Source organism: Rana temporaria, chromosome 2 (assembly GCF_905171775.1).
Source record: "Rana temporaria chromosome 2, aRanTem1.1, whole genome shotgun sequence".
NCBI classification, from domain to species: Eukaryota; Metazoa; Chordata; class Amphibia; order Anura; family Ranidae; genus Rana; species Rana temporaria.
The window spans coordinates 453,725,103-454,653,554 of NC_053490.1; the positions used below are offsets into that span (position 1 = coordinate 453,725,103).

Consider the following 928,452-nt stretch of genomic DNA (forward strand, 5'->3'; position numbering starts at 1 on the left):
TTGTTATTTAAAAAAAAAAAAAAAAGTTTGCCTTTAGTGACCCTTTAAGGCTTACCTGTAGGTGCAAGAAATATGTCCTAAACCTACACGGTTAAAGGAGTTCTCTGACCCAAAACTTTTGACCCCCGCTGTGCCCGCGCTGTAAAACTATACAAAATAAACTTTCACTTACCTGCCTACGATCCCCCGTTGTTCCGATATCGCCGTCCCGTTCTCCGGTCCCGGTCTCTTCCGCTTCCTGCGTGTCGGTGACTCATAGTGCGCTCAGCCTATCAGCGGCCGCAGCAATGTCCCGCTGCGGCCGCTGATAGGCTGAGCGCACTGTGAGTCACCGACACGCAGGAAGCGGAAGAGACCGGGACCGGAGAACGGGACGGCGATATCGGAACAACGGGGGATCGTAGGCAGGTAAGTGAAAGTTTATTTTGTATAGTTTTACAGCCCGGGCACAGCGGGGGTTAAAAGTTTTAGGTCAGAGAACTCCTTTAAGGAGATATTTGAAGAAAAGACTGTACCGATGTCTACGTTGCATGCGCGCCGTAGACAACGGCGCAGTCGCAATGAGCTTGCTGTTAATGAATGGGACCATGCCGTCCCTGACAGCTCCCGCATGGGAGTGACGTCATCGCTGCTCTGGCCAGTCACAGCGCAGGAGCAGCGATACCCAGAATTCACTCGGGTATCATGGCGGCAGCGGAGGAGAGGAACGAGGGTCGCTGTGGGGGCTTCGATCTCGGGTAAGTAATTCATAATGAGCTAGTATGCTATGCAAACAAGCTTATTATGCCTTTCTCTTGCAGTGTTTTTTTTTGTTTGTTTTAGGAAAAGTTTGAGGGTTTACTTCCTCTTTAATACATTGTTGGAGCCTCTTTGGCCTCAAATACAGCCTCAAGTCTTTTTGAGTATGATGCTTCAAGCTTGGCACACCTATTTTTGGGCAGTTTCACCCATTCTTCTTTGCAGGACCTCTCAAGCTCCATCAGGTTGGATGGGGAACATCGATGCACAGCCATTTTCAGATCTCTCCAGAGATGATCAATCGGGTTTAAGTCTGGGCTCTGGTTGGGCCACTCAAGGACATTCACAGAGATGTCCTGTATTAAGATAAATCTTTGCCCCAATCAGAGGTCCAGCGTGCTCTGGAGCAGGTTTCAAAATAATGAATTTAATCCATTTTGGAATAAGGCTGTAACATAAAAAAATGCAAAAAGTGAAGCGCTGTGAATACTTTGTAGATGCACACCAGTATGGAAATAATACACTGGTACACTGATGGGGGGAATATTTGATCTCCTGCTGATTTTGTACGTTTGCCCACTGACAAAGAAATAATCAGTTTATAATTGTAATGGTAGATTTATTTTAACCGTGAGAGACAGAATAACAACAAAAATATCCAGAAATAACGCAATTCAAAATAAATAAATAAATAATAATAATTGATTTAATGAGTAAAATAAGTATTTGATCTCCTATCAATCATCAAGATTTATGGCTCCCAAATGTCTTCTATACAGGTAATGAGCTGAGATTAGGAGCACTCTTGAACGGAGTGCTCCCAATCTCAGGTTGTTAACTGTATAAAAGACACCTGTCCACAGAAACAATCAATCGGATTCCAATCTGAGACCAAAGAGCTGTCCAAGGATGTCCGGGACAAGATTGTAGGTCTACACAAGGCTGGAATGGGCGACAAGACCATCGCCAAAAAGCTTGGTGAGAGGGTGACAACAGTTGATGAAATAATTGTCACTCTCCCTCGGTCTGGGCTCCATGCAAGATCTCCCCTCATGTTAGTTTTCACCAGAATAAGAAGTGAGGGGCTATCGTCCAGTGTAAACTCTTGTACTGGTGACAACTAATTTGGGGATTTCTCTCTTTTTGTTACTTTAAAGCAGTGATCTCCAAACTGCGGCCCGAGGGCCGGATGCGGCCCTTTGCTTTTCTTTATACGGCCCTTGAAGCACTATCCCTCCCAATGATACAAGACACTATTCTGCCATCTGACACCGACAATGGAGCACCATTTCTCCCACTGACACCACTAATGGGGCACTATTCCTCCCTATGATACCAACAATGGGGCACTATTCCTCCCCCTAATACCAGATGTTTAGTCCCACTGATGCCAGGAAAATTTTCACTCCCACTGGCTAAAGTCCGGCCCTCCAAGAGTCTGAAGGACAATAAACCGGCCCTTTGTTTAGAATGTTTGGAGACCCCTGCTTTAAAGGACAGGAAATAACAGAAAATCTCCCTAATAGGATACATACAGCATAAAAAAAAAAAACTTTTTGATATTTAGGTATACATATGCTTTATCGCGTTATTCCACAATTTTGTAGTAGTTTCAATATCATGCATGCAACTTTATTCTTTTACAGTTTATTTAAAAAAAAAAAAAAACCTTGTCAGCTATCTCTAAAATTCAGTACATGTGGTCACAATGCACAGTTGTTTTGGAATTAATAAAATACACTCTTATTTATTTATGATCGCTTTTATCTTGTAGAAAAAAAAAAAAAAGAAGATTGCTGCCCGGAGGATATACTCTGTTATGAATAAGAGACACCCAATGGCTAATAGTGGTATTACATGTTATAATTAGTAGCTATTATCCTACTGTGTAATGCTAGGCTGTAATTACAAATTGGATGACAGAGTGGAAGAGAAAACCTGGACAAATTCTACGTATGAATTGGACTTTAGTTTACACAGCTTCATTTTTTTTTTTATGCTTTTGTAGTATTATATTGCTTCACGATAGTGTATGAATGTGTTAGTAGCTATAAATGGTTGCATTTTGCTACTAATCAGATGCAAACTTTCAGACTTTTATTCCCATTTTGTTTACATATATCCTCAATGATGAACAGAGAAACAATTTAGGCAGATGTCAAAAGTGTGACCTCTAGCAATCCTGCCACAGGCAATTCATCTAAATCCCCAGCAGCAGGATAGAGACTGCCTGTTTAAATTGCTCCCACTGTAGCTGAGACAGTGAGATTTTGCTCAGATCTCTAGCAATCGAGATTCAGCAGGGCTCAGGCCAATGAAAGGGCCACATCTTGCTGCATCTGGCAACAGAAGGAGCAATTCCATAGGGACAGACAGACAGCTTCCTTGAAGTGGACTTTTACTTAAAATCTGACTGTGGAGCACAATCTTGTGCATGCGTAGTGGGGAGCCAGCTGTCTCCCACTTCCAAGATAGTAGTGCCATAGTTGCCAACATTATCAAAAAAAGTTATAGGGACACTTTTTTTCTCTGTAGGGGGGGGGGGGTCTTATTATAATTAGGGACGGGGCATTTGTAGGTGTGGTGTAGCTTAAAAATGCTCAAAGGGGGTGTGGTTAGAGTCTGGGATGGAAGGAGAGAGAAAGAAAGAGAAAGGGAGGGAAGGAAGGAAGGAAAGAGGGATGGAGGCACAGCAGGCCCAGATCCTACACCACAATTGCAATATGTGTATTCCGTAAAGTTTAAGAATCAGCAGATAAAGATACTCCAAAAACCTGATGTTGGCACTTAAATCATTACAGCACCCTGATTGATATGGTGTCAGGATGATTGAAGCGTATTTTTTCTATTATTACATAATATAAAATTAAATGCTTAATACTGAATCAGTGGAAGCCCTGAGCGTGTCACTTGCCATGTCGCCTGCCCTCATATGCAACTTGCCACATCGCCTGGCACTTGCTATGTTGCCTGCTACTAGATGCATCTTATCACTTGCCATGTCACCTGCCATCAGATGCAGCTTGTCTCAGAATGGGCAGCTTGTCACCAGAATGGACAGCTTGTCACCAGAATGCAGCTTGTCACCAGGGGCCGGCACTGGTGATTTGATCCCTGCTGCCATTTTACAGAGAAGACCAGCTCTCGTAGAGGCCGAGATGAAGAAACAAGAGGCAAACCCCAGGTAGCTGCCAATAGAAATGGAGCTGCCGCCAACCCCCCGCCCCGTGGCCTTTCCCACTACAGGTCATGGACCGGCAGCGGGGCAGGGGGTTGGCGGCAGCTCCATTTCTATTGGCAGCCACCTGTGCTCTGCCTCTTGTTTCTTCCCCTTGGCCTCCATGAGAGCTGGTCTTCTGTAAAATTGCGGCAGAGTCAAATCCCCAGTGCCGGTGTTCTATTGAGAAATGCCTCCGGTAGAAAAATGTCCTCTGATGGGTCTGCGCAGTACCAAACGTCACTCCAGCTGATATGTTGATCACAGCGCATACGCAGATCGTCTGAGGCATTTTTCAACGGGAGACAGTATTTGATGAGCACTAATCAAAGCTATGCAAACAGCAGAGGCAGACCGTACTTGTCAGATTGTGCCTCATTGTTGCAGGGCGGGTTTTTCATGTGCTGAATTGCGGGTTTTGTCTGTAAGGGTGAGTTGCAACACACACAAAACCTTCCCTTTAACACACCATCAACCCGCCCTGCAATAGCGAAGCTCAACCTGACAGCTAGGTTCCCCCGCTGTTTGCATACGGTAGCTTTGGAGTGTCATTTGGTACTGCACATGCGAAGACCCATCGGTGGCATTTTTGGATGGGAGGCATTTCTCGACAGAACACCTCTATCTAGCAGCGGCTCTGACGATTCACTGGGAGTCGGGACAAAGCCAATTTCCCCTGACCCCCGGGAAAATCAGGACTGTTGGCATGTATGTAGCATAAAGGATCTAATGACAGACAAATGATCGGTCCCAGGGAAGACCGCATTGGACTTCTGAGCTGGTGAGTGTCTGTTTCTTAAAGGTAAGCAACTACAGTATTTGTAGCTGCAGAATTTTCATTTTCTTTAAAATGACAAGTTCCTCTTTAAAAGGGGTTGTAAAGGTTTGTTTTTTATTTTTTAAATAGGTTACTTTAAGCTAGTGCATTGTTGGTTCAATTACCCTTTCCTTCAATTTCCTATCTAAATGTTTTTTTTTTTCCTTTGTTTTCTTCGTCTGAATTTCTCACTTCCTGTTTCTCCTCAGTAAGGTGTTCAGTAGGCTGTTCTAAATGACTTTCCACCGCTCGGATGATGTTTGAAAGCTTACTGAGGAGAAACAGGACGTGGGAAATTCAAACAAAGAAAAAAAACATTTCGAAGGGAAATCGAAGGAAAAGGTAAGTGAACCAACAATGCACTAGCTTAAATGAACCTATTTAGAAAATAAAAGACGAACCTTTACAACCCCTTTAAGCGATCCTGCCATTTGAGATTTGTCTTCAACGACACATTTGCCCATTTTACATCAGCTTTACACCCATCCATGCTCCGAGAGTATCTACCTATTTGCTACCCAGAACTGTTTGAAAGTACAGTACAAGGATTCTGGACAAAGTTTGCATCCTGGAGCTATTGCTGTTGGTACTACAGTAGGTACAGGGTTATACAACCATCACCGTTCATATGAAAGCTGGTTTGTTAGAAGAGAGGAAGTCGGCAGGCTAGCACAGTGCCAGGTTGCCAGATGTTTCTGATGAGATTTCACATCAATGTCACCTGCCTTATACAAGGGTGCAGCTCTGTAGGAAGGGCTGTACTTATGACTCAGCATAGAGTAAGCAAAAACAAGAGGAGCACTTACGCAAGTAAATCTCAGGGGAGCGTATGCAAGGCACCTGAACTACATTACATGAAGTCCTGTTTTTTCTTCATAGGATTGCAGGTACTAAAGGCAGAAATACTCGACTATTCATCAACTAGGATTTCCATTACATGTAATGGTGCCTGTTGTGTTGCTTAAAGTTTGAGTGCCAGGATGTCCATCTGGATTTTTGCTACTTCATGCTGTTGCATTGACTGATACATGAATGAAATGTCCTATAACACTTGCCACATGGCTAACCTGGTGGAGACACACTCCCCAAAACAGAGTAATTATCACCTGAAATCCTATTAAAGTGCTGGAATTTTTTTTCCTGCTAAATCCCTGCTCTAAAGACTAAGCTCTACCCCTTGACTTAAAGTGATTGTAAAGTCTCATTTTTTTTTTCTATTAAAATAACAAACATATTATACTTACTCGCTCTGTGCAGTGGTTTTGAACAGGGCAGCCCAGATTCTCCTCTTCTCGGGTCTCTCGCTTGAGCTCCTGGCCCCTCCCTCCTGTTAAGTGCCCCCACAGCAAGCCTCCCTCCTGTTAAGTGCCCCCACAGCAAGCAACTTGCTGTGGGGGCATCCAGGCCATGCCACAGCTCCCTGTGTCCATTCAGACACAGAGCCGTGACCTGGCCCGCCCCTTTTTTCTCCTCATTAGCTGACTGACTTTGACAGCAGCGGGAGCCAATGGCGCCACGCTGCTGGCTCAGACAATGGTGAGGGGAGTCCTGGGCACCTGAGACACTCCTACAACATCGCTGGATCAAGATGGGGCACGGGTAAGTATGAGCTGCTAGATGGAGCTAGCACATTCGTCACGCTGTAATGGACTGAAAAAGCACAAAAACTGAAAAGCGCGAATAGTCTCTCACCAAACTTTTACTAACACGAGGATCAGCAAAAGCTGGGGCCATTTGAATGGAACTTCCCCTTTATAGTCCCGTCGTATGTGGTGTACGTCACCGCGCTTTGGACAGGCAGTATTTGCCCTGAACGAGAAAACTGCGAAAAAAAAAGTGAACATGTTTTTTTTTTGTTCCCGCCGGGAAAACCGGTCGTGTGTATGCTTTCCCAAGGGCGAAAAAAGTGCATGCTCAGAATCAAGTATGAGACGGGAGCGCTCGTTCTGGTAAAACTAGCGTTTGGAATGGATGGAGATAGCACATTCGTCACGCTGTAATGGACTGAAAAGCACAAAAACTGAAAAGTGCGAATCGTCTCTCACCAAACTTTTACTAACACGAGGATCAGCAAAAGCAACCCAAAAGGTGGGGCCATTTGAATGAAACTTCCCCTTTATAGTGCCATCGTACGTGGTGTACGTCACCGCGCTTTGGACGGGCGGTATTTGCCCTGAACGTGTGTATGTAAGGCAGGGCTGGTGTGAGGATTTTTGACACCCTAGGCGAAACCTAATTTTGCCCTGCCCATGTATACCCCACCTTTTTAATGAAGCGCCCATCAAATGCAGCCTCACCAGCGCCCATTAAATGCAGTCTGTAAGTGCCAATCAATGAATGTTTACTTGCTTCCATTCATTCAGGAGTCAGAACACAGACACAGTCCTCCGCCACCACTGGGCCTCTGACACTATGTGTGAACAGAGCAGGGGCTGCCTACTGATGCTGAGACTAAGGCCCCTTTCACACTGGGGCGGGAGCCGTGGTGGCGGTATAACGCTGCTAAAAATAGTGGCGCTATACCGTCGGATTTACCGTGGGATTCGGCCGCTAAAGGGTTAATACCGCCCGCAATGTGCCTCTGCAGAGGCGCATTGCCGGCGGTATTGCCGCGGTTTCCCATTGTTTTAAATGTGAAGGAGCGGTATACACGCCGCTCCTCTCACCGCTCCAAAGATGCTGCTGACAGGAGATTTTTTTCTCTCCTGCCAGTGCATCGCCTTAGTGTGAAAGCCCTCAGGCTTTCACATTGAGGTTGCTGAGCAGGAGTTTTTCAGGCGGTATAGCAGCGCTATTTTTAGCGCTGTACCGCCTGAAAAACTCCTTGGTGTGAAAGGGGTCTTAGTTGCGTGTTGCAGAGAGAAGAGAGTGGGAACACCAGTGGCCTAGTGGTAGCACAGGCTCTGATGCAAGGCAGGCTTGAGAGGAATCCCATCGGGAAAAACTTACCGTATTTTCCGGCGTATAAGACGACCCGGCGTATAAGACGACCCCCTAATTTTCCAGGAACAATTTTGATTTTGGGATATACTCACTGTATAAGACTACCCCCTTCTTACTAGTCTTTCTGGAAGCTGAGGGGGAGCCAGAACCGCTGACAGAAACAGGCTTTTTCAAATCTCACTGTGCCATTACATTCCTCACTGTGCCATTACATTACATGCCCAGACTGTGCCACTGTGCCATTACATGCCCCCACATTGCCATTGTGCCATTACATGCCCCCACATTGCCACTGTGCCATTACATGCCCCCACATTGCCACTGTGCCATTACATGCCCCCACATTGCCACTGTGCCATTACATGCCCCCACATTGCCACTGTGCCATTACATGCCCCCACATTGCCATCACTTGCCCCCACTGTGCCTGAACTTGAGTGCAATAACACTCACTTTTTTTCCCCAGCGCTGACAGTCTAACATGCTGCGATCGCGAGCGTGTATTGATTTCAAAGCCGCGCCTTCACTGCAGAGTGTTCTGTGATAGGAGGAACAAAAATCTTTCCAGCAGCGCCTCTGTTATGTTTTCCGCCTATCACGGACGTCTTCTCATCTCGTCCGAGGATGAGAAGGCATCTGTGATAGGAGGAACAAAGAACAGAGGCGCTGCTGGGAAGATTTTTGTTCCTCCTATCACAGAACACTCTGAAGAGAAGGCGCGGCTTTGAAATCAATACACGCTCGCGATCGCAGCATGTTAGACTGTCAGCACTGGGGGAAAAAAGTGAGTACTGAGACTGTACCCGGCGTATAAGACGACCCCCGACTTTGGATGCATTTTTTTGCATCCAGAAAGTCGTCTTATACGCCGGAAAATACGGTATTTTTTTTTACTTCCGAGAAAAAGAGTCGCGTGTACGAGGCATAAAAACAGAAAATAAAAACCAGGCTACAAAATTTCCATTAAATTATATAGGGGAGGGGATGCAGCGCAAAGGGCTTATGCAAATTCAGGTGGTTATAATGTAGATTTTTTTTGCAGCTCCACGCAGCAGTTAATGTGCATTGCCATCTGGAGGTGCACTGTCCAGCCACTGTACAATATGTGTGGGTATTGTCTCTCAAAACTACCTAAAAAGCCTTTTGGCAAGTAGAAAAAATCAGAATGGCATGCTGCTGCTGCTGTATTTAAGCAAGGTCAAACATTTAAAAATGAATAACATGTGATGCCAGGGTAAGGTGTCACAGGTACTATCCTTGAAAATTATAGTGTAACAATGCATTACATTTTAAAGTTATCTTCCAAGCATGTAATTAAAAAGATTGATGTCTTTCTTCATTTCCTAGATCCCTACAATGTAGCTGACCTGCATTTTTTTTTTTTTTTTTAACAAAACTGTTTTCATTTAGCTCAGAGAATTTTGTTGCAAAGTAATCTTCTGAGCCCTAAACCGCAGCTCTGGTATATGTAACAAATGTCATCTTGCTTTAATTGTTTTGTTTCTGCAAGTGTTTTTTTGTCCTGTTTTTTTCACTGGTCCTGTGCCCAAAATTCTGGTTGTTTGTTATTCTGTTACTGTTTCAAAGTTTAGGGGAATATTGGAGTTTATTAAATGGAGATGTTTGCCAGACCCTAAGCAGCAACCTTAGCAAGCAGTTTGAAACTCAACCTAAATTAAATCTACTTGATCCTTGAATCCTGGCAGCTGTTGAGAACACACACAGAGGAATATTCTGTGCACAGTTTACTCAGAGCAGGCTCAGTTCTGTTAGGGAGAAAACCTATTAACAAAGCAATAAATATTTAACAGACACAACTATTGAACACGCTGATCTGACTGGTAACTAAATCTAATACAGTAAAACCTTGGTTTGAGCGCGTTTTGCAAGACAAGCAAAATGTTTTAATACATTTTGCCTTGATATACAAGCGATGTCTTGATATAAGAGCAGCGTCATGTTACAACTGAGTATAAAAGAGAAGAGAGGAGCCTCTAAGTGTAGCAGTATGGTTACATTTAATGAAGGTACAACATTTAGCAACTTATTGCTCCACTTAGAGGCGCCTCTCTTTTCTCTTTTATACCCTGTAAAAAAAAAATGCTTTGACATACAAGTGCTTTTGATTACAAGCATGTTTCTGGAACGAATTATACTCGCAAACCAAGGTTTTACTGTATCTTAAGAGCCGGTTCACACTAGGGTTACTCGACGCAAGTCGCTCCGACTTAGAAAAAGGTTCTTGTACGACTTTGGGGGCGACTTGCATTGACTTCTATACAGAAGTCATTTTGAAAGTCGTCTTCAGGACCCCTTGCCGAGTCGCCCCCGAAGTCGTGCCGCCCCAGTGTGAACCGTCTCTAAAGGGTAACTCCAATTTCATGGAAAAAATATAGCAATAACAAACAAAAATCAATAACATATATACCGTATTTATCGGCGTATACCGCACACTTTTTTGCCCTGAAAATCGGGGCAAAATCATGGGTGCGCGATATACGCCGATACCCGCTTTCCCGCGCCGAGTTTGAATACTGCGCCGGCATATACCGAGCGCAGTACACTCGTGTATAGTCGGGCAGTCTCTGCTCCTCCCACGCTCACGACCTGGACGTACAGGATGTGAGCGAGACAGTAGCCGAGCCTGCCTGAGTGTACTGCGCTCGGTATATGCCGGCGCAGTATTCAAACTCGGCGCGGGGAACGAGCGAGGATGCCGCAGAAGGACGCCGGACCCAACGAAGAGGACACCCGAAGCCGCAGACGGACGCCGGACCCGACGAGGCCGCCGATGGACGCCGCGCAAGACACCAAAACTGTAAGTACAAAATCCTTTTTTTCCACAGGAATTTCTGGCCAACTTTAGGGGTGTGCGCTATACCCCAATAAATACTGTAATTACTAACCAAGTCAAGTTGTAATTGAATTTTTTTAAAAATTACCCTTTCCTTTTTCACTTGCAGCTACCATAATTTTCTATAAAATTCAATGCTATATGGCAAGCTGAAGGTGTTCTGTACAGAAATGTATTTTCCTGTATGTATGATTAGCTCACTGATTTTCTCAAAAATCTACACTGAGATAAGTCAAATTTTTAGGCACCCTCTGCAATAGGACTTTTGTCAGTTTCCTCAAGGGTTAAATACGTCTAAAGGGATGCAGACACTGCAGCTTTTCTCATCGGCACACTGAGGGTGCACCAATTGAATATAACGAACCAGTCCCATTCAGAAGCAGTCTGCAAGAGACATGGAAAAGCACAGAGCTTTTTCTCCACAGCAGCAAATGGTAGGAATCTGATACAAAGTTCACAGAGCCCTGGTTCACATTGATGCTACTTTGAAATCGTGCAACTTCACTTAAAGTAGCGCGATTTCAGCTGCTACTTGATAGACATCTGTGTGGCTTCATGCACAGATGTCTATTGAAGTCGCACCTGAAATTGGCAAAAGCAGTGCGGGAACTACTTTTGCAAATCGGTGCGGCACCGCAAAATCGGTGTCGCACAGATTGCAACAGTGCCATTGCCTCCAATAGGCTGTGAACCTATGCTAAATGCTTGTAATGTACATTGATCACCCAGAGGGATTGTTTTTTTTCTCAACAAAAGTGGAGTTACATTATACAGAGAAAACTCTATACTACAAAAACAGTAAAAACAGTTCTTATGACCACAAATGACTCACAAATCTATTACATATTCTTTGGAATTCATAAAGACGAACACAGACCGATTTTGCGAAAGTGTTTCGCTAGCGTCCTAAAAGTGTCGCAGCAGCTTTATTGAATTCTCAAATTGTATTCTGTTTTCCCAGCAAAAGTTTTCAATATATACTTGTCACAGATTCTATTTCTAACTTCAGTTTTATTAACCACATCAATACTGGGCACTTTCGCCCCCTTCCTTCCCAGACCAATTTTCAGCTTTCAGCGCTCTCGCACTTCCAATGACAGTTGCGCGGTCATGCTACACAGTACCCAAATGACATTTTTATCATTTTGTTGACACAAATAGAGCTTTATTTTGGTGGTATTTATTTATGACTCTTTTTTTTTTTTTTTTTTTTTTTTGCGATATAAACGAAAAAAGAGCGGAAATTTGGAAAAAATCTATATTTTCTTCTTTCTATTTTAAAAGAAATCCAATAAAATCTGATTTTGTCATAAATTTAAGCCAAAATGTATTCTGCTACATGTTTTTGGTAAAAAAAAATCGCATTAAATGTATAATAGTTAGTTTGTGTGATCACGGACAGATGTACGCAAATGATCATGTACAGATGTGTGCAGGTCGTCACGGACATATGTGTGCAAATGATCATTGGGACATGTGATTTTACTGTTACATATGTGGGGGACAAGTGTTTTTACTACGTGGGGACATGTGTTTTGCAGGACATGTGTGTTTTACATTGTGGGGACACTAGGCTGGTGATCAGTGAGTAAAAAACAGCTCATACTCACTGATCACCAGCCGGGCTGCAGCGATCCACTCTCCTCTCCTCACCGACAAGTAATGTGTGAGGAGAGGAGAGCCGATCGCCTAGAAACCGGCTCTGTGTTTACATCACATGACGGCTGTGATTGGACACGCCCGTCATGTGATCAGGAGGGCCTATCACAGAGCCCTCCTGCTGATCTGAAATGCGGCGTGTCCGGGTGACACAAGTGCATCGGGATCGTGCCGCTGCACGGGAACACGCGCACGCTATTCCTCTCCTTCTGAAGGACGTTCCCGAACATCCATTCAGAAAGAGAGAGTGCCCACCCAGCCGTATATATGCAGTGGCTGGCTGGGAAGTAGTTAAAGACGTCTAACCCAGTTTCCTACCTAAAAGTAAAATTCTGCCAACTCACTTCTCGCACTATGATGCAACATAAACTGTTCAAGGTAATGTTCACTGAGAGTGCTAGCAAAATCAAATTAACAGTTCAACAAGCAAATGTCATAGTGAACAGTTACTATATTGCAGGTAACACATTGCAAGACAACAGACATTGCACACTTGCACTTTCGTATGTCATAGTTTCCATAAAAGACTTCCCAATCCTATGTACTGTATACCACAGACGCTGCAAGAAGCCTATGTGATTTCAACAGCTCCTATATATTTACTGACATGTAGGTTTTAGATTGTATAACCTCAGTATATCCTTGTTCTGGTTTTAAGCCTTCCATGTATTAATCCAGGTGTTTTTAGTATACATCCAAAAAAGGATCCACACCACTGTTGCTGCTCTTAAAATCTTGTTTCTTTGTAGAAACCACAGTGTACAAGTCAGAGATATAGTGAGTTGATGCGTTTCAGCCTACATGACTTTTTTCATAGCTGAAATGCATCAACTCACTGTATCTCTGACTTGTACACTGTGGTTTCTACAATAAACAAGATTTTAAAGCGGTAGTACACTGCATGTGGTTAAAAATAAAAATATAAATTCCCTGCAAGGCAATGTTCCAATGTACTAGTATGCATCGAAAAAAAACGAAGCCCTCCAGCACCACGATGACAGCGCTGAAAGGGCTGACATCTTCCCCCGGTCTTCCTTCCAGGTTTGCGGCCTCCGGCTACATGAGTGGCTGGGGGTGCGATAGTGTCACTCCAACGCATGCACGTGGGAGCTGCTGTTTTCGGCATGGGATCTGAAGATCCGGCACTGTAAGCCTGGCTCTTTAACCACTTGCCGACCATCCGCTGCAGACGCGCGTGACAGAGCGAGAACTAGGATCTGTGTGTGTGTGTGTGTGTAAACACAGATCCCGGTTCTCTCAGGGGAGAAGAGACTGATCGTATGTTCATACAAAGTATGAACACCGGTCTCTCTCTTCTCCTAGTAAGTACCATCCCCCCTACAGTTAGAACACAGTGAGGAAACACAGGTAACCCCTTGATCGCTGCCTAGTGTTAACCCCTTCCATGCCAGTGACATTTATACAGTAATAAGTTAATTTTTATAGCACTAATAGCTGTATAAATGTGAATGGTCCCAATATTGCAGTCCCAATAAAAATCACAGATCGCCGCCATTACTAGTAAAAAAAAAATAATAATAATAAAAATGCCAAAAATAAAACCCCCTATATTGTAGACGCTATAACTTTTGCGCAAACCAATTAATATACACGTATTGCGATTTTTTTTTTTTTTTTAACAAAAAAATGTAGAAGAACACATACATGTGGGATATTTATTATAGCAAAAATTAAAAGATATTGGGGGTTATTTACAAAAGGCAAATCCACTTTGCACTACAAATGCAAACTACGGGCCAGATCCACATAGAAATAGATCGGCGCAGCGTATGTGAGATACGCTACGCCGCTGTAACTTACTTTTGGCTGCTTTGAATCCTCAAAGAATTCGCACCGTAAGTTACGGCGGCGTAGTGTATCTCTGGCGGCGGAATTCAAATCGGCGATTAGGGGGCGGTTTCATTTAAATGAAGCGCGTCCCCACGGCCGAATGAACTGCGCATGCTCCGTTTCTAAATTTCACCGCCGTGCGTTGCGCGAAATGACATCGCAAGGACGTCATTTTTTAAACTTAGACGTGACTTACGTCCATCCCGATTCACGGACGACTTACGCAAAAAAAAAAAAAAAAATTCTAATTTTGACGCAGGAACGACGGCCATACTTAACATGGCAAATCTAACTATACGCCGCAAAATACCAGCTTTAACTATACACCAGAAAAAGCCGGCTAGAGACGACGTAAAGGAATGCGCCAGCCGCGCGTCCGTTCGTGGATCGTCGGAAATGGCTAATTTGCATACCCGACGCGGAAAACGACGTGAATGCCACCGAGCGGACGCCGAAGTATTGCATCTTAGATCCGAAGACGTACGAAGCCGTACGCTTGTCGGATCTAACCCAGGTGCCGTCGTATATTAGTTTGAGGATTCAAACTAAAGATACGACGCGGGTAATTTGAAAGTACGCCGGCGTATCAGTATATACGCCGGCATACTCGCTCTGAGGATCTGGCCCTACAAGTGCAAAGTGCACTTGAAATTGCACTTGGAAGTGCAGTCGCTGTAAATCTAAGGGGTAGATCTGAAATGAGGGGAAGCTCTGCTGATTTTATCATTCAATCATGTGCAAGCTAAAATGCTGTTTTTTAATACCTTTCATGTGCCCCTCGGATCTACAGTACCTACAGGTAAGCCTTATTATAGGCTTACCTGTAGGTACAAGTGGTGTAACAGAGTTTACTACCATTTTAAGAGCACTTTTATGGATATATTCTACAGCTGCGAGACTGCAGATCGACCATCGATCTACTGATGCGGGTATGCTTGGGTAGCAGCACTAAATATTTCTACTTCGTTTTTTTTTCCATACATTTGTATAGTTGTACTTTAATGAGCCTGAGGTTATATGCATGCCCACTAAATTTATGGACCTACAGCATGCATTGAACCAGACCTATAGTATCAGTTAGGGCACATGTGCGGCCTACATATCTGCTCCCCTGAACAGCAATCCATTGTGACTTTCAGGAACTGTTTGAAAAAATACTGTACAGCTTCCCGACAGCCCCAGTCAAAAGCAAATTACTGTTTAATTTCCGCTGTGACTGCAAAGCAAGGCATCATGGCTGTGGCATGTGTACAGCCCTGATTGGCTGTATTCCCTTGTTTAGGAGGGTGGTAAAACTGTGTCTCACATCTCTGGTTTTACTGACACCTGGTTGCTGGAGTGAATGGGTGAAAAAAAAAAAAAAAAAACAATACAGTGCCCCTGTAATACAGCTTTTATTGAGACAATAAAGATAAACAGAGTATGCACTAACAAATTAGACTTGTGGTACCTATCACTAGTCTGGGTCAGTGTTGCCAACCTACCAGAAATTTACTGGCACGACACCCAAAATTTACTGGCGCAGCCAAATTTTTACTGGCATTTTACGAAAGTTACTAAATTACATTTTTATGTGCAAATTTCAGTATTTAGGCTACAAACAAGTACGCTAGGCAAATAGCAATGTGATTTAAGGTAAAAATACATATTTTTGTTATTTTCGATATAATAAGGGCAAATTATTTAGTCACATCCCCCTCTGCCACCAACACCCCCTGCCTTCACCCCCCTCTGTGTTGCCACAATCTCCCTCTGCCTCCAATCTCCCCCAGGCCCCCTGCCTCCAATCACCCCCTGCCTTCATCGTCCCCTGCCTCCATCCCCCTCTGCGGTGCCACCAACAACCCCTGTCTCCATCCCCACCCTATGCGGTGCCACAATCCCCCTCTGCGGTGCCTCCAATCACCCCCTGCCATTTACACCCCCTGCCACTTACACTCCCTGCCTCCAATCTCCCCCTGCCTCCATCCACCTCTGCAGTGCCACCAACAACCCCTGTCTCCATCCCACACCCTCTGCGATGCCACCATCCCCCTCTGCAGTGCCACCAACACCCCCTGCCACTAACACCCCCTGCCTCCAATCTCCCCCTGCCTTCATTGCCTCCATGCCCCTCTGCGGTGCCACCGCAGTCACCATCACCCCCTGCCTCCAAAGCTCCATGCATAGTTCCAAGCCGAACCGACCTCGGCTATTTTTACTGGCACATTCCCGCAACCATGGACATTTACGAACGGGGGAAAAAAGTGCAGTTTTTTACGAACTGTCCGTAAAAATACGGATGGTTGGCAACACTGGTCTGGGTGGAAAGTTGTTTCTGCAGTGAAGCTCACCTACTCATGGTCAGTGGCAGGGACTCCAGTATTATCTTTAGGACAGTCTACAGTTCTTACTCTGGTAGACCAATGCCACAGATGGCCAGAGTCAAACCTAATTCTTGTTCTTTGCAACATGTTTAGTGATGCTTCCTTCTTAGCAAAACACAGGCATATGCTTTTCTGGTTTGGATCCAATCAACTATCCAGCGGTTCAAGGCAAAAATGCTTAGCATTTAGCTACCCATACAGCATGAGTGAAACTGACAGAACAAACTACTGAGGGTATCCATATGCTTGTGATGACTTGCTGCCTTATCTTACTGTTTTATAATCAGGAGGCAATCTTATGCTTTGTAGGTGGTCCTCAAGCCTGCTGCTGTTTGTGGGAAACAAGCTATTAGGAAGATTAGAGGTAAACCAAGACCAGCTTTCTGCTCTCCTGCTTCAACCATCACAATACCTCAATGGTACTAATATGAGCTTGGTTGGAATCCACTTTCTTTGCCTTTCTATGGTTGATAGAACATTCTTTATTCTTTCTGGAATAGGATTAGAGGTTCCTACCCTTTTTCTGGTCTGTTTATCATCGGTTTAGTTCTGTGAACTCCTAGATGACAGCAAAAATGTGAGAGTTGGTTCTCAATTTTTCAGACAGGAAAAGTTCTTGTCTGAAATTCTGACCGTCTGTATGCAATTCCGACGCGCAAAAAGACACGCATGCTCGGAATCAATTTGACGCATGCTCAGAATCATTGAACTTAAATTTTCTCGGCTCGTTGTAGTGTTGTACGTCACCACGTTCTTGACGGTCAGAATTTTCTGTGACCGTGTGTGCGCAACACAAGTTTGAGCCAAAATTCTGTCGGAAAAAAATCCACGGTTTTCTTGACAGAATTTCCGATCGTGTATACGTGGCATAACTGAGCTATTTATAGTCAGGGTGCCTTCTGGGTTCTTTAGGAATGCCTTGACAAAATGCCTAAATATTGCCCAAAATGGATCAAGCCTGCCTGCACGGGATGTTAGATCGGATGGAACAGTAAATTTATCAGCCATATTCGGGAGATTGCGAGTTTGAGATAACCTAAGCGTGATGTGAGCTCCTTTGGTGTGTTTCTGTTTGGGGAGGAGGAAGAAAGAGCACTGCTTTCCGTTGGTGTCACCTTTTATCACTTTTGGATTTATTTATTTGCATCGGGCACCACATTTGGACTATTTATTATGGATGTTAAAGTTTTGTTGCACGTTTGCCTATTTTTTTATTGTTTTTTTCATTTGATGACACATTGTTTGATCATATGTATTTTATAAGAGCACGGTCTAGTCCTTAGTTCATCCCCTTTCACACTTATGCGACTTGTCCCACCATTTTTGGACTGCAAAATCGCATGACAAGTCATTCTCCATGATTTTCAATGACTTCCATTCATATTGGCATGACTTTAAGTTGTGCTGACTTCAAAGTAGTCCTTGCACTACTTTTGTTCAACTTCCATGCGAGTTGATGTCCATAGACCTCAAAGTTAAACGCTCAAGTAGCATGCAAATCATACCTGAATAATATAGACACAATTTCAGTACGATTTCAGTACGACTTTGTAAGCGCCAGCAGCTTTTTGGCCCTTGTCCCACCCAATCCTTTCAACATAGTAGGCCCTCCCAAGCACATTTTTCTAGCACACATTCACTTCCTGGTTATTCCCTCAGGAACAATGTGCTCCAAACAGCCCCAAAAAAAGAGACGTCCTTGTCCTCCACTTCTCCTCCTCTTCTTCCTCATGTACTGCTACTGCTGCAGCAGCAATGACAACTGCGGTGGCAATATATTGAGTAACAAACATTTTCTGTCACAACACACCACACCACAACAACCAGGAAGCAAACAGGAACTGGAAACAACTATGGCAGGAAAAGGAATTACCTCACACCATGTATGTTTTCATTGGTTAATGCCAAAGTTGTGGCAAAGTGGTACTGATCCAAAATCACGGCAAAGTCACACGACTTTGAAGTCAGACTAGTGTGAAAGGGGCCTTATGATTTTCAACATAATTTTAAAGGTTGCCTTGTCTGAAAAAAGATTGAGAAACACTGGTCTAATTGACTTTGTACACTTATTACTGAATACTAATTGGCATATTTATATTGTGAACCTCTACGCCTTTTCTGTATGGATTGTACCTTGTATATATTCTCTGAATACAGATTAAAAAATAGATTAAAATTATGTGAGCTTGGGTAAGGAATACAGGACAAAAAGACTGCTATGTAATGCTCCGAAAAGAGCTTGTCTAATTGTGCCTACACAATTCACAGTTTTCTAAAAAAAATCTACGAGCAGCTGGACTACAAAAGATTCAGAAAGCATTTATGGGTAGGCAAATGACAGCATTAACCGACAAAAAGTATTTTTCTTCGGTGGCTGGAATTCCTTTGCGACATGCCTCATCACACAGCAGAATTCAGAGCAGTCACATGATTCAAAGGGAACCTTGCTGACCTCGCCTGTCCTTCTGTGCGCTTTATTTCATTATGAATAGTGCCCTGAACATTTCTATTCTGCACAGCTGCAGCTGTATAATATTTATCAGTGTGCAGGGAAATACCGCTAATTCCTAGGAGATTTCCGCAGCATGATCCCCGCAGTAACCTTTCACGAGTATAACATAATATCCATTTTCCCCAGAAAACAAGGTTTTGAATATGTTAGGAACTACAGAACAAATGTAATGTCTAAGAGATTAAATTACTTCCGTAGTGCAAAAATGATTTACATGACTTTAATATTAATGAGCTTGTAGTGAATGAAGCCGCACAGATTCAATGCTATAGTATTAAAGTGACATCTAATGGCTAACAGTGGATATTGCATAATTAAACCTTTTAAAGAAGGCGGAATTATTTATCTTTATTATTTGTTAAATATATAGTGGTGGGAATTTTAAAATGAAGTTCCTCCTAATAATTTTGTTTTTTTTTAAAGTCAGCAGCTACAAATACTGCAGCTGCTGACTTTTAAAATAAGGACACTTACCTGTCCAGAACTCCTGTGACGTCGGCACCTGAAGCTGATCTGTCCCTCAGCTCTCAGGTGGAGGCTCCGCCATCATAGGGAAGGGAATCAGGAAGTGAAGCCTTGCGGCTTCACTTCCTGGTTCCCTACTGCACATGTGCGACTCGCACTGCACAATCCCACTGGTCCCTGGTGTTTTCTGGGACCTGTGTGTCTCCCAGAAGACGGGGGTGAGGGGGGTTGGAGAAGGTGCCAGAAGTGGCGCAGATAGCCGCAGGTGGCTTGGCTATCTATGCCCGCAAGTAGAAGCAAAATACCTTTATTAGACAGGTATCTGCCCCCCCCCCCTGAAAGGTGACAAATGTGACACCGGAGCAGGGGAGGGTTCCGAAAAGCGGAAGTTCCATTTTTGGGTGGAACTCCGCCTTGAATCATTTTGTGAGAGTTTACATTTATATTGGATATGTTTACAATGATGACATTCTGTTTATCGACATTAGTAGCAATCCTTTGACATTGTAGTGTCTGCTTTTTAATATTCTCTGCATGCAGATGTTGATTAAAGCGGTAGTAAACCACTGGCTTTTTTTCTTTTTAAACTGCAAGACGATGCATACCAGCACAGTATGTGAAACTTACCTTAGAGAAAAACATGTGTGTTTCTCATTTGTCCTTACACTTACACTATTGCCAGTTGTGCCAGAGGAGGCTGAGACTGCTAGTGGGACCGCCAGCCTCTCAATAGCGCTCCTAAGACGGACTCCCTACCGAACAGCTATACCGCTTGGGATCCTCAGAAGTGGGAACCCAGTCGATCATGGGTCCCCGATGCTGCTCAAATGTTCCGGACCAACATGGTCCCAGAACCAGGAACCCCACGTGGCACACACGCTCGGCCAGGTAGGCCATAACGCCGGGGCGCCGTGATGTGGTCACCCTAAAGGTAGGTGCCACACTGGACGAAGAAGACCCAGACTCAATGGCGTCTGTTCCATAAGTACCCTCTCCCAGCATGCACAGCAAGGACACACCCTCCTGATTGGCTGCTGGCAAAGGACACATGAGCCTTAACTCCACTGCTGCCACCTGTTGTCCTGGGGTGGAACAACACCCCAGCAATAACATAATGAGCCCACAGCACAGAGAAGCTGAAACAGAGACCCTACTTGAACATTACAATTGGAATCAGAGTCATTAGTACTCTGATAACCCTCTAAATTTCAATAGCACCGGTACTTGGAAGTTACCAGGCGCTACAGTAATTTCTCCATCAGTCTGCTCTCTTCTATCAGCATATCCCTTGTTAGCACATAAGCACACCTGACTAGCCATTATTGCTCTTTTCCCCTCTGAATGCTGCTGTATAGGGGATTGCAGGAGGCTGATACCAAGTTGAATTCAGGCTACACTTAGCTTTAAAAAAAACACATATTGATTTGCCTAGTAAACACAGACCTGCATAAATTGGTGTTTGTACCTACCTGGAGTTGAACTTTCAGCTTCACATAGAGGGGAGGAGGAAATAAAATTATAATTTATTTCCATGCTTCTTCAGTATTCTATTTGTGTTTATGGTATTGCAGGGAAACAATTGCGTTTAACTGCTGCCTTCAGGAGACATTGGACACTGGCATACAAGCTGTTGGCCAGCAAGGTTTAAGGCCTCCCACTCTCACGATGCTTTAGTTTTTTGCTAGTGTCCTAGGACGATGGACACCTTTTCTCATTGGAGAAAAGTTTTGCCATTTTATCTAGACATTTTTTTATACAGTATATATTTTTTTAGCATGTATTTTTGCTGCAATCGAGCCTTTATTGATTTACTGCTGAGCTCTTATGCAGCTATCCCAATCAGCTTAACTTCAGCACCACCTCGGAGACCGTACCCAGACCCTACCGGAGTAAAGATTGTGGTGGTAATGTGCTCTTCGTGCACTGGGCTCTGCTTATGGCACTCAACAGGCACAGAGTGTACATTTTTGTTAGCCGTAGAACACTACCCTTTTGACAACGTGTGGTTACACGAAACGCGTCAGGGATGACTCCATTGTTGCCATCATTATATTGATATGCGCTGTATTTTCATCAGATATGTAAGTGCAAATTTTTAATTAAATACACATTGATTTTTTACGGTGTTACACTATGGCGTCCCCTCTTCTCTTTTCCACATTTATATGTGACCTTTAACACGGATGACCATTTCCTGCATTCCCTGAGTGAGAGACCTTCCAGCTTATCCCCAGGTTATTGTTTCAAGGCCGTCTTCTGACCCCTTCCTGAAGTAACTCCACACCATGGCTTCCAGTTTATACCAAGCCTGATTGACTCTGGAAATATACATTTCGCAGAGTCCACATGTTCCGGTAAGCCTACATTCACACTGGTGATGGGATATCTTTTTCACTTGGACATTCATTCATATCCACTTTTATCACCCCACTTCTATTGATTCTTCCATTTTTGAACTTTGTGCCATTTATTCATCATTTGGTTCATTTTGGACTTTATTTACATATGTTATGATATTTTTATCTTCATATTCCCGTGTATTATATATTTTTCATATTGATCACGCATGGTCCTGACTTCATCTTCACATCATTTTTTGTATTTGAGCGCTGCACTTTCTTGTCCACATTTTGTTTTTTGCTTCTTATTTTTCAGTAGCCGTGTTCAGCAGCTTCATACATGCACATTTAGCAGCGCAGTAATTCACACCAAGCCGTAGAACACTGGTCCAGGGCTGGGGCACAGCATTTGATGTGATGGACATGGAAAATTTCCCTAAATTTGGAACTGATTACTGGGTTTTGCATATTGCATTTTCTGGGACCCTAGCACTGTATTTGCTCACCGCTTTCCAGTCCTATGGTTATGGTAAGTATCTTAGATTGGGAACATATGTAGGCATAGGATAGGGGAAACTATTACTTTTATCCTGCCATTGTTTTTTCCTGAAAGCGTTAACACACGGAGGAAATAAGTGCTGTGTCACTGATTGCAGTGTTGTATGCTCATTTCACATTATCTTTGTCACCTCTGACCATATAACCTCTCCTGCTATCAGCAGCTGGTTTGTGAGTACCCATGCTCTGCTTTGGTGTGTTTATTTACATTGCCACAATTACAGTTCAGCATGTCAGATTCCAAACACAAAGGGAGCAGTCCTGAAGGCTTTTCCAACTCACAATCCTCTAACAGCTCCAAGATGGCCTGCAGTGTCCCTTGTCAAGGACCTGATGCCAATTGCTTGGATCATTGTCCCCTGCTTGAGTCAATTTACTCCTCAGAGTTTCCCCTAGCCCCCTTGAGTGTCCCTCCCCTGTATTATCCAGGGAGGAATGTTCTACAGCCATGCTAGATTTTATGAACAAAATTACTGCCATAACAGCTGATTCAGGATGTAGGGGCCATCTTTAATGTTGATTGGACACCTGCCCCCCCCCCCCCCATGTGCAATTTTGCTCTCCACCTGCTCTGAGACATACAATAAATACCAGCTAGACTTACAATCAGTTTACTGTATCAGGCAGTGATTGCGATTGGTTGCCAGAGGTTACAGCATATCATTTCCACTTACTGACTAGTTGCTAGAGGTTACAGCACACATTACGGCTCACTGATTAGTTGCTAGAGGTCACAGCACATGATTTCTTCTTGTTGATTGGTTACTAGATATAACTGTACCGTAATACTGCTCACTGATTGGCTGCTAGAGGTTACAGCACATCATCTCTTCACTGCAGAGGGGCATGATATGCCCTCTTTATTTACATATGAATGCTGCCTCAGCTATTTACATAGGAATGTTCCTGTTGTTTACATATGAATGACGGTTATTTACATGTAAACACAGGGTCTGCAGGTGAGCCATCTGTACACAACAGTAGGGCAGAGCTGGGCAGCATTAGTAGCAGCACTTCACACTGAGATATCAGGACGCAGCATAGGACTAAAACTTCAAGGGACAAGGGAATTTAAACTGGGATAGTTGGCAAGTATGAGGTAGCTGCTTTGGGCCCCACAACAATGACAGGGCCCAGGTCAGCTGCCCCTTTTTCCCTGCCTTAAAGACGGCCCTGATAGGGGCCTTAAGCGTACCTCTATGCATTCGCCTTCTGCGTCTGTATCAGATATTGCTGCAGTTGTAGCAGCCTCTGAGCACTTACTTGATGCTTTTTGTGATTAGGAGTCTCATACATCCATTCTGGATGAATTTGTGCCTAGGGAGCCTCAGTCTGCTGATGATGTTTCCAAGCCTAACCATATCGTTTCTTATTGACACAGTATTCACATGCTTAAAACTGGGGAAACCTGTATCTGAAATTACTCCTGTTGCTAGTCTAGGGTTCCTTAAAAGTCCTAAGATTATTAAAAAATTTCCAGTACACTACTTTAACCTATTCTGTACGAGTCTTGAAAGCTCCAGACAAAGGGGGTTATATACTAAAGGCAAATCCACTTTGCACTACAAGTGCAAACTACATGTGCAAAGTGCACTGAAAGTGCATTTGGACCCCTAATGCCCCAACTAATAGACTTAGACTAGGTTGGCTTCATCCCTGGTAGGAAAGCGAGGGATAACACGCTCAAAGCCATCAACATTCATCATTGGCTCACAACAAATCGAAAACAGGGGTTCCTATTCTCCCTTGACGCAGAGAAGGCATTCGATAGAGTGGCCTGGGACTACATGACGGAAACCCTGCAATTCTTAGGTCTTCCCCAGCGTATGCTTCATTTTATTCTTGCACTCTGTGCAAATCTGACTGTGTCAACGGCCACCTATCGCATGCCTTCTCAATATCCAATGGAACCCGTCAAGGCTGCCCCCTCTCCCCACTCTTCTTTGTCCTTACACTTGAACCACTCCTACGGCGCCTCAGAGCCAACCCGAATATTAAGGGGATTGATATCAACCACCGCAACTACAAATTAGCGGCCTTCGCTGACGATATTCTCCTCTTCCTGACAGAACCTATCACAACACTCCCAAACTTACTCGTAGATCTCAATACTTTTAACTATCTAACTAATTTGCAATCAATTTTGCGAAATCTAATGCCCTCAATATCACTCTTCCCCCCCGACATATGCACACAAAGTCGAGCTTATTTCCCGTTCAAATGGAACACCCATTCCCTTACTTACCTAGGTATCCAGCTCCCATCCTCCCTGACAGATCTATATTCCACTAACCATCTCCCACTACTACAGAACATACTAAAATACCTTAAAAAGTGGTCCACAGGGCTCTTCTCTTGGTTTGGCAGAGCTGCCGCAATTAAAATGAATGTCCTACCCAGACTCCTGTACCTGTTACAAACGGTCCCGATCAAGCTCCCACCAGCTTTCTTTTCAACATACCGGAAAGCATGTACTGACTTGGGCGGACTCCAACCTAGACTAAGCTGCGCCAGGCTTACCACCCCCAAACTCAAGGGGGGCAGTGGCCTCCCGGATCTCCGTAAATATCAACAAGCCTGCCACCTGGCTAGGATTGTTGATTGGAACATACACCTTAACACCAAAGCGTGGGTCCGACTGGAACACTCAATGTCACCTATCCCACTCTCCCAAACCCCCTGGATTAGGCCGAACCACACCCCCCCGTCCTGTCAGACTCACCTTCTTATTCCTCCAGCGCTGGCCTCTTTCCGTGAGGCGTGCACTAAATACCGAATTTCCTCACTTCTAGGCCCGATGACCCCCCTTAGACATAACCCAGACTTTGCCCTGGGAACTTCTCCCTCCTTTTTGTTGGACATTTGGCCTCACACGCAAATTAGACATTTTTTTGACAGACCCAATACTAAACCTGACTGGTCGCGGCAACATACCCCCTTTGAGGCACTCTGTCTGAATGCTGAACCACTAACCCACTTGATCTCGTCCACGTACGCGCTGTTATTCTCAGACCAGCATCCAAAACTTAACTGGGCGAGCCATAAATGGGAAACAGAACTCTCTATCAACTTAACAGACCAGGACTGGGAAGCCATATACTCCTGCATCCACAAGGAGATGGTGAATGTACATGCTCAAGAAAATGCTTTTAAAATATTCTCAAGATGGCACAGGACCCCCCTTAGGCTACATAACATCTATCCCTTCGTTTCCCCACAATGTTGGAGATGTGGGACTGAAATTGGCTCGCTCTTACACATCTGGTGGACATGTTCTAAACTGCAACCCTTCTGGAAGAAAGTCCATCGACTTACCAACCATATTACCACCTACAACCTTGAATATTTGCCAGCGCAGTTTCTGCTCCACCACTCCAACATACCACCGAAGACTTACATACGGTCCCTGGCCATGCATTTGGTCAACGCAGCAAAGCTGTGTATCCCAGCAAAATGGCGATCACCAGAGCCACCATCTCTATCTGACTGGTTCAAACGTATACATAAAACCGCGGACATGGAGGAACTATCAGGCACACGACACACCCTCTAAATACACCAAATCATGGGCTTGCTGGTTACACTTTACCACGACAGATGAATATAAGGCTTCTATCACATGAACGATTTCCGAGAGCTGTGGTAGGAAAACAAATAATTCTTACACCTATCTACTACTTCCACCCCATCTGGATTTCTCTTCATTACCCCCTTTCTCACCCGACCTTCCCCTTCTTATTTCAACTTACTACACAAACACACCTGGTGGCACCCCTCTCAGACCTCCTAATGCCTCCAGTACATACTACCCCACCCGACCCGTCCACACGTATCCCCCGTGCAACCCCCCTCACTCCCAGGGTTGTACAGTCCAAATCTTAAATGTTAGACCTACTTCCTCAATGTTTTTACATGCTTCTTGCATGAGATAAACGATGAGCGATCCCCAGGTTATTCCCTTTCGGTTTATATTTTCTCTGACGTGTATTTTGCCACACGCATGGTCTCATTGATTTTCTATGCCCTCATGATTGTTTGTACTGTTTTTTACTACAATCTTTATATAGCGGCTGCGCCCGCGAATATGCATTTTACTGACGAATGACAAGGCATTATATCCTATGTTCTGTTTATATTCTTTTCAATAAAAACTGTTAAAACAGAAAAAGAAAATAGAAAATTACAAACATAAAAAAGAAAAAAAAGAAAGTGCATTTGGAAGTGCAGTCACTGCAGATCTGAGGGGAACATGCAAGGAAAATAAAAACCAGCATTTTAGCTTGCACATGATTGGATAATAAAATCAGCAGAGCTTCCCCTCATTTTAGATCTACCCCTCAGATTTACAGCGACTGCACTTCCAAGTGGAATTTCAAGTGAATTTCAAGTGCACTTTGCACTTATAGTGCAAAGTGGATTTGGCTTTCGTAAATAACCCCCAATGTGTTTTCTCCTCCTAAACATTTGAGGAGCAATATCCGTTAGAGGTTTAATTTTTTTAAGAAGTAGGCCATTTTGGACCTGGCCATTTCTTATCCTAATACAACTGGCTGTTAACATTGAGGATATCCCAGTGTTTAACTGCTTAAGGACCACTGCACGCCTATTTATGTCTATTTATGTCGACAAAATGGCTGGGCAAATAGACGTACTGTTTATATACGTCCCCTTTAATTTGCCAGCCGTGTGGTCGTGCGAGCACCATGACCATGCCCACGGGACCCGCGGTTTCGATGTCCGCCGGTGTCCCACGATCAGGTCACAGAGCTGAAGAACAGGGAGATGTTGGTGTAAACACATCTCCCCATTCTTCTTAGTGACATATCACTGACCGTCTGTTCCCTGTCATCGGGAAAAGCGATCAGTGACGTGTCACGTCAAGACATGCCCCCTAACAGTTAGAATCACTCCCTAGGTCACACTTAACCCCTTCAGCGCCCCTACAGGATAACCCCTTTACTGCCAGTGTCATTTTTACAGTAATCAGTGCATTTTTTATAGCACTGATCACTGTAAAAATTACAATGATGTCAAAAGTGTCTGATGTGTCCGCCATAATGTCGCAGTCAAGATTAAAATCGCCGCTATTACTAGTAAAAAAATATATTAATAAAAATGCCATACAACTATAACTTTTACGCAAACCATTCAATAAACGCGTATTGCGATTTTTTTTTTTACCAAAAATATGTAGAAGAATACGTATCGGCCTAAACTGAGAAAAAAAAAATTCTATTTTTTTTGGGGGGGATATTTATTATAGCAAAAAGTAAAAAATATTGAATTTTTTTTCAAAATTGTTGCTCTATTTTTGTTTATAGCGCAAAAACTAAAAACCGCAGAGGTGATCAAATACCACCAAAAGAAAGCTCTATTTGTGGGAAAAAAAGACATCAATTTAAATTTCAATTTTAATTGTCAGTTAAAGCAAACGCAGTGCTGAATCGCAAAAAGTGGCCTGGTCTTTGGCCAGCCAAATGGTCCGAGGGTGAAGTGGTTAAAGATCAGGTGGACAAGAGACTTGAAGCTATTTCCAATTCCTTGTTCTCCCTGTCAGGCTATGCTACGCAACCTGCTATAGCTGCCATGTTGATTTGTTAGGCTTTAGGCTCGATTCACACCTATGCATGTTGCTTTTGAGCGTTTTTGCTGCGTTTTTTGACGTGCGTTTTTACCGTGATTCTACCGCGATTTGCGTTTTTTTTTTAGCCAGTAATTTTAATTTCTTTACATTTCCTTTAACAACCAGCTATGAACAGGTTGAAAAAAAAAATGCAAATCGCGGCAAAATCACGGCAAAATGCGTTTTGGATGCAGGTCCATTGAATTCTATTGCATGCAAAACGCTGCTTTTTGCTGGAAAAAAAGTCCCTGACCCTTTCCAAAAACGCAGAGGCACAAAAAAGCATTGATGTGAACATGTTCCATAGGAAACCATGTTAAAAAATTTCCTTGCATTTCTGCAAAATGCACCAAAAAAAGCATCAGTGTGAATGGAGCCTTAGGAGTATGGACTAAACCTATGGCCCACAAGCTTGAAACTATCCTTAATGAATAATTGTCATTGAATGTTTCCAGGTTATACCCATGACATTACACTATTGTGTTGACAGGTTAGTGGATATTGTTTCTCATATCCAGAAATAGTCTCATATCTGTCAATATGCAGAGAACTCTTTGGCTTAAATGTTGGTCTGCAAAACAACAATGCAAAATGCAAAAAATGCAGTGTATACCCTTTGATGGGAAACACCTTTATGGTGTCCTCCCTGTGCCCCCCTCCGTTAGAACATCGACTAATTACTTGCCTTGACTTCCCTGGAGAATCTTATTTAAAATGTTATTGGCAGGAAAAAGTACTCTTTTTGCCCAGCCTAGGCTTAAACGGGAAAACATTTCTTCATCTCTCCAGCCAAGGAGAGTTCCTTTCTTGGGCCTCCAAGTCCAGACCTAGGTCTGGGATCCAGTTCAGTTGCAGGTCCTACACAGTCAAAAATTCCAAGACTGCAGATACGTTTCCTTCACAATGAAGAGACCACCACCCACTTTCCAAAATCGACATCTATTTGGCCTTTGCAGCACCTGAAAACATTTCAAATGCATGGGTAAAAGATATGGGCCCAGATTCACGTAGAGCAGCGTATCTTTGTGCGGGCGTAGCGCATCTCATATGCGCTACGCCGACGTAACATAGAGAGGCAAGACCAGTATTCACAAAGCACTTGCTCCGTAAGTTGCAGCGGCGTAGCGTAAATTGGCCGGCGTAAGCCCGCCTAATTCAAAGTAGGAAGGAGGTGGGCGTGATCTATTAAAATGAAGCATGACCCCATGCTAATGAAGGGCCGAACGAACGGCGAATGCGCGCGCATTCTCAGAATCACGTTCAGAATCAGAACTCCCTAAGATACGCCGGCTCAATGCCTATGACGTGAACGTAACCTATGCCCAGCCCCATTCACGTACGACTTACGTAAACGACGTAAAATACGACGGCTGTTCCGACGTCCATACCCTAACATGACTTACACCTGCTATTTGGTGGCTTAACTGTACGCCGGAAGTACGCCTTACGTAAACGGCGTAGATTACTGCGACGGGCGTGAGTACGTTCGTGAATCAACGTATCTAGGTCATTTACATATTCGACGCGTAAATCAATACGAAGCGCCCCTTGCGGCCAGCGTAAATATGCGCCCAAGATACGACGGCGTAGGAGACTTACATCGGTCGTATGAAGCCAAAATTCAGGCGTATCTTGTTTGCTGAATAAGGCACATAGATACGACGGCGCATCCGTGGACTTACGCGGCGTATCATTAGATACGTCGGCGTAAGTCTTTCTGAATCCGGGCCATGGTGTCCAGGGGCTACAAGCTAGTTTCAGTCTCTACCTCCACACCACTTCATGTCTTCTAACCTGCCTGTGTCTCCACACGGGCTAATAGACCTCCATGCTGCCCTAGCAGACCTCCTAGGTCAGGGAATCATGGCCATACCAGAAGTTGAAGGATTCTTCTCAAGCCTGTTTACTATTCCCATTGTCAAAGGGGGCATTTCCCATATCTTGGATCTGAAGGCTCCTTGGGGTAGATTCAGGTAGCAATTGCGTCTGCGTAACCATAGTTACGCAGCGCAATTGCTTACTTGCGCCGGCGTTTCGAATGCTCCTGATTCAGGAACCTCGTTACTCCGACTGCAGCCTAAGATATGACTAGCATAAGGCTCTTATGCCAGTCATATCGTAGGCTGCATTCTTACGATGGCCGCTAGGGGGCATTCCCGTAGTGGTCAGCGTATAGTATGCAAATTGCATACTAACGCCGATTCACAACCCTACGCGAGCCCTGCGTACGCAGTTTACGTCGTTTGCGTACGTCGGTTTTTGCGTAAGGCTGCCCCTGCTATTAGCAGGGGCAGCCAATGCTACGTAAACCCGTCGTTCCCGCGTCGCGAATTTAAAATTTAACGTTGTTTGCGTAAGTGAATCGTGAATGGCGCTGGACGCCATTCACGTTCACTTTGAAGCAAATTACGTCCTTGCGACGTCATTTGCCACAATGCACGTCGGGAAAGTTTCCCGACGGAGCATGCGCACTACGTTCGGAGCGGGAACGCGCCTAATTTAAATGATCCACGCCCCCTACGGGATCATTTAAATTGCGCGCTCTTACGCCGGGCATTCTTCAGCAGCGCCCACGCAATTTACGGAGCTACTGCTCCGTGAATCAAGCGTAACGCAGGAAATTTACGGAGGCGCAGTGGCAAAACGGTGCGCTGCGCCTCCGTAATAAATGGGCAAATGTACCTGAATCTACCCCCTTATGTATTCATTCAAGTTACATACGTACATAGTTTCATGGTATATAAGGTTGAAAAAAGGACACAGGTCCATTTCTATAGCCCTATAACTTCTGCTTCTTGAGGAGGATATCCAAAAGTTTTTTTGAAGTTGTCGATACTCTCAGGCCTCGTACACACGACAGAGTTTCTCGGCAGAATTCACCGAGAAACTCGGTCAAACCCGGATTCTGCCGAGAAACTCTGTCGTCTGTACAGTTTTGGCCCGATGGAGCCGCCGAGGAACTCGTCGAGAAAATAGAGAACATGTTCTCTATTTTCTCGTTGTTCTATGGGAGAAGGCGTCCCGCCGAGCTCCTCGGCGGCTTCATCCCTGAACTCACCGAGGAACTCGACGTGTTTGGCACGTCGAGTTCCTCGGCCGTGTGTACGGGGCCTCAGAGTTTACCATTTCCTGGGGGAGAGAGTTACACATTTTTTGTACTGCTCTAATGCCGCCTGCACACGACTGTTTTTAATGTCATGGAAAAAACAAAGTTTTCTCAACGTGATTCTTGTCAAGCTTGTCTTGTATACACACGACTGTGAAAAAAAAATGCTCGAGCAAAGCGCGGTGACGTACAACACGTACGACGACACTATAAAGGGGAAGTTCGATTGACGACACCCTTTGGGCTGATTATGCAAATTTCCCTCCTCATAACTTGCTTCTGAGCATGCGTGTTTTTTCCCCGTCGTTAAAGCCTACACATGACCATTTTTCACGACGTGAAAAACGACGAGAAAAAATAAAGCATGTTCCAAATTTTTAATGGCCATTTTTCAAGTCGAGTAAAATGCTCTGGAGCCTACACATGGTCGTTTTTAATGACCAATTAAAAAAATTGCATTTTTCTCATCATGAAAAACGGCCGTGTGTACACGGCATAAAAGAAAAGAACCCTTTTGACACCACCTTTCTTCTAACCTCAAATTGTGGCAGCATTTCCTCTTCGGAAACCTTTAAGTAAACAGCTTATTACAGTTGCCAAAGTCACCTTAACTATATTTGTACATTGTAATCATATTCCGTCTTAAAGGGGTTTTAACGGTAAATGTTTTTTCACCTTAATGCATTCTATGCATTAAGGTGAAAAAAGATCCGAGCATTAGCGCCCCCCCGAGCCCCCCTTTACTTACCTGCAGGTTTCTGGGCCGGCTTCTCGGCTCATTAATTGGTTGATTGAAAGCAGCGCAGCCATTAACTAGTGCTGCTGTCAATCATATCTAATGATGCAGTGCGCCGAGGGGCAGGGCCGAGTGATACAGTGAGCGGCTATGGCCGCTGGCTGTATCACAGGAGCATGCCTGCAAGGACTTTCCACCATGCAAGCACTTTGTCCCTGGATCCTGCGATGCCTCTCCTCTGTGTGATCGAGCAGTGTCCTCAGTGCCTGTGTGCCGACGAGCTCCGTTCCCTGTGACGTTACGACACACGGGGGCGGAGATCGGCGACAAATTCAAAAAAGTAAATAAACACATTACACACATACAGTATACTGTAATCTTATAGATTACTGTACTGTATGTAAAAAATACACACCCACTTTGTCCCTAGTGGTCTGCCCAGTGTCCTACATGCACTTTTATATAATAAAAACTGTGATTCCATAGCATTTTTTTTTCTTACGTTTTTAACTGCAGAGATCTTCAGTCAGCACCTGGGCTGGGCGACAGGCTGGATAATATAGATCCAGTGGTCAACCCTAGCCTGGCCAGCGAGCATGTGCAGACCCTAGCCAAGGGCTGAGTAGGACGCAATGGGGGAGCATATGACTGGGTTCCGGACATCTGCATCACAGTGATTCCCTGACTGAAAGCCCTGCACTTTGGTGGAGAGGTGGTTCTGTTTATGGATCGTACCCGCAGCTTCTCTGGATTGGTAAATAGACCTCCCCCTCCCAACGGGACATAGTGCAGGGCGCTGGTGCTCCTTTTGGGATGGTTGGCCCTGTGGGCTTCCCCTCCTTCCTGCCTGACTATAATTTCTGCTGGATGTGTCCCCCTCTCTGACCCCCCCATCCTCTATGCTCTCTGGGCTGCTTTTGATCTTCTGTTGTGCAATTCCTGATGAGCTGCGGGTCTAGCTGTTCCCCACTTACGCTGGTGGCTGGGACTGTTTTTGTCTGGGTGGAAGTTCGTGCAGTGGTTGCTGCTGCCTGGAGGCCACTCCGGTAGGCCTGGTGGGCTTTTTCCTCTGTTTCCCTGGCATCCATATTCCTTAATGCCTTTCTGCCATGAGTGGCAGCCATTTTCTTGTAGCCCGACAGCATCCCTATGTATTTCTATTGGATTTCTGTGCCTGGTATCGGGGGGTCTGACACTGGTCTCCTGCTCTAGTAGCTGCTCTATGAGGCCAGCGGTGGCTTTTTTTCTTGGTGTTTGGCCCTATGTTGTTTATCGGCTTTGGTGGGTAGGGATATGGTGGCCATTTTCAGTAGCTGTGTGGTGGCCCCCACAGCTACCTCCAGTCTCTTCTGTTTATCTGCACGGCTGTTCCCAGGTATCCTGACCACAGTGTGTGCTCCACATGGCATAAAGGTGCCCAGATTCGTGGCCAGGATAAAAGATTCTTTGGTGGACAAAACAGACGCCCTGAGGGGGGGGGGGGGTATGGTGCGTCATGAAGTTAGTATCATCTCATACATATATATGCGTTCCCTCCTTTCAAAATTCTTCTACCCCGTCTGCTGCGTGGGATAGAGGCCGAATACATTCCGGTCATTCTGGTGGCTCCAGCGTAGCCCGCCTCCCTTGGTATGCGGTTTTTCACGGACCCCCCTGGCATGTGCCCCTCAGGGCAGATCTTCTGTCTCAAGGGCCGATCTTCCACCCTGCTTTTCAGCTGCTGGCTTGGCTATTGAAAGCCAGGTTTCTAAGGGACAGTGGACTTTCGGAGTCTGTGATCCTTTCCATGCTGAAAGCACAAAAGTCTACTTTTAGGAAGATATACCATCACACCTGGATGACTTTGTGGTGTGAGGCTGCACGTGTTCATCTGCGTACCTTCTTGGAGGCTAGGATATTGGTCTTTGAACTTTGCCCTGTGTGGCTCTCTCCAGCAGCTGAATGCCAGTTTCTCCCCCAGTTTCAACTGCTGGAGGGAGAGACACAGACACAGGTCCTTGTTCTTTAATTGTCCCCCTGCCCTGCATCACAGATCCCCCTCCATGTGCTGCCCGCTTCTGATTTTCCCTGTGTGCCCCCTGTACCCAGGTCCTCCCTAGTCCCTTCACAGCGCTACTAGCTTCCCTCTAGCATCTGATGCTGCATTCTTAGGGGTTGAAGATAGATGGAAGGGGCCGGTAAATATGTAATTTATCGCCCCATTCCTTTTCTGAAATGGACACAGGGAACGATTGGTGCAGATTACTCCTGTGTCAATTCATAACTAAAGCATAGTATACTGTGTTTATTATGCTTCAGTTTATTTGGTGTAGTTGGGGCCGTAACACCTGCACCTACACGACTGTCAAATTAGGACCTGTGTCTGTATTCTTACAGCTGCTGCGTCCCCATAACGTAACATAGGCTGCCTGCACACAGCAATAGCCACATAAAAAAAAAAAAAAAACACTGATTCACACTGTACAGGCACCTATGTGAATGAGCTCCAAGACCTCATTTACACACAGAACTTTATTAACTCAATACACTTTTATCTTTTCAATTTAGCAGGAATTTTGTAAATTATGATTGTGTCTGCTAACAATGCTTTTTGTGTATTTTCTTGTTAAAAAATAATTTTGACATTTTCGTAGGGGAAAGTGATTCCTGAAAGCAGCCCTGGCCAGTTTTCTGCTCTGGCAATTTTCTTTCAATGTCCCTTAGCCATGCACTCTTTGATCTGTATTTTCATTCAAGGAGTCCGGCATGTGGCAACTTCTGTGCGCCCCCTGTTGCTGCCTAGTGATCTGAATCCGGTTCTCTCTGTTCTTCACTGACCTCTCTTAGAATATTAAGGCAAGATCGACATTTACAAAGGGAGAAAATGCCATTTAAATTGCTTGTAAATCACATTTCACAGACGCTCAATTATTTTTATGGCCATAGATTCCACTCAACATCTATGCCAGACTCTTATCTAAGATGAAGGACTGGTATGGATTCTAAGGGGGACCCCACAAATAATGGAATCTGGAATTACCCATTTAAAATAAGGGGGGCCCACGGATACAGAGCCCTCCATCGTCCTCCCATACTTCGTTCTCCACCTCTCTGCTATTTATCCCTCTCTAACTACAATGGCCAGAATCCCCTGAGCCTGAGGGGAGAGGCATTTCCAGGCACTCGCAACTCCCAGAAATTCAGAGCTGTGAGAAGCAGCACTGGGCGCCATCATGACAGCTGCTACAGATGAGGGCCACAGGGCACACCACCTGTAGGCGAGGCTTCAACCCAAATTCTGGAATTTGGAACAGCCTAGATTTTACTAGTGGGGGGGGGGGGGGGTTGTGTGTCAGAAACATGTAATGGAGATGCAAACTGAGGAGTAGTGTAGGCCTACAGAGTGCAGTGAGGGCTAATGTGGGATATTGGCGCAGGTAATGCAGCGAGTGCAGAATGTGGGTCAATGGGGGTCCAGGGCTAGAGAATGTGGAGGAAAGGGGGATGCAAAGGGTGTAGAATGAGGTATAATGGGGAATGCAGGGGTTGCAAAATGTGAAGTAGTGGGGTATTTAGGGGCTGCAGAATATGGGGCAGTAAGGGAATTTAAGGGGTGCAGAATGAGGTGTAATGGGGGGCACAGAAGGTGCAGAATGTGAAGTAGTGGGGATACAGAGTGAGCAGTAATGGGGGTAACTGCAGTTACAACTATTTTGGTTTTGATTATGTGTAATGGGTAATGGGGGATTCAGAGTGCACAATAGTGGGTGTGTGTGGTTAGTATATGGGAAGACACTGGGGAGGTCTGTCAGACAATCTGTATGGGGCCCCATGATTTGTAATGGCAGCCCTACCCAACATGAATAAGTAAGGGGTGCGTTGCCTTGGTTATCCATTCTCAAAATGGACAAAGTGATTGATGATGGACTTGCATTGCAGGACTTTTTTTTATTAAGGGACTTTGGCATGGCATTGTGTGTTTATTTACTTTGTATCTTTTGTTTTGTGAATGAGAAAACAGGGTACTATGTACTGTGTATGGGGTGGTTATCTGGATGACCCCTCTATTTTTTTTCTTCCAGTTTCCAATTAGTCTCCCCCACCCCCTGCAGTGCCCTTCATTCACAGGCAGGCCAGGGATGTGGAGAGGAGGCCTTCCTAAACGCTTAGCCCCTGTGCCAGAGATTCTGAAGTTTTTGTGTGGGCAGAACACACAGGTCCAATAGTCCCGCTGCCAGCGGCCTTTAAAGGGATTGTAAAGGTTTACAGCGTCTCCCCACAGGAAAGTAGTCCCAAGGGAGGGGGCGAGCACGCTGACTAACCCCTAGCCAGAACGGCTCGAATGATGGGGGCAAGCTTACTGAGGAGAAAGAACAGGAAGTAAGAAATTCAGAAAAAGAACAAAAAACATTTAGAAGGGAAATCGAAGGTAAAGGTAAGTGAACCAACAACGCACTAGCTTAAAGGAACCTATTTAGAAAATAAAAAATGAATCTTTACTACCCCTTTAAGTCTATGAAAAGCTGAAAATGTAGCTGCTAGACGGTGTACTGAGTGATACTAATGTTTAGGGTGCAGACGTCTTGCGAGGCTGGGCGGTGCACCTGTGCCTTCCACTTACATGAAAACGCCAGATGCTCAGGCACAGGGGCTAAACTCAGTGGCCCAGATTCAAGAAGCACTTGCGCCCGCGCAACGGTTGCGCGGCGCAAGTGCTTACTGGCTCCGGTGTAACGAGTGCTCCTGATTCAGGAACCTCGTTACACCGACTGCAGCCTAAGATATGACAGGCATAAGCCTCCTTATGCCTTCATATCTCAGGCTGCATTCTTGCGTTGTCCGCTAGGGGGCGCGGCCATTGTGATCTGTGTATAGTATGCAAATTGCATACTAACACCGATTCACAAAAGTTGCGCGGGCCCTGCGCACGCAAGGTACGGCGTTTCCGTACGGCGACTTTAGCGCAAGGTTGCTCCTGCTATATGATTCCCCTGATGAAGTCACGTGATGTGACGAATACGCGTCGGGAACACAGAGTACACACCAGGAGCAGTACCTGACGGACGGTGGACGAGCGCGGTGTTCGTGGCTACGGGACCGCCTTTAGACTGCCCCATGTGAGTCTTTTATCCACATACTTTTTGTTTTAATAAATTTATTTGCCTGGTTTACGCGATGTGCCCCCCTCTCTCCTTTCATCTCTGCCTACTTATCTCATTATGAGCGGACGGCTCCATTTGATGCTAAGGAAAAATTGGCAGCAGTAAGAAGATTGGGATACGAGTTCGGCGCTCGTGGAGATAGGCACGCGCCCCTTATACATCACTGTAAGTTGTGTAAGTAGACAATCCGCCACCCCTTACTGTGGGTACTTTGTCTCCTTGTTGCTTGTAAGAAGATAAAGCAACAACATCTATATCGCTGTCTTTACATGTATGCACCACGATTGAGACAAGCAGATATCCATCTAACAGCCAGCTGGCATAGTGACTGATCTGGGTCTGTATGTGAGTAGAGAGGTAAGCCTTTTGATTCACTATTGGTGAAGGGTGCACGATGTGTGGACCTACCTGATCACACACCTTGACTCACTTGAGTTTGGCATTCCCCATACTCAATCACTTATTTACTTACTAGTCACTTTTTATTTTGTTTGTTTTTTGGACTGCACTCCAATATTGTCTATAAGACTTAACCTTTTTTCAAGTCTTGTTTATTTCATATATGTTTATTTTCACCATTCACCTAAAGAGGTTGCTTGTTTGAAGTGTTCACTTATCATTGATATTCTGAAGACTTTTCCATGTGTTTTCTGCCACACAATTTAGGCCAGACCACACCTATTTTATTTTCTATTGTGGGTCACTTCCACTGTGTCTATACACCCATTATCCCACTGGTCCACGGATTTCCGTCCACTCACCCCTTCCCCTGTCCCTTCCCCATTCCAGGTTTCTTACAGCGCAGACACTTCCACATTTTACACAATGCTAAAGTATAGCCGCCCTTCCCGCTCGTGAAATTTAAATTTCACGTCGTTTACGTAAGTGATTCGTGAATGGCGCTGGACGCCATTCACGTTCACTTAGAAGCAAATGACGTCCTTGCGACGTCATTTGCCGCAATGCACGTCGGGAAAGTTTCCCGACGGAGCATGCGCTGTTCGCTCGGCGCGGGAGCGCGCCTAATTTAAATGATTCCCGCCCCCGGCGGGATCATTTACATTAGGCAGCCTTACGCCCGGCTATTTAGCATATCGCCCGCGCAATTTACGGAGCTACTGCTCCGTGAATCGCGGGCATCTCAAAATATTTGCGTGGGCGCAGAGCAAAACTCGTTGCCCTTTGCCCACGCAAATATTGCGCGGATCTAGCTGAATCTGGCCCCGTGTCTATGAGGTCTTAGATGGTTTATAATTCAATAGAAGCAGGTAAAATCACTTAGCCTAGGATATTTTTGGATCGTGGAAGGAATTTCATGCAAACCAAAACAGCACTGCACTGCAAGAAATGATGGCAACCCTGGCTGGCTGGCTGTACACCGCTTGATTGTTGGCTGATTCCTGCTTACTTGAGCAGTGTATGGTTCTGCAGACACCACTCTGATTGACAAAAGTCAATTGTTCAACCTCCCTGGCGGTATGATTCTTTCTGAAAAAACATGCTGAAAGCGGTACAATTATTTGCAAGGAAATTTGGCGTTTTATATTGTAGGCCTGTGATTTTTAGGAATAACTCACTTAAATCTGACCAAACAAGAATCTAATAGGCATCCCGGGTATGACATTTTTTTAAAAACAAAATTTTAAATTATAATATAATAAATAATTATAAATAATTATAGCAAGTAATAATATAATTAAAATAAAAATTATTCAATAATGTAATCAACTCAAAATCACTGACATTTTCTCAGTTGCAGAATTGTTGCTGTCATTATTTATTTATTTTTTTATGACGAATTTCCCCGCAAATCGCTATCGCACAATTCTGCAAGTGATTATAATTTATTATCGCTGTTTTCTAGCTGATCTAAAACCATTTTTGACATAAAAAGACACTTTTGGTTGCTATGGACAATCTACAGTTTTCAGGCAGAAAGAACAGTTTTTATTATATAAAAGAACATGTCGAACAGTGGGCAGACCACTAGGGACAAGGGGGGTGTTTTTTTTTTACATACAGTACTGTAATCTATAAGATTACAGTATACTGTATGTATAGTGTTTGTTTACTTTTTTGAATTTGGCGCCGATCTCCTCTTCCGTGCGTCGTAACGTCGCAGGGAACGGAGATCGGCGGCACAGGAGGACGCTGTGTGAATCGAGCGAGGTCCCGCTCGCTCACACAGCGCGGTGACATCGCTGGATCCAGGAGAAGGTAAGCCAGCGCACGCTGCAGGCTCTGCATGTCTACCCCGAGCGTGACTCGGGGTTACCGATTTTGGTAGAAAAAATCAACCCCGAGTCACGCTCGGGGATACCGCCAGGAGGGTTAATCAACTTTTGTCGATGAAACCTGTCGGAAAATTGTTGCCAAACAGCTGCAGTTGTTGTACAGGTATTCTGATAGCTGGCGGCTATCAGAATACAATAACCTGGCAGCGGGGTTCCTCTATCAATGCTGTTTAGTGTGGATGGAGAAATTGGTAAATGTATTTTGTTCAGCTGGCAGACTAAAGCCAGCCATAGATGGTTCAAATCCAATGCTGAACCGTCCGAGATTCAAACTATGTATGGGCAGGGCAGGCTGAGTGTACCCAAGTTGATCTTTTGATTAACTCGGGCATGTTAAATTTGACATGCGATTATTGCTAGCAGTTATCACTGTGCTGTCCCGGTGTGGGGTGGGGACATGAACACAATGGCTCCAGGGGAGGGATTCCCCCATCAACATTGACTGTGTTAATGGAGGAATCGAGCGCTTTTCTTTCCTTCAACCTGTCTATGGCCAGTTTAAATGAAAGAAATCTATTAATATACTGTATAGGCAGCTACAGTGATAAAGTTGCAACTTGCAGCAGGCCTTTGCGTTAGCCAGTGAATTGGGCTGATGCACTAGCTCCAGTTTATATCACAACTACACAAACAGTACTACCATCACATATCTCATCTACATCGTTTGCTGCCACTAGTCCAATGTCTGAGCACCAGTGAGAGATGGAAACGTTAGAATTTATAACAAAATCACAATGACAATTGGTAATCAACAAAAATAATTTATTCAATGGCAAACCATCACAAAATCCATTTATACAGCAGGGTTTGTCATGTTTCTGTTTAATGTCTTATGCTTTTAGGGAAACATGAATTCTCCTATTGAATGTGCTTCAGTCATTCAGTCAGTGTATAATTGTATACTGGAAGCCGTCTTATAGTTACATATATGGTTACATATAACTATACTTATGTTTTTTGGTTGTTTCAGTATTTTTATAATCTTTTTTTTCATTCATGTTCAGTTCCAACTTTTTGTTAAATTCAAAATTGTAAGACAGGGCAGGGAAAAGTATGTTTTTTTTTTTTATGAAAAGTTATTTCATTCCTATCTTCCTTCCTTGTATGTATTCACATTTATTTTGTTCACATAGACTTGACATTTCACATTTCTTTACATTTTAACTGTGTGTTCAGACTCCGGAATGAATTTTTTTTCACGTTCACTTACACATATTTCCAGTTCTGAGTTTGTGTCTCGCTCGCCTATTATTGCATATGAGGCATTACCTTGCAGTGCCAGCTTACCAGCAGAGACCAGCTCACCCATACTTTAGCTGTCAACTTCCAATGTAAGACCTTGTTAACATTGGCTTCAGCTTGTATAACAGTGTGTGTATAGCAAAGTTTTCCAAAGCGTTTAGTAAGCCACTTTGTCGAAGCCATTACAACAGTACTTTACAGGATCCTCTTGTGTATGCACAGCACACTTGCCCATTATGGCACACTTACCTTCTTGTGTGCTCTTCTCCTGCGATGTGATGCCCATGCTCCCTTCATTGCTCCATTCACAACCACGGACATATTCTGCTGATACTTTTCCTGATCCGACATCTTCTAGGTGTGCAATTGGGCAGCCACAAATAATATAAATCCTGCGCATCCCAGCACCTAGGTCCATTTCCAGCATTTTACAGATGCCATAAATGAGCGGGCATAAGCTGCAGGCAGGCACAGCAAGGAGCAAGTAAAAGAGGATTTTGGCAGAAGAGACTTTGCATGTCTTGCCTGCCAAAAACTTTTCATTCCAGTCGTTTTTTTAATAAAAAAAAAAACACTTTAAAGCATAGTTTATCTCCAGTATAGGAACATTAAACACACATTTTAAAGAAGACCAGAACTGTAGAAGCTGTCCCTCGAAAAGCAGAAAACAAAAAAAATAGTCATTGTTATTGGTTGTAGTCTCCCTGCAGCTGATCTTTTTGCCAGTATTGAGTTACCATGCTTTGCTCTAAACACTGGGCTAGATTCAGGTAGATTTGCGCATTGTTACGGCAGCGTAGCGTATCGTATTTACGCTACGCCGCCGTAAGTAAGTGAGGCAAGTGCTGTATTCACAAAGCACTTGCCTCCTAAGTTACAGCGGCGTAGCGTAAATGTGGCCGGCGTAAGCCCGCCTAATTCAAATGAGGATGAGGGGGCGTGTTTTATGTAAATGGGTGGTGACCCAACGTGATTGACGTTTTTTACGAACGGCGCATGCACCGTCCATGTACATATCCAAGTGTGCATTGCTCCAAAGTATGCCGCAAGGACGTATTGGTTTCGACGTGAACGTAAATTACATCCAGCCCCATTCACGGACAACTTACGCAAACAGCGTAACATTTTCAAATATCTTTACGCGGAGTATCTCTTATGGAAACGGCGTATCTTTACTGCGACGGGCAAGCGTACGTTCGTGAATCGGCGGATCTAGGCATTTGCATAGTCTACGCCGAACTCAACGGAAGCGCCACCTAGCGGCCAGCGTAAATATTGCACCCTAAGATACGACGGCATAGGAGACTTACGCCGCTCGTATCTTAGCCTAATTTAAGCGTATCTGGTTTCCAGAATACGCTTAAATTTACGACGGCGCAGATTCAGAGTTACGTCGGCGTATCTACTGATACGCCGGCGTAACTCTCTCTGAATCTAGCCCAAAGTCTTTGTGTGGTGGAGGAGCAGGGCTTTGCTTACCTATGTCAAAGCTGCGCCCCTGATGACTATTAATTTGATAACTAATAAAGGAATAACCAATAGGTTACTAAAGTTACAAAAATTCACATACAACAGAATACAGCTTTGGAAGTGATGTAATATGTTGTATTGTATTGTAATGTATTCTTTCATTTCCGAGCATTCGTGGTCTTGGTCTTCGGATTTTTTTGGGACAAACACGGTACTGATTACATGGAAATTGTCTGTTCTGATATTGTACGAGAATATTTTTCATGTCTGTCCCTTCGGATAATTTTGCATGAACTGTCGTGATGGGCTCTCGAAAACTGTGTACTAACGCTCAGATTGTGTTGTACGATCCCTTTAGAAAGTGATATTTTTCGTCCAATTTTCTCATTGTGTGTACTAGGCATATAGCTTGTTATAAGACTGCTAGCAGCTTGTTTCAAGTGATATTCTGCACTCCGATTTAGATCTGTGTTTAACATGCTGGAATTGAAGTGGTCTTTAAAGGCTTTATCAAAGCTACTCAAAACTTGCCATAAGTGCGACAAAGGCTTTGTAACGTTTGTTGTACACACTGCTCTTATACAAGCAAAGCTTATGTGAAAAAAGTCGTATTGTGCCCCGTATATGGTGAAACTGATGCACAATTCATTTGTAAGACTATCATTGTACAGTGTAATGCCAGTTCTTATAGCCATACAACACCAGGAAAAAAAAAGACAAATTCCTGGTATAATATTTTTGAATTGTGGAAGGAAGCCAGTACAAACACTATTTAATAGTACTGTAGGTGGGAATACTACCCAGCACTGCAAGGCAACTGCAACATCTCTTACACCACCATACTAATCAGGATCTTAGAATAGCCTTTTTTATTCCTTTTACATTGTTGTCTATGGGTAATGCGAGACAAGAAATCTGACACACTGCTCTTTATCTAAAAGAAACATACATACAACTCACTGGCCCTGTCTAAGATGCATAGAAGTTTATTGATTTAGTTTTTCAGATTTCAAAATGGCTGTAACAGTACACAGGGCACACTTACTACAAGGATAAACCAGCCCATAAATATGGCAGGACAAACACTTCTGCGGTAAATGTATCCACACTTCTAATATAACCCAAAAAACTGAAAACATGTAGATTATATACATGAGATTTATACATGTAGTAAGATTGTCTTCATATCACATTTTCTGGCCCCAAATTCACTGCTGGACTTAAAGTTACCACAGCTTTTATTATATAGAGGGAAAACATGAAATCTAAAATGAAAACATTTGATAAGAGTTCTTAGTGCTAAAAGTGCTAATGAATAGTTCAATGGTTCTTGAATGGAAGGTCAAGGTTTTTTCTGCTGATGCCATTCAGTATATTGGGTGAACTAATGAATATGGTCGCTAAGCCTAAACATAAGGTAGGTTATATGAAAGACTGCCAAAAATGATATTAAAGGGAAAGTATAGTCATCATTTTTTTAGATAAACGTTTGAAAATTACTTGCTAAGCTATTGCTAGTCTTGCCAGGCTTCACAAGTTTGTTGCACAATTGCAGCAAGTCCGCATTGCATGACTCCAGATCAACTTTCTTTGCAAAACATTCTGCAAGTCTGCTGCAAGTTCTGTTTCAGTTATGTTGTGCAATAGTCATCCCACCACAGGGGTCACTGTGGCTGAATTTTCATGCTGTAGACTTGCAGAGCTCTTGCTGTAGACTCACCACTGCAACTTTTCTCTTGCTAGAGTCTTGCCACGCACATTTGCTACAGATTGGAAAAGTGTCAACTAGAACTTTTGCTTCGACTGCTCTGCAAGTGTACACCTTGCCAATGAAAATGTGCAGCAAGTTAACAGACTTAAGGCCTCGTACACACGACCGTTTTCCTCGACAAAATCCATCAAGAAACTTGGTGGCAGAGCTTTTTTGCTGAGGAAAACGGTTGTGTGTGTGTTTTTCGTCAAGAAAACTGTTGTGGATCTCAACGAGTTCTCTTTTTTTCTCGTCGGGAGTCTCAATTTCCTCATCATGTTCCTCGTCGGGCTGGTTTACAATGAGAAACACGTTCGTGTGTATGCTTAGAAACCCGCGCATGCTCAGAATAAAGTATGAGACGGGAGCGCACCTTCGGTAAAAGTAGCGTTCGTAATGGAGATAGCACATTCGTCACACTGTAACAGACTGAAAAGCACGAATCGTCTCTCACCAGACTTTTACTTAACACGCAGTAACATAAGATTAGTAAAATCAGCCCCAAGGGTGGCGCCAGTTGAATCAAACTTCCCCTTTATAGTGCCGTTGTACGTGTTGTACGTCACCGCGTTTGAGAATGACGAGATTTTGTCTTGGCAGTGTGTACGCAAAGAAAGCTTGACAAGATTCTCACAACAAGCCTGACAAGAACCTCGTCGAGGAAAACGATGTTTCTTTTACGACAAGTTTCTCGGTCGTGTGTTCGAGGTCTTACAATTCAACACTGCCACAAATTTGTGGAAAGTTATCCTTGCTATCTAGGAAATTTTAGCTTGATGTTTAAAACCTTGTTTCTATGCATAGTGAGGGGACCCGTATTACATATGCAGGCTTTGCTTCCTGCTTTGCAGTTGTAGTGCTTTTCTGCTCCTTCTCACAGTGCAGAGCTATGTTTCATTGAAATCAATGCACGCCATGTGTAGCTGATATTTTATATCAACAGCTGTTATCTAAACCCTTAATAGTTGCTAAACTAGTGTCAAACATTTCACGGCTCAGTGCTACTAATCTCCTCTATCGTCTTTCACCCACTTCCTATCTATACCTGTATGCACTTATTCTATTATCGGCTGCACATCATTGACAGACAGTGACAACAGTACATCATGCCTGTACAGTGTGTGGCAGGATGTCCAATTGTAGATCAAGGGAGACAATGCAAAAGTTTTAGGGACTAAATACAATTAAAGCGGGGGTTCACCCTAAAAAAAATTCTAACATTGCATGGAGCCGACCTATGAGACCGACAGTATGCTGTTGTTTTTTTCTTTTTCTTCCGTACATACCATTTTAGGGCTATTTTCACCCCCAGCTTTCCCGCGGGAGTGGGCGTTCCTAATCACAGGCTGTGATTGACGTGCTTCCGACTGAAGCATAACGCCGCGTCACGAGTTGCCGAAAGAAGCCGAACGTTGGTGCGCAGGCGCCGTATAGAGCCACAGCGACGTTCGGCTTCTTTCGGCAACTCGTGACGCGCAGTATGCATACTGTCGGTCTCATAGGTCAGCTCCATGCAATGTTAGAATTTTTTTTTAAGAAACAGTTGTTGCTCCCTAACAGAAAGTGCCTAAACAAGGACATTCATGGTAGGATCACCAAATATTCTTTTAGGCCCCGTACACACGGCCGAGGAACTCGACGTGCCAAACACGTCGAGTTCCTCGTCGAGTTCTGGGATGAAGCCGCCGAGGAGCTCGACGGGCCGCCTTCTCCCATAGAACAACGAGAAAATAGAGAACATGTTCTCTATTTTCTCGACGAGCTCCTCGGCGGCTCCATCGAGCCAAAAGTGTACAGACGACAGAGTTTCTCGGCAGAATCCGGGTTTTGACCGAGTTTCTCTGTGAATTCTGCCGAGAAACTCTGTCGTGTGTACGGGGCCTTACAAAAATCTGCAGATTTAAAGGGATTGAAAACAACTTTTGAAATGTCATTAACATACTGAAGATTCTGTGAAATTGGTGACTTGGTTTTGATCTACTTAAGCAGGAAAGGGTAAATCATGACATCGGCTAAACTAATCTAGTGGCTAATGTCTACATTTAATAGCATAGCAAAAAAAGTAAGCATGTAAAATCTAATCTATAAGTCACATAAACATTACTGTAAGGTATGCAATGCAATCAAAAAATATGTTCTCACTAAAATATACCATACTTTCCCTTTAAAATGACAATGAGTTATCAGACTATAACCCGAGATACAATATTATTATTAGGACAATATTTCACTGCACAAAAGGAACTATCCATTAGTCCCAATAGAGGACATGTCTGTGGTCAAGCTTACTGCAAGCCAAGACTGAAATGGCTGCTAATGTAAGACAACAGATTGCACACAGCTACACGACTGTTAAAGGAGCTTTAAATATCTCACTATCTATCTATATTTTACTTTAGTGTACCTTTTATTATTGGCTTTTTATGTACATTAACATGTGCTTTAGGTACACTGACACTTCCAGTTATTGACCATTATGTCCTTGGGCTCATGACCAGTAGTGTATTTAGGTTTTGTGCTGCCCTAGGCCTGACAAAACTCGGGCACCACCTAATTTAAATATGACCCACCCCTTTCTGTCAATATCACACCCCTTGCTGTTTAAGACCCGCCCTAAAAAAATTTAGTGCGGGCTAAGGGCCAGGGGGTAGACGGGCAATGAATTCCCTTAATTTGCATAGATTTCCTCTCACTTCCTGTTTGGCTATGGGGCAGGAAGTGAAGGGAAATATCTGCAATGTGACAGGGATGGTAAAAAAATAAACTGACAGGGTCTATAACCCTCCCTAACTCTATCCAAAATGAAAAATAAATATGTTGTCTATAGTTCTACTTTAAGCACAAATTTCTGATAATTTGATGGGGAGGACTAAGAAGATATAATCATGCCAATGGTGCAGCAGAAAACATATAGCACAGTGAGGAAGGTTTGTGGTCCAGGATGATAGGACAGTCAAAATTAGAAGCAGCGCCCTCCCCACAGTTGCGGAATGCCAGCTGCCCGCATACCGGAAGCAGTGCGGCCGCTTTATGGGGGCGTTAGGATAATTTGCTTGTCAGCCCAGTCCACCCCATAAGACTAACAGTGTAGCGCAAGACGGCGGGGGCTCTTTCCATGCTGCCCCCCTGCAAAGTGCTGCCCTAGGCCTTGGCCTTGTTGGCCTAGGCCAGGATACAGCACTGCTCATGACTGTAGCTAAACCTTTCTTAGCCTAAGTTTAAATACAGAGATGTGGACAGTAATAATATACACAAACTAGCTGGATATAGTATAAAGCACAGTAGGCCCATGCCAATTTATGCATGAGGATAGAATGCTTTCTTTTGGGCTTTAACTGTGGTTGAACTGGTTGGACTTGTGTCTTTTCAACCTGACTAACTATGTAACATGCTGTTTTTTGGACTCTGTAGCTTAAGCTGGCCATACACTAATCGAAATTTGTCATGTTTAGTAGGGACCAGCCAAAACTCGATAATTATGTGGCCATCCCAGCTCAATAGAAGTTGATCCTTTGATTGACTTCTGTCGAAGGAACATATTGGAAAACTTTTCTCGATCAGTGGGTGCAGCTGTCAGAATCCAGTGTCCGGCAGGTTGGATTCCTCCATCCACCTCATTTTTGTGGGCTGATTTACTTGTGTAAATCCAGCTCTGCATATATAAAGTTTGTATACCAACATCACAGTATTATTTTTCACTCAATTCCGTGAATCGTATTAGCTTTTTTTGTAGGGTACCATTGATCTGCCAATATGAAAAGTTATTGCATGTATGGAACTAAGAAAGGCTGCAATCGTTAGATTTCCAAATGCCTTGCTCAAATGACTGCAATATAACCTGCCTGAAGTATATTAGGAAATTGATATGTAAGATTCCCAGGTTTTAGAGTTTTGGGAGACTTCCATGTATTTTACCTACACTTGCCTTCATCAGGTACCTCTATAGATTGCTTCAGTGATTTTTTTTCATATGTACCATTATTGGTTTTGGCTACAAAATAAAAGTTGAATGTAAATTTATTATCTAGCGAAAATGGTACATAACCAACTACTGTATGATCCTCCTGCAAAATCTAATGTTCCCCGTACAATGAGGTTTAGATAGCTGTTACTTTAAACGAGGAATGCTTACGTTTTTAACAAGTTATATTTCTTCAGGAAAAGTGCAAACTAACCACTTACGGTATATGGAAGGAAATAGTCTTCTATAGGTTAATTCCGCCGAAAATGGTTTTGATTTCGGAAAGTTAAATCACATTGTGGCATCTTATATTTCTCAGAAACTTCAGTTGTGAGGCATATTCACTTTAATATTCAGTTGTATCCAACTAGCATTGATTTAAACAAAGCTAGATAAGTGTCACACTCTCCTGAAAGAATATCTTTAATGTAGAATGAGCAAACTGGAGAGTCCAGCATCCAGAGTGACACCTTCATTACAGACTTGTGGAAGACAGCAAAGAAACATACTACAGGAAAAGCTCACCACTGGTGTCTCAGAGATATAAGATGCTGATGGCTGATTAACCCACTGGTCCAAACCAAAAACTGCTATTTTAGTTTTGAATGGCCCTTTGCCTATTTAAATGGCAGTGCACTGATTCAATATGTTATCACTTAGATATTTTGAATATGAAAAGTCTACCCACAGAAAGATAGAAAAATTATGTTTTCGGCGCAAAGGAAATTTTTTTTTTTTTACTAAATTGATACCTTGTTGTTTGGTTTGCTGCAATCAAAAGAGTGCATGTCACTTTTAGGTGACCCATAGAAAGCCTGGTTTATTTTTTCAAATACCCCAGTAAAGAATTATATTTGTATAGTCAGAGTGAGAAATATATGTAACATAAGGGCTGCAAGGGTTACTTTTTTTTACCTTTAAACGAAAATCAATTCACATACTGACTGTTTTGTAGTAATCTGGTATTTAAACTGAACACTGAAACTCATTCATTAAGCAACACAGTGATGTTCAGATTCTGGAATGTTTCCAAATATGATATGAACATTCTGAATATGAATGCATATTAAATAATCTCTGATTAGCGCATAAGAGGTGGGAAAATCCCGCTACTTTGGCAAATGATATAATTGCAATGGCATCGGAGTTATGGCCCTTTGCTTAGCTACTATAAAAAAAAAGCCACCAATGCTACACTACTAGAGTTAGCCTTGATGATGGATCCATGAAAGATGCCATCTGACCTCAAATTCAGGGGTGAACATTGTATGAAGTGCCTGCGAATATGGGGCTCTCGACTAATTGAACTGCTATTTCTGTAACCAATGTCATTTAGTTTTGTTGGAAAGACTACTATAGGATAAGTAAACCTCATTTCATCACTTAAAGGAGTTGAAAAAGGAAAAACATTTTTTGCCTAAAATTAATGTCTGCAAGGTAGACAGACAGAATAGTGTAATGATTCTGTTAAAAAAAGAGTAAATACCTATTAAATTCCTTCATCTATATCACCTCCGGCATTCAAGTTTCTGTTCTTTCATTTACTTCCTGGTTTGCATCGTTCGTTCATGTAAGAACTACATTTCCCAGTATGAATTGCGGCACGCCCATCAATTCACACCTCCTTGAAGTCTCTAACACGTAGAGAGCATCCTGCCGCACAGATGTAGTTCCCAGGAGGGGGTGAGCACGGTACTGACCACCGCAGTAAAGTCTCCCATCACGGTGGTCAGTAAAATCAGACAAGCAGGAAGTGAACAGAACAGAGAAGAAATAGAGCAACTTCTGAGCAAAAACGAAGAATGAGGAAGTGAAAAGAGGAATGTCTGCAGGTAAAGGATGCTTATTATGAAAAAAATGTTTTCCTTTACAACCCCTTTAAGTGTGTGTTATCATTAGTAATATGCTAATAAGGCCTAAACTATACCTGCATAATTCATATAACAGTGGTTTTGTTGAGGTATACTTTTTAACTCACTTTTTACACAATACAAATGTAATTTCTGTAAAATCTGGGAATGAACAGATGTAACCTATTTGCAAATTGTAACTTTTCTTTAGTAATCAGCTTTGAGATATCCCTGTTTCATTGAGGCCCTTTGAGTAGCAGATATCAATATAGGTAACAAAAAATCCTATCTGACCTTAGATATGTCTAGTGCATAAGGTAAATGGGCAACATGAGCTTCAGCAAACAAACAGCAGATAACCCATCCGCCCTGGTGACCACACAGTCTGTGCAATTCAATGGAAGATTTAATGAGGTCACTCAGACATTGTGAAAACAAACTGTCCCTATGAAAGTCCCCACTGAGCCTCATATAAACAAATATATAAATTCATATATACATATGTAACTAAACACACAAGCTAAGGGATGTCACGCATTAAAAGTGTACAAGTGTCATGGTGGCCACTGAAGTAGCCCAGTCATACTCGGTTCTGTACAGACACCAGCACACTTCAATGTACAAGTCCCTCAGAACCTGTCACGCCTGCTCTCTATTATCTGTTCTTAATGTATCTCTGTGTTTATGTTTCTATGGTTTTACCTGTATTACTTTTTTTTGTTGTGTGTCTATGAGTATTGTTCATGCAGTTTTTTTTTTTGTTCTAACCCCTCTTCTTCTCAGAAACCCCTGACATCTAATTTGCTATTAGGCAATAACTTTTAACCTTTCAAGATGCAGCTAAACGTTGGGTTAGAATACACAGGTATTCCATTCAAATTTCTTCTTCGTGGACAAAGGAAAGACCTAGATCTGAAGCTGAGAGAAGAACTAATGGCGAAGAGCAATAAGAACAGTGGTAGGAACTGGACAGGAAGATAGAAGAGCTGGAAATGTCAAGTTTGTTGAGAGTTGCAATACAGGCCAATGCTGTGCCATTTCTCAAAAAAATGTCTGTGCCCACAATGGGGTCAGTTACTCAGTTCCGCCACTATAGAAGTAACAAGTCAAGAATCTTCTTATAAGTGACAATAACAATACTGTATGGTGTGTCCTTCCAGATATTTTCCACTGATACAGAAGATGCTATTCCATCTATATGGACACTTCGTATTCTCTTGTGTCCTGCAACATGAATATATACAAAGAGACAAAGTGAATATAAAATATATTGATACATAATAATCATCATCATGATATTCTGTAGTGCTTTACAATTGGCTATACAGCACATATACATCAGTAAAGTAAACCTTATCTTTTCCCAAGCGTGGTACCTTTTATAATCTACTCTGTCAGCTCTTGTAAAGCAGCATCACCAGAAGTTTAAAAGTCTTGTTGAATGCTCATGGAGACTCATTTTGTGTTGTCCCAGTACAGGTATTTGCTGTAGGCCCTATCAGATTGAGGCCCTCGGCTTGTGGGGTCTCCCCTGCAGGGACTCAGCTAGTTATGATGTGATTTATACTGTTATGGTTGATAATACGTTTATTAGGTGTGTATAGCTTTAAGAGGTTTAGTCAGCCATCTCATGTTCAGTCAGAGTGTTTTAGAGTCGGGAGGACTAAGTGCTAGACAAGACCTTATTGTGTTGTGTTATACTACAGGTCAGTCTCTATGATCCACAGCTCTCAACCAATGGGCTTCAGTCTCATCAGGCCCTTACAAGGGATTGTACTTCCTGTTTAAGCCAGTCTAGACTACACACAGTTCCTGGCAGAGCAGAGCAAAACACAATCAGAGAAGCAGTGCAGGCCAGAAGCCTCCAGTTGAGGAGAAAATACAGCAAAGAGTGGAGTATCCCTAAACATTACAGAACCAGTACTTCAGCTCATTTATCGGATCAATCCGTTATTCCGGCGAAAAGCCTCAAGTCTACAGACACTTCAGTAAATGTATCTATTTTTCAGCCTAGTTAAGCATAGGCCCTGAATTACTAATCCGGCTTTTGCAGCCGAGTATATATATGATCAGCTAAGCTCAAGCATTATCAGCCGTGTGATCCTCTAGAGACTGCTTGCAGAATATTTTGACACTCTGTTTAAACGCTGTGAAGATTTTGACACCTGCCTTCATGCCAGTAAAGCCTTCGTTGTATTAACCCATGTTGTGGACTGTGTTATTACCATCCTAACTAGCGGGGATACGGAGGCCCCCGGAGCTGTAGTTTCCCGGGGTATTCCAAGACTACAGTGGCGTCACGTGACAGAGAGGGTTAATACCATCTGGCCCTCACTAAGGGTTAATACCACCTGACCCTGGGCTCCTAGCCCCAAGAACCAAGTAGCTAACCATCAAGCGCATGTGTGTGGCCGTGGGGCTCACCCTCCCCGGTCACCACAATTACACTTGCACTTGGTTACATTTAAACCTGTGCAGTGTAAATTTCTGTTAAAAAAAAAACAAAAAAAAAAACCTGTGCAGTGGCTTAGAAATACAACTGTTTGTATTACTGTTAGTGCTGATTGTAACTCCACCCCAGGCAGAAGTTACAAATATGGTCATTTCTATGAGGGAGGTACAGCAAGCTCTAAAGCAGGCATGTCCAAAGTCCGGCCCGGGGGCCAATTGCGGCCCTCGTTCCAGTTTAATGTGCCCCCCCTGGTAATTTGGATATATACTGTATTTATCGGTATAAATAAGAGGGAGGAGATGATGGACAGCCGCACTGCAATAAAATGTAAAAAATGGTGCCTTTTATTCCAGTAAAACTACTTACTGAGCTATGAGTAAGCATCGGTTATCGATGTGAAACGCGTCAGCTCTGTTACCCCACTGTTTGCAGTTTTTTTTGCTGTTGTAGTTTTCGTTTTACTGGAATAAAAGGCACCATTTTTACATTTTATTGGAGTGCGGCTGTCCATCATCTCCTCCCTCTTATTTATGCTTTGTGCATTGCCTGCACCCATCGGGTTTTGAACCATACTCACCGCTGAAGTGCATTTGTCTGGAGCGGTGGTTTTCTTTCTCTACTGTATTTATCGGTGCTGCCTCGGAGGGGACAGGAAGGGGCGGGGAATGAGTGCTGTCAAATTACATACAGGAGAATCTCCTGTTTACTCTGCGGCATCTGTAATAGGAAGTCTTGTCTCCTGGGCTGCCATTGGACAACTCCTCTGTCTATCATAGGAGGCGGGACATTGTATTAAAGAGGCTGCTGTGTAAACAGGAGATTCTCCTGTATGTAATCTGTTGGCGCTCGTCCTGCCTCCCCTCTGAGGCTGCAGATGGGCATCGATCAGGCTGCATTCATGGCAATGGAGAGGCTGCATTCATGGCAAGGCTGGTTTTATGGCAATGGCAAGGCTGCATTGATGGGCAATGACCCTTATTTTGCTTCACAGTTCTTTATTTACATTTTTTTCCTGAAACTTCCCTCCTAACGTTAAGGTGCATGTTATACGCCAATAAATACGGTATATCCAAATAATACGCCTGAGCTCATCTCTTCACCACACACAGCAAGAGAATTCTTGTTGGGCAATGTATTAGTGCTCGGGCAAACACACTTAGACCAAATTTTAATGGTTCAAAGAATGTCAGCAAAATGTTCGGCCCTTACGCATGTTCACTTCATCAAATCTGGCCCTCTTTGAAAAAAGTTTGGCCACCCCTGCTCTAAAGAAACCTCCCCCTATTCGTTCTGCAGCTCTATTGTAAAATGCTGTGCCTCCTCTGCTGCCCTTATTATACAAAACATAATAAGCTAATGATTTCCTACCCAAGCTTGTTTCAGGGCACACTCCGCAGCAGAGGTGCTCAAAGACCTGGCATTCCTGCCAGTACTTTGCATGGCCGCAGATTGAGCATTGGCACACAACGGGTGCACGAGGACGCACATGGCCGCACAGCTATGCATGCTCCCAGCCCAGTTTGGTGCCAACGACCTTTATAAGGAAGCCAGTCACATCCTACAATTGCTGGTTGATCTTCGGCTCTCTGGTCCATTTGTTCCTGTTTACCCATTGCATCAGTGAATATATGTTTGCTGAGCGGTCTTCTGCTTGCTTTCTGAGCTGACCCTGGATTGTCTAATGAATCATCCCTCTCTGCTCTCCTGTGTATGACTCTGGCTATCCTACTCACTACACTTGCTCTGATCCACCTGCAAAAAACATACAGGAGGCTGTAACCACCTTGTGCATTACCATAGATGATTTTTATTTAATCCACAGCTTCTGATCAAAAATACACTATAGAAATGTTTTTTTAAATGTTAGGCTGGCCATAGATGTGGTGGAAGGAAAGAAAATTGCTTGATTTTCCCCATCAACACAGTCGGTGCTTTTTGGGTAATTGCTGCACTATTGTATTCTGCCAGCGGGGGGTGCAGGGAGCATTCCTGGCCATCAGAATACAATGGTTACTGCTAGCAGCTATAGCTGCTGGCAGTAATCGTATGTAGAAAATTCCGACATGCTGGTTGTACCCAAGTCGATCGATCGACATTCAGCCGAATTTAGATCCATGTATGGGCAGGCTGATGTACCCAAGTCGATTGATGGATCGACTTGGGTACATCAGCCTGCCCATACATGAATCTAAATTCGGCTGAATTTCGATTCATGTATGGCCGGCTTAAGTAGTAATGATATTATATTTCAGTAAATTATAATATTATAGTTTTTCTAAAAAAAATTGCTATAAGGCACAAACATATTATTGTCTGTGAATTGACAGGAGTGGAGCAGGACTCCCAATTAATATGAACACTTCCTGTGAAATCATGCAAATCCCACTGTGTATGGCTAACTGGGGGTAAATGACCATTGAATGAAATGATTTACTTACTCCTGTTTCAAATGCTGGATTGTCAAATGCAGATTCCACCGTGACTTGATCGTACGCCGGAGAGGAAGAAAGCGGCAGGCGAAGTAGAGCTTTTCCTTGTAGCCTGTATACAAAGAAAGGGAAAATAAGCTCTTTACACGGAAGGCGCTCACAATATCTGGCTAATTGTGGGCGACCACACTCTGGGGTTGGTTTACTAAAGGCAAATAGACTGTGCACTTTGCATGTGCAGTGGCACTCTGCAGAAGCATGTGCTCCAGAGCTTAGTAAATGAGGCAAAGCTTCACTTTGCAAAGAATTCCCTATCACGTGCAAGAAAAAAATATATAAAATTCTGCTTGCACGTGATTGGATGATGGCAGTCAGCAGATCTTCCCCTCATTTACTAAGCTCTGGAGCAAATCCCCCTGCAGAGTTCAACTGCACTTGCAAAGTGTACGGTCTAATTGCCCTTAGTAAATCAACCCCTCTGTGTCTGTGTTTACTTACTTTGAGAAATATAGGTAGATGGCTGCGATGACAAGAGCCACCATGATAACAGGAACAAAGACCGCCAGCAGTATGTGTGTGCCTTCTACTGGGATGCCGGAAGCTGCTGCTTTCTCCACAGCTGGATGGAAAGAGCACAGCAAGAGTCAATCAGACAGAATATCTTCCATACACATTCAAGCACACTCCAAACTGACATTTATTTAAAACAGGTGGCAATATATTCTGATTAAAATCACTAGAATTCCAGAATATGGAAACTGATGACCTATTTTTGGCTGTCTAAATCCAGCCGCAGAAATTAGTAAATTAAGGTACCACTTTAGTCAAACATATTGTATGTATTGTATTAAATAGACCCTAACAGGCTTTGGGACAAACTATACAACACTGCTGGGGCAGAAGCTTACAAAGGTCACCTTTTATTCATTCACATAACTGCAGCGCCCTGCTCCTGTTGATCAGGTGCTGCTTTAAATTTAGTGGGGTACGAGCTGATATTTGGCTCAGACAAGAATGATTAAGGGCAATTTAGCCTCTGTTCCAGCCATGACTGTGCTGGAAGTATCCACCATTGTTCGCCTGGGGGTGTCATTACCACCCCAGGCCAAGGGTGGCAGCAGCAAGGTCAAGGTGTTTTGGGTGTTCCTCTCAGCAGCGAATCAGTGGGAGTGGTTGCTCGCTGTGCATGCCAGGGAGGGGTACTTAAGGGACAGACGCCATTAGGGAAAGGTCGTTGGTCTGCCGTCCCACGCGCCTTGTGGCCCGCCTGGCCTGAGGTGCGTGTCCTGAATCCTAGTTCCGGGACCTGGTTGGCCCGGGGCTGTGACTTTGTTTGTGGGCCCAGTAGTCTGGCTGGGGCCTGCCTTGCAAAGGTGATCCTGTGCTGTCCGTCCTGCTGGAGGAAGCCACTTGATGAAGGAAGCCAGGGGAGGACCTATCCTGGAGGCTGGTACCTAGGGTTTCCACCTCATCCCTTTAAACCCAAACACATATGAATTACACAGGTTCTGAGGCTAATTTTATGCAGATAAGGCACCGAGTGAGTTTAAATATTACCTTAATCAGCCACAGAACCTGTGTAAATAATATGTGTTCAGTTTTAAAGGGATGAGGTGGCAACTCTACTGGTACCTTAGGAGAAGGCCTGGAAACTTCATCGAAGGATGCACCGCACACCGAGAAGCTGGACAGTGTCGCCTGTCGGGCCTAAAAGTTCTACCAAAACCAAGCTAAAGAGATCCGGCTGCTGAATCCTGTGGCAGAGGATTCCTGGCCAAAGTGTCTCCTCATAAAGGAAGGTCTGTGACAGAGACTGTACTTTACATTGTGTGCCATCCCGGCTGCTAAGCCAGTGAGAGGGACCTATCCTGGTGAGCAATACCCACTAGAGTGGCGACGATAACTGTTTGCTGGAAGCAGGAGTGTTTCCCTATTTGTGACTATGCACCTGAAATCTACCTTTTCCATCCCTCATCCTTCTTTTCTTCTAAAGTTCTCCCAAATAGACCCAAGAAAAAGAAGTGCATTGTGTGGACATTGAAATTCTTAAGACTCTCCTTTCACGTTGGACAGCAAGAATAAAGAGGTAACATGTCACCCAAAAATAACCAGCAGCTCCTGTGGGGGTAGTGCTACATAACCTTTTCTTTTCTTTTCCAAAAATAAAAAAACAAACCTGATGTTGTAACTTTCTTAAAAAGTGAAGTTAGGAGTTTTTCATTTACTTAATGTCTAGTCAGAACTGCATCTAAGGCCTGATTCACACCTATGCATTTTTAGTGCTTTTTGCAGATTTGTACTACACTTCATCAAAACATGGTTTCCTATGGAAATAGTTCTGTAGTGCAAATCTGCAAAATGCTAAAAGCACTAAAAAGCACTAAAAATGCAAAGGTGTAAATGCAGGGCAAGACCACACTGCCCACTGCCCAGATAAATATCTACCTATTAAAAATGTCACTCTCTCTCTCTGTCTTCTCTCTCTTAAACGACGGCAACACACTATACAAGGCTGACCTGCAGGCGGCCTTTTATAGTGTGGGGCGTGTACTAAACCCCCTGAGCCATAATTGGCCAAAGCTACCCTGGCTTTGGCCAATTATGGCTCTTCGTTTTTTGCAAGCTGTGATTGGCCAAGCATGCGGGTCATAGTGCATGCTTGGCCAATCATCAGCCAGAAATGCACTGCGATGCCGAAGTGAATTAAGGGCCATGAAACGCCACTTGAATTTGGCACGAACGGCCCAAAACGTTCGTAATTCGACGAACGATCGAACATACGATGTTCGAGTCGAACATGAGTTCGACTCGAATACGAAGCTCATCCCTAGTATTCACGTGGCTTTAGGTGCACACTGTGCAGAAGACACACTACACCAAGTGAAAATACTTACTGATCAGTCACTGCCTGTGGCATTAATATGAGAACAACAGAAATTGTATTTACGTGGCTTTAGGTGCACACTGTGCAGAGGACACAGTACACCAAGTGAGAATACTTGCCGATCAGCCATTGCCTGTGGTATTAATATGAGAACATTTTAAGAATATTCAGCAAGCCATCTCTTCTCAGTGAGCTTAAAAACGCTGGGATGTTCGAGCGTTCAGGTGCGGGATTTGGAACAGCAAACTGACTGTGTGAGGTATATCCCATCCTTAACAGCACTACATTAGGCTTTTTCAAAGCCTTACTAAGGTAAGGGGCTGGTGGAAACGCTTATCTCACACTTGCACTGAGAGACAAGTGGCATCTATTATCTTCTTCTCAAGCACGTGTGCATGTTTATTTTGATGCACTGAATCATCGATTGTTGGTGGAGCACATAATACACTTTGGAAATCAGCGATTGAAGTTTTAAAGAAATATATTTTGAACTTTGGATTTCGTTGTATTTTGCACAACTGTGCACTTGTCACTTTTGGCATGTTTTTTATTTCTCTGACAATATATTTGATTTTAATCCCTTGAGGGATTTACTGTATGGGACACAATTCTTTTCACTGTTATTTTTTCACTGCAAAATATTTGTTTGGACTTTATTCGTTTTCACTGATGCATGAATTGAATTCTATTTTTTAGATTTTTCACTGGATTTCAATATTCTTTGCACTGAATATTATTATCATATCTTTTTGCACATTGCACTTTATATTGATGTAATATTATTTTAGGAACTTTTATTCACACCAGAAAATTTGGTCAACGTTATATATTTTTATTCCTCAGTATATTTATGGATTTTTTTGGTAGCACGATGCTTTTGGTGGCACGTTTGTCTACTCAATCAATTTTTTATTATTAATATTTCACTCGCTTTACCCTCTACATCAATTGATTGATGCTGGGCGGGTTTGATTTGAAGTGGAACATATTATATTATATACCTACAGACATTTTTGGATACTCCTACATGATTTTACTTTCTTGATCTATTTTTAAATAGTTCTTATTTAATTCCAGCCAGTACCATCACGACATCTCACCACAATACCACTTACCACATTGGATTTCTATATATTGGGTGGTTATTCTTTGGATATTAATTTGAGTGGAACACTTTTAGACCTTCAGTCGGTGGTGGTTTGACGGCTTTACATTCTATACTTTTTGGGTTGTCATTTTATTCAATAGTTCTATTGGGCAAGCGCTACTACACCCTACCTGTTAATATGAGAACAACAGCAATTGTGTTCACGTAGCTTTAGGCGCACACTGTGCAGAGGACACAGTACACCAAGTGAAAATACTGCAGCTAGCACAATCACCTGCCTGCCTGTCAGTATATTAGGAAAAGCGGATCTAGCTAAACTCAATACAGTGTATAAATATATATACAACACCTGGGATGCATATATATCCTCTACACACTGTAACTGTAACTGACTAGCCTGCCTGCCTGCTCTATCTAACTAAAAAAAAATGACACTCTCTCTCTCTGTCTTAAGAGGCGGCCTAATATAGTGTGGGCCATGTACTAAACCCCCTGAGCCATAATTGGCCAAAGCCACCGTTGCTTTTGCCAATTATTGCGCTCCGTTTTTTGCGCACTGTGATTGGCCATAGCATGCGGGTCATAGTGCATGCTTGGCAAATCATCAGCCAGCAATGCACTGCGATGCCGCAGTGAATTATGGGCCGTGACACGCCACTTGAATTTGGCGGGAACGGCCCATAACGTTTGTAATTCGACGAACGGTCGAACATGAGTTGGACTCGAACACGAAGCTCATCCCTACCAGAAAGCACCAAAACACAGAATACTATCCACAGGGGCCTTGAGGGTAACTCTGACCCAATACATGTCAAAGGGCCACAAGTTGGGCATCAGGGGGTTAAACCAGGTAAGCTTTAAACAAGGATTTAGCAATCTTTTAAAAGATTTTTACACTTCTGTGTTTGAGTTTTTTTTTGCCTTATCACGGTCTTTCTCCAACTGATTTCTGAATGGGGGGATCTGCCTTTATTATAATCACTTGAGCAATCTCAATGTTGTGATGAAAAAAAACTGCAGCATCTTGAAGAGCATCTCACCTACAATTGCAGAGTTTTCCTGAACTTTTTCTGTTATCTCATTGTAGACTTACGGGAAAAGCAGTTAGCCAATTACACAAGTAGGAAGTGACAGATATGTAGCGGGCTGCTACTTTTTTTTAGCTGGTGCTGATTTAAATTTAGAGGGTCTGAGAGTTAGTTGACTCAGACTGTATGATTTTTCACAAAATTTGGGCATCTGTTCCAGCCATGGCTGTACTGTGAGTGATCACTATTGTTGTCTGGGGTGCTGTTACCATCCCAGGCCGAGGGTGGCAGCAGTCAGGTCAAGGTGTTTTGGGTGTTCCCCTTCAGCAGCCAATCAGAGAGAGTTGAGCTGTGCATGCTGGGGAGGAGTACTTAAGGGACAGATGTCATTAGTTTAGGGTCGTCGCCGATCCTGGTCTGTCGTCCCACCACCCCCCCCTGTGTGTGCGTGTTAAAGTGTTCCTGGCTCCGGGATCACGTTGGTCCGGGGTTGTGTCCGGGGTTGTGATCTACCAAGTAGGCCCGGTAGTCAGACTGGGTCTACGCTTGCAGAGTGGTCCTGTGCTGTCTGTCCTGAGGGAGGAAGCCACTCGATGAAGAACCTGTCTTGGAGAGCAAGAGGCCGATATCTCAGGAGAGGCCTTGAGCTTCATTGAAGGATGCACCATTACTGAAAGGCTGGATGATGACCGCCTGTCAGTTCTGATTTCATAAGAAGTTTTTTGGGAGAGATCCGGGTGCTTAATCCTGTGCTGAGAGGATTTTGGACCTTCATCTTTGGGAAGGTCTGTGGCAGAAACTTTACCAGGTTTCCGTGTGACATCCTGGCTGCTAGGTTAGTGAGAGAGGCCTATCCAGGTGCACAATACCCGCTCTGGCTAGAGTGGCAACGAAAGCTACGTTGCTGGAAACAGGTGTGTTTCAAAAGTAACAAAAGTTACACCTGAACCTATTGCCTATTACCCTTCAACCTCTCCAACTACTACTTTTATTCTTCTACCACGTTTGGTAAATAAAGCAGAGAAAAGGAAGTCTAAAGTTTGGACATTGAACTTTTTCTCAACTCTTATCTGATACCCTAGACGGCAAGGGAATAGAGGTAACATGCCGCCCAAAACAAACCAGCAGCTCCTTCGGGGGTAGAGCTACATATATAAAAAACATTTTTTTTTTTTGCAAAAGTGGAAGTTTTCTTTCAAGAGCAACTACAATGGTTTTGGGTAACAATTTAATTTTTTTATTTTTTAACCTGTTCTTTTATATCTATGTATAATCTGTGTTTTACAAAGTAAACATTTAGGGCCAGATCCACAAAAACCTGACGTAACTTAAAAAATCCAATTTAAGTTACACTGCCTTAAAGTTTCTACCTAAGTGCCTGATCCACAAAGCACTTATCTAGAAATTTCAGGCTGTGTAACTAAAATTCCGCCGGCGCAAGGCGTTCCTATTCAAATGGGGCGAGTCCCATTTAAATGAGGCGCGCTCCCGCGCCGGCCGTACTGCGCATGCGCGAAGTTACGTTACGCCGAGTTTTGAGGATCGCGACGGCTTAAAGTTGCGTCGGGGAAAACAAAAATGACAGCGGCATGCATTCCTGAGGGAGAACTCCATGCCAATTTTCAAAGAAAAAACCGGCATGGGTTCCCCCCCCAGGAGCATACCAGGCCCTTAGGTCTGGCATGGGTTGTAAGGAGACCCCCACGCCGAAAAATTGACGTAGGGGGTCCCCCTACAATCCATACCAGACCCGTATCCAAAGCACGCTACCCGGCCGGCCAGGAAGGGAGTGGGGACGAGCGAGCGCCCCCCCCCCTTCCTGAGCCGTGCCAGGCCGCGTGCCCTCAACATGGGGGGGTTGGGTGCTCTGGGGCAGGGGGGCGCACTACGGGCCCCCCCACCCCAGAGCACCCTGTCCCCATGTTGATGAGGACAGGACCTCTTCCCGACAACCCTTGCCATTGGTTGTCGGGGTCTGCGGGCGGAGGCTTATCGGAATCTGGGAGTCCCCTTTAATAAGGGGGCCCCCAGATACCGGCCCCCCACCCTAAGTGAATGGATATGGGGTACATCGTACCCCTATCCATTCACCTGGAGGCAAAAAGTAAAATGTAGTAAACACACAACACAAGGCTTTTTAAAATATTTTATTATTCTGCTCCGGACGCCCCCCCTGTCTTCGTTATTAGCTCTTTTACCAGGGGGGGCTTCTTCTTCCACTCTCCGGGGGTCTTCTCCGCTCTCCGGGGGTCTTCTCCGCTCTCCGGGGGGGCTTCTCCGGACTCCGGGGGCCTACCCACGTGCACCCACCACGTGGGTACCTACCGGAGCATGATGGGACGGTGATGCCTATATAAATGGGATGCAAGGCGCGCTTCCATCATTACAGCGACAAGAGGCGACGAGTCAACATCGGAAGAAAGGAAGACCAGAAGACCCTGACGCCACAGAAGACCGCGCCGGCTGCCTGTTTGAAATCGAGCTAACACACAAACATAGCAGGCAGCCAGCGCTGAAGAAGAAGGCACCGGAGAGCTGCAGAAGAACCGGGGTTCGCCGAGTCAAGAGCGGAAGAGGGGAGAAGATGGAAGAAGCCCCCCGGAGTCCGGAGAAGCCCCCCCGGAGAGCGGAGAAGACCCCCGGAGAGCGGAGAAGACCCCCGGAGAGTGGAAGAAGAAGCCCCCCCTGGTAAAAGAGCTAATAACGAAGACAGGGGGGGCGTCCGGAGCAGAATAATAAAATATTTTAAAAAGCCTTGTGTTGTGTGTTTACTACATTTTACTTTTTGCCTCCAGGTGAATGGATAGGGGTACGATGTACCCCATATCCATTCACTTAGGGTGGGGGGCCGGTATCTGGGGGCCCCCTTATTAAAGGGGACTCCCAGATTCCGATAAGCCTCCGCCCGCAGACCCCGACAACCAATGGCAAGGGTTGTCGGGAAGAGGTCCTGTCCTCATCAACATGGGGACAGGGTGCTCTGGGGTGGGGGGGCCCGTAGTGCGCCCCCCTGCCCCAGAGCACCCAACCCCCCCATGTTGAGGGCACGCGGCCTGGCACGGCTCAGGGGGGGGGGGGGGGGGCGCTCGCTCTTCCCCACTCCCTTCCTGGCCGGCCGGGTAGCGTGCTTTGGATACGGGTCTGGTATGGATTGTAGGGGACCCCCTACGTCGATTTTTCGGCGTAGGGGGGGTCCCCTTACAACCCATACCAGACCTAAGGGCCTGGTATGCTCCTGGGGGGGAACCCATGCCGGTTTTGTTTTTTACAAATTGCCGTGGAGTTCTCCCTCGGGAAAGCATACCAAATGCCGTCGCTGGAATGGGCCTTTACAAGGTGTTACTAACTTTACACTTTGTAAAACGAGCCCTAATTTTACACTTGCAAAATAACACTTACGGCGCAAAAAGGAAGCTAGAAAGCTTTGTGGATCGCCTTAAGTGCTAATTTGCATACTAGCAACGGCATTTCGACTCGAAATGCCCCCAGCGGCGGATGCGGTACTGCATCCTAAGATTCGGCAGTGTAATTCAATTACACATGCCGGATCTTCTGTCTAACTTTGGAAAAAGCCTTTTGAGGATCGTTTCCAAAGTTACACACAGACTGAACAGCAGTTAAGTCGGAGTATCTCTTTTGAGGATAACCCCCACAATACACAACAAAAGGGTTTTTAAAGCACTATGAGTTATCGCCTATGCCGTCAATTAGTAATTTCCCTGGTTATTTACTCCCCCTCCAACCAGGTTCATTTTGCATAGCTAACTAAACGTGTAAATGCTATTACAATTTTCAAGGCAGAATCTTTTATACCTGCCAATATAGGGTAAGTACGTCCAAAAATAAGCTTACCACTATCCAATTCAAAGATAGATTGGGGTTAGATAGAATGAATTTGAGCATGTAAAGACTGGTCGACGGGTGGATTTACTAAAACTGGAGAGTGCAAAATCTGCTGCAGCTCTGCACAGAAACTGATCAGCTTCCAGGTTTTATTGTCAAGGCTAGCTGAAGCTGTTCCAAGTAGTTAGAAGCAAATTGGCTACCATGCACAGCTGCACCAGATTTTGCACTCTTGAGTTTTAGTAAGTCAACCCAGTAGGTGCTAAGACACAATGCCTACATTATTTTATCTGCAATAGTGTTTACTGCTTTACTCTGATACACCAATCATTTAGAACTGAAAGCATAGTTCTGAGCATGACAATTTTTGAAATGTCATGTTAGCAGTGGAACACAGTGGGGGAGATTTACTAAAACTGGAGCACTCAGAATTCGGTGCAGTTGTGCATGGTAGCCAGCTTCTATTTTCAGTTTGTTCAGTTACCCTACATTCACACCCATGCATTTTTTGGTGCATTTTGCAGAGATGCAATACAGTCTGTTTAACATTGTTTCCTATGGATGTAGTTCACATCTGTGAATTTTGCGGTGCTGCGTTTTTTCCTTCAGCAGATTGCATTTTGCGTGTAATAGACTTCAATGGAGCCGCACCAAAAATGTGTGTGATGCGTTTTGTTTGTCTCTTTAACACACTGTGTATAGCTGGTTGCTAAGGAGCAAGCCAAGAAGCTGGCCCCCATGTCCTTAACAACCAATGAGTCATCAGCTGTCAGCAGGGTTCCATGCTGAAAGCTGAATGTAAAAAAAAGAATTGTCGGCAAAAAAAATAATAATCGGGGGGGGGGTATCGGGAACATGCCCCCCCCCCAAATCCATACCAGACCCTTATCTGAGCATGCAGCCCAGCAGGTCAGGAAAGGGAAGGAACGAGCAAGCACCCCCTTCCTGAATCATACCAGGACACATGCAATAAACATGGGGGGGGGGGGTGGTGATTGGGCCCCCTTACCCCAAAGCACTATGTCCCAGTGTAGATCTATCGTCAATCACGCCGCACCGCTGGACCTGAAAAAGTAAAGAAAAAAAAGCTCCGCCTGTGGCAAAGGCTAACAGCCAGCTGCCTGCTTCTCTGTCTGACAGTTCCTAAATAGGTAAGGGGCGAAGCCATCCGGTGACATCACTTGGTGGCACCGCCCCTCTGTGACGTCAGTGGCCAAGCCTGCAAGAACTGTCAGACAGAGGAGCTCTATTGAAAAGCCTATGGCGTGCAACACACCCAAAAAAACTTTCACCCGGTGCATAAAAAATATGCACACACATAAAGAGGTGCGACAAAAAAGTGCAAACGGGTGCTTACGTCAATTGGTCCTCCGTAAGAAGGACCTGTGATACATTTGCCTATATGTCTCAGTGTACTGCTCCCTGCTTGCCATGTCTGTAGAGGTAGAAAGGAATTTCATGTGTGATTCATTGCTCTGACAGGTTATTGACGTGCTAATGTCCCCTCACTATTCTAAACGTTAATTGATCTATTGTGTTGTGTAAAGAAGATCTGTGTTTACCCTTAAAAGATGAGTATTGTATCATCAGGCTAAATGATTAGAGAAGTAGTATGTTAATTATTCTGATTGCTTCAGTGTATTAATTAACTCCCCTGATGTCTTTATCTAAAGAAATGTGTCTGCATGGTCGGCTCCGACTTGTCTCCTATAATCTGTATGGGAAACCCCACTGTGTGAGGGGGGCGTTCCTAACAGGCTGTAACCACATATAAGCTGAGTTTTTGTGTCAATAAAGTGTCTTGGTTCCAGCATCCAGTCTTGACTCATGTGTGGGGAATCCTGTGATGTTCTTGTATGGAGAGGAGGGAATGCTTGACGGGGATATCATACCGATACCGTCACAATTGGTTGGCAGCAGCGGGATCTTCCCTTCTACTCTCCTTTACACCCGGATTCCAAGCAGACACTGGAAGAACTACTGGAAGTTCGTGGAAGGATTGCTAGCAACAAAACCAAGCGGGTCATCATAGCAGAATCAATGGAGATAGACCAGGAGGACGGGATTGCAGCAACGCCAGCAGTACAAGAGATGGAGACACCAGTGATTCAGGAGGAGGAATCGCCAGCCAACAAGCTAATGAGAGAGAAGCTAGCGTGGTTCGGCCCGAACCCAACGGCAGATGTGGTGCTGAAAGTGATGGACCTGTTAGCGGAGGAGGCCAAACAAATAAGGGACGCAGAGCTACAGTTAAAACTGGCAGCAGTCCAACAAGCAGCCGCACCTTCTCCAAACAGTGAGTACAGCACAGCAGACGCAAGGAAGATTCCGTTTAGCGCTTTTAAAGCTTTTGATGAAAAGGACTGTGAGATTGATAACTTCCTGGCGGATTTTGAGCGACAATGTAACCTGCACCGAATAGCTAGAAGAGAGTGGGTTGCAATATTGTCAGGCAAACTGTCAGGCAAAGCTTCTGATGCTTTCCGGACAGTGCCAGATCAGGATATCCATAGCTACGCCAGGGTTAAAGAAGCGCTCCTGGCTCGTTATGCAGTAACCCCAGAGTCCCACCGACAGAAGTTCAGGGACTCACGCAAAACCACGAAAGACTCTTACGCAGAATGGGCATGCCAGCTGTCCCTGTCGGCCTCTAACTGGGTTAACAGCAGCCAGGCCACCACCGCAGAGGACATTTTGCAACTAATGCTCCTGGAGCAATTTTACAATCACATCCAGACGGATATCAAAGATTGGGTGAGAGATCGCAGGCCCATGACTCTACCAGAGGCCGCGAAGTTGGCGGATGAATATGCGGATACTCGCAAGACAAACCAGGTCACACCACGGGTACAACCTCCACAACCAACGGCGCCCTCACACCCACCAGCCGCTAGATACCAACCGCCTAACAGACCGATGACATCTAGCCCTCGCTACCCACGCCAGGAGGACAACGAACAACGCTGCTTCCGGTGCAAACAGTTGGGTCACTTCAAGCAGAATTGCCCCATGAATGACAACACCAGGTCAAATTGGTCTCAACCTGGGTACCGCCCACCAGCAGCAGCCCATTGTGTAGACTCAGCTTGGGATCCCCAGGAGCTGGGTCAGGAAGAACCATTGGGCACCCCTTACGAAGCCCTCATGGTACAATCTGTTATTACGGACAACAGGGAACACCATTGTCAGCTGGTCATGGGCGACCGCCATGAGCCGGAGGGGCCTTGGAGGGAGCTGGGCAGAAAGAGGCACCGCCAGCTACCCTCCAAGAAGAAGAGGTCCTGGAAGTCATATAACCAGCGGACCTGGGAGGAGAAGAAGCGACTGGAGGAGATGGAATCGCAGCGGGCGCCCCAGATGCGGGCCGAGATGTTCGCCAAGGGCCCACCGGTGGCCCCTTACACCACCACCCAGTTCCTGATGATGAAGGACCACGTGGAGAGCCTGCAGGACATGAGCAAGCAGGATCTGATCCGTGAGTACATAGAGCTGGAGGAGTGCATAAGCCGCATGGAGGAGGAGAACAACCACCTAAAGTCACAGCGGGCTGACCCCCCCAGGCTCCATGAACTGGAGATGGAGCTGGAGAAGCTCAAAGAGGAGAACCGGCGGCTGCGGAGGGAGCAGGGGGTGGCTGACCTTATGGGGCTCTGAGTCCCCTCTCCCCCCCCCCGGACTCTGAGCACCAGTGCTACAGCATTTCAACAAATATAACTTTTTCTTTTTATGAATCTCCTGTGATTGTCACTTCAGAGCCATAACCTGCCCCTCCCATAGCGGGACACCTAGATGGCGGCGCACAGACCCATTCGCTGTCTTCACACTGACTTCTGGTGACTCTGCAGATCGCACAAAGACTTGGGGACTGACCGGCGTGTGATCTGACGACCCGGTGACATACCTGAGTCTGAAGCAGTTGCCAAGGGAGGTCAGTCATGCCAAACGGAGTTAACCTCGGACTAAAAGCTCTGAACCCGTCAACCCTACTGGACCAGGGAAGGTCCAACCGGATTTGCCGGAGCAGGGAGCAAAAGGGGGGCCATTGTGATACATTTGCCTATATGTCTCAGTGTACTGCTCCCTGCTTGCCATGTCTGTAGAGGTAGAAAGGAATTTCATGTGTGATTCATTGCTCTGACAGGTTATTGACGTGCTAATGTCCCCTCACTATTCTAAACGTTAATTGATCTATTGTGTTGTGTAAAGAAGATCTGTGTTTACCCTTAAAAGATGAGTATTGTATCATCAGGCTAAATGATTAGAGAAGTAGTATGTTAATTATTCTGATTGCTTCAGTGTATTAATTAACTCCCCTGATGTCTTTATCTAAAGAAATGTGTCTGCATGGTCGGCTCCGACTTGTCTCCTATAATCTGTATGGGAAACCCCACTGTGTGAGGGGGGCGTTCCTAACAGGCTGTAACCACATATAAGCTGAGTTTTTGTGTCAATAAAGTGTCTTGGTTCCAGCATCCAGTCTTGACTCATGTGTGGGGAATCCTGTGATGTTCTTGTATGGAGAGGAGGGAATGCTTGACGGGGATATCATACCGATACCGTCACAGGACCCAACCCTGATCCCCTGGGGCGTTAGGCTCCTGACAGGGACTGAGGTACTCACATGGTCTGTGCAACCGAAGCCGACACAGACCCCATTCCTTAGAGGGTCTGCCGAAACAGAAACCTCCCAGTACTAGGTGGGGCTCCCCCAAAGAGAGACCCCATGAGAGCAGGCGAACTAAGCCAGAAGGCCAAGTCCACCAACTCCCAAGACATTTAGGGCTGGCCCGAGGACCCGCACCCTACTAATCAAACGTGACAAACGTGAACACCAAACAAAAAAAATACATAAAAGTGACAAACAAAGGGGAAACAAAAAAGAAAGTGGGGGAGAAGGAAAATGAAGAGAGTGAAAAAGTGACCATTGTGCAGTACAATGGCCGGCCCTCCGGCCAGGAATCAAAAATTCCTCTGGTCCTGACCAAAAGGCCTGGCCCTAGAGGCAGGTGGTTAAAACGTGTGATATGGTGACGTGACCGAAGTGCCAAAAAAGCAAATGTGCCGGTAAAAACACAAGTGCAATTACGGCACCCCTGGACTGCCACTCCAGGGGCACATCACCATAGGCTTTTCAACGGACCCTAGCCCACAGCCCGGACAGTCACAGCCCCCTTCCCTACCAGGAAGGAACGAGAGCTCCGGAAGAGAGCCTGTTGAGAGACCTACAAGCTCCCCCCTTCGCCTCTTTTGCTCCCTACCTAATTATACTCAGGAGGTAATAGCCAAAATCCTTTGACCCCCCCCTTAACAGTAGGGTGGTGTCAACGTTCCCTCTCCAAGAAACTGGCAGGTTAGGAACTGCATCAAATTCAGGCAAGAAGGCCAGGGGCCCAGCCCTCCAGCTTCGACCTCATGCCTCTCTGTCCAAATCAGAAGGCTTGCACCTCCACACCAGCAGGTTTTTTTTGTATAATCTTTATTTTTCAGATTTTTCAGATAGAGTTTTGCACAAGACAGATAAAAACAGAGACATTCGGCCAACATCAGCACTTTCGGCACACCAGCAGGTTTAGCATCCGCCGACCGCTATCCCTTTTCACCTCGCCGTGTACTCAGGACAGTCAGCAGAGCACCACCTACTACACTTGATCTTAGCCAAAGGGCCGAGAAGATTCCCTTCGTTCTGAAGAGAAACCAGAGTATGTCAGACAGAGGAGCAGGCAATCGTTGGTTAGCCTTTGTCTCAGACGGAGCTTTTTTTTTTCTAGTCCGGTGGTGCGGCGGGCGGCGTTATTGACGATGGAGCTACCTTGGGGAGATTGTTTTTTAAAAAAAAAAGAAATTGTCAAAAACTGTTTTTTTTTTCTTTTTAACACTTTTTTGGGTGAAGTAGGGGTATAATGTACCCCATACTCATTCACATAGGGGGGGCTGGGATCTGGGGGCCCCCTTTTAAAGGGGACTTCCAGATAAGCTCCCTGCCCGCAGACCCCCACAACCACCGCACAGGGTTGTGGGAAAGAGGCCCTTTTTCCCCATCAATATGGGGACAATGTCCTTTGGGGTAGGGGGGGTCAGATCCCCCCTACCCCAAAGCACCCCCTTTCATGTTAAGGGCATGTGGCCTGGTATGGTTCAGGAGAGGGGGGCTCTCACTTGCCCCCTCCCTTTCCTGACCTGCTGGGCTGCATGCTCGGATAAGGGTCTGGTATGGATTTTGGGGGGGACCCCACGCCATTTAAAAAAAATGAAGGAAGACAATGGGCCTGATTTACCAAGCCTTTACTCCATGACTCATGGAGTAAAAGCAGGAGTAGCAGCCGTTTGTCCATTTACTAAAGAAATACGCTGCTAGTGCAGTGTATTTCCCTAGTTACTAATGTGCTCCGTGCGCCCAGGAGAGGGTGCATTGTGCACCAGTACAGACCTGGCGCACGGCACATTAAACTGTAAATTGCGGGGGTTTGGGCGGGAGTTTATTAGGGGGGAGGTGGGGGGATGCAGGGGAAGTGAAGTGACATGTGTTTTAAAGTGTTTGGCGGGCCGAATTGAAAGGGAAAGTGTTTTTTGAAAACAGATCCCCGTACGCTTGCACAGTGCGCCTGAACCTCGGGAGGTTCATTTGCATACTGGGCATGCGCAGAGAGAAAAGTCAGGGATTCCCGTGCGCCTTGTCAGTACGCCGTGAAAATCTTGGTAAATACCAAGCGGCGTACCCGTGATTGCGCTGCGTGACGCGGCGCACGGGAATCTCCGAGCTGTTTTCAGCCCTGAAGGGGAACTCGGCGCCAAATTTCAAACTTGAAATCGGCGCGGGTCCCCCTTCAGGGCTACATTAGGCTCTTAGGCTTGGTCCGGAACGTGAGGGGTTAAACCCGCGCCGATTCGGCGCGGGGGTCCCCCCCAGATCCAAACCAAGCCCTCATCCCAAGCATGCAGTCTGGCCCGGACAGGAATGGGGGAGGGGACGAGCGAGCGGCCCCCCCCTCCTGAGCCGTACCAGACCGCATGCCCTCAACATGGGGGAGTGTGTGCTGTGGGGGAGGGGGGCACTGCCCCCCCACCCCACAGCACTCTTGCCCCCATGTCGATAGGGACAAGAGCCTCTTCCCGACAACCCTTGCCATTGGTTGTCGGGGTATGCGGGCGGGGCTAATCGGAATCTGCGAGCTCCCTTTAATAAGGGGGCCCCCAGATGCCGGCCCCCCACCCTATGTGAATGAGTATGGGGTACATCGTACCCCTACCCATTCACATGGGGGAAAGTGTAAAGTAAAATAAAACACCACACAGAATAAAATATTTTATTAATCTGCTCCGGAGCCCCCCCTTTCTTCTTTAGCTCTCTTAGAAGGGGGGGTTTCTTCTCTCCCGATCTTCCGCCGGGACCCTGGGCTTCGGTGATTTCTGCCGGGGGAGGGCGCCATCCCTCGGTCCTCTCCGGAGCCTTCCGCCGGATGCCCCCACCCCATTTAAGCTCTTTTTCATTAGGGAGGGGCATCCGGACTTCGGGGTCTTCTGCCGGGGGATGGCGCCTATCCCCCGGTCTTTCCGGTGCCTTCCGCCAGGGTTCCGGTCTTCCTGGTCTTCTGCCGGGGGTGCGCCAACTCCCCGGTCTTTTCTCTTCTGTCTTCTCTGCTCCCTCTTCTGCCTGGCTCCCCCGCGGAGCCAGGGCTTTCTTCCGTCTTCTTTCTTCTCTCTTCCTTCTTCTGCCTGTCTCCTCCGGGAGCACAGGGCTTGTCTCCGCTGTCTTCTTCCTTCTCTTCCATTCGATGTTGACACGACGAGGTTCCGCGCTGACATGCCGTGTCAGCGGCGGGCATGGACTTATATAGGGTAATGCCACCATGTGACCTCAACCCATGTGACATCACATTCCCTGGGCATGATGGGAATGTGATGTCACATGGGTTGAGGTCACATGGTGGCATTGCCCTATATAAGTCCATGCCCACTGCTCAGACGGCATTCCAGCGCCGGACCTCGTCGTGTCAACATCCAATGGAAGAGAAGGAAGAAGACAGCGGAGACAAGCCCTGTGCTCCCGGAGGAGACAGGCAGAAGAAGGAAGAGAGAAGAAAGAAGACGGAAGAAAGCCCTGGCTCCGCGGGGGAGCCAGGCAGAAGAGGGAGCAGAGAAGACAGAAGAGAAAAGACCGGGGAGTTGGCGCACCCCCGGCAGAAGACCAGGAAGACCGGAACCCTGGCGGAAGGCACCGGAAAGACCGGGGGATAGGCGCCATCCCCCGGCAGAAGACCCCGAAGTCCGGATGCCCCTCCCTAATGAAAAAGAGCTTAAATGGGGTGGGGGCATCCGGCGGAAGGCTCCGGAGAGGACCGAGGGATGGCGCCCTCCCCCGGCAGAAATCACCGAAGCCCAGGGTCCCGGCGGAAGATCGGGAGAGAAGAAACCCCCCCTTCTAAGAGAGCTAAAGAAGAAAGGGGGGGCTCCGGAGCAGATTAATAAAATATTTTATTCTGTGTGGTGTTTTATTTTACTTTACATTTCCCCCATGTGAATGGGTAGAGGTACGATGTACCCCCATACTCATTCACATAGGGTGGGGGGCCGGAATCTGGGGACCCCTTTATTAAAGGGGTCTCTCAGATTCTGATAAGCTCTCTGCCCGCATACCCCGACAACCAACGGCCAGGGTTGTCGGGAAGAGGCTCTTGTCCCTATCGACATGGGGGCAAGAGTGCTTTGGGGTGGGGGGGCAGTGCCCCCCTCCCCCACAGCACACACTCCCCCATGTTGAGGGCATGTGGTCTGGTATGGCTCAGGAGGGAGGGGGGCGCTCGCTCGTCCCCACCCCCATTCCTGTCTGACCAGACTGCGTGCCTGGGATAAGTGCTTGGTTTGGATCCTGGGGGTGACCCCCACGCTATTTTTTTTTGCGCGGGTTTAACCCCTTATGTTCCAGACCAAGCCTAAGAGCCTGGTATGCACCTGGAGGGAACCCACCTTATTTTTTTTGGGGGGGGTCTGGAGTTCCCCTTCATGAACAGCGATCTGTCATTTACACATGTCAGTCCCCCCCCCCTACAGTTAGAACACACCCAGGGAACATATTTAACCCCTCCCTCGCACCTAGTGTTAACCCCTTCCCTGCCAGTGGCATTTTTTGAGTAAGCAATGCATTTTTTACAGCACTGATCGCTAGAAAAATGCCAATGGTTCCAAAAAAGTGTTCGATGTGTCCGCCATAATGTCGCAGTACCGATAAAAATCGCTGATCGCCCCAATAACTAGTTAAAACAACAAAAAAAAAAAAATTGTAGACGCTATAACTTTTGCAAAAACCAAACACTAAACGCTATTTGCGATTTTTTGGAACCAAAAAGATGTAGAATACGTATCGGCCTAAACTGAGGGGTTTTTTAGTTTTTTCAATATATATTTTTGGGGATATTTATTATAGCAAAAAGTAAAACTAATTTTTACATATGTGGGCGGGACTTACGCAAGTCCCGCCCACATATATAAACATCGTTCAAACCACACATGTGAGGTATTGACGCGTGCGTTAGAGCGAGAGCAATACTTTTACCACTAGACCTTCTTTGTAACTATAAACTGGTAACCTGGAAAAAAAAGAAAAAGGTTGCCTATGGGGATATTCACGGAATTCATTTTGGCCCCATTGCAGGAGTGTTTCCAATAGTAAAGCGTGACATGTAATGTATCTATTTACTCAGTGTAACATCATCTTTCACATTATCCCCAAAAATTGGGCTCACTTTTGTGTTTTGTTAATTTTTAACCACTTGAGCCCGGACCATATTTCTGGTCAATGACCGGGCAAGTTTTTGTGATTCGGCACGGCGTCGCTTTAACTGACAATTGCGCAGTCGTGCGACGTGGCTCCCAAACAAAATTGGCAACCTTTTTTTTCACACAAATAGATTATTAAATGTGCGTGTTTACTTCTGTCTTTAACACCTCCCCTTCAGGCTGGAAAGCATCAGATCAGGGGAAACAAAAAAAAAAAAAGCTCTCATTCCATTGCAGCTTGGTTCCTACATGTGTGATGAACTGAGCATGCTCAAACACTTAGAAAAAAAATATCCTTTCTTTTTAAAAGGTGAAAAACACTCCTTGGATGCTCATAGAGCGTGGTTTGGATTAATTGCAGGTGTGCCCAATTACAAGCTCACCCAAACTAGAGACTGCAATTTGTTCATGTGATTTCAATTGCTTCATTACTAGCACTGTTATAAAAAGCTTGGATCGATCAGTCCTCAGCTGCCCTCAGAAGGGGCAGGCTGGCAGAAATGCTGTTGCTAAACACAAATGTGGTTTGTTGCATGGGTTTTGTTTTATTTTGCCAATGGTTTTGGTTTATTTTTAAATGATGTTCACTTTGATGTATTTGTCTATGTGGCCTTATTTTATGAAAAATTTGTAAAGCTATGGTTATTTAGAATTTTGAAATGTATTTTTGTTTGTTTGTCTTTTTTTGCTTTCCTTGTTTTGTTGACCAATAAAAATTACTTTAAAATTGTTAAGTTTGTCTTTTGTTACTTTTTCATGCTACATATGTTGACAGCTGCAGCTGAACTAGGTTTGGGCCTAACAAATTATGTGTGATTTTTGTCTAAGCTTCTTTCCTGGTGTGTAATCATGAAATGTTTGCCATGTTTATTCTCCCTGACTTTAAAGACAAAAACTGGTAAGTATTTTATTTATTCTGCAGTGGTCCTCAGCCCTCAAGTACCCCCGACAGGACATGTTTTGGGGATTTCTCTTATCAAGAATTGCTGTCCAGACTGTATTTTAAAGCACATGTGTAAGATGAAGGAAAACCTGCAAACATGGCCTGTGGGGGGGGGTTTGCTATTGGTGGACAGGCTTGACGTGCTGATTTACAGCACTGTGCTTAAATCTAGCGCAAGGCAATCCTATTCAAATTGTGGGTGTTTGAGGGAAGCCAAGTGAGTGTTAGAACCCCTGCTTTGTGTTTTTTTATTTTTGTGTTGAGCTTTGTGTCCCTTTTCTTAAAATTGGCTTCACTTCCTGTCACACAGCTGAACAGGAAGTGAGGTTAAAACCCTACCAGTGTCATTTCTTGGGGACACAGGTCAATCTAACTAGTGTCCCCATTAAGCAAATTGCACTCCAGCACTGCTGTGTACACCCCAAATCATGGGTCTTCAAACTACGGCCCTCCAGTTGTTCAGGAACTACAATTCCCATCATGCCTAGTCATGTCTGTGAATGTCAGTGCATTACAAGGCCTCATGGGATGTGTAGTTCTAAAACAGCTGGAGGGCCGTAGTTTGAGGATCCCTGCCCCAAATGATTATTTAGTTTGGGGTTTAGTAAAGGCAAAGCCACTCTGCAGTACAAGCATAGTTGCTGAAAATCAGAGAGGAAGCACTGATGGTTTTAACATCCAATCCTGTAGAAGCAAAGTTGTTTTGTTTTCTTTCTTCCTTGCTTTGCACTTGTAGTGCAAAGTGGATTTGCCTTTAGTCAATGGACCCCAAAGTCCAAGATCCCTAATAATTTGGGGTGTACACAGCAAAATGCTAGAGTGCAATTTACATAATGGGAAACTATTTAGATTGATCTCTGTGTCCCCAAGAAAAGATATTAGTAAGGTTTTACCCTCACTTCCTGTTTGGCTATGTGACAGGAAGTGAATGAATTAGAAAGGGTGAAGACACCTCACAAATGTTGTCACTATCAGGGGTGCAGACATCCCCAAAAAATGAGCAGATAATACTTATTTGCAAATTAATAATTTTTTAGTTAACATTGGGTGGGGTGCTCTAACACACACATTCCTACATATTAGCAACGCTCTATCCTGGCCTATTGGCATGGTTATATTTTTTGGGGCTCTCAATAAAACTCTATGAAATTTGTGCTTAAACTAGAACCAGGGGCGGACTGACAACTCATGGGGCCCCCGGGCAATAGAAGATTATGGGGCCCTTCTGGCTTACAGATGACCACCACGCCAGGAGGTAGTGCAGAGGCGGGCAGCTAAAATCTTGGGATATTCACATTAAAAGCATGTCATTTTCGGACATATCAGGGACAGATCTAAAAAAAACACAGATTTTTACATACTGTCCCTGGTTTTACTGAGCCTGGCAACCCGGATGGGGCCCCCTAGTGGCATGGGGCCCTTGGGCAGTGCCCGAGTGACTCAATGGTCAGTCCGCCCCTGACAAGAACTATAATCAACAAGTTTTATTTTCTTTAATTTTGGATAGAGTGAGGGAGGGTTATAGGCCCTGTCAGTTTATTTTGTATTATCTGTGTCCAATTGGGGAGATTTGCCTTCACTTCCTGCCCCATAGCCAAACAGGAAGTGAGAGAAAAACTATGCAAATTAACCACTTCCCGCCCAGCCTATGGCCGATTTACGTCCGGGAAGTGGTTACACAATCCTGACAGGACGTCCTGCAGGATTTCATGCCGCACGCGCCTGTGGGGGCACGCAGTGCGGCGATCGGTGATGCGGGGTGTCAGTCTGATCTCAGTAAAGAGTCTCTCACGGAGACGGAGACTCTTTACCACGTGATCAGCCGTGTCCAATCACGGCTGATCACAATGTAAACAGGAAGAGCCATCGATGGCTCTTCCTCACTCGCGTCTGACAGACGCGAGTATAGGAGAGCCGACCGGCGGCTCTCCTGACAGGGGGCGTTCGCGCTGATTGTTTATCAGCGCAGCCCCCCCTCGGATCACCACACTGGACCACCAGGGATGCCCACCCTGGACCACCAGGGTGTGCAAAAACAAAAAAAATATAGAACAAAAAAACAAAAAGCAATAAAAAATAAGAAAAAAGATGCCAATCAGTGCCCACAAATGGGCACTGACTGGGAAAATCAGTGCCACCCCACAGTGTCCATCAGTGCCACCCCACAGTGCCCATCCATGCACAGTGCCCACCTATCAGTGCCCACCTGTGCCACCCATAAGTATCCATCAGTGCCACCCATAAGTGCCGCCCATCTGTGCCGCCCATGAGTGCCCATCAGTGCCGCCTATGAGTGCCCATCAGTGCCGCATAGCAGCGCCGCCAATCAATGCCACCTCATCTGTGCCGTCAGTACTACCTCATCGATGTCCATCAGTGCCATCTCATCAGTGCCCATCAGTGCCGCCATATCAGTGCCCGTAATTGAAAGAGAAAAACTTATTTACAAAAAAATTAACCTAAAAAAATAAAAACTTTTTTTTGTTTCAAAATTTGCAGTCTTTTTTTAGTTGTTGCGCAAAAAAAAAAAAAAAACGCAGAGGTGATCAAATAACAACAAAAGAAAGCTCTATTTGTGGGGAAAAAAGGACGCCAATTTTGTTTGGGTACAGTGTTGTATGACCGCGCAATTGCCATTCAAAGTGCGACAGTGTTGAAAGCTGAAAATTGGCTTGGCGGGAAGGTGCGTAAGTGCCTGGTATGGAAGTGGTTAAGGGAATCCAGTGCCCCCCCAGAACTAGTGTGTGGGTCCCCTGAAAATTACTGGGCGGGGTTATACAAAAACAGGGTGTGACCTTGACAGGAAGGGGTGGGTCATTTTTCTATTAGGAGGTGCAGATATGTAGTCAGGCCTAGGGCAGAACCAAACCTAAATATACTACTGCATATTAGGGCTTATTTAGACCGGAACCGATTTACAGCGTGTTTTTATATTGTGGGAGGAAACCCACGCAGGCACAGGGAGAACATGCAAACTCCATGCAGATGCTGTCACGGGCGGGATTCGAACCAACGACTCTTTTGCTGCTAGGTCAAAGTGCTATACACTACACCACTGTGGTGAACGAACATGATTGCAGCTGAAAGCATGAGAACTTTTTTTTTTTTTTTCAATACCATGCTTTCCAGCCTTATTGACCCCGCCTCTCTCCATAAAGAGGACCTGTCACACACTAGTCCTATTACAAGGGATGTTTACATTCCTTGTAATAGGAAGAAAACTGATCATTTTTTTTTTATTTTTTTATTTCAGTGTAAAACATTATAAAACTAAATAAAAATAAATAAGAAAACCCCAAAAAATTTTTTTAAAGCGCCCCGTCCCGACGAGCTCGCGCACAGAAGCAAACGTATACGCGAGTAGCGCCCGCATATGAAAACAGTATTCAAACCACACAAGTGAGGTATCGCCGCGATCGTTAGAGTGAGAGCAATAATTCTAGCCCTAGACCTACTCTGCAACTCAAAAAATGCAACCTGTAGAATTTTTTAAACGTCGCCTATCGAGATTTTTAAAGGGTAAAAGTTTGATGCCATGCCACGAGCGGGCGCAATTTTTAAGCGTGACATGTTGGGTATCATTTTACTCGGCGTAACATTATCTTTCACAATATATAAAAAAATTGGGCAAAATGTATTGTTGTCTTATTTTTTAATTCAAAAAAGTGATTTTTATCCAAGAAAAGTGCGCTTGTAAGACCGCTGCGCAAATACGGTGTGACAAAAAGTATTGCAATGACTGCCATTTTATTCCCTAGGATGTCTGCTAAAAAAAAATATATAATGTTTGGGGGTTCTGATTAATTTTCTAGCCAAAAAATTGTGATTTTCACATGAAGGAGAGAAGTGCCAGAATTAACCCGGTGGGCAAGTGGTTAAAGTACTCATGGCTATAAAGAATAGAGTCATTGCTCATTAAAAAAAAAAAAAAAAAAAAAGGGGGTCCCTCCAAATTAAATTACCAGGCCCTTCAGGTCTGGAATGGATATTAAGGGGAACCCCGCCGTAAAAACCCCCCCAAAAAATGGCGTGGGGTCCCCCCAAATATCCATACCAGACCCTTCAGGTCTGGTGTGGATTTTAAGGGGAACTCCACCCCAAATTGAAAAAAAAAATGGCGTGGAGTCCCCCTAAAAATCCACACCAGACCCTTATCCGAGCACGTTGACCTGGCCGGCCGCAGAAAAGAGGGGGGGACAGAGTGCGGCCCCCCCCCTCTCCTGAACCGCACCAGGCCACATGCCCTCAACATGGGGAGGATGTCCCCATGTTGATGGGGACAAGGGTCTCATCCCCACAACCCTTGCCCGGTGGTTGTGGGGGTATGCGGGCGGGGGGCTTATCAGAATATGGAAGACCCCTTTAACAAAGGGGACCCCCAGATCCTGGCCCCCCCCTGTGTGAAATGGTAATGGGGTACATTGTACCTCTACCATTTCACCCCAAAAAAAATGTCAAAGTGTTAAAAATGACAGTAGCCGGTTTTTGACAAATCTTTTAATAAAATCTTCTTTTCTTCTTTCCTTCGGGTTTCTTCCGCTGCTTCTTTCTTCTCGTCCACATCTTGCCCGACGTCTTCTTCTATCTTCTCCGTCCGTCCTTCAGCCTTCTGGTCCCGCATCTTGCCCGTTGTCTTGTCCTGTCTTCTTCTACGTCCGCCTCCTCGTCCGCATCTTGGGTCTTCTGCGGTGTTCTTCTCGTCCCCGGACCCAGCGTTTGAATTTGATTTGGCCGCCGTTTTCCCGCTCCTGGGACCCGCCCCCCTCTGACGCCACAAGTAAACTCCTTAGAAGGTCATGTGCGTCAGAGGGGGGCGGGGTCACATGAGTGTGACACGGCGGGAACTTCTTCTCCGGGCGGCGCGATTGAAATTGAATTCCCCCGCTGTGTGACGCTCTGCGACCCCGCCCCCCTCTGACGCACATGACCTTCTAAGGAGTTTACTTGTGGCGTCAGAGGGGGGCGGGGTCACATGAGTGTGACACGGCGGGAACTTCTTCTCCGGGCGGCGCGATTGAAATTGAATTCCCCCGCTGTGTGATGCTCTGCGACCCCGCCCCCCTCTGACGCACATGACCTTCTAAGGAGTTTACTTGTGGCGTCAGAGGGGGGCGGGTCCCAGGAGCGGGAAAACGGCGGCCAAATCAAATTCAAACGCTGGGTCCGGGGACGAGAAGAAGACCGCAGAAGACCCAAGATGCGGACGAGGAGGCGGACGTAGAAGAAGACAGGACAAGACAACGGGCAAGATGCGGGACCAGAAGGCTGAAGGACGGACGGAGAAGATAGAAGAAGACGTCGGGCAAGATGTGGACGAGAAGAAAGAAGCAGCGGAAGAAACCCGAAGGAAAGAAGAAAAGAAGATTTTATTAAAAGATTTGTCAAAAACCGGCTACTGTCATTTTTAACACTTTGACATTTTTTTTGGGGTGAAATGGTAGAGGTACAATGTACCCCATTACCATTTCCCACAGGGGGGGGGGTCAGGATCTGGGGGTCCCCTTTGTTAAAGGGGTCTTCCAGATTCTGATAAACCTCCCGCCCGCATACCCCCACAACCACCGGGCAAGGGTTGTGGGGATGAGACCCTTGTCCCCATCAACATGGGGACATCCTCCCCATGTTGAGGGCATGTGGCCTGGTGCGGTTCAGGAGAGGGGGGGGGGGCCGCACTCTGTCCCCCCCTCTTTTCTGCGGCCGGCCAGGTCAACGTGCTCGGATAAGGGTCTGGTGTGGATTTTTAGGGGGACTCCACGCCATTTTTTTTTCAATTTGGGGTGGAGTTCCCCTTAAAATCCACACCAGACCTGAAGGGTCTGGAATGGATATTTGCCGGGAACCGCACGTCTTTTTTTTTTTTGGTTTTTACGGCGGGGTTCCCCTTAATATCCATTCCAGACCTGAAGGGCCTGGTAATTTAATTTGGGGGAACCCCTACACATTTTTTTGTTTGTTTTATGAATGAATCCCTTTAGAATTGTCAGAGCCGACAATTCATTATAGCCGCGTGTGAATTTTTAAATGACTTTTTTCCTTCTGAATGTCACTTTGTGCAGGGGGAGTTCTAAGTGCGGGAAAAATGCGCTATTTCACATGCTGACATTACACCCCCCCTAGGTACGAAATTTAAAGGAATATTTCACTTTTATTGTTTCACTTTAAGAATTATTAATTTCACTGCTCCCGAAAAAACGGCCGTTTTAAAAAATAAAAAAAGCATTGATACATGTTCCCTGGGGCAGGACTGAGGTCCCCAAACACTTTTTAGGACAAAACTTGCAGATTAGCCTTTAAAATTAACACTTTTGATTTCTCCCATAGACTTCTATAGGGAGTTCGGCGCGGCTTTACATATTAGTTTCAATGCGCCGGCTGCTACGCTGGTTCATGCGCCCAATTAAGCCTCCACCCGGAGTACTAATTAACGCATGAACCAGCGCAGCGCACAGAGCATAGTAAATCAGGCCCAATATGTTATCAGTATAGATAAGCATGTTTGTTATATAGCACAGACACAGGGGAGCTTATTGTTCTACTAGAGAGTGGATGGGAGCTTTAATACAAGTGGCTTAAAAACGACTTTAAGCTTTGGCAATAAAACCTGGAAGCTGATTGGTTGCTATGCAGAGCTGCAAGACTATTTTAACATGTTGTCATCTTGTTGTCAAAGCTACAGGTTCACTGTAATGCAACCCTCAATCGGTGCATCTGCTTACCTGCCTTTTGCTTTCCTGCTGAGTGGTCGGGAATAAAAGGAAAAACTTGTGTAAGTTACAAGTCACTGAAGTCTTGGCATACATAGGACCACATTCTGTCTACATGCAATTACTTTAGCAGTGGTGGCAAGGTGGCAGACAATTGCTCTAGTCTAGACCAGCTGCCTAATACAGAGAATGGTGAACTATGTCTGCAAATTGTGTCTGAACACAAGATATCCTTGACAGAGTGACAACACAAAATCATAATTGGGAGACAGTTGTCACCCCATGACAGTAAGTGCTTGAACAAGAACCTTACCGGCAGGAACACTGGGTGTTATTTTAAATAACACTGCAGATTTATAAAGATTGAAAACAACTTTTGAATATATATTAATAGATTAATGTTTAGAAGAAATTTTAATGATTAGGTTTAGACCTATTTTAACACTTAACTTAACCTTCTGCTCTAACTGAATTCCTTTAATATACGATATTGAAGCTGGAATTACCGCGGCTGCTGGCACCAGACTTGCCCTCCAATAGATCTTTGTTAAAGGATTTAAAGTGTACTCATTCCAATTACTGGGCCTCAAAATGTCCTGTATTGTTATTTTTCATCACTACCTCCCCGAGTCGGGAGTGGGTAATTTGCGCGCCTGCTGCCTTCCTTGGATGTGGTAGCCATTTCTCGGGCTCCCTCTCCATATTCAAAACCACTGATTCCTCAATACCTGCGGTCATCATGTTAGGCGCAGAAAGTACCATCGAAAGTTGATAGGGCAGACATCCAAATGTATAGTCGCCATCACGAGATGTGTGATTGGCCCGAGGTTATCTAAAGTGACCAAATTGGCTGGGGAAGGAGCCAGGGTCCCCGGGCCCCCAGATTGGTTTTGCTCTAATAAATGCACGCATCCCTGTGAATCACCGCTCGTCAGCATGTATTAGTTACGAAACCATAACTGATTTAATGAGCCATTCGCAGTTCCACTATACCGGCCGTGTGTACTTACACGTACATGGCTTAAGAGCACACTTACCAGAACCATTGGCTCCAGAAGCTAATACTTCTCCATTGCGATATCAGACCACCAAAACTGATGATTGCAGTTAACCTCCAATCTGACCATAGTTCAGGAGTCGTAAAACACAAATAATAAACTAAGGGCATAACTATAAAGGATATGACATTCACCAAACATTCACTGCAGGTGAATTAATCAGAAAATATGCACCAGAAAAATACAGCTGCAGTGAATGTTTGAATGCCACATTGACTGATTAAATATATACCCCATACCAATTATTATGTAATATTTTGCACATCTATAAGAACACCTGTTGCTTTTTCATCTCCTCTTTGTACTAGTTTAGATATATAGCACATAATAAACACACATTGCATAAAACACAATTTTTTTAATTTTACTTACCTTCTATACCCTGATTGCTGTAAAATTCTTTATACGAAGCTAGAGGGAAGAAAGAAAAATATTCATCCTGTTACTTTACAAATTGTATCTGTGCTGGTTAATATTACTCACACACACAAGCTTATTCTACTGTATAAAGAGCAGTGATGATGTCCTTAGAGAGATAACTTAAACTAACCCTTTTCTGTAGCCAGATATAAATTGCATGTCTGGTATACCTGCTTAATTAGATGGAAACCCTATTAAGTGTTTAGTTTAGGGTAAATCTAAGAGATTGCATAGAAATTATAAATCAGACTGAAATGTGCATGGATTGCTTTATCCAAATTACATATGTTAATTTGTAACTCTTTTAATTATGGTGTGAGATGCACAGGAGCCAACCATATATGAATGCAAAATCAGCATTAGACATAGAGCAATAGAAGCAGGAGTTTCCAAAATGGTACTGGAAGCAGTGGGTGGCATTTGGACATTGTCAAACCAACACTATGGGGGTTACTTACTAAAGGCAAATCCACTTTGCACTACAAGTGCAAACTACAAGAGCAAAGTGCACTTGGAAGTGCAGTCACTGTAAATCTGAGGGGTAGATCTGAAATTAGTTGAAGCTCTGCTGATTTTTTTATCCAATCATGTGCAAGCTAAAAATGCTGTTTTTTATTTTCATTGCATGTCCCCCTCGGATCTACCGTGACTGCACTCTCAAGTGCACTTGCAGTGCAATTTCAAGTGCACTTTTCACTTGTAGTTTGCACTTGTGGTGCAAAGTGGATTTGCCCTCCGTAAAAAAAAACCTATGAAATGTTTATTCCACTTCTTCTTTGCACACTTCCTGATGTAGATTGTTATACAGTCAAAGGAAATAATGATGCAGACTTGTGAAACCAAAAAGGAAATGTCTGGAACTTTATCAGTTAGCCAACATTATGGCATACATTTACAAGCCATAAATAAAGTAGTATGGAAAAATATAAGAGGTAGAATTGCTTTTCATTTTGTGGAATTATACCAAAGAGGCCCAAACTGGGGTTTAAGAATAATATTATAGTTACAACTGTGCTTTAAAAATCCAGTATTGATGACCAAACCATATTTACAGTAAAAAGAGTCATGTCTTAGATGTGCCTTTTACAATCTTACTTGAGTATACCTGATTTATCATATAATAAAAACAAACACACAAATAAACCGAAATAAAAAGCTGTTTTTTGTCTTGCTTATTCGCTTGTTTGGTTTGCTTGTTGTTTTTTGATTTGTTTCTTGTTTTCAGGTCCTTTCTAATCCTCTGTTTTTAATTACATTTTAATTGTTTAAGTTATTTTCTCAAACTTTATGGCTTTATTCTTTATGTGACCCACCAGTGAGTCCTGATTATACCATTTTATATTACAGTTTTAATATTTAATATTAAAGGGCATATGATCCATGCAAGGCTGTGTCACTGTATTTGTACAGGATATTGGCATGACAGAAGGAGTTGATTGTTAATGCTAGTCAGTTATAGTGATGTGTTGTTCTGCACTGCCCATTTAAGCCTGCCCCCTTTTCATGTGGTTGCATTTGCATATGTATATATAGCCTTGCGCTCCCCTTGGCTTGACAAAGAAACAAAGGTCTTGAAACATTTCCGTGACAGCTTGTGTCATCCAGAAGAATCCCCATAGTGTTCTGGATCCAGTGGTGAAACATAATATCAGGTCACCTGAGGCCGGATGACAGATGCACACCGTTGAGGGCAGGAGTGCACCGTTAAGGAAGTGGACCCTATGGCTGACTGCTGCGGATGGATCTCTGGGTGGTTAAGGAAGGCATGTCTACTGGAGAACCAACACGGATTCCCACAGGGAGCTAGAGCATAAGATTCCCCAGGGCACAGAGTCTAAGAGCCAGCAGGTGTTCACCAGAGCCTCTAGTGGTGAGGATGGACTGGGCTGCAACTGGCTCCAGGTCGCAGCCCCCAGAGTCTCACAGTAGGCTACAGGAGGATAGTAAGGGGATAAGCCAAAGGTCGGGGCGACTAGCAGACATCGATTAACAATGATTAACATAGAACACGCCAAAGGTCAGGGTCACAAGCAGGCAGGGATAGTCGAGAACAAGCCAAGATCAGTAACTGGAATCAGACGTAGAAGATACAGCAAGTCGCACACAAAAGCTAAACATACAATGTTGATCAGCAGGGCTGGCTTGCAGTGCACAGGTTAATATAGAGTTCTCTGATAGGGGCTGGCGTGGAGCCATGCTTGGAGGAGAGATTACTTAAACAGCCAGGTGAGAGTGGCTGGCCGCTAAAGGTGAATACATGGAGGAGAGGTAAGCTGACAGACAAACATTACTGCATATCCATGATACATAACTTATGCTGGACCCAGTGGTGGAACATCATTTCCGGTGACGTCACTTTCAGTCCACAATGGCTGGAGAGGTCCACCGGACTTTCTATTTTGGAATTCAGTGGCATCCTGCACCCTTACCTCTCTACTCAATTGCCCATTGCCCAGTTCTTTGCCTACTTGGTGGCCACAGGTGGTACTGATGGAACCCCTTTTGACACACTTTGGAGTTTGGAGTGGGATGGCTTTTCGGATGCAAGTGATATTTGTAATTTGTTCAATAGAGAAGACTTATCCTGTTCATTCATTTTACATTTCTTTGGACTCACTGGTGTACATGTGGACTGGCTCCTTGAGGTTTTTGCACAATCTGGCTGGATTTCATCAAGCTTTTTGTAACAATTTGGAAACCACCCATGCTTCATATCACACATAGGCCATGGGTGGTGTTTAATCAATTGATATTTACATGTGATACCACCCAGCGGCCATTAAGTTTTCTTCTGTACAGTGTGTTTGATCTTTCCCACCTAGCCGAGTGTGCTGAAGATTTTAAGAAAATGTTATTCTCCAAGACTCCTTGGTGATTCATTTAGCAACACCAGTTTATGTGGGAAGCTTCCTATTATATGGACCATCATTATCAATCTATTTTTTTTTTGTGTCAATTTATCATTTATTATTAAAAAATATTTACCATTATTAAGATGGCCCATCACAATTTAGTTTAGACTGAAGCCTAAAGTGTGCTCTCCACCTATTTTGCTCTCAAAAGCTTCAGCCGCAGCTATCTAAATAACTGTTTAAAAACTTGACCAATGGGTATAATACAATACCTTTAAAATGTATTTATACTCCTTGAAATAGTTAGACCAACACAAAGTGGAAGGAAAAGTGGAAGGAAAATTATAAATGGTTTTAAATTTTTTAACAAATAAATATGTGAAAAGTGTGGTGTGCATTTGTTTTCAGCTCCTTTTTACTCTGCTACTCCTAACTAAAATCTAGTGGAACCAATTGCATTCAGAAGTCACCTATTTAGTAATTAGAATCCACCTGTGTGTAATTAAATCTCAGTATAAATACTGCTGTTCTGTGAAGCTATCAAAGGTTTGTTAGAGAACCTTAGTGAACAAACAACATCATGAAGGCCAAGGAACACACTGGACAGGTCAGGGATAAAGTTGTGGAGAAGTTTAAAGCAGGGTTATGTTATAAAAAAAAATATCCCAAGCTTTGAGCATCTCACAAAGCACTGTTCAATCCATCATCTGAACATGGAAAGAGTATGGCATAACTGCAAACCTACCAAGACATGGCCATCCACCTAAACTGACAGGCCGGGAAAGGAGAGCATTCATCAGAGAAGCAGCTAAGAGGCCCATGGTAACTCTGGAGGAGCTGCAGAGATCCACAGCTCAGGTGGGAGAATCTGTCCACAGGACAACTATTAGTTGTGCACTCCACAAATCTGGCCTTTATAGAAGAGTGGTAAGAAGAAAGACATTGTTGAAAGAAAGCAATAAGAAGTTCCGTTTGCAGTTTGCAAGAAGCCATGTGGGGGACACAGCAAACAGGTGGAATAAGGTGCTCTGCTCAGATAAGACCAAAATGTAATGGTCTAAAACGCTATGTGTGGCAAAAAACTAACACTGCGCATCACCCTGAACTAGGGATGTACCGATACTAGTCTAAATTCCGACAAGAAAATCTTGGATTTTTTTCTGACGGAATTTTGGCTCAAACGTGTGTTGCATACACCCGGTCACACAAATCGTGTCGGAAATTCCGACCGCTAAGAACGTGGTGACGTACAAGACGTACGATGAGCCGAGATCAAGGAAGTTCAATAGGCAGTTCGGCTCTTCTGCTTGATTCTGAGCATGCATGTTTTTCTGCACGTCGGAATTGCATACAGACGAGCGGATTTTCCGATTGGAACGTTTTCCGTCGGAAAAATAGAGAACCTGCTCTCAATATTTTGTTGGTGGAAATTCCGACAGCAAAAGACAGATGGAGCATACACACGGTTGGAATTTCCGACCAAAAGCTCACATCGGACTTTTCTTGTCGGAATTTCCGATCGTGTGTACGCGGCATAATAAATATAGTAGCGCCCAATGCTTAGCCTACACAGCCTGCTCCTAAATAAATCTTCAGAAACTGGGTTACACCTGAGGATGTGCCACAGTTCTAGACCTGGAAGCTCTGTCTCAATCTCAATAACTGCATACAGAGATGAGCTTAAGCAGCATGTAGATGTCTTGACAGAAACAAGAACATAATGCTGGGGAAAAAACAATGAAATGGCTAGTAAAATGGTTAAGCTTGTCGCAGTGGAGAAAGATGCCCATCCTCTTAGATCAGGGGTCTCTAGACTTTTTAAGCAAAGAGACAAATTGACTGTCCTTCAGGCTGTAGGGGGGCCAGACTGTGGCAAGGGGTCCAGTAGTACTGGGTGTAGGAAGAGTGCTGGCATTAGTGCCCAATCACTGGTTTTAATAGGAGAAATAGTGCTCCGTTGATGATGTCAGTAGGGGTAATGGTGCCCCATCATTGGTGTCAGTTGGAATAGTGCTTAAAGGGCCAGATAAAGGCAAGCAAATGGCCACATCCGGCCCCAAGGCCGTAGTTTGGGGACCACTGTCCTAGATCACTAGCAAAAAACAACAATTCTGTGAATGGGAGCGATTATACAAGACTGATAACTTTTTTGTCTCTAAGCATCCGGTATAACCGTATAATCCACATGTATCTGAATCCTATGTCCTTAACGATTGAGAAATTCAGTGCCTTGAAAAAGTATACATACCCCTTGAAATTTTCCAAATTTTGTCATGTTACAAATGTAAATGTATTTTATTGGGAGTTTATTTGACAGACCAACACAAAGTGGCACATAATTGTAAAGTGGAAGGAAAATAAGTGATTTTCCAAAATGTTTACAGCTATATATGTGAAACATGTGGTGTGCATTTGTGTTTAGCCCTCCTGAGTCAATACTTTGTAGAACCACCTTTCGATGCAATTACAGCTGCCAGTCTTTTTGGAGATGTCTCTACAAATTTTAAACTTCTAGAGAGTGACAATTTTGCCCACTCTTTGCAAAATAGCTCAAGCTCTGTCAGATGGAGAGCGTCTGTAAACAGCAATTTTCAAGTCTTGCCACAGATTCTCAATTGGATTTAGGTCTAGACTTTGACTGGGCCTTTCTAACACATGAATATGCTTTGATCTAAACCATTCCATTGTAGCTCTGGCTGTATGTTTAGGGTCATTGTCTTGCTGGAAGGTGAACCCCCACCCCAGTCTCAAGTCTTTTTCAGACTCTAACAGGTTTTCTGCTAAGATTGCCCTGTATTTGGCTCCATCCAGCTTCCCTGTCCCTGCTGAAGAAAAGCATCCCCACAACACGATGCTACCACCACCATGCTTCACGGTAGGGATGGTGTGTTTAGGGTGATGTGAAGTGTTCATTTTCTGTCACACATAGCATTTTGCTTTTAGGCCAAAAAGTTATATTCTGGTCTCATCTGACCAGAGCATCTTCTTGCACATGTTTGCTGTGTCCCCCACATGGCTTCTCACAAACTGCAAAAGGGAATTATTTTGACTTTCTTCTTGCCACTCTTCCATAAAGGTCAGATTTGTGGAGTGCATGACTAATAGTTGTCCTGTGGACAGATTCACCCACCTGAGCTGTGGATCTTTGCAGCTCCCCCAGAGTTACCATGGGCTACTTCTCTGATTAATGCTCTCCTTGCCCGGTCTGTCAGTTTAGGTGGATGGCCGTGTCTTGGTAGGTTTGCAGCTGTGCCATACAGTTTCCATTTTCGGATGATGGATTGAATAGTGCTTAGTGAGATGCTCAAAGCTTGGGATTTTTTTTATAACCTAACCCTGCTTTAAACTTCTCCACAACTGTATCCCTGACCTGTCTGGTGTGTTCCTTGGCCTTTATGATGCAGTTTGTTTACCAAGGTTCTCTAACAAACCTCTGAGGGCTTCACAGAACAGCTGTATTTATACTGAGATCAAATTACACGCAGATAGACTCTATTTACTAATTAGGTGACTGCTGAAGGCAACTGGCTCCATTAGATTTTAGCTAGGGATATCAGAGTAAAGGGGGCTCAATACAAATGCACGTCACACTTTTCAGATATTTATTTGTAAAACATTTTGAAAACCATTTGTTATTTTCCTTCCACTTTACAATTATGTGCCACTTTGTGTTGGTCTATCACATAAAATCCCAATAAAATTCATTTACGTTTTTGGTTGTAACATAACATGACAAATATGGAAAATTTCAAGGGGTATGAAAACTTTTTCAAGGCACTGTAAATTGATTTGTAATTCTATTATATCTGTCTGCAATTGCTACATTGCAGTGTGCTAGGAAGATTATAAAGCATACTGCGTGTTCAGAAGTTTGCAGAACATAATACCAATTTTAAGGTTGAATAACTGGGGCTCAAGGTATTTGGACATTAGTCATTCAGCATTTAGGTATTGGTCAGCGCTTATATTTAGACCTATGCCTTGAATTACCTATATTAAATCTGCCTTTAGCTTCTTCGCTATAGTGCTTCTATTAATATGTAGTTGTGTGAGTGGATTTTCAATAGTACTCTTTGGGAGGTAGCTTACTCATAACCTGTTGGCGTAAATGTTGACAGTAAAATGACATTTCATTGTAACCAGCTGACTGTCCACAGTACATTTCTTCGTATTCACTTTTACCTTTGCAGATTGGTGGAGAGTTGCTCCACTGTGAGGGGTGCCCCGGAATACACTTTAGACTGTGCTCTCCCATCAGCATGTACCCCGTTCTGCACGCAAATCTTACAGCATCTCCTGGTTGGTACACTCTTTTCTCTGGTTCCTGGTGACCATTGTCTGGTACTCCTGGGTTTACACATGGCTCATATTTTTCAGCTAAATGTAGAAAAGCCAGAAAAATTATCAATAATAAGATTTTTTTTTCTAATGCAATAAATACAGTATAATACACATCTTACAAGTACTGCAGTATAAAACATACCGGGTTAAACAGTGAAATCTGGAATATCCTATAATGAACGATCTACTGATCCCTGTGTTGTGATGAACGTATACCGCGCACTTTTTTGCCCTGAAAATCAGGGCAAAATCGTGGGTGCGCGATATACACCGATACCCGCTTCCCGTGCTGTGTTTGAACCACTGCGCCGGCATATACCGAGTACAGTACACTCGGGTATAGTCGGGCAGGCTCAGCTCCTCTCCCGGTCACGTCCTGTGCGTCCTGTACGTCCTTTACGTGAGAGGAGCCGAGCCTGCCCGACTATACCCGAGTGTACTGCGCTCGGTATATGCCGGCGCAGTGGTTCAAACACAGCGTGGGAAGCGGGGAGGACATTTTTTCGCTTTCGTTTGTCTTTTATCCTTTAAACATAAATCCAGTGAGAGACCCAAGACAGAAACAAATCACAGAACACTTTTTTTACTACAGGCTTTTGACTGGTGAACTGTACAATATATTGGGACCCCTGCGATTTAGACATACTGCATGCTTCCTCCAAAGGTATATTTTGGTTTTAATTTGTGTAAAAACTAAATAAATGAGGAAAGATTACACAGTAGTGGTTATTTATGCATGTATACTACACAGTTCTGGCACAAAGTCATCCAGCGCCCAGGGCAAAGATGCCAAACTGCCCCCCCCACCCCATCATGATATGCAAGCTTATGGGATTTGACGCCCAGCAATCATTTATTTGTCAAAATCACTGCTGCTGTCACTACTCCTGTCAGCCTTGTAAGAGAATGAAGGCCTACAGTAAACCATTGTGCCCAGGGCAGCTGTCCCTGCTGCCCACTTATTGTTCTGGCCTGGATACTACAATAGTACGCACTTGTAACAAAATCTTGGGCAATTATAAAAAGCAATTTCTGTTCATTCGCAAAAACAAAGGTAATGACAAGGACAGGCGTAGCATTAGCTGCTTTCTGACTTACGAACACACTTAGGAGAGCGGTCACTCCACTTGGGTACGCCAGCCTGGCGGTTGTAGCAGGTTAGAGTTGGACTACCTGTCAGGATGTAGCCTTTGTCACACACATAGCGCACTGTACTGCCCACCGGGAATTTGGCATTAGAGAGGATCCTGCGACTGTGAGTTACATCACCTGGGTCTGAACAGGACGTCACTAAGAAAAGAACCAACAAGGAATTTTTGTGAAACACATATCAACACAATAGTTGCAACCAAAAAACTTCTAGATAAAGCTACAAAAGGTTTTAACATAATGTCTAACTTTAAAGTGGTTGTAAACCGTCTCTGACATGTTTTACCTACAGGTAAGCCTAGATTAAGGCTTACCTGTAGGTGTTTGCAATATCTCCTAACCCTACACGGTTTAGGAGATATTTGCCACAAAGAATGCACCGTTGTCTACGGCGCATGCACACTGCCGGAGCAGCGATACCTGGAAGTAACCTTCTGGAGAGATGTCTGCGGCCGGAGGGGTAGACAAGGACGGCTTCGGGGGCTTCGATCTAAGGTAAGTAATGCATAATGAGCTAGAATGCTAGTCATACTAGCTCAATATGGCTTTGTCTTGCAGGTTTTTATTTTATTTTTTAAATACATTTTTGGGTTTACAACCGCTTTAAGGTGAAATCAAACCCTCCGTTGATTTAATTACTTATGGCTTATGCAGCTTTTTCATCTTTTATCCATACTTATGTTCCAGTTTAAGCTGCTGCCATGACTACTGGCCCAAGATTCCTGTTTCAGTGTGGCTCGTTTCTCTTTTTGCAGAGTTGTGTCTGCCTACACTATGTGCATCAATAGAAGCACACAGCCTGTAGCCTAGGATGGCAGGCACTCCCTTGCTCCTCCCTCCTCCTCCACCTCCCCATTCCTTATCCAAGCTAACAGGCTGACTCCAGACTACACTGTCCACAGTTAACTCTTTCCTGTGAAGACAGCAATCACTGAGAAACCAGGCAATAATGTTAACAAATAGCTTAGCGGGAATGTTTAGTTTATTGTGCTCAATGTGTTGAACTAAAAAATGCTGAGGATTTAATACCACTTTAAATCATAACATTAGAACACTGAGAAATGTACATTTTGCAAATAAATATTCAAATTTGTGAATGCAAAGCAATTTTCTGTTGTGTGAGCATTGATTGCTGCCATAACCACAGTATTGTAATTATTGCTTTAGAGCTACTTCTATATTTGGATTAACTTCTTACTGGCAATACAAATAAACAAATACATAATGGGGCAGATCCACAAAAGTATTACGCCGACGTATCTCTTGATACGCCGCGTAATTTAAAATTTTGCGCGCCGTATCTTTGTTTTGTATCTTCAAAACAAGATACGACAGCATCTCCGCTAGATCCGACAGGCGTACGTTTTAGTACCCTGTCGGATCTAAGCTGCAATTTTTCGGCGGCCGCTAGGTGGCGTTTCCGTCTAATTCCGCGGCGAGTATGCAAATTAGCTAGTTACGGCGATCCACGAACGTACGTCCGGCCGGCGCATTTTTTTACGTCGTTTGCGTTCGGCTTTTTCCGGCGTATAGTTAAAGCTACTGGGCCAGATTCAGGTACAATTCCGGCGGCGTAACGTATTGCATTTACGTTACACCGCCGCAAGTTTTACGGGCAAGTGCTTGATTCACAAAGCACTTGCCTGTAAACTTGCGGCGGCGTAGCGTAAATCCCTCTGGCGCAACCCCGCCTAATTCAAATGGGGCGTGGATCATTTAAATTAGGCGCGTTCCCGCGCCGAACGTACTGCGCATGCTCCGTTTTGAAATTTCCTGCCGTGCTTTGCGCGAAATGACGTTGCACCGACGTGATTTTTTGAACGGCGACGTGCGTTACGTCCTTTCCTATTCACGGACGACTTACACACACACAAAAAAAAAAAAAATTCGACGCGGGAACGACAGCCATACTTTAACATGGCAAGTCTAAATATAAGCCAAGAAATAGCAGCTTTAACTATACGCCGGGAAAAGCCGACTAGCGACGACGTAAGAGAATGCGATGGCCGCGCGTACCTTCGTGAATCGCCGCTAATTAGCATACCCGACGCGGAAAACGACGCGAACTCCACCCAGCGGGCGCCAAAGTATTACACCTACGATCCGAAGGCGTACGAAGCCGTACGCCTGTCGGATCGAAGCCAAAAGCCGTCGTATCTTGGTTTGAGGATTCAAACTAAAGATACGATGCGGCAAATTTGAAAGTACGCCGGAGTATCAGTAGATACTCCGGCTTACTTCTTCTGTGAATCTGGCCCACTGTTATCAGGCTTACTCAATGTTAAGTATGGCCGTCCTTCCTGCGTAGAAATTAGAAATTTTTACGTCGTTTGCGTAAGTCATTCGCGAATAGGGATTTGCGTAGAATGACGTCACCGTCTGAAGCATTGGCTTGTTCCGGGTTAATTTCGAGCATACGCACTGGGATACCCCCACGGACGGCGCATGCGCAGTTAAATAAAAGCGCTGTTTACGTCGGGTCACGACGTATTTACATAAAACACGCCCCCATCACAGCCATTTGAATTCCGCGCCATTACGCCGCCAAAGATACACTACGCCGCCGTAACTTACGGCGCAGATTCTTTGTGGATTAAAAAAAAAAAGTAAGTTACGGCGGCGTAGTGTATCTTAGATACGCTACGCCCGGCGCATAAATGTGCCGCTTTTTGAGGATCTGCCCCCACGGACGGCGCCCACGGACGGCGCATGCGCAGTTAAAAAAAAGCGCTGTTTACGTCAGGTCACGACGTATTTACATAAAACACGCCCCCATCACAGCCATTTGAATTCCGCGCCACCAAAGATACACTACGCTGCCGTAACTTACGGCGCGGATTCTTTGTGGATTAAAAAAAAAAGTAAGTTACGGCGGCGTAGTGTATCTTAGATACGCTACGCCCGGCGCATAAATGCGCCGCTGTACGAGGATCTGCCCCAATAAGTACAAATATCCATGTATACTAAAATCTCATGGAATTATAATCCTCTCACTGACAGTATTAAGAAGAAGTCAATAGGGGGCGCTGTGCTCATAGGAAGGATAAAACACATTCAGTATCTATTTTCACAATAACAGTTCACATTTCTGATTGCTTATGTAAAATAGAAGTGTTTCGAATGATCCTTTACCAGACTGGACAAGGTGAAAGAACCAGTAAACATGCTGAAAGCTGACCTTTTAAAAATGACACGAATTGATAAATATGAGAATAGATTATCAGAGATGATGATGCGTGAGATAAACGCGATACGCGATATCCAGCAGCCAGCTGTCACATTAAAGACTCCTTTGAAATAACGGAAAAGCGGAGTACATTGGAATGAGCCAAGGTGGAAAGCGCACAATGTGTCGGGGTCCCTGAGATCGAGATAGAAACCTTTTCAGGAATATAGGGGACTTCCGCTAGCTGACAGTTCTGGCTGCTTGGTAGTCGTGTTCTAAGTAAAAGCAGACGTGTGATTGATGTACTTGTTTCCAATACTATGGCCCGGATTCACGTAGAGCCGCGTAAAATTGTGCGGGCGTAACGTATCTGATTTACGTTACGCCTTCGCAACTTACAAGTGCTGTATTCTCAAAGCACTTGCTCCGTAAGTTGCGGCGGCGTACCGTAAATCGGCCTGCGTAAGCCCGCCTAATTCAAATTTGGATCAGGGGGGTGTGTTTTATGTTAAACTACTGTGACCCGACGCGATTGACGTTTTTGCGGGACGGCGCATGCGCCGTCCGTGGAATTTCCCAGTGTGCATTGCTCCAAAGTACGCCGCAAGGACGTCATTGGTTTCGACGTGAACGTAAATGACGTCCAGCCCCATTCACGGACGACTTACGCAAACGACGTAGCTTTTTCAAATTTTGACGCGGGAACGACGGCCATACTTAACATTGGCTGTGCCTCATATAGCAGGGGCCACTTTACGCCAGGAAAAGCCTAACGTAAACGTCATAACTTTACAGCGTTGCCCGCGCGTACATTCGGGAATTCGCGTATCTAGCTAATTTTCATACTCGAAGCGGAATTCGACGGCAGCGCCACCTAGCGGTCAAAAAAAAAAATGCAGTTAAGATCCAACGGCGTAAGAGACTTACGCCTGTCGGATCTAATGGATATCTATGCGTAACTGATTCTAAGAATCAGACGCATAGATACGACGGCGCAACGCAGAGATACGACGGCGTATCTGGAGATACATCGTCGTATCTCGGTTGTGAATCTGGGCCTGTATGAATCAGAAAGTTATGAGGGCATTAGATCACTACCCTTTTCAGAAGCTAGGTGTCACCATTGGCAATCTCCATATATCTCTTAGCAGAGGTGTCCCCTAAAACAGAAAAAAATAAAAACACTAGCATTCCTCTATTCCCCACCTGAGGATGTTCAGTTCAAACTGAAATCCACATTAAAGCCTAGTGCACAAGGGCCGAATGTCGGGCAGCATCAGCCGGTTCAATAGAAACCGGACAACTTTCCGATCAAGGGTCATGGCCGAAAAAAGTCAGCCGATGGCTGAGAGCGCTGACCGGAGTGTTCTGGAGGGGCCATCCCTCTGTCAGAACACAATAACACACAAGGGCACATCTAAATACATAATACACCTTCTCTATCTACACGTTACACCTTCTCTATCTACATAAGACACTTTCTCTACCTACACAATACACCTTCTCTTACTACACAATACACCTTCTCTTACTACACAATACACCTTCTCTATCTACACAATACACCTTCTCTATCTACACAATACACCTTCTCTATCTACACAATACACCTTCTCTTACTACACAATACACCTTCTCTATCTACACAATACACCTTCTCTTACTACACAATACACATTCTCTTACTACACAATACACCTGGTCTATCTACACAATACACCTTCTCTTACGACACAATACACCTTCTCTATCTACAGAAGACACTTTCTCTACCTACACAATACACCTTCTCTATCTACAGAAGACACTTTCTCTACCTCCACAATACACCTTCGCTATCTACACAATACACCTTCTCTTACTACACAATACACCCTTTCTTCCTACACAATACACCTTCTCTATCTACAGAAGACACTTTCTCTACCTACACAATACACCTTCTCTTACTACACAATACACCTTCACTTACTACACAATACACCTTCTCTATCTACACAATACACCTTCTCTATCTACACAATACACCTTCTCTTACTACACAATACACCTTCTCTATCTACACAATACACCTTCTCTTACTACACAATACACCTTCTCTATCTACAGAAGACACTTTCTCTACCTCCACAATACACCTTTGCTATCTACACAATACACCCTCTCTTACTACACAATACACCTTTTCTTCCTACACAATACACCTTCTCTTACTACACAATGCACCATTTCTATCTACACAATACACCTTCTCTAGTATCTACACAATACACCTTCTCTAGTATCTACACAATACACCTTCTCTATCTATACAATACACCTTCTCTACCTACACAATACACCTTCTCCATCTACACAATACACCTTCTCTATCTACACAATACACCTTCTCTTACTACACAATACACCTTCTCTATCTACACAATACACCTTCTGGGCCAGATTCACAAAGAGATACGACGGTGTATCTACAGATACACCATCGTATCTCTGACTTACACTGGTCCTATCTATGCGCCTGATTCATAGAATCAGTTACGCATAGATAGGGCTAGATCCGACAGTGTTACACTGTGTTACACCGTCGGATCTATTTTTCAATTTAAAAATGGCGCCAGGGGCGTTCCCGCTGATTTACGATAAATAATATGTAAATCAGCAAGATACGCAAATTCACGAACGTACGCGGACCCGACGCAGTCTTCTTACGACGTTTCCGTAGCGACGTACCCGTCGTATACTTACCCCTTCTTTTATCAGGCGCAGCCAATGTTAAGTATAGCCGGCGTTCCCGTGTCGAATTTGAATTTTTTAACGTCGTTTGCGTAAGTCGTTCTCGAATACGGACGGACGTCGTTTACGTAAGCGTCGAAACCACTGACGTCCTAGCGACGTCAGTGGGAGCAATGCACGCCGGGAAATTTCGCGGACGGCGCATGCGCATTGCGCCTGATTTAAATAGTACACTCCCCCTAGCCGCGGAATTTGATTTCCCCCGGGGGATTTAGGATCCGCCGCCGCAAGTTTGGAGGTAAGTGGTTTGTGAATTAGCCACTTTCCTCTCAAACTTGCAGGAGCGGATCTTAAATCACGTAGATCGAGCGGATCTATAGATCTGCTGATCTACGTGAATCTGGCCCACTTTCTCTATCTACACAATACACCTTCTCTACCTACATAATACACCTTCTCTTCCTACACAATACACCTTCTCTATCTACACAATACACCTTCTCTATCTACAGAAGACACTTTCTCTTACTACACAATACACCTTCTCTGTTTACACATTCCCCTTCTCTATCTTCATAATACACTTTATCTACACATTACACATTCTCTGTTTACACATTCCCCTTCTCTATCTTCATAATACACTTTATCTACACATTACACATTCTCTATCTGCACAATTCACCTTCTCTATCTTCATAATACACCTCTTAGATCTACACAATACACATAGTCGATCTATGAAATACACCTTCTGTATCTGCTGAATACACCTCCTTTATTTACAGAAAACATCCTCCCTATCTACAGAACACACCTACTCTATCTACTGAATACACACACATTCTCTATCCACACCTATCTCAGTTACACATATAACATTCAGCTACTGAGACTATTGCAAGGTAACTGCAAACACAGATTCATTGACTGGTAACATTTAAAGATCCCAGCTTTTTACCAAATTGTTCATATTTAGTTATAGATAGAGCCACAAAATAGAGAACCTTTGCCAGATGTTCACTGCTGTCTGTGTTGATTTGGAGATTTCCCATAATTTCCTGTCTTGTTTTTATGAGTGTCAAATGGAAGAAAAAGTGAAGGATTGTCTCCAATGCAGAAACTGGCAGCATTATTATTATTTTTATTTTTTTTTGTAAAATTGGGGAGGGTTGTTGGGCATGATGCTAGGGTTGCCACCTCATCCCTTTAAACCCGAACACATATGAATTACACAGGTTCTGAGGCTAATTTAGTGCAGGAAAGGCAACAAGTGAGTTTAATTACCACCTTAATCAGCCACAGAACCTGTGTAATTAATATGTGTTCGGGTTTAAAGGGATGAGGTGGCAACCCTATGGGCATCTGATTGCTACATTTGTCTGAATAGGGAGATTTCACCTTACTTCCTGTCCAGGCGATTAGTGTTATTGCAGGAAGTGAGGGAAAGTCTCCTTAAAAGGGACACAAGCTATCCAAACCTCAAACTATTTTTTTAAAGTTAATCTAAAGCACACAAATTGTATCTTAGGCTTCTTCGCACAAACATTCAGATCAGATCCAGCTGTCAGTCTTTGCTCCATGCAGCTCTATGGGCAAACTTGTGTCTGTTTACTTCCACCAACTTCCCAGTTCATTCAGGTCCAGAAACAGAAATTAAAAAATATAAATTTGCATGCTTTTCTATTTTTCCTAATTGGGACAGATCAGACGTTGCCTGATGTAAATGGACACGGCCCATTATCATAGGAAAATGATATAAAACTCTGAATTAGTTACACACAGTAAATAACTGTGTATTAAACATGAGTGGTTAACCCAAGAAGGCTACATTTTTTATATACAGTAATACCTTGAATTGTGAGTAACGCGGTTAACAAGTGTTCCGCAATATGAGCTATTATTTAAAAAATATCCTGACTCGGTTTGCAAGTGTTGTCTCGCAAAACGAGCAGGATTCAAGCCTCTGTGGTGTGCAGTACCGCATTTGGCGTGTGTGGGGGCACCTGTTACACTCAAAGCCAATTGGAGCCGTTCGGAGCACTCGGAAATACTCATATACACTCGGTCCCGAGTGTTTCCAAGCCTTTCTGAGGCTTTCCGAGTGCATGCAAGCAGCTCTGAACGGTCCCTGAGTATTTCCAAGTCTCTCCGGCGCCCCCCCAACCTCTGGACACATGCTGTAATGCTTACAATAGAAGTCAATGTGGAACAAATTATCCATTGACTTGACTATGGGGAAACAAAAGGACAGTGTTGATTGTGAGAATCACAGAGATAGTGACATTTTCAGTGCTTAACCACTTAAGGACCGCCTAATGACGATATACGTCGGCAGAATGGCATCGCTGGGCACAATCACGTACCTGTACGTGATTGTATAAAGCCCGCGGCGCGCTCCCGCGAACTGGTCCGAAGCTTCGTGACCGGGACCGCGGGACTCGCGGACCCGATCGCCGATGGAGTCCCGCGATCGGTCCCCAGAGCTGAAGAACGAGGAGAGCCGTGTGTAAACACGGCTTCCCTGTTCTTCACTGTGGCGCTGTCATCGATTGTGTGTTCCCTAATATAGGGACGCACAATCAATGACGTCAGACCTACAGCCACACCCCCCTACAGTTGTAAACACAAATGAGGTCACACATAACCCCGTCAGCGCCCCCTTGTGGTTAACTCCCAAACTGCAACTGTCATTTCCACAATAAACAATGCATTTTAAATGCATTTTTTGCTGTGAAAATGACAATGGTCCCAAAAATGTGTCAAAATTGTCCGAAGTGTCCGCCATAATGTCGCAGTCACGAAAAAAATCGCTGATCGCTGCCATTAGTAGTAAAAAAAAAAAAATTAATAAAAATGCAATAAAACTGTCCCCTTTTTTGTAAACACTATAAATTTTGCGCAAACCAATCGATAAATGCTTATTGCGATTTTTTTTACCAAAAATAGGTAGAAGAATACGTATCGGCCTAAACTGAGAAAAAAATATTTATTTTTATATGTTTTTGGGGGATATTTATTATAGCAAAAAGTAAAAAATATTGCATTTTTTTCAAAATTGTCGCTCTATTTTTGTTTATAGCGCAAAAAATAAAAACCGCAGAGGTGATCAAATACCATCAAAAGAAAGCTCTGTTTGTAAGAAAAAAAAGACGCCAATTTTGTTTGGGAGCCACGTCACACAACCGCGCAATTGTCAGTTAAAGCGACGCAGTGCTGAATCGCAAAAAGGGGTCTGGTCCTTTACCTGCATTTTGGTCCAGGTCTTAAGTGGTTAAAGTGACCAGAGCCAGTTTCATCATCAGTTTTTAAAGGGACATTATCCTGAACGCTCCGACATAACATTTGGGCCCCAAGGAGCGGACCAGCGGAAGAGAGTCTATTATAAACGGCAGAACTGTTACAGTGGTGTAATTCTCCTTAGTTAGGATTGGCCCATTATAGGGTTTAGGAGAAGTTGCTCTCTACAGTTTACCTATTTGCAATGTATTCCTTGCTATGAGTTGCTGTATCATTGCTGTTGCTTTGTATCTGTTTTGCTACTGTGATGCTGCAATAAATATTCCCCTCCCAGCCAGATGTTTCAGAGTGTGTGGTGCTATTTGCAGAGTCGTGGTCACATGGACGGGGACTCAATACATCCGGCAGCTCCTTTGGGGGTAAGCACTCCAGTGATGTAAGGAGACTTTACCTTAATGAGGTATAGAAAACAATGGGGTTTCATTCACTTTAAATCCCCAGACTGGCTAAGGCAGTGCTTCTCAAATAGTGGGGCGCGCCCCCCAGGGGGGGCCCGAGGCTCCATAAAGGGGGGCTCGTTCCGGACCGTGGCGATCGCGCCATTTAGTATCCGCTTCTGTCCCCAGCCTCCTCCGCTAGTTAGAGGAGCGGACGGCGGGAGGCGGGACATTTTTGAACTGGGGGACGGGACCAGAGAGGTAGCAGCCTGTCATGTTGGACGGCAGGTGATTGGCTGCTAGGAGGCGGTCCTAGCAGCCAATCACCAGTTCGCCCAAAAGTCTCCCCACCCAGTGCTGCTGCGGCTTCACTTGACGAATGTCCCGCCTCCTGCTCTCCGCGCTGAAAAGTTACAGGTAGGAGTGGAGAGGGAGGAAGGGAGGAAAAATATATGGAAATGTTAAGGACGAGGAGTGGGGGCTGTGCTGTGGGGGGAAAAGGGGGGTTATGTGATGGGGGAAACTGTGTGCAGGATATGTGATGGGGGTCATGTAAAGGGGGCAATACTTTGTGGGGGGGGGGTATGTGATGGGGTCATGTAAAGGGGGCAATACTGTGTGGGGGGATATGTGATGGGGCAATACTGTGTGGGGGGATATGTGATGGGGCAATACTGTGTGGGGGGGATATGTGAAGAAGGGCAATACTGTGTGGGGGGGATATGTGAAGAAGGGCAATACTGTGTGTGGGGGGATATGTGAAGAAGGGCAATACTGTGTGTGGGGGGATATGTGAAGAAGGGCAATACTGTGTGGGGGGATATGTGATGGGGCAATACTGTGTGGGGGGGATATGTGATGGGGCAATACTGTGTGGGGGGGATATGTGAAGAAGGGCAATACTGTGTGTGGGGGGATATGTGAAGAAGGGCAATACTGTGTGTGGGGGGATATGTGAAGAAGGGCAATACTGTGTATGGGGATATGTGGATACAGTGTTATGCAGAGGTGTACTTATAACAATTTTATAGACAAATGATACTATTTACAGTCGCGCAGGGGGCGCGAAATGTTTTCTTCTTCCTAGGGGGGGCATGACAGAAAATAATCGAGAAGCACTGGGCTAAGGGGACACAAGGACAGAAGAAAAAGGCTGAATGTGGCTCAAAGAACACTGGTTTTGAAATGACTGCCCTAACAGCATTAGCAGTATGTGCAATAATTAGACTTTTACCTTTACTAGGAGAACAACGATGTTCTATGGAAGTATCACACTGTGTCTTCTCTACTGCATGTTAAAAGAGCTGCTGAAGATTGATACATCCAGGCTGTGGGATCAATAATATTTTACTGTATTTGTCTCCGGTGTGCTCTGAACTCTGTTGTTTTATAAGCTTGAAAATGATGTTTTATTTGGCACAGTGTCTGCACACTACCAAGCTACAGATTGCCCAGCTTTAAAATATACTGATTTATCTTCCTAGTTTGTGGATCCTGACCATTCCTAATTCTTATTTAAAGGGAAGAATACTGCTGTATATATCACTCAGTAGAGCCAAGGCCCTATTGAGAATTAAAAGCAGGCCAGGTATAAAAGATATATCAACCCAGATGGCCAGGCCTGTATTGTAGCGAGGCTATGCGCAATGCAATTACATAGGGTATTCGGGAGGCAGAATGAGGTCCAGCTTGCCACCATCAATTAGCTACAAGAGCATCTCCAGCCAGTTACCGGTAAGTAAAATTAAATAATAAAATGCTAATGCTGCCCATAGAGGACAAAATTTGACCTGTGTTTCATGTAATCTCTTTGTTTAAAGCGGAATTCACCCCTCCCGAGGTTATTTTGATTTTATCCTCTTCTTAAAGCGGGAGTTCACCCGTACATAACACTTTTTCCCCCTAGCTTCATGCTCATTTTGTCTAGGGGAATCGGCTAGTTGTTTTAAAATATGAGCTGTACTTACCGTTTACGAGATGCATCTTCTCCGCCGCTTCCGGGTATGGGCTGCGGGACTGGGCGTTCCTATTTTGATTGACAGTCTTCCGAGAGGCTTCCGACGGTCGCATCCATCGCGTCACGATTTTCCGATTTTTCACTCTACTTGGTGGACACCTGTGCGGGCGCGCTCCAGAGTCCTGCATCTGTGTCCATTCACACAGAATGCAGGACTCGACCCCCCCCCCCCCCGACACCGTGTCATTGGATTTGATTGACATTCTAAGCAAGTTTGACCACACTGGCTAGTACACTTCCGCAATCTAACAGACCTGATCTCTTCCTCAGCTCTTCAATCCTATTTAAGGACCAATTCTGAGGGGTGCAGTTGTTACTCAGCTATACATGGACTGAGCAGCATAGTGTGAGAGCAAGAAGCACATTTCCTCTAAGAGAAAGGGGTACAATTCCAGTTGAGAAATCAGTAAAACACTTTAATGCCTTGCATAGACGATTGGTTTTCCCGGCGGGAAAACTGAGGGGAAAGCCGAGAACCTTCTCTGCAGCTTTTCCCCCCTACACACGGCCGGTTTTCCTGGCGGGAAAACTGCCATGAGAGCTTTGGCCGGGAATCCTGGCCATGTGTATGCTTCACCGCAGGCTTTCCCCATAGGGGATTTATGTCCATTCTTATGGACATAAATGATAAAAAAGCACTTCCAGGATACCTCTCTTGCACCAATTTGTGCTTCCAAATATAAACACGCTCGACAGCTACAGAAATGACACACACTTTTATGTAAAGTTTCTCTATAATTTAACACAAGAAAACACTTTTTCAATTATCACAGCTGTGTCATACTGTGTAAGGGATACCTTGTCTTAGGTTCAAGGCCTGTTCCTTATCTCCGTTACAAATATTCCAGCACACAAGCACAGGATGTCTCAGCCGCGGCAGATTTATTGTTGAGAGTAATACAGGGTGAAGTGAAGAAATACGTAGTCTAATACATGCTGTTATTGGTTTTGTCACGTTGTCCTTCCATACACAATAGCAAAAAAAAAATATCAGAACCATATCAGCATCCATAGAATTTCTTGTTTTGCTTACTTGTGGTTGAGGAAGAATATTATATATATTTTGAGGCACTGGCTGGTAGGATTATGGGTAGTGTACATAGATACATTTCTCACCAACGCATGAACAATTGAGTACTGTCCGTGACACTTTTTTATTTTCACAAACATACAATTTTTCAGGACAAGCTTTCAGGGTATGTGCCCTTCATCAAGGTCCATGCAGGACTAAACACATGGTGATGCACCCAGGGTGCACAGGGTGCTTTGCACCCAGGCGCCTGCAGAGTTGGGGGCGCCAAAGTGCCAGAGTTCTCCCCTCCCTCCTTCTCTACTTGTTTGTGTCCGTCCAGAACTAGTGTTCTGAGCATAGGTGTGTGTCCGTCCAGAACTGATGTGTGAGTATAGGGCAGCCTGTCCAGTCTGGCAGTGCTCGGGGAGGGGCTGATCTTCTTCCTGATCTCCCAGAGGGTTCTAGTTTTCAGTGGCTGCTGAATGCTGATGTGCAGGAATGAATTCCTCACACTGGGAGTCTCTATCTCTATCTTGGGCTGCACAGAGATAGAACCAAGGTGAGTCACAGTGCTCAGTGTGCTGTGTGCTGTATGCAGGAGGATGGCATCCCCAGCATCCCTTTACATGTGCACTGGGCTGCCCCAGCTCTAGATGTTTTATGGCATGATAGATTGCATAGGATACACAGCCCCTGCCCATTCCTGCGCCTCAGTTGTCCAGCTACAGATGTGATGTATAATGAGATGTACCAAGAGCCCTTTCACACTGACAGTCCTGGGGCGTTGGAGGTAAATGGGGAGGAGTTAGTAAAATGACCACGCCCATGTGGGGCGCTAGAAATATTTCTGCACCCAGGCACATGTGACCCTAGGATCGGCCCTGGATGCACCCCAGGGTTAACCAGTTAGCAACCGCCCTATAGACGAAATACGTCTACAAGGCGGTTGCTTAACTCTAGGAGGGCGTCAATGTACGTCCTCCTAGAATCGCGCTCCCGCACGCCCTGTGGGGCACGCACACGGGAGTCTCCGTGACCGCCGGGTCCTCCGGACCCGGCTGATCACGGATAACGGTAAATCGCCGCTGATAGCGGCGGTTTACCACGTGATCGCTCCGTCCAATGACGGAGCGATCACTAGTAAACAAACCGGCGTCATGTGATGACGCCGATTCCTCCCTCTCCTCTCTGTACCGAACGGTACAGTGTGAGAGAGGAGAGGGGAGAGAGCGGAAGCAGCAGCAGCTGCTGCTGCTGCGGGCTGGATCTGTGACACATGCAGTCACAGATCCAGCCATCGATCCCTCCCTGTGCAATACTCTGCAGTACCAGCCATACTCTGCAATGCCCCCACACTCTGCAATGCCCCCACACTCTGCAATGCCCCCACACTCTGCAATGCCCCCACACTGTGCAATACCCCAAAATACTCTGCAATGCCCCCACACTCTGCAATGCCCCCACACTGTGCAATACCCCAAAATACTCTGCAATACCCCAAAATACTCTGCAATGCCCACAATACTCCGCAATGCCCCGCAATACTCCGCAATGCCCCGCAATACTCCGCAATGCCCCGCAATACTCCGCAATGCCCCACAATACCCCGCAATACTCTGCAATACCCCGCAATACCCCGCAATACTCCGCAATACCCCGCAATACTCCGCAATACCCCGCAATACCCCGCAATACCCCGCAATACTCCGCAATACCCCGCAATACCCCGCAATACTCCGCAATACCCCACAATACCCCACAATACCCCGCAATACTCCGCAATACCCTGCAATACCCCGCAATACTCCGCAATACCCCACAATACTCCGCAATACCCCACAATACTCCGCAATACCCTGCAACGTGGTCTATGGGGATTTTTAAGTAGCGAAGTTTGGCCCCATTCCACGAGCGTGTGCAATTTTGAAGGGTGACATGTTGGGTATCTATTTACTCGGCGTAACTTCATCTTTCACATTTATGCAAAAGAATGAAGAAAAAATACTAAATTTGCCAAATTTTATAACAGAAACAAAGAAATTTTTTTTTTTTTTTACAGATTTTCAGTCTTTTTTCTTTTATAGCGCAAAAAATAAAAAACCCAACGGTGATTAAATACCACCAAAAGAAAGCTCTATTTGTGTGAAAAAAAGGACGAAAATTTCATTTGGGTACAGTGTTGTATGACTGAGTAATTGTCATTCAAATTGTGAGAGCACCGAAAGCTTAAAATTGGTCTGGTTATTAAGGGGGTTTACGTGCCTAGTGGTCAAGTGGTTAATGACTGATATAGAGAAAAAAGTTTCCTCAGAACAGGGCTGTCTTAATGCATGAGCACCCCTGGGCACTGGGGGGCCCGTGATAATCTTGCATTACATCATACTTGCCCACTGTCCCAGACTTTCTGGGATAGTCACGCTTTTTACTAAGCTGTCGCAGGATGGCATTGTCCCGGGCAGTGTCCCAGAACATGCAATGTGCCCTCCTGACCTTCCCTGTACTGTCCTTTCTGCATGAGCACCCCTGGGCACTGGGGGCCCATGATAATCTTGCATTACATCATACTTGCACACTGTCCCAGACTTTCTGGGATAATCACGCCTTTTACTAAGCTGTCCCAGGATAGCATTGTCCCGGGCAGTGTCCCAGAACATGCAATGTGCCCTCCTAACCTTCCCTGTACTGTCCTTTCTGCCACCCCCCCCCCCCTCTGTACTGGTACTGTGCCCTTTGTGTTGATTAGCCTTTGATTTATGGCATGTTTTATTATTGTTTAAAATTGATTTGATTGAAAGTACTAATAAAAGTATGTTTAATTCTATCAACTATTTATACTTTAATTCTTGAGAGTAGGTGCGTAAATTAAGGCAAACTGGTAGGGCCTTCATTGGATCACTTTTCCCAGGGGCCCTTGATGCTATTAAGGCAGTCCTGCATCAGAATCTTAAGCCTCGTACACACGACCAAGAAACTCGACGGGCGAAACACATAGTTTCTTGCTGGTTTTTGCCGAGAAACTCGGTCGTGTGTACGAGGCCTAACTAAGTCCTGTCCTAGGTCCTGGAGCTTTGTAGAGCTTTGGGTGGAATTAAGCCTCCATTTCTTGCCTGGGAGCCAGACCTCATTATTAGATTTAACTGTGCACAGGCCTTGATACACTATATTGTCAAATGTATTGGGACACATGCCTTCTTCTCACACACATGAACTTTAATGGAATTCCAGTCTTAGTCCGTAGGGTTCAATATTGAGTTGGCCCACCCTTTGCAGCTATAAAAGCTTCAACTCTTCTAAGAAGGTTTAGGTGTGTTGCTATGGCAATGTTTGACCATTCTTCCAGAAGCGCATTTGTGAGGTCAGGCACTGAAGTTGGACGAGAAGGCCTGGCTCACAGTCTCCACTCTAATTCATCCCAAAGGTGTTCTATCAGGTTGAGATCATGACTCTGTGCAGGCCAGTCAAGTTCCTCCACCCCAAACTCGCTTGTCCATGTCTTTATGGACACTTTGCTTTGTGCACTGATGTGCAGTCATGTTGGAACAGGAAGGGGCCATCTTCAAACTGTTCCTACAACATTGGGAGCAGTGGCGGCCTGTCTATGGAGGCTGCACGATCGCCACCCTCCCTATCCATGCGTCAGGCCCCCTGATCTACATATCAGGGTGCTAGGTGCATGGAGTCCAATGGGGGTGTGTGAATTTTTTAAGCATTTGATTAGAGCCATAAGCACTAATAGGCTTCAAAAAAGGGTGGGCTCTGGGCACCCTGATGTGTGATTATAGCAAATGCATTTTCTAGGGACCCTGATGTAAGGGGGAGGCTCTCTGGGGACCCTGATGTAAGGAAGGGGCTCTCTGGGGACCCTGATGTAAGGGGGGCTCTCTGGGGACCCTGATGTAACGAGGGGGGCTCTGGGGACCCTGATGTAAGTAGGGAGGTTCTCTAAGGACCCTGATGTAAGGGGGGCACTCTGGGGACCCTGTTGTACTGAGGGGGGCTCTGAGGACCCTGGTGTGTATTCCCACCCAAGCGTATGACTTTCTTAACTTTGCTGCTATGGGCTCTAGCCCCAGCTCTTTTGTAGACCTAGCAATGCCCCTGCTGCACAGAGTCCTGACCTCAAACTGATAGAACACCTTTGGAATTAATAAGAGCAGAGACAGCGAGCCAGGCCTTATAATCCAACATCAGTGCCTGACTTCACAAATGCGCTTCTGGAAGAATGGTCAAACATTCCCATAGACACACTCCTAAACCTTGTGGACAGTCTTCCCAGAAGAGTTGAAGCTTGTTATAGCTGCAAAGGGTTGGCCAACTCAATATTGAACCTTATGGACTAAGACTAGGATGCCATTACATTTTATGTGCGTGTAAAGCAGGGGTGCCCAACCAGTGGTCCGGGGGCCACATGTGGCCCACAGAGCCCTCTGATGTGGCCCGCAACCTCCTGCACTGGGATGGAATAAAATAGAATAGAATACTGTTATTAAAGGTAAGTTTATTACTAAAATCACAGTGTATATATGGGCATATCTGTTCTGCAGTGGTTACTGGGCTGCTTTCAAACTGATCCACAGGTGCAGAGAAGTGCACCTGTGGGGTACCTGCACTGAGCCATAGACTTCTATTACCTGTGAGTTTGGTGTGCTGAGAGTAGAGTGGGCTCTATAGTGCCGAGTGGGCTGCCATTCACCCGCTCCGCTCATTGTGGCCCGTGACCGGTTACCAAGTCGCTTAAGTGGCCATTGCTCTTCAAAAGGTTGTGCACCACTGGTGTAAAGGCAGGTGTCCCAATACTTTTGACAATATAGGGGCAGATTCACGTACAATTGCATGGGCGCAGCGTATGTGAGATACGCTACGCTGCTGTAACTTACTTTTCAAAGCTTTGAATCCAGAAAGAATTTGCGCCGTAAGTTACAGCGGCATAGTGTATCTCTTGCGGCGTAATGGTGCGTAATTCAAATCGGCGAGTAGGGGGCGTGTTATTTAAACGAAGCGCGTCCCCGCGCCGAACGAATTGCGCATGCGCCGTCCCTAAATTTCCCGCCATGCATTGCGCTAAATGACGTCGCAAGGACGTCATTGTTTTGACGTGGACGTAAATTACGTCCAGCCCCATTCACGGACAACTTACGCAAACAAAAAATGTTTTTTTCAAATTTGACACGGGAACGACGGCCATACTTAACATTGCGTACGCCACCAAATAGTAGCTTTAACTATACGCCGAAAAAATCCGAACAGTAACGACGTAAAAGAATGCGACGGCCGCTCGTACGATCATCACACGAGCAAATGTTTTGTTTTTGCATGGATTTTCTATACAAAGCCCTCCTCTATGGAACTATGTTTATTTACCATTCTGAACAAACCTACTTGGTCTGTTCTGGGGTGTCCCTGTCTTGTGCATGGTTTACTTCTGCCAATACCAGTTTTGTCCCCCTTACAACTTGATGTTCCCCTTAAAGAGACAGACACCTATGGATGGAAAAAGCAGAGCTTGTAAAACAGCTTTCATTGGCAAACGCTAACCAATAGCAGACTAATCAACTACTGCAAGAGGTGAACTACTTAACTGCCCGACAGATGCAACAGCTGACTAAAGCCCACAAACCTTGTTAGAGGCACACCAGCAAGTAAACCTGTCTCTACAGAAGCAGATCCTGGCCCTGAAGCAACTGGTGGTACATGGGGCCAACATTTACATCTCGACCTGATGCAGACCGCTTTACAGAAAATGTTACTTAAAGCTGAGTTCCACCCAAAAATTGAACTTCTGCTTTTCGGAAACCCTCCCCCCTCCGGTGTCACATTTGGCACCTTTCGGGGGGAAGGGGGGGGGTGCAGATACCTGTCTAAGACAGGTATTTACACCCACTTCCGGGCATAGACTCTCGTGGGAGTCACACCACTTCCCATCCCCCGCTGTCTCCTGGGAAACACACAGGCCCGGATTCACATACAGCGGCGCATATTTATGCCGCCGTAGCGTATCTTCTTTACGCTACGCCGACGCAGCGCATAGAGGCAAGCACTGGATTCACAAAGCCAGTGCTGCCAAATCTGCGCTGGGTTTCCAAGTCGTAAGTCGGCGTAAGTGGAAGAGGGCGTGAGCCATGCTAATGAGGCGTGACCCCATGCAAATGATGGGTCGAGCGACAGACAGATACAAATCGCCAACTGCGCATGCGCCGGGACATGGACGCATCCTTCTGCGCATGCTCAGAATCACGTCGGAATAACTGCCTAAGATAAGACGGATCACTGCCTACGGCGTGAACGTAACCTACGCCCAGCCATATTCACGTCCAATGTAAACAACGTAAAATACGACGGCTTGTGTTCCCTGGTGCAGCCCTTTGCATGGATGCTGCTGAGTTACACCTCCTTTATGGGGAATAACTTCACGACGGGCGTACAACTTACGCTAACCGCGTATAGCATGCGCCGGGCGCACGTACGTCCGTGAATCGCCGTATTTCCCTTATTTGAATAGAAAATCAATAGGAGGGCCACATGCGTCCAGCGTAAATATGCGCCCACGATACGACGGCGTAGGCAAGTTACGTCGGTCATAGGAAGCCTATTTTTAGGCGTATCTTAGTATGTGGGTCGGCGCATAGATACGTCAGCGCACATTTGTACTTACATCGGCGTATCTTGAGATACGTCGGAGCAAGTGCTTTGTGAATCCGGGCCACAGTTCCCAGGAGAGCGGGGACCAGTGAGGACGGGCCGTGCCGCTCGCGCATGCGCAGTAGGGAACCGGGCAGTGAAGCCGCAACGCTTCACTTCCTGATTCCCTCACCGACGAAGGTGGCGGGGGCAGCTGAGAGACAAGCGATTGCTCAACTTCGGCTGCCGACATCGCGGGCGCGCTGGACAGGTAGGTGTCCATTTTTTAAAAGTCAGCAGCTGCTGTATTTGTAGCTGCTGGCTTTAAAAAAATATTGGATTAAAAAAATATATTTCGGGTGGACCTCCGCTTTAAAGATGACTTAAAGTCTAGCACAGAATCTTTGAGATATTATAAGAATGCCTATTTTTTTATTCTGAAAGCTATTTTTTTTACTAAAAACACTGCACAAATATCGAAAGAAAATATGGTTTGCTTCAAATGCATACCAGTCTAGGTGTTTCTACTTTCTATCATTTTATGTTTTCTTTTCATGTCTCTGAATTCATCTCAAAACCATCTGTATTGTTGTTATTTCCATTAAGACCGTTCGTCCTAGATAAAGAAAAATTTGCATTTCTATAGTTCTCCAGCATGCATAGGGTAAGGTGACCAGATTTTTAAAATGAAATCCGGGGACATATTTTTTCTTTACTAGTAATGGCGGCAATCAGCGACTCTCTGCCCGTCGCTGCCCGCCTCACAGCCTCTCAAGTCTTACTCATCGGGCCCCGGCTACTACTGGCCTTCCCACCAGGGAAGGCCAGGAGATAGGCAGGTGGCTGGCCAGGATTTGAGCCAAGGCAGAAGAAAATGCGAGTGAAGCTCAATGGGCAAGCACCCGAAACTGAAGAAATATTCCCTCAGCTCTGACCAGCACATGATCATCAGAAGGGGGCACAGATAATGGGTAGAATACAACCCCCCTATGCTAGTAGGCACAGCGGAGCGGTGGTGTGTAATTCTAATTTGTTTATTTTAATTCTGCACTGATTGTCTTTGAAATTGCCCCTGCCCCCTATTAAATCCAATCTGGGCACAAAACCAGGGACAGACTTGGTCCAGGGACAGTGTCCTCAATCAGGGGACTGTCCCCTGAAACTGGGGATGTCTGGTCACCCTAGCATAGGGCCCTCTATTGCTGGTATTTTCACACTAGTTACAAAGCAAAGTTAAACTGATAGTAGAAATAGTCCTCCCACAAAGGCCCAAACTATCTGAAGTATGTTTATCCATTTAGTGTCACTGCTTTGAGTCACTTCATTGCATGGCCTGGTTATAAAATAAGTGTGCAGTTAAGTTTGCTCTTCAATTAAAAAAGGCATTACTGTGCAACTTAATAGTCCTCAGATATGGTGGCTGCATTCATTTTATTATTTTACACTTTTTTCTTCACCTGATCGTTTTGCCAGTAGCATGCTTCCTGTCCTAGGCTGACAGTCCATTTGTAGCTGCTGACTTAAACATTTTTGGCGGGAGCATGGAGCGGGCAGCCACTGCATCCTTAACAACCGATGAGTTTGTGTAGCACTGCCCCCTTGTGACGCCACCAACTGGCATCATCAGGTGGCCCGCCCCTTAGTTATTTAACCACTACAATCCCGAGCCTCTTTCTGAGATTTGGTGTTTACCAGTAAAAAAATTTTGTTTTTTCTTTTCCTATTTTTCATTGCCGGCAATTCTTTTTTTTACATCACATCCCTTTACCCCAAAGTGGGGTGAATGTGAGCAGTCAAGGGGAAGTAAAGCAACTGGAGAGGAATGATCATCAATGGGGAATGACGTAATGGGGGTGGTGAGGCAGCCAAGGAGGGATGTCTGTCAGCAGGAGGATGCTGGGGCAACAGGGAGGGATGTGTGTCAGCGGTATTGTGGAAAATACAAAGAACTGGGAAAAGGCGGTTATGGAGGGATGTCTGTCATTGGGAAGGGATTAGGGCAATTGGGGAAGTATATGTGGTGAATATAGTGAGATTTGATGAGGTGGCAAGGGAAGTATGTATGCTAGGGTTTGTTCACACTTGAGAGGCGATACAACCCCATGGTTGAGCCATGTTTTTACTGCCCCCCCCAACTGCTTCCCCTTTACCTGAAAAGGCAGCGGACTGAAGTATACATATGCTACAGCCGTAATACTCTGCCTTGCGGCTGCGACAGGGACTATCCCACCAGTCTTATTGGGTGGGCACTATCTGCTGAATGTGACCCGTTCAAATGAATGGGGCCACTCTGCAAGGTGTATTAGTGTTCAGCCCCCTTCCTCACATATGAACTCTGCGCCCATGGCACCTGTCCCTCCTTCCCACCCCTTGTCCTGGCTCTGCTCTGATGTGAAGTTAATTTCATCCAGGTAGTTGAAGCATCATTCCAGCCTCGGTTTTCCCATTGGTAAGTAACATTAAATTTTTTTAGACTGAAGTGCTTCAAGATTTTGCCAGCAGTTTTAACCTTTTTTTGGCCGGTAGCAGGGGTTAAAAGCGGCCCGCTAGTGGTCGAACGACAGTACTGCACTGGCAATGTGAAAGTAGCCTAATGTGCAATGAAATCAGGGTAAGGCTAGGTTTACACTGTAGGAAGTCCATCTGGGCTCATTGGAATAGGCTGGTGTACCTGCAGAATATGCGTAGAAAAAATCCCTCGATCCTCTTCTAAAAAAGCAGCCGTATGGAACCACATGGCTCTGCGGTACCCTGCAGCTTCATGCACCCGAAATTGAGCTGCATTTTATGATGCATGGTGGTGTTATTATGAAATACTGTTACGCCCACGAATCTGCTAAAGAGCAGCGCATTTTGCTTGTGGGCTGGGGAACGCATGCGATTTACATGCATTCCCGGAACCACTACAGTGTGAACCTAGCCTATGGAAATTCAGTACAGGAAGGCTGAAGTTCAGATTTCATGCATATTCTACCATGTTATCACAAGAGATACCACTCTTTCACTGCTTGATAGAATCCCTCTGTGGATGGTCTGCATTACTACGGTATGTTGCATTGTAATGTTTTTCCCATGGAAAATAACTGTCTCTGGACAATTTGTATTGTATAAGTGTGGATTTTTGCAGCCAGAAAGCTTTATCTAGATGTAGAAATATCAGCAATAATTTGAGATAAACCCACTGCTTTTATTTCCTGTGTTCAAACATAATCCTGCACCTGGCTATTTGATGCATTTTTTTTTAAAACTATGTATTTTTTAGAATTGCTTGTGAATGCTTTCTTTTCTTCTGAAGGTTATTTTCTCCACTAAAGAAACAAATATCGAAAAAAAATAAAAATATGATTTACTACAAATGCATACTAGTCCTACTGATTCTGTCTTCTATTATTTTATGTTTTCTTTTCATGTCTCCAAATTCATCTCGAAACTATTTGTATTATTGCTATTCCCATACAAGCCCGTCGGCCTTAGATAAAGAAAAGCTGAGCATTTGTGATAGTTCTTCAGCATGCATAGGGTCCTCTGGAGCTGGGATTTCTCCTGGTTCTATGCAATGCTGGCCTGATAAACAGCTTAAACCGCCCTGGTATATAATACATAGCTGCTGGCTGCGGTAAAAATGTTTATCTATTAGGCCTCGTACACACGACCGAGGATCTCGACGGGCGAAACACATCGTTTTGCTCGTCGAGTTCCTTGTTAGACTGTCGAGGAACTGCCGTGCTTTTGTGGACCAGCATAGAGCACTGGACTCCTCCATATGATGAGCTTTTTTACCACCACTTTTTAGTACCTTTGCCTTCCTTTTTGTTTTGTTTTTTTAGTCGTTGCTTTCCTCTTGAAGTTCTGCCTTAGGCCTCGTACACACGACCGAACATGTCCGCTGAAACTGGTCCGGCGGACCAGTTTCCGCGGACATGTTCGGTCGTGTGTACGGCCGACCGGACAATTTTCCGGCGGATCGGACAGGTTTCCAGCGGACAAATGTTTCTTAGCATGCTTAGCATGTCCGCCGGACCAGTTTCAGCGGACATGTTCGGTCGTGTGTACGGCCGACCGGACAATTTTCCGGCAGATCGGACAGGTTTCCAGCGGACAAATGTTTCTTAGCATGCTTAGCATGTCCGTCGGACATGTTCGGTCGTCTGTACGACTCACCGGACATGTCCGCTCGGCCGAAAGCCCTCGCATGCGTCAAAGTGAATCCACGCATGCGTGGAAGCATTGACCTTCCAGGGTCGCGCACGTCACCACGTCATCGTCGCGGCGACGGCGCGGCCACGTCACCACGTATCCTGTCCGCGCAGATTTCTGTTTGATGGTGTGTACAACCATCAAACAGAAATCTCCGAGCGGACATGTCCGATGAAAACGGTCCGCGGACCGTTTTCATCGTACATTTCCCCTCGTGTGTACGGGGCCTTAGTGTTCAAAACAGACGTCCACCAGCCAGATCCTTACCTGCCCTGTTTGGGGACACCTTCTCTGGACAGATGTCGCTATCCAGAAGCACCCTTCATTTGTTTATTAACCACTTGAGACCCGCGCTATAGACAAAAGTCGTCCACAGCGCGGCTCTCAAGTGGCAAGTGGACGTCTTTGGATGTCATTTAAAGTGCATTACCCGCGCGCGCCACTGGGGGGGCACGCAGCGGGTAAACACTGTCCCGGCGCATTGCTGAAGAGCCGATGCTTGTACCTGGCGGCCGCGATGTCCGCCGGGTATACGTGATCGGCGGGCACACAGCAGGGACGTGGAGCTCTGTGTGTAAACACAGAGCTCCCTGTGCTGTCAGAGGAGAGGAGACCGATCTGTGTCCCTTGTGCATAGGGACACAGCATCTGTCACCTCCCCCAGCCCCCCCCCCTCCCCCCACACAGTTAGAGAACACACCCAGGATACACATTTAACCCCTTCCTCGCCCCCTAGTGTTAACCCCTTCCCGGCCAGTCACATTTATACAGTAATTAGTGCATTTTTATAGCACTGATCGCTGTATAAATGTGAATGGTCCCAAATTTGTGTCAAAAGTGTCCGATTTGTCCGCCGCAATATCACAGTCTCAATAAAAATCGCAGATCGCCGCCATTACTAGTAAAAAAAAAAAAATAATAAAAAAAAATCATAATTCTGTTCCCCATTTTGTAGGTGCTATAACTTTTGCGCAAACCAGTCGCTTATTGAGATTTTATTTATTTTTTTACAAAAATAAGTCGAAGAATACGTATCGGCCTTAACTGAGAAAAAAAAATAGATATTTATTATAGCAACAAGTAAAAAATATATATATATATTTTTAATTGTCGCTCTTTTTTTGTTTATAGCGCAAAAAAAAAAAAACGCAGAGGTGATCAAATACCACCAAAATAAAGCTCTATTTGTGGGGAAAAAAGGACGTCAATTTTGTTTGGGAGCCACGTCGCACGACCGCGCAAATGTCAGTTAAAGCGACGCAGTGCCGGAAGCTGAAATTTCGCCTGGGCACGAAGGGGGTTTATGTGCCCAGTAAGCAAGTGGCTAAGGAATTGTGCTAGCAACTCAGTATGTCTTGAACAAGTCTACTATCGGAGGAAACACATCAATATCACTTGATGGGCTTGTCCTAGTACAGACCCACTAAAGCAAAAGATGGCTCTCTTCCGGTGGTGAGCCCAAATGGTGGATATGCAACAGGAAACGGGGATTAAAATGGTTGTAAACCTTTGAAACGCAAATTGAACAAAGCAAATCATTTGTGCGGGAGCCTCTGTTAACGGCACAGGGCTTGAAAGGAACGGCATGGGTGGCTGTTCCTTCAAAATGCATGCACCAGTGATGTCACTGGCTGCATGTAATGTATATATCTCCTAAACAATGTATGTAGGAGTTATTTACACTACCTTTAGGTAAGCCTTATTACAGACTTACCTATAGGTAAAAGTCAGCTATGGAAGTTTACCTACTCTTTAAAGTCTTCTCTCAATCAATCGTAATACAAATCTATGCAAAACAACGCTTGGGATGTTCTCAATTTTTTTTTTAAGTGCTCACCAGAAATTTAAACCCTTATGCACTATTGCAGGGATATGCAATTAGCGAACCTCCAGCTGTTGCAGAACTACAATTTCCATGAGGCATAGCAAGACTCTGACAGCCACAAGCATGACATCCAGAGGCAGAGGCATGATTGGAGTTTTGAAACAGCTGGAGGTCCGCTAATTGCATATCCCTGCACTATTGGGTCAAATCAAACATGTGTAGTAGTGTAGAAAAACCACCAGGTGTCGCTCACTCTTCAATCTTTCCACTCCTTGTAATTGTAATAGTATAGGGGTATTGGTGATTAACTCCATAATGTGCCACACCCCTAAATATAGAAATAGAAATTCGCCTATTGTGAGACTTTGTAGGCACTTCAATCATACCAGCCTAGGGCACACGTGCAATAATCATGCTGTCTAATCAACATCTGGATATGCCACACCTGTGAGGTGAATGGATTATCTCGGCAAAGGAAAAGTGCTCACTAACACAGATTTAGACGGATTTGTGAACAATATTTGAGAAAAATAGGCCTTTTGTGTAAATAGAAAGAGTCGTAGATCTTTGTGTTCAGCTCACAATAAATAGGGACAAACACAAAAATGTTGGCTATACTATATGACACAGCAGCCCTCCCCAGCAAATGCCAAATTTGCTGGATTGTTTTTCAGAATCTGCTCCAAGATAGGTATTATAATATTAAATCACTTACAGTAATCTCCCTATTTGGCTGAATGAATTAGTATATTCCAATAACAGCTATTTCAGGCTGAAAGTCCCTGTCTATATTAAAGTGAATGTAAACCCAAACATTTTTTTTTATGTCACAATGTAGAGCAGGGGTCTCCAAACTTTCTAAACAAAGGGCCAGCTTACCCTCTTTCAGACTTTAGGTGGGCCGGACTGTGGAAATTGGGAGTAGAGAAGGTCCTGAGGTCAGTGAAGAAAAAAATAGTGCCCCATCATTTGTTTCGGTGTAAGCAATTGTGCCTCATCATTGGTGTCAATGGGGGAAATTGTACCCCATTGTTGTCATTGGGCCCCATTGTTGGTCCCATTGAGAGGAACAGGGCCCCATTGTTGGTATCATTGGGAAAAATTGTGTCCCAGCATTGGTATTAGTGGGAGGAATTGCGCCCCTTCATTGGTGTCATTGGGAGAAATTGTTGGTCCCATTGAGAAGAGAAGTGCCCCATCATTGGCCCCCATTGTTGGCACCATTGGGAAAAATTGTGCTCCAGCATTGGTATTAGTGTGAGGAATTGTGTCCCTTCATTGGTGTCAGTGGGGAGCAATTATGGCCCCAAGGGCCGGATAAAAGCAAGCAAAGGGCCACATCTGGCCCCCGGGCCACAGTTTGGAGACCACTGATGTAGAGTATAAGATTTCCTATCATCTGTGCCCAGTCTTGCCACACAGAGTTAATCCAGCTCTGAGCAATCCTCTTTTATTGTTCAGTGAAAATTAACATACTACCAGATAAAACCTAAAATCTAAATACAAAGTCCATTCCTCTCTCCTTGCTTTGAGTGACAGGTTATTTACATATCTAGCTTGGACATGTTTATCATATGTTATGTTATGTTTATCATATATGAGGTGATCCCCAGTATAAAATGTGAGAAATCCACCCCTCCCCCACATAACACATCCTGGTAATATACAATGATCCGTGGATCACCTCATATTATGATAAACATAACATATGATAAACATGTCCACAGTAAACAGTAATCAGTGGCTATTTTTAGCTCTGATCGCTGTATAAACGTCAATGGTCCCAAAAAAGTGTCCAATCTGTCTGCCGCAATGTCGCAGTCCCACTAAAAATCGCAGATCGCCGCCATTACTAGTAATAAAAAAAGAAAATAATAAAAATGCCATAAATCTATCCCCTATTTTGTAGATGCTATAACTTTTGCACAAACCATATCAATATACGCTTATTGCAAAAAAAATTACCAAAATATGTAGATGAATATATATCGGCCTAAACTGAGGAAGAAATGTTATTTTATTTTTTATTTTGGGTTTTTTATTATAGCAAAAAGGAAAAAAATGTTTTTTCAAAATTGTCGGCTTATTTCGATTATAGCGCAAAAAAAAAAAAAAACACAGAGGTGATCAAATACCACCAAACGAAAGTGTTATTTGTGGGAAAAAAAAGACATACATTTTGTTTGGGTACAGCGTTGCACGACCACGCAATTGTCAGTTAAATCGGCGCAGTGCCCAGTCAGGAAGGGGGTCAATTTTTCCAGGGCTGAAGTGGTTAAAGCAGATAAGGACGATAAGGATTTTCTAACAATAGGATATCTGAAAAGAAATTCAGAGCTCCACCTGCTGGCTGGATATGAAAATGCTAAATATTAATGGGCCATGTTTTATAATTACTTTAAAACAAAAAAATCCCTGATCGACATTCCAGCAGACGGTTACTTGGACACTTCACAATAGTTGTTAATCTCAGAATCGAGAAGAGGAGTGATGTCATTGCAAAGGGCCAGTAGGGGACTGTCTGGCCCCTAGAAACAGCGCCGACGAGGGACCTGGATGGGGGACTTAGGTGAGTTAAAAATAAAGTATGGGTTAACGGTCTGGGAGGGAGGAGGCTTTAAAGTGGAGTTACACCCACATTTTCTATTCCTCACCATGCAGTACTAATGTGTATCCTTAAAATTAATTGACAATTTATTTTTTCTGTTTGCTTACCTGATTTATGCCTATATCTAATTTCACTTCCTCCCCTAGAGGCCGTGGTGCCATACGTCATTTGCGATTTTGCATTGGCTCCTGGGAGATCTTGGTCAGCTTGGAATGTCACTGCTCTCGTAACATTTAACATTGGTGTCTATGGAAATTCTTGGTCAGCTTGGAATGGCACTGCTCTCGTAACATTTAACATTGGGTCTAGGGAAATTCTTGGTCAGCTTGGCATGGCACTGCTCTCGTAACATTTAACATTGGCTCTAGGAAAATTCTTGGTCAGCTTGGCATGGCACTGCTCCCGTAACATTTAACAATAGCGTCTATGGAAATTCTTGCTCAGCTTGGCATGGCACTGCTCCTGTAACATTTAACATTGGCATCTATGGAAAATCTTGGTCAGTTTGGCATGGCTGACCATGATTGCAAAACACTGCACATGCGCAAGATCGGCAGGTGCATGCTGAGTAGCCAGCATGCACGGAATCCAGGAAGAAGAACACTGTGGCTTCAGATGGCCACACTTGACATAGCTACGCTGTGCAGGAACATCACAAAGTAGGAAAACAATGCTGTACAAATAGAAAACTGGGCATAGTTTACAGCATACCTTTGTTACATTGCACGAGTCATAATTATTCTAGGGGTATTCTTATCTTAAAAGTCATATTTCGGCCGGAACTCTGCTTTAATTAAAAATGTACAAATATATACATGTCCAAAACGAGTATGTATTCCCCTTAAATACAATTTAATGTTTTTTGAGCAGATGCATAACTAGACTAGAGTGTGTTCTTTATATTTTCTTTATATTTTCCTAGATTTCTGCTTTAAATGTGAACGCCATTATCTGCCCTGTGGCCCCTTGGATGTAATCCCAGTCTCCAAGGTACACTGCCTGCCTATTGCCCTTTCCAGTGTTATTGCTGCGCTCTCCTCTGTTCTTCATATAAAACAAATTTCTAGACTGTGAATAAAATAACAGTTTATTGTAATATATTCGCAGTGCCACTTAGATGCATGATTGCCAAATATAACGTACAAAAAAGCCAAATCTATCCAAATGTAGCTCAGACATCCTAATAAATAAAAAATGTTTCAAACGAAACAAAGATTGGTATCTATGCATTAATGTTACATTTCTGGAGGTACATGCACAGAATAATAATTGACTGAAAACTAACCATTCCGACAACCCTGCTAAGACGATCTGATGACAAGAGAGTGATAATACTGAGAAACTGAAGAGAGATGAAAGCAAAACACATAGGAACTTCACAGTGATGAAAGGGTACAAGCAGGTGAATTGAAGGGAAGGAAATCTACATTGAAGGTAATTAAGCCCTCTTTTAACTTCAACAGATACACTGATTTGGATCAATCAGCATCTCTAGATTTTCATAAATAGGCATGTGCAGGGGTCTGTGGCTCAGCATGCACAAGAGAATTCACACAATATGGAGCTGATTTGACTACAGCATAATGACAAGGTGACAATACCTAGCAGATCCTAGAGATTGTGTACTATACGTTATAAGCTGGCAAGAGGGTGCGCAATACTACAAAGGCTGGACTACAGACTGAGCTTGAGATGCTTTTAAAGGTACACCTCTTAATACCTAAGTGTAAAGCTGCCAAACACTAGTAGAACCAATGCTGTATCTTGGCCTAGGCCGACAAAGCCCAGGCCTAGGGCAGCACTTTGCACAGAAAGAGTCCCTGCCAGATTGTTTTAGACTGGGCTGAGAGGCAAATTAGTCTAGCGCCCCTATAAAGCGGCTGCATTGCTTCCGTTATGTGGACGGCCGGCATTCCGCAACTTTAGCGGTGCCGCTTCTAATTTTGACTGTCCTATCATCCTGGACCACAAACCTTCCTCACTATGCTTTATGTTTTCTGCTGCACCATTGGCATGGTTATATGTTCGTAGTCCTCTCTACAAAATTATCAGAAATTTGTGCTTAAAGTACAACTATAGGCAACACTTTTTTTCATTTTGGATAGAGTAAGGGAGGGATATAGCCCCTGTCAGTTTATTTTTTACCATTCCTGTTCCATTGTAGAGATTTCCCTTCACTTCCTGCCCTATAGCCAAACAGGAAGTAAGAGGAAATTAAGGGAATCCATTGCCCCCCAGGCCCCCAGAACTAGTGTCCCCACTCAAAAAGGTGGCGGGTCTCAAACAGCAATGGGTGTGGCCCTGACAGGAAGGGGTGGGTCATATTTAAATTAGGGGTGCACGAGTTTAGTTAGTCCTAGGGCAGCACAAAACGTAAATACACTACTGAGTAGAACTTTGAAATCTTTCAGTTTAAGAACGTTTGTTGGATTTTCTAATCATAAGTTTGGAAAAATCAACATTAGTCAAAATCTAATTAAAGTTAATTAAAGGACCCAAATCATGTGAAAACTCGAAGGAGCAGGATGGAAAGTGTTCTAGAATAAATTTCTAAAGCCCTGTACTCACGCTCGGTTTTTCCGGCGGAAAGAAGTCTGCCGAGAAAACTGAGGGGAAAGCCGAGAACCCGTCAGGAAAACTGCCATGGAGCTTTGGCCGGGAATCCTGATCGTGTGTATGCTCCATCGGCACTGCATCGCAGTGTTTCCCATAGGTAAGTAGTAGATCTAGCGGGAAAAAAAACGCTGGGAATCCGACGGGAAAATAGAGAGCAGGTTCTCTATTCTCCCGCCAGGATTCCCGGCTGTTTTCCTGATGGGGAAACTGCGAGGAAGCATACACATGTCCGGTTTTCCCGACCAGAAGCTCTCCTGGCAGTTTTCCTGCTGGGAAAACCGGTCGTGTGTACGAGGCTTGACAGTGTGACAAAAAATTGTTGTTCTGATCAGAACTAACTGTTGCCCAAATGTTCTCTTTGAGGTATCTAAAGATTTATGTTATGCAGTTCTGGAAATTTTGCTCAACAAATGGACATTATGGGGTTGAATCTCTAAAGTGTGTCGGCAAATGGGCACATGCTCGTGCACGACCATCTAATTTTAAATCGCATAACATATGAGTAGACAGAAAAGCATGGAAATAGGTATGTTCCACTGAGAGTTACACAAGATCAGACAGAGTTTGTGATACCCAAGATATTTAGAGGGCCTACCATTTGCTCACTGGAAACTTAACTTGCATTGCTGTTGAATTTAAAACTAAAAATGAGTTACTGCTTTATATGTAGCAGAGAAATATAATCTATAAGGATCTTGGGATATGTAGGCCAGAAGTTCCTCTCAGTGTTTGAGAAAAAAGGTATGTAATGTTCCTCATAATGCAAGGATTGCAGTTGTCTAAACAATATAACAGAACCCAGTGGTCCACAGCATATAATGTATTGCATAGTGTGCACCTTTGACCTTTTAAGCTGCCAAAGGCTCAAGTTTTGTGGCCACATTGAGAAAAAATACAGAAAGCCGGTTTTAGTGTTGAATTGTATATACTGTATAACCAAAAGTATTGTGATGCCAATCAAGTTCCTCCACCCCAAACTCACTTATCCATGTCTTCATGGACCTTGTTTGTGCACTGGTGCGCTGTCATGTTGGAACAGTAAGGGACCATCCCCAAGCTGTTCCCACAAAGTTGGGAGCATTAAATTGTCCAAAATGTCTTGGTATGCTAATGCCTTCAGAGTTCCCTTCACTGGAACAAAGGGGCCAAGCCCAGAAAAACAACCTCACACCCAAATCCCCCCTTCACTAAATGATTTGAACCAGTGCACAAAGCAAGATCCATAAAGACATGAATGAGCGAGTTTGGGGTAGGAATCTGGCCTGCACAGATTCCTGACCTTAACCCAATAGAACGTCTTTGGGATGAATTGGAGTGGAGACTGCGAGCCAGGACTTCTCTACAACATCAGTGCCTGACCTCACAAATGCGCTCATGGAAGAATGGTCAAACATTTCCATAGACACACTCCTAAACCTTGTGGAAAGCCATCCCAGAGGAGTTGAAGCTGTTAGAGCTACACAGGGTGGGCCAACTCAATATTGAACCCTACGGACTAAAACTACTGGGATGCCATTAGGGTTCATATACGTGTAAAGGCAGACGTCCCCATACTTTTGGAAATTTAGTGTGTATATATATACACACACACACACACACACGTGTTTCCTAGAAAATAAGACCTACCCTGAAAATAAGACCTAGCGCTATTTTCCAGGAGGGCTGGAAAATAAGCCCTACCCCAAAAATAAGCCCTAGTTTTAAATTGATTGTAAAATCCTATAATACACTCTATTACAGTAGTATATAATGTACAATGTGTGTGTTTTGGTAATATAATTGCGGGGAAGAGAGCTCCAGTGGGTCACAGAAGCGCAGAGTGGCGCTATAACGAAGATATTTGGCACAATTATGTTACAGAAACAAACACATTGTACATCATATACTACTGTAATAGAGTGGATTTTAGGATCTAACAAGCATTTTAACTCGGTTCAGACTGGGGATTCCTGTCAGGCAGGGAGAGAGAGGCGGGAGAGAAGACAGCACATTACATGGTAAGACCTACCCTGAAAATAAGCCCTACTGTGTTTTTTGTTGCCAAAATTAATATAAGACCCGGGCTTATTTTCAGGGAAACACAGTGTATATATACTAAAAACTTTCCATCGAAGGGAAATAAAGTATCTAATTACAATTGTTAAAAAAAAAAAAAGAACACACTCTACATGTAAAATAAAATGAAGAATATAGAGCACTGGTCAGAAATAAAGGTGAACTTCAAAACCAGTATTTGCAATTCTATAGAAAAGCCAAGGTTACATTTTAGACTGTCAAAATTTCCCATCTCACTACTAAAGTTGAATTTCAGGCAAACAGCTAAACAATATCTGCTAAAAGAGTTGTTACTTCCTCCAACCTTATAATCTTTCTATCTTACTATTCTTAAAGCGGAGGTCCACCCTAAAAAAAAATAAAAAATTGCCAAAAAGGCTCCAAAAAATTTGAATTTTTTTTTTTTTTAATACTTACCAGAAATGGCTCTTGTCCTAATCTGCCACTTCCTATTCCGCTGTGATCTTCTCTCTTCTCCTCCTCGCGTTGCCTCCTGGGAAATTGGGCGTGCTGTCTTCTCAGAACTGTCGCACATGCACAGTAGAAAACGGGCAGTGAAGCCGTAAGGTTTCACTGCCCGTTTCCCTTAGTGAGGATGGCGGCACCGGCACACGATCCGAAGGATGGATCAGACTCGGGCGGCCGACATCGTGGGCACCCTGGACAGATAAGTGTGCTTAATAAAAGTCAGCAGCTACAGTGTTTGTAGCTGCTGACTTTAAAAAAATAAAAATTCCCAGCTGGACCTCCGCTTTAAATCTTACAAACTCTAAATATCTAAATTAAATCTGTGGACTTTCTTTTGTCCACTGTAGTTAGACAATATAGTTTGATCAATGGTCATTGACGAACCACAACCTGATTTTCAGACAATTAACCATCACCAAACTGATTAAAGCGACACTAAATTAAAAAAATGTTTTTTATAAATAACAAACATGTTATACTTGCTTCCAACTGTGTGGCTCGTTTTGCACGCAGAGGCCCAGATCCACGTCTTCTGGGGTCTCTCGGCAGCTATCATGGCTCCCCCTCCGCAAGAGCTGTCCACCTTCATGCGAGCAAACTCGCATGGTGGAAAGCTCTTGCGGGCGCGCTCCCGTGATACAGTGGCGGGCATACTCTGCCCCGCCGACTGCATCACTCAGCCCCGCCCCTCGGCGCGCCGCGTCATTGGATGTGATTAACAGCAGCGCCAGCCAATAGCTGCGCTGCTATCAATCCGTCCAACCTAGCCAATCAACGGCCAGGCTGGGAACCGAAGAGGATGATGGGGACGAGCGCGGGACTGTCGAGGGGTGAGGGGAGTAAAACGGGGGCTCGTCCCCGGTGCTGTCGGATGTTTTTTCATAGGATGCATTAAGGTAAAAAAACATTTACCTTTACAACCCCTTTAAGTCATCACTCGGCTCATTCGGCGCTCTCCTTTTGTCAGAATCTCCCAGGTTTAGATTTACAGCAATGGCTTACACGGATAGCCTTCCCACCTCCAGTCCTATGCAGGTTGTGCAGGGTATCAGAGGAAAAGCAAATACCATTGCAATACACTTTTAATAAATGTAAAGACATAGCAAAAAGACTATGATGTGTTCATGTGTGTAATGATGCATTGGCATGTGTCTTGATGCACGTCCTAACTCATGTGTTCACGCGTTTTGAAATGTATCAATTGATTTTAATGGAAAACACATCAAGCAAAGACGCAAAGGTATGAATCCAGCCTTATACTAGTTGAATTAAGAACATTTATGTTGTTTCAAGAAATGTATAACTGGATTACATGGTGGCCTTGTATATCTGCTTGGAGTTTCTCTTTAAAGTGATAAAACACTGCTGAAGCCTTTAAAGTTTATACAGTAGCACAACATGAACATTTGAACAAAGCAACAACATGTCATAACAAAATTCATTTGTTTTAAACGCAATCTACAATACTTTTGTTATGCTAGATTTTGTCGCCAAGGACACCCCCAACCTTGTCTCCATAGTTACCAAATGCTTTGAAAGGTTTTTAGTGATGTCATTTGTGTGGAGGCGCTAATTATCAATCTCTTCCACCTATCTTCTCTCTTTTGTTCTTTTTACAAACTAATTATGATGTTGTCATTAGCCAAAGAGTTGGAACCGACAATAATTATCTAATAAGATAATGAATTTCACAAAGGCCAGTTAAAAAATATGGAAAAAAATATATATATATTTTTTTTTTTCTCACAAGCGAATGCAGACTAGTTCACAATAACTGAACAGAGATTTTTGAGGAAGATAATTGTATGAATTTCTACATTTTTATATGGATTAGCTGGTTGTAAAATATGCACATTTATATTCCAAATTTAAACCTTGAAACAGTGATTAAAAATGATTCTATCTTGCTTGAATACAGAAGTTGTTTTAAAGCACAAGGGGAATTTATATATATGATCATAAAAACAGTAAAAATAAAACAATTAAAACTTAAAAAGTCCCAAAGTTCTATGTAGAACTGTAGCAGCGCTACTTTCAAACCAACGTTTGAAATTCTTCTATAGATAAGGTGAACCTATAGGCATACGATGATAGTGCAGATGGATCACACACAAACTAGTCCTTAAATAAGTGCTCCTTTCACCAAAGGGGGGCGTTTACCACGTGGGGGGATGTTTACTTCCCTGTTGGGGATGCACTCACCACAAGATTGAAATAAAAGGGCCTGGATTATATGTCTGTGTATATCCCGGAAGATGCACTCTCCACCAGCAGGTATGTTAAGTTCAAAACCGCATACATATAATGGAAAAAGACTCATATAGTGTAATACAGTTTAAAATCATTTATGAAGCCCCAAACATCCCCTTTATATATTGTGCATACCACAATGTAAAAGTATTCAAGCAGAAAAACGTAATCGGTACTGTGCCTGTAAGCCTCTCCCTGTGAGCCTGTGAAGATGCAGATGTCTGCCAAAAATCTCCTGTTCCTGCTCCTGGGGGCTGTACAGCGTCTCTGGTCAGGGGATAAGCGTCACCCCTGACGCGTTTCGTCATTGGCTAGACTTCAACAGAGGGCGTGACTGAGCTTATCCCTGACCTATATAAATACAGCAATGCCGCGTGCCTATTGCGCGTTCATTGGTTGATTCAGGTCACATGCATGTTGTCGAACCTGAGAGCCAAGTCAGGGCATGGGCGGTAGTGATCTCGCCGCCGTCACCATGCCCGCTGTACGTCCTAATAGTTAGACTCAGGGAACCGAGGCAGCCCTGCGTCGCGGACGTGTCTTGGAGCACAAGGTCTCCGCCCATTGGGTCAATCCGGTCACATGTGCGCTGCATCACGTGCATGCGCACTGGCCCAGAAATGATCCGATATGGGCGGAAATGCAATTGCGTCCTGTGTAGACTCAGTGATTGGCCAAAATCACTCATAGTCTGCAGACCAGTATTGGCTAAATGTGTTTTAGACAATTGTAGCATATACTGCAGACACGGCATTCTGTATGCAAAAGAGAATGTTCTATCTATATAGAATTAACAATATATTGCAAACAATGGATCGTACACTGAATAGCAAGTCTGGGTATTGGGTAAAAATATATCTTCTCTTGTCTAAATTCATAATCTGGTGAGTGATTTAAGAAAAAAGGACAAGTGGCCTTAAGAATAAGAATATCCATGATTTCCTCTATTGTTTCCACCTCTTGCTTTCCCTCGGCCTCTTCAATTGAAAACCCAATTAAACCCCTTTGTCCGCATTGTTAGTTATTCATAGTCATTGACATATGGGTAGGGTGTGAGACCCACCTCAACTGAAGCTCAGTCACGCCCTCTGTTGAAGTCTAACCAATGACGAAACGCGTCAGGGGTGACGCTTATCCCCTGACCAGAGACGCTGTACAGCCCCCAGGAGCAGGAACAGGAGATTTTTGGCAGACATCTGCATCTTCACAGGCTCACAGGGAGAGGCTTACAGGCACAGTACCGATTACGTTTTTATGCTTGAATACTTTTACATTGAGGTACGCACAATATATAAAGGGGATGTTTGGGGCTTAATATTTTAAACTGTATTACACTATATGAGTCTTTTTCCATTATATGTATGCGGTTTTGAACTTAACATACCTGCTGGTGGAGAGTGCATCTTCCGGGATATACACAGATATACAATCCAGGCCCTTTTATTTCAATCTTGTGGTGAGTGCATCCCCAACAGGGGAGTAAACATCCCCCCACGTGGTGAACGCCCCCCCTTGGTGAAAGGAGCACTTATTTAAGGACTAGTTTGTGTGTGATCCATCTGCACTACCATCGTATGCCTATAGGTTCACTTGATCTATAGAAGAATTTCAAACGTTGGTTTGAAAGTAGCGCTGCTACAGTTCTACATAGAACTTTGGGACTTTTTAAGTTTTAATTGTTTTATTTTTACTGTTTTTATGATCATTGTTATATACTTTTAGCAGCTGCTGCAACTCATGCATGTCTATTAATCTGTCGCTGATCATCTTGAATATACGTGCCTAAGCGCTGAGCGGTGCTATATTGAAGGAAGGGCGTTAGTAGCACTATTTTTTTATTGGAATTTATATATACATTGCAAAATGATGAGAGAAACAGGCCAAAAACAAGAAAAAAGTAAAATGGATGATCAGTAAAGCCGGCCATAGACGAATCGAAATGTGAATGGGCAGGTTGGTTGGAAGGAATACTGTTTAATGTGTGGCCAGCCTAAAGCCTAGCACACAGGATGAGATTATCGGATGATTGATTAAATAGAGGGATTGGGAGGATAGGGGATTATCGCGGTGCCAAAATAGAAACCAGACATATTTTTATCAAAAGTAAGAAATGTTATTTCGATTTACAAAAAGATAAAATATGGTTCAAGAAACAATAGAACAAAACAGATCGTGGGAGCTGTACATAGAGATGAAGTTGCGGATCAAGTCTACCCTAGACGGATGGCTAGAGAGAGGGATGGGGGAAAAAACAAGAAACTAGGATGGAGAGAGATAAAAGGGAAAGAAAGGAGAACAAAGTGAAAGAGTGGTACATCCTAAAATGTACCATAAGGGTTTTAATACTGTGTGAGTGGAAGGGACTCAGGAAGCGCTAAATGTCCGTGGGTTAGGGGCGCACATTACTTGTCTTGCCCTGGGTGCTGACAACCCACGCTACAAACGTTATTTTACTGCTACGAGTCCCCACAACTTGGGAAATTTTAACAAGGGGTCACGGCACTAGAAAGGTTGAGAACCACAGACATAGAATAAATAACACAGATTAAAATAACAGGTAAACTACCAAATACAAATAAAACACCACTTTCTCGAACACCACCATTTTTTGTACGCTATTCTGATCACGTGTACAGGGCTCCTAGTCTTTAAGGCGGGGTTCCTAGTCAGGAGCATCCATATGCCTTGGAGGTATGGGAACCAAATTATAGGGATAGGGGACTGAATAACTAAAAATAAAAAAAGTTGAAAAAGGATTCTCTGAATTACTGAGCCTGAAATAAAAACTGAGAAATCAACATGATGCGGCTGATTTATTAAAGGCAAATTTGTTTTTTACTAGAAGTTGTCCCAGAGCTTAACGAATGAGGTTAAGCTCTTCTGACTTTCATTGTCCGATCATGTGCAAGCCAAAACTGTCTTGTTTTTCATTTATCTTGCACGTGATTGGGTATTCTTTGCAAAGTGAAATGTCACCTCATTCACTAAGCTGCGGGAAAAATTCCCTTGCAAAATGGAACTTCTCTTGCAAAGTGAACAGCCTATTTGCCCTTAGAAATCCAACCCAAATGTGGCAGATGACTTTGAGTAATACTGTCAGTAAGTAGGCCTCAATTCTCTTGCTTTGATTGGACAAAAAAAAAACATCAAAATCTCACTAGTTGTAGCTAGCTTGTGTTTTGGAGTTTTTTTATATAAATATGATAAAATAATTTTTTACTTTTTTTTCATCTATTATATTTCTTGTCATCCCTTTGTGAAGAAAATCCGAAATCCTGTCATATTTAAAAGTCATACTGCTACCTAACAGGATGGGTACTGATGATTTTGACAATTTGCTGAAAGCGGTATGGGGGCAGATGTGCAATACATTGGGGGTAGGTTCTAGGTAAAAGGTTAGGAACCCCTGATTTCCAGATATTAAAAAATCTAGATACCCTTTGGGGTTTGATCTTCACCTCCAGTTTTGTAGTAGTGAAGACAAAGCTATTGTCTGCCCAATGCTCATGCCCCCTACCTTAAAAGTGTACACACTCACACATACTTTTTTCCCATGATTTACTTAATAAGCTAAGAAAGGTGAAATCTTCTTCTCTCCTATTGGCCATTGGTGTATACGCACCCCCATTTTCAGTTTTATACTGTAGTGCATTCGAAAATCTTTGGATGATCAAACTGTTGATCATCAAATGAGAACCTTGGTAATATCTGTAGGGCTTTCTTGATTTATAAATCTGAATGGGGCAAAAAGTGAGCTAAGAAAAAATGTGCTGGCTGATCATCACCGCTTGTCACAATCTGCCACCTAAAGTCTTTCCCTCCAGTCTCCATAGGCACAAACATTAAAATGTATCCAATAAGGACTTTGATGGTCTGATTTTCTACAAAGCAGTTGAGCACAGGATTTGTTGGTTGACGGCCCCCGGTGTGTCTATGGTGCTCTCGCAAGTAATATAAATTAACTATATGAAACCCATCTGCTGCATAACCACCATTTTATATAGAGCCCATGTGGAGTGCATGCTGTATATATCAAATTTCAGCAGGGGAATCTAATGGTACATGAGTTCTGTTGGCAATTAATGTATTGCATGTGAAACCGATGATAACAGCCTTGTCTCATCTTTGGCATTGACCACCTTTATAATACAGGGAGAAGTTGAAGTGTATCTAAAGCTTTTGAATAAAGTAAAGGAAGGTTTACATCCCTATCAATTGTTTCTTCTGCTGTCTGTGTCCATTGGAGAGTATTTCCTATTACTTCCCAAATGTATCATTAGAAAAGTTAAGTTGGGTTGAACGAAAAAAAAACTGACGGCTCAGGTCGGAGCGTCTGTACTAACAATCCAATGCTAGTACAGTGAGCTCACCTGCTCTGCTATTTTGTTCTGACACGGGGGCTGCCCCCGGTCAGAACACTCGGGTCAGCGCTGTTGTGTCTGAGAGCGCTGATCAGGAGCCGGTCGGCAGACCTGTTTCAGTCATGACCCTTTGACAGGAGTCGGCTGGCTTTGGTTGGACCGACTGTTGTACAAACAAGGACCGTAGAGAAAGGAAGCGCCACCTAAGTGCAGTATTAAAGAGGTTCTTTTAATGACACATTGTACAAAACACACTTACAAGAAGGTAAGGAAAGAAGGCTCATCTGTAACATCCTGTAGTCCTCGCCCCGGATCCATGGGCTGCTTTAGAAGTGAAGAAAGCAGAATGTGTGGAGTCTTCAGGCCTGTCCTGTGGCCATCAGGATGAAGCCTGTTCCAGCCTCACAGAGGCCAATAGAAGGAGCAGTGGCTCCGAGCGAGTAGCCCAATCAGCCTTTGTTCTCCCTGTCTGACTCTCCTCCCGGAAGTGTTCCTTGGAAGTTATCACGTGACCTGTCACGTGACCTGTGAGGCTGGAACAGGCTTCATCCTGATGGCCACAGGACAGGCCTGAAGACTCCACACATTCTGCTTTCTTCACTTCTAAAGCAGCCCATGGATCCGGGACGAGGACTACAGGAAATTGCAGATGAGCCTTCTTTCCTTACCTTCTTGTAAGTCTGTTTTGTACAATGTGTCATTAAAAGAACCTCTTTAATACTGCACTTAGGTGGCGCTTCCTTTCTCTACCCCTCTTTTGTTTACCACAGAGTCAGCTCTCTGAGGACAGCAGCCGCCATTGAACAGCCACATCACCTGCATTTTTAACCATTGAACTGCCTGTTACTACTTTTTCCAATGGACTAATCACCATACTCCTACCCATACATGTACTTTGTATCTGCGCTGACAGTTACCTCTCCTATTGTAGAAACAAGGGCCGAATGTCGATTTCTGATGCCCCCCAACATTCTCCTTGTGTGTATTAGGCTTTAGTGACACCATTGGTGCCTAGGTAAGAAGGCTGGATGTCAAGTATAGAAAACATATTTTTAATTGGGTTTTACTAATGAGTTTTTATGTTTGTTTACACCTAATGATTTTTTTTTTATATTTGCCTTTTATTTTATTATATAAACATAGATGGTTACAATCACATATTAAAAACATCCTATTCCTTCATCTATACGCTATACATTTATTACCCCTTCCCCTTTAAACCCTCCCACAATAATAAAAAAAAAAATAATGATTTTAGATTACAGGTTGGAGGTTAACAGTTCCGTTGTTAGTCTTGTTTAGGTAAGAGGTCCCCTTTAAAGTTAGGAGAACACAAAAGATAATGTGATTTTTTTTAACTTACAATGCAGAAGGTAAATAATGTAAAACTGCAACACAGGATGGGTAATTTAATCTACTAAAATAGTGTTATGATCTTCATCTAACCTCCATAAGTGGTTTGATAATAAAAAAACTGTTGTCATTTTAGCTCCACCAGACCAGAGACCAACAGCACTTTGATGCAATTTTCTGCTACAGAAATGAATCAGTAAGCCGGAGCTGTTGAGTGGGGAGGAGTAAGGAGTATAGCAGAGGGTTAGGTGGGTGGAAAGCATATTTTCACTTAGATGAGACCAATTAAAGCTCTCAGGCAGCCTAATTAGCCGGTAGATTTCTCTTTCATCCTAACTTCATTCAGGCCTTTTTCATCTACAGATGTGTTCAATAAAGATGATTTTAACTCTTCCTACCGTTCCACGATTGTCATATAAAGTAAATTATTTCTCAGCAAATAATGTAAACTTGACCTTCCATTTGTCCTGGTGGATACACAACACTGGAAGCCATTATATCTTCTGAAATGGTGTATAATCTTACATTGGCTGCCACTTTCCCATAGTAGGTGGCTCCCTATTAGTAATCATGTTAAACTAGATTTAAATCAAAATATGTTTTCAATCAGTATCAATTCAAAGCTGTATAATTGTCTGAGTCAGGTGCTGTGACAGGAGGAAATGAATCACACTGACTAAGATATCAATCCGTCAGTCTTTCACACTTCCACTGCATGCCTAAATAGATCTGCAAAAAGCTTTAGATAATTAGCTGGATTCAGAGACAGTTACGCCGGCGTATCAGTAGATACGTCGTCGTAACTCTGAATCTACGCCGTCGTAAATTTAAGCGTATTCTGGAAACCAGATACGCTTAAATTAGGCTAAGATACGAGCGGCATAAGTCTCCTACGCCGTCATATCTTAGGGTGCATATTTACGCTGGCCGCTAGGTGGCGCTTTAGTTGAGTTTGTCGTAGAATATGAAAATGAGCTAGATACGCAGATTCAGAAACCTACGTACGTGCGCCCGGCGCATTTTTTTACGTTGTTTACGTAATGCTTTTTCTGCCGTAAAGTTAGTCGAACAAATAGCTGGCCTAGCCAATGTTAAGTATGGCCGTCGTTCCCGCGTCGAAATGTGAAAATTTTACGTCGTTTGCGTAAGTCGTCCGTGAATGGGGCTGGACGTAATTTACGTTCACGTCGAAACCAATACGTCCTTGCGGCGTACTTTGGAGCAATGCACACTGGGATATGTCCACGAACGGCGCATGTCAATCACGTCGGGTCACTAGTCATTAACATAAAACACGCCCCCCTGTTCATCATTTGAATTAGGCGCGCTTACGCCGGCCCATTTACGCTACGCCTCCGTAACTTAGGAGGCAAGTGCTTTGTGAATACAGCACTTGCCTCTCTGACTTACGGCGGCGTATCGTATATGCGATACGCCGCCTCAAAATTAAGCCGCCATACCTGAATCCAGCTAAAAGAGTGCAGATACCAAGCACCATGGAGCTGGTTTACTAAAAGAGTAGACACTATTTACCGGTACATAGCACAGTGAATGTTCAGAAATGAAGTGAACTTGTGTTCACTTTAAAAACCAAATCATATGCAAAGGAAAAAAAAAAAATTGAGTATTGAGTGCAGAGTCTCAACCCATTTAGTAACTAAATCTGGCCATACTCTGATCATAATTCAGCAAGGACTGGCATGAATTTCAATCAGTTTGTGGCCATCTATGCCTGACAGAAGTCAATTGTTTGATCGACTTCTATCAAAGGGACATGCTAGAACAGATCAATCAGTGGTTGCAGCCATTCAGCTGCAGATGTTGATCGCTGTAATCTGACAGCTGTGGGAGTCACTGTCAGAATATAATGTCCCGGTGGGGAGGGGGGGGGGGCCATTCTTCCATCCAAACCATTTGTGTGGATGGAGGAATCAGTTTTTTTTACGTTCAGCTTAAAGTATTTGTATACCCATTCTTATGACTTTCTTTAGAATTATCAATTGCAGTGTTTAAAATAATTTGCCATTACTAATTTTGTCTTTACCTGTTTGTCTTGTGAGTTTTCGCTATATTCGTTTGTGATGACATCGCCCGCGCATCTTTCCGGCAAGCCGAGACCCTGCCGGAAAATTGCTGTGTCTATGTCGGGGCTGCGTCATTTTCTGTTGTTGACAACAGCCCAGACATCCCGCGATGCTTCCTCCTAATTACCTCCTGCATTACATCGTTTCTGGAGTAAGCAAGCACTGATTCGCTATTACGGGTGGAAATAAATAACTATTCAGATGTGGAAGACCACAGTTGAGATGGCTCTGGCTGTTATGAAGAAACATCGTTTCGAAAGAATATTTACAGTAAGAACTATTCTTATGCTTACTTATAGTGCCCATTTGAATCAAAATTAATAGTTATTTTATAATATTGTTAAAATCGTTGGGCGTTTTCATATCTATACCTATAGCGTAAGGGCCTCTCATCAGGAGACCACTTAACAATAAGCTCTCTACTCAAGTACAATGTGGAGAGAGGAAGCTACCCCCAATATGTGTTAAATGGGGATCAGTTATAATGTGACGTCATCAGTTTTTCGCATATATTGTAAATAGGGGAACAAATGGCATTATATGCATCATTTTACCATGTGCTTCACCTCACATTTATTGCACTCCTGACAAAGCATCTTATTATGATACAAAACATGTTTGTTTTTTTGTGGATTTTTTCACATTTTTTATAGCACTTTATTATTGACAGTTTAGGAATGTTTAACTGTGACCAGGTGTGTCGGGCTTTAGGGAGTGCAGACAAGCCCTTCAGTAATCACGGAATCCATTAGTAATCTTAGTCCAGCCTGTAGTTAATAGAAGGCAATCACAATAGTGATTACTGTAACCCTCAGTTATACATCCTATGTGTGTAGAGTCCCCCTCCTCAAGAAGGCGAGTCCCTCTCCTTAAGAATAGGGATGAGCCCGATGTTCGAGTCCAATGTAAGTTCAACTCCAAAATCAGGTATTCGCCTGTTCGGCAAATACCGAACATTATGGGGTGTTCGCGGCAAATTTGAGTCCCGTGAAACGCCCCATATTGAGATCACAGTGCATTGGTGTCCTATGATTGGCCAAAGCATGCACCCGACCTGCATGCTTTGGCCAATCACAGCGTGCCTTTGGCCAATCATGGATTAGGAGGCTAAGTCCACACCCCACACTATGTAAGGCTGCTTACGTAGCGGCCATACATAGTGTAATGAATGAGAGCAGCAAAATTAAATTTCTAAAGTAAAAAATGTAACTTAAAACTGCTCACTTACTGTCGGATCCTGGCAATATAGATACAAATCATTGAATAAAACACTGTGAGTTCCCCCCCAGTCCATTACCAGGCCCTTCAGGTCTGGTATGAATATTAAGGAGAACCCTGCGCCAAAAAAAAAAAAAATGGCATGGTGGCCCCCCTAAAATCCATACCAGGCCCTTAAAGTCTGGTATGAATATTAAGGAAAACCCTGCACCAAAATAAAAAAAAAATGGCATGGGGGTCCCTTAATGGGCCTTTAGTAATAACCTGCTGGCCCATGAATACATACTGATCGTGTGTTCAGGCAGTAATCTATTTATCAGTGTTACCTCTTACCCCTTTCACACGAGGGCAGATCTCCACTCCACGTGAGGTCCCATTGACACATGAGAAGCTCTGCTCCAACAACCTCATATCCTGGATAGCACTGGTAGGTCACGACTGTGCCATGGACAAGCTCAGACTGAGATGTTGTTTTCCAGCCATTAGGAATTTCTGGTAATTCAGGACAGGTATCGTTTCTTGGTACCTCTAAGAAGAAAACATAATTAAGCATTCTTATTTTTATGTTGTTTTGTATTTAGCCCCTAAGTGGTTGTAAACCTATACCCAGTGAAGTGAATAGCCTCAGATGATACACAGAGATGAAACAAATCCTTCTACATAAGTTTTACATGTATATCTGCTGTCTTTCCCTTTCTACATTCTTTAAAAAGTGCAGATCATGTCAAACATCTTGTTTCCTCTTTTGTTGGTTTCCTCTCAGTTGGTGTAGACTGAGTTTATACTGTGTGAGAGCTGATTGACGGAAAGGCACACACCCCCACTCCACATAGACAGAAGAATGACGGAAAATGCAGAGCTGTAGTCTTAATAGACAAGCTCTCTGCTTATTTTCCTCTAAGTTCCCTCCCCAACACAAATTTTCAGCTGCTGATATCTCATGTGTTGGAGAGCTCTTCTGATAACAGAGGAATGGAGCAGCAGAAAAAAAATGCACTTAGAGCATTGAAGAGAGATAAGTAAACACTACAGAATAACTGTGCTTAGGTCAAATTTCATGACTGGGGTTTACAACCACTTTAAAATTAAAAATAGGCTAAAAATAGCATGCAATTTTGAGAAAAAAAAACAAAAACACCTATAAACTTCAAATGATTAAAAAGTGTTTGAGTGTAACTAATCCAACATAATTTACTCTATTGAACCATTAAACTGTAAAAGTAGATGCAAACCCTAACTGAATGACATTTAAAGCAGTGTGTATAAAAAAATGACCCCAAAAAATATTGTTTTTGCCCTTTTTTTATGTGTTTCAATTCATTGCTGATCTCCTGTAGCCTTTCCTGTCTACGTGCACTAGCTCCAGAAATGGCTGCATGGCATTTCTCAGGGGAGGTGACAACGATGAAACACGCTTGTACAATGTGCATAGCGGGAGAGTGCGGCAGAGCAATAATTCAAGGGCAAAATTGGAAAACAGGGACAGAGCACACTGTTACCCTAAAAAAGGAAGTTCCTGCACAAGGACCTTCATGACAGGTTCATCGGGTGTAATTTTAATGTATTAAAAAATCTAGAAAATTACTCTTGTAATTACATAACTATTGGTCTTGGATTTCTAGGCTAAACTACAGGGTGGGCCATTTATATGGATACACCAAAAACAAAAGTTGGATTCAAAATGTCCGACTTCAAAATGGCCACCATGGTCACCACGCATCTTGAAAAGTTTCCCCCCTTACATATACTAATGTGCCACAAACAGGAAGTTAATATCACCAACCATTCCCATTTTATTAAGGTGTATCCATATAAATGGCCCACCCAGGTGTATCCATATAAATGGCCCACCCGGGTGGATCCATATAAATGGCCCACCCGGGTGGATCCATATAAATGGCCCACCCGGGTGGATCCATATAAATGGCCCACCCTGTACAATGTGACCCTTCAGCTGTACCTATTTACACAGGGCTAGTAGCACTGATATTGGATTATATTGGTATCTGTCATCTGCAGGTTGATACACATACAGTGGATCCTTGGATTACGAGCATAATCCGTTCCAGGAGAATGCTTGTAATCCAAAGCACTCGCATATCAAAACGAGTTTCCCCATAGAAGCCAATGGAAACGAAGATACTTTGTTCCGCATTGACTTCTATTGCATGCAATACCGCATGTGGCCAGAGGTGGGGGGGCACTAGAGAGCCTCAGAAATACTCGAGGACAGCTCGGCTGAACTCGGAAACACTCGGAAACGGAGTATTTCCAAGTGTTTCCGAGTGATTCTGGGTATTTCAGAACCGGTCCGAACCGCTCAGAGTGTCACCAGCGCCCCTGCACCTCTGGCCAAATGCGGTACTGCACACCCCAATGGCTTGAATCCTGTTAGTTTTGTGAGACAACACTCGCAAAAAAATAAAAAGGTGGTCATCTTTTAAAACGCTTGTTAACTTAACCAAGGGTCCACTGTATTATTTATTATGGACGGGTCAGAAGATTATCATTTAGAATAAATTATGGTATTTAGTGTGAACAATATTTAGTTTAATTAATCTTCTGCTAGTCCTCCTGAAGGGGAAACTATCGTTTTTTTTTTTTTATCTTTAAGATATACACGTGAAAGAGTTCAGCTTATTCTTAATAGTCTTATCAATATGTGCTAATGTTTTAAAAGCCTTATCTGTATGCATAGTGTGTATTTACATAAATACACAGGCTACCATAATTGTACCTTGCTGTCCCTCGTATTTCATTGCAAGTCTCCCAAACAGGGTTTGTTTGTCTGAAATCAATAGACTTTCTGCAGTCTTTACTGACAAGAAACAACCATAATTCTTTACTGGCCTGGGTCCATGTCATCTGCTGCTGGGAACCAGTGTTATTACTCATGGTAAGAAAGAAATACATTTTAAATCAAAATAATAATTTCCTTTCGATAGGCTAATTTTAGGAGGGGTCACTAGAAACACATTACAACATTTTCACAAGATGGTAACATTAATGTGTTTTAGGAGATTATCAGGAGAGAAAATGTATAAAAAAATCCTGTTCCGCAGTCCCATAGACTAAATCTATCATCAGCAATTTATGTGCCTCATTTGGCCTACAATGGCTGTTCGCAAAGAGCATGCAGCAAAGATTCAGAAATATTAGATAACTCTGTACAGGCAAGGGTGGATTTTTATACACATTTTTGAACTTTATATGTAGCTTTTTTATATAAAAACTATAAAATAATTATTGTTTTGTGATGTAGTGGCAGCAAAGTGGAGCAGAGGGCTCAATGTATTTCATATAAAGTTCAATGTATTTTTTGTGCTATAGGTTGCTTTCCATGGACTGTCAGATGAGGTCCGCCCGTGAGTTTTTTAGTTGGACCTAATTAGACCATCTATAGCTCTCTATGGAGCGGCTGATGTCAGAGGAAATGTGTCTACTGACACCCGCCAGCATCCGATCCAACCAGTTTTATTTAAAATATTTTAGTCGACTAAATGAATACCATTTTAGTCTACTAAAATAAGACTAAACCAAAAACAATTGAGATGACTAAAATACGACTAAAACTAAAATGGGACTAAAACTAAAATGCCATTTTAGTCAAAAGACTAAAACTAAATAGAAATTTGACTTAAAAATTAACACTGGTCTGTAGTGCATGTTCATACCTCAATACCATAAATAAAATATTTGATTTTTAACTCCAGCAGTATATAATGAGTTTGGAAATTGTAGAGAAAGGTTAACTAATGCATTTCAATTTAAAGGGGTTGTAAAGGTTTGTCTTTTATTTTCTAAATTGGTTCCTTTTAAGGTAGTGCATTGTTGGTTCACTTACCTTTTCCTTCGATTTCCCTTCAAAATAATTGTTTTCTTTGTTTGAATTTCTCACTTCCTGTTTCTCCTCAGTAAGCTTTCCACCATCATCCGAGCGGTGGAAAGTCATTTAGAACAGCTTACTGAACACCTTACTGAGGAGGAACAGGAAGTAAGAAATTCAGACAAAGAAAACAAAGAAAAAAACATTTAGAAGGGAAATGGAAGGAAAAGGTAAGTGAACCAACAATGCACTAGCTTAAAGGAACCTATTTAGAAAATAAAAAACGAACCTTTACAACCCATTTAATTACACCCATTAGATTTTAGATGACTAAAATTAGTTTTAGTCAACTAAAACATAGGACATTTTGGTCAACTAAAATGTACTGGAGATTTAGTCGACTACATACGACTCAAACTAAAACAATTGCAAAAGACTAAAACTGGACTAAAACTAAAATGGCATTTTGGTCCTAAGACTAAGACTAAAATTAAATCGAAATTTGCTGCCAAAATTAACACTGGATCCAATCCTGTCTGCCAAAAACATCGGATCGGATGACAGACAGATAGAAAGGGACAGGCGGTCCATTTCCATCTGACAGCCCCATAAAGAACAGCAGGGCTGTGTCCGCTCTGCATAGTGGAGTGGACATGGACCTGTCATCCGCCTGCTCAGCTGGGAGATCCTATGGACTACAGACAAAGCCTTTGTGAAACCAGTCTAAGGCCCCATTTTCATCCATCCGTTGCGGATGAAAACGGGACATACATTGGTCCCTATGTGATTATGGGTGTCAGCGGATAAACATCATAAACATCCGCTGACACCCATAATCACCCGCCTCCGCAAAGCTCCGATTTTTCGGACGGAAGAAAATCCTATTTCTGGCGGATCCGATCGGATGAATACGGACATACGGTCCGTGTTCATCAGATCTCCCCATAGGTGAGAGCAGAGAAATGACAGGGCGGTCCCTGCACAGTGTGCGGGGACCGACCTGTCATCCGACGGCTCAGCGGGGATTTTACGGAGGATCCCCGCTGAGCTTTACAGACACACGGAGGCGGATCATTACTGATCCGCCCTGTGTGAAAGGGCCCTAACTCTGCTTTTTTCTTTGAAACTATCATTGCTAATTTCTTTGCACAATTGTCAAACTAGATAAGCCTATTTAATTCCTGACTTGCCTATAGCCATGAATATTTGATTTGAAGGTTTAAATTGAATGTAACTTTCTTATATTCAAAGTTTGCAAAAGTTAAAGTGCATTTATGCCAAAACTTTTTTTCTCCTTCTTAACATTTCCCAATCTGTGGAATTCCACGCACTGTGGTTTCCCATGCCCGTTCTTTTGGGACACACAAGCCGGCAGTGGCTCATGCTGTGGGAGAGCAAGTGTTCAAAAACTCTGCAGTAGCCAGGGATCAGCAATGCAGCAGAATTTTAACACACAGGCTGCTAGAAAGGTAAGTATACAGAATTTCTGCCTTTAGTTTTGTGTCAACCACATAGCAAAAGGGTTGCTTAAATAAGTATACGCATTTACTTACCAAAAAAGTTAATAATGAAACCCTGTTGGTAGCCAAAAACATTGCTCCCTGGGTCAGTCTGAAACTGGACAATAACATCTGCCATTGAGGTATAGATTTTGAAACGATTGTGTGTCCCTGTGTACCGACCTAGGACACGGGCTGTCAAGTCATCGCCATCATAAAAAGTAAGAATATCACTCTTGCCAATATTTAGCCTAAAGAGGAAATGAGAAAAAGAAAGATCAGGCATATAGAGAAGACATGCAACACACCTGACAGCAAAATGCGGCAAACAGACCAAACAATATGCAGAAATCATTCAAAAATTAAGAATATATGATATCCACATGTCATCTATACATCTAAAGATTGCTTATTACTTCTAATTTCGTTTTTTACAGGGTTATTGCAAGTTATGTCTAATGCTATAAGATGAAAACAGACAGTGTACAGGTACAAAATCTAGCATAAAACTGGAGCAGTTACTCAGAGTGACTGATATGTGACATTTGCATTGTCACCATTCAGTTTCACCAGGGTGAAATCTGTACTTGGGTCGAGGGAGCAACATTACCTGCATTGGGATTGATTAAATTCCATCAGGGTTCTATAAGCATTGCCAATCTTCCTATTTATGTAAGTTTCCACTTGGTGCTTTGGTTTTTAAAGCCTATGTTTCTAACAGTTATTTGCATTTCCCGAGTAGGCCAGTATGTTTGAGATCGGCTTGGGAGTTAACAGCTATTTTCATTCCTGTGACAGTGCCATTTATCGGAAAAAGGGGATTTGTGTTTTTCCTAAAGAGTTGACTAGGGTTGAGTCCAAGCCCACCTGTTTTAGCATAGAATACAACACACCTGCCCACATCTGTGCACATGACCTGATTTGCTTTATTAATTAAAACAAAAGTAGTTATGAACTGTGTGACGGTATCGGTATGATATCCCCGTCAAGCATTCCCTCCTCTCCATACAAGAACATCACAGGATTCCCCACACATGAGTCAAGACTGGATGCTGGAACCAAGACTGATTTATTGACACAAAAACTCAGCTTATATGTGGTTACAGCCTGTTAGGAACGCCCCCCTCACACAGTGGGGTTTCCGATACAGATTATAGGAGACAAGTCGGAGCCGACCCTGCAGACACGTTTCTTTAGATAAAGACATCACTGGAGTTAATTACTACACTGAAGCAATCAGAATAATTAACATACTACTTCTCTAATCATTTAGCCTGATGATACAATACACATCTTTTAAGGGTAAACACAGATCTTCTTTACACAACACAATAGATCAATTAACGTTTAGAATAGTGAGGGGACATTAGCACGTCAATAACCTGTCAGAGGAATGAATCACACATGAAATTCCTTTCTACCTCTACCCATGGCTAGCAGGGAGCAGTACACTGAGACATATAGGCAAATGTATCACAATGGCCCCCCTTTTGCTCCCTGCTCCGGCAAATCCGGTTGGACCTTCCCTGGTCCAGTAGGGTTGACGGGTTCAGAGCTTTTAGTCCGAGGTTAACTCCGTTTTGCATGACTGACCTCCCTTGACAACTGCTTCAGACTCAGGTATGTCACCGGGTCGTCAGATCACACGCCGGTCAGTCCCCAAGTCTTTGTGCGATCTGCAAAGTCACCAGAAGTCAGTGTGAAGACAGCGAATGGGTCTGTGCGCCGCCGTCTAGGTGTCCCGCTATGGGAGGGGGCAGGTTATGGCTCTGAAGTGACAATCACAGGAGATTCATAAAAAGGAAAAGTTATATTTGTTGTAGCACTGGTGCTCAGAGTCCGGGGGGGGGGGGAGAGGGGACTCAGAGCCCCATAAGGTCAGCCACCCCCTGCTCCCTCCGCAGCCGCCGGTTCTCCTCTTGGAGCTTCTCCAGCTCCATCTCCAGTTCATGGAGCCTGGGGGGGTCAGCCTGCTGTGACCTCAGGTGGTTGTTCTCCTCCTCCATGCGGCTTATGCACTCCTCCAGCTCTATGTACTCACGGATCAGATCCTGCTTGCTCATGTCCTGCAGGCTCTCCATGTGGTCCTTCATCATCAGGAACTGGGTGGTGGTGTAAGGGGCCACCGGTGGGCCCTTGGCGAACATCTCGGCCCGCATCTGGGACGCCCGCTGCGACTCCCTCTTTCCAGTCGCTTCTTCTCCTCCCAGGTCCGCTGGTTATATGACTTCCAGGACCTCTTCTTCTTGAAGGATGGCCGGCGGTGCCTCTTTCTGCCCAGCTCCCTCCAGGGCCCCTCCGGCTCAGGGCTGGAGCCCATGACCAGCTGACAATGGTGTTCCCTGTTGTCCGTAATAGCAGATTGTACCATGAGGGCTTCGTAAGGGGTGCCCAATGGTTCTTCCCGACCCCGCTCCTGGGGATCCCAAGCCGAGTCTACACAATGGGCTGCTGCTGGTGGGCGGTACCCAGGTTAAGGCCAATTTGACCTGGTGTTGTCATTCATGGGGCAATTCTGCTTGAAGTGACCCAACTGTTTGCACCGGAAGCAGCGTTGTTCGTTGTCCTCCTGGCGTGGATAGCGAGGGCTAGATGTCACCGGTCTGTTAGGAGGTTGGTATCTAGCGGCTGGTGGGTGTGAGGGCACCGTTGGTCGTGGAGGTTGTACCCGTGGTGTGACCTGGTTTGTCTTGCGAGTATCCGCATATTCATCCGCCAACTTCACGGCCTCTGGTAGAGTCATGGGCCTGCGATCTCTCACCCAATCTTTGACATCCGTCTGGATGTGATTGTAAAATTGCTCCAGGAGCATTAGTTGCAAAATGTCCTCTGCGGTGGTGGCCTGGCTGCTGTTAACCCAGTTAGAGGCCGACAGGGACAGCTGGCATGCCCACTCCGCATAAGAGTCTTTCGTGGTTTTGCGTGAGTCCCTGAACTTCTGTCGGTGGGACTCTGGGGTTACTGCATAACGAGCCAGGAGCACTTCTTTAACCCGGGCGTAGCTATGGATATCCTGATCTGGCACGGTCCGGAAAGCATCAGAAGCTTTGCCTGACAGTTTGCCTGACAATATTGCAACCCACTCTCTTCTAGCTATTCGGTGTAGGTTACATTGTCGCTCAAAATCCGCCAGGTAGTTATCAATTTCACAGTCCTTTTCATCAAAAGCTTTAAAAGCGCTAAACGGAATCTTCCTTGCGTCTGCTGTGCTGTACTCACTGTTCGGAGAAGGTGCGGCTGCTTGTTGGACTGCTGCCAGTTTTAACTGTAGTTCTGCGTCCCTTATTTGTTTATCCTTCTGTAGTTCTGCGTCCCTTATTTGTTTATCCTCCTCCGCTAACAGGTCCATCACTTTCAGCACCACATCCGGCGTTGGGTTCGGGCCGAACCACGCTAGCTTCTCTCTTATTAGCTTGTTGGCTGGTGATTCCTCCTCCTGAATCACTGGTGTATCCAGTTGCTGCAATCCCGTCCTCCTGGTCTATCTCCATTGATTCCGCTATGATGAGCCGCTTGGTTTTGTTGCTAGCAATCCTTCCAGTAGTTCTTCCAGTGTCTGCTTGGAATCCGGGTGTGAAGGAGAGTAGAAGGGAAGATCCCGCCGCTGCCAACCAATTTGTGACGGTATCGGTATGATATCCCCGTCAAGCATTCCCTCCTCTCCATACAAGAACATCACAGGATTCCCCACACATGAGTCAAGACTGGATGCTGGAACCAAGACTGATTTATTGACACAAAAACTCAGCTTATATGTGGTTACAGCCTGTTAGGAACGCCCCCCTCACACAGTGGGGTTTCCCATACAGATTATAGGAGACAAGTCGGAGCCGACCCTGCAGACACGTTTCTTTAGATAAAGACATCACTGGAGTTAATTACTACACTGAAGCAATCAGAATAATTAACATACTACTTCTCTAATCATTTAGCCTGATGATACAATACACATCTTTTAAGGGTAAACACAGATCTTCTTTACACAACACAATAGATCAATTAACGTTTAGAATAGTGAGGGGACATTAGCACGTCAATAACCTGTCAGAGGAATGAATCACACATGAAATTTCTTTCTACCTCTACCCATGGCTAGCAGGGAGCAGTACACTGAGACATATAGGCAAATGTATCACAAACTGGTATTGCAATGTTCAATGAATTGAGTGCCCATGACCAACTTTAGTAAACACTTGTCTTATTGTATTGACTGAGACTGTGTAGCCCATGTGAACTCTCAGGCCTCGTACACACGACCGAGGAACTCGTCGGAAAAGACACATTGTTTTCCTCGTCGAGTTCCTTGTTAGGCTTTTGAGGAATTCGACAAGCTTGCTTTGCGTACACACTGTCAAGACAAAATCTCCTTGTTCTCAAACGCGATGACGTACAACACATACAATGGCAGTTTGATTCCACTGGCACAACTCTTGGGGCTTCTTTTGCTAATCTCATGTTACTGCGTGTTAAGTAAAAGTTTGGTCGGAGACGATTTGCACTTTTCAGTCTGTTACAGCGTGAAAAATGTGTTATCTCCATTACAAATGCTACTTTTACTCCCATCTCATACTTTATTCTGAGCATGCAAGGGTTTCTTAGCATACACACGCTTGAGTTTCTCGTCGAAAACCAGCCCGACGAGGAACACGACGAGGAAATTGAGTCTCCCGTCGAGGAAAAAAGAGACTCCTTGTCGAGGAAAAAGGAGACTCCTCGTCGAGTTCCTCGACAGTTTCCTCGATGAAACGTACACACGACCGTTTTCCTCTGCAAAAAAGCTCTCCCACCAAGTTTCTTGATGGATTCTGTCGAGTTTCTCGGTCGTGTGTATGAAGCCTCAATGGCCTAAAGACTTTCCCACACGGCAGTCTTTTGAGAATCTGTCATATCTATGAAATGGCCAATCAATATGTAACACGGTCATAGAGGTGGTCCATGTATATTAGGGGGATCAGACAGCAAATAAAACTACATAAGAGAGCTGAAGAAAGCTTACTAAGGTAGGCCATACAGGGTTTGAATCTCAGCCGGTTCAGCAAGAACCACCTGAGATTTGAACTGTGTATGGGCAGGCTGAATTTACCAAGTTGATCGATCAACTTGCGATTATGGCTAGTAGCTAATATAAATGCTAGCAATAATCACTGTCTTCTCCCAGTGGGGGCGGCTTCCTTCGCCTGCCCCCTCTGGGAGAAGACAACGGCCAGGCAGGAGGGATTCCCCCATCAACACTGTTTGTGTTGATGGGGGAATTGAGCAAATTTCTTTCCTGAAACCTAAAGTAGAGTGAGATCTTTATCAATACACTGCAATTTACCACCGATTTTCTCTTTTTTAGGACTCATGGGAGAATTACTGATACACAATATGAATGTCAATAGAACTGGTTGACACAACCCCAGGTTCTATTTGCTTTGCTGCTTGTTCCTAGACTTCAAAGAACTCTGCACCATCAGTCCCAACCATTGTCAGCCCCTTGTAGTTGTCCATATTATCTTTACATGGTAATCTTTATGGCATGAATTTAATATCTGGAGTCCTCACACTTGAGTTTATCAAATATTATAAAAGTCTCTTCTCAAAAGCAGACATGATATCCCAATAACTTTGTAGACCAGGTGTTATAACCCAACTGGTAACCCAACTGGTATAACACCTGGTCTAGAAAGTTATTGGGATATCATGTCTGCTTTTGAGAAGAGTCTGATCAATATTCCTATCGCACATGTTCCTGGTAGATATGACTCATATAATGGTGGGTGCTGCAGCGATTACCAGTTGGGTCCTGGAAACATCGAACAAGCGTATATATTTGCCAGCACACCATGGATCGACAAGATTTTCGCCCGAAAAGTTTTAATGAGAAGAGATTACATCACAAAGGTGCAACGTTTTGGAGCCACGCAGGACCCCTTTGTCAGGCATGTGATGTGATGTGATCATCACATGCCTGACAAAGAGGTCCTGCGTGGCTCTGAAACGTTGCACCTTTGTGATGTGATCTCTTCTCATTAAAACTTTTGAAAGTCTTGTCGAACCATGGTGTGCTGGCAAATATGTATGCTTGCTTTTGAGAAGAGACTTTTATAATATTTGATAAACTCAAGTGTGAGGACTCCAGATATTAAATTCATGGCATGAAGATTACCATGTAAAGATAATATGGACAGTTATTACAACTTGCAACAATGACAGGTACACTTGTTGAATTCTCTTCACAGAGAGAACAGGTGTACTCTGGCTCCATCTTCATAATACCTCTCATCTCTCAGCTATCCCAAGTGTAAGGGAAGGGAAAAGGTCTTCTTCCTTTGACAGCAGAACAACTTTTCCAACCAACAACCAATGTGCTTTTTCTAGACTAGAGGACCAATCGCAGAACAGGATCTCAATTACACAATATGGTGGAAGGAAAAGGGGGAAAAAAGGAATTACATGTTTTAAAATTAATTCAATCCACAAATAATATTGTGATTTAAGCTTTTTATTGAAGCTGTTGTCTAATAACCATTTAGTTCTCTTACAAACAAGCCATTTGGTTAATTGTATTTGCTTAGGCTTTGATAACATAATGCTTTCGAAGAAACAACAAAAACATTCTGAAGACGTGTCTATTTTTTGCACTGAAGACATGCTGCCAGAATCTTTGCTTTGTGATTTTTACAAGTAGCAGAGCAAAAACATATGACATTGGAACTACTACACAGAAAATAGGATAAATGTAATTAAATCTACTTTGCCGTTACCTCCCTAGTTCTTACACTCCTGGCTTGTGTAAAAAGCCGTTATCTAGTAAGTGAAAATTGGCACGCCACATCGAGCACATCACTAGCTGTGGATCCGAGCTTTCTGTACAAGCTGTGATATGGTGGTGGGTACATTGGTTTTTAAGTGTGAAGCAGAAGATTAATTTTGCTGGCAGCCACTGGTGGAAAAACAGAGCATGATCGTTTATTATGATCATATGTTTAGAAATGACAACTCCAGGCAAGAGAGAGAGAAAAGGGGAGATATGCAAATGAAAGAATATTAATTAACCACCGGAGCACGAAAGTATATTAATAATCTCCTGGAAACCTCTGTTTTTTTTCAACATCCACTCCCTGAATCTAGTAGGAAGCAGACATTAAGGACCAGGAATCCTGGGCAGACAACACTCATATATTAATCACTGTGTCAGCGCTGATAAAATATCTTAGACCGCTCACACAAACTTGTGTTTTTCAGCCTTGATGATTAGTTTTCCTGGCTGATTTCGTTTACCCTGACATGCTGAGCCACTGACATTGTACAACCGAACTACTGTAGAAATAATCGCTTCTCGGCCTTTCGGCTAAGATCAAATGTAGTATCTGTTCTTATCAGTTGCCAGGAGGTGGCGCTATGCTAACCGTCCCTAGTACACGGCGAGGTGGAAAGGGATGGCGGTGGCAGATGCAGAACTTGCTGGCGTTGAGGTGAAAGCCTTCTGATTTGGACAGAGAATTATGCGGTCGAAGCTGAAGGGTCGAGTCCCTGGCCTTCTGGCCTAGATTTGGGTAGTATCTGCCCCTTTCAGTTTTTTCGGTTGGGAAAGCCTGCCTCTTTTCGGTGTTATTGAGGGGAATTGGCCGGTACTGCCGAATATAATTAGGTGGGAGCAATGGGAGCGATGGTTGAGGTTTGCCAGTTTACCCTCTCCATAGGCTCCTACTTGTTCTGATACCTTCCTGACTGGGGTAGGGCTGCATCAGTCTGGGCTGTTGGTTAGGGTTGTGAGAAAAGCCTATGGTGGATGTGCCCCTGGAGTGGCAGTTCAGGGGTGCCATAATTGCACTAGTGTTTCTACCGGCACTTTTGCTTTTTGGCACCATGGTGACTTCACCATCACACTTTTTTTACAACTGCCTCTAGGGCCGAGTCTTTTGGCGGGGACCAGAGGAATTTTTGTTTCCTGGCCGGAGGGCCGGCCATCGTATTGCACGATGGTCACTTTTCACTCTCCCTCATCTTCCTTCTCCCCCACTTTCTTTTTATTTATGCCTGTGTGCGTAACTTTATGTATTTTTTTGTTTGGTGTCACGTTATTGTCACAGTGTGATTAGTAGGGTGCCGGTCCTCGGGCCAGCCCTGAACGTTTTGGGAGTGGGTGGACATGGCCTCCTGGCTTAGTTCGCCTGCTCTCATGGGGTCTCCCTTCGGGGGAGCCCCACCTAGTACTTGGGTGGGTTCTGTTTCGGCAGCCGTTTGGCTTCGGCTGCACGGACCATGTGAAATACCTCAGTCCCTGTCTGGAGCCTAACGCCCCGGGGGATCAGGGGCAGGTCCTTCTTTATGGAGGATAGACGTAGCACCCGTTCCACATTTTTTGTGTTTCACTCTTGATGTGTGTGCACATTTTTTTGGCACCGGGTGGAGTTTTTGGGTGTGTTTTGCACGCCATAGGCTTTTTAACAAAAACTGTAGAAATAATGGGTTGAAGGGGGGCTTCTTTTAATTAGCTTTTTGGAGAAAATGGCAGTAAAAAACACAAAAATGTGGGCTTAGCTGTCCATTGACAGGCAGACCTCATTGGTAACACTACCATTAAGCCTCAAAGCAATTATTACGTTCTGCTAACTATTATGCCGCGTACACACGCTCGAAAATTTCCGACAACAAATGTTCATAGGGAGCTTGTTGTTGGAAATTCCGACCTTGTGTAGGCTCCATCGGATTTCTGACAATAAAAATTTGACAGCTGGATCTCAAATTTTCCAACAATAAAATCCGTTCTCATAAATTCTGAGCGTGTGTAGACAATTCCCGACACACAAAATTCCACGCATGCTCTGAATCAAGTAGGAGACGGAAGCGATCGGTCTGGTAAAACTAGTGTTCGTAATGGAGATAGCACATTCGTCACGCTGCAGATTTTTTAAACTTGTATTGCAGTGCATTCTTTTCTTCTTTATAATGCTAGAATAATGAAGTTGTTTTGCTGCTGATATTCACACAGAGTTCTGACAAACTGATTTCTTTAATATTTCTGAAGAGCAGTAACGGACTGAAAAGCACGAGGCTGAAAAGCGCGTATCGTCACTCACCAAACTTCTACTAACACGAGATTAGCAGAAGGAGCCCAAAGGGTGGCGCACATGGTATTGAACTTCCCTTTTATAGTGCTGTTGTACGTGTTGTACGTGACCGCGTTCTTGGCGATGAGAATTTCTGACATTTGTGCGACCACCTGTATGCAAGACAAGTTTGAGCCAACATTCGTCGGATAAAAATCCATGGTTTTGTTATCGGAATGTCCGATCGTGTGTACGTGGCATTTGACTTATTGCGCCCAACTTCTTTGGATTTCATAGTTGGAAATCACAAAGCAAAGCAATTTTTGATTATTGACTGGTCATGTTCTTCAGAATGCTGGTTGTTCATCTTGATAAACGCTTAATGTTGGTCACCTCAGTATTCGGCTGTTACCACAGATGATTTAAAGCAGGATTCCAAGCAAACAAGTTCGCAGAAGCGAACGCATACGTGAGTAGCGCCCGCATATGAAAACGGTGTTCAAACCACACAAGTGAGGTATCACCGCGATCGTTAGAGTGAGAGCAATAATTCTAGCCCTAGACCTCTTCTGTAGCTCAAAAGATGCAACCAATAGAATTTTTTAAACGTCGCCTATGGAGATTTTTAAGGGTAAAAGTTTGATGCCATTCCAGGAGCGGACGCAATTTTGAAGCGTGACATGTTGGGTATCATTTTACTCGGCGTAACGTTATCTTTCACAATATATAAAATTGGGCTAACTTTACTGTTGTCTTATTTTTTAATTCAAAAAAGTGTTTTTTTCCCCAAAAAAGTGCGCTTGTAAGATCGCTGCGCAAATACGGTGTGACAAAAAGTATTGCAATGACCGCCATTTTATTCCCTAGGGTGTTAGAAAAATATATATATATATATATATAATGTTTGGGGGTTTTAACCCCTTCCTTACCGGGCCATTGTAAAATGACGCCGGCAGGAACCCTCCCTCGATCCGGGTGGATGCATATGACGTCCTTTGTTCTCGGCGATCTAGGGCCCGGCGGCCGTGATTGCCGCCGGGCACCTGCGATTGCCGGTGATCACCAGTAAACACACAGATCCACCTCCTGTCAGAGGTGAGAACACCAATGCTGTGTTCCCAGTACAGAGGAACACAGATCGGTCTCCTCCCCTTGTGAGTCCCCTCCCCCCTACAGTTAGAACACACTTTAGGGAACATTTTAACCAATGCAGCGCCCCCTAGCGTTAACCCCTTCCCTGCCAGTCACATTTACACAGTAATCAGTGCATATTTATAGCGTGTCACAAAAGTGTCCGATACGTGTCAAAAGTGTCAGATGTGTTCGCCGCAATGTCACGGTCACAATAAAAAATCGCCGCCATTACTAGTAAAAAAAATCAAAAAAATAAATAAAAATGGCATAAAATTTTTTTTTTTTAAATCTATCACCTATTTTGTAGACGCTATAACTTTTGCGCAAACCAATCAATATTCGATTATTGCGATTTTTTTTTACCAAAAATATGTAGAAGAATACGTATCGGTCTAACCTGAGGGAAAAAAATGTGAACATTTCTAACAGTATTTGGAAACATGATTACACTTACTGCAACTAGATAATGAAAGTTGATTTATGTCATTTGTCTATGTGTGACTATATAACCAGTGGCTTTGGTTATTACCAACTCGAGTACCGTATATTATTGTCATTTCTCTTTATTGCTACATGTAAGAGTCCAGAGCGCTGTATGCCTCTATCCTCGGTCATCTATCTTCCATCAGGACAGGTCCTTTATTAGAGGCCAGAACACAGGTAGCAAAAATACAGTAACATCTGCAACTGAGCACAACATGCCTAGGGGCCCGACTGATTATGGTTTATAAATGTTTAATTCTTCTCTCTAGTATTATCATGGCATGGAGATTCTTATTATCATGGCATGGATTACTTTTTTTTATATTCAAACATTATGTGTGATGTTTTTTCTATATATTATCGGTTTTATTAAAGCTTTGTTTTTTTTTGTTTTTTTAAATAACAAACATGTTTATATTTACAGTTAGGTCCATATATATTTGGATACATGCACAATTTTCATACGTTTGTCTCTGTATGCCACCAGAATAAAATGTAAATCAAACAATCCAAATGAATTTGAAGTGCAGACTTTCAGCTATAATTCAAAGGGTTGAACATAAATCTCAAGTACAAATTTTAGGAACAGCAACCATTTTTATACACAGTCCCCCCCATTTTAGGGCCTAAAATCCTTTACTGGCAATGACTGCCTGAAGTCTGGAACCCATGGACATTACCAAAGACTCGGTCTCCTTTGCCAGGCTCTAACTCCAGCTGTCTCCAGTTTTTCTTTGTTTGTGGGTCTTTCTGCCTTTAGTTTTACCTTCAGCAAGTGAAATGTATGCTCAATTGGGTTGAGATCAGGTGATTGACTCGGCCATTGCAGAATATTCCACTTATTTTCCTTCAAAACCTCCTGGGTTGCTTTTGCAGTGTGTTTGGGATCATTGTCCATCTGTACTGTGAAGCGCTGTCCAATCAACTTTCTGCATTTGGCTGAATCTGGGCTGACAATATATCTTTAAACACTGCAGAATCCAACTGCTTCTGTCTTCTATCACATCATCAATAAACACCAATCCCAATACCACTGGAAGCCATGTATGCCCATGCCATCACATGCCTCCACCATGTTTTACAGATTATGATATGTGCTTTGGATCATGAGCTGTTCCAAGACTTCTCCATACTTTTTTCTTTCCATCATTCTGGTACAGATTATTCTTCATTTCATCCGTCCAAAGAATGCTTTTCCAGAACTGGTCTGGCTTTTTTTTTAGATGTTTTTTTTTTTTTTAGATGTTTAGATGCCAGTCTAATCTGGCTTTCTATGCTTCAGGCTTATGAATGGTTTGCACCTTGTGGTGAACCCTCTGTATTTGCTCTTGTGAAGTCTTTTCTTGATTGTAGACTTTGACAATGATACACCGACCTTCTGGAGAGTGTCCTTCACTTGTCTGTTATGAATGGGTTTTTCTTTACCATAGAGAAGATCCTGTGATCATCCACCAATGTTGTCTTCAGGGCCCTCTTTATTATTGCTTGGACCGTGGGCAAACATTTTCTTGCCCCCCCCCCCATGCAATTTCGCTCTCCACCTGCTCTGAGTCAACAATAAATAGCAGCTACCCTCAAAATCAGTTTAATCAATCAGATCAGGTAGCGGTTGCGATTGGTTGCCAGAGGTTACAGTACACATTATGACTCACTTATTATTTGCTAGATGTTAGAGCATGTGACTTCTACTTGTTAAATGGTTGCTAGAGATTACTGTACATCATCAATACTGCTCACTGATTGGTTGCTAGAGGTTACTAGACATCCTTACCATTCACCAACTGGCTGATAGAGGTTACTGCACATTACATTATTACTGCTTACTAATTGGTTGCTAGCAGTTACTTCATATCCTTACCTCTAAATGATTGGTTGCAAGAGGTTAGTTCACATCATTACTGCTCACTTATTGGTTGCTAAAGGTTACAGCATATCATCTCCTCACTGCCTGCACACCATGGACTTGGAACATGAGGGGACCCATCAATAGACAGATTCTATTCACATATTCACATTGATCACTAATGTAATGAGGATTTACACTGACCACTAATGTAATAGGAGCATTCACAGGAAACACTAATGTAAGGAGGGATTTACACTGACCACCAATATAAGGGGGACATTCACACTGACCACTAGTGTGAATGAAAGAGTTGTACACCAAGTCCCAATGTAATGAGAACATTTACACTGACCACTAATGTAACTGAGACATTTAGCCTGCTTTCACATTTGTGTGCTGGGAACGCATGCCAAATCGCTTTCCTGGCACCACAGAAATGTCTGTGTATCTGCCTTTTAGCAGATACACAGCAGTGTCATTAATTGTTAATAACACTCTCACGAGATGTGCGTATTCACATGCACCACAATTCATGGTGCTGTGGCACCATGGTATTTTAAAGAGGGGTTCCACCTCTAATTTGCTTACCTTTGCAGAACAGGCTGATGTTGGGCTTAATGACCAGTTGTAGGCAGGACTTTCAAGCATGCCCTTTTACCTCCCCGGTGGGTAGCATTCAGCAGAAGTGATGGTGGATGTGACCTCAGGGAGGCATGATATACATAGAAATTCCGCCTCTATTTACATATGAATGTAAATAGAGGCGTCATTCCACGGCTATTTACATATGAATGCCACCGCTATTTACATATCAATGCAGGTTATTTACGTGTAAACACAGGGTCTGCGGATGAGTCATCTGTACATGCAATACGCAGAGCTGAACAGCATTAGTAACACTTCACACTGAGATATCGATCGGGACACAGCACGGGACTAAAATTTCAGGGGACAAGGGAATTTGAACTTGGACAGTTGGCAAGTACGAGGCAGCTGCTTTGGGCCCCACAACAATATTGGGACCCAGGGCAGATGCCCCTTTTGCCCTGCCTTAAAGATGGCCCTGGTTGTCTTCTGTGGATGTTTAGGCTTTGTTATGTTGCTGAGCTCCCCAGTGCCTTCGTCTTTCCTCAGAATGCACCAAACTGTTGATTTGGCCACTCCAAATGTTGCTGCTATCTCTCTGATGGATTTGTTTCATTTTTGAAGCCTATACAATGGCCTGTTTTACTTGCATGGACAGCTCGTTTGAACACATGATATAGGTTCACAGCAATACATTACAAACGCAAATACCACACTTAGAATCAACTTCGGACCCGTTACCTGCTTAAATGATGAAGAAATAACGAAGGAGTAGCCCACACCTGGCCCTAAACAGTGTTTCATTCAATTGTCCAATTACTTTTGGTCCCTTGAAAAAGGGGGATGGCTAATCTTAAGAGCTGTAATTCCTTAAACCTCAATTTAAACCTGAGAGTATGCACTTTCAGCCCCTATCCATTATAGAACTATAGCTTGAATATGTTTTGGTAAATACCTGATGCCTGTGTTTAAATATATATGGACCTAACTGTACCTGCTCCGTGAAATTATCTTGCACAGAGCAGCTCCGATCCTTTTCTTTTTGGGTCCCCCCGCCAGTGCTCCTCCCCCTCAAGCAGTGCCCCCAGAGAAAGTTACTTGCCCTTGGGGCACTGCTGTGGGTTTGTTCCCAAGCTGCTGCGACACCTAGAGCCACGGCTCGGCCCCGCCCCTTGCTCTTTCCTCAATGGCTCACTGGCTGTGTTCGATAGCAGTGGGAGCCAATGGCTGCACTGCTATCAATCTATCCAATGAAGAGCTGACAAGACCTGGGGAAAGGAACGCAGGATCGCGCCCACGGAGATTCGGGGCTCAGGTAAGTAAAATGGGGGCTCGGTGTGGCCGGAGAGTGCAAGGTGCATAGGATGCATTAAGGTGAATAAACACGAAGCTTTACAACCCCTTTAACAGGTAATCACTATTCTTTCTCCTAAATAAGGCTGTTGCCAGGTCTGTTTGCTCATTGGATAATATTCACACTCAGATGATGTTTTTAGCCACATTCATGAAATAGTTGTGGCAAACCTAGCCACTTCTGGAATGCTGGACGTTACATGTCATAGGGTTGTCTGTATTATATGCTATGTATTCTGCTGGGTCTTATGTGGGCATAGTAATTCGTATGCTGGCAGCCATAAGCCACTAGCATTCAAGTACTTCGTTTTATGTTGCCCAATCGGTGTTCGGCAGTTTTAAACCGAACTCCCACAACACATAACCCCAGACCCCAGCTATCAACCGACTTTTCCCTCGTGCAGCAATGCCTGATGGGAGAATTATCCAAAATGTTAAGTTCCCCATGTGGTCCTCACTGTATTACCCCTGCTAAATCTGTTTGGCTGTTTGGAAACCCCTTGCATGGGGAATTATATAAATATGAAAGCCTGTGAATAAAAAGTCAGTTGACTCCCAGAGCTGTGTTTCGTCCGGTTACTGGGGGGGATTTGGGACATTGCCTTACTTTTCAGCGCTGACTGTGGATTTACCCTGGTTACCAGCGGAGATCATGGATTTTAATATTGTACTCCGCTACAATAGTCTTCCATATGAAACTAGCAACCATGGTACCATGAACTTAGAGTTCTTTAAAATTATGTACATGAAATAAAGTGTGAAAAAAATATAATTTATTGGATTATACATAAGAACTTACACTTGAATGTCCAGAAGTATCCTTTTCTCTTCCTCTACATGAATTCCCCAGATGCAGTCTTGTCCTTTTCCATAGGCTTCAGGCCAGTTGGGTGAAAGCACCACCCCTGCAGAGTCTGTGATTTCTCCACTGCAAACAGCTGAGACAACAAGAAATTATGGGGTTGATTTAGTAAAGGCAAATAGACTGTGAAAGTGAAAGAAAAACTATATGGGCCCATTCACAGTGTGAATCCAAGACTTAAAGCCCAACTACAGTCAAAACTTTTGTTTTAGATTTTGGAAGAATAAGTAATTACATTTTATTTTCTATTTCCCCGACTTAGAGATTTCATCTCACTTCCTGTGGATTGACTGTAATTTAAACAGGAAGACACATACAGTATAATAATAACCTGACAGAGGTTCTAACTGTTACTTAAAAAAGTACCTGTGCTTATTAAATTTAGAGGGGGATCAGAGTGTTAACTGACTCTGATCCAATTATTATGTTCAAAACTGGTCTCTGTCTCAGCTTGGCTGTGCTGTGGGCTGTCTGTTGTTACTGGGGTGTAGTTCCTGCCCCAGGGCGATGGGTGGCAGCAGTGGAGTCGAGGTTTGGGTGCTCTTCCCCAGCAGCCTATCAGGAGGATTGAGCCTCGCTGTGCATGTTAGGGGAGGGTATTTATGGGGTAGACGCCATTAGTCTGGGTTCTTTTTCGGAGTGTGGCACCCACCTTCAGGGTGACTGCGCATCACCACACCCCAGCGTAATGGCCTTCCAGGCCGGGGTGCGCGTGCCACGTGGTGTTCCTTGTTTTGGGTCCCTGTTGGTCCGGAACATTTGAGCTGTGGCAGGGAGCCCAGTAGTCGACTGGGTTCCTAAATCCTGAAGATCCCAAGCGAGATAGCTGTTTGGTGGGGAGTCCATCTGAGGAGAGCCAATGAGAGGCTGGCGATCCAATAGGGTCTCAACAAACCACCGCGGATCAAGGTAGCCGGACACTGAGAGGCTGGTCACCTCTCAGTCAGTACCTGGAAACTATCTGAAGGAGATCCAGGCGAAATTCTATCAAGGAGGATTATCTCCGTAATCAGAATCACAGAGAGGGCCTGTGGCAGAGGCTTTTCAGGAGGGTCTCTGGCAGAGACTTTTCCTTCAAGTTCGAGCGATACCCTGGCTGCCAGGTCAGTGAGCGTGGGCCTGTCCAGGTACGCTATAACCACTCTGGCTAGAGTGGCGAAGAATACAAAGTATTGATGGAAAGAGGACTGTTTCCCTATTGTTGCGCCTGAGTCTGCTACTTCTTCTTTTACTTCACCTCCACTCTTCACCACAAGTCTTAATGTTTTTACCCGGCTGGGTAATAAAGAGCACAGCAAAAGACACCTGTCGCGGACATTCCGTTACTGCTATATGCACCATACACCCCCTAGGATGGCGGAAGAGCCACGAGGTAACATGCCACCCCAAAACAAACCAGCAGCTCCTTCGGGGAGTAGTGCTACATAACATTTTACATTTTCTAAAACAGGTGTTTTGCTGCAGTCTGTGTTCCCACTGGTGAGATTTCCTATCACTTTCTGTGTAGACAAGATGTGTTGTTACCCTTCCCTACTCTGCTTAAAACAAAACAAGAAAAAGTGCTGAAGTTTGACTGTAAAAATAAAACTTTTTAGTGAATGTGGTGGGTGTCACAATCTGGCATAACATTCAGTCTTTCCTCACCTCTGCATGCTGGTTCTGTCTCGTTCCACTGAGGATCTCCTAAATCTTGACACTCAATGATGGTGGACCCTTGTTCCAGTGTATAGCCTGGATCACAAGTGAACTCCACTACTGTTCCCACAGCAAAGGTAGCGTCACTGCTGGTGAAGTTACCATATTTAACAAAAGGTTCGTAACAATGACCTTGTTCATAGGCTGTAAAAGAAATACAAATATTAATAAACTCTATAGCAGTACAGTAAAACCTAATTTGAGAGAAACTTGGTTAGAGATTTTTAAATACATTTCGACTAGATATACAAGCGATGTCTTGATATACAAGCAGCATCATGTCACAACTGAGTATAAAAGAGAAGAAAAAAAGAGAGAAAAAAAAAACATACGTACTTGATAAAAATATAAAAACATCAATAAAATATATATACATTTATTTGATTTGGGAAAATTTCAATACATTTTGGATTGATATATATCGATCTTGATTCAACATATTTCAACATATTTCAACATATTTGATATATACTTTGTGCTGTAATTTAACTCACCTCACATAAAACTACGGTTTTGGTTTAATAGTTAATTAATTAAAAATAAATCTTAAAAATTTAAACTCTTCAAAAAAATTGATTAAACCCAAAAAAATTTTGAGTATACTCTGCCCTCGTATGTTTTTAACTACAATACATTGAAAAGCATTACATCAATTCAATACATGTAAGTGAAGAACTTCATAAAAACCTGTCTGATTTGATATATATCTATGAATGATATTGGAATGTCATATATCTGTATAGCTATTTATTCTTTCTAATATTCTATTTTAGAATACAGCATGCTTAAATATACCCCTGAAGAAGGAGACACATATGAAACGCGTCGGGTACAAGAATTACAGTATTTATAATTATGCAATGATGTTGACAACATTGTAAATATGTTTAAGCATGCTATGTATTTTTACGTATGTTTGTTTTATATATATATATATATATTTCTTTTATACAAACATTTAATAAATAATTTACTACTTTACATACTTCTTAAGAATTTTGTGCCTAAAAAGTCCACCACAAAGAGAGCTTGTTTTTCTCCATAAAAGAGAAGAGAGGCGCCTCTAAGTGTAGCAATATGGTTACATGTATTGAAGGTACAACATTTAGCAACATATTGCTACACTTAGAGGTGCCTCTCTTCTCTTTTATAATCTGTAGCTCCTGATGGATTTTGCTTCTAATCCCCTTGTGGAGGCTTCCATTTGTGGATGGACATTTTATGGTTACACAACCTATCACATTGCTATAATCTTTTTATATGAACTATACACCCTGTTCCAAATTATTATGCAAATTCTATTTCAGTGTCACAAAGATTAAATATTTTGTTTTTCAGTTTAATTCATGGATGACATTGTGTCTCAGGGCTCTTTTCATCACTGAATACAATCTCGGACACCTGTGATAATTAGATTGCCAGTTCAGCCCAATTAAAGGGAAAAACTAGGAGGGTGTTCCACATTATTAAGCAGAGCACCATTTTCAAGCAATATGGGGAAGAAAAAGGATCTCTCTGCTGCTGAAAAGAGTGAAATAGTTCAATGCCTTGGACGAGATATGAAAACATTCGATATTTCCTGAAAACGTAAGCGTGATCATCGCACTATTATGAGATTTGTGGCTGATTCATAGCACAGACGGGTTTCGTGCAGATAAAGGCACATTGAGGAAGATTTCTGACAGATCCATGCATCAGATCAAGAGAGCAGCTGCTAAAACACCATTACATAGCAACAAACAGATATTTGAAGCTTTGGATAGAAAAAGGTCCTGGACTGCCGCACTCCTTAAAACGATGTCTTTTTTATACAAATAAAATCCAAAAAACAACCAAAGTGATGCAGTCAAAATAAAGTGAACAAAAGGAAAAAGGTGGCTGACATGTTTCACATCATGTGATGCTTACTCGTAGCTTATATTATTTGAAGCTGCTGGTGCCTCTGGAGTCCCACATACATCAAGGTGGAGAGTCCTCCAGAGTCTTACAAATGTGCATAAACCTTCCATTCAGCCTCCACTAACCAATACTCACAAGCAGAAACAGCTGCATTGGACAGAAAAATACATGAAGACTAATTTTCAAAAAGTCCTGTTAACTGATGAGTGCCATGCAACCCTGGATGGTCCAGATGGATGGAGTAGTGGATGGTTGGTGGATGGCCACCCTGTTCCAACAAGGCTGCGACATCAGCAAGGTGGTGGTGGAGTCATGTTTTGGGCTGGAATCATGGGAAGAGAGCTGGTCGGCCCCTTTAGGGTCCCCGAAGGTGTAAAGATGACCTCTGCAAAGTATGTGGAGTTCCTAACTGACCACTTCCTTCCCTGGTACAGAAGGAATAACTATGCTTTTCATAATAAAATCATCTTCATGCATGACAATGCACCATCTCACGCTGCAAAGAATACCTCTGCATCAATGGCTGCTATTGGGATAAAAGGAGAGAAAGTCATGGTGTGGCTTCCATCCTCCCCTGACCTCAATCCTATTAAAAACCTTTGGAGCATCCTCAAGCAAAAGATCTATGGGGGTGGGAGGCAGTTTACATCCAACAGGAGCTCTGGCAGGCGATTCTGACATTCTTGCAAACAAATTCAAACAGAAACTGTCCAAAAACTCACAAGTTCAATGGAGGCAAGACTTGTGAAGCTGCTATCAAATAAGAGGTCCTATGTTATAATGTAACGTGACCTATTAAAATGTTTTAAAAGTTTAAATGTTGTTCAAAGTTTGATTGAAATAGCTTTTGATTTCAGTAAATATGCTGCAAACACAACAAATGACAATGTTTAGTTCTTTACAACCTATGGCCCCGTACACACGACCAGTTTCCTCGGCAGAATTCAGCTTCCGACCAAGTTTCTGGCTGAATTCTGCCGAGAAACCCGGCCGTGTGTACACTTTCGGCCGAGGAAGCCGACGAGGACCTCGGCGAGGAAATAGAGAACATGTTCTCTATTTCCTCGTTGTTCTATGGGAGCTCTCGGCCCGCCGAGCTCCTCGGCGGCTTCAGGGCTGAACTGGCCGAGGAACTCGATGTGTTTGGCACGTCGAGTTCCTCGGCCGTGTGTACGGGGCCTATAAGGTGTTTTGAAACTTGCAGTGCGTAATAATTTGCAACAGTGCATTGTAAGTTTTTTATTTGGAAAAAAAAACCTGTTATTATTAGGAGGTTTGTTCAATTAAAATTGAATTGTACTCTTAATAGTTGATAACATGAGAATTATGCTGACTGTTGTTTACATCAATTATTTAGGTAAATGAGAAAAATATCATTTGCATAATAATTTGGAACAGGGTATAAACTGCTTGACCTATGAATAAATAGTTGTGGAGCTAATCATTAAAGCGGGGGTTCACCCGAAAAACAAATTTTTAACATTAGATTGAGGCTAATTCTGGGAAGCACAATCGGGTGTTTTTATTTAAATCAATGCAGTACTTACCGTTTTAGAGATAGATGTTCTCCCGCCGCTTCCGGGTATGGTCTGCGGGACTGGGCGTTCCTATTTGATTGACAGCCTTCCGACCGTCGCATACAGTGCGTCACGAGTTGCCGAAAGTAGCCGAATTTCGATGCGCAGGCGCCGTATAGAGCCGCACCGATGTTCGGCTTCTTTCGGCAACTCGTGACGCGCTGTATGCGACCGTCGGAAGCCTGTCAATCAAATAGGAACGCCCAGTCCCGAAGACCATACCCGGAAGCGGCGGAGAACATCTATCTCTAAAACGGTAAGTACTGCATTGATTTAAAAAACACACCCGATTCTGCTTTGCATAATTAGCCTCAATCTAATGTTAAAAAAAAAAAATTCGGGTGAACCCCCGCTTTAAGTTTCCATTATTTCTTATGGGGAAATTCGCTTTGATATACAAGTGCTTTTATAATTCCAAGCATGTTTCTGGAACGAGTTATGCTCACAATACAAAGTTTTACTGTACTGGATCTCTGAAGCTGCTAGTCTGAAAAGATGAATTGGTGCATTATTTGCAAAGGCCGAGCCATGCATGGCCACCATACTTTATGGCCAGCAGGTCTAGCAGTCCTCCAGGAAAAACAATTAAAATCAGGTGAATAAAAATTTGCATTCAAATTAAGAAAGCAAAAAGGATAATCTGTTTTACCTTGATAACGAACTGCTACACCAGTAGAGGTGCCACTACTGTCGGTTGTTAGCTCTATAAAGAAGTGCCGCGCAGTACTGAGAAGACCTTCAATTGGGAGATATTCTACTTCATAGGAATCGTAGATAGGCGGGGAATCTATTGTATTTCCATCACGGATAATAAACCTGGAAAAGCAGCAGGAATAATAACATAGCAATAGGGGAATTAGGTGACCAAATACAATTGTAGCTGAAAAGAAATGAAAACAAGTCCCTGGATCAGGAACGTGGATAATATGTGGGTAAGATTGGAACACTGGTAATACAAGCTATTGAACACACAGGGATGTAGTTTAAAAAATTAATATAGCAATTTGACCAGTAAAAGTACATGTACATTTGTTCAAATTAGGTAAAAAATAAAAGGTTATTAGGCTATTTCTCATGTTGGTCAGATGTATTCCATTGTATTAAAACAGAAAATAAAGCATTTGACCACCAGATGCCACTGAATATCATAGACCGTTCCTGCTTAGTGCCATTTAAAGGCCAAACATGCTATTTATTTGATTTTTAAATTAAGAAAGGCCTTCTGTGCCAGGGCAACTAGGACTTCAGTTCTAGATGTACGCATTGGTGGTTTGTCCACAAAGGGCCTCTCTCCTGCACCTGCCAATAGATAGATTCATGCAATGCATGAATCTATCTATTGTCGCCACTGCCACCCCCTATTTAGGTGTCCGGCGCCTTGTCGGGCGACGGCATCTAAATTACAGCTGTCGGCTCTAATAGGCATCCTAATTAGAGCCATAGGCTCTAACAGGCTTCCAAATTGGTAAACAGTGGGTGCAATGCTGTGCGTACGTTGTTTACACAGTGTTGTGTTAGGGAAGCGAAAAAAATCGCTTCTCTAACACTGACCCGCCTCTCAGCCAATCAGGTGTTCAGTCTTACCCCACTAGATTGGCTGAAGCGTCAGGCGCTGTGATTGGATGCCTATCAGGTGTCCAATCATAGCAGAGGACAGGAGAAGACATCGAGGACACGGAGCGTGGAGGAAAGCGCAGAGATAGGTAAGTGCCGGGTGGGGGACACTGGCAGCATTTGATGGGGCACACTGGTGGCAATTGATGGGCACACTGGCAGCAATTGATGGGGCACACTGGCAGCAATTGATGGGGCACACTGGCAGCAATTGATAGGCACACTGGCAGCAATTGAGGGGTACAGTAGCTGTGTTTGGCACAGTGGCAGCAATTTTTTGGGTACAGTGGCTGCGTTTGATGGGCACAGTGGCTGCGCTTGATTTTTTTTTTTTCAGTTTGTTTGTGCCTCCCCCAAAAAAATTTGAGCACCAGCCGCCACTGGATGTACGGACCCAATACGCAATACATTATTTCACCAGAAACAATTGAATGCAAGCAGTCTGAAACCTTTTGACGTGATCCTGAAAGACAGCAGCATGGTGTGACAGTAGCTTTGTGCCTTCCCTGGCAGCCCTGCAGCCTAAGACCATGACCTTTGTTAGCAATCAAGACATCCTTAGCTTACAATCTTTTATTTTATGGGATATTAACAGTTTTTTAATGCCAGAATGTATATACTAGCATTTTACTGGTATGTCATAATGAAGCAACTAGGCAGAGCTGGATCATTCAGAAGGCAACATAGGCAGAGGCGTTGCTAGGGGGGTTCGGGGGGTGCGGTCTGCACCGGGTGACACACGCTAGAGGGGTGACACCATCCGTTTTATTTTTTATTTTATTTTTTTAGCTGACATGCCCAGCCTGCCCTGTGCAATCCCAGCCTGCCCTGTACCACCCCAGCCTGCTCTGTGCCACCCCAGCCTGCCCTGTACCACCCCAGTCTTCCCTGTATCACCCAGCCTGCCCTGTACCACCCCAGCCTGCCCTGTACCACCCCAAACAGCCCTATACAACTCCAGCCTGCCCTGTACCACCCCAGCCTGCCCTGTACCCCCCAAACAGCCCTGTACCACCCCAGCCTGCCCTGTACCACCCAGCCTGCCCTGTGCCACCACAGCCTGCCCTGTACCACCCCAAACTTTCCCATGCCACCCCAACTTGCCCTGTTCCACCCTAACTTGCCCTTACCACCCCAATCTGCCCTATGCCACCATAACTTGCCCTATACCACCCCAACCTGCCCAATGCCACCCTAACTTGCCCTGTACCACCCCAACCTTTCCCATGCCATCCCAACTTGCCCTATGCCACCCTAACTTGCACTATACCACCCCAACCTGCCCTGTACCACCCTAACTTGCCCTATACCACCCCAACCTGACCTATGCAACCCTAACTTGCCCTATACCACCCCAAACTACCCTATATCACCCCAACATGCCCTTTATCACCTTAACCTGTCCTATACCACCCACTACACCAACCTGCCACTATACCACTCTATACTACCCTAACCTGCCACTATACTGCCCTATACTATAATTTACAGGGGCTGGTTTGGGGTGCGCCCCGTGCCCTGCCTGCTTGGTGCTGGGCAGCCTAGACAGAGGGGGGGTGACACCATGTTTTACCGCACCGGGTGACACCAACTTTAGTGACGCCACCGAACAGAGGCAAGATTGCAGAAATATAATACTAATAATGAGAGGTCGAATAGTGTGTGCAGTTCTACCTGTCATCATCCTCAGCTAAGGAAACCTTCTCGAAGTGCAGATGAAGTCGCTGTGCTGCTGGAGCCTCTAGAACCCAGTGGCAGGTTAGGTTATTGCTGTAGTTTCCAGGGAAGTTTGGTGATACAAGACGTCCAGTAGTGATGTTTCTGATGAGACCCCCACAGGCAGCTATGGAAGACATTTAGAGATGACAGTAAATGAAAATCATATCCAGAGCACATTTTTGCTTAAAGCACAAGAACTTTATAAACTTCATCTTTAAAGCAGAACCCTGGCATAAAAACTGGCATATAAATATATTCATTTACAGCCACCAGTCTATATAAAGTCCCATAATTAACAGTGCATGTCAGAGCACAAACCTAGTCATAAAGTCCAGGGAATTGTCTGTAGACCTGCGAGACAGGATTGTATCGAGGAACAGATCTGGGGAAGGGTACAGAAATAATTCTACAGCATTGACGGTCCAAATGAGCACAGTGGCTTTTATCATGTGGAACCACCAGGACTCTTCCTAGATTCGGCCGCTCAGCCAAACTGAGTGATCCGGGAGAAGGGCCTTAGTCAGGGAGGTGACCAAGAATTTACTATGAATATGTTTATTTTGTGGTATGTAAATGACCTGTACCGCCATAATACAGTAAATCTTGGTATTAGCCGACAAAAAGAAATCAAAGTTTCCTCTTTACCCCTCTTATTTTACCTTGCCTTGTGAAGTCCTAATTAGCAATTAAACAGGTCATGGCAGAAAAATGTGAACGGAGATGTTGGACATGCTTTGAGCAGGAAAGTACTGTTAAGCAGTTATAATAAACAACGAGAACTATAATATAGGTCATGCTGATGGATTTACTCGTGTGTGTCAGAAAGCGGTGCCCTGCTGTGCAACTAGAAAACTCTTGCTGTAACTATCGAGAAACGAAGATTGATATTACAGGAAAGAAGGCAATACAATGGGGGTTATTTACGAAAGGCAAATCCACTCTGCACTACAAGTGCAAAGTGTACTGAAAGTGCACTTGGAAGTGCAGTCGCTGTAAATCCGATGGGGACATGCAAGGAGAATAAAAAACAGCATTTTAGCTTGCACATGATTGGATGATATAATCAGCAGAGCTTCCCCTCATTTCAGATCTACCCCTCAGATTTACAGCGACTGCACTTCCAAGGTCACTTTCAGTGCAATTTCAAGTGCACTTTGCTCTTGTAGTGCAAAGTGGATTTGCCTTTTGTAAATAACCCCCAATATGAGGCACACCATGCCAGCTCCTATTGAAATATATTAATAAAGACATTGGTGTGCTCACACCTGGTATCTGCCAAGGTAATCCTGATGTATCTACTATTCAATCTCAAACATACGTACAACACGTATAGACTTTCAAAGAATTCTATTTGATTCATTGTTTGTCCTTGAGGATTTCCAAGAGGAATACGAATTGATTATTGACTCGTTGATATATCATTTATAGGTGGAGTCTCATTGGCTGCACTGGTAGTGAAATTGCCAATGTTCCTGGCTCTGATCCAGACTAGGGATGAGCTCCGGCGTGTTCTCACAGTCCACGTGCAGAGCCCGCCAGGAAGACTGCACGGCACTGCGCTAATTACAGGCAGGGAGACATATTCCCGATGCTTGGCTGCAGAGATCGGGAAATGTCTCCCTGCCTGTGATTAGCGCAGTGTGGTGCAGACATCCTGGCGGGCTCTGCACGTGGACTGTGCGAACACGCCGGAGCTCATCCCTAATTCAGACCAACTTGTCGCTTCAGTGTTCCTGTTCACAGTTAAGCCTCATAGACACGATCGGATTTTCTGCGAACAAAGCGTAGGACTTTTGTTTGAAGGGTGTTGGCCATCAACTTGTTTTGCATACATATGGCAAAAAATTGTCAGCCAACAAACACAAAACGACATGTTTTTCAGCTCTTTAGTGCCACCCTTTGGGCAACTTCTGCTAATGTTGTGTTATGGTGAGCATTGCTTCTGAGTATGCGTGTTTGTACTTTGGAGTTTTGTCCGACGGACATGATCGGAAAATCCGACAACAGACAATTGTTGGCAGACGATTTTAAAGCATGCAATCCCACATTTGTCCGCAGAAAATCTGACAACAATTGTTCAATGGAGCGTACAAACAGTCGGATTTTCCGACAGCAGCCTGTCATCAAATAATTCCCGTTGGATAATCAGATCGTGTGTATGAGGCTTTAGGCGTTTCCACTTCTTCAGTTACATTGTCCATGTCCATTGGGTTAGTGAATGCTTTAAGCATCTACAGCATCTGAAATATCAGGTTTGAGTAAATTCACTTCTGGGTAAATTGACCCTTTAAGGACTTGTACATGAATTTTATAAAAAATACAAAATACACAGTTTACTTTTGTGTATATTTATATACGGTATTTATATTCATGTGTAATAGATTTTTGATATCAGAGTGCTGCGCACGCCTTTATGCCCTATAAAAGACACTGGCCCAGATTCAGGTAGATTTGCCCTTTAGTTACACCTGTGAAGAGCAGCTGATTTGCTCTGCGCTGGGGCAAATTGGAAAAATTGCCACCTGATTCAGGATTCCTTTTGTCTGCTAACTTGCTCCTTTGTAAGGCAAAAATCAGGGCCTAAGGCAGCGCAAATGAAAGTGGGTGTGCCCTATGCAAATGATCTTTTTTCCACTCAGCAGTGGTTTGCGCCTATTTTCAGGGCAAATTCTGCCCAGCTGCTTGCACTGAGCAAATAAATAGGGGCAGACCTGTGCAGGTCCTGTGCAAGATTACATCCTGCTTGTTCCACCCCCCCCCCCCCCCCCCCATAGCAAGGTAATTTTGCCCTTTGCTGCGAGATGGCACCTCCCGGCCAAAAAAAAAAAAGAGGAAGGCTAATTTTGTGGCAGCGGAGATGGAGATCATGCTGGAGGCACTGACGCGCCATACTGCTGTTCTGTATGGCGCTGAACGCCAAAATACTACCGTAGCCCAAAGGAGGGCAATATTTGAGGCGATAACCTTAGACATCAATGCCCTGGGCTTTGAGGACCGGACTTGGATGGACATCCAGAAAAAGTTCACGGACATGCGGCGTCGCGTCCGGGACAAAATTGTCCTCATTAAAAAGCACAGCAGGGGCACCGGAGGAGGACCAGCCTGTTCTGTGCGACTCAATCCGGAGGAGGAGGTCATCTCTCAGAGTCTAGCGCTGGAGCAGGTGGAGGGACTGCCAGGCTATGACTCCACTGTTGGGGACTTGGGGACTGGTAAGTTTTTTGTTTCTCATATCTGCTGTGTATCATGGGAGGGGGTAGAAGTGAACATATGAGGGGGTAGAAGGGAACATGTAACAAGTTTTTGTTTCTCATATCTGCTGTGTATCATGGGAGGGGGTAGAAGGGAACATATGAGGGGGTAGAAGGGAACATGTAACAAGTTTTTGTTTCTCATATCTGCTGTGTATCATGGGAGGGGGTAGAAGTGAACATATGAGGGGGTAGAAGGGAACATGTAACAAGTTTTTGTTTCTCATATCTGCTGTGTATCATGGGAGGGGGTAGAAGGGAACATATGATAAGTGTGTTGCTCCAGCAACATTTTTGTTTTGTGTCATCCACAGATGTTGATGATGAGGCTGGGCCGTCGTCGGCTGTAGGGCGACCCACGCCATCCCCAGAACATCATGGGGTGCAGTCAGGCCCTCTGCAGATCCTGGGCATGTTGGTGGAGGAGGATATCGGCCAGAGTCCATCTAGGGAGGAGAAAGTGGTGGAGGAGGCCGTTATCCTCAATCTGGAGGAAGCAGTGTCGCTCCAGGAGGATCCCACCATCCCTGACCTCCCCACCACCCCCCCGACCATAACATCATTCCCCTCCAGGGCAAGCCCCTCCAGTGTCCCTCCCTCCAGTGTCCCTCCCTCCAGTGTCCCCCCCTCCAGTGTCACTCCCTCCTGTGTGACCCCCTCCCCTTCTGCTCCCTCAGTTCGTGCCCCAGCCTCTCCTCCAAGGAAGGCTCTTTCTAAAACTAGGGGTGTACCCTCCAGCCTCCGTGAGGGTCTGCAGGAGGAGCAGGCCCGGCAGACCCACCATATGGGGGAGATGGTGGGAGACCTGAGGCGGGTGGCAGACAGCCTGGCATCCTCCTCCTCCTCTGTCCAGCAGGCCCTCACCCACCATGCTGACCGGGGGGACCGACAGAATGAGACCCTGGAGGATGTTAGTGGCAACTGCGCAGCCATTGTGACCTGTCTGGTTGAACAGCAGGATGCCACTGCATTATTAACTTCGGAGGTGAGCAGGTTGGCAGGTGCGGTGGAGGCCAACACTGCTGCAGTGCGGGAGGAGGGGAGACTTACCCGACGGCAGTTGAGGATAACCACCACATGGCAGATGAGGATGTTGGGACAGACCAACACCGTCCTCAACCGCCAGGCCAACGCCATGGAGGGCTTGCAGGCACCACCTGCCAGGAGAGATGAAGTAGGGGTTGATGCTCCCCTCCATCCCCACCCCATGCTCCACCACGGCGTCTGAGGAGCCAGAGCCGGGGCACCCTTGGGCCAAGGATGTCCAAAAGAAAAAAATAATTTATGACCATTTTTTTTTTTTTTGGTGGCTCAGATTATGAGCTTGTTTTTTGGTTATGCTCAGATTTTGATTTTTTTTTTTTTATTGATGCTCAGATTATGAGCTTTTTTTATTTTGTAGCTGCCCCTGGCATGTTGGCACACAGATGTGAGATCCAGAAAGTGTGGGTGCTCTGCTTGTTTAGCTCGTCCGTCTTGGTGCTGCTGTAGTTGCTCTCCAGCTGACCTGTGGCCATCTGTTGCTAACTTGCCCCTGCTTTTATAAAGTGCAAATTTGCCCCGGCCAAACAGCTTGCGCGCTTTGGGAGCAAAATGCTCCTCACACGCGCAAGTTTATGAATCAGTGGCAGTTCCTCATTTGCATATTTGCTGAGGGAAAACCATGAGAGCGCAAGTTGCTCCCTGAGCAAAATTGCCCCTTAATTGCGCCGGGGCAGGCTTAGCTTGCTTTCTGGGTCACCCGCAAATTTGCCTGGGAGCAAATCCGTACTTGCGCGGCGCAAATCACACTTGCTCCCGCGCAAGTCGTACCTGAATCTGGGCCACTGGAGTAGATTCAGGTAGGGGCGCGTACTACTACGGAGGCGCAGCATACCGTTTTTACGCTACGCCTCCGTAAATCACTTGAGCTACGCTTCATTCACAAAGCATTTGCTCCGTAATTTGCGGGGGCGTTGCGCAAAAGTGGCCGGCGTAAGTGCGCGTAATTTAAATGATCCCGTAGGGGGCGTGGATCATTTAAATTAGGCGCGTTCCCGCGCCGAACGTAGTGCGCATGCTCCGTCGGGAAACTTTCATGACGTGCATTGCGGTAAATGACGTCGCAAGGACGTCATTTGCTTCGACGGGAACGTAAATGGCGTCCAGCGCCATTCACGATCCACTTACGCAAACGACGCAAATTTCGAAAAACGCAACGCGGGAACGACGTCCATACTTAGCATTGGCTGCGCCTCCTAATAGCAGGAGCAGCCTTACGACGGAAGCGCCGTACGCAAACGACGTTTGTGAATCGGCGTGAGTATGCAATTTGCATACTCTACGCTGACCGCTACGGGAACGCCACCTAGTGGCCAGCGTCAGAATGCAGCCTAAGATACGACGGCATGAGAGCCTTATGCCAGTCATATCTTAGGCTACAGTCGGCGTATCGAGCTTTCTGAATACAGAAAGTCGATACGCCGGCGCTACTTAGCAATTACGCTGCGTATCTATGGATACGCAGGCGTAATTGCTACCTGAATCTACCCCAATAACATGGAAAATATTCATATTCTTTTATTTATATATATATATATATATATATATATATATATATATATATATATATATAAATAATGGGATGCAAATGAATTTTTTATTATTTAATAATAAAAGATGATAAACTACCCTGCCTGGCTGACTTTTACCTCCAGCTTATGTACAGGGAAAAGACCATTTCCTTTTCTATCTCTGGAGTGATTGTGATTAAAGTGCTTCACAAGCCTCACCATGAAAAGGACAGCTCTGTAGTCTCATCAATCTCTTACCTATACACTGTGGAGCTTGGCTGCTCCAGAAAGGTCGGGTTGCATTGAGGCAGGTGAGTACATGAAGTCCATGCAGCTGGTAGCCGGTATTGCAGTAGAAATATGCTTCCCCTCCCGGGTGCAGACTGGTGACAGATATATCACCATAAGCTGGTCTTCGAGGGAATCCACAGCTCAGGACATAGGCTGCAATGAAAAATACATTATATCAATTTAGAAACATTTTATAATGAATGGTTGATACATTTGGTTTGACATTTCATACTTGTCAATATTTAAAACATTTTCTTTAACTTTTTCTATTTATTTATTTTATTTGGAATATTTAACTAGAATTAAAGTTGTCAGTAGTAAATTACAGAAGTTCCATTACAGTGACGTTTTCAGCCACTTTGGGCTCTTTCGAGCTAGAAGCAATTCCAAAAGGTCATCCTTGCACAAAGCATATTCTGGCCTATTCTGGTTTACATTCGTATTCTTAAAGGGGTTGTAACCGTACCATTATTTTTCCTAAATAGCTTCCTTTACCTTAGTGGAGTCCTCCTTCACTTACCCCATCCTTCAATTTTGCTTTTAAATGTCCTTATTTCTTCTGAGAAATCCTCACTTCCTGTTCTTCTGTCTGTAACTCCACACCGTAATGCGAGGCTTTCTCCCTGGTGTGGAGTGTCGTGCTGGCCCCCTCCCTTGGACTACTGGAGAGTCAGGACGCCCACTAACACACAGCTCCTTTCTCTATCTGCAATGTAGAGAGCGTCCTGACTCTCCGGTAGTCCAAGGGAGGGGGCGAGCACGACACTCCACACCAGGGAGAAAGCCTTGCATTACTGTGTGGAGTTACACAGGAACAGGAAGTGAGGATTTCTCAGAAGAAATAAGGACATTTAAAAGCAAAATTGAAGGATGAGGTAAGTGAAGGAGGACTGCACTAAGGTAATGGAAGCTATTTAGGATTTTTTTTTTTAACCTTTACAACCCCTTTAAGCAAAAAAATAAATCAATTGTAGCTGTATAAGTAGAATGCATATTCAGTCATTCATATATTCTAAATAAAAATAGTTTCAGATTATGGTTTGCAGAGTATATTTGCAGCTACAGTGGTCCTACAAGTAAAGTATTGATTAAAGAAGGAACTTCAGTCTTTAACAAAAAATATTAACAGTCAGCAGCTAGAAATACCGTAGCTGCTGACTTTTTAAAATAAGGTACCTACCAGGGTCTGGGGTCCAGCGCTGTCTTCATGTAGCTGGTTCTTTTTAAAAGCTGTGAGTTCCTGGCGCCACCATTTTGAATATGGGAGCCATCAGGCTTTATGAACTGAGGTAGATTGGTAGACATGTCCCAGAAGGTTGCAGGTGACCAAGGGCATGTCATGGGGAGTATACTAAGTGGGGCTTTTCTGTTTGAGACCTGTTAAATAACAAACATGTCTACTTACCTGCTCTGTACAGTGGTTTTGCACAGAGCAGCTCCGATCCTCCTCTTCGTAGGGCCCCTACCGGCGCTCCTTGCTCTTCCCCCTTGACCAGTATCCCCAGAGCAAGCAGCTTGCAACGGGGGCACTGGTACGTGCCCACTCTCGAGTGTGGCTCTATGTGTCCAAAAGACACAGAGCCGCGGCTCAGCCCATCTCCCCACTCTCTCCTCATTGGCTCACTGGCACCCTCTGCTGTGTCAGCCAATAAGGAGAGGGAGTCCCGGGACTGCCGAGTCTCTGGTGGACATTGGATCTGGATCGAGATGGGCTCAGGTAAGTATTAGGGAGGGCTGTGGGGGGAGCAGCACACAGAAGGTTTTTGACCTCCATGCATATGCATGGGGGTAAAAAACCTTCCGCCTTTACAACCACTTTAAAGCGGAGCTCCACCCTAAAGTGGAACTTCCGCTCATCGGATTGGCACCTTTCAGGGGGGAGGGGGGTGCAGATACCTGTATTTGCACCCACTTCCAGGCATAGAGCCTGTGGGAAACTGCGGGCAATACGTCACTTATCGCCCCCCCCCCCCGTTGTGTTCTGGGAAACACACGGCTCCCAGAACACAGCAGGGAACAGTGAGGATGACGCAGCATGACTCGCGCATGCGCAGTAGGGAACTGGGCAGTGAAGTAGCAACGCTTCACTTCCTGATTCCTGTACCGATGATGGCGGTGGGGGCAGCCGAGGGACGAGCGTTTGTTCGTCTTCTGCTACCGACGTCACTGGACTCCAGGACAGGTAAGTATCCATTTATTAAAAGTCAGTAGCTGCAGTATTTGTAGCTGCTGGCTTTTAATATTTTTTTTTTTTGTACGGCGGAGCTCCGCTTTAAGGCCACACCCAGTGCAGTGTAATCATCTTCCTAAGTAGTGTTTGCTGTTTGTCCAGGCTCTTTTTTTAAATGACATTTTATTTTTAGAACTTATGCAAGTATTTTAAATCAGCAGGAATAGATAACAATCAATGCAATATAGCATATATAAATATTATATGAAGTGAGTTTACAGGTCATGCCCCCCAAGATCCCAATTTTCAGAAATTGTAAAGAAAGGCACCTTTTAGCACACAGTGATGTTGATTTAATAAAACGGGAGAGTGCACATTCAGGAGCAGCTGTGCATTTTAGCCAATCAGCTTCTAACTTTACCTTGTAAAATTAAAATGTTTATTAACCCAAAAAAATAAAAATGGAATCCCTTTCCCTTAACCCATGTTATACAGCACAGTACTTGTGCTGTGTCATTTGGCCCCCTGTATCACTTGAATTACCTGGCTGATCCAGCCTCCCCCCCCCCCTCACTGCACTGCCTCCAATCTATCAGGGCTGCTGAGCCCTGACACTGGAGTCATCCGTACGTGCCTCCATCATCCGCAGCCTGCTCTCCTGTGTCTGTGTCTCCCTCTGTCCTCTCCCCTCCTCCCCCCTTCTCTCCCTGAGTGTCAGCTCCTCGATCCTCCCCTCCTGCTCTAAAAAGCAGTTTTTATTTTCTATAGTTCCCTCTGATATAGATTAGTAAGCTCTGCAGTGCATGTAATTTATAAAAATATGCAATATAATAGCTTTCTTCAGAGCGCCGTTCATCGCTCACGTGACTCACCGCCAGTCTCCTCCTCTCCTCAGCTGACGTCAGCGGGGGTTTCCCAGCACCTCCCCCTCCAGCTATCGCATCGAGAGAGGAGACCAGCGGACAGTCAGCTGAGCATCGAGCGGCACTCTGAAGTAAGCTATTATACAGCATATTTTTATAACTGACATCCACTGCTGAGCTTACTGTTATATAACAGGGAGAACTATAGAACATTTTTTTTTTTTACTTTAACAAACACTTTAAACTTTGACAATAAAACCTGGAGCCCAGGTTCACACTAGCATGATCTTAGACATTGCATGTGATTCGCACCCGCACTGCAGATGCCAATCGCATGCGATGTCTGTGAGATGCAAGTTCACCCATACAGTTGTATGGCTGAACTCGCATTAAATTTGCAGGAAAAAAAGTGCAGGGACTTTTTTTCCCCCGTTCTGAAATTGGATCGCATGGGTGTTCGCACCTATACGTTCGGATTCCTGTGCGAGTACACAGTTCGCAATATCGATCTGTGAACCGATCTGGGGGTGTCATTAACAATGTATTGACACCCGCAGTGGTTCACAGAAGGCAGTGTGAGCTACCTTCGGAAGAGGAGCGATGTGGGAACTCGCGCTTAATCGCGCTGGTTCCTGCATCGCACTTGTCTGAACCTAGGCTGAAGCTCATTAGTTTGCAGTATGCAGAGCTGCACCCAATTTTGCATTCTCCAGGTTTAGTAAATCAACCTCAGGATGTAAGCAAAGGACATGTACCTGTCACAGCCCTAGTTACATAGACCACAAAAATGTAATATACAGAAAATGAATGGCTAATTTTGACTTTAATGTTTTCTTTGTATTGGCTTTTCAAAATAACAAATGCATTAATATAGAGTTTGGATAAAACATTTAGTCCAGCATAACACTATTGGTAACAAAAAACACTATTGGTAACAAAATAGTACATCTTGTATAGAGATGTATACATCTATAGGTGTGCGCAGCCTATTGCATTAGGGTGTGCACCCCAAAGTTCAAACACACATGAATGCCACCTGCTGTCACAGGAAGGGGGCTCTGGTGGTGGGAGACAGTTGATTGGGGGCATGTTACAGTACACCCTAAATACGGGTGTAACGTGTTCCTAAAGTTGAACCTAGACTTTAATATAATGGGGGCATTTACATTGGCCAATGGCACCCCCAACCACCCACCTGGTGCTGCTCTTGGATAATGCTAATGCACATGGGGTGACTAGGGTGTGCCCAGGCACACCCTGTGCGCACGCCTATGTATACATCAGACCAAAAAGAGGGACAACTGAGGCTGCAAGAGGGACAGAAGGATTTGTTTTCAAAGGAGGGACAGTTCCTCCAAATAAGGGACAGTTGGTAGCTATGCATGTGTCATCATCATCACACCAAAGACAGAATATGATAAAAATTAAAGTAGAAATGGTATAGAAAAAATAAATGGAACTTTTGTCTAATTAACAGGAAAGCTGTACCGTCAAGACAGCAATAGATGGTATCATGTACTGCAAACAAGATACAGAGCAAAACACCAGGAGAGATGCGAAACACGAAACCAGCTCAAAATAGACTAACGATGATACCAGGACTATCAGGACTATCCTTCCAATTTATGATGTTAATAAAGCAATATTTGGAGAGATTCAGTTTCATGTTATCATTTGGGAGCACACTAATTGAAAATCGAGAAGTCCTTGGGGTTGGTTTTGAGTTTACTTTTTACGGAATTATTAAAAAATGTAATTATCTTTTTTAATAATGAAGTTCATTAAGTGAATCAGAGTACACTATTACATGTTATTCAATGGCATATTGTACGAAAGACTGGAGTAAGTAGAAAAAGTGTGAGGCATTGTTATCACTGCACAGGATTCACCGCCTACAGCAGATGTACTGCGGCAGGTCGGCTTTATTGCGTGAAATGATGTACCTGTACGTAATTTCGTGCAATAGACAGGGGGGGCGTACGCGCTGATCTGACAGAGGGGGAGACAATTAGTGGGTCCAGGGGACCCGATGTCTGCCGGTCACCCGAGATTGTTCCCCAGAGAGGCAGAACAGCGATCTGCCTATGTTAACAAGGCAGATCGCTGTTCTGACAGGGAAGAAGATTGAGATCTTGTGTTCCTGCTAAGCAGGAACACGGATCTCTGTCTTCACCCAGTCAAACCATCCCCCCACACAGTTAGCAAGCACCTCCTAGGGACGCACTTAACCCTTTGATCTCCCCTGATGTTATCCCCTTCACTGCCAGTGTCATTAGTACAGTAAGGCCCCTTTCACACTTGTAAGACTTGACCTATGACTGGGGACTGCAAAGTCGTGCCCCATGATTTTCAATGACAACCATTCATATAAGTACGACTTCAAGTCGTTCCGACTTCAAAGAAGTCCCTGCACTACTTTGGTCCGACTTTGATGCAAGTTCAGGTTCATAGACCTCAAGTCTCCTTGAAATTGCGGCAAAATCGCATCAAAATCTCAGCAAAATTGCACGACTCTGTAGTTGCGGTAGTGTGAAAGGGGCCTAACAGTGCATATCTTTAGCCCTGATCACTGTAATGTCATTGGTTCCCAAAAAAGTGCACTGTTGCAATCCCGCAAAAAATAATAATAATGGACATTCAGAATATGTCTTGGACTACCTGAGATACGACTGTTGTGTGGTTATTGTCCACAATGTATTCTGTGGATAACTGGTTGCTGTTTGTTGATTCTGAACTCAACAGGTTTATTGAAATAGTGACTCATTCATAATGTTAGGTGTTAATGTCATCAACTCCAGACCACCTGTCTGTCTGGTGTGATGTAAATGAATCCAGACTAACTTCTAAGGATCTTTCATTGTGGCTTGTGCTAATTGACCCTGCATTGTGTGAAGGTCTATTGATAATGTGTATTGTGAGTTAACAGGTCAGGTGTATGAGCCATCAGCTAAAGGTCATGTGTATGAGGCATCAGCTGTAGTTAATTAGCTCATGTAAATTAGGTCAGGAGCCGGAGTCGGGATGTCTGTTAAAAGATGTATTGAGGAGGATGTGTATTGGGCATCATTAGGTAAACATTGTGTGATGTTGTGGGTGGAGTTGGGTCATTGTTCATTTGATTACTGCAGTATCCTAAAGTGTATATAAGAGCTGTATTTCTCAATAAAGGGTCATTCCTGTTGAACCTCAAACAGAGCTGTGTGCCTCGTTAATGAGGGAATTCTTATGGGTCGTGTTCGCCGGATTGTGGAGTGTCGGTAGCTGCCTTGTGTTCGAGAATGGAATATCCTAAACGGCTTAAACCCCTATCCTATTTTTGGTGCTGTTACAATTACTTACCTCCGTTTATTTATTTAAGATACATAATGAGAATAATGCACTAGGCCAGTGCGCCCTCTGTTTTGTTCTATGTTTCCTGTATAATTAGACTGCTGTCAAATTGAAAAAAAGAGGGGGTAGTGGAACTTTATATGAAGCACACATCTAAAATGAACAACCCAATGATTATATTATATTTTTATTACATAGGGATAGAGGCACACAACTAATTTATCATTATACATTACTATTATCTGTGACACATTTCTAACTACCCATTCTAACTGTCTGGATCATTATACATTACTATTATCCGTGACACAGTTCTGCCATTATGGATTTATTTAGATACAGGGGCCAATTTTCAATGTTCACTGGGGGGCAGCTTTGGTTTTCTTCATCTCCGGGAGCTGCGACGCGCACAGGGCCCCTCCCAATCTATTATAGCCATGGGGGGATGGGCAGGCACTCACTGCGGGTCGACGCCACGCCCATATGTCAAGCGGGTGGCGTCATTCGTATCAGTCTTTACAGATACTCTTTGGAAATATATATAGCACCAATTTTATATCACATCTGATAACTGGGGAGTTCATTCCTATGCTTACTCCCTGATGTTGGTGCCGCCATGTTGCCATAGTTGATACCACCTCAGCTCCCAGGGATGACGTCTCCTACAGCTCCTCCAGCCAGTGTTATCAACAATCCAATTTTTACCCATATACTACGGTTAGGTAAAAGCATTTGGGATCCATTGTTGTTCCCCCTCTTTTCTTATCCCCTTTTTTATCTACCATCATACTACTTTGGCATTTTTATTCTATTATAGATACATTCAACCTGCATCTTCTCCTGATGAGTGGCAATATGTCCACGAAACGCGTAGAGATTTCCTACGATGCTACATTACAGTAACCATGTGCATTATTTGAATTTTATTATTTTATCATAATCAATCAGTCCCATTATTATTATCATGTTTACATATTACTAGATTTGTTTGCTCTGGGTATACATACTTTAGATCCATTACAATGTGTATCATGTTGTTACAGTTGTGTACATATTTATGAACTATTTAGATGATAATTATTGTGACCTTTATATATATATATATATATATATATATATATATATATATTTTTTTTTTTACTGCTTTATGTGTGCTCATATGTAATAAACAATTAATATTGTATAATCATTGGGTTGTTCATTTTAGCTGTGTGCTTCATATAAAGTCCCACTTCCCCATCTTTCTTTCAATATGTACCGGAGATGGAGGTATATGAAATTACTAGTCATGGCCTCTTCCTTCTTCGTTTTTAGATTGCTGTCAAGTTGTTCCTTCATGAGGAGAGGTAAATACTGTTATATAAAGCTGTGAAGTCAGGCACTGTCCACCCAAGTTTTATCTTGTGATGAGCCCTGATGCAGGGAGAGTGATTTTTGACGCTGAAACATGATGGGTATTTTTAAATTACTTTTTTTTATATCAACAATTAAAATGATCTTGCAATCTCTCATCTAGTTTTGGTCTGGCACATATTTCTGTATTTCTAGGTGCAAAAATAAAAGCATAAAAAGCAATCTTTTCCTCAGTTTCACCTCTAACAAAAGTAGCCAAATAGAAAGGCTAAATTAATTAGTGGTTCAATACAGTGGCGGCTGGTGCTCAAAATTTTTAGGGGGGCACAAACGAAAAATAAAAAAATTGCAGCCTCAATGTGTCCATCAAATGCAGCCACTGTGCCATCAATTGTCACCACTGTGCCATCCTATCAAATGCAGTCACTGTGCCATGCCATCAAACGCAGCCACTGTGCTATCAATTCGCACCACTGTGCCATGCCATCAAACGCAGCCACTGTGCCATGCCATCAAACGCAGCCACTGTGCCATCAATTCGCACCACTGTGCCATGCCATCAAACGCAGCCACTGTGCCATGCCATCAAATACAGCCACTGCGCTCTAGGTCCGGCCATCTGAATTAGACCAACGGCGACAATAACATAGATTCATGCAATGCAATGAATCTATGTTATTAGTCAGTGGCAGTGCGGAGCCAGAGGGGGCGGCGCTCCAGCGCCCTCTAAGGACGAACCGCCACTGGTTCAATAGCTAATGCATAGATCAAGAGTGAGAGAAGCCAGCTCTATGCATTAGCTTTTGGACTACCAATGGGCCTCTCCAAATATTCCATTGTAGAAGAAATGAGATGGCTCAAATCCATTGAATGGTGCGTGGGGTCTGGGAAATAGAAACCAGTCACTGATACACTATTAGCACTGGGAGATCGGAAATGCACATTCATATGAAACACTAGACCATGCCCCCCTCTTTCCAGGTTCTTCAAATATCTATTGTGATGCTGTAGAATAATTCAGGGTTTGCTTTGTAAAAACCATAAATATTCAACCTTTATCTGCGAGAACTAAACACTAATGTGAACAATGACATACTTGTACTACGGAAAAGAATAAAGAAACTTCAATCAACACTTGAGACACAGTGTTATTAAACACTCTTCGTGTTTAGTTTGATATTGTCTTGTTTATGGCGATTTTTCATAGCGTGTGCCATATCCATCAATAGGTCACCTGTTTCAATTTTAGACCTTGGGCTCTCTATTGTGGCTGTCAGCTTATTATTTTGTAGAATCAAAGGAACCAAAGTCCACAGTAACAAAACAATTTTATTATTAAAACAAAAATTTCAATGCAAGGTCAATACAATACAAGGTCCCTACATTAAACAGTCATACGCCATTTTCTAAGTGTATCAAGTTTGCCAGGTAATGCAGCAGCTATTACTAGTATAGATAATTCTAACTATCCATTCTAACTATATGGATGAGTCAAGTAAAAGTTGAGTTTATTTACATAGAAGAAGCCCTTTATTGGTGGCCACATACAGAATATTGATATGATCATTCAACTGATACCGGTAATTTAATGCAACGAAACTGATCAGTCAGACAGCCCTATAGCAGGGCCAGATTTAGACTTTGGGGGGGCATTTCAGGCTCAGGGTGTCCCTCATAAACAGAGTTTTACACTTTACGGCGCCTCTGCAGTCAGCTCTACACGGCAAGCGCAGGCGCCGTATAGCGCCGTAAAGAGCCGAGTCCCCCTCGGATATTTTCGGAAGGCGTGACACGCTTTACCCGCATGTCAATCATCTATGCCTCGAGCACAGAGCGTCTCCTGGGAGGATCAACACTCACTCCCAGGAGACATTGCGCAGAGCTCCCCATCGGGGAAAAGGAGCGACACGCCCACTCCCCGCAAGGAAGAAGACCCGGATATGAGGCTGAAGACAGGTAAGTGTACACATTTAAAAAAAAATGACAACGCTACAAGCCTTTATTAAGGCTGGAGATAGGTTAGCTAAAAAGTTCATTTTGAGGGTGAACCTCCGCTTTAAGATTGTAAGTGCTCTATGCAGTAGTGTATTTAGGTTTTGTGCTGCCCTAGGCCTGAATAAACTTGTGCACCCCCTAATTTAAAAATGACCCACCCCTTCCTGTCAATGCCACTCCCCTTTATGTTTAAGACCCACCCTGAAATTTTAAAATGGGGACACTAGTTCTGAGGGCCTGGGGGGGTAATGGATTCCCTTAATTTGCATAGATTTACTCTCACTTCCTGTTTGGCTATGGGGCAGGAAGTGAAGGGAAATCTCTGCAATGGGACAGGTGTGGTAAAATATAAACTGACCGGGGCTATAATCCTCCATTACTCTATCCAAAATTAATAAAAAAAGTGTTGCCTACAGTTCTTCTTTAAGCAGAAATTTAACTAAGAAGATATAACCATTCCAATGGTGCAGCAGAAAACATGTAGCACAGTGAGGAACGTTTGTGATCCAGGCTGACAGGACAGTCAAAATTAGAAGCAGCTTGCGTTACACTAACATTGTAGCACAAGCCGGTGGGGACTCTTTCCGTGCTGCCCCCCGCAAAGTGCTGCCCTAATCCTGGCCTAGGCCAGGATACAGCGTTGGCTCTATGTGTGGTTCTCTTGAGCTGCCAAAATTCATTTTTGAAAACGATACAGTAAGCCAGTCCAGAGTAAAACCGTTTACAAAGGATGGCAGGCAAAATATTACCTCCCAAGATACATTTCTAAAAGAATATATATATTTTTTTATTATACAGTAAAACCTTGGTTTGCGAGCATAATTAGTTCCAGAAACATGCTTGTAATCCAAAGCACTTGTATATCAAAGCATTTTTTTTACAGGGTATAAAAGAGATTAGAGGCACCTCTAAAGCCCTGTACACACGATCAGTCCATTCGATGAAAACGGTCTGAAGGACCGTTGTCATCGGTTAACCTATGAAGCTGACTGATCGTCCGTCGCGCGTACACACCATAGGTTAAATAACCGATCGTGTCAGAACACGGTGACGTAAAACACGACGACGTGCTGAAAAAAACAAAGTTCAATGCTTCCAAGCATGCGTCAACTTGATTCTGAGCATGGGCGGGTTTTTAACCGATGGGTTTGCATACTAACGATCGGTTTTGACCTATCGGTTACCATCCATAGGTTCAATTTTAAAGCAAGTTGCCATTTTTTTAACCTAGGGTTAAATAACCTATGGGGCCTACACAAGATCGGTTTGGACCGATGAAAACGGTCCTTCAGACCGTTTTCATCGGTTTAACCTATTGTGTGTACGAGGCTTAAGTGTAGCAATAAGTTGCTAAATGTTGTACCTTCATTAAATGTAACCATATTGCTACACTTAGAGGCTCCTCTCTTTTTTTTTATACTCAGTTGTGACATGACGCTACTCTTATATCAAGACATCGCTTGTATATCAAGGCAAAATGTATTAAAACATTTTGCTTGTCTTGCAAAAAGCTCTCAAACCAAGTTACTCTCAAACCAAGGTTTTACTGTGTATTTTATATTATTTATTTTTTTATATAATTTTCTATATTGTTTTATATTATGTATGTATAGAGGGGGGCCCCTTATGTCTGGGGGACTGTGGAAGTTGCCCTTTTTGCCCTCTTAATAATCTGTCACTGTCCTAGAGTCTAGAAAAAGCTGACATAACTCTAATTTCTGAGACTGGAGTCAGCAAATGAGTTCCAAACCTTATAGGGAAAATAAAGCAGGCTCTAGTTATCACTGGGCTGGATTCAGGTAGAATTGCGCTATTTTTACGGAGACGCAGGGCAACGTTTTTGCCCTGTGCCCCCGCAAATTTACTGCGCTGCCCTTGATTCACGGAGCAGTAGCTCCGTAAATTGCGTGGGCGTGCCGGCAAAATGCCCGCCGTAAGCGCGCGCAATTTAAATGATCCCGTAGGGGGCGGGAATCATTTAAATTAGGCGCCTTCCCGCGCCGATCGTAGAGCGCATGCTCCGTCGGGAAACTCCGTCGCAACTCCGTCGCAAGGACGTCATTTGCTTCAAAGTGAACGTGAATGGCGTCCAGCGCCATTCACGAATCACTTACGCAAACTACGTAAATTTTAAATTTCGCGACGCGGGAACGACGGGTATACGTAACATTGGCTGCCCCTGCTAATAGCTGGGGCAGCCTTACGCGAAAACCGCCGCACGTAAACATCGTAAATTGCATACGCAGGGCTCGCGCAACGTTGTGAATTGGCGTTAGTATGCAATTTGCATACTATACGCTGAGCACAACGGGAACGCCACCTAGCGGCCATCGCAAGAATGCAGCCTAAGATATGCGGGCATAAGAGCCTTATGCCGCGCATATCTTAGGCTGCAGTTGGCGTAACGAGGTTCCTGAATCAGGAGCATTCGTTACGCCGGGGCAAGTAAGCAATTGCGCTGTGTAACTTATGGTTACACAGGCGCAATTGCTTCTTGAATCCAGCCCACTGTCTTTAAAGGTAGTGTTCCCTGACACTAAAGATCTTGAAGGTACTTTTAATAAAGTATTTACAATGCTTTTATAAATAGTAGAAATCGTTGGCAATTTTTTTTATTTTTTTCATCTACTTTTTCAGTGACATTCAGAGGTTTAACCCTGGGCTCTTCACGGTCATGGGGTAACACCGAAAAGTGTGTGTAGCTCAGCCAGATGTTCCTGAGCTGGAGTCGCAGTGATGGATTATCTGAAATAAAGTTATAATGCCCCATCTCCATCTTGCAGTGGATTTCCCGGACTGGGTGTTTGGCACCACTCATTAGCTCGCGACTTGATAAATTATCCGTGCTGCTTCCCTAATGGGACCTATAAAATATTTCCTCTGTGTCTATGGCACTTCCTCCAAAACACAACAGATAGCGAAGGAAGAGATCTCTCGAGGGGAATTGGCAGGGAATGCAGAGTAAATGTGGAGCTTCAGTCACAGTCCGTGCACAGTGATAGATTTCTTCCTATTATATCTGCCGAGAATGGTAAACAAAGCAGAATACAAATCTGCAACAAACACACATTACTTGTTATAAAGGGTCAAATGTATTCATTTTTCCTGCACAGCCTTTGACCATCGCAAATATATTGCAGTTCTTCCTGGTGCCTTAGGATAACAACAGCCTGTAGTTGTTTGAAATAGCCAGGGTACGATTAACAGGTCTAAAATGTGCGCAACCCTTGCCTTCTTTATTCTCGGTATTACAACTCAGACACCACTGAAATTCTTACACACACAGTACTGTGTATATATATATATATATATATATATATATATATATATATATATATATATATATATATAATATGAGTGTACAGGGTTTTTTTTTCTCAGAGAATAGGTGCAGAAGGGTGACCTTCTGAGTCACCCTTCATCTCTGCCCCCTACCTACCTCTGAGCACCGTCCCTTGGTTTCACCCCCTATCCACCTTCCTGTACTATCCCTTTTAGAGAATACAGAACAAAGGGCCAGATTCACGTAGCCCGGGCGCAGCGTAACGTAACCGATTTAGGTTACACCGCCGCAAATTTTCTGTCTAATTGCCCGATCCACAAAGCACTTACCTGGAAATTTGTGGCAGTGTATCCTAAATCCGTCCGGCGCAAGGCGGGCCAATTCAAATGGGGCGGGTACCATTTAAATTAGGCGCGCTCCCGCGCCGGACGTACTGCGCATACTCCCGACGCAAATTTCCCGACGTGCTTTGCACGAAATTACGACGTGCCGACGTTTTGTGAATCGTGACGTGAAAAAAAGACTTGCGCTGGGAAAAAAAAAATGTAAAAAAAATTCAAAAGCGACGCGGGAAAGACGGGTATACTTTTACATGGTGTAGTAATTTTACACTTTGTAAAAGGTGCCCTATCTTTGCGACGGCAAACTAACACTTGCGGCGACGTAACGACGGGAAAAAGTTTTGTGGATCGCCGTAACTGCTAATTTGCATACCCGACGCTGGTTTACGACACAAACTCCCCCCAGCGGCGGCCGCGGTACTGCATCCTAAGAGTAAAACTATTACACCTGTCGGATCTTAGGGATATCTATGCGTAACTGATTCTATGAATCAGTCGCATAGATAGAAACAGGGATACGCCGTCGTATCCCTTTTGTGAATCTGGCCCCATGTATCATTTTGTGCTACTAAGTCATTTGTATGGAATTAGATAGACCCCCACCCCAGCAACAATAGACCCCCCACACAACAATGGACGCCCAGCAACAAAATACCACCACAGCAACAATAGACCCCCAGCAGCAACAACATATCTCCCAGCTACCAGCATCAATAGACCCTCCATTAACTGTAGATTCCACCTAACAACAATTGATCCCCCAACAACATAAGACCCCCTGCCAGCAACAATAGGCCCACACACAAAATTTACGTCTGTACCAGCGACAATAGATTCCACAGCAGGAAGCATCACTAGACCCTCCGGCACACCCCAGCAATACAGTATATTAAGAGCTGGAGGTGCGTGAACTGACCCCCCCCCCCCCCCATGTCCGCTGAAAAAAAGCCCAGGGAGTATATAATATACAGCAAAATCACAATGATTTCATGAGCCTTAGGCAGGGTCAGGCCATGGCATCGTTAAAATGGATGCCTGGACCTCATAAAGTAAACACACTCAGTGAAATGTTTTACAGTACACACTTTGCTAAATAGTTTAACCACTTCAATACTGTGCATTTTTAATGACAATTACTCAGTCATGCTACACTGCACCCAAGCAATTTTTTTATCACCTTGTTCCCACAAATAGAGCTTTCTTTTGGTGGTATTTGATCACTGCTGGGGTTTTTTATTTGTTTCTGTTAAAATTTTTTGTAAATAAGTATGTTTTCTCCTTTACTGATGGGCACTGATGAGGCTGCACTGACAGCCACTGATAAGTGGGCACTGATGAGGTGACACTGCTGGACCCTGATAATGGGCACTAATAGGCGGCACTGATAGGTGGCACTGGTATGCAGCACTGATGGGAACTGATAGGTGACACTAAAGGGCTGCACTGATGGGTACTTATGGGTGGCACTGATAGGTGGCACAGATGGGCACTGATAGGTGGGCACTGATGGACACTGATGGGTGGCACTGATGGACACTGATGGGTGGCACTTCTGGGCATCACTGATGAGACAACTGGCAGGCATTAGTAGTGGGCACTGACTGGCACCATTTGTGTGCACTGATTGGCATCTTTTAGGGCACTGTGTGGCATCCCTGGTGGCCATGGGGGGCATCAGGGCTGTTTTAATAGCATCATGGGCCCCTGGGCAAATAAATGCTCTAGAGCCCCTAGAACGATAACAGTGCAGGTAAACAGACATCAAGTAGGTAGAAGGCAGACTGCCTCCCCTGTGTATCTATCATTTGCAGTGCCATCATGGGGCCCCCAATTTTGGGGCAACATGGGCTCAAGGATGAGCTGCTTTGGGGAAAGTGCAGGGGCCCCCCATGCAGCTAGGGCCCCTGGGCAGTGCCCAGGTGTGCCCTCTTATTAAGACAGCCCTGGGGGGCATCCCTGGTGGTGGGGGCCCTGGTGGTCCTGGCGGCATCCCTGGTGGTTCAGTGTGGGCATCGCTGAGGGGCTGCACTTATAAACAATCAGCGCAGGGCCCCCTGTCAGGAGAGCCGCCAATCGGCTCTCCTCTACTCGTGTCTGTCAGACACGATTGAGGAAAACAGGATAAACGGCTCTTCCTATTTACACTGTGATCAGCTGAGTTTGGACACGGCTGATCATGTGATAAAGAGCCTTCGTCAGAGGCTCTTTACCGAGATCGGTGTAGCAGTCTGTCAGACCGACACGCCGCACCACCGATCGCCTTTTTGCGCACCCCCATCTTCTCATCCTCCCAATGTTGAGGGCATGTGGCCTGGTACAGTTCAGGAGGGGGGGGCGCTCTCTCGTCCTTTTCCTGTGGCCGGCCAGGATGCGTGATCGGATAAGGGGTCTGGTGTGGATTTTTGGGGGAACTCCACGCCATTTTTTTTAAATTTGGGGTGGAGTTCCCCTTAAAATCCACACCAGACCTGAAGGGTCTGGAAATGATATTTGGGGGGAACCCCACGTCATTTATTTTTTTTAATTGATGGCGGGGTTCCCCTTAATATCCATACCAGACCTTCAGAAATTACACTTTGTGCAGAGACAGTTCTAAGCACGGGAAACATGCGCTGCTTCACAGGCATACTATACACCCCCCCTAGGTACAAAATTTAAATGAATATTTCACTTTTATTGTTTCACTTTAAGCATTATTAAATTCACTGCTCCCAAAAAAACGGCAGTTTTTTAAAACTTTTTTTGCATTGATACATGTCCCCTGGGGCAGGACCCAGGTCCCCAAAAACCGTTTAGGACAATAACTTGCATATTAGCCTTTAAAATTAGCACTTTAGATTTCAAACATTCGAGTCCCATAGACTTTAACGGGGTTCTAAAGTTCACACAAACTTTTGGTCTGTTCGCAGGTTCTGGTGCGAACCGAATGGGGTGGTGTTCGGCTCATCCCTAATCCTGAGATGAACTAGGGACTATTGGATGTGTAAAGTGCATACAGCAGTGTACATGAAAGCAACTGACATGCATACCTCCCAACTTTCTGAGATGGGAATGAGGGACACCTACTAGCAGAAGTATAGAGACATAAGACATGCCCTCTATCACGCCCCCTTAAGGGAGAATTAACCCCCCCCCCAAAAAAAAGACCTTAGACAAGGTCTTTTTTTACCACTATTCCTTTATATTGGCTTTTCAAATTTACAAATGCAGCAATTTAGGATTTTGATGAAAGGTTTAGCACTGGGAAACACTTTTTGAAAGATAGATAGTGTTTTTTTTTTTTTTTATACAACTTTATAGATCAGACCAAAATGAGAGACAAATGAGGAGGAATGAGGGACAGAGGGACATTGCTCCAAATCAGGGACAGTGCCTTGAAATTAGGGACAGTTGGGAGCTATGAACATGCACTGCTCGTTCCAAACAAATGGAAGTGAGGGAAAAGAAGGAGAGATTCAGGAGCTTACGGAGGATGTTAAAAGTAGCCGGAAAATAATAATAAGCAACTATTTTATCAAAAATAGATTACATGGCGAGTAGTGGATGTGTATTAGTTACTTTTGAAAAAGAAGGATATAGTTTTAGCGTCACATTAAGTTAACCACTTGCTTACTGGACACTTATACGGATCTGTGATCCACAGAGTCTCAGTGACTCAGTGATGACAGCGCGCGCCACTATTGACATCCTCCCGGATTTTCAGCCCTGCGCTGTGGCCGTCATTTGACTATAGCGCGGGACTCTAGAGGTTAAAAAAAAAACACTGAGAGTTTAATACTACTTTAACTAGTGAACATTCAACAAGAAGACTATGGGGGTTAAAGCGGAGGTTCATCCTAAAAAACATCTATGAACCATCCCATACAGCATACTAGCGTCAGCTATAGTATGTTTTTTTTTTTCCGCTGTATTTACCGTTTAATCCTTCAGTTTCGTTTCAGACTCCCGTGGGGATTTGGCGTTCCTATGAAGAGGGGAACATGATTGACGTCAGGCTATGGCGCGTCACGCGTTCCGAAAATAGCCGGAGTAGGACTCGGCTCTTCACGGCGCTATACGGCGCCTGCGCACAGACTAGGAGCTGACTGCGCAGGCGCCGTATATATCCGAGTCCTATTTCGGCTATTTTCGGAACGCATGACGCGCCATAGCCGGACGTCAATCATGTTCCCCTCTTCATAGGAACGCCTATTTCCCCGCCGGAGTCTGAAACGAAACTGGACGATTAAACGGTAAATACAGCGGCAAAAAAAACAAACATACTATAGCTGACGCTAGTATGCTGTATGGGATGGTAGATAAAGAAAATGATTTTTTTAGGGTGAACCCCGGCTTTAAGCTAAAATGCTGTTTTTTATTTTCCTTGCATATCTACCTCGGATCTACAGTGACTGCACTTCCAAGTGCACTATTCAGTGCAATTTCAAGTGCACTTTGCACTTGTAGTTTGCACTTGTAGTGCAAAGTGGATTTGCCTTTAGTAAATAACCCCCAAAGTTTTCATTTAAAGGAAAATATTTTCTTTGTGGAAATTTATTTTTTAAGTTTTGAACTGTTTTACATTTTGTAATTTAAAATAAAAAAAAATAAAAACCAAAAAAACACACAATAATATGGCTACGCACATAACATTTGATTTTAAAGAATGTTTTTGATTTGCTAATAACTGTAACTGCAGATGTATATTTACCCATACAATGCAGCCAGCATCTTTCAAATAAATAATATTGCAGCAGGCTGGAATGCAGACACACTATGGTTGTTCCAGATTAGCCCAAAAGATGGCACTAGAGGACAATGCTGTACACCAACCAACATGACTACATAGAATCTCTGAAACTATCATTTGTCTAACGGTACTACTTGACCTGAGGATCAGAATAAACTCCTCAAAGCTTGTTCTGAAATACATTCCGTTAGTTACAAGTATATAACCAATTATTTTGTACATGGGCATCATGAAGATCAGAAATCCTACATAATCTGACTGCTTGTTTTGAGAAACGTTCAATCGTGATGGTTCACTGTCAAGACTCAGGGCCCAGACAGATAGCTTGTTAATGATAGTGATGGAAAGAAAAGTTACTTGTGGTAATCATCTACAGTAGACATAATATTTTTCCCTGGAGGAACCTCATATTTACTTGATGAGCCCTTCAGCAAGCACTATTATACAATATACATACGGATATTCTATAATAAATGTATATTGCACCACTGATGCATAGTTGCCAACATTCTCAAAAAATGTATACACTTTTTTGTCTGTCGGCAGAGTCTTATTTTATGATGAAAAATGGCTGTGGTTTAACCACTTAAGACCCGGACCAAAATGCAGCTAAAGGACCCGGCCAGGCACTGCGTCGCTTTAACAGACAATTGCGTGGCCGTGCGACGTGGCTCCCAAACAAAATTGGCGTCCTTTTTTTCCCCACAAATAGAGCTTTCTTTTGGTGGTATTTGATCACCTCTGCGGTTTTTATTTTTTGCGCTATAAACAAAAATAGAGCGACAATTTTGAAAAAAATGCAATATTTTTTACTTTTTGCTATAATAAATATCCCCCAAAAATATATAAAAAAACATATTTTTTCCTCAGTTTAGGCCGGTACGTATTCTTCTACCTATTTTTGGTAAAAAAATCGCAATGAGCGTTTATCGGTTGGTTTGCGCGAAATTTATAGCGTTTACAAAATAAGGGATAGTTTTATTGCATTTTTATTATTATCTTTTTTTACTACTAATGGCGGCGATCAGCAATTTTTTTCGTGACTGCGATATTATGGCGGACACTTCGGCCAATTTTGACACATTTTTGGGACCATTGTCATTTTCACAGCAAAAAATGCATTTAAAATGCATTGTTTACTGTGAAAATGACAGTTGCAGTTTGGGAGTTAACCACAGGGGGCGCTGATGGGGTTATGTGTGACCTCATGTGTGTTTACAACTGTAGGGGGTGTGGCCTATAAATGGGATCACACGATCGATAACGCCGCCACAGTGAAGAACGGGGAAGCTGTGTTTACACACAGCTCTCCCCGTTCTTCAGCTCCGGGGGCCGATCGCGGGACACCAGCGGCGCTCGGGTCCGCGGGTCCCGGAGCTTTGGCCTGGGTCGTGGGCGGCGCAGTACGTGCATGTGCCCAGCCGTGCCATTCTGCCGACGTAAATGTGCAGGAGGCGGTCCTTAAGTGGTTAAACTAAATATTGGGCGTGGCTTAAAGGGGGTGAGGTTAGAGTCTGAGATGAAAGAGGGATGGAGGGAGAAGGAAGAGAGGGCTGTAGAGAGAGTAAGAGAGAGAGAGAGAGAGAGAGAGAGAGAGAGAGAGAGAATAGAGGGAGAGGTAAAAAAAGAGAGGGAGAGAGAAAGAAAGAAAGGGAGAACAAGAGGCAGAGAAAAAGAAAGGGAGAAACAAAGTGAAAGGGAGAAAGAGGGAGAGAGAAAAAGAGAGAAAGTTAGAGAGAACGAAAAAAGAGATAAGGAGGGAAGGAGAGAGAAGGAAATAAAGAAAGAGGGATGTAGGGACAGCAGGCCCAGATCCTACACCACAATAGCAATATGTGTATTCCAGAAAGTTTAACGATCAGCAGACAAAGATACTCCAAACACCATCCCCCCCAGGCAGATCCCATCAAACAGATACAAGAGATGGTCAGAGACTGCAGACATGGTACAGGAGACGGTCAGAGAGTGTGCGGACATGGTACAGGAGATGATCAGAGAGTGTGCAGACATGGTACAGGAGACGGTCAGAGAGTGTGCGGACATGGTACAGGAGACGGTCAGAGATTGTGCGGACATGGTATAGGAGATGATCAGAGAGTGTGCAGACACGGTATAGGAGACGATCAGAGAGTGTGAGGACATGGTACAAGAGATGGGGTCAGAGATTGGGGACATGATAGAGATGGTCAGAGACTAAGCTGAGAGCACAGAGCGATGAGGAGGACTTGTGTAGAGAGAAGTTGGGGGTGATAATCACCAGTCCTGTCCTGTGCCACCCCGGTCAGTCCCTGTACACCCCTGCTTATTGGCACTGCGCTGACAAACCATTCACCTCTGCAGCTAGGGGTTCGGATCCCGGTCTCGGCTACATGTGAATTGAGTTTGGTGGTCTCAGCCCGGCTCCCGGTGGGTGTGCTATGCGAGGTAAGCTTGCGCTTAGTACGCCCACCCCCCTCCCACAAAAACCACCACACTTACACGCACTCGAAATTGGGTTAACATGCACGCACTTTGACCACGCAGTCTCTAAAAAAAGAGAGGCGAAGGACTAACGGGGCTGGTTGAGCGGGCTAGATCCTCTCACTCCCTTATAGGGAGTCCCTCTGCCCCGTTGGGCTTCAAAGCGGAGCAGGTAGGGCGGGCTGTGTGGGAGGACCCCCTCACACACCCACCATTGCCACCCGGGGCATGGAGAAAGGTGGCAGATTGCCTCTGGGGGAGGCCTGCCTACTCCCAAGTCCGGCTCCTCTCTCGAGTACACGCACAAAAATACACTTTAAAAAAAATAACATTTTTAGTTTGTGGTGCTCTGATACAGTTTAGTACTGCTTTTACTTCCTCCTCACAAACTTTTTATACTGTGCACTCAGCGGCGCATGCACAGTTTATTGTACAATCTAGACATCTGCATGTGAGTTATGTAATCCCGGCCAGGCCAATCAATGAGGCCACGGATTCCAAATCCAAGAAGATGCCAGGGAGGGATCAGGCAGACTTTGGGGGTTATTTACGAAAGGCAAATCCACTTTGCATTACAAGTGCAAAGTGCACTTGAAATTGCATTGCAAGTGCACTTGGAAGTGCAGTCGCTGTAGATCCGAGGGGGACATGCAAGGAAAACAGAAACAGCATTTTAGCTTGCACATAATTGGATAGCAGAGCTTCCCCTCATCTCAGAACTAGATCTACAGCGACTGCATTCCTAAGGGCACTTGTAGTGCAAAGTGGATTTGCCTTTTGTAAATTAACCCCATTGTGTCCCTGGGGGTCTGCTTTATATATTTGTAACTATCAGGACCGTCGGAACCCGACAGGCAAAGCAAGCATTTGCCTGGGGCCCCGAGCTGGCCAGGGGCCCCTGAGCTGGCCAGGGGCCCCAGCAGGGAGGGCCCTTGCCGCACCGCTGCGTCCTCCTGCAGTCCGGTCGGCCGTGTACCATAACCGCGCGGTACAGGAGAATCAGGTTCCTGTTCCCGGCCGGACTGACAGGAAGTGCACACACTGAGTGTTCACTTCAGTCCGCCCCCGGGAACAGCAAATTGAATCTTCTGTACCGCGCGGATATGGTACACGGCCGACCGGACTGCAGGAGGACGCAGCGACGCGGCAAGGGCCCTCCCTGCTGGGGCCCCTGTGCGGACACCAACATCTGCCGGCGTGTGCGTGTGAGGATAGAGGTAAGCCAACCCCCCCCACTTCTCAAATGAAAAACTGAAATGTCACTTATTTTTTTTTGCGTGGGGCCCCCAAATGTCTTCAAACGACCCTGGTAACTATCTGTCAGATACATGTAGATACCTTACTCTCAAACTGCAAGTCAGAAGTATTATCAATCTTATTCCATGTGATCTGTAGAGTACAATAACCCAAAGCAACCAATCAGAATTCATGTTTTACATCACCTGACAATAATAATCTGATTGTGTGCTACGGGCCACTGCACTTTAAACATCATCATTGCTTCCTGTGCTGAATAAACCTTAGTGAGTATAAGGATGACAGTGAAAAATGGGAACGGGAAATAGGTACACAAGAGATAAAAAAAAGCATGCTATTTCAAATGTCTTTTTTTGCCTTCCACGAGGTTAGGTGAATGTGTGCAGCTGAATAATTAGAACACAATAACCATTAGAATAATAATAATGTAAGAAGAAAATAGAAATTATGCACTTTAGAATGAACACCTTATAGATATAAAAAGACACACATAATGCAGCTTTGTGTTCATTATTAAATGTGTTTCTTTATTTGCAACTGCTGCAGCGTAGGTAGGTACGGTACTTGAACTGGAGTTGGTGTTAGCCTTTTGCAATCCCTGTAGAGCAGCACTGCAGGGAGGAGCAGCAGTATGAGTCAGTTATGGGGAGATTTACTAAAACTGGTGCACACAGAATCAGGTGCAGCTGTGCATAGTAACCAATCAGCTGCTAACTTTAGCTTGTTCATTTAAACTTTGACAATAAAACCTGGAAACTGATTGGTTTCTTTGCAGAGCTGCACCAGATTTTGTGTGCACCAGTTTTAGTAAATCTCCGCTACAGGTGTCATGCTTGTAGTCAGTGGCGTCACTAGGGTTGGTGTCACCTGGTGCCAACCCGGTCCCCTCAGTACAGACCCCTTTCCCTCAATATAGACCCCCCTCAGTACAGACCCCCCTCAGTACAGACCCCCTTTGCTTGGTATAGACGCCCCACTAAGTACTGACCCCCTCCCTCAGTACAGACTCCCCTTCTTCAGTGCAGACCCTCCCTCAGTGCAGACCCCCACCCATCAGTACATATACCCCCAACTCATTGCCGACCCCCATCAGTATAGAATTCTCCCTAAGTGCAGACCCCCCATTAGTATAGAACCCCCCCTCAGAGCAGTCCCCCCCATTAGTATAGAATTCCCCCTCAGTGCAGATCCCCCATTAGTATAGAATCCCCCCTCAGTGCAGACCCCCCATTAGTATAAAATCCCCCACTTAGTGCAGACCCCCCATTAGTATAGAATCTCCCCTCAGTGCAGACCCCCGATTAGTATAGAATCCCCCCTCAGTGCAGACCCCCCCATTAGTCTAGAATCCCCCCTCAGTGCAGACCCCCCCATTAGTATAGCATCCCCCCCTCAGTGCAGACCCCTATTAGTATAGACACCCCCCTGCACATGTCCATCCACATATACATTAGTAAAGTTTACAGACCTCAGAACCGCGCGGACAAATACACACAGAGTTGTGTGTCCCTCAGGCTCCTCCTCCTCTTGTGTGGATGTAAACAGAGAGGAGGGGAGGTGTCTTCATTCCACTCCGCTGAAGGACACAGCGCAAGACCTGATGCGCAGATCAGGGCAGCGGGCAGTGTTAGCGGTGTGTGCCGCTACCCAAGGGTGTCACCCGGGTGTGGCCTGCACCCCCACCCTACCTAGCAATGCCACTGCTTGCAGTTACAATGACAAGGAAGACTGAGCGGAGAGATGAGCTCATTAGTTTTCTGCTGTTCCTTCACTGTCCAGTCAAGATTGGGGATAGAGAGGTGTCACTACTGCATTCTTTAATGCTAACAGACAAATTGTGTTATTCTCCTGCCTGTACTGTGTGATGGAGCTGTGTAAATCTCAGGAGTGAGTGTACAATAATCCCAAAAACTTTGACAGGTCAAGAAGCTCTATTATGGGTATTTTATCTGTGTATTTAGCTGTTTGCCTGGTGTTCTGCTTTAAGAATATTATATCTTTCATTGAGCTTCATCAAAACTGTTTTTTAAAAAATTCTGCATAGCATGCTTTTATTTTTTATTTTTTTAGCCCATTCACACACATTAAAAAACATGCACCCAAGCCATTATAGTTCCCTTTTAGATTAGAGCTTTTATTTATTCATAATAACAATAGCAGAGATCTTTGCAGCAAGTCTTACAAATTTTAACATGAATAAATAAAATATTTTTAAAGACTAACTAAAAAAGCTGGTACTGAGCATTTATGCTTTGACTGTTTCCAGCTTCAGTGACCAGTTGGTTTAAGGTTTCTCATTGACTATGGGAACCTCATGACTGCTTTCCTATTGATTAACAGTAAATATCAAGCAGAAAGGTACATTCATTCTAAAAATTACTTTTTGAGGGCCAGTTCACACCAGAACAAGGTGCTGGAAAAGCTTGTTCCATGCATTGCATTCAACATGCACTGCCTTTGTGATTAGCAGCGTACCTGAAATCCTTGACAGGCTGCACTGCGGGCGTCCATTTTTTAAAACTCGCGGCTTCCCCCTGGTCCCGTCCTGTTTCGTGATAGGTGTTTGACACTGTGTTCCGCCTATCAAGGACATTCTTTCATCCTCGGACTCAGTTTCCCAGCAGACACTGTGTTCGCCAATCACGGGCGTTCTTTCATCCTCAGACAAGAGAAAGTCCATGATAGGCGGAACACTAAACACAGTGTCTGCTGAATGGACGCAGCCCCTCAGGTACACTGACTCGAGTATAAGCCGAGAGGGGTATTTTCAGCCCTAAAAAAAGGGCTGAAAAACTTGGCTTATACTCGAGTATATATGGTATATGCTAGAATTTATTTTTTTATCATTTCTCTTGCACATGATTGGGTATTTCTAGTGTATGCCTGGGCAGAATCATAAAAGCATTGTACATATCTGCAACAAATATATATTCCCCTATGTTTTATGCTTTTAAAAATAATTCAGTTATAGAGAAGCTACGAGAGAGCGCAGGAAAGATAAGTATATGAAGAAATCTCCCGAATGGAACTTTAGACTGCCCTAAAAGCTGACAGAAAATCTAACGCCTCGTACACACGATCAGTCCATCCGATGAGAACGGTCTGAAGGACCGTTGTCATCGGTTAACCGATGAAGCTGACTGATGGTCCGTCGCGCCTACACACCATCGGTTAAAAAACGATCGTGTCAGAACGCGGTGGCGTAAAACACAACGACGTGCTGAAAAAACGAAGTTCAATGCTTCCAAGCATGCGTCGACTTGATTCTGAGCATGCGTGGATTTTTAACCGATGGTTGTGCCTACTAACGATCGGTTTTGACCTATCGGTTAGGAATCTATCGGTTAAATTTAAAGCAAGTTGGCTTTTTTTTTTAACCGATGGTTAAATAACCTATGGGGCCCACACACGATCGGTTTTGACTGATGAAAATCAGACCGTTGTCCTCTGGTTAACCTATTGTGTGTACGAGGCCTAATCCTTCCCCATTTTATCCAAAACTAAAAAGAATGAAAAACAAATTGGTTATAGATACACTTTAGGCATTGTGTGGAAAAACTTTGAACAACAACACCATGAAGCTTCATGCGCTTTCAACTTCGGAGCACTACCATCCTGGGACTAGTGAAAGTCCACATTTAAAAAGAAGAAGGGTGTGTGTGAAAACCACAAGAAAGAATGAAAATGTCTTGGATTATAATAATGCACAGCACGTATAAGGTCAGGAATTCAATAAAAATGTAAGGACTGGAATTCATAATAATCTAGCTAAGCTTGGGGCACTAAAATCTGCTAGCTGCAATATATGTAATCAGTGGGGATTCCAATGTTTGCAAATCATTGGCAGTTGAAGACTTTCATGCTTTCTAATTCTAAGGTTGGTTTTTAAGAAAAGCTTTAAAATGTTTACAATGAGTCAACAAATATGAAACAATTATATGCATTGCAAAATCAGAAGCATACACATCTATATAGCTAGTATAATCCAAGTTTGCATTACTGATATTGAATGCTGGAGTCCGAGAGGCACTCTCTACTAAATATTTTGTGTTACCAGGCCAGGACAGTGATAGCAAGAGTTAATATGCCTTGACTGCCAGCTGTTATAGACTGGCAAGTGCCAATTAAAGTGATCAGTGTTTCTCCTAAACCTTGTTTATTGGAAGACATAAGTTAAGAGCCGGGATATCTTCCTGTGTCATTGTGATATATTGATATTTATCCAGCCAGGTTAAACACTCAATCGGTAGCAGCCAGCAGCTCAATAAAGGCCATTAGGGGAAGGAACTACAGAAATGCTGTAAATCCCCGGAGGGGAATGGCAGCAGCAGGATGCGTATGGTACGGCTACAGGCAGAATAGTACAGAGTGACAAGGGAAAGGCACAAAATGAGCCATTAAGTTTAAATGCATTCTGCTAGTATGTTTCTGTAGGGTTTACAGATCCCTGTGGATCACCATTTACCTTTCCTGAACTTTGAGAGAGCAGATAGAAGGTCACTGCTAAACTTTAACTGTTAACTGAACAAACTGGCTACAGGCGGTCCCCTACTCACAAACACCTATCTTCCAAACAACTCCTACTTACAAATGGAGGGAAACAACAGAGGGAGAGGAAATCTACCCCTAGGAAGGGAAATTCTCTCCTGTAAAAGTTAATATGGGAAAAAGGTGTCTCTACTGATGCTTTATCACCAATCCTTGTTCCCCTAATAACCCAACATTTTCTAAATCCAATTGTCATTGATACAGAAAGTGAGGTGGAATCTTCTGAACAGGGGCACAGACAGCAAAACAAATGTTACAGGGGTGATAACCCTTCCCTATGCTATCCAAAAAGCTTAATAGATTTTTTGGCTGGAGCTACACTTACAAAATGTACCTGTTCCAACTTACAAACAGATTCAACTTAAGAACAAACCTACAGTCCCTGTCTTGTTTGTAACCCGGGGGACCTCCTGTACTTGTTTCTCAACCCTTGAAACTTGACTAGCAGCCCTCATCCCCCTTTTTTCGTAGAATATTTTGGTGTTTCATTATAGGCAATACATAAGTGCAATCAAACAGTTCGGAGGAAGAAGCAGAGAGAAAAAACATAATCAACAACATACATGTTCATCACATGCACATAATGACAGTGGACAATATGGAACATCTTCAGATATTACAAAGGCAGTGAAGATGCCCCCAGGTATACAACCTCTGCAATTGCTACATGAAATTATCCAGTTGCTACATATCTATTAATAACAAGGTTGCAACTACCAGATTCTGCATTTAATCTCCTCTGTATAGAATGTAACCATACATGCGTGTAAATAAAAAGGAGGGATAAAGTGAACTAACATGAGGTAGGATAAGGTAGGGAAAAATAAATAACATGGTATCCTGGTATATTCCAGGATCAGGAATATTACTAGTTGTTTCCATGGGTATTACAGCAATACAGATAAAAGGAAAGTTGGTTTCTGCTTTCTGCATCCGTAGTAGGACCAAAAGGCTGACAATTTCTGGTTAGTCCAAGAAGACAAGATGTGTATCCAAGTCGCCCAAAACTCATATTTATCCTGACAAACAAATACCCATTCCTCAGCTTTCATGATAGAGTTCATTCTTTAAACCCAGTCTACAACAGAAGGCATTTGCATTTGTTTCCAAAAAAGCTAAATCAAACTTTTATTGGCATTTAGTAAGTGAGGAGTTAGGCCTCGTACACACGACCGAGTTTCTCTGCAAAAACCAGCAAGAAACTTGCTGGGAGATATTTTTTTGCCGAGGAAACCGGTCGTGTGTACATTTTCGTCGAGGCAACTGTCGAGAAACTCAACGAGCCAAAAAGAGAGCAAGTTCTCTATTTCCTCTATGGGAATGGAGAAACTTGCCTTGTCGAGTTCCTCGACAGCCTGACAAGGAACTCAACAAGGAAAACGATATGTTTCGCCCGTCGAGTTCCTCGGCCGTGTGTACGAGGCTTTACACTCTTATAAGCCCCAAGAGGTGTAGAAGTGGTTTCAGTCAAAAATGATTTAATTTTTGGATAGACCCACCAGATTAAAGCCCTGCATGCCACCAGTCCTCCAGTACCTGTCTGACACTGAGAGATATGCCAAGGTCAGAGTCTTAGCTACTCTGTTGACAGTTTATGGTTGGTTTCTTGTATTTTAGAACAAATGCTGGCTCATACCCCTTTTTACCTTTTTGCACTATAAATTAACTGAAAACAGCATGCCATACAGGATTGGACTTTAGAGGTGCTGGAACCCCAAGGGTCAAACCCCCTAAAAGCATGAGTGATTGTTCCTACACATACTATCAAAACCATTAAAACACCCCTGAAGGTAGTTTCCTTCCAAAATTTATATTATATATGTATAGCAAGTAATAATGATGGACTATAAATCCAAAATGGGTTACAGCAGGGAATGATAACTCGTCCCGTACCGACGTGTTTCACCTGTATTGGCTTATTTAAAGGGTTAAGGTGATACGAGTGGTTTGGTACAAAATTTAAATAAGAACAGAACATTTACAGATGTCAGGAGAGATGCATATAGCCCTCAGTCCGACGCCAGCCAGGGATGCTGAAAGATGCGCAGAAACAGACACATGGGCATGGTCGAAACCGGCACTGCCTGCAGGCCACAAACACCAACCCCAGAAATCAGGGAGTAGACGCCAGGAAGTGTAGGCTTGTATGGTCAAAAAGCCCAAAGTTGGTGATGTATCTCCTAAATGTGTCTGCAAAAAACGGATGCAACATCTCAGATAGCAAATCCCCCTCACGTGTATAGGTAGCCCAGAGGGTCCAGGGAAACACTGCAACAAAGAAGAACAGAGGCCAAAGAGTAGCCCCACTGACATGAAGACCGGAGGAACATACCTCCATACAGATTACACAACAATTAGTATTCGGCCGAATAGTTTTCAGTCTTTTTTTCAATGAGCTGGCAGATGGAATAGACAGGTGGGTAATTTGGTAAATTACTCCAAACTTTCAAGAATTACAAATAAGACAGAAACATATTATAAAATGACATTGAACAATAAATTGCATTATGGGTGGCTAAATATCAGATAAACTGTATAATGTCATGTAACTAGGTCATGCTCATGAAATTGGCCCTATTCAATGAGCTTGAAAATCAAACTCAGAGAAAGACTTGACAATATTGGCTAACAATAACTAAGCAGCGACATAAGGCCTTATGCACACTGGACGTTTTGCAGTGAGTTTTTCAATGTTTTTCAGCGTTTGTAATCGTTTTTTCCCCAATGCGATCAAAAATAAAAAAAAACGCTGATGAGCATTTTTGGGGATTTTTTGATGATAGAGCGTTTTTACAGCTGAAAAACTCCTCTCAGAAACCACTATTTTTTTTTTTTACAGCCCAAAACAGTTGATAACAGCCTATGTGTGCATGGACACATAGGATAACATGCTGGAGAGTTTATTGACTGTAGAAAAAAAACATCTGTAAAAACAGCAGCGGTAAAAACGTCCAAAAACATCCAGTGTGCATGAGGCGTAAATAGTAGCAGTTGCAAAGTTATTTACCTGTTTTTACGAATTAAAGAAATATAAAAGAACATGATAAACATCTGCACCTCATAAGGAAGCTGCAAGGTCGCCTCTTGATTAAGGGGTACAGTTGTGGGCACTGCACTGTAAGAAGCACATGTGATTTGGAGAGGGTAAAAAGGTAAGCAACCAAAGGAATAAACGGTGTAAGAGATATAACTTATAATTCAAGATAAACTGAGCATGATTAGTTAAAAAGGTGAGTTAAAAAGTATAAATGTATCCAAGGTCATTATAAAGATTTGGCATGTAAACATTTATGCCAAAAAATATCAGTTTTGTATAGAGGAAATGAGATGTGGCCATTGGAGGTTAAGCTGGGGAATGCCTTACTTCAGAAGATTATAATCAGCAAAATCAATCAATGAGGTTTTAATTGTTTTAGTCCTGCTTGTTTGTTGGGTTTGAGAGTGGTTAAAGATCAGTTGTGTGACTTATAAACTTTAAACAAAAGCAGTACTTTTCTATTGATGTGCACTTTACCATTTTGTATATATGGATTCATTTTTAGTCTGGTAGACAAATGTTGTGTTAATATTTCTTATTACAAATAGCGCAGCATTTTATTTGCTTTTATTTGTTTTTTTTTCGATTGGGTCTCACAATTTTGGTATTTGCTGCTTTTTTTCTATATCTGTAGCCTAAATACAGATTTTCAACACAGCTTTTAAAACTAGATGTATGATATGAAGTATATAGTATTTCCAAAAGTAGTGAAACTTTATTTTCTTTTAGTGGCAAAAACAAACTGCAATTTAGAAAACTTTTTGAATTATTCCTATAAAATTGTATTTAAAGTATACTATTAGAATGTAATATTTTATGGATTATATTTTTTTAGAAATGTAAATTCATTGGATTCCATTCCAAAAACGAGTGATAGCAGCAGAGGTTTATATATATATATATATATATATATATATATATATGTATATATATATATATATATATATATATATTAGTGCTGTCAAACGATTACAATTTTTAATCGCGATTAATCGCATTAATGTCATAGTTAACTCACGATTAATCTATCTAATTTATGACGAATTTCCCCACAAATATCACACAATTCTGCAAGTGATTATAATTTATGATCGCTGTTTTCTAGCTGATCTAAAACCATTTTTGACATAAAGGGACACTTTTGGACAATCTACAGTTTTCAGGCAGAAAGAATAGTTTTTATTTTATAAAAGTACATGTAGGACACTGGGCAGACCACTAGGGACAAGGGGGGTGTGTATTTTTTACATACAGTACTGTAATCTATAAGATTACAGTATACTGTGTGTATTGTGTTTGTTTACTTTTTTGAATTTGGCGCCGTTCTCCGCTCCCGTGCGTCGTAACGTCGCAGGGAACGGAGATCGGCGGCACACAGACACTGTGAATTGAGCAAGGAGGACCCGCCGAGCGAGGAGGACCCGCCGAGCGAGGAGGACCCGCCAAGCGAGGAGGACCCGCTCAATCACACAGCGGGGTGGCATCGCCGATCACACAGCGGGGTGGCATCGCTGGATCCAGGGACAAGGTGAGTAACTTGCCTGTGAATCCAGCGAGAAGGTAAGCCGTGCCGCGCCGCTGCACACTCTGCACGTCCACCCCGAGCGCTCCCGCGTTAATCGCGCGATAAAAATATTGACGGCGTTAACATGGGTTTGCGTTAACGCCGTTAATATTGCGTTTAACGCACAGCCCTAATATATATATATATATATATATATATATATATATATATATATATATATATATATATATATATATATATATATCTATAGATATATCTATATCTATATTTTTATAGATATAGATATATATATATATATGGCTTTTTTTCTCAGGTTGCAGGAACTCCTCTTTTTTGAGTCATCCTTCATCTCTGCCCCCTACCCACGTTTGAGCATTGTCTCTTGGTTCCACCCCCTATCCACCTCCCTGTACCACCCATTTTAGAAAATACATAACCAGTAAGTAATTTGTATGGAATTTGATAGACCCCGTCCCAGCAACAATAGACCCTGCCCCTGAAACAATAGACACCCTAGCAACAATAGATCCTCCACATAACAATGGACCCCCATTAACAAAATACTACCCTAAAACAATAGACCCCCAGCAGCAACAACAGATTTCCCAGAAGCCAGCATCAATGGACCCTCCAGCAGCCAGCAGTAACTGACCTCTCCCTCAACTGTAGATCCCTCCCAGCAACAACTGACCCCCCCCAGCAACATAATACCCCCTGCCAGCAACAATAGACACCCACACAAAAATAGATCCCCCCAGCAGGCAGCATCACTAGACCCTCCAGCACACCCCAGCACTCCTTACCATAAAATACATTAAGTGCTGAAGGTGCCGGAACTGCATTCCTCCGCGCTTCCGCTGAAAAAAGGCCTGTTTTTTGCCACCCCCCCCCCCCCATAAAACCACCAGCCACATGTTGAAGTACAGCCCCACCTCTCTCTTCCACACATAACCCTGCTGCACTGTAAAAGAAAACAAACCCATGAATGCTAGAGCGCCTACACCCGGAGCAGAGGGAGGGTCAGCTTCGGGTGAGGACATCGTGGGCACCTTGGACAGGTAAGTGTCCTTATTTTAAAAGTCAGCAGCTGCAGTATTTGTAGCTGCTGACTTTTTTTTTCCAGTGGAACTCCACTTTTAGATAAACAACCTTCTGTGTGCAGCAGCCCCCCTCAGCCCCCTAATACTTATTGGAGCGCCATCTCTGTCCAGCAAAGTCCCTTGGCCATCCTGATTGGTTGAGACACATTGACCGTTGCTGTCAATCAAAGTCAGTTAGTCAATCAGGAGATAGAGGGGGCGGGGCCGAACTGAAGCTCCATGTTTGAATGGACACACGGAGCTGCAGCTCGGCTTGGGTGCCCCCATAGCAAGCTGCTTGCCATGGAGGCATTCGACATTAGGAAGGGGCCAGGGGCAGCGAAGAGGGACCCGAGAATCTGAGGATACGTGCTGCTCAGTACAAATCCACTGCACAGAGCAGGTAAGTATAACATGTATGTTATTTAAAAAAAAAAGGAAAATTAGACTTTACAATCACTTTAAAGAGGAACATCACCTTAAAAGGGAAGTAGCTCTGCTTTATGTCCTCTGCATCCCCCCTCCCACTTCAGCCTTTATTACTTTTTTTTTGGGGGGGGGGGGGGGGGTAGAGCAGGTACATCATTTTATCAGGTAAAGTAAATAAATATATATAGCTGTGACATTTGTTATGTAGTGGAATAGTGTCCATACAGGATGTCTCATACATACTAGGAGGAGTAAAACTGGGGGAGTCAATGGTGGAGAAGAATCTGGGTGTTCTGGTAGGGCATAGATCTAATAATAGCATGCAATACCAAGCTGCAGTTTCTAAAGCTAGCAAAATACTTTCTTGTAATAAATGAGGCTTAGACTCCAGAGAGAGAAACATAATTTCCCTCCTGTACAAATCATTAGTGAGGCCTCATCTGGAATATGCAATTCAGTTTTTGGCATCCGTTCACACAAAAGGTATTGGAGAACTGGAAAAAGTGCAACAAGAGCAACCAAACTGATAATAGGCATGGTAGAGCTATTAGTAAAACTGTATTTATTTTCCCATAGCCACCCTGGCGGTATGATTATGTCAGATTTTTGCGACTCAAAGCGGTACATTGTTTTGCATAGACATTTTTAATTGTAGGCCTGTAATTCCTAGTCATAATGCACTTAAATCTGTCCAAACCAGAGTCTAATAGACATCCCGGGTATGATAAAGTTTAATACACAAAATCATAAAATATAATAAATAACTATAAATAATTATAAAAAAATAATAATATGATAATAATAATAATAACATTTATTTACCCATGATTCATTATCCCTCAATTCTGCAAGTATTCTAATTTACGAAAACTGTTTTCTAGCTGTTCTAAAACCACTTTTGACGTAAAGGGACACTTTTTGGTTGCCATGGACAATCTCAAGTTTCCAGGCAGAAATAACAGTATATATAAGGGCATTGGACAAAGCACTTAGGGACAAAGGGAAGTAAAATTATTTCATACAGCAATGTAATGTGTAAGATTACAGTGTACTGTATGTGTTATGAATTTAGTACTTTTTGAATTTGCCGCCAGGCTCCGCCCCTGTGTGTCGCGACGCTTGCAGGGAACAGAGCCTGGTACACAGAGGCATCGGGCGGAGGACACAGCCAGTGGACACAGCGGGGGGACATCGCAGGATCCTGAGGACAATGTAAGTATACTGCACCAGGATCCTGCAATGCAATCCCGAGTGTGGCTCGGGGTTACCACTAATGGTACTAAAATGTAAACGCAAACCACACTCGGGAAAGCCGCCAGGGAGGTTAAGAAGAGGCAGTTAAGGTAGGATATGATCACCATGTATTAATACAAAAGTGGTGCATATAAGGAACTTGGGGTAGAGTTATTCACTTTAAAGTAATCACAAAGGAAAGGACAAGGGGACACTCCTTTGTCTGGTGGAAAAGAGATATAATTATGGAAAGGGTTCTTCATAATAAGAACTGTGAAAATGTGGATTTAATTAGATGGCCTGCTGAGCGGATTGTTTTAAAAAGGCCTAAAAATAACTGGATACCAATGTTTATATGTAATAATACCAGGGTTAGTTGATCCAGGGACTGATTGCCTGGGGAGTCACAAAGGAATATTTTTCCCTTGGTGTAGTAAATTGTATTACGCTTTATTGGCCTTCTTCTGGATGAACTGTGGGTATAGGATTGTGTATATAGAGGTTTTCTATTTGTGTGTGCATTTCTTTTTTTTCTTTTTCTATTGGTTAAATTAGATAAATCAACCCCATAGAGTATATTTCCCTAAACCGAACAACAATAAACACATAAACATAAAAAGCATAAACTGAAGATTTGTACCCCTGCTCCTGTATTTAATCGAATCTTTGCAGTTTTTTTGCTCTTTTCTTGGACTTCAAAGTTGCTTTTTTATTGCTTTTTTGTTGCTTTTTTATTTGTTTTTTTGGACTTTAAAGTGATCACTTAAGATTATATTGCTGAAAGTGTGTGGCAATTCTTATTTATATTGTTGTTTCTTTCATCACTTGTATGTGAGCGGCAATTTGTTTGTGTTCACACTAGTCCCTTTTTTTGATATGGTTCACATATATATATGTATATACACTTTTATACTCGCATGTTAATGCGATTTCTTAGGTTGCGCATTATTTTCATCCCATAACAGCAAAAACCCAGCAGAGGTTATAACTAAAAATATAGCTTTGCAACCCAATAGGCACCAATGTGTTATTGTCCTGAGACCTCAAAGCAGATGGATCTTAAAAGATTATATTGTAGAATAGACACTATTAGCACCCAGGCAATTTCCGTGGACAAGTTGTAATTACTACTTTGAAAGCTAGGCACATGTCTGTCCTGGACAGAAAGATGGCCAAGGCAAAGTGGACCACAGGTGGCAATAGCAATTGTGGGACCTATAATGCATGGGCGTCCGCTCCATAGGGCAAGGGGGGTAGTTTGCCCCCCCTGGAATCGCCAGGGAGAGCCAGGAGCAGCGCTCCCCTCCTTCTGTCCTCCGGCGCTCGTATCGTATGTCATGGAGCTGGGTCTGTGTGCAAGGTCCCGCCCCCCTAGTTCGGCTCGTCTGATAGTCTTCTAGTGTTCCGCCTATCACACGAGCCGAACTAGGGGGGGGCGGGACCTTGCACACAGACCCAGCTCCGTGACATATGATACGAGCGCCAGAGGACAGAGGGCGGGGAGCGCAGTTTTATATCGTTTACCAGGCCTGTGCTTTGTGCCAACATCTGTTTCCACAGGTAACACTAGACTATTTTCTGATGTGTTTTTAGCAAGTCTGGAAGCGCAGAGCAAACACAACACAGAGTTGTAGCCTACGACATAGTTTCTAGTTGTCCCTTATTTAGAGAGTCTGTCCCTCTTCTGGAATCAAATCCATTTGTCCCTCATTCAAAAGGTTCCACTTTTAGACCTGAAATAAATATACTGTCAATATAGTGTAGTGTTTCAGTCAAGGGAAAGGGGTGCTCTGTAATGTAAAGGGGTCCAGTGGTGCAGGGTGCTGTGTAATGTAAAGGGGGCCAGTGATGCAGGGTGCTGTGTAATGTAAAGGGGGCCAGTGATGCAGGGTGCTGTGTAATGTAAAGAGGTCCAGAGCTGTGGGGTTCTGTGTAATGTAAAGGGGGCCAGTGATGCAGGGTGCTGTGTAATGTAAAGGGGGCCAGTGATGCAGGGTGCTATGTAATGTAAAGAGGTCCAGAGCTGTGGGGTGCTGTGTAATGTAAAGGGGTGCAGAGCTGTGGGGTGCTGTGTAATGTAAAGGGGTCCAGTGGTGCAGGGTGCTGTGTAATGTAAAGGGGTCCAGTGATGCAGGGTGCTGTATAATGTAAAGGGGTCCAGAGCTGTGGGGTGCTGTGTAATGTAAAGGGGTCCAGAGCTGTGAGGTGCTGTGTAATGTAAAGGGGTCCAGAGGTGCAGTTGTGGAGAGGGGGTACACAGTAGTGACAATGAGATATTGAAAGATGCAGGGGGCACAGTAGAGTGTTTTTACATTTTAACGTGGGGGGGTGGGGTGCTTTTAACCACCGCTAGCGGGGGTTGAAGAAGAAGAAAAGGTAAAATGCGACTGTGTATCGCCGCTGCCGAAGCGCACCCCCCCCCTGAAATTTTTTTAGCGGACGCCCTTGCTATAATGTTAACATTTTTCATGAATGTTGGGAGATACTGTATGCTATTTATTCTGATCAGGGCCTTACAAATGTTCCTCTCAGCCTACTTAAACTCCTATATAACCTCAATCTGTATCAATTATTTTTAAATAATTAGTTCATGGGAATATAATCTATCTACATACAGTCTAAATACAATCTGTTTTGAACATGAGCAATCAATTTTAAAGATATTTTGTTTGGAGTGCAAGGATACAAAACATATTTAGAAGGCTCGGAAATAAAATAAAGCAAGTACATTTAAACAAATATAAAATAGGGATTTAGCCAAATAATTTCTGTAATATATTATATAAAAAAATTACCTTTTAATTTTAATCTGCTGTCAATATTTAATTGCCCACACTCAATGCAGCAGTACTGTCATGGGCAGTAGAGGACTACATGGAAATAATTGGGGTTCCTGGGGTAATTGATTGCTGCAGTAGCATCCATCAGCTTGCGGCTATTTTCCTCAGCTGGCTTCTGGCTGTAAAGTCAAAGTGATCCAGCGCTGTATAACCGCTGATCACTTTCACAGTGCAGACGCCTGTGAGAGGCTACCATGCATAGATGCACCAGATTACAGTTTTATTGAACCGCCCCATTGTGTTTTTGTTCCCTAAATTTTACTTTTTTACTGAAATTAGATATATGATAACTAGTTCTGCTAATATCATGTGTGACAGTAGCGGCTGGTGCTCAAAATGTTTGGGGGGTCGCAAACAAACTGAAAAAAAAAAAAACATCAATTGCAGCCTCACTGTGCCCATCAAACACATCTACTGTGCCAATCAATTGCCGCCACTGTGCCCATCAAACGCAGCCACTGTGCAATCAAATGCAGCCACTGTGCCCATCAATTGGTGCCGCTGTGCCAACAATTGCCGCCACTGTGCCCATCAAACGCAGCCACTGTGCCCATCAAAAGAAACCACTGTGCCATCAAGCACAGCCACTGTACCCATAAATTTCCACCACTATGCCCATCAAACGCAGCCACTGTACCCATGAATTGCTACCACTGTGCCATCAAACACAGCTACTGTAAACATCAATTGTGCCCCATCAATTGCCGCCAGTTTGCCCCATCAATTGCCACCAGTTTTCCCTAATCAAATGCTGCCAGTGTGCCCCCCCCCCCCGGCCGGCACTTACCTGTCTCGTGTCAGCGCTGTCCTCCACACTCCCTTTGAGTCCTCAATGTCTTCTCCTGTCCTCTTCAGCTATGGATGGACGTCTGATAGGCATCCAATCACAGCGCCTGTCACTTCAGCCAATCATGTGACAGTGGGTAACCAGACCCAGTGCACCTGATTGGCTGAGATATGGGTCAGTGTTAGGAAACAAATACATTGTTTCCCTAACACAGCACTACGTAAGCAGGGGACACACAGCAGTGCACCCAGTGCTTACCAATTTGGAAGCCCTATTAGAGCCCACAGCGCTAATAAGGCTGCCTATTAGAGCCGACAGCTCTAATCAGGCACTTCCGAAAACACCCCTGCCGCTGTAATTCAGATGCTCGGCGTCCGACACGGGGACGACAATAGATAGATAGGGGGCGGCGACAATAAATAGATTCATGTAATGTATGAATCTATCTATTGGAGATTGACGGGTGCAGGAAAAGGGGGAGGCGCTCCTGCGCCCTCTATGGACACACCGCCACTGATGAGTGATAACATTTAAAAAAAAGAAATTATTCTCCAAGGTTGCTTTTTTCAGAAAATACATAATGTTTAGGGTTTTTACGTAGTGATTAAAAAAAAGGCGAAAGGGTTAAAGTAGATGTACAGTACATAAATCCCAACTAACTGACAATTGTATGATAAAGAATTACGTTTTACAAACTGTTTGTTCATAAATTACTGTTTTTACCTGTTTTTCTTCCACCAGCCGCATTCAGTGGCGGCTGGTGAAGTTTGAAGTTTTAGGATGGGGGGCGCCAGACCCCGGCCTTCATTTCTAACCCCTCCCACTTCCCATAAGCCACACCCCTTATAGAATACTCACTCCATCACCTGTATTCCACTTGCTTCCACCCATAGTGTCAGGAGTATACAGCCCAGCATCGCAGCACAGAGTATTCAGCCCCAGCATCACAGCACAGAGTATACAGCCCCAGCAGCACAGCACAGAGTATACGGCCCCAGCATCACAGCACAGAGTATAGAGCCCCAGCATCGCAGCACAGAGTATTCAGCGCCAGCATCACAGCACAGAGTATTCAGCGCCAGCATCACAGCACAGATTATACAGCCCCAGCATCACAGCACATAGTATAGAGCCCCAGTGTCACAGCACAGAGTATACAGCCCCAGCATCACAGCACAGAGTATACAGCCCCAGCATCACAGCACAGAGTATACAGCCCAGCATCGCAGCACAGAGTATAGAGCCCCAGCATCACAGAACATAGTATACAGCCCCAGCATCACAGCACAGAGTATACAGCCCCAGCATCACAGCACAGAGTATACAGCCCAGCACCACAGCACAGAGTATACAGCCCCAGCATCACAGCACAGAGTATACAGCCCCAGCATCACAGCACAGAGTATAGAGCCCCAGCATCACAGCACAGAGTATACAGCCCCAGCATCACAGCACAGAGTATACAGCCCCAGCATCACAGCACAGAGTATAGAGCCCCAGCATCACAGCACAGAGTATACAGCCCCAGCATCACAACACAGAGTATACAGCCCCAGCATCACAGCACAGAGTATACAGCCCCAGCACCACAGCACAGAGTATACAGCCCCGGCATCACAGCACAGAGTATACAGCCCCGGCATCACAGCACAGAGTATACAGCCCCAGCATCACAGCACAGAGTATACAGCCCCAGCACCACAGCACAGAGTATACAGCCCCGGCATCACAGCACAGAGTATACAGCCCCGGCATCACAGCACAGAGTATACAGCCCCAGCATCACAGCACAGAGTATACAGCCCCAGCATCACAGCACAGAGTATACAGCCCCGGCATCACAGCACAGAGTATACAGCCCCAGCATCACAGCACAGAGTATACAGCCACAGCACCACAGCACAGAGTATACAGCCCAGCATCACAGCACAGTATATATTACCCTCCTCTGTACATATTACACCCACCTGTACACATTACTCTCCTCCCTGTACATATTACCCCCCTGTACATGTTACCCCCCTCCCTGTACAAATTACACCCACCTGTACACATTACCCTCATCCCTGTACTCATTTCTTTGTAAGTGGACAAACCTACAAAATCTACAGGGGATCAAATAATTATTTTCCCTACTGTATACTTGAACAGTGATATACAAATGTTTTTTAGCCCTACTATGTCTAAATAAATACTATTGTTTTAAGCAATAACATTTTTTCTCTGTATGATTTCATTTTGCAAGTAAAAAATCCTATATCCCCATTTTATTTTTAAGTTTACATATACTATAAATTACTCTTCTGATGAAGAATATGAAAACTCAAAAAAATGATACAGACCTGTCTTTCTCAACCAGGGTTCCGTAAAGCCCTAAGGTTCCTCCTGAGGTTATGAGGGGTTTATTGAGCAAAGAAAAATGGCAAATTGATCTTCTACCTACACTAACCACCAATGCAAGAGGACACTTCTATACTGACCATGAATGGGGGGAATTCCACAATTATTTCAGCTTGCATTTATTTTTTATTGTTATCATTACTGTAATTTAATTTCAGGATTCTTACAAAAATTTTTTTGTATAGAGCAAGAGGCTGTAAAAAATGGATGTCAAATATGGGTTAGAATAGTAACACCTCCGCCCTGCCCTTTGGCCTAAATTAGCCAACATCCCCACCAAACTGTCTTCTTTCATTTACTCTCTCTTGCTTTTTTCTTTGCAGAAAATAAGGTATACCCTTCAGTGTTGAGAACATCTATTTATCTTTTTAGAGACATCATTTTTTTTCATTTGTAACCATTTACACAGTAAATGTCAGCTCTCCTGCACTCAACGGGAAACCCTCTGACCCCTGTGGTTATAACAGGACGTAATGCAGGCACATACCTTTTTTGGAATAAATCTAGAGAATCTCTTAAAGAGGGCAAAGAATAACTAAAAGGAAGATTCTTTTAAAATATGTAATCCCCAGGCACCCGTGAAAAGGGCATATTGAGAATCCCTGTCTATTCTCTTCCATCGCCCAGCACATTTATTACATTAGAAAGAGCTACCATGTATCTGTCTTCCAATAAATCTTTAGGAGACTGGTATGCAGTTAATGTCAGTGTAGGAGAAGGTGGAGGGGAGTAGACAGGATGTCAATTACCCCAGTTGGAGATCTAGCCTCAGGCAGAGTGTGCTGTTTAGCAATCTTTTACTGATATTGGCCATATTGGATTTGAACTTTACTATGTTACTTTAAATAAGAAATTTGATATTCTTTGTTTGCTGCCATCTAAAAGTGTCAAATGTGTAAACTTACCACTATCTGTTCTTTTTCTTAATATCTCAATGAATGTCTTTCTGTAAGTGTGAACAGTCTTTGCACTGTTTCGTGTCCATGCTTTTATTTTACTTTATATACAAAAGAGTGGGAAAAAATACAGGCATTACTTCCTTTACTTTGTTTCTACAATTTGACCTTCTGTCTTACCCCAAAACCCAGCACATCAAGTTACTCTCACATGTATATAGTTAAGAAATGTTTATCTAACATACTGTATATGCAAATTGTTACGCAGGTATAGCATCATTTAGTGTGCTACTGGTGGTAGTGTAGGCAAATTATAGTCTGGCCCAGGGCTAAACCTGAGTCATGGAAATCGTGGTCAAGGTTATGAGAGGTTAGGGCTGGATGACTCATCCTAGTGGCTCTCTAGTCCCCCTGGTTCTAGAATGTTGGAGAATATTCTAGAAATGAGTGGGCCCAGGATGTGGGACTGACAGGGAACGAAGGAGCCCTTAAATAGACATGAACCATACCAGCCAGGGAGTCAGGTGGAAGATGAAGAAGCAGTGCTGAGGGAGTCTGTTGGTGGCCCTTGAGGGACCCCTTACATGGAGCGGTTCTACCTCAGGTCAGAGCTCCGATGGGTGGCCTGGAAGGATCTTACCACAGGAGGCAGTTGGAGGAAAGATTTCCAAAGAGGCAGCAGGAGCAAAGAGAGACAGAGCGAGTAGATCAGCACAGTGCAGGGACAGATAAATGGCGAGACTGGCAGCTATAGCTTCTCTTGAAGACAGCGGTGTGCTAAGTCTTCATCCAACCTTGCCCTGATAAATCTCCAGTGTGTCAGTCGGTAAACTGGGAAGAAGAAGCAGCTAGGTGGGCTGGTGAAGTGGCAGCCAGGTGGGCTAGTAAAGTGGAAACTAGGTGGACTAACATTTCTGCGTGGGAGTGGAGCTGGGACCAGTGTTTACAGGTAAGCAGGAGGTGTTGCAGAAAGAAGTTCACTCCACATGTGCTACCAAGAGACTGAGAGTTCTTAGCCTGTAAGGGGGTTTCCTGAGATGACAAACAGACTATTAGCTCCTAAAGGAGTATGCAAAGGAGCAAGATTTGTGCAGGAGAAAGAAGTGGAAGGTTTAAAAAGGGAGGGCATTGTCCCTGGATCTGTTTGTTACTGTCAGGATGGGCATCCCATAATCCCTACCTCATCCAAGTTATCATCCCCAAATAAAAAAAATAAAAAAGCCAAAATACTTTTTTTCTGTGTCTGGATGCAAAAAGGAAGTGCCGTGTGACTGGCTGTGCAGCAGTGGGGAACCCTGACATCTGCAACTCCTATGGGGGTAGTGCTACACATGTCAAAAAATGGCCAGATGATTTTAGTTGCTGGCAGACACCAGTGGGCTTCATTGCCTGCCAATTGTGTCTACTAGTCTCTATGAAGGGATCTAGAAGAGATGTTTTCTGAAAACATTTCTGACCTGATCCAATTTCATAATTAAACTTTTGTGGTGTTTCCTGTTTGAACTATTACATTCTCTGAAATTTAAATAAAAAAACTATCGTAGCTTTTGGCATACAGTATACTGTATATGTGTGTGTGTGTGTATCTATCTATATATCTATATCTATATATATATATCTATATATATATATATATCTATATATATATATATATATATATATATATATATATATAGATGAACAGCCTGCCATTATTTAAAAATGCAGATAATGCCTGGTTAATTAAGGATTGAGGGAGTCAATTCACTAAGAGTTAGATAACGTCTAATAAAATGTAGTAAAATACTGCATGTGGTAACAATTGTGCAAGTGTTCAATTCATTAGGAATTTCGTGTTAAATACTGAATGCAGTATTTGTTGAATTTATCACATTGAGCTGGTTGCTAAGGAGCAGGTCGGCAAGCCGGCCGACACATCCTTAACAATGGAAGAATTATCATCCCTCCCCCAAAATCCATATCAGTACCTTATCCGAGCATGCAGCCCAGCAGGTCAGGAAAGGGAGGGGGGTGGAGAGCGAGCGACCCCTCCTGAACCGTACCAGGGCCCCTCTGCCACCCCACCCCAAGGCACCTTGTTCCCATGTTGATGTCATTCTCACAAAGGGGGCCCCAAATCCTGCCCCCCCATGTGAATGAGTATGGCGTACATCATATCCCTACACATTCACCAAAAAAGTGTCAAAAAGTAATAAAAACTAAAACGTTTTTTTGACAATTCCTTTATAAGAAAAAAAAAACTGCTGAAGGCTCTGCCATTTGACATTTCTTATATAGGTAAGTCACAGGGCCGCCTGGCTACATCACCTGGTGGTCCCTCCCCCTTGTGACGTCACAGACCAGTGCATGAGTAGTCAGGCTTCCTCCATTCAAATGTGAATAAGCTCCTAGCTAGTCTGAAAAGCTGGTTAATTAGGATATGTCCTCCAAGTTGAATGAAACAAAGAAAGTGGGAGTGGGTACCTGTCAACAAAGGTACCTGCTTCTGCAGGGATGGTGAGGAGGATGAGTTGTACTTAACTTTTCAATGAAGGTCCTATAGAGAAAATAGATGATATCTCTATTCCAGCTTTGCTTAAGAGGTTGAAGCAAGTGCTTGGGAATGGTAAATTCAGTCACATCAGATGTTTTTATTGTCAAAGATTGGAGCAGATAGCTAGAGAGAGACGTGCTGGAAAAACTGACAGGCTGGCATTTCCAGGACAGGATAATTAGAGATGCGGGTTTATTCTTTCTAATGAAAATCTAAACCTTAGCTTGAGAACATCACACAATAAAAGTTGGAACCCTACAATGATTTTAGAGCCAGAAATGGGCACATAGAATGATAATGGTGAGCAGTTAACTGTGTATATTGGCCTATTTGGAAGGAACATACAACCCCAATTCCAAAAAAGTTGGGACACTGTGTAAAATCGACATAAAAACCGAAAGCAATAATTTGAAAATCTCATAAACCCATATTTTATTCACAATAGAAAACATATCAAATGTTTAGAGAGAACAACACGATAAAAAAGATGATAAAAAAAAAGGATGAATAGAACTCACTTTTTAGAAGTGAAGGGGGTATAAAACATCTGGGGAGCCGTGGACCTCGCTCAGGCTCTGAGGAGGGCGGCTGGTATGAGTGAGACTCATACCAGCCACCTTCCTCAGAGCCCGAGCAAGATCCACGGCTCCCCAGACGTTCGATGGGCCATACACACGGTCGGAATTTCCGATCGAAAAAGTCAGTCTGACTTTTTCGATCGGAAATTCCGATCGTGTGTATGGGGCTTTAGAGAGCTAGAGTGTCACATAAGTAAAGGTGGGCAGAGGTTCACCAAGCTGTGTCTAAAAATTGTCAAACATTTTAGAATGATGTTCTTCAACATAAAACTGCAAAGAATTTAAACATATCAAATATCTACAGTACATAATCATCATCAAAAGATTCAGAGAATCTGGAGAAATCTCTGTGTACAAAGGAGATGGCCAAAATGCAATATTGGATGCCCGTGATCTTCGGGCTCTCAGAATGCACAATATTAAAAACAGGCATGATTCTGTGATGGACTGCATGAGCTCAGGAATACTTCCCAAAATCACTGTGTGATGTTAGTTTGCAGCACCATCCAAAAATGCAAGTTAAAGCTCTATCATGCAAAGAAGAAGCCATATCTGAGCATGATCCAAAAATGCTGCAATATTCTCTGGACGAAAGCCCACTTAAAGTGGAGGTTCACCCAAAAACTCAATTTTTAACATTAGATTGAGGCTCATTTTGTGAAGCAGAATCTGGTGTTTTTTTTTTAAATCGAAGCAGTACTTACCGTTTTAGAGATAGATCTTCTCCGCCGCTTCTGGGTATGGGCTGCGGGACTGGGCGTTCCTATTTGATTGACAGGCTTCCGACGGTCACATACAGCGCGTCACGAGTATCCGAAAGAAGCCGAACGTCGGTGCGCAGGCGCCCTAAAGAGCTGCACTGACGTTCGGCTTCTTTCGGCTACTCGTGACGCGATGTATGCGACCGTCGGAAGCCTGTTGGAAGCCTGTCAATCAAATAGGAAAGCCCAGTCCCAAAGACCATACCCGGAAGCGGCGGAGAAGATCTATCTCTAAAACAGTAAGTACTGCTTCGATTTAACCTCCCTGGCGGTATGATTCTTTCAGAAAAAAGATGCTGAAAGCGGTACCATTATTTGCAAGGAAATTTGGCGTTTTATATTGTAGGTCTGTCATTTTTAGAAATAACTCACTTAAATCTGACCAAACAAGCTTCTAATAGTCATCCCGGGTATGACATTTTTTTAAAAACAAAATTATAAATTATAATATAATAAATAATTATAAATAATTATAACAAATAATAATATAATTATAATAAAAATTATTCAATAATGTAATCAAATCAAAATCACTGAAATTTGCTCAGTTGCAGAATTGTTGCTGTCATTATTTTTTTTTTTTTATGACGAATTTCCCCACAAATCGCTATCGCACAATTCTGCAAGTGATTATAATTTATTATCGCTGTTTTTTAGCTGATCTAAAACCATTTTTGACATAAAGGGACACTTTTGGTTGCTATGGACAATCTACAGTTTGCAGGCAGAAAGAAAGGTTTTTATTATATAAAATGACATGCATGACACAGGACAGACCACTAGGGACAAGGGGTGTGTGTTTTTTTTTACATACAGTACTGTAATCTATAAGATTACAGTATACTGTATGTATAGTGTTTGTTTACTTTTTTGAATTTGGCGCCGTTCTCCGTCCCCGTGCGTCGTAACGTCGCAGGGAACGGAGATCGGCGTCACACGGAGGCACTGTGTGAATCGAGCGAGGACCTGCTTGCTCACACAGCGCGGTGGCATCGCTGGATCCAGGGACAAGGTAAGTACATCCAGCGAGGCGAGCCCGAGTCTGACTCGGGGTTACCGATCCTAGCCCAAAAATCTCACCCCGAGTCAGACTCGGGAACACCGCCCAGGAGGTTAAAAAAAAACAACCGATTCTGCTTCACAAAATGAGCCTCAATCTAATGGTCTGTTGCAAAGTGGAAAACCGTTCTGTAGTAGGAACCTTTAAACTTGCTATCAGCAGTCAATTCAAAAGCATCTTTGATGGTATGGGGGGGCATTACTGTGTATGGAATGGACAGCTTGCACATCCTGAAAGGCAACATCAATGCTGAAACATATATCCAGGTCTTAGAGAAGTATATGCTCCCATCCAGACAATGGGGGTTATTTACTAAAGGCAAATCCACTTTGCACTACAAGTGCAAACTACAAGTGCAAAGTGCACTTGAAATTGCACTGAAAGTGAACTTAGAAGTGCAGTCGCTGTAGATCCGAGTGGGACATGCAAGGAAAATAAAAAACAGCATTTTAGCTTACACATGATTGGATATTTGGATAATAAAATCAGCAGAGCTTTCCCTTATTTCAGGTCTATCCCTCAGATTTACAGCGACTGCACTTCCAAGTGCACTTTACACTTGTAGTTTGCACTTATAGTGTAAAGTGGATTTGCCATTCGTAAATAACCCCCAATGTGTTTTTCAGGGAAGGCTTTGCATATTTCAGCAGGACAACGCTAAACCACATACTGCATCTATGACAACAGCAAGGCTTTATAGTAGAAGAGCCCGGGTGCTTAACTGGCCTGTCTAATACCTATACACGTCTATAAACGTCTATACCTCTAAGACTTCTGCACAATCCAAGACAAATATTTAATCGCAGTAAAACAATAAAAAAACATTTTTATAGAAAGAAGTAACAACTGCAAGTATTTAAAATGCTGTGTTTTTATTGCTTTTACCTGCATTTATTTAACTTGGTTGCAGGCAGCCCATACATTAGTCAATTTTTTTTTTACATACCACCAGCAGGTTAATTAAAAAAACTGACATGATTCTGCTGTCCACACATTTGAGGTGGATAGGAAAATCCTCCCCACTGAACCAGACAAAATTTGATCTATGTATGGGCGGCTTTAGTTATCAGTAGGGATGAGCCAAACACCCCTCTGTTCGGTTCGCACCAGAACCTGCGAATAGACCAAAAGTTTGTGTGAACTTTAGAACCCTGTTAAAGTATGGGACTCCAACGTTTGAAATCTAAAGTGCTAATTGTAAAGGCTAATATGCAAGTTATTGTCCTAAAAGTGTTTGGGGACCCGGGTCCTGCCCCAGGGGACATGTATCAATGCAAAAAAAGTTTTAAAAAATTCATTTTTTTCGGGAGCAGTGATTTTAAATGACTTTTTATCCTTCAGAAATTACACTTTGTGCAGGGACAGTTCTAAGCATGGGAAACATGTGCTGCTTTACAGGCATACTTTACACACCCCCTAGGTACGAAACGTAAAGGAATATTTAACTTTTATTGTTTCACTTTAAGCATTATAAAAATCACTGCTCCCGAAAAAAAAGATTTTTTTAAAACTTTTTTTGCATTGATACATGTCCCCTGGGGCAGGACCCGGGTCCCCAAACACTTTTTTTTTTAATCATTCACCCAAACACTTTTTATGACAATAACTTGCATATAAGCCTTTAAAATTAGCACTTTAGATTTCTGCCATAGACTTTTCCAGGGCGGCTTTTCGAATTTGCAGCGAACACCCCAAATTGTTCGCTGTTCGGCAAACAGGCAATGTTCCAGTCGAACATGAGTTTGACTCGAACTCGAAGCTCATCCCTAGTTATCAGTGGTCCAGTTGGATGTATTCCCTTCGAAGAACAAATCCTCATATAGGTTCAAAGCCTCCAGTACTTCCAGATACTTTGACAACCTCATGGTATATAATCAGGGTTGTTTGAACAGGGGACGCAATTGCAACCCGACCCCCTGTATACCTGCATAGGAGGGGCGGTGGAGGCGGCATATAATTGATTAAGCACTACCATATGTGTGAAACGCGTCAACAACAGCTACAGCATAATCTGTCTTTTGTGCTGTCTTCATTTGATATATGGAATAAAGGTGTGGAGTGCCACCAATTTCCTCTATAATACAATTATCATTTACTAATCTATAATTGCAGATATAAACAGACAAACTGTATTTTAACAAAGGCTACATGATACATAATATAAATTTGAAGTAACACAAAGCTTCAGAACTTAGGCATGATAAAGTATAACTAAAGGCAAAACATTGTTTTTTTAGCTTTTGTTAGAGTGCAGAGGGATTAGAACACTTGTCAGTTGTTATTGCTGTCTCTGCCCCCCATTAACCTCCCTGGCGGTATGATTCTTTCAGAAAAAAGGTGCTGAAAGCGGTACCATTATTTGCAAGGAAATTTGGCGTTTTATACTGTAGGCCTGTAATTCTTAGGAATAACTCACTTAACCTGCCTGGCGGTATCCCCGAGCGTGACTCGGGGTGGGTTTTTCATGCTGCGATCGGTATCCCCCGAGTCACGCTCGGGGTAGCTGTGCAGCGTGTGCAGCGGCGCGGCTTACCTGCTCGCAGCATCCACAGACAAGTTACTCACCTTGTCCCTGGATCCTGCGATGTCTCCCCGCTGTGTGAGCGAGCGGGACCTCGCTCGATTCACAGTGTCCCCGTGTGCCGCCGATCTCCGTTCCCTGCGACGTTACGACGCACGGGGGCGGAGAACGGCACCAAATTCAAAAAAGTAAATAAAACACAATACACACAGTATACTGTAATCTTATAGATTACAGTACTGTATGTAAAAAATACACCCCCCCCCCCTTGTCCCTAGTGGTCTGCCCAGTGCCCTACATGTACTTTTATATAATAAAAACTATTCTTTCTGCCTGAAAACTGTAGATTGTCCAAAAGTGTCCCTTTATGTAAAAAATGGTTTTAGAGCAGCTAGAAAACAGCGATAATAAATTATAATCACTTGCAGAATTGTGCGTTAGCGATTTGTGGGGAAATACTTCATAAAAAAATAAAAGTAATGACAGCGACAATTCTGCAACTGAGCAAATTTCAGTGATTTTGAGTTGATTACATTATTAAATAATTTTTATTATAATTATATTATTATTTGTTATAATTATTTATAATTATTATATTATAATTTATAATTTTGTTTTAAATACCCGGGATGCCTACAAGACTCTTGTTTGGTCAGATTTAAGTGAGTTATTCCTAAAAATTACAGACCTACAGTATAAAACGCCAAATTTCCTTGCAAAATAATTGTACCGCTTTTGGTACGTAATTCCAGACAGAATCATACCGCCAGGGAGGTTAAATCTGACCAAACAAGAGTATTGTAGGGATCCCGGGTATGAATTTTTTTTAAAAACAAAATTATAAATTATAATATAATAAATAATTATAAATAATTATAACAAATAATAATATAATTATAATAAAAATTATTCAATAATGTAATCAACTCAAAATCACTGAAATTTGCTCAGTTGCAGAATTGTCACTTTTTATGATGAATTTCCCCACAAATCGATATCGCACAATTCTGCAAGTGATTATAATTTATTATCGCTGTTTTTTAGCTGCTCTAAAACTATTTTTGACATAAAGGGACACTTTTGGTTGCTATGGACAATCTACAGTTTGCAGGCAGAAAGAACAGTTTTTATTATACAAAAGTACATGTAGGGCACTGGGCAGACCACTAGGGACAAGGGGGGTGTGTAATTTTTACATACAGTACTGTAATCTATAAGATTACAGTATACTGTATGTAATGTGTTTGTTTACGTTTTTGAATTTGGCGCCGTTCTCCGCTCCCGTGCGTAGTAACGTCGCAGGGAACGGAGATCGGCGGCACAGGAGGACACTGTGTGAATCGAGCGAGGTCCCGCTCGCTCACAAAGCGCGGTGGCATCGCTGGATCCAGGGACAAGGTAAGAAAACACTGCCTGTGGATCCAGCGAGGCGAGCCTGAGTCTGACTCGGGGTTACCGATCCTAGCACAAAAATCTAACCCCCGAGTCAGATTAGGGAATACCCCCAGGGGGGTTATGGAGATTCACCCTTTATTTGTCCTGTTTTTTATTATCATTAAAGAGGAAGTAAACCCCTCTTTGTTTCCCTGCAAAGTAGCCCATTTTTTGTCACTTACCTGAAACCGAAGCCTGCGATGTCCCCGTTTTCCTCGCTGGCTGGAAGCATCCATTCTTCACCCCTCTTCCTTCCGGGGGCCACGAACTCTGGCTCTGTGACTGTCCGGAGTCGCGTGACGTCACTCCCGGGCATGCACGCAGGAGCCGCCAGTCACGGCATGACCCCAGCTTGAAACGCTTTTTAGAGTGCGCATGTGCTGAATACACCGGCGCATGCACGTTAGACATCACCATACTGGGAATTGTAAATATCTCCTAAACCGTGTAGGAGATATTTCCAGCACCTACAGTAAAGCCTCAATCTAGACTTACCTATAGGTGAAAGTGGTCTGGAGTTTTGTGGTTGTCCCCAGAAAATAGAACAGAGATCTTCCAATGAGGAAGCTAGTTTTTGTGACCTGGGTGTCCCCAAGGAATTCCTTTTCCTTAATTTGCAGGGATTTCCTCTCACTTCCTGTTTTGGCTATTGGACAGGAAGGGAAATCTCCACAATAGGACACAGATGTCAAAAATCTGACTGGTCTATCTGGTTATAACCTTTACTTGCTCTATCCAAAATGAAAAAAAGTTATGCCTATAATTCTGCTTTAATTTATTTTTAAAGTTACTGAACATGCAAAATGATGCAGTATCATAATGATGAACTTCAAAGTAAAATCTCCCTGAAATCTGATAGTTTGGGTGTTTGCTATTTGCACATTTTCATCAAAGAAATCAAATGTTCTGACACTTTAACTTGCAAATCTAAACCTCCTCCACCACCATAATCATTATCAGGGCTGTGGAGTCGGAGTCGGAGTCGAGGAGTCGGAGTCGGGGGAAATTTTGGGTACCTGGAGTCGGAGTCGGCAAACAATGCACCGACTCCGACTCCGACTCCTACTAAATTTAGATTGGAATTAAAAAAAAAAATTCCAACAGGAGTTTTATAAAGCACTAAAAGAAGTTGAAAAGTATGATCGCTCATCAAAACTTACTGTTGAAGAAGCCATCCTTGTTTATCCAGAGATCGTTAGTGATGTGGCCAGAATAGTTACTGCAATGCCACCCACCCAAGTCAGTGTCGAAAGATTATTTTCAGCCATAAAAATAATAAAGTCTGACTTAAGAGCCTCTATGAAAGAGGATCTGGCAGAGGCAATTCTCTTCCTTAGAACTCTACATTGAATTGATTTGCATTTGCTAAGCCTATAACTACATTTCAAGATTAATATAAACCATTTCTAGGTTTTACAGATTTTGTTTTTGGTTCATTATAGATAAGCTTTGTTTTTGTTCTAAAACAACCAAATAATGTGGTTTGTATTTTTGAACTGGTAAAAATCCTGTTCCTGATGTTTATGCCTGCTGCTACTATCCAGCCACTTGATTGATTAATATTTTTTTTTTTTATAAAACGTTGTTTTCATTGTGTTTGTCTTTTGCTTAAACTGTGCAATACAGTAGACCAGCCAGTAGTCCTGTGGTAGGCAGGGCCATCTTTTCCATTGGGCACGCTGGGCAGTTGCCCGGGGGCCCCGCTTGCCTGGGGGGCCCCACCGGTTGCCCAGCAACCCCAGTAAAAAATTATGGAGAGTGATGGGTTGGAACTGCCCATGCCCAGTTCGCGGAAATCACAGAGAAGATCCGGTCCTCCACAAGTGCGGGGGGGTTGCTGATGTAAGGGGGGAGTGAATGCAAAAATGTAAGGGGGCACTGATATAAAGGTTCCCCCTCCTATATTAGTGACCCCCCTTACCTTAGTGTATTTAATCTAAGGAAGGTGGTCTCTGGTCACCAGAGTACCCCCCACATCAGAGTCTGCAGGATTCCCCCTTACAATGCAAGGGGGAACTCAGTCTGCGGACCCTGATGTAAGTGGGAAAGAGAAAGCAGTGGACTCTGATATAAGGTTGTCTCTGGTCACCATAGCCCCCCTCCACATCGGAGTTCCCCCCTTAGATCATGATCTGCAGCGTTCCCCTTTACATAAGAGTTCCCTTTCACTGTAAGGGGGAATCCTGCAGACTCTGATGTAAGAGGAAACTCGGTGCTTGCTGGGTTATAGTAACCTGACCTTCATGTCAATGAAGAAATTTTTTTTTTTTTACTTTTGTTTAACTTAAACACATTTCTAATAGCACTAGCTATATGTTTATAGTTTAAATACTGACATTTGCATTGTTGGGCACTGAAAACTGTAATTTTAGGTACTTTTTTTTTGCAGTGGCAGTAAAAAATGTGGTTCTGACAGTAAATGTTATGATTTTTGTCAGTAATTCTAGTGTGTGATTGTGTAGACAGGGCCCCAGTACACTGTATTGCCCGGGGGCCTATAATGCTCTTAAGATGACACTGGTGGTAGGTTGCGTTTCTTTCCCTCAAGGAATGTATAAAATACATTCGCATATTAATACAGAGGAGTCGAGGAGTCGGAGTCGGAGTCGGAAGTACATAAAACTGAGGAGTCGGAACATTTATCTACCGACTCCACAGCCCTGATCATTATACAGGAAGTTACATTGAAGGTCATTGTCTTGTAAGAGTTTTGAAACCTAGACCCAAGTTTTCCAAGTGAAATCTTCTGATCAGAGCTGTCTTATACTAACAGACAGTCAGCGAAGACACTAAGCCCCAGACTTCGCTGATTCAGCTCTTTCCCAATTGGTCAGATGGATGGCTGTGATAGGTTTTGACTTGGCACTATGACAAGATTTGGAGAACTGCCACAGCCAGCACGATGACAGGCGAATGCAATCTGCAGACACAAATGACACAAGGACAAAGATCTATAGACTCCCAACACATATGCAGTCAAAAGAGATGTCAGCTATAAAAGAAAACTACATGGACAGGAGCCAACTTCACACATTTTATTATTAATAAAGAGCATCTATCATGAGATACCTTTAAAATGCACTTCTCCACAGTGTAAGACTGCATGTCACACTGCAAGTACAGTTCTCCTTCTCTATATATTCTGCCTGAACAGAAGTGTAATTATGGTGAGGATGATGCATCATCCAGACTGGTGACATTGAAAGATACTTATCACAGGATTGAAAAGAAAGTTAGTTAAAAAAATATCGGTACTATAATTCTTATTAAAGCAAAACATCAGTTCCATTAAAAATGTGTATATTGTATAGTGTATATTGGTACAACTGCTACACAAGTCATTTTGAAATGTAATATTATAAAAAATGAGCTATCCATTTATCATTCTGTTGCCAGCTAGGATTTTCCAAAACGAACAAATCATAAATATGTTATCTGGCAGCACTAGAGTCGCTGGTTCAAATTCCAACCACAGCGCCACCTGCCTGGAGTTTGCATGTTCTCCTTGTGCCTGCGTGGGTTTCCTCTAGGTACTCTGGTTTCTTTAACCACTTCAGCCCCGGACCATTTTGCTGGTCAATGATCGGGCCACTTTTTGCGATTCGGCACTGCGTCGCTTTAACTGACAATTGCGCGGTCGTGCGACGTGGCTCCCAAACAAAATTGGCGTCCTTTTTTCCCCACAAATAGAGCTTTCTTTTGGTGGTATTTGATCACCTCTGCGGTTTTTATTTTTTGCGCTATAAACAAAAATAGAGCGAGAATTTTGAAAAAAAATGAATATTTTTTACTTTTAGTTGTTATAAATATCCCCAAAATTTTTTTTTTCCTCAGTTTAGGCCGATATGTATTCTTCTACATATTTTTCATTAAAAAAAATCGCAATAAGCGTTTATTGATTGGTTTGCACAAAAGTTATAGGGCCAGATTCATGTAGACTTACGACAGGCGTATCAGTAGATACGCCGTCGTAAGTCCGAATTCCCACCGTCGTATATTTAAGCGTATTCTCAAACTGAGATACGCTTAAATATTGCTAAGATACGACCGGCGTAAGTCTCCTACGCCGTCGTATCTTAACTGTATATTTATGCTGGCCGCTAGGGGCGTGTACGTCGATTTACGCAGAGAATATGCAAATGATCAAGATACGCCTATTCACGAACGTACGCACGGCCGTCGCATGTAAGATACACCGTTTACGTAAGGCGTTTTCAGGCGTAAAGATAAACCACCAAAAAGATGGCGCAGCCAATGTTAAGTATGGACGTCGGACAGCTGTCGAATTTCACGTCGTTTACGTCGTTTGCGTAAGCCGATTCAGAATGGGTCTGGGCGTAGGTTACGTTCATGTCGAAACTAATGAGTCTTTGCGGCGCAATTTGGAGTATGCGCACTGGGATACGTTCACGGACGGCGCATGCGCCGTTCGTTAGAAACGTCAAATACGTGGGGTCAACAGTATTTAGCATAGAACCCGCCCCCAATCAGCCTATTTTGAATTAGGCGGGCTTACGCCGACCCAGTTACACTACGCCGCCGTAAGTTAGAGCGCAACTTCTTTGTGAATACAGGACCTGCTGCTCTAACTTACGGCGGCGTAGTGTAACTGAGATACGCTACGCCCGCCGAAATCTTTCTGAATGTAGCCCATAGCGTCTACAAAATAGGGGATAGATTTATGGCATTTTTATTAATATTTTTTTTTTACTAGTAATGGCGGCGATCTGCATTTTTTATCGGCACTGCAACCTTATGGCGGACACTTCGGACACCTTTGAAACATTTTTGGGACCATTGGCATTTTTATAGCAATCAGTGCTATAAAAATGCACTGATTACTGTAAAAATGTCACTGGCAGGGAAGGGGTTAACACTAGGGGGCGAGGAAGGGGTTAATTATGTTCCCTAAAGTGTGTTCTAACTGAAGGGGGGGTGGGACTGACTAGGGGAAATTACAGATTGATGTTCATACATTGTATGAACATGCGATGAGTCATTTCTCCCCCTGAAAGGACCAGGAGCTGTGTATTTACACACACAGCTCCCGGTTCTCGCTCTGTAACGAGCGATCGCGGGTGCCCCGTCGGTGATCGCGCCCGCATCTGCACCAGGGGCTGCAGTGGCTGCAATGCAAAATCACGTTATATTACGTGATTTTGCGCAGCCGAGCCGACCTGCCGCCGTAAAACTACGGTGGGCAGTCGGCAAGCGGTTAAATACTCCAAAACAAGCTGGTAGATGAATTGGCTCCTGTCTACATTGGCACTAGTATATGTATGTATGAATGAGACTGATGTGAATGTACAATATAGATATGCATTATGAATTTTAATGGCATCCCAATCTTAGTCCGTTGGGTTCAATATTGAGTTGGTCCACCATTTACAGCTTTAACTCCTTTGGGAAGGCTGTCCCCCCTCACGTCCATCTCCCACAGGGGGGATCGCCACCTTCCCATCCGTCTCCCATGGGCACCAGCCACCACAGCTGCATTAACCTACTGAATCATGCATGCAGTTGTGTGGAGCTTATAGAGCGGCCCTGTTCACGGAAAGCGACAGGGGTATAATTCCTGCCGCAGCCGTAAAGTGAAGCATCACTGCTGTGGCATGTGTACACCCCGAGCTGCTACCTCTGCAGCTATAAAGGGGATAGCAGATGGTGATGGTAAAAGCGCAGCTCAACCGCAGGGTTATACTGCTCCCATAGGTGTGCGCAGTCAATGGCATTAGGGTGTGCACACCAAAGCTCAAACACACATGCATGTGTAATATACCGTATATGGCAGTGGGCAAGTCAGTAGGGCTTTGTCAGCAGGGCAGAGATTGGTGTCAGTGTCTTTATTTGTATTATAATTATTATTTTTTTACATTTTTTTAAAATATATATATATATATATATATATATATATATATATATATATATATATATATATATTAGGGGCCCTGTTGTGGGGCTTTGGTGAAATATCAGTGGTCTACTCAGACCCCTGATGTCTAACTTTTGAGACAGAGAAAGGGACTGAGGACAGAGATTCCCCAGTCCCTTTCTCTGCAGCCAGGCAGCATGGGGAATCTGCACAGTACAGGGTGATTAGGGTGTGCCCAGGCACACCTTACACCCTATGTGCGCACGCCTATGACTGCTCCCCAATCTCATACGTGAATGAGCCGTTTCACTCCTAATTGTGGTACAGTCAATAAAGCATATTATGTGGGTAAAAGGAACGTGGCACATCTGTGCTGAGTAAAGGGGAAGTTGGCTCAGGTGTTATTTAATAATCCCCCCATAATCCCCTTCCACTGTGCAAATTGGCCACACCCACAATTGGGAGTGGTGTGCATTGTTTTGTCTCACCAATTTCTTTTCGGGGAGGAGGTGGTGCAAAAAATAAATAAAAAATTATCGGCCCAGTTGCCAGATGTGCTAGGTATGCCACTGATGGGTTCATAGCTGCATTACATTTTTTTTTATTATTTTTTTTTTTAAAGGCTTTGATTTTCTCCTTAATAAAACACCAAGCACCATGACTATAAAGATACACCTGACTAGCATCAGAAAATTGTTTCCAAAATATATGATTATAGCTGATCTCGAACTTCATTACTTCCTCATCTTATTATTAGCGTGTTCACATCAGAAAGAAATTATTTCAGAAGAATGTGTTGGTGCAATAATGACAGTAAGGTCAAGGCTAACTCTGAACGAGAAAAATGTAAACTGGTGGAAGATACAGAAATGAACAACTGATCTATTTTTTCTATACTTGGTAAGAACTGCCTGTAACTGTTAGCAAACAAAATCAATGTTTTAGATCCCAAATGCCAGACGGGAAGATTCAGTTCTAATTATTGGCTTTGGCAATAGATAAGATCTCATTTACCACCAAGGATCTTCTAAAAAGTTTAGTTGCGCAAGGACAAATGTTCACCAACCTCTAAGGCTCGATTCACACCTATGCATGTTGCTTTTGCGTGTTTCTGCAGTGCTTTTTGCGGTGCTTGCCGCGCTTTTCGACATACGTTTTTACAGTGATTTTACAGCGATTTGCATTTTGCGTTTCTTTTTTTAATCTGTATATTGCTGGTTGCTAAGGAAATGTAAAAAAAAAAATCGAGAAAAAAACAGCTGGGGTCCCACCCCCAGGTCCATACCAGGCCCTTGGGTCTAGCATGGATTCGGAGGGGACCCCCACACCAAAATTTAAGAAAAATGGCGTGGGGGTCCCCCCAAAATCCATACCAGACCCTTATGTGAGCATGCAGCCCGGCAGGTCAGGAAAAGGAGGGGACGAGCGAGCGCCCCCCCTCCTGAACCATACCAGGCCGCATGCCCCACCCCAAAGCACCTTGCCTCCATGTTGATGGAGACAAGGGCCTCTTCCCGACAACCCTTGCCCGGTGGTTGTCGGGGTCTGCGGGCGGGGGGCTTATCGGAATCTGGAAGCCCCCTTTAACAAGGGGGCCCCCAGATCCCACCCCCCCATGTGAATGAGTATGGGGTACATTGTAGCCCTACCCATTCACTTAAAAAAAAGTAGTGTAGTCTTAAGGCTCCATGCACACTGAAGCTAAAAAAAGCTATAAAAAAAACGCCAGTAGCTTTGCACGGAGCCTTTCAAAGTTTTTTAGCGTTTTTGCAATAGCGTTTATTAGCGTTTTTCAGTGTAGCGTTTTTTTCCCGCCGAAAAACTGCACTTTGAACGCAAATTTCGGGCGTTCAGAAATATAGCCAATAAACTCCAAAGCTCATTAACACAAAAAAACGCCCATGTGTGCATGGGCACATTGGCTAACATAGAGTTCAGTTTATGGGCTTTTTAAAAAAAGCCCAAAACGCCAATAAACTGCAGTTTTTCAGCTTCAGTGTGCATGGAGCCTAAAATGACAGTAGACAGTTTTTGACAAGTCTTTTATTAAAAATCTTCTTCTTCTTCTCCGCTTCTTTCTCCAGTCTTCCTCCATCTTCTCCCACATCTTCATTCTCCGGTCTTCTCCTTCTCCCCCTGCTCCTTCTTCTGCTCTTCTGTGTTCTTTTGTCCGGTGATCTGCCGCCGCTCCCGCCGACAACCCTCCTCCGATGCTGCGTCCCGCTGATCTGTCGACGCCGATGTCCTGCATTACTTAAATAATGGCGGAGGCGGGGCAATTGGATTGCGTCTTCCAGATGCCACGCCCCCTTGTGACGACATCACAGCCCCATCATGCTTAGGGCTGTGATGTCACGTGTGACGCGGCAAAATCGCGGCAAAACGCGGTACTTGCATTTTGGATGCAGGTCCATTAAATTCTATTACATGCAAAATGCTGCTTTTTGCGGAAAAAAAGTCCCGATCCTTTCCAAAAACGCAGAGGCACAAAAAAGCATTGATGTGAACATGTTCCATAGGAAACCATGTTAAAAAATTCCCTGCATTTCTTCAAAATGCATCAAAAAACGCATTAGTGTGAATCGAGCCTTACAAACTCCAGCAGGTGTGGTTCAGATAGATATCAAACATAATGTGGGCAATTATGACCAATTTTGCCTGAAAGGGGTAAAATAAACCTCTGACCTACTCTATTCCCAGGATCCAATGGTACCATATTATCGTTAGTCATTTTAATTTAAGATACTACAAAGGTAACAAGATAATCGAAAGCAGGTGAAGTCAGAAAAGTAAAAAAAATCGCATGAAAAATTGCGCTTTTAACCATTTGGCTGCCCAGAGACCAGAGCACTTTTTGTGATTCGGCACTGTGTTGCTTTAACTGACAATTGCTTGCTAATGAGAACCCTTTTTTGGTATGAGGTAAGTTCCAGGATAGTTGAAATGAGCTTTCCTAGCCCCCAGAAGCCATTTAAAGCGGTTGTAAAGGTACATTTTTTCCCCCTAAATAGCTTCCTTTACCTTCGATTTTGCTTTTAAATGTCCTTATTTCTTCTGAGAAATCCTCACTTCCTGTTCTTCTGTCTATAACTCCACACAGTAATGCAAGGCTTTCTCCCTGGTGTGGAGTGTCATGCTCGCCCCCTCCCTTGGGGGCAAGCAGGAGTGTCAGGACACCCACTAACACACAGCCTCTTTTCTCTATCTGCAACGTAGAGAGCGTCCTGACTCTCCTGCTCACCCCCTCCCCCGTCAAGGGAGGGGGCGAGCACGACACTCCACACCAGGGAGAAAGCCTCGCATTACTGTGTGTAGTTACAGACAGAAGAACAGGAAGTGAGAATTTCTCAGAAGAAATAAGGACATTTAAAAACAAAATGGAAGGATGAGGTAAGTGAAGGAGGACTGCACTAAGGTAAAGGAAGCTATTTAGGAAACATTTTTTACTTTATTTGGTCTTTCCCAAAGACTGTGCAATTTCATATAATGGCAACATTTTGCTAAGTTCACAAATATTTTGGCAGATAAAAGACCTACAATTTTGCGTATTTCTTCCTATACAAAAGGGAGAATAAGCTCTCAGGCTGTAGACTCCCAGTGATCCAGTGAGGTGTCTCTGGAGTTTTGCTGTAGGGAATCATAGAGAATTCTAAAGCCCCGTACACACGATCGGATTTCCATCGGACAAATGCATGGAATTTTGTGCGAAGGGCGTTGGCTGTGAACTTGGTATGCATACAGACGGCAGAACTTTTTCAGTCAACAAACACAAAACTACGTGGTTTTTCAGCTCTTTAGCAGCCACTCTTTGGGCAACTTCTGCTAATGCTGTCTTATGGTAAGCATTGGTTCTGAGCATGCGTATTTGTACTTCAGATTTTTTTCCGACGGACTTGTGTACACACGATCGGATAATCCGACAAGACACATTTGTTGTTGGACAGTTTTAAACCATGCTATAAAACGTTTGTCGTCGGAAAATCTGACAACAATTGTCCGATGGAGCATACAAACGGTTGGATTTTCCAACAAAACCCTGCCATCAACATTTGTTGTTGGAAAATCCGATCGTGTGTACGAGGCTTAAGATTTAAATTGTCAGTAAATAGCTAGCAACTCATTTACTTGTACCTGTTGTTTGGAACCCTTAACCACTAAAGGACCGCCTAACGCCGATATAGATCGGCAGAATGGCACGGCTGGGAACCGGCACGTACATGTACGTCGCCTTTAAGAGCCCAGCTGTGGGTTGCGAGCGCCCTGCCGGCACCTGCACGTGACCCGGTCTGAAGCTCCGTGACCACGGCCGCGGGACCTGCGGACCTGATCGCCGCCGCAGGAGCTGAAGAACGGGGAGAGGTGTGTGTAAACACACCTTCCCTGTTCTTCACAGTGGCAGTGTCATTGATCATCTGTTCCCTGATATAGGGAAAGACGATCAATGATGTCACACGTCCAGCCCCACCCCCCTACAGTTAGAAACACATATGAGGTCACACTTAACCCCTACAGCGCCCCCTAGTGGTTTACTCCTAAACTGCATTTGTCATTTTCACAGTAAATAATGCATTTTTATAGCACTTTTTGCTGTGAAAATGACAATGGTCCCAAAAATGTGTCAAAATTGTCCGATGTGTCCGCCATAATGTCGCAGTCATGAACAAAATCACTGATCGCTGCCATTAGTAGTAAAAAAAAAAAATATTAATAAAAATGCCATAAAACTATTCCCTATTTTGTAAACGCTATAAATTTTGCGCAAACCAATCGTTAAACGCCTATTGCGATTTTTTTTACCAAAGATAGTTAGAAGAATACGTATCGGCCTAAACTGAGGGAAAAAAATGTTTGTTTTTTTTATATCTTTTTTGTGGGATATTTATTGTATTGCTATTGCTATTGCTAAAAGTATTGCTATTTTTTTCAAAATTGTCACTCTATTTTTGTTTATACCGCAAAAAATTAAAACCGCAGAGGTGATAAAAAACACCAAAAGAAAGCTCTATTTGTGGGAAAAAAAGGACTCCAATTTTGTTTGGGAGCCAAGTTGCGCGACCGCGCAATTGTCAGTTAAAGCGATGCAGTGCCGAATCGCAAAAAGGGGCAAGGTCCTTAACCTGCATATTGGTCCGGGTCTTAAGTGGTTAATAGAAAATCTATCACTTTATACCCTAAATGGGCAGTCAGTAGCTTACAGTCAGTCAGGTTGAAGCGCTGCATTCTGGGAGGTATTTACCAAAAAACGTAGCGGGATGGGAATGCAGCGAAGGTGAATATCGATGGACGGGGGGTTCCCTAAGAAATGAGCCTGGCGCTTAGCCCTGAATGCACAAAATAACAGATTCTCTTGAAATAGACTCAGTCACTTAAAGCGGGAGTTCACCCTAAAAAAAAAATGTAACCTTAGATTGATGCTCATTTTGTCTAGGGGAATTGGCTAGTTTTTTTTAATCGAAGCAGTTTTAGAGAGCGATCTTCTCCGCTGCTTCCGGGTATGGTCTTCGGGACTGGGCGTTCCTATTTTGATTGAAGTCTTCCGGCGGTCGCATCCATCGCGTCACGAGCAGCCGAAAGAAGCCGAACGTCGGTGCGGCTCTTTACGGCGCCTGCGCACCGACGTTTGGCTACTTTCGGAACATCGTGACGCGCTGTATGTGACCGCCGGAAGCCTGTCGGAAGACTGTGAATCAAAATAGGAACGCCCAGTCCCGCAGCCCATACCCGGAAGCGTCGGAGAAGATTGCTCTCTAAAACGGTAAGTACTGATTCGATTTAAAAAAAACACCTGATTCCCCTAGACAAAATGAGCATGAATCTAAGGTTAAAAAATAACATTTCCGGGTGAACCTCCACTTTAATAGATCAAGTAACTATTTGTGAAACCTTATTTTCAGCTCTCCTGGCGAATAGGTTTCTAAGGTGATGCTTCCTTGCCGTCCCTGCCCTGAATATGACTTAACCGGATCCCCACACATTCAGCAGATTTGCCTTAGGAAAGAAAACTGCCCATTTATTCCGTGTATGCTGAATATTTCCTTGTTAACATGGCAAGCACTGATGTTACATAAATATACAGTTTTAAAAGATTTAGAATTAAACTCACCGCTTATATTAATTAGACCAAGAAAAGGAAAAATAATCGATTTGCTTTTAAACGGCAGAAGCCGTGCACAGACCGTGAAATATTCGACAAAATTCTGGATTCAACAAAATATCATTTCTAATTTATTTCTACAATGTTTTCTTTGCTGCCATTTCATCTGTAAATATTTAATTTATTGCCATGGGTGATTCATTAATAAATTAAATGTTTTTCTTAAACAGAGGATTTTGCTACTGGTAATTGTTTAACTCTTATGGGCTTGTTCGGTAAGGCAACCAATGTGCAGAGTGCAGAAACCTTTGGTAGTCTTTAAGTTTCTTTTCACTGAAGATGACAATGAGATTTGTTTTGATTGGTAGTTACAGATTACCGCAGTTTGCCCTAAATTTGAACTCCAGTAAGCTATAAAAGGCACGCATTGGGGTTGATTTACTAACGGCATATAGACTGTGCCCTTTGTAAAGTGCAGTTGCTCCAGAGCTTACTAAATGAGGTAAGGCTTCACTTTGCAAAGAGTACCCAATCACGTGCAAGGAAAATAAAAAAAAGTTGCATTTTTGCTTGCACGTGATTGGATGATGAAAGTCAGCAGGGCTTCTGCTTATTTACTAAACTCTGGTGCAACTACACTTTGCAAAGTGCACAATCTTTTTGCCTTTAGTAAATCAACCCCATTGTCTCAGTTCCACTTTCATTAAAAAATCTATTGCCTAGATTCACATACATTGCCGCAACTTTGCGGCAGGGGAGCTTAAGGCATTTAAGCTACGCCGCTGTAAGTTAGCGAGGCAAGTACATGATTCACAATGTACTTGCCTGCTAAGTTACGGCGGCGTAGCCTAAAGCGGGCGGCCATCCGAAATATTGCAACCTAAGATAGGACGGCGCAAGCCGTCGTATCTTAGATATGTTTAAGTGTATCTCTGATTGAGAATACACTTAAACATAAGTCGGCCTAGATTCTGAGTTAGGTCGGCTTATCTATTGATAAGCCGGCCTAACTCTTTCTGAATCTACCTATATATATATATCCATCATGGGTGGAGAGAGTAGAGTGACAGAGAGATGAGCCTATTATGCCTTGTACACACGATCGGAATTTCTGATGGAAAAAGTCAGACGGAATTTTTTAATCAGAGATTCCTACCGTGTGTGTGCCCCATCTGAGTTTTTCCATCGGAAATTCCGCCTTAGAAAGAGAACATGTTCTCTTTTTTTCCTGATGAAAAAAATTTCTGTCGGAAATTCCATTCGTCTGTATGGAACGCCGACAAAGAAAAAAACACGCATGCTCAGAATCAAGTCGACGCATGCTCAGAAGCATTGAACTTAATTTTTCTTGGCTTGTTATAGTGTTGTACGTCACCGCGTTTTAGACGGTCGGAATTTGGTGTGACAGTGTGTATGCAAGACAGCTTGATCGGAATTCGGAGTTTATCCGGATGGAAATTCCGATCATGTGTACGGGGCATTAGTCTTCTTTTCCTCCTTTCACTGCCAAATCTAAGGCGAGGGAGGGTTAAGATCTGTAAGTGTGAGGCGCATGCGCGGAGGCGTCAAAGATGGCCGCGTAAGCTAGGAGCTCCGCTCTGCCTCAGCCCCACGCCAGCCCTAGCACCGGTTTCACGGCGGTGCCAAGACCCCGGAGGGTCGGATTAGATTGGGGAACGCTCGGTCGAGCCCCCCATGTACAGCGGAGCGGTCCGGAGGGGCCTGGAGGCGAGTTACACGGCGCTAGAGATACAGGCCGATTCCAAGATGGCGGCCGCGCCTCAGCAACAACTACCTCATGCAGGGGGAAACGCTGACCTGAGGCAAGTGATCGCTCCAGCCACTTTAAATTTCCCTCCCTTGCTGGCCCAAGGCTCTCCAGGTTCCCTAGCTCCCTCAGCAGCTCCCTTGGGCCCCCAGTCAGACTCCACACTGCTACATTACAAGGGCCAGGCACAAGGTGTAATACAGGCCTCACCAGCCTCCATGGCTGCTGGTCACTCAGAATTAGAAATACCTCAGAATGCAGGGGAGCTCTTTTTGAAGTTCTCTGAACTACTTGAACGTGGGTTAGCCCAAACAGCAGTTAACATTACTAAGGAAATACATGCTGACTTCCAGAATCTGGGCTCCAGGATGGAGATCATAGAAAATAAATTGGACATCACTATATCCAGAACCAACCAGAACACCGACCAAATACATTCACTTCAGGAACAACTAGACGTGGCCCTCACTAGAATCGACGACCTCGAAAATCGTTCCAGAAGGGACAATTTTAGGGTGAGGGGTCTCCCTGAATCAGTTACAGACATCCCCAAAGCTATCCAGGACCTCATCAAAAGCATGATCCCCGCTATTGCACCCCACAAGCTGGAGCTGGACAGGGCCCATAGGTCTCTGGGCCCCCTGAGAAAGGATGGTTCTCCCAGAGATATTATAGTAAAACCCCATTACTTCTCAGTAAAGGAGGAGGTCATGAGGGCATCCCGTCAGCAACCCCGCATATCCTTTCTGGGTCAGGATATTCAAATCTTTGCTGACATTTCTGCAGCTACTATACAAAAACGCAGATCGCTGAAACCTTTATTGCTGATTTTGTCCCAAAAGGACATCAAATATTGGTGGGGATTTCCGTTTGCCTTAAAATTTGCCTTCAAGGGTAAAACTCACGCCTTTACCACGCTATCTGAAGGAGAAAAAATTTTGCTAGCCTTAAAACTGATCTCACTGGACTCAGCAATGGACACGTCAAACCTTCCACCAGGTTCTTCCAAACGATCCACCCCGGCAAGTCCTTTATCCCCCACCTGGCACACAAGCAAAAGCAGACGCACCAAAGACACCACAAAGACTTGAACTAATCATCATAGCGGTCTCGCCCGCTGTTCTGGAAATTTTCCTCCGCTTGGTGCTTTTAACGGAGGACATTATACCTGTTAGGTATAGTGTATCTGGGTTCTCTATCCGTGGCTGGGGACCCATGAAATACCCGGAAGGGGAAAGAAGGGAAAGGGGAAAGATTTTCTCTTTTTTTCCCTGTTTTGGAGACTGTTTTGTTTTCTAGTTACATGTTCTTTGCACTGACCGTGATCCGTACATTTTACTGTTGAGCCGTGATAGTTTATATTTAGAGTGTTATATGATAAGCTATTGTTTTCTTGTTGACTCTAAAGGGTTGATAGGGGCTGAGGCAGTTGCCTTGCGCCTCAGATCATACCTGGACGGGGACTATGTCGCTGTCGGGGTTTGGTCTTGTAGCCCGAGTTAAGGGCTACGTTACTGTTTTGTCTGACGAAGGTGGATGGGATCTATCTCCCCTCCATGTTCGTTGTGGAGACATACTTCATATTTTACAATGTATTATTTCTACTTTTGCTTACTCTTTTATTTTTCTTCTTACTAACCTTTTTTCCTTGATTGCCAGTTCGTGCATGTGTCATCTTACCTATAGTGTTCCAGGCCTCGGCTCCGGTCTTGTCTCGCTCTGCTGTCTCCCATGCCTCCATGTCGATGGGGTAAGTTCCAAACTGCTCCCACTTTATTCCCCCAATGACCTCACCACATAACTTGACTTTGCCGAACCTGGTTGGAGTTGCCTCACACAATGTTCAGGGCTTGAATTCGCCCGTCAAGAGAAGGAAGGTGTTTCAGTCTTACCATTCCCGGAGGATGTCAGTTATCCTATTACAAGAGACACATTTTCCGACCACTTACACACCCTCCTTTCTCCATGCGCAATATCCACAATTTTTTCTGGCTAATGCCGAGGATAAAACGAGAGGGGTGGCTATCCTTTTTGCGAAGTCTTGCAAATTTAACCCGCTCCTGATTCACAGAGATCCTAATGGTAGATTTATATTGGTTAAGGGGGAATTGGATGGACTTCTAGTGTCATTTATTTCATACTATGCCCCCAACAGAGGACAGACCGAATTTTTTAAAAATATGTTTGATACCTTAGTTCCTCTCTTGGAGGGAATGATAGTGTGTGGAGGAGACTCCAACATTGCATTCGACCTAAGCTTGGACAAATCCAGACCTATAGCTACAGCATTGACACGCCCAACTAGAGCTAGCTCACACATAGCAAAACTGATATATCAGCATAACCTGGTAGACATTTGGAGGGAACTCAATCCAAACAAAAAGGACTACTCCCACTATTCTCACCCGCATCGATCGTACTCTAGGATTGACCATATATTCATATCTGCTAGACATATTCCCTTGGTTACGAAAGCTAACATAACGGACACAGCTCTTTCGGACCACTCCATGGTGATTTGTTCGTTACAAACTCAAAACTCAGATACTCACAAATCACACTGGAAATTAAACGAAACTTTACTACACGACCCTATTGTGGTTTCAGAGATTGATGGGGCCATCAGGGAATATTTTGTGCTTAACAGCGTTGAGGGGACCTCGGCCGAGATATTGTGGGCAGCTCACAAAGCTACCATTCGTGGCAGGATCATACAGATATCCTCTAAAAAAAAGAAGGAAAAGGCTGCGGAGGTGATGAAGCTTGAGAAAGATTTTTTAACCCTGCGCAGACAACATAAGAAGGATCAGACGACGGTTCAGGCCTCGCAGCTCGATGCAGCTCGACTAGCTTTAAATTTAGCTTTGACAGTTAGGGCGGAACGATCACTAAATTGGTCCAGTGCTAGATTTTATTTATACAGGAACAAAATGAACACGATGCTAGCCACCAAGCTCTCGCCAAGGTTTCGCTCGTTCGCTCTGCCCAAGATTAAAACCAGGGACGGGACAACAACTCTTAACCCTAAACGCATACTGCAAGAATTTGAAACCTTCTATACCTCCCTTTATCGGGGGTCAGGGATGGCCGGACATTCCGAGATTAATTCCTTTTTGGACCGGTTAGTGATCCCAAACCTACAGGAGAGTCATGTGGACTTGATGGAGGCACCGATCTCCATAGAAGAAACTATAGAGGTTATTAAGGGACTTAAGGATGGTTCGGCCCCTGGACCAGATGGCTTCTCAGTCCCATATTACAAGACTTTCTGCGAAACCTTGGCCCCTCACCTCACTAAATTTTTTAATTCAAAACGGGGGAGGGAGGGCGGTTCCATGCACCCAAATTTAAATGTGGCGTTTATCTCAGTCATCCCCAAACCAGATAAGGACTCGGAGCTCGTTGAAAATTACAGACCTATATCACTAATCAATAACGACTTAAAAATATTGACCAAGATACTAGCCAACAGGTTAAATTCATTTATAAAAAAATATATTCATAGGGACCAGGTTGGATTTGTCCCTGGTAGACAGGGCCCTGACCAGGTGAGGCGAGCAATCGATATTATTTCTCTGCTTCAGTCGGGCTGGGATGGGAACCCGCGGCAGGAAGGACTCCTCCTTTCTTTAGACCTCCGGAAGGCGTTCGACTCTGTAACGTGGGATTACCTCTTTGAGACTCTGCGACGCTGGGGTTTTGGAGAACAATTCCGGGGGTTGTTGAAATCTTTATACTCTGAACCCAGTGCACGGGTCAAATTACAGGGTTTTTTTTCCGGCTCCATTAGTATTGCTAGAGGTACTAGACAGGGCTGTCCATTGTCCCCCTTGATTTTCGCAATAGCGATTGAGACACTTGCTATTGCGATCAGGTCGGATCAGGATATCAGAGGAGTATCTTGCGGCTCCCAAATCCATAAATGCGCTCTCTTTGCAGACGACCTTCTTCTGTATATCTCCTCCCCGACAACCTCTCTTCCAATTCTTTGCAACTTATTGGAGTCCTTCGGGAAAATTTCGGGTTTGCGGGTGAATTGGAATAAATCTCAAGCCTTAAACATCTCCAACCACCCCTCGGTGATCAATCATTTGAAACCCTATTATGAGTTCCAGTGGGCCGAATCATCCATTCGTTACTTAGGCATAAACCTCACAACCAAAATTGAACATCTCTACCAGGCTAATTATCCACCTATATTTCGGAAACTAGAGCTAGACTTACAGACGTGGGCTCGACACAAACTTTCGTGGACAGGTAGGGTTAATGCAGTCAAAATGACCCTCCTACCAAGGTTACTCTACTTGTTCAGATCTCTACCAATAGCGGTTAAAAAAGACCAACTCCGTTCACTACAGAGTAAAATTCTGAAATTCATTTGGGAGGGCAAAGGCTATAGAGTGGCACAAAATGTCCTTTATGGGCTCAGAACACAAGGAGGTCTTGGACTACCAAATCTGTTTAAATACTACCAAGCAGCCAGACTAGCACAATTTTCTGCTATTTTTGCGGAATGTGAAAAACCAGAGTGGATAGATATGGAAGGTTTGGCGATCCCTAGCCTCTCAATAGAGAGCCTTTTTTGGTCATCACAAAAATCTAGACCTTCGATACTATCCCCTACATTGTCGCAATCTTTTAGACTCTGGGATGGCCTGAGACACCTTCCTTCTTTGGTCTCGGAGACTAAGCCTTTGACACGGATCTTTCTCAATCCACAGTTTCCTATAGGGATGGACATTTCAGCTTTCCAATGGTGGCTGGACAAGGGGATCTATAGAATAGGCGACTTTTTGACAGCCACGGGCCCACTTTCACTGGAGCATTGTGTGAGGACACTTGATTTACCGCTATCGGAAAGAGCCCGGCACACCCAAATTCTTAACTTTGTTTCATCCCACTGGTCAGACAATTTCAGGCACGCAACTCTTACTAGTTACGAAAGTTGGTGTAAACAAATGACGGAACACAAGGGGGGAATATCTATATTATATAGAGCTCTATCCGAGGTTTCCACAAAATTCTCATACATGGAGGCATGGGAGAGGGATCTGCAGATGACCTGGGACCTGAATAGATGGCACAAGGTAGGTTTGAAATCTTTCAAGGGTCTAGTGAATACTTCCTTAGCTGAAGCTAACATAAAGGTTCTGCTGCGGTGGTACCTGGTACCCAGTAGATTGGCTGCGATGTTTCCTACGTCTTCCCCATTATGCTTTCGCAACTGTCAAACGCATGGCACGATGCTTCACGTTTGGTGGGAGTGCCCCAGAATCAGGGGATTCTGGAACAGAATCTTTTGCCTTATTAGAAAAGTTACGGGAGTACAGGTGGAGAAATCCCCGCATATCGCTCTGCTAGGTTCCGAAATTCCACGAGTCTCCAAACCCATACAAAAACTGATAGCTTTCATGCTCATAGGAGCTAAAACCACTCTAGCGGCAGCCTGGAAGCAACCTAGGGTCTCGTTCTTAGCAGCTAAGGGTAGGATTTCATGGATCATGACGCAGGAAAAAATGGTCAGCTCTATCTCTAATACCAGGGATAGTTTTGAGGCCATATGGGAACCTTGGGCCAGACATGTGGGTGTTTCCCTATCACCGGGTCAGGTTCTGACCCCCTCAGGTACTTAATTGGACTACTGGCAATCAACTCTTTTCTTATTGGCTCTTTCCTTACTTTTATTTCTTCTCTTTCTTCTTTTCTTCCTTTCCTTTTCCTACGGTCATGTTACTTTTGGTACAATATACGCTTCGAGATGTTTGTTTTAGTAATTATACTAGTCGTTTAATAGACGACACTTTCGGGGGAATACCCTGGGGGAGGGGGAGAGTTTGGTTGGGAAGTGGGAGGTCCTACTACTCACACGTTCCTTAGGATACGTCAGGAGGTCTAGAGTTCCTCTCCACATTTTGGGCGGGGACCGAGGTTATCTAGGGTCACAAAAGTCTCTCATCGTTATTAAGTTTTGCTATCCTTTTATCCGACACAGTATGCTCCCTTTACGGGGTGTCGGTTGAGACTCTGTACGAAAAGCGTTGTTTTGGATCCTCGTCCCTCTTTAACTCTGGCTACACATAGATGGGTAGGAGATCTCCTACGGGGACATTAATTTATATTTTTATTACTCTCTCTTCATGAGGCTAGATTAACTTAAGATGTACACTGAAATTTGGAATGTATCCTCATTATTTATTGATCGCTGTTTCTTTTTTTTTTGTTTTTTTTTTTTCTTTTTAAATGATATGTACTGAGTGCTTTATACTTTGTATGCTTTTACTTCTTCATCAATAAAATAAAACTTTAAAGTGAAAAAAAAAAAGATCTGTAAGTGTAACTTAGAGAGAAATCCTAGGTCTATAAAACATTATTTTTACTATAAAAATTCCAGAATGTGATGTATAGGTTATATGCTATGCAAAATCAAACCTGAGACAATTAACGGTGATTATGAACTTTGACTGTTGTAAACGAGAGAGTACAGGCATACCCCACTTTTAAGTACACAATGGGGTTTATTTACTAAAGCTGTAAAGTGCAAAATCAGGCTCACTTCTGCATAGAAACCAATCAGCTTCTAACCCCAGCTTGTTCAATTAAGCTTTGGTAATAAAACCTGGAAGCTCATTGGTTTCTATGCAAAAGTGAGCCTGATTTTGCACTTTCCAGTTTTAGTAAATAAACCCCATTGTGTACTTAAAAGTGGGGTATGCCTTTATGTATGAAGGTACTGGCCTCAAATTGCGATTTCAGTTTTATACTGAATTTTATGTAATGTAAAGACATTTTGGAAGAGTTTTTTTTCCTTAATTATTGAATGTATCTGAAAATATCCATCAAAATGAAGCTTATGTGTATATTGATTAATATGGATTATGGTACATGCATGAGGTTGTTTGCTCATGAAGCCTATGGTTATAAATTGTGTTTCTATTCTCAAATTGATGGGGAAGGGCAAGAATTGCAAAGAAAAAATGCACAGAACCTTTAACACTTTGGCCTGGCTCCAGCATAGAGGCATACCCCACTTTTAAGTACACAATGGGATTTATTTACTAAAGCTGGAAATCAGGCTCACTTCTGCATAGAAACCAATCAGCTTCTAACCCCAGCTTGTTCAATTAAGCTTTGGTAATAAAACCTGGGAGCTCATTGGTTTCTATGCAGAAGTGAGCCTGATTTTGCACTTTCCAGCTTTAGTAAATAAAGCCCATTGTGTACTTAAAAGTGGGGTATGCCTGTAGATCACACAGAGCAGTTCCTGACCCAGCCAGGGCCTCATCATCAGCCTTGCCTCCCTCTGTCTGTGTCTCTGCTCTATGGTACACCCGTGAGAAGCAGAGGGGGGCCACGGATATGGTGCCAGGGGAACAAGATGGCACTAAGGGTTGAGAATCTGTTGGCATTCCTGTGCATGTGCACTTTCAGGTGACTTATGCGTGTGAGAAAGGGAACGCATGCAATAATGTTATTTCTATGTAATTTCAGCATTATATTTTGAAGTAAAATGTGTTATAAAAGTTCTATTAGACATTTCTTTTTTAATACAACAATTGAGAAGTTCAGTAGAACCACTTTGAAATGAAATCACCGTAATAGGAATCCACAGAGAACAAGGAAGACTGGAGAGATAAAAGGACAAAGAAACCTATCCATTGTAAATAAATTACAGCAATAACCTTTTCAAAAGCAGAACTTTCCATGAAAAATGACAATCTAATTGTAGCTTTGGAACCAGTGCCTGGCTCTGATTCACTATGTGCAGTCAGCCTCCTTTAGCCAGACATCAGAAGATGAGCGAACACGGGACTGTACTGTCCACAGGGAGATATTCAGTCTCTCGCAAAGTTGGACACAAGACCCTTCAGGGTGGAAAAGTTAGACACTTTGGGCCAGATCCACGTAGCGGATCGTAATTTTCGGCAGGCGTAGCGTATCGTAGTAACGCTACGCCGCCGCAACTTTTAGAGGCAAGTGCTGTATTCACAAAGCACTTGCCTCTAAAGTTACGGCGGCGTAGTGTAAATCTGCCAGCGTAAAGGCGCGCAATTCAAATGGATGAGATTGGGGCGTGTTTTATGTTAATACGTCTTGCCCCGACATAAAGGACGTATTTTTTGAACGTCCGTGGGGGTATCCCAGTGCGCATGCTCCAAATTAACCCGCAACACGCCAATGCTTTCGACGTGAACGTAATTCTACGCAAAGCCCTATTGGCGAACGACTTACGCAAACAACGTAACATTTCGACGCGGGAATGACGTCCATACTTAACATTGAGTACGCCTCATATAGCAGGGGTAACTTTACGCCGAAAAAAGCCTTACGCAAACGACGTAAAAAAATGCGCCAGCCAGACGTACGTTTGTGGATTCTAGCTAATTTGCATACTCGACGCGGAAATCGACGAAAGCGCCACCTAGCGGCCAGCGTAAATATGCACCTTAGATCCGACGGTGTACTAAGACGTACGCCAGTCGGATCTAGCCCAGCTTCAGGCGTGTCTTGTTTTGTGGATACAAAACAAAGATACGCCGGAGCAACCTAGCAGTTATGCGGCGTATCAATAGATACGCCAGCGTAACTGCTTTGTGGATCTGGCCCTTTACCATTGACGGCTTTAAGCAAACCTATCAGGCTCATGAGTATTTGCACTGAGAATTATTCTAAAACAATTCAGGGTATAACTCAAAGTCAGAGATCAAATGGGTAGCCTTTAGTAAGTTTTAGTCAGTGTGTGGTAATGTGTCTAACATTTCCTTACACTTTGGGTGCAAATATCTGCACATTTGTTGCAGAATGGTTACAAATATTAGAGAGCACTTTTGGCTGAATCTGGAGTTCTTTACATGCCAACTCAACCACATGTCCCTTAAATTCCACTCCTCCCTGATAGAAGTCCACATGCTGAAGTTTATAATACTTACCTTTTTCAAATGTTTTCAGGTCGGTCATGTGACAAGCTGGGTCTTCTTCTTCACGTCTTTTTCAGTATTATGAAGTTCTCAACTGATACAGATAGTAGTGCTGACATTAGCACATTTCCCTGCTGCAAAAAGTAAAGGGCACTGTGGTGACACCCCCTTATAGGTAGGGCCATGACACCCTGCATTCATAATATGTCCTCAGTTTTCCAGATTGAATCATGCCCAAGAAGAATGAAGACATCTTGTGCCATAAAATAAATACAGAGGGGCAGCTCCAGATTGAGGGTGAGTATTCAGTATTTTGCATAGCTCCCAACTGTCCCTGATTTGGAGCAATGTCCCTCTGTCCCTCATTCTCCTCATTTGTCCCTCATTTTTGTGTGATCTATAGAGTTGTATATAAAATGCACTTTTTATCTATCAAAAAGTGTTTTCCAGCGCTAAACCTTTCATCAGATTTCTAAATCGCTGCATGTGTAAATTCCAAAAGCCAATATAAAGTAATATTAGTGGTAAAAAAGCACTTGTGGGTTTTACCAATCTAGTTTTTTTTGTACAATTCTTCTTTAAGGGGGAGTGGCAAGGGGTGTGTCCTATGCCTGCATACTTTTGCTGATAGATGTCCCTCATTCCCATTTCAAAAAGTTGGGAGGTATGTATTTTGTACAGTGCAAGGGGACCATTTTAATTAAAAATGCACAGAGTTGGGCTTTTAATTGGTAACACAAGAAGGGTTCCGGTAATATACATGTTGGTCCAAAACAGAAAACCTTAAGCCTGGTACACACTATTTTTTATTTTATTTCATTCAACCCCACGGGTTGAACAAAACAAATTGTCAGCTCCGGTCTGAGTGACTGTACTAACCATGTGAGGTTAGTTCAGCGATCTCCCCCACTGAGCTATTGTGTTCTGACAGGGGGACACCCCCCCTACCCCACACCAGAACACTCTGATCAGTGCTCTCCACCATTGGCTGAAATCGCTGATTGGGAGTCGGTCAGTTGCTGGTTTTCCAGCAAGCACGTCCGACTGAAGCATGCCGAACGTTGTCTCCCGACATTCGACTTGTGTGTACGAGGCTTTAGGAAACCAAAGTTAGGAAACAAGTTGATGTCTTGGAAATTCTTATCTGATAATACACTGATAATACACTGCTCCACTTTAATAGGGGAGATATTCTTAGCTAGATTTTTCAGAAAGCTTTACGCCGGCGTATCAGTAGATACGCCGACGTAACTCTGAATCTACGCCGTCCTAAATTTAAGCGTATTCTGGAAACCAGACACGCTTAAATTAGGCTAAGATACGAGCGGTGTAAGTCTCCTACGCCGTTGTATCTTAGGGTGCAATATTTTTACGCTGGCCGCTAGGTGGCGCTTCCGTTGAGTTCAGCGTAGAATATGCAAATGCCTAGATACGCCGATTCAGAAACGTACGTGTGCCCGGTGCATTTTTTTTACGTCGTTTACGTATAGCTTTTTCCGGCGTAAAGTTAGTCGAACAAATAGCTGGCCTAGTCAATGTTAAGTATGGCAGTCGTTCCTGCGTCGAAATTTGAAATTTTTACGTTGTTTGCGTAAGTCGTCCGTGAATGGGGCTGGACATAATTTACGTTCACGTCGAAACCAATACGTCCTTGCGGCGTACTTTGGAGCAATGCACACTGGGATATGTACACGGACGGCAAAAACGTCAATCACGTCGGGTCACCAACTATTTACATAAAACACGCCCCCCTCATCCTCATTTGAATTAGGCGCGCTTACGCCGCCGTAACTTAGGAGGCAAGTGCTTTGTGAATACAGCACTTGCCTCTCTGATTTACGGCGGCGTATCGTAAATACGATACGCTACGCCACCGTAAAAATGCGTGCATCTACCTGAATCCAGCTATCTGTTTCTATTCTATCTGTACACAGGCAGCATTTAAAAACTGAAGAGATACTGACCACATAGGGAGAACATTGGTTTTACCAGACCAAACTTGAGTGAAAATCAACACAAAAGTAAACATAGTTTCAGATTTATTTATTTTTTGCTGATTTTATTTCACTTCCTGTCTAGCTGAAATGTTGTCACTGGGACAGAAACAAAGCCCTGGATGGTGTTTAAAACCAGACAAGGGTTATACTTTTACCCCAGTCTAACATTTTAAGAAAATCAGCTAAACTTACATGGTAAAAAAGTAATGCATGCGCTCTTTCATAATTATTTTTAATACAGTCATTCGATTTGCACAAGGCTCTTTTTCCAGCAACACTAGTTGTTGTTATCCAATAATTTCCATCTTCCCTTTGTTGCTGAATTTCTATAAATCACATCATGCTTCCTAGTATTTACATAAAAAAAAACGTATTTTACCATTGTGTCCAAATTTAGTACGAAATAAAATGAAATCACATAAGCATATGTTAGGCGGCATTTGTTTGCAAGATCTTTTTCCCGCTGTGCTGAAAACAGACATTCTGTTTTTTTATCATCTCTGACAATTTTGGTAGTATTGGGGAAAGTTTTGGAAGATGTGTGTTCCAGACAAATACAGCTCCTCCTCCACCTTGGACATGGCATTAGACCCCTATATAATAGCAGTAAAAGGCACTTTATTAGACTCCTAATGCCTGTAGCCAAAGTAGACTGAGAAAAGAAAGCCCCTGATGCTCTTTTGGCCACTACCAACCCTGAACCCAGAACTGCTCAGAGCTGAGCACTTCAGTGTTGATTCTCAGCAGAGGTGGTCAAGAAATGGATTTTCTTCACGCTCAACTATCCAGAAGACTGCTCAGCATCCTGAGCATCCTTGCATCAGACCAGGAGCTGTAGTGCACAATGGCCCCAAATGAAATGTGGAGGGCCCAGATACAGGGCTGTCTTAATGAGAGGGCACACCTGGGCACTGCCCAGGGGCCCCAGCTGCATGTGGGGCCCCTGCACTTTCCCCAAAGCAGCTGGTTCTTGAGCCCATGATGGCACTGAGAGTGATAGATACACAGGGGAGGCAGTCTGTCTCCTACCTACTTGATGTCTGTTTACCTGCACTGTCATCATTGTAGGAGCCCCAGAGCATTACTTTGTAAGACGGCCCTGCCCAGATAACTTCTGCATTAAACAGATGATTTGCAGCACTGAAAAAAAGTTAATAATGTGTAGCATCATCTTACACCCTGGAGGAAGTAAGGAGCCCCCAGTGGCTTGGTGTGCTTACATTTCACCTCAGGCCTCGTACACACGACCGAGGAACTTGTCGTGAATGAAACATTGTTTTCCTCGACGAGTTCCTTGTCAGGCTTGTGGAGAAACTTGACAGGCTTTCTTTGCGTACACACTGTCAAGACCAAATCTCCTCGTTCTCAAACGCGGTGACGTACAACACATACAACGGCAGGGGAAGTTCGATTCCACTGGCACAACCCTTGGGGCTGCTTTTGCTAATCTCATGTTACTGCGTGTTAAGTAAAAGTTTGGTAGGAGACGATTTGCACTTTTCAGACTGTTACAGCGTGACAAATGTGCTATCTCCATTACAAACGCTACTTTTACCGAAGGTGTGCTCCCGTCTCATACTTTATTCTGAGCATGCGTGGGTTTCTTAGCATACACACGAACGTGTTTCTTGTCAAAAACCAGCCCGACGAGGAACACAACGAGAAAATTGAGACTCCCGTTGAGGAAAAAGAGAACTTGTTCTCTTTTTTTCTCGTCGAGTTCCTCGATGAAAAACCTACACACAACCGTTTTCCTTGGCAAAAAAAGCTTTGCCACCAAGTTTCTTGATGGATTCAGTCGAGGAAAACAGTCGTGTGTATGAGGCCTTAGGGTTGGAGCCTTGGCTTTTTGTGTGACGTGAAAAACAGGGTGACAGGTATCACCCTGAAAGGTTTTGAAAGGTTAACAGAGTTTACTGAAAACTGCAAACACAGGGAGAGAGGGCTTAGGGCACAAGAGACTCAGAACAGTACACTGAATCAAAAAATTACTTACAGTCAATACAGAAAAGGACCTTTAAGCCAGACTGGCATTCTATATTCTTCTGATTGTAACACAAAAGCAGCATGTAAACTTCCTGGAAGAGTTCAACCCTGATGCTTCTATCTAGGTTCCAGCCTCACTCATCCAGGGTAAAATCTCTGGCAAGATTTCCGGCCCATGGTCTTCCTTCTTCAAGCATATATGTACTCCCCAGGGAGCAGATCTGAGAGGTAGGAGAACAACTACACATATGTTTTCCCCAGGTGAAGCGCAGTCAATTTGCACAGCGCTTTACATATACATTGTACATTTACATCCGTCTCTAGCCTCAAGTAGCTTACAATCTAAGGTCCCTAACTCACTTTTATACATACGCATACTAGGTCCAAGTTATAAATGATTGAATTAACCTACCAGCATGTAGCAGCTTAGATCATATTTGTCACCCTCAATATCCTTCAGTAATGCTTCTTTTTAGACATACAAAGTGGCCTAAACATAATGAGTTGGGCAGAACTATCAACATTTGCCTTTCTTTACCTGACCATACAGTAATTTACCACAAAATATTTCCCTTATTTATTCCCATTACAGTAGTACCTTGGATTATGAGTATAATATGTTCCAGAAGCATGCTTGTAATCCAAAGCACTCGTATATCAAAGAGAGTTTCCCCATAGGAATCAATGGAAACTCAGATAATTTGTTCCACAGTGACTGCTGGTGGATGCAGTACTGTATGTGGCCAGAGGTGTGGGGGGGCGCCGGTGTATGCAGTACCACATGTGACCAGAGGTGTGGGGACACTGGAGACACTCTGAGATGCTCGGAGACACTCGGGAACCAAGTGTCTCTGAGGCCTCGTACACACGACCGAGTTTCTCTGCAAAAACCAGCAAGAAACTTGCTCAGTTTTTTTTTGCCGAGGAAACCGGTCGTGTGTACACTTTTCGACGAGGAAACTGTCGAGGATCTCGTCGAGCCAAAAAGAAAGCATGTCTTCTTTTTCCTCGACGGCAATGGAGAAATTTGGCTCGCCAAGATCCACGACAGCCTAACAAGGAACTCGACGAGCAAAACGATGTGTTTCGCCCGTCGAGTTTCTCGGTCGTGTGTACGAGGCCTGAGTGTCTCCGAGCATCACCGGCACCCCCCGCACCTCTGGCCAAATGCGGTACTGCATACCCCAGCGGCATGAATTCTGCTCGACTTATGAGACAACGCTCGCAAATTGAGTCAGGATTTTTTTTGAATAGCTCATATTGCGAAACGCTCGTAAACTGCGTTACTCACAATCCAAGGTTCCACTGTATTTAAAACACAAAGAGCTCTCTTCTGGAGAATGCTGAAGTAAGCACATCATGGAAAATGTGTATCTGATCTTACAAAGGGTCTGCAGTGGATGACTGATGAATGTGCAGGGCAAGTCTATCAAATCTGCCAATCTGGTGAACCACAAATCATATTATTAGTTAGGTCGGAGCAGCTACACTAAAATTAGACAATACAATTGGATGTGAGTTGAAGCTTATCATAGTGAGAACAACCCAACCGAAAAAGGAACAACAACTGAAAAGGGGCAAATGGTCAGTGCCGATCCTGACCTCCCTGGGGCCCTAAGCAAAATTACATGTGACAAAAAAGTTGAGAAGCGGGGGGCGCTGCCGACAGTGACATGTCACATTAAAGTTGAGAAGCGGGGGGAGGGGGTGTGTTGTCGGAAATGACATCTTACATTAAAGTGAGAAGCGGGGGTGCTGACTTCTTACCTCTTCTCCCATGTTAGTGGCCGAAAATGACTTCTCACCAAGTGGGGCCTCTAGTAATTTGGGGGGCCCTCCGCAGCTTTGCAGGGGCCCTAAGCGGCTTGCATGGTCAGCCTATAGGGCGAATCGGCCCTGCAAATGGTTATAGAATATGCTCCATAGTTTATGGTTATTTTTTTTTTTTAAAGTGTATTTTGTGCTTGTACTCGAGAGAGGAGCCGGACTGCAGAAGTTGGGAGTAGGCAGGCCTCCCCCAGAGGCAATTTGCCACCTTTCTCCATGCCCCGGGTGGCAATGGTGGGTGTGTGAGGGGGTCCATCCACACAGCCCGCCCTACCTGCTCCGCTTTGAAGCCCAACGGGGCAGAGGGACTCCCTATAAGGGAGTGAGAGGATCTAGCCCGCTCAACCAGCCCCGTTAGTCCTTCGCCTCTCTTTTTAGAGACCGCGTGGTCAAAGTGCGTGCATGTTGACCCAATTTCGAGGGCGTGTAAGTGTGGTGGTTTTTGTGGGAGGGGGGGTGGGCGTACTAAGCGCAAGCTTACCTCGCATAGCACACCCACCGGGAGCCGGGCTGAGACCACCAAACTCAATTCACATGTAGCTGAGACCGGGATCCGAACCTCTAGCTGCAGAGGTGAATGGCTTGTCGCGTCGAGCCACCGCAGCTCCCCATATAGTTTATGGTTATAATAGGTATCCAAATCTTCATCATGCCTGCTGACTTGTCCTGTCCATATCCAACATACATGTGACATTAAAGATCAAATAGTAAGGATTTTGAAGTCATAAAATATAGACGAACCAATAAACCATTTAAGCTCTTATAAAGGAGAATGATAAAATACTTTGCCAGTACCAGCAGGCCGGTATGTGTGCCAACATCATCCATTCTGTAACAGAAACAAACTGACTGGCAAGGAAAGTACAGCTTTTGACAGTTTTCATCCATTTAACTGAGTGCTCTGACAAGGAACAGATGTGAATGGAGTGTAAAAGGGCAGAGGGTTACAAGGAAGTCTAAGAAATATTGTCTACATAATGGATAGAAACTATAGTCTTACCAGACGCACGCAGATCTCGCTTCTGTGCTGGGATTCAATGAAAAAGTTCTCAACTTTGTAGGCAATTATGGTAAATTATCACCTAATTGCTCACACCAATTATATTTCCATTAGTGTCTGCGTGCAGCGGGTGCGCGTTTAACCTGAGACGCCAGATATTAACTTTAGCAGGATTACATTGCTTTAAATTATTTAATTGCCCCTTAATCTTTGCAGGTTTGCAGGCTGAATTTGCAGCTGGGAGAAAGGATGTCTGTGGTCTGCAGGGAGATGCAGATGTAGGCTAGTGTTCTGCTGTATTCAAGGATGGCCTACTCCATGAAAGGGTTACACGATAATAACCACGTGCATTCTACGAAATTTCTCCAAGTAGTTTCCCTCAACGCATCTTACATTTAAATACCAGGTGAAAGCTGATAAGTGAATACAGATGTTTCTGATCAGGCGCTCAATGGACAATCTTCTGGCAGTTTATTAAATCTACAACATAATTTAATAAAAGATAACTAATATCTGCAAAGGTTTGTGTGTGTGCGCGTGGGGGGGGGGGGGGGGGTGCTAATTTATTCCTATTACAGGGACAGCAATGACACCCACACCTTGGCTACTCACTATTTTTCAGAAGCATTTTTAATAAATTAAAAACAGAATGCACAGCAATCCTTCCGGCTTAAAGGGGAGTTACAGCCTTTTTAATGTTTATTAAAAGTCAGCAGCTACAAAAAGTGCAGCTGCTGGCTTTTAATAAACAGACACCTACCTGTTCCACTGTCCAGCGACCTCTCCCACCCTCTCTGCCGGCTCCTCTATTCTAACTGTGGGCACCTGGCCGTGACAGCTTTCAGCTTTCATTTAAGGGGGCGAGGAGTGGTTTAAACGGAAGTTCCACTTTTGGGTGGAACTCCGCTTTAAGTGCCGGTTCAGACCTCAAGTCGCCCCAAGTCGCTTAACATCAGTAATCCCATGTTAGTCAATGAGAGCCGTCTTAACCACTTAAGACCTGGACCTTTAGGCAGGTAAAGGACCTGGCCAGTTTTTGCGATTCGGCACTGCGTCGCTTTAACTGACAATTGCGCGGTCGTGCGAAGTGGCTCCCAAACAAAATTGGCGTCCTTTTTTTCCCACAAATAGAGCTTTCTTTTGGTGGTATTTGATCACCTCTGCGGTTTTTATTTGCGCTATAAACAAAAATAGAGCGACAATTTAAAAAAAAAAATGCAATATTTTTTACTTTTTGCTATAATAAATATCCCCGAAAAATATATATATATATATATAAAAAAAAAATGTCCTCAGTTTAGGCCGACCTATTTTTGGTAAAAAAAAATCACAATAAGCGTTTATCGATTGGTTTGCGCAACATTTATAGCGTTTACAAAATATGGGATAGTTTTATTTCATTTTTATATATATATTTTTTTTACTACTAATGGCGGCGACCAGCGATTTTTTTCGTGACTGCGACATTATGGCGGACACATCGGACAATTGTGAAACATTTTTGGGTCCATTGTCATTTTCACAGCAAAAAATGCATTAAAAATGCATTGTTTACTGTGAAAATGACAATTGCAGTTTGGGAGTTAACCACTAGGGGGCGCTGAAGGGGTTAAGTGTGACCTCATATGTGTTTCTAACTGTAGGGGGGCGGGGCTGGACATGTGACATCATCGATCGTGTTTCCCTATATCAGGGAACACACGATCAATGACAGCGCCACAGTGAAGAACGGGGAAGCTGTGTTTACACACAGCTTTCCCCGTTCTTCAGCTCCGGGGACCGATCGCGGGACTCCAGCGGCGATCGGGTCCGCGGGTCCCGGGGTCACGGAGCTTCGGACTGGGTCGCGGGCGCGACCCACGGCTGGGCACTTAAAGAGGACGTACAAGTACGTGCTTGTGCCCAGCCGTGCCATTCTGCCGACATATATCTGCAGGAGGCGGTCCTTAAGTGGTTAATGTACACTACTGAAGTCGCTCTGACTTCAGAAAAGGTTCCTGTACTACTTCAAGGCAACTTCTAAGCAACTTGTACCCATAGATTTCAATGGAAGTCGCCTCCAAAGTCGGATCTCCTTCTTAACTGAAGCAACTTTACAGGAAAAGAAAATAGTTTACTCAGGCAAACCCCTCTCTCCAACAGAGCTGATTATTCTGTGATTGGCCACAGCCAAAGACGCCTGTCCTGGAGGCAACTTTAAGTTGCTTGAAAAGTTGCTCCAAGTCGCACTAAAGTCGCCCTGAAGTCGCCTTGCAAAGTCGCGCTGTAATTCGGGTTGACCCTATGTGAACCGGCACTAACTGGTACCTGTTGACAGTCATCTGCACACCTGTTTCAGGCCTTATGCTGATGGACCCTGCTTTGCCCCTTGGGCACATATTTTGTTTTCAGGAGATGTACCAATCTATTGATTAAAAGAGAAGTTTTTTTTTTTTTTTAATATTCATACTTACCTCGGTGGATGAAGCATGAGACTGATGCTGCCGCTGTCCCCCGGCATCTCTGCACTGAGAACCGAGCCACCGAACACCACCGATGGCTCGGTTTCTCACTCCTTCCCGAGCAGAGCGATGCTGAATGTTAGTCAGCAAAGCTTCTGCTCTACTTCTAAGTGCTCATTGGAGCACTGAGCCGTGAAGGGGTGGGGAGAGGCTGAGACTGCCATCAACCCGGGCAGCTGGCCGATCCCGACTTGGAAGCCGTGATGAGGCACTGCCCCGACTGATGGCAATGACGTCAGCGGAGAGCAGACTTCAGACCACTCTTCACTGAAAACAGGTCACAGGAGTGCAAAACGAATTGCACTCATGTGACTCAGAGGAGAAGCCCAGCCTAAAAATCTCAGGCTGGACTTCTCCTTTAACCACTTAAGCCCCGGACCATTTGGCTGGCCAAAGACCAGGCCACTTTTTGCGATTCAGCATTGTGTCAAATTAACTGACAATTGCGCGGTCGTGATGTGGCTCCCAAACAAAATTGATGTCCTTTTTTCCCACAAATAGAGCTTTCTTTTGGTGGTATTTGATCACCACTGCGGTTTTTATTTTTTGCGCTATAAACAAAAAATAGAGCAAAATTTTGAAAAAAAATCTATATTTTTAACTTTTTGCTATAATAAATATCCCCAGCTGGACACAGCTGATCACACGGTAAAGGATCGCTGTAATTGGCCCTTTATCCCGATCTGTGATCACCTGTGTCCTAAGGACACAGCAGTCACAGAGCGCACCAGATATGCGCCACAGGGGGCGTGGTTCTGTGAGGAAGTCTATAGATGCCCTCCCAGAACTATAGTACCTCACTGTAGCTGTGTTTTGGCTATAGGCAGGTACTGAAGTGGTTAAGCAAACTAAATGCCTTTCAGATTACTTATGTTTTTACTGCATATGCATTAAATAAATTCCTGAAATGTCACAATATACTGTAACAGTGTATTTTATTTTAAACTGTACACAAACAGATTAAGGTAAAATCCTTTCACAGAGCTGTGCTCTCCATTACTCCATTATATGCAAACTTTGAAGAATGTTAATGCACCTTTTATCTCTCATATGCAAATATTATATTAGTATCTTTTCTCTTGCTTTTATAATGCTTACACTATTTTACATACATAAATATTATTTTCACATGGTATTGTTTACACTTTTAGACAATGTATGTATATCGGTGAATATCCACTTGCCAACCGTAATACACACATATATATATATATATATCACGGCTTGCAAGAGGTTTACCAGGGTTATGCCTGAAGATATCATCGATAACTGTATTTTTTTCAGCCAACAATTGGCTTTCTTATAAAAGTGGTCTGAGCGGCAAATTAGTCGCTGGATCACTTTCAGAACCTGTTTCTCGAGCTTACCATTTTTACTTGGGCGCCAGGGAAATGATTTGACAGATCAAGGGGCTGGCCATAGAGGTGAACAATCTATGACCTTGGAGGACCGGACCGACGTCATGACATCACTTCTGGTCTAGGGCGAAGTAAACTAATTTTCTAGGTAAAGGAGAGATTTGGGGGCTTAACCACTTAAGCCCCGGACCAATATGCAGCCTAAAGACCCAAGGTGTTTTTACAGTTCGGGACTGCGTCGCTTTAACAGACAATTGCGCGGTCGTGCGACGTGGCTCCCAAACAAAATTGGCGTCCTTTTTTCCACACAAATAGAGCTTTCTTTTGGTGGTATTTGATCACATCTGCGGTTTTTCGTTTTTGCGCTATAAACAAAAATAGAGCGACAATTTTGAAAAAAATGCAATATTTTTTACTTTTTGCTGTAATAAATATCCCCCAAAAACATATATAAAAACATTTTTTTTCCTCAGTTTAGGCCGATACGTATTCTTCTACCTATTTTTAGTAAAAAAAATCGCAATAAGCGTTTATCGATTGGTTTGCGCAAAATTTATAGTGTTTACAAAATAGGGGATAGTTTTATTGCATTTTTATTAATTTTTTTTTTTTACTACTAATGGCGGCGATCAGCAATTTTTTTTCGTGACTGCGACATTATGGCGGACACTTCGGACAATTTTGACACATTTTTGGGACCATTGTCATTTTCACAGCAAAAAATGCATTTAAATTGCATTCTTTATTGTGAAAATGACAGTTGCAGTTTGGGAGTTAACCACAGGTGGCGCTGTAGGAGTTAGGGTGCACCTAGTATGTGTTTACAACTGTAGGGGGGTGTGGCTGTAGGAATGACGTCATCGTTTGTGTCTTCCCTATAAAGGGAATGACGCGATCGATGCGCCGCCATAGTGAAGGACGGGGAAGCCGTGTTTACATACGGCTCTCCCCGTTCTTCAGCTCCGGGGAGCGATCGCGACGGAGCGGCTATAAACAAATAGCCGCGCCGTGGTCCCGGATCGCTCCCCGAGCGGACCCGACCTCCGCATGTAGCGGGGGGGGGGTCCCGATCGGACCCCCCACCCGCTAATAGGCGAGGACGTACGTGTACGCCCATGTGCCTGTACGTGCCATATTGTGGACGTATATGTACATGCGGGGGTCGGGAACTGGTTAAAGACCATAAAGAGGACCTGTCATCCCCTATTTCTACTACAAGGGATGTTTACATTCCTTGTAATTGAGATAAAAGTGGTAAAAAAAAAAAAAAAAAATTGGCAGAAGCGAACGCATATGTAAGTTGCGCAAGCATATGTAAACAGTGGGGTGGATTCAGTAAGCAATTGCGTCTGCGTAACCATAGTTACACAGTGCAATTGCTTAGTTGCGCCGGCGTAACGACTTTTCTGTATTCAGAAAGCTCGTTACGCCGACTGCAGCCTAAGATATGACTGGCATAAGGCTCTTATGCCGTCGTATCGTAGGCTGCATTCTTACGATGGCCGCTAGGTGGCGTTCCCGTAGTGGTCAGCGTAGAGTATGCAAATTGCATACTAATGCCGATTCACAACCGTACGCGTGCCCTACGTACGCAGTTTACGTCGTTTACGTTCGTCGGGTTCCGCGTAAGGCTGCCCATGCTATTAGCAGGGGCAGCCAATGCTAAGTATACCCGTCGTTCCCGCGTCGCCATGTTTGAAAATTACGTAGTTTGCTCAAGTGAATCGTGAATGGCGCTGGACGCCATTTACGTTCACGTTGAAGCAAATGACGTCCTTGCGACATCATTTGCCGCAATGCACGTCGGGAAAGTTTCCCGACGGAGCATGGGCACTACGTTCGGCGTGGGAACGCACCTAATTTAAATGATCCACGCCCCCTACGGGATCATTTAAATTACGCGCCCTTACGCCGGGCAGTTTTAAGGAGCGCCCGCGCAAATTACGTAGCTACTGCTTCATGAATGAAGCGTAGCGCAGGTAATTTACGGAGGCGCAGTGTTAAAACGGTACGCTGCGCCTTCGTAAGAGGGCGCAATTTCTACCTGAATCCAGCCCAGTGTTTGCACTACACATGTGAGATATCTCCATGAACTTTAGAGCGAGTGCAATAATTCCAGTGCTAGATTTCCTCTGTAACTCTAAACTGGTAACCTGTGAACATTTTTAAAGCATCACCTACGGAGATTTTTAAGTATCGTAGTTTGTCGTCCCTTGAATGAACGTGTGCAATTTTAAAGCGTGACATGTTAGGTATCTATTTAATCAGCGTAACACGTGTGTTGACAGTCAGCCCGTAGTGCTATGGGGTGGCATGGGGGGCCTTCTCGGCCGGCAGAACACAATGATTACTGCTAGCAGGTAAATCCGCTGGCAGTAATCGCATGTAAAAAATCAGACAGGCTGGTTCAAGTCAATAGATGGACACACTCAGCCTGCCCGTAGATGGATAAAATCTTGGTCTGTCCTTGCAGAACCAGCTGAATTTCGATCCATGTATGGCGGGCTTTACCCATAAATTGAGACTTTGTGGTGACAAGATGAAAGACTGCAGCAGGGGCTGATCCCTGTCACACATTTGTAAACCCAGTCCACCACCCCCAAACTCGCTCATCCAGGTCTTTATGGACCTTTGCTTTGTGCAAGCCTTTGATTGCGTTACATGTCATCTTTCTGACTGGAGTCTGTAATCAGGATCGATAAGGAAGGAATATCTTTGTGAGGAGAGTCCAGTGTAATTATTATTAACAAGGCATGATTTTAGAGGACATAAGGTGAGGGTAGCGGGTGGAGGGAGCACAGGAATCCTAGTAAACGCACAGAAGTGGATGTTTTTGAAGAAAGCAACCAATCAAATAATTCTTATTACTATAAGTGGACTGGCACGTTGTTTTTCACCAATATGTTTTTTTCACAAGGACCTTTATGAACTTATGTGATATATTTATTATTTATGATATATGTATTATTTATTAGGGACCGATACCGAGTATTTGCGGGAGTGCTCGTACTCCCGCAAATACCCCCGATATTAAAATAGAATACTTGTTCCCCCCCCCGCCGCCGCAAACCCGTCGCCGCAAACCGAAAAGCCGCCGCCGTTAATCAGCGTGCGGGGAACATTACAGCTTTCGTTTGAATAGCTGTATCCCTGCCGCGTATAGACACTCCCCCCCATTGACCACCTATGCTGGCACAGTTTCTAAGTACAGCCTGAGCCTTCACTTACTGCCTATGCTGGAGGAGTTCCCTATAATAGATTGTGTCTACGGCTAACCACCCATGCTACAAGGGGTTTCTTGGTACAGCCTGAGTATGCCACTGACCACCTATGCAGGAAGGTTTCCTTTTATACGTCTACGTCTCGCACAGACTTCCATTGCTGAGGGGGTTAATATTACAGCCTAAGCCTGCCACTGACATGGCTGGAATATGTGGGGGACATGGCTGGAATATGTGGGGGACATGGCTGGAATATGTGGGGGACATGACTGCATATGTGGGGGACATGGCTGCATATGTGGGGGACATGGCTGCATATGTGGGGGGACATGGCTGCATATGTGGACACATTTAAAAAAAGTATCGGTATTCGGTATCGGCGAGTACATAAAAAAAAGTATCAGTACTTGTACTCAGTCCTAAAAAAGTGGTATCCGGACAACCCTATTATTTATTATTCATCACTTTGCACTTTATTTGTTTGCACTTTATATATGGAAATTTGAATGATCATATGGTTTACATGTGTGTATATATATATATATATATATATATATATATATATATATATATAGGTAAGCTCATCTACACAGAGATCACGTAGAAACTCCTGGTGGTTGGTAGTCCTCGATGGTGCAGACAGCAGTGCTGACGTGATGACGTCAGTGCCGCTCCTTGCATCAATACACAGGGCGCCGTTCAACCCCTAATGATTTTCTGCGCAGGAGAGAATTACTGTACTAGACAGTTACAGCTTTTCTGAAATGTTTTCTACGGCGCACAGCACTTGTAGTATACACAGCGGAGGGCGAGGCAGCTGCGGTCGGCTGTGTGACAGTCATAGCCGAGATTCATCAGAGCCGCGGCTGGGTCCCGGGTGTGATGACTGACCCCCCCCTGCAAAGCCAGGCTTCAGCCTGTGTGTCACTGCCTCCCTGTCACAGCCATGCCGCACGCTGTTCTCATCTGTCGCGGAAGCACCGGCCCGATACCCCCCTCTACAGCCAAACTCCACCTGCACTCCCCCCGCCCTCTCCTGCCTTCCCCAGACACTGACTCCTCTCCGGCCACATAAAAAAAATAAAAGTATCGGTGAAGCATCGGGAGCATTTGCGTGAGTACAAGTACTTGCGCAAATGCTCTGTATCGGTCCCGATACCGATACTAGCATCGGTATCGGGACAACCCTACTAATTACTTACATAGGAACAGGGCTTTTTTTCCTCAAACAATAGGTGCTGGAACTCAACCACGATCCCCCAAAGCTCCTCCACCTGCACACACCCTCCAAATCACATCAAATAGTGGGTGTGGTCAGTAAAATTGCACGAACAGTAGGAGGGTCTTAAAGGGGCATTAAATACCAGGATTGCATTACATACAGAGTGCAGAGTTTAGGGGGGGGTTACATACAGAGTGCAGAGTTTAGGGGGGTTACACACAGAGTGCAGAGCGGTCACTTGTAAACACAGAAACCGGACTTCTGTGTTTACAAGCGATTGTGGTGAGAAGGCCCCCCCAAGGGTCTGAGCTAGAGGTGGTGGAACTGAGTTCCACCAAGTTCCACCTGAAAAAATCCCTGCATAGCAAGAGCTTCTTTATGGAGCTTATTCTTTACCAACATGTAAATCTAAAGCCTCATACACACAATCGGACAAATCCGTGGATTTTTGTCCGAAGGGGCGTTGGCTGTGAACTTGTTCTGCATACAGCCAACATTCACGAAACTACGTGTTTTTTTTCTGCTCTTTAGCGCCACCCTTTGAGCAACTTCTGCTAATATCTGATGGTTTATATTGGTTCGGAGCATGCGTGTTTGTACTTTGGATTTTAGTCCGTCAGACTTGTGTACACACAATCGGATAATCCGAAGGAACACATTTGTTGTTGGACAATTTGAGAGCATGACCATCCAACATTTGTTGCCGGAAATTCCAACAATTGTCCGATGGAGCATACAGACTGTTGGATTATCCGACAAAACACGTCCAATGGACAATTGTTGTCGGAATATCCGATTGTGTGTACGGGCCTTTACATATAATACTGATCTTTTTCCAATCCAATTTGCTAGAGTGATGAACGGCAAAAGTAGAGTCACTCATTCCCCCAAGCTGGATGATTAGTTAGGTCAAAGCTGAGCCACCAGCGACTGCTCTGGGGTCAGAATGCACAATGAGAGATTCCAAATCATCAGTGGGGTCTCATGGTAAAAGGTATCAGTCAGGAGAAGGATACAAAAGTGATTCTAAGGCATTAGATATACCATGGAACACAGTGAAGACAGTCATCATCAAGTGGAGAAAATATGGCTCAACAGTGACATTACCAAGAACTGGATGTCCCTCCAAAATAGATGAGAATACAAGAAGAAAACTGGTCAGGGAGAATGCCAAGAGGCCTACAGCAACCTTAAATGATCTGCAGGAATATCTGGCAAGTACTGGCTGTGTGGTACATGTGACAACAATCTCCTGTATTCTTCATATGTCTTGGCTATGGGTTAAAGTGGCAAGATGGAAGCATTTTCTTATAAGGAAAAACATCCAAGCCCAGTTAGATTTTGCACAAAACACATCTGAAGTCTCCCAAAACGCCTGTGGGAAAATGTGTTATGGTCTGATGTCACCCAGGTTGAACTTTTTTGACATAATTCCAAAAGATATGTTTGGCACAAAGACAACACTGCACATCATCAAAAGAACACCATACCCACTGTGAAGCCTGGTGGTGGCAGCATCATGCTTTGGGGCTATTTTTCTTCAGCTGGAACAGGGGCCTTAGTCAAGGTAGAGGGAATTATGAACAGTCCCAAATACCAGTCAATATTGGCACAAATCCTTCAGGCTTCTGCTAGAAAGCTGAATATGAAGAGAAACTTCATCTTTCAGCATGACAATGACCCAAATCAACAAATGAATGGCTTCACCAGAAGAAGATTAACGTTTTGGAATGGCCCAGCCAGAGCCCAGACCTAAATCCCATTGAAAATATGTGGGGTGATCTGAAGAGGGCTGTGCACAGGAGATGCCCTCGCAATCTGACAAATTTGGAGTGTTTTTGCCACGAAGAGTGGGCAAATATTGCCAAGTCAGGATGTGCCATGCTAAAAGACTCATACCCAAAAAGACTGAGTGCTGAAATAAAATCAAAAGGTGCTTCAACAAAGTATTCGTTTCAGGGTGTACACACTTATGCAACCATATTATTTTTTTTGTTTTGTTTAACCTTACTCCACCTAAAATGTTTCAGTTTGTTGTACAGTTTATTGGTCACATTAAATGTGGAAAAAGTTCTGAAATGATTTATCTGGCGTGTAGACTTTTTATATCCACTGATGTACTGTGGGTGGTTGGCAAGTGGTGAAACCATAGCTCAAGCACCTAGTTTTACCACCCCCTGGTCACATGTGAGAATGGTGTTGGCGGAGTAGTGGTCAGATTGCAGCCTTCATATAGACTCTGAGGACATTTCTTGCTTATACACAGAGAAGCTTAAACACTGCAGTAGAGCATAGAGACAGATTATCTGGAAACAATATGTACACTCTTCCAGCTCTGAACAGCTGTTTAATGTGTGTAAATTAGCCTAAACTAGTAACAATTTAGCTCCACGCTAATTCGTTCAATAGTTAAAGTAGAAACTTTAACTCTAACTGAATGGCACTAAAGCACTGTGTGTCACAAAGAATTGCCATTTTGCAATATAATACTTGGTTTCCCCTTTTTTTTCATCCTCTTTCACATCTCTGTGCTGCTGATGTCCTGCTGCTTCTTTGCAGCCACTTATTTTTTTCAAGTACCCCCATTGACTGCATGGCATTTGTCACCCTAAATTTCCACATGGTGACAATAGTAGACCATGCCTATCGCATACAGTCTCCATCAGAAGCCTGTGTGAAAGGGTGACTGTAACGGGAGGGCCGTGGGACCCAGAAGCTCTTAGAAAGCATGAGCCAGAAAATAATGGACAGTCAGAATATATCTTGGACTACCTGAGATGGGACTATTATGTAATTATTATCCACAATTTATTCCAGGATATCTGTGGAGAACTGGTTGCTGTTTGTTGATTCTGAACTCAACAGGTTAATTGAAAGAGTGACTCATTCATAATGTGGGGACACATACTGTTAGGTGTTAATGTCATCAACTCCAGCCCACCTGTCTGTCTGGTGTGATGTAAATGAATCTAGGATGGCTTGTGCTAATTGACCCTGTATTGTGTGAGGGTCTATTGATGATAAATGTGTATTGTGAGTTAGCAGACAGCTTAAAGGTCAGGTGTCTGAATGATCAGCTTTAGTTAATTAGCTCATGTAAATTATGTCAGAGCTGGAGCCAGAATGTCTACTAAAAGATGTGTATTGGAGCTCGTTAGGAACCATTGTGTGATGATGTGGGTGGAGTTGGGGCATTGGTCAGTTTGGTTACTGCAGGATCCTAACTGTATATAAGAGCCTGATTTTTTCAATAAAAGGTTATTTTCTGTTGAACCTCAAACAGAGCTGTGTCCCGTTATTGGGGGAATTTGTATGGGTCGTGTTCGCCGGATTGTGGAGTGTCGATAGCTGCCCTGTGTAGGGGAATGGAATATCCTTAACGGCTTTAATCCCTGTCCCATTTGGGGTCTCGTTACAGTGACAATAATGGAACACAGCTGGGTTACAAAAACCCAGCCGCTCCAATGGTGCACCTCTAAGCCGAGATATAAAGCCCTGCTGGTGCCCAGGATATTGGGGATGCTGGCGTGAGTTATGGCTCATCCAGTGGAGAATTGAGATTAGGGAAAAGAAACGCAGTTCGCCTGACCTGATCCTGGTTGTGATGTGTATATGTGGTAACCTCAGTCAGCGCTGCTCTGCAAACCATATGTCCGACGCATTTCACCCCAACCATGGGGGCTTAGTCATTAAGGTCTATGGCTGTTCTTTTGCTTTAATCACAGCTGTGTGACAGGGACAGAATGATGTCATCCTACAACAGGAAATGCTTCATGGCAGGATCACTAGATATTCTTTTGATGAACGCTGCAGATTTAAAACAATATTGCAAATGACTTGTAACACTAATTTAGCAAGGGAAATCCTGTATGAGATTTTAGTGATTGGGTTTAGATGTATATTAAATTGTACATACCTCCAAGCAAATTGTATTTATTTATTTATTTTTTGGATTTGGATAGATTCAAGGTTAAGGTAGAATTTCTGTCAGTTTTTTTGTTACTATTTAAAACTTATTAGGGCAATTTCACCTCACTGTTCTGGTGGCGATGGTATCGCTGCGCAGGAAGTGAAGAAAAATAAATAGGAACATGAACATCAATACTAAGCTGGTAAGGGTTACAAATGCAACCCCTTCCTGCCCAGCCTCAGCATTCCTTTAAATAGGTCTTTTAGCCCAGGAAGTGGGATGGACTTCCAGATCACTTGATTTCTTTGACAGGCTGTCACAGTTGTCACATGATCAGAAGCCCATCCCTCCTGCTCCTGATCATGCTTGGAGACTGGAGCTGTCTATGACAGGCTCAGCTTGGTCACTGTGCTGGGAGCACTCAGTGAGCAGGTGGGATCAGATTAGGAACTGAACATAACCTGAGCTTTTCCCTAAGGCTGCATCGATACCCGAGCATCACATTTTTACATGTTGTTTAAGCATTTTTTAGCATGTTTGTATATGTGTTTTTTTATGTATTGTCCAGTGTTTTTCAAACATTTTAGAGCGTTGGGATTTTTGTATTAGCCAACAGAGAAAACTATCATCTGTTACATCATTTGTTGCTATGTGTTTCTGCTAGGGATGCACCAACACCGTTACGGTATCGTTGCCCATACCAAGCATTTGCGTGAGTATCAGTACGCGCACAAATGCTTCCGATACAGAAACCGATACTTTGTGGTGCGAATTGCGTCAATACAAAATGAAATGACATCTCAAAGAATCACATACAATTTGATCAGGATTGTGGTGCGATTCCTGTCCGAATCACATGCGATTTCCCCCATTGCTCCTGTGTGTGTGTGCGTGTGTATAGAAAGGAAAAAGCACCATCTCGTGAGCAGCTTATTTATGTTAAAACTCAAAGCACATATCTGCTAAAATGCAAAATCTTCATAGGTGTCCCAGTCCCAGCAATGATAGCAAATTACAGCTGCTGGAGATGCTCACAGGGTGGAGGAGGGAGATGTAGAGGCTTTTGGCCAAGCTGACATCACTTCCGCTGGAAACCCACGGGGTCCCGGGAACTTCTCCTCCAGCACTGTGAGCACCTGCAGGGTTCGTAATTTGCTATCATTGGCTTGGACCAGGGCAACCATGAAGATTTTGCATTGGGCCATATATGTACTGAGTTCTAACATTTTTAATAAACTGTCCACTAGATGGTACTTCTCTTTCCATACACACACACACACACACACACACACACAAACACAAACACACACGAGCAGTGGGGGAAATTGCAGACAAAAATCGCACTGAATTCCTGTTTAAATCACATTCAATTTCTTTGTATTGATGCAAATCGCACTGAAAAGTATCGGTACTCAGTATCCGTGAGTACTTAACTGAAAGTATCAGTACTCACCGATAAAAAAACAGTATTGGTTCAACCCTATTGGTTTCTGCTTTCAGCTCCTTCATCAATCTACAAGATTAGCTCCAAAACTTCTTTGAGCTTCAGGCTTTGTCTTCAGACGTTTTGGAGTGGAGATGTCAACTATCACCATAGAGTATACAGTTAAACCTTGGTTTGAGAGTAACTTGGTTTGAGAACGTTTTGCAAGACAAGCAACATTTTTAAATACATTTTGACTTGATATACAAACGATGTCTTGATATAAGAGTAACGTCATGTCACAACTGAGTGTAAAAGAGAAGAGAGGCTCCTCTATGTGTAGTAATATGGTTACATTTAATGAAAGTACAACATTTAGCAACTCACATGGTTTATTAAAACAGGCACATCTAAGTATGCAGGCATCCAGGGTAAAGCTGTCCACATAGACCATCCTCCTCACCGCCATCAACGTCATCCCTTCCACACTGCGTTCCACAAGCTTTTCAAGCCTCGCTTTCCGATCGCTCTTCTGCAGGGTAGTTTTCCCGGTCACGATTGCAGACTGACAGCAGTAAGAGTCTAGTCAATATTCCAATCGCACACGTTCCTGGTAAAACGTCTCATAGAGGAAAGGTGGGTGCTAAAACGATCACCAGCTGGGCACTGGAACCATCAAACAAATGAACATATTCGAAAGCACACCTTGGATTGTCGATTACGTCCAAAAATGTAATGCAAAACAAACATTACAATAGTGCAATGTTTCAAGGTCACACAATACCTCTTCGTCAGGCGAGTGTATCACTCGCCTGACGAAGAGGTCCTGTGTGACCTAAAAATGTTGCACTATTGTGATGCTTGTTTTGCATCACATTTTTGGACGTAATCGACGATCCACGGTGTGCTTTCGAATATGTTCGTTTGACAGCAGTAACGGCCGGCGGTGAGGAGGATGGTCTATGTGGACAGCTTTACCCCGGATGTCTGCATACTTAATCAGCCATGTGATTTGCTAAATGTTGTACCTTCATTAAATGTAACCATATTGCTACAGAGGCACCTCCCTTCTCTTTTATACTCTGTAGCTCCTTCTGAATTTTGCGTTTAATCCCCTTGGGGAGGCTTCCATTTGTGGATGGACATTTTATTGGTTACACAACTTATCACATTGCTATAATCTTTTTATATGGACTATAAACTTAAGGACTTATGAATAAATGGTTATGGAACGAATCATTTGAGTTTCTAGTATTTCTTATGGGAAAATGTGCTTTGATTTAAGAGTGCTTTGGATTACAAGCATGTTTCTGGAACAAATTATGCTCGCAATCCAAGGTTTTACGGTAATTGATTTTTTCCCCCTAAGCGTTTTGGAGCTTCGAGCTTTGATTTGCAAAACACTAAATTGTTAATGGGTCCTAATGTTCAACAGAGTCTGTCATTGCATTAACCACTTGATTACCGAGCCTGTTTTTCAGATTTGGTGTTTACGAGACTAAAACAGTTTTTTTTGCTAGAAAATTACTTAAAACCCCCAAACATTATATATATTTTTTTTCTAACACCCTAGAGAATAAAATGGAAGTCATTGCAATACTTTTTGTCACACCGTATTTGCGCAACGGTCTTACAAGCGCACTTTTTTTGGAAAAAAACACTTTTTTGAATTAAAAAATAAGACAACAATACATTTTGCCCAATTTTTATATATACTGTGAAAGATAATGTTACGCAGCGTAAAATGATACCCAACATGTCATGCTTAAAAATTGCGCCCCGCTCGTGGCATGGCGTCAAACGTTTACCCTTAAAAATCTCCATAGGCAACGTTTAAAAAATTCTACAGGTTGCATTTTTTGAGCTACAGAGGAGGTCTAGGGCTAGAATTATTGCTCTCGCTCTAACGATCGCGGCGATACCTCACTTGTGTGGTTTTAACACCGTTTTCATATGCGGGCGCTACTCGCGTATGCGTTCGCTTCTGTGGGCGAGCTCGTCGGGACGGGGCGTTTAAAAAATATTTTTTTTTGTTTTCTTATTTATTTTTATTTAGTTTATAATTTTTTTACACTGAAATAAAAAAATAAAAAATTATCACTTTTATTCCTATTACAAGGAATGTAAACATCCCTTGTAATAGAAAAAAGCATGACAGGTCCTCTTAAATATGAGATCTGGGGTCAAAAAGACCTCAGATCTCATATTTAGACTAAAATGCAAGAATTTTTTTTTTTTGAAACTGTCATTTTTTCAAATGACAAAAAAAAAAAATGTTGCTTTAAGACGCTGGGCGGGACTGACGTTTTGACGTCACTTCCGCCCAGCAGAGCTATGGGGACGGGTGAAGGAAATTTTTCCCTCACTCACAACCCCAGTCAACAGCCGAACAGTCCCGATCGCCTCTCCCGCCACTGATAACGGCAATCTCGTGGCGAATCCGCCGTGGAGACCGCCGTTATGGTTTACAGGACCGTTGGCACTAAAGATGGATACCTCGGTTGTGGCAGCAGCCGTTACTGAGATATCCATCTTTAAAAACAGGACGTCTTTTGACTATGGGCCAGTAATCAAGTGTCTACAGCCATCTAGCAGAGATACACTTGATGAACGGTTTCAGTAAAAGTAACTTTTCTTGAAATTTGATCCCATCTATGTCATTAGCACCCTATTAAGGTTCTCCCCTTTGAAGCTCCTATGCTGCACTGGAATCTTGATTGTTTTTTATGCAACATAATTACAGTTTTTCTTGCAGTGACATGGAACGATCTGATCCTCTACATTCAAGCATATTCCATCGTTTTTTCTTTTTTTAAGGTAATAAATGACTAATATTTATTTAATGTAAGATAAAATATACAAAAAGTACAAACAAGAACTAAGGCACAAAAGGTTCTGTTGGATTCTTATTGTTTTATCGAGTTCCTGCCAGTTATTAAGGGATTTATACTTTCCGCCTCCAGTGTACGTGTTGTTTTAGGCAAGACATTCAGAAGTGACACATTACTTAGTTTCGAACTTCCCAGCGCCAGTGTATTTGTCCTGGCACCAGAGTATATGAGTAGAAGGGGCCCAGGAGATCTTACAAGCAATGCGATTTAATCTATGAAGCATTTTTATGCTTGTCCATTAAAAGGTATTACCATCATCAACAAATCTCTAGACAGCCACTTCTATAATTGAACTGACTTGTAAGTCCTAGTAAGTTGAGAGTCTGCAAGACATTACTTCACTGAACATATAATCAATGTAGATTCTTACAAGCCGTGTATGTCTCTCAAATGAATATTAAAATTCATCAACAAACAAAACACAGACATAAAGCATATTATTGAAATATTATTTTTCTTATGTATTCTACAATATCATTATTGTAATTTACTGCATATATACACATTATTTATGCAGAATTTTTAATTTATGTTAGAACCTAATGTTTAGAAATTGTGGGTCACTAAGAGGAAGGAAGTGATAAGATCCATGTAAATGTTTTTGAACCAATCTATGTGTTTATGCAAGCCAGAAAGTATTTAAAGGACCACTGCACTCCTTGGGGACTTGCCTTTTTGCCCTTTAAAACTCTAATGCCGCGACGATCATTTTTCTGCATGAAAAAAAAAGACTTTTTTCGGCATGTAGAAAAAACTAAGTTTTTCCAACTTCATCATTAAAATGACGTTGCCCACACACGGTCGTTTTAAAAAAATGCTCTAGCGACGTAGTGACGTACAACATGTACGACGGCACTATAAAGGGGAAGTTCCATGCGGATGCTTTACCTAAATTCCTATTAGTAAAAGACGATTCGCGCTTTTCTGTCTGTTACTGCGTGATGAATGTGCTTACTCCATTACGAATGGTAGTTTTACCAGAACGAGCGCTCCCGTCTCATAACTTGCTTCTGAGCATGCGCGGGTTTTTAACGTCGTTTTAGCCCACACACGATCATTTTTTACAACCCGAAAATCGTCGTTAAAAAATGCAGCATGTTCAAAAAAAAAAAAATGTTGTTTTTCAGAACCCGAAAAATGATGTGAAGCCCACACACGATCATTTTAAATGACATTTTTTAAAAACAACGTTTTTTCATGCCGAAAAATGATTGTGTGTACGCGGCATAAGACCCCTTTCACACTAGGGCTACGAACGCTAAAGCGCTGCTCATTTTAGCAGTGCTTTTCCTGTTTAGCGGCGGCTAGCGGGGCGCTTTTAACCCCAAAAAAGGGTTAAAGCAACGCAGTACCGTATCGCAAAAAAATGGCCTGGTCATTAAGGGGGCAAATCCTTCTGGTCCTTAAGTGGTTAAAGAGGAGTTCCACCTAAAAATTGAACTTCCTCTTAACCCACTCCTCTCCCCCTTACATGCCACATTTGGCATGTAATTTTTTTTGGGGGGGAGTGGGGGCTTCAGGAGAAGGGGACTTCCTGTCCCACTTCCTCCTTCCGTCGAGGGGCTGCTAAGGCTATATGTCATATCGCCTGTTGGCAGCCCCTCCCTGTAGGTGATCGCCTAGGACATGTGACAGGTCCTAGGCGATCGCCTGTCCAATCAAACAGCGCAGCGCCAGGCTGCGCACGCATGCGCAGTGCCGCTCGCGCATGCGCAGTGGGTGCCCGGCCGTGAAGCCGAAAGCTGTCACGGCCGGGTGCCCACAGTGACAATGAAGACGCCGGCCGGGGAGGGGGGGAGAGGAGCGGAGCCCCGGCCGGCGCGTGGCTGGAACGCTGGAGCAGGTAAGTGTCAGTTTATTAAAAGCCAGCAGCTACACTTTTTGTAGCTGTTGACTTTTAATAAACTTAAAAAATGGGTGGAAAACCCCTTTAATTGCTGTGTGTTGAGTTATTTTGAGGGGGCAGAACATTTACACTGTTATACAAGCTGTACACTCACTACTTTGTAGCCAAGTGTCATTTCTTCAGTGTTGTCACATTAAAAAAAATATAATAAAATATTTACAAAAATGTGAGGGGTGTACTCACTTTTGTGAGATACTATATATATATATATATATATATATATATACACATCTTTTGTATTTTAAGATTTAAGGCAGTGGTTTTACGTGCCTGCTTTTCTAAATGTCTGTACAATGGTAATTTTTGTCAACTTATTACCAATTCAACAAGCCTGGAAATCTGTAGGTATCCATTTCTAGCATTGACAGGGGACATTGCATATAAACATTCTCAAGTGGTCTGCCGCATAGGACAAAAATACACCTCTTTGCAAGGCAGATGGCACAAGTGAATAATATATTTGTCTTTGTTTGCAAATATTTTGCCTGTTTATTTTTGCAGCATTCTATAAGCCCGCATTGCTGTGTTAGCACAGGACTGAGCATCCGCCATATTCCCTCCTGTAGAATTCACACACAGACGTGTAAACACAAACAGACAGTTGGTCAGTATGTAGATTCCCCTAATAAATATTCACTGTGACTTTTAGTGCTTTGAAGCTTATTTCTCATCTGAGAAAATGTACAAAACAACTGCATGGGTTAATTAAATGTACTCATACAGATCTGGAAATCGTGATATGGGAAGCAGACAAAGAGAGTGTCAAAATGTTAAAACCCCATCAGGTTTTTATTGCTGTCATTGTCCCTGGTGGGAGATTTACTGTATTTATTAGCGTATAACACTCACTTTTTTTACCCTGAAAATAGAGGGTAAACTGTGCCTGCGTGTTATACGCAGGGGGCTGTGGAAGGTTTTTTTTTCCAGAAACGTCCCTCTTAAAGTTAGGGTTTGTGTTATACGCCTGTGCGTGTTATACGCCGATAAATACGGTATTTTCTCTATTTGTCTTAGTGACCATTGTCTCTAGTACAATAAGTGATGAAAAAATGAAAAATTTTAGGGAGTTGAGGGAAAATTTCCCAATGGGAACATCAATGGGAAAAAAATTTACAGGGGTCTTAACCATTCTGCAAAAAATGCTTTGTCTTTTAGATACACTTACATAGATGTAAATCCTAACTGAAGCACTGTGTACTGCCATTTAAAAAAAAAAAAGAAAGTATTTGTACCCATGTGGCTTGGTGCTGCTGATCTTCTTTGCAGGCTCTTTTCTAGATACTTCCGGTCTACATGCATGGACTCCAGTGATGGCTATATGGCATTTCTCAGGGAAGAATTCCAGCTCATGACAGCAGTGGGTCATACCTGTGTAATTTATGTTGAAACATCCACTTGCAGAGGTGGCTCTTTAGTTAGGCAAATTAGGCGGTCGCCTAAGGCCTCACACTCACATGGGCCTTGAGGCCATCTAATTTGCCTGTGATTAATCACCAGGATGGCGTGCCACCACCTCCTGTGCTGGCCTGTGTTTTCTGTTCCCTACTGTCACCTTGCTGGGTCCCAGATGTAATTTGGCTGCATATATCTGATGGGTGAGGAGGGATCACCTGTGTGCTAGATCCGTGCATCTTTCTGCAGCCATTTTTCTTGCTTGAATTTTTTTCCCATTTTGGGGATGTGAGTGGGGCCTCATGTCTAAATTTTGCCTAAGGCCTCACAAAGCCTAGAGCCTAGGCATTGTCACTGTACAACAGGAAGGACCTGAACAAGGACCTTCCTGGCAGGATCACCAGATATTTCTTTAGCCACTTGAACACCACTTTCCAGTCCAGACCATTTTTCAGTTTTCAGCTCTGTCACACTTTGAATGATAATTACTCATCCTCAACACTGTACCCAAATATATTTTATATAATTTTTTAGACAGCTAGAGCTTCCCTTTGTTATAACCAACACCAATCCCAAAAGATTAGACAGTCTAAGGTATTTAGCAAGAGACATAGTGAGTTTTGAAGTAATTTTTTTGTCACTTTTTTTAAATTTGAGATTTTTTTTTTTTTACAAAGTCGTAATTTCAACACAATATTTTTAAAAGAGAGTATAGGCATATTTACAACTACATCCCAAAACACATTCTGCTACGCCTCCTGAGTATGTAGGTATAATGCCGCATACACACGATCCTTTTTCGGCATGTAAAAAAACGAAGTTTTTAAAAAATGTGTGTGGGCTTCACATAATTTTTCGGGCTTTGAAAAACGACCAAAAAAAAAATCCGAACATGCTGCATTTTTAACGACGTTTTAAACAATGTATTTTTTCGGGTTGTAAAAAATGATCGTATGTGGGCTAAAACAACGTTAAAAACCCGTGCATTATCAGAAGCAAGTTATGAGACGGGAGCGCTCGTTCTGGTAAAACTACAGTTCGTAATGGAGTAAGCACATTTATCACGCTGTAACAGACAGAAAAGCGCAAATTGTCTTTTACTAACACAAAATCAGCTAAAGCAGCCCCAAGGGTGGTGTCATCCGAATGGACCTTCCCCTTTATAGTGCCGTCGTACGTGTTGTACATCACTGTGCTTTGCTAGAGCATTTTTTTAATGATCGTGTGTGGACAACTTCGTTTTAATGATGAAGTTGGAAAAAACTTTGTTTTTTCTAGAGGCTGAAAAACGTTGTTTCCTGACAGACTCCATGGCAGCCTACGTGTGGGTTAATCCCGCCTCTCATACCTCATAGGACCCTACTCCCATAAAGCTTTGCTTCTCCCAATAGACTGTGTTCCTTTTTTGTCCTCCTCCTAGGACCTAGGTAGTCTTACCTTTTTAAATATGAAGATTTCTCGAAGTTCCAGTCCTGGTCGTTGCACTCATGGGAGATCTCAGTTTCTGGAGTCCAACAAGTCCCAGCTATTAGCCGGGTGGATAGAGGCAGTATTCAAAACTCCAATGCCTTGTAAAGCTTTTGAACCAGCCATTGGCAGGCAAGCAGTATTGTGGCCAAACGTCCCAGCTATTAGCAGGAGGCCTTCCCCCACAGACGGTTTCCCAGATGGTGCATCTCTGAGCCTCATGGTTCCCAGACTGGACGGATCGTTTTTGGTATCGTATTATCTGCATTTGTTATTGGCAGCCTGTTTATGTTTGTTGTTTGTCTGCGCTAGTGCCCTTCCTGGTTATGGCGGCTGGAGCGCACCTGCGTTCCAGCCTCTCTCCCCTGAGTCTACTGCGCGTGTGCGAGCCCCCTCCGGTTCGCGCATGCGCAGTTACGGCTAGTACCGCTGTTCGCGCATGCGCGCAAGGTACTTTCAGTCACGCCGGACACTGCGCAGGCGCACAAAGTACACGGCGGGGCGCGGTGACATCATCAGGAAGCGGCAGCTTTTAAAAAGCTGTCAGTCTCAGCATGTTGTTGGGATCTCCTGACGCATGCTGTTTCTGCTTCCAGGCACATCGCTTGTCGTTTAAGGTAGGTGCCTATTGGCACTCTGTTTTATATCCATACTGTTGCCTTCTTTGAATGCCTCACCCTTATGGTCATGTTTTCTCTATATGCATCAATTACAGTGTGTATCCCTGCCTATTATGGATGTGTCACCGCCCCCCAGTGGCCAACCCGCACGCCGCAGGTAGGATGGAATTTTTATTTCCTCTACCTGTCTGTTGGGTTTTAGGTGCAATTTTTAATTATTTCCCTACCATCAGCCCTTCTAGGTCTGATCTACAGCCCTCAGTACATGAAGAAACTGTTGTTTCTAGATCGCAACATCGTCACTCCAGATCAAGTTCTAGACATCCAAGATCACCTTCTAAACATCACAGTGATAAAACTAAAACCACATCTGACCGTCATTCCCACCGTCATTCCAGCCATTCTGATAGGAGATTCTGCTGGGGGTGCAGAGCTCAAGTTCCAGAAGGCAAATCCTTCTGTGATCCCTGTTATGCTTGTGCTGCTGGTGAAAGAGAAAATCATGATCAACAGGTGGAGGCTCTGGTCAGAAAAGTGGTTCAGGAATCTCTGAACAAACCTGTTCCCAATTGTAGCTTTCCTTCTCCAATTGTCCCAGCTCCAATCCATATTCAGGATGATTCTGAATTACCGGGTCCTTCTCAGCGTAATCGTTCACCAAGTCTGTCTTCTACTAGTGAAGTAGAAAGTATTGTCAATTCTGCAGGATTTGATTTCTCTCTTGTTCCAAATCTAGTTAAAGCCGTTAAAGCCGCATTAAAGTGGGAAGATCCGGTTGAAGCGCCTTCCAAACAGAGAAAATATTTCAAGCACCTCAAAAAGGAGCGTCCCAGTTTTCCTCTCCTAGGGGAACTTGGAGAAATGATTACTGATGAGTGGACAGCCACGGAAAGGAAAAATTCATTGCTCTCTAAAGTCGCAAAAATGTATCCATTCAAATCTGAAGATGTTAAACATTTGGAATCTGCTCCTTTGATTGACGCCGCATTAATGAGGTTAGTGAAACATGTTACTCTTCCCCTGGAAGACACTGTTTCATTTAAAGACGGTTTGGATAGGAAGATTGATACAGATCTCAAACGCATATACGTCACAGCAGGTATGGCCTGCAAACCAGCTCTGGCCCTCGCAGCCCTATCTAAAGCAATGGAAGCTTGGACGGATGAAGTGGATTCTACCCTGTCAAATCTATCCGAAATTTCAAGGAATGTACTCACCTCTGTTTATGGTCCTAAAGAAGACTGGCTCCTGGAGGCCAGTGATAGACCTGACACACCTGAACACCTTCATCAAAAAAGAGAAGTTCAAGATGGAGTCCTTACTCACAATACGCCAGACGATTCTACCGGGCGATTGGTTGATATCTATCGACTTGAAAGACGCCTACTTTCATGTCCCAGTAGCGATAGAGTTTCAGAAGTACCTTCGCTTTGCAGTGGGCAGTACTCATCTCCAATTTACTTGTCTCCCGTTCGGGCTTACAACATCGCCTCGAGTGTTTTCAAAGCTCTTACTGGCCGTCGTGGCCTTGATCAGGACAAAAGGCATTCGTCTTCACCATTATTTGGACGACCTGCTGTTACTTTCACAGAGCAAAGAACAACTACTGACACATCGGGCCCAAGTCATCCTTACTCTAACCGAGTTTGGTTGGCTTCTGAACAAAGAGAAAAGTCATCTGGATCCCACACAGTCTCTTGTTTTCCTCGGTGCCCAATTCGACACGGTCCAGAGCACCATTTCCTTACCCTTGGAAAAAATCCCAATAGTTCGGGACAGGATTCGTCTAGCACTGGACTCTCCTTTTCTCAAAGCCTCACTTTGCCTCAAGATAATAGGCACCATGGTGTCCACAATTCCCATGGTAAGGTGGGCACAGTGGAGAATGCGTCCCTTCCAGAAGGGTTTTCTTCAACAATGGGATCCAAGCTCCCGAGATCATTTGGTTCGGATAACCTGGTCAATGCGGGAAAGTCTTTTCTGGTGGCTTCTACGAGAGAATCTCCTCAACTGTCTTTCAATAGCCCCTGTCTCTTGGGTCACAATTACATCCGACGCCAGCAGCAAAGGCTGGGGTGCTCTTTGCCTAAAGGAAGTAGCTCAAGGGAAGTGGGACTGGTCACCTCGGAAGGTGGTTTCCAATGTCCTGGAACTCCGTGCAGCCTTCTGTGCCCTTCAAGCCTTTTCTCATCTAACCAAGGGGTCGTCAGTCCTCCTAAGGATGGACAATACGACAGCGGTGTCATACATAAAGAGACAGGGAGGCACTCGCAGTCTTTCTCTACTGAAGGAGATAGAGCCGATCATGTCCTGGGCTCAGACATATCTGACAGATCTGACAGCAGTTTTTCTCCCCGGGGATCAGAATCTACAAGCAGATTTCCTATCGAGGACGACACTCAACAACAACGAGTGGTCTCTCCACAGCGAAGTATTCAGCTGGATCCTATCACTAGGGTTTGTGCCGGAAGTAGACCTGTTTGCATCCCCATGCAACTTCAAACTGGAGAAATTCTTTACGAGAAGTCGCTGTCCCCAGGCGTTCGGGGTGGATGCCCTAACAGACCAGTGGATGTTCCACAGAGCCTATGCCTTCCCTCCAGTCCCGGTCGTTCTCCGGTTCCTATCGAGACTCAGGTGGGAGGAAGTCGAGGTAGTGGCAATAATTCCTTACTGGCCCAACAGGCCCTGGTTTCCATTGTTATGCCAGCTGAGCTTCCGGGATCCAGTTCCACTCCCGATCAGACCAGATCTCCTGTTGCAGGGAGCGACCCCTCACCCTTGCCCGGACCATCTACATCTAATGGTCTGGTTCTTGAGAGGGAAAGGTTGGAAGAACTAGGTTGTCCAAGTCAAGCATTATCTACCTTACTATGTGCTAGGAGACCAAGTACCAACAGGATCTATCAAAGAATATGGTCTAAATTTTCGGTTTACACCTCCTCCATGAACGGTTCACCTAAGGATCCCAGAGTTCAAGATGTTTTGGGTTTTCTCCAGACAGGGCTAGATCTACCATTGTCAGTCAGTTCCCTGAGAGTTCAAGTGTCAGCGATATCTGCCTTCACAGGAATATCCTGGGCTAAACATGTCCTTGTCAGACAGTTCTTCAAAGGAGCTATGAGGCTGAGACCTCTAAGAAGACCAAGGTTCTCCAAATGGGACCTCCCATTGGTTTTGGACTTTTTCTCAGAAGAACAAAATCTGGTTCATCTATCTATTAAAGATCTTTCCCTCAAGGTTGTCTTTCTTGTTGCCATAACATCTGCCAAAAGAGTCTCTGAAATTGGTTCCCTAGGATTCAAAGAACCATTTCTCACTTTCTTTCCAGACCGTGTTGTGTTGGTCCCGATGCTGGGGTCCAAGCCCAAGGTAACATCAGTTTTCCACGAAAACCAAGAAATTGTCCTCCCCACTTTTCGTTCCTCTGAGGACTCTATTGTTCATCCTCTGGATGTTGGGAAAGTCCTGAAACAATATTTGGAAGCTACAGCACCCTTCCGCAAAACGGATCATTTGTTCGTGTCTTTTCATGGGAAGAACAAAGGGATGCGGGCTTCTTCCAGAACCATTTCAACATGGATCGTCCAAGCAATTCACAGGGCTTATAAGGCAAAAGGGTTGGCTCCTCCTGAAGCGGTAACTGCTCACTCCGCTCGGAGCATCTCGACATCATGGGCGGCTGCCCGACATGTTTCTCCGGAAGTCATCTGCAAAGCAGCTTCCTGGTCGTCTTTAAATACTTTTGTGATGCACTATTGCGTAGAACCGGCTTCTTTGTCGTCGGTTAATTTTGGTTTGCATGTTTTATCTGTTGACAATGTCAATTAAACCTTTTTGTTAACCAGCAATTGCCCACCCGGGTGTGTTTGGCTAGTCATTTCCCACACGTAGGCTGCCATGGAGTCTGTCAGGAAAAAGGAAAATTTATATGAAATACTTACCGTAATTTTCCTTTCCTGATGGACTCCATGGCAGCCGGAGTTCCCTCCCCTTTGCTGGAGTAGGCTATATTACGGAACACAGTCTATTGGGAGAAGCAAAGCTTTATGGGAGTAGGGTCCTATGAGGTATGAGAGGCGGGATTAACCCACACGTAGGCTGCCATGGAGTCCATCAGGAAAGGAAAATTACGGTAAGTATTTCATATAAATTTTCCTTTTTTTTTCAATGATCCTGTGTACGCGGCATAACACATATGTGAGACTTTTTCACAGCCTAGAGGGCCAAAATCCCAGGAGCACCTTTGGGCTTTCAAAGAGCATAAATGTAATTTAAAGATTACCTATCATATCAATTGAGTGCCTGAATTGCCCAGACAGCACAAAATCACTCTATTTCAAAAAGCAAACACCCAAACGTATTTTCTGAAAGGCATAATGAGTTTTTTTTAAATGTAATTTTTGCCACACATTTTTGGAAAATGCAGGACAGAAAATGAAAATGTAATTTATTTTTATTTTTTTACACAAAGTTGCTAATTAATAAATCTATTTATATAACTCACAGCATAGACATACTTAGAATTACAGCTCAAAACACATTCTGCTACTCCTCCAGAGTATGGCGATATCACATATGTGAGACCTTTTCACAGCCTAGCCACATACTGTAGAGAGGCTCAAAATCCAAGGAGCACCTTCAGGCTTTCTAGGGACATAAATTACCCATCTATATTCCTGACTACCTATTACATTTTTGGACTGTAACTGGTGCAGGGTCCAAGGATTAAAGCAGGCAGTGAGGAGGCGATAGAATGCCTTGACACCGCCTCTCAAATGCTCTCTAAAGAGCGATTTGAATATGTGTTGCCCTTTAGAGAGCAACTAACATTTCAATTAGGGACCTATAGTGACACTGGGACTGATGTGGTGGCTGCACTGAATGGCTGCACTATTAGGGTTCACACAGCAACATGGCAATAGTGACATAGTGACAGGGGATTTATTTTTTCTTACAGTGCTGATCACTGTAACAAGCACAGCTGATTGCTGTGAGAGGAAACAGTTCAACGACTCATCATGCAGCCTTTGTTTATAAGTGTGATCACTGTGATTTGTCACAATGATCACATAAAATGGCCCTCTATCTAGGTCATCTGATTCATTTGATGTGCGCACGAGTGCCCATTGTAGTTCCTGGGCTGCAGTTTTTCTATAGCGGCCAAACGGGAAGCAGTTAATGAAAGCTTCAAATTTTTAAATAATCAAAAATTACTTTTGAAATTATGTTAACATTTTAAAGCTTTTATGATATTTTAGTGATTGGATTTAAATATACTTTAAGTGCCAACACACTTTTCAATCTGCTTGTTTAATTTTAACATTTCAATCAAAGCATGTGTTGGCGTTTAAACAAAAAAAAAAAATCACATTAATCACATCTTTTAGGGAAATTGAATAGGAAATAGTCAGAAAGATTTTACTGGTTTCTGTTGTGAATGTGGCATGTGTAGTATTCAAAAAGATATTTTATAAAGTTTTCTAGAGCTTGGAAAATATATTGAATTCAAATCTAACACACATTGGCCCAGATTCAAAGAGATCTGCGCTATATTTGCGGAGGCGCAGGGCAACGATTTTGCCCTGCGCCCACGCAAATATTCTGCGCTGCCCTCGATTCACGGAGTAGCTCCGTAAATTGCGAGGGCGCGCCGGCAAAATTGCCCGGCGTAAGCGCGCGCAATGTAAATGATCCCCCCGGCGGGAATCATTTAAATTAGGCGCGCTCCCGCGCCGAGCGTAGAGCGCATGCTCCGTCGGGAAACTTTCCCGACGCGCATTGCGGCAAATGACGTCGCAAGGACGTCATTTGCTCCAAAGTGAACGTGAATGGCGTCCAGCGCCATTCACGAATCACTTACGCAAACGACGTGAAATTCAAATTTCACGTCGCAGGAACGGCGGCTATACTTTAGCATTGGCTGCCCCTACTATTAGAAGGGGCAGCCTTACGCTAAAGATGCCGTACAGAAACTCCGTACCTTGCGTACGCAGGGCCCGCGCAACATTGTGAATCGGCGTAAGTATGCAATTTGCATACTATACGCTGACCACAATGGGAGCGCCCCCTAGCGGTCAACGCAAGAATGCAGCCTAAAATCTGCGTGGCATAAGAGCCTTATGCCACGCAGATTTTAGGCTGCAGTCGGCGTAATGAGTTCTCTGAATCAGGAGAACTCGTTACGCCGGCGCAAGTCAGCAATTGCGCTGCGTAACCTATGGTTACGCAGGCGCAATTGCTTACTGAATCTGGGCCATTGAGGTTGACTGGAGAGTGCAAAATCTGGTGCAGCTCTGCACAGAAACCAATCAGCTTCCAGGTTTTTTGTCAAAGCTTAATTGAACAAGCTGAAGTTATGCCGCGTACACACGATCAGAATTTCCGACTGACTTTTTCCATAGGAAATTCCGACCGTGTGTATGCCCCATCTGAGAAATTCCATCGGAAATTCTGATGAATTCCATTGGAGTTTAAATATAGAGCATGTTTACTCCGATGTGCTTTTTCCGATCATGTGTACGTGGCATAAGAAGCTGATTGGTACCAGATTTTGCACTCTCCAGTTTTATTAAATCTCCCCCATTGATTGGAAAGCAAGTAGTAGTTTGAGGCTGAACCACATATGAGAATGCAGCGGCTCACAGCAGGAGTCCGGTGCTTCCTCGTTCACCGTTTCAGGTCCGATTACAGCCTGAATTTTGGTCTAAATTCGGACCTGAAATGGACCAAAAGACGCGCATGGCTGCTTTGCAATTTGCACCAGAGCCGCTGCGGAGATATAGAGAGCCGGTCACAATCTCCTGCTCTGCGAATTGGATGCAATCCAATTCACACTAGTGTGAACCCAGCCTAATAAAAAAAAATAAGGCATGTTTTTGCTGCCATCAAAAGAAAAATTTCCAAAATACAAACGTTCCAATGAAATCATTAAAACATAAATGTAAAACAATCAAGGGAAAATATAGCCTGTTTTAAAGGGCACACATTTTTTGGAAGAAGGCGTTAACATTATTTATCAGCTGGTCTTTGGTTATCAGTCCTATGCTGAGCACCACTACACCCAGGAGACAATGTTGGATTAGAGTAGGTGTCAGAAGACTTGTTTTTTTTTATGTATATTTCTATACTTTTATCTTTTTTGTCAATTTTTGTCTGGGGACTATTAGTTGAGGCAGATGTCGAGGTGCGCTTAGTAGAATATCATACTAGGGCCAGTTTTATACAGGTGCCAATGAACTTACTGCCATGTTTTTGAAGTGTCGGAGGGTGCCCACAGGAAACCCATGTGAGCAGGAAAGGGTACAAAGAAAGTCAACTAAATTAATAAAAGCCATGGGGTAGCTATAGGGAAAGATTCACTGAAATTGATTTATTCTCCATTGGGAGGAAGCAATTAAGAAAGTTGTACATTGATCAACTTTTGTAAATACAAAGTCTTATATGTGGGTGGAACTCCGCTTTAACTTAATTTATAGGGCACAACACATGCTTTATGAAAATATATAATAAACCTAAAAACCTGCCTAGCATGTAAAAATTACAAATTAATAGTAAATGAAACCCATTGAAAGCGCACTTTTACGGATGGGGCGTGGCTAGCTGCAGAACAAGCTGGCTGCACTGTGAGGGAGCTCCCTAATCACGGACATCCCTGAGCAACACACAAAGCAACTATAAAGCCCTGGAGACATACCTTGAATCTGGACAGCAGCAGGAACGCAGTGGACATGTCGGCCAAACGAAAAACCAGAGAGGGGCCCCGAAAACGGAGTGATTTCCTCGGTCCGTCCAGGATACAGGGGATTAAAGATGGCGCTGTCTCCTCCCCTCCTCATCTCAGCACAGAACACGACATAGCTGACTCAGTAGAGGAAGAGGTGACACACAGTGGACAGCAGTGGAATTGCACCCCTTATGCAGAAAATGAACTAACAAGCCCTCTTAAACAAAGAAGGAGAATTTCTTCTGATGAAGGTAATAATCACTCACTAGGTGATAAATATATATCAGACACAAATCCGTATGACGAGAAATTGAATGCAATTCCCACAGCGGGACAACCCATTTTGGATTCTACCATAAAAGATATGATAATTTCCCTTAGAGGCGCACTACAATATGACATGTTAAATTTCATGCAGAAATCTAAAAAGGAAATTGATGCGCTAGGAGAAAGAGTGGACTATGTAGAAAATAAAATGGGTGAATTCACATCTGCACACAATGAAATGGTCGATTCGCACTTTGAATTCGAAGATGAAGTTCAGCGCCTCAAAATGAAAATGGCGGATTTAGAAGATCGCGCCAGACGCAACAACGTGAAGTTCAGAGGCATACCCGAAAATGTTAAACCACCAGAACTGAAACGCTTTATTAAGGATATGATTAAAAAATTCATTCCATCAATCCCTCAACAGGAGCTAGAAATAGACAGAGCTCACAGGCTACCTAAACCGCCTCACATCTCAGAAAAATTGCCAAGAGACGTTATAGCCAGAATACACTTCTATGAAGTGAAAGATCAACTAATGCAATTCGCAAGACGAAATTCCCCACTACCTGACCCATACACAGGTATCATCTTGTATGCAGATCTTTCCCAAGCAATGATCTTAGCACGCAAAAACCTTAACTCAATTACCAAGATCCTACGGAATCACAGCATGATTTACAAATGGGGATTCCCTACAAAAATACTCGTAGACCATAAAGGCACCTCATACTCGATCAACAACTTGGAGCAAGGTCTGAAAATCTTACGCTCATGGGGCATACTACCAAAAGATGACATCAACATATCAGATAAATCCGCACCTGGAAAAATGTCTCAAGACTGGCAGAATAGTCACAGATGAACCCTCTATACATGGTAAGATAATAATATGCCCTGTATATAGTGACATGCTGCAATGTCTGGAGCTGAAAACCCCTCTAAAGTTATATGTCCAGGCTTTTCTCTCTTTGAAGATCAGGGATCCAAATACCTCATTTACCCCATATTATTTCCCTGTACCCCCTGGAAATTAGTACAAGTTCAATGTACACTAGAGTTGCCCTGCAACTCTTTCATTTTTTCTTCTACTTTCTTCTGTTTGTGTTACAAGACTATGTTTTACTTTTTAGTTTCTTTAAAATCACTTATACTGAATACTTGGTCCAACACCGCCATCTACTGGCAGGAAAATATATCTACATCAAAACCATTACCTTTACAAACTATCTGTATAAAACATATTTGACTACCTACAGCAAATGCACAAGTAACTACAATGAATCTTAAACTCTTTTCGCTGAATGTGAAAGGACTTAACAGTCCTTACAAAAGAAGAGCTCTGTGGACGGATGCCCTAAAATATGAATGTGACATCATGTGCATCCAGGAGACCCATTTCGCATTAAACAAAACTCCCAAATTCAACCATCATAAATTTCCTCATATCTTCACATCCAGCTGCAAAAAAAAGAAAAAAGGAGTGATAACAGCAATTAAGGACACTATCTCTTTCAAGCAGATCAACCTAATAACCGACAATCAAGGCAGATACATAATTTTGGTGGCCTCAATGTAATCTACACAATTGTAAACATCTATGCTCCCAATAAAAATCCTCACCAATTTATACGGAAGGTTCTCAAGAAAACAAGAAAAATACAGGAAGGAACTCTTATACTCTGCGGTGATTTTAATGCACCCATGGACCCCGTTTTTGGACACCTGCAAGGAAGGAACTATCTCCAGAAAAGGTTTATCTCCCATCTTTACCTCGGAAGACATGTATGACGCATGGAGATGCCTGCACACAACAGAAAGGGACTTCACTTTTTTTTCACAGGTTCACAAATCCTATTCTAGATTAGACCACTTCATTGTCGACAAGCTTCTCCTGCCAAAGATTGTCAAAGCTGACATCCACAATATAACCTGGTCCGATCACGCACCAATCACACTTGAAATCAACCAAGGGCTATCTTGCTCCAATAGCTACATATGGAGGAATAACACCTATATTCTTTCGCAGGAGAATCACTTGTTGGCTCTGAAAAAAAACTTGGAAGAATTTTTTGCAATTAATGATAAAGAACCGATAAATAGCACTACTCTATGGTGTACACATAAAGCCTATGTTAGAGGCCTCCTTATACAGACAGCAACAAGGGAAAAAAAAAAAGAAAACCAATACGATAAATAATATCTTAAAAGAAATAACCAAATTAGAAGAATTACACAAAAAACAATCCCAAGATATTAACCTAGATCGCCGACTTACTCAACTAAGATCTGATTTGAGAGCCATTCTGATATCAGATCAAGACACAATTTTAAAAAGAATGAAAATTAACTACTACTCCCAGAACAACAAAGCAGGGAAACTACTAGCCTCCCAACTCCGCCAACGCCAAATAAAGAATAAAATCCATAAACTAGCACACCACACCTCCGGTAAAGTAGTAATCAACCCTCAAGAAATAGCAGATACATTTGCACAATATTATGAGTCACTATACAATCTAAAAGAGGAGAGCAATACACCCCAACCTAACCTGGAAAATATAGCAAAATTCCTACATAATATAAAACTACCCAATATTGACCCTTTAGACTTAGAACAATTGAATAAACCAATATCACCTGAAGAAACCCTTAAAGTAATCAAAGAATTGCCCAAAAACAAAACACCAGGAGCTGACGGCCTATCAGCGGAATATTACATAGCCTTTAAAGAAACTCTAGTTCCATATCTAACTAACATGTTTAACCATCTAGCTAACTCTAAATCTTTTCCCAAAGAACTATTGGAAGCAATAATAATAACAATTCCGAAACAAGGCAAAGACCCCTCATCCCCTCTCAATTATAGACCAATTTCATTATTAAATTCTGACCTAAAAATTTATGCAAAAATCCTGGCCAACAGATTGATAAACATTACCCCCTACCTAATAGGACCAGACCAAGTAGGATTTACTAAGGGGAGACAAGCACCAGACAGCACTAGAAGAGTCCTTAACTTAATTGACCAAATTCACACTGATCGAACTCCCTCCGTACTTTTAGCATTAGATGCTGAAAAGGCATTCGACAGAATGCACTGGGCCTACATCTCCAAAACTCTAGCCAAATTTGGATTTCATGGATTTATCCATTCGGCAATTATGGCACTATACTCTCAACCTACGGCCAAAGTATTCACATCAGGTGTAATCTCTAAAACGTTCTCCCTTACTAACGGAACCAGACAGGGTTGCCCATTATCCCCATTAATTTTCTCACTAGCAATAGAACCACTTGCAGAGTATATACGATCAACCCCCGACATCAAAGGTATAACTATAGGACGATATGAACATAAAGTAGGGCTATTCGCAGACGATATTATACTCACATTATCTAACCCTACTTCTTCCCTGCCAGAAGCTCACAAATTATTAGAAAGATTTGGTGAGGTGTCGTATTACAAAATAAATCAAAACAAGTGTTATGCTCTCCCTATGAACATCCCTATGATGCTAATTAATACTTTACGCAAAGAAAATAACTTCAACTGGGACAACTCCACAATAAGCTATCTGGGAATACAACTCTCCTACCCACCAACCAAAATATACAAAGTTAATTTTCCCAACCTTTTAGAAGTAGTCAACAAAGACCTACAAAATATACAAAAAACACAGCTTTCCTGGGTGGGGAAAATAGCCGCATTTAAAATGCAAACCCTCCCTAAAATATTATACTATTTTAGATGCTTACCCATCCCAATCCCTGCAACATTTTTCATACAACTGAATACAAAACTTAAAAAATGCATATGGAATGGGAAAAAACCCAGAGTGGCATTCTCCATTTTAACAACCAGAAAATCTTTAGGAGGGATGAACCTACCTGACATCAAAAACTACTACTATGCAACCCTATTAGATCAGATGAGATATTGGTTCAACAATAGGGAAGATAAACTATGGCTAAACATAGAAAAACAAGTCACAAAAAGACATGATCTGTATGCCCTAGCAATAGCTTACGCTATACTTCCAAAGATTAACATTCCCAACTTACTTAGTATCAGATCCACATTAATAGCTTGGAAACATATACTTTCAAAAACTAAAAATATCCAAAATAAAATAAAATTGATGATACCGACAGGTGCACTCAACTATTGTAGAATACGTCTAATTGTACAGTAGGTGTTTGTGATATTGTGCTTTTAGCACGACAGCGTCGCGCTGATACTCGGCGACAGGGTGCCGAGATCTCACCGACATCTCACACTCACTGGAATAGTGACAGCACATCCCAGCAAGCGCGTCATAGAAGCGACGGGAGATCCGACTTGGATTCCCGCCAATTCTACACGTGTGCGGCGTTTGTTATGAATCCTGAGGGGGAAGTCCCCGCCGGATTTTAAATAAAAATCCGGCATGGGTCCCCCCCTCAGGAGCATACCGGGCCCTTAGATCTGTTATGGGTTGTAAGGAGAGCCCCCCTACGCCGAAAAAAACGGCGTAGGGGGTCCCCCTACAATCCATACCAGACCCGTATCCAAAGCACGCTACCCGGCCAGCCAGGAAGGGAGTGGGGACGAGCGAGCGCCCCCCCCCCCTCCTGAGCCGTACCAGGCTGCATGCCCTCAACATGGGGGGTTGGGTGCTCTGGGGCAGGGGGGCGCACTGCGGCCCCCCCACCTCAGAGCACCCTGTCCCCATGTTGATGAGGACAGGGCCCCTTCCCGACAACCCTGGCCGTTGGTTGTCGGGGTATGCGGGCGGGAGGCTTATCGGAATCTGGGAGCCCCCTTTAATAAGGGGGCCCCCAGATACCGGCCCCCCACCCTAAGTGAATGAGTATGGGGTACATCGTACCCCTACCCATTCACCTGCAAGAAAAGTGGTAAAAACACAAATAAACCACACAGTGTATTAAAATATTTTATTTTTCTGCTCCGGAGGCCGCCCCCTGTCTTCTTTATTAGCTCTTTTACCAGGGGGGCTTCTTCTTTGACGTCTTCGGGTGGGTGGGGGCCGCCGTCTGGTTCTCTTCCACCGCCGGGGGGGGTGGCTTTTAAAAAAGCCCCCACCCCCCCGGCGGGTTTCCTCCGGCGTCTTCGGCGGGGCTCTTCTTCTTCCGCTATCCCGACGGGTCTTCTCCGCTATCCGGGGGGTCTCGCCGCTCTCCGCTGTTGACTCGTCGCACCCCGGTTCTTCGTCTCGCAGTCCGGTCCCTTCTTCCGTGCTGTACGTCTTCTTCCGCGCTGTGACGTCATGTTCTTCACTTCTCTTCTTCTCCCGATGTTGACTCGCCGGTCCTCCTCGCTGCAATGACGGATGCGCGCCTTGCATCGGACCTATATAGGCCTCACAGTCCCATCATGCTCTGTACCTACCCATGTGATACCTACCCACGCGGAAGAAGACGTACAGCACGGTAGAAGGGACCGGACTGCGAGACGAAGAACCGGGGTGCGACGAGTCAACAGCGGAGAGCGGCGAGACCCCCCGGATAGCGGAGAAGACCCGTCGGGATAGCGGAAGAAGAAGAGCCCCGCCGAAGACGCCGGAGGAAACCCGCCGGGGGGGTGGGGGCTTTTTTAAAAGCCACCCCCCCCGGCGGTGGAAGAGAACCAGACGGCGGCCCCCACCCACCCGAAGACGTCAAAGAAGAAGCCCCCCCCTGATAAAAGAGCTAATAAAGAAGACAGGGGGCGGCCTCCGGAGCAGAAAAATAAAATATTTTAATACACTGTGTGGTTTATTTGTGTTTTTACCACTTTTCTTGCAGGTGAATGGGTAGGGGTACGATGTACCCCATACTCATTCACTTAGGGTGGGGGGCCGGTATCTGGGGGCCCCCTTATTAAAGGGGGCTCCCAGATTCCGATAAGCCTCCCGCCCGCATACCCCGACAACCAACGGCCAGGGTTGTCGGGAAGGGGCCCTGTCCTCATCAACATGGGGACAGGGTGCTCTGAGGTGGGGGGGCCGCAGTGCGCCCCCCTGCCCCAGAGCACCCAACCCCCCCCATGTTGAGGGCATGCAGCCTGGTACGGCTCAGGAGGGGGGGGGGGCGCTCGCTCGTCCCCACTCCCTTCCTGGCTGGCCGGGTAGCGTGCTTTGGATACGGGTCTGGTATGGATTGTAGGGGGACCCCCTACGCCGTTTTTTTCGGCGTAGGGGGGCTCTCCTTACAACCCATAACAGACCTAAGGGCCCGGTATGCTCCTGAGGGGGGGGACCCATGCCAGATTTTTATTTAAAATCCGGCGGGGACTTCCCCCTCAGGATTCATAACAAACGCCGCACACGTGTAGAATTGGCGGGAATCCAAGTCGGATCTCCCGTCGCTTCTATGACGGCTCTGTCTCCATCGCGGCAAGCCAGCTCGGCGCTGGCTCCCGCGATGGGGCTCGTAGGTGCTCAATCTCGCCGAGAAAGAGAGCGAGATTGACACAAAATCGGGTTCACCTACTGTAGATGAATGGGTTAAGGAAGGTTTTCATCTTTACGCAAATCTACCCTTACAATACAAAGAGATCACTCTAACCAAACTGAGGAAACACCCCAGACTAAAAGAGTTTAATCCGACTGACCCTGTAGAAATCCCCTTAATTATATGGCAATTTTTCACCCGCCAAAATCAACAAATGATAAAGGGAATCTCTCTCTTTTACGATCTGCTATCTACCCACCCATTTGACAACAAAAACGCACACATGATTAAGTGGGAGAAAGATTTAAAGCAAGAAATTACCTGGGACCAATGGAAAAAAGCAATCCATATAGCTAGCAAGTCATCAGCATGTATTGAACACTGGGACAATGCACAAAAAATAATAAATAGATGGTACCTGACCCCATATAAGTTAGCGAAAATCTATCCCTCAACGTCTAATGAGTGTTGGAGATGCAACGATCAGATAGGAAACCTTTTACACATATTATGGAGCTGTAAAAATCTACATAGCTTCTGGAATTCAATTACTTCCTTTATAGCAGATCTCACAGGCATCCTAAATAAACTAAACCCAGCCACAGCTTTACTAGGTATCAATCTGGATATCTATCCTAAAGAATATAGAACAATTGTATTCCACACACTAGTAGCAGCAAGACTCACTATAACCAGCCTGTGGAAATCCAAAGACGCGCCCAACTTATCGACAGTTATAGCTAGAATCAATATACAGGCCCAATACGAATTAATGCTGGCTTATAAAAATTATTCCATTACTACGTTCAGAAAGAAATGGTTAGCTTGGATCACCCATCCTAGAGCATCCAAATACTTAAAAGAGTGTAATATTTAATCTATTGTCAAGTTTGAAACACGTCAAAGTCAGATATATGCTTACCCCAGCTGTAAAGTATTATCCTGGACCTACTTTATTGATCTGTGTAGCAAGTTTTGTTAAGTTCATTTAATTTCTGTATATATGTGTATATATACATATATGTATATGTATATATATGCATACATTTTCTGTTTCTTTATGATTTTCTAGACACAAATAGTTAACTCAATTGGAGGCCTAGCCATGCCTACAGATTGAACCCGATAGGGGTAGGCTGGTACAGGCTACCAAGCACTGTATTGTTATAAGAACAATCTCATGAACCAAGGTAACTCGGTTGGTTACTAAGGATTAATGTGACAATTTTAATCTGTACTGTTAAGTAAATAATTTCAATACAAATCTATTGTTTAAAAAAAAAGAAAGCGCACTTTTACAGCCAAACTGGTATAACACTAACTTTATATTTGTTACATGTTCTAATTCACATAGCACAACTTAAAAAAAATATAAAAAAATTGCTGCTTGCCATTTTAGATTTTAGAGAGTACTGGGGAGCTGTGTTTGCTGTAATGAACCCTGTCTGTACTGTACTGACGGATCTCATTATAAGTTGCAAACTAGATTTGAGCACTGTCTGTTTTAAGAATGGGGAACAAGGGAATTGCCGCTCCAGGTAGATCTAATTCATTATTATCTTCCTCTCAGGAACCATGGGTGCGGGCAATGCGTATAGCAGATTGGAAAATACATTTTTCCGGACAGCCGCACTCCAAACAAACATAGCCTTTATTGGTAAAATCAGGAACAATCACTACACTACACACATAGCTGTGATTAAACACTAAGTATAGTGTGAAACGCGTCAGTTGCTGTGGCTTGTTGTGCTTGTTCCTGATTTTACCAATAAAGGCTATGTTTGTTTGGAGTGCGGCTGTCCAGAAAAATTTATTTTCCAGTCTGTTTTAAGAATGGGTTAATTATTTAGAAACTTGCCTTTGTCATTGTATGTCAATGAGAGGAAGCCTAGCTTGTCCTAAGCCTTTCTATTGGGACAGACTCCCCCCGAACTTGTTCAGAAATGCTTGCAGTCTGCCATTGCACCTAAAAGCTAAGTTTTTTTTAGTTTCTTTTTAGGTATGCTGTGAATGAGGGCACATAACAGACCTATAGTAGAGTTTTTGACTGCAAAAGTGTAAATACACTTTAAGCTTAAAGTGGGTTAGTTGTCATAATCAGTTCATAAGCTATTACCTTACCATGGTAATAAAACCGGAAGCTGCCCAGACTGGATGTCTGCAAACTCTGGAAACGCACCATGACTTGATTGGTTGGGCTTCGGATCACCTGACCTCTCATCATAAAGGATTCATTGGCGAGGATTACAGGCTCGACCCCTTCAAGACTCTCCACTGTCACGGTCTCGCCTTCAGAAAGACTGATATTTTGTACCTAGAGAGAGAAAACTCATAATAAAGCTAAGCACTTGAATATGGTATAGGCTACACAAAATGATAAAGCCAACAACGTTCTTATAATAAAAAAAATCGTAGTTTTGCTGTGAGCATAAAATTGCGTTGTACATTGTGGTCCATTTTAATTTTCCCGAAATCTTTTATTATTTAGAGCACATCAAACTCTTAGGCAGTGCTGTGACCGTACAGTCTGTTCACTGTGCAGAGATCAAGCTGCGTTTAATTAAAACCAATCTGTCAGGCGTTTGGATATACCTCTCTGACTTACAAAGCCAGATCCTTGTTTTGGGGGAGCCACGTCACTCTCAGTAAAGCTAATGAGATACAGCTTCACTGCCATATAACTAGCATGTGGGCCAGGAGTCAGAGAATACCTGCTGTAGAGTGACATCTTGCTTAAAGGGGAGCTTCAGATAAATAGCAAAATATGGATCAAATATGTTTATGTTTATTAATTCATCTATTAAAGCAGTGGTTTTCAACCTTAGTTTTCAAGTACACCCAACAAGTCAAGTTTTCTGGATTTTCTTTACCTTGCAGAGGTGCTTTAAATCAAATTCAATGGCTCAGGCTGGGTTCACACTTGTCCGATAAATGCTCAGACATTGGGAGCTCATGACGCATGACGTGAGAAAATCAATGTTTCCCTATGAGAGCCGTCTTAAAGCGGATGTGCCATGGGAAAAAAATATTAAAAGCCAGCAGCTACAAATACTGCAGCTGCTGACTTTTAATATTAGGACACTTACCTGTCCTGGAGTCCAGCGCCGATCGCAGCAGAGGACGAGCGATCGCTCGTCTCTCTGCTGCTCCCCCTGCCATCCACGCTGAGGGAACCAGGAAGTGAAGCTCTGCGGCTTCACTGCCCGGTTCCCTACGGCGCATGCGCGAGTCGCGCCGCGCCCGCCGATTGGCTCCCGCTGTGTGCTGGGAGCCGAGTGTTCCCAGCACACAACGGGGGGGGGCGACGGGATGTGACGGAATGCACGTCTTTTGCCCGAGAATGCCGGGCCGGAAGTGGGTGCAAATACCTGTCTTTAGACAGGTATCTGCACCCCCCCCCCTGAAAGGTGTCAAATGTGACACCGGAGGGGGGGAGGGTTCCGATCAGCGGGACTCCACTTTAGGGTGGAGAACCGCTTTAACTGGTCTGACACAAGTCGGTCCGACTTTGAAAATGCTCCCTGTACTACTTTGGTCCGACTTTGGTCCTACTTCAGCCCATTGAATATCATTGAAGTCGGGTCAAAGTAGGATCCTTGTCCTAAAAATCCGACTTTTGACATCCGACATGGTGATTACAGCAGCAGTAAAATGAATTTATACCACACTTGGGTTGTTTTGATTGGTCAAAGGACAAGTCAGACTATCACAAAGTTGGATCAAAGTAGTATCCTGTTAATGAAAGTCGGATGGATGTAGGACCAATGTAGGACCGATATAGGACTGATGTCGCAGAGCAAAGTAGGATGAAAGTTGTGTCATACGAGTGTGAACCAAGCCTTAGTATGCATAAAAGGTTTATTGTCTAGCGCAGTGATGGCGAACCTTGGAACCCCAGATGTTTTGAAACTACATTTCCCATGATGCTCATGCACTCTGCAATGTAGTTGAGCATCATGGGAAATGTAGTTCCAAAATATCTGGGGTGCCAAGGTTCACCATCGCTGGTCTAGGGGAAGTCTCCAAAACCTCTGTTGGGGGTACTTGAGGAAAAATTTTTTTTTTTATTCGATTGGATATGATATCTGCGGACAGGACTGAATAGAACATTGAAACATGACAAACATGCAGGAAAGCAACCCCTCAGAGCTGTGGAAGTTAAGAGGGGAACACGTGGCTGAGCTCTCTATCATTGAGGGATTAAAGGAACACTAAAGGTTCGTTTTTTATTAGATCAATTGATTGCTGTAAGCTAGAGCATTTAAATGTCACTTACCTCGTTTTTCCGTTTGACCTCCAAAGTACAGTAATCCAGGTTGAAAAATGCCATTTCCTGTCTCTCCTCTTCTTGCTTTCCACCAGCATCTGAGCTGTTTTGCATGGTGGAAAGCAGAATGTGCTCACCCCCTCCCTATGACTACAGCCCTGCGTGAAGATGCTCTCTTATCCCTCACAGGCATGGAGGCTAAGCCTAATGGGTACTGTAGTTCCCATTAGGCCGTGATGTAGCAAGAATGAATGCGCACCGCAAACCAGGAAGTCAGTGAGAATAATGATCCAGGAGTGACAGAGGTGAATAAAACCGCTCGATTTCAACAGGTATCAAACTAGTTATAATGCAAAACATTACTTTTTACTTTATCAGCTACTGTCAGACTTTAATTTAAGAGGAAAATATTTTTGTCTTTACAACCCCTTTAAAGTAGAGGTAAACTCCATTATTATTCTTATGGTCACTAATACTATTAGCAGATTTTTTTTCGCTTTTCTAACACTGAAGTGCCTCTCAGCCATTTAGGAGGCTTGAATCGAATACATGTCACCTGATTGGCTGAAGGCACCGGTGCTGTGATTGGATGCCTAGCAGAAGGAAGACAAGGCAAATGGAGGAACACAGCAATAAAGCTCTGACAAAGGTTCTAATCCTTCCTTACTTCCTTATTCAAAGAGAGAACCTTTTGGCTGGAAGTCAGTTTTTATTTGTAGTCAGGATCAGGTAGATGTACACAACAATGAAAGATTTGAAAATGTAAGATTAAAGTGGTTGTAAACCCTATAAAAAAACTTTATGCTACAGGTAAGCCTATATTAAGGCTTACCTGTAGCTACCAAGGATATCTCCTAAACCTGCATGGTTTAGGAGATATGCCATGTATCCTGCATGTGCCAATGTCATCAGCAAATGCACACTGGGGCAAACTGAAGCAATGGCACCTATGTGTAGTTGCTTCAGTCTGTGTGCCATTACCGGCGACACCCACAGCCCTGGAGCTGCGATACCTGGAAGCAAGCTCGGGCGACAGGAGGGAGAGACGAGGACCGCTGCTGGGGCTTCAATCTGAGGTAAGTAATACATAATGAGCTAGTATGCTATGCATACTAGCTCATTATGCCTTTGTCTTGCCGAGTTTTTTTTTTTTTTCATTTGGCTTTACTTCCTCTTTAATACAAAAAATAAAAGCTGCTTTTTGTTTTCAGCCATAAACATTGCGTATGAGTGTTTGAACTTCAGATAGGGAAAATCAGTGTGATTCAATTCTGAAGAACAACGAAGCCAACTGGTAACCTCCATAGACCATGCAAACTGCTGCATTTCATGCTGAATTTTCCACTCTACTGATGTGATTTAATTCTCCAACTCATCATATTCTGTTGCACATTGTAGAGCGAGACTGCTGGATTCACAGCGCCCTACTGGATTCAGTTTGTGCAAGAAATGCGTTGATCAGCTTTCTACTCTGGTGACTCTATTTGGCATTTACTGTGTCGTTCAAAAAATGTGTTGTTTTTATTCTTTTCACAGCCATAGGTATAGAATTATAGGATACACCGCTGCATATACAGCTGTAAATTCTATGACCGCGTGCAGAGAGAACAGAATAAGCACTTAAAGATAAGTGTCATAAAACAAATGTATAGTATTTATAGTATCTCTTGACATGTATATGTGACTAAGGGACCTAGTAGGGCTTCCTTGGATTTTGAAGGCATCTGTCTCATTCCTCACTGCATGTTTTAACCATGTAAATGCCAAACCACTACACTACTACCACGTGCATTGTATGTGGTTGTGGAGCAGATAGTGGTGAGGCTCTATTCACTTAAATGAATTGCATTTGTTGAAGGTAGTGCCTGCAGAACAAGACAGGGGGGATAAATTGGTATACTTCTGTCTGTTTTCCTTTGCAGCTTAAGGGGGCAGTTGGGTGTTAAAAATACAGTTTAAGAAAAGGAGTGTGCAATGAACCAAAGAAACCAAAAGAAATGGGCTTTTGCTAGAATTGTCAGTTGCTCTAAATTAATTGGTTCACAACAAGCTAAGTTATATAACAGCCAAAAACATTAAAAGCTAAAATATAAGGCTCGCAACCAGGGCTTTTTTTCTCAGAAAATAGGTGCAGAAACTCAACCACGACCCTCCAAACCGCATCAAATGGTGTAGTCAAATTTCACTTACAGTGGAAGAGTCTTAAAGGTGCATTAAATACCAGGAGTGCATAACGTACAGAGTACAAAGTTCAGGGGTGTGCTACCTGCAGAATCCGGGGGTGTGATACATACATTATTATGCAGAGTTAAGGGGTGCTCTGCATACAGGGTGCAGAGTTCGGGGTGCACTTCACATTCTTCCACAGAGGGCAAAGTGCCTCTGCATCCCCTATCCACATCTCACTTTCACCCTTCTTCAGCTTTGGTCTCTGCATGCAACCCCCCTTCCACTGCCCCCTGTCTTCCCTCTCCCTCCTTAGAAGCTCCACTGTCTAACTTGTGTTGCTGTATGTGGCTATGCCTTTATTACTTGCAGAGAGATCATCCAGTAGGGGTTTTGGAATCTGCAGTGCACCCCAGGCACTTTCATATACCTTGTCCCCATCCTGCACTCTGTGGGAGCCGCTCAAAAGATCAGATCCGTGAGAGCAGTTGAGAGGTGAGCTGTCACTGGTAAGCACAGAAGCCGGACTTCTGTGTTTACAAGTGATAGTGATAAGAAGGGAGCAGAAGGCCTGAGCCAGAGGTGGTGGAACTGAGTTTAACCCAGTTCCAGCTGAAAAAAAGCCCTGCTCACAACACAAAGCTTTAGCATAAAAATATCGGCCTTTATTTTTTCATGTGGCTGTGATTTTCCTTGTCAAAAGTCTTTATTTGTGAGTTGTCAAAGGAATTATACAAACATTGTAGAATAAGAACGCATTGTAATTAAGGAGAGAGTTCTTTCGCATGTTAGTTATTTTGGAGCTGACTTATAACAATAATAATACGTCCTTGCTAAAAAAGTTTATAACGATCTTACAATATTATATTTCCGTGGTGGGGTAACTTGAAGTGTAACTTGGTGTTATACCAACTATATTAATATGTCCACACACAGATCTGCTTATAGAGTATCGCAGTGAGAGCTTCAACATTGTTATTCTTCAGAGATATCTAAGGTGAGATATGTATCATAAACCTAGTTACGATACATATCGCCAGGACGAAGACAAAGACAGAGTTGAAACAAGACAAAAAGAAAAAAGGGAAATAAGGGAGATAAGCGGGAGAGGGGGACAGGAGGGAGAAGGTAGGGCAAGGGAGTCTGCAGGACTAAGCCGGGGGACAACTACGTTCAGCAAGAGATGCCGCTATCGCTACATTGGCTGGGCTACCATGGCATCAAAACCTCATTATTAAAAGTGTTAGACATTGTATAAGTAATCCAAGGTTTCCATTCTTGTTCGAACTTGGTAATCGTGTCCGTTTCGATGGCCGACATTTTGGCGTGAGTCATTGCTGTATTTGTTCTGGTGTGGACTTCCTCCACTGACAAATTTGGGGATTTCCATGCTTTGGCAATTGTTTGCTTTGCGGCTGTAAAAAGTTGTCTGATAAGTTTGAATTGTGTATTTGATACATCCGCCGGTTTTAAATTGAGTAAGGCTATTTTAGGATCTAACGTGAAATTCTTCCCCAGTAAAATGTAAGCTATTTGAAATATTTTCAGCCAAAATATTTGCACTTTCGGGCACGACCACCAAGTGTGATAATAGGTTCCTATATCAGTGCATCCCCTAAAGCATAGGTCTGAATAGTTGCGAGTAAATTTAGCAATTCTGGCAGGTACCAGGTACCATCTAGCGAGCACTTTGTAATTAGTCTCTGACGCTATCACATTTGGGGATGCAGTTTTGATGTTGAGCCATATTTGATTCCATTCCGATTCACTCAGTTCTGTGTTCAGGTCCTCCTCCCATCGACGGACGTATAGAAGTTTCCCTGCGTTGGGTTGTGCGGTTATTTGGGAGTAGATGGTAGATATCAGGCCTCTAGCATGAGGATCTTTTGTACAAATGGTTTCAAAAATTGACATCTGAATTGGCGGAGCAGGTGCGTCTGCCAGGGGTTGAAAAAAGTTTTTTATTTGTAGGTACCTGAAAAGTTCCTTTTGAGGGATACCCTGTGATTCACATAGTGTTGGGAAGGGAATAATGGAAGAAGAGTTTAGAAATTTGTATTTTTGCGTGCAATCCCTTTTCACCCATTCTTTGAATGTACCTGGGTATACCCACGCTGGGTAGAATTCAGGGTTCTTGATAAATGAGAGTAATGGTGTGTGCGGGGATTGTAGACTGTACTTGGCTTTGATTTTGTCCCATAAGGATAGGGAGTGTTTAAGAATGGGGTTACTTACATGTTTGCGTAATTTTGGGGAGACCCAGAGCATATTGGAGATTGAGATAGGGTCGCTTTCTAGCGCTTCTATAGCCACCCATAATGGAGCTTCATGTTTTGCGTGGTACTTCACTAAATTTGCTAGTTGTGCTGCGTTGTAGTAATGCAAGAAGTTGGGGTAACCCAGACCTCCTTTGACTTTAGGTAAATATAGGGTTTGGGGCTTAATTCTCGGTTTGGAAGAGCCCCATATGAAGGATGAAACTCTTTTTTGGATTATTCTAAAATAATGAGCCGGGATGGGGATGGGAAGTACTCTGAAGAGGTAAAGTAGTTTCGGAAGGATTGTCATTTTGATAGCGTTTATTTTACCAAACCATGACAGTGAGAGTTGGGTCCAAGATTTCATGAGGTTTGTTATGTGTTTTAGGAGAGAGGGATAGTTAAACGAATATAGATCAGCTACTGCAGCTGTTAGGTGTATTCCTAAATACGGGATGCTTTTTGTTTGCCATTCAAAAGGGAGACCTGACCTAGCGGCACTTAGTTCAATGGTGGACAATGATATGTTTAAGGCTCTGCATTTTTTAGGGTTTATTGCTAAACCTGAGAATAAAGCGAACTGGTTGAGGATAGGGAATAAGTTGGGGCCTGAAACCTGGGGCGACGAGAGGAAAAGTAGGATGTCATCTGCATATAAACAAATTTTGTGCTTGATACCTCCCAGTTCTATACCAAGAATTGTAGATTCAGTTCTGATCCTTTGAGCGAGGGGTTCTACAAGGAGGGCGAACAATAATGGGGATAAAGGACATCCTTGTCTAGTACCTCTTTGTACTTTGAATGTCTCTGATTTGTACCCCGCATATTTAACGTATGCTTTGGGATTTTTGTACATTTCCAGAATCCATTGTATATAATTGGGTCCGAAACCCCATTTCCGCAAATTAAATTCTAAATATGCCCAAGAGACGGAATCGAAAGCTTGCCTTAAATCTAGGGAGACAAAGCACGCTGGGATTCCTCTTTTTTTAGCGATATGTGCAATTAAATTCGCCCTCCTTATATTGTCCCCCGCCTGCCTATTGGGCATGAATCCTACCTGATCACGATGGATCAGTGTTCCAATGAATTTGTTAAGACGGCGCGCTAATATTTTCCCTAGCAATTTAATGTCGACGTTCAACATAGATATTGGACGGTAATTTTCACTTAGGGTTGTGTCTGTGTGAGGCTTAGGGATCATACAGATAGTGGCCATTAGTGAATCTTGCCTGAAGGATTTCTGTTTTAATACGTCATTAAATGCATCTGCCAACCTGGAGGAGATTAAGTCCTTGAATGTTTTGTAATATCTAGCTGGGAACCCATCTGGGCCAGGCCGTTTATTCAATTTTAGGTCGTCGATGGCTTCCGCTACCTCGTTTTGTGATATTGTTTCGTCCAACTGTGATTTTTGGGCTTCGTTTAAATGCGGTAATTTGATCTGTGAGTAAAAGGTTTCAGCTTCCGATTCATTAAAAGAGGTTGTTTCCGAGTATATTTTCTTTAAGTGTTCGCTAAATTTCTTCTTCTATTTTGCTTGGGTTACTGGAGGTATAGTTATTTGCTATTTTTAATCTTATTGGGTTATAGGATTTGTTGGTCGAGTTTAGTGCTCTAGCTAGGTAAGTCCCCGATTTGTTGGCATATTTATAGAATTTGTGCTTAGACCTAAGAAGGGTTTTGTCTGCCGATTCTGTCAGGAATAGGTCATATTCTAAGCTCGCTTTATCAAGCCGCGCTTTGGATGTGGGAGTGTGGTGCTGTTGGAAGGCCATGTACGCTAATTCATGTTCTGTTTCAAGGGTTTTTGCTAATTGAATCCGTTTGCGCTTAAGGTTTCCTATTTGTCTCTGTAGGGTCCCTCTCAGAACCGGTTTGTGTGCTTCCCAGAGTGTGAGTGGGGAGATTTCTGGGGTTGCATTCAGTTCTAAGTATTCTTTAAAGTTACGTTCAATTTCTGCGCAGTATGTTGGGTGTTTAAGCAGTATCTCCGGGAGATACCACGTTGGGTCATGATTCTTCGGAATTGCTGAAGCTACTGTGGTAAATACTGCATCGTGGTCCGACCAGGGAATGGGAATGATGCTGGATGCGATCACCTCCGGCAGCATTCCTGTAGTTAAAAATATGTGATCTATGCGGCTAGAGGATTGATGAGGGTTGGAGTAGTAAGTGTAGTTGCGTTTTGTTGGGTTAGTTTCTCTCCAGGAGTCCACCAGGTTGTGTTTGGCTAACAGATTGGAAAGATTCCATTTGGATTGTTTGTTTAGGGGGGAATAGGGTGTTTTGTCTAGGAAAGGGAGGAGGACCTGATTGGAGTCTCCGCAAACAAATAGGGTTCCCCTCTTATGTGTATTAATTGTTTGAAAGAGGTGCGACATAAATGCCAGTGGGTTAACATTGGGTGCGTAATAGGACACTATGGTCACTGCCGAATCCATGATGAATCCAATCAGGATTATGTAACGTCCCTCTGGATCTTTAATTTCTGACGTCAGTGTGAATGGTACTGTTTTGTGGAATGCGATTAAGGTACCCCTCTTTTTGACAGAGGCTGAAGCCGAGTATGTTTGTGGATAGGATGCGTTGAAGTATTTTGGGGTAGTGGAAGGGGTGAAATGAGTTTCTTGTAAGCAGATTACGTGTGCTTTTTTGGACTGAAAATACCTAAAAGCTTTTGTGCGCTTTTGTGGTAGGTTTAAACCTTGGACATTAAGAGACAGTATGTTCAACGGGGCCATGGCAGCCAAACCAATATGCCTGTCTTACCGTGATTCCATGAGTTGCGGTCTCCCGACCCAATCCGTGCAGACATATAGGGAAGAGGGATAGGGGAGGGTTGCAAGAAAGAAAATGTAACAAGAGAAAGAAAATAAGGTGCGTTAGTACATGTTACTTTGATAAGCAATAGCATTCTACCGAAGCAGTCAAGTAAGTCCCGTGTTGGGGAGAAAATGTCCCCAACAGGGGAGAAGGTGCCCTCGTCTAGTCCCCGCATATTAGTGCGAGGACCAGAGGGGAGCTCAGTGAGGCGCATGTAGCATCCGTGTCGTGGAGGCCCGCGTACTAAAATATTTTGTTGTATCCATATGGGTAACTCTAATATAATGCTATAAATAAACATATTATGAGCTAAACTAGCTAGATTAACGTTTGAGCATACCTTTTGACGTGTGGGGGTCAGGGGAGGCAATCTTATTAGCAGCAGCAGGTTGTGCTGACTGTGTCTCAACGTTCTAATGCTAAATAAGTAAAATGTGAGTGTTCTTGGAGAATGTGCGTGGTGTATGACCGAATGAGTTAAACTAAAATCTTGTTTTGTACAGGAGAGGGTGAATTGGTCATTTCGTTATTATCGCCTGTAAGCAATTATGACCAGGCGTTTTAAGGGTATCTTGTTCTGGGAGTACCCAGGGTGGGGAGGTGACTAAAATTAGCTGTGGGCACAGGTGGCGTGCCTTGTAATTTATGAGGGGTTGCCTAAGTGATCCTTTTTTCCCATTGAGGGTGCAGGGAATGGATAAGTTGGTTGCTTAAGCTATGTAAATCCAAAATAAATATTAAGGTATGAACAGAAATACATTTAAATTGTAACATTCAATCCTTTCTGGGGTATTGTAATGCTGAAATGGGAGAAAAAAAGAGAGGTTAGTAGATTTATGCAGAATTAATTCAGTCCATTGTGTCCTCTTGGTCCTGGGTCTGTGTGACAAATCTGCCCCTTTTGTGCGTCTGCTGTAGGCCGTTGTTGTGGTCCTGCCGAGGTGGGCTGCTGTGGGAGGATGCAGATGCTGGTCTTCTGCGAGCCGAATTAGTTGACATAGGACCTTCCATCACCTTGAAATCCATCAGGGCTTGGCGTAGCTGCTCTGGGTTTCTACAGACAATTTTAGTTCCTTGTATTGTAAAGCGCAGGGAGAAGGGGAATCCCCACTGGTATTTTATATTATGACGCTGCAGCTCCAGCAGGAGAGGTTTCATGGCCCTTCTTTTGGCTATAGTTAACTGAGATATGTCTGCAAAGATCTGGTATTCATATCCTTGAAATGACAGGTTTTTTTTCTCTCTAGCCGCCTCCATTATTTGTTCCTTAGTCTTATAAAAATGGAACTTTGCTATAATGTCCCTAGGAGGAACGTCTGCTCTTTTTGGTGTCAGTGCTCTGTGGATCCTGTCCATTTCCAACCTTTCTACCGCTATTCCTGGCACTAGCTCTTGACATAGCGCCAATGCGGTGGCTTGTAAGTCTATGACTGCCTCAGGGATTCCCCTGAACCTAATGTTGGACCTCCTGTCGCGGTTCTCAAAATCTTCCTGTCTATTCTGCAAAATTTCATTTTCCTCTTTAAGCATGTCTAATTCAGTCATGCATTCTTGTGTGTATGTCTCTATTTCTTCCAATTTGGACTCTAAAACTTCTGTTCGATTTCCAATTTCTCTAATCTCTTTTGTGAGGCTAGTAGTTATTTGGTCTGAGGTAATTTTTAGGGCTTTGTGAAGCATTCTTTCAAACTGCTTCAATAATGCTGAGGGGATTGTAGAATCCTGTTTATTAGCTGACAATGTGTCTTCAACCTCTTCCTCCTCACTATCTGTGCCCAAATTATACTGTGCTGCCATCAGTTTAGCTGAAAGTGTCGCTCGTTTCATCCCCTTTCCTGAGGTGATTTTGTCTGTGGAGCCTGGCGCCTTTTTAGCTGCATTTGCGGTCTGCTGTGCTCCGCTAATGGAGATGGTTTTATTCTTGCTCCTAGCTCCCCCTAACACCATTATGCCTTCGGGGGGTATCCCTCACCTCTCCGGGATATATATCCGTGTTACCGCTCGTTTGTATCTCCGGTTACCGGGGTTATCTGCGGGTTTTTCTCCTACACGGAGCGGAGCTTCAGCCTGACATGTCCGTCCCGCTGGGCTCCGCGCATGCGCCTCCGTGGCTGTGATTTTCAAAACTCACAGAAATTGCCACTTTAAAAGTAGATATCCTTATCCTGGTCTGTTAGCTTTGTGAATTGATCCTATAGTATTCTGTCTGCATGGAGTTTACATGTTCAATTTATGCTTGTATGGGCATCCTCTACAGGGGTCAAGTCCTGGGGGAAAAAAGTGTGGGAACTCCCACCCAGGGTCCACTCCCCCACCAAAAAAAAAAAATGATACACTCATATGCATAATTACTAAACTGCATGTATTTTTTTTTCCGATCCACTGTACCTTAGTAATCCTTTATGTTACTGGGCGCTTCCTGTTTATGGATTCATCGGGTAGTGTGCGGGTATTCCCTCACTTCCTCTATGCTGCAATGTCTCCTGGGAGCTTTTGTCATTGTTCCCAGGAGCAAGCAAGTTCTTCCTAAATCCCGCAATAACTTGCGGCAGACCTCCGCAATGTCTCCTGGGAATAATGACAAAAGCTCCCAGGAGACATTACGGCATCGAGGAAGTGACGGAATACCCGCACACTACCCGATGAATCCATATACAGGAAGCGGACAGTAACATAAAGGATTACTAAGGTTCGCCTGCCCCTGACAAGTGACTCGAGCTGGGCATCGCCGCTTAGTGAAGGATCGGCTCAGGCGGCTCGGCTGCTCTCGGCTGCTCTAGTCCTGCAAAGGGAACTGCGTTCCTGCTGTGAAAAAAGTGCAGGAACTCCATTCCCACGCGTTCCCGCAGGACTTGAGCCCTGATCCTCTAGATCAAAAGTCCCCAACCGCCCGATCTGTGGCCTATTGGGGGCCAGGCCATGCGGTGGGCAAGCGAGGTTTGATTTGTGTTTGAAGCACACTACTCCCACCTTCCCCGTCAGCATACGGCCTCCTCATCCCTTCTCAGACAGACGCTTCCTGCTGTCCATAAACTGGTACTGCAGACAGTGGAGTTAAGTACTGATGTGCTGTGCTTCCCATCAGGCCGTTTATACGTAGCATCTGGTGTGATATGTATGAAGAATGGGGAAAACTACAGTGATAGAAATCATGTCCAACTATGTAAGTACATGTCAGTCTGGCCTGTCTGTGTCTGCAGTTTGGCGGGGGGGGGGGATTGTAGTACAGACCGAGGTGAGGCTGGGGCTTTTCACTGCTGGGGTTACAGATCCTGCCAGCTACCGATAGTTAGTGGGGGCCGAGAGCTGTTTTTGACTACAGTAAGCACGCTCTCAGCACACGAACAATGTCCACCCAATGACTTATATGTGTGTGGTATGTGAGGCGTAAAACCCAACCCTTTGTGCCACTGCACATATGTGTTATGAGGGCCACAACATGTTAACATGCATTGAACACCCTTTGTAGCCACGGGCAACCACATGTGTAATTAAATGCCATTCACCTAATACTGCTGTGCTGCTCTGCATTACTCCTCACACTGTTCTGTAGTAAGCTCTTTTTTACAGTGTATATTACATTATTCTGTAATAAATGTCTGATATGTACAGAAGATGTATCTAAAGCAAAGTCAGCCCTACAGCTCATTCTCCCCACACCCTTTGCTTTAATGATGGCACAACTGGCCTGTACTTTCACGATGCATGTTGTACAGTCTGTATGATGAATGCTTGGCTGACGGCAATCAATAAGGGCCTCTAGCTTTCTCTATTTGCCTTGGTCCTTCCGCCAGATCAATAGCACGCAACCTTTAAAGGGCATGTTCCCACCTGGGCTCTGTAAAGCATCCCATGCCTCCTGCAGATCTCCAGCAAGCCAAAGCTGAAGTTTCTCTTGAGGTGGGGCCACGAAGTAAAGGCTGTGAGCTGAGTTTCTGAGGAAAGGATGCATTTGCATTTAGAAATGATAGAGAAGAGTACAGAATAAACAAACTGATACAACTTTTGGTAGAAAGTTTGTTGATTTTCCAAATGTTTTGTTCACCCTAGCCAAATTTAAAGGGACTTGTTTATACACTCAATACAGATTTATTGTGATGAGATTTTCTTGCTTATAGCAAACATTTCTCATCATTTTCTGACAGAGACCAAGCCAATAATTCACAATTCATGCCTGTATATATTCCTATACTCTCCCTTGCCACTGAGACTGAGGATCTGCTAGCTTTTTTCTTTTTTATCCAAAATCCTATTTTTAAATATCGTCAATTTATCTTTAGTTTTATTCATCTAATGGCCCAGAGTCCGTAATTTCTTATTTTTTCTCAGGATCAAAAACATCAACAAATAAATACCATCACTATTGAAAAATGTATACTAGGGTTGTTACTGATTAAAATTTCCGTGTTCGATTAATCATTTTTTTAATCGATTAATAAACTAATTTCAATTAATTTTAAAGCACATACATTTTTCCGATCATCACCATATATAGTCCCCACTGTAATATCCACAGACATCTCCCCCACTGTAATATCAACAGACATCTACCCCACTGTAATATCCACAGACATCTCCCCACTGTAATATCCACAGACATCTCCCCCACTGTAATATCCACAGACATCTCCCCACTGTAATATAAACAGACATCTCCCCCACTGTAATATCAACAGACATCTACCCCACTGTAATATCCACAGACATCTCCCCACTGTAATATAAACAGACATCTCCCCCACTGTAATATCAACAGACATCTACCCCACTGTAATATCCACAGACATCTCCCCACTGTAATATCTACAGACATCTCCCCCACTGTAATATAAACAGACATCTCCCCCACTGTAATATCAACAGACATCTACCCCACTGTAATATCCACAGACATCTCCCCACTGTAATATCCACAGACATCTCCCCCACTGTAATATCCACAGACATCTCCCCCACTGTAATATAAACAGACATCTCCCCCACTGTAATATCAACAGACATCTACCCCACTGTAATATCTACAGACATCTCCCCACTGTAATATCTACAGACATCTCCCCCACTGTAATATCCACATACATCTCCCCCACTGTAATATCCACAGACATCTCCCCCACTGAAATATCCACAGACATCTCCCCCACGGTAATATTCACAGACATCTCCCCACTGTAATATCCACAATCACCCCCACTGTAATATCCACAGACATCTCCCCCACTGTAATATCCACAGACATCTCCCCCACTGTAATATCCACAGACATCTCCCCCACTGTAATATCCACAGACATCTCCCCCACTGTAATATCCACAGACATCTCCCCCACTGTAATATCCACAGACATCTCCCCCACTGTAATATCCACAGACACCTCCCCAATGTAATATCCACAGACATCTCCCCCACGGTAATATTCACAGACATCTCCCCCACGGTAATATCCACAGACATCTCCCCACTGTAATATCCACAGACATCTCCCCCACTGTAATATCCACAGACATCTCCCCCACGTTAATATCCACAGACATCTCCCCCACGGTAATATCCACAGACATCTCCCCCACTGTAATATCCACAGACATCTCCCCCACTGTAATATCCACAGACATCTCCCCCACTGTAATATCCACAGACATCTCCCCCACTGAAATATCCACAGACATCTCCCCCACGGTAATATTCACAGACATCTCCCCACTGTAATATCCACAGACATCTCCTCCACAGACATCTCCCCACTGTAATCCACAGACATCTCCCCACTGTAATATGGTCCACATCTCCCCCACTGTATAGGAAGATTAGTGCTTGCTTAGTCTTACCAGAGAAGCCGGCCGAACACGAGCAGTTAAAGTCAGGTGATGATGTCAGCGCGCCGCTCTAGGCTCACCTAGGCCGCCACCGGGTGGACCAAGATGGCCGCCGCTCCGGGAGCTAGGCCAAAGCCACGGCCTTTCCTATGGCCGAGGCAGCAGCGGAGCTCCGCGGATCACGTGGTGTGCCAATCCGCATATGGTGACCCGTTCGGATCACGGATCATTTACGATCCGTTGCACCACTAGTACCGATCAAAAGAATTTTGATCAATCAAAAAATTAACGATTAATCGAGGAATTAATCTTTAATTTCCACAGTCCTAATTTATACCATTCTTTATCCTCCTCCTCTAGCACACAAAGTACACTCTCTGTGTACTTTGAGGAGGGGGGTATGTCCCTTCCCTCCAATCAGGGCTCAGAGCTCTCTTCACTGAGATCTGCAGAGTGCAACTTCACTCCCCCAATGCTTTTCAGAGCTGAGAGATCTTCTGTAAATTCTGCATTTTGAATGTATGTAGAGGATAGATGGCTGCAAATAAACAGAGGCAACTTACATAGGAAGATTTGTCTCTTGCCTATGTATCACCTGAGGCCAGTCACACTGGTTACATGTGAGGGTTTTCAACCAATTTAATCACTTGCCTACTGGGCACTTTTACTCCCTTCCTACCCAGGCCAATTTTCAGCTTTCAGCGTTCTTACATTTTTTTGGTAGTATTTAATCACTGCTGGGGTTTTAATTTTTTACAAAAAAAAAAGAAAATAGAAAAAAGCTTTTCTTTGTTTCTGTCAGTAAATTTTGTAAGTAACTGATGAGACTGCACTGATGGGCACTGATAAGCTGCACTGATTTTGTTTCCCCACATATGGAGATGGTGAGTGGTGAGCAGGAAAGCAATGCAGGAGCCTTCCTATGAACTTAGATTCTGAGATATTACTAGAAGCTCAGTTGTCAAGAAGCCACTTTAACGTTTAGGAAAGGAAGATTAGCCTTTATAGCCCTGTGAGAGAAGAACCAAGAAGGATAGAAAGACACACAGAAGGAAAATACTATGTTTTAGGTAGAATCTACAGGTATCCAATGTCCCCCCCCCCCCCTAGTTTTCAATATCTTCTAGAAATAGCGTAATACAATATTTTAACATCTAAAGCAAAGTCACTGCACCCATCATTCCAAGCATCCAGTGACAAAGACGGCATCCTGAGGGAAATTTGCCTAGAAGACATATTGCCAAGTACCACCTACTGGGATGTTTATAATATATTTGCTAAGGAACTGAAGGCCAGGATTTAGTTATATCTTGAAAATTAGTCAAAACAGTGCTAAATAGGTATTATATAAATAAATCCCTAGGCTCGGAAAGGGCCATGACTTTATTACAAAGGCACTGCGCAATGCATAATGATGAATGGGCCAGACCGCTTACCCACTGCAATGTTCACAGTTTCCAACCTTGATATTTTTATTTGGTAAAACAAAAGCACAGCCATGGTTTTTCTATAAACTTCAGAAGCAGATCAGCCTGTACTTTCAATCCTTTTGATGCCTAACACGTAAATAAAATATACTTTTTATTGCAACATTTATTGGAAAAAGCTAGTAGCTAACTCTCATGCATTAAATATACAACTGTCCTTATTTTGATATAGTCACTGCCATTTTTTAACCCTAAAAAAGGTGAAATAAAGAAACAAATCTGGTATTAAAACATTTTGAGGTTTCATTTTAGTCTCTAGGTGCAAATTATACTTTTTGAATTTATTTTTTACTTATCAGATATGTTTTAAGCTATTGGAAGCTTTGTAAATGTGTATATTAAAAAATAAAAATAAACTGTATATCTAGTCAAAACACACAATAGAAAGTAAAATGCACAACGTGTATCTGCAAATAACAGTTTGTAGGTCAAAGAAAAATCAACCACAAGAAAAAAAGATCACAAAAGTCTATTGCTACACTTTTTAAAGGTTCAGAGGCTAGAGTCAGTGGGCCGGATTCAGATACCTGAGCGTATCTGTCCGGCCGGCGTAACGTATCTCCGATACGTTACGCCGCTCTAACTTTGGGCGCAAGTTCTTTATTCAGAAAGAACTTGCGCCCTTAGTTACGGATGCGTAACAAATGTGTTGCGGCGTAAGGCCACGTAATTCAAATGGGGATGTTGGGGGCGTGTATTTTTTTAAACTTGTCTTGACCCCGCGTTTTTTACATTTCTTTTGAACGGCGCATGCGCCGTCCCTAAAATATCCCAGTGTGATTGCTCTAAATGATGTAGCAAGGACGTCATTGGTTTCGACGTGAACGTAAATTACGTCCAGCCGGCGCGGCGCGGGAACGACGGCCATACTTAACATTAGCCACGCCTCATATAGCAGGGGTAACTATACGCCGGAAAAAGCCGAACGCAAACGACGTAAAACATACGGAAGCGACACCTAGCAGCCAGCCTGAAATTGCAGCCTAAGATCCGACGGTGTAAGACACTTACACCTGGCGGATCTTAGGGATATCTATGCGTAACTGATTCTCTGAATCAGTCACATAGATACGACTGGCCGGACTCAGAGATACGACGGCGTATCAGGAGATACGCCGTCGTATCTCTTTCTGAATCCGGCCCAGTGTCTGGTAAGTTATAGTGGCTCTTAAAGGCAAGGGATCCTCCCCTTGTAAGCATTACTAGCTCTTAATACATAAATCAAATAATATGCAATTAACGCATGTACTGAATAAATATACAATCCAATAGTAAATGTATAAAAAAGTTTATTGAAACAAAAACTCTTATTATATAGAATGTGTTTCAAATTACACTGCGAGGAAAAAAGTGCTTCTCAAGTAAAAAATGTGAATAAATCCAATATTAATGTGCAATAAACGCATGTGCTGAAAAAAAAAGGAAAAGTCCAATATCAAATATATATGAAAGTTAATTGGAATACAAAATCTTCTTATATAGAGTGTGCTTCAAATTCCACTGTGAGAAAAAAGTGCTTCTCAGATAAACCAACAATCTGTGACTAGTGCTCCCTTCACCGGGTGAAATGGCTGCTCACCTCCTTCTTAGACCCTGAAAGGGTCAAACTCGTTCACAACTAATGATAAATAATTCCCATGGAAGTACAATTCCCAGGGAAAAAGGCTCCACACTGATCTTTAATGGTTCAAGACCAACATGCAAAAATACAAAGTGCCTCCAATAGTGCAGTACCAGGTGTTAAATGGAATAAACCTCACCCATCCAGCTTCATCTATTAAACTCACATTTATGTCAATAAAAAACCGCATATAACATATTTAACCACTTCAATAGCGCACATAGACATATGACGTCCACAAAGGGGATCTCCCATCCCGGGTGGACATCATATGACATCCTGTACTTTGTGTGGTGATATCTGAATGATGCCTGCAGCTAGAGGCATCATTCAGATATCATTGTGTTCCAGCAGCGATCCTGCGCACCATAAGAACGATCATATCGGCGGTTCCGCCACTTGATCATTCTTATAGGCGGCGGGAGGGGACATCCCCCCCTCCCGCCGCCATCCGGTGCTTCTCCGGGCTCTCCCGTGCCATCGGGGGCCCGGAGAAAGAATCGCCCAGCGCTAGATAGGAAGCATAGAGATGACTGGTGACCAGATGGTCACCAGTCATCTCTATGACTGTCGGAGGCCCAGTGATGACATCACGCCCAGGTACTGGAATGTAAACAAAGCCGCAATTGCGGCTAGTAAGCATGAGATTGGTGATTTTTTTTTCACAATCTCATGCTTTCCTGCCTGGAGGAGGGATGTGGGGTCTTATTGACCCCGCATCTCTCCTTAAAGAGGACCTGTGACACACTATTCCTATTACAAGGGATGTTTACATTCCTTGTAATAGGAATAAAAGTGATCACAAAAAAATGTAAAAAAAGTGTAAAAAATAAATAAATAAAGTACAATAAAAAAAAAAAATTAAAACGCCCCTGTCCCCGGTAGCTCGCGCACAGAAGCGAACCCACACGTAAGTCCCGCCCACGTATGTAAACGTCATTCAAACCACATATGTGAGTGTGTGCAACAATTCTAGCACTAGACCTCCTCTGTAATTCTAAACTGGTAACCTGTAATTTTTTTCAAAGTGTCGCCTATGGAGATTTTTAAGTAACAAAGTTTGGCGCCATTTCATGAGTGTGCGTAATTTTAAAGCGTGACATGTTAGGTATCTATTTACTCGGCGTAACATCATCTTTCATATTTTATAAAAAAATTGGGCTAACTTTACTGTTTTGTTATTTTTTAATTAATGAAACCATTTTTTTTCCGAAAAAAAGGCGTTTGAAAAATTATTACGCAAATACCGTGCAAGATAAAAAGTTACAATGACTGCCATTTTATTCCCTAGGGTGTCTGCTAAAAATATATATATATAATGTTTGGGAGTTCTGAGTAATTTTCTAGCAAAATAATGATGATTTTGTACTCTCTGTAGGAGAGAAGTGCCAGAATAGGCCCGGTATGGAGTTGGGTATAAAATACCTATATTAAAGGGGTTAAAATCCATCAGGTCTCACACATGTCACTGCCAGTCTCTACTTCTACACGTTACACCACCAGTAGATACACGGTACACCACACTATCAGTAGATACGCCGGCGTACTCTCTTTGTGGATCTGCCCCTTAGAATCTTAATAGGATCTCCTTTGGCTTCTAGAGCTTTATATGGCTTTTGAAAGGAAAATGTCCTAGGTCCACATCTTACCTGTTAGCCAGACCTTGTTACTAGTCTCATCTATGAACTGGCCTTTATACATGTGAGCTGTCTGATTTTTAGTGAACTCATTGAGGGTTTAATTTGCTAGTCTGAAATTGCTGCCTTCCCCCTCTACAACACACATACACTAGGGCCACTTAAAACTGGCCATAGATGGATCAAAATTGTGCTTGTTGAGCAGGCACTGGTCAAATTCGTATGCATCTATGGCTGTTCCCATTTGAGAGGAGTCGATCTAATGACCAGCACCTCTAGAACAGGGCACTTGGTATATTTACGCTTGATCAGCACTTGCAGCCAATCAGCTTTAGTCTACCAAACTGTTTAGGTTTTGAAAGGAAACATAGAAAAGTGGTAGTCCATCGAGTCTGCCAGTTAAACATTTTTTTTGCTTGTATAGATCTATATTTGTCCCAAGCATGTTTGAAGCCATTTACTGTTGACTGGCTCACCATCCCTGCTGGACTTCTATTCCAAGCATTAACTACCCTTTCAGCAAAATAATACTTATTATTATTATTATTATTATTATTATTATTATACAGGATTTATATAGCGCCAACTATTGGGCAGAGATTTACAACGTTAGGACAGACAGTACAGTTACTATACAATTCAATACAGGAGGAATCAGAGGGCCCTGCTCATTAGGGCTTACAAGAAAGGAGGGTCAAGCGATACAAAAAGGTAATAACTGTGGGGGATGAGCTGATGGAGAAAATAAAAGTACAGTTGTTAGGTGGAGGCAGGATAGGCTTCTCTGAAAAGAAAAGTTTTCAGGGAACGCCTAAAAGTTAATAGAGTTGGAGATAGTTGGACAGATTAGGGTAGGGAATTCTAAAATTCGTTTTGAACTTTCCTCCAGTTTGTTTGAGGTCATGTCCCGTGTTCTTGATTTTGGTTTCATATAAAAAAAAAGTGCCTTCCTGACCCTTATTAACACCCTTGATGTATTAAAAAGTTTCAATCATGTCATAATCATAAAAGCCATAGGAACAATGGCGGTGCGTCCATAGTGGGCGCAGGAGCGCCGCCCCCTCTCTCTCCTGCACCACCACTGAAATACAATACATAGATTCATCCATTGCATTTATCTATGTATTGTTGCTGCCTCCCACTATTCAGATGGCAGGCCCCCTGGTGAGCGCCGGCCATCTGAATAATGGCAGCTGGTTGGCTTAGGAAGTGCCTATCAGAGCCAGCGTTACCGGTAACCTGATTGGCTGAAGCGTCATGGAGGGCGGGAGAAGACATCGAGGGACGGTGGAAGGAGGATGGCTGACCCCAGAAAGGTAGGTGCCGGGCGGGGGGGAAATCTGGCAGCATTTTACAGGGCACAGTGGTGACAATTGATGGACACAGTGGCTACAATTGATGAGCACAGTGGTGACAATTGATGGACACAGTGGCTACAATTGATGGACACAGTGGCGACAATTGATGGGCACAGTGGCGACAATTGATGGGCACAGTGGCGAAAATTGATGGGCACAGTGGCGACAATTGATGGCACAGTGGCGACAATTGATGGCACAGTGGTATCAATTGATGGCACAGTGGCTGCGTTTGATGGCACAGTGGCTGCGTTTGATGGCACAGTGGCTGCGTTTGGCATGGCACAGTGGCGACAACTGATGGCACAGTGGCGACAATTGATGGCACAGTGGCGACAATTGATGGCACAGTGGCTGCGTTTGGTGGCATGGCACAGTTGTGACAATTAATGGGCACAGCGGCGACAATTGATGGCACAGTGGCTGTGTTTGATGGCATGGCACAGTGGTGACAATTGATGGGCACACTGGCGATAAATGATGGCACAGTGGCTGCATTTGATGGCATGGCACAGTGGCGAAAATTGATGGCACAGTGGCGACAATTGATGGCATAGCACAGTGGCGACAATTGATGGCACATTGGCTGCCTTTGATGGGCACAGTGGCTGCGTTTGATGGGCACAGTGGCTGCATTTGATGGGCACAGTGAGGCTGCAGTTGTTTTTGTTCCGTTTTTTTTTTCCCTATGCAGCCGCCACTGCATAGGAATGACATACAGATACAAGAAGCACAGACAAACTCAATGTTGGGTTAAGGTCAAGGCGTGGATAAAAGTTGTTTTCTATGTTTTTTTTCTATATGTGTTATCAAGTTTCTATAGTTTATATCATCTTACTGTCTTAACCATGGAGTCAGCAGCTCTTTTGTCTGACATCCTTCTACAACTCAATTGTACTGTTCTTCTATCACTGACATGTGAATCCATCAATCATGTGAGTCTTTAAAGATAAAAACCACCAGCCATCCATGAACCATAGAATATCCAGATTTGTATCAGAAATACTTTGTGAAATTACTTGCGCAGCGTAAATATCTTGATTATATCATACATCACATACCATGTAATTATTAAAGTGTCACGTTAAGTGTAACCATTTAATCGCTAGCTGGACTCATTTTAAGCCTATTTGAAGATGTCAGTTGTAATAATAGGAACCTAGAAGACATCAGATGGTTGCTTTTCCCTAGATGTATTCTCTTACAGATCATGCTTTAATCTTTAGTCTTCAAGGCCCATGAAGTAGATGTTATTAATGAAGACATGCAGAAAACCAATTAAGTGGTATAAATCAGACACATCATAAATCATCATTTTGAAAGGTTTGTAAACAAATACCATTTATGCCTTCAGCTTTGTATTAATTACAACAACTAAAGTACAGGAATACTGCTTACTTTTCTGGTAAACCTCCTTCAATACTAATGAAATAGGACAGCCTGGATATATAAACAGCAAATATGTCTTCCCACATGTACATACTGTATTATTATTATTATACAGTATTTATTTATTGCCCACAGTTTACGCAGAACTTTACAATATAAAAGGGAGACAGTACAGTTACAATATAATAAGCTTACAATGTAATAAGGTGGGGAAAGTTGTATAAAAGGTTGTAACTGTGGGGGGTGAGCTCAGTGGCGTAACTAGAACCTTCAGGGCCCCGATGCAAGAAACCATGAAGGGCCCCCCTGACCCCCGGACAGGGCTCTTTTCTCTGAGCCCGTTGGCGGAACAGGACCCGGTTGCAAGTGGGTGGCTGCATATAAAGGAACCGATTTCTCCAGTTCCCCCTGCTTCTCCTCCTCTCTGTCCTGCAGGTATTCAGCGGCCGCAGGAGGAAAATGGAGGCATCGGTTCCTCTATGTCTGTGATTCTCAATCTTTTTCCAGTCAGGGCACCCTTGAAGTATACCCCTAGGTAAATGGGGCTACACTGCAAACCCCCCTGCAACTGTGTGCATTGCATGCAGTTGCAGCAGAGCGATGATGCATTTAAGGGGTTAAAACAGGCGGTCAGTAGGCAAGATATTGCCTCTTTACCGGCGGTCAAATGCCTCTGAAAAGCGATCTGAGCATGGATCGCTTTTTGGAGGAACAGCCTTTTTTTGCTGGTACTATGAACAATCAAAAAATAAATAAACAAGTAGGTTCTGATTTTACACATTAAGGATTAAAAGCGCATACATAAAATGTGCATAAATACATGTAAACACAAACACATATAAAAACACACACACATATATATATAAATGCACATATAAACTAGTGGCGGCTGGTGCTCAAAATTTTTAGGGGGCATAAGCAAACTGAAAAATTCTTAAAAAAACATAATTTGCAGCCACTGTGCCCTTCATTTACAGCCACCCTGCTCATCAAAAGCTGCCACTGTGTCCATCAAAAGCTGCCACTGTACCATCAAACGCCACCACTGTTCCCATCAAATGCTGCCACTGTGCCCATCAAATGCTGCCACTGTGCCCATCAAATGCTGCCACTGTGCCCATCAAACGCTGCCACTGTGCCCATCAAACGCCACCACTGTTCCCATCAAATGCTGCCACTGTGCCCATCAAACTCTGCCACTGTGCCCATCAAATGCTGCCACTGTGCCCATCAAACGCTGCCACTGTGCCCATCAAACGCCACCACTGTTCCCATCAAATGCTGCCACTGTGCCCATCAAACTCTGCCACTGTGCCCATCAAATGCTGCCACTGTGCCCAAATGCTGTCACTGTGCCTATTTAAATGCCACCACTGTGCATCAAATGCTGCCACTGTGCTCATCAAATGCTGCCACTGTGTCCATTAAATGCCGCCAGTGTGCCCATCAAATGCCAGTGTGCCCATTAAATGCTGCCATGCTGCAACTGTGCCATCGAATGCCATCACTGTGAATCCCCCTGCCCGCTCGGCCAGAACTTACCCTGTCTCGTGGGGCAGCAGGTGACCGCCACAAGCGGGGTCCTTCATGCGTCTCCTGCCGTCCTCATCTCCCTTCCTCTCCTCCTGATAATCGTCCAATAGCTGCTCCTATCGTTTCAGCCAATCAGGTGACGGGTAATAGACCCGCACACCTGATTGGTGGAGAGGTGGTTCAGTGTTAGGAAAGTGAATATTAATTTGCCCTTCTAACACACCTGGGTGGACTGTAACCTCCCAGCATGGCGCTCGCAGTTCACCTATTTTGAAGCCTATTAGAGCCTATGGCTCTAATCAGGTGCTTCAACCCCCCCCCCCCGCTGTAATTCAGGCACCCAGCGCCCGAAAAGGGGCCAGACATCTAAATATGGGGGTGGCAGCAGTGACCATGGATAGATTCATGCTATGCATGAATCTATCCATTAGTCATAGAGGGGGTGGCTGGAGAGGGGGGCGGCACCCATGCACCCTTATGGACGCACCGCCACTGATAAACATATGCACATACATGCACTCACATACATACATATGCACACACACATGCATACATACATACATGCACACACACACACACACACACACACACACATTAGGGTGACCAGACATCCCCGGTTTCTGGGGACAGCCCCCGTATTGAGAACACTTTCCCCTGACCAAGTCTGTCCCCGGTTTTGTCCCCGGATTGGATTTAAACAGGGGCTGGGGCAATTTCAAAGACAGTCAGTGCAGAATAGAAAAAAAAATCTGAATTACACACCCGCCGCTCCTACTAGCTTAGGGGGGGGTGTAATTTTTTTCCATTATCTGTGCTCCTTTCTGATGATTATGCCTCTTCTGCCTTGGCTCAAGCCCCGGCCTGCTGCCTGCCTGCTTATCTCCTTGCCTTCCCCCGGCGGAGTGATCTTCCTCCGCACCCAGTATTAGCCGGGGCCCAGAGAGTAAGACTTGACAGGCTGTTAGGCGGGCGGTGGCGGCAACGGGCAGAGAGTCGCTGATTTCCATCATTACTAGTAAAAAAAAAATATGTTCCCGGATTTCCTTTTAAAGATCTGGTCACCTTAAAGTGGTAGTAAACTCTGTACTACCACTTTAACCTACAGGTAAGCCTATAATAAGACTTACCTGTAGGTATAAAGAATATCTCCTAAACCTGTAAGGTTTAGGAGATATTCCCCCCGCAATGCGCTGCTGACTGCAGCGGCACATGCGCAGCGGGGATCCTCGGCTAAAGGGCCGGCAGCCGCCGGACCTTGCCGGAGAGAAGTCTCCTGCGTGCATGCGCGGGAGTGTCGACATCGCCGCTCCAGCCAAACACAGCGCTGGAGCGGCGATACCCGGAAGACACGCCGAGAAAAGATTACATCTCCCTCGGCGTGGGCCAGGTTCGTTCCAAGGTAAGTATTTCATAATCAGCTAGTATGCGGTGCATACTAGCTGATTATGGCTTTTGCTTTTCAGGTTTAAAAAAAAAAAAAAATGACAGTGGGTATACAACCGCTTTAACATACATACATACATGCACACACACACACACACACACACACACACACACACACATATAAACATACACACACATATATACACACACACACATGCATGCACACACACACACATACATGCACATTGCACACACACACATGCACATTGCACACACATACATGCACATTACACACACACACACACACACATACATGCACATTGCACACACACACACACATACATACACATACAGTAGATAGATAGTCATAAAAAAAAACGGCAGACATTTACCTTGGCTCTTCCTGCCGGGTACTGCACTCTAGGGGGAGACAAAGAGCACACACTACTTTCATGTGACGAGCTCCTTCCCTGCGCACACACACACACAGTTCGGCTGAAGATCGAGGAGCTCATCTCAGCCGCCCCTGTCACTCAACTGCCGATCCTTCTATCAAAGAGTACAGGGGGCCCTCAAGGGCCCCCTGCAGCAAGGGGCCCAGTCGCAATTGCGATCTCAGCGACCCCTATAATTCCGCCACTGGGTGAGCTGATGGAAGTGGTAAAAGATTAGTTGAAGGCGTGATAAGCTTCTCTGAAGAGATGAGTTTTCAGGGATCGCCTAAAGGCAGCTAGTGTATGATGTAGCCGGACAGATTGAGGTAGAGAGTTCCAGAGGATGGGAGAGGCTTTAGAGAAGTCCTGGAGACAAGTATGGGAGGAGCAGGCAAGGAAGCTTAAGAGCAGGAGGTCTTGGGAGGAGCGGAGAGGACGATTTGGGTAATATTCGGAGACAAGAATGGGGATGTAGCTCAGGGCAGAGTTGTGAATGGCTATGTATGTTCTATATATATTCTTTCACTAATCATATCAGATGAAACCCAGCAATTTGGAAAGGCCAAACGATCCTCTTCTAGAATAACGTTTTCCTTCTTTTGATATTTTTCATTTACAATTTTTAGAACCTTGTGTTGACATACCCATTTTTGTCCACAAGATGGCTTGTTAATATACAAGTATAGTTTATACTTAATGCAGGCTCTGGTTGTTTTACTGTATTCAACCACTAGAGGGCCTATGTTATTCGTTTTTTAAAAACTTCGTTTTTGTCCCAATGCAGCCACCATGAGCGGTCAATCAGCCCATAGAATCAGATCGAGGTTTGGCTCTGTTGGTTTTGTATTTATTGCGATGTGTCAGCACGTCGCCCGTGCCCCAGATGACGTCATTTTATGACGAAACGCGCGTCGGGAAGGTAGCGTGCTGACGCAGGACGTGTTGTGTAGAGTGGACGGGCGTTTGTTCCGAGCCGGCCGGCTTCTCTCTGTTTTTATTCCCATTTACTCTGTAAGTGCAACCTTTTTATTATTAAACGCATTATTTGAACTTACTTCACTATGTGGGCTCTATCACTCCCTTTATGTACTCACTGAATACGGAGAACACGTAGGACTATCATCACAGCCCAGGAATCAAAGGCCCAGGCTAGGGTTTTAGCCACTTGCTGTTGTTCTTATTCGTTCTGGTAAGCCTCCTATATATAGGGTGCTGGTGATGGTGGTACTAAAAGTCACTTTTTTTCTACATGTGTGCTGATCAAACGTACTTCACCATTGCAATATTTTTCCTATGATATGGCTCATTAATCTGGCTTCCGGTGGAGACTTCAAGAATCCTCTCCCTTTTCCATCTTCCCCTGTGAGGACTACTTTAAAGGCCCTGACTGGGGTTTGCAGTCGCAAGCACATACTGCTTGCCATCTGGTAAGCCTCCCAATTTTTTACTGGTTCCAGGTGTTTTTTCTATACTTGTTTTTCAACACTGCCACTCCTATATGAACTTTATTTCGGTGGATGTATTGGGACTGCAACTATTTTCTTTTTTAATATCACATCAAATCTAGATATTGGCTTCATAACTGTATATTTTTCAAATTATTGTTTAGATTTATTATTTTTAGCGCAACAACCTTTTTTCCTCTGTTCTATGCTGTTGTGTTTTGTATTGACACTTCGCTGTTGCAGCTCTATTAGCAATTTATTGTTAGTGTTTTTTAATATTTCTTAGCGCGGTTTTTTTCTTTCTTTGTTCCATATTTGTGTTATATACAACATTACTGCAGCTACACAAGGTTTAGTGGGATTATCCCATTTATCCATCATGGATATATTTTCTTATAGGGCTTCTAGGAAAGTGGACACTTCTGGTGTCTTTGAGTCCTATAAGGAGGACGAGGGTGACCTCAATGGCGTTTTTGTCAGATTGAAAAATCTCACTGTGTCAGAAACACACACGCAGTGGGACATAGCCTATCTAGAGACCTATGTGAAACAAGGTATGGTCCCTAGGAGTTTAAGGTGGGAGGTCCCCCCACAAAAGGGTGATATTGAACTTACTGAATGGTTCAAATATTTCAATGATGCAGGGGTTAAATTCCTCCAGTTTTTAATCGGGAGGAAACTCCAAAAACTAACTAAACTAGACGATGAAATAAAAATCATTGAAGATAAACTTAAACCCCTTCGTGAAACTAATGAATATAAGGAGAAATCCCAAATATTGTCTAACTATTTAGAAAAAGAGGACAGAGATCAAAAGATTAAAAAAAAGAAAAAATATAATAGAGACTTAATTGACTATCATGATCAGGTTGTTTTCGCTTGGCAAAGGAAAATCCTAGCCGAGAACCTGGCTGAGACTATGGAGACTAATCAGCCAGAGGCTCCTCCTCTGGTGGGTCAGACTACATATTCCCATCCCCAAATCAAAAGCGTACAGGTATCTCATACCAGATCTAGGGATGGTTCACCCTTTAGAACCTCACGAGGTAATAAGGGTAGTGCACCGCCCCAGCAACAGTACCCTCCCCCCCAGAGAACCGTAAAACCCAAATTTAACAGTGGGAGAGGCCGCAATTCCTCTGGATACTCTAATCCTAACTCAATTAGGACCCCTCAATTAAGAACACAGGGATACCCTAATAATATGGGAGTTCCGCCACCTTTTATACCGCCTTATCGAGGTGTACCGTTCCCTTACCCTCCGCCCTATGGATACGGTCTGGGCCCCACCCATTTTGAACCTCCTCCTGAAGGTTCTAGGGATATAGAATATCAGATAGATACTCAGAATAGATTCTACCCTTTCCGGGATAAAGAAGGTCCTGCTGACCTTTTTGGTAAAGAGATTACCCCGTACCATGGTAACATGAGGGGAGCTAATCCATTACCCCAGGTTCCACCCCCTAATGGCCAATACCCATACGGTGGTCCAGGCTCGTTCGGTCAGGACCCCCAACAGTGGGGTTTTCACAGACCCAGCCAGGGTACCAAACGAGCCGGAGACCTCCTAGAGGAGTCAGAGGGGGAAGAAGGTTACGATCAAAAAAGGCAAAGAATCTAACCCCCTCAGGTATTTTCAATCTCAGTACAGTCATCCTTAATAAAGACGAGCAATCTATTTTAGACAAAGGGTTGAAGTTTGTGCTGCCACGTAAACTAAATAAATTTGAAACTTACATGGACACACATAAATTTATTCGTAAATTAAACATTAAAAGGTATATGCTGTCCAACCCCATTGTCTATGATCAACCTACTACCAATGGCTTTTCACATACAGGCCTTTCTAATGCCTCTTTATATAATCCTCCAGGCACTATGGCTCCTTCTATCAAAGTCTTTAGAGACATTGTTCTCAAGGACTTGGATAGGCTTCCCATCAAAAGGATACAGTCTAACCATACCTTAAAAACTGGCCTTGACTCCTTATGCGAGAATAAACAGATTGTGATTAGACCTGCGGATAAGGGAGGAGGCATTGTCATCCTCAATAGGACAGACTATCTTCTTGAGATGTATAAAATATTGGGTGATAGGGATACCTATACACCTTTAGCTTGTGATCCTAAATACTCCTATCTCAAACAACTTGATAAACTTATTTCTAAGGGTTACAAAGAGGGTATTCTTAATAAAAAAGAGAAACTCCATCTTATCCCAAAGGCTCCAAGAACACCAGTCATATATTATTTACCGAAAATCCATAAAAACCTCACCTGCCCCCCGGGACGTCCTATTGTGAGTGGGATAGATTCCCTCACATCCCGGGTGGGCAGGTACATTGACTTTTTTCTACAACCGTTGGTTTTGAAGATGCCGTCCCATTTAAAGGATTCCCGGCACGTTATTACGTTATTATCTGGCCTCACACCCACTGAAAATATGTGGCTAGTTACTGCCGACGTAACGTCGCTGTACACAGTGATCCCCCATGATTTAGGTCTGTCGGCAGTTGAATACTATCTTAGACGTGATTCTGGCCTCTTTGATGAGCAAATTGTTTTCATACTTGAACTCTTACACTTTGCTGCGACCAGGAATTATTTCTGGTTTCAAAACCAATTCTACCGGCAAGATAGAGGGGTGGCGATGGGGGCAAAATATGCCCCTAGTTTGGCCAATTTGTTTATGGCCATGTGGGAGGAGGATGTCGTCTATGTTTGCCAACCTCCCCAACTTAAGTTGTGGGCCAGGTACATTGACGACATCCTCCTCCTATGGGATGGTCCCCTTGATGAACTCCAATCCTTTATGACATTTCTTAACATCAATACTAGGGGTATTCACCTTAACTTTGAGTCTAGCCAATCTAGTATTAACTTCCTGGACCTCACAATTTCAGTCCAGGCAGGGGTTTTTTGTACAAGTACCTATTTCAAAGGGACGGATAGGAATTCCTACATCCCCACTGACAGCTGCCACCATAACTCTTGGCTGAAGTCGGTGCCAAAAAGTCAATTTTTGCGTATTAAACGTAATTGTTCTAACGAGACCGACTTCTTGGAACAATCAGCTATTTTAACCAAGAGATTTTTGGAAAAAGGGTACAGTCTGAACTCTTTGAGATCTACACTTGAGGAAGTCAAGACTGTTAATAGAGCTCAGTTACTTAAGATCAAACCACGTGATACCAGCAGACTACCTATAGTCCCTTTTATCACCACCTTTTCCACCCAGCATTTTAGCGTGAAAAAGCTGCTCAAAAAACACTGGCACATTCTTAAGAATGACCCAATACTAGGCCCTATTCTGCCTGACAACCCTCAGGTGATATTCAAGGGTGGTTCGGCCTTGAGACATAAATTGGCTCCCAATGTTCTTGAACCTCCTACTATCAAAACCACCTTCCTCAATTCCTTCACTGGTTTTTACCAGTGCAGGAAGTGTCGGGTGTGTTCGCTTAGTGGCTGTATGCATAGAAGAACGCATAATTTTACTTCTACGGTCACAGGCGAACAACACACTATTAAACCCTTCATCACATGTGCGACTGAGGGGGTGGTCTACCTGTTGCAATGCCCTTGCGGGCTCCAATATGTGGGTAGAACCAAAAGAGCGTTATCAGTAAGACTCAATGAGCACATTACAAACATTTTAGCAGGTTTTTTGAACCACTCAGTATCTAAGCACTACCGCTTAGCACATAATAGGGATCCCTCAAAGACCATTTTTTTGGGGATCGATAGATACAGTCCCCATTGGCGTGGTAGCCCACTTGTGAGGAGCATCTCCAGATCAGAAATGCTATGGGTACATAAAATTAAAAGCTACACCCCATATGGTCTCAATATTGAGGTTGATGTCAACGCGTTTATCGATAATTCTTAATATTTCCTTTATGTTTATTGTATGGTCCATCATATTTCTGTGAACTCGATCTGAATTATGGGTGGACCCTTATACTGGCCTCTAACTGGGTCTATATATACATTTTTAATCAGATACACGGTTTTAGACATAATTTAAGCTGGTCATTAATGGGCCTCCCCCTTTTTTAATTTTAATCTTATTTTGTTTTTCTTGGAGTCTTATATTCCTTATTTTTCATAAATTTTATTAATTTTATTTATTCTATATTAATAATTTTTTATAGTATCACTATTATTCATATTCACTTATGATCAAATTATTACGTTTTTTATTTTTATTTTTTTATATATTTTTTCACTATATTTATGCTTCCTAATTGTATAAGCATATCATATTCAAAATCATTTATATTTCTCACATTTTTTCTACTCAATAATTTTTACCTATTCATTCTTAATTTGGTATTGTTATTCTTCACTTACCCTAGATTTTGTTTGCATTTTAAATATTTATGCTCTGAATCTAGCTTTTCACATAATTACCACTATGTCTAATAAAAACACATAGTTTTTGTATATATATTTTTTGATATTTCCTTTTTACCTTAGAATATGTATATATATTCTTTCACTAATCATATCAGATGAAACCCAGCAATTTGGAAAGGCCAAACGATCCTCTTCTAGAATAACGTTTTCCTTCTTTTGATATTTTTCATTTACAATTTTTAGAACCTTGTGTTGACATACCCATTTTTGTCCACAAGATGGCTTGTTAATATACAAGTATAGTTTATACTTAATGCAGGCTCTGGTTGTTTTACTGTATTCAACCACTAGAGGGCCTATGTTATTCGTTTTTTAAAAACTTCGTTTTTGTCCCAATGCAGCCACCATGAGCGGTCAATCAGCCCATAGAATCAGATCGAGGTTTGGCTCTGTTGGTTTTGTATTTATTGCGATGTGTCAGCACGTCGCCCGTGCCCCAGATGACGTCATTTTATGACGAAACGCGCGTCGGGAAGGTAGCGTGCTGACGCAGGACGTGTTGTGTAGAGTGGACGGGCGTTTGTTCCGAGCCGGCCGGCTTCTCTCTGTTTTTATTCCCATTTACTCTGTAAGTGCAACCTTTTTATTATTAAACGCATTATTTGAACTTACTTCACTATGTGGGCTCTATCACTCCCTTTATGTACTCACTGAATACGGAGAACACGTAGGACTATCATCACAGCCCAGGAATCAAAGGCCCAGGCTAGGGTTTTAGCCACTTGCTGTTGTTCTTATTCGTTCTGGTAAGCCTCCTATATATAGGGTGCTGGTGATGGTGGTACTAAAAGTCACTTTTTTTCTACATGTGTGCTGATCAAACGTACTTCACCATTGCAATATTTTTCCTATGATATGGCTCATTAATCTGGCTTCCGGTGGAGACTTCAAGAATCCTCTCCCTTTTCCATCTTCCCCTGTGAGGACTACTTTAAAGGCCCTGACTGGGGTTTGCAGTCGCAAGCACATACTGCTTGCCATCTGGTAAGCCTCCCAATTTTTTACTGGTTCCAGGTGTTTTTTCTATACTTGTTTTTCAACACTGCCACTCCTATATGAACTTTATTTCGGTGGATGTATTGGGACTGCAACTATTTTCTTTTTTAATATCACATCAAATCTAGATATTGGCTTCATAACTGTATATTTTTCAAATTATTGTTTAGATTTATTATTTTTAGCGCAACAACCTTTTTTCCTCTGTTCTATGCTGTTGTGTTTTGTATTGACACTTCGCTGTTGCAGCTCTATTAGCAATTTATTGTTAGTGTTTTTTAATATTTCTTAGCGCGGTTTTTTTCTTTCTTTGTTCCATATGTATGTTGTTGTTGGTATTTTAAATTTGATTTTCTGGGCGATCGGAAGCCAGTGTTGGGATTAGAGGGGTGGCAGACACTGAGCGGTTGGTCAGATAGATGAGTCTGGCAGCAGCATTCATGATAGACTAAAGAGGAGATAGCCAATGGAGAGGTAGGCCTATGGAAAGGGAGTTGCAATAGTCAAGGTGAGAGATAACAAGGGAGTAAATGAGTATCTTGGTGGTTTTATTAGTTAAACAGGGGCACATTTTAGTGATCCTATGGAGGTGAAGTCTACAAGCTTTTGTATTGGATTTGGGGTTGAAAGGACAGGTCAGAGTCTAGAATTACTCCCAGTACCCTGGCGTGAGAGGAGGAAATTATGGTTGCATTATTGACCTTGATGGAAAAGTAATGGAGAGGATAATGGGGGGGGGGGGGGGGGGTATTATCAGCTTAGTTTTAGAGAGATTTTGTTTAAGGAAGGATACTATAGATAGTATAATTACATATACTGTATATCTGTGAAGGTTCTCAGTTATCTATATCATGGTATAGCTAGCAATAGCTAGTTACATTCAACCGGACTTGTGTAACATTAAGATTGTTTTGCCCCTCATTCAAGTAAATTCCTAGTTTCAGAACAAGGACGAACGGCCAAACATCTTCAACGCTGCAGAACAAATTCAGCTGAATGTGACTAATTACTACTAGGTAGGTTTAAAAACTTTACAGGTACAGAAATAACTTTTAATGGCGTAAGTAGGGAGGGAAAAAATCTCACCTCTTTTAGATGTGTTTACAGATTTGGAGCTCTGACCTTTGTTAGGATTTATTTGACAGTTATAACTGATTTAGAACGATATGCCGACTTCACTACCGATAAAAATAACCTGGACCGTGTTCACAATTGTGATCTGAGTTTCTAGCAGCTTGGGCCTTGTACACACGAGAGGATTTCCGCTGGAAACGGTCCGCCGGACCGTTTCCAGCGGATAAATCCTCTGGCGGATTTTAATCTGATGGCTGTACACACCATCAGATCAAAATCCCCGCGGAATACATCCGCGGTGACGTGCCGCGCCGTCGCCGCGACGATGACGTGGCAACGTGCGCGACCCTGGAAGGTAAATACTTCCACGCATGCGTCGAATCATTACGACGCATGCGAGGGATGGGAGCGGATGGACTGATCCGGTGAGTCTGTACAGACGACCGGATCAGTCCACTGGACTGGATTCCAGCGGATAGATTTCTTAGCATGCTAAGAAATTTTTATCCGCTGAAAATTCGTCGCTGGATTTTTATCCGCCTGAAAATGTCCGCTAGGCCGTACACACGACCAGGATCTATCTGCTGGAACTGATCCGTGGATCAATCCCAGCGGATCGATCCGGTCGTGTGTACGGGGCCTTAGTGATGCTAAGATGGGAGGAGCATTCTGTCCAGACAAGTGAATTAAAATTTGAAGGGAAAATAGTTGTAACAGCAGGTGAGTGAAATATACTATTTAGGTTACACAGCCTCCTAATACCATGCCCCTGTAGAGAAAATTACTACAAAAGAAAAAGTTTAAGGAAGACTCCTCCACTCCACCAGATATGTTTCCCTTAGTTTATATATTATAATTGTAAGGACGTTAAGCTTTGGGAAAGTTAGGTACACTAAAGCTAGTAACACATGGCTCAAAATTCAGTTGGATCGGCAGGGACCGCCCACATTTTGATCAATGTATCGGCACCCTGGTCTATTGATCGACTTGTGTTCAACCAGCCTTTTGGGTTTTTCTAAAATGATTCGTGCCACTGACTATAGCCAGCAACACTAATCATTGTGTTCTTCCGGCAGGGAAGACTCCCCACATTCCCCGACAGCAGAAAACAATAGTGCTGCAGGGGTGATTTCTCCATTAACACTGACTGTTGATGGGGAAATCAAGACACCCCATTGCTTCTGAATGCTCCTGGGCACCCACTCTGTTATTATCTGTACTGTCTTCTTGTAGGCTGTAACTTGCTATATTTCACAATAAAATATTTGAAGGAAATATGTTGGACACATTATAGCTGGGTCTGTCATATCTATAACTAGCCATGCACTGCTCAAAACAAAAGCTGTGGGTAGACCTCTGGGCACCACCTAGCTTAATAAAAGTTGATTTTTAAACTTTTGTCAAAGGAAATGTGCTCTAGAGATGACTTCCTATTTGAAGTTATGAGCAAAGTACAGGGCACATGGATGTGAATAAGGAATAGAAATGCATATTATTTTAAGAGAAATTAGATTACACCAGAAGTTCACACAAGGCATTGGGGTACACATTTCTTAGGCCATTTGTATCATCAATTTGGATCGAACAAGATGATGTTTCTACCAGTAGTCTATAATATCGCCTATATTCCCTCTGCAACTGTGAAACTGTTCACCCTCATCTAACACAATAATTTGGAGCTTTCGAAGACCTCCTGCTCTCCAGTCTCATAGGCACCTCCTCCTATGCTCGTCTCCAGGATTTCTCCACAAACTCTCCCTTCAACTAGAATTCCAACCCCAGTCAATCTGGCTATCTCCTACTAGAGTATGTAATTTATACCTATAGGTGATCCTTGAAAAATTATCTCTTTAAGAAAGCCTAACCCACCTCCACCTAACAATTGGGATTTTACTTTCTCCTTCTCCTCAACCCCACAGTCATTACCTTTGTATCACTTGCCTCTCCATTTAGATTGTAAAAATATTGTGATACTCAAGGCTTTGGCCATTTAGTGGTACCTCTAGGAAGTGATACTTATCATTTTCAATTAAATAAGTGCTCATTATCACACATGAAGATTTTCAAAAATTGTTGGAAAATCCTTCTGTCTAAAAAGCTAATAACCATCCATGCAATGGTTTAGTCTTTCATGTGAGTTGTATAATTAACAGCAGCAGGTCCTGTGCTACATTTGATGAACACGTAGACACCCACCCATAGTTCTCAGAGAGTCACCTTCCTTTTTGTGGCTACTCTATGATAATTAAGGTTTTTAATGGACCCTGGCATAAAGATTGCACAGGTTAGAAGCTCCATGTTTTACTGTAAGGAGGAGCATGCTGGCGTAAATATATAGTACCATTGCTACTTAACCTTAAATATGGTATTTCTATTTTTATGAAGTGTCAAAAAAACTGCTTTTTAATGTGAAACATCTGCACCTCAGATCCTGAACACCTTTACTGACCTACAGGTATTCTTACCGCTGGTTATAAGCAGCGATCCTGGTTCAGGGTCACAAATCAATTCTATACCATAAGTCTGATGGTTTAAAAAATTCAACATATTGGACTATTAATCACAACCCAGAAGACTGTATATCTAGAACATCAATAAAACAGCCCCAAGAGCAGAGTCTAATTACTTTAACTGCTAATCAAAATGCTCATCTGGTTTAAGTAAAAGGATGTATTATTTGTTCTTATGGGTTTTTGCACTTTACTTCTTCTACAAGTTACTCAATAAGTATGTCAGAGCTATTAAATTCCAGACCAGCCTTTTTTCAACTGTGCCTTTTGTGTTCTTCAGGGGTGCCTTGCAAAATGCCTAAAATTTGCCCAAAATTGGCCAGAAAATTGTGCATAAAGCAGCTGGTGAATCAAGCCTTTTTTTGTTACACATAGCCCCATATTTTTTTTGTGCGACATTACAACCTTGGGCACTGTGCAGGTCAGCCATCAGCATCTTAACATCTGCTGGCACAATTGGTTGATAAGGAGGACATCTGACACTGGTGTTGTGACGAGAAATGACCCCCGTCGAATAATGTCCACCCTGTACTGCGCAGGCACAGCGCTTGCAAAGTACGGAGCACTACGGACCCGCCGAAAGTCTCCAAACATGAACAGTTGTACACGGCCCCTGCGCAAAGAAGACGATATTGTGCCACATGCTCCCGATGCAACTCTGCAAGGGGCGGGTGTATTATTGATTTAACTCTGCAAGGAGCGGATGTCTACAGAAGAGGCTGTATTGTATCATGATGGCAGAGCCGATATGATGGGGATGGATTTCTCAAATGGGTGGATGTATTATTAATTGAAGCGTGTGACGTGTAGTTTATTGAGAAATATACCCCCAACTTATCAGCTCTGCCTATCATGATACAATATGGCCTCTTCTGTAGGTATCTGCCCCTTGCAGAGTTAAATCAATAATACACCTGCCCCTTGAAAATTGGACGAGCATCAGGAGTGTGCGGGAGCATGTGGCACAATATCATCTTCTTTGTGCAGGCGTCGTGTACAGCTGTTAATTTTTGGAGACTTTCGGCTCCGCAGTACAGGGCAGGCATTATTCGACGGGGGTCATTTCTCATCAGAACAGGGCACAGCATCCTTGTTTGACCCCCCCACCCCTCTCTGTTAGAAATGCTGGAATACCAGTGAGTACCTGTGTGCAAAAGTGTACTTGCTTTGAAAGAATAACTCACCTCTAATGTTGGGTGTCCTACTTGTGTGAATGCTGCTGCAATATGTAAAACTATTAATTTAGTTTTTTAATTTTTATTTTTTTCCATAATTTTACAGGATGCCATGATTGGAAAAAGGTTGAGAAACACTGTTATAGGCAACAGCCTAAGATAGTAACCAATGGCAGCCAATCAATACTTGCCATCTACTTGTCTGACTTCAGTAATCTTCCATGAGCTCCTGTACTTTGAACCTCTGTACTGCCCTAGCAGTAAACCAATGAACTGTACTTAGAACAGCATAATGATAAAATGGTCCTACTTTAGGAATACAAAACATCTTTTTGTTTTTCTTGATGAATAACACACTAGATTAGGCCATAATTACATTACATAGATAATTCTTGTGGTTTTACTTCAATAAATTAATAATAAGAACTTCAATTGGGAGCATGAAAATGTCACTGGTGGAATTAATAACTCATTATCAATGCTGAACTTTTCTTTTATGATAGATAAGATGATTATTGTATCTAGGGGTAGACATATCTGCCCTCTCGGGGACCGTTCCTGTCAGATTTATGCCACTCTTCGGCCTGGGAACAGACTGCCTGTCCACAGTCAATAACTGTTCTGATTTTATGGCATTTGACTGTCGTCCACTCTTACAAATGAGACAAGGAGTGCTATCCGCAATGCAATCAGGAAAGGAATACAGATGGTCTGATTTTTGGATTTGGCTACCAGCCAACACCTATTCAACTCCCTTGTGTATGAAGCATTGTGCTTTGAGAAGGCTGCCCGCATCGCCAAAGGATTTCAGTGACACTGACTTATCCAGTGCCCCTTGGACAGATCTGTGCTTTATGATGTCACCGGCTCTCTTTAAGGGAATTATTGGTGTGTGAATCACAGCCGCTGCTACCATAATTTAGCTGATATTTTCTACCTCTGCGGCCCTCAATGTCATAGGGTGAAATGCTCGTGATTGATCCTCATAGCCTCCTATAAAACATGCCAAGATGGTGCTGGGACAGCGCTGCAAATTCATCAGACAATAAATGTAGAAGGACCTGAGCTGTTCAATGCTTTGCACATATTTTTAACTGTGGCAGCCGGAGAAGTTGCAGCACGGCTTGTGAGTTTTAACATCTCGGGGTAAACAGCTCTACAATCTTTTTGTCAAACTGACAGCTGGTTAAACATCAGAGTTACATATTTGACTGCTGGTCAAACAAGCTCCACAGTCCACTATGTAACGTACCTTGAGGGAAGAATAAGAAAAATACTTTGCTGTCTTGGGATAAAATTATGAATACAAATAGTTGATAGACAATGGTGTCAAAATGTGTAAAGAAATGTGACTGTAGAATAATGGTAATATTGACTTCAAAGGAGGACTTCTATATATGTTTTCCTGGCGTGGAGCATAAAATGTTATATTTGAAAAGCATTCATTTACAAGTATGTTTGGTAAAGCAGTGTGCAACAATCCATTCAACCAACTGGATTTCTTTTTACTTGTAAGATAATTTGTGATCGCTTGCTATGGATTACTGCACATTGCTGTTTTCTTTCTTTAATAGGACCTTTCTCCCCTGCGGCTCCTTTGCAAGGGTTTGTTGTGGTGAAGCATCTGTTATGTCAGTAAAGTGTTGAGGATGCTATGTAGTATTAAAATTCTCCTAAAATTCCAGAAGGAAAGCTTGATCCAGAGCCCTACAAGGCCTCTGCATTATTAAGAAACTATAGTGTACCAAATATTGTGCATAAAGGCCTTCAGGCTAATCGAAAGATCATGATGCTTGGCACAGTTTGTAAGAAATTGCAAACATTCTTGAGACTTTCTAGGATATCTAAACCCAGAACAAAAATGTATTACATTGCAGCTTGCTGGTCCCTGGATGTTACATAGTCGATGAGGTTGAAAAAAGACACAAGTCCATGTGGTCCAACCTATGTGTGTGATTATATGTCAGTATTACCTTGTATATCCCTGTATGTTGTGGTTGTTCAGGTGCTTATCTAATAGTTTCTTGAAACCATTGATGCCCCGGCTGAGACCACCGCCTGTGGAAGGGAATTCCACATCCTTGCCACTCTTACAGTAAAGAACCCTCTACGTAGTTTAAGGTTAAACCTCTTTTCCACTAATTTTAATGAGGGGCCACGTGTAGGGATGTCCCGATACCGATACTAGTATCGATATCGATACCGATACTAGTATCGTTATCGATGCCAAGTATTTCCCTGAGTACTTGTACTCAGGGGAAATGCTCCGATGCTTCACCTGATACCTGGGCAGTCAGGGTGATCAGTGCGGCAGGGGAGTTGCAAGCACTGATCTGCCCCTTTTCAGCTGTTTTGGTTAAAGTTATACAGCGGTGATCGGTGCTTGTAACTCCCCCAAAGCTGCACCGATCACCGCTGACTGTCCCCCTCCGTGCTGTCCTCCCCCCTCCATGCTGTCTCCCCCCCTTCGTGCTGTCTTTTCCCCCTCCGTCCTCCATGCTGTCTTCCCCCTTCCGTGCTCCGTGCTGTCTTCCCCCTTCCGTGCTCCGTGCTGTCCCCCCGTGCTCCGTGCTGTCCCCCCCCATGCTCCGTGCTGTCTTCTCCCCCCTCCGTGCTCTGTGCTGTCTTCTCCCCCCTCCGTGCTGTCTTCTCCCCCCCCTCCGTGCTGTCTTCTCCCCCCCTCCGTGCTGTCTTCTCCCCCCCTCCATGCTGCTCTCCCCCCTCCGTGCTGCTCCCCCTCAATTTGTCAGGATGGAGAGCAGAGTCAGTGATCACTGACTCTGTCCATTCATATAACTGAAACATCGTAACCTGTGTTTACGATGCTTCAGTTTATGAATGGAGAGGAGCTTCTCTCCATTCATTTTAGCTGAGGCTGCAGAGAAAGGGACTGGGGAATCTGTGTCCTTAGTCCCTTTCTCTGTCTTAAAGGAGAGATGTCAGAGGTCTGTTAAGACCCCTGATATCTCACCAAAGACCCCCAACAGGGCTGATTAAAAATAGAAAAAAAAATTGCAATAAATTAATAAAAAAATAAATAAAGAAAATTAAAATAAAATGTAAATAAAAATAAAAAAACACACTGACAATCCACTCCCCCCCCCTAAAAAAAAGAAAAAAGAAATCACTGTTAAAAAAAATGTAAAAAATAAATAAAAATACTGCCACTGTGACACGACATAAAAAAAAAGTATCGGTATCGGCGAGTACTTGAAAAAAAGTATCGGTACTTGTACTCGGTCTCAAAAAAGTTGTATCGGGACAACCCTAGCCACGTGTCTTGTTAAACTCCCTTCCGCAAAAAAGTTTTATCCCTATTGTGGGTCGCCAGTATGGTATTTGTAAATGGAAATATCCCCTCTCAAGCGTCTCTTCTCCAGAGAGAATAAGTTCAGTGCTAACAACCTTTCCTCATAACTAATATCCTCCAGATCCTTTATTAGCTTTGTTGCTCTTCTTTGTACTCTCTCCATTTCCAGTACATCCTTCCTGAGGACTGGTGCCCAGAACTGGACAGCATACTCCAGGTTCGGCCAGACCAGAGTCTTGTAGAGCAAAAGAATTATCAATTGTGTGGGTTGCATTAGTTTTTCAGGCTAAGGACATTTTCAGCAAATACAGAAAACACCTGTTAACAAATGCAGTGTTGAGTACTTTTATGTCAGATGAACTGAAAGCATAAACAATGCTAAATTCCCTTTGCTAATGATAAGAAGCCACCCTAGAACAAGAAGTATGTTATTTGCAGGATTACCAGGTGAAATGAAAAAGAAGCTAAGCTGCGATGTATTATCCTTTTTTGGGTTAAGATATTATTTCTGCTTTTGTTCTTGTAAGTTCCTACTGTTCCTGACAAAGAGAGATGGGGAGATAGTATAGTCAGTACATGGCAATGGTCTGGGCAGACACTCTCTTGCACTTGCAGTAGTAACTCCAGAACGTCACATTATTTTGTGGTTTTGGAGGTTCCTGATTACCGCTCCATTCCAAAAAGCACAGGTTTGTATCTGAAATATGCAACCTTATGGTGGCATTGGTGGGGATGACATAATTATGTTTAATAAGCTAAGTTTCTAATGGCATTTTCGACTCTTACACCAATTAGGGGGAATATATCTTCCCCAAGAATAATGTGCGCCGTCATCGTTTCTCTGACTGCAGCTATCCACTGCACATCCCATCTGTACTTTGGAAATATCCCAAAGGTGGACAAATAAATGTAATAGACATGAATCTGTCAGCTCAATTTAGATGTAGCAGTCAATGTACATTAGGATAAATCAGTTTTATATTTATATAGCCATGAGCACGACATATGTTTTACACTGTAACATAATGGATCCTCCAACATGCTGTCACATGAGCACTGTTTCTGTACAGCACGTGTTATTACCGTGTTAACAAATTAAGGCCAATGTAAAGGGATTGCACATTTAATTCTAACTTCTTAAGCCTCATACACACGATTGGACTTCCATAATAAAGAGTGACAATGTAAAAAAAAAAATCAGCTTAGGCCGATGTATATTCTTTTACATATTTTTGGTTAAAAAAATCGCAATAGGCGTATATTGATTGGTTTGCGCAAACGTTATTACATCTACAAACTACGGGATTGATTTACTGTTTTTACAGATAATGGCAGCGATCTGCAATTTTTAGCGGGACTATGACATTGCGGCGAACAAATCTGACCCCAAATTACACTTTTTGGGGACCAGTGACATTATTACATTGATCAGTGCTATAGAAATGCACTGATAAATGTAAAACTGTCACTGGCAGGGAAGGGGTTAACACTAGGGGGCGATCAAGGGGTTAAGTGTGTTCCCTCAGCAGCATGTTTTAACTGTAGGGGGGATGGGCTTAAACATGACAGAGTTCACTGTTCCCGATCACAGGGAGCAGTAGATCCTTGTCATGTCACTAGGCAGAACGGGGAAATGCCTTGTTTACATAGGCAGTTCTCCTCACTGCGATCACGGGCCGCCAGCGAACATCGGGCCTGTGGCGCCCGCTATCATGCTTTTACGGACTGATGTACAGGTACATCAGTTTGCGCAGGAGAGCCATTCTGCCCATGTATATCGGCTTGAGCCGATCAGCAAGTGGTTAAAGTGTTACTAAACCGTAAAACAGTAAAAATCAGTCTGTATATGCAGTAAAGCATGCTTGTTATACTCACTGTTGAACCTAAGGGGTTAATCCTCTGCATTGTCTAAAAAGGCTGTTTGATCCTGTCTTCTCTAATCCTCCCCTTCTAGCACAGTTCGCAAACCATCTAGAACAGCTCTAACGAGCAGGGCCCTCTGATCCCTCCTGTATTTATTGTATTGTGACTGTACTGTCTTCCCTGATGTAAAGCGCTGCGCAAACTGTTGGCGCTATATAAATCCTGTATAATAATAATAATAATAATAATAACAGAGCATTTGAGGCTAGCTGCAAATGCTCAGTTTGGTGTGCATTGCTAGAGAGTTTTTTTTTACTTGGGTAGGGGCATGTGATCAGCACAGGGCCAAGACAGACAGAGGGATAGGGGTTCTGTAGCCTCATAGGACAATGAGGGGAGAACGGAAACTCCTCCTACAAGCTTTAACCAGATACTGATAGAAGTCACAAGACTGCTCTAACTGCTAACGAGAAAAGGTATTTACTAAAACTTTTGCATTTTCATGTTCTATGTGCTGTGGGAGACCAGATATAGTGAATGTAGGGTCCTGGGTTTAGTAACACTTTAAAGTACCTTAGCTGTCTTGAGCAGCGGAACGCAGGAACCCAAGGATGCTTCCAGCACCCAAAGCCACTTAGAATCCCACATGGTTCTTCTGTGCACTTTATGACTCTTCTTAGAAAGTTAACATTTCTATAGGAGAGAATCACAGGATTTAAAGCGTAGTTCCACCCAAAAATGGAACCCTCTGTTGTCACATTTGACACCTTTCAGGGGGGAGGGGGGAGCAGGTATTTTCTCCCACTTCCGAGCATAGATACCCGAGCCATGCACGGGTATCTATGCCACTTCTCGTCCCCCTCGCACAGGGGGGACGAGAAGAAAGCAGGGACCAGTGGCATCGCACAGCTTCACAGCTTCACTTCCTGATTCCCTTACTGAAGATGGCGGTTGCAGTATCCGAGAGCCGTGGGATCGATCAGCTTCGGGCGCTAACATGGCAGGTGCACAGGACAGGTTAGTGTCCTTGTTTTAAATATCAGTAGCTGCAGTATTTGTAGCTGCTGACTTAAAAAAAAAATTGTCGGACCTCTGCTTTAGGAGGTCCGGTAATGCTACAACAGGCATCTGGAGCTATATGCAGGTTCACAGCTGCGGATTACATAAGGAGGAGCATCTCTATTAATTACTTTCTATCTCCCTTCCTGCCTCGATCAATCTCTTTCTCATCAAAAGTTTACTTCCTATCAAACTTTTATTATTTTTATTTACTACCATTGCTATAAGATATTTTAAGTCAACCTGATTTCTTTGGCAGTGCTAGTGAGGTCCCTTGTCTAATCTACACTGGGACACTGAATATAAATAAATCTGATTGGTTGATTTGGGGTAACACCATCTTTCTGATGCACACTTTGATAAATGAGTCCCGTTACTTCCTTCCATATTAAATGTAAGGGCCAACACTTGTCAGACAGTTACTCCTGCTTATGCTTCATAATTCAGCTGCGTTCAAGTCTCTTCCTCTGTATGTGCAGCTTATAGACAGATCACTACATATATTGATCTGCTTGGGTTCTCTAATGTGAAATATTTATAATCATAGGCCTCTGGGTTTCATGTTTTCAGATCTTTCCTGGGAATGGCAAGCTGTATTTATATTAAACATAGTACTTAAAACTAATGCTTGAAAAAACATATTTGTTTGCCAAGATTGAGAAATTTAGACTAATATATATATATATATATATATATATATATATATATATATATATATATATATATATATATATATATAATACACTTAAAGGCTAAGTTCATCTTTTTGTTTTCTAAAATCAAGCTCCCCTATATACCAATAAAGTGGATGTAAAAACCCGGATTTTTTTTTATTTGATGTCACAATGTACAGTATAAGATTTACTATCATCTGTGCCCAGTCTTGCCACACATCGTTAATCCAGCTCTGAGCAATCCTCTTTTATTGTTCAGTGAAATAAAACGGACTTACAGAGAAAAACCTTAGTCCGTCCCGCCCCCTTGCTGTGAGTGACAGGTTATTTACATATGTCATGCACTAGCCTGGAGACAGGCATTATTTTTTCCTGTTCAAATTTTTTATTGCAAAAATAAAGAGTACAGAGTAAAAAGAAAATAAACATTTTCCGCTTTAAACAATTGCGGAGATACAATGGTATATGATAGTATTATCGTGTACATACAGTACCGGGAAGACTTCCCGGGATTACTTAACAAAGGATTAAGTGCAACACAGTGAGAGAAGATGCCATACTAGGGTTATGTGGGAACATAATGGTTAAAGACAAATAAACCTAGGATAACAAAGCACACGTTTCTATACCATAAGGTGACATAGAACAATAATCCGTACTCAACACATTTAAGGGTAGAGAACTGAAGGCTAATGAGGGGTCACGGGTAACCGTAGCACCCTAGTGCATAAGAAGGTAGTTTTCAACGTAAGGGGGGAAGCCCAGGAAAACCAGGGCAGGGAAGGGAAGACGTAGAAACGGGAGATGAAAGAAAAGATGGTGAAAGGAGGAAAAAGTAAAGAAAAGAAAGAAAGCGAATGTCGGCGTGGGCAGGTGCACTCCCAATGGGCCATTGTGTCAGTTAATGAGAACCTCACGACAATCATGGGATAGGGAAGGTGGTTACAAAGTCAGGAGGGAGAAAAAATTCCACCCATGGAGACCATATTTTATCATGCTGTGGGATCCGGTCCAGAACAAGAGACAGGCATTATTTTTTAATTCCCACCCCCATTCCTTTTCTGAAGTCATGTGGTTACTTTTCTGGATTTTGACTGGATGTTAGTGATCATAGGAGAATTTAGTGTAATAAATACACAGGAAAATAATGCATGTTGACAAGGGGAGTGTAGAGGAGGGCGGGGAGTCTACTGACATCACGACTTCACCCACAGAGCTCCAGACAACAGATCCACCCACAGAATCTGCAGTTTTTCAGTTCTTATAACAGACAGACGGGAGACATTTGACAGGTAAGGATACATGCAGGAGGCATGTATATCCTTATAGATCAGCACTATGGCAGTAGTTTAGAAAGGATGAGAGTGGGTTTACATCCACTTTAATGTACCCCAGTTGCAGAAAAATACAAGCTTTCTTTGATTCTGAAAACAAGGCCTTACCGTAGCCCTTGCAGTATATTTTAGAAAGCTTTAGAGACTCCCTGGTATTGATTTGAGGCAGATAAACCAGTAATACACAGGGAGGAGTTTACCAACTGACCTCATTAGCACACATCTTCACCTATAAACTATGTTTTCACAGCATCCCCGGCATCTCTCCACCTGTGCATTTGCCTGGCTGGGGGTTAGTCAGCCAGAACAGCTTACTGAGGAGGTACAGGAAGTAAGAAATTCAGACAAAGAAAACAAAGAAAAAAAAAACAATTAGAAGGTAAATCGAAGGAAAGGGTAAGTGAACGAACAATGCACTAGCCTAAAGGAACCAATTTAGAAAATAAAAAACAAACCTTTACAAACCCTTTAATGCATACATATGGTTTCAAGACATCCACTTATAAGATGTGCAAATCCTGATAATACTTCATGCCACCACTCAAGTCAGTCCAAGAAAAACACAATAAGCTTTTATACAGTAGTGATGTATAAACCGTGTATAGTGCTTCAGTTCACTTCTCATATTAGTTAAAAGGACAATATACAATACTGGTGTTGTATTAATATAACATACAGCCACAGGTAATGCCAAATAATCTCATATTACTGACCAGAAATAACTCCAGATGTCATTTCATTATGTGGTCCGCCAATTGATTGATACAGTATTGTGGGGAGCAGGCAGTGATGCTGCCTGCCCGGTCCCATTCGGCTTCAACAGGACCTCCATTCCGCATCTCTAAGTTACACATAAAATTGTGGCCAACCCCTTTCATATTTTTGAAGAACAGAGGGCCAGATTCACGTAGAATCGCTGGCGGCGTAACGTATCGTATATACGTTACACCGCCGCAAGTTTTCATCGCAAGTGCCTGATTCACCAAGCACTTGCGTGAAAACTTACGCCGGCGGCCTCCGGCGTAAGCCCGCGTAATTCAAAGGGGCGTGTGCCATTTAAATTAGGCGCGCTCCCGCGTCGGACCTACTGCGCATGCTCCGTTTTGAAATTCCCGCCGTGCTTTGCGCGAAGTGACGTAATTTTTTTCGAACGGCGACGTGCGTAGCGTACTTTCGTATTCCCGGACGTCTTACGCAAGAAAAAAAAAATTGAAATTCGACGCGGGAACGACGGCCATACTTTAACATGGGCTGTGTAAAGTAAGGGCAGGTAAAACGATGACTAACTTTGCGACGGGAAACTAGACTAGCAACAACGTAACGAACGCGAAAAATCATCGTGGATCGCCGTAAAACCTCATTTGCATACCCGACGCTGGAATACGACGCAAACTCCACCCAGCAGCGGCCGAGGTACTGCATCCTAAGATCCGACGGTGTAAGACAATTACACCTGTCGGACCTCAGGGCTATCTATGCGTAACTGATTCTATGAATCAGTCGCATAGATACTCTGAGAGATACGACGGCGTTTCAGAGAAACGCCGTCGTATCTCTTCTGTGAATCTGGCCCAGAATATCAAAAACCTTTACACAGTCTAGAACAGGTAACCTTTTCCTTTTAGCTCTCATCCCTTTTCTCTGAATACAAAGATTCACATGAATGAGTAAACAGCAGTACAACTCATTGCTATTGCTAAAAAATGCTATACAAACAAAGCAATCATAAGTAATGCACAATAGAAGTGAGTGGGAATATTATTTATCGACAATACTTTCTATGTAATTTTGCTGCAGTCACATTTTTTTTATGTTGTCCAGTTATCTCTGTACAATCCAGGATATGAATGAAGGTCTAGTTTATCGGAGACTGTTCTCTAATAATAAATGTTAGGGTGTAAATTATTTCTAGTCCTTTCAAAGTTATGTTAGGTGAGAAAAATGCTGAGTACACAACATAATAATGGAAACGTATCTAGTCTATTGAGTTTGAGATTGAACTGGCAGCTCGTATATGTCTGAAAAGCTGGAACATAACCAGCAGACACAGGAGGCATGAGGTCCTCACTAAAGGGACATCTGGTTGAAGGCTTGGAGCTCACAGGGATGGCAGTGCCAAGGCTGCCTGGCTCAGTACAAAAACCTTTATAAGCCAGATAAACAGACGTGAATGCAGATAAATTTTGGTTTCATCTGTCTCAAGATAAATCACATTTTTAATAGAGCAATATCTGGAAAGCATCCCCTGTGGGAAATCTTGATTAAAGAACCAATAAAGAGAACATTCAAGTTTTCTTTTTGTTAAAGAGATACAAATATGGCACATACAACTTCATCCAAGTTTTTATTTTTTAATTAATTCTTAGGCCTTGTACACACGGCCGGACCGGTCCGATGAAAACGGTCCGCCGGACCGTTTTCATCGGACATGTCCGCTGCCTGATTTTGGTCTGATGTGTGTACACACCATCAGACCAAAATCCCCGCGGACAGCGAACGCGGTGACGTGGCCGCGACGATGACGTGGCGACGTGCGCGACCCTGGAAGTTCAATGCTTCCACGCATGCGTCGAATCACGTCGAGGCATGCAAGGGATTTCGGCCCAGCGGACATGTCCGATGAGTTGTACTAACCATCGGACATGTCCGACGGACATGGTTCCAGCGGACATGTTTCTTAGCATGCTAAGAAACATTTGTCCGCTGGAAACCTGTCCGCTCGGCCAGGAATCCGGTCCAATAGGGTCTAGGGTGGTAGGGTGAGAGGGGCCCCACTCATTGCATTTAGTAAAGATACATAAATAAAGAAGGAAGGTATTAAAGGCAATAACAAAGTGAAGCATGTATAATGTCTCGCCTTTATATTGTTTGTGTAATTTGTCTGGTCACAGCTGGGCATATGTGAAAAAAACTGGCAGTACAACTAAATGGAGAGGAGGTACACAGATACTGAGTCACAAGTAACATTGAACCACCTGCTTGTTCCATGTAGGCTCTGAACTTGTGGACACCAGATACTGATAAGCACTCCAAATTGCATGCTGTCCACATGCAGAGATTTATTAAAAAGTACTCAGGGGGTGTCAGGGTCTGAAATAGTCAGGTTTTCAACCTGAAAGGGTGTATATGGGCTGGTAAGGGCAAAGCTTGGTCCAACTGGAGCATGGTAAGATATGTATACTATAGTTAGGTAAATGGTTTGATAAGGGCATATTTAGGAATAACTGGAACATGTTAAAATTTGTGCTGCATGCAGGAAGATGCCTTTCATCTAATGAGAATGTTGTCACAATTCATTTTATTCCCGATAAGCACCTTAATTTTATAGTAAAACATTTAAAAAAACATGCATGTCCTTACTGCCTAAAATACATGTTAGTACCAATCTACGCACCCTTTAAGACTAGGTGGGATTGGAATGCTTGATGACTGTAATGCCGCATACACACGGTCAGAATTTCTGACAACAAATTTTTCGATGTGAGCTTTTTGTCAGAAATTCCGACCGTGTGTAGGCTCCATCGGACATTTGCTGTCGGATTTTCCGACAACAAAAATTTGAGAGCTGGTTCTGAAATTTTCCGGCAACAAAATCAGTTCTTGGAAATTCCAATCATGTGTGGACAATTCAGACGCACAAAATTTCACGCATGCTCTGAATCAAGTACGAGACGGAAGCGCTCGGTCTGGTAAAACTAGCGTTCGTAATAGAGATGGCACATTCGTCACGCTGTAACGGGCTGAAAAGCACAAGGCTGAAAAGCGCGAATCGTCTCTCACCAAACTTCTACTAACACAACACGTATTAAACTTCCCTTTAATAGTGCCGTTGTACGTCTTGTACGTAACCATGTTCTTGGCGTTGAATTTGGGACAACATTTGTGCAACCGTGTCTATGCAAGACAAGTTTGTGCCAACATCCTTTGGAAAAAAAATCCACAGTTCTGTTGTCGGAATTTCCGATTATCTGTACGCAGCATTAAGCTTCCTTAGTAGTAGACTAGGATGGAAGACACCTGATTTTTTTGGTCTCTGTCTTTAAAATGATCATCCAATGCTGATGGGCAAACAGGCACCAGCAGAAATGAGGGTCATTTGTATTTGAGGGCAATTTGTTGGGAAGCACCAGCCCAGCACATCAAAATAAAGGCTTATCAAATGCAAAGTATCGCTGTATACAGTAAATACCAGCGCCTTTAAGCCCTTCAGCACCAGAAAGATGCTTTTTTTTTTTTTAAACATTAATAGAAAAGGAGGATTGTCCCAGCCAAATACTTGTATAAATGCATGAATATGTGATCCAAATGTTTTTTTGAATATGTGCATGGAGATACAATAATTACAACGGGCAAGAAAATCAGTTTTGGAATATACGTTTTGGACCATGGACTCTTTAGGTTTGGATTGAGTGGAGAATGGTTGGACTCTCTGTTAAGTTTTATTGCTGTCTGCATTCCCATTGTGGCGATTCACCACTCTAATTATACTCATACGTTGTCAATGAGAAAGAAATTGAGGGGAAATCTAATACTTTAGGCCCCGTACACACGACCGAGTTTCTCGGCAGAATTCAGCCAGAAACTCGATCGGAGCCGTATTCTGCCGAAAAACCAGGTCGTGTGTACACTTTTGCCCGAGGAAGCCGACGAGGATCTCGTCGGGCCAAATGTTCTCTATTTCCTCGTTGTTCAATGGGAAATTTCGGCTCGCCGAGATCCTCGGCGGCTTCACAAGGAACTCGATGAGCAAAACGATGTGTTTTGCCCGCTGAGTTTCTCGGACGTGTGTACGGGGCCTCAGAGTTGTTCCTAGAACAAGGAAGTAAGGGGAAATATTTCAATAGGGACCACTGTCTAAGAGATGGGAGATTTGGGAGATTGGGAGATCTGGGAGATTTTCTGTTGCGTCTCTGGAATTGTAAAATGAAGGAACATTTCCCCAATAGTATACAGATAGCAAAAAAAAAAATTGTGGGAGTTTTAATTAATTCTCACTCTTCCCAAAAAAATACAAAAATAAAAATAAAGTTTTTGCTCTACATCCACTTTAACAGTCTTGTAAGCGCTGACTTTTTCCAGCTTTCTGCAAATGTATTGAAGTGTTTCTAACTTTTAAAAGATGCTAAAGCTGGTTATTTTCCACTGCTGTTTATTTGATAATAAAAGAGTTGATAAAAAAATCTAAAAGCAATTTCTACATTGTGGATCTGTCCATCGTTTGGCTTCACTGAAGAAAATTTACTTACAGGAAAAAAGAACGGAGGGAGAAGGAAAAAACACAGGAGAGCCCTTTCTAGTGTAGCAGTATTAGTAAAAGGTAGTGATAGACAGATAAGCGCAGACAAAAGAGTGAATGCGTAAACTCACATTTCATGAGGTTATGAGGACCACCAAGATGGTGTGCATAACCTAGTATGTTTGTGTGTGGAGAATAATTTGTCAGGAAAAAAGGTGGCACTGAACTGCTTAGGGTTTGCACAGTTCCAAAATCCAAAAATGACTGTCTTGGCTTGGAAATAGTGGAGTAATGGCGGCAGATGGTGTGAAAAAAAACCTTATCCAGTAGCAAAGATGGTTATTCAAAATAGAGAATGTGGCTCAAAGGGTCATTAATTACTAATTAATTAATTAAAGTATAGCTTTATTAAAGGGTCACTAAAGGAAATTTTTTTTTTGCTGAAATGACTGTTCATAGGGTATAGAGACATAAAAGTTAACTGATTCCTTTTAAAAATGATTAAAAATAGATTAAATTCAATCATATAATGTGCCTCTAGTTTCACTTTCGGTTTTAAACTGGTTTCATGTTTATGTGAAGTAAAGAGACCCACAGAACAAAAACAAACAAATCCAGGGCCGTGTTTTGTTTTTAAAATGAATCTGATTGGTTCTGAGGCGTTTTAGACACACAGTAATGACAGCTTAGACCACCGTGAAAAGCTCCCAGTACTGTGGTCATAAGGAGCCAGACAAGCAGGAAGTGTGGAGATCACAGCAGATTACAGCAACTTCAAAGCAAAAACGAACAATGAGGACATGAAACCAGGACTGCAGTAAGGTAAAGGAAGCTATTTAGCTAAAAAAAAAAATCCTTTAGTGATCCTTTAAACACCATGTAACACATTTCGTGGCTATTTGCCGATTCCTCAGCTGTGTAGTGTGATAACCACAAGACTGTATGATAAGTACAAAAATAGACACCTTATTGGGTTCATTAAATAATTGAGTTGGTCACAAATATATAAAATAATAATAATTTTTTTTGCCATAAATGAAGTACCTAGAATGTTTTTCACACCATCTGTAATCTTCCACAATTTCTACATTTTCTCAGTCTAATTTACAACACAGTAACCACGCCCCTCATCTTCCAGATTCACGCTAATTACAAAATGGCGACAATGTTTAAGTCCCGCCCAGTGTAGCTTACACATCTCCAGGCATATAAAAATGTTGTTGTATGTATGCAATGACAATAAAGTATATCTATAAAAGTGATAAAATATGTTTATTAAGAAAAAATCCCATAATGATCTGTATTTTTAAATGCAGCAAGGGTAAGTATCTGAATCTGTCTTGATATCAGCTTCTTGTTACTCCCGTCAAGCAACACATAGTTTGATAGAAGGTAGGGTACATCCAGGAGCCAATCAGGTATTGTAATGTACATACACATGTGCTGAAAGGAACATGGTGTCAGGAGGAGGCCAGAGGAACGACTCATCGGTAGTCCTATTGCAGGCTAGGGGTGGGCCGCTGACCTATCGGTTTTACTTAACTATAGTAGAGATAAATCTGGTCAAAAGACTGATTGCTTTGTCTGACAGCATTGTGTAAATCGCTTAAAAAAATTATAAAACAGTTGACAGATAAAATCTCCCATATAGTGTATATATTTTAAATTTGTAACTAGCTGTTTGTATTGCGTTCATTCAAATGTTTTATTTATTTTTTATTTTTTATTATTTGTAAAAAAAATTGTTTGGGCTACTTTTATCCTACATATTCTAGCGACTAATTTATTAATGTGCCAAAGGATTGCTTTCCAGCTTGTAAATCACCAAGGCTCATACTTTTCTAATACTTTATTAAGTTGTTCTAAACATTTCAAGAAATTAAAACAAAAGACTGAGCATTCAACTAACATACTTTGGGTTATTTGTATTTCCTTTTCACTTCAAAGTGGTTTGAGTGCATTTAAATGGACTATATTAAAGATAGCTTGTTCAACAGATTGTCAGTTTGCTTGCAGCTACTCATGACAGCTCATGCAGTAAGTAACATAGCTAAAACAATGCTAATGCACTGTTGTCATGACAACAATCGGAATTCGAATGTGGTCTAATTTGCTAAATTATCACTTTTCACTTTCAGAAATTCTATAATAAAAGAAGAACAAGCTGTTTTATGAGGTGTTCCTTATATCTACTTTGTCTTGTCAATGTCAGTTATGTACTATCTCTCAGAACCCAGAAAAATTCTTTATGTGACACAAGAAGGAGAAGAAGATGCTTACATTAACATATGTTATGCATCATAGTAGGTAATTGGATAAAACTTCTACAAGTGAAATCCAAACTCTAATATTTAAATATTGACTTGGAAATGAAAAGTCAAAAGCTGACCAGCCCCTTCCTACCTCTTTGAGCTTCCTACTGATTGTTCAGCATGATTAAGCATATTAGCAGACCCTGGAATTGTAGGCCCCCAATATTTAAGCTTTTAATAAAAAAATTTTAGGTGTACCTCGGCTTTAACTAAACAAGCTGAAGTTAGAAGCTGATTGGCTACCATGCATAGCTGCACTAGATTTTGCACTCTCCTGTTTTAGCAAGTCAACCCCTTAGGGCTAGATTCACATAGTATCTTTGCGGCGGCGTAATGTATCCGATTTACGTTACGCCTTCGCAACTTAGACGGGCAAGTGCTGTATTCTCAAAGCACTTGCTCCGTAAGTTGCGGCGTAGCGTAAATCGGCTGGCGTAAGCCCGCCTAATTCAAATTTGGATCAGGGGGGCGTGTTTTATGTAAATGTACTGTGACCCGACGTGATTGACGTTTTTCCCGAACGGCGCATGCGCCGTCCGTGGAATTTCCCAGTGTGCATTGCTCCAAAGTACGCCGCAAGGACGTCATTGGTTTCGACGTGAACGTAAATGACGTCCAGCCCCATTCACGGATGACTTACGCAAACAACGTAAGTTTTTCAAATTTCGATGCGGGAACGACGGCCATACTTAACATTGTTACGCCGCACTTACGTCACCATATAGCAAGGGTAACTATACGCCGGGAAAAGCCTAACGTAAACGGCGTAACTTTACTGCGTCAGCCGGGCGTACATTCGGGAATTTGCGTATCTAGCTAATTTGCATACTCAACGCGGAATTCAACGGAAGCGCCGCCTAGCGGCCAGTGTAAATATGCAGTTACGATCTGACAGCGTAAGAGACTTACGCCTGTCTGATCTAACAGATATCTATGCGTAACTGATTCTAAGAATCAGGCGCATAGATACGACGGCGCAACGCAGAAATACGACGGTGTATCTGGAGATACGCCATCGTATCTCCACTGAGAATCTGGCCCTCAGTGTCTTAGCTCTGCCTACAGCTGAAGTTCCTATTTAGGTCCCTTTCACAATGCCGCGACTTGAAAGACGTGCGATTTTGCGGCCGTGATTATGCCTTTGTAAACTTGAGGTCCATGGACCTCAACTCGCATCAAAGTCGGACCAAAGTAGTACAGGGACTACTTTGAAGTCGCACAAAATGTCGCACACGTGTGAAAGCGGCCTTACACATCTTTCTGTGTCCCTAAGATCAGGGAAGTGCGGTGAGGTCAGTCCCTTGGAAGGCCCTGGCTAGTATCAGAGCCAGATACAAACAGGTTACATATGCCGCAAATGTTAGTCCGAGAGCAATAATTCTAGCACTAGACCTCCTCTGTAACTCTAAACATGTAACCTTTAAAAAATGTTGCGTCGCCTATGGAGATTTTTAGGTAACATTAGTGTTTTTTTTTATATTCATGTTTTTTTCCAAATAAGACACGTTTGAAATTTTCTAGCAAAAAAAAATTATGATTTTTACATGTAAGAGAAAAGTGTCAGAATTGGCCTGGGTGGCAAGTGGTTAATTACCATAAGTAAGTAATATACAAAAAATTACCATATTATATATTGTTTTTAAGGTAATTTATTATATTTTCAAAAACTGTACTCAAGCAGGTTGCTTAACGGACAAATTACTGATGTTTGAAGTTATAACTTCAAACCAGTAATTTTATAGTAAATAGAAAAATCATAAATTATTATGTTATATCATATAGCATAATAATATATTATTTAGCTTGATTAAAACAGTACCTTTTCAGCAGGCAGCAGATTCTCATTCTCCCTCTTAACCCTCTCACCAGGTTCCCCGACCAGGTTCCTGCACACTCCATTCCTTCCCCATTGGCCATATCAAAAGAGAATAGAAGAGGAGAGCATCATGGGACATGTAGTCCTAAAGATTGACAGCCCCATGTTGCAAAGGAAGGAGGCTACAGCTCTATCAAGAGAAATATTTAGAGACTGCAGCCTGGAAAAAAGAGAGTGAGTGCTACAAGGCAAGCGTGTGCTGGGCGGAAGCCAGAGAGAGCCACACTGCCCAGTGCCACCAGAGAGAGAGCCACGCTACCCAGCACCACTAGAGAGAGAGCCATGCTACCCAGTGCCACCAGAGAGAGCCACGCTACCCAGCACCACAAGAGAGAGCCACGCTACCCAGCGCCACCAGAGAGAGCCACGCTACCCAGCAACACCAGAGAGAGAGACAATCTACTCAGCGCCACCAAAGAGAGCCACGCTACCCAGCACCACCAGTGAGAGCCGCGCTACCCTGTGCCACCAGAGAAAGCCACGCTGCCAAGCACCACCAGAGAGAGCCACACTGCCCAGCGCCACCAGAGAGAAAGACTGAGCCACTGCCAGGGTACAGACATGCTACACTACTGACCAAAATCACCCCTGGGGAACCCAGAGTGAGCGATCATCCAGTCAGAGGGATCACTGCTATAGTTTTGCTGGGTCTGGTTAGAGGGCCTGTCGGTCATTATCCATTACTTATCCGAGGTACTATACTACGCCTGCAGTCTCTAACCATGATAATGTGATAAAGACATTTATGAAAAGGGGTGGTGCATGGGTGACCCTAAAATGATGCCCATCCCCTCAAAAAAGTTCTGAGGACTCCCATACCTGGCAGTGTGGACCACCTCCCTTTTCTTAAAATAAACTGCTACTTAAATTATCATTGACTACAAACCTCTGCTGCTGATGTTATAGACTGAATATTTCACAAACCACCATTACCAGTACCTGCCATCTTTCTTGGCCTATTGTGGTGCTCTAGCACTGTAAAGGTGCCACACAATATTGTGTAGGACCTTGCAGTTTGTGGCCCATTATGTTGTTCTGGCACTCAAAATGATTGGGGGTGGGGTTCAGGAGATGTAAAGTTATGGTTTTGAGGTGTTTGAGTCTCTCAAATAATACATTCTAATTTCTATTTCAAGATAACACGTGCCTCATTTCACCCACTTATAGTGTAGCCTAACCAAGCTGCTTACATACTGTCCAACCACTAAGCAATAATTGTGGCTACTGTATTTCAGATAATACACTCTAACACATTATTTTTATTTGGAAGATATAATCTGCCTTTTCTCTCTTTCTATTTGCTGCCTATTCAAGTCCTCATATACTGTTCCGATGCTAGCATAGCAAATCAACCAAAAACATACCTGCAAGCTATATTTTAAATATTTTAGGAACAACTAGGAATACAGGGATGGAAGGGGGTTCAGGAGATGTAAAGTTGTGGTTTTAAGGTGTTCTTGTTCACTCTGTTTTGACATTTCATGACAATGTAATTTAGTACTGCAAAATAAGAAATAAACCATACTAATAAACTGTTTTGCTATTGGCCATTTAGAACAAAATTAAGGGCTTTAGCTTTATTCTTTAAGATTTAACTTATCTATATTTTTATTTATTTATTGTAACTGTTACTTCCACGAGTAAAGTCAGGCCCTTTACTGCTTAATTATAAATCAGATATATCAACCAAAATGATCTTAAAAATGTTTCAAGTTGAAATTAATCAGATTTGGTGCTGTTGCTGTATTTAAGCTAAGTTAAATGTAAAGCAAAAAAAATCTATTACACATCCAAAATATGTGATGCCAGAACACTGACACTGACAGCTTAAATGCATCTCCCAAGCATGTAATTTAAAGGATTTTTTTCTTTTGTCGCACTCAAAGTTGCATCAAAGTGATCGTATCCCCCCTGTATGGTATGGTATTTAAAACATTTTTTTTTTGCTTTATTACATTTTCCTCCATAGCAGTGCCCGGTTCCCTGTGCCCCCCTTTTATTTATTTTTTAACAATAGTCTGTCTATGACCCAATAATGGCCAGAATTTAACAAGAGGGCCCCCCCTCCATTCCCATTGACTCTAGTGGGATTCCCTGGTTTTGCCGAACCTTTGATGACTCGAACATGGGAAGATTTGCCTATGACCCATCACTGCTCACTAGGCATATATTATGGATTGTTTATCCAAGGGGTAGCTGCTTGCCTTTGGGGATCCTAAATAATTATCCAGGGTTGTGCTTTATAAGGGTTTTTACCTTCCCCTGGATCAACTCTGCGTATAGGTTTCGGAGGCTTTATTTTTTTTTTTTACATATTTACTTTGGAATTTTATCAAATTACCTGAATATGCAACATCAGCCATCATGACACTGAACCTATCAGTCCTATAATCACACATTTTCGGGGCCAGTCTTTCAGGTCGCTTCCCCTCCTCTGACCATTGGGATAGTATACAAACTCCATGCAGATATTACAATGGTGGAAACCAAACCCAGAACTCAAGCACTGAAAAGATTTAAAGCCAGTGACAATGTAATTACACTGCTTAGCCATGACTGGGGACTTAATCCACCCCAAATCAAGCAGAGCATGGAACATGAAGTGTGAAGGATGCGGGAGGTGAAGTGGTAAATTAACCCTTTCTTGTTTCTTTGCTCCTCGCAATAAAATTTCCTCTTACATATTTCCCTCTATATCTTATCATCTAAGCCTTAAAATAAATAAATCATACAGCGAGCCATTGTTCCCTCATCTGTCTTCATCTATGAGTTTTCTGTCACTGTGCTTTATGTCTGCAGTTTTATCTTCATGCATTAGCCACTTTTATGTTTTATCTGAGTTTCGATCTGCCTGTCAGTCTTCATTGTACTGGCTGTTCATCCTGTAATACGCTATCTGCCACAAGCTTTTCGCAATCTTATTTACCTTTGTCTCACATTGTAACTTTTTTAACATTTTTCTATGTTTTCATGCCTTTTTTTGCTTGTAGAAAAAAGTAAGCATGTTACAGTGTATAGAGCAGATGATCTGTTTTTATTTATTGCCAGAGAGGCTGTGACCTTCACATTAACAACATTACAATATCATCTCTCCAATCCTAACCGCTTTAAGGCCCCATACACACGGGAGGATTTATCCGCGGATACGGTCCAGCGGACCGTTTCCGCGGATAAATCCTCTCGAGGATTTCAGCAGATTTTAATGCGATGGAGTGTACTCACCATCGCATTGAAATCCGCGCCGAAATCCTCTGGCGATGACGTGTCGCGCCGTCGCCGCGATTATGACGCGGCGACGTGCGCAACGCTGTCATATAAGGAATTCCACGCATGGGTTGAATCATTGCGACGCATGCGGGGGATCCCTTCGGACGGATGGATTCGGTGAGTCTGTACAGACCAGCGGATCCATCCGTTGGGATGGACTTCAGCAGATGGATATGTTGTGCATGTCAGCAAATATTCATCTGCTGGAAATCCATCCCAGGGGAGATTTATCCGCGGAAAAAGATCCGCTGGCGTGTACACACCATAGGATCTATCCGCTGAAACCCATTTGCTGGGATTTATCTGCGGATGGATTCTATGGTGTGTATGGGGCCTAATACCGGGCCTATTTTTCAAACTTGTTGTTTACAAGTTAAAATAATTTTTTTGCTAGAAAATTACTTAGAACCCCCAATTATTATATCTTTTTTCTAACACCCTAGAGAATAAAATGGCAGTCGTTGCAATACTTTCTGCCACAGCGGTCCTACAAGCGCACTTTTTAAAAAATAAGACAATGGTAAATTTAGCTCAATTTTTTTTATATTGTTAAAGATGATGTTACCTTGAGTAAATTGATATCCAACATGTTATGTTTCAAAATTGCACCCGCTCGTTGAATGGCGACAAACTTGTATGCTTAAAAATCTCCATATGCAACGTTTAAAAAATTGTACAGGTTGCATGTTTTGAGTTACAGAGGAGGTCTAGGGCTAGAATTATTGCTCCCGCTCTAATGATCACGGTGATACCTCACATATGTGGTTTAAAGACCCCTTTCATATGTTGGCACTACTCACGTATGCGTTTGCTTATGCACAAGAGATCAGGAGGACGGCGCTCATTAAAAAAAAATGTTTTTCCTTTTTATTTTACTTAAAAAAAGTGTCACTTTTTTTTAAACATCCCTTGTAATAGCAAAAAAGCATGACAGGACCTCTTAAATATAAGATCTGGGGGGTCAAAAAGACCTCAGATCTCATACCTACACTACAATGCAATATAAAATAAAATAAATGTTTTTTGAAAAAAAAAGTCCCTTTAAGAGGTAAGGGCGGAAGTGACGTTTTGACGTCGCTTCCGCCCTGCAATGGTATGGAGCCAGGTGGGGGCCATCTTCCCCTCACTCGTCCCCATACCACAGAGGGGACAGGATCTGATCACCTCCGGAAAGCAGCGAAGGGCATTGGAGTGCGGCTGGAGGGGGGAGACCTCTCCCGCCACCGATTAAAAGGGATCTTGGGCGGCACAGTGGTGTAGTGAGTAGCACTCTCGCCTAGCAGTAAAAAGGGTCGCTGATTCGAATCCCGATCACTACCTGCCTGGAGTTTGCATGTTCTCCCTGTGCCTGTGTGGGTTTGCTCCAGGTACTCCGGTTTCCTCCCACACTCCAAAGACATGCTGATAGGCTAAATGGCTTCTAAAATTGGCCCTAGTATATGAATGTGATTTAGGGACCTTAGATTGTAAGCTCCTTGAGGGTAGGGACCGATGTGAATGTACAATGTATATGTAAAGCACTGCGTAAATTGACAAAGCTATATAAGTACCTAAATAATAGTAATAATCTTATGGCAAATCCGCCACTGAGACCACTTTTATCTGAAAGCAGACCACCCACTGAAGAAGTGGGTGCCGGGGTTATAGCAGCTAGCTGCTGCCATAACAATGAAAGTCCACTTCAAAGTGCTGCCGTATAATGACGTCGGGCAGTCCGTAAGTGGTTAATCATCTTTAAAGAGGAACTTACATTAAAATGCAAGGTTCACATAAAGCGAATGTACAGGCAGAATAAAAAAGAACACATTTGCAGTACATATCTCCAATACATGCACACTTGCCCATGTTTTATCACTTTCAGGGCTCAGTTACACCAGCTGCAGTTGGATGCATTTTTGACTGCATTTCAACTGCATAGATAGTCCAACATGCATGTTATTCTATGGGCACAGTTCACATCATTACAGTGCAGTGGAAAAAGTACAAGAAGCTGCATTTTTCCACACTGCGAACACACCACAACGCATCGCATGCTAATGTGCATAAAAAAAAAAAAAACAAGCAGTACATGCTCATTTGCTGGCCCTCAAAGACCCTGCACCCTTTAGAAATTCAATTGTTGATCTACCAGAAATGCACTCAGCACTTAATTTCCTATTGTGGACTGACACAACATTCTTTGTGGACTAAGTGGTGGGTTAAGCCCATTTTATTTTATAAACTACTCAACCGCTTCCCTTGTCTTCTTATCCAAGGCATAGGTGCAAATTGAATTATAGTCCAAGATATGAACAGGGAGGGCTAAATAGTCTCCTTGGGATAAAACAGGAAAAAGGCACAGGATAGCCCAATAGCATATTTACAGAAAAAAATAAGCAAATAATATAAATTCATTGTTGGAGTTTACATATACTTTAAACTCTTAAGCAGGCCATACACGGTCGAATTTCGAACAAATTTTCTTTTCAAATTTTTCTTTTTTTCTATTACATTTCTCGCACGATTCTCCCATCATTGCTTAGAAAATCGTTCGTTTTTAAAAAAAATTCCAACATGTTCGATTCCTTAAATTTGATAGCCGCACGAAAATCGGCTGTTGCTGCAGCCCACTAACGGTGCAAAATTCGTACGAAAATTCTTTGATACGATTTTCGAAAGAAAATTCTTTCCAAATTCGAACCGTGTATGGCCGGCTTAAGGCCCTCTTCCTCTCCATGTAAAGAAACAAATCGCACATGAGGAGAAGAGGAAAAAATGTACCTTACATCCCTTAATATACCTCTTGGAAAGCTTAAGATTCCAGTTCTCTGTAGAAAACGCTTTTGCATAGCGCTGAAAGTATTGATACAAGGTCTGCTTTAATGACTTCTTTTCAATTAGATGACAGGATTCTAAAGAATGTGTAGACATGAAAAAAAAAATTATGATAGCCTTCGATGAAAGCTTACTAACACAAAGCTCTGTTTATGAAAATACTAATGTAACAGTCTTTTCCCTGAGATGATTGTAAAGAACACTCTTGTACCAGTCAAGGATGAGTTGCTGGCAAAAAAAGGTAAAGGAATTTCACCACTCATCAAGATTGCTAGGACTCCTTTAATTACCAATGTTATTCTGGCTCTATTGCCGCGTACACACGATCATTTTTCGGCATGAAAAAAACATAGTTTTTAAAAAATGTCAATTAAAATGATGGTGTGTGGGCTTCACATGATTGTTCGGCTTCTGAAAAACTACAAAAAAATAATTGGAACATGCTGCATTTTTAACGACGTTTTAAACAATGTCATTTTTCGGGTTGTAAAAAAAGATTGTGTGTGGGCTAAAACGACATTAAAAACCTGTGCATGCTCAGAAGCAAGTTATGAGACGGGAGCGCTCGTTCTGGTAAAACTACCATTCGTAATGGAGTAAGCACATTCATCACGCTGTAACAGACAGAAAAGCGCGAATCGTCTTTTACTAACATGGAATCAGCTAAAGCAGCCCCAAGGGTGGCGTCATCCGCATGGAACTTCCCCTTTAGAGTGCCGTCGTATGTGTTGTACGTCACCGCGCTTTGCTAGAGCATTTTTTTTAAAACGATGGTGTGTGGGCAACATCGTTTTAATGATGAAGTTGGAAAAACTTCGTTTTTTCTACATGCTGAAAAACATTGTTTTTTTTCATGCCGAAAAATGATTGTATGTACGCGGCATATGAGTAATTTGATTCAGTCAGTGTCTTATTGGTATTTAGTCAACCATTTGTGATACAGTGTATATATATATATATATATATATATATATATATATATATGTATATACGGTATATATATATATATATATATTTATTTAAAAAAATACTCATAAAGTATCTCTCCTTAGCTGTAGATTGTTATTGAATTCCCATCTCAGTTCTCTGGTTATACAAAACCAACACACCACTTAAATAAAATAATTCTAATTTGTTATTCATGAATATCTAAATGATCTAGAAACATTCTTGTTTGAATTGATAATACCCTAAATTGTTTTAATTATTGAAATAGCTTCTATTATGTGTGAACATAAAAAAAGCCTGTTATGTTATTCTCCAAATTCTTAAAATGTAAGAAACCCTTAGACCGTGCACATTTGAAAGCATTTTATCAATTGTATAATTTTAGAACTGTAATCTAGTCTTACAAAAATGATAACATTTTTACAAAGTTGTTAGTGGTGCCATAATGAACCTTGCCCTGTACCACCTTATGTGTAAAAGTGGTTCTAGGTGTTTAATTCTGCAGTTTTACATACATTTAAATACATTGGGTAGTATCTCACCACAACTCCCAAGAATTTATTTAATTACAGGTAGCCAAGTATTCCCTTTTCTATTAATTACTGCAAAGTTCTGCACTGTGAAGATCAAAGATGAGCTAAAATGGCATATCCCCTGTTCATTCTCCCTATGTTTGACACAACAGATGTTAACAGAAAAGCTTAGGTTTGGAAAAGGCTAAATCCAGAGGCATGCTGGGAGACAAACTGTTCTGGCAGAGATCGTCAGCCTTAGTTCTTGCTTTTGCATTAAGAAAGCCTAAAATGTGCTCAATTTGAATTTTTATTTCATATAAATACATCTGATGAAATCTGATAAAACATTCATATGGAATGGTGTTCTCTGAAGCACAGAAACCAACTAAGCAACTGCGCTTTTTGAATTGACTACTTAGTGGACCCCTCTCTTCCTGCACAGCAAGGGTTATCTACTTGTATAGTCTAGGGGTAGGAAATAAAGTAAAATTCCTACCTTATTCCTAGCTCCTGCAAACTTAATGCAAAGTCCAGAAATCAAAATAGGGAAAGGGATATCACCGCTCCAGGCAGGTCAAATGAAAGTACAAGCCTCTCCTCCAGATTAGAAGCCCCAGGTGCTGGCAATGCATGTAATAATGCAGATAGAAAGAAATTCTGGATAGCCGCACTCCAAAAAAAATTCTTGCCTTTATTAAAAAAATGTATTTAAAAAATACGGACGATCAGAACGAACAGAAGATCTGACGCGTTTCACACTAAGAAACAGTGTATAGTCATAGCTCAGCTATGACTAAGCACTGTTTGCTAGTGTGAAATGTGTCAACTCTTCTGTCCGTTCTGATCTGCTGTGGCATGTATTTTTTAATCCATTTTTTAAATAAAGGCAAAAACTTTTTTTGAAGTGTGGCTGTCCAGAATTTCTTCCTATTTGCATTCCTGAAAACTTACGCCTAGTACACAACACTAGTTTTAACTCACAGCTTTACTCTCCACCATACAACTTAACCCATGAAGCCTCTTTTCTGCTGACCACACAGTCATGTCCTCTCAGACATTGTAATGTTCAATGCAATGCAGTGGTCTTCTATTCTGCATGGGGATGTTTAGAACCCCCTCCCCACATCCTGAGAGTGGAGGACACAGGAGTAGACACCTGGCTAATATGGCAAGGGAAAACGGTAAGTATTTCTTATTTTTTCATGTGCACTTAGGGAGGGGAAATGCTACATAGCCATTTTGACTGTGGATCTGAGATCAACTTTAATGCTTTACCTTCTATTATGTATAGATGACTGACAGCTGTAAGGTCTATCTAAAAAGGCCCTAAGCACAAGAGGATATTCCTAATACACTATCCAGTCCTATATACAGCAACAGATCTGCGGTGTTGGGGCCTTTGGATTACTAGAAAGTGCATTAATGTCAGGAAGACAGTATTTGTGAAGTCCTCCGAGATGCAGTCCATTCCTGGATGATCACTCCTATGCTCAGGATGGTGGTGTATTGAAGACAGACCTGAGCTTCAAAGTGAGGCCTGGAGAAAGGTAACCCACTAGGCTTTGGGCCTACTTTTCAAGCCCGTACCGCAAACACAGCTCACAACACATTCCTGAAAACCTTGTGGTCCTCTTTAGCAGCACAATGGCACAACGTGCATAGCAAGCAGTCTCTCTTTAGAGCATCCCGGTATAGACCAGCAGCACATGGTCCAGAAACTCTCACAGCACAACAGCTGGTAAGCTGTTAGAACACATGGCCTACCCATAGAAGCCTGGAACAGTACAGCATACTTCAGCAACACATGGTCTTTGGGACCTCTCAGAACATAGCATAGCTTCACAACTATTCTACTCTCTCTTCCAGTGTCATTTAGTCTTCTCCTTACCAGTTGCGACTGGAGGATTTTTTTTGGGGGGGGGGGGGTGGCTTCCCCTGCTTGGCGGCAGTGGCCTCCCAATTTCCTGCTCTCCACAGGGCAACACCTTCACTCCAGGAAGACAATGGCAGTAGACCCACAGCAGCAGCCCTGAGCCACATACACAGGCCCTAGCCTCTTTTGGGCAGTCCTTTACTGAACCCTATCCCTTGGCTTATTGCACACAAGGGCAAATCTCAGCCACTCTTCTTGCAGCTTCTAGAGCAATGTGTCAGTACCTGGCCATCTAGTGCACAATCTGCATCCTCACTGCCTCTTTACTAGGGGTTGAAGTAGTCACCAGCTGCAGCAGCCAACCCAAGTCCCCTCCCTCCCTGTGCTGTCTATCACCAGGAGGGTAGTAATAAGCATTACAGCAAGAGAGCAATGTTGTGACGGTTAGTTTAAAAGAGCCATGCAACTGCTATAAGAAGAGTTTGGGGGGGGGGGAGGGGGCTGGACACAATATAGTGGTACACTGGAATATAACTGCACTGCAAATCTGGGCAGGGAGGAATGCCTTTATTTCTTATGGTGGTCTCTTTCGTTTAATACTGGTCTCCTCTCCATCTGTAAAACTCTTTAGGCCAGTATTTCCACATGGTACTTGTCACCCTAAATTAATCTTTCCAAGCTGTAGGACCCTCTCGAAATTTTGCAATGGGGCCTAAAGATTAATAGTTACACTTGTTCACTGCTGCTTGAAAACTGTTGCCTCACTACAGTAGTGATTTGCAGCCAGATGTGACTTAAGCTGCGTAGGCTGGGGACTTTTGTGGGACTTTCCCCACATTTTGTATTTTCCAATGTCTCAGGAAAATGTCTGTCAGACAGAGGGCAGCACACAAATTACCTCGACAAACGGCATGCAAAGACCACTACTATTTTTCATATTGAAGAAAAATGTCCTCATATTTTTTCCTCAACCCTGGAGCTTGGCACCAGCAGTTTTTATTTTCATGGTAAATAACAGGTACTTTCTCTCCTCAAAATTATAACAACGATTTGATAATGTTATATGCCCTATTGACTCATGCAAAGTGGGAATTTTAATGACAAGCCCACTTCAAGAACACACTGATATCGTCTGGTTTTTATTTTTTAATAAGCCTGATTGTGTGTAAAATAAAAGGTAATGATACTTCTTTACACTTTGCTCTTGCTCTTTCCAAGAATAATTACAGAGTTTCATATTTCTAACAATTATTTTTTTTTCTTTGAATTTCCTGCAGCATTTAATGATAAACAATGTCCAGAAGAGTCACTTTGAAATTGCCGTCACGTGATATATATATCTCCCAGAAAGGATCTGTATTCTCAATATGTATTTGTCGGAAATTTAGTAACAGAATTGCTCAGTGTGCCATCTCGTTACCACTACTTCAAAGCTGAAACCTTTGCAAATGTCTCCATTACCTACAACTGTCTGGCATGAAATAGCAGTTGATATTTATGGCTTGCTAGCCAGTGGCCAATATGTCTTTGTCACCCTAGATGAGTGCTCAAGATATCCTGATATTGCACTTATACCAGCCACATCTGCTGTCAGGGTAATGCTGGCTGTAGAAAACATATTTCTCCAGCTTATGGCATTGCTTGGATATTGAAGTCAGATAACGGCTTTCCTTTTAATGGGTATACATTTCTTCAATTTGCCGTTTGTAGTGGATTCATTCCCTTGAGAGATAACCCCAAGCTGCACATAAGCAGATATAAGGGAGGACATACTCTGTTGCTTGAAAGAGTTAATGTGACACAACAGCAGCTATGCACAGTTTTACAGTAACTGAAAAAATAGGCCTTACGTGTCATATACATAATTGGTAATGAAAAAACTGATTTGATTATTTGAAATGATCAATCGGCAATGATCATTTGAAATAACATAGATGGGACTGATTTAGTTGCGTTCAATTGGAATTTTCTGCCAGAATGTACCGGTAATTTATTTTTTGATTATATGATTGTTTGTGGACTATTGTTAGGTGCCAAAGATTTCTGGAAAATATGATTCTTCTGTTGAAATGTTTTTAAATCCAATACTCATACATATAAGTGAATCTCCATCATTATGCTGGGCTTAAATATAAAGAGACAGAATCACTTGATACAATGACTCTTTGAGTTGAATGTTTAGAAATCAACTGCTGTTCAACAAATCAGTCCTGGAGAAAATCTGTTGGAATTCAAATCTATTTTTATTATTGCTGTGTTACTGTAAGCAAATGATAATTTGAAAGTATGAAATCCATGATCAAACATGATACCATTATGTGCAATAAACTGGACATGCACTAATAAAGTTAGGCAGGCCATACATGGGTTGAATTTCAAAAGAATTTTCTTTCGAAAATCTCATCTAAGAATTTTTGTTTGTATTTCGGACCATTAGAGAGCTGCAGCAACAGCCGATTTTCGTGCGGCCATCGAATTTGAGTAATCGGACATGTTGGAAATGTTTGGAAAAACAAACAATTTTCAAATCAATGATGGAAGAATTGTGCGAGAAGTGCAATCAAAAAATAAATGCGCATGTGCAAGAAAAGAAAATTCCCGTAAAGAAAAGAAGATTCCCAGCCACAAAAATTCTTTTTTGTAGCAACATGAGGTGAAATTGAAGGCTTGGTTGGCCGAATTTCAAAATCAATGGTGACATCATCGGATCACAAAAACGCACAAATTTTCTGATTTTCAAAAGAAAATTCTTTTGAAATTCGACCATGTATGGCTGCCTTTACTCAGTTAGGGCTAGTTTACACTTGCTTCAAAACATGGCTTTGGACAGGCTTTGTTAAATCTCTCTGAACGCCAGTCAAAGCCCCTGTCACTAAATAAAATGGTTAGCTTATAGTTCTGTTTACACCTTGCTTTTGCTTGGTGCTTCGATGAGGCTTCGATAAGGCTTTGTTGGAGCTTAGAAGGGTCTTCGGTGGAGATTCGATGGGGCTTCGGTGAGGCTTTGTGGGGCTTCGATAAGGCTTCAGTGGGGCTTCAAGCAAGCTTTGCCATAGACTTCTTTGGAGGCTTTGAAGAGGCTTTGAAGCACCGCTAAAGCTACATGGGGTATAATTTTTGAAGCGAAGCTGAAGCAAAGCAAAGTAAAAGCAGGTGTAAACAGGACTGTAAGCTAACTATTTTATTTAGTGATAGCATTCAGAGAGCTTTAACAAAGCCTGTCCGAAGCCTTGTTTTGAAGCAAGTGTAAACAAGCCGTTAATGTGTCTTGAAGCTGAAGCAAGTGTAAATGAGCCCTTAGGCAAAATATTAATTGTAACTACCCATCAAATCAGAAGGTCAAAGCTGATAGGTTGATAAGGCTTGATATTGATATTGAGCAAGCAAAAAGTAGTTATTCATATTCAACTGGACTTACGTCTGTAATGTTCAAGGACATTTAGCTACTCATTTACCTCAAAAAAAGAATTTGTTTGGTCCCATTGGCTGCCTTACTGCAAAGAACATTACCATGTAAAATGTGCAGATGTGCATTAATGCAATGCAGTAACACAGAGTAATAAACCGCACAGGTCTGACTCAATTTAAAACATGTTACCAGACATACACAAGCTGTTTTAAATACACAGAAAAAGATGTATGTATAGTAATTTTTTGTTTTTGATAGGATAAAACCGAATTTTCTGTTACCGGAAAACTACATGAAGAAAAAGAAGGCCACCGTTGTAGAGCTCATCCTGAAAATGCAGACCCAGCCACTGACACAGAATGGGCATACAGATCAGAAATAAAGTATAACTAAAGGCAAATCATTTATGGATTAAAGATTAGGGATTAGGACACGTCAGGTTTTTATTACTACAAAAATGTAAAATAAAGAGCCATAATACTGCTAAAAAGTCCAGATACAACTTTGTTCCAACAAATGTCAGATTATTCAATGAGTTTCAGAGGTCCTATAATGCCCCCTTCATCAGGGCAGGAAAACAACAAAGTCATCTTCATATCAACATAATATTAATACAATATTCCCTCCTCAAGGTCAGTTAAAACCAAATACCCCATAGCTATTAGTATTGGATGTGTACAAATACAGTAGTAATAATAATTCTATGAACCTATTAAGAATAAATATATAAGTAAAATGTATCTAGCAAGTAATATGTTTATAACAAGCTAAACCCTAAACAATCGAATTGGACCATAACTCCTAGCCTCACCAACATCTTGCATTATGAGGATAAACCTAAGTATCAACTCATTAGTTGTAGATCCAAAGAGGGACTGTACAGTCAGATTGTGCAGTCTAAGAGTTGGCCAATAAATTGTATGACAACAGACTATTAATAATCAAATACTCTAGTCATGGGCGCAGCAATAGGGGTGGCAGGGGTTTCAATGGTGACCCCACTCATGCTCCCAGAGGCAAGATTTTACTAGATGTTCTTTCCCCCATGATACCCCTGCCCAGCACAGGAAGACCTCCCACTCCCCTAGACTGACACCCCTCATCCTCAGCTACTGACCCCCGCCAGCCATGTACAGAAGCACACCCCCCAACTACCACCCCTGCCCCTCACTGACAGACCTCCACACCTCCAGACTGGCAGACCCCACCTTCCACACTGACCTCCCCCCACTGTGAGAAATGATAGGTAGAAAATAACAAGAAAACTTCAAGTAGTGCAGTGGAGGAACTACCAGGTTCACAAAAGTTGCACTTGCGATCAGGCCCTGGCATTCAGCCACTGGGGAGGGGCCCCAAGATGGCAGGAAGGGGGCCCACTGCAGAACAGGTGAAAGGGTCCCTCTGCGAGACTGTAATAAAGAACCCTGTGACAGGAATAAAAGGACCCCTGGATTAGTGGAAAGGGTCTTGGGCTCAGAGAAAAGGGTCCCGGGGACCCTTCATGGTTTCTTGCAAGAATTGTGTAGAATTAAAAACAAATATTTCTGTTATTACAGAGTTTTAAATGGCAATCTCATGAGGTGAAAATCCACCAATATCGCCACTATTTTGAGTGATACACCCCCCATTTTCAGATTTGACAGTGATCAGTAAGTTATTCATTAAATTGGCAGTTCCAAAACTATAGTGAACAGGAAACAGGCAAACAAGCACATGTATAGATAAAATGTCACATATTTTTACACTACTTCAATGACCTAGAGTGCATGTTAATACTGAGAAACCAAAGGAACCTGCATTTCTCAGCTGTTCATTTAGTAGCTACTGAATTAAGTATACCAGGTGGATCTGATGCAAAACTGCAGGGAAAATGTAAAATTAATTTTCAAAGGAGTAACAGAAAGGTGTTGAAGCTGATGTGTTCTTTGTTTTTTGACAGAGTTGAGCTCTCCCACGGCTTGTGATTAAAGGTTAAGCAGTTGCTTTCTTCTGTCTCAGCAGCACCACTTACGCATACAGTCCTGTTATTTTATTCTTCATCATTGATGCTTAGAAAATAACAAAAAAGGTTCACTAAACCATTTCTTCAATATAGTTCTCCGGAGATATGTTACCATTGAACAGCTTGTGTGAGATCTACTAGGATTCCAGTATACAATTTGTATCTGCCTAATGCACACTTCTTGTCTCTGGTTATGTATGAGGATCAGAGTTATATTTACCATAATGCCAGTCACAGGCCAGTGTCTTGGGCAGCAGGGTAAGAATGGGCAGCAGCAGGACTCAGCATTTACATATTGTGATATATTTTACCTATTGTATTACTCAATTCTGGACATTTGAGACAAAACTTGGCAAGAAATCATCATGTGGGATGTTGGGTGGTGTCAGTAAACACAGAATTATCTCTCATCTAGGTGTTCTGTATAGTTAAAAGCAGTAAGAAGACCATATGCTGGACTTAATAGAGCATTCTAAATGTAGTTCATACCAAAATAATCACATAACAAAAGAGGCAGAGCATTGTACTGGTAATAATCATAGTAATTAACCGTAAACATTTCACAACATTTGTATTGTGGATTCTCAAAATCGCATTATTATTTGGTGTAGCATAAGGCAGGACTTTACGCGTTTCATGGAGTATATCCACTCATCAAGAGCAGTTACAAATGCAGTTGTCTATAATAGAAAAATAACATTTTAAAATGAACAGGTGCTGGACATAAGGAAAGAAAGAACGAGGGTGAGAAGGGGTATTACCCAAACGGTCATACCAACACGTAAAATGGATATAAAATAGTATGATGTTGTTAACAGCTGGGGGCGCCATAGAGGAACAAACATCCCACGGGAGCTGAGGCCGCAAAGCCACGGCCAGGTTGGTGCCCAACGAGATGATGTGAAGAGCATAGTGTAGGAAACTTCTGTTGATAATGGAGGGTATGTGCCAATTCTGGTGGGTGTACTGTAAAAGTATATGACTATGTTAGTTTATGGAAATAGCCGCATGTGTGCTGCCCCCTCACTTTATAACATTGACATCAGAGGCACAACTGTATGTTCCTGCTCACATTTTTTTTAACCTGTTTTCACACATAGGGCAGCCCATTCATTTGAATAAACTGCGCTATATTTGACAAAAGCACCAAATAATGCTCTTTTAAGGCATGCAGATTTGCAAGTTTGCCACATGACAAAACGCAAGGGGTTTAACCTCGAGAGATAAAGCGATAATTCTCGCACTCTACAAGACTCTGGTTCGCCTCACCTGAGTATTGCTGTGCAATTCTGGGCACCAGTCCTCAGGAAGGATTGTACTGGAAATGGAGTGAGTACAGAGAAGGGCAACAAAACTAATAAAGGGACTGGAGGATATTAGTTATGAAGAAAGGTTACGAGCACTGAACTTATTTTCTCTCTAGAGAAAAGACGCTTGAGAGGAGATATGATTTCAATTTTCAAATACCATACTGGTGACCCCACAAATAGGGATAAAACTTTTCAGTGGAAGGGAGTTTAATAAGACACGTGGCCACTCATTAAAATTAGAAGAGAAGAGGAAAAAGAGGCTTAACATTAAAACTACATAGAGGGTTATTTACTGTAAGAGTGGCAAGGATGTGGAGTTCCTTTCCACAGGCCGTGGTCTCAGCGGGGAGCATCAATAGTTTAAAAAAACTATTAGGTAAGCACCTGAACGACCACAACATAAAGGGATATACAATGACGTAAAATCACACACATAAGTTGAACTTAATGGGCTTTGGGCCAGATCCACGAAGAAATTACGCTGGCGTATCTATTGATACACCGCGTAATTTCAAAATTCCCGCGTCGTATCTTTATTTTGTATCCACAAAACAAGATACGACGGAATGAGGGATCGATCCGACAGGCGTACGTCTTAGTACGCTGTCGGATCGTAGGTGTATATTTATGCTGGCCGCTAGGTGGCGTATCTGTCGAATTCCACGTTGAGTATGCAAATTAGCTAGATACGGCGATCCACAAACGTACGTCCGGGCGGCGCATTTTTTTACGTCGTTTGCGTTCGGCTTTTTACGGCGTATAGTTAAAGCTGCTATATGGTGGCGTACTCAATGTTAAGTATGGCCGTCGTTCCCGCGTCGAAATTTGAATTTTTTACGTCGTTTGCGTAAGTCGTTCGCGAATAGGGATTTGCGTAGAATGATGTCACTGTCGTAAGCATTGGCTTGTCCCGGTTTAATTTCGAGCGTGCGCACTGGGACACCCCCACGGACGGCGCATGCGCCACTCAAAAAAAACGTTGTTTACGTCGGGTCACAACGTATTTACATAAAACACGCCCCCATCACATTTGAATTGCACGCCCTCACGCCGCCAAAGATACACTACACCGCCGTGACTTACGGCACGCATTCTTTGAGGATTCAAAAAAAAAAGTAAGTTACGGCGGCCTAGTGTATCTTAGATACGCTACGCCCGGCGGAAATATGCACCGATGTACGTGGATCTGCCCCTTTGTCTTTTTTAAACCTCACCTACCATGTAACTATGTAACTATAAGCCTGCTAAGTGTTTTTGGGGTGCCATTAACAACTAATGGCACACTAGTGCTATGCAAGTTTGCAGTACATTTATAAAATGTACTGCAAAGCGTGCATTTCCCATGCACTTTGTCACACATTAAGAAATGCAAAGTGTGAATAGGGCCTAGAGACTCTTTAACCATGGGCAGCTGAGCCATGGATTTACCGCCATCCCTGGCTGAGCACCAAAATCCTAAAAATACAGTCAGACAGGACTGCTTTACTGCACAGCTGCTGCTTTTTACAACAGTCCTGCTGAGTGTGGAAGGCAGCATCACCTATCAAACGCCCTGTTGAGTTCAATGGGACTGCTCTGCAACTGCAAGCCAAAAACTTGGCTCAACGTTGCAGTGCGATCTCACAATGTAAAATTACCATTCAGCAATTTTAAAACAGTATAACAAAAATCAGGGGGTGGCTGTAGAATGGGTATAATTTCTGCCATGGCTGCAAAACAGCATTGCAACCATCACATTTTAGCAAAAATATAATTTGATATTTTCGGGGGTGCCCTGTCAAGTAGGCTGTACGGGCCCCGTGATTTCTAACAGCAGTCCTGCAGCTGGTTGCTAAAACAACAGTAAGGATGGTCCCATCCACAGATCCAGCAAATTTGTGGCCAACAAAACAATGTTCCACAGATCCCTTGTTCACAAATCTCTTTTGACTTTTAACTTCTTGACTATAATTTCATGAAAGGTTTTCCTTAGTGTCGGTCTTTGATTTTCTGTCTGTGGAAATTTCCAGTTTGTCATTTATGACAGGTAATTCCAGGAGTTTGTCAATTTTTTGTCACAATAAACAGAAATCATTCTCAATCTATGGCTAGCATATGAAGTTGGTTCAGGGCTCGTTCACAACATACATGCATGAAAACTGGTGGGAAAACTTCACAGATTTTCAGTTTCACATCAGTTTTAATACGCGTTTCAGTGAGTTTTTATGCAAGTTGGCATCAGTTTTCATGCGCATCAGCTATGTGCCCTATTCACACCAATGTTGATTTTATTTCCGTTTTTTTCCGTGCATATACCGTATATACTCGAGTATAAACCAAGTTTTTCAGCCCTTTTTTCAAATGACAAAATTTCCATATTTATTTATTTTTTTGCATTTAAGTCTAAATATGAGATCTGACGTCTTTTTGACCCCAGATCTCATATTAAGAGGACCTGTCATGCTTTTTTCTATTACAAGGGATGTTTACATTCCTTGTAATAGGAATTAAAGTGATCACATTTTTTTTTCAGTGTAAAAAATAATAAAATAAATAAAAATAAATAAGAAAACAAAAAAGTTTTTTTTAAAGCGCCCCGTCCCGACGAGCTCACGAGCAGAAGCGAACGCATACATGAGTAGTGCCTGCATATGAAAACGGTGTTCAAACTACACAAGTGAGGTATCACCGCGATCGTCAGAGCGAGTGCAATAATTCTACTACTCTATTCTACTACGCTACTCTGTAGCTCAAAAGATACAACCTATAGAATTTTTTAAACGTCGCCTATCGAGATTTTTAAGGGTAAAAGTTTGACGCCATGCCACAAGCGGGCGCAATTTTTAAGCGTGACATATTGGGTATCATTTTACTCGGCGTAACATTATCTTTCTCAATATATAAAAAAATTGGGCCAAATGTATTGTTGTCTTATTTTTTAATTCAAAAAAGTGATTTTTTTCCAAAAAAAGTGCGCTTGTAAGACCGCTGCGCAAATACGGTGTGACAAAAAGTATTACAATGACTGACATTTTATTCTCTAGGGTGTTAGAAAAAAAATTTATAATGTTTGGGGGTTTTAAGTAATTTCTAGCAAAAAAAAAATGTTTTAGTCTTGCAAACACCAAATCTGAAAACACCTAAGATCCTTAAGTGGTTAAAAATGATCGTGTGTGGGCTTCACATAATTTCTCAGGTTCTGAAAAACGACAAAAAAAAAATTCGAACATGCTACATTTTTTAACGTCGTTTTAACTATGTTGTTTTTCAGGTTGTAAAAAATGATTGTGTGTGGGCTAAAACGACGTAAAAAACCCGCACATGCTCAGAAGCAAGTTATGAGACGGGAGCGCTCGTTCTGGTAAAACTACCGTTCATAATGGAGTAAGCACATTCATCACGCTGTAACAGACAAAAAAAGCGCAAATCCTCTTTTACTAACATGGAATCAGCTAAAGCAGCCCAGGTGAATGGAACTTCCCCTTTATAGTGCCGTCGTACGTGTTGTACGTCACCGCGCTTTGCTAGATCATTTTTTAAAAACGAGGGTGTGTAGGCAACATCGTTTTAAATATGAAGCTGGGAAAACGTCGTTTTTTCGACATGCTGAAATACAAAGTTTTTTTCATGCTGAAAAATGATCGTGTGTACGCGGCATAAGGCTACAATGGGCAAAGTTAGAATGGACACAGTAAGGCTGCAATGGGCACAGTGAGAATGGGCACATTAAGGTTGCAAATGTGCACAGTGAGGCATGCAAATGGGCACAGTGAAGCTGCAAATGCAGGATGTTGACCCTCTTTTCTGCTTACAGTAGCTGCTGCATTCTCACCCTAGGCTTAGACTCGAGTCAATACGTTTTCCCATTTTTTTGTGGTAAAATTAGGTCCTCAGCTTATATTCGGGGCGGCTTATACTCGAGTATATACGGTACATTGCATATTAATGCACAGAAAAAATCCACACATTGTGGTGTGAACGGGGGTTATAGAGAACCATTGTTTTCTTTGAGCCCTTGCATAAAACCGGAGAGAGTGCAAAATCTGGTGCAGCTCTGCATAGAAACCAATCAGCTTCCAGTTTTTTTGTCAACGCTTAATTGAACAAGTTTCAAGGTAGAAGCTGATTGGCTACCATGCACAGCTGCACCAGATTTTTGTACTCTTCAGTTAATAAATCAACCCCTATATGCCTGGTAAAATGAAAATCAATTGACTACCTATGTGGCTAACTGATCTTATTTGAAGTCCTTTGGCAGGGATGCTCCCTGATAGGCAGAGCACTAGATTCTACAAATCTGTAAATGAAACACATTCATCAAAATGTGTAGCAGCGAGCACATAAAAATGTACAGTTACATGTATCACAAGTGTATTATTTTGAAGCAAACATTGCCCTAAAAATACATTGAAGTTGATTTGCTAAAGGCAAATATACTGTGCACTGCAAGTGCATTTGCTCTAGATCTGAGGGGAAGCTCTGAAATTTCTATCATCCAATTAAACAAAAATGCATGTGCTGTTTTTTATTTCCCTTGCATGGGATTGGGTATTCTAATAGCATAGACAGAAAAAAATTGTGACCTGACACAATCACCATGACACGTCTCCATCCCTGTTATGTTGCATACGCGAACAAATTGTGGTCAATGGGAATTTTAATGAGACGTGTCATAAAAAATACATATATGAATAAATAAAAATAAAAATTTTAATAAAATTGAAAATGTTTATTGAACAGAATAAAACAAGACATAATCATCCATGATGCAATATCAAAAAGGTAACGTTGATAAAAGGCTGACATCTAAGAGACATATCAATAAGGGACATCTAGTACATGTACATGGGTATATGCATACATATTAACATGATAAGCATAAATAGAAAGCTAAATATTTCTTGACATTTAATAAAACTCAACGCGTTTCGTATAGCTTGCCCACTCATCAGGAGTATGGTACAAGAGATATCTATAAATAAAAATAATATACTAGTCAATGGTTCAAGTACATGCCTCCGCCCTGGGGGAGACCTTTATTGGAGGTCTATACCCCCTCTTTAGTGCTGATATAATTTATAATTTGCTAATTTCATAGATGACGTGTAGGTATTCAGGTTGACTAGTATGTTATTTTTATTCAAAGATATCTCTTGTACCATACTCCTGATGAGTGGGCAAGCCCCACGAAACGTGTCGAGTGTTATTAGATGTCAAGCGATATTTGGCTTTCATATTTTCTGCTTATCATGTTAATATGTACCTGTACTAGATGACCCTTATTGATATGCCTCTTAGATGTCAGCCTTTTATCAACTTTACCTTTTTGATATTGCATCATGGATGATTATGTCTTGTTTTATCCTGTTTAATAAATATTATAATTTTTATTTTTATTCATTCATATATGTGTTTTTTATGACACATCTGATTTAAAGTCCCATTGACAACTATTCATTCTATTCTAATAGCGCTACTTATTTCAGAGTCACTAACCTAAGACAAGTATGCAGATCAGGAGTTCTAACTTTACACTGAGACTTCATTTTCATGGACGTTTTTGGAAGTTTTTACAGCCACTTTTCTGAGCGTTTTTTGCAGCTTAAAAACGGCTCTCTATGTTAGTCTATGGCCTCATGCCCACCATGACGTTTTTGAGCTGTAGATGGCTGAGACGTTTTTAAGATGCAAAAAAAAAACAGGACAAGTGCGTTCTGAAGCTCCAGCTTTAGAGCTGTAAAAACTGCAGACGTTAAAAAACGCATAAAAACGCTCAAATACGCTCAAAAACGCTACCGCTGCGTTTTTGAGCTCCAGCTCAAAAAAAAAAAAAAACATGGACAGGCATTTTTAAGCTGTAAAAAAGGCTAAAAAAAGTGGCTGTAAAAACGTCCATGGAAATGAAGCCTGACTATTTAATGTGCATGCTTATTCCAGAGCAGTGAGTCTGAAAATACTATGATGAGATACAGCCAGGCAACTAGCATTTTCAGAAGGAGATAAGCAATAGCGGCCTCCATATTTCTCAGGCCCCGTACACACAAGGGGATCTCCGCTGGAAACGGTCCGCCGGAGATCCCCTCGGAGGAGATACCTCCTCCGGATTTGGATCCGATGGCTTGTACACACCATCGGATCAAAATCCGCGCGGAATTCATCCGCGGTGACGTGTCGCGACGCTGGAAGGTAAGTACTTCCACGCATGCATCGAATCATTACGACGCATGCGAGGGAGGGGAGCGGACGGATTGATCCGGTGAGTCTGTACAGACCACCAGATCAATCCGCTGGACCCGATTCAAGCGGATAAATTTCTTAGCATGCTAAGAAATTTATATCCGCTTGAAATCGATCGGGCCGAGAAATGTCCGCGGATAAATATCCGCTAGGCCGTACAGACGACCGGATTTATCCGCTGGAACTGATCCGCGGATAGATCCGGTGGTGTGTACGAGGCCTCAGAGTACAATTTTCCTTGAAGCTGACAGTTTAAAGCACATATACATTTTATGGTATTACTATGTCTCTTCTCATTTCCTTTATAATGTTTGTGTCTTCTCAGTGTATTCCGGTACCCCTCTCTCTCCTGTCTTGCTGTGTCTCCGGACACCCTTTGTATGAACAGATGTTACCAGTGCTACATAATTTATTTTGTTCCTACTTAATTACACCCTTTAATTAGCAGTCAAAACTCCATCTCCCGGGCACACACCATTCCCTGAACACTCCTTTTAAGTCAGTGACCCATTTAATTACAGATCGCTGTTTGTGTCTTGCTTCATAGACAGATACAGGATTGTGGCTCGGGATCCTAAAGCAAACAGGTAAATAGGGAAACATTTCAGTGAGCATTGAAGTGGAAAAAGAGCATTAAATTGCTTTAAAGGAATAAAGGAGTCAGCGTTTTACCAACACAGCAGCTGAATAGGCCCCATTTCCCTTTTAGATCAGCTTGATGCAAATAATCTTATCAAAATGTTTGTTGTTTTAAAAAAACAGAACACTAGATTAGGCTTCCTCTGTAATACATCCTAAAGTTGGAGGAACTAAATTGCTACTCCATAATATTGGACTATATATATATATATATATATGAAAGTTTGTTCGGTCGTCTGTACGTCCGACCGGACAATTTTCCGGCGGATCGGACAGGTTTCCAGAGGACAAATGTTTCTTAGCATACTAAGAAACATGTCCGCTGGAAGCCTGTCCGTCGGACATGTTCGGTCGTCTGTACGACTTACCGGACATGTCCGCTCGGCCGAAAGCCCTCGCATGCGTCAAAGTGATTCGACGCATGCGTGGAAGCATTGACCTTCCAGGGTCGCGCACGTCGCCGCGTCATCGTCGCGGCGACGGCACGGCCACGTCACAGCGTTTCCTGTCCGCGGGGATTTTGGTTTGATGGTGTGTACAACCATCAGACCAAAATCCGGCAGCGGACATGTTCGATGAAAACGGTCCGGCGGACCGTTTTCATCGACAGTCCGTCCGTGTGTACGAGGCCTAAGAGGGAAGTTTCAGGAAAAAAAACTTTCCACAGCCCCCTGCACAGTACACTGACCCCCTGCACATTGCACAGACCCCCTGCACATTGCACAGACACCCTGCACATTAGACATGTGCGTTCCCATTCGTAACAAATGGATTTTCGTACGAATTTGTTAGCGTTTGTACATTCGTATCAATTCGAACATCCGAAAAGCTGAAAGAACCAAAATACGAAAATTACGGAATTACGAATAAGCAAAATAAAGAACAAGCGAAAATATGAACGTATGATTGGACAATCTTACTAAAATACGAAACACCGAAAAAGCAAAAGAACGAAAATTACATCTATAACGAACTATTTGCATTCCGTATTTTAAATCCTTTGTCTGTTTGTATTTTTATTCGTATGTTCGTATTTTCATTTGCGTGTTTTGTAAATCTGTTTCTTTGTCTGTTCGTAAATTTGTGTACTTTTATCGTTCTTTCGAATGGGCACTGGGCAGTGTAGTTAGTGAGTGATTACTTAATATCTTAGCTTATCTCTTTTGTGCTGAGTCACATTGTACCGTGTAAAGCCTCGTACACACGATCGGACTTCAAACAAACTTTTCAGTGGATTTTTGTCAGAAGGGAGTTGGCCAGACTTTTGAAACCGAAAAAGTTTGTCCGATAGAGCGTACACCCTCGGATTTTTTGGAAAACGCTCATTTTGACATTTGTTGGCAAAAAGTCCGACCGTGTGTACGGAGCTTAAGAGAAAGTATATCTTAATATGGATTAGCCGCGTGTTGCTATGTATTTACAAAAGTACAAAATTACGAATCCATTAAACGAAAATTATCTAACAAAATTATAAATTTGGAATCAACGAAAATAAATTAGACAGAATTACGAATCATTCAGTATAAACGAAAATAAAACTGTTACGAAAATACGAACGGGTCCGAATAGGAAAACTTGCGTCTTAAGAAATACGAACGTATATATATATATATATATATATATATATATATATATATATAGAGCTAGATTCATGTAGCTCAGCGTATAGTTTGGCCGGCGTAGCGCATCTCATATGCGCTACTCCGACGTAAAATAGGGTGCCCAGACCATTATTCACAAAGATCTGGTGCCGTACGTTGCGTCAGTGTAGGGTAAATAGGCAGGCGTAAGCCCGCCTAATTTAAATGTGGAAGGTAGTGGGCGTGTTGTATACAAAGTAGCCGTGACCCCATGTAAATGTTTTCACTAACGATCCGCGCATGTGCGCGCATGCTCAGAGTCACGTCGCATATACTCCCTAAGATACGTCGGCTCAATGCTTTCGATGTAAACGCAACCTACGCATATCCCCATTCACGTACCACTTACTTACACAACGTAAAATTTGACTGCTGTTCCGACGTCCATACTTTAACATTGGCTGCGCCTCTTATAGCAGGGGTAACGTTACGCCGGACGTAAGCCTTACGTAAACAGCGTAGCGGGCTCAAGTACGTTTGTGAATCGGCGTATCTAGGTCATTTACATATTCTACGCGTAAATCTACGGAAGCGCCCCTAGCGGCCAGCACAAATATGCACCCTAGATACGACGGCGTACTAACACTTACGTCGGTCGGAGGAAGCTAGAATTCAGGCGTATCTAGCTACCAGAATGGCACGCATAGATACAATGGCGCATCTTTCTACTTACGCGGCATATCTATAGATACGCCGACGTAAGAGCTACGTGAATCTAGCTCATTATGTTTGGGGGTTCTAAGTCATTTTCTAGCAAAAAATACAGATTTTAACTTGTAAACACCAAATGTCAGAAATAGGCTTAGTCATGAAAGGGTTTTAAACAAGTAGTTTAAAATGGTTCTAAAGGTAGGACATTTTCTACCCCAATGTATTCCCTGTATTAAGGTGCACAATGTACCTGTATTTGTATTGATCCCTCAACTCTATTTATATTTACCTAAGTTCTTTCTCAATCCAGCACTGTGCCCATCTGCAGTGCCTTCCTCTTCTTTTCTCTGCTCAGAAAGGACAAAGAGGACATAGAGGACATAGAGTTCCCCGCTGTCAGAATACAAGAGTGCAATGGGAAGATTTGAATGTGTGGCTGGGGGGATTTCAATTATGATACATGCATGTAAATGCATTTTGACCTCATGGAAGGGAATGCTCTGTTTTTTTTGCAAATGAAAGCTATAGTTTGTTTTTCTGCCAAGGGGCATATCAATAATTTGTAAGAAGACAAATAATGCAAGCTTCCACTGTCAATAATAAGCAAGGCAAGTTGGCTTCTGGGATTTGTCTGATGTTTTATATTTTTGTGCTGATCTTTGGCATGTTTTCATAAACATTTTTACAGCATGATAGTGCCCAATTTAATGCCACTAAAATTACCTTTTTTATTATTTATTTATTAATTAATTACATGAATTTATTTAGCAGTCATTTGTGCAGATCTTTACATGCTACTCATGCACATCAGTCCCTTCCTTCAAGGAGCTTACAATCCAAAGTTCCTATTTCACATGCGCACCCATACTAGGGTCAATTTTAGACATGGGCCAGTTAACCTTGGAGTGTGGGAGGAACCCGGAGTACCTTGAGGAAATCCACTCAAGCACAGGGAGGAAATTCAAACTCCATACAGAGAATGTCCTAGCCAGGATACACTGAATATTTTCATACTCACCTAAAATATATTATGGTACAACATTTTTTTTTTTGTAGTTAAAGGGGTTGTAAAGGTAAATTTCTTCCCCCTAAATAGCTTCCTTTACCTTAGTGCAGTCCTCCTCCACTTACCTCATCCTTCCATTTTGCTTTGAAATGTCCTTATTCTTCTGAGAAATCCTCACTTCCTGTTCTTCTGTCTGTAACTACACACCGTAATGCAACACTTTTTCCCTGGTGTGGAGAAAGCCTCCTGAGGGGGGAGGGGGCGAGCAGGAGTGTCAGGACGCCCACTAACACACAGCTCCTTTCTCTATCTGCAAAGTAGAAAGCGTCCTGACCCTCCTGCTTGCCCCCTCCCCCCTCAAGAAGCTTTCTCCACACCAGGGAGAAAGTCTCGCATTACTGTGTGTAGTTACAGACAGAAGAACAGGAAGTGAAGATTTCTCAGAAGAAATAAGGACATTTAAAAGCAAAATAGAAGGATGAGGTAAGTGAAGGAGGACTGCACTAAGGTAAAGGAAGCTATTTAGGTAATTTTTTTTTTTTTTTACCTTTACAACCCCTTTAATTTCTCAAATAAGTGTTCTTCATTTATGAGTTGTATAATGAACATTCATTTTACTTTGTACATTTATTTGGCAGATTTGTATCAGTTTAGTTTGGAGATTTCCATCTTTATACATTCATACCAACATGCTTTTTTTTTTTTTTTTTATTAAAGTAGTCCAATTGTTATTCTTTACCAGGCAACATATCAACCTGCTAAGTTTGATTTATTTGCTAAACCAAGAATCTTGAGCTGGTTGTTAAGCTATCATTTAAAACAGTGTCCCTCTACATTCGTTTCCAGTTAATGGATTAAAATACTTGTAAAATTTTAATCCAAAATGCTCCTTTAAGGTTGTAACTATAGCTATAGCAGATCACGTGACTGCTAAGGGGCAGTACCTTGGGGAACATGTACCAAAGTAAAAAAGTTTTAAAAAAATGCAGTTTTGCAGGGAGCAGCAATTCGAGTTAAACATTAGAATCGCAAAATTCTATTAAAAACTTTCTATTAATACTATATATATTAGACCCTAATGCTAGACTAGAAAAGGTTCTTGCATAAATATTAACCAATAACCAGGGACCCCAGAACAAAAAAAAGCATTGGGTTCCGCATATAATTCATACTAGACCCTATTAATGGTGTTCTCTTATTGTTAAATAGAACTTCCCGAATCCGATAACCCCAAACAGACTGTCACAACCACTTGACCACTTGACCAGGGTTGTAGGGAAAAGGCCTAAATCCTCATCAACATTGGGACAAGGTGCTTTGCCAGGGGGGACTACCTTGGCAACATACCCCACATGTTAAGGCATGTATCCGGATATGATTCCAATGGGGGGAGGTTACACGTTCCTAACCCTCCTTACCTGCCCTGCCAGGCTGAGTGCTTGGAAAAGGGAGTTTGGCTGTTGTTTTTTTAGTGTTGTCCCCCCTAAAATTCATACCAGATCTGAAAAGCCTATCTCCAAATCTGGTGTGTGGACAAAAGCCCTAACAAGCAAAGTTCAGACTTAACTTGTGGCTGGACCAAACCGGGAGCCCATCTCTAATGGTAAAGAAGGGCCTATCTCCAAATCTGGTGTGTGGACAAAAGCCCTATCAAGCAAAGTTCAGCCTCAACTAGCGGCTGGACCAAACCGGGAGCCCATCTCTAATGGTAAATCGTTGATAAGGAAAAAATCAGCTATGAGCAGACCTTTTTCGGGCATGGCTTTCAGCTTTCATATCCTTTTTAGCTGCTTTGCTATGGGGCCCCATCACACATAGTTACAGCCCTGCTCCACAAAATATTTAACCATGTAAAGGGAATAAATTATATTTTGTGTGCACATTTATACCCTTCACACTACTTTAGTAAAGATTATGTTATCATATAACATTCTTTATTTATGGACGAGTTTTAATTGTAGCTCATTTTATACTCTGCCATGAAGCCCCAGGGTTTTCAGTGGATAAATGTAACTTTATTACTCGCATGTGCAAATGCTGAACAATAACGTTGTTTTCATTCTGTGGTGTGCGACTCCGGAACTATGTTTTGGGATAAATATATTTCTTTAGACTTGTTGGTCCGTGACAACTAATTAGCACATCCTGAAAGTTGGGTTCATATGTTGTGATTGCAAACAGCTCAGATGTAAATATCAAGATTTTTATAGTGCCATTATCATGCTACAGCCAATAAAATTCATTGTGTTGTACAATTACACATAATGACTAAATCCTAAGATTTACCCCTTTAATATGGTGCTATTAACTAAACAACTTACATGTCTTCAGGAACAACAAAACTTTATGTGAAAAGCAGAAATACAGCATTTATGCATCCCTCTTATTACCTCTTTTGTTCTAGTAGAGAACTCCTTCCAGAAAGAAAAAATTAAAGGTGAAGTTTAGGTATACATTTTATTGCATAGCTGCATTGGTCCAGCTTAATGGCTAGTACAGACGATGAGAAAAATTGGTTGAAAAATACCGCTTTTGAAACAATCGTAAAAAAATAGCACCTGTAAAGCGCCTGAAAACTGCCTCCCATTCGTTGCAATGGGTGCTTTCACACCCGGGGCGGTGCACTTGCAGGACATTAGTAAAAGTCCTGCAAGCAGCATCTTTGGGGTGGTTTTAGAGCGCTGTATACAGTGCTCCCAAAATGCCCCTGCCTATTGCAATGAATGGACAGTGCTTCCGAAGTGCCTGGAAAGCGCTTCCGAAGTGCCGCAACATGGACGTTTTTAACACCTTTTTTGGGGTTAAAATCGATCGGATAGCAACTGAAAAGCGCAGCTTAAACAGTTGTAAAGCACCATTAAAATGAGCGGTGCTTTATCGCGAACGCACGGGCGGCCCCAGTGTAAAAGGGGTCTAATACACAGCTTTCAAGAGCCACTTACGACAGTTCATGCAAAATTATCCGAAGGGAAAATGTTTCTTGTACGATACCAGAACAAACACACGTAACAACCACTTAAAGGGGTTGTAAAGGTACACATTTTTTCCCTAAATAGCTTCCTTTACCCTAGTTCAGTCCTCCTTCACTTACCTCATCCTTCGATTTTGCTTTTAAATGTCCTTATTTCTTCTGAGAAAACCTCACTTCCTGTTCTTCTGTCTGTAACTCCACACAGTAATGCAAGGCTTTCTCCCTGGTGTGGAGTGTCATGCTCGCCCCCTCCCTTGGACTACTGGAGAGTCAGGATGCCCACTAACACACATCTCTTTTCTCTATCGGCAACGTAGAGAGCGTCCTGACTCTCCAGTAGTCCAAGGGAGGGGGCGAGCACCACACTCCACACCAGGGAAAAAGCCTTGCATTACTGTGTGGAGTTACAGACAGAAGAACAGGAAGTAAGGATTTCTCAGAAGAAATAAGGACACTTGTACAAAAAGTATACTTTTTTGAATAAAAAATAAGACAACAGTAAAGTTAGCCCAATTTTTTTTTATATTGTGAAAGATAATGTTACGCCAAGTAAATTGATCCCCAACATGTCACGCTTCAAAATTGCGCCCGCTCGTGGAAGGGCGTCAAACTTTTACCCTTAAAAATCTGCATAGTCGACATTTAAAAAATTCTACAGGTTGCATGTTTTGAGTTACAGAGGAGGTCTAGGGCTAGAATTATTGTGCTTGCTCTAATGATAGCGGCGATACCTTACACCATTTTCATATGTGGGCGGGACTTATGTATGCGTTCGCTTCTATGTGCGAGCTCGTCGGGATGGGGTGCTTTAAAAAAAAAATTGGATTCAGAATGAGAAAAGGAAGGGGATATTTTGCGGTGCAGGGGGTAAAGCGGTAATGATGAGAAAGAACATGTCTTAAGAAAATACAAAATATTTTAATTAAATATAAATATATAAAAACAGAATATTAATCAATTTTATAATTAGTGGTGGTCATTGATACACAGGATTCTGGTTTACAAAACAACAGAGATCACATGTTCCCTACATGTTTCGCTTTTTCAGGGGAAGGCAAAATCCGTGCAAAAATGTGTAAAACACCACACACCACAGAGTCGGGAACTGTCCAGCTCCCAAAGACAAGGATGGAAGTATGGACCCTGGGATGGGACAACACAAAGTTCCGAAAGAGGTCACAAATAGAAGCTAAATGAGCTAATATGGCGACTGTGGACGAGGACAGTAAGTTGTTTCAGGAATATACGAAAAGACGCATAACACGGCGTCAGGAACTAGTCCTCTAAATCCTAAAGATATGGGGGCAGATCCACAAAGATCTGCCCCGGCGCATCACATCTGAGATACGCTACGCCGCCGTACCTTACCTGGCTTTGGTTCGAATCCATAAAGATTTCACGCCGTAAGTTACGGCGGCGTAGTGTATCTCAAGCGGCGTAACGTCGCGGAATTCAAATTGGGCGGGTAGGGGGCATGTTTCATTTAAATGAAGCGCGTCCCCGTGCCAAACTAACTGCGCATGCGCCGTCCCTAAATGTCCCGCCGTGCATTGCGCGAAATGACGTTGCAAGGATGTCATTGGTTTTGACCTGGACGTAAATTACGTCCATCCCGATTCACGAACAACTTACGCAAAAAAAAAAGTTGAGTACGCCACGAAATAGCAGCTTTAACTATACGCCGAAAAAAGCCAACTAGAGACGACGTAAAGGAATGCGCCAGGCCGCTCGTACGTTTGTGGATTGTCGGAAATAGCTAATTTGCATACTCGACGCAGAAAACGAAGGGAACGCCACCCAGCGGACGCCATAGAATTGCATCTTAGATCCAAAGGCGTACGAAGACGTACGCCTGTCGGATGTAACCCAGATGCCGTCGTATCTTGTTTTGAGGATTCAAAACAACGATACGACGCGGGAAATTTGAAAGTACGCTGGCGTATCAGTAGATACGCCGGCGTACTCTCTCTGTGGATCTGCCGCTTAGGGTTTGACAGATTCCAGTCCTGTCGCTGCAACAGCTTCCCGCTCATACATCAATTAAACATTTTTTTTTTTTACTAAAAAATTGGATCACTTTTATTCCTATTACAAGGAATGTAAACATCCCTTATAATAAGAAAAAGCATGACAGGTCCTCTTAAATACGTGATCTGGGGTCAAAAAGACCTTAGATCTCATATTTGGGCTAAAATGCAATAAAAATAAATAAATAAAAAAAATGACAAAAATAAATTGTCTCTTTAAGACGAATGGGCGGAAATGACCTTTTGACGCGGCTTCCGCCCTGCTATGTTATGGAGACGGATGGGACCCCAAGATATCCCTCTTCAAAAAGAGGACGTATATCTGTGTACGCAGGTCCTTAAGTGGTTAAGCAGTACAGCATTCGTCTGAAATAATTCAGAAGACAAACACCACACATGCTTGGAAAACAAAATATACATTACCATACAATTACATTACATCACTTCCGAAGTTGTATTCTATCGTACCAGAATTTTCATAACTTTATTAACCTCCTCCAATCCAATCTTGTCCGAGAATGCCTTGTATTTTTAGAAAAAAATACTTTGAGTGGTGGCCTTGCTGCATGAACAACCCTTTGTGGTTACTGGTTATCTGCTCAGCACAGGACCTGGAAGTCTGCTGCTATTCTGTAGTAGCAGCAACTGCTACCATGATTTGCAGCTTCTACAATGAGTACTTATGTATGAGATATTCATACTTACATTGGTCCAAATGGAACCAACGTAACAATACAATAAAATTCATACATAACCTTCAGTTTTAGAAAGCACAAATGTTGATTTGTAAAGGATCTGTACTTACAGAGATATCCAGCAGTCTCAGGTAGTGTGTCCTGAGTCTATGACTGTGTTCTAAGGTATGCCCCCAATTTTCAACATCCCTTATGGCATGTTCGCAGTCTCTGATCATCTCCTGATGTATGTCTGGGAGCCCCTGACAATTTTCTGCAGTATTACATTCTCAGAATATTATGTGTGGTTTCATAGGCGTGCACACAGATGGCACAGATTCCCCCTGTTGAAACCCTTACTATTTCACCAAAGCCCCCTTATGGGCTCCTAAAAAAAAATCGAAGTTTTAAAAAATAATGAGAAAATAAAATAAAAACTACTGACACCATCCATTACCCTACTAAGACCAATGGGGGCACTCAAGTCTCCACATTAGCTCACTTACTGTGATTGACAGGGGAGGGAGCCAATGACTCCTGCTGCTGTGTGAGTCAACAAAAGAGATAGACCTGGGAAAACCAAAGCTTTCATGCACATCACTGGTTTAAGATAAGGCTCAGGTAAGTATAAGGCGGTTGGGGGTGGGTGAGCTGCACCCAAAAAAGTGTTTTACTTTAATGCATATAATGCATTATGGTAAAAAAAAAAACTGTTGCCGTTAAAACCACTTTAAATTAATTAATGTTGACAGCCAAAAAAATCAGGCACTATGACCGTACATATGTGTATGTGTTTAAAAATATTAACTAAAATATATACCGGTATTACCTCCTTCTATGGAATAAAGAGTTCAGTAGGTTAGTACAGTATATCACATCTCTGTCAAATGTCAACAATTGTAAGAGAATACTGTAGTTGCGGAAAGTGGAAAGACAGAACTGGGCCCGTAGGTTTATTTTGGTGTTATTGTTATCTTAAGGTTTTAATGTTGGTGTCAGGGGTACAGATCAAGAAATAGCCAACACGTTTTGGGGGTCTACGTGCCCTCTTCATCAGGGCTTAACCAACAACCAAGTGAACAAACCAGTAGTGAACTTGACCTACAATGATATTTATTCCAGTGTAAGTTGAAATCTCAGGCCTATTCAGCAGCTTGTTTGTCATTTGTATGGCTGAGACTTCTTTAAAAAGGGGGTTCACCCGAAACATTTTTTTTAACATTAGATTGAGGCTAATTACGGGAAGCAGAATCGGGTGTTTTTTTTTAAATCAATGCAGTACTTACCGTTTTAGAGATAGATGTTCTCTGCGCTTCCGGGTATGGTCTTCGGGACTAGGCGTTCCTATTTGATTAACAGCCTTCCGACGGTCGCATACATCGCGTCATGAGTTGCCGAATGTCGGTGCAGCTCTATACGGCGCCTGCGCACAGACGTTCGGCTACTTTCGGAAACTCGTGACGCGCTGTATGCGACGGTCGGAAGGCTGTCAATCAAATAGGAATGCCCAGTCCCGCAGCCCATACCCGGAAGCCACGGAGAACATCTATCTCTAAAACGGTAAGTACTGCATTGATTTAAAAAAAACCACCCGATTCTGCTTCCCGTAATTAGCCTCAATCTAATGTTAAAAATTTATTTTTTGGGTGAACCTCCACTTTAAGCTTTAAAATGGCTTTAACACACATAGGGAAACTTTTAAAATGAGAACTTCAGTCGGGCTATACATAACTTAACTCACATAATATGAGTCTGTGATGTGTGTACTTGCTGGCTCTTGTTCTGCTTGTGGGCAGCAGCAGCAATACCGGGATCAGCACCAAAAACTGATTGGACAGAGAATGTCCAACAGAGGGAATAAATCTACCTCACTCCAAATAAGATCAAAAAAGTCTGCTCAGCTAGAGCTATTCTTGGATGATTAAACTTATTTCAATGACAGCATTTTAAATCCATATGTTTTGCCACTTACAGGAAAGGTAAGAATTGATCATGTCACAAAGACAAGAAAAGGACTTCCCTGAACCAGAGGTTATGTCCTACATTTAAATGAATGTTTCAGTCTATTCTGGTCTCCCACTTGAAAAATGCAATTCTCTGGATTTATGATAGGATCATCACTCACACTGTCACTTTGCCTTACATCACTTACACTGAAATGGGGATCTCTGCATTCAACGACGTGTGAATGTTATTCCTGAAACCTGCAGAAGACAGTACGAGGAAAGCATAATATGGAAATACCAATTTTGATAATGTAAAGCATTTTCCATAGCTCACTCCTATATAAACATATCGCTGGTGAGGGGATTCACTTTATATCCCTTTAGAAGTAAATTGAGGTTGGGCAGAATACAGCCTCACTCACCCTACTGCGATTTCAAATTATTAGCTCTAAATTGGAAAATCTTCTTCTGAAGTCCATAATGTTTTTTGAAACCTTAAACAAAGAGGGCAGAGGCAGTGAACTCACAGCTTTCACACCCATTTAGTTTATCCATAAATCTCTGAGACTCTTTGAGAACTATACAGCCTCCCTCTACTCTCACACTTGAGTGCTTCTAGTTTTAACTCTTAAATCTTGCAGGTTTGACCAGTGGCACAAATAATGAGTAATGGTCAACAAATAGCTCATACAATATCTTGTTTTTAGAAACAACTTAAGATTTTCAGATGGAAATAGAAAATAAGGCTTAGGCAACCCAGATGTGTACTTACTAGTAGACATGTGCACACTGAAATATTTTGTTTTAGAATTTTGTTTTCGTCCGAAACATTTATTTAGTTACTCCCGAAATGTATTTTTATTTATTTCGTTTCGTTAAAAAATGCATTCGTCCGAAAATCCAAATTAAGATTGAACCTGTCAATTGAAGGCTTATGGTGTCTGTTGAATGTTCTAAGAAGATTCGACGAAGCAGCTAAACTGTACGAGGACGTAATCATACATTTCCGGTCGAATGCTCTGCCCACAAGCTATAGTAGAATTCTAATGTTGTATGACTAGTAATAATTATATTTATTAATTATTATTACTAGTCAACCAACATTAGAATTCTTCTATAGCCTATGGGTGGAGAATTTGACCATAAATATCCGCTCGCGTCGACTGCTTTGTCTAATCTTCATGTTGAATCTTTTCTCTCTATGTCGAATAATCTTGGACTAATAGAGTTAGTCTAGGAACATTGAACTGCAGGTTCGATAGACACAGATCGCTATTGTCACCGTCATGTCAAATCTTCTATCTATATCGAACTGTTGTCTCAACTAAACGAAAATAAAGCATTTTTTTATGTCTGATCTTTTGGATTTCGGATTCTGTGCATTTGTTATCATTTCAAAGATATAAAGAAAGAAAACGTGCAGCACAAAATTCAGTAAGAATATATATATATATATATATATATATATATATATATATATATATATATATATATATATACATATATATAAAATTAGTTAATAGAAATTGTATACACGTGAAAATAAAAGTCCAAAATGTGTGAAACGGATTCCAAAGAATGACAGATTACAGGAATCTTTACCAGGTGATGATTAAAATCCAAACTCAAAGTGATCCCTCCACCAGTAAGAAAGGCTACTCTCATCTCCAATCCGCCCCGCTGAGGAAGTTGCAATAACGTAACGCGTACGGGGGAAGGAGCCTGGAGACACGTCGCTCGCTGCCATCCTTTGAAAGATTTATCCCTGACTGTTCACATTTGTACACTGCCGTTTTCCTTTCTTGGCTAATGTGAGTAGCCTGTTTACATAACTTTTAAATAAATGTTTTAGCTCATCATCGGTTTCGTCTGGTGACGTCATCTGGAGCATCGTCTGGTGACGCTCCAGATGACGTCACCAGACGAAACCGGTCGAGCAGGATAGCATCCAGATGCAAACACTATCGAGATATCTAATACAAAAGGCTTGATTGTTACTTGTCAATTGTGAGTACCCGACTTTTTATCTAAAATACATTTTTTACCAAACGATATTGTACTATGTGAGTACTCTCTCTCCTATGAGCTAAACATCAAACTGAAGGGGTCCAAACAAGTGGATACTTACCAGAGAGCGACACAGGGCTAACACTGTGAAGGCCTCTTACCCCTTGTGGGTGCCTGGATCTGGTGAGTGAGGGACCCACCAGAGCATGTGAAGAGGGAGCACTGAGTGAACACTGTCATCTGCATATTATATTAAGCACAAAGCACTTTTTTGCATGGACTGTTTATTTAGTACCAGTTGATATTCACAGCACAGAGCACTTTAATTTAATGCATTTATTATTTTTTATAATTGTACGGACTTTTTACAATGCTTATTTTGTTTATTTTGTGCACTATGGTCACTTTGTCTATGGTCTAGAAATGGTTTGATTTACATACCATAATAAGACATATGAGGATTGAACTATAGGCTTATATTGGTTGGTTTGATTCACATACCACAAATAATCATATGAGCACTGAATTATAGGAGCATACTGGTTTAAACACCACACATTCACTCATCTTCCTTATTTCAAATTTTTATTTATTGGTTTATACATAAGAGGCGCCAACACCTACTACCTCACCTCCATTTCATTCCATTTCGATGGAATTTCACGTAGGGGCAGCCACTTAACAATTAATATTTTTCATTAGTATTACTGTAGCACTTGAAAATATCAGGTCCGTAGCGCGGGTTCTATTTACCCCTCTCTCTTACATTGATATTACCATATCCCCTCTAATGCCGCGTACACATGATCGGAAAATCCGCCAAGAAAACGTGGATTTTTTTCCGACGGAATCTTGGCTCAAACTTGTCTTGCATACACATGGTCACACAAAATTCCGACCGTCAAGAACGCAGTGACATACAACACTACAACGAGCCGATAAAAAATGAAGTTCAATGATTCCAAGCATTTTTTCGAATTGATTCCGAGCATGTGTAGGATTTTTGCGGTCGGAATTGCATACAGACGATCAGAATTTCCTCCAAGAACTTTATTTGGCGGAAAATTTGAGAACCAGCTCTCAAATTTTTCTTGGCGGAAGTTCCGACAGAAAAATTCTGATGGAGCCTACAGACGGTCGAAATTTCCGACCAAAAGCTCACATCAGACTCTTCTTGTCGGAATTTCTGATTGTGTGTACGCGGCATTAGGTATTGCAACTATGCAGCATGCTGTGGGTACTCTCTCTACAAAGCTACTGTCTTTATCTTGTGGTCATATAATATGTCAGAACAAAAGGGGAATCCTAGGAGGAAATCCTCATAATAGTCTCTAGACACTACTACGTTGGTGAATTCAGGTTGAAGCAAGACAAGAAAGCTCTAGATTTTCAGAAACATTACTGTTATACAGGGGTCTTTGAAAAGCAAATGATGGCATGACATGCATTTCACAAAGAATCCTTTACAGCAGTAATGAAAAATACTCAATACAGATGAATATGCCAAACGGTCTTAATGTCACAGGCTAAAGACCCAGAGAACATGTGTTGCAACACCACTATTTGAGACATCTTAACAATGCTACTGGAAACATACTTCTTGGAAATATGAACAGGTAGTTGATGTACAATCTGTACCGTCAGAAGAGAATAATTGAAGGCACTGCATCTATCCCAATGCTTGGGGAGATGTTTTCACAATTTGTTGAAGTTATTCAGGACATGGAATGCGAAACACCGACATAAGATAGTTACAAGCTATGGGCCAGATTCACGTAGAATTCCGGCGGCGTAACGTATCCTATTTACGTTGCACCGCCGCAAGTTTTCAGCGCAAGTGCTTGATTCACAAAGCACTTGCCTGTAAACTTGCGGCGGCGTAACGTAAATCCGTCCGGCGCAAGCCCGCCTAATTCAAATGGGGCGTGTATCATTTAAATTAGGCGCGTTCCCATGCCGAACGTACTGCGCATGCTCCGTTTTGTAATTTTCCGCCGTGCTTTGCGCGAAATTAGGTCGCACCAACGTAATTTTTTGAACGGCGACGTGCGATACGTCTTTTCCTATTCCCGTACGACTTACGCAAAAAAAAATTCAAAATTCGACGCGGGAATGACGGCCATACTTTAACATGGCTAGTCTAAATATAAGACATTGAAATAGCATCCGTAACTTTACGACGGGAAAAGCCGGCGTAAGAGAATGCGACGAGCGCGCGTAGCTTCGTGGATCACCGTAAACAGCTAATTAGCATACCCGACGCGGAAAACGACGCAAACTCCACCCAGCGGGCGCCGAAGTATTGCATCCTAAGATCCGAAGGCGTACAAAGCCGTACGCCTGTCGGATCTTAGTCAAATGCCGTCGTATCTTTGTTTGAGAATTCAAAATAAAGATACGACGCGGCAAATTTGAAAGTACGCCGGCGTATCAGTCTATGCTTTTCTGTAGATGATCAATCATTAGGCTCCATGCACACAGAAGCTGATAAACTGCAGTTTATTGGCGTTTTGGCTTTTTTCTAAAAAGCCTATAAACTGAACTCTATGTTAGCCTATGTGCCCATGCACAAATGGGCGTTTTTAATGTTAATGAGCTTTGGAGTCTATTGGCTTTTTTCTGAACGCCCGAAATTTGCTTTCAAAGTGCAGTTTTTTGGCGGTAAAAAACACAAAGCGCTCAAAAATGCTGGCGCCAGCGTTTTTTAGCCTTTTTTCTATCCATTAAAAAAAAAGCTACAAAAACGGTACACTGAAAGACGCTAATAAACGCAATTGCAAAAATGCTTTGAAAGGCTCCCTACAAAGCTACTGGCGTTTTTTTAATAGCTTTTTTTTAGCTTCTGTGTGCATGGAGCCTAAATCCTTTTTTTGAAGCAGACCACAATATTTAGAGGAGCTTTTTAAAGGTACATTCTAACCCTCTGAAGCTTTTAAATGCGTACAAAAGGACCATTCCACCTAACCAGAGATTTGGTTTAAGTAGAAAGTAGAAATGTATTTTTAAAAGAACCGGACCAGATTCTGACCAGTCGTGTAAGTTTAACTGTGATTGCAGATGCAATTAGCAAAAAATAAATAAAAAATAAAAAAATTTCAATACATGAAGATAACTTCTTGTGCCCTCCCATTAACCATGTGAAGTGGTCTGTGTGTTCTGTGGATACAATGGATTACAGAGATTAAAGTAAAATGTGAAGTAATACATTTGAAGCCCAATGCACATTTGAACTTGTAGTTTAAATCAGCTGAATAGGTGTTCAAAGTCTATTGCTTTGAACAGCCATAGCCTAAGTAGAAAAGCCTGTCCTCTGCTATCATACTGAAGAGAAGGACCCTTGCTCTTTGTGTGGAAACATAAGGGCATGCACACACGATCAGATTGGATGGTTTTTCCGACGGAATTCCGCTCATGCTTGGCTTGCATACACACGGTCACACAAAAGTTCTCTGAACTTTCATCTGTCAAGAATGCGATGACGTAGAACACAGCGACAACCCGAGAAAACTAAGTTCAATGCTTCCGAGCATGCGTCAAAATTGTTTCCGAGCATGCGCCGGAATTTTGCGCGTTGGAATTGCTACAGATTTTCTGATAGGAATTTTTTCCTTCTGAAAATTTGAGAACCAGCTCTCAATCTTTTGTTGGCAGAAATTTCCGACAGCAAAAGTCCGATGAGGCATACATTTCCGTTCAAAGGCTCACATCAGACTTTTGCTGTCGGAATTTCCGATCATGTGTACGGGGCATTAGTCTCTATGATGTACGACACACCGCCTGCTAAGTCAGACCCATAGCTTTGCAATGAGCTAAGCTTTTGCTCCCTTCTAAATGGATAGCTCTAGCTTTGAGTTAGTAGGAGTTATGTCAGACCTCTATTAACCCCCCTGACGGTAAACCCGAGCGTGACTCGGGGTTGGTTTTACATGTTAGGATCGGTAAACCCGAGTCACGCTCGGGCTGGACGGGCTTACCTTTCGCTGGATCCACAGGCTTGGTTTACTCACCTTGTCCCTGGATCCAGCGATGCCACCGCGCTGTGTGAGCGAGCGGGACCTCCTCGCTCGATTCACAGTCCTCGTGTGCCGCCGATCTCCGTTCCCTGCGACGTTACGACGCACGGGGACGGAGAACGGCGCCAAATTCAAAAAAGTAAACAAACACTTTACATACATACAGTATACTGTAATCTTATAGATTACAGTACTGTATGTAAAAAATACCCACCCCCCTTGTCCCTAGTGGTCTGCCCAGTGCCCTGCATGTACTTTTATATAATAAAAAATGTCATTTCTGCCTAAAAACTGTAGATTGTCCAAAAGTGTCCCTTTATGTCAAAAATGGTTTTAGATCAGCTAGAAAACAGCGATAATAAATTATAATCACTTGCAGAAATGTGCGATAGCGATTTGCGGGGAAATTCGTCATAAAAAAAATAAAATAATGACAGCGACAATTCTGCAACTGAGAAAATTTCAGTGATTTTGAGTTGATTACATTATTGAATAATTTTTATTATAATTATATTATTATTTGTTATAATTATTTATAATTATTTATTATATTATAATTTATAATTTTGTTTTAAAAAAAAAAATCATACCCGGGATGCCTACAAGACTCTTGCTTGGTCAGATTTAAGTGAGTTATTTCTAAAAATTACAGGCCTACAGTATAAAACGCCAATTTCCTTGCAAAATAATTGTACCGCTTTTGGTACGTAATTCCAGACAGAATCATACCGCCAGGGAGGTTAAGAGACTACTGTTTCCATACAGAGAGCAGGGATTGGGCATATCCACTCAGGCTCTGACTCTATTATAAAGGATATAAAGTGTAAGATGTTGCACTTTTGTTTTGATGCACTAGAATGAATTTAGCCAATATAAACTCAAAGTTATTTGGGGCTTTAATGACTGGATTTCTAGTAATTAGACATGTGCATTCGTTTTCGTCCAAATGCATTTTTGGCCGAATTTCTGGACTTTTCACACTCGATCTAACAAATATAGAAAATTAAGGGTGCAATCAGCGCAAAAATAAAACTAATAAAACCCCTCCCCCAATAATGCAAGCTGAACACTGAAAGGATATTCACAAAAATCCACAAAATTGCAAAGATATAAAGAAAGAAAAAGTGGAGCGCAAAATTCAGTAAGAATATATATAAATATATATAGTACCGTATTTTCCGGCATATAAGACGACTTTCTGGATGCAAAAACATGCATCCAAAGTCGGGGGTCGTCTTATACGCCGGGTACGGTCTCAGTACTCACTTTGCCTGAACTTGTGGCCCCCCCAGTGCAGTAACCGCAAACACTCACTTTTGTTTTCCAGCGGTGACAGTCTCCCATGCTGCGAGTGCGAGCGTCAATGATTTCAAAGCCGCGCCTTCTCTTCAGAGTGTTCTGTGATAGGAGGAACACAAATCTTCCCAGCAGCGCCTCTGTTCTGTGTTCCTCCTATCACAGATGCCTTCTCATCCTCGGATGAGATGAGAAGACGTCCGTGATAGGCGGAAAACAGAACAGAGTGATGGCACAGTGAGGGGCAAGTAATGTAATGGCACAGTGAGGAATGTAATGTAATGGCACAGTGAGATTTGAAAAAGCCTGTTTCTGTCAGCGGTTCTGGCTACCCCTCAGCTTCCAGAAAGACTAGTAGGAAGGGGGTAGTCTTATATAGTGAGTATATCCCAAAACCAAATTTTTTCCTGGAAAATTAGGGGGTCGTCTTATACGCCGGGTCGTCTTATACGCCGGGTCGTCTTATACGCCGGAAAATACGGTATTCAAACTAAAATAAGAAAAAGTTTTGGCTGGACATACACTCCAAGTACTGCCACAGTTAATTTAAATTGTTAAGGGATTTCCTTTGGCATTGTACTTGTAACAAGGTGATGTACTAGTGATCTAAAAGGATGCTGAAAAACAAGTCACCTTACAAAAAAAAAAGAATCTGTATTAGGGATAGTCAAAACTTGTGGAGCCACATTGTCCTTTCTATTGCAATCCTTACAACCATCAACCTACTTCAGTCAATCTCTACATCAGGAATTGTGCAATAGACATGTGCATTCATCTAAATGCATTTTCATCCGAATTTTGGGTATTTTTGTTATTGTTTTAACAAACTAAATGAACACGCAGAATCCGAAATCCGAAAGATTAGACATAAAAAAATGCTTTATTTTCGTTTTTGTTGCTACAACAGTTCGATATAGATAGGAGATTCGAGCAATCTGTGTCTATCGAACTTGTGGTCGAATGTGCCTAATCTTAACTCTATTAGTCCAACTCTACATAGAGAGAAAAGATTCGACATAGAGATCAAAGATTCGACATTATAGAGACAGTGTTGGGGTAGACCATTCTACATTAAAGCCGAAGATTCGACAAAGCAGCGAAAAACATACAAATGTTGAATCTGTCATTGAAGGCTTATGGTGTCTGTTGAAAGTTCTAAGAAGATTCGACAAGCAGCTAAACTGTACGACTCCGCAATCTTACATTTCCGGTCAAATGCTCGGCCCGTAGGGTATAGAAGAATTTTAATTTTGGTTGACTAGTAATAATAATTTATAAATATAATTATTACTAGTCATACAACATTAGAATTCTTCTATAGCTTGTAGGCGGAACATTCGACCGGAAATGTACGATTCGACGTACAGTTTAGTTGCTCGGTCGAATCTTCTTAGAACATTTGACAGACACCATAAGCCTTCAATGAAAGATTAGACCTTAATTCATTCAGATTTTCGGACGAATGCATTTTTTAACGAAACAAAATAAAAAAATGAATTTCGGGAGTAACTAAATACATGAATTTTTTGTACGAAAACGAAATTCCAAAACAAAATATTTCAGTGTGCACATGTCTATTCTGCAATACCTTTACTGTGTGAAGCCTCGTACACACGTCCGAGGAACTCGACGGGCGAAACACATCGTTTTGCTCGTCGAGTTCCTTGTGAAGCCGTCGAGGAAAAAGAAGACATGCTTTCTTTTTGGCCCGACGAGATCCTCGGCGGTTTCCTTGTTGAAAAGTGTACACACGACCGGTTTCCTCGGCAAAAAAAAAAAACCCAGCAAGCTTCTTGCTGGTTTTTGCCGAGAAACTCGGCCGTGTACGAGGCCTGAGTCTTTAGTTGGAGTTTGAGTGTTCTTCAGCTGGAACGAGACCCTACTGATTACTCTGGAAAGCAATTCACTGGATACAGCAATTATTGAGATGGAGAGTTGGTGTATTAGAGGTGTATTGTAGAGTCTTCTGTCCTACTTTAATGTTTGCTCAATAAATTATCGTATTTACTGGGAATAAGCTTTTAAAGTGAAACTTCTGCCAAGGCAAATAATTTAAACTGCAGGTAGGTTTGTAGTGCTTTCTGTGACACATTGGAGTAAGTTATTCTACTTTCCATTCTACTTTCCTGTCCCTGTGACTACAAGTAAAGCCAGGGTAACCTTTACAATAATGTAAGCATGTGTTAGTATCCCTTTTAAAGAATTCCCTCCCCTGGGTATGGGCGTGGATGGAGACTGTACCCCTATATAATCTGGTGTGAGTCAAGTCTTAGTGAGCTGGAGCTGGAGTATAGGAACAAGTTATCCTCTGACATAGGTGTAAGCTGGACAGCAGAGGGCCTTCCAGTCCTAGAGAGACTCCTTGTCGGGACCCACTGTAGGGGGACTCACATTGGAGGGAGAGTATGGAAAGATGACTGGACTTTCAGAGTTTGAGTTGGTGGCACGGCACTACTAATCCGAAAATGTGAAGTTGGCAAGCTGTTGTGACAAGTTGTTAAACATGACTTTTTCCAGTATATTGTTAAAAAACTATTAATGTGGACATTTCTTTATTTGTGGAAGTGATCCTCCGGCCATGATAACATGAGTAACAAAATGGTGGAGTTTTTCCATTTACAAGTGTGTGTGTGTACCCTATCAGAAGAAGAAGAGGAGGGGGGGATATTTGTCCAGCTTGGCAGAAACTGGTGGCTAATTGGGGCCACTTACATGTAGACACAGAAAGTATTAAAATCATGATCGATTTTATGATTAAATGCAAATAGCATATACTAGATCAACTGCTTGTTCCAGACTTAGTGGCGAAAACCCAGAACCGTGGCTGGGAAGTTCCGCCCCATGTGCAACACGCTCACAATTAGAAAGCCGGCAGATCGGTAAACTCTTCATCCAAAATCTTTATTGGCTACATTCCAGCATATGCAGTGTACAAATACATGCTGGAATGTAGCCAATACAAATTCTGGAACAAAGAATTTACAGAGTTGCCGGATTTCTAATTGTGATTTTTTAATTATTTCCCACTTTATTTTGCAACACTTTGATTTTCCAAGTTATTGGATTTGGCATGTATAAACTGCTATGTGTTACACAAACTGGATCCTGTTGTGTATGTGGGTTCAGTTGTGCATGGGGTGAGATTGTAGCCTGCAGCTCTTTCTCTGATTGCTACAAAGTTTATAGTCTGATGTAATTTAAAGCAAAACAACCAGAGCCATACCTGCCAACAGTCCCTCTCCATTATGAGCAATGCATCATGAGTTATTACTGCCTGACTGTGCACCTCTGACATGCAGAGCTAGAGAAAGACTTAAAGAATTGCTATTTGTTGTACAGTCTTGCCAAGTCTTACATATTTTAGTGACTCATAACAACACAGTCATCTGTTTTCCTTTATGAACAACAAATTAATATATTTATAGATGTCACATCTTGGTCTTTTCTCCATTCTTACAATTTGAGAAAATTCATAATGCTAAATAACTCTTCAGCTAAAATCTAATCCTATTTCTTAAAGTGATTGTAAAGCCTTTTTTTAAATAACATGTTATACTTACATGCTCTGTGCAAAGGAATTGCATAGAACTGCCCCCAAACCTCCTTTTCTCAGGTGCCCTGCTGGCACACCTGGCTCCTTCTGCCTTCTGCGTGCCCCCATAGCAAGTTTCTTGGCTATGGGGGCCCTCATGCAGGCTCAATCCCAAGCAGCTCTACCTGCATCCATAGACACAGGCAGCGCTGCTTGGCCCTGCCCCCTTCTCCTTCATCACAGATTTTTTTTTTCTCCTTATACACAGTTTTATTATTGGGTCACATGGACAGGTGTATAAAATGCTGATTGGACAGAAGGTGGGGATGGGGTTCTAGTAACACTGGGTGGTGCTAGTAGTGGAGGCCATATGGGGGGGAGATGGACAGTGAGGAGAGGGCACCCTTTCAATGTCTAGAGTCAGTTTAGGGGAGACACGCAGCCACCTGGAAGGCCCCTTCGGCGGTGTGTTGGGTGCTGTGCTCCTGCAGTTGGGTCAGCTCATGGAATCGCTCCCCGCACCACAGACACTTGTACTGCTGCTCTCGGTTGTGGACACTTTGGTGTTTGTTGAGATGTTCCCGCTGCTTGAAGCTCTTGTCGCACGACGGGCACTTGTAGGGCTTCTCGCCTGTATGTACCCGTCGATGTTGCTGCAGATCTGAAGCGTATTTAAAGCGTTTCTCGCAGTCCGAACATTTCAGCGGTTTGTCTCTGGCTGGGTCGCAGCGGTGCTGCACGAACTCTGATGAGGAGAAGAAGCGGCGTTCGCACGCTGTACAGCGCAGCGGTTTCTCCGAGCAATGAGCCGCCTGGTGCTTCTGCAGAGCGGAGGAGCGTTTGTAAGTCTTGTGGCACACGTTGCACTGGAAGGGCCGCTCCGAGCCGCTCTGACCGCATTTGTGTCGCAGCAGCTCCTGAGATTGGCTAAAACCCTGCTTCATCACAGAATTTGACTGATAGTGTCACAGTAGTACTGATGTGAGCCCGCAGGCGAGCAGGTGACACGGGATCCCCCAGGGCGTGGAATCTAAGAACCAGCCGGTGTTCTGCCAGGGACCCCCCCCCACGAGGGTTTGGGATTAGCTGCGTGCTGACCCCAGGTCACGACCCCCAGGTTCACCCTGCTCGCTAGGAGAGTACCAGAAGACACAGTCAGACACGGATGGATGAAGCAAAAGAAAGCCGGATAGTGAGCTAAGGTCGGGGCGGGCAGCAGACAACATAATCAGGAGAACTAGCCAAGTCGGTACACAAGAGATCAGGTCACGAGAAGTCAGGTTAAGCAGGTTACAGGAAGGATGCTCAGAAACAAGTGTTGCTCAAACAACCAGAAACCGGTATGAGAGGTATTTAAATAGCGAGGCACATGGGGGGCTGGACAGGAAGTAGCAGGAATGAAGGATATATTAAGCAACAGGTGAAGTGCAGCCAGAGCTGAACACAAGCTTGTGGAACAACAGGTGCAAGCTGACCTACAGCAGTAAAGGTAAGACACAGATCAGCTCCGCAGCTGATCTGTGACAGATAGCAGTGGGAGTCAATGGTTCCGCTGCCTTAGCAAAGCTTTGTGAGAAAGTGGAAAGAGAAGACAGAGGCGCTAGAGATGAGCACAGCACTGGATTGAGTGAGTATTGAGTGAGTATTGAGTATTGAGCATTGAGTGAGTATAAGGGGGGTGAGGGGGTGATACTGCTACATAACATTTTTTACCTCAATGTAGGGAATGCATCTTGATACATTTGTGTTGTTAAGTGTGCACACCATATTTAAAATGAGTGATAGTCCAAGTTGATATAGCTGTATGAAGGAATATTATATACCCCTGTAGAGGCAAAATGATCTATAGGATTTTTTTTTAAATATCTTACTGTATTAACACATTACTAAATAAAATATGTACAAGTTTTAATTGTGTGGTCTGGTAAATCCTTGGTCACCATTAACCACTCTACTACCGGCCACCGTCAATTTACGGTGGCACGATAGCTCTGTTGTTCTGAGAGGACGTCATATAACGTCCTCGTCTTGCAGAGCCACTAGAGGGCGCGCGCGCCACCGTCGGCACGCACGCGCACCCGTCGCGTTACTGGGCACCCACGATTGCTCAGTAACTGAGCAGGACCGTGGATCTCTGTGTGTAAACACAGAGATCCACATCCTGTCAGGGAGAGGAGCAGGGGCGGACTGACAACTCATGGGGGCCCCGGGCAATAGAAGATTATGGGGCCCCTGGGCTTACAGATGGCCACCACGCCAGGAGGCCGTGCAGAGGCAGGGCAGCTAAAATCTCTGGATTTTCACATCAAAAGCATGTCGGTTTCGGACATATCAGGGACAGATGTAAAAAAAAACATAGCTTTTTACATACTGTGGCATGGGGCCCTCGGGCAGTGCCCGAGTCACTCAATGGTCAGTCCGCCCCTGGAGAGGAGACCGATGCTGTGTCCCTTGTACATAGGGACACAGATTGGTCACCTCCCCCAGTCAGTCCCCTTCCCCCACAGTTAGAATCACTAGTAGGGAACACATTTAACCCTTTCCTCTCCCCCTAGTGTTAACTCCTTCCCTGCCAGTCACATTTATACAGTAATCAGTGCATATTTATAGCACTTTTCACTTTATAAATGTGAATGGCCCCAAAAATGTGTCAAAAGTGTCCGATGTGTCCGCCATAATGTCGCAGTCCCAATAAAAATCGTAGATCGCCGCCATTACTAGTAAAAACAAAATAATAAAAATAAATTCATAATTATGTTCCCTATTTTGTAGGCGCTATAACTTTTGCACCAACCAGTCGCTTATTGCGATTTTTTTTACCAAAAATATGTAGAAGAATACGTATCGGCCTAAACTGAGAAAAAATATATATATATTTAAAAAAAAAATGGGATATTTATTATAGCAAAAAGTAAAAAATATTTTTTTTTTCAAAATTTAAGCTTTTTTTTGTTTATAGCACAAAAAATAAATTCCGCAGAGGTGATCAAATACCACCAAAAGAAAGCTCTATTTGTGGGGAAAAAAAGGACGTCAATTTTGTTTGAGAGCCACGTCGCACGACCGCGCAATTGTCAGTTAAAGCGACGTAGTGCCGGAAGCTAAAATTTCGCCCAGTAAGCAAGTGGTTAATGTCCACTGTCCAAATTTTTATACATATGCATTATAGGATGTGTTCCCTTTGTCTGCACCCACCCCTATTTAATATGTATAATAAATCATTTTAGTCAAATGAATATAAAATGCTGCATATGAATACTTTAGATTGCGCACTTGCAGTTAGGTATTTTTTCATTACTTCTGCAGAGAAGTTTTACTGTTGTTATGTGAATAGCCTGTAATATGATATCCTGCTTTTTAAGAGGAACTGCAATCAGCTCACATAATTTGTAATTAAAACATCTTTGCCGGGGCGTGGCTTGGACATGGCCGAGTGAGGCAGCAGACTTCCAGAGCTCCTCACACACCGACGCTACTTCAGCACAATCCGGCGGTTCCGCGGCACAAAATTGGCAGCCAAAGGCATGTCCCAGAACCGGAGAGCCTCCTCCAGGACCAGGACAGTCTCGCAGCCCGGATTCGGAACCATAAACGCCTATTTCGGCGGAGGCACGCAGCCGAGCGCTGGGACATCCAAGATGGCGCCCGGGAAAAGCAAAGGCGCAGATGCTGGGCTGAGACACGCGCCGAGGCCTACTACACCGCCGCAGCACGGAGGTTCCCCCATACAGACGCCGACTCTGGTAAGGGACCCGACCCCCCCTGTGTCCCCGGTATCCTCAGCTTCAACGGGTCAGGGCCCTGACATCACGGACTTGCAGGGGGATAGGGACCTACGGCAGCATCTCCTGTCCCTTCCCACCAAGGAGGATCTGGATCGCTTTGCGACCAGAGTAGAGAGGGCCTTTAAACAGGACATTGACCAGCTAAAGGCAGACACCACTCAGTTGGGCACAAGATTGGAGGCACTGGAGCAATTAGTGGAGGAGGCTTTACCTACAGTTGCCCAGTTAAGGGATAGATGCGCTGCTCAGGACAATCATATTGAAAGCCTCATTTCACAACTAGATGATTATGAGAACCGCAGCAGGAGGTCCAATATACGCATCAGGGGCCTGCCTGAGGCCACGGGGGCCAGGGACATTGTCCCCACGCTACAGGGTATTTTTAAGGAGCTGCTGGGTCTCTCACCCACTGAGACTGTGGAAATTGATAGAGCGCACAGGGCCCTGAGGCCCCCCTCACAGGATGCGGAGAACCCGCGTGATATAATTTGCAAGCTACACAGGTATACTGTCAAGGAACAACTCATGCAGCGGATGCGTAATCGCCCCTTCTTTGACTTTGATGGAGCACGCCTGTTCTTCTATCAAGATCTGTCACGCCGTACTCTGATGCAGCGCAGAGCCTTGGGCCCCCTCCTTGAATCCCTGCGTTCGGCTAATGCCACCTATAGGTGGGGATTCCCCTTCGTTTTGCAGGCCAGCAGGGCAGCCTCCACATATCGGATGGGCCCCCTGGGTCAGGCGAACAGTTAGGGGCTCATCCCTCTGTCGCCTTAGAGGCGGTTGAGGGGCCCCATTTAATGTTTCATGTGCCTTGTGAAATGTATGTTTTACCTATAATTTTTTTTCTTCTCTCCCCGCCTTCCCCTCTGCTCCTCTCCCCTTCTCTCTTTTCTGATCTTTTATCTCTAGCTCTTTCTCTGTATCTGGAGGATGGACCGGCTCTCGCTGACTTCAATGGACTGGGGACTGACGCCTGGACCACCCCTGCTACCGTTTCATGGCAACGATTAAGGTAGTGTCATATAATGTACGTGGGCTGTGCTCTCCCAACAAGCGGAACAGGCTCTGGTTAGAACTTAAGAGGTTGGGGGCCCAGGTACTCTTTCTGCAAGAGACCCATTTTACTGCCTCCTCGCTTCCTAAGCTGCCCAGCCACCTGTTTTCGCAATGGTATCTCAGTAACTCTCCCACACCTAAATCTAAGGGCACAGCGATAGCAGTCCATAGGAGCTGCCCATTTCAACCATCTGACCACATGGTAGACCCCCAGGGGCGCTTTGTGTTTCTGAAGGGTACAATAATGGGCCAGACCTACACTTTTGCGACTCTGTATGCCCCGAACTCACAACAACTTACGTTCTTGGACCGGACCCTGGCCCAACTGGCCGAGTTCCGGGAAGGGAAACTAATACTAGGAGGGGACTTCAATGTTAGCCCCGACCCCCGTTTAGATACCTCGGCGAATAAGTCAACCCATTCACACGCCTTTTTGAAACACTTTAAGAAGACCCTTCAGGGCCATACGTTGGTGGACTGCTGGAGGGCTCTTAATGCAGAGGAGAGGGACTACAGCTACTTTTCTAGTGTGCATAAAGTCTACACTAGAATTGATCTGATGTTGGTGGACCAGGGTTCTCTAGACCTGTTACTAGAAGCTACTATTGACCAGATCACTATTTCCGATCATGCCCCCGTGACCCTCACTATCTCGCTGTCACAGGCGATGGCCAGGGCCAGGACTTGGAAGTTAAATGAAAACCTATTGGACGACGTGGGGGTGGTGGCGGGGGTGCGGGAGACTTTGACGAATTATTTTGCAGAAAATGCCAATGGTGAGGTTAGTGACGGTACCCTGTGGGAGGGGCATAAGGCGGTGGTTCGGGGCACTTTTATCGCCTTAGGGGCCAAGATTAACAGGGAAAGGCAGGCAGACTTCCAGAGGGTGCTGCAGGCGTTGCGGCAGGCTGAACTCAGTCACAAGCGGACGTCGGCTCCTTCCGAACTTCTGCGTCTAACCGAACTAAGACAGCTCTTTGCTAAGCTACTAGACCGGAAAATCACTCGCAAACTGCGTTATCTGGCGCACGCGTATTATGAACATGGTAACAAATGCGGACGGATGCTAGCGCGCGCAATTAGAAAAAAGAGGCTGGTGGCCCATGTGCATAAGCTGCACTCCCCTACGGGAGAACCGGCCCAGCACACCTCAAAGATAGCCTCGATGTTTCGCGACTATTATGAGTCCTTGTATAATCTAGGAGCCGCCTCTTCCCAGGCGGAGGCGACCCTTAAACGCACCAAAATAGAGTCGTACCTCGCCTCGATCGGGCTCCCCGCCCTGTCCCCGGAACAGGCAGCTGGCCTTGAGCACCCCATCTCTTCGGCCGAATTACTGGCGACTATCAAGTCTCTCCCCTCAGTAAGGCGTACTACGAGAAATTTTTTGACAGACTTCAGGCCCCCTTGTGTACCCTCCTTAACTCACTGGCGAATGGCGGCCAGATCCCCAAAGAGACCTCGTTAGCGCATATCACGGTGCTCCCTAAAGAGGGCAAGGACCCTACCCAACCACAGAGTTATCGTCCGATTTCTCTTCTGAATACGGACTTGAAAATTTTCTCTAAGATTCTGGCTAATCGCCTGAAGCCTCTCCTCCCGGATATGATCCACGCCGATCAGGCGGGTTTTATGCCGGGACGGGAGGCCAGGGACAATTCAAATAGGGCTATCCAGTTGATACACTGGGCGCACGCACGCGATCGGATGCCTCCATACCTAATACTGTCCACAGACGCGGAAAAGGCATTCGATCGTGTGGACTGGCAGTTCCTCAGTGCGGTCCTTGACAAGTCAGGACTGGGCCCGCGTATGCTGAGCTGGATCTCTAAGCTTTATGTCTCCCCCACGGCGCAGGTTAAGGTGAACGGCGGTCTCTCGACAGGGTTCCCTATCCGGAATGGCACGAGACAGGGTTGTCCGCTCTCGCCCCTCTTATTTGCCCTGGTTCTGGAACCGTTGCTACAGAGGGTTAGATCGAATACCAACATCAGAGGGGTGCAGGTAGGCTCCCTGGAGCACAAGCTCTCTGCTTATGCGGATGACATTTTGTTCCATGTAGTAGAACCCCTCGTTTCGTTGCCAGTCCTGATGGATGAACTAAGGGAATACGGGGAGGTTTCAAACTTTAAGATAAATTACGCGAAATCCGAGATACTGCCTATCACAGTCCCTCCTGCCCTGGCATCCTCGCTGAGGGATTCTTTCCCCTTCAAGTGGTCTGCCTCTTCCATGAAGTACTTGGGGATCCAGCTTACTAATTGCGTGGACTCACTTTACTCCCAGAATTATATCCCTCTTTTGAAAAAGACCTCTATAGACCTGCAGTCTTGGGACAGGACGATGTTCACTTGGGTAGGACGGACGAACATCCTGAAAATGACTGTTCTGCCCCGTATCTTATTCCTCCTACAGATGATACCTATACGTCTACCAAAACGTTTTTTTGCTGAGTTACGCAGTTCCTTTACTAAATTCGTATGGGGAGGTAAGAGACCTAGACTGGCAATGACGATCTTGCAGAGGTCCAAGCTACAGGGGGGCTTGGGAATACCAAATATTCTCAGGTACTATCAGGCAGTGGCATTACAGCGCATACTGAATTGGAAGTTCCATACTTCCCTTAAACTGTGGGTTCCCCTTGAAAAGACGATGGCGGGGCGGGACTTGTCCAATGCACCTTGGGTCCCGACGGACAGTAGGGGGCTCTCTGACTGGGTCTCCCCCCTGACGGCTCACTCCCTGGCCATGTGGGATAAACTGAATGGCTGCCTAGCACTGGCGCCGAGGACTTCTCCTCTGGCGCCGGTTGGTGGGTACCCGTGGTTCTCCCCTGGAGAACTGAAATCTTCCCTAGGAACATGGACCGGGGATGGAGTCGTCAGCCTTGCGAGGTTCGTAGAGGGTGGGGTCCTGACGTCGCTGACTGTCTTGCGCGCCAGGTATGGCAGCTTCCCCTTTGACTTTTGGAGACATCGTCAGCTGGAGACTTTCATCACTAAATGTCATAAGGTAGCGCGGATCAGGACTGACTTGACAGAGTTTGAGCGCCTCTGGGCGTCTGAAGATCCAGAACCCCACTTGATCTCGGTCTTATACCGATTGTTGGAGGGTGTCTCGCCTAGCCCCCGTCCCTACTTTGTTAGGGAATGGGAGAGGGATCTACAGACTGAATTTACGGATGAGCAACTATACCACCTCTGTCGCCTGACTCACAAGAGCTCAGTGGACGCTAAAACCCAAGAAAATAATTATAAGTTGCTGACAAGGTGGTATAGGGTGCCGACTTCTCTGGCAAAGATTTTCCCAAACGTGTCTGATAGATGCTGGAGGGGATGTGGGCAGAGGGGCACGCTCCTCCATATTTGGTGGAAGTGCCCGGTGCTTCGCCCGTTTTGGGACATGGTCACCAAACATGTGTCTGAAGGTCTGGGTGTGGATATTCCAGTCCACCCCAAACACTTCCTGCTCCACGTCCCCTCCACCTCTCTGTCACGATACAAAGGCAGTGCCCTCCCCCACCTCCTCAATGCAGCAAAACGGCTCATTCCAATTCACTGGAAGAGCTCGCAGATTCCAAGTGAGCAAGACTGGCTGGGGAAGGTGAGGGAGATTATGGAAGCGGAGGGTTGGCTAGCTACGTGTAGGGATACTCACGAAAAATTTGAGACCACCTGGGCAGAGTGGAAGGCCCACGTGCATGACACAGCCTTGTTCTCCTCTAGTCTAGACGAGGCACTATTGGTGCTTGCAGATCCCTCTTTCGGGGATCGCGTCCGGGCAAACCGTCAATCAGTCAACTGATACCCCACTGCGTTGGGGACCCATTGAGTCGACGAGTCAGGTGGGTGCTGGTCCACTGGTCCTCTCTCTTCTTTTTTTTTTTTTTTTTTTTCCCATAAACAATTTTTATTGAGAGATAATAAAGCAGTACAATACAGTGCCGTATACAGACCTTGAAAGTACATGGAATTAGATTGATGCATGGTAATATTGCATATACAGCTAACAACAGGGTGTTGGGGTAAGCATGTCTGAACTGAGCACTATCCCATCTTCTGGGATTGATACGTTTTGGAAAAATGGCCTATGATTAAACCATGACAAGGAGCAGTTTCTAAGAAAATAGTGGAGAGAAAGAAGGGAGAAGGAGGTGAGAGAGATAGAGGAAGAGAGAATGGAGAGGAGAAGAAAAAAAACAAAGCAAAACAAAACAAAACACAACAACTAAGGGAAAGAAGAGAAAAAAAAAAAAAAAAAAAAAAAAAAAAAAAAGGAGGGGGGAAGAAGAGGTGGGGAATGGTCTATAGTGGAAGGTCACCAGTGTCGGCAGTCCTCCGCCAGGGAGGCCACAGGCCGAAGGCCACAGTAGTATTCACTTAGTAGGGACAAGCTCCTAATGGTGGCGGAAACGCTGAGTTGTTTTAAAGTGGGTCCAACATGCCCAGGTGTTTGTAAATTTTTCAATGCGTTCTTGAGAGATATGAACCAGTTCTTCCATTTCTTCGATCTTAGAGATCCTGTTAAACCACTCTTTAATCGTCGGGGTGTGTGTGGAGCGCCAATGTACCGGAATACAGAGCCTCGCCGCATTTACCATGTGCATGGCCAGGGACTTAAAGTATTCAGATCTGGTCAAATGCGTATGATGTAGGAGATATTGTGCCGGAGAGTAGTCAAGAGTGTAGGTAGTAACGTGTGCAATGAGCTCATGTACTTCTTTCCAGAATGGCTGGAGGGAATCACAGTTCCACCATATGTGGAGCATGGTCCCCCTCTCCTTACCACATCTCCAGCACGTTTCCGGGATCGCTGGGGAAAATTTGTGTAGGAGAGCTGGGGTTCTATACCAGCGTGTTTTGATTTTGTAGCAGGTTTCCTGAGTAGCAACATTAAGAGACCCTTTGTGTATATATTCATCGATACGGGACCAGTCCTCTTCATCCAGGGGGACCCGAAGTTCAGATTCCCAGGCAATACGTGCGGGATCTGGGGGTTTGGGGGTATTATCCGAGAGGATCTGATATATACTGGAGATCAAGTGTCTCTGTTGAGAGGTCTGTGAACATAGGTTTTCAAAGGGCGTCAGTTGCCTCGTCCAAGTTTCGGAAGTCGGTTGTGAAGAGAGGAAGTGTCTTAGTTGTCTATAGGACCAGAAGGGGAAGGAGTTGGATGGGGATTTAGAGACCAGATCTGAGTAGGGGCGAAGGGATCCGCATAAGAAAAAGTGGCGGGCTTGGACCCGGCCTTGTGGCCAATCTCGATTCAGGAATGAGGAGGCTAGACCTGGCAGGAATTCAGGGTTGCCTCTTAATGAGGTCATCGGCCCCGGGACTGAGGAGAATGTCTGGGTTTTCGTCACTCGCTCAAAAGCTTTAAGAGAAGGGTAAATCAGCGGATGCGCCTTGATTTCTGGGGGCCAGTGTCGAGGCGGTATCCAAGGGAGCGAATCAAGGGGGAGTTGCGTGAGGGACTTTTCCAGCACAACCCACCCCTTTTTAATTTCATGGACGTTCCAATCCACTATTCGCATAAGGTGGCCTGACAGGTAGTATTGGAGGAGGTCTGGAAGACCGATACCCCCCTTGGCCTTTGGGCGGGTGAGTCGCGAGTATCTAATACGGGGGGGTGAATTCTTCCAGAGAAATGCTGAAGAGGCCTTCTTGTACATTGCAAAAAAGGAGGGAGGTAAAGCAATCGGGATACATTGCATGAGGTACAGTAGGCGTGGTAGAATTATCATTTTCAGTAGAGCGGAGCGGCCGAACCATGAAACATTAAGGGCTCCCCAGTCTCTTAGGTCCTGTTGCGCCTTTCTAAGGGCGGTTAAAAAATTATCGTTGTAAAGGTGCGCTAAATCTGTCGTAATTTGAATGCCCAGATACGTAATAGCTCTTTCGTTCCAAAGGAACGGGAAGGAACTCCGGCAGCTGTCTACGTCGCACTTCGGGAGTGACACATTCAGGGCATGGGATTTAGAGTAATTGATCTTAAAATGGGACAAGTCCCCAAAGCTCTCAATGTCTTTCAGCAAGTTTGGTAGTGAAATCCTTGGCAGCGATAGAGAGAGGAGAACGTCATCAGCGAAAGCCGCTACTTTATACTCCCTACCTGCCACCGTCAGGCCTTTAATATCGGGATTACAACGTATTTTGTTAAGAAAAGGTTCCAGAATTAGAACAAAAATCAGGGGGGATAAGGGGCAGCCCTGGCGGGTTCCATTGCTTATGGAGAAGGCGTCCGACAGGTGTCCATTCACTCGGACACGAGCACTGGGAGTGGAATACAATGCAGAGATATGTGCCAGCATGCGAGGGTGAAGGCCAATCGTTTTCAGAACCTCTCGCATGTAGTCCCAGGCCACCCTGTCGAACGCCTTCTCCGCGTCAAGGGATAAGAAGAAGCCCTTCGTCCCGGATACGGTGAGCCAATGGTGTAAGTTCAATGCCCTGGTAGTGTTGTCCCTGGCCTCTCTTCCAGGGACAAACCCCACCTGGTCCTGGGAGACCAAGCCGGGTAAGAACGGGGATAGCCTATTTGCTAGTATCTTGGCGTACAGCTTAATGTCCACATTGAGAAGTGATATTGGTCTGTAGTTCTGGACTTGTGTGGTATCTTTACCTTCTTTCGGTATAACCGTTATGTGTGCCTCTAAAAGACGGCCCACTGGGACGGAAGGGGATGCCAGAGCGTTGAAGGTATCCAGCATCTTAGAAGATAAGATAGTCAAGAAGGACTTATAATACTGCAGCGTGAATCCGTCAGGCCCCGGGCTCTTTCCCGGTTTCATTTGTTTCACCGCATTGGTCCTCTCTCTTCTATCTCTTCTCACTTTTCTTGTCTCTTTGCTCTCTTTAACTCTGTGCCCTCTGCCCTGCCCCCCCCTTTCTTTCCCTTCTCCCCACTTCTTAAAGTTGAATATATATTTTATTTCGGTGTGCTAAGTATTGGGACTACTGGTGCTATGGCTAGCCTGTTTGAATGGCCCTGTTGCCTCAGGCTTGTTTTGATAGATATGTAGTTGTGGGAGCTGTGTTGTTGCTTACTGGAGGGCGGGGACATGGGGATTCGCACCCCCCGTCAGTGGGGGGAGCCTGGCCCAAGTGGACCGAATGTCCTGGGCGGGCGGCGGGCCCTTGTGTCCCCGGGCTGACGTGAGCTATTACTCCCTTGGCGTTAGCCTGAGCTCGGACCTGACGCACCCCTGCATAGAGTCCCTTTCCCCTTCCCTTTCCCTTCCCCTCCCCCCCTCCCCCCCTGCCCTCGGTCCCATGTCCCCCCCCTCCCACCCCTTCTCTCCCATTATCCCCTACTTTGGTTGTTGTCCTTATTTTTGTATTGGCTTTTTGTTCGTTTGCTGAAGCTATATTGTACAACTGTCAATACCACTTGAAAATTGAAAAATAAATATTTTACAAAAAAAAAACATCTTTGCCATTCTGAAGCTTCCCTCCAACCACTTTACATATTATTTTATATGTACTGTCATTCTGTACTTGCCAAATATGCTGCAGAAATCTCCCTCCTATGAGTCTGGCTGCAACCATTTTAACTGTGGGCAGCTGAAGCTGCTGCCTGTTTACTTCCTGGATACACACACAGAGGCACACCTCCAGCTCTGCAGCTCTACAGCTCTCATTGGCCCTCTTATGAATCATCCTCCCCTTCCTTCCTGGCAAACTCTCACACAAGTGAGAGAGAGAGCTGTGCATGATGTCATAATCCTAGACAATAAAAAGGAAGTGGGCTGTATAAGGTATTTACTGGCAGAAAGAAAAAAATGTTTTACTATTGTTAAAACAACAAGGGCAGCAGATTTAATAGATAGTTGAAAAAAATACTGAAGGTCCGCCTTAAGGTCCAAGATTTCCAGCTCTAAATACTTTGTTAAAAAAAAAAAAAAAATCTTCATGGTTGCATACTGTAAGGAATGTTTGTTAAAATACATATTTTATAAGCATAATAAAAATGATAACAAAGATCAGTTTACAAACAAAAATGTTCATGTTACTTTGTTGAAACATATGCCCCGTACACACGATTGTTATTTCCATTGGAAAAAGTCAGAAGAGAGCTTTTGGCCAGGAATCCTGACCGTGTGTATGCTCCATCAGACTTTTTCCAACTGAAAAACTGCTGGAAAAAGAGAGAGAGCAGGTTCTCTATTTTCTCATTAGGAAAAAATCTGATCGAATTTCCTAGGGTGTGTACAAATTCCGACGTGCAAAATTATGACACATGCTCAGAAACTAATCGACACATGCTCAGAAGCATAAAACTTCATTTTCTTGGCTCGTCGTAGTCTTTTACGTCACCGCATTCTTGGCAGTCAAAAGTTCACCAAACTTTTGTGTGACTGTGTGTATGCAAGGCAGGCTTGAGCGGAATTCCATCAGAAAAAACATCCAACTTTTTTCTGACGGGAATTTCACTCATGTGTACAGGGCATTAGAGTAGTATGGCTAACAGAAACTGAATGGGAAAAGAGGCACCAACAGTGTCTGCAACACTTTCTTTTTTTTTAACATGAAGTTTTGTCTTAGGAAAGTCCCCAAAGCAGTGCACACTTTAGGAGGACTGCTAAGATGCAGCCTTGCAAAGCTGGAGAACAAGGAAAAAAAACAGCTTCTGAAACAGAAAGATAAAAATAAACAGTGTTTCTTTTTGTATCTTTCTGTTTATTCATCTACAGATCAAAAGGCATGAACTGCAGATAAAGTCAGTCAAGTAAAAAAAAAAAAAACGTTTTGTTTTTTATTAAATGTTTCTCTGTTGGACCCCTTATTAACGCTTCATTTACTGTAATCAACCTAAATTAACTCCTTATTCTCCTTCTCCATTTAATTATTTTCCTGCTGATTTTTTTTGCTCACTTCTATTTTATTAACTATTAATTATGGAAAAATTTAGTTTGCTTTGTTTATTAATATTTTTACACCTTTGACATATATTTATTCGTTTCATATATAAAAATTACGGTAAATAAAAAAATGAAAACTTAACATTTTTTTTTATTTGTATATACCTTTTCAATGCTTTGTATCATTGCTGACAGCTGAAGTGTAAACAAAACAGTTGCGTTATGTATCGGTAATTGGTATCGGCGAGTACTAAATAAAAGTATCGGTACTCATACTCATTGTAAAAAAATGGTATATGCGCATCCCTACTTCCATCCATTTTCTAGTTGTGTGTGCATGTGTAGTGCTGTATAAATAAATATATACCTAGTTGGTATACCTGCCGGTAACATTAAGGTACTCAACAAGGTGTGGATGCCAATGGGAGGTGGCAGATGTTAGAAGACATGGATCAGTCTTTAATGCTATCAGGAAGTGTTAAAATTTGTTAATATCAGAGGCCTCTATTTCAGGGGTTTCTGGTGCTTGGGGGTCAAGTAAAGGTATAAGCCGGTTGCAGCCTCTTAAATACCTTGTACTGACAGGATTACTTTTTAGAGGTTATCAAATAAACCAGACTATAGCTACCAGTGGCGGTGCGTCTATAGAGGGCGCCGGTGCGCTCCCACACCGCCACTGAATACAATACATAGATTCATGCATTGCATGAATCTATGTATTGCCACTGCCACCCACTATTCAGATGGCCGGCCCCCTGGTGAGTGCCGGCCATCTGAATAAAGAAAGCTGGTTGGCTGTGGAAGGCTGTGGAAGCGCCTATCAGAGCCAGGCTGTAATTGGCTTCCAAATACTTATCCAGGGGATGCACGTGCAGTGCGTTCCTTGGATAAGACTGACAGGCATCTCAGCCAATCAGGTTCACCGGTTCTGGTTCAGCCTGATTGGCTGAAGCATCATCGAGGGCGGGAGAAGACATCGAGGGACCGTGGAAGGGGGATGGCTGACCCGTGAAAGGTAAGTGCCAGGCGGGGGGGGGGGGGCAAGGTGGCAGCATTTTACAGGGCACCGTGGCAACAATTAAAGGGCATAGTGGCGACAATTGGCACAGTGACGACAATTACAGGGCACAGTGGCGACAATTACAGGGCACAGTGGCAACAATTAAAGGGCACAGTGGCGACAATTGGCACAGTGGCGACAATTGATGGGCACAGTGGCTGCGTTTGATGGCATGGCACAGTGGTGACAATTGATGGCACAGTGGCTGCGTTTGATGGGCCCAGTGGCTGCATTTGATGGGCACAGTGGCTGCATTTGATGGGCACAGTGAGGCTGCAATTGTTTTTTTTCCGTTTGTTTGCGCCCACCCAAAAATTTTGAGCACCAGCCGCCACTGATAGCTACTGTATTTTAAACTGTCTCAGTCACTAACAAAACAAGGTTTTCTAAGCGCCTGATGAATGATAGCATTTGTCGTCCATTTACTATGAATCTACAATTTCAGACACCTTTATATGTCATTCATCTACGTTTAGAAATGGAAGGATCAACGTTAAGAGAGAGTTCCGGTATCTGAATTGAGTTTCATAACAACGGCTGGGCACAAATCTGACCTTTGCATGGATCACATAACCTCACATGCTGTCAGGATGAATTCCCTTGAAGAGAAGATTCATTTCACAGATGTTAATGTGCATTGATAGACAATCATCACCTTCAGGCATAATAAACATTAACGGGATACATTTTTTCTCTCCTAAGAAAAGCTTGTATGTTTTCATTTTTGAAGGACCACAGAATCTAAATCACAAACTATTTTGCAAATGTCATGAATATCTATTATAAATATCATAAAAATAGCATAAAATGGAAAAAAGACTAAGAAATAAAAAGCCGTAACTGCTTAACATTACGTCTCAGCTCTCTCGGTTACAAAATATGTGGTTTGTGGGGTTGCACACCTCTAAAGTGAAAATGCGTTTTGTCCAATGAGCAACAGGTTCACTTTGATGTCCCTCTTCTTGGTAGCATATACTGTATATAACTTACTTTTGCTCACACATTGCTCCATTCAGCTGCAAGGAGTAAGGAAGGAGAGCCCTTATACATTAGAGCTTACTGTGCTCTGGCTGTTTTCCTGCCTCCAAGTGATAGCGCTAGACCAAACACCAAGAACCAGCAGTGTCATATGGAATAAGTTATATGCCCCTTCATACTTAGAAATATCAAGTATTTTCATTACTCTCAACAGTTAAAGAAAGCAACGGGGGAGCAAAGATGAGTAAATGTTGATGATGAGGCGGTGGAGTTTAGGCAAAATTGTTGCTTTATCCATAATAGAAAAAGTACAATAGGTAGATTCAGGTACAAGTGCTTAAAGATGCGGTGGCGTAGCTTAGCCTGTTTAGGCTACGCCGCCGTAAATTAGCTAGGCTAGTAATGATTCTCAATATACTTGCCTGCTAATATATGGCGGCGTAGCCTAAAGTGGGCGGGCGTAAGGGCGCCAAATTCAAATGACTTGGAGGGGGGCGTGTTTCATGGTAATGAGGCTTGACCTCACGTTTTTAACGTTTTTTTTCCACTGCGCATGCGCCGGGTGACTAAATTTCCCAGTGTGCATTGCGGTTACGTACGCCGCACGGGCCTATTGATTTAGATGTGGACGTAAATGACGTAAATCCCGATTAGCGGATGACTTACGCAAACGACGTTAAAAATTCAAACCTCGCGGCGGGAACAGCGGTCATACTTTAACATTGTTATTCCACCTAATAGGTGGAATAACTTTAGGTCTCCTAAGGCCTTACGGAAACGGCGTAAATCGACTGCGGCGGCCGGGCGTAGATTCTGAGTTAGATTCTGAGTTAGGTCGACTTATTTACTAATAAGTCGGCCTAACTCTACCTGAATCTACCTACAAGTTTGTACCCCATCATCTTTCTGACCCTACCTCCTCTTTTATTTTTATCCTTAGACCCCTTTCACAGTGGGGCGTTTTTCAAGCTGCATCTGCAATACCAATGTGAAAGCCTGAGTGCTTTCACATTAAAGCACCTTAAAAACGCTCCAGTGTGAAAGGGGTCTTAGCATTAAAAAAGCGCCTGTAAAACACCTGAAAGAAGCCTCATCTGCAATCCCAATGTGAAATCCTGAGTGCTTTCACACTGAGTGCGTCAAAAAAGTCCTGCAAGCAGCTTCTTTGCAGTGCTTTAGGAGCGTTGAATACACCGCTCCTAAAGCGCCCCTTCTCATTGAGGCTCTTTTTTTTAACGCCAAAGCACCTGAAAAATGCCCCAGTGTTAAAGGGGTCTTAGCGGAGCTTTACCAGTGTTTTTCGGGCACTGGAAGTGTGAAAGGGCTCTGAAAGCACTGGGGCTTTCACATTGGGATTGAAGATGCTTTAAATGCGCTTTTTTTTTAATGCCAAAGTGCCTGAAAAACGCCCCAGTGTAAGAGGGGTCTTACCCCTAACCTCCAATCTCCCTCCTGCCTATTCTATTTTCCTTTTTAATAATTTTTCCTCTTTTAATTCTGTATAATATCATTGCTGTCAGTAGCTTGGTCACATATATTCAGTAGTCACTCAGTCCCATCACCCCCCTCCAATAAGTATGGCAGTAATAAAAAAGTGTTCAGTTATTCTGCTTCAAGGCAAGTCTAACGTGAATAGATTGTGTGACCATATCTTATTATTGGCTCTGGCCTTCATGTGGGCTTGCTACACATCTTAAAATGTACATGTATCATTAATAAAATATAAGCCTTCTAATATTTTGTATCTTCTGTCAACAGAAGACATGATGTAATGTTTGTCCCATGTTCTCACTGCTAGAACTAAAATAATGTGAAAACTGTATGTCATAGTTGAATCTGAATCATGAAAAAAATTAAAAAATACACGTAATACTACAGTATTACATGTAGTAATACTACAGTGATTAAAAGGCAAGCTGAGGTGGTCATTACCACACTCAGTATGATTTGTAAATGGACCATTCCTCATTCCAGTGTTATTGGGTGCATGAGTAAAGTATATGGAAAGAGTAGGAAATGTTTTTTCATGTCTGTGTCTCTTCAGGGAGATTTCTCCTTAATTTCCTGCCCCAGAGACACATTAGGTGTAAGATGAGTTCTCAAAAGAGAGGGTATTTTTGTTGGGTTATTTTGTGTTATAACATACACTTTGAAATACAGTTTAATATGTTATAGTACCCCTCCCCCCAGTGTCGGCCCAAGACATTGTGCTGCCTGGGACCAAAAATGAAATGCTGCCCCCCCCAGAAAAAAAATCACGCCAACCAAAAGGCCCCCACATTCATTATTTTATATCATGATAACTAAAGGGGATCCGTCATGGCTCTATACATGTATAAAAGAGTATAAAGAGGACCTGTCATGGCTCTATACATGTATATAGAGGACCTGTCATTACTATTTACATGTAAAGGAATATCAAGAGGACCTGTCATGGCTCTATAAATGTATATAGGACTATAAAGAGTACTTGACATGGCTCTATACATGTATAAAGGAGTATAACGAGAAGGCCTGTCATGGCTCTATAGATGTATAAAGAGAACCTGTCATGGCTCTATACATGTATAAAGAAGTATAAAGAGGACCTGTCATGGCTCTATACATGTATATAGAGGACCTGTCGAGACTCTTTACATTTAAAGGAATATAAAGAGGACCTGCCATAGCTCTATAAATGTATATATGAGTATAAAGAGGACCTGTCATGGCTCTATAAATGTATATAGGAGTATAAAGAGGACCTGCCATGGCTCTATAAATGTATATAGGAGTATAAAGAGGAACTGTCATGACTCTATACATGTATAAAGGAGTATAACGAGGGCCTGTCATGGCTCTATAGATGTATAAAGAGGGCCTGTCATGGCTCTATACATGCATATAGGCGTATAAAAGGACCTGCCATGGGCTCTATACATGTATCCAGGAGTATAAAGGGACCTGTGAATTGCCGGCGGCCACAATGTCTTTTTTGCAAACTAATCAATGTACGCTAATTGTGTTTTTTTTTTTGTACCAAAAATATGTAGAAGAATACATATTGGCCTAAACTGAACAAAATAGTTTATTTTTCTAAATTTTGGGGATATTTATTATAGCAAAAAGTAAAAACAATATATATATTTATAGCACAAAAAATAAAAACCGCAGAGGTGATCAAATATCATCAAAAGAAAGCTCTATTTGTGGGAAAAAAAGGACATCAATTTTATTTGGGTAGCGGAGCTGGCGGAACGGGCTGGCGGGCATCAGTATGCTGCCCCCCTAAAAGTGCTGCCTGGTACCCATGGTACCACCCGGTCCCATCATAGGGCCGGCCCTGCCTCCCCCCCTTTTTTTTCCTCTCTCCTTCGTTCCCCTTATCTGGTTGGCACACGTTTATATATTTTGTATATTTTTTGATTTTGCCTTATTGTATGAATATGCATTTTTGCAGCCTGAATTTTGGTTTTCTTTTTTTTTTTTTTTTGATTTATAACTTTTTTATTGTAAAACAAAATAACAGTACATAGTAAATATTAATAAATAATACATATAATGCCACTCAATCATACAATTACATCTCATCTCCTATTACCTTATAGTCAAGATCAGACATGCATCCCTTTTAAACCTCTATCCTCTTCCCCCCTATTGTCCCAGGGACATCATGAATAGTCAAAACCTTGCCAAGAAGAGGAAAAAAAAAGAAAAAAGGAAAAAATAACACAAAAATCCCCTCACCCCTCTTCTCTGTTATTCTTCGTACATACCTCTTCGCACCCCCTTCAGATCTCTAGGCTTCTTATAAAAACGTTCCCCCTTACCCTCTTTAAACCTCTACCCTGGAGTCCAAGAAGGACTTCCAGGAGGTCCACGTTCTTAAATACCTTTCCTGGTGATGTTGTGCTATCCATACTAGTTCTTCCAGTTTACTTATTTCCTTTACTTTACATATCCACATCTCTATAGTTGGTGCGAGTGGTGACTTCCACATCCACGTTATGTAAGCCTTTGCGGCATCTAGGAGGTGGCATAAGCTTGTTTCCCTATATGCTTTCTCTGATATTTGGTTCAGATGTAAAAGATAAAATTCTGGGTCATCGGGTATCTCATGTTCTGAACAAATCTGGAGGACCCTTTTAATCTCTTGCCAGAAACTCCTTAACTCCTTAACCTCTGGCAAGAATTTTGCTTTTCACTCAGGGTCCAAAGGTCCTGTAGAAGCAGACGATTCCGTAAAATGCTTTGACCGATGTACACTACATTCACTACAAACTCATTTTTAGCATTTCAGATATTTGGCGTTTGTTATGACCACTGGTATTGTAAGACTATTTTAATATATGTGTAATTAATATGCTGTACTGATAATATGCTGTAATGATACATTTTTATGTCAAATAGTTTTGTGTTTCCATTTAAGGTTTTAAAGTCCCATTTTTGTCGTTTTTGATTATTCAGTATGACCTCTTAGACAGTTCATTCTCCATTGTAAGGTAGAACTCCTGTTCATATGACAGCTCAAAAATGTAGGATTGCCCATCACTTTCTGTAATAGAGAAAATGGCCACAGGACCATAACAGAGTTAATCTCCCAAACAGAGGAGCAGGCGGCTAAAAAAAAAAAGCTTCTACATTTTTCACAACACAAAAAAAAAAGTCTTGGCATTATACTTTATATACTTTAAGTCATATATAGCCATCCCTACTCTGATGATATAATACATGCCTCACCTGTTGTACTATAATACTATGTTATTCACCATGCAGTAGAGCAAGGACAGACTTAATATTTCGTAAATTCAGATCCTGGACTGCATTTCAGCTTCTCTTCCACTTCAATTTTAGTAGAAGAAAGTGTTAATTCATATTTAAAAATGCTACTTGCTGATCCCTCAAGCTTCTAATTTTAGAACAATAAACTGCTTTCCTATTACAGTACATCTTTTTAAGTACCAATCTGAAATATTAGATTTATCCTTCAGGCAATGCTCCAGGTCAGAAACTATACAATATCCCTTAGGGATGTGTGCCATTTCCAAGATTCTCATTCTGAACTTTTCCTGCAAAAATCTCTGAAATTTTGGAAATAGAAACAGACATAGGTATAACATTTTTCTCCACGGTGTTAATATAAAGGAATTAGAGATGGAAGGAACGTTTCCGCACTGTTCCCTGTTGTATTTGCACAAAGTCAAGTCCTCATTGTATATCATACAAAAATATATGATTAGCTTAACAACCTTATAAAGTAAATTTGTAGTCAAGGAAAAAAAAAAGTTTTTGGAACATCACTGAAAATATGATATCAAATATTAATCTTTTTTTTACGTCTGAAAACATGTAACAACTAGCCTATCAGGCGAGACATTTAAAAATGTAAATTCTAAAATGAAGTTTCAACTTTAATAAGTATTGAATCGAAATATAAACTGGATCCTGTTTCCATTGATTTAAAAAAACAATCCTCATATATATATATATATATATATATATATATATATATATATATATATATATATATATATATATATTTTTTTTTTTTTTTAGATTAATAAAACTTTAATAAGCCTCTCCATAAACATTGGATTTTTCCATGACATTATTTAAAGTATGTCCATCTAATCCTGTTTAGACATTGAAAAGTAAATAGTATCCCCCTTTAAGGAATGGTTGACCATTCAGTGAAGTTCAAGTTTGTGCACAATTTATCTTGTCTGAATTCTGCATTAAAAATATTGGTGAAATTGCCCATACTTGGAGAAATATTGGAATCAAGAGGTCATATATTGTAATATATGCCCTTTTCTTGGTTGCTATTATTATAAAAGTAACACACTTGGGGGGATTTACTAAACTAGTGCACACAGAATCTGGTGCAGCTGTGCATAGCAACCAATCAGCTTCTATCATCAGCTCATTCAATTAAGCTTTGACAATAAAACCTAGAAGCAGATGATTGGTTACGATGCTCAGTGGCACCAGATTTTGTGTGCCCCAGTTTTAGTAAATTTCCCCCACTATTTTTCCTTTGTAAACAATTTTATTAAAGCCCATCTCCAGTTGGGTGGAGTGTACTTCGCAGGTAACAGGGAGAACAGAAAGTGAGAGGCTAGCTCTAGTAATCAGGTGTCCAATGGAACAGAAACTTCCTCTTTCTTGTATACATAGGAGGCATCAGAATACTAAGTTATGGAAAATCTCCCACTGTCTAGGTCAGGCATGTCCAAAGTCCGGCCCGGGGGCCAAATGTGGCCCCCCTCTTGATTTAATATGCCCCCCCTGGGGATTTGGATATATATATTGTTTGTGGCCCCCAGGGCCACAAAAGATATATACTGTATTTATTGGCGCTGCCTTGGAGGGGACAGGGAGGGGGCAGGACAAGCGCCGTCAGATTACATGAGGAGAATCTTCTATTGGAAGTCCTGTCTCCTGGGATGCCATTGGACGACTGTTCTGTCTATCATAGGAGGCGGGACTTTGTATTAAAGAGGCCACAGAGTAAACAAGAGATTCTCCTGTTTGTAATCGGTTGGCACTTGTCCAGCCCCCCTCCCTCTGCCCTCCGAGGCTGCAGATGGGCATCGTTCAGGCTGCACTGATGGCAATGGTAAGGCTGCATTCATGGCACATGTAAGGCTGCATTAATGACACATGTGAGGCTGCATTTATGGCACATGTGAGGCTGCATTTATGGCACATGTGAGGCTGCATTGGTTGCAAGGGTGAGGCTGCATTGGTTGCAATGGTGAGGCTGCATTGGTTGCAATGGTAAGGCTGCATTCATGGCAATGGTGAGGCTGCATTCATGGCAATGGTAAGCCTGTGCGTGTTATACGCCGATAAATATGGTATATCAAAATAACACGCCCAAGCTCATCCTTAGTCCTAAGCAGCGCTCTGGGATTCATTGGGGCCACAAAAGAAATATATACAGTATATCCAAATAACACGCCTGAGCTCATCTCTTCACCACACACAGCCACAAATGCAAGAGAATTCATGTTGGGCAGTGTATTAGTGCTCAGACTAACACACTTAGACCGAATTTTAATGATTCAAAGAATGTCAGGCAAAATAGTCGGCCCTCACGCATGTTCACTTCATCAAATCTGGCCCTCTTTAAAAAAAGTTAGGACACCCCTGGTCTAGGTGGTAGACATCATACAGAATGAAAAAAAAAGGTTTTGGCTAGAATTGGGCCTTACATATATATGTTCAATTTTCATCACTTATGGGAAATCTTTTGTTTCTCCTTCATGAGTTCACCATAGACACATTTGGGTCTTTGGAACGGTGTGCCTATGTGAGCTCGGAGCCATTGGGGAGCATTCCATAGACAGTTCTTTTTACAGTCCTAGCATGTGAAATCTGTATATTTCTCATTAGACACAGTATGAAGCTTTTATACACTGGGCACAAGACTTAACACATGAAAGAGCTCAAGATAAGAAATAAACACAACGTTGCTGAATTCACAGTCTGTCTGTCTGGGTCGGTTGAGTTATTCTTTATATTTATGACAATAGAATGCATCATTGTCATAGCTCCACTTTGACTATGCTGTGATAAGGGTTATAAGCTGAAATCTGATACTGTGTATCAGATTTAAACATCTTCTTGCTTATAAATGTGTAAATGATGTGCAGTCCAAAAGAGAACAAGCATGCAAGCCTATTTTCTTTCATCATTTCTAAACTTTGATGAAATGACTTCATCTTTCCTTTGTTTTGGTTCATCCTTAATGTTACAAGCTGCACTTTTTTGCTCATTGCTTGTTTTATGATTATCAGTAGTATTTTGTTGCTCCAAATGTTGCTACTTTAAATAGATTGGTCTGATGCACGAGGAACAAATGGCTTTTCAAAGCAAAGAACATTGTGGATTACCAGAAAAGTAGCTTATACTGCCAACTCAGCTTTAATTTCCCCAGAAACATACATAAATAATGTTTTGTAGCATCTGAATCTCTTCGTGCCTTCTGCTTAAAGAAAGCAAGGCTTTTTTATTGGTGTACGATGTGGGGGTAACAGGCTTTTTTTAAATCAGGTAGTGCAAAGCGCAACAACTATGTGCAAAGTGCAGTAAAACATAGCAACTCACAGCAACCAATATATATATATATATATATATATATAAAATGTAATTGATTAAACCATAACCTAGTTGATGTGAGTTCCTGTAAGCAAGTAGATTTCCTAATATCTGCGTCACATGCAACTCACATAATCCTATTCCATATTTCATTGGTTTGCATAGGCTAAAGAGCAAGATTTTTTTTTTTTTTTTTATGGCAGCAGATATAAGCAAAAACTGATGTTAACTTGTGAGCTATAAATGCTATCCACAAAACACATCAGAAGTTCTACATAAAGTATAACTAAACCCTAAGCAAAGCAGTATTGTGCAGTGTTAGCCATAAATAATGCAACCTTGGACTGGAGTGATACTCTGAATTATACTGTATGTCTGAAGATGGGCTCCAAGGAATCTGAAAAGCTTTCATCTTTAGAAATCAAGCTAGCCAATGAAGTGTATTATTTAAACAGTAACTCCACTTTCGTGGGGAAATAAAATAGCAAATAAGAACAAACGATATAGGGTGTACAATTGCAATACAAGTCATATTGTAATTGAATGTTATGAAAAATTACCTTTCCTTTTCAATCTGCAGCCGCTGTAAGTTTCTATAAATGCAAGGCAATATGGCTACATGAAGTTGTTCTGTACATAGAATGTGTACTGACCTCTCCCCGGAAACATAATTTCCTGCTTGTGTGATTGGCTGAATTTTTTCCCCAGAAGTCTACACTAAAGCCTCGTACACACGATCAGTCCATCCGATGAGAACGGTCTGAAGGACCGTTGTCATCGGTTAACCGATGAAGCTGACTGATGGTCCATCGCGCCTACACACCATCGGTTAAAAAAACGATCGTGTCAGAATGCGGTGACGTAAAACACAACGACGTGCTGAAAAAACGAAGTTCAATGCTTCCAAGCATGTGTCGACTTGATTCTGAGCATGCATGGATTTTTAACCAATGCTTGTGCCTACTAACAATCGGTTTTGACTAGGGCTGGACTGGGACGAAAATTTGGCCCTGGACTTCATCCAGACTGGCCCACATTGACAGGTTTCTCCCATGGCAGGCGCACAACTCCCGGCCACCCAAGCCCCCTCTCCCCCTTCACTAGCTATTCTACTTTATGTCCCTTATGGGACAAGTTTAGGCAGAAGTGAGAAACTCCCAGGCCATAGCTGTTGAGTCAGCTGTCTGTCCCCTCCCCCATGCTCCTCTGATGTCCCTCCTGCACCTATGGTCCTCCCCCTGCTTCTTTGTTCCCCCCCAAATGAGCGCTGCAGTGAGGGAGAGGAGGTGAGCACTGCGGAAAGGCAGAGACAGAGGAGTGGAGGGGGTGGCAGTCCTCTGTCACTTAAGCCGGCCCACTGAGCCATTGGCCCACCGGGAAACTCCCTATAGTCCCAATGGCCAGTCCAACCCTGGTTTTGACCTATCGGTTAAATTTAAAGCAAGTTGGCTTTTTTTTAACCGATGGTTAAATAACCTATGGGGCCCACACACGATCGGTTTTGACCGATGAAAACAGTCCATCAGACCGTTGTCCTCTGGTTAACCTATCGTGTGTACGAGGCCTAAGATACAAGTCAGATTTCAGGCATCCCCTGCAACAAAAATGTAATTTTTGGTAAGATATTCACAATAGAAACACATCTAAAGGGATGCAGGCCCAGCAGATTTCCTTATTAGTGCTCTGCAGCTGCCACAGCTGACTGATAATTATGAAACCACTCCCATTAGACCTACTGAGCAGAGAGACACAGACAAACACACATGGATTTCTTCAGAATAATAAAAAGTAGGAATCTCGAACAAAGGTTGTTATAATCCTTGCAATGTACATAGATCACCCAGGGGGGGATTTTTTTTCTTAACAAAAGTGGAGTTACACTTTAAACTCTAAACCCTAAATAGCAATTGCCAGGTAGGGCGTGCCATTATGGAGAATGGTACATCTATATTAACATTCATATGTAGACACAGGCTGGCTCATAGCCTCACATCAGACAAATGCTTGTGCATGTGTAAGGACGTGTGTACATGCCTGTTACTAATGTTGGTGCCAATCAGGCTATTTAACCTGTCAGCTGCACATAGCCAGCACTGTCTTGTATGCAAATCTATAATCTGTAACTTCAGGTGTGTACTGGATACCGACCAGGCTCCTACTATCCACCTGTACAACCTTATTTTGCTCCTAGACTATGCCTCTGCCTGCTTCTTCTGTTCCATCAGGTATTGACTCTGGTCTGAACCTCAACCTCACTTCTGCTGACACTACTGTACCTGATCTGGCCACCAGTTGCTAACTTGGATTGCCCAGCTTCATACCAATCCTGAGTTCCTGTACCACGGTAAACAGACTCTAGTCTCTCAGTTGATGTTCCTCCCAACAGCTGGAGGTGTAAGTGAGGTTGTCTGGTCTCTTCAGGTACCTCTTCTAGCTACACAACTGCAATGCACTTAAGTAACTGAGAGAGAGAGAGCCTCTCTGTTTTTAATATTAACTTTATTTGCAAAATAAAGCTGTATTCCCATAGTAGCAGTGGGTGAAACAAAATGTAAGCAATCGAGGGTAAGACACTAGGATTATTTTTCTTGGGTTTACATACACTTTAAAATACCTTAATTCAAATTATCTATAATATTTGACAACCAGGATGCAGGGAAGAACAAAATAAGAATATAAAATATTCCATATGTGACTATAATTTTTTTTTAGCATTTTTTTCAGTGTTGCTTGTACTAAAAAATATTATAATTTATTTGAAGAGAATGTGTGATCATGACAAATACCTTTCTGATAAAGGCTGCCATTGTCTAACTCTCTAGCTGTGTGCCAATTCAAGTGCAGCCACTGTTCAGCATCATGGTGAGCGGTGGAATTGGCCTGGAACTAGTAAGCAGACTGTATGTCAGACAATGTCAGCTTCTAGCAGACAGCTTATTAGTTTAATGAAAGGTGAAACAATACAGCTGTTTGATTTTCATCCCATTGAGCGCTGTGTACTCAGTAAGGTAGCAGATACGGTATTAGGCTTGTGACAGGTTCACTTCAAACAATGTATACTACTTTTTGTGGAAGGTTTTTTTAATGTGGTCAGCAAGTATTTAGATAAGTATATGGTGGCACCTGAATTTTAACACTGCATATGTATGTAGTACTTGCTGTTGAGTAAAGCTGTGATGTGATCCTGTTTTACAATTTTTTTTATCTCATTAAAAATTGTGAATCACCTCATATCTGGTCCACTGAACACAATACAATAATCCGGTGGCTTATTCTGTAGTTGTTTTTGTCTCAGTAGTCATACAGAAAGGTTTACATGTGCCTAGGCACTGCCACAGTGGTTATAGTGGTTACATTATCACTGTTTGTATGCAGGTGTGGTCGACCTGCTAAACTTGCAATAATGCACAAAATATGGATGATTTGTACAAATAGTTTCCAGCAGGGAGCAGATTAGTGCAGACTGTCTTTACCTATCCTAAGACCCACACACTATTCTTATTTGATCCCGAAAGAGTAATTCTAACCCTCCCTAATGTAAATTTCCCTCCATATTTGCATATTGACCTCGGCATTGAAAACCAACCCTCGAGTGCTGAACGATGCCAGCATCACAATTTTTCTTTTTTGGATTTGCTATGAAGCCAAGTAATATTTAATTAGACATTAAATTAAAAACATTTTTTTTTTATAAATCAGTTTTTTTAATCTGTGTTATACTATATGCATATAATCCTTTTTTTCAAAAAAATTAACAAAAACACACATTTAATCATTGATAAATGTTTCACAGAGCACTATGGATTAGCTAAAGAGACAGAAAAGCATATACTACTTTTGTAAAGGCTTCTTTTGTCTGAATGAAACCTTGAATGAAGCCATATGAATAGGGGTTAAGTCTCTGCTAGGACTCATTCATATTTCAGCTTGAAAAATTGGAAACAATGAGCTTTGTGCAACATAGCAGACAGAGATAAACATTTGAGAAACAGCCTAGAGCCCTGGTGGCTAAAAATAAGTATACAAATTATTAATGCTCAATATTTCATATTAACCCAATTAAAATCAAAAATACAATTCTTATTGTCTTTAGTGTTGACCACAATTATTAAAGAACAAATATACAAAACCACTATACATTTTGTTTCACAAAAATGCACAGATACAGTGCTTGTTCTCCAATACATTGTAGGCAGTTATGGTTTCTCCATGGCCAGAAGGTAAAAAATATGTTCTTAGCAGTCAATTCACCGCACATAAACATGTCTAAAAATAGTGGAGATTCATGTACAGCTGGTCAGAGCACATATCCTCACCGAACAAAGATAAATCCTTAACTCTAATCGGAACAGCTTTCAAAAGGTCAGGGCACAAGACAGCACAGAGAGAAGAGATGGTGCCGAGTGTACAGCAGATAAAAAAAAGTACTTCTATTTGCATCACCTGTACCCAAAAAGCAAAGACATGCTGTTCCTGCTTAACTATTCACAGAATTCTAAATTGTTAATTGAGTATACAATCAGAATTGTGTGAAACAAGAACATGTGGAATACGTATCATGTCAAGAATTGAGTTTACTTCATTAGATTGCCCAAATACAAATTTTATATCTTTCCAATAGGAAAGCTAGAACAACATGTACTAATCGGTAACACAAAGAAAACCATTACCTAAACCAACTATCAATTGCAAAATTACTGTTTACAGGCCTACCATGGATTAAAAACATTTTTCTAAGATATATAAAAGATCTAAGTATAACAGGGTTTTTTTTTCTCTGAAAATAGGTGCAGGAACTCGACTACGACCCCTGAAATCCCCTTCTCCCCTGCACATACCCTCCATCAAATAGTAGATGTGGTCAAATTTCACAATGGGCGGGGTCTTAAAGAGCATTAAATACCAGGAATGAAATACGTACAGAGGCCAGAATTTGGAGGGGGGGGGGGGATTACACACAGAGTGAAGAGTTCAAGGTTGCGCTACGTGAAGAGTTCGGTGGTACACTACCTACAAAGTGCAAAGTTCAGGGGCGAGCTGCACAGAGTGCAGAGCTCAGCCTTCTTTCACATCTGCTTACCTCTGCATCCATGTCCACATCTCACTTTCACCCCTCTTCAGCTCTGATATTTGTATGCAATCCACCCCCTTATTCTCCCCCCTCCTTAAAAGCTCCACCATCTTCCACATGTCCAACTTTTGCTGCTGTGTTAAGCTGAAGCACCCAGCCAGCTTCCCTCACCTGTAGTTCGCCCCGTCTTTCTCACATCCAGTAGGGGTGTCGGCATCTGCACTGCACCCTGAACACCTGCATCTCCCTTTTCCCCATCCTGCACTCAGTAGGAGCTGCTCAGGAGATCCGGTTTGTGGGAGCCTTTGGGAGACAAACTGTCACTTGCAAACACAGAAGCCGGACTTCTGTGTTTACAAGTGATGGTGGTGAGCAGAGAGTCGAGGGTCTGAGCCAGAGGTGGTGGAACTGAGTTCCACCAAGTTCCAGCTGAAAAAAAGCCCTGGAGTATAGCCAGCTATTTCTAAATGAATTACTTTGCACCACAACCCAATGCCCAAAAATTCTCCCTGCACGCCACATTTTCATTTGACATCACTGAAGAAATGATACTCTGCGTACAGCTTGTATAACAGTGCAAATTTGCTGTCCCCTCAAAATAACTTAACACACAGTCATTAATGTCTAAACCACTGGAAATAAAAGTGAGTACACCCCTAAGTGAAAATGTCCAAATTGGGCCCAAAGTGTCAATATTTTGTGTGGCCGCCATTATTTTCCAGCACTGCCTTAACCCTCTTGGGCATGGAGTTCATCAGAGCTTCACAGGTTGCCACTGGAGTCCTCTTCCACTCCTCCATGACAACATCACTAAGCTGGTGGATGTTAGAGACCTTGTGCTCTTCCACCTTCCATTTGAGGATGCCCCACAGATGCTTAATAGGGTTTAGGTCTGGAGGCATGCTTGGCCAGTCCATCACCTTTACCCTCAGCTTCTTTAGCAAGGCAGTGGTGGTCTTGAAGGTGTGTTTGGGGTCATTATCATGTTGGAATACTTCCCTGCAGCCCAGTCTCCAAAGGGAGGGGATCATGCTCTGCTTCAGTATGTCACAGTACATGTTGGCATTCATGGTTCCTTCAATGAACTGTAGCTCCCCAGTGCTGGCAACACTCATGCAGCCCGAGACCATAACACTCCCACCACCATGCTTGACACTGTAGGCAAGACACACTTGTCTTTGTACTCCTTATCTGGTTGTCGTCACACACCCTTGACACCATATGAACCAAATAAGTTTATCTTGGTCTCATCAGACCACAGGACATGGTTCCTGTAATCCATGTCCTTAGTCTGCTTGTTTTCAGAAAACTATTTGCTGGCTTTCTTGTGCATCATCTTTAGAAGAGGCTTCCTTCTGGGACAACAGCCCTGCAGACTAATTTGATGCAGTGTGCAGCGTATGGTCTGAGCACTGACAGGCTGCCCCACCCCTTCAACCTCTGCAGCAATGCTTGCAGCACTCATACGTCTATTTCCCAAAGACAACCTCCGGATATGACGCTGAGCACGTGCACTCAACTTCTTTGGTCGACCATGGTGAGGCCTGTTCTGAGTGGAACCTGTCCTATTAAACTGCTGTATGATCTTGGACACCGTGCTGCAGCTCAGTTTCAGGGTCTTGGCAATCTTCTTATAGCCTAGGCCATCTTTATGTAGAGCAACAATTCTTTTTTTTCAGATCCTCAGAGAGTTCTTTGTTATGAGGTGACATGTTGAACTTCCAATGACCAGTATGAGATAGTGAGAGCGATAACACCAAATTTAACACACCTGCTCCCCATTCACACCTAAGTCCTTGTGACACTAATGAGTCACCTGACACCAAAAATGGCTAATTGGGCCAAATTTGGACATTTTCACTTAGAGGTGTACTAACTTTTGTTGCCAGAGGTTTAGGCATTAATGGTTGTGTGTTGAGTTGTAAAGGCGGAAGGTTTTTTATATTTATGCATTCTATGCATTCTTTTGTGTGTAGCAGCACCCCCAGCACCCCCATAATTACCAGAGCCCCATCTCTCTCCAGCAATGTCCATGAATGTCTAAGCCATGCAGGACACTTCTCCTGATTGGCTGAGATACAGCAGCTGCACCATTAGCTCCCGTGGCTGTCAATCAAAGTCAGTCAGCCAATCAAGGGAGAGAAGGGCCGGGCCAGGTATGGGCTACATGTCTAAATGGACACACGGAGCTGTGACTTGGCTCTAGTGCCCCCACGGGAAGCTGCTGACTGTGGGGACACTCGATAGGAGGGGGGGCCAGGAGCAGCAAAGAACGACTCAAGAACAGGAGGATCCGACTTCTCTGTGCAAAATCATCTGCACAGAGTAAGTATTACATGTTTGTTATTTTTTTTTTAAACAAGACTTTACAATCACTTTAATATTGTACACAGTTGCTGCAGTGACCGAATAAGCTTAGCTAGGTCGGCTTTATTGACGGCTCACCCAACAGCTCCTCCAACACTCCCGTCTAACTTGCTACGTCACTTCCGGTTGCCGTACAGCAACGTACCAATGCGTTTCGTCACCATGACTTTGTCAAGGGATTGACTGTAGAGCCCGGCAACCACCCTTATATAGATGCCTGCATGCTTATCCTTAACTATTTATGCACTATCAATCGAGCACTGAATGCATGCATAGCAATACCAGTCACAATAACCATATATTAATAAAGGTAATATAAAAACAATCTGTTCACATTAATGATAAAATAAATAAGACAATAAAACATGTTGATCACAAAATAAACCACATCTTGTCCACAATATAAAATGTAAGCAATGCAAAGTCTAAGTTGAAACCCCAACCACACAGATTGGATAATGTGTGTTCAAACAGTTAAAGTTAAAGTTAAAATGAAAAATAATTAGACATACAACCACCTACCACATGAAAAGCTAAAAATAAATAATTTAATTGGAGGAAGTACAGTATATGGTAGATATAACAAGCTACTCACTTTACTAATTTTATTCATAAGTAAAACAAATCTTAAAACCAAGACAATACACAATTTGGTATACCATCTAAAATTGCAAATATGTGTCTCTCCTCTGTTTGTTTAAAGCATAATGTTATAACATGGATGATCAGTTTAGAAACTGGATTACTTATATAGCAAGGTCTGTAAATGCAAACCACTGAAAAATATAGAATTACTGTAATTGCATATCAGTATATGAAAAATTTGCAAAGTCCTTCAAAAGCTTGGGAGCAGAAAAACACAGAACCCATAAAAGGGGCTACATAAAGGATTGATTGATGGATCCAAGTATTTCCATATCACATGTCGTAAAGCACAGCAGGACTAGTGGATTTATCCCATGAGCAATGTCAAACAATATTGTGTTCAGTGTAAATGGGAACCACTGGCTGCAAGATGATGAACGTTAAAGTGGAGTTCCACCCATAAAAAATATTTAACATAAATGTGCAGCAAATAACATAAGAAATTACATTTGGAGAATTTTTTGTTTTTTTACTTGTTGCTATGCGGTCCCTTCTAATCTTCCCCTTCCTCACTGCTCGCTACTGCTCCTGGGAGATGTGTGTCATCATTTCCTAGGAGTCAGTGGGCAGAGCCAAGGGCTTTGTTGCCATCACAACAGGGCGGCACTTCGGACACCGCCGCCCATTGTGAGGGCAACGTGAGAAGTTTACGACCCTGCGAGCCTGTCATACTGCATGTGCACGAGAACGGGCGGTGCATGCTGTTCACCGTATCCCGGAACATTATGCTTGTGGGCCTCTCAAGACCACAAGAAATATGGGAACTGCCAGGAAACGATAATATAAGTTCATTTTTTATATTAAAGCGGACATTGGGGGACAAAATGTTCAAAACACGTGAGTGTTATATGTCAATGTTCTGACCTTAACCACTTAAGCCCCGGACCAAAATGCTGCCTAAAGACCCAAGGGGTTTTTACAGTTCGGGACTGCGTCGCTTTAACAGACAATTGCGCGGTCGTGCGACGTGGCTCCCAAACAAAATTGGCGTCTTTTTTTCCCCACAAATAGAGCTTTCTTTTGGTGGTATTTGATCACCTCTGCGGTTTTTATTTTTTGCGCTATAAACAAAAATAGAGCGACAATTTTGAAAAAAATGCTATATTTTTTACTTTTTGCTATAATAAATATCCCCCAAAAACATATATAACATTTTTTTTCCTCAGTTTAGGCCGATACGTATTCTTCTACCTATTTTTGGTAAAATAAATCGCAATAATCGTTTATCGGTTGGTTTGCGCAAAATTTATAGTGTTTACAAAATAGGGGATAGTTTTTTTGCATTTTTATTTAATTTATTTTTTTTACTACTAATGGCGGCGATCAGCGATTTTTTTTCGTGACTGCGACATTATGGCGGACACTTTGGACAATTTTGACACATTTTTGGGACAATTGTCATTTTCACAGCAAAAAATGCATTTAAATTGCATTCTTTATTGTGAAAATGACAGTTGCAGTTTGGGAGTTAAACACAGGGGGCGCTGTAACATTTAGGGATCACCTAGTGTGTGTTTACTAGTGTAGGGGGGTGTGGCTGTAGGAATGACGTCATCGATCGTGTCTTCCCTATAAATGAGATGACGCGATCGATGCGCCGACACAGTGAAGCACGGGGAAGCCGTGTTTACACACGGCTCTCCCCGTTCTTCAGCTCCGGGGAGCGATCGCGACGGAGCGGCTATAAACTAATAGCCGCGCCGTCGTCCCGGATCGCTCCTGAAGCCACGGGGACCGCCGCATGTATCGGGGGGGGGGGGGGTCCCGATCGGACCCCCGACCCACGTCAAGCAGGGCACGTATATATACGTGGATGTGCCTGCCTGTGCCATTCTGCTGACGTATATGTACATGAGGCGGTCCTTAAGTGGTTAAGAAATGTTTTTTTCATTTATATATATATATATATATATATATATATATATATATATATATATATATATATATATATATATATATATATACTGTATATGTCGTTGGAACTCCGCTTTAAAGGGGTTGTAAAGATTAGTTTTTTATTTTCTAAATAGGTTCCTTTAAGCTAGTGCATTGTTGGCTCACTTACCTTTTCCTTCCATTTCCCTTGTTTTTTTCTTTGTCTGAATTTTTTACTTCCTGTTCCTCCTCAGTAAGCTGTTCTGGCTGACTAACCCCCAGCCAGAACGGCTCGGATGATGGGTGCAAGCTTACTGAGGAGAAACAGAAAATGAAAAATTCAGACAAAGAAAAAAAACGTTTAGGGCCAGATTCTCAAAAGAGATACGACAGCGTATCTCCTGATACGCCGTCGTATCTCTGTGATCCGCCCGTCCTAACTATGCGGCTGATTCATAGAATCAGTTCCGCATAGATAGCCCTAAGATCCGACAGGTGTAATTGACTTACACCGTCGAATCCTAGGATGCAATTCTAGGCCGGCCGCTAGGTGGCGAGGCCATTACGGTCGGCGTAGAATATGCAAATGACTAGTTACGGCGATTCACGAACGTCCGCGATGCCCGTCGATCTAAATTTACGTTGTTTCCGTCGAGATACGCGTCGTAAAATTAGGGCTACCTCCTAGGTGTTCTAAGCAATGTTAAGTATGGCCGTCGTTCCTGCGTCGAAATTTTAAATTTCATGTCGTTTGCGTAAGTCGTCCGTGAATGGCGCTGGACGCCATTTACGTTAACGCCCAAACCAATGACGTCCTTGCGACATCATTTAGCGTAATGCACGTCGGGTAATTTACCCGACGGAGCATGCGCAGTACGCTCGGCGCGGGAACGCGCCTAATTTAAATGGTGCCCGCCCCATTTGAATTAGGCGGGCTTGCGCCGAGCGGATTTACGTTACACCGCCGCAAGTTTACAGGTAAGAGCTTTGTGAATCAGGCACTTACGCTGTAAACCTGCGGCGGTGAAACGTAAATGGGATACGTTACGCTGCCGTGGAGTAACGTAATTGTACCTCAATCTGGCCCTTAGAAGGGAAATCGAATGAAAAAGGTAAGTGAACCAACAATGCACTAGCTTAAAGGAACCTATTTAGAAAATAAAAAACGAACCTTTACAACACCTTTAAGCATCATATAATAATCATATTTGCTGAACCTGTTGGTGAATCAAGGACTGCCTCTAAATATTCCTTATTTCAGGCTAAATTCACTTGGATATTAGTATAAGATAGGAATTCTGGACACAAAAAAATAAAGTATGTCTATTCAGAAACCATTGCAATGGATATTATTGTACAGCTTTTTCTATAGAGAAGCAAATAAGAACATTTTTTTCTCAAATTTGCTGCATACTTGTTCCAATTCTTGTCTATATATTATATGGAAATTCCTGTCTTTATACTTGTTCTGGGTTTTTTTTTTTTATTCAGATGAAATATATACATTCTTAAACATTATGTTGTTTATTGCATCGGAAAGTTTAGTATTTGACTTCTAAAACTCATTTTTTTTTAAAGAAAAAAATAAAAAATATTTACAGTATATGGTTTGTTTTTATAAAACATACATTTTTCTTTACATTTTCATTTTTCAGCATGCTATAAATCTCTATTTCGGTCAGACAAGAGAGGCTGTAGTGCAAGGCGTTATATCTGCGTTAGCACAAATCTAAGAGCTCAGTGGTTGGCGAATTGTAGCTCACGGTTTGGCGTCTCAAGCATGCTCTTCATTCTCTCAAGTTCTCTGTCCTCCTGGCTGTCTCTTAGTAATGCTGAGTATAATAATCCATTTCTTCACACTCAGACAGAGCTGACCCAGCACTAATACTTGCTGACAGGAAGGGAAAGCAGGGTTAAACACCAATGCCGCACAGTCTGTACTGCTGCTAGAGGCAGCCAAAAAAAAGCACTTCTCATAGAAAGCTTCAGGACTAATACTGCCCTTTGCTCACTCATTTAGGCCAGCAGAGAGTGATATATACATAGCACTAATAATCACTCATAAATAACATGGAACTGACTAAGCACATTAGCTACAGTGTTCTGTTATTTCACTTATTATGCTTTGCCAAATTGCACTTACTGACCTATAATTAAATAACCTAAAATGTAACTATTTTCCATTTGAGAACGTAATCACTTTAAAAAACCTTCAGTAGTTATTTCCCTGTAATCAACATTTTAAGTCAGTTTAGTGCATAAATGCAGTTTGCTGATTGCCAGTTGCTGTAAAAAAAAAAAAAAAAAAAAATTCCAGTGTAATAATGCAAATCAAAAAAGGGGCCGTAGCTGTCTATATGTATTGATTGCTGTTACCGTATTAGGAACAAAAAAAAAAACTGACAGCGCTCAAAGTCTGGGATGATCAGTAATAAAAGGTGGCTGCAATAATCCACAATGTGTCCCAGATGAACTCGTTGGCAATTTATTCATAAAAAAAGTTTCAAACAGTACATAATCCATTGAGCATAAAGTAGAAATGTTAATGTGCTGACTGTAGGATGGCCCGGGCACCGATTGATCACTGTGTCCCAGACGAGGAGATCCCAGGGGAAACGCTGACCGTCAAAGCTGCAAGGTGAAACAAACAGGCAGTGTATCCATGCCGGACCAGCCGGCGTGTGTGGATGGCGTCATTGGAGCATTGGGCGGGAGCACAATGCTCAGAGGAGGAAGCCGCCATGAACAGCTAGGATGGACAGCATCACTGGAGACCTGAGCGGAAGCACGGTGCACAGAAGAGGAAGACGCAGTGGTCAGCGAAAAAAAAAAGTGTAACGGTCACCACCGTTCACGACCTTCCATCAACCCACGACAGCTTATCGACACTCCACAATCAGGCAAACGAACACAACCCATAAGAATTCCCCCCAGACACGAGACACACAGCTCTGTGTTCTGGTTTCAAATGCAAGACAACTTTAATGGTTCACTCTCACCTTTTAAGCAGTTACAGCATGTTACAGTACTCAAAGGAACAAAACCACACCCCACTCATACATCACACGATGAGCTTCAATCACCATCTTTTAGATAATTACATAGAGGAGTTAATTATCCCCCAGACGTTACGTCTCCGACAATAAGTCATTCATCTGCACAATACACATTGCACAGACGTCTGACCTTTAGAGTCACAACACAGCTATCATCAATAGCACACAATGAAAGGTCTTTCAGAAGCCTGACTCAATTAACAACTCACTAGCCAGGGCTAATCATAGACATGAGTCACTATTGACTGGTTGGGTCACAATTAACCAACAACTTGCAATATCTCAAGATCCTGCAATATGAACTATCAGTAATGTCCCCTGTCCTGTAATTTAGGATATCATTTCTCAGTCACCCTATGGCCCTATCGGACATAAGGTGACCCTAGACAAAAGAGTTATTAATGACGCTGGCACAGGAGTACCCCTCATCTTTCCAAAGTCTGTTTGTCCCGGGTCATTCCGTTACAACAAGTGTCCCTGTTGCCGTGACAATGCGTTTCGTGCGCATGTGGTTTATCAAGTCCTTGATATAGTAATTGGATACACTGCCTGTTTTTTTCACCTTGTGGCTTTGATGGTCGGTGCTTCCCCCGGCTTCTCCCCGTCTGGGACACAGTGATCCATCAGTGCCTGAGCCACCCTACAGTCAGGGTCATACCAAAGGGATGGGATAGAGAAGACTTCTCAGTCTGCTGGTCATGTGATGTCGGATGTCACTAATCTCTCTTTCCCCAGCCATGGCTTCAATGCTATGGGAAGGTCTCGCTTTACAAAACTTTAAAGAGTAGCTCCACTTTTGTTGAGAAAAAAACATTATCCTCTGGGTGATCAATTTACATTGCAAGGATTTTAACCAACTTTGTTGCAGATTGTCACACTTTATTATTCTGAAAAAGCACTGTTTGTTTGTCTGTGCCCATGTTGAAAGTGAATCTAATGGGAGTGGTTTCATAATTATTAATCAGCTGCTGCACTTGCATACCTTTAGATGTGAATTCTTATTGGGAGTATCTCACCATTAGTAAATAGATTGGGAGGTATATAACATTTATTTAAACTTTTTTTTTCAGTTACTTCCTGGTTTCCATGCCTAGGCAAATTATGTCATACATCCCAGGAGTCTTCAGTAGGGGAGGAGAGAATGAGGGGTTTTCTCAGATAAGCACACCCTCCTGCTTTCATCCCTAAGCTAAGGGCAGATGGATTCCAAGAAGTAAGTGCTATATAAAATCATCTGCTCTTATTCTAGATGGCAACTGCCAGAAATGCTAGGGGGTTAGTTTCAAAGTGATTTATGAAAAAAATAACGCATGGAGTCACGGATGGATGGGGGAGTTTTCTTTGAATATTAAAGATGAACCAAATAGCGTTTTTAGTTTGTGGTGCTCAGATGCACTGTAGTTCCGCTGTAATGGCTTTGAGAAGGTTCATATCAGTGGCATATTATTTTACATCAGTCTGTGTATAAAAATGTAGCAGGGTGTTCCGGCAATACAAGCATCTGTGTTCCAGGATCACCAGATTACAAAGGGGAATAGCATGGACTGAGGATTTTTTTCCTGACGTTTACTGACAAAACTTTAAAATTTGTTTAAGGCACAACTTTTTTAAAGAACAAATGATATTGAACATTTTTTTTAAATAAATAATTTTCTCATATCTATCATGATTACAGGGACCCCACATGTATGTAGATGTCCATGCCTTTTGTAATGGTGCTTGGTTACAAAACAGATTTCAATAGGTTAGACTAAGGATTAAAAACAAAAAGAAATCTATCCATCTATAAAAGTTGATACCAGAGGGTGTTCATTTTAACCGCTTCCCTACCTGCCCATTGTCAAGTGATGTCCTCAGGAGGGATCTCCCATCCTGGGCGGGGGCGTAATATGACATCCTTGGCTAAACGCACGTCTAGGGGGCAAGCGTGCGCCACGTGACTCGGGAGCCGAGGCACGTGCACCCGCGATTGCCCGGTAACAGAGCAGAACCGTGGATCTGTGTGTGTAAACACACAGATCCACATCTTGTCAGGTGAGAGGAGACCGATGGTGTGTTCCCAATACAGAGGAACACCGATCAGTCTCCTCCCCTTGTGAGTCCCCGCCCCCTACAGTTAGAATCACTCCCTAGGATATACATTTAACCCCTTGATCGCCCCCTAGTGTTATTTTTATAGCACTAATTGCTTTATAAATGTGAATTGGTCCCAAAAATGTGTCAAAAGTGTCTGATAAGTCCACCGCAATGTCGCAGTGACAATAAAAATCGCAGATTGCCGCCATTACTAGTAAGAAAAAAAATGCCATAAATCTATCCCCTATTTTGTAGACGCTATATCTTTTGCGCAAACCAGTCAATATACGCTTATTGTGATTTTTTTACCAAAAATATGTAGAAGAATATATATCGGCCTAAACTGAGGAGTAAATTATTCTTTTTTTTTTTTTTTAATTGGGATATTTATTACAGCAAAAAGTAAAGAAATATTGTGTTATTTTCAAACTTGTCGCTCTTCTTTTGTTTATAGCGCAAACAATAAAAAACGCAGAGGTGATCAAATACCACCAAAAGAAAGCTCTAAAAAAAATTATACAAATTTCAAATGGGTACTGCATCGCATTACTGCGCAATTGTAAAAGTGCGACAGCGCTGAAAACCGAAAATTGGCCTGGGCAGGAAGGGGTGAAAATGCCCTGTATTGTAGTGGTTAAAACTGAAATTTTATCGAATTCTTATGCTGCATACACACGACCATTTTTCGGGGTGGTAAAAAATGACGTTTTTTTTTATGTCATTAAAAACGATTGTGTGTGGGCTCGAGAGCATTTTTCACGATGTAAAAAATGGGCATTAAAAATTTAGAACATGCTCTAACTTTTCACGTCGTTTTTAAGGTTGTGTTTTTTAACTTTGTAAAAAATGGTCGTGTGTGGGCTTTAACGACGTGAAAAAAATGCGCATGCTCAGAAGCAAGTTATGAGACGGGAGCGCTCGTTCTGGTAAAACTAGCGTTCGTAATGGAGTAAGCACATTTATCACGCTGTAACAGAATCGTCTTTTACTAACACGAAATCAGCAAAAGCAGCCCAAGGGTGGCGCCACCCGAATGGAACTTCCCCTTTATAGTGCCGTCGTACGTGTTGTACGTCACCGCGCTTTGCTAGAGCATTTTTTTTTTCACGATCGTGTGTAGGCAAGGCCGGTTTAACGATTGGGTTGAAAAAAACTTTTTTTCTAGACCATTAAAAATGTCATTTTTTACAACCCGAAAAACGGTCGTGTGTACGCGGCATTACACATTTGCTGACCAGAACCACCGTCATTATGTTGAAATGGCCCAGTAGGCAGGAACTGCACTGTCCAGGGCTTTGTGTTCTTGTTAAACAGTTGTATGATGCTTTAAAAGCAGGATGGGACAATCCCTTCAAAGCCTCTCAGACATAGATTACGTTAAGACAAAAGTCTTTCCAGCTTTTGCAGAGGTTTATTTGTATATTGATGGTAAGCTTTATGTGCTGTATCCACACGGATGCTCCCAGTGAGGTGTGTTGATGCTGCAACAGCAGAATGGAACTGAAGAGCGTGAGTTACGACATAGATTGAAAGAAGTGTAATAGGTTAATAGGTTCAGCAGCTGCCAAGTGTGAGCAAACTCCCAGCGCTCACCCCGGCTCCCTGAGAAGAAACAGAGACTGCAATAACCTTGGCTATGCCACACTCTCCTGGACTGCCTGGTGCTATCGAATGTGTACTGGTGCTTATACAGAAAAATCTCTTGCAAAGGTCAAGCTTGACAATGAAAAAAAATGTTATATAAAAGTACAGACACAACATGGTAAAGGAAGCAGTTCCATTTTCCCATACAATCTTACAATTACTTAGGATAAACCTGTGCTTACTATTAACTTATAAGCAAGCTTGTAGTGGTACCCTCTAAGGAGCCCCTGAATGGATGAACCCAAACTTGCCAACACAACTGCGTCGCTTTAACTGACAATTGCGCGGTCGTGCGACGTGACTCCCAAACAAAATTGGCGTCCTTTTTTTCCCCACAAATAGAGCTTTCTTTTGGTGGTATTTGATCACCTCTGCAGTTTTTATTTTTTGCGCTATAAACAAAAAAAGAGCGACAATTTTGAAAAAAATTAATATTTTTTACTTTTTGCTATAATAAATATCCCCCAAAAATATATAAAAAAACATTTTTTTTACTCAGTTTAGGACGATACATATTCTTCTACATATTTTTCGTAAAAAAAAATCGCAATAAGCGTTTATTGATTGGTTTGCGCAAAAGTTATAGCGTTTACAAAATAGGAGGTATTTTTATGTCATTTTTATTAATATATTTTTTTTACTAGTAATGGCGGTGATCAGCGATTTTTTTCGGTACTGCGACATTATGGCGGACACTTCGGACACTTTTGACACATTTTTGGGACCATTGGCATTTTTATAGCGATCAGTGCTATAAAAATGCATTGGATTACTATAAAAATGCCACTGGTAGTGAAGGGGTTAACACTAGGGGGCGGGGAAGGGGTTAAGTATGCCTGGGTGTGTTCTTACTGTGGGGGGGGGGGGTGGCCTCACTAGGGGAAACACTGATCTTCTGTTCATACATTGTATGAACAGAGGATCAGCATTTCCCCCCCTGACAGGATCGGGAGCTGTGTGTTTACACACACAACTCCCGGTCCCCGCTCTGTAACGAGCAATCGCGGGTGCCCGGCGGCAATCGCGCCCGCCGGGCACCCGCACGGGAGGCACGCGCCCCTAGTGGCCGAAAAGAGAGCCGACGTAGAGCTACGGGCTCTCACCCAGGAGAGCCGACCTGCCGCCGTAGAATGACGGCGGCTGGTCGGCAAGTAGTTAACCGTCTTTCTTGCTCTCTATTTTTTTCCTTTCTCTCCCTTTTTCTTTGTTCGTCCCCCTCTTATCTCCCTTCCTGGGAGAACAGTGTGGGCTTCAGGAACAGCCCAGGATTTGGTGACCCCTGGCAAATCATCATTTGACCCCCAGGTTGAGAACCACTGGTCTAGACTATGCTGCTGGTCAGTGGGAGGGTAAGACACAGTCAGCTGGCATTGGGGCCCAATAACTCCTCTTGAAGTGATCTCTTCTTTCTACAAGAGTGTTTATCCTATAGGGGAAGGTGATGTTCCAAAGCCTTGGGCCATTCCTGATTGGTAGTAAGGTCTTTTGACTGTGCAGCACAGTCAAAGTAAACGCTTATGGCCGAGCAGCCTCTCACCATAAATGCTGGTTTCTGGCTGTCTCCTGGTGGCCAAGCAAGACATTATACCACACAAATGGTCCCCCCTCTCTAGCCAGTGGTAGCTCTAAGTCCTTTTCATGGCTTGGTCCTCTCTGTTGTGGCTCTGCTCTATATTGTTCTGCCAGAATAGCTCCCAGAAGATAGTCTCTCTCTCCTCTGGAGTCAGCAGTCTCACCCCACTCTGCAGCTCTCTTCCTCCTCGCACAACAGCATCTCCCAGCAGCCAGTCTCTCCTGCAGCAGCCTTTCTGTCTGTCTTCCCAGCACACAGCTCTGCACAGTGCCACAGTCCTGTGTCTCCTTCCCCTAGATACCTCACTAACAAAGGCAGATCAGCCTCCTTTCTCCTCCCAGGTACTCTTGGAGATGTAGCCCACACTGCCCGCCACAGTTTAGGACTGCACCATCCAAGGACCTATCTTCCCCAACAGCCTCTGCACCTGCTCCATGCTTCAAAATACAGTCTACAAGACCGGACGCAATGTTGGCAATTAGAAGTCATCCGCTTTTCCTTTTAACTTCTCATAGACATTGGGGACAGACTGAGGTGTTACTGGATATGCCTGGGCCGTGAAACTTCTGCCCCTAAAGGGAGCGGGAGCCAGACTAGACATAGCACAGCAGGCATTTATAGGTATCAACCAGCTCCTGTAGTTGCACGCTTCTTACTATTGTTCAGTGATGTTGCCCATCACAGTGATGGACCAAGAGCAGGTAGCAGGCTGGAGCCTATGACCACAGGAGATGGCTAAACAAGAAAAGAAAACTGTCAACAGGATTTACTTTAACCACTTGCCGACCGCAGCACACACATATACGTCGACAACATGGCACGGGCAGGCAAATGGGCGTGCCTTGTGAGTGTAAGTCTCTGGAACTCGATGTTCCCGGGTGGCCCGCGATTGTGGTCGGCAAAGGCAGAACAGGGGGATGCCTTTGTAAACAAGACATTCCCCTCTTCTGCCTAGTGTCATGTCACTGATCTTCTGTTTCCCGTGATCGGAAACAGTGATCAGTGACGTGTCACTGGTAGCTCCTCCCCCTAACAGTAAGAATCACTTCCTAGGGCACACTTCACTGCCAGTGTCATTTTTACAGTAATCAGTGCATTTTTATAGCAAAAAGCATATATGTATTGGTTTGCGCAAAAGTTATAGTGTCTACAAAATAGGGGATAGATTAATGGCATTTGTATATTTATAATTTGTTTTGCTAGTAATGGCGGCGATCTGCTATTTTTATTGGGGCTGTGACATTATGGTGGTTATATCGGACACTCTTAACACATTTTTGGGACCATTGGCATTTATACAGCGACCAGTGCTATAAAAGTGCACTGATTACTGTGTAAATGTCACTGGCAGGGAAGGGTTTAACACTAGGGGGCAATCAAGGGGTTAACTGTGTTTCCTATGTGTGTTCTAACTGTGGGGGATGGGACTGACTATAGGAGACGAGAGATCGTGGTTCCCAGCTTGTAGGAACTCACAATCTCAATCCTCTCCTCACAGAACTGGGTTGTGTGTGTTTACACACACACGTCCCTGTTCTGCCTCTCGTGCCCATGAGCGTTTGCGGCTGTCGGTCATCGCGATCGCCGGCCACAAGCATTGGCACCTGTGCAGCGGGCCTGTGCGCACCTGCTATCCCACTTAAAGTGCCGATGTGCAGCTACGAAAGTTTGCGCAATCGTATAATGACGGCGGCTGGTTGGCAAGCGGTTAAAATTATTTTACGTTTTTTGGTAAATTTAGTAGCTTAGGAAACTCAGTGGTTGCTTAGAACAGTGGTTCTCAACCCTGTCCTCAAGTACTCCTAACAGGCCATGTTTGCAAGTTTTCCTTTATCTTGCACAGGTGCTTTAAATCAGAGTCAATAGCTTGGTATTTTGGACAGCTATTTTATTTAAGAGAAATTCCCAAATCATGGCCTGTTGGGGGTACTTGAGGACAGGGTTGAGAACCACTGGCTTAGAACACTCATTTAACTTTATTCTAGTTTTTATAAACTGCCTTTACAGACTCTGAATGGTTACTGCACGTTACATCCTTGCTCTCCTGCCCTTCTGTATGCATTCATGGGAATAGAGTTGTACAATTTTATAACATTTCCATCATACTTGCAAGGTGCATAAAGAACTGAAAGCAATCAGTAATTCATTGCGTGTTTCGCAAGCAATATACAAACTTCAATTCATATCCATGGTTGCCATTGTGCAGGTTAATAAAATTTTCTATTAAAAAAAAATGATGGTCAATTTTAAAGACTATCTATTATCACAACAGAATTGGACATAGGATTCTGCATCATATTGGCTGTGCATAAAAGATAAAAAAAAATTACCAATATTACAGCTTAAACAATCCCTGGATAAATACCGGAATCAGCATACTGATATGTTTTTACATCTCTTCTCATTTGCATCTTGTGTGTAGGAGTCCCTAAGGCCCCGTACACACGACAGAGGAACTCGACGTGCTTGGCACGTCGAGTTCCTCGTCGAGTTTTGGGATGAAGCCGCCGAGAAGCTCGGCGGGCCGGCTTCTCCCATAGAAGAACGAGGACAACGAGAAAATAGAGAACATGTTCTCTATTTTCTCGTCGAGTTCCTCGGCGGCTCCATCGAGCCAAAACTGTACAGACGACAGAGATTCTCGGCAGAATCCGGGTTTTGACCGAGTTTCTCGGCGAATTCTGCCGAGAATCTCTGTCGTGTGTACGAGGCCTAATAGTTGCATCAGCTCCCGATTTTAAAGCTGAAATTGAATATGTTCATATTTTGCCTTCCCCCCCCCCTCCACCCTCCCTAATTGACATGCTACCGAAATTTTAAAATACAATCTTTCTGTTTTCATTACAAACCTTATTGTAGACCCAGTGGGCCAGATTCAGATAGGTCAGCGGATCTTTAGATCCGCGTAACCTATCTTTTTTACGTTACGCCGCTGCAAGTTTTTGAGGCAAGTGCTTTATTCAGAAAGCACTTGCCTCTAAATTTCGCAGCTAGGGGCCGTGTAAAATTTAAATTAGGCGCATCCCCGCGCCAAACGAACTGGGCATGAATCCATGTATTGTCACTGCCGCCCACTATTCAGATGGCGGGCCCCCTGGTGAGCGCCAGCCATCTGAATAACGGCAGCTGGTTGGCTTTGGAAGTGCCTATCAGATAGGCTTTCCGATTACAGCCTGAGGCCTGTAATCGGCTTCCAAATAGTTAACCAGGGGATGCACGGGAGGGTGCGTTCCCTGGTTAACACTGACAGGTTCTGGTTACCTGATTGGCTGAAGCATCATCGAGGGCTGGAGAAGACATCGAGGGACGGTGGAAGGAGAATGGCTGACCCCAGAAAGGTAAGTACCGCGCGGGGGGGGAGGGGGCAATTTGCTAGCATGTTACAGGGCACAGTGGCAACAATTGATGGCACAGTGGTGACAATTGATGGCACAGTGGCTGCGTTTGATGGCATGGCACAGTGGCTGCGTTTGATGGCACAGTGGCCTTGTTTGGAATGGCACAGTGGCGACAATAGATGGCACAATGGTGACAATTGATGGCACAGTGGTGACAATTGATGGCACAGTGGCTGAGTTTGATGGCATGGCACAGTGGTGACAATTAATGGGCACAGTGGCGACAATTTATCGCACAGTGGCTGCGTTTGATGGCATGGCACAGTGGTGACAATTGATGGCCACAGTGGCGATAAAAGATGGCACAGTGGCTGCGTTTGATGGCATGGCACAGTGGCGACAATTGATGGCACAGTGGCAACAATTGATGGCATGGCACAGTGGTGACAATTGATGGCACAGTGACTGCATTTGATGGCAAAGTTGCTACGTTTGATGGGCACAGTGGCTACGTTTGATAAGCACAGTGAGGCTGCAATTGTTTTTTGTTTTTTTTTCCGTTTGTTTGTGCCCCCACATAAATGTTGAGCACCAGCCGCCACTGGTACATAGATTTCTGAAAACATCACAGCACCCTCTGAAGAACTCTTTGCCCTAATGAAAGCAGTGGGCTGGCTTTTGGGAGATGTTATTAAAATATTAAAATGTCTTGATGGTGGATGCCAGTTGGAAGGAATGGATGTTTCTAGGAAGGTTGTATTTCCATGCATACTGCCCTGTGTATTGCCCACATGTGATGTTGAGCCTCCATGATTGAAAGAACAGAAATCCAATAAATGAAAAGGGGTGGGCCAAGGAAAGTAAGCCTGAGGGAGAAAGGACTAGATGATGCAGGACGTCCTCCAGCCAGGAAATGAGTCAGGCTTTATTGGACTAGCTTCAGCTTTTAATGCACACTGTGAGAAGCGCACAGTCTACAATAAAATCAGAGTAAGCAATTTCAGCACAGGAGAGGCATCTGTATAACTGTGCAAGACTGAAGGTAATGACCAGGTGGTAGTTGCATTAGTCTCCTTTTTTAGGCATTTTCCCTATATTTTCTCTTGGTGATCCTGCCAGTAACAAATGTGAATGGGCTGCCCCATGTGTGAATGGGTTGCCCTATGCACCTGCAGGCATCATCCCGGTATGAACATTTTCAGCTGGTGATTCCCTGTACTGCAGAAGTGATTTTAGTAGTTCTTGCCGCCGTCTTTCCTAAGCTCTCCCGTCCAAATTTGGAGCCCAGAAGCGATGCAACTGGCGGCGATGGCTGCACAGAGAGAGAGAGAGGAACTGTTGTTGATCCTCCCTCTCTGTGAACCCTCCCTCTCTGTCACTTCCAGTTCCGCCTCTTTGTTTACCTGGACGCTATCGGCCAGGAAAGCAGCTGATCGGACCGATCTGTGTCTGCATTGGAGGCCAGAAGAGAGATTCGGGGTCTAAAAGACCTCAGATCTCTCCATAAAGAGGACCTGTCATGGCCCATGCTGTCACAAGGGGGTATTTTTTAGCCCTTGTGATAGCAAAAAAGTAGACAGTGTAAAAAAAGTTTTGGATAAAATAAATAATATATATTTTTTAAAAGAGCCCACGCCCCCCTGTGCTTACGTGCACATGCGGATGGTTACGTTACTCTTGCACGCATAAGTAAATGGTGATTGCACAACACATGTGAAGTCTTGTTGTGAACGTCAGAGTGAGACCAATAATTCTAGCACCAGACCTCCTGTGTATCTCTAAACTGGTAACCTGTAAAGGACGTTTAAAGAGTCGCCTATGAAGAATTTTATATAACGTAGTTTGCCGCCATTCCACGTCCAGACGCAATTTTAAAGCATGACATGTTAGGTATCTTATTACTTGGCATAACATCATCTTTTATATTTTACAAAACATTGGGTATTATATTGTCTTTGTAAAAGTAATTAAAGCGTATTTTCCCCCCAAAAAATAGCATTTGAAAAACCACTGTGCAAATACCGGTTGACATAAAAAATTGCAACACCAATCATTTTATTCTATTGGGCCTCTGCTAACAAATATATATATAATGTTTGGGGATTCTAAGTAATTTTTTATAAAAATAAATCGATTTTCACATGTAGAAGAGAAGTATCAGATTTGGCCCGGTTGGCAAGTGGTTAAAATCACGAGCGGGAACCCATGTTCCCACTGCATGATATGTGAACACGTCTTTAGATCAGTCAATTGTCAATTCTGGAGTAAAATCCATATCTGCTCTGTGCCCATCTGGAAATGGATTCAAGGCTGGCTTTTCTGGATATTATTCCAAAGAGTTGGATCATGTTAAACTCATAAAGCTGAGTGTAATGAAGCCTGCGAAGGCTCACACAAGGGGACAGTAATACACGGCATCTCTGATAAGGGAATAATACAGGAGTAGATGTTGTACAAGGCTTTCCAGCATGTGCAAAGAGGTTAACACTATGTGAAGTGAGTACGTAGGAAGCTCATGTAAAACAAAGAGCTGTGATGACAGAACCATTCACACACTAGTATAATTAATGGTAGTTTCATCGACAAGCTTTCAGCCAGCCACTGACAGAAACAGAACTGACGCGTTTAAGAATAGTAAGTATTCTGAAGGAGCAACAATGCCGAAAAACAATTTACCTTTATGTGAGATACCAGTAACATTTACAAGCATTGTAGTTTGCCTATTTTATACATTTATTATGAAGCACTGATATTTGTTGTTTACAAGTAAAACTTAGTATTGTTTGCTAGCAAATTACTTAGAACCCCCAAACATAAGATATTAAAACATTTTAAATTACATTTTTACAGGTTACCGATTTAGAGTCACAGAGGAGGTCTAGCACTTCAATTATTGCTCTCGCTTTAACGATTGGGGTGATACCCCACATCTGTGGTTTGAACAATGTTTACATATGCGACTTACATATGCATTCACTTTTTTATTTAAAAAAAATTTGATCACTTTTATTCCTAGTACAAGGAATGTAAACATCCATTGTAAAAAGGAGGGATGGGGTGCTTTCATTTTTTTATTTTTAAATATTTATTCTCTTTTATTCCTATTACAAGAAATGTAAACATCCCTTGTAATAGGGAGGGATGGGGCACTTTAAAGTCTTGGGGCCAGATTCAGATACAATTACGTTGCTCCACGGAAGCGTAACGTATCTGATTTACGTTACACCGCCGCAGGTTTACAGCGTAAGTGCCTGTTTCTCAAAACTCTTACCTGTAAACTTGCGGCGGTGTAACGTAAATGCGCTCGGTGCAAGCCCGCCCAATTCAAATGGGACGGGCACCATTTAAATTAGGCGCGTTCCCACGCCGAACGTACTGCGCATGCTCCGTCAGGTAAATTACCCGACGTGCATTGCGCTAAATGACGTCGCACAGACGTCATTTGTTTCGACGTTAACGTAAATGGCGTCCAGCGCCATTCACGGACGACTTACGAAAACGACGTAGTTTTTTAAATTTCGATGCGGGAACGACGGCCATACTTAATATGGCTTAGAACAACTAGGGCTCAGCGCTAATTTTACGCGGCGTAACTCGACGGAAACAACATAAAGTGAGATCGACGGGCAGCGCGGATGTTCGGAGATCGCCGTAACTAGTCATTTGCATATTCTATGCCGACCGCAATGGCCTCGCCACCTAGCGGCCGGCCTAGAATTGCATCCTTAAAGGAGTTCTCTGAGCTAAAACTTTTAACCCCCGCTGTGCCCGGGCTGTAAAACTATACAAAATAAACCTTCACTCACCTGCCTACGATCCCCCGTTGTTCCGATATCGCCGTCCCGTTCTCCGGTCCCGGTCTCTTCCACTTCCTGGGGGTCGGTGACTCACAGTGCGCCCAGCCTATCAGCGGCCGCAGCAATGTCCCGTCGCGGCCGCTGATAGGCTGAGCGCACTGTGAGTCACCGACCCCCAGGAAGTGGAAGAGACCGGGACCGGAGAACGGGACGGCGATATCGGAACAACGGGGGATCGTAGGCAGGTAAGTGAAAGTTTATTTTGTATAGTTTTACAGCCCGGGCACAGCGGGGGTTAAAAGTTTTAGCTCAGAGAACTCCTTTAAGATCCGACAGTGTAATTCAATTACACCTGTCGGATCTTAGGGCTAGCTATGCGTAACTGATTCTATGAATCAGTCGCATAGTTAGGACGGCCCTAACACAGAGATACGACGGCGTATCAGGAGATACGCCGTCGTATCTCTTTTGTGAATCTGGCCCTTTATTTTTACATTTTTTGATCACTTTTATTCCTTGTACTAGAAATAAGCATGACAGGTCTCCCATTTACTTTGAATTTATTTTATTTTTTTTGTTCATTTTGACTTAACCTCCCTGGCGGTATGATTCTTTCAGAAAAAACATGCTGAAAGCGGTACCATTATTTGCAAGGAAATTTGGCGTTTTATATTGTAGGTCTGTCATTTTTAGAAATAACTCACTTAAATCTGACCAAACAAGCTTCTAATAGGCATCCCGGGTATGACATTTTTTTAAAAACAAAATTATAAATTATAATATAATAAATAATTATAAATAATTATAACAAATAATAATATAATTATAATAAAAATTATTCAATAATGTAATCAAATCAAAATCACTGAAATTTGCTCAGTTGCAGAATTGTTGCGGTCATTATTTTTATTTTTTTATGACGAATTTCCCCACAAATCGCTATCGCACAATTCTGCAAGTGAATATAATTTATTATCGCTGTTTTTTAGCTGATCTAAAACTATTTTTGACATAAAGGGACACTTTTGGTTGCTATGGACAATCTACAGTTTGCAGGGAGAAAGAAACGTTTTTATTATATAAAATGACATGCAGGACACAGGACAGACCACTAGGGACAAGGGGGGAGTGTTTTTTTACATACAGTACTGTAATCTATAAGATTACAGTATACTGTATGTATAGTGTTTGTTTACTTTTTTGAATTTGGCGCCGTTCTCCGTCCCCGTGCGTCGTAACGTCGCAGGGAACGGAGATCGGCGTCACACGGAGGCACTGTGTGAATCGAGCGAGGTCCTGCTCGCTCACACAGCGCGGTGGCATCGCTGGATCCAGGGACAAGGTAAGTAAAACTCCCTGTACATCCAGCGAGGCGAGCCCGAGTCTGACTCGGGGTTACCGATCCTAGCCCAAAAATCTCACCCCGAGTCAGACTCGGGAACACCGCCCAGGAGGTTAAGGCATTTTCTTTCATTTTAACCTGCTGATCCAGTCAGTAAGTCTGTTAGTTTCACCTTTCTAAAGCTGAGACAAACCATTTTAAAGTGTTTGTTAACCCAAAAAAATAAACAAATAAATCCTGTTCCCTTAAAGCATGTTATACAGGACAGTGCTTGTGCTGTGTCATTTGGACTCTTCTATCACCTGTAATACCTGGCTGATCCTGCCTGGCTATACCCTCCCCGTTTAAACTGACCACGATATATCACGTCTGCTGAGCCCTTACACCGTGGTCAGTTTATGTGCCTTCGTCATCCGCAGCCTTGCTCCGTCTCCTCTGTGCACTCTCCCCCCTAGCTCCCTGCCTGTCAGCTCCATGTCCATGCGCCTCATATTATGGTTAAAATTACATAATCCTCTCTATGTATTAAAGCGTTACTAAAGGAAAAAAAAATATTTAAAAAAAATAACAAACATGTTATACTTACCTTCTCTGTGCAGTTAGTTTTGCACAGAGTGGCCCCGATCCATGTCTTCTGGGGTCCCTCGGCGGCTGTCTCAGGTCCTCCCTGCAATTAGTCACCACAGTCATGCGAGAGCTCGCATGGTGGTCACTAATTGCGGGTGCGCTCCCGTGATACAGCGAGCGGCCATAGCCGCTCACTGTATCACTCGGCCCCGCCCCTCGGCACGCCGCCTCACTGGATGTGATTGACAGCAGCGCCAGCCAATGGCTGCGCTGCTCTCAATCCATCCGCTCTAGCCAATCAGTGGCCAGGCTGAGCGGCCACTGATTGCCTTAATGCATAGATTGCATTAAGGTGAAAAAACATTTTCCTTTACAACTCCTTTAACCCCCCTGGCGGTGTTCCCGAGTCTGACTCGGGGTTAGATTTCTTTCTCCCTGCAAACTGTAGATTGTCCATAGCAACCAAAAGTGTCCCTTTATGTAAAAAATGGTTTTAGAGCAGCTAGAAAACAGCGATAATAAATTATAATCACTTGCAGAATTGTGCGATAGCGATTTGTGGGGAAATTCGTCATAAAAAAATAAAAGTAATGACAGCGACAATTCTGCAACTGAGCAAATTTCAGTGATTTTGAGTTGATTACATTATTGAATAATTTTTATTATAATTATATTATTATTTGTTATAATTATTTATAGTTATTTATTATATTATAATTTATGATTTTGTTTTTAAAAAAATGTCATACCCGGGATGCCTATTAGACTCTGGTTTGGTCAGATTTAAATGAGTTATTCTTAAGAATTACAGGCCTACAGTATAAAACGCCAAATTTCCTTGCAAATAATGGTACCGCTTTCAGCACCTTTTTTCTGAAAGAATCATACCGCCAGGGAGGTTAAAAAAAGGAAGCTAATGCAGCCACCTCATCTAAGTAATGGTAAGTTGCAATTTTTGTTTATGGATTTAATATTGTTTTAAATTATACAGTCAAACTTTATATTTCTTTTTTTTTCTCTATGGTTTGTAAAAGGTTTTTAATTTGGGAATATTCATTGCAAAATTAAGTGGACTAGCGATGCTGAGCCAGCACATTTCTAGATGAAACTGCACTACAAAAGTTTTTGCTTGTCAGGTATATATATGTATAAAAAAACGAATGATAATTTAACCAATGCGTAGCAGAATTTACTAATCGGTGTATGTGTATATTAAAATAACAATTCTTCCACTAAATTATCAACAATTGCTATGCAATGCGAGATCCCCACAATGTATTCAAATATCTTTTTCTCTCCATCTTTTTACAGTATCTTCATAGTTTTCTACATGCCTTAGAGGAAAATTCTATGGCCATGTATTTCTCTTTGTATGTGATCCTATGTATAAGTCTTTCCTTTTTTGTGTCTTGAAAATCTTTTTCAGCATATCTCTTATAATATTCTCTGTGTGTTTCCATTTATTCCCCACTGTCGACATCTGTTACTATACCTGTCTCCATTAAAAAGAACACGGCATGCCCTGAGAATTGGTGTCACGGTAGTAACAGATTTTCCTTTTGTTGCTTTTATTTTTCTTTCTATATATTTGTTTTCCATAGATATATTTAGCAGAAAGAAGGCATCCACAAATTTTAACAACAGGCTTATTTAATATGACAGTGCAGGGAGCAATGATATTGGACACAATTAGACAACCCAAATCAACCAATTAAATTCCAGTTTTGATAGTTAGATCACTCAAAAAGGAACTCTTAAGCCCCGTACACACGATCGGAAATCTGATGGAATCGAATCCAATGGATTTTTTCGTCTGCAACCCGATGAAGCTGACTTTCATCAGTCTTGGCTACACACCTTCACTCAAAAATCTGACCGTGACAAAACGCAATGACGTAAAACACTACGACGTGCTAAAAAAAAAAGAAGTTCAATGCTTCCGAGCATGCGTCGACTTGATTCTGAGCATGCGTGGATTTTTGACCGATGGACTTCCACACAGATGATCGTTATTTTCTATCAGTTTTTATCCATAGGAAAAATTTAAAACATGTTGTATTTTTTTTCACTGATGGAAAACAAACCGATGGGGCCCACACATGATCGGTTTGTCCGATGAAAACAGTTCATCGGTCTGTTTTCATCGGACAAACCGATCGTGTGTACAGGGCTTAAGTGGTTGGCTTGTTAAAAAGGCCTGAAAGAAAGCATTTGGCTTATTTGGCCGGGTGGTGCAAAGTGCAGTAATCCATAGCGTCCAATTAGAAATCATATTTTTAATAAGGGTATTGCATGTCAAACTTCTGGAAAAAAAAGGGAAATCCTGTTTCCAGGAATACTGTCTGCAGCCACTTGGCTTTGGGTACAACCTGCTGTGTGCTTTACATCTGCTCCTGGGAGATGGGTTGCCCATTCAGCCCAATGCTCCAGTCTCCAAACAGCACTCTCTACTAGTAAAGGTGAAAAGAAAAGGTTGGACCAGGCTGCTAAAAGCAACCAATCACCGTAATAACCCCAAAACAAAAAATAAACAATACAAAATCCAGTTTGACTTATTTAAGCCTGAGTCACGTGACAATCCTTTTCTCTTCTTATATTTACTTCCCAAGGTCCTTATTTGGGTGTCCTCACCCCCGCTTGCATGATGTGGACATTTCCTATTGGTGGAGGTGACACATCCATCAGCTAGGTCCTCTCTCATAGGCTCCAGAGAACTAATGGGGGTGGTGAGGGGACCAGTGCCCACAAAGAAAATAAGCAAGGAAAATGCCTGGTCCCCAGGGCAGGAAATTTGCTTGGTTTATAGAGGAAACTGTGACTTTGATCTGTTACACTGCAGTATGTCTTAGGAAGAGATGTTGGAAATCAAATATGGAGAGCAAGGTATTTGACGTACAATGCACTATTTAAATTTCATTCTTCCCTTGAGTTGCGTTTTTTAACTTCAAAAACGTTACCCACCACAATGCTGTGTTGAAGCAGGGGGAAGCATTTTGCCATTTTCACCTCGGGTGAACTGACTCACCAAGTTGGACCTTTTGTCATGGGCTACACAGAAAAGTTGAAATGTATTTGAAAATGCAGTTTTACTTTGACGCCATGATGGCTCTTGGCACTAAGGTATTGGAATAGCCCTTGTTTGCTTTATTACCGATTTTTAATTGGCTTCTGCCATGTGTTCACCAGAAAAGTTTTATTCCGCTTTCTAGAACTTAAATATTTGAAGTAGGATCATCTTACTGCGGTGGAATAGAGAAGTGACAGCTTCATACAGAACACTGTATGCTGAAGTTGTCTCAGGATGCAATTAAAAAGATCAGAGTGAATGGAGAAGTATTGTTCATGTCATCTGTATCTAGCTGCATCTTCCTTCCTGCACATTGGAGAGTGCGCTCAGAAACCAGACAACCATAAAGTGCAAGTAAATAATCAGCTAACATCTTGAATTTTTGCATATTTTAGTGCAGCTCAGCAGGCGCTAAGCATCAGGAGAATAGTGTCAGGCAGATATTTTACTTGAATTAGAGTTTATGGCTCTAAACATTTAATTAGGTCTGCTGTTCTGCCTTGTACATAGTAACTCCCCATTAACAGCAACTCCATCCAAAGTTCTAGGCTTTAGGTCAAGGTTCAATACCCTACCAAATGCTTCTTTCTTGGACCTCATAAAGAAAGTCTTCCACCATTCCCCCAAAGCTATGATAGACTAATGCCTCGTTTCCATTGAGCGTAACGGTTCGGGTCGGACGTACAGTTTGGAAGGGTTAGAATGGTCCAGCCTATTCAGGTGAGCGTTTCCACTGCAAGTCGGACCATCAGGGGCCATACAGGATTTAGAAAAAATGCCTAGTTTGTCCGCTAATCAGTGGAATGTATTGAAGCTCCGCCCCAACCATACCGTACCATTTTCTATGGCCCCACATCTGAAGCAGGACCCAGAATGGTGCAGTATTGTTTGGTTGTATGGGCCACTTTCATAATGGAAACACTCAAAATAGTGTACCGTACTGAACTAACCCATGGAACCAATCCGCTCAGTGGAAACGAGGCAAAAGTGATCTGATTCTGTACTGGTGGCTGCTTCGGCATTAAACCATGTTGGACCCAATCATAGCCACTGCAACTAGGCACATTTTAAAACAGCTCTGGAATAAATACACATAACCCTACCACTGCATTAAAATGTCACCTGTGATTTAATGGCTCAAAATGTATCTAAACCCAAAAACAAAACTTTAATATATTGCAGATTACTAGTCTGCTCATATGTGGTTCCTGCATTCGTTTTCTTTATTCTGGCTTTTTTCCTTTATTTTCACCTGGAAAATATGCAATTAACACACTTTGGGCCAAATTCACAGCTGAGATACGACGGAGTATCTCAGATACTCCGTCGTATCTCTCAGAGTATCTATGCGACTGATTCATAGAACCAGTTACGCATAGATATCCCTAAGATCCGACAGGTGTAATTGTTTTACACTGTCGGATCTTAGGATGCAGTACCGCGGCCGCCGCTGGGGGGAGTTTGCGTCGTAAACCAGCGTCGGGTATGCAAATTAGGAGTTACGGCGATCCACGATGGATTTTCGCGTTCGCTACGTCGCTGCTAATCTAGTTTCCCGTCGCAAAGTTAGTCGTCGTTTTTGGTGCCTTAACTTTACACAGCAATCGTATTGCTGTATAAAGTATGGCTGTCGTTCCCGCGTCGAAATTTAAAAATTAACGTCGTTTGCGTAAGCCGTCCAGAAATACGGAATTACGCTACGCGCGTTGACGTGCGCAAAGCACGGCGGGAATTCCGAAACGGAGCATGCGCAGTAGGTCCGGCGCGGGAGCGCGCCTAATTTAAATGACTCACGCCCATTTAAATTACGCGGGCTTACGCCTGAGGATGCCGGCGTAGTTTTCATCGCAAGTGCTTTGTGAATCAGGCACTTGCGATGAAAACTTGCGGCGTCACAGATTTGTAAAGGAAACCCAACATGATCTTCTGTATGGGAGAATCTATAATCTAAGGGTACCATTGAGACTGTAGCAAGGCCTGCACAGGTTTCACATATCCAAAGATTTAAAAAAACTTGTCAACCCAACTTTGCAAGGACCAGCAATCAATAGTAACTGTGATTCATTACTGGATACTGTTTTAAGGGTGAGCAGGCGTATTCACTCAATAATAATTATGCCAGTAGCCTTGCTGTGAAAGCTACTTACTTTCATTTCTGTATAGTGCAACCCAGTCATTGCAATGGACAAATAAGGCTAAGATGCGGACACTTAGAAAGTCTTCGTGATCTGTCAGGGCCACTTTAATTCTTTGCAATCCTTTATTAAATACTTAATAGTTACACTCTGCTCAGAAAAAGACTGTACTTTATGTTTTGCAATACAACAATGAAAAATAAATTAATATGGCAACCTGTTGCATTATTCTATTGTGATCATTTGAACATTGCCACTATCCAATCTATTATATCTCATCTGATATTATTTCTGCGATTATTTATTTCTTAGACCCACTCAGTTTTCTTTGTATTGTTTTCTCCTTTCTGCATGGCATTGTTATTCTGTACTATGCACACTTCCATGAATTTTTGTACCCGTGTTCGCCCCTGCAATATCCATCCTCCTGTCTCCCTAGCACCCCACCCCTGCAGCTGTCTCAGGCTGTCAGGATATGTTCTGTGCATTCTCATATTCAGAGTTGTTCCTTCTCACCTCGACAGAGGTGCCATGAATACCGAATGAGGGCTCCTCGTTTCTCTTGCTGCTTGCCCCGAGGGAAAATGCTGGCTGTCTCCCTCTCTCCTTCATTCAATTCGAGTTCCCATTATGTTGTACAAGGAAATGGTGGAGGCTGATTTTTTTTATCATTTAAGAAGATGGCAAATTCTTAAAGCTTCACAAAAATGGACAGTTTATGTTGTCAATAAGGGAGATATTTTGAGTTATGAGACTGTTACATGTGATGGAATGCAGTTAGATGGCTAAATAATTAGAAAAAAGTCACATATCTATCAAGTTTAGTCCCTAAAAACTCCAACACTTGTGGTCCAGATAAAGACAAATCAGAATGCCCTGAACAGCTACAGACAATATAGCTTTACACAGGGAAAACAAATCATGTGCATACAAAGTTATTGGTACAAATATTGTTGTACCATCCTTCTTTAATTATAGGTTGGGGGGGGGGGGGGGGCGGTGAGAAGGTGCATAATGGTAAGTGGTGGTTTGTTTTTACAAGGGAAAAGGGAAAAAAGTTAAGTTAGAGTCTCTAAAAAGTAAAAAGCCCCCCCCCCCCAGTTCTCTTCCCACCACAAAGTGCATAATTCATTTTTATTTTTTCTGTATACATCTTTTTCCCCCCGGTTGACATACTGGGGTTGATTTACTAAAACTGGAGAGTGCAAAATTTGGTGCAGCTGTGCATTGTAGCCAATCAGCTTTTAACTTCAGCTTGTTTAATTAAGCTTTGACCAAAAAAAAAAAAAAATGGAAGCTGATTGGTTTCTATGCAGAGCTGCACCAGGTTTTGCACACTCTAGTTTTAGTAAATCAATCCCTTTGGGTCTACTTCCTCCTCTTCTGTCCTCCAGTAGTAGATGGTCCATAATGCTAAAGAGACCTGAGCACCTGTCTGTAACATTCTTCTCTTAACCAAGGGCAGCTTGATGAAACTGGTCCTTGATACCCTGATTTCACAGAAAGTGGGTAGAAAGTTCCTCGACATCATTCAACCCAGAAAAAGATAGGTGTTGGATCACGGAGGAGGACATATGGATCATAAAGAAGGTGAGTACTGCTTGCCAAAACTTGAAAAAATAGGCTTAAAAGTTGGCTTTAATAAGTCAAATAAGAGCCTACACAGCCAAGCTGAACGTCTCTTACAATGCTCAATCAGCATCCTGCTAGGTTATAGATGTACAGTTATTACTTTTACTGTAACAATATTTCAAATCCTCATTCAAATGATTGATTGAATCCTTACTTGTCCGATGCCTTTATTCACTTTTTGAAATGTACAAATGTGCAGAAAACATTTATGAACCAGACACAATCTCTTTATTCCCTGAAATCACTTCATAAATCGACACAAACATATTTTCCCAAAAATCATTCAGTCTGGTGTAACAGCTGGTAAGACTGTTAAGACTTTTAATGAAAAATGCTGCACAGATGATGCAATGTGAATGCTGACGGATTTGCGTGGAAGGGAAAAGTTAGAGAGGAGATAACATCTGAAAGTTCCTGATTCACATGAGAAAAGATGACTTTGTTGGGCACTATTTGATGAGTGAAACAATGTGCCCTTGCTATTGCAAAGATTGCCTATAGCCAACTGGATTTCAAATATGTATGAGTTAGTTAAAGTGGATCTAAAGCAACATCTCTTTTTTGTTTGTTTTGAAGTGATGAGGGGATAGCACCCCTGAGAGAGCTTATAATGATTGACTCTTCTTATCATACAGTGAAGTGTAAATATTGCTCTTGAAAACCCTTTTTTCATCAACGACATCCTACATATGGAGGAACTAAATGCCACCCTTAACTATATCGAGGATGCTTTCAGGGAGCGTTGGGGGCCCTGGATATACTTCACCTGCACAGATGATTATTTGCAGGCTGTGTGCCAATCTGAGTTGGTTGCTGGCCATGATACCTGTTAGTTGCTTCTCTGTCTGTAGATTAAAAGTGCAGGAGGGTTTTTTTCTGTTCTACCACTCTCCCCCATTTCCCTTCTGTCTTCCCCCCTTCCCCCTTTCATCCTTGCCCCTTCTTGCCCACCCTACCCTTTCTTTTAAAGCAGCTACTCCATTTACCAAGGACCCTTTTTTCTTTCTGTGATAATGACATGCTATTGCTACACTTAGACTTGAGTTATCTCCTGAATTTCTCTGCTATCCTTTTCTTGTATTATACGTGTAGCACTACCCCCGTAGGAGCTTCTGGTTATATTTTTGGGTGGCACATTACCTCTATGTTCTCGCTGTCCAGGGTGAAAGGAGAGTCTGAAGAATTTCAATGTCCACACGATACACTTATTTTTCTTGGATTTATTTGGGAGAACTTCAGAAAAAAAGAAGGATGAGGGGTGGAAGGGTAGGTAGGTTCAGGTGCATAATCAAAGTAAGGAAGCACTCCTGTTTCCAGAAAAAGTTCTCGTCGCTATTCTAGCCAGAGTGGGTATTGCTCACCCGGATAGGTCCCTCTCACTGGCCTAGCAGCCGGGATGGAGCACAAAGCAAAGTACAGTCTCTGCCACAGACCTTCCTTCTTTGTAGATGAGACACTTTGGTCCGGAATCCCCTGCCACAGGATTCAGCACCCGTATCTCTTTAGCTTGGCTTCTTTAGAACTTTTAGATCCGACAGGCGACACTGTCAAGCCTTTCGGTGTATGTGTCATCCTTCGATGAAGTTTCCAGACCTTCTCCCAAGGTACCAGCCTCTTGCATGGCCCTCTCCAGGATAGGTCCTCCCCTGGTTTCCTTCATTAAGTGGCTTCCTCCCACAGGATGGACAGCACAGGATCACCTTTGCAGTACAGGCACCAGCCAGACAACTGGGCCCACAAGCGAAGCCGCAGCCCCGGGCCAATGTGGTCCCGGAACTAGGATTTAGGATGCGCACCTTAGGCCAGGCGGACCACGAGGCGCGGGCGGACGACAGACCCCGCACCAATGGCGTCTGTCCCTTCCCCAGCATGCACAGTGCGGCGACCACTCCCACTGATTTGTTGCTGAGGGGAACACTCAATACACCTTGACCTTGCTGCTGCCGCCCTTGGCCTAGGGTGGTAATGACACCCCCATACGAGCAATGGTGGATACTCTCAGCACAGCCATAGCTGGAACAAAGGCTAAATTGCCATTAATCACTCTGGTCTGAGCCAAATAACAGCTTAGACCCCCACTAAATTTAAAGCAGCGCCTGTTTAACAGGAGCAGGGCGCTACATATGTGATAATTATATGACAAGTTTAGATTATTTGCTTTACCTAGGCTCAATTGAACACTGGACATCAGGCATACCTAGTTAGTCCTAAGGTGCAGATTTACCAGTTATGCTCCTGCAGTTGAAAGCCTTGTTTTGCTTTTGTTTTATTTTGGATCAGTTCTTCATTCCTTCAACACCTTTTTTATGTTGGCCTTTTGTAACATTGATATGATAGTTATGGCTTCTATGAGTAATGTTTTTGGCTATGGTCTACCATGTTCTTGTTCAATCCTATGTAACATGTATAGCCACACAGCCTTTTCTCCAAAAATGGTGTCTTCTTACTGAACCCCTTCATATTATAGAAAAGTTGGCAGCCTCAAGTCGTTCGGACTGAAGCAATTATTGTGGTAGTGCCCAAGCCTGGTAAAAGTCCAGATCTGTGTTTCTCTTTCATATTAATTTCACCTTTAAAGCTGAATTCCTGGAATTGAGCTACTTTGTAAAAAGTGAAGGCACGCTATGAGTTAAGTCCAAGGAGGTGCATGATATCTACTGAGTTTATCTCTAGCCTCAACCCAAGCTTACTGACATTGTGATGCACATGATTCTTTGTTTATTACTTACTTCTATGTGGATTTTATAGAGCAACATTGTGCACTTTCATAGCTGAAGTGTAGGGATTTTTATGTTTCTCTTCCCCTTCCGTTTCCTTTTTTTTGCACTTTATAAACTCCTTTCTCCCCTCTGTCCCCTCTGCCTCCTGTGCCCCCCCCTCTCCTCCTTCCCTCCTCCTCCATCCCTTCTGTTTTCTTTTCCTTGCCCTACCTTAGCCCTCTTCTTAACTGGTCTTAATTGTTTGCCCACTACCTCTTTAATACTTTATTGACTGTTTACATGTCTTCTACTGTATATGATCTCACTGGTTTTCTAGGATCATCTGTATGTAACATCTGTACTTTATGTGCCATTATTGCTATCTATTTTATTTGTATTGATATAAAATCAATAACAAAAATGCCTGCTAATAAAAATAAAATACTACAGTTGTCCTTTAAACTTCCTAGACAGGTTTTAATTAGGTTGATAAAAAATGCATCCAAGAGGCACTGAGACTTTGAAGTGAGTTCATACAAGGTAATGAGAGGAAAAAACATTTGGAAAGCTCACTGGCTCAGGTAAGGCTGCTCAAAACAGACAGGGCTACTCTCCTGTGGGTACCTAGCAAAAAAACAAACAAAAACATACTCCAATGGAAGGAGCTCCAGACCAAATGATAAAAGAGTTCAAATTAAATAATTGGTTTACACTAAAAATACAGCTAACATGTTTTGGGGGCCAGAAGAAACATCCCCGTCATAAGGGCTTCGGTTAAGATAACTCAAAACATGGCTTTCCTGTGGGCCTCTATGTATGGACGTTAATTGCTGGACTAGGAGAATTATTAGCCAGCAGCAACTGCATGAGTAATCAACTATTTTTAGTTTAAACCAATAAATTAATTTGGACTCTTTTATCATTAGGTCTGCCACTTCTTCAGTTGGTACAAGTTAATTAGATTGTCAGCTGTCAGAAATGTGTTAGCACTGGCGTTTTGTTTTTATTTTAGGCTTTCTCTAAGGATCCTTTAGTGGGTGCTCCAGCTGTTGAGCTCCAGGATCCCTAAACCACAGTAAAAATTGAGTGCGATAGATTGGTGTAGTACAACCATGCCTGGATGAAAACTACTGAGCATTTAGGTTGCATTTTCTGTATGCATCTTAATTTTTCATTTTTATTGGAGCATACCTTTAATTATAAGCACACTGGGGGTTATTTGCGAAAGGCAAATCCACTTTGCACTACAAGTGCAAACTACAAGTGCAAAGTGCACTTTTTTTTTTTTTTTTTTTAAAACAATTTTATTGGTTTTTCACCAAACATACAGCAACATAGCATGTCAGACCTGGGTGCAACCAGTGGCCTGTGTGGGATGGTCCCAAAGTTTTTACAATCAAAACTTACACCGTTGCAAACGGGAAGCAATACAGTAAAATATTAGACTTATTCAATCAAAATGTCTCTAAGTATGAAATCTATGAAAGAGAAAGAGAACAAGCGGTATCTCGCCACTATCAGGAGGCAGCGAGTCTCTATTAACTTCGTCAAGGGGGCGGGGACAGACCCCACGGGCCATGAGAGAGAGAGAAAGGGAAAAAAAAAAAAAAAAGGGGGGGGGGCAAAGGGGGCTATGGGGGGGGAAGGAGGGGCAAGCTGAGGGGGAGAGATGTGGTCGTAAGTTAGACCATCTTGTCAGGGACTAATTGGGCAATCAGTGGGGAACGTCAGGTGGAACAGGTGGCTCTGATGGGTTCAATGAATCTCTGTACTGAATCCAACATGTCCAAGTGTCCATAAACTTAGCATGTGTATCATTGGCACGGTGGATGAGCTGTTCCATTTCCTCCAGTTTCTGCACTCTGAGGTGCCAGTCCGACACCGTGGGGGGTGTAGTAGATTTCCACCTCAAGGGGATACACTGGGTGGCTGCGTTGACGAGGTGAATCGTGAGCGATTTGCGGTAACAAGATTTCGGCAAGGTCGTGTGGTGCAACAAGAATTGCGCTGGGGCGAAGTCTAAGGGATATGATGTAATCTTGGCAATGAGGCTGTGCACTTCTTTCCAGAACGGCTGTAATACGGGACAGTCCCACCAAATGTGGAGTAGTGAGCCCTTGGCCGAGCCACACCGCCAGCATTCAGGGGGTACCGTCGGGAAAATTTTGTGTAGTTTGTCGGGTGTTCAGGTACCAGCGGGAGCAGATTTTAAACCTATTTTCCTGCGCGGACACGTTAATTGATCCCTTGTGTGTGTGTTCCCATATATTGGCCCAGTCATCATCCGAGAGGTCTAAGGACAGATCCGTATTCCAAACGGATCGGTACGTAGGTCCGGATGTCGTTTTGGACAGCAGCATGGAATACAGGGCGGATATCAAATGGCGTTGGGGCTCCTGAGAGCTACATAGTTGTTCAAACGGGTTCAGATTTCTGGACCAGAGTTCTGGCGTCGGGGTCTTACCTAGGAAGTGACGGATTTGCAGGAACTTAAAAAACGGAATATAGACGTGTGGTAAGGCAGCGGACATTTCTGAAGGGTCGAGAAGGGTGCCATCCCGAAAGAGCTGGCTAGCCCTTATTTGCCTTAAGTCGAAGTCTACCGTCGGGTCACGTACAGTAATATCCGGTGGAAAGTCGGGGTTGCGATGGAGTGGGGTCATAGGTCCAGGGGGGGGATTCCACTTGTGTGAGCGGGCCACTGCCCGAAAGGTCAGGATAGAGGGTCCAACTAAAGGGTGTTCTAGGCAGGGTTTAGGAATTGAGTGCGGAGCGATCCAAGGTAGGTGAGAAATGGGGAATTGAAGGAACGTGTTTTCTATCGCCACCCAGTCTTTGCCCTTCTTGTGAAGGTGCCAGTCCACAATCCTTGTGAGCTGGCAGGCCTTATGATAGAGCGCAAGATCAGGTATTCCCAATCCCCCCTTCAATTTTGGGAGGATCAGGTTTTCCCATCTCAGTCTAGGAGGGTGGCCGGACCACAGGAATTCCCTGCAGCATCTCTTGAATGCGTTGAAAAATGACTGCGGGATTTTAATTGGTATAGCCTGCATGAGGTATAACAATCTGGGGAGAGCATTCATTTTAAGCACTGCCGCTCGACCGAACCATGAAAAGTGCCCCTTATTCCACCGTCTCAGGTCCTCCTGAATGACCTGGAGGGTTGGGAGAAAGTTGAGAGCATAAAGGTCTTTTAGATCATGGGGGATCTTAATGCCCAAGTACGTGACACTGTGGGTTTCCCACCGGAACGGGAAGTTCTGTTTACAGAGGGAGACCAGCGATTCTGGAAGGGAGACATTCAGTGCCAATGATTTGTCAAAATTTATTTGGAGGTTCGAAAGTGATTTAAACATTTCGAAGTCCTGAAGCAGATTAGGGATCGTGGTGATGGGATCTGAGAGGAATAAGAGAACGTCGTCCGCATAGGCCGCAACTTTGCACCGCTTCTCCTGCACCTCAATACCCTTGATATTCTTATTGTCTCTCAGTCTGCGGAGCAAAGGCTCCATTGTGAGCACAAAAACAATGGGGGATAGGGGGCAACCCTGCCGGGTTCCGTTTGATATTGAGAAGGCGCTTGACAGTCGGCCGTTTACCCGAACTCTAGCAGTGGGGACCAAGTACAGAGCCATAATCATCTGGATAGCTCCTGGTGGAAGCCCCAGCTGTACCAGCACTGCTTCCATGTAGTCCCAAGCCACTCTGTCAAATGCCTTCTCAGCGTCCAGAGACAGAAAGAAACCCCGATTTCGCGAGGAAGTCAGCCAGTGATGTACATTAAGAGCCTTGGTAGTGTTGTCCCTGGCCTCCCTCCCAGGGACAAAACCAACCTGGTCAACTGAAACTATGTCGGGGAGCAGAGGTAACAGACGGTTCGCTAAAATTTTCGCATATAGTTTCACGTCGACGTTCAGTAAGGATATCGGGCGATAATTCGAAACCAACGTGGCGTCCTTGCCCGGCTTAGGGATAAGTGTTATATGTGCCTCCAGGAGGTCTTTTTTGTGTGGGACGGTGCTCGGGAGTGCATTAAAAGCGTTTAAAAAATTCGGGATCAACACCTCCGCAAAGGCTTTGTAGTAGCCCGTCGGAAGACCGTCCGGGCCTGGACTTTTCCCGGCTTTCATTTGTTTAAGAGCTTGGAGTGCTTCATCTGACGAGATGGGGGAGTCCAGGCTCGACACGTCTACTTGGGGACCTATGACCGGGCCATAGGTCGACAGAAACTCGCGGATACGCGTTGTCCTATTCGATGCTGCCGACGGTACCCCATGTTCTGGCAAGTTGTACAACGTAGAGTAATATTGCACAAATCTTTTTGCAATATCCTCCGTTTTCGTGGCTGATTCCCCCGACTGGGAGGTAATCGTGTTTATCGTGTGGGACGCTTTTTTTTTTCTGAAGAGCCCTCGCTAGGAGTTTCCCGGCCTTATTCCCAAATTCATAAAATATCTTGTTAGTGAGGGCGAATTTGCGTTTCACAGACTTCTGGAGTTCCTCCAGGAGTTCCTCTCTTGCCACTAGTAGTTCCTTGTGCGTTTTGTTCGCCAGCGTGAGCTTGTGCACTCGTTCGAGCGTTTTCACTCGATCCGAGAGCTCCTTCATGCGTGCTTTCCTGGCCTTATTACGCTTGGCTAGAAGAGAGATAAACACCCCCCGTATTACACACTTGTGTGCTGCCCAGATCGTGGTGGGTGGGGAGTCGGCCACAGTGTTCTCGAGGAAGTAGTGGGATAAGGCCTCGGATACTTGCCTAGAGTTTTCCGGGTCAAGTAGCAGGGAGTCGTCCAGACGCCAGATCATCGATCTGGTGCGCTGTGTAGGGATCGTCAGAGTCACGGATATCGGATGGTGGTCCGATAGTGTCATGGGCTCAATGGTAGCAGCCGCCAGTGAGGTGAGAGCATTTTGAGATAGAAAAAAGTAGTCCAGCCGAGAGTACTTCTTGTGTATAGGGGAGAAATAAGTGAAATCTTTGACGTTCGGGTATAACGTGCGCCATGCGTCATGTAAAGTAAGTGTTTCTAGTTGTGTTTTTATCGCACGCAGGGCCCTATATGTCATATAGGAAGTATTATTTGACGTGTCCATAGACGGGGCGAGTGGGACATTGAGGTCGCCACCAACCACTAGCGTGCCCGCTTGAAACGCCGTCAATTGATAAAGCGCGTTGCGGAAGAACGACACTTGCTGTGAGTTGGGCGCATATAAATTGGCAAACGTGAAAGGTAGGTCATTCAGCCTGCCTTTAATAAAGAGGTATCTACCCTGGGGGTCTCTTTGAACATCCATGACCTGAAATGGGCACAGCTTTGAGATCAGGATGGACACCCCCCTAGATTTAGCAGCCTCGTTAGAGGCGTGGTACACCGTAGGGAAGTTACGATCATATAGCTTAGGGATGCTGTCAGTCCTAAAATGCGTCTCTTGGAGCAGTACAACGTGGGGTCTCTCTGTCCACAGAGCGTGAAGGACGCGCGCGCGTTTTTCGGGGGTATTGAGGCCCCGCACATTCAGGGAGTACAGTTTAAGTCGAGTAAAAGGTTGTTTGTCTGGTGGGTCGGGGGGTGGGGGGGGAGCGCTGTCAGTCATGTTCGTGCGGGATGCCCCGGGGGAGAGGGAGAGAAAAAAAAAAAAAAAAAGAAGGGGGGGGGGGGGGACGACGACTCTAAATATCCAGGAACAGGGATAACCGATTAAGCAATCGGATTGTATCCAATCGCCTAAAATAGGTAGAACTATCGGTAAGGTACAGAGTACGCCGGACCCCAGCGCTCAGAGAGAGCGCTGCAGACACGGCCCACTACTGTGTGGGGGTTGGCCGGGATCCGGAAGGAAGACAATTTCCAAACTAGAAGATCAGATTTGTATAGAACAAACAACGTAGGTAGCAGGGTGCCACCCCAGAACGGACATATAAAATATGCAATGCAAATGGTCAGGCATACATAACTAATAAGGAACTGAGCAGAACAGAACACGGCCCCCTGGGGCACTTAAGATCACTAAACCGTATATCAATGTAGTATAGCCGGTTGGCTTGGTATGTTGGTGTGTGATCCAGGACTGTCACTGATCTGTCTGTGTATGTCACCTGGGTAACCCTTCCCAATCTCCCAGTGCCCCGGTACACTCTCTATCTTCCGTATGGGCTTAATATTCAACTCAACGGGAGGGACAGGACAGTCTAGGATGTAGCGTATTCGTGACTGCATGTATCGCGGTGCCTCAGGGCAGGGCAGGTCCCCCCATCGTGCGGAGCAATACCCCCCAGTCCACGGAGTCATGGGGCAGCCTAGGAGGTGACAGCTGTGTACTGTCAAACCTGGGTACCGCTCCTTTGCGTGCACCTGTGTCACGTAGGGTGCGGAGAGTGAGCAATCTGTCAGCTCACGTGTGCAGTTACATTTATACCCCGACCCCTTTCCTCTCTGCCCACCAAGTCATGCTATCGGGGAGCCTTAAGTAGCCGTAGTAAGACCCCGGTTCCTTTTCCAGCTTAGGTCAAAAGGATCTATACCACCTCCCTTCCACATTAGCCTGACAGGGTATAGCTGTCAGCCCGGGCGACACTGTTGACATGAGCGTGTGGTCCGTCGGTCAACGCGGGATTTGGTATGAGGAGTGCGTGTGTGCCCCCCTCCTCGCCCCCCGTCGGGACATTTCAATGTGGGAATCAGAGCAGTGGCAGACCTGATACACTGTCCGCGCTGCAGGCATTGAGTCTCGGGGTAAACTACGTATTAAGGCATGACTGCAAACAGTATAATAAAATTCATAACTTAAAACAGATGTGTGACGGGAGTGCAGCTGTACAACCGAACAACAGGTAAAGGGTAGAGCTTGCACCCCCGCGCGCATGTCAGGAGTCCATACTGAGGGCACCTACCACTTCTGCCCCTCTCCGCCGGTCATGCCGAGGGGAGGGTGAACGTCATACCCATCCCACGGGGCAAAACAGGGTGCTGCGGAGGGTACACCCCACTGGTTGCGAGCACGGATACCGTCCAGGCTTCCCCTCTTCTCCTTCCTTCACTCTCCCCTCTCCCTGCAATAAGAGAAGAACAAACAAGACCAAAAAAAAAAAAAAAAAAGGAGAGAGGACAAAAAGAAGAAGAGGAAGAACACAAACAAAACCCCTGAATCCGACCAAGCACTAAAGAGTTTGCTGGGAGGTCTGCAGGCGGGTAATGTTTGTTTCACAGTCATCGGGATTATTGTCACCTGAATGTCCCGTGTGGGCATCTCGTATAAGCGTCCAAGTCCTCCGGTGTAGACTAGGGGAAGTGTCATGCAATGAGGTCCATCTATAGTCAGGTTCCAGGCGTTGAGGTAAGTCAGCCCACGCAATCCGCGGAGATCTCTGTCGATTCCTACTGAGCTCCCGCGGGCCCACCGTGCCGCCAATGTGTCTGCCCCCCGTATGCAGGGGAGCGAGCTCCATCTCGGTGAACGCCCCACCGCCGCGGGCCGGTCGTAGTTGGGACAGGGCACGTCGCCGCTCCTCTACGTCCTACGTAGGCGGGGTTCCACCCATAGTTGGGAGGCTGCGCTAAGCACTATGGGCAATGTAGTGCTGTGCTGAGGCGCGACGGAGTCCTTGAGTTACAAGCCCGCCAAAGCTTGCGGGGAGGAGACACCATGTTAGGGCGTGGGCCTCTACATCTTCCAGCGGGGTAATAAAAGATTGAAACACCAAGCCAAACTGTTTGTCAGTGTGCAGAAGTACAAACTAAAAAAAACAAAAACTGAAAAACAAGAGTCCCAACAAATTGGTCAGATCGGTTTCAGTGCACTATGTATCAATAATCCCGCCGTGCTCTCCGGGGACCCGGGGCAGCTGATGGATCCCGGGCATCTCTGGGATCTTGCTGGCCTGGCGGGCGTCTCTGTTCTGAAGGGGATCTCCTCCTGCGAGTGCGCATCGCTTGGGTTTCCATGGGCACTTCCTGAGATTTTCCCCATCTCCCAACGGACCTTCGGTACGGTGCGTACCACTCCGGGACCTGTACCAGTGGGAGGCCGAGGGTCTCGCAGAAGCGAGGCAGGTCTTCTGGCACCTTAAGCTGGGCATTGCGACCCTGGGTGGACGCAGCTAGGCAGAAGGGGAACTTCCACTTGTATCTTATTTCCTTAGCTCTGAGGGCTTCCAATAGTGGCCGCAGGTCCCGGCGGTGCTGGAGGGTAATCCCCGATAGATCTTGATAGATCTGTATCTGAGCTCCTTCATACACAAGCCTGTGACTCCGAGCTCGTTTGAGAATGTCCTCCTTTAGTTGAAAGTCCAGCAGGCAGCATATCACATCCCTGGGGGGATCTGTATCCCGGCCTCTAGGGCGAAGGGCGCGGTGAATCCGCTCCAGAGCGATCGGGGATTGCGGTGGCTTGCCCAACACATCGTTGAAGATGGCGACCACCTCCCGCTGGATATGTTCTCCCTCCACGGATTCTGGCAGGCCTCTCACCCGTAGATTGCGGCGGCGTCCGCGGTTGTCCAGATCCTCCAGGTGTCTGTTGACGTCTCGAAGCTGAAGGGTATGGTCATCGATTTTATGGGTGGACCGGCGCAGGACCTGGTCATGGTTCTCCAAGGTAGCCTCGGTGACAGAGACTCTGTCTGCTAGGGAGCGGATGTCGATCCTCAGGTCCGCAATGGCGGCGGACAGAGTGTCCTTGATGTCAGCCGCTATAGCCCGCAGGTCTAATATGTTTAGTTGAGGTAGCGGGGAATTCTCCGCACCGCCCTGGCTCGCTGCCGTAGGAGAGAAGTTTACAGCCTGGGGTGCTGACAGTACGATGTCGGAGGGTGTTGAGAGGGACAGGGGCACGGGGCCCATAGCAGGTCCTTGGCGGGACGACGCCATGTTCCCCCTAGCCGCTCGGAACATCTCCGGAATATTCTGACCCTGGGAGCCGGGGTTTTCCCTCGGGGAACGGGAGCGGGAGGCCGATGAGTGTCTCGAGGAGGTCCCCATGACTCAAGGTCACCCTGGGTAAAGAATCGGTGCAAATTAGGCTAATTCCGCTCTGAGGTGGCAGGAGCTCAGCGTTCAAGCATCCATCTTCCCGCTCGGTCAGGCCATGCCCCCCCAAGTGCTCTTTAAATTGCACTGAAAGCGCTCTTGGAATTGCAGTCGCTTTAAATCTGAGGTGGACATGCAAGGAAAATAAAAAACAGCATTTTAGCTGGCACATGATTGGATGATAAAATCAGCAGAGCTTCCCCTCATTTCAGATCTACCGCTCAGATTTACATTGACTGCACTTCCAAGTGCACTTTCAGTGCAATCTCAAGTGCACTTTGTACTCGTAGTTAGCACTTGAAGTGCAAAGTGGATTTGCCTTTCGTAAATAACCCCAACTGTGTCATTAATGAAGTACAGGAGGCAGCACACATGTTTTTATAAACAAACTATACAGCCCACCATTCAGGAGGCCATGGGGAAAAAATGGCTGCATGTGGTCTGAGCTACAGAGAGCCTTATGACTCCCGTCTGCCATAGGCATACAGAAATAAACATAACAATAAAATAAATAAATGTGAATATTGGGGGAGATTTACTAAAACGGGTGCACACAGAATCTGGTGCAGCTGTGCATAGTAACCTATCAGCTTCTAACTTCAGCTTGTTCAATTAAGCCCAGGTTCACACTGGGTACGATTTGGTACGATTTGAGATGCGATTTCACATGTCAGATCGCATCTCAAATCGGCGGCATTTGCCGGCAATTGTCGGCAATGGCACCGCCCTAATCGGTGCGACGCCGCATCTGCGGCACTGCACCGATTTCAAAAAGTAGTTCCTGTACTACTTTTTGCGATTTTGGGCCGCGATTTACATTGAACCCTGCACAGATGTCTCTTAAATCGCGGCCGGAATCGCGGCAAAACCGCAGCCGAGATTTTACCGCGATTTTGAATTTGCAGCAGTGTGTACCTAGCCTAAAGGAGTTGTAAAGTAAAAAAAAATTCACCTTAATGCAATCTATGCATTAAGGTGAAAAAACATCTCATAATGCCGCCCCCCCCCCCCCAGACCCCGTTATACTTACCCGACCCCTCGAAAGTCCCGCGCGCTCCCGAGATCCTCTTTGCCGCTCAGCCTGGCCACTGATTGGCTAGAGCGGATGGATTGAGAGCAGCGCAGCCATTGGCTTTCGCTGCTGTCAATCACATCCAGTGACGCGGCGCGCCGAGGGGCGGGGCCGAGTGATACAGCGAGCGGCTATGGTATTACTGACCACCATGCGAGCTCTCGCATGACTGTGGTGAGTAAATGCGGGGAGGACCAGAGACTGCCGCCGAGGGACCCCAAAAGATGTGGATCGGGGCCACTCTGTGCAAAACGAACTGCACAGTGGAGGTAAGTATAACATGTTTGTTATTTTAAATGACAAAAATTTTTTCCTTTACTAACGCTTTAAGTTTGACAAAAAAAAAATGGAAGCTGATTGATTACTATTATGCACAGCTACACCAGATTCTGTGTGCACCAGTTTTGGTAAGTCTTTCCCCATTGTGTTTTAGTGTTGTGTTCCTTATGCCGCGTACACACCATCAATTTATGTGATGAAAAAAAACGACACTTTCTGTGAAGTAAAAAATGACGTTTTTGAAACTTCAATTTTCAAAGACGAAGTTGCCTACACACCATCGTTTTCTCACAATGTTCTTGCAAAGTGAGGTTACGTTCCACCACATTTTACCATTGAAGCTTGCTTCATAAGTAGCTTCTGGGCATGCGTGGATGAAAAAACGTCTTAGAAAACAACGTTTTTTGCTACACACGGTCAATTTCTGTGAAGTAAAAAGTGCACTTTTGAAAAACGACACATAAAATTGAAGCATGCTTCAATTTTTTTTGGTCGTTTTTTACAAGACATAAAACGACGTTTTCCCCCACACACGGTCATTTAAAGTGACGTTTTTAAAAACGTCATTTTTTTTCATCACATAAAGTGATGGTGTGTACGCGGCATCAGACTGATAAACCTACGGAAAATGAGATTCTGTCTTCAAGTCATGCAAAAAAAAAAAAAAAAATGTACCATGGATTCCTATATTCGTTAGCTTTAAATAAATAGCCTCACTTCTAACAATCCAGATATTCCAAAAGAAGGTGGTTACACTTTGTTTGCTGTGCTAACAAATCTAAGTGTCAGATTCCAAGTCTGTTTCCATTGTTCCGCTCCACAGAAAGATACACTGTCAAGAATCATATGGAAAGGGAGCAGTGAAAGAGGTGCTTTGTTGATTAGAACAACACATGACAGCTCACCCAGATCCTGCCTCATGCCTGACTGTCTCTCATTATACATCAAACAAGTTCTCAGGCTGCCAACTGCAGCACTGGATACATTGGTGTGTGTCTATCAAGGCAATATTGTCACCCATCATTAGCAACTTGTAAGATCATACGAGGCCATAAACTTTGGATTCATCAAACGCTTTAAGTTAATAGGCAAGGTTTGCATCACTTTAGTCTAAAGGAGATGAAACAACATCATACTGGACTTATATGAACATGTATCAGATATTGTTCATGTTTGGGTCAAGCATTCCTTCATTAATTGCTTGTCAGAACATAGCTCAGGCTCAAGTCACTTATTCTCACTGCGTCTGCTGGAATCTTATTGTACTTTAAAACATCTGGTATACATCAACATCTCTATTTCTCCCTCATTCTCACATATAAAACATCTTAAAGCGGTGGTTCACCCTCCTTCACATCATTAGACCATTACATTCGGCATCGTAGCGCGAGCTACGGTATGCCGGTCTTAAATTTTTAATCCCCGTACTCACTGTGCTATCGATGATTGAAGAATCCGACTCCCGCGGGGAATGGGCGTGCCTATGGAGAGGGAGGATGATTGACGGCCGGCTCTGGCACGTCACGCTCCCCGAAGACAGCCGGAGTAGGTCTCGGCTATTCACGGCGCCTGCGCACAGGCTATGCGCAGGCGCCGTGCATAGCCAAGCCTATTTCGGCTATTTCCGGAGAAGCGTGACGTGCCAGGGCTGGCCGTCAATCACCTTCTCTCACCATAGGAACGCCCATTCCCCGGATTCTTCAATCATCGATAGCACAGTGAGTACGGGGATAAAAAATGTAAGACCGGCATACCGTAGCTCGCGCTACGATGCCGAATGTAATGGTCTAATAAAAAAAAACATTTTTTTTTTTTTTAACAGGGTGAACCCCCGCTTTAAGTAGAAATACAGTTGACCTGTATCAGTAGGTTGAAATAACAATAATGTTTTATGGTAATGGGTTCAGAGCCCAATGGCAACAGCAGCAGATGGACATAATAGATAAATGTTATGGGCCAGATCCACAAAGACCTTACGGTGGCGTATCAATAGATAGCGTAAGTTCTACGATGCGCCGTTGTATATTTGTTTTGTATCCACAAATTAAGATACACCTGAATGTGGGCTAGATCCGACTGACGTATGTCTTAGTACGCCGTCGGATCTTAGGTGCATATTTACGCTGGCTGCTAGGTGGCGCTTCCGTTGATTTCCGCGTAGAGTATGCAAATTAGCTAGATACGCCGATCCTTAAACGTACGTCCGCCCTGCGCATTTTTTTACGTCGTTTACGTAAGGCTTTTTTGGGCGTAACGTTACCCCTGCCTCTATGAGGTGTACGCAATGTTAGATATGGACGTCGGGACAGCGTCGAATTTTCCGCTGTTTACGTCGTTTGTGTAAAACGTTTGCGAATAGGGCTTTGCGTAAATTACGTTCACGTCGAAAGCATTGACTATTTGCGACGTGATTTTGAGCATGCGCACTGGGTTACCCCCATGGACGGCGCATGCGCCGTAAAAAAAAAACGTAATTTACGTGGGGTCAAGATAAATTAACATAAAACACGCCCACATCTTAGTCATTTGAATTTCGCGCCCATACGCCGACACATTTACACTACGCCGCTGTAACTTACGGCGCAAATTCTTTCTGGATAAGGAACCTCCGCTCTAAGTTACAGTGGCGTAGTGTATCTAAGATACGCTACGCCTGCCTACACATAGGCAGTTCTTTGTGGAACTGGCCCTATATGTATATAATAGCCATCATCAAGAATAGAAAGTAACAATATTACAAATAGCAAGGATCTGTAACTTAAAGGGGTTGAAAAGCTTCATTTTTTTTTAAAATCATAATAAACATGTCATACTTACCTCCACTGTGCAGTTCGTTTTGCACAGAGCGGCCCCGATCATTGTCTTCTGGGGTCCCTCGGCTCCTCCCCACAATAGCTAACCCCCTCGGGAAGCTCTCTCTTGAGGGGCTTACCTTGCGGGCGTGCTCCCGTCTCATACACTCGGCGCCCATAGACACAGAGTGTATGTTTCGGTCCTGTCCCCCGGCGGCCGCGTCACTGGATTTGATTGACAGCAGCGTGAGCCATTGGCTGCTTTGTTATCAATCCATCCAATTAACCCCGAGAAGCAGTGGAGAAGAGGATGCCGGGGACGAGCCGAGCAGGTGAACGGGCTCAGGTGAGTAAAACAGGGGGGGCGTCATTGCCAATTGTTTTTTCACCTTAATGCATAGGATGCATTAAAGGGGTTGTAAAGGTTTGTTTTTTATTTTCTAAATAGGTTCCTTTAAGCTAGCGCATTGTTGGTTCACTTATCTTTTCCTTTGATTTCCCTTCTAAATGTTTGTTTTCTTTGTCTGAATTTCTCACTTCCTGTTCCTCCTCAGTAAGCTGTTCTGGCTGACTAACCCCCAGCCACGTCGGCTCGGATGAGGGGGGCAAGTTTACTGAGGACAAAAAGGGAGTGAGAAATTCAAAGAAAAAAAAAACATTTAGAATGGAAATCGAAGGAAAAGGTAAGTGAACCAACAATGCACTAACTTAAAGGACCCTATTTAGAAAATAAAAAACAAACCTTTACAACCCCTTTAAGGTGAAAAAATACGAACCTTTACAACCCCTTTAAGGCTGTCTTGAAATAGAATTGATAGAAAATTGTGTCAGTCACAATTAAGGATTCCTGGAGAAAGAACATTTTCATCTGCATCTTTATAAAAAAATGTATGTTTAAATACATCTATATCTATCTATCTATCTATCTATCTATCTATCTATCTATCTATCTATCTATCTATCTATCTATCTATCTATCTATCTATCTATCTAATTTGCGCAAAAATATGGAAACGCTACATTTGCAGGGGTGAAAGTGCCGACATGTTTCACATTGAATGTAACATTCTTTTGCTTGTGTGATTAGACACCTAGCTAACACATGGGCAGCCTCACTTTACTGCTTAAACTGCTAGTAATACAGAGTCATGCCAGAGCTTACTGAGTTTCCAAGAGGGTAAATTGTTGGTGCCGCTTAGCTGGTGCATCTGTGACTGAAGTTACAAATTTATTTGCAGTGTCGTAAGGTACAGTATCAAAGGTTATGACCGCATATACATATACGACATGTACGACAAGCATCGTCTAATAAGCACAAGAACGGCCAACATGGTCAACTAAGACAATAATATTTTTTTTTACCAGTAATGGCTGCGATAATCGATTTTTATCGTGACTGCGACATTATGGCGGACACATCGGACACTTTTGACACCATTTTGGGACTATTGTAATTTTTACAGCGATCAGTGCTATAAAAATGCACGTATTACTGTGAAAAAGGCACTGGCAGTGAAGGGGTTAACCTGCAGGGGCGCTGAAGGGGTTAAGTGTGCCCTAAGGGAGTGATTCATACTGTGTGGGGGCGTGGCTTGGTGTGTGACATCACTGATCGTCGTTCCCTATGACAGGGAACAGACGATCAGTGACACTCTCACTGGGAAGAACAGGGAAAGGTTTGTTTACACTTACCTCTCCCCGTTCTTCAGCTCTGTGACCCGATCGCGAGACACCGGCAGCGATCGGGTCCCACGGGCGCGGTTAATGGAGCTCAGGACCGCAGCGCACGCGACCCACTGCTGGGCTCTTTGTATTTCAATTTGTTTTTATTCAATTTTTTAAAACACAGATATGATTTACATTTCAAAAAAAAGAGTTTCACATTTTAAAATAGATTCAACATTTCATATACATAAAAAACAACAGTAAACGACTACACATAAAACAACAATATGGGTCAATCCTGTATCTTCCTGATCTTTTATTCTCTTCTCCGCCTTTGCCCCTTCCCCCCCATCCCCCCATCTCAAGGAAGCGGGTAAAAGGAAAAGGGAGAGAAAAAAAAAGAGGGGCAAAGGGGGATTTATAGTGCTAAGTGCCCAATTTCCATTACCAATCCTTTAGTGCCTGTGCCCTCCACTTTCTATTGTTATGAGGGGACAAGAGTGAACTACCCCATTACCTATATACCTCTCTCAAGAAGAGTGAAGGAGAGAGAGAAGAAAGCCACTACTGGGCTCTTAAAGGCGACGTACCTCTGCGTGCTTATGCCCAGCCGTGCCGCTCTGCCGACGTATATCGCGCTAGCCGGTCCTTAAGTGGTTAATGAACTCATCACTCTGTCACTTTCCTGCCATCAATATATTCCTTATTAGCACATAAGCACTGCAGGATACCTGACTAGCTCAGATCTGCTGAACAGGGACTTTTTTATATACTAATTTGCTCATAATTTTATTATCAATTTAATTAGAAAAAAATATACTATGCAAAAATAAATAAAATAAACTTTAGATTACTCCATAGTAGAAGCCTTATTTATTTGCCATTGTATCCCAAGAATTCACGAGAATGCTGCAAGCCTGACAAAGTATTGATTACTTACTCCTGTTTACCTTTCTCTCTAACGCCTATGGTTTGCGTTGCAAGAAGAGCGTCCTGCCAATTCTCTGTTGTCATTCCTGCTTGTATTCCCTATTATATTTCTTCAATCCCCCCATGCCTAAGAATCGCCATACAGAATATTACATCTCTTATTTTCAATATAACCACTTAAGTGCAATAGGAACGCGGTGTATAAAATAGACAAGTGAACCAGCTCAAAACAAACAATTTCTGTCTTGAATTGTGTAATTTTTAAAATCAATGATTTGTTATGTAAATCTAGAGGCTGGGAGAGCAAGACAGCATTTCTTCAGGGTATCGTTGTACTAAACATTGTGTGCTGCTGATGCACGATCAATAATGATGAAGTAGTGCAGAAGACCAAAGCTAGGCAAGTTGTAGAATGGCAAATTGCTCCAGTCGCAGAGGCCTTGGTTTTCTTAAACATAGGCATTAGTTAAATCATTGCTTGAGATAGATATAGGGGATGCTGCTTACCTACCAGAAGCTCCTTTTAGAGGATCTAAGGGGCCGAAAGATGTGACCCAAAGATGCAGTAGTAATGCCATCTAGAGGTCCTCAGAACAAGCTGAAAAATACCATTGCATTTTATTTGTATGAAGCTTAGGCTAGAGTAGATGGGTCACATTTTCTGACATTAAATGTATGCATAGGCAAAGCTTATTTTTTACAACCCCCCAACCCACACACATGCTGTGTATATCTAAAAATTTCTACCATAAAAACTGATATAAGAAAGGGCACGTGGACACTATTTTCTTTTCATTTTGCTCTACACTGACTTGTGGGAGGGGTCACTGAAATAATGCCCACCCAACAGTGATGACGCTTTGCGGATATCATGCCTATCTAACATAGGTGTGCGCAGCCTATTGCATTAGGGTGTGCACCCCAAAGCTCAAACACACAATAACGCCACATGCTGTCACAGGGAGGAGGCTCTGATGGTGGGAGACAGTTGATTGGGAGCATATTTTGTTACATCCTAAGTATAGGAGTAACGTGTTCCTACAGTTGAACCTAACCTTTAATATAATGGGGGCATTTACACTGGCCACTGGCACCCCAACCACCCACCTGGTGCCACCCCTGGATAACGCTGATGCACATGGGGTGATTAGGGTGTGCCCAGGCACACCCGGCACACCTTGTGCGCACGCCTATGCTATCTAAACAAATACACACAGCTTTACCTAAATGTGAACAGGAGAAGTCAGTAAACCAAATGCTGTGTGTCCTATGTGTTTGAGAAAGTGCTTTTGCCACGAAACTAGTCAGGGCGTACCGAGTGGCACACTGCCATTACCCCATTGGACTACTCGATACTACATGGGTTACCTGCATGCCGCTGGCCAGAGCTGCAGGTTTAAGGCCTTTTTTTATGCTGCAAAATGTGAGTGTATTTCTTAACCATTTTGTATAAATAAAACGTTTTAAGTGATTTTACACTATCGAGGCATCTCTCTTTTATGCTTATGTGACCATTGCCATTGGAGTTATTGCTGGATGATCCGATTTGAATTGCCTTCCCCTCTCTCCAAGCCCAGCCGTTTGCTGATTGCTAATTGCTACATGCTTTTTTTGGTCTCCTCTCACCCAAGGACCATTTCCATCTGGTAAGCAGACTTGCATATGCGTGTGGTGGAGGTCTTCAGCTGCATGTCACATCAGTGTTAACCACTATTCCTCTGATCCATTGAGATCTGACTGCACCTGGGTGGATGTCACTTTTTCTTTTCTGGACTTTAATATATATTTTTTTTATTTGAAATCTTGGTAGCCCTCTCAGTTTGGACTACAGGGGCTTGTTGTGCTTAAGGACATTTATCAAGTTTTTCCTTTATTCATTGTGGATTTTTTTTTTTACAAATTTTATTGTAATATTTGTGTGGTTTACATACTTATTTTCACGTTTCAATATTCACTGATTATTAGCGCGGTTTATTTTCTTTTTCTTACATTATTACTTTGTTTATATGACACAGGCTAAACGCAGCTTCATTTGTATATATAGTTTGCATTGTCACATGCATTTCTGATTTAATTCATGTTTAACACTTTTATGTAGATTAGCGCAATTTATACCACTTTTTTCCAACTAACTTAAAGGAACCTATTTAGAAAATAAAAAACAAACCTTTACAACTTCTTTAAAATTAGAAGAAAAGAGGTTTAACTTTAAACGATGTAGAGGGTTCTTTACTGTAAGAGCGGCAAGGATGTGGAATTCCCTTCCACAGGTGGTGGTCTCAGCAGGGGGGGCATCGATGGTTTCAAGAAACTATTCGATAAGCACCTGAACGACCACAACATACAGGGACATACAATGTAATACTGACATATAATCACACACATAGGTTGGACTTGATGGACTTGTGTCTTTTTTCAACCTCACCTACTATGTAACTATGTAACCAGTTCCTTGTTCTGTTCACCTGAAAGTTGTCCGTAGAGAGTGCATAAAAGCCTTATGTATGCTAAAGAAATGTTAAGTTGGTGTGAGAGGCTGGAACATCTAAATATTACACTTATATCAAAGAGTATGTATAAAGTTGTTCTATACAGTATTTAACCATTTATAATTTCTTTAAAATAATAAATTAGGTAAATAATAAGTTGCATAACATTTCAGAATAACTAGTTGCTGGCAGCAGGTTGTTAGTGTAAGGCGGTGTGTTCATCTAGACACAAAGCCTTTTTTTTACTATAAAAATGTATATCACTGTGAAGTTATCTGAACAGCAGGATATCAGGTTATACATATGTTGTTGAATGAGTCAGGGGGGAGATTTCCCCCCATCCTACTACTAGTATAGATTGTGTGTGGATATTGTATCTGCAGGAGAAGCCAGCAAGTACAAAGCTAATGCTGGGCTTTCACTTTAGCTTTATTTATTATGAACAGTGACCAAGCAAAGCTGAGGTATATTCATGCTGGAGCACAGCAGTTTTAAGCTAACAGTGTTTTTGAGTGAACTATTTCACCATTCTACAAATACCTTCACCCAGCTGCATTGAGGCTAAATATAAATTCACTTTTACTGTCTCTGGTCTGAGAAAACAGGTGCCTTCATGAGGCAACCTTTACGTCTTCACTGCCATCTTGGAATAATGAGAGTGGCACCATAATCTAGTTTGTCAGCAACATCATATACAGTATGTTTCAGCATTTTCTTATTTACCCCCTTTACGTCACTTTATGCCCTACTTATAATACTGCCTTCTTATTATAGGGGTCTAACTTATGCAAATGGTATTTTGCATTTCACATCTGTGCAGTTTCAGTGACCTACAACCAACATAGCCAGTGGAACCACGTACAAGTGGGCCATATCCATTCTGGATGGAGAATTACTGTATGCAAATACCACAGATGTAGACACTTCAAATATACACTCATACATCCGTCTTTCTAAGAACCTACTGCATGGCAATTTGCTACCACTGTCACCTGTTCCACTTCCAGAATCAACTGAAACAATAACTTTACATGAAAAGCAACCATAACAAAAAGCAACTCAGAGGGCCCAAACACCCACTCCAAATGTGGAAAGGCAACATGAGGAGAACATGACAAACATTAAGAAAATCACAAGTGTCATATTTTAAAGTGTATCTAAAGCCAACACTTTAATAGCTAGATTCAGGTAGTTTGCCGCAACTTTAAGGCGGCGTAGCGTATCGTATTTACACTACGCCGCCTTAAGTCAGAGAGGTAAGTACTGTGGGCCAGATTCAGGTACATTTACGTTGCTCCCCCGCGGCGTAACGTATCTGATTTACGTTACACCGCCGCAGGTTTACAGCGTAAGTGCCTGATTCACAAAGCTATTACTATGAATCAGCCGCATAGTTAGGACGGGCGGATCACAGAGATACGACGGCGTATTAGGAGATACGCCGTCGTATCTCTTCTGTGAATCTGGCCCTGTATTCACAAAGTACTTGCCTCCTAACTTGCGGCCTATCGTAAATGCGGCGGGCGCAAGCGCGCCTAATTCAAAATAGGCTGAGGGGGCGTGTTTTATGATAATTTGCTTTGACCTGACGTGATTGGCGTTTTTTTGGAACGGCGAATGCGCCGTCCGCCTACATTTCCCAGTGTGCATTGCGGCTAAGTACGCCGCACGGTCCTATTGATTTTGACGTGGACGTAAATGACGTAAATCACTATTCACGGACGACTTACGCAAACAACGTAAAATTTTCGAATTTCGAAGCGGGAACGGCGGCCATACTTTAACATTACTATTCCAACTATTTGATGGAATAACTTTAGGCCTGATAAAGCGTTACGTAAACGGCGTATCTGTACTGCGTTGGCCGGGCGTATGTTCATGAATAGGCATATCTAGTGATTTACATATTCTACGCCGACCGCAATGGAAGCGCCACCTAGCGGCCAGCCTAAATATTGCACCCTAAGATAGGACGGCGCAACCCGTTTTATCTTAGATAGGTTTAAGTGTATTTCTGTTTGAGAATACACTTAAACCTAGGTCGGCGCAGATTCCAAGTTAGGTCGGCGTATCTACTGATACGCCGACCTAACTCTATGTGAATCTAGCTATATGTGTTTATCATTAGATATTCACATCGCCCCAGCCGATGATGTCACTGCCGCATTCACAGTGTGCTCTTCATTCCAGGCACACTCGGTGCAGAGTGTGGTGCCTCGATGGTGATGTAATCGCAGCCCGGCCATTGAAACGGCCAAAGCGCATGAACCCAGAAGGAAGACTGGGCGAAGATAGAGGGGGAGGGGTAGCAGCTCAGTACTGGAGGACTCCATTTGAAAGGTAAGTCAGTCATAATGTGGTCGTATGCAGTGCATACGACCACATTATGGCACAAATCTGCAGAGGGCCCATTAAAAAAAAACATATTTGTAGGGTTTACTGCCACTTTAATAACCCTCCAAAAGAATAATAGATAAGAGATAACATTTGAATGTAGAAAGTAGAAAACATCATGCCTTTCATAGTATGATTAGCTGATTAGGCAATTGCAGTACTATAGGGCCAAAGCCTCAGTTATTTGCCCTCTCCTATAGTAATGTTTTCCTCTCATTTCCATTTCTTTGGCCTACTGATGTAGAATAATTCAACAGGCTGAAATATTCACACATAAACTTTCCATGTAAAAATAGTTTTTACAAAGGATTTATTTTTACTTTTGAAGAGTTGTGTACATTTTCCAATGGCACAGGAACTGAAGCTACAGCTAGTAGTAGCCATGACTGTGCCCATTTCTTGACCTACCCAATGAACCATCAACCACATACATAATCAAGCAGTTTGACCTATGGTCTTCCTTTCCACTGATGCCATCATCTTTTCTCATGCTCAGTTTTACTAGTTATGCACTGAAGGCAGGAATGTAAAGTGCAATTTAGTTCTTGACCAACAAGCCCAAGATGTGTATTACAATTCTTATTCTGTTTTATTCTGTATACTGATTTCTAATGCCTACTCTAACTTACTGCCTTAATGTAGCATTGGCCACATGGGCTGAGGGCCAGGAAAAGGAGGTCTGGGTATCAGGGCTACTATAGTTTTTGCACAAGAGCCAGTTATATCCCTCTGTTCAACACTCTGTAGCCCCCATTGCTGGCCATGACTTGAAGGTATGAAATGTGCATACACACGGAACCTGAGGTAAGTAATGTAAATGGCCTTAAAGTAAAATAAAATACAACTGAGCACCACAAACTGTAAATTCTATTTGATGAATTTTTAAGATTCAAAGCAAATTCACCCATCCATCCATGTCTCAATGCTTTATTTTGTTAAAAAAAAACACTATGTATAAAAAAACACACCCCTTAGAATTTCTAGCCATCTACCTTTAGCTCAGACATGCAGGCAGGAGGGTGTGCATAGCTGAGAAAGCCCCTCCTCCAGATGAAAAACAATTTGCCCATGAAGACTCCTGGGATGTACGACATCATTTTTGTCTCGGCCAGAAACCAGAAATCAACTTAATTAATGTAAAATAAAAAGTTTTAACCACTTGCCGACCGCGCACTGTCGAAATACGTCCACAAGGTGGCTCTGCTGGGCGAGAGCACATAATATGACGTCCTCTCTCCCAGCCGCCACTAGGGGCGCGCGCGCGCCACCGGAGGCGCGCGTGCGCACCCCCCGCTCGCCCCCGACTCCCGTGCGTGTGCCTGGCGGGCGCGATCGCCGCCGGGCACACGCGATCGCTCGGTACAGAGCGGGGACCGGGAGCTGTGTGTGTAAACACACAGCTCCCGGTCCTGTCAGCAGGGGAAATGCTGATCTTCGGTTCATACACTGTATGAACCGAAGATCAGTGTTTCCCCTAGTGAGGCCACCCCCCCCCACAGTAAGAACACACCCAGGCATACTTAACCCCTTCCCCGCCCCCTAGTGTTAACCCCTTCACTGCCAGTGGCATTTTTATAGTAATCCAAGGCATTTTTATAGCACTGATCGCTATAAAAATGCCAATGGTCCCAAAAATAAGTCCGAAGTGTCCGAAGTGTCCGCCATAATGTCGCAGTACCGAAAAAAAAAATCGCTGATCGCCGCCATTACTAGTAAAAAATATATAATAAAAATGACATAAAACTACCCCCTATTTGTAAACGCTATAACTTTTGCGCAAACCAATCAATAAACGCTTATTGCGATTTTTTTTTACGAAAAATATGTAGAAGAAAACGTATCGGCCTAAACTGAGGAAAAAAAATGTTTTTTTATATATTTTTGGGGGATATTTATTATAGCAAAATGTAAAAAATATTAATTTTTTTCAAAATTGTCGCTCTATTTTTGTTTATATCGCAAAAACTAAAAACCGCAGAGGTGATCAAATACCACCAAAAGAAAGCTCTATTTGTGGGAAAAAAAGGACGCCAATTTTGTTTGGGAGCCACGTCGCACGACCGCGCAATTGTCTGTTAAAGCGACAGAGTCCCGAATCGCAAAAAGTACTCTGGTCTTTGGGCAGCAATATGGTCCGGGGGGTAAGTGGTTAAACAAGTAAATGTAATAAACTTTCCATCTAATAAATCTATTTGCCATGCTAACTGCATAAGGATTAAAATAGTTATTGTAGACAGAGGGAGTTTAGATTGGCTCAAAATCCATATTATAATTTTTATTCTGTTTGTTGTGTGATCTAGTGATGTTGATTGCAGTGGCGGTGCGTCCATAAGGGGAGCACAGGCGCCGCCCCCTTTCTCCTGCCACCGCTCTATCACCATAGATAGATTTATGCATTGTATGAATCTATCTATGGTCGCCGCTGCCACCCCTTATTCAGGTGTCCAGACCCTTTTCAGGCGTGGGGCACCTGAATTACAGCGGTGGAGTATTTTTTGGAAGCACCTGATTAGAGCCATAGGCTCTAATAGGCGTCCAAAAAGGTGAACAGTGGGCACCATGCTGGGCACTTGCCCTAACACTGAACCGCCTCTCAGCCAATCAGGTGCTCGGGTCTGATACCTGTCACCTGATTGGCTGAAACGACAGGTGCTGTGATTGGATGCCTGATAAAGAGGACGGGAGAAGACATCGAGGAGCATGCAGGACACTGCCGCCGTGACCCGTTGCCCTACCGAGACAGGTAAGTGCTGGGCAGGCAGGGGATGCACACTGGCAGCATTTGATGGGCACACTGGCAGCAATTGATGGGTACAGTAGCAGCAATTGATGGGCACACTGGCGGCAATTGATGGGCACAGTGTCAGCAATTGATGGGCACAGTGGCTGCATTTTATGGCACATTGGCTGGGTTTGGAGGGCACAGTGGCTGCGTTTGATGGCACAGTGGATGTGCTTGACGGGACAGTGGCTGTGCTTGATGGGTACAGTGGCTGGGTTTGATGGGCACAGTGGCTGCGCTTGATGGGCACAGTGGCTGCATTTGATGGGCACAGTGGCTGTGCTTGATGGGCAGAGTGGCTGCGCTTGATGGGTACAGTGGCTGCGTTTGATGGCACAGTGGCGACAATGGATGAGCACAGTAGCTGCGTTTGATGGGCACAGTGTCTGAAATTGATGCAGGTTTTTTCAGTTTGTTTGCGCCTCCCCCAAAAATTTTGAGCACCAGCTGCCACTGGTTGATTGCATGCTAAACCTGTCTACTCTTCTTTTTATTTTAGTCTAAAATATACAGGAAAATTTCAGTTTAATACAATTAGAAGAAAAAGTTTGTTGAAGTCTCTAGCACTTTCCTCTAATTACTTTCTCTTCATTTTATTTGTCACGTTTTATACACAAGAAGAGCATGTAAATTGCTCAGATGCGGTCTGCATGGCTAGACAAAGTGGAGGGGCCAATAATTGGTTCTTCTTATGAACAAGGGGAAATGGAGATTCAGCAACTTAATAAAAGTTAATGTGCTGTGTTACTAACCTGAGAACAATATAAATGAGTTAATTGAAACCTCCCAATCAGAAAACTACCATGTGGCTGGCACTCCCTCCTGTTTAAAGCTGTTTTGTTACAAAAGTAAAATAGCAACAGCTCACTAACAGAACAGAAAGATGATAAAAAAATAAAAAAATAACAATATGAAATTATTTTCCAACTTGGCAGTCTTACTAAAATCTAGCTTAGGGATTTTCAAAAACAGATCCCATGTTTTAGTGCCATTACATGGTATAACAAAGGTTCAACTATGCCCCCCCACACACTCACTCCAATAATCATAAATACTCTTCTATAAAGAAACTTTTTTAAATTCTATGCAATGAGCATGCAGCACTGACTAAATTGCCACCATAGCAGCCTATGCGGTAGTTATGGAGCCCAGACCGATGGGAGAATGCTCTGTTGGGACCCCTGAGATGAGGAGTAGTAGGCTGAAGAAAGCTCCCCTTTATATGTACCCAATGAAGGATGGTGGAATTGTAGAGCAATGACTCTCATGATGAAGAAATGCTACAGGACTGTTGCCAGCATGGGTGCCCACTGGGAAGTGAAGTTCCTTTCTTCCTCTCCCAGTCATGTGACCTGTCAGATGACTAGATAAATGAAGAAGGGGAAGATTCACTTTTACTTCCCATAGTGCACCCATACTAACATCAGTTCTGAATAGTAAGTTGAGTGTTAAGCAATGTCTATTCCCACTACCCTTTGCAAGTTTCATTTCCCCTATTTCCTCTACAGCTTCTACAGTGTAGTGCTTCTAGCCCTTTACAGTGCTTCCTAACCTTTCCTACAGAGCACCCTTTTTTTCACAATGTCCCCAACCAGCCCCTCAGGTCACCCACAGTGCTTCCATAGTCCACAGTGCCTCCATTTTGTCCTGAGCATGAGTTCGAGCCGAACATTTACCTGTTTGGCCGTTCGCCGAACATCTAAATTTGCAGGCTGACGAACACAGTGCAATCTTCACCCTGATTGAACAAACCTTTACCCAATCAGGGCACAGTGTAAGCTGGTTGTTAAGGAGTGGGGCTGGGAAGTGTCCTTAACCACTTCAATACTGGGCATTTTCACCTCCTTCCTGCCCAGGTAAATTTTCAGCTTTCAGCGCTGTCACACTTTGAATGATAATTGTGCAGTCAGGCGACGTTGTACCTAAAATAATGTATAATTTTTTTCCCCACAAATAGAGCTTTCTTTTGGTGGTATTTTATCACCTCTGCAGTTTCAATTTGTTTGCACTATAAACAAAAGAAGACAGACAATTTTGAAAAATATTTATAACTTTTTGCTATAATAAATATCCCAATTCGTTTTTTAGAAATGCCATTTTCTTTTGGTGGTATTTGATCACCTCTACGGTTTTAGTTTTTTGTGATATAAACAAAAAAAAGAGCAGCAATCTTGAATAACAAACAATATTCCTTACTTTCTGCTACAAAACATTCCGAGTTAAAAAAATTTAAAAAATTGAATTTCTTCATCAGTTTAGGCCAATATGTATTCTGCTATATATTCTTGGTAAAAAATCCCAATAAGCATTTATTGATTGGTTTGCGCAAAAGTTATCGTGTCTACAAACTATGGCATTTTTTACTAGTAATGGTGGCAATCACTGATTTTTAGCAGGACTACGACATTGTGGCAAACAAATCCGACCCTAAGTGACACTTTTTGGTGACCAGTGACACAATACAGTGATCAGTGCTAAAATAATGCACTGATCCCTGTATAAATGACACTGGCGGGGAAGGGGTTAACACTAGGGGACAATCAAGGAGTTATTTGTGTTTTAGGTAGGTGCTTTCTAATTGTGGGGGGAGTGTTACACTGGAGGAAAAGAGAGATCGTGTTTCAGCTTAGCTGAAACAGAAGATCTCTCTTTTCCTCACTGACAAATCAGTGGTGTGCCCCGTGTCTCCTGTGAACGACTGGTGGGTCGCGGAAGCTGGACCTGCTGTTTGGCTCACGATGTGTCCAATCACAGCAGGAGCAGCGCTCCGGCGGTGAGCATGCCCCCTACACCACATGCACAAATTCACATACAGGTATGTGATTTTGCACAGCCAGGCCGCCTGCTGCAGTATATGTACGGTGGGCGGTCTGGAAGTGGTTAAAGGAATTTTTCATTTTTATTGTTGCACTTTAAGCATAATTGGAATCACTGCTCCTGAAAAAACTATGGTTTTTAAAAGTTTGTTTTTGCATTGATACATATCCCCCAGGGCAATACCCAGACCCCCAATTACTTGCATATAAGCCTTCAAAATGGGCGATTTTTCCTGCTTGGCTCCCATACACTTCAATGGGGTTTGCGGTTCGGGTTAGAGCATTTCCCCTGTTCAGGAGTTCTGCTGCGAACCGAACAAGGGGGTGTTCGGCCCATGTCTACAGGTGACTTTATAAGTTTGACTTGGTTGGTAGTTATCACAGCTATTACACTAGCATAAGATATACATCAGTCATCCACATAGTTATTGAAACAAGAATACTGAAAGATTGCTTGTTATTTTTCAGTGGCAATATCTCAGTAGTAAGATTGGATTTGCTAACGAAAAATAAAAACTGTCAAATAAAAAAAGATTTGTGTTTCACAGTGCCCTCTAACAATCTTTTTATAGGTGTTCTCCAGTTAATAAGAACTACACTTCCCTATATACCTTTGCAGTTCAACACTGCAGGAAACGTCTTACAGTGCATGTCCTGGCATTACTAAAATGTACCTCCCTCCCTTTAAAGCAGGGGTCTCCAAACTTTTCAGTGCAATGACCACATTACATACAGTTGCATCTTATAAAATTAAAATATCATCAAAAAATGTATTTATTTTTTTAATTCCATTCAAAAACTGAACCTCATACATTTTATATCGATGTGTAACACACAGAGTGATATTATTCAAGCATTTCTTTCTTTTAATTTTGATAATTATGGCTTATAGTAGACACGTGCATTCGTTTTCGTCCGAATGCATTTTCGTCCGAATTTCGGGTATTTTCGTTATCGTTTTAACAAACGAAAATGAACACACAGAATCCGAAAGCTCCGACATGAAAAAATGCTTTATTTTCATTTTCGTTGCTACAACAGTTCAATATAGATAGGAGATTCGACATGATGCTGACAATAGCAATCTGGGTCTATCGAACCTGTGGTCGAATGTGCCTAACCTACTAGTCCAAGATTATTCTACATAGAGAGGAAATATTTGACATTATAGAGACAGTGTTAGGGTAGATCATGAACGAAAAAATTATTTGATGAAGCAGCAAAAAACATGCAAATCTGTCATTGAATGCTTATGGTGTCTGTCGAAAGTTCAAAGAAGAATCGACAAGCAGCTGTACGACGCCACAATCGTACATTTCCGGTCAAATGCTTGGCCCATAGGCTATAGAAGAATTCTAATGTTGGTTGACTAGTAATAATAATTTATAAATATAATTATTACTAGTGTCATGCAACATAAGAATTCTTCTATAGCTTGTAGGCAGAATATTTGACCGGAAATGTACAATTGCGGCGTCGTACAGTTTCGCTGCTCCGTCGAATCTTCTTAAAACATTCAACAGACACCATAAACCTTCAATGACAGATTCAACCTTAATTAATTCGGATGCATTTTTAACGAAACAAAATGAATTAAAACGAATTTCGGGAGTAAATAAATATATTTTTCGGACGAAAACGAAATTCAGAAACAAAATATTTCAGTATGCACATGTCTAACTTATAGCTCATGAAAACCTCAAATTCAGTATCTCAGAAAATTAGAATATTAAATAGGACCAATAAAAAATGTATTTTTAATACAGAAATGTTGGCTTACAGAAAAGTATGTCCATGTACAGTATAGTATGCACGCAATACTTGGTCGGGGACCCTATTGCACAAATTACAGCGTCAATGGGGTGTGGCATGGAGGTGATCAGAATGTGGCACTGCTGAGGTCTTATGGAAGCCCAGGTTGCTTTTACTGTACAGTGGCTTTCAGCTCATCTGCATTGTTGGGTCTGGTATCTCATATTCCTCTTGCCAAAACCCAACAGATTCTCTATGGGGATTAGGTCTGGTGAGTTTGCTGGCCAATCAAGCACAGTGATACCATGGTCATTACCACTTCAATACTTAATTTTCACCCCCTTCCTGCCCAGGCCAATTTTCAGCTTTCAGCACGGTAATATTTTGAATGACAATTGCGCGGTCATGCAACACTGTACCCAATTTTTTTATCATTTTGTTTCCCACAAATTTCTTTTGGCCAATTTTTCTTTATTTTTTTCAATAGCCGTGTGCAAGCAATTGTAACCGTGAATCATTTTAAATGGGATTTGACTCTTTCTTTTTTCTTTAGAAATGCCATTTTCTTTTGGTGGTATTTGATCACCTTTGCAGTTATATCTTTTTGCGCTATAAACAAAAAAAGAGCGAGAATTTTGAAAAAAAAACCCACAATATTTTTAACTTTTTGCTATAATAAATATCCCAATAAATAATATGTATTCTTCTACATATTTTTGGTACAAAAAATTGCAATAAGTGTATATTGATTGATTTGTGCAAAAGTTAAAGCACCTTCAACATAGGTTATTGATTTATGGCATTTTTATTAAAAATGTTTTTTAAAATAGTAACGGCGACGATCTGCGATTTTTATCGCAGCGGACAGATTGGATACTTTTGACACTATTTTGGGATCATTGACATTAATACAGTGATCAGTGCTATAAATAGCCATTGATTACTGTATAAATGTCACTGGCAGGGAAGGAGTTAACACTAGGGGGCGATCAAGGGGTTAAATGTGTTACATAGGGATTGATTCTAACTGTGGGGGGATGGGACTGACTGCAGGAGGAGACCGATCAGTGTTCCTATTTACTAGGAACACACAATCTGTCTCCTCTCCCCTGACAGAACGTGGATCTGTGCGAAGTTAAGCTTTACCTAATTTCCGAAGATCTAGAGCACCTGTACTTGCACAGTGCAACTGTAATTTGCAAAGTGCACAGTTTATTTGCATTTAGTAAATCAAACTCTATGTCCTCTCTCAACTTCCTCAATTCATTCTAGCAGTGTCTGTAAATTTATGTCACTTGTCTGTAAAAATTCATACAAACTATAACCACTTCCTGCCGGGAGGATGTCCATAGACATCCCCTGTTTCAGTGGTAATACCTGAATGATGCCTGCACCTACAGTCATCATTGCGGTGTGTATATTTTCAGCCGACGATTCTCTTTCATGCAGAAGTGATCCGTGTAGCTAATTAGCCACTCAATCATTCTGTGGATGGCAGTAGGGATCCCACCCCTCTCCTGCTGCCACCCCTGCCTCTCCCGGGCTCTATCATCCTATGGCAGAGCCCAGGAGCGATACGGCAGGCGGCGAAGGCTGCCCTGAACAGAGAGGAGCTGACATCCTTCCCCTCTCTCCGTAACCCCGGAAACCGGCAGCGAGTTATGTCTTCACTTGCATTGCGAATACCAAAGTCAGTCATTCATTCTGACTGCAGACTCTGCTAATGCCTGAGCTCCAGTGCATGGCTGCTCAAATCATTCCACCATGGAAACCCTTTTTGCCAACTCTAATACCCCTATGCATGCTCCCTAATTGTTTTAAGTCAACCTCAATTTTAGTTCTATCTGTTTTTGACATAAAGCAAAATCATTTTGCTACCATTACTGTAGGGCTGATCAGACTTCACATTTTTTTTTTTAAGTTGCATTATTTACTTTAATAATTCATCTTTCATCTGTTAAAAATAGCAAAACAGACTTCACAATTTTTTGACAAATAAGCAAGTCATGGTCAGAAAAAGTATATGTTTTTTTACCGGTCCTTGATCTCTTGCTATAATATAGTTGTTATTTTTTGTCTTTTTTGCTCCTTAAAATTTCCCGGACATTATACAGTATGTCTTACAGTTTATCCTCTTTAAATGGTAAGCAGTCCTTGTCCATCATGGGTAGTTGGGTTCCGATCAAGATGAAGCCCTTGCTAATCCTCCATCTCTAGAGTCCTGGAAGGTTTCAACAAAACAAAGCCTTACCCTTTTATAAAGCCACATATTTGAATAGCGGGGTGCTACTGAGGTTTGATAAGGTTTGGGGGGGGAGGGGGGTGGATGGCTTCTCCTCTTACTGTTACAGACTAGCGTTAACATCATTTAGTGCTATCTTTTCTTTTACATGAGTTTTGATATGTACCCCCAGTGAGCCTGATGGGGCAGGTTAACAGTCCTTCTGCAATAAAAGATAGAAAGTCACAGCTTACATCCTCCGAAGGGTGTGGGTTTTTTCTTTCTAAAGCCTCGTACACACGAGCAAGAAAACTGCTGGGAGAGCTTTTTGCCGAGAAAACCAGTCACGTGTATGCTCCCTCGCAGGGAAAACTGCTGGGAATCCCGCCGGGAAAAATAGAGATCCTGCTCTCTATTTTCCCGCGTTTTTTTTTACACCAGATTTACTACACTTGCGAATGGAATTCACTGCGAGGCAGTGCAGAGGGAGCATAAGCCCTGTACACACAGCCGGGATTCCCAGCCAAAGCTCTCCCCGCAGTTTTCCCGTCTGGATTCCTGGCGGACTTTATACCGCTGGGAATCCTGGCCATGTGTACAGGGCTTAAGGATCATTATATTTTTGCTATTTGTATATACAGTAGGTGTTTGTGATATTGTGTTTTTAGCACGACAGCATCACGCTGATTCTCGGCGACATGGTGCCGAGATCTCGCCGACATCTCGCACTCACTGGAATAGTGACAGCACATTCCAGCAAGCGCGTCATAGAAGCGACGGGAGATCCGACTTGGATTCCCGCCAATTCTACACGTGTGCAGCGTTTGTTATGAATCCTGAGGGGGAAGTCCCCGCCGGATTTTAAATAAAAATTCGGCATGGGTTCCCCCTCAGGAGCATACCGGGCTCTTAGGTCTGTTATGGGTTGTAAGGAGAGCACCCCCTACGCCGAAAAAACGGCGTAGGGGGGTCCCCCTACAATCCATACCAGACCCTTATCCAAAGCACGCTACCCGGCCATCATGCTCTGGTACCTACCCATGTGATACCTACCCACGTGGTACCTACCGGAGCATGATGGGACTGTGAGGCCTATATAAATCCGACGCAAGCCGCGCACCCGTCATTGCAGAGAGAAGAGCCGGCCGGTGTGTCAACATCTGGAGAAGACGGAAGACGAGAAGAGAAGAAGATGACGTCACAGAAGAGCGGACTGACCGCCGCCAGTATAGTCGCCGCTAGTCTAGTTTCCCGTCGCAAATATAGTCGTCGTTTTAGGTGCCCTAACTTTAGTCAGCAAGCGTATTGTTGTCTAAAGTATGGCCGTCGTTCCCGCGTTGAAATTTAAAAATCAACGTCGTTTGCATAAGCCGTCCGGGAATACGGAATTACGCTACGCGCGTCGCCGTTCGAAAAAATTACGTCACGGCGCGCAATGCACGTCGGGAGTTCGGAAACGGAGCATGCGCGGTAGGTCCGGCGCGGGAGCGCGCCTAATTTAAATGGCACACGCCCATTTAAATTGGCCCGCCTTGCGCCAGAGGCCGCCGGCGTAGGTTTTCATCGCAAGTGCTTGGTGAATCAGGCACTTTCGATGAAAAATTGCGGCGGTGTAACATATCTACGATACGTTACGCCGCCGCTCTTCTATGTGAATCTGGCCCCCTATCTTTAAACGTTTGTTTAATTGTTTTTATACTATACCATATATTCAATTGCAATAAGTATTATTCACCAGTAGATTGATAGACCCAGGTAATTTATCTGATAGTCACTTTCCTCCACAGACACACTTTTACAGTGAATTGGTAGGTACTTCACTTTAATTTTGCTTTCCTTTTTTTCACAATCAACAATCATAGAAAAGTAATGGAAAAGGTAGAAGTTGATTTTTAAAGTTCAGTATATTACTAATTTACTATCGCTCTCAAATATGTAACAGCTGCATTCTGCAATCCCTCTTCAAAGTGTAAGTGTATCATTTTAATATTTCTATGGATAAAGTTGTAGTTGTTTGAAATGACTTTTTATACAGTGTGAAACCATTTAGTAAGTGGAATAAAATAACATTTGTTCATAGAGAACATCTAAACCCTCTCTATCTCCTGTACGGGACAATACAAGAGAACGCTGTGTGCTTTTCAATAACCTCCTCACGTTGTCGCCAATTTCTATCCTCTCCGTTAAGAGGGAAGAGAGATCTCCATAGCAGCATTTTAAATAGAGCAAAATGCAGAAAGAACAGTGAAGGTGTTCTCTTAAATATCATCATCTCTCCAACCTGCGAGCCAGGAACAGAAGAGAAAAACAAGCCCAGGCAGCCTGCAGTATGCCAGACACATTTTCGTCATAGAAAACTAATAAAATGAGACCATGAGGGGCTATTAACTAAAATCTCATGGATACAATTGTGTAAAGTATTTAAAGCAACAGGATGCATCTGAATCATTAATGCAAGTGAGAGGAAAACAATACTTGTATGCGCCCCCCCTGCTAACTTTTTACATTGCCAGTGCAATGTACATGCAATACCAATATTTCAGTTTAAAAACAAATCTGAACAGCTTGAACCACCTACAGCTTCGTAACTATTTCATAACCAGAGTTCATTAATGCCTAAGTATAGGAGGGCAAATTAGAAATTTATATATATATATATATATATATATATATATATATATATATATATATATATATATATATATATATATATATATATATATATATATAAAAATATATACAAACCAGGTGTGGTGAGCAGTTTTCCGGAAATCACACAGTGCAAAGCAATCAGGCCGTCCCAAGGGGCATATATAGAAAAAAATCAAAGAGGATTGCTGCACATAAAATTTCTTGAGTAAAATAAAAATAAAAATATACAAACATGTCAAAAGTATTCTATCATATGACAGTTTCGGGCTAATGTGATCATGTCATATCATGGAACACGTTTGTATCGTGCAGGAGAGCCAACCTGCCGCTAATGATGGCGGCTGGTTGGCAAGTAGTTAATTTACAATGTCCCTTCTATTTCTGTATGTGAATGATGGCACTGTAATTATTTTAATAATAATAATAATAATAATAATAATAATAATAATAATAAAAAAGTAAAAATAAATAATATCAATAAACTGTTTTAAATTGGCATACAAACATATATTCAAAATGAAATCTTTTATTATTTTGTAGAAATAACGTGGTGTGGGCAGATTTCAGCCAGTCACAGACTGTGTCACGTCCCTCCAGCCTTTGGCTTAGAACAGGAAGGAGGTGAAACCTCCATTAATCTACATGTAATATTCCCCCCCCACTGTGTTTCGCTCATTGGTGGTCAAGGAGGAGGAAGGAAGGAGCTCAGCAGAGAGACTCACTGAAAAACTAGCATGTGCAGAATTGCCACCACAGCTGCAAAATCCCTGGCTGAATTGGGGACATGAACAGAAGCAGGATCAACCAGGTTTTTTGCAGAATACAGAAAACAAATCTCATAGTGACCGAATGAGTATAAACAGTATGTAATACAGGAATAATTTATAGTTTTTATGATGTGGGTTTAGTGACACCCCACTTAAGCCCCGGACCATTTCACTGGCCAAAGACCAGACCACTTTTTGCAATTCAACACTATGTCGCTTTAACTGAAATTGCGCGGTCGTGCGACGTGGCTCCCTAAACAAAATTGACGTCCCTTTTTTTCCCACAAATAGAGCTTTCTTTTGGTGGTATTTGACCACCTTAAATTTTTGGTGCTATAAACAAAAATACAGCTACAATTTTGAAAAAAGTTCAATATTTTTTACTTTTTGCTATAAGAAATATCCCCCAAAAATATATAAAACATTTATTTTTTCCTCAATTTAGGCTGATACATATTCTTCTACATATCTTTGGTATAAAAATCGCAATAAGCATTTATTGATTAATTTACGCAAAAAGTTATAGCGTCTACAAAATAAGGGATCGTTTTATGGCATTTTTTATTTATTTTTTTACTAGTATTTTTTTTTTTACTAGTAATGACGGCAATCAACAATTTTTTATCGTGACTGCGACTTTATAGCAGACACATAGGACACTTTTGACACCATTTTGGGACCATTGTAATTTTTACAGCGATCAGTGCTGATGACACTGGCAGTGAAGAGGTTAACCTAGGGAGAGTTTCTAACTGTTAGGGGGCGTGGCTTGCCATGACATGTCACTGATCGCTGTTCCCGATGACAGGGAACAGACGATCAGTGAGTGTCACTAGGCAGAACAGGGAGATGCATGTTTACACTTGCCTCTCCCCATTCTGCAGCTCTGTCACCCGATCGCGTGGGACACCGGCGGACATCGAGTCCACGGGTCCCGCGTGCACGGTCACGGAGCTCGCGACAGGGTCACCCACGTGCTGCCGGTGGCAGGCGCGCGACCACATGGTCGGCAAATTAAAGGGGACGTATATATCAACCATTTGCCCAGCCGTGCCATCCTGTCTACGTGAAAGTGCGTGTGGCGGTGGGCAAACGGTTAAGCTTTGATAATAAAACCTAGAAGTTGATTGGTTAATATGCAGAGCTGCATCCGTTTCTGTGTGTACCAGTTTTAGAAAATCTCTCATATTATGTAGCAATATGCAAATTGTTATTACACATATTGGAAATGCCTTCATGAACGCTAATACTGCTATTCATAAACATTCATAATGTTAATACTATACATTTTTAAAATAGATTTTAGTTCCTGCTCTAGTATGCACAGTAATTTAGAACTTCAGGTAACTGCCTCTAATTGCATGTTATAAAGCCTGTGCATGTCTGTGTGTGACCTGCATGCTTTGTTGTTTTGCACTTGCCAAGCTCTAATTAATCAGCAGGCTATGAACACCAGCTGGAAGAAGGTGGGATGGATTGTTAGAGTGACTACCAAATTCTGTCACATGGTGATACAGCCCACTACTGTATTATTGAAGTGACAGAATGTCAGCGGTGCCAACATAAGACTTTAATTACAGACTTCCTTTATTCACAAAAAGTCCCATTTAATGCTTGATGTTTAGTTCCACTGCAAAACTTTATTTGACCCTTTCCGGCACATATTGGACCTTTTGTGTATACATCTATCTATCTATCTATCTATCTATCTATCTATCTATCTATCTATCTATCTATCTATCTATCTATGTCTATGATGGGCACTTTTGGGCTATGGGGATGATTTAATAAAGGCAAATAGACTGTGCACTGTGTGTGTGTGTGCCCATCCCCTGTATTGGGCAGGTACATCATTAAAGTGGTTGTAAAGCCTTAAGCCTCGTACACACGATCAGTCCATCCGATGAGAACTGTCTGAAGGACCGTTGTCATCGGTTAACCGATGAAGCTGACTGATGGTCCGTCGCGCCTACACACCATCGGTTAAAAAAACGTTCATGTCAGAACGCGGTGACGTAAAACACAACGACGTGCTGAAAAAAACAAAGTTCAATGCTTCCAAGCATGCGTCGACTTGATTCTGAGCATGTGTGGATTTTTAACCGATGGTTGTGCATACTAACGATCGGTTTTGACCTGTCGGTTAAGAATCCATCGGTTAAATTTAAAGCAAGTTGGCTTTTTTTTAACCGATGGTTAAATAACCTATGGGGCCCACACACGATCGGTTTAGACCGATGAAAACGGTTCATCAGACCGGTGTCCTCTGGTTAACCTATCATGTGTACGAAGCCTTAAGGTTTTTTTCCTTAATGCATTCTATGCATTAAGGTGAAAAACCTTCTGTGCTGAAGCTCCCCCCCAGACCCCCCTTTTTTCTTATTTGAACCCGTTTCGACCCAGCAATGTGCATGAGCTCCAGCCACTATTGCTCTCCTCATTGGACAGATTGATAGCAGCAGGAGCCATTGGCTCTGGCTGCTGTCGATCAAAAGCTGTGACAAGGGAGCTGGGGGAGACAGTGGGACTTGGAAACGAGCCCGCAGGGGTGCCCCCACAAAAAGCCGCTTTCCAAAGATGAAGAAAAGGGGCCCAGTGCGCCGGCAAGGGACCCCATAAGAAGAGGATCGGGGCTGCTCTGTGCAAAACCATTGCGCAGAGAAAGTACGTATAGGCATGTTTGTTTTTTTAAACAAACATCTACAACCACTTTACGAACCCATCAGGGAAGCAGGATACAATTTGTATTTCCTGGGGGCTAAGGAAATTGGACAGAACTATGCAATTGCTGTGGGTATATCTCACAAATAGAAAATCTAAGGGATATTAGAAGCAACAGATGATTAAATTTGCTATCAATCATGTAGAAATAAGGTTGAGAATCCATTTAAAGCTGATCTCCCTACTCCATCATGATGTGGACAACCAAAATTTGACAAAAAAAGTAAAATACATTTAGCCCAGAGATTGGCTTTTGAACCATTATCTGCAGAGTCCAGGCAGTGAGCTACCAATGCCAATATTTCTCCAAAAGTTATGCAACAGTGTCACAAATATAAATTGTTTCCACATTGTACAACTATAGCACATATGACCAACTCTCCACCCTTTAGTTATTCATCCAATATGTACTAAAACTTAGCAAGCCTGGAGCTCATATAGACTGCTGGTCGGTGGCTCTGTGTGTCAGCGCAGCTCTGCTCTTCCCGGAAATATCAGTATCTTACTATTTCTATGTATCCAACTCTATGTGCTTGTATAGGACAAACTGAAATGATGTCTTGAAGCAACACACGCATATGCTTGTATATACTGTATACCATGCTAGGTAACATTACATAATGTGGAAGTTTAAAAAAAAACATATTTATTTAGATTTAAAACATATTTGTCATTGATGGTATTAATATGTTAGCTCATTAGGTTATGTTTACTTTACTCTTTAAATTTTGTATCAAACTTACTTTAATTTCAACTCCATATCCAGAATATACATAGATTGTGTAGCTGCAGTCCAATCCAGTATTATACTGATTATTTCTGAGCACAGGGGACAGAAGAGCACCCTCAGTAGCAGTAAAATTTTTACTACAGGGTTCTGTAAAAGAGAAAAACAGACACAGAGTTACTTGACATAGCGCTCATACTCACATTAAGCTTTGGCTCTCTACCAAGCAGGCAATAAAGGAAAACAGGTGATTATATAAGGCCAGTGCTAAGACCCTTAAGCCTCGTACACACGATCAGTCCATCCAATGAGAACGGTCTGAAGGACCGTTGTCATCGGTTAACCGATGAAGCTGACTGATGGTCCGTCGCGCCCACACACCATCGGTTAAATAACCGATCGTGTCAAAATGCGGTGACGTAAAACACAACGACGTGCTGAAAAAAAACAGTTCAATGCTTCCAAGCATGCGTCGACTTGATTCTGAGCATGCGTGGATTTTTAACCGATGGTTGTGCCTACTAACGATCGGTTTTGACCTATCGGTTAGGAATCCATCAGTTAAATTTAAAGCAAGTTGGCTTTTTTTTAATCAATGGTTAAATAACCTATGGGGCCCACACACGATCGGTTTTGACCTATGAAAACGGTCCATCAGACCGTTGTCCTCTGGTTAACCTATCGTGTGTACGAGTCCTTAAAGAACCCGGGCATCCTTGGGAACTCACATGTTATGGAGAAACAGTTAACAAAGCTTATAAACTGTTCTATCTTTCCTATTTTGTCTCTTTTTTTCCTTCTTTTGCTTTCTTTCCATTTTATTTCTATTAGTGCCCCCTCCCCTCCTCTAGTGCCTGGCATAAGTTAAGCCTCATACGCATGATCGGACATCCACTGTGGATTTTTCTCCGAAGGGGCGTTGGCCGTGAACTTGGTATGCATACACACGGTAGAACTTTTTCAGCCAGCATTCACCAAATCAAGTGTTTTTTCAGCTCTTTACCGCCACCCTTTGGGCAACTTCTGCTATTGTTATCTGATGTTTAGCATTGGTTCTACTTTGGACTTTAGTGCGATGGACTTGTATACACATGATCGGATTATCCTCCATCGGACATTTGTTGACGAAAAGAGCAGGCACAGCGAACATTGTTCCGTTGAAAAACCAACAATTGTCCAATGGACAATAAAACATGTCGGACTGTTGTTGTCGAAAAGTCTGATCGTGTGTATGGGCCTTAACCTCCCTGGCGGTATGATTCTTTCAGAAAAAAGGTGCTGAAAGCGGTACCATTATTTGCAAGGAAATTTGGCGTTTTATACTGTAGGCCTGTAATTCTTAGAAATAACTCACTTAAATCTGACCAAACAAGGGACACTTTTGGTTGCTATGGACAATCTACAGTTTGCAGGCAGAAAGAACAGTTTTTTATTATATAAAAGTACATGTAGGGCACTGGGCAAACCACTAGGGACAAGGGGTGTGTGTATTTTTTACATACAGTACTGTAATCTATAAGATTACAGTATACTGTATGTATTGTGTTTGTTTACCTCTTTGAATTTGGTGCCGTTCTCTGCTCCCGTGCGTCGTAACGTCGCAGGAAACGGAGATCGGCGGCACACAGTGAATCGAGCAAGGACCCGCTCGCTCACACAGCGCAGTGGCATCGCTGGATCCAGGGACAAGGTAAGTAAACCCTGCCTATGGATGCTGCGAGGCGAGCCCGAGTATGACTCAGGGTTACCGATCGTAGCCAAAAAATCTCACCCCGAGTCAGACTCGGGAACACCGCCAGGGGGGTTAATACTCACCTCTAGGCTATCTACCTGCTGGTTGGCCTGTTGTACCAGACAGGAATCTACTAATAAACTTGTTTGGGCAATACTAGAGGTAGAATAGCACACAAGGAGGTCTGTGTATCTGTTAGATGAAACAACATTATATACCTTTCAAAGTATGACCCCCATAGGCACAAGTAGTTGGCGCTATGACTTTTCTTAGGCAAGAGTAAGTTCAGGCCTGAGCTCCACTTGGCTATGTAATAGACCAGAGCCTCAAACAAGCTCACTCTGAATCTCTGCTGCTGATCCAAATTTGTGTGGAGATACATGCACGTAGGGAAGCAAAACACTGGACATCCGTACAGTTCAGTTACTTCCTAATTTCTCCTTTATTACAGGCAGTGCTAAGCTCTTTACACACAGCACGATACGTCACTATTATGTTATTGTGAGCCTAAAAAGCACATCTGATTGGCTGAAGCTTGCTCATCACTTGTCCAGTCTCCTATTTCCTCATTCTTCTGATGCGTGGGAGTAGGGAGCAGAGACCATCTTTAGCGTGACTCGATGGGAGGGGGTGTTCCTAGAGGCCTCTTTTGAGTAAGGACTTTTAAAGCAGTTGTGTACATACAAAAACAATATAGACTTTATAGTATAGAAAAGATGCATAGAAAATAGTCACTTTTATGATTATCACATTCCTTCACAGCTATAGACCCAACAGTCTGTGCCTAACAAAAACTTTGATCTATTTCATCCTCAGACTTCCAAGTGATGAAGAGATGTACCTATTGGTATGCAGTAAGGACAAATACAAACTGTGCAGGCAGCGTAGGTTGGAGAGAACAAGATACCATATCAGGAGGCAAGACCATCTAAGAGGCAGACAAATAAATAAGAATATGCATGATACAAAAAAAACTACTTGGTGGGACTAAAGAGGTGCAGAGTACTGCAGTAAGCTCCTCTTTGGTTCACACAACCTACCGGGAAGGCAACGCCTAAAATCAAAACCTGCAGCCTAGGAGGCAATAGTAAGTGTCAGTTTAGTACAACTTTAAAGTGGTTGTAAAAAAAAAAAAAACCTGCAAGAAATAAGCCTAATGAACTACTACTAGCTCATTATGAAATACTCATCTTAGATCGAAGTCCCCGCAGCCGTCCTAGTACAAATGGTGCTTGGAACTCATTTATTTTTTATTTTAAAGAGTTGGGCTTTCTTTGTTTTATGCTGTAGTTGTCATTTAATATCTCATAGGGGATGTATACCAGTAAAGCTCTGCTCAAGGCACAAAAATGAAAAGGAACACGGGACATTTACAGTCTGTCTCAACCACTATAAGCAGAAACATAACAAGAGTTTTCAAATTGTCCATCTAAGCACCATAACTAGGTGTCATGAGAAAGTGAGGGTTGCATAAAGGTTGCAGGCTGGATGCTTTGAAAAGCCGTGCTGTTTGTGGTAACAATTAGGCTTTATGTACATTAGCAGCTAGAAGAAACTTGAGTTTAGGAGCTTTTGGAGTTTTTTTGTCAAAGCTCCTAAATTCAACTCCATAAAAGCCTATGTGCCAATATACGCAAAGCTTTTAGCAGAGTTTAGGAGCTGCTTTAGTTAGGGGTGCTTCAACCTCCCTCAACCTCCCTGTCCTAAACGTAGAAGAATCGTGTTCAGGATAGGAACAGTTTGACCGTTGGCCACAAATTGCAGCAAAATCTAAGTAAAATGTGTTGCAAGATTTTGTCATGTTTTGCCTTTTCCCGTGGCTGGCTGTCAAAGTAGACTTTGTGTATATTAAGCCTAAAGTGGCAGAAGCAATTTGCAAGTGCATTCCAGATGCCACTGGATGCTTTCAAAAACCTTGCCGTTTACACTCACAATATTTAGACTGCTGTGCAAGCTACATATGTCATTGTCTGGATTTAAACATGACCACAAGCAGTGAGAGTGAGCATTATGATCTGTGCACTAGACATATGCAGAACAAAAAAAAAATGTTTTGTTTCAAAATCGATTCAATGTTTACATAAAGTCGTTTTGTTAAATTTGTTTAAATCGTTTAAGGAATTTGATTTGTTTACTTGAATTCTAATCGATTTGAACTTTTTCTAATCCTATTCGAATTTGAATTGAATTCTATTTGACTTGCATTCAAATCGAATTCCATTCAAAAACAAATTTATTCTATTCGAAAATCGAATTTTGGAAGATAGTTCTAGTCTTTCCATTCCATTCAATTCTATATATATCTGTCTATATATATATCTATTTTTTCTATTCTATTTTTTTATTTTCTATTCTGTTCTTTTCTTTTCTATTAAATTCTATTCTATTCGAATTTGAATTTATTTTATTTGAAATTCAAATTTATTCTATTCAAAATTTGAATTAATTCTATTAGAATCATTTGGAAAACAGTTATGTTATTATATTGTTTCGCTTTTATTCTATTATTTTCTATTTTTTATTCTTTTCTATTCTTTTATTTTATTTTCATTTTATTCTTTTCTTTTCTATTCAAATTTGAATTTATTCCATTCAAAATTAAAATTTCAGAAGATGGTTATATTCTTTCAATTTTATTCAATGTTTTTATTCTGATATATTTCTTTATGTTCTATTTTATTTTATTGTATTTTGTCCTTTTTTTCTATTCTATTTTGTTCTGTTTTACTCGATTCTTTTTTTTTCTATTTTGTCCTCTTTTATTTTATTATTTTTTTCTATTCTTTTATTTTATATTCTGTTCTGTTTTACTCTATTATATTATATTCTTTTATTTTATATTATATAGTCTATTATATTATTTTCTATTCTAATCCTTTATTTTATTTTCCATTCTATTTTATTGTCTTCAGAAATTTAAATTTGATTAGAAAACTATTCAAATTGGATTAGAAAAACTATTCTAATTCAAATTTTTTCCGAAATTTTGACTTGTTATTTCAGATTCATTTAAATTTGTTACTATTGTAATTCAGAAATTCGGATACATCCGAATTTCCAAATAGCAAAAAATACATAAGAATTTCAATTTGGAGCAAAACAAACTGCACACGTCTACTGTGCATTTATCATTTTGGCAGCTTCTAACTATGCAGTATAAGTGTTCCAAAATGACTCTGCTTTCAGAGTTTGGACAGCAATAGTTTTTGTTTGTATTGCACATATCTCCTAAGCTAATACCAAGCATACCTCCCTTATTAATGTATGTACAGCCACATTTATTTAGATTAGAAAAGATGAGTAGATCCCTTTCACTATTTTATGGTTTGTTATTATTTTCTATTCTAATCCTTTATTTTATTTTCCATTCTATTTTATTGTCTTCAGAAATTTAAATTTGATTAGAAAACTATTGAAATTGGATTAGAAAAACTATATTTTCTACTGTGCATTTATCATTTTGGCAGCTTCTAACTATGCAGTATAAGGCCCCGTACACACGTCCGAGGAACTCGACGGGCAAAACTCATCGTTTTGCTCGTCGAGTTCTGTGTGAAGCCGCCGAGGATCTCGGCGAGCCAACTTTCCTCATTGAACAACGAGGAAATAGAGAACATGTTCTCTATTTGGCTCGACGAGGAACTCGTCGGCTTCCTCGGCCGAAAGTGTACACACGGCCAGGTTTCTCGGCAGAATTCAGCTCCGATCGAGTTTCTGGCTGAATTCTGCCGAGAAACTCGGTCGTGTGTACGGGGCCATAGTGTTCCAAAATTACTCTGCTTTCAGAGTTTGGACAGCCATAGTTTTTGTTTGTATTGCACATATCTCCTAAGCTAATACCAAGCATACCGCCTTTATTAATGTATGTATAGCCACATTTATTTAGATTAGAAAAGATGAGTAGATCCCTTTCACTATTTTATGGTTTGTCTGTGCTCCTGCTAGGTAGGTTATCTCTATTTGAAACATATGGGAGATCCAAAATGTTAGAATTATCACCAAAACAAGAGCTGAGGGTAAATCTTACAGTGACTGTGACAACTACCTAGGAGGGCAATTCCATTTACTTTGCAGAGACTTCCTCTAACTTCCTGCTGTGTCTCTGGATCAGAATCTCAAGGAAATCATCCCAGCAAGACACAGACAGCAACAAATACACCTTTAACTCCTCCCTACTCTGTCCAAGATTTAAAAACAAAAATTGACTATACATACACACACTACACATTCATTAAACAGGATTCTGTTTTAATTCATGGAGTTAATGTCCACAATATCACAGTTACCTGGTGCTGGCACAGTTGTGGTCACAGTTGTAGTAATAATGGTACTTGTAGTGGTTTCCTCTTCCTCTTCAAATGCGGTGACTGGAGATATGCTGGAAGAAATCGCCTTTCTGTCTGGAATGCTTGCATGTTTTGGAGTTCTGTAAGTGCTTTTACTAATTCCAGAAGTAGCAGATGAAACACTGTCCTTAACAGAAAATGAGGAACTAGTGTGAGTGACAGATGGCAGCTCTATATGGCTTATATGTTGCTGGGGACCATAATCAACCTTACTCTTATCAGTCTGAAGTATAAAATGAGCATCAGAGGTTGGTAAAGAATCTACTACTGGTACCAATGACACAGTTTCCAATACAACACCAAAGTCTTTTTGATTTTCAGTAACAACAGATGTAGTGTCCATTATCATTGTGGATGGCGTAAGTGGCATTGTGGGTGTAGAGAAATCCGCATGGAACATTGGAACATTGTCCGGATGAGCCAGGTTAATTCTTGTTTTGCGTTCTGATAATTTATCACTTAACTCACTATTGTCCTGTGATTGTTTGGTCCTAGTAAAGTAGGGTGGTAGGTGCCGGAAGTCCTTTTTCATGATACTTTCATGGAGAATTCCTTCCAGTAGAGGGTGGTGGTTCAACAATGTCATAGTAGGTGCTGTTGTAATAAAAGGTACCTCTCCTTCTAGATCTCCAACAACTGTAGTGGAAGTCGGGCCTCGTTTTGTATTCCAGCTTCCAGTTACCTTGTTGTCAATTCCATTTATTACTGCGGTAATCAAGCCTAAGCAAAAGACAAAAGCACAAGTTAATTATATTTTGTTGGAAAAAAAAAAAAACTTTCCTACAAGTACATAACTAACATTTGGAACACAATGCTAATTTTTCACCTTCAATTCTCAAAGTATGTAGAGAGTAGAGATGAACCGAAATTTTGGTGCCAAAATATTTTGTGAATGTCGGCCGAAAATCGTGTTATCGGCATTTGGCCATGGTGCCGATAATGGTACCAAAATTGTACCGCGAATTTAGAGAAAATTTAGAGAAAATTTTAGCCACTTTTACTGTGATTTTACCGTGACATGCCCCGATTTTACCACGCTGTGCATATGGGGTTTTTCATAGGTCATGTGACTCACTGACCACATCAAATACATAACCCTGGTGCACTAATGATGCGTTCTTGCTGCGTTTTCAATGCATTTGAACTGGGAGGTGTGTTTTTTGTGCGTTTTTTTTTAACTGACCAAAAATGCAGCAAGCAGGATTTTTAACTCCACAATGGAATCGCAACGGACCAGTGTGATACATAGAATTTAAAGATACATAGAATTTAAAGGGATACATTGTTCTTGAGGTTTTCTTGCACTAAAGGTTCCAATAATGGTCGAAGAACAATTCAAATAATTTAAATTAATGATATTAATTAAAATGTCGAATATAATACAATTATATATAAAAATATGAATATTTTTTTAAAACTGTAATTTTCAGTTTCGGTTTCCGGCCAAGTTCATTCTGCACTTTTGGTTTTGGCACCAAAAATTTACATTTGTTTTCAATTTATTTTTATTGGTCTTTTTCTTAAATACAAAAAAGTTTTAATTTAAACGAGATTCTGTCACATTATGTATTTGTTCCTACTTATTATTCAATATACAGAATTAAATTTCCATAATTCACATTATCTTTAAAACAACATTTGCTACAACATATACCTACATTTATTCAACTATCTTCCAATCCCTTTCATTCTCACATCCATTCATCCAAAAGAGAAACAAAAGAACCCCCTAACCCCCCTATTCTCTCCCTTTCCATTTGCTCATTTTATATTTAATTTATATTTCCTCTTCGTATTTTTACATTACTTTTCATTTATAAATATTCTTTTATCCTTTTTGAGAGACGAAATTCATCCCATTTTGCCATATTTCTGGCATTTGACTATTTATGTGTCCTTCTTCTCTCATCTGTTTTTCCATATATTGTATTTCGTTCATTTCACATATCAATATTCTGCTATATTTGGGCTTTTATTTTCTCTTTATTTGTGAGCTATTATTGTTCTAGTTGCTGATGTCATGTGATGAAAAATATCCTTCTTAATACTCTTTATTGATTCTGGCATCAGAGATAGTAATGAGGTATCTATATTTAGATCCCTCTCTATTCCCGACATTTTTTGATATATCTCATAAACAGTTTTCCAGAATTACATTTGGTGCACCTCTAGTAGAGAGGGATAAAACATCTGCATTCACTACACTAATTGCTAACTACTTTATCTTTAAGGCATTGCAAATAATGGAAAAACAGAATTTTGAAAGTTTCCTGTAGCAAGATTTCTTAGTTCAGATATTTCTTCTGTTAACCCAAATATAAGTAACTTGTAATCACAGACATTTGACCCAAGATGAATCCCTGTTCTGCAGCAAAGCTATTTCTGACCTTTTTCAAGGCCAAATTTCTTAAAAAAAAAAAAAAATGGGTGCTTCTTTTAGTTTCACTTTCTGAGCCTGAAGGATGAAAGAAAAGTTCATCTAGACCTGACCCCAATCAAGGCAAAAGAGAAAAATCTATTTCCAGTAGCTGCAACTCGCATAAAAAACCTGAAGGGATCAATGTAGCTAGTGGGAAAAATGCCAGCAGAAGATGTCTGGAGCACATGTGATTTCTTTATCTATGTGGGTACAAGGGGCCTGAGAGTCTACTGAGATGAGCATCGAGTGTCATGCCCGCAGTGAAGGACAGCCAAAATCAACCATAGTGGCCAAACTGTTTTATCTTATGTCACATTTCAAGTGTTTACTGAACTATTTCTATTTTCTGAAGTAAGAGAAATGTGCTTGGAGCAGAACAGTTCCCCTACTCTGACCTTACGTTTTGCTGGAAAATATAATATTTTATTTGATATTTCTTTGTAAAACTACATCTCGGTTAATGGGAATCTGTTGAAAGTATTTTAGTGTTTTTATGGAGCTTGTTCAGCTTAGTGGGTGAGAAGAAAACAAACAAAAAAAAGGTCACCTTGACCATTCAAGGCAAAGTTCATTTTTCTTGATAGGGCAATGCCTCTCGTTGATATGCAACTTCCCCGCCACGCCGTTCAGCTGTGGGAGTGCCGAGTGTAAACCCTGTGTAAACTCTGTTGTGTACAACTGGGAGACAGTTGTCACTCTATAACAGGTAGTGCTTAAAGAAAGACCTTCACAGTAGGGTCATCTTGTATGATTTTTAATCCAAACTGCAAATTAGAAAAAATTTGACACTTTAAAAAAGAATTGCATTAACATACTAAAACTCCAGTTGGTAAATACACTGATAAAACACAGTATATGTGCTGTTCTACTTACCAAAGTGTAAGTCCACCCTAAAACTAAAATCCCAGCATCTACAGACATTCACATTCTATCACTAACCTATCTAGCCCTGTAAAAAAGAAATCAGTATACATACCTTTTCTGAAGCCGATCCAACCCGATCTGCAGTGGTGGAAGCTATGCAGAGCACACAGCTGACAACAGCTGTGAAATTAATGGGAAGTGACATCATCCATAGACTTACTATGGAGTTTCCGTTGTCACACGTGTCCTCTGCACCCACTTACACAGTGAAGCCACGAGCAGCAAGTCCTGGCCATTAATCATTGGCTGGGACTTGCTGACAGACTCCCACTGTGTACAACCACTTGAGGTGTCCGGGGCCGGGGGGGGGATCATGCATGTGCATTCCCCCAAGAAGCAGGTAGCGACGTAGAAGTACATCGCTTTTCCTGCCTGGTCCGCCCTCCGCAGTATATTTTGGGTAGCTTGAAATTGTTTAAAGATGTTAAATGAATACAGAGCTGCAGTGGAGCTTAGCCACTTAAGTACCGCCCCACGTATGGCAGGGCGGCACCTGTATGTGATTTATTTTCTTGGCACTGGGACTCAATGCACGGCCGGATGCCCCGCTCCCACTGTGATTGGACACAGCGGGAGCCAATCAGCAGGTCGGGTAGCCACAATAGACACTGGGACCCGCCGATCATTCACAGGAGAGGCAGAATGGCGGTCTGCCTATGTAAACAAGGACCGCTGTGCTGTGAGGGAGGAAAATGGAGATCTTGTTCTCTTGATCTCTGTTTTCTTTCAGTTAAAGCATCCCCCCACAGTTAGAAAGCACTCCATTGGAGCACACTTAATCCTTTGATTGCCCTTGATGTTAACCCCTTCCCTGCCAGTGGCATTTATACAGTGACAGTGGAATTTTTTTTAGCACTAACCACTGTATTGGTGTTACTGGTCCCCAAAAAGTATCACTTAGGCCCCGTACAAACGACCGAACATGTCTGCTGAAACTGGTCTGCGGACCAGTTTCAGCAGACATGTTCGGTCGTGTGTAGGCCCGAGCGGACAGCATTCTAGCGTACATTTGCCCGCCGGGCCTTTTTCCAGCAGACAAATATTTCCAAACTTGTTTAGAAACAGCCCGCTGGAATCCTGTCCGCTCGGACATGTTCGGTCGTCTGTACAGACCTACCGTACATGTCCGAGCGCCCGCCATCCCTCGCATGCGTCGAATGACTTCGACGCATGCGTGGAAGCATTGAACTGGCAGGGCCGCCCACGTTGCCGCATCATCGTCGCGGCGACGGCGCGGCCACGCCCCGCGTATTGTTTACGCGCGGATTTCTGTATGATGGTGAGTACAGCCATCATACAGAAATCCCCAGGCAGACATGTACGCTGAAAACGGTCCAGCGGACCGTTTTCATCGTACATGTTTGCCCGTGTGTACAAGGCTTAAGTGTCAGATTTGTCAACTTCAATGTCGCAGTCTCGCTATAAATCACTGAATGCCGCCATTACTAGTAAAAACAATAAACAAAAAGAAAAGTCCTTAAATCTATGCCATAGTTTGTAGACACTTTGGCCCAGATCCACAAAGAAATTACGCCAGCCTATCTATTGATACGCCGCGTAATTTCTAAGATGCCCCGTCGTATCTTTGTTTTGTATCCACAAAACAAGATACGACTGAATGTTGGCTCGATCCGACTGGCGTACGTCTTAGTACGCCGTCGGATCTTAGGTGCATATTTATGCTGGCCGTCTATTTCAGCGTCGAGTATGCAAATTAGCTAGATACGCCAATCCACAAACGTACGTCCGCCCGGCGCTTTTTTTACGTCGTTTACGTAAGGCTTTTTTCAGCGTAACGTTACCCTTGCTCTATGAGGCGTACGCAACGTTAAGTATGGACGTCGGACCAGCGTAGAATTTTCCGTGGTTTGCGTAAAGCGTTCGCGAATAGGGCTTTGCGTAAATTACGTTCACGTCGTCTAGGCATTGAGCGGGCGTAATTTTATTTGAAAATCCGACGTGATACTGAGAATGCGCGCGCATGCGCCGTATGAAAAAAGTGTAATTTACATGGGGCCAAGCTTGTTTTACATAAAACACGCCCCCCTGTTCATCATTTGAATTCCGCGCCCTTACGCCGGGAGATTTACGCTAGGCCGCCGTAACTTTAGAGGCAAGTGCTTTGTGAATACAGCACTTGCCTCTCAAAGTAGCGGCGGCATAGCGTAACTACGATACGCTACACCTGCCTAAAAATACGCCACCCTACGTGGATCTGGCCCTATAACTTTCACTTTCACTTTCACAAACCAATCCATATACGCTTATTGGGATTTTATTTTACCAAAAACTGGTAACAGAATACATATTGGCCTAAATTGATGAAGAAATTTGTGTTTTATAGCAGAAAGTTAAAAGTTTTTTTTTTTTTTCTGTGTTCTGTCTTTTTTCTGTCAAAAAATAAAAAACTGCAGAGGTGATTTGTCACAGACTTTGGGCCCTGGGAGAACCATTCCCTGGGGAACTCTGTGTTTTAGTGTGTTCTTAAGTTATCCAGACAGAGCTGGTCACTAATTGCTTTTGGCTTCTTATACATAAGATATTCCTATGGGGGAAAAGGACTATCTAAGGTGGTCATTGTTATGATAATAGGATTAGCTCTACAGCTTTCTCGAGGAAATACCCAACAGGGTGTCCAGAGTCCATTACACACTCGAAAGAAGAAAATAAATCTATTTTTGTGGAAAAGAACGGACATCAATTTAATTTGGGTACAGTGTTGTACGACCGCGCAATTGTCAGTTAACCACTTGACCACCAGGCACGTAAACCCACTTAATAACCAGACCAATTTTCAGCTTTCGGTGCTCTCACAATTTGAATGACTTAGTCATACAACATTGTACCCAAATGAAATTTTCGTCCTTTTTTTCACACATATAGAGCATTCTTTTGGTGGTACAAAGTTACGCCAAGTAAATAGATACCCAACATGTCACACTTCAAAATTGCACACGCTTGTGAAATGGCGCCAAACTTTGCTACTTAAAAATCCCCATAGGCGATGTTGCAGGGTATTGTGGGGTATTGCAGAGTATTGTGGGGTATTTCAGAGTAGTGTGGGGTATTGCAGAGTATTGTGGGGTATTGCAGAGTAGTGTGGGGTATTGCAGAGTATTGTGGGGTATTGCAGAGTATTGCACAGTAGAGTAGTCTTAGTATGGGGCAGGGATGGCTGATCAGGGATGGATGGCTGGATCTGTGACTGCATTTGTCACAGATCCAGTCCACAGCACTCGTGCTGCATCCGCTCTCTCCCCTCTCCTCTCACACTGTACCGTTCGGTACATAGAGGGGAGGGAGGAACCGGCATCATCACAAACAGGTTTGTTTACAAGTGATAGCTCCGTCATTGGACGGAGCGATCACGTGGTAAACCGCCGCTATCAGCGGCGATTTACCGTGATCCGTGACATTCCCGTGTGCGCGCCCCAGGGGGCGCGCGGGAGCGCAATTCTGGGAGGACGTCCATGGACGTCCTCCCAGAGTTAAGGAACCGCCTTGTAGACGTATATCGTCTATAGGGCGGTGAGTAAGCGGTTAAAGCAATGCAGTGCAGTATTGCAAAAAACGGCCTGGTCAGGAAAGGGGCAAAACCATCCAGGGCTGAAGTGGTTAAAAACAGAACTAAACTCCAAAATATTTATCTCTGGTTCAATAGTCCAACTTCGGTGAGGTCCCTTACCAGTTATGGCATCTTCTCGCCGGCTTCTTCCAGGTGACAATTTTTGGCCATCTTGATTGGCCAACACAGGATAATGTCACTCCTGCACATGTACAGAAATTCAGTCATCCCGGCACATAGGCACTGTGTTGAAACTGAGCTGTTCATGCATTGCATAGCTCTTCCACTTTAAAGCTTGTCTGAGATTTTAGTGATTAGGTTTAGATAAAGTATACACTTTTTTACAAGTTCTAACATTCAGGCAAATGATCACTTACTGTTGCTGATCATGTCGGCGTATATATCTATGAACCATAGGAAATGTCTCTAGTTCCCCCTTAATGTAACTGCTGTGTAGCCACAAAGGAAATTGACAAAATAGCTGGAAGCCAGAGCCACCTTAAATCTTTTTTACTATTCCACTGATAGCACAGGGCTGAGCACTGCCATGCTACATAAGGGATCCGCAGTACAAGTATTACACTAATGAATGATTCACCTCAGCAAATTTTGAAATCCATTCAGCTGATGAACACTCTCTACAACACTTTCCTTCTGTACCGGCACAGTAATTAATAAATGTATTTATCATCCGCTCTGACCTTTCTTCCAAATCCACTGCATCTTCCCTAATCATTTTCACTTGTTCGCTTGTGTTTATCAACATTTCATCCGAGTTCTCCCTTATTATCCCTTCCTCCCACAGACCTGCTCATCTTCTTCTGTACAAGGGAGTGTCAGAAAATGAGAATGCTATTATTTTCCCTCATAATAAGTTCTTGCTCAACGAGCTGTAATTTTCAACTGTTTCCAGCAATATATTGCAGAAGTCATTTAAAGGCTGCTTAGGTAGAGAAAGCTAACCTAAAGTCTTGGGATGGCGGAACTACAAATTCCATCATTCAGTTTCATATTAAAGTTCAAAATGTCGTGAGCTGTAATTTACCAATAGCAGAAGTTAGCTAATATAAAATGACTTACCTATGTATACTATTGGACTGAATATATGTAACCCCATATAAGGATGGAGCATCTGACAAAACGTTTTGATTTTTCCTTAGATATAGTGGGAGGACAAGCTACTTTGGGCCTTATTGCTAGCTTTGACCTTGTTAGAGAGATTTCTTCTCACGGCCCCGAAGCAAGAAAAGGAAGTTCTGGGAAATGTCCACCCTACAACTGTCATCATAATAGTTACTGCCATTGGGAGATTTCCTACTAATCCTGTAAGAACTGTAAAAAGTTTGATTTCCCCTCACTTTCTGTTTTAGTGACACTGTCGCCTGGACAAAAATTTAGTGAACACAGAATAAAAATGTGATCTCCTCCTAACTCAGTATTAGCTGGGTCTCCTTGTTAAGCACTACACACGAAGACCCTTGGCATGTGTGGTGACCTTGTATGTTTTGGTAAAGTAATACTTTATAATTTTTGTATGTTTTAAGAAGAAATCTAAAAATTGGTTTAATATGCTGTGACGTGGGGTCATTAGCACTCATGGTAGATACGTTTATTCACCACTGAGGTACATCATCTGGAGCGGCGGTTCCTTCTTTCTATTGTAGATACGTTGATACCATGAATCCAAAGCAGACAGGAACTATAATTAAGGGCCTGGTAGCCCACTTTTATTAAAGCGGCAGAAAGTATGACAACAGTCCAACAACAGTTTCCCACGTTTTACCAGCTTCAGCATTGAATACAAACTCTAGAAAATGCAGAGCCACCTGACTCATAAGCACACTCAGTTTCAACTGCAGTACTATGATGAACCTCTTACCAGTCTCCCTGGCTGTGTTGTCCATCTCTCCTGTATACTTGGCTCTCTAGCCTTTAGTCACAGGGCTCTGCTGCATTACCCAACTCTGGCCTATGGATTGGTGTTCTCCTGACACCCGATAAGAACCAACCTGACTCCTGGAACTGAGACCCATTGTCTCCTGGCTTCTTGCTAGGCCCTCTGACCCCTCAATAAGACCTTCCGTCTCCCCCACTGGGAGCTGTCTCTAAAATGGAAGCTCTGAGCTATCCTCAGACCTGAGTATTTAACAACCCAGGAACACTAGTCTTCTTTCCTTTCTTCTCACAGTGACAACCTTGTACTGTTACAATGCCCACCAACCCATCTGCCTAAACCTAAATTTACATAAAAAAGAATACAACGTAAGCACAAGGGATATTACTTACCTTCAGTGTGATGTGTCCTTGTGCTTCTGTCCTCTATTTCCTCCTCTGAATCCCCTACCCCTGCTGCCGTAATCTTGAATGAGGAGCTGTCACAGGTTCTAATCAAGGATACTCTACTATGCCTGCCCTTTACACCCGGCTACTCCATTCATAGAAGCTATACTACAGAAATTTGAATGAAACACAATCTATGAATTGAGGAGGTGGACCTTTGAATCATCAGCCTATCCTTCATTCATAGATCATGTTTCATTCATAGAAGCTGTCGTAATGAGATGGAAGATTTCTTCTGAACTAGAAGACAGAAGCACAAGGGAAACATCCCACTAAAGGAAAGTAATGTTCCTTCTGTTTATTTTTTACTTTTTTGTATGTAAATTTATGTTTTAAAATATATCATCAGTCCAAACTTGTTTTGGTTTTAGATAAAATAGGGAATGGTCTTTCTTGCTGGAGAGATTTTTCTTCACTTCCTGTTCCAGAATCATAACTGGAAGTGAGAGGACATCTTATCTTAGACAGTTGTTACCAGAAAAGTTGTCTGCATTGGTAGTTTTCCCCCTACCTCTTGTTGTGGTGAATACTATAAAAGTTTTGATTTCCCATTACTTTCCATCATAGTGACTATGGTCGCCAAAAGAATTAAAGAGAGCGAACCTCCGCAGTGGGGGCATAGGCAATAATAATAATAATAAAAATAGGAGTTTTAACCCTTGCCTGCTTTAAAATATTTTGGCTAGACATACACTGCCAGTAAGAGATCCTCTTTTTTTTGTATGTAGAATGTTTATAATGGCAAGCAAATGGTAACCTGGCTGTGGTTTAGGAGCCAAGTAACCTATATAAAATCCAAAAATGTTAGATTATAGAAATGTAATATTTGTCACTTATTTAATTTGGTTCAATGATTGAAGATTGTGTTAACATAATGGGCAGCGCTGTGACATACGTATATTGTTTAAATGTAGAATTATTTTTAGGCAATGTTCAGCCAGGTGGAGGCCTTGATCATCATCTTACCTCTCTACCTCATCTAATTAGAGAACACGTTGCCTTAACTAAACAAATGCAAAGAGCTCTCTGAATGGCACCCATGCCAAGCAAGCTACCTCCTGTGTTCAGAATGCAGCATGGCAGCCACTCAGCACAGGACTGGGAAGCTAGCGGAGATCAGTGGAATAGCGGTACCTACTACAGTGATTTCTAACTTCTGGAGGGATCCCACAGTTATGGTATGGTCCAACCTTGGCCAATGTAACTATGTAAAATATCCATGCCTTGCATTTTTCTTTAAAATAAGATTAACTTTTCAAAGTTAAAAAAAATAAAAATAAATAGGTAATATATAAAAAAAGTTTTTTTCTATCCTGACTTCTTTAAAGATGAATAGTGACAGACTTAGAATTGAAGGGCTTTCTTTGCGTGCCTTCTGTTAGGTTAAATAGTGCCTACAGCATTTCTTTCCACCTACTCATGGCTGTAACAGCTATGTGGACTGGCGTACAAGAAAATATCCTACTGGTAGTTTATTAAAGATTAATGAATTCTCTGAATTTTTAGTGCATAATTGTACCAAATTGTGTAGGTGACAGGTGCACTTTCATCATTTCAGTCTGACATTCACTGTTCAGTGTTTCTGCGCCTTGTGTATCAGGAAGATTTTTTTTCCCTCTCAAACTACCTATTTTTCTACAGAATAAGAAATCAAGACGAAAGCCTCGAGATGTATGCTGCACTTATCATTTCTCAGCGCAGTACCATATCAATAATAGAGGTTCTTGTAGAAAATTCAACACTTCCAGCCTAAACAATCAGAGGCTCCTGTAAGACTCTCAGTGAACACACAAATCTAGACTGTGATATCGTATTATTTTCTAAGTGTGCTAATGCTGGTTTAAAGAAACTAACTTTTCATGATGATGAAACTGTGAAGAAAATGCTAAAATATAGACATTTGCAGCACCATTAAAGCTGATAAGCCCAATATTGGATAGAGTGACTATCAGACTTTCTGGAATAACCAAGTTGAATTATATGCCAACATAAATGTTAATATCACACTCTACATACAACCACCTGAGTATGCAGTATTTTATTTACCATCCCTTAGTACTTTGGAATTATCATTATTTATTTTGGAAATGGACAATAGTCTGCTAATAGTAATAAGGATCTCAAGTTGTGTAAACAGCAGTGTTAAAGGGTGAGCAGATATAAAGCACACCATTTATTGCAGCTGTGTATTCCTTCATATTAATACAATTTATTTTTCAATACGACTGGCATATATACCTGAATCTGGATTTATATCAGCCTTCTGCAATCCCCTGTACATGCAGCTCTAAGAGCCCATCAATTTCTGATGCATGCATACATAGTGGAGTATCACCATCCAGTTAGCAGAATATGAGAGTATTCTTTAACTCTAATGCCTCGTACACACAACCATTTTTCTCGGCAGGAAAAAAACTAAGTTTTTCCTGACGTGATTCCTCTCCAGCCTGACTTGCATTCATGCAAAAAAATGTCCGACCAAAGCGCAGTGATTTACGACGGGACTATAAAGGGGAAGTTCCTTTCAAATGGCACCACCCTTTGGGCTGCTTTTGGGCTGCATACTTGACTCTGAGCATGCACGTTTTTTTTCCCCTCGGGAAAAGCATACACACGACCATTTTTCGTGACAAGAAAAACACTGACGGGAAACACAATGATAAAAAAGAAAGCTGGTTTCAATTTTTTTACGGGCAGTTTTTTCGTTGAGAAAACTGCTAGGGAACATACACATGACCAGTTTTCACGACCAATATAAAAAATGGCAGTTTTCTCGTTGTGAAAACCGGTCATGTGTACAAGGCATATCAGAGAAAATGGTGTCACCGTCCTTGCTGTGCACTCTGGCAGTCATTGTTCCTGTGACCCTGCTGACAAAGTCCTTGATGCATCTAAATATTACATAAACCCTAACTGATTAAGATCAATTCAACCAGGGGTTCGGGCTTGTGCAGCATGCTCTTAAGTGCATTCAGCTTGAATTTGAGATAAATGTGAAATACTTCTGAATTCCTTTAGATGTGCATTTTCACTGCAGTTGACTAACATTTAATGCCCATTCACACCAGGTGCGGTGGGACTGAGTTTGGAAGCTATTCCAGTGCAGTCCCACCGCAAGACAAGGCAAAATGCTTTGTCTCCTACGTAACTGCTTCACACCACCACATTGCAGTGGTGTGCACTAAAAAAAAGTCTGACAGGTCATGCAACAGCCAACAGAACTTAATGAAATATCACTGTGTGAAAAGTGAACAGTGCAAAAATGAGTGTGATCAGGACATTGGCACTGCAGATATCCTACTACAACACACCACACACCAACTGCTGCATTGTAATGAAGCTGCTAAGCTGTGAATATACCCTTAAGCTTCTGATCAAGCTACTTTTGCACTTCCATGGACTAGTACAGGTCCCAAAAGTTAAAGAAGGTATGATCTTGGTGATCTGGAAGACTTAAAATACTAGATTTGACTTGTAAGCAGGTGCAGTTAGCTAGTCTGCCACTAGGTGAATCTGTCCCAAAATACTGTCAGGTTATAGACACTAGGTCCCTTTATGCTAGAGCCCTCCTGTAGTTGGGCAGTTGGGTGAGTCAGTGCCCAATTGTAAACCAGGTTGAGAGGAGCACTAGAGGAGTTGGGGCATGGGAGCTAGAGACCCCACTATCAGGCAGATGTAGTCAGCAAGTGGAGGCCCTGGATAGGGCTGGAAGACTGGGAGAAACAGACCTTAACCCCCGAAGAGCTGATTGTAGACATCCTGACTCTTATGGTGAAGGAAGCTTGAGCAGATTGCAAAAGGCCTTTTAGGTCAGGCCAAGTGTTCCTTGGAGTGAGGCTATCCCCCTGAAGGACCAGAGAGGAGTGTACCTAGGCCAGATGTGACTGCAGTGATCCTGCCTCAGGAAGGCTACATGTATGGAACAGTGACCTGGATACCAAGCAAACACCAGAACCCTCTGAGTCAGTACTGATGACACCGGGAGGAGACAGAGTAGGAAGATGGCTTACTAAAATATACTGTGTGCTGCTTTCACATGTGACTGCTGTGGTTGTCCACTATATGTGATTGACAACATGCTGTAAAGTGACCCCGGATAACATGACTAAATTATGTGACTGTAATGCCATCATAAGAAATGATACCTTTTTGTGTGGGCATTCCTTTCTTGGGAAATAAAGGTCAATGGCCAGGAATGTCATGATCAGACCTCTGGCAAGAAGATTGGCACAAGTTGGTGGAGGGTTAAAGCCTCAAGCAGGAGAGTTGTTGTTGTTGTTGTTCTAGCAAGCAGAAGAGGCTCAGGGACTTGTACTCTTTGACACTACATTCTTTGATATATTTATCTTTACCAGATGACTTCAGGACAGTCATATGACACACAGCGACCTTTTCCTCTTCATCTCCTCTCCTGTCGATGTTGCTTTTTGCATCATTGCACTGTAATTGCAGGGCACAAAGGGCCACGACTCTCACTTTGTATCACTGTGTCATCCTCTGTACCAGTAAACTCTGTTATTTTTTCTTTTTTAGTTTTTGCATGTTACTGTACTTAGTCATCATGTATTGTGTATCGAATGGGGGCTGTGTCTGCCCCGTACCTACCGGCTGTTTTTGTATCCTGTCCTATCATCATTCTAAAGTCTAATGAACTTTTTTCTTCACAAAATCTGTGGGAAGTTGGGTTTTAATTGACACAAAAGAAGAGGCTTACAAGCACTCTTTCAAAAAACTAAAAAGCCTTTACCATAAAAACAAGTTGAGTGCCTGCCTTCTAAATTTTTTTTCCTTACAGTTTCTTATTTTTGCCTCAACAAAGACTGAAACTTTCCCCGCTACTTTTATGTGTGCATCAGTTTTGCTGCTGGCCCTGTAGCTTGGAAGAAAAAAAACATTTGTTATGTAAAACTGTTCTCTTCCATTTTTGCTTTAGCAATAATGAAACAAGGATGAGGTTATCTTCTTACACAACAGAAAATGAGTATTGCATTTTGTATTCCAATTTGTCATCACAGACACTCTCAGAACAAATGCTGGCTTATTTATTGAATATACACAGCAACAAAGATGGAAACTGAATTAACTAATGGAAGCCAATCAGATTTCAGTGAAAGTCACAGTTAGAACAATGATTACTATCTGGTTAAAATTGATTGATACTTCTATCTAAAAAAAATATAACATTGTATGAAATACATATCCTAATATCTGAATACTACACAAAGTGATTTTAACATGGCTCCCAATTCACTAGTCACATACATGGAGAAATGGCAGTATACTATTCAATAATCATCATCGTAGCATTACCATGATTATTCTGATTCAACACCTGTCTTTGTCACTGCTCCCTAAATTACATCCTGTTTGTTTTTCTGCAGATTTTTGTTTTTGGTTCCCTTTGATGACTGTTTCTGCTGGGCCATTAGCGTGATTATCAGCCCTTGAAGAATAGTCTCATCGACTTGGCTTCTGCAGGTTAATTTGTTTTGTCTGTATTTTTTCACACCTCTGTCTCCCAAGAGGCTCCGTCTGTTATGTTGTCACTCTCACTTTCCTTAGTGATATTTCTTATCCCAATCACAGCCTGGGCTATCGCTCTCAGCCTTGCTGTCTTTGAAAAACATTTCCTTCTGTTGTGTTTTGCCCTATGGCAAACTATATTTTTTTAAGGTTCAAATGTAATAAACTTTTAACCAATACAAAGCAAACTAAACAACATCCCAGCCCAATCACTCTGGTTCTAAAGATAATGTAGTAGCAATATATCAACACTTGATACACAATACTATTTGCAAGTCATAAAGGTGAATGGTCACATATCTTCCTGTTCGTGTATTCTTGCAGGTTTATGACTCTTCGGATTGTATGCTGAGCTATACCGTGGTTATCTTGACGGCTAAGGTATTGGGAGACCAGACTTCCCACAGGCCCTATTAGACTGATGCAAAACAGTCTTTTCATCTGGTAAGCAGGCAATCTTATCCTTCCTCACGGGTGTATTGGTGACAGCTTACCTCACATCAATCAAGAGTCTTTCACATTGTCTGCACAATCCACTTCTCTTTCACAAGGAAAATTACTGGATAGAGTCATATGAACTTTGTTTCGTGGCTTTTTAAGACTTTTTCTTCATATATCCATCTGCATTTTTATGTTTTTTCCTATTCTGGCTATATTTTCAGTTTATTCCAGAATGACTTTTTTTGTTTATTATTAATTTATATGAGCACAATATCACTCACTAGCGCTGCACTGTTTTTTTCTTTTTTCTTTTTCACAATACTATTAACGCCTAGAATATATACCAAAGCCAAAGGCAAGCCAGACATGATACATTTTTGCAAGACATGAGATAGGTAATCTTGTCTTCTGGTAAATCGTTTTTACTATGCTGACAAACATTGTGAGATTAGCAGGTTAAGTGGTTTCACACGAATAAAATAAAATATTCTGCAATCCCTAGGGCAAATTATAAAATTAATGTATTTTTGTGATTGGTTGCCATGGATCATACTATCTCCTTTTTTCCCAGTTTAATAAAGAAGCCCCTTAGGCTAGGTTTACATATGTGCAAATTGAATGCAGTTTCTCCTGCATCCAATTCTCTTGACATGCAAGTTTGCTCAGCAATGGAGCTGGTTCACACATGTCCAGGGCGGCCATGGTCCGCATTCCAAAAGGGTCCTGTGCATCTTTGGGTCCTGTTCAGGTGTGAATTCAGGCAAAAATTTAGAACTGAATTGCACCTGAGCTGGTAAACGCAAAGGACTGGGAACTGCACATGTGTGAACCCAGCCTAAAATAAATTATTTTTTTGGGGTGCTGTTATTAGCTTGAGTCAATCAGGCCTCATGCACACTGGAAGTTTTTGAAAGTTTTTACAGCAGCTGTTTTTGGCAGTAGACGTTTTTTCTACAGTCAATAAACTCTCCATCATGTTTTTCTATGTGTCCATGCTCACATAGGCTGTTATCAGCAGTTTTGGGTAGTGGGGTTTTTGAGCAGTAAAAAACAAAAATAACTAGTGGGTTCTGAGAGACGTTTTTCAGCTGTAAAAACGCTCTAATGCTGATAAATGCTGATAAACGTCAATAAACACTGATAAACGCTCAAAAACTTCACTCACCAGCGTTTTTAACGTTTTTGATCCATTGAAAAAGAAAAAAATATTTTTTTTTCTTCAACCAAAAAACGCTAAAAAACGCTAACGCGGAAAACGATAAAAAACTCTAATAAACGCTTAAAACGCTATTGAAAAAACGTTGAAAAAGCTGAAAAAAGTTGAAAAACTCACTGCAAAGCTACTGGCGTTTGTATAACGTTATTTTAACGTTCAAGTGTGCATGAGGCCTTAGACACAATCCAAATGTGCAAAGCGGAAATCTGTGAAAATTGTGTTGGAAAGATTGCCAACATTTTCTTAGTTTAAGATGTTTTAAAATGTCATTAGCAATTAAAGTGATCAGAATATTATCAAGTACAAAAGCTGGCTTTAAAATTTGTTTAAGGAAATTGGAAAATGTTGTGCATATTTACAATCTATATTTGCAAATTCACAAACTCATACTGAGATTTATTATTAAAATTGATGTTTAATCTGCTTATATTTTGGCTTGCCGTGTTCCTAGTTTCTCCCTCATCAAAATGCTAATAATATTTAAAAAAATAAAACCTTTCCATTTTTATTATGTACAGTATTTCAGAAAAGTGAGTACACCCCTCACATTTTAGTAAATATTTTATTATATCTTTTCCATCTTCTTATAGCATAGGCTATAAGAAGATTGCCAAGACCCTGAAACTGAGCTTCAGCATAGGGGCCAAGACCAGACAGCAGTTTAACAGTACAGATTACACTCAGAACAGGCCTCGCCATGGTCGACCAAAGAAGTTGAGTGCACATGCTTAGCATCATATTCAGAGTTTGTCTTTGGGAAATAGACGTATAAGTGCTGCCAGCATTGCTGCAGAAGTTGAAGGGTTGGGGGGTCAGACTGCCAGTGCTCAGAACATACGCCACACACTGCATCAAATTGGTTTGCATGGATGCCATCCCAGAAGGAAGCCTCTTCTAAGGATAATGCACAAGAAAGCCTGCAAACAGTTTGCTGAAGACAAGCAGACTAAAGATATGGATAACTGGGACCATGTCCTGTGGTCTGATGAGACCAAGATAAACTTATTTGGTTCAGATGGTGTCAAGCGTGTGTGCTGGAAACCAGGTGAGGAGTACAAAGACAAGTGATGGTGGGAGTGTCATGGTCTGGGGCTGCATGAGTGCTGCTGGCACTGAGGAGCTACATTTTATTGAGGGAACCATGAATGCCAACATGTACTGTGACATACTGAACCAGAGCACGATCCCATCCCTTCGGAGAGTAGGCTGCATGGCAGTATTCCAACATGATAACGACCCCAAACACACCTTCAAGGTGACCACTGCCTTGCTAAAGGAGCTGAGGGTAAAGGTTATGGACTTGCCAAGCCTGCCTCCAGACCTAAACCCTATTCAGCCTCTGTGGGGCATCCTCAAATGTAAGGTGGAGGAGCGCAAGGTCTCTAACATCCACCAGCTCTGTGATGTCATCATGGATGAGTGGAAGAGAACTCCAGTGGCAACCTGTGAAGCTCTGGTGAACTGTATACCCAAGAGGGTTAAGGCAGTGCTGGAAAATAATGGTGGCCGCACAAAATATGGCACTTTGGGCCCAATTTGGACATTTTCTCCTAGGGGTGTACTTAATTTTATTGCCATTATTTATTGTGTGTTAAGTTATTTTTAAAAGATAACTCAATTTTTGCTTTAGCAATAATAAAACACGGATGAGGTGCAGAAAACCCTTTATCTTCTTACACAACAGAAAATGAGTATTGCATTTTGCATTCCAAGAGCAGCTCGGATCCTGGTCTTCCCGAGTCCCTGGCTTGAGCTCTTGGCCCCTCCCTTGTGTAGAGTGCCCCCACAGCAAGCAGCTTGTATCCATTCAGACATGGAACTGTGGTTCTGCCCCACCCTCTCTCTCTCTCCTGATTGGCTAACTGAGTTTTATTGACAGCAGTGGGAGAGCCAATGGTGCCTCTGATGTATCTCAACCGATCAGGAGGGTGAGTCCTGGATGGCCGAGGCACTCGTGGACATCGCTGGATAGAGATGGGGATCAGGTACTGTAAGTATTATGGGGGCTGAGGGGGGGGGGGGGCTGCTGCACAAAGAATGCTTTTTATCTTAATGCATACAAGGTCAAGATTACTCAAGGACAGGTCAAACCAGCTCAGCAACAGAGTGGTTAGGTTATACACTAGTATAAGCAAAAACTGTACCTACGACAAGTAACCATATGGTGTGTGAACAGGTGTGCCTTATGATATCTTTTTATTACATGTATCTTCCGGTATTTGTGCTACACTGCAAATGTTCTTACTATAACTTGACTATATTTGTTCTGTTATATAATATAATGCTGCCTTTTTAATTCCTGAAGTTATTCTCTGATTTAAAGCTAAAAGGGGGGCTCAGTGGTACATGTAAAATGCATATTTATAAATTATGGCCAATGCTATTAATAGTAAATCCATATAAATTTATGTGTATATAAAATCTAACAATAAATCTGTCTTTTTCACTCCATTTTGGTCTGTTAAATATACTATTAGAAGCATTTTGTTACAAGTGTTTTAATTTTATTATAATTGTTTAATAATAATTGTTCATCAAGCCAGAAAACTTGTAAGCTGATAACTTTCTGTGCTCTCTGCCTTTGGACTGTTCAGTTAGCATTGTTCCCTGCTATCTCTGTGGACTACAAAACAGCCCCCCCCCCGTGAAGAAGAGAGGAGGTTATGTTATGTTAACATGGTGTTATGTATGCTCAGTACGGTCGTCAGCCTAGGACAGGAAGCATGTTACCGGCAGAAAAACGAATGCAGCTACCACTTCCAAGGATCGGTAGGCTGTAATGTTTTCAGATTTTGTTCGTGGGTTTAGATATAACACTCTCAGGTACTAGAATTCTGTGCAGGAAACCCACACTCCATGGCAGTTTCCCTTGCTCCATTCAAATCGCACTGCCCTTGTGATCTGCAGTGGTGTCAGTGCAAAGTTAACAACACCCCAAAGACAGGTTGCAAATGCAGTATGTCTGGGCGGCACCGCACTATGCAATCCAGTTACAATGGGTTTCTAAAAGTAGTGCATGCACTTTTTTTGGTGCAGAGTGTCAAAATGAATGGGCTGAAATCAAACTGCACAAAACTGCATGTGAATCGCAAAGGAACATGCAGAAACTTCCTGTGAGATTCAATTGCAGTTCCTAGTGTGACCCTAATGCCGCATACAGACGATCGGACTTTCCGACAACAAAACCGTGGAAGTTTTGTTGTCGAAAAATTTGAGAACCAGCTCTCAAATTTTTGTTGTCGGGAATTCCGACAGCAAATGTCCGATGGAGCCTACACACGGTCGGAATTTCCGACAAAAAGCTCCCATCGACTGTGTGTACGCGGCATTACACTTTAACAGTGAATATCCTGTATCAGTTTCAGCACCAAGGACAGCAGACACTTTTTATAGGACCTTATCAATGTCTTTTGACTTATCTTTTTTTAAGGCTTAAAATATAAACACTAACATTTTTATTAGCAACTAAAGCAAAATGTTTTTTTTATAGCACCTGGAAATGTTGATAAGTTTTTGCAAACAATTGTGGCATGCTAATTAAATTTGATTATGCATAGTTTGATGTTACTTACTAATCCTTATTATAAATATACCTTTAAAGAGTGACTTAAATAAATATTCACTATTAGGCAGTAACAATGTCTAATGAAACTTCATTTCTCGCAATAGTGTATTACACCTCAGAACTATTACATTTTTTTAATACTTAAACCAGTAGTTTGACATTACAGTATTTGTTTAGTTTGATCTTTTTGAAAGATAAAGAGGACTTTGAGATATCACAAATGTTTAATATAGGTCAATGCAAATAATACTGAATCCATTTATCGTAATGTTCATTTTCTAGTTCACAGTGACCATCTGATTCAGCACCATGGATAGCAGACAGGCACACTCCTAAGTGAGATGTCTCTTTTTGTGTTGAGTTAAATAAAAAAAGACACCATAAGTATGTTACAGACAAAAGTGGAAAACTCAAACAAAAAAGGCTAACCATAAAAATAAAAAAAAATATTATTGGTGAAAACTAAATATTACTGACCATTGTCAGGGAACATTTTCTTAGAGGAGGAATAACAATTGAAAGATTTCCCCCTGGGTGCTTTTCTAGCCTGTATTAAACTGCTAAAAGTCCTCCGGCAGTACAAATGTATAGTTTATCCTCATGTCTTTTTTCAGTCTTCCTGCTGATCACGGTTAGTCAGTACACTGCAGTTCATATGCTCTTCTATTTCTCTGAGTCTCTGTGCAGCTTCAGCTATCTCTCTAGCAGGGTATCATTCACTGCTGGCTCCCTCTCTCTGCATCATGCCTTGGGGGTCAGAGATATGAGGGCAAGCATTGAGCGGAGGATCAAGAAGTGAATTTCACGGCTGATAATGTAAAAGGCAAAACACCATAGTCTGGGCAGAGCTAACAAATGTACTCTCCTCGCTTAATAAGAAAGAATTATGTTAAGTAATACCAGCGAGACAGTTTCTGTAAAGCTAATAAATTAACCGCGTCAACGGGAACCAAAAGGAGGAGGGAGAGGAGGAATGGAGGCAAGGAGAGAAAGCCTCAGCCAAGAATTTGTTTTTATTCTTGTTATGATTTCTATATATACAAACTGTAGTAACATACCCAAAGGCCATTCAATATTACCCCTATTACCCCTATAGACATAATTTAGCATTCCTAGTTTTAGTATTCCATAATATATTAAACATAATCTTAGAATTGCCTTGATTTACATGGTAGTGTTGGCTGTTGGCTTCTAAGTCCTAGGATGTCCAGCAAGCTGTGGACTATACCGTAGACTTTAAAGGGTTAGTTTACCTTTGCCAAAAAGCTGTCTATGAAAATAAGGGGCATCTGTAGGTAAAAACAAGCTGTGCAGCTTTCACTAGTTAAATAATGCCTTTACTATAGATGTAGGCCATTTATATACCACATGAAGCCTGACTGGAAAACTCCCAGGATGTGTATAAGGACACGGCAGGCTGGGGGAGGATGGTGGTTGTGGTGGACGAGTCAGGGGATGGGATATTCATGAAGTCTGTCCTCATCCCCTTCACACCACAACCCCCTGCTTTATATCAGTGTCCACAGTCCCCCCTTTACATCCCCCCTTTTTATATCAGTGTCCACAGTCCCCCCTTTACATCACTGTTCCCTTTTTAAAGCAGTCCCAGTGTCCTCAGTTCCCCTTTACGCCACAGCCCCCCTTTACATCATAGCCCCCCTTTACATTACAGTGTTGTCCCCTTCACCTCACAGCTCCCCTTTAAATTACAGTGCACCCTTTACAGTGCAGTTCCACCTTGCAGTAAATGTAATTGGGACTGCTCTGTAAAGGGTGCACTGTAATTTAAAGGGGAGCTGTGATGTGAAGGGGACAGCACTGTAATGTAAAGGGGGGCTATGATGTAAAGGGGGCATTGTGATATAAAGGGGTCTGCACTGTAAAGGGGCCCTGTAATGTAAAGGGGGGCTGTGATGTAAAGGGGATAGCACTGTAATGTAAAGGGGGGCTGTGATGTAAAGGGGGCACTTTGATATAAAGGGGACTGCACTGTAAACGGGGGCACTGCAAAATGTAAAGTGGGGGCTGTGATGTAAAGGGAGAATTGTGGTATATAGGGGACTGTTAAGGGGCTCTGTAACAGGGGCCCTTCAGCCCGGTCGATGATGTCATCCTGTCAGCAGGGCAAGGGGGTGGGAGGAGCTCTCCAGTCTGATCTGAAGCTCCTCCTGCCCCCTGCACTGCTGATAGGCTGAAACCGCGTCTGTGAAAGCCCTGTGCGAGACACGGTTGTCGCTTATTTCCTGCTGCACGGCCCGGTCAGCAACAAGCCATGTACAGACACTGGTCCACGGCCCGGCGGTTGGGGACCCCTGCTATATACCATGGTTAAAGTAAACCAGTGTTGAGAGAAAAATGGAGACTGCCATAACTGAGATCTCCTGAAAATATTGATGTTGACTGTCATGCTTCAGGACTTTGAAACTCTTTAGCTAGAGGGTGAGCACAGCACTAACTCAACAAACATTTGTGAAAGTAGAAAGTGGGAAAGCAGCACTACTACCACTATAACCCCAACTAAACATATAACATAATGTGATTAAATGCCATAGTACGCAATCATTAGTGCTGTGAACCAATAATTTAAAATAAAATAAAAACAGTGAATAAACAATCAATTAACAAAGTGAACCAATGTCCTTAAATTGATTGTAAAGTCTTGTTTTAAAAAATAAATAAAATAACAAACATGTTATACTTACCTCCTGTGTGCCAATGGTTTTGCACAGGCAGCCTGGATCTTCCACTTCTCAGGTCCCTCTTCGCTGCTCCTGGCCCCTCTCAACTGTTTGCTATGGGGACAACTGAGCCGAGCTGCAGTGCTGTATGTCCATTCAGACACAGAGCTGCCGTTCGGCCCGACCCCCTCTCCCTTGTGATTGGCTAATTGACTTTTATTGACAGCCACGGGAGGCAATGGCAGCGCTGCTGTGTCTAAGCCAATCAGGAGGGAGAGTTAGGGACTGCCAAGGGACTCGGGGACATCGCTGGACATAGATGGGGCTTAGGTAAGTATTAGGGGGTGCTGGGTAGGCTGTTCTTCACAGAAGGTTTTTGTATCTGAATGCATAGAATGCATTCAGATACAAAAACCTTCTACCTTTACAACTTCTTTAAGCACATCAAGTGTTGCAAAAAGTGAATAATCACAAGAAAAAATAGCAAATGTGGTAAGTCCAAATAATTTCTTAAGATTGAGGCAACACATCCACTAATATATTGCCTTTCACCAAAAATTACATCACCAGCATGTGTCTAGTGATCACCACCACCTCATCCCAATCCAATCTAGCTCACCAGATTAAGTTGCCTGCCATATTTTAGATAGGCAGTGGTCATTAGACCAATGATCATACATCCTTATTGCAGCTTGTTTTGTTCTAGGACTGGGAGATATACTTCTTAATGTCATTGGCTGTATGTTTGGGGTCATTGTCCTGTTGCAGAATACATTTGGGGCCAATCACACTCCTCCCTGATGGTATGGCATGATGGATATGCATCTGCCTGTGCTACCTTATATCTGCCCCCAGGGTGAGTGACCTGTGTTCTGAATTCTGGTGGTGAGATCCCCCTGGTGCTGGATAGCTCTGGTGTGGTTAGTATATTGTTAATATAGTAATTGTTATCTATTACCACACTAATAAGGATGTTATGTCCTATTATTGTTATCTGAGATTATGATGTTTGTATTACGATCCTTTTAGATTCATCAAACTTTTGCTTCCTCTGTGCCCCCTCTCTCTTAAAGAATCAGACTATTCAGCGAAATAGGTTGAGAACTGGCTGCCATCTCTTCCCTTATCCCCTTTTGAACAATTTGTTATCATACTCTGGATCACAACCCATTTGTGTATTGGATTGGTATAATACAGATTTATATGCGGATATGAAAAGTGCATTTGGGTACAATAATGCTGTGTGGGGGACAGATAAATATTTTGTTTTTAATGTGATGTTTTTATTGTCATATCAATAAAATAAATTGTTGTTAGATTATTGTATAGTATATATTAAGCGCCATAAAAATCCATTATGCCCCTGAGTCATTCTGTGTTTTATAATTACGTTGTTGGAGAAGGTGTCATGCTAATTTTATCCAACTTGTTTTCTAATGAGTTCCACCAAATATTGATTTGATTCATATTTTTCTTCTATTTGCTTACTTTGCATTTTGTAAATGGATAAAAAATATATTTACCGGTATATACCTTTATATTATTTATATTTAATAATATATTAAATAATATATTTAATAAAAATGTATATTAATAGTCAGCAGCTACAAATATAAGGTCATTTACCTGTCCAGGGATCAGCTTTGAGTGCAAGCGCTGCCCCCTGCAGTAATGGAAACAGGAAGTGAAGCCTTTGCTACTTTGCATGTGTGAGTCGCACTATGCCTTGTGAATTTAAAAAAAGAGTGCACACATGACATGGTATTCTTTGAACATTATGTTTTTTTAAAGAGATAGCACAGCAGAAACTTATTGCTTTTGGACTCTCTCTCTGAATACAGAAAGTAAAGAACAAAGGGCCTGATCCACAAAAGGGATACGCCGGCGTATCTACTGATACGCCGTCGTATACCTGTTTCTATCTATGGAACTGATCCACAGAATCAGTTTCTCATAGATAGGCAGAAGATCCGACATGTGTAAGGGACTTACACTGTCGGATCTTAGGATGCAGTACCGCAGCCGCCGCTGGGGGCATTTCTCGTCGAAATCCAGCGTCGGGTATGCAAATTAGCACTTACGGAGATCCACAAAGCTTTTACGCTTCTTTATTTCTCCGTAAGTATTAGTTTGCCGTCGCAAAATTAGGGCTGCTTTTACAAAGTGTAAAGTTAGTACACCTTGTATAAGTAGACCCTTCTTTCCCGCAACGCTGTCAAATTTTTTTTTTTATTTTTTTTTCCCGCCGCATCTCTTTATTTTCCCGACGCAACTTTTTTTACCCGGCGCGATTTACAAAACTCGGCGTAACGTAACTTCGCGCAAAGCACGTTGGTAAAATCGCGTCTGGGGGAATGCGCAGTACGTCCGGCGCGGGAGCGCGCCTAATTTAAATGGGACTCGCCCCATTAGATTAGGAATGCCTTGCGCCGGACGGATTTAAGTTACACCGCTCAAAATTTCTAGGTAAGTGCTTTGTGGATCGGGCACTTAGGTAGAGATTTTGCGGCGGTGTAACTTAAACGGGAAAAATTAAGTTCAAATCAGACTGGTATACATTCAAAAAAGGAAGTAAGAGCTCCACCTCGATTAAAATTGTAAATTAATTATTCATATGCAATTTTTCCTATTTACATGACAACAAAATAAATAAAATGTTGATATACAAAACACTATACAGTACATTCCTTTTAAGACATGTGTATGGATGTGTAGCTACTGGGTGCACAAAAAACACTGGGGTTGATTTACTAAACCTGAGGAGTCCAAAATTTGGTGCAGTTGTGCATGGTAGCCAATCAGCTTTTAACTTCAGCTTGTTCGATGAAACTTTGGCGAAAAAAAAATGGAAGCTGATTGTTTTTTTTATCCACTTGCCAAACGGCCCATAGCAAATTTACTGCTACAGGGTGGCTATGCTGTGCAGAATCCCGTATATATATATATATATTGTGAGGGTGGGACTCTGTGCTATGTGAAAGATTGCTGGTTTACACCATATGTTGACGAGAAAAACGCACTAATTGCACAGCTGTGTGTTCAGCTATTTAGTTCTGATATGACTATAGCCCAGGGCCCCACCCTACAGACAGGAAGTCTGTCCTGGGAATCAGGTGAATTCCCAAATCCCTCTGAGAGAAGTCAGAGGTGTGTGCTTAACTCTGGGAAACTGTGTGTTCTGTGGAACAGAACTGGGGCCTAAGCTAAAGGCCTGAAACAGCCGGATAGCAAGTATGACAGCCAGGAGGCTAAACTGTTGATTTGGCAAGATACAGGAATGGTGAAACCCCCTGCGTGGGCTGCTATTTGTGAACTTTTGGTTTTTTAAATAAAAGTGGGCTACCAGGCCCTTAAAAAACTCAGTTCTGGGATTGGCGTACTCACTGGAAAACGCATCTATTGCTGGAGTCTAATAACCCCAATCTTACAATATATATACGGGATTCTGCACTGTTGGGTTTTGGGGACGAGTGCGCGCCAATGGCCGCTCGCTACCTCTGTGATTTTACACAGCGGGTGTTCCGCGGACCTGATGTCCGCCGGCACATTCTGATCGTTCGTTACACTGACAGAATAGCAGTCTGCCTATGTAAACTAAGCAGATTGTAATTCTGTCAGTTTATAAGACATGGATCCTATGTTTCTGTAAAGGAGGAACACCGATCCCATGCCTTCCACTAGTAAAAGCACCTCCCCAACTACACTGAAACATTAGCTAACGCTTTTATTGTCCCTGATGTTAACCCCCTCCCTGTCAGTGTCATTAGTACAGTGACAGTGGGTATTTTTAGCACTGTTTTCGTGTCATTGGTTCCTAAAAAAGTGACAAAAGTGTTAGTTAGGTGTCCGATTTGTTCGCTTCAATATCGTAGTCCCGATATAAGTTTCTGATCACCACCATTACTAATGAAAAAAAATATCCCATGTTTGTAGACACTAAAACTTTTGCGCAAACAAATCAATATACGCTTATTGGATTTTTATTTACCAAAAACATGTAGCAGAATACATATTGGCCTAAATTGATGAAGACATTTTATTTTTTACATTGGATATGTTTTAGAGCAGAGAGTAAAAAAGTAGCTTTTTCTTTGTCAGTTCTTTTTTATAGAGCAAAAAATAAAAACCGCAGAGGTGGCCAAATACCACCAAAAGAAAGCTCTATTTGTGGAAAAAAAGACAACATTTTTATTTGGGCACATCGTCGCACGACTGCGCAATTGTCAGTTAAAGTAACGCAGTGCCATATCGCAAATAATGGCCTGGTCATGGGGGGGGGGTAAATTTTCTGGAGGTGAAGAGGTTAAGCAGATCTGCACCAGATTTAGCATTCTCCAGTTTTAGTAAATCAACCACATTGTTTCTTTATAGTTATGACCAGGGCCGGACTTACCATTGGCCTTGACTGGGCTCAAGCTCAATAGGGGGCCCCCTTTAAAAAAAAAAAAAAAAAAAAAAATTTTTTTTTTTTTTTTTTTTTAGGGGTCCGGAGGTCCCCAGGGCCCCGGACGGCAACCCCCCTTTTTTTTATTTATTTTTTGTAAAAAAATGTTTTTTTTTTATATATTTTTTATTTATATAATATATATATATATATATATATATATATATATATATATATATATATATATATATATATATATATATATTTTATTATTATTATTAAAGGGCCCAGGGGTCTCCAGGGCCCCGGATGGCAACCCCCCTTTTTTTTATTTATTTTTTGTAAAAAAATGTTTTTTTTATATATTTTTTATTTTTATATATATAATATATATATATGTATATATATATATATATATATATTTTATTATTATTATTATTAAAGGGCCCAGGGGTCTCCAGGGCCCCCGGATGGCAACCCACCTTTTTTTTTTTTATATATATATATATATATATATATTTTTTTTTATTAAAGGGCTCAGAGGTCCCCAGGGCCCCATGTGGCAACCCCCCCTTTTTTATTTTTTTTATAAATGTTTATTTTTTTATTTTTGTTTATTTTTTTATTTTTTATTAAAAGGCCCAGAGGTTCCCAGGGGCCCAGAGGTCCCCAGGGCCCCTGGGTTTGGCAACCTCCCTTTTTTTATGTATTTTTTATAAATGTTTTTTTTTTTTATTATTAAAGGGCCCAGAGGTTTATTTTTTCTTTTTATTCAAAGGCCCAGAGGTCCCCAGGGCCCCGGATGGCTACATATATTTATATATATTTGTTTTCTTCTTTATTTCTTCTTTTTTTGTAAAGGCCCCCCCCGCTTCTCAATTTGCGGCAGCCCCCACGCTTCTCAATTTCAGGCGGCAGCACCCCCACCCCCCCTAGGTTCTCTGCTTCAGGGGGCCCATGCCTTAAGCTGTGCAAGGGGCCCCAAAATTCCTGATGGCGGCCCTGCGCATACCTCCCAACACGCACGGATTCTGTGGGACTTTCCCGCACAGACAGCTTCTTCCCGCAGTCCCGCAAAAGGGTTAATTTTCCCGCACTGCAAGAGGAGGCAGCACGGAAGCAGGAGGAACCGGAGTGGTGTGTGGAGGACTGTGGCTGCTGAAGGGAAGAAAGCCGAGAGCCGGGCTAATGACAGTCTGTGGCCCCGGCTGTTGGCACAGGTGAGAGGCACTCCCCCCCTCAACAACTGCAAAATCCCCCCTGCTCAACAACTTTAATGCGCTCCCCCCTGCTCAACAACTTCAATTCGCCCCGCCCCGCTCAACAACTTCGATCCCCCCCAATTCTCGGCTCCAGGGGGCCCCTTCAACACTCAAGCCCAGGGGCCCCCACCACCCTAAGTCCTGCCCTGGTTATGACCAGTGCAGTCTTTTTTATGCTCCATTATTGTACACAATAGGCTGAAATCTCCAAAACAATCTATACATATGAGTGTTTATTGGTTTGTAAGATCCCAGAGCACAGGGGTGCTTCAGAGACAGTCCTTTACAATAAAATATACAACTGAAACCTTCACATGTTGTACTTTGTATATTAGGAATTACATAGACCTTGAGGAGGGGGAGGGGAGGTTAGCTGGGGATTCAGCATAAGCACTTACTGCTAGCAAATTTGTGTGCAGAGACCTTTAATCCAGCCTTGAGGAATGAGCTTGCCTGAACTGTTTTAAAACTTAAAAGCACACTGATGCAACTTCAGCTTCAATCCGTTTCCCTGGCAGTAAGCGTGCTGCCATTTAATTACATACAAAATGAAATCGCAGAGGCTGTAGACCGGGAGCATGCAGCAGCAAGACTGCAGATCAAGACGGTAATCTGATAAAGGGGAAGAATCCCCTGACTCTTAAAGATTACATGATAAACTTTACTAAATACCACTTTAGATGGATTATTTTATTCATTTATTTATTCCATCATTCCTTTATTCATTTAGTGGCAGCACGGAGTGGTACTTAGACTGCTATTCCCAAAAAGCTTGCAATCAAATGTATAAAGATAAGCAAATTGATGATGATGAATCACACTATTCAGGAATACTAGCTGACTGAGTTTGTGAATTGTGTGACCCTCCAAAACTCCAACAAATCTACAGGTCAATCAAAAATGACTAATAAACCATAAAAACTTGCTCTACGTGATGAAAATTAAATTGAACCTGCAGCAGCTGTCCACAAGGTGCTAAAACCTCAAACTCTTAGAAGACAAAGTGCTAAAGTGCTCCAAATATAGTTTATGCAACAACTACAATGACAATGAAATCATCAAATTACATCAATATTTTGAAAAACACGCAGTCTCTGATAAAGTGCTTGGTGCTCAAAACGTAAAAAGTGCTGCGGTGCTACAAAACAATTGCGGTGTCTTGTGCCACACTTCCAATGGATCCAATGGATGTCCTTGATGACGCCCTGGAGGAAGGGAGAAACACGTTGATGCCTTTCCGGTTCACCAAACCATCGACGTCACTTACGCCCTCCGTAGAACGCAGACCAAGCAGTGGTGAACAGATGCCGGTTTTTTACTTGAAAGTGGCTCAAAGGCTGCGCAATTCATTGTTTTACGGTACTTCACTATTATTTTTTTTCCATTTTCTCAAGCCTAGTATCTGAAAACACTGCTCTTCCAATGAGATAATAAAAGTCCATTCAATAAATATTGGGTGATGTATTGTGTCTTAAATCCAAACAGATCTTATGTAATGAATATTCAGCCTCTACGCTGTCACCGATCCACCTTGTGAACACCCCTTTGTAAATCTACTAACCAGAGGTAAGTATATATAGAGCCTATAAATTCCTATCAAAGTAAAGACCGTAGCTCCTCTCTGGATATCCAGCGATCCTTAGCAGGAATGGTTCAGTTTGGTTCAGATTAGCAGATCAAACATGTAAAAATAGAAGGGGATGCACTCCATAGTGTAAAACTATTTATTGAAAGATCCAAAACCCCCCGCATACAAGTTATGCTTACAAGGATATAAATTAAAACAGCATGTCTAGCACAGCTCTACATCAAGCTCACTACCGCCTGGAGTTCAAAGGAACTGCCCGCCTTGTATTCCCCAAAACGGTTCAGAATGGTCCAAATATCTAAAAACCGCGGGGCTTTTGTCAAAAACGATCCAAACTCTAACCCCCCAATTGTATTGCTCAAAACGGTTCAGAATGGTCCAAATATCTAAAAACCGCTGGGCTTTTGTCAAAAACGGTCCAAACTCTAACCCCCCAATTTTATTCCCCAAAACGGTTCAGAATGGTCCAAATATCTAACCCGCGGGGCTTTTGTCAAAAACGGTCCAAAATCGAACCCCCCAATTGTATTCCCCAAAAAGTCCCGGGTCTTACAAACGCACTTTGTTTGGAAAAAATACACTTTTTTAAATAAAAAACAAGACAACAGTAAAGTTGGTCCAATTTTTTTTATATTGTGAAAGATAATGTTACGCCGAGTAAATTAATACCTAACATGTCAGGCTTCAAAATTGTGCCCGCTCGTGGAATGGCAACAAGCTTTTACTCTTAAAAATCTCTGTAAAAAATTCTACAGGTTGCATGTTTTGAGTTACAGAAGAAGAAAGCTATTCAAATTTGAAAAGTTATCGAATTTGAAAACTTTTCGAATTCGAAAACTATTTGAAATTGATTTGAAAACGATTCAAATTTCTTCCAAATTTTTCTTTATTATTTCGGATTTGTTTAAACTCGGTACTATTGTAAGTTGGAAATTTCTGAAAAATGTTTAATTTGTCCAAATTTCAATTCGGAACAAAACAAAGCGCATGTCTATGAATCAATATAGCACATTGCATTTATTGAAAATCATATTGAGAGTAACATGTTATTTGGGGATCCACCTACTATACTACACTACTGCTCTGGTAGCCCATCAGCATCAAATCTGATTCCTGCAATTAGTTTCCTACTGCAGAGAAATAAACACAATGTGCAAGAGATGGATATTATTATTTCTTTGCTTCAGTGTTTATGAAAGTAACATTGCAGGGCATTTTTAAAAAGCATTGAATGTGACATTCACTGCAGGTGAATCAGTCACTGTAATTTAAACGATATGCAGCAGGAAGACAGGAAGATACGCCTGCAATGAATTTTTGGTTAATGCCACATTCAGAAATACATTCTTATGTGTTGTTTTTTTATAGACTGTGACTTTTCTTTTTGTTATAATTTTCTCCAGTAAAAAATAATGGATAGGATTGGAAGTGCTGTGTAGTGGTCCATGAGCTTATAAAGTTTCACTCTATATTCACTCACAATGAGGGCTCCCGGAAAAGTCAAATATATTTCTACCCAGTAACCACGCAACATTTGTACTTTTGATGTGACCATTTAAATGCACAGGAATTTCTCATTTCTTTGCTAGAGTTCATGGCTTGGGGATATACTGGAAGAAGTAATATCCAGATCCAGTTCATATAATGTATGATACAGTGCACAGCGCTACATTTTCATTGCTAAAATGAAATCATTAGATGCATTTCATGGGTCTGTGAGCCCAAAATGCTGCACCCCCATACCTCGGGGGCATGGTGCCGTTCCACTGCCATCCATCAAGCGCTCTGCTTCTTGCAACACACCCTGTGGTCACACCGCTGTTGCTAAGACAAGTTGCTGCCTTCATTCTTGCCATAATGGTATAGATGCACACTAGAAAAACATGCATTCCTCCACTATACAAACACATACACTGATATGCCCACCACACATTTCACACTGCATTAACTTCTTCATCTGATAGTTTTTAATAATGATTTACAGAATACCAGCAGTTGCTCACTGTACCAGTCAGACTAATACTCTGTAAAAAAAATCCGTAACTGATATAGCGGTAAAATAATTAGGGAAATATAAACATAATTATATCTTCTGAGTCCGAATTTAGATACCTATAAAAGCATGAAGTAAAAACAGCTCTGCAGTTCAGTAAAAGTGATTATACAGGTAATAAGAAATGATGATCCATTTTTAAAGGTGTTAGGCCTTGTACAGACGACCGAACATGTCTGCTGAAACTGGTCCGCTGACCAGTTTCAGCAGACATGTTCGGTCGTGTGTACGGCCGACCGGACAGGTTTCCAGCGGACATTTGTCCACCCGACCGTTTTCGTGCGGACAAATGTTTCTTAGAATGCTAAGAAACATGTCCGCTGGAATCCTGTCCGTCGGACATGTTCGGTCGTCTGTACAGACTCACCGTACATGTCCGAGCGGCCGCCATCCCTCGCATGCGTCGAATCACTTTGACGCATGCGTGGAAGCATTGAACTTCAAGGGCCGTGCACGTCACTGCGCCATCGTATCGTGTACGCGGGGATTTCTGTCTGATGGTGTGTACAACCATCAGACAGAAATCTCCGGGCGGATATGTCCGCTCAAAACGGTCCGGCGGACCGTTTTGAGCGGACAGTCCGTCCGTCTGTACGAGCCCTTAGAAGAAACATGAGCTCCAGCAATACTGTTCACCTATACCTACACGGTTTACTCCATTAAATTGGCTTGCAAGGATATAAAGAACATTGGGGCAGGAGCATGGGGCTATGTGGGTTTTGCTTATAGGAGGCAAGGAGGTACAGTAAAACCTTGGATTGCAAGTATAATTTGTTCCGGAAACATGCTTGTAATCCAAAGCACTCTTATAGCAAAGCAAATTTTCCCATAAGAAATAATAGAAACACAAATGATTCGTTCCACAACCATTTATTCATAAGTCCTTCAGTTTATAACCCATATAAAAAGATTATAGCATAGGATATAGCATGTGATAGGTTGTGTAACCATAACATGTCCATCCACAAATGGAAGCCTCCACAAGGGGATTAGAAGCAAAATCCATCAGGAGCTATAGAGTATAAAAGAGAAGAGAGGCGCCTCTAAGTGTAGTAATATGGTTACAATTAATGAAGGAACATTTAGCAACTCACATGGTTGATGATTAAAAGAGGCACATATAAGTATGAAGGCATTCGGGGTAAAGCTGTCCACATAGACCATCCTCCACACCGCTGCAATCGTGACCGGGAGACCCTGCAGTAGAGTGATCTGAAAGTGAGGCCTCGTACACACGACCGAGTTTCTCGGCAAAAACCAGCAAGAAACTTGCTGGGAGATATTTTTTTGCAGAGGAAAACGGTCGTGTGTACATTTTCGTCGAGGAAACTGTCGAGAAACTCGACGAGCCAAAAAGAGAGCAAGTTCTCTATTTCCTCGACGGGAGTCTCAAATTGGCTCGTCGAGTTCCACGTCGGGCTGGTTTTCGACGAGAAACTCGGGCGTGTGTATGCTAAGAAACCCACGCTTGCTCAGAATAAAGTATGAGACGGGAGTAAAAGTAGCATTTGTAATGGAGATAGCACATTTGTCACGCTGTAACAGACTGAAAAGTGCAAATCGTCTCTTAACAAACTTTTACTTAACACGCAAACACATGAGATTAGCAAAAGCAGCCCCAAGAGTTTAGCCAGTGGAATCGAACTTCCCCTGCCGTTGTATGTGTTGTATGTCACCGCGTTTGAGAACGAGGAGATTTTGTCTTGACTGTGTGTACGCAAAGCAAGCTTGTCGACAAGCCTAACAAGGAACTCGACGAGGAAAACAATGTGTTTCGCCCGTCAAGTTTCTCCGTCGTGTGTACGAGGCCTGAGGCTTGAAACGGGATGATGTTGATGGCAGTGTGGAGGATGGACTATGTGGACAGCTTTATAAAACATAAAGTGTAGCTCTAATTATAAGTGGGATAAAGGATTGGGTATATTAATAATTAACCAATCATTGAAAAGTGTCCGTATGAAACACATTAAAGTAGTCCATAAAAAACTGTGAAAAAATTAATAATAAATGAATCTTCAAAATTCAGTTCACAGTGGATAAATGTGCAAAAAAAAACTTCAATAAAGAAATGGTAATAAATCTTCATAGGTAAAAAAGATGTGTAAATCCAGCACCGAAATGAATGGAGGCTTACCAGAAGCTGTGGACCCAGAATAGGCATATACCTAGTGGGTCATTTGCGCTTTAAAGTTGATGATACCAGCGAGGCGGTGAAGTCCAACACAGGATCAGGTGAAAGTCGGTTCAGAAGCACCTTGTATTAGGTTGTAGACTTGGGTCCATATGGAGGTTCAGACACTCAATACAACGGAAGTTAGAAAAAAGAAGGCAAAAATGCACATAGTGTAAATCCGTTTAAAAGTTTACTTGATAGCAAAATAAAAAAATGGGTTACACTCACATTTTCAGCATTGGTAACAGGCATGTAACAAAGAGCAGTATTGTCAGCAAATTCCCGACATGTTTCAATCTAAACGATCATCATCTGGGGTGTGGACAGCTTTACCCTGGATGCCTTCATACTTAAATGTGCCTCTTTTAATTACAAACCATGTGAGTAGCTAAATGTTGTACCTTCATTAAATTGCTACACTTAGAGGCGCCTCTCTTCTCTTTTATACCCAGTTGTGACATGATGCTACTTGTATATCAAGACATCACTTGTATATCAAGTCAAAATGTATTAACAAATTTATTTTGTCTTGCAAAACGCTCTCAAACCAAGTTACTCTCAAACCAAGGTTTTATTGTATTGGCTTTCATCCTTTAAACTTTGAGATGACAGCTGAAATTTGATTGGTTACCACAATTTATTCAGCAGATCTACTTAATATAGTTTTTGTTAATCAGATGAAACCAGCACTGAGTAAATAATTTCCATTTTACTGGTTACTATATAATGGCGATCCAGTGTCTTCATTACATTGCAATGACAGGCTGACAGCTTGTCTGCCGCCGTTCACTTGTATCTGGAAAGCCAGCGGTAACCTGTAGCTAGGGATGGATGTGTTCAGGGCCAGTCATCTCTCTCTAGCTGCAGGTAAACGCTGAATTAGCCGATAATTGTGGACATCTACAACGCCCGTTGGCCTGACATTGCTTTGTACAGGCTTCCTGCATTTGCATACATCTATTATTCCAGAAGCAAACATCTGCTGACCCTTACTGGAAAGATTAGTTGTCCAGACCCTAAGAAGTGTGAATGAGGACTCAAATTTGCAGGTTTAACGTGTTGACTTTGGCGACTGCATGCTTATTCCAGGCCAATGATTCAAAGTCCAGAAATATCCAATCAATGAACATTTTCAGAAAGTGGTTAGCAATTGAAGTGGCAGCCTACACATTTCTCTCAGTACAAATTCCTATAAACAGCCTTATTTTTCTTTGGCTATCATTAGAAGGGCTATCCATGACTTTAGCACTAGCATAAGAAATGGTGGGAAATCTCAAATGTGTAAGGAAAAAAATGCAAGGCTGGCCATACACATTTCTTTTCTGCAACCACGGATATCCGTGGGGGGCAGGGAAAGCCGTCACCGCCGGGAGAAGTTTATATTGCTAGCGGCTATAACTGCTGCGAGCAATAATCGCAAAATGATCCGGAAGGCTTGTCGTACCCAAGTTTATCGATAGATCAACTTGGTACATTCAACCTGCCCATCAACAATTTGAATATCTGCTGGTTTCTGCTGAACTAACAAGGCTTTTTATTCCTTTTTTGACCTGTTGATCATGCACACTTCCTGTCCTAGGGGGACAACACTCACAGTACAGTGTCTATGGAGAAGCCGCAGTGTGAACCTAGGGCAGGCAGTGTGATTGGACTTCAAAACACATTTTCCTCTTCCCATTAACATAACATAGGCGAGAGGTGGAAAGTAGTCCACAGAAGAGAATTAGACAGGGCTGATACTGTTTGAGATAGTATTGCTGCTTGAGGGTCAGATCCAGTGAGAATTACATCCGCGCAGCGTATCAGAGATACGCTACGCCGCCGTACCTTACCTGACGGAATTTCGAATCCTCAACGATTTCGCGCCGTAAGTTACGGCGGCGCAGTGTATTTCTGGCGGCGGAATTCAAATCGGCGATTAGGGGGCGTGATTCATTTAAATGAAGCGCGTCCCCACGCCGAATGAACTGCGCATGCGTCGTCCCGAAATTTACCGCCGTGCATTGCGCTAAATGACGTCGCTAGGACGTAATTTTTTTAACTTAGACGTGAGTTACGTCCATCCCTATTCACGGACGACTTACGCAAATTATTTTTTTCAAATTTCGATGCGGGAACGACAGCCATACATAACATGGCAGGTCTAACTATACGCCGCAAAATACCAGCTTTAACTATACGCCGGAAAAAGCCGACTACAGACGACGTTAGAAAATGCGACGGCCGCGCGTACATTCGTGGATCGTCGTAAATCGTTAATTTGCATACCCGACGCGGAAAACGATGCGAACTCCACCCAGTGGGCGCTGAAGAATTGCACCTACGATCCGAAGGCGTACGAAGCAGTACGCCTGTCGGATCGAACCCAGAAGCCGTCGTATCTTGGTTTGAGGATTCAAACTAAAGATGCGACATGGGAAATTTGAAAGTACGCCGGCGTATCAGTAGATACGCCGGCATACTTGCTCTGTGGATCTGCCCCTGACAGTTTAACAGAACAAAGGGGTGCAAATACGAACATTTAATTGTCAAGATTTACAAATACTTTAAAGGGGTGGCAAGTGATTGAATAATTAAAGAATATCTGTGCTACTCCCTTGAAAAAAAAGAAAATAATAATATATATATATATATATATATACATACACACAGTATACATGTATACAGTATATATATATATATATATATATATATATATATATATATATATATATATATATATATATATATTTATACATATAAAAAATGGTGAACTGGAGAGGGTTAAAGGTTATGCAACCCATTGGTTGCCTGAGAGGGAAGAATTTGGTCTTTCATAGAGGAGTCCAGACTCTTACCAGCAAAATTAAATAGAAATTTTAGAATGACTGACCTACAGAATATCGCCAGCTTAACCATACATCACTTTCTTAATGGATCAAGCAATTTAGGTCACATTAACCAGCATTAACAGAGCTCGCGAACCATTTATGTGTCAGGTAAGTTTTGGAAAGTTATTTAAGATCAGGCTAAAACAAACCTAAAAAGTTTTCATATGAAGTCAAAATACTTTGCGTTAGAGAGGTCAACTTTTTCTATTTCAGTTCACAGACAAGAAGTACTGCCGGTATAGTTATAAAAAAAAGACTCTGCTTCCCTCAAGAATATCCCATGAGCTCCAGTAACCTCACTTTAAGGCAAATCGGTGAGGATTTATGAAGGAGGGTGAGATTTACTATAGCACTCACCCGCCACCTGTATAAATAAATTATAGCGACTGCTACTGTAAATTCTAGAACTCTCTGATAAATCTTACCCACTGATGTATTGTATAGTTATCAGCAGAGTCTATAGTGCTCTAGCAGAAAAAGGATATTCCAGGTAGAAACATTTAATATGCCAGGAAAAGAGTGTGTTAGGCATAGCAGACGTGTGTTGATGTATTCATAAAGAGACATTTTTGATAGGTTTTTTGGATTGTAGCTGTGTACCATTTTTGCATTTTTTGCAAATGAAAACTTCTGAGCAATGTAAAGGTAAAACAATTCCCTAAATAGCTTCCTTTACCTTAGTGCAGTCCTCCTTCACTTACCTCATCCTTCCATTTTGCTTTTAAATGTCCTTATTTCTTCTGAGAAATCCTCACTTCCTGTTCTTCTGTGTGTAACTCCACACAGTAATGTGAGGCTTTCTCCCTGGTGTGGAGAAAGCCTCTTGAGGGGGGAGGGGGTGAGCAGGAGTGTCAGGACGCCCACTAACACACAGCTCCTTTCTCTATCTGCAAAGTAGAGAGCGTCCTGATACTCCTGCTCTCCCCCTCCCCCCTCAAGAGGCTTTCTTCACACCAGGGAGAAAGCCTCACATTATGGTGTGTAGTTACAGACAGAAGAACAGGAAGTGAAGATTTTTTAGAAGAAATAAGGACATTTAAAAGCAAAATCGAAGGATGAGATACGTGAAGGAGGACTGCACTAAGGTAAGGCACAAGCTATTTAGGGAAAATTGTTTTTCCCTTTACAACCCCTTTAATAGGACAGTGTACAGAGTACTGATGGTGTGCAATGTACAGTTAAAATATCATAACAACTAATCAGATGATTAGAATTAATTTTTGCAATGACTTACTCTGCATACTACCATCTTACTATTTAGAGTATCGGCATAGTTTACATGCATGGTACCACGATGATTTGGCCCTAAATGATTTAAAAAGTATGCCGCAATAAGCCATGTGCTCTAGTAACCACTACCTTTCCATACAATAACTACAGCACATACTGTATGGTGCACTTACTTTAGGCTATGGGACTCGGTCCCTTCCCTAAAGCACCAATTGTTTGTGCTTGCCACTCAAGTTAAATTTTTTAAGTCCCTTCCTAATACGAACATACGGATGGATAGGTGAGTTTGCTTTGAATATTAAAACTGAATTCAATAGCGTTTGTGGTGCTCAGATACAGTTAAAGTGGTTGTAAAGGCAGCCATTTTTTTATTTTTTTATTTTAATGCGTTCTATGGATTAAGAAAAAAAAAACATCTGTGTGAAGCAGCCCACCTCAACCCCCCCTAATACTTATCTGAGCCCCATCTCTATCCAGTGATGTGCACAAGTGCCTCGAGCATCCGGGACTCTCCCTCCTGATTGGCTGAGACACAGCAGCAGCGCCAATGACTCCCTCTGCTGTCAATCAAAGTCAGTTAGCCAATCAGAAGAGAGAGGGGGTGGGACCGAGCCACGGCTCTGTGTCTGAATGAACACACAAAGCTATGGCTTGGCTTGGGTGCCCCCATAGCAAGCTGTTTGCTGTGGGGGCACTTGGCATGAGGGAGGGGCCAGGGAAGAGTAGGATCTGGGCTGCTCTGTGCAAAACCACTGCAACAGAACAGGTAAGTTATGACGTGTTTGTTTTTTCTAAAGAAAAAAACGAGACTTTAGTATTACTTTAACTTCCGCTTTAAGATGAGTACATTTTTATTTTGTAGTTGCATTATAAGTGAATAGATACAATATTTCATCCTCTTCCAATTATATTTGTATGAGCTACAGTGTTGTTACTTTGGTTAAATTGCTAAATTGACAGGTTGGAAATCCTCATTCTGAATTAAGAGCTCTCGAGCCTTTATGAAGAGCTGTGTTGATATTTTCTCAGATCAGTTTGCTAATAAGACGGTAACATTTATGCACAAGATGCATTTTTTTGTCGTGCAGAATCCTAATCTTATTTCAAAGCCTGTATGACGGAGTGGCAAATTACCATTACAGGCACCTTCCAGTCAAAATTGAAAATTATGCCTTAAAATGCTCAGAATGTCTGTTTTTCACCCAGGTATACCTGTAATAGATGTGAACCCTCACTGGATGACAAGCTCTGTGTATCATAAACATGTATCTTAAAATATAATTTTAACCTTTTTTCATCCTTAGTTGTATCTCAGTGCTGCTTATGCCTTGCAGCCTCTTTGCAGCCCCTTCATGTCTATATGCACACACTGTAGTGATGGCATTCCTTAAAGAGGAGTTCCACCCAAATTTGGAACTTCCTCTTAACCCACTCCTCTCCCCCTTACATGCCACATTTGGCATGTAATTTTTTGGGGGGGGGAGTGGGGGCTTTCGCACGAGTGTCCCACTTCCTCCTTCCTGTAGGCGACTAAGCTTAGTCGCCTTCAGGAAGTGGCTGCTGTTGGCGATCGCCTAGGACACGTCACAGGTCCTAGGCGATCTCCTGGCCAATTACACGGCGCGGCGCCGGGCCGCGCCGCTCGCGCATGCGCAGTGCCGCGCCGCTCGCGCATGCGCAGTGGGTGCCCGGCCGTGAAGCCGAAAGCTGTCACGGCCGGGTGCCCACACTGAAGATGAAGACGCCGGCCGGGGAGGGGGGGGAGAGGAGCGGAGCCCCGGCCGGCGCGTCGCTGGAGCGCTGGAGCAGGTAAGTGCCTGTTTATTAAAAGCCAGCAGCTACACTTTTTGTTGCTGCTGACTTTTAATAAACACACAAATGGCTGGAACTCCCCTTTAATGTGGGTTTCTTGGTGGTGACAATCATGGACCAGGACTGCATTACTGTATGTGTATTGCAACAGCCCCTTGTAGTGGCCGTGTGACAGTGTAATAACGCAGGTGAGTATTTGGAAGATAGGAACAGAGCATTATTACCCTAACAAGACGTGCCTGAATGATGACCTCCATGGCAGTATGACCAGGTATTATTTTAATGAAAGCTAAACATTTAAAATATTAAGTTACTGTAGAAATTATATTAAATTGCTAAAACTTACATGAAATGTTAGTGACTGCTTTACATATACCTATGCTACCCTGGGGGTTTTCACTATTCACTATAATGTGAGGCCCTGTACACACGATCAGTCCAAACTGATGAAAACGGACTGAAGTTCAGTTTCATCAGTCCAAACCGACCGTGTGTACGGCCCATCAGACTTTGGTCCTTCAGACCAAAGTTTTAAAACTTGCTTTAAAATCGGAACTGATGGACTGATGACCGATAGGTCAAAACCGATGGTTAGTACGCAAAAGCATCGGTTCAAACCCCGTGCATGCTCAGAATCAAGTCGACGCATGCTTGGAAGCATTGAACTTCGTTTTTTAAGCACGTTGTTGTGTTTTACGTCACCGCGTTGGACTCGATCGGATTTTGAACTGATGGTGTGTAGGCACATCAGACCATCAGTCCATCAGTCCATCAGACCATCAGACTTCAGCCTTCAGTCCGTTTTCATCAGTTTGGACTGATCGTGTGTACAAGGCCTAAGAGTTATTTTAAAGGGGTTGTAAAGGTTCGTTTTTTATTTTCTAAATAGGTTCCTTAAAGCTAGTGCATTGTTAGTTCACTTACCCTTTCCTTCAATTTCCCTTCTAAATGTTTTTTTCTTTGTTTTCTTTGTCTGAATTTCTCACTTCCTGTTCCTCCTCAGTAAGCTGTTCAGTAAGCTGTTCTAAATGACTTTCCACCGCTCGGATGATGGTGGAAAGCTTACTGAGGAGAAACAGGAAGTGAGAAAAAAAACATTTAGAAGGGAAATCGAAAGAAAAGGTAAGTGAACCAACAATGCACTAGCTTAAAGGAACCTATTTCGAAAATTAAAGACGAACCTTTACAACCCCTTTAAGTATATCTTAGATTGTAAGCTCCAACGAGCAGGGTTCTCTGATTCCTACTGTATTAATTTGTGTTGTAATTGTACTGTCTGCCCTCATGTTGTAAAGTGCTGTGTAAACAGTCAGCGCTATATCAATTCTGTATTATAATAATAATAATAATAATAATAATAATAATATTTGTTATTTTATCTGACAATTATTTTCTGATTAAAATTCATAGTAAGTTTGCATAGGTTTGGAATTTTTGTTTTCGTCTTCTTATGACATAGATACTTCATTTTTGAAGGCTTCTACTGCTATAAAAAAATTATGATCCATGAATTGTTATTTTATCTTTTGACCCTTGAGTAGGGTTGCCTCATGGCCAGTAACATTTGGATTTGTTGCCAATATTATTAATAAGAAAAACACCTTAAAGCAGAGTTTCACCCAAAAGTGGAACCTCAACTTATATGCTTCACCCCCCCCCCTCCGGTGCCACATTTGGCACCCTTTAGAGGGGAGGGGGGAACGGGTACACGTTTTTGATAGGTACCCATCCTCAAATCCAGGCGACAGCACCAATGCGCCGTCCTTTGGAAGTTCGGCCCCCATCCTCCTTCCCCCGCCCCCGGGTAAGTAGGAAAGCGCAGCATGCTTCGTGCATGCGCAGTAGGGAACACGGCTGAGAAGCCAAAAGGCTTCACTGATGGTTTCCCTTAACATGACTACCGGCAGCAGCACCTGAGCGTTGATCCAAAAATCGGCTATTGTCCCGACATAGTGGGAACGCTGGACGGCTAAGTGTCCTAATTTTAAATGTCAGCGGCTACAGTATTTGTAGCTGCTGACTTTTCATTTTTTCGTGAGGGGGTGGAACTCCTCTTTTAAGGCTACCATAAAAGGTGCAACTCTACCCATAAGGGGGATTAAACCACCTTGTATACAGAAATTGGTTTACTCTTTGTAACTGCAGGAAAATAAGTTTAACCTGTGCATATGGAAAGCATTCTCAACTGTCAAAGCTGTGAAAATGTAGAAGCATTCCACAGCAGCTAGTTCTAACTATCCGCATTCAATTTCAAAGAAAGGGTGTGGTTGTGTTTCTAAATGCACAAATTACAAACAACTACTAATATTTATAAAAAATCACGTTATGGAAAGTTTCTCCAGGGTTTATCTATTTGCTTTGGGGATCGATAAAGAATGATCCCCAAAGGCAAATAAGATAATCATTATTAGAACAAATTGGATCACACTTTGTTTAACTGCAGGGCTCTGAGGACACACAGTTTTGTTTTGGTTGAATTTGGTGGACTTTTCCTTCTTTCTGAATTTGACATTGATTCGGAATAACACAAAGTAGATGTTATTGCAACAATAGAACTGTTTTTTTTTTTGTGCTCATTCATTATTTCTTCAACTTCCTCTAACAAACTTCATGAACGCATTTTACAAACCTATTTTCTTCTACATAAAAAGTGAGACATCTGAAAAGATCAGCTGACAAGCTCAGCACTGTTTCCACAGTGAAAATGTACATGTATAAGTATGAGCAAATTCTCCTCCTACGCATGTCAATGATTTGATAATGACCAACATTTTCTGATCAAGGAGCCTTTATTGTTTCCTAGTTGAGATACTTAAATTGGTTGCTATGGATGCTAGCTTGAGGTGTCAATCCAAGAACAAACAGATGAAAATCTGGTGAAACTGTAATATGCTAAAGTAGCTTAAAGCTAAACTCCAGGTAGACAGTTAAATGCACAGCTGAGTTACATACAGTATATGCACACGGTTCTAACAGTGTTATGTGATCTCCACACCCTGGCATACATCACAGAATAGTCATGGACTTCTTTGGAGACAACACTGCAGTTAAAGGGGTTGTAAATTATTATTTTTTTTATAATAAGCATCCTTTACCTGCAGACATTCCTCTTTTCACTTCCTCAGTGTTCGTTTTTGCTCAGAAGTTACTCTATTTCTTCTATGTTCTGTTCACTTCCTGCTTGTCTGATTTTACTGACCACCGTGATGGGAGGCTTTACTGCGGTGGTCAGTAACGTGCTCACCCCCTCCTGGGAACTACATCTGTGTGGCAGGACGCTCTCTACGTGTTAGAGACTTCTGGGCGTGCCGCAATTCATACTGGGAAATGTAGTTCTTACATGAACGAGCGATGCAAACCAGGAAGTGAATGAGAGAACAGAAACTCGAATGCCGGAGGTGATATAGATGAAGGAATTTAATAGGTATTTACTCGTTTTTTAACAGATTTATTACACTATTCTGTCTGTCTACCTTGCAGACATTCATTTTAGGCAAAAAAAATGTTCCTTTAGTGACCCTTTAACCATTACAACCTGGTCCACAATCCACCCCAAGCTGATTGGATGTTATAAACAAAAAAGAAAAGCACACTGGCTCTGGTGCAAAACCTTTTTTGTTAAATAAGGAAAAATGTATAAAATCAATACATGTCATCCACAATAACCCTGGAGTCCACAGCTCTGTGTGTCAGATGCCTCCTTGGTGGAAGCTCTAGATCAGGGGTCTCAAACTGGCGGCTCTCTAGCTATTGTGAAACTACAATTACCATGAGGCATTGCAAGGCTGACAGTTACAAGCATGACTCCCACAGGCAGAGACATGATGGGACTTGCAGTTTCGCAACAGCTGGAGGGCTGCCAGTTTGAGACCCCTTCTCTAGATCAATGGTCACAAACTGGTGGCCCTCCAGCTGCTGTGGAACTTCAAGTCCCATCATGCCTCTGCCTATGAGAGTCATTTTTTTAACTGTCAGCCTTGCAATGCCTTAATAGAAATTGTAGTTCTACAACAGCTGGAGGGCAACCGATTCGAGACCACTGCTCTAGATGGATAGATGGGAGCTCTGTTCTGCTGAGTATATGTGCAGCTGCCATCACACTGCATGCTGACAAGTCTCGCTCGTGGAACACTTCCCCGGCCGCCAGACATGGCAGCGATGCACTTAGATCCACATGGCTAGGAGGGCTGGTTGCTGATTGGGTGTGTGGGATGTTGCTATGACAGAACGTGTGCGTGGCCTTTGGGGACTTAAAAAAGGAGGCCTTCTAAAATGGGTTGTAATAGCAGCTGCACATATACTCGGCAGATCCGGTCTCCTAGCTAGAACAGGGTTGCTCAAACTGTGGCCCTGCAGCTGTTGTGGAACTACAAGTCCCATCATGCCCCGGCCTTTGGGAGTCAGGCTTGTAACTGTCAGCCTTGCAAAACCTCATGGGACTTGTAGTTCTGCAACAGCTGAAGAGCCACAGGTTGATCTGAGCCCACAGAGCTGTGGACTCCAGGGTGGTTGTGCATGACATGCTTAATTTCACGTATGCTTGTGCATGCTTTGATTTGATCAAATTTTCCTTACTAAATAAAAAAAGTACGCCCTTTTTTTGTTTATGATTACAGTCTACAGTGCCCACTGATCAAGAGAGCTTCAAGGTGGTGCATTTTGATTAACCCTTTCCTGGAAAGACAACAATTTTGGACTTCTGTACATAGTTCACTCTTGGCATGAGCGCAACTACTGATTATTGTTTGTACATGTGACTGGATAATGAAGAGACAGCAATTCATTTATACAGTCAGCCTTATGCTCTCTCATCCTGTAAGTATGTTCATCCTATTATATTGATAGCACTGGGCAAAGAGCTGACCCTCCCTCTCTCAGTCTGAGTTCTGTTTTGCTGACATCAAGATTCACTTTGCTGACATTTATGCTAGATTAATCTAAAAATATATAATGATTTTTTTAAATGAATACTTAATTGAATTAAACTGTGGTTTTATATCTGCCTGGAGTCCAGTTTTAATTTCTTAAACTACACTTGTCTACAGACTGCCAATATGTAAAAGTCTGTAATCAGCTGAAAAATGATTATCATAACAACAGAGTCAACAACTTTTTAAATGCTTTTTCTACCAATTTATCCAATGCCCCTTGAACCTCCTAATAATGAGAACATACTGGTTCCACATCCTCAACTTTTCATGTTTAAACCAGAGTTTTCACTTTTGCTAAATGTTGGTAAGTGGGCAGCTCAGGCAGAGCAGAATGACTTATGTGATAACTCCCAAGAGTTCAGTAACAGAAATTCATAAATTTTATTTTCAATACATTTTAATTGATTTTTTTTTAAGAGCAGTGCAATCATAGATATAGAGCACGTCTTGCACATCGCCCATGGGGCATCAATATGTATTCTAAATACAACAGTTACAAAATATATAAAAAAAAGTCACATGAAAGAATTGTATAACAGGATACATTCTATAAGATAGCAGATAGATGATAACGTGTCCCAAAAAAGGACCCCACCAAGGGTCCAAGCTATCTGAGACCAAAGTATTTTCTCTGAAAATGAAGCATAGAGTTCTTAACAGTGTTACTATCTTATCCACTATTAACCATTCAATCCAAAAACGACAGCCCAAGTAGGCACTGTGGATAATTACTGTGGATAATTACGCATACTCAAAAATAGAGATAAAACAGAAAGGAAACAAGAAGAAAAGAGTAATTAAGACCTGACCAAAACTCTGCCCCCCCTCTCTTCTCACTAACCAGTGCTTGTGAAGATGGGGCTTGTAAGCAGCCAAGCGAAGTCAAGGAACCCAAACTCTCTCAAATTTGGCTTGTTTGTCCTGCAGTATACTGACACATTTTTCATTTAACATAATCCAAGTCGTACACACGACCGTTTTTCATGTCATGGAAAAAAAAAATTTCTCAACGTGATTCCTCTCAAGCCTGCCTTGCATACACACAATCGTGATATAAAATGCTTGAGCAAAGCGTGGTGACGTAAAACACGTATGACGGCACTATAAAAGGGAAAGTTCCATTCAAATGGCGCCACCCTTTGGGCTGATTATGCTAATTTCCCATCTCATAACTTGCTTCTGAGCATGCAGGTTTTTTTCCCCTTAGTTAAAGCGTACACATGACTGTTTTTCAAGACGAGAAAAATGATGACATGAAAAAACGATGAGAAAAAATAGAGCAGGTTCTAAATTTTTAATGCCCATTTTTCTCGTCGAGAAAAATACTCTGGAGCCCACACACGACTGTTTTTAATGACCAATTAAAAAAATTGCATTTTTCTCGTCATGAAAAACGGTCGTGTGTATGCGGCATTACGCTTCATAACAGATATGGAAGTTTCTAATTTTTGATGATTTAATAGTTCCCATGCACCCACAGTAACCCAGAGATGTTAGTCTAAGGTGATTTTAGACCCAACTCAAACCAAAACTCTTTTTAGGTTTGAAACTTTAAATTTATGTATTCAATGTATTCGATGAAGAAGAAATTTACCCTCACTTTTTGTTATGGTGACACACCAATGACACCATGACAAGAAAGAGGGACTGGGAATCAGCAAAACACAAAGTAATGCATTTGGGTGCTAAAAATAAAAAATATGAGCGCAAGTTAATCGCTAGGGGGAATCTAGGATGGAAAAGGACCTGGGGGTCTTAGTAACAGGCTCAGAAATGGCATGCAATACCAAGTCGCTGCAGGCAAAGCCAACAGAATATTGGCATGCATTAAAAAGGGGATTCACTCCCAAGATAAAACAATAATTCACCCACTCTACAAGACTCTGGCCCAGCCGCATCTTGAGTATGCCATCCAGTTCTGGGCCCCAGTCCTCCAGAAGGATGTGCTGGAACTGGAGAGAGTCCAGATAAGGGCAACAAAGAGACTGGAGGATCTCAGCTATGAGGAACGACTACAAGCATTGAACTTATTCTCTCTGGAGAGGAGACGCTTGAGAGGAGATATGACAGCGATGTACAAATTCGTACTGTTGACTCTAGCATAAGGAAAAATCTTTTATGTTAAAGGGAATTAAAAAGGACACATGGCCATTTACTAAAATTGGAAGAGAAGCAGTTTAACCTCAAACTGCGTAGAGCATTCTTTACTGTTAGAGCGGTAAGGATGTGGAATTCTCTTCCACAAGTAGTGGTATCAGCAGGGAGCGTCAATAGTTAAAAAAACTATTAGATGGGCACCTTAACGATCACAACATACAGAGATATTCAATGTACTAGTGACATAAACACACACACTCACCCACCACAGGTTGAACTGGATGGACTGGTGTCTTTTTTTCAACTTTACCAACTATGTAACAAGATTGCAATAAAAAGCAGAGATTCTTCAGATTTTTTTGGATTTTTTTTTTCTCATGTTAGTGAGATTTTCTTTCTCTGTCACAAAAACAAAGCAAGAAGTGAGTGGAAACCTCTCCAGATTGAGGGGAAATACATCTTAGACAGCTGTGATCAGAACAGGGGTCCCTATTGGAAATTCACCCGCTAATCCTGTTTGAGTGACAAATGTTATTATCCAATAGTTACTTTATGGAATTGGTGAATCTGCCCATTACAGAAAAATTAACACAGAGTAAGCGTGTGGAGCGCTTGATTTCTAGTAGCGTTGAGGACTCTGATAGTCATCTGGTGTAGAAGGTTTCTTTTTAAGTGGCTTGGATCTCAGGAAGACTGTAGGTGTATGAAGAGCAGCACCAAAACTGGTTTGTTAGTTACAGATTTTGTTTAAATTCTGTAATCACATAACACAAAAATCCAGTACATTTTGGGAGATTTAAGCGATCCCCTTCATCGGAGCTTGGTATGTGGGTGGTGTTTTCTGGACAGTATATTACAATATACATCCTGAAATACGTATCAGAATGTGAACCTGCTCCAATTGCTGATTCAAACCATCTCCACACTCCAAACCATCTCTACACTCCAATCTGTCCTCCAGGATATCTTTGTTACATACTGCCCAGAATATGCCCCTTTAATCTATATTAAGCTTTGATGAAATGACAGGCATGGAACCCCAAAAAAATGTTGCCTTTCTGCTTTAAATGACCCCAAATGAAAGAAAAACATATGGATCTAACTTGTAAATTTTGTCGCTTTCCTTCAAACACTTACAAACAATATTATGTAAAAATAAGTTGCGGTCATAAAACTTAAATAATCACAAGTAATAAGTGAAAAAAAATTATAAGTCCAATGAGGTAATAGAATCCAGATTCTGTCCACCTTCACCAAGAGAGAGAAGAAGAGGAGGGGGGAAGTTCTCAAATCGAAAGAATCCCACTAGATACGTGGGAACCCTTATCCGAACTGGTGGAACCCATAAAGAGCAAGGTCATATACGCTAGCAGAATTAGCCCTCTGCAGGGTCTAATGGTCCTCTGTATCCCTGGAATCCTCCTGATACAGCCAGAAATCCTCCACGGTATCCCGATTGGAAGAAGCAAAGAATCCGGTCTGGGGGTGCGCACTCTGACCAAAAGTCACCAGTGTAAAAGGATAGAAAACTCCAATAGTGTAGTAATATAAAAAAATCTAGCCTTTAGACCCCTTTCACACTGAGCCGCCCATAGCGTCGGCGGTGAAATACCGATATTTTTACCGCCGACGCCATGGGTGGATTTGCGGCGCATTTCGGCCGCTAGCGGGGTGCATTTAACCCCTGCTAGCTGCCGAGAAAGGGTTAAAACTGCCCGCAGTGCACTGCTGAGTGGGCTCCTAAAATATGGCTAGCAGGATTTTTTTTTACCGTCCTGCTAGCGCAACGCTCCAGTGTGAGAGCCCTCGGACTTTCACACTGGGGACAATAGAGCAGGCACTATTTTTAATGCTATAGCGCCTGCAATACACCTTCAGTGTGAAAGGGGTATAATTGCTAAAAAAAGCAAGCATTTAAACCCGCATAACACATAAAAAACACAGCCGGCAAGCTATATTAAAAAAACACCTGTGTTTCGGGGTCACGTGGGGCACAATGACATCAGCACATAGCACCGCCCTGACTTCCAAACAAAAGCTGTTTCATATTCAAAATAAATGTTTTGGCTTCAGACACTGTAAGACTTGTAAATGGGACTGCAACAGTAACACACAAACCCCCAGTGAGTAATTCATCTTGTGTGTTCATACTTCTTCATTCGCTTTAAAAGATATGTTACAAAGTGGTAGTACTGGTATTTTCTGCATTGTTTGCATGATATATGCTAGAATTACCCTTTTTTCATAGAATATAATATGCCACAGCAAACAATAGGTATCCAAAAGCAATTACGTACAATTGAAATTAAAGATGACTTGTCATACAGCCATAAATACAACAGCCCAAGTAGAAATTGAAATGCAAAATAATATGACTGTCCTACATACAGAATCTTTCATTAAAAATATTAGCTGTAAAACTCTCTGCTTCCTTTGTGTGTGAAATGTTATGGCACTATGTAAATTATAGACAGGAGAGATCTATTAAATTAGACTCAGCGGGATCATTCACAGCCAGTTGGCAGTATTCTCTAGCTGGCACAATGCTGCAGTGCCAAGCAAGTCTCAGAAGCAGAAAAATCTCTGTACCAGCACTGTATATGACTTATTCACGCATATAGGTAGGATAGATAGATAGATAGATAGATAGATAGATAGATAGATAGATAGATAGATAGATAGATAGATAGATAGATAGATAGATAGATAAATAGATAATTAATAGATAAATAAGCTCTCCAAGCCAGGGTCCCTCCAAACACCCTCTTCCCTTCCCTACCACTCTCTAACGAATCGCACACATAAAAATATAATTCAATCTGACATAAATGCCCATTTTACTCACCTAAATCCATGGTCATATTACATTCCAATCCCAAGTCTTCTCACTGTGTATGGGAGGCAGGATCTTTATTCATCCAGCTTTAAAAGGGTTGTAAAGCTTCATGTTATTTCACCTTAATGCATCCTATGAGCCCCGAATCTCTGTGGGCGTGATCCTCCGATGCTTTCCCCCACCTCTTGTGGGCTGTTCATTGGATAATTGATAGCAACACAGCCATTGGCTCCCATTGCTGTCAATCAAATCAATTACGTGGTGCGCCAGGGCCGCCAAGTGTATCACACGGGAGCGCACCGCAAGCTAATCCTGTTGGGAGAGCCCTTCCCAGAGGGGGGTTAGCTCTTGCAGGGAGGAGGCCACCGAGGGACCCCAGAAGACGTGGATCGGGGCCACTCTGCAAAATGAACTGCACAGTGGAGGTAAGTATGGTATGTTTGTTATTTAAAAAAATAAAATACAATTAAACCTTTACAACCCCTTTAAACTGTGAAACTGCATATACGAATAATCAGCAGACTTGGATATATAGGAAGCTGAAATGTCTCTGAAGGTTCTCATTCATCCAGGTCATGGTATAGCTTGTAGTAGTTTGTCACATTCAATTGAACTTGTGTTGTAATGTTCAAGATGTTTCGACGCTCAGGTAAGTAGCGTTCTCATTCCAATTGGGTTTTGGGAACATATCCCAACATTTAACCCCACATGGGCAACTAAGTCACCTTAAATTGGTTCTAAAGGCAGAAAGTTCACTGCCAGAGCTGTTTTTTTATTTTTTTTTAAAACATATTTAAAAAATCATTTTAGGCCATTATATTTTATGAAAGCAGACACCCTAGAGAATAAAACAGTGGTAGTATTACCGTAAAGGTCTAAGAAATGCAAAATATCACAAAATAACACACTAGAGTGAATTTTAAGGCAAACAAATGCAATAAATCACCCACATTTTGGTAAAATATATAAGACAAGGTTTCACCGAGCCAATATGCCAAACCTTAAGTTTTTCTGGGCCAGTGAAATGGCGATAAACTTCAGTACCCTATATTTTCTATAGGCAACACTTCAAAAGCCCCCTATATGTCATCAGTGTTATGGAGGAGGTCTTGTGCTAGAATTATTTCTCTCACTCTGGCAGAATATGTAACATGTGTATTGCAATCATTATTTTCGTGCATAGACACACGTGTGTTTACATTCATATGTGTGTATATGTGGGGGTGGGGGTGCTTAAATTTTTTTTTAGAGGGGGGTATTTTATGTGATGGGTGTAACTTTATTTTTTTGCAATTCATTTTTTATTTTACTTTTTTTCATCATATAGGCCGGGACAGAGACTAGACTTTTGTTTGTAGAAATTTATTTTTACTATATTAGCGTGGCAACATACATGATATATGACCTTCTGGGGATGTGTTGGTCTCGCCTGCAGATGGACAAGCAGAGCCTAAAATACATGTCGAATGCGCTCGAGTGCGTGGGGGGGGGGGCAGCTGCGCTGTTACCAGCTCTGTGGAAAAAAACGGGTGGTAACGCAGTCAACCATATAGTTCCACCTGCAAGGCAGGAGTCTGCTTGTTAAGTTTTACAGATAATCCCTGTGGCTGCGGCCGGCGGATTGTGTGTGAAACCCCCTGCTGTAAGGTCTGTATGACGTACAGGGCGGCGAAATCGTTAATGCATTCACTGCATTAACGCAAAAAACCTTATGTGATTAGGATCCTCCCCACCATCCCTGCCTTATAGTTACGTGAGCCCGATCCTGATCTAGTGATGTGCCCAAAAACAGCATCTATCACATATGAGCAGCCCATGTGACTATAGTCACACATGTGGGCGTATACACCATTGTAAATTACAGCCCACTCTCTCCCTCCTCCTCCATGCCTACTAACCCTCTAAACACAATGGGGGCAGGATATTACATGTAGATTAATGGAGGCTTCACCTCCCTCTTATTCTAAGAAACAGGCTGGATGGGTGTGACACAGCCTGTGACTGGCAGAAATCCACCACACCATGTTATTACCAAAAAATAATAAAGATTTGATTTAAAATGTATGTTTTTTATGGCAATTAGAAACAGTTTATTGATATTAATAGTATTTTTACTATTTATTCCAAATGCTGCTTTTTTATTTTGATTATGTGACCAGCAGCAGAGGACTAGATGCTTCTTATGCCATTTCCCTACAGATAGACTGGGAAAGAGCTGGATCATGTGACAGCTTTATATCGAGTAGGTAAAAATGTACTTAGATTATTATTTGTTTTAATTTACAGTGCCATCATCCACATACATAAAGAGAAGGCACAATGTAAAATAGTGTAGGGTTGATTTACTAAAACTGAAGAGTGCAAAAATTGGTGCAGCTGGGTAAGGTATCCAATCAGCTTCTAACTTCAGCTTGTTCAATTAAGCTTTGACCAAAAAACGTAGAAGCTGATTGGTTTCTATGCAGAGCTTCAGCAGATTTTTTAAGGTGGCATTTTCTCAGGATATACTGGTCAATATATTTTGGTTCCCAAGGATACCCTCTGCTTATTTATCTTTCTCATGATATGTTCAGCTTTAAATGCCCAGGTTTGTGAAAGAATAATATTAATAAATATTGTATATTGGCTAAATTAACAGATTTAAAAACTGTTGCAGTGTCTTCTCCAGCAAAATATAGCCACTACAAATTACAGGAATGAAGGCATGTGGGCAACCACAAGTCCCCTCTTTTCCAACTGTGGTTAAGTGTTCGAAGGAAGAACATTTCTGAAGTGACACCTGTCATCTGCTGAGCTTACTTGTCATACATTTTAATGAATAATTAAGGGCAGACGTGAAGCAAATGGTCCGAGGAATTAAGGAGCTGACAGGAACACTTTAAAGTGACCTAGCAATGGCCTTCGCTGTTTACAGCCTCTCAGTCTTCATCCTTTTTTTGTAATTGCCTGGCAATTTAATATGTTTTAGGTGAGCAAAACATCTTAATCTTTAATGATGTAAAGATTCTCTCTGCTTTGAGCTGCAAGAGTGGACTCCTGCCAAGTCCGACCATTTAATCATGTCACAAACAAATCGCCAGGAATTAAAAGACCGTTTTAGATGAGAAATTGAAATTAAAGTATCATAATAAGCCTAATTTACCCACCAAGCTGAAGCCATTTCTAGATGCAAAAGACGGTTTCTAAAAACTTTAAAGCAGATGTGTTGATTTATAGAAAGCATCACAGGTTGGAGTAGAATTTTATGTGGATATAACATTTAACTCCTTCGTTATAAGTATAGCAGCTTGGATTGCAGACGAGGATTGTTGCTATTTAAAAAATACCACTGTATCTAGAAATGTTTACATGACACGAAGACTGTCATACTGGCCAGTTGTCCCTGTTTAGGGGGTAGGCTTGTCTGTTGAAAATTGAAGCAGATGTGGACTAGAAAAGGGAATTAGCAATGCTGTTATACTATATTCTAAGGATGTGTGAATTTCGCAGCCAGTTTAGCCAAACCTCCTCAAAATTTGGAAATTGAATCCAAACCCCATTGAAGTTCTAAGCCTCGTACACTCAAAACCCAGCTTACCGCCGGGAAACCCGAGGGGAAAGCTGAGGGGGAAGCCGAGAACCTGCTCAGTTCAGTCTTTCACCTACACACGGCCGGGTTTCCCCAACAGGAAAACTGCGATGGGGCTTTGGTCGGGAATCCCGGCCATGTGTATACTCTATCGAAGTTTTTCCCAGAGGAAAACTGCCAAAAACCGCTTGACAAAAGTCCGCTGGATTTCCCGTCGGGAAAAAAGAGAACTGGTTCTCTTTTTTTGTCCGGCGGATTTTGGGCAGTTTTCCCATCGGAAAAACTGCTAGGAGCATACACACAGCCGGGTATGCCGGCCAAAAGCTCTCCTCACAGTTTTCCCGTCGGGAAAACTGATAGTCTGTACGAGGCTTTAGGGTGGTGAATTTTATTATTCAATTAATTCTTTTTGTGGGGCTCATAAACAATATATTGTCAGCATGAGGAGGCACTATGCAGGATAGGTAAGAAACACAAACCCTATGGAGCCCTGCCTGATCAGATTGGCTTTTCCTCCGATATGCCTTTTTCTTTTTCTTCCCCTTCGGTATCTAGAGAGATGCTTCTTTACTCTATTATATTTTCCCATTTTTCCTCTCTCTCCCCATACAAATACCTGGGTTTATTGTTTTATAGCATCCTTGATACGGAACATCATGCCAGCTTGAGAAAGACCTGCTGACGAGAAACCACTTTTTTTTTTTTTTTTATCTACCCTAAGGCCCCGTACACACGAGAGGATCCATCCGCTGAAAAATCTCAGCGGATCGGTTTCAGCGGATAGATCCCCTGGTGTGTACGTTCCAGCGGATATTTATCCGCGGATATTTCCGATTTCCAGCAGATAAAAATTTGTAAGCATGCTAACAAATCTATGCGCTGGAATCGGCTCCAGCGGATCGATCCGGTGGTCTGTACAGACTCACCGGATCGATCCGTCCGAACCCGTCCCTCGCATGCGTCGTAATGATTCGACGCATGCGTGGATTTCCTTATATGACAGCGTCGCGCACGTCGCCGCGTCATCATCGCGGTGACGGTGCGACACGTCACCGTGGTTGAAATCCGCGCATATTTGGATCCGATGGTGAGTACATGCCAATGGATCCAAATCCGCCAGAGGATTTATCCGCGGAAACGGTCCGGAGGACCGTTCCCGCGGATAAATCCTCTTGTGTGTACGGGGCCTAACAGTCACAATACTTGCACATTGGTGAAAACTTAGGACCAAGGCATATTTTATTTATTTTTTACTACTTACTGCTACTGAAGGGGGATCTATGGAAATATAATACATATAAACAGACAGGCTACATAATTTTACTTTGTAGGCTTTTGGTCCACTGCAGGGAATATCATCACCCTAAACAAGTGAATGTGATGAATTTCTTAATTTGAATATGTAAGTATCATATACAAAACTACAGTAAATACTATTTTTGGGTATGCATTAAGCTGTACATGATATTACGGAACAGCACAATGATCATGGACAGCGCAACAGTATACTCTGGCAGTGCTTTCCTCTTCTCCCCTCCATGGAACCCAAGACTACTTCACCTTGAGGTCCAGCTGCTGTATATTCTCTGCTGCTGTTAGTTGCCTGCTGTCCCCTGCCTCCAGAGGGACTGAGCCACCCTCCTTCTCTATTGCTATTCCAATATCTTTCAAAAGAGATTATGACTTGTAGCTCTGCTGGAAGTTTCTGTAAAATAATACTTTCTACTACTACCAATGAGCTTTTCTCCTGCTAGTTTGAGATCATTACTTCTCTCTTAATCTTAAAATTTAAAATACTACTCTACTGAACCTCATTCACCGCTGTAATTTATTTAAAGGTTTTAATCATGTCAACCGATTTCCCTATATTTTTATAGGCTGTACATATAAAATTCATCTAGTCTCTCCTGATATGTTTTACTCTCAGACCTTAAACCGTTTAGTAGCCCTTGCACCATTCAGTAGCTAGGTAATCTTCAGAGATAATGCACTGCTATAACATAATAGATTTACACTGGTACCAAGGTATGTAACAAAGAAAAGAAATAAAGCACAGGTAATGAGAAACGGAAAGAGACAAGAGAAGCAGATACCTTACATTATAGAGAATGACATGTTTTCTATAAACTGATATAGGCTAGTTAGGAGCCAGAGTCACGCATTTTAGTACATGATTCATATAAAAACAATGCATGCAGTCTATAACCCTTGTTGACTTGATTATTTATTTCACGCTCTGTCTCATTAATACACATTAAGGACTAACTCCAGACAATTTTTTGATTACTTTCTGAGTGAGGAAGAGTTAAGATGGCCATACAATGTTATTTTTTTTATTTTTGTCCCCCCAACATCCTCCCCCTGGGACATTATATTCTGATAGCTACACCCATGGCTGTCAAAATACACTCAAGATCAAGAAAGTTTTCAAACATGCCCCTTTGACAGACATCGATCAAACAATTAACTTGGGGCACTGCCACACACTCTTCAAAATGTTGCCAGTCCCTGCTGAACCAGCCAACCAGTTTAATCAATTTATGGCCAGCTTTAAAGTTTCTGGCAATTTTTAGGAGATTTTTTCACTTTAATTTTCTTTGACATCCATACAGGAATGAGGTGCATTTACACAGAAAAGCACAGACAACATAAAAAAGAGTAACTTTATCTAGACTATTGAAACCCAAATATTCTCAAATATTCGAGGAGGGGACAAATGTCTTCATACAATTACACAACAAGAAAGCTACAGTAAAAGGCTTTTATAGACAACCACCCAAATGTTAAAAATATATAGTTTAATCCAAGAGATATATTGTATGTATTGGAACCATGTGGTATATATACCATTGAAAACTGCAAGGGAAGTACAAAAACTTGCTCCTCTGGATCTATAGGGGCATATTTCGTAGCCACCTTACATTGTTTTTAAATACAGATTAAAATAAAGTATTTTGTTTTATATTTCAGCTGTGTTGGTCAACTTAAAAACATGGAGGAGCACATCATTCCAATGACCAAGGACTAAATTATTATCCTATGAGAGCGTATGGAGGGTGAGCTGGTGTGAACATTTATCTGAGTAGTAGGATAACTGATGCCCCGCTGAGGGCTGTAGTACCCTCTGCCAGCCCCAGTGTCACAGATGTGTCCTGCAGCGATATATGGGGGTTGGTGGAAAGTAACACAGTGGGGGCCAAATATTCAACACACCCAAATGCGTTGGGTGCAGAAGGTTCTTCAAGTAGTGGTAACTCAGCAACATAGTAAAGATAAGGAGCATGGGCAGAGGACATATTTTACAGAGAAAATCGTGTGTATGTTTTTCATCAAATTTATTTTTTATTTTTTTGGAAGTGACAGGGTCACTTAATGACAGATATTTTAAAAACTACAGGCATATATTGTGAAGGTTTATTAGGGATACAATATAAGTGTCTCAATCTGTCCAAAACTGATATTTTGGTTTTGGAGAGACGATAAAGAGTTAAACTACCGGTGGGTGCCTTTTATCTCTCAGTGGAGAGATCTCTAGACTTAAATTCCCAAATCTTTTCACCTGCACGAACCAAAACAAAATATTCACATTCTGTCTAGATTTTCTATTTATTTTCTACAAAGGAGAATGCAACAAGAGGATTGTGAACCCTCAAAGGATTTGTGTACACAGTTACAGAAGCAAGTCATGCTTTCAAGGAAAAAAGGCTTGCATTTGAGATGTGATTTAGATACTTTTTAATTTTTTTGAGTATCTTTTGACATGCTTGTGTTTACATTCACAATTTGTATGGGATGAGAGGAGAGGTTCGGTTCAGACACACTAGAGCAGGGCATGCTGCATTTACCAAGATGTGAAGCTAAAGAAAGCAAATCAACGTAGCAAGAAATGCAAGCTAAGAAGGCTTTTTAAAATCAGAATTCAAATATTGCATCCCACTTTCCAAAAAACAAACAAAAAATGACTGCACTTGTCAAGCGCTTCTCAACGATGGAAACAGACAAGGCTCCGTGACAAGGAGATTTTATTATAGGAAATCATGATAGTTAAGCCAATTGGTGACTCCCCACCAGATTCCACCTATAGAGGTTGGGTGGATTGACTCATAAAGTAAAAAAAGTATCCAACCAAGAAACAGTTTTCATTATTCCAATAAAAACTGCAATATGATAGGTCATTAAGGGTTGTTATGCATTAAGGGAAACCAGTCAACTATATTATTACATTTTTTTTAAATGTTTTTATGTTTTCAATTTTATAAATTGATGTTTTATATATTTTTAGTTATATGTATAATATGAATAACATATGTATTTAACAAATTACCCTTGATAACAAGTCAAGCTTGCAGTACCAATTATATGTTAACATCATCTCTCAGTTCAGGTAATGCAATAAACCGCAAGATTTATATGCAATATGAGCATAAAGAAGTTGTTAGAACAACCATTTCTACACCTTTTATAAAATAAATAAAGCTTCCAACTAAAGCCAAGTATATTATGCATTAAAATGTTAAAGTCAGACTGACAAAACTACAAGTGACAAGTGACCTACTGGACGTACGGAAAAGTCACAACGGTTTTGGGTTGCTTTGCACCTCACTTGTATAGAGCAGGAAAAGTGGATTGTGACTAGGGATAAGATTCAGGTTCGCTGGTTCCATGAGTTTGAGGCAAAACCTGTGGATTCAAGATTTGTGGTCCCAGTGAATTCCCAGTGAATTTTTTTTTTTTTAATCTATATTGAAGTTTATTACCTTCGGAATATGGCAGAGGCTTAAAAGGGCCCATACGGGTCAGTGAATTGGAAGTTGTTGTAAGGAAAGGACAGGGAAAGATAGAAAATTGCATAACAAGAGATTAAGGTCAGTTGGGAACAGTTTTGCATCATTGAGAACAGGAACAGTCTCGGCAAATTGCTGACCAATTTCAAACCGGGCCTGTTACACTAGAATGAAAAAGTGTAACTTTCCACATGAATAGAACCTCTCTCTTCTGTAGATTCATATTATAATAATAATATATATAATTTTTTTTGCAATGGGACACAATGGGAATGACCAGCTTCCAATACTTTTTTTTTACTGTAGTTTGCCTGTAAGTCCTGAAAGAGGCTTAATGCACCCATAGACTTCAGTGTGATGCACCATTAGGTTTGGGTTTGCTAAATTTCAAACAGAGTTCGCCAAACTTTTGGCGAATCGAACCTGGGTAGTTTCGTCCATCCTTAATTGTGATATAGGCATATGTGCTTTACCTTGATGCATTTATACTTTGGGTATTAGAATAAAGTAGCTAGATATAGTCAGTGTTATTTATAAACACTGCTACTTAAAGATTAGAAAAAGGAAACTATTGTCCCAACAACCCTTCCACACCTCCTGCAGAAGGCCGCTACTCAAAGATACCTTGACTTGGTTATCCTCCACACCTCTCCCAAGCTCAGGTGTTAGCCTAGATCATTGGGCTATGCATGTAAAGAAATGCAAAGCTGGAATGACTGCACCATCCACTTTATCAATGCAGTGACACGGCACCAAAACACTATGTTGGCCAAAGGAGAAAGGTCAACGTGTTTCACGCCATCTCAGCGCTTACTCATGTATGAGTCTTTCTTGCAGAAGGCTGTGAAAGTGTAAAACAGGCAGCAATATGGGGCTAAATTACATCAAAAGTAGTTTTATATTACATGCATGCTGAGTTCCTATACAGGTGAGAATATTTTGGTAAGATACAGTCAGGGAGGTGCTGGACATGGCACAATGGCTTCCCAAAGGCAGGATTCCACAGGCACACAAATGTGTGACTGCGCGCGTGTTCCAATAAGGTTGGCGCCAAATACTGTACCATATATATGTGCAGCAGATGCACTGATACTTTGCTGTCTGATCTGCAGCTGTACCTGGGAACCTGAAACCTGATCCCTGATCCTATTGATTCCTGTGTTTGACCTGGCTTTCCTTGACTCGGTTGTACCTCTCTTATCCTGACCTTGTCCTGTATTTGGACTTTTGCCTTGCCTGAACTTATGTTGCTGATCTCTGCTTGCTTACCGTCAATGCCTGCTTCTGTTGCCAACCCGGCTTGTCTGACCATGCATCTGGTACCTCTCACTACCTGCCACCTTCAGCCCAGGATCTGCTGACCTAGCTACAACTGCTGTCTGTCTTCTTGGTCTACCCTGGTACCATACCCTGCACAAGGAAGAAGGTTCAGGCACTCTTACACCACCACACTCTCGAGGTCACTATTGCAACATTGGTGGTCCCTGAGCCAGGGTTGTACGAGAGGCCTCCCTCTGCTCGTAAGGCTCAGCCGCCAAATATGTGACAGATACTATAAAAATTACTGTGGACTTTGAGAATACTAGTGTTGCCCTTGAAGTGGCATAATAAGTGACATTTGAGAATGGTAGTATTGATTTGAAAATAACCATGCAGCGTGTAGGGGTGCTGGAAGTCATCATGAGTAAGGGAAAAGACACATTTCTTGGCCTTGCCTCTCTCAGAGCAATCTACTGCTCGTAATATGGAGCCAGTTATTGGCCAGAACCTGGCCAAGTAACTTTCAGGAAGAATGTGCCAGCCTGCATGCAAGTGGGTCGGGGAGGGCATTTGCAAGTGTTCAGATGCATAGCTTGGCAGATAGGGTCAATGCTGGGCATATGTCTTCAGATATAATGATGTGGTGTGTATGGGTACACATGCCTGATCCTGGTGATGGCATCAAACAAGCTATTTAACCTCAATCATGTCTTCAGCAGCAATCTGCAACATTTCAATCTCTTGTTGTCTTACATTGCTAAAGCTTCTTCATCAGTAAGCAGCTCCTAGATTCTGTCTAGATCTCTGGCTTATTGTTGATGACCTCACTTCTTCTTCCAAAGACCATGATTCTGTCTACAGTTCCTGTACCTCACTGCCCGAATGTTGCATTTTCTGTACCAGTGCTCTCAAATTGCTTCATAAGAATAGTATTGTGACCATTGAGCATGCAAAGTAATACATAAAATTGTTCTGCACCAGTGTTTTTTTTATCAAAACTGGAGTGAGCAATTAGGAAAAAATATATTAATGAATAAAAAGAAAAGGGGTCACTCAATATACAACTCTCAATGACAAACCACCAAATCATCCAATATATACACAAGGCAAATGAAAAATACTTTAAAGCTTATATTTTGCTTTCCCTGTTTTTTCCTTTCCCCTACTCGTGAGCATGTTAATTACATATTTAAATAAATATTTTTATTTACATTACTTACCTTACTTTAGATTCAGGGACATCATCATTGAGTCTCAATGCTTCTCTATGTATAGCAGACAGATCATGGCAGATGAGAGGGGCTGACAGGGTGCTGCACATACTGTAGCTCCCTGAGCACTCTACAGTTGATTTACTAACATCAAATACACTGTGCTCTTTACAATGTGCAGTTACTCCAAAGCTTAGTAAATTAGGTAAATCTTCACTTTAAAAAGAATACCCAATCTCAATTAAGGTAAATAAAATAAAAAAACTACATTTTTGCTGGCCCATGATTGGATGATGGAAGTCAGCAGAGCTTCTGTTCATTTACTAAGCTCTGGAGCAACTGCACTTTCAGGTGCACAGTGTATTTGCCATTAGTAAATCAAACCCTCTGTCTCAGTACTCTGCTCAAGACCCTCAGCCCGGATGCCCCCTAGGGGCAGGTGCTGTACCTGCAAGCCATTTTTTATTTAAAGTAGAACGCCACGTTGACACTTTTTGAATAGCAACATCCTCATGCAGAATGTCCAGAGACACGTTGATATTATGTAGCATTTAGCAGAGGTGTGCTCAGCATATCCCAATCTCCACCAGCACACTGCATCTCCCCATGACCCCACCTGTCGTGCACATTAAGCAGAATTTCCTTCCAAAACTCCCAGGCCAGGCTCAAATCAATCCTGTGCTACAGCTTGCTCCAATATGGAGACCAAGCTGCAAAGTGAGGACCACATCAGGAATGCCAATTCCTGCCACAGTCACTCATCTCTCATGATGGCTGCTAACTCCTGTATTAGACATCCCAACTCTGAAGGTTATATATGTAGTCCACCTCGTTTTACTTAATTACAAGGGTTAACCTGTTAGGCCGATTCCGCACAAGCTCAAAGCTCTACATCCAGGGGGTTCTAGGGATTGATCTGTCTGTATTGAGATTCTTAGGATACACCAAGGTTACGCATGTTTGACTTATAGACACTTCATCTCATTAAAGGATACAGACACCTTCTTCGCTTAAGGAAAGTCCGTTTTACTGGCAAACTTGAAAATAGATGTACGTTATACAATATTCTTCACATCCATGTATGAGTGAAGACATTTAGGTAGCTGTGCGACTGTGCTGGTGACTTGAAAAAATCCCTAGCAGTATAACTAGAATAGGTGCAAAGCGAACATGAGAAACATGAATACCTGAGATGGTTAATTGTGAAATCCAAAAAAACATGGATCCCTTAAATGGGCCCATTGAAGGCATTGCAAAAGAAGAAGCACTATATGACAGCACAGGTCCTTGCAGGACTACTTCCCATACCAGACTCTACCACAAGGCCAATTCTGACCTGACTCCTGCAGCGATCAGTCAAAACATTTAAAGTAACACTACACCTATTATAATTAACACAGGGAAAACACAATAGAATAGTTACATACAGTAGGCACCTTGCTACACAGTGGTCTGGTAGAATTTATGCAATTACTACTTTCGGTAAATAGGAAAGTATTCTGTATAACTGTGCAAGACCAAAGGTAAGGTTGGAGCTCAGCTTTAATTACACAAACAAATTCTGGGACAACCTCAGAGGCTCAAGCCTCGTACACATGCTCGGTTTTCTCAGCAAGAACCGGCAAGAAAACTGCTGGCAGAGCTTTCTTGCCGAGTATACCGTGCGTGTGTATGAGGCTTTCAGGTTTCTCGTCAAGAAAACTGCCTAAAATCTTGACGAGAGGAATAGAAAACATGTCCTCTATTTCCTCGTTGTGATTCTCGGCAGTGTTTTCCTGCCGAGAAACCCGAGAGTGTGTATACTTATCTGTCACCGTGGAAATGACTTTGACGCATGTGCGATAACTTCCTAGGCATAGGTAGGGTGCAGCAAGATGGCAGCGACGGCATCGAATGTGACAAGCTCAGGCTAGTCATACGCGATGACGTCACTGTGTTCTTGCCTTTCAAAGGAACCGCGGTTCTTTTGAAAGGAGTGTCTGTACACTCGGACGGCAAGAGATTCTTGTCAAGAATCTCGTCAGGAAAAACAAGGGTTTTTTCTGACAAGATTCTGGCCCGTGTGTACAGGGCTTGAGTCCTGGGGAACTTCCTCCCCGTGCTCCCTTTTCTCCCTAGGCCTGATAACAGCAGAACTCAATGATGGCTGCATAGAAAAAGATATGATAATAACTGTTTGAATGTAGTGTTTTCCTTTGTGACTGATGTGACTGTATACGTGTGTTGATTAAGTTTACTTGATCTATGACACATATTTGTCATTGAGTAGACCTCAAAAGATGATCATTTGAGCTGCCTTTCCTGTAGGAAAAGGGTTCTATAATTAACGTTGTCCGTTCAAGCTTTTAACTGGGTCTACAACCTCCCTGTGGATTCTGCTGAATAGACACCTACTGTCCTATCTGCCTGTAACTGGTTAAAGCAAAAGAAATACAGTTAATTAAACTGACTCTGTGAGACAGAGATAATGATACATGGCTATGCGAAATATCTGTTAAGACTGCCAAAATGTACTGTGGCATAATGATCAGTTTAATTGAAGGCAGCAAATACTTCCAATCCATTTGTCTTTTTTTCATGAACACACATTTAAAACTATTGTTGATACAAGTAAGTAAATACACTGCACCAATAAAAGTAAATGCTCAATAAGAGTAAATTTGCATCAAGGTTAATTAAAAGGAAGTAATACAGGCATACCCCACTTTTAAGTACACAATGGGGTTTATTTACTAAAGCTGGAAAGTGCAAAATCAGTCTCACTTCTGCATAGAAACCAATGAGCTTCCAGGTTTTATTACCAAAGCTTAATTTAGCAAGCTGGGGTTAGTTGGTTTCTATGCAGAAGTGAGCCTGATTTTGCGCTTTCCAGCTTTAGTAAATAAACCCCATTGTGTACTTAAAAGTGGGGTATGCCTGTAGAAGAGTTTACAATGTTTTCCCCATGCATAATAAGATGATTTGATAGCATTGCATCCTTCCCAGGATTCCATATTTTGGGGTTTATCTGGGCATTAAAACTTCCAAAGTGGTGTGTGGGTGGGATAGAGCTAATAACAAATTTTTGGAAGTACTGTACTTATGTTTATTTAGAAAAAGAGAACTTGTGCAACACCAATCAAATTCAAACTTTGACGTGGTTAAGTAATTGATTGGTTGATTAAATTATTGATTATAAACTCAAGTTGTAAAATCTTAGTGCAGGTAAAGGTAGTCTATATACATAAGCACAATATGCACTATTCAGATAAATTTGTGCAATATCCCATAAAATCTGGACACTTCTAAAACTTTGCTGTTGTTGCTAAGCAAGAATTTCCTAATTATTGTCACAATCAGACCATGGAAGTGGGGCAGTTATAAAGACAATAATTAGTAATAGCATCAGTGTTATTCATGTCGATTACAAAAGCAGCAGAGACTATTATATTAAACGTGTGGATTTTAGAAAAAGATTTACAAATCATTTGATTTTTTTACTACAGTATGTTAGGCAGAAACTTTGCTTATCTTTTAAGCTTCCTTTCCCTGATCTAACTTCGCACACCCTCCCTCTGTCTCCCCTGGTGTATACTTCCCTTGATTATATATCTATGGCCTCTGTTTTTTACATTTAATGCCACAAATATTTAGTGTCCCTGCCAAGCCTGACAATTACAGCCTCAAAGATTTCTATAGGGCCATCTTCAAAGGTTGGAGACACTTGGGACATAAAAAGTTGCCAGGGCCACCTGATTCAAGTACGTGCACTTTGTTCTTTTCTGTATTCTGTACATATTTCTTCCTAATTATAATCAGGAATAAAAAAATATATATATATATAAAAAAATATATAATTATATATATATATATATATATATATATATATATATATATATATATATATATATATATATATATATATATATATATATATATATATATATATATATATATATATATATATATATGTATATATATATATATACATATATATATATATATATATATATATATATATATAATAAAAAAAAAGGTGGATATGAAATATTGCATAAAATTATCCCTTTTTTTTTCAAGCAGCTGGAACTTTACTCCCTTGTTTATAGACGGCAAAGCCCAGTAACTTAACCTGAAGTTTACATACAGACATGATTGACTGAAGTAACTCACCCGTACTGGAAGCCTCCAATAAGGGTAAACCAGTGAGGTGTCAATCAGCCAATATGAGCCACAAAAGCAGGTTGCTACTGCTGTTCTGGCTCTTTAGAATACCCAGTTTGCTTTGAGATGCCTTTGTCATGTATGAAATACTTCATTTGTTTCTCATTGTAAAATAAAGATTGTATATATTTAGTAAAAAATTGATAACAGCTAAGCTTCTTTAAAAAAAAAACAACTCAGCAGCTACAAATACTGTAATTGCTGACTTCTAATAAAAAAGACAAGGATCCAGTGCTGTCCGCACACGGGCTGGTTCTTCGTCAGTATTCAGGTCCCCAGTACCAACATGTTTAGCCAGCTTCCCACTGCATATGTGTGAGCCACGCTGCGCTGTGTGAATGATCTGCTTCCTGCTGGGACCTGTGACTTGTCCCAGAAGGCTGCTGCCAAGGAAGAGGGTGCCATATTTCTGGCGAATTTGCCTACCAAAACTGAAGTTCTGCTTTAAAACAGAGGCATCAAAACAAAAAAAATTAACCCAAAACCATGATAGTTTTCCTTAAAAATGAACTTAACAAATTCAGTGAAGGTATTCTGTGCTTTGTCTGTATGGATCCTGTGTCAGGCCCCTAATACAGGTGGAGGAGGAGGATGTATATAATGAGATCTAGAAGTATTCTCTTTGGGACTTTACCAGAATGTGAGAACAGCAGTGTGTCAGATTATCACCAGTGTTGTGTTTAGATATCCTATAGCAGTGATGGCGAACTATGGCACCCCAGATGTTTTGGAACTACATTTCCCATGATGCTTTGCAAAGTGCATGAGCATCATGGGAATTGTAGTTCTAAAACAGGGGTCTCCAAACTTTCCAAACAAAGGGCCAGTTTATAGTCCTTCAGACTTTAGGAGGGCCGGCTTGTGGTCAGCGAGGGCAGAAAATGTCCCAGGCCCAGCATCAGTGAGAATAAATAGGGCCTCAGTGTTCGTGGTCAGTAGGAGGAGGAATAGTATCCTACCATTGGTATTAGTGGAAGAAATAGTGACTCCTTGTTGGTGTCAGTTGGAGGAATAATACCCCAAGGGCCAGATAAAGGCTAGCAAAGGGGCGCATCTGGCCCCCGGGCCGCAGTTTGGAGACCTAAAACATCTGGGGTGCCAAGGTTCACCATCACTGTCCTATATACTTAGGTACAAGCAACTAAAGTAAACTAAAATAAATATAAAAACAATGTGTTAACCCAATGATGGGAAATAATTGGGAACATAAACCCATTGTGTATTAACCCATTAATGAGAAATTACTTAGGAATGTGAACCATAAATGGATTGGATTGATATCCATAGGGCAATCAACCGTGATATTGAAATCTTAATATAAAAATAAAAATAAATATAAAAATAAATATAAAAATAAAAATAAAAATAAAAATAAAAATAAAAAATATGTGAAAACAAAAACATATTGTTTCTTTTCAAAAAATGTGTATGTAATTGATAATAATTGAGAATTATTACCAAGAAAAAGTATATAGAAAAAAGATCTCTGACTTGACTCTGACTAATCTTTTTCTTATCCTAGGTCAACGTCCTAGGTCAGAAAGAATTAAAGCTCAAGATAGCCAGTCCACTAGCATTTTCAGAAAAAGCCAACAGTGGCAGTCCCTGTATTTTTACAGTATAGGTTTCATTTAGAGATGTGTAATTACATTTCTGGCGATACAAATTATTTTCCACAGGACCACAAGCCAATCAATCTAAACCCTAAGAGCTGCCTATTATTCAGAGCTCCGCCAACAGAAAGGCAGAAAAAAATCTGTAAACTAGGACACAACGTCGATGCTGCAGCATATAATTAATACTGAAGTGATTGAAGCTTACTTCCATCAGGTGATTAGTGATCGAGGAAATAAATTGAAGAGCAATTCGAATACATGTATACTGTATAAAAAAGGCAAAATTCAAAAACTATTAGCTATTCTTTAAAGAAAAAGGCCATTAGCAGATTTAGACCATAGAGGACTATAGAAGCCCAACAATTAATGCTGGTATATAATTGGATTTTAGCAAAGTTGCATAACTAAGAACTTGTCAGCAGGACAAAGCGTGAAGTATACAATTTCTGGCCACCAGTATTTGATGGCTGCACTGCTATCAATCTATCCAATCAAGAGCTGAGAACCCCGGGCAGAGAATTAGAGCCCGTCTCTGGTGAGGGAATGAACGGGCTCAGGTAAATAAAAAGGGGGGACTGGGGGGGCTGCTCAGTGACAGAAGTTTTTTCACCTTAACAACTTCCCGACCAGCGGTAGGTCGGCTCCCCTGCGCGAGAGCACGTAGCTATACGTCGGCTCTCGCGCAGGCCACTAGGGGTGCGTGCGCCGCCGGGCACACGCGATCGCTCGTTACAGAGCGGGGACCGGGAGCTGTGTGTGTAAACACACAGCTCCCGGTCCTGTCAGGGAGAGAAATTATGATCTTCTGTTCATACAACGTATGAACAGAAGATCAGTCATTTCCCCTAGTGAGGCCACCCCCCCTACAGTTAGAACACACCCAGGGAACATACTTAACCCCTTCCCCGCCCCCTAGTGTTAACCCCTTCACTGCCAGTGGCATTTTTATAGTAATCCAATGCATTTTTATAGCACTGATCGCTATAAAAATGCCAATGGTCCCAAAAATGTGTCAAAAGTGTCCGAAGTGTCCGCCATAATGTCGCAGTACCGATCGCCGCCATTACTAGTAAAAAAAAAATATTAATAAAAATGCCATAAAAATACCCCCTATTTTGTAAACGCTATAACTTTTGCGCAAACCAAACGATAAACGCTTATTGCAAATTTTTTACAAAAAATATGTAGAAGAATACGTATCAGCCTAAACTGAAGAAAGAATTTTTTTTTATATATATTTTTGGGGGATATGTATTATAGCAAAAAGTAAAAAATATAATTTTTTTTCAAAATTGTCGCTCTATTTTTGTTTATAGCGCAAAAACTAAAAACCGCAGAGGTGATCAAATACCACCAAAAGAAAGCTCTATTTGTGGGGAAAAAAGGACGCCAATTTTGTTTGGGAGCCACGCCGCACGACCGCGCAATTGTAAAGCGACGCAGTGCCGAATCACAAAAAGTGCTCTGGTCTTTGACCAGCAATATGGTCCGGGGGTTAAGTGGTTAATGCACAGGAAGCACGCGGGTTTACAACCCCTTAAATAATAAGACATTTTTGTATAAAAGTGGGTACTCACAAAATGCAACTGACAAAAGGCCATAATCACAGTGCCTGGACATGCACAGAACACAGGGTACAGCTAACGCGTTTCGGGGCACACCACCTTCCTCAGAGCTAGGCTAGCTAGCAGCATAAAATTTCAATACTCTGCACAACACTTCAATGCTTGCCACTAGGGTTTCCAATATATTGGAAATTTGTTTCCAATAGTTTCAATGCTGCCTAGTTTCACCTGAGCACAATGTCTCTTGGTGTTCATTACTTGAAAAATGTGATTCTTTAAGGCCGCATACACACGATCGGTTAAACCGATCAGAATGGTCTGATGGACCGTTTTCATCGGTCCAAACCAATCGTGTGTGGGTGCCATCGGTTATTTATCCATCGGTTAAAAAAAAAGCAACTTGTTTTAAATTTAACCGATGGATTCCTAACTGATGGGAAAAAAACGATTGTTAGTAGGCACAACCGTCGGTTAAAAATCCACGCATGCTCAGAATCAAGTCGACGCATGCTTGGAAGCATTGAACTTCGTTTTTTTCAGCACGTCTTTGTGTTTTACGTCACCGCGTTCTGATACGATCGTTTTTAAACCGATGGTGTGTAGGCGCGACTGACCATCAGTCAGCTTCATCGGTTAACCGATGAAAACGGTCCATCGGTCCGTTCTCATCGGATGGACCGATCGTGTGTACAGGGCTTTAGAGTCAAGTCACATGTTTTGGCCCCAAAAGATTTTAATATGAAAAACACTTGAAAAAATCCAAATGTTTCCTTTTGTAATAAATAGCTTTCCATTGGCTGCAAGAAAAAAATGAAAAAGTCAAAAAAAAATTGCAAAAGACACCTGTAATTTTTTTTTAAATGCAGATATGCCTAGGGGTTGAACTAAAACTGTGCAAATTCTGGTGAAGCTCAGTGCAGAAACCAATCAGCTTCCAGGTTTTTTGTCAAAGCTTAATTGAACAAGCTGATGTTAGAAGCTGATTGGCTACCATGCACAGCTGCTCCAGATTTTGCACTCTCCAGTTTGTGCTGATCACATGCACCCTTCCAAACAACACTCTCAAGCAATACACACCAAACTGAACATATGCAGAGTGCCTGCAAGGCTCTGTTCTATCGGTAGATGGATTTGAGTCAATAAAATAAGGGGAGGATTAGAGAAGACAGGATCAAACAGCCTTCTTACACAATAGGAAGGATTAGCCCCTTATGTTCTACAGTGAGTATAACAAGCATGCTTTACTGCATATACAGACTGATTTGACTGTTTTGTGTTTAGTAACACTTTAAGTTCAGTTTCAGTCCATTTTTAACAGCCTAAAAAACACCTGTGGGCTGACAGGCTCTTGTAAATTTTGAAGATTAATTTCTCCACAGTGCCTTTAGCAAAGGGTGAGCTTTTTTTTTTGGTTTTGCTACTTTAGAATGCATAAAGACTTTAGTGTGCAAAGTCTGAAGTCAGGTTTAGTTTAGAAATATTCTTTGAGGACCAAAGTTTATTGTGTAGCTGTTTAAGATTACTCCTCTGATGTTTGTACATGCTTAATCTCACTTATTGTGATTTTATAGGAATCTTTTCTTATAGATGAATTCTCAGTAGATACTTTACTTTGTCTAGCTGGTTCTTGACACTTTGAACCTGTTTCCATAGCTTGCTTTAAATTTCTTGTTGATTAAGAATAAATGAAAATAATTACACAATCATCTAGAAGGCAAATAATACCATTCTTTGTCTTTCCATTTATTTTTTGATGGCATCATACTGATAAGAAAAGAAAACGTTCAGCTTGCTGTGAATGTCAGAAAAATGTGACATCTAACCTTTCCACATAATAACATATTATTCTACATTCTAGGAACGAGAAATAAACGTTGTTTTCACAACTATGTTTCTGCTAAAGGAACTATGTGCATAAAGTTACAATGCTGGAGCCAAGACAACTATGTTTCAAAAATCCTAACAAATAAAAAAAAAAAATTGAAGCGATGAAGTCAACTTTTCATTGTTTGTTATGCTTAGATCAATTTTTTTTCCCCGAGAACATATTATCTTCTTTCCTATTGTGGCTCACGAACCTCAAATTCTCACAATCAGTAAATGGTAGTACAGCAGAAAACAGAGGTGATTTTAATCAAAAGCTTAAAGAAAAAAGTCATATATATATAATTATATATATATATATATATATATATATATATATATATATATATATATATATATATATGTGTATATATATATATATATATATATATATATATATATATATACACACAGACATTCAAACATTTATATAGAATCTGTAAGCTGTATTTATTAGCTGTATTATTGCCTTGTTTTATTTCAGCAATGGCTATACGAACATTCATTTCAACCAGTGGAAACATGCATGTCCTATGGCTAAACCACCTCCAGTCCATGTCAATTCTGAGATTTCTCTCATGCATGTAAAAATCTGCATTGTTTTTGCTAGAAAATTACTGAGAACCTCAAACATTATATATTTTTTTTAGGCAGAGGCCCTGGAGAATAAAATGGTTGTTGACTCCTTTATGCCACCTGTTAAGGTTATCAAGTAGCTGTAGAGTCTATCGGATCACTTTTGCATGAAAGCCCATCACCTGCTCTAAAAAATGATACCACAATCAATGCTGCAGGTGCAACCATGATCGGGATATCACCACTCTCGTCCAGGGATGTATATAAATACACAGCGGATGGGAAGTGGGTAAAGGGTATGTATATTGGAACGATCAAGTGCACTTATTTTGCTATTTGCTATTTTTGGTCAGGTAAATATACCATTGAAAGTGTTTTTTATGTCTCTTTCATAATAAAAAAAAAAGTTAAAGGGGTTGTAAACCTTCCTTTTTTTTCACCTTAATGCATCCTATGCATCTGATATTTACCGGCCCCCTAGTCCCCCGTTTTACTTACATGAGCCATCGAAAGTCCATCGTCAAGAATGCGCTGGATCTTGGCCCAGGCTTCTCGGCTCTTCATTGGATAGATACGGTAGATTGATAGCAGCGCACCCATTGGCTCCTGCTGCTGTCAATCAAATCCAATGACACGGGGCCGGGTCAGGGATTCATGTCTATGGACGCAAATGCTGGACTCCGGAGTGCGCTCGCAAGGTAACCCCCTTGGGAGCGTGCTTCCCAGAGGGGGTTATATGATGCAGGGAGGAGCCAAGACAGCTGCCAAGGGACCCCAGAAGACGGCGTTCAGGGCCACTCTGTGAAAAACGAGCTAAACAGTGGAGGTAAGTATGATGTGTTTGTTATTAAAAAAAAAAATTGTACCTTTAGTATCACTTTAACATTGCCAAAATTCTTATCCGCTGATAACTTCCTGTGCTCGCTGCATGTGCTGTAGTCTTTTCAGTTACATTGTTCAGAAATCTTTGAGGACCACACATCGTCACCCTTCTATGTTATGGGGACAAGGAGAGGGGGAAGTTCAGGTAGGTTTGTTTTTGTTGTCCTGACACAATGGGGTTGATTTACTAAAACTGGAGAGTACAATATCTGGTGTAGCTGTGCATGGCAGCCAATCAGCTTTTAACTTCAGCTTGTTCAATGAACTAGAGACTGATTGGTTTTAGTAAATCAACCCCAGTAGGATGAGTGAGCGTTGTCACCCTATATGCAGAAGTGTGCAACTGTCAGGAGGACCAAAATAAAGAAAGACATTTTTTTTTAAAAAAGGACGCTAATGATTCCACAACAACATATTCTAATTTTCAAACAAAACTTAGTTGGATACAAAAAGGGGGTAATGCCTTACAAAATTGTATTATTACTTATGTCAGCCCAAGGCAATATTATTTTGAATAGAGATGGGCAAAGCTGAGAGTTTTCATTTCCTTCACATTTTTGCTAAGATTGGTAGATTTGCTTTTAAGTAGTAAAAAAACATTATGTAAATTAAAAGGAAATTTCACCCAAGTATCAGTTCAATGAGCATAATTGAGAGATTCCACTTTTTCCAACTATGATTTTGCAAAAAAGAAAAACAATTTTGCCGAAATCACTCTACGCTTATCTAATATCTAAATTGCCCAAGAATCTCCAACTATAATAGTATAAAGTGCTGAGCTCAGAATGTAGTATAAGCAGAAGTATGTATTAGGCCCTGTACACACGAGCAGACATGTCCGATGAAAACGGTCCGCGGACCGTTTTCATCGGACATGTCTGCTGGGAGCATTTGGTCTGATGTGTGTACACACCATCAGACCAAAATCCCCGCGGACAGAGAACGCGGTGATGTAGAAGACACCGACGTTCTCTAACACGTGAGTTCAATGCTTCCACGCATGCGTCAAATCAATTCAATGCATGCGCGGGATTTCGGGCCGTTGGTTATACGTCATAACCAGCGGACATGTCCGATGAGTCGTACTAACCATCGGACATGTCCGACGGACATGTTTCCAGCGGACAAGTTTTTTAGCATGCTAAGAAACTTTCGTCCGCTGGAAACCTGTCCGCTAGGCCGGAAAACTGTCTGCTAGGCCCTACACACGGTCGGACATGTCCGCAGAAACTGGTGCGCGGACCAGTTTCAGCGGACATGTTCCGTCGTGTGTACGAGGCCTTAAAGGGGTTGTAAAGGTTAGTGATTTATTTTCTAAATGGGTTCCTTTAAGCTAGTGCATTGTTGGTTCACTTACCTTTTCCTTCCATTTCCCTTCTAAAAAAAATGTTTTCTTTTTTTTATTTGTCTGAATTTCTCACTTCCTGTTCCTCCTCAGTAAGCTATTCAGTAAGCTGTTATGCCTGACTAAACACTGCACGGATGATGGTGTGAAGTTTACTGAGGAGAAACAGGAAGTGAGAAATTCAGACAAAGAAAATAAACATTTAGAAGGGAAATTGAAGGAAAAGGTAAGTGAACCAACAATGCACTACCTTAACCACTTAAGACCCTGGTCTTTAGGCAGCTAAAGGACCTGGCCAGTTTTTGCGATTCGGCACTGGTGATATTTGATCACCTCTGCGGTTTTTATTTTTTGCACTATAAACAAAAAAAAAAGCGACAATTTTGAAAAAATTGCTATATTTTTTACTTTTTTATATAATAAATATCCCCAAAAAATATTTTTTTCCTCAGTTTAGGCCGATACGTATTCTTCTACCTATTTTTGGTAAAATCGCAATAAGCGTTTATCGATTGGTTTACGCAAAATTTATAGCGTTCACAAAATAGGGGATAGTTTTATTGCATGTTTATAAAAAAATATTTTTTTACTACTAATGGCGGCGATCAGCGATTTTTTTCATGACTGCGACATTATGGCGGACACATCGGACAATTTTGACACATTTTTGGGACCATTGTCATTTTCACAGCAAAAAATGCATCAAAAATGCATTGTTTACTGTGAAAATTACAATTGCAGTTTGGGAGTTAACCGCTAGGGGGCACTGAAGGGGTTAAGTGTGACCTCATCTGTGTTTCTAACTGTAGGGGGGTGGGGCTGGACGTGTGACGTCATTGATTGTGTTTCCCTATATCAGGGAACACACAATCAATGACAGCGCCACAGTGAAGAACGGGGAAGCTGTGTTTACACACAGCTCTCCTCGTTCTTCAGCTTCGGGGACCTATCGCGGGACTCCAGCGGCGATTGGGTCCGCGGGTCCCGCGGCCGCGGTCACGGAGCTCCGGACCGGGTCGCGGGCGCGCGCCCACGACCCACGGCTGGGCACTTAAAGAGGACGTACAGGTACGTGCTTGTGCCCAGCCGTGCCATTCTGACGACATATATCTGCAGGAGGCGGTCCTTAAGTGGTTAAAGGAACCTATTTAGAAAATAAAAAACGAACCTTTACAAACCCTTTAAACATGTTAGGGATAAAAAATACACAGTGTCACCTCCTGACTATGGCACCCTGTTCACTGATCAAATGATTCCTGTAAGAAAGACGATTCCAGGCGTATTCAGCGTTCTTGGTCACTTTTGGATTAATCACCAAGCTCATTTGACACATTTTTGTAAGTACACATCTTTTAATATCTGGCCTCACAAAGACAACTGACTGTAGCAGTTATTAAATCTCTAAATCTATTATCTTTCCCCTCCAGGTGTGACCTTTGAGCTCTCAGTATTAATAATGGAGAATTTCTTTCCAGTTACATTTCACTGTCAGGATTCAGCCACTTTGAAATGAGATTAGAACAGGGAAGAGATGTATTTTTTTTTTCTGACATTCTTCACCAAGCAAATATCATCTCCTTCTTTCATGTATTTACATTAATAGAAATCTTTATACTAGCAGTGAACAGAGATAGGATGTAAAAGACAAGAAAGAAAATCTGTGTTACTATTGACTGTGATCACAGTAAGGAGTTAAAGTTTTCAGGGAATGGTAAAGTTTTTCTTTTTTTTAAGGTCAGATGTAAGGAAGCAAGGCGAAAATTTGTCTGTCACATCATCCACAGAAGAATTTGTGGATGCATCCCTGCTACCAAATGAAGAGCAGGCTTACAGAGACAGATAATAGAATCAAAAAGCACTGTCACTTTCAAACATACAGTAATTTCATCAAGTGTTCTCTCTGAAAGCAAAGAACCCAACGCGTTTCTAGCCATTGACCTGTCAGATGCAATCAGGGTGGTTCTTTATCCAACTTTGTGGCTGATCTTCTCTCATATTCTGGAAGTCTTATTAATGTTTTCATGAGTCTGTGAAAATGAAAGACTGCTGCTGAAAATATTGTACTAAAGGAAGGCGATATATATATATATATATATATATATATATATATATATATATTGCAGTCCAAATTAAACGATGAGATGCATGCAGGAACCATAGCCTAACTTTTCAGTACTATGGTTTTTCATCCAAAAATTGATGTTAGGTGAGCGTGGGATCAGTCCGAAGCAGGTTTGATTGGAAACCATCCATTAGCTGTGTTAGCTGGGCCGATATTTCTACATGGGCATATTAGGACAATGAGAGAGGTCACTAACAATTTGATATAATGGCTTTGATGAAAGGGGCATCCTGACTCAGAAATGCATCAGTCTAAAGCCTCATGCACAATGGACGTTTTGAATGCTGCTGTTAGGGGCATCTGATGTTTTTTTTTCTTCATCAAAATGCCCCTGCATGTTAGCCTATGTGTACATGCACCCATAGGCATTTAGAGGCAGAAAAAAAAACACTGTCACCACGTTCAGGACCAACAGTATTTTGGCAGAAAAAAACGCTTGACATTTGCTAATACTAGGCACGTTTAGTGCTTGAACGTTAATTAATTTCAGTGGTCAGAATAAATTATTATTATGGCCAATTAAGTGAATTAACACCCAAGCGCCTGATGTTCCTAAATGTGCCTAAACGTGGTACACGCATTTACAAACATCAAGCATTTTTTTCTGTAAAAATGCTGCGGCCAGACATCTAGGAGAGATGACCAAACATCCAGTGTGCATGAAGCCTTACGCCCCGTACACACGATTGGAAATTCCGACAGCAAAAGTTCGATGTGAGCTTTTGAACGTAAATTCAGACCGTGTGTATGCTCCATCGGACTATTGCCGTCGGATTTTCCACCAACAAAAGATTGAGAGCTGGTTCTTAAATTTTCAGATGGAAAGAATTCCTATCGGAAAATCTGATCGTCTGTAGCAATTCCAACGCCCAAGATTCTGACGCATGCTTGGAAACAATTCGATGCATGCTCGGAAGCATTGAACATAATTTTCTCGACTTGTCGTAGTGTTGTACATTACCACATTCTTGACGGACGAAAGTTCAGAGAACTTGTGTGGCCGTGTGAATGCAAGCCAAGCTTGAGCGGAATTCCGTCTGAAAAACCACCCAAGATTTTTCCGGCAGAAAATCGATCATGTGTACGTGGCATAAGAAAACTATGATACAGTGTGTGGCAGGAGGCACCATAAGGACCAATTAAGTTTAAGGGATGTGGGCTTTTGAGTTGATCAAGAAACTACATAATCAGATGCTAAAACACACCTGCTCGTGATGCTCCAAGTATCCTTTCACCTGCAGAAAACCTGATGTAAAAATGCCAGTCCCTAAGGCCCTAAGAAAACTGCTTCTTGCCTAGATTCCCGTTCGTGTGTACGAGGCATTCAGGTTTCTCGTCTGGAAATCTGTCCAGAATCTCGACGAGAAAAAAAGAGAACCTGCTCTCTTTTTTCTCGTCGAGATTCTCGTTTGCCTGTTTCCAGACGAGAAACCCGAGAGTGTGTATACATACCTGTCGCCGTGGAAACCCGCGCATGCTCGAAATGACTTTGACTCATGCGCGGTAGCTTCCACGGCATAGGTAGGGTGAAGCAAGATGGCGGCGACCGCATTGAATGTGACAAGCGCATGCTCGTCATACGCGATGACGTACCTGTGTTCTTTCCTTTCAAGAGAACCGCGGTTCTTTTGAAATGAAAGTCAGTACACTCGGGCGGCAAGAGTTTCCTGCCAAGAATCTCGTCAGGGAAAACAACGGGTTTTTCCTGACGAGATTCTCGGTTGTGTGTACGAGGCCTCACAGCCGCCAATCAGATTTAAACCTGCCTGAATGTGACTGGTGATGCAGGAAGGAGATATAAAAAGAAAGCAAAAGAGAGAGAGAGAGGAAGTTACACAGCACAGACTTGAAGAAGTCGTCTCTTACTTATGGCCTACTGACTCTGTGATGTTGTCTGCATATGCTATAGCTCCAATGGATTACAAAAAAACTCACATTAATGTAAATTTGGGGAAATGTATGTATTTAACATGTATGTTTTAAACTAGAAATACATATCTAATTTGGACCTCCTGGTTTGGAGGTTTATTTCTTTGAGAACCTTTTAGAAAGCTTTTCAGTATTTTACATTAATGTGGAGGTACAATGTTAGACGCACAGTCTCAAATTGAAAAAATGCTTTCATTTTATCTTTAGTGTGAATGATGCTCTTGAGACTGTGTTAAATTGCTGCCCACCTAAGTAGAAGCTCAGCCATCCCAAAAGAAGAAGACCCATCTGGAAATCAGCAGGAGAGCTCCAAGCAAAATGCATTATTCATCATTATCATCCACTGAATAAGCAGAACAATAAGATCCATTATTTTAAAATAGGAAACTTCTGAATATGTGCACATTATTTGTGTTTTGTATCCGTATTTCCTCTCTGTTTCTCGAATCTGTATTTTGTTCTTCAGATTTAACTGAAAATAGATCTTTCACAAATTATGGAGGTTGTCACAGTTCTCAGAAATTGTTGGTTTTCTGACTGTTATACTTTGTTTCTTTATTACTTGTGAGAGGCCTACCCAGACTGTAGGTAAGGCAAGCCAAATTCAGGAGTCTTTATTAGCCTATTAGTGTAAGGTCACTGATAAAACATGTCACCTTTTAAAAAGGAGGCCAGCAATGGCTTCCCCAGTGCCTTGAATATATTGGTCAGGTGACGCACTGACGCCCTTGCTGCCATAGTGCTATGTGCTGGGTGTTCAGTGTGACCTTGTACCTTTAAAAAGGGGTGGCTCCTTTCAGGCTCACCTGTCCCCTACCTATCCATTATAAATGCATGTGCTTCCAAAATGGAGATTTTCAGTAGTTAGGGGCTGCAGGAAACAGGGTGCCTTGGTGGGGCCTGCAGCTTACGCATGTTTTTGAAAATGTGTGCAACTAAACCCCTGTTCTTAATGCAAATTGTTAGACAGGTCAATTTGGTTGGTCGCTGGCTGGTTGGTAAGTGTGAGCTTGGAAATCTCTACATTTGTTTGAAATACGTCGCCATTCCAGTGCTCCTTGCTACAAACACCAGTTATAGGTGGGGGCAGTGGCCACTTTTTTGTACCTTTAATATATTGGTCAGGAAATCTCTTTACATTTGTTTCCCCAGTGCTTCTGTCATGACAGATTTCATTTTAAATATAGTATCATCCAATATAAAAATAACAAAATATACAAGTGTGTGTTAAATTTGCAATGCTCTAAGATTTGAATTGGAATTGGCCAAAAATGTTTATTTTGTATTAACAGTGTTAAAGTACACCGTGTGGTGTCTGCCAGTACCTACCTTCAGGAACCTTGTGGTGTCCACCAGTGTCTATTCTTGTCTTTAAATTGATTTATGTGTCTTAGCAGTGGCCCTTGGATCCTAAACCCAGAATCTAAGGGCCTTCACAGAGATACAAGGCTCAAAATAAAGAACATCATAAGCACTGGTAGACACCAAAAGGTGTCTGCATTCCAACACAGCGCTGTGCTTGGACACATATTAAACCAGGTCAGGTTCACTAGGTTGGCAAAATAGCATCAAATACCGTATTTATTGGCGTATACCGCGCACTTTTTTGCCCTTAAAATCAGGGCAAAATCGTGGGTGCGCGATATACACCGATACCTGCTTCCCGCGCCGTGTTTGAACCACTGCGCCGACATATACCGAGCGCAGTACACTCGAGTATACTCGGGCAGGCTTGGCTCCTCTCACAGTCACGTCCTGTGCGTCCTGTACGTCCTTTACGCGACAGGATCCGAGCCTGCCCGACTATACCCGAGTGTACTGCACTCGGTATATGTCGGCGGAGTGGTTCAAACACAGCGTGGGAAGTGGGGATTCGACTCGGAGACAGCGCGGGAGGACACCACGGACACCACGATGGCCGCAGAAGGACTCCGGACCGGATAAGGCCGCCGATGGACGCCCTTGCAAGACACCAAAACTGTAATTATAAAACATGTTTTTTTCCAGGAATTTCAGGGCTACATTAGGGGTGCGCGCTATACGCCGGAGCATGTAATAGGGAGATAAATACGGTAAATACTAATAGCACGCTAAATCAAACAGAAGAGATAGCGAGCAGAAATTGACTTTGGTGCTGGGAATTGTGAAGAGACTAAAGCCCCATACACGCGATCGACTTTTGTCCGACCAAAATCACATCGGAGTTCTGACGGAATTCCTTTGGAGTAAAAGAGAACATGTTCTCTATCTAAACTCTGATGGAATTCATCGGAATTTCCAATGGAATTACTCCGATGGTTGTAGTGTTATGTTTTTGTCTTTCCCAATAATGCAATTGAGTTAGACATTTTAGTGAATAGGTCACTTACCTCTCATTTGTCAATAAGAGACTTCAGCATAGATATTTCCGGTGTAGCTCAGAAGAGGGTTAATGTGCTTAACATCTGCCTACAAGCTAATGAGGTGGAATTCTAATGGAAAATGTTAATGCGTCTCCATTGCAGCTTTTTTCTCCTCACCACAAATTTGCAATCCTTCATTACTCAGACACTATTATCTTTTAAGCTATGCAAATAACCTAAGTTTGGAGCCATTTAAAGTATTTAGACAAAATTAAAAAAGGCTTGGTGCTGTTCCCAATGAGCCGTGGTAACGTCTCCTCTGTGTGCCGTTCGGCACCTCTCACGTGACCTCCTCGTCTCTCCTATCCCCTCTTGTGAATGTAATGCTTTTCTGCAGGCCTAGCAGCACTAAAATATTTGCAGTATGAAGGCACTCTCATTATGTTCACTCAGCGGGGGTGATAAGACTGAAAATACACACATAATATACTTATTTGGAGAAATGATCATTTATAAACAGCAAAGCATTTATCTGATCATAGGCTTGGTTTTTTGGATGAGCTGCCTACCCACATATAATGATACACAAATATGGGTTTTCTATCTAATAGTGTAATTTTCATTTATATGTAATCTTTATCCCGTCATTAAAAAAAACAAAAACTTTTTGCTAAAAGTTAAAAATATATATTAGTGACATAGTAGTCAAAAAAACGACATGAAACAAATACATAAAATAAGATAGGTCATCCAATCCTGTTTCAATGTATTCATGTTGCAATAAGAATGCTGGTTTAGATTGTAGAGGAGATAAACACAAATAATTAGCTAAATGTGTCACCGATATGATATTTTTCTATCTATCAGAGACTTAAGGCCCCATCAGACTTTTTCTGTCGGAATTTCCGACAGCAAAAATTTGAAAGCTGGTTCTCAAATTTTCCGACAGGAAAAGTTCTTGTCGAAAATTCCAATTGTCTGTATGCAATTCCGACACACAAAAAAACTTGCATGCTCAGAATCAATTTAACGCATGCTCGGAATCATTGAACTTTAATTTTCTCGGCTTGTTGAAGTGTTGTAAGTCACTGCGTTCTTGACGGTCGGAATTTTGTGTGACCGTGTGAATGCAACATAAGTTTGAGCCAAAATTCCGTCTGAAAAAATTTCACGGTTTTCTTGTCGGAATTTCCGATCGTGTGTATGCAGCATTAGGACTGATGCTCATCGAAAGAGTCAGAAAGGGGAGTGAGATAATCTCAGTTCAAACACTATCATAATAACATATATACACTAAAGGGGTTGATTTTAGGTTTCAAGAAATGTAACTAAAACTGCACTTGTGCCCAGACTATGGACTTTAAAGTATTTACATATTCATAATAAGCAGTAAAATAAAATAAGCCAGCAATGACCACTCTAGCTACATGCACTGTGAAGTAATTAATCATCAAAGATCCTCAAAGGTCACAACAGAGACTTAAACGTAAATCTACAGAGATAAATGAGCGCTTGTTTTATACTATATTCAAAATGTATATTATTTGTTTAATTTGCATAGTCTGGGCTCAGTTTGACGTTAAATATATCTAAATGAAAACTCCAGTGGTGCTTGTGTTGCTCACTTGAGAAATTTTGCTTAAAGTGGTTGTAAAGAATATTTTTTTAAATAACAGACCTGTTATACTTACCTGCTCTGTGCAATATAATTGCACATAGTGGACCTGATCCTCCCCGTCTGGGGTCCCCTACCGTTGCTCCTGGCTCCTCCTCTTCTCAGTGTGCCACCCAAGGAAATTGCTGATCCATAGACACAGACAGTGCAGCCTGGTCTGGCCTCCCTTGTCACAGGATTCGACTGACAACAGTGGGAGCCATCAGCAAAGCCTGTGAAAGTGTGGAGAGCCACTACAGGCGGGCATATCGTTGGATGGAGTGAGAACTCAGGTAAGTATATGGGGGAGGGGGTGAGGGAGCAATACTAATACCTAAACACATGTTCACCTTAATGTAGGGAATGAATTAAGGTAAACATGTTTAGGCTTTAGAACCACTTTAAATTCAATTTTATTTTTATTTCCAGACTCCTAAAGACCTATAAAAGCAAGTGTAGTGCCTTACCAACACCTGGAGAGATGCTGAGGCCCTGATGTTTACTTGCTAAAGGGAAACAGGTTATTCACTTGGCTAGGGAAGTTGTACTTTTCAGGCAAGGAGTTTTCTACAGAGCTTAGTGAATGTGGTGAGATTTCATGCAAATAACGAATTATGTGCAAGGAAAATAAAAAACAGCATTTTTGCTTGCGTCCCTCTTCTTTTTCTCACACAGGGTCAGATTACCATTCCTGGAGTCTGTAGATACACAATTTCTGGTACCCCTAACACCCCTCTTGCTGGCATCACTTATTTTACACAGAACATTTCCATGTTTTCCTTGTCCTAACTTGCTGTGAATATTGTAATAACAAGTCAATAACCTTATATATAATGATTATTCCTACTGTTGAAAAAAATCTGTACATCTATACATGAAAATGCTGCCTCTTTGCCGCTGCTGTTATAGGCATGTGCCTTCTGTACCTTATAGCAAATCTAGCTTTGTAGCATGCTATTTTAATAAGCCTAAACTACAAGTCCACTTTAAAAGAGAAGTATGGGAATGGTTTTTTTCTAGAATCATAACCACCTAGGTGGATGCAGCATCTGCCCAATGCTGCATCTGTCCCCCCGCCAGCTCTAACACAGAGCGATCAAACACCACTGATCGCTCAGTTCTCAGAGCTCCCTGAGCAGAGAGTTGGTGACTGTCAGTCACCGCTGTCTGCACTGCCCCCCCCCCCAACCGTGCTCACTGGAGCACTGTGCTGTGGAGGGGCGTGAGCGGCCGGCTTAGCCTTTTAGAGGCTGAGCCAGGTGAGGGTCCAGGCATGTGGGCAGATCCCGACCATAGGGTTGCACACTTTCCCAAGCCTATTCTGTCTCTGTAATGTCAACCAACAGTGGGCTTTAGCTTTAACCCACTGTCAGCTGAAAACAGGTTACAGTGCAAAACAAACTGAGCTTTGGCTGTACTTCTCCTTTAATTTGGATGAAATACATTTTATTTTTTTACTTGTAGATATGAACAATAGGAGTTGGGCTATTCAAAGCGAAATAATTAAAAGAATGCTAAGATTTTAGTCTAACTTGTAATGTCTTGAAAATGCTCTGATATACTGTAAGCCTTGAATCCTATTGTTTTAAATACCTTGTAACTGATGTTATTTTTCTGCCTGATGTGAATCTTCAATGTGAACATATTTTAGTTCTCTCCTGCCTCCATTTATCTGATGTCAATCATCTCTTTCCCCAAGTAATTTTATAGAGGCTGATGGTGAAATTCAAGGGAAAAAATTACAGAGAACTGACAGTAGAAACAGCCTAAAAAAGCACAACTAGGGGAATGTGTAATTAAACTGTCTTAAGAGATGTGGAAGAGCAGAATAGAAGAGAGAGGTGAAGAGGAAAAAAAAGATACATATGGGAGATGAGACACCACTGAGAAAAAAGAAGTCACTGTAAAGACAACATAAATAGCAAAACCAACGAAGGGGGCAACTGAAAAACCAACAGATAAAAGGAGTCAGATAAAAGGAGATGGACACATGTATTTATTGACAAAGTAAAAATATTCCTCATATCTACTTATAGAAGAAAGCTTAGCTTATAGTGTCAACAAACACACAGCTACTTTACCTTGTCCTACCTTCAAATTATGTTTTCTTATCTGTCTACTGTCAGTTCTGAGTATTGGAGTTCAGAGAAACTCAAAGTGGCAGTATAGTACTGTAATAGCTAGGGGCTTGGAGTAAGGTGGGCTAGGGGCTTAAAGTAAGGTGGGCTAGGGGCTTGGAGTAAGGTGGGCTAGGGGCTCAGAGTAAGGTGGGCTAGGGGCTTGGAATAAGGTGGGCTAGGGGCTTGGAGTAAGGTGGTCTTTTGTGGATATTCAGTTTACTGCCACATAACGACTCTGTTGGCACCTAATTATTTTTTTAAATGATTTCTTTTAATGAAGCCTTCATACGCTTACCTATCCTGCCTTGCTCTTTAAGAATTACCATTGCCAAAGAAGCTTTTTCAACAAACACCCTTCCTAGTGTGTTGGGTGCCTGGCATCCACTGTGTGCTCATACTCTGCACTAGTCAAGTCGAATTAGCAGTGGTAGCTCTTTAGGAGAATACAGACTGGAGGCATGGGTGCCAGAATAGGTTAATATTAAAACTTCCATTATAAAAAAATATTTTGTACGTGGCTGTCTAATACATTTTAAGGACAATACATATGAGTACACATTTTCAAACATAAAAAACATTAAAGTGACCCTATCAAAAAAGAATGTATGGAGCCTGAAAAGGCTAGTTGCTGAGTTCTGCTTGACTTGCTTACTTTTAAGTTACAGAACCAGAAAAAGAAAAAAATGCATGGTGTAAACGAGTAAAAGGAATATTTAAAAATTCCTTATCTCTGTACAGAAAGCATTGAAACCAAAGCTTAACATGTTACTAAACCCACAACTGTAAAACCAGTCTGTATATGCAGAATAGCATGCTGGTTATACTCACTGTGGAATTTAAGGGGTTAATCTTCTGTATTGTGTAAAAAGGCTGTTTGATTCTGTATGCACAGATTGTCCCTCTCCTGCAGGGTTTCTCTGGACAAGGCCAGATAAGACACAGGCAGAGTGGTCCCCCTACACATGCTCAGTTTGGTCACTATTGCTGTAGAGCAAGGGTGTCAAACTCAATTTCATCATGGGCCGCATCAGCATTATGAAGGGCCGGTTGTATCTGTAAGATTAGATGTCCAGCGCATCCCCTCCCCTTACATTAGATGTCAAGAGCCACCCCACCATCAGAAGTTGAGTCTCCCACTCTCCCTTACATCACAGTGCACCCCCCTTACCTTATGCTGCTGCTGGGAAGAAACTGGATGCACTGCTTGAAAGCAGAAAGTAAGGGTTTGGAGGAGGACCAGGGGAGGGCTGGAGCTCTCCGGCAGCTGCAGAAGAGGTGCGAGGGCCACATTAAATGGCATAGAGGGCCGCATTCGGCCCGCGGGCCATGTGTTTGACACCTGTGCTGTAGAGAATATTTCCTTGTTGAGCTGAGCTAGCCAGGTCACATGGTATTGACGTCACACATGTAGGTGTGTCTACAGATCCTAAATGACAGCCTGGTCCCTCCCTCCTCCTCCATGCCCAGTAACTAAAAAAGAACGCAGTGGGTGGGATGTCACATCTTGATTCATGGATGATCCCCCTTCCATAACAGCTTGAGGACACAGGCTGTAGTGGAAATCTCCTCCTACCTGAACACTCAGCACTCAGACAGACCCTGCAATTTATCATGTGACCATGGTATACAGATCAGCCAAAAAAGGTATATAGTGGCAGTATTATAATGAAAAAAGAAAATATATAAGTTGTAAGTTGTGGGCACTACGGGGGCAGCTGAACTATTTCATATTGCCAGGTTTAGTGAGGCCTCGTACACACGACCGAGGAACTCGTTGTAAATGAAACATCGTTTTCCTCGACGAGTTTCTTGTTAGGCTTGTCGAGAAACTTGACAAGCTTTCTTTGCGTACACACTTTCAAGACCAAATCTCGTCGTTCTCAAACGCGGTGACGTTCAACACGTACGACGGCAGGTGAAGTTCGATTCCACTGGCACAACCCTTGGGGCTGCTTTTGCTAATCTCATGTTACTGCGTGTTAAGTAAAAGTTTGGTAGGAGACGATTTTCACTTTTCAGTCTGTTACAGCGTGACAAATGTGCTATCTCCATTACAAACGCTACTTTTACCGAAGGTGCGCTCCCGTCTCATACTTTATTCTTAGCATTACACTGGTTTCTAGCATACACACAAACGTGTTTCTTGTCCAAAACCAGCCGGACGAGAAACACGACAAGGAAATTGAGACTCCCGTCGAGGAAAATGAGAACTTGTTCTCTATTTTTCTCGTCGAGTTCCTCAACAGTTTTCTCGATGAAAAACATACACACGACCATTTTCCTTGGCAAAAAAGCTCTGTCACCAAGTTTCTTGATGGATTCTGTCGGGGAAAACGGTTGTGTGTACGAGGCCTAAGGGCCTCGTACACACGACCGAGTTTCTCGGCAAAAACCAGCAAGAAACTTGCTGGGAGATATTTCTTTTGGTCGTGTGTACATTTTCGTCGAGGAAACTGTCGAGAAACTCGACGAGCCAAAAAGAGAGCAAGTTCTCTATTTCCTCGACGGGAATGGAGAAACTTGCCTTGTCGAGTTCCTCGACAGCCTAACAAGGAACTCGACAAGGAAAACGATGTGTTTCGCCTTGTGTGTACGAGGCTTAACACTTTAGGCATGACAGCCAGGGAACAAGTATTCTCAAAAGGAGAGTTCAGAAATGGCAGCCTTCCAGATTCTCACATGACAGAGTCCATTTATATGTTTTTAAGCACAGAAGTGGAATTTCTGTTCTGTCGATAGTCACTGTCGATATGCAAGCAGTGCACCATGGGAACATTTGTTTTGCTTCCTCTGGAGTAATGAAAATTACCCCTCTCTGCTGTTCTATCTCTTTATGAGCGTAGAGGTAATGAACAATAATCTAGCATCTGCAAAAAGCATGGCCCTTCTTACTAGTTGTTGCTAGGCTGTAATATATGTTATTGCTCAGAAAATTGTCTTATGGAAGAGCACCACTTAGCAAAATATGTGCCCCAATCTGTCACATCATTGCTATATCACCATTTCCTACCAGATGCTGCAAATTATAACAAAAGCTACGCTTGGCATTTAAACCATCTGACCTAATTTTAATTACTGCACTGCACTGAAGAGTCTCAGTACATATGAATGATCTGGTAATAATGTCATATATGAAGATGGGACACCAGGGGTATTTAGAATTATGCGACAAGTCTACTGTACGACTGCAGAGAAATGATTAAAGCATTTGTAGATATATGGAACAAAACAAGTTTACAAACAGATTTGCACAGGACTTCTCTGAGATAAACTTTTTTCAGAAATGAGTTCTGATGTTTCAAATTACACCTATACTCTGTGGAGTGTAAGCAGCGCTGGAGGACAAAAAAAGTAAAGCTACAATATTATGTGCATTATAGACAAATGCAATACAACAAACCATTGCTTGTATAGATAAATGCATTGTCACATACAGTTTACTTTGCATTTGTTAGAATAACTGTCACGGCATAAATGTCTGTGTGATGAAATGGAAATATGAAGATTCTAAAAACACACTGACAAATTGCAAGCAGGAAAATATGATTGTGCATAAAGCATATGAACTATGCAACAGAGCCTATAATGACACAGACTTCATGCTCTATAGAGAAACCAGTAATGTAAACATGTGCGCCTACATACTTGCACCAAATCATGCTAAAAAAAAACAAAAAAAAAACAGCAAATTGTACACTGCAGTCAAAATTGAACAATAAAGCTTTGAAGTGCATACATGAAACCCATTCCCTTTGCTGCAGTTCTCTAGGCTCACCCCAATGCTTAGAATCAGCTCATTGCCACTAATCTGGTACTCTGAAAAAGTTAATTTTTAATCACTTCAGCCCCGGACCATTTGGCCACTTTTTGCGATTCGGCACTGCGTCACTTTAACTGACAATTGCGCGGTCGTGCGACGTGGCTCACAAACAAAATTGACATCCTTTTTTTCTCACAAATAGAGCTTTCTTTTGGTGGTATTTGATCACCTCTGCGGTTTTTATTTTTTGTGCTATAAACAAAAATAGAGCGTAAAAAAATAAATAAAAAAATAGAGCGTCAATTTTGAAAAAAACAAAAACATTTTTTGCTATAATAAATATCCCCAATTTTTTTTTTTAAAAGCAATTTTTTCTCAGTTTAGGCCGATACGTATTCTTCTGCATATTTTTGGGGGAAAAAATCGCAATAGGCGTATATGATTGGTCTGCGCAAAAGGTATAGCGTCTACAAAATAGGGGGTATTTTTATGGCATTTTTAGTATGATTTTTTTTTTTACTTGTTATTGCGGCAATCTGCGATTTTTATCGTGACTGCAACATTATGGCGGACACATCGAACACTTTTGATGCTATTTTGGGACCATTCACATTTATACAGTGATCAGTGCTATAAAAATGCACTGATTACTGTATAAATGTGCCTGGCAGTGAAGGGGTTAACCAGGGGGTGGGGAAGGGGTTAAGTGTGTCCTAGGGATGTGTTCTAACTGTTAGGGGGCGTGGCTTACTGTGACACGTCACTGATCGCTGCTCACGATGAGAGGGAGCAGACGATCAGTGTTGTATCACTAGGCAGAACAGGGAGATACATAGTTTACAAAGACATCCCCCCGTTCTGCTGTTCCGTGACCTGATCGCGGGACACCGGCAGACATCAAGTCCGTGGGTCCCGCGGGCACAGTCACGGAAATCTGGCGGGCGCACATGGTCGCTAGGGGGCAGGTTCAAAGCAGTGTATATATACGTTGCTTTGCCTACCCGTGCCATTCTGCCAACGTAAATGTGCGTGAGGCAGTCGGCAAGCGGTTAAAGCAATCGCATGGATTTTCATAGTAATCCAGCAGTAGGAGGTTAAAGTTTGCCATTACCAAGAGTTTGCGTGAATACTGCAGGTCTGAGATTCACAACCTCAGCGAATTTATATGCAGATTTGCATGTGACAGGCGGTCACATGATCGCTGATCGGGGAGATAGAATAAGGTATTTAGAAGATGAATTTAAAAAAATGGCATACAGTATATACTACAGGTTATACTAGCAGTGGGGCTGGCAGTGCTTGTGAGTACTGCTCAGAACAGAGCTACAAGGGGAGGAGAGGGGAGGGGAGGGAAGGCTCACACACAGAATAGCTGACAGGCAGGGATAGGAGGAGGACACAGGAGAACAGAGAGCAGGGCTGCGAGTGACAGAGGCACGTAAACTGACCATGGTGTTAGGGCTCTGCAGCCATGATTAACTGTGGTCAGTTTATAGGAGGAGGGCAGAAACTGGCAGGATCAACCAGGTATTTCAGGTGATACGGGGGGGGGGGGGGGAATTACACAGCACAGGCACTGGATAATAAACAGGATCCTTTTTTTGTGTGCAACAAACACTTTAAGCCGGCCATATATGGATACAAATTCAGCTGGTTTAGCAGAGACAAGCCAAATATTGATACAGGAAGGTATACACAAGTCAATCTACCGACTTCTGTACAATTTCCCATACAGGCTGGTATCACCAGTGTTGATGGGCACTAAGCAGGGGCATCTGCTGACTTCTGTTCCACCTCCCATGCAGGCATATAGGCTGGTTATCCCCAGTGTTCATGAGACCTAAGCAGGGAAATTTCCTCCTAGGACACAACCAGCAGACAATTTCTATTGTGCACATATGGTAGGTGGGACCAGATGACCCAAGATCACACAACAGTAAGAGTAGCCTAAAATGACATGGTTAAAGAGAACTTATGCTGACTTGCTGTATACAGTGGCCCAGATTCAAGAAGCACTTGCGCCCGCGCAACCATAGGTTGCGCGGCGCAAGTGCTTACTTGCTCCGGTGCAACGAGTGCTCCTGATTCAGGAACCTCGTTACACCGACTGCAGCCTAAGATATGACAGGCATAAGCCTCCTTATGCCTTCATATCTTTGGCTGCATTCTTGCGTTGGCCGCTAGGGGGCGCGGCCATTGTGATCTGTGTATAGTATGCAAATTGCATACTAACACCGATTCACAAAAGTTGCGCGGGCCCTGCGCACGCAAGGTACGGAGTTTCCGTACGGCGACTTTAGCATAAGGCTGCTCCTACTCATAGTAGGCGCAGCCAATGCTAAAGTATAGCCACCCTTCCCGCTCGTGAAATTTGAATTTCACGTCGTTTACGTAAGTGATTCGTGAATGGCGCTGGACGCCATTCACGTTCACTTAGAAGCAAATGACGTCCTTGCGACGTCATTTGCCGCAATGCACGTCGGGAAAGTTTCCCGACGGAGCATGCGCTGTTCGCTCGGCGCGGGAGCGCGCCTAATTTAAATGATTCCCGCCCCCGGCAGGATCATTTACATTAGGCGCCCTCACGCAGGGCAAATTAGCATAGCGCCCGCGCAATTTACGGAGCTACTGCTCCGTGAATCGCGGGCAAATCGAAATATTTGCGTGGGCGCAGAGCAAAAATCGTTGCCCTTTGCCCACGCAAATATTGCGCGGCTCTACCTGAATCTGGGCCATTGTTTACAAATGCCAGTCTTGCTACCAAAAAAATATACTTTAATTACTGTTACATGCACTCATATGCTCTATCAGTATAATGCTGCCTCAAAAGGCTTGCTAGGCACCAGACGAGGGACTTGGGGCTCACCTATAGCTATAAGTGTACAGAAATTCCTTAAGCAGGCAGAGTTAGAAGAGGGAAGATGTGCCTGGTGGCTGTAAATAATGAACCCATGCTATTTTATCACCAGTATCTAATTCTAAATACCATACAGATTGGTATCAGCATGGCGGGGAGTATTTATGCTCCAGGAAATATAATGTGTCTGTCAGTATGTCTAAACATATCCATTTTGTAGCATAGACAAAAAAAATTAAATACAAGTGGCACTGCTCTGGTAATAAAACTTTGCAGATTTTTTTTGCCACCTGGAAAAATTAATTATGGATTTTTCTGCACTCAAATTCGCAATACAACTTTTTTAGATGGGAATAAGGGACCCCTATTAGCAAAAATATGTAGGCATAGAACGCACCCCCTTCTACGCCCCCCAAAAAAAGATTTGTTAAACCCACAAGTGCTTTTTTTTTTACCAAGGAAGTGAGGCAACCTTCCCACATAAAAGCTCTGCCGGGGCTCAGACCTAGAAGCTGCTGACACCTCCAACGTACCAGAGTAAAGGAAAGGGATGGTCGGCACTCAGGATGACATCCAAAATAGTATTTCTTTATTAAATGCATGTACAAAGATGTAAAACAGCCTACGCGTTTTGAACGTTAGTCCTTAGTCATGGTGAAAAACTATTTTGGATGTCATCCCTTTCCTTTTTTTTTGCCAGCACCATTCCTTTATATTGGTTTTTGCAAATAAAAGAAAAAATATTATAGCGCACATGATTGGGACACTAATCCTTTTGTAATTGAATGTTATTAAAAATGACCTTTCCTTTTCAATCTGCAGCCAATGTTATTTTCTGAGAATACATTACTTACAATATGGCTTTCCTGGAGTTTTCTGTACACAGTGTGTACTGATCACTGCCCAGAAACATAATTTCCGGTTTATGTGATTGGCTCACCGATTTTCTTAGAAGTCTGCCTAAGATACAAGTCAGATTTCAGGCATCCCTTGCAACAAAAATTTAATTTTTTGAGAGATACTTTTAATTAGGAACCCGTCTAAAGGGATGCAGGTCCAGCATATTTCCTCATTAGTGCCCTGTAGCTCCACACCTGACAGTTAATTATGAAACCACTCCCATTGGACCCACTTATCACAGAGGCAGAGAGAAACACACATAGATGTCTTCAGAATAACAAAAGGCAGGGATCTGCAACAAAGTTTGTTATAATCCTTGATCACCCAGAGGGGAATGTTTTTTTCTCAACAAAAGTGTATTTATGCTTTAAATGTAATTTTTGTATTCTTTCTGTAAGAATCTAATCTCTGACTACTATATAATTATCTATTACAGAGTTGTTTGTTCTTTACACAAATAATGGCATAAACACAGATCATACCTACTGATTTTAATGCAGCACCTCTTGCTTTATACCACAAATGCACACCTAATCCTCCAACTAAGCTTGCTGATCATTGGACTATCAAATACAGTGGAACCTCAGATTGCGAGTAATGCGGTTAACAAGCGTTTCGAAATATGAGCACAGTATTTTTAAAAATCCTGACTCGGTTTGCGAGTGTTGTCTCGCAAAATGAGCAGGATTCCAGCCAAAGTGGTGTGCAATACCACGTTTAGCCTGAGGTGGGGGGAACCGGAGCTGAGCAGAGCAGAACGACGCTGTTCGGAGCTGTTTGGAAATGATCAGAAAATCTCGTAAATACTCAGTTCCAGAGCCTTTCCAAGGTTTTCCGAGTTCAGCCGAGGTCTCCTCTGGCTTTTCAAAGTGATTCTGAGGCTATACGGCACCCCCCGCCTCTGGCCACATGCGGTATGCATGCCATTGAAGTCATTGCGGAACAAATTATTTTTGTTTCCATTGACTTCGATGGGGAAACTCGCTTTGATATCGGAGTACTTTGCATTACGAGCATTCTCCTGGAACGGATTATGCTCATAATCCAAGGTTCCACTATACTGCATTAAAGTGGAAGAAAAGCCTAAGTCTACCTATTCAAAAACTGTTACCTCCCATTTCCTCCAACCTATTCTGCCTATCCTCAATAAAAAAAGGTTTTGATGTGATGTGATATGATAGTTACCTATTTGTAATCCGCTCCAGCCTGTTCATGTGACTCTGCAGCCCTGGCTTAGGGAGCACTTGACAATTGCTGGGAATTCCAGAAGCCATGGCATCATCCATAGGCTTCCATAGCCCAGTCACTGTCGACGCTTCCTCTTCTCTTCTGCAGCAGCCACACTGGGAGCTGGAGGTGCAGGATCACGTGACCTGACCGGAGCACATTACCAATAGGTAAGTATACAGATTTTTTTATACAGGTTAGGCAAGATAGGTAGGAGATGGGGGGGGGGGGGTGAACATTTTTAAGAATAGTTAGACTTAGGCTTTTCTTCCACTTTAATCTAAAAAAGTATACTAATGGCGCAGTAATGTGGCCCGTAAGATTGTGTTTCATTGCTTTTACCTACTGATGGTAAAATATAGATTGTTGTATTAGACTTTAGTCAGACTAAAGTTTTGGCTGCCCACTCAGCAAGAGCTATGACCTGACCTGTGTAAAGCCTATTTAGTTCTTATGCAACTTTTTTGCTATTTACTGTACTTTTATGATTGCTGTAAATCCTGCTATTTCAACATAATGCTTTGTTCTTAAAATGTAATTCAGTAAATTGCTGATTTTGCGGTAGTGGTTTTATGTTCTAGTTCCAAAATGCGTATTGTTTCATAAATCAGAACCTCATGCCACAATTGGTTTTCCCCTTACAGGTACATCTTTCTTTATGAAAAGATGGATTAATCATCTATGCTAAACACTTGATATAGTTAATACTCTTCTTGTGTTTAATGCAGATGGAAAGCAGAATCTATTAACATAAAGGGGCCACCTACCCGAATCCTTAGGGATTCTCGCTGATCTAACATGTACAAATACGCTTAGAAGGAATCCTAATCAGGAAAATTGCTCAGGCTATTCATATGTATTAAACAGAAACATTATGTAAATGTATTAACATATAATATTTCTCTTCATTTTGCTACACTGATTGATGTTAAATAGAGGAGCTAGAATAAATAAAATGCCTAATGGCTGAAGGTTGATCATTACTGTATTTATTGGCGTACAACACTCACTTTTTTACCCTGAAAATAGAGGGTAAACTGTGCCTGCGTGTTATACGCAGGGGTCTGTGGAAAGTTTTTTCCTGAAACTTCCATCTTAAAGTTAGGGTGCGTGTTACACGCCTGTGCGTGTTATACGCCGATAAATACGGTATATGCTTTTGTCATCTGGAGACATCATATAATGTGCAGCTGTTCATAAAGTGTCCCTTACAAGTTCTAGGATTTACTTTTACGCAGAAAATCAGACCTACAAGGTGCCAGATGTATCCTACATAGAAAATGAACCCCATAAGATGGCATAGTATACTGCTGAGCAGAAACAATGATCCTTAAAGGGTCACTAAAGGAAAAAAAAATTGTGCCTAAAATTAATGTCTGCAAGGTAGACAGACAGAATAGTGTAAGGATTCTGTTAAAAAACGAGTAAATACCTATTAAATTCTTTCATCTATATCACCTCCGGCGTTCTAGTTTCTGTTCTCTCATTCACTTCCTGGTTTGCGTCGTTCGTTCATGTAAGAACTACATTTCCCAGTATGAATTGCGGCACGCCCAGTAATTCACACCTCCTTGAAGTCTCTAACACGTAGAGAGCGTCCTGCCACACAAATGTAGTTCTCAGGAGGGGGTGAGCACGTTACTGACCACCGCAGTAAAGCCTCCCATCAAAGTGGTCAGTAAAATCAGACAAGCAGGAAGTGAACAGAACAGAGAAGAAATAGAGCAACTTCTGAGTAAAAACGAACAATGATGAAGTGAAAAGAGGAATGTCTGCAGGTAAAGGATGCTTATTATGAAAAAAACTTTTTTTTCCTTTACAACCCCTTTAAAGTAGAACTTTAGGCAAAACTTGTTTTCCATTTTGGATAGAGTAAGGGAGGGTAATACCCCCTGTTTTTTTTCACCATCTGTGTCCCATTGCAGAGATTTCTCTTCACTTCCTGTCTCAAAGCCAAACAGGAAGTGAGAGGAAATCCTTGTAAATTAAGGGACTTTCTTGAGGACCTCCAGGTCACCAGAACTAGTGAAAGCCATTGGAAGATATTCACTCTATTACTTTTCTGGGGACAACCCAAAATTTGGGATTTCCTTTTACTTTCACTTTCAATGATAATGGTAAACAGGACAAATAGAGATGGTAAATCTCCCTAAGGGGGCACAGACAACAATACAAACTAACGGGTGTTCTGATCTATCTCCCCTCTATCTAAAACGAAAAAAATAAATAAAAAATTTAACATACCTCCCAACATTTTGAGATGGAAATGAGGGACACATACCAGCAAACGTATGTAGGCAAGAGACACGCCCCCTGCCACACCCAATTAAAGCAGAATTAACCCAAAGAAAAGGTTAATTAAATCCACTAGGGCTTTTTATTACCACTACTATTCCTTTATATTGGTTTTTAAAATGTACAAATGCAGAATTTTTGAATTTGGAAGAAAGGTTTAGCACTGGGAAACACTTTTTAATAGATAAAAGTGCTTTTTATATACATCTATATGGATCAGACCAAAATAAGGGACAAATGAGGAAGGAGGGACAGAGGGACATTGTTTCAAATCAAGGAAAGTCCCTCGAAATCAGGGACAGTTGGGAGCTATGCTATAAATGTCATAATGGCAACTCGTACCTCATTTTTTTATGCTGTATTCACTTATAATCAAAGTTTGCTAAGTCAACTGAAGCAACAAACATTTTATATTCATTGAGCTGCCACCAAAGTGTTGGGGCATTTATCGCATACAGACTGCATCATTTTTATGGATTGGAACACGGCTAAATTGAGGCTTGGCAGACCCCAGAACCTCATATCAGTTTATGTACGCTCTCCAACACACCAGCCCTTTCGGTAAATTCCATTGCAGCTACACTGCCTGCCATAAGTATTGTTGAAGATGCAAATGCTTTTCCACTAATTTTCCACAATAAACATATGCAAATTGATCTAATGTAATGACTAATGCAAATGGATATTTTTCTCGCTCATTACCCCAGCGACTCGTTCTCAGAGATCAGATGCTTTTTTTTCCAGGCCAGCCAGCTCCAGGCCCAGTAGGTATTTCTTAAACCACTAATTTATAGCACTGCTGCATGCCCAGGAAAAATAAAAATCAACCTTCGGCAACAAAGCACTTTTTTTTGTCTTGGTGAATTGTAATCTCCATTTCAGCTCTGCTGTGTGCAGAATATTGAAATGTATTTCCTGACAAGTGGTGTTTGTATTAACTTCACTTTAAGGTGCCAAAGACAGGCGATCCATCATTTCTAGCAGTGTTTGGAATTCATGTTGTACTTCATATTCTATTTAATGTATTAGGTTAATAACGGGGCCCATAAAACTACTAGGAAAAGTGGCACAGTCATTTTTAATAGGAAAATGGCAAACAATATGTAAACATTTTCAATGGCAAATTCTATCACCCTCTCTGTACCTGCCTCTTTGCTGCCAAGGTAGCGTGTCTAAATGGTTGCAAATGGAGAGGGTTTTAAAATGCATCTAATAAAACAACCAAATTCTTCATAAAATCGCAGCATCAAAATGTTAAAGGGCGAGAAGATGATTAGAAATGTTTTGTCATGCTTCTAGATAATAATGTGAAAGAGAAAGCATGGCTTTTATTTAAAGTATACCCATCAGCCACACAAAGAGAGGACACCTCCGCTATAGACTGAATTAGTATTCTAAAGAATGCAGCCTATTAATTCCAATTTGGGCTTCACATGAAGAACTATAGCCGTAGCAGAATATGTGACTGCTATGTTACACAGGGGAATAAAACCAAAATACCTTTACAGGACTAGAACAGCTGTAGATAAAATATTTAAGATACCCTGTATTGAGACAGATAATACGGGGATGCTATTGCTAACATCCTTTTATGAAAATTAGTTGCTTGGAGGCCTCAGGCCTCTGGCTTCAAATATTTTCTCAGTCACTGTCCTGGGACAAATATGCAAATTAAAGAGTTCAGAGTGATGGTGGGGGTCCTGGTTTGAATACTGTTTTTCAGAAAACATTGAAACCATTTGTATTATCATGACAGCCAGGCAACTAGCATTTTGAGGCCTCGTACACACGGCCGAGGAACTCGACGTGCCAAACACATCGAGTTCCTCGGCCAGTTCAGCACTGAAGCCGCCGAGGAGCTCGGCGGGGAGAGAGCTCCCATAGAACAACGAGGAAATAGAGAACATGTTCTCTATTTCCTCGCCGAGCTCCTCGTCGGCTTCCTCGGCCGAAAGTGTACACACGGCCGGGTTTCTCGGCAGAATTCAGCCAGAAACTCGGTCGGAAGCTGAATTCTGCCGAGGAAACTGGTCGTGTGTACGGGGCCTCAGAAGAAGTGGAAGGAAATAGTACCTTCAATCGTTTCTCAGTACATATAACAAACAGGCACTCCAGTAAAGCCTCAGGTCTCGTACACACAACCGAGAATCTCGTCGTAAAAGAAACATTGTTTTCCTCAACGAGTTCCTTGTCAAGAATCTTGTCAAGCTTTCCTTGCATACACACTGTCAAGACAACATCTCGTCGTTCTCAAACGCGTACGACGGCACTATAAAGGGGAAGTTTGATTCCACTGGCGTCACCCTTGGGGCTGCTTTTGCTAATCTCATGTTACTGCGTGTTAAGTAAAAGTTTGGTGAGAGACGATTCATGCTTTTCAGTCTGTTACAGCGTGACGAATGTGTTATCTCCATTATGAAAACTACTTTTACCAAAAGTGCGCTCCCGTCTCATACTTTATTCTGAGCATGCGCGGGTTTCTAAGCATAAACACGAACGTGTTTCTCGTTGTGAACCAGCCCGATGAGAAACACGACAAGGAAATTGAGACTCCCGATGAGAAAAAAGAGAACATGTTCTCTTTTTTTCTCGTCAAGGTCCACAACAGTTTTCTCGACGAAAAACATACACACGGCCGTTTTTCTCAGCAAAAATGCTCTGCCAGCATTTTTCTTGATGGATTTTGCAGAGGAAAACGGTCGAGTGTACGAGGCCTAAGTGGTATTCAAGGTGCTAACCAATACAATTGCTCCGTTCTACTTTGGACAATAATATTCAGATGCATTCCCATGCACGAACAAGCTAGTGTTGGGGTATTGAGCCTATATTTATTTACATGCAATGGGGACATCATCTGGTTAAGGTTCTTGTGATGCTTCTGACCTATAGGTTTGCTGAAGGGACCATGCTAAGAATCCTTGGAGCAGTGCTTACATTTTTATGGCTGACATCACACAAAGTTGCTTTTGAGTTGCAATTCTAAAAAAGTATTTTCCGAGGAAGGAACATGTTGGGAGAGTATCCCACAGTCCCATGTGTTGAACAAGGAATCTATAATATATAGCTACTGTAGGATTTGTGGGGTGGTAGAGACACACTGTATAACAAAAACTCTGGATATTTGTATTGTCAGGCAATATATTGTGTTTTATGTTAAAGCCCTGTATACACGGTCAGGATTCTCATCAGGAAAAAAACGTTGTTTTTCCTGACGAGATTCCTGGCAAGGTTTTCTTGCCAGCCGAGTGTACACACGTATTATTCAAAAGAACTGCCGTTCTTTTGAATGGCACGAAGGCGGTGGCGTCATCCACTACGACGAGCATGCGCTCATCACATTCGATGCCATCGCCGCCATCTTGCTTCACCCTACCTATGCCTTGGAAGTTACCGCGCATGCGTCAAAGTCATTTCGAGCATGCGCGGGTTTCCATGGAGACAGGTAAGTATACACACTCGGGTTTCTCGGCAGGAAAACACTGCCGAGACGGAGAATCACAACGACAAAATAGAGAGCAGGTTCTCTATTTTTCTTGTCTAGATTCTGGGCAGTTTTCTCGACAAGAAACCTCATAGCCTCATACACACGCACGGTTTACTCGGCAAGACAGCTCTGCCAGCAGTTTTCTTGCTGTTTCTGGCCGAGAAAACCACGTGTGTGTACGTTGCTTAAAGATTTTAACTATTTACAATATAATTATTTAATTTTACCTGGGCTTGGTTCACCGTTCCCCATATTGCTTTTACTTGTGATCACATTTTAACTTATGTATGTCGGTTTTTATAAATAAAAACCTGCTTTTTTGACCTACACCATTGGAAGCCTCTTTTTTTCTTTACATAACTCCCTGGATGTGAGCTTTTTTTGGCTATCCAATCTGGTCACTAGCCTACCAGTTGTCGTTGTTACATTCGAGATCCCATTGAGTGGCCCAAGGAGCTTCCCTGGATCCCTTGGATCGTTTTGGTTGACTTGCTGACCTGGATATCTATGCCTTATTGGCCTGTTGTCGCTGACATTCGGGTCCACCGGTTCCGGTAAGAGTAAATAATCTTATCATACATTGAGTGAGTGAGTGAGTGAGTGAGTGAGAAACTTATATAGCGCAACACATGCGAACTGAATCGCCTCTGGGCGCTTGGTATCCATTCCCTGGGCCCTCAGAAGAGATGGGTCTTGATCTTTCTCCTGAAGGCCAGATGGTTTACCTCCAATCGGATGGTGATTGGTAGAACGTTCCATAGTCTGGGTCCTTGGACCGCAAATCTTCGCTCTCCTTTGGACTAGTATCTGGCTTTGGGTATCTGGAGTAGATATTGGTTGGTGGATCGCAGAATGCGATTGGTGTTGTGAGCTTTTAGTTTCTCGCATAGATATTGGATGGCATATTTCCCCTGGATGTTCCACACACCAATCTTATCATCTGTTTCCACATGAGAACAACTACTTGGCTGTGGTGGACTTTGTTATCCTTAAAGGGACACTAAAGGAATTTTTTTTTTTTAGCTAAATAGCTTCCTAAATAGCTTGCACAGAGGCATTAAATTACATGTAAAAACTAAGCTAGCTGCAAAAACTAAAGTGAAACTAGAGGCAAATTATATGATTGATTTGTATCTATTTTTAATCGTTTTTAAAAGGAATCAGTTAACTATTATGTCTCTATACCCTGTAAACAGTCATTTCAGCAAAAAAAATTTTTTCCTTTAGTGACCCTTTAAGGATTGACTTACTCTTTGGACTTGTTTTGTTCTCTTATCTGCACATAGATGGAATTCAGATTGTTATTTATTTGAGTTTTTACAGTTACACACTGTCACTGTTTACCATTTTTACCGCTACATTTACACACTCCTTTGCTTTATGAATTTTTGTGACATTCTTATGTAGCAGCTCACCTTTTCCCCGGCCCAGCGTATCTGAGATACGCTACGCCACCGTAACTTACTTTTGTTGGTTTGAATCCTGAAAGAATTTGCGCCATAAGTTACGGCGGCGTAGTGTATCTCTCGCGGCGTAACGGCACCTAATTCAAATCGGCGAGTAGGGGGGCGTCTTTCATTTAAATGAAGCGCGTCCCCACGCCGAACGAACTGCGCATGTGCCGTCCCTAAATTTCCCGCCGTGCATTGCGCTAAATGACGTCGCAAGGACGTCATTGTTTTGACGTGGACGTAAATTACGTCCAGCCCGATTCATGGACGACTTACGCAAACAAATTTTTTTTTTAAATTATACGCGGGAATGACGACCATACTTAATATTGAGTACGCCACCAAATAGCAGCTTTAACTATACGGCGAAAAAAGCCGACTAGAGACGACGTAAAAGAATGCGACGGCCGCTCGTACGTTCGTGGATCGCCGGAAAAAGCTAATTTGCATACTTGACGCGGAAAACGACGGGAACGCCACCCAGCGGACACCGAAGAATTACATCTTAGATCCGAAGGCGTACGAAGACGTACGCCTGTCGGATCTAACCCAGATGCCGTTGTATCTTGTTTTGAGGATTCAAAACAAAGATATGACGCAGGATATTTGAAAGTACGCTAGCGTATCAGTAGATACGCCGGCGTACTCGCTTTGTGGATCTGCCCCTCTATGTTTTACCTGGGTGCACGCATATTGTGACCGCCAAGAAAGTCTCATACAGTTTTGTCTACATTTTGTTGAAGTTTTGAGGGATGTTGGCATTTCCCCTTGAAGTCACTCTAAAATTAATTTCTTGCTCAAGTAAAAAAAAGAAAAATAAGCTTCAGAATAACATTCTTCTAGTGGGCAAATGATTAATTTAAAATCTTCTTTACTATAGCATGCAGGTGTACATATTTGGTTTTATAGTTTGAGAATATGCAAGTATTTGTAAGTGAGACCAGCTAATTTCCCCATTTGATTCCATTATAAAAGAATGCAAATGGGTCCTCCTCATCACGTTTCTATTGTTAATTACGCCTGTTGTATAAACGTCATCTTGTCCAATATCAAGCCCTGTATAGGATGACAGGGATAAGGGATGAGTAGAAACACGAAAATGCTAGTCACCAAGAGGATAAACAGAAAAATTAGATATGAAGCAGGTTTTAACCACCTGCTCAGTAAAACTGTACAAACATCTGCCTCTAATTCTTTAAACAGCCTCTGATATCTATCTAGAATCAGAGCACACTGAAAATGACTACCAATGTGATCTGCTATAATTTTTTCTAGGGACCACACCGAACATACACATATTGCACAGATGGATACCAGAACAGTGTTGACTAAAAGTGCAACCAAAAATGTATGAACTTTCACCTCCAGTGAATGATGGGTAAAGCGTCCATCTCCTCAAGAGCACAACAATGTAACTATAAGATTTTATCTTATTGGTATTATTGCCCAACAGTCCTACACAAGATGGACCCTTCTATCCAAGACGCATATAGGAAGGATGTGCCTGGCATCACCTACTTTTATGTCTCATATTTGGAGCATGTGTCTTTCCATCACTCTCTTTTGGGATAAAATCCTGCAAATATATTACAAACCCACATATGATAAGATCCAAAATAAACCCCAAATTACCATTCTCTCTTGATTCCTCGTTTGTTGATTAAGAAAAGCCTACTCCAAAGCTTGCACCATTATTACCTGGAGTTGGTATAAAGCAATGTGTGTTCGGATTGGGCTTGTGAGATAGATTCTATATATCAAAAAAATAACTGATGCTCTCCTTTGACAGAGACAAGATGGATAGCTTTACTGTGACTTAGGGGTTGCAATTTTGCAAGGGAATTTTCTACAGAGCTTAGTGAATACGGTGAAGTTTCATTTAAAAAAAAATACCCATTCATGTGCAAGATTTTTTTTAACCCCTTGGCGCCAGCTGTACGCAAATATGCAGCCTCTCGGCACCTGGTCCTTAGCGCTGATGGTGGCTGCATATTTGCGTGAACTGCTGCCTATACACCTGTGCCGAGAGTGCACATGTTGCTTGCTCCCAGCATGGTTACCATCGCCTGACCGAAAGCTCCCGATCGCTCATTGCGACCAGGAGTTTTCAGACCATGTGACCGCTGTGACAACCAATCACGGCACTTAAGTGATCTTAAGCCACGCGCAGCCTACCGACGTCATAAACCTTTTCAAGGGCCAGAAGGCGGCACTACTAAGAGGTTGAAAAAGTATTTTTGCTTGCACTGGGTGCATTGGATTATGGAAATTTGCAGCGCTTCTATATGGGTTCATTTCAGGCACTCTGCAGATCTCATACATATAACTGCAGTTACCTTGAGATAAGCCTGCATCTCCTGGTCAGGGGGAGTTTTGTACCAGCTGCCTGTTCTTTTTCTCCATTTTACCCCTTCTTAAGCCCCATAGACACTATCAGTATTCCTGCAGGTTTTTCTCTTCAGGTTTACCAAAACCATGTAGTGCAAGGGCCTGCCTGATTGCATACAAATTGAAACTCTTAAGGTTTGACCTCATATTAGATGGTTTTGGTAAACCTGAAGAGAAAAACCTGCAGGAAAATTAATAGTGTGTAAGAGGCTTTGTTTTATTTCTTTGCTTCCTGCTCTGTACGTGATCTCAGTTTTTTCCCCCCATGTACCTTATGATTTGCCTCTCTCCCATACAAATTTAACTGTTTTCCCCTTTCTGATTTCCCCTGTTTGTTTTCTATTTATGGCTGTTAGTTTTTATATCCATTAAGGCCAAATGAAAGTCGCTGTAGATATAATGTAAAACCTTAGATGCCATGTTTGTTGTTTTATTATAAAAACATGTGTGCTCATTTTATGTTTAGGAGCGTTTATGAGCTGTAAACCTTACTGCCAGATGAACATCAATAAAAACAGATTACACACAAATTAAAGTTTCTGTGCTCTGAGTTCAGCCTTAATTTATTTATCTGTACCTACAACGTAATAAATGGCAAACACAGAGTGCATCAAAGTGGCTTCTGGTACATTAAGCTTTCTTTAGTGCAATGGCATGGAAAAAAATAGCAGGTATTTAATCAGAATAAGCTTGATCCCCTCAGGGACAATGGGGGCTATCATCTGTGCTATCCCAACACTACTGGCACTGCTATCAGTACCAAGGCATATCTGTTGAGAAAGCTTTGAACAGAGGTGATGTCATTGTTCGTTATACAACAACATCCAAGCAATAAAGCAACTTCACTAGGCCCAATGACACTGTTACCCAGGTAGGTATAATTGTATCATTGTGACTACTATAAGAATGAACATTGTAAATGGTTTGTTATAGAGTCTTTATTTGGAGTTCGGCAGGCATAATGGAAACGGGTAAAAAGCATAATCTATGTGCTCAGCCGCCTGTTCATATGGGGAGACTGTAGTGGTCTCACTAAGCACTATCTCTGACAGCTTTAAAAGGACACAGGTACCTTTCCATAGTAGGATGATAAAATGAGGATTTCCCAGGAACCCGTCCCTACCAACACTAGACCCACGTGATGTCACTCCAGAGAGAAGACCTTGTTTGACAGCGGCTGGATCCAGCTTTCTCTTGAGGTTCTTGTGCCTTTCCCATCCATGGAGGAATACATTACCCTGCCAAGCTAGGTTCATAGAGACTGAGAGGACTCCTACTGACATGCTGTGCTGCTACATGCTTTCTCCAGCACCTGTATGTGAGTGCATGACCACAGAGTGTTTCTTAAATACAGTTTATGTTCCTATTTACTATTTACTATTTACTATTTGCTCTTGGTCTTTTCTTTTCTCTATCCAGCTTAATGGAAGCTGGTTTCTCCCTAAGAACCAGAACCTGGTCACAGCTGCATCCATCGTAATTCTGTTTTTATGTCCCTCAGTATGTGCAGCTCTATGTGTGTTCCTGTACATCATCTGCCTATGTAGGGCACTGTATTGGTGCTGGTCATACATCATAATAAAATCTATAAAATTGCTTTTATAAAATAAAAAAGTAGCCAGTGAACACTATTTGAAAGTGTCTGCTCATCCCACTTAGCTAGCCATGCCATATTTGTTATCCTACGAAGTCTAATCTTCATACTAATAAGATTTTACACACTTTAATCGATATGCCCCGGTGAGTAATATAGGGCCCAAATCCTATCTTTGTAGTCAGGGAATTTCAATTTATCATTGCTTGCTGTTTCTCTGCAAAAAAATTACTTTACTGAAAAACTAGTCAGATCCTTTTCTTTCACAAACTTACAGCAAGAAAACAGTTCAGTGGCCACCCCTGGTCTCTAAATGCCTTATAAAAACACCTTATCCTAACACAGATTTAGCCAAAAGCCATACTAACTTCCCCTATTCTCTGAACCGTATGGAGAAAGATGCCATGTTGCGAAAGTTACGAAAGGTTAACTTGCACCCAGCAGGAGCAGAATTATTTTTTAATGTGATCAATTTATTATGCCATAAAAGTTAATGAGTTTATACTGAAGGATGCCAAACCTTCTTTTATACTTTAATAGGGGTTTAGTACTTGTGCAGGAGCGCCACAATGCCTCATTAACCTCCCCCTGTGTCACTAGTCGGGAGGAAGGGGGAGGGTTTGTCTGCAACAGTAATGAAAGATGGATATACATGTTTTTCTTCGTATCCTAAAGCAATTTGCAGCTCGATAATCCTAAAATAAAATGACTTCAAACAAATATCAAATCAAATTCCTTCTTCAGATTTAAAAATATAACTATACAAATTACATTAAAATGTAAGGTGTAAAAATAGTTAGCTTTGTCCCAATTTGGACCTCTTAGGCCCCGTACACACGACCAAACATGTCTGCTGAAACTGGACCGCGGGCCAGTTTCAGCAGACATGTTCGGTCGTGTGTAGGCCCGAGCGTGCAGGATTCCAGCAAACATTTGCCCGCCGGGCCTTTTCCCAGCGGACAAATATTCCTGGACTTGTTTTAAAACAGTCCGCTGGAATCCTGCCCGCTCGGACATGTTCGGTCCTCTGTACAGACCTACCGTACATGTCCGAGCGCCCGCCATCCCTCGCATGCGTCGAATGACTTCGACGCATGCGTGGAAGCATTTAACTGGCAGGCCCGCCCACGTCGCCGCGTCATCGTCGCGGCGACACCGCGGACACGCCCCGCGTATTGTTTACGCGCGGATTTCTGTACGATGGTTAGTACAGCCATCGTACAGAAATCCCCGGCCAGACATGTACGGTGAAAACGATCCGGCGGACCGCTTTCATCGTACATGTTTGGTCGTCTGTACACGGCCTGAAAGGTCTGATCTATGCTTCAATTTTTTGTGGATGATTTAATCCACGTAATTTTCCTGTCTAGTTTCCTCCAAGACACTTGCAAGGCATTAGTACAAAGGTTCCTCGACCAAAGAAACAATTGCAGTAGCTTGAGAATACCCCTAATGGTAGACAACTATTAAAGCATGTCTAAACTCTAAAACAAAAATTGTATATACAACAACTTGTCTGTCTTTACATGTGGTGACTGCATTTGTTTCCCTTTTTCCTTTATTTTCACCTAGTCAATCTCCTGACCAAGGGTAACAACGCTCACTCAGCTGTATCTATGGGGGGGGGGCATGGTTGTCACAATGCTGCTCTCCGACATTTGGACTACTAACCATCCTCTTTTACTCATCTCCATTACATAGGGAGATGTTCTTTTTTAGTTCAATAGCTAGGAAAACTGATAAGATTGTTTAACATGCAATATATCAATTTACATGCTATCATGTTACATTCTATCATACATATATATTCTATCTATTCTATTCTTGTAGTGTATCACTGCTGGTCTGATAGAGTCTCCTAGCCATGATTAAGTTTCAACTCTGAGAGGATCTGTCTCAGATGATCTGCAACTGTTACTATGATTTTTTACCTATACAAATAATGTATGTATATTTGAAGGTTCTTTAATATCTCAATATATTAGGCCTCGTACACACGACCAAGTTTTTTTGCAGAGGAAACCGGTCGTGTGTACATTTTCGTTGAGGAAACTGTCGAGAAACTCGACGAGCCAAAAAGAAAGCATGTTCTCTATTTCCTTGACGGGAATGGAGAAAATTGGCTTGTCGAGTTTCTCGACGGCTTCACAAGGAACTCGACGAGCAAAACGATGTGTTTCGCCCGTCGAGTTTCTCGGTCATGTGTATGAGGCCTCACCCTTACTTTTTCCTTGTCAGACGGAGGACTGTGTGCCCGCCAATGTGGAGCTCCCACTTTCGCCGGGATAGATCTGTACTTTTTAAGTCCCCTGTGGTTTGTTTGCGACTCAGGTAAGACAATATGCACGGGACCTCGCCATATATGTATTTTACAAGCTTTTGGAATGATGTGATCAATTTAACTTTTTTCTTCTACTCTTTATTATAGCATTACATTTGATGTTATCTCCTGAAGAAGCGGCGGTCTCTCCCGCGAAACATGTGGATTGTCCGACACACAAATAGTAAATGTTTTAGTTATACTAGTGTTATACTAGTGTTTATGTTTTAGTTAAGACTTAGTTTAGTCATCTCCTATTGCCCCCCCCCCCCCACCCCAATCTGTGAGTTAAAGAGCTAAATGTTAAAGATATGGTTCTCCATGTCTATTTTTTAGATGTTTGTATGTTTTTAATATATTTTTGTAATACAATTAGATTTTTTTATACTCATTTTGTGTTTGTCAAGCCTTTGGATAGTACCATGAAAGTCCACATTAGCCTCAATTAATTTCTCTTTCCATTTGATAGGACGTAGGTACCAGTTTTTTATGTGTTTCTATACCTGGCACCCCCTTTTATCAATTTAGTATATCAATTTCACAGGAGGTTACAAGGAATTTTGGCAAGAAATATACTTAGCCATAAGAAAACGAATGCATAAGCATTGCACTGCACCTTTAGAGTGCACAGTTTATGTCCAGCCGTACTCCTCTATAATCAAAACTAATATCAGTCATATAAAAGTTCCTAATTAATATATATATATATATATATATATATATATATATATATATATACACACACACACACACACTGTATATATATTATTGTAGTCGCCATTACAAGGTCCAGTTTGACTGAGTTGCAAAAATGTCAGAGGCACTAATCTCTCCAATTTAGTTATTTAGAAATAGTTTCAAAGATGGTGAGTGTGAACCCTTATATTTGTTTTTCCAAATAATAAAATAAAAAAAACATCACTTCCCCACATATAAGTTTTCAAATGTCCCACAGCCCAGGTTTTCTTTTTTTCTGTTTCTTTGTCTTTGCACTAGGCTGCCAGAAAAATTTGATTCTTGCTTGTAGTTTTTTTGTAGTTCTTTAGCTTTGTAGTTCTCTTTTTGTCAGTGCTCTCCTCCAGCACAGGTATGACATTTTCTTATTCAGCAAGTTACACAAAATGATTGTCTATGTACTTCACTTATAAATCAGTGTGATGGTGTAATCAATCTTCAAACACCTGATTAGATCTGCTTGCAGCTTTATGGCATTCTAGAAAGGCAATCAGGTCGCTTTATGAAAGCATCCAGACATCTTTGTCATTTTGTTAATCACATTATGAGCGCATCACAGGGGATAAAAGATGACTCAGAGAAATATTTAATCTTTATACGGTTAATGGTTCCCTCCAGCTTCTCCAACAACTTGTTTGCAGTTGTACTGTTAGAGAAGGAACAATGCAATGTGATATATTTATGCAAGATTAGTTGCAGTCTTTCACTACAGTAACTTGTAATGATAATGGTTGCACTATGTAGTGTACTTCAAAAACGTTGATCTATATACTGCAGTTAACTGAAGGGATTTCCTGTCTATAGATGAGTGTTGTAAAGGCAGAAGGTTTTTTTTTTATCTTCAGGTTTCTATGCTTGCAAGTGGTTGTTAACCCATTGTGTTGTCTTCATATAATCCTCTGTGGTTAATAATGTTAGATGCCCCAGTGTCTGTGTTTTATTAAAAAAATGCCGCTCTATACCTGATTTCAGAGTGCTTCTTGGCACTCACGTGACCGGCCGCCTCTTCTCTCTTTCTTGATCTGACAGCTGCAGTGGGAGGGGCCAAGAATCCCCCGCTGACATCAGTCGGAGAGAGGCAGCCAGTCACGTGAGCACCAGCAGCACTCTGAAATTAGGTATAGAATGGCATTTTTTTTATAAAACACAGACCCTGGGGCACCTAACATTATTAACCACAGAGGATTATATGAAGATTTAAAAGTAGTTTTAGCAGGAGGGGAGGGTGGAGAGGAGGACAGAAGAGAGCTGTGGATGATGGAGAAACGTAAACTGACTACGGTGTTAGGGCTCAGCAGCCATGATAAACTGTAGTCAGTTTACAGAGGGAGGGCAGAACCCAGCAGGATCAACCAGATATTTCAGATGATACAATGGGCCACTGTGGGCCACTGTAACAAACACTTTAAGATAAAAAGCCTCCTGTGTGCAGCAGCCCCCTTATCTAAACCCATCTAGATCCAGCAATGTTGCAGGGATCTCGGCTGCCTTGGACTCCCCTCCTCATTGGCTGAGATAGTAGCGTGGAGCCATTGGCTCCTGCTGCTGCCAATCAAAGTCAGTCTGCCAATTTGGAGAGAAAGGGGGGCTGGATCACGGCTCCATGTCTGAACGGAGAAAGGGAGCTGTGGCTTGGCTTGGCTTTAAACAGATAGAGCTTTCTTTGGTGGTATTTAATCACTGCTGGGTTTATTATTTTTTGCTAAACAAACAAAAAAAATCAAAAAATTGGGGAAAAAAGCCCCCCATTTCTCTGTTTTTGTTATAAAAGTTTGCAAATAAGTAATTTTTCTTCTACAATGTTGTGGGCTGATGAGGCTGCATTGATAGGCACTGATATGCCGCACTGATGGGCACTGATAGGCTGCATTGATGGGCACTAATGGAAACTGATGAGGCTGCACTGATGGGCACTGATAGTCTGCATTGATGGGCACTGATGGGAACAGATGAGGCAGCTCTGATGGGCACTGATAGGTGGGACTGAGATGCATTGATATGCTGCACGGATGGATACTGATTGGCACTGATGGGGCATCACTGATAACCAGGGCACTGATGATCATTGTCCTGATGATCAGTGTAAATGTCCCCTGTCACAGGAAAGCCAGTTATCAGCTTTCCTTTCCTCATACAGTGACAGCGCTGAGGAAAGGAAATGCCGATAACCAGCATTTGTTTACATGGGATCAGCTGAAAGGAAGAGTGGTGCATGCACAGCAAAAGAACAAGGTTTGCGACACCACAAGGGCACTGAGTTAGAAGTGTTTGTGTCACATGCCATGCAGCCAATCAGCCAGGAGACGGGTGACATGGCAGAGGTAATGGTTACTCTGGTAGTGGAGGGGGTTAAGTGCTTGGCACCTCCACTAGCATTCAGTTTGCCACTCTTTCGGACTGGACCCGTGGCAGAGAATGCTTAGGGATCCAGCCTGGAGTCACAGGGGGATATATGAGGTACCTCAGGAGAAAAAGAGCAAGCATGGTGGTTGAGGAAGGAGAGCATGTGTATGCTGTATGCCAATGTTTCTCAACTCCAGTCCTCAAGTACCCCCAACAGGTCCTGTTCAGGCTTTCCATTATTCTGCAATGGTGATTTGATCAGTTTCACTGCCTTATCCCCTGTACACACGATCGGACCTTTGTCCGACCAAATTCACATCAGAATTCTGACGATGGGGCATACACACGGTCGGAATTTCCGATGGAAAAAGTCTGTCTGACATTTTCCATTGGAAATTTCCGATCGTGTGTACGGGGCATTAGTAATAACCACAGCCATTTCAGCTGAGGGAAATCCTGAAAACATGACCTGCTGCGGTTACTTGAGTTGAGAAACATTGCTGTATGCCATAGCAACCATGGGATTAATCATTAGGAGAGAGGTGACGTTATATCTGGATTGGTGGATGCCAGTGCAGGCTCTGCAGCATCAGTTCCTAAATTCTGTACACCTGGGAAGTTGTGTACTCTAAAGGAGTGTGTGTCTGAAGTGTCATCAGTGTAATGCAGTTAGCCACCGATTATAAAGTGTTAACAGTGAAGTTCACTTCTAAGCTCAGGATATCTGCCTTAATGTTGACTGTCACATGACTGCAGCTCCCTGCCTTGGTTCTAGACAATGCAGTTCCACTTGTTCCCACACGGGGGCCTAAGCACCACTCACATTTAATAGTAATGTGCAAAATGCAGTAACTCCTAGAAGCCTATACTAATCCATCCTTTAAAGCGGGGGTTCACCCTAAAAAAAAATTCTAACATTACATTCAGCATACTAACGACATGAAAAGTATGCTGGTATTTTTTTTTCTCTGTACATACCGTTTAATTGTTATTTTCGCCCAGGCTTCCGGGTTCTGATTCCCGCGGGACTGGGCGTTCCTATTGAAAGATTAGCTGATTGACGTCTGGTGAAAATCTTCCCATGGCGCATAAAGCGCGTCACCAGTTTTCCGTAAATAGCCGACCTGCGAGTCGGCTCTATATGGCGCCTGCACAGTCAGCTCTACACGGCGGGCACAGGCGCCGTATAGCGCCGACTCGCAGGTCGGCTATTTCAATAGGAACGCCCAGTCCCGCGGGAATCAGAACCCGGAAGCCTGGGCGAAAATAACAATTAAACGGTATGTACGAAAAAAAAAAATACCAGCATACTTTTCATGTCGTTAGTATGCTGGATGTAATGTTAGAATTTTTTTTTAGAGTGAACCTCCACTTTAAGTCAAATAACAATATTCAAGGAAGAAGATTTAAAGAAATTCGAACGCTATACCATTATATATTAAATAAAGCAAATGTGATTTAGTACATTTTTTCTATGCACAGATGCACCAGCTTCTGTGTGCACCAGTATTAATAAATCTTCCCCAATGCCTTCATTTTTTTTTTTGCTGGGTATTGTATTTCAATTGCTTCTCTGCATTTATAAAAGCATAAAGTAGAGCATAAAAGCAAAAATCTTAAAGTAGATCCCACCATTCTTGCCTTGCTTTTACATGTCTATAATAAAAATACATATAATACGCAGAAAGTGCTTGTATTGTATGCTGCTCTATTACCTACAACATTAGTGCAGGCAATCTTGTATCTGTAGGGTGTCTCTTGCTTTTCCTACCCAGTGACTGCTCTTGGGTTAAAGAAATCTAAAATAGAATTCGGCAGCTGATTGTTTGTTTCAGTTGGTTGGTTTGTTTCCTCTCCTCTTTTTTACACTCCTGCTGCAATGCTTCCCCTGCTGCTAACAGGATGGGCTCCTGTAACGAGATGGAACTGCTGGCTGCGTAGTTTGAATCTGCAGCAGAATGTGTAAATAAATTGAAATGCTAATAATACAACAGCAGGATAAATTTGCTCCGTGACCTGCTTGACCTCATCAGCCTGAGCGCATCCCATTGTGTCCCGTCGAGCCTTAGGCGTAAGGGGGGGAGGAAGATGGGAGGAGGGGCGGAGAGGGTAAGGCGGTTCCAGACAAGCACCCACCAGCGCAGTTGGTGTGTGCATAGTAAGAGAGAAACTCCATATAGGTGATGTTTTATTAACCATATCCCAGACGGTTTTACTTGGATGCTAGACAAAGCTACAGCGGAAACCTCTTACCATCGTGCATATTAGTTACATAGCTTACCATCATGCATATTAGTTAATTAATTAAGCTGCTTTCTGACACATGCTGTAAAAAACAATAAGACAAACTGTAACGGTAATCTGATTATTAAAGCAGATGTGTACACTGTGTACAATAAACAAAAACAATGTTTTCTCAGTGCTATTGATCTTCTGTAGTCTTTTCACAACCACTGCCTGTCTACATGTTTTGACTGCATGGTATTTCTCCGAGATGGTTTCCTGATGGTCACAACAGTGGAATATAGTACAAGAAGAGGCTTGTTTATTAAAGTGTGCAGTAATCCAGCATTTAAAAACCCCTGTACTTTATCTCTGTGCATTAAACTTCCAGTAATAAAGACCAATCACAGCTGTTCTCTTTCTTTGTACAGGGTGACTAGTATTGTCTCCACCCACCTCCTGTAGTTTTCTACAGGCAGCCCATAGTGGTTGGGGTTCCCGACTCTTTCCAACAGCACAATGATGATGTCCCAGCTACTTTTACAAAGATACTGTATATCTGGGTTTGAAAAGGCATTCACACAAAGTGAATTTATATCATTCAAGACTATTCCAGAATATATTTAAAGAGTAAGGCCCCTTTCACATGATCAAACAGTTCAGGTCCGCCTGTCAGTTTTGACGGCAGACCTGAATGGCCACTCCATGAAGTCCTATGGAGTATCGGATGTCAGCAGAGACATGTTCGCTGACATCCGATCTGCCAGAATCGGACGGATGGCGATACGTCCCCATCCATCCATGGCGGATCGGATGAGATCTGATGAAAACAGACATGCTGTCCGTTTTCATCAGATCTCCCCATAGGAGACAGTGAGCAGAGAGAGATTTGTCATTCGCCGACTTAGCGGAGATCAGCGGATAGATCTCCCGCTGAGACAGCGGGAGCAGGTAGACTCTGTAGCGACGGAGTCCACCTGTGTGGAAGAGGCCTTAGTCCGCTTCCTGAGGACGCAATATACTTTGCGAAACACGTAGAGGCTGCTGATACACACAGAACCACGCACTGATCGCGAGACAGGCACAAAGGGAACTCAAGAGGAATGGCTTTTACCTTTTAACTGTTTTGCATACACGGCTGGAGAAGCTTGGTGCTGGCATACGGGCACAACCAAATGTGAGTGCAATACTTATCTGTTTTTAAGTAACCAATACATTATTTACGTACTACACCATGAGGGGCACTCCTCTTTTTTATGAGTTATTGTAGGAGAGAAAGAGACCCCACTAGTACATCCAAGGCATCTGGCAGTTGGTGAAAACATGTGTAAAAGGAGTGGTTATCCTGGGAATGAACCAAAGGCATTTATTGAATGAGATCTGGTGAGTGGCCATTTCTAGCGGTGACGGGAATATCACTGAAGTGGTGACATTTCGTTGTGTTATAACATCTCACGGGAGAAGCATTCATATAAGCACCTAATTAGTATATTGGGACTTTAATGAGCAGAGGATCCATTTAGAAATCCACTATCCAATGGTCACATATATATATATATATATATATATATATATATATATATATATATATATATATATATATATATATATATATATATATATATATATATTTCCATTATATATTTTTTATATATTTATTTTTTCTCTATATATTTTTATCACAATACTTGTTTGTTTTTTGAGGCAGTGATCCTTTGTATCTAGCACAGGGGCACATATGCTAAATATGAGCACTATTTAATAAGTGTATAAGCAGATATATGCAAGTTTTTTGCGGTTTTGTGTTTTCTTGTGTTTTTATAATTTTTTCTGATAAGAGCATTTGTATATAAGCACTTGGTACTAGGCACATATATATACACATTTATATTTATTTGGTGTATTGCCAAATGGAGGTGATATGTATTGGGGGCTAATAATTAAAAACCATTGCCCTGAAGCAGGTGGCGATAGATGAACCACTAGGGGAGCACAATTCACATACCACATCCTTACTCCACTTTTGTTGAGAAAAAAAATTCCCCTCTGGGTGATCTATGTACATTACAAGGATATTAACAAACTTTATTGCAGATTACTACCTTTTGTTATTCTGAAGAAATTCCTGAGTGTTTGTCTATGTGGGAAAGTGATTCTAATGATAGTGCTTTTATAAGTATAAATCAGCTGTGCACCTGCAGGGCTCTAATGAGGACAGCTGTTGGGCCTGCATCCGTTTAGACGTGATTTTCTATTGGAAGTATCTCACCAAAAATTATATTTTTGTTGCAGAGGATACCTGAAATCTGATTTGTATCTTAGTGCAGACTTCTGGGAAAATCGATGAGCCAATCACACAAGTAGGAAATTATGTTTCTGGGGGTGCGTTCTGTATACATTCTATAAACAGAACACCTCCAGGTAGCCATATTGCATTTTCAGAAAATTACAGTGGCTGCAGATTTTAAAGGAAAGGTCATTTTTAATAACATTCCATATGACTTGTGTCACAATTGTATTATTTTTTTCTTCATTTGATATTTTTTCCCAATGAAAGCAAAGTTACCCTTTAATTGACCAAGCTGAAGTTAGAAGCTGATTGGCTACCATGCACAGCTTCACCAGATTTTTCACTCTCCAGTTTCAGTTAATGAGCCCCTCAGGATCACTTTCCAGAGGACGTTTGACAGGCAGTGAGGAGGCATTTTAACCCTTAAAAGCCTGCATTACTACACTGCAAAGGTATACATTGCACACAATTGGGGTGAAACCCCATCTCACGTTTAGGGCCATATGCAACATGGGATGAATGCATTTTGTGCAGTTATCCTTGGATGCATACAGCCCTAAACATTTGTACTACTCAGTACAGCATTCATCAGCATCCAGCTGTTGCGTTTTATAGCCTCTCATAGACTTTTGTAGGCTTCTGGCAGAGAGGCTGGATGGTGAACATGTGCCTACCACCTGCACAAATATGCCAGAATAAGATACACTGGGGCTAAATGCTCAGTGTGCATAAGGCCTTATAGTACATTAATAAAGGTTTAACCCCATTCTTTCAAAAACAAAAAAAATAACAAACATGTTATACTTACCTGCTTTGTACAGTTGAGCTTGCTATGGGGTCACCCAAAATGAGCTGTTGCTCTGTGTGTGCATTCTCTCTCCTCATTGGCTTACTGACTTTGATTGACAGAAGCTGGAGCCAATGGTGCCTGCTGCTGTGTCAGATAATGAGGGAAAGTCCCAGGAAAGCTGAAGCACTCGTGCAACATTGCTGGAGCGAAATGGGCTCAGGTAAATATTAGGGGGGCTGCTGCACACAGAAGACTTTTTATCCTGATGCACAGAATGCATTAAGATACAAATATAAACTTTTGCCTTTAGATCCACTTTAAAGTGGAATTGAACGCAAATATGTACAAACTGCTGACAAACTGCTAACAGGCGTTTTTTGTAAATATACAGAAGAGACCCTGTTGGACAATGTGTCACTGGTGGGCTTCATTTGAGAGTTAAAACTGCCATAACGTGCTAATGTGGTACATACAAGCACATTATGGCATTAAGTTCCTGGGGACACATCTGTTAAAAAAAATAGAAAAGTTTAATTCCGCTTTAAGTCAAGCACTAAACTACATGGGTGATTTTACTCTCATACTGCTGTGTTTAATTTCTTGGTAAAAATAACTACCTTGCCAACTGATGTGCTTCAGATGAAGTGTTAAGGATCTGGTTGCATCAATCAGTAAAATTTGATTAAAGGTAAATGCAAACAAACAACACAAAGTTAAAATACTTTGGGGCATATCTATAAAAAGGAGAGTCTGACACTGTTCAAAACACTTTTCTCTGAAATTGAATCTGCATTGGTTTTAAAGCCCAACTCCATGCTGAACAAAAAAATGCAGTGTTGCAGTGGGGCCGCCCCACATTGCAAGGATAAATACTTGTTAATTCTCAGTGACTTTAGTGAAAGTCCCACTCACTGCTTTAAACACAGGTCCCTTTTTGTAAATTACACTACTTTTCAAATGATTTGTAAATTCTCTCTCACCATTTTTGTGATTTACATAATCCTACCAGGCAGCACAGCCAGTTTGGGTACATCACTTTTCAATGGATAAATCACCTGCCTGCCCCTAGCTGATGCTTACAAAGGAGCAGCATCACACTGATGACATCATCCCACTGATCACTCTGCTTTCTCTTTCTGTCAGCATGCTCCTTGTCAACAATTTGATTATCTCCTAATGCTCCCCCTCCTTCCACCAGTCTGAGCTCTACTCAAGAAAGCCTCGTATACACCACTATTTTTTTTTAAACTGACAGTTCAGGTCGGAGACACTGTACTAACAATCTACCCTGCTGTCCTATTGTCTTCTGAGAGGGGCACAGCCCATCCCCCTGCCAGAACACTCCGGTCAGCGCTCTCAGTCATTGGCTGAGGGCACTGATAGGAAGCCAATCGGCAGACCTTTTTCGATCATGAGCCTTCGACAGAAGGTGGCCGAATGTCCAGCTTCTGTTGGAGTGGCTGCCATACACACGGGCCAAATGTCAGCCGGTTTCTATTGATTTTTTTTTATTGTATAAACGAATACTATAGTTTTTTTGTATTTTTTTATCTGCCGGGTGGGGGGGTTTGTTTTAACCAATGCTGCCTAAATCTGGCAATACACTTTCCGAATGAATGCCTGTATGAACATTCTGCTTAGTTCATTTGATGACTTGAATGTTGTTCAGAAGTACTTTTGAAAAGTAATTTTGTTTGCTTTTAGCAATCGATTTGGGAAGGAATGGACTTTCCCAAAAAAAAGCCACATGCACTGATAGAAATTCATTTGTTCAAGAAATTTTTTCCTGCTCCTTAGAATTTTATTATCACTGCAGTCGAAAACGTATGTCGATTTAAACCCACTAACTAATAGGCCTCATGCACACTGAGCTTTAAAAAAACGTTGCTTTTACTGGCATTGAGTGTTGTTTTTTTTTCAGTCTGTAAAAGCACCTCTATGTAAGCTTTTGTGTCCATTGACAAATAGATGTTTACAGGCGTATAAGAAGAGGAGTGTTTACAAGCCGAAAAAACCCCACCAAAAGGTGCAATTAGGAGAGCAGAAAAAATGTGGACTGCGCCTAAATGTGTCTGAAAACGCAGTTTGAGCATTAATGCATTCCAATGACTAGAATAAATTAATATTCTTGCCAATAGACGGCATTAACTCTCAAACACTAGATGCGCCTAAACACGCGCGCAATACTTTTTTCACATTTTATAAGCACCTTTTTCCCGCCAGGAGTTCATGCATTCAGAAGGGGGAGATTTACTAAAACTGGCGCACACAGAATTTATAGTAACCAATCAGCTTCTAGGTTTTATATACAATTTCAGTGGACCCCATGTCCAAGGCCTTAGAAAATTGAACAAACATTGTTAAAATTGAAATTTCTAATGAAATTCTACTAATGCATGTCCAGCTTGGTGTAAATCTGTTTAATAAATATGTCATCATTTGGTATATGGTGTACTTTAGTCAAAATCAGTATTGCTGAACCAGTTCCAAATCATTTCTAGCAACTATATAACATTTTTAGAAGCCATTATCGAAAAAGTATCAATAATGTATAAAAGGAATTAGTTATGGTTTTCTGGAAGTTCTGTCATCTGCCTATTGAGCTTGGGTTTAATGTTGCATCATTAGGCGTAAAGATGAGTGAATCAATATTCCTGGCTTAAAGTGAAGTGAACAGCCTCAGATGATACACAGGCATGAACCAAATGCCCCTTTTATATGTATATCTGCTGTCTTCACATTTATATACTGTTTAGAAAGTTCAGATCATGTTAGGAGATTTTTTCTTCCTGTTTAACACAGAGTGTGATGTCTGGGCATACAGCCAAGATAGCTAACAAACCCCAGACAATGCACTAGGTTGCGAAACGCATCGGGTGACCCCACTGTTGCCGCTTTTTATCTGATCAGCGCTCATTTTTATCATCTAGTGTAAGTGTTCCTACCTACATTTAATTTATTTGTAGTACAGTATTACGCTATGTGCCCTTTTTTTCCTTTTTTGGTTACTCTCCATTTGGCCTTGTCTTTTGACCTCTGGTGGGTCACTCTTCACAAGCATCTATCACCTACTTACCTTGGTCGCCACACCTTGAAGCATTGGATGTCGCATGAAAGCTGCAGCTGATGATTGGTCCCATAGGATTTTATCATGCTTGATTGACCCTTTTGAACTTATGTTCCTCAGGGTTCAATACTTCCGGTAAGCCTCTCTCCAGATGGTGGTGGCTTCTTCTTATCTTTACATATCCATTGTCACGTTTGGATTAGGGGAGCATTATCACTTTTACTTTCATTGGTCTATCACCATTTTTTGTCAATACAGAGACTGTTTTCCTTACACATTTAATTGTCACATGTATTCACAGATATATGTTTATTCATTTTAAACACTGTGATTTTATTACTTGGTACACCTTAGCGCTACATTTATGTGTTTTGTTAAGATAGCCAACATCGCTGATTGGAGGAAAGAAACACACCCCCTCTCATCATAGGCAGAGACTCTCAGAGGTGTTTTGTAATAGGGCTAGCTCCCTGTTAATCTATTTCAGCAACCTCCCCAGACAGAATTATCAGGCTGATAACAGAGGAACGGGTCAAGAGAGAGCTATGGGACTATGGGACACTCACAATGCCACATCCGTATAATTTAAGAGGAAAACATGGACGATTACCCAAAGGGGTAGTATAGAAAATGCCATATACTAGACACTGGTTAACATACTGTTCATCATTTAGTGAATAACAAGTATCATGCTTAATGGGGGCATCCAAAAGAGGGCTTAAAAATCCACAAATATCAGAATCAAGCCAGAGGTCCAATAAGGTATACCAAACTGGTGTAATGAAGTGAGACCTGCCTCTTGTATGGGTCCAAACAAAGAGATAAGAGCAGTTGGACATGTGTAGTAAGCCCACAGGAGACAACCGCACGCCGTGCAAACAAAATACTGCAGATATATGTGCCCAGCTCAAATTTTATGAATTGGGTTTACATCCACTTTAAGTTCTAGTCAGCAGATGTATATGACATGATCGGTTGGCACAGGAGGTAAGAAGGTATGAATAAGCTTGGTGCTTGTGTTTTCAGCACACATTGTTGAGCCTTCCCTGGTTATAGCAGATATGCTGGTTAGGTCTATGTCTCCATGGAGCCAGCAGTCTTTAATGTCCAGGGGTCTGTAAGTTTTAAGTAAAAAAAATTCGATTGGGCAATTTACCAGTGGTGGACCTGTTTTTCAAAAGTTTGGTTGTCTCTGCTCTGTCACATATAGCCATAACCATTGCATGCTGCCATGAAGATGTGCCAGGAAATGAAAATTACTGAGAGGTGAGTATACAATTTAGCATTTTACTGAATGCTGTTGGCAGTGTAATAGTGTGGAACCTTGGATTACGAGCATAATCCGTTCCGGGAGAATGCTTGTAACCCAAAGTACTTGCATATCAAAGCGAGTTTCCCCATTGAAGTGAATGGAAACTAAAATAATTTGTTCCGCATTGACTTCAATGGCATGCAATACCGCATGCAGCCAGAGACAGGGGGTGCTGGAGAGCCTTGGAAACGGCAGGAAAGGCCCGAGGACAGTTTGGCTGACCTCTGCAAACCTCAGAAAGACTCCGTTCACGGGCCTTTCCGAGGTTTGCAGAGGACAGCCAAACTGTCCTCGGGCCTTTACGGCCGTTTACGAACGGCGCTGATCGGCACCATTCGGCTCTGGCGCTCCCCCCCACATCAGGCCAAACGTGGTACTGCACACTACCGCTTTGGTCTGAATCCTACTGATTTTGCGAGACAACACTCGCAAACCGAGTTAGGATTTTAGGAAATACAGTGCTCGTATTGCGAAACACTCGCTAACCGCGTTACTCGCAATCCGAGGTTCCACTGTATACCTATGCCAGGGTATACAGGCCCACAAAGGATTGCCCAATATGTGACCATAACCTCTTTGCCTGGTTGTCAAAATCATCATCACCAATTCTATTAGGTACTAAATTTGACTTCAAAAGATAATCATAGAAGCAAACCACAAAATACACAAAAAAAAATATATATAGATGCGCAAATATTAACTTGTAGGTGAAAAACGTACAAACTATTCTGGGAGAAACAACCTCCTTACAACTGTGAATAAATGTGATACTGGATACACATTAACCATGTAGCAAGTCCTCAAACATGTGCACAGTGATCAACCAAAAAAGTCCAGATCAAGGAAAACCATACGATGCCTTCCTTCACTAGGAATGCAGATCCCAGCACTCCACTGCTGCAGTCCAGGTGAACGGGAACTCAAAGGCAGATATGTGTAAGAAAAGAAAGAAAACACCTCATTGCGCAGTACATCAAATCAAGTGGATAATACGATCCAATACATCAGCAAATGCATTCACGAATCCCCACTTAAAATAAGCATGAAACGCCGCTCAGTATGCAGTCTCCTCAATTCGATCCGATGGGCTCGGATTCGATCGTAGGCTCCTCCCTACGCGTTACATCACGGGCACGCGACTTAATCATGGGTACATTTTTTGTTCAATAATGTAGAGAACTCTGTATCTTTTTTTCCAGAGATCCAGTCCCATACCCCCATAATTTGGTCTTCATTCCTCTAAATAGTATAGATATGCCCTGTTGAGAACCCCTGACTTACATCTTTTCTTATAAAACAAAACTGTAAGGGGCACAGATGCTCAAGAACTGACATAAAATGTAGCAAAAAAGAAATTCGGTATTCCGCCAATCAGTTAGACCTCAGATTTCATTTGCTAGTAAAAACTAGCTAGCACATGATTGCCGTTGCTCACAAAGTCTCCTGGTTGTCCCTCATCCCATAATGCAATTTTAAGACCGAGCACCGGCTTTAAACTCAACTCCTGGAAAACAAAAAGGAAGCTGTAAAAATGTTCTTGTCTTCTAGAGTAAGCTATCTGTGCCACTCAAGAGACTTCTTTACGGAATTATTGGAAACATCAAGTAGACAATACAAGTTGTCTATTTTTCAATAAAGCAATACCTGCAGTCAGTTAGAGTCTTGGAGGAAAATATTACATCTTCAATTAACTTGTACCAGCAAGGAAGATCTTATATTGGGAGGAAAAACTGCAATTGATTAATTCTACTGTGATCTTCAGGGGATTTTTTTTCTTTTGCAGAAGGGGAATCTAGGGTATATAACAGTCACTCTATAGTTTTGTGATGGCCTTTATATCCTTTATATTGCTTAATATATTCAAACACTAATTTCACTGATGAAAGTAATGAATCCTGCGTGTTAGAATGGCAGAAAATTCCTGGAAAATGTAAGTGAAATCAAAGTCACCGAGACCAATGCTATTTTTTTCCTTTCGTTCATTCCCACTTGTATTTTATTTTAATTATATCTAAAGCCAAAACTCCTTTTCTTTTGATAGAGAAAGAAATGGTTTAAACTCCATCAGGTTTTTTTGGCCATCTGTGAAGCCTCGTACACACGGCCGAGGAACTCGACAGGCGAAACACATCGTTTTCCTCGTCGAGTTCCTTGTTAGGCTGTCGAGGAACTCGATAAGGCAAGTTTCTCCATTCCCGTCGATTAGTCAAGTAAATGCACTCGCCATCAGAAGAAGTGTCTTCATTATTTTTATTATTATTATTATTATTATACAGGATTTATATAGCACCAACAGTTTGCGCAGCGCTTTACAACTTCAGGGAAGACCGTACAATAACAATACAATACAGGAGGAATAAGGGGCCCTGCTCGTTAGAGCTTACAATCTACAGTAGAAGGGAGGGCATTGGTAGACGTCCCCTCTATTTCTGCTCTGGCGACTACTAGACATTTTGGATTTCCTTTTACTTGTAGTCCAGGTGATGATGGTAACACGAACATAGGGGGGAATAGTGATAACTCTTACCAGAAGTGTCTGGCAAAGACTTTGCTCCCCTCTCTTGTTATACACATGCATGCTAAGATGAGTGTACGTTCAAAATAAAGTGTTTTCAAATGAGAACCACTATGAATGCTGAAAGAACATGATTTTACAACCTTTTGGAGCACATTAAACCTGTGCTAAGCATTGCCTGCACCTAAGGTTCTAGTGATGCAACAAGCCGAGTATCTGTATGTATGAATGTTACCCCATGTGGTAAAGCGGAACTTCACCCAAAAGGGGAAGTTCCACTCTTCCTCCTCCTCCACCCTCCTCCTTCACATTTGACACTTTTTTTTTGGGGGGGGGTACCTGGTTTTGACAGGTAACCGCTCCCCCACTTCCGGTCGGATCACTGCAGTCATCCAAGCAGAAGTCCCCCCCCCCTCCTTCCCATGCAGCCCTCTAGGACACATGAAAGGTCCCAGAAGACTGCAGGACCATTTATAAAGCACATTGGGGGTTATTTACGAAAGGCAAATCCACTTTGCACTACAAGTGCAAACTACAAGTGCAAAGTGCACTTGAAAGTGCACTAAAAGTGCAGTCGCTGTAGATCCATGGGGGACATGCAAGGAAAATTAAAAAAAACAGCATTTTAGCTTGTACATGATTGGATAATAAAATCAGCAGAGCTTTCCCTCCTTTCAGATCTACCCCTCAGATTTACAGTAACTGCACGTCCAAGTGCACTTTCAGTGCAATTTCAAGTGCACTTTGCACTTGTAGTTTGCACTTGTAATGCAAAGTGGATTTACCTTTTCGTAAATAACCCCCATTGAATCTTGCAAGGTTTCACTGCTGGCTTCCCTTACTTGCTGGTGCCTGGACCCAAAGATGGTTCGGTGAGGATAGTTCTGGATCCTGGGGCAGGTAAGTGCCCTTATAATAAAAGTCAGCCGCTACAGTATTTGTGGGGGAGACTGGAGCTCCTCTTTAATTTTGCCACACATGGGTAGAATTTTGGCAAATTTCTATTGGCTGAAACGTGAGTCAAGGGTAGCCCTTTTGGCACTCCTCTGTTTAACAAAAGTCAGTTTTTCAAATGATTTTTGTGACGAAAAAGTCACAGTTCTGGTATTCTGACAGCCACAGGTGCCAGGTAGGGCAATACGATGGTCAGCAGGAGAGATTCCTCCATCTGCTCTGTTTAATGTGGATGGAGAAATCTATTAGATTTTATAATTCTATACTTATATGGCTAGCGTTAGTCTGAGGTCAATATTATTGTTCAAAAAACTTTTTACAAAATATCCATAACAGTACTAAAAAACTTCACTGGCTATTAATGACCTTTAAATTGTCCTAACCAGAGGTGTTTTCATTTTTGCCTAACACTGCAGGAAATAAAGATTTCACAATTTTAGTGGCAGTTTATCTTCATATGTCCTGTATGAATTCATGCACAGGAAAATAAACATTGTAATTAGATAATCAGAGGGTGGCTATGCATGTGGACATTATGTAGAAGGTATAATTAAGCGACTTGTCTCATTAGCATAGTGAAAAGCTTCAATACGTGCCATCAGCACAACCCAGTGAGCATACAAATTCTTACAGATGATGAAAGAGAAATGCATACACAGTGTATCTCTCATCTGTATCCCTCCATTTTTATCTTTCAGCTGGGAAGATATATACACAGGTCGTTATAGGTGTATAATTATATCCTCAGCCTTAATACGTGGACCTTATGCTGTCAGCAAGAATACTTAGAATTTATGCACTTTTTCTTGCCAGGAAAATAATGCATGTGCACACTGCATGCCTTGTATGAGTGCTGGCATGAGCGAATATGTCCTTGTTCACTGGTCAGTAGATGGAATGTAATGAGAAAGAGAGCGATAGTTCACGCTGAATAAATTTCAGCACAGGGTTTTTACTAGAATGAAAATTTTTTTTTTTAGTTAAAGGCATTTCTAACCTATGATTAAAAAATTTGAGTTATGCCTAGTACACACGATCAGTCAAAAGACCGCTGGGAAAACCGGGAATCGGCTCGGTCCCTTTTCCCTTATACACACGGCCGGTTTTCCTGAGAGGAAAACTGCCAGGAGAACTTTGGTCGGTAAAAACTGGCAGTGTGTATACTTCCTTGCAGTGTTTCCCATAGGAAAACTGCGGGGGAAAAAAACGCAGCGATTCACGACGAGAAAAAAGAGAACATGTTCTAATTTTTTAACCCACCGTTTTCCCATCTGGAAAACGGTGGGTTAAAAAATTAGAACATGTTCTCTCTTTTCCAGTCTGCAAAAACTGCTAAGGAGCATACACACATACGGTTTTCCCGGCCAAAGAAAAACACGTCAGTTTTCCAGACGGGAAAAACGATTGTGTGTACATTTCAATTTTGTTAAGAAGTCTCAAATAAATCCTAACACTGACCATGTTTGAACAGTAAGATATAAAATAAAATCCCAACTATTAGCTGGATTCAGGTAGGGCGCCGCATCTTTAAGGCGGTGTAGCGTATCGTATTTACGCTACGCCGCCTTAAGTCAGAGAGGCAAGTACTGTATTCACAAAGCACTTGCCTTCTAACTTACGGCGGCGTATCGTAAATGGGGCCGGCGTAAGCGCGCCTAATTCAAATAAGGATCGGGGGTGGTGTTTTATGGAAATGATTGGTGACCCGACGTGATTGGCATGCGCCGTCCGTGTACATGTCCCAGTGTGCATTGCTCCAAAGTACACCGCAAGGACGTATTGGTTTCGACGTGAATGTAAATTACGTCCAGCCCCATTCACGGACAACTTACGTAAACAACGTAAAATGTTCAAATTTCGACGCGGGAACGACGCCCATACTTAACATTGGCTACGCCACCTAGCTTTATCTTTACGCTGCGTTTCTCTTACGGAAACTGTGTATCATTTCTGCGACGGGTGCACGGATGTTCGTGAATCGGTGTATCTAGTCATTTACATATTCTACGCCAAACTCAACAGAAGTGCCACCTAGCGGCCAGCGGAAAAATTGCACCATAAGATGCGACGACGTAGGAGACTTACGCCGCTCGTATCTTAGCCTAATTTAAGCGTATCTGGTTTACAGAATACGCTTAAATTTACGACGGCGTAGATTCAGAGTTACGACATCATATCTACTGATACGCCGGCGTAACCCTACGTGAATCTAGCTATTAGACACCGTTTATGAAATACCACCCAAAGAAAGCTCAAACTATCTCCAAAAATGGTAGAAAATTAATTTGGAAACCGTTTTGTCTGACTGAGCAATTGTCAAACAAACTATCACAGAAAAATGGCTTGGTAATAATGAAGAGATATTACAGGGTGATAATCAAGTGCTTAAAATTAAAGAGGAGCTCCAGACTCCTTCAGAATAAAAACACATACTGTAGCTGGTAGCCACTGCACTCTGTACATTACATATTCCAGACCCTTGGATTTTATGCATTACCCATTTATGTACCCCTGACTCCTGCAAACTGTATGGTACATACTCCTGAAACTACACTATGTATATTACATAGTCCTGACCCCTGCACTCTGTACATTACATATTCTTGATACCTGCACTTAATAAATTATATACATATACATGATACCTACCCTCCCACTGTTATCACAGCTTTGCCACATTTCTCCAAGGCCCCATGATTTCTAACTGGGATCCTGCTGAAGTGAGACCACCTCTGACATCTAGAGGCAGCCACTACATTGGCTCTGAACGGTCCGCGCTCTTAGGGCCAGATTCACGTAGCCCGGGCGCAGCGTAACGTAACCGATTTAGGTTACACCGCCGCAAATTTTCTGACTAAGTGCCCGATCCACAAAGCACTTACCTGGAAATTTGCGGCGGTGTATCCTAAATCCGTCCGGCTCAAGGCGGGCCAATTCAAATGGGGCGGCTACCATTTAAATTAGGCGCGCTCCCGCGCCGGACGTACTGCGCATGCTCCCGACGCAAATTTCCCGACGTGCTTTGCGCGAAATTACGACACACCAACGTTTTGTGAATCGCGACGTGAAAAAAAGACTTGCGCCGGGAAAAAAATATTTTTTAAAAAAATTCAAAAGCGACGCGGGAAAGACGGGTATACTTTTACATGGTGTAGTAAGTTTACACTTTGTAAAAGGTGCCCTATCTTTGCGACGGCAAACTAACACTTGCGGCGACGTAACAACGGGAAAAAGTTTCGTGGCTCGCCGTAACTGCTAATTTGCATACCCGACGCTGGTTTACGATGCAAACTCCCCCCAGCGGCGGCCGCGGTACTGCATCCTAAGATCCGACAGTGTAAAACGATTACACCTGTCGGATCTTAGGGATATCTATGCGTAACTGATTCTATGAATCAGTCGCATAGATAGAAACAGGGATACGACGGCGTATCAGCAGATACGCCGTCGTATCCCTTTTGTGAATCTGGCCCTTACTGTCTGCTATCACACGTCCTTAAAGAAAAAGCCTACTAACTCAGTGTACTGACAATTAGGATGCAATTTTAACCTGATATAGTGCTTGGGCTAAGATAGCATATTGCAATTAAGATGTCATATCCAGTGTCCTTCCTATTAATAAAAAGCTTTTCATGACTACATGACAGGCCTACTAAATGTATTGATGACACTATAAAAAAAGGGTATTGCTACTATTGTTTGCATGAATGATTTATGAGTACCCTGACTTTGAGTTTTACCAGCCTTGAAGTTAAACATAAATGCTGACATTATCAGTGAATAAATCATCAACTGACATACAGTATCAATGAATGGAGCTGGAGTGTGGGTTTTGTACTGCTCCATCATTTACTGCATGAACTACTCTACAGCACTGGAGGTTACTTAATGAAAGTATACCTAAACCCAAAAACAAAATGTTTAATATGTTGCAATTAACCAGAGCTGAGATGCAATTGCTGCATTATTAGTTATTATTTTTCAGGTATGCAAGTACAGAATAATACCTGTTCATCCTGCCAGACATCTTGTAACTTCCTGTGCACTGAACTGAAATCGCAAACAATGTTCTCAACCTCCTAGCAGTCTTCTGGACACCACAGAACATCTTACTAGTACTATGTTATAGAGATAAGAGGAGGCATTGGAAGCCCAGAAAAGGAGCTCAACCTAGGATGAAAAGGGTTGATTTATTAAAACTGGAGGGTGCAAAATCTGGTACAGCTGTGCATAGAAACAAATCAGCTACCAGTTTTTTTATTTGTCAAAGTTTATTTGAACAAGCTGAAGTTAGAAGCTGATTGGTTAGTATGTACAGCTGCCCCAGATTTTGCACTCCGGTTTTAACTCTCCAGTTTTAGCCCAGGTTCACACAGCTCCGACATAAAAGTCACATGACTTCCGATCCGACTTTTCCCTGCAACTTCAGTCCTGCTTTGATCTGACTTAATGTCACATTTTACACTCTATGGCAGGGATATGCAATTAGCGGACCTCCAGCTGTTGCAAAACTACAGGTCCCATCATGCCTCTGCCTCTGGGTGCCATGCTTGTGGCTGTCAGAGTCTTGCTATGCCTCATGGGAATTGTAGTTCTGCAACAGCTGGAGGTCTGCTAATTGCATATCCCTGCTCTATGGCATTGAAGTTGTATTAAAGTTGGACCAGAGTAGCGCAGGAACCTTTTCTAAAGTCGGAGCGACTTGTGTAGGTTCAGTTAAGACGGCTCTAATAGGAAAACCTTGAATTTGACATGTCATGGATCCCATGTCACACCAGTTTAACCACTTCCCGTCCGGTCAAGAGACAATTGACATCCGGGAAGTGGTTCTGTAATCCTGACTGGACGTCTATTGACGTCCAGCAGGATAAAATGCCGGTGCGCCCCTGTGGGGGCGGCAGCGCCCCGATCGGTGGTGCGGGATGTCAGTCTGACACCCTGCATCTCCGATCTCGGTAAAGAGCCTCCGGTGGAGGCTCTTTACCACATGATCAGCCGTGTCCAATCACAGCTGATCACGATGCAAACAGGAAGAGCCGCTGATCGGCTCTTCCTCACTCGCGTCTGACAAAAAACCTTGAATTTTACGCGAGTAGAGGAGAGCCGATCGGCGGCTCTCCTGACAGGGGGGGTATACGCTGATTGTTTATCAGAGCCACCAGGACCACCAGGGAAGGGGGCAACGTGGATGGCCAGGTATGTACCACATGGCCATCCACATGTAAAAAAAAATTATTTGAAATAGGTGCCAAACAGTGCCCACAAATGGGCACTGACTGGCAACATGGGCACAATATAGGAAACATTTATAAAAGTGCCCAGCAATGCCACCATCAGTGCCCCCCTTCAGTGTCCATCAGTGCCACCTCTCAGTGACCATCCATTCCCATCAGTGCCCACCTATCAGTGCCCATCTGTGCCACCTATCAGTTCCACCCATAAGAACCCATCAGTGCCGCCTATGAGTGCCCATCAGTGCCTCCTATGAGAGCCCATCAGTGCCACATACCAGCGCCGCCCATCAGTGCCGCCTATCAGTGACCATCATCAGTGCCTATCAGTGCCACCTTTATCAGTGCCACCTCATTGGTGCCACCTTATCGGTGCCCATCAGTGCCCATCAGTGCAGCCATATAAGTGCCCGTAATTGAAGAAGAAAATGTATTTATTTACAAAATAAATTAACAGAAAAAAAATAAAAACTTTATTTTTTTTAAAAACATTTTGGTCTTTTTTTAGTTGTTGCGCAAAAAAAAAAAATCGCACAGGTGATCAAAAGCTCTATTTGTGGGAACAAAATGATAAAAAAATAGTTTGGGTACAGTGTAGCATGAGTGCGCAATTGTCATTCAAATTGCGACAGCGCTGAAAGCTGAAAATTGGCCCCCTAGAGGACTGAGAAGCTGAGGACGTCATATGACGCCCGGCCAGTACAAGAGCCACACCGCCCAGCTGTCATTTGACGGCCGATAGGCGGCAAGCGTTTAATCAGTACAGTTGTCATCTGAAAATACAACACATGACATCACTTCCAATTTTTTATTCTGTTGTAAAAGAATTTTCATAACTTTAGTACAATCTTCAGGTTCGATATGTGACTAGCATGCAAAACAAAATGGACGATCTGTCTTGCGATTTTCGGATCGCGTGTACAGGGCATAAGACAGGCTTCAGATATACAACAGGGGGCTGAGTTGAGAATCCCAAAGCTGCAGATCTTTGTAAAGCAATCATTTTGCACAGGAGCATCAATGGAACAGAGGGCCAATAGCCAAAATATGTTACAAATGGTTACAGGCCATGTTACAAATGGCCTGGGGGTTTTATACAAGGTTGAATACAGATATCTTTTTTGAAAGTGACTTTAATAGATGGTTTAAATCGCCCTTTACGTCTTTTCGCTTTTCTGACTGCTATTTATTTAGAAATGAAGAGGACTTCCCCATTTTTCAATATATCAATTCTATTAAATGGCTCATAAACACTATTTTACTCTATGGGAAGATTTATTGAACAGGGGCCTAAGTGATTACGATAATAACATTTTAAAATTGCATAGCCTGACAATTTAATAGCTAAAGAGAAGTGTACTGGAAAATGTTTCTGTCGCACTCCTTTATTTTGCGTTTACTTATTGAATTTTTGGATTACTAAAGGACAATAGAAAAAATTGATTATATTGTATGTGGTATGATAAAACAACAAAGTAACAAAGTGGGGAGTAGTTATGTTATACCTAAATATATTGAAATTCTAAGTGCCTTTCTGGTGCATTTTTCTGGTTATAGGCTTTTATATTATATGTTGTTCCCATTTATAGGATACCAAATCACTGCAAACCTAAAATGGTAACTTCCACCCCTAAGACCCCTTTCACACTGGGGCATTTTTCAGACTTTTTGGGGCAGATCCACAAAGGAAGTAGGCCGGCGTACTTTCAAATTTCCCGCTTCGTATCTTTGGTTTGAATCCTCAAACCAAGATACGACGGCATCTGGGTTAGATCCGACGGCTTCGTACACCTTCGGATCTTAGATGCAATACTTCGGCGTCCGCTGGGTGGTGTTCACGTCGTTTTCCGCGTCGGGTATGCAAATTAGCTATTTCCGATCCACGAACGTTACGTCGTCTCTAGTCGGCTTTTTCCGGTGTATAGTTAAAGCTGGTGTTTTGCGGCGTATTGTTAGACTTGCCATGTTAAGTATGGCCGTCGTTTCCGCGTTTATTTTGAATGTTTTTTTTTTTTTGCGTAAGTCGTCCGTGAATCGGGATGGACGTAATTCACGTCTATGTTAAAAAAATGACGTCCTTGCGACGTCATTTAGCGCAATGCACGGCGGGAAATTTAGGGACGGCGCATGCGAAGGTCATTCGGGGCGCGGGGACGCACTTAATTTAAATGAAACACGCCCCCTAATCGCCGATTTGAATTACGCGCCGTTACGCCGCCAGAGATAGACTACGCCGCCGTGACTTACGGCGCAAATTCTTTCAGAATTCGAACCGAGGACAAGTAAGTCACGGCGGCGTAGCGTATCTCAGATACGCTGCGCCGGGGCAGATCTTTGTGGATCTGCCCCTCTGGCGTTAAAAAAAGCACCTGTAAAGCGCCTGAAAGAAGCCTCATCTGCAATCCCAATGTGAAAGCCCGAGTACTTTCAGAGCCCTTTTTACACTGCCAGCACCTGAAAAAAACCCTAGTAAAGCTCCGCTAGGACACCTTTCACACTGGGCCTTTTTTCAAGCGCTTTGGCGTTAAAAAAAGCGCCTCAATGGGAAGGGAGCATTAGGAGCGGTGTATTCAACGCTCTTAAAGCGCTGCAAAGAAGCTACTTGCAGAACTTTTTTTGACGCCCTGCCAGCGCAGCGCCTCAGTGTGAAAGCACTCGGGCTTTCACATTGGGATTGCAGATGCAGCTTTATTTAGGCGATTTACAGGTGCTTTTTTTTAACGCAAAAGCGCTTGAAAAACGCCCCAGTGTGAAAGGGGTCTAAGAGGGGATTTTTGATTGGTTTATTATTGAATTTATGATTTATTAAAATTTTCAGGTTTATTCCCTTCCCTGTCCACCAAGTCTCTGACAAAGAGCCCCGGGACTCCTACTAGCAAATCAGAACTGTGGCTCCTGGTTCCCGATCACCTAATTGCTGTCATAGCTTCTGTTTGCCTAAAAAAATAAAATCATAATAACAAAAAGCAAAAAAGCTAGATTAAAATTTGAGCTAGGTCAATGTCAGAGTCAATGCAAGGGTTAAATGACAAGGTCGGGGTCAAAGGTCAAGGTCAGTATAATTTGGTTATTTTTTTTTTTTTTATAATTTTTAAATTAGTGTCAGTCGTTTTAGGTAGGATAAAACAAATCTAAATGTGCACTATTATTTCCATACAAACAACAAATAAACATATTTAGTATCGTTGCAATTTTCAGGAGCAGGAGAATTTATTTTGGGATGTTCTTTTGTGATAAGTTATAAGGAAAGCAAGAAGTGTATAGCTAAATAAAAAAAAATATATATATTTTTTTACTATTTTGGGTCAGTTTTTCTTGGATAATAAAAAAAACTGTAGATATCTGTTATTATTTACCAAAGAAATCTCAATTTGTCCTAAAAAAAAAAAAAAAAAAGAAATAATCCACCTGGATACACAAAGTTGTTGCGCTAATATGTACAGTTTTGTCAAAGTTGCAAAATGATGTTAGGCATTAAGTCCCAGATTCACATACAAATACGTTACGCTGCGGCGGCGTAACGTATCCCATTTACGTTACACCGCCGCAGGTTTACAGCGTAAGTGCTTGATTCACAAAGCACTTACCTGTAAACTTGCGGCGGTGTAACGTAAATCCGCTCGGCGCAAGCCCGCCTAATTCAAATGGGGCGGGCACCATTTAAATTAGGCGCGTTCCCGCGCCGAACGTACTGCGCATGCTCCGTCCGTAAAATTACCCGACGTGCATTGCGCTAAATGACTTCGCAAGGACGTCATTGGTTTCGACGTTAACGTAAATGGCGTCCAGCGCCATTCACGGATGACTTACGCAAACGACGTGCAATTTAAAATTTTGACGCGGGAACGATGGCCATACTTAACATTGGCTAGGCCACCTAGAGGGCACCCTTAGTTTTACGCCGCGTATCTCTACAGAAACAACGTAAATTTAGAGCGACGGGCAAAGCGGACGTTCGTGAATCGGCGTAAGTAGTCATTTGCATATTCTACGCCGACCGCAATGGAATCGCTACCTAGCGGCCGGCCTAGAATTGCAGCCTAAGATCCAACGGTGTAAGTCAATTACACCTGTCGGATCTTAGGGCTATCTATGCGTAACTGATTCTATGAATCAGCCGCATAGATACGACAATCGTATCTCAGAGATACGACGGTGTATCAGGAGATACGCCGTCGTATCTCTTTTGTGAATCTGGCCCTAAGATTTTACCTTCATGAAGGGGTTAAGATCATTTTATAATTTAAAAGGTTCAGATGCATCGTTAGTATTTTTTGCCTTTCTGCTGTATGCTAAGAAGTAAACAGAACCCAGCTCTCGAGCTTGTTGGATTCATTGAACCATACCGAGAACATTCAGTTTTGTTTATTTTATAAAAGGACACATTTTACATTTAGCTCAGTGAAGCTGTAGTCGTATGAACCATCCAAATGTACCTATTTTATTTAAATTGGTTGTAAACCTGAGATATGAAATATGAACAAAGCACATCCTTCTATGCTGTGTACTTGATTTTATACAAAGCTCTGAGGCCTCGTACACACGAACGAGGAACTCGTCGTAAATGAAACATCGTTTTCCTCGACCAGTTCCTTGTTAGGCTTGTCGAGAAACTTGACAAGCTTTCTTTGCGTACGCACTGTCAAGACCAAATCTCCTCGTTCTCAAACGCGGTGACGTACAACACATACAACGGCAGGGGAAGTTCGATTCCACTGGCACAACCCTTGGGGCTGCTTTTGCTAATCTCATGTTACTGCGTGTTAAGTAAAAGTTTGGTAAGAGACGATTTGCACTTTTCAGTCTGTTACATCGTGATGAATGTGCTATCTCCATTACAAACGCTACTTTTATCGAAGGTGGCTCCCGTCTCATACTTTATTCTGAGCACGTGCGGGTTTCTTAGCATACACACGATCGTGTTTCTCGTCGAAAACCAGCCCGACGAGGATATTGAGAACTTGTTCTCTTTTTTTCTCGTTAAGTTCCTCGACAGTTTTCTCGATGAAAAACTTAGGCCCTGTACTCACGACCAAACATGTCTGCTGAAACTGGTCCGCAGGCCAGTTTCAGCAGACATGTTTGGTCGTGTGTGGGCGCGAGCGGGCCGAATTCCAGCAAACATTTGCCCGCCGGGCCTTTTCCCAGCGGACAAATATTCCTGGACTTGTTTTAAAACAGTCCGCTGGAATCCTGCCCGCTCGGACATGTACGGTCGTCAGTACAGACCTACCGTACATGTCCAGGCGCCCGCCGTCCCTCGCATGCGTCGAATGACTTCGACGCATGCGTGGAAGCATTTTAAAGGCGGGCCGCCCACGTCGCTGCGTCATTGTCGCGGCGACACCGCGTCATCGACGCGGCGACACCGCGGACACGCCCCGCGTATTGTTTACGCGCGGACTTCTGTACGATGGTGTGTACAACCATCGTACAGAAGCCCTCTGGCAGACATGTATGGTGAAAACGGTCCGACGGACCGCTTTCACCATACATGTTTGGTCGTGAGTACCCGGCCATACACACAACCGTTTTCCTCTGCAAAAAAGCTCTGTCACCAAGTTTCTTGATGGATTCTGACAAGGAAAACGGTCGTGTGTACGAGGCCCGAGTGTAATTTCTCTCTGCTGTGTCTTTCCTGTGTAATCAGCACTTCTGACAGCTTTTCCAGACACCAAGAGAATCACAGCACATGGCCTGTGATTGACAGCCACAGAATGTTCTTTGTGTAGCATAAGGAAGAGGGTGTGTCCCTTTCATCCAATCATGGTTCAGAGTTCTTCTTCCTTAGCTGTGGAGCATGTGAATTCAGATCCCCACCCCCTGTTTGTGCTACTGAGAGATGTTGACAGATCCTGTGCAAATTCTGTGTTTTGTAGAAGGCTGTACAGGACAGATAGCTACATATAAACAGGTACAACTTATATAGGTTTCATATCTGTGTATAACCTGCCACTTCACTGGGTATATGTGAAGGTTTTCAACCCCTTTGAACACCCATTCCCTACACATGGATGTAAACACAGGTTTAAACACAGGTTTACATGGCTAAAATTATTTCTTTAGTAATTCCTCCCCAGTGTATTCAGAGACTGCATAATATGGAGGCAGTTAGGCATCTATGATTGTCTACATTCCTCCTAAACTGACCAACTTAGCATAAATTATATCTTTCTCCTGTCTAGGTTTCCATCTGAAGAGACACTGTTGCCTCGCTGTAATTCCAGAGAACATCTCTGATTCATGGAGAATGGTGATATACCCCCGAAGCAGCACTGCTTCTGGGGGGTCTGACAGTGGTGTTCTCTACTACTCAATGGGAGCCTTCAACAGGTCAGGGACAACTAGTTTAGTATGAAATAGATGGAAAAGACTCAAAGATATGGGAGTCTTCACTACTACCTATGAATTCCACCAACTCACCTTACACCAAAAGAATGAATGAACACAGGGGCGCCACTGGACAGCAGCATTGTTAGTCTGGGGGAAGGAGAGTGTTAGATGTACAAGCAAATTTAGATAATTATAATTTAGACCCGCGATCGCTCATGACAGACCAAGAACCTGGGATCTGTGTGTGTAAACACACAGATCCCGTTTCTCTCAGGGGAAAGAAGATTGGTGATCATACATTGTATGAACACACGATCAATCTCTCTCCTCCCCTAGTCACTCCCATCCCCACTACAGTTAGAACATAATAAAGGAACACAGCCTTGATTGCCCCCTAGTGTTAACCCCTTCCCTGCCAGTGACATTTATACAGTAATCAGTGCATTTTTATAGCACTAATCGCTGTATAATTGTAAATGGTCCCAAAAATGTGTCAAAGGTGTCTAATTTGTCCGCCGCAATATCTCAGTTCCGATAAAAATCGCAGATCACCACCATTACTAGTAAAAAAAAAATAATCACTAAAATGCCATAAATCTATCCCCTATTTTGTAGACGCAATAACTTTTGCGCAAACCAATCAATATACACATATTGAGAATTTTTTTTTACCAAAAATATGTAGAATACTATTTTTTTTTTAAAAGTGGCAGATTTATTATAATAAAAAGTAAAAGATCGTGGGTGTTATTTACAAAGGCTAATCCACTTTGCACTACAAGTGCAAACTACAAGTGTAAAGTGCAAGTGCTGTAGATTCAAGGGGGACATGCAGGGACATGCAAGGAAAATAAAAAATTGCATTTTAGCTTGCACATGATTGGATGATAAACCCCTTTCAGATCTACCCCTCAGATTTACAGCGACTGCACTTCCAAGTGCAATTTCAAGTGCAATATTCACTTGTAGTTTGCATTTGTAGTGTAAAGTGGATTTGCCTTTTGTAAATAACCCCCATTGTGTTTTTTTCCCCATAATTTACACTCGTCTTTTGTTTAAAGCGCAAAGAATAAAAACCGCAGAGGTTATCAAATACCACCAACAGAAAGCTCTATTTGTGGGGAAAAAAGGGCGTCAATTTTGTTTGGGTACAGCATCGCACGACCGTGCAATTGTCAGCTAAAGCGACACAATGCTGAATCGCAAAAAATGCTCTGGTCAGGAAGGGGGTAAATTCTTCCGGGGCTGAAGTGGTTAATGAAAACTTTACATAACATCTATGTCACCCTACAACTCTGATGTGATACGTATCTTGTGAAGGTAAGATTAATGTGTTCGTTTTTTAATTGAAGCATTTTTCTAGTTTTACTCCAGCCAATCTCCTTTTAACCACATTTTGCATTGCATTTTGATATGCTATGGTGACTTCCCATAGCATATATTTTCTAAATTTCATTAAAACCAAGACAAATTTGAAATTGAATCAGCTGCAAAAAGAATAGTAATAGTTATGCCAGTCATTTTATCGAGACCTCTATGTATTAAACTGTAACATAAATCCAGACAATGACAGGCTAAAATATTACATTATCTAATTAATGGGCAAAAGCTCTTAAAAATAATCTCTATAAGTAAATTATGGCATTTAGTTGCATTACATCTCTTTTTTTTTTCAGAAAATAATCCACAAAGCATTGCTAGACAACAGAACATGCCAGCTGAACATCAACTAAGCTGCAGTATAACTTAAGGGGACAGTTATCCTTCCATGGGTCTCATCAGAGAAACCGAGGCATTAAATTATTAGTAATTAGTGAATCTAAGCCTGGAAAAAAAATGTAATCTGTTGCAGCTTGCCAGTTCTTGGATTCAGTGGCTGCATTCGATCTCAATAGATTTCTGGCAGGATCAACAGGTACAGTATTTTTAAAGACTTATTGAATAGATATAACAAAACACTTTCAATTATACAGTATATGTAACAGACAGACAAAAAAAGTTCTGTCTGGAGATGGGCTACAATTTTAAAAGCATTTAGTGGGTGAGTGAGTGAGAGACTTGTAAAGCGCTGTATACATTTCATGGGTAAGGAACCCCTTGACCTCAGAAGAGATGGGTTTTAATCCTTCTCCTGAAGGCCAAGTGGTCCGACTCCAGTCGCATGGTGGTTGGCAGTGCATTTCACAGGCGAGGTCCCTGGACTGCAAATCTTCGATCTCCTTTGGACTTGTATGTGGCTTTGGGTATCTGGAGGAGGTTTTGATTGGTGGATCGCAGAATGCGATTGGGGTTATGGGCTTTTATTTTTTCGCATAGATATTGGGGGGGCGTTGCCTTGAATACACTTATGTATTAGACAGAGTGCCTTGAAAGTGATTCTGTCTTTTACTGGCAACCAATGAAGGGATATCAGTGAAGGTGAGATTGATTCCCATGGCAGTATTCCAACATAATAACGACCCCAAACACAACTCCAAGACGACCACTGCCTTGCTAAAGAAGCTAGGGGTAAAGGTGATGGCCTGGCCAAGCATGCCTCCAGACCTAAACCCTATTGTGCATCTGTGGGGAATCATGAGTTTATTGTGGCTCTATTTGATATTTTATTTTTTATTTCCACAAGTACACATTTTACTTGGATCGTTATGTTATCACAGAGGTAGCGCAGACGTACACATTCACTTATTATAAAAAAGCTAGTATTCGTGTAAAAAATCTGGGATCTAGCATAGCCTAAAGCTGCCTACACACGACCATTTTTCATGCCACGGAAAAAAACGCAGTTTTTCTCGACGTGATTCCTCTCAAGCCTGCCTTGCATACACACAATCGTGATAAAAAATGCTCAAGCAAAGCGCGGTGACGTACAACACGTACAACGACACTATAAAGGGGAAGTTCCATTGGAATGGCGCCACCCTTTGGGCTGATTATGCTAATTTTCCGTCTCATGACTTGCTTCTGAGCATGCAGGTTTTTTTCCCCATCATTAAAGCGTACACACGACCGTTTTTCACAACGAGAAAAACGACAACGTGAAAAACATCGAGAAAAATTGCATTTTTCACGTCATGAAAAACGGTCGTGTGTAGTTGTGACAACAGAAAGCACAGTTTACTATATCAAATCATTTACAACAGAAACACATTAGAAAGCCTCAAAGACTATGGAGGGTCGGCTGTGGCCCCGTAGGCCATGATGTGCTTTTTACATATTTCTATTTGAATGGAACCTAATGTGCTGAAATAGCAGTGATGAAACTCCCATTGTGGATCATTCAATAACATCAATAACAATCTATGACAATATTTCTAAGGCCTCATTCACACTGGCACTCCTGCGTTTAGCTTTTCTAAACACCTGAGAAGTTATTTTGAAAGTAGAAACAGCTTTTATGCTTTTAAAATCACCTTTTCATGTATTTCGATGTTCCTTCTTTTATCCACGTTTAGTCATGTTTAGAGCGTTTAATCAGAACCTGGACACAATAGAATTCCATTTTTTCTCTAAACACAGCTAAAATGACTGTTTATTACCTAAATGCAGATAAATTCATAGCGTCAATGGTACCTTTGAAAAATCATTACATGCATTTACACCGATCAGCCATAACTTTATGACCACCTACCTAATATTGTTTAGGTCCCCAAAACAATCTCTTCTACCACTAAAAAAAATGCCCTGACCCGTCGAAGTCATGGATGCCACTAGGCCTTTGAAGGTATGCTGTGGTATCTGGCACCAATCCATCAGCAGCAGATACGTTAAGTCATGTTATGAGGTGGGGCATCAACGGATCAGACTTGTTTTTCCAAATTCTCAATTGGATTGAGTCAACATCTCAAACTTGCTGTGTTCCTCAAACCATTCTTGAACCATTTTTGCAGTGTGGCAGGGCACATTATTCTGCTAAAAGGGGCTACTGCCATCGGGGAATACTGTTTCTATAAAGGGTCAGCAACAATGTTTGGGTAGGTGGTACGTGCCAAGTAACATTCACATGAAAGGCAAGACTCAAGGTTTACCAACAGAACACTGCCCAAAGCATCACAATTCCTCTGCTAGCTTGCCTTTGCCATACTGCATTCTGGTGTCATCTCTTCCCCAGGTAAGCAACACACACGTACCCGACCATCCATGTGATGTAAAAGAAAATGTGATTCATCAGACCAGGCCACTTTTTTCCATTGCTCTGTGGTCCATTTCTAATTCTCACATTCCCATTGTAGGCACTTTCAACTGTGGACACGAGTCAGCAAGGGCACCCTGACCGGTCTGTGGCTACCCAGCCCTGTACGTAACAAACTAAAATTTCCATTTTTTTTGCTCTCAACACATCATATCCCACCAACTTTCAGATGCCATTGTAATTAAATAATCATAGTTATTTACTTAACCTATCAGTAATCATAAAGTTATGGCTGGTTGGTGTATATGCATTCAGAAATGTCCTCTTTACACATATAAATGCAGGTGTAATTGAGACCTTAGGCCGGCCATTCAGGGTTTGAATCTCGGCGGGTTTCCGCTGAACCAGCTGAGATTGTAATGGGCATGCCAAATGTACCAAGTTAATTGATTTAACTTGGGTACACCCAGCCCGATGGATTCTATAACCGCTAGCTATAATCGCTGTCTTCTCCCAGCGGGGACAGCTTCCCCTGCCCGCCCTTGCTGGGGGAAGACAATTGCTGATTCCCCTGTCAGCACTGTGTTGACGGGAAAATCATGCAAATATCTTTCCTGCAACCCAGTGGCGACTGATGGGTTCTTCTCTTGAACAAAGAACAACCCCCCCCCCCTCGGCTGCATGGCACGCACGGCACTGAACCCCCCTCCGGCTGTCCGCCACTTACCTGCAGGGCTGGAGTGCGGGCAGCGGCCGCAGCGGCTCCGGTGTCTGCTCTTCCAGAATCTTTCTCCACCATGTTTCTCCTCTTCCGCTAAAGCGCTAGGCATCTAATAGGATCGTCTGACGTTTTGACCAATTGGGAAACAGGTCTCACAGACCTGCCTCCTGATTGGCGGGGAGGAACTTTAGTGTGAAAATAGCGAAAATTCATTCTCCATGGTCACACAACTGGGTGGCCTTGGAGCGCAATGCTCTGTGCTCCGAGGCCACCCTTTTTTAAATCCTCTGGCTCTAATCAGGTGCATCAAAAAACACAGACCCTGCATTGAAATCCATGGTCTGGGCCACTTATATGTAGATCAATGGACCGGATGCATGCATAGGGGAGGCGGTGCCCGTGCGCCCCCTATGGACGGCCCACCACTGCTGCAACCCGTGGTTGCAGGAAAGAAATTTGCACCGTGTATGGCTGGCTTTAGCGTGGCCAGGCCTTATCATAGCTTTGTTAATTTTGGAAGCACTTGCCTGTATCTATCTCTACATCAATCCTCAAAGCACAGCAAGAGATCTTTGGATTTATATGGAGAAGTTGGATGCTATTTTTGTATTGCGGTGTTGGTATATCCATCAACACCACACTACGATAAGAAGAATCCACTAATGTTATAATTGTAGAGGCACGGCTGTCACTGTGGCGGTTATATTGATATTTATGTTTATACCGCTTTACTGTAATTGCATTGTTAGGAATGAGACATGTGCAGGGCTGGTCTGTTTGTCATTATTTGTGATTTTGTGTGGGATTTTATAAGAAGCATAATACGAAAAGATAATGGGCCTCATGTATGAAGTGTCAGGCTGAAGAACAGTCTCTGTTTTTCACATAGCAACCAATCAGCATCTCTCTTTCCTGTTGCTATGGCAGGTTAGAACATAGAAGACAACAACTGACTGGTTGCTAGGACAAAAAGGCAAACTGTTCTTCATTCAGACACTTTAAACAGAGCTGACATTTACCAAGCCATTTTTTAAATCTGAATGTAAACCATAGTCAGTAAATCATCTATGATTGTGCGTATCGTTTCCTAAATGAGCTCTTCAGGGCTTATTGACACTATTGCTCAGCCTCATGCAGCACCATCTGATTACTTCATGTACTAGCACTGGACTTATGCAGACAGCATATATAAAGTGAATGGTTATGCTCAGGCCTTTATTTCAGGGGGAACTTGGGGGAACTCAGTTCCACCACCTCTATCTCAGAACCTTTGGTGCCTGCTCACCACAATCACTTGTAAACACAGAAGTCTGGTTTCTGTGTTTACAAGTGAGAACTCTGCACTCCGTATGTAATTCAATCCTGGTATTTAATGCCCCTTAAAGACCCTCCTACTGTTTTCGTGAAATTTGACTGAACACACCCACTATTTGATGTGATTTCGAGGGTGTGTATAGGGGGAAGGGTTTTGTGGGGCTGTGGTTAAGTTCCAGCACCTATTGTTTGAGAAAAAAAGCCCTGGTTATGCTTCAACTGCATGTACTCTGCATCTGAGCCCATGCACCAATCCCTGAGTACTGGTCAAACTCAGCTGTGCCGTATAGCTCCATCCAGACGATGGGTATCCATATCAGCATTAGTCACCAATTATAAATCTTCCAGTTGTATCAACTACTGGGAGAACTCCTAAAAGATTGGTACATGACTCCATATAAACTCACAAATAAATCTCCCCTTTGTTGGCGACAATGCAGCTAAGTGTGGAATTTGCTTCATATGCTTTCAGAGTGCAGGAATCCAAATAGCTTCTGGAATTTTGTATTTAAACAAATCTCCTTGCTAATGGGGATACTTACTTTACTAACCCCAATTGCTACACTGAGTACCAAAATCAACATGCTATCAAAAAAATATAGGAACCTTGTAGCACATACAGGTGAAACTCAAAAATTTTGAATATCGTGTAAAAGTTCATTTATTTCACTGATGCAACTTAAAAGGTGAGACTAATATATGAGATAGAGTCATTACATGCAAAGCAAGATAGTTCAAGCCATTATTTGTCATAATAGTGATGATTATGACTTACAGCTCATAAAAAACCCAAATCCACAATCTTAGAAAATTTGAATATTGTGAAAAGGTGCAATATTCTAGGCTTAAAGTGTCCCCATTCTAATCAATTAATTAAGCCATAACACCTGCAAATGGTTCCTGAGCCTTTAAATGGTCTCTCAGTCTGGTTCAGTAGGAATCACAATCATGGGAAAGACTGCTGACCTGACAGTTGTGCAGAAAACCATTATTGACACCCTCCATAAGGTGGGAAAGCCTCAAAAAGGTAATTGCAAAAGAAGTTGGATGTTCCCAAAGTGCTGTATAAAAGCACATTAATAGAAAGTTATGTGGAAGGAAAGGTGTGGAAGAAAAAGGTGCACAAGCAGCAGGTATGACCACAGCCTGGAGAGGATTGTCAGGAAAAGGCCATTCAAAAGTGTTGGGGACTTTCACAAGGAGTGGACTGAGGCTGGAGTCAGTGCATCAAGAGCTACCACACACAGACGGATCCTGGACATGGGCTTCAAATGTCGTATTCCTCTTGTCAAGCCACTCCTGAAAAACATCGTCAGAAGCGTCTTACCTGGGCTAAAGAAAAACAGACCTGGTCGGTTGCTCAATGGTCCAAAGTCCTCTTTTCTGATGAGAGCAAATTTTCCATCTCATTTGGAAACCAAGGACCCAGAGTATGGAGAAAGAATGGAGAGGCACACACTGCAAGATGCTTGAAGTCCAGTGTGAAGTCTCCACAGTCTGTGTTGATTTGGGGAGCCATGTCATCTGCTGGTGTTGGTTCACTGTGCTTCATTAAGTCCAGGGTCAACGCAGCCGTCTACCAGGATATTTTGGAGCACTTCATGCTTCCTTCCGCAGACGAGCTCTATGGGGATGCAGATTTAATTTTCCAGCAGGACTTGGCACCTGCCCACACTGCCAAAAGCACCAAAACCTGGTTCAATGACCGTGGGCTTACTGTGGTTGATTGGCCAGCAAACTCGCCTGACTTGAACCCCATAGAGAATCTATGGGGTATTGCCAAGAGAAAGATGAGAGACATGAGACAAAACAATGCAGAAGAGCTGAAGGCCGCTATTGAAGCATCCTGGTCTTCTATAACACCTCAGCAGTGCCACAGGCTGATGGCTTCCATGCCACGCCACATTGAGGCAGTAATTGCTGCAAAAGGGGCCCAAACCAAGTACTGAGTACATATGTATGCTTATACTTTTCAGAGGTCCGATATTGTTCTATGTACAATACTTGTTTTATTTATTGCATGTAATATTCTAATTTTCTGAGATTGTGGATTTGGGGTTTTCATGAGCTGTAAGCCATAATCATCACAATTATGACAAATCACGGCTTGAACTATCTTGCTTTGCATGTAATGAGTGTCTCTCTTATATTAGTTTCACCTTTTAAGTTTTATTAGTTAAATAATTGAACTTTTGCACGATATTCACATTTTTCGAGTTTCACCTGTATTCTATTCACAGCTAGATTAAAGTGTGTGCAATCTTAAAAAAAAAAACCTTCTGTCCCTTTTAGCTGTGATATATAGCATAGTGCTTTTGTAGTGTCATTTATCCCTTTCCAGTCAGAACATGAATTCCTCAGATTGGGACTTTAAGCCGTGCCACAAATAGTTTTAATAGTAAAAAAGTATTCAAAATGTATTGCACATTGATAATATATAACAACATGAACATGGGGATATACGCAACACAAATATTGGGAAAAGAAATGGAAACCAGCTGCAAAGAAATGCCCAGAATGGCCAACGCATTTCGAAAAACAAAATGCAGATCTTCTTAAGGGACAGAAGGCTTGCGGGTTCCAGATCTGTGACTTATACCCCAAATATTGATGCTCCACCCATAAAGACGAAGAACATAACTCAAAAATAAAACTAAAGCTATGTCCGTCAAAGCAGCGCACAAGCAACAAAAAACGTGAATGACATCAGCCAGAGGTCCGGTTGATAGAGAGTGTATGTCAAAAATGTAATAATCCAGAACATTATGGGTTAAAGATGGTTGTAGCCATCAGCCAGATATCGGACCCTTATGGATCTTAAAGTTGGAATCAAAATAATGATGCTGGAGATGTGGCTGGTGGTGCTGGAGATGTTTACTGTGCTTTATGCCCCCCTCCCCTTTTGTTCTCCTTTTTCTTATTTTTTAAAGCGTTTCCAAACCCACAATGGTAAAATCAGTCTGTATATGCAGTAAAGCATGCTTGTTATACTTACTCTGGTCCTCCCCTTATTCCACTGTCCCCAATCCATCTCCTGATAAGACAGAGCCTTTGGAGTCACTCTGCACATGCTTAGTTTGGTGTGTATTGCTAGATTGTTTTTTTCTTTTTTTTTCTTGGGAGGGTGCATGTGATCAGCACAGGGTCAACCAGCACTGTCCAGACAGAGGGTCAGGAGTCCTGCAGCCTCATAGGACAGTCAGAGGAGAAAGAAAACTCCTCCTACAAGCTTTAACCAGATACTAACAGAAGTCACAAGACTGCTATATACTGCTGATGAGAAAAGGTATTTAACAGTTTATATTTACTAAAATAATTGAATTTTCATGTTCTGTGTACTGTAGGAGACTAGATCTAGTGAATGCAGGGTTTAGTAACACTTTAACTAAGGCTACAAATAGGAGATATTTTTAAACACTTAAATAATATGAAAGCTTATCTTTATAGACAATGCATAAGGTTGCTGTGACGGTATAAGAAATAAGGATATACTTCAGGACATTTACTGAGATATGTATGTGATCTTTGTCTTTCAAAGCAAGATTGTTTCATTGAACAGTGTATTGTACTTACAATTCTATATATGGAAAGTACTAATTATATGATGACTGCTGTGAGTATAATGTATGTTCTTATGAAACTCAATGAAACTTTACCCGTTAAAGAATATGTCATCGGGTATGCAGAAATTCATGGAGAATTGCATGGGGAATTAACCATTTGCTGCACAGGGGATTCAGACCCCCCCCCCCCCTTTTATATAATGGTAGGTTGTCCCTGATGCCATCGCTGATGCAGATGCACTAAGGCTCCATTCACACCTAGGCGTTTTTACGCCTGACGCCTGACGCTATTGCAGCCTGAAATACGCTGGAGGGGTGATTTAACATTGTCGGCTATGGAGATGGTTCACATCTCCACGCCGAACGCCGAAACGCCGTACGCCTGAAGCTCAAAACAAGTCCCGGACCCTTTTTTTCAGGCGGCTTCGGCGTCCGGCATAGCCGACAATGTTTGATCACCCCTCCGGCGTATTTTAGGCTAAAAAACTATGCGTTTTGTCGGGGCAAATCGCGGGACAAAACGCTGCAATTTGTCGCGGCAAATCGCGGTACAATACGCCGCGTTCAGGTGTGAATGCAGCCTTAAGATGTGACGCCAGCAGGGAAAAAACAGCTTATCAATGCTGAATGATAATTTAAGTAACATACTCAAGGACAGATTGTTTATTGGCTAGCCTCTGCATGCAGATTGTCAACATCTGGATTGTGCAATTCTTCAGTGGAAAAGGCCAATATAACTGTATTCACTGTACAAAGAGGCAAATGTTACAAGATTGACTGTATAGTATGTACATCTCCGGACTAGTCATTTCCCAATGGTTCCCCATAGAGACCTTTGCCTCACTCCTTCCTTTTCATTTTTCCTCTTCCATATTCACTGATAACCTTTATAAATGTAGTGAACGTGACCAGATTTGCCAGACTTGCCCCCTATGTAGTGAACTAAGCACGTCCTGGCTTGGCTTACTTGGCTTCTCTGGAGTGTGTAAGATTAGCAGCTTGTGTACTAGGAAGCTATCACAGAATCAATTACTGCCAGTACACTGAAGCCGCGCTCGGAGACGTTGCTGAATTCGCTGTGATGTTCTGAAGACTTTGTTTATAGGAATTCCCAGTGAACGTCAGAAGGAGATTTGCAGTTTGCTTATTTACTGATATGTCTAATGGACTTCTACAAGGAAGAAGAATTCCACCGAGGAAAGGAAAACTATTATGCAAATAATGAAAATACTGTGTTTGCAATAAATATACACATGAAAGAAGGATTGCCTTATCATATCTGCCTGTATGTTATAATAAAACTGTACTGCCATATGGATCATATTAATCATAATGAAGAAACATGAGATAGTAGATGGCGCAGGCTCAGCTTTTGTCCTCATTTCCATCTTTTTGTTCCCCTGGAACACAATCACAATTTAGGCTTGTGGTAAAACCATGTTGTTAATCCAATTAGCTACATGGGTTCAGGGATCATTATTGCTGTTTGTGCATACCTTCACACAGTCACGTGGGCTTGCGATGCAAGCGTTCCTATAGCAATTTGTTCAGCTGGTGTTCATCAACCTTACTGTGTAACCCCACAAAGCAGGAAGTACAGTAAAGTACATATAGCACCCTCTAGTGTGCTACGAAAGTAAAGTGTTGTTTTTCTTTGTGTGTGTGTTTTGTGATCTGGTTTGGGAGTGGCTCAGAGTAGAGCTGGGTGACTCACAGGTGGCATCCCTAGGACCTCCTACTTCCCTCTAGAATTTTCTAGTGTTTTCTAGAAGGAGAGGCTGGAGGGGAGGTGGAGCCACCTGGGGTATTCTAGGGAGCCCTGACCAATCCCCAACTTGGATTGGCAGGGGGCAGGCCACCTTAAATACTCAGAGTCAGCCCAGCTGGGGAGGAGTTGATGAAGTGGAAGAATGGAGATGGAGTGTTAGGTTGTCAGGGCCCTTGAGGGAGCACCCCAGTCTGGGGGGGTGACCTTGGGCCTGGGCGGGTGGGGTGTCCTGGAGGTGTCCTGGACAGGAAGCAAAGGAGGAGCTAGAGAGGACGGTGGGAGAATACTGCCAGGGAAGTCTCCAGGAGTTTTACAGAGGCAGCCAGGAGGACTGGTGAGTGAGCACACCGAAGACTGATGTGGAGCAGTCTGGGATGGGTGCAGAGCCAGTCTGGAGGATGGTGGTGTCATGGGCAGTGGAGCGAGCCAGCTGCAGCCAGGAGGGCTGGTAGTGCCTGAAGGGGTGGCACTGGGAGCAGTAGCCACAAGCACAGCTAGCACTGGGACGTTTCTATTTGCTACACCATAGGGGCCCACAGTCCCTGCCTTGCTTTAGGCCTGGCTGAGCCAGTGTTTTTAGAGACACATAAAGATTTATTTTGCTGGTATTTAATTACAACCAGAAAATTTTAAAAACAAAAACAAAAAAACAAAAAAAAATTGTGGGTGTCCTGACTCTCCTGCACGGCACTCCACACCAGGGAGAAAATCGAAGGATGAGGTAAGTGAAGGAGGACTGCACTAAGGTAAAGGAAGCTATTTAGGGAATTATTTTTTTTACCTTTACAACCCCTGTAAGCTGGATTACTTAACAATAGGCCTCCAGCCGAAAACTCAAAAACTCAGCAAAAAAACACCAACTCAGAGACAACAAACCGCAGGTACATCATACCAAATACTGAGAGCTAAACCTCAGGCGGGGCACTACAATGTACATTTGTGCTCCATAATAACCTACAAGGACCTTGTACCCTGCCAGCTCCCATGACACAACCACACCAATTACAAAATGACCACTAAAATAACCACTGAACCAACAGTAGTGGAATAACAAAGGGGAAAGAGTGCGGGAAGTTTTCCCAGACTCAGCTCCCTTTCCGACTGAGGCCCTCCTGCTGACCCCCCCCCCCCCCCCGAGACCCTACCTGCTCTAACCTGACCACCAACCTAGAAGGTCCCTGCAACACTTATTTTCTTTTAAACTGCCAACCTCTTCCTGGACCCTTGTTGTGCTGGCACTTTATGTTTTTTCCTCCTTTTACTCTGGTCTAAGGCCTCGTATACACAACCGTTTTCCTTGAAAAAATCCATCAAGAAACTTTGTGGCAGAGCTTTTTTGCCGAGGAAAACGGTCGTGTGTATGTTTTTCGTCGAGAAAACTGTCGTGGATCTCGAGGAGAAAAAAAGAGAACAAGTTCTCTTTTTTCTCGTCGGGAGTCTCAATTTCCTCGTCGTGTTCCTCGTCGGGCTGGTTTACGACGAGAAACACGTTCGTGTGTATGCTTAGAAACCCGCGCATGCTCAGAATAAAGTATGAGACGGGAGCTCACCTTCGGTAAAAGTAGCATTCGTAATGGAGATAGCACATTCGTCACACTGTAACAGACTGAAAAGCGCAAATCGTCTCTCACCAAACTTTTACTTAACACGCAGTAACATGAGATTAGTAAAAGCAGCCCCAAGGGTGGCGCCAGTGGAATCAAACTTCCCCTTTATAGTGCCGTTGTATGTTTTGTATGTCACCGCGTTTGAGAACGACGATATTTTGTCTTGACAGTGTGTACGCAAAGAAAGCTTGACAAGATTCTCGACAAGCCTGACAAGGAACTCGTCGAGGAAAACAATGTTTCTTTTACACTGCACTGTGATGTAAGGAAGAGTGGAGGACTCAACTTCTGATGGTGGGGTGGCTATTGACATCTAATGTAATAATACAAACTTAAATAGATTTTTTTTAAGAGTTTAGTGTAATTTTTAAGGATGTGATAAATATGTATATATATATATATATATATATATATATATATATATATATATATATATATATATATATATATATATATATCAGGAAGCACTGGTATAAGTCTCCCTTCATATTATGTGCTGCGTTAACACATCTGCATTAATGCTCTGTGTTACCATGTGTTAATGTGTGCTGCGTTAACACATGGTAACTAGACATGTGCACAGAAAATTTTTTTGTTTTTTTTTGTTCTGTTTCGTATCGTTCCGTAGGTTCGTTTCTGTTCGTTTTTCGTAAGACGCCCGTTTTCCTGTTCGTTCCCGTTCGTTTTTCGTACAACGAAATTTTTTCGTATTCCGATCGTTTCGTATTTTCGTTACCGTTTTATTTTTGTACATGCGGGATGGTTTGTTATTCTGTTTAATTCATGTTTGTTACTTGTTAGACAATAATTTTCGTGAATTTTCGTCAATTATTTGTTGTGGATGTCATGTGGGCATGCGACTGAAGATACGAACAGAAAAAGGATTTTCGTCATTTTGTACTTTCGTAAATATATCGCGGGGATTCGCGGCACTTTCAACACGCGGCTCATCCATATTAACGATTGTTAAGCCCCATACACTTGGTCAGACTTTTTTAACAACAGACATAAAAACGATCGTTTTCCGTTCGTTCTCAGAAAATTTGTTCGTTTTTAAACTCCATCAGAAAACCATTTTTGGGTTCAAAAGTCTGGCCAACTGATCTCCCTTCAGATGAAAATCCACAGAAAAGTTTATTTGGCTTTACTGTACTACTCAGCACAAAAGAGAAGCTGCTTTACTAAATACACTCACTGCCCATTCAAAAAAACGAAAATTACATCTATAATAAAAGAATTCTATTTTGTATTTTGGGTCCTTTTTCTTTTGGTGTTTTCGGTCGTGGGTTCGTGTGACATCTGTGGCAAAAGATTTGCATTCTGTTGAATCCAAAATACAAACAGAAAAAAGGAATTCAAAATACAGGGTGCGCGCAGGTCTTTTGTTGTGGATGTCATATGAGCATAGGACTGAGGGTGCGAACAGAGAAGGGATTCAAACAAGATACAGAGTACGGGTCTTTTGTTGTGGATGTCGTGTGAACATACGGCTGAGGATACGAACAGAGAGGGGATTCAAACAGGATACAGAATGCAAATCTTTTGTTATAGATGTAATTTTTGTTCTTTTGCCGTTTTCGTTTTGTCGTATTTTCGTCAGATCGTTCGTTCGTATTTGCGGTTGTTCATTATGCGGCTCATTCGTAATCCTGTCGTTTTCGTATTTTGGTGCTTTATTTTTTTCGTATGTACACATTATTCTGCGGGTACGAAAATGAACATTTTCGTATGAAAATAACATTCGTACGAACGGGAATGCACATATCTAATGGTAACACAGAGCATTAATGCAGATGTGTTAACGCAGCACATAATATGAAGGGAGACTTATACCAGTGCGTCCTGATGTCCCTAACAATTGCTACATATTCGTTCTAATATAGATATATATATATACATATTTATCACATCCTTAAAAATTACACTAAACTCTTAAAAAAAAATCTATTTAAGTTTGTATTATTAACCCAAAAAAGTCCCTTATTTTGCCCTCAGCCTCCTTTGAATTCCTTTAGAGCAGGGGTGTCAAACTCAAATTCATCGTGGGCTGCATCAGCATCATGATTTTATCTGTAAGATTAGATGTCCAGCGCATCCCCTTACATTAGATGTCAAGAGCCACCCCACCATCAGAAGTTGAGTCCTCCACTCTCCCTTACATCACAGTGCACCCCCCTTTCCTTATTCTGCAGCTGGGAAGAAGCTGGATGCATTGCTTGAAAGCAGAAAGTAGGGGTCTGGAGGAGGGTTGGAGCTTTCCTGCAACTGCAGGAGAGGTGCGAGGGCCACATGAAATGGCCTGGAGGGCCGTATTCGGCATGCGGGCCTTGTGTTTGACACCTGTGCTTTAGAGGGTGGCCACGTTTGTTCCCCTTGGTTCCACTGTGTGTAGGAATGTAGTCACCCTCTCTTGCTCACTCCAATCATAGACTATGGGATTTGTTGTATACATACAGCAGAGCACATGAGCGCAGCTAACGTGCACTGCTCGTTCCAAACAAAAGGGAAAATGAGAGTTTGCAGAGCTCATGTAGGGCATTGAAAGGAAGCAGAAAAATACAGTAATAAACAATTTTGTGAATAGACTACAGTGCCATAAAGCACAAGATGTGTATAGATTATTCATGGAGAATAAGGGTATAATTTAAAGTCTTCACATGTTAGATAATTACTTAGATAATTACTTTCCAAAATTAAATGACTACCAGGATCTGCAATTACCTAACCCATACAGTATTATATAACAGTTCTTCTACAGGTACACAGTATAAGGGAGCTGAATTACTAAAACTGACTGACATGCAGCCCTAAAGGGAAAATAAATGGTATGCATCATTATATTGCTTTAAAAGTAAACATTTCAACTCAGCACATGCTCTGTGTTATCTATTCAACAATGCAGTCATTAGACCCAATTAATTCTAATTTGTAGAATGTATTTGTCACTTTATATAATACATCCTACCTTGACATTTGCACACAAATGTGTACAATCGTTGTAATAATACATTACGGTAAAGCTGAACATTTAGCTTCCAGTATGTATACAGGAAAAGTTCACTATTTGCATTTAGTTATTTATTGTAAAGCCCTAGTAAATGCTAGCTTAGTGCACCCCTTGAAATTCCATTGAGCAGAATGTTAACTTAACCGTCACTGCATACTAACTAATTTTGTAATAAAAACATAGGTAATATTATTACAGTTATTGCTGCAAAACAAATGGCCAAATTCTATGCTTATAACCTAATATCATGACTGTTCTATTGACCTTTGGTTGTAGGTTGGTATGCAGCCATGGCCCATCCTTAGCCATATACAATCTTTGCCAGGGCCATTTCAATAAATGGGTGGGCCGAGAGCAAATATATGTTTTATTGGAATGGCCGCCATGCCCCCCACCCTCCCTCCCCATCAATGTCAGACTTCAGGGGCATATCCAGCTATGCCTGGCATAATTTCAACTGCCTATCAATGCAATTAGGGCAGCAGAACCCTCCCTTTCCAATTCTCTACATGTGTCAGGTTGTTCCTTCATGAGCAGAGTTTAATATTGGTTCTAATATAGATCTTTGAAGTTACCTGTTGGGTGTGAGTCCATTCAAGTTTTAGCCTATGTTGAGCCCTAATGAAGAGGGAGTAGCTGCCCCCAAGATGTGCTAGATGTTTTTAAATGACTTGCACATTTTATCAGATTTTAGTCGGGCTCTCTTTTCCGTATTTCTGTGGTTTGAGTTACTGTTGGTGCCTATCGAGGGAAGCCTTAGGCCTCGTACACACGATAGGATAGCCAGAGGACAACGGTCTGAAGGACCGTTGTCTTAGGTTAACCGATGAGGCTGACTGATGGTCCGTCACGCCTACACACCATAGGTTAAATAACTGATCGTGTCAGAACGCGGTGACGTAAAACACGACGACGTGCTGAAATTTTTTTCAAGTTCAATGCTTCCAAGCATGCATCGACTTGATTCTGAGCATGCGCTGGTTTTTAACCAATGCTTTTGCATACTAACGATCGGTTTTGACCTATCGGTTAGGCGTCCATCGGTTAAATTTTAAAGCAAGTTCCTATTTTTTTAACCGAAGGTTAAATAACCTATGGGGCCCACACACGATCGGTTTGGACCAATGAAAACGGTCCTTCGGACCGTTGTCCTCTGGCTATCCTATCGTGTGTACGAGGCCTTATTGTGTGGGAGTTGCCTTGTCAGAGGTATTAGGTTTGTTTGAAGTTTACCTTCATCTGACTACTCTAAAAGTTCCCAGAGCATCTTTGAGTATGCTGTTCTGGAGTACAGTGACCGGCAGCAGGACTATTCCCCTGGAACTTGGGACTGCTGGGCATTCTGGTGGTGGGTCCTTAAACCTAATAGGCCTAGGGCAACTGTAATATTTTTATTATTGCTTAAATGATCCAGTCCAGTGTAGTCACACAGGGTCCATCCTGTAGAGCAGACCAAATATGGATATTTAAAATATAAAAAATATAAAGTACTCTGACTAAGCCCTTCCAATGTGCAACTGCACCTCTGCTTAGTAAGCGTTGAGGATGATGACACTGGATCTGTAGGGTTATCTCACTGGTATTGTTATCTCAGGTTATTGATGTTGGTGGGTCTACACCCCAGAGGATTGTCACAGTCTCCTTGGCTTGCAGTACAATGTAACAAAGATTTAAATTGAACTGCCACGCGACTGCTTAGAGGCCCAGATACAACTTTATTCCATTAAAAGTCAGAGGTACAGTCCCTCTGCTTGTAAGAAGGCAAAGTTTCATCCTAACACTTGCTCAGCAGGGGGGAGACTGAAACATTCACCCTTACTGCCATGTCAAGCAGTACTCATAAAACAAAAAGATTGATTTACTGAAGTTGTAGAATACCTACTTATCCTGGGAAGCCGTACTTATCCAATCATGTGCAAAGGAATATGATCATAACATTTTGTGTGTCCCTGGTCAGCAGTGTTAGCAGAGGGTGGTGGCTGCATGAATCTGGCCGTCAATTTCACTGTTTCTGCTGCTTTCCCTGCTCATGTTTACAGAGGGAAAGGCACAGCTATGGAGCTTTGTGTAGTCTGGTAAGCCCACTTACCACACAAATGAAGAAGGTGTGCACTACAGTAATTGAATTGCTGTGAGTTCAGGATGGGACTGACTGAGGATTGTGGGAGAGATAGTTCCATACAGACTGAGCCAGCTTTGTGGACTGGGCAGGGGAACTACAGAGATATTGGAGTTCTAGCGAGAGAACAAGAAGGAGGCTTGTTCCCGGACTCAGGGAGGTGCAAGGAGGACTTTAAGAGAGATTATCACTGATGTTGACTGAATACGCCGCCCGGTTATTGGAGAGAACACTGCAGGAGCTGACTTTATTGAGCTGCCGAAAGGGAATGGAGAGAGCTCAGTGAGAGGCCACTGGCCAGCCCCACTATGCCCTGTTAAAAGAACAGCATTGCCCGTGTGGGTCACATTTCAGGCCCCCTTACCAGTGTTTCAAGAAACTTTATCCTGAGTGCTTCAACATTAGATTTTCCAGCAAGAAAAGGGTATGAATGTAGTCTGCCCTTTAGGTAGAATTAATGTTTAAGCACTACTGTCTATTCTACTTTTGGCACTAACCGTACATCTTAATTGCCATTGTTTTACCTATTTATTGAGCAATTACTACTGTTTCTCTCCTGTTGCGGTGGTGTATAAATTTGCAATAAATATTCCCCTTTCAGCCCAGGTGTGCCAGAGTGTATGGTGCTACTTGCATCTGTTTACCAATTTCTACAATAAGAGATACATACCATTACCATGCATGATTCTGCAAGGTCATTTCTTCTGTGTTACACCACAGAGCTACAATGCCACTTCTTTCACTACATTGATAGTATGTTAGAATCACATATCCAATTATAATATTGCTACTGCTCACTGCATTCCAACAAGGTTACAGCAGGAAAGAACACTGGTGCACCTTCTTCTTTATAATTTCCTTGTGTGTCTGTATCTGTCTGTTGCCCTTGCTGCCTTTCTTTCTTTAGGCTACAAAGGCGTTCAATGTCAAAAGTGAGATACCGGAATTAACTTTCTCTCTTTCTGTGTTTCCATTTTTGGCCTAGATAGTTTCCACAGTCTTTTATATTAAAACTCAAAACTTTATAGCAAGGACCTGACCTACATACTGTAAGACAGGTGAGTGCTTTGAGACCCAACAGCAGAGAAAAAAGCGATGACTCCATTAACTGTATTATTATTATTTTTAGTAAGTGGAAGTCCAATCCACATGTTTTCTATTTTTTACTCACTAGGTATCAAGACTTCCAAGGTTCCCAAATCATTGCAGACTTAAGGATAATTGATAATAAGAATAATCTAAAGGAATGGAAGATCCATCCCTCTTTCTAAAAAAGGGTTATTATCCATGTGTGTTAGAGATGTCAGAGAGGGCGTACAATTCTGTGTAGGGAAAGTTTTTGTTAATTTATTTTAATTTTGACATTGACACATGTCCCCCATGGTTGCATCCGACTTGTCAAGCCTTTGACAATAGCTTGACAATATCTTGCTTGGCAGCACTACACATGTGTAGAATTGAGTAACAAAATTCCCTCGCCAAATACCTCAATAGAGTTCACCACAAAATCCACAAACTTTGCCTAATGTTCTCCAATAACCAGATTTTTTTTTCTCCAATACCTTATGAACACACGGCAAATACAGAGACCACAACCATTTAGTAAATTCCAAGGAAAAAATGCAATAATAAAAGGTCACCATCTCTTAGGTTTTTACATATACATAGTTACATAGTAGGTGAGGTTGAAAAAAGACACAAGTCCAACCAACCTATGTGTGTGATTATATGTCAGTATGCAGTCATGAACAATAGACTTCAGACTGTAAGGCCCCGTACACACGATCAGACCATCTGTTAACCGATGAAGCTGACTGATGGTCTGATGTGTCTATACACCATCAGTTCAAAAACCGATCGAGTCCAACGCGGTGACGTAAAACATAATGACGTGCAGAGAAAAATGAAGTTCAATGCGTCCAAGCATGCGTCGACTTGATTCTGAGCATGCGCGGATTTGGAACCAATGTTTTTGCGTACTAACCATCGGTTTTGACCTATCGGGAAGGCGTCCATCGGTCCTTCTGTTTTTGGACCGAAGGACAACTGACTGATGGGGCCTACACACGGTCGGTTTGGACCGATGAAACTGAACTTCAGTCCGTTTTCATCAGTTTGGACTGATCGTGTGTACAGGGCCTTAGTGTCAGGGTCTAAGGTGTCTCTGTATCCCGTATGACATTTTATGCGCGGTGGACACCGTGTTATAAGGACATCAAGAGAGTAGAATCGACCCAATAACCAGATTTCTGATATTATAATACACGATTTATATAGCGCCAACAGTTTACGCAGCGCTTTACAATGTATAGGGGGGGGCAGCACAATTACAGTACATTTCAATACAGAAGGTACAGGAGGGCCCTGCTCGTAGAGCTTACATTCTAAAAGGGGGGGGGGGGTACAAAAGGTAATAGTATAGGTAATATCTGTGTCACCATTGGGAAAACATCTACTTTTAATTTTCTTTAATGTGCTACGGGCTTTTTCTTTTGTCCACTGTGTCTTATTACAAATCTGCTATGTAAAATGTATGTAAATAATACACATTGAGGACCCATTCAAAATAAAGTCTTCCAATGCATTGCGCTTCATAACGGATGACCCTTTTCAAAACACAGTATGGTATGTGGCAGTGGCGCTGACATGCTCTGTGCATTGGAATCTACTGTACAATGTGTTGGGTGCTGTTCGCAACAAATTCGCAATGAACGGCACCGCAGTGCACTACACATGTAGCAGGTGCATTGCCATGTGTTGTATCAATGCGCATTAACGCTTGCATTTTAGTGCAGGTTGCATTAGTGTGAATAGCCCTTGGTAAACTGATGACATTTTGATAGTTGAGCTACAAACCTGTGTAGTATAATTGGAAATGCAATCATTTTTCCTTAGCATTTTCGTCTTCTTTGTCTATATTTACATTTTTAAAGTACATAAGTATATTTTGATAGAAATAGGATAGAGGGAAAAAGAGATTGAATTAATTCCATTATTATCATACATTCTTAGTTTGCTACACAGAAGATGATGCGATGATATCTGTCAAAACAATACACGTGCTGTGATCAAAGGGATTTCTTTCACTGTGGAAATGCATTGGTCTTTTTCAAAAGCAATATGTAAATAGGGAAAAATAATCCAAAATAGTTAATTTATTTTATTTTAAAGTCGTTTTTTATTTTTATGTGCTGCAAGCTGTATGTGGGTGTTAGCGGGGAGGAAACAGCTGTCCTAGCCATAAAAAAAGAGATCTAGCCAAAAATGGTTTCTCCATTCTGAATGATGTGAAACAACATGTGATTGTTTGTTGAGACATAAATACTGTTAGGAACACAATAATGTAACTATCCTCACAAGCTGTGCATCTTTGCCTATTTTTTTTAAAGAACAACAGAGACAAATTTCAAGCACCCTCTAGTGGCTTTGTCATAGGAATATATAGAAAAGAATAAACTCCAGGCACACAGCCAAATGACTGAATGAATGCTAAAAGCAGACATTGCATGGCTTCTTTATTGTGGTCCCATTTCTGCTTGTTGAAATGCAAAAAAATAAAAATAAATCACACACGGGGAAAAAAACATTTAATATTTTTAGTTTTCTGGTTCTGTGATGTCATTTACCTGCCAGAAAATCCCTGAAAATGCTGAGTACTCCAAATTCTCAGAAGATGCTACAGCATAGTGCAGGATAGTTTTTTATTGGGTCACCAAACATTCCCCAGGAGGATGTCACTGTCACATAGACAATGCAGGGTGAAGCTGGGTGATATATATTACATACAGTATATTATTACAATTTTTCCCCAACAGTTTTAATTTTTATCTTTTACATTTTATGCTGCGTTTAACAAAAGGGAGTGGGGCCATATTAGAAAAGTTACAATGCTATTTAAGTGCTAGGGACACTTTTTTACATGCCAAATAATTTAGAATTTTCGTTTAGCCCTCCTCTGGGAGGTGCCCTTGCTATTTAGGTGCAAGGCCAACTTTAACTATTTTACATGCCAAATAATTTTTACATTTTGTTCAGCCACCCTTTGGGAGCTGATTATCTTTACCACGTACTATAACATCCGTTCTCAGCCAAGGTTCCATGGTACCCATGGTCTTCTCCAGAAATTGTTAGGCCTCGTACACAAGATAGGTTAACCAGAGGACAACGGTCTGATGGACCGGTTTCATCGGTCAAAACCGATCGTGTGTGGGCCCCATAGGTTATTTAACCATTGGTTAAAAAAAAGCCAACTTGCTTTAAATTTAACCGATGGATTCCCAACCGATAGGTCAAAGCCGATCGTAAGTAGGCACAACCATCGGTTAAAAATCCACGCATGCTCAGAATCAAGTTGACGCATGCTTGGAAGAATTGAACTTTTTTTCAGCACGTCGTTGTGTTTTACGTCACCGCGTTCTGACACGATCTTTTTTTTAACCGATGGTGTGTAGGCGCGACGGACCATCAGTCAGCTTCATCGGTTAACCGATGACAACGGTCCATCAGACGATTCTCATCGGATGGACTGATCGTTTGTACAAGGCTTAAGGGGTTCCTTAAGCTCTGGCTGATTGACCTCCCATTTGATGGAGCCTGATGTGTTCTAGGACCAATGCCACTTGACAAAGCCAGTAGCACGACAAAGTGCTATTAAAATAAAAAATATATTCGACTGCAGCTTACAAATTATTAGAGGTGGTGGCTGTACCACCTCTAATATTTTTTCCCTCTGTTTTCACCTGGTGATCTGGCCAGTAACACACCTCCTATATTAGTGAGACACAACTCTGGAGGAATGAGAGCAAGAGGCACAGGAAACAGCAGAATTTACAGTTTGGGGGGGGGGGGGGGGTGTAATGTTTTAGCAGATTTAATTAAACTAACAAACTGAAGCCAAACTCCAGCTCAAACGTTCTTTCCTTTTGGGATAAAGGTTTTGCATGAATAAATAAAGGCTGATTATTTTTTATCACCCCTGTCAGAGTGGTTTGGCTCACCCATGTAAACTGATACATTCTGCTAGAGCTTGAGTTTGTGAAAAATAATAGACTTGCTGTCTGGATCACCAGATAAAAATAGAAGAAAGAAGGCATAAAAAAGGAACCTAATACAGCCGTCACATCTAAGAATTGATTTGCTTTTGGAGTTAATACTGCTTTAAGGGTTCCCCCAGACCTAGGCTTAAAAGGTTGAGAAGGGCTGTACTGCAGCAGCTCCCTGCAAATTGGACACAAATGCAGCATGCCAGCAGGTCCATTCAACTTGCACTTGCCATGCAAATCACAGGCTTCTAGGATCCTTTTGAGCTGCTTCTGACATTTTTTTTACATCCCCAATTACTTGTATGGGGAGAAAAATGAAGCAAACAAATGACCATCATATATGAGTTCTTGCTCACTCTGTTTTACTGTACAGAATTACAAATCCATTGCCAGGTAAAACAGTAAGCCTATGAATTTAAATTGTGCATTTAGCTGTTTCTCTGGAGTTCTGGTATAAGTAGCTTGGCTTTTATACTGTCACAGCCATGCTGTGCCTGGGAGAGAGATCTCTATGGTTCCTGGCAAACCTGTCACACGCCACTATAAATTGAGACATTTATTTAAAGTGGAAGTAGAATATCTAATTTTATTGTCACAAAAATCCTCATAAACATTGTGCTCCTCTAAACTCTGTTGTACCGCAACTGTCTGCCAGTGGCTTTATTTCTTTCCGAATTTGTATATTTATGCTAGAAACATAAAGGCAGAAATGAATGGGTTGTCAATATACCCTGATTTTCATGCATACATAATGAAATAAACTTTTGGGCTTTAAACCAGTCATCAAAATGTAAAACTTAACCTATTTTCCAGCTTCAAAGATCCACAAATATTTATTGTCTTGATAAATCAAACATCTTTCTCATCTAGCATCTGTCTAATCGGAACAGTGAAAACAGAAGACATTTATATGTATTTATGCAGCTACTAAATAAAAGATACCTATAATGCTTGCATTTCTAGGATGACCTGGAATGTTTAGATGAATGCTCTCTCAAAATGCATCTTTAGCCCAAGCTGTTTTTTATTTATTTTTTAATTCTGCATAGAGTAGGGAACACTTAGAAACCCAATTGAGGTCTTGTTATTGACTCCCAGATTTATTTTTGCTTTTTGTCCTGCTAACACCAATGTGGCGATAGCAGGCCAGATAAAACGGTTATAAAAAGTTAAAGAAAAACTAAAGACAAAACTGTTTTTTTTCATTTTGGATAGAGTGGAGATGGTTTAGAACACTTTTCAGTTTTTTTTCGCTGTCTGTGCCCTCACTGAGGAGATTCACCTTCTATTTGTCCTGTTTATCGTTATCATTAAAAGTAAAAGTAAAAGAAAATCCCAAATTTTGGGTTGTACCCAGAAAAGTAATAGAGGGAAAATCTTCCAATGGGGACACTAGTTCTGGTGACCTGGTGTCCCCTAGAATTTCCCTTTACATATATTGAGACAGCCAATTGGAGGAAAGGCACACACCTCCCTCCACATGAGAATTGCAGAGCTGTGCTGTGAATTGACCAGCTGTCTGCTAATATATTTATAGCACCCACCCTGACACAAATTTCAGCCTGGTTTTATCACAGTTGACAGAGAACTTATCATACTGCTAACAAAAGATCAGAATAGGAGAAAGCCATGAGACTTAGGGCTTTGGAGAGAGATAAGAAAACACTGTAGATAGATGAGCCCAGCTCTAATTTCATGAATCGGGTTTACATCCACTTTAAGGAGTCATAGCATTCACTTTCATTTGATAACATCAGCATTGCAATAGTAATACAAACAATAGTTATTTTTTGTAAATCCAATACAAACTTTACAAACTAAAATCTTTCTTGTCGTGAGTGCTGTCTCTCTGCTAGCTATTTCTTTCCACAACTTTTCGGATTTCCTGCATGCTTTGCAGCTTCTCATCTGCTGTTAACTTTTAATTTAGACAATGTATCCCATGGCACCTTGCTAACAGCAAGGAGTGATTCCTGTACTGACTCTGCCTCCTGTAACTCCTCCCTTCAGCACCTCTTAAGTTCAGAAGGCAGGCTCTGTGAGATCCGTGACACAGCAGTGTCTAATCACAGGGCATACATTACACAGAATTCAAGGATGTAAATGTGGAGATCTTCACAAAGTAAGTGTACAAACTTCAAGAGCATTCAGATTAATAGACGTAGATGGGAGCGAGGGACACCTATTAGCATAAGTATGTTGGCATAGGTCACACACCCTGCCACACCCCCTTAAAGTAGAATTATACAAAAAAAGTGATTAGTTAAACCCACAATTGCTTTTTTCCCCACTACTAATCCTTTATACTTTCTTTTGAAATTTACAAATTCAGCAATTTAGAAATAGGATGAAAGGTTTAGCACTGGGAAATACATTTTTTGAAAGCTAAAAAGTGCATTTTATGAATAACTATAGAGATCAGACCAACTTGAGGGACAAATGGGGAGGAAAGAGGGACAGAGGGACTTTGTTCCAAATCACGGACGGTCCCTCGAAATCAGGGACAGTTGGGAGCTATGCGATTTTACATTTTGACTATAGGGTTGCTTTCAAATCCATCTTTATATTAGCAGCCTCTGTCCCCTGCATGCTGAGGCTCAGACTGAGGAAAATATAGGTGGCATTAGAAGCCAGCTATGCTCCTCTGCATTGCATGTAAACAATGGAAACTGGCTGGCAGGAGAGGAAATCACTGAGATGACCTCATCAGCGTTTGGCTTCTCCTTCATTCTTCCATCAGCAAGATGGGAGTGGAGAGGTAACAAAGCCATTTTTATTTGCTATACAAAAAAGTGAGGTTGCTCACCTGATTATACAGTAGGGTACAGGTGTTCTATTCACAAGCATGCCTTGATAGAGCTGTTAATATTTTGAAAGTTAAAACAGTATACAGTATATATAACTGTAGAGCCCACCTACTATTCTAAATTTAAGGGAAGTCTGGGCCAGTAGTGTGCCCAGACCTGTTGAGTAACACAAATTTGCCTCTGTTCTGGCTATGGTACTGCTTGGTAGTTTCCCTTGTTGCCTGCAGGTGGTGTTGCCATCCTGGCCTTATGTTGGAACACAGGTGTACCATGGTATATTGGGTGTCCTTCCTCGGCAGCTGTACAGAGGGAGTGGGGACAACGCTGTGCATGCTGGGGAAGCATACTTAAGGGGCAGACACCATTGTCAGGGGCCCTTTCGCCTCGTGGCCCTCCTGGCGCAAGGTGTGCGTGTGTGTGAGTCCGACTTCGGGGCCACGTTGGCCCGGAGTTGCTTTGCTGTTTAGTAGGCCCAGCTATGCTGGCTGGGGCCTGAAATCCTAAAATGGTATCCCTGTGGCAGAAGATTCCTGGACGCATCCACATACATTCAAAGGTATGTGGCAGAGACCAAGTACATTCAAAGGTCTATGGCAGAGTCCACGTACATTCCAAGAGATCTGTGGCAGAGACCGACTGGACATTCGTTTGTGCATCCTCCCGGCTGCTAGGCCATGTGAGAGGGGACTATCCGGGTGAGCAATTCCCACTCAATAGCTGAAAGTGGAGACTGATTGCATATTTTTGAACATTCTGTACCATGTGACTGAACCTTCTCCTACTCTTCTCCTCCCTTCTACTTTCTCTACTTACTCTGCAGTAAAATATAAAGCCTGACTGTTGAAAGTTTTACATCTGTCTGGACATTGCATTTTTTATGGACTTTGCCGCTCTGACAACGAAGTAACGTGCAAACCCAAAATCTAACCAGCAGCTTCTACGAAGGTAGTGCTACATAACTATACATACATTTTGGGAGCATCTTGCTTTAGGCATATTGCTGTGGTCAAGGAAGGCATCACTGGAGGGGGTCTTTCCTTGCAATCATTAGCAGTTGTGGAGCTTAAACTACATCTACGGAACAACTAATTTTGGACAACATTCAAGCTGTGAAAGTTTGCCTCAGTACAGTATTTTTATTTTTTTTTACTTTCAAGGAAGGCAGCATTATTTTGCATCTAAACGTCAGGGTCTTTGGGACTAATTAAAGGCAACATGGTACCTAGACTCTGAAATGAGAGCAGGCTTTATTTCAAACCTCTCTACCATAGCTTTAGTCACACAAACAAAGCTACCAGCATAAGATTCTAATCCAGCACATAAACCCGCCTGATGGAGAGGACTTACAATCTACAAAGTTAAAGAAGCTGAGAAATAATCCTCATCAGACCGCAGTTTCCAATGAAGAAAGTGGAGGGAGGGTGGGAGGGAACAGGGAGGGGAACCCGTTCTCAGAAATCAATTTAGTCTCCTAGGAAGAAAAAAAATGTAGGAAGAAACAGAAGAAGAAGAAAAAAAAAGGAATCGTATAACTCCTAAATCAATAGAGAGCTCTGTATAAAGAAATAACACGTTGAACAATAAGCCAGGCAGACGGAGATGTAATGCAGCTGTGCCCTGGAGGAGACAGGCTGACTCCTGCTCTGCCGTTCAATGAACGATACCCCTAGCAGAGACCAATCCGCAAAGCCCTTGTCATCCTGGTCACACAGTGCTACCCTGCAAAATACATATCAGTAGACACTAAGGAGAACGGGCCAAAGGCCAAACCGATGACCTAGTTAATATGCATAGAGGATTACCAAGGCAAACCGGTAAATCTCAGGCTCTGATTTTCAGAATGAGGCATTCAAAATGCATGCAGAACCAGATACCACGCAGATGCTCCAGATAGGGAGGTTCCTATAATGAGATAACCGGCTCCCTGGGTTGCTTTTATTTTTGCAAATGAGGTCCAGTGCTAGAATGCTACCAGAGTCCCATATGTAGGACATATAGCTTCAGCCAAAGGTTGTGCTTTGTCTGAGCTGGATGAAAATATGTAATTCACTGTGAAGCAGGTGCAGGCTGTCAGGGAGAAGATAACATCCAAAGAGAAATCTTATCTGCTCTTCTTCTCTACTTCCTTTGCATCCTACCCTGACCACCTTGCCCCAGGGCCATTTCATTTCCAACATGCCATATTATCAGAGCAACCCTGGCAATGTGTAGGTGGTGCTGTACCAGGGAGAAGAACAAAGGCTTGCAATGCTTCCAGAGACACTCATGCTCCACACTTTCTGCAAACAGCTATCCCAGGAGAGAAGAGGAAATCAACACTGGTACACCAGTAAAGAAAAAAAACAGAAGTGTATGTCAGAAAAAGTCAAACAGTTTGTATTATACCATCAGGAAGCCAAGAAAGAAACCAAATGTTCTTGTGTGTATTGTGTACAGATCAATTGTTAAAGGTTGTCAAGGAGGTACAAGTACAATACTTGCAGGGGCTCAAGATCCTGTTGTGGCTCCTGATTTTAGCGCACATGACAGGAAACAATCACACCCATAAATAGCCTGCAGGAGAATAAAGGTGCTGAATCATTGTGGCCTTTAAGGCTTCATTTACACCTGAGCGTTTTATGAATGAAAAATTGTGCATTTGTGCATGCATTTATGGAATGCTCTAAAATGTGTGTCATGCTTGTGGAGCAATTTATTGGTAATAGCACCCCAAATGCCGCAAATGCATGCATGTTTTTCTGCATGGAAAAACATGCAGAAAACACACAGCTGATTATTGCTTAAAGCTCAATGGCTCCCACTGCTGTCTCAGAAAATGAGGAATGAGAGACCCAGGAGAAGCTCAGCTCTCATGCATATTGCTAGATCAACAGGGAGCTCAGGTGAGCATTGAAAGGGGAGGGGTACTGCACACAGGAGGTTTTATACCCTCATGCATTAAAAGCATGAAGGTAAAAAAAACCTTGAGCCTTTAAAAGCACTTTAAAGTAGATATAAACCTGATTATTAGAATTTGACCTAAGCACATATATCTGTAGTGTTTTCTTATCTATCTCCAAAGCATGAAGGAACGTGTCTTTCTGCTGTTTCGTTCCTCTGTTATCACTATGTTAACTTCTGATAAGTTCTCCCACACTGGAGATAAAAGCAGCCTGAAATTTGTGTTGGGGTGGGTGCAATACATAGATTAGCTGAGAGCTGGTCTATTCACAGCACAGCTCTGCACATTCCTTCCTTCCTTTGTCTATGTGGAGGGGGTGTGTGTGACTTTCTTCCAATCAGCTGTCACACAGTGTATGCCAAGACTCCACACCCAGTGCTGAACATGAAGAGAACATCTCTAACATGATGCTCACTTTCTAAAGAGCATAGCAAACTGAAGACAGCAGATATAAATGTAAAAATTATGTAGGGAGATTTGTTTAATCTCTGTGTATTATCTGAGGCTGTTCACTTCACTAGGTATATATGTGAGGGTTTACATCCACTTTGACAGATTTTTGCATCAGATGTAAAATTCTGCTCCATAAGCCATACAGGCAAAGGATATGGCTACCTTCTGCTTATAGAATGGTCAGATCATACATCACCTAAATATGTTTTGATATTGTTCCTTGTCTATGGTTTTTGAACACTATTAGTATTAAGATTCCTCCCTTCTGCTCTCAGCGATCAAAGTAATATAGCAACTGTATCAAAGAATCAGCAGAGTTAAGCCTCTGTGTCTCCGTCAGAAATGTCAGTCTTTCTTTTAAACTTTTAAATGTCATGGCATCTGTGAAAGCAGCTATCCTACTCTAAATTATTCTGCCGATACTACAGAGCAAGTCCAGCTGAAGGAAACAGAGCGCATGCAGGTGCCAAGCACACAAGCTGCCATTTATAGAAATGTCATTATTTAGAGGAATGAAAGGTTGTTAAAAAAAAAAGGGAGCAGAACAAGTAAATACGCTATAATCAACCATTTAAAGGCATAGATTTACAAGAGGAAACATAGGAAGAAGAGACCAGAGACGTAATAAAAATGAGAACTGTAAAACAAGTGGGAGGAATTGAATTACCCTTTATAAAAATAAATGTGCTGCATATGTTTATTGCCAGCCATATAGCCATAGTGATATTCAGTGCAAGTAATTTTACAGAATTGTCAACTTTAAACCATAGTCATCATAAACTAAAAAATAATTTGCTGGTGAGTTAAACACAGTTAACATTCTCTTGCTTCAGTTCTTTGTCTTTAGGAAGCTGGCAAGGCATTTAGGCCTCATTCCCATTCATTTGTTTATGCGGCTGGAGCTGCTGCTAAAGCATTATAGGGACACAGGGGCTATATGGACAAAGCCACTCGTCCTAATTTGACAAGCATGCGGGTGAGAGGCAAACTAAAAAAAAATAAAAAAAACATATCTTGTACATCTGTGAATTACATGCACATTTTCTCATGACTTATCCATTTAAACATTTTGAAAGAACAGAAAAATAACTATTGATGTGCCAAAAACATATAGCCGGATTCAGAAAGACTTACGCCGGCGTATCTAATGATACGTTGCGTAAGTCCATGGATGCGCCGTTGTATCTATGCGCCGTATTCAGCAAACAAGGTACGCCTGAATTTCGGCTTCCTAGGACCGACGTAAGTCTCTTACGCCGTCGTATCTTGGGTGCATATTTACACTGGCCGCTAGGGGCGCTTCCATTGATTTACGCGTCGAATATTTAAATGAGCGACATACGCCGATTCACGAACGTATTTGCGCCCATCGCTGTAATCTACGTCGTTTACGTAAGGCGTTTTTCCGGCGTAAAGATAAACCACCAAAAAGCTGGTCTAAGTCATGTTAGGGTATAGACGTTGGAACTGCCGTCGGATTTTACGTTGTTTACGTAAGTCGTACGTGAATGGGGCTGGGCGTAGGTTATGTTCACGTCGTTGCCATTGAGCCATCGTATCTTAGGGCGTAAATTCGATGTGATTCTGAGCATGCGCCGTTCGTTCGGCGCTTCATTTACATGGGGTCACGATTCATTTTAATACAACACGCCCACTACCTGCCTATATTGAATTAAGCGAGCTTACGCCGGCCCATTTACGCTACGCCGCCGTAACTTAGGGAGCAAGTGCTTTGTGAATACTGTACTTGCCTCTCTATGTTACGTCAGCGTAGCGCATATGAGCTGCGCTATGCCCGCTTAAACATACGCCGCTCTACGTGAATCTGGCTCATAGTGTGCTTTTAAATTCCTTGATCGGGAAGGTGTTTCCAGCAGAGAAAATTAAATCTACCCCAGTTTAGCATAGCTAACTATAGCTGTCACCTTAAAATCCACCCCTAAGGGGTTTCTAGTGCCCTATAAGACTCGGGGCACACCAGGGTACTCACACACAAATGTTATGGAAGATTACGAAAAGTGGGTGAGGCCATTCCTAATTTCCAATATCATCCCTTCTCTTGCACTTCTCTAAAGTAGGTAAACTACATGATGCTCCAAAAGACTTTGGTATTATCCTATTAAGTGAAAAAGAAATTGCGTTGCAAACAGTGGCATATCATCAATAGATGCAAAGTACACAGGCCCCCAAGGTGGATGGGGCCCACTGTGCTCTCACACCCTCAACACCCATAGGTGATACACATCTGAGGCGTTGCAGTCACACCAGTCATTGCCCACTGTGTTGCTCCTGTCACAGAGGATCTGGATGTGACTAGAGATGGGAAGACCGTTTTTTGTTTTTTCCCAGAAAAATTGGGGGGAAAAAGTGTGCAATATGTTCTTTTACAATGATAAATAATATATCTATGACATAATATTAAAACTATATAACATGAAGACCCTAATGAAAGATTTCTGAGATTGTATGTAAAGTCTGAGAAATGTAAACCCTAGAATACAGATCAAGTAACATTAAGCTTCTCAATGCAGTTCTCAAACAAGAAAAATATGCCACTGGGGGGACACTGCAGGGGAACAGCTCCAGTTTAGTTTGCTTAAGGGCTCCATCTTGGACCCTACAGTTGGGTGATTGTTGGGATACAGTAGATCATAGTTCCTGCCCTCTCATGTCTTAAAGCGGAGGTCCACCCGATTTTTTTTTTAAAAGCCAGCAGCTACAAATACTGCAGCTGCTGACTTTTAAAAAATGGACACTTACCTGTCCAGCGTGCCCGCGATGTCAGCAGACGAGGCTGAGCAATCGCTTGGTCCTCGACTGCTTCCACCACCATCCTCGGTGAGGGAATCAGGAAGTGAAGCCTTGCGGCTTCACTGCCTGATTCCCTACTGCTAATGCGCGAGGATCGCGGCGCGCCATCACTGGTCCCTGCTCTCTCCTGGGAACACTGTTTCCCAGAAGACAGGGGGGGGGGGGGGGTGACGTGACGAGGCTGGACTCCCGCGGGAGTCAGAACCCGGAAGTGTTCAAATACCTGTCTGACAAATTTGTTTATCTTTTTTAACCTTTAAATGTTCTCCACCATCACAGTATAATGTTTCCCTATAGTCTTCTCAGTAAATTGGTTTTTCATTTCCTCCTCTCAGTAAAATGGTGAGACCAACATCTGGAGTCCGGAAACAAATCTTCAGTGCAATTTTTGCTGAGAGCTAAGCAGCAATTTGTAAATATTGAGAGAAGAAATAATATTTTTCTAAATGCTACAAGGATGACAACACACACCCTTGCATACCAGAGATGCCTAAAAGAAATTAAAAAATACTTCATGGAATTAAATGCCGAGGCCCATAATGAAAGTGCACGCAGCTTTTCCCTACGTTCTCATTCCAGAAACATTCTTTTTGCTGCTTCTGAAGCATCACAAAGTGTTTCTTCGCCCAACAGCATCTTCAAGTAAATAAGTGTTGCATACCACAGGCTCGGCTCCCAAAAATAAACAATACCTTTAGAGCCGGTTCACACTGGGGCGGCACGACTTCGGGGTCGACTCGGCCAGGGGACCTGAAGACGACTTCTAAGGCGACTTGCGAAACGACTTCTATATAGATGTCAATGCAGGTCGCCCCGAGTCGCCCCCGAAGTCGTACAAGAACCTTTTTCTAAGTCGGAGCGACTTGCGTCGCTCCTATTAGAACAGTTCTATTCACTAGAATGGGACGCGACTTGTTAGGCGGCTGCGTCGCCTGACGAGTCGCCCCAGTGTGAACCATCTCTTATTTATAGAGAATATGACACCTGGAAATCAGGTGAAAATTGATCAGGTTCTTGCAAGAGCAATATATGTTTCTGGATCAGCATTGTCAATAACTGAAAATAAATATTGCCAGGAAGCTTTTAAATTATTGTGAGGGAATAGGGGATGGTAACCTGTTCTCATGTACTGTATAGTTAAAATGTTCTTAAAGGAGCGTTCCATCCAATTTTTCCGATTTTTTTTTTCCCAGAGAAAACGGAAATTTATTTTTTATTTTTCATGGCTTCAAGATGTATAGAAATTTTACATCTCTATGTGTGACTCAAGTTTCAGTCACACAGAGATCCTATTGCTGGAGCTGTGGGCAGCTGTAGGGGTAGGTTCGGCATCTCTGAAGGAGGCAGGGAGCTGATGTCACCTGGAGCCCGGGAGAAAGGAAATCTCCCTTGTTGGTCTCTCTGATGTGACACGCGAGCTCTGTGAATTTGGGTGGCAGGGGGTGTTGTGCAGATGTGACAGATTGAGTCTGTACCCCAGTACAACTCCCCTGGTCGTCAGACAAACCTCTGGGGGGGTGGGATGTAGTGGGTACAGACTAACCTGAGGGGGGAGGAATTATAGTGGCACAGTCTAACCTGAGGAGGATTGTAGTGGGTACAGACTAATCTGAGGGGGGATTGTGGTGGGCACAGACTAACCTGGGGGGTTTGTAGTGGGGATAGACTAACCCGGGGGGGGGGGGTTGGTGTTATTGGGCACAGCCTAATCTGAGGGGGGATTGTAGTGGGCACAGCCTAAATTGGGGGGAAGAATTGTAATGGACACAGACTAACTTGAGGGAGGGAGGAATTGTAGTTAGCATATACTAACTTGGAGGAGGGGAATTGTAGTTGGTACAACTAATGGAGAGGGGAGGAATTGTAGCGGGCAGTGACTAACCTGGAGGGGAATTATACTGGGCACAGGCCAACCTGGGGGGGAGTTATATTATACTGATCACAGACTAACCGGGAGGAGGGCGGTTCTCCTGGGCACAGAGTAACCTGAGGGAATTGTACTGGGGATGCGGTACTGGTGGAGAGACTAACCTGGGGGTTTGTACTGGGCACAGACTGACCTAAGGACATTGTACTGGGGATGGGTCCAATGATTTCAAGCCCCTGTTTGCAAGTACAAGTAAATACTGAAACCCACTAGTTTGTTAAGAAAATTACAGAATATCTGATTCAATTTATGAGCTGACTATCATTGTAAAGATCTTACTACCAGAGACTTGAGACTGAATTTAGAAATGTAAAGGCTCTGTTACTTTGTTTATTCAGGTGAAAACGACAGTGTCTGGCAAGAGTCTCCTTCACCCACGACCCACTGATACAGTCCCAGTGCTCCTCTGCTGCTCCTTCCTCTACCTCATTCCCCCGTAAATTGTCCAGTGCCTTCTATGATGTTCTCACACTTAGCATTTGTCATATGATGAACAGGGTGACATCATTATTCTCTCTAGGCTCTACAATGACTGCCACAAGACACAAGTGCCTGATTCTATAAAAACCCCTGGTGACCCCACCAAATTACTGATAAACCTATGATCAGGCAGCATCTACAGCATCTACAGAAGACCATCCGCATTCAGCGTTCTATGTCCAGTGATTTTCTGTTACTATTGGATTTTATTGTTGATTTGCTCTGTTGGCTTGCTATCAGTCATGTGGACATGTTTATATGGGAATATCCTGAATATGCACACATTTCAATAATGAGTGTCTGTTGTTTCTTGACTGATACGTTATTGGTCTGCTCTACTGGGTTGCAATCGACCATGTGAATTATATGGGATTCTTTCCTGAAAGTAAGATCACTAGCATAACAAGCTATCCATTCCTCTTTACAGCACCCTCAGCAAAGCCTCCACATTCTCCAACTGTTGTCATGTCTGCTAGTTTCTATACAATGAGGCCTACTGGTAGGGGAGGACCTGTGGGGTAACAGGATCAGGCAATAAAAAGAGTTATATGTAGATGTCTTTCACTAAAATGTTTTCTTGTTGTCATCTGCACATTATAGGACCTTGAAATACAATTTCTATGTCTCTCCGAATTGTTTTTCTCACCTTGAAATATAACAACTGCTATCCTTATGTGACTTGGTCACAAAGCCTGATGAATATATATACTTTAATACTTTTAGACAGATAAACACATAACATCAATACAAAACTGAATATTTAGAGCAGCTAACTTTCCTTACTGATAAGAATGTATTATTATATTAAAGATAAACCAAACTTTCAGTTTAAATACATTCCAGTTGCATTAAAACAAAACATGTGCACAGGCTTACAGATTGTTTTATGTAAGCAACAGCCACAGCTACTTGAGCAGAAAGCCTGTCTCCTGACAGAATATTGTAGAAAAAGGACTCTGTATGTGGAGTGGTCAGTCTGCAGGTCCAACATACCTTCTGCTGAATGAATGCTTGATTTCCCCAAACAGCAGAGAGCATGAGATATTCTGATTGTAAAGCTATCAATCTGACACAGCAGGGGGGGAATCAGACCCAGGGCCATCTTTAAGGCAGGGCAAAAGGGACAGCTGCCCTGGGCCCTGTCATTGTTGTGGGGCCCAAAGCAGCTGCCTCATACTTGCCAACTATCCTGGTTTAAATTCCCTTGTCCCTTTGGGTTTTAGTCCCATTCTGTGCCTGATATCTGTAAAGTTCTGTTACCAAAGCTGCCCAGCTCTGCCCTATTGTTGTGTGCAGGGTACTCATCTGTAGACCCTGTGTTTACATGTAAATAATGGCATTCATATGCAAATAGCGGTGCCATTCAAATGTAAATAGAGGCGGACCAGCAGCAGTCATATGTAATTAGAGGCGTTATTCATATGTATATCATGCCCCCCTGAGGTCATTTCCACCATCAACTATACTGAATGCTGCCCACTGGGGAAATGAAGGGGCACGTTTGAAAGTCATGCCTGCAACTCATGAAATACCTTAGAACGAGGCATCGGTAACTTACCTGGTCCACGCAGAGGGAGATGACATCTTGCCTCGGCATGTCTTCCGGGTATCGCGGCTCCAGCGCTATGAGTGGCTGGAGCCGCAATGTCGTCACTCCCGAGAATGCGCGCAGGAGACTTTTTTCCAGCAAGGTCTGGTGTCTGCGGGGCCTTAAGTCAATAATCCTCTGTGTGCGTGCACCTCTGCAGTCAGTGGCTCATTGCAAGGGGAATATCTCCTAAGCAGGAACAAATATTGTCTCTGGACAGCCGCACTCTGAACAAATTGTAGCCTTTTATTAAAAGAAGGACAGCACTACAAGTCACAGCAAAATAAAATAAAACCTGACTGCTGACGCATGTCGCACTGAAACTAGTGCTTAGTTATAGCTGTGACTAAGCACTAGTTTCAGTGCGAAACGCGTCAACAGTCAGGTTTTATTTTATTTTGCTGTGACTTGTAGTGCCGTCCTTTTAATAAAAGGCTACAATTTGTTCAGAGTGCAGCTGTCCAGAGACAATCTTTGTTCCTGCTTTGCTAAGTGCATTGTCTGCAACGGAGGATATTCATCTGGGTTCCCACCTGGAGCGGCTATTCCCTTTTTCCCCGGAATATCTCCTAAACTGTAAAGGTTTAGGAGATATTTTTTTTACCTACAGGCAAGCCTTATTATAGGCTTACCTGTAGGTAAAGGTCCAAAAATGGACTATACAACCGCTTTAAGTGAAAAAGGTCATCTTATAGGCCGGAAAATACAGTATATTGTATGCATGTTATTACAATGCTGATGTTTTAAATATAACGTGTATGCTGTGTCCACAGAATTCCTTTAATGGAGCAGGGAGCTTTATGATTGGAGGAGAGCTGGTCATGTGATTTTGACAAGTACTATAACCAGGCTCTCACTGCTTTTTCCCCTCTTTCTTTCAGCTCAGTTGCCCTCTGCCTGCTTCTGACTCCTGTGGTTGGTGACTACAAAGCATATTTTTAAAGCACTTGTATGACCACAATTTTTCCATACCGTTGTTTTTTTGTTTTGTTTTTTTAACCCCTAAATGTCACCCAGTTAGGGTTTAGATCTATTTTAAGGTTGTGTTACTGAGTTCCAACCTCTGTCCTGGATTCTGTGCGTCTTTGCTATTGAAGCATATATTTCAATTTCACATAGCCGTCGGTGTAATATAGTACATTGTGGGGCCAGTGTCTCCCATGCTAGGCTGCCCTATCACCTTTAACCAGGCATCTTGCTTAACAGTAAATGATGCACAAGTCCGATTTTTTAGCTTCAGTAGCTTTCTCGTTGTAAACAGTTTTCCAGTAAACATTTTCCACTTGATTCATTGTTTATGATAAAGGGAAGGGTGGCAAAAAAAAAACAGCTTAATTTTTAATTTAGGGAAATGTAATCAGAGCTTCTTGTTTAGCTGGGAGTTAGAAGTATTTGGGTTTGTTTAGCTTAGACGTCTGAATATCATCTTAATTGCACACGTGCCCTTTTCTATCAGTGGGGTTTGTGGCACATCACAAAACATCAAGACATCAGATTTTATTATGGATACTAATAGATAAGTTGGATGTAATTAATATGAAACTGCAAGACTTTGTTCGGAAGGGAGATCAAAATCACGACCAAATTCCCAAATGCTTTTTTTTGCAGTCAGCTTGTATGCTACAGTAATTAAGTTGATTGAAATCATTAATGTGAGGCACTCAGTTTTAAATTCCAAAGTACTTATGTAAACAAAAGGGACCTCTTGCTGTATAAATAAAAACAAGTATGTATTACATATGTATGATATTATAGGCGCATAACCTGGACTTGGTTTAATAACTGAATGCAACGAGCAATGATGTGCTGCGTATTAAATGCATCGAGCGAAAACCAGATTTAGCACTTTATTAGGGGCACACACAGTAAATGCTGACATGATACAAAAACCTTCACTTCTATAACATTGTTGTTTTCTCAAGGCAGTTTGCTGGACTCTTTCTGACCGTTGTATTCGGGTGGCATAGATCGAATTGAATCCCTCCTGAAAAGCAATCGGTGTCAAACCTGTAAAAATGTAGGGCCAGATTCACGAATATCTACGGCGGCGTAACGTATCCCCTTTACGTTACGCCGCCGCAAGTTTTCGGCGTAAGTGCTTAATTCACAAAGCACTTGCCTGTAAACTTGCGGCGGCGTAGCGTAAAGCCGTCCGGCGCAAGCCCGCCTAATTCAAATGGGGCGTGTACCATTTAAATTAGGCGCGTTCCCGCGCCGAACGTTCTGCACATGCTCCGTTAGGAAATTTCCCGCCGTGCTTTGCACGAAATTACGGCGCCCCAACGTGTTTTTTGAACAGCAACGTGCGTAATGTACTTTCGTATTCCCGGACGTCTTACTAAAAAAAAAAAATATTTAAATTCGACGCGGGAACGACGGCCATACTTTAACATGGATGGTGTAATTTTACACCATCTAAATAGCACTCTTAACTTTACGACTGGAAAAAACGACTAGCGACGACGTAAGAGATTGCGACGAACGCGCGTATCTCCCTGGATCGCCGTAATCAGCTAATTTGCATACCCGATGCTGGAAAACAACGCAAACTCCACCCAGCGGCCGTCGGAAAATTACACCTAAGATCCGAAGGCGTATGAAGCCCTATGCCTGTCGGATCTTAGCCAAAAGCCGTTGTATCTTGTCTGTATGACAAATAAAGATACGACGCGGCAAATTTGAAAGTACGCCGGAGTATCAGCAGATAGTCCGGCGTACTTTTTCTGTGAATCTGGCCCGTATTTTATATTGCCTTATGATGTCATTTACTCATAGCTGTAGAGGTTATATAGTGTGACCATGCAGTACACTAACACATTTTATGTCAATGATCCATTTAGTATATATATTATATCCATGTATCTCACTCATCTATCAGTTATTACCTATAATCATACTCTTTTTTTTTGTAAAATATTTATTTTTCAATTTTCAAGTGGTATTGACAGTTGTACAATATAGCATCAGCAAACGAACAGAAAGCCAGTACAAAAATAAGGACAACAACCAAAGTAGGGGACAATGGGAGAGAAGGGGTGGGAGAGGGGGGGGGACATGGGACCAAAGGCAGGGGGGGAGGGGGGGGAAGGGAAGGGAAAGGGAAATGGAAAGGGACTCCATGCAGGGGTGCGTCAGGTCCGAGCTCAGGCTAACGCCAAGGGAGTAATAGCTCACATCTGCCCGGGGACACAAGGGCCCGCCGCCCGCCCAGGACATTCGGTCCACTTGGGCCGGGCTCCCCCCACTAACGGGGGGGTGCGAATCCCCATGTCCCCGCCCTCCAGCAAGCAACAAAACAGCTCCCACAGCTACATATCTATCGAAACAAGCCTGAGGCAACGGGGCTATTCAAACAGGCTAACTATAGCACCAGTAGTCCCAATACTTAGCACACCAAAATAAAATATATATTCAACTTTGATCAGTGGGGAGAAGGGAAAGAAGGGGGGGGCAGGGCAGAGGGCGCAGAGTTAGAGAGAGCAAAGAGACAAGAAAAGTGAGAAGAGATAGAAGAGAGAGGACCAGTGGACCAGCACTCACCTGACTCGTCGACTCAATGGGTCCCCATCGCAGTGGGGTATCAGTTGACTGATTGACGGTTTGCCCGGACGCGATCCCCGAAAGAGGGATCCGCAAGCACCAATAGCGCCTCGTCTAGACTAGAGGAGAACAAGGCTGCGTCATGTACGTGGGCCTTCCACTCTGCCCAGGTGGTCTCAAATTTTTCGTGAGTATCCCTACACGTAGCTAGCCAACCCTCCGCTTCCATAATCTCCCTCACCTTCCCCAGCCAGTCTTGCTCACTTGGAACCTGCGAGCTCTTCCAGTGAATCGGAATGAGCCGTTTTGCTGCATTGAGGAGGTGGGGGAGGGCACTGCATTTGTATCGTGACAGAGAGGTGGAGGGGATGTGGAGCAGGAAGTGTTTGGGGTGGACCGGAATATCCACACCCAGACCTTCAGACACATGTTTGGTGACCATGTCCCAAAACGGGCGAAGCACCGGGCACTCCCACCAAATATGGAGGAGCGTGCCCCTCTGCCCACATCCCCTCCAGCATCTATCAGACACATTTGGGAAAATCTTTGCCAGCGAAGTCGGCACCCTATACCACCTTGTCAGCAACTTATAATTATTTTCTTGGGTTTTAGCGTCCACTGAGCTCTTGTGAGTCAGGCGATAGAGGTGGTATAGTTGCTCATCTGTAAATTCGGTCTGTAGATCCCTCTCCCATTCCCTAACAAAGTAGGGACGGGGGCTAGGCGAGACACCCTCCAACAATCGGTATAAGACCGAGATCAAGTGGGGCTCTGGATCTTCAGACGCCCAGAGGCGCTCAAACTCTGTCAAGTTAGTCCTGATCTGCGCTACCTTATGACATTTAGTGATGAAAGTCTCCAGCTGGCGATGTCTCCAAAAGTCAAAGGGGAAGCTGCCATACCTGGAGCGTAAGACAGTCAGCGACGTCAGGACCCCACCCTCCACGAACCTCGCAAGGCTGACGACTCCATCCCCAGCCCATGTTCCTAGGGAAGATTTCAGTTCTCCAGGGGAGAACCACGGGTACCCACCAACCGGCGCCAGAGGAGAAGTCCTCGGCGCCAGTGCTAGGCAGCCATTCAGTTTATCCCACATGGCCAGGGAGTGAGCCGTCAGGGGGGAGACCCAGTCAGAGAGCCCCCTACTGTCCGTCGGGACCCAAGGTGCATAGGACAAGTCCCGCCCCGCCATCGTCTTTTCAAGGGGAACCCACAGTTTAAGGGAAGTATGGAACTTCCAATTCAGTATGCGCTGTAATGCCACCGCCTGATAGTACCTGAGAATATTTGGTATTCCCAAGCCTCCCTGTAGCTTGGACCTCTGCAAGATCGTCATTGCCAGTCTAGGTCTCTTACCTCCCCATACGAATTTAGTAAAGGAACTGCGTAGCTCAGCAAAAAAAACGTTTTGGTAGACGTATAGGTATCATCTGCAGGAGGAATAAGATACGGGGCAGAACAGTCATTTTCAGGATGTTCGTCCGTCCTACCCAAGTGAACATCGTCCTGTCCCAAGACTGTAGGTCTATAGAGGTCTTTTTCAAAAGAGGGATATAATTCTGGGAGTAGAGTGAGTCCACGCAATTAGTAAGCTGGATCCCCAAGTACTTCATGGAAGAGGCAGACCACCTGAAGGGGAAAGAATCCCTCAGCGAGGACGCCAGGGCAGGAGGGACTGTGATAGGCAGTATCTCGGATTTTGCGTAATTTATCTTAAAGTTTGAAACCTCCCCGTATTCCCTTAGTTCATCCATCAGGACTGGCAACGAAACGAGGGGCTCTACTACATGGAACAGAATGTCATCTGCATAAGCAGAGAGCTTGTGCTCCAGGGAGCCTACCTGCACCCCTCTGATGTTGGTATTCGATCTAACCCTCTGTAGCAACGGTTCCAGAACCAGGGCAAATAAGAGGGGCGAGAGCGGACAACCCTGTCTCGTGCCATTCCGGATAGGGAACCCTGTCGAGAGACCGCCGTTCACCTTAACCTGCGCCGTGGGGGAGACATAAAGCTTAGAGATCCAGCCCAGCATACGCGGGCCCAGTCCTGACTTGTCAAGGACCGCACTGAGGAACTGCCAGTCCACGCGATCGAATGCCTTCTCCGCGTCTGTGGACAGTATTAGGTATGGAGGCATCCGATCGCGTGTGTGCGCCCAGTGTATCAACTGGATAGCCCTATTTGAATTGTCCCTGGCCTCCCGTCCCGGCATAAAACCCGCCTGATCGGCGTGGATCATATCCGGGAGGAGAGGCTTCAGGCGATTAGCCAGAATCTTAGAGAAAATTTTCAAGTCCGTATTCAGAAGAGAAATCGGACGATAACTCTGTGGTTGGGTAGGGTCCTTGCCATCTTTAGGGAGCACCGTGATATGCGCTAACGAGGTCTCTTTGGGGATCTGGCCACCATTCGCCAGTGAGTTAAGGAGGGTACACAAGGGGGCTTGGAGTCTGTCGAAAAATTTCTCGTAGTACGCCTTAGTGAAGCCGTCGGGGCCGGGGCTCTTGCCTGAGGGGAGAGACTTGATAGTCGCCAGTAATTCGGCCGAAGAGATGGGGTGCTCCAGGCCAGCTGCCTGTTCCGGGGACAGGGCGGGGAGCCCGATCGAGGCGAGGTACGACTCTATTTTAGTGCGTTTAAGGGTCGCCTCCGTCTGGGAAGAGGCGGCTCCTAGATTATACAAGGACTCATAATAGTCGCGAAACATCGAGGCTATCTTTGAGGTGTGCTGGGCCGGTTCTCCCGTAGGGGAGTGCAGCTTATGCACATGGGCCACCAGCCTCTTTTTTCTAATCGCGCGCACTAGCATCCGTCCGCATTTGTTACCGTGTTCATAATACGCGTGCGCCAGATAACGCAGTTTGCGAGTGATTTTCCGGTCTAGTAGCTTAGCAAAGAGCTGTCTTAGTTCGGTAAGACGCAGAAGTTCGGAAGGAGCCGACGTCCGCTTGTGGCTGAGTTCAGCCTGCCGCAACGCCTGCAGCACCCTCTGGAAGTCTGCCTGCCTCTCCCTGTTGATCTTGGCCCCTAAGGCGATAAAAGTGCCACGAACCACCGCCTTATGCCCCTCCCACAGGGTACCGTCACTAACCTCTAATCATACTCTTTTTATATTCCTTCTGCCTTCTTTCATTCCTCATTTTATTCTTCCATTGCTTCCTTCATCACCTCCCTCTCTATCTTCCATTTCAATCATCTTCCTCCTTCCTTCCTTCCTTCCTCCTTCCTTCCTCCATCACTTCCTATCAAACTTACTCCCTTACTTACTTTTTTTCCTCCCTTCCCTTGCTTGTTTCCAAATTTCATTTTTACTTTCTTTCTCTGTTCTTTCCAACCTTTCTTTTTCCTAAGCTTTTCCTTGTTTCCAACCTCCTCTATTCCCTTCTATCATTTTTTATTCCATATTATTTTCCTCCCTCCTCTCTTCTCATTCCTCCACCATTCTTCCCTTTCTTTTCTCTTCTTTTCACCTTCCCTCTTTTAACCTTTCCTCCCCCTCTTACTCCCTTCCCTTTCCTTCCTCCCCTCCCTCCTCCTTCCTTTTTTCCTTCCTTTATTCCCTACTTTCTTTCTTATTCCCTTCCTTATTCCATCTGTTGCTTCCTTCTTTGTTTATTTTTCTATTCCTCCCTTCCTTGCCTTCATAGGCAGGGCCATCTTTAAGGCAGGGCAAAAGGGGGCCCTGTTATTGTTATGGGGCCCAAAGCAGCTGCCTCATACTTGCCCACTATCCCAGATTAAATTTCCTCATCCCTTGAGGTTTTAGTCCCATGCTGTGTCCTGATATCTCAGTGTGAGATAGCTGTTACTAATGCTGCCCAGCTCTGCTCTATTGTTGTGTACAGATAACACACCTGCAGACCCTGGGGCAGATTCAGAAAGAGATACGACGGCGTATCTCCTGATACACCGTCGTATCTCTGAGTTCCGTCTGTCGGATCTATGTGCCTGATTCATAGAATCAGTTACGCATAGATCTCCCTAAGATCCGCCAGGTGTAATGGACTTACACCATCGGATCTTAGGCTGCAATTCCAGGCCGGCCGCTAGGTGGCGCTTCCATATCTTTTACGCAACAAATATGCAAATGAGGAGTTACGCCGATTCAGAAACAAACGACTTTTTTTTTACGTTGTTTGCGTTCGGCTTTTTCCGGCGTATAGTTACCCCTGCTATATGCGGCATATCCTATGTTAAGTATGGCCGTCGTTCCCGGGTCGAATTTTGAATTTTTGACGTCGTTTGCGTAAGTCGTTCGCGAATACGGATGGACGTAATTTACGTTCACGACGAAAGCAATGACGTCCTTGCAACGTCATTTAGAGCAATGCACACTGGGAGATTTTACGGACGGCGCATGCGCCGTTCAAGTAAAACGTAAAAAACGTGGGGTCAAGGGAAATTTGAATAAAACATGCCCCCTACATCCCCATTTAAATTACGCGGCCTTACGCCGCAACACATGCGCTACGCTGCTCTAACTAAGGGCGCAAGTTCTTTGTGAATAAAGAACTTGCGCCCAAAGTTAGAGTGGCGTAACGTATCGGAGATACGTTACGCGTGCCGGACAGATACGCCAATGTATCTGAATCCGGCCCCCTGTGTTTACATGTAAATACTGGCATCGATATGCAAATAGTGGTGGCATTCATATTGTAAATAGAGATGGACCAGCAGCTGTCATATGTCAATAGCGGCGGTATGCATATGAATCTGTATATCATGCCCCCCTGAGGTAATTTCCACCACCACCTATACTGAATGCTGCCCACTGGGGAGATAAAGGGGCATGTTTAAAAGTCCTGCCTGCAACTGTGGTCATTAAAGTGTTACTAAACCCAGTAATATAAAATAGTTCATATGCCTGCCCACAGCTTATAAATCTTCATTTCACATTAAAATATTGCTACTATATACCTCTTTGGCTGATCTGTATACCACGGTCAGAGCCAGATCACACATGGGCGGCACAACTTTGGGGGAGACTTGGCAAGGCAATCTCATAACGACTTCAGAGGCGACTTACAAAATGACTTCTGTATTGAAGTCAATGCAAGTCGCCCCCAAAATCGTATAAGAACCTTTTTCTAAGTCAGAGCGACTCCGATGAACAGAACGTGACGCGATTTGTCAGGCGGCTGAGTCGCCTGACGAGTCGCCCCTGTGTGAACCGGCTCTCAGTCATAAACTGCACAGTTTCTCCAGAGCTGAGAGTTCAGGTAGGAGGAGATTTCCACTGCAGCCTGTACATACGCCCACATGTGTGATGTCAATATCATGTGACCTGGCTAGTTCAGCTCAGGGGTCCAAGAAAATTTTTGCCCAGGGTCCAATCAATATCAAAGACGGCCCTGTCCATAGGTCCTCTGCCAAATAAGCAGCATGTACATACCTTAAAGCGGTTGTATACCCATACACTAAAAAAAGAAAAGAAAAATCCCTACAAGGCAAAGGCATAATGATCTAGTATACTAACTCACTTACCTCTGAACAAAGCCCCTGTAACGGAGCCCGGTCCACGCCGAGGGAGCTGGCATCTTGCCCTTGGCGTGTTTTCTGGGTTTTTGCGGCTCCAGTGTTGTGGGTGGCCGGAGCCGCGATGACGTCACTCCTGCACATGTGCACAGGAGTTTTCTTCCCGGCATTCCAGCCAGGCATTCAGAGCCCATGCGCGCTGACTGCGGCTGCATGCAAAGGGAATATCTCCTAAACTGTATAGGTTTAGGAGATATTCATTTTACCTACAGTTACTGTAAGTCTTATTATAGGCTTACCTGTAGGTAAAAGCAGGGCCGTTTGAAGACATTTGGGGGCCCCAGGCAAAAAAAAAGTGACATTTCAGTTGAGAAGCGGGGGGTGGCGGGGGTTGGCGGCTTACCTCTATCCTCACACGCACACGCCGGCAGATGTTGGTGTCCGCACAGGGGCCCCAGCAGGGAGGGCCCTTGCCGCACCGCTGCGTCCTCCTGCAGTCCGGTCGGCCGTGTACCATAACCGCGCGGTACAGGAGATTCAGTTTCCTTTTCCCGGGGCTGGACTGGAAGGAAGTGAACAATCAGTGTGTGCACTTCCTGTCAGTCCGGCCGGGAACAGGGCCCCAGGCAAATGCTTGCTTTGCCTGTCGGGTTCCGACGGGCCTGGGTAAAAGTGTCAAATTTGGGTTTACAACCACTTTAAGGTGGCCATAGATGGATCCAAATTTGTCTGGTCCAGCGGGGACTTTCAATCCATTTATGGCCGGTCTTGTTCAAGAGCAATTTATCTACTGATCGACTTACGAATGGAATTGCTGGAAAACTTTAGTTTGATCTGCACTGAGCCAGTAGTCTGTCAGAATACAGTGACAAAGCAGGGAGAGTTCTCGCATCCCCCTTAAATATGTGGATGGGGGAATCGGTTCTTCTTTTTTTATTTCAGTCTACTGGCTGAATGAAAATAAAACTGAGCCATGTATGGCCAGATTTACAGTGTCATACTTTTTGTGACCTGCCACTCTCTCCTTGCTCAGCCACATCTAACTATCGCTCTATCTATCTACATTATATAACCAAAAGTATTGGGACGCCTGCCTTTACATGTACGTTAACATTAATAGAATCCCAGTCTTAGTCCGTAGGGTTTAATATTGAGTTGGCCCACCCTTTGCAACTATAACTCCTCTGGGAAAGCCATCCACAAGGTTTAGGAGTGTGTATATGGGAATGTTTGTCTACGCTCTAATTCATCCCAAAGGTGTTCTATTGGGTTGAGGTCAGGACTCTGTGAATTTGGTGGAGGGGGAATTATGGTGTGGGGTTGTTTTTAAATAACATTTTAAAAGCAGCGGCAAACCTGCTGACCTCACAGGTTTGCTAATGTGACAGAACACCTCTGATTTTAAAATTCAACATGTAAACAGTCCGTCGGATTTCCAAATACAGTAAAACTTTGGATTGTGAGCATAATTCGTTCCAGAAACATACTTGTAATCCAAAGCACTTGTATATCAAAGCAAATTTCCCCATAAGAAATAATGGAAACTTAGATGATTCGTTCCACAACCATTTATTTATAGGTCCTTCGGTTTTATATTCCATACGCTCTCAAACCAAGTTACTCTCAAACCAAGGTTTTATTGTACTGTATTTAAGCATATAAGCTCAGTTTCCTGTTAAAAATAACTGTGGAATGCAAAACTCAGGTGGGTGTAACAAGATGCCCGCTTGCCCCCTTCTCGGTGTATCATTACTATGGAGGAGTTCAGGGTGTAGCAAGATGGCGGCGACGGAACGGCACTTCCGTTACCAATTCTGACGGGTCACCATATCTGACGGAACACCAACAATTGTTCTAATTCATTTTCTTTTGGGTAGAAAATAAATATAGAGATAGACCACAGATGAAGTGATAAACACAGTAGATAGATAGATAGACGGTTAAATAGATAGGCCCAGATTCTCAAAGGGCTTACGACGGCGCAACGCAATGTACGCGTCGTAAGTCCTAATCTGGGCCGTCGTATCTATGCGACTGATTCTTAGAATCAGTTACGCATAGATATCCATTAGATCCGACAGGCGTAAGGCTCTTACGCTGTCGGATCTTAAATGCAATTTTTTTTTTCGCCGCTAGGTGTCGCCTCCGTCATTTTCCCCGTCGAGTATGCAAATTAGCAAAATACGCGAATTCCCGAACGTACGCGCGGGCGACGCAGTGAAGTTACAATATTTACGTTAGATTTGCGACGCGTAAAGTTGCCCCTGCTAAATGAGGGGCAACCAATGTTAAGTATGACCATCGTTCCCGCGTCGAAATGTAAAAATTTACGTCGTTTGTGTAAGTCGTCCGTGAATGGGGCTGGACGTCATTTACGTTTACGTCAAAACCAATGACGTCCTTGCGACGTCATTTAGCGCAATGCACGTTGGGAAATTTTAGGGACGGCGCATGCGCAGTACGTTCGGCGCAGGAACTCGCCTAATTTAAATGATCCACGCCCCCTACCTGGCTCATTTGAATTAGGCGGGCTTGCGCCGGGGGATTTACGCTACGCCGCCGCAACTTTACAGGCAAGTTCTTTGTAAATAAAGCACTTGCCTGTAAAACTTGCGGCGGCGTAACGTAAATGACATACGTTACGCCGCCACAGTTTTACGCCCATCTACGAGAATCTGGGCCATAGTGTACAGGATGCCAAGGTTGGGCCCTGGATGGGTGCTATGTAGCACCAGTATTTGGGTTATGGTCCCTTTAAGGGGGTCACTGATGGGCACTGATGAGGTGGCACTGATGGACACTTCCGTTACCAATTCTGACGGGTCACCATATCTGACGGAACACCTGCACAGATGGGTTAACGATCTTGTGCATTCAAAGAAAAGGTATACAATGTAATGTTTTATCTTTCCCATGCTAATAGTAGCAAGCAAACACTGGAATTTGAAAATCTTTAACATAACAAGACCCAATTCAGTAGATCTTCAACACTCACTAATAATTATCTGCCTGCCAGCCACTGCTGACGGTGCAATGCCAGCCACCAAATAAATACATAATTCATTTTTGGAAGATTACGTCCAAATTAAATCTTCTATATCAAAGAGACAAAGAAAAAGCAGACGACTGCGTTCACTTTCCCTCAATATGCTGTTTATCTCCTTCTATGAAGTTCGGCATCCAGCCATAAATAAGAACAATTGACAAAAAAGCAGAGCAAAAAGACTTTGAATCTTTGCAATCTGAATCTTAAAACAAATAGCAGAAGACGTGAGAGAAGAAACGACGTATCTGGCATTGTGTACTTCAGCTGAATAAAAGGATGAAATGCCATTTTCAATCTATCGGGAGGAAACAGCCGCACAGAATGGAAGGCCCGTAGAAGCCTTTGACGTTCAAAGACACGGTTCACTATTGGTCCAGCTTGCTATAAGGATTATCTGACGGTCAAGCAGCTGCGACTACCACAACTATGTCAGACATCTGAGACGCTTCAAGGAAAAAAAAGTCTGAGGATATAATCACCTAGAACTTGCAAATTCAGCCACCAAAGCCTCTCTCAGGGGTGAAGGTGTTAAGGCAATTTATATCTGCAAGCGTCCGGCTTGTCTCTGTGGATTGCGGCTGCTTATCTGCCTCATGCAGCTTCACTGCAGGCCTGGCATAACTGTCTTTAGCTTTTCCTCCAAGGACCCTTTGACTCAAGTACCCAACACTGGCTGTCATGTGACCGACTTCAAGGAGCTTGGGGATTTCGCTACAAATAGAAGCAGTTATACACTTTGTCTGTGACTGTCTAAGGGAAAAATGCTAGCCTAACAAAACGCACCTAGTCATTTTGTAAAAGGACGTCAGAGTCTGATGATTGCCGGGTGATTGTACTAAGAGCGTGTAATGGCTTAAAAAGGAACCGGTTATCTTATGAGGGGGCTCAGGTCAGTTAGAACATCTGGATTAAGAGACAGGGGGCCATATTCTGAGTAAAGTTACGACGGAGTATCTTAGGATACTCCGTCGTATCTCTCTTTTTTGGCCAGTGTATCTATGCGAGTGATTCTTAGAATCATTTTCGCATAGATACGCTGAAGATCCGACATGTGTAAGTCACTTACACTGTCGGATCTTAAATGTAATTACTCCGCCGGCCGCTAGGTGGCGTTTACGTTCAGGTCTCATTTGTTTATGCAAATGAACCTGATACGCTGATTCCCGAACGAATTTGTGACGCGTAACCGTCGCTTACGTCGTTTGCGTAGGCGTAAGGTTACCCCTGCTAACCTTACGCCAGTCCCACGTAGGCCATGTTAAGTATGGCGTCGGGTCCGCGTCTTGTTTTCCCGTCGGGTACGTCGTTTTACTAAGTCGTTCTTGAATACGAATTTACGTCACGTCGGCGTCATTGACGTTTTACGCCGAGAACTGGAGCATGCGCACTGGGCTATTTTAAGCCCGGCGCATGCGCAGTTCGTTAGAATCGGGGGCGCGCTTAATTTAAATAGAAGCCGCCCCCTTGGATTTACGCGGGCATACGCCGGGCCAAATACACTACGCCGCCCCAAACTACGGAGCAAGTGTTTGGGGAATACAGCACTTGCTCCTGTAGGTTGGGGCGGCGGAGTGTAAATGGCTTACGCGCCGCCCGCCGAAAATTTAAGAGAATATGGCCCAATATGTATACAAAGGGCTAGATTCAGGTAGGGCGATGCATTTGTACGGTGGCGTAGCATATCATATTTATGCTACGCCGCCGTAAATCAGAGAGGCAAGTGTATTCACAAAGCACTTGCCTCCTAAGTTACGGCGGTGTAGCGTAAATGGGGCCGGCGTAAGCACGCCTAATTCAAATGAGTATGAGGGGGGCGTGTTTATGTAAATGGGTGGTGACCCGACGTGATTGACTTTTTTTTACGAACGGCGCATGTGCCGTCCGTGTACATATCCCAGTGTGCATTGCTCCAAAGTACGCCGCAAGGACGTATTGGTTTCGACGTGAACGTAAATTACGTCCAGCCCTATTCGCGAACGACTTACGCAAACAACGTAAAAAATTAAAAATTTGACGCGGGAACGACGTCCATACTTAACATTGCGTACGCCTCATAGAAGCAGGAGCAACGTTACGCCGGAAAAGCCTTACGCAAACGACGTAAAAAAAATTCCACCGGGCGCATGTACGTTTGTGAATCGGCGTATCTAGGTCATTTGCATATTCTACACCGAAAACGACGGAAGCGCCACCTAGCGGCCAGCGTAAGTATGCACCCTAAGATACGACGGTGTAAGAAACTTACGCCAGTCAGATCATAGCCTAATTCCGGCGTATCTTGCTTTCTGAATACAGAAAGAAGATATGCCGGCGCAGCTTTGAATTTACGCTGCGTATCTATACATACGCCGGCGTAATTCAATGCTGAATCTAGCCCAAAGCCTACAATAAAATGTGTGCTCTTGGGATCCATCTCTGATGTATGCAGTAGATCATGCAACATGTAAAGCGGCCGGCCATGTACACGTCATCGGTAGGTTTACCAGTCCCACTTAATATACCAGTAAGTCCAGGCTTTACACAATAACATCAACCAGAGAACATGTTATAATGTGACCAATGTGCGTTATCTTAGTCCCCATTCACACCTAGGCGTTTTGTCGCCTGTAGTGTGACGCCGCTGCCGCCAGAGGGCTGGAAACACATTGCCCTCTATGGAGATGGTTCACATCTCCACGCCAAACGCCGTACGCCTGTCGCCTGCCGCCTGAAAAAAGGTCCCGGACCTTTTTTTCAGGCGGCTTTCGGGAACCATCTCCATAGAGGGGCACATCCTAGGGGCACATCTAGGCGGACAATCGCAGCGTTTTGTTGCCGCAAATCGCGGTACAAAACGCCGCTATTTGCCGCCGCAATTCGCGGGACAAAACGCAGCGATCTCGTCCGCCTAGATGTGAATGGAGCCTTATAGACATCAGGCTATACTTACAAAGCTGTAACATTAAGATAATGGCCCAGATTCAAGAAGCACTTGCGCCCGCGCAACCATAGGTTACGCAGCGCAAGTGCTTACTTGCTCCGGTGTAACGAGTGCTCCTGATTCAGGAACCTCGTTACACCGACTGCAGGCTAAAATCTGTGCGGCATAAGGCTCTTATGCCTCGCAGATTTTAGGCTGCATTCTTGCGGGGGCCGCTAGGGGGCGCTCCCATTGTGTATCAGCGTGTAGTATGCAAATTGCATACTACCACTGATTCACAAGCTTGCGTTTCCGTACGGCTACTTTTAGCGCAAGGCTGCCCCTTCTAATAGTAGGGGCAGCCAATGCTAAAGTATAGCCGGCCGTCCCGCGCCGTGAAATTTGAATTTCACGGCGTTTGCGTAACTGAAACGTGAATGGTGCTGGACGCCATTCACGTTCACTTAGAAGCAAATGACGTCCTTGCGACGTCATTTGCCGCAATGCACGTCGGGAAATTTTCCCGACGGAGCATGCGCTGTACGCTCGGCGCGGGAGCGCGCCTAATTTAAATGATTCCCGCCCCCGGCGGGGGGATCATTTAACTTGCGCGCGCTTACGCCGGGCAAATTTGCCGGCGCGCCCTCGCAATTCACGGAGCTACTGCTCCGTGAATTGAGGGCAGCGCAAAATATTTGGGTGGGCGCAGGGCAAAATCGTTGCCCTGCTCCCCCGCAAATATCGCGCAATTCTACTTGAATCTGGGCCAATGCTCTCTAATTTAACCATGTGATTTTGACCACCTGCCTACCTGACACTTTTACCCTCTTTTATAGGTGTGCGTAGTCTATTGCATTAGGGTGTGTACCCCAAAACTCAAACACATGTGTGTGTATGGGTATAGTGGCAGAAGAACGAAGGGACACTTCTCAATTCAATGTAAATGACAACCCTTGCCCCTGCAGACGGAACTATGAAAGCACTATCGAATTCTGTGGCTCTGAGCTGCTGTATGACCTTGGATCAGAGGAAGTGGGTTGAAATATGTTGGCCATCAGACTTAGGTCATCTGGTGGTAGAATAAAAAGTATTGCAGGGAAACTCTCCAGATAGAAGGTGAATATGGCAGCAATGCTAGTTTTATTATGTTATCTTACAATGGGCTATTTATTCATATGTTATTTTTTGCTGGAGTTCTGCTTAAATCATTTAGAGCACTTTGTTATCCATAATGTATGCAATTATATATTACCTAGGAACAGTCATATTCAGGCTCTTCTTCCTGCTTTGCAGCGCTATGCAATGGCTGTGTGTTACTGTTTCTTCTCACAATGCAAATCGTTGAGTCAACCAACTCATTAAAAACAATGCTCTCCCTGTGTGACATCTTATCTCAGCAGTTGCTAAGCAGTTGGGCAGAATTATTGCACTAAACCACCAGAAGCTTTGTCTAGTTACAAAAGTACAAATTTCTATACTAAACAGAATAACTTAGATGAACACCAGACAGATGTTAAAATATCAGATTATTAATATTAATAAATGTATTCACAAAAAAAATCCCTTATTTGGATATAACTAGTGTAAGATTAAAAAAGCAGGTGGTTGTGAACAATCTAGATCACAGGTGTCAAACACAAGGCCCGCGGGCCGAATCCGGCCTTCCAGGTCATTTTATGTGGCCCTCGCACCTCTCCTGCAGCTGCAGGAGAGCTCCAGCCCTCCTCTGGTCCTACTCCAAGACTTTCTGCTTTCAAGCAATGCATCCAGCTTCTTTCCAGCAGCATAAGGTAAGGGGGGTGCACTGTGATGTAAGGGAGAGTGGGGGACTCATCTTCTGATGGTGGGGTGGCTCTTGACATCTAATGTAAGGAGAGGGGATGCGCTGGACATCTAATCTTAAAGATACAACCGGCCCTTTTGAGGGCAATCATAACGCTGATGCGGCCCACCATGAAAATGAGTTTGACACCCCTGATCTAGGTGTATAACCTACCAGAAATAGGATGAGTGCGCAAATTTGCTTTGGCTGGTTATACAGCATACAGCAATGTCATGCTGAGATAGATAATGAAGAGGACTCTGCCATGCGTTCGTTCTATTTCCTATTTAACAACATCTGTCAAATATACTAGACATGAAAAGCTTTAATAATACATGAGTTCAGATTTGCAGCCACCCCATTGTTCACCGAGAGGGGCCTAAAAACCAATGAGGCACTAGTATAGAAGACAGTGAAAATGCAGTTGGGAGGGTTAGACCACAAAGCCAAGAACGTTAAGCCCAAGCAATAAAGTGAAATTAAATCTGAGATCGGCATTAATAATAGCTATTCTTAGTAAAATGTGTTTTAATATCTGAAATAGGGGGGAGGAGGGAGGATAGAGACACTTATGTGATGAAAGGAACTTCCCAAGAGAAGAAGAGGGCACAGTGAGCAGAAGGATAAGCTTATGAATTTTCTAATGTTCTTCCACTGTCCAGCCAGCAACCTCTGGGTGATTTTTGGAAAAAGTTGCTGTTGCTTCAGGGGAGATTGAGGATCTGGCGGGTTTTGTTTCACAAGGGTACCAAGATTAACCACTTCATTACTGGGCACTTAAACCCCCTTCGTGCCCAGACCAATTTTCAGCGATCAGTGCTATAAAAATGCACTAATTACTGTATAAATGTGACTGGCAGTGAAAGGGTTAACACTAGGGGGTGAGGAAGGGGTTAAATGTATTCCCTGGGTGTGTTCTTACTGTGTGGGGGAGGGGGACTGACTGGGGGAGGTGACCGATGCTGTGTCCCTATATAAAGGGACACAGATCGGTCTCCTCTCTCCCTGACAGGACGTGGAGCTCTGTGTTTACACACAGAGCTCCACGTCCCTGCTGTCACCGACGATTGCGGGTGTCTGGCGGACATCACGGCCGCCAGGCACACGCATCGGCTCCCGAGCGATGCGCCGGGCACGTTGTTTCCCCGCTGCGCTCCCCCAGCGGCGCGCACGGGGAATGACAACAATAGGATGTCCAAAGACGTCCACTCGGCACTTGAGAGCGGCGCTGTGGACGTCTTTCGTCCATAGGGCGGATCCCAAGTGGTTAAACAATCATTACGGTGTGGCAAAACTGAATTTACAAATTCTTTGGTAACTGAAAGAGTTGACATATATTTATTTATTTATTAAAATGCTTATTGGGAGCGCAGTCATTACCCGAAGGCCTCAATGCGCTCATAGAACCAACATATACATGTACTAAAAAAATCTCTTATTACTGTACGATCACAATATAAAATCATATTATGAACATTTAGAAACTAAAAATACTGATATCTTACCCTAATTAGGGCCATACACTTGAGAAAATAAAAACGTTTTTAAAAACTGAATTTGAATAAATCCTTCTCACGTCTTATGTATAGAGGTAGAGAATTCCAGAATATTGAACCTTGTGCATCCAGCGTCCTCCCTCCACATTTAGTTCTATATGCATTTTGCTGTGAATTTAGCTGTTCATGTGGGTTTTAGATAAGGAGCTCATTCAGATGGGCGATGAGTCCTTTGTGCTGAGCCCCTTTTTGCTGCTGCATCCACCTCGGAGCTGCAGGCATGCAGTCTTAAGAATTGGATGCAGACACAGTCAGTTTGGATCTACCTGTACCTGTTCCTGCCTGCATGTCAAATTTTGACTCAGCATCTGTATCCACTTTGATAGCACAGCAAAAATGCTGCATAAGCTGTTTAGGAAGAGCAAGGCTGCAGAGGTTTCTAGTGTCCAGGAGGAGGTGTGCAATCTGCCTACCTGGGCCAGAGATGGTCAGTGGATGTCTGTTGCAAGGGAGCTTGCTAGATATGCTTCTCCTTTAAACAGAGCTTGGGGTGATTGGAGTTTTGAAATTTTGCTCAGATTTTAGTCTTAAAAGTTTGGGGTTTAGTAAGGGAGGAATGCGGGCAGTAGCTTTGTTTGGTTTGCATTTCCTTTATGCTTTACATCAGTGGCAAACCTTGCACCCTGGATGATTTGGAACTACATTTTCCATGATGCTCAAAACTTCAGAGTGTATGAGCATCATGGGAAATGTAGTTCCAAAACATCTGGGGTGCCAAGGTTCGCCATCACTTCTCTACATACTGAATCTGAAATGAAGAGAAAGGCAAAGTAGAAAAAAACTGCCATGACTTTAAAGTTTGTTCAGACCACTGCAGGCACAGATGAAGATTTGAATGAGTGATGTGCTCTAACAAAAAAAAATGGACACAACCATGTGCCTAAGACAAAGGAGCATTATGCCGCGTACACACGATCATTTTTCAGCCTGAAAAAAAAACTTTGTTTTTCAGCATGCCTAAAAAACAAAGTTTTCCCAACTTACACACCATCGTTTTTAAAAAATGATCTAGCAAAGCGCGGTGAGGTACAAAACGTACGACGGAACTTTAAAGGGGAAGTTCCATTCGCCTTTGGGCTGCATTAGATGATTCCGTGTTAGTAAAAGACGATTCGCGCTTTTTTGTCTGTTACAGCATGATGAATGTGCTTACTCCATTATGAATGGTAGTTTTACCAGAACGTCTCATAACTTGCTTCTGAGCATGTGCGGGTTTAAAACGTTGTTTTAGCCCACACACGATCATTTTGTACAACCAGAAAAACGACATTGTTTAAAACAACGTTAAAAAATGCAGCATGTTAAAAAAAAAAATGTTGTCGTTTTTCAGAACCTAAAAAACGATGTGCAGCCCACACACGATCATTTTAAATGACGTTTTTTAAAAACAAAGTTTTTTTCATGCTGAAAAATGATCGTGTGTACGCAGCATTACTGTTTTATGAGGCTAGAAACAAAAGAAGCATCAAACAGTCTGGAGAGATTCTGGATCCTGGAAGAAAACTCCATCACCAGGAAGATTCAAGTTAAAGGGGTTGTAAAGGTTTGTTTTTTATTTTCTAAATAGGTTCCTTTAAGCTAGTGCATTGTTGGTTCACTTACCTTTTCCCTTCAATTTCCCTTCTAAATGTGTTTTTTTTTGTTTTCTTTGTCTGAATTTCTCACTTCCTGTTCCTCCTCAGTAAGGTGTTCAGAAAGCTGGTCTAAATGACTTTCCACCACTTGGATGATGGTGGAAAGCTTACTGAGGTGAAACAGGAAGTGAGAAATTCAAACAAAGAAAAAATACATTTAGAAGGGAAATGGAAGGAAAAGGTAAGTGAACCAACAATGCACTAGCTTAAAGGAACCTATTTAGAGAATAAAAGACGAACCTTTACAACCCCTTTAAGTAGCTGTTTAATGTATGCCTATCAAATACATTGTACATGTTTATTTGTTAGGAAGGATAGATAGTTTGTGCATGTTGAAGGCATATTGTGTAAATCTTTGTATGCCATGAATTGTTCTTCCTATAACTGTATGTGCAATGTTTAGTAAATCATTAATACACTACAGATGTGTTTTTAATGCTTCCTTGCTTTAACCACAAACCACCTTAAAGCCTCATACAAACGATCGGACTTCCATCAGACTTCTCTGTGGATTTCTGTCCGAAGAGCGCTGTCTATGAACTTGGTATGCATACACGGCAGGACTTTTTCAGCCAACTTTCACCAAATCACGTGTTTTTTCAGCTCTTTACCGTCACCCTTCGGGCAACTTCTGCCATTGTTGGCTGATCTTTAGCATTGGTTCTGAGCATGCCTGCTTGTACTTTGGACTTAAGTCCAATGGACTTGTGTACACATGATCGGATTATTCTCCATCGGACATTTGTTGCCGGAAAGAGTGTCTGTTTTCACAGCGAACATTTGTCCAATGAATCATACACACGGTCGGATTGTCCGATCAAACAGGTCCGTCGGACATTTGTTGTCAAAAAGTCTAATCGTGTGTATGGGCCTTTAAAAGACATAGCAAAACACAGCAATTGGGGGCTTGTCCGGGAATAAAGTTGAATTAAAGCAGACATGTTTTTTGTGGTGTTTTCTGTTGATTATGCTGAGAAAAAATGCTGCATAAGCTGTTTAGGAAGAGCAAGGCTGCAGAGGTTTCTAGTGTCCAGGAGGAGGTGTGCAATCTGCCTACCTGGGCCAGAGATGGTCAGTGGATGTCTGTTGCAAGGGAGCTTGCTAGATATGCTTCTCCTTTAAACAGAGCTTGGGGTGATGGAGTTTTGAAATTTTGCTCAGATTTTAGTCTTAAAAGTTTGGGGTTTAGTAAGGGAGGAATGCTTGTTTGTTTTTGTATTTTGTCTGTTGTTGTCTTTTAAATGCATGTCCATGGGTGTTTCCTTACCTTGAGGGGCGGGGTTTTGTCTAATTGGCCAAATTAGGTCCTGGTGGTATATATTGAATCCTGACACCATAGCCCCTTATCCGCTGAAGAAGTCCTGTACCTTGGGACGATACGCGTGCGGGGGGCTTCCATTTTTGATGTCAGGACAGCCACCTACTTGGTATTTTATCGATATATGCTCATATTCTATGCACTAGGATATAGTGCCTCTTTTGTGAGTACTTTTATTTTAAATAAATTTATTGCAGTTTGGTTACTATACGGAGAGCACTATGTGTCTACTTTATACTTTTTCATGCCATTCAATTACATGAGAGTATACCAGATGACCATCCGCCACTGAAAGTCGGTTTGGAGAAAAGGATCGACCGAGGGGGCACCGTTATCATCTTATAATACCCCCTTATTAGAGGGACAGCGCATTTGACCTGCTGCTCACCCAGAGGTCCATCTGCTAAGGTGAGCGGTTTGTACTTCTATCTAAGGATACTTGACTGTTTTATAAGGAGTCTTCATCCGATCACCTTATTGAGGTTCCAGAAGTCACCCTTATCCTCTCTTCATTTTGATTAATTATTTGTTTTTTGGACTTTTATCATTTTGTTAGTAGCGCTGCACTGCTTTTTTTATATATTCCTCTTCAAACTGGCTCTGTATAATGACGTAAGTGGTTAAACTATATGGGTTGTTTTACAAAGGGATCATGTGCAATCACTTTAAATGGTTAAGCACCAACATCGACTGATATGAATAGTTACACAGAATTCAACTATTTCATGTCAAGCTAAACATCTAACTGCACAGGTAAAATACATATGTGGGAGCTGATTTACTTGCCAAAGGATTTCTATTTCTCTCTGTCCGTTTCTGAGATTTACACAGCTCCACCACACACCATAGTCAGCTTAGGCCTCGTACACACAACTGAGTTTCTCGGCAAAAACCAGCAAGAAACTTGCTGGTATTTTTTTTTTGCCGAGGAAACAGGTCGTGTGTACACTTTTCGACTAGGAAACTGTCGAGGATCTCGTCGAGCCAAAAAGAGAGCATTTCTTCTTTTTCCTCAACGGGAATGGGGAAATTTGGCTCGCCGAGATCCTCGACAGCCTAACAAGGAACTCGACGAGCAAAACGATGTGTTTTGCCCGTCAAGTTTTTTGGTCATGTACACGAGGCTTCAGAGATGTGGTTTTCTCTACCGCAGTTAGGCAACACAACTGTGGCTCCTTCCTGTCCAGTGAAGGAGCAGCAACTGTTGAGGTGATCTCTCTACTCTTTCCTCCGGATAAACATGTTCCTTGTCAGCAGATGTGAATGCCTGGACCCTGATTGGCTCCCCCTCCCTTATCCATCCCGAGTGCTGCTATTCAAAGAGGAGAGATCCAGTCCAATTCAGGTACTTATATTAGCTGAATTTAAAATACATTTAATGAATTTTTAATTGGCAGATAACAGCATTCATAATTTTTTAATGTCTGCCTGGAGTTTAAGATCTAATAGCAGACTAGGAACTTGTAAAGCTAATAATGGAGACAGTTTCTTTTCAGCATTCCCATGGTTGCCAGACCTGTGAACTGTGCAAGATAGGAGAGCATGAATAAATATTTATTAGCCTGTTACTTTGTATCATATAATTACTAATTGGCAAGTTGGAGATAACGGTGAATGCCTTCTGATTTCTCTGTCACAGGCCAAGCAGGACATTTCTTATCAGATGTGGATTTGGGCATTTTGACAATTACAGCACCAACACCCTCTTCCTTCACCTTTCTCTCCTCTCCTCCCTGAACAGATGCTTTGCTCGTTGCTTCATTTTCTGCATGTCTCTGGTGTTAGCGCAGAGGTTAACGAGCGCTGATTGGCAGAAGCACTTGTCTGTTAGGCCCTGCCAAGGTCTTGATGCCAATTAAACAAGGAATTGTGCCTGGAAGGTTTAACCTCTTCAGTACGGCAAGATGTCTCCACCATACTTTGTTGTATTTCTGAGTTTCCTTGAGTCACAAGACAAAATGTACAGCAAATAACTTTGATTTTCGAACGTAAACAGTTTTCTTTACAACTTGCACTTGCAATGCATGCTGGGACAGGTCAGCGGTATTTCCTTCAAGTAATATTACTTCACAAGAACCACTTATTGATTATATGTTTTGAACAATAGGAACACCATGCTAGCGACAAGGACTTGTTTCAATTCACTGGCCTTTCATTGTGATCACAGTGCTGCCATGGAAACCATTTTGTTACTACTTAAAACATGGCACTGTCATGGTAACCACAGTATTGTTTATCTCTTGAGCGGTGTACATAAGCATCTAATTGTACCATCACTGCAGCACTTAAGTCACTGCAATTAGGTGACTAGCTGCATGCTTTCAGATAGATATTATTAATGCCTAATAGCTTTTTATAGTAATTTCCAATCCAATCATCACATTTTTCAAAATCGTCAATAGAAAAAAAAAAAAATCACGTATGTAATTCAGTAGTCAAGATTTCCTATTTGTGCTACAAATCTCTTTATTGTACAGTTGTATAAGTTATGTTTCTTCTGGCTGAAAATCAACAAGAGAAAACTGTGCCATAAGAACTTGCATTATTGTAACCATTATTTAGCGCAAATGATGTTCTTTTATATGCTGACTCAAAGCAGAGCTCCACCCAAAAGGCGAAGCTCCGCTTGTCTGCCTCCACCCTCCCTATGCTGCCACATTTGGCACCTTCTTGGGGGGTACCTGGTTTTGACAGGTACTCGATCCCACTTCCGGCTCAGCAAACTGAGCCTAAGGTTTGCTCCCCCTCCTTCCCCCAGAGCCAGCCCATTCACAAAGTTCAGTGCACTTGGCGCATGCACAGCAGGAAACCGCCTATGAAGCCGCCATTAGTCAAGATGTCGGTGCCAGCACCCGACATCCAATTGAAATATCAGCTCGGGGGAGGACACTGCTGGATTCCTGGACAGGTAAGTGCCCTAATATTGAGGCTCTCCTAAATTAAATTACATTTTAAAACTCAAGGTTGTGCTGGTTGTTTCTCTTTTGGGTAAGTATGGGGAAGAAAATGTATACATGTTAAGCTTCCTTCCTCTAATGCCGTGTACACACGATCGGAAATTCCGGCAAGAAAACCTTGGTTTTTTTTCAGATGGAATTTTGTCTCAAACTTGTCTTGCATACACACCAAATTCTGATAGTCAAGAACGCAGTGATGTACAACACTACGAAGAGGTGAGAAAACGGAAGTTCAATGCTTCCGAGCATGCATCGACTTGATTCCGAGCATGCGTAGGATTTTTCTCCATCGGATATGCATACAGACGATCGAAATTTCCGACAAGAACTTTTCCCGTCTGAAAATTTGAGAACCAGCTCTCATATTTTTCTTGGTGGAAAATCCGACAGAAAAATTCTGTTGGAGCCTACACATGGTCGGAATTTCCAACCAAAAGCTCACATCGGACTTTTCTTGTCTGAATTTCCGATCGTGTGTACGCGGCATTAGAGAAACTAATAAAATAAGAGGGGCCTGTCTGCACGTGGGCCTTCTACATAATTTAATACCAGCCCATATATTTTTAGTTTGCAAAATAATGTTCAGGAGACACTTTATCACCACTGAGTTTCTGACCCACTGGGCTGAAATGTAACTTTTATTAGATAAAAATGTCTTGGGCCATTATTGGCTGTTTCTGAATAGGCACAGCGTCCATTTTCTTCTAGCGTTTCTTTTATTTTTGGTGGGGGACACACTGATCTCTGTCTTCATGCCACACTTCTGCCTTTGGCCACCTAGGCAACTACATCACAAGGCGATTCCCATGGATTCCTGGGATATTGGCGTCATCTACACCAGGTGTCCATGTGAATTGCCTAATACCAAAATCTCACGCAATCCAAAGACTGGAAATGACGCGAACGGGAGGAGTTAGGTGACATTGCTATGGCAACCTGTCCGGAATTAACATTGCGGCGCAGTGGCATTATTGCTCATGCGCAAAATTGGGAAGTGCATGCTGGGTAGCCAGCTGCACTGAATCCCAGAAATGAAGACATGCATACTTCAGATGTCCACAACAGTCATGGACCCCGCTTGCTTTCCGAGATCAGGTTAGTTTACAATAATTTAATAAAAACAATAAGGACCAAATTGATGCCATTATGCTAATGTTGCAGTGGAAGTAATAACAATTTACGGGGGAGATTTTAGAAAAAAACACGGATTGGGGGGACTGGAACTCCACTTTAAGGTATAGCTTAAAGCAAAATACAAAAGCTCTTTAAAAAAATATTAGTCTTTCCTTATCATCCTTGCAAATTTCCTATTTGTAACCTCCACTACCAGTGCTGCTACTGTGACCTTATTTTCTTCAAACCCATGGCAATTCTGAATTAGCAGCATTGTCAGCCTTCTGACCCCTCCCCCCCCCATTCTTCATCGCATCACTGTGTCCATCTGCGCATAGCGTTCTTGGTCAGCCCTCAAAACCTTCCCTCCCCATTCAGCCATGCAGTGAAATCATCATGTCATCACATTCATATGCACAGTGGAGTTGTCAGCCTCTGGCAATTTACTTACTGCTCCTCCCAGCTTCAGCATCATAAGATCCCGCCCATTGTCCTGAGGAAGGAAAAAAAAGAATCTGTAGTCACATGCCCTTGATAAATAGATTACAATAAAGGTGTTTTCACATGTTTTTGAAAATAAAGCAAACCTTGGGTCAATGAATGACAGTAATACTAAAGATGTTAGTGATATATACTGATGGAGACTTTCCTTTACTTTAAGGCCTTGTACATGTCCGCCCGGAGATTTCTGTCTGATGGTTGTAAACACCATCAGACAGAAATCCGCGTGTACACGATACGCGGTGACGTGGCCGCGCCGTCGCCGCAACGTGCGCGGCCCTGGAAGTTCAAAGCTTCCACGCATGCGTCGAATCACTTTGACGCATGCGAGGGATGGCGGCCGATCGGACATGTACGGTGAGTCTGTACAGACGACCGAACATGTCCGACGGACAGGCTTCCAGCGGACATGTTTCTTAGCATGCTAAGAAACATTTGTCCGCTGCAAAACGGTCGGCTGGACAAATGTCCGCTGGAAACCTGTCCGGTCGGCCGTACACACGACCGAACATGTCTGCTGAAACTGGTCCGCGGACCAGTTTCAGCAGACATGTTCGGTCGTGTGTACGGGGCCTAAGAAGCAAACTGAATGACCCTGTCCAGTGTCTGAGTACAAGTAAACTGGAATCTTCCAAATGCCATTTATAACGATTTTATAGAATTCCTCCAAAAAATGTGCACTAAAAATGCATGCACAGTGTTTTCCATGTATTTCAATGACTCTAGTTGGCTCTAGTTCACACCATGCAGTCAGTTTCCGGGGCAGAAACTGACCGGAAACTGACTGCATGGTGTGAACTAAAGCCAACTAGAGCCATTGGAATACATGGAAAACACTGTGCATGCATTTTGTGCAGTAAAAAAGCACACGAAACTGAACGGAACTGCGTCTAGTGTGAACTGGCCCTAACATTGCATTTAATTTTACCAACTCAAAAATTGTGTATTTAGGTTAAAAAATGTTTAGCACATCACATAATGTGTACCAAAAATTCTGAATGAACAAAATAGTAGCGCTAAAAAATAACTAAACGTTTCTAAATATTAAACAATACATTCGTGATACAGAAAATATTGTGAGGAATGCAGGAATATATAAATAAAGTGAAAAAATTGTATACATATATATATGAAAAAGCGTCCACATAGAAAATCCAAGGTGATAATATTCCAGGTGAAAACAATTAAAGTGTCCAAAGGAAAACAAATCTTCAAAAAATCTTAATATGAGACCTTTCACCACATCAAAGTGCTCAGTGACTCCACACCCATAAGAATTGCGCTTACCAATGCGATATGCCTTGCATTCTCATGCTTGGCACAAACAGCAAAATATTTCTCCACACAAACTGACCAATTCCACCAGTGATTCTCACAAGCCGAATCGTTGTTCCACATGAAAGGTAAAGTGACTCCAATGGTGAAGTATATCAAACTTGTTTATTTAAAATCAGTAAAACAGCTTCACACTTTGCACTCACATTTGATACAGCAAATCAAGGCACTTCAATAGTGAACTAAGCAGCGGGTTTCTCACAGGTGATTATCTTGTTGCATTATGGTCACAGCCAGGGGTCAAGTCCTGGGGAAAAAAGTGTGGGAACTCCTACCCAAGATCCACTCCCCCACCAAAAAAAAAAAAAGATACTCTCATATGCATAATTACTAAACCGCATGTTTTTTTATTTTTTTTCGATCCACTGTACCTTAGTAATCCTTTATGTTACTGGCCACTTCGTGTATATGGACCCATTGGGTAGTGTGCGGGTATTCTGTCACTTCCTCGATGCCGCAATGTTATCGCGGGATTTAGAAAGAAGCAAGTTCTTTCTAAATCCCACAATAACTCGCGGCAGACCTCCGCAATGTCTCCTGGGAACAATGACAAAAGCTCCCAGGAGACATTGCGGCATCGATGAAGTAACGGAATACCCGCACACTACCTGATGAATCCATATACAGGAAGCGGCCAGTAAAAGATTACTAAGGTTCGCCTGCCCCTGACAGTGACTCGAGCTGGGCATCGCCGCTTAGTGAAGGATTGGCTCGGGCGGCTCGGCTGCTCTCGACTGCTCTAGTCCTGCAAAGGGAACTGAGTTCCTGCTGTGAAAAAAGTGCAGGAACTCCGTTCCCACACGTTCCCGCAGGACTTGAGCCCTGGTCACAGCGGACCTAAATAAAAACCGTCAGCCTCACCCCCTGCTCCGTTCGTCTCACTCGTCACTTCAAAAAACACACTACACATGCGATGGTCGGTATTCGGACACTTCCTTGGTGTGCCGTGTAACATCACATAATGTAATCAAGACCTGCTAAATGTTTGTAGAAAACGTAACTACAATGTTCACTCTCCCAGTTCCCAGTACAACTATTTATTAGCTATTTTTAGAGCAGGCACTTGTTAACTTAACACATGGTTACTTGCTTTGACACTTTTATAATTCTAGGTTTTAAGCCTTATTTAGCTGCAAGAAAATTGCTGTCTTGCTGGCAGTAAACTGGCTTGTCCCCATATGTACAAAGCTCACATTCAAGTTTTCATCAGTAAACTGTAACCATTGTAGCTATTATACCTATTATTTTAGGGATGGATTTTCTCTCTGCGTACACTTCTTTTGCTGTGTATTCCAGCAGAGACAGACTTTAACTTTGCCATATCTAGAAGTGGTGTGTTGTCGCTGTATTTGAAGACATCCTTTTCCTAGGTATGGGAAGTCTTTCATTGGCCATTTGTATAGTATGATTATCTCAAAAAACCTACGAGCAGGTCATTAGGATGTGCTACTGTACAGTAGCAACAAATGGTAAGGGGTATCAGTAGAGTAGGATTAAGAAGCCATGGACATCCTGGACTCAAAAGCGTGGAAAGGAAAGAAAGGTCAGGCTTGATTCAGTGTAGTGTGAATCATGATAATGAAATAGGTATATGTGATTCCGCGCAATTGGAAAAGTACCAGCAGGTATAAAAGGAGAATCAAGAGAGCTGCTGCCTCTACAAATTTCTACCACCTGAGTGGAGTATATGGTATGAGTGAAATAGAAAGTACATATGGCGCTGTTCAATTGATTATCACAACTAATACAAAAAAAAAAAAACGATATGTGTCCTTGATAAAAATTGGGTGACTTTGTGAGCCAATGCTACAAAACCTTTGTGCACATAATGGTGGTTAGTTATGTCAGGTGTATCCTTGTGCAAGTGTAAATTGCTAGTTAATGATACAAAAAAAATCCAATAAACAAGATATATAAATAGCATAAATAAATTATTAATTTATGTGGAAACCAATAAAAAAATAATGATGAATAAAAATTATTAGTTAATTAAATGTATACAATTAAATAAATAGGTGAATTCATAAAGTCTTTGATTCCATTATTATAACTACTGGGTGTTCAATACATTGCTAAGTGCCGGTGAAAAATCACTGATCTAATTTCTCTCTTCATAAGGTGATCACAGCAATTTGTGACTTATCCGTGCTCTTATTGTGGCTGCACTCACCAGAGTTTCCTTCCCCGCTTGGGGTATGAGGTATTCACAGTATATGCCACTGTGTAGCACCCTGGAAGATTGCTAGTCCGTGATGTATTGGTAGTACTCCAATCATATACCATGTAAATGAGAGAAGAGCGCCCGATAGTGTAGTACCATTAAAAAACGTTTTATTATTAAAAGAAAATGTGGAAATGTACTCACATTTAGAAAAATGCTTTTAGGCATGTACTGCTGACACTAAATCCGCAAACCGGAAGTGATGCAAGAACGTATGCTGACTCCGCCCTATGCGTTTCTTCACTTTGACGTCAGCTGGAGAGCCAATAAGATCAGGAGAAGAGCTTACTCCGGTGAAACGGTAATATACAGCAGATAGTACAAAAAGCAGCATATTAAGGTTATACAAATTTTTGTTAACTATGGACGAACTGGGTATCCCGCCATATACTGTATATAAAAAAATGGAAAGGGAATTGGGATCACAAAGGGACAAAACCACTATAGGAACATTTTTGAAACTAACCCATAGCTCTGCCGTAGACATTAAAACTGACAAAATTTACTTTCAATGTCTAACAGGATGGTAAATCAGTAAATTCCAACCAGGTAAATCGGCGGAATGTTGGCGAGGTTGTAAGGTAGTGGGAACGATGGCCCACCTGTGGTGGGACTGCCCTAAAATCAAAAAATATTGGAATTTTTTTTTATATTTGATAAAAGAAATCACTAAAAAATAAATCTTAGAAGACCCGTGTATAGTTTTATTTCACAGAGGGGAGGGAGCGGTAAAACAGATGAAAGATTGATTGGTCCCACACCTGTTAAATGCTGCAAAAGACTTATACCCAAAAAGTATCAAGACGTAGAAAGTCCTTCAATCTGGGATTGGATCGATTCGTAGAAAAAATCTACAATTTGGAATGTTTAAAGCATAGTGTAGGGTTAAAAGATAAATGATAAATGGAAATGTTGGAGAGTTAAAAAAAACATGGAGCTATGCAGAGAATTTAAGAGCTTAGACCAGCAACGGAGATAGAATATTAAGAAAAATAAAAAACAAATGAAAGAATAGGTGTTTAAATAAGGAGTTTAGGGTGATTCAGAGCAGGGGGGAACAGGGGTCAATCAGGTTAAATATATGGTATATATTCATTTTTTTTATATTGGAAGTGGAAATCAAAATAAAGAATAAAAATAAAAAAAAGTTATAGCGTCTACAAAGTAGAGGATAGATTTATCACATTTTTATTTTTATTACTAGTAATGGGGGCGATTTGCGATTTTGTTTTTAAACTTTGTTTATTTGTTTTCTGCAAATACAATCATCAAAAAGTACAGTAACGGTTACAGCTCTTGCATAGATTAACGCAGATTCAACATTTTCATAGCAGACATCAACTTTTCCCTGAGAGTAAGTACCCCGGTTCCTCAACGGAGGAACCATAACAAGTGCTCCAGGGTATTCACCGTGGACCGCACTGGGCCCCATATCATAGAAACACAGTAAACAGTAGAAATACCTATCAGTTGTAGTACATGCCACCTGTCCACACTCACACACACACACCCAAGCAACTGCCCTGGCCATGAACCCACCCACCCCCACACCCGGATCCGCTTGCGCCCCAACCACCCCCCAGCCATCCAGCAACCACCAGAACAACCTGCCTATAGCCCATTATGGTTGAGAGAGTGGGGTATCCTTCCAGAAGGAGTGCGCAATATCCAGCCAGGGCTGCCAGATCTTGGTAAACTTTTTGGGACAAGCCCTGCCCTTATATATGCACTTAAAGATGGGTAAGACCTTATTGTAAGGTACCTGTAAAAGGTAGTGTCCGAAGTGGAAGTAGTGTGCTTGAGATCCAGGCAAAGCGTCGTCAGGCAAATAGTTCACAATCAAAATCCGGAGAAGAGTCAGGCAGGCTAAGGTCATTCACGATCTGGCGGCAAGGTACAAAATCAGCAGGCTGTAGAATAGTCGGGATATCAGGCAGGAGTTCAATACAAGGAAGATCACTGAAGTCAAAACACCCAGGGAAGAAATCCAAATAAACGGGCACTGAGTGATGACCTCACTTCCTATTTAAAGGCTGTCCAGATTGAGAATTGTCCACAGCTGGCAGCAGGTGGAGCTAGAGAGTATGATGTAGTGTTGAACACAGTAAGGACATTCCCAAAGTCTAGATCTCTTCTGTAGCACAACAGGTAAGGCTATGGTTTAAGAGACCAGGAAGATCCCGGTTCGAATACAACCCGGGTCATGACAGGGCCCCCTCCCCAATGGACCCCTCCGGGGGCCTAGCGGGGCTTAGTGGGAAACGAGGTATGGAAGTCTCGTATAAGAGAAGGGGCATGTAGATCTTTGGCTGGAACCCAGGAGCGGTCTGTGACAGGATACCCCTTCCAATGAACCAGATACCGAAGGCCACGGCCCTGTCTTCTGGAATCAAGAATCTTGGAGACTTCAAACTCATTTTGTCCATCAACAAGAACAGGAGGAGGTAGCTGTTGTGATCTGGAGTAGCGGTTGAAAATAGCTTTTTTGAGGAGTGAAACGTGGAACACGGGATGTATCCGGAGAGAAGAAGGTAATCTTATGCGATAGGAAACTGGTCCAACTCGAGCAATGATTCTGTAAGGACCAATGAATTGAGGGCCCAATTTGGTAGAAGGTTGTTTCAGTCTCACATACTTGGTTGATAGCCAAACTCTGTCCCCCACCACATATGGAGGTATATGGCGTCTTCGTCTGTTAGAAAAAAGCCTGTACTTGCCTGCTGACTTCCGTAGTAATAAACGAATCTTCTTCCAATGTAGTAGAATATTTTTCACCCGCTGATCTGCTGCTGGTACACCAGAAGAAGGCTGAAGTAGGGGAAAAGTCTGAGGGTGATAGCCTAGGGCTGCGTAGAATGGTGTGGTATGAAGAGCACTGTGCCAACGGGAATTTAGGGCGAACTCAGCTAAAGGCAAATACTCAGACCAGTTGGAGTGTAAGGCATTGACATAATGTCGAAGATAGGTTTCTAGGGTCTGGTTCATGCGTTCGGTTTGACCATCAGTTTGAGGGTGATGTGAGGTAGAGAGTGAGAGCGTTACTCCCAGTTTCTTGCAGAACGCTCTCCAGAATCGGGAAACGAACTGGGATCCGCGGTCTGAGATGACATTGGTAGGTATGCCATGATGTCTTACAATATGGGAAAGGAAAAGAGTGGACAGTGCTTTCGCTGTAGGTAATCCCGGAATCGGCACAAAATGAGACATTTTGGAAAAGCGATCCACTGTGACCCATATAGCAGTCATGCCCTCGGACTTGGGTAAGTCTACAATGAAGTCCATGGTCAAATGGGTCCAAGGCTGGCGAGGTGCCGGAAGTGGATGCAACAGTCCAGCAGGTAATGTGCGGGGTACTTTATTAGCAGCACAAGTTGGGCAGGCAGCCACATAGTCAGTAACATCCTTTTTCATACGAGGCCACCAGACATGACACTGCAAGGTCTTAAGAGTGATGGTGACACCAGGATGACCGGATAACACGCCATCATGTGCCCAGAGGAGTATAGGTTTTCTGAGACTAGGGGCTACGTACAGGCGACCTGGTGGTATCTTCAAGCCCTGGGGAACACGATTCTGGGTTTCTTGTAGCTGTTGGGAAAGGGCCGTAGAGATCTGTGCGACAATTTTGTGAGGTGGGATTATATACAGCTCGGCTGGTTGATCTTCTTCAGAGGAAGCGAACTGTCTGGAAAGAGCATCGGCTTTTTTGTTTCTATGCCCTGGAACGTAAGAAAGGACAAAATTAAAACGGGAGAAAAACAGAGCCCATCGAGCCTGACGTGAGTTCAGACGTCTAGCAGTCTGAAGATACAGTAGGTTTTTATGGTCAGTGAGGATAGTAAAAGGTTTGGGAGCCCCTTCCAGAAGATGTCGCCATTCAGACAATGCCAATTTGATGGCCAGTAGTTCTCGATTCCCAACATCATAATTCATCTCTGCCGGAGAAAACTTTCTAGAGAAAAAAGCTACTGGATGGATTCTACCAGACTTTGGCTGTCTCTGGGAGAGTACGGCACCTGCTCCAACCTCAGAGGCATCAACCTCAACAATGTACTGGAGGTCAGGATTTGGATGCTGAAGAATTGGAGCTTTACTGAACATGTCCTTTAATCGCTGGAAAGCTGATTTTGCTTCTGAAGACCAGGCCTTGCAATTTGTACCCTTCTTAGTCATGGCAGTAAGGGGTGCCGCAATGGAGGCAAAACTCTTGATGAAGCGTCTGTAGTAATTTGCAAACCCTAAAAAGCTTTGGAGTCCTCTTAAAGTGGTCGGTTGGGGCCATTGCAAGACAGCGGAAAGTTTTTGAGGGTCCATTTGGAAACCGTCAGCACTTATGATGTACCCAAGGAAAGGAATACAGCTTTGATGGAAACTGCATTTCTCGATTTTTGCATAAAGATGGTTTTCTCTAAGCCGTTGTAATACCTGTTTCACATGCGAGATGTGCTCTGGAAGAGTCTTGGAAAAGATTAAAATGTCGTCCAAGTAGATGATCACAAAACGGTTGCTGAAATCATGAAAAATTTCATTCATGAAACGTTGAAAGACAGCAGGTGCGTTACACAAGCCAAATGGCATGACCAAATATTCAAAGTGTCCATTACGAGTGTTGAATGCTGTCTTCCACTCGTCCCCCTCATTAATTCGAATCAGGTTATAAGCCCCTCGTAAGTCTAGCTTGGAGAATATAAAAGCCCCCTTAAGTAGATCAAATAGTTCAAGAATGAGTGGCAAAGGGTAGGAGTCCTTTACGGTGATTTGATTTAACCCCCGATAGTCTATGCATGGTCGAAGGCCCCCATCTTTCTTTTCAACGAAGAAGAAACCTGCTCCTACTGGAGAAGAAGAGGGTCGGATAAAACCTCTTTCCAAGTTGTCTCTTACGTATTCCTCCATAGAGTTTTGTTCGGGCAGAGACAGGGGGTAGGTCTTTCCTTTGGGAAGAGGTGCTCCGGGAATCAATTTAATTGTACAGTCAAAAGGACGATGTGGAGGTAACACCTCTGCCTTTTGTTTGCAAAATACGTCTGCAAAGTCATGGTATTCACGAGGCAAGGTAGGTGGGATAGTCACAGGAGCCAACATGCAAGCAGAAAGTCTTTTGGGTTGAGACAAACAGCGAAGGCGACAGGACGATCCCCAGGAGGTTAGTTCTCCATTTTCCCAATCAAAAGAAGGGTTGTGAAGTTGTAACCATGGGTAACCAAGGATGATAGGCAGAAGCGGAGAATCAATAAGAGACAAGACAACTTCCTCTTTGTGGAGGAAGCCTACCTGCAGGGTGATTGTCGTAGTCTCGAATTTCACAATGCCATCTCCCAAGGGCTGTCCATTCAGGGTGGTAATGTTCAGGGGTCTAGACTTAGGAACAAACGGGATGTTGTTCTTTCTTGCAAAAGTGTAGTCCAAGAATATACCCACAGCTCCAGAATCCACAAAAGCCTCACAGAAAACAAGCTTAGAAGATAAATGTATAGTAGCCGGAACAGTAATCTTGGTCTTGGAGGATCTACCTGTAAGGTCTAAGCCAGCTCCTCCAACACTGGTTAGACCCTGCCTTTTACTGGACGGGAGGGGCAGACAGATACTAAATGTCCTTTAAGTCCGCAGTACAGGCATAGGCCCAATGAACGCCTCCTTTGTTTCTCTGACTCAGTTAGGTGGAGACGGCTCACCTCCATGGGTTCCACAGGTGTCTGGGGTTCAACAGAGGTTTCAGGTTCTGGCTGAGGTGGTGCTTGGAAGTTAGGGGCCAAACGGTAAACTGGCCTAGGAAACTTGCGGGTTCTAAGTCTCTCTTGGCACCTTTCATGGTACCGGACATCCAGACGAACACACAGCTCTATGAATTTCTCAAGGTCTTCTGGGAGATCCTTATAGACTAATTCGTCCTTGATGCGATCCGTAAGACCTTTTCGGAAGGCTGCACGTAATGCCCTTGAGTCCCAATTAGTTTCAGCAGCAAGGGTACGGAACTCAATAGCATACTGTGCCACAGATCTGGTGTCTTGTTGTATGTCCAAGAGGGAGTACTCAGCTGCAGAAGCTCTACCTGGCTTGTCAAATACAATCTGGAGAGAGGCCAGAAATTTTTCAGCATCTTGGAGTACAGGATCGTTGCGTTCCAAATAAGGAGAGACCCAGGCCAGGGCCTTCCCCTTTAACAAGGAAATTACAAAAGTCACTTTGGCAGACGAACTGCTAAAAATCGCAGGGTTGTTGCGGAAATGCAAACGGCAAACATTTAAAAAGCCTCTGCAGTCCTCAGTATCACCACCAAACTTGTCAGGCAAGGGAAGTTTTGGTGGTACAGAAGAGGCGGGTTGGACCGTAGCAGAAGTAGGATCCGGAGTCTGAACCGTTGCAGAGGAACCAGGCAAACAAGATTTGAGCATGGTGCAAAGTTCATCTAACTTGGCGTCCAGGGAAGAAAGATGCTGTTCATGAGCTCCGATCAATTGTCCCTGACGTGTAATCGCCTTAACAATCTCAGCAGGGTCCACTGCCATTGTGGCCCGTTTATTATGTAAGGTACCTGTAAAAGGTAGTGTCCGAAGTGGAAGTAGTGTGCTTGAGATCCAGGCAAAGCGTCGTCAGGCAAATAGTTCACAATCAAAATCCGGAGAAGAGTCAGGCAGGCTAAGGTCATTCACGATCTGGCGGCAAGGTACAAAATCAGCAGGCTGTAGAATAGTCGGGATATCAGGCAGGAGTTCAATACAAGGAAGATCACTGAAGTCAAAACACCCAGGGAAGAAATCCAAATAAACGGGCACTGAGTGATGACCTCACTTCCTATTTAAAGGCTGTCCAGATTGAGAATTGTCCACAGCTGGCAGCAGGTGGAGCTAGAGAGTATGATGTAGTGTTGAACACAGTAAGGACATTCCCAAAGTCTAGATCTCTTCTGTAGCACAACAGGTAAGGCTATGGTTTAAGAGACCAGGAAGATCCCGGTTCGAATACAACCCGGGTCATGACACTTATTCACCATACGATACAATCGATTTGCGGTTTTTAGCAGGACTGCGACATTGCGGCCGACAGATGGGACACTTTTGACACTTTTTTGGGACCATTGACATTTATACAGCGATCAGAGCTATACATAGCCACTGATAACTGTGTAAATGTCACTGGCAGGGAAGAAGTTAACACTAGGGGGCGAACAAGGGGTTATAAATGTGTTTCCTGGGAGTGTTCTAACTGTAGGGGGGATGGGCTGGCAGGGACATGACAGAGATCACTGTTCCCGATCACTGGGAACAGTAGATCCCTGTCATGTAACTAGTCATAATGGGGAATCACCTTGTTTACAAAGGCAGTTCCCTGTTATGCCACTGTAACAGGGGACCACAGGTTGTCGACGGATATCGAGTCCGTCTGACCAGCGGGCACGCTCCCGCAATGTGCAGCAGCTGCGAGCACGCACCACTGTACAGTTACTGAGATTTGCACAGGAGAACCAACCTGCCGACGTATAACGATGGCAGGTGGTCGACAAGCCTTTAAGTAGACAATGCTGTGTCACACATTTCACATAAGCACAAGATGTTAAACGCGTCTACGTGACCTTGTATTGGTGTCTTCGGTGTTATCACTTTGAACAATAAAAGGCAATCGGAATTCCTGGATGTGCAGCCATTTCTTTTCATACAAGTTTCCCACGGAGGCGGGCCGGGGCTGGCACTCTACGAGATATTCCACCTCAGGTTCTTATTATACACTTTACACATTTCACAGAGCCTGCCTTCTGACCTATACATTTGCTAAGAGGAGAAGTTTTAGGAGGCGGAGTTAGAACAGGAATCACCCTTTTCATGCAACAGGGTACCACAGGATATGTAGTCCTTAGTAATTGAAAGTAAACAGCAGAGGAGAAGCTGCAAAACATGCAGTTAATCCAGGAAGTTGTGGTAAGAAGATTGAGTAAATTTATATTGGATTGTAAAAAATACTATTGTATTGCTGATTTTATTAAATGAAAGTCTGTGCTATGACCATATAACTCCTTTAATGTTGGTAATTGTTATTTGAAATAAACCATGTTATAATTTAGCTTTAAAGAGTTTTAAAATAGTTGAAAACAATCATTTATACTTGTGTACATCAACACTGCATCACCGCCAGTTTACTTGTTCCAACTGCCATATCCAATACAAAGTTATAGAGCTGATTCTTGCTACTTTTCTAGTGCCACCCTATAAATTGCTTAGCAAGTTGATGATAAAGTACCTTTATGTCAGAACGTATTGCAGTATCTTCTAGATCTGGTGAAGCAAGCGTGACAGCTGTCTGACACTTATCGCTGTGTTCCCAGTACACTGGTTACCAATTTACTGCTGAGCTGCCAAGTTGCCATCCTAATGGATCTGCACAGTTTCTGCAGCCTGCGCTTGCTGGGCTGCACTGCATCTAGAATAGGGTGGAAATTGGGATACCATGGATATAGTATACAATATGTTTCTGTATACTGAAACATTATTTGGATTTTAAATGACTATATCGTTTGGCTCAGTGAGAAATAAACAAGGCATTATTCTCATTGTGAAAGAACAGTGTTAAATTCAGTTGCTCTGCTTGCGAACAGCTGTATGGCTATTAAGCAGAAGTAAAATATGTCCCTGTATTTGTAATTTTTCTTAATAATAACATAATAAAATAGACTTTGTCTATATATAATCCTTTTGTTGCAGGTGCAGCCTAATCTCTGTGCTCTGATTCGGAACACCTACATTGAAGTGACCTCTCGACTAATTACAGTTCTTTGTATTCTGCAGGATACTCCAAAACTGCCTGAAAACAGGATGAACAGCCTGGTTCTGTCCCTGTGAACAGATGATTCAGCAGTTTAAAATAATATTGGTTCTTTGTCTGCATGGAATAATTTAAGCAACCATAATATTGCATTACTGTTATTATTTCAGGATGTTCTCCTGCTACAGGAAGCGTTCAGTGATTAATCACACAGCTATCCTTACAGGAGAAGATCAGGAAGAGGAGATGATCAGATAATGATTATTGGCGGTAAATTAAAACGATCATAAAACATTCACAATAGTTAATCTGTGTCTGCTGCCCCACGTACAATAGTTGAATCTGATCAGGAGCTGAAACAACCAAGACAGACTTATCATAAGAAGACCACAAGAGTCTGTTTAGTGCATCTGAGATTGGTCAAATTTATGTCAACAGCTAGTGTGTGGTCCCTCCAGGCAAAAAAACTGACTGGGGGGAACTATCATAAACCATTCACAATAGTTAAACTCAGTGGCGGTCCGTCTATAGAGGGCGCTGAAGCGCCGCCCCCTCTGGTGGCTCCGCACCACCACTGAAATAACATACATTCATGCATTGCTCCTCATCTCCCAGAAGCTTATCCTTGGAACGTACGGGAGGTGCGTTCCTTGGATAAGACTGACGGCCGTCCCAGCCAATCAGGTTCACCTATTCTGGTTATCAGTAACCTGATTGGCTGAAGCGTCACCAAGGCGGGAGAAGACATCGAGGGATGTGGAAGGAGAAAGGTAAGTGCATTTTACAGGGCACAGCGGCAACAAAGGGCACAGTGGGACAAAGGGCACAGTGTTACAAAGGGCACAGTGGCATCAATGGGCACAGCGGCGACAATGGGCACAGAGGCGACAAAGGGCACAGTGGCATCAATGGGCACAGTGGCGACAAAGGGCACAGTGGGACAAAGGGCACAGTGGCATCAATGGGCACAGTGGCATCAATGGGCACAGTGGTGACAATGGGCACAGTGGCAACAATTAAAGGGCACAGTGACATGCACAGTGGCAACAATGGGCACAGTGGCGACAATTAAAGGGCACAGTGGTGACAATTGGCACAGTGGCGACAATTAAGGGGCACAGTGGCTGCGTTTGATGACATGGCACAGTGGTGACAATTGATGGCACAGTGGCTGAGTTTGATGGCATGGCACAGTTGCTGCGTTTGATGGCATGGCACAGTGGTGCGAATTGATGGCATAGTGACTGCCATTTGATGGCATGGCACAGTGGTGATAATTGATGGCACAGTAGCTGCGTTTGATGGCATGGCACAGTAGTGACAATTGATGGCACAGTGGCTGCGATTGATGGCATGGCACAGTGACTGCGTTTGATGGCATGGCACAGTGGTGCGAATTGATGGCATAGTGACTGCATTTGATGGCATGGCACAGTGGTGACAATTGATGGCACAGTGGCTGCATTTGATGGGCACAGTGAGGCTGCAATTTTTTTTTTTTAGTTTGCGCCCCCCCAAAAATTTTGAGCACCACCCGCCACTGGTTAAACTGTACAATAGTTGAATCTGATCAAGAGCTGAAACAACCAAGACAGACTTATCATAAGAAGACCAAAAGAGGCCCCTGGGACCACTAGGAAGTTGGGCTTAAGGGTGGCTTCTAGCAGAGATAACAGAGGAATTTACACATCATGGTTCTCCATGCTACACATCGGAGTTCATCTGGGTACTATTTGTAGTGAGAAGAGGAGCTTTTTTTGTTATTTTTTCGGTTTAGTTTTGACCTTTTCTTGTAAATCAAATATGTGGATGATGATACATAAAGCTTCACATAAATATAAGATTGTCAGTGATGCCACCAAATCATAACTGATTTGTAAATGTACAATTACTTCCTTTTACGATGATAATTGCTGATCTTGTTTTTGTTAAAAAAATTCTGAATAAAAATATTGGAAAAGAAAACCACAAGAGTTTGTTTAGTGCATCTGAGATTGGCCAAATTTATGTCAACAGCTAGTGTTTGGCCCCCCAGGCAAAAAAAAAACTGACTGGGGGAACCATCATAAACCATTCACAATAGTTAAACTGTGTCTGCTGCCCCACGTACAATATTTGAATCTGATCAGGAGTTGAAACAACCAAGACAGACTTATCATAAGAAGACTAGTGTTGCTCACGAATATTCGTATTGCGAATATTCGGCTCGAATATGGCATATTCGAGTATTCGCGAATATCTCGAATTTCGCGGTCAATATTCGCTATTCCGAATATTCGGATTTTTTCAATTTTTTTTTTAGAACAGATCACATCCTAGTGATCTCCATCGACGTCTAAAAGCATTGCTGGTATGATTAGAGACCTTGGGCCGAGTAGCTGAAGCAATCATTTTATATTGCCGAATATTCGCAATGCGAATATTCGGCAATAGGAATATTGCGCGATTATTTTCTCCGCCCTTCTTTTGCATCAGAGCCAATCAGAGTTCTCCTACCGCAGTTGTCGAAATTCCGCAATAAATATCGCATTCACATTTTGCGAAATTTTGATAAAATATCACGAATATTCTGAGCCAATCAGAGGGCTCCTACCGCAGTTGTCGAAATCCCGCAATAAATATCGCATTCGCATTTTGCGAAATTTTGATAAAATATCACGAATATTCTGAGCCAATCAGAGGGCTCCTACCGCAGTTGTCGAAATTCCGCAATAAATATTGCATTCGCATTTTGCAAAATTTCGATAAAATATCACGAATATTCTGAGCCAATCAGAGTGCTCCTACCGCAGTTGTCGAAATTTCGCAATTATTTTCGCATTCGCAATAGCGAAATTTCGCAAACATTTCATTTCGATAAAATATCACGAATATTCGAATTTAGCGAATATTTCTCGAATATTCGGCTATATATTTGTGATATATCGCGAAATCGAATATGGCGTATTCTGCTCAACACTAAAGAAGACCACAAGAGTCTGTTTAGTGCAGTGGTTCTCAACCTTTCTATAGTGCCGTGACCACTTGATAAAATTTCCCAAGTTGTGGGGACCCCTAACATTATTTTCGTAGCATGGGTTGTCAACACCCAAGGCAAGACAAGTAATTGGCGCCCCTAACCCATAGACATTAAGCAATCCCTGAGTCCCTTCCACTTGTACAGTATTAAAGCCCCTTATGGTACATTTTAGGATGTACCACTCTTTCTCTTTTTTCACTCTAATGTCTTGATTTGCCCCCCCCCCCCCCCATGCCTCTCTCTAGCCGTCTTTCTTGTTCTTTCTCTTATTCTTTCTCTCCCTTTTTCTTTGTTCCTCCCCCTCTTTTCCTCTCCCTTCCATGTTTTCTCTATTTTTATTCCTTCTCTTACTCCTTGGTGGGGGGTGGGGGGAATATGATGAGTGGCAGTGCTGGTGGGGAGTTGGGATAAGTGGCAGTGCTGGTGGGAGTTCTAATATTAGGTGCTCTTGATCAAGGTCATCTGCTGATCTGAGAACTGTGGTGGGGACTTTTAATGACAACTATAATCAAAGGTAGTGTAACTCATTGTGTCTCCAACTTTGTAGCGTCTCGTAGCAGTGACACCTATGCCAAAATTAGGATATAGGGTCTCCTCCAGCCCCTCCCCTTCACATTCCTCACCAGTCAGCTGACCTCTAGTCTCTGCCCCCCAGCCATGCCGTGAACTAAATAGGTGGCTGCGGGCTCCAGGGACAGCCCTGCTGGGTGGCTGCAAAAAGACTGGGAGAGCAGTGCGGGCTTTAGGAACAGCCCAGGATTCGGTGACCCCTGCCAAATCACCATTCGACCCCCAGGTTGAGAACCACTGGTTTGGTGCATCTGATATTGACCAAATTTCAACAGCTATTGTGTGTGGTCCCCCCAGTCAAGAATACTCATCTAATATCCTATAAAAGAGATAAAGGCTGCAGCAGCACCAATGGCTACTAGAAGATCAGTTGCCCCTCTTAAAGCCAAGATAAAGAAATGATTGTGTCTTTCAAAATACTTCATGTCTACTAGTATGAGCTTCAGTTCCATGACACTCTTCACCTTTGAAATCTTTACTTTTGAATCCTGCACTTGTCATTTGTCTGCACTTCAGCACTAAAAGGAAAGGAAAAAAAGCATCCTTTTGATCTTATTCCATTCCATTTACCTGTCATTGTGAATGTGATTTAGAAGGTGGAGGGTAGTAGCAAAACAATGTTATATGAAAGAACACCATCTACTGCTTTTGGTGGAATCCATGTCATAATCTAGGTCATACTTAAAGGTATCCCATGGAACAGCCTGCATTTGGCATAGCAACCAATCCTGATTCTTTTAAATGAATTTGAGAATCCCACTGTTTGCTAAGGACACATAGACAGCTCAGACATATCCATACATGCTCCTTGCTATCCGCTCTTGATCTAGGGGCAATAAATAGGCTAAAACACACATAAGTTGAGTGACAGATTTTCGTACTCATCATATGACAACTACATCCTGGCTAGGCTTTTTGGGCCAGATTCACATACATTTGCGGCCGTGTAACGTAACCCGTTTACGTTATACCGCCGCAAGTTTCCAGTTTTAGTGCCCGATCCACAAAGCACTTACCTGGAAACTTGCGGCGGTGTATCGTAAATACGTCCGGCGCAAGGCGGGCCAATTCAAATGGGCGTGTGCCATTTAAATTAGGCGCGCTCCCGCGCCAGACCTGCTGCGCATGCTCCGTTTCGCAATTCCCATCATGCTTTGCGCGCAGTGACATCATTTTTTTGAACGGTGACGCGCGTAGCTTAATTCCGTATTCCCGGACGGCTTACGCAAATGACGTTCATTTTTAAATTTCGACGAGGGAACGACCGCCATACTTTATACAGCGATACGATTGCTGTGTAAAGTTAAGGCACCAAAAACGACGACTAACTTTGCGACGGGAAACTAGACTAGCGGCGACGTAGCGAACGCGAAAATCCGTCATGGATCGCCGTAACTCCTAATTTGCATACCCGACGCTGGTTTACGACGCGAACTCCCCCCAGCGGCGGCCGCGGTACTGCATCCTAAGATCCGACAGTGTAAAACAATTACACCTGTCGGATCTTATGGATATCTATGCGTAACTGATTATATGAATCAGTCGCATAGATAGAAACAGAGATACGACAGCGTATCAGGAGATACGCGTCGTATCTCTTTTGTGAATCTGGCCCTTTATTCCCTTTCATTTGCCGGACAGCAGGTCTTGCAGCATGAGACCACTAATCTTGTTTTGTGTTTTGTTGGAGTTTTGCTAGTTACTTAGTGTTTCGTGATTTTATTTAGCTTTTTATTGGACTTGCTATACCCCTGTATTATTCCCTTGTTCTCCACAGTTTTATTACCATTGTAAAAAGCTCCAGGAGACATAGAACATGCCTTATTGTTCTAGAAACGTGTAAAGAATGTGCTGGAAGGACTAAAAGGCATTAGCTATGTCATGGAGGAACACTGAGGGAATGCATTTAAAGGAACAGGCAAGCTCAGCCAGACCGCTTCTAAGGAAAATGGAAAATGTGATGTCCATTGTCCTTATCCATTATACAGCGGCTGCAAACGCTACACTGATTTAATTTCCCAGCACAGGTGGGAAACATTCAGTAGTGAAGGGATTGTAGACTCCAACTTGTTTCAACTACACTGCAACATTTAAGAGCTGCAGCTGAATAAACAGCTACTATAGCTTCCATAAAACGTTGTTAACCACTTGGCATCTGCAGTCTGTAAATAATGCTCTCTGGAACAGCTCTCCCATGCCTTAAAGCGTTTGTTACCCCAACACTTCATATTCTTGAGCCTGCTGTACCAGGTACTTGCATGATAACGTATCCTGTTCTCTTTGAATCACTTTCTTTGTGTGAAATCCCTGGTTTTCCTGCTAGTTCCCTTGCTTTCCCATTAAACACTGACCACTCTAAACAAGGATAGCACACCATGGTCAGTTCTCTAGCTATGCTGGGAACTCACAGTGCTCTCCTCCAATGATCAGACTTGTCCTGGCAAGCCCCCACTGCACAGCCATGCACTGTCAAGCTCAATGTGCTGCTGCTGCTCCTCCTCCCCCAGCTCTTATGCAGCTGAGAACAGAGAGCATGTGATCACAAAACTGAAAAAAGGTATTTATAATGTTTTGTTTTATATCTAAAAAAAAAAATGTTTTGCCTTTCATTTCAATTTTTTACGGAATTGGTTGCTTTACAAGGTCACGGTTTACAATCACTTTAAGTATGCTAATCTACGTTCCAGCTGTTAACAAGGAGCAGGCCATAATTAACAGCAGCAGTTCTCAGAGTGATGATCATTGATCATGAACCAATCAGCATAGCTCCTGATCATATGATCACCATAAACAGCCAATCATGCTGATCAAAGGAGTTTATTTACAAACAAGCTGCTCCAGCCTATAAATAGTATTGTGCTTGTCTTTCTAGCTTTGTGCTCTCACTGTGTACAAGGAAAGACAAAGGGCCAGATTCATAAAGACTTACGACCGGCGTATCAGTAGATACGCCGTCGTAAGTCCGAATCCGCACCGTCGCAACTTAAAGCGTATGCTCAAACTAAGATAAGCTTAAATGTTGCTAAGATACGGCTGGCGTAAGTCTCCTACGCCGTCGTATCTTAACTGCATATTTACGCTGGTCGCTAGGGGCGTGTACGCTGATTTACGCCTAGAATATGTAAATCAGCTAGATACGCCTATTCACGAACGTACGCACGGCCGTCGCAGTAAAGATACGCAGTTTACGTAAGGGGTTTTCAGGCGTAAAGATAAACCACCAAAAAGATGGCGCAGCCAATGTTAAGTATGGACGTCGGATTTTTCAAGTTTTACGTCGTTTGCGTAACTCGTCCGTGAATGGGGCTGGCCGTAAGTTACGTTCACGTCAAAAGCATTGACGATTTGCCGACGTCATTTGGAGCATGCGCACTGGGATACATCCACGGACGGCACATGCCCTTTTCGATCGAAACGTCATTTACGTGGGGTCACACTTAATATACATAAAACACGCCCACAGCTTCAACATTTGAATTAGGCGGGTTTACGCCGGCCCTAATACGCTACGCCGCCATAACTTCGGCCGCAAAATCTTTGAGAATACCATGCTTGCCTCTCAAATTTACGGTGGCGTAGCGTATAGGAGATAGGCTACGCTCGCCTAAAGGTATGTGAATCTAGCTAAAACTGTTTTTTTAATAGGACTATATTGTGTAAAATAAAAAAAATGGAAAATGTGAAATAGGTTTCTTAAAAACGAATAATTGTAAAATAATCAAAATGCATTTTTTTAATTTTTGTTTTTTTGTCAGGTTAAAATAAAAAGACAGGTAGTGAATTTAATAAAACACTGTACCATATAAGAGCCAAATATGTCATTAAAAAACTAGGTAGGTAAGCACATTCGTCATAGACTAATTATTAAGCCTTGGCATTAAGGCTTCAATGACCCCTGGACATAAAGGGGGTTAATAATGATGTTCAGTGTTGCCAACCGTCTGTTAAATTACGGACAGTCCATAATTTGAGCCTGTTTTCGGGCTGTCCGTTAAAGTCCGTTATATGGGCAGCAGTGCCCGTAAAAATGATGGCCGCGGGCAGCTCTTGCAACTGCGCATGCACGAGGAAGCCCTTCCCCTCACACAGCACTCTGTATAGAGCAGCCAGGGACTGTCACGTCTGCAGGGATCCGGAGGAAGCCTATTCTCACGTCAGTCAGTCACATCTGAAGGCGTGGCTACACGTCCTTTGTTCTGTGATTGGGTAAAATGTTTTAAGGGGGCGTGTGTTTAGGTGGCAGCCTCAGGCTGGGACAGGTCGTATCTTCCTTGTAGTCAGTGGTCGGATCATGCTGTTTCCTGGGGGCTAATCGGGGAGTTGTGAGAGCCCAGGGAGAAGGAGAATCACCTGAGATCCGGGGATCAGTACAGGTACCTACCGCACTGACACTCTATACCGGCATTCCTGTAAGTGACGGAACAAAAGTTTGAACAGGAAGAGCCGCCTGTATTATTATTATTCTGTGTGATCAGGGCTTAGCCGTGTGTTATACCTGAGCTCAGTGTCATGGCTGCCACAGAGCAGGGACATTACCTGTCCTATTGGTGCTGGGGCTGCTTCTCACTCTCTCCTGTGCTCCCCTTCTATAGGTGATCGATTATTCCTATAGGGGAGATCAATCAATGGGTGATGACACATCGATCAATATGACACCTACAGGGAAGTGAAATTGGATCAATAGTTACAAGACTAGATCATAAGTTAATCATTTGTCTTCCTGTTTTTACCAGCCAACCTCCATAATTTGATCGATCTAAATAAAATCGTATTTAAAATGTTGGTGCTGCTGATCGATTTATTTTCTGCCCTGGCTGATTGACTCACTTTAATTGATTCCAATCTAAATCAATAAGAAGGGAATTTATTTGATCGGTTTCTGGTTTGATCATTTTGGTTGAATTATATTGGTCAGATAGTAAAACTGAAGCATGTATGACCAGTATTACCTACATCCCAATAATGACAAAATTGAATCGCTGACTTAGACAAGGGGCTTTTTAGGTAGATTCATTTCTAACCAAAGGCATTTTTTTAGTTCTGGATAGTGGACAATGATTACAGCCCCTGTTAGTTTTTATAGCTGTCTGTGCCCCCATGTGGCTACATTCACACCAGTGATTAAAGCGGAGCTCCACCCAAAAGGGGAAGCTCTGCTGGTCTGTCTCCTCCCCCCTCTGCTGCCACATTTGGCACCTTTGGGGGGGGGGGAGTGTGGGGCAGCAGGTATCTGGGTTTAACAGGTACCCGCTCCCACTTCCAGTTGAGTTTGCTGTGGTGAAGTGAGCTGGAAGTTCAGCCCTCTCACAGCTGGCCCATTCAGAGTGCTGAGCGAGGCTGTCAGTTTCCCTAAGCCAAGATGGCGGCAACGGAGAGCCAATTCAGGAATCAGCTTGGGTGAGGATACTGCCGGATCCCTTGTCACCAGAGCCCCCCCCCTTACATCAGAGTTCCCCTTACATCATGATCTGCAGAATTCCCCTTTGAATAAGAGTTCCTTTGCACTGTAAGGGGGAATCCTGCAGACTATGATGTAAGGGGGAACTCTGTGCTTGACCTTCATGTCAATGGAGGCAGTTGGTTTTTGACTTTTGTTTAACTTAAACACACTGCTGATAGCACTAGCTACATGTTTATAGTTTAAATATCGATATTTGCACTGTTTAGCAGTGAAAACTGTAATTTTAGGTACTTTTTTGCAGTGTCAGTAAAAAAAGGCGTCTCTGCCAGTAAATTTCATGATTTTTGCCAGTAAAAAATTGGTGCCGTTTGTAAATTTTGGCATCCTGCCAGTAAATTTTATTTCAGGGGGTTGGCAACACTGATGATGTTAACTATGGCAAAGCATGGCTGTATGACAGCAGCATACATAATCTTGTGAGGCTTGGAGCTATATATGAAACGTTCTTTACTTTGTTCTTTTGACATTAAAGTTTTAGGGGCCAATAAAAAAAAAGAACTGATACCACTTTAGCTCTTGCCATGTTGTGCCCCATGGAATTCTCTTGCTTAATGATGCAGATAGAGAAAAGTCTGGTTATATCTCTGAGGCCCCGTACACACGGCCGACGAACTCGACGTGCCAAACACATCGAGTTCCTCGGCGTGTTTAGTCCTGGAGCCGCCGAGGAGCTCGGCGGGCCGAGTTCTCCCATAGAACAACGAGGAAATAGAGAACATGTTCTCTACTTCCTCGCCGAGGTCCTCGTCGGCTTCCTCGGCCGAAAGTGTACACACGGCCGGGTTTCTCGGCAGAATTCAGCTCTGAACCGAGTTTCTGGCTGAATTCTGCCGAGAAACTCGGTCGTGTGTACGGGGCCTCACAGCTAAGGAGCGGGACTTTCCTCCTCCCACGTTTAATTTGGATAGTGATCCACTCAGAGGCGTATCTAGTGAAAATAGCGCCTATGGCAAGCACTGAAACTGCGCCCCTGTCGAAACATTTGAAACCCATCTTTCAGATAACCTTAACAAAAAAAACATCTAACAAAACTAGTGATATTTATCATCCCGTGTGATACCTTTAGTAGTGACATATCCTCTTTATGGAGAAATGTGGGGTTTATTAGACCCCTGATCCCTTCTCTGCCCTTCAAGGCCAGGTAAATGCAGAACCAATACGGGAAGTGATGAAATCTTCATCACTTAGGGCCTCAGTTTTCACAGAGGAGAGGGAGAAACTGATGTTCCTCCTTCTTTGTGCGCTGACAATCCGACCAGATGGAATGGGAGAGCCTAGGAGAACAGAGGAGGGCTGTGGCTGAACGCAGCAGGCATAGGGCTGCCATTGTCCATTAGCAAAGGCGCTGAAAAGGAGATCCTGCCTATGCTCGGGAGGAGGGAAGAAGAGACCCTCAGACCCTGGTAAGTGCCTTGCTGCCCAGCCACTCATCAGCGCCCCCTTCATATGGCGCCCATGGCACTTTCCATGGCTGCCATTCCCTAGATACATACCCATAGCAACAGAAGCACAATGCACATTTGAGCAACTTTATAAAAATGCGGTCCTTTTTAAAAATGTTTTAGGAGTGATATGGCTATGATAAAGCCATTCCACTACTTTCAAAATGGAGCCTTTAGTATACTTAAGAGGAGTGATGTTTAAAGGCAACTTGAGTATGCTAAAGCCTACCACTACCAACGTGTACATTGACAGCCCTTAGGATTTGGGCTGTGGCAGATTTAGAGTGAGACATATAACTGTTAACTTTTCAAGAAAGATGGAACTGTAGATTATAAGGTGGAGAGAAAATGTGATTGCTCCAGTTTCTAGCTTTTGTCTTTTATTTTAGCTTACACTCTGTTGCCATCAGCATCAAAGTACATAACTGCGAGTGAGATCTAACCATCCAACAACATAACCTCATTGGACTACCATGGTACCCACAAGGAGGTACAGTGATCGATGGTGCCAAGTGAAGGCCAAGTGTACGTATAACAATATTTCAGACATTGGTTAGATGAATAATTTAGTGGCTTTATGTCTTAGAACTATACAGTTTTCTTCCTAGCCAAGATCCAGGAAAAATATACATCTACAAAGAAATCCAAAGGTTTCAAGCACTAAGTCCAAGTGTTAACAGTAAATAATTTTTTATTATTTTACACCAAATTAATATGACAATCTTACAAGGAAAATATTCCAAACCTCCAGGTCTATATGATGTATAGGGATTAGTGGTTCCAACAAGATCTGCTAATTTGCCAAGAGTTCTATGAATTTTGTTTCAAATTCAGTGAATTCAAGCGTACTGGTAATTTATTGTCTATAGACAAGTCTTGATTAGAGTTGAGCGGACACCTGGATGTTCGGCTTTGACGGGTTCGGCTGAACTTCGGAAAAAAGTCCGGGTTCGGGACCCGAACTTGACCCCGAACCCAAACCCCATTGAAATCAATGGGGACCCGGACATTTGACTACTAAAATGTCTCTAAAAAACGAATGGAAAGGGCTAGAGGGCTGCAAGTGGCATCAAAATGTCGGGAAGAGCATGGCAAGTACTCTGCAAATAAATGTGGATCGGGAAATAACTTAAAATAACATAAAAGAATAAAATAAAAAAAACATACAAAAATAAATAAATAATCTTGACCTAAATGGGTGTGCTGCTGTAACATGCAGAGTATCTCACAGTAACCTACTCAGTGCTGCTGTAATATGCAGAGTATCTCACAGTAACCTACTCAGTGCTGCTGTAATATGCAGAGTATCTCACAGTAACCTACTCAGTGCTGCTGTAATATGCAGAGTATCTCACAGTAACCTACTCAGTGCTGCTGTAATATGCAGAGTATCTCACAGGAACTTACTCAGTGATGCTGTATTATGCAGAGTATCTCACAGGAACCTACTCAGTGCTGCTGTAATATGCAGAGTATCTCACAGGAACCTATGCAATGCTGCTGTAATATGCAGAGTATCTCACAGGAACCTATGCAGTACTGCTGTAATATGCAGAGTATCTCACAGGAACCTATGCAGTGCTGCTGTAATATGCAGAGTATCTCACAGGAACCTATGCAGTGCTGCTGTAATAGGCAGAGTATCTCACAGGAACCTATGCAGTGCTGCTGTAATATGCAGAGTATCTCACAGGAACCTATGCAGTGCTGCTGTAATAGGCAGAGTATCTCACAGCATACTACTCAGTGCTGCTGTAATATGCAGAGTATCTCACAGGAACATATGCAGTGCTGCTGTAATATGCAGAGTATCTCACAGGAACCTACTCAGTGCTGCTGTAATATACATAGTATCTCACATGAACCTATGTAGTGCTGCTGTAATATGCAGAGTATCTCACAGGAACCTACTCAGTGCTGTTGTAATATGCAGAGTATCTCACAGGAACCTATGCAGTGCTGCTGTAATATGCACAGTATCTCACAGGAACCCATTCAGTGCTGCTGTAATATGCAGAGTATCTCACAGGAACCTACTCAGTGCTGCTGTAATATGCAGAGTATCTCACAGGAACCTACTCAGTGCTGCTGTAATATGCAGAGTATCTCACAGGAACCTATGCAGTGCTGCTGTAATATGCAGAGTATCTCACAGGAACCTACTCAGTGCTGCTGTAATATGCAGAGTGTCTCACAGGAACCTACTCAGTGCTGCTGTAATATGCAGACTATCTCACAGGAACCTATGCAGTGCTGCTGTAATATGCAGAGTATCTCACAGGAACCTACTCAGTGCTGCTGTAATATGCAGAGTATCTCACAGGAACCTATGCAGTGCTGCTGTAATATGCAGAGTATCTCACAGGAACCTACTCAGTGCTGCTGTAATATGCAGAGTATCTCACAGGAACCTACTCAGTGCTGCTGTAACATGCAGAGTATCTCACAGGAACCTACTCAGTGCTGCTGTAATATGCAGAGTATCTCACAGGAACCTACTCAGTGCTGCTGTAATATGCAGAGTATCTCACAGGAACCTATGCAGTGCTGGTGCAATATGCAGAGTATCTCCTATATAATTCTCTCCCTATCAGAACAAGCAGGAACCTTGCCCTAAACTGTCTAATGCAGAGTATCTCACAGGAACAGATGCAGTGTTGGTGCAATCTGCAGAGTATCTCCTATATAATTCTCTCCCTATCAGAACAAGCAGGAACCTTGCCCTAAACTGTCTAATGCAGAGTATCTCACAGGAACAGATGCAGTGCTGGTGCAATATGCAGAGTATCTCCTATATAGTTCTCTCCCTATCAGAACAAGCAGGAACCTTGCCCTAAAATGTCTAATGCAGAGTATCTCACAGGAACAGATGCAGTGCTAGTGCAATATGCAGAGTATCTCCTATATAATCCTCTCCCTATCAGAACAAGCAGGAACCTTGCCCTAAACTGTCTAGTGCAGAGTAACTCACAGGAACCTATGCAGTGCTGGTGCAATATGCAGAGTATCTCCTATATAATTATCTCCCTATTAGAACAAGCAGGAACCTTGCCCTAAACTGTCTAATGCAGAGTATCTCACAGGAACAGATGCAGTGCTGGTGCAATATGCAGAGTATCTCCTATATATTCCTCTCCCTATCAGAACAAGCATGAACCTTGCCCTAAACTGTCTAATGCAGAGTAACTCACAGGAACCTATGCAGTGCTGGTGCAATATGCAGAGTATCTCCTATATAATTCTCTCCCTATCAGAACAAGCAGGAACCTTGCCCTAAACTGTCTAATGCAGAGTATCTCACAGGAACAGATGCAGTGCTGGTGCAATATGCAGAGTATCTCCTATATAATTCTCTCCCTATCAGAACAAGCAGGAACCTTGCCCTAAACTGTCTAATGCAGAGTATCTCACAGGAACAGATTCAGTGCTGGTGCAATATGCAGAGTATCTCCTATATAATTCTCTCCCTATCAGAACAAGCAGGAACCTTGCCCTAAACTGTCTAATGCAGAGTACCTCACAGGAACAGATGCAGTGCTGGTGCAATATGCAGAGTATCTCCTATATAATTCTCTCCCTATCAGAACAAGCAGGAACCTTGCCCTAAACTGTCTAATGCAGAGTATCTCACAGGAACAGATGCAGTGCTGGTGCAATATGCAGAGTATCTCCTATATAATTCTCTCCCTATCAGAACAAGCAGGAACCTAGCCCTAAACTGTCTAATGCAGAGTATCTCACAGGGACAGATGCAGTGCTGGTGCAATATGCAGAGTATCTCCTATATAATTCTCTCCCTATCAGAACAAGCAGGAACCTTGCCCTAAACTGTCTAATGCAGAGTATCTCACAGGAACAGATGCAGTGCTGGTGCAATATGCAGAGTATCTCCTATATAATTCTCTCCCTATCAGAACAAGCAGGAACCTTGCCCTAAACTGTCTAATGCATAGTATCTCACAGGAACAGATGCAGTGCTGGTGCAATATGTAGAGTATCTCCTATATAATTCTCTCCCTATCAGAACAAGCAGGAACCTTGCCCTAAACTGTCTAATGCAGAGTATCTCACAGGGACAGATGCAGTGCTGGTGTAGATTTCTGAAGCAGAATATTCCTCATCTCAATCTCTCCCTCAGATCAGCAGCAGCCTTTCCCTACCCTAGCTAAAGCAGAGTGATGAGCTGTGCTGTGTGCCTCTAGCTTATATAGAGGCTGGGTCACATGCTGGGTCACATGCTGCACTGGCCAATCACAGCCATGCCATTAGTAGGCATGGCTGTAATGGCTTCTTAATCACAGTTGTAAAACAAATGGGGATTGGCTGCCCTGCAGACCGCCGTAACATTCCCGAACACCGGACCCGAACCCGAATTTTCAGCAAAATGTCAGTTTGGGTTCGCTCAACCCTAGTCTTGATAATAAATTCTGGCCACTTTTGTTGCTAATAGGAAAACTATTGTCAAAAAGGGCAAGGAAAGCTGGGCACTGACATAGAGGACAGGTACTGATGCACAAAATAAAACATGTTAAAACATTTTACAGCCGCAATGAAAGTATTTTTTTTTTTTGCAATATTTGTATTATTTTCACAATAAAAAGAGTACAAATATGTTTGGGTCAAAGATCAAATGATAGACCACAGTAAGCAGTGGGTTATAATTCTCAAGCAATATGTATACCAGTTATACAATCATAATCCAGGAACATACATTACAGTGTCATCTACTGAGGGACAAGTTCTTTTCATGCTTCAAGGGCAACAATGAAAAGACACATATCTTTTAAATAACATGCTTGTGGGATGCCTTTAGAGCTATACATGGTGATACAGAACAATCACGGACAGTCTCAATGAAAGCGCACAATGGCAGCACAAATTTGGTTGTGGAATCATTTTTTATTTTACAATTAGCTTTAAAAAAATAAAATAAAAAAATAGTTATAGTTATATGGTCAGTAGCACGTAAATCCTGCACTTTCATCACCCCAAACTTAAAAAAGGCTTTATCAACATAACAAAAAAAAAAAAAAATTGAAACAAATAAATCCACTTTGTTTTTAAAGGGAACAGCTTAAAAAATAAAATAAAAAACAGTCAAACTTAAAAAGACCCTATCAACATACAATTAAACCACTATGCCCCAAAAATAGATAAAAAAACAATAACAAATAATACTGTAATATAAGGCCCCTTTCACACGGACGGATAGAACGGTCCTTTTACTGTAGCTGCGTATTCTACCGCAGCTAGAAGCACACAATGCTTTCCTATGGCCCCATTCACACACTGCATTTAGCTGCGGTTTCGTTACCTCTTTGGTGCGAATATAAAAAATATAATTGAATGTGTCCAGGTGCGAACTGGCGCCGCTATCCGCACAAAACCGCAAGTAATCACAGTGCACTGTGTCAGCTGCGTTTAGTATGAATCTTGAGAGGGAACTCCATGCCAAATTTTTAATAAAAAAATTGCATGGGTTCCCCCTCCAAGAGCATATAAGGCGCTTGGGTCTGGTATGGATTTCAAAGGGAACCCCGTACGCCGAAAAAAACAGGTGACCGGGTTACCCCGCCCCCTTATGTCGTCACCACCCGGAGCATGATGGGACTGTGACGTCATAAGAGGCTTATATAAATCAATGCGAGCTGCGCACCTGGCATTACAGCGGGAGGAAGCGGCGTGTCATCATCGAAGAAGAGAAGAGGGAAGAAGATGACAAAAGACCGGGCCCCCGCTGGTAAAAGAGCTGCAAGAAGACAGCGGAGAAGCCCGGCAGAAGGAAGAAGGAGAATAGGGAAGAAGACGACAAAAGATCGCCCCCCCCCCACTGGTAAAAGAGCTGCAAGAAGACAGCGGAGAAGCCCGGCAGAAGAAAGAAGGCACCTGAGAGCAGAAGAAGAGACCCCCGAAGTCGGAAGAAGACCTCCCGGAGCTGCCTAATAAATGACTTTTAAAACCTGTGTAGTGTGTTTTTTTGTTTTGTTTTTCCTCCAGGTGAATGGGTAGGGGTACGATGTACCCAATACTCATTCACCTAGGGTGGGGGGCCAGGATCTGGTTCCGATAAGCTCCCCACCCGCAGACCCCGACAACCAACGGCCAGGGCTGTTGGGAAGAGGCCCTGTCCTCATTAACGTGGGGATATGGTGCTTTGGGGTGGGGGGGCCGCAGGGAGCCCCCTGCCCCAAAGCACCTATCCCCCCATGTTGAGGGCATGTGGCCTGGTTCGGTTAAGGAGGGGGGCACTCTCACGTCCCCACCCCCTTTCCTGACCGACCGGGCTGCGTGCTCAGATAAGGGTCTGGTATGGATTTTGGGGGGGACCCCCATGCCGTTTTTTCGGCATACGGGGTTCCCCTTAAAATACATAGCAGACTCAAGGGCCTGGTATGCTCTTGGAGGGGGAACCCATGCTGGTTTTTTATTTGAAATTTGGCGTGGAGTTTCCCCTCAAGATTCATACCATACACAGTGCTTGGTATTGGCAGGGATCCAAGTCGGATCCCCGCTAAACTCAACCGCAGCTAATCGCACTGTACAAATGCCGCTGACCGCTGTGCCTGGAGTCTTGAATTTCAGCAGAAAATAAACATGCTTATAACTGCGGCAGAACAGCTGTCCGTGTGAAAGGAGCCTAATATGTTCTGTGGATGTTGATATCCCATTTCTCAAGGCCTCTTTGTGAGTCCTGGTTACCCACCACTAACCGGTTTACCTGTTCCGATTTTTGTATCTGGCTTTACATTCTCTTTTTGAGAATCCTCTATGTGACTGCAGTTCATGATATCCACTTGTTTTGCTGTATACATCCAACACAGAGATACATTTCTCTGAACAGTAAAAGCCAAATGTGGAATGATTAACGGCACACCCAAACCAGGTGCTCTGGCTCAGGATGTCCCTCCTGCATCCAAAAAGGCTATCACAAGTATACAAGCATAGGAAAGCCGGCACTTCTGGAGATTCAGTCTTAAATCTTAAGTCTTACAGCCGTGAACAAGGCTTGTGACGATATGCATAAGCCATCATTTTTAACATGGTGATGTGGAAATAAAGATGTAAGACCTTTTTTTGCTCTATAATTTGATATCACATACTCCGCAATTGTAACCTTCTATTGTGTTAAATAATAAAAAACTTATTTGACCATCAAAAAGTCTCAATAATAGGAACAACAACAACGACAACAAAAATGGCAGCAAATGGGATGTTTGCCGAAAGAGGTAGCAATCAGAATTAGGTTTTCTAACTGTACTTAGTCTCTCATTAGACAGTTTGTCAGCTTTTTTTATTCTTCCCAGAAAACAGCATTCAATATAATGACACTATGGGGGTTATTTACGAAAGGCAACTCCACTTTTCACTACAAGGACAAGCTACAAGTGCAAAGTGCACTTGCAATTGCACTAAAAGTACATTTTGAAGTACAGTCGCTGTAGATCCGAGGGGGACATTTTTTTTTTATCCCAAGTTGCGGTAGAGTGAACCGGCACTTACCCTCCATCATGAAGAGGCTAAACAGCTCTACTTAGAATCTGGTATGCACTGTTTGCATCTAAACTAGCTACAAAAGATACCCCTGTTATAACTTCTTAAACACAATAATACAGTAATAATAATACCTCTAACAGTCATGCACCGTTTTAAGAATTCAAACATTTAGTATTTCCTCTTTATAGCATAGCCGAAACTTTGTTCCCATGATTCGTTGTATGCTTTACTCATTTTGGTTTATGTTGGCATGATATCATTTAGGGGCAGACAATATTTTTCATGTCCGACTGCAGATCAGTTGCTTTTCCAGAGAAATGAGCTAGAGATGTTATTATTTCTTTTAATGATCTAACAGCTCTTTATTTTAAAACAGCTTCCTGCTTTTCCATTAGAAGGGGGTTATACTTAAGAGGAAGCAGAGCATTGATCTATATAACACAAGCAATGATCAGAAAAGAGACGGGAGTTGGAGACTCAGCGGATAAAAGGTATAGAAAGAAGAAGCTAAAGGCGTCTCTCCAAGGTCTTGTGCCGCCAAGGTATGGGAGTCACTGTTAATATTCATGTAGGAGCTTTTGGCAAAATGTTTGACCTTGTAGGATTTGTGATTCTCCTTCAGCTGAACAGCCATTTACTCACTGACACATGTCACACGTCATCTATATCTGTTCCCCCAAGCATCAAGGAAAATGCACCGGTGACAAATGACAGCTGATCTTCACACAATGTTTTAAAAGTGCAGCTAAGGTCGAAGAAATTGGCTATCTATATAATCTGAGCTTGTGAAGAGCAGTGTTAAATGGAATTTTTAGAAAAACTGTGATCCATTTACTCTGCAGGGAACCTTTCCTCCTTAATATCCACACTTTATACTAAATGCTTCCCCTTCCCCCTTTTTTTCCTGGAGATGCAGCACCTTAGACACCCAAATGTAGCATATTCTGTTACAGCTGAGCTCTGGGCATATAAAGACACGAATGAATGCAACTTCATAATCATTAATACATTATTTAATGTATTTCTATGTGCAATAATTAAAAGTTCTTGAATCTGACCAGATATCATATAAAGCAGTGGTCGTCAACCCTGTCCTAAGGGTCCACTTAGGCCCCTTTCAGACTGGGGCGGGAGCCGCGGTGGCGGTATAACGCCGCTATACCGCGGGAATCAGCCGCTAGCGGTGCGGTATTAACCCCCGCTAGCAGGCCGATAAAGGGTTAATACCGCCCGCAATGCGCCTCTATGGTTTCCCATTGTTTTCAATGGGAAGGAGCGGTGAAGGAGCGGTATACATGCCGCTCCTCTCACCGCTCCAAAGATGCTGCGGACAGGAGATTTTTTTGTCTCCCGCCAGCGCATCGCCTCAGTGTGAAAGCCCTCGGGCTTTCACATTGAGTCTGCAGTGAAGGAGTTTTTAAGTTGGGATAGCAGCGCTATTTTTAGCGCTGTACCCAGTGCCGATCCTAACCTCCCTGGGGCCCTAAGCAAAATGACATGGCACATTAAAAATGAAAATCGGGGAGGCGCTGACGACAGTGACACGTCACATTAAAGAAAGTTGAGAAGCGGGGGGAGGAGGTGTTCTGCTGTCGGAAATGACTCAGCCAGCGAGTTTAGAAGCGGGGTGAGGGGGCGAAAATTACTTCTCACCAGGCGGGGCCTCTAGTAATTTGGGGGGCCCTTTGCAGCTTTGCGGGGCCCTACGTGGCTTGCATAGTGAGCCTATAGCGAGGATCGGCCCTGGCTGTACCGCATGAAAAACTCCTCAATGTGAAAGGGGCCTAACAGGCCAGGTTTGCAAGATAACTAAAACACATCACAGGTGATATCATTTGCTGCTCAGTGATTGCAGTATTCTAGTCTGCATCTCTCCAAAATAATACATAAAATCTGGCCTGTTAGTGGGCCCTGAGGACAGGGTTGATGACCACTGATGTAAGGAGACTTGTGATTGGGCAGTTGTTGGCATTAAACTGTTCAAGTCTTGCATCTTAGATAGGACAACTACTCACCTGTTGTTTATTTTTATATTAAAGATACTTATATAGTACTTTACATATATATTGCACATTCACATTAGTCTCTGCCCTCAAAGAGGTTACAATTTAAGGTCCCTAACTCACATTCATACATACACATACAATGGCCAATTTATCCAGAAGCCAATTTGCCTACCAGCATGTCTTTGGAGTGGGGAGGAAATTGTAGTACCCTGAGGAAGCCTACACAGGCACAGGGAGAACATGCAAAATCCTGGCAGGTAGCGCTGTGGTTGGGATTCAAACCAACGAGCCTAGTGCTGCCAAACAGAAGTGCTAACCACTTAGCTACTGTGCTGCCCAAGAAGTTTGCTGATGGAACCATTTTGTGTCAAATCCCTTTCCATATAACAGATTACACATTCTGTAGTTAGGCGCAAAACGCCAGCACATAATTTGTAAACCTTAACACTTTGTCTCATTGGGAGCACCACAGAGTTGAGACCACTTACCCCATGTATACTAAGTCAACAGCATTCAACTGCCTTCACCAAGCAGAATTAAGGTGTCTTCATTGGTATACCAGTCTTTCCCAATGTCCCATCCAAAACTCTGCTCAGTTGGCAACACTCCCAGATGGCACACTCATTCCCAGACTTCACCACTACTCACATCAGAGGATCTAGTCTGGCTTAAAAGGCCCTTTGCACCCTGCTTCATGACCTGTAGAGGAAGGTCGGGGGATACAGGGTGACTACAGCCTTCCTTACCTTCCTTATGTGTTCTGTTCCACATTGCTTGGTAATTCAGACTTCAGGGAACTACATCCAAGCAGCCTAAGGGTATTGACTCTCATGCCCTGATTCTCTAGGTTCCTCCCACACCAGTGGCAGCAGGTGTTTTTTTTTGCCCCCCCCCCCATGTGGCACTAACAACCCCCATCCACAACCCGCTGTCCTTACCGTGGATGCGGGCGGTGAAAGCAGCGGTCAGAGCTGCTGTGACCATCTTCCAGCGTGGCAGGCTCCAGCAGGGACCTCTCCTGGTGTCCTCTCCGCGGTGCGTCTCCTCTCTGCTCCTCCTGGCGCTAGACGTCCAACAGAATTGCCTGACGTTTTGGCCAATCGGGTTTCATACCTGCTTCCTGATTGGCCAAGAGGAGGATCAGTGTTGCAACAGCGAATATGCATTCGCTGTTGCAACACACCTGGATGGGCTGCGGAGTTATCCTCTGCGACCTGAGCCCACCCGATTTTGAAGCCTGTTAGAGCCACTGGGCCAGATTCAGATAGAGATACGACGGTGTATCTCCTGATACGCCGTTGTATCTCTAAATTCCGTCGGTCGGATCTATGCGCCTGATTCATAGAATCAGGTTCCGCATAGATCTCCCTAAGATCCGACAGGTGTAAGTGACTTACACCGTCGGATCTTAGGCTGCAATCTCACGCTGGCCGCTAGGAATATGCAAATGAGGAGTTACGCCAATTCAGAAACGAACGACCGCCTGGCGCTTTTTTTTTACGTTGTTTGCGTTCGGCTTTTTCCGGCGTATAGTTACCCCTGCTATATGCGGCGTATCCTATGTTAAGTCTGGCCGTCGTTCCCGGGTCGAATTTTGCATTTTTTACGCCGTTTGCGTAAGTCGTTCGCGAATACAGATGGACGGAATTTACGTTCACGTCGAAACCAATGACGTCCTAGCGACGTCATTTAGAGCAATGCAAGCTGGGAAATTTAGCAGGCGGCGCATGCGCAGTTCGTTCGGCGCGGGGACGCGCCTGATTTAAATGTTACACACCCCCTAGCCGCGGAATTTGAATTCCGCCGGGGGATTTACGATACGCCGCCGCAACTTTTGAGGCAAGTGCTTTCTAAATAAAGCACTTGCCTCAAAAACTTGCGCCGGCATAACGTAAATCAGATAGGTTACGCGGATTTAAAGATCCGCTGACCTATCTGAATCTGGCCCTTTGTCTTTAATAAGGTTTTTTAAAAAAAAACCTGGTCGCTGTAATTCATGTGCCTGGTGCCCTGACAGGGGACAGACACATGAATAGGGGGCAGCAGCAGCGACCGTGAATATTCATGAATCTATCCACTGCATATAGGGGTGGAGAGGTGAGAAAGGGTGGCGCCCGGGTGCCCTTAATGAGCAGGCCGCCGCTGTCCCACACTGACATTTAAAGTATAAGGGCACTGACTACACCCATGACATCACTAGAGGAAGAGCAAGCTAACTGCATGTGCCTACACTCAGTCTCTTGAAATCCCTGTATAGCAGAGCTGGTTTTTAAGAGGGGAAAGTAGTATAATATATGCAATATATGCAATTCCGGCAGATAGTATTGCTTATAGAATTATTGATAAAAAAAGATCATAATGTAGAACTCCAGTTTATTTGTTAATAGTTTTGTTAAAATGAGAAAGCATTAGACCCCCCTCCAGATTTTTCCCTGTTGAAGCGACCCCCCCCCCTACTTTTTGTACTAGAAGAGGTTCTCATCTTTTATCACTTAGGGCGATTTCACGCTGCATCACTGCGGTTTGAACACAGCAAGGGTGCAGTGCAGTGTAGACAGAGGCGTATCTAGTGAAAATAGCGCCTATGGCAAGCACTGAAACTGCACCCCTTTCGAAACATTTGAAACCCATCTTTCAGATAACCTTAACAAAAAAAAAACAGCTAACAAAACTAGTGATATTTATCATCCCTTGTGATACCTTGGGTAGTGACATATCCTCTTTATGGAGAAATGTGGGGTTTATTAGACCCCTGATCCCTCCTCTGTTCTCCAAGGCCAGGTAAATGCAGAACCAATACTGGAAGTGATGAAATCTTCATCACTTAAGGCCTCAGTTTTCACAGAGGAGAGGGAGTAACTAATGTTCCTCCTTCTTTGTGTGCTGCCAATCCGACCAGATGGAATGGGAGAGCCTGGGCGAACAGGGGAGAGCTGTGGCTGAACGCAGCAGGGATAGCACTACCATTATCCATTAGCAAAGGTGCTAATAAGGAGATCCTGCCTATGCTCTGGAGGAGGGAAAAAGAGACCCTCAGACCCTGGTAAGTGCCTTGCTGCCCAGCCACTCAACAGCGCCCCCTTCATATGGCGCCCATGGCACTTTCCATGGCTGCCATACCCTAGATACGCCACTGAGTGTAGACCTTCTAGATCGCATTTTTTTGCTGCAGTTTCTGAAAGTGCATCGAAAATCCTACATGTTGCAAGATGCAACATGTAGGATTTTCGATGCACTTTCAGAAAACGCACCAAAAATGCACAATATAAGATAAGTCTATGGGAAACCGCAGATAATATGCACAAAAACCGCAGATACACTACGTTCCCCTGAATTCTAACACTTCCTGAGCACACAGATTTTTCAAGGGAAAAAGAAATGAAAAAAAAAAAATGCATTGGAAGGCATTACAAATGCGTTAGTAATGTACTACAACGCATGTAAAAACACGTGGAAAAGAACACTAAACGCGGGAATTGAGGAGTAAACGAACCCTGAATGTGTTTTTGTTTGTTTGTCGATAAGTACGAAATAATATCTGTTGATCCCGTCAGAAATTCCAAGTGTCCTGTTTATATTGCATTGTACACCTGTAAAATCTAGAAAACACGACAGTACAAGACAAGAATCTTTCTATAAATCATTTCCAAGACTAGAGATTTCTTGGGAATGGCAGATGTTAGGTTAAATAGGTTCAGTTAAAGAGGACCTCCCATCTTCACAGAACTGCATACTAATGTGATATCTGAACAGATTATGTAAATTAACATATGGTACATCTATTACATGAATATGACTGTATAGTTTCTTTCTATATTCACATTTTTGTGTCTGTATAAAGTTTTTCTAGTGAGTACCTATAAATATTCAAGTCCTAAAGTGGTCCTAAAGAGGTTACTTTAACCTCTTCAGCCCCAGAAGGATTTACCCACTTCCCGACCAGGCCATTTTTTGCCATACGGTACTGTGTCGATTTAACTGACAATTGCGCGGCCGTGAGATGTTGTACCCAAACAAAATGTATGTCCTTTGTTTCCCACAAATAAAGTTTTCTTTTGGTGGTATTTGATCACCTCTGCGGTTTTTATTTGTTGCGCTATAAACAAAAAAGTTCAACAATTTTGAAAACGTATATATATATTTTTTTACTTTCTGCTATAATAATTATCCCCAAAAAATTTAAAAAAATAATAATTTCTTCCTCAGTTTATGCCGATATGTATTCTGCTACATATTTTTGGTAAATAAAATCCCAATCAGCGTATATTGATTGGTTTGCGCAAAAGTTATCACGCCTACAAAATAAATTATAGATTTATGGCATTTTTATTATTATTATTATTTTTTACTAGTAATGGCAGTGATCTTTGGCATTGCGGCAGACAGATCGGACACATTTGACACTTTTTTGGGACCAGTGACATTTATGCAGCGATCAGTGCTATAAAAACACACTGATTACTGTATAACTGACAGTGGCAGGGAATGGGCAAACACTAGCGGTGATCAAGGGGTTAAATGTGTTCCCTGGGAGGTGTTTCTAACTGTCTGGGGGCTGGGCTAACTGGAGGAGGAGAGAGATCACTGTTCCTAATCACTAGAAACAGACGATTTCACTCTACTCCCATGACAGAACGGGCATCTGTTTGTTTACACTGGCAGATCCCCATTCTGTCTCTCTCTCTGTTAGCTCCCTGGCTAGCGGATGGGCATGCCCACAGATCGCCATGTTTGTGCCTAGCGTACGACATCGATTTCCAACGTTTTGCAAAGTACGACAGTGATTGGCGCAGCCCAGCCAACATGCTGCAGTACAACTGCGGCGGCTGGTCGGCAAGCAATTAATGCATTCTATGCATTAACCACTTCAATACTGGCCCATTGTCATATGACGTCCACAAAGGGGATCTACCATCCCGGGTGGACGTCATATGAGTGACATCACATTGTAGGGGGATATCTGAATGATGCCTGCAGCTAGAGGCATCATTCAGATATCCTTCTCTTCTGCCGGCGATTCTGTGCAACATAAGAACAATCATAGCGGCTTGATCGTTCTTATAGGCGGTGGAAGGGGACATCCCTCCCACCGCCATCCGGTGCTTCTCCGGGCTCTCCCGTGCCATCGGGGGCCCGGAGAACGAATCGTCTGGCGCTGGCAGGAAGCATAGAGATAACTGGTGACCAGATGGTCACCAGTCATCTCTATGACCGTCGGAGGACCCGGGCGCAATGTGATGACGTCACGCCCGGGTCCCCGTAAGTAAACAAAGCCGCAATTGCGGCTGCTAAGCAACAGTAATCATGAGATCGGTGAATTTTTTTTCACCGATTTCATGCTTTCATGCCTGGAGGAGAGATGCGGGGTCTTATTGACCCCCGCATCTTTCCATAAAGAGGACCTGTCACACATTCCTATTACAAGGGATGTTTACATTTCTTGTAATAGGAATAAAAGTGATAGTAAAAAAAATAAAAATAAAAATAAAAGTGTAAAAAAAAAAAAAAAATGTAAAAAAAAAAATTTATAACGCCCCTGTCCCCGGTAGCTCGCGCGCAGAAGCGAACGCACGGGCAAGTCCCGCCGACATATGTAAACGCCGTTTAAACCATATATGTGAGGTATCGCCGTGTGCGTTAGAGTGCCAGCAACAATTCTAGTACTAGATCTCCTCTGTAAATCTAAACTGGTAACCTGTAAAAATGTTCAAAGCATTGCCTATGGAGATTTTTAAGTACCGAAGTTTGGCGCCATTCCATGAGTGTGCGCAATTTTAAAGCGCGACATGTTAGGTATCTATTTACTCGGTGTAACATAATCTTTCATATTTTACAAAAAAATTGGGCTAACTTTACTGTTTTGTTATTTTTTTAATTCATGAAACAATTTTTTTCCCCAAAAAAGGCGTTTGAAAAGTTATTGCGCAAATACTGTGCAAAATAAAATGTTTCAATGACCGTCATTTTATTCCCTAGGGTGTCTGCTAAAAAAACATATATAATGTTTGGGGGTTCTGCGTAATTTTCTAGCAAAAAAATTATGATTTGTACATGTAGGAGAGAAGTGCCAGAATAGGCCCATAGGTATGGATGTGTGTATAAAAGCCCTGTATTGAAGTGGTTAAGGTAAAAAAACTTCTGCATGCAGCTTCCTCCCCAGCCTTCCATAAGGCCTCGTACACACGGCCGAGGAACTCGACGTGCCAAACACATCGAGTTCCTCGGCCAGTTCAGCACTGAAGCCGCAGAGGAGCTCGGCGGGGCGAGAGCTCCCATAGAACAACGAGGAAATAGAGAACATGTTCTCTATTTCCTCGCCGAGCTCCTCGTCGGCTTCCTCGGCCGAAAGTATACACACGGCCGGGTTTCTCGGCAGAATTCAGCCAGAAACTCGGTCGGAAGCTGAATTCTGCCGAGGAAACTGGTCGTGTGTACGGGGACTCACACATACCTGAGCCTGATCTCGATCCAGCGATGTGCACAAGAGTAGAGGCTCTCTGGGCTCTCTCCCTCCTGATTGGCTCAGAGGCAGAAGTGGGAACCATTGGTTCCCACTGCTGTCAATCCCAGTCAATGAGGAGGGAGTGGAGGGCCAGCTGAGCTGCACTCTGTGTGTCTGTGAACACACAGTGGTGGCTCAGGAGCGAGCATACACAAGTGCACCATAGCAAGCAGCTTGCTGTGGGGGCACTCAGCAAGGAAAAGGAGCCATCGGGAGAACCCAAGAAGAGGAGGATCAGGGCTGCTCTGTGCAAAATAATTGCAAAGTGCAATGAGAGGAAACTGCCAAAAACGAAGGCGGACCTGATGGGGAACTAGTCTTTCCGCTTACCATCAGGCTCTGCCTACCCAACAGGCTCTGCGGACATGGGGACTAGTTCCCCATAAGGTTGGCCTCCTATGGGACTCAGCTCATTTCCCAAATGCGGACATTACCACCCTATCCCAGACTCGGTGCTACATTTAGCTTTGGGCTGAGGGGTTTGCATCACAAATAAAATTACAAATCCTTTGGGACAGTTTTCAGTATATGTCATTAACTGCATTTTTAGCTCTTTACATTTTGTTTAGCTTTAAAAGAAAAGCTTGCTACCATTAACTTTTGAACTGGTTAATGAACTGCGTTATGCATAGGAACACATCTTTTACAAGGGATAAGAACCTCTTGGCACTGTATTTTACTCCCATGTTGGAGTGAAGGGATTAAAGGATTGAGGAAAGAAGACTGGAGAATGGATCAGCCTGAGTATGGAGCATTTTTCTTTTCTGTTATCATTTGTGTTCCAGGCGTCTGTCAACAATCTGTATATAAGAAAATATTAAATAAGGGTTATTTACCTCTGCAAACCTGATAACCATTGACCATCTTGGCATTAAGCGTGGCATTAATAAGCATGAGCATACACATGTACCATATGCTACTATCCATCTGTGCAGTTCCATTAAGCAATGCATGAAGAAGGAGCCGGTTTCACCACAGAACTTCCAAACTGTTACTTCAAGAAGTCTCCTGTTGGCCTATTAAAATACATTTCATTCTCTAACAAGTACTGTATAGCATATGCCAAGAACAGGGGGCCTGATTCTCAAAAGAGATACGCAGACTTAACTGCTGTTCAGCCTGCGTATCCCTGTGCCTAACTTTGGAAACGATTCTCAAAAGGCTTTTTCCAAAGTTAGGCAGAAAATCTGACATGTGTAAGACACTTACACGGTCAGATTTTAGGATGCAGTACCGCATCCGCCACTGGGGGCATTTCTCATTGAAATGCAGCTTTGCGTATGCAAATGAGGACTTAAGCAGATTTTCAAAGCATTTCAGCACTGTGATTTCTGCGTAAGTTCCGAATTTGCCTGCGCAAAACTAGGGCTGGTTTTATAATGTGGAAAGTTAGTCACACGTTGTAAAGGCCCATTCCAGCGACGGCATTTGGTATGCATTCCTGAGGGAGAACTCCACGGCAATTTTTAAATTCAAAACCGCCATGGGTTCCCCCCCAGGAGCATACCAGGCCCTTAGGTCTGGTATGGGTTGTAAGGAGACCCCCCCACTCCGAAAAATTGACGTAGGGGGTCCCCCTACAATCCATACCAGACCCGTATCCAAAGCACGCTACCCGGCCGGTCAGGAATGGGAGTGGGGACGAGCGAGCGTCCCCCCCCTCCTGAGCCGTGCCAGGCCGCATGCCCTCAACATGGGGGGGTTGGGTGCTCTGGGGCAGGGGGGCGCACTGCGGGCCCCCCCACCCCAGAGCACCCTGTCCCCATGTTGATGAGGACAGGACCTCTTCCCGACAACCCTTGCCATTGGTTGTCGGGGTCTGCGGGCGGGGGCTTATTGGAATCTGGGAGTCCCCTTTAATAAGGGGGCCCCCAGATACCGGCCCCCCACCCTAAGTGAATGGATATGGGGTACATCGTACCCCTATCCATTCACCTGGAGGCAAAAAGTAAAAGTTAGTAAACACACAACACAAGGCTTTTTAAAATAATTTATTATTCTGCTCCGGATGCCCCCCCTGTCTTCGTTATTAGCTCAATTACCAGGGGGGGCTTCTTCTTCCACTCTCCGGGGGTCTTCTCCGCTCTCCGGGGGGGGTTTCTTCTTCCGCTCTCCGGGGGGGGGGCTTCTCCGGACTCCGGGGGGCTTCTTCCATCTTCTCCCCTCTTCCGCTGTTGACTCGGCGAACCCCGGTTCTTCTGCAGCTCTCCGGTGCTTTCTTCTTCAGCGCTGGCTGCCTGCTATGTTTGTGTGTTAGCTCAATTAGTAACAGGCAGCCGGCGCGGTCTTCTGTGACGTCAGGGTCTTCTGTTCTTCTCCCCTCTTCCGATGTTGACTCGTCGCCTGTTGTCGCTGCAATGATGGAAGCGCGCCTTGCATCCCATTTATAATCATGCTCCAGTAGGTACCCACGTAGTGGGTGCACGTGGGTAGGCACCCACCACGTGGGTACCTACCAGAGCACCCAACCCCCCCATGTTGAGGGCATGCGGCCTGGCACGGCTCAGGAGGGGGGGGGACGCTCGCTCGTCCCCACTCCCATTCCTGACCGGCCGGGTAGCGTGCTTTGGATACGGGTCTGGTATGGATTGTAGGGGGACCCCCTACGTCAATTTTTCGGCGTGGGGGGGTCTCCTTACAACCCATACCAGACCTAAGGGCCTGGTATGCTCCTGGGGGGGGAACCCATGCCGTTTTTTTCTTTGAAAATTGGCATGGAGTTCTCCCTCTCAGGAATGCATGCTGAGCGACGCTGTCATTTTTTTTTATAATTATTTGTTTTCCCGGCGCGTCTTTTTTTTTCACCCGTCGCAACTTTAGTGTCCCGTCGAAATTCTCAAAGCCGCCCGGCGTTAATTACATTCGCGCGCTGCACGTCGGGAAAATGACGTCACACGCATGCGCAGTACGGCCGGCGCGTTAGCGCGCCTCATTTAAATTTTAAACGCCCCCAGGAGAGGAGGACCGCCTTACGACGGCGGCACTTAAGTTACACGGCCTGAAATTTCTACCTAATTTCTACCTAAGTGCTTTGACGATCGGGCACTTAGGTAGAAATTTTAAGTCAGTGTAACTTAACTGCTGAAATTTAAGTTAGGCAGACTTTTTGAGAATTTGGCCCAGGAAGTATATCAGCTGTTGTGCCAAAATTAACAATTACAGTGTTTTAGAATGTGAATATAACCCAAAGTGCAATGAAACAGACTCAGCACCAATAAAAATTGTCATTTTATTATCTTATAAATATAATTAGATTTTAAAAAATAAGGCCATGTGTCAGAATATAACAGTTACTCCGCTGTTGGTGTGTGTTTTCGCTATGCAACAATGCCTTTTGATAATGTACCTCTTTTTCTCTGCCTTAAGAATTTGTATGAGCATTTTTTTTTAATTATTTGCCATTCATTCCTTTGTCAACCCTTTTAACTCTACTGTATTTATTTTATGTAGGAAGCATAAAAATACTTGGAGGCAATGATAGAAGAATGCAAGATAGAGCTTCAGTTGTAACACAACATTGTTTAATAAATGTGTAACTGCACTCAGCCCATCTCCTAGTCTAAAGCAAGCCATAGATTATGCAATTTTCTTTCCTTCCACGACAGGTTGAAGGAAAGAAAATCGCTTGATTCCCTCGTAAACACAGTCAATACTGATGGGGGAATCCTTCCTGCTACGCTATTGTAATCTGACAGCAGGAGGTTTCCCCGCCGTCTGAATACAATGATCACTGTCGGAGGCTATAGCGATGGCAGTGATTGCACGAGCAAAACCTAACAGGCTGGTTGTACTTAAAGTGGTTGTATACCCTCCTAAGCCACTTTCACCTACAGGTAAGCCTAGATTAAGAGAGAAGAAGACTGGACCAGCAATCGAGCAACTAAGGAAATTGCGGCATATGTGAACATTATAGCTAAATTAAGGCCCCAAATTTTGTAAGAGGTTTAGTTACGCTTAAGACTACAAAGGGGGATTAATGGCTGGGGAAGACTGTATTGTAGGTGTAACCACAGTTAGAAGGGGTAGATCAATTTAGGGCAAAAAAAACCTAACAGACACAGAAAAAGGCTTTAGTATGTAGAAACTGCAAATGCAATGGTCCATTTTGTATCTATTCCTAGGTATTCAGTAACGTATTTATACCAGTTATGTTAGTATTCTCATTACCATCACTGCACTTATCACTTCTCACAGCTCCACAAGTTCTAATCCTTATTGTTTCAGAAAAAAAAAAGTTCCTCTACAGAAGATCCATATGGATCCAATGGAAAGGAGCAGCCTTCCCCTTTTCAGACACCTGTATCCCCATGTGGCTTTCCCAAGTGCCCTTGTCATCTGTGCTTATGTGGTTCCTACACTAACCTGCTTGTAAAGAATTAATTGGTGTTGTCGAGGGTGCCATGACGTTTTCAAATTTATTTTATTTATCCATATTCCCCTTTGTACTTTTACATTTTTATAAGATTTAGGTTTTTCCACCCTGCATTATCCAGAGTTTAGCTGCAAAAAATGTCACAATGATTAGCATTGTTATCTTTTGCACATCAGCAATAAACCAGCAATTTTGGACTGCTGGTAACACTCATAGCTCTATTTATAGGCTCCTGACCTAGGAGTAAACAGAATTGAGGCTACAGAAAACATAATTCAAGCCCTAGACGCTCTGATGTGAAAATACCAATTTATCCTCATAAAGTCAATGACTTGCTTGCTTTATATTGCCTCCTGTATCTAGCCATTGATTACTGAGGATTAGAGTTGAGCGGACACCTGGATGTTCGGGTTCGACGGGTTCGGCCGAACTTCGCAAAAAAGGCCGGGTTCGGGACCCGAACTTGACCCGAACTTGACCCCGAACCCCATTGAAGTCAATGGGGACCCGAACTTTTCAGTACTAAAATGTCTCTAAAACACTAATGGAAAGGGCTAGAGGGCTGCAAATGGCAGCAAAAATGTTGGTAAGAGAATGGGAAGTATTCTGCAAATAAATGTGGATAGGGAAATAACTTACAATAACATAAAAAAATAAAAACACTGCAAACACTGGAGGAAACACTGCAAAATATTTTTTTTTGCCCTAAATTGGTGTTTTTTGAATAGAACAATAGAAGAACACTATCTAAAGTGTTGAAAAAAGACCAACTCACATATGATAGCATGTAGTTGCCATCATCCCATAGTACTGGAAATAAATCGAAAATACCTCATGAAGTGGGATTGTATAGGCAACATAAAATAAAATTTCAAAAATATATATGAAAAAATATAACAATTTATTACAAAAATAAGTACAGCATGTACAAAAAATTATTATTGGATGTCTCGAGAGTTACATGAATATACATAATACAAAACAAAACAAAACATAGATGATGCGGATACTGTCCGGCATACGGTACCATCACCATTTGGGAGGTAAGTTGTAGCTGAAAGCCGACGCGTTTCGAATGCTACGCATTCTTCATCATGGCATAAAACAAGTATTGCATCTGGAGTAGAGCGAGAAGTGTTATATATATTAAATACATTCACGTTATAACATTGTATTCTCTTCATTAAAATGCAGAAGCGGCACATATACATCTTCCTCATCAAATAAAGAAAGGACACAAATATCAGTGAAAGATCTTACCTATTGCTTAAAAGATTCCGCGCCCAAGGGTGTGGGGCAAGAGGCCCCTCGGTGTTCTGGGACCCAGATGTCTCCTATTGCAGGTCGCACCATACAAACAAGTCCCTATTTGAATATCACTCATAGAGTGGATAGAACCAATTGGTTCAATTTAAGTGGTGTTAGAAATCCTATGTGAAGGAGATATCAAAAAATGGTATCAAAATATGCCAGTGTTGAGCATCAATTCATTGGTTGGTTGGAAATTATAATCCAAACCATTCATGAAAAACTCACCACCAGTAGTTTGGAATCTTGTATCCAAATCGGGCTGAAAAAGATTTTTGGTTTCCCCAGTCAGGTTCCCCTTGGAAGTGAAAAACAGCTCCTTGCTCTCCTGGATGTGGAGAGGGAATGACACCACCTAACCCTCTTGGCCCTCCTTAAGTACCTACCTTAACTCTACTCAGGTGTTATATTTTTTCATATATATTTTTGAAATTTTATTTTATGTTGCCTATACAATCCCACTTCATGAGGTATTTTCGATTTATTTCCACTATCTAAAGTGTTTATCTCACACGTACAGATATGGAGGAAACACTGCAAAAACATTTTTTTTTGCCCTAAATGGATGTTTTTTGAATAGCACAATAGAAGAACACTAGCTAAAGTGTTTATCTCATTATACCTTGTACCCTGTATTGTACCACTTCTGCTTTAATAAAGACCAACCTTGTTGTTAAAAAAAAAAGTGTTTATCTCACACGTACAGATATGGAGTAAAAGCTGCAAACACTGGAGGAAACACTGCAAATGTTTTTTTTTGTTTGCCCTAAATGGATGTTTTTTGAATAGCACAATAGAACAACAGTAGCTAAAGTGTTTATCTCACACGTACAGATATGGAGGAAAAACTGCAAACACTTTAGGAAACACTGGAAATTTTTTATTTTTTTTGCCCTAAATGGATGTTTTTTGAGTAGCACAATAGAAGAAAAGTATCTAAAGTGTTTATCTCACAGTAACATATGCAGTACTGGTGTAATTTGATTTCTGAAGCAGGACTGACTCCTATTTATTTCTGTCCCTATAAGCAAAATCAGGAACCTTTCCCTAAAGTATCTAATGCAGAGTATCTCACAGGAACATATGCAGCGCTGGTGTAATTTGATTTCTAAAGCAGGACAGTCTGACTCTATATTTCTCTCCCTTAGCGCAGCAGCAGCCTTTCCCTAAACTAACTAAAGCAGAGTGACGTGCTGTGCTATGTGCCTCTAGCTTATATAGAGGCTGGGTCACATGCTGGGTCACATGCTGCACTGGCCAATCACAGCCATGCCATTAGTAGGTATGGCTGTGATGGCTTCTAGGTCACACAATTAAAACAAATGGTGATTGGCTGCCCTGCAGCGCGCCATTACATTGCCGAACGCCGAACCCGAACTTACAGCAAACTGTTCGGGTACCAAAAACCCAAAAGTCCGGTACGAACCCGAACTTTACAGTTCGGGTTCGCTCAACCCTACTACGCCTGCCTGCCCACCATGGTAAGTAATCAGTAGCATGTGCTGCAACACTTTGCAGCTTTACAAAACATTTGAAAGAGAAAAGATTTACTCTAAACTCTAAAGCCATTATTTATTTATTTTATTTGTAGGGAATGGCTAAAAACCTTTTCTATTTTTGCCATCTGTGTCCTATTGGAGATTTTTGCCTTAATTTCCTGTCTTGTAGACAGAACACAAAGTCAGAGGAAATATCTTTAAAGTAATGGAAATCCCTCAAAGTGTACCAGTAGCAGTTTTCAATAGGACAAACAGGGATGCATCTCTCCAGCAAAGCCACTGAAAGAGATAAAAAATGTGTCATGCCTCGTACACACGATCAGTTTTCCAGACAGGAAAACTGTGAGGAGAGCTTTTGGCCGGAAATCCCGGCTGTGTATGCTCCTTGCAGTTTTTCCCATGGGAAACTGGCAAACTTTTGCCCGGCAGTTTTTAGCAGTTTTTCTATGGGAAAAACTGAGATTGAGTAAACACACAGATTCCCGGCCAAAGCTCCATCGCAGTTTTCCTGACGGGAAAGACTGACCGAGCAGGTTCTCGGCTTTCCGATGGGAACTTTTCCAGTCGGAAATCCTGCACGTGTGTACGGGGCATCAGTGTTCTAAACACTCACCGCGCTAAAGCTAAAAAAAGCTAAAATACTTGTTTTATCCTTAGATGCACTTTAACTTGTTGCTCCTTTGCAACTCATGCAGAAAGGAGGTAATTTTTGCCCTTTTATATCAGAGAAAATGTAATTTTTAATTTGTGAATCCAATTTGTTTTAAAAGGAACACAATAAAAGCACATTTTCAATTTCAGTTTTAAAATGTTAAATTGGTAAAGTTGAAGAAAAAAGGAGAAAATATTGAATGCAGTTATCGTGAGACTGTTTTATGTTATCCCAGGAATACTGTAGCTGTAAGCATGCATCTGGTTTGTCTATATGTTAAATGCAGTCCTGCTCGATGTATTCATCATCACTGCCCTTGAAATATCTTGAAAAAGATCATTGTCGGGTCCTTCATTGCCATTCCTCTTTAAACTTTAGGAAGCGACAAATAAATAACTGCTGTGATTATTTGCTGCCATCTCTCACCTCCACTCGTTCAGCAGACAGTGCTGAAACCTCATAAATACATTTCTAATGATAAAATTTCCTGCAGCTCTTCTCCCAGATAAGGAGCCGAGCTGTCTGTTACTTCCTTGCTCTTGTGCCTTGCTTGTCAGTAAGGGGGAGATGGTGATATTTTTCCTGGATTATATAGGACTTAGCTTAAACCCTGTACTTGGTAAGAGACATCATGTGAAGATGTGAATTGGTTCTTAATGTAAGTGTGCAATCTGTGGTAGATGTGCAGCCCTCTTGTCTGACACTTCCTTGTACCATATGGCAATTACTGTTTCATCGACTAACAAACATACATAATTCTTCTACACAGATTCCATTAAAATACTACAGTTGCCTCTGTTCTACACATTTCTACACCTTGCAAATGTCTTGTCGTTATACGGTATGAATGTATGTCTTTGTGTGCAAAGAACATGTATGAAGTGCAAAGTAGCCCCTAATGACAAATCAGATTTCACTTTACTGACATTGGTTCCAAGTGGAGCACATGTGTTGATCTCCTGGATCCCTCACATCAGTCTCTTGACCTCCCAGCCATTACAGGATACAGTTAGGGGCGTTGTTAGGGGTGGGCTGGGGAGGCTGGACCCCCGAATGTGTCGATGAAAAGACCCAAATCTCGGCCATAGAGCATTTAATAAATAGCCCCGAGTGCCGCCGAGCAGGGACCATTTTGTTTTCAAGCGCCGCTGAGTGACAGAGCAAGTCCCGCCTTCTGGAGCCTGCAGCGCCTATGATGGACGTCCCACTGGTCCAATCCGGGACCGCGGGACGTCTGACGTCCATTAATAGAGGGCAGGGGTAATTTCAAAGACAATCAGTGCAGAATTAAAATAAACAAATTAGAATTACACACCCCCACTCTGCCGCCGTGCCTACTAGTATAGGGGGGTTGTATTTTTCCTATTATCTGTGCCCCTTTCTAATGATCATGTGCTGGTCGGAGCAGAGGGAATATTTCTTCAGTTTCGGGCGCATGCCCATTCAGCTTTGCTCGCATGTCCTTCTGCCTTGGCTCAAATCCTGGCCAGCCACCTGCCTATCTCCTTGCCTTCCCTGGCAGAGTGATCTTCCTCTGCTCCCCATACAGTAGTAGCCGGGGCCCAAAAAGAGGCTGTGAGGCGGGCGGTGACGACAGAGAGTCGCTGATTGTTGCCATTACTAGTAAAGAAAAAATATGTCCCTGGATTTCATTTAAAAAATATGGTCACCTTACTGTAGAGTGATCCTCAGATCTTCATGCAGCACAGTCCGCAGTGTACAGTCCATGACTCACTGTGTCAGATCAATGCACCATCAGATCACTGGAAGCTCCTTCTCCAGGGGTCACCTCCTTCCAGTGCTGGGATTCCATTCACTCAGCATTGCATCTCCCTCCCTGCAGCATCTCAGTCCACAGTGGAGCGGTGGAGGAGGTCGGAGGGCTCGGTCTGTGGCCGGTAAGTAACTCAGACTCACTGTCTGACAATGCTGCTGAGCTGCTGCTCTCTCTGCTGCTTCTTCTGCCGTGGCTGGAGGAGGAGGAGGAGAGGAGGCAGAGGTGGGTGGGTGGAGTCGGAGTCTCAGAGAGAGCGCGGCGCTGACTGTGCAGGCAAAATGTGATGTCACTGGTTGCTACACGCCAAGCGGGGCGACCCTAGCAACCAGTGATTTTAGAATTCTTTAATTACACATGGTCACCCGAGGAGCTCGGCCACGCTACAGCAGGCTGCAGCACTTATAGGAAGCGGCTGCGCAGCGGCGCGGCAAGGGCCCGTCCTGCTGGGTCCCCTGGCCAGCTCGGGGCCCCAAGCAGTTGCTTGCTTTGCCTGTCTTGTTCCGACGGGCCTGGGTGTGTATATTCTTTACCTCAGTAAACATTTCTGAGTGGTTCAGTGATACTGAGTGAGTTTCTTATTACTAACGCAACAATTCAGAATGGAACCCAAGGTGACAGAGATAAGAGAGGATTTGCAGAGTTGGGGTAGCCAGTGGGGTATAGAGTCTATCAGCAGCCCTTACGGGGGTACCGCTACAAATGTTTAGATCAACCTGTCTTTCTCTGTAAGGTTTCATGTACACTGCTGCTGGTAAACAGATGTTCAGGAGCAGTTACGCTTTTTTTAAGCTGCTCCTGAACTCTCCTCTATGTTATTTTATCAGTACATGTACACAGGATCATTTATAGTAATTTCTAGGCAGTTGAGTTTAGAAGCAAAAAAAATGTGTTCAAGACGGATGTTCAGAGGCATTTGAAATGCCAAATGCCTGTAACAGCTTGTAAATGTGTGTAAAAGGGGTAACTTGCGTTTAGCCACGTTTCATTTACATGCGCTTTTAATTTTTGACTATTTAAAAAAAATGCTTCTAAACGCAAACGTGGCTAAACACGGCATGTAAGCGCAGCAAGACAGATGTTTTTAAACATGGGTTACTATCTGTCAAGTTAAAGCGGAGTTCCACCCAAAAATGGAACTTCCGCTTTTAGGAATCCTCCTCCCTTCTGGTGTCACATTTGACACCTTTCAGGGGGGAGGAGGGAGCAGATACAGGTATTTGCTATCACTTCCGGGCATAGATCACTGCAGTGATCTACGCCCCGTCCGCCGCCTACTTCCCCCCCCCCCCGCTGTTTTCTGGGAGACACCCACAGGTCCCAGAAGACAGCAGAGACCAGTGGGATCACACAGCGTGACTCGCAAATGCGCAGTTGGGAACCAGGAAGTGAAGCCGCAGGGCTTCACTTCCTGATTCCCTCACCAAAGATGGCGGCGGCAGCACCCGAGAGCCGAGTAACAGATCGGCTTCGGGTGTTGACATTGTGGGCACCCAGGAGAGGTAAGTGTCCGATTATTAAAAGTCAGCAGCTGCAGACTTTTAATATTATTTTTTCCGGCGGAACTCCACTTTAAATATTTCAGGAGAGGTTGTAAAACGGCCCGTGTACATTAAGCCTAATATGAAAAGATTGTTGTTGATGTTTTCTCTATAAACAGACTGGACTGTTTCCTTTAATCACATTTTCGTAGACTTTTTAGATACCTAGACAACATGCAGTGTCGATAAGACTTAAAGACTAGTTTGACCTAATGTATTCGCTACATCTACTTGGATAAATCATTATGCAGCTAGACAATGCTGTTGCTGTTGAGCCCTGTAGCCTTGTCATTTTCAGCTATAATTATAGTTACATTACATTTTGATCATAGCTTATGTGGTATCATCAGGACCAAACCAACAACTTTTTGCCCTTTCTCAAAAACAAAAGTCACCGGTGGTACATAAATAATTACTTCACACATAAATATTTACAGCTGCCTAAGCAGTGCTTCGTTTGATGCAATGTGGGAAAGGAGGCTCTTTATTGCAAAAGAGATATGCAAAAATAATCTTACCTGCCTGATCACAGTCTTCTTTACACTGAGCTGCCATATGCAGGTTAGTTTACATTCCGGTACAATGCCTGTGAGCTGGGGTGACAGAACTGCTGCACGTGGAGAGTGCAGGAGTTTGGCGTTAACCAATCAAGGCAGCCAAAAGCCAACACCTAAAAGAATCTGGGGAGAGAATTCAGATGAGGGATTTTGTGGGCATTGGACCGTTGAAGCGGAGGCTTTAGTTCTGCTTTAAATGTTATAGGGACCAGGAAGGCAGGGGCAGCAACAATTTGGTGACTATTTCAGAGGGTGTAAAAAAGGGGTAGGCATCCCCGGATAAGGGTGCCGCAAGCGGCACACAAAACCTCTTTTCCCAACACTATACTCCCTCCCCATCTGCAGAGCAGTGCAGGGAAGTGTCAGTGAGAAACTAATACATTCCAATTTCAGAATTCCCCACACCACACCTGCACTGAGGGGAAGGCACTGTGGTCCCACAAATTGTAAAAGATGGGAAACATTGTTTGGTTCTCTAACTTTGCTGTAGCTGCGATCTTCAGCTTTTGTGATAGGTAAGAGATTGGGTGCAGTTCTGCTAAGGGGGGGGTCCCCGTTTCCAGGAGAAGGAGGACTGTCTTGGACACTGCTTAAGCCAATCACAGTCCTGCTACCCCTGTCCACCATCTGGAGGAAGATGACTCGCTTGGTTGCCACTACCAATCTCAGAAAGAAGGGATTTCACTGTGATGGAGAAAACCACAATCATGTGACAGTTTTTGGAATTACTGTTGAGCTTCTGGGAACTTTGGTAAAATGATTCCTAAACCTTTGAGTCACTTACTACTGAACACCTGCACTTTGCGTCCCTGTAAGCCACAGCCAGTATTCAGCGCTATTATAATCCCACCCAACCACCTTTTTTCAGCTGCGGGGGGCTCAACTTATGCACACAGGCCCACTGCTTTCAGAAAATACCCCTGAACTGAGCTCATCATTGAGCATCCATTCCATATGCTTGTATTTGACATCACATACATCACATACAAGCACGTGGGCTGGGTGCAAGAGGTGGATCAGCAGGATGAGTGTGCCAGGACAGGTAGATGTGTCTCATCTCTGCTTCCTTTCACCACTCTGCATATCACGCATATCATAGATGAGAAGAGGGTACAGCGGTGGGGAAAATGAGCAGGAGGGGTTTAAAGGTGGGACAGAAGAGCAGGAGGGTACAGCAGGGGGGTAAAGTGGTGGAAGAGATGAGAAGGTGGTTCAGCAATGGGACAGAAGAGCAGGGGGGTTCAGTGTTGGGCCAGATAAGCAGGGGGGTTCAGTGTTGGGGCAGAAAAGCAGTGGGTAGAGTAGTGGGGCAGATCTGAAAGGGGGGATATTGGTGGGGCAGATGAGCAGGGAGTTACAGTGGTGGATCAGAAGAGCAGGGTGGTACAGTGGTGAAGTAGATGTACAGGGGTTACAGTGGTGGGGCAGATGAGCAGGGGGGTACAGTGGTAGGGCAGATGTGCCGGGTAGTACAGTGGTGGAGCAGATGTACAGTGGTGGGGCAGATGAGCAGGGGGGACAGTGATCTGAGGTGTGAAGGTGCATGCATTGGGGCTGATCTAAGGCGTGAGAGTGCAGGATGTTAATTTCTCACTACTAAAGAAGTTTACAGCATTTACTTTATAAAAAATCCTTTTCGTAATTGAGAGTGTGAAATGTTTTTGTTATAAAATCGTCACGCTCAATTTCTTTGAAAACTTTTTTCCTCACACTGTGCTCAAAAGGTTGCCTACCCCTGGTGTAAACAATTCCTTGTCTGCCTAATAGGGACATTAGCACACTATACTAATTGCGAACATGGCTATAAAGTAAAGCAATGTACACCAACCAAAAATGATCTGCCACCAAATGACCTATAGAAAGTTGAAAAGGTTGAGGTTTGCTCATATCTCAGCTAAACAAAATGCTATAAACCAAAACATTCCAGCTCAGTCAAGAGTCTTAATGCCCCAGGAGAGATCCACTTAGAATGTCTGCTGAGGTCTGTGATTAACATAGGACTTGTTCTTGGTCATTACCTGTTCCTGACAGTTTTAACTGTATTAGTCAACAATCATCTGATGTCTACAAGCCTTTAAACAGCAGTTGACTATAAGGCCTCATGCACACTGGGTGTTTTTACAACCGCTTTTACCAGGGTCAAACTTTTTATTTTTGCAGCTTAATAACGCCTCGCCATGTTATTCTATGTGTCCATGTACGCTGTAAGTGGCATAGGCGTTTTCAAGCCGCAAAAAAAACCCCAGGGATTTCAGTGACAAAGTGGCGGGGGTCTCCGGGTGACATCACAGGATGACCATGCCCCATGGCTATATAAGTAACCTGCAGACAACGAAGCTAGCAAAACGATAGGAATCAGCGTCAGAGGAGGAGGGAGAAGACCGGAGGAATAAGTCGGAGGTAGAAAATGGAAGGAAAAGACTGGAGGAAGAGGACATCAGCGGAGGGAGAAGACATCAGCGGAGGGAGAAGACATCAGCAGAGAGAGAAGACAGGAGTAAGAAGACATTGGTGAAGGTATCGAAGAAAGAAGACACATTGGAGCTATGACGGAGGACATTCTTCATTTTTAATAAAGGACGTGTCAAAAACTGTCTGTTTTTTTGCAACACTTTACTGCTTTATTTTGGGTTAATGGGTATAATGTACCCCATACTCATTCACATGGGGAGGCGGGATCCGGGGGCCCTCTTTCTTAAAGGGGACTTCCGGATTCTGATATGCCCCCTTTCCCGCAGACCCCAACAACCACCCAGAGTTGTCAGGAAGAGGCCCTTGTCCCCATCAACATGGGGACAAGGTGCTTTGGTGCCATTTTTTCTTTTTTTTCTTTTGGCATGGGGTTCCATTTCAAGATCCAATACAGACTCAGAGGGCCTGGTATGGATCTGGGGGGATCCCACGCCATTTTAAAAAAAAAATGTTGGCATAGGGTTTCCCTTCAAGATCCTCAGAGCACAAGTCGCATGCCACAAGTCGGATCCAATCTGACTTGTATGCAACTTTCATGTAAATCAATGGGCTGAAAAACAGGTCAGTTAAGACGGCTCTCATAGAGAACTATTGATTTTGACATATAATGCTCTGTAGTAATTAAATTTGGGAGTGGATGATAGAAGAGGCAGAGGAATGCTTCTAAATGCTAATAAGGCTAAATGCTTATTAACGCCAATGCAAAAAGTTTCTAAAACATGCGTTTTTAAACAACGTTTTTCCTGTTTTTTACTGTCTTTGCAGCTAATTTTTCTAATGCTCTGTGTGCATTAGGACTAAAGCATATATTACAATTATCTTGTAAAGAGTTAAAACACAATTCTGCATGTTATATAGGCTGACCTAATGTATCCTTTCCTTGAATATTTTGGTGTGTGCAACTCACTCACATGTATGAGTTCTTCTCAGACATCTCCAATGGAGATTGAAACTAGACTGAGCTCTACAGAAGCTTTGATCTGGAGTCAGGGGTCGCCTTGGGCCAAGTTATATTGCTGGATTTAATCACTCCTCTTTCTCCCTTTCATTTTCAGGTACTCAATTGGAAATTCTCTGCAATTCCCCAGAGGGAAATGTCATTTTCACCTTTCAAAAAAAAAAAAAAAAAAACACTCACAGGGCCCAAACTTTCCACATCAAAAGTTCAATCACTGCGAAGATGATGGGATAGAGAGCCTGTGTACTGAGGGAAGAGGGCTGAACATTCCAGAGATGGCTGAATAGAAATGACTGTATATTATAATGAATTGAAATATATAGAGGTCGGGGGGACACAGAAAGATAATCTAAAGTGAGAGCTGACAGCAAAATAGGATAGGTAAAGGTATGTCATAGTCTGTGCAATAGACTGGCTTTCCCAAAGGCTACCAATCAGACATTTATAAAGTGCAGGTTGATAAATGAAGGTGTTTAATTGGCTGCTAGAGGCAACACCTTAATTTCCTTTCATTTTTTATCAAGACAAGAAGAGCAGTGAAGCCATAGTTAGAGGAATCAATCCAAGTCACCTAGAATAGGATCTCTAAGGGACCGCTAAAGTGACAAATATTGTATTCTACCAACTGTAGGTGGTTTATACCTGTAAAGATATTATCACTATATAAATATGTTTTCTTAACCATTTAACTTACAAACGGTCAGCCTTTTTACATATGGTTTCCAAAACAAAAAAGCCACGGTCTCTGCTTAAAAAGTGTAAGCTGGAGTTAGGCTGTAAAGTGCCCCTGTCCCCATATCATCAACAAGCAGTAAGAGATCTGTAAAGTAAGCCCTTACTCACCTTTATAGCTGCTTTGAGGGTTCAAAGCCACCTGTTTCCAGAGAACCTAAGGATCTGACATGTTTCCTCACCCAGGAGCAACAGGTGATGTGTACCCTATAAACATGAATGGCTGTACGCAGCTGTATTTGGGTATACGCCGGTAGTTGTGTAAACCTGTGCATGCGTACGGACATATAACCCAAATCCCAGACAGTCAGAATTTGGGATTTTTACACCATGTGCATGAGCCCTTAAAGGGATACTAAAGGTTCGTTTTTTTAAACAAGCATGTCATACTTACCTCCACTGTGCATTTAGTTTTGCACAGAGTGGCCTAACCGTCCTCTTCTGGGGTCCCATGGCGGCTCCTCCCCACAAGAGTTATCCCTCTCTGGGAAGCTCTCTCCCGAGGGGGTTACCGTGCAAATGTAATCCTGTGTGATACACTCGGCGGCCATCATTTACCGATCTCCCCTGTGACTAATGGACTTGGAAGTGATGTGTATTACGTCACTTCCAAGTTTACAGATATTATTCCCTGGCTATTCTAGTGAATAAGGTGAAGCTCTGATGACTCCCATCAATCAATCATGTGCAAGAAAAAATGCAGGTTTTTTCCCCCTTACACATGATTGGTTATTCTTTGCAAAATAAAACTTTACCACATAAGTTCTGGGGCAAATTCCCTTGTAAAGTGCAGCTTCTCTTGCTGCATTTTGAACAGCCTGAAAGTGAACAGCCTATTTGTCTTTAGTAAATCAATCCAGAGTTTCATCTCAGAATGTGACCACCTTTAATCTACTACATAGTCACCTGCCTGCACATCACTTCACCCTAAGACTGGTTTCACACCATTGTGAATTGGATGCGGGATCCCTGCATCCAATTTGCAATAGCAGGAGATTTTGATTGGCTCTCTCTGTAGCCGGTTTACATATCTCAGCAGCAGGTCCGGTGCGTTTTGCAGAAAAATGATATGCATCTTTTGGTCCGTTTCAGGTCCAAAATTCAGCCCAATATTCAGGCTAAAATCGGACCTGAAACCATGAACCAGTATCCACCAGACCCCTGAGGTGACCCGCATGTGGCTCATATGTGAACCCAGCCTTAGACCAAAGTGAAGACTGGCAGCAAAAAACATGAATTTAGCAACTCTAACTTATAGTGTGGCCAACCTGATTATGGCACCATTTCTGAGTGCTCCTTGTTTCAGCATTATTCATCAACTACATCTGTTATTCCCCAGAACCCATTTTTATACATTTCCTTGACTAGTTCACTCAATTTCTAATATGTACTATTTGTCACAATTTTTTTTTCATCTCTGATAGAATGAAGAGATCCATCAAAGTAATTAACCATGATGCAACAGGAAATAAACTTGTTAAAAGTTAACTTAATGAGATGTTCATAAAGTATAACCATACTGCTCTTCGTTCTGTTCCTGTTTTGCCCCTCCTGTCTTCTACACTAACCTTTCATTCTCCTCTAGCATCTTCCTGGCACCTTCCTTGTAAATCATGAATTGATAGAGTCCAGATCACAAGGTGCCAGTTTCTCCCAACATCATCAAGAGGAATTACTGCTGTCACCGCTGACAAAGAAGCACCCATTACTCTGCTCACACAACGCCTTCACGCCTTCTATGTTGTCAAACCAACTCGTTATTACAGTGATGATTTAAAAGCGTGTGTACTTTTTAATCACAACATTTTAAAAGCACTCAAAAATGTTCAATACATTTTTCTGCCACTTCTTTTATTTTATAAGCTGTATATTTTTATATTCTGGCAGAAAATAAATATCATTAGATGTGGTTGTGGCTTGTGACTCTCCCTTGCTCGCCCGCTCTCTCTCTCTGTATATATATATGTATATAGCGGGCGAGCGAGAGAGAGTCACAAGCCACAGCCACATCTAATGATATTTATTTTCTGCCAGAATATAAGAATATAGGGCCAGATCCTCAAAAACCCGGCGCAACGTAATTTTTGGCATTTAAGTTACACCGCCGCAAAATCTCTACCTAAGTGCCCGATCCACAAAGCACTTACCTAGAAATTTTGAGCGGTGTAACTTAAATCCGTCCGGCGCAAGGCGTTCCTCTTCAACTGGGGGCGATTCCCATTTAAATTAGGCGCGCTCCCGCGCCGGCCGTACTGCGCATGCTCGTGACGTCATTTGCCCGACGTGCATAGCGCGAAATTACGTTACGCCAAGCTTTGTGGATCGCGACGGGTCAATAAAGTTGCGTCGGGAAAAAAAAAAGATACAGCGAGAAAAAAAAATTTCAAAACAAAAAAAAAATCGCGTCGCTGGACAGAAGGGTCTGCTTTTACATGGTGTAAACAGTTTACACTTTGTAAAAGCAGCCCTAATTTTGCATTTGCAAACTAAAACTTACGGAGAAAAAACGAAGCTGAAAAGCTTTGTGGATCTCCGTAAGTGCTAATTTGCATACCCGAGGTGGCATTTCGACACGAAATGCCCCCAGCGGCGGATGCGGTACTGCATCCTAAGATCCGGCAGTGTAAGTCCCTTACACATGTCGGATCTTCTGCCTAACTATGGAAAACTGATGCTGTGGATCAGTTCCATAGTTAGAAACAGGGATACGACGGCGTAACAGCAGTTACGCCGGCGTATCCCTTTTGAGGATCTGGCCCCCACAGCTTATAAAATAAAAGAAGTGGCGGAAAAATGTATTAAAATTTTTTGAGTGCTTTTAAAATGTTGTGATTAAAAAGTACACACGCTTTTAATTTAACACTGTAATAACGAGTTGGTATATCTATATGATGTATTAGAATATTGAAAGACAACAAGGAGGTCAATAATAGCAAAACACTCTAGGGTTAGCACCTAACGTTTTTATGATTCCTAACAATAGTTTTTTTTTTTACCAAAGGCAAATCCACTTTGCACTACAAATGCAAACTACAAGACTGCCACCCCCTCCCTTTAGAATGTAAGCTCTACGAGTAGGGCCCTCCTGTACCTTCTGTATTGAACTGAACTGTAATTGTGCTGTCCACCTCTACATTGTAAGACGCTGCGTAAACTGTTGGCGCTATATAAATCGTGTATAATAATAATAATAATAATAATAAATGCAAAAAAGATTTGAGCTGATAACTTCCTTCACACTCTGCCTGTACTGAACTTTTATCAGTTACATTATTTCTAGCTTTCACTGAGGACTACAGAACTTATTCTCCCCTTTGTTATGAAGTTGAGGTTTTGTGAGTGAAGGTTATTTCAGTCCAATGCAAGGGTTGTAAAGTTGCTTCTATATAGTGCTGTAAGTGATCATTCAGCCTAAAAGAGTAAGTGTGTTGCTGGCAGGATCATTGGGGAAAATACAAAGATAAAAAGTCTGAAAGAAGAAAACAAATACAGTGACCACACCTAAGGACTGTAAAGCTGCACTATATTACATTTTTGTTCTTGAGTTTAGCTACATTTTATTAAATGTTAAAGGAGCCTAACATAACTTATTTATTTGTAAACTACTGTAGGAGTGTTGTCATGTGAAATTAATAAGATTTTTGGGATTTACCTGTCATATCTCCCCTGTATCCAAAAGCCAAAATTCTTCCTCCTAAATGACCGAAAATTAGACAGATTTTTTAATTTAATTATTAAGGTCTATTAAAGCCAACATCACCAAGTGTCTTCATATTTCTGTGGCTGGGATCCAGTATTTTTACTGGCAGCCGGTAAAAAACTGTATTTTCGCCTGCCAGTAAATGCAAGTGAGGCCTCGTACACACGACCATTTTCCTCGACAAAATCAATCAAGAAACTTGGTGGCAGAGCTTTTTTGCAGAGGAAAACGGTCGTGTGTATGTTTTTCATCGAGAAAACTGCCGTGGATCTCGACGAGAAAAAAAGACAAGTTATCTTTTTTCTCGTCTGGAGTCTCAATTTCCTCGTTGCATTTCTCGTCGGGCTGGTTTACGGCGAGAAACGCGTTTGTGTGTATGCTTAGAAACCCGCGCATGCTATAGGAGGGAGGAGTGGGAAGACGGGACAGACGAGGAAAATGCCGACTACAGGGGTAAATGGAAAATCTGAGGGAGATATAGAAAGCCCAAGCAGCATCTGAGATAAACTAGTAGAGTGGAGTCACGAGATGGTGGGGTGGGGGGGGGGTTTAGGGGGGAGGGAAGGGGAGGGTCGCTGGGTCCAACTTTTTATATCCCCCTTATATTCACCTACCACTGGAAAATTCAATTAATTTTCTATAAAAATAGACAATATATATTTAAAAAAAAAAAAAAAGAGAATCATCATGAAAAACCAAAATAAAAAGAAATCATATATCCGCAGATGATGCTAAAACTTCTTCGGAGACGATGGGGGACCATCTTCCATGAGAAAGTCACCAAGAAAGTTATTGACTGAGCGGAAGAAAAAAAAAAAAAAAAGAAACCCGCGCATGCTCAAAATAAAGTATAAGACGGGAGCGCACCTTCGCTAAAAGTAGCGTTCGTAATGGAGATAGCACATTCGTCACGCTGTAACAGACTAAAAAGCGCGAATTGTCTCTAACCAAACTTTTACTTAACACGCAGTAACATGAGATTAGTAAAAGCAGCCCCAAGGGTGTCGCCAGTGGAATAGAACTTCCCCTTTATAGTGCCGTCGTACGTCTTGTACGTCACCGCGTTTGTGAACGACGAGATTTTGTCTTGACAGTGTGTAAGCAAAGAAAACTTGACAAGATTCTCGACAAGCCTGACAAGAACCTCGTCGAGGAAAACGATGTTTCTTTTACGCCGAGATTCTCGGTCGTGTGTACGAGGCCTGACAGGAAAAGGTTGCTAGTAAAAAATATGTCTGTGACGCTTTCTGGACTGGATTGGACTTAAGGGACCACCTAGCATGGAGAGAGACTGCCACTCTGACTCAGGAGGGGACATGTCATGTCGGCAGTGGCGGCTGGTGCTCAACATTTTTGGGGGGGCGCAAACAAATGAAAAAAAAAAAAAGACAATTGCAGCCTCACTGTGCCCATCAAAGGCAGCCACTATGCCCATCGAAGGCAGCCACTGTGCCCATCAAATGCAGCCACTGTGCCCATCAAATGCAGCCACTGTGCCATGCCATCAATTGTCACCACTGTGCCATCAATTGTCGCCACTGTGCCATCAATTGTCGCCACTGTGCCATGCCAAACGCAGCCACTGTGCCATCAAACGCAGCCACTGTGCCATGCCATCAAACGCAGCCACTGTGCCATCAACTGTCACCACTGTGCCATCAATTGTCACCACCGTTTTTTTACCTGACTATAGGAGGGGGGGGGGGATTTGTCCTGACACGCCACCCCCCTTCACAACCATTCACTGAGAAGCTCAGTGTACTTCTGCTTTTCCTCCCCCCCAGCTCTTATGCAGCTGAGAACAAAGGGAATATGATCACTTATAAAAACAGGAAAAAAGGTATTTAAAATATTTTTTATATCTAAACAAAAATGTTTTGCCTTTCATTTCTATTTTAAATTGAATGGGTAGCCAATATGTTTGATGTAAAATTTTCCATTACAGTCATTTTGTTAAAGAAAAAGCTAAAAAAAAAAAAAAAAAGGAATTGATGGCAGCAACCACCTAATGCCTGTGACTGGAGAGTTACTCTGAAATGGACAAGGGCATGCCACTTTTATTTTAAAACAAAACACCCTTTTAAAATGAGCAATAATAAAAAGCAATCCCTTTTTAATTCTAGTAAGGTTCAGTGAAGTCATTTGGTAATAAAACAATACTCACAAGAGACTATTTAATGCATAATACAGATAAAACTAACACAAAGCCATGATATATAACTACTAATGCACACACTGCATTTAGCAAGAATTGAGCGTCAACAAAATACAAGTTGTTCGTTTAAAACCCTGTAGGAAACTCATAAAAGAAGCTTTTAGCGTACCCTACTGTATATTTCTGTGTTCATTATATTACTAAGTAGATTTTTCGTAATAAACAGGCAGATTAATGGGACTGGTTTGCTTAGATACTAATGGAAGGTCAATTTTGTGGCCATACTGGTCTATATTTAACAATGTATTTATGGCTATACAGTACTTTCTTCCAATGTATCCTTGAACTTATTACATATGTCCAGCAATAATGGTAAAGAATTAAGCTGAAGCTTTTAAAAAGCTATTTTGATAGCATTTTGATTTGAGCTTAGTACATACAGTAGCTAAATTCAGAAACAAGGGATATAGCTTAGTAGTCATTCTGTGATTTTTCTTAACCAAATTGTTAACACTCAACAGGTAAGCCGTGTACACACGATCAGATTTCTGATAGAATCAAATCCGATGGATTTTTTAGTCCGATATCCGATGAAGCTGACTTTCATCAGTCTTGCCTACACACACTATCAGACTAAATTCCGACCGTGCCAAATTGCGGTGACGTAAAACACTACGACGACCTGAAAAAAAATGAAGTTCAATGCTTCCGAGCATGCGTCAACTTGATTCTGAGCATGCGTGGATTTTTCTCCGATGGAGTTCCACACAGACGATCGGAATTTCCTATCGTTTTTTTATCCATAGGAAAAATTTAAAACATGTTCTATTTTTTTTCATCGGACAAACCGATCGTGTGTACACGGCTTAAGGCTCCAGCTGTAATCAGAGAAATAAAAAGTAATCACACAGCCATACACCACATAAACACAATCTCACAGTTTTCTATTCACTTTCTTCATTGATTTTTAAGGAACGCCATTCACTAAGACAAATTCTTCCTTGTACCTTTGAATAATGGGATGCTGCTTCACACAACGTATTACACTGCAAACCTGTATAGGCATATATCTACAGTGCCTTGAAAAATAATTCATGTTGTTATGTTACAACCAAAAACGTAAATTTATTTTATTGGGATTTTATGTGATAGACCAACACAAAGTGGCACATAATTGTGACGTGTAAGGAAAATTATAAATAGTTTTCAACATCTTTTACAAATAAATATCTGAAAAGTGAAGCGTGCATTTGTATACAGCCCCCTTTACTCTGATGCCCCAAACTAAAATCTAGTGGAACCAATTTCCTTCAGAAGTCACCTAAATTAGTAATAGAATACACCTGTGTGTAATTTAATCTCAGTATAAATACAGCTGTTATGTGAAGCCCTCATAGGTTTGTTAGAGAACCTTATTGAAAAAACAGTATCATGAAGGCCAAGGAACACACCAGACAGGTCAAGGATAGGGTTGTGGAGAGTTGTGGAGAAGCATTATTAGGCTATCAAATAATATCCCAAGCTTTGAACATCTTATGGAGCACTGTTCAATCCATCATCGGAAAATGGAGAGAGTATGGCATAACTGCAGACCTATATAAAAGGGGGGGAACCAATGCGCAAAACCACAACTAACCTAGGGTAACCTAACTAATAAACAAAGTGTATAAATAAATAAACAAATATATGCAGCAGCCACTACATGAAAGTGCTCACGCACCAATCAGCATATAAGAAAGAGGGGGTGTAGTGGCGCTTGCAGTAAATAAATAAATAAAATAGACAAGAAACGCACAGCAATGTGTGATAATGTCCAAAAAAATGTGTTCCACTCCAAATTCCTCTTTAAAATCCTCTCGCATCAATGACTTATGATGTGAAGGAGGGGATGTGTGAAGATAATGAGATCCACCAAGGATAACTGCAGACCTACCAAGACATGGCCATCCACCTAAACTGACAGGCCGTGCAAGGAGAGAATTCATCAGAGAAGTAGCCAAGAGGCCCATGGTAACTCATGGGGGAGCTGCAGAGATTCACAGCTCGGGTGGGAGAATCTGTTTACAGGACCATTATTAGTCATGCACTCCACAAATCTGGCCTTTATGGAAGAGTGGCAAGAAGAAAGCCATTGGTGAAAGCCATAAAAAGTCAGTTTGCAGTTTGCGAGAAGCCATGTCGGGGACACAGCAAACATGTGCAGGAAGGTGCTCTTGTCAGATGATACTAAACTTGAACTTTGTGGCCTAAAAGAAAAATGCTATGTGTGGCAGAAAACTAACACTGCACATCACCCTGAACACACCATCCAAACCATGAAACATGGTGGTGGCAGCATCATGTTGTGAAGATGCTTTTCTTCAGCATGGACAGGGAAACTGGTCAGAGTTGATGGGAAGATGGATGGAGCAAAATACAGGGAAATCTTAGAAGAAAACACGGCCGAGAAACTCGACGGGCAAAACACATCGTTTTGCTCGTCAAGTTCCTTGTGAAGCCGCCGAGGATCTTGGCGAGCCAAATTTTCCCATTGCCGTCAAGGAAATAGAGAACATGTTCTCTTTTTGGCCCGACGAGATCCTCTGCGGTTTTCTCGTTGAAAAGTGTACACACAACCGGTTTCCTTGGCAAAAAAAAAAACCCAGCAAGCTTCTTGCTGGTTTTTGCCGAGAAACTGGGCCGTGTGTACGAGGCCTCAGAGTTTGCAAAAGCCTTTAGACTGGGCGGAGGTTCACCTTCCAGCAGGACAATGACCCTAAACTTATAGCCAGAGATACAATAGAATGTTTTAGATCAAAGCATATTCATGAGCTATTTTTCAAAGAAGAATGAGCAAAAATGTCACTCTCTAGATGTACAAAGCTGATAGAGACATCCCCAAAAAGACTTGCAGCTGTAATTGCAGCGAAAGGGGTTTCTACAAAGTATTGACTCAGGGGGGCTGAATACAAATGGAAGCCACACTTTTCACATGTTTATTTGTAAAACATTTTGAAAACCATTTTTCATTTTCGTTCCACTTAACAATTATGTTCCATTGTGTTTGTCTATCACATAAAATCCCAATAAAATACATTTACGTTTTCGGTTGTAACATAGCAAAATGTGGAAAATTTTAAGGGGTGTGAACAGTTTTTCAAGGCACTGTAATGTCCAGCTCTCAGATGATAATTGCAATCCACTACCCAAAACCTGAAATCTGATTGTACCTACAACCCAACCAAATCCAGAACCTTCTATAATTGTTGTTGGGTTACAAAAGAGAGCTGCCACCCTGCAGAGACTCCAACACAAGAATTATAGAGTGAGACTGCTTGGTTTATTGTTGTCAGGTTACAAAAGAGAACAGCCAAATCATAAAGACTACTACCCAGATAGGATGCAGAGGTACAGAGAGAGACTGCTTAGTTACAGAGAGTTTTTTTTAACGTTCCAGAGCTTAGACTTGTCATTAGGTTGTTCTACATTACTGTTGATATACATTACTATATTGGACAGATATTTCAACACCCAATAAAAACTTTACAACATATGCTCAGTAGATCACTTTAGTAGACCATATAGAGTACAACAACAGGTCGTTCATTAAACAGGCAGCCTCAATGGACCGCTCGGTCTTTTTACTGCCGTCACTTTTCTATGTTTCTACAAATAATGCCTGTGCAATCTGTCCATCATTAACTAGACTGAAGGTATACAGATTCAGTGAAGTCATTGACAGAACAGCATATTGGAATGCTCCGTGGTGCATGCAGCCCTGCCAGTATGTTCCTGACTATGGGGCCATCTTGATAAGTAAGGTCCATGGGGTGAAAGTAATGATTGGTCTACACCAGGGGTATGCAATTAGCGGACCTCCAGCTGTTGCAAAACTACAAGTCCCATCATGTCTCTGCCTCTGGTTGTCATGCTTGTGGCTGTCAGAGTCTTGCTATGCCTCATGGAACTTGTAGCTCTGCTACAGCTGGAGGTCCGCTAATTGCATATCCCTGGTCTACACCATATACAGTACATCCTTAGATTTTCCTTAGTGTTCTGATTTATTTTATTCACTTTCATTATTTTGTCCTGAATAACAAACAGGCAACATCTAATTTCACTGCAAATGTTATTTTAGAATTCAACTTTGAAACATGTTTCCAGCCTTGACCTTTCTTGGTAACCTAACTCTAAACTTACACAATACTACCTGCCTGGATCTTTGGTGGTCTTTCAGCCCATTTCAACTAACATTTTCCTCTGATTCCTTTTTTATTTTTTTAATTAAAAGTCACAATTGTTGGCTCAACAACAAATACAATAAATAAGAAAGTAGATCCTGTGTGTACAAGCTATAGGAAGAATGCCTGAAAGTAAACTGAGCCCACAGCAGAACCATTCATGTCAGTTAGTTATTATGTTGTTTTTACTAGCAAAAATTTACCCGGTAAAGCACTTGAAATGAGAGCTGAAAGAAACAACTGCTGTAAAACAAGCTTTGAAGTGCCCTGAGTAAAATCAGAATAAACAACAGATAGCAACACCTGAAAAAAGTAACCAACAATGTCAAAATGAAGTGTGACCTTAGTGGCAATGTTCTCGATCACAGTTAGCAAATTCTCACAAGGAGTCTAACCAAGGCTGACATTTGAGTTTTTGGTAAATACTGGAAAGTTGTATACCATTATATCTACTGCAGTGTTATCTAGTGGGTATTCTGAAATATCTGCCTCTGGATTTCAATTTATTTTATAGTATGAAAAAAACAACAGGAGAGATTGGAGTACCTTAAAGCGGAGCTCCTCCACCCTATTTCAATACATTAGCTGAATCAAATATTTTTTTGTGACAGTACCTTTGTTATCTGCATCTGTCACTCTTCTTCCTGTCTCTATCTTCTGCGGGTAGTCTGTGTGTAGTGCGTCATTTCCTTTACCAGCAATGTCTCCTGGGAGCTTTTGTCATTGCTCCCAGGAGTCATTGCAAGGGCTTGAAGCGAGTTATCGCGTGATTTCCTAAAGTGGAAGTTACGCGATTACAACAACAAAGTGTGGAGGACGTAAGACTGAGCATAAGCGGGAACGAGCAGTGAATGCTGGGAGATGAGCATTCACCGCAACAAGAAAATAAGTGCCTGTGGGCTTCTCATGCCCACAAGTAAAATGGAAACCGCGTTACAATGAAAATATAAGTTAGAATTAAAGACTAAATCAGATCAGATGACCTAAAACAGCAGTGAGTACTCTTTTAATAAGCCATAAATAATTTAATGAAAAAAAAAAAAAACTAATGGCCGCGGGAGATCCGCTTTAATATAGACAGGAAAAACCCCAAACTTCAGTATAGACAAAAGCAGAGGTAGGAGTTGCTACTGTGATATATCATTGCTGGAATATCAAAAGTATATACCTGCATATGTATGGTATTTTGGTGCATTAGATTACACTTATAACAAATCACTTTTGGGAGGAAAGGCTCTTTCACGCGAATATATGGCATTTGTACTTATATTTTCTTCCATTATTATAGTACTGAAATGAAAGGTAAATATTCCAATAAGAAAATTTGTGCTTAAGTGATGGAAAACCTTTCTAACTAGACACTAAATAAAACATCTCAGGCGTTTTTAAGTCTCATTTTAAAGTCTTGTTTTTTATTTAAAGTTAAAAATAACAAACATGTACAGTGGTTTTGCACAGAGCAGCCCTGATCCTCCTTTTCTCGTGTCCCTCTTCAGTGCTCCTGGCCCCTCCGTCCTATTGAGTGCCCCCACAGCAAGCAGCATTCTATGGGAGCACCCAAGCTGGGACACAGGCCCCTGTACCCATTCAGACATAGAGTTGTGGCCCTGCCCCGCCCCTTTCTCTTCTTATTAGCTGACTGACTTTGATTGACAGCAGCTGGAGCCCATGGCGCTGTGCTGCTGTCTCAGCCAATGAGGAGGAGAGTCCCAAGCAGCCGAGACACTCCTACAACATCGCTGGATCTACTATAGATGGAGCTCAGGTAAGTATTAGGAGGGCTAAGAGGGCTACTGCACACACAGAAGTTTTATTTATCCTAATGGAGGCAAAGAGATTAAAAAGATTAAAAACCTTAAACCCTAAAAAGATTAAAAACCTTCTGCCTTTATAATCACCTAAACCCTTCCCTACTCTATCCAAAACAACAAAAATAAAGTTTGGGCTGTAGATATAGATTAATGTGCATAACAAGGGTTGCATATGGTGAAAAACAAGGATAAAACAAAACAAACAAACAAATATATATATATATATAAAAAAAATAAAGCTAAAATAAAATAATTTAACAAATAATAATTTCCATTGAAGGGAATGTTTCAAATGGGCTCAAAGACACTAAGGGGGTTATTTACGAAAGGCAAATCCACTGTGCACTACAAGTGCACATGTAGTGCAAAGTGGATTTGCCTTTCGTAATTAACCCCTTAGGGCTCATTCAAACTATTGTGTTGCGGTAGCGTGTGTGTGTGTGTGTGTGTGTGTGTTAACACAACTGAATGGAACCCCAACATACCTAGCCAATAGAAGTGCCTTGCCTCACAACATGCATTGTGGTGCACTACCTGAATCAATACAGACACATTTTTTTGGTGCTTTCTCGTGCGTTAGGCAACCCATTCAAATGAATGGATATTCTTGATGCAACACAAGTAAAGGGGTGAAAATGTGTCAACCCACCACAACAGTGTGAATAGACCCTATAACCTTACAATATTACCACTTTTCAACTTTTTTTTAGAACTATACTAACTATCCTGTAACTACTGCTTTTATTTTGGAAACCTGCTTCACTAGCAGGTTCTGTTCTCATGATCCCGTTTGTCTATACATGTTTTTTTTTTTTTAAAGCAAGTTTAGTTATTACTTTTTTTATTTATTTACAAAATGGATACTCCAGTCAGAACATCTTATAAACATTAAAAACAGGCCTGTGGCCAATTTCCTGGACAATGCCCTGTTCATTCTAACAGTGTTCCCTCATTATATATACCACAACCCCAGCTCTTCGCTCGTATCAGAGCTTTGCCTCCAGGTTTCTTCATGATAAATGACATTATATGTCCAAATCATTGAAACACAAGCTTTAGTGTATTTCTCACACTGCAGTTCTCCAGGGTGCCATTAAAAGTCGAAGCTTTACTCCAAACCTCCTTGTCACTCAGACACTTATCGCAGCCGCACAGAGGACAAAGCTGTCTCTAATTCCTGCTTCCAATTTACACTGCAGGGATTGTTTCAAAAATGCTTACCATTGGCAGGATTAAACTCTGAAATTGGTAAAAATCAGGGAGCGTTTTTACTAATTAATAAAGTCTATATTAAATTAAATGTTTGCGTTGTTTGAAGCAAGTCCTGTGAGCTACCTTCAGATCTGTGTGTGCGGCATTCTAGTGAATTTGCCCTATTAGTACTGAAACAAAATTCTTGCAATGCAATCTGTGGAAAGCTTTAGTGGTTCTGCCTTCACCTCTTTAAAAGAGATCATGGGCAGTGTTGTTAAGAAAGTAAAAAGATGATTTATGAGAGAAATGAGATTTGTATACACCTAGGCACTCCCACTGTGAAGTATTACAGTTTTCAATGATCTCTTATTATACAGTATTTCTCAGAAAATGAATTTAGTCTGATAAAATGGACTAGCTTGAATAAAATACTAATAACAAGATTTGAGCCCCCTGTGAACTCATTAATAGTTGTAAGTTCACTAGCTGCAAAATTTTATATCAATTTCTAGGTTATTGTATATTTATTTTTACAGTGTATTTTTAGTAGGTAATTTAAATTCCTGTCTGGTTGCCTGGGCAGAAAATCAGCTGAATCTCTCTAACAGAGACAGAAATAAAAGTACTTTTTAGTAGCGTAGGGAACGGTTAAGACCACTGTATTTCTGTCAATGTCCTAACTAAAAGAGATCAACGCTCTGGTCTTCTTGTGTCACCAGCACAGAAAGTAAGAACTCTCCAAAAACAAGCATGCAGATAGAAAAAAAAAGAAAAGAAAAAAAAACAGAACATGTTCTGAAAACTGAAACAAAAAAGTTTTAGCTGGAGTCCTAATTTATGACTTCCTTACAGTAATTTAAAGTGTAAGTCCAAGCAAAACCTAATGCTGAACCTGCTCTGTGCCACATTCTAAGCCTATTTTATCTAAGGCCTCGTACACACGACTTGCTGTTTTTTTTTTTTGCAGAGGAAACCGGTGGTGTGTACACTTTTCGACGTGGAAACTGTCGAGGATCTCGTCGAGCCAAAAAGAGATCATGTCTTCTTTTTCCTCTACGGGAATGGGGAAATTTGGCTCGCCGAGATCCTCGACAGCCTAACAAGGAAATCGACGAGCAAAACGATGTGTTTCGCCCGTCGAGTTTCTCGGTCGTGTGTACGAGGCTTAACCCTGTAAAGCAAAACACGCTGTACTTACCTATTCTGCACCCAATCCGGGCTGGTCTCCATTGGTGGATGCTCTGTGCAGGAGAGGACCGATAATGGCTGTGAAATGAACAGGAAGTGACGTCACCCTCATGCCTCGTACACACGATCAGTTTTCCTGACAGGAAAAGTGCGATGTGAGGTTTTTGTCAGGAAAACCGACCGTGTGTATGCTCCATCACACTTTTTGTGTCAGTTTTCCTGCCAAGAAAAGATTGAGAGCATGATCTAAATTTTTGTGACAGGAAATTGCGCTCATCTGAATGCAATTATGACGCGCAAAAAAAGTGCATTCTCAGAATCAAGCAGAAGAGCCAAACTACCTATTGAACTTCATTGATCTCGGCTCGTCGTACGTGTTATACGTCACCGCGTTATTCCACTTGACGTTCGGAATTGCAGCCAAGATTTGAGTGACCGGGTGTATGCAAGGCAAAATTGAGCTGTTTTCCTGCTGAAAAAAAAAACACGGTTTTCCTGTCGGAAAAACAAATTGTGTGTACATAGTAATAGACTTACTATGGGCCTTCCGTTGTCGGAATGTGGCACAGAGCAGGTTTAGCGTTAGTTAGGTTCTGCCTGGACTTCTCCTTTAAAGCCCAATTAAAATCTTACAATGTTTTATCTCTAGTGTTCTGTTCCCCAGGATATTATGATGTTTTGCTGATACTTGTGTGAATTGTTTTGCTACATTTCTCTGAAATACTGCTTACCAGTGCTGAGCTCTATGCTGGCAGAGCTGAGTAATTGCCACCCCCATTATCACAACAGTCCTCACACAGACTCGTATTGCACAGAAGAGGATAGGGCATATCAGACCAGGTTAAATAGCTTATTAATGTGAACACTGGATCTAACTCTGATGCATTTTGGACTAAACAGTCAAATGTAGGCACCCTGCACAACTGTGTAATAGGAAGTAGAGGTAAGACTATGCAAATTACTGGTACAATTTCTCTGATTACAAATAAAACAGGACAATTACCATTCAACAAGAAAAACAGATGCAGGGTAGACTTCATGAAGAGTCCATAGTACTAGCAATGAGAGTATGGAAAGGTGAAATTTCAACATGCATGGTCACTGATAAACACTGATATAATTATGTACAGAATGTGTACAGAATGTAAAGACACAATATATTTCAGCAAAAAATGTAGCCTTATCATAAAAATTCTATAGTACTTTTCTTCTTCTTACATTTCACTCGTTTTCTATAGCACATGCAGATTCTGTTTAGTTAGTGTAGATTTTACAGTATGTAACTACAATTTAGCTAAATAAAAACAGATATTATTTAGATCTGTAATCTGCTATATAAAAATATACCGTAATATTAGAGCAAGCAGTATGATAGGCACATGGGGTATTTTAGTATGAGGAAAGCTTCAAAAAGAAAATGTGGTATAATTTCTACAATTATCTATAATCTGGATTTTCAGATCACCCAACTGTCAGCAAAATTGGGCCTGAGAAAATGGTTAATGTAAGTGTTCTGATAGTGGGAAATAATTTTTGTTGGATATAGAAAGTGGTGGATTAAAAAGAAAGTGAAATCTACAGAGAAGGGGGGGAGAGAGAAAGCGAGAGCGTGAGAGGGAAAGCGCGAGAGAGAAAGAGAGGGAGAGAAAAAGGAAAAGAGAGGCAAACAAACTAAAGTTAGAAATGTAGTAAACTTTGTTTTTCTAGGAATATAGAAGTGTGTTATTGGACAGCACATTCAGCCTTATGGCCTGTACACACGATCCAAATATCGTACGAAAACTGTCGTCCGAGGAAGAATCGTACGATAATCGGATCGTTAGTACAGAGCTTTCGAGAGCCAATCACGACAATTCATCTGATATTATTTGATGGGACAAGCACTAAAATTTTCCTCGTACGGTACCAGATCGTACGATTTTCGTTTAGTCAGTATAGTTGTCGTCCAAAAATACAATGCAAATACATTACAACACATGACATCACTTTCGATTTTTTTTCTGTCGTACGAGAATTTTTGTGACTTTAGTAACCCATTCAGTTTTTACTTGCGACTACTAAGCAAAAAAAGTCGGACGATCTGTCGTCTGATTTTCGGATCATGTGTACGGGCCATTGCTCAGTACTTGGATATGAAAGCTAGAGAGTGCCAAAACAAGCAATACAGTCCAGATAAATGTATTATTCAAAGTAAATAAATGTCCTTGATTAATTTATAATGCAATGTATATTGTATTACGTTACAGCCCTGATGAAGGGGGTCCTTTGAAATCTCTAAAGCACTTTGACTCTTTTAATGGGAACTGTGATCATTACATTTATTTGGACTTTATCTTGTTTGTTACTTTCTTTCTTTTTTTTCATGCGTATGTGATTAATTTATTACAGATATTTATATAATGCCTACAATTTACATAGTGCTTCACCTACTGTACAATCACATCCGTATCTGCCATCAATAAACGTATCCTTAGATTGTAAGCTCCTTGAGGGCAGGGACTGTTATAAATGTACAAATATATATGTAAAGCGTTGCGTAAATTGACAGCGTTATATAAGTAAGTACCTGTAATAAATAAATAAATAACTAATCTAAGGTCCCTACTATCTCACACACATAAAAATAGGGCCATTGACTGACCAGTGTGAAAACAATCTGGAGTACCCAGAGATGATCTACACAAGCGGGGAGCACATGTAAACTCCATGCAGGTAGCGTCCTGACCAAGATTCAAGCGGAGGACCCCAGTGCTGCAAGGCAGAAGTGCTTTTTCAACATTTTCCACAGAGAAGATAAACTATTCTTCGGATTCAAGACTCTAAAATTCATTTACCATAAAGACTATTCAGTAAAGCAGTGCAAAGAGCAGAAACTCTGCAAAGCGCAGTATCCAACAGCAACCAACTAAACATAATCTTTCAACTGAATTGACTGGAGTTAATTCAAATCTGATGCAAAACACTTTACACATCATTGTAGCAATGTGCACTGCCTCAGAGAAAAACAAATCAATAAAAACATAATTTCTAATGGAAAATATGTTTAGATCTCTGCATATAATCTAATGACAATTTTCTATTCAATTTTTTTAAAGCGTTGAAGGCTACTTAAATACAACTTAGCTTAACTCCTAGACTAGACACACAGATAACTATAACATGCATTGTACAACCATCACTTGGTAATGAAAGGTAGAGTCACCTCGTACACTTACCTCCAGTTCTCTGGACATGGATGATCGGCAAAGCTGTGATGATAATGCTTTTATTTTAAAATGATAATTAAGGCAAGAGACTAATATTTCAAAACTAGATAGCACCCCTTTCTCAAGGGGCCTAAAACTTCCATGTTGAGGAAAAGAGGATGAGTTTAAAAAAAAAAAATTGCACATGTATTTAAAGGGGTTGTAAACCCTTTTTTTTTGTTTTGTTTTTAAATAAAAAACACATCATACGTACCTCCACTGTGCAGTTCGTTTTGCACAGAGTGGCCCCGATCATTGTCTTCTGCGGTCCCCCAATGGCGCTCGCTGCCCCTTTCCCGCATTGGCAAAACCCCCTAGGAGAAGCGCTCTTCCTGGGGGTTACCGCGTGGGCGCGCTCCCGAGTCCAGCATTTGCATTCCCTAGACACAGAATGCCAGACTCAGCTCCGCCCCCGCGTCATTGGATTTGATTAACAGCAGCGGAAGCCAATGGCTGCGCTGCAATCAATCTATCCAATCAAGAGCTGAGAACCTAGGCCAGGGAGGTAGAGCACGTCTCCAGCAGGGGAACGAACGGTCTCAGATGAGAAAAATGGGGGGGGCTGGGGGGCTGCTGATCGACAGTGTTTTTTTCACCTTAAACCTTTGCGCTTTTTCACCTTAATGCATCCATCACTGACCCCCCCGAGCCCCTGTTTTACTTACCTGAGCCCCGAATCTCCGTGGGCACGACCCCGCAGCTCTTGCCGGCTCTTCATTGGATGATTAATAGCAGAGCAGCCATTGGCTCCCGCTGCTGTCAATCAAATCAACGATGCGGCGCGTCGGGGGGGCGGGCCGAGTGATACACTCGCCGGCCATTGGCCGCCGAGTGTATCACACGGGAGCGTGCCTGCAAGCTAACCCCCTTGGGAGAATGCTTTCCAGAGGGGGGTAAGCTCTTGCAGGGAGGAGCTGAGAGCACGCCGATAGGGCCACTCTGTGCAAAACGAGGGAAGTATGGTATGTTTGTTATTTAAAAAAAAAATGGTACTAAGGGGCCCAAAGTGTGTCAAGAAAATATCCCTCATACCATTATACCACCACCACCTGCCTGAACGGTTGATACACGGCAGGATGGATCAATTCTTCATTGTTGTTTACACCAAATTCTGACCCTACCATGTGAATGTCACAGCTGAAATCGAGACTCATCAGACCACGTTTTGCCAATTTCCTATTGTTCAGTTTTGGTGAGCCTGTGCAAATTGTAGCCTCAGTTTCCTGTTCTTAGCTGACAGGAGTGGCACCCAGTGTGGCATTTTCGTCCACACAACTGCCGCTCATTGGATATTTTCCTTTTTTGGACCATTCTTCGTAAACCCTAGAGATGGTTTTGTGTGAAAATCCCAGTAGATCAGCTGTTTTCTAAATAGACCAGCCCGCCTGTCACCAACAACCATGCAACGTTCAAAGTCATCTAAATCCCCTTTCCTCCTGATTCTGATGCTCGGTTTGAACCTCAGCAAGCAGGGGTGTTGCTAGGTCTACAAAAGATCCAAGGCTAGAGCCCACAGCAGCAAAGTAAAGAAATTCATACGGTTGGGCGGATATACACATGTATATGTATATGTATATGTCCTCTGTCCCCTGCAACCCACCGTAGTGTCCTCCGTCCCCTGCACCGCCCCACACAAACACACACTGTAGGTAGAACTCTCCTAACTTACAAAGGTGTACAGCAAGCAGAGCATCTGAGATCGGAATCACAGGGCTGGATGGGGGCGGGAACAACTGAAGTTAACTTTTCACATTAACAGGCTGGTGATTGGTTGGTAGGATTGCCCGGCAACCAATCACCTGCTGTTTAATTTAAAAAGTTAACTCCTGCGGTTCCCACCCCCATCCAGCCCTGTGGTACTGGACGCTCGCCGCTGTCCAATGAAGAGGACAGCGACAAAAATTTCTGCAGGCCGGGTGACCGCATTCAGCGGTTGCGGGTTGGGTGCCGACCCCTGCCCTAGAGATTTGGGGCCATGGGCCCCAGATTCAGGGCTATAGCCTCGACAGCCACCCTCTAGAGACACCTCTGTCAGCTTCAACACGTCTAGATGCCTAAATGCATTGAATTGCTGCCATGTGATTGGCTGGTTAGCAATTTGTGCTACCAACCAATTGAACAGGTGTACCTAATAAAGTGGTGAGTTTATATATCCTGTATGTAACATAATAATAATATTAATTGTTAATATATATAATATGGTCAGTCTAAACATGCCTAGTGCTTAGCACAGATCTTCTTGAAAGAATAAGCCCAAAGAGGTGTTTTTCTTTATTCTTCCACCACATATTCCAGACACCATAAGAAAGTACAACACTAAGCTCATAAGTAAAAACTGAGCTAGCTGAAGATTAATATTCACGGCTGGGTCGCTGAATGAAATCACTTGTATCATTGGAACATTAATAAGTCAAAGTAACTGTGTCAGGTTGTCTGTTAGCCTTGGCTTCAGTTTTTTTTTTTTTTATCCCAGTGCCCTCATACTCAAGAATTCTCCTGATGTCAGAAAGATAATGTATTCCTGCAGCCATTTAAACTAGACGCACCAAGATAAATTACATGTCTATAGTTATTTCCCAGGTGATGGCTGAACAGAAGTGACAAGTGCAATCTCTCTCTCCCTCTCCGGCGTGCACCCTCTCACACATGCATATTGGCCTGCACTGATTTGACACACACATAGGTGTAGCAGAGCTGTGTCAGCTGTACTCCCTAGGGGGGAAAGCTGTATCTCTAGAAGCCTCCTTGTCCTCACTTCACAGTCAGGAAACCACCTGATCCTCATCTTCAAAGACATGTCAAGTCATTTTATGTATTGCACGCTCAACTCTATTCATCTTCACTCTGTAAATTCTGAGGAGAATCTGTTTGGATGAAAGCTTTGGTTCAGTATATTGACTAAAGCAGTTCTGCCTTCTTATATAACGTAAACAGATCATTTTAACATTTTTAAGTGGGTCTCTGACTAAAAGAGCATCCCTAAGTGCAGTCTGTAGCTAAAAACTTATTTATGTGAAAAGGGTTTTATTTATTTTTCACAGTATCCCTGACTGCTAGGTACACGTGTAGACACTGGCGTATCTAGGGTATGGCAGCCATGGCAAGTGCCATGGGCGCCATGGGAGGGGGGGCGGCAAAAAGCTACCCCCTGCACGAAAGAAAAACCCCACCCGTCCTCCTGCGGCCGTCTCCGGCACTAATGTAGCTCCTGGCATCGCGACCGGCCTACTGAAGAGCGGCGCCCGGCCTGCTGAAGAGTGGTGCCCGGCACAGCAATTGCTAATATTGCTACTTGGCCTAGGGTGGGGAGTGACAGGTGCCCCCATGATGGCCGATGACAGGCCATTGATGGCACAGTGGTTGCTTTTGATGGGCACAGTGGCTGAAATTTTTTTTTTTTTCAGTTTGCACTAAAATCTGACCGTTAGTACGCGCCTTTTGATATTTGTTGTCCAACTTTCGGCCAACAAATATTAGATGACAAGCTAGTAAATTTTTTGCGGACAACCATCTGTTGTCTGATTTTTGTATCGTCAGTACACAAGTCTGTCAACACAAAAGTCAAAAGTACAAACACGCATGCTCGGAATCAATGCTCACCAAACACAAAATTAGCAGAAGGGGCACACAAGAGCTGAAATTCCTCATAGTATGTCACTATGTTTGTGGCACGACAATTGTGTAACATTAGTATGCAAGACAATATCCTGGCACACGCCCTTTTGACAAAAATCAGACGCTCAGTTGGCCAACAATTGTACTGTGTGTACGAGGCTTTATAAGGATGGCTTTAAATGAGAATAAAAAGCTACGTTTTTCCTGCTGTTATCTCTAGTGTGCTGTACTGTCAATATGCATGTTGTAGTCCATAGTTTGTGAGGAGTTGTAGTCCTGAAGGTATGCCAGTCCTGGCAATTAAAGTGGTTGTTACCCTAAAAAAAAAAAGGATCATGCTCTTTTAAAGCATAAATAACAGCACAGTGTTTGTGCTGTGTAATTTGTACCTTTCTGTCATCTAAAATACCTGGTTAATCCTGCTTGGTGCTGCCCTCCCCTCTGTAAACTGACCACGTTTATCACAGCTGCTGAGCCCTGATGCCGTGGTCATATTACGTGCCTCCGTCCTTCGCAGCTCTCCTCTCTCACCCCCTCCCTTCCTGTCAGCTAGTCTCAGTGCCCACCACCTCCCTTTGTGCTGTCATAATAATAATATTTTGTTAATAGAATACCCTTTGTTCCTTTAGACCTATTTACATTGGGGCTGCCCGTGTGTTAGCGGTAAAGCGCCGCTCGTTTTGCAAACGGCAGGGGCATTTTGGGAGCGCTGTACACAGCACTCCCAAACCGCCCCAAAGATGCTGTTTGCAGGACGTCCCGCAAGCACCCCGCTCCAGTGTGAAAGGACTCAGGGTTTCACATTCGGGCAGCATGGGGGGCAGTTTTCAGGTGCTTTACAGGTGCTATTTCTATCGCTAAAACACCTGAAAATTGCCTCAGTGTGAAAGGGGTCTTAAAGCGGAGTTCCGGCCACAATTTCACTTTTTAAATATAAATACCCCTGTAATACACAAGCTTAATGTATTCTAGTAAAGTTAGTCTGTAAACTAAGGTCCGTTTTGTTAGGTTGTTACAGCATTTAGACACTTTATAAAATAGAAATTGACTGGGGCCATCTTAAGTGTGGGCATCATGAAGCCAGACTGTATGACTTCCTGGATTTCAGCCTTGCAGATCTTGCACATGCTCAGTGCTGCACAAGCAGTGTAATAGGTTTCAGATCAGGTTTCAGCACCTGTACTGTCCAAGTCACATGATTCTTTGAGACTGGGGAGTGTACAGACTCCTGGAAAGTTACACCCACTACATTCCCAGGAGTCTGTGCGGTGTAGGTTAGGAAGCTTAAGCACCTAGGTGCAGGAAGAGGGAAGATTAACTATTCTGCCTAGCAACAACACTTTGAAGGCATCTAAAAAAAAAAAATTTCTTAAAGGACTAATGACATTTTTTTAAAACTACTGATGTAATGTTATATTTATGGGTGGAACTCCACTTTAAGTTATGTGTCCCAGTGTACGTGCTTTATACAAAATATATAGCTGTATACCTTATTTCAGAGCACCGCTCGCTGCTCTCCTCCTATCCTCCTGGCTGGCATCAGCGGGGGATTCTCAGCCCTTCCCGCTGTAGTTGTCCGATTGGTTAAGATAGCGGTTGGCGGTCAAGCTACATATTTTTTTATAAAGCACATACACTGGGGTACATAACTTCATGGAACAAACAGGGATTCCATTAAGTAAACAAAGTGGCTTAACAACTACTTTAAGAGAATGGTTTGGGTGATATGTTGAGAGGGGGTCGCTGATGTGTATGGATGCAGAGTTGTGGATGGCTTTGTATGTTGTTTTAGGTATTTAAAATGTTTTCTGTTGGGCTAGCAGAAGCCAGTGAAAGGATTGACAGAGAGGGGTGGGTGAGCCTAGCAGCATTCATTGACAGAGGGATAGCCTGTGTAAAAGGTGGGATAATGAGGAGGGAGTTGCAATTGTCAGATGAGAGATAACCAGGGAGAGAATAAGAGGTTAAGGCATTAAGGCAGCAAGATCTGGAAAATGTTTGGATGAGAGGCCTGAAGAAGTGGTAAGAATTCAGGATTACACCTATCACTGTGACACAAGTGGAAGGAATGATAGTTGTGCTATTGACCAAGGGGGAAAAGTAGGGAAAGAGGACATGGGGAGGAAGGGGGAGGAAATATTATGAGCTCAGTTTTTGAGGGATTGAGCTTTAAGTGGAACTTTACCCATAACAATTTGATCTAAAATAATGTTCTTTAGCAAGGAACATACATTCCACATTAATATTTATGCTACCAAAATTAGTGCATGTTGTAAATAGCTTCCAGCATTGCTCCTGTTTTTTCTTGTCCTGTGTCACTTACTGATAGGTAGCATTGATGGCACTGATATTCAGCATTGATGGGGACTCATGGGCACTGATAGGTAGCACTGATGGGCACTGATAAGCGACCATTATGGGCACGGATATGCAGCATTGAAAAGCACTGATAGGCAACATTGATGAGCACTTATAAGTGTCACTGATGGGCACTGATAGGCGGCATTGATGAGCACTGATAGGATGCATTAATGAGCACTAATATATGGCACTGATAGGCACTGATAGGCTGCTCTAAATCAATGCCCTGTTTATCAGTGTAAACAATGTACTGACAGTCTTGCTGGCTCTCCTTTCCTCACACTGACACAGCGTAGGAGGAAAGGACTGCCGATAAGTCTGTTTACATGTGATCAGCTGATCACAGGTAAAGGTCCGCTGTGACTGGCCCATGTACTGTGATAAGCTGTGTCCAAAAGACACAGCAGTCACAGAGCATGCTCAATGCGTTCCCCAGGGGGCATGCAGGAGGCAGGGTTCTGGCAGGATGTCCATGCCCAGAACTGGAAGCCCGGGGGTTGGATGAAAGGGAGGGTCAGGGGACCCTTTGTGATTTCTTGCATTGGGGGCCCTGAAGATTCTAGTTACGCCTCTGCACTGGCTCTAAGGGGTTAAACAGCATAGACACTTATTTTTAATATTTTACATTTTTAGCTATACCTTCAAAAGGGGCCAGCCTGAAGTGATCTAGCAGAACTGAATTTTCTGACTAAAGTTCTACTTTAAGGAATGAAGTGGCACCCAACTCCTATATCAGTTTGTAAATTATTAATGCATTAAGGGGAGAAGTGAACAGCAGAGAGATAGATCTGGGTGTTGGAGATAATATTAGAATGGGTCTATTAGTATTTTCATTTTTTGTTAGCACATAAGTACTATAGCACAACTAATTGGCTCCTTGTTCTGTTACTCCCTCTCCCAGTCTAAACGGATGCTAGGGACATGCCTGTTTCAGAAAGGAAAGAAATATTATACTAAAAAAAACTTCTGTTTTCTTTTTGCTGTCATAATAAAAAAAAAAAAAAAATAGGGACTACAGTAAAATGCCTTTTTGCAAAAAAGGAAAAGAAAACAAACAAACAAACAAAATAAATGCGGCTACCACATCTAATGCCCTGTACACACGATCAGAGTTTCCGTCGGAATAAACTCTGAGGCCCCGTACACAAGTCCGAGGAACTCGACGTGCCAAACACATCGAGTTCCTCGTCGAGTTCAGTGTGGAAGCCGCCGAGGATCTCGGCGGGCCGACTTTCCTCATTGAACAACGTCGGCTTCCTCGCTGAAAAGTGTACACACGACCGAGTTTCTCGGCAGAATCCAGCTCCGACCGAGTTTCTGGCTGAATTCTGCCGAGAAACTCTGTCGTGTGTATGGGGCCTCACAGGTTTTTTTGATGGAATTCCGTTCAAGCTGTCTTGCATACACACGGACACACCAAATTCCGACCGTCAAAAACGTGGTGACGTACAACAGTACGACGAGCATAGAAACATGAAGCTCAATGCTTCTGAGCATGCGTTGACTTGTTTCAGAGCATGCATGTTTTTTTCTCCGTCGGAGTTCCATACAGACGAACGGAATTTCCGGTGGAATTTTTTTCCGTCAGAAAAAAAGAGAACATGTGCTCTTTCTAATTCCGTCGAAATTTACGACGGAAAAAGTCAGATGGGGCATACACACGGTCGTAAAAATCAGATGAAAGAATTCCGTCTGACTTTTTTCATCGAAAATTCCGATGGTATGTATGAGGCATAAGAGGTATAAACTTTAATATACTACATTTTCGTTTTTGGGTTTAGGTACACATTACTAAATTTAGCACTAATGTGTGATAACATTACAGTTATCATTTAACAACACGTGAAATAAAAATTATGTAGGTTGAATAAACATACCTCCAACACCATCCATCTAAACATAATACATTACATGTTCACGGTACTACAGTATGACGTTTATTTTTAGCTCTAGTTTCTAGCCTGGATATATTTGTACTGTAAAGAAAAGAAAACATGGTAATATTTTATTTTAAAGCCCACATCTCCAGCTTTTTTTCTGTTCATACCAATGTTTATTTTCTATAGAAGAAAATGCTCTTCATGCACTGCCACTCCAGTGCTCTATGTTGGCACAGGTGGGTAATGTACACACACCCCCTGAACACATTTCATTGCACAGACTTGCAGTGCTGAGGAAAACAAGATGTATGAGAGATTAGGTCTTTTAGGCAAAATTTGCTTAATGGGTGGCCCTGCTGGCACAGCTCTGTTCAACAAAGGTCAATATATGTTGAAGGAGCCTACTGCAAAAAATGTAATCAGATGCAGCTGCTTTTCAGGTATCCTGACAGTTGGTGACAGTGGCTGTCGGAACACAACAGCCAAGCAGGGGGATTTTCCCATCCTCTCTATTAAGAAACGCGTAGGTTGGAGTCGCCGACGTGACGTTGTTGTATGCTGGGACGCGGCAGTCATCTTGTTGGTATGGGGTGGTGGGGTAGTCTTGCTTCAAAATAGTCAAGCACTGGCCCTGTGTGCAGTGAGAACACTTACCTACTTGTACATGTTGATTCCTCCCTGGCTAGATGAGCAAGGAATCACGCTCTTGCTTTAAAAAATGCCGCAGAACATAATTTACCAGTGAGAGAATGATATTTTGTTCACCCAGCAATTGAGGGAGAGACCCATGGAAGCAGGTAACAGTTTCACTAACCTGCTGAGTCCTCCATAGTGATCTTGTCGATTGCATGTTCTCACCAGCGGCTTGACTGCAAGTATGACATCGGTAATAGTTTGCTTAAGTGTGGTATATGAACTGCAATTTTTTCAACTTTTTAAAAATGCTTTGTGATAGCTGCTGATCTCCTGATCTTGCCTGCAATAGCTGGATGACATTTGTCAACACAGCTTTGCCTAGGTGACAATGCAGGAACATAGTTTGAAAGCAGGGACAGAGCACTGTTACCCTATAAGAGAAAGTGTCTGAACAAGGACCATCATGGTAGCATCACTAAGCATTTTTTTAATAAAAGCTTCAGATTTAAGGTGCTGAAAACAATAATGAGATTTTATTGACTGGGCTTACACAATGTCCCTTGAGCTACCAGTACAAATACTTGAATTCAAGGTAAAGAGCATGTGTTGATATCCATTACCCTCCAAGGGGTTTTTAAGGACATTTCCCAAAGGCAGAAAGTTTTACAATTATTAGCAGTGACAAAAAAGGTCATTACTTGGGTGAGTGCTTTCATTTTATTGCATCTTTACTATAGCTTGACTTAATGGAAGAGGAGAGTAAACACTATCAATTGCAACAGATAAGTAAAGCACGGTTCACCAAAAATCCATTGCATTGTTCATTTAGTATGTGCTGAGTAGGCAGCTCTAGAATGTACAGAGAATGATTTCAGAGTATGTTTACTGTGTGTCTGGGATAGAAGACTTTATGCTATATATCATAGGTCAATGCAAACTTTCTAGCCTAGCCTGGTCTTGTGGGAAACCCTAACAGTAAAACTATTTTTGTAGCGTGGGTTCAAAGTAGTAAGACAAGTAATTTGTGCCCCTAACCCATGGACATTTAGCGCTCCTTAAGTCTCTTCCACTCGTACAGTATTAAAACCCCTTATAGTACATTTTAGGATGTACCACTCTTTCTCTTTTTTTCCTCCTTTCTTTTTGTTTTATCTCTATATCCTAATGTCTTGTTTTGTTCCCCCCATCCCTCTCTCTAGCCTTCTTTCTTGCTATTTCTCTTATTCTTTCTCTCCCTTTTTCTTTGTTTTCCTCTCATTTCCATGTATTCTCTATTTTTATTCCTTCTCTTACTCCTTGGTGGGGAGAATGGGATGAGTGGCAGTGCTGGTGGGAGATGGGATCAGTGGCAGTGCTGGGGGGGTTATGATCAGCCAACTTGGGTGCTCTTGGTCAAGGTCATCTGCTGATCTGAGAACTGTAGTGGGGACTTTTAATGGCAACTATAATAACAGGTAGTGTTACTCACTATGTCTCCTACTTTGTGGTGTCTCGTAGCAGTGACACCTATGCCGAAATCAGTAGATGCCCCTCTCACTTCACATTCCTCACTGGTCAGCTGACCTCTAGTCTCTGCCCCCCAGTCATGCCATGAACTGAACGGGCGGCTGCGAAGAGGCTGAGTGGTCAGCCGCTGGCTCCAGGAACAGTTCAGCTTGGCAGCCACAGGCTCCAGGGACAGCCGCAAAAAGGCTGGGAGAGTGGTGCGGGCTTCAGGAACAGCCCAGGATTCGGTGACCCTTGGCAAATCCTCATTTGACCCACTGAGGGGGTCGTGACCAGGGGCGGACTAACAACTCATGGGGCCCCCGGGCAATAGAAGATTATGGGGCCCCTGGGCTCACAGATGGCCACCACGCCAGGAGGCAGTGCAGAGGCGGGGCAGCTAAAATCGCAGGATTTTAACATCAAAAGCATGTCGGTTTCGGACATATCAGGGACAGATGTAAAAAAAACATAGATTTTTACATACTGTCCCTGGTTTTACTGAGCCTGGCATCCCTGATGGGGTCCCCTAGTGGCATGGGGCCCTCGGGCAGTGCCCGAGCAACTCAATGGTCAGTCCGCCCCTGGTCACGACCCACAGGTTGAGAACCACTGATTTAACCTAATAATATGTCCTTGGAGATGGAGGAAACTGGAGTAAACTTACTTGGTACCCAGGTTAATAGGTTAGGAAACCAAATGGCTCCTGATCAGCATGGAGGTGGAGGCTCTAAAAAAGAAGGCAATCCTTCGAAACGTGTCAGCCAGCAGTGGGTCGCAAGTCCTCTCTCTAGGATCTGGAGACTACTATCAGTAGACGGATTGTCATAAGCCAAAGACTGTTACATTGTGGTTATCTTTCCATGCTAGTGAGTAGTTTTTAATACTTTCTCTTTTAATAAATATATCAAAGGTTAATGCACAAGGCTGGTGTGCCCTCTTTTTTCTATTTTCTTTGTTGACTGCTAAGATACCCCTATCCTGGAGGGCAGCAAGGCCTGAGATATTATCCACTCTGAATTTTGGATCGCCTGGTCAACACATTTGTGTGCAAGGGTATTTGTTTTTCTGCTACCCAGGTTAATAGGTTAGGAGGTGGTTGCTGGCGAGTTGTACATAAAACTGCATTATCACCATTTAGGTTTGTAAATATTGTAGAAGAACTAAGGATCAACCGACAAGTGTTTTGGGATGTGGTCCATTTATGGGACCCTCTTTGAAGCAATTTATCAATGTAAAAAAGCATTACAGGCTAGTACCAGTATAGCAAAGGAAAACACCATTTGGCCTTAAAATTATGGTGATGTTTGATAAGGAAACCACAGATTTATTTTGAACTTTTATAAAAGACCAAAAACGTGAAAAAACATTAGGGAAAACAAGCTGTACATCTGAGTAAGATTGGATACATTTTGATTATTTGCTCTCCCATAGTTAAATATATATTTATAAAAATACCAAAATAATTTAAAACACATAATATTTTTATCAAATGAATGTACCATTGGCACAATCTCACTTTTATATGTGTATCAGTGTAGTCATGCTGTGAATATGATGAAAATAAAATTCACCAACTCTGTTGCTGAATTACTCATCAACTGGAAAAAAACAAGATATAATACAAAGAAATAAACATATTTGGGTGGAAAGATTACATCCTGATCTACAGGAAAACAAAAAGGGCAATTGCATCTGCTTTTTCATGGCACCACAATGGTTCATCGTACAGAAAAATTGTACCAAATGAGATCAGTCAGGTCAGACTGGCCCAGGAAATGGGGTCACTAAAAGACAGTAGCAATCAGAGAGATGCAATTATCTGAGCTAATCAACCCCACTGAGTAGATTGTCTGTGATTGTGCTTCAAATTTAAGGTGATTCGGCTCCGACAAGGGTGACATTCCATAGGTTACCCAGAGAATCAACAGAATGTGTTGGGAAATCACAATCACATAAGGTAGCTGAACTTGTTTTACCTTGGCAAAAAGAAGACACTGAATAACAATATACACAATATAAAATTGTATTGGAAAGCCTTACTGTGTGAAAGTATGACTTGTTCATCATTATTCAGTAAATAATGCAGCAGTGAGAATCCCAAACAGCAACAAAAACAGAAATAACAATGTATTTTAGAGGTTTTGATGTAGCTTAAGGCAGGCCATAGAAGGTGCAAATTTATTTCCTGCAACTGCGGGTTGCAGAAAATAAATTTGCATGATTCCCCCATCAACACAGACAGTGCTTACTCCCCGGCAGGGGAAGCTGTCCCCACCAGGAAAAGACAGTGATTATAGCTAGCAGCTATAGAAGCCGCTAGCGATAATCGCAAGTGAATCTGGCAGGCTGGTTGTACCCAAGTTGATCGATCGATCAACTTAGTATATTTAGCCTGCCCACACATGGTTCAAATCTTGTCTACTTTCTGCTGTACCAAACCACCTGTTGCCAACCTAAAACCCTGTAAGTTTTTTTTTTTTTAAATGGTGTATGATCTGTGATCTATGTACTTGTTTCCTTCAAAATGAAGAACTGAAAATCAATAAAATCCTGATAGACTCTATAGATAGAGTGGGGCAGATCCACAAAGATCTGCCCCGGCGCATCGTATCCGACATACGCTACGCTGCCGTACCTTACCTGGCTTTAAATTGAATCCATAAAGAATTTATGCCGTAAGTTACGGCGGCGTAGTGTATCTCAAGCGGCGTAACGGTGCGGAATTCAAATCGGCGATTAGGGGGCGTGTTTCATTTAAATGAAGCGCGTCCCCGCGCCGAATGAACTGCGCATGCGCCGTCCCTAAATTTCCCGCCGTGCATTGCGCTAAATGATGTCGCAAGGACGTCATTTTTTTTAACATAGACGTGAATTACGTCCATCCCGATTCACGGATGACTTACGCAAAAAAAAAATCAAAATAAACGTGGGAACGACGGCCATACTTAACATGGCAGGTCTAACTATACGCCACGAAATACCAGCTTTAACTATACGCCGGAAAAAGCCGACTAGAGACAACGTAAAGGAATGCGCCGGCCGCTTGTACGTTCGTGGATCGTCGGAAATAGCTACTTTGCATACTCGATGCGGAAAACGACGTGAACGTCACCCAGCGGACTCCAAAGAATTGCATCTTAGATCCGAAGGCGTACGAAGACGTAAGCATGTCGGATCTAACCCAGATGCCGTCGTATCTTGTTTTGAGGATTCAAAACAACGATACGACGCGGGAAATTTGAAAGTACACCGGCGTATCAGTAGATACGCTGGCATACTCGCTCTGTGGATCTGCCCCAGTATTTTTAACCTCCCCTTCTAAAAATAAACTTTCCACTAGACATAGACTTTGTTGAAAAATGTATATTTACTGTAAATGAATTGAAAACAGCTTTTAAAAGTGTAGTAATGTAATACAAACTAGGGCTGTTACTGATTAAAATGTTCATGTTCAATTAATCAATTTTTTTTAAATCGATTAATCGACTAATTTTGATTAATTACAACGCACATACATTTTTCGTTTTAACCACCATAAATAGTCTCCACTGTAATATCCACAGACCTCTCCTGCACTGTAATATCCACAGACATCTCCCCCCCTGTAATATCCACAGACATCCCCCCACTGTAATATCCACAGACACCCCCCCACACTGTAATATCAACAGACATCTCCCCCACTGTAATATCCACAGACATCTCCCCCACTGTAATATCCACAATCACCACCACTGTAATATCCACAGACATCTCCCCCACTGTAATATTCACAGACATCTCCCCACTGTAATATCCACAGACATCTCCCCACTGTAATCCAGACATCTTCCCCACTGTAATATTCACAGACATCTCCTGCACTGTAATATCCACAGACATCTCCCCCACTGTAATATCCACAGACATCTACCCCACTGTAATATCCACAGACATCTCCCCCACTGTAAAATCCACAGACAGCTCCCCACTGTAATATCTACAGACATCTCCCCACTGTAATCCAGACATCTTCCCCACTGTAATATCCACAGACATCCCCCCCCTGTAATATCCACAGACATCCCCCTACTGTAATATCCACAGACACCCCCCCCCACTGTAATATCAACAGACATCTCCCCACTGTAATATCCACAGACATCTCCCCCACTGTAATATCCACAATCACCACCACTGTAATATCCACAGACATCTCCCCCACTGTAATATTCACAGACATCTCCCCACTGTAATATCCACAGACATCTCCCCACTGTAATCCAGACATCTTCCCCACTGTAATATCCACAGACATCTCCTGCACTATAATATCCACAGACATCTCCCCCACTGTAATATCCACAGACATCTACCCCACTGTAATATCCACAGACATCTCCCCCACTGTAAAATCCACAGACAGCTCCCCACTGTAATATCTACAGACATCTCCCCACTGTAATCCAGACATCTTCCCCACTGTAATATCCACAGACATCTCCCACACTGTAATATCCACAGACATCTCCCGTACTGTAATATCCACAGACATCTCCCCCACTGTAATATTCACAAACATCTACCCCACTGTAATATCCACGGACATCTCCCTACTGTAATCCACAGACACCCCCCCACACTGTAATATCAACAGACATCTCCCCCACTGTAATATCCACAGACATCTCCCCCACTGTAATATCCACAATCACCACCACTGTAATATCCACAGACATCTCCCCCACTGTAATATTCACAGACATCTCCCCACTGTAATATCCACAGACATCTCCCCACTGTAATCCAGACATCTTCCCCACTGTAATATTCACAGACATCTCCTGCACTGTAATATCCACAGACATCTCCCCACTGTAATATCCACAGACATCTCCCCACTGTAATCCAGACATCTTCCCCACTGTAATATCCACAGACATCTCCTGCACTATAATATCCACAGACATCTCCCCCACTGTAATATCCACAGACATCTACCCCACTGTAATATCCACAGACATCTCCCCCACTGTAAAATCCACAGACAGCTCCCCACTGTAATATCTACAGACATCTCCCCACTGTAATCCAGACATCTTCCCCACTGTAATATCCACAGACATCTCCCACACTGTAATATCCACAGACATCTCCCGTACTGTAATATCCACAGACATCTCCCCCACTGTAATATTCACAAACATCTACCCCACTGTAATATCCACGGACATCTCCCTACTGTAATCCACAGACACCCCCCCACACTGTAATATCAACAGACATCTCCCCCACTGTAATATCCACAGACATCTCCCCCACTGTAATATCCACAATCACCACCACTGTAATATCCACAGACATCTCCCCCACTGTAATATTCACAGACATCTCCCCACTGTAATATCCACAGACATCTCCCCACTGTAATCCAGACATCTTCCCCACTGTAATATTCACAGACATCTCCTGCACTGTAATATCCACAGACATCTCCCCCACTGTAATATCCACAGACATCTACCCCACTGTAATATCCACAGACATCTCCCCCACTGTAAAATCCACAGACAGCTCCCCACTGTAATATCTACAGACATCTCCCCACTGTAATCCAGACATCTTCCCCACTGTAATATCCACAGACATCACCCCCCCTGTAATATCCACAGACATCCCCCTACTGTAATATCCACAGACACCCCCCCCCACACTGTAATATCAACAGACATCTCCCCCACTGTAATATCCACAGACATCTCCCCCACTGTAATATCCACAATCACCACCACTGTAATATCCACAGACATCTCCCCCACTGTAATATTCACAGACATCTCCCCACTGTAATATCCACAGACATCTCCCCACTGTAATCCAGACATCTTCCCCACTGTAATATCCACAGACATCTCCTGCACTGTAATATCCACAGACATCTCCCCCACTGTAATATCCACAGACATCTACCCCACTGTAATATCCACAGACATCTCCCCCACTGTAAAATCCACAGACAGCTCCCCACTGTAATATCTACAGACATCTCCCCACTGTAATCCAGACATCTTCCCCACTGTAATATCCACAGACATCTCCCACACTGTAATATCCACAGACATCTCCCGTACTGTAATATCCACAGACATCTCCCCCACTGTAATATCCACAAACATCTACCCCACTGTAATATCCACGGACATCTCCCCACTGTAATCCACAGACATCTCCCGCACTGTAATATGGTCCACATCTCCCCCACTGTATAGGAAGATTAGTGCTTGCTTAGTTTTACCAGAGAAGCTGGCCAAACACGAGCAGTTGAGGCCGGGTGATGACATTAGCGCGCCACTTTAGGCTCACCTAGGCCACCGCCAGGTGAACCAAGATGGCCGCCGCTCCGGGAGCTAGGCCGAAGCCGCAGCCTTTCCTATGGCCGAGGCAGCAGCGGAGCTCCGCGGATCACGTGGTGTGCTGATGCGCATATGGTGGCCCGTTCGGATCACGGATCATTTACGATCCGTTGCACCACTAGTACCGATCAAAAGCATTTTGATCGATCAAAAAAATTAACGAGTAATCAAGGAATTAATCTTTAATTTCTACAGCCCTAATGAAAACTTATATAAAATGTACCTTAAAGAGTACCTTAATCCAAAAACAAATTTTTCATGTGGCTGTCCTTAGATGTGATGGCTGCGCTAGTATTTTTCATGATTTTTACCTTTTTTTTCACCTGATAATCATGCAAATAAAACATGTCATGTCCCTGGGTGGCTATGCTCACTCCTCCACTGTATCTATTGTACGGACAAGATTTTTGTTTCAAATTACAAATTGAACTGCAACATCTTCCTCAATTCATTTCCATTATATGGAGGATGTAAAATAGTTTACCAAAGACAGCTTTGAAGGCAGATAAGAATGCATGTGCTTTCAGTTCAGACATTTCTAGCAAGGTCAACAGGTGTTTTCTGTACTTACTAAAAAACGTTCTTTGTCTGAAAAGGGCTGATAAGCTGCATTAGATATTCTTTAATGGTAACTATAAAAAAATTGCCAGACCTGTAGAATTATGTAAATTACTACTTGGGAAAGACACAGCTTTAAGTGATTTATAATTTGTCATATGATGTTCTGGACAATAGTGGAAGTAATATACCATTGCACTCATAACCACTACACTGTGCAATATTTTTTAAAAGCTACCTTTAAATTAGACCCCCAAAAAAAGTCTCTAATTAACATTCCCAACTATTCTTCAGGAGGAGGCACATTATGACAGCTGTAACTGGGGCAATGAGCAAGATACATAGTTGAGGGATTCTGAGACAAGCCTAGAATAGAGCCCGAGAGAAACTCAAGTCAAAATGAAGACAGGGGTTTTTAATTGTAATTGTGTAAAAATAATTTATGATGTATTAAACATGCACAATTTAATGACCCTCAGACTATCTCAATCCTCTTATGCACATGCAGAAAGCATGCTAATGGGCTCATTCTCAAGTGGAAACTAGCATGAAAAGAATGGAATACAAGCACATCCTTCATTTTAACAACTAACTAGTAACAAATAGACGAGTAATGCTGAGTGCTGTATTTAATTTACAGATACTGCATTTGCTCTTGTTTGTATACACTCCTCTCCTATGCCAGGATCTTCTCAACTGAAGACCAACCCTTCCTGTGACAAAATGTTCCTAGCATCAGCTTCCAAGGGCTTGCATCTACTGTTTTTTGTGTTTGTCCGCGCTTTAAAATTAGCTGTGTTTCTCTCAGAGTGCTCTTCACTCTGATCTTTTTGCCCTGATCACCCTGGAACACATTATTTCCTGCTGCAGAGGACCACATGGCTCTTATTCACGGATCTCTTTTTTCCTCCACCATGTTTTTGTAAAGTAGCAGTAAAGAAAATTCCAGCTGAAGGCATATGGAGCTCCTGGGAGTTCTTAGCAGAGGAGGCAAGCTTTTATCATGATCAGTGCATAGTTTCAGAAAAACAAGTCCACTCCCGGGGGCAGACATTCCCAGTCCTGCCACTTGTCTGCTGAGGTCTGCTTATTAGCATGAGACAAAACAACCAAACCTTATAAAATGGATTAAATATGGAGTTAAATGTACTTTGTCACTCTTGCCAAGTTGCATTAAGAGAAAAGTGGCATGCGCTGTTATACGGAGAATCCTCCCACCCACTAATACCTTCCTAGCTCTCTCCACTTCTTTTTTTTTCCATAAGAGTGTTGAGTCATAACCATGAATAAGCTCCATGTTGGATGGTGGAAGATTTTATTAAGGGTCAACATCTTCCTCCTTCTTCTTAACAATGTTTTGACCTGACCATTGGCGGGTCTCAATTCTAAACACTGCATCTTGGGACATGACCCCATGTTCCTCCATACCTAGAAGAACACAAATATTTACATTGGGCTTCAAAGGAGCTAAGAGGGAGCATGGTAAAAGTCGAATATCAACAAAGTCAACGGTTTTCTTCAATAAAGCAGTATTTAGCACAAAAATACTGTGTTTTATTGCACTTTGAACTAAGACTAAGCTCAGACTTTCATAGAAGCAATAATGAATGCACATCTCCAGGCATAGACTATTAGTTATTGAAAGCTGTTTCAGAAACGGTGCACACCTGGTAGAGTATTAGGTCAATCCTACATAATATGTGCATGTAACAAATTAAAGCATAAAAGGCTCAATGAAAAAATTCAGGTGGAGTTTTAGACGATCTGGGATTCTCTCTCCAGGGATGCCTCTTTTCTTAGCGTGTGACGCCAATGTAAGCCGCGCTCCCAGAGCTGCTAGTATTTTGCAGCTTATAATATATAGTTTTCAGTTTCAGGTTAAGGATATCTTTCCAGCTGCGTGAATGTGATCCGCAGTTTCTTAAGAACCTATTCATACATTTCTTTCTCCTACATTGCGAAGAAAGCTCCAGCATCAGCTGCATGCAGGCCAGAAAAGAAATTTGTCTTTTAAACATTTTTGCTATCAAGCTGTTCAAAAACACTTCTTATACCTGTGGAGTTTAAAACAGTGCTTCAGGTCACACTACCTCTAAGCACAAATGCATTAAGAAAAAAATAACATGGTTTACGAAGGGTGGGTCAAGCCAGGATAACGAGCATTGAAGGACAGGATCATGCACACAAACTTGTCAGTGAAGGATTTGGTTCTTTACATACTGTTATTTAAAAAGAATGCAGGGCCAAGCATAGGCGTGATCGTTTATATGTTATATTGATCATTTAGTGTGAGTTCCAAAAAATTAGATCTTTTTATCAAACCAATCATAAAAGCTCACAACTCTATTCCCTTTCCTGTGTCTTTTTAAAGAATAAACCTGAAAGTGCAGTAAGCTAAATTTGAACCTGCAGGAGATTCTGGGTACTGATGGTTGCAGTACCTAATGTTTATTAGACCCAGATAAAAGTCACAGAAGGACACGCAATTCAATTGTAAATAGAATTTTACAGATATCATAAATGTGTACAGTTTTATATAGGACTAAACATGTTGATACAAATTGAATGGGTCGGGACATTTTAACCGGTTAAGGACCTAGGGCATAACCTTTTATTCCTTTTCTCTGCAAACCACTCTCTTGCGTGTTGCCACTGAGACTTGCCAGCCTGATAGCTAAGTTTCCGCTCTGTGAGTCGTAGCTGCTCTCAGCAGCTAATTTAGCTATGATTGACAAAACAGGTGTCTGCTATGATGTTAACAAACAATGATACAGTGTTTTGGTCTCTGGCTATAAGCAAAGGAGGGCTGGAAACCTTTGGCCTGGGGGGGTCAAATACAATCAAGTGACCCTTTCAAAAGAGATACAGATTTTTGTTGGCAAAAGATGGTATACTGTACACAACAAAAAGTGTGACATGGCACCTTATTGATGGAAGGACATAATATAATGTGGATGTTCCTAAAGGTTATAGTTTATTTTGACAACTTTTTACATCTTCCAACTTTAGTTTCCCTTGCCATTTGGTCACATTATATTTTATATTTGAAAAAGATGTTGGTGGTCAAAGACTACCCTCTGCCAGCTGAATTGATCACAGTTAGAAGCATTTAACTAACTGTTTAGGAGCTAAGTTTACATTTAAGAAAGAAAGTATTAAATGCACAATTTTTTTCAGGAAAAAAATGTGAATGTATTATTTCTTTCCACTGGAACCTGCGTTTCACCTGTGATCAGTGTAACGCATGTCAGGCTCCTGCAGACCAGGGAAGTGTAGTCAGGGGAGGCAGAGCCTCATAATAAAAAAAAGATCAAGCTTCGAGTGTCAAATTTTGGTGACCTGAGGTAGGCAGCCGGAGTCTTATTCCACCACTGGTCAAGATTTGGGGCTCCACCTAGGGTTCCGGAGATACGGGGCTCCTTGGGCAGCCTGTCAGAAGCTACATACAGAGCGACCAGTTTAAATACAAGCTGGTACACTCTGTTTGCAGCAGACTGAGAGGATGAGCTCACAGTGCCTCTCACTTCTTGTCAGAAGCACTGAGCTTAATGAACAGCTTGGAGCCTTGGACCAATGGTAAAGTACCATTGGTCCAAGCTGTCTAATAAAAATGCTGCAGTGGAGGCTCTTCTCTCACTGCAGTGTCATAGAAGGGGGCATGTGTCTAGAAGACACACATGTTCCTTTCTAGCCCAGCCCTCTTAACTAGAAGGAAAAAACGGGTTTATGGGTATAAGATTTACCCATAATCCCATGTTTTTCTCACCAAGCTTGTGAGTGAGAATGAGAATCTTCTGCTGCTGCTGAAAAGGTACTGTTTTAATCAGGCTAAATCATATATTATTATGCTATATGTTATAACATAATAATGTATTATTTATCTATTTACTGTGAAATTACTGGTTTGAAGTTATAACTTCAAACTTCAGGAATTTGTCCGTTAATTCACCTGCTTGAGTATAGTTTTAGAAAATATAGTAAATTACTTTAAAAACAATATATAATAATTATTTGTATATTACTTATGTATGGTAATTAGCCACTTGCCACCCAGACTAATTCTGACACTTCTCTCCTACATGTAAAAATCATATTTTTTTTTGTTGGAAACGTAAACCCCCAAATATTATATATATTTTTTTAGCAGGCACCCTAAGGAACAAAATAGGGGTCGTTGCAACTTTTTATGTTACATGGTATTTGCGCAGCAATTGTTCAAATGTGTTTTTTTGGGGGGATTTTTTTTTTCATAAATGAAAATGTTTTTGTATAATGTGAAAGATGATGGTACGCCTGAGTAAATAAATACCTAAGATGTCATGCTTTAAAATTGTGCACGCTTGTGGAATGGCGCCAAACTTCAGTACTTAAAAATCTCCATAGCCAATGCTTTACATTTTATTTACAGGTAACCTGTTTAGAGTTACAGGCGAGGTCTAGTGCTAGAATTATTGCTCTCACTCTAACGTTTGCAGTGTATGTAACCTGTGTGTATCTGGCTCTGATACTAGCCTGTGCCTCACCAGCCACTAAACCTCACCGCTCGTTCCTGCTGCAGACACTTCCTCCCATTCTTTTTCATTTAGAAAACTGAAGTAAGTGTCAAAGGCTCATGTCAAAGGCTCATGAGTTCACTGATTCCCAGACGTGTAATCCATTGAGAATTACAAGTCCATCTGATCTGCCACAGTGATGTTTTTTTTCAATCAAATGTGACAAGGGTTGTGTAGCAGAAGAACCCCCATAAGCTGTCATAGAACATCTGGGGTGTGAAGCAGTTGCTTAGGAACACGGTACATCCTAAATAGTGGTATAATATGCAACATGGTCCTAATGGTGAGCCAGCCTTTAATCCTCACCATGTATTACTACCTGTTGGTTTTTCCCTGATAAAATACCCCCCTCCCCCCCAGTACATTCTTTCCATAGCTGTGAGAGAAATTAAATGCAGCTGATCTGTTTTTTTTTGTTTTTTTTTAAAGGAGTTGCTGAAGAAATGTTAAAGCAGAAAAAATAAATAACATCTTTACTATTTAACCCATTATTTTATTGTATCCCAACTAATTAGTCCTTGTTAATTTACTTAACTTGGTTTCCTTAGCTTATTTTTTATTTTATTGTAACTTTTAGAGCCGGTTCACACAGGGGCAGCACAACTTGCCAAGCGATTCAGCAAGGTGATCTTCCCACGACTTCAGAGGCGATTCGCAAAATGACTTCTGTATTGAAGTCAATGCAAGTCGCCCTGAAGTCGTCCCAAAGTAGTACAGGAACCTTTTTCTAAGTCGGAGCGACTTGAGACACTCCTATTAGAACTTTCCATTGTACAGAACGGAGCGTGACTTGTCGCCTGACGAGTCACACCTGTGTGAACCGGCTCTTAGGCTCATTTACAACAAGCTTTTACAACAAAACAGGTAAAACCCCTGGTTTGTAAGTGAAAGTGTGAGGTCATATGAGGCGGGACAGATCAGGAATCTCTTGAACCACCAATCCAATGTAGCACCATGGGCAGATCAGATCAGGAGTCTGCACTGCAGCTAGAAGCAATGTATTTATGTCACCACTAGCTTTACAAAGGACTACATTGGGGAAAGAAGACTAGAGGGCTAGTGCCTGGGCAATAGAGGGCATAGTGGCCCCTGGTCTTGTGAACAGGATATCAGAAAGATAGAAGGCTTCCAATGAAATAAGGAATTCTGACTGGCAAGAGAACTGTGTACTGTAACTGTTTTATATTCCAGGAATGCTTGTATTTCACAGTTTTTTGCTGATATATATTAGACATGAACATGGTCCATTTTCAATGTGTCCACCGAGACGTTCTAAAAATTATTTCAAGTCTTCAAAAAACAAGTACAGAGAAAATCTGAACTTTCTAATTGATCTTGCTGAGATGTACTGGTTTTCTCTTGTGCTGCAATTAGTATAAAACAAGACTCAACGGCTGAGCCTCTGTAGATGTAGACCCTCAAGATATAATGTACCTTCCCTTGTAGTTCTTTTGCTGGGCTTACACCATGTTGTAGATTCCCCAAAAGGCTTTAGGCTAGGAAACAATCATGATTACTCCACAAGAGGACATTCGAGCCAGCTAATGATGACTTACCTTCTGTACACTGTTGTCCATACCAGTCTACTGCTGTTTTACTGTTAGTTCAATGGGTGGTATTGGTAGACCAAAAATGTTACTCATACTGTTAGGTATGTATGTGACAAAGGAGAATGTATTTTAATGCTCCTGATTTTTTTATGAAAAAAGCCAAATTTTGACTGTCATGTTTTTTTAGTTTATTATGTGTAGTAATATTTCTGGCAATAAAAATTCAGTACAAACATTGCAATGCGTATTTTAATATGCACTGCAAAATGCAATGGAGGTGTGACACTAATGTCCTATTACTGTGCACAGAGCGTACTTTAAAGTCCAACTCAAGACTAGGGATGAGCCGAACACCCCCCTGTTCGGTTCGCACCAGAACTTGTGAACACACCAAGGACTTTTTTCTACGGTGTGTGTGTGTTTTTTCCAACTATTTACACTTCCTTTGTGAAATGGTAGGGGTACAATGTACCCTATTACCAACTCACATAGGGGGGGGCAGGATCTGGGGTCCCCTTTGTTAAAGGGGTCTTCCAGATTCTGATAAGCCCCCGCCCGCAGACCCCCACAACCACCGGGCAAGGGTTGTGGGGATGAGGCCCTTGTCCCCATCAACATGGGGACATCCTCCCCATGTTGAGGGCATGTGGCCTGGTACAGGTTAACGTGCTCGGATAAGGGGTCTGGTGTGAATTTTTGGGGGAACTCCACACCAGACCTGAAGGGTCTGGAATAGATATTTGGGGGGAACCCCACGTCAAATTGTTTTATGAATGAATTCGCTCTGAATTGCCAGAGCCGACAATTCATTATATTTGCAAGCCCGGTTTTAAAATACTTTTTTTCCTTTCAGAAATGACACTTTGTGCAGGGACAGTCCTATGTACTGGAAATGTGCTATTTCACATGCTAACTTTACACCCCCCCCCCCCCTAGGTACGAAATTTAAAGTAATATTTCACTTTTATTGTTTCACTTTTAGCATTATTAAATTCACTGCTCCCGAAAAAATGGCCGTTTTTAAAACTTTTCTTTGCATTGATACATGTCCCCTGGGACAGGACCCAGGTCCCCAAACACTTTTTAGGACAATAACTTGCATATTTGCGTTTAAAATTAGCACTTTAGATTTCTCCCATAGACTTTAACCACTTGCCGTCGCCGCACCGTCATAATACGTCCACAAGGTGGCTCTCCTAGGCGAGAGCACGTAATATGACGTCCTGCCTTTTAGCCGCCACTAGGGGCGCACGCACGCCCCCCGCTCGCCCCCGACTCCCGTGCGTGTGCCCGGCGGGCGCGATCGCCGCCGGGCACACGCGATCGCTCGGTACAGAGCGGGGAACGGGAGCTGTGTGTGTAAACACACAGCTCTCGTTCCTGTCAGCAGGGGAAATGCTGATTTTCTGTTCGTACAATGTATGAACAGAAGATCAGTGTTTCCCCTAGTGAGGCCACCCCCCCCACAGTAAGAACACACCCAGGCATACTTAACCCCTTCCCCGCCCCCTAGTGTTAACCCCTTCACTGCCAGTGGCATTTTTATAGTAATCTAATGCATTTTTATAGCACTGATCGCTATAAAAATGCCAATGGTCCTAAAAATGTGTCAAAAATGTCCGAAGTGTCCGCCATAATGTCGCAATACCGAAAAAAAAAATCGCTGATCGCCGCCATTACTAGTAAAAAAAAATATTAATAAAAATGCCATAAAAATACCCCCTATTTTGTAAACTCTATAACTTTTGCGCAAACCAATCAATAAACGCTTATTGCCATTTTTTTTACGAAAAATATGTAGAAGAATACGTATCGGCCTAAACTGAGGAAAAAAAATGTTTTTTTATATATTTTTGGGGGATATTTATTACAGCAAAAAGTAAAAAATATTCATTTTTTTCAAAATTGTCGTTCTATTTTTGTTTATAGCGCAAAAAATAAAAAACGCAGAGGTGATCAAATACCACCAAAAGAAAGCTCTATTTGTGGGGAAAAAAGGACGCCAATTTTGTTTGGGAGCCACGTCGCACGACCGCGCAATTGTCTGTTAAAGCGACGCAGTCCCGAATCGCAAAAAGTACTCTGGTCTTTGGGCAGCAATATGGTCCGGGGGGTAAGTGGTTAACAGGGTGTTCCGCGGCTTTTCGAATTTGCCGCGAACACCCCGAATTGTTCGTTGTTCGCCGAACAGGCGAACAGGCAATGTTCGAGTCGAACATGAGTTTGACTCGAACTCGAAGCTCATCCCTACTCAAGACAAACATTTTTTTGGTGGGCTAGAGTTTACCAAACTTCCTGTCCTTCTCAAAGCCTGTGGGGCAGTGGGACAAGAAATTATGTAAGCAGTTATTACTGGGGCATAAAGACACAGACAGTAATGATATCTTAATACAGGTTCTATCTAAGGCCTTGTACACACGACCGAGTTTCTCGGCAAAAACCACCAAGAAACTTGCTGGGAGAATTTTTTTTGCAGAGGAAACCGGTCGTGTGTACATTTTCGTCGAGGAAACTGTTGAGAAACTCGATGAGCCAAAAAGAGAGCAAAATCTCTATTTCCTCGATGGGAGTCTCAAATTGGCTCGTCGAGTTCCTGGTCGGGCTGGTTTCCGACGAGAAACTCGAGCGTGTGTATGCTAAGAAACCCGCGCTTGCTCAGAATAAAGTATGAGACGGGAGTAAAAGTAGCATTTGTAATGGAGATAACACATTTTTCAAGCTGTAACAGACTGAAAAGTGCAAATCGTCTCTTAACAAACTTTTACTTAACACGCAAACACATGAGATTAGCAAAACCAGCCCCAAGAGTTTAGCCAGTGGAATCAAACTTCCCCTGCCGTTGTATGTGTTGTATGTCACCGTGTTTGAGAACGAGGAGATTTTGTCTTGACTGTGTGTACGCAAAGCAAGCTTGTCGAGTTCCAAGGAACTCGACGAGGAAAACGATGTGTTTCGCCCGTCGAGTTTCTCGGTCGTGTGTACGAGGCTTAAGATTTTCTCAACATTCTTACTATGGAGGAACCAATGAAATAATTTACAGGTCTCATGAAGTCTTTGCTAAAAACGATTAACTCTAAAGCTCATGGTATATTAGACTGAGCAGTAATTCATAGCTATTATAATAAAGGAATAAGGATAGGGTGATCAGACATTCCCAGTTTCAGGGGACAGTCCCCTGATTGAGGACACTGTCCCCGGACCAAGTCTGTCCCTGGTTTTGTCCCCAGATTGAGTTTAATAGGGGGCAGGGGCAATTTCAAAGACAGTCAGTGCAGAATTAAAATAAAGAAAAAAGGAATTACACACCCCCGCTCCGCCATGCCTACTAGCATAGGGGGGTTGTATTTTTCCCATTATCTGTGCCCCTTTCTGATGATCATGTGCTGGTTGGAGCAGAGGGAATATTTCAGTTTCGGGCGCATGCCCATTCAGCTTCGCTCGCATGTTATTCTGCCTTGGCTCAAATCCTGGCCAGCCATCTGCCTTCCTCCGCTCCCCATCCAGTAGTAGCCGGGGCCCGAAGAGTAAGATTTGAGAGGCTGTGAGTTGGAGTTAACAGCAGAGACAGGTAATGGTTTTAACCCCCCTGACGGTAAACCCGAGCGTGACTCGGGGTTGGTTTTACATGTTAGGATCGATAAACCCGAGTCACGCTCGGGCTGGACGGTCTTACCTTTCGCTGGATCCACAAGGCTTGGTTTACTCACCTTGTCCCTGGATCCAGCGATGCCACCCGCTGTGTGAGCGAGCGGGACCTCCTCGCTCGATTCACAGTCCCCGTGTGCCGCCGATCTCCGTTCCCTGCGACGTTACGACGCACGGGGGCGGAGAACGGCGCCAAATTCAAAAAAGTAAACAAACACTTTACATACAGTATACTGTAATCTTATAGATTACAGTACTGTGTGTAAAAAATACACACCCCCCTTGTCCCTAGTGGTCTGCCCAGTGCCCTGCATGTACTTTTATATAATAAAAAATGTAATTTCTGCCTAAAAACTGTAGATTGTCCAAAAGTGTCCCTTTATGTCAAAAATGGTTTTAGATCAGCTAGAAAACAGCGATAATAAATTATAATCACTTGCAGAAATGTGCGATAGCGATTTGCGGGGAAATTCGTCATAAAAAAAATAAAATAATGACAGCGACAATTCTGCAACTGCAAATTTCTGTGATTTTGAGTTGATTACATTATTGAATAATTTTTATTATAATTAAATTATTATTTGTTATAATTATTTATTATATTATAATTTTGTTTTAAAAAAAAAAATCATACCCGGGATGCCTACAAGACTCTTGCTTGGTCAGATTTAAGTGAGTTATTTCTAAAAATTACAGGCCTACAGTATAAAACGCCAATTCCCTTGCAAAATAAATGTACCGCTTTTGGTACGTAATTCCAGACAGAATCATACCGCCAGGGAGGTTAAAAAACATTAGAGGATTTTGCGAAATTTACCTAGCGCCAGTCAAGTTAGTCTTTTTTTTTCCAGAAAGGTTCCGTATTGTCAGCTTACAGAAGTACGGGCGTGAAAGTAAGCAAAATGAATCATTCGAAGATTTGTCCTGCGCTGGTCATTATTTGTCTGAATATTTATTATTATACTACATATAAAATACATAATATATAAAAAGGCTTGCAGATGCTTAAAGTGGTATTAAACCTGAAAGCAAACATTTACCGTATATTTTATTTATAACACTTATATTGCAAGTTACATTTCTTAAATGTGATGGCTACATTCATTTTCTTTTTAAAGCCTTCTTTCTTTTATTTTTAATAAAAGGGGGTCTGGTCAGTAAAACTAACATTAACACTCCCCTTCCCCCTGACTGACAATGATGCTGTCCAAAGGTGCCCCTGTGTTTCTCCATCCAGAGTGGAAGCACTCTAATACAGGAGGTGTATTACTGTCCAGATAACCTGATGAAAATAGATTCAAAAAGGCCTAAAAAAAACCAAAACAAATGCAGCCACCACATCTAATAATTGGTACACTGCAATATATTAAATTTTTGGTTTTAGGTTTAAGGTTAAATAACACATTAAGATGGAAAGAAAAAATTTCACACACACATTTATCCTAAACCTTCTCTATGTAAGCGCCGTCGCCGATTGCGTTCCACTGACGTCACTTCCGGCAACTGCACACTGACGTCACTTCCCGGTTCCGCGTGCGTTCCAGCGTGTATCAGCGCTATTCCATGCACCTGTTTTGCCCCTATATATTTACTGCGCTGCTGGAATATGGTGTTCTATTATTGTCGGCCGTTGCCGGTCCACGCTACCATCAAACTACTGGCTAAACTACCCCCTGTGCTGTAAACTACCGCAGCCTGGATCCACACTACCATCAAGCTACTGCTTACTGCTGCTAAGTTTTCTCAAACTGGATCCACGCTGCCATTGTTACTTCAGTTGCTGTGGGGACACCCAAAGATATCCACTACCAGGAGACCCTCAAGTACCTAATCCCATTGCTGCCAACAATACTCTGCTATTACTGAGAAGCCTGATGCTCTGCAAACGGATAAGTACCCTTACTACGTTACATTTATTGCTCTAGAATTACCCTGTTCTCATATTGTATTTACTAAGTATTGTATTTGAACTTGGCTCAAGTTTAAACTACCACCTTGCTTGGGATTAGCTATTGAGGATTCATATTACTATTGTGGTATATCTTAAAGGGACATACATTCTTAAACCATTTAACTTACAGTTGCCTCTCTCAAGCATATGATATCCGGATACAGTATTTTCTCATGCTACGTGCTTGACACTTGTTAATTATAGAATACGTGCTTCTGGCCTGAAAACGGAACATCAAAATCAAAGGATGAGGTAAGTGAAGGAGGACTGCACTATAGTAAAGGAAGCTATTTAGGAAAAAAAATTGTACCTTTGCAACCCCTTTAAGGGTTAAATACAGGTGAGTCTTGCAGATGCTGTAGCACTGAAATAGAGGAAAGGTAGGAGGAGACAAGGGCCGCTAGAAAGCTGGGTATAAGAGATCTTTTACTGCAGGAAATTTTTATTACAATTACTTTAGACATTGCCAGATCTCTTTAAGACATTTTCCAAATTGTTTATATGTGAAAACCAGAGATTGCTTTCAGTTTATTACACCATAGGCCTCCAAAATTTTATTGACACATTTCTTTCAAATTAAACCCACAATTCAAAAATCCTCCATTACCAAATATGAATACAGGTACATGTTACATTCAGTCCTTCACCCAAACTGCTCTGCAAAGGTTATTTTTCCTTAGCGTGTTCTTCCCCTTTTTTTAAGCTCTCCACTCCCTCTCTTAGTGCTCTGCTTATTGTGCTCTTTCCAGATGGATGATCCAAATCCTTGTGTGTGTTGAAGCCACCCTTTAAACTCAAAGTCTCTTTTGTTTAGCTAACATTGTGAAGTGGAGTGCTCTGTGCAGTGTCTGCAGGCAACACAAAGAGCTGTAATCAGGAGCCTCTCTCCTCATTTGCCAACAGTGGAGATACAGTGCTGCTTCAGCATTCCAATAGTGTGAGCTTAGCAAGTTTATAGAATCACTTCCCTTTATACCCATGACAATTGGAGCAATGCATGTTTCGCATTTGTTATTTGAAAGTTCTACAGACCTTGAACTCAGCTACAATTTGTATATGCTGAATTATTTGGGATGTCAGTCATTTGCAGGATATCTTTATGTGATATTTAAAATCTAGAAGTAGCTGAACAGATAGCAGTATACTTTTACTAGGAAACCAAAAGCACAACTAGGAAATCAATAGCACAATAGTCATCTCTGATTTTATGATAAAGGTGCAGATTTTCAAGATTTGTCCCTAGAAGTTTTTTTTTGTTTTCCAGAAATGTGCTGACTTTAAATAATTGTCCAAGTTCACAAACATATACCTAATTATCCGAAAACATACTGTATGTGGAGTTCCACGAGTGTTATAAAATGTTTAAAAATTTGAAAGAGGAGTATTTAAAATTTAAAAGCACATTTATAACCCAATTCAGTACATATGGAAGGCTGGTAATGTAATGTGCGACATTATGGTGACTAGCATAGTTGCATTACTTCATTCTCAGTGTCTCCGACAATAATTTAGCATGTAAAGCCAGACAGCATTGTTCACAGTAATAATCTACCCTGGGAAGAAACTCCTAAATTATTGTCCAAGAGGAAGGCATAGAGAGAAAAATAAGAGCTGAAATAAAAATAGTTTTGGTCAATACCAGCGAGAAGCAGAAATAAGTATTTATGCTGTAATAATGCTTTAACACATGTAAGGCCTCGTACACACGACCAGTTTCCTCGGCAGAATTCAGCTTCCGACCGAGTTTCTGGCTGAATTCTGCCGAGGAAACTGGTCGTGTGTACACTTTCGGCCGAGGAAGCCGACGAGGAGCTCGACGAGGAAATAGAGAACATGTTCTCTATTTCCTCGTTGTTCTATGGGAGCTCTCGTCCCGCCGAGCTCCTCGGCGGCTTCAGTGCTGAACTGGCCGAGGAACTCGATGTGTTTGGCACGTCGAGTTCCTCGGCCGTGTGTACGAGGCTTGAGGGAAATGCGTACATTTTTCCCACGCATTTAAAAAAAATTTGGGCCAGAAAAGTACTTTAAAGCCCCAAGCAATTGTTTCAGAAAGCAGAGACCCTGGAGAATAAAATGGTGGCAGTTTCAATCTTTCATGTTGCATGATATTTTTGCAACACATTTTCTGGGAAAAATACAATAAATACAATAAAATAAGTTTTAGTGCACACAAACATAATATAATGCCTAATTCTTGGTACAATATAAAATCCTGAATTCCCATAAAAAAACTATATTACCCTTGGAGTTCTAAACATATGTGAAAATATGTGAACATTTCTTTGCTCAGGTACAATCCAAGAGCAGCCAGCACACTTGTGATACCAAGTGAAAAATTACAATAAATGTTGTGCAGCACTTAATAAATTAATACATCTCTATAATACAAAAATTGCATTATAAATAAAATTGTGCAAAAACGTATAGTGTAAATAAACCTAAAATGTCCATATGTGTACATGGCCTATGCAAAAATTCATAAAAGTGGCGTAATACTCCAATCTTTAAACACCAAAGGAGTGTCCAAGATTACAAAAACATTGCTCCCCTTTGTATTCACAGACGGCCCACTGGATTAAAATACCGTATTAATCGGCATATAACACGCACAGGCGTATAATACGCACCTTCATTTTAAGAGGGAAGCTTCAGGAAAAAAATTACATTTTAAATAAAGAACTTTGAAGCAAAATAAGGGTCAGTGCCCATCAATGCAGCTTGACCAATTCCCACCTTCAGCCTCAAAATTTCCCATCAATGCAGCTTGATCAATGCCCATCTGCAGCTTTACAATTGCCTATCAATGCAGCTTCACAATTGCCGATCAGTGCAGCTTGATCAATGCCCATACGCAGGTTCACAATTGCCCATCAATGCAGCTTGATCAATGCCCATCTGCAGCTTTACAATTGCCTATCAATGCAGCTTCACAATTGCCGATCAGTGCAGCTTGATCAATGCCCATACGCAGCCTCACAATTGCCCATCAATGCAGCTTGATCAATGCCCATCTGCAGCCTCACCATTGCCGATCAATGCATCTTAATCAATGCCCATCTGTAGCCTCACAATTGCCCATCAATGCAGCCTGATCAATGCCCATCTCAGGGAGGGGGGCGGAATGAGCGGTGTCAAATTTCATACAGCAAAAAACTCCTGTTTACTCGGCGGCCTCTTTAATACAATTAGTCCAGCCTCCTGGACCGGCTTCTATGATAGACAGAACACTGGTCCAATGCCAGCCCAGGAGACGGGACTTCCTATTACAGAGGCCACTGTGTAAACAGGAGATTCTCGCTGTATGTAATCTGACAGGGCTCGTCCCACCCCCTTCCCCGTTCTCTCCAAGGCAGCCCAAATTGCAGTATCGGCGTATAACACGCACACACTATTTGCAACCGATTTACAGGGTGAAAAGGTAAGTGTTATATGCCAATAAATACAGTAATGACCAAATTTTATTATACAGTATTCAAAGGGCTAATGGCCCAATAAGCCATATGCATCCAAACTGGAAACCTCTCGCCATCACACAACCCCACATCGGATTTCAAAACTCTGCCACATAATAACCATGAAAGAAAAAGCAATCTCGATAGAGCAATACTGCTTAATGATCAATTTATTATAAAAAGAGAGTGCACACTTACATAGGCATGTAATGAAAACACTCTCTGTAAATAGTCCTGTATGGCAAACACCATTGGATTCGTGACCAGATCACACTGATTTTGAGTAAATTTTTTCTACATTCATAAAACTTTTAAACAAATATTTGTTTTACTATAGTGTATAACACACACACGCACACATATATATTGTCGTGTGTATATATATATTACATGTAATATTTACCATATAAGAACTATACAAAGTCTGTTTCAGCTTTAGTCATTAAACTGTGGCTTTGTACAGGAGATAGGGCGAAGCTGGACATAATATGAAGAAGGCTAAAGCTCCACTTGTTGGCTAGATACAAAAATACTAAATATTCACTGGTAGTATTTCATAGTTACCTTACTAAAAAAGAGTGGCTTTCTATCCTGTTAAGAAAATATGCACAAACCCATCACATACCTCCCAACTTTCTGAGATGGGAATGAGGGACACCTATCAGCAAAAGTATGCAGGCAAAGGTCACACCCCTTGTCACGCCCCCTTAAAGGAGAATTGTACAAAAAAATAAGATTGGTTAAACCCACAAGTGCTTTTTTTACCACTACCATTTGTTTATATTGGCTTTTGGAATTTACAAATGCAGTAATTTAGAAATCAGATGGAAGTTTAGTGCTGGGAAACACTTTTTGATACCGTAGATAAAAAGTGCATTTTATATACATCTATATAGATCAGACCAAAATGAGGGACAAATGAGGAGAATGAGGGACAGAGGGACATTGCTCCAAATCAGGGACAGTCCCTCGAAATCAGGGACAGTTGGGAGGTATGTCATCATAGCTTCCTTACTAAAACAAGAGAAACATTTTGTACTGTTCATAGTAAATTAGGAAAATATGTACAAAACCACTTTTATACATGGAGCATGCATGACACAAGATTTCAGAACATCATATCTCTCCTTGTTTGAAACTTTATAAGAATTGAGCGAGAACAAGTCACTCTGAATCATTCAGTGGTGTGTGTAAATTTCAACTTGAGCTATTGTATTTTGTAAACAACAGAGTTTTTCATCAAAAACAGGTAAGATTGGCAAATGTGTAAAGGGGATTGCAGAGCACCACCTGCTGGTTGAAAATGAGAATAAAATATATATTTTGTATAGCGATGAAAGCTAAATAGGTTAATTTTAAATTATTATTATTATTATACAGGATTTATATAGCGCCAACAGTTTACGCAACGCTTTACAATATAAAAGGGAGACAATACAGTTACAATACAATAAAATACAAGAGGATTAAGAGGGCCCTGCTCAGAAGAGCTTACAATCTAATAGGGTGGGGCAGGTGGTACAAAAGGTTGTAACTGTGGGGAATGAGCTGATGGAAGTGGTAAAAGATTAGTTGGAGACGTAATAGGCTTCCCTGAAGAGGTGAGTTTTCAGGGATCGCCTAAAGGTAGCAAGAGTAGGGGATAGCCTGACAGGTTGAGGTAGTGAGTTCCAGAGGATGGGAGAGGCTCTGGAGAAATCCTGGAGACGAGAATGGGAGGAAGAGACAAGAGAGCTTGACAGTAGGAGATCTTGAGAAGAGCGGAGAGGACGGTTTGGGATATGTTTAGAGACAAGATTGGTGATGTAGCTTGGGGCAGAGTTGTGGATGGCTTTGTAGGTTGTGGTTAGTATTTTGAATTTAATTCGCTGGGTGATAGGAAGCCAGTGTAGGGATTGGAGGAGAGGTTTGGTGGAAAAGTCATGGAGGGGGGCACGGGCAGGGGGGAATATTAGTAACTCAGTTTTAGAGAGATTTAGTTTAAGGAAGTGGTGCGACATCCATGCGGAGATGTCAGTTAGTAAGTTAGTAATGCGAGAGGAGACTGAAGGAGTGAGGTGAGGAGTAGACAGATAGATTTGGGTGTCATCGGCGTATAGGAGGTATTGAAAGCCATGGGCGGTTATCAAGTGACCAAGGGAGTAGGTGTAGATAGAGAAGAGAAGTGGTCCAAGAACAGAGCCTTGAGGGACCCCCACAGAAAGGGGCAGCGGAGAGGAGGAGACAGAGTTGTAATGTAAGGGCAGACATAATTCGGTAAGGGAAATATTTTTTTTGGATTCACTGGGGGGGGGGGGATATTTTAAAGGGATTAGCTATTAGGCCTGAGCACCATAAATGGGGAGAAGGTCACATGCTCCATTCCAAGAAGTTCTGAGTAGTCTTACAAATTCTTGAGTATTGGTAAGTGAATTTTCATTTTGTTTCCCTTGTTGAAAGAATCCCTTTGAAAAGTAATCATGATCCACTCCTTTAATAAATAAGTGCCAATGTGTGCATACAACGCAATACCTACATTCTATAAAGTGCTTAGTATATTTATATTGATTATTAAGACAACTTCTTGTGAACTAACTTTAAATGCAGAAAAGTTTTATGATCTCATTAATACAAGTAATTAGCCTTCAGTTGTCTCCTTATGCTTATAGTATATGTAAACCTTCCAAAAATTCTCATTTTATATGTAACTTACAGTTAGCTAAGTTTTTTTTAATTGCTGATAGTAAATGTGCACTATATAGCTGTTGATTCTCTCAATTATATCTCTCTCGTTTTAGCAATTCCTGTAATAAGTTGACAACTCTAACCACAGACTGCAGCACACTTCACACTTCATCTGCAGTGCATGGAAATCCCTCTTCCTGGGGCTAGAGGCAATAAATAAACACAATACTGTTACATGACAACTCCTCCATAAATAAAGTCATTTCTGGAGGTGATGTCATGAGGCGTTGTTACATTTTTTAATATTATCTATATTACATGGCTGCGTTGCAACATGGGTGATAAGAAAAGGCAGAATTCACAGATACGTAAATATAGTGAAAGGATTTACCAAGGAACAATTGTCTGAATGCCTTATTTAAACCTAGAAATCAATTGCTTACAACAATTTTAAGTGTTTACACAAGAAGCGTAATCTGTAGTTAATATATATAGTAATGTCAGCTAACACAATTTATTGAGATGGTGTGACACTACTAGGTGGCAGTGCAAGCTGTTGGCAGAAAATGTCAGTAATGTGTATAATTATGGCTTAACCTGTGAGCATTGTGTCAAGACAGGTTATATTTCACGGCTGGCCAGGCTTGTATTCAGCCAAGTGGAAAGAGTGTTTGCAGGGGTTATGAATGCCTGCTATTGACAGGCTCAGAGATTCTATGATCAGGAAGCGTTAAATTACTGTCAATGATCTGTCTATAAAAGAGGCTAGCTGGAGCCTATTGACTATAAACCAGGAAAATGATAGGATATGTTAAGTGCATAGCAACTCTTTATATACTGTAGCTACAAGAGTATATTAGGCCTCAAATATCTAAAAAAAAATAACCAGGGTATTGAGAGAACCCCCTCACTCTTTAATAATTAATGTAGCACCCTCTACCTTCGGTAGGTAGGTGCTAATGCAGGTTTTTGTGCAAACTGCCATCACAGGTAAATTTAAGCAGGCCTATGCTGTGAGCTAGGCCTGTTTGTTTTGATCTGGGGGCAGGGGAGTGGTTTAGTATAGCAGTAGGTGACTGACATGTGCCTCAGCTCTTGGGCACGTGCTCTGTTTCCAGGGAGAAGGTTCTGGAAAAGGGGCAGGGCAGGGAGCTGGAGTGACATGGGGTGCATGTAGGAACCATGACCAATCCCCAACTAGGATTGGCAGGGGGCAGACCTCCTGTATATACCCATGGTCAGCCTGCTGGGGGAGGGGTTGTCGGCTGGGTGAACTGGATGATGGAGTTTTAAACTGTCGTTTCTGAGGGAACCCCCTTTCTTTGGGGGGGTATACCTCAGGCAGGGAGCTGGGAGGGAGCCCCTCTTTAAACGGTCATGGAGAAGTTTCCTGGAACAGGAGCTGTAAGAGACAGTTGGTCAGCACGTCCGGAGTAAAGTCATTCAGGAAGGATACAGGGCAGGTGTGGGTGAGTGGAAAGCACAGTGGAAAGCTCTGGAAGAGGCATGGCAGGGAAACTGGATTTATAGCCAGAGGGACAGACTGTGGGAGTTTGTGTCAAGGCACTGCAGCCAGGAGGGTGGGCAGAATTTGCAAGTCGGACTCGGGATCTACTGGGATCAGTAGTCCATCTACATTTATTCTTCTCAAGTGAATCGGTTGCTACCACAAAGGGGTATTGCAGGCCCCAGCCTACAAAGGGCTATTAGGTCAAAACACTGGGACTTATTCAGAGTGAGGCCTAATCCTGTGCTGATGGTGTGACAGGAGTACTAAAGTTGGACAGTGAAGTAGTGTGCTGGAGGAATTGTGGTGGAAGAAGTGTTCTGAGGTAAAAGTCTGTCAAGTTTAGGGTCAGCCATCTTGTTCTACTGAGAAGTGGGGGGCATTCCATGTCCCTTTTCCCCAACCAAGTTCAATCTCCTAATAAAAATAACAAAAACAAGCAAAAGACTGTTCATTGACTGAGAAGTGTGTCTAATGGATGTCTGGCAGCAGGGTGAAATGTGTGGATGCTGTAACACGTAGCAACACTGCGGAGCCATTGCTACATTAATAATTAAATTGGGTAGAGTTTAATAGAAGCAGCATGTGTTCAAAATGAGACTTGACTTGCCGGTCCAAGTGTATAGATCTAGACATTTTCAAGTTGCTCTAAAGATCCCATCTCTTCACTGTGCACACACTGCTGCTAATGTTATGTGTCAAAGGATCTCCTATTAACGTCCAAGGCTTTGATTTTCAAGACAAGCAATAGCAGTGATAATAGCAAGGGGAGGAGAGTGTTGGAAGAGCTTTGTAATGCTGGACTGCACAATAAACGTGCATGTGTAAGTAAAACATCTTATAATATCAGCTTATGTCTTTCTCCACCAATTAAAATTGTAGTACATAAAATCTAATTTAAGCTTCCTGCTATGAGCTTAAAGAGGATCTTCAGCCCCCCCCCCAAAAAAAAACAACTACTGTAGCTTCTGACATTTAATAAAATGACACAGCCTGCTTTGACTCCTTTTGGCTTCTCAGTCAGCTGCCCACCGCACATGTGCGAGCCATGCTTCACTCTATGAATGGTCCCGCAGCCTTTTGCAACCTGTGGTGTGTCTCTGAAGGCTGTGGGCAAAGGGCGGGGTTCCGCTTTAAAGATAAGTTCTTGCCAATATACCCTACATGTTGTACGAGCAAGGACTTACAAAACAACCAAAAATACTTGTGTATGGCTTGTTAAAGATAAGGGTGGTTTCTCTTTGTTCCAGTGGTAGATGTGTATTTGTAGAGATCAAGGAGTGTCTAGTCTTCACTAGCAACCCTGTCAAGGGCTTTAAACTGTGCCAGTTGACAAATACAGATCACGGCCCTTAGGTTTGCTTTACTGGTGACAATTGAAAAGTTGACAAGTAAAATAGGGGGTGAAGGTGTGCCACCAAAGTGAGTGTCAGGAGAAGAAGAAAGGGCAATTAGAAATGGAGAACAGCAGGCTACATGTATATAACTTACTAGCGGTAATTACAGGCAGAGCACACCATTGTGTGGGAGGGGGCAGAGGACATTATCATGTGTGTGGGGGGGGCACTACAGTAGAGGGGTAGGGCAGAGGATATTATTTGAGGAGGCAGATAACACTGCTATGGGGGGAGGGGCACAAGACACTACTGTGGGGGGAATGGCAGAGAATACTGCTTTGGGGGGCTGAGGTCACAAACATGGGGGCAGCACAGGACACTACTATGGGGAGGCAGAGGACACTGCTACGGGGGGCAGAGGACACACCACTGTGTGTGTGTGGGTGGGGGGCAGAGGACACTACTGGGTGGGGGGCATAGGACACTGCATTGGGGAGGCAGAGTACATCACTGGGGGGGGGGGTGATGTAGAAGAGGGCAGTAGACAGCACAAATCCACTGTGCACTTGGAAGTGCAGTCATGTAGATCTGATAGGAAGATCTGAAATGAAGCTCTTCTGATTTCTATCATCCAATCATGTGCAAGCAAAAATGCTGGTTTATATTTTCCTTGCATGTCCTCCTCAGATCTACAGTGACTGCACTCGCTACGGAGTCCGCCTGCTCCCGCCAGCTCAGCGGGAGATCAGTTCGTTGATCTCCGCTGAGCTGGCGGATGACAAGCTCCTCTCTGCTCACTGAGCGGGGAGGGGCTTGTCGGGTGCCGCTGTATCCTATGGAGCGATCTGATGAAAACAGACAGCATGTCCGTTTTCATCAGATCTCACCCGATCCGATCTGCCATGGACGGATGGGGACGTATCCCCATACGTCTGTTTTTAGCGGATCGGATCAGGTCGGATGTCAACGGACATGTCTCTACTGATATCCGTCGCTCCATAGAGATGCATTCAGCGACCGTTCAGGTCCGCCGTCAAAACGGACAGGAGGACCTGAACGGTCTGTCTGCGTGAAAGGGGCCTAACCCCTCCATGTGTTCTTCATGCTGCCTTTATATTGGGCGCTTGATTTTTTGCCTCTAGAAAGAAGGACACTGCCGCTTTTGTGATTTTCTTTTAATTTCCCTTTCAATGATAATTGTACACAGGACAAATAGAGGGGATGAATCTCCCTGATGGGGGCACAGACAGCAATACAAATCTGACAGGTGTATTAAACCACCTCCACTCTATCAAAAAATAAAAAAGTTTTTCCTTTAGTTATACTTTATTTAATTAAATCAATTAAATCAATATTTAATTTTTTCCATATTTAGGTTAGTATGCATTACTGTTGAGAGAACTGATCCAAAAAGACAGAGCCTACTGAAAATTGGCTATTATATTTTTACATTCCTTCAAGTGTTAGTTGACCTTTACAGAAAAATCTGTAAGGTGAACTTACACAGGACCCCCTCCTCAACCCCCAGTCCTGCTTTTCTGAATGGCAGCAATCGCCCGTTTTAAGCCTCCGCCTCAGGCTCTTACAGCTACGGTGCTTAGAAATCCTTTCAGCTCTCTCCTCTTCTTCCTTCCTGCTGAGAGGACGGGCTACGCAGCTTCTGATTGGTCCACGCCACCCATGTGATGGCGCTTACCAATTAGAATGCTCCTAAAAGTACCCCGTCTTTCTAAGCCATGAAGCTGTGAGGTGGCTATACCGCGGTTCAGAATGGGCGATCACCGCCATTCAGGTCAGCGGGACTGTCGGGAGGGGCGAGCTGGGGTCCTGTGTAAGTTCACCTTACACAGTTTTTCTGTAAAGGTGAACTTACCTTAAAATACTGCATGCATTTAATTTTTTTATTTCCTTAATTCCTGAATTGAGTTTAACGTTAAAGGTCGACCGATATATCGGCTGATTTTTGGCACTTTTTATTAATCGGCATCGTCCGATTGTGCTGGAAAAAAAGCCGATTTAAAACTTCAGCGCGACTTGCAAATAACTTCTGTATCATAGAAGTCAATGCAAGTTGCCTGAAGTTTCCGTGGAGCGACTTCTCTCTGGGCAGCTTGCCAAGTGTGAGAAAAGAATACAATGTTTCTACTTATCAATGAACTGAACTATGTAGAAGTTTAACCATTTAAAGGCTAAATCTTATCTGACACTTGTTGCATACAAGTAAAAATCCTGTATTTTCTGCTAGCAAATTACTTAGAACCCCCAAACATTATATAGTTTTTTTTAGCAGAGACCCTAGGGAATAAAATAGCGGTTGTTGCAATATTTTATGTCACACGGTATTTGCGCAGCGGCCTTTCAAACGCAATTTTTTGCGAAAAATACACTTTAATTAATAAAAAAAAAATTAAACAGTAAATTTGGCCCCCTTTTTTTTTTTCGTCCAAAAGTTTTAATTACCTGTTTTTGTGCCTGCTTCCTGATTTGCCCAGGACAGGTAAGTGTCCATACATTTAAAGTCAGCAGCTGCAGTATTTGTAGCTGCTGCCAATTTATTTTGGCGGAACTCCGCTGCTTTTACACTGGAGCGGGCAGGTGTTGACAGTAAAACACCGCTAGTTTTAGCGGCGCTTTACCATCATTTTATTCGGCTGCTAGCCGGGTGCTTATAACCCAGCTAGCGGCTGATGAAGAGGTTAAATGCGCCCGCTTTGCAGGCGCTTCCGCAGCAGTACCCATTCATTTCAATGAGCAGGAGTGGTGGAGGAGTGGTATACACCGCTCCAAAGATGCTGCTTGCAGGACTTTTTTTAAGTCCTGCCAGCGCACCGGGCGCTCACACTGAGACTGCAGGGGAGCCGTTTTGCAGGCACTTTACAGGTGCTATTTTTAGCCCAAAAGCTCCTGAAAAACACCCCAGTGTGAAAGAGGTCCAACTGTTAAATTTTATGAGATGAAGGGGGGAAAAAAGAAAATCGGAATAACATATCTGCCCAAAAAAATCGGCATCATATTTCGGCCATCGGCCGCCGCGATTTCTAAATATCGGCATCGGCCAGAGAAAAACCCATATCGGTCGACCTCTATTTAATGTCTTTCCATGTGGTATTTACCATCATTTTGTGATAAATGCAAAACGGCATAGTGAATTGACAGTTTCAGGATCGCATGCGTTATTTAGGGAAAATGTGTCCGGTAACCTAAATAAGGCATGTGATCTGCTTTAGTGAATGACGCCCACTGTCTGTATTGGGGGCTGTGCCCCCGCATCTGTGCAGCCACTGCGCCCCAATTGACATAAATCGCACTGCCTGCACATGGATGCATGGGGCATCTAATTCATGCCCATACCGGTTAACACCTTTCATGGATGTACATTGCAGTACACCCCATGTGAGCAAGGCCTACGTGAATTTAAATACAAGCAGTCTGTCATCAATCTTATGCAATTCCTGTAAGGCAGAGAACAAACTTGGAGAGGGAGAAGCAGCACAATGAGACAATCAGCTCTGTTGCATGCTAATAGAAGAAGAGAGCAGAGAGAGAAATAAAAGCTATTCATTTCACTGCCCAGTCACGAAGTGGGGGATTAAAAAAAAAAACAGCTCCCTTATATGTATTTCTTCTATGTATGTAGCTGTCTACCTAGAATTTTGCTTCAAAGGAAACAGAGAAAGCAGCAAAGCCGTAAGAACAATGGGTTATATCTATAGCAAATCAGAAATGTTCTATCTTGCATACCTCCCAACTTTCTGAGATGGGAATGAGGGACACCTATCAGCAAAAGTATGCAGGCATAGGACACACCCCTTGCCACGCCCCCTTAAAGGAGAATTGTACAAAAAAAAAAAAAGATTAGTTAAACCCACAAGTGCTTTTTTTACCACTACTATTCCTTTATATTGGCTTTTGGAATTTACAAATGCAGCAATTTAGAAATCAGATGAAAGGTTTAGCGCTGGGAAACACTTTTTGATAGATAACAAGTGCATTTTATATACATCTATATAGATCAGACCAAAATGAGGGACAAATGAGGAGAATGAGGGACAGAGGGACATTGCTCCAAATCAGGGACAGTCCCTCAAAATCAGGGACAGTTGGGAGCTATGTATCTTGTACTAGCTTAGCTTCTGTAAATTCAGTTTTTTTGCTATGGGCAGCTGGGCTACAGAACACTGCACTTTCCTTGATCCTTTGAATGCTGAATAATACCAGCAATGGAAATTCTTACACTTGTAATCACTAATTTGCCCATCTGGCTCTTCCAATGCCAATATTCCTTGACTAGCTGATGGTGGTGATCAATCACAAAGCTGTACTTAACTTTTTGCTGCTGGCGAATAATTAGGAATGTTTGAATAATTTACTGCAAGTAAATCAGGTGACTGATATTGAGTCATTTTATAGAGAATCTATCACTGAAAGAAATAGTTTGCACTGGTATAAAGCACATATAGCATTCTGATGTCTACTCTTTAAAACATGCACACCTAATTCATTATTCATTTGTGACAAACATTGATCTTTCAGTGCAGTTTTGATAAATATTTTAGATACTGTCTTACTGAACATATAAGCAACATGGTTGTATGATCTTCATTTCACATAGAGAGGGTTATGTACAGTACAGTCAGTTTGAAGAATGTTCATACACCAATCTACACTACATTGCTACAAATTTATCCTGCTTTACGTGTCAGGTCACTAAACCATTTTCAGGTCATATCACCAGAGTCACATGTCACTACAGGATTTACAACCGGTGGGAAAGGAAACACAACTTGCAGCAGAGGAGAAAATATCCAACTTCCCTCAAAAATGTCTGGGGGGCTGCTGGAATGAAAGCATATACTGGACCATCTTCTTTTACATGCAGGGGTTATTTTACTTTGGACCCTGTGGTCACAGTCACCTTAACCACTTCAATACCAGGCATTTACACCCCCTTCCTGCCCAAGCCAATTTCCGGCTTTCAGCGCTGTCGCTGTTTAAATGACAATTGCGCGGTCATGCTACACTGTACCCAAACAGAATTGTTATCATTTTGTTTCCACAAATACAGCTAAACAAATAAAAAAAGACCAGAAATGTTGAAAAAAAAAGTTTTTCTTTTATTTTTGTTATAAAATTTTGTAAATAAGTAAGTTTTCCCCATCACTGATGGGCACTGATATGGCGGCACTGATATAACGGCACTGATAAGGTGGCGCAGATGAGGTGGCACTGATGGACACTGATGGGAACTTGAGATGGGCACTGATAGACAGCACTGATGGGCACTGATATGCAGCACTGATGGGCATTGATAGGCGGCACTGATGGGCACTTGTGGGTGGCACTGGTGGGCACTGATAGGCGACACTGAAAGGCTGCACTGATGGGTACTTATGAGTGGCACTGATGGGTGGCACTGATGGGCACTGATACGCAGCACTGATGGGCACTGATATGCGGCACTGATAGATTGCACTGATAGGCATCACTGATGGCGCAGTAGGGTTCCTGGCGTAAAGCCGAAAAGGCTACACTGCCGGGTACCCTTACCTTACAATGGTGGCGGCAGCACCCAACAGCTGATGGAAACATCAGCTGTGGTGCAGACATCACTGGACTCCAGGACAGGTAAGTGTCCTAATAATAAAAGCCAGCAGGTGCAGAATGTGTAACTGCTGTTTTTTTTTTGGTCGGACCTCCGCTTCAATGCATAGAATTCCCCCTGCACTGCAATGGAGATGAAGAGAAGAAGACCTGTTTAGAGTCCAATTTAGGAGAGAAGCCTAGTGCAACACCCTCTATAGAGGAATGGATTGCAGTGAGTAAGCATAGCCACCCTGGGACAGGTACTGTAGTATGTTATTCGTGGGACCACCATATAAAAACAAAGGGAAATATGCATTTTTGGGTAGGGACATATTAGAACACCTGTCAGTTTTTATGGCTGTTTATGCCACCGTTAGCGAGATTTACCCTCTCCATTTGTCCCGTTTACCATTATCATTGATAAAGAAAGTTAAAAAAAATCCCACATTTTGGTATAACATTAGAAAAAAAATATCAGAATTTTTTTCTTCATTATTTAGACTTTGCAGGGAATTTATTAAAACATTGTACCAAATAAAAGCCTTATATGTCTTTACGATTTACGTAGGCAAATCAGTTATTTTTAAAGTGATTGTAAAGTCCAGATCCTCCTCTTCTCTGGTCCCTCTTCGGCTCTCCTGGCCACCTCTCTCCTGACAAGTGCCCCCACAGCAAGCAGCTTGCTATGGGGGCACCCGAGTTGAGCTGCAGCTTTGTGTTTCCATTTAGACACTCACCTTTCTCTCCTCATTGGCTGATTTACTTTGATTGACAGCAGCGGGGGCCAATGGCAGGCGCTGCTGTTTCAGCCTATAAGTAGGGGAGTCCTGGGCAGCTGAGACAATGGATAGAGAGGGGGCTCAGGTAAGTATTAGAGGGTAGCTATACACAGAAGGCTTTTTTATTTGAATGCACAGAATGCATTAAGATAAAAAACTTCTTATTTTACAACCACTTTAAGTTTAATCGACACATACTGACACCACTAAATTTGCACCAGACATCTTCCTCATAACATTATAGATATTCCACCCCCTCCATTTTTTCTTGTTTTGGATTATTCTTGCACCAGACATGTAGGAGTCGGGTAAAGGGTTAAACGCGAGAATATGTTTATTAAATTGGATACCAGGCTCATTCAGGAATTTACAAGTTTCCCATTAAATTAAATATTCTACTTGAATTGACAACTTGGTAAAATCCCCCTCTCCTACCTGCATACCACAACTAATTTAACCCAGTAATGAAACATGCTTTTTTTTATAGGCAGGCTTTGCGCCTTGCCATATCTCATTAGCTGTTATCTCCCTGACATGGGACTCTGCAGATGTATAGAGGGTTGTCATGGAACAGGGGAGCAAATGCTAGGCAAGCCATGAAGATGTCATGTGAATAATACAAACTGTATTTTCGCTCTACTGATATAAACATGAAAGTGATAGTTGTCAAGTGGGAGATTCATAGACAACAAAACTGAAATAAAAAATGCAAAAATATTCTAAACAAGACAGAGCATATAGATTATATATAAACTGCCATGCTATATCTCAACGGGGACTTTGTAATATCACTAAGATAGCTAAGACAGCAAGCATGGGGAGTCGGCAAAAATTGCAGAATTCTGTTTGCAAAAGCATGTCAAGCTTGGAATTGTTATTTTTGTGAAAGGTGGATCATTTTAAATTAGCACAGAGATTTATGTTACACTGAGGAGAGAGCTGAGCTGGGAAACAGGCGCATCCCCTGAGAGGTGCATCTGGGTTAGATACCTTCCAGCGAAATGATGGTCTCATACTGTAGCTCCTTACTATGTGCAGCTCTTCTGCTAGACTAATCATGCCATAAGCAAGTCACGAATGGCCTGTCATACAACGTTTAATAAAAAAATGAAATCTATGATTAATAATAAATACTGAATATAACTGATTAAAAAATACGTTTTCCTAAACCTTCCCCTTGCTGACATGGCGCCCCAGTAATTTAAAATATACTGTGTAAATTTTAAAATAAAGCCATTGAATGCAAAATGTCATACCTGTAGGCCTTTTCTGTCACCCATGAAGCCTGGATGAAATACTCTCAATGTTTGTAATCATATCGCCAGGCTTTTTCATAGACAAAGGCTGCAACAAAATGGCCAATGAGTTAAGTACTTTGAGGACAACTAAGTAGGCCTTGAGGAAGGAACCTATAGTTTCTTAAACCCTCCTCTCCAAACTAAAGGTTAGGCTTCATGTACAGGGGACGTTTTTACAACCTCTCCTGATAGATTTAACTTGTCAGATAGTAACCCACGTTTAAAACGCCCGTTTTGCCTTGTTTACATGCAGAGTTTAGCGGTGTTTTGCCGTGTCTGTGTTTAGAAGTGTTTCAAATAAATAAATGCCCAAAAACGCCTGTAAACTAAATGCGGCTAAACGCGGTTCACTGTGTTTAGAAGCGTTTGGTGTCTGAAACGTCGGAATCTTCGGCGTTTGAACACATTTTTTTGCCTTAAAAAAAAGGCCTATAAACGCAACTGCCTAAAAACGACAGTAAATTAACTGTGTACATCTACACATAAGATATGTCCGTTTAGCAGCAGCAGTGTACACAGGGCCTAAAAGTCATCTACTGAAGCGTGGACTTACTATTTTAATTGTGTTAACAATAGACATGTGCATTAGTTTTCGTCCGAATGCATTTTCGTACGAATTTGGGGTATTTTCGTTATCGTTTTAACAAACAAAAGCGCAGAATCCGAAAGATCTGACATAAAAAAATGCTTTATTTTCATTTTCGTTGCTACAACAGTTCGATATAGATAGGAGATTCGACATGACGCGGACAATAGCAATCTGTGTCTATCGAACCTGTGGTCGAATGTGCCTAACCTTAACTCTATTAGTCCGAGATTATTTTACATAGAGAGTAAAGATTCGACATAGAGAGAAAAGATTTGACATTATAGAGAGAAAAGATTTGACATTATAGAGACAGTGTTGGGGTAGACCATTTGACATGAACGACGAAGATTCGACTAAGCAGCGATAAACATACAAACGTTGAATCTGTCATTGAAGGCTTATGGTGTCTGTCGAAAGTTCTAAGAAGATTCGACAAGCATAAAAAAACATAGAATATCCAGGCTCAAACTTACCGACCAATCAGCAACCAACCAAATTCACCTATCTAACTGTGTGCGTTAAAAACAGAGGTTTAGTTGCACGCATTTGCAAATGCATGTGTAAGCTGCAGGCCCCATCAAGGCGCTCTGTATACTGCAGTCCTAACTATAACATTGCATTTTATGTCTCCTCAGTAGGAGCACATGACTGCTGATGGATAGATAAGGGGCAGGTGACTGGAGGTAGCCCAGCCCTCATTAAAGGGGCAGGAGCACACTGCACACTCAGCACATGGAATCAAAGGTGCCAGTGTGCTGCCTGACCACAATGACATAAATACAACAAACAAAAGTCACTGCCCCTACCTATGACTGGTCTATAAGATTCGACAAGCAGCTAAAATGTACAACGCCGCAATCGTACATTTCTGATCAATTGCTCTGCCCATAGGCTATAGAAGAATTTGAATGTTGGTTGACTAGTAATAATAATTTATAAATATAATTATTACTAGTGATACAACATTAAAATTCTACTATAGCTTGTAGGCGGATCATTCGACCAGAAATGTACGATTCAACGTACAGTTTAGATGCTCCGTCGAATCTTCTTAGAACATTCGACAAACACCAAAAGCCTTCAATAACAGATTCGGCCTTAATTCATTCAGATTTTTGGACAAATGCATTTTTTAACGAAACTAAAAATAAATAAAAACGAATTTCGGGAATAACTAAATACATTTATTTTTCGGACGAAAACAAAATTCTGAAGCAAAATATTTCACTGTGCACATGTCTAGTTACCAAAGCAATCACATGAATTTTATGGTCAACCAGAAGTCCTGTGTCAAGATGAAGTGTGAACTCTACTCTGTTAACTCATGACTGGCCATCACTTCTGCTCAGTCACCAAGTAAAATGAACACCATGGTAACCCACCAATAACAGAACCTAATTTCCCATGTGGTGGTAGGGCACAGGGGAAGCTCTGGGAACTGGTTTCACACGAGCATTTGGGTCAACAGTCTTTTAGGCAATTCCAAACCAAGCTAAAAAGTCAGTGAGGGAGTATATGCAAAATCATTGGAAGTTAATATTTGTTTCGTCTGGAATTATGGAGCTGTAGTAGTTAAAACAACAAAGTGTGTGTGCAGAATGATATAAAAAATTGCATTTAGTATAAATGTCTTTTAATATATTGTCGGGTCTCATTGACAGGTACTCTTGAAAATAACATTCATTATATTCTATTTGTAATCTTTATTAATAGGCATGGCGAGTATTATCACAATTAGTACAGTTCTTTTCAAATGACTGACAAGAAACCTAAATCTTATTGAGCATTACAAAATGGTGAAAAACTGAATGTGCTGTGATTTGTATGGATTGCAGGTCTAAAGAACCCCTAGGGCCTTACTGACCTTCTTCCATGTTTTAACATAGGAAAAAACACACAGAAATTCATCATAATTAATTAAAGATACAATCATAAGGGGTTTCATTATAAGCTTACTGCTGCTACTGCTACTGCTAGCTAATTACTATTAGATTTCAAATCATCTCAATCACAGGATAAAGCCCCTTTTCTTTCATACATGACTATATAAATGCAATAAAACATGCACAGAAGCCATTCTGGTTTATAATGTATTCTCCAGTGAAGTGGCTGATTAAATGTGTGCGTCACTGGAAATAAATGAAAAAATAAATCAGCCAAAAGTATATCTGAATAGAAATCCCTTATCTGTTATTCCATTGCTCTTACCACTTAGAAATAAGAAAACTATTTTTATGGCACTGTGCAGGTTTCTGTAATCAGCAGTTATATTACATTGGCACTTCCAATCATTTATATAACCCAAGCATATTCCGCACTTGATTTCACCATCATAGAGACCTATTTGTTGCCATACAATACCTTTCTCTATTTAATGTATATAGCCTGTACTGTATATATACAGTACAGTAAAACCTTGGTTTGAGAGCGTTTTGCAATACAAGCAAAATGTTTTCAAATTTTTTTTGCCTCGATATACAAGCGATGTCTTAATTTAAGAGTAGCGTCATGTCACAACTGAGTATAAAAAAAGGAGAGGTGACTAAGTTTAGCAATATGGTTACATTTAATGAAGGTACAACATTTAGAAACGTATTGCTACACTTAGGCCTCGTACACACCAGTGGACATGTCCGATGAAAGGGGTCCGCGGACCGTTTTCATCGGACATGTCCGCTCGGAGATTTCGGTCTGATGGCTGTACACACCATCAAACCGAAATCCGCGCGGACAGAGAACGCGGTGACGTAGACAACACCGACGTTCTCTCTCGCGCGGGTTCAATGCTTCCACGCATGCGCCGAATCAATTTGACGCATGCGCGGGATTTCTGTCCGCTGGTTAGACGTACTAACCAGCGGACATGTCCGCCGGACAGCTTTCCAGCGGACATGTTTCTTAGCATGCTAAGAAACATTTGTCCCCTGGAAATCTGTCCGCTAGCCTGTACACACGATCGGATCTGTCCGCTGAAACTGGTCGGCGGACCCGTTTCAGCGGACATGTCCGGTCGTGTGTACGAGGCCTGAGAGGCGCCTCTCTTCTCTTTTGAGCCCTATAAGAAAAATGCTTTGATATACAAGTGCTTTGGATTACAGGCATGTTTCTAGAACGAATTATGCTCGCAAACCAAGGTTTTACTGTATATATATATATATATATATATATATATATATATACGGTATATATTATACGGTATATAAAAAAACATATTGTGAGAAGACAGAGCTTATATCATCCAGAGTTCTCACCCATGCACGATGACGGGTTCTGGGATGTTTGTTTTGCATTCAGAAAACTGGCTTTTCCGTTTTCCACAGGATTGGTAAATCCTTCTATGGATCCAAAGGCCCAGATGCTTTGTATATATATATATATATATATATATATATATATATATATATATAGGGTGTATGTATAGGCCTGGGTGCATGGTTTGCTGACAACCAGCATTGTGATTTTATAGGTGCTGACTATAGCTCAGGGCTTAACCCTCCCGGGGAGACTATTTTGCTGCCAAGGAGCAGCGAGTACTTAGACACACTATAGATGTGCTCCTCTTTGCACTGCCCATGCCAATACTTAGTATATTGCTGCTGCAAGAGAGTTTTACAGCCATTGGGCTGTATTTTTGCTTTTGAATGCTGTATGAAGTTAAAACGCCTGTGTAGGGATCCTGATGTTGAAAAAAACAAAGCCAACAAACTTGACTGGCCAAACTATAGTTTTTGAAAAACACTACACGTACTGTAAGGTAAAAAGCACACAAGGGGCCAGATTCACGTAGCCCGGGCGCAGCGTAACGTAACCGATTTACGTTACACCGCCGCAAATTTTCTGTCTAAGTGCCCGATCCACAAAGCACTTAACTGGAAATTTGCGGCGGTGTATTGTAAATCCGTCTGGCGCAAGGCGGGCCAATTCAAATGGGGCGGGTACCATTTAAATTAGGCGCGCTCCCGCGCCGGACTTACTGCGCATGCTCCCGACGCAAATTTCCCGACGTGCTTTGCGCGAAATTACGACGCGCCGACGTTTTGTGAATCGCGACGTGAAAAAAAGACTTGCGCCGGGAAAAAGAAAAAATGTAAAAAAAATTAAAAAGCGACGCGGGAAAGACCGGTATACTTTTACATGGTGGAGTAATTTTCCACTTTGTAAAAGGTGCCCTATCTTTGCGACGGCAAACTAACACTCGCGGCGACGTAACGACGGGAAAAAGCTTTGTGGATCGCCGCAACTCCTAATTTACATACCCGACGCTGGTTTACGACGCAAACTCCCCCCAGCGGCGGCCGCAGTACTGCATCCTAAGATCCACAGTGTAAAACGATTACACCTGTCGGATCTTAGGGATATCTATGCGTAACTGATTCTATGAATCAGTCGCATAGATAGAAACAGGGATACGACGGCGTATCAGGAGAAACGCCGTCGTATCCCTTTTGTGAATCTGGCCCAAGGTTCTCACAAATGCAAAGTCGGGGGGTCTGGAATGTTCGTGCTGAGTCAAGAAAGGTGGTTTTACAGCTTTCTCCTGGTTTTGGTATTCCCAAATTGGATTCTGGAGTCACAATGCTTCAACGAGTTCTGGCAGCAAGGAAGCCTCATGTGGCCAGAGGTGGGGGCCAACGAAGAGACTCGAAAATACTCGGAGACCACTCAAATGCACTCTGAAACCCTCAGAATTGATCGGAAACAATTGGGAACAGAGTATTTCCGAGCAGCTCCAAGTGTCACCGGCGTCCCCCACACATCTGGCCAAATGCGGTACTGCACACCACAGAGGCTTGAGTCCTGCTAGTTTTGAGAGACAACACTCGCAAACCGAGTGAGGATTTAAAAAAAATAATAGGTCGTATTGCTCAACGCTCGTTAACTGCTTTACTCGCAATCCGAGGTTCCACTGTATATAATATATATATATATATATATATATATATATATATATATATATATATATATATATATATGGGTATGGGGTGACTAAGATCTTGTGGTAGATGTGTTTGTAAGGGAGATCTCATCCATCCGTACCATATTATAAAAGGCTTGGCAGCACGCTTTTATGGGACCCTATGTTCATAACAGCCCCCCATCTCCCTGCTGCGCTTCTCTGCCATTCTGCCATACCTAACAACTGAACCCCAGCTCTTCTGTCAGACTGAGTTCCTTCTGTATGTTTCTTTGCTCAGCCATATCAATTTCCCCTGCGGTCCAAATTTCTAACAGTGTGTGGTAAACAACAAGCATGTTTTTGAAAATGACAAGAGAGGCAAGCTGAGAAAGAAAGAAATGAGAAGGGAAAACTCTTCCATACTCTTTGCCTCTCCACACAGCAGCCCCCCAACCACATCTTACATAATTTCTCTCCCTGTGCAAATAACCAGTGTCACGTCAAAAAGTAATAAAATAATGGAAAAAATACACTTATTTTGCTTCCTATTTCAGACAAAAATGCTGGCATGGTAGAAACCCCTGTGTGGGCAACTATTTGAGATTGCCTTTCATTTTAAATAAGATTGGACCATCAAGCCCTGAAAATGCACTTTCTGGTTGGCATGAACACACTGAAAAGCTTTACACTATTGAGCTTCTCCAGAAGCACTATATATATATATATATATATATATATATATATATATATATATATATATATATATATATATATATATACACACACACACACACACACAGTATCTCACAAAAGTGAGTACACCCCTCACATTTTTGTAAATATTTTATTATATCTTTCCATGTGACAACACTGAAGACATGACACTTTGCTACAATGTAAAGTAGTGAGTGTAAAGCTTGTATAACAGTGTAAATTTGCTGTCCCCTCAAAATAACTCAACACACAGCCATTAATGTCTAAAACGCTGGCAACAAAAGTGAGTACACCCCTAAGTGAAAATGTCAAGATTGGGCCCAATTAGCAATTTTCCCTCCCCAGTGTCATGTCACTCATAAGTGTTACAAGGTCTCAGGTGTGAATGGGGAGCAGGTGTGTTAAATTTGGTGTCATCACTCTCACTCGCACATACTGGTCACTGGAAGTTCAATATGGCACCTCATGGCAAAGAACTCTCTAAGGATCTAAAACAAGAATTGTTGCTCTACATAAAGATGGCTTAGGCTATAAGAAGATTGCCAAGCCCCTGAAACTGAGCTGCAGCATGGTGGCCAAGACCAAACAGCGGTTTAACAGGACAGGTTCCACTCAGAGCAGGCCTCGCCATGGTTGGTTGACCAAAGCAGTTGAGTGCACATGTTCAGCGTCATATCCAGAGGTTGTACTGTGACATACTGAAGCAGAGCATGATCCCCTCCCTGCCCCAGGGCAGTATTCTAACATGATAACAACCTAAACCCTATTGAGCATCTGTGGGGCATCCTCAAAAAGAAGGTGGAGGAGCGCAAGGTTTCTAACACACACCAGCTCTGTGATGTCGTCATGGAGGAGTGGAAGAGGACTCCAGTGGAAACCTGTAAAGCTCTGGTAAACTCCATGCCCAAGAGGGTTAAGGCAGTGCTGGCAAATAATGGTGGTCATACAAAATATAATGACACTTTGAGCCCCATCTGGACATTTTCACTTTGGGGTGTACTCACTTTTGTTGCCTGCAGTTTAGACATTAATGGCTGTGTGTTGAGCTATTTTGAAGGGACAGCAAATTTACACTGTAATACATGCTGTATTTCTTCAGTGTTGTCACATGAAAAGATATAATAAAATATTTACATTAAAGTCAGGGGTCTACTTGGCATGTGGGTTTGGCAGTCCACTTTTATGGGACCCTATGTTAGAGGGGTTCCTTGGCCACAGGACTGGGAAAGTGAGGATAGACACATGGGTCCATAGAGACTGAGAAAACTGAGATGACTAGCGAGTCCACATAAATGGCTGGAGGGAGTATGAATTCCGTAGAAGTATGTGAGATCTTCCGACAATCCAAACAGTTTTTATTTAAAGAAAGATCACATCACAGAACAGTATAGTGCAAGAGGCATGCCTGACGAAGGGGTTCAGCTGTTTGAATGAAATTGAAGATCCTTGGTGTGCTGGCCAATATCTACATTATCGTGCATGTTCCAGTAGCCAGCTGGCGGTCGCTACAGCACCCAGTACTTTTAGAGCTAATTCCAGGAACGTGTGCGATGGGAAAATGGACTAAGCACCTCACTTCTGTGACATAAAGTTTCCCACATAGGGATTTTCCAGCTGGCGAATATCTACATTAAGTGTGAGGTGCTGGCACACAGATGGAAGGTGAACCATACATTGCTGAAGACTACAATGAGTACAAAAAACCAATTTAGGTAGATTCACAAAGAGTTAGGCCGGCTTATCAGTAGATAAGTCGACCTAACTCAGAATCTACGCCGACTTATGTTTAAGTGTATTCTCAAACAGAGATACGCTTAAACATATCTAAGATAGGACGGCTTGCGCTGTCCTATCTTAGGTTGTAATATTGAGGCTGGCCGCTAGGTGGCGCTTCCATTGCGGTCGGCGTAGAATATGTAAATTAGTAGATACGCCGATTCACGAACGTACGCCCGGCCGCCGCAGTACATTTACGCCGTTTACGTAAGGCAATATCAGGCCTAAAGTTATTCCATCTTGTAGATGGAATAGTAATGTTAAAGTATGGCCGCCGTTCCCGCTTCGAAATTCGAAATTTTTACATCGTTTGCGTAAGTCGTCCGTGAATTGGGATTTACGTCGTTTACGTCCACGTCGAAATCAATAGGCCCGTGTGGCGTACTTAGCCGCAATGCACACTGGGAAATGTAGGTGCCCGGTGCATGCGCAGTTTAAAGAAAACGTCAAAAACGTAAGGTCAAGCCCCATTAACATAAAACACGCCCCCTTAGACACATTTGAATTAGTTGCCCTTACGCCCGCCCGCTTTAGGCTTCGCCGCCGTAACTTAGCAGGCAAGTACTTTGAGAATCAAGTACTTGCCTAGCTAACTTACGGCGGCGTAGCCTAAACACGCTAAGCTACGCCGCCTCAAGTTTAAGCCACTCTACCTGAATCTACCTAATTGTAACTAAAAGGGTTGCAGTACGCAATATAAAGAACACCAAGTGGGAAATTCTTTGCTAGAAAGGCTCTGCAGCTCCAGGTAAGGGCCAAATGCAGAGTACACACAATAAAAAATTCCGACACAAAAAGTCAGATGTGAACTTTTGGTCAGAAATGTTGACCGTGTGTAGGCTCCATTGGAATTTTTCTGTTGGAATTTCTGCCAAGAAAAAATTGAGAGCTGGTTCTCAAATTTTCCGACAAGAAAAGTTCTTGGAGGAAATTCTGATCGTCTGTATGCAATTCCGACGTACCAAAAACCATGCATGCTCTGAAGCAAGTCGACGCAGCCAAGAAAAACTTCATTTTTCTTGGCTCGTCGTAGTGTTGTAAGTCACTGTGTGTATGCAAGACAAGTTTCAGCCAAGATTCCGTCTGAAAAAAATCCACGGTTTTCTTGTCGGATTTTCCGATCGTGTATACGCTGCATTACAGTGAAAATTGCTGAAACGAAAAAGGAAGATTACTATTTGACCAGCTGGACTGAAATCTGGGTTGGGGGGAAAAAAAAAATGACAACTGTACCAAAGGAACAGTTGTCATTTAATATTGATAGCAAACTGTCTTTTTTTTCTTCGTTCCTTGAAATCTGCACACTATGCATGTGGCTTTATGTTCATGTCCTTGCATCTCACATACAGGTACACATCCACACATGGGGTCAGTTCCTGCTTAGGATTTGTCTGTGAAGTCATGCTGAATGTGTATGTACACTGTGCATTAGCACGTTACCCAGTAGTCCAAATCTGAAGCGAACATCCGAGGGTAACAACGCAGCTCCTGCATAGTCAGTGAATGTTGCTACTCTAGTACAGGAATGCCTTTCTGTAGTAGTAAAAATAATGTAATAAAAAGCTGAATAAAATGTTATTTTTATTTTTGGGTTTACGTACAATGCCATTGTAGCTTGAATTACCAAGGTAATGCCACGTACAGACGATCGGACATTCCGACATCAAAACTGTGGATTTTTTTCTGATGGATTGTTCTCTCAAACTTGTCTTGCATACACACTGTCACACAAATGTTGTCAGAAATTCCGAACGTCAAGACAAGCCGAGTAAAATTAAGTTCAATGATTCCAAACATGCGTCAAATTGATTCTGAGATTTTTGTGCGTCGGAACTGGCTAAAGATGATCGCAATTTCCGACAAGAACTTATGTTGTCGGAAAAATTAAGATTTAGCTCTCAAACATTTGTTGTCAGAAATGCTGACAGCAAATGGCCGATGGAGCCTACACACGGTCGGATTTTCCGACAACAAGCTCACTTCGAACATTTGTTGTCGGAAATTCCGACCGTGTGTACGCGGCATTAGTATGTCTATATTAATTCTCCCCTCCTTGTCTCTGTACCATGCACAGCACACTGGGGATAAAGGATATTTTGAAAAGTTAGTCATTTCATGAAGCCCTACTATCTGCACTGAACACATCAACATCAATTTTTAATGAGTGTGTAGAAACAATGCTGGCATTGTCAATGTTCGTTGCTTCCTCTATATTAAGGTTCCCATAGGTAAGACTTTATACTTGGGCTATATATACACACAGCACAGTGCTGTTTTGATGTGACTCAGTCTGTCAGCCAGGATAAGCTTGTTTCTCCAGCAGACTAACACAAATAAACAGGCTCCGCCTCCTTCATAACAGCCCCCCATCTCCCCGCTGTGTTTCTCTGCCATTCTGACATACCTAATAACTGAACCCTAGCTCTTCTGTCAGACTGAGTTCCTTCTGTATGTTTCTTTGCTCAGCCATATCATTTTCCCCTGCGGTCCAAATTTCGAACAGTGTGTGGTAAACAACAAGCATTATTTTGGAAATGACAAGAGAGGCAAGCTGAGAAAGAAAAAAAAAAGGAGGAGGGAAAACTCTTCCATACTCTTTGCCCTCTCCACACGGCAGCCCCCCAACCACATTTTACATTATTTCTCTCCCTGTGCAAATAACCAGTGTCACGTCAGCAAGTAATAAAACAATGGGGAAAAAAATACACTTATTTTGTTTCCTATTTCAGAAAAAAATGCTGATAAAACTGGTATGTAAAATTTTCCACCATCTTTAGTGTAATAATAATAACTATAATAATAATAATAATAATAACTGCAATCATATCTAATATTTAATCATCTCCACAGGTAAATGTTTAGATTTTTTTTTTAATTATTGTGTTTTTGATAGGTGTAAGGCTCTGTTCACATCTGTGCGTCAGGGACATTCACTCAAAATCGCATGTTCTTATTGTAGTTGTGCTGCAATGCCATTTATTCTTAAAGTAGTTGTAAATAATTTTTACCGTTGTGCATTCCCACAGGATTACCAATTAATCAACTATGTTACAGGAGGGACTCCTGTATTAATGCCACTGACAGACTGTATCATATACAGTCTGTCATTTTTGATTTTGTCCATAGTTACATTTTAAGACCAACCCTAAAGCACCTTGCAAGTAACAAAGTACCATGTGTTCTCATGTAGTGTGTTTAAAAAACAAGGTGCAAGTACTTCTTTGGCATCATTTTAGTACATTAAGTAACCTATTCAAATGAATGGGCTTACCTAATGCAGCACAGGTTGCCACACTTAAAATACATATTAACACGCATGCTTCACTGTAAGGTTAATGCTCCTGTATGACAGTTTAAACAAGTACCAAATCCACTAGCAGGTACCAACATCGTTTAGCCCTACTAAGTAAGAAGCACAACAAAATACAAATAAAAATACTGTATGACAAAAGCCCAAAATCCTGTTAGTTCCATGGCTAATTTACATGTCAGGGGTAGTTAAAGCGGGTGTTCCGCGGGAAAACGTTTTTTTTTTAAAGATTATTCTAATGCTGTTAAGATAAAGAATCGGGAACTCACCAGTCCCATAGTTGCAGCCGCCAGGATGTTCATTTCCCGAAAAGGATGTTTTATAAAAATGTAAGATGGACATTGCCATCTTAATTGTGGGCACTCTGAAGCCCTACTGTATTTACTTCCGGGATGCGGTGAATGCTGCTGTCCCAGCATTCACCGCTCTATCCCGCACATGCGCAGTGTGACGGCGAGCCGCGCCGTCAACACTGCACAAGTGCCATAACAACGGCCGGCATCGTCCTGAAAAGGACACGCCCCGCTGTGACCAGCACAACAGTTCTTTTCAATATTGTCATCGTCAGCGTGACGAGACACTCGTCATGAATCTCATCATGCAATGCGGCGATCGCAACACGCCCAGTCCCGCACAGATGAAACCAGGAAGTGCCTGGTTCAGCATAGACAAATAAGGTATCTAATCGTTTTAAAAAAAAATTAAATGCGAACTTGTAATATACATCCAGAGGACTGTTGTTGAACCTCCACTTTAAGATAAGCTGACCATACCAGGGGATACTTGACATGGCTTTAATAAATTGTTTAATACAGTTGGGAAGAGCAGAAAACTAATGATACTTCAAAAGAAAGTCAACATTTTTGTTCAATTTTACACGCAAATAGTCCCATTTTTGGATCTGGAATTTGTGCTGCTAAAAACACATGCATCTTCTTTTTTTGTTATCGATTTTTTCATTGACTGAAGCAATGCAATATAATTTTGACCTTACAGACAACTCCCACTGTACGCTCCTCCCGTGTATTTAAAAAGTGGAAAACTTGGAACTAAAAGATTATTCTTTTACAGTGAGTCTGAACGTTTGTTCCAAGCACAATAGCTATGGATTTCAAGAAAAGCAGAAATTAGCTGCCATGATGTTGGGCATCATGGCTGTGGAGCAGGATAAAAGAAGAAAGAGAAGAAAGAGCAGTGTTTGGTGCAAGGATTGACTTATTTAGCATGAGAAATACTCCTGGCAAACCTGAAGGAGAATAATCCTGAAGATTTTAGAAAGTCTGGTTTGGCCACATAAAAAGAACCCAGATAGCAAGCAATTGTGCTGCAAGTTTGAAATTACCTTGCTAAGCTATTGCTAGTCTTGCCAGGCTTCACAAGTTTGTTGCACAATTGCAGCAAGTCTGCGTTGCATGATTCCAGATCAACATTCTTTGCAAACATTCTGCAAATCTTCTGCAAGTTCTGGTTCAGTTATGTTGTGCAATAGTCATCCCACCACAGGGGTCATTGTGGCTGAATTTTCATGCTGTAGATTTGCAGAGCTCTTGCTGTAGACTCACCACTACAACTTTGCTCTTGCTAGAGACTTGCCATGCAAATTTGCTACAAATTGGAAAAGTGTCAGCTAGAACTTAAAGTGCTCTGCAAGTGTACAAGTTCCCAGAGAAAATGTGCAGCAAGTTCACAGACTGAAGCCCTGTACACACGGGCGGGAATCCCGTCAGGAAAAAACACGTTGTTTTTCTCGATGGGATTCCTGGCAAGCTTGTCTTGCCAAGCCCTGTGTACGCACACAAGCATTCAAAATAACCGCCGTTCTTTTGAATGGCAAGAACGCAGTGACGTCATCAGCTACGATGAGCCGGCGCTCGTCACATTTGATGCCGTCGCCGTGATCTTGCTACAGCCCACACTAACCTTGTATGCTACCGCACATGCGTCAAAGTCTTTTCAAGCATGCACGGGTTTACCTTGGAACAGGAAAGCAAGCAGACGACCGGTTTTCTTGGCAGGAAAACTCTGTCGAGAATCCCAACGAGAAAAATAGAGAGCAGGTTCTTTATTTTTCTTGTTGAGATTCCCGGCAGTTTTCCTACCGAGAAACCGTACACATGAACGTTTTTTTTTCAGCAAAAAAGCTCTCCCAGCAGTTTTCTTGGCGAGAAAATCGGTCGTGTGTACGAGGCTTGACAATTCAACACTGCCACAAATTTTGGGCATTTTATTCTTGCTATCTGAGGATCAGGATTTCTTGATGTGCAACGCAATATGTACAGAAAAAAAAAGACTGATAGTGACACAGCACTTTCTGGCCACAAGAAGATCTTTGGACGAACCTAAACTCTCTGAAAGAATTTCAGCGCATTCACTGGGAATGATTATCCCAGAGTGTGGCAAGCAATTCTGCAAGGCCAAAGGTGCCAGAGGTTCTATACCTAATGGCATAAGCTATAAATTCAGTCTTGATTATATCTTTACAACTGCCTAATCTTTTGTGTATTAGATGTGTTACTGTTGACCTATGTATGATTCAGTTGTTAAGATATTCTGGTATTAGTTCATTTTATATGTTTATATAGTGTTCAATTTCCAAGCTACAGTGGGGATCGAAAGTTTGGGCACCCCAGGTAAAAAATTGTATTAATGTGCATAACGAAGCCAAGGAAAGATGGAAAAATCTCCAAAAGGCATCAAATTACAGATTAGACATTCTTATATGTCAAAAAAAGTTAGATTTTATTTCCATCATTTTCACTTTCAAAATTACAGAAAACCAAAAAATGGCGTCTGCCAAAGTTTGGGCACCCTGCAGAGTTAATATCTTGTACTGCCCCCTTTGGCAAGTATCACAGCTTGTAAATGCTTTTTGTAGCCAGCCAAGAGTCTTTCAATTCTTGTTTGAGGCATCTTTGCCCATTCTTCCTTACAAAAGTCTTCCAGTTCTTTGAGATTTCTGGGCTGTCTGTCACGCACTGCTCTCTTAAGGTCTATCCATAGATTTTCAATTATGTTGAGGTCAAGAGATTGTGAAGGCCATGGCAAAACCTTCAGTTTACGCCTCTTGATGTAATCTCCCGTGGATTTTGAGGTGTGTTTAGGATCATTATCCATTTGTAGAAGCCGTCCTCTCTTTAACTTCGGCTTTTTCACAGATGGCATCAAGTTACCATTCAAAATTTGCTGATGTTTTATTGAATTCACTTTTCCTTCTACTCGTGAAATGTTCCCTGTGCCACTGGCTGCAATACAACACCAAAGCATGATTGATCCACCCCCATGCTTAACAGTTGGACAGAGGTTCTTTTCATTAAATTCTGTGCCCTTTCTTCTCCAAACGTACCTTTGCTCATTCCGGCCAAAAAGTTATATTTTAAACTCATCGGTCCACAGAACTTGTTTCCAAAATGCATCAGGCTTGATATGTTCACTTGCAAAGTTCAAACGCTGATTTTTGTGGTGAGGACGTAGAACAGGTTTTCTTCTGATGACTCTTCCATGAAGACCATATTTGTACAAGTATCTCTTTATAGTGGAATAGTGTACCACAACTCCAGTGTCTGCCAGATCTTTCTGGAGGGATTGTGCAGTCAAACGTGGGTTTTGAATTGCTTTTCTCACAATTCTGCGAGCTGTTCTGTCTGATATTTTTCTTGGTCTTCCAGATCTTGCTTTAACTTCCACTGTTCCTGATGACTGCCATTTCTTAATTACATTCCGAACAGAGGATATTGACATCTGAAAACACTTTGCTATCTTCTTATAGCCTTCTCCAGCTTTGTGAGCGTCAACTATTCATGACACTGGCAGGTCTCAGCTTTGCAAAGGGGGCAGTGCATGCAATAAATTCTGCAGGGTGCCCAAACTTTTAAAGACGCCATTTTTTTGTTTTCTGTAATTTTGAAAGTGTAAATGATGGAAAAAAAATCTAACTTTTTTGACATATTATAAGAATGTCTAATCTTTAATTTGATGCCTTTTGGAGATTTTTCCATCTTTCCTTGGCTTCATTATGCACATTAATACAAATTTTTACCTGGGGTGCCCAAACTTTCGATCCCCACTGTACATCAAGCACCAGCATTTTTCTAGCTATTCAGAGGGTATTTTTTCATGAACTTCAGGTCATGGGCTATTTTGTTATGTACAGGTGTGTAAAATGCATCCTTCACACTAACAATAGCCGCATACGTCAACTCCTATTCATTTATTCCATTCACATTGTGAGCTAGGTCATCTCACATCTCTATCGGTAGTACTTCAGCCTCCTGTAACGGAGAGACTGTAGCATATGTCATTAAATCAGTGCCTAAAATACAATCATTTCCAGTGTGACAAGCCTATAGAAGCAACATAATAACCCTGTGTCAAGAGGAACAAAATGTCCCATACACTACATGCTCCCTCTTTAGCAAAAGAATAAAAAATAAAAAGAGAATGTTAGTTTTCTTTTTCTGATGCTTACATACTGATAAAATATATTCATAACAAAAATAGACAAAAAAAAAATCTATAGTATATGAAAGTTTGTTCCTGTCCAACTTACATATAAGATGTGACATTTCAGCCAAAGCAGATATCTATGAACCTTAAAGGTCAGAAGAGCTTGTTATTGACATCAAGGGAAGCCCTGCATGGACAGATTGAAGCATTTCTTCTGACAGTTGCTCTAAAAGGGTCCAATTTTTACCTGATTGACACAGGTAATGCTTACACAGGGCAGTGCATAGCAAACCATATCCTGAAATAGCACTTGATAAGTTTGTTGGCAGTCTTAGAGCTTTCCATAAGCTTACAGTAATCTGCCACCCACAGTTTCAATTGTTTCCCAGTTTCTAATGGGAACACTAATCAGTAATTAAAGCTGAACTCCAGAGTAACAGCAAAATACACAATTCAAATACATATAAATGTACTGTTCTACCTGCCAAAGGGTTTGCAATTGTGTTTGGTCAGTCTTAAGATATGGGAAAATCTGCTAAAAAGCATGTTCAAACTGGCAACCTCACTTTATTCCAGCTACCATCAGCTGGCGAATGATCAATAAAAGAGAAGCAGCACACTGAAGTTTTCACGGCTCTCTCCTCCTATGTTCAACTCTTGACTGACAGCACTGTACAAAGAAGTAGAGCCCTGGTTGGCTTAAAGTGATGGTCCTCTTCAAGTCTCAATGCTTCTGTGTAAGACCCCTTTCATACTGAGGCACTTTGCAGGCACTATAACGCAAAAAATAGCGCCTGCAAAGCGCCCTGAAAGAGACGCTCCTCACACTCCTGTGTGAAAGCCTGAGGACTTTCACACTGGAGCAGTGCGCTGGCAGGATGCTAAAAAATTTCCTGCTAGCAGCATCTTTGGAGTGGTGAAGGAGCGGTGTGTATACCGCTCCTCAACCTCTCCTGCCTATTGAAATGAATGGGCACCGCAGCTATACTGTCACGACTATGCAGCAGCACTTTGTGGGTGGTTTTAACCCTTTTTTAGCCGCTAGTGGGGGTTAAAAGCACCCCCTCTAGCGGCCGAATTGTGCCGCGAAATTGATGGTAAAGCGCCGCTAAAAATAGCGGTGATTTTTATTATTTTTTTCATTTTTTACTACTAATGCCGGCGATCAGCGATTTTTTCCGTGACTGCGACATTATGGCGGACACATCGGACAATTTTGACACATTTTTGGAACCATTGTAATTTTCACAGCAAAAAATGCTATAAAAATGCATTGTTTACTGTAAAAATGACAATTGCAGTTTGGGAGTTAACCATTAGGGGGCGCTGAAGGGGTGAAGTGTGAACTCATATGTGTTTCTAACTGTAGGGGGGTGGGGCTGGAAGTGTGACGTCATTGATCGCCTTTCCCTATATCAGGGAACAGACGATCAATGACAGCGCCACAACGAAGAACAGGGAAGGTGTGGGGTGTGGGGGCACTCAACAGGAGGAAGGGGCCAGGAGCAGTGAAGAGGGACCTGAGAAGAGGAGGATCTGGGCTGCTTTGTGCAAAACCACTGCCCAGGGCAGGTAAGTATGATGTGTTATTTTTAACAGAAAAAAATAAGACTTTACAATCACTTTAAAGAGAGCCAATCACAATGGTTCTCGGACAGGACTCTGAGTATTGTCTTGGCTTGCTTAACAAAGATTCATATCTCCCCTTAGGATTAAGCTAAAGTATAAGGATCAGATGCCACCTGAAGTCTGACAGTTGCTGCCTGACAATTCTCTGACCTTATTACACACCCAAAAAGTGAAACAGTCCAGGAACTGTCAGGCCCCGTACACACGACAGAGGAACTCGACGTGCTTGGCACGTCGAGTTCCTCGTCGAGTTTTGGGATGAAGCCGCCGAGGAGCTCGGCGGGCCGGCTTCTCCCATAGAAGAACGAGGACAACGAGAAAATAGAGAACATGTTCTCTATTTTCTCGTCGAGTTCCTCGGCGGCTCCATCGAGCCAAAACTGTACAGACGACAGAGATTCTCGGCAGAATCCGGGTTTTGACCGAGTTTCTCGGCGAATTCTGCCGAGAATCTCTGTCGTGTGTACGAGGCCTCAGACTTCAGATGACCTCACAGGCTCAGCAATCTAATATTTCCATCCTTATTGTTATTTTAAAATGTTCACTTGTTTAGAATGGCATAAAAAACTACAGTAAAACCTTGGTTTGCAAGCGTTTTTCAAGACAAGCAAAACATTTTAATTAACTTTGACTTGATATATAAGAGATGTCTTGGTATAAGAGTAGCGTCATGTCACAACTGAGTAATAAAAAGATGAGAGGCGCCTCTAAGTGTAGCAATATGGTTACATTTAATGAAGGTACAACATTTAGATACTCACATGGTTGATGATTAAGACAGGCACATCTTAGGCCTTGTACACATGATCAGTCCATCGATGAGAACGGACTGAAGGACCATTTCATCGATTAACAGATGAAGCTGACTGATTGTCTGATGTGCCTACACACCATCAGTTAAAAAAAAGATCGAGTCCAACGCGGTGACGTAAAACACAACAATGCTGAGAAAAATGAAGTTCAATGCTTCCAAGCATGCGTCGACTTGATTCTGAGCATGCACAGGTTTTTAACCGATGCTTTTGCATACTAACCGTCGGTTTTGACCTATCGGTTAGGCGTCCATCGGTTCAATTTTAAAGCAAGTTCTATTTTTTTGGGGACCGAAGGATAACTGACCGATGGGGTTCACACACGATCGGTTTGGACCGATGAAACGGTCCTTCAGTCCGTTTTCATCGGTTTTGATGGATCGTGTGTACAGGGCTTTAGTGTGTAAGCATCAGGGCTTTTTTTCAGGGGAAACTTGGGGGAACTCAGTTCCACCACCTCTGACTCAGACCCTTTGGTGCCTACTCACCACAATCACTTGTAAACACAGAAGTCTGGTTTCTGTGTGTACAAGTCACAGCTCTGCACTCTGTGTGTAACCCCCTGAACTCTACACTCTGTATGTAATGCAATCCTGGTATTTAATGCCCCTTTAAGACCCTTCTACTGTTTGTGAAATCTCAACGGGGTAGTGGTTGAGTTCCTGCACCTATTTTCAGGGAAAAAAAGCTCTGGTAAGCATACAGGGTAAAGCTGTCCACATAGATCAACCTCAGCACCATCATTGATGTCATCCCTTCTACGAGCGGTTCAAGCCTCGATTTCAGATCGCTCTACTGCAGGGTAGTCTTCCTGGTCACAATTGCAGACTGATAGCGGTGAGAGCTAGTGGTGAGGATGGTCTATGTGGATCGCTTTACCCCGGATGCCTGCATACTTAGATGTGCCTCTTTCAACCATCAACCATGTGAATTGCTAAATGTTGTACCTTCATTTAATGTAACCATATTGCTACACTTAGAGGCGCCTCTCTTCTCTTTTATACTCTGTTGTTCCTGCTGGACTTTGCTTCAAATCCCCTTTTGGATGAACATTTTATGGTTACACAACCTATCACATTGCTATCATCTTTTTATATGGACTATAAACTGAAGGACTTATGAATAAATGGTTGTGGAACGAATCATTTGAGTTTCCATTATTTCTTATGAGAAAATTCACTTTGATATACAAGTGCTTTGGATTACAAGCATGTTTCTGGAAAGAATTATGCTTGCAATCGAAGGCTTTGCTGTATTTACTTTTCTTCTATTTTCTTTATTTTACTTGGAGTTGTATCCACTGAACAAGCTGGCAAGAATTACAAGACTGCTAAACCTATTATCGTCTGAAGAAATACAAAATAAATAAATGGACTTGCTGCTCAGTGGTGGATGTTTGTGGCAGTAGAGGTCATGAATGTTAAAAGCACCAGCTTGCTTTAATATTTGATTCATCTTTAAAAAGTGACACAGCTGCGCTATTTGCTTCTTCTAAAAACATGGCATAATGCACAAGGTCACCTTATATTTTTTCATTAGGGTATAATTTCACCCATGAAATGTTATGATTTAGGGTTTAGATTTATGCCCTTATTAAAGAGGCTCTTGATATTTTCTCTAGCTGAATGACCTTGTTTATACTGCGCTGTAGATCATTAGATTCACCTTTTAACAAAATTACTCTGCTTCGTACAGAAAAAATGTTCAGCGTGCTAAATAATCTGCATAGCATTCTACGCTCCATCTTCCAAGAACACCTTTCAAAATGGAACAACATGAGGTAGAGAAACATGTGGTGAGTGACAAGAGGTGATTACTGCTTGTCTTCTATGATAAACTGCCAAAGCTCAGGCACATTCTGCTATCGCCTTACTGACCAACTTGATGCCCCGTCTCGGATGAATTGCCCATCAATATCACCACATTCTAGTCACACCAACCACTCAAGCTTTTGAAAACTATAAACAGTGGGCAGGACTTGTCTTACTAATGCAGTGGGCACCTCAACAATCTACAGCAGCTGACTGTTCTAATTAATGTAAAACTAGCCGGGAAGTCAGTACAGTGCATAACAATAAAGCTGGAGAATATGTAGCATGCTCTATACGCACGATCGGTTTGTCTGATGAAAATGGACCGATGGACCATTTTCATCAGACAAACCGATCGTGTGTGGCCCCCATAAGTTTGTATTCCATCGGTGAAAAAAAAATAGAACATGTTTTAAAATTTTCCTATGGATAAAAAAACGATAGAAAAAAAAACGATCGTCTGTGTGGAAGTCCATCGGTCAAAAATCCATGCATGCTCAGAATCAAGTCGACGCATGCTCGGAAGCACTTAATTTTTCTCAGCACGTCGTAGTGTTTTATGTCACCGCCTTTGGTCCCGTCGAATGTGCCCGCTGTCTAAAAGGTTCTGTCGAATGTGCCCGCAGTCAAAAAGTGGCCAGGCAGCCTCCTGTTCGTAAGTAGGAGTCATTCGCAAGTCGGATGTTCGTTACTCTGGGACTTCCTGTATTGGGTGTCAGTCATGTGTTGGTATAACTGATTGCATTGGAAAATGTTCCAATACATTGGTGGAAGAAGTAATATAGGATCTCCAGTAGCTTCAATAAAATGATGTCTCCTGGGGTGAATGTATCTTTACATTCCAAGTAGTCCCCTGCACCCAAAGCTGAATATTTTAAAGTGCATCCATGATAGCTCTTGCAATTTCTGTACACTTCAGCAGTGGATTTTGATGTGTAATGATGGATTTTGATGTCTGTAGGTAGTAGGGGCCAAATCCACAAAGATCGTGCCTAACTTAATTTTTTCCATTTAACCTCCCTGGCGGTATGATTCTTTCAGAAAAAACATGCTGAAAGCGGTACCATTATTTGCAAGGAAATTTGGCGTTTTATATTGTAGGTCTGTAATTTTTAGAAATAACTCACTTAAATCTGACCAAACAAGATTCTAATAGGCATCCCGGGTATGACATTTTTTTAAAAACAAAATTATAAATTATAATATAATAAATAATTATAAATAATTATAACAAATAATAATATAATTATAATAAAAAATATTCAATAATGTAATCAAATTAAAATCACTGAAATTTGCTCAATTGTTGCTGTCATTATTTTATTTTTTTTATGACGAATTTCCCCACAAATCGCTATCGCACAATTCTGCAAGTGATTATAATTTATTATCGCTGTTTTTTAGCTGATCTAAAACTATTTTTGACATAAAGGGACACTTTTGGTTGCTATGGACAATCTACAGTTTGCAGGGAGAAAGAAACGTTTTTATTATATAAAATGACATGCATGACACTGGACAGACCACTAGGGACAGGGGGGGTGTGTTTTTTTTACATACAGTACTGTAATCTATAAGATTACAGTATACTGTATGTAAGGTGTTTGTTTACGTTTTTGAATTTGGCGCCGTTCTCCGTCCCCGTGCGTCGTAACGTCGCAGGGAACGGAGATCGGCGTCACACGGAGGCACTATGTGAATCGAGCGAGGTCCCGCTCGCTCACACAGCGCGGTGGCATCGCTGGATCCAGGGACAAGGTAAGTAAAAAGTGCCTGTGGATTCAGCGAGGCAAGCCGAGACTGACTCGGGGTTACCGATCGTAGCAGGAAAATCTAACCCCGAGTCAGTCTCGGGAACACCGCCAGGGAGGTTAAGTTACACTGCCTTAAAATTTCTACCTAAGTGCCCGATCCACAAAGCACTTGCCTAGAAATTTTGGGCTGTGTAACTTAAATTCCGCCGTCGCAAGGCGTTCCTATTCAAATGGGGGCGATTCCCATTTAAATTAGGCGCGCTCCCGCGCCGGCCATACTGCGCATGCTCGTGACATAATTTTCCCGACGTGCATAGCGCGAAATTACGTTACGCCGAGCTTTGTGGATTGCGACGGGTCAATAAAGTTGCGTCGGGAAAAAAAAAAGATACGGCGGAAAAAAAAAATTCAAAATTTAAAAAAAAATTGCGTCGCTGGACAGAAAGGTCTGCTTTTACATGGTGTACTAACTTTACACCATGTAAAAGCAGCCCTAATTTTGCGTATGCAAACTAAAACTTACAGAGAAGAAAACGAAGCTGAAAAGCTTCGTGGATCTCCGTAAGGCGGATTTCGACACAAAATGCCCCCAGCAGCGGATGCGGTACTGCATCCTAAGATCCGGCAGTGTAAGTCCCTTACACATGCCGGATCTTCTCCCTAACTATGGAAAACTGATTCTGTGGATCAGTTCCATAGTTAGGAACAGGGATACGACGGCGTTACAGCAATTACGCCGTCGTATCCCTTTTGTGGATTTGGCCCAATGTATCTTGTGCAGGTGGAAAAGCTGTATTGTCTGCCCATCAGTGTTCTACACATTTAACTGAACCGGTGTTTGTTGAACACTTCCAATATTTATTCGGGAAACAATAATTGCTGATTATATTTTATGACATTTAAAGAAGCTTAGGCCAAATAGAAGTGTTTCTCATCAGTGAAAAAGGTTGCCTAGTTGCAAAAACCATTGCCACATTTAACTGGAACTCTTACCTGAAAAATAAAGGACGTTTTAAGGTCCCACGTCACGTGCACTGGTGAGCAGTCATGTTGGATTAGGAAGGGGCCAACCCCAAACTGTTCCCACAAAGATGGGAGCATGACATTGCTAAAAATGTCTTAACTGGAACTAAAGCTGCGTACACACGACTAAAATGCTATTTTTTTAATTGGTCATTAAAAACTATCGTGTGTAGGCTCCAGAGCATTTTTCTCGACGAGAAAAATGGGCATTAAAAATGTAGAACCCGCTCTATTTTTTCTCGTTGTTTTTCACGTCGTGTAGGCTTTAACGACGTGGAAAAACGCGCATGGAGCAAGTTATGAGAAAGGAAATTTGCACAATCAGCAAAAAAGGGTGGCGCCATTCTAGTGGAACTTCCCCTTTATAGTGCCGTTGTGCGTGTTGTACGTCACCGCGCTTTGCGAAAGCATTTTTTCACGATCGTGTGTATGCAAGGCAGGCTTGACAAGAATCATGTCGAGAAAAACTTTGTTTTTTCCATGACACGAAAAAAGGTCATGTGTACCCTTGAAAAAAAAAACACACCATAATACCCCCTTCACCAAATGATTTGGACCAGTGCACAAAGAGAGATCCATAAAGACATGGATGAGAGAGTTTGGGATGGAGGAACTTGACTGGCCTTCACAAACTCCTGACCTCAACCCGATAGAATACCTTTGGGATGAATTGGAAAAAGCAGAGACAGCAAGCCAGGCCTTCTTGGTCACATCAGTGCCTGACCTCACCAATGCGCTTCTAGGAGAATGGTCAAACATTCCCATAGACACACTCCTAAACCTTGTGGACAGCCTTCCCAGAAGAGTTGAAGCTGTTATAGCTGCAAAAGGTGGGCCAACTCAATATTGAACCCTACGGACTAAGACTGGGATGCCATTAAAGTTCATGTAAGTGTAAAGGCAGACGCCCCCATACTTTTTGGTAATAAAGTGTATATTACATTGGAATTTACAGATAATTACAGTGCTGCAGATTGGAAAGGAAAGGCAATTTTTAATAGCTTTCAATTACAACACGGCTGGTGTAGCAACTGTATATGTTGTATTAGTTTTATGCATTAGCTATTTCTTTCTCCACAAAAGTGAAGTTCCCATTTAAATTTGGTTTTGTAGGGCACATTCAAAGAAGATTCTGTCCATGAAACTGCTTGATGAAGAAGAGGAAGCTTACAAAAAACCCATCCTAAAGGTTGTTATATATTTATTTGGACAGTATAGAAGTATTTCACTAGTCTCCCAGCAATGACCTTTTGATGAAGTGTGTCTAACATCCAGCCTTCTCCCACTGGGTGCCTAGGAATCAATTATTAAAGACTAGATAGCACGTGTTGCTGATCTGTGCTTTTGCAGCCAGATGTCTGATAAGTAGCAAGGCACCTCCAGGGGTGGGAGACACATTTGTTATTCCTGAGGAAGCTGGCTAGAGCTGCTAAGCTTTAAAAGACTGCACAGTAAAGGAAAGTGATTTGCTCTAGACTTGTCATGATAGTAAATTATTTCAAGTAATAGAAGTACAAAGTGATGACATTTGTTAGCTTGTGTGAATAATTTTAAGAAAGGGAGCTTATTTTGTCTTTGCTGAAAAGGATTGTGCAGGATGCTTAGAGGCAAAGGTGTTTCAGAAGCTTAGTATACTTTTTGAGACTGTGAAATGTCTAATGCCGCATACACACCATCACTTTATGTGATGAAAAAAAACGCCATTTTCTGTGAAGTAAAAAACAACGTTTTTGAAACTTCAATTTTCAAAGACGAAGTTGCCTACACACCATCGTTTTTCTCACAATGTTCTAGCAAAGCGAGGTTACGTTCACCACGTTTTTCCATTGAAGCTCGCTTCATAACTAGCTTCTGGGCATGCGCGGGTGCAAAAAACGTTGTTTTAAACAACGTTTTTTGCTACACACGGTCAATGAAGCACGCTTCAATTTTTTTTGGTCGTTTTTCAGAAGACATAAAACAACGTTTTCCCCCACACACGGTAATTTAAAGTGACGTTTTTAAAAACGTCGTTTTTTTTCATCACATAAAGTGATGGTGTGTACGCGGCATTAAGGTGTATCAATGGTCAAAATATAAAATTATATATTCATTTCTATATTGGATTTCAATGATAACATATTCACTATGCCCTGTGAGTAGGCACTGCTGTGTCACCCATTTCACAGAGCCTGCCTTTTGAAATGCAAAGGTGCTGAGTTTCAGGAGGTGGATTCAGTACAGGAATTACTGTTTGCAGGCAGCAAGGTACCATGGGATATGTAGTCCTTAGAAATTAAAAGTAAATATCAGAAAACTGCAAAGCATGCAGTGAATCCAGGAAGTAGTGAAAATAGATGACCAGCAGCAGCACTTACAGCATGAAAGGACATTTTCAAGTAAGGTTATATTGAATGATTTAACAACAATTATATTGTTTATATTGCTATTACAAAACTGATCTTATGTAATGAAAATGTGTGCTTTGACAATAGCTCTCATTTAATTGTAGTTCTTATGCCGCGTACACACGATCATTTTTCGACATGAAAAAAAAACGACATTTTTAAAAACGTCATTTAAAATGATCGTGTGTGTGCTTCACATCGTTTTTCGGCTTCTGAAATACGAAAAAAAAAATTCGAACATGCTGCGTTTTTTAACGTTGTTTAAAAAAAAACGTTTTTCGGGTTGTAAAAAATGATCGTGTGTGGGCTAAAACGACGTTTTAAACCCGCGCATGCTCAGAAGCAAGTTATGAGACAGTAGCGCTCGTTCAGGTAAAACTACCGTTCATAATGGAGTAAGCAAATTCATCACGCTGTAACAGACAGAAAAGCGCGAATCGTCTTTTACTAACACAGAATCAGCTAAAGCAGCCCAAAGGCGAACAGAACTTCCCCTTTAGAGTTTTCATCATTTTTTAAAAACGATGGTGTGTGGGCAACGTAGTTTTTAATGATGAAGTTGGAAAAACTTTGTTTTTTGGACATGCTGAAAAACAAAGTTTTTTTTCATGCCGAAAAATGATCGTGTGTACGCGGCATTAGCCCCATCCATTTGTTGGCCATCATACAAGATCTCACCCTTACTGCTTTTTCCTAATAAAACTTATATTGGGAAATCTCAGCATTTAAGCCACAGTCAGACATCAGAAACCTGTGAGCGATTCAATTAACTGCTGTGCACTCAAAAAACTGAAATATCAATTATAGACAGATGTATCTTTCAAGAGTATTTTGGCAGTAGCTGTCACAATACTGCCAGGACAATTCACAAATTGTTTCTGTTCTTTGTGGAGCTGATACACATGTTGGCTTTTACTTGTCAAAGTGTCTTAATTAAGAACTGTCCAAGAAACCATCTAGATTAAAAAATTTGGATTGCCACCAGAATTTTTCAGTGCAGGTTTGAGAAATAACCAATGCAGATTTTTTTTAAAGAATCTTAGCCCAGGCAGGTAATACAGTTGTTTCACTTACTCCCCTCCCTAGCAGTATATACTTACTTGTCTTCCAATTTCTACCATTTAGTTTGTCCATCAGAGATGAATGGCATGTTAGAGCCTACACTGAGCTGAGGACTCCCTTCCTTCCTCCTTGTGACAGTACTGGACCTGTCATTAGGCACCGTCACATGGGAGAAAGAGTCATATGCTCCCCATACCTGGAAGTATTAATTATTTTACTTTGCTCCAGGTGGTACTATAGAAAAGCAAGTAAGCAAAGAAAAGGTGAGAATGTGCTTCTGGGGAAGGGTGCTGTCACTATACCATTTAGGGACAAAGTAAATAACACCTTTAAAACACTTTTCTAGATGAAGCTCAGGCAGAACATACATGACCACTTCAGTGACAATTAATGACAATATTGTTGGAAATGTGTCAGCATCTAATCATCTATAGAACCCTAGGGTTCCACCAAAGTTGCTAAGGGTTTCTTGAGTTATGGTTGATCGGTTCTTGCATGGCTCTGGGTCCAACACTACTAGGCAGAGCCAGTAACCTGACACCAGAGATATTTTAAGCTGTCTGTAATGGTGGCATTCTGACCACCACAGTAAGGAGGGTGTTTGTCTTACCAGCCACCAATGTAAGGTGCATTTTTTCCCATTGACTCCCTAAGAATTGGTTTAGTAGGGGTTCTTCTAGACCTGAAAAAGGTATACTGCTGGATAAGATTCAGAAAGGCTGACCTAACCATCTGAAAGATATTAATTCCATTGGTTGGCATAAGCCTTTCACCTAAGTTGGCTACTACTATATCACAAATATATCAAGATTGTATCATGAGTGTCACTGAAGTAAATATATGATATGAATGCTTTATTGGTCATGGGGTGATCACTTTAGGCATCAGTTGCCCATAGGCTTTGGGTTCTATGAAAATGGTGCATAAAAACAAGCTTTTCTGATAATGCAAACCAAGGTTCTACTGTAACTAATGGCCTACTTTCCTTTCAGAAACACAATAACAAGCCCATATTATTTGAACATACATAATATTGTTCAAATACTCAGTAGAAAATATGGGAAATAACTCAAATACCAGAGGATAAATATTCCTATTTGTCATCAGATGTGTGAATGTTATTATAGCACATGTAAGAATTTTTATGGTATTTTAATTCTGCGTCTAAATTAATGTTCTGCTCCTCTAACACATAACCTCTGTCTAAGACTCAACTTGGCACACAGTACATATAAAATCCATACTTCCCTCAGGAAAAACTCATTAAAATACTGCCATAGGGCAGAGAGGCAAGGGAACAGCTGGGACTTTAAAAATGGCAACAGTCTGTCAGTTTCAGCATTATTTTACAGTGGTAGTGTGGGAACTTGAAATGGTAATAATACTAAGAATTATAGCTACCCTCAAGTCTAGTTAGACAATCAAATCAGCCAAAAAATCTAGGATTCATATGGTATAAAGGGGACCTGAATGGAAGAAGAAGTAAATGAACCACCGTAATTCTTTACAATTAAATGCAAAGCTGTCCAAAAGCATATTTGTGTCACAATGTGACAATGTGTAAAAGTATAACTAAAGGCAAAACTTATTTTTAGTTTTAGATAGAGTGGAGCAGGATTAGAAAGCTTGTCAAAGTTCTTGTTCTCAGGCCTCGCACACACGACTGTTTTCCTCGGCAAAATCCATCAAGAAAAATGCTGGCAGAGCTATTTTGCCGAGGAAAAACGGTCCTGTGTTATGTTTTTCGTTGAGAAAACTGTTGTGGATCTCGACGAGAAAAAAAGGAGAACTCTTTTTTCTCGTCGGGAGTCTCAATTTCCTCGTCGTGTTTCTCGTCGGGCTGGTTTACGACGGAGAAACTGTTCGCATGCTCAGAATTAAATTACAGTTTCCTAACTGACCCTAATCTCCTTCTCTGCAGTTTGTGGCTTTCCCTATTATTTTTTATTTCTAGGCTGGCTTGACCAAAATTTCCCTTACTGACCCTTTTAAGCCATAATGGCCATAATTTAATGGCTTAACCACTTGCTTACTGGGCACATATACCCCCCTCCTGCCCAGGTGAGATTTCAGCTTTCGGCACTGCGCTCGCTTTAACTAACAATTGCGCGGTCGTGCGACGTGGCTCCCAAACAAAATGACTTCCTTTTTTCCCCACAAATAGAGCTATTTTGCAGAGAAAAACGGTCCTGTGTATGTTTTTCGTTGAGAAAACTGTTGTGGATCTCGACGAGAAAAAAAGAGAACATGTTCTCTTTTTCTCGTCGGGAGTCTCAATTTCCTCGTCGTGTTTCTCGTCGGGCTGGTTTACGACGAGAAACACGTTCGCATGCTCAGAATGAGATGGGAGCGCACCTTCGGTAAAAGTAGCGTTCGTAATGGAGATAGCACATTCGTCACGCTGTAACAGACTAAAAAGCGTGGAATCGTCTCTCACCAAACTTTTACTTAACACGCAGTAACATGAGATTAGCAAAGCAGCCCAAGGGTGTCGCCAGTGGAATCAAACTTCCCCTTTATAGTGCCGTTGTATGTGTTGTACGTCACCGCCTTTGAGAATGACAAGATTTTGTCTTGACAGTCTGTATGCAAAGAAAGCTTGACAAGATTCTCGACAAGCCTGACAAGAAACTTGTTGAGGAAAACAATGTTTCTTTTACGACGAGATTCTCGTCGTGTGTGCGAGGCCTTAATGCCGCGTACACACGGTCGTTTTTTGTGATAAAATAAAACGACATTTTTCATCATGAAAAAAAAACGAAGTTTTTCTAACTTCATCATAAAAAACGACGTTGCCCACACACCATCGTTTTCTGAAAATGCTCTAGCAAAGCGTGGTTACGTACAACGACGACACTCTGTTCCATTCAAGCTCCCATCTCATAACTTGCTTCTGAGCATGCGCGGGTTTAAAACGTTGTTTAAAACTTCGTTTTAGCCCACACACGATCATTTTTTATGACACAAAAAACGACATTTTGAAAAACGACATAAAAATTTAAGCAAATTTTTTTTGGTAGTTTTTTAGAAGACAAAAAACGATGTGAAGCCCACACACGATCATTTTAAATGACGTTTTTAAAACGTTGTTTTATTTCATCACAAAAAAAACCGACCGTGTGTACGCGGCATTAGGCTTTTTTTCTTTTAAACAATGCAGAGGCATTCTGGGAACAAGAGGCAATTTCAACAACAGATAGAAAGCAATGCTCCCCTTTCAGCACCCCAAAACTTAAAAAAGGCCACATCAACATAAAATGAAAATTAAAAAAACAACAAAAAATTCAAACCCCCAAAGTCTACACCAGAAACAAAAGCTCAAATTTCTTTTAAGGGAGGCCATGAAAAAAAAAAATGTTTAACCTAACATAAAGACCCTGGGCCAAATTCTCAAAAGAGATACGCAGACTTAACTGCTGTTCAGCCTGCGTATCTCTGTGCCTAACTTTGGAAACGATTCTCAAAAGGCTTTTTCCAAAGTTAGGCAGAAAATCTGACATGGTGTAAGACACTTACACGGTCAGATTTTAGGATGCAGTACCGCATCCGCCACTGGGGGCATTTCTCATTGAAATCCAGCTTTGCGTATGCAAATGAGGACTTAAGCAGATTTTCAAAGCATTTCAGCACTTTGATTTCTGCGTAAGTTCCGAATTTGCCGGCGCAAAATTAGGGCTGGTTTTACAATGTGGAAAGTTAGCCAAACCTTGTAAAGGCCCATTCCAGCGACGGCATTTGGTATGCATTCCTGAGGGAGAACTCCACGGCAATTTTTTAAATCAAAACCGGCATGGGTTCCCCCCCAGGAGCATACCAGGCCCTTAGGTCTGGTATGGGTTGTAGGAGACCCCCCCACGCCGAAAAAATTGACGTAGGGGGTCCCCCTACAATCCATACCAGACCCGTATCCAAAGCACGCTACCCGGCCCGGCCAGGAATGGGAGTGGGGACGAGCGAGCGCCCCCCCCCCTCCTGAGCCGTGCCAGGCCGCATGCCCTCAACATGGGGGGGTTGGGTGCTCTGGGGCAGGGGGGCGCACTGCGGGCCCCCCCCACCCAGAGCACCCTGTCCCCATGTCGATGAGGACAGGACCTCTTCCCGACAACCCTTGCCATTGGTTGTCGGGGTCTGCGGGCGGAGGCTTATCGGAATCTGGGAGTCCCCTCAAATAAGGGGGCCCCCAGATACCGGCCCCCCCACCCTAAGTGAATGGATATGGGGTACACTCGTACCCCTATCCATTCACCTGTAGGCAAAAAGTAAATGTAGTAAACCACAACACAAGGCTTTTTAAAATATTTTATTATTCTGCTCCTGAGGCACCCCCCTGTCTTCGTTAGTAGCTCAATTACCAGGGGGGGCTTCTTCTTCCAATCTCCGGGGGTCTTCTCCGCTCTCCGGGGGTCTTCTCCGCTCTCGGGGGGGCTTCACCGACTCCGTGGGGCTTCTTCCATCTCTCCCCTCTTCCGCTGTTGACTTCGGCGAACCCCGGTTCTTCTGCAGCTCTCCGGTGCCTTCTTCTTCAGCGCTGGCTGCCTGCTATGTTTGTGTGTTAGCTCAATTTCAAACAGGCAGCGGCGCGGGCACAACAGTTTCTGTGACGCCAGGGTCTTCTGGTCTTCTGTTCTTCCGATGTTGCCCTCGTCGCCTGTTGTCGCTGTAATGATGAAAGCGCGCCTTGCATCACATTTATATAGGCATCACCGTCCCATCATGCTCCGGCAGGTACCCACGTGGTGGGTGCACGTGGGTAGGCACCCACCACGTGGGTACCTACCGGAGCATGGAATGGGACGGTGATGCTATATAAATGTGATGCAAGGCGCGCTTCCATCATTACAGCGACAACAGGCGACGAGGCAACATCGGAAGAACAGAAGACCAGAAGACCCTGGCGTCACAGAAGACCGCGCCGGCTGCCAGTTTGAAATTGAGCTAACACACAAACATAGCAGGCAGCCAGCGCTGAAGAAGAAGGCACCGGAGAGCTGCAGAAGAACGGGGGTTCGCCGAGTCAACAGCGGAAGAGGGGAGAAGATGGAAGAAGCCCCCCGGAGTCCGGAGAAGCCCCCCCGGAGAGCGGAGAAGACCCCCGGAGAGCGGAGAAGACCCCCGGAGAGTGGAAGAAGAAGCCCCCCCTGGTAATTGAGCTAATAACGAAGACAGGGGGGGTGCCTCCGGAGCAGAATAATAAAATATTTTAAAAAGCGATGTGTTGTGTGTTTACTACATTTACTTTTTGCCTACAGGTGAATGGATAGGGGTACGATTTACCCCATATCCAATTCACTTAGGGTGGGGGGCCGGTATCTGGGGGCCCCCTTATTTGAGGGGACTCCCAGATTCCGATAAGCCTCCGCCCGCAGACCCCGACAACCAATGGCAAGGGTTGTCGGGAAGAGGTCCTGTCCTCATCGACATGGGGACAGGGTGCTCTGGGGTGGGGGGGCCCGCAGTGCGCCCCCCTGCCCCAGAGCACCCAACCCCCCCATGTTGAGGGCATGCGGCCTGGCACGGCTCAGGAGGGGGGGGGGCGCTCGCTCGTCCCCACTCCCATTCCTGGCCGGCCGGGTAGCGTGCTTTGGATACGGGTCTGGTATGGATTGTAGGGGGACCCCCTACGTCAATTTTTCGGCGTGGGGGGGTCTCCTTACAACCCATACCAGACCTAAGGGCCTGGTATGCTCCTGGGGGGGGAACCCATGCCGTTTTTTTCTTTGAAAATTGGCATGGAGTTCTCCCTCTCAGGAATGCATGCTGAGCGACGCTGTCATTTTTTTTTATAATTATTTGTTTTCCCGGCGCGTCTTTTTTTTTCACCCGTCGCAACTTTAGTGTCCCGTCGAAATTCTCAAAGCCGACCGGCGTTAATTACTTTCTCGCGCTGCACGTCGGGAAAATGACGTCACACGCATGCGCAGTACGGCCGGCGCGGGAGCGCGCCTCATTTAAATTTTAAACGCCCCCAGGAGAGGAGGACCGCCTTACGACGGCGGCACTTAAGTTACACAGCGTGTAATTTCTACCTAAGTGCTTTGACGATCAGGCACTTAGGTAGAAATTTTAAGTCAGTGTAACTTAACTGCTGAAATTTAAGTTACGCAGAGTTTTTGAGAATTTGGCCCCCTATCACCATATAATAATAAAAAAAAAATACCCCTAAAAACCCCAAATACCCCCCCCCCCAGACAAAAGCCCACCTTTTTAAAGGTAAGCCTTGCCGCAAAATAGACGGGACAGCAACTATGGGCAGGATAGCAGCCATTAGTGACTGCTGACTTTAAATTAACCGCACAGTATGATTAATCCCCTCTTGTTCTGGGACAACATCATATGACGTCACAACAGTCTCACTGCTCGTGGGCGTGCCATCAATCATATGGATCTTTCCCCATGTGATCGGCTGTGTCCAATCACAGCCAATCACATGTAATCACGGAAGTGCCGGTAACAGAGTGTGAAGTGAGGAGAGCCAATCAGCGGCAACCCTTTGCAGAGGAGACCTGTACCGGTAATCAGGGCACTGATTATCAGTGCAGCCCCAACAGTGCCCAGCAGTGATCCCAGTCAGTGACCATCAGTGATGCCAATGTGTGCCTATCAGTGATGCCAGTCAGTGCTGCCTTTCAGTGCCACCCATCAGTGCCATCCATCAGTGCTGCATGTCCGTGCTGCCTATCATTGCTCATAAGTGCCTCCTCTGTGCCCATCAGACAAACATTTTCAGACAAAAAACACAAAAAAAGGTTATTTTTTAAACGTTTTGTGATTTTTTCTTTTTTTTAAAAAATAAAATAAAAAAACAACAACAGTGATTAAATACCACCAAAAGAAAGCTCTATTTGTGTGAATTTTTTTTATAAAAATGTCATTTGTGTACAGTGTTGCATGACCGCGCAATTTTCATTCAAAGAGTAACAGTACTGAAAGCTGAAAATTGGCCTGTGCAGGAAGGTGGGAGAAGTGCCCAGTATTGCAGCGGTTAAACACAAAAAAGCCACAAATAATAATAATAAAAAAAGGAACAAAATGTTTGATTGCCCAAAAAAATAGCAATCAGAATTAAATTACAGTTTCCTAACTGACCCTAATCTCCTTCTCTGCAGTTTGTTGGCTTTCCCTATTATTTTTTATTTCTAGGGTTGGCTTGACTAAAATTTCCCTTACTGACCCTTTTAAGCCATAATGGCCATAATTTAATGGCTTAAAAAATGCTCTCAGGTGAACCTGCACAGGACCATGAATCTTAACCACTTCCCGCCCGGTCAATAACAGATTGACGTCCGGGAAGTGTTTCTGAAATCCTGACTGGACATCTATTGACGTCCTGCAGGATTTCATGCCCGCGCGCGCCCGTGGGGGCGCGCAGCGTGGTGATCGGTGATGCGGGGTGTCAGTCTGACACCCTGCATCTCCAATCTCGGTAAAGAGCCTCCGGCGGAGGCTCTTTACCACGTGATCAGCCGTGTCCAATCACAGCTGATCACAATGTAAACAGGAAGAGCCATTGATGGCTCTTCCTCACTCGCGTCTGACAGACGCGAGTAGAGGAGAGCCGATCGATGGCTCTCCTGACAGGGAGGGTTTGCGCTGATTGTTTATCAGCGCAGCCCTCCCTCGGATCGCCACACTGGACCACCAGGGAAGCCCACACTGGACCACCAGGGAAGGGCAAAAAAAAAAAAAAGGGGCCCAGTGCCGCCTATGAGTGCCCATCAGTGCCGCCTATGAGTGCCCATCAGTGCCACCTATGAGTGCCCATCAGTGCCGCATACAAGTGCCGCCAATCAGTGCCACCTCATCGGTGCCCATCAGTACTACCTCATCGATGTCCATCAGTGCCATCTCATCGGTGCCCATCAGTGCCGCCATATCAGTGCCCATAATTGAAAGAGAAAACGTACTTATTTACAAAAAAATAACAGAAAAAAACTAAAACTAATTTTTTTTCAACATTTTTAGTCTTTTTTTAGTTGTTGCGCAAAAAAAAATCGCAGAGGTGATCAAATACCACCAAAAGAAAGCTCTATTTGTGGGGAAAAAAGGACGCCAATTTTGTTTGGGTACAGTGTAGCATGACCGCGCAATTGCCATTCAAATTGCGACAGCGCTGAAAGCTGAAAATTGGCTTGGGCGGGAAGGTGTGTAAGTGCCTGGTATGGAAGTGGTTAAACCTGCAGGATTCACCTCAAACCCCTCAGAGTATCTGAAAATCCAAACCTCATCTCTAATACCTACATTTTTTATTAGCCTCATTAACAAGCTAAAACATTTTCTAGAGATATCCATCCCTATTTATAGTCTGTGGGTCATGCACATCATAATTGTGGCTTTATCCTTGCATTTAAATTTAGCAGAACAACTGAGGCCAGCGGGGACAATCATTTCAGCAATTAATTGACAATTTTCTAGGATGTTTTAAAGGTCATCATATCTTCTTTAATAATTTAGTGTTTACTTTTTATTTTTTCATTTGTGCAAAAGCTTAAATCTTTCTGGGTATCTTAATGACATGTTATTCTAGGTTACGGAATTGGTATTTCTTTTTCATGTTAGCAAACCCAGCCTTTGTGTGCTGATCAATGTTGTGTTACAATGTATGTTTTCTTATGTTGGGCTTTCACACTTTCCTGAATCAGCTAAGCTAACTTATTTATATAGAATTTTTGTTATCAACTCTAAGAAAAAAAAAAGGTTTAAAGGGGTTGTAATGGTTCATGTTTTTTCACCTTAATGCATTCTATGCATTAAGGTGAAAAAAAATCAGAGAATTAGCGCCCCCCCCCCAGACCTCGTTTACTTACCTGACCCCTCGAAAGTCCCGTGCCGTGAATGTGCTGGCTTCTCGGGCGGGCTTCTCGGCTCATTCATTGGTTGATTGATAGCAGCGCAGCCATTGGCTCCCACTGCTGTCAATCAAATCAATGACTTGGCGCGCCGGGGGGTGGGGCCGAGTGATACAGTCGGTGGCTATGGCTGCAGGCTGTATAACGGGAGCGCACCCGCAACAACTAACCCCCATGGGAGTGAGTTCTTGTGGGGAGGAGCCGAGACAGCCGCCGAGGGACCCCAGAAGACCAGGATCAGGGCCACTCTGTGCAAAACGAGCTGCACAGTGGAGGTAAGTATAACATGTTTGTTATTTAAAAAAAAAAAATAAGGGCATTGTTAAGGGTTTGAACCAACTGTGGGATAGATAGCATGAGGTCAACCAGAAACATGTGAGCAAGCATTCTATATTTCAGAAAAATGAACATGTAACGCAATGGGAGTGCTTACACAAGTATGAACAAGATACAGAAAGGCAAGAGACAAGTCTGGTACTCAGCCATGAACCAATGAATGTGTCTGTGGTCTAGGTAAGCTTGCCTGCCCCTTTTCTCTTGAATTTGATATTTTAGTTCATATTAAGTTGCCTCGAGGACTCGCCACTTCCTTCTATTTCTTACCTCAACTACAAATACTTTGGAGACCTTCTGCTACTGACACTGAGCTAGAACTTTCCTCTTCTATCAAAACCTCATGCTATGGCTTCAAACTTTGTTATGGTCGGTCTGAATGTTTTGGCATTTCCCCCTTGCTCTACTACACTTCTCCAGAGACATCTACACAACATAGATCAACCTAGATTTCGAATCAAAGACAGAAAAGGTAGTCAGTAATGATATAACCAACAAAGCAACAGCAGAGATACAGGAAGGAAAGAAACAAGCCTGGTACCCAGCCATGAAACAAGGAAGGTGTCTGTGGTCTATTTAAGCTCTTCTGCCCCTTTTCTGTTAAACTTGGTGTTCTAGCTAGTTCTTTTTACAATGAAGGCTCACCGCGGCCTCTATTTTTTACCCTTATCTACAAAATCTCTAGACCTTCTCTGCTGACACCTATGAACTTATACCCACCACAGTAAGGAGGGTTTCACTCCCTCAAGGGAGTTTAACAAGACATGTGGCCACTCTTTATAATTTTAAGAAAAGAGGTTTAACCTTAAACTACGTAGAGGGTTCTTTACTGTAAGAGCAGCAAGGATGTGGAATTTCCTTCCACAGGCGGTGGTCTCAGCTGGGAGCATGGATAGTTTAAAAAAAACTATCAGATAAGCAACGACCACAACATACAGGGATATATAATGAAAGACGTTTGTCTTTTTTGGAAACATTTGAAAATACGACAATTCGGAAATCCAAACATAAGAACGAAAATCTGAAAATAAGAAAGAAAATCCGAACATAAGAACAAAATTCTGAAATTTCAAAACCCAAAAATTCTAAAAATTCAAAATAATAACTAATAAATAATAACTTAACTATTGCTAACTATTAAAATATAGGTATTGGAATTTCCTTTGGACTTGGCTGCTAGTGAATACGAATTTATCCAAAGTCACGAATTATCCAAAAAATGAATGCTGTATCTAAACAAATGGAACGTAATGAATTAATAATAATAAATAACAAAAATTATAATAATAATTATAAAAAACATATTATTATTTATTATTATTTTGTTCCGTTTCATTTGTTTAGATGCAGCATTCTTTATTTTGGATAATTAGTAACTTCAGATAAATTTGTATTCGCTACGTTCACTAACAGCCAAATTTGAAAGGAAATTCCAATACCTATAATTTAATAATTAGCTATAATTAGTTAGTTAGTTATTATTTAACATTTTTGGTTTATCGTTCTTTCTAATTTTCAGATTTTTCTTTCTTATTTTTGGATATTCAAATTTCCGAATTGTCGAATTTCCGAATTTTCGAATTCTCAAATTTCTGAATTTTCAAATTTCAAAATGGTTTAGAGCACACGGGGCATTTTGTAATTTTCGAATTTCCGAATTGTCAAATTTCTGAATTTTTTTATTTCTGAATTTTGAAACTTTCAATCTTTCAAATTTCCGAATTCCAAATTTCCTAATTTTTGAATATCCGAATTTCCAAATTCTGGATCTTTTGAATTTCGAATTTACAAATTTTCAAATTTCAGAAAAAGAAACAAAAAAAACAAATGAAGCGAAAATGAACAAATTTTTCAGCAGTGCATGTCTATCAGCCATGCCCTAGTGTAAATCTCAGCACAGAATGGACAAAAGTAAGAATCTTTTGGTACGTAAAACAGCACCCTTATATGCATTTGTTATATGTAATTAGCCATTTTCCAAATTCTTAGTTACCCTTTTCTGCCAGGAAACAAAAGTGCTAAGCTGTCTCCATGCCCGTGTGCTCCAAACCATTTTGTGAGGTGCAGAGGAAGTCCTGTTTTTAGGAAGATATGTAAAGTCTAAGAAGCCAAGGTAGATACCAAGCTGAGCTATAGGAATATGCATGCTTACAGCTTGAAGAGAACAAAAGGCGATAGAAACAAAAATAAATGCTCTTTTTTCTCTGGTGAACAGTAAAGTAAAGGCTTATCTCTGTTCCAGCTGTCCCAATTTGTAATCTTCAGTAGAAAAAAAATGTAGTTTAAAGGAAAAAGTTAGATTTGGTCATCTTGGGAACAGTGCTTTTTTCTGCATTTGGAATTATAATTATTATGAAGCATGAAGACAAATAACATTACTTAGCTTTTCAAAAAAAAATTCACATGATGATGCAAATATAAAATGAACACATGCAAATGACATTTAGTTTGCTAAAGTACACAATATTAGGCTGCATTCACATTTGAGCGTTTCAAAGTCGCATGTTTTTACCGTGATTTTGCGGCATGCTTTTACTGCGATTTTGGCACGTTTTTGCAGCGATTTTGTTCAGGTCATCAATGTAAAAGGCAGAAAAATGCTTGTAATCTGCCCCAATAAGCTTGTGTGCTTTTTTGAGCTTAGGGCATTTTTCAGGCATTTTGCTTCAGGTGACAAAATGCACAGATGTGAACAGGTGCCATTGAAATAAATAAGATTTTGCTTGTTGGGTATTTTTCAGGGCGTTTTTCCGGGCGTCTTATGATCGTTTTATGAGCTGAAAATGCCTAGGTGTGAACAGAGCCTTATACACTGGCATTATTTTTGTTATAATTAAATACTATTTTCACCTTTTTTATTAAAGTTAAATTCCGGGAATTCAGTTACTTGGAAAAACTGCAGGTATACCATAAGTTAATTCTGACGAAGTGCCTGATGCCTCGTAGACTTATCGCTATTATTCACATCTGACGGGTTTATTGTGCTCCAGGAAGATCATTTCTGAAGCTCCGATACTGCTTGCTGTGGTCAAGAGCATAGTCGCTGGAACTTCTATGCCCACCACTTCCCTCCTCTTACCCATTTCCAGAAGTCTTTGTATTATGCAAACTTATTCACAAAATGCAAAGGTTTCTGTGAATGGGCAGCATGAGGGGCGGGCCTAGCTTCTTCTCTCTTCTCACAGCTGAAATGTGTCCTCCAGGAGTACAATAAACATGTACCATATAAGTAATAGAGCTAAGTCTCAGAGGTGACATGCACCTAATTGGACTTAGCACATAGTGTGCCTGCATTTTTTGCAAAGTTTCTGAATTCCTGGAATTCAGATTTAAAAGAAAAACAGAATCTACTCTGGTAATGCTAGTGAAAGACTTCATCATATTTATGAATATTGATATTGTCCAAAGATGCACTTTAACACGCCATCTTTTCATCTTCATATAGATATTTGAAAACTGAGATGTGCAGTGAACATTTGTGACCCGAGAAAGGCTTCTGTGCACTATAGGTCTGTTCAGCTGCTTGAGGTTTATACTTCATTGCAGATGTAATTTATTTCCAGGTATTTCATTCCAAACTTTAGAATATTCTGCCAGATCTAATTTAGATCTATAATACAAAGCAGTGTATTTCAGTAGACATCTACGAGTGAAAATTATCCACTGGCAAAAAAGTCAAGCAAAGTTTGCAGCCTCTGAATTACAAGTGATAACATATACAGACAGCATTTCGTGTGCTAGTATTATTAAATTAGTACGTGTGCATAATTAGAAGTATTTCAATGGCATCATTGCAGATGGTCACTAATATCCTCACTTCATTTCTAAAAAGGGTTCTTAGTAATCTCTACTTACCTGGAGTAGCAGAGATAACTAGAAGGAATGAACTAGCACATCCAGGGTCTCTGGACATAAAATAGATCTAAAGTCAATCTCTAGAATCTAGAACAGGGGTAGGCAACCTGGGGCCCTCCAGCTGTTGTAGCACTACATTTATCATGAGGCATTGCAAGGCTGGCAGTTACAATTACTCCCAGAAGCATGATGGGACTTGTAGTTCTGCAACAGCTGGAGGGCCCCAGGTTGCCTACCCCTGATCTAGAACATAACGTTCAACATGTTGATGTAACTTCAACATTTGTTAAATATTCAGCCTAATACCTTGCCATTTTGCAATTAAGATACTTGTTCAGGCATTTCAGGCAGTTAAAGTGGTTGTAAACCCTTTACAACCACTTTAACCTACAGGTAAGCCTAGATTAAGGCTTATCTGTAGGTGCTTGAAATATCTCCTAAACCTCCACAGTTTAGGGGATATTTACTAAAATCACGGGCGCCGGAAGTAACCCCCGGGAAAAGATGTATACGAGCGGTGTACGAGCGGTGTATTAGGACAACTACGGGGGCTTCGATCGGAGGTGAGTATTACATTTTTGTACACAAAAGGCCTATTTCTCTCAATTATTGTTCACATATCTGTCTAAGCCTAGGTTCACATTGGAGTGATTTGTCATGCGATTTGAGAGATCAAATTGCATGGCAAGTCGCAGCCTATTGGAAGCAATAGCACTGTTCCAATCGGTGCGACACCAATTTTGTGGCGTTGCACCGATTTGCAAAAGTAGTTCCTGCACTACTTTATTTCAGGTGCGACTTTAACACACATCTGTGCATGAAGCCACACAGATCTCTATCAAGTAGCACCTGAAATTTCGCTGACCTTGCTACTTTGAAATCGCGCTACTTCGAGAGAAGTATCGCAATTTCAAAGAAGCATCAATGTGAACCAGGGCTAAATCTGTGTTAGTGAGCACTTCTCCTTTCCTTTGCCGAGATAATCCATCCACCTCACAGGTGTGGCATATCCAGATGCTGATTAGACAGAATGATTATTGCAAAGGTGTGCCTTAGGCTGGACACAATAAAAGGCCACTCTAAAATGTGCAGTTTCACTGTATAGGGGGGTTCGTAGGGTCTTAAATCCATTCAGTATCTGGTGTGACCACCATTTGCCTCATGCAGTGCAGCACATCTTCTTCACATAGAGTTGATCAGGTTGTTGATTGTGACCTGTGGAATGTTGGTCCATACTTCAATGGCTGTGCAAAGTTCCTGGATATTGGCAGGAACTGGAACACGCTGTCATATACACCAATCCAGAGCATCCCAAACTTGCTTGATGGGTGACATGTCCGGTGAGTATGTTGGCCATGCAAGAACTGGAATGTTTTCAGCTTCCAGGAATTGTGTACAGATCCTTGAAACAAGGGGCTGTGCATAATCATGCTGCAAAATGAGGTGATGTTCATGGATGAATGGTACAACAATGGGCCTCAGGATATCGTCATGGTATCTCTGTGCATTCAAAAGGCCATCAATAAAATGCACCTGTGTTTGTGCCTATACCATAACACCACCGCCACCATGGGTCAATCGATCCACAACGTTGACATCAACAAATCCCTCACCCACACAACGCCATACACACTGTCTGCCATCTGTCCTGTACAGTGAAAACCGGGATTCATCCGTGAAGAGAACACCTCTCCAAAGTGCCAGACGCCATCGAATGTGAGTATTTGCCCACTCAAGCCAGTTACGATGACGAACTGCAGTCAGGTCGAGACCCCGATGAGGACGATGAGCATGCAGATGAGCTTCCCTGTGAAGCTGTTATCTGTTGTTTCACCACCATTTGCTGTACGGTTCATTGTTTTTATAACATGGAATAAAGGTGATTGCATTGGAGTGCGGCCATCCAACCTTATTTCTTTTGTGTATATAGTAGTAGCAGTGGATACCTTCCAGTGTGTTTTGGATCCACTCCAGATCCATGATTAACCACTTCAATACAGGTCACTTTCATCCCCTTCCTGCCCAGTCTAATTTTTAGCGCTGTCACATTTTGAATGACAATTGCGTGGTCATGCAACACTGTACCCAAACAAAATTTTTATATTTTTTTCCCCACAAATATAGATTTTTTTGGTGGTAGTTGATCACCACTGGGGTTTTTATTTTTTGCGCTCCAAATAAAAAAAAGACAGAACATTTTGATTATGTTACAAAATGTTGTATTCAAGTAAGTTTTCTTCTTCACTGACGAGCACTGATAACGCTGCACTGACGGGCACTGATGAGGCAGTACTGATTGGCACTGATGAGGTGGCACTAATGGGAACTGATGATGAGGCACTTATATGCAGCATTGATGGGCACTGATAGGCGGCACCGATATGCAGCACTAATGGGCACTGATAGGTCGCACTAATAGGCACTCATAGGCAGTACTAATGGGCACTTATAGATGGCACTGATAGGCACTCATAGGTGGCACTGATATGTGGCACTGGTGGGCACTGATACGTAGCACTAATGGGCACTGATAGATGGCATTGGTAGGCAGCGCTGATCAGGAGGCACTAACAAGAAAACACTGTTGGGCACAATCCTAATCGGCACTGATTGGCATCCCTGGTGGGCTCACCTGGTGGTCTCCAGTGGGCATCCCAGGTGGTCTCCAGTGGGCATCCTCAATGGGTCTGCACTGATAATAAATGTGCTGATTATCAGCACAGTCCCTCCACTGTCAGTAGAGTAGCTGATCGACTCTCCTCTACTTGCGTCTGTCAGTGTGAGTGTAGGAAAAGCCAATTAATGGCTCTTCTTGTTTACAGTATGATCACATGGTAAAGAGCCTATGTCATAGGCTCTTTACCTAGATCGAAGATGTAGTTTGTCAAACTGACACACCATACCACTAATCGCTGTGCTGTACGCCGCCGCTGGCACGTGCTAGCACCTTATCCTGCTGGACATCATACAAAGTCCAGTCAGTATAATACAACCACATTCCACCCATCATTTTGCTATATGGCGGGTGGGAACTGGTTTATAGAGCAATAGAAATAGCCCTATTGGGAGATATCCAAGACCAAACAGTCTCAAAACAGTAGTGAGGACTGTTCGAAGAATATCCAACATCATTGAACTTCACACCTTATTATACAGCATATGTTCATCAACAAGAATGAAAAAAATATTGGTGTACTTACACCACTCATCATCCAGTAATAAGCTGGCCATAGATGTATTGAAATGAGGGTGGTTCAGCATGGACAGAACAAATTCCAATCCATCTATGGCTGTTCCCATTCATGAGAAGTTAGTCTAATGATTGATTTCTCATGATCGGACTTGTTGGAAAATGTTTGTTCGATCAGCACTGCAGCTAAGTGACAGCAGCATTGAACAGTGTATTCTCTCCTCTGGGAGGATTCCTCCATCCATCCGCTGGCTGATCAAAAAAAAATGGTCCATGTATGGCCAGATTTATTCTTTCTGTAGTTAACAAGAGCACTTGACCACTGTTGGTGATAATGACAAAGACAAAGCTAGCATATGTGACACAGACTGTGCTACATAGAATAAAACATGTGAATCGTCTGAAACATTAGTAAAACTGCCACCACTGATTTAGTGTGAAGAGTATCGTGAACAAATGGAAGAGTCATAAACTTCAAAATTGAACCCTACAGATATTTTAAATTTAACTGGACAAGTATGATTTTCTTTTTGTAGAAATAGTTATTCCAACAAGATGAAAATCCCTATAAAGGTTCTGCTAAACTCTTATCACACGACTGCCTTCAGTTATTTTCACCTTAGGAGGTTGTTCATACAAAAGTTTAAAATGTGGGTGTAATCTCTAAATCCCACAGCCCTCACTACAGCAAAAACAACATGGAGAAATGTGTTGCTTTTATTCTTGGCATCCTTTTTACAGTGGCGTGCTTTATCAGCAAAGTAGCTCAGCACCTTTGTAACAGTCTCTGCCAATCCCTTTAGCATGCCTCTTCAAAAGACCCCCTGTGTGGCATTTAATTAACTTTATTGATATTTAGAAATTAGGAGGGTAGGGAGATGGAGAAATCATTAACTCACGCAGCAGGAGGGATCACAAACCATCCGTAAACACCCTTAACCCATATGCTACAGCCGAGGACAGGAAATGCAGTGCTTAGTAAAGTGCAATATACCGGCAAAAACATTTTTAATATGGTTTAATTAAATGATGTTAACAGATTTTAAAGGCACTGAGACAAATATCGTTCTGCTAATAAGGGAAGAAGCAAGCATACATTGTTATTTACAGGGTTATCTACTTCCAAAGCTGATTTTTCAGGCAAAGGAGGAGAGGGTGGGTTGAGTCCACCATTGACTTCTCATAGCAAGTCAATCTGCGCACTAGACTTTCTGATTTTGACACTATAGCCTATTATGGCTGTAGTAGAAAAGTCTTGCACTGCTTTTTTAATGTTAAACCTTTGCAACCTCTAATAAAAAAGGGAGACCCTCTCATAATGGTTATAGAAAGAGGATAGTGAGAAAGGGGGGGCACCAACTGAAATAGTCCTACTGATTCTAGAATATTAGTGTAAGATGTACACTTACAGGTTCATGAGATGAAGATGCCTGTCAGGGGTGAGGGTGTCCTGGGGTACTCCGATGCCGCATTGTGGGTTCGGTAATGATCCCTCTGCTGTTGGGTTGTGGAATTTGGTCACAGGCTTCTCTGCATTATCCACTTTACAGGAAAGGGGGAAAAAATGCAATGTACATGGAGAAGCTGCTGGTAATACTTTCCATAGCGTCTACTATGGGACGGCCTGGTGGATTGTGTTGGTCCTTATGAAATTTAGGTAGGTGATAAAAGTAGTTTTTTTACCATCAAAGGTAAAACATACACCATAAAAGAATTACACAACTGTTCAAGTGAGTATGTGGTGTATTTTCTGACCTGTCCGTGTGGCCTTTTCTATGTAGGCAGGACTATACGCACCTTGCGCCAACGTTTTGGTGAACACAGGCATTTCATTGAGAAGGGATGGGACAAACACAATGTCCCTCTGCATTTTCTCAAGGATTATCTGGGTCATTGAGGCCATCCCCAGAGGTCTTCCTGCTGTGGAATGTTTTAAACACCTATGTCAGCAGGAGACCTACTGGATATACTCGTTGAACACTCTCTCACCGGGGGGACTCAATGAAGAAATAGAGACACATTCCTTTTTATAGTCCCAATGTACCATTCTTCCTTCTTTTATAATTCTCATATTTATTTTTGGTGTTTTATTTTTATAAAAAAGTTGAAAGTTTGTAAGCAATAAAAAAATTCTTCAACTTTCAACTTTTCAACTATTAAAAACAATAAAAAAAATCTTTAACTTTCAACTTTTACATAATTTGTGCACCCTCATTTATTTACCACAAAATAAAATTCACAAAGTCTGCTGATTAAAATTATAGTGTGGCATTTATGTAATGTATCAGAATGGTAAAGCTCAAAGTAAAGCAGTAATCAGCCAGTAATAGATCATTGTTGCAGTGATCTACTGCTGTAAGGAGAGACTGAAACAGCTCTTCCTGAGCCTCTGTACTGACAGGAGAGAAGCATAGAAGCATAGTGTTTTCATTCACTTCTACAGTGTGCTTATATTTAAAAACAGCAAACAATTTAAATAACTGAATTTTTCCCTGGTATGAGCCTCTTTCAGTCCCTGTATAGCAGAGCTATATGAGTATCAGTGTAAGATGCAGTACAAGGAACCCGAATGGTATAAAAGTTGGGGGATCCCACACCATTTTTTTGACCTGACGGGCTGGGTGCGAATTATGGGGGGAACCCCAAGTGGGTTTTTTTAACTTTAACTTTAATTACCCAGGCATTTTGTTGACATGACTGAGGATTCTCAGACAGTAAATTAATGGGGCTGGGTGACATTACTGGTTGCTAAGGACATGGCAGGTGTCAGCACCTGCCACCTCTATAAAACATTGACAACAGAAGCTGTCATATATAGCAGTGGGAGAAAAACCTGCTTTAATGATGTTCAGCCCCTGCCAAATGGGCTGAAAGTTCTGTGTTTGGACAAAGTCAGTTTTAGCAGCTTATTCCTAATTAGCATAACAGGCAGGCAGCAAGCAAGATGTCAGCAATTAGCAAAGCCCATGTAACAGGGTGACAATACAAGAGCAGAACTGGGGGACAAAATCGGAGCACTGTCACCCTATAACAGAAAGTACCAGAATAAGGACTTTTATGGGAGGACATGTAGGTAGTATTTAAGTTGTATATATATATATATTTTTTTTTTTTTTATTTCCGATAAGTAGGGAGCATTTGGAAGTTGACAAAACTAATGACAGAATTCAATAGAAAATACCAAATTATATATGCCTGTAAAGCTACTATGTATACAATTTGCAGCTTGCTTGAATTGTGTTGCAGCCTTTTATTGGTTTTATTAAGAATCGTTAATCCCTATGTTAGGCTACATAGAAATCATAGGTTGCTTCAATGCTCTTTATCCTACCTGAGCCTTCTAATTTTAATAATTGAGTTTACATACTGTATACAATAACTTAACCCACAGAAACTATATAGAGGTGATCCCTGAGCAGTTTAGAATATTTCTGCCCTAATGTCAAAAGAGAAGATGTCCATATAAAGTTAAAGCTTATTGGTAAACCCACAGCCACGGCTTTTTTTCCATCAGAAACCTATGCCACTAGAAATAGCACAAAACATGGAAGAAAAACATGTTCTTTGTATGTTGTATGTAGTAAACTTGCTGCCCACTCTGGCATGCAAAGTGTACGTTGTCCAAAACTAATTTAAATTCTCCACAATGTAAATGTGAATGATTCCAATTTATTCAGTCATGTCAAGTTTTTATTAGAATAGCCAAATCTTCTAAACACCTTCTCAAAAATTAATTAGCACTTAGCTTAAATAACTGACAATTCCTCTTCATAGTTGGATCCAAATTTAACACTCAATTTTTCCAGACTAATATGTAATTCTCTGTATTCTCAGCAAATACTGTTAACTCAGTGAGGGCATATACACACAGACTAACAGACTAAAGGAAAGGGTAATTAAAATGTGTTTACTGTTTCCTGTGTTTAATTCTTTGTGCTGCAAAGTTTGTGAACAGAATGAGTGATCAGGAAACCATTTTGGAGAAAAGCCACAGATGTACTTCTCATATGCACTTGTTATTAAGGTAACCATGTCTTGGATGTCAGCACCCCTGAGCCTACCCTCCTCCGGGTAACCACAAACACCATATTAGGCTGAAGAAATGGGGCAGAAGACTATCTCAGTCCAGGGAATTCTTCCACCCATCTCTACTTCTGATAGACCTTTTTAGCTAGCCAGAATCTAAATGTGCCCGGTAATTTGCCGGGAGTAGTGGCACATGCATTATTAAAGTGTAGTAAGAAAATATTAAAACCCCTGGCAGGTTTTTATTTCTCTCTGTGAACCCATTGGGGAGATTCACCCTCTCTATATGTCCTGGTGACCATGACAGAAAGTGATGGGAAATCCAAAATGTCATAGTTGTCATTAAAACAAGAGATGAAGGAGACTCTTCCAGTGGGATATCCCCCTAACTTTGAAGAAAATTCTCCTAACTTCCTTTTACATCTACGGAACTGTTCTCTACTCTATCTGAAACTAAAATACAAGGTTCTAATTATACATTAACTTCTATTCCCTGTCTTCAAATTTAAAAAGGAAATGACTGGGCCATATTTACAAAGATTTTCCAACATGCAGGTTTTTGAGCTCTTCTTAAGGTTGGAAGCTTCTGTTATCACTCCCAGAAGTTATGTCTTGATCAACCTGTTCAGACCAGACCAGCATTGTATCATGCACGACTTCACTCTTTATTATATAATTATTTTGCTTCACTGCAGTCACTGCAGATTAATTTTACCAATCATGTGCTTCAAATCTATGGATGTGATTTTCATGTTATCAGCCAGGAACATCCCTTTAAATACTGCATATGTGTTGAGGGAGGGAACATTTTCCCCCACAAGTGTCTACTGAGTTGCTGTGCTAATTGTGTACATGGCTAGTACAAGACAAAAGAATCTTTTCTTTCAGAAAGTTCAGAAAATGAATTCATGATCCCTCACTGTTTGTATCACACGCAGGGAATGCTTGACAGAAACACAACTAGATAATGGAACAATAGATCAAAACAAACTCGTGTTGGCACTCTCTTCACAGTGATATGTTTCTTCCTCTAACCCTGATTTCTGTTTATTACCATTTACAAGTACTTGAAATGCATAGTGGAAAACATAATTCTATAGTCATTAGTCACAAATTCATGGGACAAGTGAATTTCAAGCAGATGAAAGCAAAAGCAAAAACATTTTGTTTTAACATTTTTTTTTACATTAGTTACTTTTGATTATAATTTTTTTTAGTTAATGGGAAGAACTATGAACACTATAAATTGTATATGGTAATTAAAGCATTCATCGTGTTTAGATCCAAGTCAAGTTTTCCAAGTAAACGCCAAATGGGTGTGGCTAGGCTAGCATGTTCACTCCATTTATTTCCTTTTTAAGAATGAACATTATGCATTGTCCCAATTACCCCAAACCCCAGTCCATCCAGTCTAACCAAGTTTGGACTAAGATATATCCACATTTTGCTATGCTCCTCTCCTTTACGTGAAAGTTATAATGGTTTTAGGGCTAGTTCACACCAGATATATGATGCACGGGAACATGCTGCTGTCTGCAGATACACATGGTGCCATAAATTCCTAATGGCACCCCCACGCATCTTGGAAATGCATGGTGCTACAGTACCAAGCAGTTTGGTGTGGCTCAATTTTAAAAGTCATGCCTGCCTTCCTTTTTACGCTTTCACATTCGGCAGCCCACTTAAATTAATAGGTTGTCAAAATAGCATTGCATAGGAACTGCACTCTTTATAGTGTAAATTTGCATTTTTTTTATTGCGTTTATGGGTTTAAAACTTGATGTTTTACATAATTTTATATTCGTATAACATATTTACACATTTCTACAATAAGTACAATATATCTATGGCCAGATATGTCTGGGGTACTGTGACTGTACCTTATGATGTCTTTTTATTCAAAGACTGAAAATTGCAATGTAATACGATAGATAGCATAGAGTTAAGAATGCCACATTGAGGAACTTGTATGACCTTCTTAATAAATGATTTTACACAAAAACTAGTTTTACTTTGTCTGTGAATGGCTCCACATACATGGCTGTGAAGGTGGATGAATGGTAGCTCCAGGCAAGGACCCACTGGCAAGCGAAAAAGAGGCTAGTATTGACGTCTCTGGAAGGCATTTTCTGGACAGAGTTTCAAAAAAATAAATAAAGTATGAGCATAGTATACAAGGCTTAGAAGGAGGTTACGCAGTCTTACATGAGTGCTTGACAAGTGCAATGACCAACCAGCGTATGTGTGTTCATACCCCATTGAGTACCCCTATGTCCAGGTTATTCAATGGCAGTCATTGAATGTGGAGTGCAGCCTTATTTGGGTTTGATAACACCAGAGCTGTGGCCTTGTTCATGCACCAAAGCCTGTGGGCCTGGCTACAGATGATTCAGAAAGCCAAACTGTTGGAACAGCAGATGTTGGCAAACAAACATCCTCAGGAAAGATGTACTGGAAATGGAGCAAGTACAAAGAAGGGCAAGAAAGCTAATAAAAGGTCTGAAGGATATTAGTTATGAGGAAAGGTTGCGAGCACTGAACTTATTCTCTCTGGAGAAGAGACGCTTGAGAAGGGATATGATTTCAATTTACAAATAGCGTAATGGTGACCCCACAAAAGAGATAAAACTTTTTTGCGGAAGGGAGTTTAACAAGGCACATGACCACTCATTAAAATTAGAAGTAAAGCGGTTTAACCTTAAACTACAGAGAGGGTTCTTTACTGTAAGAACGGCAAGGATGTGGAATTCCCTTCCACAGGCGGTGATCTCAGCGGGGAGCATCAATAGTTTAAAAAACTATTAGATAATCACCTGAATGACCACGACATATAGGAATATACAAGGTAATACTGACATATAATCACACACATAGGTTGGACTTGATGGACTTGTGTCTTTTTTCAACCTCATCTACTATGTAACTATGTAACTCCACAGCTTTGGATATATCAAAATCACTGGTAGTTTTTACATAATGGGGATTATTTACTAAATGAATAGAGACTGTTCACTTAGTGAAATGAATGTTCACCAAGCTTAGTAAATAAGATAAAGCTGCATTGACTTATCAACCAACCAACCATGTGCTAGCAAAAATCCTGTTTTTGAAATCTCCCTAGCACACAACTGAGTATTTAATTTTTTATTATCATTCATTGTGCAAAGTAAACATACACTTTGCTAAATGAACAGCATATTGCCTAAAAAGACAATTGCAGGTACAGGTATTAAACCAAGGTGACATTTTGGACTGGCATCCTTAGTAGTTATATTCAAAATATTATTATTTTTTCTCCAAATTTTTTTTAACATGTACAAAAAAAGCACAGTTCATGTTTTAGGGGAAAACAAAACATGTTATATAACTATATCACAAATAGACATTTTTTTTGTAATACCATGTACAAATAAAGAGCAAAAGAAAAAAAAGCAATCAGATAAAAATATATTATATAAAATTACTGATATATTTGGCAGGAAAATGTATGCAAAGTAATGCTCTTTCCAGCATCAGCATGTGGTTTTATGATGGTTTCACTCTAAAATCAATTTTGAAAATGGTTGATTATTTAAAGAAAAGATACAGCAAAAAGCACCATTTAGCATGGGTCATGGTGCTGCTTTTGTATAATCTGTGCTACATGCAACCCCTTCCCAACTGCTCCTGCTGACACCACATGTTACAGTCCGGGCTAATGCTAGAAAATTGGTGCAAATTACTCTAATACATAGGTGTATGGTAGAAATGCCTCAGCTTCTCTGCTGAATTACTTTGATATCTTGATGCTGGGTTTATAGTTGGGCATATGAAGAAGAGAAAAAAAATTAACAATATGCTAAATATTACCTGAAGAGCTTTACAGTTAATTGACAGGTAAGTACAATACAACCTTGCATTTCTTTATAATCACTCTGCATCGGCTGTTACAGTTACAGGCATGATAAAAAAAAAAGAAGATGCTATAAAACAAGACAAATAGATTTTTTATTTTCTATGACCAATGTACATTTCATGTTATACCCTCAAGGATCACTTGTATTTGGCACCAAAAGTTTGAGGGACTTTGTTTTTATGTGTTGTGGTGCAGACAATTTTCAGTGTCATATCAGTGATAGAATGGTAGTGCAATTGACAGTTGTTATGAAAGCATAATTGTTAAAGTGTTTTGAGCCCTGGTTCACACTGGTGCGTTTTGACATGCGATTTGGCATGTCAAATCGCATGTCAAAACCGCGGTATTTGCCGCAAATTGCCGGCAATGGCACCGTCCTAATCGGTTCGACGCCGCACCTGCTATCCACCCGCTATTTACATTGATATCTGTGCATAAACCTGCACAGATGTCTCTAAAATTGCGGCCGAAATCAGGACTGCCAGCGGGAGTGAAATCGTGCAAGCTCAGCAGAACTCGCACGGCTTCACCCTGGGCTAAAGTTTAGAAAAAATATTTAAAGGTGAACTAACACCATATAGCCTCTGCACTCCCGGTCCCTGCTGTAGTTACCTCTGTAGGTAAAGAGCCGTCAGTGCTCATGCCATCGGTGCAGTGGTCCAAGGATTTGAAAGCCCTGCTGTATTCCCTCTTCTCTATGCATCACTTCCAGAACAGCTCACCTTACCTTACCTATTTTTTGTAAAAAAAATCGCAATAAGCGTTTATCGATTGGTTTGCGCAAAATTTATAGTATTTCCAAAATAGGGGATAGTTTTATTGCATTTTTATTCATTGTTTTTTTTTTTACTACTAATGGCGGCGATCAGCGATCTTTTTCGTGACTGCGACATTATGGCGGACACATCGGACAATTTTGACACATTTTTGGGACCATTGTCATTTTCACAGCAAAAAATGCATTAAAAATGCATTGTTTACTGTGAAAATGACAATTGCAGTTTGGGAGTTAACCAGTAGGGGGCGCTGAAGGGGTTAAGTGTGACCTCATCTGTGTTTCTAACTGTAGGGGGGCAGGGCTGGACGTGTGATGTTATTGATCGTGGTCACGGAGCTTCGGACCGGGTCGCGGGCCGCGACCCACGGCTGGGCACTTAAAGAGGACGTACAGGTACGTGCTTGTGCACAGCCGTGCCATTCTGGCGACGTATATCTGCAGGAGGCGGTCCTTAAGTGGTTAAACTGGTTGTAAACCCTCTCCTATACCCAGTGTAATGAACATCCTCAGATAATATACAGAGATGAAACAAATCCTCTTACATAGGTTTTACATGTATATCTGCAGTCTTTCATTTTCTACATTCTTTAGAAAGTACACATCCTGTTGCAAATCTTTCTTTCTGTTTTAGCAGTGGGTGTGGAGTCTGGGCTTACACTGTCTGAGAAATGATTTGAGGAAATGCACACACCCCCCTCCACATAGGTAGAGGAATAAAGAAACTTGCAGAGCTGTACTCTGAATAGACAGGCCTCTTGCTTATCTATCTCCAAGTTCCCTCTCCGACACAAATTTCCAGATGCTTTTATCTTCTGTGTCAGAGAACTTGTTAGAAGTTATCATGCTGATAACAGAGGAACGGAACAGCAGGAAGACACAGCACTCAGAGCTATGGAGAGAGATAAGTGAACACTACAGATATATAGGTCAGATTTCATGAATGGGTTTACAACCACTTTCAAGAACTTATATACCGCTGATAGAGTTTTTGCAGATTCAATCTGTGTGTATGACAGCGCTGGACCAGTGTATGGTCTGGTCTCACTGGATGTAATCTGGGCTGCGTTGTCCTTCAAAGGGGCTTGTAGCCAATAAAAGTATGGTGTCGGTGATCTGAACTTGGATGGGTGTGGAGACGTCACTGCGTTCTTGCCTTCCAAAAGAACTGCGGTTCTTTTGAAAGGAGTGTCTGTACACTCGGGCGGCAAGAGATTCTTCATCAGTTTTTTCCCAAGAGATTCTGGTGTGTACAGGGCTTGACTCGGATCTAAAAATCAACTATGAGTATGGCCCATAATGTCGCAGTCCCAATAAAAATCGCAGATTGCCGCCATTACTAGTAAAAAAAAAGAATAATAAAAAAATAATAATTATGTCCCCTATTTTGTAAGCGCTATAACTTTTGCGCAAACCAGTCACTATACGCTTATTTTTTTTTTTTACCAAAAATATGTAGGAGAATACGTATTGGCCTAAACTGAGAATTTTTTTTTTTTTTTTAAATTGGATATTTATTATAGCAACAAGTTAAAAATATTGTGTTTTTTTTTTCAAAATTGTCGCTCTATTTTTGTTTATAGCACAACAAATAAAAACCGCACAGGCGATCAAATACCACCAAAATAAAGCTCTATTTGTGGGAAAAAAAGGACGTAAATTTTGTTTGGGAGCCACGTCGCACGACCGCACAATTGTCAGTTAAAGCGACGCAGTGCCGGAAGCTGAAATTTCACCTGGACAGGAAGGGGGTTTATGTGTCCAGTAAGCAAGTGGTTAAACTCTGTCTATCATATGAGGCTGTTCACTTCACTGAGTGGGTATATGTGAGGATTTACAACCACTTTAAGATTAGGGAGATGAGAATGCAATATAAGAAAAAATCACCCACCCACCCAAAACTAGAAATAGGGTTCGGCTTTAAATGTAAAAATATAATTTTCTACCTTTGGTGCTCATGTTCTATTGGCAAACACACAACCAAGAAATGCTGAACACATCCCAGCAATGATAAGGTCAAAGCAAACCATTAATTAATGTTTTCTGCAGACAGTGGCTAATTGGTTTAAATACTAACTTGATTTTAAGGTGTTAGAGATGTTAAAACCTCCCTCGTGTTTCTCACATCTGAGAGATGATCTCACGGTTTAATCCCATTTTTTAATGTTTTCTAAAAGTTGAAGCTGAACACACAGGACACGAGATGATTAATTAGCACTATAATGGTATCATCTGAGGTAAGACATACTCCCCCCTCTCATGCCTGCCCCTCCTTGCTCCTGCGGGAGAGGTTCTAACACATATTTTTATTGTATTTTTATGAAGATAGATGAAAGACGAGAGAATTTCTCTATCATTGTCAGGTTTTCTGTATCTTACTTTCTCTCCTTTCCAGGAAACCATAAGGCCTAATTAATCCTTAGTGATTTTATAGCACCAAAGTACCAAATGACTCAGGCCAATTATGGCACATCTTAAACATAAATACCCTCTTTCAACTGGATCTAAATATATCGAAAGACAGATATATGGATGAACACACTAGCAATTGTAGGACTGACAGCTTTACTGGGCAAAGCAAAGTCTATCACAAGTTTTTTTTTAATGCAAATCAGCTAGGCGCTATTGCCACAAATGCTTCCTGTGCTTTGATTAAGAGAAGAACAAGTCAGTAATAAAAATCTCGTATAGAAATGTGATTTGCATACATATGATTCAGCTCAAACTTTCCTGCATACTTTATTTCTAACAGTTTTCCTGTGCTTTTCTTTGGGTATATATAGATTTTTTAATATGACATTATTCATGGCAAAGTTCCATGATACTGTACCCTATTTGGAGTATAAATTGAATATGTAAATGTATATTTTTTTCAGGCTTTAGCTTAGATATGTACTTAGGGCAAGATTCACAGTGGAGATACGACGGCGTATCTGCTGATACGCCGTCGTATCTCAGTTTCTATCTATGCGACTGATTCATAGAATCAGTTACGCATAGATAGCCAGAAGATCCGACAGGTGTAATTGTTTTACACTGTCGGATCTTAGGATGCAATACCGTGGCCGCCGCTGGGGGGAGTTTGCGTCGTAAACCAGCGTCGGGTATGCAAATTAGGACTTACGGCGATTCCCGACGGATTTTCACGTTCGCTACGTCGCCGCTAGTCTAGTTTCCCGTCGCAAAGTTAGTCGGTTTTTTTTGGTGCCTTAACTTTACGCAGCAATCGTATTGCTGTATAAAGTATGGCCGTCGTTCCCGCGTCGAAATGTAAAAAATAACGTCGTTTGCGTAAGCCGTCCGGGAATACGGAATTACGCTACGCGCGTCGCCGTTCAAAAAAATTACGTCACAGCGCGCAAAGCACTACGGGAATTACGAAACGGAGCATGCGCAGTAGGTCCGGCGCGGGAGCACGCCTAATTTAAATGGCACCACGCCCCATTTAAATTGGCCCGCCTTGTGCCGGAGGCTGCCGGCGTAGGTTTTCATCGCAAGTGCTTGGTGAATCAGGCACTTGCGATGAAAAGTTGCGGCGGTGTAACATCTCTACGATACGTTACGCCGCCGCACTTCTACGTGAATCTGGCCCTTAGCTTTTCAGGTCTCTCCTGTTTTTCAGGAGGTATCATAAAGGCCTGTTACAAAATCATCTTGGGGCCTTGGGTTCTCTAAACGTGATCTAAATGGCAACACCACCCAAGATGGGTGAATTGTTCGAGGCACGTTTTTTTCAGCGAATCCAGCTTTGCTTGCATACATGATTCAGTAATTAAACTGAATGAGGTAATCCAATAGGTCCTTTATCGTTCATTTTCAAACAACAGAGAGGCACCGGGCCCAAGGAAGTTTGTTATACCCCGGTTTTGGTTAACAGGGGGAACCATGCACTACACAAGGTCTAGCCATTGTGTATACACGGTCACAGGTTTTTATTTTGCATTTATTTGCTCTCCACATGTGTGTCACTATACTTTTTTCATGTGTTCTTTGGGCCTACCAAAGCCTAATAGGAGCATATGTGGCCCTTATGTTCCCTTTTCCTTGCCTTGGTGGAGGAAAGGTCTCTGTTCAGGAGAGCCCCTAACCTAGTACTTGGTGGTCAGCTTCTGCCCCTCTTTGCCACTCAATTGTCCCTCATTTTGGTCTGAGCTATGTACGGGTAGTTGTATATAAAATGCACTTTTTGTTTTTCAAAAAGTGTATTCCAGAGCTAAACCTTTCATCCAAATTCTAAATTGCTGCATTTGTATATTTTAAAAGCCAATATAAAGGAATAGTAGTTATAAAAAAAATCCCTTGCGGATTTAATGAACCTTTTTTGGTTAACTGTTCTTTAAAAGGGGTGTGGCAGGGGCATGACATTGGGGTGTGTCCTATGCCTACATACGTTTGCTAGTAGGTGTCCCTCATTTCCATCTCAAAATGTTGGGAGGTATGTGATCATGAGAAGAAGGGTCCACTGGGTCTTTTTGCTAGGTGGAACAAAGTGTGCTTTACCTCCGCCAGGAGTCTTGCATCCTGGGGAATAGGAAAAAGTCCCTCCTCTTTAAGAGGGGGCCATGTGACACACCCTGTGCACCGCAGGATCCATGTTACCTTTGCCATTCAGGCCAAAACTGGTCTCTTTAAGGTTCTCCCCCTAACCAAGTTTCTGTATACTGACCTTTACAAAGCTTCTCAACTGTTCCTTCTTCCTTGGTAGCCCCTGCAAAATACTAGCTATTAGCTGGTAATGGAGCCTGCAAGGAGCTATAACATTACCCCCTCCAAGTTGTGACAGAGTTAGCAAGACCAAGCACTGTATCTTGAGGGGACAGACTATGCTCCCCTAGAAGCACTGAAGCAGGGGAGTGCTGTAAAGGTGAGTATATGTGAGTTGGAGGGTGGACCTTAACAAGAATCTGCCACCTTTGCACTGAACGAAATTGCTGCATTTGTATATTTTAAAAGACAATATAAGGAATAGTAGTGATTAAAAAAGCCCTTGCGGATTTAATTAACATTTTTTGGTTAAATCTCCTTTAAAGGGGTGTGGCAGGGGGCATGACATGGGGTGTGTCCTATGCCAACATACGTTTGCTAGTAGGTGTCCCTCATTTCCATCTCAAAATGTTGGGAGGTATGGGATCATGAGGAGAAGGGTCCACTGGGTCTTTTTGCAAGTGGAACAGAGTGTGCTTTACCTCCGCCAGGAAGTCTTGCACCCTGGGGAATAGGAAAAAGACCTTCCTCTTCAGTCGGGGGACCACGTGACACACCCTAGTGCACATTTTGTTTTTTTGGTTTTGTGCACCGCAGGATCCATGTTACCTTTGCCATTCATGGCAAAACTGGTCTCTTTAAGGTTCACCCCCTGACCAAGTTTCTGTATACTGACCTTTACTTCTCTATTGCTCCTTCTTCCTTGACAGCCACTGCAAAATACTAGGTGTTAGCTGGTAACGGAGCCTGCAAGGAGCTATAACATTACCCCCTCCAAGTTGTGACTGAGTTAGCAAGACCAAGCACTGTATCTTGAGGGGACAGACTATGCTCCCCTAGAAGCACTGAAGCAGGGGAGTGTTGTAAAGGTGAGTATATGCGAGTTGGAGAGTGGACCTTAACAAGAATCTGCCACTTTGCACTGAACGAGCAAGGTGACAGGCTCTCTTTAAATACTATTTCTGGGTGCCAAGCAGGATGTTATAATGAAACAAAACTGCTAAAATAATAAACCTTTTTACCTACAAAGTAGTGAATCATGATAGGGGCAATCTGAGTTGTAGGCTGGGGTGCATAGTTCTGGTGGAACCTTTAAAAAGAGACGGCAAGCCATGGTTAAATATAGAAAGTGGTATAGGTTCCTTTTGTTGGTTAAGATGACTAGCAAAAAGACCCAGTGGACCATTCTCCTCATGATCACATACCTCCCAACATTTTTTGAGATGACTAAGGTCTGGCCAATTTAGCATTTTCAATTGTGCATAATTTACCCAAAAGCAGGAGTCTGAGTAGGAAAATATGGAACATTTCTGTTCAGCTGTTCAACATTTTTTTTCATATTGAAATTGGGAACATACTAATTCAGTACTCCAGTTCACATTGTTTTCACTGCACTATCCTTTTGACATTAAGGCAGACCTCCAGTCAACTAAAATAACAAGATTAAAAGTCCATTCAAGATAAAATAAAAAACATCAATCGTTGCATACATTCATTTTCAATCTAGTGCTTTCCTCTGCAGTACATTTTTCTACCATAAGATGTCCTCGGTCATCTTGGACCCGTTCCAGCCTGTGCACATTTAGAAGAGAGTCACGGGTGATGAGCTCTGTCACTCTGCTTTCTCCTTCTATCAGTATGCTCCTTGTCAACGTATGAACTGATTGGATTCTTCTGCTGCTTCTGCCACTCACACTCCAGCCCTGCTAAAGAAGGACTGCAAGAGGCTGATAGCAGGTCAAATTCAGGTACTACTTGTATATAAAAATAAAATAATAATTAATGATGTATCAGTTATTATAGAGCTGCATTTGTACCAATTATACGTATCTGCTTCTAAATTTGCTTTAAAGAGAAACTGAAAACACAATTTGCAAATGAAGATATAAATATAATTAAAAAAAAATCTGTGAATTCTGGAATGGATGAATAATCACGCCACTGGAAGATAAATTCTGACAAATTTCCACATTATCACTGACAGCAATATACTATTTATAAGCATCATTTGCTTTCCTATTTTATCTCATTTTTGCATTATAATGTTCAGTTTACAATATAAAGTAGTACATTGGTGGGGAATCATTTATCCTTATGAAATGAGCAATTATGTATTGAAAATCTTGATAGGCATCTTATTTCAAGAACCATAGTTCATTTCCTTTCAAATGCTCCATTTTCCTGCTCTCCTTAATAGGCACCTCACCAGAAAGCCACCTTTAACTCTAGCCAAAGGTAGAAATATCCCATAGGAGCAAAAACTGATGCCATAACTTTGATAAATCGACTTGTATGTAAAAACACTACCAAAAATCATATTAATATGACATGTCTATACTTTTCACCACTAATGAAAACCTTCTTCGGTTCCTTTACATGACTATTTCATCAAACAACAATGATATAAATATGTGCCGCGCTATTGTACTACTAATATTAAAGCAGTTTCTATGGTCACAACATATACTTTCATTTTATAACATCAACATTGTAAAGCAATACAAACAATAGTCATTTTGACAACCAAAATAAACTTACTCAAAAAATCCCCTTTTTTGTTGTGAGCACTCCCTGTCTGCTGGTCATCTCTTTCCACAACTTCCTGGAGTCTCCTCTAATTTCTAAAGGACTACATATCCCATGGTATTTTGCTGCCTGTAATAAGTTATTTTTGTACGGACTCCGCCTCCTGAACCTCCTCCTTTTAGCACCTCTGTAGACTCTGTGAAATGTGTGACACAGCAGTGTCTACCCACATGCATAGTGAATACATGTTACAGAAAGAGTAAATTTGTGGGGGATCTTAACAAAGTCAGTTTTCAAGATTGTTCAGATTAAAGTTATTGTAACAATCAAAGCAGCCCTAATCCTCCTCCTCTGGAGTCCCCCGCCGATGCTCTTGGCTCCTCTTCTCAGTGTACTACCGTAGGAAGATGTTTCCTATTGTGGCACACACTCAGTCTCACTCCTGAGCCATATTCTGAAAGTCTATTGACACAGACAGTGTGTCTCTGCCCTGCCTTCCTGCTCCCCCATCACCTGATTTGATTGGCAGCAGCAGGAGCCAATAGCTTACTGAATCTAGTGAGGAGGGAGAGAGCGCAGCACCCCTGCTCTCAAGCACAGTGTTTGATTGGGATCAGGTTCAGGTTCAGGTAAGTATTTGGGGGGGGGAGGGGCTACAAATAAAAGCTTTGTATTTTACCCTAATGCAGAGAATGCATTTGGATATACAGCCCGAAGCCTTTACAACCACTTTAAGCGGGCTATTAATAGTCTGTGAAAGTAGGCTGTGAATAATCACAGCAGAAGCGGTCCAACAGTGGCACGCAGGCCCCCTTCAGGCAGAAGTGCAGAATCACCTATATATACATGATTCTGCACAGGAGAGCTGCTCTGTAGCAGTCAAACTGATATAGGGAAGTCTGCAAGTGGCTATCTACTAGCTCTGTACGGGCTTGTTTTATTTTTCTGCTTTTACATATGGACTTTTTTATTGAAGCAGCTGCTTTTTATTGTTTATATTGTGTTTTATTGTAACAGATTTTTATCTTTGGGACTTTGAGATACATCCTAAGCGCAGGGTTGTACTATAATTAGAGGGGCTAGTAAATAGTACTTTTATACAAGTGGCTAAATACAACCAGTTTTGGAAGTCGAGAGTACCTGCGAACCTGTGAGTGTTGAACTGAGGGTAAAGGCCCGTACACACGATACGTAAATCGGATGGAAAAATTTGTACGACGAGCTGTCTGACGATTTTCGGATAGTTAGTATGGTGGTTTCGACACCTTTAGGTCCCCTACACACTATTAGACTTCATTCAGACGATGCGTTTCCCCCAACCTCAGCACCTCTCCCTGAAGTGGTCACCTGAAGCATATGATCCATTATTAGGCATGAGCTCCGGCATGTCGCACACTCCACGTGCAGAGCCCGCCAGGAAGTCGGAACTGCGTTGCGCTAATCACAGGCAGTGAGACATTGTCCCGATGTGCGGCTGCAGAGATCGGTAAATGTATCACTGCCTGTGATTAGCGCAGCGCAGTGCCGACTTCCTGGCGGGCTCTGCACGTGGAGTGTGCAAACACACCGGAGCTCATCCTTATCCATTATCCTTCCCAATATCCTTCCAATTTGACGGCATGAGCAGTTTAACCACTTGGGTCCCGCAATATAGTCGAATGACGGTTACAGCATGGACCTCAATTGCCAGAAGGACGTCAATAGACGTCCTCCCCTTTGCACGACCCGCGTGTGCCCTGCTGTGATCACCGAGTCACTGAGACTCTAGTGATCACAGATCCGGATCACGGATCTGGTCCCGACCCCGTACCACGTGATCAGCTGTTAGCCAATGACAGCTGATCACGTGATCAATTAAAAGCTCATAATCAGTTTTTTTTCTCCTCGCGCTGACAGCGTGAGGAGAAAAAAAAGATGATCAACGGCTGCTGATCCCCAGTGGAAGAGGCAATTCTGCCTCAGTGGACACAAGTGCCACCTGCCAGTGCCCCCTGCCAATGCCACCTGCCAGTGCCCACAGTGACCACCAGTGCCACCTGCCAGTGCCAATCAGTACCACCTATCATTGCCCATCACTGCCACCTAGCAATGCCCACCAGTTGTGCCAGTCAGTGCCATCTAGCAGTGCTGCCTATCAATGTCACCTACCAGTGCTGATCAGTGCCCATTATTGCCACCCATCAGTGCTCATCCCTGCCACCTATCAGTGCCCATCACTGCCATCTTTCAGTGCCACCTATCAATGCCACCTATTAGTGCCAATTCTCAGTGCCCACCAGTGCCACCTATCAATGCCCTGCAGTGCCACCCATCAGTGCCACCTCTCAGTGTCACCTCTCAGTGCCCACCAATGCCACTTCTCAGTGCCCACCAGTGCTGCCTATCGGTGCCCATCAGTGCCGCCTTATTGGTGTCCACCAGTGCTGCCTTATTGGTGCCCATCAGTGAAGCCAATCGGTGCCCATCAGTGCAACCCATCAGTGCCGCCTATCGGTGCCCATCAGTGCAGCCCCATCAGCGTACATCAATGAAGGAGAAAATTTACCCGTTTGCAAAATTTTATAACAAAATATAAAACAGTTTTGTCTTTTTTTTTATTCTGTCTTTTTTATTTTTTTTAACAAAAAATAAAAACCTTAGAGGTGATCAAATACCTCCAAAAGAAAGCTCTATTTGTGGGGAAAAAAATGACAAAATGTCATTTGGGTACAGTGTTGTATGACTGCGCAATTGTCATTCAAAGAGTGAGATCGCTGAAAGATGAAAATTGGTCTGGGCAGGAGGGGGGTTTAAGTGCCCAGTAAGCAAGTGGTTAAGTTTGTAGCTGGTACAATAAACGTATTAGAACTTATAGGACCGTGACAATGTGTGTTGTTTAAGCCCTGACGCTTTATTTTATAACTTTTTTTTGTTTTCTTTTACACGAAAACTCAATAAAAGTATTTAAACTTTTATTTTTTAAAGGGTGGCAGGTTGCTGTGCAAGGGTGTGTCAGTAGGAGGGTTGGGGGAAAGAATGAAGGGAAGAACAAAAAGGGTAAAGATACAAAGGAGGGCTACACAGGAAGATCATCAGGGAGACTATGGGCCAGATTCACAAAAGAGATACGACGGCGTATCTCCTGATACGCCGTCGTATCTCTGTGATCCGCCCGTCCTAACTATGCGGCTGATTCATAGAATCAGTTACATATAGATAGCCCTAAGATCCGAAGGTGTAATTGACTTACACTGTCGGATCTTAGGATGCAATTCTAGGCCGGCCGCTAGGTGGCGATTCCATTGCGGTTGGCGTAGAATATGCAAATGACTACTTACGGCGATCCACGAAGATACGCGCGTTCGTTCCAATCTCTTACGTCGTCGCTAGTCGGTTTTTCCCATCGCAAACTTCGGCCTGCTTTATCATGGCTTATCTTTAGAACAGCCATGTTAAAGTATGGCCGTCGTTCCCGCGTCGAATTTCAATTTTTTTTTGCGTAAGACGTCTGGGAATACGAAACGACGTAGCGCACGTTGCCGTTCAAAAAAAACGTCGGGGGGCGCCGTAATTTCGCGCAAAGCACGTGGGTAAATTTCTTAACGGAGCATGCACAGAACGTTCGGCGCGGGAACGCGCCTAATTTAAATGGTGCCCGCCCCATTTGAATTAGGCGGGCTTGCGCCGAGCGGATTTACGTTACACTGCCGCAAGTTTACAGGTAAGAGCTTTGTGAATCAGGCACTTACGCTGTAAACCTGTGGCGGTGTAACGTAAATGGGATACGTTACGCCGCCGCAGAGTAACGTAATTCTACCTGAATCTGGCCCTATGTGACTGATTAATTGTCTGAATGCCTCGTACACACGACCGGTTTTCCCATCGGAAAAACTGTGATAAGAGCTTTTGGCTGGGAATTCCGAACGAGTGTATGCTCCATTGCAGTTTTTCTGACAGGAAAACTGCCGGAAAAAAAAGAGAGCAGGATCTCTTTTTTCCATCAGGAAAAAATCCTAGCGGGAAAACCGTTCATCTGTATGCTTTTCCGACGGGAAAAAAAATACGCATGCTCGAAATCAAGTATGAGAAGGGAGTGCTCATTCTGGTAAAACTATCGTTCGTAATGGAGATAGCTGAAAAGCGTGAATCGTCTCTCACCAAACTTTTACTAACACGAGGATCAGCAAAATCAGCTAAAAGGGTGGCGCAGTTGGAATTGAACTTCCCTTTTATAGTGCTATCGTACATGTTGTACATCACCGCACTTTGGACGGGCGAAATTTGGTCTGACCGTGTGTACTCAAGACAAGCTTGGCCGGAATTCCGTCGGGAAAACCATCGTTTTTTTATCCGACGGAAAAATCGGTCGTGTGTACTCTCAGAACAGTAATGCCGGTCCTTCAGCTCCCTCAATTTTAACTTGACTTTTGCTGAGGCAGATGGTGCCAACAGCATCACCTACGGCTTTAACTTTAGCCTATTCAGCAGAAATTCACAAAACTTTGAGCTGTGTGTGTATGGCCAGTGCTCAGTAACAAGCGTTTGTAACGGACACATGCATGCTGCCGAGACAGTTATAATCTTCGTGCAGGGGGACTACAAGGAACTGCATGGCTTGTCACAAGTGGATGTACCACAGTGTATTCTGAGCTCAAAGGGTTAATTGGACAAGTTTCTTTTCATTGTTGAATGCTAATGTTCCCTTCGCATACCTAATGAACCCTCTTTTGTGTGCAGGTAAACAGCCCCCCTGTGAGGTGTATGCTGATGGGGATTATGTGTGAGTGATAATTGTTTTAAAGGTTAATTGAATTCTATGTGCCTGGCCAGGAAATGTTAAGTGGGGTGAGGTGCCGAAGCGGCTAGAAAAGTGATTAATTCAAGGAGATGTCATTGTTTCAGGGGGTCTGTGTTGAAGCCCCCTACTGGGAAAAGGGGAGGGCGGAAACTGTCATTGTTCTTGTAACAGTTGTAACCAGATATAAGCAGGTGAAATATGCCAAATAAAGGGAGTCTGCTTGACCCTTCAAACGTAGCACGTCTCGTTTCTTGGAAGGGCGTTCGATGGGATATACCGGCGGTACCTGCATATCGCAGCTTGCCAGGGAAAAGGACGTCTCCAACGGCCGATACCCCTCACTACCAGTGGGTAGCCGTTACATTGGTTGGCAGTAGTGGGATGGTCCTTTTATCCAAAGAGCAAGTTCTGAATGGAGTCGCAGTACGCCAGGCTGAAAAGATCCACACTGAAAGATCTATTGGAGATTCGTGGTAGGAGCGCCAGCAACAGACCACGGAGGGAGCTGATAGCTGACCTGCTGGAGCTGGACGAAATGGATGGATCCATGGAAGGAACGGAGCCCCTTGCACCGGTCAGCGAGGAAGATGTAATTACTGGGATTGTACAGCGGAGATTATCCTTATATCCAGAAACGTCCGTGGAACTTATCAACCAGCTGTTCCGGGAAGCAAGGGAAGAAATACAAACGAAGAGGGGACAAGAACTGGAACTGGTAAGAGCGAGACAGCCCATTACACCTGCAGTTCCTACCCCCCCACCTGCTGCTACAGGAAAGAAAATACCGTTCACTGCATTTAAAGCTTTTGTAGAAAGTGAGGAGGAAATCGATGGATATTTGGCGGACTTTGAGAGGCAGTGCTCACTACACCAGGTACCACCAGACCAATGGGTCACTATTTTGTCGGGGAAATTGTCGGGCAAAGCCAATGAAGCCTTTCGGGCTCTCGCTCCAGAGGATATTTTACAATACCAGCAAGTTAAAAAGGCGCTGCTAACCCAATACGCCGTAACGCCAGAAGCCTACCGCCGGCGCTTTCGGGAGTCCAAGAAGATGGCTGTGGACTCCCACATGGAATGGGCCAACCAGTTACAAAGGGTGGCATCCCTTTGGGTCCAAGGGTGCAAGGCCAACACCGGGGAGGAAGTATTGCAGCTGTTCCTAATGGAACATTTCTTTCAAGACCTGGCCGCAGACATACAAGACTGGGTACGAGATCGCCGGCCCGCTAACTTAAACGAGGCGGCTCGGCTAGCAGATGAGTACGCGGAGACGAGGAAAGTAAGCCAGGGTACTACACGGCTGGCTCAGAAGGTAGAACCACGTACTCCAGCCGTCACCCCATGCCCAGAGTTTCGGGCTCCAGTCCCACCACGTCCTCAGGGGCCTAGCAACTACCCCCGGGATTCGCCTAGGGTGACGTGCCATTACTGCAGCGACACGGGACATATTGCTCGTTATTGCCCTTTGAGAGCTACAAATAACAATTGGAGACGCACAACACCCAACACAGAGGTCACTCCATTACGTCCCTCTGCGGACCACTGCCTGGAGACCGAAGGGGGCCCTGAGGAATGTCTGGGAATTTGGTATGAGGCAGACCCAATACAAGCGGCCTCTCCGGATAACCGTCAGCATCACCGTCAGGAGGTACGAGTGAATGGACAAGTAGCACAAGGCTTAAGAGATTCCGGGACTACTATCACTCTGATTCAAAAACATCTGGTAAAGCCAGAGAACGTGTCCACTCGCACAGTTGCCGTCCGGGTCGCAGGGGGTGCTGTATTTCGCGTACCCACCACCCGGGTGCACTTAGACTGGGGAGCCGGGTCAGGAAAGACCACAGTTGGTATCATGGACAACCTACCTGCCGAGGTGGTGCTGGTCAACGACATTGGCCCTCTGACTTCGGCTTATTTACCTACACCTGCTGCTGCTTGTCCCGGGACCACCCGCGTTGCTGGAATCAACCCACTTGCTGCTGAGAACCGGGTAAGACTCCCTTCCCCGACATGTACTGTAGATCCGGCACAATATCACAGTCTAAAATGGGAATGTGACAAGTTGGCCAGTGAGAAATCAGAGATGCAACGACACTATGTCATGTATTATGAGATGTCCCGTGGCTTGAACATTGAAATGCACAAACAGGCGGAAATTGTCAAGAGATTAAATGGGATTTGCATCCAGGTGGTGCCGTATCTGTCCCAAGAGCATCAGCAACAGGTTTTGGGAGCCATTGAGAGAGCAAAGCAAGTGACTGTTCCAGAATTGAATTCTATTATTCACCGTCACCATCAGCTACCGACCTGGTAAGCCAATGGGAAGGCCGACGGACTGTCCAGGCAAACGGAACTTTTACCCTAACAGCAGACTGGACATCCCCAAGTTGATCCGAAAAAGATCAATCCGGGTCTGCCGGAGTGTTCCACAAAGGGGGAGTAGTGTAACGGACACATGCATGCTGCCGAGACAGTTATAATCTTCGTGCAGGGGGACTACAAGGAACTGCATGGCTTGTCACAAGTGGATGTACCACAGTGTATTCTGAGCTCAAAGGGTTAATTGGACAAGTTTCTTTTCATTGTTGAATGCTAATGTTCCCTTCGCATACCTAATGAACCCTCTTTTGTGTGCAGGTAAACAGCCCCCCTGTGAGGTGTATGCTGATGGGGATTATGTGTGAGTGATAATTGTTTTAAAGGTTAATTGAATTCTATGTGCCTGGCCAGGAAATGTTAAGTGGGGTGAGGTGCCGAAGCGGCTAGAAACTGGCCAAGTGATTAATTCAAGGAGATGTCATTGTTTCAGGGGGTCTGTGTTGAAGCCCCCTACTGGGAAAAGGGGAGGGCGGAAACTGTCATTGTTCTTGTAACAGTTGTAACCAGATATAAGCAGGTGAAATATGCCAAATAAAGGGAGTCTGCTTGACCCTTCAAACGTAGCACGTCTCGTTTCTTGGAAGGGCGTTCGATGGGATATACCGGCGGTACCTGCATATCGCAGCTTGCCAGGGAAAAGGACGTCTCCAACGGCCGATACCCCTCACTACCAGTGGGTAGCCGTTACAGCGTTATTATAGTGATGTCATTAAATGTGGTTACTTACAATTTTTGCATACAATTTTTTTTTAGAATCACTCAGAATAAACTCTCTAGCATACACACAAACAGATTAACGAATCTACATGTCTTTTAAAATGTCCTGCTTACCCTCACATCTGCATTAGTACATTGACATTTCTAGATACATAGGATATATAGTTTGATACTTCAGTAAAGGTCATAACTAGGTAATGTGAACTGGAAGTGAAAAGAAGACGGAAGATGATTGAAATGGCATTTGTAGATGGGTCCTGACCTTTCTTCTCATCCTTTGGCAAACTGAATTTTCTTGACAAAATGAATGACAACAGGTAGGGAGATTAAGGTGTTAATGAGAAAATCGTCTGCTGACTGATTGTAGAAGGAAAGGTCCTTATGTTTAGGGGTTGATAGATGTTTCTATATTTTCAATAAATATTAAAGATTAATTTTTTTTTTATATGTCTTGTGTGGTATGCGATCTCATAAACTGACTAAAGGACATTCAATAATAATAATAAAAAAAATCACACACAGCCTGGATGCAAGAAGTCTTAAAAAGTTTTCTACCATTGATACCTAGTGTTCTACAGCCTACTTTCAAACCTGCACAACTGTATTAGGGTAGATTCAGACACATTTAAATCTCCCTTGCCTCTGAAACCCAATCTGCATTTGGAATTGTGCTCTAGAAGATACAGACAGGTGGTGAGGAAGCAATGTGACTCCTCCTCACCGCCTGTTTTAACCCCATTTTTGCCGACAAACGCAGCACAACCATGTTTGTGGAGCTTTCACATTTATTTGAATGTATAGCATTCGGTGAGCGGCTCGCTATATGTGATGCGGGTGCAAAGCGAAGCATCGTAACCGCACCATGTAAACATCCCTGTCCACTGCCTATTGCAGCTTGAGAGTCGGTTCACACTAGGGCGACACGACTTCCAGCGCGACTTTCAGAGGCGACTCCGACATGACTTGAACGTGAACCACAGGGCGATCTGGGGCGATTTACAACACGACTTGAAGTCGTCTCCAGGACAGGAGACTTTCCAGTGGCCAATCAAACAACAATCAGCTCTAGGGGAGGGAGGGGGAGGGAGAGGTTTGCCTGAGAAATGTATGTTATCTTCCTGGAAAGTCGCCTTAGTTAAGACAGTGATCAGACTTGGAGGCGACTTCTATTGAAATCAATGGGTACAAATCGCCTACAAGTCGGATTGAAGTAGTACAGGAACTTCTTCTGAAGTCGGAGCGACTTGAGTAGTGTGTATTAACACCACTCCCATTCACTTCCATTGTTTTTCTCTACAGCACGACTTGGGACGACTTGAGGCGACTTCAAGTCGGATTCCCAAGTCGCCCCACTGTGAACCGGCTCTTAGGGGGCGGTTGGTGGGCAGCAATAATGCAGGTCAACTATGCATTTTTGCCGTCCCCCAGCAGCAAGTCTAAATGAAGCCTTTCAGTGTTGCAGTTTCCATAAGCATGATCTTAATGTATATCAAACAAAGAGGACCATTTTCCCGACAGGATCTGTCACCTGACAAAATCATGTTGTTTTCATATATCACCTGCAGGGAGATACAGATAAATTTTGTAAAATAGCCAATGTATGTGTTTTACATATGGGTATGGCAAAAAACGTATTATGCAGTATACTGCCCCATGTTTCATCCCTTTATAAATATTCCAGGTACAAAAAATGCCCATTGAACTGCCAGGAAGTCTGTGCTTTTAACATCCTGTTTGAGTTGGCAACATAGTGCCTTTTCTGCTCTGAAATCTGAAACATTGTTTTGCTACCCTAGACCAGTGATGGCGAACCTTGGCTCCCTGGGTGTTTTGAAACGACATTTCCCATGATGCTCAACTACACTGCAGCGTGTATGAGCATTATGGGAAATGTAGTTCCAAAACATCTGGTGTGCCAAGGTTCTCCATCACTGCCCTAGACTCATCTGTTGCTCTACACATGCATGCATTGATTCCTTTGCTAGAAAGACAATGCTACTGCTTTAAATTCCAAAGAAAAAGGCTCTTGAGAAATGTAGTTCTGAGGGATTGCCTACATCACAGCTCCCAGTAACTGCCTCTGTGAGAATTTTACAGCCCTGGTGATAGGGTGACCACATTTCCAAACTACCATTCAGGGACACCCTCCCTTCCCAAAAATCAGCTTGTGCTGTAACGAATCACAGCACACTGATTGGACACAAGAGGCGGGATTTATGATTTCTCCAATCACAAGCAAGGGGTGGGGATTGTGCTCCTCTAGGCATTCCTGGCCAGGACAAGTACGGTCAGTGAGTAAAGCGGTGATGTGGCTTTTTTGGGGGCATCAGATTGGCCTGGGGGAGTGGCTGTGTCAGTTTCATTCCTGTATTGTCCTGGAATGAAGGTGCTCGGGACAGACCTGCAAAATGCGGGACTGTACTGGGCAACCCGGGACATGTGGTCACCCTACCTGGTGATGATGTCACAGGAAGTAATAAAAGCCATTTCTCACTACAGGAACAAAATAAAAGAGAACAAAATGAATCCTGGTTCATGATCCGAAGGGGAGAAGGAGGTTTGGTTGCTGGTTGCTGATACAAATTCTTTAGTATTAAACCCCTAGCCTATTATCTTAACAATTTGTAATATTCACATCTTTTGGTCATGTCCATAAATCCGCCTGTCCTGGTGAGATGTCTGTGTCTTGATTCTTGACCTAACTGTTTCTTGAACAGGACCCAGCTGCATGCCTCCTCCATCGATCTAAATGAAATTACCTCTGGTCATTGCTGAGGCACCTTCCTAATGCAGCCAGGGCATGTATACTGGCGCAATTGAAATCCCTGTCCCCTCCTTTGGTGTCACAGTGGATTAAATCAGTGAATGATAAAATGTGTATGGAAGAGCTTACTTCATCCTTGAGGACATAAGAGACCAGCTTCCACAAGATGTGATTTTACTGGACTCAGTTTACGTTTTCTGAGAGATACCTGGAGCTAGCTCCTTGCCTCTTGTCTTTTGTAAACAAACATCTGGTGGCCTTGGGAAGGTCTGTTTTCTGCCCCTATCCACCCTTCCCAAATACCACTTCCCTTTTTTTCCTACCCCTACTTCACCCTGCTTCTCTTGCATTTTCTACTTCTTTATTCTCACTTATGCCTCTTCGAACACATAAAACCCTTTAGCAGGAAGTCGGATTTCCCTACCCACCTGTGACTTGCATCTTTGCCAACTATGACAATGTTTTTGCATTTGCCCACGTATTATATTGGGTCATCTTCACTAGCTTGATTTGTTACCAGTTACTGTTTGCTAATAATTTTATGAGCCACCCTAATTATGGTAAATCGCGCCTCAATGTATTCTACCATGTTCACTTGAGACCAAACCTGTTGTATAATGCCAACTGTGTATATTTATTTTGTGCATGCTGTCACTAAAATAATGAATTTGAAAAAAAAGAAAACTGAAAAAAAAAAAAAAAATAGTAAGGAATAAGCTCCATATGATATATTTATATATTTTCTTGATTGAAGCTTTGGTTCTTAAGGGCGCCACCACAAGGAAATCCCTGCATACTAAGGGAATTCTTTGGGGAGCCCCAGGTCCTCAGAACTAGTGTACCCATTGGAAGATTACCATTCTAGGGACCACCCAACATTTGGGATTTTTGTTTACTTTCACTTTCAATGATAATGGCAAACAGGACAAATAGCAAGGGTGAATCCCTTTAATGAGGGGAACAGACAGCAATAAAAACTGACAAGCATTCTAATCCATGTCCACGTTACCCAAAACTAAAGAAAACGTTTTGCCCTTAGTTATACTTTAAAGTGGAAATTAGGTCCACTTTTTAACTTGTACCTACAGGTAAGACTATAATAAGGCATACCTCTAGGTACAGTGAATATCTCCTAAACTTGCATTGTTTGGGAGATATTAACACTGTATACAGCCGGTGCATGCACTCTGAAATATGACATATTTGTGCCGTACCTTCAGAGTCCTTTGCCAGGGCTCCCCGGCCATTCATACAGCCGGAGTCCGCGAACCCAGCTGTTATATTGTAATATTCATGCTATGCATAATCTACTAGTAAAAAATTCTATAGTTGATCTTGAGATCCTTAGTCTTTAATCTGAGTCTTTCCTCTACCCTCTATAGCTCTACCCACATACACTGGAACATGTAGTGCTGCATAGCACAGAGTCATTCAACAAGAGGCTGCAGGCGCACTATGAAAAGCTTTGTTATTCTAGCTGCAAACAATTAGATTAAAGGCAACAAATTTACTTTATACATGGATTACAGCTCTCAGGCCTTGTACACACGATCAGTCCAAACTGATGAAAATGGACTGATGGTCTGATGGTCTGATGGTCTGATGTGCCTACACACCATCGGTTCAAAAACCGATCTAGTCCAACGCGGTGACGTAAAACACAACGACGTGCTGAAAAAAACAAAGTTCAATGCTTCCAAGCATGCGTCGACTTGATTCTGAGCATGCACGGGTTTTTGAACCGATGCTTTTGCGTACTAACCATCGGTTTTGACCGTTCGGTCATCAGTCCGATTTTAAAGCAAGTTCTAAAACTTTGGTCTGAAGGACAAAAGTCCGATGGGGCATACACACGGTAGGTTTGGACTGATGAAACTGAACTTCAGTCCGTTTTCATCAGTTTGGACTGATCGTGTGTACAAGGCCTCAGTGTCTCTGTTAAAACCAGATGACCAAAGCTGCAGCATGCTTTACATCACACAGCTACCTCTCGAAAAAGATTTATATGCCTTCATTGGTACTCAGATGTTCCCAGGCAATTAATGAGTAGACCATTCCCTAGCAAGGGTAAACTAGAAAACATGAAGGATTAAAGATCATTAGCCAAAAGTCATTGCCTGGGGTAACCATAGGCGAGAATTACAGCCAGTGCATGAAGCAGAAACATAGTTAGGAATACAGCCAAGGTCAGGCCAGGTGAAGTGCTAGTGAGGTTAAGAAGAACTCCAGCTTCTCCTCGCCAAAACAACAGATACATTGTGCATGAAAATGAATCACAACCCTTGCTGTCAGTTTTTGTGAAACTTACCTCCTTTAGCTGCATACAGCATGTTTATGTGATGCCACTCCTCCTCCTGTCTAAATGTCAGAGTTCTCTGGCTTCTGTTTCCTTCCTTTTCCAGTCCTAATACTACCTGACCCATTATCCTTTGAGCCTCTGTATCTTCAGGGCAGGCTATGGTAAGGTGACCAGATTTTTAAAATTAAATTGGGGACATATTTTTTCTTTACTAGTAATGGCAACAATCAGCGACTCTCTGCCCCTCGCCGCCCGCCTCACAGCCTCTCAAGTCTTACTCTTCAGGCCCCGGCTACTACTGGATGGGGAGCGGAGGAAGATCACTCTGCCAGGGAAGGCAAGGACATAGGCAGGTGGCTGGCCAGGATTTGAGCCAAGGCAGAAGAACATGCGCCCGAAACTGAAGAAATATTCCCTCCGCTCCGACCAGCACATGATCATCAGAAAGGGGCACAGATAATGGGAAAAATACAACCCCCCTATGCTAGTAGGCATGATGGAGCGGTGGTATTAAATCCAATTTGGGGACAAAACCAGGGACAGACTTGGTCCGGGGACAGTGTCCTCAATCAGGGGACTGTCCCCTGAAACTGGGGATGTCTGGTCACACTAGGCTATGTGAGTCACTTGTACCAGTTCTGGGAGTTGATGTGGGTGGGTCTTAGAGTAACTTGTGGGTGTTTCTGGGCCTTCATGTGGGTGGTAAAAGGTGTAAATATGTCATACCTCCTCCTGTATCATTCCAGTCTTGCAGCATGACAAAGAATAATAGCTCACTGCAAGATTATAGAGGAAGGGCTATGGGAGGCTTTTTTTGAAGGGGTTTCCTTCATATGTAAATAAATCACTGCACAGAGAGATTGGGGCTCTGGGAGGGTTAGATCTGAGGGGTGGGACTCTCCCTGTTCTGACTGGTCGGCATATTTAATTATTTAATTGGGCAGGATTGAATTCTAATTGTGATCCATTCCATCCTGTCCAGTAGCAGCACAGCAGACAGTGTGTGAAGGGTTTTCTTCTCGAATAATGCTATGATCTGTGAGAAGGGACTTGGGATGTTTGGACACTTCCTGTTGGAGTGACTTGGTGGGGGGGAATGCTAATTAGGATGTATTCAATTCCACCCACCATCAGAGCTCCAAAAGAAGGTTATATAAATTGCAGTCTGAAAGACTACAGAGGGGAATGTTATAGGCTCTAGCTGCTGCAGGAAATGACTGTGGAAGGGACAAAGTCTATCAGCAGGATATACAGAGTGTCACATGATACAAAGCCACAACCATACCCAGATTTCAGAGGATCTGCAGACAACAGAACAACATGGTAACGAGGTATGACCTATGCTTAGATTGATCATTCCATTCAGTTCTAGTGAAAAGAAATGTGGAATTCAGCTTTAGGCCTCTTTCACATGGAGCGGACCCTTTTTGTGTCCGCTCCGTGTGTGTCCGTCGGCTCAGCGGGGATCCTCCGTAATCCCCGCTGAGCTGTCGGCAGATAGGGCGGTCCCCGCACACTGTGCAGAGACCGCCCTGTCTCTTCTCCGCTCTCCCCTATTGGGAATCGTATGAAGACGGACCATCTGTCCGTCTTCATTCGATCCGTTCCGGCGGACGGAAGAAAAACCACAGGAAACAAGAACAGGATAACCAAATCAAACAGCAGCACACTCTAGTCGTAGAAATCTAAATGCTACAATTGTTTTAATAGTAGTGTGAACTAATCAGGAGGCATGGACCTGACCATGCCCATACATGTAAAAGCTTACCTAAATTAATGCATAGAACCATTGGAAACGGTTCACAATGAGGCACAGGTAGGTTCCTGACAACTGCTGTAACATTTCCTGATTACCATTTTCAGTTTGCAGATTTTTCTTGTTGCCCATTTGCAAGACATTTATCTTTATTATTGATCTCCTTGCTCCATACTCTGTAGTGCATGAATATACAGTAATAAAAATAACTATATGTTGCCTAAACAGTGAAAGTTAACAATGTCATTGGTGATCTTTCTGTCTTATGTCTTGTTATAGAACTAGGATAGGTCAGGCCTGAGGTTACTCTTGAGGACTTTATCCATTAAAATCAATTATCACGTAAATAAATGTATCTTTAAAGCTTTATCAGGATAAAATCAATAGGACATATGCAGAAATGTTACCCTGGAGGAGATGTTGGCTGGCAGATGCATTCATTTATTTCATTTCTAGAGGTCATTGAGTAAATTAGTAGAATGCAGTTATTTGTTATACAAGATGAAAATCTGCCTTATTGCAAGAAATATTAATTTATACAAATCTATAGTATAATAGTGATATTAAACATTCCAGAAACAAATCTTTAAAGATCATTTCCAAGCAACAAGTATACTCAGAAAAAAAATGATTAAAAAAATCTTTGGGTGTCTGTATAGGTCATGAAGATCTGTAACTATATTTTTGGGTCACTGTTGTGTGGACATGCACTATTACCCATAATTATCTGCAGTTACCTCTATTTATGATACTGTAGATATAAAAAAGCAGAACCCAAGGAAAACAGAAAATTATGCTATTGAAATGGTTATACAGGAAATGTTTTACTTGCCAAAGTATTGATAATTTTTGTCTATCTTGACAAATTTATATATACTATATCTATCTATCTATCTATCTATCTATCTATCTATCTATCTATCTATCTATCTATCTATCTATCTGAGATAAACATAATCCTGTCAAAAAGTGAGTCAGGTGACTTGACTTTTCTCTGTTGCAGTGTAGCAATTAATTACTTTTTATAAATAAATAACTGCATTAAATATGCTTTTTGTAGACCAGCTTTAAAGTGATACTATAGGTTATTTATTTTTTATTTTTTTGTATGCAACACGTGGTTGCAGGAAAGAAATTCGTACTGTGTATGGCCAGCCTTAGAGCTAAAAGAGCTGGACCATTCAATGAGTAGGTTGGGCTAAGCTTTAAGGAGGACGTTATTAGAGCAGTCTCTTCATGATAAAGTGTTATTGGCGTCTTGCACAAATCTCCCCTAAAATATTCTTATTATCCAAATAAGAAACAAACCTCTAATTTTTTGAACAGTAGAGATGAAAGTAGGCAGTTATTTTCATGGCTAGCATTTAACCATAACCCCGGCTGGTTATACCGTGCAGATAACAGATTAACAGGCCTATATGTGTACAAGACAACAATGCAGTTTTAGTATCCAAAGGATGAGATGAGTTAAATATAAGAATAAGTCAATGTGCTGCATATGCAGCGATTATTCCATTAAAGGAATGTCACAGCATACTCCTCCAGTGAGTGCAGCAACGAGGATGACTTTAATTGAATAGAAGTGAACGAATGCTTTTGTGTGATGTTCAAGATTCAGATACAAAGGAAAGCAGAGATGATTCAGTGGAAGTTGAGAGAGATAGCTTCATTCCACATCAAGTATCAAAGAAGCAATTTTCCTACACTCCGAGAAATGAACCCTGTCAAGCAAACTCTGTAGAACAGTCGTCTGTCTGCGACATCTCAGAAATCTGAAATAAACCTTTGGAGCGAAAGGAAGGCTCATGACATATGGCTGGCTTAAGGCGCTCTCTTCCTGTGCTGAGCTGTCCTGATTGCCATATGGTGTTTGAATAATGGCAGTACAGAACCCAAATAAACAGCAGAGGAAGATTCCTTGTCTCCAGTCAACTACCTGCTGATTACAAAACTGGAGGTCTACAATGGATCACACAATTCAGGTCTATTACGGATACCAAGAGGAATATAAACAGCACTATGCAAGCCATTTGCTGGGCTAAATGAAACAAATGACTTTCTATGTGATATTGAGATGTTTACCGAACATGTTTAGTGAGAGAACATATAGACATAGAAAAGGGGTAACATGAGATTTCAAAGATTAGGACAATGCACAGTTCCCAGCTGTCCATGTTTTCTGGGAAATATTGCATATTCAGAAGATTTATCCGTGGAAATATCACCAGAACTAATTACATAATATTTTTTTCCTGTTTTTTTTTCTTATTTACATCAAGCTGTTCAAGTTCACTTGGCTGCTCAGATGTAAATAAAAAAGTCAGCCTTTACCAAGCATATTGCAACTTCACAGAGATGATTTAAAGCAGAACTCTAGGCAGATATATAATTATTAATATATAATTACTTTATTTATCAGCCATAACACGTACAGGCGTATAACACGCACCCTAACTTTAAGAGGGAAGTTTCAGGAAAAAAACTTCCCCCGCCCCCTGCGTGTAACACACAGGCACAGTTTACCATTTTTTTTCAGAGCAAAAAAGCGAGTGTTATATGCCAATAAATACAGTAAATGCAAACAGTGATAGTACCTGAATTCGGCTTGGTATCAACCTCAACCTGGTATAAACCTTGCTGTGCAACAGGGCTGGGATGTGAGAGGTAGAAGACGTAGAATGAGCCAATCATTTCATGTGCTAACATAAAGAATGTGACAGAGAAATCACAGTGACAGAGCTACTGTGGGGGAAATTTCTGAATATTGCAGCAAAGGCTAATTTTGGTATTTGATATTTTTACCCCTTGGTGCCGGTATGGCAGGGTTTATGATCATGTGACCTCCCAATTACAAGCAGCGATCTAGAGCTTTCCGTTAACTGCTGGTAACTGTGCTGGAAGCGTGCAGCGCGTGAGCTCTTAGCACAGCTGTGTTTGCAATGTAGCATACAATTATGTGTCCACTCGGTGCCAAGGCCCACCCACCGAAAGGCTGCATATTTAAGTGCTGTTGGCCTCAAGAAGTTAATAGACATTTTTTACCCTGCTATTTTTGGATGGAGTCCTGCTTTAAAAAGTTGGAAGCTTGGTTTGCCATAAAATCATGTCTAGCCAGGTGCTGTGCGATAGCAATATGGAGAAGGAGATTTATCCTTCTCCTCCTCTACAGAGAAACAAATGTTATACTGCACCATTTTCCTCCAGCCAGCAAAGGAAGAGCTGAAGCTATGCAAGCCCATAGATTTATATGCAGAGTTCTCAGAATCCTGGGAGTTATAGTTTGAGACGTCAGACATACAATGGGCCGAATAAGCACTGTACATTTCAGATCCCAATAGGCACTCTGCAGTAGGAGATGTGAGAGATGATCTTTATTAAACTGTCTTTTGTTCCTCCACTTGACACTGAGAGAGTGAGATAGAGAACACCTCTGTATGGATATTCCTTTGCCAGTGGGAGACCATACCGCAAAGATCTGAGTTTGAGACTGCGAGGGAGTGCACTGTGCTCCTAAAAGGCTCCAACGATAGCCAGCAGAACATCTCAAAGGACTTCTTCTCCCTTAATAATTATTTTACAAGCCCCCTTTGTTCCCCCGCGCCCCCCCCCCCCCCCCACCGATTACCATCCTTATTTTTATTTGAACCATGCTTTTCCAGTCGGCCTAAGATTAGCATTGCCACCATAGATTAAACTTTACTATTGCTCACTGCTGGACTTGAGGTGGCCTTGCTACTGTTTATACTGATCTGGATGCAAAATGTCATCTTATGAATACTCCTTACTGTTAATCACTTTGTAAGCTAAATTGTGCTATTACCATTGTTAATCCATTATATGCTTGCCTAGTTAACAACAATATTGGGTGACAATATATTGAGTTTGACTTTACTACCTGGTTTGAAGGGGCTCCAAGGTGGGTAGCGCTACACATGTCTGAACTTTGGTAGAGGAAATAAAATAATTAAGAGATTTAATGTTACCTGAAAAGCTGCAATACGATTTTATTTTTTAATGCATTCTTGCAGTACAAATATTACCAATGGACTGTTTTTATAATGTGTACATCTTATCAGTAAAGGCTAAAGGCTCAAAAGATGAAATCTAATGAGTCAAGTCAGGTAAATACACCTTTTTTATACAGAGACAACAGCATCTGTCTGGTGCAGTCTGAGTGTTTGTGCATTTTACAGTCTATTTTGTTTTGGAAGGCTCCACCATAGAGACATTTGTTCCCTACCATAGACAAGGGTGTCAGTATTATTGCACACAGAGCTGGATCCATCAGATATACTGCAATATCTGACAGAAATATGTCCATAACTAAAGAAAATGGCAATGATTAATTTCACAATTAACACAATGTTTTTTGTGGTGGACACTTTTACAGACTACCATTCCTGGAGCAATGTCAGAGGTCCATCAGTAACATGCACACACCACATGTAAATATTATTATATATTTTGTTGCTGGTGTTGTACCATAATCATATATACAAAAATAATGCACTGTTAAAATTTTCAGTTTTTATTTTTTTCAATGGAAATGAGGCATGCGCATACTTTCAGTTTCAAGAAGACCTACTGTATTCAGTGAAGAGATTTTTTTCTTTCTCCAAGTCTTACCATCACCTGTTTGGTTATTATTTTCATTTCTCCCCAGGTCCTACTCCATAGAAGCTTATACACTACACAAATGATTGATCTACTGGAAATGGAGAGAGTACAAATAAGGGCAAGAAAGCTAATAAAGGGCCTGGAGGATCTTAGTTATGAGGAAAGATTGCGAGCACTTAACTTATTCTCTCTGGAGAAGAGACGCTTGAGAAGGGAATTCAATTTACAAATACCATACTGGTGACCCCACAATAGGGAACTTTTTTGTAGAAGGGAGTTTAACAAGACACGTGGGCACTCATTAAAATGAGAAGAAAAGAGGTTTAACCTTAAACTATGTTGAGGGTTCTTTACTGTAAGAGCGGCAAGGATGTGAAATTCCCTTCCACAGGCGGTGGTCTCGGGGGGGGGGGGGGGGCATCAATGGTTTCAAGAAACTATTAGAAAAGCACCTGAATGACCACAACATACAGGGATATACAAGGTAATACTGACATATAATCACACACATAGGTTGGACTTGATGGACTTGTGTCTTTTTTCAACCTCATCTACTATGTAACTATGTAACTATGATTGCCATCAACCCTAAAGTAGCCCTTTGAAATAAATAACTATTTAATATTATTCTATATGAGTACTGTAAGCCAGCAGTTCTAGATGCACAATAAGGGCCGGCCTTTGGGGTGTGCGAGCTGTGCGTCTGCACAGGGCGCCATGGGCAACAGGGGCGCTGTGCGGCCATCACAGCTCGCTGAATGTGAGTCGCAGTCAATTACTCACATGAAGCAGGGCCGATCCAAGGCGGTAGCATGTGGTGCCGTTCACCCAGGCGCCACAGAGGTGGGGGTACTCAATCGCCATAGTGCTCCTCTCCCTCCTCCTCTCCTTGTCAGTGTCCAAGGCGAGGCCAGTCTCTATGCTGGTCACCGCCGCTGTATTTCCTGATCTGCTCAAGTCCATCCCCATCTATCCTCCTGTCAGAGGAGATCTGTTTGGAGAGAGACAGACCGGTGCAGTGACGTCGTGGAGGGCGGGCGGTCCGTGCAGTGCAGTGCCTGTCATTTGTGCTTCTCCTCCTCAGTCTCTGTCACCATTTTCTCCACCCGGGTGGCACGGCTGCACACTGTGCTCTCCTCTCCAGCTGCCGCCCGGGTGGGGCTTATCCTGAGGGGGGGTCTGTACTAATGAAGGGGGGTCTGTACTAATGGAGGGGGGGTCTGTACTAATGGAGGGGGGTGTCTGTACTAATATTGGGGGGGGGTCTGTACTAATATTGGAGGGGTCTGTACTAATAGAGGGGGGTCTGTACTAATTATGGGGGGTCTGTACTAATGGAGGGGAGGTTTGTGGGGGGGTCTGTACTAATGGAGGGGGGGTGGTTTATTGGAGGTGTCTGTAGTAATGGAGAGGGGTGTTTTTTCCGGGGGGTCTGTACTAATGGAAGGGGGGTCTCTACTATTGGGGGGGTGGTTTGTCCTGAGGGGAGTCTGTACTAATGGGGGGTGGTTTGTGGGGGGGTCTGTACTAATGGAGGGGGGTGGTTTGTAAGGGGGTCTGTACTAATGGAGGTGGGAGGTTTGTCCTGAGGGGAGGTCTGAACTAATGAGTAGGTGGTTTGTCCGGGAGTTCTGTACTAATGGGGGTGTGTGTCCAGGGGGTCTCTACTAATGGAGGGGGGGTGGTTTATTGGGGTGTCTGTACTAATCGAGAGGGGTGGTTTGTGGGAGGGTCTGTACAAATGGAGGGGGTGGTTTGTGGGGGGGTCTGTACTAATGGAGGGGGGTGGTTTGTGGGGGGGTCTGTACTAATGGAGGGGGGTGGTTTGTCTGGGGGTCTGTACTAATGGAAGGGGGGTCTCTAATATTGGAGGTGGGGTGGTTTGTCCTGAGGGGAGTCTGTACTAATGGGGGTGGTTTGTCCGGGAGGTCTGTACTAATGAGGGGGGGTGGTTTTTCAGGGGGGTCTCTACTAATGGAGGGGGGGTGGTTTGTCCGGGGGGTCTTTACTAATGGAGGGAGGGTGGTTTGTCCTGGGGGGTATGTACTAAATGGAGGGAGGTGGTTTGTCCTGGGGGGCATGTACTATAGGAGGGAGGGTGGTTTGTCCTGGGGGGTATGTACTAATGGAGGGGGGGTGGTTTGTCCTGGGGGTCTGTACTAATGGAGGGGGGGTGGTTTGTCCAGGGGGGTCTCTACTAATGGAGGGGGGTGGTTTGTCCTGGGGGTCTGTACTATGTAGGGAGGGTGGTTTGTCCTGGGGGTATGTACTAATGGAGGGGGGGTGGTTCGTCCTGGGGGGTATGTACTAATGGAGGGGGTGGTTTGTCCTGAGGGGGGTCTGTACTAATGGAGGGGAGTCTGTAAGCCCACCCCCTCTCAGCCCACCCCTCCTCTGTCAGCCCACCCCTCCTCTGTCAGCCCACCCCTCCTTTGTCAGACCATCCTCCCTTTGTCAGCCCACCCACCTCTGTCAGCCGGCCCCCTCTTTGTCAGCCACAGCAGGGAGCCAGGCCAGCCACCTGCAGCAGGGTGCATTGTGCCAGCCAGCCACCCACCCACTGACCCGCAGCAGGGAGCCAGGCCAGCCACCCACCCACAGCAGGGTGCACCGTGCAAGCCAGCCACTGACCCACAGCAGGGAGCAAGGCCAGTCACCCACAGCAGGCTGCACCGTGTCAGCCAGTCACTGACCCACCCACTGACCCACGGCAGAGAGCCAGGCCAGCCACCAAGAGCAGGGTGCCAGGCAGCCACCCACGGTGACCCACCCACAGCAGGGCCAGAGTGCCAGCGTCCCATGGTGACTCATCCACAGCAGAGCCAGGGTGCCAGCCAGCCAGCCACCCACAGTGACCCACCCACACCAGGAAACCAGCCAGCCACAACAGGGTGCCAGCCAACCACCCATAGGAGCCAGCCACGGTGACCCACCCACAGCAGGGAGCCAGCCACCCACAGGAGCAAACCATCCACGGTGACTATCCACAGCAGGATGCCAGCCAGACACCCACAGTGACCCACCCACACCAGGGATACAGCCAGCCTCAGCAGGGTGCCGGCCAGCCACCAACATGTGCCAGCTAGCCACCCACAGGAACCAGCCACAGAGGACGCGGGAGCCAGCCAGCCACAGAGGATGCGGGAGCCAGCCACAGCTACAGCACCCATAGTTAAGGTAAGAGTAGCGCTACAATTTTATTTCTACTTTGTGAGAGGTTGGGGCAGGGGTGAGAGTCATGGCACAAAGAGGGGGTCCAATTAGACTCTGTTGTAGTCTCTAATGGGGCCTAGAGTGGACACTTTCTAACAGACTGTCCATGGGACACTGTTAGAAAAAGACCCCCCTCCAGGTCCCATTAGACTCTGTTGTTAAACAATGTTTTTTTAGAAAAAAAAAAGGTAGTACTTTATACAAATTGAAGTGGTGGGGGCCAGGTTGGGTCATGGTAGGGCCAGTAATGGGTCATGGGCAGGGCCTGACGGGGCCTCTCTGTGTATGTTTAGGTGACCAGGGAGAGGGGTGCAGATGGGGGGCTCCACAGGATTAGCTTGCACAGGGCGCCTGAACACCTAAGGTCGGCCCTGTGCACAATTGGCGGGAAATACAGGAATGATTTCCACACCTGTGTTCTCTATCCTGAAATGAGGAATAAGCCCTTACTTTTTAGATCTTTTTGTTTGAAGAAAGCTTATCTGTGATTAATACTGAGTAAAGGGATGCCAGTAACATAAGATCATGGTAGAGGTTTAAGAACAGGGGTCCCACAGACTGCTGCAGTGCCAAGAAAATAAGTTTAGCCTGTATAAAACCAATTCTCCTAAACCACTGCCTGTCTTGTGCTAATAAACAAACTCTTTTCCTGCAAGTTTAATGCACTTATTCCTAGTTAACAGTGGCCCAGAAGAGGCAGTGGTACCTCCACATTAGAGCATGGAAGTAGATGGTTTGCAAAGCTTGCACAGGTTGGTCAAATGTATTCGTACACCCCAATCTATCAGTTTCAGGGTTAAATTGTTACAAATACAAAACAGCATTAGGGTTTTCTGGGATTCTTGAAAAGACCAAAGCATAGATACTTTTGATTATCAAAAAAAAAAAAGATTTATTTTCAGAGCAGTGTGACAGTAACTACAATTGTCCCTGATAGGCCATATTACCATTAAAATCACACAATATCCACTGTGGCAGAAGGAACCTATTAAGGAAGATATAAAAGGTTGTAATGTGTTAACTGCTTTCACCATAATTACATAACACTTTTATAGCTAAAGAGTGCACATTTAACATATGGCTATAATGACAGCAGCAATGATTTTACATTTAAGGATACTCTAGATTCACATTCTGTTATGCCAATGTGGTCAACAGCCAGTGTGGTATTATGTGGGCAGCTAATGCACTTAGAAAAAAAATGTCTTGAGTTTTCTAGAATGGCGTGTACTTTAAAACACATGGGAGAGATTTATATGTAGAAAGTTGTGAGATTACAGCGCTTTTTTTTCTAGTGAACCGAACATTGATTTAGAAACAAAATTGCTGCCTTAATATTCAGAACAGCCATTTAAAGGGGACCTGGATGGTGAAAGCTGTGCCAAAAACAGCAAGCAGAGGTCAAATGGTACATCATCTACCTGTAGGGACCACTCGGCTGATCTTTTCCCCATTATTCAAAAGATTTAAAATCAGTATGAAGGAAGAAAAATAGCAGCCACTTAACAAAACTGTGATACTAGTCAGTAAACTGTAAAGAAAAATTATAGGCAGCGTTCAAATGGTTAACTATAATAAACTTAAAAAATATATATATAGTGCAATAAAGTGCAAAAAGTGACCATGTGTAAATAGAAATTAATCTTGACAATGCACCACAAAATCAGTGCATATTATCTAAGCCAGGGATCCTCAAACTATGGCCCTCCAGCTGTTGCTACACATCCCATGAGGCATTGTAAAACTCTGACATTCACAGACATGACTAGGCATGATGGGAATTGTAGTTTCTGAACAACTGGAGGGCCGTAGTTGGAAGACCCCTGATAAAAGCAGTCCATATGTGCAATAAAGCAATCCAATCCTTAAAATGATCCATGCAGACTGAGCAAGTGAAAAGATCCATCACCAACAGCACTCAGACACACGGGTCTCTTACCAGATATGCAGGACCATAAGTTATAAATTATAACCAAGCAAACAGCAGTAAAATATCCAGAAGGGCAGCTGTCAGTAGATTCGCAAAATACACGAGGATAACTCATGATGAAATGAAAAAACTTTCATAGTGAAGCCCATATAGGTATAAAGGGTTCCTTTAAAAATTACCTTAAAACAAAACAAAACATGTTAAAAGAGGGCAGGCTGGGCGTGCACGATGTTGTCACTCATAGACCACTCCTGACATGTTTCGTCATCAACCAGACATCTTCGGAGGATGGGCCATTGTAATTGTAGCCATTTTTAAATAAATCGTTTATACCCTTATGGGCTTCACTATGAAAGTTTTTTTCTATTCATCACGAGTTATCCTCAAGTGTTTTGCAATCTACTGATGGCTGTCTTTCTGGATAATTTACTGCCGTTTGCTTGGTTCACCATGATAACTTATGGTCCTGCATATCTGGTAAGAGGCCTGTGTGTCTGAGTGCCGTTGGTGACGGATCTTTTTACTTACTCACTTTCCCCATTATTGACTTACTATGCCTTGTTCTGCACTATGTGGATGTGCCCATCTTTCTAAAGGACAAGGGCTTTGATTCCTCAGAACTACAGAATGAATGAGGCAGAACCAGTAATTCACTTGCCATGCAGGCTCTAAGGTACAGATTTATTTCCAGATTTCTCTCCAACAAACAGCACAGAAGTGGCATCACCAAATCTTACTCCAAATCTAGTAAGACTAGGAATCAGAGAAAATAAAGAAGTGATTTGGCACACTTACATGCCCTGCTATTTTTCAGGAGAAATTCAAGACAAAGGGTAAATCATTCAGGGTGCTGCTTGGTTAAATGAAACATTTCTAGATGGTTCCTTTAACATAGCAATTGTAAACATTTTGAGTTTGGGTAAAAAAAGTCTCCTGTCCAAAAAAACTACCCCCCTGTTACAATACATACCCTCTTAAAGGCAAAGTTCAATCAAAAATGTGAGATCTGAACTGAGAGAGCACAATTTTTCTCTGTCTGTGTCCTATTGGGGAGCTTTCTTTCACTTCCTGTCTAAAGATACAATAGGATGTGAAAGAAGATCTCTCCAAAGCAAGTGAATGTCTCTCTTGGATTTTTTTATTGAAACAAGTGTTCCCACTGGAAGATTTTTCTTCTATTTTAACCCCAGTGACAACTCAATTTGTTTTCTTTTTTCGGTCCCAAAAAGTGGCCACCATGACAATGTTCACTAGTAGAAATAGAGAGGGTGATTCTCCCTCAGTAGGGGCACAGACAGTACTGGGACCACTTGTAAGGTCACTGTATGGATGAGAAGCTGCCAACAAAATCCACAAACGAATGCTAGGACACAACCCTCCCAAACCATCTACTCAAGGGACCAGCTCACTTCCTTTGTAAATCATTAATAAAAACCTGACAAGTTTCTAATTCATCATAGCTTTATTCAACATGAAAGGGTTTAGATTCCTTAAAGCTGCTTAACAGAAAGCTTTGAAGTTACATATTTGGCAAACAGCTTTCTTCCAAATGAATTAGGTAATCTACCAATAGCTGTGTGGAAAATAGACCATAGGAAATGTCCAGAATTCCCTAGGCCACTCTTTACTGTAAGTCTGTCCTAGAATTTGGCACCTTGCCCCTAAAAATACCTGCTTCTCTGTCACGTGCTATGGTTCCTTCTGATGGCTTGTATGCCACTACAGAATGTACGAGGCAGCATGAGAAACTACAGTGTGCAAAGGGGAGCAGGTATTCAACACACATATAGTAGACATGGAATACATGCAGTGGCGAGGAACCGCAAGAAGGCTGCATTTTAATACGTGGGTTGTCGGAAGGGTAAGTATAGAGCCTTTTCTTTTACTGGGCACTGTGTATTAGAGACCTTGTTGTGGCAGGGTTACTTCAGACATATCATGTAATTGAAAAGCCTGATGCCCTGAACACTAGGCTAGTGTTTTTATGATGTGTGGCCCCACATTTAAAGTCTGCCTTCTTAAAGCACCTCACCAGTGCAGATATTCATATAGGCCCGGATTCAGAAAGCACGGCGTTACTTTTTGCGGGCGTAGCGTATCTCAGATACGCTATGCCGCCGTAACCTAGTGAGGCAGGTTCTGTATTCAGAAAGAACCTGCGCCCTGCGCCCGTAGCGCCAGTAGCATATGAAGGCCGGTGTAAGCCCGCCTAATTCAAAATTGGAAGATGTGGGCGTGTTTTATGTTAATTCAGTGTGACCCCACGTAAATGACGTATCCCAGTGCGCATGCTCCAAATTACGCCGCAAAGCCTCATTGGTTTCGACGTGAACGTAACTTACGCAAAGCCCTATTCACGAACGACTTGTGCAAATGACGTAAACGATGCAAAATTGGACGCTGGCCCGACGTCCATACTTAACATTAGCTACGCCTCATATAGCAGGGGTAACTTTACGCCTGTAAACGACGTAAAAAATGCGCCGGGCGGACGTACGTTTCTGAATCGGCGTATCTACCTAATTTGCATATTCAACGCGGAAGTCTTGGGAAGCGCCCCTAGCGGTCAGCGTAAATATTGCACCCTAAGATTCGACAGCGTAGGAGACTTACACCGCTCGTATCTAGGCAACATTGAGGCGTATCTGATTCTATGAATCAAACGCCGAGATGCGACGGCCCGCATTCGGAGTTACGACGGTGTATCTGGAGATACGCCGACGTAACTCCTTTCTGAATCCGGGCCATAATATATACACTGTAAACATAGTATAAACAAAAATACAAGGGACATTTGTTAGCTTTTACCCATGAGTATATGAGGCTACATATACCTAGTGTATCAAGCTCCTATCTCTTGGGAGAAGAATTTAGCCAGTTTTAATTTTTTTTAGATAAAACAGCAAAAACTATAAGCAGCACATCTCCAGGAATAGTTGTCATAACCACAGGATCTTGCATGATATATCTTACCACTGTAACCTATCTGCCGATCTTCTCATATCCTATTCCTCATTCAGCACAAATTAACAAAAGTTTGGTACAGGCAGTCCCCGAGTTACATACATCTGACTTACATATGACTCATATTTACAAACGGAGGGAGACAACAGGAAGTGAGAGGAAATCTACCCCTAGGAAAGGAAATTCATTCCCGTTCCTGTCCACCCCTGAGTTATCATGGGAAAAAGCTGAAGCTTTATCACCAATCCTTGTTCCGATGACAACCCACAATTTTCAAAATCCAATTGTCACAGGGACAGAAAGTGAGGTGAAATCTTCTGAACAGGGGCACAAACAGTAAAAACGAAAAATGTTACAGGGGTGTGAAGCCTTCCCTATGCTATCTATCCAAAACATTAAAAAAAATTGTGTCTGGAGTTACACTTAATTCAACTTAAGAACAAACCTATAGAACCTAACTTATTTGTAACCCAGGACTGTCTGTACATTGTGACCTATAGTAGTATGAGCAAATTGCAGTATTTAGCCTTGTATAGCAAAAGTAGACCTATGTAGTCTGCGAGTTTCCATACACCTTAGTCTAATGGAGTTAATGTGAAAGGAATCTAAATGTAGAGGTTACCCACAGCAGAGACGAAGGGCATATGTGGTGGAAGGCATGCTACACAAGTCATTTTAATAGCTGTTCAGGTGAAGGCTTTATGGAAACAATATGGCACAATTCTTTTTTATTGTTAGATTTTATACGCGTTATCTTGTTATTCTGTCATAGGAATTATGGTCAGAAAAGTGTTCCAACATTCAGAAGAAATTAACCTCTCTTTGGTTTGTTTCAGCTCACTTAACCATTGACCACGAGGTCACCCAACCATCCAGCAGATATATCTGGGCATACACTTAATGAACAATGCCGCACTATAATAACCAATTATATAATAACCTTTAACACCGTTAAGTAACAATGACATATTCATTAGGAACACCTGATGGAAGACAGATCTCCCATAAGAATGCCAATGATACATAATGGGTAATTTGCACTGGGAATAAGGTGTAAAAACAAATGTCATACTTATTTAAAGACTATGTAAAGCCAAAACATTATTTTTTTAGATAAGTAAAGCCTTAAATTTGCTGTCAGGTTTTGTTTTGTTTTTGTCCTGCTGCGGAAACCTTCCCTTCACTTTCTGACCTGGAGTCACAATAGGAAATCTATTCAAAGTGAAAGTAATTTCCATTTTAGAGAGATGTCACAAGAACAAGTGTCCCTTGGTCACAACTCGAAATTTTCAATTACTGTCTGTCATGGTGACAGTAGTCACCAGGAGAAATAGAGGGACAACTCTTCACAGCAGGGACAATAGGACAGGGACACAACAAGAAAAACTTGACAGAGGGGCTAACCCTTCCATAATCTATCCAAAACTAATAAAAATAACCTTTATACACTAAGCCCAACCAAAACTTTTTTGTATACTATTTAATAAAGTGGATCAGACTGTTTCCATGTGACTCCACTCTGGAGATTTCCTCACATGTTTTAGGCTTGTGACCCGGAGAAAGGAAAAGGAGAGAATAGGGTTCAACAGGCAAAGACAGCAGAAAAAAACCTCAGAGGTTCTAATTTTTTCAGTTACAAAAAAAGTACTTTTGTTGGTGTTACTGTCCTCATTGGAAACGTATTCAATCTCTTTCTGAACACTCTTAACCAGAATAGGAAGTGGGAGGGAACCCCCCCCCCCCCAGTTGAGTGATACTTGTGTAATGCAACAAAAAACTTTTCCACACTCTATCCAAAAATTAAAACGTTTAGCTGAAGTTGGACTAAGAAAAGCACAAAAACCCATAATTCATAGCAACCAATACAAATTTAGATGTCATTCACCACAGGGCCACTTTTACTTAATAGACCACCTGTGTACTATAATTACCTTTCTGGTGGCCCAAGGGGTTAAATACTTGCCCTTCAATGCAATGCACTTTAGTTCCTCCTGCCAGCTCATACATCTTGTAATGATGTACAAGCTGTCAGGAGGAACTGCATTGGCTGCTAGGGAAGCCAGTATTCTACACCACACATAACAGAGAAGTGTCAGCTTTTTGACAGATGGGCTATTGGAAGGGTAAGTATATTACCTCTTCTTTTATAAGTGGCCTTTTGGGTAAAAGTGATCCTTTGCTGACAGGGTCACTTTAAAAAACAGAAACTCAGTAGGGTGCTATCTTGCTTCAGGCTGCTGCTTCATTCCCGTCATCTCGATTCTTTACTAAACAAATCTGACAAGTTCCATTTTTTAGAATCAGAAGAGACAGAAAATGATTCACTTGCTCAGATTTCAACAGGAAAGGATGCAGTGAACAAAGTTAAAAAAATGATCCTGCTATTTCCTGAATAATGTCTATTGATGAGGCTTCATGAGCTTCTGCCGGTAGCAGCAAAGTAATGAGTAAAATAAGTAGGGAAATTAATTCCCATAAATTATTTCCACGGTCTCGGTAGCTTTTCTTTGTATTGGTGGGTGTCATCCGGAACATCATTTTCATTTATTTCACTTAGGTCTAAAGTTAAAATCATGGTGATAATTAAATTGTTTCCCTCCCTCTGCTGTCACCCCGTTCCAGTCTCCCTCCTAATCAGCCTCCTCATCAACATTTATATTTAATCTTGAAACCCTGCACTGGCTCTTGTACATCAGATGAGTCACAATTGTATCGTAGCGGGGTTAAGAAGCAGAAAAAAGGAAAAAAATATATATATTTTTTGGTATAACAAAAGGAACAAGCCATTTCTGAGTTGTAGGACCTTCTTACTGCTGCAGGTCCCTCAAGCAAACAATCTTCCTCTTGTTGCCAACAGATATTGCACATCAAGTCTTCGAAAAATAAGAGCCTATTTGCTCATACAAAATCTTTTTAGAAGCTTTTGGCCAATCCAACCAATTACTCGTGCCTGCTGTGGGGGAGGGGTGAGGGGGTATTAGCAAAACCACAGAGATTTCAATGGCTGCTTAATAAAATCAATGAATACGAGTACACATCAGTCATCTCCCTATTTCTCTGCTTTTTCAGCCTTATGGTAGAAGTTGTATTTAAGGTCCACTGTATGCTTGATTTGTGAGCAGCTGAATCAGGACAAATTAGTACACAGCTGGATGTGAGCAGACTATCATATCTCTATTATTAATGCTGGACAGCCTGTAATTACCTTCGGACAAATGAAGGGTAAAATCAAAGACACTCTTCTTTGTGTGAAAAAAAATATCGTACTGAATTAGGGTGGAGTGCTATGACCACAGCAGTTTGTATATGACTGACACCATCATAATGTTAAATCTGAACTCCTGGTAGAAATAAACACTAATTAATGCAGCTCTGTATTCATTAACCACTTCCATACCGGGCCTATTTTGGCACTTCTCTCCAACATGCAAAAATCATACTATTTTTGCTCGAAAATTACTCAGAACCCCCAAACACAATATATGTTTTTTTAGCAGACACCCTAGGGAATAAAATGGCGGTCATTGCAACTTTTTATCTTGCACGGTATTTGCGCAATAATTTTTTTCGGGGAAAAACGGTTTCATGAATTAAAAAATAACAAAACAGTAAAGTTAGCCCAATTCTTTTGTATAATGTCAAAGATGAAGTTACGCCGAGTAAATAGATACCCAACATGTCACGCTTTAAAATTGCGCACACTCATGGAATGGCGCCAAACTTCAGTACTTAAAAATCTCCATAGGCGTTGCTTATTTTTTTTTTACAGGTTACCAGTTTAGAGTTACAGAGGAGGTCTAGGGCTAGAACTGTTGCTGACGCTTTAACGCACGCAGCGATAACTCACATGTGTGGTTTAAACAGCGTATACATATGTGGGCAGGACTTACGTTTGTGTTTGCTTCTGAGCGCGAGCTACTGGGGATAGGGGCGTTTTTAAAAAAAATGTTATTATTTTATTTTTTATTCCTATTACAAGGAATGTAAACATCCCTTGTAATAGGAATGGTTTGTGACAGGTACTCTTTATGGAGGCTGGAAAGCATGAGAATGTGAAAAAAAAATCACGGATCTCATGCTTTCAGCCGCGATTGCGGCTTTGTTTACATTCCGGTACCTGGGCGTGACGTCATAAAATTGCGCCCGGGCCTCCGACGATCATAGAGATGACTATTCAATACCTCCATGTGAGTGCTTTTATGACATTTTTACATTAAAAGTTTTACAGTTTACTGAGTGGCGCCTGTTTTTTGTTGTTTTCTCATTCTATAGAGATGACTGGTGACTATCTGGTCACCAGTCATCTCTATGCCTCCCACCCGTAGCCAGCAGATCGTTTCTCTGGGTCTCCGATGGCACGGGAGAGCCCGGAGAAGCACCGGATGGCTGCGGGAGGGGGGAGGACGTCCCCTCCTGTCGCCTATAAGAACGATCAAGCGGCGGAATGCCGCTTGATTGTTCTTATGGTGCACATAATCGCCGGCTGAAGAGATGGATATCTGAATGATGCCTGTAGCCGCAGGCATCTTTCAGATATCCCCACTGAAAGTCCAGGACGTCACATGATGTCCTTGGGTGGGAAGTGGTTAATACATTTAGTCCCATTTTTTAAATGCAAGCAGTGCCTTTAACCTGGTATCAGCCTGTTGTGATCCCCTGTACAGACAGAGCTCTGTTGAACTACTGCCAGCAACCCTGTGAAATACCTTATTCCAATATAAACTAGTGGAGTTAGAACGATGATCTAGTACTTTCTATGCCTGGAAGGATGCATCCATACACCTGAAGTTTCTGTTGTATCTATCAGAGGTCAAGTTAGCTAGAAAACTGCCTGTCTCGGATAAGTTCACAAGTAGGGTTGCAGGTCAGCTTGCTCAAGATAGCTTATTTTACTACTACACCTCATATCCACAAATGGTATGGCAGTGCCATGGGATACTGGTCCAGTCAAGCCGGGTGTCTTTAGGGACTTCTAGAGGGGGCAGAGCTGGGATTTAGAGGGTTACCTGCTACACAACACTCTCACATCATGCTTTTTTAAGGCTAACTCCTCACCCGTGACTGCTATTTGTCCCTTTTGGGTTTTTGAGGCCAGGTGAAAAGTGGCTGCTATTTCCTAAACTTTACTTCTTCACTTCTACCTGCTAAAGTTCAGTAAGTGGGAAAACAAAGCAGTTTATGTTTTTTAATAGCAACACTCAGACCTGTTTCCTCATCCTCCATGTTAAATGTTTATCACATCTACATCCCTCCTTCCCGGGAACACTATTTAAAACCACTTCCCACCCAAAGACGTCATATGACAAGTCCTCCATGGACTTTGAGTAGAGATATCTGAATGATGCCAGGCATTCAATGAACAATTAAAACATTTTTTTTAAAGTGCCCCCATCCCTTCGTGCTCATACGCAGAAGTGAACGCATATGTAGGTCATCCATGCATATGTAAACGGTGTTCAAACCACACATGTGAAGTATTGCTGCGAATGTTAAAACAAGAGCAATAATTCTAGCCCAAGACATCCTCTGTAACTCTAAACTGGTAGCCTGTAAAAATATTTTTTTTTAAAGCATAGCCTAATGTTTAAAGCATAAACATGCTTTAAACATTAGGCTATGCTTTAAAAATTATTTAAAGCATAGCTATAGATTTAAACAAAGCATAGCAATAGATTTTTAATTACCGAAGTTTGGCACCATTCAGTTCTATATCTTTCACATTATACACAAATTAGGCTAACAGTGTTTTTTTATTTTTTTATTTATGAAAGTGTTTTTGAAAAATTGCTGCGCAAATACCGTGTGACATAAAAAATTTCAATAACCACCTTTTTATTCCCTAGGGTCTCTGCTAAATATATATATGTATCTATATATATCGATATATATATATATATATATATATATATATATATAAATATAATGTTTGGGGGTTCTGAGTAATTTTCTAGCAAAAAAAACGTTTTTTTTTACATGTAGGAAACAAAATGCCAGAATAGGCCTGGACTGGAAGATGTTACGCTATGGAATAAGGTACATTTTCAGGGACAAAGGGTACTTGAAGTATTTCGTTTTAATGCTACACTGTTTTAATAAATAGAGTTGATCTCCAACCAAAATGTTTGTTTTAGTTTCTGATTTGTTTTTCAGTATCACCAGAGAATTGTATTTACTTTCTTTCATATCGACATCTAGTGCATTGCTGAGAGAGCTTATGTCTTCCGTCTTTGGAGAATGCTCTATATATTCTTTCGGAGAATCCCCTGGGGACTGGATACAGTGTCAGTGGCTCCACAGTGAATTTTGTATAGGAATATTGACATTTCATTCAGTTGAAACAGCAATTCTTTTGATTAAAGAGTCGTCTTTCACTTTTCTCGTCCAATGTTCCAAACTCGTTCAGCTGAAATAATTTCCCTTGCTGTCCTCACACACAGTGCTGGATTGCTTGTCCTGCATTGTATGTGATGATGCCGTAAAGTGTCCGGGGGATTGATCATAGCTGAAAGGAAGCCTGTGTGAGCAAGGAATTTTTATTAAGTATTTTTACTTATTCTAATCCCCCAGACTAAAAGAGAACTTATTGCCGCTTAATGCCGAGGACTGCAAAAATTAGGCTTAAAGCGGGGTTCCAACCACATTTTGCATTTTTTTTAAGTATGTACTTTTATCTATCTTTCTTGTTCTAGGCATTGGTTCACTTACTAGTTAAAAATGTGCCGCCGTTCCGCAGACTTATTCACAACGAACACTTTATAATCCTGTGTGCAGATCGGTGTCCTTTTGCTTGTGGGCATTGTGAAGCCCACAAACAATTACTTCCGGGAATCCGCTGGTGACGAGTCTGAAAGGGCCGCCCATCCCGCCCCATTCTGGCGCATGCGCAAGACAGCAGCAGCACCGTGCCGTCAACCACTTGGGTTGCCATCACAATGAGCGGCGGCAGCGGAAGTGCACGCCGTTGTGATGGCAACCCATAAACAAGAACAAGCCGGGAGATTCATGCAGCCAAAAAATTCATTGAATCGCGTCACATCCGGTATCGAAGTAACGCGATTCTTGCCCTCGGCGAAGCGCACGGCATCCTGGGAAATGATGACACACATTTCCCTGGAGCATTAGCGTTCTGAGGAGTCGAGGGAGCTGACGTCAGGATCCTAGGTGAATCCGAAGGCAGATTTCGTGGGACCGCATAGCAACAGGTATTTCCAGGTAACATATTTCTTTTTCTTTTTTAGGTCTAATGTCCACTATAAAGCAAACACATTTTTTAGATGGAAACTCTACTTTAAACGGGTGTAATGCTTACCTATAATGCCCAAAAAGATAATATATTGCAACTCACCAATCCATAAATGTGGGGCTGCAATTGTTTTCTGTTTTTGTTTTTTTTTTCTTATTTATTTTCACCGATTGACCTGGCCAATAAGGCCTCGTTTATACTTGTGCTCTCTGAGGAGCAATCAAAATAGCTCTTCAGAAAACAGGCTCAATACTTTATAACCACCTCTTCCCTTCTCCCTATGTTATATTGTTAAACTCTTCCCCACCCATTCTTAACACCACCTTGTCATGTTCCCCTTTTTCCTATGTGCTCAGGTCAACCTAAAAGTTTATTACTCGCCAGAGCACCAAGTGAAAATAAAGGGAAAAAAGCCTAGAAAATTTATAAAACAAATGCAGCCAACTTATTTAAGGATTGGTAAGCTGCAATAAAGTACATTTTTGTTTTTGCGTTTAGCTATGCTTTAATTATTTTCCTTTGTGTTGGTTTATGCTTAACCTCCCTGGCGGTATGATTCTGTCTGGAATTACTTACCAAAAGCGGTACAATTATTTTGCAAGGAAATTTGGTGTTTTATACTGTAGGCCTGTAATTTTTAGAAATAACTCACTTAAATCTGACCAAGCAAGAGTCTTGTAGGCATCCCGGGTATGATTTTTTTTTAAAACAAAATTATAAATTATAATATAATAAATAATTATAAATAATTATAACAAATAATAATATAATTATAATAAAAAATATTCAATAATGTAATCAACTCAAAATCACTGAAATGTGCTCAGTTGCAGAATTGTCGCTGTCATTTTTTTTTTTTTTATGACGAATTTCCCCACAAATCGCTATCGCACATTTCTGCAAGTGATTATAATTTATTATCGCTGTTTTCTAGCGATAATAACCATTTTTGACATAAAGGGACACGTTTGGACAATCTACAGTTTTTAGGCAGAAAGAACATTTTTTATTATATAAAAGTACATGTAGGGCACTGGGCAGACCACTAGGGACAAGGGGGGTGTGTATTTTTTACATACAGTACTGTAATCTATAAGATTACAGTATACTGTATGTAAAGTGTTTGTTTACTTTTTTGAATTTGGCGCCGTTCTCCGTTCCCGTGCGTCGTAACGTCGCAGGGAACGGAGATCGGCGGCACACGGGGAGACTGTGAATCGAGCGAGGAGGTCCCGCTCGCTCACACAGCGGGGTGGCATCGCTGGATCCAGGGACAAGGTAAGTAACTTGCCTGTGGATCCAGCGAAAGGTAAGCCGCGCCGCTGCACACTCTGCACGTCCACCCCGAGCGTGACTCGGGGTTACCGATCCTAACATGAAAAACCAACCCCGAGTCACGCTCGGGTTTACCGCCAGGGAGGTTAAACACATTTTCAGTTTCAATGTTTTTATTGAATTTTTTACAAAGAAATACAAAATGTAAGTAAAGTCCTTAGTTATTCTAACAATGCATGGGAACCTCCATTACAGCCAAATTACAAACTAGAATCATTATGAAGCGGAGTAAGTAAGACATCATTATCCTCAACAATGACTTCAAAGCTCACTTGAAGTTCCACACATGGGCTGGATCTACTACCTTATGACATTTTAGTATTAAATCCTCCAACCATTAAAGGTCGGTTAAACACATTTTCTATCAGAATGGCTATCTCTCACTGTTGGACGTTTCATGCCACACAGGCAGTACTTGAGTAAAGTATAGAAGAATACTCCATTGCTCTTTTTCATGCGTTGACAACATTGTTAAAAAAAATTAATTACTGTGATATTTTTGAAGGGGATTTTAAATCTATTTGTAATATTTAATACAATACATTTTGAATTTAATATGAATTTTCCTTATAACATTCTTTTTTAATGAAGGAACATTTAAGACAGTGCGAGTGGTGGGGAACACTGCAAGGGTTTTTTTTTCTATACGGAATTCGGCTTTTAAAAAGAACAAAGTGGAACTATTTCTGAAAAATATAATCAAAATGTAAAATATGCCAACTATAAAAAACAAAAAAACAGTTACCAATCTTAAGCCACTGGACTCTTACACATGTAAGACAAAGAATAAGCTTCTCTGTCTGAGCTGGTAAGAGATTAGAATTATGTCTACTCAGGGACTAATTAGCTAAATGAGAATACCACAAACAAAAAGAGGTTAGTGCTCTGCTATTAATATAATTTCTACTATAATGTTATCTTTGGGAGGGTCTGCTCTGAAGATGATTTCATTTAAAAAGATCCACTATATTGCAAAGAAGTGGCTCATGCAAATTTAAACATGCAATTTCAAGGGGTGTGCTATTGTAGTTAAAAAGCAGAGAGATCGTTCTTACGACATTTTCAGTATATATTTAAAAATCCCAATTTATATTAGAAACCCCATGCATAAATCCAGGGTCACATTTAGCCTTCAGCATGCTAGGTGTGTGCCTGTGGGCAGGAGATGATGCTTCTAATTACAAAAAAAAGCAGACATCTGCACAACAAAGGTATCACTATATCATCCGGCATTAATAAAAAATCACAGTCGAAGTGAAGCTGTCACATGTGAAACAGGATAAGAAAAATATAAAAAACATGACCAGGCCATTTTTTGCAATACAGCACTGCGTTACTTTAACTAACAATTGCACGGTTGTACGACGCTGTACCCAAATAAAATTTACGTCCTTTTTTTCCACAAATAGAGCTTTCTTTTGGTGGTATTTAATCACCTCTGCGGTTTATATTTTGTGTGCTATAAACAAAAAGAGAGCGACAATTTTGAAGAAAAAAATATATTTTGTTTACTTCCTTCTATAAAACACATCCAATACATAAAAATAAAAAAATCGGATTTCTTCATCATTTTAGGCCAAAATGTATTCTGCTACATATTTTTGATAAAACAAATCCTAATAAGTGTTTATTGATTGGTTTGAGCAAAAGTAATTGAGTCTACAAACTATGGGATATTTTTATGGCATTTTTATATAATTTTTTTTTTGACTAGTGGGACTGTGACATTGCAGCAGACAAATCGAACACCTAACTGACACTTTTTTGGAGACCAGCTATTACAGTGATCAGTGCTAAAAATATGCACGGTTACTGTACTAATGACACTGGCAGGGAAGGGGTTAACATCAAGGGCGATCAAAGGGTTAAATGTGTCCCTAGGGGGGTGCTTGCTAACTTTGTGGGGCTGCTCTAAATGGTTTGAGACAGAGATCGGTGTTCTCTATCTTCTCCCCTGTCTGAATGACGATCTGCCTTGTATACATAGGCAGTTCACCATTCTGCCTCTCTCGGGAATGATCGCTGGAGGCCAGCGGACATTGGGCTCCCTCTCTGTCCAATCAGCATGTGATTGTGCCCCCGGAGTCGCGCGTGTGTCACCCAGTGGCTATTGCATGAAATGACGTACAGGTACAGGATTTCGCGCAATCGAGCCAACCTGCAGCAGTACATGTACGTCAGGCAGTCGGCAAGTGGTTACATTTTACATTTATGCTGTCAATGTGGAGTAATCTGCTGTGGAAATCATTGGTTTTGACACCTTCTGTTTTAATCATCAAAACAGGTGACTAAAGCAATTCGCAATCTCTGAACACAGTAGATAGGTATTCAAAATTGTAACGCCAACAAAGGGGTTGATTTACCTAAGAAAGAGAAGGATTGATTTGTTAAAGTAATAGTAAGTTGCGTGTTACTTTCAGAGAGTAAATGTTCACTTAGTAAACATTTACTTTGCTGATTTAAAACTCTCTATACTTTTAGTAAATCCACTCCAAAGAATGTAATATTACTGAGCAATATTTGATGATAATTTGACCCTGATTCCAATTAGTAAATCGGACAAACGCGCTAAAATAAAAAAATCAAAATTAAATTCACTAGTGTATGGCCAGCTTTACAAAGAAGGATGGATGGATGGATAGATAGATACCATTTGAACAAGTCTCCATAAAACAATATAAATATGAATGTTAATTAAACATCCAGAACACAACACTGATAAATACTTATCCCACAACAAGACGACTTCCAGTCTAATCTGACCTCCTCTGTAATGGTACAAGCACTTTGAAAGCACAACTACTATACAAATTACCAAAATAATTAGCGGAATGTAGGACTTCCTCAGTCATACTGATTAGTTATCATGATATACTGTGTTATGCATAGATCCATATCTGTATACATAAGTAGGGGCCACATCTGGAAAAGAAAGTCCATAAATATATCAGCTGACTCATCACAAAATAATAGATGAGCTAATTACAAATTCATTGCTATGATATATAATGCAGGTCAGGTTTCATTTTATGCAGATAAGTAGGCCCTGCTTTATATTCAGCTGGAATACATCAAGAAATCAAAATTATGGTATGGGATTTATGGCACAATACTTTAACCACTTAAGACCCGGACCATTACGCAGGTAAAGGACCTGGCCAGTTTTTGCGATTCGGCACTGCGTCACTTTAACTGACAATTGCGCGGTCGTGCGATGTGGCTCCCAAATAAAATTGGCATCCTTTTTTTCGCACAAATAGAGCTTTCTTTTGGTGGTATTTGATCACCTCTGCGTTTTTTATTTGTTGCGCTATGAACAAAAATAGAGCGACGATTTTGAAAAAAAAACTATGGGCCGGATTCAGAAAAGAGATACGCCGTCGTATCTCTGAGTCCTGATATCTCCTGATACGCCGTCGTATCTCTGAGTCCGGCCGTTGTATCTATGCGCCTGATTCATAGAATCAGGTTACGCATAGATATGCCTAAGATCCGACAGGTGTAAGTGTCTTACACCGTCGGATCTTAGGCTGCAATTTCACGCTGGCCGCTAGGTGGCGCTTCCGTTTGTTTATGCGAGGAATATGCAAATTAGTATTTACGTTGATTCAGAAACAAAGGACCGCCCGGCTCTTTTTTTTTACGTCGTTTGCGTTCGGCTTTTTCCGGCATATAGTTACCCCTGCTATACGAGGGGTATGTGCGGCGTATCCTATGTTAAGTATGGCCGTCGTTCCCGCGCCGAGTTTTGAAATTTTTACGTCATTTGCGTAAGTCATTCGCGAATACGGCTGGACGTAATTTACGTTCACGACAAAAGCATGACGAGTTGCCGACGTCATTTGGAGCATGCGCACTGGGATTCAGTCGCGGCCGGCGCATGCGCAGTTCATTCGGCGTGGGGACGCGCATCATTTAAATGATACACGCCCCCTATCCGCCGAATTTGAATTCCGCCGGGTGGATTTACGCTACGCCGCCGCTACTTTACAGGCAAGTGCTTTGTGAATACAGCACTTGCCTGAAAAACTTGCGGCGGCGTAAAGTAAATGAGTTACGTTACGCCAGCAGAAAGATCCGCTGATCTTTCTAAATCTGGCCCAAAATTTGCGCAAAATTTATAGCGTTTACAAAATAGGGGATAGTTTTATGGCATTTTTATTAATAGTTTTTTTTTACTACTAATGGCGGCGATCAGCAATTTTTTCGTGACTGTGGCATTATGGCGGACACATCGGACAATTTTGACACATTTTTAGGACCATTGTAATTTTTACAGCAAAAATTTCTATAAAAATGCATTGTTTACTGTGAAAATGACAATTGCAGTTTAGTAGTTAACCACTAGGGGGCGCTATAGGGGTTATGTGTGACCTCATATATGTTTATAACTGTAGGGGGGCGGGGCTGGACATGTGACATTACTGATCTTTCTTCAGCTCCTGTGATTGATTGCGGGACACCGGCGGTAATCGGGTCCGCGGGTCCTGCGGCTGTGGTCACGGTGCTTTGGACTGGGTCGCAGGCGCGCGCCTGCGGCGTGCACGCGCGACCCACGGCTGGGCACTTAAAGGGGACATACAGGTACGTGCCTGTGCCCAGCAGTGCTAATTTGGCCAACATAAATGTGCAGGAGGCGGTCCTTAAGTGGTTAAACAAATATTACAATTTTATTGGATTGTTAAAGGATTGTGTTCATTCATTTTATTATTTGGACGACATAAAACATTCCTGTTTTGTTGATATTCTGTATTGAATCTGCTTTGAAACTCAAATCTGAGGGATTTCATAATGTTTGCACTCCAGAATAGTACTTGTAGAACACTAATAATTGGATCATTTGTTCTTTAATTTGTGTTACATTGTTTTCATACTACAGTATAGATATACTGATTCGGGTAAGAGCAGGTAGGAGGAATCCCCAACTAACTCGGGCTATAAAGTAAATGATATATATGCATTTGAATGTGTTCATTTTCCCTGTAGGCTGAATTTGAGTTTCCCCCACCAATAAGCACATATTTTGGTGGTGTTCCTGCTTTAAAGTGGATGTAAACCCGTCATACACCCAGTGAAGTGAACAGCCTCAGATGATACACAGAGATTAACCAAATCTCCCTACATAGGTTTTATATGTATATCTGCTGTGTTCACATTTATATACTGTTTAGAAAGTTCAGATTTTGTTAGGAGATTTTCTCTTCTTGGTTAACACAGAGTGTGATGTCTGGGCATACAGCCAAGATGGCTAACATTGCTGATTGGAGGAAAGGCACACACCCCCTCTCCTCATAGGCAGAGGCTCTCAGAGCTGTTTTGTAATAGCAGCTGCTCTCTGCTAATCTATTTTAGCAACCTCCTTTGACAAAGGATTTTGGATGCTTTTGTCTAAAAAGTCAAAAAATATGTCTCAGGCTGATAACGGAGGAACCGTTCAGAAGAGAGCTTTAAGATTTAGCTCATTGAAAAGATATAACAAAATACTGCAGATGTATGTGCCCAGCTCAAATTTCATGAAACGGGTTTACATCCACTTTGAATACTTCATATATAAAAAAAAAAGCATTTTTAAATACAGCTGAACTCTCGGTATGATCTTAATTACCAATGTAAGTATACACATGATGGAGAAATTCATGTTTCTGTCATTGTCGCTCACTAAGGTATAAGAGTGCCTCCAAAACCTGGTTAAGGGGCCATAGAAGGAAATATAAAGATGGTTTTACCTTAGATGACTTCATACTACAGGAATGTCATTACTGACCAACAGACTAAGGAATATGTACTATTTTCCTTAAACACTTGACATCTGCAAGATTTACCCCCTTCATGTCCAGGCCCTTTTTTGCGATACGGCAATGTGTTACTTTAACTGACAATTGTGCGGTCGTGCAATGCTGTAGCCAAATAAAATGTATGTCCTTTTATTCCCACAAATAGAGCTTTATGTTGGTGGTATTTGATCACCACTGCATTTTTTTTTTTTTGCGCTATAAACAAACAAAGACTGACAAATAAAAAAATATATATATTTTTTATGCTCTGCTATAAAACATATTCAATAAAAGAATTGAAGTGAAGGGGATTTTTCTTGTACAAAAACAGTACACATTAAAAAAAATTGTTAGTTTTTCGTTTAGGAATCGGCTGTAGAAAGTTGTGTACACACTATACTAAAATCGTATGAAAGTCCCTTGGATGAAAATGTTCGCCCAATTTTCTTATAATGTGTAAAAGTCTTAAGGGATTGTTTGTTCAGGTCTTAGCATTTCATCTTGGAGTAAGGGGAGACTATCAAATAATCCCCCATAACCAGAAGCACCAGTTATTTCTAAAATAAAACAACAGAAATGGAGCAGTGGTAGAGTGCAGTGAAGGGGAAGAATGGTTAGGAGAGAGGGTGACTGTGACCTGTCAAGGGACATAACAAACAAACAAAAAGATTTCCCAGCAAACTTACCAGCCAGCCTGCAAAACAATCAAACTGACCCTGTTTAACAATTCACATTTAAAAGTTCATTTTTTTTTGCACACAGTTGCAAATATACAGTACACTGTGGGGGTTATTTACGAAAGGCAAATCCACTTTGCACTACAAGTGCACTGCAAGTGCACTGCAAGTGCACTGAAAGTGCACTTGGAAGTGCAGTCGCTGTAGATCTGAAGGGAAGATCTGAAATGAGGGGAAGTTCTGCTGATTTTATCATCCAATCATGTGCAAGCTAAAATTATGTTTTTTATTTTCCTTGCATGCCCCCCTCAGATTTACAGCTCCTGCACTTCCATGTACACTTTCAAGTGCACTTGTAGTGCAAAGTGGATTTGCCTTTCGTAAATAACTCACTATGTGTAAGCCACCGTGCCCACATCAAGGCTCCTCTGCATACTGCTGTCCTAACTCTATAATTTCCAGAGTCTCCCAAGTTTGAGCATATATAGCAGTGGATAGATTTAGGGTAGGTATGCCTGGAGGGAGCCCAACCCTCTTTGAAGGCACAGGGACACACGTGACGCCCAGCAAGAGCACAATGGCAGCTGAAGGCATCCAGTGCATCCCCGTGATGAATGGGCAAAATTACAGAATCTCTTAATGAGTTACCTAAAAATAATTTGGCTTTAGCATTCATAAATATGAATATCCCTTGGGACCATCATTTAAGATACTAAATATCAGCAATGAAGACATTGGAGTACATTTGGTAGGTAGTTGACCCTTGAACAGCTTCCTGAACATATGGACATTCCCAAACCCCTGCCTGTAGGTTCAGTTCACATATGTCCAGCCACGGTTTCAGTGTGGTTTCTAAAAGGAGTCCGGTGCAGTTTTGTTCACCGATTGAGGTATGATTCAGGTGCGCATTTTTTGTTGAAATCACACATGAACGGGACTGAAAAACGCACAGGACTCTTTTTAAAAATGGACCACGACCAGCCTGTAGATATGTGAACTGGCTTCATAGGGAAGGCTGATGGTTCATATGAATTCTGATGGTTCATAATGAATAAGCACTGATTTTGTGTGAAACGTCGGCTGTTCCCCTGTTTCTGTTGCTGTGATCTGGTGATGTATCTGCTGTTCATTTAATAAAAGACAACCTGTACGGTTTTTGGAGTAGGGCCATCCATCCTTCATCTATCTTTTATGATGGTTCATATGTAATGCGAATTGGATGCTGTTCAAAAAGGATCCAATTTGCATATATGTGAATCGAGCCTTACAGTGGTTGGCAAATTCTATTTCACATCAAAGAAATTAGCATCTAATTCTGTATACAGGGAGTGCAGAATTATTAGGCAAATGAGTATTTTGACCACATCATCCTCTTTATGCATGTTGTCTTACTCCAAGCTGTATAGGCTCGAAAGCCTACTACCAATTAAGCATATTAGGTGATGTACATCTCTGTAATGAGAAGGTGTGTGGTCTAATGACATCAACACCCTATATCAGGTGTGCATAATTATTAGGCAACTTCCTTTCCTTTGGCAAAATGGGTCAAAAGAAGGACTTGACAGGCTCAGAAAAGTCAAAAATAGTGAGATATCTTGCAGAGGGATGCAGCACTCTTAAAATTGCAAAGCTTCTGAAGCGTGATCATCGAACAATCAAGCGTTTCATTCAAAATAGTCAACAGGGTCGCAAGAAGCGTGTGGAAAAACCAAGGCGCAAAATAACTGCCCATGAACTGAGAAAAGTCAAGCGTGCAGCTGCCAAGATGCCACTTGCCACCAGTTTGGCCATATTTCAGAGCTGCAACATCACTGGAGTGCCCAAAAGCACAAGGTGTGCAATACTCAGAGACATGGCCAAGGTAAGAAAGGCTGAAAGACGACGACCACTGAACAAGACACACAAGCTGAAACGTCAAGACTGGGCCAAGAAATATCTCAAGACTGATTTTTCTAAGGTTTTATGGACTGATGAAATGAGAGTGAGTCTTGATGGGCCAGATGGATGGGCCCGTGGCTGGATTGGTAAAGGGCAGAGAGCTCCAGTCCGACTCAGACGCCAGCAAGGTGGAGGTGGAGTACTGGTTTGGGCTGGTATCATCAAAGATGAGCTTGTGGGGCCTTTTCGGGTTGAGGATGGAGTCAAGCTCAACTCCCAGTCCTACTGCCAGTTTCTGGAAGACACCTTCTTCAAGCAGTGGTACAGGAAGAAGTCTGCATCCTTCAAGAAAAACATGATTTTCATGCAGGACAATGCTCCATCACACGCGTCCAAGTACTCCACAGCGTGGCTGGCAAGAAAGGGTATAAAAGAAGAAAAACTAATGACATGGCCTCCTTGTTCACCTGATCTGAACCCCATTGAGAACCTGTGGTCCATCATCAAATGTGAGATTTACAAGGAGGGAAAACAGTACACCTCTCTGAACAGTGTCTGGGAGGCTGTGGTTGCTGCTGCACGCAATGTTGATGGTGAACAGATCAAAACACTGACAGAATCCATGGATGGCAGGCTTTTGAGTGTCCTTGCAAAGAAAGGTGGCTATATTGGTCACTGATTTGTTTTTGTTTTGTTTTTGAATGTCAGAAATGTATATTTGTGAATGTTGAGATGTTATATTGGTTTCACTGGTAAAAATAAATAATTGAAATGGGTATATATTTTTTTTTTTGTTAAGTTGCCTAATAATTATGCACAGTAATAGTCACCTGCACACACAGATATCCCCCTAAAATAGCTAAAACTAAAAACAAACTAAAAACTACTTCCAAAAATATTCAGCCTTGATATTAATGAGTTTTTTGGGTTCATTGAGAACATGGTTCTTGTTCAATAATAAAATGAATCCTCAAAAATACAACTTGCCTAATAATTCTGCACTCCCTGTATACATGGGCAACTTTAGTACAGATTCTGTTACATGTGACCCATATGTGTTTCTGTGCAGCCGAAAATTGTCACTGCTTTCAACCCTTCAAGCCCCACGGTGATCCACAATTATCACAAACACCTGAGACAGATCAAATGATTGCCTTCTAGTCATGGTAGCTGCAAAGCTCACAATCAGATGCAAGACCGCAGCAGCAATTCTCAATTCCTTTACTTCTATAATGCTCATTCAATTATTTACCTATTTCCTAAGAATGCCCCACGGGATGGAACATATACCTCTTTGTTTGAAAGACTGCTACTAAAAACAAACATCCATCTGCACACAAATGAAATAAATGAAACCCTTGTCGTGATCACAGTGTAGACATGCTGGATATACTGCAGTTCAGTAGGCAATATGTCGGAAGGTTTTACATTCTCAGACCTTCAGCTATTTATGTCAAATGCTTTCATTTCACATCATGGCTCCCTCTGCTGGCTGAGCACTACATCATACAGAGACGCACAGACTATCTGCTGGTACTGAGGGTAATCCATTTCATCAGGAACCAAATTTTGCCAGCTCTGACAATTCTTTTCAGTGTCAAAAAGCCACTGTGGCATAAAGCTTTAAAATCAGCTTTCATAACTGAGTGATTAGAGGGTTTTGCTCTACGGATGCTGAACAGCTCTTGCAGGCAGCGAGCCAGCAGGTTTTTCTTATAATGTGGCTGCTCTTTTCTATCCTTATTAGTTCACCCTGTCACCATGCTCATTAGGAAGCCCAGAGTCCATCCATCAAAGCATGCTGCAATGGGCAATATGTAAGAAAACAGAGAAAGAGTTTAGGCAAAGCAGTCTGCTGGCGGGAATATTCCTTATGTTATGCAGCACCTGGGAACACAACATTTTCACTTGCAGATGATTCTCTCCACTGCTGGAATATCATAGGTCAGTTTTCATCAGCACCTTTTTAGGAAGTGTGTGAAAACACCTGTGTGAATCACTGCAAGACATATTGTAGTATTAAAGGACACTTAGCTGTACACAGGTAAGTTAATAAGAATTATTTGTGTTACAGCAATAATTTCACTAAAATAACTTTTTTTAGAACAAAATGTATTAACACATAGTCAATGTCTGACTTACATGAAGGCATGTAGCACCTTAAAACTTTAGTACTGTCTACCCCACGCAATTAGTAGTGTTCTTAGTTCTTCTGTACAGTTCTATATGTTATACTGTATTTAGAAGATGTGGATATGTTGTGTTTTATCCAAAAGTCAGTTTAATGTTGCAATGTGTGGAGTGAAGTCTATAATATAGGGTGCAGTGAGTCTGGCCGGGTGGCTCTCATGAAAACTCCTCTCTGGCCCATTTCAGGAGAAATCCAAAGGGGCAAAAAGAGTGCCACACAGATATTTGATAGTGCAATTATGTTTATTTAATGATAAAAATGTGGCAAGTGTTTTGGAGGTTTGGAAGTAATGGAGGGGGTAAAGGGTACTCAACTGGGATAAGTCGTTGGTGCTCAATGTTTAAAATGTGAAGATTTTAAAATGCATCAGGCTTTAGTAGATGGTTACAACCTGTTGCTTTTCATAGTTCTGATGTAGAGGCTCTTTACAATCCCCTAAAACGCATTGGTCTGTTTAGTTTAAATTTTAGGGTTACATAAAACACTTGGATTCTGAAATATCAGTGTGATGCTATTCTTCTCTCATACCATTTCTTAAATAATTATAATTTCACAAGTAGGTAGCATAGCAACAGACATGACAAATTACAGGTAACATTACACAATCTTTGAATAAAAGGTTCTTAAAACAACAAAATTGTTGGTTCTGTCCTTCCGAACCCCTACAGCTTTTTACCAAACACAACAAGGGTGTGGAATTTTGATGGGGAAGACAGGAAGGGGTACAGTGAGGTTCAGGCCTACAGAGAAAGGTAGGGATGCTCATCTAAGACCATACAGATCTGTGCAAAAAAACTCAAATTTTGGTGTTCCACTATTTATGTTCCATGCAATGTCCCCCCAGGATCTGAAGAGGTGAAATATACCCTTCTTTCTCTCATACCCTTTCTTTTTGTTGGTGCCTCAGTGCCTTAACTCACAACTTGTACCTTGCTGCCAACACATTTGTGAAAAGTAATGTGCAATATAACCTTTCTTCTTCAAAATACTTGGACTGATGCCTGCTAAATGCTTGATATCCTCTTCCCAAGACCTGTTTGGGGCTGATACTATATAATACAAACATCCTCATGACTAATACTTCTACTATCCATCTCCCCATGGAGCACCAGTGTATATATATGTCTGTATATACTATATGACTATAATATAATGTGTTTGGAAGAGCTTTGACTGTGAAGTAGATGGGTACAGTTGCATACGACTAACCACATTAGTCCTTAGCACATATTTACCCACAAATTATGTTATAATAATGTTACACTAAATAGATTTTTAAAACAAATTTAACTTCCCATCACTTTAAGTTTTTCCTTGTGTACCAAATGGCAAAAAAATGCATATGGTAAGCAGTTGATAGTTTCACGAATTGGCAGCGGGAATAGGTGACACTACATACTGCCTAGGTGGTGGTAACATTTCACAAATGTAAGAAGGTAATTATGCTCTAGTTGTTCTTATCTAGTTTTAAAAGACATAAAAACATATTTCAGAAATACATTACATTTGGATTAAATAAATAATCACAAGCTGCTGGCAGGAAATTAAGCTTGAGTTTAATAACATTCTACTTTTTGGGGTCCTGCATATAAACCAGCTATAACATGAACAATCCCTCCTCCCAGAGTCAATAGAGACCACCCATGGGCCAGAGGATAGTCCAGTGGACCATGTTTTGTGGAAAGCCCTGCTATACCATCTGAGCAGGGTCTGTCCTTAATTTGTACAATGTGTTGTATGGCACTTCTTCCCATTAGTAGAACTTCACTCTCTCAAATCAGCATTGATTATTCACATTCCCTATGCTGCTACTTTTTTTTATTTCTTTGGTTACTTCCTGGTTTCCAGGGCAATGACAAATTTATGTAATAAATCCCAAGAGTCTTCAGGAGGGGTTTAATCAGCTAAGAAAACTCTCCTGCCTGCATGCCTGAGCTAAGGGAATATGTATCCCAGGAGGTAAATGCTATATGAATCATCTGCCCTTATTCAAGATGGCCGTGGCCAGAAATGTTAGGAGATGTTTTTGAAGGTGTTTTCCAGCAAAATAAAGCATGAAGACATAGATAGATGGGTCAGTTTGCTTTAAATATTCTAAGTGCATTAAAGAGCATTGTTGGTTTGTGGTGCTCAGATGCAGTTTCATTCCGCTTTTAGTTTGGCACATCAATATATTGTTGTATTATTGGGGAATCAACCAATCAGCACATTTCCTTTCACTATACACAGATGTGTGCAGGACTGCTCCTCCTCAAATTGACAGATAATATCCTTGACATAAGGGAGTTGTTGCTGCTGCTGCTAGGGTGGAGTAAGGGTAGGGGAAAGACATAGGCTGGTAGGAAGAGGAATATGACCTAATGGATAATTCCTTTCGGGGAGATATGTTAATGCTGGAGTATTTTTTAAACCTTTGCTACAATAATGTTTTTTTTTTTTTTTCATTTAAGGTAATACAGATTGTGGCCAAAATAAAATAAAAAAAGTAGAAATGCTAAAACTAAAGGTTGTAACACTAAAATGTAACAATATTTCTCTTTGACCAAGGGTGAACCTTTCTTTCCTTTGGTGCTGTCATTGCAGAGTGCAAGAATTGCATTGCCAGCGAAGGCACAGCTGGTAAAATATACCAGAGAATGACAAGAGGTGGCACAGTATATGTTTAGCTGATTGTGTAGGCACTGCTTGCATTAGCACTCATGAGCCCCTTAAAAAGTCAGAAAGGTAGCACCACAACATAGGTCATGTGTATGAAGGGTGGGGGTCAAAGTGATCCTTTGCACAGACAGGACCCTCTAAAATCTATGTCCACCTCTGTCGCACTCTTTAATAAATGGACTACGGCACAATCTGAATTAGTATTAAATATATTCATCAGACTGTAGAAGTTTCAGTTATGTTTATTTCCATTAACTATAATTTTTTCCTATTTTCAGTTTAACAAGTCTATGATGATTTTTATTCAGTTCCAGGTCCGTTAGGTCTGCAGTCGGGCCCTGGAGAATTCTGAGCAGTAAGTACAAGCTGTGCTGATACACCAGTCTTTAGTAACTGTCTCAGTCATTTTAGCTATGAGTGCCCCGGGGTAGCATTTCAATACAGCTTCAGGTGTCTGAAGTACTTTAAGCAGGAGGTAAAGCTAAATAAATGCAATTAAATCAGAACATGTGCGCTAGCCAGCTTGACCCATTTAAATTATTACCATCTGCACAAATGATCTACGCGATACAAAAAATGTATAGAGAGAGCTTGTTTTTTTTTTTTTTTAAGTTATGGCATAAATGAATGAATAAAACAGATGCTGTTCTATCATGCATTAACTCTTTGGGCCTCATTTATCAAGAAATGAAAGAAAATAGTGGATTGTATGTAGGTTACATTGATGCTTTTTCAGACATTTTCAGACAGTTTTGAAAAAAAAAAGCCTCTTCTGCTTTTGGGGGAGATTTGCTAAAACTTGTACACACGAAATCTGGTCCAGCTGTGCAGAATAACTCATAAGCTACTAATCAGCTTGTTCAATCATGCTTTGACCATTAGCCCCATTCACACCAGTGTGGCTTTGAAATTACACTACTTCAGCGCGATTTCAAAACTGAACATCAGTGCGATTTGTACTGCCGATTTCATTGGAAATTGGTAAAAAATAGTGCAGGAACGGTTTTCAAAATCGCTGCGACATTAGTCGTGACGATATGAACTGTTCAATTGCTGGCAATGGGGTGCGACTTGTTATAGAATTTGGAACTGTGAACAGGTTGCACCGGTGTGAATGGGAGCTAAAATCTAGAAGCTAATTGGTTACCATGCACAGCTTCACCAGATTATGTGTGCTTCGGTTTTAGTAAATCTCCTCCTTTATATCCATGCATACCATGCATGCTTGTGTTTTGCACATAAAGAAGGATGGATAAGGCCACACTTCATAGACAAAAAAACTCACCCTTAAAATAACCCTGTCATTGTAATTTCAAAAGAAAACTAAAGCCTTCTTATTAAAGGTAATGATAAAAATCCTTAGGATTGCTGATCTTCAGCCTCCAGCTATTCTGTGTCAAATACCTGCTCTCTCCACTGAGCACTGTGGTTCCTCAGACTAGGTCGTATGTCCTATAGTGATTTAGGAAATGGCAGGAGAAACCACAGCATGTAGGGGAAGGGAGTATTTATTATTCTTGGAAGTGTTGCATACGTACAGTGGCAGGAGATCTTTGCATGATTTTTGCAGAGTTTTTAGAGCTACACTATTCAATTGAATGGGCTGTCAACCACTCCAAAAACTCACCAAGGTAGCTCCTGTTCTCTTTTAGGAGCTGACTTTGGAGTGTTTTTGGATAGCGTAATTTGATGCATTTATTGCCTGTTTTGTCACCCATTGTCACGCGCTAAAAATAACAGTGAATTGGTGAAAAAAGTTCAAATCAATGTAGATAGTCCCGCCACACAGGCAAATTCATAAAGTAATCTCCCAGGTGCACCAACGAAATCCACAAGAAGAGTGCTTTAAAGGAAAGATCCTCCACCAAAGTTAAAAAGGGCCTCTTACCGGATGGAATTGATCTCCAGATTATAGGAGATCTCACACAGCATGATAAGAGGTACTGGAATGATATCACATAGGCAGCCACAGCATTGGAATCCTTATCAGAGTAAGTCCTCATACGCCACAAACTTCCCAATAGAACATCCCCAGGTATGCAAGAAAACAAAGGCTCACATAGTGTAAAATCCTTTTGTTTAATAGAGAAAGTAAATGCAAACACACTTACATGAAGTAGATACAAACGAGCACATAAAAGCCGGCCAGCTTTGGAATCACAGCCCGTATCGGGTGAAAGGTACGCAGTGACGTCAGCACGCTGCCTCCCAACGTTTCGTCGCAATTGGACTTGATCACGGGATACGGGCGGCGCTCTGAGTGTTTGGAGTGTTTTTGGATAGCGTAATTTGATGCATTTATTGCCTGTTTTGTCACCCATTTTTTAGTGTATCACTACAGTACAGTACATGTAATACATATTTTTTATTGCTTGGTAGCACAGAATCGATCCCTCATTGACTATTGTATTATTTACCACACAACAAACTTACTCACACATATGTGGGTCGGAGAACAGGTGCTAATCGCATGGGTTCTCCACCCTGCAGGAAGAACGCATTACTCTTTAGCAGACGTGCAGGGGTGCCATCAATACTTAAAGTGGTTAAAAACTAAAAAAAAAACACATGCAAGACAAAGGTATAATGAGCTAGAATGCATCGCATACTAGCTCATTATGTATTACTTACCTCAGATCGAAGCCCCCTCATCGGTCCCCGACCCCCTCCTGCGGCCACAGACATCTCACCTGGAGCTTACTTCCAGGTATTGTGGCTCCGGTGCTGTGATTGGCCGGAGCCACAATGATGTCACTCCCGGGAGCCTCCGGTAACGGCACGTCTAACCGAAGAAACGGCACGACATACCATTGCTTCAGTGCGCATATGCCAATGACTTTTAGCACATGCAGACACAGGGGAATATCTCCTAAACCGTGCAGGTTTAGGAGATATCCAGGGTAGCTACAGGTAAGCCTTAATATAGGCTTACCTGTAGCATAACGTGTGTTGTAAGGTTTACAACCACTTTAATGGCAACCACACACATTAGAAAATGTGGCATGTTTTTGGGCGTGTGACTGAGTTTTGAAAAAAGGGTCAGGGACTTTTCTCCCCACTTTCCCAAGGGTAAAGCAGTCATTCAAATAAATGGGCTGCTGTGCCCATGCAAAACGTAGCACACAGGACCCGCAGAAATGTAAACCTACTCTAAGTTCATGCCATGCTACTGACTAAGCATTCCAGGTGTAGTTGAGCATTTAAAAGCAAACTAGAGGCACATAAATGTCAACTACGAAGCAAGCACATTAGTATAAGCTATTCAACCCCTAATTACATGCTTGTTTCCAGTTACTTGATTCAAAAATTAGGAATGCAAAAATAAGTATGCCAGTCCCTATCATACGCCTCAAAAAACATGGGTAGTGCTGGTAATAGTGGTTTACTTATTTCATTCCTAATGCATTACTTTAAAATGCAACTACAGCCAAAATGTGCATGTGTGATTGTGAGAGGTACTAGAACGCGTCAGGTTTTGTTGCTGTTTGTGGCCTCTTTAGGCAGATTTACTCCATTTGTTCTGGTGACCATTATCACCAAGAGTAAAGGTGAAAGAAAATCAGAAACTTTGAGTTGTCACCAGAACAAGAATAGAGGGTAAAACAATCAATAGGGTCACTAGTTCTGGGGGCAACCATAGATTTCCATAATTTTTTAGGGATGTTCTCTCACTTTCTACTGTGGCTATGGGAAAAGGAGTGAAGGGAAATCTCCCCAATGGGATACAGATGGCAAAAAAAAAAAAACCCTGACAGGTTATGACTATCCCTTATTTTTCGAAATAAATAAAACAGCAAATTTAGCTTTAGTTCTATTTTAGACTTAAGTAAGCAGACCCTTGTAGCTCACATTTAAAATAAATATGTGCCCAGTGGATATGCTGTGATATTATGTGTTTACTGTGTACTTTAAGTTCTGCGCTGACCCAAGTCTTCCTTTAATTCTTTATTTCCTGTTAATTAATGAAAGCCTAAAACTGCCTGAGGATCTTGGGCCTTGAGGACTGGAGTTGGACAGACCTGATCTGGGCTCAAAGCTTATTGTCTTTTCATTCTTTTTTATCTCCATTTCTCTCTGTGCTTTTTTGGAAGTGACTGAAAATAGAACAACAAACAGAAAATCAGATTTCCTAAATGTTCATAATATCTACACATAACGTTCAACGGTGTTCAGTTTGTAGACTGTAGACAAGAATTCCCAGACTCCTCTGTGATGGATCTGGATAACATTTCTATTTTTGAATTCTTTATTAGAACCACTAAAATGTTTAATCTCTTATATTTTCATATTGTTTCTATATTGTTGTTTTTTTTATATTTCTTTTTATATATGCATGTGTGAAAAGTATATGTCACAATAAGTGTTTATTTTCCTTGATAAGATTTGTCAGATATGAAATTAAGTTTTAAAAGTAATGAACTCAGCATTGAAAATATGAAGGATAAAGAACTGAAGATTGGGAGCAGATGCCATTTCTTTCCCTCATGTTTCAAACGTGTTCAACCCTTCCCCCCCTCTTCCTGTCTTCATCTCACTGGAGGAAGTTATGTCCCTGACCAGACAACTGTTTTCCAAATAAGGACTTTCATTCCTTGCCCTTTGCTCCTGGACTTTAGCAATGCGTGCCATGTGCTACAGACGTCACAAGGGGGTGGGTGAGGGGATGGGTGAGTGGGAGTAAAATGTGTAAGCTAACCAATCAAATGCATGTATTTGTGATTCTATGCTTTTAATAAAAGGAGGCTGTGTGGGCCATAGCCCTCCTCTCTTGCTGGTGAATGCTGAAAGAGGTGAGATGTGATCTTTTTTGTCTATGGATTGCACAGTCTCATCATATTAATTTGAATCAAACGGCAGAATGGGTTAGCCCTGAGGTTGTATCAGGGCCTCATCCTCATCACCTCATTCCAATGACTTGTTGGGATTGATTTACTAAAGGAAATAGGCTGTTCACTTTGCTAGGAAAGTTGCACTTTGCAAGGGAATTTAACCCAGAGCTCAGAGAATGTGGTGAAGTTTCGCTTTGCAGAGAATATCCAATCACAAGCAGGAAAATAAACAAAATGCATTCATGCCTACAAATAATTGAATAATGGAGGTCACCAGGGCTTCACCTCATTCACTAATCTCTACCGTTGCAAAGTTCACCTTTCCGTTTGCCTTTCTATTGTAACCTTTAGTAAATCGTTCCCACTGTCTCAGAGTTTGAGATGAAAGATGGCTGGTGGAATCTGGCATCTCTGGCAATGCCTTCAGGTTTATTGCACTAGAACATTCTTACTTAGGGAGAACCATATACATCTAAAAGGATGGCAGGGGCAAAACCTATTATAACACCGGGGCTGGTAAATAATGAAAGGAAACCCCATTTTGAAAGAGTTTAATAAGTGCATTTGAATGACCTATCTTAATGCTGGCCATACATTATGCAATTTTCTTTCCTTCAACCATGGATTAAAGGAAAGAAAATCACTTGATGCAAAATAGTCAGTGTAGATGGAGGAATATATCCCACTGCGCTAATATATTCTGACAGCAGGAGGTTTCCCGCCGTTAGCATACAATGATTACTGCTGCTGGTTATAGCCAGCAGCAGTGACCCTTTGAAAAAAAAAACAACAGGCTGATTGTACTGAAGTTGATCAATAGATCGACTTCAGTACAACCAGCCTAGGAAAAGATGGATTGAAATTCATCCTATTCCTGCTGAACTGGCCAAATTTCGATAAGTCTATGGCCGACTTAAGAGCTGCAGAAGAGAAGAAGATAAGCAGTTACATGATGGTTTGCTAACTTTTACAATGTAAAGAGCTGATTCATAAGGAATCTTTACTTCAATAAACCCAGAGTTTCACTACAAAGGGTAACTGTTTTTTTAGTATGGTTATCCTTGAAATGAAATCCCCCCAGTAATGTCCAAGTCATATGCTTATCTGTCCTCCCTCCTCAGAGATCGTTGCAGTGTGGCCTACTGAACAGCCACCACTTCAGAAGTCTCCCAGGCAGGCTCTGCTTCTTCCATGCATGTGCATAAGGTTCTCCAATCATTCTACTATTATGTGTTCAAACGGTCAGCAGCTTCTCTTTAGAGATAAATTGAGCTTTTTCTGCACCTGCAAAGCCTGTTTGGGGGACTTTTGGAGAGACAGCTGTGTGGTTTCCAGCAGACCATATGAAAGATCTCATAGGAGCAAGTGTTGGCAAATATAAGACTGGGGTGGCTTTCTGGGAGGAGACATATAAAGAAAATCTGTACTAAATGTGTAGTTGTCCTTTAACTACCTGCCGACCAGCTGCAGTTATACGATGGCAGGTCGGCTCCCCTGCGCGAGGTCACGTAGATCTACGTCACCTCGCAAATCAGCCACTAAGGGCGCGTGCGCGGCCCTGATCCTGACGCGCATGCCCGGCGGGTGCGATCACCGCCGGGCACCCGCGATCGCTTGTTACAGAGCGAGAACTGGGAGCTGTGTGTAAACACACAGCTCCCGGTCCTGTCAGGGGGGGAAATGACCTATGGTCTGTTCATACAATGTATGAACAGTGATTTGTCATTTCCCCATGTCAGTCCCACCCCCCCCTTTAGTTAGAACACACCCAGGGAACATGATTAACCCCTTCCTCGCCCCCTAGTGTTAACACCTTCACTGCCAGTGGCATTATTATAGTAATTAATGCATTTTTATAGCACTGATCGCTATAAAAATGCCAATGGTCCCAAAAATGTGTCAAAAGTGTCCGAAATGTCTGCCATAATGTTGCAGTATCGATAAAAATCGCTGATCGCTACCATTACTAGTAAAAAAAAAATATTAACAAAAATGCCATAAAACTATCCCCTATTTTGTAAACGCTATAACTTTTGCACAAACCAATCAATAAACACTTATTGTGATTTTGTTAACGAAAAATATGTAGAAGAATACGTATCGGCCTAAACTGAGGAAAAAAATCGTTTTTTATATATTTTTGGGGGATATTTATTATAGCAAAAAGTAAAAAATATTATTTTTTTTCAAAATTGTCGCTCTATTTTTGTTTATAGCGCAAAAACTAAAAACCGCAGAGGTGATCAAATACCACCAAAAGAAAGCTCTATTTGTGGGAAAAAAAGGACGCCAATTTTGTTTGGGAGCCAAGTCGCACGACCGCGCAATTGTCAGTTAAAGCGACAGTGCCGAATCGCAAAAAGTGGCCCGGTCATTGACCAGCAATATGGTCCGGGGCTGAAGTGGTTAAGCTTGCCATTGTAAAAGGAACTGACCAGTCCATTTAGGTGGATCAGGATAGCATTGTAATGTTAAAGAAATGGTACAAACGCAGGTTAGGTTTACACTTCTGCGATACAATTTTGCTCCGACTTTCAGTGCGATTATGTAGTGCTACTTGTATGCAATTTTGATAAGGTTTGTGTATTCTATGGGGCCGAAAATGCACTGAAATCCCACCAAAGTAGTACAGGAACCTTTTCCAAAATCACTCCCTGCTGAATCGCATTGATGTTATTCTGTGCAACTCAAGTTGAATCGAAAAATGTACTGGTGTGAATTAGGTCTTCAGGCCCATACACATGGTCAGAAAACTATACAAAAAAATGCAGCTTTCGAATCAATCGTTAGATAATCTGATCGTTAGCATACAGATTATCCAAAGGGACAAATATGAAAATTTTCTTATGCGATACCAAATCATATGATTTCCATTTATTCAGTACAGTTTTCTTTGGAAAATACAACACAGATACAATACAATACATCACTTCCGAATTGTTATTCTGTCATACAAGAATTTTTCGCGCTTTAGTAACCTCACTATTTTTGATATAGAGACTAGCATGCAAAAACTAATTACGATTATTCATCCAAAAATCTCATTGTGTGTACTAGGCTTTAAAATGGTTGTAAACCTCTGACATGAAATATGAACAAAGGATATCCATCTGTAATGCATACTTGCCTTAATCCAGAGCACTAAATTAATATTCTCTCTACTGCCTCCTTGGTGTCAGGAATTCCTGTCAGCATAAGCCACTGCAGACAGGTTTTCCTGACACCAAGAGGTAAAAAGAGGGGACTTGTGGAGTAAGGAAGTGATATCTGAATGGGAGTAGTTTGGCAGGTTGCCAGGTCTTTCTGGACTTAAAATAAGGTTAGGTTTGCCTTGGCGAACATATGTTCCATCTGGAGATGTTGGTTAAGAACTTAATGGACAAGTTGAGTCTGTGGGTAGTTTTATATGTGTCATTAGACTGGTTACCCAGTGGTACAAGCATGAGCAGTGAAATCCTAAGGTTGAGACCTAGCATGACCAGCATGACCCTCCACTCAGCCAACGTCATTCAAAACGCAGTGGCAGGACCTTCAAAGCATGAGGAAAGGATTGGGAAAAATACAGGCAAAGCAGTTAAAAAAAAAAGAAGAAAAAGACAAAACGATTAGAAGATATTTTTAGTCTGTGTCAGAGTTTAGCTTTAAGTGTGCCTCTGATAAAAGGTTCTGTCTTTTTAAGCTTCTCTTTGTTGTTATACAAGTTTGAAACACATTGTTGTAGGGCAGAATGAAATGATGTAGAAACTGCAATGGAAAAGACTTGGACTATAGAGCAGAAAGAAGCTCTTGAAAGTGGCCTGTGTCTGGACACTACAGATAAAGCATGGTTACGGCTACAGTGAATTTTTCATTTCATGGTAAAATTATTTCACTCACTGTCAGAATCAGGATACGCCTGTTATTGTAGTTAGTTAACGGCTGTAACTCTAGATACTTTTTTTTATTGTAACAGACTGCCTGTACGCAACAGTTCAAGCTACTGTATTCTATTAACATAACTCACTTTAAAAGTAGACAGCATCTAGCAGTCTATAATCTGCAGTGGCCTTCTTTCCGAGTGGATAAAGTCTGTCTACAGTAATCTTATGCAATCATCAATTTGGGACATTCGATAAAACTGTTTAAAGATTTATTATGTCTATAATCCCGTGGTTGAGAAACTCCCATGTAGTTTAGCTGAAAAACATTTCCAAAGTCTTTAGAAAACTTTCACTGTAAAAGCTACTTAAAAACCCAGGGTATAATTACATCAATCATACTGACACCATGTCAGTTCCTAATAAAAATGAGCTATCTGTGGACAACCTAAATGGATTGATAAGTGTTTCTCTATTACAATATTTACCAACCATAACTCGATTATGTTTATATTGATTACTACAAGAAACACCATGCACACATTAAAGACCAAAATCTACAACCAAATAATGCGTCGGTCTAATGCTGTTTAACTGACATTTACTTATGAAAAACAATAATTAGTTCCTCTTATGTAAATTTAGCTTTGTTATAAAATTGCTAGAGAGATGTAAAAACACCAAAATGCTAATTTAAATAAACGATGATAAAATAACAACACACTGTAGCATGTGCCCGTGATGGGCGCATTGTGCCAAATATCTAGATTTTGACAAACGCCTACACATCTCTTTTGTAATCTGAGCCTGATTTTTATCTTTATTTTATTTTTTACAGCAGCTCACAATAGCTTACCACACATACATACTGTATACTATCATTCAGTGGCTTACCAACCAAATTGCAAATCCACACATTGTTATATATGTATATATGAATTATCCAAGGAAGGATGCTGTATAAATAAATGATAAATCCAAACTATATATATATTTTTTCTGCTGCCGTGCAAACACAGGTAAGTATGCTAAACAACAGTTTTAGGTATCCCCGCTCTTCATCAGGTTTGCAGGACATGTGTACTGTAGTTAGCAACATGAATGCACTATACCCAACCATACACAGAGATAATATACAAACTTGTTTTACATTTAAAAATACATAGGGGCAGATCCACAAAAGAATTACGCCGGCGTATCTATTGATACGCCGCGTAATTTTAAAGTTCCCGTGTCGTATCTTTGTTTTGTATCTATAAAACAAGATACAACGGCATCTGGGATCGATCCGACAGGCGTACGTCTTAGTACGCTGTCGGATCTTAGGTGCATTTTTTCCGCCGGCCGCTAGGTGGCGTTTCCGTCGAATTCTGCGTCGAGTATGCAAATTAGCTAGTTACGGCAATCCATGAACGTATGTCCAGCCGGTGCATTTTTTTACGTTGTTTCTGTTCGGCTTTTTCCGGCGTATAGTTACCCCTGCTATTATGAGGCGCACTCAATGTTAAGTATGGCCGTCGTTCCCGCGTCAAATTTAGAATTTTTTACGTCGTTTGCGTAAGTCATTCACGAATAGGGATTTGCGTAGAATGACGTCACCGTCGTAAGCATTGGCTTGTTCCGGTTTAATTTCGAGCATGCGCACTGTGATACCCCCACGGACGGCGCAAGCGCCATTAAAAAAAAACGTTGTTTACGTCGGGTTACAACGTATTTACATAAAACACGCCCCCATCACATCCATTTGAATTCCGCGCCCTTACGCCGCCAAAGATACACTACGCCGCCGTAACTTACGGCGCAAATTCTTTGAGGATTCAAAAAAAAATACGTTACGGCGGCGTAGTGTATCTTAGATACGCTACGCCCGGCGGAGAGAAGCGCCGATCTACGTGGATCTGCCCCTTACTATTTATTATTTGCAAGACCCCACAATTTTTTACTAAAAAAGGATCAATGCAGAGAAATAATATATATTAGTTAGGTTATGGAAGGTCTGGGAAGTGAAGGCTTTACCCATAAACATTAAACTCCATTTCTATCCAAAGTCAAAAGAATACAATTGGTTGCTATGCGCATTCTATTTCATTATTTTTTATCTATTGATTACGCAACACCCTCTAACACAGGGACCATTTCATTGTCAATTCCTTGTCGCTACACATACGTTTTTATAAACATTGTTACAACATGTGTAATGAAAACTTTATGTATGTAAATGTAAATGTATTATTATAGAATATTTTTAGGGTGCATTAATGTGCATGTGAATGTGCATGCAGATTTTAAGGCTATCCTACTAGAACATGTTGTAACAGAAGCTCAGATTGCTGTATACCATTTAATTAACACATATAAGAAATTACCATTTAATTAACACATATAAGAAAACAATGATGGAATTAAGGCTTAGACACCCAAGACCCTTAGAGACCCAAGACCCTTAGAGACCCAAGACCCTTAGACACCCAAGCTTGACAGCAAGAAGGCATCTGCATGGGCAGATTTCCAGCTAGGCCTTAGGAAGGGTCAAAAGTTTCCTCCATGTTAATTGCTGGGTTTACTTGTGTGCTGCCTAAATAAAAGTTGAAGTCTGTACCTAAAGTGAGACAGCTGAAAACAAATACATGGTGACCAACTGATCACTAGCAACACCAACACAACTTTGTGTCAAAGAAACTTAAGCTAAACAGAACAAGGCAACAAAACTTGGGGTTGCACCAAATCACACTTGTGTAACTTGGCGTAGTGGGGGGTATCCTGGATAAATTAATCTAAATCGACTAATCTGTACTATTGAAGAAAGCAAATATTAACGTTAATATAATGACAAACCTACTTTGTGTTCAGAAATGTCTTAACAATAGTAATAGAATAAACAAACATGTAAATTCCTCAAACTCATCCTGTTCTTATGAATTTTCATTTATCGGAAAGAAGGAATAAGCTTCAAAACTTTGAGGTATCTATGAACTAATCCTCAAGAAGACATCTTTCCTTAAACCACATTAATTCCCAAGATCAATCACTGCACTGAATAATTCTAATAATTACGCCTGTAGCGATGCCATGTCTATTAGGAAAGGCACAGAGGACTCTATATCACGTTATAAATAAATCATGGAGACCTATTTTTATGTTTTTGCAAGAAATACAAAATAAATAACTAAATGGACACTGAGGGGTAGATTCACATACAAATAGATCGGCGCAGCGTATGTGAGATACGCTACGCCGCTGTAACTTACATTAGGCCGGTTCGAATCCCCAAAGAATTTGCACCGTAAGTTACAGCGGCGTAGTGTATCTCAAGCGGCGTAAGGGCGCGGAATTCAAATCGGCGATTAGGGGGCGTTTCATTTAAATGAAGCGCGTCCCCGCGCCGAATGAACTGCGCATGCGCCGTCCCGAAATTTCCCGCCGTGCATTGCACATGACTTACGTACATTCCGATTCACGGACGACTTACGAAAAAAAAAAAAATTCAAATTAAACGCGGGAACAACGGTCATACTTAACATGGCAAGTCTAACTATACGTGACGAAATAGCAGCTTTAACTATACGCCGAAAAAAGCCGACTACAGTCGCCGTAAATAAATGCGCCGACCACTCGTACGTTCGTGGATCGTCGGAAATAGTTAATTTGCATACCCGACGCGGAAAACGTCGTGAACGCCACCCAGTGGACTCCGAAGTATTGCATCTTAGATCCGAAGGCGTACGAAGACGTACACCTGTCGGATCTAACCCAGAAGCCGTCGTATCTTGTTTTGAGGATTCAAAACAACGATACGACGTGAGAAATTTGAAAGTACGCCGGCGTATCAGTAGATACACCGGCGTATTCGCTCTGTGGATCTGCCCCTTAGGGGGGAGATTAACAAAACTGGTGCATACAGAATCTGGTAACAAATCAGCTTCCAGGTTTTATTTCCAAAGCTTATTTAGACAAGTTGAAGTTAAAAGCTGATTGGTTACTATACACAGCGGCACCAGATTCTGTGTGCACCAGTTTTAGTAAATCGCCCCCTTAATGTGAATAACACATTATTCTAGTTGCAGGTTATAGCTTCAGTCCACATTTAGACTAAGCAAACATTAGCTTACAAACAACTCCAATGTCTTCAAATATTTTACCCTGTATGTCAACTAAAGTCATTTTTATTTAAGTTGTTGACTTGAAAGAAGTAAAGAATGCGTGTTTGACATTAAGAACCCAAAAGGGGTGACATCTATATATATTATGTATTTCTAAACATAGAATTACAGTCTATACAATAAACTATGCCTTACTATATGCCATGCTTGTATATGCATTAACGTTCTTTACATCCTGCTTTATGGCCCTAGGCATTTTAAGGTACAATAAACGTTGCTTCCACTGTCACTGGAAACTCTGCCAAGTGCTTTTAGCATTAGGACAGCCACAGCCAACCAGATTTATATATACACTTCCACAAGTGACTTTAAAATGTAATCATGTTTTGGGGAATTCTATTACATTGGCTTCCTGTTTATTGGTTTAACAAATATGCCCGGCTTTCTCTCCGAAAATTGTTTTGCTCTGTGTTCATAATCAGCTTTCCAAGCTCAGCTGGCAGAAAGACTAATAAATTACCAACAACTGATACTCTGACTGACAACTGTTTTCTTGGGTTATTACATTTTTAGAAGGACACTAATTTCATATTTGCTTTGAAGGATGTTTTTTTTCAAATGAGTTGCAGTAGATGGAAAAAAAATGAAGGCGAAGCAGATTTAACTTTAGGAAAACAAGAAAGAGACAACATTCCTACCTATTAACATTCAGAGCAAAAATAAAATAGAAAATACATTTCGTAGGCAGTTATCACCTAAGCAAACTGCATTTCCTAATCTGGCCTGGTACAGCTTCTCCCAAAGTTAACTTTTTGGCCAAGTCATATAGTCACCTCAATGTTTAAAGAGAGGCGATGATAAGCAATGTTTGATAGCCTTGATAGCCTTAAATGTAAAGCCTTTATAGCCTTGATAGCCTTAAATGTAAAGACTTGATAGCCTTGATAGTCTTAAATTTAAAGACGTGATAGCCTTAAATTTAAAGACTTGATAGCCTTCCATTTAGATCTACAAACTGTATGTGAAGTTGCATTTGAGTTTGATAAGATGTGTCCTTAGAACTACATGACGTTGTGTTAACTTCTAACAAAGTTAGAAGTTATTGTAAATCATTTCTTGTTCAGATTTAATGCCGTGATTATGTGGAACATACTTCCATGTATTAGTTTTAATAAAACCAGGGTACAGGCGGTCCCCTGCTTACAAACATCGGACTTACAAACGACTCCTACTTACAAACGGAGGGAGACAACAGGAAGTGAGAGGAATTCTACCCCTAGGAAGGGAAATTCTCTCCTGTAAGAGTTAATATGGGAAAAAGGTGTCTCCACTGAAGCTTTATCACCAAGGCTTGTTTACCTAATAACCCAAAATTTTCAAAATCCAATTGTCATTGGGACAGAAAGTGAGGTGAAATCTTCTGAACAGGGGTACAGACAGCAAAACAAATGTTACAGGGGTGATAAAACGTCCCTATGTTTTCCAAAAAGCTTAAAAATAGATTTTTTTGGCTGGAGTTACACCTGTTCCAATGTTACAAACAGATTCAACTTAAAGTGGAGGTTCACCCTCAAAACAATTTTTGACATCACACGGAGCCGCGCCATCCTACTGACAGAATGCCGGTGGTTGTTTTTTTTTCTCAGCACATACCTCTTAATCACGATTTTGACCTCATGGCGATCCCGCGGGAGTGGGCATTCCCAAGCACTGCCTGTGATTGACAGGCTTCCGAACGGCGCATACTGCGCGTTACAGGTTGCCGAAAAAACCCGAACGTCGGTGCGGCTCTATACGGCGCCTGCGCACCGACGTTCGGGTTCCTTTGGCAACCTGTGATGCGCAGTATGCGCCGTTCGGAAGCCTGTCAATCACAGGCAGTGCTTGGGAACGCCCACTCCCGCGGGATCGCCGTGAGGTCAAAATCCTGATTAAGAGGTATGTGCTGAGAAAAAAAAAAAACACCGGCATTCTGTCGGTAGGATGGCGCGGCTCCGTGTGATGTCAAAAATTGTTTTAAAGGGTGAACCTCCACTTTAAGAACAAACCTACAGTCCCTGTCTTGTTTGTAACCCGGGGACCACCTGTACTAGAGTTTGTAAAAATTACACCCTGTAGTCAATAGCTGAAAGTATAATAGTATAGTATAGTATAATAGTACAGCCTTAGCAACCAAGCTGCACTAAAGTTTGATCTAAAGTTAGTTAATAAAATAGAATGCTTGATCGGTTACTATGGGCAGCTTATACATTGTTTCCTCAATGAAAGTGTATAAATGTCCATCAAAGTGGTCTAAATGATATAGTATATGTCTTCCCCATAAGTCACGTGTAGAAAGTTTTGCCTCTTCGAAGCTCTCCTCAAAGTTTGAAAACTGAACTGTCAAGACATGCCTTTAATGATTTCCATTCTTCCTTCTATTCTCTCTATTAACCAGATATTCTCTTGAGAAATGCCATAAAATAGATTAGAAAACAGTATGTAATATTTCGCAAATGAGGTAAATGATTTGCCAATAACTTAATTAATTGTTCACCAGAGTGGGAGCAGAGTTCATTGTTGAAGCGAATCGCAGCATAAAGAAAATTCTATTATTTCAAGGCAAATGATTAAATGGCATTTCATTTCCAACAAAATGAGATTACCAGAAAAAGAAGTTAATTATGAGATACCCCAGGCACTTTACTTTTAGAACAGACATATCTGTGAAGGACATAGACATCTAGTGGAATCCAATTTTTCGGTTTAATCTTAGGGCGAACGACTGAAAGGCATTAGTCAAGCCTCTTCGGCGGGCTGGGGCAATAATTAGGAGGCGAAGGCATATAAACCAAAAAAAAAAAAACTTGAGAACGGAAAACAGAGAGCGGAGACGGACGTACGGGTGCGTTATTTAAAGAAAACAGCGTGAGCGAAACCTGACCTCTATTAAACGGAAGAAGCGTGCTCTCCACAAACAATGGCAAATTGACTGACATAAATCAGCTGCAAAATAAGAGGCTCCTTACCTTGACAATGGATATGCACCACAGCAGAGAACAGCAAGCACGCTGCATACATGTTCTTAGGATAATCTCCTTATTACTCCAGTCAGTCCCTTTAAATAAAAACAGCCTCTTCTCTTCTTCTACCTTCTCTGGCAGCGTGTGTGGGATCTCTTTTATTTTTTTCTCGTGCTCAATACTTTGGAAGCTGAAACACTGAGTGCTCACGGTGTGGAAACGAGCTGCATTGGAAGGAGCACCGGGTGTTGGAAGTGCTGGCTAAACAGCGGAGGGGAGGAAAAAATAAAAAAGCAATTACCCAAATAAAATGGAAGAGGAAGAAAGAGCGTGTTGTGGCTCCTTTGAGAGAGGCCGGCAGTTGTTTGTTGGTGTAATTGCAATCAGCTGTGGTGAGGAGAAGCTTACATTTCACTGCTTGCTGGGAGACGATTGCTTGCTCGCCACTAGATTTCTCAGCACCTCCAACAGGCTTCAGCACCGCGGACAGCGCCTAGCGGCTACAACGGGAATTACTTTAACCAGAGAGGGGCTGGACGGCGAATAGGGAGGTAGCGGGATGGAGGAGCGATCCCCGGCTGGGGGATCCCGACAAATACAGAGAGGTACAGGTGTCACTCCCTGCTTGTACATACAGGACTATCCGTGTCACCCTCTGCTTGTACAGACAGGACTATCAGTGTCACCCCCTGCTTGTACATACAGGACTATCGGCGTCACCCCCTGCTTGTACATACAGGACTATCAGTGTCACCCCCTGCTTGTACTGTACAGGACTATCCGTGTCACCCCCTGCTTGTACATACAGGACTATAAGTGTCACCCCCTGCTTGTACATACAGGACTATCAGTGTCACCCCCTGCTTGTACATACAGGACTATAAGTGTCACCCCCTGCTTGTACATACAGGACTATCCGTGTCACCCTCTGCTTGTACAGACAGGACTATCAGTGTCACCCCCTGCTTGTACATACAGGACTATCGGTGTCACCCCCTGCTTGTACATACAGGACTATCAGTGTCACCCCCTGCTTGTACATACAGGACTATCCGTGTCACCCCCTGCTTGTACATACAGGACTATCCGTGTCACCCCCTGCTTGTACATACAGGACTATCCGTGTCACCCTCTGCTTGTACAGACAGGACTATCAGTGTCACCCCCTGCTTGTACATACAGGACTATCCGTGTCACCCCCTGCTTGTACAGACAGGACTATCAGTTTCACCCCCTGCTTGTACATACAGGACTATCCGTGTC

The 928,452-nt window shown here is 42.5% G+C and overlaps 1 protein-coding gene and 1 pseudogene across 1 annotated transcript; one reads left to right on the forward strand and one right to left on the reverse strand.

The window, feature by feature from the left end:
* Window positions 1-49,490: 49,490 nt before the first annotated feature.
* Window positions 49,491-927,681, reverse strand: SEZ6 (seizure related 6 homolog). The gene is made up of 18 exons (XM_040338538.1): window positions 927,196-927,681; window positions 686,386-686,427; window positions 491,221-492,000; window positions 485,219-485,352; window positions 287,318-287,510; window positions 169,924-170,109; window positions 163,818-163,986; window positions 161,179-161,345; window positions 157,003-157,197; window positions 155,296-155,434; window positions 140,115-140,311; window positions 135,069-135,263; window positions 90,427-90,618; window positions 89,170-89,364; window positions 82,088-82,126; window positions 54,872-54,992; window positions 54,383-54,485; window positions 49,491-50,716 (listed from the first exon to the last, which is right to left on the reverse strand). Exons 1-18 carry the CDS (start codon window positions 927,245-927,247, stop codon window positions 50,687-50,689), a joined length of 3,129 nt encoding a protein of 1,042 aa, XP_040194472.1. The 5' UTR covers window positions 927,248-927,681; the 3' UTR covers window positions 49,491-50,686.
* Window positions 147,374-147,456, forward strand: LOC120930009 (annotated as a pseudogene).
* Window positions 927,682-928,452: the final 771 nt, after the last annotated feature.

Excerpts from the sequence above, each read along its gene's own strand:
- SEZ6 (XM_040338538.1), bottom strand. The coding sequence starts at position 927,247 with ATGTATGCAGCGTGCTTGCTGTTCTCTGCTGTGGTGCATATCCATTGT. Across the intron at positions 170,110-287,317 it reads CTTCCGGTTTTATTACCATG|CCTATGTCCTGAGCTGTGGA; the intron begins GTAAGGTAATAG and ends TTTTCATTGCAG. Across the intron at positions 140,312-155,295 it reads ATACTTCTGGACATTCAAGT|GCTAAATATTGGCAAGAGTG; the intron begins GTAAGTTCTTAT and ends TTTCCTCTTTAG.